General features: G+C 40.3%; 3 protein-coding genes, 1 non-coding gene and 6 pseudogenes across 6 annotated transcripts; 6 read left to right on the top strand and 4 right to left on the bottom strand.

Moving 5' to 3' along the window:
• The first annotated feature begins 153,124 nt into the window (after window positions 1-153,124).
• LOC101420246 (DDB1- and CUL4-associated factor 13 pseudogene) lies at window positions 153,125-153,818 on the top strand (annotated as a pseudogene).
• An 83,053-nt stretch (window positions 153,819-236,871) lies between these two features.
• JAZF1 (JAZF zinc finger 1) lies at window positions 236,872-587,270 on the top strand. The gene is made up of 5 exons (XM_058296845.1): window positions 236,872-237,447; window positions 437,691-437,763; window positions 531,068-531,264; window positions 575,900-576,069; window positions 584,883-587,270. The coding sequence occupies exons 1-5, from the start codon at window positions 237,333-237,335 to the stop codon at window positions 585,057-585,059; spliced, it is 732 nt and encodes a 243-aa protein (XP_058152828.1). The 5' UTR covers window positions 236,872-237,332; the 3' UTR covers window positions 585,060-587,270.
• Window positions 326,441-326,744, bottom strand: LOC131278475 (ribonuclease kappa pseudogene; annotated as a pseudogene).
• TAX1BP1 (Tax1 binding protein 1) lies at window positions 587,257-722,362 on the bottom strand. 3 transcript variants are annotated; one of them, XM_071215110.1, is made up of 19 exons: window positions 722,271-722,346; window positions 721,515-721,807; window positions 714,661-714,829; window positions 692,462-692,564; window positions 679,048-679,235; window positions 673,887-674,045; window positions 643,786-643,934; window positions 643,591-643,681; window positions 639,780-639,965; window positions 635,323-635,547; window positions 634,263-634,409; window positions 633,005-633,128; window positions 631,625-631,728; window positions 626,703-626,828; window positions 624,393-624,464; window positions 599,331-599,511; window positions 598,821-598,969; window positions 589,681-589,763; window positions 587,257-589,064 (listed from the first exon to the last, which is right to left on the bottom strand). In XM_071215110.1, exons 3-19 carry the CDS (start codon window positions 714,820-714,822, stop codon window positions 588,863-588,865), a joined length of 2,451 nt encoding a protein of 816 aa, XP_071071211.1. In that variant the 5' UTR covers window positions 714,823-714,829; window positions 721,515-721,807; window positions 722,271-722,346; the 3' UTR covers window positions 587,257-588,862. The 3 variants fall into 3 exon arrangements, with proteins under 3 accessions (XP_071071211.1, XP_023442638.1, XP_071071212.1); XM_023586870.2 differs by lacking the exon at window positions 721,515-721,807 and having other exon boundaries at window positions 722,271-722,362; XM_071215111.1 differs by lacking the exons at window positions 721,515-721,807; window positions 722,271-722,346 and adding an exon at window positions 721,082-721,413.
• Window positions 674,335-674,787, top strand: LOC101417164 (sterol carrier protein 2 pseudogene; annotated as a pseudogene).
• Window positions 722,363-782,619: 60,257 nt separating the features above from the next.
• LOC111762597 (U6 spliceosomal RNA) lies at window positions 782,620-782,726 on the bottom strand. Its single transcript, XR_002795679.1, has one exon. It is a non-coding gene; the product is annotated as a U6 spliceosomal RNA (small nuclear RNA).
• A 32,023-nt stretch (window positions 782,727-814,749) lies between these two features.
• Window positions 814,750-815,240, bottom strand: LOC101416718 (probable ribosome biogenesis protein RLP24 pseudogene; annotated as a pseudogene).
• A 3,871-nt stretch (window positions 815,241-819,111) lies between these two features.
• Window positions 819,112-953,626, top strand: HIBADH (3-hydroxyisobutyrate dehydrogenase). Its single transcript, XM_004446982.5, has 8 exons — window positions 819,112-819,325; window positions 832,887-833,047; window positions 838,774-838,883; window positions 841,263-841,384; window positions 937,648-937,781; window positions 939,329-939,405; window positions 946,146-946,302; window positions 952,708-953,626. Exons 1-8 carry the CDS (start codon window positions 819,235-819,237, stop codon window positions 952,864-952,866), a joined length of 1,011 nt encoding a protein of 336 aa, XP_004447039.1. The 5' UTR covers window positions 819,112-819,234; the 3' UTR covers window positions 952,867-953,626.
• A 28,062-nt stretch (window positions 953,627-981,688) lies between these two features.
• Window positions 981,689-983,193, top strand: LOC101419807 (FGFR1 oncogene partner 2-like; annotated as a pseudogene).
• Window positions 983,194-1,078,155: 94,962 nt separating this feature from the next.
• Window positions 1,078,156-1,079,140, top strand: LOC101440626 (glyceraldehyde-3-phosphate dehydrogenase-like; annotated as a pseudogene).
• Window positions 1,079,141-1,080,863: the final 1,723 nt, after the last annotated feature.

A 1,080,863-nucleotide genomic window follows, 5' to 3' on the forward strand; every position in this document is an offset into this window, starting at 1 on the left:
GGTCCTGGAGGCGGAAGGTGAATCAGGCTAGAGCCAAAGTGATGAGCCTCGTTTAGACTCTGGGCCAGAGCCGGAAGGGCCCTTGGCGATCACTTCCAGAGCCTCCACAGTCACTTGCCCGAGCTCCCAGGCTGGGAAGTGGCAGAACCAGAGCCAGAAGGCAGGACGGGTGCCTGGTCTGCAGTATCTTCCTGACAGCTCCGTGAGAGAAGGAGCCTGGCGCTGGCAGCATCAGTCAGTCAACATCACCATCACCCATCACTATCCGCAGCTTAATTTCTTTTCAGAAGTTCTCCCTCTGAGTGGGACTCAAAGGGAGGGCAAAAGGCTAAGTTCCCGCCCAATCCCAGATGTCCACAGTCACCCTTGCAGCAGCTCATGGTTTTTACAAAGCACACACATCCACGCAAACTCCCTTGATCCTCACAACCCTGTACAATAGGGAGAAGTAAAGCAAGCATTATAATTATCCTCATTTTACAGGAGAGCTAAGACAGATGCCAGGAGGTTAAGGGGTTGGCCTGAGGTTACTTGATGAGCAAGTGGTGGCACTGGCACCAACCCAACCCTGTTTCCAAACCCCAAATACCAGATGGGCTCATTCCTTTATGGAACCAGGGGTGAGCATTCCTTCTCATCAGTTGGTGTTTAGAACCTCTGCGTGGCTGAAAGTCCAGTCCTTGCTTAGGAACAGTGTAGCCCCCGTTAACAAACAATAATCGTTCCTGACATTTATGTAACATCTGACATTTTTATAGCACCTCTCATCCCAATGCGTCACAACTGTGACCGTGCAGTCTGCCAAGGAATCATGACCGGACTGGCTAGAAACGTAATGCTTTGCCTAGACCGTCACAGATATCTGAACTGGGTTTGACATCCTCAGTGAAACAGCTTTGTATTTCCTTTCGTTTTTAAGTATTTAAACAGCCCTCTCCTCTTCAGTGTTCTTAAAACCGCAGGGACTGAAGACTCTTGGTTTCCCACAGCCTAATTCAGAACTCATCACTGAGCTTTTCATTTGCTCTTTTCCACATATAGTCCTGAAGGAACTGCAAACGAAGGGCTCCAGTACGAACCTGAATCTTGACCAAAAAAATTTTAAATATGACAGCTCAATTACCCAGGTTTACTGAGGAACAGCCTCCCTGCCCACATTCCAACTCAATTACCAGGATAATAGACTTTTTCAACTATCTCCTTTTCCCTCAAAGAAAAAGTGTGAGCCAGACAAGGAGCGAAACTGAGGCAGACAGAGCTCACCATATCACAGCTTGGGGTGCGAGCTTATATTTTTCTCCCAGCTAAGAGGTGGGGACCAAAGGAAGAAAATGGAGAATTGAATAAGCAGATCCCATTATAATCAACTCCCATGTTAAGTTAACCAATATATGAACAATTTTAAAACAGTTTTATTGAGATATATTCACATATCATACAATCTATCCAAAATGTACACTCAATGGCTTTTAGTATAATCACAATGTTGTGTATTCATCACCACAAAAAATTTTAGACCAATTTCCTTACCTCAAAAAGTAGAACTCCACACCCCTTAGCAGTCACCTCTCAATCTCTCTCCTTCCCCAGCCCTATATAACCACTAATTAACCAATACATAAATTTTTAAAATGCAATTCTCAGTATTTTCTAATCAAGTGGTATAAGTTTTAATGCCAAGTAGTTCAATTTTTAATACTATCCAAATAATTTGCTGATTTTTTAAAATAAGTTGATTTTTTTAAATTGTTGGTGGTCTTTTGTTTGACATCCTGTCATTAGTAGCTAAACAATGCCTCAGAGCCATGATTTCCAATGACTTCCTCATTAAGGTGATCATCATTAGGTTACCTGGAGTCCCAATAAGTAGAGAATTTTTTTAACATCAGTGATAATTGTTTGTGGTGCTGCTCCTCTCTCAGTTGCTTCTCAGTTTTATTCAAGTTTTATAGCCATTATATTAGATTTTTATATATTCTACATCTCTGTAATCAACAAAGTCACACACACACACAAAAAAACAACTTGTTTGAATGTAAATTAAAGAGACACAGTGTTTAAGAACATGTACTCTAGTGCTAAGCTGCCTCAATTTGAATCCTGGCTCTGCTACATGAGTTTTAAATAACCTGTGGGTCTCAGTTTCCTCATCTACATAATGGGGATGGCGGTGATAATTACAGTACTCAAATGAGTTCAGATTGTACTTGAAACAAGGCATGTACTATACAATGGTTAGCGCTCATTTTTAGTGAAATTATTGTGGTTAATGCCATGATAGGTGAGCACTGACTGATTTTAGAAAACTTGGCCAAATAAATGGAGGTAAAATTCACCAGGGACAAAGAAAAAAGAACCTGTGGGGAAGCGGACTTGGCCAGTGGTTAGGACGTTGTTCTACCACATGGGAGGTCCGCAGTTCAAACCCCGGGCCTCCTTGACCTGTGTGGAGCTGGCCCATGCGCAGAGCTGATGCGCGCAAGGAGTGCCCTGCCACGCAGGGGTGTCCCCCGCGTAGGGGAGCCCCACGCACAAGGAGTGTACCTCGTAAGGAGAGCCGCCCAGGGCGAAAGAAAGTTCAGCCTGCCCAGGAATGGTGCCGCCCACACGGAGAGCTGACACAAGATGACGCAACCAAAAGAAACACAGATTCCTGTGCCCTGACAACAACAGAAGTGGACAAAGAAAAACACGCAGCAAATAGACACAGAGAACAGGTAACGGGGCGGGGGGGGGGGGGGGGAGTAGGGGAGAAGGGAAGAGAAACAAATAAATAAATAAATCTTTTTTTAAAAAAAGAAAAAGGAACCTGTTACCCAAGACTTCTCCTAGCTTCACACTGCCCCCTACATTCCCATCTATGCCAAACTACCTGTCATCTATCACACCATGCCTGTAGAGCTGGATTAGTGTTTGCAGTCTTGTCTACCTCGCGCTGGTCCAGTCTCTTCCAGGACCTTTCAGAGCCAAAGCCCCATGGGGGCTGTCATTGCCAGGAGTAGCCTTGCAAAAGCATGTCCGGGGTAACTCAACTGTCAGTGGGCATAACCTCAGGAGACTTGCCAACTGGAGTGCCAACACTACCTCCAGGAATGCCACCTCACCCACCAGGTCTCAACCAGGGTGGCCTGGGGAACATGTGGAGACAGGGAACCTTATGCCAAGGTAAGCTGGCCAGGCTGTTACTCACTCAGGGTCTCCTCCAAATCTGACAGGCCAGCACTGACCAGTCCTCCAGGGTCTTCATCTATTAAGACCATTAGCTGTGTTAAGATAAGGCGGAAATTATGAGAGGCTGCCTGGCACCCACAGTGACCAATGGCATTAGACCAGAGCCCCTGCTGTACCAAGGGTTAACTCTTCAGTTGCTGGATCATGGAGAAGTCCAAAGGAGAGGCAGGGCTGCTAGATCAGTGGGGAAATTTAGGAAGGGGTGGAGAGGGCAACAGGGAGAGGAGAGCCCAGAGCAGTGGTTATCTATCAAACGCAGAGACAAATTTTAATATTTTAAGAAATGTTACAGCCTTCTCAGTATCAGGCCTGAATAGAATCATCAGGGTCCTCAGATGCAGAGAAATCCTTTAGCCCCTTGCTTTGGATCCAGTTATTTCTCCAACATTCAACAAACATTGGCAGGTCTCCCTGGTGATGGGGACCAAAAAAAAAAAGAAAAAAAAAGAAAACCATCTCCTTCTGCAGAAATTATGTCAAACTTAGCAGCACCTGGGGAACTTGACAAATGCAGTTCCCAGGCAGCCTTCCCCAGGGATTCCAGTTCAAAGGTCTGGCATTGGGCCCAGGGTTCTGCATTTGTGATTCTGATGCAGAAGTCTGAGGATGCAACTCTGAGTAACTCTGATTTAGTGAATTCAGAGATGGACAGTGGCCCTGAAGGAAGCTAAGGGAGCAGGGAGAGGTTCTGCCTGCAACACTAAAAAAAAGTATGACCTGGGGCTCATAGGCATAAAATCAGTCCTCTAGCTGCTTCCCATAAGATCGCACATACCACTAGAAAAGGCTCCTCCTCCTCCCTTCTACACATTTTACTCAGAAAGTCTTTTTCCCACTTATTTTTCTACTCAAAAATTTTCTTAACTAAGTTAACACTGACTGTGGGAGGTGGGAGGGACAATACTGATACCTCGTTGTGATTCACTTAGGGCCTTTCAGTCCCTAGCTATGGCCCCACCAGAAGTTTCTACCCAGTCTAAGGTATATCTTCACCAGGTTTTTCTCATTATCTTATTTGAAAGGATAAACGTTTTCAGAGAAATGGAGCTCCAAATGCATTCGAAGACAGCAACAACCATGCCACCCCGAGCTAACACCGGTCAAGCGGTCACCCTGTGCCAGACGTTGGGCTGAGGGCTTTGAGCATGTTCTCTCAGCTAATCCTCACGACAGCCTTGTGAGGTCACTGGAGCCCATGCCGTTGTGCACTGAGGAGATGGAGTCTTAGTGAGGAATTCGTCCAGGAGCACACGGCAGGGTGAGGTGGGTAGCTGGGAGAGGTGCACACAACACTGATGCTGGTGGCAGCACCTCTCTGGAGCCAGTGACATGGAAGTCAGCTGGAGGCTGTACGAGCCAGGGGAGTGAAGGACAAGCCAGAGACTAGGTGAGTAGGGAGACCACCCACCTCCAGCAGACCTCCATGCCTGCTTCACCAAGAAGCCGCTCCAGACAAAGCCGGCCACTGAGCGGGTTGCACACGTCTCCACACTCCAAAGGGCTGCACGCTTGGCTTAAGGCTCTTCTGTCGTCATTCTGAAATCCTTTATAAAGTTATCTTCAAATGTGTGCTTTGCAAGTGAGGCCTGAGCAGACCCGGAGCTGCCTGTGAGCAGAGGTACGTGCAATAGGCGTGTCCGCCGTTCCTTAAGGCTTTGTTTGCGTAAAGCAATCGGGATACTTCAGGAGCACAAAATTCTGGTGGCGCCACAAATTGTGGGAGGTCAACTGAGACACGAACCAGAACTTCAAATGCTTCAAAACAGAACTTGCTTCCAATGCAGAAGAAACTGGCAATGGCATCCTAAGAAACACTAGCGACCAAGGAGCCCTGGCAGATCCTCTCTACCTTTGTTACGTCCCCGTATGAGCCAACCACTTATGTTGAAAATGATAACCTCGAAGAAAAGGGAAAGATGGGGCAAACCTCAGTTCTTTTCCCTTTCAGTCCTTCCTTACTGATCAGCAGTAAGCCTGAGGTAGAGAATATTGGTAGAATATGTCCATATCAAGAAGTGAAATGAAAACAGTTGAGTTTCTTTTGTGCCATGTTTCCACTGGTTGGGTAACAAAATACATGTGCACGTGCAAGTTATGAAAATAACGAACTGTGTAATTTCAGTGATTCTGCTTGCAAGCTGTATTTATATTATATTTACGTTTAAAAGTGGCATTGTACAATGTAAAGATGAGCAGTAAATTGAAGGCTAACAATTAAAAATTTTACTTTTTTTCTTAGAATGACATTAAATAGCAAATTAAAAAGGACTGTGACAAATCAAGAGAGACTGAAGGAAAGAAAAAGCTTTATATTTAATACTTTTAATGGCACTTTTTCCTTATTTTTTTGAACAAGGGGCTCCTCAAGTTGTGTAGCTACAGACAGATGATTGATGCCATCTGCCATGCCCCCAGCTGAGAGCAGAGGCAGCTCTGCCACTTATTTTATTTTATTTTATTTTATTTATTTCCCTCCCCTTCCCCCTGCCCCCCCAACCCCCCACTACTCCTATCCCCCACCCCCATTGTCTGCTCTCTGTGTCCACTTGTATTCTTGTCAGTGGCACCCAGAATCTGTCTCCCATTTTGTTGCGTCATCTTGCTGTGTCAGCTCTCCATGTGTGCAGTGCCACCCCTGGGTAGGCTGCACTTTTTTCGTGCTGGGTGGCTCTCCTTACGGGGCGCAGTCCTTGCATGTGGGGCTTCCCTATGCAGGGGACACCCCTGCGTGGCACAGCACTCCTTGCCTGCTGCACATGGGCCAGCTTATCACACGGGTCAGGAGGCCCGGGGTTTGAACCCTGGACCTCCCATGTGGTAGGCGGACCCCCTATCCGTTGGGCCAAATCCACTTCCCTCTGCCACTTATTAACTATGTGACTAGGGCCAGTTTTTTAACCTCTCTGAACATAAGTTTCTTCATCTGTAAAGTGGAGATAATATTAGCATCAACCTGCCAGAACCCTGTAAGAATTCAATGAGATAATAAAAATAAAGTGCTTAAAACAATGCCGGACACATAATTACTTTAAAAAGTGTTAGAGGCGGCGGACTTGGCCCAGTGGTTAGGGCGTCTGCCTACCGCACCAGAGGTCCACGGTTCAAACCCCGGGCCTCCTTGACCCGTGTGGACCTGGCCCATGCGCAGTGCAGATACGCTTAAGGAGTGCTGTGCCACACAGGGGTGTCCCCGCGTAAGGGAGCCCCACACGCAAGGAGTGCTCCCCATAAGGAGAGCCGCCCAGCGCAAAGGAAAGTGCAGCCTGCCCAGGCATGGCGCCGCACACATGGAGAGCTGACTCAACAAGATGACGCAACAAAAAGAAACACAGATTCCGGTGCCACTGACAACAACAGAAGCGGACAAAGAAGACGCAGCAAATAGACACAGAGAACAGACAACCGGGGTGGGAGGGGGAAGGGGAGAGAAATAAATGAATAAATAAATCTTTTTTTAAAAAAAGTGTTAGAAACTATTATCCCTTATAAGGTTTTTGTGAGAATTTAATAAGATAATTCATGTCAAGTACTTAGCATTGTGCCTGACATTTTGAATGTGCCCAGTAAATGTTAGTTACATAAAATGGCATGTAAACTGTAATATTGAAGTACTATGGATTAGGGTGGAAGAATCAATCCAGTTAGTCCTCAAATTAAAGGTCTTAGTATAAAATCAAGTGTGTTTGAAGGAGAAGGGACAGTTAGATTAACAAATCTACCCTGAGTTTGTGAGAAGCAGAGCAATTTTATATAAACTGGTGTTCTGGTTGAAATCATCACAATTTTCCCTTCTAGTCTTGACAAACAAGTGCATTTTTACACCAGTGGTTGTATAATTATTACCTCTTGTATGGTTTAGTTTTCCTAGAATCACTCCTTGAAATCCTAACAGGTATAACTCAAAAATGCCATACGTTCGCAGGTGGAGGTGCTTGTCAACTCTGAAATGTTGTTTAACAAAAATGTTTAACAGGGGACAGGCTGGTCAGTTGGCTCAAGGTCCTCACTTGGGGGACCTCCTTGGGAAGGCCATCAGTGGTTGGTGTGTTGACCTGTACCGAAGGGAATTATTGTATTCTCCACCCTATAAAATTTAATGGTTTTTTTTTCCTTGAACCTGGCTGAAAATCAAAAGCTTCTCCTCTCCCAAAGGGTTTTAGAGTATTAACATCTCTATAAAAGTTATACTTACCTTAATGTGTTCTTTTTTTTTTTCAAGAGAGACTTGATTAAATGAAAATTTACTTGGTTTTTTTTTTCCCCCTCCCCCTGCTTTGGGATTAAGTAAAAGAGATTGACACCTGCTCTGAATAATGCCCAGAATAATAGTGCTGTGTCAGCACACTCCAGAGCTTTGTCATTTCCTAGCAATCAATGGTAAGTGGAAAGTAAAGGTTTAACAATAATTATGAGTGTTTTATATTGGGAAGGTTCATTTAGACTAAAACATTATTGATATCACATAAATTAATATTGCATATCACCTCACATGGACTGGTATTTCACATACCACCTCTTTTTATATTATCATTAACCACATGTTTGACTCGTGTCTGGCTGACGTGAAAGGTTATTCCCATCTCTTTAGGGGCATTTATAAGTACCTTATTTAGATGATTCTCAAGAATTTCAGTAGCTTTTAAACCTAATTGATCAGCGATTCCTCCTCGTTCTTATATGATACAGAATATTTAAAACCTGGAAAGTTATTCTCAATTTCAGTTGAATCATGAAAATTACCCACTGAGGGAGTCAGAAAATTTATAGCTTCTCCATCCTCCTCCCTTCTCCCCGATCCCAGGTTTAAAATATCCTGTCTATAGCTTTCAAGACTCTATCCTCATTTGGCACTTAAAGAAACTGTACAACTCAAACAGCACCCTGGGACATTGTGCTGTTCATCAAAGCCATTTATTTTCAGGATTGCTGTGACTATTTAATGCTAAGCCAAAGTCTGAGGGAAAAGAAAGAACACTATTATTTGTCAGTACCGACTCTGGGACAAACCCATCATACATTTTATCTCATTTAATTCCCACTAAAACAATATGAAAGGTATTATTATGCCTGTTTTACTGATGGGAAAACCAAAGCTCGGAGAGATTAAGAAATGTGACCAAGGTCACACAGCTAATAAGTAACACATCTGGGCATTCTGGAGGCAGAGCTAGGTGTGCATTTAAATTAAAGGTCACCTCCAGAGAGCTGGACCCTATTTCTCTCATTTCTCTCATTGCAATAATCAACTCATCCATTTTCCTTTTCTGCCCCCAGATCTGGGTTTGCTATATTTTAAAAGTTTATATTAGAATAACACTCTGAGATAAACGGGGGTGTGCTCCTCCTCTTCATTGCCAGAGGCCCTTTACCATCTCCCATTCACTCTTCTTATTTTAATGGAAAGATCTTTATTGTTTCTGCAGATTATAAATGTGATCCATGCTTGCAAAAACCTCGAATAACACAGAAGTATATAAAATACAAAGCGAATTTCTCCCTATAATCCCATCCAGGGATAACCACTATTAATAGTTTGATGAATATCCTTCTAGAAATTATAGTGCACATATAAGGGTAAGTTCCATGGATGCGATCAAACTACACATTCTGTTCTCAAACTACCTTTTTTTTCCAATGTGCAATTTACTGTGGACCTCTGTGGGAATACTATAGCGTGACATCTTCCTTTTTCATGCTATATAGGATTCCATTGTTTAGATTTAGTTAATTCTCAATTAGTGGAATTCAGGTAGTTTCTAAATTTTTGCTCTTATAATCAGTGCTACAGGGGACAGCTGTTCAAGCACTTGTGCATACATTTGTGGCTGCTTTTCACAGAAATGGTATTGCTGGGTCACAGGCTATGCACATTTTATATTGTGACACGTATTGCTTGTTAGCCCTCCAAAACAGCAGTGGCAGTTGTCTCTCCAGCCAACCATGAAATAAAGGTGACCCCTCTCCCCACACCCTTATCAGTAGGGGGCTTCACCAGACTTTTACTATGTTGCAAAAATAATAAGGAAAAAATTAATGTCTCTTTGTTTTAATTTGCACTGCGTGGACTGCTAGTTATATTGAGCGTCTTTCCACGTTTATCATCCATTTGCTTCTCTTCTGTCTCGCTGCTTTCCTTTTGTTTGTATAATTTGTGAGAGTTCTTTGTATATTAAAGATCTGATGCCTTTTTCCTGTCATTTATTTTGTAGATCATTTTCCAGTTTGTCTTTTGACTCTCCCTTTGTTTAAAAGAGTTTTCACCGCACAGGATCTTTCATTTTACGTAGGTAAGTTTTTGTTACGCTGTCAGGGTTCAGGGTCCTGAATAGACGGGCCTTCTCCACCCCAACCCCAAGACCTCTGCTATATTTTTTCCAGTCACTTTGATTTTTCTGAGTTTAGCAACTACAAGATGATAATGTGGTAATATGTAAAACAGAACAATAGATGGGAAGAAAAATATTAATTGTCCCCTCTTACCAAATAATACAGTTACATGATTTTCCTGAATTTTCAAAACAAAACCTCTCAGTATTTAAACTAGAACACAAAAAGGCACTGACATATCGAGGCTGCTATTTAATATAAATTAGCATATGATCTCTCTCTGAGCTGTGAAAATGATAGTATATGAGCCTGAGTAATTTCTAAACTTGAAGACGATGATGAGTCCATAGATGCGGGATAGAAATGCTTGGCTTTTTTTTCTTTTTGACTGGTTTGTCAGCCTAACCACAAAGCTCTGTTTAGTTGTTAGAACTACCGTAAGAAAGTTAATCAGGAAGGTTACGGCCTGACTTTTACTCTGACAGTCCCACCTTGGCCACAAAGGCTCCGGTGTTTAGAAGGATTCTATGACTGCTGTTCCTCACAGCCCAGCACCTGTGCTTGCAAGGATCAACACAAAGAGACAACACTAAAACCTGAGTTTAATTCAAATGTGCAATGAAGGAAAGAATGGCACTAACCCTGGAGGCAGTAGAGCCAGGAGCTTAAGCTTTGGGCTTTATCCTCAGATCTCCTGGGTTCAAATCCACCTCCTACCAGCAATATGGGGCAATTCACTTCATCTCTGTACCTCAAAGTCCTCATCTATTTGATGGTAGAAGATAACGATGATACCGATTGCACAGGGTTGTTATGACTGATATCTGTGGACAGACTTAATGTTGGTACACAGTAGTCAAGGTGAGGTATTGTTTATGGTAATTTATGAATATGAATCCTGTTCTTAAAAATCTCTTGCATTTGTGGTAGTATGCTGTGTAGAAACCACCAATTTCAGTTTTCTCAGTAAGTCTCTTACTTACAAGATAGACTTTCATCAGCTTGATATCTCACATAAGCATTTAATTACTCTTAAAAGATGTTAGTGATTCACTCTTCCAAATAAACTGACTACAGGGGCAGCTGTGGCATATTTGGGTCTCCCCAATGCAAATCCTCAACACCCCACAACCTAGAAGGAGGAGACACTGCTTCCTCCAGAGGCTGGCTCCAACTCAAAAGTTTTTCTGACAGATGGGATCCTTACGTCTCATCTTTTTATGTTGGTCCACCCTGTCCGAACTTTTGTTTCCCCCAAATAGATCCTTCTGGAATACAGCTGCCCTCACTCATCCCATTGTCAAAAGGTGTATAGCTGCCTCTTTGGAGAGGAATACCGCTCTGTAAATCAGCCACTGATAGACATCACACATTCACACATATGGAATCTCAACCAAAGCTTTAGACTTTTTTCCCAATCCACATATTGGAGTTGTATCTCTGTATTTTCAACTCACTGCACAGCTGTTTTAAAATAATTCTTGAGAAATCAATTTCCACATATCAGTGAACTCTGTAATCCGAGGCCCTATCATGAACAGGAAAGTGCCTCAAGAAAATGTCTGCATATCCGTGAGGCATTTAACATGTTAATTCCAAAGTAATCTGTTTTCATAAAAAGAGACCCAGCTTTTTTCTCCTTTAATACTCACAGTCCAGTACAATAGATAAATAGATAAATGGGGAATAATCCAGAGCATAAGGAGGAGAAGGGAAAAGGAGATGGAGAAGGAGACGGTGCTACAGATAAAGATGGAGACAAAGGAGAATACAGAAGTTATGGCTTCATTCTTTCAGTGTTACCTGATGCTCTTTAACTTGCCAGAATGAAAAAGAAATAATCAGAGCCAAGAGTTACAGTCCTATTTTAAAAATAAAAAGAAAATGCAATTAAAATGATTAAACTAAGTAAAACAGACACAGGAAACATAGAAAAAATATATTTCCTTTGTGCTAAGCCTCTGATCCCATTAAGTACTTAAATAATATCTTCCTGACATCATGACTATATAAATAACACATTACTTTCATATTTATGACATCAAGAGATTATGTTACTAGTTTATGAAAAATATGTTTAATTTGCAATTTTTAAATGACACTGATATAGATTAGTATATATTATAGAATTAGATACATATGCTATGCTTGCTAGTTTTATATTTTATTATAAACATCCCCAACAGGTGCAAAAATACTACCTAAAGTAAAACAAAAGATAATGTATCCTATAATAATAAAAGCATATCTGCCTTGCATCCAAAGAGAGGGAGAAGTATATGTATATTCCCATCCCACATCCTTCTTTCTAGAGCTTTATCTAACTCTTTCTTGGGCACAGTGCCATATATCTATAAGCCTTTGTATCTTCTGATTAAAAGAAAATAAGTGTAGAATCATGTTTGCTACAGTCTGCTGCCAAAAGCCCATGTCTATAATCCATCATTAAAATGTGACAGTGTATGGCTACAAAGAAAGAAAAATCTCAGTCGTCATGCTCATTTGCAAATGTTTCAGGGGCTGAAGATTGTTTGGCAATCCTGCTATTTCTAGGTTATTTGCAGAATAACCAGCTTAATTGAGCTGATGATTGCTTTGTGTCTGCATTGCACTTCTCACTTAGATCTTTATTTTCTGCAGTTGGCAACGATCTGTGCTCTGTGGCAAGGGAATGGCATGCATTTAGCAAACCCAAATTCCAGGGTTCCGGCCTACCCCTTCTTTGCCCTTGCCAATCTGATTTCTGAAGAATTTGCCTAGAGTTGCTATAGAAAAAAAGAAAGAAAGAAAAGAAAAAGGAGCCCTTGCCCTACTTTGCAGACTGTTTCATAGAATACCTCTTTTGGCTCAGGATTCTTGGCCCCAGTCAGGTAAGAGGGTTTATGCCTTTATTGAAACGGAGGCCTGTTTAGGATGTTCTCTGTAATTGGAACACATCCCACCCCGTGGTACACAATGTAAACCAACCTGTTGCAACCTGGGAAATACTGCAAGTCAGATATTTGCTACCCAACAGAACAAGTTGGAAAAAGAAAAGGGGGGAAACTGGGTTAACCCCAACCTTGTCCTGACATGCACCAAGGCTGTAGCAGGAAGGAAAATTGAAAACAGAAACGTCAGGAAGATGAGTGAGGAGAAAGGGCTTCTCTTTCTTCCTTTACTTTGTTCCTAACAAATGTTCATCTTCACCCACTCTAAATCATGTCACTGGAAGGAGGACTGTATAAAATGGGAGTCAAGATTCCAGAAAGAAACTGCCCTTGACCACTTATGGAACTGGCTACATCCTGCTCTGCAGTGGGCTCGTTCCCTGGAGAGCGGGTGAGAACGGAGAAGCTAATTTACTCCTGGAATGTGAGAACAGGGTAAGACCATTTCAAAGGGTTTGTGGTTTTCCTTCCACGAGAAACGCCTAAAACAGGCCCTTTTCCAAGGAGAATTTAGACAGTGTTCTCAGGTACACAGTGGGTTTCATCTAAACACCACGTATTTTACTTCTAATCCCCCCCCCCCCAAATCCCCAAGGAAGAAACTGTGGTCTTTCCTCATGCACAACCACCTCCACCTCCCCACACCCCCAGCCCATCAGGGACAAGAAACAAACTGTATCTTATCAAGGTAGGAAGGAAGATCCCTTCCAGGAACATTCCAAATACCTAAAAGTCACTCCAACTCACAGAAGATATAAACCAGCAAGTTACTAAATAAAGTAAACAGAAAAGTATTATAATTTTTTGTATTCTTCCCCTACAAAAATAAATAAAATGCAAGGGTTAGAAGACACATGTCCAAACAGGCTTCTTTTCATAGTACAAACTTTTAATTGCTCTATCCTTGGTGAAACCAAGTCAATGGCACAGCGTATCACTGAATTGCAGTGGGCACATTGCCAAACGTGGGTGAAGTTTGTACCTAATATTAGAAGATTGGGGTTTCTTCACATGAGTGCTGTGAGGAGAAAGCAAAGGCTTCTTAGGAACCCTTAGCCCTTCCTGGGACTCTTTTTAAGGACTAATTTACATAGCAGTGAAACTAGGAGAGAATGGGAAAAGGTTAGTTAAGATCTCGCAGAAACAATAAGGAGACCAGAATCTATGATCAATCATCAGAATATAAAACTAAGAGAAGTTGAAAAGTATAGAGAGGTGGATGGAAATGCAGCTGAGAGAAGCGGTAGGAGGAGGAATGTTTGACAGTCTTTCTTTATGATGTGCAGACTGAGGAAACAAGGATTCCGGGAGGAATGATCATACCAAATAGAAATATTTGAAGTCCCTTTGCTAAAAAGGTTGCTACCTTGCAAGGTTGGGGGATTTCTAAACTTAAAAAGGACAAATGAGTAAATAAAAAGCATCTGGGGCAGCAGTCAGCCTGACCTCACTAAAGCTGAAAGTATGTCACAAGACAGACAAAGTTTGGGTCAGGGGAGGGAAGTGACACCTTTCCCTTGCAAATCTCTTCGCCCCTTTCAGCCTCATTTTCTTCACCTATAATACGAGCATGTGGACTAGATAAATGACAAGATTGCTCTGTTCTGAAATTCTAGGATTCTCCGAAGGGTAGCTAGACAGCAGAAATATTGATCTACCATTGGTCAAGAGCAAGAGTGAATTAAAAAGACCCTAAGATGAAAAGCTACAGGAGAAATACTGCACGCCCACAAGGTGTACTCCCACATGAATCTGGACTGCCAGAAGCAAGGCTGAGGCATGTTGAATGAGCCTGCTGATTGGGGAGAATCAACAGAGAGGCAATGACAGCCTGGGGGCCAGGGTCTTGTGAAGCTTGCTGCGTCCATTCTGGTGGAGAATGGGAGGAAAAGTGGGGTTCCTAGTACATCCACATTAGAAAAGGAAGGGTGCTTTCCTGATGCACCCTTGCCAGGAATGTTGCCATCACTGGGAAACAAACTCCAAAACTGAGAAAACAAAATTTTCAAAGTGAAGGGCAAAGAACACCGGAGAACAGTGGAAGATACTTTCTTGTTGTGATATTTGGTGAGAGCAACCACATCCAGATCACTCTTGGAGGCCATGGGACAATCTAGTTCAGACTAAAAGAAGGTCTTAAAGGCGGCTGTCAGCAAAGGGAGCACTGAGGCTCACCGACTGACTGGTCATCAGAATTGGACCTTATACCATGGCAAAATTCGTGGTGGCGCAGATTCTTCACCAAGCAATTCTTCAGTGGCCAGTGGACTTAGTTTCTTATTTTTTTTGTTATTATTATATGGGGAAGCATGAAAATATTTTGAATACATGTTTTATTTGCTCCATGATTTTTTTTCTCCCAAAGGATTCATTCTACAGGATTTAATGGTTTATTAGTAGCTACAAAGGAAATCCAATTAAATGGCCAGGGAGAGTGGAGGGAGGACAAGATAAAACATTTGTTAAGTGTTTATGTGCCAGGCACTGTGCTGGGCTACTTACAGGAGCTCATCTAATCCTGATATCACCCTTTGAGAGAGGAATATTTACCCTCTTCTTACAAATGAGGACTTTACTGAATTCCCAAAGGGACACATACATCTTACTTACAAGTAACTATGAGAGGTCTGAAGACCATGCCAACACATAGAAAAAAAATTTTTAATAAAATTTATGATATAATATTAAAGTAAAAATAGACTAGAAAACTGAATGATGATACAAATATAATTGTTTTATCATATGAATAATTTTTAACTGAAAAAATATCAGCACATGGGTTAACGTGATGAGACTGAAAAGATTGCTTTCTTCTTTTCTATGTTTTAAAAAAAATCTACAAAGTAAATTTACACTTTTAACAAAGACTTTTTTAAAATTCAATCAACAATAAAGCAAATGCAGCAAGGAGAATGTACTATGTGTTATATTCAGTCCATCTTTCAAAGAGTTAAAAATGCATACAAAACAGCTAAGTTTGAGTCCAAATCATAAACTTAACTTGAACTCTGTTGTCAATTGCCAGGGAAAGCATTCCAGACACGAAGAAACTGTTTGATTTTTTTTTCCTCCAGAACATCAGGAAAACGCTGGAGGGCTTATTGGGCTCCTGGCATGTAAACTGTAGTCCACAGGAAAAAACCCCACTGCACTAACAAGTGACGCTTTCAAAGTTATTTTCTTATGGTCCCTTCTAATGCTGCCACACAAAGTAAAGACAGGGTAGAGAGCTCTTCTGGTTTGAAATGAACGCAGTGATGCAAAGGCAAACGAAGCACTCTACCCAAACCCCAAGAGTAAAAGCAATAAAGAGAGAGGTGTCTGTCAGCATCTAGAAGAGTATTGTAAACAATAGATGGGAGACATTGGGAGCCTCCAAAAGGAAACATTTCTTTTCAGTGTCACTTCTGGAGAGTGATCAGTAGCATATTTCATTTCCGGTGGACTAAGCTTATTAGCAGCTTCTTTTTAAAAAAGAGCAAAATAATGGTTTCTGTGAAGGTTTGCCGATAACTTTAGTGTGGTGAAGAATTGTATGCCTTTTCATGAACAGGCTGCACAGTGGAATAAAACACTACCTACAGGAGCTTTCACACAGCAGAGCAATTAATTAACTTATCTGAGTGAACACTGTTCTCCCTGAAACTTATTAAAAGCCTGATTCATCAGCAAAGCCCCAGGCAATCATCAATTGACTCATAATAATACAAAAGAAAAATAAGCTATGGTTATGTTCTTATTTAATATCCTAAGAAGATCCTCTTTGCCCTCTGTCTTTGTTTGAAAATATCTTTATTAAGAGTTTTCTGTGTTGTTTTTTTTTTAAGAAAGAAACCTCCCACTTGACATGAAATATGTTATGGCAGGGAACTGTGGGAGTAAATTACAGAGCCTCCAGGATACCAGATTAAGAGGAGAAGCTGGACTTTCTCAAAGACACACAAATCATTCAACATGTAGAACAACAGGGCATACAGTGTGTTATCGATGCCAAGTTCCAAGCACCATTGTTAATACAGACCAGAAGAGGAATTGTTCATTAAATAATAAAAGGGGGAAGGGAAGGAACGGTCGTGCTTCAGCGTTAAAGAAGCCAGCACGGGGGTCTCTAGTTTCACAGGTATTAAACAGCTTAATGGTTATTAGTCTGTTTAGGGTTTTGGTTTAAATTCAAGTCTCCCAAATATCAACCTAATGACGTGTAACAGAGACTAAAGTTTACGAAACATCTATTTTTTTTTTAATGTTTAGCATAGTTGATAATATCAATAGCGCCCTCTACAGGACATTTCAAACCCAGATTCTCTGGTTCTCTTCCTTAAATTTGAAAAAGGGCAAGTAAGGTTAACACCATTTGAGACCGTGATTAAATTGAAGAAAAATTTGAAATGCTGACAAGTCTTCATTTTGCATGGAGATTTAGGAGTTTGGAACGAAACAAAACCACACTCGGTAGCCTAGGTTATTGTATGTTTGTGTGTATTTTATTGGTGGCAGTGGTGGTAGTTTGTTAACGTTCATTTGCAAGAGGAAGGTTGAAATTCCCAATTTGTCTTTTTTTCTTTATATTAAAATCTCAAAAAAAAATTACCCTTCTCTATTCTAAGATTTGCAAGTTGCAATATTAAGCAGCATTAGGTTCCTTTTAAGATATAAACAGCGTTCACTTTTTTAAGAATGCATAGATAACAAATGAACATACCTTTCAAACTGCTCTTTTCTAGTATTCAATAAATATGCTTAACTTGAGGCTTTTGTGAGAATGTCCTGCCACTAATAAGCTATGCCTTTATGTATCCTAAAGAGGTAAATGTTTAATAACTACAGATATATCCTCTACTTGATCAGTGGTTTCAAACCCAGACTCAGGAAGCAGAATCTGCTTGAAGAAATAGTTACAACTAATTGTTCAACTCATCACAGTATAGCCTTGACACCCAGAAATGCAGTCTTATTGAACAACTGCAACACACTGAACGGCCTTGTGACAATGATTTAATCTCACCTTATTTTAGCAAGTTATCACAATTTAGGAAAAATTTACTTCTGATTGCAGAGATCCTTCAAGATTTATTAGGAGTGACACAAAAAAATGCCATCTCTAAGAGTGAGCCATTATTACCTTGTTATCTTTGAAGAAGTGAGCTAGGAGTTAGGAGGGTTGGTTTTAGTTTCCACTTTGCTGTGTCTTTTTGAAGTCAATCCCAACTTTTCTGGGCCTCAGTTTCTTCATCTGAAAAATAATGAAAACCTTCTGCTTGGAGAAATATTTCGAATAGATACCTAGAAATGCTGAATGAAATGTAATAAACATGTTTTTAATAGTTGAATTTATGAAAAAGGAAGGATAAACAAAGAGTTGAGCACCTAAGAGCTTGAAAACAGGTATTAGCTGAATCTCTGGCTGCCCTGTAACATTTGTAAACCTTGATAATCAAGAGGATTGGATTTTAATGACCATACTGAGGCCTACACAGATGAAGAATTGAAACAGAGACCTCACAAAGAGCCAGAATAATGAAGGGATGAGCCTTTTACATAAACTACGTACAGGGAGATGACAAGGAAGTCTTCTGTCTCAGTCAGGGCTCTGGGTAGGATTACATTTTCCCTGAAAATTTATTACCATGGGCCCCTTCTCTCTGAGGTTTGGAGTTAAATTGATTCTTCCTGGATAGTCTAGGAAACCCCCCAAGCCAAGAAGCTAACCCAACATAGACCCAGGTGGGTAGTGATCTGTGGGGCCTGGCAGAAATAAACACAGATCCTCTCTGAGGGATTCACCCTCAACCCAGGTCTTGCAGGATTCTTACAGATAAAGCTGAATAGGATCCAAAATCCAAAATGATAAAGTCTATAAAGAAACAGTCTCCATAACTGAGAGTCAATAGAAACAACAACAGCTGGCTTAGACATGCAAAAACTTTAAATTTTGGAATTGAGATACAGAATATAAAGTAAGTTGGCATAAAATGTTACTGGAATAAATATGGGGGAAAACCTGAGAAAGTAATAAGATACTTTCAAAAATGCAAACATTTATGAAAAAAAAAACTAAAATGAAATTTAAAGGAGCACTGCATAGTATAATAGCAGATAAATATAGTGGAAGAGAGAATTGGTAAAGTGAAAGGTAACACTCGAGAACTGAACCAAAACACAGGGCAGAGAAAGAAATGATAACAATGAAAGAATATTTAAGAGAAACAGGAGCTGAAATGAGACATTTCATCAATATCTAACTAGAGTTCAATGAGATGATAGAGAAAATGCAGTAATAATGGCATAGACTTTTTGAGACAGATGAAAGACGTGAATTTTCAGATTCACAAAGCCCAAGTCCCAAGAATAATAAATATTAAAAATCTTATACCTAGACCCAATACAGTAAGCTCACAAAACACAAAAGACATGAAGACAATATTGAAAGTATCCAGAGGAAAAAAGACAGATTATCCATAAAAGAATGACAGATAAACTGGTAGCAGACTTCTCAACAGCTGCAATAAAATTCAGACTATAGTGGAATAAAGTCTACAAAATGTTTAGAGAAACTCTCAACCTAAAATTTTACATATAACAGAAATACAAGGGTGAAATAGATATTTCACACAAATAGAAACTGAGGGAGTTTACTGCCAGAAATTCTCAATGAAGGAACTTTGAATCTACACCTTATAAAAAAGAATTACAGTCATAGAAGGCATAAGATGCCAGAAATACGGACAAAGAAAATGCAAATAAATGGGTAACTCTAAACATTGATAGAATAAAACAATAATATTTATGACTAAATTGGGAAAGTGGAAAAAATATGGCCCCAAAATAGTGAATGATAATATTATATAAGATGGAAGGGGAGAACAAAACATCTGGAGAAGACAGAGGAGCAGGGGGCTCCAGGACTCAGTCCTTCCACCAAAACAACTATTAAACTATTAAACAGGTTTTTTGCTTCTCCAGAGGTGAGAAGGACACTGTACAGCATCCAGGGAAGAATAAGATGAAGAGGCTGATAAATTTTGCTCTCTCCATGTGGCTTCTACTGGCACCCATCCCCCTCTGGCTAGCAGCTGCTGGCAGAAAGGACATAAAAATTCTCTTCCCTCAAAAAAGGGGTGAGCATGGCCAGTCACTGATCACGGCTTTTGCTTACCAAATTTGGATTGCTGGGTCCCCAGCTCTGAGTGCAGCTATTGTTTCAACCCACTCATGACAAAGGCAGTGGCAACCATTATTTCAACCCTTTCTGGACAGGGATGGAGGTGTTGGAGATTTAAAAAAACAGCACTTCCTTGGGATTGCAAGCTTATAGGCTGCATTTGCTGAGCTGGCAAGGTAAGTTCAACTTTGGAGAGCCATCAGAGAAGTTGTTGGTGCCATTCTTGACACCCTTCACAGGGCACTTTGGAGCCAGTCTGCACCTCCTTTATTGGTCTCTGGCCTTGTTTTGGCTGGGAAAAAGCAAATTGGGAAAGTTCTCCTTGGGGTGACTCTCCTCCCAGAACTTGCTCTTCGGGTAAAAGCAGTGAAAGGACTATAACAAACTATAGAGGCTGACAGTATGGATCAAAGGCCTGCCTGCTTCAGATACCCAAAGAGGGAAGTTTGTCCCCTGGGAAAAAGAGGTAACAGTCATGCTCCTGCAATCTGGGGACTCCAAAACAACTAACAAGCAGAAGGCCAGGACAAGAGAGAGGCCCAGGAAGACAGGAAACACCCTGCACCGTGCATTAGCCTTGGGCAGACCCTCCTGATAGGAAGGCTGAAGGGCAGGGAAATCTCTGCCTTATCGCCAGCTGGTTACAAAACCAAGAACTAGAATCCCAGGGAGTAAATCCTAGAATTAACATTTTAAAAATATTAAAATGGGCAGTGTGCAACAAAAGAGTATAAGACAAGAAAACAGAAAATGATAGCTCATCCAAAGGAAGAGGATAAAAATACAGAAAATACCAATGAAGAAGACAAGAATGTGGACATACACATACATAAAACCTCTTTTTAAATGATCTTAAAAATGCCTGAGGAAATAAAAGAAAATACAAAGAAAGAAATATAGGTTATCAGAAATATAACAATATGAGAGTCTAAGTAAAGATACAGAAAATTTAAAAAGGAACCAAACAGAACTACTGGCGTTGAAGACCACAATACTAAATGAAAAATACCAGGAGGATTTCAAGAGCAGAATGGAGCTGGCAGTAGAAAGAAGCAGTGAAATTGAAGCGAGACACTTGCAAAGAGTCAGGCTGAGGAGCAGAAAGAAAAAAGAAATGTTAAAAGGGAAAATAGCCTAAGAGAGCTATGGGACACTATCAAGTGCACCAATATACATGTTTTGGGAGTCCCAGAAGAAGAAAAAGAGAAAGACACAGAAGGAATAGTCAAAGAATTAATGGCAGAAAACTTCTTAAACTCAGCAAAAGATGTGAATATGCACATCCAAGAAGCGCAGAGAACACCAAACAGGATAAGCATGAAGAAAAATACACCCTGTCATATATTGATTACACTATCAAATGTAAAGAACAAGGAGAGAGCTCTGAAAGCTGCAAGAGAAAAGCAATATGCTGCATACAAGGGAATAGTAATAAGCTGAGTGCTGATTTCTCATCAGAAACCATGGAAGCAAGAAGGCAGTGGGTTGAAATACTCAAAATGCTGAAGGAAAACAACTGCCAGTCAAGATCGTTATAACTGGTGAGACTCTTTTTAAAAATTAGGGACAGATTAAGACATTCTCTGGTAAACCAAAGCTGAGGAAGTACATCACTAGGCCTGCTCTATAAGCAATGATAAAGAGAATTCTTTAGACTGAAAGGAAAGTACACTAGGCAGTGGTTCAAAGTAGCATACAGAAATAAAGACCTGTGGTAACCATTTGGGTAATTACAAATGCCAGTATTCTTATATTGTGTTGTTTGGTATGTAAGTCCACTTCTTACTTCCTATAGGTACTAACACGCAGATACGTAAAAAGTAATGATAAAGCTAGGTTTTTGGCCATACAATATACAAAGATATAAGTGGTAACAAGTACAGAAAAAATGGTCAAGGAACAAAGGGGCATAATGAAAATATATGTGCATATTATTGACGTTAAGTTGGTATCAAACCAAATATAACTGTTATATATTTATGACACTAAATTTTAAACCTGTGTTTTTGAATGTAATATTTTTAAAAAAGCAAAAAAATGAAAAGAAAAAAAACATTTTAAACCTGTGGTAACCACAAGGAAAACAAATGAAAAAAAAATCCAGATAGAAATGAGAAAGCACTCAATATGGTAAAACACAAGGAAGCAAGTAAATATAAAAGTAGGCTTTTCTGGAAGTGAGAATACTAGGATTAGAAAGAAATGTCCACAGTATAATAAAAGGTATATATGAAAAGCCCTAGTTAATATCCTACTTAATATGATAAACTGAAAGCTTTCCCTTTAAGATCAGGAACAAGACAAGGATGCCCACTGTCACCACTGTTATTCAAGATTGTACAGGAAGTTCTTGCCAGAGCAGTTAGGCAAGAAAAAGAAATAAAAGGCATCCAAATTGGAAAGTAAGAAGGTAAACATTCCCTATTTGCAGCTGATATGATCCTATGTACAAAATAACCAGAAAAGACTACAACAAAGCTCCTAGATGTAATAAATGAATTCAGCAAAGTGGTGGGGTACAAGTCAATACCCCAAAATCAGTAGTGTTTCTCCGTACAGGCAATGAACAATCAGAAGAAGAAATCAAGGAAAAAGTTCCATTCACAATACCAACTGAAGGAATCTAATATCTAGGAATAAATCTAACCAAGGATATAAAGGACTTTTACACAGAAAACTACAAAATGTTGCTAAAAGAAATTAAAGAAGACCTAAATAAATGGAAGGATATTCCATGTTCATGGATTGGAAAATTAAATATGTAGAGGTCAATACTACTCAAGCAATTTTTAGGTTCAATGTAATCCGAACAAAAATTCCAACAACCTTCTTTGCATAAATGGAAAAGCCAACCATCAAATTTATATGGAAGTATAAAGAACCTAAATCTTCATGAAAAAGAAGAATGAAGTTGAAGGACTCACCTTTCCCAAACTTAAAACTTATTGCAAAGCCACTGTAATCAAAACATCATGGTACTGGCACAAGGACAGACATATAGACCAATGGAATAGAATTTACAGTTCAGAAATCAACCCTCACTTTTATGGTCAATTGATTTTTGACAAGGTCACAAAGACCACTCAACTGAGAAACAATAGTCTCTTCAACACATGGTGCTGGGAAAATTGGATCTCCATTTGCAAAAAAGGATTACTACCTCACACCATTTAGAAAAATCAACTCAAAATAGATTAAAGACCTAAATATAGAAGTTAGAACCAACAAACTCCTAGAAAAAAACATAGGGAAGCATCTGTAGGACCTTGTTTTAGGCAATGACTTCTTAGACTTTACACCCAAGCACAAGCAACAAAAGAAAAAATAGAAAAATGGGACTTCATCAAAATAAAAAACTCTTGTTCCTCAAAGATCTTTATCACAAAAGTAAAAAGACAACCTACACAATGGAAGAAAATATTTGGAAACCATATATCCAATAAAGGATTAATATCCAATATATATAAAGAAATTCTTCGGTTTAACAACAAAAAGACTAACAACCCAATTTAAAATGTGCAAAAAACCTGTACAGACATCTCTCCAAAGAAGATACACAAATAGTCAGAAAGCACATGAAGTGATTCTCAACATCATGAGCCATCAGGGAAATGCAAATCAAAACTGCAATGAGATACCATTTCACACCCATTTAGAATGGCTACTATTTTGAAAAACAAGAGAAAAGTGTTGGAGAGAATGTAGAGAAATAAGAACACATTTATTGTTGAAGACATAGTAAAATGGTGCATCTGCTTTGGAAGACACTTTAGTGGTTTCTCAGAAAGCTAAGTCTAGAACTACCGTATGACCCAGCAACCCCACTACTAGGCATATGCCCAAAGAATTGAAAGCAGCGGCTTTAACAGATATTTGCATACCATCGTTCATATCAGCATTATTCTCATTTGCCAAAAGATGGCAGCAAACTAAGTGTCCATCAACTGATGAATGGATAAATAAAATGTGATATATACATAAATGGAATATTATTCAGCCGTAAAAAGAATGAAGTCCTGATACATGCAACAACATGGATGAACCTTGAAGACATCATGTTGAGTGAAATAAGCTAAATTTTCCAAAAGGAAAAATATAGTATGGCCTCACTGATTTGAAACAACTAGATTAAGCAAACTCATAGAGTCTGAATCTAAAATATAGGTTACTGGGGTGGGCTGAAGATAGGGAATGCAAGTTAAAGCTTAATATGTACAGGTTCCTATTTGGAGTGATGGAAATGTTTTAGTAATGGATGGTGGGAATGGTAGCGCAACATTGTGAACACAGTTAACAGCACTGAAATATATATCTGAATATGATTAAAAGGGGAAATGTTAGATTGTATATATGGTGACAGAATACAATACTTTTTAAAAACTCATGGAACCACACTACACAAATGGTGAACCCTAAGTTAAACCATGGATGTTCATTAATAGTACAAATATAAAAACGTGCTCTCCTCAGTTGTAACAAATGTTCCACACCAATGCAAAGTTTTGGTGGTGGGGTGGTGTATGGGAATCCTGTATTTTATGCAGGATTGTTCTGTAAACCCACAGCTTCTCTAATAAAGGAAAAAAAAGATGGAAGGTGAGAGGTCAGAGTGGGAAGCTAAATATATAAATGTGCTTATATTTAAATCAGATTAAAAATTTAGTTATTCTCATAGAAGGGTGGGCAGGAGACCATGATCCGTACCACCTGGCATTTGCCCATGAGCTCTGACCGTGAAATCATAAGGCTCCAAGGACACAGCTGGAAATGCACTGGACCGAGTTATGTGAGGAACCTTGCAAAGCTAGCATTCTGTGTTTGTTATTTTGTTTTTGTAATATTTATGTTGTTATTCTAAAAGCTAAGTATAAAAAAATCCAAATGCCCTTGTACCTCTGTTTTCACTCTTGGGCACATAGCTTCTTCGATTAACTTCAAAGGAGAACCACTTAGGGAAGATGCCTGGGGATTGTAAATGTGATTATTGGGTTAACTAGCAAAGGCAACTATCAGTGAGCAAGATTTTTGAATTGTTAAAAAAAAGATCTGACTTAAAACACAACTCTGCTGCCAAATAATTGCTTGCAGAGAACATCAATGCTCTTGAGATCTTTCAAGTATTTAATACATACTCCTCAATTTAACACTGAACTAAATATGTGTATGCTGTAGTGCTGTTATTCTTTTAAAATGTTATGTTTATTGTTAAAAATCAAATAATACAGATGCATGTAAATAATTAGTGAAAGACCCTTCTCCTTGAAGATAATTAATGTTTATACTTTGTGTGTTTTTTGAGGGGAATATACAGTATGTAAACACTGATTTTGTATTTTTCATGAATTTGAAATATTAACAATCTCTGGATTAAGACAAAGAGAGCTACAATTTGAGTCCTTCACATATAATTAGTTTTAACAATGAGGAAATGTTTAAATTGATTGCAGCCTTCAATGGCAAAGATTTCACAGGAATGTGGATTAACTATCCCTTTGATTTATTTCAGTGGGAAAAATGAAAATTGAAAAATATCTCCTCATTGTCCTTGTTTCTATATCCTGTTTGTCTATTTGCTCCTAGTAGGCTCTTGGCTCTCTGACTATTACCATGCTATGTTAAATGTATCTCCTTGACAAAGTACAGCTAGCAAACAGAATATATGTTGATTCACATGTCCCCAAGGTATTAATAGTAATTAAACTAGTAATCCAGCTTTTGTGTAGGAGAGATAACTACTTTGATCATTAAGGTTCTTTTTAAAATGAGACTATTTTCAAGTATGAAGATCGTAATGCTTGTTCATCCTGGAGTGGCTGATGGGTGAAAAAGGGAACTTTCACTGGCAGCATAATACTGCAATGCTAGAGCAGGTGGAATCATTTTAAGCCACTAAACTTGTGGTAATTTGTTAGAGCAGCATTAGGCAACCAACACAGATACCGTTCAAAAGACAATTGTATATTGGACTGTAATTAATACCACTAAATTGTACAGTTGAAAGTGGTTAAAATGGGAAATATTGAGTTGTATATATGTTACGACGATAAATGTTGAAAGATATGATCGTAGCACTGTCCCATTTGGCTTTGAAAGCAAATTTGCCATCTTTCCTTATTCTGTTTATGATATCCTACACTCATTTTCCACCAGCAGTAATACACACCGGGAGTGCCACTGTTAATCTTGCGATTGTACTTTTCTAGTTAAAGACACTTGAACTTTGGCCTCTTTTTCATTCCCAGGGTGTCCAGTGGGTGGCCTGTGATGTCGTGCTGCTAACCGTAGACAATGTTTCATCCATTCTAATAAGCACTCAATGCTGTGGTCGTCTGTGCGAATGCCACGAGGGACAGCTCCCAAGGGACCCAGGAGAGTATTCATTTATCCAAAGAGAATTAAAGCCTACACGGAGAGCATATAAAATAAGGAGTCCTTTAAGTATAAGGAGCGATGAGGTTATTTCACCCTTTCGTTACGCTTTTAGGACAAGGCACGTTTTAAATCTTAAGAGATCTGTATGCCCCCTTGACATTTCAAAGAAATCGAAATCCAACAAATTATATGTATGCTGACTTCCTTCCTCAGCTTCTGTATTCCCAAAATTGGTTATCCTTTTCCAACTAACTCTTCCATTTTTCTGCCAGTTTTTTTCAGTCTTATTTTTTCTCCCTCTGATTCATCCCTTAGAAGAATCCTCATTTTCTCTCTCCCCTCTTTCTCACTAACACCCATCCAGAACACCTACCACAAGTCTGATTGCCCCTTGTCTGAGTCTACTGGCAAGCTCGCTGGCCTCTGCCTGCAGATCCTCCTGCTCAAGTTCGTTTGCACTCTTCTTCCTGCCTTCATCCCTACACTCTGACACAGAAATCTACAATGGTTCTCTGCTGATCCAGCCTGCAGTATGAATCCTATGCTTGGTTTTCAAGGCCTGCGCTATCTACTTAGGCTTACTCCCCACTTCTCCCCAATATACCTTCCTTTTGCAGACAGTCAGGCAATTTCCACCGGTTCGTTAATTTAGTTTTTCCTTCTTGATAACTCAGGAGAAAGGGACCAAGCTGAGTAAGACACTGACCCCTTTCTTTGACAAGAATACAATATAATAAAGGGTGAGCTGGGGGAGACAGATAAATAAGCTAATCCGTGTTTTAGGTGCTATTGTAAGTAGATACTGTGAGAGCACCAAGAAGGGCTTTGGGATCGATTCTTCCAGTGAGGTTAAGAGAGAGAAGGCTTTGGAGAGGAGAGGATGGCTTGAACGATGACTTGTCGTTTTGAGAAATGGCTGTTTTTCAGAACGTTCTTCAGTGAACAGTAGACTCTCTATTAATGCTCATGCAAATGATCTAGCAGGAAGTAAGCAAAACTCCACCACCACCATTTCCTCCTGGGGAGAAAATATCCACCTTGCTATGGTCATGTTTTGTACTTAGGTGTGATTATTTTCTCAAATGGGTTAAGGAAAAGTCAAATATTATTAGGAATTGACCAGTTTGCAAACCCATGCGGTATAGCTCATTCTGCTGTGTATACTTGGCTTTGTTCAAACATGAGACTTTATTCAACTGTGTGTCTCCTGGACTGTTTCCAATAGTCTTGAAATACCCTGCAACTAGACAGAGGTGGAACATGGATCTGGAAACCAACTGTTTCTGTGTGATTCTCCCAATAATCTAACCTAAACTTATGGGGAGTCAGAGTCTAAAACCTACATGGTATTTTGAGGGGTCCTAGGAAGAATACTCCATTTCCCAATAATCTGCCTGTATTTCTTAAATTCCACCATCATTGATACCCTTATCTTTTTAATGGGGATATTAGTAGCACCTCTTATGAGTATTAATTGAGTGTGAATATGAAATCAAACTGTGAGTTATGGAGAAGACACTTAATTTGAAAGGGTTCCCTTTCCCCCTTCAAGTTGAGAGTCTGCGCTGTTTAGCTGCGTACAGTGCTGAGCACACCAGCATGTCAAGTAGTACTAAGGCATGGTGACCCCAATCTTGATTAGCACATTAGCTGTCTTCCAACTGACTGATAAGTAAGGGTGAGTTTCAGAAGGATCGAGAACGGCCAAGGTCCTAGATCGAGGGGGGAGAAAGATGCCATGAAGAAAAAGGAAAGTGTTTGGAGCCGGGATCTGATGAGGTTCTACAGACAGGCTGCTCCACGGTCAGCTCTTTTGCCAAGCCCTAGTTTTGAAACACTGGCTAAAGAAAAACAACACTACAGTCGGATGGGGTTTGCCTGGGGGGCTTCTTGAATAACTGCCACGTCCTCTTGCTGTGCTGGGCGTGTTCCCATACGCTATCCCATTTCATCCACATACCCCACGCGGCATAGGTATCAGGGTTCCCACTTTACACCTGAGGTAACTGGGCTTCAAAGAAATTATGTGAGCGACACAGAGTCACGCTTCCAGAAAGGAGCAGAGCCAGAAATGCCTACAGCTTCCTCCAAAGCCTCCTCCGCTGCCCCGGCTGCCTTCCTCAGCTCGTACGCAGAGCTCAGCCTGCCCCAGACAGTCCGGAGCTTGGCCAAAGTTTCTTCCAGCCACCCTCAGACAGCGGTAGGTCCATCACACCAGGCGTGATGCCAAAGATCTTCCACTGATTTCTCGTTGCCTGCTGATGTTTACTTACCTTAAAGGGCCTCAAGTTGCTGCAAATTTTGCATTTTAACACCCAGGGCGGTATTTTCCCTTTGTTTTTTGGCTGCCGCCTAGCACTGTCACAAGCAGGCCTTGTGTCAGCCATTATGGGTCAAAACAAAATAAAGATAGGAAGGGAAGGGACAGTGGTGTGATCAACAAGTGCTGGTGTGCTTCTGCTGAGGATGGCACCCTAGTGTGAGGACACCAGATGAAGACATTCACAGCGTTTTCTGCAGGACCAGCTCACCGGCTGAGAGGGAAACCAAGTACTAAAAGCTTCCTGCTTCACTTGCCAGGCAACTGCAGCCTTACAGGGTGTATTTGTCAGCCAAAGGCATGCTGATGCAAAATACCAAGTATCTGCTGGGCGTTACAAAGGGTATTTACTTGGGGTAGTTGCTTACAGATCCCAGGCCATAAAGCATAAGTTACTTCCCTCACTAAGTCTATTTGGAGCAAGATGGCTGCCGATGTCTGGAGGGTTCAGGCTTCCTGGGTTCCTACGTGCCTGGGGCTTGCTGTTCTCTGGGTTCAAGGTTCCTGCCTTCCTGGTGCTGGCTTCTCCTTCCTCTGGGTGCTGACTTCCTGGGTCTTCAGCATCAAACTCTAACATCAGAAATCTCAACTCTGTTCTTCCTCATGCCTTTTATCTGGGAGTCCCACCCACCAAGGGGTGGGGACACAACGCCCTAATCATGCCCAGGTACAGATCAGATTACAAACATACTCCAATAATTCTTTTTGGAATTCATCAATTATATCTAACTGCTACAGAGGGCTTTGTGGTCTCAGGCCAGGCATCCTCAGTGTCAGTAGCATTTGATAGGGCACTTTTCCCAGGAGAAAGGAAAGCCTAGAGTAGTGGTTTTCAAATCCTTAGCATGCACCAGAATCATCAGGAAGGCATGTTAAAACACAGATTCCAGGGCCTTGTCTTCAGAGTGTCTGATTCAGTTGATCTGGGGTAGGGACTGGAGATTTGGCGTTTCTAACAAGATCAGGTGATGCTGACACGGCTGGTCCAGGACACCCTTGAAAACCACTGACCTAGGGCAGTGGTTCTCAGCCTCAGCTGCACATCAGAATCTCCTGGGGAGCTTCTAATCACACCCAGACCCATTAAATCTGACCTCCAGGCATCTAACCCAGGCACCAGGTTTTAAAACACCCAGGTAACTCTGGTATGTTTGAGAACCCCTGGCCCAGGATCTTTGAGAGCCAAGCCTGGTTCTTCTCCATAACTCCTGAGGGTAGAAGAGAAGATGCATTCTGACATCTACTTTTTCTGATAGAAGAGAAAGTGTTATGACTCTTAGTGGAAAGCATTTAGCTATTCTAGATTTTTAAACAAAACAAACCATGGATATCTAAACAATAATAACTTCCAAAACCTTAAAAACGTCGCATCAAGAGAGAACAAACTGTGATAAATGTAATTGCTTCTGGGGAGCAAATGGCTTAAATTGGTGTGCAGAACATTTTATAGCCACAGAAACTGTCCACATCTAAGGCCCTGGGATCAGGTAACTTTATCCTTTAAGGGAAGGCATCATTACTTTTTATTGTCTTAGCTAATTTAAAATCCAGTTATTCCTCACTTTCAATCCAATGTGAACTTAATTTTTCAACCAGGACTTTATCAAGATAATTGTTGTAATTTTCAGAAAGATATTAGAGAATGAGGGAAGAAGATTCCAGAAAACAAAGCCCAGTGAATTTGATGTCAAACCTCTACTAATATTCTAGAACAAACTACTTAAAAACCAGCAGGCAGTGATTGCTGGGAGCCAGCATGGATTCCCTAAATCAATCTTTCACCAAACCAGTCACATTTCCTTTTTTGGCAGGCTTATAGGTCAGGAAGATCAGGGAAATGTCATAGACAAAAATATATCTTGATTTTCCGCAAAGAATCTGACATCCTTTTGGACAAGTTGAAGACATGAATGACAGTACAGTTGGGTGGATTTGTAGCTGGTGGAACGACTCTACCCAAGGAATGCTGACTGCTTGATGAATCACTGCCTACCCAAGGGCAATCAGTAGTGGCAGACTCCCAAGTGCTATCCATTTTAAAATTTCAATTAATGATGGATGAAGACAGAAAAGACATGTTTATCAAAATTGCAGGTGTGACAAAGGTGGGAGAGAAACCTAATTCATTAGATGTCAGATGAGCCGAGAGAGGCAAAAGGTCTCCATAAACTAAAAGAAGAGGTTGACTTGAAGAGGGAAAAAAAAGAACTTACTAGGGATTAATGTAAAAACTATCCATCTAAACAAATCTAATGTGAAAGTAGAGGAGTATGGGAGGCTGAGATTAAAACCGTTTTGTGAGGGAAAATCCCGGGAGTTTTAAGTAAGTAGAGCTTCAGTATAACCCAGACTGAAGACTTTTAAAAGTCTCAGAGCTCTTTGAAAATCTAAAGATTATCTTGTAGACAAAATTTTGTTTACAATTTCATAAAAAGGTAAATTACATAATCTTAACATTTTGTTTACAATTTCCCGTGGATCATGGACCCCCTGGAGCCCATTCATGTCCACCCACCAGTCACAGACCCCAAGTTATGAACCCAGGAATGGAGTCATGGGGCTATTGTAAGAACAATAGCAAGCTAGCTGCTTTAACAAACGTGTAATACCAAAACAAGGGAGATGATAGCCCCAGGGAACTTGATACAGGTTAACTACAGCTTTCGGATTACACCTTCCGCTGAATGTACAGATTGAAAAACTGGAACACATGCAGTGGTGAAAGGTCTATAAATTATGTTAAGTAAATAATATTAGAATGAACCTAGGAAGTTTACTTTTTTTAGAAAAAGTAGGGAAACATGATAGCAGTCTTCCAAAATCTGAAGGCTGCCCTTTGAAGGAAGGTTCAGAGAGAAGGGGGGAAAGAGGAGAGAAATAAATAAAATAAAATCTAAAAAAAAAAAAGACTAGATGAGCATCTGTCAAGGGTTGTTACGGTATTTCTGCATAGGGCAGGGGCTGGGCTGGATAATTCTGATGTCTCCTCTCACCCTGAGGCTGTAATTCTATGCCTGACTGGTTTGGGAATTGAAATTGTTTTTTGTTTGTTTGTTTGTTTTTTAAAGATTTATTTATTTTTTTATTTCTCTCCTCCTCCCCTCCCAGTTATCTTCTCTCTGTATTCATTCCCTGTGTTCTTCTGTGACTGCTTCTATCCTTATCAGCGGCACCGGGAATCTGTGTTTCTTTCTGTTGCATCATCTTGTGTCAGCTCTCCCTGTGTGCAACACCATTCTTGGGCAGGCTGTACTTTTTTTTGCGCTTGGCAGCTCTCCTTATGGGGCACACTCCTTGTGCGTGGGGCTCCCCTACGCGGGGGACACCCCTGCGTGGCAGGGCACTCCTTGCGCGCATCAGCACTGCGCATGGGCCAGCTGCACACGGGTCAAGGAGGCCCGGGGTTTGAACCGCGGACCTCCCATGTGGTAGGCGAATGCTCTATCCGTTAGCATTTTGTCACTTCTGTATATTTATTTATGATAAAGTATCTCATTTTAAAACAATTTCTACTATACTTCTAAGTTCCAGGTTAACAAAGAGCAACTTTCTTATGGAAATCTCTGAAGCCGTACCTTCTCCGTCCCAGCCCGACAATGGCGATTGCATTCAGCAGGGACATCATGAGTCTGGATTTATTCCATGAGAGGTAGTGAGAAGAGAAAAGTAGATTCCTAAGTCAGAATGCAGTACCAGAAAAAAGACTATTCGAGTCCAAACCCCATATTAGGTGAGGAACGGAGGCCCAGAGGCCCAAGGACTCTCCTGAGCCTGTGAGCAAGGCAGGAGCTAGCACCGGTAGTGTTGCCACACACCAGCCCGCTTTGTACTGCACAGTTAGCGCTTAACATCCCAGCTCATCGGGAGCCCTCCACCGCCCATCACCACCACCACCCCGTTTTTTGCCAGACTTCTCTGTATTTTAAAATTAAAATTAAAATGCTTGAATATAATTTTTTTTTAAAGTTGCATGTTACACAGTTTGATAACAGGAAAGCCATTTGTTCCACACAGGGCATTTCATAATTCTCCTTTTCTAATTTTCAAATAAAAAGCTCAAAAGAATTCTCTGCCATGTGCAAACTATCCACTTAATTAACATGAACACTCATATTACTAGGCAATTACAATGATTTATTCCAAGAACTTTACAGTCATGCCTTAAGACCCATCTGTAATAAACAGGAGAAATAAGAGCAACAACACCTACTATCGTCCTCGTTAAACATAAGCACCGTAAATAATATTTACGCCTTTATGCAATTCACGTAGCCTTCCAAATAATAAGATTGTAACGTGGAGCTTTGGCTTTTCAGTGAGATCAAATTTGTGGCTGAACTTTATTTTGTTTTTGGCAAGGCTAATATTCAAGGAAGGACTTTTCCTGGTGTAATTTGGGCTCTTTGTCTCTCTGAGACATAAATGACTTTAAAATTACAAGGACACCTCCATTATTACCTGACCGCTCTTCCTAGAGGAAATCCTCCCCCATTGCAGGGAAGGAGATTTATTCACCCCCTCAGTCCCTGGTTCCCACTCTTTTATATCACTTGCCAGGTTGGGTTACAATTTATTTATTTATTAGTAATATATTTACCTGCCACCCTCCTTAAATCATCCCTCTGCCTTCCTTGAGGGCAGAGTTGTGCTGAGCACGGAGCCTGGCACAGGGCTGTGACCTGCTTTGCCCATCATCCTTATTACTGCCTTCAGTACTTGCCACTGCCCAGAACTTGAGTGCAGCACACTCAGAAAGAGACGGACACATGTGTGATTTGAATAAACGCGATCTTAACCGTCAAAGTACTGGACCATTACAATTTTGCCTTTTGGGGTAATGCTCCCCCCTTGCCTTCTATCGCAGAATTTAATTAGCCATTATTTGGAGAATGATGAACGCCAGGTCAGGTGATCAGCACTGAGCTTGTGCAGGCAGGCCTGTCTGCAGAGAGCTCTTGGAACAGTACCGGAGGGGCACGTACCAGTGTACCGTCCCTTGAAATGAGTGTGATAAGAGGCGTACAGAACCTGTAGAGAGAGGTGGCGGACTTGGCCCAGTGGTTAGGGCATCCTCCTACCTCATGGGAGGTCCCTGGTTCAAACCCCGGGCCGTGTGGAGCTGGCCCATGTGCAGTGCTGATGCACGCAAGGAGTGCCCTGCCACACAGGGGTGTCCCCCACGTAGGGGAGCCCCACGGGCCAGGAGTGTGCCCCGTAAGGAGAGTCGCCCAGCGTGAAAGAAAGTGCAGCCTGCCCAGGAATGGCGCCACACACACACAGAGAGCTGACACAACAAGATGACTTAACAAAAAGAAACACAGATTCCCGTGCCGCTGACAACAACAGAAGCGGACAAAGAAGACACAGCAAATAGACACAGAGAACAGACAACAGGGTGGGGGGATGAGAGAGAAAAAAATAAATAAATCTTAAAAAAAAAAAAAGAACCTGCAGAGAGGATGGACTAAAAGATCTACCTGAAAGACCAAAAAAAAACTTCAAAATAGCAGCCTTGGGAGCATATGTGGACTCAAGCAGTTGAGTGCCTTCTTCCCACATGGGAGATTGCAGGTTCAATCCCCAGTGCCTCCTAAAAACCAAAAACTCAGGGCTGCAGATGTGGCTCAGTGGTTGAGCACCAGCCTCCCACATATGAGGTCCCAGGCTCAATACCCAGCCCTGGCACCTAAAAAAAAAAAAAAAAAGCAGCCTTTTGATTTGTATATATGTTACAAGAATAAATTTTTTAAAAACAAACAAACACGAAACTGCACAACCCAAAGAGTGAGCCTGAAGTTAAACCATGAACTATAATTAATAGTACAGTTACAAAACTGTGCTGTCATCCATTATAACGATTGTCCGGCACCAATGCATGGTGTTAACAGTATAAGGTGGTATGTGGGAACCCTGTATTTCATACATGACTGTTCTGTAAACCCGCAACTTGTCTAATGAAAAAAATAAATAAAAACAGTAGCCCTTGTCCTGGATGTGGACGATGGTGCGTGGGGAGGAAGCAGCAGGCCGAGGAAAGAGTGTACCAAGTCCAGAAAGAGCAGTGGGCCTGTCCTTCGCGCTCATGCCATGAGGCTGTTTCCGTGCTGCAGCGCCCGCCGGGGCTGGACACTGAAGGGTCATTAGCCAGGCCCAGGGCTGCCGTCAGGGGCCACCGAGGAGGCCGTGGCCGGCCCTGGACTGAGGTCGCAGCTTCCAGCCTGGCCTGCCTCGCGGCTTTGTTCAGCTTGCCCCCGCCTCTCCTGGCTGCCCCACCTACTGCTGACCGCCACCGCTCTGCTGGCTCCTCGGCCTGCTCTGTCTCCTGTCACTTACTTCTCTGCTTCTTGACTTGATCCCAATGCCTTTGAAGTGCTTCTTCCCTCATCTCCAGGGACAACTCATTCCAGACCTCCAAGTCACCTCCTGGTCGTGCCTTCCTCAGAGCTTTGCATTCCTATTTGCATGGCTGCTTCCTGCCCAGGAGGTCTGTTTTTGTCACCAGAAACGTGTTCATTTTTCTTATTTCTTATTTGGCAGTGTTCGAGGTGCCAAAGTACAATCTTCGAATAATTAAAGCCTTATGTAGGCAGCTCTGGGGAACTTTTACTGCTAATAAATCCTATGAAACACTATTACTTTAACTCCCCCAAATAGTTCTCAGAAGTCGCTGGAGCTGCAATTGGTACATATAATGTTTTTCATTTACAACGTCCTTCTACTTTACTCTGCTTTTATTTAAATATGAAAATGTTTTCCAGAGAAAACATTTCTTTAAAACACAATGCAAATAGCCCTAACACAATCTCCCCTTCGTCACTTATGTGAAGAGGCTCATGATTTTGTACATCTTAACGCCTTTACTTCCAATTCCTGACCTAACAAGAATGTCAATTTTATACCTCAAACACATCACCTTTATGAGGTGTTTATCATTGCCAAGGTCTTTCACATACAAGATTTCATTTACTTCTCTCAGCAACCTTATATTGTTTTTCTCATTTTCCAAATGACAAAAATGAGGCAGAGGGATGCCAAGGAAGGCTTTAACATTTAAGTTCGGAAGCCCTGTCCATGTTCCTCTGATGAGACAGTGTGACTACTGTTCTTTCTTCCCTTCTTTCTTCTAATAATAGGTGGCTGCTTCCGTCATCATTAAGCTAATACAAAGACATTAAAAACAATTCTTCCATCTAAATGGGACTCTTACAATAAATATGACTATTGGACTTGACATCTCCATTAAAAAGTAGCTGCTAGGGGTTTCAACCCCCATAAATGTTTTCTAGTAGAACAAAAGCTGATCACTACCACCCTAGCCAGGTTCCATGGAGGCAGAGCCAGAGACGGGTGATGTGCACATGATTTATTGAGGCATTGCTCCCAGGAGAAACCCACAAACGCCTGGAAGAATCAGAACAGAGAAGGGGAAGGGGCTACGCAAGGAGATGGTGCCAGGTGAGGACTAACAATAATCTGAACTCACGGGGAGACTTGGGAGTGTAGAAGTAGAAGTAGAAGTCCTGCCCCGGGGTTTCAGGGCTCCACAGGGTCTTCTCTGCTTTGAAGCAATAGAGAAGGACTTTCATAACCTACCCCAGCCTGTTGCTATCATGGATCCAACCAATAAAAGGGATCCCATGGGATCTGGTCAGGTACCAACAGCATCAGTTACAGCTAGCCTTAGTCGGAAGCAGAATAATGGGATGGAGAGGAAGGTGGTCATGGAAGGTCAAGGAGATGCTATGTGAGCTGAGGTCAAGGAAACAATGAGGCAGCTATGGGACAATCTAGGGCAGAGAAGTCCAAGCTAAGAAAACAGCAAGTTAAGGGCCCTGACATGAAATAAGTTTGGCATGTTTAGGAACAGGAAGAGGGTCCGAGTGAGCGGAGCACAGCGAGCAAGACACAGACACGAAAAGGGTCAGGAAGGTAGAAGGAGTTCAGATCACACAAGGCTTCCTAGACCCCGGTAAGGAATTGTAATTATTTTTCTTGGAGTATTTTAGGCAATGGAGTAACTCAAGCTGATTTATATTTTCAAAATACGCTACGGCTGCTTTGTGGAGAAAGGACCATTTGGGTGGGGGTGGCAGAATGAAAACAGGGAGACCAGCCAGAGGTCTCACAGTCGTGCAGGTGAGCCACGGTGTGCTTCAGACTAGAGCGAGAACAATGGAGGTTTTAAGTGGCTGAATCTGGCGTTTGTTTTAAAGGTAGCACTGATAGGGCTGGCTGTGGTGGCGGTGGAGGGAGCGAGGGAAAAGAGGAATCAAGAAAGACTCCTAGGTTTTTGGATTTAAGATTTAAGATGATAGTGTCAGCTCAGGTACGGAAGACTGTGGAGGAACAGGCTGAGGAGAAGTGGCACTAGAGAATCAAAAGTTCTCTTTTAGACATGATAAGTTGGGGATGTCAACTAGACATTTACACAGTGCTATCAGGTTGGAAGTTGAATGTATAAAAATGAGCTCAGGAGAGAGGCCAAGGTGGGAGAAAAAAGTTCAAGAGCATCAGTTTATCCACAGTATTTGAAAAATTGGGACTGACTAAGATCACCAAGGGAAGACATGGCCAAAACAGAAGGGAAGGGTGCCCAGGAATGATCTAAAGAGCTAAGCAGGATATGGATAGCTAGCTGAGGAACTGAGAAGGAAAGGCTATTGAATTAGGAGGACAACCAGGTGAGTGTGACCTCATGTTAACCGGAGAGCTTCAAACTGAGCAAAGATTGGCGAAGGGAAATATAGGCACGTAGGAAAGTGATTTTCAGGTCCTCAACTTCTTATACACTCTCTCCAAAAACTTGCCTGACTGAGAATGTGCTTAGTAGAGTTAGAGATTCTCCATTCCAACCTCCTTTCTTTTTTTTTTTTTAATATTTTTTAAAATTTATATTTAAAAGATACATAGATCACACAAAATATTACTTTAAAAAATATAGGAGGTTCCCATATGCCCCACTCCCCACACCCCACAATTTTCCCACATCAACAACTTCTTTCATTAGTGTGGCACATTCATTGCATTTGATGGATACATTTTGGAGCACTGCTACACAGCTTGGATTATACTTTACATTGTAGTTTACACTCTCTCCCGGTCCCTTCAGTGGGTTATGACAGGGTACCAACCCCCTTTCACAATCACCTTTCTCCAACTTTCACCTTTCCCAAATCTTACTTTGGTGCAGTGCCTGGCAGTGTAAAAACTTTCTAAGAAAAAAAGAGGGGGAGACAGAAAAATTAGAACTGTTTTCAATTTCACAAATATAATGACTGTTATTATTGTGCAAGTTACATGATGCCCAATTCTTTGCTTTCCACAAAATTAGAGGAGAACCCAATTGAATTGACAGCTGATGGCTCATTAGAAAACATTTTGGGAGGTAAGTTACTATATGAATTTTCTCACATAACTCCAAAGGAGTTCAAAGAATTGAGTCACATTTCTGTAAGAAAAATTCTGTCTACTTATTTGCATAAAAGGGTATTTTGGGGGCTTAAATCTTTGAAAAAGAAGAAAAGGGAGAGAATTTATGCTGCACTCTTGGGTCATTATAATGACAAGTAGTAGTGTCCATGGATACATGAACTAATTGGAAAAAAAAGAAAGAATTTAAGTGTACAATAAAAGTTTCCCTTTTGATTAAATGTTTTCATCAAACTTTGTAACATACAATATTTAGGTTATTTCATTCAGGTGTGTAAATAAATAAATAGCCATAATTATAATTGAACCTAGAAGAAATGTTTTAATTTGTAGTACTGATGGTAATAAAATTCTTTAACAATTTGAATTTTAATTTATATATATACTTCAGTTGAAAAGAAGTTGTAGAGTGATAAACTATATTACACTGAGATAATTTCTGTGGAGAATGTAAAAGGGAAATATAGACTTAAGGAGAAAAGGGGGACAACACAAAATCTCCAACTGTTAAAGAAGTCTGTGTTTTCTAAATGGATGATGATGAATATCAGTAACCATTTAAACTTACTATGAAAAATATACCTGTCAATTCTGGAAATACACAAGAGTCTACAAAGTTTTATAAATTTCTTTTAGGAGCTGTATGAGCAGTAATGTTTGCAAATAAGCATAAGCCAAGAGGAAAAGGCTTTCAAATAGGAAGTAGTTCATTGTGTTGAACACTGCTGAGAGGTGAAACAAGAATACAGTTGGATTGGCAACAGGTAGGTCCCTGATGAGAGCATTTTTGTTAGAGTGAAGGGGCAAGAAACTTACCTGGAGTCAGTCAAAAAGAGAACGGGAAGTAAAGAAGTAGAGAGAACTTGCAATAAATGCAGCATTGAGAGGAGCAGAGAAAGGGGTATTTTTTTTTTTTTCCTCCTTTAATCTTTTTTTTTTTTATTGACTTTTTAATAATATTACATTAAAAATATATATGTGAGGTCCCATTCAACCCCACCCCCCCACCCCCCCCTCCCCCCCCCAACAACACTCGTTCCCATCATCATGACATATCCATTGGATTTGGTAAGTACATCTTTGGGCACCTCTGCACCTCATAGACAATGGTTCACATCATGGCCCATACTCTCCTCCATTCCATCCAGTGGGCCCTGTGAGGATTTACAGTGTCCGGTGATTACCTCTGAAGCACCATCCAGGGCAGCTCCATGTCCCAAAGACGCCTCCACCTCTCATCTCTTCCTGCCTTTCCCCATACCCATCGTCCACCATGTCCACTTTTCCCAATCCAATGCCACCTCTTCTATGTGGACATTGGATTGGTTGTGTCCATTGCACCTCTATGTCAAGAGGAGGCTCAGATTCCACATGGATGCTGGATGCAATCCTCCCATTTTCAGTTGTAATCACTCTAGGCTCCATGGTGTGATGGTTGTCCTTCTTCAACTCCATCTTAGCTGAGTGTGGTAAGTCCAATAGATCAGATTGTAGGTGCTGGAGTCTGTTGAGGCTCAGGACCTGGCTATCACATTGTCAGTCCAGAGATTCAAATCCCCTAAATATATCCTAAACCCCAACATTAACTGCACCTCCAGCACATTAGCATGAAAGTCTTATGAAGGGAGATCCCATCTGAGTCCAGATTCATCACACATAAACACCATTTCCAAAGAGGGGCCATCTGCCCTGGTGGTTAACCCCATCAGCCATGACCATAACTCCCATGGGTCTCTTTAGCCCTCAAAGGAACCAATATCTGGGGGTTGTATCTGCTTTATCTATCTCTCTGACTCTGCTCAGTTGTGCATGAGGGCAATCCTTCTGCCAGCCTCCAGACTCTTTTTTAGAAACTCGTAGCCATATAAACTCATTTCTCCTTTCCATTTCCCCCTTACTTTAGGTCAAACAGCATTTTAAAGTCATGGTATTTTATGTAGACGTGGATATTCTGCTGATCCGCATTGAACCTTCCGTATAAGGTCATTTTCCAGTTGCATCATCAGTTGGTAGTTGATAGTGGTCCCTCGTTGCCAGGGAGGCTCATCCCCGGGTGTCGTGTCCCACGCTGGGGGGAAGGCATTGCATTTACATGCTGAGTTTGGCTTCGAGACTGGCCACATTTGAGTAACATGAAGGCTGACAGGAGGAAATTCCCAGGCACAATGTTGCTCTAGGCCTTGTTCTTATTTTAGGTTTATCAGCTCACAAGCATAGTCATTAGCATCAGGGGCTCACTGTTGAACCCTCACTCCCTCCCGGTCCCCGCCACTGTACCTGGGAGACTGTTGCTGCTCCCCTAGGGACCACGACAGAGCACCACTGGCCAGGAACCCAGTACCCCCCCTGCTGTGGTTTTTAATTGTTGCCACTATGAGTATATCCAAACATTACCATGCACCCTGGACATATGTTCTGTACAGCTCCCTGTCAGCCATATATCACCTGTCATTGGTATCCCATACCAGTATCCCTCCATTGCCATTGTTGAAACACTCTGTGATCCAGAACTCCCCGAAATTTGAAGCCCAATATAATGTCATGGTCCCTTACTAGGGAATGGCATATAGCGATGGGTTTAAAGGATAGATAAAGAACTTGGATAAAGTTAGATAAAGAATGTTGACTTGAAAAAATTCCACATCCTATCTTTTTCTTTTTTTTTTTTTCCCCCCCCTAATTATTCAGCTTTTCTTCACAGGAGTCCTAGACCACAGCAATGTATATATATAATATACAGCACTCCCACACATCCACCAGAAAAGAGAAAGGGGTATTAACAGGAAGGATAGGTGAGATGGAGAAAAAGTAGATCAAGGAAGGAGAAAACAGAGTATGCTTGTATGCCAATGGCAAGAATCCAGCAGAGAAGGAAAATTTGATAAAGCAGGACAAACAGGGGATAATTCCAGGAGCAAAGGGGAGGAGGTGAGACCCAGAGCATAAGTGAAGTATGGACGCGATACTCACATGGCAAGAAAGAAGACATGGATTGTGAGTGTAGAGGCCAAAATTATCGTGTTGGAAGATGAGGACGGTTATAGATAGTGAAAGATGTTGTACGGCCAAAGGGTTTGTGGTCTTTAAATGGTTAAAAAAAAATTGCTTGAGTGAAGAGTAAATGTGGCAGAAGAATAGAAAGCACCAGAGAAAAGAATGTTTGAAACTGACATTTCCGAGAAGGTACAATTTTTGGCTTGACCAAGTGAATTGCTGGTGATGTGAAATGCAGGAATAGCTCATTGGAGGTGATTGAGTTACAGAGCTGAGAGCAGAGACTATTAGATGGATCACCCGCATGGATGCTGAAGTCACAGAGAATAATAACAGGAATAGAATGAAGAAGACGGTGAGCCTGGTACTAACCTTAGAAATAAAGGTGTATACCTGGGAGGCTAGTAGGAGAAGGCTGTAAGGGCTTGTTGGGTAGGCTAGTCTATTCTTGATGGTGTGAGCTTTAAAAAAGTTGGGTTTTATGAAAGAAGAAAGAAGTCAAACAGTTTGTGGGCAATAATAGGTAGCCAGGAGGACATTTATCCCACCTCAATGCACTGAGGTAAATAGGGCCTAAGAAAAAAAGCAGTAACCATTTGAGACAATTGTAGGGAAGGAAAGTGCAGGTGGAGCAAGAGGTCAGGAGCAGTTCAGAAAAGAGACTGAGGGTCCGAGGGAGTTTGTGACAAGAGACCAAGAGCTCCAGCATATAAAGTGGAAGGGTGTGGGGGGAAGTCTGGATGATGACAGATGGTCCAGGAGGCTTGTATTTTGGTGGAGATGTCAGTAATGATGGAATTTTCCCTGTTAGACTCTCTTTGGAAGAAACACCATCATTGCATTCTGAAGTCCAGAGTAATTAATGAGGAGACACCTGCCCAGAAGAGGCCTGACACTCTGCCTCTTCATTCCTCACTGATAGTGAAAGTAATGGGTGTGAAGCATCGGTCAAACAGAAGCTATACTTGTGAACTGTCTCTTCATAACTCATCCTCCAAGGGCTGTTTTTTTCAACCCTTAATATTCCTGAAATTTGGGTATGCCACCACCAGGTAGCAGTGATGCCACAATCATGAGATCTTAAGTCTGACATTTTCTCTTTTATTCCAGGCATCTTTCTGCTCCGGCTTCTGCAGATTTCCAACAGATAGTTTAAACACCAAACTGACAAAGCATAAATTCACAATGAGATAAACTGAAATTACCACCAAACATTAAACCATTGGCAGATAAGATTTGAGAGAAAATTTTAGAAGAAGCAATTAGATAGATTTTACTTTTCCAATTTAACTAACCTAAACTTTAATTCTAAGCTTAATTTCATAGCTTTAATTAGTGCCTTTACTACAAACTCTGTTTCTCCAAAATATGGAGTGAAACCTCTTTGTGCATGTGAGTTCAATTAAATCAGAAGTAATATAGGGAAGTGGACTTGGCCCAGTGGATAGGGCATCCGTCTACCACATGGGAGGTCCACGGTTCAAACCCCGGGCCTCCTTGACCCGTGTGCAGCTGGCCCATGCACAGTGCTGATGTGCGCAAGGAGTGCCCTGCCATGCAGGGGTGCCCCCGCGTAAGGGAGCCCCACGTGCAAGGGGTGCGCCCCGGAAGGAAAGCTGCCCAGAATGAAAGAAAGTGCAGCCTGCCCAGGAATGGCACCACACACACAGAGAGCTGACGCAGCAAGATGACGCAACAAAAAGAAACACAGATTCCTGGTGCTGCTGACAACAACAGAAGCAGACAAAAACAAGAACACGCAGCAAATGGGCACAGAGAACAGACAACTGGGAGGAGGGAAGGGAGAGAAATAAATAAAAATAAATCTTAAAAAAAAAAGAAGTAACATAGACCATACAAATATGACAGATCAAACTAATATTTATTGAGACTTACAGTAATCCTGACCTCAAATCCTGCTAGATAAGTATTATTCCCTCCATTTCATAGATAAGAAGAAGGAGTTCAGAGAGATTAAGTAGCATTCTGGGGTCACATGGCTAGGTAGCAGAAAGCCAAGATCTAAGCCCAGCTTTGTTGGACTCCAAGCCTCTCTATTCCTTCTTTGACACCACAATACTAGTCTATGGAGCACTGAATTGAGCCTAGAGAGGATACAAAAATGAGTCGGATGTTCTCACTCTCAAGCTATATATAACCTAATATGGGATTAAGAGCCACAATAAATTCCATAAGAGAAGTTCAAACCCACTCTCACATGAATGAGATCACATCAAATTGGAGGCTCAGAAAAGACAATGCAAAAGAGAGGCCACTTGGAATGAGAGTGACAGGAATTCAGCAAGGGGAAGATAAATTATAACCAGGCAGCTTGGTTCCCAAGCATCAGTCGCACTGTTTTGGGGGCCAGTAGCCCAAACTTAGGTCACTCTACTCAGTCTCCTTCGACTCCATGCAAGAGATCAAAGGAAAAGTATGGGTTCTCCTTCTTCACGTCTTAGGATCAAGAACATCTACTTTGTGTTATCCTTTTGGGGAGAAAGTTAGAGAGGAAAGAGAGTTAGACATCCTCATGATGTCAAAGCTCACGTGAAAGATCATTCTCTCTCCAGTCCTAGACTTCCCTCTGGAACATGGGCTGTTCTAGAGAGCCCATCGTGACCCTCTCCCTCTCTTATGGACTTGATGTGAATGACAGTGGCTGTTTCTACTGTTGAGCTTATTTGATGTTGGCAGAGTCTAAATTGACAAAAATGCTTTCTCCCCTAGCTTTAGAAATTACAAAATCCTTGTCTATAACAGAACCCTTTTAAGTAAATTTTAAACTCTGTGCACACATGGTCTCATTTAAACATCAAAACAACCAGCTGAAATAATTACCATTATTATCTCCACTTTAGAGATGAGAAAACTGAGCCACAGAAGTATTGAATGTTTAAAAGGCTTCATCAGAAACATAATGATTTTATTAAAAACATTTGCAAAACTTGTTTATCCCTTTTACTTTTTTATGCCTTTGTTCAACAGTCATGGAATAGTAGCTACCACCAAGAACATGTGTAAATACATAATTTGACTTTTCAAATACATATTAATTTCAGCTCATGAAATCCAATATAAACTTGGAATAACTGTTTGTGTTGTCTGTTGAGGACATTTGTCAAAGTCAAATATTGCAACTTTGTATTTCTGTTCCCAATGTTGTCTTTTGCACCCTTAGAAAATAAAAGATGCTTAAATTTCTCATTCACGTGAACATCTTAAGTGATATTTGCAATGAGGAAGGGTATATGCACAATGTTCTTTGTGAAGTTAAAAATGCTTTGTAAATTTTAAACCACAAAATTAATGTGATTTGCTTTTAAGCTATTATTTTAAAACAGAAATGAAACTCATGAGAGTTTTCTGGTCCAGAGAAACAAGATACATTAAAAACAATAGTTAATGGATTAGTTCATTGCTCTTCCCTATGCTTAGCACTAACCACTGTCATTGATGGACTATTCCAAAATGGACACAAAATGTAAGTTTCTATTCTACACAGATATTAAAACAGAGACTGGCAAACACAAAAGATAAAGGAGAGGTGGGGATAATTTCAAATGTGCATTTTACAAAAAATACACCATGCACTTCTGGGAATTTGCTTAAATCAATAGTTTGTCTTACTATTGCCCAATTCTATTAGACAAATGAAAGGGGTTCATTGCAGGACAGAGCTAAAACAACTTTGATAATTTATGTTTATTGATAAGGAGTTGGCTGGAAGAGGAAACTTCAGCTTTTACTTCAACAAAAAATGTGGCTCTAGAATTGGAACTAAATAATGCTGCAGTGCTACAGGGGAAAATACAATTAAAAGCTCTTCCCTGTATTGCTACCGTGTAGGCTGCAAATTCACATCCTATCCCCATCTCCTCTTCCAACAAGCATAATACTATGGTTCTGTTCATTGGGTCATTGATGGGTAAGTGACCCCAGTAAGGGTTTTGGTTGCAAGCAACAGAACCACTTGAAATTCTTTGGAAGGGTGTGGCTGCCCTCCTGAGTCCATAGAGGCTGGAGAACAGGAACTGGAAAGGACAGGAGTGGGGGATTTGTGGAGTTGGAAAGTAGGTTCTAGAGCAAAAGACTTACAGTGGGAACCCTAGGGCCAACCTCCTGCTGTGTGTTTTCATCATTTCTTCTTGCATTCAAGAGTCAGGGTCCTGGTAGAGATTGCTTGATTGGCCAAGGTTGGGTCACATGTCCTCTTTCTGTCTGTACCGGGGCAGGGACAGGAAACATGTGGCCCCTTCATCTTCCTTAGAAAGAGGGACATATGGATTTTTGTTTCCATCAAGACCACGCTAACTGGGAAGAAGGAATTCTCTAAAAGGACTTTGGTGTGCTACTGAAGAGGGGAAATGGATACTGGGCAGCCAAAAGTATATGACTGTTTACTATTGTTCATTTAGAAAAGGCTGATAAACAAAGATTACAGAGTAGGAAGGATTCTGAGGAGAGCAGCTACAGGAACACTGAGTATGGAATAGGCTTCCATGAGCACTTACTGCATGCCATGCACTGGGCTCTGACTTAGATGCATTATCTCATTTAACATACACAATTCTAAGACATAAGTACTATTGCTATTATTTCTGTCTTATGGTAAAATGAAACAATCTGAGGTCTGTTAGGAAAAAGGAGAGTTTTTCACCTCGGCCCTATCAACATTTTGGGCTGAATAATTCTTTATTGTGTGGGGCTATCCTGTTCATTGCAGGACATTAAGCAACAGCCTTGGCCCCTACCCACTAGATGCTGGTAGCATTCCCCCCCCCCATCCACAAATGGTTATGACAACCAAAAATGTCTCCAGACATTGCCAAAAATTCAGGGAGTATGGCAAAATCACCCCCAGTTGAGAACCACTGAGAGAAAGCAATTTGCTCAAGTCACACGGTTAGAAAGGACTGCTCACAGAGCTGTCTGAAATCAGAACTCAAACTGCTAACCATCTTTGTGACATGCTTTACACTTTCAAAGCACTTCCACGCAGATTATTTCATTAGTGTCTGACAACAACTTTGCGGGGAAGGTTTTCCTATTTCATTTGAGGAAACGGAGCTTCATAGAGTTTGTGACTTGCCTAAGATATCTCAATTTTCAATTTGTCAAAACAAAACTCAAAAACTTTTTTCTTTGCTCCAAGCCCAGTATTTTTTTTTTACACCCTGCAACAGTTCTACCAAATAGAATTAAGATTGGGAATAAGTTCTTCCAGTAAAATATCAAGGAAAAACATAAAGAATCCTTTATTATTATTATTATTATTTATTTATTTATCCCCCCCCACCCTGGTTGTCCGTTCTCAGTGTCAATTTGCTGCGTCTTCTTTGTCCACTTCTGTTGTTGTCAGTGGCATGGGAATCTGTGTTTCTTTTTGTTGCGTCATCTTGCTGTGTCAGCTCTCTGTGTGGGCAGCGCCATTCCTGGGCAGGCTGCACTTTCTTTCGCGCTGGGTGGCTCTCCTTACGGGGCGCATTCCTTGTGCGTGGGGCTCCCCTATGCGGGGACACCCCTGCGTGGCATGGCACTCCTTGCACGCATCAGCACTGCATATGGGCCAGCTGCACACGGGTCAAGGAGGCCCGGGGTTTGAACCGCAGACCTCCCATGTGGTAGACGGACGCCCTAACCACTGGGCTAAGTCCGCCGCCTAAAGTCTCCTTGAATGACCAGGTTTTACTATGTTAAAGATAAGTAAAAAGTTAGAAAGAGGGAAGAAAGGAAAGAGAGAAAGGAGAGATGGAGAAAGGGAAGGAAGGATGGAGAGGTGAAAGAAGGAAAATGAATACATCCGGCTGCCTGAGGTTTTTTCTTCCTCATTTTCACCAACAACAGACACTTCCCCCCATATGTACCACAAGTCACTTTAAACCTCAAAAGGAACAAGAGGGCAGAGACATTCGTGTTTCTTCACAGGATACCCCCATACTTCCTCTAACATGCTGAAGCATTGTTTTATTTCTGACTCAGAGGGAAGACTGACTCACAAATACCACTTTACCACTTAGGCTTTCATGGAAGGCCTCTTGGCCAAGACCAGGTCAAATGCGAGGCAGCTTGGAGTAAGAGATCAGATGAGCTCATGGCCCAAGGCAGAATGGCTGCAGATGCTTGGGAAAGAAAGACTTTGACAGCTGGGATGTTCGTGACTTGAAAGCAAAACAAAGTTCCTGGCTAATCTGGAACTAAGACAATGCCTAAAAAGAAAACAACACGCCTTGGTTAACCACTAAAGTTCCCCGACCTTGTCCAGGCTGCTAGTATGTGGGGACCAGTAACAAAATCCAAGAAAGACTAACGAACACAGCCATGAATGAGCAACCATCATCACTGGTCTGTGCAGCCACTAGGGGTCAGGTCAAGTTCTGGAGACACACAGCTTCCACGGGCCTTAGCGAATGTGTGAATGTTAGGGGATGCGAGTAGAGGAGTGGGGGGTGAAGGGGTTGTGTGAGCGGGAGCCCCAGCTTCGCAGCCCTTCTCTTCTGCTTCCCTTATGTCAAAACCCAGCGTGGTATATATAGTAGGCAGAGCCCAGGAAGTCAGGCAGACTCATAGTCAAGTCCAGCTCTGGCTTTCAAGGGTTATGTCAAGGTCTTTCATTTCCTTATCTATAAAATAGAAATAACCATACCTGTTTCTCAGAGTTCTTTAGAGTCTAAATGAAGGTGTGTGTGCAAGACACCTAGAAAAATGCATGACATACAGTAGGTGCGTTGTGTGCAAGACACCTAGAAAAATGCATGACATACAGTAGGTGCTTACTAAAGGCTATCAGCTCTTTCATTAAGGAACTTGAAAAACCAGGCTCTTTCCCCCTCACTAGACTCCTCCTCTGCTATAAGCACATACTGAATGCAGAGGCGTGAGTTTAAATTCTGCCCCCTTACCTGGCTCAGCCCATAACTCCCCCAGATGTCCTCTCCTTTTACTTTCAGGGTCTTTCCTTGCTTTCATGAGCCCTAACCACGTCCAAAAATGCTTTAATGAAAGTTCTGCCTAGGTGGAGTGGCACCAAATGCTATTCTGAGCTATTTGTTCCACAGGGAACTCCTGGCACTAAGTATTTACTTAGTTCTGCCTGTAGACAGAATAATTTCAATGCATACTCTCAAGGCTTTCCAAGAGCATATTTCAAGTAGTATAATATGTATTCATGGACATGAAGTCCTACATCTCTAAACTAGAGTGATAGCTTTGTAGGAAAAGAAAAGAAGGAATTGTGGTAATTCTTTTTCCCTTTTTTCATTGCTTCAATAAATAAAGGCCCATGAAGAAAAAAGTTCCTCTTTTTTAATGCAGTTTGAGGGAATTCTTAACCAATGGCTGTAAATAGCAAAACCTTAAATAAATTATACAAATACTTAATACCTAATTTACTAAACTTCTGTTTTTCTCAAACAAGTTATGGGAGTTGACCCATCCCACTTTATCCTAGTAAAGATTTCTGCTCTCATGAAAAGATGGGGAACTCAGGAACTAATTCAAATTAAAGTATAAAAACAGTTGATGGACACTGAAAGTTTTTCTTTGAGGAAGTTTCTTTTTTGAAGAAACATCCAAACCCATGCAGAAGAAATAAGTGCTACATAATTTGGACATCAGTTAGGCAAGATTTAGAAAGAAAGAATGGGCAATATAGCCTTCCCATTACCCCTCTCTAGAGAATAAGAAAGGATTTGCTTCTCTTTTTTTCATTTTTTAAATTATTATTTTAAACAAGCTATAGATTACATAAATGTTACATTGAAAATACAGGAGATTCCCATATACCTCACCCCACCCCTCTCACACTGCCCCCATTAACAATATCTTTCATTAGTGTGGTACACTTGTAACAATTCATGAACACATGTTGAAGTATTGCTACTGACCATCATCTATAGTTTACATTGTGGTTTACACTTTGCACTGCACAATTTTATAGGTTTTGACAAAATGTATAATGGCCTGTACCATCATTGAAATGCAGAATAATTTCAATGTCTCAAAAACGCCCCATATTACAACTATTCTTCCCTCTCCCTCTGGTGGCTACTACCTTTAATCAATGTTACAAGTTCTTCTATTACTAGAATAATGGTAAGTCTACTTTAGTCCATAGTTGCATTCCTGCCTTATGTTTGTTCATTCCTCAATCTTGAGGATTAGGGGATGGTGATGCCCACTCTGCTTCCAATCAAGAGGGTGCTTAAGTCCCATGGGGCAGATGGATGGAAATGTCTTGTTTGCAGTTGTAGATACTCTGTTTTTTGGGATGGACATTGTCCATTATCATCCTTTTGTCAGTAGTCTCAAGTGAGTCTAATGAATTGGACAGCAGGTGTTGGTTGCAACTCTGCTGAGATTCAGGGCTCAACTAGCATATGAACAGCCAGAAGATTTAAGTCTCTGGGACACATATTTAGTGGATAAATGGATAAGAACCATGTGTAGGAAAATTATAAATGAGTCCAACTCTGATACATAGGGGGGATAGGTTATCATGTATTCCAAGGTAAGGCCCACTGACAGGGTGCTGAATTCCTGGGGTTGTCTGCCCTGCCTATAGTGTCCAGATGTCTCAAGAGACCTTGGGAGTCCCCACCCCCCACTTGAAACACTGTTTACTCCTAAGACATGCAAAAACATAACCTCTAGAATGATCTCCCAACTCACTTTGAAATCCCTTAGCCATAAAAAAAACTCTTTCGTATTTAATATTTCTCCCTTTTGGTCAAGGTTTTTTTCCAAATGCATCACTAGTTGGCACTTGGTAATGATCCCCTTGGTGCCAGGGAGGCTCATCCCTGAGAGTCATTTCCTATGCTGGGGTCGGGCAGAAGGTCATGAGTTTATATGCTGGGTTTGGTTTAGAGAGAGTCCCCATTGAATCAACAAGGAGGCTTTCCTGTTATTTCTTTCTGTGGCTTTAGTGAGAGACTTAAGGAAAGAAGAATAAGGAAATGGCATGTTCCAGGGCCTCAGATGTTCTTGTTTTATTGCATGTTACAAAACAATTTCTTCCTCTATAAATCCAAGTATGGCAGAGCTGGCTAGGAATTTCCTATCTTGGTTTCCTAGGACTGCTGTAACGAAGTACCACAAACAGGATGGCTCAAAACAACAGAAGTGTATGGCCTCACAGTTCCGAAGCCTAGCAGTTTGAATCTGAAGGGGAGAATCCTTCTGTCATCTTCCTAGCTTCTGGTAGTTTGCCAGTAATCCTTAAGCTCCAATCCCTGCCTCAATTGTCAGATGGCCTTCTCCTCTAGTCTGTCTCTTCACATGGTGTTCTCCCCTTCTTATAAGGATGCCATCTTAACTTGCCTAATCCCATCTGTAACAATTCTATTTCCAAATAAGGCCACACTCTGAGCTACAGGGGGTTGGGATATCAGCATATCTTTTAGGGTTACACAATCCAACCCTCCACATACCTCCAGCATACATTCTCCCTTTATGGTGTTGGCCTTCTTTACCTCCAGCAATGGAGACATGTTGCCTATCCCCTTGCAGCTAGATATGGCCATGTGAACTAGTTCTGACCATGGGAGGAAGGCAGAAGGGCCATGTGGCCAGTGTGCCCACTGACAATTCTCCATCCCATCCTCCATCCTACTGCTGAAATACAGAAATCACTGTGGTGGACCCTGAGGTGTGGGCCACCCAGGGCAGAAACACACAGCAGAAAGAGGTTGGCCCCCTGACCCGTGAGGACCCTACCAGCCCTGGGAGATCTGCCTGAGCTTTCATAGGGTACAGAGATGAACTTCTATAATGACCAAGCTGTTGTTTGGGGGTTTCTCCCACTTACAGTCAAATGCATCCCTAACAAATCCAACAGTTGAGTCTGGATTCTCAAAAATAAAACTTGAGGTGTCTCAGTTGTGGGGTCTCACACACCAACACATGTACACCCACACATACGTGTGTTACATATGCCCTTTTCATTGAGATAGCAGCTGTCGAGGTGGAAATCCTTCTTTCCAGCATGCCACATCTGGGTCAACTCGAAGAGCCAATTGCCTTTTTCACTTTGTCAAGGAATAGAAAATGACTCATTGTATCTGAAATGGGCTTTAGTGCCCCTTGATTTATTTACCTATCTGCATTCAATTAGAAAAGTGCCATTATTTTCTATTTATTTATAGACGTCATTCTGGTTATGCAGCGCTCTACTGTATGTTGTTCACTCCCCCCTGAGCAGAGAGGTGTGTTTACAAAGCCCTTACCCATAATTAGCGTCACTCAGTGGAACAAGGCCCCTCTGTTTTATACCTGCCACAGCTGTCATGCTCTCTTCAGAATGAATTGCACTGATGGACAACTTGAGTTGCTTGTTTTTTGGGAAAGTAGCATAAAAAGTGTTATTGCAGTGGGCCTGGTGCTCAGGGAAGCCAGATCAGGTGTTATGCTCAGTGTCAACCCGGCTCAGAGAGAGCTTCCTCTATTACATTTCCAGTTCATTATTCCTCGGGTTTTCAATAGCTCCATGTCATAAAATGTGGCATGCAGTCAATTCAGATTAGTTTTATTCTGTCAGGTGATGGCAGACCTCAGAAGACACGTTAATCAGTGGCCATTGGCTTGGGGACCCTACCCGTGTGAACAGTCAGCCATGTTTAAGTGGCGGCAGGGCATAGGGGAAAGCATTTTTACGAGACTTTATTTCAGTAGGAGTCCAATAAAAGTGCCGTGTCTGTTTGAGAAATAATATGACATGCCCCACTGCTGAGTTTAATTTTTCTTTAGACCACTTTTCTATTACCATAAATTGCTTTAAGGAAAAACATGTTGTAAGTAATATTTTTCTGCAAACACAAAGCCTTATTAAAACTTGAAGGTACTTGAAAAAAAAAAAAAAACGAATTCGTCATGATCCTCTCTAGTATTGCTTCTGTTCTCTCAGATCCAGTCGCAGGCCAAATGGACTTTGTTCCAATGCCAAGTCAAAGGTCAGTAGCCACTGTGGAAGGAATTCACCAGACTTCTCCCTGCGTAGAGCAGGTGCTCCACGTCCATGTTTTTATCCCTTCTACCAAAGGCAGCAGATACTTCACAGAGCTGTCTTTCAACCCACCAATTTAATAAATTTATAATAAATTCCTTCTCTTAAGAATTCCAGCAGTATATACACATTGAAAATGCAACAAAAAACTGAAAAATCTCTTGCATTGGATCTCTTGTATTTGTTTTCTGTATCTATGGATTTGCCTATTCTGGACATTTCATATGAATGGAATCCTACAACATGTGGCCTTTTGTGTCTGGTTTCTCTCATTTAACAATGTTTTCAAGGCTCGGCTTTGTAGATACTATGTATCCATATTTTCATGTATCCTTTTTATGGCTAAATGACATTCCATTGTATGGGCAGGCCAGGTTTTTTTTTAGTACATTCATCAGTTGATGGACATTTGGGTTGTCTCCACCTTTTGACTATTTTGAATAATGCTGCTATGAATATTCATATACAAATTTTTATTTGAGCATATTTTCAATTATTTTGGGTATACACACAGGAGTGGAATTTCTGGGACATACAATAATTCTATGTTTAACTTTTTGAGCACCCACTAAACTGTTTTAACAGTGGTCGAGCATTTTATATTCCCACCAGCATCTACAAGAGTTTCAATTTCTCCACATCCTCGCCAACACTTGTTATTTTCTGTTTTGTTTTTACTTCATAGTGGGTATGCAGTGGCATCTTATTGTGGTTTTGATTTGCATTTCCCTAATGATGAATGATGGTGAGCATCTTTTCAGGTGCCTATTGGCCGTCTGTATACCTTCTTTGGAGAAATGTCTATTTAAGTCCCCTTGAAATTGGGTTCTTGGTATTTTTGTTGTTGATTTGTAGTTTTTTATGTATATTAAGCTGTTATCAGATATATACTTTCCAGGTATTTTCTCCTATTCTGTAGATTGGCTTTTCAATTTCTTGGTAGTATCCTTTGATACACAATGTTTCTTTAAGTCCAATTTATTTTTTTCTTTTGCTGCTTTCATGTCCTATATCTAAGAAAGCATTGCCAAATCCAAGCTCACAAAGATTTATTTCTGGGAAGCGGACTTGGCCCAGTGGTTAGGGCGTCCGTCTACCACATGGGAGGTCCGCGGTTCAAACCCCGGGCCTCCTTGACCCATGTGGAGCTGGCCCATGTGCAGTGCTGATGCGCGCAAGGAGTGCCCTGCCACGCAGGGGTGTCCCCCGCGTGGGGGAGCCCCACGCACAAGGAGTGCGCCCCGTAAGGAGAGCCGCCCAGCACAAAAGAAAGTGCAGTCTGCCCAGGAATGGTGCCGCACACACGGAGAGCTGACACAACAAGATGACGCAACAAAAAGAAACACAGATTCCCGTGCGCTGACAGCAAGATAAGCGGACAAAGAAAAACACGCAGCAAATAGACAGAGAGAACAGACAACCGGGGTGGGGGGGTGAAATAAATAAATAAATAAATCTTCAAAAAAAAAGAGATTTATTTCTATTCCTACATCATTTTTTACATGTACGCACTGTCTCAAAGCTACCATTCTCTACCCTACAGTCAGAATTATCTTCCTAAAATTTACCCTGATCTTCCTAAAACTTTACCTTGCTAAAAATTCTTAATGGCTCCCAACTAATCTCAGAATATAGCCCACACCCCTTAATATGCTTAATAATGTTTTCAATGATTTTTTTCTTTTTGCCTCAAGAGGTTTTTCTCTCAACTACACCACACTTTGCGTTCTACATGCTGGTTGTTCTGAACTACTTTTAGTTCTCCAACTGTACACCATTCTCCCATTTTTGTATGCTGCTCCCTCTGCCTGAAATGTTTTATCCTACACATATGCACACACACACATACACACTTTCACCTGGCCAATTTCTTTCGCAATCTTCAGGTCTCAATGGAGATAATATAACTCACTTCTTCTGGGAAGCCATCCCTGACCCCAAGGCCAAGTTCACAGTCCTTCCCACAGACCCTAAGCGAATCCTGTACTTCCCTGTCGGAGTGTGGAATCCAAGACAGGAACGGAGGGGAGAAAAAAAAAATTCTAAGGGAAGAATAAACATAGAAAAATCAAAGACACATTTTACCTCTTTCTTTCACTTGATCTGATTCCTGGGCCTTGTTCAAAGTTAGGAGTATTTGCTCCAATCAAGCAGTTTAGTCATTGGAAAAAACATGTGTTGTAGAGTCAGCCTGTCTTGGTTCAAATCCCAGCTTCATCACTTAGTGGCTGAGGGACACGGTTTAAGTAATATATCTTTCTTAAGTTTTGTTTTTCTTATCTGTAAAATGGGGATTATGGTAGCATCTATTTATGGTAGATGTGCTTGGTTGTCTACTCAACATTTATTCTCATACCATCTTGAGAGGCTTCTCCAGAAGCCTTTCTTGCTCTAAAGGAAAAAAGATGTAAGGAGAAGTTAGACCCCTTGGTTTCCTCTGGGGGTTGGCATGATGACTCAGACTCCTGAAATTGTGGCAGCTATCTTGTGACCATGAGGAGAGCCAAAGAAAAGGCAAAGCTGCACATAGAGAACAGCTGAACAGAAATACAGAAAGAATCAGAATCCATGTCCTTCAAGGTAATGAGCTGATAAACTTACCAACACTTGGAACCGCCCTATCTTTAGACTTTTTATGGGAGAGAGTTCATTTATCACTCAAGTCATTTTTAGTTGGTTTTCCTTATATTTACAACTGAAAAAAAAATCTTAAGTGAAACACTATCTCAGAGGACTGTGAGAATTAAAAGGATTAATGCATGTTAAGTGGCCGGTGCAGGACCTGGCCCAGAGAATGCTATTTACATATGATGTCAATCATCATTGTCAATCAAAGAATTCCTTCAGGTTAATGAAGAAAGACTTCTCAATGACTCAGACCAGTATAAATAGTAATGGAGAATACATTCCTTTAAGGAAAGAACTTTGGGTAAAAATCACTAATTTTCATCATTATCTAGCCCAGTGCCTAATAAGCAGCTGTATTTCTGATTATAATATGGCAGGCTTAGCAGCACTATACCTGTCAATTGATAACAGAATATTAAGCCTCAAATCATGCCTACTTGTTAAAAAAAAAAAATACTTAAAGGAAACTAAAATCAGACACTTTAAATTGGCAATTATAACTAGTTGCATGTGGTTGCCATGAATGGCCCAGTTTTCTAAACTGCTTGATTTATTTGGGGGATGTTAATTTATATTTGTCCCTTTCACTCATCACTATCCCTTTATTACCATACTTTATTATTTTGGACTATAAATTCCTCCTTAGCATATGGACCACATAACTTTCTTGGATACCTAATTAACAAGGATTTTTTTCTAAACTGTAATTACAACAAAATATGGTACATTTAGCTTAATTTTCAATTTAATGCTTGAAGGTGCATAGGAAATTTAGCTCCATGGCTCAGAGATGGGGAAACCTGCCATATATACATTCAATCCTAAAGAGTAGGTCTGGGAAACAGATGTTCATAGGAGAAAAAGAGAGAGGAGGATAATGAAAAAGTGTATATGAAATGATATCAATGATTAAAGGCCAGGATGTAGTTCATGCTCATTAATAGACGGGGAGAAAGGAATAGGAAAGGGAAATCTCAAAGTTATCAAAGAACTTCAAAGACACTCCAGTCCTGGCACCGGCAGCCTGCTTTCCCCCTGCCTCCTTTGCAAGCATCTTTCTTCCTCCTTTATGCAGCCCTGTAACTGCTGAATTTGTGTCTAGAATGGGAACTAGCCCTTAGGAGTGGAAAATAGCATGGAGTACTTTGGAAACGTGTGATCCTTTGGTGTTGCTTTGTAGGAGACATATTTCATGAAATGATTCGGGAAATGGAAGTTATTCAAGCAAATCATATATTATGTAAAAAATTAAAAATGCCTTTTGCACTTACATATAGGTTCAGTTCCTGCTTCTCCCTGCCATCCCAGCCACTTATCACAGTTAGCCCTTGCTTTGTTTGAGCAGAGATGTGTATAACCCACCTTTAAAATGCACCTTACTTCTATTATTACATGAAAGTGTCTGATGGAAATTCATGGAACTTGTTGTATGAATGCTACTCAGAGTGCACAAACCATGGTACCTGTTGGGGGACTCTTTTTGTCATAACTGACACAGAGTCTAACTCATACTGCCTCAAGCAAAAACAAAAAAAAAAAGAGGGAGAGAACATATTGGCTCACATGATTGGAAAGTCCAGAGATAAGGCTGACTTCTTATAAGGCCTGACAGAGCAGCTCCCAATAATCTGGCTTCTCTCCCTGTCTCCACTCTTCTTTCTACAGTGCTGGCTTCATACCAAGCTCCTCATCGTGGCCTCTTCTCCCTGCCTTACCCTTGAAGCTCAAGGCTCTCCCTGGGATCACAAAAAGAATGCCTGTTCTCCAACCTGACACTCTCACACCGTCAAACTACTAGATGCCATAGGAGAGAGAGAGGATGGTCTCTTTTCCATACATTCTAGCAAAGATTTTCCTCCCATCTCAGTGGCTGTTATTGGCCTGAGTGCCTCTCCCTGCACCAATCACTGTAGTCAGAGGAAACAGATACATGATTGGCTTAAGCCAATTAAGAGTCTGGTGAAGTTTCCAGGGGGCTAAATTTCCACCCATACCACACGATAAGAAGGGGGGAATGAGGCTTTCCCAAAGGAAATCTGAAATATAGAAGAAGCAACGTGTGCTGAGTAGCAAGCAATGTCCCCTCCTCTGCTCAGGTAGCTCACCCTCAAAAGGCGGCCACTCTTCATCTCAGGTGACTCTGAAGGACAAAATTTCCCACTTGGTCATGCATCCCACATGTGACGGTTGAGTGCCGGTTCACACTGGAGATACTCAAGGTGTTAACTTTCCTTTCTAATTGCCCCTGTATAACACCCAATCTATGACTTATAAAAGGCCTTGACTGTACTCTACAACAATAATTTGATCAAGCAATCCACCTGCAAATAAAATAAGAATTAAGTATTTTTTGGTGGGCATGGTGGCTCCTGTTCCCCAGAGCCACCAGGCAAGGAACAAAATTCATGACTGTCTCTCAAGGGTCTAGCACAGTGCATGTCACATAGTTAGACCAGAATAAATATTTGATTGAATGAATGATTGAATGAGGTTCCTCCAGAGGTATCGAAGTGAAAAAAAAGGAAAACTCATCATCGCCACCTCGCCAAGTGGCACTGATCATCTGCGGTCCCTCCATCACAGGCACTAGGGGATAGCACATGACTATTCACACTAACATGGGCTTTTAAAAGAATATCTGATTTAAGTCCCATTGTGCCCATTCACAGCACCTAAGAACTGGGAGCAAAAGTAAAATTACAAAATTATAGAAGTCCATACCTTTCCCATTGACCCTTTCTCCTAAAATCAGTGTGAAGGCTTACAACTCCTCTTTCCCTTTTCCCACTCAAAACAATACCACTAGCTTGAATAGGGATGAGAGAATTTGGAACAGAGAATCTGTAAAACCCATTCAATCTTCTTTTATTTTTCTTTTTTTTTTCCTACACCCATTCAATTTTAAGTGTGGGCTCTAATCTGTCACTAACTTGGCTTGAAAACTAGAAAAGTAAGGAATGAAAGACTGTTCTATCTAAGCATCTTCAGATAAAGGGTAAATTAAAAGGCAAAAATTGAGAATAGTCATAGGTGCTCTTTATTATATTTTCTATCAACTTTACTTTTAAGATTATAACCATTGTCAGAATACCCTGCTGAGCACGCTGGCAACTTCAGAATTACAGAAAAATCCAACCATTTCTCGCTGATGTGTGATGGACTGTCTTCACATAGGGTAGTTATTGCCACTCTGGAGCCTGGAATTACACACTAGCAATAAATGGATGGCAAGGTCCTGTGCAATTGCATTGGTTAAGCCTGCACCTGGCAACATTCGTCTGTGGAATTCAGTCTCCTACATCACTTGTCTTTCCTCAGCACTAATACTATCATTTAAGAAACGAGAACAAGAGCTAGGCCAAAGTCAGGGTTGGTTTCGCCGTAAATAACCTCCTGTTCAAAGCAATTTATGTAGCTGCCCTGGTGAGCTGGGCCCGGGAGACTGGCACACGCAGCCACTGTGTGTATGGCCCAGTTGGGGAATGGTCTGTGCATGGAATGTGGCTATTGGCACAACTTTGGTCTGTACCTGGACCAGCTTGAATTGCTGTCTCGTTGCCAGGAACCTAGCAGACCTTTGGGAACCCGGTAGGGGAAAAGGCCGTATATTTCACGTGACTTGTGAATAAAAAGATGGATGCTGCTGGCAAGCTGTGTTTGCTGCCAGATTGGGCACAAGATGAGCAAAATGGAAATTTGGACCCTTTTCACCAACCTGATTTCATAACAGTTAACAATAATAACTTCCACGTATTGAGGACCTACTATGTGCCAGTATACTGAGCATTTTAGATATAGAACCTCTAAGTCTTGCCACTGCAGTGCATGGTGTGTATAAACTTGTGTACATGTGTGTGCTTGTCTGTGTGCGTGTGTCCACACACGTGTGTGTGCAGGCAAACGCGTGTTTTTCCTCATTTTATAAATGAGGAGGCTGAAGTTCAGAGAAATTACATGACCTTCTTAAGGCTTGTAATGTGCCAGCAATGAGACGCAGACCCAGTTTTCTTCAGCTCACGAGCACATGTTTTTTGCCCCAAGTGGCGCTGTCTCGAGCCGTGCCCTGCTTTCACCGTGTGGAATAAAAAGTAGGTGGTCCTGTGCGCCCCAGGCCGTTGGATTGACATGGGAGTGTCCTCAGCACATGGACACAGCCCGCATCCAACGCGGGGGCCAGAGTTCAGCTCCCTCCCCTGGAAAGAGTATCTTCACACAGCTTCCCAGGACAAAGCACCATGTCCAGGATGAGCCCTGCAAACCAAGCAGAAGGTTTGAAGAAGGTTTGGAACACAACAGACCCTCGAGGATACCAGTGCTCCCAGCTGAGGAGGGAAGGCTCTGCTAACAAATGGTTTGAATTACAGGGAATTTGAACGTGTTCCTTTTCTTGGACAGAGTTGATCCAATTATGAAATAACCCCATTTTTAAAGTGTGTTGTCCATATGCTCCTACAGCTGAGGCTTTTCACGAACAGACTCCAACGGCCTGACCATTTCATGCGGAGTCACACACCCACATGGGAAGTGGACGGACATAATCTGTGAAAGAATTCCAAAGTGAAATGAAAGCTATTGAATTGAAATTTCAAGCTCTTGAAGCCTGGACAGTCTTGGGTGGGGAGGGAGGCAGAGAGTTAGCATTATTTAGAAAAGAAACAACAGCTGTTTAATGATACTTCGGGAATTAGAAAAATCTCATAATTTGCCAAGATGAACTGAATGTTGTGACACACTGAAGACTGACATGGAAACGTGCTCTGGTATGAGTTCCCTGCTGCTTACTCACTTCATTTTTTTAAAGGGGAAAGTTTTTCTGCTATAAGAATTTTCTATTCTTGGACTCAATCTGAACATTTTTTCCTCATTCCTGTTCCCCAAGTGATATTAAATCAGAGACCACTTTGAGCTGTGAAGAAAGGGGAAAAAGGAAAGAAGGAAGGAAGGAAGGAAGGAAGGAAGGAAGGAAGGAAGGAAGGAAGGAAGGAAGGAAGGAAGGAAGGAAGGAAGGAAGGAAGGAAGGAAGGAAGGAAGGAAGGAAGGAAGGAAGGAAAGGGAGGAAGGAAGGAAAGGGAGGAGGGAAGGGAGGAGGGAAGGGAGGAGGGAAGGGAAGGAGGGAAGGGAGGGAGGGAGAGAGGGAGGGAGGGAGGATCTGGTCTGGTCTCAGAATACAAAATGGCTGGAATAACACACTGGAAATCTCAGAATTAAAGAAAATTAACTTAGGTCTAAGGGATAAAATTGCATCAATGCCTTGAGAAATGCTTCTTAAAATTAAAACTGCATGTTTGCATGTGACGAGATGATTTGATGGTACATTTTTATGGTACTATAAGCCCCATGGCCTTGGTGTCTGAGATTTGCTGTGATGGTCAAGGACAACTACCCCATACATCTCCACAGAGGTCCTTCATTTCCCTGTCTCTGTCTTCCTCAGTTTCTCACAGTTGGGCTCCCTGAACCCCAAATCCATATAGACACAGCTCCTATTGCTCTCCTCCATCCCTCAGCTCACCCCAGGTCCAGAGCAACTGGCTTCTCAGAGGGGACGTTTGCAAAGAGTCCTGGCCAGTTCCTCCCCGCTCTTTCTTACTCCCTCCCCTCCCCTTGCTTTCCATCAAGGCCAATCCAGTGGGACTAATTTTGTTTCTTCCTTTTCCTGCTGATCAAAGGTCTAGTGTCTCATCCCATCCTTCATGGCCATTGGGCATTAATGTCCCCCAAGCTGTAGCTTCCTTTGGTAATGGCGTGATGTACCCCCCAGATCCCTGTTCAGGAAGGAAGAACTTATTCCCTGAACTGCTAGAAGGGCTGCCAGAATGGCCCTAGCTGTTAGCCATCTTTAGGAACCACTTCTTGTTGAAGAAAAATGTATGGTCCAAAGGCTGGCCACCTTCCAGTAGCATCAGTGACTTCTGGCCTCTGATGACTGTTCAATGTTTGAATATAAAGGCCTGACCCTCTCAACTCCCCAACGCAAGACAGTTCTAAGGGCTTCTCCCGAGCTTCCACATGAGGCTAAGACCTCTAGTGGGACTGCATCTCGGCTAACTTCTCCCTCTGCTCAAACCTGCTTCCCATCTTTCCCTTCCACAGATTCCAAGAGCATGCCCGAATAAACCTCATGCATGCTGATTTGCCTCTCAGACTCTGCTTCCTGGGAAACCCAACCTATAGCATTTACCCATCCCTACAGTGCCCTCCGTGGGAATAATTGAAGAACACCCAAATGAGAACATACAAAGACTATTTACTCAAAGCTTACTTAGCAAGGGAGTCAGCCACCATCACCTGTGTCTGGCAGAGACTAAAGGCAGGCAGAGAGGTGGGAATACTGTAGAGGGGAAGGAAGGGAAGACTCTACTCTACTGATTGGAGGCTGTTGGCGTGAGGAAGCTGCAGGTGGGATAACTAGAAGTGAGGCATCCAATGTGACTTTCTCCAGTTAGTGCGAAATTGGAAGTGGGGGGCAAAAAGTAGGGAAACTGTCAGCTATCAATCAAGTCCTAGCTATTTTGGGTCAATTATTACAGAGATTGTGGTTTAACTTCCTGGGATGTTTGCTGTAATGGCCAGCTTCCTCGACTGATTTTTGCAGGTAGGGGGCCAGATTTTCCTGGTTATAGTTGATAGGAGTCAGAATTTCCTGGTCATTATCAATTTGTATATCCAGTCTCTCAGCCTTTCTGGAAATACGGGGTCGTATCTGAATCTTGAGTTTGAACAGAGGGCCCACATAATTCCATCCCCATTGTCTCCTGCCAGCCCCCATTGCCACTACTCCCTGGGGGAAACAAATCCCATCATACTGTTTGGGCCACACCACACACCACCCCTGCACAGACCCTGAGTGGTAGCTGAGGATCTGCATAGGTTTCTGCTTCCAGCCTACCTGCATCTGCCTTAAGTAAGTTCCCACCCTCCTGTTAGGAGACTTGTTACTTCCCTCTTGGCACCAGGGCTGACCATTTGCCAGAACCAACATAAGAGATTGCTAACTCCCCACCCCCTTGAACAGTTTACCAGCTTCACCCACTGGGCTGTGCCTCTGCCAAGAGCAGGGCCCCTCCCCTTAGCACCAGATGAGTTGGGACCAAGCTTGGCTCCTCCCACCCCTGGCCTCCCACCATAACCAATTCTGCCAGACAACATAAGTAATATTGGTAGCTCAGTGGGATTTCAAAAGTGACAACTGAAACTCAGATGTCGTTTTGGTCCTTCTATAACCTGTGACTTTTAAAGCCTCATGGACCTGGCAGGAGGTGGGCAGAAGGAGGGGTTGCAGATATAGATCAGGTAACATTTACAGTAATAAAGAGCTCTTTTTTGAGCCTTAGAACTGTATAGAAATTGGACACTGAAGAAATCTTAAGTTTCATGACCTTGATGTTCTAACTCTGCAATCGTAATACTGCTTTCTAGCAAACATTGTAGATACAGCATTTGTTAAGTTAGATTGACCGAGCACCTACAGATGATCCTTCATTTCTTAAGTATTCAGTAATTCAGACTTTCCACTCTACTTATATTTCCACTAGTAGGTCTGAATCCCTGGGACTTGTATCTATATAGTTACTTTTCACTTAGCCCAGCTCATGACAAAAACAGGCTTCTGTACCATTTTGGTCTCTCTACTCCCCCAACTATCCCTCCACACGCTTCCAAGGCCAGAGCCGCATTTAGGCAGCAAATGGGAGACCAGAAGAGTGATGATGAATATATTTTTTATGTGCTTGAGGTTTTACATAAGGACCTTGGGTGCCAACAGGGCCCACATGTATTAATAGAAGAGACAGAGGAGGAGAGGCCATTCTCTGTCCTCTGATACAATGGTCCTTTTTTGGAGGTTGTCCTGGTGATCACTTAACCAAGACTTCGCATCAAACTATTCTCTGATGATTCCATGAGAATCATTCTGTCTTCCAACCACATTTACTAGAGCTTCTGGTTTCCAAATGGCCTCTGCCTTCCCTTCCCTCTACTCAATTCAAGCCTGTCCGTCAAAGCCAACTTGAAGCCTACTTTCTCCACAAAGCCTTCCCAGCCCTTGACCGGACTTTCAAGAAAGGGACAAAGGTGGATATAATCTAGTGATCTTGGCAGCAATCCCTTATGAATTCCAGAATGAACAATTGAATCAATGATTAATGAGCAAAGGCAAGAGAAAGTGCCACTTGCTAAGAGGCTGCATGGATCCACCAAATACAAGTCATTATATTCTTGGGGACAATTCAATTTAAAAGAACAAATGTTTATTAGTCACCTCTTATATTGCACATCAGGTACTGTACTAAGTACTATAGAGAATGCAAAACAAACTAAGGTACAACCCCTGCCCTGAACAGGCCAAGACAAAAGGCAGTAGGACTGGATAGATGTACTATATGGAGGTGAATAATCAAAGACAAGATGTCCATTGGGAGTTTATTATCAACTGGTGGGGAGGTGCCTTGTGGTAAGGGTCAGGTTTTCATCTCTCACCTTATACAAGTCAACGCTGTATTCCCTAACCTTGAAGAAAACAAAAAAATATCTGCTTATATGGATGACTGGTAGGATGGAATACAAAGTATAGTTCCAGGATTATCTCAGTGGGTTGAAATGATGGGAGAAAATCAAATTTTCCCAATAATAAGCAGGGATAAGTATAAAATCTTCAAAATTTAAACTAAAGAATATACAACCAAGTAGGAAAAACTTTGACATGTTAGGTTTAAAAGAGAAACAAGACCAAGCCTAAACTATAATTACAGTTATGTAAAAATCCCACATGAATTATTTAAAATATATGCAATTGACTGCTGAAACACAAATGAGAAACACTCTCATTTCAGAATTATTCGGTTTAAAAGATGTAGGGATTTGAGTTAATTATAGTCCAAAGAAGATAGCAGTCTGCCATCAAAAGAAGGTAGCAACTACCTCACAAAGCTAATGAAAGTGTCAGCTACATTAAAACAAATACAGCATTCAAGTCAAAAACAGTAATAATCCCACTCTACTGGTGGTGCGTTATTTACAATATTTTATGTTGAAATGGCTATTCCATTTTAAAAGGGACATTAGCATCCATCAATAAGAGACTGCTAAACTAAATTATAGTAATCCATACAATGGAATGTCAGGTAGCCACTCAAATGATGATGTGTAGCTGTACTTATTGACAATGGAAAGATGCCTATGACATGTTATTTAAAGGAAAAAATGGCAGGTTTTTTTAAAAACCTATTCAATAATATCCAGCTTATATAAAGTTATGTATGTCTAAATATTTTGACATTCTTATATTTTTAAAATGCAAATTTCTAAAACATTAAAATATCAGATATGGGGAGTGTGGGGAAAAGAGAAGAGGTACACATTCATGGTCTTTAGATACTTCCAAAGTCCAGCTAGTAGAGGAGGCACTGCTCCTACCACGCAAACATAAATTGAGCACCTACTATGTGTCAGGCACGGGGCCGCAAGAGAAGAATATATAGATGAATCGGATGCTATCCTTTAGGAAACCAGTGTAGAGTGGAGGAGAGAGACGACTAAGCAAATAATTACAACAAAGCCAAGAAGCCAGCTTTTTACAGTTATGTGCAAGGTGACAGAGCAGGAGAGAGCCGAGAAGGGAGCAGAGGAGAGGGTATTCTGGTTTATATGCTGGGCTGTAGCTGGTGGCCCCCGAGTCTGCAGTTCCCAGTAGACCCAGCATTCTCAGCAGGAGTGCTATCGCCCCCAAGAGGACAGGAATTGATTCTTGAGGGGAGAAAAAAGACGTTAGGGTTTTGTTTTGTTTTAATGTGAAAAGTACAGATGTACGGACAGTATCTAAACAGACAGTATATCTGCAGTGTTAAAATTTCACTTGCGGTGAGAAGGGATTAATTTTTTAAAAGTCTGGAATGGGTTCTTAACGGGGCAATCATGAAGAAAAGGGTTGAAGGACACCAAGCTAGACCATGAACCCCACAAAGTCAAGGTCGCCGTCACAGACCTCCATGTGCCAGGCAGAGTGCTCAATAACTGGTCGTTCAAAAATGAATGCATGGATGACAATGAATTCAGGGCGACAAATCGGGCCTCGGAATTAGGAGTGAACTAGGTCCACCCCACAGGGCAGCCAGCCCCCCTGCCCTCGGAAGTATTCGAGTTGAGGCTAAATGGTGATGTTCATTAGACAAATGTCAGCGCTGGTATTGAAAATATTCCTTAAGCTTCATCAGCACAGGACACATAAACGTCACAATACCGTGAGCCCCTTTGGATATTTGTTCAGGTGCTTTGGCTTTTAGACAAGCCACGTTCAATTACTGCAATGTTTGCTCTCTCTAACCATACGTAAGCCCCAACTTCACTTTAGAATTTCTACCCAGAAGAAAAATACAACCTAATGAAAATCGGGGCTGTTGTTCTCAGCCTCCCCTTCAGCTGGGAAGACCTAACTCGTAGACAGCGGAGGTTTCTTATCTTTTGCGACTTCACTTCTGCGCTTCTATTTGGCAAAGACCCGAAGAATACTACAAATTAAGTAAATTAGCAAAGAGAGGAACTCTCAGTTAAGTCACGCTGTTCATTTCAATTTGTCATCGACAATATTTCCAGTTTGCTCTAGCTGTGAAACGCTGTAGGATTTAATATCATCCGAGAGAAAGGACCGCACCATTAAAGCAAATTCAACATGGGAAACGAAGGTAAAGCTCTGCCTCCGGCGCTCACTACAAGACGGCAATTTTTAATAAATGAAGTTTTATATTTACATAGGGGGATAGTTTAACCCTCCTTTCAATTATCCAGAGATTGGGTAGCATGACAAGATAATTGATCAAAGGGTCTAAAAATTAGAGTCTCTTAGAGCAGCTGGGTGTTTTGCAGCCAATGTGTGAGATACCAAGGAAACCTTCAAAACAGGAAATATCAGACTCAACTCGAAACAGTGGAGCTGTGGTGAATTTGTACTTTGCTGTTTTGCACAATGATTTGCAGATGTCCTCTGAAAACTGTGGCCAAGGGAGGGCGGCTTGGGCCACGCTTGCCCTTCGGTGGACCTCACCTCGCAGGCGAGAGCTGAAGAGGCCCCTCAGGGCCGCTTAGCCGCGGCCAGAGCGGATGAACAGGTTGGAAAGGTGTTTCAAATTATTCCATCCTTAAGAGAAAACAGCTCCAGAAAGTCATCATTTCAAAAGGACTTAAGCATCCGCTCTTACTGAGTGTGCTTGGTTTGGTTTTATTTCTCCGACCAAAGCCACGTGGACGGCACAGCCAAAGCTGTGAGGTCTCTTGTCTTAGCATCAGGAGAATGTATGCCCCTCAGCCCCGTTAATAGCATAAGGTGCCAAGGGCATCAATTCTCACATTTAGTGAGGAGAATTGCAGTTTTACATTGACAAAGAGCTGCCCTCTTTCATGGATAAAACTTGATACAAAATTTCTCACTCTGGGGAACTTTTCTCCAAGAGGGAGAGAAAAAATGTTGGCTCTATAATCTCACACACCATACTGCAGCAATTTGATGTAAGAAAGAGAAAAAGGGAGAGGAAAGGAAGGAGGGGAGGAAGGGAGGAAGGGAGAGGAGGGAGGGAGGGAGGGAGGGAAAGAATCAAGTTGACAGCAGGTAAAAAATACTGACTTCCATGAATGTTGACAGTTTGAATCTGGGTTTGTCTCTGGAGTGCAGGGGCCTTGCGCAAAGGGCCCATAATGAAGAGGCATGTACCCCAATTCCAAGTCTCTTCCCAGTGTCACCCTGTTGTGAAGCTGAAACGCCAGTGTCAGAGTGAACTCCTCACAGACTGAGGCTTCTGGAAACACAATCATAACCAGCCTCCACCCCAGCCTATGAACCGCTAGCAGCACAACCATAACCACATCTCTGTTGAAGAACAGCAAATAATGTAGCAAGAGACAGCAGAGGTGATTTCAGCTAATAAATCCGACAATTGTCTCAGTTCCCTGAGACAAGAGTAGTTGTCCCCCTTCTGGAAGAAATCTCCCCATATCATAATCCATACCAATGGGTCAGATGGGAATGAGTCACACAAGAAATGGATTCTTATCTATACAAATGAACCCAGATATTCCTTTCAATGGTGAGTTTCCCAGGTTACATTCAAGTACTGTTTACAGATGCTTGGTGTTCCTTGACACAACAGAAGGTCAAATCAGAAATGATAACATGTCATGGAATAATTTGGACTGGCTCTACCAGAAATATATTTGTGCATTGCTTTCCAGGGATGTTGTCCACTGCATAAAGATGTATATGGTGACTGCGAGAGTAAAAAAAAAAAACAGACAATGGGTTGTCTTAACATAAGGAATTTATTGGCTCATGGTTTCAGAGGTTAGAAGGCTTGCTTCCTCCTGCATCAATATCTTCTGGCTGGCCAGCCATCTTTGGGGTTCCTTGGCTTTTGTGTCACATGGCAGAGCATATGGGGGCGTCTTCTGCTTCCTCCTATGGTTATGTTGACTTCTGCTTGTAGCTTCTCTCTCCATCTGAGTTTCACTCTACTTATAAAGGACTCCAGGAATCTGGATTAAAGCCCAACCTGATTTAGTTGGGCTGTATCTTCACTGAAGTAACATCTTCAAGGGATCCTATCTACAATGGGTCCGCACCCACAGGACCGGGGTTGGAAACCTAAACAGGCCTTCTAACGTTTTCTAAAGTATGGTCCACCACCACAGAATTATACTAGGAGCTTGTGAAAAATTTAAACTCCTGGGCCTCATCCCAAATATACAAATGGGCTTTCTGGTGGTGAAGCCTTGATGTGCATTTTAAACACCCTCTGCTGGGAAATGAATTTTGATAAAGTTTGTGAACTACTTCCCAAGAGCAAAGTGCCTACTGGCAGTGTTTAGCTATACATTCAGATGGACTCTACCCAAACTTAGAAGAGTCTGTGCAGATAGTAAGTGCTCAGCAAATAGTATTCTAACTAGCCTTTCACAGTTAGGACACACTGATGGGAAAGAAGAGAAGCCAGGGGGAAACACAGCCACACCTTGAAAATTCACAGGACTTGGGCATTCACAAACCTTGTTTGATGGCTTTTCTCTTGTCGAGAATGTTTGAAACGATTTGAAAGCGAGGTCTGTAACTCACCAAAAGTGACAGTTGCGACATAGTCATCACCTTTCGTGTTGGGGTTTGTCTCAATTTCTCCGTTTCTCAGTTCCTTTCTTGTGGCCAACCATAGGCATGATATACAATGAAAATAAAGTTTATAAATTGAATGTTACTAAGAAGAAAGGGAGGCTAAAACCAAAGGAAGACTTGGGGCTTAGATTGAATACAGTTATGGAAAGTTGCCATCCAAAAAGAGTGCCTTGTTCTCATCCATTATTCAGAGTTCACTTGATATGGCAGACAACTGACTATGGTTTGCACTAAATCATAGAAGCAAATAAGAGATATGGCCACATGTTTGAAGGGTGCTAGAGTTATTTAAGCAGTATGCTTCAAAACAGGAACACTTATTTTTTATTTTTTGATCTTTCCCCTAGTAGTTTTGATGGATTATGAGAACAGAAGCTAAATGTAATAAGAGGTCTGAACAAAACCAGATTTGTTTTTTTGAAAAAGGAAATGGAATATAGAGTAACTCATTTATCCCTACAAACTGGGCCCCATAAACGATTTCTAATATCTGTGTTAGCATTTTCTCTCTCAAGGGAAGATGTAAAAATTACTCCAGTGAAATTCTGATAACCCATATTTAAAGATGTTAGAAGTTGGAAGAGTATTTTTGGCAAGACTGTTCAGCAGGACATGGGGCCACAGTAAACAGAAATTAGAAACAAATAATTACTAGCTTTAAAGGGATTGGATTGCAAAGACAACAGAAGTGACCAACTGTGGGAGAAGAGAAGAGGGTAGAAATAAACAAGAACTGCTATTAATAAGTGCCTTAATCAACACATAGTACAGAAATACATAAATTACATATATGATGAACTTTTAATTCAAATAATCAATTTTTATCAAACATCACTGGTGTGCAAGGAGCACCACTAACTTGCAGGTGAACATTTGATCCATATTTAAATCTCGTTTCCTTTATAGCAGCCTGTTGTATTTTACTACAGTTTGTGAACCAGCTCATTAAGTCACTCAGATAAATGACAAAAATGACACCCAGGAGGCCACATGCAGACTGAGGCCAAGAAGTGGCATTTTCTTGAAGGCCTAGAAGTCTGGTCTCTTTTTCCTTTATTCAGAAAGTAGCAAAGTCCTGGCAATCAAAGAGTAACACACTTTTGCTCTCTTTTACCTAAAATGGCAACTTACCAACATGGAAGGGTGAAAAATCCTCCAGCTTATATGGCACCATATGTAAGCGGATGATGCAAGAGAAAGATAAATAAGGAAGACAGACACTAATCTGTAAGAAATATAGCCCTTCTTTGCCTTGGCCATGGGAGGTTGCTTACCTTGTAACCCAAAGGCCTTCTGTATGGGCCATATAGTATGGCAGATGTGATAGACAAGGCCACTTTCTTCCTTTCCTTCCCCTAAAGTTTTACCCTATGGCTTGCTTGCCCTTCCCAAGCTAGAGACCAAGTCTTGAAGTATATCATAGGCCCTGACATCAAAGTGACAAGAAAAAAGGATTGGAATGACTTCACGTGTCCATTAGTACATGTAACACACAGAGAAGCTGTTTTCATTCAGCCGAATTGGTAGAAATGCCACAGAAAAGAATGTCAGTCCAGATGCAGAATCTGTTGAAGAGATGATGTTTGAGGGTACTTGTTTGGAACTTCTCATTTTTCTTTCCCACATAATCTTTCAAAGTGGTATGGTATGAATCTGCAAAAGCCTAAGCCATGAGACTCTAGTGGGCCTTGAACTTTCTCCCTGTCCACTATGGCAGCTTAGAAATTGGGATTGTGGCATATGTCACTGCCAAGAGTCCAGCACTACCTCTGTAGGACTAGATTCAGGACAATCGTGGCACAAGTGCCGGGCCAGGAACCACCTCTGTCTGTCGATCTCTCCTGGCCTGAGTGCACTAAGGTCAAACCCTGGGGTCCAGCTCTTCTCTTGAGCAAGTCTGAGAGTGAAGCATTGTGGTGGAGAGGTGAGGCTTTTTGGAGAAGCAATATTTATGTTGTTAACTGTGTACTTCTTAAAATCAATAATGCCTGCATTGTAAAATTAACCCACTAATGCCTCAAGGTATGCAGTAAACGTATTTGGAGACTTATAAAAGAATTTTGTATACTCTTATAAATAGCACCTATTTGTTTTTGAAACACCCTTTTGGCAGGACTGAATATTTTCAGAACATCTGCATCTTATTTGCTTAGGCATCATTATTGCTGCCTGTTCTTTGGAACCAATAAACTGCCAATTGGCTACATCAATAATACAAAATTCATGTATCAAATTGAACATCCTCTGTGGCCATTTGAACTGAGGGAACAAGCTTAATATCAGAGGACTTATAGAAAGAAATACAGACTGTGGTAGACTGGAATGTCAAAACCATTCCAAACTTTAAAAAAAAAGAAATTCCTTGGGATAAACATTAGGATTGTCTGGCAGGTTTCAAAACAAGATAACTTCATTTTTCTGGAAAACGTTGGCTAGAATATATGAATTTATTGGAAAATTTGGAACATAGCATGCACTGTTATGATATTACTAGCAAATTATGTAAATGCATTTGGAACTTTTAAAAACTATCTTAAAGGATCTTAAGTAGATTCTAGGGCCAATTGCTCTCTGCTGATGATCGACTTTGCTTTGTCCTGAGACACCAATGTTTCAAATATCAAATGACCATCTTGTGAGTATTCAGTCAATGCAGCAGTGACCCCTGTGAGACATGAGAAATATGAGACCCAGTCCCTTTCTTTAAGGTACTCAAAACTGAAATGAAGAGATTAGCCTGGTATGGAACAATCACATAAAACACGTATTGTATATTATTATTAACAAATACTTATTGAAGGCTTACTCACCTACAAAGCACTGGGCCAGATACTTTACATCCATTACCTAATTTAATCCTCACAACACAATGAAGGAAAATCAGGAGGAAACCAGAAGCCTGAAAAGTAAACTACAGTCCCAAAGTCACACAGTTGTGCTCTGTGAAGCTAAGCTTCAAAGCATGTCTGTCTGTCTGAGCGCAAAGCCGTTGCTTTCAGCTGCCGTGCTCCTCTGCCTCCTAAAGCACACAGCATCAGCTGCTCCTGCTTTAGGAATTCAGAGAAGGCGAAAGTGAAGGATGGTATCAGGAGTCGACCCTTCCCCCTGCCCACCCCAAGTGTGTTTGAAGTTGTGTGTTTTGAAAACGAAAGTTTATGGGATGCCCCAGGTAGAAATAAGGAAGAAACCAGTTGTTTTGCTCTTTAAATCATGGGGAAACAACAGCCAAAAGTTCATCACTTGTGCCTACTCTGTATTCCTGCATGTGGGGATTTCTCCACGTTACACTACTACAGGATAATCTGAACGCTATGGGAAGCCTCTCTCAGCATTTTCCAGAAGAGATGCCACTTTAGTAATAGAGAGAAACTGAAGCAGAGGCACAAGCAGCAGAAAGCAAAGAATTGTCAGATAAATAACTGTCAGGGGAGCAGATGGGATGGATCTTATCAAGCACAGGCTCTCCGTTTGATGTCCATTGTACGAGTGTACCATCCAGACAGTATCACCCTAAGTGATGTCTGAGCTTCAGGTTGAAAAGTGGCATCTCATGGAGAGGAAATCACATTTGTTGTTGGCCCTACTGTGTGCCGGCTCCTTTAATAACCACGCAGGACAGTATCATTATCCCTATTTTAAAGATTAGGAAATTGAGGTTTGGTAAAGTCCCAGGACCTAGCTGCCTTGTACCATCTGCATTCTATCTACACTGTGAATCAACAAGAAAAGCTTGAAAGTATTTTAAACGTAACCACAGTAACAGTGATTGGATTGACTGCACTGTGGTAAGCAGCAGAAAAGGCTGCTATAAAATAGTAAGTAACTCAGCCAGTTTCGCACTAAGAACGATGAAATACCTAGTTTAGTAAACCTCTGAAACCACATCCTGGGGACTTCCCAGGCCTTGTCCCTAAGCTAAAGTCAGCCTGGTGGCCGGAGTGACAAGAGGTGCCCAGCACGCCAGCCGACACTGCCAGGAGCTGGCGACACGTTTCTACAGCATTCATTTACTCCCCACAAAAACAATATTTGGTTCCCAAGCTCCCAGTCCTGATTGATTTTTCCCTTTTTTCTCTCTCTCCTTTTAGATCCAAATTTAAATTAGAAGCTATTTATTACTGACACATCCTTTTTCCCCCGGCCCAGCAGTCTCCCAGGCGATCTTTTGGGCTCAGGCTTTCCCAGGCATTGTCAGGCATATCCCTGGCTCCAACGACTCCTGTTCGTCTGTGATTGCTCCAGGCAGATGTCTGAAAATCACCCGCTGACAGATTTATGTTCACCCACCTCTGAAACACCCTCCACCCCCAACCCAAAGCCACATCATACTTGTGGGTGAAAGAGTTTTGAGGCCAAGTTCACCAAGAACTCTCAAGCACATGCAAAGCTGAGACACGGAGTTGCAGTGGCATCCCGCCTGCCTGCCTCCCTCCGCGGCCTTTTCTTTCAAGGCCCAGGCTCCTCGGCAACGCACATTTCCCTGGCCTGTTTTCCTCCCAAGATCTGGAACAACTTGCAACTCCAGGTTTTTGAAACGAGATTAAAAGGCCTCTTTTACAGCACTTGCCGAAAAACTCCTCAGAGGAAACGTGGTTGGCAGGTAGAAAAACCAGGACCTGTCTCCTTGAAAATAACAGCTGTGTTATCTTTTTCCTCCACTGATCACTTCCAGATTATCATTCAGGGCAGCCAGCCAATGAGCCAGTCTTCAGTGTCACAGAGCCGGTCTCGGGCAATAGCTCATTTACCCACAGAAGGGAACGCGTTTGAAAATGTGTAGTCAGGCGCTAGGCCGGGCCTGGGGAGGGAACCTGGTAAAGGAGCGCGCCCTGGCTGCAAGGAGTCAGCACATGAAGGTGAATTAATAGCTGGGATGGGCAGGAAGTTGACCGAAGCGTCGAGACTGGACCAAACACCAAAGATTCCTTTCTGAGAGGACAGTAGATGGAAGCTGCAGGAGTAAAACAAAATAAAAACACCCCATGCAAACCTCACAAGGGTGAAATATGGTGTTGGAAAGCAGGATCCTTAGGCAGGTCTCCTTGCCTGCCTTTGGTGCAGGAGCTCTCTGCACACTTCAGCTGTACATCTTCCTCAGGATCCTCTGGGGTCCGCCAGCCACTCAGGCCCAACCGAGGGCAGTGGCTAACAGAGAAGCCACCTGAGCTTCGAAAAATTGAGGTCAACAGTCATCGCTGTGACTTCCCCAGAAAGACTGGCCAGACCAACACCTGGATGGAGCAGAAGTCTGTTCAGTGAACCCCACTACACTGGCATCAGAGTAGGAATCAAGGCTTATGGTGGAAAGGTTTGTGCAATATGCCCTGTTTGTGCATTTTACACCCATAGGCAGTCATTGTTTGGGCAAGAATCATCAGGAAGTTGCCATATGCCTTGAGCCATTTAATCGTCCCCTGTGTGATCTGTATTTACTATGGACTGGGACCACACTGAACACCAAGGACAAAGTATATCCTACTGACGTAAAGGGCTTAACTCAGAACCCCAATCTGTGCCCTGAGTAGACCAGTGTCCCACTGGCTGTTAATAGTCTTGTCATGAAAATTAATTCCTATCATTTGAATATGGTTAGGAAATGCCGCATTAAACAAAGTCGAGCAGGCTTCTTTCCTGCAGGGATCCTGATAGCCTTTCATATGCTAATTGGCCAGATATATTTGAGCCCTTTGTTCACAACATACTTTTGAAGCTCTAATTAGACACCAGGGATCCAAGGGACACAGTTTGAGAATAACTGCTACAGGCTCTCAGTAAAGAGATGGTGGGGACCTGGGACAATATTTGCCTCCAGGAAGTGTCAGTCTGGTTTTCTTTTCCTCTGGGAACGTACGTGGCTATCACTGACCCTCTCCCCAAAGCACAGACACTATTACAGGGGCATTGGTTGGTGGGCAGGTACTCTGCAGAGCGTGCCATATATGTCATTCATATATCTATGGTGCAGGTATTACTCTCCCGTTTACGACAGTGAAAATAAAGCTGAGAGATATTAAGAGCACAAGCAGGTGGTGCTTTAAAGCTCTGTACAGAGAGGGCTAGGATTCATGCCCTACAGTCATCAGTAAGAAACCAACCATTTAGCTCGGTCCAAAAGGTAAGCTTGAGTAATGAGGGTAGAGTCATCTCCAAGGGAAAAGCACCGAGTGGCCTGATATTCCTACTGAAATTTCCACTTCCAAATGTGGATCACTATTATTCAACCTTGAAGTGTTTTTCCCAAAGATGTGATTTAATATGGCTACTGTATCTCTAATTATTAATTAGGATTTTTCACCAAATGTGCACAAAACGTCTGTGGTCTCTCATCCCAGAGCCACATCAATCAGGAGGAGAGCCTCTCTTTAAAGATAGCAAATGCTGGCTTTTGCTTGGAAACATGGATATGTTTCCTTAAAAATGAGGCCCTGGCTGAAGCGTCACTAAAAAATCAGTCCCTAATAATTCTCGGATTCTTTTCTGAAACATTCTGCAAACTTTTACAGGGGTTGCTTTGGCATGACCAATATTTTTTCAGTGGTGTCAAGGTTTTGTGCTTACCTATTCCTATTAAAATTATATATTCTTGCAGTTCCCAATAAAACTCATTGTATGGTATGCTAGAATAAATCTCAAAATCTCCCTGCAGTGCTAGAAACTTCCAGATATACGTATATTAAATTTTTATTTCTTTAGCAAGTTGTGTTAGCGCCAAAATATGCATTTCATTGCTGGAATGGCCACAAGTCCACAGAGCTGGGGCAAAACTGTGGGGGAGCATTGGGTTTCAGCAGTGCTAAAAACCCATATCTGTTGAACTGGAAGTGGCTACTTCAACCTTCCACAGGAATTTTTCAAGTGGCTCTTCACCTGTGTGTCTTCCACACCCGTAACAAAGTGAGCTCTCAAAATACATTTGTTCAATTGAAGTTATTGCAGGAATAGAATATCAGGGTTTTTTTTTTTTCTCCATAGAATGGCTGGTGTTCTTTGTCATATTTCCAGAATGCCAATACAGCCAGGTTCCTTTTTACCCTTAGAATATTAAATCGCAAACCAAAACTAATAAAAATGCTTTTCATTAGAGCTAGGGTGAATAATTTTTAACCCTACCATCCAAGGGGCAAGATTAAGAGCCTATGGGTAAAAGGTGTAGGGAGACATATTTCGTATGTCTCATATTAATATGAGAAAGAACTTCCTTGCAGATTAAGTGTGTTCATGCTTTAGGCCATCAGAAGATGCAGTGAGTAGGCTCATGGGGTAGGAAGTACTCCCTCTGGAGATTCTCAAGTATCATCTAGATTAGTGATTCTCAGAGTGTGGTCCCCAGAACAGCGGACACCTTCTGCGGACATGATACAAATGAAAATTCTCAGGTCCCACCCCAGACCTGCTGAATCAGTAACTCTACAGCCAAGACATAGCAAACTGTGTTTCAACAAGCCCTTCAGGTGATTCTGATGCACACCAAAGTTTGAGAAACACTGGCCTAAACTGCTACTTGGCAAGAGTTTGCAAAGAGGATCCAACCAACAAAGGAGTGATTGGACTTGGTGACCATTCAACCCTGTAATTCCACGAGTCTGATAAGGTTCTAGTCTCTGCATTATTTCCTTTTTGGAAATGAGGAACCAACGTCCTAAGGACACTCAGGATTGATCCCTTGGTAACACTATGAATTATATAAAAAGAGGTAAAATATATCTCTGCAGCTGTTATAAACCCAGACATTAGAATCACCTGGGGACCTTTAAAAAAAACAATATCAACACCTGGGCCTCACCTGGAGATACGTCCAGGCATCAGTGTTTGTCAAATACCTCAGGTGACATTGTATTGGGTCTGAGAGCCATTAACCTACTTTTTACAAGGTGCTTTCACATTGTATCATTGATTCTCCACAATAGTCGTATAAGATAAGTATTATTACCATCCCCATTTTTACAAATGAAAACTTGGAGCTTAAGGTGGTCAAGTGACTTGCCCAAGTCTACATTGCCAATAAATGCCCAAACTGGAATTTGAACCCAAGTCTGTACAGGTTCAACCCACATGTGTTTTCCCCTCCACACACTTTCCAACACCTTCCTGTACCAGCAGTCCCTGAACCACTATGCTGCCCTCTAGCTGCAGTTCATTAGCTCACATCCACCATTTCCTGCAGCTCTCTACCACTCTGTATGTAATCCTGCTAAATCCTGGGATTAAGTGTTTCGTTCTCTCATAAATTTGCTTGCAGTTGGCTACCCTCAAAACCCACCTGCCATGGGCAGAATAAGAGGCTGCCTTTGAGTTGTGGTGTTAGAACAACCCGGAAGACACATAAATTGGCTGGGCACCAGTAGCTAAAATTTCACATTTTTAAAATCAATTAGCTAAGCACTTTCACCCACTAAAAATGAAAATGACCCCCAAAGAGAAGCACATTAACTTGGTAACTGCCAATTACACCTTAGAGTGTAAATTCACTAATTAGATATTTTCAAGTTCAAAAGAGGGTCTCTTCATGACCTAGAGCAGGAGTTCTTAACCTCTTTTGTTCCACGGACCCCTTTGCCAGTCAGATGAAAACCACAGATGCCTTACTAAGCCCACACTATACTGTGTATTGTTTAATAAATATATCACACCTGCACCAACATGCCCCTACCAGAAAGTTTTTTTTTACTTTCAGTTCAAGTTCATAGACCCTTTGTTAAGAACCCCTGACCTAGAGGAACAGTGGAATGCAAAGCCCAGGGCCCTATCCAAGGAGGGTTGACTTGGAAAGAGGTGGAAGGAAGGAGGTGGGAGGGGCCCTCAAGGCCAAGGACATGATGGGAGGCACCAAGAGCCTATGGGAAGAGGCCACCCAAGCAGGGAGATTGTCACTGAAAAGGAAGGAATGAGGGCAGCAGACAGAGTGTGGGCCATATGGTGATTTTGCTAAGGGAAAGGTTCTGATCATTTACTCTAAGCTCTGGTTGTTTCAGTCAGCATCCTTAATAGCAAGCAACAGAAACTGAGAGGTGATGTAACCTGCCCAAGGTCATATTGTCCAGGCATTGGCGAGCCAGGACCAGCTCCCAGGACTCCTGATTTCCTGTTCCCTAAAGGAAGGTGACTTAATGTGGAACTAAATCAAAGTCAGTTGAAAACTGGGGAAAAGAAAAGAAAGAGACCGTGCTCACCAGTGGTTACACTAATTTCCTAGGATTGGATATAGAGCACATTCTATGTGACGAAAAAAAAGGTGGCAATCAAAGGTCTGTTTCTGATCACTGTGCCATAGAAGGGCAACAAGTGGACATTGAGGGGGATATGCTTTCAAAGCACTGCACAGGGTTTTAACTGCTCAGTAGTGTTTTTAAAGACACGGCCACAGCTAAAATTTGCATATATATATATGTGTGTGTGTGTGTATATATATATATGTATATGCACTAAGGGCCCAAGCTACCACGCAAAAGGAACTGCAAGATAGAAACAGTCTGTCTCTTCATTATGGGAAGTCAACCAAGGGGAACCCTGTCACAGAGAAGTACTATTGCAGTGTTCCTTAAATGCTGCTTAGGCCCACCCTCGCTGGCTCAAAAAAAAAACTTTTTTTCTGCATTTACTATATCTGTTCATGGATTATAGTTAATAGTAAAATTATAATAATATTCTTTAATTATAACAGATATATGAAACTAATGCCTACTAATGTATAACACTAATAATAGGAATGTATATCGGGACTGTATTTTCTGCATGATTTTTCTGTAAACCTATAACTTCGCTAATAAAAAGATATTAAGGAGACATAACAGTCAAATATCACGTGTGTTTTGTCTGGATCCCGATTCAAACAAAACAACTGTAAACCGACATTTTTGAGACAACTGAGGAAATTTGATTATGGTCTGATTACCAGGTAATACCAAGTTCTTGTCATGAAGTATATGAACGACTTTTTAATTTTTTTTTAATGTCCATATATTTTAGAATACTGAAGTATGTAAAGGTGAAATATCAGGATGCCAGCGTGTAAAAAAATTCAGTCAAAAAGAGAGAGAAAAAGAGGGAATAGATGAAGTAAATGTTGCAAGATCTCAACAATTTGGTACACATACTTTTGTGTATTAGGAAATTTTATAATGAAAAATGCTTAATTTTATATCTGCCCTTGTAAGTACTCCTGAGAGCAAAGTTTGTGTCAACAAAGTTTCATCACAAAAAAAGAACGTTAGCCATTATCCAGGCCACTCCACCTATCCCCACTTTCCAGATGAGGGATCTGAGACCCCCCACACCCTGCCCCCAAAGCCCTTCCAACTCTGTTAGTGGCACAGCCAGGGCTAGAATCTGGTTCTCCAGCCTCTGAGGCCAGAGCTCCTATACTAATAGTCTCCAACAAACTGTAAAAGCCTTGCTTTCTCATCCTTGTGTTATAAACCTTCAGACAAGGTACCACACTGTGAGTGTTTTGTAGAAGCAAATCTGGTCAAGGGACAAACGAACACCTCCTTAACTCATTCTGAGTATATATTTGCCTTAAATGATTCTTTCCCATCCTCTCCAGTCTTACCCCACCCCTTTCCCTACTAATCCCTTCCCCCTCCCCCACTATGCCCTATTAGTCAGCCTGTGGCCTCATTTGCTGCTCTTGAGCTAATGCTTTGAGGCATCTGTGTAGTCCCCCCAATGTCTAGCTTATCCAGTTGAAATGATGCTTAGCCTCAAAGCCAAGCACAATGCAACCATCTTCACAAAGCTTTTCTCTTTCCTCCAGTGGAAAGTGTTCTCTCCCTTCTCTGGACACCTCCAGCCCTTATTTTGCACCTCTCTTGTGCTGTATGGTCTTCATCTTCTTACAAGCTGCCTTCCGTGAATGTCTTGCCCTTTAGGTGGACTCATGCCAGGCATACTGAGGCTGTAGTGGCAGGAATCAGAGGGGAAGGAGGAAGTCAGGACCAAAGAGATTCACTAGAGTCAGGAGATATCACCCAGGGATATAGCTGGCCTTGGAAAGTTGAAGGAGAGGATGGAAGCTCTGGGCCAATATCCAAAATTGATTTCCAAAGGGTGTGTAGAAAACCTGAGCTTTTCCTACCTTTGATCCTCAGTATCTAAGAGGAGCTGGTCTGGGGAGTGAGGTGGGCTCTCCTGGCATAGGTAAAATCAAAGCAACACAAAGCAGGCCCTCAAGACTAGAAGGGTCGAAGGGTTGTGTGGGATGTCAGCTAAGAGGACTGGGTGCAGGGCAAGTTTTTATTCCAGCAGAGGCACAAATCAGGAGCAAAACAAGCAGATCATCTGAACATATGTAATGGGATCAGAAGAAAGGAAGAAGGCTAGAAGCTAAGACTCTGTGGGAAGGTACACCAGGCTTGTCAATTCTACTCACATTTATTGAGCACTTTCTCTGAACCAAATGCTGGGGATACAGGGAGAACAGCAAAGGTCTCAGTTTACTGCAGGTACTGCAAAACTAATGATAGGTTTTATACCCAGCTCCTAATACGACAGCACAGTCAGAAGGTAATTGGATGGAGTTATGCATGACAGGTGTAGAGTTTCTGTTTGCAGTGATGGTAAATGTTTATAAATGGATGGTAGTGAGGGTACTGCAACATTGAGAATATGATTAACCCCACTGAATGATATGTTTGGGAGTGGTTGAGATGAGAACATTATGTTGTATATATGCTTCTACAATTTAAAGAGAAAGAGCAATTAGAGAGACAAAGACAGTGGCAATAAAATGCAATACGTGATTATGAATGGGATCAAATAATGGAAGAGAAAGGCTAAAAGGGCATCATTGAGGGAGCCCCACCCTGATCAAGAAGGTCCTGGGACTGTGAAGGGTTGTGTCCCCCAAGAGAAGCTTTAACAAGCAGCAAGAAGTGACAGAAACATTTTTCTGAAAGTTTCAGAAAACACTTACAGGAGTACAGTTTAAGAGGATGAGCATTGAATCAAGAAAAAGTCTGCTTAAAAGCAGTAGGGAAGTATGGGAGGAGTGGGCTGAGGGGGGTGAGGACCTCATATTTTTTGAATGAAACACTTAAAAAAATAAAGACAAATAAAAGAGCAGTAGGGAAGAATCAAATATCTAGGAATAAATCTAAGCAAGGATGTAAAGGACTTGTATACAGAATACTACAAAATATTGCTAATAGAAACCAAGAAAGACCTAAATAAATGGAAGGACATTGAGTGTCCCTGGATTAGAAGATCAAATAACATCAAGATGTCAATCCTATCCAAAGCAATTTATAGATACAATGCAATTCCAATCAAAATTTCAACAACCTTCTTGCAGAAATGGAAAAGCCAATCATCAAATCTCTAAGAAAGCATAAGAAACCCAGAATATCAAAAACTCTCTTGAAAAAGAAGAATGAATTTGGAGGACTCACACTTCCCAATCTTAAATCTTAAAACTTATTACAAAGCCACAGTGATTTAAAAAAACAGGACTTCCGGCAAGATGGTGGCTGAGTGAGCTTGCCTTGCCGTCTCTCCTGGGAAGAGGCAGCTGGGCAACGCTGGAGGTTCTCCGGGACCAGGCTTTTTCAGGATTTCTTCAGGGCAGGAAGTGTCTGGACATCGATTTGGTGGGAAGGTAACGGAAAGGACTGGTCTATAAGATATAATTGGGACTTTTCAGGGGGGGGAGGCAAGATGGCGGCTGAGTGAACTTCCCGGTTACTAGCTCCTGGGGGGAATTGGCTGGGAGGCGTCGGAGACTCTTTGGGACCGGCTGTTTCGGGACTTTTCCTGGTCCGGAGGTGTCTGGACATCGATTTGGAGGGAAGGTAACAGAGAGGATCCATCTGTGAAATATACACGGAGATCCCAGCTACGTGTGGAGGATTCCCTCCTTGGGTAGGTGGAGCCGAGGCAGCTAGCACCGCAAGGAACCCCGGCGGGCGGCAGCCAGGGTAGCCGGGTCCGGCCGAGCCCGGCTGAGCCGCGGCGGGCGGAGGGGCGGAGCCCAGCTGAGCTCAGCCGAGCCCAGCCACGCCGCGCCAGGCGTCGAGCGGGAGAGCCGAGCCGCGCTGCGCCGCGCCGGGCGGCAGGCGGGAAAGCCGAGCCCGGCCGAGCCCAGCCGAGCCCAGCCGAGCTGCGGCGGGCGGCAGGCGGGGGACCGGAGCCCAGCTGAGCCCAGCCGAGCCTGGCGGCGGGGTTTCTGTTTTTTGGTTTTTTCTTTTGTTTTGTTTTGTTTTTATTTTTTGTTGTTGTTGTTGTTCTTGTTGTTCTTTTTTTTTTTCAATCCTCTCTTTCTTGTCCCCAATATTCTTCTTATACTATTTTACCTTAACAATACAATAAGTCCTACAGGAAATACCTCACATTTGCTGGGTTTCCTCACCCTCCACTGCCTCATTTCTCTGTGAATAGATTTAGCCTATCTACACTATCCCCTTTCCCCTACAACTTGATATCCTCCACCATCTGCTATCTCTCCTATATTCCATCTCCCTTTCTTTGATCCACAAAGTGTCTAACTCTTAATTTCTAATACCTTTGTTTAGTTTTCCATCTGGTATTCGTCCCTGAAACTATTACCTTTCTTTTCTCTTTCCCTCTCTCACGAAAACAATAGCCTCTTAGTACGTACCACATTCCTCCCATATTCAGTCGTCTACCTCATTATAGGTACTTTCCTACTACTATAACTCTACACAATTTACATGATCTAACCTCCATCCTCCCAGAACTCATATTGTTGCTTTGTAAACATATATCACCAATACTACTTCACACTTTTTCCTTCCTTACACAATTGACTTTCCCCAGCACTAATACTTTCCTTTAAAGTGAGCTTAACTAGCAATAAGAAATTGGAATAAGAAGAACAAAGTGACAAAGAGAAGATATAACACTTACGCAAAAACAACAGCTAATTAATCTCCAAGACTAGACAAAGAAGCTAAGGAACTGATTAAACCCATCAAGAAAAAATGTTGACAAGACAGCAACAAAAATCTACAAACCAAACCAGTAATCAGGAAAACATGGCTGAATCCAATCAACAAACTGAAAATCAGGAAGGGGGGCAGGACTTCGCACAAGCAATGAAAGATCTCAGAACATTTATCACCGACAAATTTGATGAAGTAATGAAAGAGATTAACAGCGTGAGGACAACACTTGGAGGGGAAATTGCAGACATGCGCAAAAAAATAACAGATATGATGGAAATGAACACCACAATTCAAGAAATCAAAAATACACTTGCAGCAAATATCAGCAGACTAGAAGAGGCAGAGCAGAGAATTAGTGATGTGGAAGACAGTGCATTGGAAATCAAACAGATAGTAGAAGTGGTCAATAAAAAGGTAGAAAAAATCCAGATAGGACTTAGGGACCTGAATGATAACGCAAAACGCTCAAACATACGTATTATAGGCATTCCAGAAGGAGAAGAGAAGGGAAAGGGGTCAGAAGGAGTGTTGCAGGAAATAATGAATGAAAACTTCCCAAATCTACTGAAAGAGACAGATGTACATATCCAAGAAGCACAGCGCACTCCACTGGTCATAAACCCCAACAGGCCCACCCCAAGACATATACTTGTCAAATTATCCAATGCTCAAGACAAAGAAAAAATTCTAAAAGCAGCAAGAGAAAAGAAAACCATCACATACAAGGGAAACTCCATAAGATTAAGTGCTGATTTCTCATCTGAAACGATGGAGGCAAGAAGGCAGTGGTATGATATAGCCAAGGTACTAAAGGAAAAAAGTTTCCAACCAAGAATACTCTATCCAGCTAAACTAGCATTCAAAAATGATGGAGAGTTCAAAATATTCACAGATAAACAGAAACTGAAAGAGTATATCAACAAGAAACCTCCCCTTCAAGAAATTCTTAAGGGAATTCTGCAGGAAGAAAGGAAAAAACAGGACAGTCAGAGATGGAGGAGAGTGTAAAAGCAACAAGAAAGACAAAAATAGAAGGGGAAAATAAAATAATACAAACAAAATATAACAAACACAAATCCAACCAAAATATGGCTACCATAAATAACTCTCTAAACGTAATAACACTGAATGTCAACGGATTAAACTCACCTATCAAAAGATTCAGACTGGGACACTGGATAAGGAAATACGACCCATCTATATGCTGCCTACAAGAGACACATCTTAGACCCAGAGACTCATGGAGGTTGAAAGTGAATGGCTGGAAAACAATCATACAAGCAAACAACAACCAAAAAAAGGCAGGAGTAGCTATATTAATATCAGACAAAATAGACTTTAAATGCGAAACAATTGTGAGAGACAAAGAAGGATACTATATTTTAGTGAAAGGGACAATCTGTCAAGAAGATCGAACAATCATAAATATTTATGCTCCTAACAAGGGCGCCTCTAAATATGTGAGGCAAACGCTGGAAAAACTAAGTGAAAGAATAGATGCATCTACAATTATAGTGGGGGATTTTAATACACCACTATCAACTCTGGACAGAACATCTCAAAAGAGAATCACTAAAGAAACAAAACATTTGAACAGTATATTAGAAGAGCTGGATCTAATAGACATATATAGATCATTACACCCAAACACAGCAGGATATACATTTTTCTCAAACGCACATGGAACATTCTCCAAGATTGACCATATGCTAGGCCACAAAGAAAGGCTTAATGAATTCAGAAAGATTGAAATCATACAAAACAATATCTCTGACCACAGCGGAGTCAAGCTGGAAATTTGCAAGGGACAGAGACCCAGACTTCACACGACAATTTGGAAATTAAACAGCACACTCTTAGAAAAACAGTGGGTCAATGAGGAAATCTCAAAAGAAATCAATGACTACCTTGAAACAAATGATAATGATAACACAACATACCAAAATTTATGGGATGCAGCAAAAGCGGTACCGAGAGGGAAATTTATAGCCATAAATTCATATATCAAAAAAGAAAGAAAGAGCAGAAATTGAAGAATTAACTGCACATTTGAAGGAATTAGAAAAACAACAACAAAGTAACCCAACAGGAAGAAGAAGGAAGGAAATAACAAAGATAAGAGCAGAACTAAATGAAATAGAAAATAAGAAAGCACTTGAAAAAATAAACAAGACCAAGAGCTGGTTTTTTGAGAAGATCAACAAAATTGACAAACCTTTAGCGAGACTAACAAAGAAAAAAAGAGAAAAGATGCAAATACACAAAATAAGAAATGAGAAAGGTGATATCACCACTGACCCCACAGAAATAAAGACTATCATAAGAGGATACTTTGAAAAATTATATTCCAACAAAAATGACAATTTAGAGGAAATGGACAAATTCCTAGAAATACATAAGCAGCCCATACTGACGAAAGAAGAAATTGATGATCTTAACAAACCAATCACAAGCAAAGAGATAGAATCAGTCATTAAAAATCTCCCAACTAAGAAGAGCCCAGGGCCAGACGGCTTCACAGGTGAATTCTACAAAACATTCCGGAAAGAACTAACACCAATCCTGTTGAAACTATTCCAAAAAATCGAAACAGAAGGAACACTGCCTAATTCCTTCTATGATGAGTGGACATGGCAGCCTTGTCAAAAATTAATTGGCCATAGGGTGACATCAATAACTAGGTAATGTAAGACATCCCCTGAAAAAGCCTCCCTAGAGATTTAGCGAAGGAAAGGACAAATTCCACTTGCTTAGAACTCTGGAGATAAGAAGAGAGGGGAGGGAAGTGGACTTGGCCCAATGGATAGGGCGTCCACCTACCACATGGGAGGTCCATGGTTCAAACCCCAGGCCTCCTTGACCCGTGTGGAGCTGGCCCATGCGCAGTGCTGATGCATGCAAGGAGTGCCGTGCCCCGCAGGGGCATCCCCCATGTAGGGGAGACCCACGTGCAAGAAGTGTGCCCCATAAGGAGAGTCGCCCAGTGTGAAAGAAAGTGCAGTATGCCAAGAATGGCACCACACACACGGAGAGCTGACACAACAAGATGATGCAACAGGGAAACGGACTTTGGCCCAGTGGTTAGGGCGTCCGTCTACCACATGGGAGGTCCGCGGTTCAAGCCCCGGGCCTCCTTGACCCGTGTGGAGCTGGCCCATGCACAGTGCTGATGCGCGCAAGGAGGGCCATGCTACAAAGGGGTGTCCCCCGCATAGGGGAGCCCCACGCGCAAGGAGTGCACCCATAAGGAGAGCCGCCCAGCGTGAAGGAGGGAGCAGCCTGCCGAGGAATGACGCCGTCCACACTTCCCGTGCTGCTGACGACAACAGAAGCAGACAGAGAAACAAGACGCAGCAAAAAGACACAGAAAACAGACAACTGGGGGAGGGGAGGGGAATTAAATAAATAAAAATAAATCTTTAAAAAAAAAAAGATGACGCAACAAAAAGAAACACAGATTCCTGGTCCGCTGATAAGGATAGAAGCAGTCACAGAAGAACACACAGCAAATGGACACAGAGAGCAGACAACTGGGGGGGGGAAGGGGGGAAGGGGAGAGAAATGAATGAAAAATAAATCTTTAAAAAAAGAAGAAGAAGAAGAGAGAGGAGATCAATGCCACAAATGTCAAGTCAAAGAATAAGGAAAATCTAGGGTAGGGGAATTCTGGCCTGGACTGCCAGGAGTTTCCTGTTTTCCTCCCCCTCACTGAGTCCCACATGGCTTGGGATTCACACAGCAGCACCATGGCACAGCTGCCTCCAATAGTAGACAGAGACTGTAGACCCATTCACAGCAGCAAATTAGAACTCCATGCCTATCTAGTCACAGGGACCTAAGTTCACTGAAACTCAGGGTGAAACACAAGCCACTGAAGAGTGCCTCATAAAAAAGGACCCCCAGGGGCAATAAAAGAGAGAGACCATGATAGACAGGCTGGTAAGAACTGCTGAGAACTCACTCAAGTCAGTTACTGTCAGCTGGACTCCTAAAGACAAAACAGACCATTCTGCAGAGCCCCACATTTCTGACAACCTTTCTGGCTTCCCCAGGGAGGCATCTGGCTCCCTGGGGCAGGTTACCCTAATAGGGAAGAAACCTGAGGCAGAAAAGCTTCACAGAAAAAAAAGAAGGGGGGGGAGGATAGTTTAAACTGAATTGCTATAAAAAAGGACAGGTCCCTGAACCAAAAATTGTTTAAGGAAAATGGGGCCCCGAGAGAGAACACATTTCAACAAATCATAGGAATGGGGAGAAAAGTCTACACAAAAACAAACAGAGCAGATCAAGATTCCCAGAGAAAGAGCAGAGAAAAGGAAGCGCTCCCCTGGAGGTGAAACAATTGCACAAAAATTGCGATTTCAAAAATTGCACCACATATCCAGGGAAAGAAACAGATGAAGAAGAGCTGAGAATGTCTGAACAGGTAAACATGGCCTAGTCTAAAGGACTACAAAAAGTTAGTCCAAGCATCAAAGAAGAGCTTTAACACAAAGCCAATCAACAATAAATCCCTAAGCAAGAGGGAAAAATGGACCTTCAGAGTGACTCTTCAAGATAATCAGATGCCTAGACATTAGTAAAAAATTAAAGCCATACTAAGAAAAAAGGAAGATATGGCTCAGTAAAAGGAACAAATTAAAAATTCAGAGGAGACTCAGAAGTTGGAACAGTTAATCAAAGATATTCAAACAAATCTCCTAAATCAATTAAAAAAGATGATGGAAAATATGCACAAAGAAATAAAGAATATTAAGAAGACAATGTGTAAGCATAATGAAGGATTTGAAAGCATAGAAAGAAACATAACAGAAATTATGGGAATGAAAGGCACAATAGTAGAGATTAAAAATACTCCAGAGGCATGTAACAGCATTTTGAAAAGGAGAAGAAAGAATCAGTGAACCAGAAGATAGGACAATTGAAATCATAAACACCAGAAGAACAGATAAAGAAAAGAATAGAAAAAAAATTGAGCAGTGTTTTAGGGATTTGAGTGACAGCATGAAGCACACAAACATACTCATCATAAGTGCCCCAGAAAGAGGAGAAGGAAAAGGGGCAGAAAGAATTTCGGAGGAAATAAGTGGATGGACATTTTAATGAAAATATAGTTAGACTTTTAAGATTAAATGCTTTCTTTGCCCATTTTTGCTGATAAAGCTCTTGAAAATTCCTTAAAACTATATATATTTTTTCACTTTCAAATGTGATTCTTATCTATGTTTATTCTTTTAGTGTAGGTCTCTTAAAATCCGCTTAATTGAAAAACCTGAATGTTCTGAATTGCAATGCCAGTGGGGAAAAAAAATCCTGAATTCACTTCACATTTGGCAATAAGAGCATATTACTTTTTTCAGTAACAATGCATAAATTAAGCAGCATGGTGCAGTGTGAATTTAAATGAAGATGTTTTACGTTGTTGACATGTAATCATTTAAATGGTCCAAGGAGAGCTCCTCTATAACCTGGTGAATGAAAAACTGCAAACAAAGGGGTAGGTAAGAATCTCTAGAACATCTCTTTGAAAGAGATTTAATTTACCTGTAACTTTCCAGGAAGATGATATGTATCTAGTAGGTATTTTATAAATGTTAAATGAATGACTATAGCTAAGTAGAGTGAAAACTATCTGTATCAAAGTTTTTAATAATCAGCAAAACCCAAAGAACCAGACTTAATTGTTTACATATATGTCTACTATTATTTTACCCCCATTGTTGTTAAACAATGAGAAAGATTTTAAGTCAGTTACATGTTTCTACAGCATTGCATTGAATAATGAGGCTATATGTTTACCAAATTGAGGCTCATGACCCATCAGTAACACTATTGTCAGGGGCTTTCAATTTACTAGCATTTTGAACTATTTGAGAAAATAGCATATTAATAATGTAGGAAAATAAATCCATCAAAAATGAATTAATGTTTACATTAAACTCTTCTGTGAAACTCTAAAGGAGGCTTTTACTACATATCATTAGAACTCATTTGATGAGATCTCAATTCTCTATAAAATGTTCTGCTTTCTGTTTAATTAGCCTTTTCCTCCGTCCAAACAAAACAAAAGAAAAAGCCGAGCATTTTAAAAATAATCAGTACTAAGCAGGATGAACATTCACAAATTCAAGACACATTACATGCCTATATTCACAGGCCCACTTTCAAGGGTATTTCTCAAGGAAATTGCTTTTTTGTTCAAAATATGTTTCATATGGAGGAAGGATGTGAGTTAATGTCTGTAGGGGTGGAATCTGTGATGAGCTGGGGGTAAGTATGAGCACAAAGAAGGGACAAAATGGGGGCAAGGGGTTACCTTCGGGTGGGGTTTTCTGGGTTTGAGGGGGGCCGGGGATGGGAAGAGGGGTAATATGGTCCAAGAAATAGGTGGGAGGGAGGGGCAACATACAAACATGGGAGAGTGCCAGAAGTTCGTTGAGAACTAAATGTTGAGTAAAACGTATCAAAGTATAAGTAGGAGGGTTACCTGGTTAGGATGCTCAGGGGGTATGGTCTGATGCGGGAGGACTCCGGAGGGAATAGCTGAAGGCTCATTTTGCCAAGGTGGGTTCTACCATTGGGTGGGGTGGACCCATATCCTGGGGAAGACTAATGCCATCGAATAGAGAGAACTGTATCTCTCGTGAGAAAGGACGGCTCCCAGGGCATTAGATTGGCAGGCGTTGTGGGCCCTAAGGGGAGGGGAAAATGGATGTGCAATGGATGGAACAAAGGTAAATAAGGGGGCAAAAGAGGAGTTATGTGAGAGTACATGAGGATGAATATAAAACAGCTAATATTACACCAAAAACATATAGGGGACGACAGACTAATAATGAAAACCATAAGACAAAACATAGGATAACTAAAAAATTTAGAAAACTGTACAACCTAAAGTATGGACCACATAGTAAGCACAAATGTTACCTTGTTTGAAAACTATAGTTTCGGAATCTGTACATCAGTTTCAGGAAATATGATATGAATAAGTTAAAAGATTATTGCTGTGGAAGGCAAAAGGTTTTATGGTGGATCTGGGGAAATACTGTATATTGTATATATGAATTTTGGTGATCTAAGACTCTTCTGAAGCTGACATTATGTTGGGATTCACTTTACGGGAAGTTTTGGATCACAGAATGGTTCAACACTGGCAGTGGAGGAATACTGATATGGGATATTATTGACAGGATATATATGGTTGACAGGGAGTTATACAGGGCATATGCCCAGGGTATATGGTAATGTCTATATATACTCATAGTGGAAACAATTAAAAACAACAGCTGGGGGGGTACTGGGCTCCTGGCCGGGGGGTCACTGTTGTGGGCCCTGGGAGAGCAGCGGCAATCCTCCAGGTGCAACGGCAAGAACCAGGAAGGAAGGAGGGCCCAACAGTGGGCTCTTGATACTAATGGCTATACTTTTGAGCCTTTGCACCTGCAATAAGAACAAGGCCTAGAGTAGCATTGTGCCTGGGGGTTTCCTCCTGACAGCCTTCATGTTACTCAAATGTGGCCACTCTCACAGCCAAACTCAGCGTGTAGATGTGATACATTCCCCCCAGCGTGGGACACGACACCCGGGGATGAGCCTCCCTGGCACCCAGGGATCACTACCACATACCAGCTGAAGAAGCAACTAGAAAATGACCTTGAATTAAAGATTCAAAGCGGAACAGCAGAATATACCTGTCTACATATAATAACATGACTTCGGGAAGCGGTTTGACCTAATGTAAGGGGGAAATGGAAAGGAGAAATGAGATTATAAGGCTGTGAGTCTCTAAAAAAGAGTCTGGAGGTTGTCAGAAGGAATAGCCCTATGTACAACTGAACAGAGTCTAAGAGACAGATAAGGTAGATACAACCCCAGGTATTGGTTCTTTTGAGGGATAAAGAGACCCACGGGTTCTATGGTCATGGCAGAAGGGGTTCACTGCCATGACAGATGGCCCTTCTTTGGAGCTGGTGTTTCTGCGTGATGGAAATGGACTCAGAGGGGATCTCTTTTCACAAGACTTGCATGCTACTTTATTGGAATTGTAGTTGGTCCTGGGTTTAAGATATATGTAGGGGATTTGAATCTCTGGACTGATAATATGACACCCAGGCCCAGAGCCTCAACAGACTTCAGCTCCTACACTTTGACTTATTGGACTTACTCCACTCAGCTAACATGGAGTTGAAGAAGGTCAACCACCACAACATGGAGCCTAGAGTGTCTACAACTAGAAGCGGGAAGAGTGCATCCAGTACCCATGTGCAATCTAAGCCCTCACTTGACATAGGTGTGCAATGGACACAACCAATCCAATGTCCACAGAGAAAATGTGGAATGGGTGTGGGAACGGTAGCCATGGGGGCTGCTGGGTGTGGGGAACGGGAGGAAGAGATAAGATGTGGAGGCGTTTTCGGGATGTGGAGTTGTCCTGGATAGTGCTTCACGGACAATTACGGGACACTGTAGATCCCCCCAGGGCCCACTGGATGGAACGTGAGAGAGTCTGGGCTATGATGTGGACCATTGACTATGGGGTGCAGTGATGCTCAGAGATGAACTTACCAGGTGCAATGGATGTATCACAACGATGGGAGAGAGTGTTGCTGTGGGGGGAGTGGGGGGCGGGGGCGGTGGGGTTGAATGGGACCTCATATTTTTTTTTTTAATGTAATTAAAAATAATAATAATAAATAAATATTAAAAAAAAAAAGGAAAGAAAACGAACAAACATCAGCATGGTACTGGCACAAGCACAGACATACAGACCACTCAAATTGAATTTACAACTCAGAAATCACCCCTCCTCTTTATGGTCAAATTATTTTTGACAAGGCAAACACCACTCAATTGAGGAGGAATAGTCTCTTTAAAAAAACGATGCTGGGAAAACTGGCTCTCCATTTGCAAAAAAAAAAAAGGCGGGGGGTGGGGTGGTGACCCTACCTCACACATTAAACAAAATCAACTCAAAATGAATCAAAGACTTAAATATTAGAGCCAGAACTATCAAACCCCTGGAAGAAAACGTAGGGAAATATCTTCAGGACCTTGTGTTAGGCCAGACTTTACACCCAAATTATAAGTAACAGAAGAAAAAATATATAAATGGGACTTGATCAAAATCAAAAGATTTGTTTTTCAAGGGTCTTTACCATGAAAGTAAAACAACTTACACAATGGAAGAAAATATTTGGAAACCAATTATCCAACGAGGGTTTAATGTCCAGAATATATAAAAGAAATCCTTCCACTTAACAACAAAAAGACAACCTAATTTTAAAAAATGGGCAAAGAAACTTAGATATGGCTCCAAAGAAGATTTACAAATGGCCAGAAAGCACCTGAAAATATGCTCAACATCAGTAGCCATCAAGGAAATGCAAATTAAAAGCAACAATGAGATATTATTTCACTCCCTCACTCCCATTACAATGGCTGATATTTAAAAAAAAAAAACAAAAAAAAATTTACAGTGTTTGATAGGATGCAGAGAAATGGGAATACTTATTCATTGCTGGTTACAATGTAAAATAGGGCAACCAGCATGGAAGACAGTCTGGCGGTTCTTCAGGGAGCTAAGTGTACAGCTACTGTATGACTGGGCAATCCCACTACTATGAAGAATTGAAAAAATTGAAAGCAGACAGTTGAACAGTTATTTGCACACCGATGTTCATAAAGTCATTATACACAATTGTCAAACGTTGGGTGCAACCCAAGTGTCCATCAACCCATAAATAAACAAAACATGGTATATATATATACAATGGCATATTATTCAGCCATAAAAAGGAATGAAGTCCTGACAACATGCTACAACACAGATGAACTTTAAAGACATCATGTTGAGACATAGAAGGACAAATATTGTATGACCTCGCTAATTTGAAATAAATCAAATAAGCACCTACCAAAAAAAAAAAGCAGTAGGATCTCCTGGTTCCCTGCTCAACCTGGAGCTGGCCTGCACTCTCAGCACAGATCACTGATGTGGGTTCCAGAAGAAGCAGAGTAATGCTTGTGCATATATTAGAAGCATGTATATCTGGACCAATCCATCTAGTAGTAGCCTGAGGGATTTGCTGTCTCAGAACTTGCCCTGCCTGTCGAAGGCAACTACCAAGCTCTCCTAGGAAAGGCTGTGGAAGAGCAGTGAAGTCAAGCTACCTGGAGCATGGGATTGCTGGCTGGAGGACATACCGTGCAGTGAGAAAACTGTTTCCTAGGGGAGAGGAGACTTTCGTATTGGTGTGAGGTGAATTCTTAGGTCCACGCACATATGCCTAGGAGAAGACACTGGTGCAGGAAGGATCAGGGAGGGCCCTACACTTTGGTCTGGAGCTATTTTCTAAACTCTTTGTATAGATAAGCCCAAAGCCCAGCACTTGCACAATCTGTAAAGACTGGGAAAGGTATTTTCTTTTTGTTGTTGTTGTTAACTCCTGGCATTCAAGGAAAGCTCTGTCATAACACTAGCTCAACACAAGTTTAAGGAACAGATGCCTCAGCATCTGAATCCTAGTGATAACACATTAAATACCAAAATTGCCACGTTTCAACAAAAGATTACAAAACATACAAAGAAACAGGAGGTGATGGCCCAGGCAAAGGAGAAGATTAAAGCATTAGAAACCATCAATTGTTTCTAATTGATGAGACCTGGACCAGATCTGAGACATACCAGACAGACTTAAAAAATTATCCTAATTATGCCCAAAGATCTAAAGGAAAACAAAGACAAAGAACTAAAGGAAATCAGGAAAACAACAGATAAACACAGAAAATCTATAGACAGATGGAAAATTATGAAAAGGAACCAAACAGAGCAGAAGACCATAGTAACAGAAATAAAAAAGTTCCCCAGAGGGGTTCAACAACAGATTGAAGCTGACAGAAGAAAGAATTAGTAAACTTAAAGATAAAGCAATTGAAATCATCCAGTCTGAGGAGCAGAAGGAAGAAAGAATGATGAAAAGTGAACAGAGGGAAGCAGACTTGGCCCAGTGGTTAGGGCGTCCGTCTACCACATGGGGGGTCTGCGGTTCAAACCCCGGGCCTCCTTGACCCATGTGCAGCTGGCCCATGCGCAGTGCTGATGTGAGCAAGGAGTGCCCTGCCACGCAGGGGTGTCCCTGCTTAGGGGAGCCCCACGCACAAGGAGTGCGCCCGATAGGGAGAGCCGCCCAGAGCGAAAGGAAGGTGCAGCCTGCCCAGGAATGGCGCCGCACACATGGAGAGCTGACATAACAACTTGACGCAACAAAAAAAGAAACACAGATTCCTGTGCCGCTGACAACAACAGAAGCGGACAGAGAAGACACAGCAAATGGACCCAGAGAACAGACAACCAGGGCGGGGGGGAAGGGGAGAGAAATAGATAAATCTTTAAAAAAAAAAAAAAGTGAACAGAGCCTGAGGAACCTGTGGGACACCATTGAGCACACCAACAAATGCCTTGTGGGAGACCCAGAAGGAATAGAAAGAGAGAAAGAGGCAGAGAGAATATTCAAAGGCATAATGGCCAAAAACTTCCCAAATTTAATGGAAGACATGTTTCAGGACTTCATTCATTTTTATGGCTGAATAATATTCCATTGTATGTATATACCACATTTTGTTTAGTCATACATATGCATATGTCTCAACACTCGATGAGCTCCAAACAGGATAAGCTCAGATAGACATACATTGCGGCATAATCAACCTGTCGAATGCCAATTAAAGAGAGAATTCTGAAAGCTATAAGAGGGAAGCAACATGTCACATACGAGAGAACCTCAATAAGATTAAGTTCTCATCAGAAACCACGGAGGCAAGAGGGAAGTGGGATGACATATTTAAAGCACTGAAAGCAAAATTGCCAATGAAGAATTCTATGTCCTGCAAAGCTGTCTTTCAAAAATGAAGGAGAGATTCAAAATTCTTCACCGTGGACCATCCCTACAAGAGATGCTAAAGAGAGTCCCACAGATTGAAAGAAAAGGGCAATAGACAAAAGATAGAAGCAACATGAAGAAATAAAGATCTCCAAAGCAAAGTGATGCCATGGGTAAAAATAAATGTGAGAAGACAGAACCAGCAAGATGGTAGTGGAGTAAGGAGCTCCTAGAGTCAGCCCCTGCTACAGGGCAGTTAGTAAACACACAGAGCTATCTGGAGCTAGCTGAAGCACTGGTTTGGGGGCTCCAGAAGGCCAGAAGAGCATCCTGCAATATCCTTGAAGGAATAGAAGGAGGAGACTGCCTATCTGCAGAGAAGACTCATAAGTAGAGTGCTCCAAGACACAGAGACCAGTGCCCATCCCCACTGGACGTTCAGGCCACCTCGGGAGCTGTTCCATGCCTGGAAATGAAAGCTCCACTTTCCAAAAACAGGGGAGAAAGAGACAGTTGGGCACCAACTTCAGCTACTGATGAGTAAATGCAGCAGGCTAAAGTATAATCCTGAGAACAGCTTAAATTTGAGCCTATCCAAGTCAGAAAGAGGCCAGTAGCCACCATTTTAACTCCATGCCTGGCACAAGGGGAAGCAGGGCGGATTGAAAATCACAGTGCTGGTGAGGACCAGCTTCTTTCCATCCAAGTCAAATTGCAGCTCCAGGCTAGGCTCCAGCCCCATCTCCAGCAGGGAGGAAGCTGCAGGGACCTGCTCCAGCCTCTCCGGGAAATTACTGGCCAAGCTGTGAAAGCCAGTGATTATTCTACTCTGGCAACACAAACCACCCCAGGAGCTATTCTGTGGCTAGAACTGGAAGCTCCATTTCCCAAAAACAGGGGAGGGGGAGATGGTTGGCTGCTGATTTTGTCTGATTGGTAGACTCAGCTGACTAAGATGTAACCCTGGGAACAGCTGGGGTGTGAATCTGCCCAGGTCGGAAAAAGGCTGGTGGCTGCCATTTTTACTCCACCTCCAGCCTGAGGGGAAGCCAGGACCAAAAATCATAGCGACAGTAGAAACCAGTTTCTTTCACCCAGATTGGCTCACAGCCCTAGCCTAGGCTTCAACCCTGCCTCTGGCAGGGAGGAGACTGGGGGGCGCAGTACCAGCCTATCCAGGTAACTTCAGATAACTTTGGTTGACACAGACTAAAAATTGGAAGTCTACCGGGGCAACTGCAGTCATCTCGGACCTGCAGTTCCATCCCCGCCCTAGGTCAGGGAGAAAGAAGCATGAAGCTTCATCACTCTCTCTGGGCAACTACAGTTTAGGACTGCATGACTTGGATTATTTTACACAGTTATGACTCTGTCCCTACCCCTAGCAAAGGAGAAAGTTGGGATAAGCTTCATTGGTCCCTGGTGCAATAAGGGCAGCTTGAGCCTCCACAGCTTATAGCACTAACTACATGCTTGACTCCTATTACATAACTGGCAAGGGAGAAAGGGCAGGAAGTCCTAAACTAAAGAGAAAAACTGCACCCAGAATAAATACTCGAGCAAACCAGATGCCAAGAGACACCAACAAAAAATTACAATCCACACCAAGAAACAGGAAGCTATGGCCCAGTTGAAGGAACAAGATAAGCCTCCAGATGATATAAAGGAGTTGAAACAACTAACCATAGATGTTCAAACAAATTAATTCAATGAGATGACTAAAGAGTTTAAGGATATTAAGAAGACACTAGATGAGCACAAAGAATTTGAAAGGGTACATAGAAAAATAGATTTTATGGCAATTAATGAAATTAAAAAAACATTGGAATTATATAATAGCAGATTTGAGGAGGCAGAAGAAAGGATTGGTGAGCTTGAAGAAATGGTCTCTGAAAGTGAACATACAAAAGAACAGATGAAGAAAAGAATGGGAAAAAAATTGAACAAGGTCTCAGGGAACTAAATGACAGCAAAAGGCATGCAAACATATGTGTCTTGGGTGTCCCAGGAGGAGAAGAGAAGGGAAAAGGGGCAGAAGGAATATTTGAAGAAATAATGGTAGAAAATTTCCCAACCCTATGGAAGGACATAGATCCATGTCCAAGAAGCAAAACATACTCCCATCCAAAAAAATCCAAATAGACCAAATTCAAGACAAATACTCATCAGAATGTCAAATGCCAAGGACAAAGAGAGAATTCTGAGAACAGCAGGAGAAAAGCAATCCATAACATAAAAGGGATACCCAATAAGATTAAGTGCTGATTTCTTACCAGAAACCATGGGGGCAAGAAGAGAGTGGTGTGACATATCTAATATACTACAAGAGAAAATTTTCAGCCAAGAATCTTATATCCAGCAAGACTGACTTTCAAAAATGAGGGCAAGATTAGAATATTCACAGATAACATAACCTGAGAGAATTTCTAAGCAAGAGCCCAGATTTTCAGGAAATACTAAAGGATGCGCTAGAGGCTGAAAAGAAAGGACAGGAGATAGAGGCCTGGAAGAGAGTCTAGAAATGAAGATACATCAATAAAAGTAACTAAAAGTATCAAAAGAGTGGTGAAAATATAACAGATAAAACTCAAATAGGAATAAACTTAACCAACGATGTAAAGCACTATTATTCAGAAAACTGCAACTTGATATTAAAAGAAATTTAAAAAGCCCTAAATAACTGGAAGAACAGTCCATGCTCGTGGATTAGAAGACTAAATAACGTTAAGATGTCAATTCTACTCAAATTGATATACAGATTCAATGCAATCCTGATAAAAATTCTACCAGCATTTTTTTTTTAATTGAAAACACAATCGTTCAATTTATTTGGAAGGGTAAGGGGTCTTGAATAGCCAGAAACATCATAAAAAGGAAAAGTGAACCCTCATCTCCAGACTTTAAATCATATTACCTAGCTATACTGGTAAAAACAGCATGGTACTGGCATAAAGACAGACACACAGACCAATGGAACCAAATTGATGGTTCAGAAACAGACCCTCACATGTATAGTCAAGTGATCTTTGACTAGCCTGTCAAATCCACACAGCAGAACCTGGGCAGAACAGTCCATTCAACAAATGGTGCTGAAAGAATTGGATATCCATAGCCAAAAGAAGGAAAGAGGACCCCTATCTCACACCTTATCCCAAAATTAACTCAAAACGGATCAAAAATCTAAAAATAAAAGCAAGAATCATAAAACTTCCAGAAGAAATTGTAGGAAAATATCTTCAAGACCTGGTGGTAGGTGGTGGATTCTTAAAGGAGATAAGAGAAGAACTGAGTGGACTAATGATGTTTAATGTATGTAGAAGTTTTAATTAGCTTTACTGTAAAAGTGTGGAAATATAGAGTGGATGGTAACACATAGTGAGTAACAACTAGTTTATAAATTAGGATGTGGCTGAAAATGGTAGTCTAGGTATGTAAATACCAATTGACAGAATGCTAGAGAATAATCTAGAAACTGAATAGCACAGTAAACCAAGAGGTGGATGAGAATTGTGGTGTTCTTTCTATTTTTAAATAGAAACCCTACATACATTATTCATTAACTCCCATTCCACTATATTCTTTGTAGTTACAATGGGGTTTGAATTTGACATCCTAAATCAGTCCTTTGTGACAGACTGATATCCTTTGTGAGCTAGAGCAAATGTTCATTACTACTGCAGGGTGTTGGGAATATGGAGAAACCTGGGAAAAATACAGCTGGAGTGACCTATGGACTGTGGTTAGTAGTAATAATAGAATATCTTGCATCTATGGGTAAGATGTACTGTGTTGATAATGAGGCAGTATGGAAAATGTGAGCCAAATGTACACTATGGACATGGTATAATAATCAGATGTTATTATCTTATCTGTAACAAATGTTCCACCACACTGTGGTGTGTTGATGGAGGGGTGTTGTTTGGGAATGCTGCACATGTGCATGATTGTTTATAAGTTTACAACATCTGTCATAAAAAATAAATTTTAAAAATAATAACAGGGTGGGTTGGGGGAAAAACACACCAAGTGTAAGATAAGGACTATAATTAGTAGTAAGATTTTGACAATATTCTTTCATAATTTGTAACAAACTTCTCACGACAATGCAAGGTGTTGGTGGAGGGTTGATGTATGGGACCCCTGTATGATGTTATGCATGTTTGCTTTGCAAGTTCACAACTTTTACTACACACTTAATTGTTTATGTATGTTCATATATAAATGATATAAAAATAATAATAAGGTTGTTGGGGGAAAAATACTTTGGCTAGTAGTAATATTTTGACAATGCTCTTTAATCATTAGATAAAAAGGTTTAACAACAATGCAAGTTATTGATGGTAGGGTGAGTTATGAGAGTCCTGTATGATGTTATATATGTCTGTTTTGTAAGTTCACAATTATTATGCAATTACTGTTTATGTATGTTTATGTATGAGTGATATACTTCAATAAATTTTTAAAAAATAAAATAAGTGTTAGTACTACTGTATTTCTGCTTTATATTTTTAGTTCCTAGAGGACCTAAAGGCAAATGCATAAAATGTAATAAGAAATCAGTGGTTTCCTTAGATATTCTTAATGTATAAACATGTAATTTGTAACCAGAACTACATAAACGTGAGGGGACGGAGGAGTATAAGCACATAGTTTGTATATACTCTTGAAAGTAATTTGGTATCAAAGCAAACAAGATGGTTACAGATTTAGGATGTCAAATTCAAGCCCCATTGTAACTGCAAAGAATATAGTGGAGAATATGTAAGCTCATAGAGGCAGAAATTGGAATACAGGTTGGCAGGGGGGAGGGGGAATGGGAGTTAATGAATAATGTGTGTAGGGTTTCTATTTAAGAAGATGGAAAAGTTTTAGCAAAGGAAGATTGTGAGGGTACCACAGTATTGTGAATGTGATTAATGTGCTTGGGAGAGATTGAGATAGAAAAGTTTATGTTGTATATATGTGCCCACAATAATTTTTAAAAGAGCAACTAAAGAGACAATGACAATTAAAGCCAATAAATGATCCTGGACACGATCTAACAGAGGAGGAAAGAAGTCTCAAATGGACATTATTGTGAGTCTCAAATGGACATTATTGTGACAAATGAAAAATGGAAAATACACTGTAAGCTTTATATCAATATTAAGTTTCTTGAACTTGATAATTGTACATAAGATGGATACATAGGTGAATATCCTTGTTCTCAGGAAAAGTATATGGAATTATTAAGAGTTCTAGGAACATGGTGTTCAACCTAATCTCAAATATTCAGAAGAGTTTAGATAGATGGATAGAGAGATAGATATAGAGATTGTTGGAGAGATGGATAGATAGAATGATATGGTAAATGTGGTAAAATATTAAAATTAGATCTGGGTATTTGGGGGATAAGTCTATGTTGGCGTTTGTATGGGGTTGGCAATATTTTTGCAACTGTCCTGTAAGTTTGAAATTATTTCAAAGTAAGAAGTTTAAAGATGAAGAAAAGAACTGGCTCAGAAACTGGTGGAGCTGGACCTGCAGGGGCAATTCTGGGGGCCAGCAAGGAACAGACAACTTCATAAGGCACTGGTGGAGAGAAAACAAGTTGGTCATCATTAAAGCAGGTTTAGAATCAGACTGCCTGAGTTTGAATCCAGCTCCACCACTTAACTAGCTCGGTAAGTTATTTCACCTCCCTGCACCTCAGTTTCCTCCTCTTTAAAATGAACATCATAGTAATGTCTAAACCAAATGAGGCAACCCCTAAATTACATGAGTTAAAAATGAGCACAAAAAGCTTCCATAAAGCCTGGCACTTTGTAACTGCTGGAGAACAGTTTGCTGGTATTATTTGTAAGCACTAGAACAACTTATATATTGCACACTCAGGAAATATGGAATTAACGTTTTTCTTCAAATAGTGCAAAACGAGTCATATAAAGACCTACAGTTCAGTCCCATGTTTTAAAAATCTACTTGTTGGCTCACTGAAACCCTCCAAGGCTTCCTGTTTCTTTGGGAGAGAGACCCAAATGCCTGCCACGGCCGCTAAGATCTTCCTGACTCACCGTTTTTCCTCTCTCCTCCAGCATGCCCAGGCTCCAGCCAAACCAGGTTCCTCTCCATCCCCAGAAAGGCCTTGAACTCAGGGCCTCCGCAGAGCTGCTCCCTGTGCCTGGAGCAGCCAGCGTCCAGTCCCACCCCTCCTCGTCTGCCTTGACTGGTCAACACCCACTCATCATTCGGGGCTCAGGTGAAGGAAAGGTCCCCAAGACCAAGTTACCTGCCTCTGTCACAAGCTCCTAGGGCCCCTGCTCCTCATTCTGTCGTAGTTGATACATTTGGAATTCAATGTTCGCTCACTCTCTCTCTTCCTTCTTACTCTGCAAGCTCCTTAAGATCAGGGACCACGTTTGCATCATTCACAGCTGAACCCTTGAGACTAAATATGGTGCTCAATAAATATGTGCCAAAGGACTTGAATCGATCTGGACACGGCAGATAGATTTCAATTCACAGCAAGTCCAACTGACATGTCGTGGCTGGGTTGAGAAGGATTCTGAAGTTCCGTCCTATTGAGGCTGAATGTGAAAATGTCATAATGATGAGCGCTGTCTGCCATGGCCAAGGGGAATGGAGAGAGGAGTGAGGGCCTCTGGCATCCGTCTCTTTACCTGCTAAGCGTTAAGATCTCATGTAACCCTGCTCAGGTTTAACGGCAAGCAATAAGATTTAAAGAAAAAGTAAGAGGATGCCTGTTATCTGAAAAGACAAATGCTGCTGGAGTTACACTTCTACTGAAAGGCAAGGAAGCCAAAATTCTGGCTTCTGCTAGATACGTATGTCAATCGTCCTTCTCACATCTCTGATGTCTTCATGAATACCTTTTTATGACTATAAAATTGTACCTGCATGTGTACTGACCCTGATTTTTTTTTTTTAATCTCCCTCTTAGAATCCTGTGCCACTGTGAACAATAAAGACTTTGGTTTGGGAGTTTGCCCTGACGGACACCTACCACTTAAGCATGGGCTGCAGCTTCAGAGGTGGAGTGGTTTAGAGGCAGATACTTCAGAGCTGGGTGACGGCACAGAAGTTAATATCCACGCCGAGCCTCAGTGCCCTCCTCTATAAAATGGAGACACGGAAGAGAATAACACAGCAGGCACCCTGAGAGCACGCAGTTCATGGTAACTATGATTCAGCCAGACTATCTTTTGACAGTTGGTGGGTTCCTGCCAACTGCAGGCATGAGCGGCAACTGCTACAATTACTGAGAGTGTTGTTGGCTTCAGCTGGAGCCCAGGAAGTTCCCCAAACCCAGATACTCGGACAGGATTGTCTACCACAACGCTGCCCCAAACAATGAAACACTGGAATTAAGCTAAACCACGGAATAATAGCAGCAAGATGATTAAATAAAAGCAAGGTGTAGAAAAGATAATGTCATTTTTGTATCACGATTTGTTGTTTGTATGGATCTACTCACACACACACACTGTTTAAGAGATACAGACAAATATCTGGACGGATTCACACCTAACTTAAAAATAGTTGTTACCTCTGGGGTACCTCATTGAATTAGTTGATAAAGAGAATGTATTGCTTCAATCAATCAATCAATCAGGGAAGTAGATGTGGCTCAAGTGGTAAGGCCTCCGCTTACCATTTGGGAGGACCGGGGTTTGATCTCTGGGGCCTCCTGGTGAAAAAAAAAAAAAAGAAGAGAAAGCGTGCCTGCACAGCAAGCCAATGCCCATGCAGCGAGCCGAGTGCCCACGTGGTGAGCCAAGGGCCTACGCAGCAAGCTAAGCGCCCACGCGGTGAGCCAGTGCCCGCACAAGTGAGTCGCACAGCAAGATGATGACGCAACAAAGGAAAGACGAAGGGAAGAGTCAAGGTGAAGCACAGCACAGACCAGGAACTGAGGTGGCACAATTGACAGGGGACCTCTCTCCACATCGGAGGTACCCAGGATTGAATCCCAGTGAATCCTAGAGGAGAAAGATGAGAAGGCAAAAAAAAAAAAAAAAAGAAAGAGTTACAGAAGCTAACACAGCAAATGGACACAGACAGCAAAAACAGCCAGGCAGGGAAGGGGATGGGAGGGGGCGGGGGCAGGGGGATTAAAAATTAATTAATTAATTAATTAATTAAGCCAGCAGGTGATGTTCACCATGAAAGCTAATGCTGAGTTAGCCAGGAATGGATGGGAGAGTTGCTGCTGGAGGATATGAATGGCTGAGTCCCCATCAATTCAGTGAAATCACTCCAGGAGGCTGCCAGGTTCCTCCTGTTGTTACACTCTTCATGGTGTTAGACCAGGAGTGCCTGCGAGGAAAAAATAACAGCTTCAGGTCAAAGACCCACTCCTCAAAACTGCTGGGCATCGCTCCTGAGCTAAGGAGATCAAATTCCCAAAGGGAAGCTGTGGTACTCTGAGAGCTACACTGACATGGAAGGAAATAAAGGATTGTCTCCCCTGGCCTCGTTCAGAAGGTGGCGGCAGGTGTTCTCTGAGGAGGCTCAGAGAAGAAAAAAGAACAAAGGCTGGAAGACAGAAGGCAAAAAGACTTGACATGAGGAAGTTGGGATGTGGATTGAGAATTATGTTCCAGCGTGAAGGTCACTGTAAGGAAGAGTTTTCCTTCCCAAGAAGAGCAGAAGAGAGGCTAGGAATGTGAATTGTAAGGGAAGGGAGCTTCGAGAGCTTCACTGAAGCAGGGGTGCTAAATAGTCCTAGGATGTGTTTTAGGAAGATAGTAGCTTTGTGATTTAGAATAGAAAGCTGGAAAAGATGAACTAAAATATATATATATTGTTATTTTCTTTAATTATAAAATTTGGCAAGCATATTGTTGCAAATAAGGGCAATATGAAAAACCACAATGAAGAAAATTATACATAAATATACTACCCAGAGATAACAACTGTGCATTCTTCCAGCATTTTTTTATGTAAAATGTGTACATGTTTTTATTAAAATTGGAGTCATGTGGTATTTACTGTCTTACGATCTATTTTATTCCCATATCATGAAAAGGTTTCCATTTCATTGACTCTTCCACTATATAATATTTAATAACTATATAATATTCTGGTGTATAGATATTCTATAATTTATCTTCTTGTCAAATTGTTGGATATTTATATTGCTTTATTTTTTTGACTTACAAACAACTTTAATCTTTATGCATGCCTCTTGTTGTTTTGTTAGAAAGAGATCTTTCTAGGTGAAAGGCATAAGAACAAGATTGAGGTTTCCAATACCCATTGCCCCGTTGCACTCCAGGAAAAAAAAGCCAACAGACACATACCAGCAGGGCAGGGAAGTGCCTTTCCTTACATCCTTCCACTCATGTCTGCATTGGGTATTAGCATTTGTTAGGGCAGTGGTGAAGAGAAGCAGCTTAATGGGAAGAAAATGCACTATCTTGTCTAAATGGTGATTTCTTTCCTTACTTATGAAGCAGAGCATTTTCCACATGCTGGCCATAAGATGGATTTCAACATACCCTTTAGTATTATGATTGGGACAGAGTCAAATACCACCATTCATTTTCTTTTCTTATAAATCTTGATTTATTTAAATAATGACGCATGGCTAAATTATGATCTTCTTCTGTGTTCTGGTCATACTCACACACACACACAAAATTAGGAGGGCCTTCACTTCTTTTCTCCCTGAGATTGTGCTTACATTTTTTTTTTTTAAGATTTATTTTTATTTATTCCCCCCCTCCCCCCACCCCCGCGCCTATGCCCACGCCCCGGTTTTCTGTTCTCTGTGTCCATTTGCTTTGTTGTTCTTTGTTCGCTTCTGTTGTTGTCCGCGGCACGGGAATCTGTGTTTCTTTCTGTTGCGTCATCTTTCTCCATGTGTGCGGCACCATTCCTGGGCAGGCCGCACTTTCGTTCGCGCTGGGTGGCTCTCCCTACGGGGCGCACTACTTGCGCGTGTGGCTCCCCTACGCGGGGGACACCCCTGCGTGGCAGGGCACTCCTTGCGCGCATCAGCACTGCGCATGGGCCAGCTCCACACGGGTCAAGGAGGCCCGGGGTTTGAACCACAGACCTCCCATGTGGTAGACGGACGCCCTATCCACTGGGCCAAGTCTGCTTCCCTGTGCTTACATCTTTGATAGAAGACTTTTTAGATGAAGCTGGATGAAACTTTATATTTATTCTTGCTATCATTAAGTATTATAATAACACTGCTCAATTTCTGCATTTGAACTGTATTATAGAAATGTGAATGCCAGTACTGGAATCATAAAAAAGCATATGTTCTTTTGAGCTATTTAAATTCTCTTATTAACAACATTGCCTGATTTTTATTCTAAAACTGTATTTATTTTATTTCACTTTTACTGCCAATGTAAATTAAATAGGTATTTTTTCTTTGCATATATTTACATTTTATTTTTGAACACTTGTGCATAAAATATTATAAAATCCAGTTAACATTAATCAGGTCCACATTTCTCAAATTCTTATTTGCAAGAGCATTAAATATGCATGTATATGTGTATATTCTGGATCATTTCCATAAGGTTTTAGAAAGCCAAAAATTGGCCACAGTGGGGAAAACTAGATATTTATATCAATCCTATTATTTTACTGACTCATGAAAGTTCCAGAAAGATACACGATCTCTATTCATCTTCAATGACCGTGCAAATACTTGTTTCAAAAAGCCTAATCAGAAAACATGTATATATTTATTAGGTGTATGTATATTTTACATACAGCAAAATTAGAAAACCAAAGAGAACAGTCTTTCTACATTAAAATGCTTGAGTGTTAACTAGATAAAGGCTAAATAATTCCTCTTCCTTGATTTATTGTTATAGTATTTTAAAAGAGTTTTTATTGCTTTCTTGTAGTAAAATGAAACTGCAATCATACATTACTTTGTTTTTCTATGGGGTTTTATTTAACTGTGCCAGCATTAGCTGAGGGCCCAAGTTTTCAACTGGCCTCTAAAATTATGCCTATGATTTTGGGCCAGGCAACCATTATATTTTCAATAGCTAACAGCACTTATTCAGATAAATAAGGTCCATTATAGGCCTGCTTTCTAAACACATATTGCACAAACATTTGGAATTAGACAAGCTGCAAATGATTCTAAGATTGGGAGTAGAAAATTCGACCTACTCTCTTAAAATTTTTAAAACTTGGCAGAAGGAGGTGGGGGATCAGCTCTACATTTTGCCATTGTGTTGTGAAAGAGTATTCCCTTTCTTTGAAGTTTGATTTTCATAGTAATTTAATCACCATAATTGGTGGGCAAAGAAAAGGTGATTTCTGTAATTCTTGTGGGTCCAAAGCCAAACAGATGTGGTTTTCTGTTCTCCTGAAATGATTTTCCACATTTGTCTTTAAAAGCAGTGCTTTAGACACTGCTTTCTGTGCTGGAGAGAGGGCTGGCTTTTCATAGAAGGCAGGAGCTGGCAGCCAAGGGGTTTGACAAACTGCATAGTAGGATGTTCAAGGCTCTTCCCATCTCTCCTGGCCCACCATATTCTGATCCCAGCTCCATGGGACCTTAGGAAAGGTACAAAAACTTGCTGGCTCTCAGTTTCCTCATCTACAGATCTGAAATCTAAGATCCCTTCCAGCTCTAAATTCCATGAACCTGTGATATTAAAATTCTACCACTTAACCTCCAATAATGGCAAATAACATTTTTTGAAATGTTGCTGTATTATTTAAACACTCCGTGAGTCATTATTCTTTTGAATGCTCACATGTCCCACATTTGACCAATGGAAACCCCTTGAGGCTTGCCGCCATGAACCTCTGACCCAACCCCATTGGTCTGTGAATACTTCCTTCCTGTCTAGCTCAAAGCGGTATCCCAAGTTCACCTTGACTTTCCTTGCCCCAAACAAATTGCAGTCAGCCAATCTTCCAAAGAGGTCCAAAAGAACTGATTCCTTTTAGAGTAGAACGGTATTTAGAAACCAAAATATGGGCACTAAAATAGTGATTCCTAATAGATTACCATTGCTCCTATGCCCTTCCATTGGACAAAAATAGGAAATACAGGTTTTTTAAAATTTATTTCTCCCCACCCCCTCATTGTTTGCACTTTCTGTGTCTGTTTTTCTCCCCTGCTTCTTTAGAAGGCACCAGGAACCAAAGCACAGAACTCCCATGTGGCAGGCGGGACCTCAATCGCTTGAGCCACATCCATTTCCCTACAGTATGTAGTTTTCTATCATTGATGTTTCCAAAGCAAGTCTGACATTATAAGAGTCTCATTTAATTTCTTTCATTCTGTACTTGTATCTATTTTCTTATAAAATATCACTTTAATTGATACATTCTACAATGTGCAAAAAATAATGAAACTTAAATTACTAATAGCAAAAAAATTCCATGATTTAGATTACAATTATATTCTATATAGTTAGATTTTTAAGAAGTAAGCAAAACAAAACTACTTTAAGTCCATTGTAGTTCTTAGGTTTAATATTTATGAATCACTCCCACTAAGACAGATTTTTTAACTTAGGATATTCACTAAAGAGAATCATATCAATGTTCATTTTCTTAATAATTTGACAATGGTATTTCTTCCCAGTAGAAACTAAAACCCAATTCCCCCAAAACCCCTCAAATTATTAATGAATTACCAAATGTAGTTTGAAATATACAGCTTTGCTATTTGTTGCTTCCAAACTGAGGGTTAATATTTTAATGTGGTATATAGGGATACTGAAATTTCATACTTCATTATTTTTGCTTATATGATATACCATATTTATTATAAAAGAAATTAAATTTACTAATGATGCATAGGTTATCCACATACTTTCAATTTATCTATTTAAAAATTTTCCAACCCAATTGCATTATTATTTTTTGAAGCAACTTTAATTTAAAACTTCCTATCAACATATCAACAAACTTATTCAGCTCAGATACTTTTCGTATTTAGCAAACCTCCAGGGATTTTGTCTCAAGATGAAATTTTTCAAAAATAAACACCAAAGTTTATGTGTGATGAATCTGGACTCAGATGGGATCTCCCTTCATAAGACTTTCATGCTAATGTGCTGGAGGTGCAGTTAATGTTGGGGTTTAAGATATATTTAGGGGATTTGAATCTCTGGACTGACAATGTGATAGCCAGGTCCTGAGCCTCAACAGACTCCAGCACCTACAATCTGATCTATTGGACTTACCACACTCAGCTAAGATGGAGTTGAAGAAGGACAACCACCACACCATGGAGCCTAGAGTGATTACAACTGAAAATGGGAGGATTGCATCCAGCATCCATGTGGAATCTGAGCCTCCTCTTGACATAGAGGTGCAATGGACACAACCAATCCAATGTCCACATAGAAGAGGTGGCATTGGATTGGGAAAAGTGGACATGGTGGACGATGGGTATGGGGAAAGGCAGGAAGAGATGAGAGGTGGAGGCGTCTTTGGGACATGGAGCTGCCCTGGATGGTGCTTCAGAGGTAATCACCGGACATTGTAAATCCTCACAGGGCCCACTGGATGGAATGGAGGAGAGTATGGGCCATGATGTGAACCATTGTCTATGAGGTGCAGAGGTGCCCAAAGATGTACTTACCAAATCCAATGGATGTGTCATGATGATGGGAACGAGTGTTGTTGGGGGGGGGGAGAGGGGGGGGTGGGGGGGGTGGGGTTGAATGGGACCTCACATATATATTTTTAATGTAATATTATTACAAAGTCAATAAAAAATAAATAAATAAATAAACACCAAAAGCAAAGAAATTGTTTCTTAAGTGTTTGTTACATTAGATATTAACCTCATGAACTGTCAACTTACACCTTATGCCTTCTCTTTTCTAGGATATACAAAAGAAACCTATGCATAATAAAAATTCTTATCAAAACTATAGTTTCTAGGTATTAGAATGTTTTCTTTTTTTCTAGAGTATAGAGTACTTTTAGACAATAAGGATCTTATTAAAATGTAGATTCACAAGGTTTGGGGCTGGGCCTGAATATTAATTCTAACTTACTACTCAAAATGTGATCCCCATGGAAAGCAGATGTGGCTCAACCAGTTGGGTACCCGCCTACCATATGGGAGTTTCCGGGTTTGGGTCCCAGTGCCTCTCAAAAGAAGATGAGCAGATGCTGCCCCCACTGCAACACGCAGATGCCACAAGCCGGTAGCCTGTGGGGAGTGGATGTGGCTCCGGCTGTTGGGCATTCCTCTCTCACGTGAGAGGTCACGGGTTCGGTTCTTGGTGCCTTCTGGAGAAGGCAAGCAAACAATGAGCAGACAGACAAGAACTATTTGGAGGAAGGGAGGATAAATAAAGAAAAATTAAGTAAAATAAATAAATCTTTAAAAAAAATGCAGTCTCTAGGCTAACAGCATCAGCCTCACCTGGGAGTTGGTTGAAATGCAGAATTGCAGGTCCACTCCAGGCTTAGTGACTCAAAATCTGCCCTTAATAAGATCCGCAGGGGATACATATGACCTTTAGAGTACTAGATGTTATTTCCTGACTGGTTTGGGTCAATTCTAAATTTTGTTCCCATGCACCCTTGTCTAGAGTGAGTAGATTCTTCCCTTCAGGCTCTTTAAAAGCAAGAACATCACCTTCAGACAATTTGACCCCAAGTTAAGGATTGCTGATGCAACTGGCTTTCTGATGTCCTACCAACCTGAATAGTTCCCAGTCAAAAAGGAAGTTTGCAGACGCAACAAGGTGGCGCAATGAGATGACACAATGAGAAGAGACACCGCAAGGAAACACAATGAGAAACACAAACGGGAGTGGAGATGGCTTAAGCCATTGGGCACTTCCCTTCCACATGGGAGGTCCCAGGTTCAGTTCCCCATGCCTCCTAAGAAAAAAGGAGACTAGCGCACAACGAACAGACACAGGAAGCATACAGCAAGCACAAACAACGAGGGCAGGGGGAGAAATAAATAAAATCTTTAAGAAAAAAGAGGGAAGTTCACGTAGTTTTCTCCTAGAACAGTGGTTCTCAATCTGTCTATACATAAGGATCACCTGGGGAGGGTTTCTAAGGGACCAAGACTTAGCCCACCCCCAGACTAATTAAATCAGAATCTCTAGAGCAGAGTTCTCAAATATTGCATGTACCTGCATCACTAAAGGACTTGTTAAAAGACAGATTGCTGGGCCCTAAACCCACTTCTAATTCAGTAGGCCTGGATGTGGCCTGAGAATCTGAATTTCTAATAAGTTCCCAGGTGGTGCTAATACTTAACTCTGTCCATGGACCACACTTTGAGACCACTACTCAAGAAGTTGGCCCCGAGGATAGGTATTTTTTTAATCTCTTCAAGAGACTTCAATATAAAGTCAAGGTTGACGATATAAAGTTGTTTGATAACCACTGTCCTGAGAAAGATGAAATAAGGTTCTTAAAAAATTAGATTGGTTTCCCATACATCTTGTGAAATCTGTTTCATCACTTTAGTCTACAACATTAACACTCAATAACAGACCATCCACAGTTCCAAAACTTCTTGGTGAAATGAATTGTTCAGTGGTTTGTTTCTTTGTTTTTTAAGTATGAGTTCTTCCACTACTATTACATGAGCCCTCAAAGCAGGGACTATGTTTTGAATACGTCTTTGAGTGCAGAGCCTGGCACGCAAGAAATGTTCAAAAAATGTTTGTAGAATTGAATCTACAATCATCTGTGTAGCTTCCTGGACATAGGCATGGACTTTGCTGAGAAGAGGGCACAATTGGCTAAAATTTTCATTTTTCACCAAGCTTCTCTGACAGCATGTAATTAGAACTTCTGAAAGTTGCCACAAATATTACACAAGAAAATCATGTTCTCACAGCTCATCCAGTCAATGGGTAACCTTCAGCTGGAGCCAAAGAGGGAGAATCGGCATCATGGGAAAGGTGGGGAGCATAGCTCCATCAATGCCCTAAAAGTGAATGGAGCGTCTCATGTTGAGGGAGGGGAGAAGCAGTCCCTGCATCACTGAAATGAAGCATGACATGAAAAATAGCATCAAGATCAAAAGAGACAGCAGATATGAAAGGAATCAAAATGACAATGTATTACATCAACAGGATTTTGGAGAGATTGGAATCACTGACTAGTTACTTTATCAAAATCTTTATATCCTCAACTGTAACAAATGTTCCCTACTGATGAGGTGTTAACAATAGCATGGTATGTAGGAATCCTGTATTGTACGCATGAATGTTCTGTAACCCACAACTTCTCTAATAAAGGGAAAAAATATTTCTGATACAGATCCTGAACTGATTCTTATTAGTTATACGCAGCATGCAAATTCAGGTTTAGGATAACTTTGATGTAAGTCAAATATATATTCCAATGCATACATTAATCTACCTAGCTCCTAAACTTCAGTAATAAAAATTCCTGGTATACAAAATGTATGTATTTAATACAGAGTAAATGTCAAATAAGTGTTTACTGCTTTGAATTGTACAACCAAAGCTAGTGAAGAACACTCCTTAAGGTCTTTAGGGAGCATGAGTGAAAAACGCCCAGTATTTCTCTAGTCTTCTCAGGACAGTAAAAGGATACCAGTAGCTGTCTAATAGAACTTTCCACGATGATGGAAGTATTATTACACATCCACACTACACAATATGGTAGGTACTGCCCAATAAGGCTACTGGGTGTTTGAAATGTGACTAGTGCAAATGAGGAACTTGATTTTTAATTTTCTAGATCTTAACGTACATGTAAATAGCTACATTTGGCTGGGGCCTACCGTGCTTAGGCGTCAACTAAGAGAGAATAGTGCCAGAGCATAAATGCTACAATACTTTCTCTGTCCACAAGCCCATAACATGTTCAGAATCTCTGCCTCTTGCTCCACTACGTGCATTCAGCAGATCAAAGAAGACAAACCTAAAAACTACCCCAGTTAATTTCCTAGAGCACAACAATACCAAGACGTCCAACATGACATCTGCACTCCTTGAGAGGCCACAGACTTCCTCACTTTTATAAACAATCCGAAAGAAAAAGCAATCACAATGGGCTCCAGTTTGCATGTTTATAAATCCCCAGTCCTTAGGAGGGTGGGGGAAAGGGGCCCTTTAATAGCCCAGACCTCCTTTACAGTCTTCCAAGTGTGCCACCCAGTGGCAATACGCTTGGTTGAATTTCTGACTCCAGCAGGACCCGTTCTGGCCCAGGAAGAATCCTGCACCTCAGGATGCTAAGCAGTGCCGGGAGGGTAATCTGCTCTGCTACTGCCACAGAGATTTTGTGACGTTTATTTCCATCAGAAGTCAAATAATGCTTTGTTCTGTAGTCTATCTTAGAAGAAGTACAGCATAGCAATAATCATTTTGGTAAGCTATTAATTGCACTTATGATTCAAGAAAATTCTCTCTGAATTCCTTCAGCCTGAAATATCTTCATTACAAGAAATCTACCTCTCACTAATCTAATTTTATATAAAATTGTCAGATCAGCCTTTACCCTTGATAAAGAATTTTTTAAATTGAAATTTTAACCAGGCTCAATCATTTGGTAAACATCTTTTTCTGAGGAATTAAAAACACTTCAGGGAAGCTGATGTGACTCAAACAGTTGGGCGCCCACCTACCACACGGGAGGTCCCACGTTGAGTTCTTGGTGCCTCCTAAAAAAGAAGATGAACAGAGAGCAGACAGCGAGCATAAACAACAAGGGGGATGGGGAGAGGGGAGAGAAATAAATAAATAAAAATACATCTTTAAAAAACTTAGAGATAAAATTAAACATAGACGTATATTTTGAGTTCATGAATCATTTATAATTACACCCAACTTAAGTATTCCAAAAGCCACGTTAGTCCCTGGATATTGTAGCTAATCATCTGGTAAAGAATTTAGATGGCCTTCTAATACTGCATTTTACCTAGACTACATTGTTACAGAACTGTGTGTCGGATTAGTTGATTTTTCCAATTAGTGCTCAGTATAAAGTGGGATAAAATGCTCAATATGACAGTGATAGGGTAGGTAGTTCTTTGTAGATATAGATGCCAAGAAGCAAATGTCAAGAGCAAAACATTATAGAACTGAGTATAATCAATGACATATAGGATTCGTTGAGGGAAACGGACTTTGGCCCAGTGGTTAGGGCGTCCGTCTACCACATGGGAGGTCCGCGGTTCAAACCCCGGGCCTCCTTGACCCGTGTGGAGCTGGCCATGCGCAGCGCTGATGCGCGCAAGGAGTGCCGTGCCACGCAAGGGTGTCCCCCGCGTGGGGGAGCCCCACGCGCAAGGAGTGCGCCCGTGAGGAAAGCCGCCCAGCGTGAAAAGAAAGAGCAGCCTGCCCAGGAATGGCGCCGCCCACACTTCCCGTGCCGCTGACGACAACAGAAGCGGGCAAAGAAACAAGACGCAGCAAACAGACACCAAGAACGGACAACCAGGGGAGGGGGGGAGATTAAATAGGTAAATAAATCTTTAAAAAAAAAAAAAAAGGATTCGTTGACATTGTAAGGTAAGCAGATGGTGCACACACACATGAAACTACATACACACCCCATTTCCATGACTCAAGAGGGCCCAAGTCTGTACTAAGTTTGGCAGAGACTCTTGCTGGAGCTCAAGATCTCACAAAATATAACTCCAGGGGACATTTTAAAGTGACAGAAGCAGCAATTCTTCCCCGGAACAAATGCAGAGCAAGAGTGAGCATAAACATAAGAAAATAGCATGAATTGAACATTGGCCCAGTTGGCATGAGTTGACACTTTTGCTGGCAGTTTCAGCAGAAAGATGAAGACTGAATGAGCACAGGAAGTCTTAAAGGACTGCCAGCGTGGAGAAAAGCTGCATTTGTGTATTCAGATTTGTATCCCATAAGTAATGCAAAAACACTGGTTCCCTCCTAAGAACGTCTAAGCCCTCTGCAGGAGGATCCTGCTTTAATTTCCCAGGGTTGTCCTAGGGCCTGTTCTCAGCACACAGTGGGAGCTCAGCAAACTTGCTTCTTGACACTGTGACTCAGTGCCCAGAGTGCCCCAGTTACTGTCTGTGTGGACTTGGGCAGGTCAACTAAGCCTCTAAGCATCAGTTCACTCATCTGTAAAATGGGGGTGCAGGCTTGGAGGATTAGAAAGCTCATGTGTAAAGCTCGTAACTCAGTGGCTGGCATGCAGTCATCATCAACAACTACTAAAACAATTTTAACACTCTTTCTAGTGTTCCTTGGCTTCTGTGCAATACACCAAATTCAACAAATACTCATTGAATGCCTGCTGTGAGCCAGACCCTGTTCTAGGCTCTGAGGACAGATGTGGTCAAGGCAGGCAACGCCTTCACTCTCACGGAGTTTACAGTCTAGTGGAGAAGATAAACAACAAGCAAGTAAACGTGTGCTGAATAGGCAGTTGTAAGTACTCTGAGTAAAATAAAACAATCCAGGATAACATACCAGGCAGGATTCTGTCTCAGTTTGACAGCTGCTATGACAAATACCACACAATGGGTTGGCTGACGCCATGAGAATTTACTGGCTGATGGTTTTGAGAAGAGGAATCCAAAATCAAGGCGTCAGCAAGGCCATGCTGGAAACAGTCCTGTCCTGGCTTGGCGTAATCCTCAGGGTTGCTTGGCTTGCATCTCTGCCTCACGTCACAGGGCAGTGTCCTCTCTCCCCCTTTCCGAGTTCTGTAGACTTCTGCCTTTGTGCTCCTCCCGTCTCTCTTTGACTATGTCCGCTTTCCTTCCGTTCATGAAGGACTCTGGTAACTCTGATGAAGACCCAACCCCTTTCCTTGGGCCACACCTTAATTAAAATAATATGTTCAAGAGATCCTATTTACAGTGGGTTCACACCCACAGGAATGCAGACTAAGAACATGCCTAAATTGGGGGACGTTCTACCACAGCCTCTGAGGTCACATTGAGGAGAGACCTGAGGGAAGCAAGGGAGCAAGTCATCTGAACATAGGGAGGCAGAACATTCCTGGAAGAGGGACCAGCAAGCATAGAAGTCCCATGGCAGGATGAAATGAGATACGTTCTAAAACAGAAAGAAAACCAGTGTGTCTGGAACACAATGAGAGCAAGGGACACACGGTGAGGTTGGAGGGGAAGGCGGGGCCGTTCTCCTAGGACCTTCGGGAACAATGGGGGTTATTACAAGGGCAATATCAGACACCAAAATTCCATAGGTATGGAGAACACACACCCCAGATTTTCCCAAACAGGTCCTATTTCAGAAGTATGTGATGTTGTTCCCATTTGGGGTTCAGAAAATATGATCACATGTATAATGAGCTGTATCCAACTTGCAGGGTACAGGGAGTTAACAATTTTATCTTTACCTTTACTGTCTAGGCTAAATATTTTAAATTCCTTTAGCCTTTCAGATTCAGCAACAAGGTCAACATTTACATAACACCCACCAAGTGTCAAAACTGTGATAAACTCCATGCGCTGCCATAGAACTGGGCTAAAGGTCATGGGACGTAGAAGTAATATTTAAACTTTGAATGGGACATGGGTTCCACTTTTGTGGTCAAACCTATTTTTTTAAATGAATTTTGTCATTTGTGATTTCCAATTGAATTAAATCAGCTGTTGACCAGATCCTGGGGGCCAAGAGAAAATTAGAAAGATAAACGGGTCACTGAAATTATCGGGGGGGGGGCATGGTGGGGGGTATCCTGGCCATTTCACAATGTCCAAAAACTTTTTTTATATTAAAGAACCTTTTTTGGTTTCCAAGCGCAGGGCAGAGGTGTAATAGTGAGAAGAAAAAATGAACACTCACAGAAAAAATTTTCTACAGCAGCCACTGTGGTGTTAGAAGTGTCTTTTGTTCATCTTTTCAACGCATTGATTTCCTCTTCTTCGTAGATATTCTCACTCCCCGAGTTGGCTGGTCCGTTTTTCATTTTAAAAGATTGGACATCTGAAATAGTGCAGCTTTCATTATAATGGTACGTGTGAGTGTGAGCATCCACACATGTGCACATGTGTAAATGGCAGCTCCTGTTTCGTCACTTTTTACACTAATCTTTAAGCCTGCTGTAACTGCCTCACCTGGTCAGAGAGGGAAGCAAATCCTAACATTTTAATAAAATTCTGAGATTTAGGCTAGGTGCTCCTAACCTGAGTTTTCATTGCTTTGGGAGGTCCATAAATCTACAATTGCATAAGGGAGCTTTTGCATGTGGAAAGTTTATGACTTTCACCACATTATTTAAATAGTTCATTACTCCAAAGAAAGTACGAACTATCAAATAAAGTTCTTTGGAAATTGGGACAACACCTCAACTCAGAAGTCAGCGAATAAGGCAAGGATATCCACTATAACCATTGTCATGTAATATTATTTAGAGCTACTAAGCAATGCAATTAGACAAAAGAAAGGAATAAGACACATGAACATTGGAAAGAAAAGGATAAAATTATTGTTATTTGCAGATATAGGATTATGTGCCTGGAAAACCCAAAAGAATCAACTAAAAAACTATCATAAACAGTAAGAGAATTCAATTCACTAAGTCAGCAGGGTAAAGACACCAATAGTTTTCACATATACAAACAGCCACCAGTTTAAAAATTTAATTATCCAGTATATAAATGGAAAGGAAAAAAACACATAAATGACTTTTAAAACATGAAAAAATGTGCAAGCACACTTATAATGAGAAAGATGTAAATTCAAATGACACTAACCCTTCCATCTACATCAAGGTGTCCATCCATCTGTCCATGCATTTGTCTCCCCATTTATCCAATAAACATATATCACATGCCTACCATAGGTTGCTAGTTTACTTGATGGTTGGCTTGATGGAAAGAACTCTGGATTAGAAGACAAGATACCTGGATTTTCTCTAGAGTCAACTATTGATCCCCTACTCTCCTCCCAAGAGAACTCATTGACATACGTTTTCCTTTCTCAACTTAGCTAAAATCAAATAGATTGATATAATAACTTACTGGGAAAGATTGAAGAAACAGGCATTCTCAGACATTACTGATAAGAAAGTAAATTGATACAGCCCCCACAGAAGGCAACATGGCAAAGTTTATCAAAAATTAAAGTTTGTGTTTTCTTTCAGTGATTCCTCTTCTAAGAATGTAGCCCTATAAATTTACTAGCACATAAGCAAGGTGACATCTGTACAAGGTTATCCATTGCACATGCTTTGTAATAACAAAGGTAGGCAACAAAACCCATCAGTAAGGAACTGGTTGTGGTACAGCCACATAATGGAATAAGAAGGAGACATTAAAAAGAATGAGGGGGAAGCAGATGTGGCTCAAGTGATTGGGCTCCCATCTACCCTATGGGGGTTCCCAGGTTTGTTTCCAGGGGCTTCCTAGTGAAGGCAAAACTGGCCCACACCACGGAGAGCTGGCCTGCACAGCAAACTGACACAACAAGATGACACAAATAAAAAGAGGCACAACAAACCAGGGAGCTGAGGTGGCTGAAGTGATTGGATACCTCTCTCCCACACTGAAGGTCCCAGGATCAGTTCCTGGTGCCTCCTAAAGAGTAGACAAGCAGACACAGAAGAACACACAGTGAATGGACCTTGAGAGCAGACAGCGAGCGCAGGTGGTGGGGATTCAGGGGAATAAATTAAATAAAACAAATTGTTGAAAAAATTAAAAATAAAAAAAAAGGGAAACGGACTTTGGCCCAGTGGTTAGGGCGTCCGTCTACCACATGGGAGGTCCGCGGTTCAAGCCCCGGGCCTCCTTGACCCGTGTGCAGCTGGCCCATGCGCAGTGCTGATGCGCGCAAGGAGTGCCCTGCTACACAGGGGTGTCCCCCGCATAGGGGAGCCCCACGCGCAAGGAGTGCACCCGTAAGGAGAGCCGCCCAGCGCGAAGGAGGGAGCAGCCTGCCGAGGAATGGCGCCGCCCACACTTCCCGTGCCGCTGACGACAACAGAAGCGGACAAAAGAAACAAGACGCAGCAAAAAGACACAGAAACCAGACAACGGGGGGAGGGGAGGGGAATTAAATAAATAAATAATAAATCTTTAAAAAAAAAAAAAGGAATGGGGACATTCCACTTTGTGATGATAGGCAAGAATCTCTAAGGTATGTGATTAAATGAAAAACATTGAGAACAATGTACATAGTGTGCCACCGTGTCTATCTTTTCTAAAAGCAAGTATTAATAATATGTATGTTTTTACTTTTATATGCATGGAATATCTCTGGAGGGACATACAGGATCCTGGGAATAGTGGATATTTAATAGGATTGGAATTGGTACCTGAGGGACTGGGGTGCGTGGGAGACATTTTACTGTGCACCCCTTATACCTTCCTGGGTTTTGCAACATATGACTGTATTACCTATTTTTAAAAATTAATTCTTTTTAAAAAAGGAGACATCTATTCCAATACTGACCTAAATTTTTTTTAATTGCTAAATGTACAGTTTTAGGTTAAATAAATTCTTCCAGTTACCTTTTTCCAAACTGTTGTCAAGACAACCTTCCCTTTCTCCACAACACTGAGGGAATTAGGTGTCGACCTGGCATCTGGACAGAAATGGCTGCTCAGTTCCAAACATGGATGGGCTAGGTAGGCCGCAAAGTTATTGTTCTTATAGATTCACGTAACACCTTGTAAATACTTCTTGCCTGTGGGGGCTCAGTAAACGTTGCTGACTCATCCATCGCAGAGAGGCAATATTAACTCAGAGGGAGTAACCAAAGTCATTTAATCAGAAAATCAATTTCATTTTCCTTGTCATGGGGAAAATATTTCTGCTAAGTTGAGAAAAATGCAGAGGCGATTGTATTGTGCCAAGGGTTCGGATGGAAAGCCAGGAGTTAAAATGGTGTGAACAAAACAGACACAAATCACTTTGCTTTGCATTATATTTGGCAGTCTTGGGCACGCTGCGCCACATGTGGAAGTCATGTTTACTCCTTCAAGAATGCAGTATCATTTTACAGCGCTTAGTATTCAAAGTCCTGCATTGTATTGCTTTTTTGTAATATGTGAGCAATTTCTGGGCCAAGGTTTAGCGTGAGGATTACTAGCAACCTGGAATAATTGAGAGCTTGCTTCCTTCACCCTGCACTTTACATTTTGTGGTCCTCAGACCATGATTCTATCAGATATTAATCTCCAACTCAACCACCAAATGGATTTTATTGAAGCTGCTGTAATTCCACCGCCAGAAAACATGACAAATAGCCAACACGTCACTGAAGATTTATGTTTGGTTTTGAAACCCATTATCTTCTAGGAAATATTGCGTAGTATGATTCACTGAGTGGTAGCAGTCTCGTATAACCCAAGGTTTTTCTGTATTGATTTCACAGAGCCGTTATTACAAACCTGAGTGTCTGTACTTTGCTAGGCTCACACAATTAAAACTCAAATCAGCTGCAGGGACCATTAGCAAGGAATCAATGGGCCTCCACATGCTGGCAATCACACAGCCTGCATCTCTCCCTCTGTTTAAGGCAAATTCAAGGAGGGGAAACATTTTGCTTTGGCTTCATCATCACTGGTAAATGACATGGAACCATTTCAGATCTATCTGATATCATCTAGAGAAGGGGCAATAAAGATCCTCCAGCCCAAAGTTCTTGCTTAAGGGAGAGAAAACCAAGGCGCAGAGTGGTGAACCGATTTGTTCAAAGTGACTCCACGGCGGCACTCTGTCCTCTGCATGTCCAGCAACAGCTCTGTTCGTACACGATGTATCAAGGGCAGGTTCCAGGAAAGAGGCCACTCAAGGGACCGTGAGCAACTAGACTGACGCCAGGAGCCTGCCAGCTTTCGTCATGTCCCCAGGGAACTTCCTCTGGCTTAGGCGAGTGTCTTGACCACTATTCTGCACGAAAGAAAGAGCAGGGCTCTGCCACTTGGGATGAAATGGGAAGGGAAATGGAGGAAGATGGCAGTGGCAGAGGGTGTTCAAAGTTATCTTCTGGGGCCATTTAAACCACTTGCTATTAATCCAAATACAGCAGCTGAGGTGAAAACGGTCGGCACTCCTTGGGTAGGGATCCTAGCTTCCTGTTTCTTTCTGGTTTAAATGTTATGAGTTTTGGAATCTAACCTCCATTCTCTGCCCTCAATTCAACAGACCTCTCTTCCACCTTAGGCATGGCTGCTCAGGCCCCTGCCTGCAAACACTTCCCCCTCTTTGCTTCCTTGACCCTACAATCCACTAACATTCCCTCAGGCTCAAGATTTTGTCTCCACCCTGGCATCTTCCTTGGGCGTCAGGCTCTGAGCTGCTTTCGACACTGAATGGTTAATAGGTGTCTTCTACTTAGCTCCTTATTTATTCTCCCTCACCACAGAATTTATCCCCACCTCACACCCTGTTGCATGCCCCGTTTTATAAATGCATTCTCTTCTACCCAGCTCCTCAAACCTAAAACCTAGGAATCAGCCACAGTTCTTCCCATCCCCTCACGCCCCCTTCTTGCCCCCACAGCCAAACTATCAGTAAATCTGATTAGATTGACCCAAAATATACCACAAAATGATTCCACCTCGCTGCTACTTGTCCCTCAAGCCATTCCTCAAATGGGTCATGAGTTTTCACTCTCATCCGCCCCCATCCGTTTTCCTCAGAACAGCAGAGATGTCTTTGTAAAAGATACATCAGATCACATCACCGCCCCCTGCTTAGAATCCTCTAGCCTCTTCCCACTGCACTTAGAAGAAAGTTTAAATCCCTTACTATGGCCCAGGACGTCCCCTCTCCCCCTCACTGCCTGGGCTCCAGCCACCCACGCCCCCTTTCCACTCCTAAAGGAAGTAAAAAGCCAAGCTCCTTGATGGAACTCTAAGGCCTTGGTGTGCTGTTTCTTCTGCCTGAAGAGAATCTCTCCACGTCTTCACAGGGCTACATCCTTGTCATTTAGGTTATGGCTCAAACCTACCTCTGCAAAGAGCTCTTCTCTCATCATCACAATACGACATTTTATTTTCTGCCGAGTACCGTTAATTTCTGAAATGTCCATTTATTTTATGAGTGTGTGTGTTTATATACGCATGGGCCATAAAACAATATCCTCGTTCTTACTTGCAGGGTTGGCCTGGAACCCTAGCCACTCTGTGGAGGTAGAGGGACAATACACAGTGAATAACTGTATCTTTGTTTGGGGCTAAGAACAAGCCATCACCAATTCTATAGTACAGGTACAAAGGCCAAAAAGGGAAGGTCTTACACTTGAGGTAGGGTTTAGGTTTGAATGTTTTATATGCAACAAAAAATGAGGTTGAGCAATATTTGGAAATTTCCAGTAATGGAGAATATAATAGTTGAAATGTTAATTCCTGGACGACCAAATAAAAAGTGGCGCCAAGAACACTGGAGCTGGTGTGAGAAGTCCTGGATCTGAGTACTGACTGTGCCATTTAGTAGCTATGACAACTGAAGCACATCACTTTACCTCCCTGAGCCTCAGTTTCTGGAGGTAACATCTGTTTCATATTTTCCAATCTCAAATACTGGCTAATACTAATCCCCTCCAAAGCCTGAAATAGATTCCAGAGTGGGCAGAAGTCACAGCTAGGTGATCAAGGATGAAAAAAATAGGCTCATTTTGTCTGGCTATTTCCCTGTTATCATCAAAGATCCTTCCATACCAGGTGTTGGAACAGTGGAGCCTATACCCATTCCACAATATCTATATCCTGTTAGGATTTTAGAGTGAATTTCTAATAGCATCCTTGCTAATAGTTCCTTCCCCAAACAACATTAGGTAAGTAAAGGTATTATTGATGTTGAAAGCAGGAGGGGAACAAACGGCGAAAGGCAAGGAGGACCCCCTTTAGTAAATACTATTAGCGAGAAGGCTGCTTTGTAGTTCAGATGTGGTCGGCTATAATTGAGCACAGAGGCGGTTGTGGGTGCTTCACCATTCAGGGCATTTTCAGCCCAAATTGGCATCAAGCACCAACAGGCACAAGGGAAGAAGAAATGAGGTTGGGTGAAAGAAGCCGGGGCCCACAGGAATGGGTTTTCTCCTGACCTTAAACACCATTTGATGATCTTCTCCATCATTGCTCTTAATTGTTCACTGAAATTGAAAACCATGCTCAGAATACTTCTAAGGCAGGATTACTCAGCCTCTGGCACAGCTGACATCTGGGGCTGGGTAAGCCCTTTCTGGGGATCTGTCTTGAGCATCTGTAGGGTGGTTAGCAGTATCCCTGGCATCTACCCACCAGGATGGCACAGGCCTCCCCCCAGTCGTGACAACCAAAAACATCTCCAGGCGTTGCCAAACTGTTCCCTGAGTGGGGTGAGGGCAGGGAAATCACCCTCATGTAGAGGACCACTGCTCTCGTGTTACTGGGTTCTTAGAAGATCCCTAGAGCAGGATTTAGGTCAGGTTCCCTCTGCGGGAATGGGGAAGAGCCTTGGGCACACCACCAGTCGGGCATGAAGGAAGCACGGCTGGCAGAGGAAAGCAATAATCAGCGATGCAGTTGCGAGAAGGCCTCACCAGATCCCCAGGGGAGCTCGGGAGCCCTTCGGGGTTGTCCCGCAGCCAGGAAGGGGCTGAGCCTTACCGCAATCCCGTCATTTGCTGGGGCATGAGCTGGTCAAGGCCGCTCCCTCCCTCTTAAGGCAATTCCCTGGGAGGACCTCAGACACGAGCTCTGCTCCTGGTGGCCAGATGACAGGCACCTCGGGGGAGCTGAGAAGGGCACCCAGTGTCCGCTGTCAGAAGGGAGGAGCTCCAACCACTTCGAGCCCATGGTCTAAAGATGGAGCACGGCTGCTTCTAGAACAAACTGCCAAGGCCCCAATTTCACAACCACAATTGTCTTCCATATTCCAGTACTATGATGATCCAAGGAGAGTAGAAGAGCTACTTCTGACCTCAACAGCTTTTTAATGTCATTTTCATAGACTCCTAAGCTGCTTTTTTATTGAATGTAGATAAAATCTGTATAAAGCTGCCTGGAACCTTCACAAGCAGGACAAAGAATGCTTCAAAGCCTCTTGGAATTGACTGGTGGCTCCTGATACTCATTTCGTGGAGGAATGAGGTTGGACAATTAACTGTGACTCTCCAAGCTAGGGTCTCTCAGCTCTGCAGGGCAGATGCTTGGGAGCTGGAGTTGCTGTCTGCCTGTGCTTCCTTCCAGTGAGCCACGGGGCATTTCTTCCTCAGGAAAGCCCTTTCCAAGTGGGCTTGATTTGGAAGTTGGCCCCAGTGTTTGGATAGAATGGTTATCGCTTTGATCCATCTCTGTCTCCATGACACTTATAACTAAATAAATAACATCTCAATCAACAACAGGGAGTAGAAACATTTACTTGGGGCTTTACCCTCCTCTAATAGCATGCATGGTGTGGTGGAAAGAACACCACAGCTCTTTGTCTGAGGCCACACAGACCAGGTAATGAAGCGAGAAATAGAAAACAGGCCAATTCCCCTGGTGTAGCCCTTAGCACGCATTTCCCCAACAGCTGAGTGTTCAAATGGCAAGAGGCAGGAAAATTAGAGCATTTGATTTTTAGGTGAGGCTGCAAATTATGAAGATTTATTCATCATTTAAAATTCTTGGGATTGAGGCAGAGCAGGATAACTCTTAGAACTGGAAAACACTCACAGAAACTATTTCAATAAATCAAAGGGGGAAAGGGGAAATGAAGTGAATACTACCCCTTCAAGCAAAGATATATATAGCCATATATATATGGGCTAACATTTATTGAGTACATTCTATTGTCAGGCATTGTTCAAAGCACTTTAAATATATCTGCTTATTTACTGCTCATGGTAACCTGTAAGATTGGTGCTGTTATTTCTCACATTGTACAGGTGAGGAAACTGAAGCCAAGAGAAAATAAATAACTTGCCCAAGTTCTCTCAGCTAGGAAGTAGCAAAACAGGGATTTTAATCTGGGTCTCCTGGCTCTAGAATCCTCACTATTAACTGCCACACTATGCAAAGACAATTTCCTTGGTAGAGTTGGGCCAGCTTCATGGCTGTGCAACCTGTGTGGTCCAACAGTGTCCCCAGTCCTACAGTCCAACAGTTTTGAGTGTGGGGACACTCAAAAGGACCCCACACCTGGTATGATGCTCTGATGTCACTGTCTTGAAATTCTTAATTCTTTTTGAACAAGGGAACCCATATTTTCACTTTGCACTGGGCTCCGGAAATTATGTGGCTGATTCTGGATAGGAAATATTGATAAGCAAAACTATTCCATGGGACGTGGATGTGGCTCAAGCAACTGGGCTCCCATCTATCAAATGAGAGGTCCAGGGTTTGATTTCCAGGGCCTCCTGGTGAAGGCAAGCTGGCCCACACAGTGTGCTGGCCCAAGCAAAAAGCTAGCCTACGAGGAGTACTGGCCTATGCAGCATGCTGGCCCACGCAGGAGTGCTAGACCAAGTGGAGAGCTGGCGAAGCGAGATGACGCAACAAAAAGAGAAACAGAGGAGAGACAAGAAGAGATGCAGCAGACCAGGGAACCGAGGTGGCACAAGAGATTGAGTGCCTCACTCCTGCTCCAGAAGGTCCCGGGACCAGTTCCTGATGCCACACACACACAGAAAAAGGAGGGAGAATTAAATAAATCTTTAAAAAAAAAAAAAAAAATTCCTTAAGGACTTTAATTTTAGATTAGCCTTTGAAATCACTTGGTATTTTTTAAAACTGAATTCTTCTGCCTTTGTATCTATCATCGGTACCCTTTGGACATGCTCGAATTTCCACAAGTATCTTGGACTTCCACAGCCTTAAGCCTTTAAGCTCACAAAGATTTTTCTTTCCCCAAAATCTGAATTCTAATTCACTCATTCGATAATGGTTTCCCCCTCCCAAACACTAACTTCAATTCGACCACAGGCAAGGGCACACAATGGCACACATGTCCAGAAAGCAGGGACCACACAGCTTCTTGGTAAGGACTGGGAAGGAAAGAATGGAAAGGCCTTCAAAGAACAGCTTGCTATCTCAGAGAGCTAAAGTCTGGAAGACAGGCTTAAAGGAATCGGGGGGGATAAGGAAGGTTGTGAGCTGACGCCTACATGGGCGAAGTCTATGACTAGCTGGAGCTAAGTATTTGTACAGGGAAGGAATAAGATGGGGGCATAGGGATACCTTTGCGGGCTTGCGGGCTTGAGGGGGCTAGGGTTGGGAGGATGGGTCAGATGGCCCAAGGAATTGGGGGGAGGGCTGGGGGGAACCATTGAATATGGGAGAATGCCAGGTATATGGTTGAAACTATACTGTTGAGAAAACTCTTTAGAAAATATGATAAGAAAGGATCATGGGTTTAAAGTACTTAAGGGGCGGGCATCTGGTACAGGGGCAAGCTTCTAGGGAGTATGTGAGTGATCGTTTTGTCATAGTGTGTAATATCATTGGGTGGAGCACCATACAATGAGTGTGAAAGTATACCCACATCCTGGGGAGACCTGATGTTTCCAAAGAGAGGGAATTGTGTCTCTCGAGAGGATTACTAGCTCCCAATTAGTTAGGGCAGGCTAGTATGTCAAGCCCTCAGCATTGTTGCAGTATCTGTAAATCTGGTTCCTCAAGTAATGAAGACTGAGTGTGATGGTGTGCTCTGAGGGGAGGGGAAGAGAGGTATAGCATGGATGGAAGCAGGGACCTGGGGGGCAATGGAAGTGCTCCACAAGATCATGCAATGATGGACATGTCAACCTACATGTAAAGTGTATAAAAGTCTATAAACCAAAATGTAAACTATAATGTGAAACATAAAGAAACTAAAAAATTTAGAAATTTGTACAGTCTAAAATATAAACAATAATGTAAACCAAAATGGAACCATGTTTGATAGCTATGTTTCAAAATTTGTACATCACCTGCAGCAAATATAACATGAACATGTAAAGAGATCATTGCTGGGGAAAGGGGAAAAGGGTTTGATGTTGGATATCTGGGAGTCCCCTATACTGTATATGTGAATTACTGTGATCCAAAACTTTTTTGAAAACGAAATTAAAAATTAGAAGAAAAAAAAAAGGATGTAGACACTGAGGAAGAAATGAAAATGTCCTGCTACTGTACATACTATTACAGTGATGAAAGGCAAAACATTAGAAACAAAGATTTGTAATATTTTTCATTTTATTAATATACCAATTTATTTTTATTTTAATATTTCTAAATTACTATGTATTCTATTTCTAAACTTTAAACCCATCACTGTATTTTCAAGTTCCTATTAATTGAATTTGGCAATACATTAAGATTCATTGTTGAAGACGTTTTGGACCACAGAGAGGTTCAACGATGGCAGGGGAGGAACTCTGGTGTAGGGTGTTATTGATGGGGGGGCACATGGGTGGGAGGGAGTTCTCCAGGGCAAGTATATAAGGAACATAAATATGTTAGGATGTATGTTGGGTATTTTTATAGTAGTTACAGTTACAAACGTCAACTGAGGGAGTGCTGAGTTCCCTCCCAGGGGAGCTCTGTCACATTCCCCAGTGGAACAACAATAATCCCCCAAGTGCAATGGCAAAGATCAACAAGGAAGGATGGTCCAATAATGAGCCCTTGATACTGATGACTGTGCTTAGGAGCCTGTGTGCCTGAAAATGAACTAGGTCTAGAGCTGTACAGTGCCTAAGAGTTACCTCCTGAGAGCCTCCATGTTGCTCACATGTGGCCACTCTCTAAGCCAAACTCAGTATGCAAATGTATTACCATCCCCCCAACGTGGGACATGACTCCTGGGGATGAGCCTCCGTAGCGCCGAGGGATTACTACCAATCACTAACTGAAAAAGCAACTAGAAAGAGACCTCGAATAAAAGGGTCAACTCAGACCAGCAGAATATCTCAGGCTACATGTTGGATCAAGTGTTAAATACTGCTCTTTGACCTTGAATAAAAGGGGGAAATGGCAAAGACAAATGAGTTGATATGGCTAAGAGTCTTCCAAAAAGAGTCCGGAGGTCATCAGAGGGGTTGCGCTTACAAATACCTCAGCAGGACCCCAGAAAAAGTGAAAATAGATACCAACCCTAGGTACTGATTCTCCTGTAGGTTACAGAGATCCGCAGGGTATATAGTCATGGCAGATGGATTTGGAGCTCTGTGCCGTGTCAGAGGGCTCTACTTTGGAATTTGTGCTCCTGAGTGTGACAGAGCTGGACTCAGATGTGACTTTTCTACACGTCTCTTCTTTCACATTTACTGAACCTATGGTTGGCGCTAGGGATGGTCCATACTCAGGAGACTTGAATCTCTGGACTGCCCATGTGCCAGCTGGGCCCTGAGCCTCAGCAGAGTTGTGACTCCTACTCTCTGGTTCGATGGTGTTACCCAGGTCAGCGAACAGGGAGGTGAAGATGGTCAACCACCACACCAGGGAATCAAGAGTGCCTACAACTGTAAGCAGAGGAATTGCATCCATCATCCATGTGGGATCTAAGCCCGATCTTGATCTAGAGGTGGAGGGGACATCACCATCCCAGGGGCCACAGAATGGAGGAATAAAATATGAACTAGAGTGGACTTACTGCTATTCTACTATAAAACTATTGTGAAGAGTAATAGAAGAAATTTTAGCATCGAGGTGGAGAAAGTGGCCACAGTAGTTGCTGAGGGCAGGGAGAGGGTGGAAGAGATGTGATGTGGGGGCATTTTTGGGATTTTGAGTTGCCTTAATGATATTGCAGGGTCAGATGCTGGACTTTATATATCCTGCCATAACCCACTGAATGTACTGGGGGAGAGTGTGAACTACTGGGTAAACTACTATCTGTGTAGTGCAGCAGTGCCCCAAAATGTGTCCACTGAGTGCGATGAGGGTGCTGCAATGATGAGGGAGGCTGTTGGTGTGGGAAGAGTGGGGTGGGGGGTGGGGGGTATACAGGAACCTCTTATATTTTTTAGTGTAACTTTTTTTGTCATGTATATATCTTCAAAAAAATACAATTTACAAAAATGATACGGGGGGAGTGCGGAGTGGGTTATATGGGAACCTCATGTCTTTTTTTTAATGTTTTTTAATGTAGCATTCCTTGTGATCTATTAATTTTTTAAAAGAATTTTTAAAAAGAACTTTAGATAGGAAAAACAAAAAACAAAAAAACAAAGTACAGCTTGCCCCGCTGTCCAAATGTACGAATAATTTAGCAGAGCGGAGGAATTTTTAAAGCTGGCCACTCACTAGGAGGCCGGTGCAGGAAGCAATGTTTTCCTTCTCAACCCCCTTGCGGGCGCGCGAGTGCACGTGTGTGAAGGACTGAGGTGGTGCCCCATCTTGTATGGACTGGAAGAACTTACACATCTGATTAACAGGGAAAGAAAGCGCCTCTCAGAGGAAGTGATCATGGACTGACTGAGATCAATTGTAGTTATTGGTTGACTTAAGAAACTAGGTACAAAACCTCACTGTGAAAAAATGATCAGGTGCCAAAAAGTCCAAATGAGCTAGCTGTTTATTCTGTTTTTCAAATAGGTAATATATTCATCATGTACAAAGTTCAAAAGGGAAAAAGGGGTACATAGAGAAAATGATGCCTTTCTCCTACCCTCTTCCCCTCCGATCCAGTCCTCTTCTCCTAGTGACCTTTCCCCAGGGATATCTAGGGCTAGCAGTGGCTTTATTCAAAAACAACCAAAAACTCAAGATTATTACCTCAAACGCAGTGAAGGAGATAGAAACTAAAGCCTTAAGCCAGAAAATCTGAGGCATAATCAGTATTACCTAGATAAATGGAATCTGAGGCTAACTGCTAAAGGGATTCATAAATAGTGAAGGTTTAAAGCCAAAATGCACAAAAAATAAAGTGTTTTTCTTTATTTACATGGAAAGAAAATGATATAATGAGTCACATACAAAAATTTGAGGGTGTTAATCATTTTTACATTCACCCATATCCCAAAGAGATGTTAACTGAGGATTAAGAAATGGTTGAACTTCCTATTGCATTAGCCTGAATTAAACACATTTTAGTAAAAAGAGAGCATGATGCATTTCGTTGCAACTCTGTGAATACTCAGTGAGCATCTATGTTTTGGTCACTTTGCTGGAAATCCAGGAAGATGCAGAGGAATAGACACAATCCTGTTTTGTGAAGAAAAACACAGAAAAGTAAAAGAGTACGTCAGGAATATCTGTTGGCCACCAGGCCAAGCACTTTATGCCTTACCTTGTTAATATCTCACAAAAGCTTTAATGAGGACATTGAAACCTCAAAGCCACACTCAAAGGTAGAAATTGTTGGAGTTGAACTCTACCACGACCACCACAAGGCCAAGGACGGAAACTACCCCTGTGGAGTCAGTGCTGTGAGAACACAGAGAGCATTTCACGTGGCGGGCGGGGAGGGGCGCGGGGTAGAAGGGGAGAGATCATTATTTTCTTAATTTGGTTGGTTTGAACTTGAGAGCATGAATAAGAATTTTCTTCTTATCTGCGCACTCCCATACCCTTCCTCATTTCCCCTAAACTCACACCCCATTTTCTTTCCCCAACATCTTCCAAAATAATAGTTTCCAGACTCCCAGAAGGAGAAATGTGTGTACCATGGAAATGATGGGGTCTAGCTTTGGTTTCTAAACACCTTTTTTCAGTGGCTGTTACTACTTTACAGCTTCATAATCTGCAGAGCATTGGTTAAAAATCATCCTAATGTTCTACTGTTATTGCCTCATCTTATTACTACGTAAATTTGCATATGTGCGTTTGCATACAAATATTCGTAAATTCGCAAACTAATATGTTCCTTTAACTTGTTCTTTGTGATGAAAAATAGTGTTACAGAGTCAAATCTGGAGATCTGAGTGACATAAAATTGGAAACAAACCAATGTTCTGTTCATACATGAATATGAAAGAGGCTTAGCCTGAACCTGACCAAGGAGCCAAATGGAAAAATAGAGGAACAAAATAGCTCACCTCTGCCAGATTAAAGCAAGTCTCCAGAGGACCTGAGGAGGTTGTTGAGTTCCTGATGGAAAGATATTTCAGGAGATAAATTTCTAAGATTAGGTATAATTGTATCTAGGAAATTTTTTGAATGATAAAAACTCATTCATATGTTTTCATCGATTTAATCCAGAGCCCATTTTTCCACACAATATTTAGTCTACACAATAGAGTTTGTTATTTGGATCACTACCAAAGTATTAAAATTCCTTTGACAAAAGGAATTGCAGATTTCTGCATTCAATTCTTACCCAAAATCAAAGATGGAGGGAAAAACCATCCTATATAAAAATAAAGAGTTCAGCGAACAAAAGATACAGAATAACCTTTCAACCATGAAAAAAGAGCAGATGTCTGGGGCTTAACTTCAGATGGGGCGCCTTCCCTGCACAGTGCAAGCTTGTGGGGAAGTGACCCACAATGTCTGGAACCTGAACAGTTCCTTTTAATATTTCTGTTTCTGATTATACCAATCATTTTATTTTTTTTGGAACTGAAGTTGTAAATTCAAGCCAAACCATTTTAGGTAACTCTCACTCATTCACTCACTCAATAAAAATTTGAATTACTTTTATTTTAATCATACAAGAAATATGCTTATTATAGAATATTTTTTAAAACATAAATAAGAATTTCTTTAATAGATAAAAATAAATTGAAAAAGGAACCACGACTAACATTTTGGTATATATCTTTCCTAATATATTCTTCCATGCATTAGAGAATGATATAAAATATAGATCACAGACATTTTATTTTTACAAAAATGTATGATGACAGAAACTATATGTCAATTAATGTATTTTACAGCATATTTTGAGAACCTGCATAATATTACTTTGAATGAACAAACTATAATGTATTAAACCAATTTTTAGATAATTATTTTTTCCCAGTTAGTTATTATTAATATAACTAATCTTGACACATACATAAATATTTTCTTAAAATTTTCTTAAAATAGGTTCCTAGATATGGGATTGTTGATTGAAAAGATATGCACATTTCTAAAGCCTTTGACTATTTTGCCTAATTAATCCACATTTATTCAGTCAGCAAATATATAATGTGTCCCACACCAGAATCTGGGTTAGGGTGGGCAGTCAAGTATAGTACTTGTCTTTATAGAATTTACCATCTAGATGGAGAGAGACATTAGCAAACACCTGCCTATACATAAATCATGAAGAAAGAAGACAGAGCAGATCAGACAATATAATACAGGGACCCAATTTAGTCAAGCTCACGGGGCACATGCCAAGAAAGGCCTCAGAGTAATAACACCGTGACATTGAACCTAAGACCTGGAGGTCCACAGTGGAGGGACAAGCATTCGGAGACAGGGACTAGCAAAGTGTGCAGGCCTCACAGAGGGTAACTCCCCAAATGAAATGGAAGAAGCCCTGGGCTAGAATGCAAGGACTGGAAGGGAGGGGGCCTTGGATGGGGAGCTCCCTGATTGCAGCGTAAGCTATTACTGATGAGTTTCTCAAATGAGCAGGCAAATTTGCATGACCCATTTCTGCTTTTAAAAAGATTCTTTCTAGTTGCTACATGGACATAATCAGCAAAAGCACTGAAGAGATTCATTTGTTGTCCAGAAGGTTTTGGAAGGAGACAGTGGCAGAGACACGGAGTGAAGTGGAAAGACGAAAATATTTCAGGGGTCAAATCGACAGGCTATGGTGGCTCAAGCCCTGAAAAGGACCAGTTTTTCTCAACCCTCACAACATGCTATATTGTTTCTAATTCGCCCGTAAAAACAGTTATTTCAGTGTTGCTTCCATATATACTGCTTTGATGATTAGCCCTTGAACATTTCTGTTTATGAATATTTGCATTTGTTCTTTTGCACCCTGCCAATTGAGTTCGTTGCTGCTAAATTGCTACAAAATTGTTTTTTCTTGTTGACTTGTAGATCTTTATACACTGCAAATCTTTTTCTTAGTTTATTTGCTTTTTTCTCTTATTTTTGCTGTTTGAGACAGACTTTTAATTTTATGAATTTTACCAATTTTTCTTTAGAGACTTATTTATTTTTCCCCCTTCCCCTCCTCCAGCCCTGCTGTTTTTGCTGTCTGTATTGTTTTCTCATTTTCTCTCTGCTAGGATTCACAGGGATTCGATCCTGGAGCCCCCTGATGTGGAGAGAGTTTCCCAGTCAATTGTGTCACCTCAGTTCCTGGTTTCTGCTGTGCTTCACCATGACTCTCCCCTTGTCTCTCTTTTGATGCGTCATCATCTTGCTGCATGACTCACTCACGCAGGCACTGGCTCACCACGCGGGCACGCTTTCTCTTTTTCCACCAGGAGGCCCCAGGGATCAAACCCAGGTCCTCCCATATGGTAGGCAAAAGCCCTATCACTTGAGCCACATCCACTTCCCCAATTTGTGTTTAAATCAGTAAATATTTAGGGAGTGCCTACTGTCTACCAGATGCTATTCTAGATGCTCTTGATCCAAAGATGAATGAGTGGGTCTCTCTCCCCAGGCGCACATAGTCAAGGGGGCGGCCCTGTAAACAAAAAAAATACAACTCAAATAAGTGCAAGAACAGAGATTATAAGTGGGTAGATTGTAGCCAAAAAGGAGGAAATACTGTTGTTTGGGGCACTGGGGAAAGCTGCACAGAGGAGGCCCTTGAGTAGTAGTTAAGGAATACCACGTTTCTCTCATTAGGCCTGAAACAGAAAGGCTCCTGGCAGGCGGTGAGTACAGCGGGTATGGGCCACACACCAGCAGCAGCAGCACCTGGACCGGGCGCTCGTCGGAAGGGGAGACTCGGGGGCCCTATCCCAGACCTGCTGGCTCAGGTTATGTGTTCACCGCCTCCCTGGAGGAGGCTCTACCCAGCAACGGGTGAGAAACCCCGCCCTGTTCTTTGGAAGGTCTTTTTCCAGGTTTATCGTCACAGGGGCTCTCTCCGTGATTGTAAGGACCTAATCAGAAAGGAGCCCAGAAGCCTTGCAATAAAAAGTCAAACTTTAAAAATCTTCCTCTGTGTGATGCCAGAATACTGATTAGTTCCTCAAATGAGTCCTTCACCAAACAGCTTCATAATCCCGGGAAAAGAGATGCCGTTTGCACATTTCAGAGCAATCTCAGTGGAAGCCAAGGGGATGATTTGATCTAGGGATGACCCTGGCATGACCCTGTGATTCAGACCCCAGATAAGCCGCCAAATCCGTGCCCTGGATCAGCTGTTCAGAGGGGATTTGTCTGCTGGTTTATAATTGGTCTCCTGCTTGTATTTTGAGCAGGTGGTTCCGGGGAAAGGGAAACTTTGTTTTATTTGTTTAAGCAGTTGAATAAAGGAAGCATCTCTTTGGGAAAGGCCATAGACAGGAAGGGTTTCTGGCGTGGTAATTGGGTATAGTAAGCTGGAGAAGGGGGGGCGGGGATGAGAAAGAGATAGGGGAGGGATAAGGGAAGCGAGCATTAGAGGGGTAGGAGAACTCTCTCACCAGAGTGTAACAGCTGCTGGGTCACTCAAAAACCGATATTATTTATTTGAAAGCCAAGTTCACTTGCACGAGATGAAAAGGAAGGAACGCAAGGTCAGCACAGAGTGGATGACTAGGGTCTCGGGTGTCAGACACCACAGCCTCCAGATATAAAATACCCCCTAGGAAGCCCTGTAACGTGATGCAGTTAGCATCCTCAGGCACTCTGCAGGGCGTGCTCTCCCAGCCCGCACAGCCTCTTTCCTGGGTTAACTCAGTATCGGGTTTTAGTAGAACTATTCTACTAGGTCCATTCTTTTTTTTTTTTTTCATATTATCTTTTTGTCGTTGTTGTTAGATCCATTCTTAACGTATGTCGAAGGATGTAACAGAGGCATTAAATGCAAACATTAATCAGAGCCAGTTTTTACTGCCTGTCCCATCATGCATCTGTTCACAAAAACCTGCCATTGATTTCAAAGGGAACGTGAGAATTCATTAAAACCCAACAAATAATTATTGAGGCTTGCTGTATGTATGCAATTCATTGCGCTGGTCAGGGCTGCCAAGTACAGTTGAACAGATGGTTCACTGCCCAACTCTAGGTGCTCTCTAGAGCTGTGTACTCCACAGTCTGTACAAGCATAAACAGCCACCCTGTGGACAAGAAAAAAATAAAGATTAAGACAAAGATGCCTATATTCAAGAACATAATAGGGAAATAAGCTAGAAAAATATATGTAGGAGACCTAGCAATTTTTAAATCCATAGTTTCATATAATGTGCATAAATGTTATTTTGGGATTTGTGGATCAGTTTACAATATATTTTTGGATGGATATTTCAAAATCCTCTTATTTTTGAGCTTTCTGTTTATTTAAAATTTGTAATCTTTATAACTTTTTCACTTTCTTATGAATGAATGAGTTTGTTTTGTTTTATTTTTGGTGCAGAAAAAAAAAGTTAACAGAACAATGAGGCTATGGAATGTCTTTGTCATGCAGAATTGCACGGGCAGTCACCATCTGAAAACTCCACCATCAGGTCTTTTTTTTTTTTTAAGATTTATTTATTTTTTTATTTATTCTCTGCCCCTCCCCCCATTCCCCCCATTGTCTACTCTCTGTGTCCGTTCGCTGTGTATCTTCTGTGTCTGCTTGTATTCTCATTAGGCGGTTCTGGGAACCCATCCTGGGACCTTTGGGAGTGGGAGAAAAGCGATTATTCTCTTGCACCACCTCATCTCCCTGTTCTGCTATGTCTTCTTATTTTCTCTCCTCTGTGTCTCTTGTTGCATCGTTTTGCTACGCCAGCTCCCCATGACGGCCAGCACTCCTGCATGGGGCACATTCCCACTTGAGCTGGCACTCCATGTGGGCCAGCTTGGCTTCACCAGGAGGCCCTGGGCATCAAACCCTGGACCTCCTATCTGGTAGATGGGAACCCAATTGGTTGAGCCCCAACCATTTCCACCATCAGGTCTTTTTATAAAGGGAAAAGCTCACTTTGTTTTTCTAATTTCTATTTCTAATTTAGTTTAATGATGATCACTTCCCATTTCTAGGCTACAATTGTACATATTTTGAAAGAACATATTTTAGAAGTTTGAGGGATGGTCACTGTGATTCTAGACTTATTTTTAAAACTACTTTTAAATTTTTACTTTTAAAAATACTGTATGCCCCTTTCTCACACCATATACAAAAGTTAATTCAAAATGGATCATAAATCTATGTAAGAACTAAAACTATAAAATTCTTAGAAGAAAACATAGGAGTAAATCTTCATGACCTGAGAGTAGGCAATGGCTTCTTAGATATGATTCCAAAAACGTGAGCGACAAAAGGAAAAAATAAATAAATTGGACTTCACTAAAATTTAAAACTTTCTTCCTTCAAAGGACACCATCGAAAAACCAAAAAGCCAACCCACAGAATGGGAGAAAATGTTTGCAAATCATATATCTGGTGAGGGACTTGTGTCCAGAATATTAACAAAATCCTACAACACAATAATTTTAGACAACTAACCCTACCAAAAATGGGCAAAGGATTTAAATAGACATTTCTCCAAAGCAGATATACAAATGGCCAATAAGCACATGAAAAAAATGCTGAATATCATTAGCCATTAGGGAAAAGCAAATCAAAACTACAATGAGATATCACTTTGTACCAACTAGGATGACTAAAATAAAAAAGATGGGCACTAACAGTTGAAGATAGGGAGAAATCAGAACCTTAATACTTTGCTGGGGAATGGTAAAGTGGAGCAGGCAATTGGGCAAACAGTTTGGTTGAACATAAAGTTACTATATGACCCAACAAGCATACCTAGAAATGTATGATTCCACTCCTAGGTATATACGCCTAAAGAATGGAATACCTACGTCTACACAAGTACACAGATGTTCATAGTAGTATTATTTATAACGGCCCAAAGTAGAAACAAGCCAAATGCCCATCAAGGAAAGAATGAATAAACAAAATATGTTATATCCATGTTACGGAATATTATTTGACCACAAAAATGAGTGAAGTACTGATCATGCTGCAACACGGTTAAACCTTGAAAACTTTATGCTAAGTGAAAGAATCCAGTCACGATAGGATAAATGAAAGATTTAAGGGTAAGGAGTCATGATGTCTTCAACTTACTCTCAAATCGTTCAGCTATAATAATTATTATTATTGTTATCATAAATCTACAGAGTGATAAAACAAACATGGCAATAAAATGGGTGAATCTAGGTAAAGATGTAAAGGCGTTCTTTTGTACTACTTGTGCAATTCTCCAAATTTGAGTTTTGTTTTCAAAATAAAAAGTTAAAAAATAATAAGGCTGAGTAATTATAGTGACTCTCATGGGGGCACAGGGGGGACACTAACACAGAGTCCCTACAATGTACTAAGTGAATTCACCTGTCATCTGCGAAGTTAAGTGGGGTGTTGGCAAGGGCTAGTAAAGACAGCGTTCCTTCCACACCATGTCTCCATTCTTGGTTTCTGGTATGAGTTTCTTGGTAACAGGTGGCATTTGAAGATGATGATAAAAGTCTTCACTCTTAGCGAGGCCAAGTTTGGAGTGCTGTTGGGTGTTTTTCATTTGGGTTTCTTCTCCTGTTCCTTTGTTCCAAAATTAGTTTTTCAGTGGTCACTGTAGGTTATAAAGTTTCTATTTTTATACTCATAGGAAAATGGTTGAAAGGATATCCACTAAATTAGTCAGGAGGGTGTACAGGGAGGTCAACAAGGGATATTCACACTATACCTCATGGATTGCTTATAGCTGTATTGTCTCAATTTACTTCAATATTCATAATGAACAGAACTATTTTTTCTCTTTTTATTTGTTTCCTTTTCGTGACATTTATTATTTTTAAAATTTTATTGGGGTAAAATACATATAGCACAAAATTTGCCACTTCATTTTTAAGCGTACAATTCCATGGCATTAAGTACAGTCACAATGTTGGGCAACCCTTACCGCTATTTCCAAAACTTTATCATCACCACAAACAGAAACTCAGTACCCATTAAGCAATAACTTCCCATTTCCCCCAAAAAACTCTATTAATATTTTCTGTCACTATGAATTTGCCTATTCTGGACATGTCATATAAATGGAGTGATACAGTATTTGTCCTTTTGTGTCTGGCTTATTTCACGTAGCATAATGTTTGGAAGGCTTATCCATGTTGTGGCATGTAGCAGAACTTCATTCATTTTTATAACTGAATAATATTCCATTCTGTGTGTGAACATATATATTACTTATCCATTCATCTGTTGATAGACATTTGGATTATTTTCATCTTTTGGCTATTGTGAATGATGCTGCTATAAACACTTGTGTGCCATCTGGCATTCTATATTTAATATTTTAAGGACCTACCAAACTGTTTTCCACAGAGGCTCCACCCTTTTACATTCTTACCAGCAATTCATGAGCATTCTAATTTCTCCACATCCTCAACAAAACTTGGCATTTCCATTTTTTAAATAATAACCATCCTACTGCATGTGAAGTACTATCTCATTCTGGTTTGATTCACATTTCCCTAAAGCCTAATGTGGCAGTTTGACATTATTTAATGAATCCCAAAAAGGGAAATATTATGTTTGTAAACTAATCTATTCCTCTGGGTAGAATACCCTTTAATAGCTTAAATTCAGCTGGAGGCCTCTGATTGGATTACTTGATAAGATCGCTTTCTGTCTGGTCTGCTGCTGGGTTGTGAGCAACATTTCATTTGATTGGACTATGTCAGTCAGGTGTGACTCAGGTTGAGCCCCCTTGCTGGGTCTGATATAGAGGGACACACATGGGCAGAGACAGAGGAAAAAAGGAGCAGGCATAATTTTGATTCTGCAGTGTGAGAGAGAGGATTACATAAGCACAAAGCCCCCAAGAGGCTGGGCCCACGGAGCAGCTCAAGAGGAGACCAGCCCTGCTATATGCCTGAGAGCTCACAGCTGATCATGCGAAGAGAGTGGAGCAGCCAAGACTGCTGCAGAAGGTCCGGAAAGAGACAAGCCCTATGCCAGCTTGCAGCTGAAATCGGGAAAAGGCAGAGCAGCTGAGCCTGAGAGAGGAAGCCCGAAGAAGACAGAGAGCAGGCAGAGCCCACGGCCATCTTGCTTCAACACCTGGCAGCTGACTTTGGTGAGAAAGCACCTCTTCTGGTGCCTCGAGTTGGACTTTCATGGCCTTGAAACTATAAGCTTTTACCCCAGGTAAATACTCTTTATAAAAGCCAACATATTTCTGGCACTTTGAATCAGCACCCCTTTGGCAAACTAAAACATCTAATAATGTTGAGGTCCTTCCAGGGCTTATTGGCCGTTTATGTATATTCTTTGGAGAAATGTCTATTCAAGTCCTTTTTTCATTTCTTAATTCAGTTGTTGTAGGAATTCTGAATATATTCTGGATCATTAAACCATTACCAGATCTATGCTTTGGAAATATTACCTCCCATTTTGTAGGTTCTTTTCACTTTCTTATTGTCTTTCCAAGTACAAAAGTTTTAAATTTTGATAAAGTCCTCTTTATTTTTTCTTTAGATGCTCATGCATTTTATATAATATCTAAGAAACCAATGCCAAATTCAAGGTAATAAAGATTTACCCCTTAGTTTTCTTCTGAGACTTTTGTGGTTTTTAACATCTATTGTTAGGTCATTGACCATTTTGAGTTAATTTTTGCATATGATAAGGTAGGGGTCCAACTTCATTCTTTTACATGTGGAAATCCAGTTACCCCAGCACCAATGTAGTACTTTTATAATTTAAAAAACTGCTGAGAGAAGCAGATGTGGCTCAAGAAATTGGACTTCCTACCACAAGGGAGGTCCTAGGTTCGGTTCCCAGTGCCTCCTGGAGAAGGTGAGCGGGTGCAACAGACAGGCATGGTGAGCTGATGCAAAAAGATTATGCAACGAAGAGACATAAAGAGAAAGACAATGAGAAGCACAACAAACCAGGGAGCTAAGGTGGCTCAAGTGACTGAGCACCTCTCTCCCACATGGGAGGTCCCAGGATCAATTCCCAGTGCCTCCTAAAAAGAAGATGAGAAGACGAGCAGGCACAGAAAGCAAACAGCAAATGAACACAGAGAGCAGACAGCAACTGGCAAACAATGAAGGGAGGGGGGAATAAATAAATAAATCTTTAAAAAAAAAGATTGTTGAAGTATGGGGTAAAATTACATAACATAATTTGCTTTAAAATCTTTCAACAAAGAATAAAAAGGGAAAAATAAAGTAAGTGTGGCAAAATCTTGATAAATTATTGAATCTGAGCAATGAGCATACTGGGTTGGAAAGCACCCCCCAAAAGATCATGTATAATTGGATTCATCAAATGTAACCTTATTCAGAAATAGGATTTTTGCCTAAGTATTAGTCAATTAAAGATGAGATCATAGTGGTATATGGTGGACCCTAAATTTATTCCCTGGTTTCCTTATAAGAAGAGACAGAAAGTCGGAGGGAGAATGCCACAGCATGATGGAGGCAGAAATTGGAATGATGCGTCCACAAGTTGAGGAACGCAGATGTGTGCAGATAACCACCAGAAGCCAGGAGAGAGGCAGAACCTCAGAGCCCCCAGAAGGAACCAGCCATGCTGACACCTTGACGTCAGACTTCCAGCCTCCAGAACAGAGAGAATAAATTTCTGGGTTTTTTAAGCCACCCAGTTTGTGGTCATTTGTTGTGGCAGCCCGAGGATACCTATACAATAGGTATCAGCAATATTGTTCTCCCTACTTTTGCGTATATTTGAATTTTTATAGTAAATATTTTTAAGAAGACAAACGTGAAAAAAATAAGGTTTTTAAGAGTAAGAGAGGAGAGAGAAGAAGAAAGTGGTACCCATCCCACCAAAGATATGAACAATCATTTTGCTGTCTTATTTTTGAAAACTATTTGTTCAGAAATGCTTACTCCAGGGAAGCAGACTTGGCCCAATGGATAGGGCGTCCGCCTACCACATGGGAGGTCCGTGGTTCAAACCCCGGGCCTCCTTGACCCGTGTGGAACTGGCCCATGCGCAGTGCTGATGCACGCAAGGAGTGCTGTGCCACGCAGGGGTGTCCCCGTGTAAGGAAGCCCCATGCACAAGGAGTGCACCCTGTAAGGAGAGCCGCCCAGCGTGAAAGAAAGTGCAGCCTGCCCAGGAATGGCACCGCACACACGGAGAGCTGACACAACAAGATGACACAACAAAAAGAAACACAGATTCCCGGTGCTGCTGATAAGGATAGAAGTCGGTCACAGAAGAACACACAGCAAATGGACACAGAGAGCAGACAACTGGGGGGGGAGGGGGGGGAGGGGGGGAGGGAAGAGAAATAAATAAAAAATAAATCTTTGGGGGAAAAAATGCTTGTTACCAGAAGTCAGCAAATTTTTACTGCAAAAGGCCGAACAGTAAATAGGTTGGGCTTTCAGGCCTGCAGTACTGTGGCAACTAACTGTTCTGCTCTTGTCAGCCCAAAGCAGCTATAAACACTATATACATGCACTGCTACACTGCATGGATTATAGTTTACATTGTAGTTTACACTCTCCCCCAGTACATTCAGTGGTTATGGTAGGATATATGATGCTCTGCATCTGTCAACTCCAAGTCCTGAAAATGCCCCCATATCATACCTCTTATTCCCTCTCCCTGCCTTCAGCAACTCCCATGGCCACCGTCTCCACATCAATGATGCAGTTTCTTCCATTGCTAGAGTCACAATAATTCTGTAGTAGAATATCAGTAAGTCCACTCTTCATCAAATGCAATGAATGCCACACTGATGAAAGAATTTGGTGATGTGGGAGGAGTGGGGGTAATATGGCCTGTGCATGAATTCAAACTTACCTAATTCTATATCCAAATATGCCTAGTTCCTGGAAAGCCAATTAAGTGATATAGGCTCTATAGGCTTGAATATTCAGGAAGGATGCAGGCTGAATGTGTATTCAAACTTATATCCAGCTGGAATCTGGGCGATATGCTAATCCAAGCTTACCTGGTATCCAGACAAACCCCTAAAACTCTAAGAAACTAACAAAGAAATGCTTTTTGCTTAAAAGCACTGCTTGACTCCCTGCTCCTACATCCTCTGTATAAAAGAGACCTAGAAATCTTATTCAGGGCTCGGGTTTTTTGGACAGAAGTCCACTGGCCTGGCCAGCTGTTAATAAATCTTCCTTCTCAGAGATTTCTTGAATCCTGGTCTTCAATACCGCCATCACCTAACTTCTCTCTGCTATAACGGGGGGGTGGGGGGGGAATGGGGGTATATGGGATCCTTTTATATTTTTTAATGTAATATTTTGTATGATCTATGTATCTTTTTTAAAATTTTAAATCTATTAAAAATTAAATTATTCAAAACACACACAAATACATAAACGAATGAGCATGGCTGTGTTTCAATAAATTTTACGTACAGCACTGAAAATTTAATTTTATGTAATTTTCTTGTATTACAAAATTTTAGTCTTTTCATTTTTTTCAACCATTCATAACTGTAAAACCATTTAACCCTCAGGCCGTTCAAAAACAGGCTATGGACTGCATTTGGCCCAAAGCCATATTTTGCCAACTCTGGCTCTATAGTCTCTGAAAACCCTTTTCTATTGTATATACAATACAAAATTGTAGATATAATTTCTCTATATCAAAGAATACTAGGAGGAGTTAAACCAAAGTGTTAACAGTGACCATATCAAGCTGATGGGGGTACAGGCAATTTTCATTTTCTTCATTATGTTTGTCATCATTGTCCAAATTCCCTACAATAAATATATTTCTAAGCAAAAAACAAATACATACATAAATGACATTTTTAAAAGAATTTTTCACTGTGCATGAGAAGAAAAAGAGGAAGAAGTAACATGGAGATCTGGATTCCTGCCCCATCGGTCCTGATGTCTTCTGGAGCCTGGGTTAGATTAAATAACTTCTGAAGATTTCCTTCCTGCTCTGCAATTCTGCCTTCTCACACAATCGAATGCCTGTAATGTAATTCCCTTCAATTTGGAAAACAATCCTCCCTCTAGCTTCACTCTGAAAGGAAATCTGGGAAATTGTCTTTGGGCTGAGGGAGTCCCTCCCCCATCTGGGCAAATGTGATTAGCAACCCTGCCTGGCATTCAGGGAACCAGGCAACCACATTACTCTCACACCAGGTTCAAAATGTGAAACAGAGTACTAACAACACCCCAAGAAAGGCCACCAGGGGGCAGAGAGTCTGCAACCCAAAGAAAAATCAGGTTTGGCCCCAGATAGAACATGTTCTTTTGTAAATTGCCCCAATTATTTAAATCCACTTCAGAAATCAAATTAAGAATATTATAAAGAGTTCCTTTTGCTCACGTGAAATGGCAGCTCACTGAATTGAGTGTGCCTTTTTCTTGGAGCCTAGATAAACACTAGGGTCTTTCAGAAAGACCCAGGCAAAATCTTTCCTCAAGGTCCAAGGTAAAGGTTCTGGAAACTTTATACATTTTCCTCCCCAAACAGGGAGATTTGTTTTTAGCTCACAAGCAAACATTGCTTTACAAAAATAGCCTTTTTCATTTTTCCATATATAGCAAAGTCAAAGTTAAGGGGAAATTTCTTACTTATTACAAATCCCACATACAAAATCCAGAAATCATATAGAAAAATATAATGGATATGGTAAAAAGACAACAAGAAAAATCTGTTTAACCACATATTTCATTCTAATAAATAATACTGATGTTATTTCCTGAGTAATTCACAAATTTGAAAGTGACATAAAAGTGTGTTTACTTTTTCCATAATAAATAATAAACAATAACTAAATAGACACTAAATTAAATTAATAATAAACAATAACTAAATTAATTACTGTGATGGATTGAATTATGAACTCCCCCCCAAAAAAACATGTTCTGAATCCCATTCCTGCAGGTGAGAGCCCTTTGTAAATAGGACCTCTTAAAGATGTTACTCTTAATTACAGCGCAGCCAACCAAATGATGCTGGGTTCTAACCCAGATTACTGGAATCCTTTACAAAAGGAAGAAACTCAGGAACAGTGAAAGAGGCCACAGGGAGGAGCCAGAAGCTGAAAGTCCTTGGAACCCAGGAGAGAAAGGAGAGGACATTGCCATGCAATGGGAAAGCCAAGGATCCCAAAGATTTCTAGCCATCCAGAATGCTATCCACCCAAGAGCAAGCAAGTCTTCCAGCCTCTGAAACTGTAAAAAAATAAATCCCCACTGTTTAAACCAGTCCATTGTGTTGTATTTGTCATAGCAGCAGGGAAACCAAATCAATAAACAATGCTAAGCATTGTACCTAACATTCATTGAGCACTTACCAAGTATCAAATATTACACTAGGTACTTCTTTTGTGTTATTTAATAATTGCTATGAATTTAGGAGTAGATAATATTATTAGCCCCCTTTTTAACTTAATTTAATTTTTATTTTTACAGACTAACACTCTCCTTTCCACACACACCCTGGTAACCTCTAATCTGCTTCCTATCTCTGCAAATTTGCTATTTCAAGTCATCTCTTATAAGTGATGTCATACAATGTTTGTCCTTATGTGTATAGCTTATTTCTCTTTTTTTTAAGATTTATTTTATTGATTTATCCTCCACCACCACCACCACCACCACCACCACCCGCCATTGTTTGCGGTCACTGTTGCTTTCTATGTCCGTTTGCTGTCTGCTCTTTCTGTCTGCTCATCTTCTCTTTCAGAGGTACCAAGAACCAAACCTGGGACATCCCATGTGGAAGAGAGGCATTCAATCACCTGAGCCACCTCAGCTCCCTGGTTTGTTGTGTCTCTCCTTGTCTTTCCTGTTTGTGTCTCTTTTGTTGCATCAGCTGCCCACACCACCAGCATGCCTTCTCCAGGAGACAACAGGAACCAAACCTGGGACCTCCCATGTGGTAGATGGAAGCCCAATTGCTTGAGCCACATCTGCTTCCCTCTAGTTTTTCCCACTAAGCATAATGTTTTCAAGGGACTTCCATGTTGCAAAAGGTCTCAGAACTTCATTTTTTCTTCTAAATGAATAATATTTCATTGTTTGTATGTGCCATATTTTGTTTATACATTCATTTGTTGATGGATATGGGGGTTGTTTCTCCTTTTACAAATGCAAAAGCTCTTCTGCCTAACTACTTCTCACCTGGACATTCCTAAACTCAAGTCTGTTAGTCAGCACCACTTCTACACCCTTAAACACTAACTACTTTAGGAAAGGGGGTCTACAATTTTTTCTTATATTAATAAACATAATTCTTCATAAATATGAATAAATAATCAAGGATCACAAGAACAAAATATTCCTGACCTTACTTTCACATTCAGCTACTACTCCATTTCTTTCCTTACCCTCACAGAAAAATTGAAAATTTCTGTACTCACGGTCTCTAGTTTCTCTCCCTCATTCTCTCCCTCTCTTTTCCCTTGGATTTTAGTCTAAAACTCTTCTTTTTTTATTAGAGAAGATATGGGTATACAGAAATCATGCATAAAATATGGAAAATATAGAGTTCACATATACCACAATATTTTTAACACCTTGCATTATTATGGTACAATTGTAATTCATGAAAGAACATTTTTATTACTGTGGTAGTAAATATAAGCCAACATTTACAATCAGATTCATTGTGTTGTATAGTTCTATGTTGTCGTTTTTTATTTTTGTTATAACAATATTTATGCAACCTAAAATTTCCCCTTTTAACCACATCCACATATTTAATTCAGTGCTATTAGTTACTTTCACAATGTTGTACTACCATCACCACCATCCATTAGAAAACGTTACACTCAACCCAAACACAAGCTCTATACAATTTAAGCATTAACTCTCCATTCCCTTCTCCCACCCCACCCCCTGGTGACCTATATTCTAGATTCTGATCTAAGAGTTTTTATATTCTAATCGTTTCATGTCAGTGGAATTATACACTATTTGTCCTTTTGTGTCTAGCTAATTTCACTCAACATGATGTCTTCAAGTTTCATTCATGTTGTTGCAAACATCAGGACTTTATTCCTTTTTACTAATGAGTAATAGTCCATTGTATGTATTATTTCCTTATCTATTCTTTGGTTGATAGGCACTATTAGCAATTTTGAATAATGCTGCTATGAACATCAGTGTGAAAATATCTGTTTGAGTCCCTGTTTTCAATTCTTTGATATATTTATATACTCAGAAGTGTGATTGCCAGCTCATATAGTAATTCCATACTTCATTTTCTGAGGAAATGCCAAACTGTCTTCCACAGTGGTTGCACCATTTTCCATTCCCATTAGCAATAAATGACTATTCCTGTTTCTTCCATCCTCTCCAACATTTGTAATTTTCTGATTTTTAGAAGAGTTGCCATTTTAGTAGGTATGAAATGGTATCTTATTGTGATTTTGATTTGCATTTCCCTAATAGCTAGTGATGTTGCTTTTTGGCCATTTATATATACTCTGTGGAGAAATATCTTTTTAAGTCTTTGGCTCATTTTTCAACTGGATTGTTTGTCTTTTCATTGTTGAGTTGTAGAGTTTCTTTATATATTCTGGATATTAAACCCTTACCAGATATGTGGTTTCCAAATGTTTTGTCCCTTGAGTAGGTTGTCTTTTCACTTTTGTGATAAAGTCCTTTGATGTACAAAAGTTTTAAATTCTGATGAGGTCCCATTTACCTATTTATTCTTTTATTGTTTGTGCTTTGGGTATAGAGTCTAAGAAACATTGCCCAACACAAGATCCTGAAGATGTTTTCTTATAGGAGTTTTACAGTCCTGATTTTTATATTTAGGTCTTTGATATATTTTGAGTTAATTTTTGTATGTGATATGAGATAGGGGTCTCCCTCCCTTCTTTTATATATGGATATCCAGTTTCCCAGTACCGTTTGGTGAAGCAACTATTCTTTCCCAATTGAGTGGACATGGCAGCCTTGTCAAAAATTAATTGGCCATAGGGTGACATCAATAACTAGGTAATGTAAGACATCCCCTGAAAAAGCCTCCCTAGAGATTTAGCGAAGGAAAGGACAAATTCCACTTGCTTAGAACTCTGGAGATAAGAAGAGAGGGGAGGGAAGTGGACTTGGCCCAATGGATAGGGCATCCACCTACCACATGGGAGGTCCATGGTTCAAACCCCAGGCCTCCTTGACCCGTGTGGAGCTGGCCCATGCGCAGTGCTGATGCATGCAAGGAGTGCCGTGCCCCGCAGGGGCATCCCCCATGTAGGGGAGACCCACGTGCAAGAAGTGTGCCCCATAAGGAGAGTCGCCCAGTGCGAAAGAAAGTGCAGTATGCCAAGAATGGCACCACACACACGGAGAGCTGACACAACAAGATGATGCAACAGGGAAACGGACTTTGGCCCAGTGGTTAGGGCGTCCGTCTACCACATGGGAGGTCCGCGGTTCAAGCCCCGGGCCTCCTTGACCCGTGTGGAGCTGGCCCATGCACAGTGCTGATGCGCGCAAGGAGGGCCATGCTACACAGGGGTGTCCCCCGCATAGGGGAGCCCCACGCGCAAGGAGTGCACCCATAAGGAGAGCCGCCCAGCGTGAAGGAGGGAGCAGCCTGCCGAGGAATGACGCCGTCCACACTTCCCGTGCTGCTGACGACAACAGAAGCGGACAGAGAAACAAGACGCAGCAAAAAGACACAGAAAACAGACAACTGGGGGAGGGGAGGGGAATTAAATAAATAAAAATAAATCTTTAAAAAAAAAAAGATGACGCAACAAAAAGAAACACAGATTCCTGGTCCGCTGATAAGGATAGAAGCAGTCACAGAAGAACACACAGCAAATGGACACAGAGAGCAGACAACTGGGGGGGGGGGAAGGGAGGAAGGGGAGAGAAATGAATGAAAAATAAATCTTTAAAAAAAGAAGAAGAAGAAGAGAGAGGAGATCAATGCCACAAATGTCAAGCCAAAGAATAAGGAAAATCTAGGGTAGGGGAATTCTGGCCTGGACTGCCAGGAGTTTCCTGTTTTCCCTCCCCCTCACTGAGTCCCACATGGCTTGGGATTCACACAGCAGCACCATGGCACAGCTGCCTCCAATAGTAGACAGAGACTGTAGACCCATTCACAGCAGCAAATTAGAACTCCATGCCTATCTAGTCACAGGGACCTAAGTTCACTGAAACTCAGGGTGAAACACAAGCCACTGAAGAGTGCCTCATAAAAAAGGACCCCCAGGGGCAATAAAAGAGAGAGACCATGATAGACAGGCTGGTAAGAACTGCTGAGAACTCACTCAAGTCAGTTACTGTCAGCTGGACTCCTAAAGACAAAACAGACCATTCTGCAGAGCCCCACATTTCTGACAACCTTTCTGGCTTCCCCAGGGAGGCATCTGGCTCCCTGGGGCAGGTTACCCTAATAGGGAAGAAACCTGAGGCAGAAAAGCTTCACAGAAAAAAAAGAAGGGGGGGGAGGATAGCTTAAACTGAATTGCTATAAAAAAGGACAGGTCCCTGAACCAAAAATTGTTTAAGGAAAATGGGGCCCCGAGAGAGAACACATTTCAACAAATCATAGGAATGGGGAAAAAAGTCTACACAAAAACAAACAGAGCAGATCAAGATTCCCAGAGAAAGAGCAGAGAAAAGGAAGCGCTCCCCTGGAGGTGAAACAATTGCACAAAAATTGCGATTTCAAAAATTGCACCACATATCCAGGGAAAGAAAAAGATGAAGAAGAGCTGAGAATGTCTGAACAGGTAAACATGGCCTAGTCTAAAGGACTACAAAAAGTTAGTCCAAGCATCAAAGAAGAGCTTTAACACAAAGCCAATCAACAATAAATCCCTAAGCAAGAGGGAAAAATGGACCTTCAGAGTGACTCTTCAAGATAATCAGATGCCTAGACATTAGTAAAAAATTAAAGCCATACTAAGAAAAAAGGAAGATATGGCTCAGTAAAAGGAACAAATTAAAAATTCAGAGGAGACTCAGAAGTTGGAACAGTTAATCAAAGATATTCAAACAAATCTCCTAAATCAATTAAAAAAGATGATGGAAAATATGCACAAAGAAATAAAGAATATTAAGAAGACAATGTGTAAGCATAATGAAGGATTTGAAAGCATAGAAAGAAACATAACAGAAATTATGGGAATGAAAGGCACAATAGTAGAGATTAAAAATACTCCAGAGGCATGTAACAGCATTTTGAAAAGGAGAAGAAAGAATCAGTGAACCAGAAGATAGGACAATTGAAATCATAAACACCAGAAGAACAGATAAAGAAAAGAATAGAAAAAAAATTGAGCAGTGTTTTAGGGATTTGAGTGACAGCATGAAGCACACAAACATACTCATCATAAGTGCCCCAGAAAGAGGAGAAGGAAAAGGGGCAGAAAGAATTTCGGAGGAAATAAGTGGATGGACATTTTAATGAAAATATAGTTAGACTTTTAAGATTAAATGCTTTTCTTTGCCCATTTTTGCTGATAAAGCTCTTGAAAATTCCTTAAAACTATATATATTTTTTCACTTTCAAATGTGATTCTTATCTATGTTTATTATTTTAGTGTAGGTCTCTTAAAATCAGCTTAATTGAAAAACCTGAATGTTCTGAATTGCAATGCCAGTGGGGAAAAAAAATCCTGAATTCACTTCACATTTGGCAATAAGAGCATATTACTTTTTTCAGTAACAATGCATAAATTAAGCAGCATGGTGCAGTGTGAATTTAAATGAAGATGTTTTACGTTGTTGACATGTAATCATTTAAATGGTCCAAGGAGAGCTCCTCTATAACCTGGTGAATGAAAAACTGCAAACAAAGGGGTAGGTAAGAATCTCTAGAACATCTCTTTGAAAGAGATTTAATTTACCTGTAACTTTCCAGGAAGATGATATGTATCTAGTAGGTATTTTATAAATGTTAAATGAATGACTATAGCTAAGTAGAGTGAAAACTATCTGTATCAAAGTTTTTAATAATCAGCAAAACCCAAAGAACCAGACTTAATTGTTTACATATATGTCTACTATTATTTTACCCCCATTGTTGTTAAACAATGAGAAAGATTTTAAGTCAGTTACATGTTTCTACAGCATTGCATTGAATAATGAGGCTATATGTTTACCAAATTGAGGCTCATGACCCATCAGTAACACTATTGTCAGGGGCTTTCAATTTACTAGCATTTTGAACAATTTGAGAAAATAGCATATTAATAATGTAGGAAAATAAATCCATCAAAAATGAATTAATGTTTACATTAAACTCTTCTGTGAAACTCTAAAGGAGGCTTTTACTACATATCATTAGAACTCATTTGATGAGATCTCAATTCTCTATAAAATGTTCTGCTTTCTGTTTAATTAGCCTTTTCCTCCGTCCAAACAAAACAAAAGAAAAAGCCGAGCATTTTAAAAATAATCAGTACTAAGCAGGATGAACATTCACAAATTCAAGACACATTACATGCCTATATTCACAGGCCCACTTTCAAGGGTATTTCTCAAGGAAATTGCTTTTTTGTTCAAAATATGTGTCATATGGAGGAAGGATGTGAGTTAATGTCTGTAGGGGTGGAATCTGTGATGAGCTGGGGGTAAGTATGAGCACAAAGAAGGGACAAAATGGGGGCAAGGGGTTACCTTCGGGTGGGGTTTTCTGGGTTTGAGGGGGGCTGGGGATGGGAAGAGGGGTAATATGGTCCAAGAAATAGGTGGGAGGGAGGGGCAACATACAAACATGGGAGAGTGCCAGAAGTTCGTTGAGAACTAAATGTTGAGTAAAACGTATCAAAGTATAAGTAGGAGGGTTACCTGGTTAGGATGCTCAGGGGGTATGGTCTGATGCGGGACGGACTCCGGAGGGAATAGCTGAAGGCTCATTTTGCCAAGGTGGGTTCTACCATTGGGTGGGGTGGACCCATATCCTGGGGAAGACTAATGCCATCGAATAGAGAGAACTGTATCTCTCGTGAGAAAGGACGGCTCCCAGGGCATTAGATTGGCAGGCGTTGTGGGCCCTAAGGGGAGGGGAAAATGGATGTGCAATGGATGGAACAAAGGTAAATAAGGGGGCAAAAGAGGAGTTATGTGAGAGTACACGAGGATGAATATAAAACAGCTAATATTACACCAAAAACATATAGGTGACGACAGACTAATAATGAAAACCATAAGACAAAACATAGGATAACTAAAAAATTTAGAAAACTGTACAACCTAAAGTATGGACCACATAGTAAGCACAAATGTTACCTTGTTTGAAAACTATAGTTTCGGAATCTGTACATCAGTTTCAGGAAATATGATATGAATAAGTTAAAAGATTATTGCTGTGGAAGGCAAAAGGTTTTATGGTGGATCTGGGGAAATACTGTATATTGTATATATGAATTTTGGTGATCTAAGACTCTTCTGAAGCTGACATTATGTTGGGATTCACTTTACGGGAAGTTTTGGATCACAGAGTGGTTCAACAATGGCAGTGGAGGAATACTGATATGGGATGTTATTGACAGGATATATATGGTTGACAGGGAGTTATACAGGGCATATGCCCAGGGTATATGGTAATGTCTATATATACTCATAGTGGAAACAATTAAAAACAACAGCTGGGGGGGTACTGGGCTCCTGGCCGGGGGGTCACTGTTGTGGGCCCTGGGAGAGCAGCGGCAATCCTCCAGGTGCAACGGCAAGAACCAGGAAGGAAGGAGGGCCCAACAGTGGGCTCTTGATACTAATGGCTATACTTTTGAGCCTTTGCACCTGCAATAAGAACAAGGCCTAGAGTAGCATTGTGCCTGGGGGTTTCCTCCTGACAGCCTTCATGTTACTCAAATGTGGCCACTCTCACAGCCAAACTCAGCGTGTAGATGTGATACATTCCCCCCAGCGTGGGACACGACACCTGGGGATGAGCCTCCCTGGCACCGAGGGATCACTACCACATACCAGCTGAAGAAGCAACTAGAAAATGACCTTGAATTAAAGATTCAAAGCGGAACAGCAGAATATACCTGTCTACATATAATAACATGACTTCGGGAAGCGGTTTGACCTAATGTAAGGGGGAAATGGAAAGGAGAAATGAGATTATAAGGCTGTGAGTCTCTAAAAAAGAGTCTGGAGGTTGTCAGAAGGAATAGCCCTATGTACAACTGAACAGAGTCTAAGAGACAGATAAGGTAGATACAACCCCAGGTATTGGTTCTTTTGAGGGATAAAGAGACCCACGGGTTCTATGGTCATGGCAGAAGGGGTTCACTGCCATGACAAATGGCCCTTCTTTGGAGCTGGTGTCTCTGCGTGATGGAAATGGACTCAGAGGGGATCTCTTTTCACAAGACTTGCATGCTACTTTATTGGAATTGTAGTTGGTGCTGGGTTTAAGATATATGTAGGGGATTTGAATCTCTGGACTGATAATATGACACCCAGGCCCAAAGCCTCAACAGACTTCAGCTCCTACACTTTGACTTATTGGACTTACTCCACTCAGCTAACATGGAGTTGAAGAAGGTCAACCACCACAACATGGAGCCTAGAGTGTCTACAACTAGAAGCGGGAAGAGTGCATCCAGTACCCATGTGCAATCTAAGCCCTCACTTGACATAGGTGTGCAATGGACACAACCAATCCAATGTCCACAGAGAAAATGTGGAATGGGTGTGGGAACGGTAGCCATGGGGGCTGCTGGGTGTGGGGAACGGGAGGAAGAGATGAGATGTGGAGGCGTTTTCGGGACGTGGAGTTGTCCTGGATAGTGCTTCACGGACAATTACGGGACACTGTAGATCCCCCCAGGGCTCACTGGATGGAACGTGAGAGAGTCTGGGCTATGATGTGGACCATTGACTATGGGGTGCAGTGATGCTCAGAGATGAACTTACCAGGTGCAATGGATGTATCACGATGATGGGAGAGAGTGTTGCTGTGGGGGGAGTGGGGGGCGGGGGCGGTGGGGTTGAATGGGACCTCATATATTTTTTTTAATGTAATTAAAAATAATAATAATAAATAAATATTAAAAAAATATATGTTTCATAAATTTTTATTTAAAAGTATATGGTTTGAGCTTTAAGATGTGAATTCAATATTTAGATTTCAATAGAAAGGTGGGTTTTTTCCTCCTGCTCTTCTTTAATTCAACCATGCAACCATTACCATTACTTCAGGAGCCAAGGACCTTACTCAAGGCCAGCAGATGATACAGGGCTTTCACATGCTTTTTTCCTTTTTTCATTTTTTTTTCACTTGAGTAATGTTTAAAAACCTTTTCGATAGGGATCACAGGAAATGCAGATATTTCACAGTTGTCAGCAGCATATTTGTGCTCAGCAGTGGTTAAAAACATTTCTGGACTTTTAAAACGATATTGTCAATATATTTTCTTGAAAACAAAGTTAATTTTTTTATGTCAAATGTAAGTGATTGTATTCCATGATTACATTTTTAATCCATAAATTTGTGGATTTAATTTTACCAAATAGTGGACTTAACTAAAGTATATGAGAAGGGAAAACAAAAGTTAGTTTGATTCCCAGGCTACTTTACAAAACTTATTTAACTTATTAAAAAAGATAAACCAAAAGGAAAAGATTCAACCTTATGAAATATTGCAGGCATGCAGAAATGTATAAAGGATCATATAATGAACACTTATTTACGAGCTAAAGAAATAAAACTTGACAAATATAACTAAAATCCCTGTATAATGCTTTCTTCTCTCAACAGCCAATTCCTTGCAAAGTAGCTACTATCCTGGTATTCAACATTCCCATTGCTTTATACTTTTACTACATAAGTATGTATCTGTCAAAAATATTTAATATTGTTTTGCATGTTTTTAATCTTAATATAAATTAATATACTGAATATATTCACTACAATGTTTTCTTATCTCTCAGCTTCGTGAGGTTCATCCATGTGAATACATGTAAATTTCTAGTTCATTCATTTTTGTCACTATGTAGTAGTCATTCTCCTTTTTTGTTTCCTTTCTTTTTTTGCAAGAACAAATAATACTGCTATAAACATTCTTATAAATGTCTCCTTGTGTGCTTGTCAAACATGTCTCTAGAGTCTATGCCTAGGAGGGAAATTACTAAATCATAGAGCACACACATTTTCAACTTCACTAACTTTTGCTAAATTTCTTTGCAAATTAGTTGTACTAATTCGTACAGTCTCCAGCAGTGCATGTGTTCCCATTGTTCCACATATGCTACTGACTGGCTTTAATGTTTCTACCAGACAGATGTGAAATGGTATCTCATTCTGATTTTTAACCTAAATTTATCTGATTATTCTTAAGCATCTTTTCATATGTTTATTGGACAATGAGTTTCTCTTTTGTGAATTGCCCATACATTTGTCTTGTCACTTTTTCTATCAGGTTTTCTGTATTTTTTTTAACCATTTGTAGTTTTTATAAATGTTGGACACCAACAACTATTTTGGCTCTATGCTTCACAAATATCCACTTCTGTACTATGCATTTTTATTTCATGTTTTTGTTTTTGCTTTTTATGATGTCTTTTGATGAACCAAATATTTTTTATTTAATGTAGTCTAACATATCACTTTTTTACCTTCATAGTTCTTCCTTTTTTATACCTTGTTCAAGAGCTTCTACCTGACCGCATGATCATAAAGATATTCTATATTTTGTTCTCAAAGTTATAAAAATCTTTCCTTTAACATTTAGTTCTTTATCAGGAATTGATTTTTGTATATAATGTGAGATAGGGATCCAACTTTATTTTTTCCATACAGATTAATTGTCTTGGCGCTATTAAATGACTATGAATCCATCATTTCCCTATGCCTCTGCAATGAGATCTTTGGGTCTATTTGTGGATTCTCAATTCTGTTCCATTGTCTATTGCCCATCCTTGCCACCAATATCACACTATCTTCATGAATATTGCTTTCAAATAAGTTTTGATACATAGTGGTTTGAGTATCCATCTGTTATTATATTTTTCTTTGACTTTCATTGTTTTTTTTGCTCTTCCTTATATATTTTAGAATCAGTTTTTCAAGTCTCACAAAGATTCCTGTTGGGAAATTAGATTGAAATTATATTGAATTTAAAGATTACTTTATTAAAAATTTCACATCTTTAAAACACTGAAGCTTCCTCCTATCCAGGGATGTGGTATATGTCTCCATTTATTTAAATCTTCTCCAATGTCACTCAAGAAAGTTTCAGGGAAGCAGACTTGGCCCAATGGATAGGGCGTCCGCCTACCACATGGGAGGTCCGTGGTTCAAACCTCGGGCCTCCTTGACCCGTGTGGAACTGGCCCATGTGCAGTGCTGATGCATGCAAGGAGTGCCATGCCACGCAGGGGTGTCCCCCGCATAGGGGAGTCCCACGCGCAAGGAGTGCGCCCTGTAAGGAGAGCCGCCCAGTGCAAAAGAAAGTTCAGCCTGCCCAGGAACGGTGCCGCACACACGGAGAGCTGATGCAACAAGACACAACAAAAAGAAACACAGATTCCTGTGCGGCTGACAACAACAGAAGCAGACAAAGAAGAAGATGCAGCAAATAGACACAGAGAACAGACAACCAGGGTGGGGACGGGGAGGGAAGATAAATAAGTAAAAAATAAAAATAAATCTTAAAAAAAAAAAAAGTTTCACATTTCAATATAAAGATTTTACATGTCACTTGTTAAATTTATTCTTAAGTATCTTATAATTTTGATGCTGTGATATATTTGTTGCTGTTGTATAAAAATAAATCGGATAGATGGATGGACAAAGATGAGAGAAATTTCATTTTCTTGCTTCGAAAAATTTATTAAAGGGTTAATATAAGAAATCATCAGGTGGCTGTGACTAGAACCTGGACGGAAAGGCTCCCCGGGCGAGAACGAGCTCCAAAAATGAAGGTGAAGATGCTGAGTCGGAACCCGGACAACTGAAACAAAGTTGGACTTAGAGAGAGGTTGGTGATGAAAGAACTGTGAAGCACTGGAAAATGGATGGACCAGGCTGTGGAGAAGAGGAAGAGCCACTGCATACAGTGTTAGGAAAGGTTGTCTTAGATATGACAACCAGTACAATCTGTTGGAATCCTATGGAAGCTTTCATTTTTACTGCAGCAAATGAAGATTATACTTTATGTACTTATGGCATGCGGGCCCTTGACACTCCTGTAATGGTTCATCTGGATCATGTATCTGCCGTGCTTGATGTGGATTACTCTCCCACTGGAAAAGAGTTTGTGTCTGCTAGTTTTTGATAAATCTATTCGAATCTTTCCTATAGACAAAGGTCGAGGCAGCAAAGTTTATCACACAAAGCGAATGCAGCATGTTATCTGTGTGAAATGGGCTTCTGACAGCAAATACATTATGTGTGGATCTGATGAAATGAACATTCGTCTGTGGAAAGCTAATGCTTCTGAAAAGTTGGGTGTGCTTACATCACGAGAAAAAGCAGCCAAGGATTATAATCAGAAGTTGAAGGAGAAATTTCAACATCATCCTCAGATAAAAAGTATAACTCGTCACCGACATCTACCAAAATCTATCTACAGCCAGATTCAGGAGCAGCGTATTATGAAAGAAGCTCTTTGACGAAAGGAAGTGAATCGTCGTGAACACAGCAAGCCTGGAACTGTGCCATTTGTGTCAGAGAAGAAGAAACACATAGTGGCAGTTGTGAAATAATATTTGGGATTCCCACCAATCCTAATGTATAATTATTTGTTGTATTCAGATGTGTAAATTTTACAAATAAAAGTACTGGCTCTAGTTTAATATATCAGATATTTCATTATCTATAAAACTACCATTGTTCATTTTAGCTACCCCGAAAATCTATCTTTAAAGGTAACCTGGTTGCCAGGACTATCCAACATTTTATACCTTGATCTACTTATTTCATTGAAGAATAAAATACTGTAAGCTAACTTAATTTTAGCTGGTAAAAATTACAGTGACACTTTCTCTCTGATCTGTTTATTGTATTGTAGACACTATATGTTTCAATTTACATTGAAGATCAAACTTCTCTTTGGTAACCTTGATATTGGTTTGGATAATGATTGCCATGATTCTTTCTATGTTTCCATATAACAGTTAGAAGAACTATGTCAGAACTTTTTTCAACTGAATTTATTTTCTGTGCTTAAAATATAGTTAACTTTTTGAGACTTTAAAGATGATTAGCCTGCATTTACACACCTTTTATAAATGTGGTCAAGATAATAAAACATCTTTTTCCTTAGCATCAAAAAAAAAAGAAGTCATCATATGAGGAATGTTACTACATGTTTTATCAAGCTATTTTTTAAAACATTGTCTATTAAGTTTTCCAATGCCTCTGACCATGTGATCAATTCATCACAAAGTTCAAGGTCTAGAAAATGTTTGACTTCCTTAAAAACTAGTATACTTTCTTCATTGGGAAAGTGCTGTGAAACCCAGAGGATTTGTTTGTTTACTTATTTATTTATTTAGCCTTGGCTGCCAGTGTACACGGAGCTAAATTTCATACTCAGCTGCAATATCCATACTTAGCCTAGACTTTCTGGTATAATCTGCCCTTCTACATTAGGTAACTTAAGTCATGAGTCTTGGAATGCAAAGGACTTCACTGTATGGGAGATGGGAAAGAAGACTGAGCATTAATAACTTTTTGAAATAGGAAAGCTCTGCTTTGGTCTGTACTGTCTCCATTTATGGACTATTTTCCAACCCCTCAGACCATGAAGCCAGAACCTTCATTCTGCCCTATCACCCTCCATTGTGGCTTACCTGCATACACTATTTCTTCTGTCAAAATTAAGTACTTTCTCATCCCAGCAAGCAAAATTTGCCTTCCTTCATGTTAGCATAATTCAGCAGCTATTAAGAGACAAAAAATTAATTTATACAGTGTTTAAATAAGCAATAACTCTTCTGATTCTCTCAAGGGTGTGTGTCCAGTCAAAAGGGAAAGATGATTGTCAGCTCAATTGAAATTCTAGTTGGAAAACTGACACACACAGTAAAACAGAGTAAAAAACTTCAGTCAGGGTCAGGAAAAGCTGGTCAGGTTTCCATTTTACAAGTTTTCAAAACATCCTGGACTTTTTCTTAGTACTTGCCATGGTTGTAATTTTGCTTTTATTCAACTGTTTATTTCATTAATAGCAGACTATAAATTTCATGAGAGCAGGGAGTAAACTTGGTTTCCACTCTCCATTCTATCCTGATGCCTAGCTAACCTCTCAGTAATAATTTATTGGATATTGAAAAGAGGTGCCATAAGGTAATATTAATAGTAACAGCTAACATTTATTGCATAGTATCTAATTGCTTTACATCTATTTTCTCATTTGATCATCACCACAACTTTACCAGGTAGTTTCTATCCTTATCCCTGAGGATACCACAGGGAAGAGAGAAACCCAGGAAGCTTGAACCCTGGTAGATGTCAGCAGCCATCTTGTTCCAACAGGTGGCAAAAGACTTTGGTGAGGGAAGTAATTTATGCTTTGTAGCCTGGTAACTGCAAGCTCCTACCTCAAATAAATACCCTTTATAAAAACCAACCAATTTCTGGTATTCTGTATCAGCACCCTTTTGGCTGACTAATAAACAAGTCAATGGTATTAATTGCATTTATAATACTGTGCTATCACCAATATCCATTACCCCAATTTTTCCATCACCTCAATCAGAAACTCTGCACCCATTAAGCAATACTGTCTCCTTACCCTTACCCCTGGCCCATGGCAACCTATAATCTACTATCTGTCAATATGAATTTCATTTCTAGGTATTTCATATAAGCAAGATAATATGGTATCTGTCTTATTGTGTCTAATTCATTTCATTCAACATATCTTTAAGGTTCTTCCATGTTGTCACATGTATCAGAACTTCATTCTTTTTTTTATGGCTGAATAATATTCCATCATGTATATATACCATATTTTGTTTATCCATTCATCTGTTGATGGACACTTGGGTTGTTCCCACCTTTTGTCTATTGTGAACATTAATGCTGCTATGGACATTGGTTTGACATCATCGATTCTCTAAATCGAGGGTTCTTTAAGTGTGGTCCCTGAAGGAGCAGCAGCAACATCACCTGGGAATTTGCTAGAAATGCATATTTCCAGGCCATACCACAGACCCACCAAATCAGAAACTCTGGGGTTTGGCACAGGCAGTCAGTGTTTTAACAAAGCTTCCAGGTGATTCTGACACACTTTCAAATTTGAGAATCACTGCCCTAGAGGTTTCAGTTGGAAATTTTGTTTTCTCTTTTAGACTTTCCCCCCAAACTCTCATGACTGGGGACTGATCATGAAAGTATGAGGAGCCAGAAAAGGTTAGTCATTTAAAGCATAATATGTTAAGTCAAGTGTCTGTAAATTGGTAACTGTACACACACTTTGACTATTTAAGCTAAAACAAGAGAGGAAAAATACTTGAGGCTCAAATGTTGTTGTAAGGCCAGAAGTGATTATTGCACTCATTTTATTGAAGTTCCATGCTTTGAATTGCCGCACTGTAAAAGAAAAAAAAAAAATTATATTTCTCAAAGTTCTCTTCCTTGTATGGGGTCTACTGCCCAAAAATAATTTAAAGTTGTTTTGTAATAATACTAATATCAACAATAATAGCCTCTTTTGTTTGTTACTACAAGGAAGTTTTTGGAGATTTGTTTAGAATTGTAATATACCAACTGCAAAGATCCCCTTTTCTACAAAAGCATTAATCGATACCTGGTGTTGCCAGAAAGATAAATACATATATACAAAAAGAATAAACTTAATATCAGGCAAAAGTGAATCAGATAATTTCTTCCAAATAATCCTAAACTGTTACAAAAATGAATTATCCTGTTGTGGTAACTCCTGCCAAATTGTTATTTTCTGAAATGTGTTTTAGAAAAGAATGCTCCAAGGAAATAAATTAATGGAAAGAGAAAACAATGAATTTACAATGTGAAAAGATATAAGATAAATTGGAGAATTTCCTTTACCTGAAAACTTCCTTTCTAAAAAGAACTGATAGAAGATAAAGACAGCAAAACTCTCCAACTACATGTTGGTAACTCCCAGCAAAAATGTTCTAGTTCCTCAAGTCGGAACAAGTCAAAGCCCTTTAGTGAGTTGACCTTAATTCACACGTTATATTATTAGGTGCTGGAGTGAAGCAACATGGGGACTTGGCTTCCTTGATCTGATCAAAACTAAAGTCCTCCTCATCCTTACCCCTTAAAAAAACTGGCATTATTTTCTTGTCTATTATTTTTCACTCACTTTGCTCTTTCTATCAGTTTCAGCTTCACATTTTATTTCTGAATTGCTAGTAGCTCACATTTATCACACCTAAGAACTTCACTTGCACTGTTTCTTTCAATTCTCACAACACTCGGGAAATACTTTTGAGGTGAAACCCTCAAGCTCAGATAGATCAGGAAACTGGCGCAAGGTCATGTTGTGGTAACTGGTATCATCACCAGGAAGCAAAAGAGTGACTTGTTTTATGAAAGTTAATGTTCTTAGTCAAATTAAAACAACCAAACCAAACAAAAACCCAATACTCTAGAAAAGAAATTAACTGTCTGGAGAGTGAATACAAATAAAGTGAAATGGCAAATGGAGACTTTAATAAGTAAAGGGATCAAGTTGTTTGTTAAGAAAACTATAGTTCTTGGGAAACCACAGGAAGGCTATGTTCCTAAAAAAAAAAAAAAGGAGAGGGAAGGATTTTTCCTCTATAATTGCCAGGAGTTCCACAAGCCTTCAGAGCAGTGGTTCTCAAAGTAAGGTCCTGGAAGCAGCAGCAGTAGCAATACCTGAAAATTTGTTAGAAAGGCAACTTAACTTCTAAGGGTCCCCTCTAGAATGTCAATTGAGCTGACAATCGTCTTTCACTTCTGACTAGACAAATACCCCTGAGAGAATCAGAGGAGTTATTGCTTATTTAAACACTGATGTAAATTAATTTTTTGTCTTTTAATAGCTGCTGAATTATACTAACATGAAGGAAGGCAAATTTTGCTTGCTGGGATGAGAAAGTACTTAATTTTGACGTTAATACCCTTGGTTTAAAATAATAATACCCAACACTTTACAAGGACTTAATATGCTCCATACTGATCTAAGGGTTTTACATTGATTAATTCCTTTAATCATCAAAACAAACCTTATGAGATAAGCACTATTCTTACACGCTTTTAAAAAACAAAGTAGGAAATAGATGTCATTCAAGCAGTTGGGCACCTGCCATGCCATGTGGGAGGTTTTGGGTTTGGTTCCCAGTGCCTTCTAAAGAAGACAAGCAAAACAGCGAGCTGACACAACAGGCTGGTGTGGTAAGATGGCACAACGAAGAGATGCAACAAGGAAACATAATGAGAGATATAACAAGCTGGAACAGAGGTGGCTCAAGCCACTGGGTACCTCCCTCCCACATGGAAGATCTTGGGTTTAGTTTCCAGTGTCTTCTAAAAAGACAACAAGTACACAATGAACAGACACAGAGAACAGACAAGTGAGTACAAACAACAAGGGGGGGCAGGAATAAATATAAATCTTAAAAAAAAAAAAAACAAAGAAACTGAGGCTAAGAGAAGTTAGGTAGCTGTTCAGGTCACAAAGTGACTAAATGACATTTGAGATTTGACCCCAGGCCACATGAATCCAGAGTGCATATTCTTAATTGATAGATTATTTTGGGGCCAAAAACTTTTTTAAAAGAAAACTATTTTAAGACAACAACAAAAATTATCCAAGAAATTTGAATATTTTTTATTTATATTTAATTATATTTAAATAATTTTTATCCTTTCTGTTAAACCAGTCAATAGTTTTAAAGGTGAAAGTCAGAGTTCTTCCAAATGTATTTTCATAACACTCAGAAGGCCTATAGAAACTTAGGTTAGTTCATTCCTTGGAGCATTTGCTAGAGATGTTAGGCTTAGGTGATTTTGCAGATCTACTGATTTTAAGTTTCTCTGAGGCTATTTCTGAAGCAATTTCTTCTTCTATGCTCAAATTATACTACCATCTTCCTCTTGTCTAAGTGCATTTATCCCTAAGTGTAATGAGAACCACACCTGACAGCAAATAGGAGCTGTAGATAAAATATCTACTATATATTGCCTTCCCACTTTCTTGAAGGGTTATGGACATTTAATAATTTAAAATTTTATCTGTAGGACTTTTGGAACAATACAAGACATTTGGTATCTGTTAAATGTTTTCTTTAGAATTTTCAAATTTCAAGTTCTCAAGTTCTGAAAGAGTTGGCGTCCAAAAAATGAACTTATACAAAATATTATATATAGATACACATTTTATGCATGCGTGTGTTTGTTTTCACAAGTCAGTTAATAAAGAACTAATAAAATTGTTTATGGCAACAATTTTTAAGCAACATTAGTCATTTAACATCTGAAATTTTAAGCACTCGAAAGGCCCATGCAGGGAAGCGGACTTGGCCCAGTGGTTAGGGCGTCTGTCTACCACACGGGAGGTCCGTGGTTCAAACCCCGGGCCTCCTTGACCTGTGTGGAGCTGGCCCATGCACAGTGCTGATGTGCACAAGGAGTGTCATGCCACGCAGAGGTGTTCCCCACGTAGTGGACCCCCAATGCGCAAAGAGTGCCCCCTGTAAGGAGAGCCACCCAGTGCAAAAGAAAGTGCAGCCTGCCCAAGAATGGCGCCGCACACATGGAAAGCTGACACAACAAGATGACTCAAGAAAAAGAAACGCAGATTCCCGTGCTGCTGACAACAGAAGCAGACAAAGAAGAAGACACAGCAAATAGGCACAGAGAACAGACAACGGGGATGGGTGGGGGGGAGGGGAGAGAAAAAAAAAAAAAAAGCCCATGCAATCCATTTAATAGCCCTTGGTCCCTCTGGAGCCTTCCTGTAACACTGCCATTTGTAGGTACCCAATGCTGCCTGTGCCAGTTTCCAGGATACCCTCATGCTGTGACCCCAAGTTCATTCTACTTGTACCTGCAGAACTGGGAAGAATCTAATTTAGCACAAATGGTGCTATCGGGAAATCCAGGGCTGCATAGAGCAAATCACCTAGGTACACCCAGATATAAACCAACCAACCAAATTTAAAAGGGAGGAGTATTAACGTAATCCCTTTTAGTTCTTTAATACTTTTAGTTTCGATGCATTCTCTAATTTGTAACAATATCATGGAATTTCAAAGTATGTCTCTTCTTTTTTGTATCCTTTTCATAACTTCCCAGTTAACAACAGTTGTGGCAGGCCCACAGAGGTAGAAGTGAGAGGTGGCAATGACCCCTTATATCATCCTTTCCCTTGTGACTGTAAAAAGAAGACATGGTTTAGAGAGAGCCAGGCCCAGAGCCAAAATGTGACTGTGATTCTATCGAGTCCCCTCCATATCAGCATTCCAAGCCCATTTTGGCTTTTATCAGCCCTGAAAAGGAATTTGCTGCATTCAGCAGACAATTTTTGCAGCTAGCATGCTGAGCATTCAATAACATCCTTCCCTCTGTTCTACGTGTGCCTTTGACACTACCCCCTTATTATAAAAGCCAAAATGTAGAGGGTAGAAAATATCACTTTTCCATTGGAATGTTTACTTGTGGGATTATGCGAAGAGCGTGTTGAGTGCTGCTTGCCACCTGCCAGGGTCACCGTTGCAAACTCTAGTTTGCTGCGTATTTTAAAGAAACTTCCCAGGAAAGACCGGCCAGCGTGGAGCTGCTGTTTGTGGACAAAGTCTTCAGGCCAACAAGCGAGACCTGGAGGCGGTATCCTAAACGGCAAGAGGCACTTCAGCAGGCTGCCTCTGCGGCTGAAGTCAGTCATCAAACGGCTGGTTCCCCAAGTGCGTAAAGTAGAATGGACTTCTCGCTTGCCTTGGATCTCTTCGGGCGCACACATGCGCGCGCACACACCCTCCACAAAAGGTGAGGGGTGATAGCAAAGTGGAGGCCCACAGGCAGTCTACCTGCTGTCAGCCGACCTTGCTGTCTATAAACTGGCTGGCAGAGGTTGCCAAAGGGAGAAGCCAGCCCACAATGAATCTTATTATAAAATACCTCCCTCGAGGGTCTATTGTTAAAATACATTCATTGAATTAAACCTCCCCGGGCAAAAAAAAACACAAAACATTCATTTAGTAAACAGGAATTTTAAGAACAAGGAAATGATAATTAAGAAACATTTCTGGGAAAACGGACTTGGCCCAGTGGTTAGGGCATCCGTCTATCACATGGGAGGTCCGCGGCTCAAACCCCGGGCCTCCTTGACCCATGTGGAGCTGGCCCATGCGCAGTGCTGATGCGCGCAAAAAGTGCTGTGCCACGCAGGAGTGTCCCCCGCGTAGGGGAGCCCCACGCGCAAGGAGTGCGCCCCTTAAGGAGAGCCACCGAGCGCGAAAGAGAGTGCAGCCTGCCCAGGAATGGCACCGCACACACTTCCCATGCCGCTGACGACAACAGAAGCGGACAAAGAAACAAGACGCAGCAAATAGACACAGAGAACAGACAACCGGGGAAGGGGGTGGGGGGAATTAAATAAATAAATAAATCTTTTTTTAAAAAAATTCTATGGCAGTTTTTAAAATAAAGCAATCCGGCCTGTTAAATTTTTTCTGAGGTCTATATTTTCAACTCAATAGCATCAAGATTGTTTTTACGTTTGAAACAGATTTTTTTGCTGCACTTGGAAATATCCTATCTGGTAATTTTCATGAAACCAAGGAGGTTGGCAAATGAGTAAATTGTTAGATTTGGACTTTAACATATACTCAGCTTAAAATACAAAACTTGTAATGATAAGTGGGGGGAAAGAACATCCACATTCTCTTTGGTCATCGCTTAGAAATTTAAACCAAATAGCTAAATGATATCCAATGCAACTTTCAATAGAATATTTCAGAATGGAGATATTTTATTGTTAAAAAATAATTTCCTTGACCTTTTGCAACTCTAGTGTTCAGCCTTCATCCAATTGCCTAAATAAAGATTAGGTATCACACTTCATATATATTTATACCTATGAATTGCTTAACATTGCAAAATATGCAATTTTAATCACAAATACACATTTCCAGAATCTCAGTTTCCAACATGAAGAGAAGCACTATTGAAAGGCAATACTTCATTTTGTAAGAATTTATTACATTGAATGAACTGACTCCATTGATTCATGAGGGAAGAAGTCTTGTCATTTCTCCCAAGTACTTCTACCCCTTACTTCCTCTGCACACTCCACATCGGTGTCTCTCCAGGACTGGTAGCAGGCACAGCCCTAACCTTGGGTGGCATTTAGTCACAGTCAGGTGGGGAGAAGCATTTCCCTGGGGTCTGAACGGTGTTAGCAACAAGTGTTTAGGTTTGCAGATTGCCCTGCAACCAGCCCTGAGCGCTAGATCCCGAGATACAGGGGTGTCCATGTATTCTTTAATACAGTTATGCCTTTTTAAATTTTTGTCAAAGTCAGGGCCAGTTAAGGTGTGGGGCTCAAGGCAGGGGCTCCTCTGATCTAGTAATAAGGCCAGCAGCATCTGTGCATTCCCTCACATGAAGCAAGATGAAGCAAACAAAATCATCTACAACACGTTCCTGCCAAAACAAGACGCCTGAATCTAATCAAGCCTCAGGATCGATTTTCCAATTTGCAGGCAAGAAAGGAACAAGTTCCATGACACCAGGATGCAATAATCCCATGAATCCAGAATGATAAACTTTTTACAGGGTGATTAGTTCAGTCTCTTCAAAAAGTTGTTGTTTTTTTGTTTGTTTGTTTGTTTGTTTTTTAAAGGAGGAATCAGAAACTTGAACCCGGGACCTCCCATGTGAGATGCAGGTGCTCACATCTGCTCCCTCTTCAGAAAGTTAAGATCATGGATGAGAAGAGACTGTTCAAGAATAAAAGAGGCTTAGGACATATAGCAGTCAACCAACAGCTGAAGCTTGATTCAATCCTGGTTCCAAAAATTAAAACATCTACTAGAGAAGCGGATGTGGCTCAAGTGATAGCGCCTCCATCTACCCTATGGGAGGACCCCGGTTCGATCCCTGGGGCCTCCTGGTGAAAAAGAAGAGAAAGTGCGCCTCTGTGGTGAGCCAGCCCCCGCGTGGCGAGCCAAGTGCCTGCATGGTGACCCGAGTGCCCACACAAGTGCCGCGCGGCAAGCCAAGTGCCTGCGTGAGCACCGGCGTGGTGAGCTGAGTGCCTGTGCAAGTGCCTGCACCGTGAGTCAGTGCCTGCGTAGCAAGCCAGTTCCCATGCAGTGAGCCAGTGTCCACACAAATGAGCCAGGCAGCAAGATGATGATGCAACAAAAGAGAAGGGGAGAGTCAAGGTGAAGCGCAGCAGAGACCAGGAACTGAGGTGGCGCAACTGACAGGGAACCTCTCTCCACATGAGAGCTCCCCAGGATTGAATCCTGGCGAATCCTAGAGGAGAAAGATGAGAAGAGAAGACAAAAAGAGAAATAGATACAGAAGATCACACAGTGAATGGACACAGACAGCAGAAACAGCAGGGCGGGAGAAGGGGGAGAAGGAGGGGAAGGGAAAAAAAATCTAATAAAAGATTTGAGACAGGGAAATTTGAACGAGGACCAGCTATTAGATGATTTTGTGAAATTATTATCAACATTCTTGGTTGCAATAATGGCAATGTGGTTATGGAGGAAAATGTTCTCTTTTTTAGGAAATGTGTTCTAAACTCTTTAGGGGTAATATGTCTCGATGGTAGTAACTTATTTTGAAATACTTTGACAAAATATGTTTCCTAACGAAGAGAGTAGAAAACATCCACATTGTGATGATGAACAGACACTCATCATTACTAGGGAAAGTAAATTCATAGGACCTGTAAAAAGAGCAATTTATTAATATCTATCACATGTACAATGCCAAAAATCTTGTAATGCAAATTTCCACCCCTAGAAATTTGTCCTTAGATGTACTCGTACATGATTAAAATGCTATATGTCATCAGTAGGAAAATGATCAAATCAATTACGGTATTATATGCTGGAGTACTACACACACACACAAAAAGGAATGTTTTGGGAAGCAGACTTGGCCCAGTGGTTAGGGCGTCCGTCTACCACATGGGAGGTCCGTGGTTCCAACCCCGGGCCTCCTTTACCCGTGTGGAGCTGGCCATGCGCAGTGCTGATGCGCGCAAGGAGTGCTGTGCCACGCAGGGGTGTCCCCCGTGTAGGGGAGCCCCATGCACAAGGAGTGCGCCCCGTAAGGAGAGCCGCCCAGTGCGAAAGAAAGTGCAGCCTGCCCAGGAATGGCACCACACACACACAGAGCTGATGCAACAAGATGACACAACAAAAAGAGACACAGATTCCCTTGCTGCTGACACAACAGAAGCCGACAAAGAAGACGCAGCAAATAGAAACAGAGAACAAACAACCAGGGCGGGGTAGGGAAAGAGGAGAGAAATTAATTAATTAATTATTTTTTTAAAAAAAAGGAATGTTTTAATATAATGATATGGAAAGCTATCTAACGTGTATTATTAAGTGAAAAATAAGACAAGGAACTGGTCAGTATTACAGTATACTACTCTTCGATTAAAAAGGGAAAATGTTTATGCATAAACTCTCTTTGGCAGAACACATAGGAAGTTAATCACAATGATAATCCAGAAGGGGAATCAGATAGCTGGAGGATGAGGATAAGAAACAGGCTTTACCCTGGTGACCCTTTTATCCTTTTGAATTTGAATGTATTGTTTATTCAAAGCAAATTTTAAAACTGTTGACCACATTAAAAGGCAAACATGCACATGAATGTGAGACAAAGGTTAATACCTACAATAGATAAGGAAATTTTATAGACTGATTAAAAAAAAAAAAAAGATGTCAGTGAGGGAGGCCATTAGCCACAACTGGGGGTGTGTATAAAGTATTTTATCACTGACAATGTTTAGGGCTTGCTGGTAGAAACTGGCTTTTTATTTTATTTTTTTATTGAGATGAAATTCATACAACATAAATCATATGTGGCCTTTAGCACATTCACAATGCTGTGCAGCTACCTCTATTTAGTTCCAGAATGGTTTCATCGCCCCTAAAGGAGACCCCAGACCCATGTAAGTAGTTGGTCCTCACTTCCACCTTCTCCCACCCACTGGCAACCACTAATCTGCTCTCTGTCTCTATAGTTTTACCTGTTTTTGATATTTCATAGAAATGGAATCATACATGATGTGACCTCTTGTGTCTGACTTGTTTCACTTAGCACAATATTTCGAGGGTACATCCACACTGTAGTGTGTATCAGTCCTTCACCCCTTTTTAGGGCTGAATAATCTTCCATTGCATGGGTATATCACATTTTTTTAATCCATTCCCATTGATTTGGGTTATTTCCATCTTTTGTCTATTGTGAATAGTACTGCTATGAGCATTCATGTAAGAGTATTTGTGTACCTGCTTTCAATTCTTTGGGGTATATACCTTGGAAGGAATTGCTGGGGCTTATGGTAATTCTATGTTTAACTTTTTGAGGACTTGCCAAACTGATTTCCTCAGTGACTACACTATCTTATAGTTCTACCAGGGATGCACAAGGGTTTCAACCTCTCCACATCCTCACCAGCACTTATTTTCCATTTGTTTTTGTGTTGTTGTTTTTAAAAAACCATCCTAGTGGGTGTGAAGTAATATCTCATTGTGGTTTTGACTTGCATTTCCCTATGACTAATGATGTTGAACATCTTTTCATGTGCTTGTTAACCATTTGATATCTTCTTTGGAGAAATGTCTATTCAAGTCCTTTACCCATTTTTTTATATTGAGTTTTTTGTCTTTTCTTGTTAAGGTATAAGAGTTCTTTGTCCAAACTGACTTTCAGTAGGGTTTATTATTATTAAAATTGTCTGAAATCAATGCACTCTGATAATGTCTCCACCCAAGATAGAAGCTCTTATTGCCCTGACATTGATATGCACTGACTCAACAGAACACTACACTGTATAAATGTCATAATTAGGCCGTTCATACTCAGAGAGAGAGAGAGACAGAAGGAAGGGAAAAGAAAGGGAGGAAAGGGGGAAGGAAGCAGGGAGAAAGGAAAGGGAAAAGGAAAAAAGGAAGGAAGGAAGGAAGGAAGGAAGGAAGGAAGGAAGGAAGGAAGGAAGGAAGGAAGGAAGGAAGGAAGGAAGGAGGGGGAGGGGGAGGATAAGGGAAGGAAACAAAGGCCATATTAAAATATATTTAAGCTTATTACTAATCTTTGAAATGCAAATTAAAACATTTAAGGAATATTTTTCACTTGGCAAAAAAATTTTTTAAATATTCATAGTGACAAGTGAATGAAGAAATGGGAATATAAAGTTTTTATATTTATATTTTTTGTCTTTATTTTTTTAATGTTACATTAAAATATACTCCCCACCCCCTCCCCCCACTCCTCCCCCATAACAACAACCTTCTCCATCATCATGAGACATTCACTGCACTTGGTGAATACATCTCTGAGCACCGCTGCACCTCATGGTCAATGGTCCACATCATAGCCCACACTCTCCCATAGTCCACCCAGTGGGCCATGGGAGCACACACAGTGTCCGGTAACTGTCCCCACAGCACCACCCAGGACAACTCCAAGTCCCGAAAACGCCCCCACATCACATCTCTTCCTCCCACTCCCTACCCCCAGCAGCCACCATGGCCACTTTCTCCACACCAATGTCACATTCTCTTTGGTTACTAATCACAGTAGTTCATGAATAGAATATCAGTAAGTCCTCTTTAATTCATACTCTATTCCTCCATCCTGTGGACCCTGGAATGGTTTGTCCACTCCACATCTCTATCACGAGGGGGCTTAGATTCCACATGGATGCTGGATGCAATTCTCCTGCTTTCAGTTGTAGGCACTCTTGGCTCCCTGCTGTGGTGGTTGATCACATTTACATTTTTTAATGTTCTTATCCACTGTCTCTATAATTCCGTTTTCTAGAAATTTATCTAAAGAAAGAAATCAGAGATAGACTCAAGGGTGTGTCATTTACAATAGCAAAAAATTGGAAAGATAAATGCCCAATAATAAGAAACTAAATAAATAATTATATCTATACTATGAGAAACTAAGTAATAATTTTAAAATTAATGCTGTCGAATAATGTTTATTTACTTGGAAATGTCAGTAAGAAAAGTAAACCACATGTAGAGAAAGATAACATTCTTGAAGTAGAAAAAAATTTTTTTATAAATATATAAGGAAAAGAAGAAAAGTGAAAATTTCAAATTATTGACAGTGTGCTAAATATTCTTCAGCAAATATTGATTCCCTCCTCCCCAGTATCTCAATGGGAAGAGGATACATCCCTGCCCCTTGAAGCTGGGCTTCTCTGTGTAACTTGTTTTGGCCAATAGAATGTGGGTAGAGGTAGTAGAGTGCCAGGAATGAGCTCAGGCCTCAGGAGGCATCACAAGTTTCCACTCAGTCTCTGAGCAGACATGGTCCAGGTAACCACTGAGCCTGAGCCCCCAAATGATGCCAGTGGAGCAGATCTGAAGTTAACCTGCAGCATGAAGCAGAGCTACCCCATTCAATCCACGGAACTGTGTGCAAGAAAGAATTTTTTCTTGTATGCCACTGAGACCACTTGTTATGCTGAAAAAGCTGACGGATACATAGAGGCTATCTCTGGATAGTGTGATTAAGCAGGATTTTTATTTCCTTTTTCATGCTTCTAAGTATTTTCCAAGTTTTTAACAAAAAATACTGTTTATGAGATGATAAAAAAATTATCTGTGACATTTCATACCAAAATATTAACAGTGGTTATATCTGTTATTTTTAAAATTACTTTACTTTAAATTCTGAATTTGCGTTAGAGCAAGCATATCTTATTTTTGTAACCAGAAAAAATAGCAAAGGCTTTTTTCCTGGGATTCAAAAATCCCAAAAGGAACTTCTAGGACTTAGTAGTGAATCCAAACAGAACAAGATAAAACATCCTTTCTGGTGCCTGGGGTTGGAGGTGGGAATTGGGAACAACTGCAAATGGGCACCAAGGATTTTTTGTTCTAAAACTGGATTGTAATTATGGTTGACCAACTCTATAAATATGTGAAAAACAGTGAATTATGTACTTAAAATGGATAAATTTTATGATATAAAATTTACACCTCCATAAAACTTATTTTAAAAAACAGTCTTCCTGGTACAGCCACTGTGGAGAACTGTTTGACAATTCCTAAAGAAGTTGAATATAGACTTGCTGTGTAACTTGACAATACCATTATTAGGTGTTTACCCAGGAGAACTGAATCAGAGACAAAAACAAACAATTGCACAAGGATGTTCATAACAGCATGATTCACAATTGTGGAAAGTTGGAAACAACACCGGTGTCCATCAACTGAAGGATGGATAAACAAATTGTAGTGTTTACACAGGATGGAATATTATGCAGCTGCAAGAAGAAATGAAGTTGTGGAGCATATGACAACATGGGTGAAGCTGGAGGACATTATATTGAGTGCAGCAAGTCAGACACGAAAGGACAAATACTTTATGATTGCACTATTATGAACTAAATATATTGTGTAAACTCATGGAGTTAATAATTAGTATATAGCTCGCCAGAAAAAAAAGGAGGGTAGAGAATGGAAAGTTAAAGGATAATCTGTGCAGAATAAAAAGGTTGTTTGTAAATGGGTCGAAATGAATAGAAATGGTGAAAGCATATCAAGGTGTTTGTAACTAGCAGTGCTATTGTATGGATATGACAGTGACTGAAAGGGAAAGTCTAAGGACATTTATATTACTAGAAGGAAAGCTAAAAACTCTAACACTGGACTGTATAAAATAGTAAAACCTCGTGTAAAACATGAATATGGATGATATTGCATATATAAGACTGTTTTTACAAAATATAAATACAAATATACTAGAGAGAAGAAAAAATAGCAGCTACATATGGCAGGTGAGGCATAGAGAGATGAAAGGTGAGTTTTGTTTGCTCATTTGTTTGGTTTTTGTTTATTATTATTATTGGAATAATGAAAGTGCTCTGGGAATGATCAAGGTGATGAATGCACAAATACATGATTACACCTAATACCATTGATTGTACACTTTGGATGGATTTATGCTTTATTAATATGTATCAATAAAATTGATTTGTTAAAAAAAAATACTTCCTTTTTTATGACAACTCAAAGAAAGCAGCATTAGTTTCAAGAACTGGGGCCGCAGATAACTCCTCCGAAAATAGAACACACAAACAACAACAATAATAAAAACAAACAATAAATATATAGACTCTCATTGAAAAGGTAGGATAATTATAAGGCAAACTTGCATGAGGATATGAAAGAAAGAGTGTTTGGGGCAGGGGAAATTGCTGCAACCCCAAACTTAATAGAAATTCCAAAATCTAGATAACGGTTTTTCCACTGAGCACATTTTGACTTGTCAATCAACTTTCTGAACATCATCCCAGAGAGCATGTGAGGGTCAGGTTTGGGAGGAAAGGGTTAGCAATGGCATCAATTCTTGTTCTTGAAAGTCAGCACAACTTGAGCATGGTTAGGAGAGAGGTAGAGCAAAAGTCCACGTACCCACCTGGCTAACAGCCACAACTGCAATACAACAGGCAACGTTCATTGTCCCTCCCCTGCCTAGATCTAGGAGCTAACTAGTCAGCTAGGGAAAACTTGAAGAACAGACTGTGCTTAAAAGGGGAAATTGTAGGTTTGTGTATATGTTACTAGAATAAAATCTTAAAAAGCTGTAGGACTGTACAACATAAACAGTGAAGCCTAATGTAAACTATGGACTGTAGTTAATAGTGCAAGCATAATATTCTTTCATCATTTGCAACAAATATACCACACTAATAATAGGGAGGTATATGGGCACTCTGTATTGCATGCTTGATTTTTCTGTAAACCTACAACTTCTCAAATAAAATAATTATATATATATATTTTTAAACTTGAAAATACAAATAACTGTGTTTACTTCCTGGTACGGTCTTGGGATGTCACCAAACACTCCATGGTTGGTTCAGAGTTTAACCTACTTGAACCGAAGCGATTTACAAATTATGTAAACTAGTTTAGAGTACTGTAAAAGCCCTATGTCCTAGCCCAAAGTCCTAAATCAGCACCTCTGTCTGGAAGTCATCTGCTTGTCAAACCTCTAGGCTAACATCTAGCTCTTGCAATATGAAAGTTGCCATGACAACTGAGGGGAAAGTTTTGGTCAACAGAATATAATCCAAAAACTATTTTTGAGAAACAACTCTGAGCAGCTTCTTTAGCCAAAGCAGATTTGAACAAAGCACAACCAGAAAGTAAAATGTCTCACAGGTATAAAATCTGGAGATGAAGAGAAAGAAACAGACATCTAAATGGCAGAGTCAAATGGACAAAGCAGGAAACATGACCAGCCAAACCACCTCTCTTCAGCATGAGCACCTGGCACATAAGATGTTCAAGCACACTTGTCGATTTGAGCTAATCGGCAGAGCTCAAAATCCTTATTACACACTCCCAAAGAAGACTGAGCTGGTCTTGTTTGAGCTGAGACCCAAACATGCTAAATGGATATGGATTTCCAGACGTCCCAATACTTAAAATGATTGAGTTTTTATTGTGATGGTTCCTCAGCCACCTTAGAGCTAGTATATGATTTATCGCCAAGTTCAAGGGAAAACTGCTTTTTCAAAAATTAAATTACAACAAGATGGAAAATAAAACAACTTATATTTAAAATGTATTCTGGAACATTTGGAGTGAAAACCACTGAAATTATTCATTTATAAACTTTCAAAAAGCCTTATACATTTATTTGGTGAGGTTACTATCAAGGGTAAAATTCTCTTGATTTTTATGATAAGCTGGTGCTGGGTAGGCAATAAAACATGTAAGTATTTAAAATTTTTTTAAATTAAAAAATTAAAAAAATAAAAGTGTTTCACAAAATTAGTATAACCTTCAATTCAAATTTAGTTAGAAAGAGTAAAATAAAGTTTGGGCCAATTTCAATTGTCACCATGAGAAGAGTCTTAATAATTATTAACCATATCCAATAACATATAAAGTTTACTATAACTCCATCAAGTACCATGGAATGTAAACCTGGATTTAACATCATGCAATCTATGTAGCAAATGCATCACATCTGTGGACTCAGTGAGAACAATTGCACATTATCTCAACTGATACTGAAAATACAATTGCTAAAATCGCACTCATGTTTTGGTAGACAGTTATTAGCAAATAAGGAACAGCCAGGAACCTCCTAAATGTGATAAATGTGGTATACCTCAGAAATCCAGAAAGCATCAAAATCAATAGAGAAAATTTACCCAAATTATTTTTAAGAGCAGGAACATAATTATTTGTTATTATTCATTAATATTAAGCAATGTAATGGAGGTGTAGTCCATTCACTAAGAAAAAGGGGGGAAAAGATATAAACATAGGAAGAAAACAATCAAATGTGTCAAATAATGTGTAATTATTTGAAATGACATGATCCTCTATGTGGAAGACTGAATAGAATCGATAAAATATTGAAATTAATAAGTGAGTTTAAAAATGTTGCCAGATTCAAGAGATCCCTTTTATGTTACACATAAGAGTAGAGACTATTATATTTATATTAATATTTATGAACAAATATATATTAACTTTATGCATAATTGATATTAGCCACAAAAACATGTAATACATAGGAACTAAGATGAAATTTATAACATCTTTATGGAAGTATTTAAACCCTATTGATGGATATAAATTAAGATTGTATAAATGAAGTAAAATACTTCGTTCATGTATAGAAGACTTATACATTGTAAAAATATTGATTTCCTCAAATTAATCTGTATTGTTAATGTAATGCAAATTAAAATTTCAGAAGGAAAATAAATAAATAAATAAATAAATAAATAAAATGTGTTGTGGGAGAAATGCTCTCCAGGCAACAGGAATTTTCTTTCCTTCCCACACATCATTTATTCTCCCTTAATTGATTACTCCTTTTTTTTTAAAGATTTATTTACTTATTTATTTCTTTCCCCTTCCCCCCGCCCCAGTTGTCTGTTTGTGTCTATTTGCTGCGTCTTCTTTGTCCGCTTCTGTTGTTGTCAGCGGCACGGGAATCTGTGTTTCTTTTTGTTGCGTCATCTTGTTGTGTCAGCTCTCCATGTGTGCGGCACCATTCCTGGGCAGGCTGCACTTTCTTTCACGCTGGGCGGCTCTCCTTACGGGGCGCACTCCTTGTGTGTGGGGCTCCCCTACGTGGGGGACAGCCCTGCATGGCATGGCACTCCTTGTGCGCATCAGCACTGCGCGTGGGCCAGCTGCACATGGTTCAAGGAGGCCCGGGGTTTGAACCGTGGACCTCCCATGTGGTAGGCGGACACCCTAACCACTGGGCCAAGTCTGCTTCCCATCAATGACTCTTCTTGATTCCCTGTCTCCCATCTTCACCCGTGTGGTTCAGGGGAGCTTATTCCATCCCAAATCGCAGGAGGCGGCAGTGACTAGATCTGGCCAATCCCCTGGCCACAGTGATTAGTTCGGGGTTGTGACCCAACCTGAACAGAGTTAATTCTGCAATGTTTGCAGAAGAAACTGAAAGAGTCTTTATGATGTCATCCTGCCTTACTTGGAGAGTAAGGCACTGTGGATACTTTGCAGTATAACTCTGCCCTGCGAGAAGGCCCTGAGTTTTAATGTTGCTCCTGTTTCCTACAAGCTGTGTGATCCTGAACGAATCACTTAAACTCCCTGGGTCTCATTTTCCTCATCTGTAAAATTCCTGGGGGAGGTGGAAGAACAGGCAGAGAGGGGATGTATGCTGAAGGCACTTTACAATTGTAAAGTCTTACTCAAAGGAAAGACCTTGCCCTTTGCTTTCATTGCTGTTAAAACTGGAATAAACAAGTAGGGATGTTTGGACCTGCCTGAAGCACTGGAAAACAAAGAGCATCACCCACAAAGAAGACAATCTAAAACCACCAAATATTAAAACCTGAAAGTACCTGGGAGGTTATCTGGGCCAACTCCCTTGTTTCACAGATAAGGAAACTTGCCCTGTCTACCCTTGAAAGGAAGGGAATAAGATAAGAACACTATGACAACATTCAGCCAGGTTAGCCACATTCAGTTAAAGCAGGGAGGTAATAAACCATGGTCTTTTAATTCCAGAGACTTGTCCGTGTTTGAATAATGTGACTATCCTTTCCCAGGGTAACTGCATCACCTGCAGGGAACTGAGAACTGTAGAACAAAATGGTTTTAGCAGACAGGTCACCCCCTCCACACAGCTCAGCCCTCTGAGCCCTAAGATGGAAGGAAAAGAACTTTGCAGTTGGAAAAATTGCTGAGCCATGTGTCTGAAATGCTTAACAAATCACAATGGGGATTTTATTGAATTTTTTTCGTTTCTTTGTTGGTGAGAACCACTCTAGCCAAGAAACTATTTGCCAAATGGTGACTTCATTTATGATGCCAGCAATGTAATGTTTAACAGCTGATGTTTGACTACTTTTAAAACATTTGTCCCTTAACTTACATAGCAACAGAAGTGTTACAAAAATTCATTGGGATGCACATGCAATGTTCAATAATTCTGTATGGATAAGAGTTATTGTAAGAGGTCATGTCAGTCAGTAATGTTTTAAAAGATTATAATAAGAAGAAGCACTATGTACATGGATCCTTCTGAGCAGTTCATGTATATTTCTCACAACCCTATCAAGTGAATACTACTTTTATCATCCAGAGATTTGAAGTGTGGCACAGAGAGGTTGAATAACTTTCCCTAAATCACCCAGCTAATATATAGTAGAGCTGGGATTTGAACCCAGGTCGCTTGGCTCTGGAATCTGAGTGCTTAACCACTCTAATACACCTACCCTCCTGTAATAATCTAGCATATAAAATACCTTATATGCTTTTTAAGATAAACTTGTGTCTGAAATTAAAATGAATTGAAGCATCTATTCAAATTTATCATTCTTAAACACTATTTTGACCACAGCATCAAGAGAAAGCAGAATGATGAGTGAGAATGCAACTTTTGAGCCAGGCTGCATGGGTTCAATTACCGGGAAGTAGCTGTTGTGACTTTGGGCAAATTGCTGCACTATCTTATTCAGGAAACTGAGGTTTCTTCATCTGCAAAACAGAGATAACAATGATACTTAAATACTAGAGTAGTTGTGAGGTGTTAAATGAAACAGTTTATGCAAAGCACATAGCCCAGTGACTGGCACATATAGTGTGCTCAATAAATATCACCCAATGTCATTATTAATATCAATACTATTATCATCCTATGTATCAGACATCATGTCAGCTCCGCGTATCTTATCTGTGTCTTACTCCATCCATCCCTCTCTCTGTACCTCCCACTCCTTGCAGTCCAGTTCTGCATATGGGACACATAAGTGCATGGCAGTGCACCCTCCAAGCATCAAAGTCTTGACCTTTCTCCCTTCTTTTTGGAGGATCCTGAGACAAATTTCTTCAGTCACCTCTTGGGGTCCTATGGGACTGGGCAACTAGTTGTCCACAGCGATGGCCAACTCAAAACACACCCTCTTCCTCTTCTTTGAATCCCCAGCTCCTCTTTGGGATCACACTCACCAGTGAAGTCTTCACGCATAAGCCTCGGACTCAGGAATTCAGGCTAAGACATCTGATAGAAATTCTTTGTGGTGTCCTACTGCAGGGCCAAACAGACCTTCCAAACACCGCCCTAGCTGACTTTTCTACTCAACCTTCTCAGCCTGTATGGAGCTTGGCCTCTTCTAGCTGCACCAAACTAGTCACTCTTTCTTGGACTCTCTGGACACAAAGAGCTCATTTGCAAATGATGCACATGGGTTCCTTTCTGCTCTCCAAATTCTATAAGAAAGGCAATTTTCACCCTCCCATGAATTACTTTTATAACCCTTCTTGGAGATATGTTATCATCTTAATATAATTCTGAATAAGTAAATATTCTGGGCAAATTAGGAAAGATGAAAATAACCCAGGTTTGCAAAGGAAGGAAAAAGAAAATCCCATAGTACTTCAGAAAGTTTCTAACTTAGCCCTCAAGAATTATATAGGAAAAGTTAACAGATGTACAGTTGGCCAATCCCAGATTTTAATTAAAACCCATCTTTTATTGGTCAAAACATGACTAGTATGGCAGCCAAGCTGTAAGAAAGAGCTGGATGAACACACATGCTCTCACATACATATACACAAGCACATAATTTTTAACATTCTGTTATTTTTATACTATGTGGAAGCAGCAGGATGTGGATTCAAATGGATTTTTCATGTATTTCTCTTGGCATTACGGCCATATTTAATGTAATATCCAGTAAAGTAGAAATTTTAATTAAGTTTGTGGCCTGACCATCTGTATTTGTTTGGAATTTCTGTCTCTTCAAAGCAAAAATGTGAACCTGGCTTCAGACCTGGAAATATCATAGGCTGCAACCAAATACATGATCAACAAACTGTGAATGTGTGGTGTAAAATCAACATACGCAAAATTTTTAAAAAAGATTATAAGAGCTTATTACCCAAATATCACAAAACACCTGGGTATTAATTATATAGTCACTAATTTATTCTGGCATGCTTCAGCAGAGAGAAAAGGGAAATTATATATATTTTCAAGCGAGGAAAATCTCAGCATTAATAAACTGCCAAAGAATCGTTTAAATTCGTTTTACATATTTATGTGGAGTTTGATGCTATTTTGCTTTAATCTTCACTTCTTGCATTTTATAAATGGATAAAACATACATGCTATCTGTATTCAAAAATTTTAGTGAATCATATAAGTTCCTTTTCTATAAATCAGGACCAATTCACTTATTTACACCAAATAAGGACAGGGATGGGGCCAACATAAATTAGTGAAAAGCATTTGTATCTACTTGGAAGCAAGGTCAAAACACTTGCTTTTGAAATATTCTGTAGTACAGACCTAACTAATTTAAACCTGCAGTCTCTTCTTGCCTGCCCTTTGGGGGACTAAATGAGCTGCTCATATTTCACCTTGGCGTTCTCTGTGATGAGTTTGTTAAGGAAACTAAAGCATAAATAGATGCTCAGCTTAAACTGACATCTGGAAGGAAACCCTAAAACAGCATTGACAAAGTCCTACTAAAATTCTTATGAAGACACAGAACACAAAAATTCATAATACCATAACCCATGATCATCAACCCACTGCCAGAATCTGGTAGGACTTTCCAGTTCCTGCCTCCAGAAAAAGAGCCAGACTGCCTACCTAGATAGAAATCCATTCATCCCTTCACCACTATCTTGCCACACAAATACAAGTCCCAGGCTAAGCAGAACAAAGAAATGCTGTTGTATTTACAGCTGTGGCTTTTTGAGGCAGCCCGGGGAACTATCTTTCCCGCTAAACTTTCCCAGCTTCCAAACTAACTCCCTTTCCCCAAACTTGTCCATTACATACGCTCATATATTCACTTGATAAATATGCATTGCATGCTTACTTTGTGTTTGGCACTGTTCTAGAAGCTAGGGATATAGCAGTGGGAAGAAATGCCTGCTCTTATGAATCTTAGGTTCGCACTGGACATGTATCGGTTTTATATCCATTTAGAGACTGGCAGTCTGAGAAAACTCCTTGGCAGGAGGAAGAAACAGGATTCGAGGAAGACATCTCACCTTGGGAGGTCTAAACCCCTACAGATAAGTCTATATTAAACACAGGAAAACCCTGAGTTTTTTGTGTACTCCATCCATTCAGAGTGACAAATACCCTGGAGGTGGGGTAGAGAAAAGCACAGCAATGCAAAACTAGATCAAAGCCCACTAGGCCCAGGGAGCTGTGTGGGAGCTGTGTGCACCCGTCTACAGTTCAGCAATGGGTGAGAGAATGGACGCAATCAGCAGCCGAGAAGAGCAAGCATGCGGCAGAGGGCAGTGCCCACATCCCCGCTGCCAGTAAGCTAGGGATCTAGATAGATCTCTCCTTGTGAGAAGGCTGGTACCAAACAAAATGCAAAAGCAAGAACAACCACATGGAGCTTATGAAAAACGACCTCAGATCAAGGGAAAGGGAATACCATCCCAACGACGTGGAGCAAGAGAACTCCTCTGAGAGTAATTTAGTTTATATGTTGGAGGAATGTTTAGAGGAATTATTTAGATTCTTAGTGGATTTAAAACGCCTATGAATTCTTCGACATGCTTCCATCAAAAGGTGGAATCTAATTCCCCACCCCTTGAATATGAGTTAGCCGTAGTGACTTGCTTCTGATTAATAGAATATGGCAGAAATGACACAATGTGGCTGCCAGAGCCGGGATGGAAAAGCAATATACAGTCGCTTGGCTTTCACTGTTGGGACATTCAACCTTGGAACCCAGCCTCTAAGTTGTAAGGAAGTCCAGGCCACATGCAGATGTTCCAGACAAAAGCCTCAGCTAAGGCCCCAGCTGACAACCAGCAACAGCTCTGAGACTTCTTCTGAAAACGTCTTCAATGATTCCAGCTCCCAGGCGTCAAACCACCCTGCTTGACTCAGTGGAGTGGAGATGAGCTATCCCCATTGAACCCTGCCCAAGTCAGATTTGTGAGCAAAACAAAAGTTTGTTTAACTCCAGTAGGTTTGAGGGAAGGAAAATAAAAACCTAACTGTGTAATTTAACACTATCATAGATAAAGGGAGAAAAGAATTGACACTAAAGAAATTAGAATCGGTGTTGTGAAGGATAAGCTTGAGGTAAGCTCCCAGAATCTAGTAAACAAAGAACCAATAAAAATGATAAAAAGAAAGGTGACAGGGGAAGCAGACATGGCTCGACCGATAGAGTGTCCGTCTACCATATGGAGGGTCCAGGGTTCGATCCCCAGGGCCTCCTGACCCGTGTGGCGAGCTGGCCCACGTGCAGTGCTGCTGCCATGCGCAAGGAGTGCCACGTCGCACAGAGCTATCCCTGTGTAGGGGGTCCCCCACACGCAAGGAGTGTGCCCGGTAAAGAGAGCTGCCCTGTGTGAAAAAAGCACAGCCCGCCTAGGAGTGGGGCCGCACACACGGAGAGCTGACACAGCAAGATGCTGCAAAAAAAAAAGAAGACTAGTTTCCCAGGGCCACAGGATAATGCAGGTGAACACAGAAGAACACACAGCGAATGGATACAGCAGACAACGGCGGGGGGGGGAGAGGAATAAATAAAATAAATCTTAAAAAAAAAAAAGAAATGTCACAGATTCAGAGTACAGAAATCAGAGTTAAGAAAAAGATCTGAGGACTCATTAAGGAAAGGCCACATGAATACTTACGTTCCAGTGTCTAACTTTTCCCACTACAATGACATGTACAGGAATATAAATTAGTTTTTAAAATATATACAACTGTTGAGCAATAAAATATATAATATAGATATGGGAATATAACCCAAAATATAAAAAATATACATGAGTCCCCAGCAATATGAATCAATGATTGGATAAATAAATGAGGGAGAAGAGACAAGTCTTCCTTACAGAAAAATTTCAAATAATATATGTAGATACTCCCTTCTCCAGGAGGTGGAGCTTCATCCCCCTCCCCCAGTTGAGTGTGGGCTGGACACGGTGACTTGCCTCCAAGATTAGAGCGTGGCAAGGGGAAATAATAACTTTACAGTGAAGAAACCTGACAAGCACCACCTTGACTAAGTGATCAGGTCAATTAACATCAGCAATGATGTCCATGGATCATGTGCCCCCACAGGATGTGAAGAGGAGGGCACAAAATACACTTCAGGTTCCAAAGACTTGACATGAAAAAGAAAAAAAAAGTAAAATATTTTACTAATTTTCATATTTATTTTGTGTTAAACTGGTATTTCAGGTAAATGTTAAAATTTTAATATATACGGTCCAACTTCATTTCTTATTACATATAAAATCTCATCTTATTCTAAAACCCCCATTTCCATTTATGGTACAAAAACTTAAATGTGACCATTTAAGTCTCACCCAACTTAAAAGTATTTCTTTAGGGGAAATAAACAGTCAACAGAACATTCACATTCCTATGGGTTTTCTTCCCTGACAAGGAGAATAAAGAAAGGTGCTTTTATATCCTTAAGGTTTGGGAGGGAGGGCCACAGATCCACCTGTCATCATCAGGATGCAGTACTTTTTCATTCATTCATTCATTATAGGTTTATTAAAGAACAACTATGTGCCAGGCAATGTTCACTAGGCATACAGCAGTGAACTACATCCTTGCGGAGATGGCTTTCCAATAAGAGGCAGGCAACATAGCAGTAAACCTACAAAATGTCAAGTGGATAAGTGCTGTGGAGAAAACCAAAGCAGGGTAAGGGAGGGAGGGAGGCAGTGCAGAGGAAGGGGGTGAGAGCAAGGACAGGGAGGTCAGGGGAGGCAAAGTCTGAAGGAAGTAGGCAAGCCAGCTGTCAGATGTTTGGAGAAGCGTGGTCCAGGCCTCTGTGTAGGCATCTGCTGTGGGCAACTGGCTTACCTGTTTGTTATTGTAAATGTTACACCTGTTAAATGTAGCAGTTGTTAGATGTTGCAGTTGTTCCCTGTTATTGTAAATGATGTTGCAGTTCAGAGAGCAAACAGCTGCTTGGTAGTTGCCCAATAAATGAGATGGGAAAACTAGGGTTGAGGCTCTCAGTTCCAGAAGTTGTGAGTCCCCAGGTCCCATCTTTATCTCCTCTCTCATGTGTGTGTCTCTCTGTCCCTCTATTTTGTAAAGTTCTGCATTGCCTTCCCTTCGAGCCAACCTATTGTGAGCTGACTGCAACAGGCACCAGCCTCCCTTTCAAAGCCCCTGCTCCTGATTTGTTCTTTCAGTTCAGTCAAGGCCCAGTTATTGCTGCCAACAGCATCTATACAACAAATTGTCTTCCTTCCATACTCCAGAAACTTCTTATCACTGACCTGCCCGTCCCTGGCCTAGACGTCAGGTGGAAGGGCTGCAGGAGAAAGAAAAAATGAACTGAATTACAAGAGGGGATGGAGGGTGTTTCAAAAATATTATCCCCATTATATATATATATAACAGAAATTATTAAATTATAAACAAAGGGAAAGAGCAGAGAGGAAAAAAAGATTGCACAAAAGAATAAAAATTAGGCTTACCTCAGACTTTCCCTCTACAATAGTAAGTTCCAGAGGACTATGAAGACATGTCTATAGACTTTAGGAAAAGAGTCTTGATAGTTTGACACCAAAAGTTTATGTATGTATGAAGGCAACAACAAATCATTCTCAAGTATGCAAGGTCTCCCAAAGTTTATCATCCTGATACCTTATTTGAGGAAATTTGTAGAAAAGATATTCTTATTTTAAAAGATTTTTTATTTCTCTCTCTCCCCTTTCCCGCTACCCCCATTGTCTGCTCTCTGTGTCCATTCACTGTATGTTCTTCTGTATCCACTTTTGTTCATTGGGAATCTGTGTCTCTTTTTGTTGCACCATCTTGCTGCATCAGCTCTCCATGCATGCGGCGCCACTCCTGGGCAGGCTGCGCTTTTTTCGTACGGGACAGCACTCCTTGTGCCCCTTGTGGGGCTCCCCTACGTGGGGGACACCCCTATGTGGCACGGCACTCCTTGTGTGCATCAGCACTGCGTGTGGGCCTGCTCACCACATGGGTCAGGAGACCCTGGATTTGAACCCTGGACCTCCCATGTGGTAAGCAGACACTCTATCAGTTGAGCCACATCTGCTTCCCTAGAAAATAAATTCTGATGACCAAGATAGAGATGAAAATTAAGAATTCCAGATAAAGGAAGTTGTAGCTAAAAGGCTGGGAAGCAGATGTGGCTCAAGAGCTAGAGCTCCCGCCTACCATATGGAAGGACCTGGGTTCCATCCCTTGGGCCTCCTGGTGAAAAAGAAGAAGAGAAAGTGTGCCCGTGTGGTGAGTCAGTGCCTGCACAAGTGCCCACGTGTTGAGCCAGTGCCCGTACAAATAAGTCACGCAGCAAGATGATGACGCATCAAAAGAGAGACAAAGGGAGAGTCAAGGTGAAGGACAGCAGAAACCAGGCGTAATTAACAGGGAACCTCTCTCCCTGGCAGAGATCTCCAGGATCAAATCCTGGTGCATCCTAGAGGAGAGAAAATGAGAAGAGAAGACAACACAGACAGCAATAACAGTAGGGCGGGAGGAGAGGAAGGGGCGAAAATAAATAAATCTTTCAAAAAATAAAATAAAAGGCCTGAGAATTCTCCTCTACAGGAAGGACACCTGAAATCAAAAGCTGCAGCTGACGATCTGCAGACCTGGCAAAGCTTGGCCCCACCACGCTTCCTTTTGCAGGGTTCTCTCCTGCAACTCCTCTTTCCATTTTCCAGATCTAGGCTGTGGGCTTTTTGAGTCCTCTCCTTCAACTTTCAGTTCCAGAACAACCTTTTGTACATTTAATGGTTGCTTTCAATAATAATTTACAGTGTTCTTTCAGCCTTTGCTAGCAATGGCTACACCGGTCACTCCACTGAGAAACTAAACCAGGAGAATTTCTTTTAAAAGTCATTTTCCTTACACAAAAGCAGAAGGCTGCACTGTAACATAATGGCCTGTTTTGTTTTGTTCTTCTCTGTCATGGAACATGGATGATGATTTTCTGCATCTTAAAAAGTGATATTGAGAGTCCTGAGTCATTGAGGCTTAATTGGGAAAGATCAAAAAACCACCAAATAGGGAAACGGACTTTGGCCCAGTGGTTAGGGCGTCCGTCTACCATATAGGAGGTCCGCGGTTCAAACCCCGGGCCTCCTTGACCCGTGTGGAGCTGGCCATGCGCAGTGCTGATGCGCGCAAGGAGTGCCGTGCCACGCAAGGGTGTCCCCCGCGTGGGGGAGCCCCACGCGCAAGGAGTGCGCCCATGAGGAGAGCCGCCCAGCGTGAAAAGAAAGAGCAGCCTGCCCAGGAATGGCGCCGCCCACACTTCCCGTGCCGCTGACGACAACAGAAGCGGGTGCCGCTGATGACAACAGAAGCGGACAAAGAAACAAGACGCAGCAAACAGACACCAAGAACAGACAACCAGGGGAGGGGGGGAAATTAAATAAAATAAATAAATCTTTTAAAAAAAAAAAAAAAAAAAAACCACCAAATAACAGATAAGCTCTGCTTCTGTGCGTCTCTTTCTCATAGGCTTTGTGAATGTTCTTGGGTTAAGGGATCTTTAAACCAACTTAATCTCAGTGGTTTTTTGTTGTTGTTTGGTTTGGTTTGAAGTGTGGAAATGGACTTATAAGGAAATAAACCCAAATGTTAGGAAGAAGCTTAGTTTTTCTGGGTGATGGACTTCTAAGTAATTTTAATTTCTCCTTTATATAGTCAGCAGATATTTAGAAAACAGATTTTAAAGAAACCAGCAGATGCACTTTTGTACATACCATGTAATTGTAGCTATATAAAAATGTACACATCAAAAGGAAGAAAATCCATCACAAAGTATTTGTAAGTTAGGCTATGAATTTTTTTTCCATTCTATTTATCTTTATTTTCTGAGTTTTGAATAGGAGCCTATATTACATCTATACTGGAAAACAATTTTTTCTTAAATTAAAATAAGATGGTGAGTGGTTTGAGCTGCTTAACAAGAGCAAACAGACTGCTCTTTGAATGCCAAAAAAGTAATTGCTAATTATAAACAATTCTCATTTTCTTCAAAACTGATCAGGCAGTTCCTACTTAGACTTCTATTAGAGGCCAATTTTTTTAGCTGGAAAGAGCTGAATTTCTTTTAAAATGGTTTAGAGTTCAAATGCTCATGTGAACTATTCAAGGGCATTAATAAAAATGTAGGCTGAGTCCAAGTTAAAGAGGATGTTCTATGGGTGTGTGTGTGTTGGGGGAGCGGGGAGGAGCAGACCATCAGCTCTAGCCTCAAGAGGCATTAAATACCAGATCTTTCTAGGACCAAGCTAGTCCCATCAGCTAATCAAAAGGCACACTGGCCTTTTTGTGTAGACCCACCTCTTACAACCTCAGTACAGTTTTGGACACCAGCTCATTCCTCCCCCCTCCTCAGACCTCAGGATTTAAAATTAGAAAGTAAGCTCCATGGAGGGAAGATGCTTGTCTCTCAAGCTCACTGTCGTATTTTAGAACATGACTCAACATTTGTTCAATTGAAGGATCTGCTGAATGTGCCCATCCTTACTGAAGGATTGGAAATAATGAAAATAAGACCAAAAGAGAACCAAAAGCCTCCAAGCTGGACATGATGGCTCACAGCATCATAATAAGAGTTGCCTGCTAGCTGAATCTTCTTAGCCCCAACCTTTGACCGCCATTTTGCAGTAGGCAGTACCTTCCCCGATTGGAGCCCGCCCAGACCGGTTTTCTGCTCTCAGAGCTCAGGCCCCAACCAATACCCGAATGACGACTTTGCAGTCTAGGGCCCTCTGCCTGCCTTCCCGGATGGCTGACTGTCCTAGAACCCTTGACCTTTAGGACAACCCCACCTCCTATAGCCGACAGGATAATCCATCGGAATCCATTCTGACAGTAGCACCTTTTCCAAAGTTTGAGACGTTTGGTCTAAAGTGACGCCAAGAGGGAGTCATCCATAAGGCTAAAGGGGTTGTGCTTTGGCACTCTAAGTCCTACTCCATAGTGGCTTTGCATCAGCAAAGAGAAGTAGACTTCCACGTGCTTCCCGCACTTTGGTGACCATTTTCGTTGCATCACCTCACTGTGTCAGCTCTCCATGTGTGCAACACCACTCTTGGGTGGGCTGCACTTCTTTCACGTGGGGCGGCTCTCCTTGTGGGGCACACTCCTTGCTCATGGGGCACCCCCACCGGGGATGCCCCTGCATGACACAGCACTCCTTGCACACAGCAGCACTGCACGTGGGCCAGCTCACCACGGGTCAGGAGGCCCTAGAGATCGAACCCTCGATCCTCCATATGGTAGACGGACGCTCTATCAGTTGAGCAATGTCCGCTTCCTGCCAGAGCAATTTTTGTTACTAGTTTTCTCTTCTTTTTTCTAGAATTATTGTATACTTAGCCTTCCCTCCTGCCCAGATATATTCTATATGCTCTCCGATGCCTTAAATTGCCTATTTAGAGTCATCCTTTTCATTTAAAGCTTTGTTTCCTACAACAATTCACATTTTCTAATTCTTTGGTCATTAATATCATATCAGTTCCTGAAAACCTTTTAATAAGGAAAAGGGGTCAAAAGGATGAGCTGGATGCAAAACGGGAAAAGGACACCTCTCAGTACATCAGGGAGAGGTCAAGGGTAGGCGGCTGTTAACCCAGGCCATCTGGTCCCCTTGCTTTGTGACTCAGCCCTGGAGTCCTACACTGACCTCTTAGGACCCACGTTACCAACAACAATCCTGTGGGCACCAATAGCTGCACTTTTCAGAGGATTTCCTTGTATTCAGTGGGCTAAAATGTTAATCACCTGGAGAGAAACTAGGAGTATGGTTGAAGTTGACCTCAACTAAAATTTGTCTGTTATTCACCATACTTCTTTGTGGTTTTCTGTTTTTAAAATGAGATGTATTTGTGATTTTATAATCTTTTCCTTATAAATTAAGCCAGTAGTAGAAGCTTCAATGTTCAGAAAGAAAATAATCCTGAAGAAGTTGTTTATATCTGAAAAAGCAATGGAAGACTGGGAAATGAGAAGTTTGAGTTATTTGCTTCCTTCTTTCTCTATTTCCAAGGGAGTACAAGCTCTATGAGGGCAGAGAGGATGCCAGGTTTACTGAACTTTCTTTGGCACCTATTGTAATTGCCGACTACAGGGTTTATACTTGCTATTGTAATGGTTCTTTTCATCCCTCTACATGGTACTATAGTTGTTTATACCTGTTATTGTAATAGTTGTTTTAGCTTGGTTCTTAGTCTCACCTCCTTACATGGCATTATAATTGTTTGTTTGTTATTGTAATGGTTTCTTTAGCTTAGCTCCACTCCTCTACATTTTGTAAGCTGTAGTTATTTATACTTGTTTTACTGTAATGGTAACAGCACCGCCTCCTTTATTTGAATCCCTAAAACCCTAAACTCCTTTGACTCAAGGAGACAGATTCTAGGCCCCCAGGTCATCTGATCTCCTAACTGTCACTTAGCAAATCTTATTCCTTTTGAAACCCAGGTGTCTCAGGAATTACCCCACTTTGGGTGATAACACTATGTCTAAACCTAGAACAGAAGCCTTTCAGAAAACCCCATCTTGACTTTAAGGCATTTTGTCTTTTCCAGTATCTTACAGAGCAACAAAATGGACAGCAATAACAATGCCTTAAGTTGAGCACATTTGCAAAATTTCACAGAATCTTTTCTGTCGTTAAAGATCTCACTAGAAAAAAATGGAGTAAAGCAGATCGAAAACACGATAGATTAGAACAGTGTTGAAAGAGAAAATAAATCTAAATTCGAAAATATCGCAACAATGTTCACTATTTTTTTTCCCTTTTGTTCTGGAATAACATTATTTGCTCCAGGAAAAATGAAGAATCATTTATCATCTGCATTCTGCTTTCTTCCAAATATAATAGTTATGTAGGGTGGATTTATAGACAAGCGCCTTCTTGAATCTAACGGCATGCTAGAATAACGTATGTAAGACCAATGATTAATAGCAGAGAATGCCTTGCTTAAGTTTTAAAGATTTTTAAAAAATACCAATATTTAGTTTGTTCCTTTGAATCTTAATCTTGGAAACTATATGATTTATTCATTTGGGTAGGACTATTAAAGTAAAATGGCTTTGTTTTGTTTTCAAAAGTATATACTATTCATGGCCATTTAGATCCATAGGCAATCAATCTATTTATGTACTGCAGTTTATACTAATCCTACAAGAATAATAGATACTTCCTTATTAGATTTAGAATTATAGAAAAGTAAATTTGAAATGCCTTCAAAAGTTCATAAACTCTGGGGAAGTGGATGTGGCTCAAGTGAGTGAACTCCTACCTACCACACAGGAGGTTCCAGGTTCAATTCCCAGGGTCTCCTGAAAAGAAGGCCAGCACACACAAACAACGAGATGGGGAGATACAGCAAACACAAACAACTAGGAGATGGGGAGAAATAAAGAAAATAAATCTTTTTTAAAAAGATCATAAACTCTGGACTTTGTTGATAAACATATGATGTGTTAGGCAAGACATTAAAAAGCCTTCAAAATGTGCATGTCTTCTTGAAGTATCTCCACTTCGGAAAGTTTATCAGAAATGTATATAAAGATATCTGTCCAAATATATACATCATAGATCTATTTATAATCGCATGAAATTGGGGAAAAAAGTCTAGATGTGCAACAACAGATTAGTAAAATACCCGTGGTATACCTAACTATTTATAACCATGGAATTCATACTTACTGACATGGGAAAATATTCAGTATCTATTGTCAAGTGGGGAAAAAAAGCAGGTACAAGACAGAATGGCTGGGATGATGCCATTTTGGTAAATGCAAAACTGTGTGCTTTTGTGCTTCAGCATACACTAGTGCCCAAATATTCTCATGAAAGAGAACTACCAAAACATTGATAATGCTTGGCTTGGACACTTCTTGTGCCTCGGCCGGCCCTTTCACTTCAGCCACCGCTGTGGAAACCAGATGCACAGATGTAATCTGACAGCACCTCGCCTCAGCTGTGTGGAAGTTCTTTCACCCTCAGGAGCTGCCATTTGTTCTAGTCTGTTAGGCTGTCGAAAACAATGTACCAGAAATGGGTTGGTTTTTAACAGTGGGAGTTTGTTAATTATGAGTTTACAGTTCTGAAGCCATGAAAATATCCAAATAGGGAAGCAGATTTCGCTCAATTGATAGAGCATCCGCCTACCACTTGGGAGGTCCAGGGTTCAAACCCAGGGCCTCCTTGACCATGTGGAGCAGGCCCACGTGCAGTGCTGCAGCGCACAAGGAGTGCCCTGCCACGCAGTGGTGTCCCCTGCGTAAGGGAGCCCCATGCACAAGGATGTGCCCCATAAGGAGAGCCTCCCCACACAAAAAAAGCGCAGCCTGCCCAGGAGTATGCCGCACACACAGAGAGCTGACACAGCAAGATGATGCAACCAAAAAGAGACACAGATTCCTGATGCCGCCAACAAGAATGCAAGCAGACACAGAAGAACACACAGCAAATGGACACAGAGAGCAGACACCTGGGGCGGGGGAAAGGGGAGAGAAATAAAAATTATAAAAAAGAAAATACCCAAATATCATCAGGTGATGCTTTCTCCTCGAAGACTTAAATCCTCTGTCACATAGCAAAGTACATGGCAGAGTCTGCTGGACTCCACCTTCTCTTTCAAGTTTCATTGCTTTCAGCTTCTGGCTTCTGAGGCGTTCTCTTCTAGGTTCTGTTGATTTCAGCTTCTTCTTCCTGTGACTTTCTCTCTCAGTTTCTGTTGCTTTCTCTTTCTCACTCTGAAATACACTCTCTTATAAAGGACTCCAGTAGGAGCATTAACACCCACCCTGGGCCAGGCCTCAACTGAAGTAACCTAATCAAAAGGTCCTACTTACAGTGAGTGTACACCCACAGGACTGGATTAGCTTTAAGAGCATACTTTTCTGGGGCCCTTATCGGCTTCAAGCCGTCACACTGCTGAAATCCTCTCAACCTTTGGATGTCCGCACAGATTTGGAAGTACAAGGGAGCTCATTCCCCATGGGGTGATTCTTGACCAGTGGGGTAAGAGTCAGTGGATAAAAATTCCATGTGGTGTGCTGGTAAATATTTAACAATCAGCTCTCTTCATTAAAAAAAATAGTCCTGATTTGTAGCGTTTGCAAGTTTCCATGGTGAACATACTCCCACCATGGCCAATTTCAAGCTACTGATCTGTTGTCACTGAACACAAAATTGGCAGAAGATGTGCACTGGAGGCTGTTTTGAACTTGAGCAAGAGGAATCTGATACACCACCAAATTAAATTTGCCTCTACCATCTTTTGAGTAGACACTCTGAAGCACACTGTGCATTTCTTCACAGAGGGTACAGAGGGTGTCCAGGGTGAGAAAGTCTGAGATGTTTAGAGTGGCAAACCATTTGAAAATACCTTTGAACGGTCTTTCCTTCCTTCCCTCTTTCCCTCTCTCCAATCCTCCACTCTTATCTTCTGGGATCACTTCCCAAAAGCAACAACCTTCACATGAGCCATTGTCCAAGGCTCTCTTTGGGGGGAACCTGAGGTAATACAGAGATTATTTGGAGGTATGATCATTTTGGGTACTTTGCATTTTTTAATTTGTGCTTTTTAGTGTTTTCAGTTTCTTGCATTAGACATGCCACTTATGTAATTTAAAGGAAAGTAACTGTTACTTTAAATTGTGGGTGAAATCTACACCTATATAATAGAGACCCTTGTAAATTGGGAAACAAACCATTTAGGAAGAACTAGTTGTCTTCTACCACACATATTTTTTGTTCTCCATGCCTACTGGTCCTACCCTCTCATACTGCAAATTTATGTTTGATCCATAGTAAGAGGAAAGAAAGGAAGATGTGACAAGAGCAAGAATTAAAAGACACATTTTCTTGTTTTTCTTGTTTACATTTTTTCCTTCAAACCCACTAAGGACTCATAAAGGTATCTGTTAAGGGATAATGAAAATAGCTCCAGATGAGAAAACTATGATTCACAAACTTTAATGATCAGAAAAAGAATCTAGGCGCATTAATCATATTTAGAGAGAAAATGGCTATATAGAATGGAGTTTTCAAAATTTGTAATTGACAAGGCGGCAACCACATTATCATTCATTGCATGAAATGTTTTATGCTGAGAAAACTCCCATGGACAAAATCTTAAAAGAGAATTTAGTTAAGCATCCAGATTCAAAAGAAATGTATAAGAATCTATGGATATTAGAAATAGCCAGGCAGCGGACTTGGCCCAGTGGTTAGGCGACCGTCTACCACATAGGAGGTCCGCCGTTCAAACCCTGGGCCTCCTTGACCCGTGTGGAGCAGGCCCATGAGCAGTGCTGATGTGCGCAAGGAGTGCTGTGCCACGCAGGGGTGTCCCCCGTGTAGGGGAGCCCCACACGCAAGGAATGCGCCCCATAAGGAGAGCCACCCAGCACGAAAGAAAGTGCAGCCTGCCCAGGAATGGCGCCGCCCACATGGAGAGCTGACACAAGATGATGCAACCAAAAGAAACAGATTCCCGTGCCGCTCACAATAGCAGCAGACAAAGAAGACGCAGCAAATAGACACAGAGAGCAGACAACGGGGGGGGGCCCGGGGAAGGGGAGAGAAATAAATAAATCTTAAAAAAAAAAAATGGCCAGCAGAATACACAATAGAACAAATAAACAAACGCTATATATAATAGTATTGACTCCAACAAGAAATATGTAGGACCCATATGCAGAAAATGACAAATTTATACTGAGGGATATTCAAGCCTTAGCTAAATGGAGGGCGTGCCCATGAAGGGACTTGAGGTCTTCAACCTGACTGCCAGTCCACCCATGGATGAGGCCAAAGAGGTTCTATTAAACCCCCTACACCTACATTGCAGGCCCTCAGAGAAGCTTTTCAGCTAGCCTCTTTCTCATTTGTTCTGTGTGGGGTTTCCACCCCCTCCTAAAACATATATATAATATGTATAAATATATAATAAAATATAATAAACATATAAAATAGATATAAGACCATGACTAGGGAAATAAATACCCAAAGATTAAAATTTTCTATATACAGATTTATAGTGGCATTTTTTTTTTTCCCTTATACATTTTTTCCATTTTCTACAATAAGAGTGTAATGTGTATTACAGAGTATCTTAAAATCAGAAAAGGGGTATTTAAAATAACATTCAAATAGGATAAAATCCTTTCAGGCTCTCAGGTATTTATACCTCAAGGCTTCCCATTAACCATGTATTACTACCCACCTGGTGGCACTCATCAAAACGCACTCATTAAGTGTCAGGTGCTTCTGAGACCAGAATTTACAAACCCAGCCTATTACAGTGGCGGTGCTTGTCACAACAGGAAATCTTAAAAGCTACATCGCGGAAATGGAAGTATGACTTAGCAATATCTTGGAGTGCAGGGGGGCGCTAAAACTCAGTGACGGAAAGTGCTAATCTTCTCTTGAGCAATGCATTGTTTTGATCTTACAGACAGTGAACCAAGTGCTGGTTTTTATTTCCCTTTCCTCTGGCCTGGAAGGAGCCCAGAGTCAAATTTGCATCCCATCTTTTCCAACTCCATAGGACCTTAAAAGTACAGTTTTTTTCGAATTATTTTATTTTATTACTCATACTTTCTCTTTCACCTAATTGACTTTTTAAAATTTTGGTTTTATTCCACTGCATTTCAGACCTCTAAATAATCTGCCTGAAATCATTTTTGGAAGAGAAAGGACACAAACATGAACCAACTAACCCAGAGTCAGGAACACACTGCATTCCCTCAGGGCCTTCCCAAGACTGCAAGGAACTTGGTGCTTGGAAAGAAAATTTAAATGGAAAGGCGGAGACTCAGGTTCTAAACGTACCCTTCCCGTACCCTTCCCGTAAACTGCCGCCTGAGTCAAGGTACTTAACTTTTCTGGATCCCAGTCTATGAAAGACTTGTTTCCTTCCCCAAAATTCTTTTGGAACTTCCTCTTGTCCTGCCTGGTTTTCCTGACTTGGGAGAGCCATAAATATTATCTACCATGAAGTGAGTGTATTTGATGAGTTTCACTCAATTAACAGGCATTTATTGAGGGCCTATTATGGATAGAGCAGTGTGCTACCAAATTAAAATCTTCATATTCTTTTCCTACAGATTTCAACTTCTGGGAGTTAATTCTAGGGTTTTGTTTTTTTTTTTAATTTGGTATCAAGATATTTGTTACCAGATTTTATTTAGGTTCTTGGCTATGTTGCAGAAATGAATTTCAAGAGCACATCAGGTGAGTTAGGCCAGTAATTTATTCAAATAGGGAGGGAAGAGAAATGGGAGAAAATAACAGAGCAGGGGTCCCAGGTAGAGAGGAAGGGGCTGAAAAGTGATAAAAAGAGCTGATTTACAGTCTACAATTTTCCATTATAGGTTATAAGTGCACAGATTTTACTTGCGTGGTGACCCAAGTGCAGGAGAAGGCAGCTGGAGTCTCTGGGTCCACAGGCAAGAGAGAACTCAGGCCTGGGGCCGCTTTCTTGAACTGTTAATTATCCCACCCCTTTGCGAATGGCAGAGGGGAGGAGTTCCAGCTGTTCACCGTTTTGGTTGCTTATTTCCCCCATCAATCTCACAGGAGGGCCCAATGATAAAGTCCTTGGGGAATATCCAGGCTTCTCCTGGCTTCCGGAGGAAGTCTTCTTCTGAGTGACAGAATCTTGGGGAGGGTCTTTCAGCCGCCATCTTGGGGTTATTGATGTCTTTTCTGCCAGGTTCCAGATCCATCTATTGATTCCTATTCTACTAGCCTGCTTCATATTTAAAACAGTTTCATTTATAATGGGGGGAAAACTCACATAATACAACAAATATTCACTAATGGAAACCAGGATAATGTTTTTCAAATGTAATTAGAAACTTGTAAATATTAAAATGATGTAGAAATATGAAAAAGAATATGTATAAGTGAAACACAAAAGGAATCTAACTACCTGCATTAGAAGCAGAGCTATAAGTATATTTTGGGGGTATGACAGGGAAAAAAATTAAATCATCAATGATGTTACATCATTAATTGCTTTGAACCAATTTAAGATAGACTTTAACTTATGCATTAGTAGAACTCATAAATATGTTCAAATCATAAAGTCTTCATCAATGGGTCTAATTATCTGAGGAAAACCCAAATTAAAAGCTTCAGAAACTTCTTTTCAGTTTTATAGTTTCAGTCTTGGTTTTGTTTTAGCAGGACTAAGTTTTCTCCCAAGAGTTTATTTGCTTCTTCTGCTTATTCTTTACTGAAAGGCCTAATTCTAGGTTTGTGTGGCAAAATAATTTCCATAGCAACCACCTGTGATGTCTCAAGGAGAAGATTGTGACTTCCAGAAACGAGTAAACAACAAGGGCAGATGAATAATGAAAATAATCATGATTTTGTTCTCTAACGAATATTTTCAATGAGAATAGAAGAAATATTGATGAGCATGTGTATTATAAGTCTTTCAGAATTATTTCAGCCTTCAGAAAACTACTTTGGCTCAGTTTTGCAGGAGTCATCAGTTATTCTAAGAGGAGTTGGGGCACCTAATAAAATCTCCATTACACTCTAGCTTACCTTTTTGTATTGGAAAAAAAATTTATAGCTGAGTATAAGTTATTCTTTATAGGGCACTACAGGGATTTTATTTTCCTAGAACCAAAGCAATTCGTGAGGAGTAAGTGAGAAAAGCCATTTGAAGAAGTGATTTAAATGAGACAGTGATTAATAGGGTCCCTACTCCTCTGGATAAATAGAAAATCCAAAAGAGAATAGATGGAATTTGCCCTTATCATCTATATTTTCAAGCAGGTACTAGGTAATAAAGTGATTCATAAAATGACACACGGGCAACCCTCAACTCACAGACCTCCAACTTAGAGCAATTTGCATACCAACATGCAGGTGGCCAATTCCAAAGAGAGAGAACCCAAGAGAAGAACAGTAAATGGTTTCTAAGTATTTTTTCACTGTGGTATAATGTATATACAGTAAAATGCTCCTATCTGAAGTGTACAATTCTAGGAGTTCTGACAAATGTGTATGTCCGTGTAATCAACACCCAAATCAAGACAGACATTTCTCTTACCCCAGAAAGTTCCCTCATGCTAGTCCTCCCCTGTTACCCGTACAGAGGCAACCACTGTTTGGATCATTTTTACTTTAGAGAAGTGTTGCTTGTTTGAAAATATCATATGAATGGAACCACACAGTAGGTATTCTTTGGTCTCAGGCTTCCTTTTCTCAAGTTTCTGAGATTCATCCACATTGTTTCATACATCAGTAGTCCTTCCTCTTGATTCCGTTGTATGAATAGAAAACTTTAATCTGTGCATGTAATAATCATTTTCATATAAATTCTACTCAAGCCAGCATACCTACATGATCTACACTTCTCTCATCTATCAAAATTTCTTATTTCTTATCACTAAAATGAAATTGAAACTCCACTGATATATAAAGCCAAAATGAAAGTATCTTTTTAAAAGCAATGGGTCCCATTACTTTCTATTTATACCCCAACCACCCTCTAGCCTCGGTGCAAAGCAGTTTTTTCTCAGAAGTGTTTTAATGAATCTACAGGGATTTTCATTAGCACATCAATTATTTCAGGGCTAACACAAGGCAAAATCTGTGAAGCAGGCAAACTTTGATTTGGATGTCCTTTGCGTCCCTCCCACCCCCCACCCCCTTTCAAGGCTCCTTTCTCCTTCTCAAAGCTCTTTGCCTCCTGCCCTCCCCAGAACCCGTAGCCCGACTTCAGCCTCGTAGGGCCGCGATTGCAGCTGCCTAAGGCAGATGGAAATGGTTCTAATAAGTTAATTCTAGGGGTTAGATAATGAGGGCTTAAGGGTTTTTCCCTGCCAGAGGGAATTTACATTTTAAAAGCGGACTCTGGGAAAGTATAGCCCAACCTGGAAGGTAGTCAATAAATGTTATCTCCCTTCGCTGGAAGAACCAAAGTAAAATTAGAGGGTGGGAAAGGTATTTTCAGAAGAGGAACGCCCTGGTAGCATCTTCTGAACTCCACCAGGTAGGCTGGATCTGGTGGGTGTGGAACTGCCGGGGGCGTCCTCCTGTGCTCCCTGAAAGCAAGCAGAAGAGTAGAATGACTCACAGGCAGCAGCCTGCTTACATTGCTGATATCTGGATCCGCTGAAGTCCCAGTGAGAGCTAAGTGTGATCCTTCACTTTGAAAGGGGAAGAACATGATTTCGAAATATTAACCTATGCTGCTTCTTTCCCCAGAATTCCAAGATAATCCATCTTTCCCCTATTCGGGCAGCAAAGTGGTTGGAGAGGTTGCGCAGGTGCCCTCAGGGGAGAGTTGCTATGACAGAAATGCAAAGAGATGCAAAAGAGAAAGGAGTTTCGAAGCATACTTTGGAAACTAAAAAACAATAGCTTGAAATCGAGGTTTTTCAGTTTGAAATGCCTGACTTTTCAGAATCAAAATGGAGGTCGTTAAAGACAAAGGCCTGAAATTTACATTGTCGTCAACTGCTAATGCTTCCCTGAGAGATCCAGACCTCAAACTGAGGGAAGAGGAGGAAGGAAGATACTTGGAGAGCGGGAGTGTTACAAAAGGAGTCGAGGCTGCACAGGTAGAAGCCCCGTGGTGAGTCTGGACATCTGAGCACTTGAGGGCTGTGCCTCACCCTTAGTTGGGGTGCACAGAAGTGGCAAATTTTTCAAAGATCTCCTACTTAGCATGGTACAAGAGCAGCAGTAGAAAAATGACAGCACGGCATGCCTAGGCAGAGAAAGCCTATGCGACTTTGCTGAGTCTCCCTCAGGGCCACTCAGGAAACCACTGGAAAGTCCTGCGTCTTTCTGTTCAACTCCAGTATAGTGAGGGAAATGCCCGTGATGTGACGGTAGCTTCTAAGTATACTACCAAGCAAGTCACCCCAGAGGTGTTGGAACAGAGAGGCTCATTTAAATAACACAATTTATTAAATTAATTTAAAATACACAGCCCAGAAGAAGAGGAAAGAGATAGGGAAGGGTAGCACACTTAGAAAAGGGCGTGAGCAAAGCTGGATAATGCACAGTTCCTAAATTAAGTTCCCACTCCCCAACGCTCCGCCTTCCCTGCCAATGGTGTGGATACAAAGACCAAAGAGGAGGTTTGAGCAAAGAGACCCAAGAGACGAGAAAATGGCTGGACGCAGAGCAGACACTTGTTTTATTGGAGAGACAGAGGGGCAAGTGTCTCTATAGCCAGAGCTACAGCTCACCAATTTACCTGATGAGCAGCTATGGATTTTATCTGGCATAGGATATTTGGGACCAGAATGGGTATTACCAATGTGTGACCACTTTAAGACTCAATGAATATCGAGTGCCACATACGCCCCATGTGCATTTAGTGTATCACGAATATGAGGTAACTCTAATGCCCCATGTGCTTCTTGAAAAGTAGATCTCTCTTCCATTTCTTCTTGTCTGTGTTCAGTACACATGAGCCCTACTTTATCTATGTTTAACATGTCTCACTAGTTTCTAACTTACTTATCTATATTTAACACATCTGATGATTGTCACCATCCCATTTCTATTTTCCATGGTAGAATTAAATATTCTCAAATATTTCAGCAAATGCACATTACCCAACATTTGCACCCACACACACACACCACAACCACCACCACAAAAGCCACAAATAATACCTGTGTGAAGGCCAGCAAACTAAAAGACCACACTTCTCACTGTCCCCGGTAGCTAGGTTGGTCATGCAACTAACTTCTGGCCAATGAGATGGAAACTGATTATGTAGAACATCTAAGAAGTCATCCCAAAGGGAAGGGGATACACCTGTTTCTTCATCCTACTGCCTGGAACTAGGATGTGACCTCTGGAGCCATGGCAGCCATGTTAGATGATAAGGAAAGAGCAGGTTCCATGTTCCTGAGGACCAAGGAGCTTCACATCACTTTTTACAGGAAAGATTAATATAATTCTATTTCTTAAGCTTTTATTTTTGGATTACAATTGTTTGAAGACTAATATAATCCTAACTGATTTATGAAAATACATACTATTTCCATCACACCACTGGAGTCAGGGCACAGAGACTCCAACTGTCTTTACTGTTGAATTTAGCATTTTATGTTGTCACCTAATAGTGTTCCCATAGGCAGCCCATGAACTTTGGGTTAATGCCAAGGTTTCTCGTCTCTTGGAATTATTACTGGATTTTGTCTAGGTTCTTGACTACACTTCAGAAATGAATTTCAAGAGCATGTCGGATGATTTAGGCCAGTAATTTATTCAGATAGGGAGGGAAGAGAAATGGGAGAAAGTAACAGACCATGGGTCCCAGGAAAAGAGGAAGGGGCTGAAAAGTGATAAAGAAGGCTGATTTACAGACTACAATTTCCCATTATAGATTATAAATCCCCAGGTTTAATTGTGTAGTGATCCAAGCCAGGGGAAGGAGATAATCAGAATCAGGTCCAAAGGCAAGAGAGCACGTTCAGGCCTTGTGCCTGCTTTTTAAACCATTGATTATTCCACCCCCTTGCCAATGGCAGGGGAGGAGTTCCAGCTGTTTGCTGTTTTGATTGATTACCCCACCCATCAATCCCCCATGAGGGCCCAATGATAAAGTCCTTGGGGAACATTGGGGGCTTCTCCTGGCTTCTGGAAGAAATCTTGTGCTGAATGGTGGAATTTTGGGGAGAGTCTACCAGCAGCCGTCTTGGGGGTATCGAAGTCCATGTGGACTTCTTGCCAGGTTCCAGATCTGTCTATTGATTCCCTATCTTACTAGCCTGCTTCAGAAGTAGCACTGATTCATTTGAAGAAAACTGGATCTGGAATGAGAGACTCTCAGAGTCAACCCTTGCTCTGTCTCTTAATAAACCTTGCTGAGCCTCAACCACTTCTTCCATTGAATGGTCATAACAAAACCTTGCCTGCAGGTTTGTTGGGAGGGGAAAAGGAGATGAAGCCATAAAGCATTCAGAGAAGTGCTTGGAATACAGCACAGTAATGCTTGTTGCTGCCGGCTTTCTCTATGGAGCATAGGTCAAAAATTAATTAATTTGGGATATTCTTGGTTATTTCATGGAATCCACAAGAGATCTGAGACAATTTAGGTGTAGAAGTATATGAGCCAGATTATAAATTCCGTGAGGGCAGAGCCTGCCTTCTTTACTGTTGTATCCCTATTATCTAGAAACAGTAAAAACTTAGGGAATGTCAGCTGAACGAATGGACCTACGGTATATTTCATGGCCCCAAAGCCTCAGAACATTGATTCCCCTGAATATAGGTCAGAGCTACCTCTAAGGTGACCAATGAGGCCTACTATGGAATCTCCTGAGGACAGCACCAGAACTCTCTTCAAAAAGCCCCATACAGCTGTCCCAAGGTCCTTGAACACTGCAACCTAAAAGAAGGAACTTTATGCTCAACTATCATTAAATAAGTAGCAGGTATGCACGTGAGCATCACATCATGGCAAAACAGAACCAACCTTCACAAAATCTCCCTTAACCCCAAGTGCGTGTGGAAGATTAAAGCTCCATCCACTCCCCTCCTATATTTTCTCTTCCTGGGGAGAGTATGACCGGGTGGCAATTCTGTGGCCAGGCCCTGCTTTATCTGTTCTATTAAGAAAAAGAACTCTTCTCACCCCCCAGTGCTCTTATGAGCCAAATACTGAAATTTGTTGTGAGATACCTTTCAAATGATAACATCCCCATAGTAATTTTTGCAGATGACTCAAGAGAAAAGCAGCATTCTCGCCTCTCAGTACTTTTACACTTTAAAGGTTTAACTGAAGCGTCATGCAATCCCCTAGGAAATTCCCCGCTAATGTCTGTGACATAAGCAGGAAACGAGTACGAGCTTTCCCGATACTTCAGATATTCCTTTTGAGAGATAGGTGCAAGCATCCTTGTTGATTCACTGAGAATTTTCAGGAAACAGATTTTGCAGAGGCAGTAAGTGAATACCAAGCTCAAGGAATTCAGTGTAAGTGAAAAGATTGGAGCCCAAACCGTAAGAAGATGTGCAAGAAAGGCAAGCCTCTGGCTCTCCTTCCGCTGCTCTATCCTCGATGAGCCATCCTTCCACTGGGAGGAAGGGCCAGCATGCCGCCTCGCCAAAGCTCCCACGGGTATGAGAAAACGCAGGTGGTCCCCCGCAGGACGGCTCACCAACCCTTCCTTTCGTTTACTTCCTCACATGCCTTGTCTCCTGTCCACCTTCAAAATGCCCTGGCTAAAGAAATGAAGTGCTAATAGCTGCTGCAACATGGATGGAGCTTGAAACACATTATGTATGCTAAGAGAAAGAAGCCAAGTCCCAAAAGCCACATATTATAGGATGCCATTTATTAAATAAATGAACTGTCCTGAATAGGCGAATCTAGAGAGACAGAAAGTAGATTAGAGGTTGCCTAAGGAAGGGGACACTGGCGGAGAATGGGAGGTGACTGCTAAAGGGTATGAGGATTCTTTTGAGGGTGATGAAAATGTTCTAAAATTGATTGTGGCAATGGTTGTACAACTCTGTGATAAACTAAAACCCATTGAATTGTACGCTTTAAATGGGTGGCATGGATGGTATGTGAATTATATCTTAATAAATGTTTTACCAAAAACACTTTATGGCTAGTTGTAAATCATGTTACGCTTTATGTAAAAATTTACATAATTCTCATTGCAACTCCATTCTAGAAAGGGCATTCTGTGGGTAAGCCTGTGGAAATGAAAAAAATGTAGTTGATATGTGTAATGCAGTTTCCCAATGGGCACTTGAGAAGACATTAAGTTTTCAGTTGCTTAATAGGTCTGATAATTTTTTTAAAAGGTCCTACAAGGAAGCAGATGTGGCTCAAGCAATTTGGGCTCCCGTCTACCATATAGGAGGTCCAGGGCTCAATACCCAGAGCCTCCTGGTGAAGGCAAGCTGGCCTGTGTGGTAAGCTGGCCCATACGGAGTGCTGGCCTACCCAGAGAACTGATGCAGCAGGATGATGCAACAAAAAGAGACACAGAGGGAAGCGGATGTGGCTCAACTGATAGAGCTTCTGCCTACCATATGGGAGGACCTGGGTTCACTCCCTGGGGCCTCCTAGTGAAAAAGAAGAAGAGAAAGTGTGCCCACGCAGCAAGCCAGTGCCTGCGCGAGTGTCCATGTGGTGAGCCAGTGCCCTGAGCAAGTGAGTCATGCAGCAAGATGATGACGCATCAAAAGAGAGACAAGGGGAGAGTCAAGGTGAAGTGCAGCAGAAACCAGGAATTGTGGTGGTGCAGCTGACAGGGAACCTCTCTCCCCATCAGAGGTCTCTAGGACCAAATCCTGGTGAATCCTAGAGGAGAGAAAATGAGAAGAGAAGACAACACAGACAGCAAAAACAGCAGGGCAGGAGGAGGGGAAGGGAGGAAATAAAAAAACAAATAAATCTTTTGAAAAAAGAGACACAGAGGAGAGACAATAAGAGACGCAGCAGATCAGGGAGCTGAGGTGGCACAAGAGAATGATCACCTCTCTCCTGCTCCAGAAGGTCCCAGGATTGCTTCCCGGAGTCACCCAATGAGAATACAAGCAGACACAGCAGAACACACAGAGAATGGACACAGAGAGCAGACAATGGAGGGAGGGGAGGGAAAATAAATAAATAAATTTTTGAAAAAAAATTAAAAAGGTCCCAGTCAAGAAAATTTGGAATTTAAACAAATGTCAACAGTCTATTGCTATGGGAGAGCTTTAATACTATGCATTATATAATTAGCCCCCTCCAAGAAGGGGATAAGAGTTTGGTTTACTAAACTACTTTAATCTTGAAACCTTTCAGCAGAGAGCATCTTTGCAGAATCAGTCTTCCATGACATGCTTGCTGGCAAATGCTACTGTAAATAAGCCTTTAATCTCAACAGGAATCCCTGGAAACAAATGTTATCAGGAAAAAATTAATATAGGCCTTCATACAGTTGATCTAGTTTCATTTACATGTCTGCATGAGTTTTTTAAGGGTCAGATATAAACATTGTTTTCACTTTTGAAGTTCTTTTATTTTATGTTTAATATTTATGATCAGAAAGATTGTGGCTTAGAGTAGAGATTCACCTTTTTACTCAGCAGCAAGTAATTCTATGGTATATCTCTACTTGCTTTTGTGAAATGAAAGTTGTATTATTTTTCTCCTGAAATAGACACTACAAGAACATATAAAAATCCTCAGTAATCCTTCTGGCCCTGGCCCACAGATCAAATCACTCTCTCAGAATTCCACTTAGTGCGTTTCTCAGCAAAATGTATTGGCAGACTGAACTGGAGAGGTTTCAAATTGCTCAGACTTGATTAATTTTAAAAAATATGCTTTGAAGTATTATAATAAATAATTAAAAGTAAATGGTACCTTTGAAAGTAGTGCGCAAATGCTTGGGGGCATTAATCTTTCCTTTCTACCCTGTTCTTCTCCACATGCAGCACTACAGAAACACAGGAATGCACTCTTCATCTTTCCCGTTATGTCCTAGTCTGCCGGGCTGCTATGACAAACAGCACTCACAGTGGGTTGGCTTCACAACCAGGAATTCATTGGCTCTCAGTTTCGGAGGCTAGAAGGCTTGCTTCTTCCCGGGTCCCTTGCGTTCTAGGGCTAGTTTGCCAGCAACCCTTGGGGTTCCTTGGCTTTATCTCTGCTTCCTGTCATGTGGCCATGTCCTCTCCTTTCCCAGCTTCTGTGACTTCCCAGTCCTCTTTATAAGGCCTCCAGTAATCCAGATTAAAACCCACCACATTCAGTTGGGCCATACCTTAGCTAAAAATAACGAATTTAAGAGATCCTATTTACAATGGGTTCACACACCCAGGAACGCAGATTAGGATGAATAAGATGTTTTCTCTGGGGTACATAACTCCATCAACAACACCATATCACTGCTTGGGTTCTATTGCCTCGGTTTATTAAGAAACGACTAATAATTCCTGAACACAATAACTGCATAGACGGGAATGTGCAGGAGGAGGAAGGCATCACACGGAGACACTGGGTGAGTATGGTGTCTATCTAGAGATCTTTTTGGCAGCTAGTAACAGGCAGTATCTGCTTAGGGCTTTCCAGTTTATAATGCACTATCATGTGCAATATCTCACTTAACCTGAAACAACCGTAAGAGGTAGGTCTTATTAAGGTTTTCATTTTACAGATAGGCCCAGAGAAATCTAGAAACGGGACCAACATTCTCAGATAGAATCCTGTGGAGCAGCGATTTGACTCTGAGTCTTCTGGATTCAAAACCTGTACACTCCTTCTACCTCTGCTCAACTGGAAGAGGTGAGAAAGGCAGACTAGGGGAGAGACTGTGAAGGTCCTTGAGTGATAAGTGTTTACTTGCAGTGGATACAATATGCTTAGGCAAATGGATAAGCCATTTCTGATTTTCCTAAGAAAAGTTCCTGAGTATGTCTAACCCTCAAGAGTTCAAATACTCACAATAAGCACCAAATATTTTACTTGGTGTTTTTGCCCAGTTATACAAACATTCATAGTGTAATTAGGCCAGGATCTTTTAAAGAGAGGTCAATATCAGTTATTCCCAAAGGACATAAACCAATTTCCAAACCCTGTATCTATACCTTTAAGATTTACACTGGAATAGAAGGCAACATGATAGAAAGTTCTAAGTCCAATTCTATGTATTAATTCACCAATATATTCACACATTAGTTAAGTACCAACTATGTGTTGGGTATTGTTTTAGTTTTTTAGGCTACTTGAAACAAATACCATGAAATGGTTAGGCTTGAACAATGAGTATTTATTAACCTACATTTTTGAGGCTGAGTAAAATTTCAAACCAAGTCATCATCAAGATGGTGTTTTCTTTCCAAAAGCTCCCAGCAGTCCTTGGCTCATCTGTCACATGGCGAGGTACATGGCAGTGTTGGTTGGTCTCTCCCTTCTTCTGGGTTTAGTTGATTTCCACTTCTTGCTTCAGGGGCTTTCTTTCTCTGTCTGAATCTCATTCCCCTTATAAAGGACTCCAGTAACAGGATTAAGATTCATCCTGACTGAGGTGGGTCACATCTTAAGGACGTAGCCTCATCAAAAGGTCCTACTTAAATGGGTTTACATCCACAGCAATGGATTAGAATTAAGAACATGTTTTTCTAGGGTACATACAGCTTCCAGTCACCACAGGCATCATGTCAGCGGCTGGGTATTCAATAAATGAAAACTACATGGTCCCCATCTTTATAGAGCTTATATCTAGATATACAAAGAAAGCATCCAAGCAAATATAGCACAGAGTGATAAAGGCTATGCAGTGAGAGTGTAGAGAGAGAAAGTAGAGAGGTTCACACAAGCATATAACCTAGACTGAGGGCAAAGTTTCCCCGGGGTTGAAGAGTGGAAGGGCAGTTGTGTCAGGACTCAAGCAGGTATGCTAACCCTGGCTTCCCATTAAACTCACCTGGAGCCCCACCCCAGGCCTACCCCAGGTCATTTGAGGTGATTATCTAGGGGACAAGGGAGGTGAAGAGGGGAAGACAGGGGCAATAGTTATGTTTTATGAAAGTCCTCAGGTGATTCTAATGTGTGGCCAAGTTTGAGAATCGCTGACTTAAGTAGTTAACTAAAATATATTTCAGAGTGGAAACTATGGGAACCATCTCTAAATTCATGACTAAGGTGGAGGACTTGGCCCAGTGGTTAGGGCATCCACCTACCACATGGGAGGTCTGCGGTTCAAACCCCGGGCCTCCTTGACCCGTGTGGAGCTGGCCCATGCGCAGTGCTGATGCGTGTGAGAAGTGCCCCCGCGTAGGGGAGCCCCACACCCAAGGAGTGCGCCCCGTAAGGAGAGCCGCCCAGCGCGAAAGAAAGTGCAGCCTGCCCAGGAATGGTGCCACACACACGGACAGTTGACACAACAAGATGACACAACAAAAAGAAACACAGATTCCCCTGCCACTGACAACAACAGAAGCGGACAAAGAAGGTACAGCCAATAGACACAGAGAACAGACAACCGGGGTGGGGGGGGGGCGGGTAGAGAAATAGATAAATAAATCTTAAAAAAACAAATTCATGACTAAGTCCCATGTAAATTAGGAAGTAAATCATTTTTAAATGATTTTTTAAAATAACCCTATAATATGACATTTATCTTAATTACCTTGGAGTTCAAAAATATTTATGGCTACAGGGAGATAATAAATCTTTACCAAAAAAAATCGATCTGAGTAGCCTGAATATTGCTAGCTTTTCCTAACAGTTGGGGAGAAAAACCTTCTATGGTAATTGTATCTGTGCTTACCAGTGTTTCCCCCTCTTTTCTCATGGGCAGGTGGCAGGATTATTCTTCACTGCTCCTTCGAAGTTGTAAGTGGTCACAGGACTTTCTTGCAGAAGTGACACACAACAATTCTGCAAGGAAGTGTTCACAAACTGATCAACTTTTGTTCTCTTTGCCTGCCTTAATGATCCCCAAAACTCGCATTGAGGTGGTCACATCCTAAGATAAAGGGTGGTGAGGTCAGAGCAGCGTGGAGTGCTGAGTCACCACACAAGGGGACTTTGTGCCCAAGTGTTTCAAGCACTGAGACTTAGGGTTGCTTATTATTGCAAGATAGCCTAACCTCACCTATCTAATAACTACCTTCTCAACCCTGATCCATTGACTTTCTACTGACATATTTACCCATGATCAGGATTGCTTTGAATGCCTTCCTTTCATTCCTTTCCCCCTTAAAGATTCATTTAAAAAGGCATTAGGAATGCCCAAGAAGGGAAGGAAGTTGAACAGGGCCTGGCCCAGTGGATTGAAGGATATGTTACATACAGAGAAACTGAGCAAAAACGTAAATATATTGAGGATTTTGTAGTCAGGATTCTCTCTGTCATATGGGAGAGGAAGGAGAATGAACCTCTAGTGTTGGACTAGAGGTCCTGGTGTGAACTGATGATTTTCAGCTCACACATGCACACATATAGATGTTTCATATATTCTATCAAATTGCTGTCCTATGAGAGAGCCTAGAAGCAGCAACAGTCCAAAGGCAATGAGCATAACTTCTACCATCCAGATCCTAATTTCCAAAACCATTTTCTACTAACAGAAGAGGTCTTCTTAAAAAAATAACTGAGTCCAGGGTTGAGACAAGGAAAATACAAGAAGAGTCTAGATGACCGCTAATGCCAGGAAGTAAGGAAGTGCTTATGTAAAGGACACAGCCAATTTGAAGGGCCAAGCACTGGCCAAATCCAGGACGCATTGAGCACCAAAGTAAATACTGCTAGAAACGGATTATAACCCATTGAATAAAGTATCCTTGCATCCACAAAGGTGAACAAATAAGTGAATAGGGAAACGGACTTTGGCCCAGTGGTTAGGGTGTCCGTCTACCATATGGGAGGTCCGTGGTTCAAACCCCGGGCCTCCTAGACCCGTGTGGAGCTGGCCATGCGCAGCGCTGATGCGCGCAAGGAGTGCTGTGCCACGCAAGGGTGTCCCCCGCGTGGGGGAGCCCCACGCGCAAGGAGTACGCCCGTGAGGAAAGCCGCCCAGCGTGAAAAGAAAGAGCAGCCTGCCCAGGAATGGCGCCGCCCACACTTCCCGTGCCGCTGACGACAACAGAAGCGGACAAAGAAACAAGACGCAGCAAATAGACACCAAGAACAGACAACCAGGGGAGGGGGGGAAATTAAATAAATAAATAAATAAAAATAAAAAATAAAAATAAGTGAATAAATAAATTGGGAGGAAAGAAAATTCCCCCTTATAGTAGAATGCCAACTATTAAATGTAGAATAAATAACAGAAATAAAAAATCACCATTGGCAACAATCATAGTAAGAATTCAGGTAACAAACATCAATAAATGCCAAAACTTAGGGGAGAAAGTTAGATGAAAAATAAGACTTGTTAATTGTAAAGAGGAAAAGAATAACTTTCCATTGAAGTAACTTGGCAGACACCACGTTATTCAAGGATACATTACCAGGGTAAAATCATATGCCACTTAATAGGATGCAATGAGAAGAGCTTGGGAAGCAGACTTAGCTCAATGGATAGAGCATCCGCCTACCACATGGGAGGTCCGTGGTTCAAACCCCGGGCCTCCTTGACCCGTGTGGAGCCGGTCCACATGCAGTGCTGATGCGCGCAAGGAGTGCCATGCTATGCGGGGGTGTCCCCCACATATGGGAGCCCCACGTGCACACAAGGAGTGCTCCCCGTAAGGAGAGTCACCCAGCGTGAAAAAAGTGCAGCCTGCCCAGGAGTGGCACCGCACACACCGAGACCTGACACAGCAAGATGGCATAACGAAAAGGAGACACAGATTCCTGGTGCCGCTGATAATAATAGAAGGGGACACAGAACATACAGCGAATGGACACAGAGAACAGAAAACTGGGGCGGGGCGGGGAGGAGAGATAAATAAATAAAAATAAATCTTAAAAAAAAAGAGAAGAACTTAGCATTGCTTCCATGATATCCCTGCCCAAAATGCATGCACTTCCTGGATCTAATTATGAGGAAGTATCAGACAATCCTAAATTGAAAGCACTCTACACAATATCTTGCTCATTAACTTTAAAAATGGTATGGAAATGAAAATCCAGGAAGGACTGAAGAATTGTTCGGATTGAGAGTCTGAAGAGCCATGGCAATCAAAGGCATAGCAAAATCAATTTGCTATGAAGTACATTCCTGGGACAACTGGTGAAATATAAATGGGGTCGCCAAATGATGGGTATATAGGAGTTTTTTTTAACTGTTTTTCTAACTTTTCTCTAATTTTGAAAGTTATTTCGAAATAAAAAGTAAAATATATTAATATTGTTGTCATGTACAATATTCCCATAGACTTTTTATTTAGGCTGATACTGTAAACTAAAGATTTGGAAAGTTTGAGAATAATCTTAAATTACTTGGTACCAGCTTTTTGTTTTTTTTAATGTATCTTCATTTATGATGTTTTTTAAAGATGAAATAAACGAGGTTAGGGATTTTTTTTTTAAGTTTGCTCTTATTTAAGTAAGTCTTCTGTATTTAAATTTACATAATCACTAAATGCTTTCAGAACTGTGGTGGGTTCAAGGGGAATATGGGTATGGCAATCAGTCATGTGTACAATAATGAGTGATTTACCAAGTAATTATTTTCCTCCAGAACTTCAGGAATTTGAATGCATATCCAGAGCATATGGTTCAGGAGGCCATTAAATCAAAACAGAAAAGGAAAAAGAACCCAAGCATGAGTTTTTACTCAATGGCCAGAAAAATTTCAAATGAAGACTTTTGAAAATCCACCACCACAAAAAAAAAAAAAAAAAAATACAAATTCTGATCATTTCTTCTCCTAAGTTTTCCATAAAATAAACAATAGGAAAATGTATTAAGCAAGTAAAAGTTATATTTCTATCTTCATAAGCATACATAAACAGCTTGCAAATTGTGCCAAAAAGGGCTGTTCTTCCACATGCCAGTGAACAGGTACCCTGTAGACAATCCTGGCGTGCACCTTCTGACACCGCCTTCTGGGCCAAATTCCACCCTCATCTGCTGAAAAAGGCACAATGGGAAGTTCAAAATTTTGGCTTAATAAGTCTTAGGGGTTGGTCTCTAAGCATTCAAAGAAAGGATTTGAGTCCCAGATTGCCTTTCTCCACAAAAACGTGTGCAGTCTCTCCCACTGAAACAGCCTGTCACACGGCGAGGCATTCTTATTGAATTTGTCTACCTGTACCAGGGACAGAAGGGCAAACTGGACACTGCATGCCATCACGGAGGAACAGGAGACACCGAGAACTGGAACTCCCGCCCCAGCGAACACACAGTTCAGCTGAAGAAGTTCCCGTTACCGTGGCCATCATGCTGTTTACTATCGTACCGCTTTCAAAAAAGAACGAGAAAATATTACAGTACTGAAAGTTTCGCAAACTTTTCCATTTATCTCAGAAGTAAATGACTTTGTGGTCTTCTTTAAAAGCCTATTAAGGGAAACAGACTTGGCCCAGTGGTTAGGGCGTCCGTCTACCACATGGGAGGTCCGCGGTTCAAACCCCAGGCCTCCTTGACCCGTGTGGAGCTGGCCCATGTGCAGTGCTGATGCGCGCAAGGAGTGCCCTGCCACGCAGGGGTGTCCCCCGTGTAGGGGAGCCCCACGCGCAAGGAGTGCACCCATAAGGAGCGCCGCCCAGCGTGAAAGAAAGTGCAGCCTGCCCAGGAATGGCACCACACACATGGAGAGCTGAAACAGCAAGATGATGCAACAGAAAGAAACACAGATTCCCGGTGCCGCTGATAAGGATAGAAGCAGTCACAGAAGAACACACAGCAAATGGACACAGAGAGCAGACAACTGGGGGGGTGGGGGGGCAGAAGGAGAGAGAAATTAATAAAAAAGAAATCTTTAAAAAAAAAAATCCATTACAATAAACAGCAGAGAAAGGCAAGTAAGCAAGTTATCAAATAAGTTTATGCTCACCATATTTTCATATTTTTCAAAGCTTTAGTCGGTTTAATGTTACGAGCAGTTCTTTGGTCATCCCTAGGTATTGCTTAAGAATTTTTTTGTTGCCTGGATTAGAGCATTTTTTCAATAATAGCCACAAATTTTCAGAAGAGACAAAGTTCCTCTCATGACCCTTTCTAGAAAAATTTTAGGGCTATATCGACAACTTTGATAGTGGAGAAGTACTATTTCCATTCTGTTAATTCACATACTGCTCAGGCCTCTCTGCATCAGATCTTTGAGAAATCAACATGGCTATTAATTTTCCACACGGTTTCTGTCCTCCATGAGTTTACTTTTTTAAGTCAAGGTACTATGGGACTTGCGATTGTGACTAGCCCTCAGTTGGTGCTCATCTTACATAGGGTCCTACCTGGGCAGATCCCTATCATGACCACAATCTTGTGGATATAATTTCTAGACAAGCCACGGCAGTATTTGGGAGTGTAACTTTAAGAACTGTCTTTCCCAAATTCCAAAAGTGTGATAACACTCTCTTAGGAAGTCTATGGTGAAACTCTCATGTATTAACAGTGCATTGGAGTGTAACTTGGCAGTAGCAATCAAAAGCACAAATTTAAAATGCATTTTGATACTGAAATGCACTTCTCAGCACTTACCCTATAGTAAAATGTGTGTGTGTATCCAAAGCATAGATGTAGCAATTCATTCAGTGCACTATTATTTATACTTGATATTTATATGACAATCATAATTATATTTATCAATAACTGACATTTGTAATATCAAAAGATTAGAAACAACTTAAATGTTCATCATATGAGAGGTCAAATAATTTTGGTATTTGCATACGATGGAAAAGTATGCAAGTGTTTAAAAAATGTATGTGTGAATTTACTTTTATTTGGGGTAATGAAAAATCAGGTTATTCAGAAAAACCCTCCCAAAGAAAACAACTAAAAATGCTGGATAAAGCATAAAAAAAAAAAACCAAGTTCTTCAAAACAAGGAAGATTTGATAAAAGGAAAACAATTGAGCCAAAATCTAAGTGAAAGGGGTCCTCAGAGAGGTAAGTGTAGAGCAGTAGCCACTTATGTCCTGGGATCTCAAGTCAATTCCAGCAACACTAAGCTTCCATCCCTTGGGGTGGAATTCCAAGCCCAGGCCCACCTTGTGTGGGGAATGTAAAAGGAGATCCCCACAATAAAGAGGGAACCAGGGCAAGACTGAACCAGAGTGAATGCAAGCCAATTTGCTTTCCTGTTGGGCTGAGTAGGGGGTCCCCATCCTTACATCTTTTTTGACCAAAAGGTGGCCCCTATAAAGACTTTTTCCTCAAATTTGCATGATCTGCGTGGTCAAAAAAACCCGGCAAGTTATGAATTTAATTTAAAGTGACCTTAGACACATAGTACCCTTATTTACATAGCAACAACAAAGATATATCATCTCTAAAAGGGGCATTTTTATTCCTGACCTCAAAGAACCCCTATGTAAAATTTTCCCAAAGCACTGAGAATCACACAGTAAGAAATAACCAAGCATCCAAGAAAATTAGACATCATGCATGAGATGAGCAGAAACAAAAGAAACAGGCCCACAAAAATATCAGATATTTGAATTATCAGACACAAGCTTCAAAATATCTGCAGATACAGAAAATATAGGAAGTGTTCTGGAAGAATCAAACTGAAACCTAGAGAGAATGTATAAACTACAAAGCCAACTATAATCCACACTGCCAATGCTCCAAAATGTGTTCGTTAATTATACAAATGTACCACAATAATGAAGGATGTTGTTAATGTGGGAAAATGTGAGGGGGATAGGGAGCAGGGCATATTTTTTATGTAACATTTCTTAAATCTAAGTATCTTTTTTAAAAAAGTATATTTAAAAAATTGAAACCTAGAAATGAAAACAATAACTGAAATTTAAAGCTCAATAGATGGGAAACGGATGTGGCTTAAAAGTAGTTGGGCTCCCGTCTACCATATGGAGGGTCACGGGTTCAACGCCCAGGGCCTGCTGGTGACGGCAAGCTGGCCTGAACAGCAAGGTGGCCCACGCAGAGTACTGGCCCTTACGGGAGAGCTAGACCACTTGGGAGTGCTGCCCCTCACAGGAATGCTGCCCCGTGCAGGAGTGCTGGCCGACACGGGAAGCTGGTGCAGCAAGATGATGCAACAAGAGACACAGAGGAGAGACAATGAGAAGATGTAGCAGAACAGGGAGCTGAGGTGGAGCAAGAGAAAGATCACCTCTCTCCCACTCCAGAAGGTCCCAAGGTCGGTTCCCAGAGCCCCCTAATGAGAATACAAGCAGACACAGAAAAGAACACACAGCAAATGGATACAGAGCAGACAATGGGGTGGGTGGGGAAAATTTTTAAAAACAGAGAAAAAAAAAACAAAAAATATGATCTCTAAAAATAAATAAATCTTAATAGATAAATTTAACAGTCACATTAGACACAGAAAAAATATACACAATGCAGTGAGAGAAAAAAATGGGAAAAAATGGAAGAGAGATGAAGTGGTATGAAATATAGAGTGATAAGGTCTAAAATACATTTAATAGAAATGTATTTTAAGAAATGTGCAGTAAGAAAATAGCTGCCAATGTAGAATATTATACCCAGTGAAAATAGCTTTCAAAAATGACAGCAATACAGACACTTACAAAGGCACAAAAATTGAGAAAATGTATTACCAGCTGACCCTCATGAAAAGAAGCTCTATGGAAGCACTCCAATCGGACGGTAAATGAACTCAGAGGGAGACTTGAAACACAAGAAAGAGTGAAAAGCAGAGAAAATGTTAAATTGAAAAGAGAGAGAGATGACAACAGAATGTTAAGCAAAGGAGAGGGCGGTGGCATTGAGGGAGAGAAATAAATATAGGAGTTTGGACAAAATGTTAGGGTAAGCCCAGCCCATACAATGCCTTCTTTTGCCCCTGTCTCCCCCCACTTTCGGAGCAGGAAGCACAAATGCCTAAATGTACATTTATTTATTTATTTATTGGAAAGATTTATTTATTTATTTATTCCCCTCCCCCTTGCAGCTTGTTCCTTTCTTTGCTGTCTCTTCTCTGTGTTCATTTGCTGCATGTTTTCTCTGTATCTGCTTGTCTCCCTTTGTTGAGTAATCTTGCTGCACCAGCTCTCCTGGTGCACAGGTGGTCAGCGCTCCACTGCACACGGGCCAGCCTGCCTTCACACGGAGGCCCCGGGACACGAACCCAGGGCCTCCCATATGGTAGACGGGAGCCCAACTGAGCCACAGTTTCTTCCCTAAATGTACATTTAGTTATAACAAAACCAAAACCACCAGCTAGAAACTGTGAATCCCAGAGGAGAAAGATGAGAAGAGAAGACAAAAAGACAAATAGATACTGAAGATCACACAGTGAATGGACACAGACAGCAAAAACAGCAGGGCAGGGGGAAAGGCGAGGGGGGGAGAAAAAAAATGTGGTTGTGAATCTTGACAATAAGTAAGTGAAAACAGTCCTTACGTGGAGCAGGATAGTGAAGAGATCAAGATGTCATCTAGGAAGGCTGGCTGACCACTTAGCTGGACTTTAAGAAGGGGCTGGACCTTGATGTGGTCACCCCTTTTCAGGATCTCATGCTCAATTCTGCATGTCCCAAACCTCGATTCGTTAATAGACTCAGAAGTGAACAGTTGTTCAGGGATTGGCTTTCAGCTGTTCCTTTATTAAAGGATAGCCTTTCTAGTAACCAGAACATATATTCACAAAGGGGGTAGAGTTCTACACTGTGTAGAAAGTAGGAACCAGGTCTGTATCCAGTTCCTGGATGAAAACCTCCATTTCACCCTGAGAAGAGGTTATAGCACGCAGTCCTCTGCATGTGCCCTCCCGACACTGAATCACAGTTTGCAAGCACGGATTTTTCTGGCCTTTCCTTGTGGGTTTTATCAGTGACTCCCTCCTATGCTATCTTAAAAGTTTTATCAGAATAACTCATAGATAGCCCCATTCCCTGGTGTAGACCTGGTGTAGTTGTCATGGTAAGATGGAAAGCATTTCTCTGACCCTCATCAAGCTGTGCTAGGTTATTGTCTTCCATAGCCTTCTATTCTCCGTAAGGCCCTCTCTGATGAAGTTCCTGTAGCAATTCTGTTTCTCTCCAACCAGTGGCTTTTTTTTTTCAGTAATAAGTTATTTGTCATTATTTTAGTTTATTTTTTGCAAATATACAATTCAGTGGTTTTTAACATATTTACAAAGTTGTGCAACTATCACCACTATTTCCAGAATAGTTTTATCACCCCAAAAAGAAGCTCTATACCTAGTAAGAATTGTTTTCCTTTCCCTTCTCCCCTTTACCCTTCCCTTACCTAAACCCCTGACAACCACTAATCTACTTTCTGTCTTTATTGACTTGCCTGTTCTGGACATTTCATTTTAATGGAATTATACTATATGTGGCATTTTGTGCTTGATTTCTTTCACTTAGCATAATGTTTTCAAGGTTCACCCGTGCTGTAGCATGTATCAGTACTTCATTTGTTTTTATGGCTAAATAATATTCCATTTATGAGCATACAACACCTTGCTTATTGGTTCTTCAGGTGATGGAGATTTGGTTATTTCCACGTTTTGGCTATTATGAGTAAAGCTGCTATGGCCACTTGCATACACATTTTTATATAAACATATGTTTTCATTTCTCTTGGGTAAACACCCAGGAGTGGAATTGCTGGGTCATGTAATAACTCTCTACTTAACCTTTTGAGGAGTTGCCAAACTGTTTTCCAAAGCTGCTGCACCATTTTACATTCCCACCTTCAATGTATGAAGATTCCAAATTCTCTGCAACCTTGTTAACTTTGTTAGTGTCTATTTGTTTTTTAATTTAATTATAGCCATCCTACTGGTCGTGAGGTGGCCTCTCATTGTGGTTTTGATTTGCATTTCCCTAATAACTAACGGTGTTGACTAGCTTTTCATGTGCTTGCTGGACATTTTTATATCTTCTTTGGAGAAATGTCGATACAAATCCTTTGCCTATTTTTAAAATTGGGTTGTCTTTTTACTGTTGAGTTGTAAGAGTTCTTTGTGTATTCTTGATATAAATCCCTTATCAAATATATGATTTGCAAAACATTATCTTCCATTTTTATGGGTTGTCTTTTCACTGTTTTGGTGTCCTTTGAAGTAAGGAGTTTTAAAATGTTGATGAAGTCCAATTTATGGTTTGGTTTCTTTGTTATTGTTTGTGTTTTGAGGGGCCTACCCAATCAAAGGTGATGAAGATTTATTTTTATGTTTTCTTCTAGTTTTACAGTTTTAGCTTTTATATTTAGGTCTCTAATCCATTTTGAGTTAAGTTTTCTGTATGTTGTAATATAAGAGTACAACTTTGTTCTTTTGCATGTAGATATTCAGTTGTCCCAGCACCAATTTGTTGAAAAGACTATTCTTCTCCTCATTAATTGTCTTGGCATCCTTGTCAATAAGCCATGAATATACGGTCTTATTTTTGGACTCTCAATTCTATACCATTGATCTATATATCTATCCTATGCCATTACTATATTGCACTGATGACCATAATGAGGTTTGAAATAGGGAGGTATGAGCCTACAATTTTGTTCTTCTTTTTCTTTTTTTATTATTATTATTTTAATTAATTTATTAAAAAAAATTTTTTTGATGTTACAGACAAAAAACATGAGGTCCCCATATAGCCCCCACCCCCCTGTTCTTTTTCAAGACAGTTTGGACTATTCTGGGTCCCTTGCATTTTTATATGCATTTTAGGAACAATTTATCTATTCCTGCTAACAAACAAACCAAAAAAGGCAACTGGGAGTTTGATAGGGATTGAGCTGGTGATTTCAGAGAGTATTGCTACAGATCTGTTTGAGGACTATTCTATCTTAACAATATTAAGTCTTCCAGTCCATGAATATAAGATGTTTTTCTACCTGGTTAGGCCATCTTTAATTTCTTTCAATGACGTTTTATAGTTTTCAGTGTACAAGTCATGCACTTCTTTCCTTAATTGATTTCCTAAGTATTTAATTCTTTCTCATGGTATTGTATATGAAATAGCTTTCTTAATTTCATTTTCAATTATTCTTTATTAGTATATAGAGATACAATTGATTTTTACATACTGATTTTGTATCCTGCAATCTTGTAGAACCAGTAATTAGTTCTAATAGTCTTTTGCATGTGTGGATTCCTTAGGATTTTTATATACAGAATCATGTTGGATTCACCAGTCAAAAGCCCTGCCTGTATTAAGCAATGGCTCTTTTTTTTTGCTTTCATACTTCCTTTATATTATATTTTAGACATATTGCCTATAGACAAGACATAGATGGATATAAAAAGCACAGTTCACAGTTTTCTTTCCTTTAAAATTGGAACACTTTAAATTTAAAATAATTACAATAATTTTTGTAATATATTTGGATTTATCTCTGTCATTTCATTTTGTGATCTCTATGTGCCTTGCTCTTTTTTCTTCTTTATTTTTTATAGCAAATTTTCTTTTTTGTCTTTTTTTAAAAAAAATACATAGATCACAAAAAAGTTACACTAAAAAATATAAGAGGTTTCCATACACCCTCCCAGCCCCTCCCCCAAGCAATGGTTCTTGACTTGGGACCTTTTTGCAGCCTAGGGGATTTGGCAATGTCTGGAGACATTTTTGTTTGTCATGACCTGGGGTGACAGTGCTACTAGCATCTAGCAGCCAGGGACGCTGCTAAATATCCCACAATACACAGGACAGGCCTCCACCACAAAGAATTATTTGGTCCCAGGTGTCAATAGTGCTGAGTTGGAGAAACCCAGGTTTCAAAGAATGGCTTCCAAAAAATGTCCTCTTCCCTCACGGTGCCTGGGCCACCCTTGTCAAGTCTGCAGGATTTTAAAGAAGTTTGAAGTGAAGTTTAAGGAACAAGTTCTCAGTCCACAGGCGCTGCTGACTGAGGTAGAGGCTGTGTGCACAGCACAGAACACAGCACCGGGTGCCACTGCCACAGAGCCAGCGGCCGTGGGGACCATTACCAGGGCAGCAATGGGGGCATAGTAGGTTTTGTGGGGTGTGATGTGTATACAGGTGGGGGCAGAAGGACCGTCTTTAAGATAAAGAAAAGAGCATTAGAAACAGGGCCTTGGAAGGGAACCGTGCACATAGCCCTGAAGCAGAAGTGTCATTAGCTTTTGGGTAAATCTGCCGCAGGGCAGAAGTGGGTACAATGCCCGCTGGGAGCGCCTGTCAATTGCTTCATCCTTTCTGCTTTTCTGAAGAGCACTTTGGCTAATTTGCATTAAGGAAAATATATGCAGTAGGATGTGTTTTATTTTCTTACTCATTTTTGGAAACTTTTTCTTTGTGAAAAACAATCGAAAGTTCAGCGTTAGGTTTTTAAGATGGAAGCTGACAGTTGCAGAGATATAAACAAGAGCCCTAGACACTTAAAAGCAGATGCTAAGTGCTTAGTCAGTACAACAAATGGCTTTTATAATGTATATTTCCAAATGTTATATGTTGAATTTAGTACTTAAAGAGTAGACTTTGCAAATACAAAATGAGTCAGGCAACCCATACTGCAATAAAAGCAGTGGAATGTACATTTTTATAGTTCAAAGCATTATTATTTCCCATTTATGTAGCACTTTGTATCTGCCCGTTGTGTTTTCTAACCATTAATTATTTCGTATAATGGCCTTCTGAGGCCAGTCGCAGCGGGTATTAGCATCGTTTCGAAGATGGGAAGATATAGGGCGATGGTAGCTACAATGATTTCAGAAGGCAGGAAGAGACAGAAGGGGCAGACTCCAAAGAGCAGGAATACTGGAGAAAGGATAAAAGGAAGACATGGCCAAACCGGCTGCCATTGTGACTCTATTAGTCAGAGTCCTCAAGGGAAACAGAATTAACAGGAGTTATCTGTCAATAGTAGGAGATTTTATGAGTCACTCGCGTGACTGTGGGGATGCACAAGACCAGGCTCCACAGGCAGGCTGCAAACCAGGGGTTCCGATGAAAGTCCAATGAAGGTCCTTGATGAGTTCCACGGAGACGTTGGCTGTCTGAGGATGAGCTGGAAAATTCTCTCTGAATGCTGAAATCACTTCCCCTTTTAAGGCATTCAACTGATTGGTAGAAGCATCACTCCTTACTGACAGCAATCTCCCTGGTTGATGTAGATGTCATCACCACCTATGCAGTAAGCTCACTGATGACTAAAGCCCATAAATGTCCTTATATTGCAGTGATCCCAGTGCTTGCTTGACCAGACAACTGGGCACAATTACCCGGCCAAGTTGACACATTTGCCTAACCATCACAGTGACCATCACAGAAACCTGAGTTTCTAGGTCGTGGGGAGGATCTATCTTCTGGGAGGAAGAATGTCAGAATCAATAAAAGGACAGGTTAGTTCCCTCTTGGAACACAGGAAGGTGATATTGGCAGAAAATATAAACTGATTTTAAAAGGATACGGCCAGATTTACTAACTACTGGTACATGACTAACTGCCATGAAAGTATAAAATTCTCTCAGTGTCAGGGCAGAAACCCAGACCCTGGATACAAATACCAGAGTACTACTGTCACATGCAGAGTCCAGGCAGGACAGACAGTGCACCTGAGCCAGGACAGCCATGTATAGGTCACATCTGTCTCACTGACCAGCCAGACCTGAGCGGTTTCCTGCAAACAACTGAACTCCTTCATGGTCAATTCAGAACCCACTCAGACGTTTAGACTCTCTGGATGGCTGAAATTCCAGCACTACAGTTATTCATGTTTGGATAATAGTAATAATGGCTGGAGTTTTGTTCTCACTAAGTGTCAGTGCTCTCCTAGCACTTTATAGATATTAATTCTTTCCTTTACTCCCACCCCAAGATGGCTCCCTTGCCTGTTTCCTCAATGGCAGCTCTTTTTCCTCATTGTCTGCTTGTTGTTTGTTCTTTAGGAGGCCCTGGGAACTGGACCTAGGACCTCCCATGTGGGAGGCAGGCACCCAACTGCTTGAGCCATATCTGCTTCTTGCTTATTTTTTTTTGCTTTTGCTTGCTGTCTGCTCATTGTTTTTTCTCATTGTTTGCTCAGTGTTTTTGCTCAATGTCTGCTTGTTGTCTGCTCATTGTTTATCTTCTTTAGGAGGCTCTAGGAACAAAACCCAGGACCTTCTGTGTGGGAGGCAGGCACCAACAGTCTGAGCCACATCCACTCCCAAGATATTAACTCTTAATCTTCACAACAACCTTGAAAAACAGAGGCTCAGAGGAGCTGAGCTAATCAGTAGCAGAGTCTGGACTGCACCCCATGCACCGAACTGTACCTTTTCTTTACATTACCTTTCTAACAGCTTTTCAAATGCTTTCCCATTTTACTATTTAGAAATAAAATATCAACAAACATTTCAATATTTCAATAGCATTGGAAAATTAGACAAGCAAGCAATTTTAAAGATGGGAGAATAACCTAGATTCTTGTTTCCAGGATCATCCACATACTATACCTACTTCTGTGTTCTTAAATTGCTTTGGGATTTATTATTGTACTTGTCATTTTCTGAGTTACAGTCAGTTGGCATTCCTGGGACAACTCCAGGAAATGTTTCTGTTTCCCTCCATTGGCTTGTGATTTACCTGATGGGGACCTTCTAAAAAAGATTCATCTTTGCATTCTCTACAATGTCTAGCACAGTGCCTCACATATGGAAGACATCTGATAAATGTCCATATTTTAAAAATTTTATTTTATTTTTTAAATATATTTTTAAATTTATTTTTTAAAGATACATAGATCACATAAAGTGTTACATTAAAAATATATAGGGGATTCCCATATGCTCCACTTTGCCCACATCAACAACTTCTTTCATTAGTGTGGTACATTCATTGCAATTGATGAACACCTTTGGAGCACTGCCGCTAAGCATGGATTATAGTTTATATTATAGTTTACACTCTCTCCCACTCCATTCTGTAGATTATGGCAGGATATATAATGGCCTGTATCTGTCTTTGCAATGTCATTCAGGATAACTCCAAGTCCCGAAAATGTCCCCATATTACACCTCTTTTCCCTCTCCCTACCTTCAGCAACTCCAGTGGCCACTGTCTCCACATCAACGATATAATTTCTTCCATTGTTAGAATCACAATAAGTCTAGAGTAGAATACCAGTAAGTCCATTCTAGTCCATATTTTATTCCCTAATCCTGAGGATTCTGGGATGGTGGTGCCCACTCCACCTCTCAGTTGAGAGGGGGTATTGATCCCACATGGCTGATGGATGGGACTCTCCTGCTTGGAGCTGTAGACTCTCTCATTTCCTTGGTATGGTGGTTGTCCATCCTTACCTCCTCATTAGCTGTCCTGGGTGAGTCCAACGAACTAGAGAGTAGGTTTTGCAACTTCGCTGAGGCTCACGGCCCAGCTGGCACATGGACAGCCCAGAGATTCAAGTCTCCTGGGCATATACCAACTCCAGCACCAACCACAGGTTCAATAAAAGGGACAGAAGAGGTATGTATAGAGAAGTCACATCTGAGTCCAACTCCATCCCACTTGGGAGCACACACTCCTAAGCAAGGCCCATTGGCAAGGCAGCAAACTCTGGAGCCATCTGCCATGACTGTAGGACTTGCGTGTAAATATCTACTGAATTAATGGAATTGAGTTAAATATAGTCAAGGCAATGATCAAAATATGACCCAGTAGCAATGCTGTCTAACTGAAGTTTCTGGAATGTTGGAATTGTTTTATCTGCACTGACTAATGTGGTAGCACAAGCCACATATGGCAAGAGTAACTAAGGAAAGAAACATTTAACCTTATTTAATATATTAATAAAATTAAGTTTAAATTAAAATAGGTGCAGATCTATGGTATTAGATTTTCAACCAAATAAATTAATTCAGGCCTCCACTTCTAAAAACATTATCAGAGATCCAGACTTTTTGCTAAAGTCAACGACCCAATTCTGGCAATTGTAGATAAGAGGCAAAAAGAAAAATTATATTATCTTTTATATAGTTTTATGATAACTGTGCAGAGTTTCTCAAGTAAATCATAAAATAAAGTCTTTAAATTACCATGACAGGGAAGCAGATTTGGCCCAATGGATAGGGCATCTGCCTACCACATGGGAGGTCCAAGGTTCAAACCTGGGGCCTCCTGGCCTGTGTAATGAGCTGGCCCACATGCAGTGCTGATATGTGCAGGGAGTGCCGTGCCACCCAGGGGTGTCCCCTGTGTAGGGGAGCCCCACGGGCAAGGAGTGCACCCCATAAGGAAAGCTGCCCAGAGCGAAAGGGGTGCAGCCTGCCCAGGAGCGGTGCTACACAGAGAGAGCTGACGCAGCAAGATGACACAACAAAAAAAGAGACATAGATTCCCAGTGCCACTGACAAGAATACAAGCAGACACAGAGGAACGCACAGCAAATGGACACAGAGAGCAGAAAACTGGGGAGGGGGGGGTGGGTAAGGGGAGAGAAATAAATTAAAAAATTAAAAGTTTGAAAAATTAAAAAATTACCATGACAGGGAAGTGGTTGTGGCTCAACTGGTAGAGCATTTGACTCCCATATGGAGGGTCCAGGGTTCAATACCAGGGCCTCCTGACACGTGTGGTGAGCTGGCCCACGTGCAGTGCTGCCGTGCATAAGGAGTGCTGTGCCATGCAGGGCTGTCCCTTGCATAGGGGAGCTCCACACGCAAGGAGTACACCCCACAAGGAGAGCTGACTCATGTGAAGTCATGTGAAGTCACCCAGGAGGGGTGCCGAACACATGGAGAGCTGACACAGCAAGATGCAACAACAAAACAAGTGACACAGTTTCCCAGTGCTGCATAAATGCAAGTGGACACAGAAGAACACACAGCAAATAGACAGAGAGAGCAGACAATGGGGGGAAGGGGAGAGAAATAAATCTTTAAAAAACTCCAAAAAAAAATTACCATGACAAAGATCTATCAAAATTTAAAACCTAAAATGAATCTTCTGGGAATTTCTTCTATTTTACACATACCATAGGGTGGTCATTGAAGTACTGCTTGTAATAACAGAAAAAGGCAATCTAAATGTCTAAATGTAGGGAGTGGGTTAATAGATCATGTTGCCATGGGAGGTAGAATAATGGTTCCCACAAAATGTCCACGTCCTAATCTCTGGAGCCTATGAGTATGTTACCTTATATGGCCATGGTAGTTTGAGGGTTTTATGAACCCCAGGAAATCATGTCCTTAGGCTAATCCATTCCCGCAGGTGTGAACCTCTCCTAGGTGGGTCCTCCTTTTGATTAGTTTACTTCAATAGGCGTGGCCCAGGGTGGGTCTCAATCCTCTTACTGGAGTCCTCTGCTAGTGGAATGAATACAGAGAGACACCCCCAGGAACTAATTCATGGTTAATAATCGAGAAAATGTGGCATTGGTGTGGAAAAAGTGGCCATGGTGGCTGCCAGGTGCGGGGAATGGGAGGAAGAGATGAGATGTGGAGGCATTTTCGGGACGTGGGAGTTGTCCTGGGTGGTGCTGCAGGGACAATTGCCGGACATTGTATGTCCTCCCATGGCCCACTGGATGGAACGTGGGAGAGTGTGGGCTATGGTGTGGACCACAGGCCATGGGGTGCAGCGATGCCCAGAGATGTACTCACCAGATGCAATGGATGTGTCATGATGATGGGGGAGTGTGTTACTGTGGGGGAAGTGGTGGGGTGGGGGCGGTGGGGGTGAATGGGGGCCTCATATTTTTTGAATGTAATATTTTTTTAAAAATGAATAAATTGAGTAAAATTTGGGGAAAAAAAAAAAAAAGAAACCCCCAGAAACTAAAAGAGAAAGTCCCAGAGCCAGAAGTTGAAATCAAAATCAACAGAATACAGATATAGAGAGAAAGCCAGGAAATAGGAAGCTGAAGGCAACGAAGCTTGGGGGAGGAGGAGAGCCCCAGCAGACACTGCCATGTGTCTTGCCATGTGAGAAAGGAGTCCAGGATCACCAGCAGCCAGGCTTCTGGGAGAAAAGCATTGCCCGATGGTGGCCTGATTCGGACATTTTCACAGCCTCAGAACCGTAGACTTGCAAGCTGTCAAACCCCCACTGTAAAAGCCAACCCACTAGGGGTATATTGCTTCTGGCAGCTTTTAGCAAACTACAACGATGGCAAAAGGGGCTTTGCAGATGTGATTAGGTTAAGGATCTTGAGATGGGGAGATTATCCTGGATTATCCAGAGGGAACCAGTGAAATCCCAAGGTCCTTATAAGAGGAAGGCAGGAGTGTCAAGTCAGAGAGAGGTGATGACAGAGCAGAGGTCAGAGCAATGTGATTGCTGGCTGCGGCCTTGAGCCAAGGAATGTGGGCAGCTTCTAGAACTTGGAAATAGACTCTGTTCTAGAGCCTCCAGAAGGAGCACCCCTTGTCAACACCTTGATTTAAGTCCTGTAAGACCCATTTCAGATTTCTGAACTCCAGGTCTATAAGATAAAAATAGGGGGTTGTTTTAAGCCACTAAATTTGTGGTACTCTGTTATAGCAGCAATAGGAAACTGATACAGATACTTTCATATAAAATGAAATACTTTGCAACCATTATAAAGAATGAGGAACACCTAAATGTGCTCATATGAAAAGATCTCCAAGATATACCATTAAGTGAAAAAAATCAAGGTCCAGAACAACATGTATGTGTGTGTGTGTGTGTGTATAGTGGTACCCCTTGGTTACAAAGGATATGCACATAGGCCCATATATTTTTGGAAGGCAAAACAAAAAAATTAGTAATAGTGATTGCCTCTGGGAAGGGGGCACTGCGGGAAGGGGAGGTCAGTGTCGGAAGGGAAGCTTACTTTGGCATTTTACAAGCAATGTTGTGGTGAACTTCAGGGAAGAGTAGATAAATAACACTCAGTGACATGAGCAATTAGTTGCGGGATGTGAAAACTGCGAATGTGAGTCCCAGAGCAGCCAGACTTGAAGGTCAGATGGAAGCTGAGAGAAAAAGCCACAAGGTTATTGTAGGGAAAAAAATGTCCTCTGGTTCCATGCCAGAATGAGACCATTCAAAAGGAAGAGAACATGCTTCTTTTACAGAAGTATGCTAAGAAGAAAATGTAGGAGGAGATTTTAGTTTTGTTAGCCAGAACCTAGAACAGGAAATTTAACGAAGGTGGTGAGGCGAGAGCTACTATTAAATAGTATTAAATAGTGAACTGTTCTAGAGAGGCAACAGTGAGCAGGCTCTCAGCAAGCTGAGCTCAGTTCTGAGGGGCCGATTGACATCGCTATAGGAAAAGGTGAAGGAGCTGATTTTCAATTTAGGTTTGGAGTCTGGAGAAACAAGTCACAAAGCTTCCATGATTGAGAAAATGCCCCTCTTTCTGGGGAGGGTGACGCATTCTGACTGCACGTGGAGAGGACACGCAGGCTTGCACTGAGACCTCCTATACCTTGCTTCTCTCCTTTTGACTTATTTGTATCCGTTCACTATGATAAAACTATATTCGTAAGTATAGAGCTTTCACTGAGTTCTGAGTCATTGTGGTGAATTATCAAATCTGAGGGGCTGGATGGTGAAAACCCCCAAAGTTGGTCAGAAGTGCATGTGGCCTGGGCTGCAGGACTTGTGACTGGCATCCGGCCCTGCTCTGGGTATCTAGAGTTAGAATTAATTGACAAAGTTAGTGCAGTATTTGCAGTTGGTGTCAGAAGCTACTGTGGAAAGGATAGAAAAAATTTTGTTAACCTTTACAGCCCCCATTTTACAGACGTAGAAATTGAGGCAGAGTACTCAAACAGCTTGCCCATGATTACCCAGGAATTCAGAAACAGAGGCGGCGCTTGAACCCAGGTCATTTGGCATCTCAGATTGTGTTCTTAACCACTGAACTCTTCACCCTCTAGTGGGACGTGTTGAAAACAAATGGTAGTGTGGTTGTGGTGATATTAGTGACCAGTGGTAATGGCAACGTGATGGTGGTGAGGGACTCAGGGTCCCCATCCGCGGGGTCCAGACAATGTCCCTATTGCCACTGCCCCTGTGACGGTTCCTGCATGGGCATGGGGGGAGGGGCTGGTGGGAGCTGGGGAAAAGGAACCATGTGTGGAGAGATGGCGGCTCCAGGGAGCCCGAGGTGCGCTGTGCTGCCCAGTTCACCCCACGGCAGTTCCCTGGGCTGCTGGAGGAGGCCTGTGGGGGCCTGGCGTGGCCCCAGGGCAGGAGCAGGCACAGAGTGGCACCACGATGGCACAGGGACTTACGAGAGCCATAAGGACTCTCCAGGAGGGGCTTCCCAGGATGGACCTTGACACTGGCAGGAATGGAAGCGGTTGTAGGGCCCTTAGCATTTCCCTCTCTTTTGGGAACCAGGACCCAGATTGTGGGAGATTGTGGGAGCCAGGACCCAGAATTTGAGCTTCGTTCTGCAGGTGCACTTTGACAACACGCCTAGCATGGTGGTGGGGACACACCTACTTCACCTCTCATTAGGTCTATGACACACTAAGGTGTCTCTTTGTTTTTGTTTTTTGTTTTTTTTAAGATTTTTTTTTTTAAAGATTTATTTATTTATTTAATTTCCCCCCCTCCCCTGGTTGTCTGTTCTTGGTGTCTATTTGCTGCGTCTTGTTTCTTTGTCCGCTTCTGTTGTCGTCAGCGGCACGGGAAGTGTGGGCGGCGCCATTCCTGGGCAGGCTGCTCTTTCTTTTCACGCTGGGCGCCTCTCCTCACGGGCGCACTCCTTGCGCGTGGGGCTCCCCCACGCGGGGACACCCCTGCGTGGCACGGCACTCCTTGCACGCATCAGCACTGCGCATGGCCAGCTCCACACGGGTCAAGGAGGCCCGGGGTTTGAACCGCGGACCTCCCATATGGTAGACGGACGCCCTAACCACTGGGCCAAAGTCCGTTTCCCTAAGGTGTCTCTTTGAATTAAACGCAATATTAAAAGCTGACTCTGGTTCAGTTTAAGAAACTACAGGAGCATTAAAAACTTATAAACTATACTGTTACTAAAATGATTGTATTAAAGGACAAACTCATAATTTAATAACTGGCAAAGCATAGAAAATGTTCTTGTTTTAGGAAACAGACTCATTTATTTGCCAAGCTTATATATCAGACCTGCTTAAGTTGAACCCATTTCTCCTTTTTTTTTTCCTGCCTTAATCCTGAGTTTGTGTTAGTTTTACGCATATTATAAATTGATTTTTGGAAGTGGTAATTTACAAAAATGCTCCAGCATGCAGTTGACACATTTTTTTGTTCTTATAGATGGCAAAAATTTGATTGTTATTAATCAAGTGATTCAGGGAAACAAAATAAGAGTTGAAAATGGAATGAGGGAGAGAGATTCCGTGGGAGTGCTATGTGTCATTGCAATAATTTTTTTATGCTCCTTTCACAGATGTAATGATATTTCCACTGGTGATGGTGGTGGTAGATGGGGGGGAGGGCAAAGAAAACCATCCTTCTTCTAAGACCACATGGAGAAGGGCTGATGCAGTGAGGAGAATCGGTGCACTGATTATGGAATATTTTACACCTGCCAAAAGATCTTGACATTTAGATTCAGAGGGCCTGATTAAACACAGTGTAACTAAACTGTTAGGCCAATGATACTTTAGCATATAAGGCAGGAGGAGGTCTCATATTTGTTCCAACATACTGCCATGGATGTCTCCTTGCTGCTATGACAACAGGCTGTGAGCTCTGTATTATGACCCACAAACCTTGGCCTCTGATTCTACCCTGTGGACTTCCTGACCCCAGCTTGGGGGTCGAAGAGAAGACCTTGCCCTGTCACCAAGCTGCTGACTCCATAGTGGATAATTCAGCCTGTCAGTGCCTTTAAAGCTTAGTCTTTCAAGATCCAGGCCAGGGAAACTGAAAGAATTGTACAGTATCTCTGTTATATAGGCCCCTGTTCAAAGATAATTGTAAATTGTTGAACAGATCAATTAGGAGATTATACCAAATGAATATTTATGAGTAGCAGACACTTGAGAAACAGTAGTTTAAACAAGACAGGGATTTATTTTTCTCTCCAAAAAGGAGAATTCCAAAGATAGGCAGTTTGGGACTGATATGGCAGTTCCAGGATCTGATCGTAAAGTGTGGCCTTCATCCTCATGTTCATAAGAGAGCTGCTGGAGCTCCAGCTATTACATGGTGCTTGTGGCAGCAGAGGAGAAGGGCCAAGTGCCAAAGCGGCCTGCTAGTTGAGTCAGAAGCCCCATCCAACCCAACAACTTTCACTTGCATCTCAATGACCAGAACATAGTTATTTGGCTACCTCTAACTGAAAGGAGGGCTGGGAAGTGTTGGCTTTAATCTGAACACATTGCTTCCCCTGACAGAATCTGTTTCTAAGGAACAGGATGAGAATAGATAATGAATAGGCACGTTGGAGTCTCTGCTACAAGGTGTATGTGACTAGATGGAAGTATGAGTCACAAAGTGACTGCATGTAACATGGCAAGAACAAGGCACAGGAGAAGCCAAAATCTCCTGAGATTTGTTCATTAGTGCACAAAGCATAGCAGATAATACTTACAGATAATAATATCACTAATCTAGCATATTTAACAAGCTTACACCATAGAAAGTGAGTGGCATTGAAATAGGGAACTAAGAAGTCAAGTCATAGGATTATGGTCCACCAGTCTAAGGATGGAACCCATGAGCGGTAACAAAGGAATTTATTGGGTACTCCTGAATGAGCATGTCTGCCTGTTTTTTCAGTAAATGCCTATTTAAATGAGAATATTACATCAGTTAAATTTGTATCAACTCTCCTTCCACCATCTTTGAGTAATTCCTTTGTGTTTAACAAGCTGGTGCCACCACTTAACTAAGCCAAACATAATGAATTTTCCAGATAACCGAAACTTTCTTTTAAGAAACAATTTTAAAAATAAGCCAGTATTAACGGAATCTTACTGCCTGTTTCGTCAGTACAAGTTGAGTACTTTAATGTAATGGAAGATTTCTGACTGATGGCTACTGATGTAGGAAACAACCTTTCCTATCACAGCAATATTTCCCATCCCTTTATCATCTGCCTCACACACACATACAAACAACACTGCTATATAAGGGAGGTAAATTTTCATAGAGAGTTGAGGTATTCTTATTTTGGGGAGGACAGTTTAGAACCAGCAGACACTTGAGTTACACTATCATTTTCTTTATAATTAAGATATTGAAATTTACTTACCTTTTTTTTAAGATTTATTTTTATTTATTTCTCCCACCCCCTTGTTGTTTGCATTTGCTGTATCTGTTTGTTGTGTGCTGGTCTTCTTTTTAGGAGCCACTGGGAATTGAACCTGGGACCTCCCTGTGGGAGGGAGGTGCCCAATTGCTTGAGCCACTTCTGCTCCCCACCTTGTTGTATCTCATTATGCTTGTCCTCCTTGTGTCTTTTGTTGCATCAGCTTGCCATGCCTGCCTATTGCGTCAGCTTCCTGGTCTTGCTCATTTTCTTTAGGATGCATCAGGACCCAAACTCGGGACCTCTGACTTGAGCCATATCTGTTTCCCTGAAATGTATTTACTTCTAAACTGTCACCCTGAATTGCCACGGTATCTGAATTCTTAGCCTTTGTGGGCACGTGCACGCACATGTGTACCTTTTTGTTATGTCTTACTCTAGCGGAAACTTTTTACTTTGCTGTTTGTAAACTGCTATAAACTGGCAAAACAAAAACATTGTTTTTATTAGCCTGTGGGCAAAAGGAAAAGGAAAAGGCTTTGGGAACTCTCACTGATGGTGGGTATGTAAATTGGGAAACCCATTTTGGAAAATGGTTTGGCAGCATCTTCTAAAAGCGAACAAACCCATATTCGTGGACAGAATGCCCTTCAACATAAGGGTCACGGTTTTATCCACAACCACCACGCTAGGCACCCCGGGCTGCATTCCCCCATGACATGTTACTGACACTCGTCTCCCACATTGTCTTCCCCCACCAGCTGATATCAGGTGGGACTGCCTCAGTCCTCCAGATGCAAGCTTACAATTTTGAACCTTAGTAAGAAATGTTCAGAGACATCAGCAGCTTTCTCCAAACTCTTTGTACTATTTAGAACAATTTCACCATCAGTATCTAGTACTGTAAAGCCCGGCACAAGCTCACTTATACAACAAAGGTGAGTTCCTGGCTCGTGGAACTGCAAAGTGCAGCGGCGATGTGGGCTTCAGGCATAACTCTGTGTGAGCTTCAGTTCAGTTTCTCTGTAATCTCTCAACTCTGTTCTGCCGCATTGGATTTGTCTTCAAGCAGGGGTCCTTCATGGTCATGAGATGACTGTCAGCAGCAAGGAGACCCCATACTTCCTTATGCATGAAGGAGGAGGAATGTGCAGGCTTTTAGCCAGATACCACTTGACAAAAGCTCTGAGTTTAACTCTGATTGGACCTTCTCGCCATGTGCCCACCTCTTGAATCAATCCTTCTGGTGATAAGACTCCATCTGGGGAATCCGATGTGGCTCAGGCGACTGGGCTCCCACCTACCACATGGAAGGTTGCTGGTTCAGATCCCAGTGCCTCCTAAAGAAGACAGTGAGCTGGTGCAATGGGCAGGTGCGGTGAGCTGGCACAAGAGATATGGGAAATAAAAACACAATAATAAAGACACAGGAAGTGACAAAACACAAGAATAACACAAGAATAATGAGAGACACAACAAAGCAGGGAGCAGAGCCTCCTAAAGAAGACAGCAAACTAACACAATGGGCAGGCATTGCAAGCTGATGCAACAAGAGACGCAGGGAGGAAAAGCATAATGAGAGACACAACAAATCAGGGAGCAGAGGTGGCTCAAGCATTTAGGCACCTCCCTTCCACATCAGAGGCTCTGAGTTCAGCTCCTAGTCCTCCTAAAGAAGCAAGGAAGAGGAACAGACACAGCAAGTACAAACAACAAAGGGATGGGAAGAAATAAAATAAATCTTAAAAAAAAAAAAGACTCCATCCGTTTGTGAGCTGAAGCCCTAAGCCTTAGCCAAACAAAAACAAACAAATTAAACTTCTGTTGTTCCTTCCCCTAGAAAAATGGGTGCCCACTCTTACTGTGTTTATATAACCATTAAGGATCCACTCAAATGGCTCATTTCAAAACATAAAAGGTAAATGCTCTGAAGTGGTTTCATCTGAAGAGATGTCCTAGAAATAGCAATGGTTGGCAATTTTGAATGCCACCTTTCCTCCTATAGCTTCAAGTTCTGCCTCACTGCTGTTACAGACTGTAACATCCACTCCCTTCTTAAAGAAATCTAATAAAATTTGGATAGAAAAGACCATGTCAGAGCACTTGCAGCACTGGATTCAGGGACAATAATAATATTTGCCTCATCTTTGATTAGCATGTCACGGTTTCATTAGCATGTGCACGTATTTTCACATGCAATATCTCATTCCATCCTCAAGAAACTGGATAGGGTCTGTACTGGAATATCCACTTTGCAGATAATGAAATCTCAGAGAGATTGAGTGATTTACCCAAGATCAAGCAGTTTGGAAGTGATAGAGCTGGTAGTGGGATCTAGGTGTTTTTGATGCTGAATTTTTGTGGGGGAATTTTCCTCTTATTAGTTTTGGATCAGGGTACAAAATATGAAAGATGAGAAATATGCAAATATGATTGCAGTTCAGTAGTATGGGAAGCTGCGTTGGGTTGGTTAATAGGAGGGATTTTTTGCTACAGAAAGTTGGCATGAAGCAAAGAAAGAAGAGATCTCAACTTTTGCTTCTGCCTTTTTTTTTTTTTTAATCTTTCCCAATTTCCTTTTTCCTAACTGTATGTTTCTTTCTCAAATTCTTTTCTCTGGTGCAACTTTCTCAAACACATACACTTTCCATGCCTAGACTCCATTCAAGAATCAGTCCTAAAAAGAACCTGGAGCTGAGGGAATGGAGTTTGGTGGGGGAAGGTGGTAGTGGGTGGTGGAATGAGAATATGGATGGTGGTAGAGAGAGAAAAGAGAAAGAAACTATTGGTTCTGACACCAAAAATCAACTGTAATCTCATTGAAGTATCAGATGACTGTATACATTTTTAATGCCTTCAAAGCAATGTGATTTTGAACTGCAGACCCAGAACTGGGAGCACCCAAATATTTGGAAGCCCAAACCTACCAACAGAAAGAAACGATACTATAAAATATTATATTAATACTTATATAAGGGTAGGTCAGGTACTGTAAAACACTATACTTACATAAAGCACTCACTTTAGAAAACTTTGGAGTACTTAATTTTCTTATGACTTTGATCAGTTTTGGGAAATATAAAAAAAATTGAGAGCCAAGAAGTAACTGGAAGAGAGCCCTCTCTTACCAACTATTTCTTTCCTCTGGATATGACCATTATCTAGGCAGCACAGACAGGATCTGGAAGATCTATTTAGGTGCAAAGGGCCTTCTCAATAGTTTGCACCAAGAATTAGATTGCATCTAATCTCACGGTGATGAGAAATTTAGAACTAATCAATCCAGATACTCTTGGGATGTTATAGCTATCAAAGTAATCTAATTTTTGCATTGGCATGGAAGGAAAAACAGGTTGTAAACTGGTAGCCTCGTGGTCCAAACATGGCTTGCAGATGGGTCTTATTTGCCCTTGAATGTTTTAAGATAATAGTGCTCTCCAGGTCACCACTGGACCCCATTCATTCAATACACCAGTGTGCACTCATGGACAGTGCTCTTCTCTCCAGTTGAAGACTTCTAAGATCAGAAAAGTGATTAAACATATGAGGCACTGAAGAGAAGAAAGGATCATTTATGTTGGCAGCAACAAAATGGATGAAAATTATAGAAAGGCAAATGCAGTGATAAAACTGAAGGGAAAAGTCCTTCCTTGAGGAATTACTGGAATCTGGATCCGTTTTCTGAAGGCAAATGTAGCCTTTACGTGGGTCTAGCACTGGAACAGAAGGGATTGTGTTGCAGAGTCCTTTGCTTCGGTGTCAGTGGGGTTGTTTGTTCTGTGACTCTGGGAACTAAAACTGCAACAGATAATTTGATTATGCCAAACAATTGGCTGAAAAGCAGCATGATTACAGTCATTACACAACAAGAGACAAAAAGCATGACAAAGGCAAAAAGGGTCACCTTGCCACATGATAGATGATGCATGTGTTCTCCACCCCAACCCCAAAATTAATCGGAGAAAGGCATGGAATGAAGGTTAAACCAAGAAACAGCTGAAAAGCAAAACAAGGGTATCTTTTAAAAATCTCTATATACGATACCTAAGGTCAGGAAACGAGTTTGGCAACTGCAATGAAAGGAACTTCAAAAGAAGGAAAAAGGAAACCAGCAGCCAAGAGCCTCGGTATCTGATGAAGGCCAGAGTGCTCTCCATCATTGATAGCCCATCCTGACCCTTAGAAGATGTTCAAAGTACATGTGCTCCTTATCGTAGAGTCTCTCATGTACAAGCATAGCCCTGCCAAGCCCAACTTCACCCCCAGATTCAAGGGGAGCAAAGAAAAATAGTCTATGATATATAAACTCAGGGATGGATATTACGTGAAGGGCCAGGACTCTGGAGACAACCCTGAGTTCAGATCCTAGTTCCAGTCTTTCTTAGTTTTATGGACCTCAGCAAGTTACCTTATTTCTCTGGGTGTTGTTTTTCTCGTCCAGAATTTGGGCATAGTAGTATCTGCCTAGCTTACAGGGTTTAATAACTCATGTATGTTAAGGTGTCTAGTCCAAAGCCTGACAATAGCAGGCATTCAATGAATGGTGGCAATCGTCATATCAAGTAAGCATCGAAATGAACCCGAAAATCTGTGAAAGGGAAAGGTATCATCGTCAGTCATCAAATAAAAGAAAAGCTGAAGTCAGATCTCACGTCACAGGTGAATGCCTCCCGCTTATCTCTGTCCGATTGAACAGCTTTGTCTACATCAGCAGAGACTAGTGCACCAATGCCCTCAAAACCACTGAGACAGGAAGCGGATGTGGCTCAACTGATAGAGCATTCTCCTACCATATGGGAGGTCCAGGGTTCAAACCCAGGGCCTCCTGGCCCATGTGGTGAGCTGGCCCACACGCAGTGCTGCAGCGAGCAAGGAGTGCCGTGCCATGCAAGGGTGTCCCCTGCGTAGGGGAGCCCCACGTGCAAGGAGTGCGCCCTGCAAGGAGAGCCTCCCTGTGTGAAAAGTGCAGCCTGCCCAGGAGTGGCGCCACACACATGGAGAGCTGATGCAGCAAGATGATGCAACAAAAAGAGACACAGATTCCTGGTGCTGCCAAGAATGCAAGTGGACACAGAAGAACACACAGTGAATGGACACAGAGAGCAGACAATGGGGGGGGGGGAGGGGAAAGAAAGAAATAAAAATAAAATATATCTTAAAAAAACAAACAAACAAAAAACCCCAACAAGACAAGGTTTTCCTAAGCGCCTGTCATGGGCATGGCATGGAACACTGTGCTAGACCTTCAAAGGGGTCCCATCCAGCCAGCATCATCTGAGGTTGGGCCACAATCATGAGAAAGCATATCTGTTGTTATCTATCCAACTAGAAGATGATTGAAGACTAGCTTTCACTGATACGACTTGGGAGGAATCACAACAAGTTATTAGAATTTGCCTGAGCACTTAAAACTGAATTACTTAGCACGTTGCTTTACTACCATGCTGAGTTATACCCTCAAACATTTATTGAGCACTGCATGTAGGCATGATGAGAGATTGTCTCTTTTCTCAAGAAGACGACAATCTGGTGCAGTAACCTCCAAGGCAGCAGAGAGTGGGATGAAAATATCAGACCTACTATTTCTGCTAAAAAGTCATCTAATTTGGAGAAGCAGACATGGCTCAAATGATAGAGTGTCCACCTACCATATAGGAGGGTCCCGCCTTGTGTCTCTTGTTGCATCAGTTTGCTGTGCCAGCCTGTCATGTCTGCTCACTGTCTTGCTTGTCTTCTTTAGGAGGCACCAGGAACCAAACCCAGGACCTCCCATGTGGTAGGCGGGAGCTCAATCGCTTGAGCCACATCTGCTTCCCGGCACAATGCATTCTGAAAACCAGAAGTAATCTGGTACAGCTTGAATTGTCAGTAATATGTAGTAATATTGCTGTAGGAGGTAAGGCTGGTAGGCTTCTGCAGTAATCTGATTATGAAGTTTCCTGGGGGAATGTAGCTTTTTCTGATGGTGAATGCTTACTGCTGAGGGATTCTACAGGAGATGATTAGCCATGGACAGTATTCCTAATTTGATCCTCTAGCTCAATCTCCTCTGACATTTGTCTGAGTTCTAGAGGAAAAGGACTGAAATCATGGGGCGGGGGGCAGGGGGCGGGGAAGAAAGGTGCTAGAAGTTTTTGCAGTGAGAGAAAACCCTCTGGGTGGCCACTGATAACTCCTAAAGCACATCTCTGGGTAAAGGCTGTGCGGTCTTCCCCAAGCATGAGTCCTTAGTGGCTCCATTACAGTCAAGGACAGCAGGAGTTTCCACAGGAGTGAGTCAAAGCAGGAAAGGAGAAAAATGGCAGACACCAGAGTAGCCAAGAGGACAATATGTTGTGGAGTCCAACTGATCCATGCCCTGCAGACTCCTAGAACCTATTCAGCAGGGCCTGGCAAGGCTGCTGTTCTCTCCTGGAAGGAGCGACTGTACTTCATTTATTCACACTGTGTCCCTGCTATCTTGCAGCAGATCAGGACTGAGGGGTTGCACAAATCCTGGGGTTACCACCTAGGCAATTGCCTATATAATTAACACCTTTTGGAGCTATACAACAGGAGTCTTGCATAGATGTCCATCAAGATATGTTAAAGAAACAAAAGAAATATTAAGCGGGTGGCTGCTGTCCTGACCTTATTTTAACCCCAGGCAGGCCTGGCCTAAACAGCAGATTTGGGTTTGAAGCTATCATCCTGGGGGCAGTAAGGCAGATGAGAGAGGGGGAGTGGACCTGGGAAGCTCAGTTAGAACTGCAATCACTGGCTTGGTGTTTCACTCATTTAGTTCTGGAGGAACCCTACAAGGAGCTTGGAAATGAAACGACATAAGTCAGGGGGGCAGATAAGCACCCATGCAGAGAGCTGAGCTGAGGGGTAGCACCCATGAGGATTGGTGTTCCTTACCCATTCTAAGGCCAACCCTTAATTCTTGGTAAGACGAGATGGGTGAACAACCAGAGAACCACTGCATCAGTCAGGGTTTTCCATAGAAACAGAAACAACAGACGATATATATATGTGTGTGTGTATGTATTAATATAAAGGAACTGGCTTGTGTAATTATGGGTGCTGGCAAATCCAAAATCTGTAGGCTAAACCGGCAGGTAGGAACTCAGTGCTGATGCTGCAGTCTTGAGCTGGAAGTTTGGAAGGCAGGCTGGCAGTTTGGAAGCTCATACAGAAGTTGATATAGTCTGGAGGAAGAATTTCTTCTCTTCTGGGAAGCTTCCATTTTTGCTTTCAACCCCATCAACACTGGATTGGCCCACTCACAACCGATTGTAAATGCTAATCCCATCAACAAAACCTCCAGAGCAACAACCTGGCCGGTATCTGGCCAAACACCTGGGCCCCATAGGTGAGACAAACTACAAAAAAGTAGCCATCAGTCATCAAGAGCTGATAAAGATGGTTCATTTCTGAGGTGCAGTAAATTACAAAGAACTTTTTTTAAAGATTTTTACCCCCCCCCAAGTTGTCTTTTCTCTGTGTCCATTTGCTGCATCTTCTTCTTTGTCCACTTCTGTTGTCAGCAGCATGGGAATCTGTTCTTCTTTTTGTTGTGTCATCTTGCTGTGTCAGCTCTCCATGTGGGCGGCGCCATTCTTGGGCAGGCTGCACTTTCTTTCACGCTGGGCCAAGTCCGTTTCCCACAAAGAACTTTGATAGCATAAATGTTAAGCCAGAAGATCTGGAATAGAGGTCGTCTTCATTGGAAGAAGATGGGAGCCTAAAGAAAATGTCCCCCTGGTGGCAGACTTGGCCCAGTGGTTAGGGCGTCCGTCTACCACATGGGAGGTCCGCAGGTCAAACCCCGGGCCTCCTTGACCCGTGTGCTGCTGGCCCATGCGCAGTGCTGATGCGCGCAAAGAGTGCCCTGCCACGCAGGGGTGTCCCCCGCGTAGGGGAGCCCCACGCACAAGGAGTGTGCCCCGTAAGGAGAGCCGCCCAGCGCAAAAGAAAGTGCAGCCTGCCCAGGAATGGTGCTGCACACACGGAGAGCTGACACAGCAAGATGACACAACAAAAAGAAGCACAGATTCCCGTGCCGCTGACAACAGAAGCGGACAAAGACGATGCAGCAAATGGCACAGGGAACAGACAAGCGGGGTGGGGGGGGGGGGGGGGGGAGAGAGGGGAGAGAAACAAATAAATTTAAAAAAAAAAAAAAAGGAAAAGAAAACATCCCCTTGACGCAAAAGTGATGGAAGTGGCATCTGACTCTTCAAGAGCCAGGAAGCACCAGACATTGTTGGAAGAGGCCACGAAGACTCACATTAGCCAGAGAAGACCTGGGTTCACAATCTGCTCATTCTAGATGGTGGTGGCCGTAAAGGAATGCCCCAAGCCACTGAAGAGCCTGTTTGTCTAGTAAACCTGAAACGCATCTGAAGAGGGACCTGGGAAGTGACCCAGACAACCTGAGAAAGCCAGAATTGAAGGCAAAATAGAGAGTTAAATTCAAAATCAAATCCAATGTTCAATTAGATCCGGTTGCAGCACCAACAGATGTTCACACGGGGCCCAGGAAGTGCATAGTTTTGATTAGGGGTGTATCCCTAAATTCACCTAATCCTCTATGTAGTGAATGAAGCAGAATCTTTTGTGGCCTTGATGGGTTCCATTAGACCATTTCCTGGCCTGTCCCACCAAGTGGGCACGCTGGACTTTGGGAGACTGCTCCTAGGTCCCGAATCATTTATAACACTAAGTGCCATGCTCTGGGGCCGTTACATGTCCATACTTTGTCTGGACCTACATGCTGGGAGATACAGTGCTCTGAGGGGAGGCAAATGGTTTCTGTGAGAAAGGGCCTTAAGTGCAGGAAACACTTTTAGGCCACTGCCACTATCATAGCCTTCTGATTCTGTGGTGTTTTTCTCTCTCTGTCCCTTTCCTTTGAAATACTTTACTACCCAAGTAAGACAGATGAATGTTTTTCACAAGTACCGAGGTATAATAGTCATCACTTTCTCTTGAGCATAATAGGCAAAAATGTTTGTTTTATATATTTTCAAAGCCCAGATGTTGACTTTATCTTTAGGTCCACCCCTGAAACAAACATTTAAAAATGTAAGTACACAAAGATAAGCATGCCATTGTAAAGCGTTTTCCAAAAATGTATGCTTGTGGTTAATATACCTTTGTTCTTTAATTGTCTAAAGCTTTATTGAAAGCGTTAAGACTACAGAGAGGAAACTGTGTGTACCTGGGAAAACTTGCTTCAGCCTCTGGCCACAGTTTACACATCTACAAAACCATCAAGTCTGAAGGCCAGAGCATATTTCAGGCCTAAAGGCCATAATCATGTATCTCATAGAAAGGCCAGAAAAGCCTAGAGCAGGGGTTCTTAACAAGGGGTCCATGAGCTTGAATTGAAATTAAAAAACGCACGATTCTTGTGGGGACGTGTTGGTATGGGTATGATATAGTTATTAAATAATGGACAGTATAGTGTGGACTAAGTAAGGGGTCTGTGGTTTTTACCTGATTGACAAAGGGGTCCGTGAAACAAAAAAAGTTAAGAACCCCTGGCTTAGAGTGTGCAGAATATTTTTTTAGAAAATAGCATGAGCAGAATGTCCCACAACCAAAGCTTCAGGATAAAGAATTAGAAGGTGGGCTATTCCATGCAAAATAAATAAACGCTTTGCACATTCTTAATAATTGTCCACAGTGAAGAAAATAATTTGGAATCTTAAAAATCAAATCTTGATTCATTTTATGAGTTATGTGGGCTCAATTCATTAAAAACATCCTATTTATTAGCTTTGGCCTAACACGGTTTTTTTTTTTTCCTTAACAAGGTTTTGTTTTAGGAATAATGAAAGTGACAGCAGGTAGTGGAGAGCCATGCATTAGTAAAACCTAGTCCCTCACTTCCATCATCTTTTACCTGAACATTGCCTGTGCTTTCCATTTCTGAGTTTTGTTCCTCTCCACATTGTCTCTGGAGTTAAAAATAATTCCACACAGACAGTTTTTCCTCTGGAGGACAGAGTTGCTTCTTCTCCAAGTGCTCGGGTGCTTCCCAGATGCTTCGGAGAGGGGGTTCCTAACACCTCATCTCTAGGGAGAAGTTGCATTGCATTTCTATGTCACTCCAAGTGCCATTTCCAAGTGCCATGTGCCTGCCAGCTCTCCACTGAAGGCCTTCCCAGACTGGGCAGCTGAATGCACTGCACAGCAGCCAAAATTCTAATTCAAGATCTAGAATTCTAACTCCTGCTCTTTAGACCCTTGTCTGGCCCTGGCCCAGGCTCCCAACAACCAGGTCCCTGGCTCATTATCAGGCCCACCCCGGCCCTGCCCCCACCCTCAACTGGGCCCAGGAAGCAATTCTTGGCATTAAACTAAATTTAATGCAGTTGTCCCAACCCCACCCAACCCAACTTTCATCTCAGTGCAAGTTGGTCACCTTGTGAGCAGGAAGACAGAAAAAATGGGTGGGAGGGCAAATGCCACTCCCAATCGCTGTGGCTGTCAGATTGTAAAACTTTTAGCAGCGACAAATACTACATGAGACTTTACTCCAAATACTCAAATGATAGGCCTTAATGAACCTGTTATTAGAAAGAACACTAAAGATGAATACAGTTTGTGGAGGGGAGCATGCCATTTCTCTATGTACCTCTACAGTGGGTAAATGAAATTTTCCCCAGGGAAAATGATAAATTCAGTAGACAAGCATAATTTAGAAAATGCATTGTTGGATCATAAACTCATAATGTATAATGTTCCTTAGGCACCTGGAAAAGTGTTATTGAATAGCACACACTTTACAGGTAAAAATATGAGTGGGGGATAGGAAGTAACCGACTTTTAGTAAAATGCTGGTTTTCGAGGAAGCTCCCAAATTAAACTTAAGTGCTTACCTGTTCAACATTATGGTTTAAATACTCACGGGATAGTGTAATTTTCATTGGCTGCAGGAATCTCTTGGCTTTTAAATGAGGAGTAAATAGGTTCCCGTACCGTTTCTCTCCTTTTAGCCTTAACCAATGCCTGGTCCTTTCTGCTGAGGCAGCTTTGACCCCAGGGGGACGGATGAGTTAATTCCCAGACTTGAGATGGAGTGGTACAGTTTGGGGTAACAAAATTATTTTAGTTTTTATTTTCCCAAAAGGAGCAGGGAGTATGTAAAACAGAGGCAAATGCACTTGACAACCAAGCACTCTATTTTGAAATTTAAATAAAGCTTAGATTTTCTTCTGGCCTAGAGGGAAACTTCATTAAAATCAATTAGTACAAATCTCCAGAGAATATGAAATTTTTTTTTTTTAAAGAGGTTTAAAATGTAAGGTGCACACAATTACCTTTTCTGGTTCCCCTGTGAACGTCCGTGTGACACCCAGACAGGTGGCCAAGTGCAAGCAAATGTCCCCATGAGGCACCTGGGAAACTCCCAGAGTCCTAATGCTGGATGTACGTGTAATTAATAGATGTATGTATATTACGAATGGCAGATTATAACCAAGGAATCTCCACACAAACTGCATGGATTACAACAGTGCAGGGCAGGCAGAGTGAGATAAAGTTGGTGGCAGGCGCTCCCAGGTGAGGCCTCGGTCTGGGGAGGGGAGGTTGGGGCCGCACAGCTGTTGCCGCGCGCGCCCTGGTCCCTCCTCCCAGCTGCGGTGGCCTCACCCCCACCCCCTCCCCCCGCCGTTCCCGACGCCGCCGCCACCGCCGCCGCCGCCTCCCCTCCGCCTCCCGGTTTCTGCTCGCTCTCCTTCGTCGCTCTCGCCCCCTCTCCCTCCGTCCCGTCCTCTCAGCTCCCCTCACCCCGCCTCTCTCCCCCTCCCCCAGCCCCTCCTCTCCTCACCCCACCCTGCCTCCCTCCCTCCCTCCGCCCGCCCGCCCGCCCGGCGCTCGCAGAGCCGACACCAGGGGGGCTCTCGATGTAGCACCATGACAGGCATCGCCGCCGCCTCCTTCTTCTCCAATACCTGCCGATTCGGGGGCTGCGGACTCCACTTCCCCACCCTGGCCGACCTCATCGAGCACATCGAGGACAACCACATCGGTAAATGCCCCGGGGGTGGGCGGGGGTGCCCGGCGTGCGGAAACTCCTGCCCAGGCGAGAAGCCCCAGAATGGCCAGGGGTGGCGGGGAGAGAGGGAGGCAGCGGCGGGGCGGGGAGGGTGTGTGCAAGCCCGGGGCTCGGGGGTGGCGGGATGCGGAGGCGCGAGGTGCCCGGAGGGGGCGGGGAGCAGGGCGTGGGTGGGGGAGGGGCTGGGCGCCCCGAGGTGCCGGGCTGGGGGATTCCGAGCGGCGTGCGCGCGGGCTGCGAAGTGGTGGGAGTGGGGGGTGTGCCGGGGCGGGGGCGCCGCCGGAGGGCGGGAGGAGGGACGCGGCGGTGGGGAGATGCGGCGGTGCAGCCGGGGGAGGGGGAGCGCGGGGCCGAGGGCGCGGCGGGGCTGGGTGCTGGGCGCTGGGCGCTGGGCTGGGGCGCGGAGTTAGTTGGCCCCGGCGGTCCGAGCCGCCCGAGGCGGCGGGGGGCGGGCGCTGCACGCCGCCTGCCGCTTCCGCCCCGGCTCGAGCTGTCAGGGCTCCGCGGCGGCTGCAGCCGCTGGGAGGTGGGAGCGGGGGGGGGGCGGGGGTGACTCCACCGCGGCAGCCATTCCGCTTCCTCCTCCCGCCGCCGCCGCCACTGCGTCCTGTCAGCGCCGGTTGCTAGGTGTGGTGCATCGGGAGGGGGCCAGTGCTGGCGGGAGGATGGGGCGCTCGCCTTCTCCCCCAGCGCCTGCAGAGCTGGCCGAGCCGGGCCGTGGACGCGGGGCCGGGGGGCCCTCGGCGACCGTCCCTGCCCCGGCCTGGCGTGGACGCCGGGGAGCTGCGGGCTGAGGTTCCGGGTGCGCCAGAGGGCCGCGCCCAGAGTCCCAGGGCCGAGCTGCTCTGGAGGCCGCTGGCGGCTGCCTGGGCTGGAGAGATAGCCCCCGGGGCTCACAACCGGGCATTTAAATGCGCCCCGGCTCTGCGATTTGCCTTTCAAAAGGTGCTAGGCCGGAGGCTCGCCGGCAGCGCCCGGGGATCGGCGGCGGCGGCCTGCGCAGCACGCGGGGCGCAGGGGACGCGGGGGAGGGGACGCCCCGCGGGGCGGGTGGTTTCCCTTCACGCCCTGGACACTGGACTGTTTCAACAAGTCCTTTAATTCGCAGAAGCCCTTGAAACATTTACACGTTCCTGTCTGAAGTCCCTGGGAAGGGAGATGGGTGGGCTCACTTGTCCCCGGCGACCCAGCCACCTGCGGAAGGTGTGGCCCGGAAGGTGTGGCCCGCGCCCCGGGCCCGCCAGTTTTGGGTGGGCTGGACTCCTGGGCTTTCTAATCCGGAGAACCAGTAAATTGCCCCCCTGAATGCTATGGATCCAGCCCTGTGGATGCAGCTCACGTTTCAACAAAGTTAAGGGAATAAACGACAACTGCTGTGTATTTATGCACCAGTAAAATGAGGCAGTCTTATGTTCTTTGCACACAGTGGGCGTTTAATAAGAGTCGAGTGCTAGTTTAAAATGGAATTCGATGAACCATCCGAAAAGGGAAATAATAGTTGAAAATGTCTGCAAAATGTCTTTCAAAAGATAATCCTCATGAGTAATTGGCCAGATTTTGAAGCTTTGAAGTTTTAAAACATCCTTGGAACATCTTCTTCCATTTTTTTCTGATAAAGATATGACAGAAAAGATAGGCGAGTTTTGGTGGAGGAGTTTAATGGAGTAACAGATTTGCTGATTCATCTCATGATTGAATAGTCATAACTGAAAATGCTTGAAAGAATAAATCACGTTTGCACGATGGCTAGTTTAAAATAATGCTAAAACTCCAGTAAAGCAAAGTCCCAGTAGAAATTTTGTTCGTTCAAGTTCCTCCCTCTACCTTCATCAGCCAATAATAAGTGGAAAGTAAATATTTTGTGAGCTAGGAAGGCTGTCACTGCATACATATCCCACTCATTCTCCCTAACAGTTATCTCAGGATAAACTATAACTTAGTCATAAGTTTAAGTCATAACTTATGTAAGATGAATAATAATTTTGCCCCTTTGCCTGCTTACCTAAGTTAGCTGATTAAAAGAAAATCTAAATTATATTTATTAAAATGTGCTAAAGACAGTGACCCTTATTGAGAAATCTTTGGTGACTTAAAAATCCACTTTTGGTGAATCATAAGAATTTTTTTTAAGTTTGCAGAAATTATCTTTAGTATTGTGCAAACACATTTTTAAAGAGGGTTAAGGGTTCCATACATTTTGCAAAGCTCAACTTTTACATAATGGTGCCTCACCCCCACAGGGCTAATTTTTTTTTTTTAATAATTAAAATGTTGAAAAATTATGTTTTTGACAATAATTGTGGCTTAGGTGTTCTGTGTGGCAAGGCTAAATTACTATACTTTGGAAAATAGTTTGAATGTGGCAAACTTTATGAATAAAGTGTTAAACTGAGCAAACACTTGATGAAATTCCCTTGGTAGAGTGGCTGACATCTTATGGCATTGTGTACCTCCGCCCAGGAGAGGCCCTTTACCTTCAAAGGCAGCCCTGTATTCAGAAAGAAATAAGACTATCTCTAGGAGATTAAAAACAACCTGATTAGTGTCATGCAAATATACTTTTAGTGAAGAGACTTGAGTGAAAATATAATAGGAGCCAAAGCATTTAGTGAAAGTTCTGTACGTGTATTATTACGTGGTATTTCTTGTTTGTGGTACAGTCTGTGATTTTTAGAGACAAATGAATGACTTACTGATTGGGTATACTTGTTAGCTAGTGGCTATGTTAAAGAGATGCTTGAAGAGACTGAGATGAATGTGATTTTGCCTTTAATTTATTCAAGGTTCTTGTTATTTGGCAATCGTAAGAGTGTTAGAGAGATACTTAGTGATAGTTCCATCTTGGGAACCTTTCTGGGTTTTTACCATTTAACCACTAGTCAAAATCTTTATGCAGTAATGAAATAAAGGCTTATGGGAATGTGATGTATTTCTTGCTTGACAGATTTTTCAATGCTTTTAGTTTTCAAGGCCTGTAGTTTTAACTATAACTATATTGTTAAGTGCATTAGGTTTAGGGTAGCTGTCTCTGTTATCTTATACATGTGCACTTAGCTCTTGTTTTTAACCATTTTTCTGTTATAAAGAGCAATGGTTTGGGGCTTTAGAGCTAAAGAAAGAGTGATTTTCACCATCTTCTCTTTCACCTATTTTCTTTCCTTCTGGGAGAGTGCTATGCCTATTTTCCTGTTTTCTTCTTTGCATTTTACTGCTAGCCCAGTGCTGGAGCATCTGCCTCAACCCAAGTATCCAACTAAAACCCTTCCCCCACTTAAATTGCCTAGAAATCCCACACTGTGAAGTGCTTTTCCATCAGTTCGCTGTCAATTCACTTGTAGCCTTGGCTCTGTTTCCTGGAAATGGGAAAAACTGATCAGGATTTTGCTTGCTTCTTATAGTGACTAGATGGTAGAGGTTGTAAGAACCCACTTGACATGCACTTCTAGATTAAGGCTGTAACTAGGAATCATAGAAATGCCAAGAGCACTAAATTTAGCACTGCAGGTCATGTCCACAGACTCATGAAATGCCTGCTTTCCCCCCACATCCCAGTGCTACAAAATTGTTTGGCTTTTGGTCTCAGAAAAACAATTTATTTAATCATTTTCACCTAGTTTGATTATTTGGCACCTTGGTAAAAGTTCTCCTGTATTTTGAATTTATTTATTTCATAGTATATATTAAGTGCCTGCTTTGTGCCAGGCACACTTCTGGGCACTTGGCATTTATTCGTGAACAAAATAGATGAAGATCCCAGCCTTTGGGGAACTTATATTCTAGTGGCTGGAGCTAGACAGAAGTATATTATATAGTATATTAGAATTTGGTTAGTGCTATGGAAAATAATAGAGCAGGATGAGAGGGTTGGGAGGAGGGAATGTTGAAATTTTAAATAGGTTGGTCAGGATAGGCTTCCTTGAAAAGTTTATATGTTGAGCCAAACATTGAAGGAAGTGAAGGAATTAACCTTGAGAACATTTGGGGAACAGCACTTTCTCAGCAGAGGGAACAGGCAGTGCAAAGGCCCTAAAACAAGACCTTGTCCCTTGGATTGAAACACAGGCCATGTTGTTCTCTCCAGGAATCTGACCCAGTCCTGTTATTCTTGTCCATTCTTGGGATGATGCTGGACTAGCAGGTCATTTATTATTTATTTATTTATTTATTTTTAAAGATTTTAAAAAATTTCTCCCCCCCCCCCCCAGTTGTCTGCTCTCTGTGTCTGTTCACTGTGTGGCTGCTTCTGTCCTTATCAGCGGCACTGGGAATCTGTTCCTTTTTGTTGCGTCAGCTCTCCTTACGGGGTGCACTCCTTGCACGTGGGGCTCCCCTACACGGGGGACACCCCTGCGTGGCAAGGCACTCCTTGCGTGCATCAGCACCGTGCGTGGCCCAGCTCCACATATGTCAAGGAGTCCCGGGGTGTGAACTGCGGATAGCAGGTCATTTAGAACTTTAATTGTTGACTCACATTTTCCATGGGGCACCTGATTAAGGGATGGGGCCTTGTTTACCCATAGTGGCTTGTAGTAGCTGTGGTTTAGTGGTTTTTGACCCTGATTGCCAGCAGGTTCTTGTGAATCTCCACTTGTTAGTTTCCTCATTTCCAAAACTCAGGTAATAAATCCATGATGCTTTAATCCGTAGGGCTGTTTTATAAACCACCTAATTAATAAACTTCTAAGTTGTTCTGGAGAGAAAAATAAGGTAGTTATTATCAGTAATGCTTACTCTTTAGACTCCTATGATGATTTAGTAAATTTCTGCTTTTCCTCCCAATTTATTTAACCATTTTTAGTATCTTCTCAAAGAAGCATCATAGTATACTAAATAGATGGGTTGTACAATATATATTCCCATTGTTGAGATCAGTGAATTGAGGCACAGAAAGTTAAATAACTTGTCTAAATTTCCGTGATTGGTAAATGTGAGTTGGTATTTAAATTCTAGACTGGTATGCTAAGCTTGGTCTGTGCCAAACTGCCAAATTGGGGAAGAACAAGGTGGTATCCTGCCCTTACATTTGGTCTGTTTATCTCCTTTGCAAAGCAAACTCTGAACTCTCAAGATAAGTGTCATTTCAGATCAGCATAGTGGGCCCAGTTTACTTGGGATTGAACATAACCCTGCCATTTGCCAGCTGTGTGACCATGGGCAAATTATTAACCCCACTGTGCCTCAGTTTCCTCATCTGCATAATGGGGATAACAACAACATCTGCCTCACTGCTTGGTTAATGAGGATTAAGTGTGCTGATGTATGCTTTCATCTACAGTATTCAGTTTCTCGCCTCTTTATGTTTTAATTCAGTAAGTGTGTTTGTAATCCTACTATGAAATTCTACATTAGAGGGAAACATAATGTGTCTTGTATCCACCTAGTTGTGGTGTTGTTTAGGGCATTTACAGCCATGTAAAATTATCAGGCCTTTCCTGGGACAGATTGAGGATGGGAAGCAGGAGACCCCTCAAAATCCTAGCATTGGGGTTGCAGCCTTAGGCCGCTTTCTCTTCTTTGTGGGCAGAGGCACTTTAACTGCTGGCAGAGACCCTTGCCACTGTGGACTGGCAACGTGGTGTCAAGGCTAGAGGTTTCCAGCATGGTCTTTCTTTGCGGCCTCTAATTTATTTGAAAACAAAGCAAAACAGAACAAAACCCAGGACTTAAAGAAAAGGTACCATACCATGCCTTGGATCTCTTGGCATCTTCCCCTGAGGGCATTTCCTGTGGGGAGAAGGAATGACTGACTGACTGAATGAATGAAAGGCTTGTCCCTGCCAGCCCTGCTCTCTGCCTACACCCTGTGGCTTGGCGGCAAGTTCCCTCCGTCCTTCCTTTCCATGGTTCACAAAAAAGTCCCAGTTACAGAGCTGGGGAGGTTTTAAACATGCACGTATGCCTCTCTGCACACACGTGATTACACCCCATACATGGTATAGAAGAACCTGAAAGCTAAAAGTGCACAGCAGTCCCTGAAACTTGTCTTCAGTAGTTTTTCTCTTTGCCCATTTCTTGCCTGTAAACAGTCAAATCAGTATAAGACACTGGTAGTGAAACCCTATCTCATGATTTCACAAGTTTCTGATTGCTTTCCCTTAGTGTACACATGTACATGCAGGAAAATTGCCTGCAACTGACTGGGTTGACAAAGGCCCCATATTCTTTGGAAAATGGTTTCCTTTAGAACATGTATATTTTGGAGATATCTCACACCTTGACAGTTATAGTAATGCAAACTGACATCTGTTTTCAGAAAACCCGTTGATGACAAGGAGGAAGCCTTACGGCTGAAGCATGCTGGTGACACTTAATGAGGGGCTTTCCTAGAAATGTTTTGAAACCAAAGGCCTTGTGTTTTAGAGTGAGGTCTGAGAGATGTAAGAAAATGCTGCAGAATCCCTTTTCCTTTTTTTTTTAAGCTTTTGCCTTTGGGACCGGGGTTCTTCACAAGGGGTTCATGAGCTTGAATTGCAATAAAAAAAAAACCACATTATTCCTGTGGGGACATGTTGGTGTGGGTATGATATATTTATTAAATAGTACACAGTATAACAGTACAGTGTGGGCTTAGTAAGGGGTCTGTGGTTTTCACCTGACTGGCAAAGAGGTCCATGGAACAAAAAAGGTTAAGAACATCTGCTCTAGGACGAGAACTGCACCTCACATTTCCTTACATTTCTCCTCCACCCCAGCCTTACCAATTGCCTTTAGATCTTGATGGTGCAAACATGTCTTGGGCACTTGCTGGATTACATGAGTACATATTGTTTCTATGAGGAGGGTAATGAAATTGTTTCGTATTGACCTGGCTGAAGTGTCAAGTAGTAAATGTTCATTTTGAATCTGAATATCAGAAACTATAAATGCAAGGAATTTGTTACGTTTGTTTAAAAAATACTTTTCATTTAATATGCTAAATCAGTTTAAAGAAAATTTAGAATGCTAGTCATCTTAACATTCCATATTTTCCCCATGCAGTAAAAACTGGAATGTTGCAGTAGTTTTCATCTATTTTTTTTAAACCCAGCCGCAAGCAGGTACCATATTAATGGATATTCTCCTTACGAATGAGGTCTTCCCAGTGATCCTCTTTCTACCTTGGCAGGAATCCAAATGACTCTTCTTGGGTCATTAACTACAGACCCTCTGCCCAGCACAAGAAAAGACTGAGTCTCCTGATGGCCAAGTGTCCCTTGCCTGGCTTAGCCACTGGCTTCCTAAAAGAAGCATGTTCACTGTCAGCCAGACTAGGATGATTTTCATCCTGAGCTAGACCTCTTGGAAGGAACAAGTCTTGATACCATGTTATTAACACTATGGACTTAACTGTTTCTTTAGTGTTATAAACATACAAATATGTACACCTGCCATATATATGTATATATGTGCTTGTGTGTGTATATGTTTATGTATGTATATGTAGTTGATTTTAATCATTCATGGTAGTTATGTCCTATAAAGTTGTGAACACTGAATCAGTGCATATTGAATCATTGTTTCTTGGGGAATACAAAGTTAGGTTCTTGTGAGCCTCTGGAGTCTCTGCAACTAGCTGATCAACACATAAACTTGTTTTATGTGTGTGTCTGTTTAAAAGGCCTTATTTAGTATATATTGTTGATTCATTAATATTGAACTCACAGTCAGTAGCACTGTAACTCGCACCTGAATGACATTCATATTTTCTCCATAAGGCACATCACAGCCTTCTTGTGCTTTGGCACTATGCCTGGAGCCCATTTTAAGCAGGGAAGTCACCAAGAAAAAGTACAAAAATGTGAAAAACGTGGCACAAAATGTACCACAGTAAGGATGCTTGTTTGTTGCATGGGAGCTGAAACAAGAAGGGAGAATGTTATGTTGTTTGACTGCAACTGGAAGCATGCATGTTGAGCAACTCAAAACTTTTGTCACTTTGTCCATATCCGTGAATGACTGTGAAAGCATGGTGAGTATTGATTTGGGGCTTACAAATAAATTTTAGCAATAGGTGAATTTGCAAATACAGGATCCAAGTATAATGAACATCAAGTGTATGTGTTTTTATACACGTATATGTGTCTATTTACACGTGCGTATATATACACACATATACATACACAACACATATGTACACATACAGGTACACTGGTCCAAATCATCATGAATGGAATGAGCTACCATGTGCAGTTTTTTTTCCTTTTTTTTTTTTTTAAACGCATCCATCGTTTGTACTTAGGATGCAAATAGATATAAAATTTCCTAACTCCAAGGAGTTTCATTGATCTGGGTGGGGGAGACAGGACATGTACAGACTGAGATAAATGATAAATAATAATAGGGTCCACAAAGGTAGATTTGGAAAGCTGATGAAGCCCCAGGGTCCCTCACATGCCACATTTTGTATCATTTTTAATATGTTGCTAGGGCTCTACCCAGCCCTTTCCAAGGCCTTGGACAAGCCTTAACAGTATATTCCACATGCATTCACAGGATCATTTGTTGCAAAATTTACAAAAGTAAGATATTTTTTATTTTTTTTAAATTTTTTAATTTTTTGGTGTTTATAAAGGGTATTTATTTGGGGTAGGAACTTAACAGATACCAGGCCATAAAGCATAAGTTACTTCCCTCACCGAAGTCTTTTTGGAGCAAGATGGCTGACGACGTCTATAAGGGTTCAGGCTTCCTTGGTTCCTATGTTCCTGGGGTTTGATTTTCTCTGGGTTCAAGGTTCCTTTCCTGGTGCTGGCTTCTCTTTCCTATGGGTGCTGACTTCCCGGGTCTAAGTAAGATATTTTAACAACGATAAGTTAATGTTTTCCTTTTCCATGCTGACTTCCCCTCTGTAATATTTTTCCTTGAGTTTGGTGGCATTGGAGTTGAGAGTATATTTGAAATACAGCTAAGGGGAAGTAGATTGGGCAGACATTTAGTTTGGGTTTAGTGGGATGCGTTTATATGGTTCACAGCATTTCTGTATGGAGTTAAGTTACTGCTAGCCATTCTAGTGGCTTCCCAGGAGCACCACCCACTGTGCCTACTCGCCTGAGGTCTTACACAAAGGTACAGGGTCAGAGGTAGTATTGCAGCGTGAAGGGGTATCATGGCACCTGCCGATGGGAGTAGGCTTTGGAAAGTAAGAGACAGAAACTAGTTTGTGGAAAATTCTTTGACTATAAGGTCGAGAGTGCAGGATTCCTTTCTTATTTAAATATAGTCAATATGGAGGTTCTCTTCTGTTAAGAATATATTCAATAATGTAAATAAACGATTATAAATGCATCGTACTTTTTTCTTTTTTGTTGGGACTTCTGTGTTAAATTGCTTGCTGATTCAACATGAATGTATGTCACTAACAAAAAAATATTGACAACAGGCTGGTTAATGAGTGTCATCAATACCAAGAATATTTAAGGTTAAGGCACAAGAAAACTCGAAGTACCTTGTATTCTTATGGTTCGTATGTGAAAGAAAATTGATAGGGGTGTTACAGATTTGACAACAATCCTAAAAATTTATAGGACATTATCAAAAAAAAGTTATGGGTTGAAAGTAACTTTTCTGGATTATCAATCATTAAAAATAGATTTCGTTCAACCATGCTTGAAAAAAGACTGATTTATCTTTTTGCTCTGTAGAAAACGATATTAATATAAGTCATTGTCATACTAAAAGTGATCAAAAACTGTATTGCCCCAAAAAAGTATTTATGGCTGTCAGGTGGTTAATATATATACTGGGTTCTTTTTCTGGATTTTGTGTTGTTTTGGTATTGTCAGTCTTTTACACTTTGTATTTTTTGTGTGTGTGTGTGTGGTTTCTAAATAAATAATCATTTTGGTAAGAATTTTGTATTTGTAATGTATTTTTTTTTTCCATAAAGAGCCTCAAAGCTGAAGACCCTGCAATACTTGGGTCCGTTCTTTGATCACCATAAGGGAGCTGTTACTATGTGTGGGAGGCGTGTTAAGCGATTTTCTTAAAGTATTTAACACATCTGAGAGCAAGCCTATGGAGTTGGCATTACCCCCTTCCAATTTGGAGTTACATATGCTACCGTATTGGTTAAATGCCATAGCTAAGCAAATATGAATATTTGTTAATTTTAGTAAGTTTGTAGAATAGAAATAGTTTCCTTCAGGACTGAAAGCCTCTTCTGCCTCGGTGCATATTATCATCGTAATTGTTATCTCCCTCGTCCTGTAGCATCTGCCGCCATGTCCCCTCCAGGGTGGTATGTACCATACGATGTGCTAACTGCCTTGCACCAGGCTTGTCCCCCTGGGACTCTGCTTATTCTTTGAGGACAGGGTCTTGTCACCTTCCTGCCCACTTCCTCAATAATTGTTTTCAGAAATGAAAATAAAAATCAAGAAGTACTTTTGGCTGTGAAAAGAATAATTTACAAAGGTAATGTTGGACTGTAAAAAGCATATCTTTGAGACTAATCTCTGGAGGTGTGCACTGATAAATATGAGGAGTACGTTTATATACTTATATGTATGTGTTTATGGTGTACACACAAATACCATTCAGGCAGTAATCCCAGATTAGTTTGTATTAAGGAAATTTGAAGAAGACATTGTTTTCTTTTTAAAGAGATTTGAAAAGGAGGTTGGCTTCTTTATTTTTACAATTGGGAATAGAATTTTCATAGTCCTGTTCACTAAGGCACATTTGAAGCTTAGTTGAATCATTTCTTGCCTTTCCTACAATGTCTGGTACCCTAAAACATTATAAGGCCTAAGCAATACTAGGGTAAAAGTTTTTCTTGCTTCCCCCTACATCTGCTTTGCTGGGGGCACTTGGTTAAAGGAGGCAGTGGTGGGAAGGAGGAGGATATTCAAACTTGGAAGCTGAACAGGACGGGATTTTGCATCCTGAGTTTTAACTTTTAACATTTCCAACTTGGGCAGCTCTGAAGGTTATGTTATTGGTGTAAAAAAGTAACAATAGCTACTAAATATTAAATGCCTATTACTTATATGTCAGGTACTGGCTAATTGCTCTATATGCATTTGCATAACTGGAAGAGTATTAGTGCCATTTGACATAGGAGAAAACAAGGACACATGCCAAATAACTAGATCAAAGTACACAGCCAGTAATATGCACACAGGAAGGTGGAGCAGCTTTGCTCTCAGGTGTCCCCAAATACCTTAGTACTTGCTCCTCACAGCCTAAGGTGTGATCCTTTGCAAAATTTTTGCATTTTAATAAAAGGCTGTTATATACCTAAATGTCTTAAAAACACTTAAAGGGTGGATTTCCAATGGGAGAAATTTAGGTGGTGGTTAAATATTTTGATGCCTTCCTCCTGACAGAAATAGGAATATTTAAAGGCTTCTGAAGAAAATGTTTATATAGTTTAGGAGGATCCATGAGTGCCCTTCATCACAGTAACAACAATGAAAACAATACTTTGGCAGTTCTAAAATAGTTATAATTACTGAATTGTCTAAAGGTACCATTCAGTTTTCTCTGTCTCACTAAGATTTATTTATTTGCCAGGTGGGAGGGTGAGGAAGGAGTAGGGACTCCTGACAAAACCTAACACTGTGCACACACATAAACTACTCTTACTTTAGAGTCTCAAAATTAAAATAAGCTCATTATGTTCCTGTACTTTATTTTTAAAATTGGTTTGGCCGAAGACCTATAGGACCTAGCAGTGAACGTTGTGAATTAAGAACTGAACTGCAGGTTGCTCTTGGCATATATGAGAGTCCTCCCTGCCAGTTATTTCACTGGTGGCATCCTCAGAGAGAGGGCACATTTCAGGTCATGCCACTCCGTCACCAGCGTGTAAATGGCTGGCACAGGAGCAGCTCTGGGTTTAAAATGGGTTTTAAATCGAACCATTCTTTTCTTAACTTATTCAGTTGTTAGACTAATTTAGCTGTACAGTTTTCATGATATGGCATTATTACATAAGTTATGGCAAAAATAAGGAACTCTGTAGAAATGTACAGTTTACTAAGTAAACTGAACACAATGGTAATAAGCATAAGTAAACATAAATCATGTGCATGCTTCCTCAGGTATGAAGCATCAATTGAAAGAAACGGATTTTTTGAAGATTTTTGTAAGCTCCAGCAAATTACATACTATGAAAAGTCTTGGCCTCAGAAGTTCCAGGTGAACTTTTCCTGGGCCTCTCTTTTTTTTTTTTTTTCCACATGTATCCTGGACCTCTCTTTTTTCTTCGTTTATTCTTTTCTTTGGTCTGGAGTCATGAGGCTTGAGCTAACTTTATTTGGTTTAGTTATCTGACAGGCTGGCAGACCGTGAACTAGTAGGACTCATAGGAAGTGCCACACAGGTGTTTCACAGGCCCCAAATAATCTATAAGGTAGTTTGAGATTTTAGAGATAGGCTGAGTAGATCTTTTGACGAGACGTGTCTGACACTAGACATCTGGAGTTTGGCACCAACTCAACCAAATGGTTGACAATGTGTGACTTAAGCTAATGTGTCTCAATATTCTGCCTGGGTTGGAAACTCCCTTTTATATTTTGGCTTCACTTCAGCACTTGTAGGGGCCCACACCAAAATATTTGCTGTTAAAATATGCAAACATCACAAAAAAATTTGGTCTTGATATATTAGGTTATATGTGTGCTCCACTTCAGATGTAAGAATAAAAAATAATACCTTGTCAGTCCCTGGGAAGACGTTGGCATCTTAGATGTTTATCTAACGTATATTGTCAGTGAGTGAGACTGATTCTCATCTCAGTTTATGGAAATCAGTGTTACTGGTTTGTAAGTCACACTCTGTATTTCAGTTGAGTTTATGCCAGTAGTTTTCGACACGGGTTGCCATCAGAATCACTTGGGTGAACCTGGATAAAATACGGAGTGTCAGAACCTCTGATGTAGTTGGCCTGGGTTGGTCTGGGTCTGAGCCTCTGTTTTTTTTTAACACTTTAAAGTTGATTCTGATGTCTTGCCAGGGTTGGCAACCCATTGGTTTACACTAACAAAATAACAAGAATTGCTTTTTAAAAAGGAATCAGTCTTTTAAAGGGGTGTGATCTTTTTGGGTTTCAGTCTTGTAGGTGTAATTTACTAGAGGCAGGCATTTAATACAGAGGGACTTTAAAGCATATAGTTAGAGCAGAAATGCTCAAACTAGGGAGCTTTTGGCCCTGGGGTCTTAAACTCAAATGCTTAAAAGGACACAATGGGTGAATGAAGTGACTAAGGCCAATATGTAATCGGGAATGGTGGGGATTCTGGTAAACTGGAGAGCACTTTCTTTGCTTAAAAAGGGCATCAGCAGCTTGACTGCAGCCCCGCTCTGCCATGTTGGAGTGCGGGCCCGCTATTGGCTGATCCTTCATTATTATTATTGTTGTTGTTTACTAATGTTAATATTTGAGAGAGAAGCTAGAAATGAAGATTTTATGTGAAATCTGTCTTTAAATCTTGGCAACTAATACAAATGCTCTTAAAACGTGTAAGACAATTACTGTACCCACTGAATCACTGTTTAATAAGAGATATTTATGTAGGCCGTGTGTTTTAATGAAGCACACATGAATGGTGGTGATGCAGAGTAAACTTTAGACCATTGTTTCTAGCAAAGAAGTTAGGCAAACTATAGAAAGTGTAATAGAAAGAATAGCGATGTTTAGTTGTTTTTTTTTTTTAAATTAATTTATTGAAGTATATCACTCATACATAAACATACGTAAACAATAAGTATATAATAGTTGTGAACTTACGAAACAAACATATCTAACATCGTACAGGACTCTCATAATTCACCCTACCACCAATAACTTGCATTGTTGTTAAACCTTTTTAACTAATGATTAAAGTGTATTGTCAAAATATTACTACTAACCAAAGTATTTTCCCCCCAACCAACCCTATTGTTATCTTTTTAAAAAAATTTCTCTCCCCTTCCCTGCCCACCCCCCCCCCCCCCGCCAGTTGTCTGCTTTCTGTGTTCATTCCCTGTGTGTTCTTCTGTGTCCACTTGTATTCTTGTCAGCGGCACCAGGAATCTGTGTCTCTTTTTGTTGTGTCATCTTGCTGCGTCAGCTCTCTGTGTGCAGTGCGGTTCCTGGGCAGGCTGCACTTTTTTCGCCCTGAGTGGCTCTCCTTATGGGGCACACTCCTTGCGCGTGGGGCTCCCCTATGCAGGGGACACCCCTGCATGGCATGGGACTCCTTGCATGCATCAGCGCTGCATGTGGGCCAGCTCACCACATGGGTCAGGAGGCCCTGGGTTTGAACCTTGGATCTCCCATATAGTAGGTGGATGCCCTATCCGTTGGGCCAAATCTGCTTCCCCCTATTTTTATCTTTATATCATTTATAAATGAACATACATAAACAATTAAGTGTATAGTAAAAATTGTGAACTTATAAAGTAAACATGCATAACATCATACAGGCCCCATACATCAACCTTCCACTAACACCCTGCATTGTCGTGAGACGTTTTTTACAAATTATGAGAGAATATTGTCAAAATCTTACTATTAATCATAGTCTGTATCTTACATTTGGTTTGTTTTTCCCCCACCCCACCCAATTATTATTTTTTAAATATGTTTTTTTATGACAGAAGTTGTCAACTGATAGAGTGAGTGTACACCTACCACATGGGAGGTACAGGGTTCAAACCTAGGGCCTCCTAACCTGTGTGGTGAGCTGGCCCATGCACAGCGCTGATGCATGCAAGGAGTGCCATGCCACGGAGGGGTGTCCCCTGCATAGGGGAGCCCCACACGTAAGGAGTGCGCCCCATATGGGGAGCCACCCCGTGCGAAGAAAAGCGCAACCTGCCCAGGACTGGTGCCTCACACTGGGAGAGCTGATGCAGCAAGATGATGTAACAAAAAGAAACACAGATTCCCAGTGCCACTGACAAGAATGCAAGCAGACACAGAAGAACACAGACCGAATGGACACAGAGAGCAGACAACTGGGTGGGGCGGGGGGAAGGGGAGAGAAATAAATAAAAAATAAAAAAATCTTAAAAAAAAATCATCTGATTGTTACCATGTCCATACTGTACATTTGGCTCGCATTTTCCAAACTGCCTCATTATCAACTCAGTACATCTTTTGCATAGATGCAAGATATTATATTATTACTGCTAACCACAGTCCATAGGTCACTCCAGCTTTATTTTTCCCGTGCTTCTCCACATTCCCAACACCCTGCAGAAGTGATGTACATTTGCTCTAGCTCACAAAGGACATTCTTGTATCTGTACCATCAACCACAATTTTCACCCACCTCTTGTTTTTCAGTGCTATTCAGTTCCTAGATTATTCTCTAACATTCTGTCAATTGGCATTTACATACCTACACTACCATTTTCAGCCATATCCCCGTTTATAAACTAGCTGTTACTTGCTATGTGTTACCATCCACTCTATACATTTCTACACTTTTACAATAAAGCTAATTAAAACTTCTACATACGTTTATCATCAGTAGTCCATCTCAGTCCTCCTTGTATCTCCTTTAAGAATCCACCGCCTACCACCAGGTCTTGAAGATATTTTCCACAATTTCTTCTAGAAGTTTTATGGTTCTTGTTTTTATTTTTATGTTTTTTGATCCATTTTTAGTTAATTTTTGGATACGGTATGACATAGGGGTCCTCTTTCCTTCTTTTGGCTATGGATATCTAATTCTTTCATCACTATTTGTTGAATGTGCTCTTTTGCCCAGGTTCTGCTGTGTGGATTTGACAGTCTAGTCAAAGATCACTTGACCATACATGTGAGGGTCCGTTTCTGAACCATCAGTTTGGTTCCATTGGTCTGTGTGTCTGTCTTTAGGCCAGTACCATGCTGTTTTTACCAGTATAACTAGGTAGTATGATTTAAAGTCTGGAGATGAGGGTTCACTTTTCCTTTTTATGATGTTTCTGGCTATTCAGGACCCCTTACCCTTCCAAATACATTTGATGATTGTGTTTTCAGTGTTTTTTTTTTTTAATGCTGGTAGAATTTTTATTGGGATTGCATTGAATCTGTATATCAATTTTAGAAGAATTGATATCTTAATGATATTTAGTCTTCCAATCAATGAACTTGGAATGTTCTTCCAGTTATTTAGGCCTTTTTTTGATTTCTTTTAACACTGAGTTGCAGTTTTCTGAATACAAATGCTTTATATTGTTGGTTAAGTTTATTCCTATTTGAATTTTATGTTGTGTTTTATTTTTAGTTGACACTTTTAATTACTTTTATTGATATAATCTTCATTTTTAGACTCTCTTCCAGGCCTCTCCTGTCTTGTCTTTTCAGGCTCTATCATACCTTTTAGTCTTTCCTGAAAATCTGGTCTCTTGCTTAGAAATTCTCTCAGTTTCTGTTTATCTGTGAATATTCTAACCTTGCCCTCATTTTTGAAAGACAGTCTTGCTGGATATAAGATTCTGGCCTGGAATTTTTTCTCTTGTAGTATCTTAAATATGTCAGACCACTGTCTTTTTTGCCTCCATGGTTTTTTTGGATGGGAGTACATTGTGCATCTTTGACATGGATATCTATGTCCTTCAATTGTGTTGGGAAATTTTCTACCATTATTTCTTCAAATATTCCTTCTGCCCCTTTTCCCTTCTTTTCTCCTTCTGGGACACCCATAACACGTTTGTTTGCATGCTTTTTGCTGTCATTTAGTTCCCTGAGACCTTGCTCAATATTTTCCATTTTCTTCATCTGTTCTTTTGTATGTTCACTTTCAGAGGCCATTTCTTCAAGCTCACCAATCCTTTCTTCTGCCTCCTCACATCTGCTTTTATGATTCCAAAGCTTTTTAAATTTCAGTTATTGCACCTTTTATTCCCTTAGGATCTGCTACTTTTCTATGTATGCTTTCAAATTCTTCTTTGTGCTCATCCAGTATCTTTTTTATATTTTTAATTAAAAAATTTTTTTAAATTTCTCTCCCCTCCCCACCAGTTGTCTGTTCTCTGTGTCCATTCACTGTGTCTTCTTCTGTGACCACTTCTATCCTTTATCAGTGGCACCAGGAATCTGTTTCTTTTTGTTGCATCATCTTGTTGTGTCAGCTCTCCTTGTGTGCGGTGCCATTCTTGGGCAGGCTGCACTTTCTTTCGCGCTGGCCAGTTCTTCTTATGGGGTGCACTTCTTGTGCATGGGGCTCCCTTATGCGAGGGACACCCCACGTGGCACTGCACTCCTTGCGTGCATCAGCACTGCGCATGGACCAGCTCCACATGGGTCAAGGAGGCCCGGGGTTTGAACTGCCAACCTCCCATGTGGTAGGCAGATGCCCTATCCATTGGGCCAAGTCTGCTTCCCCCAGTATCTTCTTAATGTCCTTAATCTCTTAAGCCATCTCACTGAATTTATTAAGGAGATTTGTTTGAACATCTGTGATTAGTTGTCTCAACTCCTTTATGTCATCTCGAGGCTTATCTTGTGCCTTTAACTGGGCCATAGCTTCCTGTTTCTTGGTGTGGATTGTAATTTTTGCTTCGTATCTTGGCATCTGGCTTACTAGAGTATTTATTCTGGGTGCAGTTTTTCTCTTTAGTTTAGGGCTTCCTGCCATTTCTCCCTTGCTTGTTGTGCAGTAGGAGCCAAGGTTGTAATTGGTGCTATAAGCTGTGGAGGCTCAAGCTGCCCTCATTGTGCCAGGGACCATTGAAGTTTCTCCCAACTTTCTTCTTGGCCCGGGGTAGGGACAGAGTCACAGCTGTGTGGAATAATCCAAGTTGTGCAGGCCTAGACTGTGGTTGCCCAGAGAGAGTGATGAAGCTTCACGCCCCTTTCTCCCCTGCATGGGATGGGGATGGAGCTGCAGGTATGTGCAGCAGTCTATGCAGAGTGGGTCCAAGATGACCACAGTTGCCCAGGTAGACTTCTGAGTTTCAGTCTGTGCCAGCCAAAAGTACCTGCAGTTACCTGGGTAGGCTGGTACAGCGCCCGCCAGCCTCCTCCCTGCCAGAGGTAGGGCTGAAGCGTAGTCTAGGGCTCCAGGTCGATCTGTGTGAAAGAAACTGTTTCCTCCTGTCCTTGTTATTTTCCACTGTGGCTTCCACTGTGGCTTCCCCTCCGGCTGAGGGCAGAGTCAAAATGGCAGCCACTGGCTTCTTTCCAACTTGGGCAGATTCACACCTCAGCTGTTCCCAGGGTTGTATCTTAAACAGCGGAGTCTACCAAACAGTAGCTGAAATTGACAGCCAACCATCTACTCCTCTCCAGTTTTTGGGAAATGGAGCTTCCAATTCTAGCCACAGAATAGCTCCTGGATTGGCTTGGCTGGTAATTTCCCAGAGAGGCTGGTGCAGTTCCCTGTAGCTTCCTCCCTGCTGGAGGTGGCACTGGGGCCTAGGCTAGAGCTACAGTCTGATCTGGGTGAAAAGAAGCTGGTCCCTACCCGCACTGGGATTTTCAGTCTGCCTGGCTTCTCCTCATGCCATGCGTGGAGTTCAGATGGCAGCTACTGGCCTCTTTTGGACTTGGATAAGCTCAAACTTTAGCTATTCTCAGGATTATACTTTAGTCTGATGAATTTACTCCTCAGTAGCTGAAGCTGCTGCCCAACCATCTCTTCCTCCCCCATTTTTGGGAAGTGGAGCTTTCAATTCCAGCTGTGGAATAGCTCCCGAGTTGGCTTGTGCCTCCAGTGGAGGATGGGCGCTGGCTTCCAGTGGAGGATGGGGCGTGGAGCGCTCTACTTACCGAGTCTTCCCTGCAGATGGGCGGTCTCCTTCCATTCCTTCGAGGATATTGCAGGATGCCCTTATAGTCTTCTGGAGCCCCCAAACAGGTGCTTCAGCTCTGGGTGTTTACTGACTGCCCTGTAGCAGGAACTGACTCTAGGAGCTCCTTACTCCGCCATCATCTTCCTGGTTCAGTGTTTAGTGGTTTTTTTTTTTTTTTAATTTCCACTGATCTTTATGAAATGGTTAACTTTTTGTAATACAATAACTTTGCAATTCAAAATTTTTCTTCTGCACTGAATCCTAAAAAGATGAGCCTTTTAATCTTAAAAGGTAGCATTTTAATCCTAAAAGGCATCATTTCTCACTGGGAACAGAGCAAGACGGCCTCAAAACTCTCTTGAGTGTTTTTATCAGGGCAAGAAAAAAAACATTTTGCAGATGAATTGAACATGGTATCATTTGAAAATGGGAAAGGACCTTGGAGATGATCTAGTCCATTAGCTAATTCCATCGATGAAGAAGCTAAGGTGATTTAAAGTCATTGGCAAAGGTGATTTAAAGTGCTTGGTCAAAAGGGAGTTGAGAGAACAGTGCAGCTTGTGGTAGCTGGACCCCAGCTTTCCTTGTGTGAAATCCTGGCTTTGCTGCTTGTGCCAAGTTATATAACCTCTCTGGGCCCCATTTTCTTTATCTCTAAATGGGGATGATACCTCAGGGTTTTGTGAGATTCCATGTGTATTAGTGTTTGAAGGGGTGCACGTACTGGGCTTTGAAAAAGTGTTTGCTGTTGGAACTTTGATGAATTCTGAAGAAAAGAAAGCTTTCCAGCGCTGGTTGCCTTAGGTGTCCCCTGCAGGAAGCTGGTGCTGGGGCTTCCAGTGGAGTGGCTGGGTGTGCTGCCTCTGGAGTCTCACTGGCTGTGTGACCATGGCCAAGTTCTTTACCTTCTCCTCGCCTCAGCTTTTCTCAGTGGGAATAGTAATGGCACTTACCTCAGAGTGCTGTTACAAGGTTTAAATGCAGGCATGCATATAATAGACCTCGAAACCAGCAAGCACTCAGTAAATGCTAATATTAGTATGTGTGCCATTTTTTTGCCTCCAACTTGATGCTTCCAAAGCCACACCCCTCAGATCCTTCTATCTTCTGTATGTTTTTTAAATAAAATGAAAGGAAAGTAAACAAAATAACCAATACAAATTTTTATTTTTTGGTAAGCATTTTTACTTTGAGATATTTGGTGAAATTCGATTTCTTTGGTAGAGTTTTGGTTTGTTTGAATAAGCCATTCTGAGAGGTTGTAGGAATCCATGAGCGGTTAAACCAGTCCACACTTGAAATATCAGCCTTAATTTAGTGTTGTTTTGCCTCATTTAAGTTTTGGAGATTCTTAGATGATGCGATTAGAAAAATAACTTCCATATTTGATAAATATAATTTTATATTTAGGAGGAAAGGTACTTTCAAGAATCTAGAGAGGTTTACTGAACTACTTGTACAGAAAACATATTTTTTCATGTTGCAACAAGTAAGCAAAAGAAAAGAGGAGATGGTTTTGTATGTATTGTTTGTAAAGGTTTGTTGTGAATCTGAAAGAATTTGTAGGGATTTTATGAAGAAATCCTAGAACATGACTACAGGACTCTAACAAAATGCCATGCCCTCCTCTTTAAGTGGTTGTGCATCTCTTTAATGATAGTCTTTGAAATGTCACGTACTCCCGCTGGAAGCTTCTCAGGAAAGTCCTGGCATAGGCCTTGTTTTAGAAGGTTGAGTGGTGATAGTTGAATTGTTTACTGATTGTGGAGTACATTTAAAATACTCCATTCCAAAATATTTGACAACATCATTTGAAATCATTTTCATTCTTAAAGTACATATAGATGTTGTTTGCCCCTTTAAAGAGTATGCTGGGGTCCAATACAGTTAAGCAGCTGGCCCTGGCTGGTGTGACTTACCAGTAGTTAAATAAGAAAATGGTTTCCAATTAAATAAGGGCCTTGTTACTTATTTTCTCCCTCCCTGTGGGTTCAATGTCTCCAAAGATTTTGTCTGACAAATGAGCTGATTTTAATAAGTATGTGCATGCTTTGTTTTTCCTTTTTTCATACAGCAACATCTCAAACTCCCAATATGTATATTTAGTGAATATTTTATTGACTGCCAACTATGCAGGCACAGTCTAGAAGCTGGGGATGTAGCAGTGGACTACACATTTAATGTCCCTATGCTCATGAGAGAGGCAGACAAATTACAGATATAAAAGATAAATTCAAATAGTCGTAACACTGAAACAAAACAGAGGGCATCAGAAGATAGAGGTTGAGACCTAGCTGAGTTAAGGTGGTCTGGGAAGGCCCTTTGAGAGGGAGACCTTTAGAACTGGAGGGACCTGAATGGAGTAGAGGAGTTCACTGAGCCATTCACCTGTGTGGGAGGAGAGCCTTCCACGCAGAGGAACCAGCAATGGCAAGGGTCCTGGGGCAGAAAAGGGCATGGTGTGTTTGAGGATCACCCAGGAGGCCAGCGTGGCTAGAGCAGGGGGCACGCCGAGGACAGTGGTAGCGGCTGGGCTGGAAGAGGTGGTTGGGAGTCCGTGCAGGTAGATGTGTTTTAGCTACACAGAGGTAAAATAAGCCCAGCCCCAAATGTTGCTGTGAAATGCCATGTGGCTTTGCCATGGATATGATTTCCGCTTTGTTGTTTGAAACATTTAAATAGCTCAAGGACCTCATTACCACTTTCCAAGCCCCATAGAGATCTCAGAAAACCTAATTGGCACTCTAGGTCTCTAAGTCTAGTTTACTTTTTTAAAAAATCCTAAATGCCCTATTTCTTTATTGAAATCTACACTGAAACAATTTTTTTTTTTACTATTATACTTCATCCTCATGTTTGCTATTTTATTTTGGAGTGGGAGTGAAAAATAGGATTATTTATAATTGTGGCATATTAAATAATGTTTAGTGCAGTTCCCAAACTCTGGGGACCTATAGACATCTTTTAAAATTTTCTTCAGTTACTTTGTCAAATCCGGCATAGATTTTAGTGTTGACAGAAAAGTGACTGGGTGGGGGAGGGGTGGGGTAGCGGGAAGGAGAAAGTGCAGGGACAGCAGTCTTGAAATCAGTAACTTAAAACATTTTGATAGAAGGACAGAAAATTTAGTGAGGGAGATTGTGTAGACCCTGAGCCTGAAGATGTTATTTCACCACCACAGTGCCTTTTTAGTTTTATTCTGAAAGGTAGTATTTTATATAGCTCTTCCATGAAAAAAAAGACTGTTTTTTCTTCCACTAGTGCCCCTATGAGAAGATGTCAGTCATAAACATTTTGCAGTCAAAATGAACTGTTGTTTTACCGAGGATATATACTATTTAACGGTAGCATCTTCATTCAAGTAATTGAGAAGTGGTGTATTTTAGGTGACATGATGCCCATTCATTTGGAAAAAAATGAAGGGGAAAATGAAAGAGTGTGAGATACTCAGAGAACCTGTGTTTCTACAGGTAATTTAGCTTTTCCAAATAATGTATGAAGATGCATTAGTCAGCCAGTGCTGCAATAATGCAGCATAACAAAATATCCTAAAACTCAGTGGCTTTCAACAGTAAGCACCTATTCTAAAGCTCTCTGGTCTTTAGGTTGACTGTGGTTTGGTTCATCCAGGCTGGGCTCACCTGAGGGCCTTGGCTTCAGGCTGCTGGCCAGCTGGCCTGCTGCAGGTTGCGTTTAAGCCTTCTCCTTAGTGGGTTCATTCTCGGCCCATGCTGTAGGGAGGCTGCTGCTGGGGGACATGGTCAGAGTGCAAATGCCAAGCCAAACCACAGAAGCTCATTGAAGGCCTGGAATAGCTTAATGCCCACTAGCATTCCTTTGGACAAATCAAGTCACATGTGGAAGCCCAGAGTTGTCAGGGCAAGGAAGTATATTCCTCCCCACGGGGGAGGGAGAGAGATGGGAGTGAATCATCTAATCTAGATGGTTCTCATCTGATCTAATCTGATCTGTCATGAATGCTTATAAGGAAAGTCTTAAGGAATTTTATATTTAATACAGAGATAAAAATTTTACCTAAAAAAATGATTATAAGGTTGCTGTTCCTATAACATCCCAGAGAGCTCGGGAGGCATTCATTGTGACTACCAAGTGAGTAATGAATAAGAGTTTCAACAGGGAAAGTAAAAGGAGCAGCAAAATGATTACTTGGAAGGAACAGGGCAACCTGCTTCTCTCGTGATGGCTCCTTTTCCACTCTGAGGTTACTTAAGAATCCAAAGGAATTAATTTGGGCTGCACACAAATATCCCAAGCCGCTGGACTGTTTGGTAAGGCTGAGAAGGTTGGGGACCCTTCCTCTCCTGGTCCTCTTCCAGCATAGAGAGCTACCGAAAAGCTCTGGGGGCTGCTTTGCCAGATGGAGCAGGGTCTCTCCCACCCCACCCACCTCAGTTCTGAGCCTTTGTCACAGAGGATGGAAAAGGGCGGGCCTGCTAGTTATAAACTCTGTTCCTCATTCTTCCACCGCATTTCACACCTGGTATTGGACACTGTGCCTTGATATGCTGACTTTGGGCGACCTGCTAATGTGTAAACTTCTTACTTAGAAAATGAAGAATATGACCTCCATCATGTGGAGAAGGTGAAGTAAGATAATATGTGGCTCATCCTAGCACATGTTAAATCGTTAATACGTTTGTGTGGATAATGCGTTTATTATTATCTGTTGTAGTAGGCACTACGGACAGCATTCCATTATTGCTATTCCAGTGTATTGTGGTTTCCCCTGAGTAAACAGTAAGCCTCCAAAAGGCACTGCTCACGGCTCTGGGTTTCATCTTTGTGCCTCTGCTCTGCAGTGAGCAATATTCATTGAATTTCATCCAGATATGTCTCCTCCACCACCAAGACTTCAACTTTAAGGACCAAACTAGATAGCTCCTAGAAAACAGATTTAGTCATTCCTTTTCACTTGCTTATTTTGCCTGGGGTAATAGATTTAGTCATTCCTTTACACTTGTTTATTTTGCCTGGGGTAAAGACTTTTGAAGCAATAGGGATTTAAAAGCTTTGAGTTAATTCCATGCTTTGCCTTTAATCACGCACTTTATACACACCCAAGAATTTTTCAAGTTAAAGTGACAATCAAAAGACTGATTATAATGCCTAATATTTATTGAATGTCTGCAATGTGCTAGGCATTATATTATTCTAAGTGCTTTGCATGAATTAATCCCATTTCTGGATTGTGCTTGATATCATTCCCAATTTACAGATGAAGAAATTGAGGTACAGAGTAGTTAAATAACTTGCCTATTGTCACTTACTAGAAAATGTGTAGGATTCAAAATTGGACTTTGAGATCCAGAGCTGCACTATGCTGCAGGAATAGGTATTTTCTGAGATTTCTCCCAGATCTGGAAAAGGTGTGGTTCTATACCTGCTGCCATGTACAGGCAGCTCAAGAACGTCTCCAAAAAAAAAAAAAAAAAAGACTCCTAACAATTCATCACTTACCTCCTGACAGAAGAGTCATAAAGGTTTATATACTGCTGATAATTTAGAAGGCCTTTAATTTTTCTGTTGTCACCTGATGCAGTGAGGCTTTATTACCCTGAAGTTTGTAACCTTGGTGCTTTTTTGATAAGTATTTCAAAGCCTTCTGAAAATCAACTTGTCCTGGGGCTGGGTGGGTCAGATGCAGGGGCCCTTTTTTTTTTTTTAAGATTTATTTTTATTTATTTCTCTCCCTACCTGTCAGTGTTTGTGCTTGCTGTCTGCTCTCTGTGTGTTCTCTGTGTCTGTTCATCTTCTTTTTAGGAGGCACTGGGAACTGAACCTGGGACCTCCGGTGTGGGAGGGAGGAGCCCTATCACTTGAGCCACTTCTCGCCCTGCTTGTTGCGCCTCATTGTGTTTTCTTGTGTGTCTCCTTGGTACGTCATCTTGTTGCATCAGTTCACCAAACTAGCCCACTGTGCTAACTTGCTGTCTTGCTCATCTTCTTTAGGTGGCACTGGGAACCAAACCCGGGACCTCTGTGTGGTAGGTGGGCACCCAAGTGCTTGAGCCGTATTTGCTTCCCAGGAGGCCCGTCTTTTGTTGAGATGCATTTTGTAGACAAGGAATGGCCTCCTGGGATGAGATCTAAAATGATGCTTTGTGGTTGACAGGGCTATAAGGGCATCTTTGGAACTTTATAGCTGGAACGAACCTTTGAGAACATCTAATCTAATCGAACAGCTTTTTTTGTGTGTGTGAACACAAACATGAATTTTATTCAACTGCAAGTTTTGCAATGTATGTACACATTTTTCCCCTTTTCTAAACTCAACTGCTAAAATTACCCTTATAGAGACTACAAACATTGTAAAATGTGTTTAATTATTGTCAGTTGATATATTCTGCATGGAGCCTTTTTTTTTTTAAGATTTATTTTTATTTATTTCTCCCCCCCTCCCTCCATTGTCTGCTTTCTGTGTCTATTTGCTGTGTGTTCTTCTGTGTCTGCTTGTATTCTCAGTAGGTGGCTCCAGGACCCAATCCTGGGACCTTCTGGAGTGGGAGACAGGCGATCTTTCTCTTGTGCCACCTAAGCTCCTTGGTCTGCTGCATCTCTTATTGTTTCTCCTCTGTGTCTCTTTTTGTTACATCATCTTGCTCTGTCAGCTCTCTGCCTGGGCCAGCACTTCTGCGCAGGGCAGCACTCCTGCACGGGGAAGCACTCTGCGTGGGCCAGCTCGCCACATGGACCAGCCTGCCTTCACCAGGATGCCTTGGGTATCGAGCCCTGGACCTCCCATATGGTAGACGGGAGCCCAGTTGCTTGAGCCACATCCACTTCCCTCTGTATGGAGCCTTTGAAATTATATTTTCAGAGTTTATTTACAGTCAATGAAAGCAGATGGTTCTGCAGCAGCCTTCTTTCACACAGCAAACCTTGCCTGCCGTGTGCCAGGCACTGTTAAAAGTGAACAAAGTCCCTGCTCTTGTGGAGCAGGCATTCTAGTTGGGAAATACAATAAACAACAATAGTGAAAATATATACATCATGCCATAATGGTAAGTGTTGGAAGGGAAAGCAAAGCAGGGTGAGTGGGGGATAGAGAATGGCTGGCTGTCTTTATGTTGTGTTTTGTATGGGGTGTTTATGTTTATCAGTGTTTCTTAATCCTTTTTTCGTTATCCCCACATCCCCAAGAAGCCTTTTTAGATATTTTTTTCCTATTTGCCCACCCTCCCATGAAATTTTAATACCACAGGTGTATATATATATATATGTGTGTGTGTGTATATATATATATATACTGTATATCTGTATATATTGTATGTATATCTATATTTTATACATAAAGTGTTGGATTCTCCAGCCCCTCTCCAGAACCAGTTTTCACCCATTTGGGGACAATATGGCCCCATCTTGTTACGTTCTGCCTTTTGCTATTGTGAATAAAACAGATTTCATATAGTAGCTGTTTTAAAATTCATAGTCTAACCTAAAAGAACTTTTTTAATTCAAAGCATTTTATTTCCCAATTATGCTTTTGTAATATTTGGGTGAAAATAAAATGTATGAGTCATTAGGAAAGAAGTCTGAGACTTTTAGACTCCCAGTTTTTATGCAGTATGCAGAGTAGTAAGCTTTATGTGCACTAGGAAGAATGGGCTGATTCTGACTGCAGTTGGTGAGGAAACCACCTCTCAAGCCACCATTCATGACCCAACACTGCAGCTTCTTGATGATCTCACTGCCCTGCCTCACTTTCTCCACCCCACTGAAGCCCATTCTCCACAGCAGTGGGAGTGATCTTTCTAAAATGTGAAACACATCCAACATTCTGCCTAAAGCCTCCCCATTCCAACAAAAGAAAATCCAAACACCTGTTCAGGAGTTGCAAGTCTCAGCACCTCCACCCCTGCCTACCCCAGAACTTCCCACCTTCCTTCTTCTGATCACTCACTGCCCTTTGAACATGCCCGTGTTGTTCATATCTCAAGATCTTTGCTCTTCTTTCTGCTTGGATTTCTTGTTCCTAGAATTTTTAGAAAATAAACTTTAGTTTTCAGAATAGTTTGATTTACAGAGAAATTTCAAAGATTGTTCCTATAAACAGAGTTCCCATAAGCCCCACACCCAGTTACTTCTCTAGATTGTCCCCACAGCTGTCTTCTTACCATTCATTCAAGTCTCATCTTCTCAGAAGCTTCCTCTCTCCATCCCAGCTAAATTAGCAGCCCTGCCCTCCCTACTCATTACCCTGTTAGATCTTTTCATAGGACTTCCCTGTGCTGAAATTATTCTATTACATATTAGCTTGTATGGTTATTGTCAGTCTCCCTCCCACCAGAATGTGGCCTCCTTGACAGCAGGACTAACAGACTTGCACCCAGAGCTGTGGCTGGCACATATTTTCACCAACTGACTGACTTCAGCTGGGCAAAGATTAGCTCAGGTTTATAGCAAGTGAAGAGCCAAAATGAGGATCTGGGTTTCTTGACTGACACCCATTTTAATGTTTGACGTCACTAAGTGCATGCCAGACTGAGTTTTCAGCTGCAATCAGCGATAGTCTACAGAGGACCTGGTGGAAGGTACAGTATGATCAGGGTAAACCGATGGGGAGAGGACCTCAGGCAAAAAACTGGCTTCGCCAGAATCACTCTGCAAACTGTCATCTTGACCCCATGTGTGGTTGCTCCTGGTATCTGAGAAATATCTCAGTCTTTGAGCTGTACACTGTAAGGATAATAGGTATTATCTCTACTCAGTTGTGCGGATAGGATCTAATTTTAGGCCTATGCTAGTTAGAATTTTCTAGCTGCTACTAATAGATACTTAGCCAGAGTAGCGTAGGTAAAAAGAATTCTGGAGGTACCTGGCTGCTTGTCTTCTTTAGTGGCCCAGGATGTTCACCATTGGACATCTCTCCGTTTTCTTGGTCTTTACCATATGGTTCTAAGAGCTGTATTTAAAACTCCTGATTTCCAGGCTTCTAGAAGTAAAGGCAAGAAGGCCAAAAGGTCTTTCTGAGGAGACTTACCCAACAGCTGTTGCTTGCATTACATGACCACCCTCATCTGAATGTGGGGCCTGTTTGCCTTCTCTCAGCCCTTTGGGCTGTGGATTAGGGAGAGACTAGGGCAGTTTTAACCTCTGTCAGTCAGGACGGGTGTGTGGGTGTGGGTGTGCCGGTGGGTGTGCAAGGGAGTGTTTGTGAGTGCACATGTTTTCATTGTGACCTTCTCTCTCCCACAGCGCAGAGGGCCTGCTCTTGACCAGGTTCAGGGGGACTGAGAGTATATCTTCTGCAGAGCATAATGTCCAGGGTTCTGTTATTAAGGAATAGGGGAAGAATAGATATTGGGCAGCAACCAATATGGGTGTTTACTCCTATCCTGTCACCTTAGAAAGTTACAAGAACACCATGTGGAGTTTATGTCAAGAATTTCTTTAAAGGACCCTTCCATTCCTTTAACTTTTTGTTTATTTTGAACAGTCGTAATTCTCAGACCATCTCACACCAAAATGTGATTGTAGATGTGTATGTAGGTGCATGGTTATTAGTTACATGGTAAGCTTCTTTAACAGGGACCCCAAAACACAATTGCTCAATGAAGACAGAAGCTAGTTTCCCTGTTACTCATAGTGCAGAGGTAGCTCATGCTTCACAGTGGGTAATACTTCTGCTCCGTGAGGTGGTCTGAGGACAGGTTCTTCCTCTAGTTGCTTCATTATCCTTGAGGGCAGAATTAGGCAAACCATGGCCTAAGAGCCAGATTTGACCTGTCTCCCGTTTCTGTATAGTCCATACACAATGGTTTTTTACATTTTAAGAGTTGGGGGACAAAAAATCAAGAGGAATATTTTGAAATGTGAAAATTACATGAAATTCAAATTTCATGTCCATAAATAAAGTTTTATTGGAGCACAGCCATGCTCATTTATGTACTGTCTGTGGCTGCTTTTGTGCTACATCAACAGAGTTGAATAGTTGTGACAGTGACCGTATAGTCTGCAAAGCCAAAAATATTCACACTCTGGTCCTTTATAGGAGTTTGTCAACCTTTGTTGTAGGGTGTGAGCCTAGACTACATGGTTGAAACTGGCCTCCTCTTACTGTGCCTGTTCTTCAGACTATGGGAAGAGGGACTTTCATTGACCATCCATAGCTGTAGGACAGTGGAGAAATAAAGTCTGTAGCAGGGTGGCCATTTGCCCAGCCAAAACTCTAGAGCTTCTGTTATTAACTGGAAGAAGAAGAGAATGGATGTTGGTATTTTTGGCAGACCACAGGCACAATGATCTAGAGTCTTTTTCCATTATGAAATCCATTGTACTTGTTTGAAGGATAGTGACACTGATCTTGATTTATATACAGTATTCAGTAGCTATGATATAAAGAAATGTGATATTGATGGACACGGACTCTTTCATTTGCCCATTCATTGATGCAGTCCTTCAACAAATAGTCCTTCTTTGCTAGGTCCTAGGATCTGAACTTAACTTTCTCACAGCTAGTGAGGTATTCCTATTGTAGTTAGGGTTCTCCAGAGATTCAGAATCAACAGGATATAGGTATGTATACCGAGAGATTTATGGTAGGGAATTGGTCTACTCGATTGTGGGGGCTCTCAAGTCTGAATTTCGTAGGGCAGGTCAGAGTCTGGAAATTCGAGTAGGAGTGGTGTTGAAGTCTTTAGCCTGAGTCTGTATAGGAGGCCAGGGAGGAGCAGAGGGCGTAGTCTCCAGGTAGACTTCCTTCTCCTGCTTGAAACCCTCAGTTCTGGCCTTTAAGACCTCCAGCTGATTGGATGAGGCCCACCCACATTATGGGTATCTCCTTTATTTAAAGTTAATTGAAGATTATAGAAGCTAATCCAATCTATGAAATACCTCCACAGTAACAACTAGGCCAGTGTTTGACCAAACAAATGGGCACCATAACCTAGCCAAGTTGATACATAAAATTAACCATCAGGGAAGCAGATTTGGCCCAATGGATAGGGCGTCTACCTACCACATGAGAGGTCCAAGGTTCAAACCCAGGAACTCCTGACCTGTGTGGTGAGCTGGCCCACACACAGTGCTGGTGCGTGCAAGGAGTGCTGTGCCACGCAGGGGTGTCTCCCGCGTAGGGGAGCCCTATATGCAAGGAGTACGCCCAGTGCGAGAAGAGTGCAGCCTGCCCAAGAATGGCGCCGCACACACGGAGAGCTGACAACAAGATGACGCAACAAGAAGAAACACAGTTTCCTGGTGCCACTGACAAGAATACAAGTGGACACAGAAGAACACACAGCAAATAGACACAGAGAGCAGACCACTGGAGGGGGGGAGGGGAGAGAAATAAATAAAAAATAAATCTTAAAAAAAAAAATTAACCGTCAGAGTCTACCCCTTGTCAGCTTGGCACCCATCGACATTTCCTTAAACCATAGTTGATCTCCAGATAAAGACAGTATCGTAGCTGTACTTCTGCCTAACTATAATACAGCTATCCTGTAACTAAAAACCCTTTACCTAGAAAAGTATGCAAGTCCTTGGGTGATATTCACTTGATAACCTGTGACATTAATACTGTGATACTGTGATATAAAGTTAGTACATCTTATATTGTAAGATAAAGGGATAAGATAGTGAAGAAAACAAAAATATTTATATATTAAAAAAATAACAAAATAAGGAAGAAGTACTCATAACAGTGACACTCTGGGTTCTGCAGCTGGTCACATGTTTGTAGTTAGTGTTTATTACTACCTTCTTCCGCTGCCCATGTCATATTGCCTGTGCCTCAGCTTGTTGTGGTTCTTTACCTGGAGGGTAACCTGAACCGTCGTTACTGAAGGGTCTTGGCTGTTAGTAGTCCTGCCTGGATTGGGTTGTTGCAGTTTTCCATTGACTTTTTCTTTTTAAAAAGATTTATTTTTTATTTATTTCTCTCCCCTTCTCCCCCCACCACCATTGTCTGCTCTCTCTGTCCATTCGCTGTGTGTTCCTCTGTGTCCGCTTGCGTTATCCAGTGGCACTCGGAATCTGTGTCTCTTTTGTTGCATCATCTTGCTGTGTCAGCTCTGCATGTGTGCAGCGCCACTCCTGGGCGGGCTGAACTTTTTACACGCAGGGCGGCTCCCCTTGCGGGGCACAGTGGTTGCGTGTTGGGCATCCCTATGTGGGGATGCCCCTGTGTGGCATGGCACTCCTTGTGCGTGGCAGCACTGTGCATGGGCCAGCTTACCACATGGGTCAGGAGGCCTGGGGATTAAACCCTGGACCCTCCATATGGTAGATGGACACTGTATCAGTTGAGCCACATCCGCTTCCCTCCATTGACTTTAATCACAAGATATGATGGTACTAAGAGACGCCCTAGGGGATCGCCTAGCAATCAGCTGTATTCCAGGCATACTTTAACTTACCTCCATAGTGTAGTAGCAATCCAATTTTCTCTTTGGTAATTGGGATCAACCATCCTAGCCAGTCCAATAATGCCATACTTTGCTTGTTAATTCAGAGGTATAAGGAGCCAGAGTGGTGAGTGGCAGTCTTAATTTCCAGCCCAGTAGAATCCTGGTAGAAGCTAAAACCTATAGACAGAGAAAGGTTGCAGGGACAGGAAATAAAATTTCTGCTAATGCCTGGATGGTGCTTCAGGGGCAATCACCGGACATTGTAAATCCTCCCAGGGCCCACTGGATGGAATGTGGGAGAGTATGGGCCATGATGTGGACCATTGACCATGAGGTGCAGAGATGCCCAGAGATGTACTTGCCGGGTGCAATGGATGTGTCATGATGAAGGGAGTGAGTGTTGCTGGGGGGGAGTCGTGGGGTGGGGGGTGGTGGGGCTGAATGGTACCTCATATATATATATATATTTTTTTAATGTAACATTTTTACAAAATCAATTAAAAAATAAAAAAAATAAAAAAATTTCTGCTAATGGATCACTAGGGGTAATAGTGATACTACTCCCATTTCTACCCCTTAGTTTCTGGACTGGTAAATCCTGGCTATGGGAGACAGAGCACCATAGAGAAAATGCTGAATTAGAGCACATATAGCCTCATGGAGAGTATTGCTCCAGTCCTGCAAGGTACTGCTACCCAGCTGGCACCATAATTGAGTCTTCAAAAGGCCATTCCACTGCTATCAATCAGCTGCTTCAGGATGATGGGGAATATCTTAAGACCAGTGACTTTCATGAGAAGTGGTCATTTGCTATGAAGGGAGTTGGTTGATCAGAAGCAATGCTGTGTGGAATACCATTGCAGTGGATAAAGCATTTTGTGTCTGTGGGTGGTAGTTTTGGCAGAGGCCTTGCATGCAGGGAAGGCAACACATTAACCATCACACTTAAAAGCATTTGAGAACCACTGCTATAGAGGATGCAGTGATAATTCAGAATAATAATGAGTTCACTCTTGTCGCTGAATGAACATTCTGTATTTTCAGGGAAATCAGCAAATATTTTCTCCTCTTACCTAGAGTTCTTATCAATAGCCGCTTGTACTCAGTAAACATACGTAAGTCAAAGGACACAAATCGTATTTTGACTGTAGATTTATCCCAGCAGACAGTGGCAAACTCTGCCAAAGGCACGAAAGTGACTCTGCATGAAATTGTCTGGGAGGTCACCACCATCACCACCACATAGACCATTCTCAGTCCTTGACTGACTGCCTGTGTAAAAAGGGGCTTGACAGCCCTGACCCAGGGATGTTCACATTCTGAGGAAACAGATGCTTGATGGCTGTCTAAGGTAAACAGGGCCAAGAGAACATTTTTCCAGCAAAGACTTGGTTAAGGAGAGATGGCTCCAGGTGAGCAATTTCAGTGATTTGGTGTTGAAGTATATTTTTGCATAGCCACAAAACATGAGTCTGCCAGAGAGCAGTGATTTGGATCGAATGAATATTGTATTTATCAGAGTTTACTAAATCCCAGGTACTGTACTAAAGACCTGAATAACCTCATGGACATCTTATGAGGTGAGTACTTTTCTGGTCATCATTTTGCAGATCAGAAAGCTGAGGCAATGTGAGATTCATTTGCTCGAGGGCTTCTCTCCAATAATAGGCAGGGTTAGAATTTGAACCCGGGGAGTCGGGTTCTATGGTACCGCCATGCAACACAGTTTTTAAAAGAATAGTGTGTGTGTTTGATTGTGTTTCCTTTTCTTGCACAGCATATCTACACGCATTCTTCACTATTGCAACTTGGACGTGGATGCTCTTCTCGGATGTCTTGCTTGGTTTTCTTTGCAGTGATAATTTAGAATTTAGATGAAAGATCTACTTGCTGTATGATTATGAACAGCCAGGTCCTACCTTCTGTGTTTACCACCTTTGTGGATGACTCTGAAAGGAGAAGAAAGGATTACCTCCCCCGGGCCAGAGAGCTGTAAGAGATTCCCAAATTACTCATTTCCCATCTGAGTTTCTGTTGCCTCAAAACTGAAACACACTTTACAGGGAAGAATGAAGACAGTATAACCCTGTGGCAGCACATTTTGGTAATTAATGTACTTGTGCCTCCATCACGAGAATGATGTATTATTCCAGAGACCTGGAGAATGAATTAAAACAAGAGGGAATGATTTGGCTTGACTGATCTGCACAGTAACTGAAGACAGTTTATTACTGGGGTGGGTTTTACTCTTCTCTCAAAATGAATTCTCCTCATACTCTGCCCAACTGCCCAGTCCTTTTAATGGGCCTGAAATTGAGTAAAACGAGAAGGTGCTAAAATAGTTCAAACAAGAAGTGAAACCTTCTGCTTCATCAAACATTCCAGAAAATATATAGTATATTTTTACCACAGTCCTCTTTCCATCCCCCCTCCCAACCTTTTTTATTAGTGATTGATGTGATTGCCAGAGTGGTTTGGTGGGAAAAGCACTTGCAACCAAATTTAGTAAACCACAGGCCAATTTTATTTTTAGTTTTAGTGAACAAGGAGAGATAGCCACTGCAGCAATAGATTGCTATATCTGTTTCTAAGATTTTCCTGTTTTTAATGGTTTGCCTTTTGCTGTCTCTAATATGTTTTGTCTATTTTAAGTATAGATATTTGGAGCAGAAAAGGACATTCTATCATAGGAATCCCTTTTTTTTCAAATAGGTAGCCTTCATCTTAGAAGGAAATGGATAGTTATAGTTCATATCTCAAACATGAAACTGAGAAATTGTTAAGTAAGCACCATAATTAATAAATGATAGGTATAGGAATGAGGAATAATTGATAATGGTTTAATATTGCCATTAACATTCTGGAGTTGTGGAGTGATAGATTAATGGAGTATAAGAAGGATAATAAAGGATGTGATTGGATGGGGAATGTGAATGGGATTTATTTTTTTCCAGAATGGCACTATGATGGGCATTTAGTTGACATATGGTAAATACCTTTTGGCTAGTTGGTTGTTGAATGAAAATTTGAGCCCTGGGCACTAGAGTATTCAAAGTCTGGTCAAATTTGCCCTGAGGATCTTGAAGGTGCTGTGTATAATTATGGAATCTTAAGTATTGGAAGGGTTATTAGAGGTTTCCCACTAATCTGCCAACCCCATGCAGAGGCTTCTTTTGTAGAGTCCCTGACTGAGGGCATGCCAACTTTTTTCAGGTCCAGTCTGACCCTTTCTATGGTTGGACAGCTGTGATTGTGGGATCAGTTTGTACAGAGCAAAAATTCATCTCTGCTTTGCGATCTGTCCCTCATATCGATCCGTTATCCTTATGAGACCCAGTTATCCTGATGAGTTGGGGTAGAACCAAGGAGGGTTAGAGTCCCCAAAGTCTTCGGAAACCTATGTTAGGGGCCATCATCCATATACTTCCTATATTTCCATTAGGAAAAGGTGCTGAGAATTCTGGCATTCCCTAGTGTTCTCTCTGGATTTTCCTTAGCGAGGTTTTGATGGGGATGTCTTCTTTTAGATTCTCACAGTAATTTTCAAGGAGGGTGATAGGGGCAGGAGGGTGAGGAGCAGAGAGGGATATATGATTTGCAAAAAAGTTCTGGGCTTTTGGTTTCTCAGAAACTCAGTATGAGCTCACAATGGTGCAGGCCTCCAAAATGGAGGTGTGATGCCTCAGCTGCAGTGCGCAGTAGCCCCACCATGGCCAGACCATATCAGTTCTCATTGTCACATTTAAAGAAACAGGTCGTCAAAGAAGTCCAGTCAAAAAATGAAGGCTCTGGAAACCTTGAGTGAGGAAGCAAGGAAGAGGATGGTGATGCTTAGCTTGGCCGAGAGAATGCAACTCCAGCCATGAGGAGGCCTGTCAAGGAAGAGGGAATACATTTGTTTAGCATGGCTGCAGGGGTGAAGCCAGGGCCAGAATGGAGGTTATGGTGGGCCAGGTTTGCCTCAGTATAGAAGTTCCTGGTGTCTTCATCTAGAGTAGAACAATCCCTCTTTTTGGTCCTTGCTTTTTTTATCACAGTTGGAGGAAAAACACAGTATGGCTATTAAAACGGAAAATTTTCCAAATAGAAAAGTTAAATTTAGTATTTTGCTCTCTCTCTAATTAATTAATTAATTAATTAATTAATTAATTAATGCGTAATCACGATTTGAATTTTCAGGCTTTAGAAAAGAAAAAAATTGCCATTTTTAAAAAGTATAAAAGCTTTGCTTGTCATCTGATTTTAAGTTGTTTGAAAAAGATATAGATGCTTCAGTTTAATTAATTTTATTTCAAGCAACCATTTTTTAAGAGCCCACTCTCTGCCAGACACAGTGTTCATAATTGGAGACTCCAAGGTGAACATTCTCCTTAGAGGAGACTGGTGGCCCCTAACTGTACGCAGGCTGCAAGGGAGGAAGGTGTGAGGGCCCCAAGAGCACGGGTAAGGGTTGTTAGAGGAAGAAGGCCCAATTTAATTGCAACTTTTGAGCAAGAGTATAGAAGGAAAAGTGTGGTCTGAAGGTAGAGAAGGGCAGATGTTTCCAGCATGGTGACTGGGCAAAGAAGGCTTGAAAACTCAGGGTTTCATGAGTAATAAACCAAGCCAGTTTTCTGGTTGATACTTTTAGGATTTTATATTAAATATGGGACACTTAGGTGTTCTGATGAATCTAGGCAAAATCATTAGACTGTTACATGGTAAATTCCTATATAGAGGAGGTTTAGCAACTCTCCATGAAACCACCAAACCTAATCCATTTCCTTTAAACCTTAACATCCATAGCATTAGCTGACCTGTAGCTTTTTAAAATTAAAAAAAAATTTTTAAATGAACATCTGATTCATCAGTAGATCTGGCTGGATTTCATCTTTACATTATGAACGAATTACATCAGATTGAAACTCCTACTTTATCATGTCAGAATGAAACTGTATAAAGACATGAATCTGGGAAATGGATGTGGCTCAAGCAGTTGGGTCCTACCATATGGGAGGTCCAGGGTTTGATGCCCAGAGCCTCCTGGTGAGGGTAAACTGGCTCTTGCGGTGAGTGGTCTATACGGAGTGCCAGCCCACATGGGAATGCTGCCCCGTGCAGGAGTGCCAGCCGATGTGGAGAGCTGGCGCAGAAGGATGACACAAGAAACACATAGGAGAGAATACAAGAAGACGTAGCAGAACAGGGAGTTAAGGCGGTACAAGAGAATAATGACCTCTGTCAACTCCGGAAGGTCCCAGGATTGGTTCCCGGAGCCGCCTAATGAGAATACAAGCAGACACAGAAGAACACAGAGAATGAACACACAGAGCAGACAGTGGTGGGGTGGGAGAAATAAAATAAAATAAATCTTAAAAAAAAAAAGACATGAATCTGCTGGCTTGTTTTGGGGAATCTATAAATAAATTGATAATATGATAGCTGAAACAGAAAGAAAAAATTAGCCAGTATATGTTAACTTGAAACCCAATTTTTTTTTTTTTACTAAAAGCAGATATTGAAATTCTTGACTGAATTTCAAAATGCAGGGTTTTCTAAATTGTTTTAAATTTGACCTTAAAACTTATAAAAATAAAAAGATTTTGTTCTTTGGTTTGGAAGTATTGTGGAAAATATAGATGATACAAAAAACATGAAAATAAATTATACATAATTTGAAGACAGGAAAACATAAGGAAAGTAAATTCATAATCCCACATCCCAGGGACTGTTGCTGTTAACATTTGGATGCATTTCCTTATAGTCTTTACTTAAATTTTTCATTAAATTATTAAGTATGATAATCTGTCCTGTTTTTCCCATTAACCTAATAACAAGCATTTTTACTTCTAGTACAGGTTTTTTGTATGTGGAGTGTTTTTTTTTAGAGTAGTAGGTTTACAGAAAAATCACGCATAAAATACAGAGTTCCCATATACCACCTTACTATTAACAACTTCCATTAGTGTGGTACATTACCAAAGTTTTTACGTGTGGAGTTGTTAATGACTTCCTTGTATTGAATCCACACTCTGTAGTTTAAAAAATAATTTAGAAGTCTTCACATTCAGCCTGGAGACGCTGAAATGAGTGATGGAATTTGGGCCCTCCAGAGCTTGTCTCTTTCTCTTGTCAGGCTGTTGTAGGGGACCAGAGCGGCCAGGCGGCCTGTGGCCTGAGAAGCTTGTGGATGTTGCAGCCACTCGGGCATCCTTCCAGACCCACCTGAGCACTTCCTAATCTCTCACCCAGCTGTGAACCTTGGGCAAGTTACTTCTCCCCTTGGGGGATGGAAGGCCCATCTCAGCTCTGTAGCAACAATTCCCAGAATCTGTGGACCAGTGCCAGCCCATGACTGCATGTCCATTAGTGGGCAGTGAACTGAGGAAAAGTAGAGACCCTGTGGTGGGAGTTTCTTCCAGTTACATGTGTCATTTATGCTCTGAGGTGGTACCCTTTGGTGAGTGTGTGTCCTCTAAATGGTTGTTTGTTTTATGAAATGAAATGATAATAGTGGACAGCTTCCTGCCTCCTCCGACTCTTCCTTGACACATTCCTTTTTTTTTTTTAATGTCTTACCTTAAAAAATTGGGAAGTCTAGGAACAGCTCTTTTGCAGTCCAGCTGTGCCAAGTTATTGGCATTTCCCTGTTCCTTGCCTATCTTTCTCACCTTGTTCACCCTTCCTGGGATGCCCTTTCCCACCCTCTGACTGGGTGGGAAACTCTGTCAAGATCCTCTCCAGCCTCACCCCCCCCCCCCCCCCCCCGAAGCTTTCCTGACTTTTCCTGACCTGCATCTCTGCCAGGTAGAATGGTCTTTGTGTAACCCTCTTTCCACTTACCGGTTTCCTGTCTGCCTCTCTCAAAGAGTGTGGAAATTCCTCGATGAAGCGGAGTCTATTTAGAGCACCTTTCTCCAGATGCACCAGAGAACGCTCCTCACGGTGTTCCTGGCAACAGCACAGAGAAAGGTAAAAAGCATGAACCACCTCCTCTTGCTGATGGCAGAGTCACTCTGTTTACTCTAGCTATTACTGCTGCTAGTGCTGCCAGAAGGTACTTTTCCAATCAACATTGTGAGGCTTTTACAAATGGTATGTGTATTTCATTTGAGGAAGAAAATGCAGGAGAGACAATGGAATAAGAAAATTGACAAGGAGAAGAAAGATGTCTTTTAAAACAAGTGAATTATCTAGTATTAATAGTTATTTAGCTTATCGCTATATCAGATGTTTCAGTAGATACATTCACTTTATTTTGTGTGTGTTTTTTGTTGTTTCTTTTTTTTAAGATTTATTTTTATTTTATTTTCCTCCCCCTCCCCCCACCCTGCTGCTTTTGTTGTGTGTGTCCGTTTGCTTTGTGATCTTCTGTATCTATTTTTTCTTTTTGTTTTTCTCCTCTAGAATTCACCGGGATTTGATCCTGGGGACCTCTGATGTGGAGAGAGCTTCCCTGTCAGCTGTGGCACCTTAGTTCCTTGGTTCTGCTGTGCTTCACCTTGACTCTCCCTTTTGTCTCTCTTGTTGTGTCATCATGCTGTGTGATTCATTTGCCAGGCACTGGCTCACTGCGCGGGCACTTGGGTTACCATGCGGGTACTTGGCTCACCACGCGGGCACTTGGCTCACCACGCGGGCACTTGCATGGGTACTCAGCTTGCTGCGCGGGCATTCAGCTCCACGTGGACACTTGCACAAGCACTCAGCTCACACGTGGGCACTGGCTCGCTGTGCAGGCACGCTTTCTCTTCTTTTTCACCAGGAGGCCCCAGGGATCTAACCTGGATCCTCCCATATGGTAGGTGGAGGCTCTGTCACTTGAGCCACGTCCTCTTCCCAGATACATCCAGATACATTCACTTTAAAGAAACCTTGGGTTTAAAGATAAATGAATCCTTTCCCCCTCCTCTAGATTCAAATTGAATAACAATGTGTTGAATTTATTTGTTTGCATGGGTTTGGGCTTTCCTGTTGCTTCTTTATTTCCACTCTCCTGCTACCTAGGTTCTTCCCCCTGTTTGTTTTGCTTGCTGACAGCTCACAAAGACTGAGGGACAGGGAAACGGGGGATAATAAACCTGAGTGTGGATCTTTGAGCTTGACCTGGACCTTTCTGCTTGCCTGCCTCTGCCTACCTGTTTACATTTTGACTTCAGAGGAAAAAGATAGGTGAACTGCCTCCCTGTCTTCCTTTATGGACATCTTGCTGACACTGTTGACACACCTCTTTGGCAGTATTTCCGGTCTGATAGGAATTAAGAAAAAAAAAGAGGCCATTCATGCGTTCGTTGACAGAGCAAGGAAGGGGATATAGTTGTCTGGTTCAGGCTGTTGAGATAGGCTTCATATGTGGGTGCTCCAGGTACCACAAGAAAGGTAGATAGTCTGTTGCCCTAGATTCCTTAACCAAAAATGGCAGTGATGATATTTAGTGTGAGGAAGGGAAAAGATAACATGCTTACTATGCTTGACTCTTGGGTTAGGAGAAAAGATTTGGTTACCATTGCTTTGTTAATGAGAGCAGCTGAAGCAAATCAGTGAAGACTCTCCACCCTGCTCATCTCTGACTGCATAAGCCACAAGCATGTTTTATTGCCCCAAACTCTGATTTGCACATATTATCAGGGCAACAGGGCTGAGCAGTGAGTCAGTGAATCACACCCTGGTCATTTGTTCCTCTCTGATTGTGTCAAGTGCCATGATTTTTGTCTCCATGGCTAGCTTGTGAGTTTATTAAGGACAGGGGTTGTGTCTTACTCTTTATTTTACTAAAAAGATTTCTAACACCAAGTAGGGGCTTGATAAATCTGTTCCAAATGAATAGATGGATGAATGAATGAAACTGCTTCTTAGAACTCACTCTGAAGGTAACAAGCCATATAATAGTTGGGTATGTCTTCTGAGTAGATTGTCAGGAAAGCAGACCATATACATAAATGTTCATTGAGGTCATGTAAAATAGCAAGGAAATGGAAATATTCTAAGTGAGTAATGATGAGAGGGGATTTAATGGTTAGCTAACTAGTACAATCACTTGTTGTACTATACAGTCTCTAAAAATGATGGTTACATAGGAACTTAAAGAAACACATGTGATAAAATGTTAAGTTATGAAAGGGACATTCCAAATTATTTTTATGCCAAAATGTTTGATGAACCCAGGTCCATAGGCAGAAAAAGAAGTTCATCAAAATGTGAAGAGTAGTTAGGTGGTGGGTGGATTATGAGTGATTTCTTTCTCTATTTCCCAAACATCTTGAAGGTAAACTGCTTTTACATTTTTTACTAGTAAAGAAAAAATTATCTGAAACAGATGTGTAAATGTGAACAGTTACTAAATATGAGAGTAGGCACTTGGATACTTAGTTTTTGTATGTTTTTGTACGATGGAACTATTTCATCATTTAAATATTTTGTTTATAAAAGGTAGAATATATTAGATTAAAAGCAAGAACAGGGGAGTGGATGTACTCAAGCAGTTGAGTACTCGCTTCCCACATGGGAGGTCCCAGGTTTAGTTCCGTGTGCCTCCTGAAAAAACAAAAACAGACAACAAGCAAAAGAAGAGGGAAAAAAAAAAACCAAACAACTTAGGGAAACTATTGTGGCTCAGTGGTTGAGTGCTGACTTTCCACATACGAGGTGCTGGGTTCATTCCCCAGCTCCCAGTACCTAAAAAAAACAAAAGCAAGACCATAACCAAAGTATCAGTATCAAGAGGGACTGTTAACATGAAAGGAATAAGATAGACCCTTGTGTTTAAAAATTACAGTAGTCCAGAGCCATTCAGAATAGGGAGAGACAAGTCTGCCAAATTTGGTTAATTCCTGAGGACATTTCTTGTTTAAGGGCATATAACATGGTAGTTAGACTATTTATAATGATGATTCTGCATCATCAAGTAAACATTGAATTATGTTCAGTAGACTGTTTAATAAGGCATGGAGTTAACACCTTTTAGTGCTTAATTAGTACTTAAAAGTACTTAATAATAAATTTCAGTTATCTGGAAAGCTCACTCATGTGAAACACCTGAAGATTCTTAATACATGGTATGCTGTGGAGTTGCTCATGTGTCCCTCACAGTGGACAAATGGAAAACGATCAGGTATATCATTTTCCATCAATCAGTGGGGAAATGACTTTCTCTAATTTATTGTGGGTCTAAGTTTTTAGTAGAGCATTTGTGTCAGGATGTTGGCCTCTCATCCCCTGGCTTCTTTTCCTCAACATGTCTAGTCATCTCCAACTCTTGGCTTAAGTTCTTATAGGCTGATCTTGCTTGGCCTTCCTGACAGGAGTTGGTTTTATACCTCACCAAGTGACCAGAGCACATTTCTTTGGAGAGTACAGTCAAGAAAAGTCAAGACGGAGTGGATTGGATTTGGCTCAAGTGATCGAGTGCTTACCTCCCACATGGGGAGGTCTGGGTTCAGTTTCTGGTGCCCCCTGAAAAAACAAAAACAAACAAGAAGAAAAACAAATGAAACAACCAACTCAGGGAAGCCCATGTGGTGCCAGCTTCCCACATGTGAGATCCTGGGGTTCAGTCCCCTCCCCCCCACACAAAAAAAGAAAAGTCAAGAAACAGTGTGTGGTGGTTCGGAATGTTAGCACAGGACTTGTCTTAGAGCTTCAATGAAGAATACACAAGTGGATGTGGAGAAATAGACTATTATTCAGTAATAAAAAGAAATAAACCCTCTGATCCACACAGCAACATGCGTGAATCTGAAAACTGTCATGCTGAGTGAAAGAAGCCAGACACAGAAGACTTACATAGTCTATAATTCTATTTATATGAAATTCTAGAAAAGGCAAAACTATAGCGACAGAAAACAGATCAGTGGTTGCCAGAGGCTGGGGATGGTGGGGAGGAGATTGGCTGCCAAGAGGCACAAAAGAACTTTTTTGGGGTGTTGCGTGTGGTGGTGGTTACATGACTGCATGTATTTGCCAAAACATTAAACTGTGCACTTAAAAATGATTAATTTTGTGGTATGTAAGGTTCTATCTCAGCAAAATTGTATTTAAAAAAAAAAGGTGATGTGGAGAGAGCTTCAGATAATTTTCGTGATTCTTTGCAGATGAATTACTACCAAACCATTTTCTGTCTTGTTATTGTTTGTTGGACACCTGCAAGAAACTACCCTGCTATATATTTAAAAATGCTTTGCCTGCCATCTCTTAGGGTTAAGTTTAAGAGACTGATAACTGAGGGTATAATTTTCCCTCAGCTTTAGATTTTCCTTGTCTCCATTTCAAGTGCTCAAGAGTGTTTTCATATTTACCTCTAGTATTTTGGGAAGGATGATCTCATAGATGTCTCTCTCTCACAACCTGGAGAAGCAAAGATTGTGCACTTGTGCCATTTCCTCAGAGAACTTTCTGTGCCCTGGCCATTTTTATTACCTTTTCTTTAGTCCTTTCAGTTGGTGGAAAAGGGTGTCAGATTTAGAGGGGACCCAGGATGGGGTCGTTTTTGGTTCCTTCATTTCCTTTTCAGCCAATCTCACTGTCCTTTAGCATTGAACTGTCCTTTAGCATTGAATGTGCTTTAGTGGAAAATAATTTTTATAACAGAAGAGAGGACATTAATCTCTTTTCTCAAACTAAGTGTTTGAGATACCACAAAATGGGTAAAACAGATACCATGAAATGGATTGGCTTTAAACAATGGGAATTTATTAGCTTACAATGGGAATTTATTATTTATTTAAAACCATTCAGATAATAAAAAAATATATATATATTTATTTAAAACAGTGGGAATTTTTGGCTTGCAGTTGGAGGCTGGGAGAATGTCCACATGAAAGCCTCAATGCTTTCCGCCCAGAGACTGGCTGCCATTGATCCTTGGGTCCCCTGCCACATGGTGAGGCACATGGTGGCAGTGTCTGCTGGTCTCTACCGTCTCTGCTGGGTATTGTTGCTTTTAGCTTCTTGTTTCTGTGACTTTCTCTTTCTTTGTCTGAATTTCATTCTCTTGTAAAGGTTCCAGTAAGAAAATTTAAGACCTACCCTGGGCCACAGCTTAACTGGAGTAAGCTCATCAAAAAGTCCTGCTCTCGTAGGTTTACACCCACAGGAATGGATTAGCTTTAAGAACATGACTTTCTAGAGTACTTAGAGTTCCAAACACCATACTAAGTAAAAAGTAATTTGAAAAAAGACCAACCAAAATTAATTTTTAAGTTTATGTTTTACTCTTTGTTCTTGGGACATAAATAATATTGCTAGAAAACCAAGTGTAATTTTTCAGCAAATATAATTTTGATCATTTTGATCAAAAAGACCTGAAATAGAAAAGCTAGGAATCTTTATTCATTTTTCTTCTTCCTGTTTTGGGTATAATTTGGGGTATCATTTATAATATGTGAGTATATTTTCTGCTGGGTGATTATACTTTGATAAAATTGTGATTATATAAACTGATTTTTTATGTCAGTCTCTTATTTATTTGATTCGACTATTTTTTTTTCTCTTAATTCTCCTCTCTCTTTCCCCTCTATCCATGCTGTTAGGAGCCTGTGCAGATCCTGGTGTGAGCAAGCCCCAGCGACCTGGTTGACAGAGTGGTGTCACTGCTGATTGGCAGTCTGGGTCTGAGACTGGAGCGAGACTGCAGCTCCCATTGTTTCTGCAGGGCCTCTCAGGGCCTTGGAAATTGATGACTGAATAATGCAGTGTACACACGCTGAGAACTTACACTTCCATCAACAGTCTGTTTTTCTTTTGATGCACTGTGGTGAGGATATGTGCAAAGCTTTCTTGGTTCCATGCCTTCAACTTTTTAAAATTTCTACTAATATTTCAACCTTTTAGAGATCACCGGTATCTTTCTTTAATCTTATTCTTATTACCAGCTAGGGACTAAGCATTGAACTTCGAAGCTGATTTCCTGTGACCTTGGATTTGAGTCCCCTTATCTTACAATTGGGAGGATAGTACAGCCTGTATCTGAAGGGATATGGTTTAGAAAAGCTAATTGATGATTATAGAGCATTTGTAAACATGCTTAACAATGCAGAATCTGTTCCAGTGTCTTTTCCTTTTCTTAACAACCCCCCACCCCTGTCTAGCAACTTCATTCTTCATAGGTTCAATTGTATGTTTGTTCATTTATTCATTCAGCAGGTGTTTACAGTGGGCCTTCTAGACTCCAGGCACTGCTTTAGGCACTGGAGATTCATCAGTGAATGAAACTGACTCTGCCATCCTGGAGCTTACATTATAGTGAGAAAGGCAGATAATGAAGTAAATACATACTATGACCTGGCTCATATTTTTGAAGGATCACTCTGACTGTGTTGATGAGAATATACTATATAGGTTTCTTTTATGCACAATAATTATTTTCTCTTCTGTATAAAGGATCTATTTGTAGTACCTTAAACCGGACATAGGTAATGTTCCCTCTCCCTGATACAGAGGAACACTTCAGTTACCGCTCGGGGTAGAAGAAACAGTCCTTCCATTTATTAATTCTTTCAGTGAATACTGAGAATGTATGTACACTTTGTGCTGTGAGTCAGTAGGATATCATTTCCAAACGATGCGGTACCTGCCTGGAACGGGGAGATAGATATAATGGTGGCAGGGATTACAACACACTATGACAGTGCTCTAAGGAAGGTGTGCATGTTTAGGGTGTGGTGGTTAGAAGCACTACCTGGGGGAGTCAGACTGAACTAGGGAAGTAAAGAGCCTTGAACTGAAGCAAGATACACCAGTGGCAGGAAGGACATTCCTGGGACTAGGACTGCCAAGGACAGAGGCATCACATGGAAAAGTCGGTTGAGGGTCCGTCAGTAAAAGTGTTTCAGTCAAGCTGGAGTTTGGAGAAGGAGGTGTCCAGTGGTGGGAGAGGAGACTGGACTCTTGAGGTTACAAGCAGAGCAGACAAAACCCTTTATCCTATCTGTAAGCAGACTGCAGGTAGCTGGTGGGAGGCAGTTTGACATTGACAGCCATCCTTTCTCCCAGCACATGCTCTTTCTACCCAACACAGTGCCTGCAGCTTTTATTCCTGGAGCACAGAATGTGCCCTAGGTCAGGGCCAACCAGTACAATGAATTGGTTGCATCTGATGTGATTGTGTAGGTTGTTGCACTGCATATGAATGCCTGGGATAGGCATCAGGAGTCTTGAAATCAGCCTGCTCTCTGCTGGCCGCATCCTGTTGTCCATGCTGGGTTGCATTCTTACCCAGAAGGAGAGGGACCTCTTTGGAAGCCCCACACAGGACCGTATGAGGCAGCAGGGCGTGCTTCTGCAACATACAGGCTGCTGGGTCTCACTTCCAACTTACTTTATCAGAATCTCTGTGGATGAGACCCAAGACTTTTATCAAGCTCCCCAGAAAATTATGACTAGTAACATTTGAGAAATTCTGCTTTTGTCCTGAGGATTAAGAAAGGGAAAAAATGTTTGCACATCATTAGGCAGATAACCCTAATATTTTTAAATTAATTTTCTTTCATTTAGTAATCTATCCTGGAAAGCAGCCCATATCAGTAGGAGTAGAGCTGCCTCATTCTTACTAATGACCAAATAATATTTCACACTGCAGATGTACTATGATTTAGCTAACTAGTATTTTTCTGACTATAGTGTTTTACTAACTGCAAACCCAGAATTGGGTTATAAAATCAATTTGTAGGTCTTGACTGGTATTTTTTTTAAGTATTATTTTTAAATGGAAGAAAATAGAAAAGTGTTTTGTGAAAACTTTTTTCAGTTTTACACATGTATGTGTGTATAGTGGTTAAGATATAAAAAATATTTTTGCTGTAGGCTGTGGTCAGAAAAGTCTGAAAGCCATAGATTAAGAGAATTATAAATATTTACGGGATCTGTCAAGCACCTACCATCAGAGCCTTGCATTATCTTTCTACACTTACTTTATGAATGTTTATACCAAAAATAAAGATTTCATTTTTTTTATTAGTTTGGTCTCTGCCTGATAATTATGCAGGCTTCCAGTTCTTAAAGCATGTTTTGTTGAGAAAGCCCAGTTTGATGTTGGGACTATAGATAATATAACAACATAAAAGTTGAATTGAGAGTCTTGTTGGAATCAACTTGACATGACTCTAAATGCAGCCTTTTTACTGATGAAGCTGCCCTGGTTTGAGTTGTTGGCAACTTACCAACACCTTACAGGAATTTTCTGGCATTCACCACTGTAAAGAACATAGGGCAAGTTTTTGGACTCTACCTCACAGCTCAGAAAGCTGAGCTTTTGAAAAACGTTTTTCTTAAACTGTTTTTCTTAAACTGGTTCTCTTCTGGTTGTCAGGCTTTCCATGGAGGAGATGTTTGTTCACTTTGTTTGTTAATTTAAACTTTCTGAAAGTCACATGTTTCTGAGTTGTGTCTAGAATCAGCTTTCTATTTAATATTTGGCTTGGTATTTTTCTGTAACAGAATACAGGCTGTGGCTGAATCTTATGAGCCCGTGAATTTTTGTTCTACCCCAAATTAAAAGCTGGGATAACATAACATAACTGAGAGCTTCCTAAAGTACGTGCCACAAATGAATTTCACATGTGTCACTGGATATTAATGGCTTTAGATTTCTTACTGGCTAAAACATGTAATATTAACAATTAAAAAAGTTAAAACAGTTCAAATGCTGTTTCTACATCATCTGTATGGCTCCCTTTGTAAACTAAGATTTATTTATTTATTTTTGGCCACCCCCCCCCCCCACCCCACCCTATCTGCTCTGTGTCCATCCTGTGTATTCTTCTGTGTCTGCTTGTATTCTCATTAGGTGGCTCTGGGAATCGGTCCTGGGACCTTGCGGTGTGGGAGAGAGGTGATCATTCTCTAGTGCCACCTCAGCTCCCTGATCCGCTGCGTTTCGTATCATCTCTCCTCTGTGTCTCTTTTTGTTGCATTATCTTGCTGTGCCAGCTCTCAGCATGGACCAGCAATCCTGCGCAGGGCAGCACTCCTGCGCGGGGCAGTACTCTGTGAGTACTCTGTGTGGGCTGGCTTGCCACATGGACCAGCTTGCCTTCACCAGGAGGCCCTGGGCATCAAATGCTGGACCTCCTGTATGGTAGATGGGAATACAATTGCTTGAGCCACATCCACTTCCCTGTAAACTTCTTGAATTCAGTGATTCCAAAGGATTGTATCTGGAATATTTACACAAATTCATTACTTAATATTTTTCCTAATGTTATTTTTCTTGTAATAATTAATATTAAAAAAGAAAATTGATTTTTTTCCCACCAATCTGCACATAGACATCACTACTCCTTTAATCCAATGTGTTGTACAAACATTATCGTTTACTGCAGGTGCCATCATGTGAAAAATGTTGGGAAGCACTAACCGAATCCTTTGGGAGCTGGACATTAAAATCACATGTAGAGGGAAGCGGATTTGGCCCAGTGGTTAGGGCGTCTGCCTACCACATGGGAGGTCTGCGGTTCAAACCCTGGGCCTCCTTGACCCGTGTGGAGCTGGCCCATGTGCAGTGCTGATGCACGCAAAGGTGCCGTGCCACGCAGGGGTGTCCCCCGTGGAGGGGAGCCCCACGTGCAAGGAGTGTGCCCCGTAAGGAGAGCCGCCCAGTGCAAAAGAAAGTGTAGCCTGCCCAGCAATGGCGCTGCACACACGGAGAGCTGACACAACAAGATGACACAACAAAAAAAGAAACACAGATTCCAGTGCCGCTGACAACAAGAGAAGCGGGCAAAGAAGAACACACAGCAAATAGACACAGAGAACAGACAACTGGGGCGGGGAGAGGGGAGAGAAATAAATAAATAAATAAATCTTAAAAAAAAAATCACGCATAGAACCTTCTAAGGGCATACTTGTTCTCTCTTCACCCCAGATCTACTGAATCCAAATCTCAGTGGGGTTTGGGTGGAAGGCAGGTAGGCATATGTTTCCTGGATTGCAGCAAAAATGCTATAATGAGTATTTTTGTCTGTTAGCCCTCATATTTTTGACACTGCACTTACTTTGCTCTCTTTGCCTGTTTCTAGGGTAACTGGGACTTCTAGTTTCTTTGTTCAACCTTTTAAAGAGCTAGAGTCCCTCAAGGACCACTCCTCTTCAAGGACCACTGCTCCCTTCAACCTTCCCTGGCCATCTTCCCCTGCCTCCTTCCCTTCTGGAAAGAGCACCCTCGAGTACCACTCTGCCATGTTTGTCCATTGGCGTTGCCTTCTACCCAGCTTGTTTTTTTCATCTTTGTTTCCAGGGCCTAGTCATACAGTGGGCCCTCTGTAAATATTGTTGAAGGAATGTACTACTGGGTGAAACAGGAAATACAATTTCTGAGTGTTCCTGGCCCTCTGGCTGGTCCAGAGGAAAAGGAACGGGCCCTGACAAAGCGTTTCCTTTGGTCTTTTCCTTGAAAGGTCTGGCCACTTAACAACAGGTTGATGGTCCTTCAGATCCTCAGACACCAACAGAGCAGACAACATCAGGGTTTTGTGGCGGAATATGAACCAGGATCAGGTGTCACTCAGTCATTCGGGAAAAGTGACTCTTGATAGTGAGGCAGGAGTAATAGGGCATGGTCCCTCACAGGTCATCAGAGCTGGGCGTGGGCAGTAATTTAGCCCTGCCACTTTAGGTCTGTCGCCACCTAATTAGTCAGTCAGGTAACCATTAATATCACATTTGTTTGGGGTCACAGTTTCCACACTGTTTTCATGTATGTTTTCTCATGAGCCTTCGGCCAACTCTGGGAGGTAGTTATTGTAGGTTCCTCTATTTCATACCTATGCAAACTGAGGCCAAATTCACACCTCTCCTGAGTGGTAAGTCTGGGACTTGAGCATAGGTCTTTGGCCTCCTGATTCAGTGCCCCTTTCATTTGAAGTTCATCATTTCTTGCCGGGGCCATTGGTTCTTACAAGTGTACACTCACAGCTCCTTGGAGAAGACTGGAGGCAGATACTCTTCAGAGAAGGAGTTTGGATCAGAAGCTTACTAGGATTTTCAAATCAGATTTCCTTTTTCTCTTTGAAAAGTGTCTTTAGTTAAATCTGAAAAGCTTGTCAGGCCTGTCAAAAGAAGCTAGCGACAGGTGAATGGCAAAGCATCTGAGAGTGAGAATAATGGTTTTTTTTTTTATTAGGAAGGGAAGGCATAGAAACTTAATAATTACTGTTGAAATAGTCACAGCAGTGCTGAAGCTTCTCCATAATTTAATTTAATACTAACTGCCTCTTCCCTAGTGGCAACACATAAATTAATTAATAGTAGGTTGGATTTTAAGCTACGCCTTTATATTTAGGCCATTATTAACTGAGCTTTTCTTGCTTTGCTGGGTCTTTATTCATAGAGTTGCAGAAGTGAGGGTAGCTCTGGCTCCTATTTCCATTATTCTTTTACCAGCATCAGGTATTTGAAGAGGTATGCTATTTTGTCTGTGTTTTACTCTGTTCTTGCAGTAAACATGCCTCCAGAGAGGTTGCATCTTCTTGCTTTGTAGTGGGTAGGAGGTATGGCTCTGGAGACTGGATCTCCCCTCTTTCATTTTCTCCCTGAGAGGCAGTTAGCAGAGGACAGTAGTTAAGGCTCTGGTGAGTTCCCTGCAATTGAATCTGGCTCTACCGCTTACTAACTGTGTGCTTTTGGGCAAGATGTTTAACCTGCTCAAGCCTCAGTCTTCCTATTAGGAAAACAGATCATTGTATCTATCCTACAGGATTGTTGTGAGGATTAAGTGAGATAATACATGTACTCTTAGAAGAGCATCCAATCCATTCAAGGGACTAAGTGTTGGTTAGTAGCAATGATATTCTCCCTGTGGGCCCTCCATGGCTCTTCATTCCCAAGGTAATGACATAATATTCTCTTGCTTTTCCCAAGTCACTTCCATCTGCCATATGGCCAAAAGGGGGGTCCAAGTTGGCTGCCCCAGGTTGCTGGCTCCACTGCAGACACCACCCGTGCAGTGACTACTGTGAAACACCACTGGCGGAGAGGGGAGGAATGCCGTTCAGAAAGCACTGCCGTCTATATCCTGGGGAGACACGAAGGTGAATTATGCATAATCCCTAATCTGTAAGAGCTCACTGTTTAGGAGGCGAGGGACACTTGAAAGAAGTACTTCTGGTTTCTTGATGAAGAGCCATCCCGGAGCCCAGAGGACAAGTCAGAATGAACTCTCCCTGCGGCAGAAGTGGGGAAGGGCACTCTGGGTGGTGGCAGATGGTCTGTCCCAGATGGAGTTCTCCCTTCTTAGTTTGGAATGCCCTGGGCTTGTGAGGGTGGTGTTGGGAGAGAGGTGCTATCCCCAAAGCACAGACGGTTGGCTACAAAGACTACGCAGCGTTTCAGCATTTGGTTGTCCTCTGCCTCCAGTCCACCCTCTCCCCCTATTTTTTAGGAAGCTGTTAGAGTGGCTTTTCTAGACACAAATTGAATCATGTTGTTTCCGTGCTTAAACTCATTTTTGAATCGGTCCTTCTTGTCCACCTGATACGCCCAAGAGGCAGTACAGCACAGTGGCTCACTGTGGGCTTTGGAGCCCACATTCTAGATTTCTGGTCTGCACGGCCCTTCTCCACCCTCCAGCCCTCCATCTTGTCTGTTCTTCTAACTCTGTGGCCTCCCTCATGGCTCCTCCTGAGATCCTGCTCCTCTGAGAAGCTTTCCCGGCAGTCCCTCTGTCTTCACAGGCCTCTGTGCCTGAGCGGGTAGTACTTCCATCAGAATTGGGTATTGCCATGCTAGGCTAACTGGTCTCTCTTGCTGACTAGATGGCAGACTCCATGAGGATAAGGACTCTGTGTTACTTGTCTCAGAAATTTGTTGAAGTGGCAGGTGTACAGCAGGTGCTCACTAAACGTAGGTGGATTGGAGCTGTCCAGTAATAACCACACATCCAAGGCGCTGCTACAGGCAGCCTGGCGCAGCCCCACCCCAACGTAGCTCTTGTTTCTATGTAGATTGTAAACATCCTTTCTGGAGGAGCACAGGGCATATCTTGTAGGTACCCAGGCAATTTCTTATTTCTTCCTTCTCAATGGATAGCACAATGGCAGGAAAGGTAGATAAGGGCATGGGGTTTAGAGTTAGAAAAACTGGGTTTGAATTCCACTTCTAATATTTATTGGATAAATATTAGAATATTTACCATGTAATAAAATTACGTGTTTTTCTTACCTCAAATATGTAACTTAAACTCTGCATGCCCCAGTTTCTTCATCTGTAAAATAAGGAGAATATACCTTTTCCCCAGGGGCTTAAGGGTTATGGGTGATAATAAATGCAAAGCAGCACAGTGGCTAGCACATGGCACACATTCAATAATCAGGACTCACTAAGATCATGACCACTGCTGCTGTTAGGTTTCTGGCTTCCATAGCAGCATTGTGGATTGGCAGTGCCATCCGTACATTTCAGAAAAATGCAATTTTCTTTTTCTTATGTACAAACGGGGAGTGGAAAAAGGTATTTGTACACTTGCCAATCTCAGCAGCTTGCAGAAACTTCATTACATGGAGTTGCTTAAAGTAAGAGAGCCAGTGCAATAGCACCAGACGATAATACAGGAAGAGGACTGGAGATGAATCCATTGATAACCTCCTTCCACCTAGATACATAGATACAAACAGAATTGTATGTTGATACCACCTACTTAGCTAGAATACCTCCAGCTTGTTTGTAAGTATTTGGTTCTTGGTGTTGCTATAAATGTCACTTCTCCTCACTCTGAAACAAATTTTTAAGAGGAATTTTTACAATTCATGCTCTTCGCTATTGATCAGACTTAGAAAGTAATGGCTTCTTTTGAAGCTCTCTTTTGCCCACAAAAACATCTCCTTGTTTTTTCAGAACAGTGCCTCAAAACGCCATCCCCAGATGTCTTTGTGTGGGGGTCGTTTATCAGATAAGATTTTGGCAGAAAGTCCTGAGAAAAGTTATTTTGCCATAAATCCAGGCCAGTTCTTAATAAAATAGACTAAGAGCATGTGGTTATGAGCACGTGGCAGGGTGCTGTTTGCTCTTATAAGCAATTAACTAACACAAGAACGATGGTAAAACTCGTAATGTGTGGCACCCCCTACACATTAAACAGTATATTTTGTGCTGCATGGTGAAAGCCCTGTCTCCTATCTGCTTTTTAGTTAATGCTTGTAGCAGGGTAGCTCTATTTTTAGCTGTATAGACTGTTGAGAGGGTCAGGGCTCTTCAGTTTTGGAGAACACAAAGTTGGGGATTATAACTTTCCATGTTTAAATTTTACCCGAGCCTATGTATCTGTGCTTATGCAATGTAATGTGTATGTTTGTCTGTGTTTCTCAAGAGCAATTATGATATTAATTCCCTTGAGTTACCCAGTATCATTTTGAAAGATTGCTGCTTGCAGACAGGATAGCTCAGAGTTTGCTTCCTTTCGAGTGGTAGTGGAGATATCAGACATCATTTGATGTTTGTTGATCATCCAACTGTAAAATATAAAGCATAGTGCTAGGCATTTGGGTGGTAGGAGAAATCAGACATGAATCCTACCTTGCAAAGAGTTGACAATCCAGGAGAGATTATATAGACGTGCAGACATGCACACTCTTGTACAAGATAGAAGATAGGAAATGACACTATAAAAAAGAGTGGGTAAAATACAAGTAGGAGTCACTGACCTGTATCCATGTGGTTTTCAATCCTCTGTTCTCATATCCTTGAGAAATCCTCTGTGAAGCTTGCATTACCACCATAAGACCTTGTTTTTAAGTTTTCCTAGAGTTAGCTCATTTGGGTATAAAAAGTGAATCATTTTTTAGACTGGCCTTTTATCGGTGCTTTTCAGGAATCAATGTCATAAGCCAGCAATATGGATTTTTTTCAGTAAAAGCCAAGTACTGGTCAATTTGAAAGAACTGTAGCTTTAGATATTAGAACCATAAATGTTTAAGTAAAGGTTGTTTTTTTTTTTACTGGCTATGCCATGAAATTTTATATTGGAGGGGTCCCTACATTTAAGAAAACATGTGGTGTTTCACATGTTTGTAAAGTTCTTTTTGAACAGCCATATTCATGGAGTGCCCACTCTATAACAGGATCTGTTCCACGCACGGGGTAGACAGCAGTGAACCAGAGAGACCACAACTCTACTTTCACAAAAGTTAGATATCAGTGAGGGAGATAGATGATACACAAGCAAACGAAGATCACATTTCTTATAGGCCTTCGTGCTAAGAGGGAGGTAAAAGGGACAGTGGGACTGATAGAGATGGGCAGTTGTGTATGAGTATTGCAGGGTGGCAGGTGAGGTAATATGATTTAGAGTCAGGGAAGGCCCATCTGAAGAGGTGAAATTTATTTTGATGTGAAGGACTCTTTGGAAGAAGATTATAGTTGACTTTCTTCCATGCCTATGTTTAGTTTCCACTCTATGTTTATGCATGTGGATTCAGGGTAATTCTGAATAATGGTCATGATGAAGGGTCATCATTACACAGAAGATCATTCTGTGTTCTTAATTAAAATTATGGTTGGAAATTGCTTCCTTATGTGTAGCTCAAATTGCCTTCGCAATAATTTCACTTTATGACTTCTAGTTAATCCTCTCCTTACCACCCTTAAGAATCCTTCCCTCTCCTTGAAGTTGACTCCTTTGAAATCTTTATGGGCAGGCCTGGCTTCCGCTGAGCTATGAGTATCCTGATGCTTTGTTCCCACAAGTCTTGAAGTTTCTACGCAAAGCAGTCTTTGCTCCCCTTTCTCCCACTGCACTTTTAATGAGTTCTGGCTCTGGAAGAACAGGACTTGATTTCATGTTGCAGTCAATATTATAAATTAGCTGAGCTTTGCTGATCCCCATTCTTCTTAATGAATTCATTGCCAACTCTCTTTCAGTCCAAGACCACCACATACTGTTTACCCTAATTAGTATTCTCTAATGGTAATCAAGTGACCAATAACTCACATGCTTTCAAAATGAGGACGTATTACATTCCATTTCATCAGTTAGAGTAGGAAAATTATATATAATGAGATTCTTCATGGGATTCCAACTAAGAAATATTCTAGCCAAGAGACATCTGATCATGGGGGTGGAATGAGCAAGGAGGTTTTTTAAGATCAATACTTTAGATGGTTGATTGCTGTCCCATATGTTCCAGGGGAGATTGCTTAGTGCAATAAATTTGAAGGTTTGTGCATTGGCATTTTTTATTCCACTGAATTTCAAGAATTGCACCTAATAGTTCTCTAATAGTTGAGAGAACTCTACCATCACTTTTCCCACAGTAGAGGAAACTTTTGTGAAAGAATGCCCATGGCAAAGCAACAACCCCGTTTCCAACCCAGAGTTTAGAGAAATCCAGGAATATTTGACTCTCTGAGAGAGTGGTAACAGAATGTTATGCAGATAGTAGGATACACTGCTCTGGAATAAGTCCTGTGGATTCTGACTGGTATTGAGGAAAGCTTATTTTGGTTATTTATTGAATGATTAAAAGAAAGTTATATACAGAACTTTGTCTTTATGTTCAAAGAACAGGTTGTAGGGGCCAAACGTCCGCTTTGTTTGTTGCTTATAGGGAAGAGAGAAGGAGTGATACCTAAGATTTTTAAACAATCATCCTTAATTAATAATTCTAACCATCTAGTGCATATTATGGTTTTGTTTATATAAGGAGGGAAGGTTGTGATGAAGTAAGTGTTTGGGAAGGGTATCGAGACTCTCTTGTCATTTCCCTAACCTTGGGTACTAGGGGAAAGTACATTCAGGCATTCAGGTAGACTCATTTAGAAAGATGTTTTTGTTGATGTGATGGATAACGGTTTGGAGAGCTTTTATCCTTGTGAATGTAAAAATCAGTTTAATCAGATTGCACTGTCAGTTCCCAGTCTTAATTGAAAATAATGACTAATTTTTTTTTTCAAAACTCAATGTGGGGAAACGGACTTTGGCCCAGTGGTTAGGGCGTCCGTCTACCATATGGGAGGTCCGCGGTTCAAACCCCGGGCCTCCTTGACCCGTGTGGAGCTGGCCATGCGCAGTGCTGATGTGCGCAAGGAGTGCCGTGCCACGCAAGGGTGTCCCCCGCGTGGGGGAGCCCCCCGCGTGGGGGAGCCCCACGCGCAAGGAGTGCGCCTGTGAGGAAAAGCCACCCAGCGTGAAAAGAAAAGAGCAGCCTGCCCAGGAATGGTGCCGCCCACACTTCCCGTGCCGCTGACGACAACAGAAGCGGACAAAGAAACAAAAAAAAAACAGACAAAGAAACAAGACGCAACAAATAGACACCAAGAACAGACAACCAGGGGAGGGGGGGAAATTAAATAAATAAATAAATCTTAAAAAAAAAAAAAAAAAACAAAACTCAATGTGTTGGTTTTTATTGGAACAATGTACAGGCTGCCATGAGAGCCCAGAGGAGACATCTGATTTTTAATATCAAGGATAGTATGGCCTGGAAACTACCTTGATAGGTTAGGGCATCTTAAAACTTCATATGTGATTAAGTTAGAAGCTTACCAGAATTTCTGAGGTAGGGCCTGGCAATCTTTCTTTTTTTAAAAAAACTCCCCAGGTAATGGTTACGATAGCCTGAACTAGAACTTTACTCTACCTCTCAGAGAATTGTTATTTGTGGAAAACTTCCCTGAACACTCATTTTGGGCTTTTTTCATGATGGTAGTCAAGGATCCTTTGGCTGGTTCAATTATAAAAGTTCTCAGGCCCCAAATATCGAAAGGTTAGACAACATACATTTTATATTCTACTCAATACCTCGTTGTGTTCAGGAAATTGAGGATGCAGTTTTGGATGAGAGCAGACTAAGTAACGAGGAAGCACCAGAGAACTAGCTAGCTCACTAGACTGTTGATATAACATTGGAGTAGTAATTCAGTTTATTCATAGAATCTGCACATATATGATCCCATTTGGTCCCTAGAAAACCTTGGGAAAGGAATAGCATAGATCTGTATGAGAAAACCCTTGAGAGCAATAGCACGGATCTATATGGGATCTGTATTTCCTGAAAACATCAAGAAATTGAGTGTAATACAGGAAGTGTATGAGTTAAGTGATTGAAGTTCCCATGACCGCTAAGTGTTGAAGATGACACAAGCTTTCTGACACTAGGTCTCCCAAGGCAGGGTGAATGTGGTCTAGTCACATGAATAATTCTTTATGTCTCATTTATAAAGGATGCAAGAATTTAGCTCTCAGGTCATGATGAAAAATGACTTATTTTTTGACCACTTACTGGTTGAATTGAATTAAAGTTTGTAGACTCCCGGGGCATGGTATAATTTTTTGTTTGTTTGTTCCCTTTCATTCCAGTAGGTTCTTCTTGCTTCCTTTGAATTTCATGGGAAAAATTGGTCTAGTAAGTTTCATTAGAGTGAATACTTTTATCAATATATGTTATTATATGTGCCCAGAGGCCTTCAAGAAATGTGCATATATTCACTACAATGAGCTAATAAACTAGTAAAAATCAGTAATAAACTCTGTATCAATGCTAAATAATTGTTTAATAAAACAATGAGATTTTTAGCATGCTTGTACAAATGACACAAATATTCATATTTAAATACTGCCACATAAATAGAATTTTAATTCCTTGATTTTTTTTTTTAAACACTTAACCAATGGTGTGTTAATATTCAGGCATTCTTAGTTTTATATCTAAAAGAATCAAGGGGTGGTTTAAAGATGCTGACAATACTGTTAGGTGTACATGGAGTTGAAGAAGGTCAACCACCACAACATGGAGCCTAGAGTGTCTACAACTAGAAGCGGGAAGAGTGCATCCAGTACCCATGTGGAATCTAAGCCCTCACTTGACATAGGTGTGCAATGGACACAACCAATCCAATGTCCACAGAGAAAATGTGAAATGGGTGTGGGAACGGTAGCCATGGGGGCTGCTGGGTGTGGGGAACGGGAGGAAGAGATGAGATGTGGAGGCGTTTTCGGGACGTGGAGTTGTCCTGGATAGTGCTTCACGGACAATTACGGGACACTGGAGATCCCCCCAGGGCCCACTGGATGGAACGTGAGAGAGTCTGGGGTATGATGTGGACCATTGACTATGGGGTGCAGTGATGCTCAGAGATGAACTTACCAGGTGCAATGGATGTATCACGATGATGGGAGAGAGTGTTGCTGTGGGGGGAGTGGGGGGTGGGGGCGGTGGGGTTGAATGGGACCTCATATATTTTTTTTAATGTAATTTAAAAAAATAATAATAAATAAATATTAAAAAAAAAATACTGTTAGGTGTAAAAACACAATTACACTAAACTACGTATACTCTGATCCCGTTGTTTAAGAAAAAAGTTTGTGTGTGTGTAGAAAAGTCAGCAAGATATCTGGAAGAATGTAACATATCATGTTTTTCCAGATAGTGGAATTATGGTTTTTTTACATTTTCTCCCTTATTACTGAAGGACACACACAACCATTTTCTCAACTGGAGATCTCCAACTTTGGCATGCACGAAGAGAAAAAAGTACCTTTTAGTAATTTTGCCATCCTATTGCCTTATTTTCCTGAGTGAAAATTCTTTCATTACCCCTTAACTTGTTGAAAATTGGAGCAGTGACTATGTTGGTTAATTTAAATACAAACAAACCCCTGCATCAAAATCATCTGGGCATGCTTGTGAAAAAAAGCTGATTTCTGGAACCCAACCTGAATCAAAATGTTTCGTGAGTGCACCCAGAAATCTACATTTTTTATCAGGCACCACAAGTGCACACAAGTATACAATCAACTTGTGATGCACCCTTTTGATTATAGGTTTATATATTTATCTTGTAAAGCTTAAGTCTTCTTTTGGATGCATTTTCATCTTCAAAGTTTTTTATAAATGTATCCTTGCATAAACATCTATTTTATTGTCAGAAATATTAAAAGATTAAATTTTAGAGAAACACTCTAAAATTTGAGAAGTAGAGGAAGTCATCCATCCATTCTCCAAGCGTTTTTGGAGCTCTATCGTAAGTTCTCTTAGTAAGCCCCTCTGTCCACGCTCAGGGAACCCCTGTTGTTTAGGATTTGACCCTGACTGTGGGGCCAAGATGGGCCAAGGAAGAGAATCTAGATTAGAATGGACAACTCAGTGATTCTCAAAGCCTCTCTCAGAAAGCTCTGCCAAACTAGGATTTTCTTAAAGAATAGCTAACTTTCTTCTTTTCATTTATCTCTTCCCCAGAACAATTGGTTATCTTAAGAAATTAGTAAGTCAGCGTCTTATGTTCTAAATGGTGTATTCTTTTTTTTTTTTAAAAAAGTCATTGTGTCAGGGAATTCACACAATTAGTGTGTTTATTTTGAATGCATGCCATCATGCTAAAGGTGCAGTGCAACGATCCTTGGTTTCCTGTGGCTTGAAACAGTTTGCAGCAAGTCTGCTAAGTACAAACTGGGAAACATGCTGTCTTGCCGTATTGGCCTAGAGTAGTGGTTCTCAGACTTCAGCTTGCAGCAGAATCACCTGGAGGGCTTGATAAAACCAATTGCCTGCTCATGGCCAGATTTTCTTGTTTAGTAGGTTTGGGGCCAGACCTGAGAATTTGCGTTTCCAACAAGTTCCTAGGTGTTGCTGATATTGCCGGTTTCAGGACCACTGACCAGGACGACAGTCATGTCTACAGCCTGTTTGATTTTTAGCTCCAGTTTTGATATGGTGTCCTTGAACTCTGATTAGATGCTACAAATAGAGGGTTATCCTTTCTAATAAGTGACAGGTCACATTTTTTTCCTGAGGCTTAGGTAAATATTTTGATATGTATCTCTCTTGGGCACTTTTTTTTTTTCCTTTTTGGACTCCTAGGTTAAATGAGTGTCAGTGATGTTTCTCTTTAAGAGCTAATATGAATTAAGGAAAGCCCATGTAATCCAATCAGGAATTGTAACTCCCTTGCAAACCGTGCCTGTAGTCACCATTCCTAAAGTGGTCCATTCTAGGCCAGCCGGATAGATTAGGTACCATCCCACTTCTACACATTTCTGTGGGTATCAGTGTGTCCCATCTTGTGCAACCAAACTAACCCCCTTCTATGGATTACACCTGAGGTTACTCAAGTTTCTCTTAAGGGCATTTGCAGTTAATAGTAACTCTTAGAGCCTTCAAAGACTTATAGAATGACTCTCTCAGGAGGGAGTGATGCTTTGGAGGACGGACCTGTCCATTGCCCCCTGGCCCAACACTCCTAAGGTTGGTCTCTGGATCCTTGGCCTGGTATGGAGCTACCTGTAGGCTCTTTGTCAATTTTATGTATAAGCAAGCTCCAGAACTTCTGGAATATATGTTCTGACTGCTGACTGGGGTGCCCCAGGGCCTGGGTTGGGTGTCTGAAGCAATCTATTCTTCTACTCCCCAACTTTAGGAAGCTCCCAGGCAGGGGACTTTGTCCAGTAAAGTCCATTCCACATCCTCTAGGGGAGATCAGTTCAAGAGTTTACTTTCCAGTTGGCTGGGAAGATTCTCAGGGAGGGCTGAGGAGACTGACCTTGACCTGGAGAGGAAAGGACCTTCAGAGTTCCACAGGTCTGACCTCTTCTTTTCTCCCATGTATATGGCAAACTCATACTCGATTGTTTTGTCCTGAAGGTACCCTGGGGACAATAGTGTCATCATCTAGGAAGTTCCGTGTGGCAGTGGCTTAAGGGTGTGCAGTCTTGTAAGGTCATTATCTAGAAGTGGCACTTATCATCCTGCCTTGGTCTTGGGTTATCTGATTGAACTTTGAGCAGAAAGCAGTCTTCTATTCTTCATTTAGCATTGATGAAAAATAATGTAGTGTAATTCGGCATGAGCCAGCACTGTGTTTATAAGCAATATCATTTTGTAGGCCATCTCTAGTGCTTCCATCAGGGTGAGGGTAGTGGAGGTGAGCTGGGGAGGGCAGGTAAAGGAAGATGGCAGACAAGACCAGCAGTTCAGGCAGCTTGCAGTCCTTCCAAAGGGAAGCTCCTTCACTTTGGTGCTTTAAACACAAGAATGATGTTAATCAGGGGATTTTTTGTATCAGCGTTGTCAACATTTATATTCACTTTACACATCGGATTTGCATTTGAAAAGACCAACTATAATCAACATTTAAGGGATAACATTCAAATTTGCATCTGATGGAGCAGACATGTTAAGTAATTTTAGCCTGGCGGTTGCTAGGAAACCAATTAATAATGTTCCACATTTCATTAAAAACTGGATTCTATCTTTGCTTTCATTTAACTCCACAGTTCAGCTGCTCATGCTGCACTTTTTTCCTCCTCCATGAATTGTGACAGATAAATTATCGTTTTACTAAATTTTTTTTTGTGATTACAATTGTTAAGTCGTATCTGTCAATACAACATTAAACCTTTTTTTTAAAAACTACTTTAGGGGTGGGGAAACGGAATTTTAACTACTAACCCATTTTTCTTCTATAGCTTATAGGGACTTAAATCATATTTTTGTGATGGCTTTTGAAATTGTGGATTAACACAAAAATTTAAAGCTATCGTTCCTGTTCCATAATTGCACAGTGTAGTGACTAATAATTAGAATATTAGTCACTATTCAGAAAGTGACAGACAGCTGATTAAGCATTCAGCTGCATTTTGCTTTTTTCTGCCTTTCTTGGTTTGTACTCTAGGCCAGGTTCTGTCCTTTATACAGTGCAATTAAAATTGCCATTACTGTTTTACATAATAGACCCCTGCTCTTATGAAGAGCAGATATATTTTCAGCCACGATAGTGCCTCTTTGAGCTAATCAACTGGGCAGTTACATTTAAATAGTAATGACATTTTACAGTTTAGCATTTTGTAGTGTTGATCCGACCAAAGTGCTCATTAAAGAACAAAATGAGTTCCTATTCGCATCTGTTTCACAGCATCTCAATCACTTTATTTGGGTGATGCATACAAATGTATCAGGCTCTTCAGCTTAGTTAACATGGCCATCTTGTCCATTCTCTGAGGGCTAAGAAAAACAAAGTAGAATCTGTTTTCATATTTTATACCCCACTTTTGTCTTTTGGTTCTGAAGGTAAAGTGCAAAGGGAATAGAATTTGGAAAGAGATAGCCCTGGAGTCAAATTCTGGCTCAGCCACCTGGATGGCTCTGTGCCTCAGTGTCCTCCTTTGTAAAAGAAAAAAGAAAAGACCTCACAAGGGGAAGCCAGCACATAGGTTTATGAATTCTCAGTGACCATTCATTCCCTTTCCCTCAAGAACTTCTTGGGCACGAACCGAAAAGCTGCACACGGCATTGCTGCTTAGGTTTGCTCAGTTTGGTTCCTATTCGGCTGTCAAAACAGTCAAAACTTCAACTGAAAAGGAACCTCAGGAAATGGGATTCTTTGGTTATGACTTTTCTGGTTAGGTCACAGAGAATCAGAAACACTCAGTTATACTGTTCCCCCACCCCCACCCCCACCCCCACCCCCACCCCCACCCCCACCCCATTTTTGGTTGTTATTTCAACCTCTTTGTATGTATTCTAAGACTATTTTTTCCTGACCTTAACAGCACATGAGGATCAACCATTTTAAGTTTCATGTTTTTACCTCCATTATTTACTAATGTGGATATACAAGGTGTAGGCACTAGTGCTACATGTCAATTTCCCTTTTTAAGTGAACTGTTGAAAAGTAGCTCTAGTGCAGTTGGTAGGGGCCAGGCTTTGGGGCCAATAGACAAATGGGCAGTTGGAATACTGTGACACAAGTACCATAGAGAAGGTCATTCATTCATTCAGCTAATACTGAGTAACTGCTACATGCCACTGTGCTAGTTGCTGGGGTTACAGTGATAAATAAAAAGAGTCATGATCCCTACACTTCTGGACTGGGGAAATAGACTTGAATCAAATAATTTCACAGTTGTAACAGCACAGCTGTGATGAGTATAGGGCGGGGAGGCATGTGGTGCTATGTTGGTAAAGAATGGTGGGATTGGGGAAGGCTTTCCAGGTTGAATACAGACTTACCTCAGGGAGGGGGTGAGCTGTAAGGACTGCCATGCTTGGGGTGGTCATAGTTAGAGTGTGGGCAAAAACATTTCAGGTGAGTGGGCTGCATATACAAACGCCCTGTGGCAGAAGGGAATGCAATGTGCAAGGAACTGAGAGAAAATCAGCGTATCTAGAGCATAGAGTGAGGAAGGTGTGTGAAAGGTCTTCTAGGAAGCCTAGGATTTGGAAAAGATTTCCTAGGCCAGTGACATCTTTGTCTTGAAGGGTAGATATAATGTCTTGAAGGGTAGATATAATTGATTTCTTCTGATAGAGAAGGAGGAGACGGCAGTTTTAGACAAACAGAATAATAACTTGTATGTTCAGGAAATAATGAGAATTTCAGTGTGGCTGAAATGTCACTTACATAGATAAACTCATCAAATCCAGTTAATCGAAGTTCATACTTCATTGGATCCTCGCTAAGGAGGCGTTTACTAGATTTGCCCTACTGAAATGTGCTGCCTGTACCTATGCAGGGCCTAGTTAAATAGTGAATCAGTGAACAAATGAATGCTATACTGCTGAGCAGGCAGCGTTTCCTGGTGCTCCGGGATTGGCCTTAGACGCCCTGGTACTTCAGTGTATCAGGTCTGGTGAACAAATAGAAGGAGGCTGGATTGATAGCCCAGGCCTAGCCTCGTCCCAGCCTACATGTCCACCTCCTCTGTGGGTCAGGGAAGGCCTCTGAATCCTGTCCACTGGCCCAGCCTCACCCCTGGTGCCTGGGCCAATCGCCACTTGAGTCAGGAGAGACCACACTCTGGGCCAGCAGTTACTGTTAGGCTGACCCAGGTCACGGCGGCCCAGTTCTGGTCAGGAAGGCTCAGATAATCACATAAGCTGAGCTGCAGAGCATGTTCCAGACAGGGTGGGCAGTTGGATTGCATAGGAGACATCCTGTCTGCAGGGGAGGCATGGGAAGAAAAGCTTGAACGGTAGATTGGGAGCATATTAGAGAAGTCTCTGGCAGCTGTATCCCTGATGGAGAACTCATATGTCATTTAGTTTTGGCTTGGGCATGGATCTTTCTTTCCTCAGAGAAGCTAAAATCAGATTGGAGACAATGATATGTATGAAATTGGGGCTTAAAGGTTTTTTTTTTAATGCTTTTAACAATTCATTTAGTTAAGCAAAAATAAATAAGGCCATTTTCTGGTTGCTGTTAGGTAGAAAGTCTGTATTTTTCAAAAGTTTTCATAAAAGTTTCATAAATGCAAGGAATATTCTTTGACTTGGAATACCAAGATTTTCTTTCTTAGGTACAAATTTAGCTTGGGGAGAACTTTTTCGATGGCTCCCAAAGTTATGGGATTCATACGTACCAAAAGACCATGACATTGAATAATTATTTTAAATTGAGGGCACAGATTTACTTGTGAATAAAGGAACAGCTGCCTCAAACAACATCTGAAGGGTCATTACCCCTACTCTAATTTTATGAACAGGATCTTCATAATCTGTGGCCAATTAAGTGCTATTAGTTTGTCAGGGCTCACAGAAAAATGTACAAACATGAGACATTCTTATCTACAGTGACCACATGTGCTCGTCTCTGTTTCTAAGTTTGACTTTTTTTCAGGTCAAGCAAAGAGAAACTGGCCTTTCACTTTTAGAAAATTCAGGAAACATTGACCACCTTTTGCCATTTCAGTAGGTTCAGGGTGGGATGAAGACACGGCCACACATCTGTCCTTGAGTTTCATATGATTGGTGGGGTCACATGAATCCAGAGAATTAGAAATGGAGCTCATGTAAAATATCCTGATGCTTTTTATGTCATGCTACATCTCACAACTTTGTAGATGACTTGGGAAATCCACCAGCCTGTTCCAAACTATACTTCTCTTCCGGTTATTCTTAATTTGCAGTTGTAGTTACTTTTAATTACATATCTATTTTACCCCTACCTGGGTACTGCTGCTATTACCAGCTACCTCCTTTGGAATGTTCTCTGGTTTCTAGCAAGGGCAGCTCACCTGCCAGAGGGGAGGGTAAAGCAGAATAGGGGATAGGATAGGTCAGGATTTGGGGGGGTGGGGTGGGAGCGAGCTACAATTTGGCTTCTGGAAAATATATGGGCTTTGGGTTTAGTTTATTAGCATCAATGAGGTCTCAAGCTACTGCAGGAAGTGAGGATTTGGAGAGAGGGCAACAGCGCAGAGCTGGGCAGATCCTGCCCTTGGGGTGGCTTTAACAGGTTTTTGGGCCTCAACTGGTCAGTAGCTCTCTTGGAAATTGTCAGAAAGAGCTTGGAAACGTGTGCATGAATTCCAGGGGAAAAGAACTCGTGCAACTAGCAGTTCAGACATCTTTCTCCACACCTGGGTACAAAGGGAAGGATGCTTGCCAGTCTGTCATTCGTTCATATTTACTCACTTTTTTTTTTTTTTAAATCTCTTATACTATGACTTAACCTCTATATGCCTCAAGTTCCTCATTAATAGGATGGATTTGATGAACTGGTGTCAGGGGTTTCCTTTAATTGAAGTTCTGTGATTATGGAATTTTCATAGGTAGTGCAAAGAACAAGTGACCTGTTCTCAAAAGACTTCTACTGTAGTTAAGAAGTCTTATTAAACTCATGAAAAGTTAAAAAACAAAACAAATGATTTCACAATAATTAATAATATTCATGATTATCTAGGGGACTAGTGGATGAAGTGTAGGAAAAAGCAGTTTAAGACAAGGTTAAGCAGGAGTTCTTGCCTCTTCATTGATGTATCCCAAATGCCTAGAGGCACATAAAGGGTACTCAATAAGTATTTATTGAATGAATGAAATGATCAGTTGTATGATTTCAGACTGAGGAATTCTGTTTTTGCCATGTAAGTAATGGGGAACCATTGAAGGTTTTTGAGAAAGTACCATTTGGGAATGATAACATGGCAGTGGTGTGTAGAATAGATTGTGAATGGGTGAAGAAACAAGGAAACCTGTTAAGAGATTGTGAACTAGGCACAGAGTTATGAGGGAGGTCTGAAATAAATGTGTGGCATTGGAAACAGAAAGGAGGGACAGGATGGGGAAGTCACAAAGAATGACTGGGTGAGTGGTTATCATAGGGTGTGAAGGCAGGGTCCAGTTAGAAGATGTTGAGGAGTCCCAGTAAATTGAAAAAGAATGTTATTCACATAGATAACGGGAGCAAGAGGGAGAGGAAGGGTTCTGTTGGAGGGGAAGGGCAGTGAGCACTAGGGATTAGTTTTAGATTCTTACGTATGACCTGTTAAGCGCCTGCAAGTTAAAAAACAAACAAAAAGAAAACAGTTTAAATTCAGGAAAGTGATCTCAAGACTGGAGATCCAGGTTTATGAGTTGTTATCTGTAGGTTGTCTTGGTACTGGGAGTAGCAAGGCTGCTTCCTCTCTTTGCAGAGCAACTGACTTTCACTTCAATTCATCACAGACTGTCCTTAGTGTCTGGGAGAGTTTTACTCCACAGGGTTCTCCCTATTCCAACATTTCTTTTATTTCTTATCTAGGGTCATTGTTATTTTTTTGCTACTATTATCCCCTATGCAAAGCTTTCCAATTGTCTAATACATGAGCATCCCACTACAGAAACTGATCCTCCTTGCTGTTTTTGAAGAACTTGCTGCTCATAACTCTTTATGTAGATATGTCTAAATCTCTCTTAGAAGTTGATCTATAGTAACCAATTTTAGAACCTCTGGTGACAGGGAAATATGTGCAATATACATTGAGTAAAACTTGCAGAATGGAACAGAGATGATATGCACAAGTATTAAAGTACAAAGATATTTAACATAGAATACTATACCTTTCAAGTTTTTACTTAAAATATTACAGCTTTCTAGAAAGTTCTGAGGAGAAATAACTGGGACTGTTGAAATCTTTGTTAAAAATAGCAGTTTTCACCTTTTCCAACTGAGGTAGACCAGACATTTTCAAAATTGTCACCCTGTTTTATCCCTCCTTTCTTTGTCTTTTTTTAAAGATTTATTTATTTTTATTTATTTAATTCCCCTCCCCTCCCCCGGTTGTCTGTCTTCTGTGTCTTTTTGCTGCGTCTTGTTTCTTTGTCCGCTTCTGTTGTCGCTTCTGTTGTCGTCAGAGGCAGGGGAAGTGTGGGCGGTGCCATTCCTCGGCAGGCTGCTCCCTCCTTCGCGCTGGGCGGCTCTCCTTATGGGTGCACTCCTTGCGCGTGGGGCTCCCCTACACGGGGGACACCCCTGTGTGGCACGGCACTCCTTGCGCGCATCAGCACTGTGCATGGGCCAGCTGCACACGGGTCAAGGAGGCCCAGGGCTTGAACCGCGGGCCTCCCATGTGGTAGACGGACGCCCTAACCACTGGGCCAAGTCCGTTTCCCTGTCTTAACTTTTGAATATCACACCGGCTATCCTATAGAATGAACTTGAGTAAACTAGAATTCTGTCATGATGAGAGTTTTGCCGTAGTTTTTGTTGTGTTGCTTGTCTTTTAAACAAATGTATTGTGAAAAAATAATTGTGACCTCCAAATTGTTAACTTCTGGTAGTTTGTATCTGTTTATCTCGTTAAGCCAAGCATCTGCTTAAAAGATATTAATGATGATGTGAGAGTAAAGACATTGAGTGAGTGCAGTTTCATAATACTTAGCTCTTCTCATAAATAATTGAATAGTATAACCTGTATCTACCTCTTCAATGTCTAGACCAGAGAATTAGAACCATGAATTTCTAAAAATCCAGGTTTCTATATATACAAATAGAAAAGCTTTTAAAAATTCTATTTGCAATGGGTTCATGATGAAATTTGTAATTTATAGTTGTGGGATAAGTGGGTAGCTATCAGAGAAAAGGTGAGGTTGGTTCCATATCTCATGCCTTTCAAACTAAACTGCAACTTGACAAATTCATTTTATATAATGACCAATGTAATATTCAAAAGCATTGTGACAGGGAAGCAGATTTGGCTCAACTGATAGAGCATCCACCTACCATATGGGAGGTCCAAGGTTCAAACCCAGGGCCTCCTGACCCGTGTAGTGAGCTGGCCCATGCGTAGTGCTGATGCGCACGAGTGCCGTGCCACACAGGGGTGTACCTCGTGTAGAGAAGCCCTCGTGCAAGGAGTGCACCCTGCAAAGAGAGCCGCCCTGAGCAAAAAAAGTGCAGCCTGCCCAGGAGTGGCGCCGCACACACAGAGAGCTGACACAGCAAGAGTACACCACAAAAAGAGAAACCGATTTCCAGTGCTGCGGACAAGAATGCAAGCAGACACAGAAGAACACACAGTGAATGGACACAGAAAGCAAACAACGGCGGGGAGGAGGAAAAGAATGTTAAAAAATCTAAAAAAAAAAGCATTATGACAAAGAAAGAAAGGAGGAGGAAATCAGGAAGGCAATTAAAAAATGTCTCATCTATCACAGTTGGAAAAAGTAAAAAATGGTTATTTTTAACAAGGGTTTCAAAGTATGAGTACATGTTCATATCTGCTTAAAATCATAAAAAGGCTAGATGAAAACATGGGTAAATTCCTTTAAAACCTTGAAGTAGGAAGTCCTTTTAACCACTACTCAAAGTCCAGAAACCATACAAGAAAAGACTGATAAATTTGACTCAGTTCAAAAAAAAAGAAGTTTACCTGATAAAAAACATTAAAAATTTCAAAAGACACATGACAATCGGAAAAAATTATTTGTAATGTACAGAGGGCTAATATCTCTCTATGAAGAGCTCCTACAAATGAATAATTAAAAGGCTGGCAGAACAAATTAGACAACATAAATGAAATGGACAAATTCCTAGAAACCCAAGAACAACCTATAGTGAAAGAAATAGAAGACCTCATCAGACCAATGACAAGAGATTGAATCAGTAACCAGAAACTAACCCCCCCCACCTGCAAAAAGACCAGACCATATGGCTTCACAGGTGAATTCTGCCAATCATTCCAAGAAGAATTAATACCAATTCCGCTAAAATTTTTTCAAAGAATTAAAGAGGAGGCACCACCTAGATCACTCTTTGAGACCACCATTGCCCTAATACCAAAGCCAGAAAAGATACTACAGGAAAAGAAAATTACAGATCAATTTCTTTTATGAATATTGATGGAAAAATCCTCAACAAAATACTTACAATCCAACAGCATTACACACCAGAGCAAGTAAGTTTATCCCAGGTATGCAAGGGTCATTCAACATAAGAAAAAAAGTTAATGTAATGCAGCACATTAACAAAACGAAGAGAAAAAAACTACATGATTATCTCCATTGATGCAGAAAAGGCATTTGACAAAATTTGGCATCCTTTCTTGATTAAAAACACTTTGAAAAATAGGAATAGAAGGAAACTTCCCTCAACATGATAAAAGGCATATGTGAAAAACCCATAGCTAACAAAATGAAACTTTCACTTGAAGATCTGGAACAAGACAAAGATGCCCACTGTCACTGCTGCTATTAAACATTATGCTAGAAGTTAATAGCCAGAGCATTTAGGCAAGAAAAAGAAATAAAAGGCATCAAAATTGGAAAGAAAGAAAATTTTCATTATTTGCAAATGACATTATCCTATATATAGAAAGTCCCCAAAAATCTCCAACAAAGCTACTAGAGCTAATAAGCAAATTCAGAAAAGTAGCAGTGTACACTATCAACTTGCAAAAATCAGTTGTGTTTCTAATCAGCTGGTTCACACGCAGTGCTGATGCACACAAGGAGTGCCGTGCCACGCAGGGGTGTCCCCTGCGTAGGGGAGCCCCACGTGCAAGGAGTACGCCCCGTAAGGAAAGCCGTCCAGCGTGAAAGAAAGTGCAGCCTGCCCAGGAATGGCACCACACACATGGAGAGTTGATGCAGCAAGATGATGCAACAAAAAAAAACACAGATTCCCATGCTGCTGACAACAAAAGAAGCGGACAAAGAAGAACACGCAGCAGATAGACACAGAGAAGAGACAACTGGGGCGGCGGCGGGGAGGGGGAAAGAAATAAAATAAATAAATCTTTAAAAAAGAAAGTATACTATAAAGCTACAGTAGTCAAAACAGCATGGTATTGGCACAAAGATAGACCTATTAAATAATGGAATCAAATTTAGAGTTCATAAATAGAAGTACATATCTATAGCCAATTGATTTTTGACAAGGCTGCCAAATATAATTGGGAAATAGTAGTCTAACAAATAGTGCTGGGAGAATTGAATGTCCTTACACAAAAGAATGAAAGAGGACCCCTATCTCATACAATATATAAAAATTAACTCAAAATCAATCAAAGACCTAAATAAAAGAACCAAGACTGTAAAACTCCTAGAAGAAAATGTAGAAGATCTTCAGGATCTTGTGTTGGGCAATGATTTCATAGACTTTACACCCAGAGCACAAGCAACGAAAGAAAAAATAGATAAATGGGACCTCCTCAAAATTAAAAACTTTTATGCATCAAAAGACTTGGTCACAAAAATAGAAAGCTAACCTGCTCAATGGGAGAAAATATTTGGAAGCTACATATCTGATAAGGGTTTAATATTGAGAATTCATAAGAAATCTTACAACTCAACAATTAAAGGACAACCCAATTTAAAAATGGGCAAAAGATTTGAATAGGTGTTTCTCCAAAGAGGATATGCAAATGGCTAAAAACACATGAAAAGATGCCCAATATCCTGAGCTATTAAGGAAATACAAATCCAAACCTCAATGAGATATCATTTTGTACCCACTAGAATGGCTACTGTTAAAAGAAGCAGAGAACTACCAGTGTTGGAGAGGATGTAGAAAAATAGGGACACTCAGTCACTGCTGATTGGAATGTAGAATGGTGCAGCCACTGTGGAAGACAGTTTGGCTGTTCCTCAGGAAGTTAAGTATAGAATTACCATATGACCTGGCAATCCTGCTGCTAGGTATTTATGAAGAAGAATTGAAAGCAGGGACTAAGACATGTATTTTCACACCGATGTTCTTAGCAGTGTTGTTCACAGTTGCCAAAAGATGGTAGTAACCCAAATGTCTGCCTACTGATGAATGGATAAACAAAATGCATATATAGAGAATGGAATATTATTCAGCAATAAAAAAGAATAAAATCCTGATGCATGCAACAACGTGGATGAATCCTGAGGACATTAGGACATTATGCTTAGTGAAATAAGCCAGACAAAAAAGGACAAATATAGTATGATCTCATTGATATGAACTAATCATAATAAGCAAACTCTTAGAATCTAGGTTATAGGTTACCAGGGGACAAACTGGGGTTAGAGAATGGGGAATTGATGTTTAATTTGTACAGAATTTCCATTAGGTTGTTGTAAAGGGTTCGGAATGGATGGTGGTGGTGGTAGCACATTATTGTGAGTGTAATTAACAACACTGAATTATGTAGGTGAATGTCGTTACAAGGGGGAAACGTTAGGTTGTGTATGCTACTAGAATGAAAATGAACAGACAAACAGGAGGGATAACACAGTGGACCCTATTGTAGACAGTGGACTATATTTAATAGTACAAGTATATGAATGTTCTTTCATGAATTGTAACAAATGTAGGACACTAATAGAAGATGTTAATAATAGGGTGGTATATGGGAAAAAATACACCCAGTGGAAACTATGGATGACAGTCAATAATACTATTTTAACATTTTTTTCATCAATTGTAACAAAGGTAATTCCTGTTTAAAAAAGGAGTACAATTATAAAAAAGTGCAATCGTGAATTGTAACAAGTGTTCCACACCAATGCAAGGTGTTGGAGGTGGGTGGTATATGGGAATCCTGTATTTAAACATGATTGTCTGCAAACCCAGACCTCTAATAAAAACATTTTTTTTTAAAGACTGGCAGACCAATAGAAAAAATAGGCAAAGCACATGAAATGATTGTTCACAGAACAAGAAATGCAAATGGTCTTTTAAACCTAAGAATAGATCTTCAATCTCACCATAAGAGAAATGCACATTTAAAATTATGCTGAATTTACCCTAGCCAGCTGACAGGGAGGTGAAGAGGGTCAACCACCACACCAGGGAGCCAAGAGTGCCTATAGCTACAAGCAAGAGAATTGTATCTAGCATCCATGTGGAATCTAAACCTCCTCTTGATGTAGAGGGGAACTGGACATAGCCATCCCAGGTCCACAGGATGGAGGAATAGAGTATGGATTAGAGTGGGTTTACTGGTGTTCTGCTGGGAAACTATTGTGATTAGTAAGGGAAGAAATTATAGTAGTGATGTGGAGAGGGTGGCCACGGTGGCTGCTGATGGTCGGAAGAGGGAAGAAGAGATATGGTGTGGGGGCATTTTCCGGATTTGGAATTGTCCTAGGTGGTGCTGCAGGGACGGATGCTGGACGTTGTGTGTCCTGTCGTGGCCCACTGGCTGGACTGGAGGAGAGTGTGGACTACAATATGGACCACTGTCCATGTGCTGCAGCGGTTCTCCAGAATGTATTCGCTGGATGCAGTGGATGTGCCACAATGATGGAAGAGTTTGTTAATGTGTGAGGGGTGGCATGGGTGGGGTGGGGGGTATATGGGGACCTCATATTTTTTGAATGTAACATTTAAAAGAAAATAAAGAAAAAAATAAAAAATAAAATTATGCTGAAGTACCACTTTTTGCTTTATCAGATTGGCAAAATTTCTAAATTTCCCTCACTGCTGACGAGGTGGGAAAAAACTGTCAAATTCTTTTTATGAGGGTCCACAATGCACAATCCTTAGGAAAACTAGGGTGGCAGCATCTATCAAGACCACAAATGCAATTACCCTTTAACCCCACAATCCAGCTTCTGGTAATTTTTCCTGTAGATACAGCTGAATACAAATGAAGTGACATGAATAGGAGGGTTTTCATTGGTGCATTGTTTGAAATAGAAAAAATGAGATAATTTGAGTATCCATCGGTAGGAGGGTAGTTAAATATGCTATGATCCGTCCACACAATGGGATATTGTGCAGCATTAAATGAGATTGTGGAAACTCTTTATACATTATATGGAAAGATATCTCAGATACAATATTAAATGAACAAAGCAAGGTGTAGTTCAGAAGATACAGTATGCTGTCTTCAGTGTAAGAAAGGGGATAAAATATAAGCTTATATTCATGCTTGTGTCTGCATGAAGAAACCTTGAAAGGATAAACAAGCAAACAAACAAAAGGTGGGGTGGCCAAAGATGGGGTGACAAACAGGGCGGAAGCAACACTCCTCATTGTATACCCCATTGTGTTATTTTAATTTTTGACCCATGTGAATTATTCCCTATTCAAAACAAAAAATAAGTTAAATATTTTCAAAATTGCATGTCAGTGGTGGTTTGGCTTATGTCCAAGGGCTGGAACTATCTGCCTTGGTCCAGACTTTTATCATCGCTTGTTTGGTCTCTTTACTACAGCTTTCTGAGTTGGTCCTATATTTGGTTTATCTACAGCTGTGCTGTCCAATATGGTAATCACTGGCCACACTGGCTTTTGAGCACTTAGAATGTGGCTATTCGAAATTGAGATGTGCTGGAGTTAGAAGACTTAAAAACTCTTTCCCCCTCAAAAAAAAACCCAATGTACGCCAACTCCATTAATAACTTTAAAAATATCGATTACATGTTGAATGATAGTAGTTTGGATTCATTGATTTAAAATGTATGATTAAATTAATTTCATTGTTTCTTTTTAACATTTTAAGAAATGTGGCTCCTAGAAAATTAAAAATTGCTTTTGTGGCTTGGCTTTGTCATTTGCATTATATTTCTTTTGTACAGCATTGCTGTAGATTCCTGTCCATATTGGCATGGCTGCCAGAATTACTTTCTTTAAAAAAAAAAAGCAAAAAAGTTAAACGTCATTTCCATGCTGTAAAATCTCCTTTGACCCCTAGATACCTATAGAGACCCTTTGTAACAGTCTCTAAGATACTTCTTGGACCCGCCTCCCACCTCCTCTATATATAAACACTGCCTCCACACAACTTATTTTGCTTCCTGGACTGCAGGTCATTTCATGCGTTTGAACCTTCGAACACGTAATCCCCTCTGCGTGGAATGTACCTAAACCTCTATCCCACTCATCTTAGAAGACCCAGTTCATGTGACCCCTTCTTTGTGGAGGCTTCCCTAGCTTTCCTGTCCCGTTTTCTCAGAGCATTTGATACACTGTGTTCTCACGTATCCCCTAATACCTCAGTTATCTTTTGAATGTTGTCTCCCTCCCTAGACTGAGCTCCTGGAGGGCAGAGTCCATGTAGTGTTCATTTCTGTATTCCCGAACCTCAGACCATGCCAGTAAATGGATTCTAAGTCATTCATAGGGAAATGAGATTGGTGATATTTTATAGAGTCGACCTCATACCCTTCTATTCACCTAGCGCATACATTGAGGAACAGAGGCTCGAACTCTGTAGGTCTCCCCTTGGCTAAGAATAGCCCTCTTTGGAATGTTCTAGCTTCAGACAGGCCAGCCTCTACAAGCGGAAGAGGACAGACTGCAGAGATGTCAGAGCATCAAACTCACAGCGAGTCTCGGTCTTCATGGCTGTGTTCAGACTAGAAGATGAGAGGTGTGTGTGCTCTGTCTGAGTACAGCATTCTCCAGGCTGGCCCTGTGCCTGTGTTTCCAGAAGGTACCAGCAGCAGGTGGTAGCCAGAAGTGAAAGCACTGGTGGAGGCTGGCCCTTCACAGGAAGGCTGGGAGGGGAATAACGAAGTTCTCCACGGTCTTGTCATGGGATCTTACTTTGGTGTAGAAAGTTGTTCCTGCTTGTTAATATTTCTGTAGTCCTTCTTTTCTGCTTATGGGGACTTAAATGTTTGCTCAAACGAGACAAGAATTTAAAAAAAGAAAAAAAGAAAAAAAAAACAAATGAAAATGAATTACAACATGAAAAAAAGAACGAAAGAAAAAAAAGAGACAAGAAAAGCAATAGACAGAATATCCAAGTTCTGGGAAGCAAAGGTTTTTGAAAGGAACTGGAATTCTGTAAAAACCTTCCCTCCTTTGCACTAAATAAACTGAAAGGGCCCATTTACACATCCAACAGACCTTAGAATCATTACCATTGTCGAGGATCCATTTTTTTCTTATATAATGATCCCAGTATTTCCACCATGCAGAGCTTCTTGTGCAGCTCTCATAATCAGTTGAATAAGGAATTCTTTCTTTAGCAAAAGTTTGAGGGCTGGTAGTATAGTAGAAAGCCCAGTGTCTACAGTGGCCAGAAGAACTGGTTTGAACCCAGAACTGCTCCTCAACGAGGAGCACGAGCTTAAGCAAGTCAGTCACGTTTCCAAGCCTCTTTTTTCTTATCAGTAAAACAAGAGTATTACATCCTGGGTTGTGGATATTAACCTGGATAAAGGAATGCAAGTTGCTTAGCACAGCACAGCACCAGTCCATAGTAGGTTTTGGTAAATAGGATTTATAGGTCCCATACAAATCCACATTTTCTTTTGCAGCTGTCTGCTGTTCAATCTCACGATATGAGAAGACTGGAGGCAGGGGGGAGATTGCCCTTTCACATTTGTGAATGGACTGCTGTAACTGCTCTACAGTAGCAGTTGTTTGTAACTGTTCTTCAGGGTCTCACAGTAATCCTGTCCAAGGGAGGGATGAGTGTAGGGGTGGGTAGGGAGCCAGGAGTACAGCCTTTGCCAGTTCTGGGAGCGTTCACCGTGGTCCAGAGTCTCCTTGTTTGTAAAATGAAGGTAGTAACCATTTCTATCTCTAAAATGCCTCAGTTCTTTCTCCTCTCGGCAGCAGGAATGGTAACCTGGCAGTACAACGTGTTGCTTGTAGGTAGCAGTACACTGGGTGGGACTGAGAACCTGGGAAGTGCAAAGCAAGGCTCTGCTGCCTCCCCAAAGCTGAGAGCTCCACAGAGTGTTCTCCGCTTCCCTTTAGTGATCATGTCCATGGGCCGTGCCTTTTTAGGTTCCCTTCCTTATGCTCTGCTTTCACACTTTCCCAGATGCTCACTTTTTTCCTGGGGTCGAGATCTGCTCCTTGTCATTTTTCTGACAAGAGATGGAGTCATACAGTTTTTAAGAAGGAGATGATCAACAGACTTTTTAGTAAGTTTTGTGCTTGGTAAAAAAACTTTATGAATGTGCTGCTTTCATACAGGTGTTCGAGGCCTGTGTGGTCTGTCTTTTCTGCTTTGTTTACTTTTCTTCCTGCCCCCACCTCCCCTTCTTAACCTGGCTGTGAATCCTTCATTCTTGTTCTGAGGTAGATGAACACAGTCATTTGTATGCCTTATGACCAAATAATTCACGCAGGCAGTAATCAGGATTTGGGAGTAATTATCATTAAAGGGTAATTTCATCACTGCCCCAAATTGATCTTGTCTTAAACCTGCTATTGCATTTCTTTTGTCACATGATTTAAAAAAAAAATATGCTTTTGACAATACACTTTTGAAAACAGGTTCTTTTTCAGACTATCTTTATATAGTTCGAGTGTACCTTTATTTTAATGTGGTGATTTGCCTGCTTTGTAAAATGAATATTCAAAATAAAGGAAAATTGAAACAATTCATCACTGAAGTGAATGATACAAAATCAGCATCTGGTTTGAATAATGAGGCTTTTGGTCCAAGTTTTGCTTCATTGAAGGAAGCTAATAAAACTGCTGTCCATTGTTACGTCAGACACTTCCCCTTCACTGACTTTTGTTCCCTTTCATTTGCCAATTTGGAGACTAGTAAGGTTTCTTTCAGAAAGTTCTTTCTTAGTGGTTCTTATTTGAAATAACTCTAGCACAGCCACTTTTCTGTCACTAGCAGAGGGAAGTGATGACGCCCTGTGATCACAAAATCCTGTTTGGATATTGTTTTTTTCCCCTCATTTTTCCTTTAGCTGCTCTTTTTTTTCTCAATTGTGGAAACAATATGTACAACATTAACTTTCCCATCCAAGCGTTCAGTGAGATTAATCACATTTCACAGTGTTGTGGTCCCATCTCCAGCTTTCACTAAAAACTTCCCCATCTTCCCATCAGAAACCGTAGCTCCATCCATTGTGCATTAACTTCCATCCATCCCTGCAAGCTGTACTTTGCTTTCTGCCTCTGAATTTGCATCTTCTAGCTATTTCATGTAAGTAGACTCATACAATATCTGTCCTTTCGTGTCCAGCTTAATTCACTTAGTGTGATGTGATCAAGCTTCATCCATGTTGTTACATGTATGAGAACTTCATTGTTTTCTAAGTCTGAATAATATTCCATTGCCTGAAACACCACATTTTGTTTATCCATTCATCTGCTAATGGACATTAGGGTTACTTCCGCTTTTTGGCTACTGTGAATAATGCTGCTATGATTGGTGTACGATATCTGTTCAAGTCCCTGCTTTCAGTAATTTTGGGTATATACCTAGAAGTGGGATTGCTGGTTCATATGGTCGTTATGTTTAACTTTCTGAGGAACCGCCAAAAAGTTTTCCACAGTGGCTCCACCATTTACATTCCCACATACAATGTACCTAAGGTTCCTGTTTCTCCATATCCATGTCAGCACTTACTTTCTACTTCTTAAACTAGCCATTCTAGTGGATAAGAATCGCCATCTCTTTGTGGGTGTTGTTTTTTTTTTTAAAGATTTATTTATTTATCTATTCCCCCCCTTCCCCTATTCCTACTCTGCTGTTTTTGATGTCTGTGTTGTCTTCTCTCCTCATTTTCTCTCCTCTAGGATTTGCCAGGATTTGGTCCTGGAGACCTTTGATGTGGAGAGAGGTTCCCTGTCAATTGCACCACCTCAGTTCCTGGTTTCTGTTGCGCTTCACTTTAACTCTCCCCTTGTCTCTCTTGATGCGTCATCGTCTTGCTGTGTGACTCATTTGCGCAGGGCACTGGCTCACCACACGGGCACTCATGTGGGCACTGGCTACTGCATGGGCAGCCTTTCTCTTCTTATTCTTCACCAGGATGCCCCAGGGAGCAAACCCAGGTCCTCCCATATGGTAGGCGGAAATTCTATCACTTGAGCCACATCTCCTTTCCTCATTGTATTTTGATTTGTATTTCTCTAAAGGCTAATGATGTCAAACATCTTTTCATGTGCTGTTTGACCATTTGTATATTTTCTTTGGAGAAATGTCTATTCAAGTCTTTTGCCCATTTTTAAATTGTGTTTTCTTTTTGTTGTTGATTGTAGGAGTTCTTTATATATTCCATTTCCAGATAATTTCTTCCAATCTATTGGATGTCTTTTCACTTCCTTGATAAAGTCCTTTGATGCACAGAGTTTTAAATTTTGGTGAAGCCTAATTTATTTTGTTTTCTTTAGTTGTTTGTGCTTTCAGTGTAAAGTCTAAGAATACATTACCAAATACAAGATCCTGAAGATATTTCTCTATATTTTCTTCTAAGAGTTTCATAGTTTTGCTCTTATATTTAGGTTGTTGATTCATTTTGAGTGAGTTCTTATATGTATGGTATGAGGTAGGGGTCCACTGTTATTCTTTTGCATGTGGATACACCATTTTCACAGCATCCTTTGTTGAAGAGACTGTTCTTTCCCCATCGAGTGGACTTGGCACCATTTTTTAAAATAAATGGGCTATAGATGTGTAGGGTTTATTTCTGTGCTCTCAGTTCTATTCCATCAGTTTATATGTCTTTCCATGGGTCAATAACATGCTGTTTGGATTACTGTACTTTTGTAATAAGTTTTGAAATTGGCAAGTTTGTGTCCTCCAACTTTATTCTTCTTTTTCAAGATGGTTGTTGACTTTGTGTGTCCCTTAACCTTCGGTATGAGTTTGATGATTAACTTTTCCATTTCTGTGAAGAAAGCTGTTGGAATTTTGATTGTGATTGTAGCTAACTCTATAAATCACTTCAGGTAATGTTGACATCTTACAGATATTAATTCTTCCAATCCATGAGCACAAAATATCTTTCCATTTATTTAGGTTGTCTTTAATATCTTTCAGTAATGATTTGTGATTTTCTGCATATAAGTCCTTACATCCTTGTCTCAATTTATTCCTAGATATTCTTTTAGGTGCTATAATAAATGGAATTTTTTTCTTGATTTCCTTTTCGAATAGTTCCTTGTTAGTGTTTAGAAACACCACAGATTTTTGTCTATTGATCTTGTACCTGGCTATTTTGCTGAATTCATTTATTAGCTCCAGTGGCTTTTTAATAGATTTTTTTGGATTTTCTGTATACAGGATCATGTCATCTGTGAATAGGGAAGAGTTTTACTTCTTCCTTTACATTTTGGCTGTCTTTTCTTTCTTTTCCTCACCTAATTGTTCTGGCTAGCACTTCAAGGACAATGTTGAATGGCAATGGTGATAGCAGTCATCCTTATCTTGTTCCTGATCCTAGGGGAAAAGTTTTTCTTCTTTTAACATTGAGTATGATATTAGCTGTTTTTTGTTTTTGTTTTTGTTTTTTTTTTTAATACATGCCCTTTATCATGTTGAAGAAGTTTCCTTCTGTTCCTAGTTTTCTGAATGTCTTTATCAAGAAAGGGTGCTATAATTTGGCAAATGACTATTCCACATCAATTGAAGTGATCATATGTTTCCTTTTTCTTTTATTCTATTAATGTGGTAGATAGTTGGGGATATTTTGAGTGCCCTCCATCCCTCAAGTTATTGGAACAGCAAAGTGAAAAAAGGTCTCTAGAATTAGGAGTGATTGAAAGTTAGGTGGCAGTATAGTACCATAATCTCAACTCTGTTCAGTGTTGGATATACAAGCAGCAGCCCTAAGTTTTATTTCTACCTTGTACTCTGATGTTTGCAGAAATATGTTGTACTGAGTAATGATAATGGTACTTGGAAGGTGCAAAGCCATTCCTACTGCTCTTACTAATAGAAAATAGGCATCTGCATGCACATACCCCTAGGAAGTCTCTTGAAGATCTGGGCACTGCTTTTGCTGCTGGTTTCCTGATCCACAGATACTCACGCTAAAGCTATGTAATGATATTCTTTAACACTTTACAAAGCACTTTCAGATTCATCATTTGATTTGGCTTTCTGAAAATCACTTTTTAAGTATGGATAGAGCAAGTATTATCTCTCTTCTACTAATGAGGAACCTCCTCAAGGGAGTACTATTTGTTACTAACTCAAAGACCTACAACTGTCATGTGATAGGAAAGAATGGTATCTTTTAGGGGCCTAGTTTTACATTTTTTCATAAAACCAAACCAAAGGGAAATATTATATTGAGTGCTACTCTCCAATAAAATGCTTACTAACTGAATGAAGAAACAAACAGACCAAAACAAGCCCCTCACAAACAAATAAGTAAAACAAAACCCTGAAAGGAAATGACCCCAATAGTTGGAAATTAGAAACGCAAGAAGCAAATTAATATTTTCTGTTCGTTACTTCCATGCCCCTACTCAGATTTGGCAAGAGAGCAGATAGGCCTATAGTTCATTTCCAGGAAATATTTAATTTAACTAACATTACTTCACCAAATAGAACAGGGGGAATCTCTCTTCATTCATGAATACTTTTATACATGGATTGTATCAAACACTTAATAGACCGAGATTGTTAAGTCCTTACTTTTCTTCAACAAGATGTAGTAACGACAGCAGGGTCCTTAAGAAGCTGTAGACAAGAAAATCAGGGTGGTTTGTCTATCTTGTCCGTATCTCAATCATCTCCTCACCCCACTTTTTTGTTTGGTTTTTGCATTTTTTTACTGTTTGTGTTTTCTACCACTTCCTTCAAAAGAACAAGGAGAAAACAGAAGACTTTTGGATGGAATTTGAAAGGCTCTCCCAGGGAAGGCTTGTGGTGAGAATGTGGTTTCAGGCAGCCCTGAGGCATTGGGCTGCTCTGTGGTGGGCAGGTTGGCCCATCACCACACCTTCCTCTTCTGGGAACCCTGCCCCTTCCTCATCTTATTAGCAGAACTCCACCTTCCTTCATGAGAATCCTGGAATGCTTACTCTCTTAATGTTTCAGGTTTTTAAAGTTTCTAATGATAACTCTCTTCTTTTTAGTCAATTTTCTCCTCTTGTCTATCCTCCTTTTTTTTTTAAAAAAGATTTATTTATTTATTTAACCCCCCCCCTCCTCCGGTTGTCTGTTCTGTGTCTATTTGCTGCATCTTGTTTCTTTGTCCGCTTCTGTTGTTGTCAGCGGCACGGGAAGTGTGGGTGGTGCCATTCCTGGGCAGGCTGCACTTTCTTTCGCGCTGGGCGGCTCTCCTTACGGAGCGCACTCCTTGTGCATGGGGCTCTCCTACGCCGGGGACACCCCTGCGTGGGGGGGCACTCCTTGCGCGCATCAGCACTGCGCATGGGCCAGCTCCACACGGGACAAGGAGGCCCGGGGTTTGAACCGCGGACCTCCCATGTGGTAGATGGATGCCCTAACCACTGGGCCAAGTCCATTTCCCTGTCCTCCTTTTTAAAAGTCTAACTCTTTAGGAGCCCAACAGATGCTGTTTTCCTTTTTACTGATTAACGTGTGATGTGCAAATATTCCTTGTAAACTGTCTAGTGTAGTTTGTAATTTAATCTTTGCAGCTTTTCTCAAGGTTTTTTCCTGATAATGCCTCAGATTTAATTAGGCAAATACAGATTCCAGGCCTCAAGTTCCTGTCCCTTTTGGCATGGCTGCTTCTCTTTTTACCTTTTGGCACAGTTTGGCCTTCTGCAGATGAGGCAAGGTGAAGCGCTCAGCATCCTGCTTTCCTCCTGGCTAAATTCTGAGGAGGGTTTGGCAGAGATGGGGTGGGCAAGGGAAGAACCCCTGGTTTAACAACCAGATGACAGGGTTTGAGCTGCAGCTTGACCACACACTAGCTGTGTTATCTTGGGCTAGTCAGTTAATTTGTACAAACCTTGGTTTCCTTTTATGTAAAACAAGTTAATATATCTTTCAGTGTTGTTTGAGGATTGTTTGGTATAATTGGAAGTGCTCTATAAACTGCTCATTGCTATTATTATTGCAGACAACCCCCACCGGCGTAGTGGTGCTACATGCTGAGAGGGTACTTAGATTTCTGTCAGATGAAATGAGACAACTCTATAGGATCTGTGGGATATCAGAGTGGCCTAAAGAAGGAAAGAGAGACCATGCCAATCATCGTGCCTCATGGGACAATCAGATCAATGAGACACCGAGGAAGCGAGTGTTAGAGGAACAGAGGGAACTGGCAGGGAAGAACCAAGACAAAGAACTTGAGCATGTTTGAGTCTGTAGTGATGAGCTTGGAAACCAAGGGTGCTGGCTCTTCTTCTGCCACCATATGTAATTAGAGGATGGAAGGAGTATTACGAAGACAATCCTAGCTTGTATCAGGATGCTGGCAATCTTGGGGACTGAAGGAACTTGGCATTGCTGGAAAGGTAAACATGAAGAGAAGAATGGAAAATTAATCCAGCCAAGGAATTAATTGGACCTGTGTACGTCCATTAGGAAGAAGCAATGCTAAGGACAGTTCCTGGCATGGAGTTAGTCCTGAGTAAATATATGTTGAGTGAATAAATGAGTGCAAGTAAACATGATTTAGGGAACCTGTTGCAGAGTTGAGGCCGTATTCTCAGGTTAATCATCATGCTGCCTTCTGAAAAAGCCTGTCTTCTGAAGAGAAGCGTCACTGCCTCCTACTCACCATAGTCCCTTAGTGGATCTGTACCACCTGGAGGGGACAGTGTTTTAAGTCTTACAGAGTGTGTGCTTTTTGGGAGGGGAGATGTGCCTGGGTGAGATACAATATAGAAGCCTTTAGCTGTATGTCTCTCTGTTTTAATTTGCAGGCCACCGTTAGTTTAGTAAGTCATCTCCATGAAACTGCTTTAGTTCTATTTTAGGATCTGGCAAGTGGAGCTTTCTATGTATTCTTTGACAGTAAACAAAGTTCTATATGTGTGTCCAATAATGGTAATGGTGACTCTGGTAATTCTTTCCCCTTTGAACTGCTATGGGATGGCATTTTGTTCTGATGATGTTGTGGCCTAAGAGGTCATCATGGCCTTTGCAAAACTCCTTTCCTCTCATTCTTCCTTTGTTTGTGTAGAACAAACTCTGAAGAATGAGTACAGCATGCTAGTGTCTTATTGCTTTATCTTGACTTATCTCAGCTGGTCTGTGGTGTGGTCTCTGCTTTGGTCTGCTCTAGTTTATTTTTGGTTTGGGATGTTGCTCGAGACACTAGGTCTGTGTTCGACCTATATTCCTGGTTGTCTCATGCTGTATGTTATGAAAAACATTTCCAGGTTAGATGTCAAACTTGAGAGGGAAGCAAAAGTGACTAATGATCCAAGAACAGTCTCAACCCTCTAAAGCAGGGATTCTGAACAAGGGGTCCCTGAGCTTGAACTGAAATTCAAAAAACCATAATTCTTGTGGGGACGTGGGTGTGATATACTTATTAATTAGTACACAGTATATTGTGGACTTAATAAGGGGTCCATGGTTTCCACCTGACTGGTAAAGGGGCCTGTGGAACAAAAAAGGTTAAGAACCCCTGCTCAAAAGCAGGGACTCTTGATCACCTGGCACAGAGACAAACACCATTCCTGGTTCTAGTTTCCACATATAGCTGGTGCAACAAGTGCGTAGAGGAACTAGGGGATTGAATCCGGTTCCTCATACGTGAGAAGCAGGCATTCAAAGCACGGAGTTATACCCACTACTCATGCGTGTGGTTTTTAAATTACCCAAAAGTGCTTCAAGGGACTGGTGGTCAAATTGTACACATGATAACTGCCTCATGATACTTCACTCAGAGCTGGAAACTTACCCTAGTAGGCCTTTGTGGGTTGGGTGGTATTTGAGGGCCAAACCATAAAGCACACCTGTAAGATGTAGATGACAGATTAACTTGATGTTTTTAGCTTGAGTCTTTGGAACTGCTCAAAGCTAAGATGGCTCTGTTGCAATTCATAAATTTGTAGTCATCTTCGTTCCCTTTTCAAAAGATGGAGCAATTGAAGGATAATCTGAATAACTTTCCCAAGCTCAAAACCTGGCAAGGGCTAAGGAAATACTGTAACCCTGTAGATTTCTCTAGGCCAGGTCTTGTGCTAGTCCACTAGACCATGGTGCCTGTGTGGGAGATGAAAGTGTCAACACAGTGACCTGTATTTCCCAAGTCAGTGGAATCTTGTTTCTCTTGCTCATATATAGTACAGTATTTCATATGGGTGTGCATGGTATTCAGAGCTGAAAGGGATATTTATGTGCAGTGTGTCAGAGGTATGCTTGGTGTGAAAACCGTGAGTTGCTTCACTGGTTTGTTTAAAATTCTCAAGCATAATGCTGCACTATAGCTTTTATCTCCTTTACAGTGGAGGGAAAATGACCATGCAGTGAATGAAATTATAAATATACTGGGTTGATCCTCACAGTAAGAAAAGGCCTATATGTTTATGTTTAAAAAAAGATCTCATGTACCTTCTGCTTGGCAGGATATATAATGAGGTATTAACGTATGTCAGATCCTATGTCTCTCCCCCTGAACCCAGTGTTGTCTTGTAACACTTGAATTGATGAAATGCTGTAATCGGTGCTCTGATGCATACCACGCCAGGTGCTTGTCTGTGTGAGAGGCTGTTGGAAGGGTGACTATTGGAATATTAACTCCAGATTTCCTGACTTGTATGTGATGAAAATATTAAACCCAATGTAGAGGTAAACCAGTATCAAAAGCAAGAGAGGAAAATATCATTGCTTTTGGGAAGAAAAAATGTCATGTCAGCAATAGTAGGGAATTTCTAGAATTTGATATGGATTCATTCATTTTCTCTAGGTTCATTGTAATGGGGCATTTCATACACTGAAGTAAAATGTAAGATATCATCCACAATAAAGATTGTTCTTGATACCTGCTCATAGTCTCCCTGTGTCCTTGGATTGGATCCTAGCAGAACGGATCAGCTTGTCCTGTTTGTCATCCTTAAAACAGTTTCCCATTCCATCTGATCCTTCTTGGGAACACATTGTTACTCCTGGTAGAGAGTTGAGATGCAAAATAATTTGTCTTTTTTTTTTTTTATGGAAGAAAGAAGCAGCCAAGGTTGATGAGGATGAGATGTGATGTTATCTAATTAGTCAGTCACCCACATAAAATGGAAAATGAAAACTTTTTCCTTAGAAATGTGTGTAATTCTTTCTGATTCACTTGCCTTTTCCTCCCACTTCTTGGGTAATACAGTCTCAGCATAATGATGTGAGAGGAGCAAGTCAGGCTTGGTACGTTTTGCTGCTGACAAGCAAAGTCTTGCAGTTAAGCTGATTAAGTCTTAAATTGGTCAGTTTTCCAACTTTGAAGTTAGGGTCTTTAATAGGATATAATTTTATAAGTTACTTCTCTCTAAAGGGGCCTGAGGGCATGACAAAATCCTTTTATAAAACTAAAAGGTGAGTGCTCTGTGTCTGCTTTATTTTCTACTCTGTGTATTCCTTAAATGGGCCAAGCATAGCTGCCGGCCTCAGGTGTCCTGGTATCCAGTTTTATTCACTAGAAAACCCTTATGTGTTCAGCTCAGATTAATTACCTTCCTCATCAGGATTCACAATTATTTGAAGTTTCCCTGCAGTAACTAAATGTTAGTTTTGTGAATAACAGGTGCTATTATTAGCCTCTCAAGGGCTGTGGTTTATTTTGAGCTTATGGAACAGAATTTTAAACAATCATTTCTAACCAAGATGGAGTAGAGGTAGCAAGTTTGTTTTCTAAGTTTTCCATTGACTGTGAGACACTCACATTTGTCTTCCAACTCCGTATCATTTCTCTTTGGTGTCTCTAAACCTAATTCTGGGTATATCATAATATAACATGCTCTTTTCTGTATCTGCTGGAGTTAATAGCATATTTTGTAGACAAACATTTTGCAGATGGAGATCCTTGAACTGAACCCACGCTGTTGTCCCTTGAGAGTTGACAGAGAGCTACCTTGCATGGGACGTGGTTGACATCATTAGGGCATTGGGAGAGTCCTTTCTCCTGAGCTGCATGTTCATATGGTTGCCCTCTTTTTCGGTTAAGCGGTGCTTCTGCCACACAAGAGGAGACCACATAGTCTTCATCATAAGTGATCACAGTTAATCTTTTAATCTCCCCCGACCTTCTTCAAGAGAGAAGACAAAAAACCCAACCTGTGATATCAAGATGCCTGATTAAGAAAATAATGACTAGAGTTGGACATTGAGTGGGTCTGTGAACCTATTCCTTTCCAGAATCTTAACGTTTTGGAAATTCACAATTACCCACCTTTGTACTGAAATAGATAATGTAAAAGGGAGGTGGGGAATCATAGTCCAAGCATGACAAGTTCAGGCGGTATCTCGGAAGACTGGAACACAGCTTCAGTTTAATAGCAGTGATAATGATAGCACTAGCACCATATTTATCTATGTGTCCAATTACTTAGCAGTTACTCTCACATTCCATCTTTCATATGTGCCTTGCATAGCTCTCAGAGAGGTAAGAACTGAATAGTCCGTAAATATTCAGTGCTTAGTATGTGCTAGGCATGTTCTAGGTAGTAGTGGCACAGTTGGGGGAAAAAATAGGAAAAAATTCCAGCTTTCTTAGAACTTATATATTATGGTTTATGAGAGGTGAAAGACCAGAAATAAAGTCAGTGAAATACAAGTTATGTTGGGTAGTAAAACGATAATGGAGGAAAGTAGGACAAGGAAAGGGGATAGGGAGTGTCGGGTGGTAGGTAGCACAATATTAAATAGGATAACCAGGGAAAGGCCTCAGGAAAAAGGCACTTGACTAATGATCCAAAGGAGGGGAGAGTGTGGCTGTCTGGGGGGACAGCATTTCAGGTAGTGTGAACAGCTGGTGCAGTGGCTCTGAGGTGGGAATCTGCCTAGTTTGTTTGAGGAATACCTGGAGGCCCGGGATGCTGGTGTGAGTGAGGAAGAGGGAAGCAGAAGTGAGGGAGGGGCATTGCTCAGGTAGGCCAGTGAAAGGACTTGGTGGGGACTCTGAGGGAGGTGGGAAGCCATGGGGGGATTGGAGCCGAAGAGTGGCATGCTGGATGGATGCTGTAATAGTATAATGCTTTCAGTCTGGCTGCTGTGTTCAGAATAGACTGAAGGGGGCAAGGGTGGGAGCAGAGAGACTTAACTGGGAGGCTCCTGTAGTCCAGGACAGAGACAGTGATCCTAGGCCAGGGTGGTGGCCCTGAAGGTGGTGGGAAGTGATAAGGTTCTCAAGGGGTATACTTTAGAGGTAGGGCCAGTGAGTTTAGATTTGGGATGTGAGTGAGGGAAAGATCTTAGTCAGGGATGACTCTAAAGTTTTTGACCTGAGCAACTGGAAGATTTGGTTGTCATGAACTCTGATAGTATGACTGGGAATAGCAGATACAAGGGGAGAGCAGGATCTCAGTTTTGACCAAACTGAGTTTGAGATGCTTGTTAGACCTCAATGTTTCTAGCCAGTGAGCAGTTTTTGATAAGCAGTTCAGGGTATAAGTCAGGACTGAAGACAGACACATGGGAAAGGTCAGGGTTTAGGTATCATTTAACCCTAATACTGGATGGAATTCCCTCAGAGGTGAGTGGAGGTAGAGGAGATAAAAGGTCCATGACTGTGTCCTGAAGCCAGAGAAGCTCGGAGGTGTGCAGGGACTGCTAAGTTAAGTTAGTAGACATCATACTTCAGAGCAATTCTGAAAATGCAAGCTTCTGACACACCAAGCTACAGTGTTGTTTTATTATCTTTTCAAGCACTCAGGTTATATAAGCTATGAATAACTGCTATCACCAACTCACTGATAGATTAAATATAAGTTTACCTTTATCCAAAAAGTAGATAAGTCCTACTTAAGGTTGTAGTTCATTCATCATAGTCCCTTTTCCCCTCCCCCCAATAAAAAAATACCGCAAATATTCATTTATGTTAATTCACATTTACTTAAATATAACATTTTTTCTAGGCAATTAATAATACTCATATGCATATTTAGAACATTGTAGCCATAAATATAAATGAAATGTGATAAGTATTTTAGGCATTTAACAACTATGTTAGACAAATGTACCATATACTTAAGGGTGTACATTAGCATGGGTATTTGAGAAGGAGTTGCTTTCAGTGAAACTTCTTTAAAATGTTTATATTGGTATCAGTACATTCATTATAGTTTTTAAGCCAACACAAAACATAGTGCTTTCACATGAATAACCCAGATTTGTTTCTTGGTGGCTCTGTGATCACGTTCCACAAACACTGCTTGGCCATTTTCCTGATTATTCTCTTCCAGACAGATCCTTGGTTTTGAGAATATTGGCAGGAAAATTTAAAAGCAGTGGGCCTTGGTGACGATCTCGTGATTCTGTTTTCTTTTCCATTCTCATTTTCCTTAGGTTTATGTCCAGGGTGGTCAGAGCATAAAGACACTTCAGTTGTGGGTTATGTTAAACTGAGCCCTTTTCTAGGACAGTAATCCTGCTGCCTATAAAGCCTTCACATGCTGCCTCTAAAATACAGGAAAGTGTATTAAAGTAGGCTTGTGGAGTCATCATTTGGATGATGCCTGAGACCTAACTTACATGCCCCTGGAAGCACCCATTCCTGTACCAGAAGCTGGAACCTTCTCATTCAATAAGATGTATGTCTAGTTATGTGCACATAGTTCTAGCTGAGCAATCAATAGTTTCAGAAATAAAACATTTTTCAAGTGGATCTGGTGTAGTTTACTTTACATAAGTTTTTAAGCAAACTCAGAGATGCTAATCTAAAACCCAGAGTTCGCGTAAGGATTGTGGTTTATAAAAATACTCGTATGTGTTATTTGATAAACCCTGGTTTATAGTTTATTTTGAACTTGATTTATAAACAGAAGTTTATTAAAGCTGCTGGATTTCTCCATTATTCCTCTCCTCAGAACTTGTCTCTTTTTCCCTTTTAATAAATCTGGAGTATGGAACACACTGTCCATTTCTCTTCCTTCCAAAATTAGATATCAGACTAATAAAGTGTGCTTCTTTGAAAAACTTGACTTAAAGTACTTGGCCATACATCATCAAAACCACAACAAAGAACAGAATATTTAGTGTGCCTCTTCTCTTAGAGAGCACAGAAACTTCTTTTGGCTGTTCACAGGATTGAGGCAAGCCAAGGAGATAGCTCCAAGCACCAAAAGCTTGGGATTAAAAGGCCAAATTTCTTGTTGGAAAGTGAGGGCCCCTTCTTCTTGTTCATCAGCTTTGTTTTTGTCACTGGGCAGCTTTTAAAAATATATTTAAAAGCTGTTCCATCTTACACACTCCCTCTCCCCCATTTTGGTGTGCTTCCAATGCTTAGAAGATTTAACCTTTCTTAATTGGAATGTATTAGCTGTAAAAAAAAAAAAATGCTTTTTAGCCTTGCTGGAAGTTGCGAAGAGACAGTGAAAATTCTCATAGAATTTTTTTCAGTTGGTCTGAGTGTAAGTTAAAAAACGCCCACACCCTTTAGCATTGATATTTGGGGATGGGGATGGGGATGGGATGGTGGATTAGAGATTGAGAGACAAGATGTTAGACATTTGGGCAAAGTACACTGTAGTCTTTGAAAAGAAGATGAAAGTTTCAATTCCTTAATACAGATAATTCTCTAGTTATTTTGAGGCATGTTGGACAGAGATGTGAACAGTAACATAAAATCAGGAGAAAGTGGGCCTGGCAGCCTTCAGTCCTAGTCCCAACTTTGCCCTGTTTCTTGTTAGGAAAGGGTAGAGTTGCTCATAGCTGCCCACCATGGCACCAGAGGGAGAGGACATTTAGTTAAGAACATTTGGCTTTGTTTTGTGAACGATTTCAGAAAAGGAGTTGGGTCATTATGGACTCTTTTTTTTTTTTTTTGAGAGAGAGCAGTTTCTCTTTATTGTGGTGTGGGACAAGGCGAGGGGGCCGGAGGGGCAGGGGATGGCCCGCCTTTGCCCGCCCTCCACTGGAGCCCGACGCTCGAGTGTGACGGGCACGGGATGCCAGGGAAGCCGTCCCGCAGAGGGCGCCAGAATGGGTGGGACGCGACGTGGGAAAGAGTTGACATAGAGGAGGGGGCTGGGGCAGGGAGGACGGCGCACGCTCTATCCTAGCGCACCGTGTATTCCTTGCGCTTGGTGAGGCGAACTTGGCAGAAAGAGAAGCCTCTGAGGATTAGGTAAAGGCCCGCGGCGATGAAACAGTTGTAGCTGACTTGCGGGTAAAGGTCGTATATGTCATTGGGGCCATTCACAAAATCCTGCTCTGTGAAGGGAACATCCTCAATTAACACAGCGGAATGAACATTGAAAAGATCCCAAGCATGATCAACATGATCACCCCCCAAACGCTGAGGACGAGGCCGCAGGCGGCCAGCTTGGGCCCACAGCACAGGAGCGCCGCCATGAAGCAGCCAGCGGCATCGGCCTGGTGTGGGCCGAGTGGAAAGGCGACGGGAGGAAGCCCAGGAAGCGCCGGGGGCCAGCGAGCCGGGGCACTTGGGGGCTCGAGCCCTTTATGGACTTTACTGATGCACTTGGAGATAACAATGGTACTCTCAGTTTTGCCGTGAAAATACGTTGTAGTGATGTATGTGATATGCTTGGCATTATCATTACACGCTTAATTCTGAATCCTAGCATTCTCTTACTTCCTAGTGGGAGACAATGCAAGCCATCCCAGAGGTCAAAGGAACTAGAATCTAGAGATGCTTTTGTTAAAGGATTGTCTGAAATAAAAAGTAAACACTGTTGCATTATACAGAAGAATTTACATTGTATTAGGGAGGTTATGGCTGAGTAGGCTTATTTATTCATTTCATTTGGCAGTTCCTGAGCACCTTATCTGAGCCAGGTGCTTGTCCGGGGGCTAAGTGTATAAAGATGAAGTGCCTACGGTCAGGGAGCTTTTATTTTCTTGGGGCTATAGACAAGAAAAGAGGCAGTTGCAATGCTGAGTCATTGTAAATGCAGGTTTCTCTTCTGATGCTTTTGAGGATACAGATTTAGAGGTGAAGGAAAGCTGGCTATAGGAAGAAAGGTGGGAGAAGAGGCAGGTAAGCCTCTTCTATAAGACTTGGTAAGAAGGGAAAGGGAAACATTTGTAAGCAGGAGAGTGACATGATTGAATTTTTGTTTTAGTAAGATTACTCTGGTCACCCTGTAGAGGCTGGATTGGAGGGAGGCACACTTTGAGGCTGGGAGGCCAATTAGAAGTGGGTTTGAGTTGTGTGGGTAAGAGGTGAGGAAGGCCCGGGGAGGTTAATGGTGGTGGGCATGATAAACTTGACGATGCCATCTGGCCATATACATAGCACTCACTGTGCCAAGCACTGCTTTAAGTGTCGTACAGAGGCGAACCCATTCAATCCTCACAACTCTTGGGAGTACTATTTTTATTTCCATTATACATATAAGGAAATTGAGGTCCAGGAACCTGCCCGGTCCCACAGTTGGTAAATGGCAGGGGTGGGATTTGAACTCTGGCCAAGACTGGATTTTCACCATCATGCACAAGTGATTGAATTCAAGACATAATCAGAAGGCAGAATGGACAGGATTCGATGTAGTGGTTGTGAAGGTTGGAGATGAACCAAGGTTTCTGACTTGGGCATCGAGGTGGATGGTGAGGGGTGCATGAGGGAGAGCAAAATTGTGGTTTAAGATCATGGGAGATCAGTTCCAGACATGTCTGACTAGTGACATTCCCGTGGAAATATACAAGACCCGGCCTACAGGTAGGAGGTGGGATGTAGGTTTAGGCAGCATCAGCACCTTGGCTGGAATTGAAACAATAGGAGCAAATAAGATTGCCCAGGGGAGAATTGGTGCTCCCAGAAGAGAGCCAGAAGACAGTAATACCATCTGAGATATGGCAGAAGAGGAGACTGAGCAAGATGGCAGAGGCTGGATGGAAAACCTGGAGAGTGTGGTGTTACAGAAATTGAGGGAAAATGGGGTTTCAGGAAGGGTTGACAGGTTCCCAGTGTGCTGTGCTTTGCCAAAAAGGTTCAGAAAGTGTGAGGAGGAAGTCCATGACTTTAGTAACAATGAGATCATTTTGTGAGCTTGAAGTCAAAGTGCCAGGAGAGGAGGAAGGAAGGTAGGAAGGTGAGAAGTGGGAGGCACCTGTGCAGACCAGGCTTTGCAAATCAGGCCTGGGAAGTGGTAAGTAGGAGGGGTTTTCTTTATCTAAAGATGGGCAAGTAGATCAGTTTACTGATGAGACAGGCTGCTATAGCAGGTGACGCCCCTGGGGAGTTAGAAGAGGATGAGAATATAGAGGACAGCCTTCTTTCATCGGAGAAGAGCTACTTTTCTGTACCTGGAGGGAACAAAAAAATAAGACAGGGAAAGGAGATGTGGCTCAAGCGGTTGAGAGCTTGCTTCCCACATGGGAGGTCCCGGTTTTGGTTCCCAGTGCCTCCTAAAAACAAAACCAAAAAACAAACAACAAGCAAACAAATGAAAAATCAACTCAGGGGAGCCGATGTGGATCAGTGGTTGAGTGCCAGCTTCTGCATATGAGGTCCTGGGTTCAATTCTTGGTCCTGGTTTACCTCAAAAAGAAAGGCTAGGAGTAGGTGCTGGAGTCCAGGTGTGGGGGTCAGCAACCAAGGGGATTGCCATCCAATGACTTCCTTTATGGGTGCCAGGAGAGTAGATCATGTGCTGAAAATGAGGAGAGAGACAGGGAGATTCAATGTTTGAGAGTGAGAGAGGATGAAGACACCTACTACTTGGGAAGGGGAAGGGGAGCCAACTAGGAAAACGTTGAGGAAGGTGGGCTGGCTTTATTAGGAGGAACCAGCTTACACTAGAGTTGATCGGTTTGTCAACCCTTTGAAATCCCAGGGTTCTAATAAGATATTGTTGAACTTTACTTTCCATAGTTTGTATTATTGAAAGCAAATCAAAGTGAAAAAAAATCCAGGTGTATTGAGAATGCTTTTAAAAACTAGTGCCCCTCCCCTGGAGATTCTTACATCTGCCTGCGAGGAGCCTTGCGTGCCATTCTTTACTAAGAGTCTAAATGACTGAGTGTCACATTGTAAAAGGAACTACTTTAGGCAGGAGACCTGGTTCCCACCTGGAGAAGTATGTTTGGGAACAGGACTGTTCCAAGTGCGCCCCTCAGTTTTGCCGGTTTAGGGCAGCTTCCTGTTTACACAGATCCTAGTGTTCCCCCGCAGCCTGTGGTTTTAAAAAAAAATCTCTTCTCCCCAGTATAACTCCTGACTCCAACTTGGAATCAGCCCTTCCTCTTCAGTCTCATCTCTGTAGCTCCCTTCCAGTTTTCCTTCCTGCCCCATGATCTTCTGGAGGTTGAGTTGTGACTTACTGGCTTGCCTTGACACCTGGTCTTAGCTCAAGAGTGCAACTGCCATCCCATTCTAGGTGGGATCCCATTTAATCATTGGCTTCCCATCATCTACAGGATAAAATTCCAAGCCATGGTCTCAAGGCCGGGAGGACCTGACTTCCGGCTTTCTCTCCAGCCTCAGGGGACTGTCACTGAGGAGAAAAGCTAGCAGGGGCCAACACCACATGTACTTCTCACTCCTTTCACAACTTGTTTGCTCATAAAACCAGACTTTTACTTAAATAGCAGTGAAAAATAGTGGCTCATGGCCTGGGCATTTTGGGCAAAGGCAATTAATTTAAAAATTAGTCTTTTTTACATCTAGCAGATAAAAATACAGTCCAAACAACTATGTAGTTTCTTTAAAAATGAAAAAAAAAAAAATACTGGTTGTGACCTGCTAACTTGATTTTGTGACCCAGTGTTTGAAAAATACTACCTTAACCTTGTTTATTAACGTAATTGTAAAATGATATAATAGGAAATTATAAATAGAAAATTTGCCTCTTTTTGATACAAAAAGATTTAAAATAGAAGAAACAGGGTAGTCCCCATTGCCACTCATTCATAAAATCTAGGTATGCCAGCATTTGAATTCAGCCTGTGTCTTGTGCTCATTAGCGCTTATCTGCTGCCAGCATTTAACACTATACATATTTTTATTTAGGAACAGTTGTATAATAGTGGAAGGAGCACAGAGCTGGTCATCAGGGGGTCAGGCTGCAAGTCTTCACCTGGTTTCAGATGAGTGTGTGACCTTGAACAAGCAATCTTCATTTCTCTGTCTTAAATTCTGCCTGTAAAATGTAGTACCTGGACAAGATTTTTGGTTTATGTATTTTTTTAGTTTTAAGATTATTTAATTTATGAAATAACTGAAGGATTGAAATACAAAATGACTAGAAATCTAGCGTTGTGAAATAGAAATGTTTTATTGAAAATCTGAACCTTTCAGTGTTTTGTTTCCCAGTATTTTTTCTAGTTAAAATTTTAAATTTCACTTTCAACTTTCAGAAGTAAACAGAGGAAAAAAAATATTGTTCTCTGACAATGCTGTTTTATTTTATATCCGAGTGCCCAAAACTTTTTTGTGATCAGTAAAACTTTCTATTGTGAAAGTTGCATTTGCAGGTAGCAGGTTGTCACATTTCACAGATATGTCACTCTAGTAAATATTGAGAAGACTGGGTTTTAATCCCATCTCTACTGTAAGAAGGAGCTGATGAGACAAGTTCATGGGCCCAGCCTCCATGTTGGCTTCTTTAACCTCCCCAGCCACAGATGTCATCTCTGAGTAGCATTTGGTCTAGAAAATGCCCTCTTCGCTAGCTAACCACCTTCACCTTGTTCAACCTGTTTGTCGGTGGAGCTGGGCCTTGGTAGACTATACTTTTGTTTAAAAGACACCTAAGAAAAAAAAGGAAAAAGACACCTAAGGGAAGCAGATGTGGCTCAAGTGATAGAGCTTCTGCCTACCATATGGGACTACCTGAGTTCGATCTGTGGGGCCTCCTGGTGGAAAAGAAGAGAAAGTGTGCCTGTGTGGTGAGCCAGTTCCTGCAAGAGTGCCTGCATGGTAAGCCGGTGAGTGCAAGTGCCCGCGCGGTTAGCCAGTGCCTGTGCAAGTGCCTGTGTGATACATGCACGGTGAGCCATTGCCCACGCAAGTGAGTCACGCAGCAAGATGATGACACAACAAAAGAGAGACGAAGGGGAGAGTCAAGGTGAAGTGTAGCAGAAACCAGGAACTGAGGTGACACAATTGACAGGAAACCTCTCTCCACATCAGGAGTCTCCAGGATTGAATCCTGGTGATCCCAGAGGAGAGAAAATGAGAAGAGAAGACAACACCGGCAACAATAACAGCAGGGTGGGAGGAGGGGAAGGGGGAAAATAAATAAATAAACCTTAAAAAAAAAAAAAAGACACCCAAAGATTTATTTCCTTCAAGATACATATCACTTCTTGGGTTGCTAATCTTCTGCCACCTGAGATCCTCAACTTTATTGGGTTAGTAACCTTGTATATTTGTTTGATATTACTGTCAAGTTTTTGTATGTGTGTATATGTGGTCTTCCTACCTGCCCCACCTCAACTAGATTATAAAGTGCTACCAAAGAAATGCTTTTGGGATGGGTGAGTGAATGACAGTAAGGCTGAGTGATCCAGCATATGTTCCATGTACATCGTTACTGCAAGTAGGAAAATCCACTTGATGTATGTCCACTCTTGAAAGTGGGCCAACAGTGTCATCTGTTGACCTGAGATATCACATTATTGTGTTACTATCACTGATGGTTTTGTGGGAATCTTTTGTGGTGCTTTGCCCAATATTTCTGTTTCAACCTCCTTCTGGGCCACAAAGTAGGAGCACCTTCCTGGCCACTTTGTGGTTGGATGGGCCCATGTGATGGGTTCTGGCCAGTGGGTTCTGGATAAAAAATGACATGCACCATTTCTGGGCCAGAGTAGAATTGCTGATCAAAGCTTTCTGAATCCCCCCTGCCCCCTTGTCCCTCTGATCTGATGACTGATAACCTGGTGGCTGCACTGTCAGCCTGAATCTCTAAATGTTGGCAATAAATAGGGCTCCCTGTCCCCACCAACTCCGGGTAGACAAGTACAAGCCTCTGGGATTTGGGGGTTGCTCGTTTCCTCAGCGTAACTTTGTCCATCCTGACTATACAGCATTCTGTTTTCTACTTGGGGATTATAACATGCATTATGTTCTATGAGGGGGCATAGTGGTTAAAAACTCAAATGTGGGACCAGCTGTTTGGATTTGATTCCTGGCTCTGCCACATACTATTTGTATGACCTTGAGCAAGGTGTTAACATCTACATGCCACAGTTTCCTCATATGTAAAATTGGGAATTTTAGAGTGCCTATGCTGTGGAATGGTTTGAGCATTTCAAATATTAGTTATTATTTGTAAATTACTTAGAACAGGTCTGAGCACTGGACCAAAGAACTGTGGGAGAACTTAAGGCCTTGCCTCTCCACATGAAGGAAGGTTTAAGCCATCAAATAAGTCTGTAAAGCAATTTAGTATCTAAGGCAGACCAGCAACTTGAAGCTCTACCTTTATCGGGAACTCTTTGAATGCTTACTGGTGACACACTGGGAGCCTGGAGGCAGGCAACCTGTGCAGAGCCAAGAGTGTCCTGGGTTTGGTTAAGGAATGTTGTTATATGGGAAATGGGGAGTCGTGGAATTTCTAAGATTATTTCTCAGAGTCTCATCCCATTCCTATGTGTAAATTCCCTGCAGGAGGGGCCTGTGGCCACTGCCTTTGTTTCCAGCTCAGGGAGCCTTTCTCTTCCTGCATCTACCTGGAACTCCACCTAGTTCCAGAGGGCAACTGTGATTTCCTCTGTTCCGCTGTTTTTAAACATCCAGCTCATATAACCCTCCCATTTTCTGCCTGTGGGCAAAACATGGGTGCATTCACTTAAGTTAATGTACCTGAGATGTTTGTTACTTTATGTCAGTGTGTGTGAATTCATCTCCTTTAGCAAACAGGCTCTGAGGCAGGGATTGAGCTTAACTCATTTTATACAGGATTTACTGATTTGCTCTTAATAAATGCTTTAGGCTTTTGAATGATGCTGTAATAATTTTAATAGTGGTTGACACGCATGTGTTTAAACAAATGGCATGTTTTCCAGCAACATTCTAGCAAATTAGCAGCTTCTAAATTAAAAAAATTCTATGCAAAAGGAATTTTGTAAACTGTGCAGTTAATTTTGCTGAGGCGATTTAGGCAGAGGCTGAAATGCAACGGTAGAAGCCAAGATTCAGTTTTTGCTATATTTGTTTGTTTTCTGAGAAGCTAGTTGGCATGGCGGGGATGGGTGGGAAAGGAGGCAATTTAAGACATTATTGTGAATTTAATGCATATTTTAAAGAGTTAGTTAAACTGCCCCTGTATTAAGTTAGCAGATGTGATTTGGCACCACCTCTTTCCACACATTTGCCCTTTTCATTAGGAATGTGTGCCTGATGTGGTGCAGATGGTATTTAAAACATTTGGTAATTTTTTCCACAACCTTTTTTAGTAATTAGGTTTGAATTTGCTGGTTCAAAATTCTGCCCTGCTGGTTGGCAACTTTGTAAATGAAGGACCTTGAAATGTGGTTATTGTACCGGCAGAGGGCAGTGTAAGCCAGTGTTTTACTTGCAGTCGCATCCTGCTGTTGAGTGGCCTTGCTAGAGAGCCAGGGTGTCATCACCAGTTCATTTGAGGGAGATCATATAAGAAATTTTAAAATATTAATTGAAAATGATGGTACTTTATAAAATAGATTTTTGACTGTTTTCTAGTAAGAAAATAAGTTTTTCAGAACAAATTTGAGCTGCAGTTTTATTTTGGTTCATTTTTTTCTTGATTCCTCCATCAATATATATGCATGATACTGCGTAAAAGGTATAGTCCCCATGCAAATCATTTTCATTTGTGCACATAGAAGACATAGTATTTAATTTGATGATAGTTGTTTTCCTCTGCTCGGTGGAGAGCAATGTTTTTCAATACGATGTGCATTAGGGTACCAGTTGTTTATATGGCAAAGGAGTAAAGGTCATTTCCAAGTGACACGGTCCCGTCACTTGTTCTGTGACTTTCAGAGAGTAACATCAGGGACTGCTGCTTGTTATATCTTATTGTGCTTCATAGCCAAAACACCTATCTTTTACACATGATTTTTCTCACTACAAAATCTCTTGGCTAACCCTACCCACAGCCCTCTCATCCCCTCACTTCAATTTTTCCAGCTCCACAAGTAGATACAGCCCCTGCCCTCCTGCTTCCCTAATACAGCAGCCTCACTCTTAAGTTCTGCTCACTTTGCTCCCTTTTTTTCAGTCTTATGTTTCACCACTCTCCCTCTTGGTATCTTACAGGAATTCGAGGTTTAGAGAAGGGGGCAATCACTGCATTTTGGAAGGTCACAGAGGCACACTGGAAGGACAGGTAGTTGGAGGATTAGTCAAAAGACAAGACTTCTTGAGGTGGGTGGGTTGGCCTGGGAGAAGGAGCTAGTACATAGAACGATGGTGGCGTGTTTGAAGGAGAGTGAAGGATTTACTTGGATGAAATTGAAGAACTGTGGGACTAAGATGAGGAAGGTTGGGTGGACCCTTGAAAACTACTCTTGAGTGGTTTGCCATGGTGTAGAGGGTGGGGGAAGTTATTGAATCAGCAGCTTTTTGTTTGCATTGGCAAATTCATTGATTCTAACTCATGGTGGGAGGTAGGGGATAAGTCAGGTCGAAGTACTGAAACACCAAAATGAAAGAACACTTTTATAAAAGACATGCCCCTTTATGTTTTTTTCAGATGTGCATGGTAACTAGAAAGAATAGAACCCCTTGTAGAAATCATTTGAGGGGCATGTTTTAATAAAGAGATTAAAAGTATATGAAATAACATTGATTATTCATCAATGGATGAAAATTTCTAAATAGTAATTTCTAAAAGCAGATCTTTGAACTAGTTCAAACAGTCTACTTCCTTCCACTGTTATAATTTTTTTACACTGTTATAATATTTTTACACTACTAAAATTGTTTATCACTTTCTGGACAGAAAATGTAACAGGAAATTTCAGTCCAACCCTGTATTTTAACTAAGAAACCAAAATCGAGGTTTTATTTCTCTGAATGAGAGCTTTTTCTTCTTCTTCTTCTTCTTCTTCCTCTTCTTCTTCTACTTCGGCATTGGTTGGCATGACTCTTTGCTTTCTTATCCCTAAAATGGGATATTAAAATTTAGGTAATTGCTGCCAGGTTTAAAATGTAGCTTCAAATAAAATAATGTCTGTAGTTAAAATTTTAACTCCTATCCATTGCTTGCCTTCTATATGTGTCAACAGAGTTGTATAGTTCTCCAAATATGCCCTCAATCAGAGGAAAAAGACAATATCAACAAGCTCCCCAAACTTCAGCCTCTTTTTACTGCAAGCTTAATATTGCTGTGTCCTTGTGTAATTAAGTCTTTCTCTTAAAAAAAAAAAAAAATCTCTCAGTACCTCAGTTACGCTGAACCAAATGTCATTGCTAAATTGATTTTGTAAGGTTTTCACCTGTTGGGCATGCTAAGATAAAAGCTGTGAGTCCTTTAAATTTTGTCAAGAGGATTCAAGGACCTAAGGTATAACTTAAAATGAGAGAGCATTTTCCTGGTTGGACCACACATGCACTGACTTCTCTGCCAGAGATGTGAATCTATGTTGAATCATATTTCTCATTTTTAAAACTCAAAGGTAATAAACAAATTGTACTTTACAGATTTTTCTCTGTGCTCTCATTATAATTTGTATTTAAATTTACATTGAGATATTCATTCTGAATTGTTTTTCTTTTTTACAGGTTAGTATTAACTTCATTTTAAGAGCATATAAGAAATTAAAACCATATTCTTTTTTCTGTAAAAGTGGGTATAATGGGAGTAATACCTAAATACAAAATTCTAACCTATTTTAAGAATGATCTTAGTGGTAAAAATTATGGTAGCATTTTGGGAGCAAGGGAAAATGCCTCATCCTTGCTCGCAAATACCTGGTTTAACAACTGTGGTTTTTAATAACTTAAAAAATAACATGGCATTTAGAAGAAAACATTAAATATTCATGAAAATATGGACTTCTGAGACACAATGAAAAATTGAAGGTCAGAGTGGTACAAGAAGTTCAACTCTCAAATGTATGTAAGAATATTAGTTATTTCACCTATAGAATTAAAAAATGAAAATAATTCTAATTAATTTTTAAATAAAACAACTAAAAATGTTCATGGATTAGCATAAAAGATGGACTTGCATAGGAAAAGAGGAAGACAAATAGGAGATGAGAAGATGTGGTTAAAAGTCAGATAACTTGACTCTAATCCTATTCCATTATTAGGTGCCTTGTGAGTTTGGGTAAATTAAACAGCTAAGCCTCATTCTCCTCCCCAATGATATTGTAGCAAGAATACCTATTTCAGAGGGTGGTGAGACAATGCAAAGGCAGAGTAAGTTGGTTGTTATTCTTTCTGTAGATAGGAATACAAAATTTTGCTTGTTAAAAATGCATTATGGCCCTCAATGAATTTCCCTTTGGCACATAATCGGTCCAGAATTTATGTTAGAAGTCAACTGTGGGCTTCTTATACCTTGATTTAGTAATGTTTAAAGTTATGAAAAATAAAGAACAGACAAGTTAAGCAATTGAGGAAACCCAAACCAAAATTAGAATTTCGTATTGACTGGACATGTGCATCTTTGTTAGCAGAGAGTCTTATTGTTCATGATGAAGAAGATGATGGTGATAAAGATGACTAACATTTACGGGATTCATAAGGTATGCTTGACTCTGTACATGCCATCCTCACAGTGTCTGATTTAATCCTCACCACAGCCCAAAAGGAAGGTCCCACCACTGGACGGATTTTAAGGTTGAGGAGACTGCAATTTCAAGAGGTTAAGTAACTTGGCCAGTATCTACATTGTATGTTGGGGTCAAAGCCTTGGCAGGATGACTCCCGAGTCTTGACTGTGGACTGGTGGCCTCATGATGGATTTGAGGACACCTGTGGTGTGGACTTATGGGGACCCAAAACCAACATGGGTTTTTGAGTCTGAATGGAAAAACTACATCAATTTTCTTGTTTCCCTTATTTCCTTTTTTATGTTTTGTTTTACATAAGCAAGGTTTTGACAAACTGGTTAGTGTGTGTATAAGGAAGACGGTACAGCTGCTTAAATTTTAAAAATTTTTTTATCACCTTAGGCCCTTCACTTACTCTCATGTATCACAGAGAGAAGAAAAAGCACTGTGTAATCAAACCTCTAGACAAGCATGCCATTCTCATTGCCATTTTTGGACTCCAGTGTACCCAGTAAGTTGGATCTTCAAATAGAATTGCAGACCTTTATGACTTTTCTGTAAGGGTTAAAGGTGTGGAAGATGATGGATTGGATTTGTCATTCACAGAGTTAGTATTCAGAGTGCCAACTGTTCAGGTGAACCCTGAAAGCCTCATGATAGTAATTTTGCTGCATACAAGTTTGACTTGCCTTTGTCTGGATTTGTGGCTGCTTAAATTTGTTTCAAGTTTCCTTAAATACGCAATACTATTCCTGCTTTACTCTTTGCATTTTTCCCCCTTTATTGCCCACTGGAGTTTGGCTGATGACAAGCCATCTCTGAATAGGGGGCCATGTCACGGACAGCATTTTGTTCTTGTTGAAAACAGGTGTGTGCAGTGCTAATAATTTGACCACTGTCCTAGCTTGGCGACATTGATAAAATGACCAAGGAGGAAGGAATTAGCACAAATAAAGCCCCTCAGTAGTTTAAGGATGAATTTATGCCAAGAGAGACTATATAAGCTCACAAGGACATCCATTCCCATTTAAAAGAAAAGAAACACATGAGACAACAGAAAGCTAATAGAGATTTAATGGAGTAATGACGGTTTACCAGGTGAAAATTAAATAGTGTTCCTGCAGAGGAGTGGCCTCCAGAAAGAGGCAGGACTGCGCAGAGGCCTGACTCTGCCCCCTCCCCTCTGGGGGATGGTGGAATAAGGTTTCGAAATAGAAGGAAAGGAGACACTCCTTAAACAAACCTGGCCAGACTTCATCACTCTCACCTCTGACTTTGATCTCAGTGGCAGGAAGTTCTACTATTAAAGCCAGGACTCCCTGAGGTTTTCTCCTATAATTAGGGAAAAGGAAGACTTGCTCAACAATAGAGCCTCTAACGACCTGCAACCTCATTGGGCCTCGATGGCAAGAGGTGAGCCACCAATATAATTTATTAATGTTTTATCAGAACATCTTATATGAAACAGGGTGCCTGTTCAGAAACTAGCTCCTAAAAGCAAAATATCTCCAAGTCATTAACTGATTAGCTACTTATGAGAGAGATCTGCAGAAGAATGAAAGCAGATTTGGAACTTTTGGAACAGGACACTAGTTGGAACTGTTCTCAACCACCACGTCCCGCTTCTGTGGCAAATTGTAATCATATTAGGGTTAACCCATAGTAGCTTTGAAGCTCTGTTAAGGGACATGTTTTTAGGACCCCTGCTTTTCAAGGCACTGCTGTCAACAGATGTGGTTCAAAAACTGGCAGGGAGATTGTCATGGGGAAGCAGGAATGTGGGGTAATTGCTCAAAAGAAATAAAGGCCCTTCGTTAAACCCCTCTTTTTACCGCCTGCATTCCCATTAGGAAAAAAACATGGAAAGGGGAAAGAGAGTATACAAGAATACTGTGTGGCTCTTTTCCCCTTTTAAAACTGACATTTTAAAAGTTTTTCCTCAGAATAGTCTTTAACCCAGGAAAGGAAACATGACAAAGAAGAGGTTAGATTTTCCCATTCCTTGTTTCATATCAACAAATGAACTCTTGCTGCTTTCTTCTTGCTTAGTGATTTTGAAAAATCATAGGAAAAATGATTACATTCTGAAGTTTCCTGTCCATGTTTAAGAAGCAAGAGGTGATTATCTGCAGAAAGTCTTCATTTCATGTAACTTTTTCCTCAAAAAATAGAAAGTTTGGTTATTAATGCAGGCAACAATGCTTTTCTGAAGTGCATTTCTAAACCTCCATTTATCAGAATAGGATAAAAAAATTGTACTGTTATTTTTCAAAATCCTACTAATAAATGTAGGTTTTCCTTAAAAAGAAAAGCAACCTAAAAGGAAAATCCTCAAATAGCCAAGAAAGAAAATTGGATATCACTTTTTTTTTTTTTTTTTAAGGAGTGTTAGAGGTTCCCTCTTAGAAGGTTTGCAGTGATTAACAGGTCATAAGGCTGTGACTCCATTCCGATCGATTGAGCAAGCTACAGCCTACACGTGGGAAGGCAGCGCATCTCCCCCCAAGAATGAACAGAGGAGCCATATCACGGTGGGAATGGAGCAGATAAGGACCCTCATCCCTTCCAGGCCCAGGCCCCATCAATCTCTCCTACATTCCCAGAACACCCTACCTCCTAGCCGACTATCCCCAAGCCTACATGGGAAGAATTCACTTTTACAGCCCCTTATTGGCCCCCAGGGGTGGAGTGCTGAAGTCTGTTCTTCAGACGGTCTCTCTTGGGAGATCTTCCCAATAAACTTCCTGCCTGCAGTCATCAGTCTCCATATCCCAGTGAGTGCTGCTGTTTCTCTAACAAGGAGGCACTAGGGATTGGACCTGGGACCTCGAACATAGCTCAATCACTGAGCTAAACCTGCTCCCCTGGGATCACTTTGAAGTCAATTTTTTTCCCCAGATGTGGCTATGTCCATTTTGCTAAATAGGTAAAATCAAGAGAATGTCATTCTGTGAGGAAAATTTTCCAAGGCACATCATGTTTATAATGCCACACGAGTAAGTTGTTAAATCTTTTTAAATATTCTTCTGAGGATATTTGTCATCATCAGAGGTAACCTTTTCTCTCGCTTCAGATGCATTAAGTCTTTACACTTATTAATCCTTATATGTAGAGTTTGTAGTTTGTAGAAGGAAATTGATTTTCTTGTAATGGGAAAGTCATCGCTCCTATTATGACATAAAACTTTAATTTGGTGTCTCCTCCACTGACCCAAGCTAATTACAACAAAAACATGTTAACAAAGTGAGTAAAGTTCTTTCTTTCATGCATCAATTTCACTAGTCAGGGCTGCCCCAGAAAGTCTTAAATGAAGGTGCTGCCCTGTTACCACAGGCCTGTGTGTGTGTGCATCTCCTAAGGAGTAGTGACCTGGCTGCTGTGATAGGCTGTGAAGTGCAGCTGCGCGTGGTGAAACTTAACTCCTCAGATCAGCAACTTCTTAGGAGCCAAGAAATAGTAGAGGGGGTTATCGAGAATGGTTGCAACACACAATGCTGAAAACATGGACATAGCTTCCTCTTTAATTTGGGCACATTGGAATGCACCCCCAAAATTCAAATGGAAATAGTAAAATTTGAAAACTTTTATGAGTGCCGAGCTCAGCTGCACCTGGCTGCTCTAATTGCCTTCAACCTAGTCATTACCGGGGAGGCAAGATGTTTAGCCACCAACAGCCCTTATTAATGTATAATAGGAATTTACTTGTAAAACAGAATTATTGGAATGGCGTGATGTCATAAAGACTGAGTGCTGACATTTTAGATTGCTTTATACAGGGATGTTGGGTTACAATGTCGGTGTGGAATATTCTTTTGGTAATTAATCACAATTTGGTAAAATCTCATTGTGGGTTAGACATTATGGATATGTACAACTCATCATCTTAATGCTTCTCTATTAAAGGCTGTGTCTGGGCAAATGTATGTACTTCACTTGATTATCTATGGGAAAGAAAATTTTTCTAGCAAGTTTGCAGATGTATAAAAACTGACCACAGCAGGTATATATAAATGAAATGTTTCAGCAAGTCTGCTTCCCAGATTACTGGAAAAATGTTGGTGCCTACAATTATAAAAATGCCTGCAAATTTTCTTCTTGTTATCTACAATGCAAGAAAATGGGACACATTAATTCTGCTGGACCTCAAACTTAGAATCCGTCAATATGGCTCTGTGATTAATGGGTACAGACTTTTACCTGCCTCATAAATATAACATGCCTTGATTACTGGGCTCAGTTTGTTAACATGATGTCAGCACTTCCATTGTAAACCCTGTTTTGGAGGGGTTTATAACTTGGTCATAAAAAATCACTTGAGGATGACACTTGGAATATGAGGTCTTAGTTTTAGAGAACAAAGATATTTTAAGGACTAAATTTAAGTGTTCCATTTACCTATTTGTAGATTTATGAAAACAAGGGCTGCATTTAAAAAATCTTATTTTACATAATTTATAGAACAAAATTTTAGAAAATAGATTTTCTTATTGTTCATTTTGTTCCGTTTTTCTAAGGAAATACTCTATATGTTGGTGCTAGATTGTTCATTATAAAATTAGGAATCGTTTTAACCGTGGTCCTGAAAGATGTTAGGAGACATTTAAAAAGTCCTCCAGCATTAATATTTTGGGGATTTTGTGCTACTTAGCCACATAAAATCATTCATTTTAGGTTCAAATCAGTAAGAATTACAGGACAAAGCTTGAAATACAGTATATTGGTTATAGTGGTAGAATAGGAGTTTCATATATATATTTTTTAATCAATAGCACAATTAAAAATTAAAATTGTTAAGTAACTTCTAAACATTGTGATACACCGAGCACCAATAATTTTTTTTGTAATGGTTTCAGTTTTTCTGTAAAACCATTTTATTTTTCACCATGTTGGGTGTTTTATAATTTTATAAACCTTTTAATATGATTTACTAGAACTGATGCTCCAGTTTTATACCATTGCATTTTTTAAAAGGAGTTTTTAAGACTTGTTTTCTAAAATGACAAAGCTGGAATTTTGTCGTATATAAAATGCCGAAAGAACTGGGTATATGTCTCCCATGAATTTATGAGTGCACTTGTCACTTAGCATTTTTGGTTACCATGATACACCCTCTAACCTTCACCTCCAAACCCCACCCCCTGATCCCAAACCCCTGGCAATCACTCATCTTCTTTGTGCCTCTGTTCTGGACATTTCACACAAGTGGACTCATACAATATGTGGCTTTTTGTGACTGGTTTCTTTCACTTAACATTTTCAGGGATCAGCCATGTTGTAACATGTATCAGAACTTCATTTCTGTTGTTGAATAATATTCCATCATATGGCTAATACTGCATTTTATATACCCGTTCATCTTTTGATGGACATTTGGGTTGCTCCCACTTTTTGCCTATTATGAATAATGCTGCTATGAACATTCATGTACAAGTTTTTGTGTGGACATGTTTCAGTTCACTTGGGTGTACATCTGGGGGTGGAATTGCCGGGTCACATGGTAGCTCTATGTTTCACCTTCTGAGGAATTGCCAAACTTTTCTATGAGTGTGGCTGCACCATTTTACATTCCCACCAACAATTTGTTTGGGATTCCAATTTCTCCACATCCTTGCCAATACTGTTATTCTTTGCTTTTTTGATTATAGTCATTCTAGTAGGTAAGAAGTGTATCTCATTATGGATTTGATGTGTATTTCCTGATGGCTGATGATGGTGGGCATCTTTCCCCCGGGAACCCAGACCTTTCTGACTTCAGAGCTCATGTTCTTAACTCTTGTGTCACTGCATCTCTGTGTGATATTTGGGTCAAAGTGTGGGGGTAAGCTTTTATTGGTACTTTAGTTTTATGTCAACATTATTTTGACAACAAGTTGCAGATTTTCTAAAATCCACAGCTATTGCTGCCTTTGTCTTGCCAAGTTTCACGTGCCAAAGAAGGTAGAAAGTAGGGTCATTTCTTCGGGGACAGAGGAAGGTGAGAGCCGTGGTATGGGTGGAGGGGGGGTTGAATTGAAACTGTGGGGATCAGGCTCCCCCCCCCCCCCCAGTTCTGTGATTTGAAGCTTTTAAAGTTAAACCTTGGAAAGTAGAGTATGAATCTGGTCACCCTGGTTAAGACCGCAAACACCCTTTCTTAAATAGAACAGAAATTGTCTCTTGCTTTGAAGTGAGAGTAAGTCTGCCAATGTTTGCTCCCCATGGGCCAGCTCTTGTTCCTTTCCTGAGGTGCTGCAGTTGCTTGATAAAGCTGACACAGCACTGCAGGGTGGAGGGCCACCCTCAGGAGGTGAGGATTTCTATGCTTCTGCCCTGACTATGTCTTGGAAGGACTGGGGAATCCTTAGGATTTTTAATAGGTGGGACTTCTTAAAGTTTCTTTTAGATCCAAGACCAGGAGGCCAGATGAACTGTTGGAATTTCAGAGGGGTTGGATGGGAGACTGTGGTCAGAACCCAGACTTTTGAAGTGGGTGTTCAGCTGCCACAAGTTACTTGACTTACTGGGTAGCTTAAGAGTTTTAATTTAAAAACTTACCTTGCTGTACTTCGTAATTGGTTCCAAAGCCACTGATCGGAAAGGTTTCTTTCCGTATGTGTGTGTATTTATTTTTATCCTTTTGCGGGTGGGGAGGCTCAGTTGTGCCATAAAATCTGAAAAGCAAGACTCTGTTCAAGACACAATGATACTGGGCAAATTTTAGGGTTTCCTTCTTCCCTTTTTTTTTTAAGTTTATTTTAAAATTTATTTCTCCCTATCCCCTCGTTGTTTGCATTCGCTGTGTCTTTTTGTTGTGTGCTGATCTTCTTTTTTATTTTTGGAGGCATGGGAACCAAACCTGGGACCTCCCATGTGGGTGGGAGGGGCCTAATCACTTGAGCCACCTCTGCTCCCTGCTTTGTTGTTGTCTCATTCTGTTTTCCTCCTTGTATCTCTTGTTCCACCATCTTGTTGCATCAGCTCGCCTCAGCTCCCATCGTGTCAGGTTGCTGTCTTGCTTGACCTCTTTAGGAGGCACTGGAAACTAAACCCAGGACATCCCCTGTGGTAGGCAAGAGCTCCATCTCTTGAGCCACATCTGCTTCCCACCTTCGTCCTTTCTTGCCACCTTCCTTTCTACCTTCTATCTTCCCTTCTTCCCTCCTACTTCCTTCCTTGGAAAAATAGGACATTCCTTTTAAGGCAGCAGTAACACACCATTAAAAGGGGGAAAAAATCTCAGAGCCCCCAGCAGCAAGGGGAATTCTTTTCTGGAACCCTTAGTAGGCAGCAGGAAGTGTTCCAGCATTGTGGTTATAAGCCTAGCATATATTTTAGTGCTGTTTGTGGTGCCTGCAATATTTTTCAAAATATACCCATAAGAGTTTTATGCCCTCATTCAATCATCCTGGGAAGGACCAAACTATTTTCTCCATATATCGTTAGACTTGTTACCATAAAAATGTAAAATGTAGAAGCAATACCTGTAATTCTTAGGTTGACAGGCAGTAGACGTCAATTAGGTTGACAAGCCTTGAGTAATGATGCAGGGTTCTGGATGAACTTATGGATTCAGTGGACAAGCCTATTTCCTTCACTAACTCCTCATATAAGGAACTTTGAAAATGTTCCTTTTGGCCTTATAATTAAGGCAACAATGATATTAACTGATACAGTGATTAACAGCTTTGTAGCCCTGAATTTTGAAAAATAGGAAATAATGCACTGCACTTGACACTTCATTTGTCCTGTGTATTTTAAGCCTCACAACAACCCTATGGAGTAAATGGCTTATTGTGCCCTCACAGCTTTGGAAACTGAGCCTTAGAAAGTTGCCGTACATTTTCGAAAATCATAAAGCTTTGAGCTGTGGAGCTGGAACAGGAATCAAAGTCTGACTTACTCTGAAACCCACGTTTTCATTTTGTATCAACAACTCAAAGGTCGAGTACTCATTCATAAAATACTGAAAATGATTAGTTCATTCAGTAACTGTTTATTGAGAGCGTATCATGGGAGAGGCATTGTGCTGGGCCCCAGGGGTGAGCAATGAAGAAGACAGTAAAGAAGTGATGATAAGCTAGTGGGGGTCCTAAGAGGTAAACAGGGAATGGGCCTCTAGGCCTGAGGGCTACACTGGGAGCTGTGAAGAGGTCCAAAGAGCACGTGGAGAGGCCACTGGTGGAGATTTAGGGGTTCAGGCAGAACTTTCACATAGACTGAAAGCTGAAGGGGAGGGATGGCCTTGGCCTGGGAGAGGGGATAGGGTTGGATAAGGAAGAGCATTTTGATCTGGGAGTACATCAAATGCAAAGCAGGTGAGAAGAGGTTTTAAAGTAAGGCAGAGGCTGGAGTGCTGGGCCCTAGCCAGGACCGGAAGGACCTTGGGAGCACCGTATAAGGAGTGTCGACTTTGTTAAGGGCCATGGGAAGCCATTGGAAGGGTCTGAGCTGAGAGTGAGGGGTCAGATGAGCATTTGAGAAGCTGGCTTTGGCTGTGCTATGGAGCTAGGAATAGTGGGGACACTGGCCCCAGGCAGTGACCCCAGTTGTAATTGCCATGACTAGGATGGGGATTCATAGTCCCTGGCAATTTGTGGGGTGAGGTAGGATGTGTGGCTGAGTGGAGAGTGTATCTTTCACCCTGGAGATGATGAGAAGATAGGGAGCAAGTGATGTAGTCAGGTTTGACATGCTGGAGTTTGGGGGGCCACCAGCTCTACCATGTGATAGGCCGCTGGAGCTGAAGAGGGAACTTGAAAGTCGTTAACATACAGGTAGTAACTGAAACCACAGCAGAGCAAAGGAGGCGTGCAGTGAGAAGAAATCCCCTAGTATAACGGCTCTCCAAGGTCAGCCAGAGAAAGGGGAGACTGCCCAGGAGTGAAAGCGAACTGCCAGCTAAGTGGGAAGAGAACACTGGAAAGCCAAGAAAAGAGGGATTCAATGAGGATGGCTGGTCAGTGCAGCTGAATGACAGGGACCACAAAGACGAATGATCTCTCCACCCAACACACACATGTGCTTTGTCTTGAAGGAGGTCATACTTTGGGTGTGATCTTTCTGAAAAATTCTTTCACGTCTCACTTCATTTTGCCAGGTGGAGATCTAAGGAATGCTTATCGATCCTTAAAGTTTCAAGTCACTATATACATTCTTATTATCACCAAACATATTCTATTCTAAAATAGCAGAGGACCATTATTTGAATAAACATTTGCTGTCTCAGAATGTAGTAGTTCTAGATTGGAAGTAATTTTTGAGATCAATTAGGCTAGACCCTTAATATTACCTTCAGTCATTGCTTTATTCAATAAACATTTATTAAAGTCTAATATTAACCCAGTATGTAGATTAACAGGAGCCTTACTATGTTATGATCTTATTAAGAAAGTATAATGATGTAGTTTTGTTTTTATGCGTGTCAGAATATGTGAATGAATAGAGATAGAAAGTTTAGTCTGCGTTAATATATTTTTTTTGTCCTATTTGGGAAGATGGAAAGACAAAAAAAAAAGAATATATAAATGCATTACGAGTCGGTCTCCACGAGGTTTTTTTTGTTTTGTTTTGATTGAACCTTGGACCTTGTATGTGGGAAGCCAGCACTCGGTGCTCAACCACTGAGCCACAGTGGCTCCCCTCCACAGGGTTTTGAGTGTCTCAAACTCTTCAGTTCTCTTGTTTTTCTAAATTTCTACAAATCAGTGTTGCTGGGTCTCTTCTCACATCCCTCTTAGGAAGTGTTAAGCCTCCTGGACAAGGATAAGGGGCAGGGCAATGGCCCCTACACGTGGGCCAGGCCCCATGCACTTATCCTTTTTTAAATTAGAGAAGCTGTTTACGGAACAATCATGCATAAAATACCGTATTTCAGACACCACCCTATTATTAATACCTTGTATTGTGTGGATCATTTGTTGTCCTTGGTGAAAGCACATTTTTATAATTGTACTATTCACAGTAGTCCATGGTTTAGCTTAGGGTTAACTGTTTGTGTTGTGCAGTTCCATGGATTCCTAAGCCCTTCCCAGCCCTTCCAACCTTTGCTGAGGCAGTGTGGATGGCTGGGACAAACTGATGGATATGGCAGCTCATTGGTGCTCCTTATAATCAAAACATGAGAAGAAGCTTCTGATACCTAGCTCTTGATTCCTCGCCTCATCCTCTGCAGACTTCCCCAGACCTTCCTCTAAGTTGGAGCTGGACTTAGGTTGCTCTCTCCTCCAGTTACTACATGTGTTTCTGCTGAACTTGATTTGGTCACATTCCAACTATGTTTTCTGTGGCCTGAGGTCAGAAGAATGAAAACATTCAATCATTCAACCAGTTGCTTCTGCCTGTATTGTTTCTCCACTGGCTTTTGTTGACTTTCCTCCAAATTGACCAACTTTATTTCTTCTAAGGAAGCTTGATCTCGTTTTCTCCTTACTAGATTACCTCCTGATCCATAAGGCTAGCTGAACAATTAGTGAAGGCTGTTCACAACACGTTGGGTGTTTGCAATGGGAGTATATGAAGCAAAGCATTTACAACAGGGCCTGCTGCATAGTGAGAATAGTTAAGTATAGAGCCCATCCAAGTACTAACCAGACCGGACCCGGCTTAGAGTCCAAGATCAGACGAGATCGGGCGCGTTTAGGGTGGTGTGCCCGTGGACAAGTGTATCTTATTTAAAAATTTAAAGAGGAGCCAAATTCTTGAGTTCCTACTTATTCCATCAACAAATAGGTATTGATTTGCTTGTGCACTGATTGCTGCGATTGTAATTAATATTTGTTAATCCATATTTAAATTCTCAAGTCATTTTTTCTTAGGAGACTTGTTACTTCCATGATTTCTCATAATGAATTCTTTTAAGTGATAATATTCATATTTTATTTTCCTCCTCAGGGCTTTGCTTTTCACTATTTTTTAATGTTTTTTTAAATGTTTTAATGTATTATACCTGTGCCAGAGAGAAATGGGAGTGAAGATGTATTTTGAACTGAGTTAGGATGTGATAAAAATGGCAGTAGGGGCAGTATATGGTGTGTGCTGTTAAGGGATTCATAGGTCAGAGTCCAGTTCCCTCAGTAGCAGTTGTGATCTTGGTCAAGTCCATTGGAATTACTGGGATTTTAGATTTCATGTCTGTAAAGTGAGATGGAACAATATAGCATCTCAGGTTTATGCCAGTTCTATAAGTCTTTTATTCTCATTCTAGACTATAGGCAAATATAGGTGGCTTGGAAATAATTTCACCAACTTGAAAATCTATGTTCAAAATAGGAGGGGAGAGCAGCACTTCCCATCAGTACTCAACTGGTCTCCTAGTTCTTTCCAAAAGTGTTATCATTGCCTAGTGTTGCAAGATGAGTAGAAGTACAGTGTTTGGATTCATGGGTCACAAATTGAGGATTTTTTTCCCTCTTAAACTTCCACTCTGTTCTGTTGTTGAAATTCAGGCACTGATATGTCATCAAGTTAAACAGAAAACAGAGAATATCCTTTGCATTGTACATTCCTTCTCAGATGACCCTCTCTTTAATAGCCTAACAATCAGGGTTAGCTATATCAAAATAATCTGATTGTAATATAATCTTAGATTCATAAAATATTTTTCTTAGCCTTTTGAATAGCATTACAGTTTACCACAAGAGGGCAGCACAGGTGATTGAATGAAGGAGATGGTTTCTGCATAAACATGACATTGAATATAGGTAATATATTTCCAACTTATAAAGAGTTTCATATATACATGTCCATTGATCTCAGTGGTTCTCTGTGATAGGTGAAGTAGGTAAAAATCCCATTTTATAGACGGAGAAACTAAAGCTAGAAAGGCTTAAAGATGACTTGCTTACAGTTTTACAGTTGCACAGCTGAAATGAATGCCATCCAGTACTTGAACCAGCCAGGTCTTCTCACTTGAACCCATGTCTCTTTCCACTCTGTTACCCTGTCAAATATGGTACATCATCATCATTCCAGTGGCCTCCTTAATTAGAATTGGTAGGTAGAAACCATCTCTGTTCTATGGCAATGGCTCTCAAAGTGTTTCATATGACACAGCACCTTGTGAAGCTTTTGAGAACCCTTTGTTTCTTTCACTCTGGTTCCAGAAAGATGGGAAAAGCTGGGAATTGCTCACTTCTTAAGTCACACTAATGACCTGCCATCAGCAGCCTCTGTTGTTGTAATCCAGATTGTGTAGTGGGTCTGAAGTAGGAGATGGAGAGGATCCCAAGAAGGGTCAAAGTGAAGGAGAAACCCAGGGCCCAGAAGCACATAATCCAAATGGTCACCCTCCACTTTCCTTGGTGTACGTGGGAATTCCCTGTGGATTCCCAGAGTGCCATCTTTTCATTTGAGTAGTTTCAAAGGAGACAGCAGAACATAATAAGGCACAACAAGGCACAGTCAGAATTTAAGGAAACACCTTAGGTTATTGAGCAGCCAGATGCAGACTTTTCTAAGCTTTTAAATTTCAGGACTGAAAGATGGTGGTGGCCTGCACACAGCTAGACAAATGGTCACCTTGCTGGGTGACTTACATATAGAATGTATTCTGAAGGGATTTTGCTACTTCTTGTTTTTGTAGTTAAGGTGATTCAATCAGGTAATTAATTTTAAGTGTTTTATTCATTTGTTGAAGAAAATAAATATAAAAGGTTCAGGTATCCTGCGGTATGCCAGTTGCACAATGATTCATGAATTCAAATTTAAAACTGGAGTAGGTATAATCAATAAGTGAAAAATAGGTGCTGCCTAATTGCCTTTTTAAATCAGTAAAATAATTAAAGCCTCTATAGTCTGGTCAATTAATGTACTGCACATCTGTATGGTTGGCTTAATAAGGAAAATGCTAGAGAAAGATAAAATGACAATACCAAAAGCAACTAATAACTGAAAAAAATTTCCAAGTGTGGTTGATTAATTATCCTCCTTTTTTTTCTCTTAGAGAAAATAGTAAATCCTCCGAGTTTATATAGTTCGAGTTCAGTCAGCATTCGCATTGTCAAGTGCCAGTGTTAAAATTTTTCATTCATCATTTTCTTAGATTCCAATTTGACATTGTTGTGTTTAGCCAAAGAATACAAAATATTTATTTTAATTGTTTCTTTAGACAGATTCTTTCTGGAGTGTAGATGCTGACTAATGTTCTGCAGCTGGTTGCCGGCCTTTAAAATTGGTTGTAGTCTGCATTCTAAGTCCTCTGCAAATAGTCACAGAGAGCAAAATCCCATTTGACAAGAAGTCTCTAGATGTGGATTTATGCTATAGGATGTAATGTTTACTTTGGATCTGTTATGATCTACCTAGGAAATTTTTCCTATTATACATATATTAAAAAGTTCTAAATACATATTTATATAATGTTTTCTTATGGAAACATCTGTTTAAGGAATCATTAACTCATTCATTCCATCAAGGGAATTTTTAAAAGCGAGAAAGACAGCAATTGTGTAGGCAAATGAGAGAAAAGGTATGGACATAATACATTTAAAATTAACACTGCAAATTTGGGTTAGTTTTCTTTCATTCTTATGTTGGGGCAGATAGACAGCATAATTGTTAGCCTAACCAGACTTCAGAATCAGCATCTCATTCGGAATTCTTTAAACATTTTTAGAATTTCATCAGTCCTCTTATCAAAGCCTGTCTTGGGAAGAGTTGTGCATTGGCCTTTTTTCTCCTTTTTCTTTTGGGTTGGCCTGCATTGAACCTTTGGCCTTACCCAAGTGTATGGGTGGTATATGTTTTAAAATTGATATATTAATGTTGAATTTTTATTGTCACAGTTTCTGTTCGTGCTCCTTTCAAACCTTTCATTTATTTGTTTCTGAACCTTGGATATCTCATAAAAATGTCACCATTGTGGTTGAACATTAAGCACCTTCCCATTTTGCTCTGGACCGTTGAAATAAATTTGGACCAGGTGCTCTGCTCATAATGGAGCCCCTTGAATTGCTCTGATAATGAGCCGGGAGCGGAAGCTGTCAGCCTTCAGCTGGCTTGAAGAATGCAATTAGAGCAGTTTTAATACTGGGGAGGGACCCCATCCCATCTAGGCCATTTGAGTTAAACCAAGTCTAGAATCCTAAACATGTACTTTTAATTTTAAGCATGTCAGTTTGCCTCTACTCTAAGAATGTGGAGAAGGCATTCCTGTACAAGTGACCGTTTTTCAAGCAAAGAGAAAAAAAGCTCCGAATGGCAACGAGGGTGCTTTATCGCACACATCTCTCCTGTTACGATGTCATTACGACCTTATTTATGCTCTGATGTCACCGTGATCAAGACAAGCAATGTCAAATTAAGTTTAAAATCAATCAAGAACTTAAGCCCATTTCTAGAAACTGACCCTACAGAAAGATCCATGCAAGTGAGTAAGGATGCAGCCATAAGGTTGGATCGCAAAACCTGGATTCCCCTAAATATCCATTAATATGGGGAGTCACGATAGGAACCACCATGTGGCCACTAAAAAGAATGGAATATTGTCTATTATATATTGTTGAGTAAAGCAAACCATTTACTGAATACACTGTTACAGCCATGATCCTGCTCTTTGGGGATATACTTACAGGTGCTCAGGAAAGGTTGGGAAGAACACACACCAAACTGTTAAGATTCAGAAAAAAAAAAAAGGGAAGTGAGGATGAGAATTAAGCTTTTGATCTTACATATTTTTACGATGTAAATTATTTTCAAGTGTGTATTTATAGTCTTATATTTATTTGTCCATTAATTTTTGTATTCTCAGGGTACGTCAGCTCACTATCAGGCAAATGACTGACTTACTATACATAATTTAATGACCTTCTGTGGACTAAGAGGAGGCAGGGAGAAGCCTCTGTTCTACTAGAGATGCTCCTGTGTTAGTGTAGTGTCGAGAGGAGCTATTTATCGAATGAGAACTTTACATTCATCATGTCAGAGAATGCTGAAAACAATCTCACTAGATAGATACCGTTCCACTCACAGAGGACACAGAGGTTAGAGAGTGAGTAAATTGCCAGGTCACAAATGTGCAGTGAGACATCCAGATTTGAACCCAAGTTAGGACATAACCTGGCTCCCTCTCCTACCCCTTTCTCCCTGCTGTTGCTTAGTTTCCGAGGAGAGTTGTTTGAAAGGTTTTATATCAAGGGTCACTTTATCTTTCATCCTTGAATTCTTTCCAGAAAATGAGAACATTATTCAAGAGTAGTAGTTATTGTTGTTAATGGTTGGCATTTCCTGTAAACACTTGGACCAGTCATTAAAAAAAATCTCATTCCGTGCCCATGGGGTGGTCAAACATAGTGTGTTCTCCAGAGAGTGGAAGTCTTTGTCCTAAAATGGGGTCATGTATAATGATGTCAATTCAATTTCTTTTGACATGCAATTGAAAAATAAATAATTTCACACAGTGGGCAGGGCAGGACGTCTTCATTAATAAGGAATAGTATGCAAAATTTAAAATCAGAATAATTATAAGAGAGTTCTTTTATACACCCCTGAATGCTAACCAGCGTACTCAACCTTATTCTTCTAACCTATTAATTATTTAATAAGCCACAAATAATTTTTATTCCAAGAAGCTTATTCCATAGGCTATCCTCTTTCCTATTTAAAAAGGAAATATGTATATATACACACACATGTATGTATGCAAAATTGCTTTAGTTTCCCAGATCATCTTTAGCTTGGATTTCTGTTTCATATGGGATACTGCTTTTCTGTTGGCCTTTTAAGATAGTGTGCCTAATATTAAAATCCAATTTCAAGTTTCAGCTCCATTCTATGACTCAAACTTGGGAACTATTCCTATGAAAGAGATAATTATTAAATTTAGCCTCAAGGGAACCTTAACATTCAGTGACCTGAGCTAACATTTAATGGCCCCTGTTCTGACATTGTGACAGAATAAGTCAGCTTATTTGGAACAAAGTAACATATTTAGGCCAAATAATTTAAACATCATTACCTCTGAGAAGCCTGAAAAAACAGCAATGCATAGGTAAATGTGAAGCACTTTGAAAATTTTGCAGCTAGTGACTGTTGTATAATACTATGATTTAGCTATATTTTTTATAGAACATAAAGTGATAAAATGCAATTGGAGGGGGAAAGTTTCATCTCTGATTTTGCCTGTTAACTGAAAAACTCTTCTTTTTTAGCATATACTTCAACTTAAATAATTGCGTTTATTTGGCTTTGGGGTTCATTTTCCTTACACAATTTCTTTCCGATCATAATTACTTTATTTTATTATGTTTTGTGTCTTACCTACCTCCATTGACCATGTAGTCATGAGAACGTTGCCGAACCTTCTCTGCAGTCATTGCAGTGAAGAATTCACAAATCCAAGGCCTTCTGCACGTGGAAGGTTAGTTACTGTGAAACCGGCAGCAAAAGAGCATGCGGAGTTCCTTAGGCGGGGGAATAAGCCCCGTGTAGTGTCACGGACCTGAACACGCATATTCATCGTGATTAGACGCTGGGGATTCCTTCTTTCTCAAAAGGGAGCCTGCTTCAGTGGTTTTAAGTACACCTTGTGAAATTGTTCATGGTGGGGAGAGTGCTTTAGGCCAAATCATTAAGAGAGTCAGCCTAGCAAACGGCTTTGATTTAAAATTAAAGCAAAATACAAAGACTTAGGTTGCGAATAATGTGGTCATGACTTTGATTTGTGAACCGTGGAGTGTCTGTGTGTATTGGGGGGTGGCGGTGGCGGTGGCAGGCAGTGCCGAGGTGTGTCTCACTCACTCCACGGCAAATCTGTCGGCAAACTGGTTATCTCAGAAGCGAAGCTGGTCGTAGGGAAGAGCCCTGAAAATAACGGCCTTGGCTGGGCTGGGTGGGAAGTCAGGAGACCCAGGTTTCCAGCTAAAGCAAGGCTGGCATTACTGCTCTGCTAACTTGGGCATTGCATAACTTTTCTAGGTATTGGTTGCTGGCTTAAAAATATAGGTGATTGAACAGATTCCTGGGGTTCTCTCCAACTCAGCTAAGTGAAATCTAGAAAACAACTGTTTATTTTGTGTAAAAGAAAGATTGCCAGTCACACATCCCACTCCTACCCCCAACTCACACCTGCAGAGAGTCCTGATTTTGAGTCATACATCTTTTACTGGGGGCAGAGGTAGGGTTACTTTTTCCATAAGGTCGAGGAGGGAAAGCTGGGTGAGAGAAAAAGTGTTTTCAGGTTTTCCAAAATCTCTTTTTTTTTTTGTCATTCACACATTATAATTTTTAAAAATATATACCCAGAAAAAAAGTCTGGAAGGTGTGTGTGCCTGTTTATATAAATTAGTTTTTTAAATTAAAATTGTAATACATATACATGTTTGAAAAAGTTTAAGTGGTGCAAAGTAAACCCATCCTCCCTGTGCTGCCTCCTTCCCTAGTCCTAACTTTTGGAAAAACCCCTGATAAATGTTTGTGTCTTTACCTCTAAAATATTAATCAGAGGTGGCTTTTCGGGGGGGTGGAGCTGAATTTAGGGTGATTTTTCTTTTCTTTTTTTTTGTTGTTTATATTTTCTAATTTTTCCAGTCTATCCTAGAGGTTTTTCTTTTTCAAGTTTTATGCAAGAGTTTGTCTATCTGGGAATTTTCTTCTAAAAGGTGAGGCAAACAAACCCACGCTTAACTACATTAAAGACCTGACTTCGGGAGTTGTTTTATGCTGTTTAAGCCTGTAGTTGCATATAGTCATAGCCATAAATAAATATGCTAACAGTGATTTTATGAACTTCGTTCTTCAGCTTGAACAGATTAAATTCTATAGTGGGTTCATGCCATTTTAAAAATTGGATTAATTATTTATTATACACTGTCATTTGTACAGTTCGGTTATTTTAGGGGAAAGGCATTATAGCAGTTTGTTTCAAGTCAGGTTTACACCCTGGGTTGACCACATTATCACACTTCCCAGTGAAAGTAAAGAGCTGAGATAATGCCTAAGGGCAGTTAGTAGCAGATGCAGGGCTAACAAGCACACTGCCTGACGCACATCCACCTTGCTTATAATGGGATCCAATTTTTTCATGCGAGCAATACGCGTTTCCTTCATTCCTCCTCCCTGAAGTTCTTCCTTTTGGTAGATTTCAGAATATGCTTAAAGCAAGTACCATGCTTTCTCATAGACTTCAAACTGTGATGTTAAATGTACAGGTTCACTAATTTCTAACATTTTCTGCCTTCTAACAAAAAAAAGCTTGAAATCATCCCCTCTTTATCATTAGATGCTTTATTCCATTATTTTTGGAATAACAAATACCAAGAACATGTTAAGTAGGTGATATCTCAAGATGCGGTGCCACGTGTGTGTTGGGAAATTCTGTTCTTTCCCCGCTGAACTGGGCAGTGAGGATTTAAATGCAAATCAAAAGCAGTTTCCTTCGCAAGTTTGTGCTTTTTTTTCTGATCACGGGAGTGCCCTTCCATGTTGTCTGTTTTTGTAAAACAAGCATATTTTTGTCATCACCTCCAAACCCTTTAATCAGCTCTAAGTGCCGTCCCTGGATGAAAAGGTTAGTCTGTGGCTCTGTACGTGGGTGGCAAATGGTAAGTTAAAGGTACAGCAGAAATCTTGGCAGGTTAGGAGTTGGGTTAAAATTATTATGGAAAGTATTAACATTTGTGTATTAATATATCTTATTCAAAAACCCAAAACCTTTCCAAAGAGATCTATGGAAAAGAAGTGGCAGTTTAATTGAAAAAGTTTGTTTGGAAGGAAGATGAAAGGTTTTTAAAGGATGATTAAGATTTTCAGAAGATTGTGAGTTTAGAAGTTACATTGTAGACTCTTGGTGGTGGTGTGGTTGATAGAGGTATATCAGCTAAAGATAGTTTATCTCTGTTCTGGTGGGTAAAAGCTGAGGAATATATATGCTGTCATGTGGACTCTTATAAAATTTTGGGGCCTTTCCTGCAATTTGTAACTTTCTTAAAAGTTGATTTGGGTGAGGGAGGAAATGAGTTATTTAATGAGCACATATTTTATGTTTGGGGTGATTAGAAAGTTTTAGTAATAGATGGTGGTGATGGTTGCACAACGTTGTAAATAAAATTAATGCTACTGAATTGTAAACTTAAAAATGGCTAAAATGACAAATTATATATGTATATATATCACCACAATAAGATAAAAAATTTTAAAAGTTTACTTTGGTCCTAAACCTTTCCTATGCACTTGATTCTTGATTTCATCAAGTTTGGAGCCTGTTTTTATCACATTGTGTTTGTTACTTACTGACATTTAGGGCATTTTGCTACATACAGGGCTGCTGGCTCTTCCTATGGTAAGAAACCAGCCCCATTCCATATTAGGCAGCTGCATTTCATGGAGGAATACTCTGTTTATCTTACTTTTACCTGGCAACCAGTTCTAGTTAGGATGCCTGCTGGTCATGGCCCCATTCCCACGAAGGCATTTGTAGTTTTAATTCCAGTCAATCAAATTTATTGAGTGGCTGCTCTGTGTGTGCAATATGCAAGTGCCGGGGATGCAAAGATGAATAAAAACACAGTCTGAGCCCTTGAGGTGCTCATGTTTTAATAGGGGATTTTGAACGACCTTAGTGCTTCAGGACATAGTAAGAAGTGAGCCTTGTACTTGTGAATTTTAGGCTTTGTTGACGAATGTTGTGGAAGGACTTTAGTACCTTGCTGCTGCCTTCACACTCTACTCCTTGCCCTCTGTACTGCTCAGACGCCAGATCTCCTCTTCGCAGACTTCCTGGAGTCCTTAGCTCCTCTACCCTTGCAATGGTGCAGAAAAAAGAGAGCTTGTTCTATATAGCGTAAGAATGGCTGGATGGTCTGGGGAATGTTCTTCAGTGTTCTTCAGACACATGGCCCCTGGTGGCCAGCCTGGGGCCTGCACCTTGAGCAGAGGCACTCAGGGGCTTCCGTGACTGGATGGTGGAAAATTTTGCAAAAACATCTGTTCTATTTGGATGGTCCAAATTTTGGGGGAAACATTTGCTTAGCCAAAGCTCGTATTTCATGAAACCTTTGCAAGTATCTACAGTTCTTCTTCCATTCCATTGTGGACATGGAAGTAAACGAGAGGAAAATGCGGCCACATGAATGTTTTTGACATCTTATTTATAAGTATTTAGCTTTTTCACCCAGGAAAGCCAATCAGGTCACTTTCATGAGGCACACACTGTCTCTAGACTAGTCTGTCTCTTTCGAATAGATAGATGAAGTCTTAAATAAAAATAGTTCCCCTAAATGCAATGTGGAACGATTACAGTAATGATCTCAAGCTGTAGTTTTAATTGCTTGAAAATAAACGAGGAAAAAGGTTCACAGCTGTTTGAGGGTGAGGATCAATCATGGGCAGAGCAACACTAAAGCACTCCTTTCCTGGGATTCCTGCCAAGACTCAGCTCTCCACATCTGAAGAGACTTTGTCAAAAGCGCATTTCAGAGAGCAAGGAGAGAAAGGTACCCAAGCTGGTGCAGGGATGTCATAAGCCAGGGGCCTGGGCTCTGGCTTTGATCCAGGTCTGCAGGCTACAGGGTCGGGGGTGCAGAGCTAACGGGCCAGACCCACCGGGGCAGCGGGGACTTCCTTGGAGAGTTAGTTTAAACTTGGACGGATGAGGTTTTGAGAAAACTACTCAACCCTCAGCACTGAGGGTGCTGTGTACCGAGCCTCAAGCTGTCCCCCAACACCTCCAAGGGAAAAAAGCACAAGATCTAACACTAAAGACCTCTGTGCGTGATGATCTGTGCACCAGTTGGTTGAAAATAAGTTCATTTCCCCCCTCTATGTGTAGCTTTGTACAAAAGATGAAAAAAACAATGACTAGAAAAAACCCTAGGGATTTAAACTAGAAATTAATAATGAGTAGTTTTGGTTCCCGCTGGTGGTTTTGAGTTTAGATCTGATCCTGGTGGCCAGGGCTTTGGCCTCCTCCATGACAGCATCATCAAAAGATTGTTGGGTCACTTGCAAGGTGGGGGGAACTGTGATATTTCCAGTCTTCAGAAGCCAAAGTCTGATAGGAGACACTGGGGGCAGAAGTTTAATTTCCTCCATGGTTCCTGGTATTGGATAGTAGCTTGGGTATCACTTGAAGTATGTGGCTCAGAGTCTTTCAACAGAACAGCTAAGTGTTCTTTGTTTCCTAAACTTGTTAGCAGATGAACTAGAGGACTAGGGAAGTTTCAAACCCTTGTCCCACGTCCTAAAAACCATCTTTGGTCGGGTGGAAAATAGGGGAGCTGCCATTTTTCATGTCACATCACATTTTGATGTGAAGTACTTAGAGCTCCAGATCAAAAAGTAATCCAGTCATGAAGCATGGGTCTCCTTGTGGAAACAGTCAAGTGGGTGAGGCACTTCAGTTTTAACGAAAACTGAAAAGGTCAGTTCGCAGAGGAAAGAGCTCGGAGCTAGGAGTCCAGACGGCCTGATTCGACCCAGTCTTATTCGAGCCAGATAGCCTTGTTCCAGTCCTTGCTCTGCCACTAAGCAGGATGTTGATTAAGTCCCTGGGTCCCTCCTTTCCCACCCTTGCCCCCTCTTCCCCAATAGGCAGGTTAGAGGCTAAGTTCTCCCCAGCCCTGAGAGTCAGTGAACTAAAGACAGTTGCTTAACTACCCCCTTTCCATCTTGGAAATGAAGTAAATTCCATGCATTTTTCCAGTGAAGATGGTCATCACATTTTGTGTGACATTCATTTGTGTGCATTTGCCACAAAAGCAGGCAACATTTTGAAACTGTACACAGGAATAACTCAGTCAGTGGCTTGGGCCATCTGTCTTTTTTTTTATCAGTACCAGTTTTTCAGCAATTCCAGGGGAAATATGGGCAACTCTTACTACACCAAAAGACTTTGTGTGGTTTTAAGCAAAGTTGTCACCAGATTGTTTGCCATTGACTCATGTTTTCTTTTCTTTCTCCTACTTGTTTTTAAAAAAATATTTCTGAGGCCTCTCATCTCTCTATTCTACATTGCATCTACGGAGAGGTGTTTTGAAACCTGAAATTTTAAGCATTTTGATTTCTGTACTTACCCTGCTCATGAGATTTTCACGTCGCCTGGGTGAAAATTTTAATTTATTAGTAAAAACAGATCTCATTAATGTTGTTCCAACAGTTGGGCAAATGGGATCATTGGGAGGGTCTGGTGGCAAGCTTGCCTTACACAATTTAGGAAAGATTCTAAGTAGATGAGTTGCATAATTAATAAGACGAGGAATGCTTAACTTAAAAGAACCAATTCATTTTATAAAGATAGATGCTTCTAGGTGTTTACTGATCAATGGCATGCCAATTAGAGATCCTTCTTATATGTTCATAGATGAACATCTGATATTGTTTACATCCTAGCCCAGTTGCTGGTACACTAGTAAGTAATACAAATAGTTTGTCTTTAAAAAATAACAACTTGGGTGAGGCAGGGGAAAGATGCTAGACTGAGACCCTGAGGCGGAAGCCTGCTGGAGTCTGTGCTTTATCATTTACCAGGCCCACAGCATATGGAAATACAAAAGGCTGGGATTACAACTGATGAACAAATATTGAAGTATTGCTACTAACCATGGTCTATAGTTTACATTATGTTTACACTTTGCACTGTGCAAGATTTATAGGATTTGACAAAATGTATAATGGTCTGTATCCATCATTGCAATAGCGTGCAGAATAATTCCAAAGCCCTAAAAATGCCCTGTGTTCCACCTATTTTTCCCTGCCCTTCCTCTCAGAACCTCTGGTAACCACTGTCTTTTTTTTTTTTTTTTTAAAGATGCGTAGATTACATAAATGTTACATACGAAACATAGGGGATTCTCACATCCTGCTTTCCACATCTCCCATACTTTCCCATGGTAACATTCCTCATTAGTGTGGTACATTCATTGCAGTCCATGAACACATTTTGGAGCATTGCCACTAAGCATGGATTACAGTTTTCATTGTAGTTTACACTCTCTCCCACACAATTCTGTAGGTTATGGCAAGATTTATAATGGACTTTATCTGTCATTGTAGTGTCATTCAGGACAATCCCCAAGTCCTGAAAACGTATTATACAGGTTTTTCCCTCTCCCCGTTCTCAGAACCCCCAGTGGCCACTGCCTCCACATCAATGATATAATTTCTTCCATTGCTAGAATACCAATAAATCCATAATAAAATACCAGTAAGTCTACTTTAGTCCATAGTTCATTCCCCAATCCTGAGGACTCTGGGACGGTGATGTCCACTCCATCTCCCAACTGAGAGGAAGCTTTGATCCATAGGGCTGGTGGATGGGACTCTTTTGCTTGCAGTTGTAGACTTTCTTGGTTTCTTGGTATGGTGGTTGTCCATCATCACCTCCTTATTAGTTGTCCTAGGTGGGACCAATGAACTGGAGAGTAGGTGTTGCAACTCATTGAGATTCAGGGCCCAGCTGGCACATTGACAGCCCAAAGATTCAAGTCTCTTGGATATACACCTACCAACTCTAGCACTAATTATAGGTTCAAATAGAAGGACAGAAGAGCCATGTGTAGGGAAACCACAACTGAGTCCAGTTCTGTCATACTGGGGAGCATGAATTCCAAAGTAGGCCCCACTGGTAAGGGACCTAACTCCTGACCTATCTGCCTTGACTATAATATCTGGATGTCTTCCAGAGCCCTCCTGGTAACTGCTATCTTTATATTAATGTTACAAGTTCTTCTGTTACTACCATAATAATATTTTGGTCCATGGTTGCAAACCATGTCTGTTCATTCCTCAATCTTGAGGATTTGGGGATGGTCATGCTTGCTCTGCTTCAGATTGGAAGTGCCTCAGATCTTATGGTACAGATGGAAGGAACTGTTTTGCTTGCGGTTATAGATACTCTTTGTTTATTGGGAGTTTTTCTATCACCATCATTTTGATAGTTTTCCTGAGTAAGTCCAGTGAACTTGAAGGTAGATGTTGGCTGCAGTTCTGCTGAGATTCAGGACTCAACTGGCATATGAACAGACTGAAGATTTAAGTCTCTGGGACATAATATTTAACGGGCATAGTACTAATTATAGGTTCAATTTAAAGGAGTAGAGGAATCATGTGTAGGGAAATTATAAATAAGTCTAACTCTAGTTAGTTACATTTTGGGAAATAGATGATCATATATTCCAAGGTAAGGACCACCAGTGGGGTGCTGAGTTCATGGGGTTTGTGCCTTGCCTGTGGTGTCGAGTTTGGGCCTGAAACGTGCATAAATGTAACCTCTGAAATGACCTCCCGACCCACTTTGAAATCTCTTAGCCATAAAAATTCTTTTGTGTTTAATGTTTCCCCCTTTAGTCAAGGTCTTTTTCCAAATGCATCACTGGTTGGTGCTTGGTAGTAATCCCTTGATGCCAGGGAGGCTCATCCCCAGGAGTCAGGTCCCACACTGGGAAGAAAGTAGTGAATTAATTTGCTAAATTTGGCTTAGAGAGATACCACATTTGAGCAACAAGGAGATTTTCCGGAGGTAATTCTTAGGTAATATTATTAGGCTAAATTTCAGTTTTACAAAAATAAAGTTCATAGTTACAACCATTGATATTGAAGCCTTGACATATTGGTCTGTTTTCCTTTTATCAGGTACTGCTTATATACTCTAGAGAGTCTTGCCACTCTATTTAAGAAGGTAGCAGGACTCCCCAGAATGAGAGTTTAATATTTTGTTGGTTATTGTGTGGGTTTCCACCCACTGAGATAGCACCCTATGACAACACGAACACATTTATATCCCAGGTGTACCTCATTTTGTTTGAATGCAAAAACATGCTAACTCTGTAATCCCAGCAGCTTGTTAAAGGCTGAGTTCTCCCCAGCCCTGAGAGTCAGTGAACTAAAGAGTAATTGAGTCATGAAGCATGGGTCTCCTTGTGGAAACAGTCAAATGGGTGAGACATTTCAGTATTAATGAAAACTGAAAAGATCAGTCAGTGTGATACAGAGGAGAGAGCTCTGAGCTAGGAGCCCAGATGACCTGATTCGACCCAGTCTTATTCGAGCCAGATAGCCTTGTTCCAGTCCCTGCTCTGCCACTAAGCAGGATGTTGATTAAGTCCCTGGGTCCCTTATTTCCCACCCCTGCCCTCCCTTCCCCAATAGGCAGGTTAGAGGCTAAGTTCTCCCCAGCCCTGAGAGTCAGTGAACTAAAGACAGTTGCTTTACTACCCCCTTTCCATCTTGGAAATGAAGTAAATTCCATGCATTTTCCAGTGAAGATGGTGATCACATTTTGTGTGACAATTCATTTGTGTGCATTTGCCACAATATCAGGCAGCATTTTGAAACTGTACACAGGGGTAACTCCAGTCAGTCGCTTGGGCACCAGCATTTTCTCTGTTTTTTATACAGGTGGTTTCATAGCTGAAGGTAGATGGCAGCAGCTTGTTAGAGACCCCGTTTTCCAAGCTTGGGTGGGTGCTAAGGAATTACCTGGAAGAGCATCTGTCTAGGGTGGGGATGGCCTTGCACCAAGGATCTGTAGGTACTTTCTAGTTCCCTTTGGCTCTGGATGAATAGAGATCCTCTTGAGATACGTTTTGTGGGGATTTGGGGGAAAGTCTTTCTGAAGAGGCCATGCACGTCTTCTGAAGTCATAAAAGGAAACATAAACTGATTTCCCCAGTTAGAGTCTTGACATAGCAAGAACCACAACAAAATCATCAAAATCCTCAGGAGGGTGGTAGTGTTTGTGGTGTTAGATGGTAATGGTGAGCCAGAAACAAGCCCTGGCACCTCTCTTCTCCACAGACATCTTGCAATACTTTGGTTAGCTTCATTGTGTGGTTTGATGTTTCTCCTCATCTGTTGTTGATGTTTTTCGGCTTCTAGCCCTGACCTGGCCTGCGTCAGGCTGGGCCTTTCCATTGTTCTTTAACATATCCAGAAATTTTTAAAATATCTGTGATAAAATTCTGGAGCCTTTGAGATTTGTTTCTGTAAATTTTTTTTCTTTTGTTTTTTAGAATTCAGCACATCTAAGGTGTTAACTGTTAGGTAATATGCTAAGCAAAGGACTGAATCTACTTGCGGGATAATTTCCTCAGTATTTCTCAGCCCTGGGTTCTAGGCAGAAGAAAAACAAAAATGGAGATAGAAGAGATAGAAGAACTAGCAAGGTCCATGCTTCAGCAGTCCTCCTTTGAACATCTATGCTATGAGCAAGTGTTTCAATCCAAATGGCCCAGGAGTTTTTATCAGAAGTTAACCTTTGCTCTATGGAGTTCAACGCCCCCCCCCCCCCCAATCTCTTGTGTAGATCTTAAAGGTGGTATATTGTTTGGGAAAGAAAAATTAAAAATAGTCCCAGGCTGTATAGCAAACACAAATATAACATAAATTTTTTTAATTTCTCTTTTTCCCATTTAAAAAGAAGAATAAATATAACAACAGTATAATTTGCAATTATTGTTTCCTAAGAAAGAAAAAAGAAGTCATGAGATGATTTGGTGATTTTCTTTCTCCTTATCTATTAAATTAACCCTTGCAGATTTACTACCTTGCTGACAAGATTTTAAGCAGAATTTAAAACATTTTTTGGTAGTTTTTCAAGATAGTTTGCCAAGTTTCTAAAACCATCTTGCAATGTTTTACCGGCACATGTTGAGATATCAGCACTTCAATAGAGGAGAAAGAAAAAAAAAATAGAGGAGAAAATAATCTGACTGATTCTTCTGGCATTTTCACCAAAGTCACAATTAATTTAGAGTTTATTGTCTGCCAGGTTCTGGGCCTGTGGAGGTGAGGGAGACTCAGTCATTTCCCTAGAAGAACTTTATCTAAATGTAATTGAGATATGCTCCTTATTGAGTTTGAATTTATGATCTATAAATGTCCTTCCCAAATATAGATTATTTGATAGAATACATAATCCAGTAGAATGAATCTCTAACGGTGGAATTTTAGAAATTCTGTTAAGCTGGTGAAGAAACTAAAGGCAGGTGACCTCCCAGTGCCTTGAAAATTGCACCTTGTTTATTCTACCTGCTCAGAAAGCCAGTAACAGAGCAGTTTTTAGAGAAAAAAGAAACCTCAGTTTCCTAACCTACGAACGGAAACTGAAGGAGATGATAAAATTTCTTCTGCTTTATCCCATTCAGTGTGGAAGCTCTGTTTAACTACTTGAGTGTCATTGAAAGTTCGTTTTCTCAACAAACTTTATATTGGTTTGAAAACATGTAGAATTTCTTTTGTATTAACTTTTGGGGACAGTCCTTAGTTTTTCTTTTTTCTTTTTTTTTAGTTTTTCATTTTATAGACTAGTTCTTTGCTGAATGGTTGATGAGTAGAACTTTGTCTCTTTTCATTCTTCTTGTGTTAATCAATTTTCAGAAATGTTGCTTTTTACTCTTAATAAGAATTAGGAAAGCATTAGCTTATATAACATTTTTACATAGTTTTCTTCTTTAAAATTTTATGTTTGTTTCTTGCTGACTGGATAGAGTAGAAAATTCTGAGGTTTGAAATATATTCATATTTTTGTGGGAAACTTGCTTTCTTAAAAATTGAAAGACAAGAATGGTAAATATGTGGTTATGTTTTTCTGGTCATTGAGGGGTGTTAGTTCTATACCTTTGGTTTTTCTTGATCCACATAAATTCTGCCTGCCTCAGTCATTTCTATTTTATAGAAGTATACTTTACAAGATCCTTAATTAAAAAAAAAATCTTGACACTTGTCAACATTAGACTGTGGTGGGAAACGGACTTGGCCCAGTGGTTAGGGCATCCGTCTACCACATGGGAGGTCCGCGGTTCAAACCCCGGGCCTCCTTGACCCGTGTGGAGCTGGCCCATGCGCAGTGCTGATGCGCGCAAGGAGTGCCCTGCCACGCAAGGGTGTCACCCGCGAAGGGGAGCCCCACGTGCAAGGAGTGCGCCCGTAAGGAGAGCCCCCCAGCGCGAAAGGAAGTGCAGCCTGCCCAGGAATGGCACCGCCCACACTTCCCCGTGCTGCTGACACAACAGAAGCGGACAAAGAAACAGGCTGACGACAACAGAAGCGGACAAAGAAACAGGACGCAGCAAAAAGACACAGAAAACAGACAACTGGGGGAGGGGAGGGGAATTAAATAAATAAAAATAAATCTTTAAAAAAAACCAAAACATTAGACTGTGGTGACCTTTCAGCACATATTTCTGAGGAGAAAGAATTGAACATTTCTTACAGTTCAGTTGGAACTCTCTGCTTAGACATGAGATGCAACTCATTACATTTGAAATCCATATGATAACTTCCAAACGGTTGGCATTTTTTGTCACATGTCAAAGAGATGCATATACATTGGAAACTATTTACTCAGGGAATCTTAAATGCTACTGAGAATACAGTCGTAAAATGTCAAGTTATTTGCATGCTGGTGAAACTTGGATGTCCTAAAATTTTTGTAATACTGTATTTTAGTTTGTTTTCATTACAAATCTGTAATAAGGAAAAATATTTCTAATTAAGCACACAACATTTTTTTTTTTAGAGAAGTTGTGGGTTTATAGATCAATCCTACATAACATTCAGGATTCCCTACCACCCCACCACCATCTACTTGCATTGATGTGGAACATTTATTATAAATGATGATAAACCTTTTTTATAATTTTACTATTTTTTTTTAAACAGTAGTTTACCGTTGTTACAGTTGTTGAAAGATTTAAAAATGGAACTATTAACCATGATCCTTAATTTATACTACAGTCTTTTTCCCCATGTACTACCCTATTAATGACACCTTGTATTATTGTCCTACATTTGTTATAATTCATGAAAGAACATTCTTGTACTATTAACTAGTACATCGACAATAGGGTTCACTGTGTTAATCAGTCCCATGTCTTATATTTTAATTTTTATTCAAATAACATATGCAACCTAGAAGTTCTCCTCTTAACTACATTCACCTATGTAATTGTTATTAATTAGACTTACAGTAATATGTCACCATCACCACCATCCATTCCGTACCCCGTGCAGTCAACCTAAATAGAAATTCTATACAAATTAAGCATCAACTCCCTATTCTCTAACCCCAACCAACCCCTGGTAACCTATATTCTAGATTCGATGAATTTGCTTATTATAATGAGTTCATATCAATGAGATCATACAATATTTGTCTTTTGTCTCTGGCTTATTTCACTCAGCATAATGTCCTCAAGGTTCATCTATGTTGTTGCATTCATCAGGACTTCATTCCTTTTTACAGCTGAATAATATTCCATTGTATGTATATACCAGATTTTGTTTATTCATTCATCAGTTGATGGACACTTGGGTTGACTCCAACTTTTGGCAATTATGAGTAATGCCACTGTGAACATCAGTGTGCAAATATCTGTTAAAGTCCCTGCTTTCAGTTCTTCTGGGTATATACGAGAAGGGGGATTGATGGATCATTTGGCAAATTTATAGTTAGCTTCCTGAGGAACCACCAAACTGTCTTCCACGATGGCTAGTACCATTTTATATTCCCACCGACATTGAATGATGTTCCTATTTCTCCATATCCTCTCCTGCACTTGTAGTTCTCTGTTTTTAATAGACTTTCTAATGGGTGTGACATGATATCTCATTGTGGTTTTGATTTCTGTTTACCTAATAGGTTGTGATGTTGAGAATCTTTTCATGTGCTTTTTAGCCATCTGTATATCCTCAATGGAAAAATGTATTCAGTTATTTTGCCCATTTTTAATTGGGCTGTCTATCTTTTTATCATTAAGTTGTAGGGTTTCTTTATATTTTCGTGATATTAAACCCTTATCAGATATATGGTTTCCAAATATTTTCTCCCATTTAGTAAGTTGTCTTTTCACTTTTGTGATAGATTCCTTTGAGGTACAAAAGATTTTAACTTTGAAGAGGTCCTATTTATCTATTTTTTCTTTCATTGCTTGTGCTTTGAGTATAAAGTTTAAGAAACCATTGTGTGACATGAGATCCTGAAGATGCTTCCCTACTTTTCCTCCTAGAATTTTATAGTCCTGGTTCTTTTATTTAGTTCTTTGATCCATTTTGAGTTAACTTTTGTATATGGTGTGAGAGAGGGGTCTTTTTTCATTCTTTTGCATGTGGATATCTAGTTCTCCCATCACCATTTGCTGAAGAGACTATTCTTTCCCAATTGAGTAGACTTGGCAGTCTTGTTAAAAATCAATTGATAAACCCCCAGTAGAAGTGACAGTCTATTTCTGAACTCTTAATTCAATTCCATTGGTCAATATACCTTTCCTTTTGCCTGTACCATGCTGTTTTGACCACTAGTTTTGTAATATGCTTTCAAGTCAGGAAATGTGAGACTTCCAACTTTGTTCTTTTTTGAGATGTTTTTGGCTATTCTGGCCTTCCAAATAAATTTGGTAATTGACTTTTCTGTTTCTGCAGATATGCTTTTGGAATTATGAATGGGAGAATGTTCTCATATTTGTACTGTTAACTGCAGTCCATCATCCACCACAAGGCTCACTGTGTTACATGGTCCCATGACTTGTGCAGTTCATCCAAAGTGTACACTCAGTAATTCTCAGTTTCATCAAAGCCCATTTTATTTCTGTGCAGTCAACAGTATTGTACCCCTATCATTTCTGATTTTATTTATTTGCATTTTCTTTTTTTTCTTCGTCAGTCTAGCTTAAGGTTTGTCAATTTTATTGATCTTTTTAAAGAATCAACTTGTTTTTTTACTCTTGTTTTTTTAATTATCAGTTTAATTAATTTCTGCTTTAATCTTTGCTATTTTTTTCCTCCTGCTTGCTTTCTCTTTGTAGTTCATCCAAGTGTGCAGTTAGGTGTTTGGGGTTAGCTCTTTTTTTGTTTAATGTAAGTGTTTAGCATTATAAATTTCCTCCTTAAGACTGTCTTTGCTGCATCCCATAAGTTTTTGTTTTCATTAACCTTTTTTTTTTAAAAGATTTAATTTTTATTTAACTCTCTCCTCTTCCCCACCCCCATTTGTCTTCTCTCTGTGTCCATTTTCTGTGTGTTCTTCCGCTTTCATTCTTTCTCAGTGGCACTGGGAATCTGTGTCTCTTTTTGTTACATCATCTTGCTACATCAGCTCTGCATGTGTGTGGCGCCACTCCTGGGCAGGCTGCACTTTTCACACAGGGAGGCTCTCCTTGCAGGGCGCACTCCTTGCACGTGGAGCTCCCCTACACAGGGGAGGCCCCTGCATGGCACGGCACTCCTTGTGCACATCAGCACTGTGTGCGGGTCAGCTCACCACACGGATCAGGAAGCCCTGGGTTTGAACCCTGGACCTCCTATATGTAGGTGGATGCTCTATCAGTTGAGCCAAATCCACTCCCCATCCCATAAATCTTGATATGTTGTGTTCTCATTTTCATTCATCTCAAGATATTCACTGACTTCCCTTTGCAATTTCTTCTTTGACCCACTGATGGTTTTAGAGTGTTTTATTTAATTTTATAATATATATTTTATAATATATAATATAATATATATTATTAATAATTCACCTGTTATCGATTTCCAGATTCATTCCATTATGGTGAGAGAAGATACTTTATATAATCTCAGTCTTTTGAAATTTATTAGACTTGTTTTGTGACCCAACATGGTCTATCCTGGAGAATGATCCATGTGTACTTGAGAAGAATATTTATCTTGCTTTTTTGAGGTGCAGTGTTCTGTATATGTGTGTTATGTCTAGTTCATTTAATATATTATTAAAGTTCTCTGTTTCCTTACTCATTTTCTGTCTAGATGTTCCATCTATTGATTAGGTTGCTCTATTGAAGACTCCAACCATTTTTGTAGTGGTGTCTATTTCTTCCTTCAGTTTTGGGAGTGTTTGCCTCATGTGTTTTTGGGAACCCTGGTTAGGTACATAAATATTTATGATTGTTATTTCTTATTGACAGATTGCCCCTTTTATGATTATATAGTGTCCTTCTTTGTCTCTTAAAACAGTTTTTGACTTAAAGACTAATTTGTCTGATATCAGTTTAGCAACCTCAGCTCTTATGGTTATTGTTTGTATGGAATATCTTTTTCTAACCTTTCTCTTTCAATCTATTTGTGTTTTGGACCTAAGATGAGTCTCTTGTAAACATCTATCTGGATCATGGTTTTCCTATTTTGCCAATATGTATCTTTTGATTGGGAAGTTGAATCCCTTAACATTCAGAGTTATTACTGTAAAGGCAGTACTTAGTTCAGCCACTTTGCCCTTTGGTTTTTACATGTCATGTCTTTTTTGCTGTCTTTCTGTTCCTTTATTGCAACCTCCCATTCTGTATAGTTGATTTTTTGCGACGTATCTGACTGATCTCTTTGTCATTGCTGTTTCTGTGTATTTTTAAATGTTTTCTTTATGGTTCTTTGTGGTTACCCTGGTGTTTATATTGTATGTACAAACTACATTTACAACTTACTTATTTGAAAAGATGCCAACTTTGCTTCAATAGCATACCTATTCTCTGAATTTTCATTTCTTCATACTACTCCAAGTCACTCTCTCCTGTCTTTTCCTTTAAATCTACAGAACTCCCTTTAGTAACTTTTTTTTTTAACACTTTTAAAAATTAAAGTTAATAGATCACAAAGAATGTTACATTAAAGAGCATAAAAAAACATAAAAAACATAAGAGGTTCCCATATAACCCCTCCAACCCATCATTTCTGTAAACTGTATTTTTTGAAGAGATATACATTAAAAAAATGTTACATTAAAAAACAAAAGAGGTTCCCCTATACTCCCCTCTTAACTAACTCTTGTAAGGCAGAACTTTTGTTATCGAATTCTTTGTTTCTGTTAATCTGTGAATATGCTAAACTCTTCTTCATTTTTGAAGAATGGTTTTTCAGAGTAAAGAATTTTTGGCTGGCAGTTATTCTCTTTTAGTAACTTAAATATACCGTATCCCTGCCTTCTTGCCTCCGTGGTTTCTGATGGAAAATCAGCACTGACTCGTACTGAGGATCCCTGGTATGTGCTGACTCACGTTTCTCTTGCAGCTTTCAGAATTCTCTTTGTCTTTGGCAATTGATGTTCTGATTAATATGTGTCTTGGAGTAGGCCTATTAGGATTTATTCTCTTTGGAGTACATTGTACTTCTTGGTATATATTTATGTTTTTCATAAAAGTTACACATTTTCCAACCAGTATTTCCTCAAATATTCTCTCTGCCCCTTTTTCCTTCTCTTACCCTTCTGGGAAATCCGTAATGTGTGTGTTTATGTTTGTGTGCTTCATGTTGTCACTGAAATCCTTGAGGTACTGCCCAATTTTTCCTATTCTTTCCTCTGTCTGTTCTTTTGACTGTATGATTTCCAGTGTCCTGTCTTCTAGTTTGCAGATTCTTCTGCCTGTTCAAATTTGCTGTCTTATGCCTTTAGTGCTTTTTTAAATAAAGTTTTTATTTTGGAATAATTTTTATGTATAAGGAAATTGCAGAGATAGTAGAGTTCCCATGTAGTCTTCTCTCAGCTTCTCCCAATGTTAACATCTTACCTAACCAGGGCACGTTTGTCAAAAATAAGAAATTAACATTGGTACATTATCTACCAAACCTAATTGTCTCTTCTCTATTTTTTGTTTGTTCCCTTGACTGAGCCACCTCTTCTGATTTCCTATTTGGCTTGTAAATTTTTACTGATGTCTAGACATCTGATTTTCTGATGAGTTAACTCTAAAGGTAAGTCTCTCCCTCTTTTTTGATACCTGGTCCAGTTTATTCTGGACCCTCAGAATAACCTGAGTTTAACCGATCAGATTTTCTCAGCTCGTATTTATCTGATTCTTGCCCTGAATGTGTGGTACAATTTTTAAGATTGTACTTTTAATTATTTCACCTCCAGGAGAAAGCTTCCCTTTCTCAGTTCCTTCTGGGAATCTTGATCTGTTTGTTTTTGTTGCAGAATCCCCTCCCACCCCCCATTAAAAAATTCTCTTCCTCACTCAGAGCCCTGTTTTCCTTGCACTTTCCAGTTCTGGGACCCTCCAGTCTTAGAGTAGTTTAGTTTAGTCCTCCATTTTTTCTTCTATTTACCTTTTATGCCAACAGGTTATCCCACCCAGGGGGGCCCTGGGGTGCCAGATTAGGTCAGTCCAGAAAAGTGGGCCCCTCTGTCCTGCCGACAGTAAATGGATTGAGTGAGTGTACGTGGCTGCAGCAGTTTTCTGTGGTTTTTTGCTCTCTTGCTCTTTTTTCCCTTGGGTTACTTGGATGCAGTACTCCTCAGAGCCTTGTGTTCTGGCTTTTGTTCAGCCTTGGGTCTCTGCCCTGGTCTCTGTGCCTTGGGTTCTAATTCACTGCTGTGTGTTCCTTTGTAGTCTGTATCCCTGGTGGGAGGGACCAAGTGAGGGGGAGGGAAGAGGACTGGCCTGTCTGGGATGGAACTTTCCTACCTGATATTTTTCTCTCTTTTTTTGATTCAACATTTGTGGAGTCCTTCTCTAGTCTCTCCTGTCCTCCAGATTCTAAGCAAGTGGAATTTGTCCTTCTATTCGCCGAATCTGGGGAGGTTTTATCAGGGGATGTCTTCTGTCACTATTTTTCCATTTTTATATAATAATTTCTATATTGTATGTAATTTTATTTTTAAATTCAATACAGTTTCTCAATTTCAGAACCCAAGGCTAAAAGGATATGATATGAAATGTTTTTATTTACTGTGAGGTATATCTGTTCCTTTTTTCCCCTGAATATGTGGCCTGTATAATTTAGAGGTATTTAACAAATGTTGGCCAGTGACTACAAGGGTGATTTTTTGGGGGAACTTTCTGTTATGTTTTTGCTACTAAGTCTCCCTTTTTTCCCCTCTTTTTTTTCCACCTGTGTTCTGGTTCTTGTTTAGTCAGGAGAAGGGAGGGTACCTCATTCATCATTTTATGCCACAGTATTTAGTCTAGGAACTGTCAATTAATGGGACCTCAGTGAACACCTAATAAATGTACAAATAATCCATATTTTAAAATTCATGTTTATCTCAATTGTATGTTTATTACTCTGGAAATAATTAGGATCTACATTAATTCCTATAAAAATAAAATGCTTTAGATTAAGAAATCTTCTACTTGTCATTTTGAAATTATGAACTAAAGATCATTCCTCTTGATAGAAAGAAATAATAAAGCAGAGTGTGAAAAGAGGATGAAATAATTAATTTGACTTTAAATCCCTGAGTATGGCTGGTTGCTGAGCTTTTAATTCTTTTGTGTGACATTAGAAAAGAATAAAATAAGCTTGAAAGATAAAATAAGCTGGCATCATTGAAGAATTTTTAAAAAATTGTGAGGAGCATGGTAGTTGGCCAACATTTCAGTTGTAATATACATGACAAGGCACCAGTTTTTAAATCCATGAGTGAGCCATGTGTGATGAGGAAAGAGTACATTGGTATAAGTGCACAATTAGCCACTGTATTAGGCTGGGTCTAATTAGGAGATAGAAATTACATAGTAAATTAATCAGAGGAAGTTTAATATAAAGAATTAGGAAGCGGAGGCAGGATAGTAGCTATAGAGATGTGAAAAGAACTCTGAAGAGTAACTTAGGCTGCAGAAGAATCCCCAAGCAAGGACACACTTGGAAGGGGGCTCCCTCCAGGGCTTTAGATCTTGTCGGAGAGCGTGTAGATACAGCCACCAGACGGCACAGAATTTCCCTGGGTTGCCTGGGCCAGCGTGGGCCCAAGTGGCTGGACTGGAAGGCAGCAACTCTGTGATGCAGCCACCTGAGCCAGGTGGGCCAGCCATGCCAAGCGCTGTGAAGCACCGCTGAGGGTGCAAGGTCTGTGAGGAGGGAGTTACTGGGCCCGGGACAGGGCTGTGCAGACACTGAGGAGCACGTGCTGGATGTGTGTCTGGGACAGACCTCACCCTATGTCCTCTACATGTGCACCGCTGAGGGGACATGAAGGGTACAAGCAAATGCAAAAACACTAGAATACCAGCTTACTAAGGTACCAAGAGGAGAAAGCCCATTCCCCCTGCAGTGTCCTTGCAGTGCCCTCTACTGACAAAGTGTAACATTGGGCTCACTGTAAAGAAGTGTTTAGTCAGTCCCATCCCTTATGGCAGAGCAGCTACTAAAGGGTGAATTTGGAACTGAGGGATAATAAATTGATGACTGGCACAGCCGTGAAATTCCAGGTCAGCCTAAGACCTCCTGCACTGTTCTTGTTAAAAAGAAATTATAAGCAAATCGACAGGAGCTGATTTTCCTTGCAGAGTTCTCTCTCTGCCTTATAACTGAAGAATACATCAATGCTGGCAGTGTAGACTGAGTATTTTGTAAAGACTTGTGTTTACCTGGTAATGAGATTGATATCTTACTTAAAAGAGTGAGTACATATTAAAATCAAGAAATAACTAACTTGTCTGATAAAAGCTGTATCTCTGAATCAACACACACTACATATCTTTTTCTACATTATTTGTAAAATAATGTAAGCCACTCTGCTCTAAAACTCTTATCCCTCTTATTTGCATTTCTGTATCTCATAAGGTTCTGTAAGAGCAAGGGCTAATCACATTTAATAAACTCCCGTTAACATGCCAGAGAGTAGCTTACCTTTACACTTGATGGCAACAGCTGACTCCTGCCACTAGACATCATTAAAATTACTCTTTTGAGGTTTTAAATTTATGCCTTTTAATTTCATTATGTGCTTGCTTCTAAATGACAAGAGTCTACATAGGAATATTCCATGGAGTGTGTAGACCATTCATTGTTATGCATGTATTTATGTGTTTTGTGGACATTTCACAATAGAAAATTCATAAAAATGGATGCATTGGCAGAAAAGTTATTGTAAAATTACGCTTTGCAGAGGTTTATTTTATGGTGATATAGAGCACAATAGAGTGGAACAGAATGTCAATATCTGCAGTATAAGGTCTCATGGCAACACGCTCTAACAATTATAATAATAATAGTAACTACAGCAGCAGGATTTTAAATTTTTAAATTTTTTCAGTGCTGACTATGGCCAGGCATTGGTATAAGTGTATTAGCTCATTTAATACTCAGAAAAACCCATATATGAGGTTAGTTCTATTCTTACTCCCATTTTTCGGGTAGGAAAACTGAGGGAGAGAGTTTAAATAACTTCTGAAGCTACCTAACTCATAAGGTAGTTACTCTCAGTCTTAACTACTGTGAACCATACTGTGCACAGAATCAATGGAATGGATTCATTTCAATGCATTGACAATCTGGACAGGATAGGAGGTAATGCTTAGGTGCTAAATACCAAGTGAAATTTAGAAACCCAGAGAGAGAAGCTGAGCACTGTGGAGTCTGGCTTTCACTCTGGAATTGGTCTTCATTTTTTAATAAACTTCAGGCCCACAGAATGCAAAACCATGGGCCCACGCAAGTGGGTCAGTGTAACTGATGAAGGCTTTTCCCACCATGGAACCAGGACCCCTAAACTACATTCTCTGGGTAATTGTGAGCTAGGAAAAAGCTGACGCCTAAGAGGAAATTTTTCTGTCTTGAATCTTGGAAATTGGTGCAGGTATTAAAGATTAATATCCCCCAGAAAATTGTAATCAAGGCAGTGCACCTTAATTTGACTACAGAAAATTTTTAATAGATAGGAATTCCTGGGAAACTGCTGTGGCTCAATCAGTTGGGCTCCCGTCTACCATATGGGAGGCCCTGGGTTTGCATCCTGGGGCCTCCTTGTGAAGGCAGGCTGGCCCGTGCGCGGCGGGGAGCTGACGGCCGGTGCGCTGCAGAGAGCTGGTGCAGCAAGATGACGCAACAAAGGGAGACAAGCAGATACAGAAAAAACGCGCAGGGAATGGACACAGAGAAGAGAGAGCAAAGAAAGGAACAAGCCGCAATGGGGGGGGGGGGGGGGGAGGGAGATAAATAAATAAAATAAATCTTTAAAAGAAAAAAAAAAGATAGGAATTCCTATTCTAAAATCTTAAAGCACCAGATAACAGGGCATCATGAAAAAGTAAGCAGAATCAACCTACAAAGATTTCAGTTATTGGATTTATCAGACAATATGTAAAATAAGTATGTTTACCATGTTTAAAAAATAGAAGAGGAGATTGAAAATGTGGCTAAGGAAAAAGACTATTAAAATGACAGAACTGGAAAGCAGATGTGGCTCAACTAATTGGTCATCCGCCTACCGCATGGGAGGTCCTGGGTTCGGGTACCAGTGCTTTCTAAAGAACAAATGCAAATACCTGCACCCTCCACAATGAGACCTAGATGCCACACCTCGCTGCAACAAGAGCTAGGCGCTTGTACCCACTGCAACTAGAGCTAGACGCCACACCCCGCGTCAGCGATCGGATGCCTAAAGAAGCAGATACCACAAGCCAGCAGATACCCCAGCCCAGGAGGAGCGGATGTGGCTCAGGCTGTTGAGTATTCACCTCCCATGTGGGAGGTCCTTGGTTGGGTTCCCAGTGTCTCCTGGAGAAGAGAGCAAACAGTGGGCAGACAGATAAGAGAACCCTGGGGGTGGGGGTGGGATAAGTTTAAAAAAAACATAAAATTAAATAAATAAGTTAAAAAACATGACAAAGCTAATTTGAAAAATAGGCAAATATAACAAATAAAACATTAATTGATAATAAAAATTCAATGGGCAGTTTCAGACTAGACAGAATTGAAGAGTCAATAAACTGGAAGATAAAGTTGAATAAAATATGCAGAATATAACATTACAGGACAAAAAGATGGAAAATATAAAAGAGGCAGGCTAAGAGAAAAGGAGAATAGAGAATTTTCCAGAAATAATGAAAGATAGCAGTCCAGAGATTCAGGGCACCCACAAATCTCCCACCAAGATTAAAATTTTTAAGAGATGGATTCCTAAATATGACATAGTGAAAATGCAGAACAGCATGAGATAAAGATGATCTTAAATCGTCAGAAAGGATAAAAGCATTACTTGGAAAGGAACAGTTCAACTAATAACTAACTTCTCAAGAGCTATAACAGAAGCAATAAATAGTGAAATAATGCCTTCAGCATGCTGAGAGAAAATCACTGTCAACTATAACTGTGTGATCCTTCAAACATGAGAGTGGAATAAAGCAATTTTCAGACCAGAAAGAAAGGATCTGCCACCAGCAGATCCTCACTAAAGGGGTTTCTAAAGGATGTACTTTGGGAAGAAGGGAAGAGCTCTCAAATAAGAAGATCAGAGTTAGAAGGAACAAGAAACAAGGAAAGTGATAAATATGTGGATACATCTGAACCAACATTAACTGTCTTGTGAAGTTAAAAAAACGAATCAAAATACATTCATTGGTTCCTCTTCTCTGCACCCAGCTCTTCTTCCCCTGCTGGCCGCCTGCATATGCTTAGCTGCAGACTCTGGAGGGATCAGCCCCCGTGGGCTTCTCTGCTCGTCCCCCTCCACTTAGGCGCTGGAGGAGCCTGGCTTCTCAGGGTTCCCATCAGGGTAACTCTGACTGGTCTTCCTGCAGGCTCCACTGCCACCACGCCCCCACCTTTCCTTTCCCAGCTCCTGCCACAGTTGTGTGAGATCTAATTTCTGCAGTGTATTTCTTCTCTTCCATTATTCCTCGTGGTTCTGCTTTCCGAACTGATAGATCACCCAACTTGTTAGAAAAAGAACTGCAGGAAAAACCCACAGACAGGAGAAGGAAGGAAATAGTGAATAATAGGAAAGTGTGGGGGAAATTTAAATTTTACACTAGATGGTGTCAAGAAAGCCAAAAGTCAGTTTGTTGACAAGATGAATAAAATTGACAAACCACTCTCCCAGGTTTGAAAACAAAAGGAGAGAAGCCACAAATAAAGAAACTCTGTATCCCTACAGTTAGGCCAGAGATTTAAATTTAATAAGAAAAAAAATCTAATAGAATATTATGGACAAAATTAAGGCTGATGAATCTTTAAATTTAGATGAAATGGTCAAATCCCTAACTTAAAAACTGACTCAAGAAACTACAAAAACACTGGATAACCTATAATCATTAAGAATATTGAAATAGGAGTCAAAATTCATTCCACAGAGAAAACACCAGGCCGGGATGTTTTTTGCCTAGGGAGGTTCAGAGGATTAGATGAAACAATGCACAGAAGGCTTAAATAGTATTAGGCACAGTAGTTTAAGTACTCCGTAAATTTCAGTTACTGTCATTACTATCATTACTAGGGCTTGTTTGTCTGGTCTCTCTTTAACCTGTACTGAGTTCTAAAGGTAGAGTTTAAAGTGGGAAAATTTCTAAAAATCTCATAGAGCTAGACATACAGGTTAAGTTAAGAAAATATACTTCTGTTAGATGTGCTTTTATAGTAATCTGGCTGTAATATTGCATATACTGTCAATTAATTTATTTAGCAAACACCTTACCAAGAAATGAGTCAAAGGTAAAATTCAACTTAGCCCCCATTAGGGTAAACCCTTCTTTAATGCACAGGAATTGCTGTACCTTAAAGTTGAGGGTCACAGTCCAGTAGTTAGCTAGGAACTTGCTTTAATCTTACTTTCTACTATTGAAAAAAAAGTTCAGAGGAATGAAGTATGATCAAATCAGTGTAACTTTTCAAGTGTTCTGGAAGTGCAACTCAAAATCTTATCCTCTAAACACATGAAGTATTTTTATGTATGTTTATTCAAAGAGGAAAGGACAGAGATGGGCTGTGTTCCAAAATGTAAGCTAGTTATTGAGCCATGGAGGTAAGAAACTACGGGCTTTGGAAGGGGTTTCAGTAGTGGGGGGACAAAACTGTGCAATTGGAACTGTTAGGATAAGAGAGACGAAGAGAAGCATAGTGCTCAGCCACTTTGGCTATTGCCAATTAATAATCTGAGCCTCATCTCTGTGTAAAGTTTAGAGAACTCTTCTGATTACGTGAAGCTGGGTTTGCTTTTCATTTAATCTACTAGTTTGGCATTGGTAATCTGGTGGGCCTTAATTCTTACGGAGAAAATGTTTAGAATGATTTTTTCTTCTGTGAAATTTCACGTTCACATTTAGGTAATACATTCAGTCCAGTCTAAACTGTAATTTTTTTTTCCAAAATAGTTTAAAATGTGGAGCTGCCTTCAGTGTATCATTGCCCTTTGAGTCTTAGAGTTAGTTTTTATATGTTAAAAACTAACACCCCCAGGAACCCCATCTTCCATGGTGCTAGTCTCTTCTGCATCCATGATATGAACTACCTCCTTTTACTAATTAGTGTTCATTTATGCTTTAGTTTATTGTATGCGCTAGGATTTCCCCTGCAAAGATCCATTCTCTAAACCACGGGTTTTAACCAGGGGTCTGTGGGTCTACAAGGGGTCTGTGAAAGTGTTTCAGGTGGTCTGTAAGCTTGAATTGAAAATTAAAAAGCAAAACAATTATTCTTGTGAGAACATGTTGGTACAGGTGTTACATATTTATTAAATACTGCTACATTCTCAGAAGGGTCCTTGGTTTTCACCTGACTGGCAAAGGGGTCCGTGGAACAAAAAAATGTTAAGAACTCTGGTTTATACCATATTAAGTCCCCCACCCCTCTAGCAACTCATTAGATATTTATTGAGCCTCTACTTTGCGAGGCTCTAGGCTGGGTGCTTCAGAAGATATTGTGACCAATAAAACACTCTTTCTGTTCACTAAAAGAGAAAACCAGAAGGAGGGGACTTGCTATTACATTACTAGTATCAGGGAGAAGATATGTATAGTGGGGAGAAGATTGAATCCTGGTTATTCTGAGCTGTGATGGCTTAAAGAAGATATATAGCATTTCTGAGCTTCAGTTTCCATCTGTAGAATGTGAGGTTTATATTCTACATATTGCAAGTGTGTCTTCAGGAATAGAAGTGATGCTTAGAAAACATAGTATGTGGGAAACAGACTCTCATTCATGAAAAGTATTATTATCAAATCAGGAAATAGTTGTTGAGCACCTACTACATGTCAGGCTCTGTCCCAAGACCATCAGTGAATAAAGCAGACTTGATTTTGTGGAGCTTACTGTCTTCTGAATAAACAGTATTAAAACATTGTTCATTAACAAACTCATGTATTTGCCACTGTTACTATTAAGTTATCAATCTGTAGGAACCTTGAAAGGGATTCTTAGGATTTTAAGGGACTGAGATGGAAATTTGGGGAAGGGCGCAGGTAGGGAAGAGGAAATACTGTGCACCAAAGTGTTGAATGGGAAACCTGTGGAGGGTGTGGTCAGCGGAGGGCTGAGGAGGGTGCTGAGCGCGTGGGGGCGCCGACCCTGGAGGGGGCGCCAGGGACATGTGTTGCCGACTCCAGGAGTGCAAGGCCGGGAGTTTCTAGATAGTAATAAACTGTGAAGAGTCATCAGGGATTTTAAACCTGGGTTGTGACTTGAGGACATGGGCTTCAGGAAATTTAAATGTTGGTGATACGTAAAGTGCATTGTAAAAGACAGAGAGTGGAAGCTGGAGAGAACAGTCTGGTCATTATAAAAGTTTAGTCAGGAAAAATACCAAGAGGAATGGGTTGGAGACATGCCCTGTTTTTGTTGTGTTAGTCTATATTGGGGATTTTGAAATTTTAATTTTTCAAGGTCTTATTGATATAAAGTACACTTGACCAATTTTTACATTTGTTTTTACCACCAAGCTTGACATATAGAACACTGCCAGCACCTGTATTGGGGACTTTCAACTCAAAATTCAATGCGAGCACTATTAGCTGTGGTCTGTTTTGGGGACGCGTGGTGGACAAGCCTACAGGGTAAATCCCACCTAGCGCCAGGCGCCTTTTTGGTTCTCCCGCCCATCGCCCTCCCCTTCCTTCCCCAGCAGCCAGTTGCTACATTAACCAGACAGCAGGAAGAAAGGCAGACTGTGTCTACAGAGTCTGCGCCTCTTCCTGCGTTAACTTTTTAAGTGGCATACACGAAGCACATTTACTCTAATGGCCTCAAGCATGAGAGAATCACATTTTATACCAAGCCCTGGCTTTCCTGAAGGGAAACAGTAGAAATGTTTGCAAGAGGATTTAGTGTGGCCAGAACATACCCAAACAAACCACAAATAGAGATACTGCCAGCAAATGCACAAGGGAGGGGTCTCTGGGTCTCTGATGTGACTATGGAGCAGGGTCCCAGAGGTCGGTGCATTTTGCATTAATTGTATAGTATTCACTTTATAACTAGGACGGGACCCATTTTTGTTCCGCTGCTGATAACTCGTTTGCCATCTACTAGCTAAATATCAGTTATTATAAAAGACAACTGGGGTTGGTCAGAATTAAAGGGGCAGACTCTTTAAGTCTTATTTCTTTAACCTCTGGAACCACTGTGCAGTCAGTTTTACTCCAAAGCAAATAGGAAAGGTATTTCAGATAAATAGTACTGATTATGACAAATGACTGCAAGTGGTGTTTTGTATATTTAAGTATATGTAGCAATATATACCCTGTGGAAAGATAGAATTTGAAGTTTTTGTTCTCTTTGACCTTGCCTCATAACACTTTTAGTTTTAAAATGGACTTGAAAAGTGTGTATTTGGGGAGGAAGATTTGCACAATCAGAGAAATATAGAAATACAGGGAAGATCCCTACCCTAATGGAAGAAATTGGACTTTATTGCTGGGGGGGGGGGGGGTTTCCTTGTTCCTTTTTATTGTTGCTTTATTCAACAGATGAAAAAGATCTATGCAGAGCCGCTGTGGCTGGGGGGGTGGGGGGGTGGAAGTGTCCAACAAAGTCCCCCAGCATCTGTGATTCAGACCATTTCTTCTCAGCTCGTTGCAGTTCTCTTTCCACTTCATCCCGCTGCTTGATTTAAAGCCCAGTCGGTGGTGTTATGAAAGTTGAAAAAGCTGTTTCATTTCAAACTCTTATCTGTTGAAATCTGTCATTGGGCCACAACATATTTTGTGTCTGTGGAATACTTGTTTGCCATTAATAGGAGAAATGAAAATTTTGTTTTATGTGCTGTTCTTTTGCCGTCTCGCAGAATAGATTAAACTTCAATTGTTTTTCGAATATGGATCCTTCAAAAAGATTTCTTCTTCCTAATTGTGTAATTGTCATAATCTTACCAGAATCAATTTATTTAATTTTGGCACTATGAGTTGAAATTAATGTCAGATGCAGAGAATTGATGCTCTCAGCAATGTGTTCAGATCAAACGTAATTTTTGCAGCTTTAGGTCTATCTTTAAAAATAGCCAGCTCTATGCTTGTCACAGTTCTGTTGGGTGAAAATTATTCTTCGGTCTTTGTGGGTACCTTGTACTCTAAAACTGGGATTCTTAGCCTGGTTTTGGAGGTTTGATTTTAACACCCTGGCTGATTCCAGGTTTACCTCGAGTAACACTAAGATGATGTTGCTTTGCGCTGCTAGTGCAACTAGAGAGGTGAAGAGCTTTTTGTTTTGTTGTGTGTTTGTTTTTAATCTGTTAAATACTCCTACAGTTCCTGTTTTGCCAGGTAGCTTCACGTATTTGAAACATGGCTGGAGAAACCACTTTTTAGTGGAGGGCGTGGAGAGTATATTAGAAATCTGTATGCAATCTTGCATCTATGTAAAGTGACAAGGTCAAAGGGAATTGCAAATGTTTTTATAGTAGATTTTTATGCCTGTGTATCAACTATCAGATTATCAAATTGATTCCAGAAACTCAAATAAATTGACAAGGAAATAGAGACTAAAAGGTAGGTAGTTTCCTTGGTGCTATTCAACCTGGGGGGAGCACCCAGTTTTTAATACGAGCCGTTTACAACCACTCATGGTTAAATGGTTTATAGGATTCTTAGTAACAAAAGGTGGTCTAATTACCAAGAGGAGAGAACAATATAGCCAGATTATTTACAATGTGTGACTGACTTAAATTATGATCCTGTTAACTATACAAAAATGACAGAATGCAGAAACATCAGAGCAAATTAAACATTTTGGCTTTTCATTAATGATCTTGAATATAGGAGGTGTACACAAGGTTAATTTTTTTCCCTTTAAACATCACATGAGGTCTGCCCTTGGAGTGAACCTGCAATTTCAAAGCATCAGCTCCTAAACAGAAAAAATGACAGTATTTTTTCTTTTCCATGAGGCCACATAGGGTGGTTAGTTTCTGTCAGTAAATCACATGGTAGGGTTTATAATGCCTGTCTAAATCAATTTTAGGTGTGATTTCTTGCCTTGTGATTTTTGTTTTACTCTGAGTTACTAGTTGATTTTAATTGTTCTTATTTGCAGCCTTTAAATATTGATGGACTGTGTCATTTACAACACTCTTTTGTGGCACTGACCTTTATAGGGAGTTTGCTTATGAACCTAAGAACATTTTTTCAGCAGTGACATAGTGGTGGGGCTTGTTGAGGAGACATGAAACAGATAAGAAGTATATAAATGGAGCTGGGAGAATTAGTATTCAGAAGTCGGTTTGCAGGAGAAAAATGTAGATTTTAAAAATTAGATCAGAAATATTATTCATAATAAGTACGATTTATTCATTTAAAATATAAGAATAGTCTTAAAAACATAGTCATAATGGAAGCTTCTCAGAAATTGCCAGGTGAACCAATAACAGAAAAAGCATGTAGAAAATATGAATAACTCAATTAACAAGTTGGATTTAGTAAGAATTTAGAGTTATTTTCATAAAAAGGGAACACATATTCTTTTCAGGTACTCATTTAACACTAAAAATGCTGATTATGGTCCAGGTCACAAAGAAAATCTCAGTATCTGCTTCAAACAGACATCATACATAGTCCAGGTTCTCCAAACAAGATACAGTGATACAAGGTCCTATTAACAAGGCTAACCATCCCCAGTCTAACAACTTGGAAATTTTAAAACATTATTTTTTATAACCGTTTTTTTAAGATATAATTCACATACCATAAAATTTACCACTCTAAAGTGTACAATTCAGTAGTTTTTAGCATATTTACAGAATTGTGCAACCATCACCACTATCTAATTTCAAGACATTTTCATTATCCCAAATAGAAACCCTGGACTCATTAGCAATCATTTCTTATTTCCACCTTCCTTCCAGCCCCTGGCAACTAGTAATCTACTTTCTGTCTTCATGGACTTGCCTGTTTTGGACATTTCATATCAATGGAATCATATAATATGTGACCTTTTTTGACTGGTTTCTTTTACTTACCGTAATGTTTTTCAGGTTCATTCATATTGCAGCATGTATCTGTATTTCATTCCTTTTTATGGCTCAATAATAATTCCATTGTATGGATGTAGCACATTTTGTTTATCCATTCATCAGTTACTGGACATATGGATTGTTGCCACCTTTTGACTGTTGCGAATAATGCTGACATGAACATGTGTACAAGATTTTTTGAGAACATATTTTTTCATAATATGAAACATGAAAGCTTTAAAGAAGAAATCAAAATTAAAATGACACACTATTTAGAAGGTAATGAACATGAGAACTTTCCATATAGAAACCCAAGAACTGCAACCACAGCAGTTCTTAGGGAACAAATTGAAGTCTTAGTCTTAAAGACATTTATAAGAAACTTAGAATTGCTGAAAATAAATGAACTAAGTATTCAAATCCAATATTTAAAAAAGAGAAACAAAATGAACTAAAAAGGCCAAATAACACAAATAAGTAATAACTATGAATCAGAAATTATTTAAAAAAAAAACAAGATTGAAGAAAAAAAGGATTCAATAAATAAAATTAAAGAACACTTTCTTTGAAAACATGGATAAAGTAGGAAAACTTCCAGCAAACTTAATTTGAAGAACGTAGGAGATGTAATTAATAACTGTGGGTTTATAGGAATTTTCTAAGTATCTTTTAACAATGCATTTTAAAATGTAAACAATTGTAAACTATCAAAATTCACTCAAGGAGAACACATAAATAGAAAATAACCATAGAGGGTCCAGGGTTCGATCCCCAGGGCCTCCTGACCCGTGTGGTGAGCTGGCCCACACTGCTGCGTGCAAGGAGTGCTGTGCCATTCAGGGGTGCCCCCTCATGAGGGTGCCCCATGTGCCAGGACTTTGCCCTGCAGGGAGAGCCGCCCCGCATGAAAATTGTGCAGCCCCTCTAGGAGTCGTGCTGCACACACAGATAGCTGACACAGCAAGATGACGCAACAAAAAAGAGATGCAGTTTCCCGGTGCTGCTGAGGGCGCAAGGGGACACAGAAGAACACACAGAATGGACACAGAGAGCAGACAATGGGGGGGGGGGGGGAGGGAAGAGAAATAAAATAAACCTTTAAAAAAAGAAAAGAACCATAGAAAAAAAGTTACTGTTCCATTCATCCCTCCATTTAACCAGCATAACCAACCATGTAATTCTTACTGAAAAGTAGCCAGATCTCCTTCCCCTAAATGATACCAGTTACAAATTTTGTTTCAGGCCATTCTGCCATATACCTCCAGAGCATAGTTAGACAGCTTCCAAGTTTATTCTGCAAACCAGCTTAATTATTATTACCTAAATCGACAAGAATATGACTAAGAAAATGTGGAACCATCTCTCACTTATCAGTAGAGATACAAACCAAACACAGCCCAACGCCAAAAGACTAATGTGTTTTGATATTGTAGAGTTATTCTAGGAAGCCTGTTATGGTCCAGTATAAATCAATATAGTTTACTAAGTTAATTAGTATAAAAGACAAAAAACCATATGACCATCTCTATCTTTGGTAAGTGTCTGAAGCAATCTGTCAGAAGCAGTGAACCTTCAGGAAGGCTCATTCATAGTTAAAAATGTGAATTAGTGGAAATGAGTATTTTTCCTATAGACTAGCACTAACCAAATATACAGTATTATGGAAAAAATGATTATGCATCATATGGTAGTTTGAGACTTTTATGGGTCCCAGAAGATGATGTTCTTAACACTAATCCATTCCTGTGGGTATGAACCTATTGCAGGTGGGACCTTTTGATTAGGTTACGTAAAAAAGGTGTGACCAAGGGTAGGTCTTAATCTTCTTACTGGAGTCTTTTTATAAACTGAATGACTACAGAGAGAGACAGACAGAGAAAAACCTATAGAAGCTGAGAGAGAAAACTCTGGAACCCAGAAGCTGAAAGCAGCCAAACCCAGACGAGAAGGGAGAGGCTGCAGATGCTGCCATGTGCATTGCCATATGAAGAGGATTCCAGGACCACCGACAGCTGGTCTTCGAGGAGAGAGCATTGCCTGGTGATGACTTGATTTGGATACTTTCATGGCCTCAGAACTGTAAGCTTGCAAGTTAATAAATCCCCATTGTAAAAGCCAACTTATTTCTGGTTTATTGCTTAGCAAAACACATCACAATATATAAAAATTAACAAAAGCATGTATATGAGAAAAGGATAGAATGTTACTGAAGTGTATAAAAAGAGATATTAATAAATGAAGATGCATTCCACTCCAGTCTAGGAACTCAGTATTATAATGATATTTCTCTCCAAATTAATATAACACTTCTTTGCAATTCCAATAAAATTCTACTATTGTTTCTTTTTAGAGCTTGACAGATAGTTTCTGAAGTTCATATAGAGGTATAAATAAGCAAAAATGGAAAAGATGTTATGTTTAAGGGAGAAATGTTTAGGGGGAATTTGTCCTCCCTTGCAAATTTACCCTCCCTGCCAACCTGCCATAGAAACTACATGCATATATCCATGTATACATGAGAATATAATAAAGGTAATTTTCAGATCGGTAGGAAAGGATGGGCTATTTAGCATATAGTGTTGAGTGAACTGGCAATATCTTTGGGAAAATATATCCCTAGATCCTTAATTCATACCATATACCAAATTTCAAATCTATAACATTCTAGAAGGAAATAAAGCAATATATTTTTATAGTTGTGGAGAAGGCCTTTAAAAGCATGACAAGCTCAGCAGGATCTCATCGACTGCCAAAGTAGATAATACCCCAAATAGTGGGCTTCTGAGGGCTCTGGAGATACCCAGGTATTACAGTCATGGCAGATAGCTCTGGAGTTTGGTGCCTTGCCATTGGGCCCTACTTTGGAGTTTGTGCTCCTGAGTGTGACAGTTGGATTCAGATGTGACTTCTCTACATGTACCTCTTCTGTCCCTTCTTTTTTTAACCTGTAGTTGGTGCTGGAGTTGGTAGGTGTACATCCAAGAGACTTGAATCTCTTGGCTGTCCATGTGTCAGCTGGGTCCTGAGCCTTAGTGGAGTTGCAAAACCTACTCTCCAGTCCACTGGACTCACTCAGGACAAGTAAAAAGGAGGTGACGATGGACAACCACCATACCAAGGAATTGAGAGAGTCTACAACTGCAAGCAAGAGAGTCCCATCCATCAGCCATATGGGATCGACACCCCCTCTCAATTAGAAGTGGAGTGGGCATCCCCATACCAGAATCCTCAAGATTGGGGAATAAAATATGGACTACAGTGGACTTACTGGTATTCTGCTATAGACTTATTTTGACTTTAGCAATGGAAGAAATTGTATCTTTGATGTGGAGAAAGTGACCACTGTAGGTGCTCAAGGCAGGGAGAAGGAAAAGGTAGTATAATATGGGGCATTTTTGGGGCTTGGAATTCTCCAGAATGACATTGCAATGACAGATAACAGGCCATTATATATCCAGCCATTATCTACAGAATTGAATGGGAGAGAGTGTAAACTACAATGTAAACTATAATCCTTGCATAGTGGCAACGCTTCAAATGTGTTCATCAGTTACGATGAATGTACCACACTAATGAAAGAAGTTGTTAATGTGGGGAAGGGTGGGAGGTGGGAGTGGGGCATATGGGAATCCCTTTTATTTTTTTCTGTAACATTTTGTGTAATCTAAGTATCTTTTTAAAAAATTAAAAATATATTTTTAAAAAATGCATGACAAGAAGCTCTGGAGTTGTAAAATGTTTAACAAGTCAATATCAAGAATATTATGGTGAAAATACTGTTAACAAAATTAAAGTATGGACTGCAAACTAGAAGAAAATATGTGAAATATATGTAACAGATAAAGGATTAATATCCCAAATCTATAGAGAGCTCTCACAAATCAGTAAGGAAAAGGCAATGGAATAGAGAAATGAGCAGAAGAGATGAATAATCACAGAAGAAAAATGAGTAGGTAATAAACATTGAAATACCTTCCCTTTTAATTGCGATCAGGGAAAATGACTATTAGATTTAATTTTTCTTCTGACTGGCAAAAATTAAAATGAATGAAAATGTCCATTGCTTTGAAAGGTATAGCAAAAAGGTCACTCAAATACACTTGCTGGAAATTTAGACTGACATAGCCTACTGACAAGGATAGCAACTATCCAGACTTAAAACATGTGCACTTTTGTCCCAGCAGTTCTGTTGTTTCCGACAGACATTCATCATTGCAGTATTTATAACAGAAAAAAATTGGGCACATCCTAAGTGTCCCTCAGTAAGCAAACAGGTTAAATAAAATTTGGAGTATCCATTATAGGTAGTCCATGCAGCCATTACAAAGAAAAAGCAGGTTTTGTGATTTGATGTGAAAGAATGCCATATGTGAGTTAGCATTGATGGTTGAGAGCCCAGGCCTGGAATCAGACCCATCACTGCAAGCTGGGTGACCTTGAACAAGTTACTTAACTTTGCCAAGCCTCAGTTTGCCCGTCTGTATAAATAGACTATTTATAGTACTTACCTCTTAGGAATTAAATGAGATAACTTATATTTCCTGCTGGACACAGTAGTAAATCCTCAATAAAAGGTAGATATAAAACGCAGTACAGGGAAGTGGACTTGGCCCAGTGGTTAGGGCGTCCGTCTACCACATGGGAGGCCCGCGATTCAAACCCTGGGCCTCCTTGACCCGTGTGCAGCTGGCCCATGCGCAGTGCTGATGCGTGCAAGGAGTGCCCTGCCACATAGGGGTGTCCTCCGTGTAGGGGAGCCCCATGTGCAAGGAGTGTGTCCCGTAAGGAGAGCCGCCCAGCGGGAAAGAAAGTTTAGCCTGCCCAGGAATGGTGCCCCACACATGGAGAGCTGACACAGCAAGATGACGCAACAAAAAGAAACACAGATTCCCTTGCCGCTGACAACAACAGAAGTGGACAAAGAAGAACATGCAGCAAATGGACGCAGAGCAGACAACTGGGGCAGGGGGTGGGAAGGGAAGAGAAAAAAAAAATGCAGTGCAAGCGTGGGCCTTGAAAAAGTTAGAGAAAGGTACTTGTCACAGTGCATGTAAATTAAGAGGAGGTAGTGGGTGTTTACGGATTCTCCCTTTTTCACTCTGCATTTCTGTATGATTTTGTTAAATTGCTGAATGATTTTACACTTCTTAAAATTTAGCAAATGCTGTCTTGTAATTTTCAAGCTAGTAAAGTGCTTTCAAAACACCTCTGTAAAGGGTTTTAAGGTTCACCACAGTCCGTCCGTCCTTCCCCTCATAGTTACTAAACTGTCAGGCATGTCTTTCCCTGAATATAATCATCCGCCAACCCTTTGTTTTGAATAATCCAGAATATAGGAAGAGTGGTGAAAGTTTTTCTTTTCCTGGCAGCTTCCCCTTCTTCTGGGTATGGTTTGACTTGCACGAGGAAGAAGGGAAGCAGCCAGATATAGTCAAAAGAAAACGTATTTTGAATGTTAGGAAAAATGGGCTTCTAGGCCCAACCATTCAGTAGCATTTCTGTAAACACACTCCAGCCTCCCCATCCCCACCCTCACCTCCTGCCTCCCACCGTCTTTGAAGAAGCAAAGCAAATGAATTTCTTTTATGTCTCCCTAATTTTCACCTTCCTCCCTGTTTCCTCCCAGCCTTTCTCCTTCCTTCCTTCCTGGCCCTTAGGCCAGGCAGTGCTCTCACCTCATTTGGCGTTTAAGAGACTGGTGACCCCTGGTGTCAAAATTTCATCTCTTTTAGGCAATTGAACTCTTTCCCAATTGCTTTTCAGGTTGCTGGAAGCATTAAAAGAAAGCTGAGCATAAATTCCCAAGAGTACCTGTTATTAGGCACAAACAGTTCTCACCACTCCAAATTGGCTTCAAATAAGATTGGGCCAGTCCTTTGCTCAAGTGTGATTATAATATCTCTTAATCTGTATCCCCCCCCTACAACTAGGTGGTATGTAGAGGCTTAAGAATTCTGTGATGATTATAACCTTTTGCGTTGAACTGTCACGTTGTTAGTATCACCAGTAAATCACATCGTTTTTCATTACTTTATCTGCCTCCAGCCATAGATCCAGAAAGGTCAATTTTAATTAAAAACTAAAGAAAAATACATTTTGTGTTTTTTTTCCCCTCTTAGAAGAATGGGTTATTACCTTTACTTTTTTTTTTTGGTAACTTGTACTATTTTGCTGAACTTGCAGAGAATGGGGACATCTTAGAGGCTCTTAAAATTCTTTGGTAATCCCCTAGGACAGTGCAAACACTTCGGAGGAAGGGGAAGTGGCATCACCATGCCACTCTATACCAGGAAGGGTCCTATGCACAGGGCCTACTTCATCCCAATAAACCATGCATCAAAAGTTAGAATAGAAAAGAAGTTATGATCATCTAAGCCCAACTCTCATTTTGCAGATGAAAGTGAGGACTGAAGGGCTTACTTGCCTCTGAAGTCACTAATGAGCTGATAAGAGAAGGAAGAGATGTAGGAAAGAGGGGTGTCAGAGGAAGGACAGACACTCAGGTTAAGTAGGTACATTTATTTGGCTCTGATAAGGTTGAACACACAAAGATGTATATTATTTTTTATTATTGAGATAAAATTCATGTCATAAAATTAACATTTTAAAAGTATACAATTCAGTGGCTTTTAAGTACAGTCACAGTGTTGTACAATCATCACCACTGTCTAATTCTAGAACTTTTTTGTCACCCCAAGAAGAAACCCTTTACCCAGTAGCATTTATTCCCATTTCCCCTTCCCCCAGCTCCTGGCAACGAACTAATTTGCTTTCTGCCTCCATGGATCTGCCTATTCTGGACATATCGTATAAATGGGATCATACAATGCATAGCCTTTTGTTTCTGGCTTTTTTCACTTGGCATAAGGTTTGCAAGGTTTATCCATATGGGAAGCATGTATCAGTACTGCTTTCCTTTTTATGGCTGAATGATATTTCATTGTATGGCTATAGCACATTTTGTTTATCTATTCATCAGTTATTGGGCACTTGGGTTGCTTTGATTTTTTAGCTGTTATGAATAATGCTGCTACCAACATTAGTGTGCAAGGTTTCGTTTCAACAACTGTTGTCTGCTCTCTTGGGTATATACCTAGGAGTGGAGGTGCTGGGTCTTACGGCAATTCCATGTTTAACTTTTTGAGAAACTGCCAAATTGTTTTCCACAATGGCTGTGTATTATTTTTAAAGCAACATTTAAGTCACACTGATTCTTAAACACTGAGCCATGTGCCTACCTTCAGCTAGACCAGGAGGCTGCAAAGGTCAATGCAAAGCAGTGCCTATCCACTGGCAGAGAGGCAAAGAAAGGTTGAGCTGTGCAGGTGGAGGTGGGGGGGCAGGCCCTAAGGGAGAGGCATTTAAGCTCTGTGCTCAGAGGCCACTTGGGAAGGGACCCAGCCTCAGGACAGTTGGGATTCCTTCCTCCAAAGAGTGCATGTTCTAGTGTAAAGCGGGCTAATGAGCTGCCCTTAACAGGCAGCTATTTTTTATGTAAGGCCATCTGGTAGCCAGATTGTTGGCTGCCTAGTTTTCCTGTTCATTGCCTTCATTACTTGACATAGCTTTACTTCTTAAAGCAAATCCTCATTCAGTATTCCAATACTGCCTGGTGATACTCAGATCTTTTGCATCCCTCTCATATTTTTCTGCAGGATCATGCTACCCCAGAAACCTCTGTGAGGTAGACAGACAAAGCACACATACTTAATAGTAGAATATATTACGTGGTACATGGAATAAAAAGGAAAACAGTTTAAAGAAACAAACCTCTGTCTTTGGCATATGGACTGTAAACTTCATGTCGGTGTTGAATTTCTTGAGCTTGATGACTTGATTTGGAGTGACTGACGGGTGGGTATTCTTGTTCTTGGAAAATAAATGTACGTGAAGAGGGCACGATGTATGCAGCCCACTCTCAGATGTTTGGAGGGTGGATAGGTGAGTAGATGGATGGACGGGTGGATGAGTGGATGGGTGGATAGAATGATACAACAAGTATGGCAGCGTTGGTGGATCTGGGTGTCGGCGTGGGGGGGTATTGGAGCTCTCTGTATGGGTTTTGTATTGTTTTTGTGATATTTCAGAATAAAAAGTTTAAAGGAAAAAACAACAGCAACCCTTCCTTCTCCCCCAGAGTATCCCATAGGATTGGTTTTCTACCTAATTTAGTTATTTTATCTTTCTACTTTGGTTCCAGTTTTGTCACCCTACCCCAGTCTCACACCAGGCTGTTCCCCACTGCTGCCTGTGCTATTTCTAAAATGCAACCTTGATCCTGTCAGAACCCGGCCCCCGCCGCTGCTCAGCTCCCTCTATCCACCAGCTCAGAATTCTTCGTCTATCTCCATTTCCTTCAGGGTAATTTTCACCTTCTTTAGCAGGATTTCTAAGACCCTTTCGAATGGGGCTGGCAGCTGTCTTCTCTCCAGCCACATCCCTCTCCTCTCCTCTCCCCCAGCCTAAGCTCTGGTCAGAGAAGGCCACTTGTTCCCTAAATGCCATGCTTCTCTTTGCCCCAGATTGTCACCCCATCTGCTCCGTTTTTGAAATGCCACTCCTCAGTCCTCTTACCCTAAATCCTTTTCATCTTTCAGAATCCATCCTGTGTGCTCTCATAGTACTCCTCCCCTTTACTCCTCTGCTTCCCCAAGAGGAGCATCTCTTTCAGGCACCCAGACCTTTTTCTGGGGCAAGCCTCCATGCTGGACTAGTGTAGAGAAGGTGTGTGAGTAAGCACTTCACAGGGTGATCTAGACTATTACACTTGTTATAAACACTTTCTCTCCTCCTGTGAGATGAAAGAAGAGCCATCCCCTGAAAGCGGAATGACTGTTAAAATTACGCCTTACTAGTTTCTCAGAGAACATAGTCATTAGTAGCATTTGCAGATAGGGGAGGTAGTAACTCTTGTTTCTGAGATACTCAAGATGAGATTTTAGGCTCTATCTATTGCCAAACAGCTACATGTCAGGGGAATTCTCTCCTCTGAAGATCTGTTAATAAAGAGATGTTGGCAAGTAGGCTCAGAATCAAAACTCTTAGTCCTTATATGTATTATAGTGATAATCTCTAAATTCAAATAATCTGAAATATGTAGGTCTTGCCCCCAGTCTGATGAAGTTCAGACACAAAAATGTCTTGGAAAGTGAAGAGGCACGGGAAAGGGTGATGTTTTATTAACTTCTGGAGAACTGAGGCTTGGGAAGTAGATGTGGTCATGGAATTCTGTGCTGCTTCGTAATTTTTTACTTTAATAAAATGTCTAGTTTCATTTTTCCCATGTCTGCGTCACCTTTTTTAAGAATTTATACCAAACCCTTCTACATTCAAGCCCAAAAAATCCCAAGTAAGGAAGTGTTATCATTTGCCTGGGACAGTTTGACTTGGAAAAGAGTTAAATTCTACTTCATTCTAATATCAGCCAATGTTGACTCTCACACATGGGTCCGTTTTCATGCACACGCACAATCACACACCCACACATTTATATACACATGTATGCACATTCACACACCCTTGCAAACATACATACAAACGTGTTCACACGTATTCACCAACCAAACAATAATTCTTGGTGTTGTAAGCCACAACTAATGTCTTTTGCTTTTAATTTCCAAAAATACCAATTTCCATTAAACATATCCATTTTGTTTTAAAATTTTGCCACATACATTTAGGGCACCTGTTTATTTTCATTCTGTGAAAGAATTTACATCTTCAGGAGCATACCGTATACTTTCCCATACAATAGAATTACCATCTGTATTTCCCAGATGGATTTTTTTTCCTTACTAGAAAATTTTCTTACATGCTTACTATTTTAAATTTCATTATATTAATTTTCAAATTAAATGTTGTCAGGCTGCAAAGAGCAAAGTGACTCTGAATAAAGCTCATTAGAGGACTACAGCCTTCTCCCCAGTGTGGCTGCAGTCAGTAGCATCCATTCTTGAGTTTCATTCCTGATTTCTGAGTGATGGTGTTGTTGCTATAATTTTTGTTTTGTTTGAACAAAACAAAATCACACTTTTTAAAGTGTGATTCAACAACGCCTAATGTCGAAAACAGAACATGTGATCTGTGCCGCCGCCCCCCCCCCCCTTCTCTTCCAGGCTTCCAGCACATGTGTCCAGTAGATGGCGCCATCGCTTTCCTGTGCCCCCACCATGCCAGCTTCCCTGCTCCTCAAATCTGTTGCCCTTACTCTCGCCCTGGCTCCTTGGCACTGGCCAGTCCCTTTTTCTGAGGTGTTTACCCCAAGATCTTTGTGAACTGACTCCTTATCATTTAAGACTTGAAGTCAGTGCTGCTGCTTTAGAGAGGTTTTCCCAGTCACTCCCCATTGCGTCACTGTTTTATTTTCTTTACTGTACTTTCTTTACTGTACTCTCGGATATTTTCTTGTTTATTTGTTGTTTGGCATTTCCCCATCTTGTAAGCTGCACAAGAACAGGACCTTGCTTGCTCCATTCAGAACAGCGCCTGTCTGACATGTGGCAGGCACTCAATAGGGAATTGAATGAATAAATGACTAAGTGAAAGGAAGAAATGAAACTGGCTTTAGATGATGTTTCTTAGGGGGAGTTGAAGGACTTGGGTATATATAATTGAAGCCTTCCTAACAGTTGAATCACTTTTTAATGAAATTAAGGTTTTTCTTTCGTGTGTAAAGAATACCCTTAATAATACTTTAGATTTGCATTATCTGGACTCTCAGCAATTTTTAATGTGTTGGAGTATTCAGTTCGAGGACTCTGTGAAAGGCTAACTTTAATAACATCAGACCTGCCATTTCCACGGGGCTTAGAATAGTTTCCAAAATGCCAGAGAAAATTAATAATGCAAAAAAGCTCCAGTTAATTAATGCATCAGAATAAATTAATGCTTTAGGTCTGATTTTGACAAGAATGGTGAATTTCAAAGTTGAAACTGTCACCCTCTTATGTCCGTATTTTGTGCTGTCGTCAGTATTTCAGTTATTTATATCCTTGGAGAGAAAAAAAAGGAGATGCAAATGCCTTGAATTTTAAATTAAAATAAAAAACATAGGAATTACTCTTAGAGAGTGGGTTTTTAGCATTCCTCCTAACTCTATAGTTGTGTGATACTTCCTCAATTTTCAGTGAGTTGAGAGTGGGTCCTAAATATATTTGTCAATATCCAATACTGTGAAGCATATGAGAAGGAAAGGAAGCTAACATGTATGTGTACAGGATGTTCCAGATACTGGCCTGGTTTATTACGTATAACTCAGTAAATCGATTATAGGATGTCGGTGTGGACCCAGGGGAGGGGAAGCCCATTTTCATCTTCTGATTTAGTTCTTGTTTTTCCTTGGACCTTAGACCATAGAAAAGAATGAGCAAAAAGTTATGACATTCATTTCTGACTTCTTTCTCTTCTCGCCTTTACTTTCTGACCCTATTTCCCCATTTGCAAGATGGCTATGTCTCTCTCATAAGAAGATAACATGAGACGATAATGTGTGTGAAATCATGAGGTGCTTATGTGTATGTGCATCCAGTATGGTACCTTATACCAAAGTATTTTTAAAAAACACTAGAATGTTTTGGGGGGATTCTTGTATTGAAGGGAACTAGATGGATCTTTGAGGTCCTTTTAAACCTTAAGAGTCTCTATGATAGGGAAACGGACTTGGCCCAGTGGTTAGGGCGTCCGTCTACCACATGGGAGGTCTGTGGTTCAAACCCCGGGCCTCCTTGACCCGTGTGGAGCTGGCCCAAGCGCAGTGCTGATGCGCGCAAGGAGTGCCCTGCCACGCAGGGGTGTCCCCCGCGTAGGGGAGCCCCACGCGCAAGGACTGCGCCCCGTAAGGAGAGCCGCCCAGCGCGAAAGAAAGTGCAGTCTGCCCAGGAATGGCGCCACCCACACTTCCCGTGCTGCTGACTACAACAGAAGCGGACAAAGAAACAAGACGCAGCAAATAGACACAGAGGACAGACAACTGGGGGAGGGGGGGAATTAAATAAATAAATCTTTAAAAAAAAAAAAAGTCTATGATTTTTCATTCCATGTACTAAACAATCAACAATCTTTTAAAATTTTAGCATCTCCTGCCTCCAATTTACCATTTAACTTGTTAATATAAATATTTCAGCATGAAGGTCTAATTAGTGTGCTAAGCAGTAGAATTAAAGAAGTAAAAGATACCATCTCTATATATTCTGCTTTGACCACAGAAGGATTTGAGGTAGAGATAAAAGATACAGACCTTACCCTCACTATGAACTTTTGTTCTTCTTGTACAGCACTGTAAGTGTACAAAGCACAGACAATCAGGACTGAATATATATTGCTGAGAGTTATGTTTAGGAGTCTTTTTATTTTATAATAAATGCTTATCTTGTTTTGTAGTTTCCCACTTTCTTATAAAAGTCATGTAGGGAGGATAAACTCCAGGTAATGGGAGAGTGTTTGGTCCAGCTCTGGCTTTCAGTTAAGCAGGGATTTACTGGAGTCTGAGTGGGAACATGTTTCTTTTTTTGGAATTTTAGTGATGTGATATTTACAAGCAATTCTTGGGAACAACCCTTCCAAACACTGAGTGTTCACAAGAAGTAACAATATTATAAAAAGCAGATGTTGCAGTTTTGTTTTTTAAATAATTCTGTTATTTATAAATGCGGGAAAGAACAGAACAAAGTGAAGGGTAGAATTTTCACCTTTTCCTCTCTTCATTTCTTATCTGGTTCAATTATGTAAACAAAATTATATGACTTGCTTGCTGAACAAGTTCAAGTCTACATTAGATTAATAGTTTCAGAACCATAGAAATGAGCTTATATCCATCTGTTAGCTATGCTAATTAAGCATGGTAAGAAGCTCTTTGCAGGCATTGTGTATTTGGGTTCATGCTTAAATTATGCCAGCCAAGAACTCATTGTTGAGCCTAATTTTGGCCAGGTAAATGAATCCTGGACACAAACAATATTAGAGTAATTCTGTTGAAAGAACACATACAACACATAATCCTGGTCCTTGAATGCTTTAGGTAGACAATTTCCTTTGCATGGGAAACCCCCATCCTCCCCTCTATGTGTGGTGGTAAATGGATGTATCACTTTTTTCTTTCCTCCTTTGAAGGAATTATCAACTGAGTTTCAAACTGCTTCTTTTCCTATTTAAAATCGATGCTGTCTCAGACATCATTAAGCACGTGAAAATTCCAAAATATCTCTGTGCATTCTGAGTAAAACAATTTAGATACATGTGTGAATGGAAGAGAGAACAATGAGTAATAGGTAGAGGCTATGGGGAGGCGTGTTGTCAGGAAACATCTGTGATAATTAATCCTGCCCAGAAATGGAGTAGAGGACCTCTGGAGAAGGTTCTGCATTGCTGAAATGTCCTAGGTTTTTGGAGCCTTGTATAGAGTTGAATTAGGTAACCTTCCCATCCCATTATAATTCTGGGTCATTTCTGTGTGATGCTGTGATTAAGTATTTAGAAAGGGGATTCATTTTTACCAATTTTGTTTGATCTGGGCCCAGTTTTTAATGAATCTGAGATGAAAGGAATGGGCACACACAAATCAAACTGGAAAATTTCTTCCCCTGCTTTCAGTTAAGGTTTGAAACTGAAGCTCTGAGAAATGAAATGACCCATCCAAAGCCACACAACTCATCTGAATTTGGGAATAAGAACTCGGATCTCATGACCCCTCCTCCACTTTTTATCTCACTTTGTCTCCTCTCTTTCCCTGGATCATTTTCAGAATATTTATATGAATCATAAAACTCCTTCAAGGTTAAAATCTGGCCTACTAAACTCTTAGTATGCTGCACAGACCAATCATGAAAGAACTGCCTGAGAATTATATTAAAACAGGCTTAATTGGTCCTGTCTGGAAAAATAGCAAAAGTATTCTGAGTTTTCTGACTCTGTACATCTCTTGGCTATTTTCTTTACATTCCTCTGCTTCTGTATCTTATTTCAGAGAAGACTTACAAGAAAATATTTATTGTACTTGAGTCCACCTAGTCTCACGGCTTTTTCTTTCCCTGCAGTCGTAATTGTCTTTGCAACCAGAGGTGGACAAAGGTTAAACGAGGTCCACATGTACCCAGATGAACTCCGAACGGATTGATTCTCTCTGCACCCTAGTAAAGATTTGCTCAGCTGGCTGCCCTTTTCCCACAGAATCTTTCCAAAGTAACCTGGGCCATTGAACTGTGCCTCTTGGAGACTTGGAAAGGAGCCGTTGTGTGTCTGCTGGCTCCTGGGGACCTAACGGGAGCTTGTTCATAGATGCAGATGGTCTGGTGTCTACCTGCCTATATTCTTCCCAGATACTTCTTTCCATCCTGACCATGTTTCCCTCCCCTCTTCAAAAACAGCCTCAGCCCCAACATCCCATACCTCAGAGTGCCAAGTTGGAGTTAGAAATCTCTAGATGTCTATGGTTACAGGGCTAAAAGCCATTGGCCTACATCGGAAGGCAGTTTTCCTTCCTTCCCTCTGTTTTGCCCAAGGCGTCAGGGTATTTTTGGGTAGAGCCCACTATAACCTGTGTACCAAGAGAGAGCCAGAGGGCAGTCCTGAGATGATCCCACTTGCCCTGCACATCTTCATCAGATACTCCCTCCATCCAGAGCTGCCTTCCGAGCAGGCTGCATCGATCTACCACTTTTATTTCCATCTTGGTTGTTCCCCAAAAATGAGTGAGAGAAGAGTATGTTACCAAGTGAGGAATAAGTGAGAAAAAGAACTTTATGCTACTTATACTCTTGAAACAAATATGAAACATAAGAAAAATTCACTACAGATGTCAGATAGGTTTTAGTTTGTTTTGTTACTGTGTCCGTGACCTGTTAATAAATATTTATCTCTAAACTGAAGTTCATTTTTCCAGGCAGTGGCTGCTGTCCTATGGGTTTAGTTTATAATGGACTCTTTAGTGTAAGGGAGCCATGTGTTAAAATGACTGGTTTGGGGAAGGTTTTATTTTTATTTTTCCCCGCAGTTTTTACTCATTACAGCATCAAGGCAAAGAGGAATTATAATTTACTGAGTGAAGTTACAAGGGTCCTTGTGAGCATCTCTGATGCATTTACTCATAAAGAGGCTAAAGTAACTACATACCCCATTTTGGAAATGGGCTTATTTAATTTTATTCATGTTAATTTATTGGAAGAAAAGATGGTCTTCCTCTGAATTGTCACACATGCCTTTACCTGCTTAAGATGTTATGTTTGACTACTACATTAAGTTTTTCTTCCTTCCTTTATTTCCATACATATCTGTGGTCTATTTTCAGGGTTTCAGTTGCTATTACTTTAGAATTTTAATTAAGGATGCCTCTGGATAATGCCATGCTTTCGTGGATTTTGAAAACGCAGAATGAAAATTTGTCAGGTTTATATTTTCTGATTTATGTTTTGTCATTTCTCTGATGGCTACATGCTAGCCATTCCTAAGCAAGCCTTTTTTTCCCCCAGTTTACTTCTCTCCTCCCACCCCTCCACAGCTCCCCCCAAAAAACTTAGAAACAAAAACAATTAACAATTGGGAGGTTGAGTGGTTCATTTTAAGAGTTTGTTATTCTCTCAGAAAACTTCTTGAAAAAGTTATTTTTGAGGATACTTTTTTAATCCCTTAATTTCTCAAGTTTCTCCTTTTTTCTGCTTTTTTTACACTGGGAATAATGCCACCCCCATCTTTCTCAACTGTTCAACAGAAAAATTGGAGCTGTTTCTTTTCTTATTTGTATGAAATATTATCACTTAAGGATGGTAATTGTGCAGCCGTTCTGTGCTCTGTTTCATGTTGCAAATCCCGCCATCGTACGGCTGTGATGATATTTCATTAATATGCAGGCTAGTAAAAAAATCACACTTTGTTTGCAGAGGCCATGGCATGTTTACCTTTTATTCAATAACAAATTCCTTTCTGAAGGAACATGGGAAGCAGGGTTTCTCTTTTGATATTTCATCCAATTCTGTGTTTCTATTAAGGGGGATGATGGTGTCATTTGTGTATTGTTCTAGAAAGATCCTAGTGTTTGAATTCAGAAGACTTGGGTTTGGATTCCACCTTGGCCCCACAGCAAGGTTTGTGAGTGTGAGGAAGTCACTCGTGGGGTCTGGCATCCATTTTATCACCTGTGAAATTAAAGACGACGAATCTCTTTTGTAAATCCTTTTTGGATGTGGCAGGATGTTACCTAATGAGAATATCTTCCATATAAATAAGTTGTGACTATTAAATGCTATCTTATGTCATTGTAAAGCACTGTGTAAATGTTAGGTGTTATCCTCTTTGAAATTTTGCACTTAACTTGTAACTGAGCATCCTCAAAGGCCAGCTACTAATACTCAAAATCACAAGTAGAAGGATATACTTATTTGGTCACAAAATAAACTGAGAGAGGATTTCTTTGTGCTTCACAATGTTCTCCTCTTGCTGTTTCCCTTCATGGCAGTGGAGCCTATGGGGCAGCAGAGGATTCTAGGTCATGGCATAAGGCTAGTCCTGACCCAGAAGAGGAGAACTTGCCAGACCCTACACAAACAACAAAATTACAGATTTGCAGATTCATCAAAATCAGTCACTCTAAGAAGTTCTGTGTAAACCTCATAGGTGTGTGTGTATTCATATATTTGAATTGAAGCATGGCACACAAAACAAATTGAACTTTTAATTTTGATCTTTATATTTCAGAAAGTCAATAGACAGTGAAAAAATTTTTTTCAGAAGTATTGGGTATTCTTTATGCACCAGGACTAGTTGATTTTAACAAGAAAAAAAAATGGCCTCAAGAGTACCTTAATTATAGGGAAGTGGATTTGGCCTAATGGATAGGGTGTCTGCCTACCACCTGGGAGGTCCAAGGTTCAAACCCAGGGCCTCCTGACCCGTGTGATGAGCTGGCCCACATGCAGCGCTGATGAGAGCAAGGAATGCCATGCCACGCAAGGGTGTCCCCTGCGTAGTGGAGCCCCATGCGCAAGGAGTGCACCCTGTAAGGAGAGCTACCCCATGTTAAAAAAGCACAGGCTGCCCAGGAATGGCGCCATACACACTGAGAGCTGACACAGCAAGATGACACAACAACAACAAAAAAGACACAGATTCCGGGTGCCGCTGACAAGAATACAAGCGGACACTGAAGAACACACAGAAGGCAGACAGTGGGGGGGGGGGGGGGTGCGGGAGGAAAGAGGAGAGGAAAAAAAAAAATCTTTAAAAAAGAAAAAAGAGTACCTTAATTATAAGTTCAGAAATCAGAGCTCTTTCAGAATCAATGAGGAACTGGTAAATTCCTGCAGCATGACGTTTGAAACAAAGAGGAGTTTCTTTCAAGCCCACAGGACAGTCTTTACAGCTGTAGCTGGTGTATTCCTGGATTTCCCAGCTGGGGGTAACTTGTGGCCCTATGACACTAATACCCCAACTCTCAAGATGCCGAGCCCTCAGGGCACATTAGTGGCATGCCCTTTCTCTTCCAAGGTTCTGCTCCCCAAATAACTCTGCGAGTCCCTGGAGTAGTCTACGTGTGGATCCCAGAGTCCTCAGGCCCTGCCAGTCCAGGGTTCTGGGGTGTCTTTACAGATTTCAAAGCTACGGGCTGCTCTTCCTTTGCCACAGCCTCAAGTCTCCATTCACACCACTCACCAGGCTTCCTCCTCTACTTTTGGAGTTCCCTTTGGTGAACTTTTGATCCCCTAATAGATGTTCTGTGCCAATGACTGGGCACTTCAGTCAACATTTGGTCGTCTCAGTACCATGTACTCTGCTACGTTCTAGTGTAAGGATGAAAAGGAGTAGCACACTGTGAAGTGTGCTTTAAGTCATTATAATATAAGCCACACTAAGTTAGGTCTTGTGGCTAAATTCAACTTAAAAGGGACAATGCTAACATCTAGAAAATTAAGATGGAGAAGGAGTCAAGGACTCTTTTGTCTTAGGATGCCTTAGCAACCTCTTAGGGAGTCGAGGAGACATACTGGACCAGGGGCGAGGGCAGGGGAAGAGACAGTAGAACATATGTTAGGGGTGCAGTGTAGGGTAAAGGAATAGGTCATTAGGGATAACGCTACCTCCTTACCTGGTAACGACACCTGCTCATCATGTCATTTCTCCTTGGCCAGAATTACCCAGACTCCATTCTTCTTCTTGTGTTGACTGTTAGACCAAGTTTGAAATGGGTGAAGCACAGAGGCAGTTATGTTGCTTCAGGGATAGCATTACCTCATATTCTAAACATATCAGACAAATATTCACTAAAGGGAAGATAAAGTTTCACATATTACAAACAGAATAAACGACCTGATCTAGGGAAAGGGGTCATGGGGTTGACTATCCCAAGCTGCCTTTCACACTAGCAAAGTGAAATGTACTATTTACAAAACACGCCAGAGCAAAGTTGCCTTTCGGCAGAAACCTTTGTTTTTTCTTTCTCTTTTTTCAAATTCCAATACCATAAGATGTATTTATTTTCTGTGGTTCTTACAGAAAATTTTTTTTTTCTTAAATTTGTAAGCAGTTCAGACAATACATAGTATCTATTTTCTTTTTTTGGTTTATATCCAAAACATGAGGACTATTTATTGATTCTTAAAGAGAATTCAGTGTCCACTTAAAATTTAAAGAGGGAAAGGAGAATGTAAAAGTAGAAGTTAAGTTGGAGATTGTGCTGTAAATGATACATTTATATGTATTGTGTGTATGTGTGTGTGTGTATATATATATATATGTTATTTTTACATGCCCAAGGTAAACTCTTCTAGGCCACACCATAAAACTTCCTTTTAGATTGGTTGTAAAGATTAGTAAGGGAAGCAGCCCCCAGGCTTTACTTCTGGATATGAGCATGGCACAAAGTCTTCTTGGAAAAACAAAGCCTCCCACACGCATAAAGAAGAAAATCCTCATTCTTCCCCATTGGGAATTCTCCCACATGACAGAACTTAGATGCCTGCCTCTCCCCAGAGAATCTTTGTCAGAGAAAATAAACTCATTTCTAAGTGAAAACGTACATACACGTACGTACGTACACACACAGACGGCTCTGGGTGCCGTCCCAGGGCCAGTCTTCGGGCGTGCTGCCTGTACCCATCCCTCCCGTCCTCAGAAGCAGTGGGGGGCTGCAGGGCGGGGCCTGCGCATGCAGTCCTTCCACAAGAGGCTTTCTCTTCCTTCTCCCTGTCAGCCGCTTAGCATCCCCCACGTGCCAGGATTTGCTTTAGATGCATTGCAGGACACCTAAGGCAGAAACGGCCTAGCACCAAGATACCCAGATCCTCTTCTGAAGACTCTTCTCTTCCCTAAGGACCAAGAGGAGGATCTAACTGTGACCTCTTTTTCAGGATCTAATGAGTGAAGGTGTCAGTAGAGCGAAGGCAGATCTGGAATAGCTATCTTTGTACTTCTAGAGGGCTGAGCACCTGACCTCTTAGAGGGTTTTTAGAAAATGTGTTTGGACTAAGTAGATGTAATTACATTTAATTAGCCAACTATGTTTTGATGTTTCTTATCAGTGAGATCATGCAATATGTCCTTTTGTGTCTGGTTTACTTCACTCAACCTGATGTCTTCAAGGTTCATCTATGTCATCACATGTATCAGAACGTCATTTCTTTTTATGGCAGAATAGAAATAGGTTTTTAAAGCTTAAGTTTTAAACTAACACGAAGATAAAGAAAAACTGTTTTAAAGTCAAGAGAGTAACCAATGACCTGTACATTTTAAATAATAAAAAGATTCATACTAACTCATACACTCTTTTTAGTGGTGCAAGTCTCAATCTGACAAAGAGAAATTTGCAAGATTTTCTCTGTATCCTTCCTAAAGAGATGAAACTTAAAAGCATTAACAGCCCTTATTTATGCAAAATTGGCTGTCACCAGTTACCTTGGAGATTTACCTGTGTGTGTCATCATTGCTTTTCTCGGGAAGGCATTGCTGTATCTTGGGTGGTTTCATAAAGCCCTATAATTGGAATAGGCAGAAAAAAATTTTCCAAGTCTCCCCTTTTGGCAGTGAACCTGGCTGCAGAAACATTTTAGTTGTACACGACGTTTAGAACTGTTTATCTCTTCTTCTTGTCCTCATCAATTTGTTTGTATTCCATGCCTGCCTTCCACAGGCCTATAAAATTTTGGCTGTACTACAGTCAATACGGAGTCTGAGTTCTGTGTATGTATATTTAAACTGAACACCCCTTTCAAATTCTTTAAAAACATTTTCTCCTGACCCACCCTTAGAAGGGCCCTTGCTCAGTTTGCTCAGATCTAAATGTAGCTGTGCACTCCCCACAGAGTCCTACCCATATTCGCCAAATCTCATCAGCTCACATGCTTTTACACTCTGCTCATGACCTAAGGTAGTCAAATTGTATTATTAACTCCTATCATTTTTCGTATCTTGAAAGAAAGGGTCAGTTCTTCAGCCAGTAAGTGCTCCATTGGACTTGGAAATGCCTGATTTTAAGGAATATGTGTAGCACTTTCTCTGAACCTTTCACCTTATTACTGTGGTTTACTTGCTACTTACAAAGGAACTACAGTCAGTCCCTGAGTGAAAGTATAATTCTTCACCTTGCCAGCAAAAAACTTGGTTCTCATTTTTTTTTTTTTTAGGAGGTACAGGAGATTGAATCCAGAACCTTGTACATGTGAAGCACGTGCTCAACCACTGAGCTGTATCCGCTCCACTTGGTTCTCATTAATTCAAATGAAAACAACAAAATTAACATTGCTTTCTTTTTATAAGTGTTTTAATAATTAGCTTATAAAATGCAAGGAAAGATCTGAATGCATTTAAAAAGTTTTTTAATATCTCAGTTGCCTCAACTATTTAGGTTCCCATCTTTAGAGTATTTACATTCAGGGAAAAGACTGCTTTAGTTACAGTATTATAACTTTTATCATTTTTCATTGTTAATTGTGCTAACTCAATTCTAGTCTGCTGTCATGTTTGTGTAGTATATATAAAGAAATGTTGAATTATATAAAATGGTTCTCACTTTAATAGTAAATTATTGCCAAGGAATTCCATGGCTTACCCCACGTAGCATTTCATTCTCTACTTAGGTCTTACTACTTTCTGCAGCCGTTTTTTATCTGCCGTACATCTGTTTAGGATATAATGAAAGTTAACAGTTGCCTTTGTAGTAGACTTACCATATGATTCCAGTATGTTCTGTTGCCTGTGTTTGATAGCTGATTATTCAAGATGGGATTTTTAGGGGACTGACTTTTCATCTGTTAGCGATTCCTTACAGCAAACAAAGCGTGATATGGCAGATACTCTTGATGGCATTGTCTCATCCTCATTCTTTCTCTTTAATTCTTAAGATATTTTCTAAGTTTCTGCCCAAGTTTTCTGGATGAAACATTGCCATATTATTTAATGGCCCAGCATAAAAATGAATGGTTGGTTTTATGTGAGGCAGCCTTGCCCTCGGCAGGTTATCTGGAAAGTCCTGTGCTGAGAAGCATTTTCCTCCCTGGGACTCTCCTCTAGGAGGGTTTCCCCCATGGTCCCTCCAATCCTACAAGGGAAAAAAATGCAGAGACGATATTCCAGGACGGTGGATATTAAAAGATGTCTGCTTTATTAGGTATATTGTTTTAAATCTTCTGCTAGGTAATTTTTTTCTCCTAATGTGAAGGAATGAAGACATTTAGGAAACTCATATGGGTTTCTCTGCATCATAAAACCTGTCCAAGTGAACTTATGCTTTTAAAATTTTCCATTTTAACTTTAATAAGTAACATTTTTACTCTTTATTATTGGTCTCCTCCCAACTAGAATCAGAAGTCCACGAAGGCGGAGATTTTTATCTTTTTTTCCCCCACCGTCTTATCCCTGGTACTTAGAATAATGTCTAGCACCTAACAGACAATACATATTTGTTGCATGAATAATGGTTTCCTAACATTATTCCCCAGGCTTAATAAAGTTATTAAAGCAAAGAAAATATTCCCAATGAGATGCTAAATCCTATCATTATTTGTGATATTAAATATACTAATACCTGGGTTCTTTAATCCTTACTTGTATGTAGTAATGAGTGGATATCTATGAAACAGATGCTGTTTTAGTTTGCTAAAGACTGCCAATGCAAAAATACCATGAATGGGTTGACTTTTATAAAGGGAGTTTATTAGAGTAAAATCTTACAGTTCTGAGGCCATGAAAATATGCAAATCAAGGCATCATCAGAGATGCTGTCTCACCAAAAGATGACTGCTGGCAGATCCTGGATTCCTGCTACATGGCAAAGCAAAATAGCAGCCAGCCTTTCTTGAGGTCCCTGCCTTCCCCTCCAGGCTACTTTCTCTCCAAACTCAGCTGTGGGCCATCAGACATTTGTCCTCTCTGGGTCTCTGGCTGTTCGGCTGATTCTAGTCTCCAGCCTCACTCTCTTCAGTCTCTTGGGGTTTCTCTGCCTTTATTCAGCTGTAGGTGATCCTGGAGTCTTCTCTCACATGGCAGGATAAACGACAACTCCTTTCTCTGTATTCCATTTATATAAGACTTGATGAAAGGATTAGGACCCATCCTGGGTCCCACAGTTTAATCAAGGGCCTTAACTGAAGCAATCTAATCGAAAGGTCCCTTGAGGGAAGTGGATGTGGCTCAAGTGATTGGACTCCCCATCTACCATATGGGAGGTTCCAGGTTTGATTTCCGGGGCCTCCTGGTGATGGCAAGCTGGCCCTTTCAGGGAGCTGGCCTGAGCAGAAAGCTGGCCTGAGTTGCGAGCTGTCCTGTGTGGAGAGCTGATGCAACAAGATGATGAACAAAAAAGAGACACAGAGGAAAAGACAATGAGAGACGCAATAAACCAGGGAACTGAGGTGGCTCAAGCAATTGAGGGTCTCTTTCCCGTGTTGGGGAGATCAGTCCCAGGATCAGTTTCTGGTGCCCCTAAAGAGAAAATGAGAAGTGAAGACAAGCCGACATAGAACGCGCAGCAAATGAGCACAGAGAACAGACAGTGACCGCAGGCACTGGGTGGGTGGGAGGGTGGAGGGGGTGGAATAAATAAATAAATAAATTAATTAAAAAATAATTTTTTTTAAAAAAGATCCCTTGACTGATTCTAACCAAAAGGTCCCACATAACTAGGTTCACATGCACAAGAATGGGTTTGCTTGAGAACATAATTTTCTGTGGTCCACAAAAGACTCAAACCAGGACAGTTCCATTGTTGATAGATTGTTGGGGGGATGCCTTGCTTTGCATCCAAAAGTCCAAATGGAACAGAATGGAAAAGTGGAGGAGAAGAATTTTACAACATCCTTAAATATTACATTTAGTACATTAAATGGATGGAAGAGGCTGGATTTAGTACTGAGTGCACACTGACCCACAAGAATACAGCAACATGATTAAAGTAAAGCCACAGATAACACTCAAATGAATTTCTCTTTGTTTCTGATATTTCCAAAATCCTGCCTTTATAAATTTCTTTGATAATTTTAATGAATAATTCTTTTAGCATCCCTAACCCTTTTTGGAGGTGCCAGTGAACAGTGAAATATACAAAGACAAAGAAGAGTTGGAGGATGACTGCCCAGGTAATTTAGATTTGGCTAAATAATGTTTTACATAATAAAATCTGAGGATAGGTTATTGTTTAGGATAGGTTATTGTTTCACATTAAACTCAGGCCTGTTTTGGTGAAGGTTGCTTCCAAGCCTTTGCAGTTCCAGAAACCAAACTGGCAAATAAGCCCATTAGAAAATAGACAGTGTAAACAAAATTCCATTGTAGTATCTGCATGATCACCTGGGTTTTATAATGCGACAGGCTCAGTTTAGAAAGAGGCTCACCCCACAACCATTGATTAATTCCTGAGCTTTGATATGCTCATTTACGAAAGGGCCGGTGCCTTTTCTTCTAGCCCGGTATTCCATGCTCCAAGAAAGCAGACAATGGGGCTGAGTCCCAGCCTTCCGCTAACTAGTTGTGTTACCTTAGGTGAGTCAGTGCTTTATTGCACCCTATCTGTTTTGCAGGGTAGTTTGGGACTTAATTACGATAATATATGAAGTACAGAGCCTTGTGCAGAGAAGATGCTGAAGCTGAAGACGTGTATTATCTTCCTTTTACTTATTAATTTAGTGTTCATATTGCACCAGATTCCAAGTTCTGAGGCAGGGCAGCGTTCTCCCTGCTCTCTACCTACTCTACCAATTCTCTGCTCTTCAGAAACCCTGACGTGGATCTCAGGCAGTGTTTCCCAGAATTTTGCATCTCGGGGGCCAGGAAAATTTTTACCAAAATCTACTATTGAAGTTATTTTGCCAATTTAAAGAGTAAAACATTACTATTTTTCGTCAACATTATTTTGCAAAAGAAAGGGTATTTTAATGGCCAAAACAGTACATAACCTGTGAACAAAGAACTGTTCCTATCCATGCTTCATCTCTTGTCAGCACTCAGAAAGGTCCAAGAACTGGCAGTCAGGAACCACTTTTTCTAATGCCCAGACAGTAGGAAAGGTAATAGCCTTTCTTCACAATGGAAACCACCCCACCCAGCCCTGAAGTGAGCCCCTTTCGGGGCGACCCCCGAGGCCAGCGTGCGAGGGACAGGTCACTGGGCCTGTTCGTTCAGGCTGTTTCTGGGGAAGGGCATCCCCCACCCCCACAGGCCGACTCGGCTATTACCATTTAGGGGCCTGAGCCCGCAGGAGCCCAGGACTTGGAGACTTTCACCAGCCCTAAATACCCATAAATTAAAGAGTCTGTTTTTAAACATGGGTAATGGAAAAAGACACGCTGGTGAATATGAAGGAAGGTGTGAAGCTCAGTCTGGGCAGCGAATCAAATCAGTTTCTGATCCGATGCAGTGGAAAACCGGGGTAAGGGATGCAGGAAGTTTCGTGACCTAAGACACTGCGGATGTCTCTTGTAAGCACTCGGCATTAAGGAGCCGTTTGTTCCTGTGCCCAGTGCCGGTGATTTGAAAAGTACTTAATTTTACTTCTATTCGGTTGAGAAGATGTTTATTAAGTGACAACTAGGCACAAGATTCTGCATTAGGTGCCAAGGCATTGTCTTTAAACTCTCGCCAGTCCCCGTGAGAATCATTCTTTTTATGAATACAAAAATGAAAAGGACGTTTAGGTTTGTCATCTTGGAAAAACAGCATTTGTCTGGTGCTTTCAATAGTTAAATGATACCAGCACTGTGGATTTGATTCCCCCACATGCAGGAATTCTCATGACTAGCATTCTAGGGGGACACATTATCCAACCTATGGCGTGTGTATATGTGAGAGGCATTTCAATATTTAAGCAGAGCCGGGGACTTGAGGGGAAAGGATCTACCAAAATCAGGGATACTCCAGGACTGTCAGCGTGGGGCCCAAAAGGTTAAAAGTTATGTGTCTGCATTGCCATTTCTTTCTCTTAATTTTGCATTCCTCTTCTGGGAAGAACATTTTCTTGGCCCTATGCCTAGATGTAGTAAGAAAATTAGGCTGGCTTCTGTACATCCCTGCCCCCTCTGTCCCCTCCCCAACATTTAGGGCAGGGTGATTTAGACTAGCACTAGACTTTAGAAAAAAATGGAAAAAGCAATTTTTCTTAGATTCATCTTTAGAATCCACTTGTTGCTATTGGCAACAGGATGCAGTTGTAGCCTGGGAGACCAGACCTCTAGGCTTACTGTAATCTAGGACTTAAGCCAGAGGGTAAAGGGGCTCCTTATGTCTGCATGATCATAAATTCTGATTTGCCCTGGCCAGACCTGGTTTACACATTTGTCCTGGTGTAATTCTTAATAGCACCCTCTTTCAATCTCAAAGGTGTTCTGGTTTGGACAGTAAATCACACGATCACCCTATTTATGATTCCCTTACACATAACTCACTTTGACTTCCCCAAGCCATTGCAAAGTATGATGCCAAGGTCCTCAGTAAGAGCAGGACGCATTTGTCCAGGGAAACCCCAGCCCCACCCCATCTCTCACTAACCTCTAGCCACTGTCGAAGGCTGGTCTAGAATTTAGGGTTTCAGAAACCTGGCCAAAAATTTTTGCATTTCACATCAGACCAACATCTGGTGCTGCCAAGGCCATATACCACTGAACCAGAAATGAAGGTTTGGGAGCTGAGGGTATAATTTCAAAGCAGAATCGTAACCCCGATTGGTCTCTTGAGCCAGATGACTTCTCCAGCAAACACATTTTCTTCTAACTTGAGAAAGATGATATATTTTCAAATGATTGTTTTTCTTTCGGAATAAATTAAATGAGTTAGTAGAATGATGCTGAATTCGGAGTCAGAATTGGGTTTCAATACTGCTGTGCCTGTATTAACTATGTAGACTAAGGCCAGCCAACTTTTACCTCTCCCAGTTTTTCATCTGTTTCATAAGGACAAATGTATTTTTTTCTCATGGTAATTGTAAAGATTTAAATACGATGTTGCTATACAGAATTAAGATACCCTGATATTCTTTCCTTACTCAGAACTTGAAAAGGAAATAAAGCATTGGCTGGATTAATGTTAAGAATAGGGGTGGATGTCTTTAGAAAAAATTTTATCACAGGTAAGTGGCATTTCTTCAGCCATGAGCTGACAAAGTATCTAAACCCTGTGAGGTGAGGCATGAAATCTAGCCAAGACTAGCCCTGGAGAATTGCAGTGCCATGTGTACAGTGCTGTGTGGGAGCAGGTTGTGTTGGTGGGGTTTTAGGAAGGCAGAGGGGACCACCCTGTCATCTTGAGGGGATCAAACCTGGATAAGTGGCATGGTTGTGGCTGTGATCACTACTTCCCTGGGCTCTAGTCTGTTTCTTCCTGGGAGAAACTTGGCCATCTTACAAAGGAGGAACTTATGATTCAATTGGAGAAGGTTCTTTAGGAAATAGTTGATCTGTGGAGTCTTTGCCAAGGGCTACAGAGCGCTCCCTGTGCACCCCCTCCCCTCCCCAGGATCTTCTCAAATTCATTTATTTGGAAAAGTCCAGTATATAGACATGTTCGCAAGACTCATGGCAATGAAATATGTGCACAGCCTTTGCATTTTTCAAGGTCTTCGCTGCTCCTTGCTGTTTATTTTCATTACGTGAACTTTTGTCATCGACATACTACATGGCAAGACCCACTACAGGTGACCCTAGAAATTTGAAGACAGACATTACCCTGTGGCTAGAATAAAAGAGAATTGGGCTGATAATATTTTGCAACAGTTCAAAGGATGCAGCCCAAGTACTGCCCAGGAGAGAGTGGGCAGACAAAGAGCTTCTTGTGTTCCAATATGCACATTGCCCTTGATAGATTATCAATTCCTTGAGGACAAAGAATCTGTCTTTTGTATCATATAATCTCTTGAGTTGCAGATTCAGAGTTTCACACATCAGATGAGAGAATGTGAGCCCTTAGTCTCTCTAGGAAGCCTGATGGAGATTTTCTCACTACTTCCTAACAGGTCATTCTGACCTCCACGCTGGACCCGTCCAAAGCATTCTCTACACGGTATCGACAGTGATGCAAAACTCAAGAGGCCCCCCCTTCAGGATTCTTCGGCTATGTATTGTTTATCCCCAGCTAGTATCTTCTCCTGCCTCAGTATCCTGATCTGTAAAATGAAGATAATAATGGAAGGATTGTTTTGAGGTCTAAATGAGTGAATACACATGTAAATCCTTAGAGAACACTGCTTGATTCAGAGTAAGCATATAAATATTAACAATGGTGATGATTTTGAGAGGATAGGACAATGACAGTGATAATGATGGCTTCCCTTGCTTCTGGATAAAGTCCGAGACCTTTAGCACAGTTTAAGAGGCCATGCAAGGCCGAACACTTAGTATTCTCCAGCCTTGTCTCTCAGGACTGTTCTCCCCTTTTCAATCTTTGACCCAGCCATTTTCAATGTTTCTTTTACTCGCATTCACCATGTCTTTCCTCTTTTGGAACTTCTAGCATATTATTCCCTCTCCTACTCACCTCTTTTGCTGTCTCCACCTGACTGCCTTCCTCCTTCAAGTTAAATATCCTCTCTTCTGAGCAGCCTTCCCTAATTCTCCAAGCCTAGGTTGGGATGTGGCCCCTTCTAGGTGCCTGTTCCTTACCCATCAATATTCCTAACTTGGCGTCTGCACCTAAACTTTTAACCCCACGAGAGCAGCAGCAGTATCTTCTGATACTTCACCTTTCTGAGCCCAGAGCCAAGCACATTAATAGACACGCTAAAGTACTTAACAACCAGGAAATCCTGAATAGGTGAATACTGTCTAACCAGGAATTCTCTCCCCAGGAATTAATTTCCATTGATAAAATCGTTCAAAAAGTTCAAGATCAAAAGCAGAATTGGGTGCGTATACCTAACAAACTTGCCAATGTACCTTCATGATCTTATGTGTTAGGTATGATTTTGACACTGGGAATCTGGAATTTGGGAATTTGCTTCTAATTTGTCACATAGCTTTTCCATTTTCACTCAATTCTGGTTTTCCTCACGAATAAAAATGTAATTGGAAAATTGCTGTGCATTACCTTTAGGCTCATTTATGATAGCTGAAAAAACAGCTTTTACAGGAATTCACTTTTGTCCATAATAGCAAAGATGTAGCAATGGGAATGACTTCATTGAGTCAGTTATTCTGTATATTGGGAAAAGAGGGGTAAATTAGTAGTCATCAAGCAATGCAAAATTATCTGTAGAATTGTAGTGGTTCATGGCTGTACTCAGAACTTCCTTCATGAGACTTTCTCAAGACCATTCCAGACTCTGATCATCTTGCTTAGGTCTAGCCACCTTACAGACATTTCTGTTTGTACTGCCCTTCCTGTGAGCACTACTATATACCATTATTTTTTCTCCTGTGTGCTTGCCAGGTATCCTTAGCTAAAGTGCAGACTTCTGAAGAATAGGGACCTCATCTCACATGTCTTTTAATATCCACTCGCATCAAATGCGGTTTTTTGTATCAAGTAGGTGCTCAGTAATTTTTTATGAATAAAGAGTTATTCAGCAAGATCTTAAGTCTATAATAAGTGAAAAGATAAAACTGACCTCATTTAAAAATATATTATTTGCAGAGGTGACTAGAAGGAAATGCAGCAAAATGTATAAACTGGTTATCTTTGAATAATGAATTATGGGTAACTTTTGTTTTCTATAATTTTCTAGATTTTCCACCTTTTCTGCAGTAACATCCATTTATGTTTATTATGAGCAAAAGACATAAATGTTACTTTTAAAAATAAAAGATTTTTCTGCCCTATTTACTGTTAGGCCTCATGACTGCATTTTGTTGGCAGGTAGAAGCAGATGTTGAGGCTGAGCCATCTCATTGCAGCATAGTTTATCCATTTGTTGGGATGATTGGGATGGGGTGGTGCCAGCTGCATTCTTTTGGTGGAAAGTTGAAAAGATTTTGTCTGGAAAATCCGTTAAGGGCAGTGCAACTGTGGCATATTTTTTGAAACTATGCTTAAGAACCGAGAAATTACACAATGCTGAGAAATTAAGATGATAACCCAATTGTTTTAAGAAGTCCCTTATGAAATACTTTTGTGGCACCATTAGGCAGTCCTCCAATACTTATCCCAAGCACATCCTAAGGTCAGATATTTCCTATGAATTTTGCCAAGGAGAATGTGTGCAGATTCTGCTCTCACACAACTTATCCATTATTGGACCTTTCCCACACCCCCAGCATTGCCTCGTTTAATCTTCACTGTGAGCAAAGGAGGGCAGATGCTGTTATTCATTCCAGTTTTACATATGAAGAAACCGGGACTGAGAGAGAGATCCTATAATTTGCTACCTGGCCCAGCCTGGCCAAATGCCTGCTGCGCCCATCGCGGTAAGGTGTGGCCTGCATTTATAAGAAGCCAAAATACCCTCTTTGGGGAGAGAGGATATAAAGAAATTTTTAAAAAATAAAAATTCAGGTGACTCTTTGAGAGCACAGAGGAAGAGCGAGCTGAACAGACAGTTTTACCTGAGTGGCCATGTTCTCCCGCTCACAGCATCTCACAGGATCCCCAACTCAAAACATACCTTCACTGCCACACCCACTCCTGGCTCTGCAAGAGGCAGCAGCCTTCCTCTCTGCTCCTGCTTCTCCCTCTGGCTATTAATAATTATCATTTTTATGTCCTTGATTTGTTCTGAGCCACCACTTTGTATGCATTATTTCATGCGTTCCTCAAAACAGCAGGACCAGGTAAACATTTTCATCCTGCTTTACAGATGAAGAAAATGAGATTTTGAGAGTCCAGGTAACAGGCTCAGATGTATGATTAGGAGCATAATCTGAGCTTGTTACCTGGACAGAGTCAGCGCCAGCTTCGTCTGATTTCTAAGGCTCATGATCTTCAACCTTGCTATAAATGCCTTCATGTCCATCTATATTTGCCCCAAACTGTTAGTCTTTAAGGATAAAATGCTGCTCTCTTTGGGAGCCTTTCCTGGTGTCTCTCTCCCTTCCGTTGTGCCTCGGCCCATGGGCCTCCGAGGGCAGAAGCCCTGTCGGGACTCCAGCGTCCCTCACCCTCACCCTCAGCCCCAGGCTCGGAATGCAGTAGGCACTCCGTACCCTACGGCACTCTGCACGGTGGAGGATTCCTGGCATACATCCATTACTGAGTAACACCTGGCCATGGTTGTGAAGAGAAGTTTAATTTTAAAATTCCAAAGAACCTGGTTATTTTTCGATTTCCCCTCTTCCCACTCTTAGGCTTTGTAAGAGGGATGTTTGGCTGATATTTGAAAGCTCCAGCTGCAGCTTCCATTCCACTTTAAAACAACCAATAAGTTCCAGTAACTCTTGTACCTGACATCTCAGGTGCCAGATAAAAAAGAAACGCTCAGCCAAGAGTTGCAAAAGTTTGCAAACCAGTGACGTTTGTTAGAGGAACTAGCACTGATGGAGTTGGAGTATAAACCCAATGTTGCAATTAAGCTGCCGGCCAGCAGAAGTGTTCCTTGATACAGCTGCAGCTACCTTTCATCGTTTTTGTTTCCGCAGTGTGAAATGGAGAGCTTATAGTTGAGAAAACATTTGATGGTTTTTAAACGTGGCAAATTGAAAAGATGGTAGTAATATTAAGATGCATGTCAACGCTTGCTTTGGGGCAACCTAAGTGTTATGATACTTATGACCACAAGATGTCAGTATGGTATCAGTCTTGGGTGGCACAGAATTAAAATTGTGCTTTGCTCAGTTTGTAAGTCTTAAGATTAAGACACAGTTAAAGGCATTGGCTTACCTCGCCCATTTCCTTCTGGGGCAGTATTATCCCAGAAACTGCATTTCCCATTTTTCCTTTGGAGTTTTCCATTAGTTAATACCTCTGCCTCTAAATTTAAATACTTTCCTAAAAGCTACTTTGTCACAAAAAAAACTCAGGAATTCCCTCTTTGTACTGTTATCTCAGTACTCTACTTTTTAAAAATTGCAAAAGGATATAAGTAACAACACAGTTTTGCTTCTTACCTAAGGAGGGGGAAAAATAGTATCATTGGACACATCACTAATAATTTTATGTTTTGTTTTCTTTTGATTTAACTTTGTAAAAAAAAGTATGAATTTATATTCATGAAGCAAAGCAAGCAAGAGGGGGAAGTGAGGAAGAGCACACAGCACACATCTCTGAAGGCCCTCCTGTGATGTACGTAAATTTAACCCTCATAGAGAGGTGGGTATTATACCCGTTTTTCTGATGAAGGAAGATGCAATACCTGTCCCAAAGTCAGTTAACTAGTAAATCTTAACAGAACCTGAATTTGGACCTGGGTCTGTTTGTGCCCATCCAAAGCCTGGTGACATTACTCTTGTTTTAACACATAAAAAACAAGGAGAAACCTTAAGAGTCCATTCATGGGTGTGTCCAGCAAATATTTATTGAGTCCTGGCTACACGGAAGATACCATGTTGTAAGTAATACAAAGACCTATTAAATACATTCTCTGCCCTTAAGAAGCTAAATAATGTAGATGTAGAACAAAACCTATACTCATAGGTAATTATACAACAATCCAAGAGTTGTAGCATTTCCTTGGAGTGGATGGAGAAATGGCAAACCAGAAGTGGTGGTGGGGCCTCCAGCCTAGGATGAGTTCTCACCCTTCTATGGGCTAGTTCATTAGATCAGCCTTAAATAAATCTGCCAAATGGCAAGAGTGCTGCTTAGGTCACTTTGACCCTGAAATTCTGTGATTCTAAGATGGAATATGAGAAGGAGGTATAATCCAATTGAGGGAGGCTGCCACCCATACTTGCCTTTGTACCCCAGACGCAGTGAGATTATACTTAATCCTCTCTTTAGGTGGTCTAGACCAGAGAGGACAGGTGAAGCAGGGCAGGAGGTGGAGCACTGTATGTCAGGACTGTTTCCAGTTTCTTGGTCCATGACTTGGATGTTGAGGAGAACAGATTTGAAGTTTCTGGTAAGATTTGCTAGGGAAAACAGCAGAGGTCTTCTGGAATGTAACTTTAAAAGCCCTGTTTCGGTGAGAAGGACTTGGTGGGAATAAACAGAAGAGCCACAAGGATGACTGAACATTTGGAAAATAAGACCTGAGAGGAGAGGTTAGAGAAACAGGGTTATGTAACCTGGAGCTCCTCAGAGGTGACTGGCAGACTTTCTCAAGGACAGGGCTCTGTGCAGAGAGCAGTGACTGCCCCTTTCTGTCCATATCAACTGAACCATGACAATTTTAGATCCAATGCATGGAAAAGTTTCCCCTCTACAGCAGCTGCTAAACATGGACTACATCATGGAAAGAAGTTTATAGAATTTTCTCTTCCTCCTGTCTTTAAAAAAAAAAACCCCAGATATAATAGAACCTTTTTATAACATGATGCTGGAGAACAGGCTTAACTTTACACTCAAGAATAGGTTGTATTCGGCTTCTGCTGTAAGTAATTATTTGGTGTGGGGGACATGATCTGCCCAGAGAATATCAGATTTCATATTGCAGTGAATCATATTAATTATTTAACACTGGGCTCTGGACAGGGTGGCCATGTAATTTTTCTTTGAAATTGCAACACTTTGGGAGTGAAACAGATACCACTAGTAATTATGCTACAGCAACAGGCATGAAATGGCACTGTCCCCAACAAATAATGATGTGTCCTTGTACTCATGCTGATTCTGGGCTATCTTGTTAGACTGGTCTTAAAACATAAATCTCATGTTTCTCTTTTGCTTAGTCTCTCCTGTGGCTTCCTGATGCACTTAGAATAAAACCCATACCCCCTCCAGTGACCCATGAGGGCCTGCGAGAGCCAGCTCCTGCCCTGCTGCTGCCCCTCTCCCAGCCTCGTCCCCCAACACTGACACGGCTCCTTGTGTCACCCTGGGCTCACTCCTGCCTTAACCCCCCCCCCCCCCCCCCCCCCGCATCCTTCCCTTTGCCTGGCAGCCTCCTTCTCACCCTTCACGTCTCACCTGAACCTTCACCTTCTCAGAAAAGCTCTCCCTACCTCCTTGCTCTTTCTTCCCCTATATCCCCCTGCTGTTCCTCCGTGGAAATGATCACACGTTGAAATTGTTTTCCTTTTTACTTATCTCTTGGCTTTCTTCTTACCAGAGTGTACACATCATAAGTGCAGGAATGGCATCTAACTCATTCACTAGTGTTTCCCCTGTGCTGCACTTTGTGCCTGGACTTAGCTGCTTGATAAATAGGCGTGGAGTGGATGGCTCACCGTGCATGGTGCTGTGTAGACTGAATAGTCTTCTGACATGACTCTGCATTCAGAAATTTCTAGAATACGAATCAGCTGTGTTATATAAGTTCTTTCATTCAACAGAATTGGTTGAACATCTACTGTGTGCACAATTCTCTTCTAAAAGAAGCCTGAAAAAGACCCATCCTTAGTAAACTTAGAGTGTCTAACACAGGGGTTCTTAAGAAGGGGTTGTTGAGCTTGAATTCAAATTCAAAAAACATTATTCTTCTGGGGACATGTTGGTGTGGGTATGGTATATTTATTAAATAATGCACAGTATAGTATGGACTTAGTAAGGGGTCTGTGGTTTTCACATGACTGGCAAAAGGGTCTGTGGAACAAAAAAGGTTAAGAACCACTGGTCTAGCTGATGAGGCAAAATAGACGCATGACCAGAGTTAAGTCATGGTACATGCTAAGTGCCAGTTGAGGGACCAGGAGAACCCTCACTCTCTAGCCAGCCATCCTCCCCTGCTCTATTTTTCTTCTTAGAAGTTACCATCTGAGATAGTACACATGGTGGTATATATTTATTTATTCTTTAAGGAGATTCCAGGGATTGAACCCAGGACCTTGTAGCTGCAAAGCAGGTGCTCACTGAGCTACATTCGCTCATTACTTTTTTCTTTATTGGTCCTTTCTCCCTCCCAGAATGTAAACACCGTAACAGGAGGGATTTTTGTGTTCACGGCTGTATTTCTAGTGTCTAGAACTGTACCTGGCATATAGTAGGTGTCTGATAAATATTTGTTGAATGAATGAATGAGATGAAAGAAAGCAGAGAACCCCTGGGCTGATTTTGAACTTCAGTGGACCCTTTAGGAATGGTTTGGAGGAGTGGAGAGAAAAAAGTCCAGAAGGAAATAATGGCACAAGGACGGACAAGGAGGACCCCACAGGTACATGAGGTTAATATGTTTGGTCTAGAAAACAAACCAGTAAGCTTTCAGTTTTGATTCATTAACTCCTAAATGATGTGTCCTATGGCCCCCTTTTCTCATCCTCACTTGTTCGGTCTGGGTGAGATCCAAGGCAGAGGTGTCAGGGGAAGGCTGGCCACCACACACATTCCTTGGGACGGGCATCGAAACAGCCAAGTGAAAATAGCCAGCCTTGGGAACGTGTGGGCAGCCGGGAATTGCCACCATTCCAGGGGCTAGAATTCAGTTTATGCGTTGTCCTCTATCCCCTGCCTCCCCATCCTGGCTGCTTCATCACCTGCTTTTAACTCCTTTGGAGGTTGGAAACCTAAGAAAACAGGAAGTAAATTAATTTCTGCAACCCAGAGAGCTCTGAGCTGGCCTTGGAAGAAAGACTCAGTCAGAGTGGCTACTGGAGCAAGGGGAATGGGTTTTACCTCTGACCAAAGCCAGTCCAGTCTCCAGCAACGTGGGCATGCAGGTAAATATCCAGAGCCTGGTCTGATGCACCACGAGCCCCCTGGCTTTCCCAGCCCCTTCATTCTTTGGAACTTGCAGGCTCAACCTGCCGTCATTGAAATGTCACTGCTGTTTGGGGGCAGAACACTCTGATTGCCTGCAGCTACCATTTGAAGGGGTCCAGGTGGGAGTAGGGCTCTGCGGGAAAGTCAATATAGGGAGATGTCGAGGAGCTGTGGTGGATGTGTAGGGAGAGGCCAGGGGCAGAGCAGGAGCCTGGGAGAGTGCTGGACCAAGTTCAGCTCCTTCACAGTTTTCTTTGGGGGGCAATCCTGAGAATGGGGCATGTGCCTTCCAGCGTGACCAAGGTAGCAGTACAAAGGAGGACTTGGAGAGTAAGGGCCTGACCTGGGTGGCGGCTTGTTGGCAGAGGGCATGTTTGGGGCCTGTTTCTAAGAAGCACGGCATCCTTAGCTCAGCAAACTCTGGTGTTCTTCTAGGGGAAGAAAAATATTGGTATGTATAATTTCATAGTTTGAAATGATAAAATATTGTAAATTATGAAATATTTTATTTTAAATATACAAAAAACAATGTTATAGATACCCACTTGTGTATCTACCATCTTGCTTAAGCAAGTTTCTCAACATAAGTTCCCTAATTTTTTTAAATAAGATTTTTACTTTAGAGTAGTTTTAGATTTACAGAAAAATTGTGAAGAGAGCAAAGAGAACTCCCATAGCCCCCAACCCCACTTTCCCTGTTATTATAACAACTTGCATTAGTGTAGTACATCTGTAACAATTAAGGAACCAAATGGAGACATTCTTATTAACTAAAGCCAATACTGTATTCCACTTCCTTAGTTTTTCCCTAATGTCCCTTTTCTGTCCCAGGAGCCCAGCCAGGACACCACATTACATGGAGTTGTCCTGTCTCCTTAGGTTCCTTTTGACTGGGGAGGTCCAGTTCCCTAATTTTTAAAATGCGAGTGGTATTCTCTTTACATGCGGCTGTTGAGCTCTAGGTCAGTAGTTCTCAAACTTCAGCTGCACCAGAATTTGTTCCAACAGGACTTGTAAAGGGTTTCAAGGTCCCCACCCACCCGCAGGGTTTATAATCCTGGTAGGTCTGGTGATGGGGAGGAGGCTGAGGATTTGTGTTCCTGACAAGCTCCAGGGGACAGACGTTGATGCTGCTGGTCCAAAACCAGTTCTGTGTTAATGTAAGGTTTTATCTTTGTAGTGCGGTGAGCCCTCCATCTTGATGCCATTCTCTTGCTCAGAATGCAGTATGTTTCAGAGGCCACGATTTCCTGTTTACTTCTGCTCCAGAAGCTCCTTGCAGAGTTAACTATTTCACAACCCCAACACATCCCGTTTTCTTACTGTGGTAGAGTCCCCTGGACTGTTAACTCTGGGATACTCTCATCTTCCATTGGTGCCACTATTAGCGCACTTGATGGGGGCGCAGGGGGAGGGGAGCGCAGGGGGAGGGGAACGCAGGGGGAAGGGAGGTGGTAAGAATTCTTCCTGCCCTTTTCTGTGAACCAGGAATCACTTCCCTCTTTGGAAATCCTAATCTGCTTGGCTTTTATCTTACTCTTTACAGTTGAAATCGCCCAACTGAGAGTAGTTGAAGAAAAGCATGCATTGCCCACCCCCACCCAATCTTAGCCTAGCATCTCTTTGGGTGGGTATCAGAACCTTGAATTTTAAACCACGATATTTTTATAGTTATAGAACTAGTGCTTGAGCTGATTTAACAACCAGCCATGGGTCTGTTTTCTGGCCTTGGTCTGCCACTGGTTGTTCTGGAAAAATTTGATCTTAGGTCTATTTCTAGGAAAGTACAGTGTAGTTTTAATTTAAACAGCTGTGGCAGTCTGACCACACCCTCTTGGGAATGGCATTGGACACGCGAGGGACGAGAGCCTCAACAAGTGTTTATACCTGGGTACTGACCCAGGGATTCTGATTTAATTAATCAGGGAGGCAGATTCTCTGAGGTATCAGGTGACAGATGATTCAGGTCCCTGAACTATGAAAATGGGAGATTACTAATCGGAATCCCCATCCTAAGGCGAGATTTCCTCACCGTGGTCTATCTGTGGCCAGCAATCAGAGAGGGTTAAAGACCTGTACAACAGCTTTGTCATCTCGCTAAAATGTATTACTATCCTTGTTCACCCAGAGATGCCTGCAGCCCAGTTACCACCTGTTCCTGTGCATCACCTGACCTACTAAGTGGCTTTGGTCACTTCAGTGTGGTGGTTCTGGAAGAGTGGTCCGGAGCATCACCTGAGCACTAGTTAGAACTGCACATAGCCGGCCCCACCCCAGACCTACTGAGGCAGAACCTCTGGGGGTTGGCCCAGCAGTCTGGGTTTTAAGAGACCCTCCCCCAGGAGATTCTGGTGTCTGGTGTGGGCTCAGGTTTGAGAAGCACCATTTTAGTGTATAGTCCATCCTGAATTTCTGTCCTACTTTTCCCCCACCACACTCTGCAGTCATTGGACAACATTCTTTTATTAATTCAGTAAGTATTTAGCCAGGAGGCACTAGGTGCTGGAGGGAAGCAAGGGTGAACCAGCCCCTGTGCTTATCCTCGGCAAGCTTAATAGAGCAAGATTGGCAATGCTGGCTGCACGTTAGCATCACCTGGAGCTTTTGAAAATTCTGTTGTCTCACTTAGTGGGTCTTTCATCCCACATTTATTAAGTCAGCATCCCTGGGGTTGGTACCCAGTTTTATGAGGCTCCCCAGGTGTTTCCAGTGTTCAGCTTCCCCAGGTTGCCACCCATTGGCCAAGTGGGAAGAAGAACTATTAGGCAGTTTCAAAACAAAGTGATCAGTGTTAAGGTATGGTGCTGGGGGAACATTTGGGAGGGTCAGTGTACCCAGGCTCAGAGTGGGAGCAAAAAGAGAAGTATCTGAGAAAGTGTTTCTCAAGGTTCATTTAAAGGAAAATGGAGAGGATGATAAAGACATGGTTTAAGTGTACACCCACAAGTGATTTCAAAACAGGTCGTGGAGGAGAAGCTCAGAAGACACGGCTTTCTTTGACAGTGCAGGTAATTCATCCACTCCGTGTGTATCTGTGTACATCTCAGCATTCCATGTCAGTCTGTCGCAGAAGGCCTGCAGAGGCTGCATCCAGCGTGGATGGCCTTTCATCCCAGATTCCCCCCCTGGAAATCCCTATTCAGGCTTGTCTGATCGACCACCTGGAGGCCCACAGCCCTCACTGTTCCCTTCTCTCTTTAGCAGGAGGCTGCTCAGGAATGTAACCTGCAACCTCCAGTGGCCCTCCTATCAACAGCAAATTTTCTTCCTAAGAATTTTGATTCTTGCTTTCTTTCGATGAATTGACTATGAGAGTTGTTTTATTGTTGTTGTTTTTAAGAAGAGGAAGGGAGTATTTATTAATAACTAATTCCTTATTCATGAGTCTCTCTACTTTTGATTCAGGAGGTCAGGTGCGGAGATTTAATGTGAAATATTAGCTGCCTTTACCAATTGCCATATACTCTTACCATGCTGCAAGCCAGAAATAGAAGCGACCTGTTTTCAATGACAGATCAAAATTTAGTGCTATGTTGATGGTCCAGAATGAAGATTTTTTGACACAGCGAATGAAATACATACCAGTGTATTTCTGGTTATGATTTAGCTGACCAAGTAGTTCAGGTATAATTATATTATTTTTACTCCTGGAGATCATTACTCTGAATGAAAAATGCTTCAGTATCCAGACTGTTGAGATGTGGATGGTGAACATTATTTAAAACAAAACTATTATTATTTCTTTCTGGACTGTGAAAGAGCTTTATGAGCATGTTGAGTTTAGAATATGGTTGGTAGCATTAGGTAAGAAATTAAATGAAAACATGGAAATGTGTTTTGTTTTATTCTGGGTTTTTTTTTGTTTGAAAAATAAACTCAATTGTCAGTTATTGTACGCTGCCTTCTGTGACCCATCTCCTGTCCTGGAAGTCCCTTCTGATGTAATGGGGAGACCCGTCTAGAAAATATACAGTGAACATAAATCTGAGGAGAAGGGCGTTGGGGAGGGCTGTGTTGGGGACCAGGCTGAAGGGGGTGTGTTTATCATCTTTTATGAGAGGGACATGCTCTTTGGGGTCGAATTCTTTTATTACTATGTGCTGGTTTCATTTGACTTCTGGATCACTATGTCTTTTTCATTGACAAATTATTTTCCTCTGCTCTGATTACCAAGATGGTAGAAGAACTTAAAATGTCCTCTCACTCTTAAGTTTGAAAGGCTGTGCATTTGTAAGGGCAAAGATGATGTAAACATCCACCAAGCTAAATAGTATTCTTTTTTTTTTCCAAGTAGTATTCCTGTTATGACACCTTTCTTTCTCCCTGACTTTAATGTAAGAAAACAGGCTGATTTTCATGATATTCAGAAACCCTTGAGTGCAAAAGCATTTTAGAGAGACCAAGTATGAGATTAACATATGTCTCATCATTATCATCACCTTTTAGTATAATAAAATGATTAAGTAATCCTGTTGTGAAATGCATTTTAAACCCAAACATTTAAACTTGGACTGCATTAGTTGTTGGTAGACTAAGGGTGAAATGTAAACTCTCAAGAGTCTATAATTGAATAGATTTAACCTAGATTTATGGAAAGGAGAAATCTCTGGGTGATTATATTTTCTCTCTTCTCTAAGGACCTTTCTTAAATTCTGCAGGTCTCTTTTCTATTGACTTGATTAATGAATCTTTTACCCACTAAATTTGGCTATTAATTATTTTGTTGGATTGCAGCAATAATTACATCTTTCAAGTAAAATCTAATTAGCATAAGCAAAAAACACCCTGCCAGGTGATGTGGGATTGTAGGGAGCTAGATAGTTACTGCCTAGAGATAGCAAGTTCACTATGCAATAATCAGGGTTTGTCGTCTCTAGCTGATTTCCAGTGGTTACAGTTAGAGAAAATATACTAGACCACCGCCTCAGAATGGGAATTTAGATCAAGTGGCTGTATAGGCACCATTGTTAGAAAGGATTGCCTAATGTCATATAATTGTCATGTCATTTAACAATTAAGAATCTGATTACCTTTGATTTATTGAGTCAGTAATCAAAATTCCTTGCCACCCTCTGTGCTAAGTGCTGGGGACAGAAGAGAAACAGGTGCTGACTTTTGGAGACCGTTCAGTCTGTTGGGAATGTAAATGCATTAAAGCGCAACCATTCCTTTTAATGAGGGTGTGTACCAAGACAGACGAAGTAATCTTGGTAGTAGATGAATCTAAGAATGACTGCGGACATGTGGGTGAAGAGAGGCGTTTTGGGCAGTGGAAACAGCATAGTTACAAAGGCCTAATAGTCAGGGTCCTGACAGTTAAAAGAGTGTGAAATGAAGGAGCTATACGTAGGGGTGTGGCAAGACTCAAGGGATGTTGAGGCATCCAGAACTTATCAATAGTGAAAAGCTGAAGGGGCAAAGAGATGATGCTGTCACCAGAACCTGGAAAAAGTGGCAGCCTTGGAAGACGGAGGGGGCACCAACTGGAATTGTGGCTGTTGGCAGAGGACTGCAGCCACTGTCCCAACCATGCCTGGCTGTGAAAGAGAAAGGAATAAACACCTGGTAGAGGTCCCCTTGCATCCTCTGGTTTCCTGCTGGTACCTCCCATTGGCCAAACCCAACTAGAAACAATAGGGAAAGGGAGTCCAGGTAATACAGCCAGTTTTGTGTTTCTCCAGGAATAGAACAGAGCAGAGAAGGGCAGGCAGTGGATCTGGGGGGGCAAAGGGTAATCAGCACAAAAGGTGAGGGGGGTAAGCCATGTGTATGCAGAGAAGGGGAAGAAGTGGGGAGTTGCCGAAGCACAGGGAGCTTGTAGAAACTACAGAGAGTGGAGTTTGGAGAATTCGGCTGATGCAACCGACTTGTAAATGTTGTTCTACGTTTTACCGAAGTCTTATCATATAAGTCATGTTTTGGTGTGGGCTTAATGTTACTGGTTTATAATTTAGCATTTAAAAAGATTGCCATTTGGGACTCAGTAGTGAGTCAATTTAATGGGTTGTCCCAATATTTTTAAAAAATGAATAAAATTATCCAAACGCATTGCATGTAATAAAATTGATGTTTTGTGAAACTTTTGTGGGTGTGTTTGTGTACTGGTTAGAATGTAAAGCATATACCTGACTGGATTGCAGTGAAAATGTTGAATAAACACTGAGCTAGAGTGTGAAGAGAAGGAAAATGTCTGGCAGCGTGGTTGTCAAAGTTCAGCAATGTACCTTGCAATGACATGTATGGAAAAAAAAAGTATACATTATTTCTGCATTTCTTTTTAAAGCCAAGCCACAAAGAAATGATGACTCAATGTCTTTGTGATCTTGAATCCATATCTGGAATATTAAACCTCATCTCAAGTAAGCTGAGAAAATCCACTAGAGACTCTGCCTTCCATTTTTGGAACTCAGTTGATAGTTACATTTACCAAGTCCCAAACGTCTCCTTAATTTGAGGAATCTGATGTCTTGTGGTAGCTTTGGTAATGTCTATTTTACATCAACATTTTAATGAGCTTTATTTGGTTCGGATATCTAATAAAGTCATTTTAAATGTGTCTTGGTTTATGAATTAAAAGGCTTTCCTCCCTAAAGTCAAGTTAGTTGATCACGTTGTTCCTAGTTAGTCAGAATGGCTCTTAAGAAACCCAGCTGAAAGCTAGCCAAAATGGTTTCCATCTCCACTGAAAGGACATGTGGCTCTTTGGAAGAATTACTGGAGAATTTTTTAAAGAAGATCCTCATTCTTCCAAAAGAAAAACTGTAATTGGGGTAGATGTGCACACTCATTTCATGTTTCAGGGACAGCAGAGGGAAATGAAATATAAATTCTTTCTGCAAATGGTTTAGGTCTCTTTTTTTTAGTATATAGTTTCAGCCTCCCCTTTCCAACACATTGTTTGCCAGAGAGACTCAGAAGTAAATATGCAGCTGTATGGGTTATTCCTCTTGAAGGGATAACAGCTATAACACCCCCTTGTGGGAGAGAGGGATGGAGGGTGTGCTTAGAATTTACACTGGATTGGCTGAGTTAAAATGTATGAACCTCACCACAAGTTTGTGAGGGAGATGGTATACCTGCCACTATCTCCATTTCATAGGTGAGAAAACTGTTAAAAGCCAGAAGCCAGAAATAGTTAGAACCAGACTAGAAGGTTCTAAGTCTAGTGTTAAGTTTATTCATCAAAAGGAGAAATTTAGTAGGAGATAAGGTATATTCACAGTTTCTAGTTTTTATCAAAACTTGGCTGGAGTAGATGTAGCTCAAGTGGTTGAGCGCCTGCGTCCCAAGTACGACGTCCTGGGTTCAATCCCCGGTACCTCAAAAAAAAAAAAAAAAAAAAAAAAACCCTAAAAACCACTCAATTCATCCCAATGCTTTATCCATGAAGATTAGCTTTTTCAGTGAGAAACAGTGAGGGCCAGTGCGCAAATTAATTTGAGAGCACTGATAATCAGCTGTGTCCTAGGATCCAGGTCTGGTGAAACAAAGTAATTTTTCCTGCTCAGGGGAGGCAGTGAGGGGTGTGGTCAAATAGCACACTTTTTTTTTTTTTAAAGATTTATTTATTTCTCTCCCCTGCCCCCCTACCCCAGTTGTCTGTTCTCTGTGTCTATCTGCTGCATCTTGTTTCTTTGTCCACTTCTGTTGTTGTCAGCGGCTCGGGAATCTGTGTTTCTTTTTGTTGCATCATCTTGTTGTGTCAGCTCTCCATGTGTGTGGCACCATTTCTGGGCAGGCTGCACTTTCTTTCGCGCTAGGCGGCTCTCCTCACGGGGTGCACTCCTTGCACGTGGGGCTCCCCTACACGGGAACACCCTTGCGTGGCAGGGAACTCCTTGTGCACATCAGCACTGCACGTGGGCCAGCTGCACACGGGTCAAGGAGGCCTGGGGTTTGAACTGCGGACCTCCCATGTGGTAGATGGACGCCCTAACCACTGGACCAAGTCCCTTTTCCAATAGCACACATTTTGAAGTTGGTTGGACCTGAATTTGAAGGCTCATCTTCTAGTTGTGCAATTTTGGGGCCTTTTCTGAGCCTTATGTTGTTATTTGGGAAAATGGGGTTTTCATGAGAATTGTGCCTCGAAAGCAACTCATTTCCTACTGACCCATAGTAGGCACTAAGTAATGACAATAATAGCCTTATTATCAGTTATTATTGCTTCCTGAGAAAAGTTTATGAATTTAGCCACCCCAAGGTAAGCACTATATGCTTTCAGTCCTGACTCTCTGAAATAATAATAGTCATAGTTCAGCTCTATGGTATTTACCACGTACCAACCATGGTGCTGTGTGCTGTATGTGGCTTATCTCTCTCAATCCTCATAATAACCTCGGAGTCACTCTTGTGCATATCAGAAAACTGCAACTTAGGCTAGCAAACGTCAAGCCACTCAGTAACAGGCTGTGATTGTAACTACCACATTATGTTGTCCTAATTTGTAACTGAGGTGAATAATAACAGCACAGGAAAACCATGCTGGGTTGGGCTAATCTGAATTACAGAAAATTCTAAGCCACAGGATACTTCACGTGATATAGTCTTATTTTAGGGACATACTGTAAAGAAAATCTAATGAATGAAAAGAAAGGAGGGGGTTGGTTTTCAGAAGTCTTGTCAGAGCATCCTTATTAAATAGATGACAATTGCTCACAATAAAAAAATTATTGATATTCAGGTGTTTGTTTTTTTAAAACACACGAAGACATTAACTTTTTCACGTAATTAACACTTTTAGTAATTACTGAACACTTGTGTATAGAACGTGAAAGGGGAAAAATATAAACCTGAGCCCCAAGTGAAATGTGAATTTTAGAAGTTTCACTGGATGTTAAATTTACTTATAAAACCTTTTAATCACTTTCAGTAATTCATTTCCAGTTTCACAGTTGACTTTTTAGTGTAATAGTTTTCCCAACCAGTTCTCTGTTCCTTTTCTGGTTTCTAAGCCTTTCCCAAGTCTGTAGGCGTGATTATATACCTGGTTGCATATTAGAATCTTTGGAGGTGGGTCTTGGGCTTTGAAAATACTTTTAAAAGCACACTAAGAGCAGTTGATTCAGAAACACTGATCTCTAGGTACTTCATGGTTTGGAACAGCTGAAAACAAATGAGGCATACATGCTTATGCGGTTCAGAGGCATTGGGTCTTAAGACTTGGAGTCCTGGGGTTTCTACTCAGCTTGGGAAGTGCAGTTCCAAGAGTCTCACCAGGCAGTTTCCTCTGTGATTGCCTCTGCCTTTTCTCTGAGTCCCTCCATGTACTGAAATCACAAAATATACACAGTGAGGGATTCCTATGCTTTAGTAGCAGAAAAGCAGATATTTTCTGTACTAGATAGTTTCCTAAATTCTGGTCTCCTTGACAGCTGGGACTTGGTTTGGTTTGTGTCTTTGGTGCCTAGCATCCAGAGCCTGGTACGTGCATTTGGCCTTCTGTGAATATCAGTTATGATTGTTGGTTATTTTTATCTTAATTATTTTGTGCTATTTCAATTGGACTTTACTTCTTTATCAACTTTTTCTCTTCTGGGATGCAAACTTGTCTTAAATATGTGTGTTGGTCAGAGGAAAGGGAAAGATATTTCTTCAGGTGCAGATGGGAGAGATGTCACAAGTAAATGTGATTCATGGTGTCAGAGCTGCCCTTTAAAGGAAACAAAAAGCTTTTTTTTGGCAGGTGGGATTGGGATAGATTAAAGGAAAAGAAGAGGGACAAATGGGAACAGATCTGCATTAATAAATATTCAAATTGAGTCCCATTCTAATGTCAGTGTTTGTAGGTTGTATTATTACATGTAGTATTGGGTGATGGAAGTTGTGCACACTCTCATTTTTCACCTTAATTGCCTGCCTGAAAAGATCTTGACAGCTTCAAATGTTACTGCTGTTTGCATTGTTCATAACTCAAAAGTAATATGCATGTGCAATTTGCTTCATTATTGCCCACTAATAACCAATTCTGGAAAGAATTTTAAAGGGACCAAAGAAGCTGTAATTTGACGTGACGGTTTTCTCCTCCTCTTTCTCCCAGTATTTACCATTGAGTTTAGAGTTAGCCACAGATGCAATGGTGGTGTGGGTGGGCTCTAACTCTGATTTTCTTTCCATAAGCTTTGATGGAAAGTTTCTTAAAGAGAGTTTTTTAAAAATCCAGAATAACAGGACAGGATGGATTTCAGCTTCAGGTGTAACAAAAATAAGCTAGCACTCCATTTGTTTTATGTTTTGGTCAGATTTGGTTTGGCTGCTTATAACTGGAAAGAAAAAAACCTCACATAACAGTGGCTTAGGTAGAAGAGTTTATTTCTCTTTTACTTTCAAGAAGTCTGGAGGTAGGTAGTCCAGGACCGGTATGGTGCTTCACAGGGTCCAGGGATCCAGAGTCCAACATGTTGTCCCACCATGTATGATTTCCATCCCCAAGATTATCGCATAGCTCAGAGTAGATACAGGAGTCTGGTTGCTCTTCTAGCCATCAAAGAGGAGAAATACTATAAGGGAAGACATTGCCCTAGATTCTATTGGCCAGAACTTAGTCACATGGGTGCACCCAGTGCAAGGAATGTTAGGAAATGTAGTTTTTGTTTTTTTTTTACCAGGCAACCATATTTCCAAGCATTATGGAGGAAGAAGGGGGAAACAACAACTAACAGGAGTAGCCAGCAGTCCTTGCCATATTATGTGAACGGTGTGCATTAGATTATCTGTGTGTCCTTATGCCACAGACTGCAAAATGGAGATATCCACAATAGGGCAAAGCGTTCTTTAATTTGAAGACACTTTATGAACTAAAGAACTGAGCAGTAACTACCCTTAACACATTGCTTATTTAATCTGCTTTTCAACCTTAGCCTGAAAGTACTATCCTTATCAACATTATACAGATGAAAATACCTAAGGGTTGAAGAGGTTACACAACTAGCGGTGAACTGAGGCAGTTTGACTTGAGAACCTGTGTGGAGTTGCCTTGTAATCCTAAACACCACCAAGAAAGGAGAGCAGTGGTTCCAATTAGAGTGTGATTACAATAGTGAGCCTCAGAGACCCAGGTCCCAGATCTGTTGAACAATGAACTCAAGACCAATCCTGGACTCAGTTTAATCCTTTATACTCCCTCCTCTGTGAAATTTACCATTTACTTGGTTTCAAAGCAATATAGCTTGACTTTTCTTTATCACTGCTGGAACACTAATGGGCCTAGTAGGTCCTCAGTCAATACTTATGGATTAATTGACTAAGTTATATGATAACCATGTTTTTAGTCAGAGTAGCCAGATTTTTACTATATGCCATTGTCTTTTTTTTTTTTTTTTTTAAGGAGGTTTTGAAGATTAAACCCAGGACCTCGTATACATGGGAAACAGGCACTCAACCACTGAGCTACACTTGCTTCCTATACCATTGTTTTTGTTTTGAGAAACATGCTCTGCTTCAAGTTTCTGTTGGAATGTACAGTGTTGTAACGGTATTCTCCAGCATTTCAGTTCCTATCTGTACCATGAATCCTTTATCCCTCCTTTCTTTGAGGTACAGACTTCATGGTTCTGAAAGAAGTCTCACCACACATCAAAAGCAGACCTCGTTGTCTTTTCAGACCCTTTTCACTTTCTAGTTACTTCCTCGCTCTTGATAACTCAGACTTCTAGCATTAGAAAATCGTGTATCCTTTTCTCTTTTCATCAGATCTTACATTTCTCAATTTTATCCCAGTTTCTCCCCTGTCCTCCACACCTCCACAAGTTCTTTTCTAAAAAACAGATCCTATCATTTGCACCTCCAGTGGCTCTCTCCTCGGCCTGCAGAATTGTAATTGTCTGACTGCTTTGAGAGCATCTCAAGCCCTCCACATCGTGGTCCCAGTCTGCTTTTCGAACCTCGTCTCTCAGAGCGCTGGCCACACCAGACTTCTTGCCAGTCCCTGCAAGTTTCTACTTCTATTCATTTGCTCATACATTTTTTTCAGCATCAGGTGCAACAGAATAAGCACAATTTAGACTCATCATTTTCTCAACCTTTCTGATTGTGGAGACTTAGTCTAAGGCTCGTATAAAAGTTTCTTTCAAGAAGCTCCCCCTATTTTTACAGTTAGAGTGAGTCATGTTTTGTTTTTGGAGCAGTTCATGTATTCCTCTGTATTGACACACGTCACAGTCTGTCTTGGATTATTGTTAACTGTGCATTGTGTTTATCTTTCCGTTCAGTTGTGAACCTACTGATCTTGAGTTTCCTCTGAGCAAGTAGCACATGGCAGGAATTCAGGGAGTATTATTTGAAATGAATTTGGTTTGTCTCCATTTAGAAAGCCAGAGTTCTTACCTAGGCCTGAACAATCTCTGAGTTGTTGTTCTTTTGTGATCTCGTGACCATCCTCCGGCTTCTTGATACAGACCACAGGAAATAACAGACGTGATCACCTAGAAGGATCATTTTGAAGGAGTACTATTAACATTTCCTGTAATTTCCATGTAGCCATAAAGCAGGGTTTCTCTCTACTTCGGCAGTATTGATGTGTTGGTCCAGATGGTTCTTTGTTGTGGGGAAGTTGTCCTGTGCAGTGTAGGTTGTTCAGTGCATCCCTGGGCTCTACTCGCTAGATGCCAGTAGCTGGTCCACCCGCCCAGCTGTGACTACCAAATATGTCTGCAGACATTGCCAAATGTCCCCTGGGGGCAAAATTGCTCCCAGTTGAGAGCTACTAGCCTAAAATATCTCTATAAATGTTCTTTCATTAATGAATATTGGCTTTTCTGCCCCTGCACCTTTCCATAGTACCCACAGACTTCTCTGTGCCTTTGGTCTCAAATTTAGTGTCATTTGTAGGTTCCTTGTTCTTACCTACAAATGACGTCCTGCTCTCCACTCTTTCAGCTGAATTCCCACTCATCGGGAAAGCCTTCCCAGATTAGCTCCATCGTCCTACTCCCATTGTTGTGAATTTTGTGTCATTTGTGTAGTCTTCTGATTATCTGGCCTTAATGGTATGTACTTTTTATTTATATGGCAGTATATATGCTGGCACAATCATTTATGTGTGGTGGGTCTATTTTTCTCTCTTGTCTGATTAGAAACTCTATTAGGCAAGATGCATATCTCCAGTCCTTCTTTAAGTCCTCTGTACAGGGCATCCATTCATTTATTCCACATATATATATATATATATATATATATATATACCATATATATATATATATATATATATATATATATATATATATATATATACCAGTGATCCCTGCTTGTATACAGAGCTCTGGGCGAGGATTTGTGACCCCTAAGATCTGGTTCCTTAAGGAGCTTCCATTTTAATGGGATGATAAGACAGATTTGCAACTATATATAATACAAAGCCTGGTAGAGGTAGTATAGGGGTCAGGTCTTGAAGGATGGGTAGTATTTTCTTGGGCAAACAATTCTAGGCAGTAGGAATGGAAGATCCCCTTGCCTTTTCTCTTGTCACATAGTCTCATCCGTCAGTAGCCATCTTCCCTTCCCAGTACTTGCTTAGAAGCTCTTTCTATGGACAGGGGTGATGTCTCAAGCTTCCATAGGTGCTCCCTCGTGGTCTTTTGTATCTTATCACATGCTGCTTGGATCCGGCATCAGGTTCATAACTGGGGAAAGCAGACATGTTTGTGGATATGTATAGGATTAAATGGGACCAAAGTTTGACCTTTCCCCTATTTTTGCTTAGTCCCAGACTCACCCCGACTCCAGGGCTACTGTATACAGACTTAATAGGTTATTCACTTCACAACCATACCTGCGAGCCATGGTAGTGTCTGGCAAGTACGTTTACTATAGTGACAAGGTGAGAGCTTGACTGGATAAATAACATCCTGTCACAAATGTGGAAGAATAGCAACATTTTCATATGGAGAGAGTTACACATTTTACACTTAGTGAAAATAGCTACCATTCTCAAACAAAGTCATTGATGGGGTTTTGTTTTGTAGGTTGATATTATTAGAAACTGTCTATTTCTAATAACTTTGACCCTCATGCCAGAGGAAAGCTGCAACATGCTGTATTTGTTTCTAAATCAGCTTCCTGGAGTGTTGTCCAAATGGTTCTTGGTTGAATAATGTTTATTCATTCACTTGTGGCAGGACAACTCAAGCTACAAATGTGAATGTGAGTGCTTTTTTTAATAGATGGTGTTATTGTGCTGCACAGTGTCCACAACTTTGAGATATTTCACTCATAAAGTTTACGGCAACAATTAACTGCATCTGGATTTCACATTGAATTTGGGACGGCAAGAATCTCACTGTAATTTGCAGTGACTGCCCTGTAATGGAAATTATGGCTTGGGAAAAGTTTCAAATGACATGTCTATAAACTCAGGAAAAGTTGATCCATTCAAAAGCTGGTTATATGTGATTGTAGGATTTTTTTGAAAGGCCCATTGTCAACAAGAAACATTTATTTCAGCTGAAATAAACTAGCCATGAATTAAAAGTTGGTATTTGTAGTTTAGTGTCCAAGCAGCATAGGAGCATGATGTATATAACCTATACTCAAGTGATGATAGATAGCCAGACAGATGGGTAAATAGAAAGATACAGAAAATGTGGCAAGTAAAAATTGGTGGATCTTGGTATCTGGCAGGGTAGGATTATGTTTAACCAAAAGTCTTCAATTTAAATTAAATTAATAAACTGATAAAATTAATGGATCATTGTCTCCATTCATTGGTTGTTTCACATCTCTACAGGCCAGTCACTAACCGGAGGGCAGGAAAGATGAAAGAAGTGCAGATGAGTTTTTCACCCTGTTAAGTGTGGAAAGGGAGAGGATATGTGCAGATAATGTCTTGATAGTGCTGGAAATGATGTGCTGCAGAGTAAAGAGGAGGCATATGACTAAGCTGGCCACGGGTGTTCTAGAAAGCTGAGCTGGAAGACCTCGAAAGCTCTGGGCCTTTATGAGTTGAACCACTTAGTCCCGCCTTCATTTATTATTAGTGAGTGATTCCAAAGAAAAGTGGTGTATCCACCCCAGAGCTTCAGAATCACTCTTGTGGCTGGGTGGAGCCTCAGCCTCCTCTGTTAGGTTTTCCACTCCCTCCCCACCTACTTCCTCTCAGGCCTCCTGCTGTGCCTTACACACTTAGAAAAGGTCCTAGTGTTGTGGAGTTTGAAGAAGGCCTTCTCAGGGGTGTGGTGCCATTCGCTCCCCTCACTGCTGACTTCCAGCCTGCAAATAGCTCTTCTCTGCTGATGGAGGCCTCATTAGTTTTTTAAAAAGGTAATGAGCTTGATATCTGACTTTCTTAAATTATAAATAGTTCCAGGTATATTGAATTCCAACAGGGCAGACTAGCTAAAGCATAGTCAGAGTCCATGAGTGCAATAATTAGCCTCAGTTAACCCAGCAAACAACCCTGATAGAGTTTGCATTTAAGGTTGAAGATAGCATTACAAAAGGCATGTAGAAACCTCGCAAATACAAATGCTCATTTGCCTTTCATTTCCAACAGTAGGGCTTATGAACTTGGGCTTTACCAATTGAACAGAGTGTTCTATGGTGTTTACCTTTGGTTGCACTGAATCCCGTCCTTTCCTTTCTGCCATCTGCCTTACTTTCCCCTTGCCACTTGAGAAGCAATGGGAGCTATGCTGTTACATTGAACCCTTTGCCATTTAATTGACTCTATAAAACCATGAGTAACTGGACCATATGAGCTTTCAAATGCTTCCGCTTTGTGCCTGTGTCTAGTGCTATGTAGCCAAGAACTTATTATAGGGGACTTGCCCCAACATAGTAAGAAGAGAAGAGGCATCTTGCTGTCTAATTTGGAGGGTGCCATGTTTTAGGAACTTTGAAGTAAGCTGATAGGTTTTTATGGCTTGGGCATTTAAAAATAAATGTTATTATTTGCATTCTTTTAGCTTTCAGTCAACTTGAAATCTGAGTATGTAAGCGAGAGGGATGCTTGGGGATGGCATGAGGCAGAAAACATTGTCATCATCTCCATTGGTTGGGTATTTGGCTATATCCTGCCCCACTGAAAAAGTTTGTGGTTATCTTCCCATCACTTCTTAGTGATATGAACATAGAAGTGTTGTTATGTGAAGCTGTAGACAGTCAAATTATATACACTCAGACTTTCTTGCCCACTTGCCAGCTGAAGGAACATCATGTGGCTAAGAAAAATTCAAATGTTTCTATCCCACCGACCATTCACTGAGGTGGTTTATATCTGTGGGCAATTGCAGCCAATGTTCCCATTTCAAATTTTCATCAGCCGGAGAAACATCTGGGAGATTGTATGCTGGAGCAATTTCAGTCTGTATTGAATTTCTTACTGTAACAGCTTAATGCAAAAAATTTCTCAGTGGTGCGGCACATAGTATAAGGAAGTTCTTTTTATTGAATGCAGTAATAGCCGATGAATACTGGAAATCTCTGCCATTCTGATAATGATAGTTTTCTCTTCTTAACTCTTCACAAGGAATAAATCATTGTGCTGTACCTGGGGACCTGATCTGTGAAAATAGTCTCTTGTCTCTCCAGGCCTCTCCTGACTAGAATAATTTCCTAGTCCTCTCCTGAAGAGCGATTTTAGTGTCAGGCGGTTACTTTCTGTCAGGGAGGGAGAAATAATGAAGGCCGCTATTATACTTTACTGAATGCAAAGTGCTTAACAGAGCAATTAAATCCATAAAATGGTGAGTCATGATCACCACACACCAGTCAGCCAGGAAGCCATGAGGGAGCTGATGTTTATTTGTGAACAGCAGCTGATGCTATTCCTCCAACAGCACTTGCAGACCTCCCCTGATTCTTGGGCGCCAAGCACCTAATTTTGTTTCAATAACTCACAGCTTTAATTGGTATTCTGAAAGTTACCCAAGAAAATGTATGATCTGAAAAATGTTTTAGGCCTGGTAGATGTCTATCCAGAACGTATACTTTCATGTCAGTTACCAGAGTCTGCTTTCTAGAACAAGAGAAGCCTGGCTGAGGTGCTCTCAGATGGTCTTTTTGTCCTGGAGGGGGTGGCATTCAGAAGCTGCCGAAAGTCCATTTCACCACTCATATTTGAGGACATTAGAGTGTAAGTCTAGCACAGATTATGGAAGGCGATAAAGCAAAGCAGAAAAACAATTTCAAAACCTGGCTTTGCAAATAGAGTGCTGAACATTCTTGATTCATTGTAAAGCAAGATTACAAGATGCAGTTTATGTATATGTCAGAGGCCAACACAATCAGAGAGCTGAAGACTTTTATATTAGATAAATCCTTCTGCTCCCCTATAGCCTCCCTCCCCCAAAGAGGTATTTCTAGCTTGAAGAAAAAAAGAATAATATGAATGTATGTGTATATACAATATATCTTCTCTCACTCACATATACACTTAATAAAAGAAAAACATGTAAGGTTACTTGGAAAGGTAATATTTAAAATACTTTAGAAATTATGTGGAAACAAGGGGAAGTTTTAGAACATACATTGTGGGACTACTGTACGATTGCAGTTTAGTTAAAGTATAAAGACAAATGCAACATACTATTAAGGAGCTTATTGGCCTCTTTATATACAGAAAGTTTAGATGCAAAACAGTACTGTTTTCTTTCTAAATAATATACCTTATGTAATCAAGCACCAGAATGTCTCTTTGAAGGAATGGTTTCTAGTGAATCAAGTTCAGGGCTCTCAATCATCAGTATCTAAACTCGAGGTAAAACCGTTTCGTGAGCACTTGAAATTTTCCACAAAGGCATTTGCAATCATTACCATGTTCTCTCTTCCCTCTTCCTTTTATTCCAACTGTTTTTGTCTCCAATGTTTTTTTTCTTACTTAGTTAACCACCTAGAAAGACCTTCCGGGACTGGTAAGTCAGTCACCATTTGCACACATGGCCTGCCCAGCATTCAAATGGACTGTTTTTGGGACAAAACACCTTTCCCTGTTGAGCATCCTTCTTACTGACTGTTTCAGGTCAAGTGCACAAAGCATCTTCTCTGAAATACGGATATGTTTTGAGATTCCAAGTTTAGATGAGTGCAAGGAAGAGTTATATTTAAGAAAGTTTCCCTCAAAGAGTGGTTTCTGTGTATATAGAGAAACACATGATGTTTCTATAGGCTGGTGATCTAGGAACAGCCTCGGTTGAATATATAATCATTGTAGGCGGGAGAGGAAATGCCGAATTACTGATCTGTTCTCATTTGCACTGCCAAAACCTTGAGACCCGACTCAGTGGAGCCGTTCAGAGAATCTTTGTCTCTTGTTTCAGAATTTGGCTTTCAAGGACCTGCAATGGCAAAGATCCAGGAAGCAGGATTTGTGAATAGAGTGTCCCTGAAATTCTTGGCATAGGAAAAACAGTAAAATAAACGAGATTCTTAACTTTAATACCAAGAATAAAATTGGCACTACTGTTCAGTTTTCGTCTGGGAGTCGAAAGCATTCTAAATTGATTTTTATGCTATCATTTTTGCCACCATGGTCCATGCCACTGTGCCTGCTCCTTCCACTCTGTCACCGGTTAGTTTGGAGTTAGTGTATGTATCTTCACATCCACCAGGTGCAGCGGCACTTCTGCGCAAAGGTGCTTGAAACAACCATCTCTCATTACATCAAAGAAGGGGCTATTTGCCAAGCACAGCTGGAAGATTTATAAGAATGAGATGGTTTTAAACAAGACTATAATGAAAAGAAACCTGTGTTAAATGCCTGACCCTTTTTCTAAGAAAACACCAAACGTGTTCACTTTTCTTCTTTCAAATTCTTATTATTTAAACATTGTTTTGGCATATATTTATCACAAGCATTTCTCTGCATGAGAAGCTTTAAAATATGTTTCTGGTTGTCAAAAGTACATTTTTCCATGCTGTGCTGTAGAAGCATGATTGCAGAGAGTTGCTATGGTGTTAAATTCTATCTTTTCAAGGGGGGAAAAAACCCTCTGGTGAGTATGGCATTTTTTAACTTTGAACCAGTATGAGAATTTCTCACTGAGAGTTTTGAAAAGTTGTAATAAACTCATTACACATTTGAGAAGGAGAAGAGCTGACCTCCAGAATACGAATCCAAACTCAAAAAAGTAATTTGTGAACAAGAACAATACTTAGAAGATATTCAAATTGATGGAACTTTCCAATGGCAACTAATTTGTTCCAGCATTGAAATGAGCATAATTAACAGAGACTTTCTTTCTTAGGCCGATTAAACACAGAAAACCATTCCAACATTGTAACTGTAAGCAATGAAAACCAATATTTACGAGGGGGATTGTGCAAGAGTTTCGTGTGACAGATGGACATTTTATCACTGTTGATGTTTGGAATTCCCTTGAAAAGTAATGCAATATCTTATTTGTGTATGAAAGAACAAATGATTGTGCTTTGCTGAGTTTTCTTAAAAAGAGGTATACAAAATTAATCTTTTTCTCTGTTTAGCCTCTTGTTTCTTTATATGAGGTAGTCCCATATATTCTGATGCAAAATCTGAAAAATCGTAATTGTGGTTTTATTACAGATACAGATCCACGTGTTTTAGAAAAACAAGAATTACAGCAGCCAACCTATGTTGCCCTCAGTTACATTAATAGGTAAGCCATTTCCAGAATTTATAGTAACCTCATATATGCCTTGTATTTATTTTTAAATGTACCTTTTTTTAACAGAGAAGAAACAATGTTTTCAGTCTTAAAATGTTTGCATGAGATTAATTTAAAAGCAACCTCTGTATATATTTTCTTATTTCTCTGCTGGGGAGATGTAGAATTGTAGTTTTCTGTACATATGGCTGAAAACATGACTGATTTATAAGCTCATTCTGGATGCTTTTTGTATGCAGTCAGAATATGCTCTTTTGGCTTCGTAGGGCTGTTTGGGGGTATTAGTGGATTTATGTTTGAGTGAAACTTTTAAACCCTGGGGTGAAAAGGTACTTTATGAATTCAAAACATTGTCAGAATATCAGAATGTATCAGAATATAACCAACTGAAATATTTTATCCGAAAGTCATTTCATAGCAGCTCATCTTTTACTGAAAACATTCTCAGCAAGTAACCCCATCTTTGTGGAATAACATGAGTTTTTACTGAAACTGAATGGCTGAACTTTAGGAGAATAGTTTAGCAATTGATATATCAGGTCTCAAAAAGGACTTGGTGTTTGAGCCAACTCAAATAATTAAGGAGATGATAATTTTTGGAGAGAACCTGAAATCAACTTCTCCAAAGAGAAGAAGGCAAAGTAAAAACAAAACTAGTTTTTAATGAAAATGAAAAACTCACTGCTCGTAATTCAGTAGATGAATTTCTTTTGACTGTCCCTTTTATATAAGGTGAAGAGAGTTTCTAGTGTCTTGGTACCAGAGCTGTGGTTCAGGGTCTGAAGTGGAAACCTGGGAATGAATTATCTGTACTATTTCATTTTAATCCTTTTTAGAAAACGTATGCATTTCTTGCCTAGATAGAGCTTTGAATTGAAGTCTTGTGTGCTCATTTCCAAGTTTCTTTATGAGGCATGTTTTTAAATGGACTCATTATAGCGTCAACATCTTTTTGCTTGTCTCTTTGAATTTCCTGTTTATCAACTTTAAAAGAAGTGAGACAAAATATCTAAAGTCTTTCATTACCCCAAATTTTTGCAGTGCTTTAAGTAGAACACCTTAAAATCACATCAAATAAAAATAAAGATGTGTAAGCTTATCTGAGCATCTCACAGAACCTGTGTTGTTTTCAATGATTAGCCAGGGTTTTGATATGTTTTTAATTATATGTTGGAATTATGTGAATGTCATGATACAGTGATATACATTTATTAGCCTACTAATATTGGGGAATAGGATGAATAGGCTGATAAATTAATTGGTGGAATTAAATAGGACTTTTTAATAAAGTAATTGTGTTTAGGGGAGAATATGTCACCTATGATATATTCAAATTCATGTAATACTAAGCCTTATACTAACAAGAATCTTTAAAATATTTATAATCATTTTTCTATTTGTGAAGAATCTATATTGTCAGCCATGTCAGGCAGCAGGTATATGGTAATTGCACAGGTATAATTAGGTACTTAGGTATTCACTAAGGTAATAAATATTCTACCAGGTATGATTTGGGAATACAAAAGAAGTCAAAGAATAGGTACAAGGGCCACACACAAGAACCACCAGAGATCTTAATCAATTATGATAGTCTAGAATTAACTGTGCAGTAGGATATCCCAGATTCTTTTGGGTCAGGGCGTGATCAATGTGAGTAAAACTTCTTGCATAAGGCTTTTGAGGGAAGATGAGTCATATTTTAAAGTAACCTTTTATTATTACAACTGCGTATCAGATGGTAGAAAATTAGAAAACATAAGCAAAAATATAAAAATTAAAAAGCATAACATTCTTACCCCCAGATATTACTATCTTTAATACTCAGTTAAAATGATTTTTCAGATCATTCCCTGAAAAGAGATACATAATGGTTTTAAACCAAAAACTGTACCTACAGTTTTGCAACCTGATCTTTTAAAATCAATTATCTCCACTTTTCAGTATATTTTAATCTTATCTACTGCCCAGATCATATTCATATTTCACACTTGATCTAAACATATCCTGTATAGCTGTTTTGTCTAATCCAGTGTCCAGTCCAGAACATCACATTGCACCTGCATATTTGGTCCCTCAAATCTGTTTTAATCTGATGTAGTCCCTTTTATTTACAATGGCTTATTGAGGAGATGGGGCAGTTGTCCCATGAAATGCTCCTACCTTCTAAATTTTCTTTGGTTGTCCCTTCAAGATTTGGCTTGTTCCCCTTTATCTTATATTTCGGGTTAACTGGAAAGTAGTTCTGCAGAAGATGAGTCTTGAAGAGGATGCCTCATTATATTTATAACCCTGAGAAAGAGAAATTGCCAGGTGAAGTCCTGTCTGTTACAGAAGTAGACAGATGTAGTAGATCAATAAGTTTACTAATGATCTTTAAGTGAAGAGAAATATTGTGTATGGATAGTTGTCTGGGATACTGACACCCCTTCTCACTCAGGATCTCTTTGTAGACAGTGCCACATTCATAGCATAGTACTTAACACAGTCAGTGCTCAATGGATATTTGTTTGTGGGTGGTAAATAACCTAGTAAATGAATGAATGGGCAGGACCCATAACAACTGCATAGTGGAAAGTATGCCGGAAAGAGTCTTGGGGGGCCTTTGATAAGAGAAGGGAAACATACAGATATTCACATGAAGCCAGCACAGATTCAGAAAGGGTATTATAGTTAGTGATGTGAAGGAAAATCAGCTTGACAGCAATATCCTGAATACAGCAGAAAAGAGAACTATTAAAAAAACAAAGTTGAACAAATAAAAGGTTTTTCTTTTTCTCTTAGACCTCAGAGGGAAATAAACTCTAATTTTACTGAGTGGTGAAGACAGGAAATAAAATTCTTATTTCTCTGCTCATATATCTGTTTACATAACCCTTAAGTACAACTGGGCATCTAAAAATTGAAACTTTCTTCAGTAATTACACTGACTGATCAGTCAACAGAGGATTAGGGTCCTTAAAATGGAGCTAGTTTTTGGGATTGTGAAAAGGAAAGAAAATAGTTGAGTAGGAATCGATACTTTTATTTATACCTATTTTGAATTGTCCTACCCTTTTGAACATAATATGTGCTGAACATAATAGATATTTACAGGTAGAAATGAAAACAGCTTTGATTCCTTTAAAGACATATCTTTTACAACAATGAGCAAATTTTAAAAAAATAGGTGATTCAGTGAGAATGAGGGAGACTGAATGAGTTAGTCAGAGTTGTGGGAACAGTTCTGAAGAAAATGGATATGAATCTTAAGGCTAGGAAGCTGTGTTAATTTTGTGGTATGAGGTATATGATTAGCTCACAATGACAAGTCCACATAAGGGGAAATGTAATTGCTTATTCTGTATAATATTCATGCCCCTGGAACAAAAGAGTCTGAAGGGCAAGAAGAAAAACTAGAAGATTTTGGATGAAAAAGAGAATCTAGGTAAGAGAATACTAATAAGAGCTAACATTTGCAAAGCACTCTTGGTGCCTGGGTTCTGTGCTCATTTTACATTGCCTATTTGATTTACTTTTCACCGTAACAATGTGAATGAGGTACTACAAGGATCTCCATGTTAGATGAGGAAGTTGAGACTCGAAGAAGTTAACTATCTTGCCCTAGGTCTCCCAGCTAGTAAAGAGGGAAGCACTGGAGTTCAAGCCTACACAGTTGGACTCCAGAGCTGTGTATTTAAATACTCTGCATCCTGACTTGTTGGAATATCTGAGTTAAGTACTAGTTTGGAAAAATTAAGAGAGAATTTGTAAGCCTAACAGTAGAAAAACAGGGTTGGGTAGCTAGCCTGAGGGGACATATAGAGACATAAAAATAACACAAGATGAGTAATTACCATGCCCTAGATAATTGGAAAGTAGTGACCTAATGAAATGAAAGAGTAGGAAACAGCAGAAGCCAAAAATGCTTTGAGAGACGTGACCAGTTAACTCCTATACAATATACTGCTACCACGGCATTGGGTTGAGTGCAAGGCAAATCATAGCAAAACAGGCCTCACCTATAAACGGGAAGGACACCCCAGCATCTCAGATCAATAGAGCATAGAGGGTGGACTACTGTGAGCAACAGGAAATTATGTCCCATTGTGTCTCACCCAGAAGGCAGGTGATAGATGAGCTGCAGAGTGAAGGCAGGTGAATCTGAGTAAGAAGGTCATTGAAAAGCGCAGGACTTCATCTGGATGTTTTCTTCAGGTGATGGTGTATACAGTTCAAGTAGCTGCCTTAAGGTGACAAGGTAATTTACTAATAATTTTTGACTTCCCAGAAATGAGTAACCAAGATTAAAAGACCTCATGAAGTCATGGCAAAGGCTCTTAGTTATACTTTTCTTCTGTGAAATATATATATATATATATATATTTTTATTCATTTTTTAAGTGAAATATATTTTTATAAAAATAATGTAAATTGGAGTTTATATTATTTGGAGTTCCCAAAATAACTTTAATTAAAAAAAAAAAATCATTTGGTATACAGTATGAAGAAGTAACATACCTAGGCACATATTGGCCTTTTTTTTGTTTCTCAATGCTTGTCACTTACTATTAAATAAAAATTTCATATTTTCTTATGCCTAAACTATAAATCTACCCTAATTCTCTCTATAGGATTCTCTGCACGGCTTCACATGGTAGTTTTAGGTTTGCCCTCCTCTCTAAAAATAGATTTTTATTTAGCTTGTTTCATTTTAAACAGCAAACTCGAAAATGTGTTTCATAGAATAATAATTCTAGGGGTTTTCATCAGTTTCTCTCTCTCATTCACTCACACACACACACACACACACACACACACACACTCATTTACCCACAAAAGGGTTCTGTGATCAGTTAAGTTTGGGAAATCTGAGTTAAATAAAATGGGTTTCTTTATTACATGATTTATCAGAACCTTTCCTATGTCATCAGTATTTTAAATCTCTAAGAGGGGTAATAGAATTCCCATATGTATCTGACCATAGAACACTTTTTCTTGAAGCATCTGATGGGTCTAGTGTTCTACGTACACAAGCTGAGGTACATACACTCCATCTTTCTGCTCATGGTCAACTGAGAAAAAGGAGGACAAAATGTGGTCTAATGTGCTAACTCAACTTATACTCTTGTGCTTCTCTTTTAATAGTGATCTATCTACTTTTCACAACATGCTTATCCACTGAGCCAGCTTCTATTAAAATCTCTTTTTTTCCTCAGAAACTATCACTGTTTGTTTTCACATTTCAAATGTATTTCTCTTCTCTCTTTCTTGAGAAGCATAGCAATGCCTAGGTTAAGATTAGGGGAGCAGGGAAACGGACTTGGCCCAGTGGTTAAGGCATCCGTCTACCACATGGGAGGTCCGCAGTTCAAACCCCGGGCCTCCTTGACCCGTGTGGAGCTGGCCCATGCGCAGTGCTGATGCGCACAAGGAGTGCCGCCCCACGCAGGGGTGTCCCCCGCGTAGGGGATCCCCACACGCAAGGAGTGCACCCGTAAGGAGAGCCGCCCAGCGCGAAAGAAAGTACAGCCTGCCCAGGAATGGCGCCGCCCACACTTCCCGTGCCGCTGATGACAACAGAAGCGGACAAAGAAACAAGTTGCAGCAAATAGACACACAGAACAGACAACTGGGGGAGGGGGGAGGGGAATTAAATAAATAAATAAATCTTAAAAAAAAAAAAGATTAGGGAGCAGTAGTCAGAATGGTTAGGTTTGATTCCATTCCTTACTTTCGGAAGCTGTGTGACCAAGTTGGAAAGTCACTGCCTCTGTTTCCTCATCACTATTAATAGTCCTTTCCCTGCTGTGTATTAAATCAATTAGTATATATAAAGCACTTATAATAGTACCTGGCAAATAGTGAATGTTCTAAAGTTATAGGTCTTTATATATTTCTATTCTGCTCAAGTTAAATCTCTCTTTTCTCCATCAAGTCAATAATTAGAGAAATAACTATAGAGGAAGCCTTGCATTAGAGTGGGGCCAGCGCAAAGTCCAACAGGAAGTAAGCTCTGTGAGAGCTGGGACCTTTTCTTTGTTCCCACTACTGTATCCCTAGCACCCATGTCAGTGTGTGCACATGGTAAGCTCTGATAAATATTTATTGAATGAATAAATTTATGTATGAATGACAAAGTGAATGAATTATTCCAGGGACACTTCTGTGAGAGACCAGTAGCTTGTATACTGCTGTGTGGATGGAGAGGGCAATGTGATGAAAATGGAGTGTTTTACTTTTTTCAACATTTATATGTCATGCAACACAAAGATATTCTCAATAAAAGCTGTCACTAGTTCTCGCACCATAAAAACTGAACAAAATGTGTGAGATAATGGTTTTCAGGCTCTGGACTTTAGTTGATGTTAAGACTTCAATTCCTGAGAGAAAGGAAACATAGGAAGTGAGCCCTGTGATCACCTAGATCACTGTCTGAGGTCAGCTTCCTGACTGCAGTGCAGTAAGCTAGAGTCTAAGCACTGCATGACAGAGCTAGCTGGCTGAGGTCAGAGTCAGGACAGCTAAAGTCCCTGGAATCTATGGTCCAGGGAACTGGACAAGAGGGAGCTGTGCAGAGAGAAGCCCCAAAAGTCTGCATGAGGGTCCTCTGCAAATTCATGGCTGATGGTGGGCTGCCTGTGTTCAGAGTGGGACTCTGCTACAGGGGTGAGAATGGAACAGAAATACCAAAGGTCTGGCAGTGCTGGAAAGAATTGTCTTCCAGCCCAGACAGCATAGAAACACCTTATAATACCTTAGTCATATAACCAAGATACCAGAAGACCTTACTTTGGAAATAAGAACTAGCCTGAAGTATGGCCTACTCTATACCCACTCTCACAGTGCCCGAAATCAAGCCACCATAAGTTTCTCAGGCAGAATTTGGAGGTTGAATCCCAACAAGTTTGAGGGGCTTTGAAACACTTTGGGCTTTCTGCAGATCTGCCCTGGTAAAGTGTAAATCAGACCTACACACGTTCAACATGATCAGCCTTAAATTGAACTGTCTACCAGAATAAAGATCAGTAATCTTCAGAGGAATGTAACAAAATCCACAATGTCTAATATACAATAAAAATTACTAGACATGTAAAGAAACAGAAAATGTTACCTTAGACAAGGGGGAAAGAGCAGTCAAAAGAAACCTTTCCTGAGATGACCCAGATATAGCATTTAAAAGATAAAGACTTGAAAGCAGCCATTAGAAATATGTTTAAGGACTTAAAGGGGAAAATGCAGTGTATAAGAGATTGTTTTGAATGAAAATTAAATCTGCCTCGGTGCTTTTTCCCCCCTCCTATGAGAATGAATTGCTTAATGAAAGCTTTCTTCTTTTTTCCCCACTCCGAAACCTCACCTAATCCCCTCAAACCCACACTCTTGCTGTTTCAGTTGGACTCATTTTTTGCCAGTCATAGCCTCATAAAAATTGCTGTAATTAGCTGAATGTGCACTGGCCTTCTATTTATTTTATACAAACAAGGCTGAAACATTTTATTTTTTTTACACCTAAAGGCAGTGATTTTTTTTTTTCATGAAACCACCTGTTTGTGGTCTTCTGAGAGCAGTAGTACAAGACGTTTTCCTATTTCTGTCATTTGTCTACTAGATCTGAAGTTCTGTTGTATGCCCCAGACTGAAGTTTGTCACAAAATGCATGCCATAAACATGTTATATGCTGCTAGGTCTCAAACCCCAGGCATCATGCTACCATTTTCTTAGTCTATGTTTTTATGGACATCAGCTGAAACAAAGCTGAGATGGCTGCCTGCCAGGTTTCCCTTGTAGTATATCTAGCCTGATTTGGCCTGCTCATTGTGTTCTGCAAAGACTGTACTCTTGAGGGACTCTGGAAAGCTAGAAAGAGAGCCCTAATGTTACATTTCAACTTGTTCCCACAGAATTAGCTTGTGCTGCTGGCACAAAATACACGGAAGAGGTGAGTCTTGGCAGAGCTGGGTACTTGTTCGGCACAGGGCTTCCTTGTGCAACTTACCTCTTTGCATTATATGGTTTGTTCTTCGGGCAATCAGTGTTTTAAAATAGAATTGCTTATACAGCTCAGATCACATCAGGCCATTTTTTAAATCTTAGGTCCGCCCATCAGAATTTATGACTGATCTTTTTAGGTACATTTTGAAGCCGGTTCAAAGCTGTATAAATTTTTTCAAAATCTTCAAACTTACTATAGGTCAATAGAGATTCAGAAATACTTAAATGATCTAGAAATAGATTTGGATTTCCTTTTTTAAAAATCTACGTAGAAACCTATTTCCTGACTATGTCCTAAGCAAGAGCTCTTATACTTCCAATTATCTCAAGCTGTGAGCTTTCCCCATGACTGCAGTCTCCAGTGCTTCCTCCCCAGTGCCACTTTTACCTTGAGACCTCTTGGGCCATGGCCCTTCCTGCTCTGATTTGCTTCTATGCTCAGGCTGGTTGTTGGATATCAACTTTAAGTGTACCAATTAAGATTCATTCCCTTGTCCCCATGACCTTGCTTGCTCATTATCTCCAATCCCCAGCCTCAGATAAACCTAACATACGTCTCTTGATGCAGTGGCTGGTTGCTGAGAGTTGCTGTAGGGAAGCGCATAGCAGTTGATTCGTCCTACTACAAGAGTCTACGTTTCCAAGCTCAGCCAGACCCTCAAGACCCAATTGTAATCTTTTCATCCCAAGTTAAAACCTTACTGAACTTATCATGGTTCAGTTTCAAGTGTTTTGCACTATATTCAAGTTCCTAAAGGAATTCCTGATCCCCATGCCAGCAGATACTCTCAGCCCTTGTACTGAGAAGATAGAAGCCATTTTTGTGAAAGTCTGAACTTCCTTCTTTTCTTCTCAAAATCTGCTGGATCTTACAGTCATGCCTTCTCTGTTCTTTCTCCCTTGTTCAAAGCCAGCATCATAGTCTGCATTTCACATCTGTCTCTCATCTCTGTGGCCTTTAACCCCCCACATCCCCCAGCTTCCTTTAGTCATGCTACATATATCCCAAGGTCTTGTCTATTCTGAGAATTCCCTTTCCATTTCTGATTTTCTCTCCATGGCTCACTACACTGTCCTCCTTGAGGCCTAGCCCTATTTGACTTACCTGCATGTGATGCCATTGGCCACTTTCTGTTCCTAAAGCCCTTTCTTTCCTTGTGCCCTCCAATAGCCCATTATTTTAGACCCCCTTCCAGAAGGGCTTCTCTTTTTTGGATTCATAATGTTGTCTGTTGGTATCACTCAGTCATTACTCTAGAAAGGTTGAACTTAATTATCTTGTAGCCGTCTCTTTCTCTCTCCCTCATTTCCAAATAATCAAGCCCCAGATATGTAACAGCTGTATCCTCATTGCCTCTCCAGTACTTCCCCTGCTACTGCACTTAGTTGGGGCTCTAACTTCCTGCTTTGGATTGTCCCAAGTACTCATAATCTCCTTGCTGCCTCCATTCACTCCCCTGCAACCCTGTCTACCAAGTGCCATCAGAAGATCTGTTGAAAGCAAAAACCTAACATGTTTTGCCCTCAGCTCACAATATTCTTCCTCTTGTCTTCATTCTTCTTTGGCTGTGATAATTCCCGCTTCAATGTCGACTTTTTTTTTTTTTTCCCCAAAGATTTATTTATTTATTTATTTATTTCTCTCCCCTCCCCACCCCTGTTGTCTGTTCTCTGTGTCTTTTGCTGCGTTGTCTTCTTTGTCCGCTTCTGTTGTTGTCAGCGGCATGGGAATCTGTGTTTCTTTTTGTTGTGTCAGCTCTCCGTGTGTTCGGCACCATTCCTGGGCAGGCTGTACTTTCTTTTGCGCTGGGCGGCCCTCCTTACGGGGCGCACTCCTTGCGCGTGGGGCTCCCTTACGTGGGGGACACCCCTGCGTGGCACGGCACTCCTTGCGCACATCAGCACTGCTCATGGGCCAGCTCCACACGGGTCAAGGAGGCCCGGGGTTTGAACCGCAGACCTCCCGTGTGGTAGGTGGATGCCCTAACCACTGGGCCAAGTCCACTTCCCAATATCGACTTTTAATGCTACCAACTGTGTGAAGATTCCTCAAACTCAGAGAATGAATTGTTTACATCTTTAAGTTTCTTTTCTAAAATCATACCATTAACCCATTTTGCTGTGATTATCAAATATACAAAATCATATTGATATTAAATATATTAAATTTATATAAATATATTAATATTAAATTCATATAAATTGTATATAAAAATATTTAAGATTAGTAGCTTCTGTCTTCTATCTCCAACCTCCTCACCAAGCCTGTTATCCCAAGGTAATCAGTGTACCATGGCGATGGGCATCCATCGGCATTCTTCCCCATATACAAGCATCTATATTTTGATTTGGATGTTCGTGGCATTTGTTTTTGTAAAAATGTGAGCCTGAGATATATGCATGTATCTATTTCTCTTTTGTTTCATTTGAAGTCCATTGAGGTGAATATAGATTTAACTCATTCTTTTTAAAAGTTGTATAAAATTTCACAATAGGAATGTATAACAATTTATTCAACCATTCCACTATTAACTGATGGATGTTCAAGTTGTTTCCAGTTTTGTGTATATGTTTGTGTTTTTTGCCACTAATAACAATGCCGCAATGGAATTAATCCTTATTTATTTTACAGGCCAATACTCCTTTGCTTGTGTTTTTTAAAATCTAAGTCAAATCACCTCTGTCACCTGGTCAGAACCTGCCAGTGGCTTCCTATCACACTTGGCATAAAAGGGAAACTCCTTTGTGTTGCCAACCCAAGGCTTCTGCCCTCTGCTATGGGTGCCCCCCTTTCCAGCCTCACCCTTAACACCCCGAGCTTGTGCCTGCCTCAGGCTCTCGTTCTTGCTCTTCCCACCGTGGGAATGCTCTCACTCCGCCAGAGCCTTACATGGTCTGCTTTCTCACCTCCTTCAGGTCTCTGGTCAGATGTCGCCTGCACAGCAGGACTTCCCTAACCACCAGTGTCTAGCACCCTCTCTGTCCCTCTCTGTGCCTGTACCCTGCTTTTTTGTTCTTCTGCCTGAGATCTCACTGTTTATTGAATTATTGTGTTGCTGAGTGCTTGTCTCCCCCCATTACAATGTGAGCTTCACAAAGGTAGGGTCTTTGTCTATCTTGGTCATCACTATCTACTCAGCACCTAGAACAATGCCTGGTATGCTCTAGGCACCCAATAAATATGCTTTGAATAAATTCATGAAGAACATTCACAGGTTTCTATGCGCGTGTGTGCTGGGTTGTCTTCCCATTATATATTTATTCCTGTTTCCTGCCTCTTCACAATAGTCATCTTGGCAAGCGCTTTGCACGTGGTGTGAAATTAAATCAAGGGACTGTTGTACAAAGTGGCAAATTATAACATCAGGGATGACCTTGGAGATTCCCCCTCCACCCCCACCATACGCATTTAGAAAATGACTCAAGGCGCTACACCTCCCTCATTTCATTTGGAAATTCAGATCACTGGCAGTAATCTACTTGATTTATCGTTTTTCCCTTATGTGCAGCACCTCGGAGTTAATTAAGAAGGCCATGAATCTTCCCTCCATAGCCCTAGCGTACTCCCATTTGCAGGATACTCTCATATTGCTGAGACTGTTGATTTGGGACTCAGGTTAAAACATTACTTAATTTTCCCACATTGAGGTTCATTATGCTGAGCCTAAGGACGAGCCCTACCTTTGAAGGCCCCCTCACTGGCAAGCTTTAAAATAATTCCATGTTCTCAGCTTCTAAATAACTAGTTCTCATTTCCTCCGTCATGGCCAAGACCTTGTTGGCTGAAAGCAGTACTGCTAGGTCAGCCGTGCCCCCTGAAAGACCTCTCCATCCTTAGCCTCAGAGCATCTCACCTCTGGCCTGTGCATAGGTTGTTTCCAGGAATAGCAGTTTGAACTTAGAAAGGAGATCCATATGGCCATATTGTCCCAAACAACACACAAGACCGTTCAGCCTAGCAAATGATTACTGTCAAGTCATAAGAAAGCATTAATCTAAAAACCTGGAAAGACCAAAGATAGTCTATCAAAATGTTAAGGAAGAATTGTCATGTTAAGAATGAAGGAAATGTGTAATCTAGAAAATTTAAATCTATTGTCTTCATTTTTAACACTGACTAGCATCTGTTCATTGAACATCTAAGTACTGGACACTGGGCAGTGCATTTTACTGTGTCATCTGTAATCTTCCCAGTGACCCTACACAGAGCTCTTCTCTCCCTTTTTCACCTAAGAATATGGATTCCCAGGAGAGTTCTGGGAGCTCTTAACCTTTTCTAGTGTGTTGGACTCCTTTGGAAAGCTCTGTGTGCCTGCCCTTTGAGGTAGTTCCTAGGAGAAGTAATAATCTAAAATGTATCTAACTATTTCACAAAAGAACTTTCACAGAGACTTTCAGGCATCCTTGTTCTTATGAAATTACACATTTTCTCACTTGAACCTTCCTTTTTAAAAAGTTGCTCTTCCCTTTATTTTTCACATAGATCAGAGAAATTCAGTGAACTTACCCAAGTTCATACAGATGGCAAATGACAGACTTGGGATTGAACCCCCATATCTTTTCATTTTTTAACTCTTATCTTAATATTATTCTAGGTTGCCTGGATACTAAGATAAAAAGATATCAAATGATTTCTCTCAAAATCCCACGAGGAACTGAGGCATAGCCAAGACAAGGCCCATTTCTCCTAATCTCCAACTCCTTTGTCTTGTCTCATACACATCACCTCTAAAAACCTGCAGGACAGAATTTACACACATAGAGTTCTCTAATCAAACATGCAGACCATGCGCGCTTACCAGACACGAACCATTTAAGTGCTAGTTTGTATTTTATGCCATTGTCTCCTGTTGCTGATAAAAGCAAACAAGTGAGGAGGATTTTTCATTCCACCCTAAGCAGGTGGTAATTTAGTCTCTGGTCATTGCACTTGTGTCAGTCCTGTCCCAAGGGTTCTTTCCCCTTGCTTGATGCGAGTTAGTGCATTTTCCTTGACAATCAATTCACTCTGCACCATTGCTAAGGTTGTAAACGTGATGTTCGACAAGCAGAAGGCTTTGTACAGAGGCCTTCCCAGCGGCTTCCACCTTCCGTGATCACTGAAATTTCCCTGCAGATTTAGGTGACAACATGGGTCCATGTAATTTACAGATGGTGGGGCCAGCGTGTAAGGAGTTCCTGCCAACTCCCTCTCTCCTCTAATGAGATATGATTCGACATGCCAAGACCAGGAATTGGATCCGGCTCCTAGAGCCTTCCCTTCCTTCTCGGCGGCATCTGTGTACATCTTTTCTTGACAATACCAAGCTTAGCTTTCATTTCACATTGTACAATAATAGTTCCTCTCAGAAAGCACAGCATCACCCTGGCAAAGAAAATGTCACTTTAAATCAGATACTTACCAACTTTTCCTTTTACCCAAACTAAGATTAGCAGAAAGGAAAACTTGTGTCATCATCTTTACATCCAGAGAAACAATGCAATGGTGCACTCAGCTACTGTGTGTCAAGGACAGTTGCTCCCTTTTAGACTAAGGGAAAATAGAAGCTGTTGTTGAGGCAAGCTTGATTTTTATTAGAATGGATATCTAGACCCCATGTGAATTAGCTGGGAAGTTGCTTGGACCTGTTCTTCATCGTGCCCATACAAATATTCTTTCTTTTTTGGCCTATGTTATCATTGTGTTCAGTGTCAACCAGATTTGGTGATGAACAATTCTCTTGGGCAAAACACTATGGTGAAAAGCTGGTTTCTGCACTGCATTAATCTTTGCTATGTGGCATGGATTTTTGAAAACCAAAAGCCAGAGTGCTTTTAATAATAAAGGCACATTCTGCTCTTAGCTCATTTACCTTTTATAAAAACGATTTCTGTTCTTTGGCATAGATTTATTTCAAGGACTAAAGCAAAAGTTGTTCTTTTCTAGAATTAAAGGTGTATGTGCATATTTGTTTGTAGTATCAAAGTCACAGAAATCTTAATTCAAACCTAAAAGACTATCATAGGCCCTTCAATTTCTAATCCCCTAGGTGATGTCGTGGAACAGCCTTTTTAGCACCTAAAAGATGCCGAATACAAAATGACCAAGTCCTGACTCTGAAATTCTATCTGATACAAGCCTTTTTTTTTTTTTCGTGTTCAGATTAACAGAGCTTCTGCCATTGCTGCCATCTCTCCCATCTGTTAATACGATTATGTGAACTGTAAATTATGGGAGTAATTCTACAATGTATAGAGTAAAGCCAGTTATAGCTAAGCAAATTAAGCAAGATTTTCAGATCATCTTCCATTTAATTTCCATTTAATTGTGTCTTGTTTCTTTTGTACAGCATGTGCTTTTGAGATCCAGCCGTCCATTTTGTTGGATGTATTATTGCATTTTTTCTTTTTGTTAGCTTATTATGTAATATCCCATTACATGATTATACCACAGTTTAGTCATCCATTCTCCTTTTGACAGTCTTTGGGTGTTATAAGTAGAGATGCCATAAGCATTCTCAGAGCAGTCTTTTTGTGAGCATAGCTGTCATTTCTCCTTGGTACATTTCTAGGAAATTGAATGGCTGGGCTGTGGTATAGGCGTGTTTTTTAACCACTAGAAACAGCCAAACAGCTTTTCAAAATGATTGACCTTTTTACTCTCTCATTAGCAATGCAGTTTTGGGTCCTCACCAGCACTTTGTATTGTCAGTCATGTCTGTTTTAGTTAGTTCTGGTGTTATTGGTATGTAGAATAATAAATTTTTGACCCTTTTTATTTCCTTATTTTTATGATATAAAAATACTAAAATGACTGATAGAAAATAATAAAAATAGCAGTAAGAGAAAAGATTGAAAGAAATAATGAGCAGAAGAAAGCTCGTTTTGGTCTGATGCATTTTGGTCTGTAGCACACCCTTTAAGTGTCTATCCATCATATATTAAAGAATTGTAATATAGACGCCATTTAAAATTTTTTTCTCTTTCATTTAATTTGTTTTTCTTGATTGCTATGCAGTAATAGGTAGTTTAAAAAAGAACAAAATCCTGGCCAGTTTGAATCCACAAATATGGCTGATAAGATGTTGCTCCATTCTTTTACAAATGAGAGCATTCGTGTCCTTTACACCGTGGGAAGGAGCAGGCAGTCCGAAAGTCCCAGTGTTCTATTTTCTCCTGGCGTATCCAAGCCGGGAAGCCCACAGGTGTCCCGAGCCAGCCTGCCATGTTTCTGGGGAGGGGCATGGCCTGAGCAGGGTGAAGGCCGTGCCTCTAGTGCCTGCTCCCAGCTCGCCAGGTGCCTTTTTAGCCTTTCTATACGTCCTCGTCGGCTTGTGACTTTGGCCCCTGTGCAAAGCCATCTTGAGGACAGCATAGCACAGATTCTTTTTTAAAAAATGAGAACAGCTTTATCATTATTTTTGTCGAGAATAAAAACAACATCCCTAGGGATACAAGTGAATATGTTAAATGTGTAAAGACATGCATGGAATGGGGAACTGCCAGATCTAGGATCATCGTTATCCCTGGGGCAGGGATACTATGGGAAAGGGTACAGAAGGGACAGACTGCCTTTGTGTTGGTAGCATTTGATTTTCTTAATTTGCTGGTGGATTTGCACGTTTTTTTGCAGTATTCTTTAAGCCTTTTTTATAAATCTTTAATGTTGTTCACAATACATTCTCATTATGTATTGATTCACATAGCAATAGAAGATATAAAAGAGAAATGAAAATCACTCCTATTTCCACCACTAGCAGAGGAAAGCTTGTTTTGGTCTGATAGATTTTGGTCTGTATCCTTTCATAATTTTGCATGTGCATTTTAAAAAATAAAAAAATGGACCATACTCTATAACCTGTTTTTATAAACCTTCCCTCTCCCTTTTTTAAAATAAAATTCATTGTGGAAATATTTCCATGTTACTAGCATAGCTATATTTCTTCATTACAATGGGTCTGTGTTAGCCTGCTATATGGGCTTACTAAAAATTTATAAAACCAACCCTATTAACATTAGGTAGCTTTAATTTTTTAAATCATTAATATATAAACAACATAACCATGAGCAGCCTTATATTTATGTCTTTTTTGAGCCCTAGTTATTTCCCTAAGCTAAATTTCCATCAGGGGAATTGCTGAATCTCAGGATATTAACAATCAAAATGTTTAAACATTTTGCCAAAGCATCTTCCAGAAACAGGTTCCACTTCATGATGCATGAACGTCTATTTTGCTCTTCCCTGCTCTCAATGGGAATTTAGAGCTCTTTTAATCTTTGCTACTTTGAAAGACTTAAACAACAATCAAAAAACATATTACATTGTTGTTGTAATTTCCATCTCTTTGATTCAATGTCTTATTAAATGAGAGAACTGGGAACCAGATGTAAGAGGGTGGGAAGAGGGAAGTGTGCTGCCTGATTTCTGTTCCTCTCTCTTTTCAATCGCCCCTGGCTCCAACCCCCGCCCCCCATCCTTCCCAGATAAGCAGAAGTCTAAGGCAAGAGATTCCCCGAATAAGCTGTCTTGGGGACTGGACCTTTTCTAATGTCTTGGTTTAGAATTGATTTAGACCCTGATTAACCAACTCCTTGGACCTGTGAAACCTACATCAGCTTGCCCTGTACCCAGGCACTCCCCTCTTCCTTCCTTGCTCTGAATTTGAACAGCTGGCAGATTAGGCTACTACTTCATCTTTGCTGCTTTTGCTGCTGCTTTGCAAGTTGCCAGATCAGGATCCCAGATCTCTAAAGGAATTAAGAAAGGGCTGGAAGGAACTTTCCAGGCAGGGTACCCTGGGAAGGTCAGACAATCGGGATCATCCCTTGGGAATTTCCTAAGAATTTTGTTTATTCAAAAGCTTCAACTAATATCACTCAATAAAATAAAATAAACCTGCCTTTCCCACCAGGGAGATTTAGTCATCATTAATAACCGCTGTGACTGTGTTATCCTGCTTCTCTTCAGTACCTCTTGAGGCTCTGTAAAGGAAAATGCAGTTATTGCAGTCATGACCATATATCCATTCACCATCAGTGCTCTTCCCTTCCAGCAGAGCCCGGCATAAAATGACTGTATCCAGGGTCAACTTGAGTTGTCTTTTTCTCACTTGTGACGGGAATAGAATGTTGCATCTCATTCCCCACCTTTATCCACTGCCAAACCACCCCAATTCCCCCTTCACCGCTTCAGTCTACACAGTGAGGTTTCCTTACTATAGGTGTAATAAAAATACTATACATCATGTAAAGAAAGAGTAGGTGGGGATAAAAGACAAACAGCATTCTCCTCCCAAGTTAAACTCAGACCCAGCACTTGCTCTCAGAAGAACTTGCTGTTGTATTAGTGGGCGAATCTTAAAACCTTTCCCTGTAGAATTGCTGAGTGTGTTGTTTAGTGTTAGTGTGCTGAATGCTTTCTCTTCTAGCGAATCTTTTAGAGATGAAAAGTGATTCCACGCCTGCTGTTCATAAAGCATTAGCTTTTCCCCGATTATATAATAGGGGAAGGAGAATTCAGATACTTCCAGTAGCTTTCAGATTGAACATTCATGACGAAATACAGAAACACATGTGTCCAAGTGACATGTCACTTGACAGTTAATATTTTTCTGTCTCATCTTGTTTTTGTATGTGCAGTGGCTGCCGTTGGTCATATGTTTTTATTCATGTAGTCATATCTTTATACCCTGCCGCCTGACTTGTTCTAGAGATGGAACAAGACAAACTTCAGAAGTTAAATTCAAACAAGATGTGCGCGAATGAATTTCTTTTAGGGGTAAGAGGGGAATGCCTTCTAGTCAGGAAGGATTTATGATTTTTGGCTTTGTTTTTCTCTTTCATTTTTCATTAGTCCTTAGACTTATCAAAATCTAATGTGCTCAAGACTTATAAAATACAAGGCTCTTTCCTTTTTCTTCAGGAGGAAAGATCAGGAAGGGTTAATCAGCACTTTACCGAATATATTCGGATGTACTCCAAAAAGATGTCACTTAGAAATATAGCATTTTTAACAGGGAGACATTGGCCAGTCTTCTTCAGGTAGTCAAATTTGGGGAAATTTAAGGGTGTTGTGGTCCACAGCCTTTATTCATCTCTGTAATTTTGAGATATCAGAAGACTTGAGTGATAGACATTTATGTGTGTTAATATTAACTAGAAGGAAAAATATGTATCTAAGCCGTGTGAGACAACTATAAAAACGAACATGTTCAGGTCTTCCTTTAATATTTCTCATAGTGTTCATTTATCTTGAACTTTGTATATAGAAGGATGCATTTTTATTAGATGCCTGACTTTTTGTTTGCTTGCTTATGTTATTTTAAAAAAACAACAACATAGAGGAAAGTCATATGGGTATACAACAACTTGAAAAAATAAGAAATGCAACATTTTGGTAGTCAGAAGTTATGATCCTTGCCTAGATTTCATGCTAAAGAATAATACGTACACATTTTAAGCTTTGCCTGTGATACATACTGAAATGTGCAGTGTCAATGTCTACAAATGAAACCCTATAGCTGTCACAGCTGTCTTGACTTCTTCTGAAAAATCTGCAGCACATTTCTAGTCTCTTCTCATACTGATAATGTTAGAAAAAAGAAACACTTGCAGATGTACTCACACACTTACAGTCACAGATACCAGGATAAGTTCCAGACCACAGAATATACTGGGAAAGTTTTTCTCCATCTCTTTTTAAAATGACTTTGCTTGAGATTAGCTTGACCATTTTAGCCAATATTTTAATGACTAACAGATTCATGAATTACCATCACTGGCATCTGAGGTGACTGACCAGCCATCGGTAAGATTCATTACTACCAGAATAAGTTTGTTCCTTTTCCCTTTGGAAAACTTAGCATACTGTATAGATAATAATTAAAAAAAAAAACAAAAAAAACTATTTTCCAAGTTATTAAGGAAATAGGAAAGTAAAATTTGAAAATGGTGGAGCAGGGGTGGATCGTTTATATTCCACTATTCTAGCACAATATTTAATGTGTGTTCTCTTCCAATTTTCGAGTCCCATTCTAATTTTATGGGCTTTTGAATAAGGTTATAATCAGGACATACATTTAACTCTCTTATTTCATGGGCATTTTCCATATTTTCAAAATTACTGGTGTTTAATGGCCACATACTATTCCATACATAGAATTCATTGAAACATGCCCTTAGATTTGTCCTCATGGCTGCTTCCAGGTTTTCCTTATTATAAATACACTGACATGAGTATTCTTCATTGTGCCTATAGACTTCTTATTTTTAGATTATTTTCATAGGAACTTTTCTCAGAAGTTGCTTGTGTAGGGAAAAAAGAATGTAAATGTTTTAATGATATTTACCAGGGCGTCTCCAACCTTTTCTGCCACATCATACATGTTGGATCATAATATCCATGCATGACATGTTCCCAAAGACAAACTTAGATTTTGGCTAAATTCCAAAGCATTTGGACGAGGAGGTCACAGATGAAGCACTAGAGAAATTCACATTTGTCATCACTATGTTATGGTCACATCAGTAACCAGTTCATATGTTGGCATTATTCTCTACTTAAGAAATTATGTTAATTCTTAAAAAAAAAAAGTTGTCGGAGTAAGACTGCTGTGCATGCATATTTAATCTTAAATCTGCGGTTTATTAAAACTGAGTCATTTGTAAACATTGATCCTTTTGCTATCATTTGTGTGATTATTTGTGACACACCTCCCAAGTGTTGATTTGTACAGTAATTTGTGGCATATCAAAACAGTATGAAGACCCCAGAACTGACAGCTGCTCCTGCCCCACCATTTTAACTCAATATGAGAATGACCACAAGGGAACAGGCATTTGGCAATTTAGAATCTGGAATGCAATAAAAAATAAGTTTGTTCTCATCTAAGAATTAGCTCTGATCTTCTTAAAAGGTGGAAAGACAGCCCAAAAGCTACACCATTCAAACTTGGAGTTAATTGACATTTAGCTGTGATGTGGAAGAAGAGGATTATTGTTGAACTCCTAAAATTGCCACTGACTTAACAAGTAGAAAATAAGTTGCAGAATGCTGTCTGCCAAACTGCATGGCATATATATGGAGATAGATTTCCTAGAAAATTTAAGAAAGTCTGTCATCTTATCTGTTGTCACCTTGATTTGCAGAAAATCAATCCCAAATAGTTCCACTTCCTACCACAGTATAATTTAGAATATGGATCCCCTAATTCTGAAGATATTCTGTTTTATTGTGTTCATATTGCTCAATTTATTGAAGAAGTGAATGCTAAACCTATACATTGAAATTTTTTTCATAGAACAGTTCTGTAATTTTTGTCAATGAACACTTGTTGATTTTAAAAAGAAATAATTTCTTTTACTTTCATTTCTAAATTTAGTTATAATTTTATAGTAAACAGTTTAAGTGCACACTCAAAAAGATGTGGTTAACTGCAAGCATTCAATATCCTGTGTGGTCAGATGGGAATGCTTTCTCCATAAAAGCTTCTCAACTACCCAGTGGAGTTTTAAAAGGAAGAACAGTGGTGGAATCATCTCTGTTAACCTTTGGAGATCTTTGATATAAAGGACACAAAAAAGATTTGCAGTTTATATCCCAGAGAGGCAATTGTTGGATTCTTTCACAGCAAGGGTCAAAGATCAGATTCCCTAGAATATCAGGGGAAATTCTTCTTGTTTTAAAAACAACTGTCTTTCTGGCTGATTAAAAAAAATGCTTTTTTATTCTAATGCTAAATACTGAAATGAAAGTGGCAGATAGGGAAGAGGTTGGGTGGCTAATTGCTTTTACCCTAAGCCTGACCATTGAAAGTAATTAATTTATGGCCTGGCAATGCTTGCTGCCTTTCTTCTATGGATCTGTTAGTTGTGCTTTCGGTACGGGATTCCATATATAATTTGCATCCACCATTTCTGATCCAGTTGGCTTCCCTTGTCCCTTGGAGAGCCTGGGATTAGCATGAAAACCTTCCCTTTTTAGGGGAAAAAGTCCTGCCACTCAGGTTGGAGGAAACCAGATCACCCTATCATTAGAGCTAGTTTTAAAAATATTTAATAAGTGTTGCTCAGGTATTATGAAGTTTAGCCTTCCTAATGCCAAATACTGTCACTTTCACCCTCTTCTAACAAAAGGTCAACAAAGTTAAACACTTGTACAGTCAGAAAATCTTGAAGAAAAAGGAATACTTTTTACCTGTATTTATTGCCATTTCTGTCCAACCAGGCTTGTGTCAAAGTTTCAGTAAGTTGGGTGAGAATGTCTATTTTGTGGTAAATCATATTATTGATTAAAAGTTGATATGTAAAAAGCAGGAGAAATTTGATATAAAAATAACAATTATTTAAAGAATATCTTATGGCTGAGTTTTTTATTTTCATTTTATAGATAAACTGAAGCTAAAAGAGGTTATGCATCAGCTGTGGAGCTGGGATTTGAACTTGGGTCTTTTGGGTTCTGAAGCACTTAGACCAGTATACCATTCCGCCTCTGGGTAATTACAGTAAACCTTTGACATCCACACTGACAGATCCTGCGAGCACCCTGAATCCCTAGTATCTCAAATATCATGACGTAACTGTACAGTTTCCCTCATAAAGTGCACTGTTTCCCTGGCTGGAGGTCCTATGAGACTGTTTTAATGATAACATATCCTTGTTTATATATGACAAGTCCATATCATGGAGCTGAGCTAACATCAAAGCCAGCATTCCATTCCTTAAGTTATCCAGAAATGAATTCTTCTGTAATCTGACAAAACTCTTCACGGCCATCACTAGCTCTCATAGTCAGCTTTCTTTGAAAAATGAACTTTTATGTGTTCACTAGAGTTCCTGGGTATCTGTATGTGTACAGAAAACAGCTTATGTCAATAAGAGGCACCTGCCCCTCTACCTGTGCTGCTTACCCACAAGCACCAGCCTTGGGCAGAAGTTGGAATTGAGAATCCTGCCTCAGGAAATTACATATCATATACAGATCAGTATGTTATAATGACATGTCCTGGGTCTGTGGGAGATAGAATAGCTTAGTGAATAAGAATAGTGACTTGAGCCAGAGTCCTTGGAATTCAAACTTATCTCTGCCTCTGATAAGCTGAGTGAGCATGGGCAAGTTACTTAACCTCTTGGTGCCTTAGTTTTCCACATCTGTAAAATGGGACAATATAGTACTTCGAACAGTACCTAGCACATAGTAAGCACTATGTAATTTAGCTATTATTATTCTCTAAGTCCCGTATCGAAATTTTAGCAGTAAGTCCACAAATGCTAGGTTTCCATTTTAATGAGATTTGATTTACAACATTTGCCCTCACCAGTGCCTTCTTCCACCATATATCACCCCCATGCTGTTTTACTTTTTGCCAGATTTCTCAGCTTCTCCCTCTGCTACCGTACCAACCCTGTAATTGTCAGGGCAGCCACAGGAGCCACAGTTCTCTCTGCTGACCAGAGTATGTCCATAGGAGAGGCAGAAGTTCCCCCTCAGGCTACAGCACAATGTTTACAGAACACTCTGTTGTTCGTTTAAGAATATCCCATGAAAGACCTTGAGAAATTTTTAAAGCCAGGTGATCCTTGGCAAATTTTAACACCAAAACCCTTCTCTTTTAAGTCCTTGTGCTATGTTAATTTACTGTGGTTGTCCCAAAATGAATGTAAAGTAAAGAAGTAGAATGACAACTATGTAGTTATAAGGGCTGGATACTTTAGGAGAGACAAAGAAATATAAAATGTGGGCCATACATTCAAGTGAGAGGACACACGTAGAAATCTGAGTGACAATGCGATATTGACGCCTCAAGATCTGTTATCCTATTTCCACTTAACTAAGAGTTGATTGTACAGCATTTTAAAATGTTTTCTACATACTTTAGTAAGTAAGTAGAAAACATTTAGTAAGTTATTTCCTTTCCTTGCAGCATTTAAACTGTTTTTTCATGGAAACTGTGCATCAGTGACCTTAATGATGTGTATTTTGAGCATTTTCTCATAGAGCCAACCCAACATCAAGTGCACCTTTAACAACAGGAAAAGGGCAAGGTATTAAAGTATACAAAATTGGTAAGATTCTTAAATATGCCTTTATGTTGTTACAGTGAGGTGAATCTTGAAAAAGAGTAGAAAGTGTACGAGTAAATTAATAAAGGTGGCCCTAATTCCTTGTGCCTGCTCCCTTTGTGATAAATAATGATAATTTCCAATTCAGTCCTGATGTATCAGACCACTCTCAAGGTTTATATGTGATGACCTATTCTTTTATTTCTTATTTCACTTGTCAAGGTCTCAGATTGCATGTATTGGTAGAACTTGTCTGGTGGGTGTGCTGGATATGTTTTATTGCCGTATCTAGAGGTCTGGAATATTTTACATGCTATTCTTAGGATTTTCCATTAGGAAATTTTAATTAACTAATTGAGGTTTCTTATTAAGGAGCTTGTATGATTTGTCATCGTGGCCTAGCTGTATGTGCACTCTGTTCTATTAAGAAGCCATTAAATCCTAAGAAACCGCCTGTGAATTCATTCATCTTACTGTATAATTGCCAGTAGTCTGGGTAGAGGGCAGGGGCATTTGTAAGGTAGTGTCTTAAAATATGAGAATCTTCTAGATGATCAAATATTCAACAGTGGAGCTAGGCCAGGCAGGAAGACACAGGACTCCGTATAACCTGAAGCACACCAAATGGACTTATGTCTGAGTCCATTTTTATGCATCCATTTTTTCATGCCTCTCTGTCTGGTGTTATGGAAATTTACAGTACTTCCTACCAGCTGCACAACCCGAAAGCCTGCAGAAACGTCGCCAGTGAGAGGAACCCGCAGAAGGTACTCTTCTTCCAACATCCCTGTGTCACCATTCCTGTAAAACAAAAAGCATAACATAGGTTTATTTATTTAATAAATGAAGTATTTAAGCAAGGAAAGCTACTTCCTCAGTGCCAGGTGAAGCCTAATATCCAGGATACAAAAGCTAGAAATTTCATAAGTAAAAGTGATCAGGGAGAACGTGTCTTCCCAGCCGCTGTTCCTGAATGTCACAGAGGAGGGAGCGCTGTGAGGATGTGAGCCGGTTCACTTACCCAACAGCGCTCCAAGGAGATTCCTATGTGAGGCCCACATAGTACCGAGCCAAATTGTTACCAGTAGGCAAGGAAGGGAAAATTACAGAGTTGGGGCAGAACAGAACTGACTCAACAGTACAAATTTTCCATCAACAAATGCCTTTGAGTCACCACACTTAATTTTTTTTTTTTTTAATTAAAGCTCAAAAGCAAAATTTGTCATTTGTGTGGAACCATGACTCTGTGTGATCTCAAAGAGACAGAATCTTACCTTGGTAGTAGCCCTCCAGTTCCCGGGCTCCTGCCTCTCTCGACCTCCCAGTTCCCAAGCGGTGGAGGCTATGGTTTGTAAATATTCTCCTCATGCCAGCCCTATGCCGTGAAACATGGAGGCAGGTGTCCACGGCAGCCAAGACAGGGAGGTGGGTGATTTCATACCGTCCTCCTTTTGGCCATCGCGTGACTCTCCTGGTATTCTCTGGCTTTGTACCCTGTAGCCCTTAACACGAAGTGCTTTCTTCTCCAGAAAAGCATTCTCAGGCATTTTTGTGAGGAGAAAAAAACACTTTTTCCTCAGTAGTTTTGAGAATCCTAGTTGGGGGTGGGGATGGAAGACAGGAGCTACTCAGAAGGTAAAGGGGCATGACTAATCATGGACTATTACATCACCCTCCTTGATAACGTTGGCCATTTTTAAATCATTTTTGAATGACTGGTCATAACCCTAAGGAGTGTGATTCCAACAGGGAACTTTGGACACATGGCAGAATCAATGAGAGACATAACTGAGTTAGAGGAAGCCATTGTCTTGTGTAATTAGACACCTACCTGCTCTTCAAAGAAGGGAAAAAAGTAGATGCAAATTGAATATGCACCAGCTTAGCCTTTAGAGCATCCTACTCTGTACTTCCTTGTAGCTCTCAGAGCTGAGCAGATGTTCTGGTACTTGTGAACATCGGATCTGCTGGTAGATATGTATGCTCTCAAGGACTTTCTTGACACCCTCTTACCAGCTCATCCATGCTGTAACAGCCCCCTCATCCAAATAAAACAAGTTCATGTGTTCATTCCTTCAGTGCTCTGTTAATTCTGTAAAAAAGTCATCAGGTCCCAAGGTGGGTTCTTCAGAGATACTCCTCCAAAGGTTCTATGTTTAAGTAAGTTTAGGAAATGCTATAAGTCATAGGTACCTATTAAAGATTTGCAATGTAAAAGGTAAACCGCTGGTCTTTTTTTTTTTCTTTTCATGAAAGATGTCTGGTTAACCCTGTTTAGCCTAGGAATTCCCCACACTTATTTGACCATAGCACACTTTAGGAAGTGCTGCAGTAAGTCAAGGCCATGCCTGATCGTGGCTTCTTATATTATTATCACTCCCAGCTGACATTTGTATGTAAAAATATGCCTTTTAGTGACACAATTACAATCAGTTGTAAAATAAAAATGTAGTCAAGTTTCCAAGCGGGCTTTGAGATTATAGTGAGAAGGTAGAGAAAGAAGCCTGTTCTGTATGATTCCCAATAAACAGTTGCACCCAACTTCATGAAACAATTTGTTTTTGACTCACAGCCTGAAACTCAAAGAATCCAAGTTAATTTCATGTTCTTTTTTAGGAGCCAGGAAAGTTACAAGGCTTTAGGGGGGTGATGTCCATCAGAAAAACACTCTCTAGAAAGCTAATTAAAAGTCCTTGAAAAGAATTTTAGGGAAACAAATCATTACAGTTTGATTGGAAAGCCCTCTGTCAAAAGCAGCCAAAAGCATTAACTTAGCACCATTATAAATGAAATGATATAAATTACACACTTTTTCTAAAAGCTCACTGAATTGAGGCAACACATATTGCCATCATTTTCATATAAAGGATGTGTTTCGTTTATTGCCCTTTGTTTCTATTACTTCACAAATCTGGCAGAAACCAATGTTGAATACGTAAAAGACTATATATTAAGAATCATATGCAGACCAAACCACAGGAATTTATTGGTCAGCCTCCTTAATTGTCATTAAAATAGAAGAAGTAAATTAAAAGGGCTCTGTTTGCAGCCTGGAAAGTCAAGTATGATGCTCAGATCAGAACAAGATGCTGCCCTTTTCTCTACTCATGGACCTCAACTTTCACACGTTGATTTTCAAACTGTATTCGCTTTTGTCTGTTACAAGTTGATACTTTACATCACCTTTCCTTGAGTTGCAGAATTTGGTTTTCATATTTGTGAGGATTTGAAGCTGGATGGACCCCAGAAGATTATGTTCTTAAAGCTAATCCTGTCCTGTGGGTGTGAACCTTTTGTGGGTGGGACCTTTAGATTAGGTTAGAAGAGAAGGGAGAGAGACCGGCAGAGAACCACCATGTGACAGAAGCGCCCAGGATCCCTATCTGCCAGGCTTCTGGGGGAAAAAAGCGTCATCTTCATGGTGCCTGATTTGGACACTTTCACAGCCTTAAAATGGTAAGCTTGTAGGCTCATCAGTGCTCATTGTCAAAGCCAGTGCATTTCATGGTTTCTGCTTTGAGCAGCTCAGCAAACTAAAGCGCCGTCAAGGGCCATCTTGGCCAACTTGCATAGTCACTGGGATTTTACCCGCCTTGCACTCAGCTCGACAGGGTGGTTGGGAGGAAACTGAGTAAAGGCAGTAGAAACGCTTTTTCACCCACTGACTGATGCGTTTACCAAGAGGCAGCTGTATGAGTTGGAACCCCAAGATGGTCCCCCACAGAGGGAGAGATGATCTGCCAGAGGTGTCTGGGGTGCACACAGGTAGAAATGAGAAGTCTTATCCTCTCGGGCTCCTGGACAGACTGACCAGGAGGGCCAGGTGAGGGTTGAGTGTGCCTTTGAGAGGGGTGTGCAGGACACTGGGGGAGGGGGCAGGGGCAGGGGCTGGAGGACCAGTGAATCTCAGGTCACAGCAGCAACACGGGGGTTCGTTCTTTCTTCATTGTACTGGATGGTGGTAATCCTGTCTGTCCAGTGAGAAGCAACTGCATTAGGATTATCCAGGATTTTCCCCAGGTCATTGGAGGACAATTCATTCCCTTCTCACAAACTCAGCACATAACTTGCCATGGTTAGCTCTATATCTATATTTATATCTATTTAACAAATCTTTGGTCTACTCTGAGGGTTAAACCAATGCATCACGTTAAGGTCATCCTTCTGCCCTCACTCTTCTCACCAAAATGCAGGTATATGTCACCTAACTTCAAGTTCTTATTAAAGATTCCTAGAATCTGGGCTTTTCTGGTTAGTTCAGTCCTGAGGACAAGCACCCCAGCCAAACCGCTGGACCCTTTAAAGCCAGAAGCCCCCTTCCCTCTCTGCCTGTCAAAGCTGAGCCTGCAGCAAACTGCAGGCACTTCAGCTAAGTGCAGCGTCCAACAGCTAGATTCTCTCATTTGCCTTGGTGATTAAAATGGCACATTTTGGGTTCATCATTGAGTTTGTAAATTCTTGCTATATAAATAAATTTTAACTCTCAAATATTACCTTTCAAATGAATGCTACAATTAGATCGAGGCTTGTTTTAAATCCACCTACTTGTAGTATTACAGTGGCTTGAAACATTGCTCTTTAGCTTGAGAATATTTTTAGCACATAGGGCTATGTAGCCTCACGTGACTTAACTTGTCAGCCTGTGGTTTGCCAGCTGGAAAAATGTGAGTTTGGTAAAACTTTGAGGCATGATCAAATATTTGTTTTAAAATAAAGTAAGCTTGGGACTGCTAACCCTGTAATTAATATCCCATGCTACTGCCTTTAGCACTTTGTGTGCTAAAGATGATTTTGTTTAATATCATGAAGCTCTTTCTTGAACTGGAACAGGTTCCATTTGGTAACATTGAGGGGATTAAACAGGTAAGACCTTTTATATTGAATACTGATAGCAGGTGCCTTCAAATCCCTGCAATGCTTGTAACTCTCAAGATAAAAATATCTTAACACAGTTTTTCCTGAACATATTTTAACTGCATTTCAATGTATATACTTATAAGGAGAAGAAAACAGAGTAAAGTTGATAGCATCTGATTTTAATTTTAAAAGGAACATGCTTGTTGTTTAGCTCTCCCAGTGCTGCAGCTGGGTTTAGCTTTTGCTACAGACCCTTTTTCCTCAGTAATTCAGAGCCCAGAGAGACGGCTCCACTGCCAGCTAAAACTCAGCCACTTTGGGAAGGCCCTCAAGGAATTTGACTTCTTTTGGCCATATCTGTATTTCAGCTGTTGGTTTACTTGTGGGACCTATGAAAGAATGTAACAGAACTGGTGGATTAGGATGCAGTTTTGTACTTGTGGGCTGTGTCTGGATTGGCAAAGCCTCCCATGGAATATGGGAAAAGGCCCCTACTGGGATGGATGACACAGGCCATGTGTAGGAACCAATTTACTGGATGCCAGGATCAATGCCCTAATCACCCTTCTCGGCCTGGTAAACTTCAGTTCATCCCTCAAAACGTACCTCCTCCCAAAAGGCTTCCCTGACCTCTCCCTACCCCTTAGAGTTAATTGTTCCTTCTTTGCTAAATGCTGCCTCCTCCTTGTGCAAAGTGGTTATGTTAATTGGGCTGCTGTGTTCCACTACTAGACTATGGACTCCTTGAAGGCAGGGGCAGTTTCTTACACTTATGTCTCTGGAACTGAACACAGAAACTCGGTGTTTGTTATACTGAATGGAATTGCTGGTAATGCATCCGCTGTGAGCTCCCACCCCACTTACATAACCATTTACCTAGCCATTCATTCTATAAGTATTTATTGCACACCTACAATAAATGCAAAGAATATGCTACGTAGGGTTGGTTCCCCAACCAGGTAAATTTTGTAGTTTGTCTATAAAAGGGAACTAAACACGCTGAGGTTCCACTCAGTAATTGAGCCTGAGGCAAAAGAGTACAGAAGCAGAGAAAGAGAGGGGTGCATGGTGAGGTTAGAAAATGTCAGTAATGTGGATGGCAAGTTGTGCATCTTTCTCTTCCTATACGTTATCTTTCTTGATTGGCTGATTCTAAAACTAGAAAATGTGCAGACAATATTTTCTCCTTCTTCCAGTAGGGCCTCACCAATGTTCTGGTCTTGATCTGTTTTTGGAGAATTGTCAAATGGAGGCAACAACATCAGTACCTGAATACTCTAATAATTAACTTGGAAAAGAGTTCAGAATCCTGAATGTTTGTCAAATAAACTAATTAATGGGTGATGTGCACACCTAGATTCTTGAAGCTACAGTACAGGTATCGTTGCCCAGAAATGAGGAATAAAAACTGAACTAGATTCCCCTGTACTTTGAAAGTTGTAAAATTCTATCTGCAAGCCCTGGTGGCTCATCCACACAGACAGATCATCAATGTATTCCTGTTCATGACACCCTGGCTTAGAGGCCTGAAGGTCATCTTCGGCATATGGGGCTATTGGAATTATTAGAATCCTTTGAAAGTTAAGGGGCCTACAGATGCTAAAGTCATCATTGTGAAGGTAACTAGAAACTAAGGTTTTGATTTGGGGTTTTTTTCCCCATAGGCATTGTGGTGTGGTGAAAAAAGTAATGTAGGAAAAATTAATGCTTTAGTTGGTCCTTAAAGTCCATAATATTTATGGCCAGATTCATTTGATTAGCTAAGACTCATGGCGGGGGATAAAACAGCAGCTACTCTGTATAAATTTTACCAAATACCAGCATGTAGTTTTTATATGACCATCTTTGTGGGGACAAGCTAGAGCACCGTGGCATGAAGCAGTAAGTAAAATGTTTAAAAAATGAGCACAAATGTAAGCACCTTTGGGTCTTATAAATCTCTGAGTAAAGGCCCGTGGCGAGTTTCTGTGTTTGCTCCGCCTTTGACTTTCAGCCTCCTGGAGCCCTTCAGTCACCATTAGCTGTCCCCCCAGCCAGTCAGTGACTTGTGCACACTAGCCTAGCAGGCTGTTCAGCTTCCTAATGCGGTTTTTCCGGAAGTCCTCACTTAGACCATCTTCGAGCCACACCCACCCCTTAGCTTCTGACTTCCTCTCAGGCTTTTTTTTTTTTTTTCTTTGGCATATTTGAGCGTCTCTGCTTTAAGCTGACCAAAGATGAGAAAAAAGAAATAGGATGGCAAGTGGAGGGCTGCCCCTGGAGGATGGAGGCAGAGCTGCTCAGCTGAGACGTCCAGCTGTTAGTCATCAGAGACTCAACCTCCAGCCAGCCCAAGGCAGCCTGAAGGGTATTGTGAGAAGCCAGGTGGGAATCAGTGGACAAGGGCCTAATAAATTTTCATCAAGCTTCCTTAGGCTTTGATCCACAGTGAGGAGTGGATGGTGATGGCAATTTATTATCCTGTGTCACTGATGATGTAAATACCAAATAGAAGGAGAGGGGGGAAAAGGAGTAAATTCACTATGTTTAGAATTTTATAGTTTTTTGTTTGTTTGTTTTTTCATTGGTTTACAGATTATCACAGATCAAAGGGAAAATTTAAGGAGTGTGAACTTGACTAAATTACATGAAATGTCAAGAAATAAATGCTGTGTAAATGTAGATCCATTTGCAATTGCAGAAGCACCTTTGAACTGTAAATATCAAAAAACAAAACAAAATGACTGAATAGGAGATTCTAAGTAAACAAATTGTTCCTTATTATATTGCTCTTTACAGAAAGCTACAATTGTGTAACAGTTATAAATCCATTAGGGTATGTTCAATGATGAAATGAAATTGTACTGTCAACACAGCAATACAGTTATTTTAATCTCAGAAGAATTTGAGTGCATTTAAATCTATTTTGTAAACATGACATAAGCATTCCTCAGGCATAGTAATTAAATAACCAACTCTACTAGAAAACAACAAACTTAGACTCTTTGAGGTTAGTCAAGATGTATACTATTACCTGCTTTATTAGGTGCACACAAAACAGACACAAAGCTTTTATTTTCATCCCAAAGAAGAAAAGCAAATAGCTTCATGATTTCACTCTAAAATGATGAAGACTTGACCCAAATTTGCTTGAAAGCAAAAAAGTAATTAACCAAATATAAAGCCATTTCTGATTGAATGCTTACGTACCTAGGGCATTATGAATGCATGGGTACCCAGGACATTTTTAATTATTTTCCCCTTTCAGACAGTGACATTTGTTGGTAAAACATATTTATGAATTAAAGTTATATTGTCCGTAACTTCTTGGAGGAATGAATAGACCAACATAGTATATAGGTACAACCTAAGAGTTGACAGGTAGACAGCCTAACCCTCCTTTACCTTTAGATTCACAACTCTACTTGATTTAAACCTATATATAAATTTGTTTGTGACTAAGGATAAATACAAAAACAGAATTCAAGCCACCCTTGGAACCACTCTGTGGCCTAAAATAATGGCTCCCACTTACGACTGTTGTGGTTCTAGCCTTTTGTGGACCCCAGAAATGATCATGTCCTTAGAGCTAATCTATTCCTGTGGATGTGAACCTATTGTTGGAAGGATTTTTTTTTTTAGTAGATCGCTTCATTTACGGGCCTTTGATTAGGTTACTTCAATAGGGCATGATCTAGGGTAGGTCTTAATCCTCCTCCCGGAGTCCTTTATAAACAGGATGAGTATGGAGAATAGGCACAGGAGCTCAGAGAGGAACTCACAGAAACTGAGAGAGAAGGCCACAGACAGGGCAACCAGAAGATAAAAGTAGTGGAGCCTAAAGGAGAAGGCTGAAACTGGTAGACACTGCCATTTGCCTTCCCAGGAGACAGAGGAGCCCAGGATTGCCCACAGCCAATCTTTGGGGAGAAAAACATAGCCTGATGAAGGCTTGATTTGGATATTTTCACCAACTCAGCGCTGTATGTTTTTAAGCTAATAAATCCCCACCATGAAAGCCAACCCATGCCTGGTATATTGCTTTCAGCAACTTTTAGGAAACTAAAACAGTGGCCCTTCCTCAGTGTCCCTTATGGAGGCCTTGAAGCCACAAATCCCTGACACCACCCTCGAGAGATTGACATCCAGCCCAGAGGTCTCCACTTGGCTTTTGGAAGTCACTTAGACCCTGTGAGTATTGAGTACACCGTGCCCTCAAGGAGACTTTCTTCATTCTGAAGACCCTGACTCTCTTTGTGGGAGAACGTCAGGTGACATAGAGGCTACTTTGTAACTAGACCCTGTGACACTGTGAGATCCTACAGTGCCTTCAGAATTGCATATTTCTGCGTATATGTCTTCTCTAGGTTAGTTCTTTGAAATTTACTTATTCACAGTTGATGCATGTGGTAACCAGAATATTTCATTTCCCTTCCAAACTGAATTTACTACAGATGTAGGGTATCTCCTGGTACCCAAGTAGAATGAGCACTCCACCTGTGAGATTTTGAAAGGTAGCCATGGTTGTTGATATTCTTAGGACTGTCTGAGTTTCCCAGATCACTCATGAACACTGAAATAGTATTTACTTTTTAAAAATATATATATATTTTATTACAGAAGTTGTATACTTACAAAACAATCATGCACATGTGTAGAATTCCTACACAACTACTTTCACTAACACACCACACCATTGTGGGACATTTGTTACAGACTATGAGATAATATCATCAAACTATTACCGCTAACTATGGTCCATAGCATATATTTGGGATATTTTTCCATACCCTCCTATTATTAACAGAGTTCGTATTACAGTATTGCTGTTAACTATAGTCCATAGATTACATTAACTGTATTTTCCCCATGCTTTCTCTACATTCCCACCACCCTGCAATAGTGATGTCCATCTGTTCTAGTTCACAGAAGGATATTCTTGCATTTGTACTATTAGCCACAGTTCTCATCCACCTCTGGGTTCACTGTGTTATTCAGTCCCTAGATTATTCTCTAGCTTTCTTTCAGCTGACATTTATACCCCTAGATCATCCTTTTCAGCCACAATCCCATGTATTAACCAACTAATGCTTACTGTAATGTGTTACCATCAACTCTATCCAAGAAACAATTTACTTTTAAGTAAGGCCAATCACTTCTGAACCAGTGCTTCTCAAACTTAAAGGGTATACAAATCACACAGGTCTGGGGTGGAGCCCAAGATATTTCACTTTTAACAAGCTCCCAGGTGATGCTGCTGCTTCCGGTCCGGCGAACACAGCAAAAATACAGTGATAAACCAGAATTCCTTATATGTGTAATCTAGACTGGGGGTAATCTAGACCAGTAGACTGAGAGAGGAGGTGCAGAGGGCCTGCTGGACTACCCCCAGGCCAGATGTTGGCAAGAGCTGGACAAAAGCTGAGTAGGAAAGACAAGAAATCTTTCCATAATCCAGGAATATCAGTTTGGGGCATGGCTCACCTCAGTGGATATTCAGTGCAGTAGCACTACCATAATTTTATTTAAAGCCAAAATCCACACTCAGTTCTGTTTGAAAGAATGCCTTTCAGTTTTACATTTTTTTCTAAGAGTATGCCCAACAGCTGTGTGTTTTAGCGCTAGCCCTGAAACTAGATTTTTATTTTTAAAGGCTTTGTTTTCATTTCAGTATCCAGAACTACCAAAATGGGCTCCCAAACACTTTCCTGAAGATCACAGCAGGAAAGACTGTTTCCCTGTAAGTCTTGTGATAGTTTTTAGATGACATCAAGCTAATGCATGGGGGAAGAAATCAAAGAATATTTCTTGAAATCCAAAACGTTTTAAGAGCCACATCACAGCTGATGTTCCAGAAAGGGTGTGGTTTAGGGGAACAGAAACTAGGCAAGGGATTTCTTGCAGAGCCAAGTGATCCAAATTCTTTTTCTGCCCCACTGAAGGCCACTGAGGCCCCAAAATAGAAATGAAGCTCCCTGGGGCTGGCTTTCCTCATACTGCGGGAGAGCTAACTGCTGACATGTGTTTTTACAAATATCGCCACTGATGGAAACAGTTTTGGGCAAATGACAGCACCCAAGATTCTCATGTGACCCCTGCATGATTTCTGAGAGAATGTGACTTTACCAAAAACAGTAAATGAAATCCTTTGCCCATATGCTTTAGTCAAGTTCAAGAAACTATTTTGTTGGCCTGAGACCAGACCAGGACTGTGGAATAAACAGCAGGCATAATTAATTTTTAGAATGTGGTCAATATTATAAAATGAAAAAAGTAGATAACTGCTCAAATCTGGCATCTGCATACAAAACAAATTATAGTCCATCACTTGAGTCACAATTTGTATTTCAGATTACTTGACTTTTCAGTAGAAATGTGTCAACAGGCATGTTCTTCAAACATAGGAAGTCAAATGGCAGGCTGTTGGATAACCAGAAAATGAAGGGCTTGGTCTGAATCAAGCAAAGGCACTTTAAAGCCTAATCCATTGTAGATACACCCTTTGAGCCACACTTTTAAAATTTGAGCTGGACTCATGCATAGAACAATTTGGAGTACAGAGGATATGAGTATGAATCTTAAAAGCCCACCAGACACATATATCATGTTCCTTATTGCTAAAGTGTTTGAAAAGATTTAGACTGCTTTGTAGCGTTCAGAGGGAGTTAAACAGGATCAGACCACTGGGCTTTGCCCAGTGGGGCAATAACTTTCATGCTAAACTTGTCTGCAGAGGATGTGTTTCTATAGTTCCTCTGAAACGTTATGTGGAATTTGCGTGGATGGTTAAGAACACACCAAGGAAGGAAATGGTACAAAATAATTTCCACATAAACATTGTATTGTGTCGTAGGAATCAAAGGAAGTGTGAATATCAGGAGAAGGGCTTAAACCCACAAAATTTTATTCCCAGCTGTAATCTGGGCTCTATCTTGACAGAACAAGGTGATAAGAATCTTCAAGATGTTGAAAACTGGGTCACCCGATATCTGTGGAATACATTAACTCTTAACTAATTCCCTGGAGAAAGAGCTTTGCCATTCACCCCAAATGACAATTAGCAGCGCTCATCAAAGACAACGCAGGCACACTTACTTTATGGGGAAACGATGAATGCCCATGAGGGGGCTGTGATTGATTGGAGAACCACTGAAAGAAAATTAGCCCACACAGTGTTTATGAAACACTTGATTTACACCCTCGTGGCACTAACTTGGCATCATATCGAAGGGAAAGATTGGCTTCCTAATTTGAGATCATATGTGAAGGAAGTAATAAAGTGGGCCCGAGGTGTCGGGGAAGAGTGTACACATTATTTCAGAAGGAAATGATAGCATTCCTTTCTTCCATCTCTCCAGATCTGTGCAGAGCCCCTCATCTGGGCCTCATTAGCCCTCAGCCACGCAGCCTCCCGCGCCCTCGCGGAGGCGGCCTCGCCGCTGCCTTCCCTTCCCCCGCCTTGTTTCCCACAGCCCTGAACCCTCATCACAGCTCGCCCTGGGTGCGACCATGGGGAAGACGTGGCCCCTTGTGGAAGAAGACGGATTCTCTGTCCTCTCTACATAGGCCAGATGGTCCAGATGCTGGGAACGTACAGCGCCCTTAATCTGAGAAAACTCACAACTGTGTTTGAGGGCGTTGCCTCAAGTTGGGGTTCCAAGCCCTGCTCTGTTCCGTTCTTGTCGATTAGGCCTGGGAAGGGAGGCAGGGGTAAGGGGAGGTGGAGATGTCCCAGAATTAAACACTGACAGTGTTTAAACTTGAGAAAGCCTCTTTGGGTGAGGAAACCACAGGAGAGAAGTTTTGTGCCCCCCCAAATTATCACCTCAGGCTGACAATGCATATCTCACCTCAAATCACTCTCCAGCAACCTCTTCCCCTTGTGGAGAAACGGAGGCTTATGCTTCAGACTCACTTCTTGCCCTATTACTTTTTGGTTTGCCATAGTAGAGCGCCAAAAAGTCACTTACTATTTATTGTTTTTTAAAATTAAAGTGCGGCAGAACAGTGTAGTGTAACAGTCTTGGGCCAGTGTCACTCCGTAGCCTCCTTTTTTGTAAAAGCTTTTGAGGAGGTAAATGAAATGCATTTTGAATCCCTCCTAGTTGATAAAAGGATGCTTTGGCTTTGCTCTCAACTCAGGCCTGGGTTCTGAAACTTTCTGGTTGTGGGACCTTGAACAATTCATTTAACTCTCTTAACCTATTTCCTCATCTGGAAAGGGAAGATAAGAGCACCCACCTCACAGGGATGTTGTTTGGATTAAAGAAAGCCAAGCATTCCCCCACAGTGACTGGCATATAGTAAATGCTCAATTAAATAAATGCTACTTTTTTGCTATTACCAAGATAGGTTGCAGAAGGTTTTCCTCAAATAATCCCTTGAGAAAAGTTTCATCTTTGGTTTTGAATAGTTTGGGCATTTCTACTGCTAGGTAGGAGACTACTCCACACACTCTGTGGTCATGGCTCTCAGCCTAGCTATGTGCTTACATTCTGATTGTAGTGAAGGGAAAGATGAAATGAAAGGAAATGTGGACAATATGGTGCAGGGCATATAGCAAGGGCTTCATAAATGTTTCTTTTTTTTTAATTTTAATTTTAATTTATTTCTCTTCCCCTCCCCCAGTTGTCTGTTCTCTGTGTCCATTCACTGTGTGTTCTTCTGTGTCCACTTGTATTCTTGTCAGTGGCACCAGGAATCTGTGTCTCTTTTTGTTGTGTCATCTTGCTGCATCAGCTTGCCATATGTATGGTGCCACTCCTGAGCAGGCTGCGTTTTTTTTTGCGTGGGGCGGCTCTCCTTATGGGGCGCACTCCTTGCGTGTGGGCCTCTCCTACGTGGGGGACACCCCTGCGTGGCACGGTACTCCTTGCGTGCATCAGCACCATGCATGGCCAGCTCACCACACAGGTCAGGAGGCCCTTGGTTTGAATCCTGGACCTCCCATGTGGTAGGTGGGAACTGTATCTGTTGAGCCAAATCCGCTTCCCCATAAATGTTTCTTCTGACTGCTATATTATTCTGACAGCTGGTAAAGGAAGAGGGCCAACAGGGATAAAGAGAGCAGATATTTAGCACCCACTGTGAGACAGCACCATGCCAAGTGTGTACTCGGTACCCCTTAATCCTTAGTCACAGGCTTCCCTTCCCCCCCAATGAAGTGATGGTCTTGGCTCCATTTTTCAGGTGAAGTGTTTGATTCAGTCACACAGCAAGTAACTGATGGTGCTGAAATTTGAACTCAGGTCTTCTCATTCCCAAACTCCCTGAAAAATTGGAGAACTGCATTTCCTTGCCCTGACCCCCTACCCCCACTTTCCAGTAGCTTCCCTCCTGTGGGCCATGCTTAAGCTGGCATAAATTTCAAAAACAGCTAATTCTTCCTGCTGGACAGGCCATAAGTAAGATGCATCATAATTAGCTACATCTGATTGACCTCCTGTTGTCCTAAGCGGTAGCCCCTAATTGTACGCTGGTGGGGGTTTTCCTACAGCCAGTTTTATCATTTTGACAGTTTGCTAATAAAAGGTCACCACAGGTACAGAAGCACTCTGATTTACATATGGCAAGTAAAAGAGCATTATGGGAAATCCACATCTAAGGTAGGCCTGTGCATTTGTTGCTATTGACACCCATGCTGAGATTCCATAATTGACAAGAAATGCTATTATTAAGCAGGTCTGTTGAGATAATTAGCACTCAGGGTTGCATTTTTAATCGGACTTGAGTCAGATAATTTATCACAGCAGTAGCAAGCTGTCAGGGTCACACAATAAATACTCATTAAGGCTGAATAAAGATTAACTGCAGGCTGAAAGAAAATTAGGCCAAGTAGTAACATTTGATTTCAATATTTACAGTGCTAATTTGGACTGATATTGGCAAAAAGATCAGATCCCCAAATTGAGCTCACTTAGGAAGGAAGAAGAGGAAGGTTGCTATGTTGAGATGCCTGAATGGGAATCTTTTTAAAGCTTGAAATCTTTTTCCTAATTGATTGCCAAAAATATTAATTTTGAAGGGCTCATTTGGTGCGGCTATTCCAGTAGCCTTGGTATCTCTGCATTAATAAGATGACAACTCCAAACAGAAATTGTGCATCTTGAAGGCATGCCTAATTTGTTAACATTAGTCAGATACTGCACTTTTAATTTAATGCAGCTCGCTTGTCTTTGGTTCATACATGGGCAGTTTATGGCACTTCAAGTTAATTAAAAACACCTACCATTAAAACATGCAACATCTTTAAAGGAAAAAGGAAGTCATTTCAGGCCACTATATTACCAGGCCAAGACATTTATGTACTTGCTTATAATTTACAGTATACTAAAGATAGGGAACCAAATGAGAACATTAGTATTTATGAATACAGTAAATTTTGTTGACAAAACCAGTGTAAAAGGTCATATACAGAATCCACAGCGGCTGTGCAGTTTGTTTATCAGACTGAGGGGTTTAGATTTTAATAGAAAACTAATTTCAAGGGCTGCTGCATTGGTGTCAGATCCCTCTGAAGACCCAAGACACAGGCAGCCTCTGCCCAAGCCCACCCCCATCCCAGGTCCAGCAGGCTCCATGGACTTCGTGGCATCCGTGTGCCGGCGTCAGGCTTGAGGGATTTCAGCCCCTCGCCGTCAGCATCAGAGCGCTTTTCACAGAGCGCAGTTCTGTGAAAAAGAGGTCGGCTAACTCCTAAGTCGGAGAAGGCGAATGGTTGTGTTGTATACTGTATTGGAAATGCAAACTGTAGCAATAAAATGAATTGCGGCGAGGCAGGACTCAGAAGTGGGTCTGGGTTACGGGAGGGGCATGTGAAGGAGTGAGGGGGCCAGGCTGGGAGTGTTTTAGATGGCGGGAGGTCAAGGGCAGCGGGGGGAGAGGAGAGGCCCAGCCTGCAGGCAGCCGGGGGAACGCTGGCCTCGTGGCTGTGACCCAGCCCTGAGACAGGCGAGCATCCCCGTAACCTCAACTGAAGGTGGTGCCCCATTCACCAGCCTCTTCAAGGTACTTATAAAAAATAGACACTGACAATCCATGTGCCCAGGTTCATTTTGAATGGCACAAAGGGGATGCACTCGGGCTGGTGCAGTGGTTTGTAGGAAGCAGGTGAGAGGAAGAGGGTTTTCTTCTTCAAGAGACAGGTTGTGGCTCGCTGCAGCTGGCCCTGCTGCCGTGGTGCTCGGAACCCCCCGCAGCCTCCCTGCGCCTGGTGTCCAAGGTGCAGGCTTGCAGCCTTAGTGGGAATGCAGCAGCGGTGCTTAATTACAGATGGGAAAACGGAGCCCCAAATTCCATGAGACCTCCTCAGCAGGCAATGAGATCATGCCCTTAGTGTGTAGCCCCGGTGACGAAAACAGATCTGAAACCTCAAGGAGTCTCTGTAAAGGTGGGAGACAGCTCTAAGACCAGGCTCCCTCTGGTAAATGTCAAAATGTGAGAAAGGCACCATGTTAAGGGTTGCTGATGGCAAGCTGGTATTTCGCCTGTGGCCTTGTACACGGGGTCTTCCCGCTTCTAAAAGGCCGCCTTCATTTCTTGCCTAGACCTACTCAGTGCTGAAAATTGACCCAAGAGGGATATAGAGGAGGAAGTGAACCTGAGGCTGTGGTTTTAAGGCAGTGGTACTGGGCCGGGGCTGTCTCACTCCAGGGACACACTGGGGTCCTCCAGACCCAGGCTGCTACACCAGGCGGTCTCGGAGTACTGGGCGCAGAGGTAGGTGGGACCCAGGAAGCGCACACCAGAGTAGGTGAGGCTTTCTCCCTTTTATTCTGCTTCCTCTCCTCCTCCTCAGTTCTTCCCCACTGCTAACCCCATTATTTCCATTTATTTTGACTTTGCTCCCTCTCAGCTAATCTTTGCTAAGCTGTGAGCTGATAACTTAAAAGTTTTCCTCTCCCAGGAATCTTGGTATTTTAAACAGTGAATTGCTGATAACAGAATTGCTCCCAAGGCTGCAAGTAATGAATTTCTAACCACAGCATTTTGCTTATGTACTTTGGAGCAGAAAGGTTTGCTCTGTGCTCCTCTAACCACATTGCATGACCAGCTGCTCCTTTGCTTTACAGCACTAGGGGTGTTTGGAGACCTGGTCAAAAGCCTCTGGTTTCTAGCTAAACCAACTGATTGAGATAAAAGAGGTAGAATGCAGTGATGGGAACAACAGTGGAACACATTCTTCCATATGTTGGAAATCAGTCTTTAGGTCTTTAAAATTGAATCATTAAAAACAGCCACATGGCTATTAGTAATAGTGGTTACTTTTTTTTTTTTTTAACGCTCACTATTGTCAGGTACTGTATGAAGCGTTGGAATCGTATTAATTTATTGACTTCTCACAACAATGACATTATTCCCATTTTGCAGATGATGTAACTGAGGCACAGAGATAAGAAGTAACTTGCCCAACGCTATAACACCATTGAGTCGCAAAGCCTAAATTAATATGCTTTGGCTCCCCATGGAAATTGTTGCAGAGCAAACAGCTAGAGAATAGATTGACAGGACCAAGAGAAGAGAAACAGGTTTTCAGAGAATTTTTAACATAAATGTGAATGCTTTTGCTTGCTTTTGTTTTAAATTCTGGACAGCTAAAAACAAAGCAAGCCATGCTAAACTTTCTCAAGAGAAACAGACATAAAATAATGGGGAAACTTGAAAGACCATGAAACTGTTAAGAAGTTGCCATGGAAGTGTTGTTGTGGCAGGGAAAAAAACCCCGAAAATAAATGAAATGCCCTTATGTTTGAGACTGATTAAATATTAAAGACCCTGAAGTAGATCTATATGTACTGACCTGAAAAGATGTCCAAGAGATATTTCTGTGTTTAAAAAAGAATAAAAGCAATTTTTAAAGTGCTATGATTTTTTTTTTTTTTTTTTAAAGAAAATATTCAACCTGGAGTATTCCCTAGCAACTAACAGTGGTTGGGATGGGATTGTAAGAACTTTCCCTTTCTGCATTCTATATACTTCTCTAATGTTTGGATTTTTATGGCAAGACTGTGTTGCTTTTGAATTCCAAAGAAACAGAGAGATAAAAAACAGGTTTTAATAGACAGCCCTATTCCATCAGGTATATGAGATTTCCTAATGGGATATAAAGCTTTTTCACAGCATATTGATTCTATTGTTATACATCCATAAAAACAAGAAGGAACACTGATTGCTTAATTTTTTTTTCTTGTTTTTAAGCGATAAACCTATTCTACAAAATTTTGAGTTGGCTTTGAGTCAATAATATATTTATTTTCCATTTAGTACATGTACTCTTGCTTATCCTGAGCAAACCAGAATAAGAGAATGCCATGGGAGCATCAAAGGCAAAAGTTCAACAACAAATAAAATCACCCACCTTTATTATCTACTAGGCAGGCACCTCATTTAACACCCAGTCAGCTCTATGAGGGAAGTGTTATACTGGTATCCATTTCAGAAGGTAGACTGAGCTAGGTTAAGGAATTTGCCCAGAGTAGGAAGTGGTTGAATGGGGTTTCGTACCTTGCTTGGTTCTAGCCTTGTTAACCATTAAGCTTAACTGCCTCCCCGTGCAGTTAAAGGGCTTTCTTCCTAAGGGAGAAATCTCTCTTTGCTCTGTAAGAGGTGTACCCAGAAAGTAGAGTTGACAAGACTTCAACACTCTATTGATGCCAGCACTTGAGGTGCATGAAGACAACCCACAGCTGGCAAAGCCTCACTTGGAAGATTTAGGAAGGAGTAAAATGCTTGTCTGGGGAAACAGAGCAAAGCTAAATATTAGAACTGTAAAGCGCAAGTACCTATTTAAGTTGCCCTGGAATGGGATACTTAAACTTTTAGTTACCGAGCATGCCCTTGATTTCAAGTATTTGGGCATGAGTAAAGCAGGTAACGGTATGAAAAATTTTTTTAACTAAACCTTGGTGTTCTTTCTGGAGGGGATAATAAACATCAATCTTTGACAACAGCAAATAAATCAGAACATGTAAATAGAAAGGCCGGCCTTGTGAGCCATTTTATACCATCGATAGACAAAAGAGGTCATCGGAATAGACGTGGAAGAGCATTTTAACCTTTACTACCATCATCTGTTACCACAACCGCAGAAGTAAACAAGTGGATAAAATAAAGTTGAAAGCCTACACACGCTCAGAAATATGTTGTGCTTGAGTTTATGCGTTAGATGTGCCTAACTCATGCAGAGTGTATGTGCTGAGCTTGCTTTAGAGGGACTGCATGGATGTGTAAATTTAAAAACTGAGTAGCAATAATTAAACATTTTTACTATAATGGTTGTACTGTTTCCACTGATAAGCTTTATTTTGCTTTATGGAAGCCTCATTCATGGTACTCGCTTGGTAACACGCTCACAAGGAAACTCGGCTAGTGCAGGTGAAGCACGTTGGGGGAGTAGACTCAGATGGAGGGTCAGCAGGCTGTTTAGCTGGCAGCTGTAGAGGACAGGTTGCTGGAGGCGTTGTTAAATGAAACAGTTAAAATAAGCAGTGTTGTTACTTCTGGTCACCAGAGAAAACGTGTCCTCTTGGCAAACGTGCATTTTTTCTCTCTTGGTTTTCCTTCCAAGAGAGGCTCTGTTTAACCTCTCATTCTTAGGGTCATCCCTCTTTTCCCAAAAGTAGTAGGAAAGGAAGAGACTTTTGTTTTTGTTTAATGATATTTTTAGGAGAAACAAATGAGGAAAGATGGTTGAAGCATTAACAATAGTGTTCCTATTTACAGATGTTCTCGTTTTGAACTTCCCAGGGAGGTCATATGGAAAAAGTGTGCATGGAACCAGAGCTGGGACTAGGATGGTGCAAGCAAGGTACCCAGGGAGCAGGACTTGCTCAGCCCTGGCATCTAGAGGCCGCCTCTCTTGTTTCGCCTTATTCCCGGGCCTGCACGAAACTTGGGCAACCAGTTTCCAGTCCCACTTGTACAGCTGCCAAGCTGTGTGACCTCACCAAGATGCTTGGAAACTACATGATCACAAAGGCCATAGATTTTCTGTTTTTTATATAAATAATACCTTTTCTTTTACTGGATGGTAGTAGGTGAAAACTATTCAACTCAATTTTTTAACAGGTTTATTGAGATATAATTCCTATACCATACATTTTCACTTACTTAAAGTATACAGTTCAGTGGTTTTCGTATATTCAGAGTTGTTCAGCCACCACCACAATCTAATGTTAGAATGTTTTAGTCACCCCTAGAAGAAACCATGTACACAAAAGTTGTCACTCGCCATCCTCCCTGCTTCCCCCTACCCACAGCCCCCACAACCACTAATCTGTTTTTTGTCTCTATGGATTTGCCTATTCTGGACATTTTATATAAATGGAATCATAGCTTACATGATTGTATCTGGCTACTTTTCTTGGCATGACATTTTCATAGTTCATCCATGTTATAGCATGTTATGCTTTTTTTCATGGCCAAATAATATCCCATCATATGATGTACCACACTTTGTGGTACACTTCAGCTGCAGGACATTTCCATTTTGAGGAAATGCCTGCCAAACAGTTTTCCAAAGTACACGTTTTACATAGTCATCAGCAATGTATGAAGGTTCCAAGTTCTCCACCTCTTCTCCAACACTTGTTATTGGGTCTTTTTCATTAGAAAATTTGTAGGTTAACACAAAATCATGCAGAAGGTACAGAGTTACCATTATTGTCTTTTTGATTATAGCCTCCTGACTGGGTATGACGTGGAATCTCATTGTGACTTAGGGTTGTGTCTACCTGATGACTAATGATGTTGACATTCTTTCATGTGCTTATTGGCCATTTGTATATTTTCTTTGGAACAATGTCTATTCAGATTTTCCCAGTTTAAAATTAGGTTTTCTTTTTACTGTTGAATTGTAAGGGTTCTTTATATATTCTGAAAGCAAGTCTCTTATCAAATAGATGACTTGCAAATATCTCCTCCCATTTTGGGGTTGGCCTTTTCACTTTCTTGACGGTGGCATTTGCAATACAAAAATTTCTCTTTTTTGTCTAAATATTTCTGTTTTTCCTTTTGTCACTTAAATAATTGCAGAACCCAAGGCCATGAAGGTTTATTCCTGTGCTTTCTTCTAAGATTTATAGTTTTAGCTCTTATATTTAGGTCTATGATGCATTTTGAGTTTTAGTTAACTGAATTTTCAACTTTGCAAAATTACCCTCTTTTGATTGGATTGATTGTGTCTGATTTTGCAGATGGGATGTGAAGCCTGAACATAACTCCTCCAAAGACTACTCCATAATGTGCCATCTATTAAAATGCATTTATCCTAAGGATCTTATGCACTGTACCTCCAGACATAGTGAAAAGTCTGTCACTTTTTGCCTTTGTGTAGTTTTTTATTGCTGTTGAAATGCCCTTTAGGTGGTGCTGTTGCATTTCTTCCTTTTTCTTTCTTTTGGCTTAGAAAATCAGATTTACATTTTGCTCTTCTAAGACACATAATTTGCTAGAAGAAAACATTACACCAAAGTAGGAAATGAAAATATGATATTTAGATGGCATTTACCTGATTATCCATATCTAATTGAAACTCTTAAGAAATTCTTAAAGACATTACCCAGTGAATATACTGCTCCTACTGGGTTGTTTTGAATATGCGCCTTAACTATCAAATGAGCATGACGGGCCTAACTATCAACTGGTTAAGATCTCCATGTGGAATTAATGATGATTTCCAGCTCATGCTCTTTCAACTTCCATGCTGCTAATTAAAAAGTAAAACTTTCAAGTGGTTGACTTCCTAAAGAGAAAAATGCATTCTTCACATTGGCTGTTTGCAGAATGCCTCTTCTGTTAAGGAACCCATGTACAGTTTTTACATCTCATTTCCTGGATTATCTTCCCTGTGCCAACTCACAGTGTGGGACATTAGGAAACGGTATGCCTTTTTTTTTTAAACCACTTAAGAAATTCCCAGGAAGGTTTTTTTTCCACCCCAACTGCCTTCCCATTATGTTCTGCAGTCTGCCAAGCTTGCCAGAACTCAGCAGGTAGCCCACATGGTATGCGTGCCTGTGTGAGAAAGCTCCCCTGATGTGGACAAGATGTTGGTTGTAAAATGAAGCCAACATCTTGTCCACAAGTGTGCAAAAATACAGTATATCCGCAAGCACCAAGGCCATAAAGAATATTTTGTCAAGTATGGCTTGCTGGAATGCCTCTATTATTATAAATTTGATTCAGAGATCAAAACTTATAAATCTAGGCAAGAAAATCTATAGCCAGAGCACCTTTTCTTCTTTGTACTTTTTCCCAAACATAAACCATCTTAATATTCACTTTTTTAATATACATAAGGGAGTCCCAAAGGAGGGTCCAGGAAGGATTTAATGTAGATTATTTCCTACTGTAGAAGCTGCACTGCATGTTTTCTGGAACTTAACATTTCAGTCCATCCTTACCATCTCAGTGCTTTAAGTATTGTTTTGGAAAAATCTCTGCTTACTAGTTATTGGTCATGCAGTAATTATTTCTTTCTGTGCTTTTCTTTTTGTGCATTCAAAATCAGCATGTTGTATTGCAATGTCTGTTTAGTAGGTTGAATATTATTTTTGTTAAACCTTCAACCACTGGTTTTAGGGCATTATAAAAAGTGTTTGTTCTTCTTTGACCTACTTTTACCAGGAACATTTTGAGCTGCATTTAAAATCAAATCATAAGAGTGAAAATTTGGATATGTCTACTGGGAAAAAAAAAAAAAAAGGCATTGCAAAAATGAAAATGTTTGAAGGCACATTTAATGGCCTTGTTGTATTTATATATACACCATGAATATATATTGTTTTGTACATATTTCTCTCCCTCACTGTACTGTAAACTCCTTGAGGTGAGCGACTCAAATTTGTTTTAATATCTAACCTATGATTTCCCAAGGGCCAGTCTCTTAAGTAGGTACTCAGTGTTTGTAGATTTGGATTTTATTCATAGCTCCTGAAATAAAAGCTATAACCAAGAACAAACAGACCAGAAAAGATCCTTGGGACTTTTATTTTAGTACATTTTTGGGGAGCTTATTTGATGACATTTTTTCATTGAATTTCTTTTTCAAACTAAGTGTGTTCTTTGGAATTATACAAAAGTCTGTTTTAAGCAGCTGCCACCATCCAGTCAAAATTAAGGTGCATTGTGAAAGAAGATGGCGTTCTGAGGGATGACAATGGTATTTTTTTAAAGGGGATTTTTTGCCCTCTCTTCTGTTTCTGTATTCCTGCTATTTACCAAGTTAAAATGGAGTGTGGATTTTTGTTGGCACATTTCACACCTGGGATTTATTTCTGTGCCTGTGAATCTACTTAGTGGCCCTGTTGTCCGTAGGACTGGGTAGGGCTCTGCATCAGACCAAGACATTATACCAGGACAGAACTCCTGACTCGCCAGTGACTTTGGAAGAAGTCTTTGAATAGCATCCCCACGAACACTAATAAACCAATCAAAACTGCTGTGTTCTCCTTTACGCGCTTCCAATTTGCAGACAGCCGCTAACTTACAAATGGGCTGCGTTCCAAAAGTCCGTTTATAAATCAGTTGGTTGGAAAATAATACACTTTCCATAGAAACATGTTATGTATGATGGTCAGGGTTCCAGGTTGGCCCACAAAAGCTCCTCTAACCATAATGTAGCTGAAATTTTGTACATGTGTAATAAACCGATGAAGAAAACAGTGACATTCTAATGAGTAAAGGTAGTCTTGGATGTAAGTAATTTATTGTTTTTGTTGAATGTTACTCAAGGTCTAAAAATATTTTAATTATGGAGGATAAGGATGTAAGTGGAAACATTTATGGAGATTTAAAAAATAAACTCTAGGAATTTTACAGAAGGGAAGGGGAAGAGAGATTCTGAATAGTCTAACCTAGGAAGCAAAAGGGAAGAAGAGGAAAGGCATAAACAAGAATATAAATCTAAGAATGGGGAAAAAAACACACAGCAACTTCTCCCAAGAGAAGTTATCTCAGCTGCAAGAAATAGACAATACAAGGAAGAATTTTTTTAACCATCCCCTGGTGGTAAGTGATGGGTTGGGTGGGGCAGCTTTCCTGGGCTGCACATAGCACTACCATTTATCTGAGGACTTGTTTGCTAACCAGGTGGGAGTCTTGGTACAGACTCTGAAAAGCTTGGGGAAGGGAAAGCATATTATGGTATTTTATTTTATTATTATTTTTAAAAATAAACTATTCTGCCTGTGAAAGGCCCTTTCTTTTTTTAAAGATTTATTTTTTTTCTCTCCTTCCCCCGCTCCCCCGCCCCCCCCCCCCCCCCATTGTCTGCTCCCTGTGTGCATTCTCTGTGTGTTCTTCTGGGTCTGCTTGTATTCTTGTCAGCGGCACCTGGAATCTATGTCTCTTCTTGTTGGGTCATCTTGCTGCGTCAGCTCTCCGTGTGTGCAGTGCCATTCCTGGGCAGGCTGCACTTTTTTTCTGCTGGGCGGCTCGCCTTATGGGGCACACTCCTTGTGCATGGGTCTTCCCTACACGGGGGACACCCCTGTGTGGCACGGCACTCCTTGCGCGCATCAGCACTGCGCATGGGCCAGCTCCACACGGGTCAAGGAGGCCCGGGGTTTGAACCGCAGACCTCCCATGTGGTAGGCGGACACCCTATCCACTGGGCCAAATCTGCTTCCTTACAGTATTTTAAACTAGAGGTTTTCTGTACTCTAATTAACACAAACATTATTTCCTCATCAGTGACATGCTCTCTCTGGTTCAGATGATTAGCTATCAACAGGAAAAATTCAAAGGATCCAAATTTAAATACATGAGTACTCTTCGAACTTGTAGAGACTTTTATGAGTTAAGAAGGCCCAAGGAGGAGTGAATAAAGGACATTTCTTCCTATGATTTCAAACCCCGCACAGTACTGATTATTTTTTTAAATTATTTTTTATTGTAGTAGAGAATATACAACTTTAATTTCCTGTTTTAACCACAATATTCAAGTGCACAATTCAGTAGTATTAATTACAGTCACAATATTGTACTACCATCACCAATCGCCATTACCCCTGCTTTTTCATCACCTCAAACAGACACTCTTCATCCAGTGTCTTCATCTAACTCCCTCTTAAACTGGCAACCTATAAACTACTATCTGTCTTTGTGAAGTTTGCTTCTTATATTTAATACAAGCAAGATCATACAATATTTTTCTCTTTTTGTCTGGCTTATTTCACTAAATATGATGTGCCTCATCAGACTGTAGCATGCATCAGAATTCATTTCTTTTATGGCTGTATAAATTCCATTGAGTATATATACCATATTTTGTTTATCCATTGATTTGTTGACGGTCACTCCATTTTTTGGCTATTACCAATAATGCTTCTATATGTTCCTTTATTTTTAAACCAAAATGGCTGTAGGAGTTTTTGAAGGTTTCCATATTTTAGAAGTATGCTGTTATGAACTTAGAAAAAATAATTCTGAAATTCAGATGGGATGGGATGTCTGTGGCGCATGTTTCTTTGGTTTTTACAGATTCATTTTATTTATTCCACTCTCCCCTCCCCACTGTCTGCCCTCTGTGTCCATTCACTGTGTGTTCTTCTGTATCCACTTGTATTATCAGGTGGCACTGAGAAACTGTGTCTTTTTTTGCTGCATCATCTTGCAGTGTCAGCTCTGTGTGTGTGTGGCGCTACTCCTCGGCAGGCTGCACTTTTTCCACACAGGGCAGCTCTCCTTACAGGGCGCACTCCTTGCACGTGGGGTTCCCCTATGTGGGGGACACCCCTGCGTGGATGGCACTCCTTGAGCACGGCAGCACTGCACGTGGGCCAGCTCACCACACAGGTCAGGAGGTCCTGGGGATCGAACCCTGGACCCTCCATACAGTAGACAGATGCTCTATCAGTTGAGCCACATCCACTTCCCTGTTACTTTCAAAAATACCCTATTTGTAGTCAGTGGCTTAATGGATTTTGGAATTGACAGGTTTGAATTCTAGGTCTCTACATAGGACCTAGGTAACATCTCAGAGCCTACCTTCTATTTCTGGAAAATGGAAACCATAATACCCACATTATAGAGTGGTTGTGAATATCCATCGTGGTCGCGTTTGTAAAGTGGCTCCTGCCCTGCCTCGTAGTAATGCTTAGTAAATGACAACCATCCACTACCTAATTTTATAGACCAGATTTGCACACCTCTGGGTGTTCATACTTTTATATAGAATATATATATAAAAAAACAAACCTCAATACAAAGAAGTGTGAAAAAAGATTTAGGGGCAAATAAACATAAAAATTTTTAATTGTTTATAAGTATGTAAACTTTTAAGTTAGAAGAAAACAATGTTTTTCAGAAGCTCACCGAATCACCACACATTTAAATGGTTCTAAAATTATTCTGCTTCTAGGTGTTCAGGAGAATGATTGAGTGAGAAGTCTTTGTTAAATATATCATCATCAGGTTCCTTTTTTAAATCTTGAAAGATAGTTTTTTCATCTTTGGTCTTGATTTACTCCTACCATGGTTAGTAAAAAAAAAAAAGATGAGCTCAAATTAAAATGGTTTGAGATAGACCTTGTGGTACTAAAACCTCCATTTTAAAGCCAGTCTTTTTAAAAAGATGTGTATTTCATTTTGAGAATCATAAGCTTTGTTTTGCTAAGAACCACTTTAGCATTTCCAGCCCTTTTCAAGGATGAATGAAAAAATAACGGGTACCGTCTTTCATGCCTGCACCGGGGTTACAGGGGACAGTTCACTGACATCATTAAGTACTACATTATAATGTGGAATCCCAATCAACATCAGTGCTTTTCTCATCTTGGACTGCCCATAGAACCAACGTTATGCTGCTTTAAACAACATTCTAATTCTACATGGACCGGCACAACCCATGCACCATTTTATCCAGGGTCGGACTTGGGAACTTGGCTTAGTCCCCTCCAACTCCAAATGGCCTTCCCAAACCTCAGGTTTTTATTTTTCTCCTCTTCACACTCTCCACACATGCCAAAACTCTTCTCTATTCTTGCCCACCTTTTCCTCTGGTTTCTGGCCCCTTTAATTAAAAAAAAAAAAGTAAGCAAGAAAGATCCCAATAGTCTAGGCTGTTGTGCGTCAAATGAGTTCCTATAAATGACTTCTTGATGAGCTGGAAAAAAAGTGTTCCCAGGGACATCAAGACAAGTCGCGCAAACCTGATTTTTCACCCTTATGCTGACATACACATGCTAAACAAGAATATCCCAAACATCTTGCCTCATACACAGTTGGCTCTGTAATCTGAGTCATGTGTTCATTTTTTTGTTAGAATACTGCTTTTAAAGAATGCCTTCATAATTTGGCAATATTATTGCTCTACAGCAAACTGTAGCTCTTGGCCCCTCCTTTTATTTTTGTAAATAAAGCTTTATTGAAGCACAGCCATGCCTATTCGTTTACATGTTGTCTATGGCAGCCTTCACACTCATTGATAAGTAGTAGAAACACAAACCAGATGGCCCACAGAGCCTAAAATATTTACCATCTGGCGTTTTACAGAGAGAATTTACCAGCCTGTACTCTACATCTAATCTCATTATAGATAGCCTTCCAGAAGACAGAGATGTAGCAGTATTCCACTGAGGAATTTCCCTTTGCCACGAGCTTACTATAGGAACTTGGACAAGTCATTTAAGCTCCTTAGATCTGGTTTCACATTCTATAATGATGAGAGTAACACCTGCTTTCTGTTTCTGAGAGCAGAGTGATGGGAAAACTTCAAATTACTGTTCTTGTAATATTTGAAGATTCTGAGGTGCTGGCATTGCATGTGTGTCTACTGCCCTGGTTATGACTATGTTCATATTAGCATATACTTTCCTCAACACTTAGCATTTCCTTTTTTAAACAATTTGCATTGGCAATTTATAGGAAAAAAGTAATTGGAATATTTGTGTTATAGTGGTAAGATACAAATAAATTTTCTTGAAAGAATATAGAGTATATATTAGATTATATTAACATTTCTTGATCGTAGAGCAGATACCTATAATTTTGAGTTCTTATGAAAGTACCTGAAGATAACTATTGAACCATTTCTTTTTTCTTGAGGAAAGTCTTCCCTTTTCTTCAAATATATCTCAGAATCAACAGTTACGAAAATACAAACATTTATGTTGTATAGACATTTTTGTATATGTACCTTTTTTCATTAATATCGGTGTGACCACTTGCAGTGTGTTCTTGGGGGAAACAGGTCAGGATTGGAATGTTCTAGGTGCTGCTGGGAGGACAGATGGTCAGTCTTGCAATAACATTTTCCTTCATCTTGTCATCTTCCTGGTCATTTTCTTTATGTTTTACATTGAGTGCACACACACGATATCAGGTATATGCGATTGGCAAGCAAAAAAAAGTAAGTGCAGAGCAAGAGAGAATTAAAATTTTAAAAAATTATTTCTATGACTAATTGTGTTTGCTTACTGTACTAGAGTGTTTACCTTATTTATAAAAAATGTGTGATAGGTATGTTTGTATGAGGAATACTTATTTAATACTGGGGTTCACTATTATGCATGGTTTTCAACTTATACAAAGGGTCTTGGTAAGTATGAATCGCATAAAATGAGGTCCTACTGTTTCTTGTGTGTGTGGTTTTTTAAGATTTATTTACACCCCTCTCTCCCCCCATTGTCTGCTCTCTTGTGGCCATTTGCTGTGTGTTCTTCTGTGTCCGCTTGCATTCTCAGTGGTACCGGGAATATGTGTCTCTTTTTGTTGCGTTGTTCTGTTGTGTTAGCTCTCCATGTGTGCAGCACCACTCCTGGGCAGAGTGTGCTTTTTTTGCACAGGGTGACTCTCCTTGCGGGGCACACTCCTTGTGTGGGGGGCTCCCCTACACAGGGGACACCCCTGTGTGGCATGGCACTCCTTGCACACAGCAGCACTGCACATGGGCCAGCTCACTACACACGTCAGGGGGCCCTGGGTTCAAACCCTGGACCTCCTATATGGTAGATGAACACTCTGTCAGCTGAGCCACATCTGCTTCTCTGTAATTTTTTTTTTTATGGAATGCCTTTTAAAAATAAGATTTATTTTATTTATTTCTCCCCACCTTGTTGTTTGCACTTGCTGTATCTGATCATCTTCTTTGTTTCATTAGGAGTTACCAGGAACTGAACCTGGGACCTCCAGTGTGGAATGGAGTTGCCTAATCGCCTGAGCCACCTCCATTCCCTGCTTTGCTGTGCCTTTGATTATGCTTTTCCTCCTATGTCTCTTGTTGTGCCATCTTGTTGCATCAGCTTGCTGCGCCTGCCAGCTCACTGTCTTTTTTGGAGGCACCAGGAACTAAACCAGAGACCTCCCATGTGGTAGGCAGGAGCTCAATCACTTGAGCCACATCTACTTCCCCTACTGTATTTTAATAATTTTGTTCTTATCAAGAAGTAATACATGTTCATTATAGAAAATACAGGCAAAAAAGCATAATGTTTTAGTTTCCTGGCTCCTAAAATAAATACCATACAATATGTTGGATTAGACAGTCCAAATTTATTGGCTCACAGTTTTGAGGCTCAGAGAAGTCCAAAATTGAGGCATTAGCAAAGCAATACTTTCTCCCACAAGACTGTGGCCTTCCGGGACTGGCTGCAATCTTTGGTCCTTGGGCTTTTCTGTCTCGTGAAGTTGCATGTGATCGCACCTTCTCCTTTTCCAGGTTCTACTGACTTCCAACTTGTTGATTCCCATGACTTCCTCTCCCTCTGTCTGAATTTCATTCTGCTTCTAAAGGACTCCAGCAATCTGGAGTAAAGCCCAACCTGATTCAGTTGGCCACATCTTAACTAAAAATAACATCTTCAAAAGGTCCCAGTTACAATGGTTCTCACCCACAGGAATGGATTGAGATTAAGAACATGTTCTCCTGGGGTACGTAATTCAATCCACACCAACAGAGAAGGAAAAAGGTCTCTTGCAGTCCTACCACCCAGAGATAACACCACTAATACATCGGCATATCTATTTCCAGGCTTCCCCCACCCCAATGTGTATATTATATGCATTTTAACAATATTACACTTTCTTAGGAATAATAGTAATTGTGCTGCCATTTATTGAGCATTTGGTTTGACCAGGCACTTGGCTAACAGCTTTATATGCATGAGCTCATTTAATTCTTACGGCAAACCCTGATGTACAGGTACCATGAGCCCCATTTTACCCATGAGAAACTGAGAATCAAGAGGTGGTCATTTGCCCAAGTCCTACAGCTCACACCTCATCTCAAGCTCTAAGCTACTGTGCTGTCCTTACAAACTTTTGCTTACAGTCAGTAAGCTAAAAATGCCAGAGACTGGCAAACTAAGAATTTCTTTGTGGTCAGTGTCCTGTTTAGTAAAAGCGGTCCTTCTGCACTGTGCCCAGCAGTGAGTGCTCTCACTGAAGGTTCCCCAGTGGCCCTCGCTGCCTGCTGCCAGCCTGGACCTCCTCCACGTGGCTGCTGGCCACCAGCGCTTTCAGGCAGCTGCCACTTCTGCACCCTCATCCACATGCCGGCCACAACATCCACGGTGCTGGCCACCCCCCAGGCCACGGGGCAATGCCTGGCTGCCCACTGGAGCCACCCTACCCTAAATCACAGGGAAGATTTTAACCGCTGGGTAAATAAATCATAAAACGGAATGAAGCAGATCCTCTAAATGAGTCAGCCCCATAGAAGACTGTTTTATTTATGTTTTCAGCAGGGCAGAGGGATAAGTTGCTTAGAAGAGAATAGTTTCACTTGCAAGAAAACTTGAGTTGCCATTTGGATCTTGAACCTGCCAGCCTTCAGGTGACAGACCTCGTCCCTGCCCTTCCTGCTGCTCACTGCCGCCTACTCTGGGAAAGGCTGGAACCCAAAGGCAGCTAAGGAAGGCAATTGCACAAATAGGGAGGAGACCAGCAAAGAGCAAAGGGGAAGCGTTGGTTTACTTTAGAGCAGATCAAGTTAGAACTTAACAAAAGCAGGCTTTTAACAATTCTGGTTTCTTCTTTGTTTGAAGGTAAACCTAAGTTTGCCCATGACATTCTTAAGTGAGAGTCATAAAAGGCCCGCCACTGGCTTTCCATTGGGAAACCTAATAAACATTTGTTAATGCAGTGTGATTCAAAATTACTATGAAAGTTAAGAAGAATAAAGCTGAGCCTAAATAAAGTGCTATTAACTGTGTTTATATCTGCATTAGGCTTAAGCTGCGCTGGCAATTATATGTTTTTACTTTTCATTGTTCAACAGTTTCAAATGTACCAGAAAATGCTGCCCAAAATCTGTTGCCTAACTGAAACCAGATAGGTCCTGACTTCCAAAAGCTACGAGAAGAAAATAAATCCCTCTCCTCAAATAATCTGAACATTTTAAGTATAGTAACCACATGCCATTTGGTGCAATTTGGTACAAATCTGTGTTGCTTTTCAGTAAACATACGATTAAATAAATACAAACGAACTGGTCAAATAATATGCGAGCATGTTGACACAAAACTGTATGACCTCATGCTGCCTGTGGGCCTTGTAGATTCAATTATTATTTCATTTTATCAAGAACATGTGATGAGTTTCAGTTGCAAAGGTCTCTGAAAATTGATTTAGGGGAAGAAACTCTTGTTTCCAGAATTAGTTCTGACCTTGTAAAATAATAATTAGTAATTTGGAGTGATTTAAAGGGCGCTGAGAACCCCTTACCCAAATGGGGCCCCCTAAATCAACCAGTTTGAATAGTTTGTTTTTGTAACTGCTCTCAAGTTTTGTTTTTTGTTTTTTCTAATGTCAATATTCTTATGGGAGTGTTTTTCAATCAAGAAATATTGGTGCTTGTTTCTATGTAAGGCACCATGATTTCTACCCTCAGAGGGCTTAAAGTTTAGTTTTGAAAAGACATTAAAGTTCACTATTTGTAGAAGGCAATATGTAGTGCCATGATCATACTGTAGTACATTTGCTGAGCATTCATTTTATATGTGTGTGTTACACATATGTATATGTATAAAATGTGTGCTGGATGTGTCTATTATAATATAACAATATAATAGACATATCTATTGTGTCATCTGATGCTTGGAAGGTACTGTTATCCCAATTTTGCAGATGAGACCATTAAGACGCAGAGATATTGAGTAACTTGCCCATGGTCATACAGAAGAATGGTTCTGGAGCCCCTACTCTTAACACGTCTCTAAAGGACCCTCCAAAATAGTGAGGGTCTCTTCGTTCATTTCTATGGTCAATACTATAAACAGAAGTTTTGGGGCAGAGCATCGGCCTAGGGGACTCCACAGGGAATTCTCAATTGAGCAGGAGAGTGCTGCAGCCGCTGCCTCAGGGAATCTTAGGAAGCCCTGAAGAAGGAGATGGAGCAGGCTCTGGATTTCCTGGTGCATTCTCAGCTACTCATCACCTATCCCTACAAGTCTGAGTTTGGGGTGAGTCTCCCACTTACTCCCTTCTCTCCCCTCTGCCTCCCTCAACTTCTAGGAGACCTTGGAGATTATTTTAATCTGTTCACCCAAGTGTTTAGTTCTGGCAGCACCCTGAAGATAAAAGGGAGATATGTCCACTAAGGAATGAAGACCTGCCTAGGGAGACATCATGTCTCCCGAGAACCCACAGTGGGGTGGAGCGGTCCCTGTAGAAGAGGACGAGGCAGGATCCCTGCTGTGCCCATGCTGTGAGCAGTGGAGAAACCCCACCCCACGCAGTGACCCTGGATGCTGCTGAGTCTCCTGTCCTAGGAAGAGCAGCCACCTGGAGGGATTTTTTAAGTCCTTGCCTCAAAGTGCTGCCTCCTAACCATTCTGTGTCCCAGTTCCTCAGTTTCCTTGTCTGTGGAATGGGTCTTATAATACTTTTCCTATCTACAGCTCTGGCTTTGTTGTGAAGATCATGAAATCTTCATCTCTATCGAAAAATATTTGTGAAATACCTAATATATACAAGGTAATGAATGAGAGATGACTTTAAAATAGTGAGTGAGGCTGGTGTGCTGATGTGGTGCCAACTTCAATTTTTCCATTAGTTGGTGGAGTACCCACATGTTGTTAGCAGAAAATCTGATTTCTTCTTCCTTTTTTTTAAAAAAAAAAAAAACGATTTCTTTTTTTCCTGCCCTTGCCCCCGCCCTCACCCCGCTGTTTTTGCTGTCTTTGTTGTCTATGTGATCTTCTGTATCTATTTCTCTTTTTGTCTTCTCATCTTTTCTCCTCTAGGATTCACCGGGATTCCATCCTGGGGACCTCTGATGTGGAGAGAGATTCCCTTTCAGTTGCTCCGCCTCAGTTCCTGGTCTCTGCTGCACTTCACTTTGACTCTCCCCTTTGTCTCTCTTTTGCTGCATCATCATCTTGTGTGTGACTAACTTGTGTGGGCACTGGCTCACCACGCAGGCACTCACGTGGGCACTCGGCTTGCCACACAGGCACTGGCTCACCATGCAGGCATACTTTCTCTTCTTTTTCACCAGGAGGTCCCAGGGATCGAACCTGGGTCCTCCCATATGGTAGGCGGAGGCCTTACCACTTGAGCCACATCGGCTTCCCTGGTATCTTCTTCTTGGCATACACAAATTATCCAAGAAACCAGGAGTTTCGCAGTTCAAGGAGGAAAGAGAAAGCTAAGTTCTGAGAGGTTCTTTTCCACCATCGTTCTTGCAGTGTTGCTATGGAATGGTGGGTCCTGCCAGTTCTGAGGACAAAGCTGGTTGGCTGCTATTAGCATGAGCTTGCATGTCCAGTCATGGCCCCATGTGGGACTACGATCACAGCTCTTTCATAATCCTACCTTCAGCCATTGTTCCCTAAAAACCAAGTGCTTTGCCCAGAAAGCTGGTACAGAAGAGCCTCCAAGTCATGTGGTGCTCCCAAACCAACCTTTGAAACTGGTTACCCAGCCACGCTCTTCCCACCCTAATGGTGACTCCCCTTTTGGGACTCTGTTATCACACATGCACATTGGTCCACCCCCTCCCCATCAGCTCCACATACCCTGGGGAATGGTCCCACCTGGCCTTTGTGAGGTTTCCAAACTTTCTGTTACACCCTCCCTCAAGACTAAAGGACTTTCACTAAATGTCTGCCCAAAAGAAAGATGATCTGCACCCAGGTGACCTGAAGAGAGATTCCTATAGGTAGGAGAGGCTACAGTGATTTTTAAGGACTTCTCTGAGAGGCATTTTGATTCCTCTCTACCTTATAGGCAGCTGACACATAATATGCATATGTACCAGAAAAGAATTTATATATTCAAATAAATGCTCTCCTTTGAGAGTATCATTGGGAGATGATTACATGTCTATTTCAATGATTCTGTCACTGCTCAAAGCATGTTCACAGCTTCTCTTTTGGAATGGCTTCAAAGGCAGTTTCCAATCCCCATGAAAGTTGGAAACTCCTATTTAGCCACACCTTGTTTGCGTGGGTTGAGTTTTGGTGTGTGCTTTTTTACAAAGGGGCTGTGGACTGCATTACCTGCCTTGTTCTCCAGACTGGGCTATGAATGATGGTTGGCTTTTCACGAGTAAAGAGTCACCACCCTTAATAATATTCCACAGAGTCCTGGCGTTTTCCCAAGTTGCTTTCAAGAAGAAGTCCAAACTATTTTGAGTGATGAAATGGCAGTAGAGTGGAAGAAGAACTTATGGCTGCCTAAAATGGCAACGTTAAAGAGGGTAGCCTTATTTTTTTAATATGTTTTGGCATTTGTTTTAAAATCAGTTTGATTGCTTATAGTTGATATACTACGGTCAAGTACTGTGTTTGTGGCAGATGTTTGTGCCCAGGCAATTCTAGGTGTGCTGATTTATAGCTGTGCTCCTTGTTGTCTTAGGGAAAACAAATTAAAACAACTTAGGCAGATTTGCTGGAAAATGCATCCAGTACTTTATTGGATTCATAATAATGGGAAGAAATTTGTATTTTTCTAGGTACCTTCTTATGACAGCAAGTTGAAATAACTTTAGCTGCCTTCTTGCTGCATCAGATATCAGATGACACAGTTGTCTAAATAATCATTTAAGATATCAACTCTCCCTGGCTTTCCCAAAGAAGCAACTTAAAGACAGTGAAAATATACTTCACGGGTGCCAATTCAGTCTTTTCTCATTCTGTTAACTTCTGTGAAATATTCTGAAATGTCTTTATGCTTTTATTTCAGTGGAAAAAAATTCTGTAAAATGTTTAGTTTCTGAAATACCTAATTGTCATTGAGCATTTCTAGATAAGCCTTGACTTTGCTGGGGAGTTTAACTTTCCTCATCTTGGAAGCAAACCTATATTGGTGTTCCTGAATTTGACTGCAGACAAATGTAGGCAGGGCGTCTGGTGTGTACTAAGGCTGTGAGAAAGTAATGGAGGTACCTGGAGAGAGCGATAAGGAACCAGAGCAGTTCACTTCCTCCCACCACCACTGTCCTACAAGAACGAGATGAGGTTGTGTTTCTTTTGCCCAAGAATAAAACCCCATTCATAATTCGTAAACACTTGGACCTAAACAGATTCCTTTCTCCCTGTTGCCTCCATTAGTCCTGGAGTTGCCCATCCTGCCAGATGTGTTGCATTTTACTTTGCCCTCCTTCAGTCTCTTGGTGCTCAAAAATTGATCTAGGGCTTTCTGGGGCTTAAGTTTTGCCACTAAATCATGTCACTGTGGTGTTCATTTCCTTCTTGGTGCTGATGATAGGCAAATATGCTCGGCGTAATCCTCATCACCTGTCCCCTCCACTAGCACCATGTCTGGGGGCAGACCTCGGCAAGAGTTGTGTTTGTCCCTACAGGCCTGGGCTTGGGGGCTGCAGGGAGAGCAGAGGCGGGAGGAATGGCTAGAGGTTGGCGGAGCCAGGAGCAGTCCCACTCCCGTTCCAGCCGCCCAGCTTCTGCTGAGAAGCTGCGGTTCCCTCCAGTGGGCGATAGGCCCAATGAAAGAGGCCGAGCCTGGTGGCCAGTTTACGGGCCAAGCAGAATCCCATCTGACATTCAGCTCTGGACGGTTGGGATGGGATGTAGGGATGAATCCACAGCAGCCAGCAGCTACCCTTTTTTTTTTTTTTAACATTGGTTGTTGACAGTTCATGCTGAGAGCACTTGTTTCTGAATTCAATAAATCTAGAAATGCGTGACATTTTTATTTTTAGTTTTCATTCAGGAGAGTCATTTACTGGAATCAAAACCTTTGCCAACCTTACCCTAAGGACACACTGGTCTGGCCTACCCCACTGAGTAGAGGAGACAAGAAAAACCTCCAACACTGAACGTCCTTGGGAAAAGCAGCAGTCAGGTATGCAAGCAACCACAGAAGGCATGTTGGTTGGCTCGGTTGTCGCCAGCACCCCCAGGGAACTGCTGAGAATCATCTCGAGATTTGCTGCAAACTTCTGCAGCTTGGTCATTGCCCCTGGGACCGTTGTCACCTCTTAACTCCCCACAAGTCTTTGAAACAGATTCTATTAACCAATTGAAAGTGGGGTAAAAGGAACTTTTAACATATACAATATGAAATTCTTTTTCATCACCACGTCACTTCCCATTTATTCCACTCACCCTGACTTCCAGGCAAGTGTCGGCCATAACGTTGTACTGTCAGGGTGAGGCGCTTTGAGGGGACAGAGCTGTACCTTGTAAGCTTTTAGAAGTAAGTATCTCTGTGTGCTCCAGGAGGTTTATGAGTTACATGGCACAGATTAAACTCAGTAAAAGGAAATGTTTTGGCCAAATACTTCCTCTCTTTAAATTAAAACCCTCTCGACTATAGTGGAAAAAAAAATCACACACTATTAAAAGTTGTTAGTACTTTTGCTGACTTGCAAATATTATGAAAAAGTTTCCTTTTAAATGTTGTTGGTTATTTTGCTGACTTTAAGAATATTTTATAACCAATGTAAAATGCGGTTTGAAAATGACTGTCTGAATGAAAATGAGAGCTTGTTTTATTTTGTTCTGTTTGTCTTCCTGATTTTTATCTTTACATGTGGATTTCTTTCAGAATTATTTGTATCCATTCCATTCAAAAAATTTAAGACACAAAATGAAATGCCCTGTAAAGTTTATATTTAAGTTCCATAACACACTTGAGCAATTCACTGAATGTTGCTAGGGAAATGCCACATTCATTAGAATGTTCCAATTGGCTGAGGAAATCATGGCGTCTGTCTTTATAACCAACTTCTAATTCTTACTTGTATCTAGGCCTTTAAAGCCCAGATGTGTTAGAAATTACACTTTAAGTGAATTTATTCAGAGCCCCGTTTTCTTCAGGGATAATCTTAGAAATGATCGTGAAGATGATGTAGGTGATATTGGCTCTAACACTCTGCAGTGCCTTATGAAGCATTCCCTACAGAATGCCTACAGAAATTTCTCAGAGGCCAATTCCCTAAACGTGTTAACAGGTGTTCTCTTTAGCGCACCTTTTGGAAAGGCCAGTGTCACCTTGCCCATATGACAAACATCCCTCCCGAGAGATCTGACTTCAGCAGTTTTGAGAGTGTGCTCCTCCCCGCTTCTTGCTAGACACTCTACTTGGTGGTGCTGGTGAGCTACTGCAAAGCTTCTGACCTGCAGAGGGCTCTGCAGTACTGTGTTTTCACCGACCACGCTTGTTAAAACCAGAACCAGTGCTTGCTGGAAGGGGGAAGGGGAAGCCTGGAGGCTTGGTAATGCTTCCAGCAGTCAGTCTGGTTGCAGTCTGGTAAACAGACTAGGAATTGTGGGCAAAGTCCTTTTCCTTGGGTTTTGCACCAAGCATGAGATCAGATGACTCTGTCCGGACTCATTACTTTTATAGCCTAGAGCTAGTTCACATAGCAGCAGGAGTCCACCAAAAAGGCATTTAATTGTTGAAACTGAAACTGGTACATTGTAACTACCGATTAGTAGTCAGATTTTTTTTCAGTATTTCAGGTAATTTATAAAGCGCTTGCATACATAAATAGAAAGCTTTAAATACTGATATTCTATAAAAAGTAAATAAAATATATTTTTGTGCATTAAGACTCAATTAAGTGGTGTGATTTCATGTCACAAATTTAAAACAGGCTGGTGAGACCTGCCAACATTACGACAGCTGTGTTTTACATTAGGAAATTAATTAAAATGGTCATTTATGCTTTTTTCCACTTATAGCCATTTAGACCTCTCTGTATTACACCATATATTTTCCCTTCAATTATTATATTATGGTAATCTATCTTAGTAAGCTATGTCTTATTCTGTTAATGGTGGGTGAAGCGGGGCGGGGGCATTAGTTTAATGAAAAATTTGCCCTGAGCTACTGAGGCATATCCAACAGGGTTGAAGGCATTTCTGCTGGCTACCAAAGGCAGGTAGGGAAGTACCTTCATATCTATTCATTTCTCCTCCTTTTCCCCCATCTTAGCAGAATTTCATCTTATGTTTCACCAGAACATAGTTTTCTGGTGTCAGGAAAGGAAGCAGAGAAAAATTTGACGTGCTGCGTGACATGTTATCCAAAGCGGATCTTTCTGCAGCAGACCTGCTTATAGTTGAAAGGTGGAATGTGCTAAACCTAAAGCAAAATAAAACATGCCCAAGTGAATAGTTGAGATACAGTTTTTAATACAAGTAAACATTATCCTGGTCTTATATATCAAAGCTGAATTAATGACTCCCTTGAGATGTCAGGAATAAATCGATCACTCTGTCCTTATTTACTGTGGTTATTTATGTTAACAATTATTTTAAAAATTATTACTTGATGAAGTTTTAATGATGTAAGTAATTTTGCTCCCTCAGAGGCATCTGTTGCCAAATGAGGCTAAAGTTTTGAAAAAACTGAGGACTCCGTGTACTAAAACATCACCATAACATCTTTACTGTTGGACATAATTTACAATGACGTGGATTAGCATTAGGTCAGGGTTTTTGTTTCCTTGAGCACCCAACGTACTTCCTTAAGGCATTCGTGCCTGTGAGATGGTCCCATTGCTTGATTTTAAAGGCAGTCAAGGAGTATCGGGACACACAAGCAGCTCTACGACTTGCACACCGCTGTAATTCCGTAAGTCCCTTTATTAATCAGCTGTTGAAAAACAGGAGCAAATTTTCTGCCTTCTATATTGACATTAGTGTTGTTTAGAGTTTGAGCCGGTTTCCAAGTAGTATTTGTGTAAATGATTGGTTAGTTTAACTACTTAATAAATGGCATTAGTAAAATTGGGTTGCTGGTAGCCCTGTATCTTCCTTGGCTCTCTGGAGCCCATAGTTCCCATGTAATCATACAGCACATAAATTGAACATACTCCTCCCTTTTGTAACCTTAACTACCCCTCTTTTCTAAGACTTCACCGAAGCCTATTGTATGCTGTCCAGCAAATTTGGCATTATGTTAGTTATCATAAAACTATGATTTCATGTTGTTCCTGTGTCTTCTTAGAATGTGTCCTTACGCTTGCACTATTCTTTCTACCTCTGCTACATTTTTTACAAGAAAATGTTCTGCTAAGGTATTTTAAGGCATTAGTGGCATGCTTTCATTTTTCTACTTACCTTTGAAAGATTAAACAATGGACTTTTTTAACACTCATCACAGAGTTGAGCTTATGATCTTTACTCCTTTATTTTTTCTTTCTTTATCTTTGTTCCTTTATCTTTATGATTTATTGGTTGATCCCACTCCTCCAAATTTTCCCACGGCTTGGGACCAGGCCCAAAATTGTCCCCTCTCTTGAGTGCTTAGAAGTTGTAATTCTGCAAAATATAAATTTATACCCCACCCTGATGGGATAGTCCATCTACGTATGTTGAGTATTTAAAGTTGCCCCTTACTAGAACCTCTATTTTAATACTACCTCCATCACCTACTCACCAGGAAGCCCTCAGTCAATCTCTTAACTTCTGCTTTTTTAAACCGTACATGCTCGAAAGCAAAATTTGAAGACAGAGTCCTGGGCAAGATGACTTCACAAAGCCCACATTCAGATTATTGATATTAATGACCACTTGAAATATGCTTCAGCATTCCTTTTCAGCAGTCAATGTCAGTTTCCTCATTTAAGCAGCCATGTAATGTGAACAACACCAAATTTCTTATGATTGTTTTTCTACTAATTGATTTCTGCCCCCCTAAGTTATCACCACTGTTTTCTACTCCTTAATTTGAAAAGATATAGTGAACAGGCCTTACACAGTCAAATTGTTCAGAGAAATGGAAATGTACGTAGGTAATTAAAAATTGGTGCAATTCATGGAGCAATCCCATGGCTGCTTGCTTGATCCTCTGCTCTTGAAGTTCCATTAGAACTCTGTGCAGGCAATCCGTGCTTGATAACTGTCTTGTATACAAATCCTAAGTGAAAAAGTTCAACTACTGTAAAATATTGACAGCTCCATTCTTCAGCTAGATTCTGTCATCCTATTTAGTCTGCTAATCTGTGATAAGACATCTACCCTCTAAACATCTCTGATCTAATTGGTAGCATGATATTAATATATATGAACAACTATAAAATAATCAAGTGCTGAACCTTGTGATTTTCTTATAGTTGGAGTTGGTGTTCATACAAGGAAATAAATATCAGCTGAAGTGATGAAGAAAATATAACTTGAGTCAGAGCTGAAGGGTCAGTAGGATTTTTTTTTTAGAAAGGGGTATTTGAGCTAAAGAAAAAAATAATTAAAATGTAGCATAAAAATTGTATATCCTTTTTAAGATTGGGCTAGCTTTTACTGCAGTGATATATAATCTCCAAATCTCAATGACTTAAGGCAACAAAGGCTTACATTCTGCTCACTGTATGTGTCCAATGTGGCTGTTGAGAGATGATCTCTGCTCATTTTAGTCACTAAGGAAACTCGTCTGGTGGAGTCTTGCTTGACCACATTCTATAATCTCTGCAGCTGGATTAAGTGTCAGTGTGGTGCATCACTGCCGTGCATACTTCATTGGCAAAATCATGGCATGTGGCCTCATCCAACATCACAGGGAGCAAAAAAGTGCAGCCCTATAATGTGCTCAGGAAGCAGAGAACCAGAAATACTTGGGCACACCATCGATGACTGCCTCATCTTTCTTTATAATCTTTAAAAAGAATATAATACTTGGCATACTCTGTAAATAAACTCTCTTACACAAGCTGCTCATAGCTTGAAGCCCTCTCGTTTATGATCTAGTAACTTTGAAAGAGTTTATTTGGCTTCATCTTCCCTCTAGAACACTGGGATGTATGACTTTTTCAAGTTTCTCACATGCAAGTATCCTGAGCAGTGTCTTATCAGTCATGATAAGTCTATGAAGAGCATGTGAAGCAGCCACTGCTGGTTTCCACCTGAAATCACCCCTCCCATTCTCCTTCATTGGAAGGCCTCTAAATTTGTTCAGGAGGAAAATCTTGAATAGTCTAAGCTCAGTGGTTCTCAAATTGTGCTCCCCTAGTCAACAGTATCAGCATCTCCTGGGAACTTGTTAGAAATGCATGTTCCTGGGTGCTGTACCCCCGCACACACCCTGAGACCTGCTGAATCAGAAACTCTGGTCTAAGCTAGTACTGGTGGTTTCATGCTCCTTACCACTAACTGATGTAAACATGATACTGTGATGCAGCTCTAGCCCATGAAACATGAGAAGTATGCTAAGGTAGGAGCTGAGGAGAGGCATTCTGGAAAAGATCCTCATTGCCTTTAAAAAGAAGTGCCTCCATGAGAAGATGTAAAAGCTGGAAATGCTGCAGCTTTCTTGCAGCCAGGAGATGAGCATCCAGTATGTTGGGAATGACAAAATTTAAAAGATGGAAGGTATATGAGTCCTTGGAACTACTGAATTAACCAACAATCTGGAATCATAGTTTATCCAAAATTTTTGTAGGTAATAATTTCCTTAGCAGTGAGCTTACTTGGAGCAGAAAGCATCTCTGCTATGGAACAGAAGTTCCAATATACCCCACAGTCTGTTGTCCCTGCTTTGCCACAGGTCTCAGGCAGCATTTTCCTCTCTGGGGATCAGGGAGACCTGAATCTCTGCCCCCTCCAGAACCCCTTCTGGCAATGCAAGTTGCCCCTTCTGTCTGTTCATTGCTTCCCCAGCTGTATACACCTCTTGTATCAAAAATCCTTTCTTGAAAACTTTCATCTTTTGTAGTCTACATGGTCAGCTCAGTGTTAGGGAATGCTCCAAATTCCAAAAAGGATATTTGACAAGCTCAGATTTGCCCCATTGTCTCAAGCCCAGCACACCTGTGGATAGGTCTCTGCTCACACCCCTGTATAGCCAGTCCCTTTAGGACACGCCTGAGAATATGGAAAGTAAGTTTGATCCTCACGTAATTCAGTCAGCTGTGAAACTCAGAGGAGTAACACCAACATTAGTTCATAAATCGGCTCCTTTGCAGGTAGGAAATTACCTGTCTGGAGGGGCAGAGAGCCTTAAAGAACTATTAAGAATAAACCCATCACAAGAGCTTAGTATATTTTAAACGAAGGCGTGTAATAAAGCAAGGATTTCTCTATGCCCAACTTAAAATAAATAGTACAAGAAAGAAACTTTCCAAAGTGGATCCAGTTCTTCCTATTCAAGTCATTAAAGTGAAATTCTCATAGCCTTGCAAATACCTCTTTGTGGTTCTGGACGTTTTGTCTGCCCCAACACACTCGGGTACATGAGCAATGTGCAACACCCTAACAGAAGAATCCTAGTTTTTATTGTCCGTTGCTAATCAAAGTTGTTGTGAGTTTTTTTTGTTTTTAGTTTTTATTGTGGTAACATTTATACAACCTAAAATTTTAACCACTTTCAAGTATATAATTCTTTGGTATTAATTACATTCATAATGTGCTACTATCACCATTGTTCATTACTAAAATTTTTCCATCACCCCAAACAGAAACCCTATACCCAGTATGCATTAACTCCCCATTCGCCACTCCTCTGTCCCTGATAACTTCTAATCTTCTAGCCTATCTTGTGAATTTGCTTATTCTAGTTATTTCATATAAGTGAGATTATACAATATTTGTCTTTTCATGCCTGGTTTACTCAGTATGTTGTAGCATGTATCAGAACTTCATTTCTTTTTTATAGCTGAGTAATACTCCATTGTGTAAGTACCACCTTTTGTTTATCCATTCATTTGTTAATGGATGCTTTGGTTCCTTCTACATTTTGGCCATTGTGAACTTTGCCATGGTGAACTTTGGTGTACAGATATCTGAGTCCCTGCTTTCAATTCTTAGAATATATACCTAGAAGTGGGGTTGTTGGGTCATATGTTGGGTCATTCTGTACTTTCTGAGGAACCCCCAAACTTTTTCCACAGCGGCTGTACCATATTACATTGCCACCAACAGTGTACAAAGGTTCCTATTTCTGCACATCCTCACTAACATTTGTTATGTTTTAATAATAGTGGATGTGAAGTGGTATCTCGTGGTTTTGATTTGCATTTCCCTTATGGCTAATGATCTTCAGCATCTTTTCATGTGCTCTTTTAACCATAGTCTTTTTGATACATTTTAAAATCTCATCTCTTCCCTCCTCTAATTGGAAAACGTCGATCCATTGATTGCTTTTTTTTTTCCTGCCTAGTTCAAGTTCTCAAAATTGGTTGGGACTCATTTGGCTATTCTCAGAGAGCCAGACACCTGGCACATAGTAGGCCTCTAATAAATACTTGTTGAATAAGCACTGTGGAGTTTGTATGTGTAGGCAAGGAGTAGGAGATTCAGTGCTGAGGAGCACAGGGCAAGCAATAGAGCTGAGTGGAGCTGACTGAGGACAAGAAGAGGAGGGAGCAAAAACTGGAGAGCTGTGTGTCCTATTTGGGAAGCAGTCTGCTTCTCTGCTTTGAGCTCATTTTTGCTATTTAGAAATTTTGGCCCCAGGACACCAGAGCTTCTGGTTTTCCAAGAGAATCTGAAAGTCTGGGTTGTAATATGAAGTTTCATTTTTTAAATCTTTGATGAGTACTTTTTGGGTCATCATTTGTTACCTCTGTCCAGATCCTAATATAGCCACTAAAAACATTAACTGAATTTCAGAGAATTACAGTGGATGTTATAATAAGCGAATATAATACAGGGGTGAATGAGTATAAGGTGATTCTCTTTGTGGGAGTGGGGAACTACAACATTCCATTAGTCTTTTTGCATTCAATGAGTGTTGTGCGTTTTTGTTTTTTGTTTTTTTCCTTTTCTCTGAAATATAACTAAAATGTAGTGTTTGTCACTTAGATTATAGACAAGCTTTTGGGTGTCACTAATGTCCTTTGGAATTTTATTATGAACTCCTTTTAGATAGAGTCTAAGAATGACTAAACGAATACCAAGTCACCAGAGAATTCCAGTGCACTGGGGTGCAGAGTGATAAGCTAAGATTTTCTTAGGTCTCTCTTTTTCTCTCTAGGGAACGTGTGAGGTTCAGGGATAAGATTTTGAGGTCCCATAGCTGTAAACATGAAATGAAACTTCAGTTGAATTTCAGGATCAAATCTATTCTTGCAAGAGCTCTGGTATTTACTAGATAATATGTCATTGTTATCTTGAATAAGTCAATAAATCAGACCCATCATGTTTCAAATTTAATGGCTGCCTTATTAACCAAAATTGGGTATTAATAATAAAGTCAACATATTTACGGCCCTTTTCAGTAGATTGGTTTTCATTATTCATTACTCAATTACTTTTGCTATAAAAAGAAATGAGTTATGATTTGTTTTGGATGAGCATGTTATTAAATTAATGGCTTGTTTCAAATGTCCTAACCTAAATGTTGTAGTTGAAAAACATCAGTAAAACTTTGCACTTTGCCTTATATAGCATAATAATCCTATAAGAAGCATTAAAACTCACTCCATTTGTAATTACTCTATAATGATCTGATACCTAGAATATGAATTAAAAAAAAAAAGTGGTAGCGCACAAATTATGCACCTCAATTAATTAGGCAATAACCCATGAAAGATCTATTGTTACCAGTGGGTGAAGACTAGTTTGCTATTTAATGACCCAAGCTGAAGTCAGGCTGAGCTAAGCTGAAATAAGGCACAGGAAGGATGAATGTGGAGAATTATAATTACCATGTTAACTGGGAATTTAGTGGTTTATTGCAGTCCCTTTTGAAATGTAGCATTGTAAAGAATTCTTTCCCTCAGCAAGGCAGGAAGCTTGATATCCTCCCATGTTTATTGTGTAATTACTCAATAAAATCCAGACTAAATTAGTTGTTACCAGTAATTAATGAGCAGTTTAATAAAAAAGAAGGGACTCTAGCAGATGGTGATTTTTTCTTAATGGGGCCTGCTTGAAGGGATCACTCTTGATAGTAAGCTCTTAACAGCAACTTGTAGCTAAAATGGCTGTCGGCTGCCATCTTACTGGTAACTGAGGCTGGTGTAATCCTTGCTTTTTAGCTCATTTCTTCACCAGCAAAGTTCTGTATGTAAAGTAAATGATGCCCCGGTTACTGTCACAAATAGAAGAGGTTCCATTAGCACACCTAAAAGACAGAGGGGCCTGATGCATGTCTTGGGGGAATTCAGAGGCCACTTTTCTCTAGGAATATTGATGGTCAGGTGGAGTGAAGGCCGAACAGATATTTAAGATTCTAAAAGGGACCCTGTGTGAAAATGAAAGTTAATTATTACCGTCCAGCTGGTTTTAAGTCGTGGCACATCTATATGGGAGGCTGAGAAGAAATGGCAGGGTCAGTGTGGGCCACGCGCCCCCGCCCCCAGCCTTGGCTGGCGAGCAGGATTTTCCATTTTTAGTAAGGGACGTGAGGAGACGGCTTTCCCGGCAGTAGTGCTGAACACGTGAGAAAGTCAGAAATGTGGTCTGGAAACAAAAGGTACACAGAATTCATATGGACATAAACATACCCGAGGCTGAGAGTGACGAGTGCACGCAGAGCCTTAACCCAGGCCTGAAGCACGTCCCCGGGCCCAGCCTTACATGGCCTTTTTCTGCCTGGAGTCTCATTCCGTACATAACATCCTCCCCGAGTTCTGCTTTAGAATTGTTTGTGCTCTCCCTTCGACTCCCCTTACAGACTGTCAGCAGCAGTGTCTTACTGGAGAGCAGGGACACTATCTTACTCATCTCCACATAACCCGCCCCTCAGCCCTGGACAGCTAGTACTTCCACAAATACTTGTGAAATTACAGAACGTACCAGTCTTTTCGTGCTCAGCAGCTTCTCAGCAGCTGCTGAAATGTTGGGAGCAATTCCTTGCATTTGTTCAGAACTTTCCAATTTACTAGTATTTTCGGGAGCTGTCAACCCACGGAGCAACTACATAACGGTGCGCAAATCTCCATTTTATTTTAGACCCATTCTGGGCTGAATGGGTTATGTCCCACCCTTGTTGTCGTCTTCTCCTGTCATTCATTCCTTTGCATTGCACTTTATGTATCCTTGAAAACCATCTTACATTCTTTCAGAGCAGGCCAAAGGTGCAAATAAATAAATGAATGAATAAAGTTCTCATCGTTTTACAGGTAAGAACAACTGAAGCCCAGCATGGTCAAAAATTTGATCCCGGGCCTATGATTTGTATGTGGTAGAGCTGGACACAGGTCTTACCTGGTGGTCCCACTTTTGCATCTCTGCATCACAGCCCCTGCTAAGTGGCAGCCTCAAGAATGGGAGATTACTTTGGTCTCAATTATAGGGGAGGAAGGTAGGTCAGAAATCAACTGGCCAAAGTCAGCTGTGCTTCAAGGTAAGCAAGGTGAGGCTTCTGAAAGGACTCCCCACACATGTGCTGGAGTTCTTCTGGAAATTTTAATCAGAGAAGAATTAAAGGAGGGGGGCGCTTAGGATTTGAGCCAAGCTCTGGCCCTGCCTGAGAGAAAGCAGGTGATTTCCATCATTACTGTAGCAACGTCGCTGACCACCCAGCGTCCTGCCTGGAGGTTGTACAGGCCCAGCTGCAGACCGGCCCTCGCCCCTCCTTGCCCACGGGCAGAGAGCAGAGGCAAGCTATGCTAGAAAATACCCCTCCCTCATCACCTGTTGCGCTCGTCCGGAATGGATCGCTCCCTCTTATTTTTTCTTAAAAATGCATTACACTGTTGTGGTGGAAAATTTAAAATAAAAAAAGCCTAGAAAAAGGACCATTTGCCTACACACAAAAAGCATATAAGCTGTTCTGTAACGGCCTCCCTTTGTTCCCTTAGGCCTGTTGAGACAGATTCTCAGGGCCCTCCCCTAGGGTTCCACGAGGTGAATTACACACCCAAAGCTCCCAGGTTATTTCCTCACAGATTCCTCTTGTTCTCCCAGGGAGTGATGGAGATGCCGAGAAAATGTAGTCAATTGCATAAGTGAAGTAAGAGCATCGTGCCACTTGGCACAAAACATGATCTGCGAGAATCACGTATGAGGAGGGGGACCTCAAGTTTGGCCTTCTCCGGTCTTTTCCCAGTTCTAATACTCAACGCTGACCTTCTCTTTGCAGACTTCATGCATTCTGATTCCCAGGATTTTTCCCTTTCTCAAATCCTGCAAGGGCCACATGTGCAATGGATATTCACCAAATTCCCATTGTAAATGGTGGAGGAAAAAAAAGTTCCAAGTGTTTTTTATTGGCTTTTCAGAATTCTGAGTTTCAAGTTTTTTGTTTTAACTTTGTTTAATCTGAGCAGCCTCATTGATCACTCTATCCCCTTTTCCAATGCCCTCACTTTACCCCCTTTTCTTTCTTCCTCTCTGCATCATCCACCGCTCCTTATGGGGTGGATGAGAAATTTTCTTTCAAAGTTACTGGGAGTCCAGACTCCTCTCATTCTGCAGAGTGTGGGGGTGGGGGTGGGGAGGAACTAGCTCAGGATTTTCTTTACCCTCTCCAAGGGGAAAGCATTTGAACAGAGATTAGTCAGGCCTTACCAAAGTAAAATTCCTTAGTGCAAAGGCATCATGAGCAGACTTTTCTCTCCCAATAAGGAAAAGGGTTAGACTTTTTCTCTGGTTGGCTTTGGTTATGTCATAAGAAATACAGGCTCAGATAAGTTCACGGAGAATCCCCCAGGCAACTGAAAGGGAGGTTTCAGCGAAAAGCATCTTAAAGTCCCCTTCACAGCAGGGACCTGTGGGAGAGTCTTTATTTTGTTAAGTTGTTGGGGTCTCATTTCAAAGCAGATTTGTGGAGAGTTTGAAGTTGGATTTGAACCACTTCCTGCACATTGCATCAAAGCCTCATGGTGGCACGTCCTCTGCTTGCCTTTTCCACACACGGTGTAATCTGGCTCCGAGCTGTAAGGTGTAAATGTGTGGTGCCTTTCAAATGGAGAGACACCTTTGCACATAATGGCTGAATGATGAAATGAATGAAATATTTGTGCCTTTTTGTTACCAAAGGCAGATCTTCAGTCTTAAATGATATATTTATTCTCTAGGTGCTCAGCTAAGAACGTAACAGGAAAAATATTGAGCCTAACAAAAAGAAGTATGAGATCTGTATTCCTCAATACCTTGGAAGGCACCTCTTCCCCCTGCCCTCTGAATTGTAGGCATCCCCCCAAGTTTCTCTTCTCACCCACCCCCTTCCCCTGCTCTCCCTTCATCCTCTGGGTGAATGACTCTGGAATCTAGGTTGATGACCCCACACTTTCCAGTTTTACATACACCCCTTGGACATCTCATCACCATTACAGACCCAGCATATCCAGAACTGAACTTGTATTAGCTGTAACGTCACTGTCCCGTAGAACTTGCTTTGATGACAGAAATATGCTGTCCCTGAACTTAAACCAATTAACATCTGTAAAAAAAATAAATTAGGAATTCAGTTGCTCAGTAAAACTGCTGTATTTCAAGTGCTCAGTTGCCTCGTGTGACCTCTGTATTGGACAGCGCACTTCTGTTTGTATCTTGTCCTTGGGCAAACTACTCAATGCCTCTGAAGCTCCGTTTTTTCAGCTATCAAATAGGACTAATAGTTCCCATGCTTTTTTGTTTGCTAAAGGTAACCAATGTATCAGAAATGGACTGGCTTTTACAGTGGGCATTTGTTAGGTTAAAAGCTTTATAGTTTTGAGGTTGTAAAAATGTCCAAACCAAGGCATCACCAGAGATGCTGTCTCACCAAAGGTCGGCTGCTGGTGACGCTGGGCTCCTGCCACGTGGCAGGGCACAGTGGCAGCTCTGCGGTCTCTGCCTTCTCCTCCAGCCTCGCTTTCCCCCTGGTCTCAGCTGTGGGTGATCAGGCACATGGCAGGGGACACTTGTCTCTTCCCTCTCCCTCCTCCTCGCCTGTGACTTCTGTTCCGGCTGGTGGCTTTTCTCTCTCCCAAGTTGAGTTGGTTGACATCAGGAGGCTGCTCTCTGTCACTGCAGTTTTTTCCCTCTGTGTCTGTGGCCTTTTTCCTTCCTTTATAAAGGCCTCCAGTAAGAGGATTAGGACCCACCCTGGGGCATGCCCTACTGGAGCAATCTAGTCAAGTGTCCCTTAACTGATCAAATCTAATCAGAGGTTCACAATAGGTTCTATTTTACACACCCTCTTACAGGATTGTTGGGAGGATTAAATAAGATAACAGCTGCCAGGCATCTAGCACTGTGCACACTGAAAAGGCTTTTCTCTTGGACCCTTTTCCTTTCTCTGCTGTGGGATAGTATCTCCCAAATATCCATCTGAAGCTGTGATAATGTGAACACTTGCCAGAGTCATTTCTAAGAATGGTGGATTTGCATACTTGTAGGAAACACCTGAGACTGCTGTGGATTTCAGCTGTGGACCTTTGGGGTTAGATTCCAGGAATAGTTCTGAGCTGCTCTCTGCAGCAACATTTATACAAGAGTTCTCTGCAGGGTTTTACAGGGTCTTCTTGGGTTGCTCCAAATTATTTTACATTGGACTTTTGCCCTGTTTCCTAGGGCATAGTGACAGGAGAAAATCCCCATGAAGCTAGCATCTGTTGGAATACTGAGAGGTGGCCCCATCTGAAAATGCCCATGCCGCTGTAGACAGTTGGGAGGCCACTTGGTCTGCAAGTGTGAGCCGGTGGAAGAGCTCCCAGGCTTCCGAAGTGCTGAGTGCGAGGGGCAAGGCCTTCACTCACCTAACAGGAAGCCCTGAGGCTGGGTTGCTCCTGCACTCTCAACAAGGGGATGGGTTTGCACGGTTTATATGGTTTATATCCCGGCTGCAATCCATTAAAGCTTTAATTACACTAATTAGGGATTTGGGATAATCAGGTTGGCTGGCCTGAAATGGGGGCCTGTACACTCTGTGAAGGAAAGCTTTGCTAAATAAATCAGCAGGATAAACAGCATCATGGGGCACATGTATGTCTGTGAACCAACTGACGCAAGGATTAGTGCATGCTTGGGCATGCAAATGAAGGCTGCTGCTTGTAAATCAGCACAGGGACCAGAGGCACTTCATTAGCAGCTAAGTAAGTACACTGACCACTGACGCTCTCGAAAACTTAAAAAACAAAACAAAAACACCACTTTTATTTTTCTTCAAATCTGGAAATTCCCGTTTGTGGGTTGTGTTTGGGGTGGGATGTGGGGGGGGGGGGGGAGGAGGAAGTGTGGGTGGGAGATCATTCAAAGCATTACCAAATAGTAGCTTTGTGTCATTCCTTTTTTCCCCACTAACACCAGAAGTACCACTATGACATGCAAAGCAGCGCATCATTTGACATTATAAAGGAGTCCCCAAACCTGAGAGAGCTGGAAACCATTGGTTCAGGCCTTCCAAATTAATAAACCTTCAGTATCATTCAGCAGTACATACTCTGTACCACTGTGCTCACACTTTGCAAGCATTGTAGTTTAGCTGTGTGTACGTGTGTATAACTGCTTTTTTTGTTGTTTTTTTAAAGTTTTGTTTTTATTTATTTCTCTCCCTTCCCCCCCCCATTTATTTGCTCTCTGTGTCCATTCGTTGGGTGTTCTTCTGTGACCGCTTCTATCCTTATCAGTGGCACCCGCAATCTGTGTTCCTTTTGTTGCGTCACCTTGTGTCAGCTCTCCGTGTGTGTGGCGCCATTCTTGGGCAGGCTGCACTTTTTTTGTCCTGGGTGGTGCTCCTTACGGGGTGCACTCCTTGCACTTGGGGCTCCCCTATGCAGGGGGCACCCCTGCCTGGCATGGCACTCCTTGAGCGCATCAGCTCTGCGCGTGGGCCAGCTCCACACGGGTCAGGGAGGCCCGGGGTTTGAAACGCGGACCTCCCATGTGGTAGGCAGACACCCTATCCATTGGGCCAAGTCTGCTTCTCTGATAACTGCTTTTATGCTAGTAACAGCCTTATCCAATTTTGAGTCTCTTAGGTGTTTCCCAGGGACTTGGTTGAAAATTTTCCTTTCTTCTCCCTTTCTTCTCTTTTCTCTTCCCCTTCTTCAATTTTTAAAATCCTTATACACTTTTCAAGTCATTATCTGAACACAGGATGGAGAAATATGTGATGATCAATAATCATGACCCTAAAAATGTTTTTAAAAAGATAACAAAATGTTGATAACATGGAAGTCCATCATACTAATCTCCCTAGTTTTGTGTGTTTTTAAATCATAAATAAAAATTTAAATTATCACCATCATCAACACCCTCATTCTCTTCATACAAGTATATGCAATTTATGGTTTACCAAGTATTTTTAACATTCACAAACTCATTAAGTTAACTCTTAAGCAGGAAGAGGCAGAACCATGGAAATTAACATTTCTTTAATTAAAGAATTAAAAAAGCAAACAAACACCCATTCCCTCCTTAGGTTTGTGCCCTTAGGCTGAATAACCAGATATCTGAAAGCATTTATCAGGTACCAACCTCCTGGAAAACAGGAAGAACCAAAATCTTTAGTCTAGAAGCAGCCTAACTGAACTCTTGCAACCAAAGAAAAAATATATCAGCCCACTAGGGCCCATGAAACTTGAAGTCTTTTAACGTGTGGTACCTACAGATGTATCCTTGGAGAAGAGACAGCCCCCGTGTAGAACTGTCTCAGTTCCCAAACAACGCTAGCTTTCTGACTGCTCCTCTGTATGTGTAAGCCACATATACACAAAAGTAAATTTGAACTAGCAGCTGTCCTTACCATTGCATTCGAGAATAGACTTAAGTGATAAGAATGTGTGCTTTGCCACCCTGTTCTTACACATACTCAGTGTTCTCTCTCAGGTATTAATCTTTATTGTCTGCCCCCTTGGCTTCTCTGGGAACAGGTAACATAAATACCAGCTAAGTTAGGATATGCCTGGACTGGCACATCTGTGCCTCTTTGTATAAGTCAGAGATGGCACATAGCTTTTAGCTCATGTGTCACCTTCATCGACTGGTGATTCCAAGACAGCCCAGGCAAGAGAGCTATGCGCGGGTAGCGATGCCTGTCATGGACAAGAGTAGGTTACAAGTGGCGCGGGAGCCATTTATGTGCCCTTCTGCCATGAACAAAGCGTACCCATTTGAGGCCCCCTCTCTTACATGGTGAATCTTTTACCATGTCATGTGCTTCCCCTTCCCTTTCTCAGTCCAAGTGTGTCATTAACCAGAGGCCTCCAGGGCACCGCATTCCCGGTGCTAGCCTCACTGGGAGTAACTTGTTCTTAGCTAAGTGTTGACTCTCACCCATCCCACCTTGTCCGAAGAGCTCAGCTAAGTGGAAGGTTATGGCAGCATCAAAGACACTCATTTCTTTGGAAACGAAGACTTTGATCTCAGATTAAGATACCTACCTGTGGCCAGCCCATCTGTGGCTGCAGAAATGACCTCTTACGTGGGCATCAGCCCGTCAGATGGCTCTTGTTTATAAACAGTGTCTCCTCGTTCCTGGGTAAGGGCCAGGAGCACGTGGCTAACAACCGTGGAAACACCATCCCTCTGACCGGCTTCCTGGCATATTGAGTAATTTTGAAATGGCAGCCATTAGGCCACGTCCTTTTCATGTGTTTATCTAATGAGATCTTCACAGTAACCCCAGGAGGTAGTTGTTAGGGTTACCTCTCTTTTATAAATGAGGAGCCGAAGAAGAGGGAGGGTAAATAATTTGTCCAAGCGTAAACACCTAGTAAATCAGATGAGGAGTTTGCCGCCAGAACCATAGACTTTCAGCCAGCACATTGTGCTCCCAAGCCATTAATGAAACTGGAATTAAAACTCTAGAGACCCTAAATGTAACTTTTTTTCCTTCAGTTTTAAAACTTCTTCCAGTTTATGGGGAGAGTGGTGCATCATCTCATTAGCAGTTTAGGTTGAAGCCTCAAATAACTCATTTAATTTACTTCCAGAGGAGGCAAAACAAAAAAAGACCTCAAGAGCTATTTGTAGTTTTGTACCACAAAACCTCATAAATGCAACTTCTTTGTTTTGTTCATTGGTTTTGACACGAATGTCAAATTAGCAATGAAAACCAGGTGTCAGAAATAGCCATAGTTCTTTACAATTTGATGAAAATAAAAGAGGAATGGGAAGGATGGTAGAGAGTTGCCAAGAGAGCTTCCAACCAAAGATCTGTGGGTGTGGTTTTCAGAAGTGGCTTTTGTTCTTGGCATTGATGATGAAAACGACCGTGGTTTAGTCAGGCTAAAGTACATCAAAATTAATTGCGTCACTGATAACTTATACTAACCTGTGGCTTTAAAAAGTGGTTGCTAGACCCTGAACTGGGGCTTTTTTTAAGGCAAATTGACTATATTATTACTTAGTTGTGAAGAAAATATCCAGTATTTATTGGAAATGTACAAAGTAGTGGTATCCAGGAATGGAATTTTAATTTTGCTTATTACTACAATTATTCAGCTTTGGCACATGGATTTCATTTGAGGGCTAAACTTGAGGGGGGCGGGAATAAAGTTGTTCGTAAGCACTGTCCGCAGAAAACCACTAGTCTTGAACGAGGCTGTTCATGTGTCTGTTTCCCCTGGGCTCTGGGCTCTGGAGGTATTTGGGGGGCCAAGAAGCAGGGAGCAGCCAGCACCCCTCCCCTCCAGGTGCCCCGATGCTCATCTTACTCCCAGGTCTTGGACAGGAGAAGCAAATGGATTTGTGTGCTCTTGTTTCTGGCTTCTTTCAGTTTGCCCAGCACATTCCAAATTGAGTGAAATGAAATATTTTAGCAATGACAATGACAGAAAACAAAGTTGCCTTATTTTACTAACTTGTATCTGGAGAATAATTATAAATGCCTGTTATAGACAATAATATGTATGATATAATTCTCAAAAATGAAATTTTGTATTGAAGTTTGTCTGCCTTTCAAAAAATTAAGTAGATTTTCTCCTATATTGTTAAAATCTCAGAATAAAGAACAGTCTTTTTCAAGAAAGGTTTATTTTATTCTAAATTATGCCTTTTCCACGTTTTATGTTAAAATGCCTTTTTAAAAATGTGAGACTGGTGATAGTAGTAAAAAAAGAAAAGAAAAAAGAATAAAGAAATGAAACTTGATTATCAAGAAAATATGTAAGGGAAAGATCATCTCCTATCTTGAATTTTTTCCTTACTTCCCTCCTTGTCCCCCAAAATAAAGTGAACATTTATATACAAAACCAAGCTACAAGGTCTGGTATGAAATAGGCTTGCCCTTTATGCTAATATATTTTGTAGACCTCAAAGACCAGGAACTATCTCCTTTCGAATGTGTCACACCCAAATTAAGTAAAGATAAGCAAAAAGAAAAAAAGAAATATTATCACTTGGTATCATTTAGGGCACAAACTCCGATTGATTGGCCGAGTACCGATTGATTGGCGGAGTACTGGACATGCTCAGTGGAATGGGTTTTCCTGGTGTTGCTTTTAGATTTATTATTTTGCATTAAAATTTTAATAGCTACATGTTAATAGGGGCTCAGAGTTTTGGTGACATTGCAGAAATGTTTATGAAGCTTCAGAATCTACACAGGCTTCAAATCATGAAGTCAAAGATAGCTCTGGGATCAGAAATAAATCATAATTATTCAAAGCATTACTAGAAATTTTCTGAAATTTGTGGATCCAGATTTTCTTTTATCTCATGAAAAGAAGAATATTTATTAAGTTTCCATTTTATGAAGGGGCACTGAGAGTGACCACACCACTTGCAGCCTCCAGGTCTTATTTCACTGGCCAGCTGTTTTAACCAAATACTCCTTCAACTTTACCATGGATTTAAATTGCTGCTAAAATGAGAAGACCCACCCCATGAATTTATTAGCAGATGTGTGTTCTGAAAGCCATCATCTCAGAGCTGAGAGCAGCCAGTTCCTTTGACATGTGGGCCACACATGATCACATGCTGAAACATACCCACTATCCCCATTGCCCATGGCCTCCATCCACATGTCCCACAGATTGTTTTGCTCACTTAACCGTCTCTCTGTCCTTGTCCTGGATTGTGTATAGTACCCAAAGAAAAGACAAATCCACAGTCTCGAGGTTGATTGGCAGGTTTGATTGTGTCCTTGTCATGTCTGAAATCCCATTGTCTCCAGAGATGAGTTACCAAATTTGAGAGTGCTTGGAATCGCATGGCATCCACCAGTTTTCCCGGCCAGTTTTCCTCAGAGGCTTTCTGAGTTTCACAAACTTGTTTTTGCTGAAAAATGGCAAAGCCCAAAGGGCCATTGAAAAAGCAGAACAAACCTTTTGAATATCAAATGAGGCATTGCTGGACATGGTGCTGTGTAGAGGGTTTGGATGTGGACAGCATCAGAGGCTTGTGCAACTCTATGACACTCCCAAGGGGAGGGAAGCCTTTAACTGGATGGAAGGGCTTCTTTCTACTACTGTGGGGGAAATGAGGAGGAAAGGAAGCGCCTGGCTGCTGCACGGTGGGCCTGCTGCCTGCTGGAAAGGCCATCTACTGGTTCTCAAGAAATCGAGTCGGAAATAAAGTGGGGAGGGGGTCATAGAGGGCCCCAGCATGTTGTCCCTAGTGAATCTTCTTTTCGTTTGTAGCGACTGTCGCCTTCTTGAATTTGCCTCTGATTGCAGCAAGAACTTAATACATGCCTGTAGATCAGTAAAGGTGAGGCTTTCTAGCCAGAGGCCCTGTTTTAATGATGCTAGCTCTTTGCTTATTGAAGCAGCAAAGCTCACAATGGCAATACTTAACCTAAAAACCCAGCATCTCAGGGCAGAAGTCATTTCCCTGTTGGCCAAGTTGTCAGATGAAAGATGTGTGAGTTAAGGTTTCTAGAGCTAAGTTTCCATCTATTATTGATGGTGTGATCCGGGAACCCAGCATTGGTCAAGTACAAAGTGCCAGGCCCTGTTCTAAGTGTATTAATGCATTCAATCCTCACGGCAACCCAAAAGGTAGACATGATTATTGTCACTGTTTACAGATGAGAATACTGAGGCACAGAGAGGTTAGATATCTTGCTAAGGCCACACAGGTAGAGAGTATAGAGTAGGGGATTAGAATCTAGACAGTCTATCTCAAAAGCTCACTTTCTTTTTTCATTTATTAAGTTTTATTTGCAGAGACTCTATACCCAATAAGCAAAGTTCACTTTCATAACTGCTACACTGATGTTTTCAAAGTAGAGGGTATGACCAGCATGTTTTGTTGGAAAGAAAATAGAATAGCAGAGTATGTTGTTTCATCAAACTTTTTTTTCATGACACTTTTATTTTAGATGCTTACATAAAAGTTCACAGGCCCACCCACACTTTCTTATCTGGAGTCTGGTATTTTTCAGATTTTAGAAAGGTAAACAGTGCAAATACTGCATAATACGTAAAACTCCCCACGGAGTCTGGAGTTGGCATCCTGTGGTCAAATATATTGATATTTATGCAGTGAAGCATATGGATATTTATATTAAGTGCAATTTTAAAAGTGGGTAAATAGCTTCTCAATAGTTTAGGTAAAGATCTGTCTTCCAATGAGTTTCAGTGTCTGGCTTATTTTTTTTTTAATTCCAGTTATCAGGGTTTCGGGGATTTAAAACTTGCAGTTAAAGGGATATGGACCTGTTTACACATATGTGGTGTACTGGGCTGCAATATGAGATTTATTTCTTATAATAGGTTGAGGTGAAGAAAAAAAAAGTTAAAGAAATAACAGTACTATGTTGTCACAGAGTCTTTGTTAGAGATGGGAAGGGCCTTAGGGATGATTTAGCTCATGTATCCATAAGACCAGAACTCCCCAATTTTAAAGACTAGAAAAATCAGGTCCAGGACGGAGAAGGTTCTAACTTGCCCAGGCCACCTGGCTCCCACCCCTGCACAAGCTTCCTGACACACAGCTCAAACCTCTGAACCCCTCACCCTCTCCACAGTCATGTAATCAACCAAAACGCACCAAGCGTCTCAGAGTTTGGGTTCTTTTCAAGATCTTTCCAAGAGAGACTAAAGTTTCGAGTGGTCACTTCCATTTCCGCTTTCTCCGGTGCCAGTGGAAGCACTGGGTTTATCCCCAGCCAGACTTTTCACGCCAGCGGTGGAGCCATTGGGGAAGGTGGCTGTGGAATCTCTGCCCGGCTTCCGCAAATACTGTAAATTTCCTGAGGTTGTGGTTTCAACTGGTCTCCCTGGACCCGCAGTTGACATTTCCCCCCGTGGTGTTACATTCATGTTTCCACGTCTAACATGTCAGAATGAACGAACCTTGTGGTCTCAGGATTTAAAAGATTTATAATGGAGTCTCGAAAATTTACTTAAGGAATATGTACTTCCCTAGCACTAGTAAATATTACGACAAACGACCATATTAAATTAAAGTAACTTAGCCATTTCTGATCTGTAGGAAAGTTAAAATTAATCTTATGGCAGTTTCAGTTTCAAAATGAAAACATTGCTTTGCCTGACCACAGATCTCCAGGCAGTTAGTCAACAGTGAATAAACCTTCAGGTGACTTTTCCTTTCAGAAATACCCAGTTTTCTCTAGGTATGGAAAACAACATTAAAGGATATCCCTGAAAACTCAAAAGTAGTTGTATCTGCCTATTTTTTTTTTTTTTTTTTTTTCAGAAAAGATCGTTTTCACTTGGAAACGTTAGTTCTGGTCAATTTTTTTTCACAGTCATCATTTAATTGGTATTCTTTAAACTACATGTAAATATATACGCACATTTGTAAATATATTACACAATCTTAAATGTTTTTTTATGTTTAATTTTTTTTCTAGCAGTTGTAGATTTACAGAAAAATCAGGCAGAAAGTATAGAGTTCCCATATCCACCCCCACAAACACATACGCAGTTTTCCCTATGATTAACATTTTGGATTAGTTTGGTCCCTTTGTTACAACAGATGAAACAGTATTTTCATAATTATATTATTAAGTCCGTTTACATTAGGATTCCCTTTTTGTGTTGAACAGTTCTATGGCTTTCTATTTTTATTTTTATTCTGATAACATATACAACCTAAAATTTCCCAAAACAGTATTTCTAAACATGTCGCAAATCCATAACAAATTTTTCCATACATGTGTTTCAATGAGTTGTATTACTTTTCATTTCATAATTTTTAGAAAAGGAGAAGAAGCCTTTTTTATACATTCTTCATCACTTCCCCAATTAGCTCCTTTAATGAGTAGACAAATGCTTTTCTCCACATTGAAAAGAAAAATAACTATAGGTGTATTGGTAAGTGTTTAACAACTGATTCTTGAGGGATGGGGGGGAGTCTTAATTTGTGTATTTGCCAATTCCCACAATGTAAGTATTCCCACCACTGCTGATTTCAAGCTACCGCCAGGATGTTGCTGAACACAGTGAGAAGAGCTGCGCAGTAGCACACCATTATACAGTATTTCCACCAAACAGAATACTAATGTAAATAACCTCAAGAATACAGATAATAGTAAAATGGAGTAAATTAATTAGGAATTGACGAGCTTTGAGTATTTATTACCTTTGTTTTTAATATAATTTAACTATAAGTTTATATAATTCCATTTTTAATAAAGATTGTGTCCAACAACGTGTACAAAATAACCTGAAATGTGGTAATCCGCTCTCACAAGCCATCTGAGCTGTCTCTAGCATGTACTGCTACAAGATGAGAGCGGTCCCCAAAGCTGGGAGTCTGGGAGGTGAGCACAGCCTCCTCCAGATCACAGCCCAGTGGGGCTACAAATCCAGGGAGCCCCAGGAACCAAGCAGCCACACACAGCAGGAATTGGCTGACATTTAAAGGATGAGGCCTCCTGCCCTCCCAACCCTCCCACTGCCCCACTTCCGACACAAAACCCCTAGAGGGTTTCCCTGTACATTTCCCTGGCTCTAAGCTCAGCTCTTTAAACCCTTACAATGTTGAAGAATGTGGCTCTGAAGCTGAAACAAGAAAGCGCCGAGTTCTTTGATCGTCCCTGGCAGCATGGCAGAGACACGGCATGTGACTCAGCGTCCAGAAGCTTGAACGGGCACAGCCACCCACCAACCAAATGACCTCCAAGTCTCTCCACCTCAGTTTCCAGTTATGGAGAAAATGAAAATCAGACTGGCTGATATGTCTTGTCCCACGTTTCTTCCTGGTCGGAATCCCCTTATCAGCTGTGATTGCTGCAGCCTTCAGAAGAGATCTCTAGTGGCGTCAAAGCCCACTAAGCAAAACTCCTCAGACCACAGAGTGACGCGAGTCCCTGAGCCTGAACTCCCTCGGCCAGGAGAATCCAGAGGGTGGAGCTGGGCCGGGAGGTGTTTCAATCCTGAAGATGTGAAGGTCTAAGCTGTGACCCTTCACGGATGTGTCAACGCACCTCTGCCTTTGAGATGAAAAATGGTTTGGTTTGGTTTTCTGGTCAGAGCTCAGTTATGTCAGTCTTCATTTCTTGCCTGATATCACAGCTTTTACTCTGCCCCATTAGGTTCTTTGTAAAACTCTCCCCAAAGGACTCCTTGCCATTAGTAACCTGCCTACTTTTTTGACAAACAGCTGTATTGATAGAACATTGCTTTTAAAACCTTAGGGTTTAGTGAGTCTCAAAAAAATAGGTAGATGTCATGGTTAACAAGAGAGAGTGGAAGAGGGCCAGTGAGATAGTGCAGGGGAGAAACTGGCAAATTGTAACCAGCATTGCTGAAGTGTTCGTGTGCCCGCACATGTGTGTAGTCCCCGGGAGTACACTCTGCAGCTGCGTATCATGGTGTAGAGATGGGGCCGTGATTTATGGGTTGTATCTCTGAGGCTGCAGCCACCATCCAAGAGAGAAGGAGGGAGAGTGCGGGGGAGGAAAGCTGGCAGCAGGGCTTTATGAGAGTGTTTCATGTTTAATGCTTTTAACATGGTTGCCTCATTCTTGCTTCTAGAAAGGCTTAGAAAATAAAAGCCAAATAGAGATCACCGTCTGTAGTAGACCAAGCCCTGGGGGAGCGAAGCTGGGGGATGTGCACGTGCGTGAATGTTGTTGCACTCGTGGTGGGGTGGTTTTACATCTGCCCCATAGGAGAGTATTTATTTTACAATAGGATGAATGAGCTATTGATCACTTTTATCAGAATGGGAGCAGACATGGAGAAGCTTCATTTAGAAAAATTAAAAACTTAAAAAAAATTTTTTAAAGCAATAAATTTCTATCAGACATCATACTTGTGGTTAGCCATTCCACAGATGGAGCCTCTGCAACTGCAGAGCCGTAAGCATGCAGCGTGTCCTCCAGAAACTTGAAGCGAGTAAGGTGGACATAACCACATAACAATGCCTTGTATAGTTTTAACAGCCTCTACACTTGGAGCCACTTCCTCGGTGAATCCTCAGCCCCATGGAGCAGGCACTGTTACTGCACCATCTGCCCGCAGGGGTTCTTGGGTCTCAATCCTTCAGACTCTCAGAACAACAAGCCCTGGGTCTGTTCTCAGGGCTGGAGGGCAGGGCCACAACTTGCCTGGTGGAAGAGCCTCAGGTCTCCCGTGCAGGCATTCCTGCCTGCAGCCACGACTCTCTGTTCAGATGCAGAGACATGATGTCCCTCAGGCCAGGGTCAGCGCTGTCCTGGTATAAGGAACTCAACTCCACCAGAGACCATAGCCCTGCCCACCCCAGGGGCATAGCTCCCTGGTTCCCCTGCAAGAAACATTCATGGGTACAAGTTCACCATGCCCAGGAGTCCCGAAGCTCTGGCTTCCCATCAGGTACGCATGGATGGTTTGTCCTTGCTCCGGACCCAGGTGAAGTTTACTGACCAGGGTCGTTTTTATTGTAAGTAGTGCTGCCTTGCAATGAACGTAGTTGACATACATTTTAGCAGGTAGTCAGAGTTAACCAAAGGGCAAATTCTCATGCCTCAGATCGCACAGTAAGTGGCACAGCTGGGATTTGGACCCTGGCCTCTCTGACCATGCTCTGAACTAAAATGCAAAGAGTAAATTTTCATTCTAATGTATAGTGGATCTGTATTTATTTTACTATTTGAAACAAAACTAGTTTGAGTTACCTGTCATTGAGAACAGGTTGAAGAAGCGGCATACTTACCTTGTGATTTTGCCTGTTCCCTGGTTCCCCGCATACCACAGTTTGAGAAGCGCAGCATGATACCAGTTCCACTTAGAATCATAAAAGAAAGCTCTTGTCCCTTGCTTTTCTCTGAGGCTGCATTTTTAAAGATAGGCTTATGGGAAGGGAAGAAAGAAGTTTTAAGAGCAGTAGAACCAACTTTTCATCTGAAAATAAATAAGTACCTGGCTACCAGGAGCAAACAATTCTGTTTTGGGCTGTCATTCCTTCCTTCTTTTTAAATCATCACCATCTTGCAGCACAAAACCTTCGTGCTCATGGCAAAGTGTCTAGCTTTATTACAGTTAAGTTATACATATGAAATCCAGGTTACACTTCTCAAACATATTGCAGAAGCCATTCAAGAAGCCATGTTCCAAGTGTAAAAATAGAAATGTTAGGACACTGTAATAATATTACTGTTGTTTGGGTGTTTGATCAATTCTAAGCTTTCACTGTGCTTTAGGACTATCTGTTGACTTCCAAAACTTCATAGTGTGGCAGAGAAGAGTACTGAGGAATTTTGTAGGCAGAATGTGAAATGGGTTAGGTAAAATTCCATGTTTAAGTGCCATGGAGTTAGTTTATGATGAATTGTATTAAAATAGTCAAAATCTAACTAGTCAGAAAGAGGCCATTAGGCTTCATTTTAACTCTGCCCCCAGCATGAAGGGAAGCAGGTCTGATTTAAAAGCACAGTGATGGTAGGGACCAGCTTCTCTCCACCCAGGTTGGACTGCAGCCCTAGCCTAGGCTCCGGCCCCACCTCTGTCAGGGAGGAAGCTGGGGGAACCTACATCAGCCTCTCTGGGTAACTGCAGGTGCTTCTGGCCCAGTCGGACTCGATTTTTGGGCACATGTGGCTCCATCCCCATCCCCAGTGGGATTGTGTTTCCTCAACCTCTCCAGGCAACTGCAGGCGCCTTCAGCCTCACGGGCTAGATTGTCGGCACTCCTCTGGTTCCATCTGTGCCCCTGGAAGGCAGAAAGAACAGTGCTCTCCAGCCCCCCGGGGAAACTGCAGCCCTTTCAGCCCACACAGACTAGACAAGTGGGCACACACACCCGTGGCTCCATCCTTGCCCCTGACAGGGTAGGAGGAGGGACTGTGCTCCCTTGGCCTTCCTGGAAAACTGCAGCCGCTTTTGTCTCACAGGAACAAGGTTGTTTGGGCACGCCTGTGGCTCCATCCCTGCCCCTGACAGAGCAGTAGAAGGGACCTGCTCCCTCACCATCCCAGGGCACAGCTGGGGCTCTGTCCCCACTTGTGGCAGGGGAGGAGGGTGGCCAGTGCTTTTCATTCTACGTGAGTGACTGCAGTTAATTTTGACCTGCACAGCTTAGGTTGCTGCCCACACCTGCAGCTCCATCCCCACCCCAGGCAGGGGAGGAAGGGGCATGGAGCTTCATCAGTCTCTCCAGGCAAGTATGGATGGCCTTGGCTTGAATTAACTGTACACTGCTGCGGCTCTGTCCCTTCCCACAGTCGGGGAGAAAGGTGGGAGAGGCTTCATCAGTTCCTGGGGTGATGTGGGCAGCTTTGGCCTTCATGGCTTTCAGTACAGATTGAATCCTTGGCTCCTACTCCATAACCAGCAAGAAATATATGAAAAAAGATCAGAAAAAAATTCAGATCAGCTAAACACAAGCCACTATAAAGTTCCAAATTAAGTTGAACCAAGTATCAAAGAGGGGCTGTAGCACACAACCAATCAAATAGAAAGCCTGAGCCTAAAGAGAGAAACTACTCCCAGAATAAATGTATCTAGTAAATCAGATGCCAAGATACCAACAAAAAATTGCAATCCATACTGATAAACAGGAAGATATAGCCCTGCCAAAGGAAGGGGCTAATCCTCCAGATGACATAAAGGAGTTGAAATAACTAATTATCGGTGTTCAAACAAATCTCCTTAATAAATTCCATGAGATGGCTAAAGAGATTAAGGATATTAAGAAGACACTGGGTGAGCATATAGAATAATTGGAAAGCATACACAGAAAAATAGATCTTATGGGAATTAAAGACACTATAAATGAAATTTAAAATGCACTGTTAAAAAAAAAAAGAGGCCACTGACAGTCCATGTTGTGAGTTGGCAAGAGATATACAAAATATGACCACTGGATATGACTACTCTCATACTTAATAAGAGGCAAAGATCTGGGTGAGAGTGTTTTCAATACCTTAACAGAATTTTGTGGAGTTAAAAATTACGATTATGTTGGCTGGCTGTTCCTAAATACTATGTATACAGTTACAAAAGAGAGGGATGAACTGAAGGCTTCAAATTTGCAACTTGAACACTGCACGAATGATGTGAAAATTTCTGTGTGTGCTCTGAAAGAAAATCTTGTTTCATGCAGCCACAGACTTGAAATCTCTGAAAACCAGACTCAGAGTTTCATGGTACAAGTAGCAGAGTTACAACGGAAACTAAAATCTCAACCTTGCTGGATGCCTGCTGTTAACGTGAGGGCATTGATTGAAAAAGAATGCTTCCACCAGGGAGCACAATGATTCCGTTGAATTGGAAGTTAAGACTGCCACCTGGTCACTTTGGGCTCCTCATGCTTCTGAATCAACAGGCAAAGAAGAGGTTTACTGTACTGGCAGGGTGATTGATCCTGATCCTGATTGATCAAGGGGAAACAGGACTGCACCTACACAATGGAGGTAAAAAAGAGTTTGCCTGGAATACAGGAGATCCCTTAGGGCATCTCTTAGTACTACCATGCCCTGTGATTAAAGTCAATGGAAGATTGCAACAGCCCAATCCAGGCAGGACTAACAATGACCCAGAGTCTTCAGAAATGAAAATCTGGGTCACCCCACAGGCAAAGAACCATGGCTAGCTGAGGTGCTTGCTGAAGGTAAAGGGATGTGAAATAGGTAGTGGAAGAAGGCAGTGATGAATACAAACTTTGACCACATGACCAGTTACAGAAATGAATACTGTAAGGAATATTTCTTCCTTTTTTTTTTTGTTATAAATATGTTTGTATGTGTGCATAAAAAAGAATATCTTTGCCTCCTTCCCTATCATTTCCCTTTATCATATGATATAAGTTGTATTAGTTTAATGCCATAATATTTAAGGATGTCAGGTTTAAGAGTGGGGAAGTGGACTTGGCCCAGTGGTTAGGGCGTCCGTTTGCCACATGGGAGGTCCTCAGTTCAAACCCCGGGCCTCCTTGACCCATGTGGAGCTGGCCCATGCGCAGTGTTGATGCGCGCAAGGAGTGCCATGCCAAGCAGGGGTGTCCCCCGCATTGGGGAGCCCCACGCGCAAGGAATGCGCCCCATAGGGAGAGCCGCCTGGCGCAAAAGAGAGTGCAGCCTGCCTAAGAATGGCACCGCCCACATGGAGAGCTGATACAACAAGATGATGCAACAAAAAGAAACACAGATTCCCATGCCACTGACAACAACAGAAGCGGACAAAGAAGACGACACAGCAAATAGACACAGAGAACAGACAGACAGAGCGGGGTGGGGGGGGCGGCAGAGGAAGAAACAAATAAATAAATCTTTAAAAAAAAAAAAGTTTAAGAGTGAACATTACCCAAGGACTTGCACCCTATTCTGGAGGGACTTAGTCATTTCTGGTTCTATACAAGATAGGTAAGTATTGTTTGATGGAAAATAAGTAAATATATATAAAATATACTGTAGGGGGAGCGGATGTAGCTTAGTGGTTGAGTGCCTGCTTCCCAGGTGCTAAGTCCCAGGTTCATTCCCTGGTACCTCCTTTAAAAAAAAAGAAACAAAACACTGGAGGCATATAAAAGCAGATTTGAAGAGGTAGATGGAAGGATCAGTGAACTTGAAGACATGGTCTCCAAAAGCAACCATAGAAAAGAATGGGAAAAATTGAACAGATCTCAGGGAACTAAATGATAGTAAGAGATATGCAAACATATATGTCATGGGTGTCCCAGAAGGAGGAGAGAAGGGAAAAGGAGTTCAAGGAATACTTAAAGAAATAATGGTAGAAAATTTTCCCAACCCTACTGAAGTACATAGATATTTTGTGTAACATGTACAACATACTCCCACCCAAATACATCTGAACAGACCTACTCCAAGATGCATTTTAATCAGAGTATCAAATGCCAAAGATAAAGAGAGAATCTTTTAAGATACTGCAAGAGAAAAACTACCAGCCAAGAATTTTATATCTGGCAAGAGTGTCTTTCAAAAATGAGGGCAAGTTTAGAATACCAAGAGACCGGCACTGCAGGAAAATACTAAAGGGAGTGCTACAGCTTGAAAAAACAGAAGAGACAGTCTTGGAAGAGAGTCTAGAAGTGAAGATTATATCAGTAAAAGTAACTAAAAGTATAAAAAGAGTAGTGAAAATAAGATATGACAGAAAAAGCCCAGAAGTCAAGAACTGCATTTACAGTAATAAAATTGAATGTTAACGGATTAAACTCTCCAATCAAAAGACACAGACTGGTAGAATGGGAATATATGAGCCATCTATATGCTGTCTACTAGAGACTCACATTAGACCCAAGGATACAAATAGATTGAAAGTGAAAAGCTGGAAAAAAGATATTCCATGCATATAGTATCAAAAAAAAAAAAACAAAAAACAAAAAACTGGAGTAGCTATACTTATTTATATCAGGTGAAATAGACTTTAAAAGCAAAGCTGTTATTACAAACAAGGATGGACTTTGTATATTAATAAAAGGAACAATTCACTAGGAAGAAATAACAATCATAAATGTAGATGCACCTAACCAGGATGCCCCAAATTATATGAGACAAAACTGGCAAAACTGAAGGAAGAAATAGATGTCTCTGCAGTAATAGTTGGAGATTTCAATACACCACTCTCATCATTGCATAAATCTTCTGGGCAAAGAATCAATAAAGAAAGAGAGACCTTGAATAATATGGTAAATGACCTGAACCTAATATGCATATACAGAGCATATTAGGAGCATACCCAAAACAATAGGGTATATGCTCTTAAGTGCTCATGGATCTTTCTCCAGGATAGACTATATGTTGGGTCACAAAGCAGATCTCTTTAACAAGATGGAAATTATGCACAGCACTCTCTCTTATCTCTTAAAGCTGAATATCAACAACAGGCAGAAAAGGGAGAAATTCACAAATAAAAGGAAATTAACATTTTTAAATAGTGGGTCGAAGAAGAAAGCACAAGAGATATCAATAAATATCTTGAAAAGAATGAAAATGAGAACATATCAGAACCTATGGGATGCAGTGAAGGCAGTGCCGAGTGAAAATTTATAGCCCTCAATGCTTACATTAAAAAAAGAAGAAAGAGCTAAAATCAGTGACCTAACTACAAGCTGGAGGAACTAGAAAAAGAACAGGAAACAAAAAAATAAACACCAGAGCAGAAGGAAATGAAATTGAGAAAAAAAAAATTATAGAATTAACAAAACCAAAAGTTGGTTTTTCAGGAAGATCAACAAAATTGACAAACCCTTAACTAGACTGACCCCCCCCCCAAAAAAAAGTGAAGATGCAAATAAATAAAAAGGGAAAATGGGGACATCATTACTGACCCCACAGAAATAAGAGATCATAAGAGGATTCTATGAACAACTGTATGCCAACAACTAGACAATATAGAGGAAATGGAAGAATTCCTAGGAAGATACAAACAACCTACACTGACCCTAGAAGAAAGAGAAGACCTCAACAAACCTGTCACAAGTGAAGAGATTTAAACAATCGTCAAACAACTCCCCAAAATTAAGCCCAGGACCTGATGGCTTCACAGGTGAATTATATCAAGCATTCAAAGAAGATTTGATACCAGTCTTACTTAACCTCTTCCAAAGAATCAAACAGTAAGAAATGCTCCCAAACTCATTCTATGAAGCCAATATCACCTGAGTACAAAAAAGGAAAACTACAGACCCCTTTCCCTAATTAATACAGATGAAAAATCGTCAATAAAAATGCTTACTACCCGGGGATGAGCCTTCCTGGCACCGAGGGATCACTACCACATACCAGCTGAAGAAGCAACTAGAAAATGACCTTGAATTAAAGATTCAATGCGGAACAGCAGAATATACCTGTCTACATATAATGACATGACTTCGGGAAGCTGTTTGACCTAATGTAAGGGGGAAATGGAAAGGAGAAATGAGATTATAAGGCTGTGAGTCTCTAAAAAAGAGTCTGGAGGTTGTCAGAAGGAATACCCCTATGTACAACTGAACAGAGTCTAAGAGACAGATAAGGTAGATACAACCCCAGGTATTGGTTCTTTTGAGGGATAAAGAGACCCACGGGTTCTATGGTCATGGCAGAAGGGGTTCACTGCCATGACAGATAGCCCTTCTTTGGAGCTGGTGTTTCTGCGTGATGGAATTGGACTCAGAGGGGATCTCTTTTCACAAGACTTGCATGCTACTTTATTGGAATTGTAGTCGGTGCTGGGTTTAAGATATATGTAGGGTATTTTAATCTCTGGACTGATAATATGACACCCAGGCCCAGAGCCTCAACAGACTTCAGCTCCTACACTTTGATTTATTGGACTTACTCCACTCAGCTAACATGGAGTTGAAGAAGGTCAACCACCACAACATGGAGCCTAGAGTGTCTACAACTGGAAGCGGGAGGAGTGCATCCAGTACCCATATGGAATCTAAGCCCTCACTTGACATAGATGTGCAATGGACACAACCAATCCAATGTCCACAGAGAAAATGTGGAATGGGTGTGGGAACGGTAGCCATGGTGGCTGCTGGGTGTGGGGAACGGGAGGAAGAGATGAGATGTCGAGGCGTTTTCGGGACGTGGAGTTGTCCTGGATAGTGCTTCACGGACAATTACGGGACATTATAGATCCCCCCAGGGCCCACTGGATGGAACGTGAGAGAGTCTGGGCTATGATGTGGACCATTGACTATGGGGTGCAGTGATGCTCAGAGATGAACTTACCAGGTGCAATGGATGTGTCATGATGATGGGAGAGAGTGTTGCTGTGGGGGGAGTGGGGGACGGGGGCGGTGGGGTTGAATGGGACCTCATATTTTTCATAATGCAATTTAAAAAAAATAAATAATAATTAAAAAAATGCTTACTAATCGAATCCAACAACATTAAAAGAATTACATGAAAAATAAACCTATATAGAGAAAAGTTAGAGTATAGGTTTCTAGGAGATAAGATGAGTGCTGAGAAGGGGTACTGATGCTTAGTGAATGTAGAATTTTTAAATAGCTTGACTGTGAAGTGTAATATGGATAGAGATTGATGGTAACATTATAGTGATGTTTATAACACAGCTGGTTTATAAATGGGATTGTGACTGAAAGGGGTAGTCTGGTGTTGTAAATGTCAATTGAAAGAAAGCTGGAGAATAATCTAGGGACTGAATAACATATTGAAGCAGGAGGTGAATGAGGATTGTGGTAATTATTCAAATATAAGAATGTTCTTCTATAAAGTAGAACAAATGTACGTCACTGTTACAAGGTGGTAAGAATATGATGACACAGGAAAAAGACAATTAATGTAACTTATGAACTAGAGTTAACAGTATCGTAATATTGCATCAGTGTCAAAGAAGGTACTATATCAATGCTAAGGGTCAATAATATGGGGGTATGGGGTTTATTCCTTTGGGCTAAGGAAAGCATTCAAAAATTTACTGTGGTGATGACATGCAAGAGAGTGTATAACACAGGGAACCACGTGGTGGAAGATGGACTGTGGTTAGCCTTACAGATACGAAAATGTTCTCTCATGAACTGTGAGAAATGTACAATACTAATACATAGTGTTAATACTAGGGAGTATGGAAAAGATATACTAAATGTATGCTATAGACCATAGCAGTAATATTTTGATGTTTTTTTCTTTTTCTTTTTTAAGACTTATGTTATTATTTAGCTCTCCCCACCCTCTCGTTGTTTGTACTTGCTGTTTCTGTTCATCTTCTTTGTTTCTTTAGGAGGCACCAGAAAATGAACCCGGGACCTCTGATGTGGGAGGAAGGCACCTAATCACTTAAGCCATCTGCATTCCCTGCTTTGTTGTGTGTCTTGTTAGGTTTTTCCTCTTGTGATTCTTGTTGCATCATCTTGTCATGTCAGCTCGCTGTGCTTGCCTATCATGCCAGCTTGCTGTCCTGCACCTTCTCTTTAGGAGGCACTGGGAATCTCTGCTCCCTGCTTGCTATGTCTCTCATTATGTTCTTTTCTTGTGTCTCTTGTTGAGTCATCTTGTTGTGTCAGCTTGGTGCGCCTACCCGTCGCGCCAGCTCTCTGTCTTCTCTCAGAGGTGCCTGGAACCGAACCACAGACCTCCCATGTAGTAGGCGGGAGCCTAATCACTTGAGCCACATGTGCTTCCCATAATGTTCTTTCATAATCTGTAACACATGTTCCATAACAAAGTAAAGTGTTGGTGGATGGTGTTGTATAGGAATTCTGCACATTATGCATGATTGTTTTGTAAGCTCATAACTTCTCAAATAAAAGAATATATTAAATAGGGCTTTGGCAATGCTCTCTTCCCCCTCTTAAATCTGCTTGGGCAAATTTATTCAGTCATTTCCCAATGTTTACTGAAATGTTTACTTGGCAGGGTGCTGGGACTTTACTTCAAGCTGATAGACCTTCAATCAACAAAGAAAAATTTTTAAATCCAAATGGCAGTGTGCATGTCTGGAGTAATAAAAAAACAAAAAGTTGTGTTTTCCCGAGGCCACATAAGTTAATTGGCAATTAAGTGGCACAAAGAAGAAATACTACCAGCACACAGGGAAAGACAGCTGTTTAGGAGTGGTCGGGGAACTTTGAGGAGGGAGGCTCTGCTTATGGGCTGAAAGTAAGCAAGAGGACCTTCTTGCAACTAAAAGTGTGTCTGATGGCTCGTATGTGTTCTGTGTGGGTAAGTGTCTCAGCAAGGAGGATTTGCATAGGGAACCAATGGGCCAGACTTTGAGGAACCTTGAAACTATTAAATCACACTCAGAAGATGAGTTCATCTTTAGGAAAAGGGAAGCTGCTGTCAGTTGTTGAGACTGGGACTGGCCTGAACAAGCCCCTTTGCCGGGGTCTAGCGTCACTCTAGCTCAGGATCACTGGTCCTGAGGCCTCGTGCTCTGTGAATGACCCAGGTTTCCGACCTTGCCTTGTTGCTTCAGATTCATGACAGATGCTGCCCGCCGAGAGCAGGAGTCCCTGAAGAAGAAGATTCAGCCGAAGCTCTCGCTGACCCTGTCCAGCTCGGTGTCTCGAGGGAATGTTTCCACTCCGCCCCGCCACAGCAGCGGAAGCCTTACTCCTCCCGTGACCCCTCCCATCACCCCCTCCTCTTCATTCCGTAGCAGCACTCCAACAGGTGAGTGCCTCGGTCCATACCACATGGGGAGGGGGGGTGAAAGAGTGTGCGTGTGCGCGTGTGTGCGTGTGCGGGGGCAGAAGACAGCTGGGCACGTGATGATTCAGACCTACCGCTTCTTTCACAATTTACTGGTATTTGTAGAGTTTGTTGATTTGTTCATCTATTTATTCATATAAGAAATATTTACAGATCATTGTTAGTATGTATGGCATAAGCCCTGACCATGTACGGATGAAAAGATTGACTGTCTCGGCTTTGCTTCACTTAGGTAAGGAAACAGATGAAGCCAGCTTGGCCGTGTGTTGATTACTGTGGAAGCTGGGTGATGGGTACATGAGAGTCCATTATACCATTTTCTCTATTTTTGCAACTGTTTGCAATTTCCCATAATAAAACGGTTTTTACAAACATTCAGAATGAATACTCTTGGCCAGGCACTAAACCAAGCCCTAAAGTACAATAGTGAGAATAAGAGCCCCTGCCCTGCCCCTGAAGAGCTTCTGTCTGGTGGGGGGTGTTGGCATTCCAGCCAGCCCGTAGGAATACTCTTCTTTTCTTCCCCTCTCAAGTTTGGAACCAGTCGAAAAATAGAGGAATCAGAGGTAAAGATCAAAATACCAACTTTCTACCTATGTAAAGCTCTCCTGCAGAATGGAACTCGGGTGTGTAACAGTTGGGCTTCTTGGGGTGTTTGCCATGAACTGAACTTCTTTCCCAAACTGCCCTTCCAAGCTCACAGGGGAGGGAGCAGCCTCAGCCCTGCGCACACGCAGTCCTTTCTCCCAGAGCCAGCCCTTCCCGCCCGAGTCTGGTGGATAGAGCTGGAAGGGAGGTGCCTCCCGGCAGGGGGAGCAACACCTAGAGGGCTGGGGGTCCAGGCCCATGGTCTCTGGAGCATGGCCAGGGCGGAAGATGAGGCTGAGCAGGAAGGCAGGGCCTCCTGGGTCTTATTAAAGCTTTGGTCATCCCAGAAGCAAAGAGAAGTTGCTGATAACCACATTGTCCCCTTGCTTGAGAGCAAAACTGTTTATTTTCTCCTCCAGTTGCTCTTTCTTTTCCCTTCGCCTTCTTTGAAGGGAGATAACTACAGCAGCATTTCTCAGTTTGTTTTCAGCACGTTTATCTCACAAAATGTGAATTGGCGTTAAGAGGACAAATTTGGGGATGTGATAGGTTACAGAAAAAACAGGTTTCTTCAAAGCAAGGCTTCTTTCAGCCTTTCATTTGATAACATGTATTATCTCCCAAAGCGAGGGTTTAGTAAGTTTCGCAAACTTAGTTGCTCAGGTTAGCAGCCCCTTTTTTCTAGAGTCATCCGAGTTTTCAGTCGGAAGTGGGCATTTGGAAGACAGGATGGGCTTTGGGGTGGACAGGCAGGCGCTCCTCCCTGAACTTGACCATTCGCAAGTGGTTGTTGCCTTGGGCACGCCACTAAAATTCCCCCTTCCCAAAGGGTTTCCTGTGAGGGTTACGTGTGTTACCTGATAGAAGCTCCCAGCATGCAATGAGTGTTAAGCTCTTGGGTTTGGGGGTTGTTAACTAGTTACTTCAGGAACAGAATCCAGGGTCATTCTTCAGTAGAAGAGGCGCTGGTTTCCTTGCTTTGGGCCTTTGTCCGGTTCCTCAGGTAGGTTCCCATGATTCCCGGAGTTCTAGTCTGTGAAGATTTGCTTTCCAGGACCTTCTTGTAATATTTACTGTGTAAATCTGAGGAATGAAAGAGGACGCCACTGTGAAACTGTGGTGTAATTCTGTGATCCTCTTTTATGAGTATTTCTATGAATACTTGTCATTAATTAGGAAGGCAGTGTCCATCTGGGTGTATTTTATGCCTGAGGTAATGTGGACTGACTCACATCCAACACCAGATAACCGTGACTGCCCCAATTAGTAACAGGTGCTTTAAAACTCCACTAAAATAAAGACAGTTTAAAAGTGAGAGTTTATTATTTTTCGTATGAGAATGTTTGGAAGAAGTGGAATCATTTCCTTTCCTTCATACATAAAGAAATCTTTCTGACACCTTGCCTATTTTAGCAGTTTCCCGCTGAGAGAATTAATTTATGTCATGGTAAAGATGTATCGTTTTCAGTCTGTCAAGATCATTGGTAAGTTATTTGCTGCTTGAAGAACATTCCATATAAACATCACAAATTAGCAGGGGAAATGGTTTCTTAAACCCCCTACCCTGTACAATTTTAGATTGTGTACATTTTTCAGTGTTCAGAATGTTATTTTACCTGTAGTTAGAGAGATCACCTTATTTTGCCTGACTAATATGGTTTCATTCACTTTCATTGCCAGGTTATAAATAATGTTCTATGTTTCCATCTCCTAAATTCACTCTTCAGAATTCCATATTCAAAATGTGTTTCTGGTTCAGAAGTAATAGTCATTGAACAACACAACTCATTTATAAAATATTCTTGAAAATATATCATCTTGGTGAGCCTGACTGGAGATCACCTTCATCCTAGTGTTTCAAATATTTCTTAAGTATTCTTGGGACCAAGATTTGTATTGCAGTTTCTCAATCATGGGAGAATCTTCTTTTCTCATCTTTTTCATTCTCCATTTTTGTTTTCTTTTAATATATAAAAAAGAAAGTGTTTTGTTTGAGGAAACTTAGAATGGATTGTGGGTTGGCAAACTTTTCCTGTAAAGAACCAGATATTGCGTTGTTTAAGCTTTGTAGGCTGCATGGTCCCTGCCGTGAGAGTGTGAAGCAGCCACAGAAATCATAAAAGAATGGGTGTGGCTGTGTCCCATTAAAACTTCCTTTATAAAAAAACAGGTGGCAAGCTCGATTTGGTCCACAGTAGGTTGCTGACCCCTGGTTTAAATCATTGAGATATGGAATTAAAAGATAAACTTAATTAAATTTTCTGAAAATAAGGAAACAGTTCATGCCCTGTCCTTTAAAAGTAATAATATCTAGAATATAACTACTCGCAGGGTGGGGGAGAGAACTGACATTTCTTGAGTGATTGCTATGTACTACATGTAGGTGATTTTATTTAATCCTAACACCAGCCCTATTGAAGCAGACATTCTTATTTCCATATACAGATAAAGAAATAGAGGCTTCATGAGGTTAAGTAACCGCACAAGACCCCTTGTCTGTCTATTCAAAGGGCATGGTTTTTTCCAGCACACCCACACTTGCTCTCTACATTGATTAGTATTACACTAATACCTTTTACAAAACTCTAATAATACCTTCATCCATCTTGCTATGAATCACTGTTTACTTGACAACTCCAAAGTAAAAAGTGCAAAAGTTGTTAAAGTTTTGGGACAGACTGTGGGTCACCTTCACTCGTAGTAACTCCCACTTTTACCCCCATTCCACTATTCAAATAGCACATCAGGAATGAAGAGTTTGCCACTCTAGTTTAGCCAAGGTTTTCTTAGAGAGATAATTGTTACATGTTCAGGTTTGCAAGCCAGTGGTTAATCTGATTTCTTGAAATTGGTCATGATGGAAATAATTCCCTTATTAAAATTGGCAAATCCTACATACCAGGACTTCACCCCTTATCCCCAGATCAACCACTTTACCATCTACCTTCAACCACTTTACCGCCATGTTTTATCTTTTCTGTACTTACCAGATGAATCTTACTTAGTTTGTAGTTTAAAGGATCATGGTCTTACTTGCATCTGTGGATAAACCTAAAGCAAAAATCAACTGCCAATAAATAATGACCCTTTCAAAAAATGGATGGCTCTTTGGCCATTTATGGCCATGCTGTGGGTCCCTATGTAATGACATGGAAAGGTTTCATGTTATTTTGCTAAGTGAAAGAATCAGGTTACAAAACAATACATGTAAAAGTGTGATATTACCCCGATTTTATTTTTTATCCAACGAAGTTAACTGTGGTTACCTTAATATATTAGGAAGATGAGAGTGACATTTATTTTCTTCCATTTTTTCCATATTTTCTAAACTTCCTAAAATGCCTATATTATTTTGTAATGAAAACACCTGTTTTGTATATTTAATCAGAAGATACAGTTGGAATCACAGGCACATTTTTTTTAAAAGCCTAATTTCTTTCCATCAAATACAATTTAATTCACCTTTTTGGGGAGTAGGATGAGACCAACCTATAGGAAAAGACTGGCTTATTTCCTCCATCACTAGCAAGCAGGTTGTCTTGGTATCAGTAGCCTACAGCTTAGTTGAGAAAGTAACTTCATTTTCTGTCCCTGGTCAACCTCTCAAGCAATGGGGCAGTGACTTTTAATAGGGCTGAACACTGCAGTCACCTGGAGAATCTTTATGATGCCCTTTGCCTGGGCTCCACCAGCAGAGACCACTGAGCTGGTAGGTGGGGCTTGAGCGCTGGCAGATTTTAAAAGCTCTCTAGGGCTGGGAAGTACAGGCCTGCAGCCAGAGTTGAGAAACCACCGTTTCAAAGTGTGGCTCATCTACGTGTAATATCTGTGTTTTCTCATTTGGGCTGACATATGCCTACATGGTCCCAAGAGGGCTTACTGTAGCCCGTGTGCTTGGACCCCAGAGATGAGTCCAGTGGGACTGAGCCGTCGCTTGTTCATGTCTTAGTGGAGAAGCCATGGAAAGAGTGGGCTGGGTTTCTAGTTAAACTAGCATTGCATGGTCTTCTCCTGGAAAATGTTTGTATATATATTTGGCCCACTCAGGGGGAAAAAATTCAAGTATTAAACCAGAGAAAGGCACCCAAGGATATTAAACTAGTTTTTTGTTTTCTTGTATATGCTGACTGTAACTAATGCCAAGTCATAGATTATATCTATTAATGCACGGTTTAAGTCTGTTCATTTTTATTTTATTTCATATCCCTTTGTCTACTGCCATTTTGCCAAAAAGTAGACTGACATTCCTTTATAGCTTTTACAATAAACTGTTCAAATTATAAAGTTTTTTTTAAAATTTCAGGAGTTAGTCATACACAGAAAGTTACCCTAGAAAAAGGGAGTGGATGTGGCTCGAGCAGTTGAGCACCTGCTTCCCATGTGGGAGGTCCTCATGTTCAGTTCCTGGTGCCCCCTAGAAAAAACAGAAACAAAGAACAAGTGAAACAAATGAAAAAGCCAATGAAGGGGACCTGATGTGGCTCAGTGGTTAAGCACCAGTTTCCTACTTGCAAGGTCCCAGGTTTAATCCCCAACCCCTGAAACTACAAAAAAATATATATAATAAAGTATTAATTTTTCTCTCCAGATAGAAATTACTCTGCAGTGCAGACTTATAGAACTAATGAAATTTTGCTTGGCATTTAGTAACTCCATCTGAGTGTAATTGAGGTGAACCCTTCCTTCATACTTTATTTTTAAAAAGCAAAACAAACTTAAATAGGCTTAATTAAAGCAGAAAATCTCATAGAGAAAAAAAAGATAACCAAGGTAAGATCTAAACCAGGGGTTCTTAACAAAGGGTCCATGAGCTTGAATCGAAATTCAAAAAAACATTATCCTGGGACCAGATATGTCTCAAGCAGTTGAGCACCTGGCTCCCACAAAGTAGGCCCCAGATTCAGTTCCCAGTGCCTTCTAGAAAAAAACAAAAAAACAAAACAAACAACAAGCAAAACAAATGAAAGAACCAACTCAGAGCAGCCGATGTGGCTCAGTGGTTGAGCACTGACTTCCCACATGTGAAGTCCTGGGTTCATTCCTTAGCCCCCAGTACCTAAAAAAAAAAAAAATTTTTTTTCAAAAAACAACCAACCAACCATTATTCTTGTGAGGATGTGTTGGTGCAGGTATATTTATTAAGTAATACATAGTACAGTGTGGACTTAGTAAGGGGGCCATGGTTTTCACTTGACTGGCAGAGGGGTCCGTGGGAAAAAACAGCTAAGAACCCTTGGTCTAAACCAACAAAAGGCCCTCTCCCCCACCTCTCCAAAATAAAAACCGAGAGTGTGAAATCGGGGAAAAATTTGAGAGAGATAAATCCTATCCTATTTAATGGTGGAAAATAAGAACGGAAAATTGAAATATTTCAGCCTGACTGAATTTTGTTACCTACTTGTAAATTCCTGAGGCCTGCTTTGGCATTTTTAATGGGCTCTGCCCTAAAGAGTTGAATGTCTGGATGATGCTTAAAAAGCATTCCCTAAACTCTTCCTATTAAGAAAATGGTCTTGATTTATATTTCCCTTTTCACATAAATGTACTTTCTAGCTGAAGAATAAGATACTCCTATATTATCAGGCTTGCAGTATATTCAAAGTTGCTAACAGACCCTTTCCTAACCCATGGTTTGTTTGCTTGTTTGTTCATACACTGCTGTGTTTTCTCATCATTGTCCTTTTATCCTCTTTTTGGACTGGCTTGTAAACCTTTATTGCTCTGATTGACTTTCATGGTGCAGGCTTAGGGCTAATTCTTCATCCCTAGCATCTTACAGGGCTGTTTATTTTTATTCTCCTGCTACTCAAAAAAGTGTTCGTGGAGTGACTCTGGCAGCAAGGAAATTGTGATTCAATTATTTTCCACAACCACATCACTTCTAAGAGATCTTCCCAAACAAAAGATTTTCTTGGCTTAAAAAAGCAATCAAATTAATGGTTAATCTGTCATCTATATAGCACTTTATAGTTTGCAAAGGCATTCACTTTTACCATCTAATTTGATCCTTGCTAAGCATTCATGAGACACAGGACAAGTATTATTAACACTGTTTTAAAGACAAAGAAGTAGAGGCTTATTTAAATGATGACATGTCGAAGTTTATATGGTCCAAGTGGAGAAGGCAAGTGGGTTGGGCATCCCTTGATTTGACATAATTATTGAGCATCTATTTTGCTATAGGCCCTATGCCAGGTCGGGGAGTACAGAGAGGCAGAAGGCATAGTCCCTACCTCAAATCTCTTAGTCGAAGCAGGTTATTTGCATGTAGGACAGACAGCGAGCATGGCATATATACGATTGGGCTACATTACCAGCCTGGATGGTTAGTACAGTAAGAGGTTCTCACAGGGTGGTTCTTTCCATGCTGTTTTAATGTGGTTATACCCTGTATATTCACGCGCAAAATGTCTTTGATCGTTGTGAGGTCATGTGAGATTCAGAGGAGCTGGAAGAAGGTCAGATCAGCAGTGATGTGATTTGGGGCACGTGAGCTTCGTGGAACGTCAACTTAGAAAGGGGCTCTGTCCTTCAAGAGTGTACTCGGTGCGGTGGTGAGTGTGGGGTGGGCCCACAAGGGAATATCTCATAGCTTGCATGGCACTGTTTGTTGGGGGGCAGAAAGGCATGGAGAAAGCTCAGGGCAAATTTATTGAGGCAGGAGGTTCCCGTTCCTTTGGGGGGCTGGGGAATGGGCCTGGAACCGCCCCTGATTTCCCTTAACCCCTCCACAAGTAGTATCTAACTCAGGGTGTCAAAAACACTGTTCCCTTCACAGTAGAGGCCAGGAAACATACGTTAATCTCTTTAATCTGTGGTGCTTTCTTGTAAGCCTGTGAAAAAGCACTTTGGTTGCCTGCATTAAGAGAATTATCTTTTCAAAGTACTTCCCTGTCTGCACTAAAAACCACAGTTAAGTGCTCTCATTGGGATTCACTCTGTCCCTGCCAACTGAACGCCGGCCCCGTGCTCGGCACCCTTAACAAAGGGTGTCCATACGCGAGCAAGATGTGCAACTTACATCCAGAGGCGTTGAGCCATATGTGAATTCCCTCTGTAATCAGTTGTCTTGACAATGGGCTTGCCAGTGCTTTTGTTTGTTTTTCTTAGTTTTTTAACTTTTCAAAAGTGTAAATTTTATAGTTTAATTTTTTAGAAATAAAATATTTTCAGAGCTTGTTCAGAAAATCATCGTACCGTTTTTTAAAAATCTGATAATATAGATTCAATTCAAAATGTGTTCCTCTTTGCAAGTCCTTAGGAATTAGATGTACTTTGACTATCACATCCTAATGTCTGAATTTCCACATTTTTAAAGCAAGAATGACTAGATTTTTGAAGTCTGTTGGAAACACTGAAGAGCGTGGCCGCTGGAGGTGGACGGTCATTAGTGGGCATCTTTCTTCTCTTTGTCCCTGAGTTCTTCTGTCCAGTCTCCCAGTTCCCCATTATGAGTGTCATCACCAGATTAAGTCCCCAGTTCCTTACCTGAAACCACTCAGGTCAGATGTGTTTTAGAATTAAGGCATTTTTTGTCTATTAGAAAAGGAGTGTGGTCCCTATACCAGAGAATGCCTCACTACCACCAGCAGGTCTGAGCAGGCCACTGATCAGTGTTATTTCTACCATGAGCATTTGTGGGTGGGGTTATTAAAGATTATAAACAGTCTCATGTTCAGACTTTGCCACACATAAGAAACACTTTATTTCAGAACTTTTTGGATTTCAGACTGTTTTCTGAGCCAGAGAGAGGCTCCCTTTCCCCCACTCCCTTTCCCCTCCAGCCCCCAAAATAAAAGGCAGTTTACTTCTGTCCCATAAATGTCTGAGTGGTGAAGAGGGCAGGCTAGAAATGGCCAAAATTATTGCAAGTATGGGTGTATGATCCAGTTCTGCTGTGGTCTCTTTGCTTACAACTGGATTTCCACAGCCTGGAGATAACTTCCATGTGGCTTTGGAGACTTAGAAAGGGAATTACTAAGCAGACCTGGCTGTGTTGACCCAGGTGCTGTGTAAATCTGAGTTCTGAGTCACCTTCGTAAACTCTGGAAGCCTGGAGGTGAAACAGGGAGAGTTTGGCACCAGATGGATTTGATCTTGGTTCTGCCACTTGGGAGAGAGGGCCTTGGCCTCTCCAAGCCTCAGTTTCCTCATCTGTGCACTAGAGGCAATCTCTTTTTTCCCAGGGCAGCTGAGAGGGTTAATGGAATGAGGAGAGAGCTGGGAACAGCTGCTGGGTCAACACCGTCTTCGTATACACTGCCAGTTCAGAAAAGACACTGCTTAGGAAGTGCCCGCTCTGCGCCCGAGCCCCCTGAGTTAGTAAACAGGCCCAGTGCGCTGAGGACTGGCCAGCTGGCCATGTTGGAAATAGCTGGCCTTGTCAGCCTAGTCAAGGCTTCTTCCAATAGCGACGCAGCACATTCCAAACAAAGAGGACATTTTTTCTCTTAACCAAATCCTGCCCTTTGGGGCAGATGGTGTTTCACCAGCCCTGGCCAGGGCAGCTTGTGCGTGTTTACTTTTGGTTTGCACTAGCCTCAAAGAAGGCTGGTTCCAGGAATGTGCGTTGCAGGTGGTATTTGCTGAGGACCTGCTCTGGGCACGGGCACATTTTCCAGGGGAAGTGGGATATGGACTCATATCCCCCTCTCCTCTGAAGCCGCTGAGGAAATCAGAGATTTAGGATGCTTTTGACACATACGGAACGAATAGACTCGAAGCGTTCTCCCTTTTCTTCTCACTGGGCAAGTTTAGAGTTATAACCTGACAGTATTTGGTATCTGTTAGGGTTCTAAAATCTCATCAATTTATTATCTGAAAACAAAAAATGACGCTATTTATGGTCATCACTATAGAGCAGTTACGATAACCAGCTTATATCCAGAGGTATTATAAGTACTTCCGAATTGTATATCCCAGTTGTTGTTTTAGGAAAGGTAGCAACGATAACCCTTTTATCTGTGGACACTGGAAGCACTAGGAAAATGGCCTGTCGGCTGTTTGTCAGATGCACACACCCATCCGTGTCCTCGGTCCCGTCTCATGGGGAAGGACGTGCCCACAGAGGCTCGGTGACCACATCGGCTACCCCTTTGCCCCTTCCCTTTTGAGGTCTTTTGCGTTTTCAATGCCCTTCAAGATGTGAACGAACTGCATATCTCTCTGGCACCATTTCTCTCCACATCACAGGGCGAGGTAGAGGGATGGTGAGGCCTTCGGGACCAGGGAGCTCTGCCTGCAGCACCTCTGAATCTTCTTGCCCACCTTCCATGAAGGCCGGAGGCTTCCTCCACTATGGGAGGGGCAGGGCGGCAGATGTCACGGTCCTCCACCCAGGTGCATGGGGGAGGCCGGCAGCGCTGGAGTGGCTTCTTCAGGGCTATAAAATCAAAGTGATGTTGACCTGGCGCTTCCACGCCAGGAATTCACTCAAGAGGAATGAAAACATATGTCCACAAAAGGATGGTCATAGCAGCCATATTCATAAAACCCCAAGTTAAGTAGCCCTTCAGCAAGTAAATGGTTAAACATATTGCGATGGGTTCATACAATGGAATACTGTTCGGCAGTGAAAAGGAACAAAGTACTGCTACAGCAAACATCTGGATGAATCTTAAAAATATTATCCTGAGCCAAAAAAAAGCGAGACATATAAGAGCATATATGAAATTCAAAAGCAGCACATTGATCTACGATGGCTGGAATCAAAACAGCGGTGGGCAGAGGGTCTGGGGTAGACAAGGGAACTCTCTGAGGTGATAGATACATTGAATCTCTTCACTGGTGTATTGAGCACACACGCGTGTACATTTGTCAAGTTGTACACTTAAGATCTGTCATTTCACTATAAATTGTACCTTGATTTTTTTTTTTTAAACCAAGTGGTAGCCCTGGCAGAAATGAGTAACAGGAGCCTGTAACTTCCTTGAACTAACAAAGAGCATTTCCTTTTTATAAACAACCTATATGAGAACAAAGGAAGTAAATACATTTCAGTATTTAGTATGAAAATCTCCGGAATTTCCTTTCCAGTGAAGAAAGAGGGTAGGTGGCAACTTTTATTCTTGGCTTTCTTAGCTTAAGAACACAAAGGAAGCGGTAGCGTGATCAATAAAACAACTGTAATATGTATGAGAGAGGGGGAAAGAAAAGGAAGATTAAGAACTCATTTCCAAACTCTTAGTCTTAGGACACCATTGAGAATCAGTTGATTGTTGAAAAGTCTTTCTGATAGAAAATTATAACCTCTGGGTCTTCCAATACCCAAAATATTTTGTTTTCTGTGAGTTAAAAAGTGAGTACTCATTATGTTGAGAATTTTTCAGGCAAGAAATACTACAGTTGCCCAGTTTGGGCCCATGCTAAGCATAACCTCTAAAATTCTAAATAAACCCAGTTTCGTTGATGAACAGTAACTTCATAGCCGCTTATTCCCAGATATTTATTTGCAGAAACAGAAGGTGTCCATAATGTCTTCTAATAAAAATATTTTTAAAACCTACATTTACTATTCCATTCTGTTGTTTTTTTAAATGTTCATACAAAGTTATGCTTATGTGCTTAATCATTTACATTTAGTCGTAAATCTCAATTTCATCTCTGCTACTAACTGCGTTACTATTTAATCAAACTAAAAAAATGTATTCACAGTTAAGAATCCCCACTAGCAATCTTGAAGGTCTTACTCTATTGTCATATTTTACCTAGTGCTGGAAACACAGTGGTATGGCTTTGGCTGTAGAACCTTGTTACTTTTTCTCTGTCCCAACAGGGGTCTCTCCACTGGCCAAAAATACATCAAGAAAGATCACAAAATAAAGTTGTTTTAAAGGGCACACATTCAGACTGCTGCTCACACCCTCGCCCCCAGAAAAATGCAGGCTTTTCCAGCCAAGGTCCACAGCTTACTTGTAAGCCAGCACTCATCAGTGCACACGTCACAGTAATTTTCCTTTGGAACCAAGGACCAGAACAGAAATAGGAATGCTCCCGAGAGCAGCATATCATCCGCCTGGGAAACGGTATAGATTCCGCTGAAGACAGACACAGTCTCAGCCCCCTGCACCTCCACTGCAGAGGCGATGTAGACGTAACACCTGACGAGTTCCTGCCACCACCAGGCGCGTGGGTTCCCAAAGAGCCTTTTCCTTTTTTCTCCCCCACTCTAAAACACAGCACATTAAAATCAGAGAAGCCCTTTCATCTTCGTGGGTATCACAGCAGCAAACTTATTTTAATGTCTTTCCCATGTGGGTCTAGTTTTAACAATCAAATGATCCCCAGGCACATCCAGCTGCACAGCATTAAAGAAAGAATCTGTGGAAAAATGAGAAAGCTTTGACTAAGCTCATTTGGTTTTGCCAAAAGAGACAATAAAGGTACAGAGTCTTTTTGCTCCTGTCCCAGGGCTTTGCTCAAACTTCTTGCAAAAACACTAAAAAGTAAGTGGCATTTGACAGGAAAGGAGAAACTTTGGTTGCTAGAATCTGTCTGCTCCCAGGGATGAAAAGATACACATTTGCTTCTGCAAACTTGCTCCAATCTCATATCATTTCCGCCTGGAAACTGGCTACTGGTTTTGATTTACATTCATCAAACCAGCAACAAGTTGGGTTGATCTTACCAGATCAGTGATGCATTTCATATGCCACTGGACTGCATAAGTTGTTTTCTAAAAACCTAGCCAGTTCATGTAGAAACAAATAAAATCACCCATGAGAAACTAAAGTTGGTTGGGGGACAACTGCATGACTCTGACATTTAACAATGCTATAATGTACTGTATTTTCTGCCTAGGTATCAAATAATTGGGTTTTATTAAAAAGAAAAAAAAAGCCGAAAGTACAGTCAAGGTGTTCTGGATGTTTACAGGCCCAAGGATAAGTCACTCTTGGGGAAACTGCTTTTTGTCTTGTCAAAATAATTTGGAAGGACATAGCTAAACTGTTGTCTTAGTTTGCAAAAGCTTCTGGGAGCAATGTACCAGGAAAGGAATTCACATTATAAAATTCACATTTTATAATGTGAATTTATTAGGCAAGAAGCTTACAGTTCTGAAGCTATGAAAATTTCCAAATCAGAGCATCATCAGAGATTCTGTCTTGGCGATCCTGGATTCCTGCCACATGGCAAGACACGATGGCGGTTATGTCCCTCTGGGTCTCTGCCTTCTCCCCAGGCTTACTTTACCCTGAGCTCAGCCCTGGGCCATCAGGCATATGGCTCGTCTCTTCTAGGCTTCCAGGGATTCTGTCTGCTCCTTTTTTCTCTGTTTGTCTCTGCTTTCAGTCCTCTCTTTATAAAGGACTCCAGTAAGAGGCCAAGATCCCCCCTGGGTTACGCCTCACTGAAGCAATTCAATCAGAGGCCCCCCAACTCAATCCAGTCTAATCAAAGCCCCTTGCCCCCCCCACACACAGAGGAATGGATTAGCTCCAAAAACATGAGCTGTTCTGTAATCCATGAAAAGCTTCAAGCTGTTGCAACAGTGCCTGCCGTTGTCTACCAGCTAAGGGGTCTTCTTGCAGCCTGGGTCTGAATGGATTTTTATTTTTCAAATAATGCATTTTTCAAAATTCATATTTTTCAAATACATAGTGAAAATGGGGCTTTCCATGTGATATATTTTAAGCTCTCTAAAATATGCTAAGTAACTGTATAGTTAAAGTTCAAGTCAGAATGTCTGACTTGAAAACAGTTGCATAGAATCATAAATTTAGGAGTAAAAAGTCCTGTAATGGGCTTTGCTGTTGGTTCGTCCTTGGGTCTCCTCCAGGCAGAAGTGTATTGTGCAATCCAGGCCGAACCCCAGCCCCCTGGAAATGATGGGCCCAGCGCCTGCGGTCAGCGCGGCATGTGACTGTGGTCTCCTATCTCGAGCAGGCCCCAGCCCTGCTGCTTAAATGGTCCTTCTCTAATAGTCCATAAAGGCCTAGGCTGTTAACTGTCCTAAAAATCTACCTAAAACCCACTTTCTGGAGTTAGTTTTGGCCGAGCATTTAGATGCTATGAACAGTCTTTCAATGCCATTAAAGGAAAAAGTCCTTTTGTTATTAAAAAAAAACAACAACAGTTGAATTGAAGCCACTTGGTTTCTGTAAAGTACATGCGTGTAATTTGGAATATGCTATTGCTGTACCCAAAAGAAAATTATTTTCTTAAGACTAACAAAACGTGACAAATGATTAATATTTAAAAGCATAAAATTAGAACATAGCAGTTCAGTTGTGAGTGAGCCAGAAAGGGGATCCTGGGCAGAGCTGTTGATTAAGGGCTGAGCCAGGCAGACTCCACCCACTCTGAGAGCAGCGCACCCCAGCCTGAGGGCTTCTTTCCCTGAGAGATGAATAAGCCCCTTTTGGAAACTAAAACCATAAAATTAAAATTATGAAGTACCTGAAAATATAAAAATGGGAAATTTTTTATGTAGCAAAAAAAAACAGTTTCCTGGAATTATGTAAAAATATACATACAGAAACAGATACACCTTTGGTAACTAATACATGGTACTTGGCAAATAAATAATAAAAAGTTTGAAAGAATTGAGTTAACACTTTGGGAAAATAATCTATAGGGTCCTGTTTCCTAAAAAGGAATAGGAAATTTTCCAAAAGGATTGCAACCCCCCCTTTTTTTTGCATCTAAACATTGATCTACTTCTGCCATAATCAAAAAAGGAATCTTTGCAAAGACTAGAAAGCTTATCCTTTGCCATGTGGGAGACCCTTAGTTAAAGCTATGAATGTGGCATTCTGATGAACAGTGTCATTTTAATTCTGTTGAACAAGAAGAGTAAACTGGAAAATAAATTATTCTAGAGATAAACTTGAGAATTGCTCCATCTTCATGGTAGCCATGACTCTCAAAAACAGCATCTCACAGCTTTCTAGAACCTCTTTTTCATTTGTCTGCATTTCCTCTCCTATAATAGTATATTTTGGAAAGGTGACAGGACTGGAAAGCAATGGATAGTTTCTCAGAACATTTTTGTCTCTTCTGTCATCTTCAGAAGGTGACAGTTTGTGGCTCCTTTAGAGTGGTATCAGGTTCTCCTCTGGAACATGTTCTGAGTGCCCTGAATTTATTAACCTGATAAGCTACGTTGTCACTTAGGTACACCATGAGTATTTGTCGTTGATTCTTCTCTTTTACAGAGAGCGATGTTAGGCAGAGCCAGTTCTACTTTCTGGTTCTTGGCAGTCTGGCGGTCCTGTGATAAGTCAGTTTCTCTATCTGTTCCTGCTGTTTGCCAACTGGAGCCCCATGTCTCAAAGTTACCCAGAAGGTACCCAGTGGCCACAGCATGGCACGGCAAGTCTGAGGTCGTGGGTTTTATTGTGTGAGCCATTAAATTGGTCCCATCTTGGGGCCACGAGCTGTGTCCCTGATGGTGGGCAAGTGCCAAACAACAGATAGCAGGGTCTTTTGAAATCCATCAGGAAAGAGACCATGTGTGAGATGCTGAAAAAATGGTAAACACACTTAAGGCAAGTTCTCAAAGATTTGCCTTAACAACTTCTGGCTTGGACTTAAGGGATCTAGGTCAGTGTGAAAACATCATGATTTTGAAAAACAGCAACTCAAAAGTGCATGCCTTACTGAGTACGCTTTAAATGTAAAAGAATCGCAGATTTCAAGGACTATTGAGTACTTGTCTGTATGTACTCCAGAATGGCCTGTGTTTATTCCATGACAAAGCAGCAGTGTTGATAAAATGTGTTTATCTTCGCAGTCTGCTTTTGTGGTCAGTGTACATGTCTTTAGAAGATTCAAAAGAAGGGGAGAATGACAAAGAAAAATAATTCTTAAGTCTGAGAAGCCTTCAAACCATTTTAGTACTTGTTGCCTAGAAAGGACAGGGATTCTAGTGGTGTGGAAGGAAGGGGGCCACGTCCACTTAACAACATTTTCTAAATTATCCAAGGGACCAGAGCATCTCCTTCCCTATGCCACCACCCACCACGCTGGGGAGAATTCGTGGGGAAGTGGAGGGTGATGCAATGGCTTTATTGTGTAAGTCGCCATTCCTTAATCCCTGAATTGCTCTCAAAAACTCCTCCCTTAAAGCAAGCGAAAGAGGAAAAACAATATGGTATAAAACAGCATCGGATCTTTCACATGGAATTTTAGGACAGAAATATATGTAGAAATCATCTTGGTCACTTTGCAAACTAAAGGTCACATCTCATTGGTAGGTCCTGATAATAATTTGTAAGTTATGACCAGCATTTTAGAAGAAAGAAGAAGAAATAGAATAGGAAATGGAGCGCTTCCTACTTAATATAAGGGTATTGTTGGGGGAAACTTTCTTTTAATTGTATGTGTGTGTTTTCGGAGTTGTGATATAACATGCATTTTTTTCACTGAGAATCAAAATCGTATGTTTGAAAGCCAGTGATCTCAGTTCTCTTGTTCTTAGAAATGTAGCATTAAGTCATGATGAAATTGGGTAAAAACTGCACCAGAGTTGAAGCTTCCCAATTCTCACCCGAGTTTTGATTCCTCTTGGTTACACTATAGCCACAAAGACATACCATGTGTGATTTTACAGTTGTACCGTGTAACAACCCTGCGTCTTTATCCCCAAGATCTCCTGAGCTGTAGCCGTGCCATTCTTTCTGGGCCTGCAGACTCGGGGGTGTTCCCAGACGCTTTATCCCCGGAGTGAATACAGGACCGGTGCTAGAGCTTAGCTATGAAGCCTGCAAGACCCTTATCACATTCATCAGAGTGAAGTAAAAGCAGTGAAAATGCACCCTATGAAAATCAAGAGAAGAAACTACGTCACAACAGATGAGATGAGTGTGAGAAGACTGCGTCTGTGTCAGTGCAAGATCCCACAAGGGTGCCGGGAGGGTACACAGACAGCAGAGCGTGCCCGAGTGGGGCAGCCTGGGCAAGGGGCGTCGTGGAGGTGGTTTCCTGCAGACCTTGTTTTGCATCTGGACATGAAACTTCGGGGTGCGGGCCTTGAGTGCCCCTCACAGAAGACAGTTTTTCTGTTCCAACCAGTCAGCTGACCAGACAGGTGTTTTCTTTCAGCTCTCTCCTGGAGTAGGTGAGAATTATTTCTTCCAAGTCCTGGAGGGACACTCACAGCCACCTACCTCTATCAGCCCCATAAAATCTAGGTGAAAATAGTCGCGAGTTCCTCTGGCATTATCACCATGACTTTCTGGCATTATTGGGAGCATTTTCCCCAGACCTGGTTCAGGCCATTGTGTCTTTCATGCTTTATAGCTGTAAAGTTGCTGAGACCTCTGAAATAATTTATGTTAAAAAGAGAGAGCAGAAGAAAATGGAGCTCTTTCCCTGTTTTGTAGAGAAGGCTCAACCCCCATCAGAGCAATAGGCAGTCTTCAATTTTTGTTCTCCCCTGTTAACTTGAGCATTCATTTTCTTGCTAGCATTCTTTTTCCCCTTTCCTGTCCTTGTTTTGACAGGAAAGGAAAAAAAGCAATCAGTGATAAAGCTGGGGGAATGCTGGCTTTCCAACGGAGTCTCGGCCAAAGACTAGTGCCTTCTTGGTAGCCTGCCCTTCCAAATGGTGATTAGATGCATGGGAATTTTTGCAGTCACCTCCCCAAGGAGCAATTTCACCAAAGAGTAACCCTCTTGTCTAGACCGCACAAACCCATAAAGTCATCACTAGCTGGGATTTCCAAGCTACAAAGCAGCAATAGAAAATACTGCCTCTGGCTTTAAGTGCTTCAAGTATAGAACAGTTATTGTAGAAACCTGCCTTCCATACCAAGACGTGGATCTCTCTTCTGGAAGAGTCACGGAATCGTTCTCGCTGGATTCCATTACCCTCCGAAAGACAGGCACCCCACTCATGATTGCTGATTTGTTTGAATGTGAACAGCCTTACCAAATCCTCGTATTTTAAACCTAGGACTCTGTTTGGGATTTTATTTTTGAGAAAGATCTGTCTGTGCCTCTTACTTCTTGCTTGCCAAAGATAATTGTTGTGAATTAGTAAAATAAAAGCAGTTTATTACTTGACATTTTTTAGAAGCCAGGCTGGCAAAATTTACCCAGAGAGAGACTGAAGGATTCCAGATCTCTAAGCCAGTGCTCCTTCCACTGTGAGTACTTAGCAAAGTGCTGACAAATCGTAAGGAAGTCAGTGTTCAGTAAACTGGGAATGGGGGGCAGATGGCCCCAGGTTCTGGGGGACCCCGAGGCCCTGGTCAGAGTCTCTCCTGGGAGCCGACCGTTCTAAGGTCCAGAAGCCTTCAGAATTTGTGTTAAGATTGGAGGTTACCTAGAGGAAAACAAACCAGAAGTTAGAGTGTTGAATAAAGCAGCATTGGGAGCAGGTTGAGGAGGGGCCCTGTGCCCGCCCCCGCCTTGCCAGGGGCCTCGCGGCGCCCACCCTCACCGGGGAGCCGCAGCGAGTGCGGCCACTGCGCTCAGCACTGGGGCCACCTTCCGTTTTAGACAGGAAAGGACACGAGCCAAGAGATGCTGAGCAGCCTGCCCAGGGACAGCCTCAGGACGCGTTGGTGCCTGGCTTTTTTTTTTTTTTTTTTTTTTTTTTTGACCTTGGGTTTGACCATGACTTTTTTTTTTTCATATACTAAACTTTTTTTTAAAAGAAGTTTTAGATTACAGAAGTTACATGGAAAGTATCAGGGATTCCCATATACACCTCCTCCCCCTCACGTTTTTCCCTAGTAACAACTTGTTACAGTGGTGTGATTCGTGCCTGGCTTTTCACCCAGATCTGCCTGTCTCTAAGGTACACCACGATTGCTGTCCTCTCCAGCCTCTCAGAACCCAGGAATGACTGAAAATGTGAAATAGGCAATGTGATTCATTCACGTGTCCTTCAGTGGTGCTCGGTACATCTGTGCTCCTGGGATGATGATTTACTTCCCAAGTGTAACAAGGTGAGGGATTCTTGTTAATACAGTGAGCAAACGCCTGCAGGCTGACTATGAGCCGAAGGGTATGCTGAAAGCCGGGGTACAGAGACCGGAGGAGGAGACAGACGGCAATCCACACAGGAGGGGGCGTTCCCTGACAGACAAGCTTTGCAGGCAGCAGCCGGGAGGGCGCCTCACCCAGATTTGGGGCAGGGAGTTCCGGAAGGCTTCCTGGAGGCAGTGGTGTGCAAGTTCAGTTTTAAGGACGAGTGCACCTTAGCCAGAAGAGAAAGAAGAGGTTGTTCGAGGCTGGCTGGTTCTGATGAGTGGGGAGGGGAAAGAATGCCCAGGGGTGAGAGTTCGGACTTTTTTCTAAGTGTCATGGGAAGTCCTTGGAGGATTTTAAACAGGAGAAAGCCGCTGTTGGCCTTACATTTTTAACCAGTCCTTCTGGCCCCTGAACTAATGTGGGGAGGATAAGACTGGTTGAGAAAAGGCGGGGTCCTGCTGCAGCAGAGGAGGGTGCTGCTGCTGGAACCCGAGTGACGGGACGGGCTAGGGCTGGACTCGGATGAGGCTGGAGCAAGAAGGAGTGGCGCAGGGGTTTGTGCCGGGCACTTCCTGAGGGCAGCGAGGAAGGGAGGAGCAGGCTTTCAGGGTGACGTGCGGGCAAGGACTCAGCATCGCTGCAGGATCTGAAGTGACTGACCACCTCTGCCAGGGTAGTTAATACCTCACAGCTACACACGTTTCCTGGTGACCCGGGAGCATCTTAAAATGCAGCCCCCGCTCCCCGCGTCCGATCGCAGGGGCTTGAGGCAGCTCCCGGGGATTCCAGTGTGACTGCCCGGGACCAGCCAGGAAGGTGTGCCCACCGCTTGCTTTCACGTTTGCCGAGGAAAGTCTCCACGACCGGGAGGCTGCTCGGCCAGTGCTCCTGCCCACGTGCGTGGCCAGCGTTGCCACCCCACACCCTCCCTGCCGTCCTAACTGCCCCCTGAGCCACAGGCAGTTTTCCTCTGTAAGTCATTCAGAAATTAGAGGTTTGCTGACTGGCCTGATTCAGGCCCTGCCGCCCCGGTGTTTCCCCCCATTAGTTCTTCATAATGACCTAAGGCTCGGATGTCCCTGCATGACGTGATCCTTGTAAATCGGCAGATTGTTCTGAGAATCCCCTGAGCCCAGATTGTTCTGAGAATCCCCTGAGCCGAGGCTTTCTTGAGACATCCGTGGTGCTTCCCGCTCAGGCCTCAGGGCCAGGAGTCACGGTGCAGCTCCCTCGGCCCTGGGGTTTTCGCTGCTGAGGGAGTGGCATGGTTGAGGAGAGGTGTGCTGAAACCCCTGCCTCTTTGAAAGAAAACCCTGCAGGCTTATTTTCCAAGACCTCAGGAAAAGCTTGGTGTTCTCCTCAGGGTAGTAGCCGTTTTCTGTCTGCCCCTCATCTCTTCAGGGGATTTTCCCAGCCCCAACTCCTTCCCCACAGTGGATTCTGTGGTGTGGGAACCCAGCCAGCGCTGACCGGAGCTCACAGACATTTTCCAAGGTGGGTGAAGCCTTCTCAGCAATGGCCTTCAAACTTCAACAGGCCAGGGCCTGGGTGAACCTTACGCTTATTTATGGTGTGTTTTAAAATGCCCCCAAAACAATGCTAATGCATAGGAAATTAATCCAGGTCAAGAAGAGGACTAATCAAGATGGCCATTCCAATTATACCTGGTGCCTGGCAGGTCTGTTCAACCAAATTACACCTTATATTGGTGGAGCGTGGTTTTGTTTTCAGTCCACATCAAAGTATCTGTGTCTGCCTTATCAGCAACATTAAATTAAGTGCTACCCAGATAAAGGAAGGGGAGTCTCATCTACTTGGGAGTAATTCAGTACCTTATCTAGGGAAAGCAGCATTTGAGAAAGGCCTTCAAGGCTGAGTACAAGTAGAGAGTGGGGCGGATGTTGGATGGTTTATGGCGGGTGTTGGATGGTTTATTCCAGAAAAATAAGCTGCACAAGCCCAGAGAAAGGGTGGGGACCAGTGGCAGTGCTTCCCTGGTTGGACTGGTGTTTTGGATCTGTGATACGTATACGTACGCAGAAGACTGGAGGAGCAGCCTGGGTCCTTATATGCCAGGCTAAGGAATTTGTATTTAAAAGAGTTGGCAGTGGGGAGCCATTTTAGAAAGGAAGGTAGGAAATGGGATCAGAGAAGAAAAACAGTATTGTGGATTGAAGCTATTTGGCAGCCAAAAGGAGGATGGACCAGAAGACAACAGGCTGGAGCCTGGTCTATCAGTTAGGTTATTTCAGGAGGCTGGGCGAAAGGAGGACCTTGGAGGAAGCAGATTTGATTGTCTTGATGAAATTTCTGCATGTTGTCTATCGGGAAATGACTTGGCGTGGAAGCTTTTCAACACCGTTACCCGTAGCATACAAATCCCGCCCAATTGCTAGAAACCTGCCCGGTCGCTCAACATAAGTAAACCTTGTAGACATTGGAATGTTTATGTTTGGCCCAAAATGGCTCTGGTTTTTTACACAGCTGTAAAATGTATTTAACTCCCAAATATAAAACACTTTGTGACTACTGTTTCATAGCTTCATAAAACGAGGCCCAATTGCGTAGGGGCTTTTTGTTGTCATCCCCTATCTTTTTACGTAAATCTGTTTCCTGATATTGTTATTCTAACAGGAAAAAATCCGACCCAGTGTAAGCTACCTTTTTTTACAAGCAGCCATAAGAAGAAAGCCGCAAAGACAATAAGGAGCCTCCACATTTATATTTTTAACCCAAGATTGCAGATCTAAATAGTGGGGAGGCAAAAGCGCTTTAATGATGAGTGTTTTTCATTGTGGTTGTGAGTGTAAGTCAGTAACAGATGTTCATTTTCCCCAGCTCAACTGTTTTTAATTCTTTCTTGAACATGGAGAGAGAAATCTTTAAACATTTGCCAAAGTCCAATTAACATCCCCTGGCTGAAGGTGGAAAATGCCCTATGTTGTTTTTTCTCAGCCATATACCTGCTTTGGCTTCTCTGTGCCACAGTGCACAGGGGAAAGCTCCCAGCTGGCATAGGTTTTATGACTGCAAAGTTAATTTGCAGAAAAAGCCTTCGGCAGGAGGAGTCTGTTCGACGTTTTATATATTTATTTATTTACTCTTTTTCAGTTATAAATAAAATTACACTGTAAAACACTGCAACTTAATTGCAGGAAGCCTAACGCATTTTATTTTTATTTTATTTTTTTTCTGCAGGCGGTTAATAGCTTGTTTTTTGTTTATGTGGAGTTGTAGAAATCTTGTGTAGGAATATGTTTAAAGCCACGGCTATGTGACTTGGTTTATCATGTTTTTCCTGCACTGTGTGTAACAGACGGCACTTCATTATTGAAAGGTCTTTTTTCTGTGTGTATGGAGAACGGAGTTTTAGAGGGGAAAGGGTTTATGTAAGAATGTAGAATGACTTCCAGAGACTACGGGCACCCTGTGGCTATAAAACCTCCACAGCACCTTGTGCAGCGACATTATAACAATTTGCTTTAGCACCTCCAAAGCACGTCAGCTGCCTTTTCTGATGTGAGTCCTGCAGGACACGGCACTGCCTCGGCGTCAGTCTCTCGTCTCCTCACCTTCCATCCTTGCCGTGAAGGTCTATGAGACTAGTTCTTGTGTGACAGCCAGCTAACACAGAATAAAATGCTGCCCACAGAAGAGGAAAAAGAAGAAAAACCACTGCCTACTTAACCACATTCTCCTCACATATTCCTAATCCTGGAACCCACCCCTAAAGATTTGGGACCATCGTCTAGCTCACCCTGAGGGGGTTGGCTGCCTAAACCTTCACTTTTTATGGTCATACCAAACATTTCACTTGGATTCCAAAGCTTGAAAAGTATGCCCCGTGTATAGTTTGAAATGGCCATTTACAAATGCATACTGTGCAACCTGCTTGGACTTTGATGACACTGCCCATTCTAGAGGTTCGCTTGTGTCTCCCCAAAGGTTTGCTGAATACCTGTTCATTAATCTTCATTTGCGCAACTGGAAAAAGACGTCCTTTATTGTCTTTGACACAGGATTATCCCATTAGGAAATCCGTGGATAACATATGACTTTTGGGACTCGCATAGGGTCATTGGTTTGTCTTGAGATAAAAAGGAGCGTTCTCTTCACAGGGCAAAGCACATTCAAGGGGAGATGCAGTCCGGAGACCTGAGCTGGGAAATGGAGGGCTGGCCAAGGGCTGCAGTCCTCACCGTGCTCGGCTCGGTGCGCAGAGCGGCTTTGCTTCCCCAGGGTCGACCTTCATGCCCCTGGCTGGGATTGATTTGAAAAGTAACCCATTTGGATTTAGTGCTGGCTGCAAATCAAACTGCAACCACAGTTGAGGAGGAGTTTGGAGTAGTGAACTTAACATGGAAAATCCTCTTCTTTATCTTTCCCTGGGGACCCAACTTCTACATTGACAGTAAAGTGAAACTGCATCTACACATACAAATCCTGGCCTGGGAATGCATGCACGCAGTCCAAAGCTGTTGAGGAAGCAGTGCTAACTACCCTGTAGTTTCCTTTTTCTTTCTTTCTTTTTTTTTTTTAAAGAAAATGGGGCTGTTTATTTCATGGACATGACAGGAGTCTAGAGACATGTGTGACAGCTGTTTCCAAATATTTGCAGGGCTGTGACGGAGAAGAGGTAACATTTAAAATTCTACAAAACAGGCCGCCTCTCAAAGCTAGGGACTCCCCATCACTGAGCAGCGTGTTTAAGCAGGGGATCGGTGTCCAGGTGTCCAGGATGCTGAGAAACCAGCAGGAGCAGCGCCTGCGCCACCAAGCGGGTTTTGGTCTCAAGCCCCAAGTCCAAGGCGAAGCCCGACGGGCCGGAGCTGCTGCGGGAGCCGGAGAGGTGGCCACGGCCCTGCGCGGCACGCAGCCGGGACGGGTCCACCAGCGGCAGCAGCGGGGAGCCCACCGCCCTGTAGTTTTCAAAAGGACTTGGTCTTTGAAGTTCAGGTCCAAAAAAGTACATAAGCAGCTTGTTTGGATAGATGCCATCTTAGAGAACTGGGTGTCGTCCTTGGACAGACAGCCGAGAACAGCGTGCTTTGAACAGCTTACTGCGAAGCATTGTGGAATGAGTGAAGTCTACTACTGCTGGTAGATGCAGGGATTTCAGTTTATTTGACCTGGGAAACCACTGGGCATTAGAGGGGGCGTCAGGCTCCTGGGTGCTGGCCTCCGCCCTTGCCTTCCCATCGCTGTGTGTGACCAGGGACAGGTGCCCTCTCCAGGCCACCATCTGATTCTCTGTAAGAGTCAAGGTTGGCACAGAAGATCTGAGGCCCTTCCTAGCCTTGAAATTGTATGGCTTTATGACCTGGCAATGGCATCCAGAGGTCAAGTACTTAGAGAAGCATCTAACAGAGCCTAAGTCCTCTTGGAACTGAAAACCTACCCAAGGGGGCAAGGCAAGGCAGGTGCACAGGTAGAAGCGCAGGGGCCAAGGGTTTGAGGGGAGAGGCACGGAGCAGTGCGGCGGCTGCACCAGGGCCAGGGCCGCAGGGGGAGCTTATCAGGAAGAGCCTACAAATCAGGGCTGGGCGCTTCAAAAATACATTCTGCTTTTACTCTGCAATGAGAGTCAGACCTTGGTAGAAATACCGGTTCCTAACCCTGGAAGGGAAGAAAATGGCGAAAGGACAGTGAGAGTGTGTCTTTTTGTCACTGTGTTTCTGTTTTTATCATAGACAAAGCCCACCTCATACTCCAATTTGGAAATGGTGGGTGGGGCATCTTCCTGAACAGGATTCTGGAAAACGGGCCCAGAAGCAGCCCCTCACACCTTCCGTGGCAAGGAAGTGACCCAAACAGAAGCCCCTGATTTGGTTGACTCTTTCTGGGAAATGTGGGAGAGTGGGAAGGGACGAAGCGAAGCGAATGCTGCGGATGTTTGTTCCTCCAAGTCAGAGCCGTCGAGCCACAGCTAACGTTGCGGAAACGTCTGGTCAGTCCTCATCCGTTATGATAAAAACTACCATCCCAAACTGGCCACATCCAGCAGACTTTACAGGCAGAAGAGAGTTTCAGCACCTGGTGGTTTCGGAGTCCTGTTTACAAATATGTTGGCCCTCGAATTTCCATATGAGGATTTGAACAGATTCACTGATCTTTCCTTATTTCTGTTTCAGCTTGTTTGGGGGCTGATAGGTGTGGTTTATTGGGCCATGACTTCCTGTTTTCAGTCTTCTGATAAATACCGAGTCCTGTTTTTAAACCATGGGAAACCTCTTGTTTACTGCCGTGTGGCATTTATACAGCATAGTTCTGCCTGGTGAGGCGCTCTGTAAACACTGGCAAGAGGCGGCCTGCGTTGGAGCAGTCCCTGTGTCCAGGCGCCCTGAGGTTGAATGGCTCGAGGAAGAGCCCACCCACCTTTGCTCTGGGGAGGAGAGACCCGGGCTAGTGGTGTGCGCTGGTCAGCCCAGGCCAGAGACTGTGCACCCGCGTGCTGCAGACGCCAGGGAAGGATTTCTGCACACTCCCCCACTTCCTGGCTGTGAGGTCGGCGCTGTTGCGATTCCCCGTTTTCAGGCGGGGTGAGGAGGCTGGAGATAAGCCGGTGGCCTGGTTTAAGCTCTGGGGCCGTGCGCTCGTCGCTAGACAGCCTCTCCTAGCCAGGGGAGGAGCGTCCACGCAGGGGCCGCAGCGAAGACTCGAAGCCCCTTCTGAAACCAAGTCTCCAGCTTAAAGAAGAATCCAGTCTTCCGAGGAAGTGGCATCGTGCGTTTGTCACAGACCACGTGCCAGGACGAGCTGGGGTGGGGGAGGCGGGGGGCTGGCTGGCTGGCCAGGCAGGGGGCGCCGCGGCTGGTCCAGGGCTGACCCTGGAAAGCTGGGAGGACAGTGGGCAGCTGTGGCCAGCTGGCAGGGGACAAGCAAGCTCAGACCAGGCAGGCCAGAGGGAGCGGGGAAGGGGGAGAGATCGGGGCGCCGTCCCCCATGGGACCCGCTGAGGGCAAGGACGGGGTGCTGCAGGGCAGGAGAGGGCCATGCCAGGGAGGGTGGGCAAGAGAACTCAGTGTGGCCTCTGAACCCCACTGCACCATGGGGTCTGCTGTGACCTACGTCTTTAAAAGCCACCGAGCAACATCCAGCATCCTTATGGCCTCTCTTAATTGGTAAAATCACACGTGTCTGCTCAACCAATAAAAAGAACAGCAAACACTTAGTGCTAACTGTGTGGTTGGCACAGTTTTAAGCTCTTAAGTATATATATTTATTCATGTAATCCTCTGAAGTGGGTTCTGTGGCAAGAAAAGAAAGTGACAAAGAGAAATTGAGTGAGTTGCCCAAGATTGCAGAGCTGGTGAGCAAAGGTGCCAGCGTTTGAACCCAGACCTTCTGGTGTGAGGGCCCGCTCGCGAGCACGTGGTGCATTTCCAAAACAGAAAAAGAGGAAAGAAATAAAAGGAAAAGCATCGTCAAGGTCACCGGATGCCCACGGTAAGCTCTTGGGCTTCCAGAGCTGGCCACAATGCCTGGTGCGGGCTTCCAGAGCTGGCCACAATGCCTGGTGCCTGCTGGAAGCGTCGAGGACCCCTGTGGAATGAAGAGCACCAAGACAGGGCAGCCGCGCGTCCCCGCCCACTCAAGGCGTGGGGATGATGCCTGGAGTGGAAGAGGCTGACGCATTTTTATGAAATAAAACAGAAAATTTTCCACGTAACCCTTTTTAAGTGTTGGTCACGTTTATCACATTGTGCTGCCGTCACTACTCTGCATCCCCAAAACTTTCTCGTCATCCCAGACAGAAACTGTACAGCGGTCAAGCCACAGCATCCTCCCCCGGCCCTGGACCTCCTGGGTCCTCTCGTCTATGAATTTGCTCATCTAGGTAGTTCATAGGCGGAATCATTCGATACTTGCTTTTTTGTGCATTGGTGACAACTCGTTTTTAGAATAGGCTTAAAACAATCTCCTTTGAGTGGGAAAGTCTCACTCCTGCAGTTTCTCCCAGTTGCGCTTGCCAGGTTTGTCTCACACGTAACGTCTCACCAGCTTTCCACGCGGGGCTGCTGCTGAAGCTGGCCCGCGGTGTGCAATGCGCGGACGCGGCGTTGTGGTGCTCGCAGGGAGCTGCCCTCTCAGGAAGCCGTACAGCCTTCTTGGAAAGCAGGGCTCTCATAAAACTCTTTTCACTCAACTCAGACCACAGTTTCCATAGGGGACAGGGTGTGAAATGGAGCTGTGACAGGAGATTCTGAGATTGGTGTGAACTTTCAGTGACACTCGCATTATTTCCCAAAGAAGCAACTTATTTTCTGTTGTGGTGCGTTTTTTATGTCATGTTATGTCTGGAAAGAGACAATTACTTTGATGCAGTAGGAACTGGTGTTTGCTTGCAGACCCTAATTATTTCTCATCTTATAACATTTTTCTCCATATCCATCATCCCCCCACTTTCCCAACCCTGCTCTTTGAGATTTTTCTTGGCATGAAAGTATTCACCGTGCCTGCAGGTGTGCCCTCTATAAACATAGCACATTATATTTCATAGTTAGAAGGGAAAACACCATGCCAGTAGCAATCCTTGGCAAGCACTCCCACACTGCAGGGAAAAGGTGCAGGCCGCGGGGCTGCCCCACCCCCAACGTGCTCCTCTGCAGTTGTCAGCATTAGCAGTGGGCACCCCCCACTCGCTGACCTTGCATTCGCTCCCCCGTGTGACAAGGAGCTGTCCCTGCTGGTGCCCCTGGAAGGCAGAGACCAGGAGTCTTGGTAGCTGTTGGTCTCTAATTTTTTTCAATGAGTAAATGAAAATAAGTTCAGCAGTAAAATCCAAACTCAGCAACCTTTTCCTCCCAACAACATTAGAAATCAGTATCTTAATCCATTGTATTAGAAATGTGAAATCCATTTGAGGCATTTTTAGTCTGTGCATTTTAGGCAGATTGTTCCTTTTTTTTTTTTTTTTTTTAATTTTTATTTATTTCTCTCCCCTTCCTCCCCCCAGTTGTCTGCTCTCTGTGTCCATTTTGCTGTGTGCTCTTCTGTGTCTGCTTGTATTCTTGTCAGCGGCACCGGGAATCTGTGTCTCTTTTTGTTTTGTCATCTTGCTGCATCAGCTCTCCATGTGTGGGGTGCCACTCCTGGGCAGGCTGCACTTTTTTCACACGGGGTGGCTCTCCTTACAGGGCGCACTCCTTGCACATGGGTCTCCCCTACGCAGGGGACCCCCTGTGTGGCACGGCACTCCTTGCGCGCATCAGCACTGTGTGTGGGCCAGCTCCACACGGGTCAGGAGGCCCTGGGTTTGAGCCCTGGACCTCCCATGTGAAAGGCGGACACCCTAGGCAGATTGTTCTAACCAGACTATTTCTTATAAGGCCTTGTGGATCCCAAGTCACTTCTTTCATCTGGACAATTTTTCATGACTGATTAAATGAATCACAACCTTTGCTGATAAACTGCACAACTATGTGCCAGACATCAATCTATGCCTCATACATTTTAACTCATATAATCACAATAGCCCTTTGTGGTTCTGGTATTATTTCTGTATTACAGATGAGGAAACAGAGGTTAAAAAAAAACTTAGTTGGTCCATGTCGAGTGTGTGCTGACGGCTCCACTGGCCAGGCATTTGCCCTTCTCCCTGCCTCTCCTCAGCCTCCCTATTCCCTGAGACACAGTTACACTGAAATTAGGCCAATTCATAGCCCTACAATGGCCTCTTAAGTGTTCAAGTGGAAGGAGGAGCCACACATCTCTCATTTTAAATCAAAGACTAGGAATGATTGTGCTTAGTGAAGAAGGCATGTCAGAAACCAGGACAGCCCAAAAGCTAGGCCTCTTAGATTGGCCTGTTGGTTAAGTTGTGAGAAAGCAAAGGAAAAGTTCTTCAAGAAAATAAAAAGTGCTACTCCAGTGGACACACAAGTGTTAAGAAAGCAAACATTGCTGATATGGAGAAAGTTTTAGTGGGCTGGATAGAGGACCAAGCCAGCCACAGCATTCCCTTAAACCACAGTCTAATCCAGAGCAAGGCCCAAACTCTCTTAATTCAGTGAAGGCTGAGAGGTGAAGCAGCAGCAGAAGAAAGGGTACTTGATGAGGTTTAAGGAAAGAAGCCGTCTCCATAACATAGCTCATGTCGAAGCTGCAGTAAGTTTTCCAGAAGATCTAGCTAAGGTGATTATGGAGGCAGCTACACTGAACAACAGACCTTCAGTGTAGATGAAACAGCCTTCTTTTGAAAAAAGATTCCATCTAGGACTTTCATAGCTATAGTGGGGAAGTCAATCCCTGGGTTCCCTGGGTCTAAGGTGAGTTTCTTGTAAGCAGCTTATGGATGACTTATGTTTTTTAATCCATTCTGTCAGCCTGTATCTTTTTTTTTTATTTTAAAGATTTATTTATTTCTCTCCCTTTCCCCCCCGCACCCCAGTTGTCTGTTCTCTGTCTATGTGCTGCGTTGTCTTCTTTGTCCGCTTCTGTTGTTGTCAACGGCTGGGAATCTGTGTTTCCCTTTGTTGCATCATCTTGTTATGTCAGCTCTCCATATGTGTAGCACCATTCCTGTGCAGGCTGCACTTTCTTTCACACTGGGCGGCTCTCCTTACGGGGCGCACTCCTTGCACATGGGGCTCCCCTACATGGGGGACACCCTTGCGTGGCATGGCACTCTTCGGGCGCATAAGCACTGCACATGGGCCAGCTGTACACTGGTCAAGGAGGCCCGGGGTTTGAACCGTGGACCTCCCATGTGGTAGACAGACGCCCTAACCACTGGGCCAAGTCCGCCACCCAGCCTGTATCTTTTGATTGAGGAATTTAATCCATTCACATTCAACGATATTACTCTAAGTGTACTGTTTACTTCCACCATTTTAGTCTTTGGTATTCATATGCCATACTGTATTTTTGTCTGTCTTTTTACTCTTTTGTCTGTCTTTTTACTCTTTTGGTTATCCTTTCTGCTATTCTTTCTTTTATACTCTCCTCCAAGCCTCTCTCTCCTGTCTTTTTCTTTCAACTTGTAAGACTTCCTTTAATATTTCCTGCAAAGGTGGATTCTTTTTTGCAAACTCTCTTTTGTTTGTGAATATTTTATACTCACCTTCATATTTGCAGGACAGTTTTGCCAGATAAAGAGCTCTTGGTTGGCAGTTTTTCTCTTTCAGTATCCTAATTGTATTCATACCACTGTCTTCTCGCCTCCATGGTTTCTGAAGAGAAATCTGTGTTAAGTCTACTGGACATCCCTTTTATATGATGTTTTCCTTCTCCCTTGCTGCTCTGAGAATTTTCTCTTTATCTTTGGCATTTGACATACTGAGGAGTATGTGTCTTAGAGTAGGTCAGTTTGGGTTTATTCTGATTGGGTACGGTGTGCATCTTGGACATATAAGTTCCTTTCTTTTGTGAGGGTTGGGAAATTTTCAGCTCTGATTTCCTCACATATTCTTTCTGCCCCTTTTCTCTTCTCTTCTCCTGGAACTCCCATGACACATGTTTTTGCACTTTGTGTTGTCATTGAACTCTCCAAGCCTCTGCTCAATTTTTTTCCATTTTTTTCTCACTCTGTTCTTTTCTCTCTTAAATTTTAGCTGTGTATCACTTATTCTTTCTTCTATCATTTCAAGTTTGCTATTTATGCCTCTAATGTGTGTTTGGTTTTTTTTAAGATTTACTTTTTATTTATTTCTCTCCCCATCCTCCCACCCCCAGTTGCCTGCTCTTGTGTCCATTCACTGTGTGTTCTTCTGTGTCCGTTTGCATTCTTGTCAGCAACACCAGGAATCTGTGGGGTTTTTTGTTATGTCATCTTGCTGTGTAAGCTCTTCGTGTGCGGCACCACTCCTGGGCAGGCTGTGCTTCTTTCACAAGGGGCGGCTCTCCTTGCAGGGTGCACTCCTTGTGCATGGGGCTCCCCTATGTGGAAGACACCACTGCCTGGTACGGCATTCCTTGTGCGCATCAGCACTGAACGTGAGCCAGCTCACCACACAGGTCAGGAGGCCCTGGGTTTGAACCTGGACCTCACATGTGGTAGGTGGACGCTCTATCAGTTGAACCAAATCCACTTCCCTCTAATATGTGTTGTTGTTTTTTAAGATTTATTTATTTATCTCCCCCCCCCCCCCCCCCCCGCTCCGGTTGTCTGTTCTCTGTGTCTATTTGCTGTGTCGTCTTCTTTGTCCACTTCTGTTGTTGTCAGCGGCATGAGAATCTGTGTTTCTTTTTGTTGCATCATATTGTGTCAGCTCTCCATGTGTGCGGTGCCATTCCTGAGCAGGCTGAACTTTCTTTCACGCTGGGCGGCTCTCCTTATGGGGCGCACTCCTTGCGCGTGGGGCTCCCCTACGCAGGGGACACCCCTGCTGGCAGGGCACTCCTTGTGCGCATCAGCACTGCTCATGGGCCAGCTCCACACTGGTCAAGCAGGCCTGCCCAGGGTTTGAACTGCAGACCTCCCATGTGGTAGACATCGCCCTAACCACTGGGTCAAGTCCGCTTCCCTCTAATGTGTTTTTTATCTCATCTATTGTGTCTTTCATTCCCATGAACTCTGTTACCTTTCTGTTCAGGATTTCAAATTCTTTGTGCTTGCTCAATGTCTTCTTGATGTTATTTATCTCTTTAAACATACTGTCTTTCAACTCATTATTTGATTTTGGAAATTTGTGTGCATCTCACTGATTAGTTCTCTCAAATTCTGCATCTCTTCTGGGGCTTTGATATATTCCTTTTCTTGGGCCATGTCTTCTATATTCTTAGTATGGCTCATAATTTTTTGCTGCTCTCTAGGCATCTGATTGTGATGTAGTTTACTCAGATGCTCAATTTCATTCTCTTTCGCAGGGATTTAGTAGCAGGAGGCTGTGTGTTACCACTGCTCTTTGTTTCTTTGCTTGACCTGGATTTTTAGGATTGTCCTTGCTGGTTGCTCAGAACTGGGCACTGGACCCAGCAAATGGTTGTAGACTCACTTCCTAGGACCTTGGGGAAGGAGACTCTAGAGACGGGAAGAAGCCTCTCCTACTTATTTTTTATTTTTTCACATACATTTCCTTGGTCTGCCAGTAGATGGTGCTCTTTGGCAACTCTCAGTTCAATGACTGGTTGGAGTGTATTTGTTGCTACAAGGATCAATGTGTAGTGCTTCCTGTCTGAAGGCTAGGAGCCTTGTAATTCAAACTTTCTCAGAGACAGTTCTCCAGCCTTCTCTGGTAGCCCCCTCCCTTTTCCTGAGTTGGAAATATTTCCACTGCCCTCTGAGTCTTCAACAATCGGTTCCTGTTAGTGGAGGAGGAGATTGGAAGGGTTGTATATTTTTAGCCCCTGGCCAGCTACCACGGCAAACAATGGCACAGCCCACCGGAAGGGCTCATGGGACCCAGCAGACCAAATCTGTGGGTCAGAAGCTGAGTCAGCCTTAGGCTGTGTTCCTCTCTTTCCCCTTTCCTTGGGCATCCTCAGTAATCCATCCCAGCTAGAAGGGAGCGAGTTTGCACGGGTCGGATTTCTCCAGTCCTTCCCAGGCTCCCTGGGCAAACTACCGTGTGGTCTCACCCGGCCTGCAAGGGCTCCTAAAACACAGCAGACCAGATTTGTGGGTCAGAAGCTGAGTCAGCTTTAGGCTGTGCCACTCTCTCCCCTTTTCTGGGGTGGTAGGTCCCTGGATCCCCCTTTGTCTGTAGCAACAGGCCCAAAGGCCTGAGAATTCTGCAGCATCTTTACTGTGGGGGATGGTGCTGGCAGCAACAGCCGCTGGTTTCAACTCAGTTCTATAGTCGAGTTTTCTCTCCTTTGTCCCTCTTTCCTTTGGGTGATGTCCAGCTTTCACCTGGTGTCCTAACCTTTGAAGATCGCTTTCTAGGCTGTTCCAGCCTGTCCTCTAGCTATTTTTCTGGAAGAGAAGAGAGTCCCATGTCTTTCTAGTCTGCCATCTTCCTGAAGTCCAATGCCTGACTTCAAAGCTTCAAAGGACAGGCTGCCTCTCTTGTTAGGGGCTAATGCAACTGGTCACTTTTAGTTGAAGTCCATGCTCCTTCACCATTCTGAAAATCACAAGGCCATTAAAAATTATGCTAAATCTACACAGCCCGTGTTCTATAAATGGACCAACAATGCCTGGACCAACGCATCTGTTTACACCATCTGTTTACACCATGCGTTACTGAATACTTAAAGCCCACTGTTGAGACCCACTGCTCAGGAAAAGGTTCCTTTCAAAATATGACTGCTCACTGACAATGCACCTGGTTCCCCAAGAGCCCTGATGGAGATGGACAACGCGAATAATGTTGTTTTCATGCCTGCTAACACAACATCCATTTCAGCTCTTAAGACTTCTTATTGGAGAAATACATTTTGTAGGCTGTAGCTACCATAGATAATGATTCTTCTGGTGGATCTGGGCAAAGTCAGTGGAAAAACCTTCTGGAAAGGATTCACCGTTCTACAAGCCATTAAGAACATTCATGATTCATGGGAGGAGGCCAAAACATCAACATTAACAGGAGTTTGATTCCAGCCCTTCTAGATGGTTTGGAGAGCTTCTAGACTTCAGTGGAGGAAGTCACTGCAGATGGGGTGAAAAAAAACAAGAAAAGTAGCATGAGAAGTAGAGCCTGAAGATGTGACTGAATTGCTGCAATCTTAGGACAAAACTTTAGTGGATAAAGAGTTGCTTTTTATGGATGAGCAAAGAAAGTAGTTTCTTGAGATGGAGTCTCTTCCTGGAGAAGATGCTGTGAACACTTTGAAATGACAAGAAAGAATTTAGAATATGATAACTTAGTTGATAAAGCAGCAGCAGGGTTTCAGAGGACTGACTCTAATTTTGAAAGATCTACAGTAGGTTAAAATGCTATCAAACAGCACCATGCCACAGAGAAATCTTTCATGTATGGAAGAGCCAATTGATGCAGCAAGCTTCGTTGTTGTCTTATTTGAAGAAATTGCCACAACCACTGTAACCTTCAGCAGCCGTCACCCCGGTCAGCCAGCAGCTGTCAACATAGAGGCAAGACCCTCCACCTACAAAAAGATTACAACTCACTGAAGGTTTGGATGATGGCTAGCATTTTTTAGCAATAAAATATTTTTAAATTAAGGTACATACATTGTTTTTTTTAGACATATGCTTTTGCACATGTAATAGACTACATTACAGTGTAAATATAACTTTTATATGCCCTGGGAAACCAAAAAATCATGTGGCTCACTTTATCGCAATATTCACTTTGTTGCAATATTTGCTCTGCTGTGGTGGCCTCGACCCAAACTCCATGATATCTCCAAGGTGTGCCAGTGCAGGCAGCCTGGCTCCTGAACCTCTGTTCTTCACTGCCTTACCACACGGCCTCCGGACGGGGCTAGGTTAAGTAGAAGTCTTTAAACTTGTGCTAACGGGCTTAATGGAAGGATGACGGGCTTAATGGAAGGATGATGCTGTTTGCAGATCATGGTTCTTTTCTTTTCTTTTCTTTTCTTTTGAACATTTTATTTATTTCTTCTCTCCCCTCATTGTTTGCCCTCACTGTTTGCTCGCTGTGTCCATTAACTGTGTTGTCTTCTCTTTAGGCAGCACCAGGAACCAATCCTGGGACCTTCTGGAATGGGAGAGAGGCACTTAATCTCTTGCGCCACCTCAACTCCCAGGCGTGCTGCACCTCTTATTGTCTCTCCTCTGTGACTCTTTTTGTTTTGTCATCTTGCTGCACCAGCTCTCCTGTGCAGGCCAGCCCTTCACACCCAGCTCACCTTTACCAGGAGGTCCTGGGAATAGAACCCTGGACCTCCTATATGGTAGATAGGAGCCCAATTGCTTGAGACACATCTGCTTCCCTTTTTCCATTTTCATAGTATTTTACAATTTACGAAGTGATTTTGATGCACATGGTCTCTTGTCTGTATTAAATAAGTGTAATTGCTAGGCACCTAGTATCTATTTCATAAGAATACATATAGATACGTTGTATATCACATAGTCCCATCCTTCCATGCACAGGGCTCAGCCACTGATTTCCTCCAGTCTACAAAAATTGGCCAGGACCTGCTAGGCTGGGCAGTCTCCGGGGTGCCTGGGATGCCACTCAGCGGTTTCCCGGTGAGCACGTGAGGCTGGTGCCAGCCACCCCCTGTACACACAGAGACCCCCTTTCCGAGTTCGGCCCCAGCTCCTTAGCGTGCCGGGCAGCTGGTGACATGGCCTAGCCCAGAGCCCTGCTTGCGCAGGGTGGCACGCTCCTCCCAGGCGGCTGCTTGCTCCTCAGCTCTCCTTAGCGCGGCCGCAGGCCAGGCAAGGCCCCTGGACCCTCACGCGCCTGAGACCTCAGACGTGAGCCGAATGGCCCTGGAGGACTCATGCCTGTTTCTTAGAGCCAGATTTGCCCACCCAGAAAACAAAGGTTGACCACTGCCGCGTGCAAGCTGTTGCGGTAACAAGCCAAAGAAATTCAGCACTTGAAAGTAGATTCGACAGGACTCTGGTTTGCGTGCTCAATGCAATGTATTTGCTCCCTTAACCTCAAGATGCTAATAACCAGGTCAAGGGCACGTTAGGAGATGGAGGATACGATGAGTCTCAAAAGCCTGTCGGCCCGAGGGCCGAAGGAAAGCAGGGGCATCTCAACGAGGGGCCTGAGGAGCCAGGGCGGCCCGGCGGGGCGGAGCTTCCAAAACCGGGCAGGAGGCTCCGGCTGGCCGCAGCGCGTCACGAGGACCAGTCGCACAGGCCAGCACCGGCCTCGGGGCCGCAGCCCGGGGTCAGCCTGCCTCTTCCCTCCGCTGGCCGAGGCGGCGTCTGCCTGGACTTGATAGGAGGTGCCCCTCCGGGTCACATCGAGCCACTCCACGCGTGTTCTCACAGCAGGGTCTGGTTCTCCCTTGTTACAAAAACCTGTTTTTCGCCATTTGTTTACATTCTAGTCGAAGTCAGTTTGTTGATAAGTTTTGAGTTTTTCTCTCAATTTGTTTATATTCTAATTGTGGTCAACATGTTGAGAATGTGGGGTTTTTTTGGTTTTTTTTGGTAATATTTCAATACACAACAGCCATGCTTGAGAACAGTCAAAAAGAGAGCAACAAAGGGGAACAGATGTGGCTTGAGCAGTTGAGCGCCTGCTTCCCACATGGGAGGTCCCGGGTTTGGTTCCCGGTGCCTCCTAAAAACAAAAAAACAACAACCAATGAAGAAACCAGCTCGAGAGCCGATGTGGCTTGGTAGTTGAGCACTGACTTCCCACATACAAGGTCCCGGGTTCAATCCCCTGTACCTCAAAAAAAAAAAAGAATGCGGCAGGAGCTACAGGATACTTGAGTACATGAAGAACTTGCGTCAGGTTGCCGGCCGCCGCATGCGCCTGTCGCTTTGTGCTTGTGACTCTGGTAGCACCTTCAGCGAGTGCCTTCTTGAAGCTGCCAAACGCAGCAGGCCTGCCTTCCGCGTGTAGTTCCTTGTGTGGCACACAATGCCTGTGACAGTCGCCAAAACTACCTTTCACTTTGTCTTTTTTTTTTTTAAGATTTATTTTACTTCATTTTTTGTTGTTTTTGCTTGCTGTCCGCTCTCTGTCGTGGCGCGGGCCAGCTTGCCTTTACCAGGAGGCCCCAGGAATCGAACCCGGGGCCTCCCATATGGTGGATGGGAGCCCAGTCACCAGAGCCACATCTGCCTCCTCACTTTGTCTTTTAACCTGTATTATGTCCTATGTAAAGGTTAGATAAAATTTTCTGGAAAGAATTGTTGGTTCCTTTAGAAAGCAGTTCTATAAACTGAGATGCTGATGGTTAAAATGGCTTTAAACTTTTTTACCGTGACACATAGAACTGTATTTTACATTGTGACACAGTGCACACACAAACACCTGAAACAAAAGTTTCACCAGCGCATCTTATACTCGGGTGCTTGCTTTTCTATTTTGTCTTTTTTTTTTAAAGATTTATTTATTTAATCATCCCCCCCTCCCCCCCGGTTGTCTGTTCTCTGTGTCTATTTGCTCGTCTTGTTTCTTTGTCCGCTTCTGTTGTCGTCAGCGGCACGGGAAGTGTGGGCGGCGCCATTCCTGGGCAGGCTGCTCTTTCTTTCGTGCTGGGCGGCTTTCCTCACGGGCGCACTCCTTGCGTGTGGGGCTCCCCTACGCGGGGACACCCCACCGTGGCAGGGCACCCCGTGCGCACATCAGCACTGCACGCGGGCCAGCTCCACACAGGTCAAGGAGGCCCGGGGTTTGAACCGCGGACCTCCCATGTGGTAGACGGACGCCCTAACCACTGGGCCAAGTCCGTTTCCCTCTATTTTGTCTTTAGTTTTTTTAAGCCAGCCTCACTAAATTTATTTCAGGACACACTTATGGGTCATCCCAATCTGTAGTTTGAGAACACTGTTCCAGAGACTCCGCATTGGAAGTAGGCTGTGAGAGTTGCAGGTTGCTGCTTTTATCTTATTACATTATATCATCAAAACTTTTATCTTAAATCTCCACGAATCCTTAGCTGCAACTAGAAAGCTAAGGGGGGAAGAAGTGATTTTGATCTCCCCCAAAGGTCAGACAGCCCAGAGCTTAGGAGGGGATGGGCCCAGCGGGGGCCACAGAGGCCAGTGCTGCCCTAACCAGATGGGGTCGTTGCGTGTTGCCAAGGTATGGGAACAGCACAGGAGATGCTGTTCTCTTTGCTTCTTGGGCGTTTTCTTTCTCTACTGCACAGGGTGGAGAGCTGGGCAGGTGGTGCCGAGCAGCAAGCCGGAGGGGACCTGCTGGGAGGGTGGTCATGAAGCCACAGCGCAAGAGCAGTCAGGGCTTCACACCGGGTGCAAGAGGAGGGAGAAGTCCACGGGGCTCCTTTGCAGTCTCCAGGAGAAAAGAAGGATTAGGAGGCACAGGAGAAAGGGAAAAGGAGAAAGGGCCCAGTTTTCTCCTAGGTGTTTCTTTTCATCTTTTTCTGAAAATGTGCCTATTTAAATACCAAATTTCTTGCTCTCGCTTGGTGCGATTGTTTTTAAAATCTAACTTTGCAATGTTTAGAAGGTCCTGAGTTGAATGACCTTGATCTTAACCTCAAATAACATGAAATCCTGGGCGGTGGGCTTAGCGCGGCACGCCGGCCTTCTCCATGCCAGCGTGGGGCGGCACGCGGCAGCCAGGGCAGTCGGGCCGAGCGGCTGGGGAGCCTTAGGGCTGGTTTGGGGCTCAGCATCCTCAGAGAACCCCCTTTCCTCAGTTGTACAGTGGGGCGTGCCACAGCCCTGCAACCTTCATTAACTCGTGCTTTTCACTCTTCTACCAAAAACGGGCATAGAGACGGGTGACTAAGCATTGGATTTATGTGTCTTTGTTCACCCACTGAGTGGCAGAGCCCAAATCTCAGAGTTTGAAATGGTTTTGTTTCTTCACTCTGCCTTAATCACTTGTCTACAGCCTCTCACCTGGGTTCCTCTTCCCCCAAGGAACAGTGTCACATAGTTGAAAAGGAGTGACCTGGCTGTCAGGAGGCCCGATTTCAGCACGTTTCGTTTATCCAGTAAATACCGTGAGCCAGGCACTCTTTTTTCCTGAACTTTAATATCCTTTTATTTTTCTTGTCATTCTTGTTTTACAAAATTCTTGGATTCTTATCTTCTTATGAAAAGGATTCTATTTTTAATTTCTTGTCATTTCGCTAAATCTTCTGTTCTCTTTTTCAGCTTTCCATTTTGAGGGAGAGGAGAGAGAAGTGTAAGGGGAGAGACCAGAATATCTGATGGGTGAACGGTACCCGGGGGAGGATTTGCAGTTCGGATGGGAGTTTGGGATGAATTAGATAAAGTCACCTACAGTGCATGGTTCAGAACACAGGCTGGGCCAGGCCGGGCTGCCTGCTCTGTCCCCGAGGAGCTTTGTGGCCCCAGACTAGGCCTCCCGCAGCCTCTGTTTCATACACAATGAAGATACTCGTGGGACCCACCTCATAGGGCAGTTGTGAGGTTTGAGTGAGTTCAGAGATGCATCGTGCATGGACTAGAACTGTGCCTGGCACATAGTAAGCCCTAAATAAGTGTTAGCAGCTTCTATTAAGATAACGAAGAAATGGAGTTTGTTAACTCAAAGGAAAACAAAAACAGAATCATAGTTCACTACTTCGCCCAGTGTCATGATAATGCAAACATTGGATACTGAGGCCAAATATAATAAAAATTCTATTATGGGGAGGGCAGGTATGGGGCGGGGCCTGGGAGGTATGTAAAAGACAAAAATTTGATGTCTTGTGCAGGAGGAAGTCAATCGATAACCAAAATTGAACCAAGAAATAGCAGCAAAGATGTGCTGTTTAGAAATGGGAGGAAAATAGCTCAGAAAGGAGTGAGAAGTAGTTGCCCTTGTGGAGCCGGTATCAGGTGGGAGACATGGGGTGGGGGGCTCCTCTTTTTCATCATAAACATCGTTGAACTATCTGACCTTTTATCGTATAAAATTATAACTTTGATTAAAGAAAAAGTTAAATTTAAAAAACAGTAATGGAGACAGACTGAAATGCAAAGGAAACTGCCTAAATGGCTTCCGTTAGCTGAGTTTTGATACTTTGATGGGTAATTGGGACGAATGACTCTGTGGAGAGCAGTGAGTCCAAAATGATACTTAAATGGGGGTGTTAATATAAAACGTGCCAAAAGGGAGAGGAGGCGACTGGCGTAGGTGGGCGACGTTCTTCCTAAAGTAGACGTCTGTTTACAAAGTGTGGGTGCTGGGAGCGGGAGTGGCTCAAGTGCTTGGGCGCCTTCAAATGTGTTAAGTCCTGTGAGGAAGAGATTACTTCTGCTGGGAGAGCCAGGATGGGCCCCGAGCTGAGGAGGAGCTGGGGCAGCTCCACGAAGGTCTGAGGCCCAGGAGCAAGGCCAGGCCTTTCCAGGGCCCAGGGCCGGGTCCAAGGAGCCAGTGGCGCCTTTCCTTGTAGGTCGCCAATTTATTATGACTTTCGTTGCTTCAGCTCATATAAAGTGGGTCAGTACCAATTAAAGCTAATTTACAATGATAAATCTAGAAGGCAGAAAGGCACCTCTTTGCTCTGTATTTGACACCCCAGGAGAGATTTAATTTGCTGTCACTGCAGTTATCACTTTTACATGAATATTAATGATCCACATTCTAAGAAAATTGTGGCATATTGGGTTTCTGGAAAAGGTTGACTTATTTTTATCTATCTGTAAGTCACTAATCCTTGTTTATGAATACAAAGAATGAGAAAGCCAGAGGTGCCCAAATGGAGAGCTGGAGCCGTCTGCTGAGAGCAAAGGGGATGTAGTCCAAGGTTTCAGGGACGTGGACAAGCTTTGCCCTGGCGCCTGTGGAGAGGGAGAGCGCAAGCTGGCCGTGACGCGGCGCCGTCGGGGCAGCGCGGACACGTGTGTGCAGCGGCTCCTGACGGCCTCCTTTTGTTCATTAATTCATGACACTGACTCTGACTTCCACCCCCTTTCTTGACAGCCAGTGCACATTCTTAGCAGTTCTGTGGAATGTAATTCTTACTGCCAAGACCTGCCTTCTAAGTTTTCCTCATTTCCCAAATTGAAATACTGAATGAGCTGACGTTGTCTCTTTCAACTTCTGTCCTGCCCATCTCAAGCCCCCATGATGGCAATTGTGAAACTGTGTGGTAGAAAATGGAAAATGCAAAACAAAGGAAGATAAGTGGCACCCACTGTATGCCCGAGACACACCTGGTTAAATCACAATTTCTTATAGAAACCCTGACATAAGAGAATGTAGTTTTAAAAATCATTAGTCAGATCTAAGACTAAAAGTAACCTTTAAAAAATATATAGTTTTTTGAAAGACTGGACTTTCCCCACCCCAGGCTGGCAGGGTGCACCGTCTTGGCTGTTACTCAGCATAGCCACGCTTCCTGCATGCTCATACGCCACTCTCCACCCAAGGTGATGAGTGACTCCACACGTTGGTTTGTCTTTCCTTCTCCCCTGTGCAATTCAAGGGTCTTGCTTTTCCTCATATTTGGTATCTCTCTCATATAGTGGATATTCAATTTGAAAATAAATAAATAAATGCAAGGAGCATAAACTTTGGGGCCATTGACTCAAGTACCAATCTCAGTTCTGCGTTTTTCCAGCCATGTGACCTTTAGCCCAACCTTCCCCTCACGATCCCCAGCTACCCTCTGTTAAATTGGGGTAACAAAGGTCAGTTCATGGAAAGCAGCTCTCCTTGCACCAGCCTCAAAAGAAGCACCCCTAATCTTACTGGCAAAGGCACCTCTCAACTCTTTCTGGTTAAACTCTTAACTTCCTAGCCTGCCCACTGTGCACTAAAAACAAAGGGCTTATGGGAGAGCTAGCATTGGGACAGGCCACTCCAAACTATGGGACTTTGTAACTGGAGAATCAGCAAGAACAGCTGCCATTCTAGGGAGAACAACTGCTTGGCTGAACCCACTCTGGTATATTTACCCGACACCACGGCCAGGCTATCCTTGAGTCCTTAAAACTTGGCGATTCTTGAGATGCAGCTCCTTGAGGCTATTCTCTGCTAATAGAGAACAGTTTCATCAGAATTTGAAAGCTGACCCAAGATGGGCTGTGCAATGGCCTGTGCAAGTTGGGTCATGAGGTGGGGAAGGAGATATCAAGTACTTAAACTTGCTAAGATATCTCTTTAAAAGTATTAATTTATTAGAACATTTATCCTTATGTTTTCATTCTTTATCTGTATATGTGTTTTGTAATGTACTGTAAATCATTTATAATGCATCACATGAACATACTGAGGGAAGTGCTCACAGGTTTTTTATTGATTAGGATGAAGGATCAAAAAGGTCAGAGACCTGGGCTAGAGACCCACCCGCGCTCCCTCCAGCTTCCTTAAACGCTTGGGAGCTCCTCGCAAAGGCCTTGAAATTGCCGGGAATTCACTCATTCGCTCCGAAGTTAGTTTCAAGGTGGCAGATGAAGCAGAAACTGGAAATGATCCAGATTGGGGTTTATTTTTCTCCTTAGGAAAGACATGAATTTAATAATTAAAGAAGAGGGGGTGGGCACCAATGTTTTTGTAACGAAGCCTAGAACTTGGGTTTCAGGTTAGCTTTTCCCAGGCTTGAGATTTGAAAGGAGACTAAAAGTTGTTGTTCTGCCGGCCTCAAATGTTTCCTGCAGGACACTGTGGTCCTAGTGGCACGTTTTCCAGATGTGAGCACCAAATGGGTGCTCGCCTCAGGGTGTGGCCCCTCTCCCACCTGCAGCCCCTCCCAGCTCCCTGTTGGAATGAAACCCACCCTCTCACAGCGGCCGGTGATGCTGTTTGATGAGAGGGCAGCACCTGAGGTGCAGTGGGTCACACCTGTCCGCCCGTGTTTTACAAAAGCAAGTGTTATATCTGCAAGAGAGAGCAAGGAAACAGTGGATGAAATAAACTGCTCGTGGGACATTTTCTTTATTTAAATGCTTGTTTGATGCTTCCCATGTGCCAGGCATAGTTGTAAGGCCGTTTAAAAAAACAGGAAGTCCAGTTACTCTGCCCAGCAGCCTTGAGGTGGGTACAGCTGTTAGCCCATCTGATGATGCGTCTGCGCTCACAGGGGGCCTCCCTACCTCTCAGGCCGCACAGGGAGTTGGCGGCAGAGCCAGGGCTCGGGCGGGCCTTGGCCTCACTTTAGATGGGAAGGGGCTGAGCTCTCCTCTGCTGCCAAGTCCCTAGAAAGATGGGCTTTCCTGGTGTGTCCTCATGTTTTTTCTAAGTAGGGATTCCCAAGTTTTTTAGAATCGCCTCCTGTTTTTTGTTTGTTTGTAGGTCTTTCTACAAATACAAAAACAAGGCTGACATTGCTTATACTATCTTGCATGTTTTGAGCACTTTCTATGTGGTACTGGTTCCACACAGTACCCAAAACGGCCTCACGGGCCCCCTAAGCAGGAGCCGCATGGGCCACTTTGCCGGGACAGGGCCAGTTTGCGCCTGTCGCCCGAGCACCTGTTCCACCCTCCACAGTCTCCCGCTCGCACCATGAGTTGTGTGGCCCCGGCTGTCCCCTCAGGCTGGGTGCTGTGGGGTTTCCAGTCAACAGGCTGCAGCACCAGCTCCTCCGTGCCTGCCCCTTGTGAGGCAGTGGAGTTCTGGAGGTTTCTCTTCCTCTGGGCTTCGTTACGCGCTCAGTGGGTCTGAGATTTGGTCTGTGTTTTCCCCAGTTGTAAATGTGGCAAGGTTCTTGGTACTCGGGTGAAGGAATTAGCCCAGTCAGGTGGGTGACTTAGTCATTCTGACTTTCCGAAGTCCTGCTGGGGAGGCTTTGTGGACTGGATTTTGCCGTTTTCTCACCAGCAACTTGAAGGACGGCAGCACATGGCCTTTGTTGAGGAGTCAAGTGTCCTCAGCACTGCCCTCCTTCAGAACATTTCTAGACTTGCTCACGGACCGATTGAGGCAGTGGGAGCTGCGCCCGCGAGCTGTCGTGACTAGCACCTCCACACTGGGCCCCCTGTTTCTGGGAGCTACGGCCTGGGACGTCAGGCCTTACTGAACCCACACTGAGTTCTGCGGCCTCCTTTTCCACACCACATGCCTGTACCACCTAAGAGTTTCTAACGGGCTCACGAGACCGCTTGAGTCCCTTCTGAGTGTAAATGGTGAACAGTGCCGGCCTGGGAGGAGGTGAGGGGACGGGCAGGGCAGATCAGCCCCTCGGCGGGGCTCGGGAGAGCTGCTGGCAGTGGGGCCCTGGAAGCATGTGGAAAAGCCATGTCCCCTTGCTCGCTTGTCCCGACCGCCTAAGCGCTTCTCCCTGCCCGAGGACCATTTTCCTCCTGTGTGTCCGAGGATCGGGAGCCCTACCCCACAGGGATTAAATGAGATACTGCGCGTAGCGGGTCTGCAACCTAACAGGCACTCAGCGTGCTTGAGGCCCCGGCCTTCCTTCCCGGATTCTTTTTAAGTTTTAGCCCCAGGTGCTGGCTTCCCTGTTCCTGACTCAACTGCTCTTCAAACAATCTTATTAATGCCTATTAAAATGAAACCCAATAAAAGTGCCAATATTTGGTGTTGAAATAATTGATGTAGCAGAGGGAGCCCAAGGAGCACCCAGGCAGGCCCCCGGCGCGATTTAGCCTCACACCTGGGGATGGATTTCACGACTGTAATTGCTACCATATAATTCTTACTAATGTTGTGCTATAATTCCTATTTATTCCACGGGGCTTGTAAATGCATTAGGACTTGTCAACATATTATTTTACACTGTTTATGATCTGTAGAATTATGTCCTTCAGAGTTGTATTGTGGAAAAGCTCAAAATAACAGGCTGTGGACCTCATTAAAAAAAAGCACAAAGGAGCTGGCTGTCGAGGTGGTCCCCCATGCCTGCCTTCCTGAGCAGAAGTCAGTCCAGGGGATTTTTAATTCGATTCTTAGCAGAGCCCTGCCCTTCAGGCACGGGAGGCCTGCCCTCGCCGGGCTGAGCGGTGGGACTGCTGGGGCAGCGCGGGCGAGACGCCGTGCGTCCTGGAAGGGGCTGCGCTTCCCTGGGCTAAGGCTGGGGGGATTCTGTCTTGGATAAGCCAGGCCTGCACTCGGACGCGGGCAGTTTGTCCTCAGAGCTCCTGGCGTTTCTGCTCCCCCTGTCCCCCCTTTAGGTCACCCCTTTAGTTCCAAATACTCTCATGATCTTCTCAGCTCAATGTATAAAGACAAAGATCTGAAATCACGCCCACTGAAGTATAAAGACCTAAAAACAGTGTGAAGTGCAGCTCCGACCCAGGCACTTTCCATTTCCCAGGCCCATGAAGTATTGAGCTAATGGGACAGAATGCCCTCTGTCGGACTGTCAGACACTGGCTTACGTGGGGGAGCGGGGAGAGCGGCAAGAGCCTTTCATCGTCATTACTTTGTTTTTAGCCTGAGTCTTCCCCAGCAGCCTTGCGATCCCAGACCGGCTGCCCTAGAACTGAGTTTAAGTCTTGCTCAGCCAGCTCCTAGCCGCGAGCTGTTGGGAAGCCCCGCGGGCCTCTCGGGGTGCAGCTGCTCCCGCCGGGGCTATGCAGGGAGCATGCGTGCAGGCAGGCCCACGTGCCCAGGAGCGCCCAGGCGGGGCCGGCGCGCTGCAGACCTGCAGGGAGGCGACCTCCTGACCGTCCCTGGCTTCCCCTTTGTGCCCACAGGCAGCGAGTACGATGAGGAGGAGGTGGACTACGAGGAGTCGGACAGCGACGAGTCCTGGACCACCGAGAGCGCCATCAGCTCGGAAGCCATCCTCAGCTCCATGTGCATGAATGGCGGGGAGGAGAAGCCTTTTGCCTGCCCGGTCCCTGGATGTAAAAAGAGATACAAGGTAACAGAGAGACCTGCCCGCTGGGCGTGAGCACGGGGGAAGGGGCCAGGCCCGCGCTGGACAGCCCTTCCTGTTCTCAGCGTGGGCCCAGGGAGGGCCGCCGCTGCCGCCCCCCGCGGGCTGGGACACCGGTCCCACACAGGCCTGCGCTGGAGACTGCGGACTGGCTTGTTGGGTGGGGTTTCCCCTTCCCTAGCGAAGGGGAGCTGTAGGTCACAGAGCTCTCTGTCCTCAGGAGGACCGTGCCTTTGGTGTTCATCAAGTAACTGTCCTGCCAGGGGGCCTGTGGCATCAAGTGCTCCAGACACCTTCCCCATTGAGGGCCCGCAGGGGACCCCAGAAGGCCACTCTGAGGTCTCCAGAGGCCAGGCCTCTCACAGAGCCCTTTCGGCGTCCAGCCCAGGGGCGCTTGCTTCCTGCGCCCTGTGGCGTGGAAGAGAACTCTGGAGGAAAAGGGGTTTTGCTATTTTTTTTCTTTCCTGAATGCCTGCCATCGAGCTTCAAGCTTTGGTCTCCTCTCTGTAGACATTATACAGCCAGTCTCCAAAGTCTGACTCTGGAACATAATGAGAAATGCCCAAAACATTCACGTGTGGGTCCAGGAGGGTGTTTTGGAAACAAATTTATAAACCTTCCCATGGGATGTTAGCAACTCCTTAAAATCTCACCGTGAGATAGAAAAACAGAAATATAAAAATCAAAAACATACTTGGTGCATATTATGATATGCTAATTTACCCAGAGCTCAGCAAACTGACTATAAAAAAACTTGAAAAATGTGCGATACTGGAAGCACTTTATATTGTTCCTTATTAGATATGTCTCTGAACATGAAAAAAATCTTTATCAGTACTTTTTGTACTTGCTGATAGAAAAGCTTTTGAGGCACCAATGTATCACAAAGGTAAGTGGTCCTGTGTATACTGTTAGAATTTTATCATTGAAAGTCCAGATGTTCATGGTTTAAAGTAAAATGAAACCCTGGTATAGAGATGTAAGACTCTTGGGGCATCCCGAGGAGCTGCTGAGTCACCGCTGCAGGGACATTTTGTGCATCTCAGAAGACATGGAAGCAGGAGAGTAGAAAACAACAACTAAATAGTTTGCTAAGGACACAGAAAGCCAAGGGATTATTAGACAAGCCCATTTCTCCAGAGGGCATTTCTGTTGTAGAAAGAGCTTTTTTCCTTCTTTTTTTATTTTGAAGTAGAATAGGCTGGATGGAGAATGTTTCAAATGTGTCCTGCCTGCTGTCTGCATGCTACCTTCTCTCTAGGGCCTGAACACTGGTTAAAGGGTCCCTGGCCCATCAGCTGTGTTAGGAGAGGGTACAAAGTCAGGACCTGTACTGAGGTGAGCTCCCCCCACCAAACCCAAAATAAATATAAGCCACCACGTACGCGACATAAGCCTTCACCCTTTATTCTAGTCAAAGAGCGTGAGGCATTCCCCGCTCTCTCCCATCTGTCTTCCATTCTTCCTCTTGTCTTTTGACATCCCTTCTCCAAACCACCTCTATTTTCTTGTCATTATTCTTTTACTCTCTTGCTCTTTTTTTGCTTGGATTTCGAGCAGTTTCCTCCCTTAGTTTTCAGTCAGGCTGACGGGGGCTTTTTCAGTGTTCCCTGTCCACCGTGGGCCGGGTGGGGTGCTGCTTGCTTCGGTTCCATGAGCTGACAGATGACAGGAATGGCAGTTAGCGGGCCACACTTCCATGAGGGAAAACTGAGTTTCCTTTCCCGAGCCAGAACGTCAAGGAATGATTACACGAGACAAAAGCAAACATGAAACTACTTTTCCTGACCAAACACTTGAGGGTGGCCCTGTTCCCCACAGCTGTAGCGTGGCGCTGTCTGCCTGAAGTTACGGGGGCACAGGGCAGTGGTGGGCCCTAGAGTCGTTTGCAGTCATCGCATCCTCTTGACTGCGGTAAGGTTTTGTCCTGGGCGTTGGTGAGAGGCGGGTGGAATGAGCTGGTGCTGTGGAGTCAGGCGGAATCCAGAAGCCCACCCCCTTGTTCCCTGCGAGGGGAGTAAGAACTTTCAGGCTCTCTCATTCCCGCCCGCCGTGGCAGCAAGCCTGTGACCGGGCAGCCTCAGGATCAGCTCTCCTCACCATTTCTTTAGCATTGCAGAGCTGAAATAAGGTGAGGAGTCTAACTTCCCCGACTTCTCATTAAGGGAAACAGCCCCGCAGTGAGGCTGTCTCGTTTCCCATGTGACCCTATGCCTAGGAGGCCCCTTCCCCTTCTCTCCATCGCTGCCTCTCATTTTAATCCCGCTAGTTTCTCAAGGCACAGCTCACATGCCTCCCCCTTCGAGAAGCCCTTACTGATTGCTCAGACTGACTCTCCACTTGTAGACTGAATTTCTCATCCGCTGACCTACCCAAATGCTTTGCTCACACTGCTGGTAGACTTCCTGTGGATCCCAACAGCTGACACCCCAGCACCCAGGACAGATCAAGGTAGAGCGTAGCTGCTCTGAGGATTAAAGAGATGAATAATGCAGATGAGGAGAGAAATGCGTGCTCCCCGCTGACTGCCAGAACCCCAAGGCAGTGGGATGATTCATTCCTTTGGATTCCTCCCAGACGCATTCCAGGCCCAGAAAGATTGATCCCATCTGCCTTCGTGCTGCTCACATTTTTCTTCTGACTTCAGCGAAAAGAGAGAGGACATCCCTCACTCCTCACCCCTTCCCTACCACTAACTGGGAATAAACTTAAAAGAGGGGTTGGAGTACTCAGAAACCTTTTCCTTTGATAATAAGGTAGGATTAAAGACATTGTACTACTTTTAAGAAATGGAAAACACAACAAGCGTCCCAAAAATATTTCTTGGAAAGAGTTCTCTGCTGCATAGACAGCATTGTTTCAGCAATATAAAAATTGGCTTCTGGTAGCGGTCAAGCTCAGAATCCCCCCAAGAAGGGCGCCTCAGCCATTCTCTCCCCCACCCCCCGGATGGATCTAAACTCCTCGTCGTCCTTAGAACCCCTTGCATGCTTTCTGGACAGCAGTTTGGCAGTACATTGCCAGAGTTTTAAGAAATGTTCATATTCCTTAGCTCCAGAATACTCGTAGAAATTTATCCTAAGTACATCATCAGGAATGCAAAGCTTGGTATATACAAGGTTGTTTGTCATGTTACTTAAATTAGGAAAATACTAAATTTCTAACAATAAGGGGAATAGAATTCAACCCAGAAACATCACATTTTAAAGATATTTAATGACATGAGGGAATACTCACAAAGTAATTAAGTGGAATAGACAGGTGCTAAATTTATTATATATGTATATATTTGATCCTTGTTGTTCATGGATTCTTTATTTAGCACATTCACCTACTCGCTAAAATTTATTTGTAATACCAAGATCAATACAGTGCTTTCATGGTCATTTGTGGGTATGTGCAGGTTAGTAAAAACTTGTCACCTGATGTGCTTCTTCCCGCCAAGGTGCAACAAGATGACATTCTTCTTTCAGCTTTCCTGTAATCATTTCCTTTTCACACTATATTTAGTGCCCCCATATTTCACATTTTTGTTGATTTCGTTAATTAAAATGGCTCCAAGCACAGTGCTAAAGTGCTGTTTAGTGTTTTTTTTTTTTTAAAGATTTATTTTTATTTATTTAATTCCCCTTCCCTCCCCCGGTTGTCTGTTTTCTGTGTCTTTTTGCTGCGTCTTGTTTCTTTGTCCGCTTCTGTTGTCGTCAGCGGCACGGGAAGTGTGGGCGGCGCCATTCCTCGGCAGGCTGCTCCCTCCTTTGCGCTGGGTGGCTCTCCTTATGGGTGCACTCCTTGCGCGTGGGGCTCCCCTACGCAGGGGACACCCCTGTGTGGCAGGCACTCCTTGTGCGCATCAGCACTGCGCATGGGCCAGCTCCACACGGGTCAAGGAGGCCCAGGCCTTGAACCGCGGGCCTCCCATGTGGTAGACGGACGCCCTAACCACTGGGCCAAAGTCCGTTTCCCTGTTTAGTGTTCTTAAGTGCAAGAAGGCTGTTGTGCCAATGGAGAAAATACATGTTATTCAGTTCTAGTGCTCTTGGCCCAGAGTTCAATGTTAATGTACCAATAATATTTATTAAATAAGGAGTCTTTAAACAGAAACACACAGAAAACAAGGTTATGTACTGACTGGTTGATAAAAATGTTGTCACCAACAGCTTGCAGGAACCTAATCCTGTATTTCCTAGAAGTTGTGGTTCAGGATTTAACTCTGTTTGCAGAGACTTCTTACAGAACATAAATGCAAATGAAAAGAATTGACTATATTTCTATAATATATGTAGAAAAGATATTGAAATTCCTCAAATATTAACATTGATATAATGTTTTTACTTTCTTCCTTATGCTCTTCTGTCTAAATTTTTCCAACTACCTAAACTGAACACCTTAATAATTGGGGACAGGGTGATTCTTTTTTCCCCAAAGATCCTGCCAGACTTGCCTGGACATACCATGTACTGCCCCGCCCCATGCACCTCAGCCATTCTGCTTTACTGGGGTTGGTGGGGGGCGGAGCCACGCTACTGCAAAGGATTTCATATTTAACTTTACCACCACCACCACCCCAGCTTGTTTTTCCTTTTTTAACTCATCAAATCTGCAAGAAGACTTCAAGGCCTGCAGGAAATTGAAAATTATGGTCTCCAGGTCAAGGCACATGTCACACATTGTCCACATGCAGGACTGAATATGGACAACAGTAAAGGAAAGGATGGCCCAGCTGTGAAACCCAGAGACTTCACAATTTTCACAAAGTATTTCATGATTTGATTTGGAGTGGAATTTTGACAATAGCCTCTAACCTTTGTTGTCCACTGATGGGCATAGTTCTATAAATAGGGCTCTTAGTTCCTGATGGTAGAACCATGTATGGAAATGAGCTGATGTCGGTCTTCTCCTGCCTACCACCCATGTCTCCTTTATGCTTCCTGCCCTACTCTCTCCCTTACCCTACTAGCCTTCTTTCAGAAGTGCACTGTACCTTCTTCCCAACTTGTAAGATTTTTAAAAGACCCAAGGCTAGCTGTGTTGATTAAGAAGTACCTAGCACTTTGAGAGGCTGTCTGGCATTTGGGGGGTTGGGATTTTGGAGTATGGAATAAGACATCCCTAAGTGCTCATTCCAATTCCATCATTTACCAGCCACCTGATCTTGAGCAAGTCAAGATGGGCTTGTTTGCTCATCTAAAAAAAATGAGAATTGAATAAGGCAATAGACATTAGGATAAGTCCTTAATAAAATGTTAGTGACCTTCCTTGCCCTGTTGAAGCCTCTCTTTCCTCTTTTCAAAGATCAAAGGATTTAAGCATATCATTTTTAATTTGTCTGCCATTATTTTGGTTATTAATATTTTTTGAACCATCAATCTCACTTCAGGATCTATACAATTAGAAATTTCAGTGAATCTTTTTAGAACTCCTGTAGTTTTGGAAGTACTTACACTCATGGAGCAAGAGATCATGGAAAGCCTAATAAAGAGCTTGATAGTCCAACTTGACCTTGTACTACCATTTGTGATAAGGCTGTCCCAAGGCGACACTTGAAATCAAAGAGAAAGAAATCACGGTAAGGCAGGTTCTTTGGCCAACTATGGAAATGTCACATTTTCAGATGTGCAATTGGCTTCCTAATTTTTCCAGAGTAATAAACTGATGTATGCAGGCTCAGAGATACACACACTATTTACATTCAAGCTGGGAACAGACCACAGAGCCTGCTAGAATCACCTCAATTCTCCGTTTGTCTTTCTCTGTAGTGAACTCTGGATGTGGTATTATGTTGGACTGGCTTCAGCAATTTCTGGTTTAAAATCTGCCCTAGCCTAATTAATTATAAAACTTAGCCCTTCATGTAATCTCTAAACCCCAATCCTGTTGGAGTTGCTATGCCATTTTTGTTGTTAGGTTAGTTAGTACTTTTGTATTATTTTTGCTTTCCTCTCTTTTCTGACAAGTTGTGAGTGGTAGTGGGGCATACGGGTGGCAAAATTTTCAGTGGTACAGCTTGCACCAAGTTCCCTTTGAAAACGAGGACTTAAGTTTTTAGCAACTCTTCATCCTCAGAAAGGGCCCCCACAAGGCACTCAGTATCTGTTGAGCTGAGCTGATAGTAATTAAACAGGCAAATGCAAATTTCTAGAATTTATGAACTAAGGAACCTTCTACTGTTTTGTTTCTATTACTCAGAAAGTTGGCAGTCTTTTTCTAATGATCTAAAGCTATTATTAACTCTGTTGTTTTTCTTTAGTAATTTAAAACAAACTATTTTCAAGATTCTGTGGGCTGAACTTGATTCTGCTCAGCTGGGCGGTTCTCTCATAGAGTCTCTGAGCTGTTGCAGTATGGTGGCAGGTAGGAGTCACCTGAAAGTTCAGTTCAGCTAGATATACAAAAATGGCATCTTTATTCCAGTGCTTGGACCTCAGCTTTGATGGCTGGAACAGTTGGGGGCTGCCAGGCCTATTTATCCACCTAAATATTAGTGGGTTTGATTCTGCTGCTGTCACTGTCCTTCCTATATCCCACCCCTGCAAGCTGCAGCCCTACAACATGTCTCTAGAAGGAATGAAGAGGTGCACCCCCACCCGTGTTAAGGAACTGATATAGGAAGGTCAAGGGCTGAAGGTGCAGAAGGCCAAGAGCCAGGCATTCAATTCAAGGCAGAACGTTTGTCTTTGTTCTAAAACTCAGTGGACAACCATCAGACCCTGAGCACAGCCAACTGGTAAACCAGGTATGTTTGGCACACCCTAGGTTCAATAAAATCAAGCAGAATTCTCTACCATGACATTTTAAAATATTAATGTGGCAGCAATGGAAGAAATTCTACCACTGATGTGGAGACAGTGGCTACTAGAGTTGCTGAGGGCAAGGAGAGGGAAAAACATGCAATATGGGGTCGTTTTCAGGACTTGGAGTTGTCCTGAATGATATTGCAAGGATAGATGCAGGACATTATATATCCTACCATAACCTATCCAGTGGACTGGGAGAGTGTAAACTACAATGGAAACTATAATCCATGCTGTGTAGCAGTGCTCCAAAATGTGTTCATCAATTGCAATGAATGTACACTAATGAAAGTTGTTGATGTGGGAAAAGGGGGGGGGGAATGGGGCATATGGGAATCCCTTATATTTTAATGTAAAATTTTGTGTGATCTTTTTATCTTTTAAATATATATATTTTATATATATATATATATATATATATATATATATATATATATATATATATGTAGAAGTGGGTGTGGCTCAAACAGTTGAGCACCTGCTTTCCACACGGGAGGTTCCAGGTTTTGGTCCCCCGTACCTCCAAAAAAATAAAACTTTAAAAATTAAAACCAAACAAACAAAAAAACCAATTCAGGGGAGCCAATGTGTTTCAGTGGTTGAGTGCCACCTTCCCACACAGAAGGTCCAGGGTTCAATCCCCAGCCCCGGTACCGCAAAAAAAAAAAAAAAAAAAAACACACCATGAATCTTTTAAAGAGGGCAATAGTACACAACCACAAAAAAAATACTTTAAAATTCATTTACTCACAAATACTGTATACCTACTGTGTGCCAAGCACTGTGCTAGATGTTCATGGAACAAGAGCTAAAGAGTCCCTGGTCTTTGAGGGCATTACATGAGGTAAGAGTAGGAAGGAGACCGTGCCGGTATCCAGACTGGAGCAGCGAGACTAGACTCAGGTAACCTATGGCCAACACCTTCCTCTCTTAAGCTGTTTCTTCTCTATTGCCTTAATTCTTTAATCTGGCAATAGCAGACTTGGAAATTAAGACCTATGCTCAAATATCACCTCTGCCACTTGTTACTTAAATCTTCCAGGCGTTACTTAACACCTTGAGCTTGTCTCCTTGCCCATCAATTGGGATAAGCACTAGTAATTTTTTATTTAAATCCACACAGTAAAGGATAAATCCAGGAATGGGGGCTTATGGATCACATGCCAGTGAACTAGATACTCTGGGCAAAAGCCCATCATTAACAAAGCTTTCTGATGTTTTATCTATCATTTAAGGTTTGTAGCCAATTTGAAGTGTGGAACTGTTCTGTTGCTGAGGCTTCCATTATGTAAATTATCTACAATTTTTAAAGTTCATCGTATATTTAGACTGTATTACATAAATGACAGGCCAGGTCTAGTCCACAGGCACTTATTTAACCCTATATCTATACTGGGGAAGGGCAGGACTCAGGCAACAAATAGCTCCATGGTGCTGGCTTAATGCAGACTAGAAAAGGGACAAGAATTCTAGCTATGGTGGAAGGGAACTATTATCACAATGGCTGGAAGCAGGACATAAACTGAGTTTCTAAATCAAGAATTTATGACAAGGTGACCTTTGTAAGATGTCCACTATCCTGTGTTCTTTCTTTATAAAGACATTTTGTTGGCCACCCCGAGCATTGTTCATTGTTAACTCTCTAGAGTGGAAAGGAGCTTCAGAGGAAGCAAAATTCCAGACAAAGGGAACTGTGCCTCTTTGTCTTTATATAGTTTGTGAGTCCTAAAAAGATATTTGTTAAAATTTGAAGTAATCAGTACTTTCATTTTCACAGCAATTGAGGCATATATTTGAAACTAGTTAGCTGGCTGGATGGCCTAGCCCGTGATTACCACCAGTGTCCCTGAAGAGTCAAAACTTGAGGCCATGCAAGAGCCTTGTATTTCTAAACAATTGCCATCTAAGAAATGCCTGATTGCAAGTGGACCCGTATTGAGATCTTTACAAGTTTCACAGACACTATGTGACTCCATCTAACAGGTAACATTTTTGTCTCCTCCACAGAATGTGAATGGCATAAAGTACCACGCTAAGAATGGTCACAGAACACAGATTCGCGTCCGCAAACCATTCAAGTGTCGTTGTGGGAAGAGTTACAAGACAGCTCAGGGCCTGCGGCACCATACAATCAATTTCCATCCCCCGGTGTCGGCTGAGATTATCAGGAAGATGCAGCAATAACATGCTGGTCATAACTGTGCCAAGAAATCCTCACCAGCAGTTGCTGATTTTGAAAACAGCCACATTTTCTTTTTCAGGGGAAGCATTCAGCAACCCTTTAAAGAAAAAGAATTAAATAAATGCATGCTTTAAATTTTTTTCTGTAATTTTGGAATGATGTATCTTTGTAGAGTTAATGATTTTGTACATTTGCACATGTAATCATCATACCCATTTTCTTTACTTTGATATAAGGTGCTAAACAAAAAGCTCTAGGTTCTTCAGCACATTTCTCCCAAAACAAAATAAAACTGAGGGCATGCTTGCATATTGTTTAGTTGTACTGCAGTGCTGTCAATTGGGGGGAGGAGGGACTGTCACTGAAATTTCTTTTTTCAAGACTGTAAATGTGATTGAAGTTTTCAACACATAATTCACCTATGTTCAAAACCAAAATAATACCTTCATTATCAAACTGGTTACCATGCCTTACATAATGGAGTTAGTGTTTGTGAGTAGAAAGACTTAGGTAATGGAAATATAAATAAGAAAGAATGTTTAACATAATATGCTAAAATATTTTCATATTTAAATAACATACATAAAATGAGTACTTCTGTGTTTTATATTATCTTGCAAATCCTTTCTCCCTTTAAAAAGCTGAAAGTTTTGCCATCTGACTTAGTTTTTGTTATAGTGGCATTTTTTGTACAAAAGTCTATTCAGTTCACTTGTCAATTCAATACACATTCATTGAGTGCCTGCTGGGTGCAAAGGATTCAGTTTATGCCAATTGATATTTGCGGACCAAGATAACAGTATATTGAAATATTTTTCCTTGCAATCTGTTAGGAAATACTTTGAAATACTAAATGCAAATTTTGTGTGTAAAATTTAGTTATTATCTTCATCTTCAGATGAGGTTTTAAAGCACTTTGTAGTTCTCTATTGCCAACAGTTAATGTTTTATGTGTTGCCAATTCTTGCAACCACCACCTTAAACCTGTGGTTGCAAATAAGAATTAAAATTCTAAGCATATTTCAAAGGAGGACCATTTTTGTTAAGAACCCTATTGCCTCTTCATGCGTATTGTATTTAAGATTTTTTTTTAAAGGCACTTTCCCATCGTATTGTCTGCATTCCCATTGGAAATGTCTGTTTAGCTTTATAAAACATTTTGCTGAAATATGAAATTGAGCCTTATTGACAATTAAGTGCTTCTTGCAGCAGGTGGTCAAAGAAAAGTGACTGATATGACCTGTTAGAGTAACCTATGTCTGGACCATTCCTGAAGTTTCTCACTGACAATACCATCATGCCTTGAGTGTTCTTTTCTCCCAAGTGCTATTCCTTAAATATGAGCGTTTACCAATTGCCTCATTATGCAATAAAAAATGCTGTGAGACAGCCAACTGCCCACAAAAAGAAAACTGGTGAAAAACAAATGTGAATAACTTGTAGCTTTCTTCTCTTGTTCATATCTGCTGAAAACACTTTCCTGGGAAGCAGGTGTCCCTCCTCAATTTTTCAGACATTTTGAAAGGATGACAATTCTGTTAGCCAGATGAGCTAGCTTCTATATATATTCATAAGTTGTGAATCTCTCATAAGGAGGGATTTTTAAGTATTTATAAAGACACTGCCCTCTAAGAATTTCCTCACATCTCTAAAGATTGGTCTTGGTTCTGAATATATGTTATCCTTTATATGTTTAAAAGGATGATCCAGACATGAGAAGTAACTAGTTAAGGCATAAAAAGGCCCTACTTAGCTATCTCATATCTACTTAACAATTGACCAAAAAAAAAAGTTTTTAGGTCAGCAAATATTTAGCTTTGCTCCTTCTAGTGCAAGAAACTGCAGGCTGGATCAGTAGTTTAATAGCTAAACAGTCATAAAGTAGTCATTGTGCATGTTTAAATTTCTTTAAACTATAAAACAAATTCCAATTTCTATTTACTTATTCATTGTGACAGTATTACTAAGCAGGTAAGGATGGGACTATTTTGTTATACCGTGTATAGTGAATGTATTGTACTGTGTCTGTGAAAACTGTGCTTTAAATTATATTTTCATATGTTTTGTTGGGGACAGAGCACATTGTTTGAAAATAACAGAGGTTTGTTTTAGAACTGAAGGCAACTTAATGAATCAAAATTCATGTCAAGAAAAGCTGCTTAAAATGTAAATGAAATCACACTTAAAATAAACTGCCTCTGACCCAAAATAAACATGGTTCTTTATTTTCATTAGCTTCCATTATGAAAACTGGTGTCAAGTTTACCATGGGAATGGACATAACCATTGTTCCATGTTCCAACTTGCTGCCTATTACTTTGCAGAATGTGGTTAATGCTTATAGATTTTATTTCCTTCAATTTTTTAGATTATTAGACTGCATTGCATTTCTATGAATAACAAGTTTCTTAGAAGCTTAGGGCTAAAAGTCATTGAAACTAAAACATGGAGTCTTCAATGCTACTAACATTTGGCAGTTTGACTGCCTAAAACTTTTTGCCATAGACTCAAAACCTTTTAAAAGGACTCCAACAATACACAAATTCTGCTTTTAGAAACAAATACATGTATTCACATAGTTATTATATACCACCCCAAAATGCTACCACGTATGCATTTTTGGTCAACATTTTAAATAACTAGCTTGAGTAAGACAAGCTTAAAGACAAGCTTAAATATTTTGATAACTACAAAGGTGGCAAAATCAAGAGTTGGCATAATAATTCTTAACTACCACATTTTAAAAGAGAAAGAAATATATTTCAGAACTTTTTGGAGGCCCAGACCAACAAAAGATGCTCAGGACAGGTCAATGAGAAACTATCACAGATAAATATGACAACAATGAATTTACCCACAGACCTCCAAATATGGGTCCTCTTTAATGTTAATGAGAGTACAACACAGTAGCAGGACAGAGACATATCTGAAGAGATGCATGACTTTGATTTGGGTTTATGCTGTACCTTTCTAATCACGAGAAATTTTATTTCAAAATTATATTCTGATCAGGAAAATGTGAAAAAGACATTGATACATATTCTGTGATTTCACACCACAAATACCACTTTAGCAGATCATTTAACATCAAAACAACTGCTATGACTTGACTTGTTCCATCTTTCCCATAGGATATAAATATAAGTTCAAGACAGTTTAAAAATAATCATTCAGGTTATTCTAAAATGTTTTTGTCATAAATTTAGTGCCCTAAAGCAAACATCTATTAATTCCTAAAGCAAACATCTCACATATAAAAAAGATATTTGCTAGACAGCAAGCATGTTAATCTCATTCTAAATGCAGCTCCTTTTCTACAAAGGGTCAAAGTATGATTTCATGGGCTAAATTATGAAACTTTCTGTATTCAAGGAATTACTCTGCAAGACTTAGGATTCTTTTTATTACATAATATTTAGCCATGCTCAATCAACAAGGTCAACAGAATCTTGTAAATATTCTGCTAAATAATCTAATACTATACATACATATTATTTAGTATAGTAACATTAAAATAATCCCTGTATCCTTTATTCATACAGTTTCACAAACTGGGGAATAAATAAAGATAACACACAAGAGAACTCCTTTTCTTAAAGCAGGTAAGAATAATGGGGGTTAAAAACTGTATTTATTGATAAGCCAAAGATTGACCCTGACCCTACTAACACTGCAAAGTAGCTCTTGGTCAGAAAAGTGTGATAAAGAGTGCTCATGAAAGTGACACCCTGAAGACTCCTAAATGTCTATTTGATGTGGCTGTGACTTTCCTAACTGCTAACCTGTATTAACTCATAAAAAGTAACTAGTCAAAATTTAAAACATTCTGGTCAAAATGGGTCTGAACATGCCTTTCAAACCCCTGCTGGTCATAGTCAGGAGGGAACTGTTCGCTGCACATCGGGCACACCTTCCAGTGACTTTCAACATGCTCTTCAAACTTGCTCTGATCATAGTTGGGAGGGAACATCAGATCACAGAGCGGACACTTCTTGTGAACGTCAAAGCTTAAAGAAATAGGAAAATGAAAGAATTACATATTTCTAATAAGTTTATGATATCAGTAAATCTCCAGTATAACACAAGGTTACAAATACTTAATTAGCTGATAATTCATATTATACAACTTAACACTTCTAAAGTTTATAATCCAGAAACCTTTTTCTGCTACTACATATGTTTGCTATTGACAAGTTTAACTCATTATAAAGGCTCTAAACTGAGTTTTACAATTAGATTGACAAAATCTTTTCATTAAAATTCAAAAATACAATCATGACACATGAAATGAGGCTAAGTGTCAAGAATTCAATTTTTAAATACAGAAAATACTTTTTGTAAAAACTATAAGGATTAATACAACTCAGTTTCCCAGCAGCATCCATTCCATTTAACCACTAAGAGTTTTTACTGCACTGGTTTTCAAATGATTGTGTACACTGGGATCACTCACAGGGCCTGTGAAAACATGTACTGCGCATGCCCTACCTCCAAAGTGTTTGGTGCAGTAGGTCTGAGATAGGGCTCTGGGTATTCACATTTCTGACAAGTTCCTAGAGAGCACACTTTGAGAACCAGTGGTCTACAGAATCCAAAATCTACAAAGGGAAAGAGAAAACTTACCTGGAATCAAAGCAAAAACCTGTTCCGTGCCCACGTAAATGTTGACTTGGAGGATCAGGAGCAGAAGATACAAACTCGTCTTCCTAGGCAAAAAATAATTTTATAACTTTTAAGAAACTGAAACAATATTAATACCTTAATTCAGGAAAGTCCATGTTCAGAGTATAAAGGAAATAATATTGCACTTAAAAGAAATTTTACTGCTATCATTTAATTTTCAGAGAACATGTTTGAAAGTAAACTTTACAGAGTATTTCACTAAAGACTAACAATCTTACCTCCTTGAAATAAAAAGCAATACTCAATAGTAACAGAAAGTATGCCTCACCTGTATGTGTGATGAAGAAGCTGAATTCAGAACGTTTGAACCTGTATGTAGGTAATTTTATTGATTTTTTTAATGTTCCCTAGACTAGGTGACCACTTTCATAAAAATCTTAAAACTGCATTATTTGTCCTATTACAGGCATATCTCATTTTATTGCACTTCACAGATAGTGTTCTTTTACAAAGTGAAAGTTTGTGATAACCATGCAACAAGCAAGTCTATCATAAGAACCATTTTTCTAAAAGCATGTGCTCACTTTGTGTGTCACATTTTAATTAAGGTATGTACATTTTGAAAGACAATGCTATTGCACACTTAACAGACTACATTATAGCATAACTTTTATATGCGCTGAGAAACCAAAAAACCGTGTGACTTGCGTTATTATGGTGGTCTGGAACAAAAACCACAGTATCTCCAAAATACGCCTGTATTCTCATCTAATAACTATTAATTTGCAATAAAGTCTTTTCTTTAACAAGATACATCTGCCACACAATATGTAAAAACCCTAAAGAAAAACTAATACACTGTCTGTCAGTTTCTATATATGTGTTCTTGGACACACACATGGCAAATGCAAATGGAAAACGCATGTTAAATCAAAGTAATGCACCAAACTACAAGTCTCAAAACCTTGTTTTCAGAGAATAAGATTCAAAATTAGATATCTGATTGACAAGCAGTCAAGTAAGGCTCCAAAATATCTGTAAATGTGGGATTTAACTGGAAAGAAAACACTGATTTGGATTCATATGCCTCCATCCCAGTGGTCAGTGTTTAGAGATCTGAACATGCTACATAAACAGCCCAACAAAGAATTTCATGTAACATTTAACACAGAGCCACATCATTTAAATTGCCCATTTGCTTTCATCCTCTCAACAGCTGTTAGTTACTCTCATGTTGTGGACTAACAGCACATCAACAGGTCTCGTTAGCAATGATGAAACTCCTTATGTTGCTGGGTAATCATGCTTGCCCAAGAGCTGTTATCAATGGGTTAGTCAAGTCTGTGATAGGAAGAGGCACCTGAAGAGTGTATGTGGTATGAAATGTGAAGTGAGCTAGCAAAAGATGGATTGACTATCTTTTCTCCCCCCACCCCCCGCCTTCGCCATCATTCTGATCATTTTCTCCTCCTAAAATATGAAAGGATGAAAGGATTCTTTTTTATGCTCACCACATAAGAAAATGCTTTTGTTTATATATAGTTCCCAAAAGACATAAATGGGCAAAAGGAAAATGAGATAAACTAAGAAGGCTGAGAAAATGAGAAATAAAACAGTACTTCAAATAACTGCAAAAATTAAGAAACTAAAATCCAGACATCATTCAAATTTCTAAGTATAAAGAGGGAAGATGATGTAGACTCTACTAAGCCTGAATTATGTATGGCATAGTAAATTTCCATTTTGTGCCAGGTTATTCTTGCCACCAGACTTATAACTTCCAGCACCAATATCTGAAATGCAGAATATACTTAATGACCGCATATAAAATAATGGTAATGAACAAAAATTCTCATTCGTCTTTTTTTAAAAAATTCAACATCTGAAATGGTGCTGATGAAAGAAAGGGGAAAGGATAAAATCTGGCAGGTCTTGATACTCCTGATGACAGACATTTATGATGAAATACAACTTTCTTAGGGCCAAAAAGATAAAAAGGAACTGAAAACCAAAGAACCACCTTTTCACTGTTTTATAACAGCTACCAGCTCACACCGTAACTTTGTAAATCAGCTAACCATAGCGTTTATTGCTAATGTGCTAGCCACAGGCAATCTATCAGAAATAGTAACATGCTTGTTAAGTACCTGGAAGAGGAAAAAAAATAAGAGCAATTTATACTTTTTAAATGCGGTAATGACAACTATATTTTCTACCACCTATATTACCCAATAAAAGGGGAGGGGTGAATCAAGAGTAGAAATCTAGATGCTATAATGAGAAATAACAAGTTCTCATGAAATAAAACAAGTCACATACTAAGAAAATAAAAGTATATAAGGTCCCTGAGTAGCAATTCATATAGTAAGGTCTCTCATGATCTTTATATGCAAAATGGCCAGTCCAATCTTCACTCAAGGAAAAAAAATCCATGGGACTGTACAATACAAACAATGAACCCTAAGTTAAAACCTAAACTATAGTTAAAAGTTAAACAAAAAAAATCTTCACTCAAGAGTTTGTTTTGTATTTTATTCATCAAACTAGGTTAAATTTTATATTGGCTAAACTGCTAAAATAATTTTGTAAGAAAATTTTATTGGGAATACCATATTAAAATTTTTAGAAACAATTCCAAATTATTATTTTCTTTGGAAAGCAACACTTTAATAGCATTTTAATTCTTTTAAAGGTCTTTAAAGTCCCTTTTATTGTTCATCTACTTTTAGACCCATCAACACAGTATTGTTTCTACTAAAAACTGGATTAAGCATAAGAAACAAGCTGTAGTGAACTGGAACTCTACTTGAAACCCCAAAACTTCTCATTATATACCCACTCTAAATCTTATTTGTGCAAAAACGTTCTTATTTTCTTATAAAAGTATAAAGTCAGGGAAGTGGATGTGACGCAAGTGACCGACTGGGCTCTCGTCTACCATATAGGATGGTCCAGGGTTCAATCCCTTGGGCCTCCTGGTGAAGGGGAGCTGGCCTGCACAGGGAGCTGGCCCACGGGGTGAGCTGGCCCCAGTGGAGAGCTAGCCTGCACAAAGTGCGTCCACACGGAGTGCTGACCAAAGCAGTGTGCTGGCACATTCAGGAGTACTGGCCCGCACAGAGAGCTAGCACAGCAAGATGATGCAACATAAAGAGACACAGGAGAGACAATAAGAGAAGCAGCAGACCAGGGAGCTGAGGTGGTGCAAGAGATTGAGCACCTCTCTCCCATTCCGGAAGGTCCCAGGATTGGCTCCTGGTGCCACCTAAAGAGAAGACAAGCAACACAAAAGAACACACAGCAAATGGACACAGAAAGCAGAGAGTGAATGCAAAAAAAATGGGGTGGGGGTGGGGAGATAATATATTTTTTCAAGTATATAACCATTTGGACTTCTAAAATGGTATAAAAATTGGTGAACCTCTTGGACAATAAAATAGGATTAAATTTTAAAATTAATCATTTAACTCTAGCAATACATATGCAGGGATTAATGAATGTGTTACATTATTTAAGCCATTTTTATCTAGACTACGGAGCTATTACATGTATATAATCAGCACTCCCCAAACTATGCTGTGATTCTATCTTTGCAAGAATTACTAATAGAAACATTTAGATAGAACTTAAAAATTAGCAATAAATGTCAAGGAAGAAAAGTTTATCACTCAAACTTTCATTATGTTGGCTATTATTACTTTGGTTCAAGAGCATTCTTTAATTTGCTAAGGTCAAAGTCAACATACAGAAAGCAGATGGGGCTCAACCGATAGAGCATCCACTTACCATATAGGAAGTCCAGGGTTCAAACCCAGGGCCTCCTGGCCCATGTGGTGAGCTGGCCCACGCACAGTGCTGCTGCACACAAGGAGTGCCATGCCACGCAGGGGTGTCCCCCATGTAGGGGAGCCCCACACGCAAGGAGTGCACCCTACAAGGACAGCCGCCCCATGCAAAAAAGCACAGCCCACCCAGGAGTGATGCCGCACACACACAGAGCTGATGCAGCAAGATGATGCAACAAAATGAGACACAGATTTCCAGTGCCACCAAGAATGCAAGCGGACACAGAAGAACACACAGCGAATGGACACAAGAAAGCAGACAAGGGGAGGGGTGGGGACCGGGAAGAGGTGAGAAATAAATAAAATAAATCTTAAAAAAAAAAAAAGTCAACATATAAGAGAAAAGAAAGTATCAATGACTCTGGATAACTTTTATTTAAAATCAGAGAACTAATGCATATCTCTCTAATTTTCTTCTTTGCATTGCTGGGTAACATTAGTCAATATCCTTCTTTTTACGAGATGTTACATTTAAGCTTTCCCAGACATTAATTTCTAGTAATATATCAATGAAAGAGTAAAAAACAAAAAACAATTTAAAGATTTTAAAACATCAGAAAGCAAGTAATTTTGCAAGCTCTATATTACTTTCCCAAATATTATAATGTTCTCCATATGCAAAAATTAACTCAAAATGGACCAAAGACCTAAAACTATAAAACACTTAAAAGAAACCATAACAGTAAATCTTTCTGACATTAGAGAGGCAATGGTTTCTTAGATATAACAACATGACAAGGAACTAAAGAAAAAATAGGTAAAATTGGACTACATAAAAAATCATATACCTGATAAAAACATATATTAAAAATATGTAAAGAATGCTTATAACTCAATAACAAGACCAAATAAAAAACAGGCAAACACTGAATGGACATATATAAATGGCCAATAATAAGCAAACGGAAAAGATGCTCAAAATCATTAGCCATCAGGGAAATACAAATCAAAACCACAACAAAATATTACTTCACATATACAAGGATGACAATTATCAGGCAGATAATAATGAGTGTTAGCAATAACGGAGAGAAATCAGAACCCTACCATGCTGGTGAGAATGTAAAATGGTAGAGTTGCTTTAAAAAACAATCTGGCAATTCCTCAAAAGGTTAAACAGTGTTACTATATGAGCCAAAAATTTCATTACTATGTATATTACCAAAGAAAAATTAAACCATATGTTGACAAAAACTTGTACCCAAAAGTTCATAGCAGCATTATTTACAGCAACCAAACACTGGAAAAAAAGCCACATGTCCACCAACTGAAGAGATAAACAAAATGTGGTATATATCTATACAATGAAATATTATTTGGCCATAAAAAGGGAATAAATTGTTATATAATACATTCAAAACATGGATGAACCTCTGAAAACATGCTAAGTAAAAGAAGCCAGTCCCAAAAGACCACATAGTATATGATTCCATTTATAGAACTATCCAGAATAGGCAAACCTATAGAGACAAAGTAGATTAGAGGTTGCTAAGGGTGGAAGAAGAGGGGTGGTAATAGCAAAAGGATTTTTGTTTTTTGTTTTTTTCCGAGGTGATAAGAATGTTCCAAAATTGATTGTAGTGATGTTGCACAACTCTTAACAATATACTAAAAACAACAGATCACATACTTTAAATGGGTGAATTGTATGGTATGTTAATTATATCTGTTTGGTATAGTTGTTACCAAAAAAAAATAATTTTCTAAGATGACCTAAATTTAAAGTAGTTTAGGAAGCAGAAAATATAAACAATTAAAGGTATCTCTTTAACTAAAAGTTTAAAAATCAGAAATATTTAAATAGTCGCTACGTTAGGAAAAACATTGTACTACCTGATGCAAAAAAGAAAAATTCGGTGTTAAGAAATGCCAAGTACCAATTAGAAATAAGCATGAATATAAAAATAAAAAACACATAACAGCACAGAATTCATTGAATCTTCTGATGAAGTCCAATTAATTTATTTTTCCTTTGTTGTTTGAGCTTTTGGTGTCATATCCAACAAACCATTGCTAATCCAAGGTCAGGAAGATTTACCCCTATGTTTTCTTCTAGCAGTTTCATAGTTTTAGCTCATATTTAGGTTTTTAAACCAATTAGGTTAATTTTTGTGCATAGTGTGAGGTTGGAGTCCAGCCTCATTCATTTTCATGTGGATATTCAGTTGCCACAGCACCATTTGTGTAAGAGATTATTCTTTTCCCATTCAACTGTCTTGTTATTTCATTTAAAATACATTGGCTTTAAGTATACACTACTTTTGTAAACAGAAAGAACATTGGTTTTACACAAAATAATAACATTTTAAAAAGGGATCTTATGAAAATGGCAAAATTTGAGAAAAACTCAAATGGTGCACCATAACAAATGGAAAACATGCCTTGACTACTGGGTCTGAACAATTTGGGAACCCTTTGAGAATCACAGACCATTCTGAGAACAAAATATAAAAACGCATCAGAAAAAAATTTTTTGTACCAGCAAAATTTGCATTTAGTTTTTGGAGTTCATAGTAAAGGATTCATGTGGAAAGCTATGAATAAACCACACATTAAAAAAGTGTAAGACTTAGTTTTTCAGAGATAGAGGGAAGGGAAAAGAAATAATAAAGCCATTACAGTTATAAGGAAAACACTGAACATAGGCAACAACAGGAAGGCAGGATGTATATTTAGGAAAGAGAAAGTAATCCAGCCTTGAACAATAGGGGTAGGATGTTTAGACCAGTGTATCCCAAACGTTAATAAGCAAATGATCACCTAAGGATTTTCTCAAAATGCAATCTGATTCTCAGTATGTGTGGAGGGGGGCCAGAGATTGTGCCTTTCTAACAAGGTCCAAGGAGATACCAAGCTGGTCTGTGGACTACATTTTTGAGTAGCAAGGGCTTTTCCACAGTTCCCAAAATTCTACCAGTATGCGCCAGGGTACCACAGCAAATTCATAGGGGTATCTTGGGATATGTTTCATTTCCTAGGGAAATGAAGAAATACTCAACATTTGCCAGATACCAGGTAAACACCTAATTCAAAACAATATTAGATAGTGCTCATTCCTTTCAATGACATCATAACTTTGAGAAGCTGGGTATTTTGCAGTTGCTGTGATAATAAAGCAAGTGCCATGTGAAAATCAATGTCAATCAGAAAATGAGGGTGGCCTGACTGATTCCAAGGTTTGGGAAGTTGAATAGGACCCCAAATACACATACATCCCATTAGTAAATGGAATGAAATACAAGTATTAAATTTCCTTTCAATTTATGACTATTGGTTTTTTCAAATGGCTACTAAAGTTGTTTGAACATAAATACTTATCAAAGTGTTTGGACCTAACTTCTTAATAAAGGTATATGTCAAGTATTTCTTTTCTTGAGAAAATTACTGAGACTCTAAGGGTGCCATGAATTGCACAAGTTTGAGAACCTCTGCTTTAGTCTATTAGATAGGTGGTTAAGTCCATAGCTTCTACAACCAAAATAATGAGACTCAACTCATTGCTCTATCCTTACCAGCTATGTAATCTGAGGTACAATAAACTCCCTGTGTCTCAATTTCCTCCAATGCAAAATAGAGGTGGTAACAGTTACTGCCTAGTAGGGCTGCAATGAGGAACAAATGAGCTAATGTATCTAAAGAGTTTAGCATGAGCTAGCAAAAGGAACTATAGAAGTGTTTGTTCCCATCACTATCATCATCATTACTTGTAGCTACTACTATTGTAATAAGTAGATAAAAATGGAGTTATAAAAAGCTTTTTATCTGATGCAGCTTTGGTGCAGAAGGGAGGAAATATGGCAGGAACAGGCAGTAGAGAAGGCTGAGAATAAACTCCTTAACACTAACTCATACGGGAGGGGTCCTGTGCTATTAATCACTCCCAGGGCAAAGAAAAGGAAGAGGGCAATTCAATTTTGCTTTCCATATTCAAACCAAAATAACTTTTAAAATAACTTTTAAAAATACTTCATTTATAAGTGATTTTTGTTTAATGACAAAAATTTTAAAGAAGTTCTGTATGTACATAAAAATTAGTTCTACTGTGAAGTATCTTCTGATTGCAGAACACAAAATTACCCAAGGTGTGCATTATTAAAAGAGTACTTCTATCTCATTATCAAATCTAAGCATGTCAGCAAATGAGCACAAGACTAACACCACCTCTCATGGGTTTGCAGGAGGGCAAAGCACACAGATCAGAAAGAACATTCTGCTAATTAAACGGAAGCAGATGACTACAGAAGAGAAGGGTTTGTCACATGCAACATCTGTGCCAAGAATGATCAGATTAAATATGCAAAATGTGAGGTAAAGGTGTGAAAAAGCAGTAAGATGATATTCTAGACCTTAAATAGGCTACAAAAGCTCTGACAGTTTTCCTAATTATTCCCAGTAATGGACATATGAGGCCAAAAGGCAGGAGGGAGAAATACATTTTTCTCCATTATGGGTGTTGAGACTCGGGCTAAAATCATGCCTCTCTGAACACTGATCAGTTTCTGCAAAGGTTAATAGCAATTAAATGCAGCAAACTATATTAAATGAGAAACAGGTCATGATACCACTGTACTTGGAAAGAGCACGATGAAGCATTTCTTTTAAATTCATCTTAATGCATAGGATTCAAACAGAGCTGCTACAAGGAAGAGAACCTATTTATTAAATGGTTAAGAAATCTCTTAAATGAATTTTTTTTTAAAAATGACATCCTACAAAAACTAATTCAATTATCCGTATTCTCTTGCTGTCAGCAAATAAGAAATGCTACATAAACATAAAAGATATCTAAAAGAGTTTCTTCAAAAAAGAAAATGATATATACACTTCCTTTTTTTTCATGCTAATCATGAGTCTACCTTATAAATGTAAAGTGGGATAGAAATGCTAAAAAAGAGGCATACTGAAGAATCGTACTGTTATTTAACTCGCTGTTTCTTCCTATCTTGTACATTTATAGCCAAAAGAATATAATTATTTGGTAAGTAATGGTTAAGATTAAACTATCTGATAAGTACAATATTTTTAGATCATTCTCTGAACTTAATCTTTTACTTTATTACAAATACTAAAGTGTAAATCTGAAGCATATTAATGGCTGGTTTTAAATGCAAGCACTTTTTTTCAAAAATCGAGTAAGCAAGCCATCACATGCATGCAAGAGTACACATGCTCTCTCTCTCTTCACACACACACACACACACACTCTCTCTCTCTCTCTCTCTCTCTTAATTCTCTACATAGGACCAAAAAAGGGGGGCAAGGGAGACAGGGTCGGAAAACGGAAACTCAATTTACTTTGCTATCCTCGGGGTCTTCTAAACCATCAGGCCGACTAAGGTTTCGAGCAGGCTGGCTGCAGACAACATTGTCTTCCAGTCCCCAAGAGGGTACTCTAACAAGTGGTCTTTGGATTTCATCTGGGTAAAAAGCACCATCTGCTCCATCTGAAATTAAAATTTTGGAAGAGTAGAGTAAAATCTGAAACTAAAATTAGCATCTCTAAATACAGATAGGATGAATAGATACGATATAAAGAACTATTTGGCACATCAAAAAAGTAAAGGTTTTCATTTTTAACCCAAGTGATTTTTAAAAAATGACAACTATATATAATAAGAAAATGACTACTGATTACAGAGCATCACTTTCAATGAAGCCAATTACAGCGTTAAACATTAAAACTACATATACAAATAAAATAATATTTCTATTACAGTTGACTGGACCAGCAGTTCTCTAATTCCACTAAAAGACAAGAAAATTCCAGATTCAGCTAACCCCAAACAAAAATATTTTAAAAACTACCTCTTATTTCCTGTGTTGCATAAGGATTACCATATTGCAGAACTGGTTGTTTATTTGGAACTGCAGGAACCTGACCATCTTGCTCTGAGCATGTGCTGAGACATTGTGAGACATGCTGAGGACTCTGAGAATTCTGACCTTCCGTTTTTCTTTCTGCTTGATTTTCTACATTTCTAAGTTCCTGAAATTAGCAAAAACAAAGGTGAATAAGGAAAGCAATTAATCTAGGGCAGCGTTAAACATTTAGCCAAAAGATACAATGATAAAACTTTCCCTAGTATGTTTCCAGTATGCAGTTGGAAATGCTAGCTCTAAGTTCTCCTAAATGCCCTTTCCACGTATAACAAAATCAGAAAGCAGGATAAAGCTCAATTATTTTCAATTTTATTTGTGCCAAGAAAGTATATTTTTTATTGAGCTAATTCAGGAGAAACTATGAATCTTATAACTTTGGCTATTAAAATTAAAAATTAAAAAATATCAACCAGATTGCTTCACTGATGAACTCTATCAAAAATTTAAGAAAATTTTTTTTAAAAATTACTAATCCTGCACAAGTTCTTTCAGAAAACAGCAAGAAACACTTCTCAACTCATTTTTACAAGGCTACTTTTATCTTAATACCAAAACCAAATGACATTCTTATGATATTGATGCAAAAATCCTTAACGATTAGTAAATAAAATCCAACCCTATTAAAAAGTGTAATACATAATGATCTAGTTGGATTTATCATAATATGCAAAGTTAATTTAACATCCAAAAATCAATTACTATAATCTCACCAGAATAAAGGAGAAAAACCATAGGATGATTTCAATAGATGAAGAAGAAACATTTTACATAAGTCAACAGTCATTCATGATTTTTTTTTTTTAACTCTCAGTAAATCACAGATAAAAAAAGGAACTTCCTCAACCTGATAAAGAGTATCTACAAAAAACCTACAGCTAATCTTAATACTAAATTTGTCTAGTTAAGATCAGTAAGTAACAATGCAAGGATGCCTGCTTTCACCACGCTTATTCAGTGGTGTAGTGGAGATTCTGGCCTATTGATTAATGCAAGATTGAGATTAAGGCAGACAAATAGGAAAGAAAAAATAAAAATGTCTTTATTTATATACAGTATTATCCTATAGGTGAAAAATCCTAAGAAATCAACAAAAGTTAAGCAAATAAATCAATTTAATTAGCAAGGTCACAAAAATACAAGGTCAATATACAAAATCAACTATATTCCTAGATATCAGCAACAATGGAATTAAGTTTTAATAAATTCCATTTACAGTAGCATAAAATAAAATACTTAGGAATAAATTTAACAAAAGATGTGCAATGCCTGTACACTAACACAAAACACTGCTAAGAGAAGTTAAAGAGAGAACCTCAACAAGTGGAGAGATATATCATGTTCATGGACTAGAAGACAGTATTTTTACACTATTATTTCTCCTCAAATTCATCCATAGATTTAATGCAATCCCAATAAAAATTCCAGCAGGTTTTTGTATAAATTAATAAGCAGATTCTAAAATATACAAACAGAAATACAAAGGTCCTAAAATAGCCCGTTTTTTTCCTTTTTTAAATTTTTTAAAATTAATGTATTGAAATATATCACGCAGACACAAACATAAACAATAAGTGTACAGTAATAGTTGTGAACTTACAAAACAAACATATATAACATCACACAGGACTTTCACAACTCACCCCATCACCATCTTACACTGTTGTTAAACCTTTTTAACTAATGATTAAAGAGCACTGTCAAAATATTACTACTAACCAAAGTATTTTCCCCCAACACTCCCTATTATTACTATCTTTATGTCATTTATTTATGAACATAACAATTAAGTGTATAGTAAAAGCTGTGAACTTACAAAGCAAACATGTATAACATCACACAGGGGTCCCATACATCAACCCTCCACCAACACCTTGCATTGTCGTGAGATGTTTGTTAAAAATTACAAAAGAATATTGTCAAAATCTTACTACTGGTTACAGTCCTCATCTTACATTTGGTGTGTTTTTCCTCCAACCCACCCTATTATTTTTAAATAAATTTTTTTATGACAGAAGTTGTAAACTTATAAAACAATCATGCACATGTGCAGAATTCCCCTCTATCAACATACCACTCTTTGGTGGAACATTTGTTACTGATAATATCTAATTGTTACCATGTCCACAATATATATTTGGCTCACATTTTCCATACTGCTCCATTATCAACATAATACGTTTTTGGCACAGATGCAAGAATACTATATTATTACTGCTAACCATCGCCCATAGGTCATTCCAGTTGTATTTTTCCCATGTGTTCCCAATACCCTGCAGTAGTGATATACATTTGCTCTAGCTCACAAAGGACACTCTTGCATCTGTACCATCAACTACAATTCTCATCCACCTCTTGGTTTACTGTGCTGTTCAGTTCCTAGATTATTCTCTAGCATTCAGTGAATTGACATTTACATGCCTAGAGTACCATTTTCAGCCACATCCCCATTTATGAACTAGCTATTACTACTTGTTACCATCCATTCTATACATTTCCACACTTTTACAGTAAAGCTAATTAAAACTTTTACATACATTAAACATCAGTAGTCCATCTCAGTCCTCTTATCTCTGTTAAAAAGCCACCACCTACCACCAGATCTTGAAGATATTTTCCTAGTAGTTTTATGGTTCTTGCTTTTATTTTTAGGTTTTTGATCCATTTTGAGTTAATTTTTGGATAAGGTGTGAGACAGAGGTCCTCTTTCCTTCTTTTGGCTATAGATATACAGTTCTTTCAGCACCATTTTGCTGAATGGACTGTTCTGCCCGCGCTGTGTGGGTTTGACAGGCTAGTCAAAAATCACTTGACCATACATGTGAGGGTCTGTTTCTGAACCATCAATTTGGTTCCACTGGTCTATGTGTTGGTTTTTATGCCAGTACCATGCTGTTTTTACCCATATAGCTTGGTAATATGAATTAAAGTCTGGAGATGAGGGTTTGCTTTTACTTTTATGATGTTTCTGGCTATTCAGGACCTCTTGTCCTTCCAAATAAATTTGATAATTGTACTTTCAATTTAAAAAAAAATGCTGGTGGAATTTTTATCAGGTTTGCATTGAATCTGTACATCAATCTGAGTAGAACAGACATCCTAATATTTAGTCTTCTATTCCAAGAGCATGGAATGTTCTTCCAGTTACTTAGGACTTTTTTATTTCTTTTAACATTGGCTTGCAGTTTTCTGAATTCAAGTGCTTTACATCATTGGCTAAGTTTATTCCTGACTATTTGAGTTTTATCTGTCATATTTTATTTTCACCACTCTTTTGACACTTTAAGTTACTTTTATTGATATAATCTTCATTTCTAGACTCTCTTCCAGGCCTCTCTCTCCTGTCTTTTCTTTTCAGGCTCTAGCACACTCTTTAGTATTTCCTGAAAATCTGGGTTCTTGCTTAGAAATTCTCTCAGTTTCTGTTTATCTGTGACCTCATTTTAGAGACAGTCTTGCTGGATATTAAATTCTTGGCTAGAAGTTTTTGTCTTGTAGTATCTTAAATATATCAGACCACTGTTTTCTTGCCTCCATGGTTTCTGGTGAGAAATCAGCACTTAATCTTATTGGGTATCCCTTGTATGTTATGCATTGCTTTTCTCTTGCTGTTCTCAGAATTCTGTTTTTGGCATTTGACATTCTGATTAGTATGTGTCTCGGAGTTGGTCTATTTGGATTTTTTTGGATGGGAGTACGTTGTGCTTCTTGGACATGGATATTTATGTCCTTCAGTAGGGTTGGGAAATTTTCTAACATTATTTTTTAAAATATTTTTATGCCCCTTTTCCCTTCTCTTCTCCTTTTGGGACACCCATGACATATATGTTTGTATATCTCTGGCTGTCACATTTAGTTCCCTGAGACCTTGGTCAATTTTTTCCATTCTTTTCTTCATCTCTTCTTTTGTATGTTCGCTTTCAGAGGCCATTTCTGCAAAGTTCACCAATCCTTTCTTTTGCCTCCTCAAATCTGCTATTATATGATTCCAGTGCCTTTTAAATTTCAGTTATTGCACCTTTCATTCCCATAGGATCTGCTACTTTTTTATGTACGCTTTCAAATTCTTCTTTGTGCTCATTGTCTCAACTCCTTTATGTCATCTGGAGGCTTATCTTGTTCCTTTAAATGGGCCACAGCGTCCAGTTTCTTGGTGTGGACTGTAATTTTTTGTTGGTGTCTTGGCATCTGGTTTACTAGAGTATTTATTCAGGGTACAGTTCTCTTTAGTTTAGAGCTTCCTGCCCTTTTTCCCTTGCTGGTTGTACAGTAGGAGCCAAGGATGTAACTGGTGCTATGAACTGTGGAAGCTCAAACTGCCCTCATTGCCTCAGGGACCGATGAAGCTTCTCCCAACTTTCTCCTATCCCAGAGGCAGGGAGAGAGTCATAGTTGTGTGGAATAATCCAAGTCATGCAGGCCTAGACTGCAGTTGCCCAGAGAAACTGACGAAGCTTGACGCCCCTTTCTCCCCTACCTGGGGTGGGGATGGAGCTGCAGGGGTGGGGATGGAGCTGCAGGGGTGGGCAGCAATCTATGCAATGCAGGTCCAATATGACCGCAGTTGCCCTGGTAGAGTTCTGATTATTCAGTTTGTGCCAGCCAAAGGTACCCTCAATTATCTGGATAGACTCGTGCTGAGCTAGCCTGCCTCCTTCCTGCCAGAGGTGGAACTGAAACCTAGGCTGGGGCTGCTGGCTGATCCAGGTGAAAATAACTGATTGCTACCATCACTGTAGTATTTCATCAGGCTGGCTTCCCCTCAGGCTGGGGGTGGAGTAAAAATGGTAGCCACTGGCCTCTTTCCGACTTGAACAAATTCATACCCAGCTCTCCTCCTAGGGTTATTCCTTAGCCATCCGAGTCTACCGATCAGTAGCTGAAATCAGCAGCCAACCATTTCTTCCTCCTGTTTCTGGGAAATGGAGCTTCCAATTCCAACAACAGAACAGCTCCTGGGATGGCCTGCACCACCAGAATAGGACAATCACTGGCCTCCATGGCTTGGCCGGCAATTTCCCGAGAGGTTGGCACAGGTCCCCACAGCTTCCTCCCTGCTGGAGGAAGCACTGGGGCCTAGGCCAGAACTGTCATCTGACCTGGATGAAAAGAAACCAGTCCCCACCAGCACTGTGATTTTCAGTCCATCCCACTTCCCCTCATGCCAGGCGCAGAGTTAAGATGGCAGCTTGCAGCTTCTATCTGACTTGGACAGGCTCAAACTTTAGCTGTTCTCAGGATTATACTGTAGCCCGCTGAATTTTACTCATCAGTAGCTGAAGTTGGTGCCCAACCATCTCTTCCTCCTCCGTTTTTTGGAAGTAGAGTTTTTAATTTCAGCCGCGGAACAGGTCTGGAGGCGGTTTGTGTCTCCAGTGGAGGATGGGCACCAGCCTCCGGGGTGTGGAGCCCTCTACTTAGGAGTTTTCTCTGCAGATGGGCAGTCCTCCTTCCATTCCTTCAAGGATGTTGCAGGATGCCCTTCTGGCCTCCTGAAGCCCCCAAACAGGTGCTTCAGGCTAACTCCAGAGAGCTCCTTACTCCACCATCTTGCTGTCTCTCTAAAATAGCCCATTTTTAAAAAACAAAGTAGAGGCCTTAGAATACCTGACCTTAAGATTTATAAAGTTACAGCAATCAAGTAAGAAGTATTGGCACAAGGATAAACACAGACAGGGGTAGGCAAACATTTTTCATAAGCGGTCAGAAAGCAGTTATTTATAAGCTTTGCAGGCCACACAAATGACTATCTGCCTCTGTCACTGAAGCCATAGATAACATGCACACAAAGAGGCACGCCTGTGTGCTAATAAAACTTTCATTTACAAAAACAGGCCATGGATCAGTTTTGGTGTGTTGGTCTTCATTCACATGACCCCTGACATAAATCAGCAAGACAAAAGAAAGTCCAAAAATAGAGCCAGACTTATACAGTCAAATGATTTTCAACAAAGGTGCAAAGGTAATCGATGAAGGAAAAGGATATGCTTTCAATAAATGGTGCTGAAAACGGAATTATCTCTATACAAGAATAAGTAAATGAATTTCAACTACACATCATAACATGCACAAAAACTTAAAACAGATTACAAATCTACAGGTAAGATCTAAAATTATAAATCTTCTGGAAGAAAAAAATAGAAGAAAATCTTTGTATCCTTGGGCTAGGCAAAAATTTCTTAGGATGGGACACAAATAGTATGAGCAACTAAGAAAAATATTTGTAAATTGGACTACGTTTGAATGTGCCTGCCATGCCCATGGAGAGAAACTGGGGTGACCAAGCTCTGGCTGGAGGCATCGAGGTTCCTGGACAGCCAAGATGTCAGCTTCATTAGTCTAGGCCACTGTTCAGACTGTGAGTTAGAGGAAGATGCAGCCCCCCCAAACTGGCCTTGGTCTTACACCTTTGGCAGTAAACAAGATAAAACAACTTCTTAAAGATAAGTCTAAGCATGTTATATGAAAGTTGATATCCAAATAAGGGGTTGTAATGGCCTTTATTATACTCCAGATTTTACGAAGACAAAGGGAGACAGTGATAAAGAAGTTGTTCAAGATGGAATTAGGGTGTCCATCAAAAAGAAAGTACAGCTAACACTTTTAGAAACAGAAACGGAATATGTAGAAGACAAATTACCCAGTGAGTTTGTGTTCAATAACCCAAACATCAAAGGAATTTGTGGTTGTGGAGAAAGTTTTAATACCTGACATCTTAGGACTCCTTTGGCAGTAGGCTCCTGGAAGACTTGGGGCTTACTAATGAAATAATGCAACTGTCACATTCTTAGGGTTTACAATGTATGGCTGCCTTTAGCTTTTGCTCCTCAAAAGACAGTATTTTGAAAATGGAAAGGCAAGCCACAGACTGGGAGAAAATATTTCCAAATACATCTGACAAAAGAGTTGTATGTGGAATATATAAAGAACTCTTAGAACCAAATTCAACCTAAGACAACAGGCACGCTCTCCCCCCAAAATAGGTAAAAGACCTGAACAGACATTTCACAAAAAAATATATATGAATGGCCTATAAGAACATGTAAAGATGCTCAGATCATTAGTTATCAAAGAAATTAAAATTAAAATCACAATGAAAGAACACTACACACCCATAAGGATGACTAAAATTAAAAAAAAAAAAAAAATCAGCAAGAGCTGGTAAAGATGTGAAGCAATAGGAATGCTCATACACTGCTGGTGGGAACTCAAAATGGTATAGCCACTTTGGAAAATAGGCTGTTTCTTAAAAACATACACTTACCATACAGGCCAGCAATTCCACTCCTAGGAATTTTTCCCAAGAAAAATGAAAACACATGTCCACAAAAAAACTTACAAGAATGTTCAAAGCAGCATTATACATAATAGCAAAACACCAGAAATAATGCAAAAGTCCAAGTGATAAATGGATTAGTGTCCATCTACCAGTACATAAATTCTGTATGATTCTATTTATATGAAAAACTAGAAAAGGCAACAGTTATTTAGTGACAGAAATTAGAATAGTGATTAACAGGGCCTGTAGGTAAGAGGAGGAAACTGACTGCAAATGAGCTTGAGAAACTTTGGAGTGATAAAAATGTTCTATAGCTTGAGCATAAAAGGCTATATTTTCCAAAATCTTATTTCATATAAAATGAGGGAATTTTATTGTACACAAATTATACTTTCATGAAGCAGTTTTAAAAAATCAACCACCCCTTTTTTCTAAAAAACAAAAATAAAACACAAAAAAGAACCCACACAAAACAAAAACAGAGAAGACAAAAGAAAAGGAAATTTTGTTTGTTAATGCTGTGTGAAAACAGTCCCAGCCCAGATTGCTCAGCTGTTAGTACCTGACTTGTCACTTGCATAGCAGCCAGTCCTGTTCCTTTCAATTAACCCCTCTCTATAGGAAAGAACTTCCAAATGCTAATTTTTTTCTTTTTGAAAATATAATTACTATTTTGTTAAAAAAGAAATCAATCAGAGGGAGCCAATGTGGCTCAAAAAAGTTGAGTGCCTGCCACCTACATGGGAGGTCCTGGCTTTGGTTCCCAGTGCCTCCGGAAAAAAACAAAGACAAACAAGCAAAACAAAATAAAAAACTAACTCAGGAAGTCAATGTGGCTCAGTGGGTGAGCAATATGAGGTGCTGCCACCTCAAAAAATTTTTATTTATTTTAATCAAAGATATTATTAACAAAGGATATATGGGTGAAAAATTTAATCTGTGAAGTAAAATTCAATTGGTGTTCCTGATTCTCATCCCTTGGGAGCAGAGATGAGACTATGTTAACAGATTTTTTCTTGTATAAATGACTCTAAAACAAAATTAGGTGACCCTAGAATAGAATATGTCATAATCACTAAGAGCAGAACTTGTTAGCATTGTGACAATACTAATCAATTTAGGTTTGAGAAGAGATATGGGAATTAAAAGTTCTTCTTAAGCAAGTCAGTTTTAAAATACTCATTCAAGATACACAGCACGGTGTCCATGAGGGAGCATACACTCAACCATACCAGGAACTTGCTATACAAAGAACTGCACATGGATTTCATCTGTAAAGAATTTGATCTAATAGACTTATTTATAATTGGTTTCTTTTAAAATGCTAAATATTTCGTTACCTAAGCAAAATATTATTAACCACTGATTTACAATTTTCCTAAAGTAAAAAAGTCACCACAATTTAAGAATTAGCTTTTGTTAGTAATAGTTCCTATCAACTCCAGGGCACAAAAGTTTATTAGCTGCTTTGCCTTTGCCTTTGCCAAGGTGTCTTAATTTTTTTCCTTCTTCAGGGCCCAACATGGTTTCTCAGCTGCCTGGTTCTACAAATTACTTGTAAAGTTAAGGGTGTCTCTGATACTCTCATTGTTAAATAGGAGAAATAATATATTCCTTTTATCTGCCACAAAGGGATAATATGAAAAAAAAAAAAAAAGAATGGATATTAAATGTTTTTAATTACTTAAAACTATGTGCAACAAGTTGTTCAAGGTATTATAAACAACTATTAAAGTATTTATCCTTTTAGCAATACCTGTAATTTTAATAAAACCATAGATATAGTTATTTCATACTACAAAAGTTACAGCAGTAAAAGGAAACAAATGTTACTATTATATATGACTTTTACTAAATTGGCTTTCCTGGATCAGTATTATTTAATAACCCATACTATTGATATAAGGATTTCATTAGAAATATCTTCCATTTACCATTTGTACATATATATATTATATTCCATTCTCAGAAGGAAAATAGATGATGTAGAAACATGAAATAATTCAGAAAATCTATAATTAGGTTATTTTGCCAAGATGCAAGAATATCTGGTTTAACATTTTTAGTTTTAATTTTCTCTGTTAATAGTTAATAAGGTATGTCACAATATTTATTTTCTATGTTGCTTTTCCCTTTAAAAGTAATTGTTTTCTTTACTCTTCCCTTTATAAACTTCTAATGCAGAATATTCAAAATAGTATAAAGAAAACAATAAATAATTCTAAATGCTAGTTTTGGAGTGACATGAGAAAATAATAGACACTTTTAAGATATCAAGTTTGTAAATATTTTTAAATCTGTAGATTTTTATTAAATCCTTAGAGATATGCTAAATTACTTCATACTACTAAAAATTTTAAAAACCAAGTTCTTAAAATACTAGGGAGTTCATTACCAAAAAATTATGCATTATTTTATTCATACATTTGCTTAATAAATATTTACTAAGCATCTACACATGCCAGACATTGTTCTAGGTACGAGAGATTCAGGAATCCCCATCCATACGGACCTCACAATTCGAGCGATAAAGACAGATAATAAAATAAGTAAAAGACATATTTTGTTGTAGATGTTAGAAATACTACAGAGAAAAAAATCTTAGGGACATAAAGATTATTGGTAGGGGTTGTAATTTTAAAGAGAACTGTCAGGAAAGGTCACACTGAAAAATGATACTTTAATCAAGACATGAAAAAGGTAAGGGAATAAGTCATGTGAATATCTGGGAGTCATGTGAAATTCCTTATAATTTAAGTCAGAACATCACAGCGAGAAGAATGCATATGCAGCCAATCAACCTGGATTCAGATTCCAAGGCCATCATGTTATCTCTTTTTTTAAGCCAGTTTTCTCACTTGTAAAAAATGCGAAAATGTAAAAAACAATGTAAAAATGCAGCAAATTATTAGAAATCCACATATTCCACTGGACAGTGACTCAAAGTAATACACTCCAAAGGAGCAGCTAAATAATATATATAATTTAAATCTGAGCCTTGGCAAAATTACCTGTAATTTTAAAACCATGGTGGTGTTTTAATTTATTCACTCAACTAATACTTAAGGATCACTTGCTATGTTCCAAGTACTGTGTTTAGGTCTAGGTTTCAATGGCAAATCAAAGAGACCTAATCCTTGGTGTGGGGACTGGGGAGGTTCTGGGAAACACACCGGGGAGGAGACAGACATCAAGTCATTGAAAGAACAAACAGAAATTCTTATAAACACCAAGAGTCTTTTAAAATGATATAAAACTATGGTGATCACTTCTCAGTTTTTGGCTAAGATCAAATGCAAAACTATGGTGACACTAGCAGAAAAAATAAAAAAGAACTCAAGAAGACAGGAAGCAGAAAGCAACGGATTATTTCCTATTGCATGCCTAACAAGGTAGAGTGTTAAGTGACAATACAACTGCAGGTCCAAGCACATATTCTTTTACCAAATGTGGTTATAGCATATGCAAAAAATTAAGTTTGCTTTATTAATTTGTTTATTCACTCAACTTTAATCATCAGGCACTGCAGTGGGGCTATGAATAGCAGGGTGAATAAGGCAGACACAATCTGTCATCATTAGGCAGAGGAATCAGATGTTGAACAAAGAATCACAGAAATCAATATATGATTACAAAATGTAAGTGCTATGAAATGAAAGTACAGACCCCAAGAATAAGTTTAACAGGGGGACCTAATTTAGATGGGGAGGTCAAAGAAGGCCTCTCTGAAGAAAGTCAATGAGCCTAAGACTGGAAAGACGAATCAAAGTAATAGTAGTTAAAATGTTTAGAGGAAAATAAGAAGAAGCCTGAGATAGACTTGAAAGCACATCAGTGGGGGTAATTATGGGAGGGATGAATAAAATAAAATTGGCTATGAGCTAAATTGACTATGATGGTGCTAGGTGAAAAGTACAATGGAGTTCATTATATAATTAATGAAAGAGAGACAAGTTTAAAACAAAATAATAAAGAATATTAAGGAAGAATATTCCCAGCAAAAGAATGAACAAGGACTCTGAAACAAGAAAGCAACCAGCAAGTTGTCAAGACATTTCTCCGCATGCTCCTCAGACCAGCAGCACCAGGACTTGTTAGACACGCAAATCTCAAGCCCCACTCTGGACTTACTACATCAGAAACTCCAACGGATACAGTCCAGGAATATGTGTTTTAACAAGCTCTGCAGGTAACTCTGATGCAAGCTCAAGTTTGAGAACTACTGAGCTAGGCACAACACTAGTGGTCTTAGTGAAATAGGAAACTATGATTTATGGGACTGGAAAGATAACTGGAGGCGAGATCACAAAACATGATAGGCTATAATGCTGGAATGCTTGATTTTATCCAAAGTGCAACAGGAGATCTATTAAGGAGCTTTAAGCAAGGGAGTATCATGATCAGCTTTACATTTAAAAAAAAATTATCCTGCCTGTTATATGAAGAAACCTTTTAGCTAAGTTAAGAATAGAACAGTTAGAAAGCTAATACAATATAGTCCAGAGTAGAGTTGAGGGTGGCCTTGACTAGTGGTCTCCAAACTTCAAACTTCTACTATTTAAAAAATTGAGTGCATATTTGGAATATATTTAGCTTTTAGCTTTACACATATATTATATAATATATACTACACTGTTAAGTATACTTGAAAATCTGATTGTTAGTTTCCTTTATTTTAATAATTGGTTTTAAGACTGAAACAGCTGAAAAATATATCTCGTAACACCACCATAAATAGATCTTCATGAAAGAAGTACAATACTGTGTTTACTAAGTATTCTTTTCATTCTCGACCAATTATACAATGGTTGAAATATGGCTAGTCCATGTCCCTGACATCAAACAAGTTTGTTCTTATAAATAATTCAGAAGATGCTGAACTTTAGTATTTTTAAAAATAAGTTCAAAACCCATTTCTTGGTTTTAAAGATTTTAAAGAACACTTTCTACTAATTCAGAGAATAACAAATTTTTTTATTATACTGTTTTCAGCAATAAAATCATATAACAATGGTAAAATTTCTAATAATCTGTTTCAAATAACTGTTCCTAGGGCAGAGTTTTTCAAATAGTAGCTACAGTCTCACTCCAAGTATGAAAAAGCAATATGTTATCTTGAAGGAAGAGACCAAGTAAGTTTACTTCCTTAAAAAGAAATGTGCGAACGGTTACTATATGACCCAACAATTCCACTCCTAAGTATATACTAAAGAGAAATGAAAACATATATCTACACAGAAATTTAAGCACAGATGTTTATAAAAGTATTAGTCATAATAACCAGAAGGTGGAAACAACTCAAAAATTCACCAAGTGAGAAAATGTAGATCAATACAATGGAATATTATTCAGCCATAAAAAAGAATGAAGTACTGATACATGCTACAACACAGATGAACCTTATCATACTAACTGAGAAAACCCAGACACAAAAGACCACATTGTATGATTCCATACATAGGAAAAACCAGAATAAGGAAATCTATAGACACAAAAAGTAGATTAATGGTTGCTTAGTGCTGGCAGAAGGGGCAGGCAGGATAGCAGTGGTGAAATCTGAAGTGCATGGAGTTTCTTTCTGAAGTGATAAAACTGTTTTAAAAGTGACAGTGGCGATGGTTGTACATATATGTGAATAATCATCACTGAATTGTACATTTATGGGTAAGTTTTTTGTTTGTTTGTTTGTTTTTAATTTATTTAATCTCCCCCTCCCCTGGTTGTCTGTTCTTGGTGTCTATTTGCTGCATCTTGTTTCTTTGTCCACTTCTGTTGTCGTCAGCGGCATGGGAAGTGTGGGCGGTGCCATTCCTGGGCAGGCTGCTCTTTCTTTCCACGCTGGGTGGCTTTCCTCACGGGCGCACTCCTTGCGCGTGGGGCTCCCCCACGCGGGGGACACCCTTGCGTGGCACCGCACTCCTTGTGTGCATCAGCACTGCGCATGGCCAGCTCCACATGGGTCAAGGAGGCCTGGGGTTTGAACCACGGACCTCCCATATGGCAGACGGACGCCCTAACCACTGGGCCAAAGTCCGTTTCCCTGGGTAAGTTTTATAGTAAGTGAATTATATCCCAATAAAGCGATTTAGGAAAAGAAAAGAAAGAAATTTGCTGGGTAGCTTTCTACTGGCAGCTACTTATCAAAAAAGAAGTCCATAAATTTGGAAAACTTGTATTTCAGTATCATAGAAAAAAGTAAAACATTCTTAAGGTTAATAACTCTTTCATAATATATTCTGCCTTGTGACAATCAAAGCCTATGTGTACTATAAAAGACTTTTCAGTCCTTCCTTATCTCATTACAATGTATGCTCAGGAACATACTATGTTTAAGGGACTTGTTTTTATGAAATTAATTAAATTGATGAAATCCAGTAAGTACTTTGTGCACTTGTGGCTCTAAGCTCTTTATTGCAATGACTTGCCTAATAATGATAAAGTAAAATAATTTCACATGTACTATGTGGTTAGGCTAATGCATCATCAACTCAGCCAGGTAATAGTACCCAGTTGTTTGGTCAAGCAAGCACTAGGATATTTGTAATACAAGGACATTTCAGGGACTTCAATCATCAGTGAGTTGGTCATACAAGATGGCTGATTACAATCAACCAAGGAGACTGCCGTCAGCAATAAAGGCCCTCTTAGGCAATCAGTTGAAGGCCTTAAAAAGGGACGTGATTTCAACATTGAGAGAGATAATTCCTAGTTCCACTTCAGGCAGCCAATACCTCCTAAGAACTCATCAAGGACCTTCCTTCATCAGAGCCCCTGGTTTGTAGCCTGCCATGGGGAATTTGGACTTGTACATCCCCATGGTCAGGTGGGAGAATTTTATAAAATATGCTACTATTTACAAATATCTCCTGTCCATTCTGTTTCCCTAAAGAATTCTGATACATACTTGCTGTAATTTTATCACAACCCAGAATTTTTTTTTTCATTCTGTATTCAACCTGCTGCTCCATCAGTGGCTACTCTCAACAGTTTTCCATAGAAGTGAATTCCATTACTGATATTTTCCTACATTATCTGCTGACGAAGGAATGCATTTGGCTTTTCACTACGGTAGACAGCATCTGAAATGGCTCCCAATGATACCCGACTTTTAGTATTCAGACCTTGTATAATCCTGAGTGTGGACTAGACCTAGTGGCTTGCTTCTAACAAAAGTGAGGGGATGTTCCTTCTGAGATTATGTCACATAAACTTCCTCTGGTTCTTTTTCAGTTTGCTCAGTGTGATGAAACCAGGAGTCATGGTTTGGGCTATCCCATGGAGGATGACATGGCAAAGACCTTCAGGGTAACCACTGACAACAACCATTTCAGTGACAGTAGCTGAGATGACACCTTAATTACAACCTGGTAAGAAATCCAGAGACAGAGGACCCAGCTAAGCCATGCCCAGATTCCTAACTCACAGAAACTGAGAGTAATCAGATGTTGTTTTAAGCCATTAAGTTTTCAGGTAATTTGTTAAACATCAAAGTAATTAATACAGTCACTACACTGTTTTCTATATGTTATTACAGCTATTTATACCACAACATAAAGTACAATATTTTTAATGATATGGGATTATTTTATCTTTCACTATCATATATGAAAAACTTCAAAATATGCTTCAGTAAATCAAGGGACTATAAAATTTCTTGATTCTTTCTTCCTAGCATTAGCTAATATCTCAAAGGACAACACACACTTCAAGCAAAGTTGCTTATTAACAATGTGAGTGTAAATCTGAACTTCAAAATGTTGTCTTAAGCAATCAGAATTTTTTTGCCACAATCATGTCAGCTGCGATTAGGTCATCAGTTTAACTTTGTAAAACACCTGACAAAAACTCATGCCAGAATCAAAAGATCTTTTTCTTACTTCTCATTTGAGCTCCTGTTATCTTAATTATCTTTAATTTATGGTTTCTTTGCAGGAGTCTTTTAAATTCACCTGCCATTTTGTGAGTGTTAGTTTCTTTCCTCAGGAAATTTGCAAGCCAACTGATCCCAGACATTGGCAAATTTTACCACAACACCAAGGGAAGACCAAATAAATCTTGCCCCCTTCCCAAGTAAATGTCAGGCTCTAGTTACTAAATTTGCTTTTTAAGGTGATATGGGCTAGCAATTCTGAAACTTTCTGCACATTTAATGCTTGAGTAAATGAGTAAATATACTGAGGATAATGAGACAAGATCCCTACCTATTAGAGAAGGGAATTACAATATGGAAAGGGAGACTAGAATTTATGCTATAATGTTAGGAATTAATGATATCTCCAATTCTGGTCCCAACTATTTTTACACAAACAGAGAGAGAGTGTGTATGCTAGAGACACATGTATGTATTTTCTAGCTTTGTCCATGAAAGAGAGCTTAGAAGCAATAAGTACACCTAATGCCTAGATTCTAGTTTCCAAAACCCTCCATTAAAAGGAACAGGGTTCCTTAGAGAAAAATCTGATTCCAGGCTGAGGCAAGAATGAATATGGAACATCTTTTTCCATAACAAAGTAGTCAGTGCTCAAAGAATAATGGAGACATAATAGAAGGGAGCACGAGTAGTTTGAAGGGGCTCTCAGTCAAATCTGAGACCAACTGAGCATGAAGGAAATGATGAGAGTAACGGATTATAACGAATTGAATAAAATAGGAATCCAGGAGTCTCTACTGATATAAATAAATAAATGGGGGTAAAGTGAAAGAAGCTTTCTTACAGAAAATTTCCAACTAACCAATACAAAAGGAATGATGGAATTATAGAAGACCATCAACGGATGCTAAAACTACTGACTGAAAGTTTAATAAGGAACAGATCATTTACATGATGTCAAAGTATCTCCCAACAAATTACTTATTAATTCCAAAGGGAAAATATTAATTTTACATCAGTGAAACATGGCAGACACTACTTTAACTAAGTGACCAAAGTTAACCTCACTAGTACTGAGGAAACATAAATTCTGTAGTATTCCTGCCAAAAAGGCACAACATAAATCTCATGATGAACCATCAAACAACCCAAATTAGGGAATATTATACAAAATAATTGGCCTATACTATTCAAAAAATGTTAAGGTTAAGAAAGTCAAGGACTATCAAATAGCATCAGATTGAAGGAAATTAAAAATTTAACTAAATGCAATACATAACTATGGATTAGATCCTACACCAAGGAGAAAAGGGAAATAAAGGATAAACAAAGTATAAAGGATTAGGATAAACTGTGAATATGGAATGTAGAATTACATAACATTACATCAGTTTTAAATTTCCTGAATTAGGAACTACATAATATAGTTATGTAAGAGAATGTCCTTGTTCTAGGACATAATGGGCCATAATGTCTTCAACTTATATTTACTTTCCAATAGTTCACGAAAAATGCATATATATGGGAGTGGGAAAGGAGAGAATGAGAGAGCAAATAAGGCATAAATAAACAATTGATGAAACTGGTAAAAAACCACATAAATTGACCGAACTATTCTTCAATTTGAATTTGAAATTTTACACAAATTAAAAGCTACCAAAAATTCAACAGTCTTCAGGTTGAAATGAAGGAACACAGACATGATATAAGCCACCTGAAGAAATAAATGATCTCCAGTGAGGGTAACAACATGGGTAAATACAAATGCCAGTACTACTGTATTTTTGTTTTTTAACTCCACTTTTTATTTCCTACAGGATCTAAAAGGCAAATGCATAAAATGTAATGAGAAATCCGTTGTTAGGGACTCATGGTATACACGTTATATGCAAAAAAAAAACTACATAAAAGGGCAGGGGACGGAGGAATATAGGAGCATTTTGTGTATTCTATTTAAGTTAAGTTGCTATCGAAGTAAATGAAATTGTTATTAATTTAAGATGCTAAATTTAAGCCCCATGGTGACTTCAAAACAAATACTTGGGAATACAGAAGTTCAAAGAGAGGAAAATTAAGAGTAAAAGTTGCCAGGGGCAGGGGGGATTGGGAACTTAATATATAATGGGTGTAGGGTTTTGGTCTGGGGTGATGGGAAAGTTTTAGGGGTAAAAGAACTACAACATTGTCAATGTGATTAATCCCACACGGCATGGTATGTTTGGGATTGGCTGAGATGAGAAAATTTATGTTGTATATATGTTTCCACAAGAAAAAAATTAAAAAGATAAAGAACTAAAGACACAATGACAATTAAATACAATACATGATCCCAGATAGGATCTTACAAAGGAGTAAAAAAGTTTCAAAAGGACATTATTGAAACATATTAAAAAATTGGAAAATAGACTAAGCTTTATATCAATGTTAATTTTTTTCAAACTTGATTAACTACATGGAAGATGGTGATGTGAGTGAATATCCTTGGGCTCAGGAAATGTACATGCCAGTACTGAGTGTTCAACGAGCATGATGTATACAACCTACAGTCAAGTGTTCTAGAGAATGGGTTGCTAGGTGGATGGAGGGAGGGAGGGAGGGAAGGAATAATGTGGCATAATGTTAAATTGAGTAATCTGGGGGCTTGCAATATGTTTGAGCTCTAAGTATGGCGCTTGTTTTATTTTTGTAACTGTCTTATAAGTTTGAAAGTATTTCAAAGTAAAAAGTTTTAATAAAATCAAGGACCTTGAAGTTAAAGACATAAAGGAAGAGAAAAACCCATTTTCAGAAGCAACAACAAAAATACTTAGGAAGAGGGCAGCAGACTTGGCCCAGTGATTAGGGTGTCCGTGTGGAGCTGGCCCACGCGCAGAGCTGATGCGCGCAAGGAGTGCCGTGCCAGGCAGGGGTGCCCCTGCATAGGGGAGCCCCACGCTCAAGGAGTGCACCCCATAAGGAGAGCCGCCCAGCGCGAAAGTGCAGCCTGCCCAAGAATGGCGCTGCACACACGGAGAGTTGACGCAGCAAGATGATGCAACAAAAAGAAACACAGATTCCCATGCCGCTGACAACAACAGAAATGGACAAAAGAACACAAAGCAAACGAACAGAGAGAACAGACAACTGGGGTAAGGGGTGGGGGAAGGGGAAAGAAATAAATAAAAATTAATCTTAAAAAAAAAAAAAAACTTAGGAAGAAACTTAACAAGAATTGTTACAAACCTATATGAAGAAAATTATAAAAATCATTCCAAAAAGGCAGATTAGAACAAATGGAAAGACATCCTTCATCCCTTGTTTCTCAATGAGATAGCAATATTATCAAGATGTTAGTCCTCCCAAAGTTGATTTTTAAATTTAATGCATTCTCAATAAAAATAAGAATTTTTTCTGTAGCTAGAAAAGGTAGAAGTGAAGTAAATATGGAAAAATAAACATGCGAGCAAGGAAAACTAGGAAAACATTGACAATAATATCTGTGAGAAGGAACTAATGCTATCAAAGATTGAAACACACTACAAAAGCCTCTAAAATTAAAATAGCATGGTACATGCATGTGAAGAGGTATACCAACAAAAGAGAATAGAGTGCAGAGACCCAACACATATAGTAATCTATTATTTGATAAAAGTTGTACATCAAATCACTGGAGTAAAAATGGATTTTTGATACATTTAGAGAAAAATTTATATCTGTTCCTTTTACAATACCCTATAATAAATTCCGAACGGATAGGTGATCAAAATGTAATAAAATGAAACATACAAACAAGTATTAGAACAAAACATGGGCAAACTCCTCTACAACCATGGTGTCAGGAAAATGCTTTCAAATGAAAACTAAAATTTAAGTGCAATACATAATTGGTTCTCAAATTTGGGTGTACATGAGAATCATCTGGAGTACTTGTCAAAAGACCTATTCCTGGTCATCGCCCCCAGAGTTTCTGATTTAGCGAGTCTGGGGTGGGACCCAAGAATGTGAATTTCTACCAAGTCCCCAGATGATGCTGATGGCCCAGGCACATTTTAGACTACACAAAAATAAAGAACTTTTGCATAGTAAAAGCACTATAAGCATAGTCAAAAGACAAACAGAGAAATACTTGCTAAAACATCACAGACAAAGGGCTATTATCCTAATAGAGCAAAAAATATATGTTACAAACTTGAAGAAAAAAGACCAAATATTGGGCCAAAGAAATGCACAATCACACACACACACAAAGATATTATAATAAGGATTTTCAACTTCCCTTATAATAAAGAGAAATGCAAATTAAAACTACATTAAAGGAAAGCGGATTTGGCTCAACGGATCGAGTGCCTGCCTACCATATATATAGGGGGTCAAGGGTTGAAACCCAGGGTCTCCTGACTGGTGTGGTGAGCTGGCCCACACGCAGTGCTGATGCGAACAAGGAGTGCCGTGCCAGCAGGGGTGTTCCCTGTGTAGGGGAGCCCCATGCGCAAAGAGTGCGGCCCGTATGTAGAGCTGCCCCATGTGAAAAAAGTGCAGCCTGCCCAGGAGTGGCACCACACACAAGAAGAGATGACACAGCAAGATAATGCAACAAAAAGAGACACAGATTCACAGTGCCACTGACAAGAATACAAGCGGACACAGAAGAACACAAAATGAATGGACACAGAGAGCAGACAACGGGGGGGGGGGAGAGGAAGGTGAGAGAAATAAATTAAAAAATTTAAAAATTTAAAAACTTCATTAAGATACCATTTTTTATTCATCATACTATCAAAACCTGCCTGATTATACACTCTATAATCTGCATCACTCTATGGGGAAACAGGCACACTTCTCACACATTGCTGGTGGGAATGCAAAATAGTTCAAGTCCTGTGAAAGGGAATTTGGCAACATCTAACAAAAACTACATGTCATTTACACTTTAACCCAGCAACCCTATTTCCAGGAATTTACCACGAAGGCACTACTCCAAACTAAGAAAAATATATATGAATAAGATTATCATTACAACACAATTTGCAAAGTATTAGAAACTACCTTAATGCCCAAATATAGGAGTTTGGCTCCCTAAAATATGGTATGTACACACAAGGGAGTACTGGCAACTATTAGGTTTGTGCAAAAGTAATTGCAGTTTTGCATTGTTGAAAATTGCTGTCTGATATTGTCACACATTCTTAAATAAATGTACTTATGTTATACATCATTTTAATATGCACTTCTTGCTTTATGTTTTTTTGCTAATACTTAATACTTGCTGTTTATATTTATTTTGGACTATGGAAATGACATTAGACAAAAAGCAAATTCGAGCGATTTCCTTATTTGAGTTCAAATTGGGTCGTAAAGTAGCAAAGACAACTTGCAACATCAACGATGCATTTGGCCCAGGTACTGATAATGAATGTACAGTGTAGTGGTGGTTCAAGAAGTTTTGCAAAGGAGACAAGAGCCTTGAAGATGAGAAGCATTAGTGGTCAGCCATCAGAAGTTGACAACGACCAACTGAGAGCAATCATCGAAGCTGATCCTCTTAAACTACACAAGAAGTTGCCCAAGAATTCAACATCCACCATTCTACGGTCATTCGGCATTTGAAGCACATTGGAAAGGTGAAAAAGCTTAGTAAGTGGGTGCGCCTCGTGAGCTGACCAAAAATTTCTAAAAACTGTCACCTGAAGTGTCGTTTTCTCTTATTCTACGTAACAAAGAACCATTTCTCAATTGGATTGTGACATGCAGCGAAAAGTGGATTTTATATGTCAACCAGCAATGTCCAGCTCAGTGGTTAGGCTGAGAAAAAGCTCCAAAACACTTCTCAAAGCCAAATTTGCACCCCAAAAAAGGTCATGTTTGGTGGTCTGCTGTTGGTCTGATCCACTACAGCTTCTGAATCTCTGCAAAACCATTACATCTAGGAAGTATGCACAGCAAATCGATGAGATGCACCAAAAACTGCAATGCCTGCAGCCAGCACTCGTCAACAGAAAGAGCCCAATTCTTCTCCATGACAATGCCTGACCGCACGTCACACAACCAACATTTCAAAAGCTGAACGAATTGGGCTAAGAAGTTTTGCCTCATCTGTCATATTTACCTGACCTCTTGCCAACTGACTTATTACTTCTTCAAGCATATCGACAACGTTTTTGCAAGGAAAACGCTTCCACAACCAGCAGGATGTAGAAAATGCTTTCCAGGAGTTCGTCAAATGCCAAAGCAAGGATTTTTACGCTACAGGAATAAGTAAACTATTTCTCACTGGCAAAAATGTGTTGACTGTTATGGTTCCTATTCTGATTAATAAAGATGTGTTTGAGCCTAGTTACAGTGATTTAAAATTCATGATCCAAAACCACAATTCCTTTTGCACCAACCTAATATTAAAAAGACTGAGGGGAAACGGACTTGGCCCAGTGGTTAGGGCGTCCGTCTACCACATGGGAGGTCCACGGTTCAAACCCCGGGTCTCCTTGACCCGTGTGGAGCTGGCCCATATGCCGTGCTGATGTGCGCAAGGAGTGCCGCACCACGCAGGGGTGTCCCCCGCGTAGGGGAGCCCCACACGCAAGGAGTACACCTGTAAGGAGAGCCGCCGAGCGCGAAAGAAAGTGCAGCCTGCCCAGGAATGGTGCCGCCCACACTTCCCATGCCGCTGACAACAACAGAAGCGGACAAAGAAACAAGATGCAGCAAACAGACATAGAGAACAGAAAACCAGGGGAGGGGGGCGGAATTAAATAAATAAATCTTTAAAAAAAAAAAAGACTGAGGACATTCTCTATGAATTGTTATAGAGTGATTTTCAGATTAAGCTAAAAACATCATATAGTAGGCTAACTTCTCAAAAAAAAAAAAAAAAAAGAGAGGAAATAAAATATATGTGTGCTTATTTCTGCAAAAAAAAAACACAGAAAGTACAAACCAGACTGGAGAGGAGGGGTAAAGACAGAGTGGAAAGGATGTATGTGTGTGGGGGGAGTAATATTTCTCTGAATATACTTTTTTGTATAGTTTGAACTTTGGGAAAACATGTTAATGTTCTAATAAGTTAAAAAAAATAAAGTTAAATCAATAAAACAAGGATAAGGATAAGCCCAAAACAATCAAACAGAAACCAATATACCCACATGTATTTCAAATAAATGACATGACAACACTGAAAGGAAGGGTAGGAGGGAGAACAAACTAACGCAAGAAACATTTGAATGTGGAAATTAATAATATACTCTTCAGGCCTAGGGGCCAAATAATAATAATCATAATTGCAAAAAATCTTAAAACTCTTAATTGGTTTCCTTCTCACAGTGACGTGACTATAGCAATTCTGAAACTGTTTTAAGTGTATTATTGGATTTAGCAAATAATGTGTTGACATTGTTGAGTGCCAAGATTCTCACTGTGGAAGGAAGGTACAAATATGAAATAGAAGACAAAAAAGAATTCTGTGGAGTTGAACTGGGATTCATGGTATCTAAATTACATTTCCTGACTCTGTCCACCAAAGGGACCTAGAAGTAATAAGCATCAGTAACAGTGAGTATACCCAGGGCCCGGATTTTCATTTCTAATAACCATTCCTCGCTAAAAAGGAACTAGGACTCCTCAGAGAAAAAGCCAATTCCAGGGTTGGAATAGAGCTTCTTATAGATATGGCCGATTCCAAGGATGGGGTTAAGAAAGACAGAAGATGAGCTAGGAATATCTTATAGAGTCAGAAAGAAAATAAATACTCAAGAAATCAATAAACATCCACTTGATATTGGGGCATATCAAGAACCAGGTTGAAGGTGCTTCCAACTGACCAAATCTGAGGTTTTGTATGCATCAAATTAAGTAAGAAAAGTAACAGATTACAATCCACTGTCTATCAAGAGTTCATACCAAAGACTGTCATTTAGGAGACAGATGGATAGTTGGATGATGGACAGATGGATGGACAGAAACACTCAAACACCCATATATAATTAAACAAAAATGCACACATACATAAATGGGGACAAGGGCAGGTTATTCCTCATAGTAGAATGCCAAGTAACAAAAGCAGAAGTAAAGGAGTTTAAAAATCAGAGTTTCGTAACTATCAAAGTAATCTCATCCAACCTTGAGGTCTATCTTACAATTTGAATGGATCTTTTATCCATGCATGATTTTGTAACAGCATGAGTAGCAATGTGATATAGTTATGAATTCCAAAAGTAGATACTGGATTATGTTTGTAAACTGATCTGTACCTGGGCGTGATTAAATTATGATTAGGGCTTTGAATGGGCCACATCAGTAGGCCAGATTAAAGACATGGCAGAGGACAGAGCTAAGGAGTTTGATGTTGGAGTTTGATGCTGGAGTCTTGAGCTGGTGCCCCGGGAAGTCAGCACATAGAGGAAAGAGAAGGAAGCCCTGGGAAGAGAGGAACCTTGAGCCCAGAGAAAAGCAAGCTCTGGGAAGACAGGAACCCAGGAAGCCTGAACCCTGGGAGACATCAGTAGCCATACTCCAACACTTGGAGCAACACTTTGGTGAAGGAAGTAACTTATGCTTTATGGCCCAGTATCTGTAAGCTACCCCAAATAAATACCCTTTATAAAAGCCAACAGACTTTTGGTATTTGCATCAGTACCCCTTTGGCTCACTAATACAGCATGCATTGGTCATTAGGAAAATATTTTTGGTTCACTGAGTTATGTAGATCTTTCAAGTGTTAACACATTTCACTAAACACTATTTTAAAAATTCAGTCTTATTATAACCCATCTAAATTAGAAAAGTGTGTAAACTCTGGGAAGCATCAAGCTCATAGAGGAGATACACATTTCCTAAACTTCTACTTCTTGCTTGAAAGCTTGACTTTTATCATTGCCAACAAATACTGTCAATTATCTTCCTTGAAGTGACAGGCTCACTTCATTTATTTTCAAGAATACTTTCAAGAACTGAGATACCCAAGTCTGTCCAACAAAGTTTTTGTCTTAGTCATTCTTTCATAGTAACAATGAAAAAAAGCAGGTAGTTCAGCTTGCAATTTAATCACCCAAGTGCATTTACTTTACACAACTTTTATACTTCATTTATTAGCAGAAGTGCTTTAGGGGTATTGCCCATTTCATCTTACAGAATATTAAAAAGATGTGTACCCAAGGATCAAACTTCAATAAAATTAATACATTTTACTGCTTCATCATCTTAAATGAAACTTTTTGAAGCTCCAGTGTGTGGTGATGATGCAGTTAACTACTAACACAGTTTGGTGCCACTGCCTTGATTCATACTAAGACAAAAGCAGTTTTCCCACTACTGCTTTCACACCAGCAGTGCAAATGTACCATAGTGGGAAAAAAGAAAATAATTTTGTAGTATGCTTATAAAAATAGTTTTGACTTTGCAGGCCTCTGAAAAGGGCTCAAGGATTACCAAGGATCCACAGGCCATACTGAGAAATGCTGTACTACGAAATCTTTTATATTACAAATGTATGTTATGTCATAAATCATTAAACAACTTTAAAAATGCTTCCTAAAAAGAAACAAGATAAATAAAACATTGTGTATAGTTTTTAAATTTCACTTTTTCTAATTTTGAACATTGTAAAATATTATAAAATATAAATTATATAACCAAAACCAAACTAATAATTTTCAATACAAGTGTTTCTTTCGTATTTTAAAATATTTAAAAATATTATTTAACTAAAAACATTTTTCACTTAAAAGTTTTAATATTTGTCTCAATGTTTCCTTTTTCATTTAATTTTTTGAAAATCACCATACATACACTGTAAAGTGTGTGTACTTTCATAACTATTATTACCCACAATGTCATATGATACATTTTTCTCAAGTACATTGTTCAATACCTTCTCTTTGGAGAGGTTTTCCAAATATGAAGTTAGACCATTTATTTCTTTGTCCTTCTCTGCCAATTGAAGCTATGAATAAAGAAAGAAATTATCATTAATGTTTTCATTATCTACTCCATCTATGCACTTTAAGATCTAGTTTATGCCATTCAATTAAAACACTTATTACCAAACACTAATATTTTCCTTAGTTCTTCTTTTGACTTCACTGCATTATTTGCCACTCACTCTTCACATAAACCCCTCCCTTAGTTTATGTGAAACTGCACGAACATTGTAATCCTCCCGTGCCCTTTTTTACGTCTTCTTGCCCCTCCCAATTACTAATATGAGTATTCTCCAAAGTTTCTTCTTTTCTCTACATTCTCTCTGAAACTCAACTTTCTTCCATGTGTTCAACTATCATTATCACATGAACAAATCACAAATATTAACTCCTGCCTCATGCTTTTCTCCTTCTTAAGTTCCAATTCTGCCTTTTTCATTGATGGTTTAGACATGTTTTTAACATTGTCCTACTTGCACTAGAAGAGTAAAATATTCCAAACCTACTTTCCAACTTTTGCTATCATCCATCTCAGAGACCACTATAATAGAAGTTTACAAGCTATGTTAGAATACTCTTCCTTCTTCTCTTCCTACATTCCTAACACTTTCAGTCTCTAAAGTCATTCATTCATTCAACAACCATCCACTGAGCATCTATTACAGCACAAGCATTGTGGATACAAATATGAATGAACTATTTTTCACTGGTTCTTCCCTAAAGATGTCTTTCAAAGCTATCCTCCCTATAGTCAAATCCTATTCAATGATGGGTGATCAGGCAAGGTATCTAAGAGGAAGTAGAATATTTCTGACAGACTTCCTCATCTTCAACCCTTTCCCCTCCTGTAAATCCTCTTCAGTGACATCCAGACAATATACATAGGGCAGACAGCTCAGGAGTTTGGCACCCTGCCTGGGAACTTATGCTTTCCAATGTGACATAGTTAGACTCATTTGTGGTTTCCCTACACATGGCTCTTCTGCCCCTTCTATTTGAACCTATAGTTAGTACAAGACTTGATAGGTTCATGTCCAAGAGGCTTAAACCTTTGGGCTGTCCATGTGCCAATTGGGCCCTGAATCTCAACAGAGTTGCAACACCTCCTCTTCAGTTCATTGGACTCACCCAGGACAACTAACAAGTAGATGATGATGGACAACACCCATCCCAAGGAACAGAGAGAATCTGCAACTGCAAGCAAGATAGTCCTATCCATCTATGCCATGGGATCTAATCTCCCTCTCAATTAGAGGCAGAGTGGGCATCACCATCCCAGAATTCTCAGGATTGGGGAATGAATCTAGAGTACACTTACTGGTTCTACCACAGACTCATAGCGATTCTAGCAATGGAAGAACTTAGATCACTGATGGAGGTAGTGTCCACCAGAGGTTTGGGGGGAGAGAGGGGAAAATACAGGTATAATTATGTGGGCATTTTCAGGACTTCGGAATTGTCCTGAATGATACTGAATGACAAATACAGGCCAATACATATCTTGCCATAACTTATAAAATTAAGAGGAAGAGAGGGTAAACTACAATGTAAACTATAATCCACACTTAGTGGCAATGTTGCAATATATATTCATCAATTCTAACAAATGTACCACCTAATAAAGGATGTTGTTAATGTGGGAAAGTGTGCATGGGGTAGGGAGTGGAGCATATGGGAATCCCCTATATTTTTTATTTAACATTTATGTAATCTAAAGTCTTTTTAAAAAATGAAGTATTAAAAATAAAATATCTTGCCTTTGTCTGGAGGGTGTTTGTCAAAAAGAGTACAAAATAGGGGAAAGGGCACAAAAAAAAAAGACACATTTAGCAGTGGCATAACCTTGAATATGTTGCTTAATCTCCTCAGTGATCAGATGTATCATTAATGAGATAAAAATATGTGTGTGGGGAGTGAATGTAGCTCAAGTGGTAAGTGCCTGCTTTCCATATACGAGGTCTCAGGTGTGATCCCCAGGGCCTCCTGGGTTCAGTCTCTAGTATCTACTATAGGAAGAAGAAAAAAGTGAAAGGGCTCAACACCCTCATAATATGGTTTAAATATATATGTGTGCTTAGCCTCCCATGGATTGATAAAGGATCTTTTTTTAAAAGAAGATTTATTTATTTATTTCTCCCCTCTCCCTCCATTGTCTGCTCTCTGTGTCCATTCACTGTGTGTCTGCTTGTATTCTTATTAGGCAGCTCTGGGAATTGATTCTGAGACTTTCTGGAGTGGGAGAGAGGAGATCATTCTCTTACCTTATAACTGTCTTCTACTTCAGCTAGTTCCAGTTTTACATTTTCAGCAATTTTCATTTGTTCTTTCCATTTCAGTTCCATTTTCGCAAGTTCATCAGCATACTTGCTGCATTTTGTTTTCTCATCCTAAATGAAATAAGCATAATTATTAAAAAATCTTAAATTCATGTATAACATCTCCACAAACATGCTAAGAGATGTTCTAAATGTTTATTATAACACTATTATAACTGTATAAAAACTGAAATAACCAAATGTCTACGAATGCAATATTGTATAAATAATTTTATATTACATGATGGAATAGTGTATCTATTTAAAAGAATGAGGTAGATCTATAAATTGACAAGGAAAAATATCAAGGTACATTAATTGAAAACAGTAAGCTGCAAAAACAGAATGTACAGTATACTCCCATTTTTGTCTTAAAAATCATTTTAGACAATTATATATGATAGCTTTATCAGTGCTGTACAGAAGAATATAAACCAAAATATTAACAGCTCTTATCTTTGGGAATCAGGATTTTGGGGATCCTTTTTACCATCTCTTTTCTTTCCTTAATGTCAAAATATTTCACAATAAGCATACTTTTTTAAAGGTAGACAATAAAAGTTATTTATAATGCTGTTGTTTCTAAGGCATTAATAAAGGAAATTTTCAGATTTCAAGACCAAGACAATTTATAGGTAGAGTTCCTATACATTGCTCTTCTCTACAACACAGAAAGTCAGAAGGGAAAAGTTATAAAAAATAAATAAATAGTAAACCAATTTCATTTTGAATGTTTTGTTCAAGGTGAAATTTTTAAAACATGTTTGAGCAATTCAATGGAGAAAAGTCTTTTTCAACAAATGATGCTGGATCAATTGTATATTCATGCCTTATATGCCATACCTTGCATCATACACAAAAATTAACTCAAAATGGTTCCTAGCCAAGTGGTTTTTGACAAGCCTGTCAAGCCCTCCCAGTTGGGGCAGAACAGTTTATTCAACAAATGTGTTGGAAGAACTGGATAGCCATAGCCAAAAGAAAGAAGACCCCTACCTCACACCTTATACAAAAACTAACTCAAAACGGATCAAAGACCTAATATAAAAGGAAGTACAATAAAGGTCCTGGAAGAAAATGTAGGGAAACATCTTCAAGACCTGCTGGTAGGTGGTGGATTCTTAAACCTTACACCAAAAGCACGAGCAACAGAAAAAAACATGGATAAATGGGACATCCTCAAACTTAAAACATTTCATGATTCAAAGAACTTCATCAAGAAGGTGAAAAGGCAGCCCAGTCGATGGGAGAAAATATTTGGAAACCACTTATCTGATAAGGATTTGATTTCCATTCTATATAAAGATATCACACAACTCAACAATAAAAGAGCAAGAAATCCAATTTAAAAATGGGCAAAATATTTAAATAACTATTTCTCCAAAGAGGAAATACAAATGGCCAAAAAGTACATGAAAAAATGTTCTATATCACTAGCTATTAGGGAAATGCAAATTAAAACAACAATGAGATATCATCTAACACCATATAGAATGGCCATTTTTATAAAAACAAACAAGTGCTGGAGAGGATGTGGAGAAATAGGAACACTCCTTCACTGTTGGTGGGAGTGTAAAATGGTTCAGCCTCTGTGGAAAACAGGTGGTTCCTCAGGAAGCTAAATATAGAACTGCCATATGATCCAGCAATTCCTCTACTAGGAATATATCAAGAAGAACTAAAAACTATGAAACAAATAGATATCTGCACACCAATGTTCATAGCATCGTTGTTCACAATTGCCAAAAGATGGAAACAACCCAAGTGTCCAGCCACCAATGAATGGATAAACAATTATGTGGTAAATACATATGATGGAATACTATGATGCAATGAGAAGAAATGAAATTGGGACATATGTGATAACACGGATGAGTCTTGAAGACATTATACTAAGTGAAGTCAGTCAGACACAAAAGGACAAATATTGCATGGTCTCATTAATACGAACTAAATACAAATAATAAACACATGTAATTAAAACCTAAAGTACGGGAGCGGCTGTGGCTCAATCAGATGAGCTCCCATCTACCATATGGGAGGCCCTTGGTTCGAGTCCCGGGGCCTCTTTGTGAAGGCAGGCTCACCCACATGCTGTGGAGCACTGTCCAGCCCACAGATGCCGCGGAGAGCTGACTCAGCAAGGTGACGCAACACAAAGGGAGATAAGTGAGAACACAGAAGAGCCCACAGCGAGTGGACACAGAGAGCAGAGAGCAAGCAAGCCACAAGAGGAGGGGGGGATAAAATAAATAAATACAGACACAGAAGAACATACATCGAATGAACAGAGAGAGCAGACAGCATGCAAAAAGCAAAAAAGGGGGGGATAAAATTTTTTTTTTAAAAGGAAAAAAAATAAAACCTAGAGTATAGGTTATAAGGAGATAAGAGGAGGGTTGAGAAGAACTATGGATGCTTAATGTATGCAGAAGTTTTAATTAACTTGACTGTAAAAGTGTGGAAATGGACAGAGTTGATAGTAACACATTATAGTGAGTAGCAACTGGTTTATAAGTGAAATTGTGTCTGAAAAAGTTAGTCTGGGGAAATAAATGTCAATGGAAAGCAAGCTAAAGAATAATCTAGGGACTGAATAACACAGTGAACATAGAGGTGGTTGACAATTGTGGTTAAGGGTACAAATGTAAGAGAGTCCTTCTGTGAGCTAGAGCAGATGTACATCACTATTGCAGGGTGATGGGAATATGGAGAGACAAGGGAAAACTACTACTGGTGTGACCTATAGACTGTGGTTAACAACCATACTGTAATATTCTTGCATCAATGCCAAGCTGTACTGTGTTGATATTGGAGGTATATGGAAAAAGTGTGCCAAATGTATGCTATGGATCATGATTGGTGATAACAGTCTGATGATATGATCTCATAATTTGTAACAAATGTTCCACCAGGAGTGTGGAGTTGTATGGGAAATCTACACATCTGTATGACTGTTTTGCAAATTCACAATATCTGTAACAAAAATATATTTCAAAAAAAATAGTATGGGTGGGGGGGGAAATACACCAAACGTAAGATAAGGAATATAGTTGGTAGTAATATTTTGATGATGTTCTTGCATAGTTTGTTACAAATGTTTCACACCAATGCAAAGTGTTGGTGGAGGGGTGATGTATGAGACCCTCTGTGATGTTACATGTTTATTTTGTAAGTTCACAATCTTTATTATACACTTGTTTATGTGTGTTTATGTATGAATGATATACTTCAATAAAAAATGTTTAAAAATTGGTTCCTAGACCTAAATGTAAAACTAATAAGGACTCTAAACCTTCTGAAGATAACACAGGAGAAAATCTTTACAACCACGGATTAGGCAAAGGGTTCTTAGAACATAAAAGAATAAATTAGTGAACTCCAAAAATGTAAAACTTCAAAAGACATATAGAAAATGAAAAGGCAAGCCAAAGCCTGACAGATATTCATCACACCTATATCAAAGGATTTATATCTAGAATAAAGAACTCTTACAATTCCAGCATACGACAAACTACCCAATATTTAAAACAGATAGAAGATCCGAACAGACAAGGCACAAAATGATATACAAATGGCCAATAATGACCAATAGTCATATGAAAAGATGCTCAGCATTAACAGTGATTAGGAAAATGCACATGAGATATCACTACACCCTCATTAGATTGGCTAAAATTGAAAATATTGACTACAGACTGCTGGTAAGAACGCAGATTAGTACAACCACCCTGTCAAACAGTTTGGTAGTTTCTTATAATGTTAAATGTTCCCCTACCATATAAACCAGCTATTTTACTCTTAGATATTTACCAAGAGAAACAAACAAAAACACCATGTCCATGAAAAACTTGTATACGCATATTCATAGCAGCTTTACTTGTAATAGCCAAAAACTCAAAACAACCCAGTGTCTACCAACTGGTAATAAATTATGGTACATCCATAAAATGAACTGCTACCTCAGAAATAAAAAGGAATGAATTTGATATAAGCAAAAATATGGAAGAATCACAAAATAATTATACTGACAGAAGTCTGGGGAAGAAACAAAAGTACATACCATATAATTCCATTTATATAAATTCTACAAAAGGTGGGCTAATCAACAGTAACAAACACTATGGATGGGGAGAGAGGAGGAATTAATTCTAAAAGGTCACAAAAAGAACTTTTGGGGGTGACGGAAATGTTATCTTGCTATTGTGATGATAGTTTCACAAAAGTACATATGTTAAAACTGATCAAACTGCACACTTTAAATGTATGGAGTTTATTGGATTTCAACTGTACTACAATACAGTTGTTTAAAAAAATGCAATTTGAAGTTTTTCCTTGAAGAGATGCTCTAGCTTTCAAAAATATTATCATGTAATGAGATTTTTAAAACATTAATCCAGAATTGATTTATCCCTACTAAAGAAGTAGGTTAGCCCCTTAAAAAAGACTATACTTTGAACTCAAGGATAAAACTGTTCTAATCAACCCTTCTATAGAAGGATCCTCTCAAGAAGTAAAAATGTTCTACTTAAAGTTTAAGAGTACTTCTTCCCTTTAGTGAAGCTGAAACATTTTCCATGTATCTTTCTAGTAAGAAGAAAATAGACAATATCCAACTTCAATTAACCATTTGCCCATTATCCAGAGAAAAACGTTTTACTAGGTGAACAGAAAATAACAACTTTAGGTTCATGATTTTATTCACAGGCCTGTATGAACAGTTACACAAAACACCCTCCTCATCATTTCAAAAGTAGAACTAAATACTAGCATAAAGGGATGAAAAGAAACCCCAGGATAAATAAAAAAGGTAAGCTACCACCTATATTTCATAAATGTATCCTTTACTTACATGATAGCTAACTTACCTGCAAGAGTTGTTTACATTTTTTATACTTTTCTGTTTTGTCAGCAATTTCTTTGGTCATTTCACAGACTTGCCCCTTTGTTACCATGTCAAAATCTGTCTCAGCTATAACAAGGCAGAAAATAAAATTGTTAAAACTGCCCCTTATATTATCTTCCTGTTCAGAAATTGCCCAGTATATTATCTTCCTGTGCAGAAAATAAAATTGTTAAAATTGTCCCTTATATCATCTTCCTGTTCAGAATAAAGAGTCAATACACTGTGAAATCAATTAAAGGAATACTGAAAAAAGAAAAACACCAACTCATATTCTAAATAAACAAATAAGGGATATACAAACTCCAGGTAAGAATTTTAAAACATTAGTCTGGCCAAAACCAAGTTCAAACTCAATAATGAATGTATCTTTCCTTTTTTCTTTGCTAGAAATAATTGTGAAATGGTATCAAAAAATGTTTTCGTTATCTGAATAGATAAGTAGGAAAGTCATACTCTTTGAGAAGACAGTTTTAATCATTCTTCCATTTATTACTATTCACTAAGTCTGTATTAACATAAACACCATTCTAGATATTACAGAGGATACACAAAGATGGAATATTGGATCTGTCATACAAGAGCTGAACCTAATGAAATACTTAATCACATGATATTTACATTTAAGAAGATTAAAACATCAATTACTGCAACCACTAAACAAATAAATATATTTTCTCTAGTACTTACTTTCATTAATGTTGTTTTTGATTCACAGAAAGGTGAATAAAAGAAATTAAGACAAGTGAAAACCTAGAGTTAATTCAAATTTTCATGTCATTTTTAAATTCAGTATGTTACTCTCATCTGCTCTATAAACTAAGGAACAATAACAATAAGGAATAATAAATTCAAGTTATCCTCCAACAGGTACACTAACAGAGGACATATCCTACCATTTGATCGAAAGCAGTCAAGAAAAAAGATAGAGGAACATGAGAAGAACAAACAGGGGAGTTACAAGTTTTCCCCCAACGGAGTTGTACAATAAAATGCCACAAATAAAATGTTTCAAAATTCCATAGATTTAATGGAATATTAAGTAAAAATTAAAATTCTTGGCTTTTGTCACAGATGGCTTAAATGAGTACTAACAAGTACCAGCTCATTCACATTGTGAATGAACTTAACACTTCACTATCTCACAAAGATAAAAACAAGTTTACCCTCACATTTTGTGTAATCCCCATATATAATACTTCATACCATTTTCCCTCAATTCCCTCACTTGAATATAAGGAGCTTTGTATGCTCTCTGAAACTCATATCTGGAACAAGGCAGTATAAATAAGTATAAATTCCTGTCAAGGCAGGACACTACATAAAAACTCTAGAATATTTTTACCTGCAGGAAGTGATAGCTTTACATCTATAGTAGAGACAGTAGTAGCTGGATCTGTGTTTATTGAAGCATCGTTCACTTTCTGCTGATTACCAATCTTCTTTGTGAAGACATTATTAGTATTGGCCTATTCAAAATGTTAACAATAAATTGTTAAATGAATAACTGAATGAGTTGTTTCCTTCCTTCAGTGTAAGAATTCATCATAAAAATAAATCTCACAAGTTCCCAAAGTTGCTTTATCCAAAAGCTAACAAAGACTAAAGTTACACACATCACCTTACTAATTGATCTAAATGTTACAAATGAGAAATAGTTAGCTTTTGCTTGTAAAATCATGAAAACAATACCAAACAAGTCATTCACAGAAAACTCACTGTTGAATTCCTTACAAGTTTTCTACTACTAAGTCATGTGCTAAAAACACTCAAAACCAAAATCTTCACATGTGGACCACATTTAAATTATATTTTTCATAAAGCCTTTTTACTGCACCAGATACATTTGTTGCCTGTCTTCCAGATTTCAAAAAAATAAAACCGGGACATCTCATTTGTATCACATATTATATAAATACAACTGTCTACAGGGAAAATTTTGTTTGGAAAGAGAACAATGATATCATGTTCAACTTCAGGTTTTAAAAGTTTCTTTAAATGTTTCTTCTCCACATCCAGCACTCCACCACAAGACTTGTATCTAAGAACCAGAACTTAAGGACCCACATTAAAGCACATGTCAAAACAAAACATTTTCTTTTGCTTTATCACAAATCTACTCACTCACTCACAAATAGAACACAAAAGAATTAGCAAATACTCTTTAACACTTCCTAATCTAGTGGCTAAGAACAGGATGGAAGACTTGCCAATGAGAGCTAAGAAACCATCTAAAACCCTAGGGATGATTAATGGTAAACCTCACTGAAGATAGGCTTCACTGTCACAAAGAGAGCGCCAATAACATAAATTGAGTTCTTAGTTAACAAAGGCATTTAGCAATAACTTAAGAGGAAGAGTCAGAAAAAGAGGACTCTCTCCTGTTTTTTTCCTGCTGCTGCTTTTGTTTCCTTCATTGGTTCTCCAGCAAATAAGAATTCCATATATATAAATATAAAATCATTACAGTATTATGCCAATGACCTGAAATCAAGCAGACATAAATTATATCCAAAAGATATTTACAATATTTTTATTTGGTTTCCAAATAAAAATACTGTTAAAGAAAATATTTCACTATGTATGAATTCCATACTACTTACTGATTGGTCAGTAAGTTTATTTATTTGTTTTTGAAGCCTCTGGCATTCCTTGAATTTTTCTTTATAATGATCTGCTGCCATCTGAAGACGGAGTTTCAGATCTTCAACTTCTCTTCTCAACTCATGTTCCAGTGTATCAGTCTTTTCCTGAGAAATGAACAAACACTTTCTCAAAGTAAAAGGTAAAAGTCTGTACCTCATAATATAGGAATAAATCCCAGCTTCATATTTTACTTCTTTCTTTCTGGTTTTCAATTTTTATTTGTTTTGAAGCTTTGGCTACAGAGCTACATTAGCCCTCCCAATAATAAATCCAGCATTATATTCTTAGAACAAGGCTCATTTTAAAACTGTAGAAAAATAACTACCTCCTGACAAGCAAGTACAGTCAATTCTCATTATTCACAGTAAGTATATTCTATAAAGTTGCTACTGCAACCACTGAATTAGCAAATATTGAACCACTGCTCCTAGGGGAAATTCAGGATTAGGTTTCTGCAAGCCTCTACTCATAACATTTTTATCAACTGATCAATACTTAAACTTTATGTGTGTTTCTGTTAAAAGACCCCTTACTTAATATATTTTGTTGACAAATTAACATTGAACTCGAGGTCAGCAGCACTGTAAGTCACGCAGAAACAAAGTTTATCAAACATACTTTCTCCATAAGGCACATCGCAATCTTCCTGCACTTAGAAACACTAGACAGCCCTTCAGCACTAAAGTTGGGGGCCATTTGGAACAGCAAAATCACAAACAAAAAGCACAGAAATGCAAAAACATGGTACCAAATAGATTGTGTAAAGGACACTTTCCCCCCTCAGGAGAGCTGAAATAAGACGACAGAGCTTAGCACTGTTCTACCTAAGCTGGAAACTCACATAAACCAACTAAAATTTTTTGTGACTCAGCACATTTGCAAATGACAGTGAAAATTTAGTGGTTAAAAATTCACAAACATAGAATCTACAAATAATGAGGATCAACTGTATTACTCTCTGAAATAACTGTAATACAATTTTTATGCAGCTAGTAAATAAAAATTGACCTACTTTACCTGATCTTTTTTCACAGCACTTAGTTTAAGTTCTGCCACTGCATCGGCTAACTGCTTCTTGACTTTCTCATTTTCCACACGTGCAGTGTGTAGATCTGCCATTGTCTTATCTCGCACATTTACAGCATCACTAAGTTCCTTAGTCAGAAAGACAACTTCTTGCCGAGTTGCCTGAACCTGTTCCTCTGCTTTACGAAGTTGCTCCTTTAAAAAAACTGTATCTTCCTGAAGAAAGGAGGATAAATACATTTGTAATTAAATCACTCTAGTAAAAAAACTTTAGTCATATCTCAACAGATCCAAAATTTTAAATTAAATACTGCTTTTCTGTTCATGACTTAGATGAAATAAATAAGTCTATAGTTATTTAAGGTGTGACTTTGTTTTAGATTCTCCATATAATAACTCCATACACTGGGTATCATTACTAGCACTTTATACTTGAAGGACACAGAAGCACAGGAAGTCAGACAATATACTCAATACTTAAAAGATGTGGCTAAAGCAAGATGCGAATAAAAGCTCCTGACCTCCAGAAACTCTCCAGCTGGAATTACAGGCCTCATTTTTTACGATTACCAATGAAACTAATTTGAAAAATTTCTTTGGAACACCAAAAATTTTGATTATTTCCTACTTCCTAACCTACTTCCTGAGAAATATAATGTTAATCTAATTTTCCATATCATTATGAAAACACAAAACGGATTTAGAACTTAGTTCTAAAAACAAAATACTGCTATACCAATACCAAAAATGAGACAAAGGGAAAACAAAAAGCAACTAGCACCTCTTAATAAACCTAAAAGGTCATTTAAAAGGTTAAAATTGTCATGTTAAAAGGATTTCCTTTAATATTACAACTGTACGTTGAGCATAATAAATCTAGTTTTTTCCATTTCTCTGTTCTCTCTTTACTATAAAAGAACATAAAAGCAGAAAAAGCACAACCCATTCTTAATTTTTAAACTGCTCATCCCTTAGAAGAGAAAAAACAAATGACTACTTAATCTTGAGGAGAAAATCTTTGTAGACGTAACACTGAGAGAGCTAACTATATCAAAATTGTCAACTTCTGTATGCCAAAAAAGAAAAAGGCAAAAATATGAACTAGGACAAAATTATCTGTAACATATTCAAGAAAGGCATAATAATATTCAATTATGTAAATATCTAGTCTATTCAATAAGAAAAAGAAAAATCCCCAAACGAAAAATGGGTAAAAGGCATGAACATGGAAATTTTTAAAAAGAAAGACATAGCTATCATGAATTTTTAAAAAAATCCATTAACAGTCAAGTAAGTTAAAACAAGATACCGTTCATTCACTAGCTTTAAATCAAAAGAGATTATAAAACAGGAACAAACCAGTATTTGGACAGGTTTAGGAAAAATAAACTAGCACATTCATAAGCAGTTGGGTTTATATAAATTTTCTGATTCAATTTTTGCAACATTCATCAACACTTTAAAAATGCACATGGCTTTTGCTAGCAATTTATTATGAATTATTTTCTACCAAGAAAATAACTATGAAAATTTTAACATTCCTTCAACCAGAAATTTCACTTGGAAGAATTTATTATATGGATTTATACATGTGTGCAGACATATGTACAAAGATGTTTACTGCAGCATGCTTATAATAGTTGAGTATTGTAAAAATTTTTAAATGATTACACAGTATATAGCTAGAGTGTGTGCCATGGAAGAATAATATATAACTATAAGCAGGAAAGAGAAAGATGTCCAGGCATTCTACAAAAGTCTATAAAATTCAAAAAAGAGAATACTTTGGAATACTATATATATTCTCATTAAAATATAAATACACATATTATAAATATATATGTATATTAAAATGCATATGTAATATAAATACACATGTATATCTAAAGAACATTTCTAGAAAAATTAAAACTTCTACACTGGTCTCTCTGAGAAAGGATGAAGGTTATTTTCACCTCGTAACTATGTGTACTATTCAAGTTTTTTTTTAACCATGACGTTGTATTGCTTTAATAGTTAAAAAAGTTTTGACAATTAGTAGTTATTTTTCCCCGGTAATCCCGTAACTATATTTTTGCCTCAGAGAAGTTTTGCTTTAACAGATAAAAAACAGAAATTTTTACTATCTCATAAATAAAAATAATCATATATACCTTTCACATATGCATTAGTATTTGCAATCTGCAACATTAAATACCTTGAAAACTTAATCATTTATTCTAAATGTAAGGTACTTCTAACATTTTAGGTGTTTAGATATAGCTTAGGTCAAAACATTAACCATGTTTTAGAAAAACAGCGAAACACCAAAAACAATTTAATACCTATACATTAAATACATTGATAAACAAAGGTAAATCTACACACTGAAATACTATGCAGTTAGTTTTTAAAATGAGGAAAGTCTCTATGAACTGATACAGAATGATTTCCAGTTTATATTGTTTTGTGGAGAAAAAAGCAAAGTGCAAAAAAGTATACAAGCATGCTATCATTTTTTAAGAAAGGGATACAGAAATTTGTGTGTGTGTAAACAAGCTTTCTTTGGGGAAAAAACAACATAAGGAAAAACTGGAAACTAATGAAAATGTCTATGTAAGGGTATATATAGGTAGGAAAGGGGAAAAAAAAGGGAAGAGAATAAAATTTCTGAGTAAAATTTTTATATCATTTTCACTTTTGAATCAAGTATCTGTTTTACGTATTCAAAAATAAAGTTAAAGGTTAGGGTAATAATAGAAAATCTTAAAATTAAATAGAAACAGAAAAATCTAATTGTACTAAAAATTAAGAACATAAGCATAAAAAAATAATTCAAGTAACTTCTGAACAAAATACTCTGTACACTCTTAGCAAAATATATTCTAGGAAAAAGAGCTGGAAAAGAGATCATGAACTTTAATAAGTTTATTATTGAAAGTGGCATTGACGTAATAATTCTGAAACTATTGGTGTATATGGCTGGAAAGAGCACATGAATAAATATACTGTTTTTGGAAACAAGGATTTTCACAGTGAGTGAAAGGATATATAAATATGGAATGGAAAAAGGGAACAAAGAATCCAAGGGTACTGAAATTGAATTGGTACTGGAGAATTGGGTTTAAATTGGCAATATAAATTAAAGATTTTAAAAATTCACAGAAATTACAAAGGAGCAATGATCACCCCCTCTCCCCACCCTCCTTCTAGCAACAGAATCCAGTTCTTGGTTCCAAAATATCATTCCCCACTAAAATGACCAGGTTTTCTTGAAGAAATGGCTAATTTTATGTCTTGGGCAAAACCTGAACCTGAAACATACAGTTGTGCCAGAATACAAGGAACTATTCAGAGCATAATGAGGACAAATCTAAAGGGCACAGAAGCTGACTTGGAAGGGTTACTTAAAAAATGGGAAAGGCACCTATATTATATAATGGAGAGACAGGCAGACATAACTTTAAATAAATAAGTGATCAACTTAACATCACCAAAAATGGAACACTGACATGTATCTTTTAATATGACTGCAATGGGATATACAAAACACCATTTATGTCTTTTCTTGCTCAAAAATATCTGCCTTGTACCTAGTCATGAAGAAACAATGGACAAATCCAGATTGTAGAGCTTTCAAATTAGACTGAATTCTTCAAAAATTAATGTCATAAAAGGTTTTAAAAAGTATATCGTTTAAAAAGAAAAACATACACAACAATAAATGACACCTCTCTACCCCATTCTGTAGAATGGAAAAAAACTGGGAAAGATAAAGAGGAAAAAAAAAAAAAAAAGATGAAGATTAAACTTTCTGCTTTTTGTTGCTACAGGGCATGTGGAGGACAAGGTTTGGGTATACCTTATTTCACAGCAGACACTTCAAGGGGAAAAACGAGACACAGCAGATTGTGAAATAAATTTGAATATGTGTAACAGAGTCACAGCAGTAGCTTTAAATTATTTTGGAAAATTCTGATCATAAATGATTCAAAGAAAATCAAGTTACTATATATAAATAATGTAAGAAAAAAATTATATATACATGAATTTTGTGCACAGCCAAATTTAACAATAAATACTTGCAAGATGATGCAAAAATGAATTGTTTTGGGACAATTTGAATGAGAACTATGTACAAGAATGAGTATTACCATATGAATGTTAAATTTCTTGGGTGTGATAATGGTATTCTGGTTATATAGAAGAACGTTCTTATTCAAAGGAGAAACACACTCAAGTACTTAGGGTAAAACGTCATAATGCTTGTAGCTGAATTTCAAATGGCTCAGAGAAAAGAAAAGGTAATTATAGGGGGAGATAAAGATGTCTTTCTGTTATTCCCACTTTTCTGTAGGTTTGAAATTTTTCAAAAGAAAAAGTTGGAGGGTATTAAAAATAAAACCAATCATATATATTTTATAGAGACATGTTTTACAATCTTCAAACAAACATTGCAAAATACTTACCTTATTTGAGGTTGTAAGCAAGAAAGCCCTTTGCAGGTTTTCCTTTTCAGCCAAACAGAATTGCAGTCTGCCAATCTCTTCTTTGAAATGAGTAATCATGCTTTCTTTGTTCCCATCTAAATTCTTTAAAGTCTGGACCTCTGACACAAGCTTGATATTTTCTATTTCTGTATTCTTCAAATGTACCTGTAAGAGTGCTTGAAAATGTCAAGATTATTCTTTCTAACTCTATAATCTAATTTATTCAAAGGATGATATACCACTGTATATCTCTATAACCCATAGATGATCAAGTGAAAGGAAGAAATATTAGACTAAGAATCAGAAGACCCGAGTTTAACCCAAAGACAAGCTGACCAGCTGTGTGGGAGCAGAACTCTTTCTAAGCTTTTTTTTTTCCTCATAGAGATTAATTATAAGGTCAGACAATGCTACCTGATCTCTCAGTCTTCATTTGATTTAAAGATTTCAGGTTCTCCTTTAAAATGCAAATGAATTTGTCCTTTTTGGGAAACATCATGTTATAGGCACATTCAAATATGAAGTGGGGAGGAGATGCAGCTCAGTTAGCTGAGCACCTGCTTCCCATGTAGGAGGTCCTGGGCAATACCCAGTACCTCCTGAAAAAAAAAGAAAGAAAAAAATCACTAAATATGAGGGTATGACCAGATTCTAGAAAACTGGAAACTAGGGTATATTGAAGAACATCTTAAGCAATTCAATTTTTTTTGCTTATGAAAAGTACTATGTAATTTACTTCCTATGTGCATAAATATATATTTGTTGATTAATTAACATAACTACATTGATTTCCCCAGGAACTTTGGCTGCTGTTGATTTGCTCATAACAGATATATAAATCAAATAACCATAATTGGAATTATAAAGAGTACAGTATCTAGTACTACCTAGTTTCCCTTTTGGGTACTAGAGAGAAGTGAATTAATATACTTCTTGTGTTTTACTCTTTAAATATATTGAATAATGAGAGACTAATTCCTGTTCACAAGGAAAAAAGGTAACTCCTAATTCTCTAACAGTATCAGCAGCCAACATCTTTGTGGTATCACTTTAAAATGCTACCTACATTTTCGTAGTCATCGGCTCACAGAAGTGTTTTGCCAATCTCTCTAAATTCTGATTAGGTCAGAGCTCAATCTTACACTAGGGGCTAGAAGAGCGAGATGAGGAATTTCTCCAGTTATTCTTATGAACAATTCAGAATGTAAAAGCTCTGAGCTAACAGAAGAGAAGTTCTTATCACAATGGATACAAAGAATCCCCTTGCCAAAAAAAGAAAGAAAAAGAAGCAGAAACAGAACAAAAACCCACAGGGAAGACCTTGACTTACAATATCAGGGTACACACGTACACACACAAATAAAATACTGTTCAGAAATGGGGGTAAGGAGTAGTCAAATGGAAAATCCAATGTCACTGTCATCCAACTGTTAATGCCTACAGAAAACTGGAGCTATTAATACAGTGTAAAATAAATCCTCTTTCCTTTCCTTCCTTCCTCTCTTCTAAGTCTTTTACAAAGGTGCCCCATAGAAATATCAGAAGTCTTCACAGAAATTAAGAAACAAGGGACAATATTAGGGAAAAAATAACTTAGTAAAGGAAAAATAAATGCTGGACTTTCCCTAAAATGTGCTTGCCAATCCCCCATAAAACCCGCCATAAGGAGTCCTATTCTCAGGATAGAAGAGAAAAAAGAAAAGCAGGGTGGAAAAGAGGTAGCATTTAGCCAACAGGTCCTCTTCTTCCCCAAATAAGTCATCCTAGTTATCACAACACATCTCTGGCATCACTGGTTTCTTAGGACCTTCCTCAACCTTTCTCAATACTACCTACTATTCCATTAGAATTCATTTGGTTTATTAAAGAATTTAAATGGTTGAAGACACATTCTATTTACCTGCTCCCTCTATGGCTAATAGAAAAACAACATGGAAAGCATGCCCAGCATGAAGATATTGTCCAGTCCTGATCCTGACAACAAAACTAAAATACAGTCTCACTTAAACTCATAGTAACATTAAATAAAAAGTTATTACTGATGTCAAATTTTCACTCAGTTAAATAATGCTTTATAACATTTTAAAAAATTAACCATATTTGAAGGTATTTTGCAAAAAGAACATTCTGTAATGCATTCTGTAATGCAACTGCATTACCATTCTATAAATGGTAATGCAATTGCATAAATTCTTCCTACATATCTATATTTTTTTTCATAAAGGGTCAAAGCACACACACACAAAAATCACCCACCAGTGAATTCCTCCTTTTTCAGCAGTGCTTTGTTTTGTTTTAAATACAAACATGTTCTGGGGATGAGATGTTCCAAGCAGCAGAATGGGTATAACCCAAGACATACAGAACATCCTTGATGTGTATGGTTGATTCAATATATTTTTTTAAATTTTTATTTTAGGAAAAAAACAAAAATAACCAAAAGAAAGAAAGGGGGGGGAGACCCACTGGTAATACAACAATGCTAATTTCTTAATGCAAATTGTGACTCTCAAGTAGTGAATATATGCAAAGTTTTATGTTTTTATCTTTAATCAAATATACACCAAGATATATAAGTGAATATTGTTCCTTTCTGGTTCAATCAAGAGAAATAAATTTATTCAAATAATACTGACATAACTCAGAATGTTAACTTCCTGATCTGAAAATGCCTACAGGGAACTACTTAAGAGCCACTTAAATAAGGCTCAATTTGCACCCACAACCTTACTGACAATTAAGCTAATCATCATATTTCCAGAATTGCTCTAAAAAGAAAAAAAACTTCAAAGGTGAAGATGTTAACAACGAGGATATTCTTGTAAAATGACAGTGGCTGAAGATTATTCTAAAATTCAAGCTCTAAAACTTGCTGATCATCTCTGAAATAATTCTGATAAACCAGTATTCGGTTACCATAAATATAGTACCTAAAATATAGTACCTGCTAAGTACCTAAAATACCAGTAAATTCATTCCTTGCAAACTAACGTGAAGAGACTATACATAATGTGATGCTTTTAAAATATATATAAAGATCATTTGATACTCTTTGCTTCAAGCTGAGCATGGGCTGGACTTAGTGACTTGCTTCTTTCTTTCTTTTTAGGTACCAGAGCCAGAGATTGAACCTGGAACCATATATACTGAAAGCCAGCGCTCAACCACTGAGCCATACTGGCTTCGTGACTTGCTTCTAATGAATAAAATTAAGTGAAAGTGTCAGTATGCAACTCTGGACACTAAGTCATAAAAAGCACTGTGCCTTCCACCTCACTCTCTTGTACTGACTGCCCTAGTGGTATTTAGCTGCCATGTTGTGAAAACATTCAAGCAGCCTAGCGAGACAATGAGGGGCCTCATGCCAAATACCAAGTTAGAGAGTCATCTTTTTTTCTCTTTGAGGTATAGGGGAATGAACCTGGGATCTCGTATGTGGGAAGCTGCCACTCAACACTGAGAGACATCAACTCCATAGTTGGCCTTTTCCTTTGTTTTGCTTGTTTTTTTTAGGAGGCACCTGGGAGCCGAACCCAGGACTTCCCATGTGGGAAGCGGGCACTCAACTGCTCAAGTCACATCCACTCCCCTACAGACTCATCATGAAATCAGATCTTCCAGCCCTCATATCAAGCCTTTGGCTGACTGCAGCCCCAGCTAACTTCCTAACTGCAAGCACACCACCCACTCAGAACCACCCATCTAAGCCACTCCCAAATTCCTGACCCACAGCCACTGTTTTATGGTAATTTACACAGGAATAGATAAAAGAAATGGAAAGAATTAATACCTTATAAATGTCCTTCTCATCCTTTTCTGTCTTCAACTGGCATTCAAGTTGTTCTCTTTCATGTTGTAACTTCTTCAGTTTGTCTTTTAAACTGAGTAAAGATCAAGCAATGTTAATAGACCAAAAAGGAAGAAAAAAAAAACCGTAGTAAAACATTTTTTTAAAAAGCTGTTTTTTTAAAAACATCGGAAATACCTATCTAATTCAGTTTCTTTTTCAATTGCTTTATGTGTCACTGAAACGATATCTTCTTCAAGCTGGAGCGCCTTGGCTATAGCATCATTGTATCTCTTCTTAAACTCTTCATTTTCTGTTTTTAAACTTTGTGAAACTTCAATAAGACCCTAAAAAACAACAGAAAGGTGTTTTGAGAAAGAGAAAGACCTTATTAGTAAAACTGTAGCTACCCTCCCAAATTTGTACCTCTTTTAAGAAACCTATGCATTCTTAAATTTTTTTTTTTTTAAAGATTTAGTTTTTATTTATTTCTCTCCACTTCCCCGTTGTCTGCGTCTGTGTCCTTTTGCTGTGTGTTCTGTGTCCGCGTGCACCCTCGGCGGCACAGGGAAACTGCAGTCTCTTTTTTTGTCGCGTCATCTAGCTGCGTCAGCTCTCCACATGTGCGGCACCATTGCTGGGCGGGCTGTGCTTTTTTCTGCACAGGGTTGCTCTCTTGTAGGGCACACTCTTTACACGTGGGACACCCTGACGCAGGGGTGCCCCTGTGTGGCACAGCATTCCTTGCCTGCCGCAGCTCTGCACATGATTTAGCTCACCACATGGGTCAGAAGGCCCTGGGTCTCGAACCCTGGACCCTCCCATGTGGTAGGCAGACGTTCTACCAGTTGAGCCACGTCCACTTCCCCATTCTTAAAATTTTAATCCCACATTTGTCCCTTCCAAATTTAAAAGCTAAGATTGAAAGCTAAACCCGAAATTTTGAACACATATTCAATTTTTCATATACTAATTTATTTATTCTAGTTTTTTCAATTTTTCATACATCCTATTTTGTTGATTCACTAACTTCTCCACCAGAGGACAGGCAACAAAACTGAGGAAATAATAAATCAGTTACTTTTGTTTCCATATCTAGCATTTTGATGTTATCCCAAGGACATAACAGATTCTATATTACACTGCTAAGGTAACACCTGCTTCTTCTGCCATACATTACTAAATGCCACCAACAATTATAACAAAGCACTGAGTTTAGATAAATGCCTAAAGCAATGTTTATGCCACTGTGATTCACCCGCCTGAACAAATGCTCAAAGATACTGAAGAAAATATAAAAGCAATAGTAAATATAACATATATAACATATTCTATTTAAAATAAAGTATTCTACCTTAAACAGATAATTGTTAAAGGTTTTTTATCAATTAAGACTTCTTCCATAATCAATAAAAATGGAAGCAAGGCCTTTTATGTCTAGTTTATAAAATTATGAATATCAAATGTAACAATATAAGTGGAGGTACTTTTTATGAAAAACTGTGTATCAAAAGAACCATTAAACTAAGAAAAAATTATTTTCATTTAAAATAATTTTTAGATTTCCATTTAAAAACTACCATTCACATAACCCAACAACAAAAACTGAAGAAAATTATTGTTCTATTAACTTAAATGTACCAAACATTATATGTCACTTTGAGTTACATAAAGTAACTTAGATTTTTCACTTACAGGTAAAATTTCATCATTCTTGCTAGTATATGAAAAGTGTTATGTTGCATCTACACTTCATTAAAAATCCTATCACTTTACTGATCAGATACACTCTACAGATACTGGTTGTATTAATACTTTTGCGCAAAGCAAATGTTAGTCTAATATAGAATACAACAATCTTACAAAATCTGAAGCATTTTCACTATTTGTCCTGTTGATTTATAAAAGGCAGCCAGAGTTTTCTAAACAGTTTTTTATATTTTTATTTTTAGTTTACCAAACGATTTCTTGGCACTGCAAATAAGCTACAGAATTAATCCAGGTGTTTCTCCTTAAGACAAAGACTAATTTGCCTAAAGGCAAAGACTAGTTTCTGATCCTATAGTTAACGATGTTCTATACTGGATAAACAGCATTCTAAGAAATACACAGGGCAAGAACTAGTGAAAATTCATAATCAACTAAAAGCAAAACATGAAGAAATTACTTTATCAATGGGTCAGTTAGCTACATAATTAATCACAAATTAATCTTGATTATAACAGAGGAATCTTAGAATCTTCTTCTGGTCTACTGAGCTACCCCATAAAAGCATCAGGCGGGAAGCAGACTTGGCCCAATGAATAGGGCGTCCACCTACCATATGGGAGGTCCGTGGTTCAAACCCCAGGCCTCCTTCACCCGTGTGGAGCTGGTCCATGCACAGTGCTGATGCGCACAAGGAGTGCCCTGCCACACGGGGGTGTCCCCCGTGTAAGGGAGCCCCACACGCAAAGAGTGCGCCCGTAAGGAGAGCTGCCCAGCGCAAAAGAAAGCGCAGCCTACCCAAGAATGGCACCGCACACACAGAGACCTGACACAGCAAGATGACGCAACAAAAAGAAACACAGATTCCTGGTGCCGCTGATAAGGACAGAAGCAGTCACAGAAGAACACACAGCGAAAGGACAGAGAACAGACTACTGGGGGGTGGGGGGGAAGGGAAGAGAAATAAAAATAATAAATAAATCTTTAAATAAAAAAGCATCTGGCACTTCATCAGCATCCAAGCCTATTTTCAAAAGGCATGAAAACGCTAAAATAGGCATTATTCTTCAGTTCTCTAGTTCTTATCCCTTTGCATGAAAACAGCATCAAAGCCCTTAGTATACAACTAAGTATCACACTTTCTATTTTTAAAAAGTAGCTTTAAAAGAGTAAAATCTACAACACAACCTTTGAAAAAAACTTGAAATTTCTGACAAATATTAATTTGGTCACCACCTGCAAATCATGCCAAAAGGACACCATAATTCTAATATTTAAACAGAGAAAACCTTAAATTAATAATTCTGTCTGCTACATTGTGGACCAAATAAAAATTATCTCAAAAATTGGTGCAAAAGAGGTAGAAGAGGTTTGAACATTGCAGATTCATACAGGAAATTTCTCCTCACACGAGACTGAAAAAAAAAAAATCACTGCTACAATGAGTCACTACAACCCGTTTTATGTGTAGTAAGAGATAAATTGCAAACCACTTATCTATGTAGCTAAACATGCACTAAAAATATAGGAAAGTAACAACACATTTATTCCCATGTTTAAAAAGACAAAATTTATCCTAATTATTAAGGAATACATTTAAAGAAATCAGATAGAATATCACTGAAAAATTATCTAGAAACAACTGTGATGTATTCTGAATTCATAATGCATATGGGTAAAATTTAGTAAATTACTATCTGAATATTCTAAATGACAAATTACTGGCTAAAAGAATTATGTTACTTATGGAAACTGCAAGTCAAATTTTAAAATAAATCTTATTCACCTGGTTTAATCTGGCTTTAATCACTGTTTGTTGAAATCAACTAAAATACTGGCTAAGCAGAGAACTATAAAGAATATAGACATATCATCCCAGGATTCTAGAAATCTATCACACAAAAATATAATTGAGGGAAGCGGATGTGACTCAAGTGACTAAGCTCCCACCTATCACCTGAGATGTCCACGGTTCAGTTGCCAGTGCCTCCTAAAGAAGACAGAGAGCTGGCACGACAGGGCAGGTGCATCAAGCTGACACAAGATGACACAAGAAGAAAAACATAATGAGAGACACAGCAAAGCAAGGAATGGAGGTGGCTCAAGGGAGTAGATGCCTCCCTCCCACATCAGAGGTCCCAGATTCAGTTCCGAGTGCCTCCGAAAGAAACAAGGAGGATGAACAGACATAGCAAGAGCAATCAACAAGGGAGTGGGAAGAAATAAATAATAAAAATAAATCTTTAAAAAATATATACAGTTGGCAATAAGGTATGATAAACTATCTCCCTGGAATTAAAAGGATAAAAAACAAAGTAAATAAATAACAATCATAATTAGGCAATTACTTGTTTCATTAACATACCTCCACAAAAACAATCTGTTTAAACTGATGTTATATTTTTGTGTTGTTTTTTTTAACTACCCTGACTGTCATCATTACAGCTATGTGAGAAAACTCTGGATTCAAAGATCAAATATTCATATAACCTCTTGGTAATAAACTTCAAACTTACCTTGAGAAAACTTTATATTTTTATTCTAACAAACAACAAAAGCAAGAAAATCACTAAGAAAGTTTTTACAAAGCACAATTATATCAGTCTTATTTCAAGAAAGCAAATAAACATTAAATACAATAAAATGTAAGGAGCGTTGCATTTCTTCATTAACTTTCAAAAATCTGCTATGAGCAAGTACAATTACATTTTTACTTTTATAAGAAAATAAATCCAAAGCATTCAATTTTTTGGAGTAGAAAGGAAGAACATATGACAAAAATGACTAATGTCTAAATAATTTCCTGAATATGAATACATTTCAGACAAATGATTTTTTTTTAACTTTGGGTTTCACATATATTTTTAAAGAGGAAAAGAATTAGTAGAAAGATTTATAGTATAATTTTACTTAAATTGCCTTTTCTTTTGACAAAATTAAGTAGGAAACATTCAATGATGCAAATCTCATGAAACAAACTATTAAAATGTTCCATCTTATACTTCAGTATTAACCTATTCAAAAATTATGGGCTTGTTTAAAAGTATGTAATTTATATTATAGTTATTTTTAAAACAACATATTACAAATTGCTGAAACTATTACTTAGCAAAGCAGGTACAAAATTAAAGTAATTCATTTAAAAGAAATTTACTGCTATATACAAATAAGTTATAATCATCAGCCTTACACATTAAAAGTCTTTGTATCTTCTCAACAGTTGGTAAGTCAATTAGAAATTCAATAAGAAATTAAACATTAAAATCATAATTTCAAAATTAGTTTCTAGCAGCTCCATATGATACTAAATGCCTTAAACTGCCTCTGTCCAAAATCAGGTATCTAATACAATTAATTATTATGTACCAAGAACTTACTAAGCAGGAGATGCTGTACTATATGCTTTATGCACATTCTCATTCAATGCACATGCAACCTTAGTACTAGGAATAACCATCAAGTGTGTTTACATGTGAGAAAACTGAGCCACAGGCAAGCAGCTTACCGAAGATGACACATCTAGAAAACTCAATATTCTTAAACAAAAATTTTTCTAAAATAATATACTGACCATAATTTTAACAATCAAGGTATTTTAAGTTTGTGATGTGATTTCTATCATTGATCTGACCCTTTCATAATACTGGTAATTAATAGATTAAGTTAAAAGCTACTATTCAAAGGTATTTTCCACATCTCATTCACAAACTGCTAAATACAGAGTATAACATTCTTGTTGTAGCATAAAATGTTAGTTATTTGCCAAATTAAGATGTCCCTTTTGCCAGAGTAATACATAACGGCTGTCCAACAATACTGCATTTCCCTGATTCTCTTGCCCTTAATTATGACCACCTAAGCAAGTTCTCACCAAGGAAATAGAAGCAAAGTGATGCATACCACTTCCATGTCTGGAACATACATTATTGAACACATTTTCTCTATGATCTCTTTCTCCTTTTGACTAGCAGGAACACGATATGTCAGCAAATTAATTTCTACCGTGCAGTCAATTCTCTACAAGTCTAATTGGTGACAGTGGAACAAGATGGTAAAGGTAACTGGGTCTCTGAATAATCATGTAAATCAGATTCAACCAACAAATTTGAATGGCTTACAATATAGACTGCCACATAAGAAAATAAAGCTTTTTGTTCCATAGGTAACTATACTGTAGCATTTCTTTGTTTTCACCTTAATTCACTATTAAAGCCTGACTAGTATTTAAATCAAATGACTTTCATTTTGATGCAGTATAATTAAGAAAAAATTAAATGTGCTACATAATAATGTATAAAATACATACCACTGATCATACCAAATTCAACCACTATTTTAAGTTATTGGAAATACCTGATTTATGAGCAGAAAATGTAGAAACTAAAAGTTAGCAAAAAAAAACTATGGAAATTAAACTATTTCAAACGTGCTATAATAGTGGATTTATCTAAATAATCCAAAAATGTTCAATTCAAAGGACAATAAATTGACAACAGCAGAGAATCTCAAATATAAATAAAAAATTTACCAGAAAACAATATGCCTCAAAAAACCAACATATTTAGTGGTCTTAAGCTCTTCTCTCACAGGCTCCTCAACAGAAAACTGAAATACAGTTAATGGAAAATAAATCAATTTCTCTAAGTTGTGTGCATTTATTTTTTTATTCCAAATCAAGATGCCTGGAGACTGCTTTAGGTCTCTTAACATCCATTTTACTTCCTTCCCTCCTCCCCCATTTTACTTCTAATGCCTACTATAAAGTACATTGTTTTTCATTTGGGAGTTTTCCTGAAATTTCTTTTCTTGCAAGCAACCATCTTCCTTCTAAAAAAAGAGATGTAAATGGTTGCACATACATACGTGACAACCCCAGGGATGTTTTTCCAAGGTCAAGGATTCACAGCATTCTTACTATTATATGTGAAGGGAACTCCTCCCCATCCCATTTCCATCCTTATTTCTGCTCTGAAACTATGGCTCCCTTTTACTTTAAAAAAGGTGTTTTCTAGTTTGAATTGCTTGGACTCTGGTTTATTTTTCTTTTTGATTCCTGAATCCAGATTAGAGGCAAAAAATATGACATTAATTCTAGAAAACATGGAAAGTTTCCCTCTGCCCATCTACTTTTTTGCTTATGTGTACTACCAGGGACAGGACTATTGGCAGGAGGAATTTAGTTTCCACTCAGTAATAAAGAATGGCTTGCAGTGTGTTGTGCTGACCTATGAAAGAGAAAGGTCAACTGTTACCATAACCTTAGAGCAAAGTTGGGGAAGGTGCATAAATTCTGCTTATTGCCAGTGCCCTAAGAGATTACACCCTCAGGTACTTGGAGTTCAACACAAGACTATCAGATACTTTTGGAATGAATAAACACATTTGATTTCATTCTGAAGTTAACTGTCACTCAGCTGTCTTGGGAGAAAACACACTGAAAATCTTCAAGATGTAGTATAAAATAAAACTAAAATCAAGATACGAGGTTTTGGTAACAGATGGTGGTAATGATAGTACAATATTGTAAATGTAATTAATATCACTGAATTACACATACAAAAGTGGTTAAAATAGGAAATTTTGTCTTGTATATATGTTACCACAAAAATTTTATTTAAAAGACCCAGAAATGGAATACTATTTGGCAATAAAAAGAAATGAGTACTGAGTACTGATACATGCTACAACACAGATGAACTTCAAAATCATTATGATAAGTAAAAGAAACCAGTCACAAAAGAACACTTGTTCTATGATACCATTTATAAAAAATGTGCAGAAAAGGCAAATATATAGAAACAAAGTAGATTAGTGGTTGCCAGGGGCTGGCAGAAGGCAGACAGGGAGAGAGAGTTAATGAGCTGGAGGTTTATTTTGATGGAAATGTTCTAAAATTATAATGTGGTAATAGGTGACAAACTCTGTAAATAAACTAAAAACCATTGAATTGTCCACTTTTTTTTTTTTTTTAATCAACATAACTTAGGCTAATATGGATTATGGGTTTTTGGATGCTGGGATGGTTTTCTGAAAACCTCCAACTGAGAATCCTAGGTACAAATCTACAGAGGCTAGCTGTATTCTTGAACCCAATTAAAAGCATTTTAAATAAAGAAAGTCCAAGTTTCTTCATTTAAACAACATGATATATATAAAGTATAAGCAGTACTGATCAAAAGTGTGACCAAGACCAGTGCCAGGCCAAAGAGTTTGCTACTGTTCTGTTATCTTGATACCAAAGCTACACTGAGATAAATATCTTGCACAAAGTGTAAAACACCTACATCACTAAACATACTCGTTCACCTAAAACGTTTTCAGAGCAATACTTTCTCAATGAAGGAAATGCAGTATTTACATACATTCTAAAGCATGTTCCTTATTTCAGCATAGACCAGTAAGAATAGTTTGCAAACTGGCTACTCTGAGTACCACTGAAATAAAGAACTAAAAATAGAATGCCATATACATGAAGAAAGCCCATACAGGCTTTCCTTTCAAACTGTATTACCTAGAATACCAAAATATTCAAGTCAACCAACAAAGAATATCCCGGCTCCTCTAAATAAACATTTTCCTCACATTGACTCTATAAAACACAGTTGAATGCAATTTATTTTAGTACCCTTTGACCTAGAAAATTTTAAAACTGGACCAAAACATGAAAGCTTGGCTCTCTTGTCACTGGACTTGAAGCAAAAAACGTTAGAGAGACCCTGAGAGAGGGTCCTGACCCTAAGCCCTACAACTGCGCCAGCTTATTACTGCCTAGAGAGAGTTTCAAGTACACAGCGCAGGGATGCTGAACTCAGGCATAGCCCAGTGGTCTCCCTAAGAAAGAAGGAAAAGGAACTAAGAGTACAGAAAAGTCAAGGCAAACAGGGTTTGCAAGACAGAAGACTGAAGAGGAGAGTGTTGCACAGAAAGAGAACTCCAGAGATCTGCAGAGGCTCCCCGCTCAATTACTGAGTTGACTGCTGGTCAGCATATGCATGTGAGGAAGTTACCCCAAGCTGAAGAAAGAACCACCCAAAAAGAATTACAGGGAACAGTGCTTGGAATTCACAAAGGGCCTGAAACAGTGGCTGTTTCCAACAGCCAAAGTGGAAAATTTCAGAATTCATGAGAGAGCAATTAGAGTACTCTCTAAATGGGGCTTTGTAACTACCTAACAAAGCTTGAAAGCAAGACCTGAAAAGATCAAACTGTTCCCAAGGAACTTAACTGTGTCCCAAAACAAAGCTCAAGTATATTTTTAAGAACACAAAAATACCCAGTACTCAACTAAGTAAAATCCATAATATTTGGCACTGAATCAAAAATTAACAGGCTTGCAGAAAGGCAGTAAAATACAACCCATAATAAGGAGAAAAATCAATCACTCAAAACTAATCCATAAATGACATGGATGATAGAATTAATAGACAAAGGCATTAAAACATATGTATTCCATATGTTCAAGAAGCTAGGGGAAAGACAGAACATGTAAATAGGAATATGGGAAATATGAAAAAGAATCCAATGTCTAGGGATGAAAACAATGTATGGGATGTAAAATACACTGGCTGGGATTAAGAGCAGATTAGACATTGTAGAGGAAAAGATTATGAACCTGGAGACATATGAAAATAAATTATACAAAATGGAAAAAAAAATAGACTTAAAAAAAATTAGCAGAGCATCAGTGAACTCTGAGACAATTTGAAGCAACAAAATTTATGTGTTCTTGGAATCTCTGAAGACAAGGAGAGAGGTAGAGAGAAAAATAGTTGACATAATGGTGAGTAATTTTCAAAATTGCAAGAGAAAAAAAACGCACTAAATACAGAGGAACAGAGATCAATGACATAGGATTTCTCATTTTAAAAAAAAACATAAGAAGACAGCAGAGTCATATCTTTAAAATAATGAAAGAGAAAAACCATCAATCTAGAATTCTATACCCAACAAAAATAGCTTTAAAACACTTTCAGACATACAAAAGCTGAAAGTACTTGTCACCAGAAAACCTGCACTATAAGAAATATTAAAAGAAGTTCTACAGGCAAAAGGAAAATAATACCAGATGGAAACAAGGGTCTATGCATTTTACTGAATTCATTCTGTAAGAATCTTGAAAATTAGGGGGAAGCGAACTTGGCCCAATGGATAGGGCATCCACCTACCACATGGGAGGTCCGCGGTTCAAACCCCGGGCCTCCTTGACCCGTGTGGAGCTGGCCCACACGCAGTGCTGATGCGTGCAAGGAGTGCCGTGCCACACAGGGGTGTCCCCCACGTAGGGGAGCCCCACATGCAAGGAGTACACCCTGTTAGGAGAGCCGCCCAGCACGAAAGAAAGTGCAGCCTGCCCGAGAATGGCACCACACACACAAGAGAGCTGACACAACAAGATGAGGGAACAAAAAGAAACACAGATTACCGGTGCCACTGATAAGAATAGAAGTGGTCACAGAAGAACATACAGCGAATGGACACAGAGAGCAGACAAATGGAGCGGGGGGAAGGGGAGAGAAATTAATTTTTTTAAAAAATTAATTACAATATACAAAAGAATACGTATTCAAAAAGTCATTACAAGCATTTTTTTTAAAAAAACAGCAATTCAATTTCTTATAGTCTAAATGTTTATTTACATATGAATTTGAAAATGCCTAGAATTTTCCAGGAATTAAGTACCATGGGTGAACACAAAAGTCAGCATTCAATCAGAGAAGGAGAACACTAGGACAGAAATACAAGGACTAAAGAATGTGACCTAAAATACTAACTGGGGGAGTTATAACCAGTCTTTGTAAGAAGAACAATCAGGAAGAGATGTTTGTAAAGTGAAGAGAGCAACAACAAGACAGGAGCTACAAGCGTGAGCCTGGAATGAAACTCATGTCATTTCTTATTCTGACCTTGATGGCACTGGTGTCCTCTCTATGGTGGGATCCTTCCTCATGGAATTAAATACATACATCTGCCCCCAAAAGGTAGAGAAACAGGAGGATCCTGGGGAAGGTATTGCAGGTTGCAGGCCCGTCTGCTACCATCAAGGTAAGCCAGCAATGAAACAACCACCTGGCATATTATAAAACCACCACAGTAAAGTTCTATTAAACATCAAAGACATTATAAGTTCATGGACTGGAAGACTAAATACCATTAAGGTGTCAATTCCACCCAAGCAATTTATAGATGATACAATCTCAATCAACATTCCAAGAGCTTTCTTTGGAAAAATGGAAAAGCCAATCATCGAATTGACATAGGAGGAGTCAAGGAGGCCCTGAATAGACAAAGCCATCTTGAATTGGAGGACTCAAACTTTCCAGAGTCTTAAAGTTTATTATAGGGCAGCAGATGTAACTCAGTGGTTCAGCACCTGCTTCCTATGCACAAGGTCCCAGGTTCAATCCCAGGCACCTCCTTAAAATAAAAAGAAAAGAAAAAACCTTATTACAAAGTCACAGTTACCAAAACAGCATAATACTGGCACAAAGGACAGACCCATAGATGAATGGAATCAAATTTAGAGTTCAGAAATAGACACATCTACGGCCAAATGATTTTTGACAAGGGAGCCAAATCCACTCAACGGGGAAAGAACAGTCTCTTTAACAAATGGCGAGGGAAGCAGATTTGGCTCAACTGATCAGAGCGTCTGCCTACCAGATGGGAGGTCCCGGGTTCGATCTCCAGGGCCTCCTAACCCCTGTGGTGAGCTGGCCCATGAGCAGTGCTGATGTACGCAAGGAGTGCCATGCCACACAGGAGTGTCACCCACATAGGAGAGCCCCACACCCAAGGAGTATGGAGAGCCATTCAGCGTGAAAAAAGTACGGCCTGCCCAGGAGTGGTGCTGCACACACAGAGAGCTGACACAGCAAGATGATGCAACAAAGAGAGACACAGATTCCCAATGCCACTGACAAGAATACAAGCAGATACAGAAGAACACACAACAAATGGACACGGAGAACAGACAACTGGGGGGAGTGGAGGGGAGGGTAATAAATAAAAAATAAATCTTTAAAAAACAAAAACAAATGGCACTGGGAAAACTGTATATCTATATATAGAAGAATAAAGGTAGACCCCTATACCTCATACCATATACAAAGATTAACTCAAAATGGATCATCCAAGACCTAATACAACCAAAGCTATAAAACTCCTAGAAGAAAAGATAGGGAAGCATTCTCAAGAACTTGTGTGAGGCAATGGTCTCTTAGGCTTTACACCAACAAATGAGCACCAGAAGAAAAAAAACAAATGAGACAATCAAAATTTAAAACTTTTGAGCAGAGAACTTCATCATGAAAGTGAAAATACATTTACAAAATAAGCAAAAAAGACCAACAACCCAATTTTAAAAATGGGCAAAAGACCTGAAGACATTTCTCCAAAGAAGATATACAAAATGGCCAATAAGCACATGAAAAGATGCTCAACATCATTAGCCATTAGGGAAATGCAAATCAAAACTACAATGATAAACCATTTCAACCCCACCAGAATAGCTAGTATTCAAAAAGCTGAAAATAAGTGTTAGAGAAGATGTGGAGAAAAAGGAACTTTCATTCATTGTTGATAGGTATTGTAATATGGTACAGCCACTGTGGAAAACAGTTTGGTGGTTCCTCAGAAATCACAGAATTACCATATGACCGAGCAATCCCACTTCTAGGAATATACCAATAGAAGTGAAAGCAGGGACTCCAACAGATACTTGTACACTGATGTTCACAGCAGCATTATCCACAATTACCAAAAATGGAAGCAACCCCAGTATCCATCAGCTGATGAATGGATAAACAAAATGTGGAATATACATAGAATGGAGTATTTGGCCTTAAAAAAGAATGAAATTCTGTTACATACAACACAGATGAACCCTGAAGATATCATGTTGAATGAAATAAGCCAATCACGAAAGGACAAATAATATATTATGTCACTGATGGGAAATAATAGGAACAAGCAAACTCATACAGTTAGAAACTAGAATACAGGTAAACCAGAGGTTGGGTTGGGGTAGGGAATGGAGAGCTAATGCTTAATTGGTACAGAATTTCTGTTTGGGGTGATGAAAATGTTTTGGTAATAAATGATGGTGATGAGAGCACCACACTCTGAATGCAATTAACTCCAGTGATTTATATATCTGAATATGGTTAAAAGAGGAAATTCTGGGATGTATATATGTAAAATTAAAACTTTTTTAAAACCCATAGGGGGAAACGGACTTTGGCCCAGTGGTTAGCGCGTCCGTCTACCATATGGGAGGTCCGCGGTTCAAACCCCGGGCCTCCTTGACCCGTGTGGAGCTGGCCATGCGCAGTGCTGATGCGCGCAAGGAGTGCCGTGCCACGCAAGGGTGTCCCCCGCGTGGGGGAGCCCCACGCGCAAGGAGTGAGCCCGTGAGGAAAGCCGCCCAGCGTGAAAAGAAAGAGCAGCCTGTCCAGGAATGGCGCCGCCCACACTTCCCGTGCCGCTGACGACAACAGAAGCGGACAAAGAAACAAGACGCAGCAAATAGACACCAAGAACAGACAACCAGGGGAGGGGGGGAATTAAATAAATAAAAAATAAATCTTTAAAAAAAAAAACCCATAGGACTGTATACACACTGAACATTAACATAAATGATAGACTACAGTCAGTATTATTGTTTCAGCAATTGTAACAAAGGTACTGAACTAATACAAAGTTTGTTAATAATCTGGAAAACAGTATACAATAGGGGAACTCTATTTTCTGCATAATTTTTCTGTAAATCTACAACTTCTCCAATTAAAAAAAAACACAATTTTTAAAATCTCCACCTGATTTAAGTTCCCTCAATTCTAAAATTCTAAACTTTGTAAGTTTAACACACAAGATCCTTCAATTGCCATATCAATGAATTTCATCTAAATAAACAATTGTGGACTAGTACATTCCAATAAGAGAAACTACTACTCTAAATGAGAAAGACTAACAACTAATATGCAAAAAGACATTAAATAACCTCTTCAAAGTGATATGCTTTTTTCTCTACAAGTTATTTCCAAAATGGGCTATGTCTTATAATCAATGCCACAGCTTAGTTTAATTGGTAGTGTTTTCTCCCTTTCTTAATAGTTATGAAATAATATTATGACTTATAATTGATGGCTTCTTAGCTTTGAAGAAGATAGTAAAGACTTTCCAAAACCTCTGCAATGGAACTGTCAGATTGATTTTCTATTACAATTGCATCTGTTTAAGAGAACCTTAAATAAATATAAACCATCTTCAGAAAATGTAGAACATAATTTTAAAGCTATTAAACATGATATTTATTTTTCTTGTTTTCGATCAAATATGAAAAAGAATAAAAATGAAAGGGCAATATGTCATAAGTATGCAATCGCTAGAGGGAGACAAATAACTGCTGATTTTTAATAATAAAAAATCTCTTTCCTCATTTGTTGGCTGCTACAAACTGGTGTTTTCATCTCTTTAAATGCCAGAATATCCACAATATCTAGAAAATGATAAAAGACAAATTAATGCTCTTTTTTCACCTATCTTAGAACTGGAATACAGAAAAGCAGTAAAAATGTAAACAAAGTATACTCTTTCACAGCTCATATATAGCAAACTAGGATTCCTCAAAAATGATAGTTTTTAATACATATTTTTAAAATCTTGCAATAGCCAAGGTTCCTATGACCTCTTCATGACCATTACACTACATATTCAAATTAAACATCACCCTCAGGCCCTGCTTTCTATTACAATAAAGGTTGGCCCAAGAACCACAGATTTCAAACTCCTTGTTACTTATTTACTCAACAAATATTTGATGATATAAAGAAACATATCACACTTGCACATATTATAAGGAGTTGTAATATAGTAACAAGTAAACTTAGCTTGGGTTTTCACTTTTAACCTCTTCCACGTGTTTACTATATGACTTTTATAGACAAGAAAACCTAAACTAAGAAAAACTAAGTGACCCACATTTTAAAAGCAACTCAGTGACACTAAAGAGATAAATTACGTGTGATGGCAATTTATTCCTTGCATATATGCTGTCACTATACAATCATCATGAAATATCTTTAAGCTTTAGAGAAAAGAAAGCAAAAAGTATAAAGGTAGTAGAAGAGGTCTATGCTGGCCAGAGCAACATAATAAAAGATTTCACTTTCTCTGGCTCCTATACCTGTGATACCTCACAACTGCTGGATATTCTCAAGGTACCCAAGCTAGTTTATGAAACGTAAGAACCAATATCAACAGATACAAGTGTTTAGAATATCCTCCCTCATATTTTCTTAGCAATTTAGTACCCTTAAAACATATAATTTATAACACTTCTTATATTATGGATAGTCAAGTTTGGAATATAATTTATCATATGGAAAGAACTCAATTTACAGTTTGAGCTCAAAAAAAATTATAAACTAAAGTATCTATGTGGCACAGTACTCTTGCACCTATCAGCACTGTGCATGGGCCAGCTTACCACACGGGCCAGGAAGCCCTGTGTTTGAACCCTGGACTTCCCATATGGTAAGCAGATGCTCTATAAGTGGAACCAAACCCACTTCCCCAGACGTTTTGATTATTACTCTATTTGGTGATGTCAACTTTAATATTACTACAGTAACTATTGTGAGGCACCATAAAGCATGTCCATACAAGGTAGCAAACGTAATCAATAAATGTTGAATGTGTTCTGATTACTCCACTGATGGGCCTGTTCCCCATCTCTCTCCCTCTCCTTGGGCTTCCTCATTCCCAGAGATACAGCAAAATTGAAATTAGGCCAATTAGTAACCCTACAATGGCCTCAAGGATTCAAGTGAAAGGAAGAGCCACATGTCTCTCACTTTAAATCAAAAGCTAGAAATTATTAACCTTAGTGAGGAAGGCAAGTCAAAAGCCAAGAAGCACTGAAGCTAGGCCTCTTACACCAAACAGTCAAGATGTGAATACAAAGGAAAAGTTCTTCTAGGAAACTGAAAGTGCTACTCCAGTGAACATAAAACTAAGAAAGCAAAACAGTCTTTTGCTGAAATGGAGGAAATTTTAATGATCTGGGTCATTAATAGAAGATCAAACTAGCCACAGTATTTCCTTAAGCCAAAACCTAATCCAGAGCAAGTCTATAACTCTCTTCAATTCTATGAGGGCTCAGAGAGGTGAGGAAGCTGCAGAATAAAAACTGGAAGCTAGCAGAGGTTGGTACATAAGCTTTACGGAAAGAAGCTGTCTACATAACATGAAAGTACAAGATGAAGCAGCAAGTACTCATGTAGAAGCTGCAACAAGATACCAGATGATCAAACTAAGAGAACGGATAAAGTTGGTTACACTAAACAGATTTTCAACGTAAATGAATCAGCTTTCTATTGGAATGCCACCTAGGACTTTCAGAGCTAGAAAAGAGAAGTCAGTGCCTAGCTTCAAAGCTTCAAAGGACAGACTACCTCTCTTATTAGGGGCTAATGCAGCTAGTAAGGTGAAGGCAATATCCATTTACCATTCTGAAAATCCTAGAGCCATTAAAAATTATGCTAAATCCACTCTGCCTGTGTTCTATAAATATAACAACAAAGCCTGGATGATATCACATCTGTTTACAACATGGTTTACAAATACTTGAAGCCCACTCTTGAGACCTACTGCTCAGATAAAAGATTCCTTTCGAAATATTATTGTTCACTGACAATGCACCTGGTCACCCACGAGTTCTGATAGAGATGGGCAACGAGATTCATATTGTTTTCATGCCTAATACAAAATCCATTCTAAAACGCATGGATCAAGGATTCATTTTGACTTTCAAGTCTTATTATTAAAGAAATACATTTTGTAGGCTATAGATGCCATAAATAGTGATTCTTCTGGTGGATCCGGGCAAAGTCAATGGAAAACCTCCTGGATGGAGCCTGAAGATGTGACTGAATTAAAGCAATCTCATAATAAAACTTCAGTGGATAAGGAGTTGCTTCTCATGGACGAGCAAGAAATGATTTCTTGAGATAAAATCCTGGTCAAGATTCTGTGAATACTGTTAAAGTGACAACAAAGGATTTAGAATATTACATCAACTTAGTTGATAAAGTAGCAGCAAGGTTTAGGAGACTGACTCCTATTCTGAAAGAAGTTCTGCAGGTAAAATGCTATCAAACAGCATCACCATGCTATGGAGAAATCTTTCATGAATGCAAGAGTCAGTAGATACAACACAGCAAACTTCACTGTTCTCTTACTTGAAGAAATTGCCACAATCACTTGAACCTTCAGAGCAACCACCTACCCTGATCAGTCAGTAGTCAATCAACATCGAGGCAAGACCCTCCACCAGCAAAAAGATTACAACTTACTGAAGTATCAGAAGATGGGTTAGCATTTTTTTTTAGCAATAAAGCACTGTATAAGGTATGTACTTCCTTTTTTTTTTTTTTTTAAGATTTATTTTATTTATTTCTCTCCTCCCACCCTCACCCCGGTTGTCTGTTCTCTGTGTCTATTTGCTGTGTCTTCTTTGTCTGCTTCTGTTGTTGTCAGCGGCATGGGAATCTGTTTCTCTTTCTTGTGTTACACTGTTGTGTCAGCTCTCCATGTGGGCGGCACCATTCTCAGGCAGGCTGCACTTTCTCTCGCGCTGGGTGGCTGTCCTTCCAGGACGCACTCCTTGCGCGTGGGGCTTCCCTACGCGGGGGACACCCCTGCGTGGCACGGCACTCCTTGCATGCATCGGCACTGTGCATGGGCCAGCTGCACACGGGTCAAGGAGGCTGGGGTTTGAACCGTGGACCTCCCATGTGGTAGACGGACACCCTAACCACTGGGCCAAGTCCACCACCCAGGTATGTATTTCTTAAAAAATTTTAAAGCAGTTTGAGATATATTCACATACTATACAATCTATCCAAAGTGCATAATCAATGGCTCTTAGTATAATCAAAATGTTGTGCATTCATCACAAAAAGTTTTAGATCAATTTCATTATTCCAAAAAGAAACTCCACATACCTTAGCAGTCACCTCTCAATTCCTCTAACCTTCTCCAGCCCTACATAACCACTAATTTAATTTCATCTTTACAAATGATTTCTATTTACCTTTTACATAAATGGAACCATACAATATGTTGTTCTTTGCATCTGGTTTCTTTCACTTAGCATGTTTGGTTTCTTTTGTCTGATATTCACATTTTGTAACATTAGCATATACATGTTCAGTTTCAAAGAAAAGATCTTATATATACATATTCATATTTCACATAAGGTTTTACTATGCTATACACAGTCTCATGTTCTGTTTTTTAGCTTTCCTTAAAATAATACACATGAACTCAGACTTTCCCTTTCAATGATATATTTAGTTCATAATAGCATAATCATAACCATATTTGTCCTTTTATGTCTGGCTTGCTTCATTCAACAAATGTCCTCCAGGTTCTTTCATGTTCTCATATGCGTCATGACTTTATTTCTTCTTACAGCTACATAATATTCCATCATGTGCATATACCACAGTTTGTTTATCCATTAGTCAGCTTATGGACACTTGAGTTGTTTCCACCTTTTGGCAATCATGAATAATGCCACTATCAACACTGGTATGCAGATGTGTGTTCATGTCACTCCTCTCAGTTCTTCTGGGTATACAATCAGTAGTTGTATTGCTGGGTCACATGGTAAATCTATATTCAAGTTCTTTAGGAACTGCCAAATAGTCCTCCTAAAGTGAGTAAGTATTCTTATCTTTCCAACACTTGCAATTCTCTGACTTTTTAATAACGGTCATTTTAAGAAGAGTAAAATTCCCCTATATATTTGTAATATTTATGTAATCTAAGTATTCTTTTCTTTAAAAGATAAATGGCTCACACAAAATGTTACATTAAAAAATATAAGAGGTTCCCATATACCCCACTCCTCCCACATCAACAACTTCTTTCATTACTGTGGTATATTATTTGCATTTGATGAGTAATTTTTGGAGCAATACTACAGAGCATGGGTTATAGCTTATGTTGTAATTTACACTCTCTCCCAGTCCATTCAGTGGGTTATGGCAGGATATATAGTATCTTGCATCTGTCCATGCAATATCATTGAGAACAACACCCAAGTTCTGAAAATTCCCTAACATCACACACCTTTTTTTCCCTCTCCCTGCATTCAGCAACTCCCGTGGACACTTTCTCCCCATCAATGATATAACTTCTTCCATTGTTAGAGTAAAATATTTCTATAGTAGAACAGCAGTAAGTCCACTCTAATCCCTATTTTATTCCTCCATCCTGAAGACACTGGGATGGCAATGTCCACTCCACCTCCAAATCAAGAGGGGACTTAAATCCCACATGGTTGATGGATGAAATTCTCCTGCTTGCACCTGTAGACTCTCAGTTCCCTGGTGTGGTGGCTGACCATCCTCACATCCCTGTTAGCTGACCTGGGTAAGTCGAACGAATAGAAGAGTACGTGTTGCAACTCTGCTGAGGCTGAGGGTCCAGCTGGCACATGGACAGTCCAGAGATTCAAGTCTCCTGAACATATATCAACCACAGAGCCAACCCCAGGTTCAGTAAAAGTAACAGAAGAGGCATGCATAAAGAGGTCACATCTGAGTCCCACTCCATCACACACAGGAGCACAAATTCCAAAGTAGGGTCCACTGGCAAGGTACGGAACTCCAAAGCTATCTGTCAGGACCGTAGGGCCTGGGTGTCTGTGTAGCCCTCAGGAGTACCACTACCTGGGGCTGTATCTACTTTGACGGTCTCTGAGACCCTGCTGAGATGTGCGTAGGCGCAAATTCTCTGATGACCTCCCAGCTCATTTTGAAGTCTCTTAGCCATATAAACTCATCTGCCTTTACCATTTTGTCCTTTTATTTAAGGTCTTTTTCTAGTTGCATCACCAGCTGGTGCTTGGGAGTAAGCCCTCAGCACCAGGGAGGCTGATCTCTGGGAGTCATGTCCCACACCGGGGGGAAGGTAATGCATTTACATGCTGAGTTTGGCTTAGAGACTGGCCACATTTGAGCAAAGTGGAAGCTTTCAGGAGAAAACTCTTAGGCACCCTGCAGCTCTAGGCCTAGTTGAAATTTCAAGCACACAGGCTCATAAATATAGTTATCAGTATCAAGGGCCTATCATTGGACCTTCTTTCTTCACTGATCTTTGCCCTTGCACTTACAAGATTGTTGCTGCTCCACTGGGGAGTGCGACAGTTTTCCAGAATGGGAACTCAGTATTCCCTCCGTTGTCATGTGAAACTCTACCCCCTATGTCAGTACCCAAGGAACATCTAAACATATCTATATACCCTATATGCATGCCCTGGAGAATTTCCTCCCACCTATGTATCCTCCATCAAACACACCCCACATCAGTGCTCCTCCCCTGCCATAGGTGAACCTCTCTGTGATCCAAAACTTCTTCAAAAATGAACTCTAACATACTGCCAAATTCAATTAATATGAAAATGAAATGGTAATGACAGGTTTAAAGATTAGAAATAGACTATACAATAATTTAGAAAAACTAAAATAAAAAAATAACTTGGGTATTTAAAAGAATTAAAAATATAAGGAAAAATTTTTTGACTTTTTGCCTTTCATCACTGTAATAGGTGTTGCCCTGTATATATAGTGGCAAGGCAATCTCTTCCATTTCTTCCTCAATGTCTACATCCTTTTTTTCTTTTATGTCTTCAAAAAAGTTTTAGGGCACAGTAAAGTCACATATAGAATAAACGTAAACCATAAATGCAACCGTAAATTTATAAAAGTATACCATCTAAACGTAAACCATAATGAAACCATGGTAGTTGCTATGTTTCAATACCTGTACATCAGTTACAGCAAATGTAACATCCACATGTAAAAAGATCTTTACTGGGGAAGGGGGGAAAAGAGTTTAATATCTAATTATCTTTTAAAAAATACATATTTAAAAAAGAGGAGTGAAATGATATATCACTGTAGTTTTGATTTGCATTTCCCTAATCCCAACGATGCCGAACACTTTTTCACATGTTTTTCTGCCATTTGTATTTCTTCTTTGGACAAATGTCTGTTCAAGTGTTTACACATTTTTAAATTGGATGCTTTGTCTTTTCATTGTTGAGCTGTAGCACCTCTTTATATATCATAGATATTAAGCCCTTATCAGATATATGATTTCCAAATATTCTCTCCCTTTGAGCTGCCTTTTCACTCTGTGACAAAGTCCTCAGAGTTGTAAAAGTGTTCAATTTTGAGGAGGTGCCATTTAACAATTTTACTTTGTTACTCCTGCTTTCGGGTAAGGTGCAAGAAACCACCACCAACCATAAGATCTTTAAGATGTTTCACTACACTTTCTTCTGGCAGTCTTTTGGCCCTGGATTTTACATTTAGGTCTTTCAACTATTTTGAGTTGACTCTTGCATAGCAAGTGACATAGGGGTCCTCTATCATTCTTTTGGTTATGGATGTCCAGTTCTCCCAGCACCATTTGTTGAAGAGACTATTTTGTTCCATCAATGTGAACTTGGTGGGTTTGTTGAAAAACAGTTGGCCACAGAGGTGAGGGTTCATTTCTAGACTCTCAATTCTATTTCACTGATGGATGCATCTATCTTAATGCCAGTATCATGCTGTTTTGACCACCAGAGTTTTTTAATATGTTTCAAGGTCAGGCAGTGAAATTCCTCCCATATCGTTCTTCCTTTTCAGAATACTTTTGGCTATTTGGATGCACTTTCCCCTCCAAATAAATTTGGTAATTGCCTTTTCTAGTTCTGTGAAGCAGCCTGTTAGAATTTTGATTGGTATTGCATTTAAAGCACAAATTAGCTTGGGTATGACTGATATCTTCATGATATTTATTCTCCCAAACCATGAATACAGAGTGTCTTTACATTTTTTTAGGTCTTCACTGATTTTTTTTTTTTTAGCATTGTTTTGTAGTTTTCTGTATATATGTCCTGTAATTCTTTGGCTCAATTTATTCCCAGGCATTTGAGTCTTTTAGTTACTACTATAAATGGAATTTTTCCCAGATCTCCTCCTCAGATTGTTCAATACTAGTGTACAGAAACATTACTGATTTTTGCATGTTGACCTTGTATCCTGCCACTTTTCTGAACTTGTTTATTAGCTCAAGTAGCTTTGTCATAGACATTTCAGAATTCTCTAAATAAAGGAGCACATCATCCACAGATAGTGAGAGTTTTACTTTCTCTTTTCCTATTTCAATGCCTTTTATTATTTTCTTCTTGTCTAACTGCTCTAGCTAGAACTTCTAGCACAGTGGTGACAGTGAGCATCCTTGTCTTGCTCCCGATCTTAAAGGGAAAACTTTCCATTTCTTCCCATTGAGTACAATGGTGGCTGTGAGTTTTTAATATATGCCTTTAATCATATTGAGGAATTTTCCTTCTATTTCTATCTTTCAAAGTGTTTTTATCAAGAAAGGATGCTGGGTTTTGTTGAAAGCCTTTTCTGCATTGATCAAGATGATCGTGATTTTTTTTCCTTCAATTTGTTGATGTGGTATAGTACATTAACTGATTTCCTTATTTTGAACCAACACCATCTATCAAGAATAAACTCCACTTGGTTGTGCTGTAAAAATTCTTTTGATATGCTCATGGATTCTGTTTCTAAATATTTTGTTGAAAATCTTTGCATCTATGTTCATTAGAGACATTGTTCGGTAATTTTCTTTTCTTATAGTATCTTTATCTGGCTTTAGTATTAGGGCGATGATGGCATCATAAAACACGTTGGGTAATTTTCCCTCCTCTTCAATTTTTTTGGAAGAGTTTAAATAGCATTGGTGTTATTTCTTCTCGAAATGCTTGGCAGAATTCACCTGTGAAGCCATCTGGTCCTGGATTTTTCTTTGCTGGGAGATTTTTGATGGCTGATTCAATCTCTTTAAATGAACTGGTTTGGTAAGTTCTTGTATAGTTACTGTTGGTTGCTTGGGGGTTTCTAGGAATTTGTCCATTTCATGTAGGTTGTCTAGTTTTTTGGCATATAGTTCCTCATAATATTCCCTTATGATCCTTTTTATTAATTCTGTGGGGTTAATCATAACTTCTCCCTTTCCATTTCTGATTTTATTTGCATCTTCTTTTATTCTTTGCTAATCTAGCTAAGTTTTACTGATCTTCTCAAAGAATCGGCTTTTAGTTTTATTGATTTTTGTTGTGGTTCTCAATTTCATTTATTTCTGCTCATAACTTTATTATTTATTTCTTTCTGCCTGCTTTGGGAATGCTTTGCCATTCTTTTTCTAGTTTCTCCAGTTGTTCACTCATATCGTAGATTTTCTCTTTTTTCTTTCTTAATCTAGGAGTTAAAGCTACAAATTACCTTCTCAGCACTGCCTTCACTATATCGCCTAAGTTCTGATAAGTTGTGTTCTCATTTTTATTCATCTCAATGTATTTACCAAGTTTATTTATAATTTGTTCTTTAAACCACTGATTGCTAAAGAGTGTGTTGTTTAGTCTCCAGACGTTTACAAATTTTTCCCTTTCTCATCTATTATTGATTTCTTTTTTTTTTTTAAATTTCTCTCCCCTCCCCGCTCCCAGCCATTCTCTGCTGTGTCCACTTGTTGTGTATTCTTCTGTGTCTGCTTGTATTCTTGTCAGCAGCACTGGGAATCTGTGTCACGTTTTGTTGTGTGATCTTGCTGTGTCAGCTCTGTGTGTTGCGCCAGTCCTGGGCAGGCTGCGCTTTTTTTGCGTGGGGTGGCTCTCGAGGGGCACAATCCTTGCTCATGGGGCTCCCCTACACGGGGGACACCCCTGCATGGCACAGCGCTCCTTGCACGCATCAGCACTGCACATGGGCCAGCTCACCACATGGGTCAGGAGGCCCTGGAGATCGAACCCTGGACCTCCCATGTGGTAGGCAGACATTCTTATCAGTTGAGCCAAATCCGCCTCTTGTAAGTTCATTTCTTTCATGAACATGGGAAATTCTCAGTCATTAATTCCTCAAATACTCTTTCTGCCCCTTTTTCCCTTCTCATCTCCTGCAACTTCAATGACACGTTATTACTGCACTTCATGTTATCGCTCAACTCTCTGAGTCTCTGCTTAATTTTTTCCATTCTTTTCTCTCTGTTCTTTATTCTCTTCAATTTCAGCTGTTCTGTCTTCTGTTATTACTTCTCTTTCTTCTATCATTTCAAGTCTGCTGTGGTGTGCCACTAATGTGTTTTTCATCTCATCTATTGTTGTCTTTCATTCCAATGAACTCTGTTACTTTTATATTCAGGTTTTCAAATTCTTTTTTGTCCTCACTCAGCATCTTCTTGATGTCCTGTAACAATTTAGCTATACTGTCTTTCAATTCATTAATTTGATTTTGGAAATTCATATGAATCTCATTAAACAGCTGTCTCAAATCTTGCATCTCACCTGGGTCTTTGATATATATTCCTTTGATCAAACCATTTCTTCCATTTTTTTAGTATGGCTTGTAATATTTTGCTGATGTCTAGGCATTTGATGATGGGAAGTTTACTCTGATCTCAATTTCTCTCTCTCTGGCAGCGATTTAGTGGTGGAAGACTGTGTTATTGCTGTTTTTTGATTCTTGGTTCAACCTCTTCTATGTCTTTAGGATTGTTCATGTTAGTTGCTCAAACCTGGGCCCTAGACCCAGTAATGGGTGGGAGGTTGTAATGCCAGAAAAAGTCTCTCTTACTTATTTACTTTTAATTCCCTCACGTGTACTTACTTCCTCAGTCGGTGAGCAGATGACAATTTTTGGCAGGCTTCTCAGTTTAAAATCTGGTTGAAGTGTGTTCACTTCAAAAGGGACGGGATCAATGTGATGGAGGATCCTGCCTAGAGGCTAAGAGCACAGCAAACCAACTTTCTCAGACACAGTTCTCCAGTCTGTGCTGGCAGCCTCCTCCTTTTATACCTGGGGTAGGAAATAATTCCACTCCCCTCTGCATCCTCAACAATCAGTCTTGGTCAGTAAGGAGGGTGTTTGTGAGAGTTGGATCTCTTTATTTCCATACAGGATCCCAGGGCAAAATAAAATGGAGCAGCCCCACCCAGCCAGGAAGGGCTCATGGAACCCAGCAGACTAAGTTTGTGGGTCAAAAGCTGAATAAGCCTTAAACTGTGTCACTCTCTCTTCTCTTTTCTGGATCCCTGGAGCCCCCTTTGGCTGGAGCTGCAGGCCCAGGCCAAAGAATTCAAAGCTCTCTACTCATAAGATGGGGGAGGGGTGCTGGCAACTACAGCACAGTTTCTACTTGTCTTAATGCTGAGTTCTAGGCTCCTCTCTCTCTAGGTGGTGTCCAGCCTTCCCATGGTGTCCTACACCCTGGAACTCTTTTCCAGGCCATTCCCAACTGTCCCCTAGCTATTTTTCTGTAAGAGGAGAGTCCTGTGTCTTTCTAATCTGCCATCTTACCATAACTCTCAGGTGTATGCTTTCTTTTAGACATAATGCTACTGCACATTTAAAAGACTACAGTATAGTATAAACGTAACTTTTTTATGCATTAGGAACCAAAAAATTCATTTGACTATCTTTACTGCCATATTCACTTTATTGCAATGGTCTGTAACTAATCCCACAGTACCTCCAAAGTTTCCTGTACATATATACTGCTAATTTCTACAGAACTTGTTATTAAATGTAAAATTGGTATAAATCAATTCATACAATGAAATATTATTCAGTAATAAAAGGAATGAAGTTCTAAAACATGCTACGAAAGAGATGAATCTTTAAACCATTATGTTATGAGAACGCAGCTAGTCACAAAAAAACAAATAATGGGAAGTGGATGTGGCTCAAGTGATAAGGCCTCTGCCTACCATTTGGGAGGATCTGGGTTTGATCCCTGGGGCCTCCTGGTAAAAAAGAAGAGAATGCGTGCCTGTGCGGTAAGCCAGTGCCTGTGTGGTGAGCCAAGAGCCTGCTTGGTTAGCCAAGTGCCCACACGGTGGGCAGAGTGCCCACGCAGAGAGCTGAGTGCCCAAGTGGGGAACCAAGTTCCTGCAAGGTGAACAAAATGCCCACATGAGTGCCGGCGTGGTAAGCCAGTACCTGCGCAAGTGAGTCACACAGCAAAATGATGGTGCAACAAAAGAGAGACAAAGGGGAGAGTCAAGGTGAAGCACAGCAGAGACCAGGACTTGAGGTAGCACAATTAGCAGGGAACCTCTCTCCACATCGAAGGTCCCCAGGATGGAATCCCAGTGAATCCTAGAGGAGAAAGATGAGAAGACAAAAAGAAAAACAGATACAGAAGATCACACAGTAAATGGACACAGACAGCAAAAACAGCGGGGTGGGGAAGGGAGGGGAAGAAAAAAAAAAGCAAAATGACTCCATTTATGTGAAGTGTCCAAAATAGGCACATCCATAGTTAACAGAAAGCAAATTAGTCATCATCTAGGACTGGGAGAGAGGAGAGGAGGGAAAAAAGGCAAGTGAACACAATAGGGACACAGTTTTTGGGGTGAAAAAAGTTCTAAAATTAGATTATGGTGATGGTGACACAACTCTGTAAATACACTAAAAACCACTGAACTGCATTCTTTAAACTTGTGAAATTTATGATATGTCAGTTACATCTCAAAATTGTCACAGATAAAAAAACGAGCTCACCCCACATTTTCCTCCTCTTCAGTCCTCAGAGATAGAAATATACAGCAGTGGTTAAGAACACTGACTACAGCCAAACTGCCTGCCTCACTAATTATACAACTGTGGACAGGCTAAGTAACCTCTCTGTGCTACCTTTCTATAATGCAGACGATAGTGCCAATTCATAGTATTAAATGAGTTAACATATATGTGTAAAGCACTCAGAACAGCACCTGGCTTATAGTAAACATTATGAGTTATTTTTATTCATCAGTCTTGTAACACAGGAGAGGGAAAAAATCCTCACTTAGATGCTTAAGGTTGAACTAAAAATAAATGCAAAAATAATCCTTAGTAACGAAAAAACAGTTACTTTTAAAAATCTAGTCTACCTGAATAATGAAACATATGCCACATTAAAGTAATGTAGAGAAATTACAATATATAATTTATATATATAGTTCAATTTCTAAATATCTGGCTTTGATTTTAATCTACTTTGTAATATTATTCATTCAAGAAGCGTATTACATAAAATAATCGTAAAAACAATTAAACAGATAACTTAAACCAATCTGTTTTGATAACCTTAATATATCCAATTTTCTTAGTTTACAAAGTAAGAGTTTTCTCTTATGGAATTTTATAGTGGATAAAGCCAAAGTTGCTAAGATGAAAGATCTTCTTTAGAAACAATACTATACATTTCATTAAGTATCTGTCTAGTATTGATAAGTAATAAGGTAATAATGTTATTTTACAAAACAATAAAAATGCAATGAATTTCTTCAATCATGAAGGAATTGAAGGTCTCTGCCAACCACAGTACATTGCTCAGTATATAAATGTTTTTAAAATTATAGTTTAGGGAGGCGAACTTGGCCCAATGGATAGGGTGTCCGCCTACCATATGGGAGGTCCACCGTTCAAACCCCAGCCCTCCTTGACCCATGTGGAGCTGACCCATGCGCAGCAAGGAGTACCCTGCCACGCAGGGGTGTCCCCCGCGTAGGGGAGCCCCACGTGCAAGGAGTGCGCCCTGTAAGAAGAGCTGCCCAGTGTGAAAGAAAGTGCAGCCTGCCCAAGAATGGCGCCGCACACATGGAGAGCTGACACAGCAAGATGACACAACAAAAAGAAACACAGATTCCCGGTGCTGCTGATAAGGATAGAAACAGTCATGGAAGAACACACAGCGAATGGACACAGAGAGCAGACAACTGGAGGGGGGGATAAATTTTTTTTTTAATTATAGTTTAAGGAGCAGGTGTGGGTCAAGCAGTTGAGCACCTGCTTCCCACATGGGAGGGTCCTGGGTTCAATTCCCAATGCCTCCTAAAAACAGAACAAAAAACAAGCAAACAAACAAAAAGAAACAACTCAGGACTGCCAATATGGCTCAGTCGTTGAGCGCTGGCTTTCCCCCCATACAAGCTTCTGGTTTCAAACCCTGAGACCTCAAAAAAAAAAATTATAATTTATACCTCATAAGTCTTTCAGCTACTCAAAAATGTATTACCCTCAAAGAGAAAACCTCTAGAATTTAAGGATTTTGGGGGTGAAATTCTCACACACTGAATACATCCAAAACAAGTGCCAGGAAATGTCATGATTTTATAAGCCACCCAACCAAGACAAGTTTGAAAAATTTCTGAGTTGCTCTAGAAGCCAAGGAGGCCTGCCTGATTAAGATGGGAACTTTAATTTTGGAGGTAACAGGCAAAGTTATAAAAAAATTTTGAAAAGAAACAGAAGCCCCATGATTGGTAATAAAGAGGAGCTCTCCTGGCAAGCATATTATTTCATCTCCAGAAATAATCAACTGCCAATATATGTACTTCTTTAACTTAGAATTTTTCATTAAGCATGTATTAATTTTAGAATTTTATAATTAATTTTAAGGGAAATGTTAGAAGTTTTTATTTCTCTTAGATGACACTATTTCTATTTTAGTCTTTCACTGATGATTTGCTGGTTCACCAATATGAAAAATAATAAAACAATCATAGCTACTCACATTTAATGAGAACTTAACTGTGTAATACTATTCTAAGCTCTTCTACCATTATTATATATACTATAGAGTATCATTTTTAAAATCACTCCAAAATAGTTCACCTTCCCAGAGAGTATGCCTCAGTTCAAGAGTAGCAGCAGGGAAGAGGTCTCCTCCAAGATTAGAGACTATCATCAAGATTTATGAGTTGCCATAAAAACATCTAAAGATCTCTTCTGGGCATCAAGGCCACACTCTCCTACAAGTTTTGCTTCATTAACCCCCTGTTATCAGTCTACCACTTTCTCAACCTCAGTCAGTTAGAATAAGCTTTTGCCTTGTCTGAAGAGCCTAACCCATTACAAGCTGGAGAGGATAGAGAAGCTAATAATGTTTAAATCTCAGATAATACTCAATTGAACCAAAGGCACAGCCTGATCTATTTGAGTACTTTCAGGCAAATGAAGGCCTGTTTTAATGCCATTCCTATTCCCCAATCGTCCATTCTACCCTTGAATTTCAAGGTGATCAGAGAGCACATTTCGACCTTTTTTATGAATCTTCTATTTCATCTCCACTCCTCTGGTTTATAATGGAATGAAAGAAAAAAGACTGGCCTTCCACTTTGTAAAAACACCAAATTCAGGAATAAGTAATAGAAGAAATAAATAAAGAATAATTGCTATACAAAATATCAAGAGTTAATAACAATTGAATACAAAATTCAGCTGAATGACCTACTAGTCAAGGAAGACAGAAAATGAGATTTTACTGTAGTTATTTTAGTATCTGGTATGTCTGTATGAAAAGTTCAAATGAAAAATGTAGGTCCTTAACCAAATATACAATATCCTGCTCCTATAGTTTACTGTGATCCTCCCAGAGGAACAACGGGAGCTACTGATATTTAACTAAAAAGGTTAACAGTAATAAAGAAAGAAGAGAAATACTAACAGGCATTTATATGGAGAGTCACATGATAACTTGCCTGATATTTTGTTTACCCTCTCACTCAAAAGAGCAATCCGTAAATAGGACAATGCAAAAAGAATCTTTCAGAATTTGAGGCCTCTTTGTGCATCATCTCTGCTCAGATGAGCAATATATACCATGCCACTGGAGTACACAAATGATTGAGAATCACTGCTTCATTCATGGTTTAATTAACAACTATTAAGCAATTGCTCTAGGTCTAACTCGACAAAAAAAAATGTTGAAAGAGACCCCACCCTTAGGAAACAACAACTCAATCCTGTCAATAAACACAAGCATATCCAACTAGCCTTACTGTGCGAGTGTGATGTGTATAACCACAATCAGTTTAAGTTCCGTCAGAACTAATAAATTATATTTTGTGAGCAAATGTTAAATAAACCAATGACTTGGTGATGACTGTTGCTTCATTGTTTTCGGCTTCTAACTTAAACCTAACTGTATATCTAAGGTAGTCACACTGTTTTCTACTTATACTTCTTTTTCTTAGCTAATAATATTAACTATGCCTTAATATTTTTAGGATAGTTAAGTGTTTCTTAGTATAATCAATAGCATTTCTTAATTAAGGATTTCAAAATATTGTCTAATACATCTTATTTCACTGAATTCAGCTTTTTTTGAAAAGTAATTTTAGTTTGGCTATTTTCCCTTTAATCAGTCTTTATCATTTCTAATTGTATTTCCAAACCAACAAACAAAATCACTACCTTCTATTAAGTATTTGACAATTAGATGTAAAATATCCAGGAAGAGCTGCCAGGCACTACCTCATCAAGTCTGGGACCAAAAGTCTAAAACTATTTAACCATTTTACAACATAAATGAAGCTGTAGCAGAAGAAATAGGAACTGACCTATTCTTGTATAAATGTCTATGTAAATGCTACTTCTTTTAATAGCTGTTCTTCATCTATTTTAATTAGTTCCGTTTTTGAAAAAGATGGGTTTCAGGCAATACACTATCAACTCTAATCAGTTACACAGGACACAGCTAACCTTCTGCTCTGATTGCAGCTGGTCACATCTTTCCTTCTCATGGTTAAGTTCTCTTTCCATTCTTCCAACTTGTTCTCGAAGTTGTTCTGTTTCCTTTTCTAGAACAGCAATTAACTTTAACAGTTCTTCTTTTTCTTTCATGGTTTTCTCAATTTTCAACTGTAAAACAAAAAATTAAAATAGATAATTTATGAATCCTGATATATTCATTCCAATATAAATTCAGTGTTCCATTTTTAAAAAATGCATTTAGTCACAGAAAGAACTTTTATACCCTAAATACTGCTTCACATCAAGTCAGCTTCTTCTAGTCCTCAGAAAAATTCATGAATCATAAATTTAAACCTTCTTTTGGTTAAGCAAAGAAAATACTGAAGTTCCTGGTGCAAAGGCTGCTCTGCAGCATAATTTAGGCACTGGAGGAGCTGTAGTTGTAACACAGTACAAGATGGGTTTTCCTGAAGCTGCCAGAAATTATCAAATTGAGGCTACTCCAACCAACACTGCAGTTGATGGATTTAAGGCAAATCTTGTCTTTAAAGAAATTGAGAAAAAGCTTGAAGAGGAAGGGGAACAGTTTGTGAAGAAAATCAGTGGTATTTTTGCCTTCAAAGTGTACTATGGCCCTGGGGGAAAAGAAGCCTGCTGGGTGGTGGACGTGAAGAATGGCAAAGGATCAGTGCTTCCTAACTCAGATAAGAAGGCTGACTGCACAATCACAATGGCTGACTCCGACTTACTGGCTTTAATGACTGGTAAAATGAATCCTCAGTCTGCCTTCTTTCAAGGCAAATTGAAAATCACTGGCAACATGGGTCTGGCAATGAAGTTACAAAATCTTCAGCCTGAGCCAGGCAAAGCTAAGCTGTGAAGAACTCCCTCTGGCGACTTTTGAAAATCAAGATGATATATACATATAGAAATATATTCATATATTTCATTGTCAGAAATTAGACTGAAAGTACAAATTGGAAAACAGCATGAGATAGATTTGTTTTTTAATAGGTGTGACCAATCTTGTTTCTTCCCTAGCTTTGGGTGAATAGAACCTAATGGTGTACTACTACTGCTTTGCTGAATTGCATACAACTGTGCATTACAAAGTTAATATGGTAATTATGGTTTGAGGTAAAATTGAGTTTCAGAATAAAATTAGGAACAGTAAAATCCAAAAACTATGTAAACGAAAGCTCTCATTTTGCTTATAAAGTATATTTAAGGATTATTCTGCTGAAGAGTCAATTTAAGAGTTTTCCTTGGGAGAACTCGGAAAAAACAATACTAGTTGTGTACTTAATTATCTTACACCATTTTCCATTAATGGTTTTCAAAATTCTGTACTAGGATGTGTTTTTGAAACAATTATTTTTATTCCATGCAGTCAAAAATGGTTTTTTCTTCCCAATCAAAATAAAAGAATTATGGTCATAATTTGTGGAAAAAACATCTATAGCTGAACATAGGCCTATTTTTAAAATAAGACTTTTAAAAATGGGGTTCCCTCTTGAAAAAATGAGTGGAGTCTTAAAATAGCTGTTAAAAAAAATTGAACAAAATTTGATTTGAGATGCAGTTTTTTCATTATAATCTTATATTAATTTAACTAGATTTATAAAGCTCTGTCTCATTAAATTTTCCTTTTTCATATAAGTTTAGTTTAATTACCCTCATTTAATTTCTTTTTTCCTAGTTTTTCTAATGCTAGTGTTACTGTTTCTTATAACTCAATGAGATATGGGGTAAAATAATGCTTTTGGAAGAATGTTTAATAGAAAATTAAAAACAGCTCTTACTAAAAAAAAATATTAAAATATATAAAATGAATGAAATTTATTATGAAGCTGCCTGCTAATCACTTTTTAATCAATATTAAAAGTTACAGAAAATTAAAATAAAATAAAATAATTAGGCATATTAAGTTTTACAAGTGACTTTAATTACAGGGCTTTTCTCATCCAGAATAATAATCAAAGATTTCAAGAGAAAAATTTGAACCTCTTCCTGAATTCAAATCTACGGAAAATCTCTGACTCTATTAAGAACTTATTTATGTTATGAAAGGCTTTATCCATGGAATTCCTATAAAAAGTTTTGGTTCTTAAATATAGTACTAAGAAATTATTAAACAGGTTCTATATATATAATTGTGTCTGACTACATTAAACAAACTTTATAAATAAAAACGCAAATCTTAGAACAAAAATGCAAACTGTAATAATGTATTAACAATAGGACTATTCTTACAGGAATTCAACAGTCATTTCAGGAAAATCTAAATTCTAATATTTTAAGATATTACTATATTAAGGGATCTAAAATAGTAGAAAATAAAATGGCTAACATTTCTCCTACTATACTGTAAGAAATCTTATTTCTAACTGGGAAAGAATGGAGACTCAGACATAAGGCTTCACAAAGAAGGTTTCATAACATTTAGCTAGTAAAATTCAAAGTTTTCCCCAAAACATCCCAAATCAGTTTTCCAGGGTCATGAAATCACGGAATCAAACTGATTAAACTCTAAAATAGTACCTAAGAATGCTGAAGAGTTGAAAAAGTGTTAGAATAATCCTTCCATCTGCTCTATCAGATGAAATGAAAATGCCAGGACTAATACCCTCAAAGGGTAAAGTTTATTCGTTTGAACTTCTTTACTACAGCTCATATCTTTTTTAAAAAAATAATTTGAGGTAGATTGTAACAAATGAAATAATCAAGTCAATAGAAAATTAGGACCAAGAAAATATACTAAACATAAAAGTTAACAGCCTTATTAACTAGCATTAACTCTGAACTTTCTGGCCACCAAAACATGAAAATATATCTTGACATAGAGCAAGAGAAACATTACAAAGGAACCAATTTTTCCCAGTGTTTCATTTCACATATGCTTTCTCAGGAGTTTACTGAACCTTAAGTAAAAACATTAAAAAAAGGAACTCAAATTAAGTAAGATTTATACAAGTTCAACTAATATTCCTTAATTCTGTACTTTGAAATTTTTCAGTTATACAGAATATTTAAATTTTTAGAATGAACATCCTTCATCTAAATTTACTAATTATTTTTAAATGTTTATTTTATCTCACCTTATATAATTTACTAAATGTTATCTATTTGTTGTTTTATTTTTAAACTAAACCATTTGAAGCAAAATGCAGGCACTTTCCCCTTCCCCCTAAATACTTCAGAGCAAGCATCTCCTAATAAAGACAGTCTCCTAGTCAACTACCACCATTATGATAGTTTAAAAAAGTAATAATAATTTCATAAATCTTCTAATACAGGGGTTCTTAAAAAGGGGTCTGTGGAAAAATTCAGGAGGTCCATGCGCTTGAACTGAAAGTAATCAACTTTTTATCTCTATTTTTTCTGACTTCTAACTGAAATCTACCATTTCCTTTATTTACAAATATGTAATAAATTACAGTAGTATTCATTTCACCTGACTGGCAAAGGGGTCCATGAAACAAAAAAGGTTAAGAATCCCTGTGTAATGCCCATAGTCAAATATCACCCCCTTATCCTGGAATATCTTTCACAGTTTTTAAAAAAAAAAATCTAGGAACCAATTCCAATCAAGTTTATATATTGCATCTGATTATGTCTCAATCACTTTTAATGTCAACAATGCCCCAATTCCACATTTGTAATAATTATGTGCAGTTTTAGATAAAATCATTTAACATTTTGAATATGAAATTTTAAAAGATTTGTCAAAAAGTTATTCAGAAAATAAAAACATTTTACCTCAGAAATATTTACCTAAGAGACAACAACTCAAATTTTCTTCATAAAAGCACCCTTTATGGAATAGGGAGAATTGAAATAGACTGCTATGTTCTAATTTACTTGGCGAAGAAGCACAGAAGAGATATGGATCCCAAAACGTCCATCATTTTTCCATTAGAGGCCCTAAAATCAGGGTGGTCTAACAACGATTCAAAAAACTGCAATATAAATGTTAACTGCATTCTTCTTATGAGCTGGGCTTGTTTTAGCATCACTGACCAGTGTTCAAATACCAGGCTAAAAATCTTGATCATCAGGCAGTTGTCACCACAAACCGTTTAAGTCACCCCATAAAAATTACATTTCTTTAAGATAAAAGGAATTTCTGGAATGGGTAAGGGAAGATATGGAAGAAATCACAATTTAAAAATTACTGGTTCCTTCTAACCTTCTTAGTTTCTCCTAGCAAAAGTATTACCTATAACCCCTTGTTTTGTTTTTTTCACTATTCTCAGTTCTTCAAGGTACATAAAATCAAAGATGTAAAAATATTTACATGTTAAAAAAATTCACCTGACCCACCACAGACTAAGAATGCAAATTAGCCAAAAATGCACACTGATCTTAAGTCATTTTTCTTAAAACTACAACAGAGGACAGACACTACACGCAATTAAATTATAATAACTCCTATATAACATTCCAACTTTTTAGGTATAAGAGAAAGATATTGGAAAATGTAACCTTGAAATGAAAAAAGAATGTTTTATTTTTTCCTTCAATACCTACTAAAAATTAATACAAAAGATATTATTAGACCATCTACACAATTTATATTTCAATGCCATGACTCTACAATATTCAATAATTTTTTGCTTTTTCTTTTTGTAATTATGGCTAATCCAGTTTATTAATTCAATCAGAGAAACAAGGAAAATAATTACTGTAAAAATGCTCAACCTAAATTAAGAGACTAGGATACTTCATCACTGATTCCCTGCCACACTTCAGACAGTGAAATAAAATTCACATCCATTTACATTTCAATTCATTACTTTATATCCACTTCCCACCAGATCTGTACTATTCTACAATTAATAATAGATTAGCCCTCCACTAAAGAAAGGTTAGGGCAAGATGAATATTAGGAAACTTTAGGCTTAAATTCTTTCAACTGATATTTACTGCATATCTACTATGCACAAAATATTATGAGACCCTGACACAGTGAAACCAATAATGTAATTGTGAAAGAAAGATTTTTAAATTATTTGGGAAAAAAAAAGACACTCTACGTTTACCAATTTTGTTTAAAGGCTTTGATTTTTGTAGGTACTTTTGCATAACCTAAAAATTATTAAAATGCCAACCAACATGAACTCCGTTCTTAAAACTGTCAATGAGCAACTATCTCACTATTGATAATAACCTCAAGAAGGCCAGCTTTTGTGGTCACCACCAACATGTCAGAATTTCCTTCATCTTCCATAGTAAGCAATTCTTCAATTGGAGAAGAAGCTCGAAACTGGAAAGGTGTACTTGCTCCACGAATTTCACCCTTATGAGTGACATAACAGAACTGATAAAATTCTCCATCATCATTTGGGAGGTAATATCCTAAGGAGGAAATTAACAACAACAAAATTTACTAAACATTATAAAATAAACATGAAATTTCAGTTTAATTTAACAATACTTGCTATTTCCTATCATTCTTGACACTGTTCTGAGCGCTTGGGATATGTCTTTCTGCTGATCTTTCACAATTTATCTATGAAAACTAGACTAGACTCTCCCTTCTTCACCAAACACACCTCAATTTTTTTTCTCTTAGGCCTAAAGCTTATATTTCAGAAATATTCTTTCCCCCAGTATCTTCACAAGGATAAAACAATTAATCTGAGAAAGGCAAGTATGTCATTTTTAAGGGGAAAGACACTGGAGGAGTAAGGTAAGAACCAGCATTTAAGGATCTAGGAAGATGGGAGGGTGGAGGGAATGCATGTCATTTAAAGAAATCTTCCCTCCAATTGACATGTATCTCATATGAAAGAGAGATATTAACACAAAGGAAATGTGCTGCACATATGAACTGTATCAAGGCAGAAAAGAGGATGAGGTTCACTGGCTCAGCTCTGACAATATTATTGACTTAACCTCTCTGAACTTCAGTTTCTTATCTGTAAACAAGCTTAAATATTTAAAGATAATGTATTATACCATCCATCCTACTATCTGACAAAGAAAAACTGCTCCATATTTGTTCCCTTCTTTGACTATTTTAAGACACACCTCAACTGTTACCCTCTCTTTTAAATTTTGCTTGATTATCCTAAATTTTAAAAAAGTTTGCATGATTATCCTAGCTTAAAAGTAACCTTTATTACTTCTCAATGTTCCCAAAATATTTTTTTACATAAAATAAAAAACACCACAGTATACTATGTAGCACTATTGATTAGGTACATGCTTCATATGAGGCAGATAATATATATTAATATATGTGAATATATATTAATTCTGGAATTCCCCAAGTGACTAGTAAAACGCAATATTCAATAATTATGAAATGAACATACAAAGATGAAAATACTAACCTTATATCTTGGATATTAATTTCTACTCAGAAATTGTAATCACTATGCCTGATATTCTTTCAAGCCTTGAAATTTTCAACTTCATTATTCCTGATTTCAATTATTTTAAAGTTTTCTTTTCTCCTTAGGAATAGGAGGAAGGGGCAGGAAAAATACAAGCTAAGCCTGGAACATTTTGTGGTGCTTGAAAGTAAAGGAAGAAGTCCTCAAAGCAGAAGAGGTGGCAGAGTAAGATGGTAGCAGAGGAAGGAGCTCCAAAAGTCAGCTCATCCTACAGGGCAATTAGTAATCACCCAGAGCTATCTAAAGCACCTCTTTGGGGGGTCTAGCAGACCAGAAGTTGCATCTTGAAAGAACGGAAGGGGGAGACTACCCATCTAAGGTGAGGATTCGTGAATAGTGCACTCCATGCCACAGAGGTGGCACTCCTCCACCGGTGGTGCAAGCTGCATCGAGAGCTATTCCGTGGCTGGAGTTGGAAGCTCCAGTCCCAAAAATGGGGAAGAAAGAGATGGTCAAGCACCAACTTCAGTAACTTATTAGTAAATAAGGCTGGCTAGAGTATAATCCTAGGAACAGCTAAAGTTTGAACCTGTCCAAGTTGAAGAAGCCTGTAACCACCATTTTAACTCCACCCTCGGCTTAAGGGAAGCCAGGGCTGATTGAAAACCACAGTGATGGTAGAGACTGGCTTCTTTTCCACCCAGATCAGACTACAGTCCCCCTTCCCCATAGAGGAAGCTGGGGGAAGCTGCAACAGCCCTCCGGCCAACTGCAGGTGCTTTCAGTTGGTACAAACTGGCTATTTGGATACCTGTAGCCCATCCCTGCACCCCCAGGATAGTCTCTCTGGGCAACTTCAAGTGCTTCCAGCCTGCATGGACTGGTCTATTCCCTCTCTACCCCTCCACCACAGGCTAGGAGGAGGATGGTATTTCTTCAACCTCTCTACGCAACTACAAGCACTTTCAGCCAGCACAGACTGGATACTCAGACATCTGTAGCTACATTCCTGCCATCCAATAAGACAGGGAAGTTGTGTTTCCTCAGCCTCTCTGGGCAACTCCAGGCACTTTCAGCCCACACGGACTGGTCTGTTGAGTGCCTGGGGCTCTACCCTCAATTACCCCCACTGGATAGGCAGGGGCAGGTGTTACCTCGGCCTCTCTGGGCAACTGCAGGCACTTTTGGCCTGCATGAACTGAACTACTGCCATCCCAGGGCTTCACCCCTACCTGATTGGACAAGAGGTGGGCATTGTTTCCCCAGCCTTTCTGGGCAATTGCAGGGACTTTCAGCCCACATGGACAGGTTTGTTGAGCAACTTCGATTCTATCCCCATCCCCCGCCACAAAGGATAAGAGGGGGTTAGAGTTTCTTCAGTCTCTCTGGGCAACTGCAGGCACTTTTAGCCCACACAAACTGGATACTCTGACACCTGTTGCTCCATCCCTGCCTCCCAGTAGTAAAGAAGGAGAGCTGCATTTCCTCTGCCTTTCTGGGAAAATGCATGTGCTTTTGGCATGCACAGATTAGTTTGCTGGGCGACTGTAGTTCCATTCTTACCCCATAAAGGGCAGAAGGGACAATACTTCCTCAGACTCTAAGGGCAACTGCAGGCACTTTTGGACCACACAAATCTGGGCACTTCAGAGGGTCCATCCCCACACCTTGGCAGGAGAGGAAGGGAGCTGGAGCTACATTAGTGTACCTGGGCAACTGCAGTCAGTCTTGACCCACATGGCTTAGTTTGCTGCCCACACCTGCAGCTCTTTGTTGGCCACACCTGCAGCTCCATCCTTACCCAAGCAGGGGAAGAAAAGGCATGAACTTTAATCAGCCTCTCTGAGTAACCATAGACGATCTTGGCCTGCACAGCTTGGATTACTACACATGGCTGTGGCTTCGTCACTACCCCTGACAGAGGAGAAGGTAGGAGAAGCTTCCTCAGTTCATGGGGCTATGTGGGCAGCCTTTCCCTCAACAGGTTACAGTACCAATTACTTCCTTGGCTCACTACACAAACAGCAAGGGAGAAAGGGCAAGAAAATCCTAAAGAGAGAAACTGCTCCCAGAATAAATACATCTAGTAAGCCAGATGCCAAGACACCAACAAAAAAGTTAAAATTCTTATCAAGAAACAGGAAGATATGGTCCAGTCAAAGGAACACGATAAGCCTCCAGATGACATAAATGAATTGAGACAAATAATAACCAACATTTAAAAAAATATATCTCCTTAATAAATTCAATGACATGGCTAACAAGATAAGATTAAGGATATTAAGACGACAGTGGGTGCAACATAAATAATAATTTGAAAGCATATGTAGAAAAAGAGCAGATCTTATGGGAATGAAAGGCACAATAAATGAAATTTAAAATACACTAGAGGCATATAACACTAAGTTTGAGGAGGCAGAAAAAGCATCAGTAAGCTGGAAGACATGATCACCAAAAGCAAATACACAAAACAGATAAGAAATGGAAAAAATTGAGCATGTTCTCAGAGGACTAAATGACAGCAAGAGACATGCAAATATACATGTCAGAAGGAGAAGAGAAAGGAAAAGGGACAGAAGGAATATCTGAAGAACTAATGTTAGAAAGTTTCCCAACCCTATTGAAGGACATAGATATCCATTTCCAAGAATCACATTATAGACATCTCTAAGACACATACTAATCAGAATGTCAAATGCCAAAGATAAAGAGAGAATCATGAAAGCAGCAAGAGAAAAGCAATGTATCACATTCAAGGAACACCCAATAAGATTAAATGCTGATTTCACATCAAAAACCATGGAGGCAAGAAAGCAGTGGTATGATGTATTTAAGATACTGAAAGAGAAAAACTGCCAGGAAAGAATCTTATATCCAGCACTGTCATTCAAAAATGATGATGAGTTTAGAATATTCACAGATAAATATAAACTAAGAGAGTTTGTAACCAAGAGATCAGCTTTGCAGGACATACTAAAGAGAGTGCTGCAGCCTGATAGGTGATTAAGGCTTGGAAAAAATCTAGAAATGAAAAGCATACCAGTAAAAGTAACTACAAGTATAAAAAGAGTGGTGAAAATAAAATATGACTGGTAAAACCTAAAGGTTAAAATGGGTGGGGAACTGCCATTACAGAAACAACACTGAATGTTAATAGATTAAAGTGAACAATCAAAAGACACAGATTGGAAGAATGGATAAGAAAATATGAGCCATCTAAAAAAAAAAGAAAAGAAAAGAAAAGAAAAGCCATCTATACATACGGTCCACAAGAGACTCACCTTAGACCTAAGGAGACTAATAAATTGAAAGTGAAAGGCTGGAAAAATACATTCCATGCATGCAGTAACCAAAAAAAAGCTAGATACTTACATCAGATGAAATAGACTTTTAAAACAAAACTGGAGGGAAGCGGACTTGGCCCAATGGATAGGGCATCCGCCTACCATATGGGAGGTCCGCGGTTCAAACCCGGGGCCTTCTTGACCCATGTGGAGCAGGCCCATGTGCAGTGCTGATGCACGCAAGGAGTGCCGTGCCACACAGGGGTGTCCCCCACGTAGGGGAGCCCCACATGCAAGGAGTGCGCCTCGTAAGGAGCACCACCTAGCACGAAAAAAGTGCAGCCTGCCCAAGAATGGCGCCGCACACACAGAGAGCTGACACAAGATGACACAACAAAAAGAAACACAGATTCCCAGTGCCACTGATAAGGATAGACGCAGTCACAGAAGAACACACAGTGAATGGACACAGAGAGCAGACAACTGAGGGGGATAAATAAATCTTTAAAAAAATAAAGAACTGTTATTAGAGACAAGAAAGGACATTATATATTAATAAAAGGGACAATTCACCAGGAAGAAATAACAGTCATAAATGTACATGCACCTAACCAGGAAGCCCCAAATCACATGAGGCAAACACTGGCAAATCTGAAGGGAGAAAAAGATGTCTCTACAATAATAGTTGGAGACTTCAATACACCACTCTCAGCATTGGAGAAAACATGTGGGCAGAGGATCATTAAAGAAACAGAGTTTGAATATGACTAGCGGACTAAACCTAAGAGACATATACAGAACATTACATCTCAAACAATAGGATATACATTCTTCTCAAGTGCTCATGGATCTTTGTCCAGGATAGAACCTATGGTATGTCACAAAACAGATCTCGATAAAGTACAAGATCAAAATGATACAGAGCACTTTCTCTGATCATAAGGCGGTAAACTTGGAAATCAACAACACGCAGAAAAAGGGAAAATTCACAAATATATAAAGATTAAACAACACACTCTTAAACCACATACTCTTAAATAGTCAGTGGATCAAAGAAGAAAGTGCAAGAGAAATCACTAAATATCTTGAGACAAATGAAAATAACACAGCATATTAGAAGCTATGGGATGCAGCAAAGAGTGCTGAGAGAAATTTATAGCCCTCAATAATTACATTAAAAAAGAAAGCACTAAAATCAATAATGTAACTACACAGCTAAAGGAACTAGAAAAAGAACAGCAAACAATTCCCAAAACAAGGAGAAGGAATGAAATAACAAAGATCAGTGCAGAAATAAATGAAATTGAGGACAAAAAAACAAAACAAGACAGTAGCACCCAAAACTTGGTTCTTCAAGAAGATTAACAAAATAAACCCTAGGTAGACCGACAAAGGAAAAAAGAGAGAAGATGCAAATAAATAAAATAAAAAATGAAAATAGGGACATTAATTCTGACCCCACAGAAAAAAGAGATCATGAAAGGACACTATGAATAACTGTATGCCAATAAACTAGACAATGTAGATGAAAAAATTTCCAGGAACATATGAATACCCTACATTGACCCTAGAAGAAACAGAAGATCTCAACAAAATAATTTTAAGTAAAGAGACTGAAACAGGTCATCAAACAACTCATTGAAAGGAAAAATCCAGGACCAGATGGTTTCACAGGTGAGTTTTACCAAGCATTCAAAGATTTAATACTAGTCTGTAGCAGTTTGATATTACCGATGAATTCCAAAAAGAAATATTGGATTATGTTTGTAAACTAATCTTTTCCTCTGGGCCTATTAAATTACATTGGATTCATAGGTTTGCTTGATTAAGTAATTATGTAAACCTCTTGTGCCAGTAAGGCATTGAGTCCCCACCCTTTGGTGGGTAGGGACTCACAGATAAAAGGCATGGCAAAGGACACAGTTGGAGGTTTTTTATTTTGGAGTTTTGATGTTGGAGTTTGATGCTGAAACCTTAAGCTGGAGCCGCAGGAAGGAGCACACGGAGGAGAAAGAAGCAAGACCCTGGAAGGGAGGAACCCAGGAAGCCTGAACCCTTACAGACGTCAGCAGCCATCTTGCTCCAACATGTGAAAATACACTTTGGTGAGGGAATTAACTTATGCTTTACAGCCTGTTATCTGTAAGCTCCTACCCCAAATAAATACCCTTTATCAAAACCAACCAATTTCTGATATTCTGCATCAGTACCCCTTTGGCTAATACATTGTCTTACTCAAATTCTTCCAATAAAATGAACAGGAAGGGGAAAGAAAGCAACTGTGGCTCAACCAGTTGGGCGCCCGTCTACCATACAGGAACCCTGGGTTCACATCCCAGGGCCTCCTTGTGAAGTCAAGCTGGCCAGTGCGCGACGGAGAGCGGACAGCCCATGCCCAAGTTGCAGAGAACTGATGGCCTGCGCCCGCACCAGAGACAGCTGATGCAACAAGATGACACAACAAAGGGAGATAAGCAGAGACAGAAAAAATGCATAGCGAATGGACACAGAGAACAGACAGCAAAACAAGCCACAAGGGGGGGGGAAAGGGGGGATAAATAAATCTTAAAAAAAAAAAAAAAAAAAAAAGGAACAGGAAGGAATGCTACCAAACTCAATTCTACGAAGCCAATATTGCCCAAATACCAAAGCGAGATAAGGATGTTATGAAAAAGAAAATTACAGACCCATTTCCCTAATATAATACAGATGGAAAAACCCTCAACAAAATACTTGATAATCTGATTCCAACAATACATTAAAAGAATTATTCATCATGATCAAATGGGTTTTATACCAGGCATGTAAGTGTGGTTGAACACAAGAATATCAATCAGCACAATATACCACATTAATCCATCAATGAAAAAAAATCACATTATCCTATTAATTGATGCAGAAAAGGCATGCGACAAAATACAGCATCCTTTCTTGATAAAAAATATTACAAAAGATAGGAACTGAAGGAAACTTTCTCAACATAATAAAGGCCATATATGAAAAACCCACAGCTAACAATGGACTCAATGGTAAGACTGAAAGCTTTTCTGTTGAGATTGGGAACAAGACAAGGATGCCCACTGTCACCACTGTTGTTCAATATAATGCTAGGGGTTCTAGCTAGAGTAATCAGGCAAGGAAAAGAAATAAAAGGCATCAAAATTGCAAAGGAAGAAGTAAAGCTTCCATTATTCACAGATGATATGCTCTTATACCTAGAAAGTCCCGAAAAATCTAAAACAAAATAGCTAGAGCTAATAAATTATTTCAGCAGTATGGCAGAATACAAGATTAGTATGCAAAAATCAGCAGTGTTTCTGTATACTAATAATGAGCAATCAGAGGAGGAAGTCTGGGAAAAAATTTTTACAATAGCAACTAAAAGAATCAAATACTTAGGAATAAACCTAACCAAGAACGTAAGGCACTTGTATTTTAAAAACTGCAGGGAAACGCGGACTTGGCCCAGTGGTTCAAACCCTGGGCCTCCTTGACCCGTGTGGAGCTGGCCCACGTGCAGTGATGATGCGTGCAAGGAGTGCCCTGCCAGGCAGGGGTGTCCCCCATGTAGGGGAGCCCCACGCGCAAGGAGTGCACCCCGTAAGGAGAGCCGCCCAGCACTAAAGAAATTGCAGCCTGCCTAAGAATGGTGCCACCCACATGGAGAGCTGACACAACAAGATGACGCAACAAAAAGAGACACAGATTCCCGTGCCGCTGACAACAACAGAAGCGGACAAAGAAACAAGACAAAGCAAATAGAGAGAACAGACAACCGGGGTGGGGGCGGGGAGGGAAATAAATAAGTAAATCTTTGAGAAAAAAACAAACAAACAAACTACAATGCACTGCTAAAAGAAATTTTAGACCTAAATAAATGGAAAAACATTCCATGCTCATGGATTGGAAAACTAAATATCATTAAGACATCAATTCTACCCAAACTGATAAACAGATTCAATACAATCCCATCAAAATTCCACAAGCATTTTTTAAAGAAATGAAGAACACAATTATCAAATTTGCTTGGTAGGGTAAGAGACCTCGAATAGCCAGAAACATCTTAAAAAGAGCAAGCTGGAAGACTCTGATTTCTGGACTTTAAATAAAATTACCTAGCGACAGTGCTAAAATCAGCATGGTACTGGCATAAACATATAGACATATACCAATGGAACCAAACTGATGGTTCAGAAACAGTCCCTCACATCTATGGTCAAGTGATTTCTGACAGGCTATCAAACCCACCTAGCTGGGACAAACAGTCTATTCAACAAACGGTGCTGGGAGAACTGGATATCCATATCCAAAAGAAAGAAAGAGGACCCCTATCTCACACCTTATGCTCCAAATGGATCAAAGACGTAAATATAAAAGCTGGTACTAAAGGTCCTAGAGGAAAATGCAGGGAAACATCTTCAAGACCTAGTGGTAGGGAAGCGGACTCGGCCCAATCTAGAGCATCTGTCTACCACATGGGAGGTCTGTGGTTCAAACCCCAGGCCTCCTTGACCCATGTGCAGCTGGCCCATGCACAGTGCTGATGCGCACAAGGAGTGCCCTGCCATGCAGGGGTGTCCCCCACATAGGGGAGCCCCACATGCAAGGAGTGTGCCCCATAAGGAGAGCCACCCAGCGCAAAAGAAAGTACAGCCTGCCCAAGAATGGCACCACACACACAGAGAGGTGACACAACAAGATGACACAACAAAAAGGAACAGATTCCCTGTGCCACTGATAAGGATAGAAGTGGTTACAGAAGAACACACAGCGAATGGACACAGAGAACAGACAACTGGGGGGAGGGGGAGGAAGGAATAAATAAAAAATAAATCTTCCAAAAAAAAAAAAGAAGACCTAGTGGTAGATGATGGGATTCTTAAACCTTATATACCAAAAGCACACACAATCAAAGAAAACATGAATGGGACCTCCTCAAACAACAAACACTTTTGTGACCCATAGGACTTCATCAAGAATGTGAAAAGGCAGCCCATTCAATGGAAGAAAATATTTGGAAATCACATATCCTTTAAGGGTTTGATTTCCTTTCTATATAGAGAGATCATCATAACTCAACGATGAAAGAGCAAGCAATCAAATTTAAAAATGGGCAAAAGACTTAGATATTTCTCCAAAAAGGAAACACAAATGGCCAAAAAGCGTATGAAAAAATTCAATGTAATTAGCTATTAGGGAAATGCAAATCAAAACGACAATGAGATATCTCACACTGCATAGAACGACCATTATTTTATATATAAAAAAAAAAAAAAAAAACAGAAAACAGTAAGTGCTGAAGAGGATGTGGAGAAATAGGAACACTCCTTCACTGTTGATGGGAATGTAAAATGGTGCAGCCTCTGCGGAACAGTTTGGCAGTTCTGCAGGAAGCTAAATACAGAACTGTCATATGATCCAGCAATTTTTCTACTAGGAATATATCCAGGAGAACCAACAACTGTGACACGAACAAGCATTTGCACACTGAAGTTCACAGTAGCGTTATTCACAATTGTCCAAGGATGGAAACAACCCAAGTGCCTAACAACTGATAAATGGATAAACAAAATGTGGTATATACATACAATGCAATACTATGCTGCTATAAGGAGAAATGAAGTGGGGACACATACGAAAACATGGATGAACCTTAAAAGACATTATACTAAGTGAAATAAGCCAGACACAAAAGGACAACCATTACATGGTCTCATTAATATGAACTAAATACAAAGAATAAAAGAATGGCATTAAAACCCAAAGTATAGGTTATGAGGAGATAAGAGGAAGGCTGAGAAGGGGTACTGATGCTTAATGTATGAAGAAGTTTTAATTAACTTGGCTATAAAAGTGTGGAAATAGAGTTGACAGTAACACATTATACTGAGTAGAACACTGCTGGTTTATAAATGGGATTGTGTCAAAAAGGGTAGTCTAGGGATGTAAATGTCAACTGAAAGAAAGTTAAAGAATAATCTAGGGACTGAATAACAGTGAACCCAGAGGTGGATGAGGATTGTGGTTAATAGTACAAACACAAAATTGTTCTATGAACTACAACAAATGTACATCACTATTTCAAGGGGTTAAGAATGTGTATATGCATGGGAAAAATACAAGTAATGTAACGTTATGCATTACAGTTAATAGCAATACTTTAATATTCATGTACCAATGCCAAAGACGCACTGTGTTAAAACAGAGGGGTATGGAAAAAATACAACAAATGTATATTATAGACCATAGTGGTAATAGTCTGATGATATTATCTCATAATTTGTAAAAAAAAGTTCCATAACAATGCAGTATGTTGTTAGAGGGGTACTGAATGAGAATTTCACATACGTGCATAATTGTTTTGTAAGTTCGCAACTTCTCTAATAAAAATATATTTAAAAAAGAAAAAGAGAAAAATCACAGTAGGCAACATGAAGCAACTCCCAATGGCCAAAATTAAGCAAGGTAAGCAAGAAAAGGGATAGTATTTGATTTTATTCTATAGAATAAAATAAATACCCATGAGTCCATGGAGAAGGAAACAGTTCTAAGATAATAATTCCAACTAATAACTATAGAAGGAATGAAAATACAAAATCATCATTAGGCAAACACCACAGTAACTGTTATGGACAAGGTCCGCTGATGGGTACTAAAATTAGTGGATGAAAATTTGAAGAGAAACGAGATGTGCACAGTCCCAAAAAGCCACCACATAATATTTATTAATTTACAAAAGGAAAAATATTAACTTTACAGCAGAGAAACCCAGCAGACACCACCTTAACCAAACAATCAAGGTTAATATCACCAGTACTAAGATACATGGACATCTTGTATCTTTGATAAAAAGGACAGAAGTGCTGTACTTAGATACTTCACTAATACTATATATCATATACCATTTAGAAAGGTACATTACTTCTATGGTATTCTTCCCCAACTCAAATCCAATCATAAGAAAACATCAGACAAACCCAAAATGAAACATGATACAAAAAAACTGAGAAAACATCAGACAAACCCAAAATGAAACATGATACAGAAAAACTGATCAGTACTCTTCAAAAATATAAATATCATGAAAGACTGTTGAAAACTGATTGAGAAACTCACAGGTCAGAGCAGACTAAGGAGATGTGAAAACTAAACACAATGTGGGATTCTGGATTAGATTCAGGAACAGAAGAACAACAGCGGAAAAACTGGTGAAATTTGAACAAGGTCTATCCTCAGTCAATTGTGTTTATACCAATATTAAATTCTAGACTCTGTATAAATATATTATGAATATGCAAGATGCTAACATCTTGTATAGTTTAGTGAAGCATATACAGAATTTAGTATTTTTGAAACTCATCTTTACATCTAAAATTATTTCAAAGTAAAAAAGTAAAAGTATTAAAAGGTACACTGCACAATTAATAAAAGAAAGTTAAAAAAAAGAACCATCTTACTAATATCTACTACTAAATATATTTATCTACACCAGAGTAACTTTGTAAATGGCCAGTACACTTACTAAGAAAGTTTAAGTAGAAAACAAAAATACAATCTGATTTATCAGTTTTAATACCATGATATCAATAATTCTATAAACCAGATATTCAAAAGCCTGACTCTTTAAAAATAAAATTCATAGAAATAAGCCACTGAAAAAACACCATTTGAGATACAAGATATAATTATTCAGAGTTGTAACTTAAAGCTATCTTTCAAAGAAAAGTTCTCATCAAACTGGTGAAAATAGAAAAATACATACTCCAACTTTGAATCAAATTTTCTAAGCCTGTAGCATTAACAATCAGTCAAATTATAATAAATAAAGATCTATTTAGGAAAATAATCGTTTTAGGTATTTTTGTTAGTTGTTTTAAGTTTTGCACTTCAGAATCCTTATGACTTATCCACAAAATGAGTAAAGTGATTTGGATTGTACTTAACATCTAATATTCTATGACTAAGTTTTCCATGACTCTGCCCTAACTGCCTTACATAATAAACAAAAATACTCTAGGCAGGGAGAAGATTCTTATTTTATATTTGTTAATATAGGCAACAAATCACATAATTTTACAAGAACTTGTGATTTATGTCATTATTATGAATCATGGATATTTTTATATCACATTATTATTGTTACAGATAACTCAATGCTATCATTACTCTGAAATTATGGCAGTTATTAGATCTGTCACTACATCTTATCAGCACAGATTCTGAAGTGCATATATATTAATATATCACAAATTTAATATTTTGATAACTATTTAATATTTTGATGACTATTTAAACATAACTGGTTTCCTTGCAATCTATATATTTTATTTATGTATATTAAGCTTCACCAGAGCAAAAAGAATTCATGGCATAAAAAGCTTAAGAATTTGCTTTGACACAATCCAGAGTCGGTATAATAATACAAAAATCACTCTGCGGTAAGTTCTCTGATTAGACTTCTGAATTTTTTAAAATTTGCCCATAATGCCAAGCAAGCTGAGACAAGAATGAATTTTCTATATTACTCATATATTTGCATGTTATAGGTAATTTTCACATGCCAAAATTAATATAACTACTCAGTAAATCCTGTTAATCATCTTTGTAGTTTTCATCTGGATTATTTTCCTCAACTCTAATTTGTTAGATTATTCTAATATCAGTAATAGAATTGTTTTCTCATTTGAAAAAATATGGAAAGTAAATAAAGATCTGGAAAAAACCCACTTTACAACGGAAGACAACAAGCAAAAAAACGTTTAAACATCTGTATGAGATAAGGGATCATGTGGCCTACACTACATGTTTGTATTCCTTTGACTTTCACTAAACAATGACATTAATTAATTCAATTGTGGCACCATGGACATGCCTAAGCAGATAATTATATTGGGACACAACATTTTAAATTATAATAAGACACATAATTTCATTAAATTCTACAGTTTTCAGTTCCTACCTTGAAATGCTAGTACAGAATTGACGGTTGTTCCCTCTACATAATGTTCAGGCATAGGGGACCATAAAAACGTGTAATAATCGCGAGCAGTACTCCATCCAACCTAAAAGAAAACAAACAAAAATGGGGATTATAAACTGATATAGCATACTTTTTACTGCATTCTAAAGTTAAAACATTCATTTATTATGTTTATAAATCATGCATGATTAACAAGCACGTAAAATATTATTATTTTTATAAAGCTATAAAATAACATTATTTAAAAACCATATAGGGCAGCAGACTTGGCCCAGTGGTTAGTGCGTGCGTCTACCACATGGGAGGTCCACAGTTCAAACCCCGGGCCTCCTTGACCCGTGTGGAGCTGGCCCATGCACAGTGCTGATGCGCGCGAGGAGTGCCATGCCACGCAGGGGTGTCCCCGCATAGAGGAGCCCAATGCACAAGGAGTGTGCCCCGTAAGGAGAGCCACCCAGTGTGAAAGAAAGTGCAGCCTGCCTAAGAATGGCACCGCCCACACAGAGAGCTGACACAACAATGTGATGCAACAAAAACAAACACAGATTCCCATGCCGCTGATACCAACAGAAGCGGACAAAGACGATGACGCAGCAAATACACACAGAAAACAGACCGGGGGGGGGGGGGGGGGAGCGGTGGATAAATAAATAAATCTTTTAAAGAAAAAAAGACACAGCAAATACACACAGAGAACAGACAACTGGGGTGGGGGGGAGGGGAGAGAAATAAATCTTTTTAAAAAAACATATAAGTTGATCAGTTTTCTGTGTTAAAATGCAATTTGAAATGCAATTTCTCAAGGAAAATCTAAGCATAATTATGGTCAAATACAAAAACTTTTTAAAATTTGGTTTCACTAAACTTTTTTAAACATTATTTTATACCTCAAATTTAAGTGGGTATTTTTTCATTAAACTCTCCCCTTCTCTTTATTAAGCCCACTAACTAAACTTCACAAACACCTCATCTTTCCCAAGTTTTGCCTGCAGTCAATTTGTAAATTTTGTAAAAAGGCTTTTAGCACCAAGATATATACAAATAGGCTATCCTGTCCTACCTATCTCTAAAACCATTTTTGATTTACAACATGAATATACACATTAAATATTCTGATCTGTATTTTCTAGTCGAACTGTACTATGCTAAATACTGGTTATCAGAGATATTCAAACCATTTACTTGATATCCATTTGCCAGTAATATTACAATAATTTTTTGCATCAGCCACAGGGTTAGCACATACATATGTTCTACATATTTCTGGTTGATTTAGGATTGCAGACAAGAGAACACTGAAGGTGGAAGAACCTTAGCCTTAAAGGAGTACTTCAATCTGCAGGTTCTCAAAAGAATACCCCAGTAATCTCAAAAGCTTGTGTGTATTAAATGAGATAATCTCTGTAAAGCACTTATAGCACATGCCTAGCACATAAGTGTTCATTAAATATTAGTATTCATTAATACAAAAATCCTATTAGGGACAATGTTCTTGACACTACAGTGTTACATCTTTCATCTCATATTCCCCAATGCCTCAATCCCCTCCTGAGGGAGGCCTCATCTGTAGTTTTTTCACAACTAATATACCTGGTACAAACCATACTTTCAGCCTTATCCCTAGCCAATCCTGAAGAAAAAAAGAAGAAAAAAAAAGACTTGTGATGGTTTGGCTCTTTTGTCCAAGGCCAGGTAATTGTGCCCTGTTGTTTGGTTAAGCAAGCACTGGGCTAACTGTAATACAAGGGCATTTATGGACTTTAGTCACCATTGACTTTACTGCAGTGGTAAATCATAGATAACTGATTATAATTCCATTCCATCAAAGAGACTGTCATCAGCAGTGAGTGCGGCTTAACCCAATCAGTTGAATGCCTTAGAAGGCGAAGTAATTCCTGCATTGAGAGATAATTTTCCAGCTCGTCTTTGGACAGCCAACATCTCCTAGAACTCTTCAAGAACCTTCACTGGACTTTCATCGGAGCTCCTTGTTACAGCCTACCTGCAGAACCGGGACTTGTGCATACCCACAACTGTGTAAGAGACTCTGTTAAATCTCTTACTATCGACAGATATCCCTTGTTGATTCTGTTTTCCTAGAGAACCCTAATACATTTTTTATCTCACCTTCCAATATAAAAAAAAAAAAACTCCTTAAGCAAACATGCTCTATGTGAACCAAGTGGTCGAGAGAGAGACTGAGTGAATCCTTTATTTGTGAAAGCTAACACCTAAAACAAACTGCTAACTTCACAGTTATAGATAATGTGATTCAAGATGCACTAGGAATAGCAGTAACAGCTATAGCTCATTTTGGAGTAAATATTATTATCATCCTTTTACAAATTAGGAAACTAGTAAAAAGGAGAACCAGGATCTGAACCAGAAGTTCAAGATCTTAACCACCAGGACACACTAGTCATTCCTCTCCTGGCAGGACATAAAAGTCTTTTCATACTTTCTGAAATTCCACCTGCTTCCTTCCAATGCTCTAAAGGAGTGTTCAGTAATTTATCGTACCTAGACTGGTTAAGTTTGGCAAGCCCATCTGAGAAAGTGAGTGACTGTGCTGTGAAATGTCAGAAGCAATCCATGCTGAACTGTTAGCATCAAAAGCACTGATGTAGAAAATTGAGCCCACCGAGGACTTGGGGCAAGATGCAACCAATTCTGACAACAGTCATAAAATAGAACCATGCTTCAAACCTCTCTGGGGAAGGAAAACTGAACAATAGTTCTTGGATCACTCTGGGAGTAGCATGTTGGGTTTACATACAAAAGAAATGTAAAAGCCTCTCAATCTGGAAAGATACATAGAACAGGCTCCTTTAGGATGATGCCTTACATATAAACTCTCACATGAAAGGATATTAAGAGTGAACCATAGCAGAAGAAGCACAGAAGATGTACATCTGGAAATTATGAAGGGAGTCACTGCGAGAATAGTTAAGTAATGTAATTAGAAGAATCAATAAACCACAAAGCGTTGAAACCACAGATTGTTTCTCTGTTTTTATTTTCCTGGTCACCTGGCTTAGAACATGATTGTCAATGCTGCAGAGGCACATTGAAATGAAAAGAGAATTTGCCTCTTATCCACTGATAGCAAATGTAAAGAAAGTTATACTATACGCTGGGGCAGCGAAGGGGGAAGCAAACAAGAGAAGTCTATGAGGGGGAAAAAGTTATATTTAGAGATGGTTATAGCAATTTTAAAACACTGAAAAATAGCACAGAGAGCATGGCAACATTCAGAACAATGGAACAAAATAGTGAGTTATTTATGACTATCAAAATGTATTGCTCCCCTTCTGGGAAGATGGCAGACTAAAAAGACACAGGACTTTCTTTTCTCTCAGAAAAAGAGCTAAAAGACAGGCTGAAATAGCTAGGAAAAGATCTTCTAGGGTTTAGAACACCAAGCAAAGACTGAACACCACCCAGAGGAGAGAGGGACAAAGGAGGGAAATCTCAACGACAGAACTGTGAGTTGAAACCAGGGGCTGCTGCCACCAGCACCATCCCCCACACTAAAGACACGTTAGAACTCTCTGGCCTCTGGGCCTGTGACTATACACAAAGGGGGCTCCAGGGACCTACCACCACAGGAAAGGGGAGAGAGAAGGACACAGCCTAAGGCCAACTCAGCTTCTGACATACAAATTTGGACTGCTGTATCCCAGGAGCCCGTCTAGGCCAGATGGGGCTGCACCATTGTTTGCCTTGGGAGCCAGCAAGGGGCTAAAGATATACAATCCCCCCAATATCCTCCTCTATTAACAGGGGCTGATTGTTGAGGACTCAGAGGGGAGGGGAAATATTTCTGACTTGGGAAAAGGGAAGGGTCTACCAGAGAAGGCTGAAGAACTGTCTCAGAAAAAGTCTGAATTACAAGGCTTATAGTCTCCAGACAGGAAATTCTATCACATTGATTCCCGTCTGTGTTGCAACAAATACACTCTGACCAGGCACTGAACAGAGAACTGCTAAAGAGCACCATCTGCTGGCAGACCAAGGAAGTGCGCACAAGAAAATTAAAAGTAGGCTTTTTCTACCCTCTATACGTCCCCAAGGCTCTAAGAAGTTACCCTACAACCAATTACTGGGTCCAGAGCCCAGTTGTGAGCAACCAACAGGACAATCCTAACAATCCAGGTGGAGCCAAGAATCAAAGAGCAGTGGTAACACACAGTCTCCCACCCCTAAATCCCTACAAGAGAGAATGAAAATGAGCATCTAAGTAAACTACATCCTAAGCAGATGCCTATATATCAGCAAAAAATCAAGAGCCATGCTAATAAAATAGAAGGCATGGCCCAAGAAAAAGGAATATATCAAAGCCCCAGAAGAGATGCAGAATTTTAGAGAAATAATCAGCAAGATGCACACAAATTTCCAAAATCAAATTAATGAGTTGAAAAACGATATGGTAAAGGACATAAATGACATCAAGAAGACACTGAGTGAACACAAAGAACTTGAAAACCCTGAACAGAAAAGTAACAGAGCTCACAGGAATGAAAGACAGACTAGGTGAGATCAAAAACACATTTGAGGTATACAAGAGCAGGCTCAAAATAACAGAAGAAAGACTAAGTGAAATCGAAGACAAAACAGCTAAAATTGAAGAAAGAACAGAAAAAATTGAGCAGGGGCTCAGAGAGTTGAATACCAACACAAAACTCAACACCGTATGTGTCATGGGTGTTCCAGAAGGAGAAAAGAAGGGAAAAGGGGTAGAAAGAGTATTTGAGGAAATAATACTAAAAATTTCCCAATTCTCACGAAAGAAATGAACTTACAGGTCCAAAAAACATAGAGTATCCCAATCAGAATAAATCCAAATAGACCTACTCCAAGACACATACTACTCAGAATGTTAAATGTCATAGATAAAGAGACAATTCTCAGAGTAGCAAGGGAGAAGCAAACCATCATGTATAAGGGTCACCCGATTAAGACTTAGTGCAGATTTCTCTTCAGAAACCATGGAGGTGAGAAGACAGTGGTATGATACAATTAGGATACTGAAAGAGAAAAACCGCCAACTGAGAATTCTTTATCCAGCAAAACTGTCCTGCAAATATGAAGGTGAGTATAAAATATTCACAAACAGAAACTAAGAAAGTTTGCAAAAAAAGAATTCACTTTTGCAGGAAATATTAAAGGAAGCCTTACATCCTGAAAGAAAAGGACAGGAGAGACAGGCTTGGAGGAGAGTATAGAAGAAAGAAGAGCAGAAAGGATAACCAAAAGAGTAAAAAGACAGACAAAAAAAAGATATGAACTATGAAAAACAAAGAATAAAATGAAGTAATTACTGCATGTGAATGAAAATGGATTAAACTCCCCAATAAAAAGGTATAGGCTGACAGAATAGATAAAAAAACATGAGCCATCCATATGCTACTTACAAGAAACTCACCTTAAACCCAGGGATACAAACCAGCTGAAAGGGAAAGCCTGGAAAAAGATACTCCATGCAAACAGTAACCATAAAAAAGCAGGGGTAACTATACTAATATCAGACAAAACAGACTATTTTATTTTTTTAAAGATTTATTTATTTATTTATTCCACCCACCCACCCCAGTTGTCTCTTCTCCATATCTATTTGCTGTGTCTTCTTTGTCCACTTCTGTTGTCGTCAGCAGCACGGGAATCTGTGTCTCTTTTTGTTGCATCATCTTGTTGTGTCAGCTCTCCGTGTGTGCGGCGCCATTCCTGGGCAGGCTGCACTTTCTTTCGCGCTGGGCAGCTCTCCCTATGGGGCACACTCCTTGCCACGTAGGGGTGCCTACACGGGGGCACCCCTACGTGGCAGAGCACTCTTTTCGTGCATCAACACTGTGCATAGGCCAGCTCCACATGGGTCAAGGAGGCCCGGGTTTTGAACCGCAGACCTCCCATGTGGTAGATGGATGCCCTTACCACTGGGCCAAGTCCACCACCCACAAAACAGACGTTAAATGCAAAAAAGTTATGAGGTACAGAAGGCCATTATATATTAATAAAAGGGACAATCCACCAGGAAGATATAACTGTCATAAATATCTAAGCACCTAACCAAGGTACCCCAAAATACATGAGACAAACTCTGGGAAAAATGAAGGGAGATATAGACATCTCTACAATAATCATTGGAGACTTCAATACACCAATCACATCATTAGATACAACAACTAGACAGAAGATCAACAAGGAAACAGCAAACTTGAACAATATGATAAATGAGTTAGACCTAACAGACATATTACAGAACACTGCATCCAAACTCAGCAGGTTATACATTCTTCTCAAGTGTCTATGGATCTTTCTCCAGGATAGTCCACATGTTATGGCACAATGCAGCTCTCAATAAATATAAAAAGACTGCAATTATACAAAGCACCTTTTCTGATCAGAATAGAATGAAAAACTGGAAATGAATAATAGACAGGAAAAAAGTAACTTTGCAAGTGCGTGGAGGATGAACAATACATTCCTAAATAATGAGTGGTCAAAGGAGAAACTGCAAGTGAAATCAGTAAATATATTGAGACAAATGAAAATGAGAACACAACTTATCGAAATTTATGAGACAGTACTGAGAGGAAAATTTATAGCCCTAAATGCCTAGATTATAAAAGAAGAAAAGAGCTAAACTCGTAACTGAACTAGAGAAACTACAAAAGAACAGCAAACCAATGCCAAAGCAAGCAGAAGGAAAGAAACAAAGATTAGAGCAGAAATAAATGACATTGAGAACAACAACAAAAAAGAAAATCAACAAAACCAAAAGCTAGTTCTTTGAGAAGATTAATAAAACTGACAAACCCCTAGTTAGACTAACAAAGAAAAAAGAGAGAAGATGGAAATAAATACAATCAGAAACGAAAGGGGAGAAGTTACAACTGACCCCACAGAAATAAAAAGAATTGTTAAGAGGATATTCTGAGAAACTGTATGCCAACAAACAGGACAACCTATGCAATGGGCAAATTCCCGGAAATGCACAACCAACCTACACTGATGCTACAAGAAATACAAGTACTTAACAAACCAATCACATTTAAGGAGATTGAATCTGCCATCAAAAATTTCCCAGCAAAGAAAGTCCAGAACCAGATGGCTTTACAAGTGAATTCTACCAAGCATTTTGAAAAGAATCCTGTTTAAATTCTTCCAAGATATTAAAGAGGAGGGAAAATTATCGAAAACATTTTATGAAGCCAACATCACCCTAATACAAAAGCCAGATAAAATACTACAAGAAAAGACAATTACAGGCCAATCTCTCTAATGAACACAGATGCAAAATTTCTCAACAAAATACTTGCAAATCGAATTCAACAGCATCTCAACAGACTTACACAACATGACTAAGTGGGATTTGTTCCTGGTATGCAAGACTGTTTCAACATAAGAAAATCCATCAACATAATATACCACATTAACAAACTGAAGGAAAAAAAACACATGATAGGGAAGCAGATGTGGCTCAAATGATAGAAAGTCCATCTACCATATCATATGGAGGGTCCAGGGTTCAATCCCCAGGGCCTCCTGACCTGTGTGGTAAGCTGGCCCACGTGGCGGCGTGCAAGGAGTGCAATGCCATGCAGGGGGTCCCTGAGCAGGGGAACCCCATGCAAGGAAAGCCACTCCACATGAAAAAAGCACAACCCGCCCAGGAATGGCGCTGCACATACAGAGAGCTGACGCAGCAAGATGACACAACAAAAAAGAGACGCAGTTTCCCAATGCTGCCTGATAACACAAGCAGACGCAGAAGAATACACAGTGAATGGACACAGAGAGCAGAGAACAGAGGAGAAGAGGAGAGAAATAAAAATAAATATATCTTTAAAAAAATAACAACAACAAACACATGATAATCTCAATGGACCCAGAAAAGGTGTTTGACAAAATCCAGCATCCTTTTTTGATAAAAACACTTCAAAAGATAGGAATAGAAGGAAAACTCCTCAATATGATAAATGGCATATATGAAAAACCCACTGCCAATATAATACTCACTGTGGAAAGGTTGAAAGCTTTCCCTCTAAGATCAGGAACAAGACAAAGATGCCCACTATCACCATTGTTATTCGATATTGTACTAGAAGTTCTAGCTAGGGCAATTAGACAAGGAAAAAAAAATTAAAGGCATCCAAATAGGAAAAGAGGAAGTAAAACTCTTTGTGAATGACATGAGCCTATACTTAGAAATTTCTTAAGTATCCCCAACAAAGCTACCTGAGTTAATAAGAGTCCAGCAAAGTGGCAGGATACAAGTTCAACATGGAAAAATCAGTAATGCTTTTGTACACTAGAACTGAACAAACTTAGGGGAAAATCAAGGGAAAAATTCCATTTTCAATAGCAACAAAAAGACTCAAATACCTAGGAATTAATTTAACCAAAGAAGTACGGTACCTACATGCAGAAAACTACAAAACAATGCTAAAAGAAATTTTAAAAAGACCTAAACAAACGGAAAGACATTCCGTTTTCATGGATTGGAAGAATATCATGAAGATGTCAATCTTACACAAACTGATTTACAGATTCAATGCAATACCAATCAAAATCCCAACAGCTTACTTTACAGAATTAGAAAAGGCAATTACCAAATTCATCTGGAAGGGAAAGTTGCACCTGAATAGCCAAAAGCATTCTGAAAAAGTGATGTGGGAGGAATTTCACTGCCTGACCTTGACACACATTACAAAGCTACAGTGGTCAAAAGAGCATGGTACGGCATAAAGATAGACACATCAATCAGTGGAACAGAATTGAGAACCAAGAAATAAACAACTCACCTATACAGTCAACTGGTTTTTGAGAAACCTACCAACTTAATGTTAAAAGGACAAAAGAGTCTCTTTGACAAATGGTGCTGGGACAACTGGATATCTATAATCAAAAGAATGAAAGAGTACCCCTATCTCAATCCCTATACAAGAATCAACTCAAAATGGATCAAAGACCTAAATATAAAAGCCAGGACTATAAAACTACTAGAAGAAAATGTAGGGAAACATCTTTAAGACCTTGTAGTAGGTGGTGGTTTCTTGGACCTTACACCAAAGCATGTGCAACAAAAGAGAACAGAGAAATAGGACCTCCTCAAAATTAAACACCCTTGCACCTCACAGGACTTTGTCAAAAGGGTAAAAAGGCAGCCAACTCAGTGAGAGGAAATATTTGGAAATCACATATCCGATTAAGGCTTAATATCCAGGATATATAAAGAGATGTTAAAACTCAACAATAAAAAGACAAACGACCCCATTAAAAAAATGGGCAAAACCCTTGGATGACATCTATGACATTCCAGGATTCTCAGCACAGTCTCCCTCCATGCTAGCCTTTTTCAGGTGTGGGCATCTCTGCTCATTCCCACCCCTGTCCCCCCACTCCTCAGAAGCTGATAGAGAGACCCTCTTCACTGAGCCCATTCTTCATGTTAGATGTGAATATTTTATTATTAAAGCCTTGTTTCAACTACCAAAAAAAAAAAAAAAAAAAAAAATGGGCAAAAGACTTGAACAGACATTTGTCCAAAGAAGAAATACAAATGGCAAAAAAACACACTGAGAAATGCTCAACATCACTAATGATTAGGGAAACGCAAATCAAAACTACAATGAAGTATCATTTCATACCTATCAGAACAGCCACTATTAAAAAGACATAGAATTACAAGTGTCAGAGTATGTGGAGAGATAGGAACACTTATTCACTGTTGGTGGGAATGCAGAATGGTACAGCCACTGTGGAGGACTGTCTGGCAGTTCCTAAAGAAGGTGCCATGGGACCGGACCCTGCAATACCACTACTGGGTATATACCCAGAAGAACTGAGAGCAGTGAAACAAACATATCTGCACACTGATGTTTACAGCGACATTATTCATGATTGCCAAAAGCTGAAAACAACCCAGGTACCCATCAACAAATGAATGAATAAACAAACTGTGGTCAATTCAAACAATGTAATATTATGCAGTTGTAAGAAAAAATGAAGTTGTAAAACATATGACAACATGAATGAACCTGCAGGACATTATGTTGAGTGAAGCAAACCAGACACAAAAGGACAAATACTGTATAACTGCATTACTACGAACTAAATAAATTGTGTAACATATTGTATGATTCAAAAAAAAATTATATGTATCCAGTACAGTTAAATGAGAAATGAATGTTTTTACTCAACTATGTTTTCTTTTTTTTTTTTCTTTTAAAGATTTATTTTTATTTATTTCTCTCCCCTTCCCACCCCCGGTTGTCTGCTCTCTGTGTCCATTCACTGTGTGTTCTTCTGTACCGCTTCTATCCTTATCAGCGGCACTGGGAATCTGTGTTTCTTTTTGTTGCATCATCTTGCTGTGTCAGCTCTCCATGTGTGTGGCGCCATTCTTGGGCAGGCTGCACTTTCTTTCACACTGGGTGGCTCTCCTTATGGGGTGCACTTCTTGAGCGTGGGCCTCCCCTACGCAGGGGCACCCCTGCGTGGCAGGGCACTCCTTGCACGCATCAGCACTTGCACATCGGCCAGCTTCACACAGGTCAAGGAGGTCCGGGGTTTGAACAGCAGACCGCGCATGTGGTAGGCAGATGCTCTATCCATTGGGCCAAGTCCACTTCCCTCAACTATGTTTTCTTTTTAGTTTTTATTTATATTCCCAATTATTAAATGCACAAAATAAAGTTAAAAAAAAAAGTATTGCTTCTAAGAGCTACACCCGAATCCAGTTAAAAGGCTGAAATTATGTTAAGGAACTGCAGTAACTGATATTTCACATAGTTTAGTAGCAGGTATCACTCTTCTGTTACTACTGCAATAGCAAAATAAAAGGGAAAAAGAAATAAAACAAGGATGACATATGGAAGAGAAAAAAATCATAAATGTGCCTCATTTAAATAGGATTAACACAAAAAAAAACATGTTGGATAGCAGTGTTCATCACAAAGGAAACTCAGAACATAGAAAAGGCCAGAATGACATCAAGATTACCAAGTGAAAAAAAAAAAAAGATATAAATAAATTCTGGAGAAACCTCCAGGAGAGAAAGAAAAACCCTGGGGTGGGGTTTGCACATGAGAGAGCACTTCTAGAGAGACAGAGATCCAGGGGTTACTAATTTTGGGGGAAAAGCAAAGACAGACAGATGCAAGACTTGGAGTGGGAAAAGCACTGAAAATAAATTTTCTCATTACATATAAATATAGCAAGATTTCCAAGAAATATAATTAGGTAAAAAAAAAATCCGTCTATAAACTAGTATAAATAAAATGAATCTATGAATTTTTAAAATTAAGAAAAATACACACCAAACATTTAACAACAGGTATTTTCAGGGAGAGTTGCTGAGATACAATGGATAGAGGCATGCATTTTCTTTCTGCAGTTAATATTGCAGTTTTAGTTTTTAAAAATCATATCATCAGAGGAATGAAGTCCCTTTTTTTAAAAGGAAAAAAACCTGCAAAATTTCAGGAAGACTAAAACATCGAACGTAAAACAGAAAAAACATACCCAGCATGAATGTTCCTCCATGAGATAAAATGTTAAGAGTTATTTCTCTTATAATAAGTGGTTATAATCGTTAAGTGAAAAATTCAGGATATAAGAAAGGTCATGCAATACGGTTCCAACTACATACAAAATATGTACTAATAAAAAGACTGAAAGTCTCCTCTCCTTCTTTTAATAAAAGACTAGAAGAAAATATTAAAAACATTACAAAGGGAAGCCAATGTGGCTCAGTGGTTGAGCACTGGCTTCCCACACATGAAGTCCAGGGTTCAATCCCCGGCCCCAGCACCTCAAGTAAATAAATAAATAAAAACACTACGAGTGCTAACTAACCTCTGTTAATTGACAGTGACTCAGATGATTAGTGGGTGGGACTATTGGTCATTTAATTTTTTATTTTCTGCATTCTTCCAAATTTTGTAAAATTATTTTTACAAGAGAACATCAAAAAAAACAAAAATGAGTAAAATGTGACTGGGTTGGAAGGGAGATGAAGGCAGCAAAACAAAAAAAAACAGAGGTTAAAGGAAGATAAATCGAACAGGAAAGGACAAACAAAAAGAGGGAAAAGTTTGAAACAAAAATCATTGTTTAGGTCTGTTTTCCATACCAGGAAACAAGTTTTTTACCAGATTGGCAGAATGCAGCAGACAACAGTACCTCACAGGGGAGGCTTTACTTGCCTAGTCCAAGATATGTCACTAAGCAGCTACGTGACTTTGGACACATCACATAACTACTCTGTACCACCAACTTCCTTATCTAGAACAGTATCTCTGAATCTTGAGAACTGTAAGACTCTTTAAAGTTAAAAAAAAAAAAGTTTCACAGACCTTTAGTGTTAATATTGTAATTGTAAGGTAATTTAAATTTGTACTAAGCGTAAGTCTCGATATAAATAAATTCCTTATGCTTATGTACTTAAAAACAGCTAAGACCAAACTGAATTCAAAAATACAAAACAGTAAGACTCAAATATAGTGACACCTGATATTTTGCTGCAAATAATGTTCACTTTTATAATAAAGATACAGCACAGGTGTAGTTCTAAAGACTTTCCTGTATGTCTAGATTAACTACTCTACAGAAAACGTCTGTTGAATTTATTAGCAATTCTGTTGTAAATTTCTAAAACTGCCAGACAACAATTTTTGAAGGTCAGTTTACAAATCTCAGCTCCAATGCTGAATGGATGAGATGAAAGATCTTTGTAAAGTATAAAGTAATAAATGTTATTTATAATTAAAACTAATCAATACTGGGGGAGGGGAAATAGGAAAACTAGAGGGGAAAAGTAAGAAATCTTGAAAACAAAAGTTTCAACTCATTTCCCAACTTGGACTTCACGGTCAGTTAATCATTTCAATAATGCACTTAAAACCATCCAATTATCCTTCGTCCTCTTGACTTCCTTTCCCATTCTCCTCCTCCTTTAATTCCCAATCATGAGTGATACACACTTTGGCATTCTTCACTCAAAATTCTGGATGCTAAACTTCTCTGGAGAAATTCATAACTGCTGTTCAGTAATCTCCTGGTTAACCTACTCCAACGCCATATAACATTCCCAAATTGGCAATGCCAAACCTTCGACATAATCAAGACCTCCCCAATTCTTAGCATATAGCTTTGCCTCCTCCTTACTGAGTATACCCTAGTCAATGTAATGAGAGTCAAGTCCCAATTCAAAAGTCAGTTGACAAACCCTATGGATTCTACTTAGGGATTATTACTCACAACCAATTCTCTTCTCTACTTTAGGCTTTCATCAGCTCACCTAAAAAGTTAGAATAGTCTGTTCTCTATTTCCAATCTCTTCAAATTCCAATTTAGCATAATGCTACAAGATAAAAGTTCATCTCTAAAGTGAGTACCAACTGAATATCCAAAACAATCCACAATGTGATCCAAACCAACCTTTTCCATTCATCTTCTAAACTGAAAGTTGGCTCAAATTGAATTCTTTCACACATTCTCAGGCATACAGTACATGTTTGACCTTTATTTCCTTGCCCTTTCAGTTACTATTTGGGTACTCTCTCCCTGCCTGCCTGTCAAGATTGTATCTATCAAAATCATTGTGATGGGGGAAGAGGAAAGCAGATGTGGCTCAAGCAGTTGGGTACCTCCCTTCCACATGGGAGGTCCTGGATTTGGTTCCCAGTACCTCCTAAAGAAAGAAGACAAGCAGACAGAGCAGACAGTGAGCGCAAACAAACAAAAAAAACAAATCAGGGGAGCCAATGTGGCTCAGTGACTGAGCGCCAGCTTCCCACATACAAGGTCCCAGCTTCAATCCCCAGCCCTGTACCTCAAAAAAAAAAAAAAAATCATTCTCAAGGCAAATTGCAGTATACATAAAGTTTTTAAGCAAAGGCAACTGCATTAACATGGCAATTCCATTTCCAAGAACTTTCCCTATGAATTTTGTGGGCAAATGAACAAAATAAAGGTATGCACAGGGATCTTTTCTAAGCATACATTTAGAAATAATGTACATGTCCAACAGAAAGGAATTAGTTCAATGAATTCCATAATGTATTAACGGTGTATGTATATATACTTAATTATAGTAGCTATAGGATAAAATGTTAGCAATGGTTATCTCTAGGTAATAATATTAAGACTGATTTATTTTCTTTCTTGAGCTTTCCTGTATTTTCTAAAATGTTTACTACATACTTGAACTTTGGGCCTTTTAAATTATCCACATAAAAAATGATGGAAAGGGTATTCTAGGCAAGAAAGGAAAGACATGTAGTTTAAGACTACTGAAGCAAAAAAATAGAAATAGAAAGTGACAAAAAAAAAAAAACGAAGCCTAAGTCATATAAAGGAACCTTATATGGTATACTAACATCTTTGATCTCAGCATTATTCTGTAAATGATGAACCAACACTGGGGAGTTTTCAAGGAGAAAGAAATTTTTAGATCTTCCCTTTATATTATATTGTTTACATACAGCAGTATGAAAAATAAAAGAAGGTGGAGGCATGTATTAGTCAGCCAAAGGGGTACAGATGCAAAATACCAGAAATCTGCTGGGCGTTATAAAGGGTATTTATTTGGGGTAGGAGCTTACAGATACCAGGCCATAAAGCATAAGTTACTTCCCTCACTAAGTCTATTGTCACGTGTTGGAGCAAGATGGCTGCCAAGATCTGTGAGGGTTCAGCCTTCCTAGGTTCCTATGTTCCTGGGGCTTGCTTTTCTCTGGGTTCAAGGTTCCTTTCTTCCTGGGGCTGGCTTCTCTTTCCTCTGTGAGCTTACTTCCCAGGGCTCCAGCTTAAGTCTTCAGCATCAATCTCCAACATCAAATCTCCAACAACAGAAACCCCTCAACTCTGTCCTTTGCCATGCCTTTTATTTGTGAGTCCCCACCCACCAAGGGGGAGGGAGTCAACGCCCTACTGACACAATTACTTAATCAAGTAAACCTCTGAATCCAGTATAATCTCATATGATCAGAGGAAAAGTTCAGTTTACAAACATAATCCAATATTTCTTTTTGGAATTTATCAATAATATCAAACTGCTACAAGGCACAAGAATAAAGCAAGGAAAATAGGAGACTTCTTATAATAATCTTGGAAAGAGATAAAAAAGGGCATGAACTAGGGCAGTGAAAGTAAGTACACAGAAATATGTAGGAGGCAAAATGATAAAAATTGGTATTTGGCAGAATGTGAAGGAAAAATCATCGGCTTTTGGTAGTGTACGATAGGCCAGTTGACTAAAAGTGGAAAAATAAATAAATAAAACAAATTTAAGTCTGAGGGGAAAAGGAAAAGATATATCTTCTTGAAACATGATTTTTCGCACATCAGCCTACACACACACAAAATCTTCTGAGAGACAACAAGCAAGATGGCAGCAGAGTAAGGAGGTCCTAGAGTTAGCTCCTACTACAGGGCAGTTAGTAAACACCCAGAGCTACCTGGACCTAGCTGAAGCACCTGTTTGGGGGCTCCATGAGACCAGAAGAGCATCCTGCCTCATCTTTGAAGGAATGAAAGGAGGAGACCACCCATCTGCAGAGAAGATTCATACATAGAGTGCTCCACATCACGGAAGCCCGTGTTCATCCTCCACTGGAGACACAAGCCGTCTCAGGAATTGTTCTGTGGCTGGAATTGCAAGTCCCACTTCCCAAAAATGGGGGAGGAAGAGACAGTTGGGCACCAACTTCAGCTACTGATGAGTAAATTTGGTAGGCTAAAGTATAATCCTAAGAAGAGCTAAAGTTTAAAACTGTCCAAGTCAAAAAAAGGCTGGTAGACGCCATCTTAACTCCACACCTGGCACCCGGGGAAGAGGGGTGGACTGAAAATCACAGTGCTGGTAGGGACCGCCTTCTTCCCAGTCAGGTCAGATTGCAGCTGTAGCCTAAACCCCAGTCCCACCTCTGGTAGGGAGGGACCTGCACTGGCATCTCTGGGAAATTACCGACCAGGCTGCAGAGGCTGGTGATTATCCTACTTCGGCAGTACAGGCTGCCTCAGGAGCTTTTCTGTGGCTGGAATTTGAAGCTCCTTTTCCCAAAAACAGGGGTGGAAGAGAGTTAGCCACCAATTTCAGCTCCTGATTAGTAATTTCGGCTGGCCAAAGTATAATCCTAAAATCAGCTGAAGTATGAACCTGTCCAGGTCAGAAAAAGGCCGTTAGCTGACATTTTAACTCCACCCACAGCAGGAGAAGCTGGGCTGACTGAAAATCACAGTGATGGTAGGGACGGTTTCGTTCACCCAAATAGGACTACAGCCCTAGCCTAGGCTTCAGCCCCACCTCTGGGAGGGAGAAGGCTGGCAAACCCCGCACTAGCCTATCCAGGTAAATGCAGGTACATTTGGCTAGCACAGACTGAATAATCGGAAGTCTGCTGGGTCAACTGTGGTCATCTTGGACCGGCAGTGCATAGATTGCTGCCCATACCTCAAGCTCCATCCTTGCCCCAGGCAGGGGAGAAAGGGGTGGAAAGCTTCATCAGTCTCTCCAGGCAACAGTCTAGGCCTGCACAACTTGGATTATTCACACAGCTGTGACTCTGTCCCTACCTGTGGCAAAGGAGAAATTTGGGAGTTTAATCAGTCCCAGGCGCATTGAGGGCAGCTTGAGCCTCCATAGCGTATAGCACCAACTACATCCTTGGCTCCTACTGTACAAACAGCAAGGGAGAAATGGCAGGAAGCCCTAAACTAAAGAGAAAAACTGCACCCAGAATAAAATACTCTAGTAAGCCAGTTGCCAAGACACCAACAAAAAATAACAATCCACACCAAGAAATAGGAAGGTATGGCCCAGTTAAAGGAAAAAGATAAGCCTCCAGATGACATAAAAGAGTTGGGACAACTATTCACAGATGTTCAAACAAATCTCCTTAATAAATTCAATGAGATGGCTAAAGAGATTAAGGATATTAAGAAGACACTGGGGGAAGGACATGTGGCTCAACTGATAGAGCATCTGCCTACCATATAGGAGGTCCTGGATTCAGTACCCAGGGCCTCCTGACCCATGTGGTAAGCTGGTCCACATGCAGTGCTGCTGCGCGCACGCCAGGAGTGCCCTGCCACGCAGGGGTAACCCCCTCGTAGGGGAGCACCACGCACAAGGAGTGCACTCCGCAAGGAGAGCAGCCCTGTGCCAAAAAAGCACAGCCCACCAATGGTACCACACACAGAGAGAGCTGACGCAGCAAGACGATGCAACAAAAAAGAGACACAGATTCCTGGTGCCACTGACAAGAATGCAAGCAGACACAGAAGAACACACAGTGAATGGACACAAAGAGCAGACAATGGGGTGGGGGAAAAGGGAGAGAAAGAAATAAAAATAAATCTTTAAAAAACGAAAACAAAAAAAGAAGACAGTTGATGAGCACAATGAAGAATTTGAAAGCATACAGAGAAAAACAGCAGATCTTACGGAATGAAAGTTGCAATAAATGAAATTTAAAAACATTGTAATCATGTAATAGCAGATTTGAAAAGCAGAAGAAAGGATTGATGAGCGTGAAGAAATGGCCTCTGAAAGTGAACATGCAAAAGAACGATGAAGAATGGAAAAAACTGAACAAGGTCTCAGGGAACTAAACAACAGTATGTTTGTATGTGCAAACATACGTGTCATGGGTGTTCCAGAAGGAGAAGAGAAGGGCAAAAGGCCAAAGGAATATTTGAAGAAATAATGGTAGAAAATTTCCCAACCCTATTGAAGGATACGTTATCCATGCCCAAGAAGCACAACGTACTCCCATCTGAAAAAATCTGAATGAACCAACTCTGAGACACATACCAATCAGAATGTCAAATGCCAAAGACAGAATTCTGAGAGCGGCAAGAGAAAAGCAATGCATAACATATAAGAGATACCCAATAAGATTAAGTGCTGATATCTCACCAGAAACCATGGAGGCAAGAAGACAGTGGTCTGATATGTTTAAGATACTAAAAGAGAAAAACTTCCAGCCAAGAATCTTATATCTGGCAAGACTGTCTTTCAAAAATGAGCATGAGATTAGAATGTTCACAGATAAACAGAAACTGAGAGGATTTCTAACCAAGAGACGAGATTTTCAGAAAATGCTAAAGGGTGTGCTACAGCCTGAAAAAAAAAAAAAAAAAAGACAGGAGACAAAGGCCTGGAAGAGAGTCTAGAAATGAAGATTTTATCAACAAAATTAACTAATAAACTGTCAAGACTGCTGAAAATAAAATATGACTGATAAAACTCAAATAGTCAGGATGTAAAGAACTTGTATTCAGAAAACTGCAATTCAATGTTAGAAGAAATCAAAAAAGGCCTAAATAACTGGAAAAACATCCCATTCTCACGGACTAGAAAACTAAATATCATTAAGATGTCAATTCTATTCTAACTGATATACAGATTCATGATACAAAGTTCACCAGCATTTTTTTAAATTGAAAACATGATTACCAAATTTATTTGGAAGAGTAAGGGGTCCTGAATAGCCAGAAACATCTTAAAAAGGAAAAGTGAACTCTCATCTCCAGACTTTAAATCTTATTACCTAGCTATAGTGGTAAAAACAGCATGGTACTGGCATAAAGACAGACACACAGACTAAGGGAACCAAACTGATGGTTCAGAAACAGACCCTCACATGTTTGGTCAAGTGATTTTTAACTAGCCCATCAAACCCACACAGCTCCGGCAGAACAGTCCATTCAACAAATACTGCTGAAAGAACTGGATATCCATACCTAAAAGAAGGAAAGAAGACCCCTATTTCATACCTTACCCAAAAATTAACTCAAAATGGATCAAAAACCTAAAAATAAAAGCAAGAACCATAAAACTCCTAGAAGAAATTATAGGAAAATATCTTCAAGACTTGGTGGTAGGTGATGGATTTTTTTTTTTTAAATACTTGAGAGTATCATAACATTTTTTCTTCCCTTTCCCCCCTCCCTACCCTGCTGTTTTTGCTGTGTCCAGTCACTATATGACCTTCTGTATCTATTTCTCCTTTGTCTTCTCATTTTTCTCCTCTAGGATTCACCAGGATTCAATCCTGGGGACCGCTGATGTGGAGAAATGTTCACTGTCAACTGTGCCACCTCTGTTCCTGGTCTCTGCTGCACTTCACCTTGACTCTCCCCTTCATCTCTCTTTGTTGCATCATCATTTTGCTGCATGACTCACTTGTGCGGGCACCGGCTTACTGCGTGCACACTCGGCTCGCCGTGCGGGCACGCATGCAGGCACTCAAGCTCACCACATGGGCACTCGGCTCACCATGCAGGCACTGGCTCACCACGCAGGCACACTTTCTCTTCTTTTTCATCAGGAGGCCCCAGGGATTGAACCCAGGTCCTCCCATATACTAGACAGAGGCACTATCACTTGAGCCACATCTGCTTCCCAGTGATGGATTCTTAAAGGAGGTAAGAGGAGGACTGAGATGGACTACTGATGTTTAATGTATGTAGAAATTTTAATGAGCTTTACTTTAAAAGTGCAGAAATGTATACAGTGTATGGTAACACATAGTAACAGTTGTTTTATAAATGGGGATGTGGCTGAAAATGGTAGTCTAGGTATGTAAATGCCAACTGACAGAACGCTAAAGAATAATCTAAGAACTGAATAGTACCAAGAGGATGATGAGAATTGTGGTTGATGGGACAGATGCAAGAGTATCCTTCGTTAACTAGAGCAAATGTACATCACTATTGCAGGGTGGTGGGAATGTGGAGAAGCATGGGAAAAATACAACTGGAGTGACCTAAGGGCTGTGGTTAGCAGTAATATTTTTACATCTATGCCAAAGATGTACTGTGTTGATAATGGGGCAGTATGGTAAATGTGTGCCAAATGTACACTATGGACATCGTAACAATCAGATGATGTTATCTTATCTGTAACAAATGTTCCACCACAGTATGGTACATTGATAGAGGGGTGTTATTTGGGATTTCTGCACACGTGCATGATTGTTTCATAAGTTTACAACTTCTGTTATAAAAAATATATTTAAAAAATAATAATAGGGTGGATTGGGGGAAAAATACACCAAATAAAAGATAAGGACTAAGATCATTAGTAAGATTGTGACAATATTCTTTCATAATTTATAATAAACATCTCACAGCAATGCAAGGTGTTGGTGGAGGGTTGATGTATAGGATCCCTGAATGATGTTATGCATATATGATTTGTAAGTTCACAACTTTTACTGTACACTTATTATGTATGTTCATAGATAAATGATATAAAGATAATAATAATAATAGGGTGGGTTGGGAAGAAAATACTTTGGTTAGTAATAATATTTTGACAATCGTCTTTAATCATTAGTTAAAAATGTTTAACAACAGTGCAAGGTATTGGTGGTAGGGTGAGGTACAAGAGTCCTGTAGGATGTTATATAAGTTTGTTTTGTAAGTTCACAACTATTACTATATACTTATTCTTTATGAATGTTTACATATGAGTGACATACTTAAATTTAAAAAAAAACACTTCCCATTGCCCATAAGAAAATAGTCCTCAAACTGTTTAGCCTAGCACTGAAAGTCCTCCATTGACTGAATAGTTAAATTGATTTACTTATTCTCAAGATCATTCTCACTTCTATGCCCTTGTTTTTAACAGCTGCCCTGCTGGGAACGCCCTTCCCTTCCCACAAGCTCATTTCCCTGCTTACTTCTTCCTTTCTAACCCATTCTTGCAGAATACACAAGTTTTCAGTTATTAATTTGCTATTTATACTTGTTTGCTGGGACTGCCAAACAAAAGTACTACAAACTGGATGGCTTAAAACAAGAGCAATTTATTGTTTCATTGTTTTGGAGACTATGCTTCCTGAGGTCTGTAGGATTCTGGCAGTGGCCTGCTGGCAATCCATGTCATAACTCAACCTCTACCTCCATTACATGGCTATCTTATATCTCCTATTATGTCCAACTTTCCACTCCTTATAAGGACTCTGGTCATATTGGAATAGGAACCACCCTAATCCAATTTGGCTTCATTTTAACTAACAACTTTTTCAAACATCCTATTTCCAAATAAGATCACATCCACAAGACTGGGGATAAGGACTTGAACATACTTTTAGGAGGGAGGGGGGAATGACACAATATTTCAATCCATTATAATATCTATATTTCACATAAAATCAAAATTGACACTGATTTCATAAAATGCTTAAAATAAATGTTATCTTCATTTTGGAATCTGACAAACTTAAAAACTGACCAAAAGAAAATAAATAGTCATGACTCATCTCAGCCGTATCAAGGAATGAGGAATTCAAAAAGAAACGGAAATGTCATATATATGCCAAAACTTTTTGTCCAAATACAGTTTTTTTCCCTTTTCATTCTATCAGGTCTGGACTTTCAATTCTAGATGCCCTCAATGTGCCTAATTCTAGTAGTAGAAATATCTTTCTATTTTGCTGTTTAACTTATATAGATTAGACAATCAAAAGTATTAGAATCAAATCTAAAATAAGACAAACTGAATCTGAAGGAGATTCTAGACTAAACCAGGAAAAAAGTGAATGAGTTTTGTCTGGACATTTATGACATTATTTGGACTGCTCAAAGGATACTTTTGTCTTATGTTTTGGTTCTCCACTACATTCTGAAGAGTTGAACTTGCAAAAATCTTCCAGCAAAATGAGGAATCCCTGTAATGATCTCAACATACTTTTAAGCAAATACTATACAAAATGACTGGCAAAATACAAGGGCAGGGACTTTTGTCATCAGAGTTTACCACTCAGTCATGTAAAACAATACATATATAAGACAATATGAGCAATAAACAATGCAGGACAACAATAGAAGAGATAATAACATGGCTAAAGAGCTGTACAAAATTAATAGGAACCCAGAAGAGTTCATTTTTTCCGGTACATAAAGGAGAAAATGGGAAAAAACTCTAACCGTTGAATGAAACTGAACCTTTTTAATATAGAGAAGAAAGCCTGGTGAAGAAGTTTCCAACATTTGTCTTATACTTTCAAGCAACGTTTGTTAAATACTTAATGTTGACATTTACAAAAATGACCCTTAAGGCAGAGTTAAGACAAGACTAATATAAGCAAATTATCAGTCTGTTGAAAGAGAAAATAAAGACTGCCTACATGGAAGAAATATTTTTAAAGTTTCCTTACCTTAAATATGCCAACCCAATCTTTTGGATGTGGATGGATATATGGAGTTAAGGTGTAATGGCATTCCAGGTGTGCATTAGGAAGATAACTCTTGGCCACATTTTGAAAGATGACATGTGCAAAGTTGGAAGTCTGTAATGGGACTTCTTGAAAGGATGTCATTGTGCATCTGAAACAAGTAATTGAGACAAAGTGATGATACCAACTAATAAAAAACTTATACCTTCAGAAATACCAACTAATAAAAAACTTATACCTTCAGAAAATACATAATACTTCATGCAATTTTTATGTATTTGCATGGCATAAGTATTGAGAAAATACATAGTTTTTAAATATTGCAATATCCCCTTAAAAATGTGCTTAAGTCTAAAACCACAAATTGGAAATAAATGAAATCAATATGGCTGAAAAAATTACAAAGGGGTTAGAAAGTATAAGAAAAGAAAAAGGGGGAAAAAACCCACAAAACTCTCAACTTTCCTGCAAAGTCTAGCTCTTCGTTTCTACTGCAACCACAAGCAAATGAACCAAAGGTGTTTTATAGCACAAACTGGAACAAAAATCTGCCAGCCCCTATGAAACATAAACAAGAAGAAGTCAATTAACTTTTCTTACTATGCTGAACCCTCAAACTTCATCATTTTCCTTCCTAATGTGGCCCATCCAATCCCTCCTCTCACCCTATGTTCTAGGCTCCTAGAACTGACTCTGATTCTAGCCTGTTGACCAATCTATACCTGCATTTCTGCCCTGGGTTCCTGATCCTCTGGACCAGCATCTTCAGTCCTGGCTACAATCAGAATCACTGAGGTCCTTTAAAAAACAAACCAAAAAAAAAGAATTTTCTGGGAGTGGGGTCTGGGCATAGATATTTTTTTTCAAGTCTCCTCAATTAATCCTAATTCTATGGGCAGCCAAACTAGAACCACTAGACTCTGACTCAGCCCAACAACTTTAATCTCTACTACCATCACTCACTCATTTCCACAGATACCAACCTGTCTTCTGGGCCTTTTGGTAAACACTTGTTAAACTCTCTCAAATACTGAAAAAACCTCACCTGGTCTGCTTGAAATTGCTCAGCCTATTTGTTCTTCTACACCTACACCAATTCTACCCTTTCAGGATTCAATGATCCTACCCTGACTTCCAGTATTTGTGGACCCTTTCCATATATTTACAGAGTAAAAATAAATATTTAAAAATTAAAATAGATGTACAGGGGAGCAGATGTAGCTCAGTGACTGAGCGCCTATTTCCCATGTATGAGGTCCTAGGTTCAATCCCTGATACCTCCTGTAAAAAAGAAAAAAAGATGTACGGTATCAATGATATACATACTGTTGAAATGCTCACTGGCTTAGTGAACACCAAGGACAGCAGATGAATGGTGCCAGAGGACTATAAAAAATGGCAAGAGCCAAATGTTTTCCTTATTTTGTGCTCTGATTTTGAGAAAAAGGAAATAACTGGGGATTTACTCAAAAAGGCAATCTACTGATTATGTCACAGGCTCAGTACAACCACTGATGCTACAGTACACGTAAGAAATTATGGCATTTGCTTCTGAGTCATCAGAATAGGAATCTCTGTAATAATGGGGGAAAGCAGGGCAAGATTTTTGCTAAACCAATTAATCTAATTTACTTCACAAATTAATGAAGTGTCTACAGAGCAAGCACAGCAGTAAGATGTTATTCATATTTTGCCAGTTAATATAAAGCCTTTATTGCTAAGAGGACCTAAAACAGTTTGCTTTCACAATTACTTCTTCTGCTGATCTTTTTGAAATTCTAAGGCAAGTTTTTAAAATTTTGAAATAAGTAGCTTGAAAAATATCCATTTCTCTGCTTGTGTCCTCTCTGCTTCTGTTATGGTCAAAGTACTGCTTTACTAGAACAATGTCCTGGACACCCTATAAAGAGCCTGTTGGTACTGACCCTGATAGTCATAGGGGTAGAATGGCAAGCCAATTTTGTCTGTTAGCCTCTCCCAACTGAGTTTTGCCAGGATTCTGAGGTAAAGGAGTGTGCATTCAGTACTCCTGAATCAGCCCTCAGACTAACAAAGGGGCTTTTCTATCAGCATCTCTATTAATAGAAGGACTCAACTGTCAACACTCCACATCTGGTAAATCTAAAGTCTTCAGGAAAATGAAATGTTAGCACTTACAAAGACTGGGAATTCTGCTTAAAAAACTGAAGAGTTCTATTATTTTGTACCTTTGAGTTAAAGAACTGGTTACAAGACAAAGATCCCAAAGAAAAAAACTAGCTAAATCAGTTGAATCAACCTCTATCACATAAAATGACTAAAAATAATTTAAGTGAATCAGTACCATTTTTCTATGAAGAGAGTGTATATTTAGCCTTCTCAAGGGACAATAGATATTCAATAAGGAGAAAACAAGACTACCTTAGAATAAGTTTCCCACGTTTTTAATTAAAAGCTGTTTATGGGCAGCGGACTTGGCCCAGTGGTTAGGGCGTCCGTCTACCACATGGGAGATCCGCGATTCAAACCCCGGGTCTCCTTAACCGGTATGGAGCTGGCCCGTGCGCAGTGCTGATGCGCGCAAGAAGTGCCCTGCCATGCAGGGGTGTCCCCCGTGTAGGGGACCCCCACGCGCAAGGAGTGAGCCCTGTAAGGAGAGCCGCCCAGCGCGAAAGAAAGTACAGCCTGCCCAGGAATGGTGCTGCACACATGGAGAACTGGCACAACAAGATGATGCAACAAAAAGAAACAGATTCCTACTGCTGACAACAACACAAATGGGCAAAGAAGCAGCAGCAAATAGACACAGAGAACAGACAACCAGGGGGGTGGGGGGGAGAGAAAAAAAAGCTGTTTATGAAACTTTTTTCATAAAACCAGATATTTATTAACGTAAATTAAATCAACAAAGCCATAATGATTTATTTATAAAACAGTGCAGTAGTTTAAACTTTTGTTTAACCTCAATTACAAGTTTTTTAAAATTTCATAACCCAACCTCACTTTTACTTCACTGAAAAGGATTTTTAGGCATAAAATAGCCTGTAGGTGTATGCATGTATATATATATATATATAAATGCGTCCAAAGGAACTGAAGTTAACAATCTTTACTTATGGAGGATAGGATGTGTGGGAAAACAAGACTTCAGAGGACTTTCTCTTTTAACTTGATTTACTTATTGTTTGAATTTCTACCAATATATATAGAAAGGTATTATTTTCATTGTTTTAAGTAACCATATTAATGTGAAATTTCCTTTTTAAATTCTCCTAAATTTCAATTTTTAATAGAAAACACTAACATCACACTTAAAACATATTCATGGTGTTTTAAGTCTGAGGAGTAATAATTTGTGATCATCCTATTAATAACCTTCATTAATCCCTTTCCAACACTCACACCTTTTTTAAAATTTCAATGATTATAATTATACAAATATTTTACAAGTCATTCCACTCTCATTAATACTTTGTTTACTATTTTTATTAAATTCTAATACAGCTTCTAGTTATTAAAAATTAATGCAGATGAATGCAATATGAATGTAATTACAACATGAATCAAGCCATTTTAAATAGTAAAATAAAAACTCTAATTCTCACACAGTTCTTCTGGTTCACTCCTACCACAGATAATAAGTAGAGTGAAGAAATGTGCAAACTTACAAAAATGTTGGAATTCACTGAAAATACCAAGGTATTAAGATAAGTCCCAGGCAGGTTTATACACTACATTAGACACACACACACACACATTCATTCTCTCTCTCTCTCTCAAGGGTCCTATGAAGAAGTAGTGTGCAAAGTCCTTGAAATCCTTAGGAAGTGTAGCATCCCTAGCATCCTGAGAAATGCACAAACTGCTCCTTACACAGAGGAAATAAAGCAGCACCCGCAAAAGGAAGTAGAAGAAACTGTACCAAACCACAGGTGGCTTCCTGCTCTCTAAAGTACATCTTCAGACACATAGGTACATTAAAGTGGCAGGCCAAAAAAAAGTAAACATTTTCCAGCCAAGAATTAAAGGGACAAACTTATTTGGCTAGGAAATAAAGTCTGAAATGCATATATATGCCGGTTCCAGTGCCCTCCTTCCAGGTTTCCTACTATATTTCAAGTTCTAACACCTCTAGAATTCCTTCATGTGTACTATGCTATAAATCATGTATAAGTCTTTAGCCTAAAATTTGTTATTCTGGGAATTCACCAATGTCTAAAGATAAGTAATATGCAGTCAGCATTAAAACAAATGGGGGGGGGGACCATTTCAAGGTTATTTTAATTCCTCCTCTTGGAAACTTTTCAAGTTCAAAACAGATCTGACTTTTTCGGCAGTTTTTTTTTCCCAGTGGCTTCTGATACTCATTTTACTTGACTAACCCAAAAATGTAAGCCTGTGTCAACTAATGTAGAAAAGAGGCCTGAGAACTTTAGCCCATTAAACACATAAAGTCAAATTAAACTTTTTAATTTAGATAAATGTTTTGTATAATGTCAGCCTCCTAACAATTAGAACTAGGAGAAATAGGTAATTTTGTTAGGTCTGATAATGTGATTGTGAGGATTTCTATTAAAGTTCCTATCAATCAGAGATACTAAGGTAATTAAAAGTGAAATATCCTTATGTCTGGGATTTGCTTTAAGAACTCCAGGAGGGAGGAGGAATAACTGTGTTAGAGTAAGTAATAGTACAATATTAGCAAAATATTAGTTCATATTACTGTTAAGCTCTCCTTTTGTGTATGTTTTTGTGCCCTCAGAAACACTGTGATTCATGCAGCCATTGAAAAAGTTAGTGAAAGCTTTGAAAATCTGGGGTTTGAAAATTATGAACCTTCAAAATCATCTCCCAACTTCAGTCCTATAGGACATACAAACATCTGAAAGGGGGAAATGTCAGGCATTTTTATAGTATTCTGATACTTTAATGCAAACAAAGAGTATTAACTGTTTTACAGACCTCTACTCCATTTGCTAAACTGCACTCTTGCAGAAATCCCCATTTCCAGAATCCTTTACAGCTGACTATCATTACACTCTGCTGGGGAGTCCCCACACCAGTTCTATTCACTTTTTAGACTTTTCTAAAAGTTGGTTTCTAAAATGCTATGAATAGCCCACATATACCAGGGGAGAGGGAATTTTTTTTTGTCTTTATTTTTTTAATGTTACATTAAAAAAAATGAGGTCCCCATATACCCCTCACCCCCCATTCCTCCCCCCATAACAACAATCTCCTCCATCATCATGAGACATTCATTGCACTTGGTGAATACATCTCTGAGCACCGCTGCACCTCATGGTCAATGGTCCACACCATAACCCACACTCTCCCACAGTCCACCCAGTGGGCCATGGGAGGACATACATGTCCCAACTGTCCCTGCAGCACCACCCAAGACAACTTCAAGCCCCGAAAATGCCCCCACATTACATCTCTTCCTCCCACTCCGGGGAGAGGGAATTTTTATCCTCTTCTAAAGTTTTATTTGGGGAAAATAAGCTTTAAAAAGCCAAATATGCATAAAGCCCAAATTTTATTTAGTAATATCCAAAATCCAAAAAGAATACAATCTAATAAATTCCACATGTGAGATAACTTTCCCGAGCAAGTAAAGACACAGTACGGTTAGGATCTTTCAAAAAAATAAGTAACATTATTTAAAAGACTGAAATAAAGTTTCAAAATAGCTGTTATTTTTGTTATGGAAAAAATATTTATTTACTGGTTAATTCTACACAAATGGCAGCACTATGAAGACTAGAATAAAAGGATTTAAGTTTGAAAACCACATTTAAAAAAAAAAGAATTTGAGAAGTCATTTATTTTTAGTGTAATCAAGTAATCCTTAAAAAAAACAAGTTTACTAGACAAAAACAGATCGAAAGGCAGAGCATGGCCTCAGCCCTTTCTTTACACCCGAAAAACACTTTGAGGGGAAGGAGCCCACTTTTAGACCAAAAGGGTGTAACACATATTTATTAATAGGATGATACAGACACACCCACACTAGCTAAGCTTTAACAGTAGACTCTCCGGTAGATAGCGCTCCTAAACACTCGCGGGGTAAGGACCTATTCACCACCCACGGGGTAAGGAGGGAGAGTTGTGAAAACAAAACTGACTAGGCAAAAAAAGGTGTGACACCCCTCAGATTAAAAGAAAAAAAATTCTCTTCGAGTACTGGGGCGGGGGAAGGCATTTATAAACAGATTTAGAAAATAGTTAATCCTGCAGTCCAGGTGAAATAGGATCATGACAGGACTGCTAACTCCGCCCCGCTGCCCTAAAATGTGGGCGGCGCAGAAAGTCCCCGCCTCCTTATCCACTGGCGACTCAAAACAAAACAGTTTGGTTTCTCTCCGCGGAAGCAAACCTGGCGTCCTTTCCAGCGCGGGCATAGACTTTACCCCAAGCTTACCTATGCCAGCAGCATACACATTCCCTCAGAACAGTGTCATGCTAGAAGTGAGCCTTCGACCGGACATTTTTTCTCTGGGAGTCGCACGCGTCACTCGCTCTTCGCCAAGGGCTAACCGCCCACACGTCTCCCCAAATCCTAAGGCCTTATCCGCCCGCCTCCCCGCCAGGGAGGGCGGCCACCCATCGCTTTTCCAACTCCACTACTAACCAATACTGCCCGCACACCCCGTCACAATCACAGTCCGGAAGGAAAGGTTTGCCCTCAGGAAGAAAAGCATCGTCATCACAGATTATCATTCCCGACCGAGACTGGCCACGCTCCCAGACTCCAGGAGCGGAGGGTCGTACGTATCGCTAGCCAGCCCCGAAATAGTTCCAGCTGGGGTCCGCCCCCGCAAACGGCTCCGGAGCGGACGGAGATAGCGCCTTACCCAGTGAGGGCCTCCCGGGCAGAGGAGCGTTAGAAAGGTTTCCGAGACAGAGACGCCATCAGCCGCTGAATCTCTTCCGCCACCACCAGCTTTCTCCGCCAACTAGGAACACCTCTGCTCAAAGCTCAAAGCCGGCTTACATCACTTCCGCCCACGGGGTCGTCCCTTCCGGCGCCGCCGCGCATGTTCAGCCCGGCGCCCAGACTGCCAGCCAAGTGGTTCCCTTTCTCTTTTCCTTGGCGCTTCTCGCTGAGAGATCTTCAGAACATCAGGCTCCGTTTCTTTGGATTTGCCTTTTTTATTTTTTAATTATTTTAACACGGGAAGCGGGAAAACACACCGGAAGGTTAAGTAATTTAGGGAAATAAAGGGTAGCCCAGAGGTATGTGGACTATTACCTGGATCTTAAAAAATCCGTCTACACTAATTCACGTAAGGAAATAGAGAACCATAAAAGTGAAGGGAGCACCCACATGACTAGGGCTCCAAGTTCTGGCTCTCTCCCAATTCCTGCTCCAGACCTGTGGTTTTGTTTGTTTGGTTTGTTTTAACTACGAGGTTTTGTTTCTCCGTGGAGCTTTTCAATTCTATGCTCTGATTCTTTTTCCGCTCGTTCCAGCAGTGGCTTCCTAACACCTGCATTCCCGTAGTTAACTGTTTTTTGCTATCTGTATTTAATTTTGTGTGTGAATTTTTCCTTGTGTTTTCTATCAAATTATAATTTCCTAAATCACTCCTCACTGTTAATTATCTTACCTTCCTATAGTAGGCATTCAGTTTGAATTCCGCGGAAGCGTGTTCTGTCCGTGTTCATATTCCTGTGTTGCCATAAACACTGAAACACTGCAGGATCATCAGCGAAGAAAGGATGACAAATTAAAGTACATTAAACGTTGAAGCATCTGCTGAAAAAGAACATACAAAATCTTCGTATACTTTCCCTTTCCACATTTTTGTTGTTAAATTAAACCTTAAATAATACAGGCTCTCAATAATTGCTGACTGATTTTTTTCCTATACACTGAAATCTTTGAAATTGGTCTCCTGCTGCAAATTGAGCTTAATCATAGAATTTCAGACCTGCCTTTTACAGGTCATTTAGTCCCAACTGACTTGTTTTACAGATGAAGAAAATGGTGTGATAATCAACATCAGTAAGCACTAGCTTAACTGATGGTGACCTAATAGTGGAATTAACTTTATAAAGAAACGTAAATATAGCAATGAACATTATAAGGACAATTTTTCAGAGGTGTCACTTTCTATTTAATAACTACATTACATTATTTACATGCAATAAATTTCTAATTACCCATTTTCAGTTTATGAAACCCAAAACCAATATACTTAATTAAAACCATAACAAAAAATATTTTTGTACAGGAATTTTATTTTGTTTTGTTTTTAATAATACTTAAAAATTTTAGACATTGCTTTCTCTGTGAAGGTATTTGTTTAGGTATTTTGACATGCGTTATTCCTTTTAATAATGATTCCTTGAATTTCAGACCATTTTTCACTCATCAAAATAAATATATAGCCACACAGTATTTAAATGAATTTTTAAAAAATTAGCCTGTTACATTTAGGACTGTGTACTACGGGCTTTATGAGATACTGGGCCACAATTCTTTATGTGAAACCCTTGGGCCAGATTTTTCAGGCTTTAGAAAGGTATAGTTTGTGTTTTGTGACACCCCTATGGGGTCTGGGGCAACACCCCATAATCAAGTTAATATTTTTTCAGGGAAAATTATGAATATCAACTAAGTAGGATAAAGAAAGAATATAAATAAAGCCTTCCCTCAGTTCAAGTTTTTCAGATCAAGTTTTGCAACTTTTACCACCATGTGTTCAAGTTAGGTCAAGTTTTATTGACAAATGAGTTCAGGACAGAGCAGGTTTTGTCCTGTTAAGAAAACATTTGATTTTCAGAGCATTTTGGATTTCAAAATTGTGAATCAGGACTGTAGACCTGTTCAAAACAATTACTGGGAAGTGTATCATTTAGGAACCTATGATTTTTCTGGAGTAATTACAATTCCAAGTAGTTTCTAACCAGTTGTCCTGACCTGTCTCATAGTACCTATTCTGTTATTAGGAAAATATGCTGACCATATCTACAGACACCTTTCCTCTCCTAGAGGAATTTATGATAGCAAAGGGAAGAAAAGAAATGAATCCATGAAATGTGCCAGAGATGGTAGAATTCATTATAAGCTTGTGTGAGCGGTACACTTTTCATGGAGGAGATTGACCTAGACTGTTAAAGTTAGGTAGGGCTTTAATGAGGACGACATGATAGAAAGAGGAAGACTTTCAAGTTAGAATGGGCAAAGGAGCCAGGGAGAAGAGAATTAATGAAAAATAATAATTCCCACTTATGGAGCACATAGCATCTTCCAGGAACTGTGCTTGATATTTTACTTACAATGTCTCTGTTCCTCACAGAAGCCCTACAGGGTGGGCATTAACCCCATTTTGCAGTGGAGTGTGAGTTCAGAAAGGTTAAATAACTTGCCCATGATCACAAAAAGGGGAGAACAAGACTTAACTTATGTCTGGCTCCAAAGTTCATGCATTTCCCACTATACCATGATGCTTCTTGATAAGTGTTTTTTGTCCATTTGCTATGTGCTCTAGTTTATGCTAGGTGCTCTGGGGGAAACAAAAAATAAAACATGGTTTCTAATCAGGAGCCACTGGAAACCTTCTTATGACATTACACGATGATGTAGTTAAGTATTAAAGGTATAGGAAATGGACTCTGAGAAGTAAAATAGATTAATAAAGAATAATTTGGGAATTAGTGAGATTTTAAAAGAGACTTTAACTTTGAAAGGTTAACAGAATTTGAAAGGTGAAGAAAAGGCTTGCCTAGGGGTATAATGTTATTAAAAGGGCACAAATGAGACAACTATTTGATATAGTTTGGGTGGAAAATTAGGAACAAGTTCCAATAGGCCTGTTAAAAAATATTACAGATTTTGAAAGCCAGGTAAAGTGAGTTGTTCTCATCTTTTAGAACAGGGGTTTTCCTTTGAGTTTGTATAAAGATTTCTTTTGCTGCAATTTATTCCTTTAAAATAATATATTAGTGGGAAGCGGATTTGACCCAATGGATACAGCATCCACCTACCACATGGGAGGTCCGTGGTTCAAACCCCGGGCCTCCTGACCCGTGTGATGAGCTGGCCCATGCGCAGTCCTGATGCGCTCAAGGGGTGCCCTGCCATGCAGGGGTGTCCCCCGTGTAGCGGAGGTCCACGCACAAGGAGTGCGCCCCGTAAGGAGAGCCGCCCAGCGCGAAAGAAAGTGCAGCCTGCCCAGGAATGGTGCCACACGCACAGAGAGCTGACGCAGCAAGATGACACAACAAAATGAAACACAGATTCCGGGTGCCGCTGACAAGAATACAAGCAGGCACAGAAAAACAGTGAATGGACACAGAGAGCAGAAAACAGGGGAGGGGGAAGGGGAGGGGTGGAGAAGGGAGAGAAACAAAGAAATAAACATTTAAAATAATATATTAGCGAACTTTTGTTTAGAAAAGAGTGCTTTTAAAGACGGGATTTGAATAATAGTAAGATTTGGATAGGCAAAGGAAAGATATTTCAAAACACTCTAAAATAAGGTTATTTTCTCTTACTCTGTGTGTTAAGATATGCTATGGATATTCTCCTTGTTTGTTATTCCTTCCTGTCATTACTCTCCCAGATGCTTGTAGAACGCTGCTTCTTTGAGGTACACATCATTCAGTTGTGGTTTCTTTTGTTTTTTTTAAGATTTATTTATTTCTCTCCCCTCCCCCCACCCCGGTTGTCTGTCTCTGTGTCTCTGTTTGCTGCGTCTTCTTTGTTCGCTTCTGTTGTTGTTAGCGGCATGGGCATGGGACTCTGTGTTTCTTTTTGTTGCGTCATCTTGTGTCAGCTCTCCATGTGAGTGGCACCATTCCTGGGCAGGCTGCACTTTCTTTAGCGCTGGGCGGCTCTCCTTATGGGGTGCACTCCTTGCGTGTGGGGCTCCCCTACGCGGGTGACACCCCTGTGTGGTAGGGCACTCCTTGTGCGCATCAGCACTGCACATGGGCCAGCTCCACACGGGTCAAGGAGGCCTGAGGTTTGAACTGCAGACCTCCCATGTGGTAGACGGACGCCCTAACCACTGGGTCAAGCCCACTTCCCGTCACATCATTCAGTTTTAATCACCCTTTTCCATCTTTGTTTCTGTCATCTGCTGATCACCGTATCAGTTGTCCTCATTCGTTAAAGACTTTTACCTTATGATAGTCTTCCTCTTCAGTCCCCTTCAGGACGAGAGTTTTAATTTCTTGAATATCTTATCTGTTGGAGATTTGGACCCAAAGTGTGTCGGGAATGAAAGAAAGAGAAAAAGGAGAGTGAAAGAAAGAGAAAGAAAGAAAGAAAGAAAGAACGAGAGAGCTGGGATCAGGGGGCCTGCGTGTAGTCATCAGACAACTTTATTGTTCACAAGGGGCTCTATATATACCCCAGTCCACGTGGGTAGAAGCAGCAACAGGCAGTTAACCATCAACATTACTCATAGTCTAAGGAATTAAAAAAATCTTATCTCAAGGTACAAAGTTTAAGTGTTCTATTTACTACACAAATGTTATCTGCTCATCTTTTCTTTCAGCCTTTCACGGCTTCATCCTGTTTGCCAAGAACTCTTAATTACCGCATTCCTTAGGTTGCAAGCTGCAAGCGTAGCCATGGAAACAACAACTCTCTCTTTTCGAGACCACTGTGCCTCAGTTTCCAACACTCATCCTCAACCATCTCCACTCCACTCCAGATACCTATTCCCATGGCCATACCTTAGACCTTGTCATCACTCATAACTGCTCCACCTTCAAAAGCCAGCATCCTACTCTTTTAATTACAACCTCCTATTCTTCTAATTTGCATATTCCACTATGCCCACTATAACTACTTTTCAAACTCATCAGGATCTCTAATTCATTAAACTATCTCCTTTTAATTCTTCCCTGATTATCCAAATAGGACTATTTTTAGGGATTGAATCACATCCTCTACAAAAGGCACATTCAGATCCAACCTCCGGTCCTGTGGGTATGTACCAATTTGTAAATATAGGATCTTTGAAGACTTATTAGTTAAGGTGTGCCCAAACTGAATGAGAGAGGCCCTTCCTCCAATATGACTGAAGTCCTTATAAGCAGAGGAAACTGGGCACAGAAGGAAAAGCCTTGGGAGAAGAAAGAAGCTGGAAGTCAATGGAACCCTGAAGAGAAAGGAAAAGATACTACCACATGCATTGCCATGTGATGGAAAAGCCAAGGAACCCCGAAGATTGCCAGCCTGCCAAAAGACACCCACCTGGGGAAGAAGCTAGCCTTCTAGCCTCTGAAACAGTGGGGAGTTTCTTGCACTGCGGAAGAGAGAAACTATAATTTATGATAATTAGAAACAGAGCTTGCACATGTTTATACTTTAGTAAGACCTTTGCCCCACCTGGCTCCTAAAAGTGTTCTTTGTTCCTTGTGCAACGAGAAGTCATTGGAATGTAAATATTCTCTAATCTCTCTTCTTTATTTTATGCAGAAGAGTAACAGCCAGCTCAATATTGTGAATTCTAAAAGTATTTATGTCAAAAACCTTCTTTCTTTCCACTTAGTGCTTCTCATTAAATACCTTTTTTTTAAACTTGCGTATCAGTGGTTATTGAATTTAATTACAAATTAAAGAAAATGTTAAAAGGAGCTTTTTAAAGTTTTAATTTTAAAGGACTGAAAGTTTCAGTCTAAAGTATGTGAAAATTGACTTTTGAGATTGGATATTGCAATAAAGCCAGTTGTAAGATAATCTGTGAGGAAGACAAAATTCCCTTTCCTGAATCCTTCCTTTTCTACTACACTTTTCCTTCCCTTTCAGGTACCCTTTCCTGGGTTTAACAGTCTTATCCAGGAAAAAAAAAATCAATGTGATTCTCAATATTAATCTCTGTGCCTTTGAGGGACTTAGTGCAAGAATGAGGACCTCCAGATAAGAACATGAAGCAGTAAACTGATCATGCTAGGCTTTCTGCATCAGTAGGGAAGATTTCTTTAGGCAAGGTATCTGTGCTTTTTATTTTTAATTTATATATATACATATAGGCTTTCTAAAAATTTCTCTCCCCTTCCCCCCCACCCTCCCAGTTGTCTGGCTCTGTGTTCATTCGCTGTATGTTCTTCTGTATCCACTTGTATTCTTGGCAGCAGCACTGGGAATCTGTGCCTCTTTTTGTTGCATCATCTTGCTGCATCAGTTCTCCACGTATTTGTCACCACTCCTGGACAGGCTGCACTTTTTTCATACAGGGCAGTTCTTCTTACGGATGGGGCTTCCCTATGTGGGGGACAACTGTGCGTGGCACGGCACTCTGTGCACGCATCAGCCCTGCACGTGGGCCAGCTCACCACACAGGTCAGGAGGCCCTGGGTTTGAACCCTGGACCTCCCATGTGGTAGGTGGATGCTCTATCAGTTCAGCCAAATCCACTTCCCTATATTGGCGTTTTCAATCACTGTCATTCCAGGAAAACCTTCTTTTACCCCATATCCTATTCCAGCTATCTTCCTATCTATTTTTCTTCTTCTTTCCTCAGTTGTACTACTTTAAAGACCCATCTTTGTGACATGATAAGATATTAGAGATAGTAATTTTTTTTCCAACATGGTATTTTCCCTTTCCCTTCCCAATGCTCATCTCTTATAAAACCTATGGGTTTGTTGCCTGGGGGAAGGGATATAGAAGCCAGAAGAATCTGAGTTTTGTTTCCCAAAACTCAAGTCCCATATGGGGAGAAGATTCATGTTACAGAAAAAATGATTTAAAGAAAAGCCTAGGATTGGATGTATAAAAATGGAGAGAGAATATGGAGCATTTTTCTCTCCAACTCTAGAAATAGAAAAGACAAGGTAAACATGGCTACCGTATGGACAGCAGAATCAAAGCAGTAATCAGGAGAGTCTGACTCACAGAGACTTATGGCACTGGCTACTTGAGCATGGGATAGCCTGTTTTATCATGGGGTAAGAAAAGGGCAGTCTACTAAATTCTTACTTGATCTGTATAAGCAGAAGAGTTCTAGTGAACAAAAGTCTAACCTGAATTGCAAAAACTGAGTCATGGCCAGTGTAGCAGTTTGATATTATTGATGAATTCCAAAAAGAAATACTGAGTTATATTTTTAAATTGATCTTTTCCTCTGGGGATATTAGATTTATTGGATTCCTAGGTTTACTTGATTAAGTAATTATGTAAACCTCTTGTGCCAGTAGGGCACTTAGTCCCCACCCTTTGATGGGTGGGGGCTCACAGATAAAAGTCACCGGCAAAAGATAGAGTTAAGGGTTCTTAATGTTGGAGTTTGATACTGAAGTCTTAAGCTGATACCTTGGGAAGTAAGCACACAGAGGAAAGAGAAGCCAGCCCCAGGAAGAAAGGAACCTTGAACCCAGAAGGAAGCAAGACCCTGGAAGGGAGGACCCCAGGAAGGCTGAACCCTCACAGACATCAGCAGCCATCTTTCTCCAACACGTGAAAATAGACTTTGGTGAGGGAAGTAACTTATGCTCATGACCTGGTATCTGTAAACTCCTACCCCAAATAAATACCCTTTATAAAAACCAACCGATTTCTAGTATTTTGCATCAGCACCCCTTTGGCTGACTAATACAGTCCCTCAATAAATTACCAGACTTGAGACAGTTTACAGCCAGAATCTCTTGAATGAAGAGAAGGTCAGTCCCCTTGGGAAATGACCCTGTTACACTGCCGAAAAGTCATATTATTAGTTTTCCTCCAAGCCTTGTCCATAGTGACCTATGGCCTTTACCAGGGTGAATGTGCATTGGGGAAAAGGAAATGATCAGACATTTCAGGGATTATTAGATACCAGCTTGGAACTGACAGTAATTCTAGGAGACCCAAAATGTCACTGTGGTCCACCAGTAAGAGTAGGGGCTTAACCTAAGAATTTTAGCTTAAGTCCATATCATTGTGCTTCCAGAAATAACTTATTCTATGGTTATTTCCTCGATTTCAGAATGCATAATTGGAATAGATGTATTCAGCAACTGACAGAATTCCTACACTTATTCCCTGACTTGTGGTGTGAGGGCTATAATAATAGGAAAGGCCAAGTGGAAGCTGTTAAAACTGCCTCTGCCTAGCAAAATAATAAAACAAAAGCAATTCCATCTTCCTGAAGGGATCACAGAGATTAGTGTTCAAGGACTTGAAGGATGCCAGGGTGGTAATTCCCAGTATATCCCCATTCAGTTCCCCTATTTGGCCTGTTCAGAAAACAGATGGATTTTGGAGGATAACAGTGGGTTATCATAAGCATAACCAGGTGCTGACTCCATTTGCAGCTGTTGTTCTAGTTGTAGTATCATTGCTTGAGCAAATCAACATATACCTTGGTACCTGGTATGTAACTATTGATCTGGCAAGTGCTATTTTCTTTATACCTGTCAGTAAAGACCACTAGAAACAGTTTTCTTTCAGCTGGTAAGGCCAGCAGTATACTTCCACTGACCTATCAACTCTCCAGCCCTACATCATAAGCTAGTCTTCAGGAATCTTGATAGTTTGTCCCTTCCACAAGAAATCACAGTGGCCCATTATATTGATGACATCATGTTGATTAGACCTAGTGAACAAGAAGCATCAACTACCTTGGAGTTATTTTTTTTTATTTCTTTCCTGTTACAATGCCCCCCAACCCCTGCTCCGTTGTCTGCTCTCTGTGTCCATTCGCTGTGTGTTCTGTGTCCACTTGCGGTCTTGTCAGCAGCACCAGGAATCTGTGTCTCTTTCTGTTGTGTCATCTTGCTGTGTCAGCTCTCCATGCACATGGCGTCACTCCTGGGCAGTGCTTTTATCATACAGGGCGGCTCTCCTTGTGGGGTGCCCTCCTTGTGCATGGGGTTCCCCTACACGAGGGACACCCCTGCGTGGCATGGCACTCCTTGAGCGCGTCAGCACTGCGCATGGGCCAGCTTACCACACGGGTCAGGAAGCCCTGGATGTGAACCTTGGCCCTTCCATGTGATAGGCAGACACTCTATCAATTAAGCCAAATTCATTTCCCAACTCTATAGAGTTATTGGTAAGGCATTTGTATGTCAGAGGGTGAGAAATAAATCCAGCAAAAATTCAAGGACCTTCCACATCATTGAAATTTCTAGGTGTCCAGTGGTATAGGACATGTTGCGATATCCCTTCTAAGGTGAAGGATAAACAGTTGCATCTAGCCTCTCCTATAGTCAAAAAAGAGGTACAACACCTAATTGACTTCTTTGGATTTTAGAGGCAACATATTTCTTATTTTGGTAGGCTAACCCGGTCCATTTACCAAGTGACCCCAAAAGCTGCTAGTTTTGAGTGGGTGCTAGAACAAAAGGAGGCTTTGCAACAGGCCCAGGCTGCTGTGTGCGCTGCTCTCCCCATTGAGCCATATGATCTAGCATACCCAGTGGTGCTAGAAGTGTCAGTGGTAAATAGAGATGCTGTCTAGAGCCTTTGGCAGGCTCCTATAGGAGAATCACATACAGAGCCTAAAGATTTTGTAATAAAGTCATCCTCTGCAGATCTTTGGTCTCCTGCTACTGGGCCTTAGTTGAAACTGAACGCTTAACCATGAGCCACCAAGTTACCATGAGACCTGAGTTGCCTATCATGATCGAGATGTTGTCTGACCCACAAAGCCATAAAATTGGGCATACATAGCAGCACTCTGTCATAAAATGGAAGTGGTATATGTGTCATTGGGCCCAAGCAGGCCCTGAATGCACAAGTATTCCAGGAAGTAGCCCAAATGCTTATGGTACACACTCCTGCCACTTTCCTTCTCTTTCCCAGCCCACATCTGTGATCTCTTGAGGGAGTTCCCTATGACCAGTTCATTGAAGAAGAAACAACTTGGGCCTATTTTACAGACAATTCTGCACAATATATAGGTACCACTTGAAAATGGACCACTGCAGCACTACAACCCCTTTCTGGGATGTCTCTGAAGAACAGTGGTAAAGGAAAATCCTCCCAGTGTGCAGAACTTCAAGCAGTACATCTGGTTGTTCATTTTGCTTGGAAGAAGAAATGGCTCTCAGTGTGTTTGCATACTGGTTCATGGGCTGTAGCCAATGGTTTGGCTGTATCGTCAAGGACTTGGAAGGAACAAGATTGGAAAATTGGGTGACAAAAAGGTCTAGGGGAGAAGTAAGTGGATAGACCCTTCTGAATGAGTAAAAGATATGAAGATATTTGTGTCCCATGTGCCCCAGAGGGTGACTTTAGCTTGGGAGGAGTTTAATAATCAAGTGGATAGGATTATCCATTCTTTGATACCAGTCAGCCTCTTTTGCCAGCCACTCCAATGGGCTCATGAACAAAGTGGCCGTGGTAGAAGGGATGGAGATTATGCATGGGCTCAGAAACATGGTCTTCCACTCACCAAGGCTAAGCTGGCTACAACCACCACTGAGTGACCAGTCTGCCAGCAGCAGAGACCAACACTCAGTTCCTGATATAACAGCATTCCCCAGAGTGTTCAGCCTGTTACCCAGTGGCACGTTATTTACATTGGACCACTTCCAACATGGAAGGGACAGCATTTTGTTCTTACTGGAATAGACATATTCTCTGGATTCAGATTTGCTTCCCTGCATGCAATGCTTCTGCCAAAACTACTCTGTGGATTTATAGAATGCCTTATCCACAGTCATAATATTCCACACAGTATTGCTTCTGATCAAGGAACACACTTCATGGCAAATGAGGTATGGTAATGGGAACATATTCATGGAATTCACTGGTCTTACCATGTTTCCCATCTCCTGAAGAGGCTGGATTGACAGAATGGTGGAATGGCCTTTTGAAGGCTCAATTATAGCACCAACTTGGTAGGAATAACTTACAAGGCTGGGGTCGTGTTCTCCAGGAGGCTGCATGCTCTAAATCAGCATCCACTCCATGGTGCTCTTTCTCCCATAGACAGGATTCATGGATCTAGGAATCAAAAGGTAGAAATGGGAGTGGCACCACTCACTATTACCCCTAGTGATCCACTAGAAAACTTTTTTGTTTCTTGTCCCTTCAATCTTAAGCTCTCCTGATCTACAAGTCTTAATTTCAAAAAGAGGGGTGCTTCCACCATGAGACATAACAATGTTTCCATTGAACTGGAATTTAAGATTGTTACCGGGCCACTATGGGCTTCTCATACCTCTGAATCAACAGGCAAAGAAGGGAACAACTGTGTTGGCTGGGGTGATTGATACTGATTATCAATAAGAAATAGGACTGCAACTACACAATGGAGGTAAAGAAGAGTCTGTTTGAAATACAGGAGATCCCTTAGGGCAGGGGCTCTTAACCTTTTTGTTCCACAGACCCCCTTTGCCAATCATGTGAAAACCATATACTAAGTTAACACTATATGGATATTATTTAATAAATATATCACACCTGCACCAACACGTCCCCACAAGAATAATATTTTTTTGAATTTCAATTCAAGCTAGCTGACCGCTTGTTAAGAATCCCTGCCTTAGGGCATTTCTTAGAATTAAATGCCCTGTGATTAAAGTCAATAGAAAACTGCAGCTGCTAACCCAATCCAGGCGGGACTACAAATGGCCAAAAATCTTCAAGAATGAAGGTTTGTGTCACCCCACCAGGGAAAGAACCACAGTCAGCTGAGGTGCTTGCTGAGGGTAAAGGGAATATGGAATGTGTAATGGAAGAAAGATAGTTATAAATAAAGATGTGCCCATCTGACTAGTTGCAGAAATGAGGATTATAAATGGTTATGAGTATTTTTTCCTTGTTTATTTATGGCTATATTTGTATTGTATACACAAGGGAAATATATATGCTGCTTCTCTATTGTTGCCGCCTTTCTCCACCCCTCCTCCCCTTCCAGCCCCCGCCGTCCTTTCCCGCCAGTCCCGCACATATTGCCAACCCACAATCTGCCCTCTTCCCCAGTAACTGCTTACCTCAGGTCTATCCATCAGCTTCAGCCTGTCCACAGCCGCCCCTTAGCCAGCCCTCCCTTCATCACGCCCCTCCCTCTACCCAACCCTATATAGCTAAGTGTACTTCCGTAATAAAGCAGACCTGTTCTTGCGCTCAAGCGGTCTCCGTGGTTTTTCCCCAACCGTGCGTCCCCCACGCCTGGAGAACTGGTGCTTCCTCGTGGAGCACCCCCCGCCGGCGGTTCGGCAGGAGCTAGCCCCCCCGACTCTTGGGCCTGAGCGAGGACGAAACCCTCTCGCTCAGCTACAACTGGCACCCAACGTGGCGGCTCCTCCCCCGGCCCCTCTCTGCTGCTGCTGCTGCTGTGATCGTCCTCCTCTCCAGGTAGGGACCCCTCGCCCGGACGAGCCCCAAGGGACCCCTCTCCGTCGTCCCGTCCCTATCCCGTCATGGGCGCCTCTTTGTCATTGCGTCAGGCGCCGCAAGTCAGAGCCCTTGCTGCCCTGCTCGATGCCAATGGAGTCCGCGTCTCCTTGCGGCAGCTCCAAAAGTACTGGGATCTCTTGCTCCCTTTTAATCTGTGGCTCGCCACCTGCCAACTCTGGAGCCCGGACACATACTCGAGACTCATAGATCGAGTCACCTCCGCCATGGAGCACGAGAAACGCACCTTCCCAGCAGGCCTCTTACCTGTTCTTGTTGTCATTCGCGCCTGTCTCCTTGGCGCTCCGACCGAGGCCGTTTATGAAGCTTCTCCTAAACGGCCTCTAGACTGTGATCCAGATGAGCCCGCTGACACTGACTCTCTGTCTAACCAACTTGCTGCCGCTCTCGAGCGCGAACCTCCCCGCCCGAGCTCCCCGCAGCAGACAGAAACCACTCCTGCCGCTCCCCAATATGGCGAACTTCCGCCTTCTTCCCCCACTTCTGCCCAAGATGGCGCGCATCCGGCTTCTTCTTCGCCGGTGTCCTCCTCCCGCCTCTACCCGCCTCTTCCTGCCCAGTCAGCATCTGGTTCGGGCCCGGAAATTGCATGGTCGCCATCTTCCGCTAAACCGGAAGCGCCCCTTGCGCCATCTTGTCCGCTGCTGGATGTCGCTGCTCCGCCATCTTTGCCGGCGCCCGGAAGGGTCCCGCCGCCATTTTGTTGTCGCCCGGAAGCCGCTAAGCCGCCATTTTCTTACCCGTTTTCCACTTATCCCTTGCCGCCGGCGTACGGCAATAGCCCTTCACCTGCCTTGGCTGCTCCATCAGTCCCCGGTGCCACGTCTTCTCAAACCCCCCAGCTGTATCCGCTAAATCCGCAGCCCATGCCGCAGCGACCCCAAACTTGGCTACCCTTTACAGCAGAAGAGGTCAGGACCCTCCGCAAAGCTGTGAAGGAAGACGGAATTGGCAGCCCTTATGCCCAGCAACTACTTGAGGAGTTGGGGACCCAACTCGTTCTCCCATATGACTGGATTGCGCTAGCCCGTGCCATCCTGACGCCGGGTCAATTTATTGAATGGCGCGCCCATTACCAAGCGGCTGTTGACCGGCAAATCATGGAAAATGCCCAGGCCGGCGTCCTCGATCCCTCCGATGCATACACGGGCAACAACAATTATGCAAACCCTCGTTCTTATCTCGAAATTGACCCAGGATTTTGGCACCGGGTAAAAGTCCTCGTCCAGCGGTCATTCTCTCTAGTTTCCACCAAGCAGCCCACCAAGCTCGCGCAGCTGCTTCAGGACTCCAATGAGACCTTCCCAGCATTTGTCGCCCGTGTCCTGGAAGCTTGTCAACGGAAAATTTCCAGCGAGGATGCCCAATTTGCGTTAGCCAAAGACTTAGTCATTGACGGGTGCCTTGCGCCTTTCCGGGCCGTAGTCCTTCCCATACGTGACAAGGCTCTGCACGAATGGGTCCTTGCTTGCCGTGACGTCGACCCACAAGTCAAAACACTCACTACTGCCTTTGCCTCTGCCATGGCTGTTTCATCCAGCCCCACTTCCGTCTGCTTTCGGTGCGGCCAGCCCGGCCACTTCATCCGCGAGTGCTCCCAGCCAGGCCCAGCGCCTCGCTCAGACCCGCCGATGCGACGACCAAGGGGCCCTTCTACGCCGTGTCCGCGTTGTGGGAAAGGATATCACTGGGCCCGCGACTGCCGTTCCACCCAAGGTTCCCAGCAGCCTTTAAACTCCCAGCGGGGCAGGCCTCAGCCCCACCCCCAAGAGGCCCTCAGAAGAATTCCCAAGCCATAATGTGGACAATGCCCATCACGCGCCGCCAGAGACCCTCATTAGAGCTCAAAATCGATGGGCAATGGCTCGATGGGCTCCTGGATTCCGGCGCTGAAGTCTCCTGTGTTCCCTTAGAAGTCGCTGCGTTCAATCACTGGCCCCTGGAAACTGGCCCTCAAGTCATCGGCGCCACTGGGGCCACCACCTCCTGGAAAACATCCCAGCCTCTGCATTGGAGCGAACGAGAAGGCCACGAAGGCCAAATTCGTCCACTCGTCCTCTCATCAGTCCAGACCATCTTATGGGGGAGAGATGTCCTCAGCCAGCTAAAGGCCCGAATCACCACAGAAGCCTTCTCAGCTGTGCTGCCCCCCCCCCTTCTAGGGGCCACTGCTCCCATCTCAAAACCTGACCCTATCCCTCTGGAATGGGACACAGAGGAGCCCATCTGGGTCGAGCAGTGGCCCTTGCCAGCTCACAAGCTGCAAGCTCTCTCTGCCCTCGTCGAAGAGCAGCTACATGCAGGGCATATAGAGTCATCCACTAGTCCCTACAATTCACCAGTCTTTGTCATTAGCAAAAAGAACACCGGCAAATACCGCCTTCTCCACGATCTCCGTGAAATCAACAAGCATATCAAGCCAATGGGGTCACCTCAGCCAGGATGCCCGCATCCCACCGCAGTCCCCCAGCATTTTCACGCGGCGACCATCGACATCAGGGACTGCTTTTTCTCTATTCCTCTTCACCCGCGAGACTGTCCGCGATTTGCGTTTACAGTCCCACGCACCAACAACCAGGGCGCAGCGCTTCGATTCCAATGGCGAGTGCTACCACAAGGTATGCGGAACAGCCCAACCATATGTCAGCTCTATATCAACCATGCCATTGAGCCGCTGCGCTCAAAGTTTCATCCAGAGCAAACATACATTCTCCACTATATGGATGACCTTCTCTTAGCAGCGAGCTCCAGCGCGCTCCTCAATGACCTGCTCTCTGCAGTGATGACAAACCTTTCAAGCCTCGGACTTACCGTGCAATCAGACAAAATAAACCTCCAACCTCCTTTTCAATTTTTGGGCTTTCATTTTCATCACTTCATTCAGCCCACAAGCCCACAAATTCATGTCTCTCACAAGATGACGCTGACTGAACTCCAACAACTTTGCGGACAAATCAATTGGCTTCGCTCGGCGCTGCCCATCACAACAGCGCAGATGCAACCCCTCTTCGAGCTCTTGCAGACCAAAGACAGCCCACCAACTGCAGCCACCCGCAGCATCACCATCACTCCTGCTGCTCGAGAAGTCGTCCAGCAAGTTAGCGCCGCTCTGCAGCAGTGCCGCCTGGAGCGGTTCTCCCCTAACCTTCCAATTTTGGCTTTAGTTCTGCCAACGCCAATCACTCCCACAGGTCTCTTGTGGCAAGATGGCCCTCTCCTTTTTCTGCATACGTCAAAGAGCAAACTCCCGAAAATCTGCCCTTTTACAAGGGCCTGGATCGCGCTGGCCACTGACTTAGTACTTCTCTCCATACAAACGTATGGCATCCCGCCACACACCATTGTTTGGCCTTTAGATGCCAAGGAAGTTACCTCCCTCATCATGAACAATGCCCAAATGCAGAGCCTGGTAGAGCTCTTTCGCGGCTCCTTTGACAACCACTATCCTCATCACCGATTGCTGCAGGGAATGTCTCAATTGGCGTTTTCCAACCCGTTCCGTCCATTGCCCGCACGGAACCCGATCCCTTCTGCTATCACTGCCTTCACAGATGCCTCAAAAACGGCGTTTGCTGCCATCATATACACTCCTGAGAATCCTGAGCCACGGCAACTGCTGTTTGCAAATGACTTCTCTGTTCAAGTAGGTGAGCTTCTAGCCGTCGCTGCAGTCCTTAACCTCCACCCAAACCAGTCTCTCAACATCTTCACTGACAGCCTATACACTCTTCAAGTGTGCCGCAGCCTCCCGCTTGCCACTTTCTTACCGGGTGACTCAAACATTGATCGAGCGCTCGTTTTCGTACAGCGACTGCTTGAGGCGAGGCAGCAGCCTTGGTTCATTGCTCATATCAGAAGCCACTCTGGCCTACCAGGACCGCTGGCTCAAGGGAATGACCTCGCTGATGCTTCTGTGTCCAGCCGCCAGGTAAACCCGGTCCTCCTACATGAAAACCCTGCCGACGGGCCGCGGCTTGGAGACTTTGTTAATCAAGCCAAGCTCCTGCATTCCCAATTCCACTTCTCCGCGCGGTCCATCCGGAAGCTCTTCCCAGACCTTCCCATTGAAACTTGCAAACACCTTGTGCGCGCGTGCCGGACTTGTGCGCCATTGTTGCCACTTGGGCCTTTGCAGCCTCAGGGTGTTAACCCCCGCGGCCTCCGCCCCAACTCAAGGTGGCAATTAGATGTCACTCATGTCAGCGCCTTTGGCCGCCTCAAATATCTTCATGTAGCAATTGACACCTTTTCGCATCTGTGCTATGCAGTCCCTCTTGCAGGAGAAAGTGCTAAACACTGCGTCCAGGTGCTTCGCCAAGCTATTTTGTTCATGGGAATTCCATGGGATCTCAAAACAGACAACGGACCAGCGTATCGCAGTGCCGCCTTCGCCAGCTTCGTGCAGATGTATCACATCACACATCATTTTGGCATTCCATACAATCCACAGGGGCAAGGAATCGTCGAGCGCACTCACCAACAGCTCAAGCTACTTATTCAAAAAGAAAGGGCCTCTTCTCCCCACAAGGCCCCAGCCGACGTCGTGACTGCCTGCCTCATTCATCACAATCTCCTAACCTTCGATGACCATGGACTCTCCCCCACCCATAAGCACTGGGGACCCATGTGGCAGCCCTCGCAAGTTCCCCTTGTCCATTGGAAAGACCCTGCCACAAATCGTTGGCAAGATCCAGCTCCCCTCCTAGCACAGGGGAGGGGCTTTGCTTGTGTCTTTCCAGAGTCTGAGCCGCAGCCGCTCTGGATTCCTGGGCGCTGCATCCGGCCTGCCACTGACCCACTAGTTCCACCGAACGATCAGCACCCTATGCCTTCGGTGAGAGATAACATTGACAGTGGATACGGCCCAGAGGTCGCCCCGTTCACCCGGATCCAGCACCAGCCATCATCAAGATGCCGTACTGTCAGAGGATGCCTCTACACAGCCTCGCGACCGTTCTCTTCGTCCTGGCTTCCCTCGCTCTCCCAGCCGCTGCCAACCCGAGTCACCAGCCCTTCAATTGGACCCTCTCCCTCTGGCAACAAAAAAGGCTCCTCGCCTCGAACGTAACTGCCTCCTCCCCCTCTTTCACTACTGATGTCGCCAACCTCACTGGACGCACGAACCTTCCGTCTAATGAGTGGGGGGGACACAACCCGGCTGCCACAGGTTTCTACATGTGCCCATTCTCCGCCAGAGGATGCCATGACCCAGCGCACTATTACTGTCCTTCCTGGGGGTGCGAAACCATCGCCCACAGATGGTCCAGCGCCCCTAACAAAGACCCATACCTCACTCTCCAGCGTAATGCTACTCGATGGAACACCATCACACTCACAGTCAAAGACCCCAACTCCGACCTCTGGTTACGAGGCCGCATGTGGGGAGCCCGCCTGTATGCAGTAGGCTACGATTACGGTGCCATTATCACTATAAAAAAGGAGCCAATTCCCACACGTTCCACCCCAGTGGGCCCAAATCAGATTTTCAATCCTCCAAAGGCACAGCCCCCTTCTCTGCCCCGCTCCACCTCGCCCGCTCCTTCGCCCGGCACCCCCCTCGCCACTGCCTCCCTCAGCTCCCACAACCCCAAGCCTCGCTTACACCCTACTCTGTACCCCAGCCCCCTCCTGTCGCCACCCTTTTAGGTCTCGCTGGAGCAGGCACGGGGATCGCCGCCCTTGCCCTCCGGCAGGCGGTCGATCAAGATATTACCTATCTCTTTCCTCCTGTACCTGCTCCCATTCCTAGGCCCCCTTATCATTATCCTCTTAGCCCTCACTGTGTGCCCCTAGGCCATCAGAAGGATAGTCCACCTTGCCAAAGATCAAGCCAATGCAGTGTTCAGCTCCTTTGTACAAGTCCACTACCAACGCCTCGCCACCGCTGAGTCCCCCCCCAGCCGTCCACCTCGCCCCTTCCGCCCGCACCACCTACTCCAGACCGCACGCCTATAGCTTCTTGTCTTCCTCCCCACACTTCTCCCCAACTGTTCCTCCCCCTCGGGCTGGGGGTCCGGGGACATGACGAGCCCGTTTCGCTGGCAAGGCTCGGCGCGCACCAGGCTCCGGCGTGCGCCGACCCTAATGGCGGGCACATGCGTCCTGGCTAGATGCTATGTCGTCCGCTCACGGCCAGCCGGTCCTCGTGGTCTCCCCCCACCCCTCGTCCTATTCCAGTACCCGTCCTTATAACCTCCTTTTCCTCCTCCTCCTCATAATCCTTGTCTTTTGTTGCTGCGCACACCGAGTTATTCACACCCACAGTGCGCACCAAAACTTGTTGCCTCTATTTCCTTTTAAAAACAAAAGGAGCAATTGTTGCCACCTTTCTCCACCCCTCCTCCCCTTCCAGCCCCCGCCGTCCTTCCCGCCAGTCCCACCCATATTGCCAACCCACAATCTGCCCTCTTCCCCAGTAACTGCTTACCTCAGGTCTATCCATCAGCTTCAGCCTGTCCACAGCTGCCCCTTAGCCAGCCCTCCCTTCATCACGCCCCTCCCTCTACCCAACCCTATATAGCTAAGTGTACTTCCGTAATAAAGCAGACCTGTTCTTGCGCTCAAGCGGTCTCCGTGGTTTTTCCCCAACCGCGCGTCCCCCACGCCTGGAGAACCGGTGCTTCCTCGTGGAGCACCCCCCGCCGGCGGTTCGGCAGGAGCTAGCCCCCCCGACTCTTGGGCCTGAGCGAGGACGAAACCCTCTCGCTCAGCTACACTCTATCATTCCCTTATATAACATAAGTTGTAGTACCTTTATGGCATAGTATTTAAGTTTCAAGATATCAAGTTTAAGAGTGAATACTACCTAAGGACTTAGATCTTCTTTGGGTGAAAGGGTTAGTGTGTTTCTGGTTGTGTGTGAAACAGTTGAATTACATTAGGCAAAAGTATGATTGTTATTGTTGTTACTTAGAAAATAAGTATGGTTTAGGGAGATGTGTAGGGTGCCAAGTTGGAAAAAGGGCGGACTGTGATGTGTAAGTTCATGTGTCAGCTTGACTAGGTTATGATGTTTGGTTATCCAAGCAAGCACTGGCCTGATTGTTACTATAAGAGTATTTCCTGGATCTAAATCATTAGTTAGTTGATTGCATCAATGGCTATTACATTTAGAGTCAACAAAGGAGATTGCCTTCAACAATCAGAGATGTCTCATCCAATCAGTTGAAGGCCTTAAAGGGAGACCTGAGATTTCAACAGTCAGAAAGAATTTCTCTCTCTTTGTCTGCCAGTCAGCTTCTCCTGGGAAATTCACTGAAATCTTCATCAGAGTTCCCAACTTGCAGCCTGCTCTGTGGAATATTTTCTTGCCAATCCCTCTGGTCATATGAACCAATTCCTGTAATAAATCTCATAATAACTACATATATGTATTGCATTGGTTCTGTTTCTCTGGGGAACCCTGACTAATACAGGCACATTAATTCAATGTGTGTAGTTGAGAGTTTGTGTGCCTACACATCTGTAGGAAAGTGGCTAAGTTAACCTAAGGCATGATCTTTGGTGGCTTTATGTAGCATGATGAGCATGAGGAAAAATGTTTTAAATGAACACAGTTGAATCCTTTGCGCCTCTCAGCTGGATCACTACAAGGAATGTTTAAATACAAATAAGTTATGTTTTCCCTCAATGAAGCCCTACTCTTTGGTGCATTATTACTGTATTTATCCTTGAAAGTTCTAAGTTTGAATGAGTATTTCATTTCTCACTTATGGGATTCAGCACACCTGTTTGCACCCAAGATGCAGTAAACAACCTTTTAAGCAGAAGTCTACTCCTGCCGGCAGACAGCAGATGGCTGTGCAGATGACAGAAATGATGCCTCAATACAGCTACATCCTGCCCTGGCTTGTTTAAGCTAATTACTTATTCGATATTTGATATATTCAAGAGAAATTGTATAATGTATAACTAAGCTTTGAAGCATTATAACAATATAAACAGCCATGAATGCACCACCCACACTTAAGGAAAACCAGAACGTTATAATTCATTTACACATACTTATTATTCCTCTCCTGCCTCATTCATCTGTCTTCTCTTTAGAGGTAACCACAATCCTGAATTTTCATTTTTATTTTCCCCATGCTTTATCAAAATTTGTATTGTGGTAACATATATAACACAAAATGTTCCATTTTTACAATTTAAAGTTTATAAATCTGTAGTATTAACTACATTCACAATATTGTGCTACCATCACCACCATCCATTAAGCAGTTATCTTCCCATTTCCCCTTCTCCTCAGCTCCTGGTAACCTCTAATCAACTTTCTGTCTCTACGAATTTGCTTATTCTATCTACCTCACATAAGTAGAATCATATACAATATTTGTCCTTTTGTGTCCTGCTCATTCCATTCATGTTGTAGCAAGTATGAGGATTTTATTCCTTTTTACAGATGAATAATATTCCATTTTAAGTGTATGTCACGTTTTATCCATTCTTCTGTCAGTGATCACTTGGGTTGTTTCCACCTTTAAGCTATTGTGAATAACGCTGCTATGAACATTGGTGTACAAGTATCTGAGTCCCTGTTTTCAATTCTTTTGTATATATTCCTAGAAGTGGAATTGCTGGGTCATATGGTAATTCTATGTTTAACTATTTTCCCCTTGATTTAAAACAATATTTTAACACATATGTATGTATTGTTAAACTTCATATTGTTTTGTGCTTTATAATAATGATATCATACATAATATAGTCTTTTGCAATTTGAGTATTTTTTACCTGAGGGTATGTTTCTAAGATTTATCTGTTGTTGTTTGTAGCTGTAGTTCACACAATCAATGTCACTGCTGTAGAAAATTCTATTGTGCAATGATAGCATGATTTATGAATTCGTTCTTCTGTCGCTGGATATTTGGGTTGTTAACAGTTTTGTGTTTTTTTTCTATCAAGAGCAGTGTTGCTGGGAACATGTCTCCTAGTGAATGTGTGTAAGAGTTCTCTAGGAATAAGGCTTAGGAGTAGACTTGTTGAGTCTTTGAGCATGTACGGGTTCAATTTTACAAGATAGTGTTCATTTTCCAAAGTGATTAAATCAATTCACACACTCACCAGTGATTTGTAAGAGTTCATGTTAATACACATCCTCACCACCACTTGATATTATCATATTTCATTTATTTATTTATTTTTTAAGATTTATTTATTTATTTAATTCCTCCCCCCTCCGCCGGTTGTCTGTTCTCTGTGTCTGTTTGCTGCGTCTTGTTTCTTTGTCCGCTTCTGTTGTCGTCAGCGGCACGGGAAGTGTGGGCGGCGCCATTCCTGGGCAGGCTGCACTTTCTTTCGCGCTGGGCGGCTCTCCTTACGGGGCGCACTCCTTGCGCGTGGGGCTTCCCTACGTGGGGGACACCCCTGCGTGGCATGGCACTCCTTGCGCACATCAGCACTGCACATGGGCCAGCTCCACACGGGTCAAGGAGGCCCGGGGTTTGAACCGCAGACCTCTCATGTGGTAGACGGACGCCCTAACCACTGGGCCAAGTCCGTTTTCCCAATATTATCATTTTTTAATCTATTAAATGTAAAATAGTATCTCTTTTGGGGGCTGTATTTCTTCATCTTGCCCAAACCTGAGAAAATTCTGAGCCATCCCAGAGCTATTGGTATAGAGGGATTAAAGGAAGTAGGGAGGGTGTAAAGTTTCATATTAACCAAGGAGATCCTGAAGCTTGTAAGGATGATCCTTGCAAAAGCATTTCCTGTGAGACTCAAGGATGTATAACATGTACATTCATTCATTTAATGAATGTTCTAGACCCAGGGACCTCACAGTGAAAGAAACAGACAAGGTACCTGTCTCAGTTTGCCAAAGGGCTGCTGATGCAAAATACCAGAAATGGGTTCACTTTTATAATGGGAATTTTATCTAGAGTAAAAGCTTACAGTTCCAAGGCTATGAAATGTCCAAAAAAGGCACATCAGAGATGCTTTCTAACCAAAGTTAGCTACCAATAATCCTGGTATCCTGCCACATGGCAAAGCAAGATGGCCATTGAGGTCCTTGTCTTTCCCTCTTGAATATTCCATCTCCCAGAGCCCAACTCTGGGCAACCAGACATAGGGCTTGTCTCTTTCCAGGCCACCTCTCTCAGTCTCACTGCTCCACTTTCTTCTGTATTCAGTTGTGGGCTATTAGGCATATGGCTTTTCAATCTTGAGCTGCTCCATAGGTCTCTTGGACACTCGTTCTTCAGCTTTGGCTGCTAGCAATCCTTGAGTCCTCTCTCTCATAAGGCCAGATCAAAATGCAGCTTCCTTCATCTGTATCTGTTTCTCTGTGTCTCTGTTTATATGAAGTTCCACTAAGAGGGCAGAGACCCAACCTGAGTTATACCTCACTGACATAGTCAATCAAAAGGGTCTACCCCCACAGGAATGAATTAGTTCAAGAACACAATCTTTTTCTTTTTGGAGTTCACCAAATTCAAACTGTGACTGTACCTGCCCCTGGAGCTTACATTTTGGTGGAGAGGAAACAAACAAACAAACAAATGAGTATGTAACCTAATAATACAGTAAAGTAAAGACCAGCTTTGGGGTCATATAGACCAATGCTCAAATCTATTCTCCAAACCTTACCAGATCTACAACCTCTCTGAGCCTCAGTTTCATCCTTATAAATAACAATTGCTATTTTGCTAGATTATTGTGAGGATTATTGCTGATAGATAGTGCTAAGCACAAATATTGGTATTCTCTCCCATCTAGCTACTTTGAGGAGTATCTGGGGTAGGAGGATTCTAAGATCTCAAGGGTGGGGCAATCTCATCACCAGATTAGTCTTCTTGGTTCCTAATTCTGCTCCTACCAGAGACCCAGAGCAACACTCCTCATAAACAGAAACAGAAGCCTGTGCATCTCTGTCAGCCAACATCCGTCTGTTCATTTAGCCCCAATAACCAATGCTCGCCTTCTCCCACTTGGAATGATGTTTTGATTCTGATCCTGCTTTTGTCCCTCTGTGAGGCTGTGAGCCTTGGAATTGGCTGTTATTTCCAGTCACACTATCCTCCCTGATGTTTTTCAGAAATGCCAAAAAAATCCTATTTAAATCTTGATTTAAACAAACCATACATATACATATAATACATACTCATATACATATACATAAATATGTAATCAGAGAAGGCTCAACAATAGTGAATATTTGATGATATTAAGGAATTGATTTTTTTTAGGGGTGATAATGATATTAAGGTATGTTAAAGAAATACATGCTGAATAGTTAATGGATGAAATTATATAATACCGTCAATTTGCTTTCAAATAATCCAACATGAGGAGAAGGATGGTGAATTGATTGGAAGTATAGAAACAGAGTAATGGGTACATGGGGGTTCACTATACAATCCTCTCTGATTTTGTATATATTTATAATTTTTCCAAAAGAAAAAGTAAAAATAATACAAAATGCTTCTGCCTCAGCACCTTTGCACATTCTGTTCTTGCCACCTAAAATGTTCTACTCCAGAGAGCTTAGTAGGATTCTTCCTTGGTTTATTCACATCTCTGCCCAAAGATCATCTCTTCATAGGGGTCTTCTCTGACTACCTATCCCAAACAGTATCTCTTTTATCTGCTTTATTTTTCTAGCCCTTTATCCTGCTTTGTTTTTCTTTATAGTCCTACTTACTACTTAATAGTTGTCATATTTTTGTTTGTAAAAATGTAATCTTGAGAAGCAGATGTGGCTCAAATGATTGAACCCCCACTTACCATACGGGAGGTCCTGGGTTCGGTTCTCAGTGCCTCCTGGAGAAGATGAGTAAGACAGTGAGCTGGCACAACAAGCTGGCATGGCAAGCTGATGCAACAAGGTGACACAACAAGGAGACAAAGAAGAAACACAATGAGAGAGACAGCAAAGCAGGAGCTGAGGTGGCTCAAGCAGTTGAGCACTTTCTCCCATATGGGAGGTCCCAGGTTTGGTTCCTGGTGCCTCCTAAAGAGAAGATAAGCAGACACAGAGAGCACACAACTAATGGACACAGAGCAGACAGCAAGCACAAACAATGGCAAGGGGGGGGGTAAATAAAATAAGTCTTTTTAAAAAATGTAATCTCTATTATGACAGAGACTTTATTCGTTCACTGCAATATCCCCAAAACCAGAATAATGCTGAGCACATAAGAAAAACTCAAGAATATTAATTGAGCAAAGTAATAAGTATAAGCAGCTTGAGTTCCCATCAAAATCAGATCAGTACTCCTAGTTTATTGAGTCTCTTTATTTACCACCAATTAAATCACTATCCAGAGTTCTACTCGTGCATCTAAGGATGGGAGAAAGTACTTCATAAATAATAAGACACTGCATAGATTAGTTATCATCATTGCTCTTAGTCGAATTGGGACAGACTAAGAAGAAAATATCAGATTACTATACTGAAGTCACCCTGTCTGCCATGTCTTAGAAATGCTTCTAAAATCAGCTTTTCTCAAGGCCACTGCCTAGAAATGAACATACTCTGGCTAGTTTAACTCTTAGAAACACAGATCATTATGGTATTCCACAGGTGAACATTGGCATGTCTGTTTCCTGGAGATAAGGTAACTGCCCTGTCCTATCAAGAAGATAATTTTGGATTGCTTTTCTAATTGTAGGACCAGTCATGCACATTCACATGAGACTGGCCTGGCCGTTGGAAGTGAACAAGCCAGGGCCTGGCTTCATTCACAAAACCACAGAGCCTCTCAGGTCTCATGTCTCTGTTATCTTTCCTTTACACTGTTTAATATGACAGCAGTGATTTCTGGGCACTCTTGCCAGAGCTTAACTTCCTGTCCCTTGATTCTACCCCTCATGTTCCCCTCACCTCTTTTGCAGGATTAATAGTAGAGATGCCTACTGAGTCAGAACACTTTAGAGATGCCCATTCTGCAGAGACAGGCCCACAATTGGAGGGTAAGCAACTCCAACTAAACCTGTGTCCTCTTTATGAAGCAACAGAGTTTGAAAATCATGAATTTATTTGAAGATTTTAAATTTTTTCTTTAGAGAAATAAACATACTTCTCCAAGAGTCTAAGAGCAATCATATTGTAAACATTATACATACACGCATATAGCATATGTACATGATATCACAAACCTGAACTCTACCTGACCTATATTCATAATACCTTGTTACATCATTACTGTAAAAATATCTTAAAGTAGAATAAATTCTTAAAAGGAAAAATTGCTAAATGTACTAAACTTTATGTAAACAGTGCTAAACAAGCATTTTCATAATGTTAACATTTGCTTTCAAGGAGATTTTCCTCTTAGAGAGAAAACCAAATAGATCCATGATTAGGTTCCCATATCTTGTAAAGTTTGACTCTGGCTCTTTTTGTGTATACGTTTTTATGAAAAAAAAAAAAAAAGTCTGAGATTCTGGGAAGAGTCACTCCCATGTAATAATGATGACTTGGTTTCAATAGCTTCCATAAGAAAGGAAGCACAGACTTGAAAAATACTGATAGCATTACAAATGTAGGACTTGTGCATCACGCAAAGTTAAGGTGAGGTGGAGACATTCAAGAGCTGACCAGGAGACAGAAATGTGACCAGAGGACACTTTAGTGGAGGCCAGTGCTCCTACAGTGGCTTCAAACTCCCTCTAAAAATATAATTTCATGCTTCACATTCAACATGGAATTATTCTCCGCAGTTTGTTTGCATAACTTTCCCTTTATCTACAACCTAATTCCTACAAAGATCAAGAAACACTGGACCAACTCTCCAGTTCACTGGAATCACCCAAGACAACTAACAAAAGGATGATGACGGACAACTCCCATCCCAAACAGCGTCTACAACTGCAAGACAGATCAATCTATCTGCCTGATGGGATCCAAGCTCTCAATCAGATATAGAGTGGACATCACCATCCCCAAATCCTCAATATTGAGGAAAGAACAAATATAAGGGGGGAATGCAACTATGGACTTAAGTAGATATAATTATTCTAGCAATGGAAGAACTTGTATCATTGTTATAAAGGCAGTGGCCACCAGAGTTTCTGAGGAGAGGGAGAGGGAAGAATAGGTGTAACATGGGGTATTTTGGGGATATTGTCCTGCATGTCATTGCAATGATGGTACAGTCCATTATACATTTTGTCAAAACCTATAAAATTGTACAAAGTGTAAACAATAAAGTAAACTATAGTATGATTATTAGAAATGCTCCAATACGTGTTCATCAATTGTAACAAATGTACCACACTAATGAAAGATGTTGTTAATGGGGGAATGTGTGGGAGGGGTTGGGAATGGGGAATATGGGAATCCCTATATATATTTTTTTAACACTTTTGAAAATTAAAGTTAATAGATCACACAGAACATTACATTAAAAAACACGTAAGAGGTTCCCATGTAACCCACTCCCCACCCCTCACCCCCATAACTTTTGTAAATTGTATTTTTTTGAAAATATATACATCATAAAAAATGTTACATTAAAAAAACATAAGAAGTTCCCATATACCCCCCACCCCCCACCCCACTCCTCCCACACCAACAACCTCCCCCATCATTGTGGCACACTCTTTGCACTCGGCGAACACATTTTGGAGCACTGCAGCGCCACATAGATAATCGTTTACCCTGTAGTTCACACTCTCCCCCAGTATATTCAGTGGGTTATGGGAGGATATAGATGTCCAGCATCTGACCCTGCAATAACATTTAGGACTATTCCAAGTCCCCCAAATGCTCCCACATCCCATCTCTTCTTCCCTCTCCCTACCCTCGGCAACTACTGTGGCCACATTCTCCACATCAATACTACAATTTCTTCTATTACTAATCACAATAGTTCTATAGTAGAATATCAGTAAATCCACTCTAATCCATATTTAATTCTTCCATTCTGTGGACCCTGGGATGGTAATGTCCACTCCACCTCTGTATCAAGAGGGGGCTTAGATTCCACTTGGATGATGAATGCAATTCTTCTGCTTGCAGTTCAAGGCATTCTTGGTTCCCTGGTGTGGTGTTGACCATCTTCACCTCCCTGTTAGCTGACCTGGGTAAGTTGAACAAACCAGAGAGTAGGAGTTGCAACTCTGCTGAGGCTCAGGGCCCAGCTGGCACATGTGCAGTCCAGAGATTCAAGTCCCCTGAGTATACATCTTCCCTAGCACCAACCACAGGTTCAGTAAAAGTGACAGAAGAGGCATGTGTAGAAACGTCACATCTGAGTCCACCTCCATCACTTTCAGGAGCACAAATTCCAGAATAGGGCCCACTGACAAGGCACTGAACTCCAAATTCATCTGCCATGACCATATACTGTGGGCCTCCATAGACTTCAGGACAACCAGTATCGAGGGTTGTATCTACTTTGGCTGTTTCTGGGGTCCTGCTGAATTGTACATAAGCACGACCTCTCTGATGACCTCCTGAATCTTTTTTGAAGACTCTTAGCCATATAAACTCATTTGTCTTTGCCATTTCCCCCTTTTATTCAAGGTCAAAAAGCAGTTTTTAGCATATGATCGTACATGTAGACTGAGATATTCTTCTAGTCTGAGTTGACCCATTTATTCAAGATCTCTTTCTAGTTGCATCACCAGTTAGTGATTGGTAGTAGTCCCTCAGTGCCAGGGAGGCTCATCCCTGGGAGTCATATCCCATGCTGGGGGGAAGGTAATGCATTTACATGCTGACTTTGGCTTAGAGAGTGGCCACATTTGAGCAACATGGAAGCTCTCAGGACATAACTCTTAGGCACCCTGCAGCTCTAGGCTTAGTTCATATTTCAGGCACACATGCTCATAAGCATTGTCATCAGTATCAAGGACTCATCATTGAACCATCCTTCCTTGTTAGTCTTTGCCATTGCACTTGGGGGCTTATTGCTATTCCATTGGGGAGTGTAACAGAGCTCCTCTGAGTAGGAACATTTATGTACTTTAAAGCATTTTGAAAATGATTTTTTTAAAGTATATAAAAAAGAAACACTGGAAGCAAAAGGACAAATATTGTATGTTTCCACTTACATGAAATATCAAGAACAAGAAAATTCTTAGAGACAAATAGTAGATCAGAGGCAACCACAGGCAGGAAGGAAGGTGAAATGGAGAGTTATTGCTTAAATGGGTAGATACTTTCTGTTTAAGGTGATGAAAATTTTTGATAATGTGATGATAGTTGCATAATGTTGTGAATATAATTAACCACTGAATTGAACACTTAAAGATGAGTAAAATGGAAAATTTGTGTGATATCACACATACACACAAAACAAGAGGACACATTGGAGGACACTGGAAGCAAATCCATGGAATGGTCAAATAGGGAATAGTTTATCATTATCAGAATATGTGACAGAGAAGTGCACTTGCCCTAACCTAGATGAATTAATGCAAATTATACTCAGATATTTATTTTGTCATGAAATACTTCAGGCATTATAAAAAAGTATAAAGAATAATAAACACCTGTGTACCCTTAATCCAGTTTAAGGAATAAAACTTCATCTGTACAGTTAAAGCCCCTGTGTGACCCTCAGAAGTGACATTTCCTCCCCATGAGTGGTAGCTACTATTTTGAAGTGTTTATCATCCTATGTATTTCTTGACAATTATATTTTATGCTAACTCCGTGGAAGTTATGAACATAATCTTTCAAATCTAAAGCTCTAGGGCACTTTTAAAAATGTGCTAAAATATTTTTCTTATTGCTCTAATAAGGTAATGTTAAAAATATTTTTAGCATAACATGAATCTTTCTGCAGTATATTGTTTTAAATGAGGCAACTAATTGGTAGTAAATATCCCAAATTAGATAATAAATTTAAGTAATCTGGGGACCCTCTGGATTAAATTTATGGTTTTATTTGATCTTTTTTTAACTGAAAAAAAAATAAGCCACTTAAATAGAAGGAACTATTGATTATCTGGAGTTTGGCCAAAGTCAATACCCTACATAATCAACTGACAGTCACCAGAATATAGTACTTTAAAGGAATTAATAACGGAGTATATACCATACTCTTTAAGGTGGGAAAAAATGTCAATGAATTCAGGCTTGCGCCTGATTCTCCCTAGTTATAAGTTAGGTGTGTTTCAGAGTTGTGTGTATGCTTATTAACCAGCAAGGCACTGTTTAATAAATATATTATTATAATCATCCAAAAGGCCTTGTCTACTGGGCATCAACTGCTTTTGCCATCATGGTAGAACAACTGATGCACTTAGAATTGGCATTGTATAAGGCTAGCTCAGTAAAATGAATGGATCAAAGGAAACACAGTCTATTTTGTAAAGGGCCAGATCGATGATGCATTGGTAGAAACCAGCAGTGAGGAGTTCTACAGTCCAATGATTTGACTTGCTGGTTTTCAGTTCCTGGATCAAAGACCATGTAGTATTAACACAAGTCTACATCTTTCATCTGAAATTCTGAAATGCAAAGAGCTCTGAAAATTGACAATTTATTCATAACTCATTCCATACCAAAGTCTTGTATTGAATTCATTTAGTGGCAAATCATCATCTGAATTGATGTTAGATTATTTATAGTCTTTATTTAAACCACTTACTGTGACTATATGTTTTATTGATGAGATAATAATATATTTGATTAGAGAGTTTTGCTCCTGTGTCCACTGGGGGTGCTACATTAAAAACATAGAATTAGCATTCTAAAATCCGAAAACTTCTGAATTCCAGAATGTGTTAGGTCCCAAGGCTTTAAATTAGGGACTGTAGAACTCTAAAAGCTACCATAGATTGAGTACCTAGCATGGGCTATGACTGTGCTAGCTCTTTCATTAATGCTATCTCCATTCTCAATCTATTCTATGTGGCAGAGCGGGGGGATTCCAACCTCGCTCAGGCCCAGGAGTCGGGGGGCTGCTCCAGTCGAACCGCCGGCGGGGGGTGCTCCGGGCGGAGCACCGGCTCTCCAGGTGTGGGGGACGCGCGGTTAGGAAAGAACCACGGAGACCGCTTGAGCGCAAGAACAGGTCTGCTTTATTGCAGAAGTACACTTGGTTATATAGGCAGGGAAGGGGGTGGAGTATGAGGGGGAGAGCAGGGCGGAGGGGTGGCTGCGGATTGGCTAAAACTGGGGGGGGCAGACCTCTGGTAATACGCCGTAAGCAGTTACTGGGGAAGAGGGCAGATTGTAGGTTGGTAATATGGGCGGGACTGGCGGGAAGGGTGGCGGGGGCTGGAAGGGGAGGAGGGGTGGAGAAAGGCGGCAACAATTCTATGTTAGAGATAAGCCTATTTCTGCAAATTTATTGTTTATATATCATAATTGAGTGTTGAATAAGATTTTTTTCTGTTGCTCTGACTTGCTGGGGAAAACTCAAGACTGAGAACATTAGATGCTAAAACTGAGGAAAATCCATGCTTGTACCTCCCACTCTCAATTCTAAAGAAAGTCTTCAGACACATACCCTGGGGAATTCCTAAGAGAACTAGATTTGCTATGCCAGCCATCACCCCATCACCCCTAACACTAGCAGCTTATAAATGAAGATCAAAACTTCTAAAAGGAATATCAAGGTTGTTGAGTTCCCTTCCTTTACCATGCTTTTTTCTGCTTCTCTCCCACCCTCAACCCAAGCCAAGTCAGAAGGACACTAAGAGAACCCCAGTAAACTGTGTTTTTTAGGAGTGCTGAAAGAAAAGAAAAAAGAGTTATATCCCAGCTGAATGATTATACTCTGGAATTGATGAAATACTTTCTGTGCCTATTTCAGCCCAGGGAAAAGAAATTGGGGAGTAATGACGGGGAGTGGAGAAGGGAGCAACTTGCTCTTTTGCTGAAAGAGTGGAATAGTAGATACACTTGGAGATGGCATTGTTTAGACTTGGCTGATAAAATGTGAATGGGTTGATTAAAGTACAGTGTTTTAATTAGTCAAATTACTGTTGGGCATGGCAAGGAAGTGGGAGTTTCTCCTTGGCCAAGAGGACACCAAAGAAAATAGGCAAGCTTGAGCCATCTTATGGGTACCAAATCCAAGAGAGCTGCCTGTATGCGGGAAGACCCCAGCATCAAGGGGCAGAAGAACTATATGGGGGAGAGGAGAGGAAGTGGATGGATTAAAAATATGTTTGGTGCTTGGTAGTAATTCCTTGGTGCCAGGGAGGCTCATCCCGAGGAGTCCCACAGTGGGGGGAAGGTAATGCATTTACAAGCTGAGTTTGGCTTAGAAATTGGCTACATTTGAGCAACATGGAGGCTCTCAGGAGGTAACTCAGGCACCTGCAGCTCTAGACCTAGTTGAAATTTCAAGCACACAGGTTCATAAGCATAGTCATCAGTATCAAGGGCCCATCATTGGACCATCCTTCTTCACTAGTCTTTGCCCTTGCATTTGGTGGATTGTTGCTGCTCCATGGGGGGTGTTACAGAGTTCCCTGGAATAGGAACTCAGCACTCTCTCAGCTGTTGTGTGAAACTCTACCCACTATGTCAACGACCATCCAAACATATCTATATACCTTATATGCATGCCCTGGAGAACTCCCTCCCACCCATACATCCCCCTTCAATGGCACCCTACATCAGTGCTCCTCCCCTGCCATAGCTGAACTCCTTTGTGATCCAAAACTTCTTCAAAAATGAACTCTAATATATTGCCAGATTCAATTAATAGGAAAATGAAATAGTAATATGTTTAAAGATTAGAAATAGAATACATAATAATTTAGAAAAACTAAAGTAAAGTAAAAAAATAAATTGGAGTATTAAGAAAATGAAAAATATCATAGAAAAAAAATTTTTTTTATGTTTTGCCTTACATCACTGTAGTAGGTGTTGCCCTATATGTACAATGGCAAAGCAATCTTTTCCATTTTTTCTTGTGTTTAAATCCTTTTTAAAAAATTATTATGTCTTCAAAAAATTCTTATGTCACAGTAAAGTCACATATAGAATATAGGGGACTCCATTATACTCAATATCTTGAATAAAGGGGCGAAATGGTAAAGACAAATGAGTTTGTATGGCTAAGAGACTTAAAATGAGTTGGAAGGTCATCAGAGGTGTTGTGCTTACATACATTTCAGCAGGATCTCAGAGACAGCCAGAGTAGATACAACCCCAGGTAGTGGTGCTCCTGAGGGCTACAGAGACACCCAGGTCCCACGGCCATGACAGATGGCTCTGGAGTTCAGTGCCTTGCCAGTGGGCCCTACTTTGGAACTTGTGCTCCTGAGTGTGATGGAATTGGACTCAGATGTGACCTCTCTACACATGCCTCTTCTGTCACTTTTACAGAACCTGTGGTTGGCACTGGGGTTGGTGTATGCTCAGGACACTTGAATCTTTGGACTGTCCATGTGCCAGCTGAGCCCTGAGCCTCAGTAGTGTTGCAACACCTACTCTCCGGTTCGTTAGACTTACCCAGGTCAGCTAATACGGAGGTGAAGATGGTCAACCACCACACCAGGGAACCGAGAGAGTCTACAGCTGCAAGCAGGAGAATCCCATCCATCAGCCATGTGGGATCTAAGCCCCCTCTCATTTTAGAGGTGGAGTGGACATCACCATCCCGGGGCCCTCAGGATAAAGGAATAAAATATGAATTAGAGTGGACTTACTGGTATTCTACTATAGAATTATTGCGACTCTAGCACTGAAAGAAACTGTATCATTGATGTTGGAGACGGTGGCCATGGGAGTTGCAGAGGGCAAAGAAAGGGAAGAAGGTATAATATGGGGGCATTTTTGGGACTTTGAGTTGTACTGAATGATTTTTTTTTTTAAGATTTATTGTATCTATTTCTCTCCCTTCCACCCACCATTGTCTGCTCTATTGTGTCCATTCACTGTGTGTTCTTCTCTGTCCGCTTGCATTCTCAGCAGCACGGGGAATCTGTGTCTCTTTTTTGTCGCATCACTTTGCTGCATCAGCTCTCCGTGTGTGTAGTACCACTCCTGGGTGGGCTGCGCTTTTTGCATGGGGCACACTCCTTGCGCGTGGGGCATACCTATGTGGGGGCCATCCCTGCGTGGTACAGCCCTCCTTGCATGTGGCAGCATTGCATGTGGGCCAGCTCACCACACGGGCCAGGGCACCCTGGATTTGAACCCTGGACCTCCTGTATGGTAGCTGGACGCTCTATCAGTTGAGCCACATCCACTTCCTCTGAATGATATTGCAGGGACAGATGCAGGACATTATATATTCTGCCATAACCCACTGAATGGACTGGGAGAGTGTAAACTACAATGTAAACTATTAACCCATGCGGTGTAGCAGTGCTCCAAAATGTGTTCATCAAATGCAATGAATGTACCACACTAATGAAAGAGGTTGTTGATGTGGGAGGCGTGGGGGGAGGGGGGTATATGGGAACATTTTATATTTTTTAATTAACATTTTTTGTGATCTATGTATCTTTTTAAAAAAAGGTAATAAAAAGAAATATATAAATAAAATAAAAATATGTTCAGCTAGCTTCTCCCAACTCAGAAAACCAAACAGTTTGGAGATCCTTATAGGGTTCCCAAAGGACCCCACATCTGCTCCATTTGTACGTTTATTTCACAGGAACCATCTACAGCCAAGTGGACAATAGCCTGAGTTAAGTAATAAGACATCTGCCCATTTTCATTGTCCTTGCCACAATATGAAGAGGAGAAAAGGGCTGAGGGGTGTGTGTGTGGATATGAATCTCCCTTTTGGGCTTCTCCCACTTTGATAGCCACTGTCGCCCCTATGCCCACTCCTCTCCCCCCAGCTTTTCCCCCACCTCTGATGGATGATTTGCTGTTTTTCTTTCTCTGGCTCAAGCACAAACAAAAGAAGTTTGTTTTTCTTAGCACAGCAAAGAGACTGGAATTTTCCAAAGAAACATAACTGAAATCAAAGGGACAAAAACAAAGAAAACAGAATGTTTTCATAAGAAGAGTCAAGCTAACAAAGTATAAGATTCCAACCCGAAAGTTAAAACATGCCATACTTTCAACCATACTGTCCATACCCTCTCTGAGAGTCCTGTCCAGAAAAATCTATTTCAGATCATCCACAAACTTTCTCTCCATGCCTCTCTTTGGTTCTTGCCGTCTGGCTGAGAATAGCTTATGCATACATGTATAAAGAAATACTATGCTCTCTTAGCTTTTGAGTCAGACAGAGCTAAGTGACCTGATGAAAGTTACTTAACCTCTCTGAACCTTAACTTTTCTGATCTTTAAAATGGCAATAATAATAGCACCTAGGGTGGCAGAGTTGGCCCAGTGGTTAGGGCGTCTGTCTGCCACAGGGGAGGTCCGCGGTTCAAACCCTGGGCCTTCTTGACCCACGTGGAGCTGGCCCATGAGCAGTGCTTATGCGCACAAGGAGTGCCCTGCCACCCAGGGGTGTCCCCCGTGTAGGGGAGCCCCATGCGCAAGTAGTGCGCCCCGTAAGGAAAGCTGCCCAGCACGAAAGAAAGTGCAGCCTGCCCAAATGGTGCCGCACACATGAAGAACTGACACAACAAGATGGTACAACAAAAAGAGGCACAAATTCCCGTGCTGCTGACAACAACAGAAGCAGACAAAGAAGACGCAGCAAATAGACACAGAGAACAGACAACCGGGATCGGGGGGAAGGGAAGAGAAATACATAAATCAATAAATCTTTAAAAAAAAATAATAGCACCTGTATCATCTGGTACTCAGATAAGAGTATTTTTTTAAGTAGTCAAAAAAATGTTCATTATTATTATTACTGACATCACTGAAGAAAAAAACTGCCCAGCACTGTCTTCCTTCTTCTCCCAATATTTTTTTAAAGATTTATTTTTATTTTTTTCTCTCCTCCCCCTCCAGTTGTCTGTTCTTGTGTCCATTTGCTGTGTCTCCTTTGTCCACTTCTGTTGTTGTCAGTGGCACGGGAATCTGTATTTCTTTTTGTTGTGTCATCTTGCTGCGTCAGCTCTCTGTGTGTGTGGCACCGTTCCTGGGCGGCTGCACTTTCTTTCACGCGGGGCGGCTCTCCTTACAGGGCGCACTCCTTGCGCGTGGGGCTCCCCTACATGAGGGGCATCCCCGCATAGCAGGGCACTCCTTGAGCGCATCAGCACTGCGCATTGGCCAGTTCCATGTGGGTCAAGGAAGCCCAGGGTTTGAACTGCAGACCTCCCATGTGGTAGGTGGACGCCCTATCCATTGGGCCAAGTCTACTTCCCTTCTCCCAATATTTTCGTGTCCCTCTCCCCATTCTTTTTCACATTCCTCCTATGCTCATGGGTAGGTGAAGGTTATTTCCTCATACCTGGATGTCTCTAATAGGTTGTCTTATTTAATTTGAGTAAATCATATCCACTCACCAATTGTCAAGATGTATAGGCAAAGGTTGTCTTCTTTATTTAATATTGTAACTTGGGACCTTAATGTCATGATGACTCACTATGACATCAATGGACAAGTTGGACATTCCTGTTTCATCTTTGAGGACAAGTCCATTTCCAAAACCCAGATGGTGGCCCAGCTCACGATCAGCCACTAAAAAAAAAAACCAAAAAACAGTGGGCCACTAATCACATTTTCCCCAACTCGTGGCTCATGCTGGAGGCAGGTGGACCTCTCCTTCCAACCCGCTCTAGGAGTCAGACAGACCCAGGCTCAAACCTGCCTCATGTACTAAATTACTCACTGGAAGTACTAATGTTTCTTTAGCTTCTGTTCATTCTTTGCAGAATGGTAATTAGGGTATCTCCCTAACGGAATTTTTGTGAAGATGAAATGAGACAATGAATGTCAAGTAGTAACACAGGGGCTAGCTCACAATATCAGAGGCACAATAAATGGTGGCCATTTATTTTTATAATATCACATTTATGTTTATAATATTACCATTGCTTTACATGAGTGAGCAATTTACATAAAAAAAAACCCATATATTTTGTTTCTCACCCACATAGAACCTAGTCCTTAAAGCAGTGGTTGTCAACCTTGAGGTGTGTAAGAGTTAAATGTTTACCTTTGAACCCTGATAAATGTCCCAGTCACCTAAGAGAAAAGTACTAAGAGCATACTTATGAATACACTGAATTCATATTCATGAACCTTTATTGCCAAATCCAATCATATGATTAAACAGAGTTCCCATAATTTTTTGTTGTTCTAAGCCTGTGGATTAAGGGTAAAGAATCTGACAGACTATTACCATGTTTATATTTCATACATTTACTAGCTGGAGTCTGTGCCCCAGCCTGTCCTTTGTTTCTATGTAAACTCCTTTCTGCACAGTGCAGCCATTTTTCTTCCATTGTAGATTTTTAAACAAATTAATCCATAGCCATATGCTATCTAAATGCCCTTGTGTTGCCATTTTGGCTAAACAATAAATGATTTGTGGATAACAGACACAGCATACTCTCTCAGAATACACCATTAGGAAGAGGCAATGCAGAGAACTTCTGAATCAGACCACCTGGTGTATTAGTCAGCCAAAGGGGTGCTGATGCAAAATACCGAAAATCTGTTGGCTTTTATAAAGGGTATGTATTTGGGGTAGAAGCTTACAGTTACTAGGCCAAAAAGCATAAGTTACTTCCCTCACCAAAGACTATTGCCATGTGTTGGAGCAAGATGGCTCTGACATTTGCAAGGGTTCAGACTTCCTGGGTTACTCTCTTCCCAGTGCTCTTCTCTCTGGGCTCAGCTGCTCTGCTCTCTCCAGAAGATCAGCTGTAAACCATAAGGCAACCTGCTAGTCTCTCTTCCCGGGGCCTCTGCCATGTTTATGGAGCTGTCTCTTTTCCTCTAGTTCTTCTGTGTGTTTACTCCTTGGGGCTCCAGCTCAAAACCTCCAACCTCCATTCTCTGCAGTGTGGTTTCCTATTGACATGACCTGATCAAAGCCTTAATTATTATTTAATCAACTAGAAATGAAACATCTGAATCCAATATAATCAATATAATCTAATATGCCTGTAGGAAAAAACCAGTTCACAAACATAATCCAATATCTATTTTTGGAATTCATAAACAGTATCAAACTGCCACACCTGAATTTGAAGTTTGGCTCTGTGTGACCCTGGGAAGGTCCATTAACCTCTCTGAGGGAAGCAGATGTGGCCCAACTGATAGAGTGTACACCTACCATATGGGAGGTCCAGGGTTCAAGCCCAGGGCCTCCTGGCCCATGTGGTGTGCTGATCCATGAGTGGCTCTGCCATGCTCAAGGAGTGCCGTGCTATTCAGGGGTGTCCCCCGCGTAGGGGAGCCCCATGCACAAAGAGTGTGCACTGCATTGAGCTGCCCCACACGAAAAAAAGCGCAGCCTGCCCAGGAGTGGTGCCGCACACATGGAGAGCTGATGCAGCAAGATGATGCAACAAAAAGAGACACAGATTCCTGGTGCCGCTGACAAGAATGCAAGTGGACACAGAAGAACACACAGTAAATGGACACAGAGAGCGGACAATGGGGCGGCGGAGAGGGAAGGGGAGAGAAAATAAACAATGAAGTAAACCTTTAAAAAAAAAAAACCTCTCTGAGCCTCTATGAAAATGGAAAACGGAGAGAATGATAACACCTACCATCTGGGTTGTTGAGAGGATTAAATACATTAATCAATGAGAAATACAGCTTTTAAGAGACCTCACATAGTGTCTTAGAGCCTCCTCATCCTCTCTTTTCTATCTTTGTTCGCCTTCTAATTTCTGACCAGAGATCTGCCCTTATTTCTGGGCATTTAAAGAGGACTTTGACCACCATTACATAGGTCAGAAAATTTAATGTGAAACATTAGTCTTTAGACATTAGGTAAAAACTAAGGAAATCTGAACAAAGTATGAACTTTTACACTAAGAACAATATTAAGTGACAAATGTATCACCATAATGTTAACAGTAGGGGGAACTGGGCATGGAGTATATAAGAACTCTAACATTTGTGAAACTTTTCTGTAAATCTAAAACTATTCTAAAATGAGGTTTATTAACTGTTAAAGAAAGATACCTATTAATATAAAAACTATGAAAATGTCCAAATTTAAATTTACAGCTTATTCCTGTATCTATTTAATAAGAAAATATCCAAATAAAGAGGGAAAGAAATCTAAAAATTAGGCTGTTAGCCAAAAAAAGAGGTATGCTTTGAGGAGATTATAAAATTAATCACTTTTTAAAATAGTTGTAATTTTCTATTTGTGAAAGATTAGATATATGCTGTGTAGTCCTCAAGGCAGAAATAATGAACAGAAATTATAGATGATTCAGTTTCACCCCAGATAATGATTAAAATTGTCCACTAAAGAAATGGACACATTATGAAGTAGTCTAGAACCTCTTTCACAGTTGTTCATGGACAGGCCAGATGACCACACATCAGTGATAATGCAATGAGTGGATGGAAGGTTGTACTTAATAAAATTATGTGTTTTTTATGATCTCCTGCCTGCCCTTGTATCAATCTGCCCTCTCTTGCCCTTTTCTACCTTCATTCTTTTGGTACATTTAGGGTTGGATTTGGAAAGGACTTCAGAGACCGTCCAGATCTTACCTCGTGTGTGAATTTTCTGAGTCTTCTTAGCCTCTGGTATTGTGTTCAGAGCATCCCTAGGAATCCCACCTTCTCAATTGAAACCACTGTTCATAGTTCTGTCCTTACTCTAGCTCAAGAGTGCCATCTCACACTTTTCCTGCCTTGACAACCTGTTTGGACACACTTCTCTAGCTCTGACCCCTAGAATGCTAACAGATTTGCTTGCCTCCTTGCCACACACTGAAGCCATGGCAGGTGCTTCTGCCCATGCCCTGTTGGGCAATGAAGAACAAAAGCATCCAGGATCATCTGATGAATGGATAAACAAAATGGCTTACAGCCATAGAATGAAATATTATTCAGCCATAAAAAGGAATGAAATTCTGATATGTGCTAAAATGTGGATGAACCTTGAAAACAGTACACTAAGAAGCCAGACACAAAAGAACAAATGTTGTATGATTCCATTTATTTGAGTTATCTACAATTGGCAAATACCTAGACATAGAGAATAGGATTAGAGTTTTACTTTTACCAGAGGCTGGGAAGAAGGGAAATAAGGAGTTTCTATTCTATTTTGGGTGATAAAAAAGTTTGGGTACCTGATGGTGGTGATGGCAGACAACATTGTAAATGTAATTAATACCATTGAATTGTATACATAAATGGTTAAAAGAGGATATTTTATGTTATATATGTGTTACTACTATATATGTATATTAGGAAGTAGCAGAGATTGAACCCAGGACTTTGTACATGGGCAGCAGGCACTCAAACCACTGAGCTACACTGGCTCCTTACAGTATAATTTAAAAATACACTAGCATCTGTGATCACTCACTGCCCTGGACCTTCATAAATATGAAGATTTGCATATGGGACACTGTTCAGTTTGCAATTATTTATGAACACCCAAAAAGATAAGGATTATGTTTGTAAACTGGTCTGTTCCTCTGGGCATGATAGCCTTTGATTGTATTAGATTCAGCTGAGATGTTTTTGATTAAATTATGTTAAGATCAGGGCTTGATTGGGCCACATCAGTAGGGTGTAACTTAGGTTATGTCCTCACCCTCTTGGTGGGCAGATATAAACAGGCACTCACTCAAAAAGAAACAGAAGATACACAGAAAGAGAGAGAGAGCTCCATAGACACGGCAGAGGAGAAACTTTGATCCTGCGGCCCCGGGAAGAGAGATGAGCCTCTCCCCTAATGGTTTACAGCCTACAGCTGAGAAGGCCCAGAAAGAAACAAGCCCTGAGCCAGCCTGAAGCTGAGAGAGAGAAGGCTGAACCGTCCCAGAGATCGGCAACCATTTTGCTTCAATATTTGGCAACAGAGTTTAGTGAGAAACCAACCTTGAGTTGGGCTCTTTAGGGCTTTGTAACTGTAAGCTTTTACCCCAAATAAATACCCTTCATAAAAGCCAACAGATTTCTGGTACTTTGCACCAGCATCCCTTTGGTTGACTAATACAGATACCAATGGCCATTATCAGCAATTATTTTCACAAAACTCTTGTAACCTAGGCCACGCCCTTTCATGCCCCTGTACATGAGCACAAATAAATCCTGACAAATGAAACAGAAATGCAATCTGCAAATGCATGGATTATCACAAAACAGATAAACCATATCAAACCATAGCTGCAACACATACACTCAAGATCAAATTGTTGTATCCTTCTCATCTTTGGATTCATGTCTTCCAAGTAGGATCATAAATGAGCTGACTTCACTGTAATTTTGCACTGACATGTGTTCCACAGATAAGACCATGCTGAGTCTCCCAACAGTTTACTTCATTTGTGAATTCTGATCAACCCCTGCCCAGATCTTCCAAACCGTGGCCTAAAACCACCTAATGACTAATTGCGAGTCCTAGAATCCTGTTAAGTCCTGTCCCTAACTCCTCCCTTTTGAGACACTGTCAGAGTTGTCCTTAACATAATGTAAATGTATATTATGTTAACAAACCTCGATTTAAATGAACATCTTTCTTTGGTCATCTTCAATTAGGGAATTCAACATTATTTTGCCTGGTTATACAATTTTCTTCTTATTTACCTAGCACCTGCCTACTCTTGCTTCAAGAATCCATTTACGGGGGGTGGAGGAAGGATGTGAGTTAATGTCTGTAGGGGTGGAATCTGTGATGAGCTGGGGGTAAGTATGAGCACAAAGAAGGGACAAAATGGGGGCAAGGGGTTACCTTCGGGTGGGGTTTTCTGGGTTTGAGGGGGGCTGGGGATGGGAAGAGGGGTAATATGGTCCAAGAAATAGGTGGGAGGGAGGGGCAACATACAAACATGGGAGAGTGCCAGAAGTTCGTTGAGAACTAAATGTTGAGTAAAACGTATCAAAGTATAAATAGGAGGGTCACCTGGTTAGGACGCTCAGGGGGTATGGTCTGATGCGGGACGGACTCCGGAGGGAATAGCTGAAGGCTCATTTTGCAAGGTGGGTTCTACCATTGGGTGGGGTGGACCCATATCCTGGGGAAGACTAATGCCGTCGAATAGAGAGAACTGTATCTCTCGTGAGAAAGGACGGCTCCCAGGTCATTAGATTGGCAGGCGTTGTGGGCCCTAAGGGGAGGGGAAAATGGACGTGCAATGGATAGAACAAAGGTAAATAAGGGGGCAAAAGAGGAGTTATGTGAGAGTACACGAGGATGAATATAAAACAGCTAATATTACACCAAAAACATATAGGGGACGACAGACTAATAATGAAAACCATAAGACAAAACATAGGATAACTAAAAAATTTAGAAAACTGTACAACCTAAAGTATGGACCACATAGTAAGCACAAATGTTACCTTGTTTGAAAACTATAGTTTCGGAATCTGTACATCAGTTTCAGGAAATATGATATGAATAAGTTAAAAGATTATTGCTGTGGAAGGGAAAAGGTTTTATGGTGGATCTGGGGAAATACTGTATATTGTATATATGAATTTTGGTGATCTAAGACTCTTCTGAAGCTGACATTATGTTGGGATTCACTTTACGGGAAGTTTTGGATCACAGAGTGGTTCAACAATGGCAGCGGAGGAATACTGATATGGGATGTTATTGACAGGATATATATGGTTGACAGGGAGTTATACAGGGCATATGCCCAGGGTATATGGTAATGTCTATATATACTCATAGTGGAAACAATTAAAAACAACAGCTGGGGGGGTACTGGGCTCCTGGCCGGGGGGTCACTGTTGTGGGCCCTGGGAGAGCAGCGGCAATCCTCCAGGTGCAACGGCAAGAACCAGGAAGGAAGGAGGGCCCAACAGTGGGCCCTTGATACTAATGGCTACACTTTTGAGCCTATGCACCTGCAATAAGAACAAGGCCTAGAGTAGCATTGTGCCTGGGGGTTTCCTCCTGACAGCCTTCATGTTACTCAAATGTGGCCACTCTCACAGCCAAACTCAGCGTGTAGATGTGATGCATTCCCCCCAGCGTGGGACACGACACCCGGGGATGAGCCTCCCTGGCACCGAGGGATCACTACCACATACCAGCTGAAGAAGCAACTAGAAAATGACCTTGAATTAAAGATTCAATGCGGAACAGCAGAATATACCTGTCTACATATAATAACATGACTTCGGGAAGCGGTTTGACCTAATGTAAGGGGGAAATGGAAAGGAGAAATGAGATTATAAGGCTGTGAGTCTCTAAAAAAGAGTCTGGAGGTTGTCAGAAGGAATACCCCTATGTACAAATGAACAGAGTCTAAGAGACAGATAAGGTAGATACAACCCCAGGTATTGGTTCTTTTGAGGGATAAAGAGACCCACGGGTTCTATGGTCATGGCAGAAGGGGTTCACTGCCATGACAGATCGCCCTTCTTTGGAGCTGGTGTTTCTGCGTGATGGAAATGGACTCAGAGGGGATCTCTTTTCACAAGACTTGCATGCTACTTTATTGGAATTGTAGTTGGTGCTGAGTTTAAGATATATGTAGGGGATTTGAATCTCTGGACTGATAATATGACACCCAGGCCCAGAGCCTCAACAGACTTCAGCTCCTACACTTTGACTTATTGGACTTACTCCACTCAGCTAACATGGAGTTGAAGAAGGTCAACCACCACAACATGGAGCCTAGAGTGTCTACAACTAGAAGCGGGAAGAGTGCATCCAGTACCCATGTGGAATCTAAGCCCTCACTTGACATAGGTGTGCAATGGACACAACCAATCCAATGTCCACAGAGGAAATGTGAAATGGGTGTGGGAACGGTAGCCATGGGGGCTGCTGGGTGTGGGGAACGGGAGGAAGAGATGAGATGTGGAGGCGTTTTCGGGACGTGGAGTTGTCCTGGATAGTGCTTCACGGACAATTACGGGACACTGTAGATCCCCCCAGGGCCCACTGGATGGAACGTGAGAGAGTCTGGGCTATGATGTGGACCATTGACTATGGGGTGCAGTGATGCTCAGAGATGAACTTAACAGGTGCAATGGATGTATCACGATGATGGGAGAGAGTGTTGCTGTGGGGGGAGTGGGGGGCGGGGGCGGTGGGGTTGAATGGGACCTCATATATTTTTTTTAATGTAATTAAAAAATAATAATAATAAATAAATATTTAAAAAAAAAAAAAAAGAATCCATTTAAATGTCCCTATGAGGTCTCCCCTGATTTCTTAACTCACCCCCCACTTACTCCATCCTCTGTTTTCTCTAAGCACTTGGCTCAGATTTCTATTGGCCTTTCTCTCATTATTGTCATTCTTTTACTTATGTCTGCCTTCTCCTCCCCCCCTTTCCATCTCCCAATGACTGTAATTTCTTTTTAAGGGCAAGATCATTTTTATGAGTCTTTGGATGTTAAGTGTCTGTCCCAGTCCTGGGCAGAGAAAAGGCACTGAATTTATTTAACTCTTGTTTAAATTCAGGTTATTATTCATAATAAAACTGTAAACAGCCTTAAAGAATACATGTGCTAATTATTCTTTCTTGATCATCAAATATGTATGGCAGAGCCTCATACAGAACAAATCACCCTACGTTAATTCCTTTGTGGTAAGAAGAGTCTGTATAGCCAGGTTCTCAGTGGTGGGGTCACAAGTGGCGAGAGAGATAACAGGAAACCAGGTGATAGGCATGGCAAATATTATTTGCAATTCCTACTTCAAAGAGGAAAAGCAACCCTAACAAGCATCCTCAATTCCCAAAATAAATTATTTTATTTATAAAAATAATATGTGGGGAAGCAGACGTGGCTCAGCTGATAGAGTGCCCACCTACCATATGGGAGGTCCAGGGTTCGATCCCCAGGGCCTCTTGACCCATGTGGTGAGCTGGCCTACGCGCAGAGCTATTGTGCGCAAGGAGTGCTGTGCCATGCAGGGATGCCCCTGCATGGGGGTGCCCCACATGCAAGAAGTGTGCTCTGCAAGGAGAGCCACCCCATGTGAAAAAAGCGCAGCCCGCCCAGGAGTGGTGCTGCACACATGGAGAGCTGATGCAGCAAGATGATGTAACAAAAAAAGAGATGCAGTTTCCCGGTGCCACCGAGGGTGCAAGCGGACATAGAAGAACACACAGTAAGTCGACACAGAGAGCAGACAGTGGGGGGAGGGGAAGAGAAATAAATCTTTTGAAAAAATAATATGTGAATTTAGCTTCTTGTGTGTCTATATATATTTTTTTAAATATTTATTTTATTTATTTCTCCCCACCCCCTTGTTGTGTTTCACTTGCTGTGTCTGTCTTCCTTGTTTCTTTAGGAGACATCAGGATCTGAACCAGGGACCTCCCATGTGGTAGGAGCCCAGTCGCCTGAGCCACATCAAATTCCCTATCAAGTTCATGCTCAGTAACTTGTTTTAAGTACCAACTTGAAGTTTATCTAACTAAACACAGAGAAAGCACTTTTGAAATGTACAATAAAATCATAGCACTCCCACACAAAAAGCTAGAAATGTATGATAAATTATCAGAGTGATAAATTGATGCATTCACAATTGGAAAGCAGCATTTGTGGTTGTGGACTATGTTTGCTAATAGATTGTGTTTTAAAAGCTTTGAAAGGCATTTGGAAATGTAATTAATATGCACACTAATAAACATTCCAGAAAACCACCATCTCAGTATTGAAAAGTAATACGGATATAATATACAGTCAGTAAAACACTTTTTCTATACAGCCCCTACCTTATGTGTGATGGCATTGTCTGTCATAAACATGACAGCAAAAGGCAATGCACATTTATACTCAGCTAAAGAGCTAATTCTTCACCCACTTAACCATCCAAACAGAGGCTCATTGTGACCAGTCCTCTTGGCATTGGGTCTTTTTCCTGTGTTCTCTTCAGACACAATGATTTTTTTTTTTAATTTTTAAAATTTGTTTTATTTTTAAATTATCTTTTTTAAAAGTTCATAGATCACACAAAACATTACATTAAAAAACATAAGAGGCTCCCACATACCCCACTACTCACCCCCCACCCGCATCATTTTTTTAATTGTATTTTTTGAAGATACATAGATCACAAAAAATGTTACGTTAAAAAATATGAGGTTCCCATATACCCCACCCCCCACCCCCCCACCCCTCCCACATGAACAACCTCTTTCATCACTGTGGCACATTCATTGCATTTGGCGAATACATTTTGGAGCACTGCTGCACCGCATGGATAACAGTTTACATTGTCGTTTACACTCTCCCCCAGTACATTCAGTGGGTTATGGCAGGATATATAATGTCCGGCATCTGACCCTGCAATATCATTTAGGACAACTCCAAGTCCCCAAAATGCCTCCATATCACATTTCTTTATCCCTCTCCCTGCCCTCAGCAACTACCATGGCTACTTTCTCTACCTCAATGCTACAATTTCTTCCATTACTAGTCACAATAGTTTTATGGTAGAATATCAGCAAATCCACTCTAATTCATATTTTATTCCTCCAGCTTGTGGGTCCTGGTGATGTCCACTCCACCTCTGTTTCGAGAGGGGTCTTAGATCCCACATGGATGATGGATGCAATTCTCCTGCTTGCAGTTGTAGGCACTCTTGGTTCCTTGGTATGGTGGTTGACCATCTTCATCTCTCTGTTAGCTGACTTGGGTAAGTCGAACGAACCAGAGAGTAGGAGTTGCAACACTGCTGAGGCTCAGGTCCAGCTGGCACATGGACAGTCCAGAGATTCGTCTCCTGAGCATACACCAACCCTAGCACCAACCACAGGATCAGTAAAAGTGACAGAAGAGGCATGTGTAGAAATGTCACATCTGAGTCCAACTCCATCACACTCAGGAACACAAATTCCAAAGTAGGGCCCACTGACATGGCACTGAACACCAGAGCCATCTGCCATGACCATAGAACCTGTGGGTCTCCAGAGCCCTCAGGCACACCAGTACCTGGGGTTGTATCTACTTTGGCTGTCTCTGGGATTCTGCTGAGGCGTGTGTAAGCGCAAACCCTCTGATGACCTCCCGACTCTTTTTTGAAGACTCTTAGCCATATAAACTCATTTGTCTTTGCCATTTCCCCCTTTCATTCAAGGTCAAAAAGCAGTTTTTAACACATGATCCTACATGTAGGCTGAGATATTCTGCTGGTCTGAGTTGACCTTTTTATTCTTAATGACACATTTTAAAAGAAGGGATTTTTACCATGCAGAAACTAAGCAAGAGGAAGCTTTAGTGAAGTTAACTCCTGGATTTTCTGTCAGAGGCTCTGAGACCTCCCAGAAGGAAACAAGAGGCCCTACGGGTGCTACTGTCATACAGATAATTCTGAGATCCATTAGAAACATTTTTTTTTTTTTATTAAAGATGTTGTGAATTTACAAAACAATCATGCACAATATTCAGGATTCCCATACATCACCCCTCCCCAACAGCTTACATTGTTGTGGAACAATTGCTACAATTATGAAAGAACATCACAATACAATTACCACTAATTATGGTCCATTGGTCTATTTTTTCCATGCACCCCCTATTATTAACACTATGTATCAGTATTGTACATTTGTTATAGTTTACAAGAGAACACTCTTATTTGTACTGTTAACCACAGTCCATCTTCCACCGCATGGTTCACTATGTTTTATAGTTCCATGCCTTTTACATTCTATCCAAAGTGTATACTCAGAGGCTATCACTTTCATCACAGGGTTCTGCAGATAAATAGAAACTGAGAACCAATTAGTTTTTGCTTTCAACACAATGGGTTAGAGGTCCAGAGGAACCATGCTAAAACACTGTTCCAGCCTGTGGATGTCCTCTTTCAAAATAACTTTTCAGCAAGTAAATGATAAAAATTATTCTCATTTAATCTCTTTTTAAAAAAAGATTTATTTATTTATATGTTTGTTTGTTTGTTTACCCCACCCTCCCTCTATTGTCTGCTCTCTGTGTCCATTCGCTGTGTGTTCTTCTATGTCTGCTTGTATTCTCATTAGGCGGTTCTGGGAACTCATCCTGGGACCTTCAGGAGTGGGAGAGAAGTGATCATTCCCTTGTACCACCTCAGCTCCCTGGTATGTTGTGTCTCTTATTATCTCTCCTCCGTGTCTCTTTTTGTTGCGTCATCTTGCTGTGCCAGCTCTCCTGCATGGGGCAGCACTCCTGCACAGGTCAGCACCCTGCGTGGGCCAGCACTCCGCATGGGCCAGCTCACCACACAGGACAGCTGCCTTCACCAGGAGGCCCTGGGCATCAAACCGCGGACCTCCTATATGGTAGACAGGAGCCCAATTGCTGGAGCCACATCTGCTTCCCTCATTTAATCTTTACTGCAAACTTGATGAGCATATTTTATCCTCCTTATTTCGTCAAGGGAAAACTAGGCTCAGACTGAAGCAGTTTTCCTGAGGCTGTGTAGCTAGTAAGTAACAGAGGTGGTATTCCAATCCAGGTTTTGTCTAAACTCAGATTTCATGTTCTTGCTCCTTGGAGAACAACTGTCCCTTCTTTATCTCTATTTTCATTGCCATGGGTAGTTTTGTTGTACATCTATGGCAGACTGCTGGTTGCCTACCCAATATCCATCCTTACCTTCTTCCTTGTCAACAGAATGACCATTTCACTCTGGCAACAGTGTGCCCAGTTTAAAAGACTACAATCTTCCAGTCATGTGAATAAGTTCTGGTCAATGAGATGCAAGCAGAGGTTGTTGGGTGGTCCTATAGGCCCTTCAATACCCATCCCTGCTTCCTGATGGAATGTGGACATGATAGCTTGAGCAGGCACGAAGGTAACCTGATCTTTGACAGTGGTCACTAGCATATGGCACAGACTAGAAAAAAAAACAGGCCATACGACTACTGAGGTTTTTTTTTAAATAAACTTTTTATTTTGAAAGAATTTTACATTTACAGAAAAGTAGCAAAGATAATACAAGGAGTTCCAATATACCTTCAGTCAGCTTCCTCTAATGTTAACATCTTGCCTTACTATAATACATTTGTGCAACTAAGAAATCAATATTGGTACAACACTAGCTATTAAATTAAAGACTTCATTTGGATTTCACCCGTTTCTCCACTAATGACTTTTTTTTCTGTTCCAGGATTCAACCCCAGATATTACATTATATTCACAGCCTGCTAAGTTTTTGAGGAAACCAGATTGCCAAAGAAACTCCTAGGCTGACCTGAAACAAACTTCAAATAATTCCTAAGCTCCTAGAAATTGAACCAACAGGAAGTGGACTGCTAAAGCTGTGGAACCCAAGGAAAGGCATCCCCAGAATGGTTAGCTTTCAATGGGACACCTGAGTATAAGGAGCAATCTCTCACAGGATGAAGTCAAGGTCCTGGAAAGTCAATGATTGAGGTGAGTCTTCTCAGATAGTGGAGCCAGGGGCTGAAAGATGCACTAACCAAGGGGGTTATTCCAAACCAGGCAGGGATCTATCTGTTACAGGATTTTTTTTTACTTCTGTCCATTTCACATTCTCCCCTTTACTGGAGAGCTGTTTGATTGCAATTACCCACTATTATATACTGGATGAGTTGGGGGAGGATAACTTGTCTTTTGGTTTACAAGACTGGAAAGAGTAGATAGGATGGTGAGGACAGCATCTAGAGATCCTGAAATTTTGCTGGGTGCAATAACTGGAAGAGATCTTGGGGAAAAGGTGACTACTTTCTATGTATGGAGAAAACGGTCTTTAGAAGTTGGATCACCAAAGAGGGAGACCACTAGTTGTGTACCCACTATGCATGCTCCACTTCTTCCTAGTTAGAGGGCTCTGTTTTAATTTGGGTTTGGCAATGTGCCCAATTAAAAGTCTTTATTTCCCACCTTCCCTTGTAGCTAGATGGGGTCATTTGTCTACATTCTGTCCAATGAGATGATGTAAGCAGACATTCTTAGGTGGGGCTTCCTATAAAGTTCCTTAAAACAAGGACAAACATTTGGTTCAAATCCTTTCCCCCCTCCTCCCTTCATTCTGCTTTCCGCTGGAATGCAGACATGCTGGTTGAAATAAGGAAGGATGCCACGTACAAAGGATGGCTGTTGTTTGGGTCCCTGATAACTTTATGAAGTCTTAATACTAGCCTGAGACAGTCGTATCTGGACTTGTTTTATGTGAGAGAATAAACAAGTAATATGTTTAAGCCATTGTAGTTGAGTCTCTGTTGCCAAGAGCCAAGCCTAATCCTAACTAATATGAGGTCATAGACTGCTTGGAGTCAACCTCAAATGTGCACCACTGGAGATTTTCCAAGCTCACAAGGGAGATTCAGGTACTGTTATTAATATTGTCTCCTTATAATAGAATAGATTATGAAGGGAGAGACTGAAATCTGGATGATTTAGTTAAGTTATATATTTGAGCTCCAAATTAATTCAGCAGTGACTTCAGAATAGATAGATCTTCAGACCCTAAAGCCAATCTCAAACGTTAAATAATATCCTTTTCATATTTATTCTTCTGCCAAATGAGAATAATTATGATGCTCATAGACAGTGATAAGGTTTTTTGCCATTTTTTTTCTAACTGAGACTAGATGCAAAATGTATTCTTTTTGCTAATGTTCTTGAGATGACCTCAAAATCTTAGATTTACATGCTTATGTTTTTATTTCTTATAGCTTGTGATAATATGAAAATGAGATGCATGAACAAAATGTAGAAGTGCATTTTATTTTTCTTTTGTAGTCTTTTGGCTCCTCATAGCTCTGTTTCTCCTCTGTTCATATCTTACTTTCCACAAACCATTTTATTACCAAGATTAAAAAATCCATTCTTTCTGGGAAGGATATTTTTTATATCTACAGGCATTCTGCTTTATGCTTATAAAAATATAAAGGACAAAAATTGCATTAATGTTGGGGTAGGTGATTTTGTCATGAAGGATAAGAAAATGTTTCACAAAGTCTTGCTCTACTTAGATTATACCTAAAATCTCAACAAATGGCAGGTATACTTCTGGACTTCTTTTCTATAGAATCAAAGAAAATGGATCAAGAAATGACTAAGTATATCCTGTAATTTGAAAGGCAACTTGGATCATCACAGAGTCAGTCTGTTTGCATTGAAATACTATATTGTTTTACAGGTAAATACTAGTTAAGAAGCTTTGGATGTAAATAAAGTACCAAATAAAAAGTGGCTTTTAAAATAGCTTATTTTTCAAATTTGTAGAGACATAAAGTGGAGTACAGGTTGGCAGTGAGGGGAGGGAAAGGGGGTGTTAGTTCTTAATGGGTAAAAAGTTTCTGTTTGGGGTGATGAAAAACATGATAATGGTAGCACAAATATTGTAAATGTACTTGTATAAATGGTTAAAATGGAAAATCATATGTTTTATATTATATATATATATAATATATATATATATGCTACCACAAAAAAAAATTCTATAAGCTTATTTTTATCACAAAACAAAAGTCAAGAAGGCTCTAAGCTGGCTTCTCTGCAATTTCTTAACCTTCTCCCTCATGGTCACAAGATAGCTTCCTGGGCACCAAGTATCACATTTTCACAAATCACATATAAAAACAGGAAGGTTGTGGAGGAGATGGGAGAACGGAAAAGGGAAGAAAGGCTTTTCTTCCTTTTCTTCTCTCTCAGATACCCAGCAGGTTTCCAATTCCATTACAGGACATAACTGGGTCAAAAGGGAGGGTGAGAATGTGAGTACTTGGCATTTTCTGCCTCTGCTGTGGGAGACAGGCCAGGCCAGCAAGGCAGAGGGGGGATGGAGGATGATTTTGGGGTGGCAACCAAGGCCCAGGGGGCCTTGCAGCTATGGTTGCTGCGTGTGCCTTACTGGTTTCTTAATGCCAATGATCTAAAATGTAGAGTGTGTGAATGTGACACAGGGTGGGAGGAAAAGAGTGGGTGGGAAAAAACATGACTGGTATAGAATAGCGGTCTGAAAAATCTGTACCCCAGAAGTTACGGAAAAGTCATAAACTCTCCCTAATCACAAAGCTGTTCAAGTTGGCATGCAAAACTACCTGTTTCATCAGCTGCAAAGCGAATACTAAACACTGAGAGTCAGTCCCCTCAGATTCTCAGTGGAATGTTTCCCATTCTCTGAAGCCTCACACATATTAAAAATGCTTTCTGTTGGGGTTTCCCTTTGTACTGGTTTGACTGGAAGCGTACCTCATATTTGTTTGTTCATAATTGTTATTCAGAGTTCTCCTGCACTGCTCTAGGATCAGGGTTTAGGAAGGAGGTAAGGAGTTAGAAATTCAGAAACTGATGGACAGAGCATAGTTGACCCTGCTTATTAAAGATAATACAGTGAAGCAACCATGGCTCAAACAATTGAGCTTCCGTTCACCATATGGAGGATCCAGGTTCCATCCCTGGACCCTCCTAGTAAAAAAAGAAAAAAGGCGAGGCCAAGCGACACACCAAAAAGACGAAGATCTAACCAGATAGAAAAAAAAAAAAGATAATATGATCTCATTTGCATTTATTACTGAAACTCCCCCTGTCCCCCGTTACAGAGGTCACAGGACGATGCCAGCCCAGGTTTTTGTTTCATTCGATAGAATTTCACCCCCTTCCAGCAGCCTCCTAAGAGCTAGTCTCAGTATTTTCATTCGAACAAAACAGTTCATGCATGGCACAACAAGACAGGAGCTTACTGGTCATTGTATACTGTAAAGTATAGACAAACAGATCTTTGTTTTGTTGTTGTTTTTAATAAAAACAGGATAATGTACATCCTAATCAAATTTAAAAGTGAGGCATTTGAATATTTTTAATTGGAAGGACTAGTGCACAGTGCCACCTTTAGCCAAATCTACAGTTCCCGTTTCAGGCTTCAATCATAAATGTGGGCATTGTTGCCTTTTATAATACACCATTGATAGAACGCCAACTTTAAAGCCAATTAAAGGTTGGCAGTCTTCCTACCGTTGGCAAAGGAACCTTGTTAACAGTTCCCCTTGTGACAAGTTTGCAGCATAATCATTGATTTCTGGAAACCTTATTTAGCACTTACGGATATTTTGAAATCTCTAATGAATTTCTTTTTATAGACGTTTTTATGTTTTACTCTAATTTTTTAAAGGTGTTCAGGTAATTTAATTTTATACACTCAGATGGTACAGATATTTATATGTGAAAGACAAAATGTAGAGCATGTAGAACTATATTCTATAAATAATAAATAGTTTGCTCATAATACTCAAATTTTAATGGCTCCATTTCTGAAATATAGTTGTACCCAAATTCATTCAGATAAACCTCACATTAGAATCAGACTATGCAGATACTACTACTCTGTATAATAAATTACAAGTGCTTAAAATGATGTATGGGAGCCCTGGATGATGTTATGCATGTTTGTTTTGTAAGTTCACAACTTTTACTGTACACTTATTGTTTATGTAAATTCATATATGAATGGTTTACTTCAATAAAATTTTCATGGAAAAAATATGGTTAGAATAAGTAAATTCTTTTAGTTATTTACTTCAAATAAAAGTGTTTTGGAGGCTAGTAAAATCTTTTTTATCATTTCATATGGAAATAATTTGATAAGCTTGGCAAAGATGTGAGAAACATAAAAATGAGCTAAGAACATTGAAGTTATTTTAGTCTTGAATTAGTAATACTGAACAGAGAGCTAGCTTTCACCAGTTAAAGAACAGTCTGATTATATGCTATCCAAAATGCGAATGCTGAAATGAACTATAACAAGTTCTCAGTAGGGATTTTTTATTCTGGCATGACTCAAGTAGATAATATTAATTCAAGGTGACACAAAGCATCCAGATAGTCAATAGTAAAAATTACATAGCATTAAAACAAGATTATAGAAGGCAATTCCAATATTCAATGTTAGAAATTGGATAATATTAACACAAGATGATACAATGCATCCAGATATTGGCAGTAGATTGATTCAGGTAGAAATAAGCCATCCTCAGAAAACTCAGGAATCTTCAGAAGTTGTTTATATCATTTTTATCTTATGTAATCTAGCCACACTTAAATTAGTAATACTATACAGAATCAGAGGATCAGAAAGCCACGTAATTTAACATACCTTTATTTTTAACCATTTATTTCTTGACCCACAATAGTGTTTATGTCACAACTACATACCAATATAAACATCTCTTTGCCCCATTTTAAAAAAAGAACTCTATTGTTGTTATCATTGCAGATTTAAGTAAATATATATCATTTAGTTTTATTTAATAAACAAAAACTATTCCAAAGAATTATACCAATTGTTCAGGAATAAATTTTTTTTTTGAAATTTAAAATAAGATACAATTTAAAAGTTAGTAAATGAACAAAAGGACAAATATTGTATGGTTTCACTAATATGAGCTAAATAGATGAGTAAACTTACAGAGGTAAACTCTAGAGTCTAGGTTACTAGGAGATAGAAGTGGGTTGTGAATGGGAGCTGATGCTTAATTTATGTAGAATTTTTAATAAGGTTTTTTGTAAAAGTGTGAAAACGAATAGAGTTGATGGCAATACATTACAATGATTATAACTAACACTGCTGATTTATAAATGTGATTATGGCTAAAAGGGATAGTCCTTGGATGTAAATGTCAATTGAAAGGAAGCTAGAGAATAATCTAGGGAATGTATAAGTGATTTTGGTGGTGGATGAAGATTATGGTTAATAGTATGAATATAAGAAGGTTCTTCTTTTGCAAAGTGTTAAGAATATGGTGATATATGGAGAAAAATACAACTAATGTAACTTACAGATAATAGTTAATAGTAATATTGTAATATTTTTGCAGCAGTGGCAAAGAAGATATTATATCAATTCCAAGGGTCAAAAATATGGGGGTATAGAGGAATGTGGGATTTTTCCTTTTGGAGTGATGAAGGCATTCTAAGGTTGCCTGGGGTAGTGACAGCCCAACTCTGTGATGAAAATGAGAGCCACTGAGTGTGCACTTTGAATGAATTGTACAATGCATGGGACTGTAACACAGGGAATCCAGTGGTGGAACATGGACTGTGGTTAATAGAACAAATGCGAGAACATTTTCTCATGAACTATAACAAATATATAATACTAATACAGGGTGTTAATAATCAGGTGGTTTGGGGGGAAAATACACCAAATGTAAGATGTGAACTATAGTTAGTAGTAATATTTTGATCATGCTCTTTCAAAGTTTGTAACAAATGTTTCACAACAATGTAAGGTGTCGGTGGTGGGGTGATGTATGGGAGCCCTGTATGATGACATGAATGTTTGTTTTGTAAGTTCACAACTCCTACGATACACTTATTCTTTTTTTTAAAGAAATGTGAATTTTATTTATTTATTTTTTAAGATTTATTTTATTTCTCTCCCTTTCCCCCTCATTGTCTGCTCTGTTTCCATTTGCTATGTGTTCTTCTGTGTCCGCTTGTATTTTTGTCATGCGGGAAACCATGTGGCTTTTTTTATTCTTGCCTCATCTTGCTGTATCAGCTCTCCATGTGTAGGGCACCACTTCTGGGCAGGCTGAGCTTTTTTTTCACGTGGGGCGGCTCTCTTTGTGAGGCACACTCCTTGCCCATGGGGCACCTTTAGGCAGGGGACACCCCTGCCTGGCATGGCACTCCCTGCGCGGGATGGGGGCCAGTTTACCACACAGGTCAGGAGGCCCTGGGTATGGAACCCTGGACCTCGTATATTATGTATGTTTACGTACGAATAATGCATTTCAATAAAATTTTATTTGTAAAAGGTTAGTAATTGATGTTGATAATGGTGAAGCAACCTAAATAAATAAAAATTAAGGTTTAATTAAATAAAGTATATTAAATATAGGCTGGCATGGCACAGACTGTTGCCTACCCATTTCTGTACACCTTTATTTCTTCCCAGCCTGGTTTCATTCTGGGTGGCAACGTATCTAACGAAAATTCGACATTTTCCAGCCCCCTTAATAGTTAGATGTAGCCTCCTGACCAAATTCTGGCAAATGAAATGTAAACAGAAACCTCCTGGGGCTTCTGAGAGGATCCCTTCAACAAGCCGGTTCGTCAGGGAGGAATGGCCCTTTCTTCTTATGCTGAACTTCAGCAGCCAAAGTGGATCATAAAGGGCCTTGAGGCTGGAAGCTCCATACAGAGGATGAAGGAACAAAAAGACAGAAAGAGCCCAAGTCCTAGAAGACTTCTCGCAGCATGCCAGCTTCATGGGTCTAGGAGCATGCGCAGTCGCGCAGGGCCCCGTGTTCAGAAGGCCCCCTCGTTTGGCTTAATGCACTCTTGTCACCGTCTTGAAATTCTTGATTCTTTAACCTTTAAGTTGTGTTTTGCAAGCGAAGAATGATGGGACAATGGATGGTGCAGGAAAAGGAAATAGGTGCAACATGCATGCCCCCTGTTCTTTGCTGCCCCATTCGCTTGTAGTCCCATGAGCCCAGAAGTCTGGTGGATCCACGATGAGCCGTGTTCAGAGAAACTTAGAGCAAGTAGAAGGTGTGTGACATCTATGATGATTTCATGGGGCGCTGACAAACCCCAGAGGCCACACTTTGCATTTGAACAGAACTTGCTGCATAGAAAGAAGGCAATAGCGTTCTAAGAAAGACAAACAAGCAAGGAGTGCTCTCATATCACTCATGTTACTTCCCTGTAGCAGTCCACGGCAGACCCCGAAATTTACGACACAGAAAGGAAAAGACAGGCATCCCATAGTCCCGCTTCCTTTCTGTCCTTCCTTACTCTTCTCTTACCTTGAGGTAGAGATGTTGGTAGCATGCTTAAGTCTCAAGGAGTGAAAGAATGGTTGAGTTTGTACGGTGTTTTCAATGTTCTGGCAAGAACAAAGTGCATATTCATGTACCAGCTACAAAATACAGGTCGTGTTATTACAGCAACTCTGTATATAAGTTAAATACTCTGATATTTACATTTAAACTGCTCAATATTAAGTTGAACGGTAAATTCATGTTAATAATTTAACAAAATTTTTGTTGTTGTTCCGTAGAATGACATTAAATAAAAAATTTGAAAACCACCATGACAGATTAAGAGATTGTGGAAGAAAAGAATAAGATTTCTATGTTAGTACCTTCAATGGAACTGTTTTCCTACTTTTTGAACAAGGGGCCCTGCATTTTCATTTTGTAGTAGAACCCACAATTACATAGTCAACGTTGATTTTGTGGAGTCAACTCCATCAACCCTGAATTGCCTGCTTTTGTTGACTTTTGCATTTAAATCACTGCTATTTAGTTTTAGCCAAATCTAATCCTAACTATAGATGTGATATACACCGCCGGCACTAAAATGCTACTAAAGAAGCATATTTGATGTTTTGGGAAACTTATTTTTCTTAGATTAAAATGAAAAACTGGGTTATATACAGTATGTGACTTTTATTAAAAAAAATACTTATACACAAAGAAAAAAAACACTAGTAATAGTTACACCAAAATGTTCATAGTGTCTATCTTTAGGGGTTGGTATTATTGTTGATATTTTCCTTGTGTGTGCATGTGTATGATTTTCTGTATTTTTCAGTTTTTCCAAGTTAAACATTTATTACTTTATAATTAGATAAAATTTAGAAAATTTACTAATGAGTCCTAAAAATGCGTGAAATTTACTATTGAATCTAGAAATTGTATAAAAACTAAGCCTCCTGTAATTACTTACAGTTTCCTTAACTTGGGGCATTTCAAATTATAATAATGATATATATTTCTTGTAATAACTGAAACACTACAAAGTTGTATAAATAAAAAGCTGTTTTGGGGAGTGGATGTAGCTCAAGCAATTGAGCACTGGTTTCCAACATACGATTTCTGGCCCCAGTACAAAAAAAAAGAAAGCTATTTCATCTATTATGTTCTCACTATCACTCTAAGTTGAACATGTTAAAAGACTGACATTCTTTTGCAAATTATATAATAAAATAAAAACTATATAATTTTTCTCACATACACACATACATATACATATATGTACACAAATGTACATATGTAGAGATAGCTTGATTTTTTAAAATTTATTTGTTTTCCACGTAATGGAATCCTATTATACATATTACTCCACAAATTACTTTTTTCACTTAATATATCCTGAACCTCTCTACCAGTCAGTAAATATAAATTTAACATTTCTATTTCCTTATGCATAGATAGGGACACATCATTTTATATCGCATTTGGCCTTCTAATTTTGGACGTTAGAGGAGTATTTTTTAAATACTCTGTCTGTTATGCTTTGAAGGGCAGGAAATGGCTGGGATGTTGCTTTCACGTGAACGCACTGTGGTCTTGATCACAAGTCCATCAAAAGGAATGCTTTAAATTTGTGTTTTCAGACAACATACATTTCCTGCCAGTGCGTTTTCTCCTTGCCTCTACTTTTTTATATTGTGTTTCATCCTGTATCACCCTAAGATATCTATTCAGTCTTCTAAGCAGCTATTTGTTTATTGATGCTGCATCATCCACCCTCCTCTCTTGGTGGAAACTAGATTTGATGCCTTGAAGAGGTAAGCCAGTATATCATTTAATTTTTTTTTTAGTTAAATGTCAGGAAGCTAGGAAAAACAGAAACTTTACATGAATAGTCCATATGAGCAGAACCTTCTGAGAAACTGTGAGATTTGGGGAAATCTTTCTTGGGCTGTAAAATATTTACAAAATACCATGATGATATTTTAAAATTATGATTATTCCTACATGATACTGAAAAGAGGTTTTGGAAGGCATTGTCTCTCAACTGACCAAATTATGGCTTTGTGTAGATACGGTCTCAGTGAAATCCTTAGTTACCTCAGTGTCCTTATGCTATGAGACTGCTGGCAAGAAGATTCTGTCTACCCTAGATTGCATGTGCATGCATTCGACTAACTTAAATTTTCATTTCATCTAAGCTGGCAAAGAGTTACTCTACAAACCAATGGTTCTCTTAGAATTTTAAGATATGTTACATGATAATTGAGTTGATTCATCTTGCTAACAAACTCATCATTTCATCATACATTTATAACCAATCATACCTTCTTAATTTCACTTATTTATGTTTTTTTAAAAATATTTATTTATTTATTTCTCTCCCCTTCCCCCCCCACCCCAGTTGTCTGTTCTCTGTGTCTATTTGCTGCGTGTTCTTCTTTGTCTCCTTCTGTTGTTGTCAGCAGCACGGCAATCTGTGTTTCTTTTGGTTGTGTCATCTTGTTGTGTCAGCTCTCTGTGTGTGCGGCACCATTCCTGGGCAGGCTGCACTTTCTTTCGCGCTGGGCCGCTCTCATTACGGGGTGCACTCCTTGCACGTGGGGCTCCCCTACACGGGGACACCCCTGCGTGGCAGGGCACTCCTTGCACACATCAGCACTGCGCATGGGCCAGCTCCACACGGGTCAAGGAGGCCCGGGGTTTGAACCGCGGACCTCCCATGTGGTAGACGGTTGCCCTAACCACTGGGCCAAATCCACCGCCTATTTATGTTTTATTATCACTAAGAATTTTCATTTTGCACTGACTGTGGCCTGCAGTCTGTGCTGATGAGGCTAGGGGATGTTCTTATTCCCCTCGGAAACATGGATTTACCCTTTGGGGGTTATTTAAAGAAAAAAAGAAAAGAAAACTTGATGGAATTTTTACTCCCTAAATGAATTGAGAAAAAAATGGATGGAAACACAGAATATAGATTTTAAAAAGTCTTAACATTTAAAATATTGTGATAAGCAAAATAAAGGAGAAACGTTTTGAAAGCTGAATTTTAATACTGAAAGGCATGTGGGCCTCTGTTATTTTAAGGCCTCTGCTCACAATGGAAATAGAAAATAAAAACTGAACACACAAAAAACTAAAACTAAGGGAAACGGACTTGGCCCAGTGGTTAGGGCGCCCGTCTACCACATGGGAGGGCCGCGGTTCAAACCCCGGGCCTCCTTGACCCGTGTGGAGCTGGCCCACGCGCAGTGCTGATGCACGCAAGGAGTGCCCTGCCACGCAGGGGTGTCCCCCGTGTAGGGGAGCCCCACGCGCAAGGAGTGCACCCATAAGGAGAGCCGCCCAGCGCGAAAGAAAGTGCAGCCTCCCCAGGAATGGCGCAGCCCACACTTCCCGTACGGCTGACAACAACAGAAGTGGACAAAGAAACAAGACGCAGCAAATAGACACAGAGAACAGACAATGGTGGGGGGTGGGGGGTGGAGGGGGTGGTGTTAAATAAATAAATAAATCTTTAAAAAAAAACCCTGAAACTAAAATGAAATTAAATCTGCTCAAAATGCATATCAAGAAATGCTATTTCTCTACCAATTTAGGTCATTCTAGGTTAAATGTGCTAATTAAAGAGGGCTTTGTCCTTGAAGGCCAGCCAGGCCAGAGGCAACTTTATGCAATAAGAGTGTCTCTGGCTCCTGCCTCTCCAAACAGCTCCCTTTACCATTTGTGGCCACCTCCCCTCTCCCTCCCTCCTCTCCCTGTCCCAGCCTAAATCTTGCTCTCAGCTGGTAGCTAATTACTGTGTAAAGGAGTGGGTTTGTGGAGAAAATTGGTCTGCTAAGTATTTACAATGTATTTATACGTTTAAACATTTTTCAGTTATTAGAAACAGGGAAGAAAATTCTGGTAGTAGAAAACCTGTTTGGCTCTCGGGCTATAAACCTGCTTGGCAATTTAATAGAATCAAGCCTCAGTAATTAATTTTGTGTGGTATTTTGTTAAGTGACCCCACGGTATCTAAGCTGCAGAGGTGGAAAAGGGCGGGTAGAAGTATATAGCTACTAGTAACCTTATTTTCTTTTTCATAGAGTAGAAGTAGTCATGGAATCTACCAATCTGGAAAAATTGCCGTTTTCTTCTTCTTTGATTTTTAGCTAATGGGGAAAAACCACCACCAGGAGAACTGTAATCAGAAAGTTTTGCTCTTATAGGGGTTCAAATATAGGGTTAATAGGTTTAAATATTGGGAAAAATAGAGCTTAATCATCAACCACTTCCTACCTACAACATAAACAAACAGGCTTAAAGATGGTAGGACTGAAAGCTTTAGTATGTCCTCTGGCTAAATTCTATATTTAAGCTGGGAGAAATCCACATTTGATTAGACTCAAGTATAAAAAATTAAGTAAACACAAGAAAATTGTTAGCTTAGTTAAGTACAAGTTTTTACTAAGATGGTATGTTCTTTTACATCCTTCTTTTAAATGGGATTTTTTTTCATAGTTAATTATAGCTCTAAGTTATATAGTTATATTTTCCTAATGAAGAATTTAAATTGCTTAAGGTGGTTTCATGGTTTGAAGACCAGAGGTCTGCAAAGTTCATTGCCTATGTAATCCCAAAATAATTTTGAAAAACATTGAGTCCCTTGAACACTTTATATTGATACTTAAAAATGTTTTGTAAGTTTAAATTATTTCAGACTTTGTGTTTTCTGGTGTATTGTCATGTGAATATGTGCTTTAACCATGTTTTAAATCAAATCCTTGGTGTGTAGGGTTTCGTTCATTCAGCTGATAGATTATGTCCATCATGTAAATATATCACTAGAGAAGCTCGTTAAGTTAGACTTACTGTCTATCATTTTAAAATTAAATACATGGGGTAATATTCTGAATGCAAATTCTGTGGGCGAGAGACAGAGAAAATGCATGGAGACTTGCCCTGCGTTTGTTGCTTGGTTGAAATAAAGCTTTTGTTTTTTAACTGAGGTGTCTTTGCTTTGTTTTGTCTTGTTTTTCTTTGCGGGGCGAAAGGAGATGCCCACTCTGAAGCAATGCATTCTTTTTTTTCTTTTTTGAGAGTTGCTGAAAAATATGGAACACGTCACAAATTTGCATGTCATCTTTGTGCAGGGGCCATGCTAACCTTCTCTGTATCATTCCAATTTTATTATATGTGCTGCTGAGGTGAGCACAATGCATTCTTAATTATCCCCCTATGAGGTGTCCCAGAGATTTTTATATCATGGAGAAATGCACCAAGATCCAATTTAGGATGAGAGAGAGATGTGCCTATATTTTGTGAAGAAGGAGACTGGGGCATGTGAAAAAGGGAAGTATTGGCAAACCTTAGGAGGATGGCTCTCTAGAAAAGGACTTGTGGAGGCTGAGAATCTGGAAATTGATTGCATTAACGCTATCCCTCCTTGTGTATGATTTGGGAAGTCTTCAAGTACCCTGGGGATATGTGTACCCAGTTAGAAGTCCACTGCTCAAAACCGTTTTTAGAAGAGAAGTGCACGTGCTGCAAAGACATGACAAGATAGCCTGCTAGTGGTGAGACACTCAAATAGCAACAAGCATTCCAGAAACTTAGCAAGCAGGCCACTATGAGGATAGCTTACATTCCAAGGCCTAATTCTTTCCTGCTTTTTGTTGCTGTTGTTTTCGTTTGTTTGTTTTTGAGGTACAATGCCATGGATTGAACCCAGAACCTCCTAGGTGGGAAGCTGGCTCTCAACCACTGAGCCACATCAGCTCCCCTGAGTTGGTTTTTTCATATGTTTTTGCTTGTTTGTTTTTTTGTTTTAGGAGGCACTGGGAACCTTACTGGGGACTTCCCATATGGGAAGTGGGCACGCAACTGCTTGAGCCACGTCTGCTCCCCTTTCTCATGTTTTGATGCAAGATTTTTAGAGATGAAAAAGCCTATAAGATAGAGAACTATAAAGCTAGAAGAGTGGAATAAATAGCAGTGAAATTTTTTTGAACTTTTTGGCTCTAAGTCATATAGGCATCTTTTGACTCAGTGTTTCTGCTAAAAGTCCTAAATTATAATGATATCACATTAAGTGAAAATGTAAAGTAAAACCACATGTCAGTGAGATTGAAATGATGTGAAAAATTGTGCCCCCCACTTTGAGACCACACATTATATGAAAATCCAGACTTCATAATAAATAAATTTCATGTTCCAAAGGAATGCTACAAAGGAAATCCCTAAGCAGTATTTCAAGTTAAATATCTTTTCACTTTACCAGACTTTCCTACAAAACATATCTTTCCCTGTTGTTCTCCAGAAATTGTAAAACATCTAAAATGAGAGAACTAGCTACAAAGAGAATTAAATCTCTACCATATAGCAGACATTTGTTGCTTTCGTTCTTTCAGCATTTCTGTCTCCCATCTTCAGGTATCTTAATTCTCCACTTCATCCTCCCCCACTCCAAGTCATTCATACTCCCTGCATCATAGAAATTGGCATGTGGTCCAGACCTCGTCAATCATAGTCTCTCATCCTCCTGACCATTCACTGCCAGTGGTAGGCATGTTACTCATGCTGAACCAATTAAGACCTTCCCTGGGGTATTTATATGAAACTGGGAGCAGGACAATGAAGTTGCCAACACATTGAGTTTTGTTGGGTGTCTTATGGAAGACAATAGACAATGGAGTTTTCCAAACAAAGGGGCAGAACCAAGGCCACATAGATAAGAGTGGGGAAAGATAGAAAGATGCAAATAAGTAAACATGTGTAAATTATAGGAAGGCTTGAGCTTCCCCAGGACCTGGAGGTTATTCAGACAAAGATTTTCCTGTATCATCGAGGGATAGAGAGACCCTGGTAACTTATGGATGACAGCTAAAGGTCAAACAAGCATCTGTCAGGACAGATACAACCTTGTTAGCATTGATGGAATTTCCTGCACTGAAAGGAGCACCAGATGAAAGGCACCAGGAATGAAACATTTTTAGAGTTGATATAAGTTGGGTTCACTGTAATGTTTTGGATGGAGGGATAAACTGAGTGTGGGTGGTATTGGGCACCAGGGCAGCTGCAAAACTTGTGTTTCATCAGCACCACCATGTGGCTATGACACCAACAATGACCAAGCCCTAGCCCAATGGGACGCTTTGGATGACTGGGCAGAATTTTTGGTTTTCTCTTGTAAATGTGCAAACAAGTAGGTGTGTAGATTTCCAGAATGTCTTACAGAAAAGAAACACATTCTCATGTTATCAGAGAAGTATTGTTTGGATAACAAAAATAGATGGGTCTTCTTGTAGTCTCCCAGGCTTGGGAAGTGGAGTTTATAGGCAGTGGTGTGCTGCAGTTGGCTTGTACCATTTTGTGAGAGCTGATTGTTAAATTTTCTGGGATTTTGCAAGCTGGTTGTTAAATGCAGCCATTTCGAAAAGTTAAATTCACATTTTCAATTTAATGACAATAGATTTATTGAAAAAGAGTTAGCAGATTGCAATATAACTCCACTTGTCAAATTATAGTTGAATTGCGACCATATGCTGGCTACAGATATGAGTTTTGACAAAAGTCTACAAAAGCATTCAATGAAAATCCATTAGATATATGGAAGTTACAATAAAGAGTATTGTATATTTAATCATTATTTGTAAACTGTGTGCCACACATCATAAAATTTATAATAAACTTATTTGCATATATAAGCACACTTTTTTCCTTGGAGAGCTAGCTGTTAACCATTTACCAGCACAGCACTGGTTATAGGTTATGTGTTTATAATGAATTACTAATAATAACAAAATATAAGTAATGCATCGTTTCATCCACTCACACCCACTTAGTTCCAAATTAGTATGAATCTATCCAGAGTCAACTACTACATCAATAGTACGAAAAGATCAAGCTGTTACCAGGAATCCCCTTTCAATTGTTTCTTTAAATGCACTGGGGACAAATACACAAGTGAACCATTATAAACATACTTAAAAACCATCTTAAAATATTAATTGTCTAATATTTCTGGAAGGTGACATTTTATTCCCACCCATGTAGTTCAACTTTGTATCACAGTATAAAAGGTTAGATCTCACCATGAGCTACTTTTTCATGGAAAAAGTAAGCAGATGGATTGCTATGCATGATGACAACTAGCATAATTCTTTTGAGACCCTAAAAAAGAAGCACAAGAGAGGTTTCCTCTTCAAAATGGCAAACTGAACACACATGTTTGATCTGGATGTCATTAAAATGATAGTAAAGGGGAAAATCAAAAAGGAAATAAAATCACAAGAATGAAGAGGACAGGGTGAGAATCATCAACAGATGAGAGACTTAAAAAAATTTATGGAAGTTAGAAAAGAGAAGGAACCATGTGATGGATTAAACAGAGAGAAGGAAGCCACAACCCGGATGCAACCAGGAGGGGCTGCAGTGACAGTAGGAGTGTATCTGTACAGTAGAACATTAGAAAAGATCAGGAATGGAGAATTTGGAATCAAGCCATCAATTAAGCATGAGAAGAAGATAAAGATATTCAAGGACTCAGAAACTCCCTTTCTTGGGAAGTTACTTGAGGATGTACTCAATAAAAACAAGGGAGAGGGGAAATCAGAAAGATAATGACCTGGGATACAGAAAACATGGAACTAATCAGGGGTTCAATGAAAAGAAATCCCCAAATGACTACTAGTGCAGCAGGCCTAGAAATGTCTTTTAAAATTAGTTTAAGAATTCAGTGGGGACCAAAAAAGAATGTCTTCACTAAGAGAGGAATAAATTTCATGCTATAAATAGAATGAATGAGAATTGTAAGGTATTTTGATATAGTAAAGAAGGCATATTCCTTCTCCCAGGAAAAAAGTCAGAAACTTCAGGGAGAACAACAACAAAAAACAAAAGTAAAGTTGTAGTCCAAATATTAGTTAATCTAAAATACAGTATAATTTTGAGCAATTGGTAAAGTATCAAATAAAACAATCTATTTGATTATGTCAGAAGCATACTACTTCACATATTATAGAGGTTCTAGAGTAAAAAGCAAACCCTTAGCTCTGCAGTGAACAATACTCTCATGGTCTAAATAATAGATGTTATTAATTACTATTCAATTTTAGGATCAATTTGTAGGTAAGACACAAAAAACTTAATTATGGCCACAGAACAGAATATAAATCACTCTTGACAACAGAAATGAAAGATAAAGCCAACATAAAAAAGGAGGTGAAACTTGAGGAAGAGAATTAAAGGGGCAGGAGAAGACTAATAGCTTCATTGTACATAATGGAGAGTCAAACAATACTGTCATAGAGTAAGGAAAGGGGAAATAGAAGTTTAAATATTATTTTTAAAAGTTAAAAAATTATATAAAAAATATCTGGAAGAGGAAAAGCAGGGGAGAGAGATGATGTAGAGATAGTTTAAAAGAGTGAAGTCCTCATCTTTCAAAGTGGAGGATCAACAAATAAATCAAGAAATGACAATATAAACATTATTTAGATTTATGAAGTCTCTACTAGAAAAGTAAAAGCAATATGGTTAAAAGCTATGACTTCTGGGGAAAAAAAGACTGTTGTCTCTCATTATAATTGCGTATATAAGATGAAAAAAATGTAGACCATGTGTATATATTACTTTGATGAAAATACAATTTTAAATAAAATAGTGAGGCAGGATAGCATCTGAAACATGGGCTCCCAACTCAGTTTGCATGTATTTAGTATCAGCTCACCACTTAGTAGCTGTGTGACCTTGAGCACGTGGCTTAATCACTTTCTGACTTTTATGGCTGTTCTGAGATTAAGTAAAATGATGTATGCAAAATGATTCACAAACTGCATAGCCTAAGGAAATTCTCCATATTGTCACCTAATTTTGAAATAGAAAACAACAGAAGCTATCCTTGAATATAAATTGGTAGAACCTCATTAGAAGGGATTGTGAATAGTTCTTAAAATGTGAAATGTGTATTTTTTGACCCAGCTATTTCATTTCTTGGAATTTATACTCACCTCTTTACTTTAAGTTGTCAACTTAAGAGTATTCATCTCATCATTGTTTATAGTGGCAAAAATATATACATATAGTATTAGGGAATCACTTCTGGTGGAGTAGGGAGCTCCAGAACTCAGTCCTTCCACCAAAACAGCTATTAAACAGGAAGGAACTGTTTGAAACAATTATTTTGGGGTGCCAAGGGACAGAAGAACACTACACCATCCAGAGAAGAGGGGAAGGATGAGGCTAATAAACTACAGTAAAGAACAGTGAATTGCTCTTTCCACATGGTGGCTGCCAGCACCCATCATCCACTCTTATGGCAGGCCACCTTTAGGTCCAATCCTTGGCTAGCTCCCTGGTAACAGAAAGGGACATAAAAATTCTCTTCCCCAAGAACAGGGTTGGGCATTGCCATTCATTGATCATGGATTTTGATTAGACAATTTGGATTGCTAGAACCCAGCTCTGAGGTATTAATTTAACCTTCCCTGGACAAAGGCAGTGTACCCATTGTTTCAACCACACCGCCAGACAGGGATAAAGACAGCGGAGATTTAAAGATGAAGACCTTTCTCAGGACTTTGGGAAGAGTTAAACTCAGGGCTTCATCCCAAAGCAGGCCAGGAAAGCACAGCTTTGGGGAGCTGTTAAAGAGGATTTTGGTGTTCTTCCTTATCCTCTACCCAGGGAACTTTGGAGCTGGTCTGTGCCCCCTTCCTGGGTCCCTGGACCTGTTTTAGCTGGGATATCCTGACTTGGGAAAGGCCTCTCCAGGATGACCTTCCTCTCAGAATTTGCCCTCCAGGCAAAATCAGCTAGAGACAATGAAAGGAGTGTAAAAAACTAACAAAAACAAAACAGATCAAGATTCCCAGAGAAAGAACAGAGGAAAGGAAGGTGAAACAATTACACAAAAAGTGCAATCTTTAAAGTGTATCACATATCCAGGCAATTATCAGATGAAGAAGAGCTGAATAAATCTGACCAGTAAAATGAAGGCTGTTGTACACATTTAGAATAAGGCTCATTAAGCATCAAAGAAAAGCCTTAACACTGAGCCAATAAACAATAAAGCCCTAGGCAAACTTGGGAAACTGACCTTCAGAGTAAATTCATCAAGATAATCAGGTACCTAGAAATCAGCAAAAAATTACAAGCCATACTAAGAAATAGGAATATATGGTACAGCCAAGAGAACAAATTAAAACTTAAGAAGAGACAGAATTTGGAAACACTAATCAAAGTTGTTCAAACAAATCTCCTAAATCAAGTCAAGGAGATGAAGGAAACTATGCATAAAGAGATAAAGGATATTAAGACAATGTGTAAACATAAAGAAGAATTTGAAAGCATAAAAAGAAACAATAGAAATTATGGGGATGAAAGAAATGATAGAAGAGATGAAAAATATACTAGAGGCATACAACATAAGACATGAAAAGGCAAAAGAAAGAATCATCAAACTAGAAAAGAGGACAACTGAAATATTATAGACATAAGAATAGGCAGAGAAAAGAATGGAAAAAATTGAGCAGTGTCTCAGAGACTTGAATGATAGCAGAAAGCATGCAAACAATATGCATTATGAGTATCCTAGAAGGAGAAGAGAAGGGAAATGGGACAGAAAGAATATGTGAGGAAATAATGGCTGAAAACTTCCCAATTCTTATGAAAGACATAAATATACATATCCAATAAGAGCAATGTACTCCAAAAGAATAAATCATAATAAACCTACTCTGAGACACATATTAATTAGAATGACAAATGCCAAAGAGAAAGAGAGAATTCTGAAAGCAGCAAGAGAAAAGTGGTTCATCACATACAAAGGATGCCCAATAAGATTAAGTGTTGATTTCTCATCAGAAACCATGGAGGTGAGAAGGCAGTGGTATGATATATTTATGGTACTGAAAGAGAAAAACTGCCAGCTAAATTTTCTTTATCTGGCAAGCAGTCCTTCAAAAATGAGGAGAGTTTAAAATACCCACAGATAAACAGAAACTGAGAGAGTTCATCAACAAGATAACAAGATATCTGCCCTACAAAAAAATACTGAAGGAAGTGCTGCAAGCTTCAAGGAAAAGACGGGAGAGTGTGGCTTGGAGTAATGTGAAGAAATGAAGGTTATCAGTAAAGGTAACTAAATGGGTAAAAAGAGAGAGAAAGACATTACATATAAAAACTAAAGGATAAAATGTCTGGAGTAAGTGCTACCCTTACAGTAATAACATTGAATGCTAATGGATTAAACTCCACAATCAAAAGGCACAGATTTGCAGAATGAGTAAAAAAGCATGACCCAAATATATGTTGTTTACGAAAGACTCACCTTAACCCAAAGATATAAGAAGGTTGAAAGTGAAAGCCTGAAAAATGATGTTTCATGCAAATATTAACCAAAAAGAGATGAGGTAGCATATTAATATTGGATAAAACAGACTTTAAATGCCAAACTGTTATAAAAGAAAAGAAGAGCTCTATATATTAATAAAAGTAACAATTGACTAAATATTTATGGACCTAACCATGGTGCCCCAAAATACATGAGGCAAGCACTGGCAAACTGAAGGGAGAAATAGATGTCTCTACAATGATATTTGGAAACTTCAATACACCACTCTCATCAAGAGATAGAATATCTAGAGAGAACATTAATAAGGAACCAGAGAACTTGAATAATATGATAAAAGAGTTAGACCTGACAGACATATATGGAACACTGCACCCCAAAACAGCAGGATATACATTCTTCTCAAATGCACATGGATCATTATCCAGGATAGACCACATGTTAGGTCATAAAACAAGTCTCAATAAATTTTAAAGGATTGGAATTATAAAGCACTTCCTTGACTATAATTGAATGAAGCTGGAAATTAATCATAGGCAGAGAACATGAAAATTCACAAATATATGGATGTTAAACAACATACTCTAGGCAATCAGTGGGTCAAAGAAGAAATTGCAAAGGAAATCAGTAAATATCTCGAGATGAATGAGAACAAGAATACAACAAATCAAACCCTATGGGTGTGGAGTGGGTGTAGCCTAGTGGTTAAGCACACACTTCACAGGTACAAGGTCCAGAGTTCAAACCCCAGTACCTCCTAAAACAAAACAAAACAAAACACCTATGGGATGCAGTGAAGGTAGTGCTGAGAGGGAAATTTCAGGCCCAAAACACTTACATTAAAGAAGAAAGAGCTAAAATCAAACACCTAGCTGCATACCTGGAGGAACAGCAAAGTAATCCCAAAGTAAGCAGAAGGTAAGAAATAACAAAGACTAAAGAAGAAATCAATGAAATTGAGAAGAAAAAAAAAAATAGAAAGAATTAACAAAACCAAAAGTTGGTTCTTTGACAGATCAATAATATGACAAACCCCTAGCTAAACTGACAAAGAAAAAAGAAAAAAAGAGAGAATATGCCAATAAATAAAATCAGAAAGGAGGACATTACTACTGACCCCATAGAAATAAAAAGGATCATAAGAGGATGTTATGAACTACTGTATGCCAACAAATTAGACAACCTAGATGAAATGGACAAATTCCTAGAGGCAGTTTGATACTATTTATGAATTCCAAAGGAGATATTGATTATGTCTATAAACTGGTCTGTTTCTCTGGGCATGATACCCTGATTGTAGTAGATTCAGCTGAGATGTCTGATTAAATTATGTTAAGATTGGGGCTTTGATTCAACCACGTCATTAGAGTGTGACTCAGCATTGAGTCCCAGCTCCTTGGGCTGATAAACAAACTCTCACACTGAAGCAGACACACAGAAGAAAATTCACAGTGCGGCTGTATGGTATTGTTTATGAATTCCAAAAATATATATTGGATTGTGTTTGTAATTGGTCTGTTCCTCTGGGTTTATTAGATTGTATTAGATTCAGAAGTTTCACTTTTACTTTATTAAATCACTATTAGGACTTTATTTGACCATGCCATTAAGGCAACTTGGGTTGAGTCCCTGCCCCTCACCTCCTTTTGTGGGCTATATAAACAGATGCTCAATCAGGATCAGGCAAGTAAATACACAGTGAAGCAGATACATGAGAAAAGAGAGAAGGCGCCATTAGACATGGCAGAGGCCCTGGGAGGAGAAATGAGACTGATAGTCTACAGCTGACCTTGTAAAGAGAACAGGGCAGCTGAGCCCAGAAAGAAACTAGCCCCAGGAAGAGAGGTGAGCCTTATGCCAGCCTACAACTGAGATCAGAAGAAGCTGGTACCATGGAGCTTTAAGAGGGGAGAAGCTTTAAGGAGGGGGAAGTGGATGTGGCTCAAGCAGTTAGGCTCCTGTCTACCATATAGGAGGTCCAGGGTTCAATTCCCGGGGCCTCCTGGTGAAGGCAGGCTGGCCTGCACAGTGAGCTGGCTCGCACGGAGAGCTGGCTTGTGTGGAGAGCAGGAGTGCTGGCTTGCACAGAAAGCCAGCGCATTAAGATGATGCAACAAAGAGACACAGAGGAGAGACAATGAGAAATGCAACACACCAGGGAGCTGAGGTGGCACAAGAGACTGAGCGCCCCTCTCCCACTCCAAAAGGTCCCAGGATCGGTTCCTGGTGCTGCCTAAAGAGAAGACAAGCAAACATAGAACACACAGTGAAAGGACACAGAGAACAGACAGTGAGTGCAAAACAATATGGTCAGGGGTGGGTAATGCATAAATATATCTTTTAAAAAATAAATGAAGTATTTTGAAAGTGAAATAAAATGAAACTAATTCATTGTTTCAGTTAGGGTGCTTTTGCCTTAATGTAACAAAAGACCAGACTCCACTTAGTTTTTATCGGCTTATACAATGGGAATTCATGGGCCCACATACCTGGAAGTCCAGAGCACGGCAACCTTCAGGTTCAGCCTCGTCCAGCATGGCAGGACGGTTACTCTTCTATTTGTTGGATTCATCCTCACATTGACTTCTTTCATGGCAAAATGCTGTCTCCACATCTGCGCTCCTCAATGTCCGGAGAAAGAGCACATTTCTTCATATGAGTCTCTTCTAAGAATGAGGTAAATGTTTTCTCAGAGGCCTCTGCAATGACTTCTCAGACTTTGGGCAAAGCTCAAGTGGTAGAAGCAAGCCTCTGCAAGTCTCCTCTCACGTCTCATTGGCCCAAACTGGTTCATATGTTGTTCCAGAACCAGGTCCTGTGGCCAGAGGAATGCTGTGTGCTGAGTGGCCTGCGCTCCTGCACTGGTCATGAGATTTCCTTAGAAATACACCCCATCGCTATTACTTAGAATACAACCATTAGGGAACTAGAACTATATCCCTCAAGAATACCAGGCCTTCAGAAAATAGAGAATAATGATCACATGATGAATGTATAATAATTATAAAATCCAAAGTGGGACCCATTAGATTTAACTTTCCCTCGTTAGTGATTGACTACAAAGAAACATTGTAAAGATTTCAGAGAGCAGCCTATAAAAAGCCTGACAAATAAGCTACAGAATCTTCCCTTGCTAATAACAAGATCGAGTAAAAATTGCTAATGATATTCTGTCTCCCCCCGGATTCAGTTCTAGTTAGGGTAAATATTGGCTCTATTCAAGAGAAAGAATGGCAAGTCATAACATTCTGGTTCTGTTGTTTCTCACAGTATTTCTAGCAAAAGACAATATTTGAAAGACCGCATAATGCAAGTAGAGCAGAGAATTTCATGGGCACCGTCTATGATCAATTACTGTTGGCCATATTTCAGACTCCAGAGTCTGCCCATTTAGCTCTTGAAAGGCCTGAAGTTCTCCATGGTGTTCTGCTAGGTGGGATGCTATGGGTAAGAGTGGTGAGAGAGAATTTTTTGGACTTAAACCCATAATTGCAGTGGGTATTTTAAATGCTGGTTAAATGCAGTGATAGAAAAAGTCCATAGTGTGGAGGTTGGCAGCCTAACTGCCTATCAGGAATGTGCTCAAAATCTGAAATACTCTAGGGTTCTTTCATGGATTTGTGGCCTTGAGTTTAGGGGTGATGGGAAGTAGACTTGGACCTGGATTTGAAGTGCCTTCAGGGGGCATTACAAGTTTGGGTTCCCCAAAGGGTTCTGCAGGAAAGGAATCTATTTAGTGGTCTATATCACTCTGTCATGTCCTGCAGGTATATGGTTGAGTATCTAGTGCTAAGTGTGCTTAAAACAGGTGATAAACTATCTTCAACAATAGTCCAATCCTGGAATGGACCCAGAGCAAAAGGAATGTTTATGATTAAATTGTATGACATTGTACCCTAGGAAGCTTAGAGAGCAGGAACAAGTATAATAGCTCCTTGGGAATCACTGGCCTCTTTCGGCCAAGGGTACCCTTTGCATTTGTCTGACTACTAAAAGAAGTTATGTTTGATATGGGACCATTAGAAACACTAATGAATCAAATTAGTTCTCTCGAAAGGGCCCCAGTGGCCCTCTCAGTTTGCATCCTGGCACAGTAGGCACAGTAGGAAGACCTGGCTCCAGGCCATGTCAGCTGGAACCTCAAACAGGCTGTAGTTGCACAGGAGGCCTTCCTTACTCCCAGGTTCACACTGCTGACTGCCAGGGTATTCCCAGAGCTCTGCCAAGCATGGGAAGATGTAGGAATTCTCTTTTCATGGCACTGGGTGAGTGAGACTTGCCAATCCTTTTTTTCTTTTTCTTTTTATTTATTCCCCCCTCCACCCCCATTGTCTGCTCTCTGTGTCCATTCGCTGTATGTTCTTCTGTGACCGCTTCTATCCTTATCAGCAGCACCAGGAATCTGTGTTTCTTTCTGTTGTGTCATCTTGTGTCAGCTCTCCATGTGTGCAGCGCCATTCCTGGGCAGGCTGCACTTTCTTTCACGCTGGGCGGCTCTCCTTACAGGGCGCACTCCTTGCATGTGGGGCTCCCCTACGCGGGGGACACCCCTGCGTGGCAGGGCACTCCTTGCGTGCATCAGCACTGCGCATGGGCTAGCTCCACACGGGTCAAGGAGGCCCGGGGTTTGAACCGCAGAGCTCCCATTGTGGTAGGCAGACGCCCTATCCATTGGGCCAAGACTGCTTCCCTTGCCGATTCTTTTGAGGTTGCAGGACTATAAGGGTTTTTGAATAAAAGATGCATTAGCTTTCTAACTTCCTTATCTAAAGGCATGTTAAACCTAAAATAAATCATTGGAAGAATTTTCCTCTGATCTTAATTTCTAGTGACTGACAGCTGCTCAAGGTTTCATTCTGAACTTACTGAGAGCGCTGGGACTTTTTGAAGTGGTGTCTTTAGGAGATGAGAATGTTAATGAGTAACTCCTTCACTGCTGTAATAATTAAGTTCATTTGGCATAAGTCTCTGTGAAAACTATTGATTGTGCAGCATTTCCTTGGGACAAAGCCCTGACTGTGGTGGCATTGGGAGCTTTGGTCTTCATTGTAAACATTCGTTTGCAAGGGTTAGGGTCGTTACAGGATTACCGGCTTCATGAGTGCTGTGCAATGGCTGGATTACAAGTAAACTCTTGGTCCTCCAGAACTGCAGTCCAGTATAGCAGCCCCTGACCACATATGGCTACTGAGTGCTTGAAATGAGGCTGGTTCAAATTGAGATGTATGGTAAGTGAAAATAGACCCAGGATTTCAAAGATTTAGGAAAAAAAAAAGAATGCAAACTACTTCATTATAATTTCATATTGATGACATGGTAAAATGATAATTATTTTTTAAGATTTATTTATTTATTTCTCTCCCCTCCCCCCACCCCAGTTGTCTGTTCCCTGTGTCTATTGGCTGCATTTTCTTCTTTGTCCACTTCTGTTGTTGTCAGCGGCACGGGAATCTGTGTTTCTTTTTGTTATGTCATCTTGTTGTGTCAGTTCTCCTTGTGTGCAGTGTCATTATTGGGCAGGCTGCACTTTCTTTCGTGCTGGGCGGCTCTCCTTACAGGGCACAGTCCTTGGGCATGGGGCTCCTGTACGCAGGGACACCCCTGCGTGGCACAGCATTCCTTGCGCATCAGCACTGCGCGTGGGCCAGCTCTACATGGGTCAAGGGGGCCCGGGGTTTGAACCGCGGACCTCCCATGTGGTAGACGGACGCCCTAACCACTGGGCCAAGTCTGCTTCCCGATAATATTTTTTAATGGTGGGTTAAATAAAATATATTCTTTAATTTCACTTGTTTATGCCCTTTTAAACTGTGGCTACCAGAGCATTTAAAATGACATGTGGCTCTCATTATATTTCTTTCGGATGGGGCTGCTCTAGAGGACAGTCAGACAGACAGCTGAGCTAGTGAGTATGTCAAGAGTCTGCAAAATCTGCAATCTATAACTATTTCTTATAGAGCAGGCTGCCTCTATGTTCAAGGCATTTGAAAGTGAATTTCACTGGATTTGTCCAGAGATGAGTATTCTGTTTCCATTTTAGGCCAGGACCATCAGATTCTCAAAATCTGGAGTAAATTAATCAATCCAGAGAGTCATAAACACATTGCTAATTGCTAGGAAAGTCATGTTTATAACCAGTACTCAAACAGTTTGAATTGGATATGGAAAAATGTTTTCTATTTATTTCCTGAGAGATGTGCCCAAGGTTGCAGCCTATATTAAGATCTAATGCTCTGATGAGCCTGGAACCCTTAGTCCTGGCTGGAGTGTTGGTGAGTGGACAATGGACCCCATGGTCACCGTGTGTAAGCCATCGGATTCCTGACCTAGGCTTGCATTCCTTCAAGAAGCATGAGACCCTGGGACCCTGGCTTTAAGTGAAGAGGGGACTTTACTACAAGAACAGTTGGCTATATGTTGTGGTTATATTACATATGTAAGTCAGCATCCATCACAAATGCACCCTGAAAGGCTGGATGGGTCCATGTTAGACACTGAAGAGACATTAGACTTTGGCTGGCACCAAAGAAGTCAGGACAGTAGAAAAAGTGAGGCCCAGGAAATTGTGATGGCCCTAGCTTTTCAAAGCAAACACTCCAGTGACTAGTCTCACCTTTTCTCCTTGTGGTATCCTTGCTATGCCATGGCGCATCTGGAGAGGGTTTACCAGTCTTGACCCTATACTTCTAAGTAGCTTGATTCAACCATGACCCAGGAAGGGTACTCTCGGGCACCTAGCTCACTCGGATCAAGCACATCCGACCAAAACACCCAGTGGGCTTTTTACTTCAGTTAGGTTCCTTCCAGGTGTCTCATTTTTTGGCTTTCTTTTTCATTCACTGTCTGGCTGCAGACCTTTGGACTTGACAATTGTATCTGATAGCCCCAGCCTCAGAGTCTTGTGTCTTCCTCAAGGGCTTTGTCTTAGACCTGTTCTACCAGATCCTCTTTATTTGCACTTCCACAGGTGTACAGGAAAAGCGTTAACATAGCTGGCCTGACTGCCGTCCTTTGAAAGACTTGCTTACAAGTTTGGCTCTTGGCTGGCTTCTAGGAACTTGGATTTCAGAAGGGTTGCCACCTTCCTAACTGATAAGAATGGCTCACTGTACCAAAATTCTTTGTGCAAACAATGCGATTTAAACTGAGTACCTCCTTTCTTTTAAGAGCCTGGGCTTTTGGTACATGCCTGGCAGAGTGCCTGTGACCACCCCCAAGAAAAACTCTGGACGCTGAGTATCTAATGAACTTCCCTGGCAGACATTTCACATGTTCTTACAGCTCACTGTGGGGGGGATTAGGCCTGCCCTGTGTGACTCCGTAGCAAGAAGACTCCTGGAAGCGTCAGCATGAATTCCTTTGGACTTTGCGTCATGTGTATTTCCCCTTTGCTGGTTTTGCTTTGTAGCCTCTCACTGTAATAAATCATAGCTGCTAGTATGACTATATGCTATGAGTATCAGTCCTAGTGAATTGCTGAGCCATAGGGTGGTTTTAAGGATTCTTGACATACCAGGAAACAGGCAAAAATCGCTGCAGGAATATTGGGCTGTGAATAAATTCTGGTTTGATTTTCTTCTTAATGAGTTAGGAATTGAAGCCCCTGGATACACCTGCTGTTACAGAATGAGGTTGGCAGATCCAAATTGCTAAATCTAAGGTGAATAGCACGTGGAAAATTGGCATATGATGTAGACTTCTCAAAAGATGCCTGTGAGGAAAAGTTACCTAGCGTATATTTAAGAAACGTCAGTGGAGGAAGACCAAAGAAGGGTTGGAGGATTCAGCGTGGCAGCAGGCACACAAATCAGAGGCGGGACCCTTCTGAAATAGAAGACAAGGCTATATACCAGTAAGAGAATAGAGTAACATTGGCTGAGTGGGTTGAAACCAGGAAGTGTGTTGGAAAAACAAAATTTGAGCACAAGGACAAACTTCTTTCTTAAAATGCATTGTTCTTGATAAAGCTGTAATCAGGAATCATTTTAGAAAGAATACGTTCACAAAAAGAATTTGTTTTCATTGTTCTATCCTAGAAAATGTGTTGTCTATATATTTCTATGGTTGGTGTTAGATTAGGCTTAGCACTGAATATATATTATGTACCAAATATTCATAAAATATTAAACATCATGCTAAAGCTTACTGCTTTTACTGTCCCATAGAAAATCAATATTTAGTTTCCTAATGGAAAGGCAGCCCCAAAACTTTTAAGAAACATGATATGTAGCAGGACTTTATAGTCGGATGCCTGGTTTTGAGTTCCAGTTCTAGGAATTAGCTGTGTGAACTTGATCAAGTTAAATAACCTCTTCATGCCCTAATGATCTCATCTTAAAATGGAAATAATAATTGTAATTACTTCATAGGGTTGCTGAAAGGGTTATCTGAATTAATCCATATAAAGAATTTATGTAGGGAAGCAGATGTGAATCAAGCAATTCAGCTCCTGTCTGCCATATGGGAGGTCCAGGGTACCTTCCTGGTGAAGGTACGCTGGCCTTGCATGGGGTTGTGGCCCACACAGAGTGCTGGCCTGAGTGGAGAGCTGGCACAGCAAGATGATGCAGCAAAAAAAGACACAGAGGGAAGCGGATTTGGCCCAATGGATAGGGCGTCCGCCTACTACATGGGAGGTCCAAGGTTCAAACCCAGGGCCTCCTGGCCCATGTGATGAGCTGGCCCACGCGCAGTGCTGATGCACACAAGGAGTGCTGTGCCACGCAGGGGTGTCCCCCGCATAGGGGACCCCACACACAAGGAGTGGGCACCGTAAGGAGAGCCGCCCAGCACAAAAAAAGTGCGGCCTGTCTAGGAATGGTGTTGCACACACAGAGAGCTGACACAGCAAGATGATGCAACAAAATGAGACACAGATTCCAGGTGCCGCTGACAAGAATACAAGCGGACACAGAAGAACACACAGTGAATGGACACAGAGAACAGACAACTGGGGTGGGAGGAAGGGAAGAGGAAAAAAAAACTAAAAAAAAAAAAAAAGAGACACAGAGGAGAGACAATGAGAGATGCAGCAGACCAGGTCGCTGAGGTGGTGCAAGAGAGTAAATGTCTCTCTCCTACTCTGGCAGGTCCCAGGATCGGTTCCTGGTGCTGCCTAAAAAGAAGACAAGTAGACACAGAAGAACATATAGTGAGTGGGCACAGAAAGCAGACAGTGAGAGCAAAACAATGGGAGGGTGGGGAATAAATAAATACAAAAAAAAAAGAAGAAGAATTTATGTAATACCTGACATATAGTATATGTTCAAGAATGCTAGCTGTTGTTATTACTATTGTTATAAAACAAGATTCCTGTGAGCTTAGTGAATTCATAGGATGTCAGTATTTGAGGGCTATAGAGGTATGCCATAATAAAATGAGATAAAACAGAATGCCCTCTAAGAGTTTAGCTATAAAATTAACAAAAACAAAGTACCTGAAGGATAGCTGGAAAGCCTAGAAAACCAATTTGAAGTTACTACCAGAACTTAAAAATGTGTCAAGCAAAAGAGTGGTTTCCCAACGATGGCAGTCAAAACAGTGCTTCCAGACCTTTGGATTTTATAAGCTAGCTTAAAAAAAAATTGGAGGACCTGATGAAGTGCTGCAAACTTTTCAATTTACTATGGACTGGCATAAAAAAAGTCTACTACCGTTATTTGGTCATAAAATAAGTGACATATACTACCAAAAAATTATAAATAGCATATTCTCAGAACAAAGGTGGCCCTTCCCAGAAAGTCTACTTGTGTGATACTTGTTTCTTTTTTCCTCAGAAAGGTGAAACTCTCAATAAAAATAAGCAATAGTCTCTAGACCAGCCTTTGGGATAAGAAAAGAAGAGTCACAGAGGCAAAAATTGGTAGTACACCTTGTTCAGGGAACAGGTAGCCTTACCATACTTTCCTGGTCCAGTGGTGACGCCATTTCTAATGTGAAGATAAATTTAAGAGATTGAGGCATTTGTTTTGAATACTTCCTGTCACTTTGGTCACAAAAGTAACAAGACATTTGATTCCTCTGTTTCCCCTGTTTTGATTCATGCTCACAAAGCCACCTTCTTATTCCCATGTAGGGGTGCCTATAGGGTGAGAGTGGGCTGACCACAAGGATGTCAAATATTTCTGGTAAATGACTGATATTTCCTCAGAGTATGACTTAGCTTCCCATGTCGCTTGATCATAGGGGAGAGAATATGCTGATGATGCCCACAGGAGTATCGCTAGTCTCTTTGGCAGTTGTATTTCACCTAGTAAATTAGAAAATTTGCATGAGAGTGTTGACTATGGTCTGGAGATTGAACCCAGAACCTTGTACATGGGACGCAGGTACTCAAGCACTGAACTACACCCGCGCCCAGGTCTCTTGCTCTTTTTAGCCAGCTTGTCCCAGTCTTTCAGGGCCTAATCACTTCTAGGCACTGAAAAAATAAAATTGCCAGATTGTGGAAGCAGCTGGGTTTCTTGTAGATAATGTCACATGTGCATATCACCACTTTCAGATTCAAACCTATTGCTTTTTACAAGGAACACATAAAGAATGGCAATGGGTTTATTAGTCAAAGTATAAGCTAAGCTCTTCCCCAAGACACAGTGACTTAAATAAGATAGAAGTTTGTTTCAACTCTCATCAAATAGTCTGGGGTAAGAGGTCTAGGCCTAGCTTGGTGGCTCTACTCAATAAGAGAAGAGGCCCAGATTTCACTCAGAGACCCCAGTTTCTTCCATCTCATTGTTTCACCATCTCCCTGGAAGTTGTCTTCATCCACAAGGTTTAAACTGGCTCCCTCCAAGTTTGTGAAAGTGAAAAAGAAAACATCCAGGGCAAGGGACTCCAGCTTTATGGAAAAGCCTGGAAGTGGCACATATCACTTTTGGTCTTATCCTGTTGATGGAAATTTAGACACATAGTCACATCTACCTGCAAAGGAGACTGGGAAAAGGCAGTGCGGTCACCCCTCCGGCTGAAGTGTGGTTTGCTGGCCTGGTGAGGGGCGGCGGCCGCGGTAGGCCTATTCCAAACCGCTGCCCCCATAATAGGGTGGTTGGTCAGGCCCACCGCCACCCCTGAAGGAAGCTCGGCATGGGCGCAGAGTGCCCTTGGGTCTCCCCTTCTCGGCAGCCATGCTTCCGCGGCCGCCCCTCCTCCCGGATGGCACCACACGATGCCTTGTGGGGTGGCACCCTTCTTCTTCTTTCTCCCTGCGCAGGCGCAGGGCGGAAAAATCCATTCTGCCCTTTTCCCTCCCCCCGACAGCAGCAACAGCCAGGCGTGGGCAGAAAAATCCAGTCTGCCCTTTTCCCTCCTCCCAACAGCAGCAACAGCCAGGCGTGGGCGGGAAACTCCAGTCTGCCCTCTACCCCAGCAACAGCAGCCACCAATCACTAAACCCTGCCACTTCCCCCAGCAACAGCAACAGCCAATCCCTAATCACCACCCCTCCCCCATCCAGTACCGCCCACTGACCTTTCTCCGGCAACCAATCAGAACAGGGCATGGCTTTGACCAATCAGCCTTCCCCAGCCCCTATAAAACTGTTGCCTCTCCCTCAATAAAGTGGACTTGCGTGTTTACCTCGTCTCCGTGGTAGTTCTTCTGCCGTGCGCCCTCCAGTCCTGAGAGCCCCCGACAAGGGCCTGGCCTCCCTTGTCCCCAGTTTGTCGCCTGCTTCTCTGGGCGACCCCCTCGTCGCCGGCTTCGCTGGGCGACCCCGTCAGCCGAACCGCGCAACCCCTGTGAGACCGACCCCTTGTCTGCTGCCGGACCGACCCCTCGTCCCAAGTGGGACCAACCCCTTGTCCTAAGCTGGACCGACCCCTCGTCCGCAGCCAGACCCCACCTCTACCGACCGAGCAAGTCGCCGCAAGGGGGTGCAGGGATAATTGGTACAGCTAGTAGTTTATGCTAAAAACCTAAAAGAAGAACATCTGAAAAAGGAATACTCCATTTGCACATAGGCCATTAACATGTGACTTTTAAGAAATATGGTGCATATAACCTGGATCCAAAGGGAATAAAAAGTCAAGGGTTGTGAGGATGCTACTAGCATACTAAATTACCTTTGCATTCTGTTGTTCACATACAAATGCACAAGCGAACTACCTAATGGTCTCAATTTTTTATGTTTCTTCTAATGACAGAAGTGTCAAATCAAGCTATGATGAAGACCTTATAAAATCATGGCAGAAAGCAAACATGAGCAAGACTGTCTCATGTTTTTCTTAAGTGGCCTGCAGATAGCTTAGGGTATAGCACATCATTTTGAGCATAAAGTTTGAAACACAGTGAAGGACATTCAGCATATGGCATTTGAAAAATTTTTGTAGAAATTATTGCAAGGACAGCAAGTTGCATTCCTTTGTTTAACCATCAAATTTCAGGCCAGCTTTTCATATTTTTCACCTTCAAAGGAGTAGCCTTCAGTGGTGAAGATGACCTTGAAAAGGAAAAAAGGGGCAACTTGAATACCTTCAAATGACTTCCTCTAGATGGAAGGTGCTGGATTTTCTCTTCTTTACTTGTGCCCAGCTTATCTTGTTCTACAAAAGCAACAGCTACATTTCATATGATACAATATGTATTGTTCTGTTTAGTGTCATGCCCTATTGCAAAAAATACATAAAGTAACTTGACTCTGACTAATTTATTCAAACCTGCAAATGATTCCTGTAAAATGTGTCCTACCCTTTTTTTTTTAAAGATTTATTTTTATTTATTTCTCTCCCCTTTCCCCCCATTGTCTGCTCTCTGTGTCCATTTGCTGTGTGTTCTTCTGTGTCCACTCTTGCATTATCCAGTGGCACTGGAAAACTGTGTCTCTTTTTTGTTGCATCATCTTGCTGCGTCAGCTTTCTATGTGTGTGGCGCCACTCCTAGGTGGGCTGTGCTTTTTTTCACGTGGGGTGGCTCTCCTTGTGAGGCACACTCCTTGCGCGTGGGACACCCCTACGCGGGGGTGCCCCTGCATGGCATGGCATTCATTGCATGTGGCAGCATTGCGAGTGGGCCAGCTTACTATGCAGGTCAGGAGGTCCTAGGGATTTGAACCTCGGACCCTCCACATAGTAGGTGGACACTATCAGTTGAGCCACATCCGCGTCCCTGTCCTACCCTTATTCATCTCTGGTGCAAAAAAAATGTGAACAAATCTTAATAAATTTACATTCCCAGGACACACTATGGCATGTGGCTTAGTTTTAAAAAATTAGTTCCAAGTTCTTTTTTTTTTTAACCCTTTTAAAGTGCAAAGTATACCTTAAAAATATTAAATAACAATAAAAGGACATCATTATCTATCACCTAACTTAAGAAATAAAACTTTGCTAATAGCCTTGAAGGTCCCTGTGTGCCCTTCCCCAGTCAGCCCTGCCTCCCCTTCCTCTCATTCCAAGGTAACGTGTATCGAAATTTGTGTTAATCATTCTCTTGCTTTGAAAAAAAAAGTTTTGCTACATGTACACGTACTCATAAAAGGAAATGCTTTTTGTTTTATCTGTTTTGGGCTCTCTCTAAATGCACTCATTTGTGAGAGCTCAAGACTACTCTTGAGACTAATCCATGGTGATAGTGCAGCTATATTACATTCATTCTTGTTGCTATAATGATATTCCATTTTATACATATATCTCAATGTATTTATCCATTCTACTATTGTTAGATATTTGGTTGTTCCAGTTTTTTGCCCCTTGGAAAAGTGTTATGATCTTTATTGTACAGGCCTCCTGATGAACATAAGCCTGTATTTCTCTAAGCTACATATTTAAGTATGAAATTACTAACTTGTAGGGTTTGTGCAACTTTACTAGGTAAAGTCAAACTATTTTCCCATGCCTTAGACCCAATTTATACTTATTGTGGTTGTGTAAAAAAAGTTCCCATTGTCCCACATCTTCACTGTGATTTTATTAGGCATTCCACGATTATTAACTGCTTGTCTTTTACTTATTTTTTTTCCTATTGATCATTTATTTTTCACTTGATTTGTGGACATTTATAATATATTCTAGGTATTGGTCCTTGATGGTTTTATGTGTTGCAAATGTCTTTTCCCAGTTTGTGGTTTTGTGGTTTCACTTTCTTTCCCAGTTTGTGGCTTGTGTTTTCACTTCTTATTAGGTAACTTTTTTTTTTTTTAAAGATTTATTTTATTTCTTTCTTTCCCCTTCCCCTCCCCCTGCCCCGGTTGTCTGTTCTTTGTGTCCTTTTGCTGTGTGTTCTTCTTTGTCCACTTCTGTTGTTGTCAGGAGCACAGGAATCGATGTTTCTTTTTGTTGCGTCATCTTGCTGTGTCAGCTCTCCATGTGTGCAGCACTATTCCTGGGCAGGCTAAACTTTTCTTTTGCGCTGAGCGACTCTCCTTCGGGACACACTCCTTGAGCATGGGACTCCTCTACATGGGGGACACCCCTGCGTAGCACGGCACTCCTTGCGCGCATCAGCGCCGCACATGGGCCAGCTCCACACGGGTCAAGGAGGCCCAGGGTTTGAACCACAGACCTCCCATGTGGTAGGCAGATGCCCTATCCATTGGGCCAAGTCCACTTCCCTTACTGGGTAACTTTTGATGGTCAGATGTTCTTAATTATAATGTTACTGAATATACTAATTTTTCTTTATTGTTTGTGATTTTTGTGACTTGTTTAAAAATTCTTCCTCATTTCAAAGTTATATTCTCCCATACATCTTCTAATATCTTTGAAGTTTTGCTTTCCATATATAAGCCTTTGGTTCAGCTAGAATTGATTTTTGTATATCGTACAGGAGGTGGAAAAAAGCCTAAATTTTTTTCTGTTTTTATATGTATACAATACAATGCAATCCTACCTTTTTTCTATTTGTATATGTATACATTTAATACAAAATTACAAGGTATTTTAAGTACAATTTGCATCCTGATTTTCTTCACATAACGTATTATGAGAATTTTCTTATATTACTAAAAATTCTTAGAAAACAACATTTTAAATATTTTCATAAAGGTCCATGTATATATCAGTTAGAATTAGGTTTGCCTGTGACGGACCCAAAGCCCCAAATAACAGGCTTCAACGAAACAGAAGTTTAGTTCTCTCTCACATAGCATTCTGGAGGTGGGCAATCCAGGCTGGTATGATGGCTCTGCTTCATGTAGTGCTTGGGTACCCAGACTCCTTTAAGCTCTCTGCTTTTTCATCCCTCAGGCACACACTTTGCGCTCATGCTCAAAGATGGCATGCCAGTTTTCATACATACATTCCAATCATCAGGATGAAAGAAGGGATAACATATATGTCAACTGCCTACAAATGATGGTTTCAATAGCCAGAACTCTGTCATATTGCCACACCTAGCTGCAAAGGATGCTGGGGAATAGAATTTTTATGCTGATTAGCCATATTTCCAGCTATAAATTCTATTATTTTGGAAAAAGAGAAGAACAGCTATTGGGGGACAGTGTGCCACAGTATATATGTAATGCAACGTGTTTAATCTAGTCTTTTCTTTAGTATGTTTTAGTTGTTTCCTTGCTCCCCTTTATACATAGCACTTCTGTGAACCTATCTCACCATAGCTATGATTATTTCTTTCTGATAGATTCCTAAGGATTTAACTTTTGGGTTAAAGAGAATGGCTTTTTAGAACTTTTCAAAGTGACTTTCCAAAAAATTGGAACAATGGAAATAAGGCTTATTGACTGTATTCTCAATGTGTGTTTTGACCAAACATTATACAGAGATCAGTGTGAAAAACATGCTGAAGAGCAACCAGCATACTACTGTGGGTCAAGTTCATTTCCCTGAGGGATGAGTACTTAATGGGTAGAATGTCATTAAGTAAACCAGGACTTCAGCTGAATCCACTAGTCATTTCTAAATAATCTGGCAATAGAAAAGAGAACACATGAAATGAGAAGACCTGGCAACCAGTTTGTCCCTCTGAGTAGAACTGCAAGTGTACTCTTAGCCATATATGGGGGACTTTGATACCATAATAAGAGAAGAGGTTGCAGCAACTTTCTCTAGAAATCTTGCCATTAATAGTTGGTTCAGATGTAAACAGATGTTTCAAATGTTCTTGCCTTGATCTTAATTTTTAAAAGTTATTGTACCTTACCATGCCTGCCTTTGTGGGACTGTACCAAGTTTGTGTTATAACTAGAAGGAAAACTCCCAGCTTTATTAACTGAGGCTTTCTATCTTCTTTCCTCCTGTCTTTTTACATTTAGAAACCAAGCAGAGAAGTGTTTTAAAAAAACTAAAATTAAGGAGGAACAATCCTGGGTATTGCTCTGTAATAACCCCCAAACTATCTTCCATCAGACACCCTCCTTCAAACTCAGTTTCTCTACTGAACTTTTCCCCTCAGAATTTAAACATATTCAAATCTCTTTGTTCTGTAAAATGAAAACAAACAAACAAAAATCTTCCTTGTATTTACCTTCCTTCTAATTTCTCCTTTCCTTCACAGGCCAACTTCTTTGAAAAAGCATACAATAGTCTCAGACTTCCATTTCTTCAGTTCTTCTCTCCTCATATCGCTAAAACTGCTCTTGCTTATTAAGGCCAACAATAACTCTTAGCTGCAAAAGCCTATAAACACTTTCCTGTCCTTTATCGTACATAATCACTTGATAATAACTGGCACTGTGAACTATCTTCTCCTTGAACTTGTCTCTTGCTACGGCTTCTCTGACATCACTCTGTCCTGATTTTCCTCCTTCTCTAGTCTTTCCTTTGCAGTCTTTAGGAGCTCTAATTCTGATATGCACCCCTTTGGGCTGTTCTCCAGGGTTATCATTAACCATGTTTCTCCTTTTCACTCTAGAAATGTTTGGAAAGATCCCATCTATACCCTTCACTTTCATTATCATCTGTTAGCTGATAATTCCCAAATATGTACCTCTAACTTAGAATTTCTGTATAGTCTACCCACTGCCCCTGGACATGTTCTTTTCAAACGCAACATAATCCAGTTTCCTAATGTATTCATTTCCTAGGGCTGCCATAACAAATTACCACAGTGGGGTGCCTTAAAACAAATGCATTCTCTTTCAATTCTCAAAGTTTGAAGTCTGAAATCCAGGTGTTAGCAGGGCCATGCTCCCTCTGAAGACTCTAGGAAAGAATCCTTCCTTGCCTCTTCCTAACTTCTGGTGATGTCTGGCAATCCTTGGCATCATTTCAATCTTGGCCTCCGTCCTCACAAAGCCTTTTTTTTTTTTATGATTTATTTTTCATTTATTTCTCTCCCCTTACCCCCTATTGTCTGCTCTCTGTGTCCATTTGCTATATGTTTTTCTGTGTCTGCTTGCATTCTTGTCAGTGGTTCTGGGAATCTGTCTTTTTTTTGTTTCATCATCTTGCTGCATCAGCTCTCTGTGTGTGTGGCACCGCTCCTGGGCAGGTTGTGCTTTTATTTTTTTGTACAGGTCGGCTCTCCTTGCAGGGCATACTCCTTGCATGTGGGGCTCCCTACGTGGGGGACACTCCTGCATGGCACAGTACTCCTTGCACGCATCAGCACTGTGTGTGGGCCAATTCACCACATGGGTCAGGAGGCCCTGGGTTTGAACCCTGAACCTCCCATGTGGGAGGCAGATGCTCTATCCCTTAAGCCAAATCTGCTTCCCCACATAGCCTTTTTACCTTGTTTGTATCCTCTCTTCTTCTTATCAGGACATCAATCATTGGATTTATGATCCACTCTAATCCAGTATGACTTCATTTTAATTGACATCTGCAAAGATACTATTTCCAAATGATACATTTACAGGTAACGGGTTAGGACTTAAATGTATCTTTTTGGGTGACACAATTCAACATACTACAACTTTCTTGGGAAATGACACTTTCATTCATCCAGTTATCTAAACCCAAAGCCTTGGAGTCTACCTAAATTACTCTCTTTCAACTCTCAGCAGCAGCTGTTAACGTCAGTTTTGCTTCCTAGATATCTCTTATACCTGTTTTTCTCTCTAGGCCCACTTTCACTGCCATTGTCAACATATAACTGCTTCCAATCCCAGTATGATCAGTTCCTGAACATCTGTTATGTCTTAGATAATTTTACTTTATATGGAAGTAGCTCACAACACTCAGTGTGCAACAGAAGCCCTGAGGAAATTAAAAATTCAATCCCTTGAGGAAATTAAATTCAAATGCTCCAGGACTCACCCCATACATTAGGGTTTAATTATTTGGTATGGGGACTACTGGGAATTGGCATTTTGAAAAAGCTCTAATGTGCATTCAATATTTCAAACTACTGCTTTACCGTCTTTACAGGTGAGTTGGATAAAACATAAAAAATAATCTGACTAGGAAATATCATGGTCATCCAAGGCTACCAAAACAATGTCATGGACCTCTGGTAATTATACCCTAAATAAAAACTAATGAAAGCAAACCAAAAACCTCTGCTATTTTTGTTATAATTGACATATGGCACATGGAACAGCATTGATCACTGCATTGTCAATCATAAAGGGGCCAATCAGGTTACAGAAACACAGGAAGTGAACACTGGAGAGTGCTGAAGTATTCAAAGCCCAATTTTTAAAAAAGCATGGAAGCACATTTTAGGCATCAGATTTTACCTGGTAGCTGCTTGTCTAAAACTTATCTTTGTATTAATTTGTTTAGATACTGTCCGTGGTTGACAGCCATTGTTGATACCCTGTAGCTCTTCATCTTCCATTGGATAAAAAACAGTACCCATACTTTCCTCTACCCCAACTCTGAAGCCATTTGGTTTTGCTTTTTTTTTTTTTTTTTTTTAAGATTTCTTTCTTTCCCTTCACCCCCTCCCCCAGTTATCTGCTCTCTGTGTCCATTCGCTGTGTGTTCTTCTGTGACTGCTTCTATCCTTATCAGCGGCACTGGGAATCTGTGTTTCTTTTTGTTGTGTCATCTTGTTGTGTCAGCTTGTGTGTGTGGCTCACCTACGCAGGGGACACCCCTGCGTGGCACGGCACTTCTTGCGTTTATCAGCACTGCGAATGGGCCAGCTTCACACGGGTCAAGGAGGCCCGGGGTTTGAACCACAGACCTCCCATTGTGGTAGGCGGATGCCCTATCGATTGTGCCAAGTCCGCTTACCGCCATTTGGTTTTAATGAGAATAACCTCAGCTTAGCTCCAGATGTGGGCCCTGATTACATTGCTTTGGCCATAGTACTGGTTCAGAGATAAGCTAGAATCTGATATCTCCAACTAAAATCCATTTAAATAAATATAACAGTACATATTTGGATATGCTCTCAACTTTGGACACTATTCAATTATTTTAATGGTGTTTTGAGGCCTAAAACATTTCTGAAATTACCTGTGACTAATCATTTCCTATTACCAATCCAAATCCATTTTTCTTCTTTTTCCCAGCTATAAGACTATATTTCTAGTCTCTCCTTGCAGTTTGGTGTGGCCAAGTGGCTAAGTTCTGGCCAATGGGGATGGGATATTGTATAGCAAGACTTACAGGGAAGCTTCTATTTTTTTGTTGATGAAAATTTTATTTTTTATTTTTAAAGATGCTTTAGATTAAAAAATATAGTGTATTCCCATATGCCCCACTCTCTCCCCCTTCCACATTTTCCACGTTAACAAAATATTTCATTACTGTGGTAAATTTGTTACAATTGATGAACTCATATTGAAGCATTGCTACTAACTACAGAATATAGTTTATATTATAGTTTACACTCTGCCCTGTACCATTTTGTAGGTTTTGACAAAGTATATAAAAGGCCTGTACCTGTCATTGCAATGTTATGCCAGACAATTCCAATGTCCCCAAAATGCCCCATGTTACACTCATTCTTCCCTCTCTCTCCCCTAAGAGCTTCTGGTGGCCACTGTCTTTACATCAATGATACAAGTTCTTCCATTGCTAGAATAGTAAGTCTATAATAGTATAATAAGTCTACTTTAGTCCATTGTTCTTTCCCCAATCTCGAGGATTTGGGGATGGTAATGTTTCTGATTGAGAGGGGGCTTAGATCCCATGGGAAAGGTGGAGGGAACTGTCTTGCTTTGCAATTGCAGACACTCTCTGTTCCTTGGATGGACATGGTCTATCATCCTTTGTTTGTTGTCCTGGGTGAGTCCAATGAACTGGAGAGTAGGTGTTGCCACTCTGCTGAGATTCAGGGCTCACCTGGCACATGAAAAGACCAAAGATGTAAGTCTCTGGGATATATTAATATATTTAACAAGTCTAGTGCTAATTATAGGTTCAAATAAAAATTGCAGAAGAGCCATGTGTAGGGAAACTATAAATGAGTCTAACTCTTTTATACTGGGGAGCTTAAATTCCAAAGTAAGGCCCATTGACAGGGTGCCAAATTTCTGAGCCTGTCTGCCCTGCTTATAGTGTCTAGATGTCTCTAGAGCCCTCAGGAGTCCTGCTGTTTGAGACATTGTTTACTGTGGCAGTCAATTAGATCCTTTTGAGATGTGCATAAGTATAACCTCTGGAATTTCCCTCCAATTCACTTTGAAATCTCTTAGCCATTGTATTAGTCAGGGTTCTCTAGGGAAACAGAATCAACAAGGGATATCTGTCAATAGTAAGAAATTTATCAGAGACCCTCATGCAGCTGGGGGGATGCACAAGTCCAGGTTCTGCAGGCAGGCTGCAACCAGGAGCTCTGATGAAAGTCCAATGAAGATTCTTGATGAGTTCTGGGAGATGTTGGCTGTCCAAAGATGAGTTGGGAAATTCTCTCTCAATGCTGGAATCACTTCACCTTTTAAGGGATTCAACTGATTGGGTTAAGCATCACTCACTGCTGATGGCAATCTCCCTGATTGATGTAATTATAACCAGCTATCTATGATTTACCACTGCAGTAAAGTCAATGGTGACTAAAGTCCATAAATGCCCTTGCATTACAGTTAGCCCAGTGCTTGCTTGACCAAACAACTGGTCACAATTACCTGGCCAAGTTGATACAATAGCCTAACCATCACAGCCATACAAACTCATTTGTATTTAATATTTCCCCCTTTTGGTCAATGTCTTTTTTTCAAATGCTTGCTGGTTGGTGCTTGGTAATAATCCCTCAGTGCCAGGGAGGCTCATCCCTGGGAGTCATGTCCCATGCTGAGTGGTGGGGGGACAGTAGTGTGTTTCTACGCTGAGTTTGGCTTAGAGAGAGGCCACATTTAAGCAACAAGGAGGCTTTCAGGAGGGAAGACTTCTGGAAGTGAGGACTTTCTTCTTGCACACCCCTCTCCTTTACTTTTCCTCTTCTTCCTTCCTGCTACCTGCGACTCAGACAAAATGGCTATCTTGCATCATGACATAATACTGAGGAGATTAACAAATGCTAGGATAGTGAAACAGAGAAGTCTGGAATTCCGATGACTCAGAGCTGCCATATTGGGCCTGGACTGCCTATATCTAGTCTTCTTTTACATGAGGGAAAAAATGTTATTTAACTTTCTGCTTCACCCATCCAAATACAATCCTAACAGATATACATTTGGAAATAGACTTAAGATCTTATTTCTTAATCAAACTATATCATTTCCATGAATGCTTCTGTATTATTTCCCCCCTCTGAAAAGATATATTAAAGCATTTTTTTTAAAACTAGAGAAGTTGTAGGTTTATAGGAAAATCACACATAAAATACAGACTTCCCATGTACCACCCTATTATTAACACCTTGCATTAATTTGGTACTTTTGTTACAATTCATGAAAGAACATTTTTACAAATGTTCTCTTAACTATAGTCCATTGTTTACAATAGAGTTCACTGTATCATACAGTACTATGTTTGTTTACAAATTTTATTCTAGTAAAATATATACAACCTAAAAAAAAAAAAAAAAAAGACTTTCGAGTCCTAAAGAGTGGGAAGTAGAGAAGGAAAAATGGGACTTATTCTGGAAAGGAAAGAAATAGACGTGGCATCTATAAGGGATCCAGGCAAGGGAGATAATATCAGCTTGTCATGGAAGTAAGTGAATAAATATAATATCTTGGGGAAGGGTGTGAAAATTATTAGATAGTGTAGGCTCTGCTGGGAAAGTCATTGAAACCAGCTATTGGATTGGTTTATATAAATGGAAAAATCTCTGGAATTGTGGATTTAAAGAGAAGGCTGATACAATGATCAATAGTCAAATGCTGAAGTGGACAGCATGGATAAAATCAGAACAATAAGGAGCCATAAGGGAACAATAAGGATTTTCCATATTTTAAGCACCTGGTAATGAAAGCCTAAATGACATTTTTAGTCATAGGGAGAATATCCTTATGACTTTGGAATAAGGAAGAATTTTTAAACTGAGTGTTTCCTTGGCTTCGCCTTCTTTATGTCCTTCTTCCAGAATTCTAATGATAGAAATGTTAGCTCTTCCGTTGTTGTCTGTTTTAGTTTCCTAGGCTGCTTAAACAAATATCATGATATGGTTTGGCTTAAACATTGGGAATTTACTAGCTTATGGTTTTGAGGCTGGGAAAATGTCCAAATCAAGGCATCAAGGCAATGTTTTCTCCCAGAGAAGACTGTGACTTCTGGGGATGGCAGCCAGCAATCCTTGGTCCTTAGCTTGCTACATGGCAAGGCACATGGTGACATTTCCTGATCTCTTCCTTCTCTTCCAAGTTTCATTGATTTCAGCTTCTTGTTGCTTGGTCTGTGGCTTTCTGTCTGAATTTCATTTTCTTATAAAGACTTCCAATACTAGGATTAAGACACATCCTGATTGAGGTGGGACACACCTAACTGAAGTAACCTCACCAAAAGGTCCTGTTTACAATGAGTTTATATCCATAGGAATGGATTAAATTTAAGAACATGTTTTTCTGGGGTACACACAGCTTCAAACCACCAATAGTTCCACAGATTTTTTAAAAAAATCAATTTTATTGATATATACTAATAAAGCATAAATCCATCCAAAGTGTACAATCAGTGGTATTTGGTATAATCACATAGTTGTGCATTCATCAATTCAATCATTTTTAGAGCATTTTCATTATTCCAATAAAATAATAATCAAAAAACAAAAAAATCCTCTTGATCTCTCTATGCTTCCCCTGCTGTATATAGCCGATATTGTTTCTTTCTCTCTCGTTTGTTTGTATTTATATTTTGTAAAAACAGTCTTATATATGCAATATAACACATATTTGTATTTTTCATGAGGTTTCACTATGTTATACCATCCCACGTTACATTTTTAAGCTTTCCTTTTAGTAATATATATGACCTTAGACTTAAAGCAGTTTTATTGAGATATATTCACATACCATACAATCTATCCAAAGTACATAATCAATGGCCTTTAGTATAATCACAATGTTGTGCATTCTTCACCACAAAAAATTTTAGAACAATTTCATTACTCCAAAAAGAAAAACTCTACATCCCTTAGCAGTCACCTCTCAATCTCTCTATCTTTTCCCAGGCCTACATAACTACTAATCGATTTCATCTTTCTAAATTGTTTTATATTTCATTTTATATAAATGGAATCATACAATATGTAGTACTTTGTGTCTGGTTTCTTTCATTTAGTGTAATTTTTTTTGTCTGATATTAACATCTTGTAACATTAACATATATTTGCTCAGTTTAAAAAAGACAGTCTTATACATACAATTTTACTCATATTCCTGTTTCACATGAAGTTTTATATATTTACATTCCCATTTTACATTTTTTAGCTTTCCTTTTAGTAATATATATAACCTTGAACTTCCTTTCAATCACTGTCGTTCCCGTATAATAATAATTATTATATAATAACTGCTAGTTACAAACATTATGTTATCCTTTCATCTTTCCTATTCATTTCCAAGGATTAACATACATCTTTTTTTTTTCTTACCAATTTTGCATAACTTAACCCTCAGCTTTCCAGTCTCTAACCTCATTCTATTTTCTGGTGACCCATATTCCCACAGATTTTTGAGGCCATATTCATTTTTTTTCCAGTTTATTTTTTCCTCTATTGTCTAGATAGAATTGTTTCTATTGTTTTATCTTCCAATTTCACTTACTCTTTCTTCCAAGTTCATCCATGGAGGTTTTTTTTTCACCCTAGAAATAATTTTATTTTATGTGAAAATAATGTACCAGTGTACTACGCATAAACTCTATTTTCCAAAAGCAATGGTAGCTTTTGTAAAACAACAACAACAATGCAACACATTTTAAAAGGCACTGGAATTTCTTTACTTCTATATCAGTTCCAAACTGGAAAAATAAAGATTTTCCACCAGAAATCTAAAGTTAGAACTGAATATTCTATAAAGAAGAAATTAATATAGTTTAGTGCCATTTCAGGAAAGGACTATTGAGCTCTCTCTCACATCTACAACTGGCTATTGGAAGACTTAAACCAAGTCAGAACATTCTAACATAATTGAGCTTCAATCTATGAGGCCAGAATGCTCATCTAAGATGCTAGTAAACTAAAATGGTAAATCTTGAAATAAAAAGAAAAATATCAAGGTCAACTGCCAGACAGATTGTTAGTTCCGTATAGTTTCTCCCTTTCTATAACATTGATAAAGTATTTTACTGCAATGAAATTTTTATTTTATATACCATTAGCCATGAATTTTTGTCATTAGTTATTACATAAATGCTGCCTAGAATCATTATCTAAATGACATGACCATTTTATGTCCACCATTCACTTCTGTAATTACAAACAGATGTTCTTGATTTATAAAACTACAACTGCATCTATCAGTGAAAGTTTAAAGTTGAGATACAAAATAATATCCATAACATCTGATGTTTTATAGATAGCAATGTAGGAAAGATGTCTTTTTAATCACCTTTCACTTGTGACTTTATGTAAAAATTAAATCAATAACTTAAAAGTTTCAGGTCTCCAAAGGTGGTTTTCAAATGCACTTACAGAAATGGTTACAGTGAGATTTTTAAGAAATATCTTCTATGTCAACCTCCTGTGGAAATTTCTGTAACTTTTTTGGTTCTGGCTTCTTTCCTTTGCCCATAAGAGGTGCTTAGATAAGATGGATGTTTTGCCTGACTTCTTTAATGCCTTGAACTTTCTGTAGTTCTTTATTTTTCTTCAACCTGTTTATTATAAATTTAGCTTGGCATTCCTGTTTAATATCTTAGACTCTTTTCATTTCATCAATAGTTTTATTCCATAGCTCTTGCTGGCACTTGAAGGCTCATTTTTACATTTATCAAATTCAAATGAATTATCCACGGTAGGCTCTTTATCAGCTGCTTTCTGGAATGCTTTAATTCTCTTGACCTTGTGAGGATTGTGCTTCTTTTTAAAGTTTTTATGATATCTGTATTTAAAGAATCTGAATACCTTGTAATCATTGTGGGCAAACACCACACCATGGCTGGGATAGAAGGGCCACAAACAGAAATCACATTTCTCTATTTACATCATGAACTTGTGTGCATACCATCAACTGAGTTTTTAATTCTGGTTATTGTATTTTTTTCAGTTCTAAAACTTCCTCTTGGTTCTTCTTTATACTTCTAGTCATTTTTTTCAAGTGTAATTCTTCATTGAAACATTATTCTGATGGCTGCTTTAAAGTCTTTGTTATACAATAATAAGTTTTCTGTCATTCCAGTGTGGGCATCTGTTATCTTTTCTTCATTCAGTTGGAGAAATTCCTGGTATAACAAATGACTTTCAATTGAAAGATGGATATTTTGGGTATTATGTTATGACTCTCTGAATCTTATTTAAACCTTCTGTTTTAGCTGCCTTTTTCAAATACTGCTTTGGCAGAGAATGAAAAGGAGCAACCACTTCATTAATGCCAGGTCGAGGTAGATGTGATCTAGATTCCCTATTTGGCCTCCACTGACACCTGAGGTGGGGGTTCCTTGTTACTGCTGGGCAGAGGTAGGATTTCCAGCTCCTCACTAGGTCTCTGTGGACACCTCTCTATCTGGGAAAGGTAGCAGTGCCTCGTTACTGCTCCCCATGTTTTCCCCACTGACACCATACAAGAAGTGATGGCCTCATAACTATCACTGATGGTCTACGTTGAAAGGCTTGACTCTCCACTAGGCCTTCTCTGACACCAACCCAAATGAGTGGGGTAGGATTCCAGGTTCATGATATGGTAGGGGTGGGGATGGAGTAGAGGCGAACTTGTTACCAAGTTACCTGAGGTGAGGATAAAAGTCCGGCTGTCCACTTGGACTTCTGTGACACCCACCCCAGTGGATTTGAGGGGTGGAGGAACTATGGTGTTGCGGTGCCTTGTTACAGCCTGGACAATATGGAACTCTGAGTTCCCCACATGGCTTTTGCTGGCTGGAGTGGGAGAAGGTCCACTTTGTGTGTGTGTGTGGGGGGGGGGGGTGGTATTTGGCTACAATAGTTATTTTCTAAAAGTTTTCTGTCTCATTAGGCTTTTTGTCCTTTGCCTAGAGAGAACACGCTTTTATTGGGCATTTCTGTCTGTGCCCACTGGCATTTTTGGGTTTCTGGTTTCTCTGGAACCCAGTGTGGGTTAATGAGGCTTAAAGAACACCCAGGGAACTCACTGGTATGTTTTTCTTAGTTCCTGAGGCCCCTCGCTAGTCTGCCTTCTCTCCACTTTTCACACTCTTCTTATGTTTATTTTATATATAATGTCCAGAGGTTTTAGTCAAACTTAGTGGGAGAAACAGGAAAAAATACATCTAGTTCATATTAAGTCAAGAACCACTATAATACAATGAAATAAATTTCAAACATAAAGTGGTAGAGAGTTAAAGAAGTTCAAAGGTATCAGGAAAGCCATCAAGTAAAGAGCCAGCCAGAGGTAGTAACTGCATTTGCAGATACAATCATATCTGCAAGAACCTTCAAACAGTAAGAATTACTAAACAAGCCATAACGTTCATGAGAAAACATCTATGAAAATCTCAAAACCTTAATTTATGAATCATATAGGGGTTCAGGGAGAAGACATTTATCTCTGTGATGTAGGGATATGGAGAAATTGTGACTTACACCCTGGCCAGAGTTGAGTAAATTGAATCAAGACTTTCAATATCACTCCTTTTGCAAAGCCATCACCATAAATTAAAAAAAAAAAAAAAGCCAATTATGAAGATCTTATGCCCAGCTTACCTGTCTTCTTTCTGAGCCTCTTCCCCTTTTCTCCATTTCTAGTCCTAGGAGAGTGCCATCACAGGAGACAGCCTTTTGTAAAGAAATACTCATTTTCAAGAAAAGAGTCCTATAAACAACCTAGAGAAACAAACAAACAAAAAAAGACCAGTAGCTTGCAATAAAAATGACAAAAACAATCTGATTGGACATAAAATCTCAAGAGGACTAGGATATAAACTCCAGGTGCCGGGAAGATCAAGTGTTGTGTTGTCTTGTGTTGTAAATAGCTCCGCTATATAGGCTGACATTCTTGAAAGGCAGACTACATTTCAGCAGTTAATTATGGAAACCTGCAGGGTTACATATATTAGTTGCAGGTCTGTTCCAGCTAAACCTAAATAAACCAAGAAGAGAGGAACAGATAGGAAATGCTCCAGAAAGCTATTAACAGTCTTATCCTAAGGCTGAGGAACCAAATTAAGCATACCATACCAATACCTGAAATGAATTTTTCTTCCCTTCCTCATTCCCTTCTTTTCTGCTGTCATAGGTCAGGAGTGTGGGTGGGAAGACAGCAAAGGAAGGAACTGTTTTTCCACAAGTTACAGATGGGGACTTTGCATTCTGTACCATTCCTGGAAACATTACTAGCATGCCCAGAATCATGAAAGCCTGCGTGGGAATTATCCAATTCTTTTGCTTCTTTAGCCATTCCAACTCCATGAGTGACTGACGGAAGGGAAAAATAGTGGTCAAAATCTAATCTGTTGATTCTGCTACTTCAATTAAAAAGTTGGGTGAGCACAACTCAATACTTTAAATGAATAAATACAGTGAAGGTGGATGAAGGGATTGCTTTTAGCAGTTTCTCACTCTCTTTACTATTATACTTTTCTTCAAAGGCTACAAGTCTTGCTTGTGGGATGGTTCCCAATCATGGGGTAGGTTGGTTCAGAGATGCAAATATGTACACCCAGCACCGACAAAAGAATGAATAAATAAATGCGCTCTCTCTCCATGCATATATACATATACACTGCTTTCTAGACGTCAATTCACCTTTATTTTTTGCTTCTAAAATGAATGTAGGCTGTAGGGTTTTCAAACATAACAGAAATATTTGGAATAGAAAGTGCAAGTTCCTAGTAAATCTACCCTTCAAAGAAAATAATGCTATCAATTTATTTTATTATTTTTCAAATTTATGAAGCAACTCTTCGGCTACCTAGAATCAAATGAATTTAAAAGTTATTGGTGGAAAGGGATTTGGCTCCACAGAACATCTGCCTACCACATGGGAGGTCCAGGGTTCAAACCCAGGGCCTCCTGACCGGTATGGTGAGCTGGTCAACGTGCAGTACTGATGCGGGCAAGGAGTGCCCTGCCATGCAAGGGTATCCGACATGTAGGAGAGCCCCACGCACAAGGAGTGCGCCCTGTAAGGAGAGCTGCCCCGCATGAAAAAAGCGCAGCCTGCCCAGGAGTGGTTGCACACACGGAGAGCTGACGTAGTAAGATGACGCAACAAAAAAGAGACACAGATTCCTGGTGCCACTGACAAGAATACAAGCAGACAAAGAAGAACACACAGCGAATGGACACAGAAAGCAGACAAGGTGGCGGGGTGTGAAGGGGAGAGAAATAAATTTAAAAAATAAATCTTAAAAGTTATTGGATTCATGGCAGATTTATGATTCTCAATGGAGAGACACTAAAAATACCAATACTACCATTAGGACATCCACGTATTAACGAAGTTAAAAATTGGTCCCTGTAAGTGGAAAGACTGGAAACTTCTGCTTCTTAACTGAAAACTGCAGCAGCTGCTAGGAGCCAAAGTTTTGGAGATAACGCAGATCCAGCACTCTAAGGGTGCGGCTCAGGGGGCGGGGACTCGGAGGAGGCGGTAGTGAGTGACAGCCACCGCCTCCCTCACACCCCCTACGTTTTGGTAAACAAGCAGGCTTAGTTCCCCAGTCTGTAAATGAGGAAAAGAGCTGAGAGGCAGGACCAGGGTGCCTGACGTAGAGCTTCGCGAAGGCTTCTTATTGGTGCATCAAGAAGCCGCAAAGAAGCTTGGAATCATGATTGGCCGGCTCTCCTGTCTGTAAGGTGATTGACGGACCCTGTCTCTTCCCTCCGGGCCTTTCAGCGCCGCGTTCCTACCGGCGCCGGTGGAAGCCCGCTAGAACGGCGAGAGCGCGTGCGCGTCCGCCGCCACGTCGTGGCCGCGCACAGCCTTCTCGCTGCGCACACTTGCTGTACGGGGGCGAGTCCGGAGACCGCGGAGGTCATTGCCGGGAGGCGGGGCGGGGGCAGCATGGCAACCTCGTTACGGCTCCGAGGAGCTGCCTCCAGCTTCCAGTACTGGAGCCGCCGGCAGCGGCTGGCTACGGCTGGCCTTGCAGCGGGTAAGGGCCTCGCTCCTTCTCTCCGCGTCTCTCCGGCCGCCCGCCTCTCGCCCCCTGTGGGCCGAAGAGGTCTTTTCACGGGAGGCGCAGCGGTTGGGTTGGGACTTCAAAACCAAATTATTGGCTGATCTCAAGGCCTAGCCTCTCCTGCTGCTAAAGTTCGCGCCGCTAGTGACCCTTGCGACTCCAGAGGAGCGGGGTTCATCATCCTTTTCGGGACTTAGGAAGGTCTGGGAAAGAAGTGCGATGAAGGGAGGAATATTTGGGTCTGAAGCGTGCTGCTTTGGAGATGGGGCTCCGGAAACATTTAGGGGTTAACTCCGCGCCCACCCCTCCGACCGTGACCTTTCATCACCCCTGGGGTGCACCCTAGTGTGCCCGCCCCCGCGCTGGAGAGTTTGATTTGTATAATGGGGTTGGCCTTACACAAGCGGTGTCCATACAGAGCAGGTGGTAAAGTCAGTGCAGCGAAGTTGATCCAGCCTTGTCGGCAAGGCGGGTTTACCCTCTTCTCTGTAACTGTTACCTGAAGATGGCACTTCTGTCAAGTTAGTAACCTCAAGAAGTGTGTCCTGAACCTATCCTGCCTCCCTCCCCCTAAAGTATTTTCGGGAAAACTAGCGATGAATTTAGGACGAGGCAGTTTTTAGAGCTAGATGAAGATCCACAGAGATCTCATGCAATCTAATTTTTCAGATGATGAACTCTGCAGGGTCTGGAAAGTGGCCTTTAATTCGTTCTAATTTTATGCATTTTTTTTTTAACCACACGAGGATTCCTCTTTAATTGAAATATTGGTTGATTTGTGGACACACTGCTTTTGTCTTCTTGTTAAAGTCAGATTGTTGTACAATGCACTGTTTAGCAAGATCACACTCAGGATTTAAAAAAAAGCCTTGGTATTAATTTTTTCCTCATCTTTGCTTAGAAAAAAACGAAGGATTGGAAATTGAGTTCTTGAACAGCTTCCCCTCAGTAAAACCTATGCAGAAGGTGAATTTCTCTGTGGTTTAAGAAGGGCAAACACCATGTGATGTTAAGAGAACAGATGTCTGATAAAGAATCACAGTAACAAGATAAAAACTCACAGAATCTTGAGTGTAACAACTAGTTGAGCTGCATACAAAATGCCTTCCACTTTGACGATAATTTAAAAGAATTTTCCTCAGTAGTAAATGTGGTACCAGTTTTCACAAGGATGCATACTTCTTTTATTTTGATTAGTCAAGGAAGACATATTGCTGTTAAGGGGTTTTACAAGGTGTTCTGATGATATTTTAATGAACTCTTGATGTACTTTTATCAGTTATGAAAGTTCTTAAAAATCACAGTGGAGAAGTCTGAGGTTTCTGTAATTACTCTGTAAACTAGAAGAGCCAGCCTCAAAATGCTGATTAAACTACTTTTGCAAAGAATAGTGTACTTCGGATTCTTTGATCCAAAGATGTTGTAAGGCTAAAATGTTATTTTTGTGTGTATGATGATTGTTTAAAACATTTCAAAAGGAAATATAATAAACCAAAAAAAAAAAAAACACAAAAAACCAACAAACCACACAAACACACAAAAACCCAAAAAAACCAAGAAATGAAACATTTCAGCAGTTGTTTTTACTCAATGGAATTGTTTTAAGTGTTTCTGTTATTTTTGGCCTACTATGAAAGTGTTTACTTTTTAACATTGGAGTCTAATATCAATGCTATTATATACCATTCTTGTTTGAATAGTAACATTATTTAGAATTCTGAATTCTGTGGGATATTTGTCACCTCGTGTTTAAATTGGTTATATCTTATGGGAATCCCTTACATTCTATATGTATCATTTATGTAATTTATCTTTTAAAAATAAAAAAGACAGTTATATATTATGGATAGTAATATTTTAAGCATCCAAATAGTGTATTTATTATTTGTAAAAAATGAGACCTAAAAATTGGAGGCTAATAGCACATCTTGACTTTAAAATATTTAAGGCATCAAAGAGGAAATAGAAAAATGAGGAGTATTAAACTATACATATATTATTGTTCCATAATTTAAGAAAAGTTATTTAAAGTCTTAAAGGGTAATTAAATTAATTTCAGACCTCTTTGTACAGAGAAAAAAAAAATGCCACAGTTGTGGGCCCTTTGCAGTCATTGTGACTCACCAACATGTATTTGGAAAAATAATTTGAATCAGATCATCTTAAACTGACCACCTGGCCAAAGGTGGAATGGGAAAGTTGCGAACATTATGTACAAAAATGGGAATATTTAAAAAAAAATTATTGGTCCTTTTTTTTGTCTATGAAGTTCGTTTTCAGAGCAACATAACTCAACATAAATAAAATATGTAATGACATTTGTTCCCTTACATTAGCTTTTGGGGTTGCATGTGGCCCTTTGACTGAAAGTTGATCTTAAACTTGTGAAATTATGTGGGAGAATGTTTATCTCTAAAATGACTTGGACCCAAACCCTAGAGACCTTTTTAGAGTAAGTCGCTGCCTTAGTTTAGTAACTCTTAGCATTAAAGCAAATTGAATGCTAATGATATAATAGTATGTAATAAAGTAGGACACAATGTTGTATATACAATATAATCTCATACTCTAGTGAAAACAGTGCATACAAAAGACTGGAAGGGCTGTGCCAAAATGTTAACAGTGATTATTTTAATGTAGTGGGATTACCTTTTTCCCTTACAGCTTTATACTTTTTAAATATTTTCCAATTTTCCACAGTGAACATGTATTACTTTGATTAGGGGAAAAATGAAAAACAAAACAAAACAAAATAAAAAACCTTTAAAAATGTAAAATAATTAGCCTATTACCAATTTTTGCATTTTGAAATTTAGGGTAGCCTGATTTTTGGCATTATTTCAGTTACCAAGGTATGGATAATTTTGCCCAAATCCCATTGAAGAAAGTCATAATCTGTAAATTTACATCTTTAAATTTAGAGATGCTCTACTTGGCTGGCTTCTTTTGAGCAACTCAGGGTTGCAAACTGTGAAAACAAAGGTCTACCATGCTTTTTAAAATCAGGGTAATGAAATGAACTTTGCCAAATTTTCTAGCTAGCTTCTTTGCTAATAACCGATATCATCTTTGTATTGTACTGACTAATTTTCTTCCAGTTTGATTTTATCTGTGGTCTAATGCTGCTATTTCCACACCTCACCATCAGGACTTACTTAATGGCAGGTGTATTATTTAGTTTGAAAGTTTTTAGTTAATAATGATTCCATTATACCCTTTTAAAATTCTGCCCCTTTGGTAACAAATTCTTTCATATTCTCCAAGCACTCCTTCTCTTGCTTTACTTAACTAAAAGCTATCTCTCCCATGATAAAGGATATCTCTAATGTACTCTTTGTTTCTTTTCTCTTCAGGCTCTTCCAACACACTAGGCAAAAAGGGGCAGTTGGCATAGCGCTTGTACCTCAATTAGTAAAAATAGCCAACATTTATCAACTAACATGTGCCAGGCACCATTTAATGCTTTTCATGCATTGTCTATCTCAAGTAGTCTTTACAGTAACTTTCTGAAGTAGATATCCTTGTTGGTAAAATTTATGCCTAGGGAATTAAGTAACTTGTTAGTTCAAGGGCATTCATCTTAGAAGTGACCTCACCTGTATAGGAACCTAGGTCTTCTAAACTCAGAAGTTTTTAACCATTATCACCAGCCGTAAAATATCTTTTCTTTTTGGCACCAAACCTTTTAATTATACTACCTTCTTTCTGACTTTGGGGCAAGCGAAGATGAATGAAGAGAGCAACTGAGCGCCATTTACTATTCATGTTGATGGCCCATCTAGAACCTGGGCTCATTATTCCTGAACTCCTGCAACTGACTCCTGTACTCTCCTTAAGTGCTTCTAAGATCTGTCACTAGGAATTGTTCAGCTGACAAGATTTCAAAATCTGAACTAGTCTTCCTATTGTTATAACCTCCTCTTTTACTCCTCTAACGAATCAACATGCCCTTTACCCTCATTGTTATATCTGGTTTTTTCACCTCTTTTTACTCCCCCAAATATATAGACATGCTTTCCTCTTCCCTCATTTAATTAAATCCCTCTCTAGATTTCTCTCTAACTAAGGCAAACTTATTTTAGTCAGAAATTTTACAGATGCCTTTGATAACATCCTAATATTTTTATCAACCCCCTGCTTCCGATTCAGTTCTCTGGCTGCCAAGTAGTGATGTTGAATGTCACAGAATTTTACTGACTATATCCAATCCTTTCATTAATTTTCACTCATTCCCTATTACATTTTCAGATTTTCCACAGCCTCATTGCCAAATCTTTTCATATTCTTCATGGTATGAGTCCTTTCATTGTAGTACCCCACTTTTTCGCAGGTAACCTTGCCTTCATAATGGTAGAGAATAGGAACACTTTATATGAGCTGCTTCACCTTCCTTTTCTCCCTCAGTATTTCCTTGACACCTCCTTGGTCTTTGCTGCCTTTATTTTGTATTATGGAATTTTCAAACATAATAAAAGAGCACATCTCTTTTAAAACCCAATTGACCCAAATTGACTAGGTTGCCAGTCCCTGAACCAGTCATTGGCAGAGAAATGGCATTATCAGAATTGCCTTATTTAGAATCTGACCCTGGATCTAGGAGAAAAGGATATTGGAGAGCCAACCTGCAGTGTTTACTGCAAACACAAATGCTTTTTGCTGGATTATTTTATTGCCATCTTTACTCTGTAATTGCTTCATAACTGGGTTTTTTAAAAAAAGATTTATTTATTTATTTTAAAATTTATTTCTCTCCCCTTCCTCCCCCCCCAGTTGTCTGCTCGCTGTGTCCATCTGCTGTGTGTTCTTCTGTGTCCTCTTGCATTCTTGTCAGCGGCACCAGGAATGTGCGTCTCTTTTGTTGCATCATCTTGCTGTGTCAGCTCTCTGTGTGTGCGGCCCCACTCTTGGGCAGGCTGCACTTTTTTCTCACTGGGCGGCTCTCTTTATGGGGCACACTCCTTGCGTGTGGGGCTCCCCTACGCAGGGGACACCCCTGGTTGGCACGGCACTCCTTGTGCTCATCAGCACTGCGTGTGGGCCACCTTATCACACAGGTCAAGAGGCCCTGGGTTTGAACCCTGGACCTCCCATGTGGTAGGTGGACACTCTATCCATTGAGCCAAATCCTCTTCCCCGTAAGTGGGTTTTAACCCCATATTTTAATGAGATCTCTCTCTAGACATTCACTTCTATAACATTTATTAAAATTCAATCTATTTCATTTTATTGTAAAAGTAGTTATAAAAGTTACAGAAAAACTTATATGCACAGAATTAAAACGCAAAAGATTATAAAATGAAAAGTAAGAATCTTTAACTCTGATCCATCAATCTAACTCTTTAGATATAACTACTGTTTTTTATATATCCTTACAGAGATTCAGAAAAAATTAATGCACATAGGTATTCTTATTTCTCCTTATAAACTATATCATATTATACCTAATACTTTACGTCTTGCCTTTCTTTTCACTTAAGAATTTGTCCTGGGGCGGTGGACTTGGCCCAGTGGTTAGGGCGTCCATCTACCACATGGGAGGTCCGCGGTTCAAACCCCGGGCCTCCTTGACTTGTGTGCAGCTGGCCCATGCGCAGTGCTGATGTGCGCAAGGAGTGCCCTGCCACTCAGGGGTGCCCCCTGCGTAGGGGAGTCCCACGCACAAGGAGTGCGCCCTGTAAGGATAGCTGCCCAGCGTGAAAGAAAGTGCAGCCTGCCCAGGAATGGTGCTGCACGCACGGAGAGCTGACACAGCAAGATGAGACGCACCAAAAAGAAACACAGATTCCCATGCCGCTGACAACAACAGAAGTGGACAAAGAAGATGCAGCAAATACACACAGAGAACAGACAACCCGGGGGGGGGGGGGGGAGGGGGGAAGGGGAGAGAAATAAATAAATAAATCTTTAAAAAAAAAAAAGAATTTATCCTGGAGATTTTTTCCTATATTTTTTTCCCCCCATACCTCTCTCAAACTATTTTTATTTTTGTATTTTAACTTTTTTGTCTTTGTCCACGTATATCACATAGTTGCATTTCTATCAAACATAAATGTTTGTATTGTTTTATCTTACTCAACATTTACTTATTCTTTTTCCATAGATTTTATACTTATTAGTTTTGTTAAAAAAATTTTTTTTCATTAATATACCAAAATTTGCAAAGTATTCCTATGTTGTTGAGGATCCATATTCATATATATAACTTTTTGTTTCTAATTATTTATTTGAGATAAATTTCCATGGGATTACTGGGTCAAATTGTATGAGCCTTTTTCTGATTGAAGCCATGTATCACCATACTGATTTCCAAAAATGGTTATCATGTGTATATTTTAATATAGTGTAGAGGGTGTATCAGTTTCTTTGTCTCCTAGGGAAGTAACCATTTTTGCATGCACTTGTTTAGTCTTCATATTTCCTCTTATGTGTAAATTCTGTTCATATGTGTCAGATTTGGTTTAGGTGTTTTAGAGGAAATTTTTATATCGTTGAATTACTACCTGTGAAACTGTTTGACATGATGTCTTGTCTTCACTTACTTTGAGGGTTATTGTTATAGACTAAGGATCAAATCTTTTACATTATAGATGTAACACAGATTAATTTCTCTAAAGAAATGGAAAAAGTCCAAGTTAATTCCTGATTTATTGAATTAATCTGCCTTTTCAGGGAGCCTGTTGCTTCATTTTGTATAAAAGGTGAGTGGTTAAGATATAACTTATTCATGCCACTTGAGGAAACATGAGCTTCTCATAGCCCTAGTGCTATGGCCTTGAAGCTATTGAGAACAAAAAGCAAAATTACTGATGTTTGTCATTGGAAACTGTAGCATACTTTTAACTTGCCAGCCAGGCAGACTAACGATTGAATTATGGAGACTGTTAGCCGTATGTAAATTTTATTCTTTTTTCTTATACTTCTTTTTTTTGTCTTGATTTATTTTTTTAATATTACATTAAAAAAAATGAGGTCCCCATAGACGCCCCACCCCCGTCACCCCACTCCTCCCCCCGTAACAACAATCTCCTCCATCATCAAGAGACATTCATTGCATTTGGTGAATACATCTGAGTATACTTCTTGATAGATATATCACATTCTTTTAAATGTGTGCATAATATTTTGTTGTATTGATTTACTATGAATTATCAAGTACTCTGCTAATGTATATTTAATTATTTGCAGTTTTTCTATTATAAGCACTGCTATAATAAACTATGTTTTCGTGTTCTTGTTCAGTTTATGTATAGTAGGAGTCAGCAACTAATGGCCCATAGCTGGTTACTTATTTTTGTAAATAAAATTGTATTGGGATTCTGCCTTGACTGTTCCTTTATGGATTTTATGGTTGTTTTCAAGCTACAACAACAGAATTGAATGGTTGTGACAGAGTCCTTATGGCCTGCAAAGTTGAAAATATTTACTGTTTGACACTTTAAGAAAAAGTTTGCTGACCCCTTCTCTATAGGGTAACTTCCTAGAAATGGAATTATTGAGTCAGAGTATGTGAATTTTAAGTTAAAATTAAAATATGGTTTGTTTAGACTTAATATATAATTTTTACAGTGTATGAGTGCATATTTTAGCCAATTCTACTTTACTAATAGGGGGTTTTATGAAAAAACAACAATAAACTATGTGTCCATCTGATAGGTGAAAAATGGTATCACTTTTTTTTTCTTTTCTCTACTTATGACAGAAGTATGTTTTCAAAACTTTCGTTGGTCATTTACATATTTTCTGCTAACTGTTATGGATTGGATTATGACTCCCACAAAGACATGCTCAAGATCTCATCCCTCAACCAGTGGGGGTGAATCCATGTATAAATAGGATCTTTGAACACATTATATTAGTTAAGATGAGGCCAAACTGAATCAGGGTAAGGCTTAATCCCCTATAAGCAGAGGAAATTTGGACCCAGCCAGAAGTAGGAGACAGAAGGAGACAGATGACAATATGATGGAGGCAGAGATTTAATTGTGGATTGCTAGCAGTACTTTACCATAACCCTCCAGACTTCAGAGAAAGCATGACCTGCAAACACCTTGAGTTTGGACTCCTAGCCTCTAAAACTGTGAGACAATAAATTTCTGTTGTTTAAGCCACCTAGTTTGTGGTATTTTCTTATAGCAGCCCTGTCAAACTAGGACATTGTCACTTGTAATTTTTGCCTACTTAAAAAATAATTGGAGTATTCATATTTTTGTTCTAGATTTTAGAGAGTTCTTTGCAAGTAAAGCAAAGTAGCCCCTATATCTATTATGTGTTGAAGTATTTTTCATATTTTATTTGTATTTTGTCATTAGTTTGGGGTATTTTTTTCATATACGTGTGCTATGCTTTTCCCTCCTTATTTACTATGAAAAATTTCCAACAAAGTATTGAAAGAGTAATACCGTGAACATCCACATACTCTTAGAGTCAACAGTTGCTAACACTCTGCCATATTTGCTTTCTTTTTTTCCATATTTATATATTTCCCCCTGAATCATTTGAACATAAATGGCAAATATCATGATACTTTCAACCCTAAATACTTCAGAGTAATTCTCCTAAGAAAAAGGGCATTCTTCTATGTAACCAAACTACCATTATCCCACCTACGACAATTAACAGTAATACCCTGATAACATGTAATGTAAATTCCATGTTCAAATTTCCAAAATTTTATTAGGAATGTCTTTTATGGTGTTTTTTTTTTTTAAATAAGGGTCCAAACAAAGTTCACACATTACATTTGGTTCATGTGTTGCTTTAGTATCTTTTGAGACCTGTCTTCCCTCTTGTTTGTTTCCATAAACATGATAGTGACTCTCTAAAAACAGCTTTATCGGGAAACGGACTTGGCCCAGTGGTTAGGGCGTCCGTCTACCACATGGGAGGTCCGCGGTTCAAACCCCGGGCCTCCTTGACCCGTGTGGAGCTGGCCCATGCGCAGTGCTGATCCGCGCAAGGAGTCCCCCCCCATGCAGGGGTGTCCCCCACGTAGGGGAGCCCCACGCGCAAGGAGTGCGCCCGTGAGGAGAGCCGTCCAGAACGAAAGAAAGTGCAGCCTGCCCAGGAATGGCGCTGCCCACACTTCCCGTGCTGCTGTGCTGCTGACGACAACAGAAGCGGACAAAGAAACAAGACGCAGCAAATAGACACAGAGAACAGACAACCAGGGGAGGGGGGAAAAAATAAAATAAAAAATAAAAACAGCTTTATGGCAATATAATTGACATTTAATAGCTGCATATATTTAAAGTGTACAATTTGCTGTTGTATATATGTATATCCTATGAAACCATCGCCACAATCAAGATAGTGAACATGTCCATTACCCCCCCAAATTTCCCCAAGTCCTCAAATATTACAAATAATTATACATAGATTCTAGTTTGACAGTTGTTTTTCTTTCAATATTTAAAAAATGTTACACCATTGTCTTATTACTTCCAGGATTTCTGATTAGAAATCTGCTGTCATCCTTATCTTTGTTCTGCTGTATATAATATTGTCTTTTTTTCTCTGACTTCCACTGAGCTTTGATGTATCTTGAGTAGTTTTTAAAAAATGTTTCTCGTGTTGGTACTCATCGATTTTCTTGGATATGTGGGGTTTATAGTTTCCATCAAATTTGGAAAAAATTTGGCCATTAGTTCTTTACCTATTTTTCCTGTCCTCATGTCTCCTTTCATTTGAGGTCTCCAATTACATGTGTATTAGGCTTCCTGAAGTTGTATCACAGCTCACTAATGCTGTTTTTATTTTTTAAGTTAAAATTTTTTTGTGTGTGTGTGCTTGGTTTTTGGATAATTTCTCTTGCTACGTCTTCAAGGTCATTAATCTTTTCTGTTGTAGTATATAATCTGCTAATCTTCCAGTGTAATTTTTAATCTCATACACAGTACTTTTCATTTTAAGAAATTTGATTAGAATCTTTTAAAAAATAAGTTCTATGTCTCTACTTTTTTTTTTTTAACATTTTAGAAGTACAGTTATAAAATTGTTTTCATGCCCTTACCTCTAAACACTAATATTAGTGTCAGCATGGGGTCAGTATCTTCTTATTTTTGCATTCTAAATTTAAGCAGTCCTTCAAGCTTTGCCATTCAACCATTTTTGAAAAATGTTTTTCAAACACTCCTCTCTTCCTCTCATACCCTTTCTCCCAATAACCCATATTCTGCTTTCTCTCTATGTGAATTTGCTATTTCTAGTCACCTTTTTTTTAAAGATTTATTTCTCTCCCCTTCCTCCATTGTCCACTCTCTCTGTCCATTTGCTGTGTGTTCTTCTGTATCTTCTTGTGTTCTCATTATGTGGCTTCGGGAACTGATCCTGGGACCTTCCAGAGTGGGAAAGAGGTGATCATTCTCTTGTGCCACCTCAACTCCCTGGTCTGCTGCGTTTCTTATTGTCTCTCCACTGTTTCTCCTTTTTGTTGCATCATTTTGCTGCATCAGCTCTCCACGTGGGCCAGCACTTCTATGCGGGGCAGCACTCTGCATGGGCCAGCTCACCACACGGCCCAGCTTGTCTTCACCAAGAGGCCCTGGGTATCGAACCCTGGACCTCCTATATGGTAGATGGGAGCCCAATTGCTTGAGCCACATCTGCTTCCCTCTAGCCATCTTTTAAAGTGACATCATACACTTTTGCCTTATGTGTCTTGCTTATTTCACTGAGCATAATCTTTTCAAGGATTTTCCATGTGTAGCATAACTTCATTTTCTCTTATGGCCAAGTACTATTCCATTTGTATGTACCACATTTGTTCATCCATTCATTTGTTGATGGACACTTGAGTTGTTTTTAGCTTTTGGCTATGTGAATAATGCTGCTATAAATATTAGTGTGTAAGTATCTGTTCGCGACCCTCTTTTCACTCTCTCTGGGTGTGTACTTATTAATAGAAGTGCAATTGCCAGGTCAGATGGTAATTCTATATTTAACTTTCTGAGGAACTGCCATATTGCTTTCCACTGTAGCTGACCATTTTACATTCCTGCTAACAGTACATTAGATTTGTAATTTCTCTTTATTCTCTCAAATATTTATTTTCCTTTTTTTTTTTAAATATAGCCATCCTTCTGGATGCGAAGTAGTATCTCATTGTGCGTTTAATTTGCATTTCCATAATGGCTAATGATGTTGAGCATCTTTTCATGTATTTATTGGCCATTTGCATATCTTCTTTGGAAAAATGTCTTTTCAAGTTCTTTATCCATTTTTTTATTGGGTTGCATATCCTTTTGTTGTTGTATTGTAAAAATCCTTTATCTGTTTTGGATATTAAACCCTAATCGGGTAATATGGTTTAAAACTATTTTCTCCCATTCTGTAGATTGTCTGTTTGCTTTCTTGATAATTTTCATGTCCTTGTTTTAATGATTGTGTACATACCTTATTTCCTCTTGGATTTTAAGTTTGTTGATGGCATGGACTATATCTCATTTGTGTCCTCCATGGCATCTGGTATAGTTCATTTGATAGCTGTTTAACATTTGTTGAATGTGAATAGATTGTTGTTCTACCTTGCCCTACTTTTTAAGTGTTTGACCTAGAGTGAGTTGCCTGTTAACTGCCTTTAAATTATAATCTTCCTAGTTTTTTATGTTTTTAGATTAACTTCTACCTTTCCAAGTTTAGCACAGTAGTCTGGTGCACTAGTGCTACTTTTTTTCTTAGGCTACTCTTATTAGATTGCTTATTGGTATTAATTAGGGAAGAATTCTTTTACAAAGTATACTTCCTGTTCTGTTTAATATCAGAATGAAATTTCAATCAGGTGTTATTTCTTTGCCCTTGTAGGCAAGAAAGCCAGACAAATGACTTCTGTTAACCCAGGGTGTTAAACTTAGTACCAATAAGGTGATGTTGCACAAGAGTGGCATCCACATTTACTGGAAGTGTTAGAGTTAATCATCAAGTTAAAAGGAATTAAATATGCTCTTAACCCAAGAACACCTCTGTTTCTAAGCATTGGGGTTTCAAATAATTTGCTTTTAGAAAATCTCATTGAATTCAGATTAAGTTCAAAGAAGAACAGGGACCAATCAGTTGAGAGGAATTGAAACTTCAAAGGGTAACTCCGATCAGTTGGTGTATTAAACAGTTTTAAAACTGGAATCCTTGAAAGGAAAGAGAAAAATAAAGTGGGGAAATGATGGGGTAAAAGGGCAAGTGAAAATATTTTTCTTCTCTCACTAGACTATGAGCTCTTCAAAGAGCCTTATCTTGCTTGTGCTTGTATTTATGTACTCTAGCATAATACGTCATGCAGTAAATATTTGTTAAATGGAGTTCTAAATCTAGAAACTGAGAAATAGCATCTAAAACTATTTCCATAGTACTACAAGCCTTCCCCACTCTCTCTTGCAAAAAACATTACTTTGAAAGGTGTGCCCCCAATGTGATTTCAAAACATCTTCTATTATGGAAAAAAAAAAAGAAAAAGAAAAAGAAAAAAATCTGTATACAACTATTTTTTTAAAAACAGATTTTAATGACAGGGGAAAATGGGTTCATATGGATGCAATGAAAAAGTAAAATATAAAATGAATGTAGAATGTTGGATTAAAAAAAAAGGTCTATAGAGTAAAAAGTCCAGAAAGAACAGGCAGCAGGACGGGAATGGTGATGATCCAAATTCCCTTCCACTCGCTGTCCTTTTCCCATCCAACTACAATGAGCAAGTCACTCCTGGGGTTCCTCAGAAATCACCTGGGGTGACATCGTGGCTGAGCTGAGGGTCAGTGGCTACAGTGTGCCTGTCACCCCCATATTTCCACAGAAATACCCAAGGAGTGGCTGCCCAGCTCTGCAGAGTGGCGAGCACATTCTCCACCCTTGTGGGCGCCCACTGGAGTGGAAAAGGGCAGAGAAATACCCCCGGTCAAAGTAATGAAACCTACATTCATATACAAGACATTGCTTTAAGTGGTCGTAGGGCTTGAAAACAGGGCAGCCAGAGTCTGGTGCTGTGTGGGCCAGGGGCTATAGGTTCTGTGGGAGATGGGAAGGCAGTTGAGGTAGTTGCTGCACATGGTGTGCAGTGGTGAGGGTTAATTAAGATGGGGCCAAACGGCCGTGGTTGGGATTTCAGGTGGAGGCAGTGAGAAGATGCGCACAGCTTTTTAATAAAGAGCAAATTTTTTTTTCTGTTAATGGAAATCCTTCCTCTATGAAAGTACACAGAATTGTTAGCCTAAGGTCCTAATACAATTACCTTTGCCATTTAAAGCCTATGGAAGAGTCTCTTGTCTCCCCTACTTCCTCACCACCACATTTATAAACTGTTGACTTTTGGCTGAAATACATTTTTCTGGGTTTAAATTTTAAGTGTTTCCTAGAGGACTAAATAATCAATGGTTAGTCTGCTTGTACATTGTCTATGTATTTAAATGTGATTAGATTATTAGTTTAAATATAACGTTTTAAAACTCTTGTAAAAAAAAACCCATCTAATTAGCAGTTGACAACAGTGAATAAATGTTTACAATAAAAATATTATCTGCCCTGCATGAAAGTAATGTATTGAAATCAGTGTGTTCTAGGTCAATGGCTTCTAAGACTCCAATTGGATTCATTGGACTGGGCAACATGGGGAATCCAATGGCCAAAAATCTCATGAAACATGGCTATCCACTCATTATTTATGATGTGTTCCCTGATGCATGCAAAGAGTTTCAAGAACGAGGTGAACAGGTAAATTATTTTCTTTAGATGGATTTTAGATTTTGATGTTTAAAAATGAATATGTATTCAAATAAGTGAGAGTTTCATAGAGAGCAGTATTCTTGATGGAGTTGTAAGCCTAATTCATTGTTAATGTTATATTTATAATGTTATATATATATATATATATATATTCAGCATTCACCAAATATCCAGGTGTGCAACAAAGAAGTTTTTTCCTCCTAAAGACTACAGAAAGGCTGACTGGTTAATTTCTTTCTTTAAAAAAAAAATTTGTTAGAGCAGTTGTGAGCTTACAAAACAATAGTGCTTAATGTACAGAATTCCCATACATGGCCCCTCCACCAACACCTTACAGTGTTGTGGGACATTTATTACAGATTATGAAAGAACCATTTGACTCTTACCACTAATTATGTTCCTTAGCTTACATCTGGTATATTTTTTCCATACACTCCCTATTATTAACACTATGTATTAGTATTGTCCATTTGTTATAGTTCCTGAGAGAACACTCTCATATTTGTATTGTTAACTACAGTCCATCTTCCACCACATGGTTCACTGTGTTATACAGTCCCATGCCTTATACAGTCTATCCAAAGTGTATACTCATTGGCTCTCACTTTTATCACAGAACTGTGCAGTCATCACCCTAGTAAATTTTTGAATGTTTTCTGTAGTTGACTGGTTGATTTCTGTCAACCTTTTTTTTGCTGGGAGAAAAAACACCAAAATAGACATATCTGAGTCAAAAAGCCACCATTTCTCTAGATCCACAGAAGTCTCCTTGAAAAAGTGCTTTTTTCTTATTTTAAAAGCAAAAGTTGAGAATTTCTTGTTTCAACTGAAGAATTGGGGAGTGATCTGATCTCAGGCATATCTGAATTTGGTGGCACAGATAATGTGATGAGAATTTTCTCTCTGCCTGTTGGCACCGTTATCCTCAGGCAGGCTGTTCCTCCCCTCAAGGTGCCAGATGGCCACCCTCTGTTCAGGTGAAGAAATGCTTTCTAATGTTGTGGCCCTGGAGGAGGTTCTTCAAGCTCTGCCTACTAGTGAAAATACTACATGAGCTATGAAGGAAATAAAACTCAGACATATTAAATACATTTTACATGACTGATAGTATTTAATCAGCTTATTTATGCTTTTAAACTTTAATCTATACTGATGTGGTATTTAAAATTGGTTAAATTTATTTAGCTAATTTCTCCAAAAATGGGCTTTCTTTTTAGTATTCCCTTATTATTATCTTGTTTCTGTTGGAAACTCAAGTTTGACCTATAGTGCATCAGTTCAACTTTTGGCATCTTTTCTGGAATGTAACCAATGATAATTATCAGGCCTTCATATACTAGAAATCATGAATTAATAAATTGTGAATATGATGGTTAAAAACATAAACTGCAGTACCAAATTGCCTGGGTTCACATCTCAGCTCTACCATGTGCTAGCTATGTGACTTCAGACAGATTATTTAACCTCTCTCTACTTGAATTTCCTATCCTACTATGTGGGATAAAAACCTGCCTCATAGTCCTAGAGCACCTGGCACATGGAAAATGCTATTACTATTACTACTACTACTACTGTTATTGTTGTATCTATAATATATTTCTCCAAAGCCTTCACCCTTCCTGCCCTCTTCCCCAGATTTCTTGGTTGAGTCACTGAATACCTTAGCAGAGAATTGTAGGCATATTTTTAAATGAAAGAAGGATGATAAAAATGAAAACCGAACTAGGAAAAAAGTGCTTTGACAGCATCTCTTTTTAAGAATCTATACTCTATTCCTTACTCCTTTCTGTCCTATTTGTATTTTGTGCAAGATACTAATATCTCTTTTAAAACCTTAGTAACAAAGCCATAAGATTTGTAACTCATTTTGATTGACTAGGATTTTCCTTGCACATGCTGCTCATCTGCTCCAGAAGTTTGGGGGAACTGTATACCATGGCTGTGTGAGTTTTCTGGTTGAACTAGGCTTAATTAATTAGATTCCCGCCCCCCCTCGCCTTATGTTTTCTCTTTAAAATCTTGGAAACCATTTTATGTGTCCTTAGTTGTAAGGCTGAATGTGTTTGCTTAAGTAACTCCCTTGGGATGTAATCTTTTATCTATTCAAGCCTTATTAAATGAGAACTTGAAAAAAAAAAACCTCTTGCTGAGTGGGCTCAGTCATTGTTGACCAATCGTTTTGGCACAAAACGTTTTTGTCAGTTTTTCAAGTGTAGTGTAATTTTGTAGTAACAGTGTGCTTTTTTACTTTGAAAGATTAAACAATACAGGTGGTGGCAAGTTTAACAAGGTCACATTAATTTTGTTTCTTTGCAAGTTTCTGTTACCCATCTGGTTTACTTAGAAGCAATGCTGAACTCTACTTCTGTGACTGTTTTGTCTAGAAGCGGCAGCAAGATTTTTCTCTTTACATAAAGCAATCATATTAAGGGTTATCTCCTCTCATTGGGTATGTGCAACAGAAGTGCAATTCCCTCAGACTATTCTTGGCTCTGCTGACCACTCCCCTCTTCCTCTAGCAAAGCAGATTTTGTCTTCAATCTACCCCTACTTTTTATATCGCACACCTGCCATTGATATGTACTAGCAAGCAGATGGATCAACGTTGTCTAGAGGAACTGACCTCAAGAATTCTTAAAGACTGTAGATATCATGATTTTTGAGGGAACCAATCTTCTCTATTCAAAGTTAATAGAAAAGTAGAGTCATCTTAATTCATAAATAAGGGAAGAATGAGGCAACTGGAATTAGAAATAGATCTGTCTGGGATAGCCCCAGAAATCAGAGCAGAGTCATGTTCAGAGTCAGCCAGCTCCGGGATCATCCACAGATGTGGAGGTGTGGGAGACCTGTACAGCTCAGCTAGTCCTGCTAACACTGTACATTTGTGCCGAGTTGTTGCAGATGTTTGCTAACAGCACTTTTTCACAGGGGCTTTACCGCCCTAGAATTTAGACTACTAAATATGAAAAATAAGTTTTTTGCCCGAGTTTTCTTTCTACTTTGGAGATAAGAAACCCTTAAAGAGAACCCAAATCACTATTCTTATTTTATACATTTGGAAACTGAAGCCAGAGAGGTTAAGTGATTTGCACAAAATCACACGAGACTTCCTTGGCTGAGCTGGAACTAACCCTGGCTCTCCGCTTCCCAAATTGGTTCTTTTCACCGATCCATGCTGTTTTGCTTGCCCATTCAATTAGCAAATATAATTGAAGTGACTCTAATTAGTTTGGCTCCTAAAGGCTTTTGTGGTTAGTGTCAGGCTCATAACAAGGTTTGCTTCTTTCCTCTCAAGTTTTTGAGCTGTGGCCAAATTTTGACAGTCAAATATTTCAGAGTCTTGAAGTCATCAAATTGAAGGCAAGATTATTTGAGTAGTTGGACACACATGTCTATCTACCTGTCTATCTAATAAATATGCCCTCTGTAGTGTAATTTAGAGACTGCTTTTATAATATACCAAATGTATACAGTTATCAGGTATAAAGCAGTTGTGGCTAGCACAATGGTGACATTCCAGCTATCATTATCATTGTGTGTTTTTTCTGGGCCTGTGAGCTTTGACACTATTTTACTATATAATTGAGGGTTTAGCAGTGCGCTGGCAATCCAAGCATCCCAAGAAGCAGATGCTAGGGATGCAGGGGGCTGATTGGGCACACCATGTACTTGGCATTTGCATGAATTTGCGACTGCCAGCTCATGGGGCATGAGAAACTTGGAGGTATGAAACACCCTTAGTCTCTGTGGGCTAATTGTTGGTGCTCCACAGGGCTCCCCTCTAGATGGAATTGAATTTCCTTCCTTTCTCTGAAGAGAACCTCTGAAACAGATTCTTTGACCTCAGGGCTTACCTCAGTCCCTGAAAAAATTAAAGAGAAGGAGGCCACTGAAAGGTACGCCACCATTTTGCATCATGTTTACTGTATTTAAGTGAGGGGTGAACAGATGGGGCTAAGTCACTGTATTCTTGATACAGGCCAGGAGTAGAGAATTATGACACAAACAACTTATTTTCTCATCTCGTCTTGAGCTGTTTTTCTTGAGTAAACTTGAATTGTTTTTCAGGAAATAGTTGTTTCTTTTTGAATTTCACTATTTATTTGGTTGTAGGAAAAGTTTCCATGTAACTTAAACATTTCTTTGGAATTTGACAGGAAAAAAAACCCTCTTTTTTTTCCAGGATTATTTGTGTGAAGTCCCTATTATGTATCCAAATATACATGGTGAATGTGCCTTATTGTAGACTCTAAAATGTTGCATTGCCTTTGGAATGAAACATGGAAGGAGAGAGTATCTTTTTTGTTTTGTTTTGTTTTAGGGTCTGATATGGTTTTTTATAATATTTCCTACCCTGTTAATAGATAAAGAGCTAGGATACTTGATTGTTTTAAATTTTAAAGAATGACTCATGAAGTTGCTTTATGTTAAAATTGCATTTATCCAAAATATTTTTAGAAGCTAACAGTCTCTTATGGAAATTTGAAATTTAAGTTCCTCTAGCTTCTTATTTAGATTACACACTATGTTTGGCTTCCCATTCTTTTATTTTCATCAGTTGCACATCAAAGACAGAAATGTTTTGTAAACTTCTCCCACAGGCAGAACAGAAGCATTCCCATTCCTAAGATGCTTACATGTCACTTGACACTTTCTAGTAGAAAATACGTTCAATTTCTAATATATGTATAGATCATTCATTGAAAAAATCTTCAGCTACCTTATAGTCTTTTGTCTTTTTTTCAACGTAGAGAGAACACTTTAAAGGAACTTTTGTGACAATTGGGGTGATGAATTCTTTCTATTAAAGGAGAGTTTGAGTCCAGAAGTGAGCGCCTGGTCTCTTCCTATTTCTTTGGTTGTCAGCTGGCTGGCCAAGTGTATCAAGGTGTATGTATGAGAGTGAGAGGTTATGGGTGAGAATGCAAACACTCCCCTGCAGCACAAGTATACATACAGAAATACAAATGGAAGATGAACAGAGCACCTTTCCACTGTGGTATGCTCATGGTCATTATTAAAGCAGAAATGAGGGTTGGAAATGAAAGAGTGCCTTGATACCTATTTGTGTGTTTCTCTTGATGTATAGTTTCCACTTCTTTTTTGGTAGCTCACGCTGTCAGCTTTTATGGTAGTTCTTACAGTCCCTGCAGTAAAGTGCTCATGTCCTTGTCCTGATCTTTTCTGATACAGGCTTTTTTTTTTTCTCTCTTCATGATAAAAACTGGAGGATGATGGTGATTCAGACTTGAGCCATTTTTCTAGGGGACTTCGTTGCCTACCAAACCACTTGTGACTCCTATGGTTGGGCTACCAGTTCTGTCGTAATAGAATGTTTTTCTTAGTCAAAGCATATACCAAAAAGTATGCTGTTTAAGAATATGAGCTGGAGGAACCCATGAGAAGTGTGTCCGTTCCCAGGGCTGCTGGGGTTTGCCCTTTCCCCTTCAACTCCCTTCACACTTTTTAAAGTAAACAGTAGATTAAATTCCATAGAAGCTGCAACTGTATGTGTATGCGGAATGGACTCTTCATTTTAGGCAGTAAACTTTTTGTTTTGTTTTGTTTTTGGTCATTTGGAAACATGCATTAATTTTCTTTCACTGTCACTGTTATATGCATGCATACAAAAGTGGGTCCTACATGTACGCTAGAAACTGCTTACATTTTAATTTAAATAATGTGCCTTTGCAAATTTTTTTTTTTTAAAGGTAGTGTCTTCCCCAGCAGATGTAGCTGAAAAGGCAGACAGAATTATTACAATGCTGCCCACAAGTATCAATGCAATTGAAGTTTATTCTGGGGCAAATGGAATTCTAAGGTATGTATTTTTCATCTGTCAATATTTTCTTTTTATGATAGCTCATGAATTTCACACCTATTAGAACTATTAGGAAAATTACAATTAGGATTGTTAAATCTTTTCTATATGTTTTGCTTCCTAAAAGTGAATGATGTTTCTCTTTCATTTTAAAGGGTTTGTTTTTTCACTAAAGTCAAATATGTATCTATGTTCTCCCAGTAACCCACTTTTGGGAATAATCTTTTTGCTTTTATTTATTTCCTTTAACTCTTTTGCATTAAACTAACCCTTTCACTGGTAACATGATCTAAGAGATTTTTAAGCTTGCATTTTAATCTATAGAACTACTACAAACATAATTTTCTTATGACTTACAGAAATGCAGAAAAAGATTTCTATGAAAAATAAAACCAAACTTTGGGAATAGCACTGTTATTTAACATTTTATTATAGCATGAAAAGTAATTATATGTCCTCTAGGTTAGTACATCTGTAGTAAGTACTTTGGGAAATTCAAATTAAAGGTTAGTTGTAATAATTAAAATAAGATCTAATTTAGATCAGAGCTTCCTAGCCAGTGTTTATCTTACTGGCTTTGAGAACCTTCTGGTTAATTGCTGCCTGTTGCCAAACCGTTTTGGTTATGGTAGGATGACTGGCTGAATTCCTAACTTGGTTTTCTGGTCTTAACTGGTTTCTGTTCTGAAATTTTCTACTACTGAATTTCAGCAAAGAGCCAGAACAAACTGGTAGGCCCTTTAGACACATGGAGGGCTAAAAGAAAGGTTTTAATTGCATGAAACTGAAATACATGAAATTTGAAATTTTTGCAAATTGAATTGACTCTGGAAAACTCACCAACTTGGAAGCTAAAGACACTTGGATATTAGGCAGAAAACTGACATGATAAATGTTTCAGTTTCAAGAAAGGTTGAAAACACTTATTTTGGATGAAACCCTCAGGCACACAGTGTGTGTGGTCCTGAGACTTCTTAAATGCCTCATTTCCTAGTCTGTTCCATTTTTGACCCTCCTCTACTTCTCAGGGAAGTGTTACTAAAATTTACATGGAGATTCAGCGCTACATTTGTTAATAAACTTACTGAGGAATGTGGTAGCTGCTACCAGGACAGTCTCTGCCAGGGAGTACTTTGAAAGACCTTGACTTTACATTGACTATAATTTGCTTCTCACGAATGGTTCTTTATGTTCCCCTGGGTCAGGATTATTTCCCCACATCTAGTACATGTGTAAGTTTTTAGAAGAGTTCCCATTTGTTTAAATATTTAAGATCTTAAAAATATTAATGTTATATAAGGCTAGTAAATTTAATATCCTTATTTTCTAGGTTACATGAAGTTAAACTCTACGTATTGAATATGTGATTTCTTTTTTGTGGAGTATACCCAAACATTGCATTTGAACTAGATCAATGCATATGCCTAAAATTGTTGTTTAAACCATTTTTCTGTACTATTTTTTCTATAGAAAGATTTTATTTCTCTTTTTAGTAGTCTTTATAAATGCTTTTCTGTTTTCTCCTTCAGTATTTATATTCCATTCTAATTTTCCAATTATAACTATGATCATATATCCTCTGAGTTAGTATATACATATTAAGAACTTTGGGAAGTTTGAATTAAAGGTTAGCCTTTTAAATAAATTATAATTTAGTCATAATATATAGACACTGTCTAGGTTATAAGGAAACCATGTACATATATATTCTGTACTTACAGTATAAAAATGTTTTGCTACAAAAGTGCCATTTAAATATGATATAAAATATGATATATAAAAATGTCACTCCCTTTTCATATATCTATATGAAAGGTTCATTTATATATTTTCCTTTCTGCTTGTTTGATGTTAATTTTGTTTTTAAAAATTGCATTATGAATAAAGAGTATGCCATCCTGAAGCAAATGGCTAGATTCCAATTGCTTATGTTTATTCTACCTCATGTAAATGATATGGATATGTGAAATTTGCAATACTGCTTGTTAAAGTCAAATAAATTACATTCTTAAGGCTTAGCTTCTTTACAAACAAAAATTTAAATACTTTCAAATAGCCCTTTTAGAGTTAATAGGTGTTTTAAATTGCTTACATCTTAGCTTTACCTATATTATGGTTAGCATGTATTTCACCTGAAACCAGAATTTAAACCATGTAGTTTTATAGATTTTTGGGGTCTCTTTGAAAGTGTTTTAGTTCACTTTGAACTGTAATTGCTCTGAAAATGATAGGAGATTTTCAACCAGTCCTAACTAATAATATTTTTAATACTAAACCAAAGACCCCCTTGATATCTGGCAGCTTTTAGTGGATTCTCATTCTATAGGTAATTGCTTATACAGAGTTGTAAAATATAAATATTTTTATTTATTTACATAGGAAAGTGAAGAAAGGCTCATTATTAATAGATTCCAGTACTATTGATCCCACAGTTTCAAAAGAATTGGCTAAAGAAGTTGAGAAAATGGGGGCAGTTTTCATGGATGCCCCTGTTTCTGGTGGTAAGTAGTAGCTAAAATATATGCATACCTACTTCTTTTTATAAAAAGTAACAATTATGGTTTTGTGCTACTCAAGACATTTCTAGTTATTTTTAGACCTGTTACAGGATTCTCAATTCCCTTATTAAAAACAAAAACAAAACAAAACTGATTTATGTTATTTAATACTCTTAAGATAGATTGCTGGTTCTCAGTTCACATAATAAAAAGATGTCACAACTTTGAAGAGTTTTGAATTTTTGGTCCAAATTGCTGTAAATAGATCAGTTCCTAAAGAAATATAACTTATCTGAACTGTTTCAAGAAATAGTTCTGTTACTATTAAAGTAATTGAAGCAATGGTAAAGAAAAAATCTTTCACAAGGGAAATAGTAGGCCCAGGTTTTTTTTTACAGATAATGGCTACCGAAGTTTCAAGGAGCAGGACATCCCAACTTTAAAAAACTTCCAGAAAAAGAGAAAATACTTCCCAACTTGTTCTACAAGGTCTTGTCTGGTAGGACAGGACCATTATGAAAGAGAAAAATTATAGGTCTATATCACCTATAATATAGGTCTATATCACCTATAATATAGGTCTATATCACCTATAATATAGGTCTATATCACCTATAATATAGAAATAAATTTTAAGAAACCCATGTTAACAAATCAAATCCAAACATGTATAAAGGAGATCAAACACTAAACCAAGTTTGGTTTATCCAGGTATGCAGGATGGCTTAATCTTAGAAAACCCATAAATATAATTAACTATATTACCATTTTTTAAAAAAATCATATGATTACCTCAATAGAGAACAAAGAGACCCACTAATGAAATTCTAAAAGTTTATTATATCATATACTAATAATGGATATTTTAGGGTGGCAGGATTATAGGAATTATGATTTCCTGTTATTTGCAAATTTTCCAAAATTACTGTGTAATCACAAATTGTGTGTGTGTGTGTGTAGCAGTATACTAGTAGACAGTAGAATAGCAATTTTATTACAGTTATTTTAACTGGATTATTGTGATCTTTGGAATTAAATGATAATTTAAATAGTAATTCAATTTGTTTTTTTTTTTTTCGTGAAAACCTTAGTGGTTCTGCGGAAGGGGTGTCTTATATCCCAGACCATTTTTGGATATAGGTAGAGGTATAAATAATTGTTAAATCCTCCAGTTGTTATGTTATATTGGTTAAGTAGGATTTAGGAGTAAGATTTTCCAGTGTGGTATAAGACCTTTGATCATAAAATACTAATAAGTAGTTGTAAGCTTGGTGTTGGTGTAACTTTTTATAGGTTGGAATTAATACACTTAGTTCTTTGAGTGGTTCTTTAGTTGAATTTGAAAATTGGTGTGGTACATATGAATCTTGCTGGTGGATGATCTTTTGCCTCAAGAATAGAAGAATACTAATTTGATTTTTAAACATTATTTTACCTTTTAAAATAGTCTTATTTGTGAAAAACTTTGAAATTACCTTTTTGTTTTTGTTAAGCTATTTTTTTTTGAACTCTGGTTTGTAGCGTTAGGGTGTAAAAATACTAATTTTTTGTAACTATACCTGAATCTAAACTAGATTGAAGCCTTAATGAAGAGATAGTTTGTTGATTATTTATTGGTTGACACATGATCATTAGGAGATAAGCCAGTATATAATAGAAGTCTATTTATATTACTTTTCTCATTAATACTATTTATATATTTTTAAGGTGGTATGTTAAAAATTGCCTCACTTTCTTAGTTAAAATACAGGAAATTTCCTGTATGTTAAATCAGCTGGTTTAAAAAATCATTACATTTTAACTAAAGAAAATGAAGTGAAAGGGACCCATGGAAAACATAGCTTACTAAAATAGTATTAGACACCCAAGATGAGTCCATAGTTTTATAGAGGATTTTTAAAAAAAGATTTATTTATTTATTTTTAAAATTTATTTCTCCCCCTTTCTACCCCCCCCCCCCCCAGTTGTCTGCTCTCTATGTGTTCTTTTGTGACCGCTTCTATCCTTATCAGCGGCACCGGGAATCTGTATTTCTTTTTGTTGCATCATCTTGTTGTGTCAGCTCTCTATGTGTGCAGCGCCATTCTTGGGCAGACTGCACTTTCTTTTGCGCTGGGCGGCTCTCCTTATGGGGCACACTCCTTGCGCTTGGGGCTCCCCTATGCGGGGGACACCTCTGCATGGCACGGCACTCCTTGCGCACATCACTGCGCATGGGCCAGCTCCACACGGGTCAAGGAGGCCCGGGGTTTGAACCTCGGACCTCCCATGTGGTAGGCGGATGCCCTATCCATTGGGCCAAGTCCACTTCCCATAGAGGATTTATGGTAATCAATCATGAAAGAGAATATTTGAGATAATTTTGAAGGAATACCTTAAAAATTTCCCTCCTTTTATCCTTCCTCCTCATCCCTCATCTATTCCTTATTTCAGATTTTAAAAAAATGGGTTTACATGTAGTCATGTGTAGATACATACAAATATAGTAGCATTCTAAAAATATAAATGGAAACTACGGTACTTGTGTACATATGTACCATGTGGTTAGCATTTTAAAGAGAAGTTTTTTAAACCTAATGAATTTAAGATTGCATGGATTTTTGAGCCAGTGATTGGTTTTTTTCCTACTTCCTGCTAAATTATTATTCTCGGGCATAAAATAAAGGAAATCATTACTATATCATGTTACCAGCCTGTGGAGTAAACAGATTGGAAGGTTTTCCCCAGGTTTTATCATGATATTGATTAGATCCACTTTATAGTCTATATGACTTTTAAAAAGCAAAAGCAAATTATCAACTTATTATCATCATGAAACCAGTGTGAATAACCATCTTATACTTGAATAGTTATCATTTTATAGTAGAGGTATTACTTTATAAAGTACTTTACATACCTCAACCTGTTTGGTGCATCTTATTAATTAATTAAATTTTAATTTATTTATAGAAGTACATTTACAAAACAATCATGCATACTATAAAGGATTCCTAGGCCTTGCCCTATTGTTGCTTCTTTTTGGAACAAACTGTACATTTCTTTTATTGATATTGATTGATTCTCTTCTTCCACTGGAGTTTAAGGTTTTTGAGTGTATGGACCAAGTTTTTTCCTTCTCCAAATGCTTTTTATTAAATATTGAATATATAAATAGACTATTAATAAAATATGTGAGATATAAAGTATAAGTATACCTTGGCCCCAAATGTACCCCAAACCGTTTAAGAAATTGAACTTTAATATTTTTGAAGTTCTTATGTGCTTCTCCCTGATGCTACTCCTTTTCCTCCTGCTGAGATATAACTAATATCCTGAATGTAGTATCTCATTTCCATGCTTTTCTTTATGGTTTAACCTCATATTTTTGTCTTTAAATGGTAGTTTATTTGGAATATATATTAGTCAGCCAAAGGGGAGCTGATGTAAAATACCAGAAATCTGTTGGCTTTTATAAAGGGTATTTATTTGGGGTAGAAACTTACAGTTACCAGGCCATAAAGCGTAAGTTACTTCCCTCACCAAAATCTCTTGCCATGTGTTGGAGCAAGATGGCTGCCGACATCTGCAAAAGTTCAGACTTCCTCTTTCTGTTAAGGCTCTGTGGTCCCAGCTTCTTCCAGTATCAGCTGTAGGGTGGGACAAGTCTCCTCTTCCCGCGGCTTGTTTCTCTCAAGGCTCAGCTGCTCTGCTCTCTCTACAAGGCCAGCTGTATCTACAGGCCAATGGCTCATCTCTCTTCCTGGGGCCTCTGCCTTGTCTAATGGAGCCTTCTCTCTTTCGTCATGTTATCTGCTTCTCTGTGTATTTACTTCCCAGGGGCCCAGCATTAAAATCTCTTCCTCCTCTGCCATGTCATTTTCTCTTTGAGTCCCTACCCACCATTCAATGTCCTACTGACATGGCCCAATCAAAGCCTTAATCATCATTTAATCAAATAAAAGTGAAACCTCTGAATCTAATCCGATCTAATATGTCCAGAGGGACAGATCAGTTCACAAACATAATCCAATATCTATTTTTGGAATTCATAAACAAGATCAAACTGCTACAGAATATTACAGAAATGGAATCATAATGAATGTATTCTATGACTTGCTTTATTTGCTCCATGTTTATGTTCCTGAGCCTGATCCTTATTGTCCTTTTGTGAGAATTGGAAAAAGGCACCCCCTCTGCTCTAAAACAGCCTCTCAGTTAATAGAAGATCCATTTATACAAAGAAAAATGCCTTCCTTTCTCCAGGCAGATATAGTTCTAAATCAGGATTTGTAGCTTGGCAGGCAAAGTGTGGGTTGAATGTCATGTCAGTCCTGATGTGTGCTATACATAAAATGTATTTCCATCACTTGGTTGTTATGTGTAGTTCATTAATTTTAACTGCTGTGTAGTGTTCTTCTGATATAAATATATCCCTTTTTGTCCTTTCTACTGTGATGTACATTTAGACTATTCCAGGCCTTTTTTGATAGTACTCACATTCTTACACATTGTACAAGTGTACTTTAAGACTTTTTCCAGAACAATACCTGGAATATAATTGATCTTTAATAAATGTTTAAAAACTTGCACTGAGTGAGTTCAACTTGAAAAACAACCATGTGGGTTAGACTGGAAAAATGGTGATATTCCCATTTTCCCAAGAATGGAAATAACACTCAGCAGTATTAAGTAACTCATCTCAAGATCACACTGCTGGTTGTTGGCACATTGTCGGTTGTTGGCAGAGTTGAAGACTAGTATATTCTTTGTTTCATATTCCCCTGCATTAGAAAATACTGTTTTCATAGACTTCCAATTTATTCTAAGAGGAAAACAAAGATTGCTAAATGGAAGAATGCCCTTTAAAATATAACATCATTCTCATTATTTGGGTAAATTATCTAGCAGTCAATGTGGTGTACTGTTAATAGTAATGACCCCTAATAATTCATACCTCCCTGTGCCTACACCCTGTTTCCAACTCCTATATTGACTCTGGACTTGACCATGTGACTTGGTTTCACCAGTGATACGTTAATGAGTATTACACCAGGAAAGGCTTCAAAATCACTTTGTACATTGAGACTTGGTCTCTCTTGCTGGTGTAAATTCTGCACTACATAGAGAAGTCAGGCCTAGCTTGCTGGAGACATGTATACCAGTCAGCAAGCATGTGAGTGAGGCCATCTGAGACCACCCAGGCCAGGCAAGCTGCCAGATAACTAACTGCAGCTCCATCAGTGACCTCAGGCCTCACTGGCAGATGAACTGTTTAACTAACTCTAAGTTGCTTGCCCATGGAATTGCTTGCCAATGAAGCCACTAAGTTTTGGGTGGGTGTTATGCAGCAATAGATCACTGGTACATGTCACATAATTAGTATCTCCATAATTATGTAGACGTTTAGTGTTATTTATAATATCAATTAGCGTAATACCTTGCTCATTTACAATACCTATAATAGGCCCCTTTTTTGTTAATAACAAACTTTATTTTTAGAGAAGTTTTAGATTTACAGAAAAATTACGTCAAAAGCATAGGAATTCCCATATAAACTCCACTTACCCACCCACCCACCATTACCCAGACACATAGTTTTGCCTATTATTAACATCTTACATTATGTGGTGCATTTGTTACAATTAATGAACCAATATTGAAGCATTGCTGCTAACCAAAAGGAGGACTATTATAATGTAGTTAGCACAAAGGCCACCTTTAATGCCAAAGTTACTAAAGTGAGGTTTTATTACCAAGCCAATCCAGAAAAGTTATGATTGTTTTAAACAGTTCTCTGACTTAAGTTTCTGTGTTTCTAATTACAAAGGAGAATGCTTGACTAAATGTTATCTAAGTAGCTACTCTGGTTAGCTGATATGAGATACCTACACATAGTAAGATCTAGAAAAATAACTTGGTAAAAATTCAATAAAAGTAATTAAGGTATTCTCATAGTCCGCTGGGGTTAAGTAATCTTATCTAGCTTTTAAGTCTCTCTTGATTTTTATTATTAGAAATCACTTTAGCAGTAATTTAGTTCAACTAAATTATTCAGTCCCAACCTATGGAGACCTCCTCCGTTTTTCATAGCAGCTCCCTAACCATAGCCCCATTTCAATGGCTGGTCTACTGTCTTGCTAGCTGACAGGCACTGGCTTATAATGAAACTGTAAAGAGGATTGCCTTATTTTCTTACTCTTAGAGGCTGTTTTTTAACCTGGAATATGCCTAAGATTTCCACTCCAGAGTCACTTGAGAAAAATTGTTTAAGAAGCCTTTAAGCCTTTAAGAAGTCTCCAGGGGAGACCACATCAGTCTTATTGTGTTAAGTCCATCCTGGAAAGTTTATCTGGTTGTCCAGGAGTCTTTTATTCCGGGCCTGGGTTGAGGTAGAACTGGAGTTTTTGGGTCTTTCCTGTTTGGGATCTACCTGGATGACGGTGTTTAATAAACCTTCAGGGAAAGAGAAAGTAAAATGATATCTTGATAAATCCCTAACATGTTTGAGTTTGACAGGAACAGGTTTTGTTTTGAGGTATAAGGATTTGGGAGTTTGGGAGATGAACAGGATTATATCTAAAAGCAGGGAGATGAAAGGTATGTTTTCTATGGCAACAATGAGGCTGTTTTCTGTGTCCTCCTTCTGTGTTCCCATAGTGCAGTATCTATGCAGGAGCAACTCCATTAAAATTGTTTGTCCCATTCCCTTGCACTAAAATCTGAAGAGGATAGAGACTGTATCTTATTCAATTCTTTTTAGTCCTAGTATTTATCTCCTAATTGAGATATTTAATAAAGTATAGTTGACTGAATAAAAAATCTTTTCAAATTTTTAAACGCTATTTAATTGTAAAAAATATAAAACAAAAATAATTTTAACCATTTTAACGGAATGCTTCTTTGACATTAAGTACTGTGACTTCCACCACTATTTCCAGACTATTTTCATTACCCCAAACCAAAACTCAGACTCATTTAACAGTAATTCTCCATAATTCCCTCCCTTTACTCCTGGTAACCACTATTCTCTTTCTGTCTCTACAAATTTGCTTATTCCAAGTATTTCATATAAGAGAAATCATGTAATATTTGACCTTTTGTATCTGGGTTATTTCACTCCACATAATGTCTCTAAGGTTCATCCATGCTACAGCATTTACTAGCACTTGACTTCTTTTTATAGTTAAATAATATTCCACTGTGTGGTTAAACACATTGTGTTTATGCATTCATCAGTTGATGGATACTTGGGTTGTTTCTACCATTTGGATATTGTGACTACTGCTGTGATGAACCTTGGTGTACAAATATCTGTTTGAGTCCCTACTTTTAATTCTTTGGGGTATATAACTAAGAGTGGAATTGCTGGATTGTATGGTAATACTGTTTAACTTCCTGAGGAACTGCCAAACTGTCACAGCAGCTGCACCATTCTACATTCGACCAACAGTGTACAAGTGTTCCTATTTCTCTACATCTTCACCAACACTTGTCATTTTCAGTTTTTAATAGCCATCTTAGTAGGTGTTAAGTGGTATCTTGTTGTAGTTTTAAGTTACATTTCTCTAATGGCTAATAATGTTTAGTATCTTTTCATATACTTATTGACCATTTGAATATCTTCTTTGGAGAAATGTCTATCAAATCCTTGGACCATTTAAAAATTTTGTTGTTTATCTTTTTGTTGTTGAGTTATAGCAATTCTTTATATACTCTGGATTTGAACCCTTAACTGATAGGTTTCCAAATATTTTTTCCTATTTTTTAAATTGTCTTTTCATTTTCTTGATAATGTCCTTTGGTGCATAAAAGTTTTAAAATTTGGTGAAGTCCATTGTATCTATTTTTTGTTGCTTGTGCTTTTATTGTAAAATAAAAATTTTACTGTTCTAATTCATGTTGCTTTGTAGTAAATTTTGAAACAAGGAGGCATGAGTCCTCTAACTTTGTACTTCTTTTTCAAGATTGTTTTGGCTATTCAAGGCCCCTTGTAATTCCATATGATTTGAGGACCAGCTTTTTCGTTTCTGCAAAAAAGACTGCTGGAATTTTTTAATTTGTTTTTATTATTATTATTTTTTATTCCCCCCACCCCCTTGCAGCTTGCTTGCTGTCTGCTCTCTGTGTTCATTTGCTGTGCATTCTTCTGTGTGTCTGTATTTTATTTTTATTTATTCCCCTCCCTTTGCGGCTTGCTTGTTGTCTGCTCTCTGTGTCCATTTGCTGCGTGTTCTTCTGTGTTTTTACTTGTCTCCCTTTTTGTTGTGTCACCTTGCTGAGTCGGCTCTCTGTGGCACTTGCGGGCTGGGCAGCACTCCACGGTGCTTGCTGGCCAGCGGTTCTCCATGGCGTGCGGGTGAGCCTGCCTTCACAAGGACCCCCAGGACGTGAACCCAGGGCCTCCCATATAGTAGATGGGAACCCAACTGATTGAGTGACAGCCGCTTCCAAGACTGCTGGAATTTTGATAGAGATTGCATTGAATTTGTAGATCCCTTTAGGCAGTATTCACATCTTTTTTTTTTTTTTAAAGATTTGTTTATTTATTTATCTCTCTCCCCTTCCCCCCACCCCCTGCCCCAGTTGTCTGTTCTCTGTATCTATTTGCTGCGTCGTCTTCTTTGTCCACTTCTGTTGTTGTCAGTGGCATGGGAATCTGTGTTTCTTTTTGTTGTGTCGTCTTGTGTCAGCTCTCCGTGTGTGCAGCGCCATTCTTAGTCAGGCTGCACTTTCTTTCACGCTGGGCGGCTCTCCCTATGGGGTGCACTCCCAGCGCATGGGGCTCCCCTACACGGGGGACACCCCTGTGTGGCACGGCACTCCCTGCGCACATCAGCACTGCGCATGGGCCAGTTCCACAAGGGTCAAGGAGGCCCGGGGTTTGAACCGCAGACCTCCCATGTGGTAGATGGATGCCCTAACCACTGGGCCAAGTCTGCTTCCTGTATTCACATCTTAATAATATTAAGTTCCCCGTACTTGAATATGAGGTTTTTTCCAGCAATATTTTTGTACATTTCAGTATACAAGTCTTTCACCTCCTTGGTTAAATTTATTCCTAAATATTTTATTCTTTTAGATGCTATTGTAAATGGAAATTTTTTCTTGATTTCTTTTTCAGATTGTTCATTACCTGTAGATAGAAACCCAGCTGACTTCTGCATTTTTTTTTGTATCCTGCAATTTTGTGGATTTTGTAGTTTAGTTCTAGTAGCTTTCTTATTTGTTCTTTGGGATTTTCTATGTTTAGGATCATATCTGCAAATAGGGATAATTTACTTCCTCCTTTCCAATTTGGATGCATTTTATTTCCTTCTTTTGCCTGATTACTGTGGCTAGAACTTCCAGTGCAGTGATGAATAACAGTGATGACGATGGGCATCCTTGTTTGTTCCTGATCTTAGGGGAAAAGCTTTCACTCTTTCACAATTGAATATGATATTTGCTATGGGTTTTCCATAAATGTCCCTTTTCGTGTTGAGAAAGTTCCCTTCTCTTCCTAGTTTTCTGAGAGTTTTTATCAGGAAAGGGTGTTGGATTTTGTCTACTGAATTTTCTGCATCAAAATGATCATATGGGTTTTTTCCTTCATTTTATCAATAAAGTGTATTACACTTACTGATTTTCTTATGTTGAACCATTTTTGCGTTCTTAGACTAAATCCCACTTGGTCATGGTGTATAATGCTTTTAATGTACTGTCAGGTTTGGCCAGTATTTTGTTGAGGTTTTTGCATCTGTATTCATGAGGGCTATTAATCAATAATTTTCTTTTCTTCTACTGTCTTTATCTGCCTTGGGTTTCATGGTAATGCTGGCCTCATAGAATGAGTTTGAAAGTAATTCCCCCAATTCTTTTTTTTTAAAAGAGTTTGAGAATTCTACCTAAGTCCTAGACTTTTGTTTGTGAGGTTTTAAATTACTGATTCAGTCACTTATTTATAGGTCTGTTGAGATTTTCTGTTTCTTTTTGCATCAGATTAGGTAATTTATATGTTTCAAGTCATTTGTCCATTTCATCCAAGTTTTCTAATTTGTTGGCATTTAATTGTTCATAGTACCCTCTTATAATCCTTTCTATTTCTAGTCAGTAGTAATGTCCCCACCTTTATTCCTGATTTTAGTTATTTGTGTCATCTCTCTCTTTTACTTTGTCTGGTTAAAAATTAGTCAATTTTATTGATTTTTCCCCCCATAAAAACAAGTTTTGTTTTGTTAATTCTTATTGTTTTTTTTCCCCTCTATTTTATCTCTGCACTAATCTTTACTATTTCCTTCTTTGTACTAACTTTGACTTTATTTTGCTCTTCTTGTTCTAGTTTCTTTAGATGTGAAGTTAGATTATTGATTTGTGATCTTTTTTTAATGGAGGAATTTAGAGTTATAAATTTGTCTGAGCACTTCCTTTGCTGCATCCCATTAGTTTTGGCATGTTGTGTTTTTTTCCATTTGCCTCAAGATATTTCTGAATTGCTCTTGTGATTTCTGCTTTGACTCATTGGTTGTTTAATTTCCACTTTTCCTTCTGTTATTGATCTCGTCTTTATTCTGTTGTTGTCTGAGAAAATAATTTGTATAATTTCAACATTTTGAAATTTATAAAGATTTGATTTCTGGCCTAGCATGTGGTCTATGCTGGAAAGTGTTCCATGGACAATTGAATATGTATTTTGTGGTTGGGTGGAATGTTCTGTTTATGTCCATTAGATTAATTGGTTAATAATGTTCAAGTTCTCAGTTTCCTTATTGATCTTATGATTAGATGATCTGTAAATTATTGAAAATGGCATAAATTTCTCAGTGGTTATATTTGTAATTACAATTATCATCTTAAACTATTAGCAACCTAGTTAGATTGCTACCAATAGTATACAAACTCCTCTATATCTCTGTCCCTCCCCTTTATGTTGTTATTGTCCCAAATTATATCTTTACATACTGTATGTCCATTAACTTAGATTTTAAATGTTATTTTATACATCTACTTGTCCAAAGTATCCACTGCACTTTTGACAGGCCTCCATGGTTTCTGATAAGAAATCCACTTGATGTGGGAAAATGTGGGAGGGCTAGAGAGCAGGACATATGGGAATCCCTACTTTTTTTTGTGTAACATTTATGTAATCTGGTTTCTTTAAAAAATATAAAAATAAAAAAGTATGTTAAAAAAAAGAGGGAAGTGGATTTGGCCCAGTCGATAGGACGTCCACCTACCACAAGGGAGGTCCAAGGTTCAAACCCAGGGACTCCTGACCAGTGTGGTGAGCTGGCCCATGCGCAGTGCTGATGCGCGCAAGGAGTGCCATGCCATGCAGGGGTGTTCCCCGCGTAGGGGAGCCCCATACGCAAGAAATGTGCCTATAAGGAGAGCCACCCAGCACGGGAAAAAAAAAAAAAGTGCAGCCTGCCCAAGGATAGTGCCGCACACACACAAAGAGCTGACGCAGCAAGATGACGCAACAAAAAGAGACACAGATTCTGGGTGCTGCTGACAAGAACACAAGCAGACACAGGAGAACGTGCAGTGAATGGACACAGAGAGCAGACAACTGGGGCGGGGAGGGGGAGAGAAATAAATTAAAAAATTAAAAAATTAAAAAAAGAAATCCACTGTTAATCTTATTGGTGATCCTTTGTGACAGGTTGCTTCTCTCTTGCTGCATTCAACATCCTCTCTTTGCCTTTGGATTTTTACAATTTTGCTTTAATATGTCTTGGTGTAGCTCTCTTAGTGTCTGTACTGCTTGGAATTTGTTGTGTTTCCTGTATGTATATATTCATGTCTTTAATCAGAATCGGGGAGTTTTCTGCCATTATTTCTTCAACTGCTTTTTCTATCCCTTTCTCTCTTCTCTTTGTGGGACTCCAGTGATGTGTATGTTGGTACAGTTGATGGTGTCCCACAGGCCCCTCAGGCTCTGTTAGTTTCTTTCATTATTTTTTTCTTTTCCTTATTCTGAGTAATTTACTTTGTCCTATCTTTAAGTTCACTGATCTTCTCTTCTGCCTCTTCCAATATGCTGTGGAATCCATCTAATGAAAATTTCATTTCAATTACTCTACTTTATGGCTTCAAAATTTCTGTTTGGTTATTTTTCATAATTTCCTTCTCTGTTTTGTTCAGACAGTGTTTCCTAATTTCCTTTAGATCTTTGTATATGTCTCCCTTTAGCTCACTGAACATATTTAAGACAGTTTACTTTGACTATGTATGAGGTTCCTCACAAGTGATTTCTAGCAGATTATTCTTTTCCTGTGAATGGGCTATACTTTCCTGTTTCTTTATGTACTTGTAATCTTTTTTTCACTGAGAACTGGTCATTCTGAGTATTATGTTGTTATAACTCTGGAAATCTAGTTCTCCCACTCCTCTGGGATTTCTAGGTTTTGTTTTGTTTTGTTTTGTTGTTATTGGGTGCTGGAACCATCAGTTTGTGACTTCTCCAAATTTTTTTTATTCTAACTGAAGAATGGAAAGAGGGAGACAGAGGGAGAGAGAAAAGGTAATACTTCTGCTTCTTTTGCTTGAGGGGATTGGAACAAAGGCTGCCCTCATAGATAGGTCCCCGGTGATGTGAAGTAGCTGATTCAAAACCACTCAGTCCCAGATTTTGGAGGACTATCAGACCACTCACTCAGAGATTTGGAGGACTAGTTCATTGTAACCCACCCTGTCAGACCACTCATTCCCAGATTTTGGAGGACTAGGTCATTGTAACCCACCCTGACCCCAGCAAGCTGTACCAGGAGCCCAGACTGCAGTCCCCACTACTGTCTGCCTCGTGGTTGGGGGATGAGGGATGGTAGCCACTGCCCTGAGGGTACAATACACCAATATTTACCTCACTTTTCCAGCCTCTTACTTCATTTTGTCCCTGGATGCTGCACAGTTCCATTAGACTTCAGAAATTTCAAAATGGTTGATTTAGATAGTTCCTGCCAGCTTAATAGTTGTTTTGGTGAGAGACTATACTGGAGCTTCTTCCTGCACCATTTCCACATAATCTTCTCTTTTTTAAATTCAGGATTAATGTTTAATGTTTTTCAACTTTTCTTCAGTTATATCTCACTTCTAACCTCTTTTCTAGGTTATTTATCTCCAGATTTTTTGCTTCTCTCTGAAGTTAAACTCAGCTAACTGCTTCTACATGTGTCAGTCAGGTAGAAAGTATTTATTGTGTTCAAAATGTTGTATTGCAATATTAGATACAACTGGGGAGTGTGATTAGAATAAAAGTGGTGTGGTAGGTAAGATAGGAGAAGTAGAATAATATTCAGAAGAACTTTAGGAGGAGGGTCTTACTGTACAAATTCAGAACTTCAGAAAATATGCTAATAAAATAATTTCAAATAGTTACAAAATGCAGAGTAATGCCATAGTCATATTCCCAATGCTTATCAACTAGAACAGGAGCTCTTTATTGAAAGTTTGATCTCCAGCAGCATGCTTTGTACTGTAGAAAATCACTTTGTCCTGACTGGGTTGGCTGTTAATACTTACTTTTACCTTTTTTATTTTTATTTTTAGCTTGAGGGATATTTAGGGAGAATTGAGGGGAAGGGGGTGAGAGAGAGAAAGAGAGAAAATGTGACACCAGATTTGATTTTTATAGCTGATTTTGGGGTAAGATGCAAGGACCTTAGATTGGAATGGAAAATTTATATTAAAGATCACCTGGAAACCTCAATAGGTTATCCCTAGTCACTTACCGGTAACATCTCAAGGGAAGCAGTAGAATTCAGAATTAAATTTGACAGTTCTTTAATAAATATTCTTTAAGTTAGGAGGAAAGGGATTTGGTTAGTTCATGTAATTTTTTTTTTATCACCTTTGTTTTATTTTTTTGTTGTCCTTCTGTTAATAAAGAAATTAATGTTCATTTGGATGTTAGAGAGAGCCTAGAACTCTAGAAAGAGAAAGTAACTCTAAAAATCAAGATCTACATTTCTTTCTTCAATGAAATATTTTGTACTTTAAAAAAAAAAGAGGGAAGCGGACTTGGCCCAGTGGTTAGGGCGTCCGTCTACCACATGGAAGGTCTGCGGTTCAAACCCCGGGCCTCCTTGACTCGTGTGGAGCTGGCCTATGCGCAGAGCTGATGCAGGCAAGGAGTGCCGTGCTACGCAGGGGTGTCCCCCGCCTAGGGGAGCCCCATGCGCAAGGAGTGCGTCCCGTAAGGAGAGCCGCCCAGCGCGAAAGAAAGTGCAGCCTGCCCAGGAGTAGCACCGCACGCACAGAGAGCTGGCACAGCAAGATAATACAACAAAAAGAAACACAGATTCCCATGCCACTGACAACAACAGAAGGGGACAAAGAAGATGCAGCAGAATAGACACAGAGAACAGACAACCAGGGTTGGGGGGAAGGGGAGAGAAATAAATAAATCTTAAAAAAAAAAAAGATTGTACTTATACGCTCTCACCTGATCTTTTCTGTTTTACTGGCAGCACTCTTGAGTGCAAGAGTTATACCTCATTGTCCCATTCATGCACAAACATTTCTTGAGTGTTTCCTGTGTGCTAGGTATGTACCTGGTCCTAGAGTTTGGACTTCAAAGATACTCAAAGTCCTTTGCCTCATGTAGTTTATGATTTAATGGGGGAATAGAGAGATTAGATATATAAAAACAGTAATTTCAGTGATAAGTGCTAGGAAGGTAAGAAAGACTGAGAAACAATTAAGGAGATAGATGCTAATGAGAGGGCTCTTTATATAGCATGGGCAGATAGCCCTCCTTGGGAAGGTGACATTTAAGCAGAGTTTTTAAATCAAGTCTGGGAGAAGAATGTTTCAGTAGAGGGAGTTGCTCTTTAAGGGCTCTAATGCATGAAAAGTTTGGTATATTCTGAGAACAATTATCTTTGTATTACCAGAGTCTGGCAGTAAGTTTCTATCCGTTTGTTAAACTGGATCACCTGACTAACACTTTTGTATAATAGTCTATGGTCATCAAAGAAATGCTAACGGATTTTTTTTTTTTTTTTTTTTAGTATTTATTTATCCCCGCCCTGCTGTTTTTGCTGTCTGCTTTGTCTTCTCTTCTCATTTCCTCTCCTCTAGGGTTCACCGGGTTTTGATCCTGGAGACCTCTAATGGGGGAGAGTTTCCCTGTCAATTGTGCCACCTCATTCCCTGGTTTCTGCTGGGCTTCACACTTTACTCCCTTTGTCTCACTTTTTGATGTATCACCATCTTGCTGCGTGACTCACTTGTGCGGGGCACTGGCTCATCGTGCAGGCACTAGCGCAGGTACTCATGTGGACACTAGCTCACTGCGTGGGCACCCATGTGGGCACTAGCTTGCTGCACAGGCACACTTTCTCTTCTTCTTTTTCACCAGGAGGCCCCAGGGATCGAACCCAAGTCTTCCCATATGGTAGGCAGAAGCTCTATCACTTGAGCCATATCCGCTTCCCTCTAACCTGGTTTTATATAATTTAGTCCATGACACTGGCCTCATGATTTTGATGTCTCAATCTATTTATCTGTTTTATGCGAATCACATCTTTATGAAAGATATAATCCTTGTTTATTTGCAAATGTCATTTAGTAACACACCATTTTGGATACATGTATTTCTATAGTGTGGAGTGGATCTGCTACCACAGAGTTGGTTGCAGTTGATCACCTCTCTTGTATAAAGAATGATAGACATAAAGCAAATTAAAAACTATTGTTTGTGACTAATGATCAAATATTATTTAATTAGCTGAAAAGGCATAATTATAACACTTAACTTGTGCCTGAATGATTGAGAAATAAACTCACTGGTTGCCTCATATGTCTGTAGGATTTGCTCAGGGACCTTGAGGTGAAGTAACTCTGAAGTGGCACTGTAGTTAGCCCAAAGCTTTCTGTGCTGACAAGCTTCACTGATTTGCTAAACTGTATTGCTCCAGATAGGGATTACTGTCACAATTAAATAATTGAACTGGTGTGTGTTATTTACACAGGATTTCCCTACCAAGGAACCTAATTTTATACTTTCTTTGGGTTAAATTTTAGTAATTTGTTTGAGGTGTTGTTCTGAGAATGTGGAATAATAAGTACAAAATCTATTAGGAGTTTCTCTTAGAGTGTCTGATTTCCTTGCTAAATTCTTCAGGAAAAGTCTTATATAGACTCTGTTATTGTTTTGAAAATCAAGTGTGGAGTGTTGGTCTTTAATGTTCACTGAACTGGGTGCCTACTGTTTTCCCATTAGATCTTTATCTAATTTATGATAAAATGAAGCATAAAACAAAATTTATATTTTGGTACCTAACACCACTCCATGGCATTTCCATTTAGAATGTTTTTTAAGAGGTTTATAACTTGGTCATTTTACTTGGCTTTGGGCTGAAACATTGCCTTTTCTGTCCAAAAGTAAATTCTTGTACCAAATTTCATGTATCTGAATTTGCCTTGGTTTATAATGTGTAGGGGGAAAGGGCTATTAAAATATTGGGCATTTTTGGTGCTCTCACAGCTGTTTGATTGTACTATAATGTTGTGTGTCTTATTTATTCTTATCCAAATAAGTTGGTTGAGCATGATTAAAATGATTCATTTTCATGCACTCCTCCTTTTAAAGAATTATACTACTATTGTGATTGTTTTTTTAGCTCCTTCTTAATTAGCAGCTCCTATTATTTATTAGAAAATTTAAAAATACTTTGTGGCATTGCATTTTGTTATGAGAGACTTGAATTCTGTCTAGAAAAATATTAAATAAGCTTCTCTCTTGGTCTGATTTAGTACTATTTAAAGATTTAGAAATTCTCAAATAATTAAAATGTTCATTAACTGAGTTTAATGGGCAAATGTATTTTCTTAAAAATGGCTTAAGATTCATCAATACCAATACACAGAAATGGGTAAATATGTTAGCCATTCACATCTCTCCATAATTTTCCTTGTCATCCTGAATCCATTAAGTATTCTCTGTCTCTGAAACATACCTTTTGCCTGAGATTTTCTGTGGAGTTTGAAATGTTTGGGAAATAAATTCCATTCTTTGAAATTAGTCTTGAGAAAAGGTGCCCATAAAACCCTCTTTTTACATTCTTTGGCATGCTAAAGACTCCCTTACAACAGTTGTCATGGACAGGAGTCCCATATATAAGGTGTTAATAAGTGCTTAAAACCTTTAAAGAAGACTGTTGACTCACTGCCCAAGATAACACGGTGAGGCAGCTCTAATAATTTGTCTCCTAAGAAAATTGTAAGAAGAATGGGTAAGGGAAAGCAAGGTGATCACTTTACTCAGTGTTTGCATTATTGCTATCAGTATTTATTAATAATAATAATTATTGCTAAGAACAACTAGTATATTTCTAAGAATGTACTCTCTTGCCATTTACAATTCCATCATGTCTATTGATCTGTAGGCCAAATTTTAATTGCATTGCAATTTCCCATCCAATAACCATTACTAGGGTTGCTCCTGCCAGGCTCAGCCTGTGGCCAAGCAATTCTATGTTCTCTTCATATGGTTATGTTGGGAAGTATATGGATAACGTGGGGTCCTGCCTAAAGTAATCCCAGGGAATTTTTAATGTCCTTTAATTGCCATTCAGGATGTAAGTCAGACAAGACACAGTTGGGTCTGGTCACCATAGTGCAGGACAGTCTAGCAGTGTTTATGTGAAAGTGTAATGGATTTAGCAAAGTAATCTTCTAAAGCTATTCAGATATATAAGTTATTTTGCATTAACTACTGATTCCTAAACAATATGAAATTCCTACCAGGATGTCTTATGTATCTTATGTCTTTATTTTGTTTTGATTATAATCCCTGGAAAGCATTGGGGTGAGGTGGGAAGAGGACATAGAATTAAGAATTTGACAAGAGAATTGCCATCATGATCAAACTATTATAAGACTTATTTGCAGTTTTTTAGATGTCTGATTTTCTTAAAGACAAAAAAACGTTAGCAGATGAAAAATTTATTTAGTTAAAATCCTTTCTTATAGATATTTGCCATGCAGCTTTATTTGTTTTGTATTGCTGTGCATGTTGTAGTTGTGAAAAGTTTACATTTACATGCTCAGTTCATAGTAGTCATCCTTTTCTCTTGGCCAAGGTAGGTATGACTGCAGATAAGTACATTGTGGTTTCTTTTCTGCCTTGAAAAGTAATTTTGGTTTTTTTTTTTTTTCTATTTAGTTCACATTACCTCCAAGCATGTGAAAGATGTGCACTTTTTTTTTTAACTTTTAGAAAATGTATTTAGATATGTTTAGTCCTGGGCATCTTTTATTATTGAGTTATTGACTGTTGTTTTCATCAGAATTGCTCCAAAAGGGTATTGTTCTTAAGGAGTTTTTTTTTTCCATGAAAAATATGAGGTCAGGCATATAAGTAATTTTATCATTAATTATATTTCATTTCTCTTAATTTTTCTTATATGTGTGAGTAATACTTGTTCTTAAGTAGCCAACATTTTTAATGTACTATGTCCATATTTTAAAAGAGTAGAAAGGGAAACGGACTTGACCCAATGGTTAGGGCGTCCGTCTACCACATGGGAGGTCCACGCTTCAAACCCTGGACCTCCTCGACCCGTGTGGAGCTGGCCCATGCACAGTGCTGATGCGCAAGGAGTGCCCTGCCACGCAGGGGTGTCCCGTGCATAGGGGAGCCCCACGCGCAAGGAGTGCACCTGTGAGGAGAGCCGCCCAGCACGAAAGAAAGTGCAGCCTGTCCAGGAATGGTGCCGCCCACACTTCCCCTGTCGCTGACAACAGAAGCGGACAAAGAAACAAGACACAGCAAATAGACACAGAGAACAGACAACCTGGGGAGGGGGGCGGAATTAAATAAATAAATAAATCTTTAAAAAGAAAAAAAAGACTCAAGAGAGCATTTAAAAAAATAAAATAAAAGAGTAGAAAAATAGACTTGGAAGGCACTGAAATAGATAATTGGCATTTTCAGCCAAACTAAGTTTGTAAAACTTTCTGAAAATTAAGAAGTGGAAAGGAAAGAATTTTTTGTGCATTAATGCCTTAGTTTATTAACCCTTTAGCTTAGGCTATGAAAGTTTTCTTGCAGCAGTCTTTTATTAGATAAGCAGCTAGAAGAAGGATAGCTGATTTTCTTTAATCGTCAAATATCTGAAAACATTCAGACAGTTAAAAGAATCATTTTGACATTAAATCCCGGATAGAGATGAGACTTATCTAAAAATAAATGATAATTTTGTGAAAGGAAAAATAACAACAACATAGTTCGGACTTTGAGACCTATGATTTTTAATAGCAAACTTTTAAACCAGTATTTAGAAATATTTGATGGTATCTCATGGTATTTAATTGGACTGGGCTTTTATATTCTTATTAGTACTTATATAAAATCAACAACTTTTCATGATCAGGAATTCATATATTAAGTATTGCACATTGCTCTGTTAAGAAGTAGACTGAGCAACACTGAATGTTTTAAACGTATACATTTGATACAGAAAAGTCATCTTATTTAATAATCAAGACTTGGTGGAGGTGGATAAAGGTGAGAGAGATACAGAGCAAGTGAGCAAGTGAGAGAGCAATTACATTGTTTTCTTTCTAGTTTAGCTGGTAGTTTGGACTGGAAACTGTAAATTAAACTTTTTGAAATTGTTAACTACCCCAAGTGGGAATATAAACAATATTGAACAAAATTTATTTAGCCTGTTAAAAAGTCAACCAAAAACTATAGGCAATTAGTTTACATTATTGCATCACTTCTAGTAGAGACTCAAACTGGTACAGAGTAAGAGGAGCTGTATCAGGTGAGCTGACTACTACCCATATGGGGCTTTAAGATAATGATGAGTTTAAATTTCCTCTTAGAGCTAAGTGAGAATAAAACTGGAGGCAATAAATACTCTTGGCCAAAGCCATTAAATGAAAAAGCTGGGAATTCTCCAGCTCTTGACTTAAATTGTTTGTTTATCTGCTGGCGCCTAGTCTGGAGTCAAGAGCTGGAGATTTCTATCTGTGACAGAACTTTGAAACTCTTGCAGGACACTTTCATTTCAACTTAAGGTAACTTGAGTTTATAGCTTTGGCTTTAAAGATTACTAATGATTTACTCATTTCCTTACCATTTAACCAGAGTGGACTTTTTCCCAGGAAGGGATCTGTGTTTATTTAGGGCCTTTGTCTGCGGAGGGATTAAAAGGCAGCCCACCAGCATTGTGAACTTGATGGTAATAAAAGGTCACCAAAACACACCATAAAAACATTCTTACCATGGAATTAATTATACAGTGTAATTTTACAAAGCAACTTGGTTACTCCCTCTCCACACTCCCCCCACGTTACCATTCTGAAGCATTTCATCTTAAAAATTAAAGCTTTGGTACAATGTGGGTTTTGTTTTTGAAAAAAATGTTTGCTGCTTTTGTGATACTTAAACACTAAGGAAATTAATTGTCATATGCATGTGGACAGTTGCTTAAAGTGCTTAAAGACCTTAAAATTCTTTAAAATGGTTATTTATTGCTAAACTATGGGACAAATAATTTGTTTGGGAGGAGAGTAGAGATTAGTCAAAAGGGATGGTTGGTATTTCATAGAAAAGCAATTTCTAAAAAACCTAAGCCTGCTTAAGAGTTTATCTGTGCCACCAGGTGGCATTGCATCCAAACCTGCTTGTGATAAAAGGAAGATTTTTAAATGCATGCTTTTTTAAGAGAAGACATAATTTTTTTCTGTATTTTACTTTAGAACTTGGCTTAAAAATACATCCTATATTATAGTTGATTAAATGGCTCCAATAAAATGAAAAAAATAAAGATTTCTAAACTCTTAACACGTTTGCTTTTAGGTTTACATGAAATTGAGTAAATTGAAAAGAAACATTTGCAGAGGATTGCCACTTTTTTAGTAAAACAAACATTTAATATTTGATTATTTTTTTGGTGCTTTACTTGTCTAAACGCTGGAGAGGAGATCCTGCTCATAATTACCCTCACAAATGTTATAAACCCCCCAGTCCGGCAAACCTCCCCCTCCTCTTGTAAAAAAGTGTCAGCAGGTTTCACTGTATGGGAATTTTTAAAAAGAAGGGAAAACCTCTGAAAGGTGCAAGTTAGTCCTTTTCACAAGTCTAACCATGAGATTCATTAGGTAGTTCACATTATGTCTTAAAAGCTGTTTTTGGGAAAGTAAATTCTTGCAGTTTCCTGTACTGGTTTTGAGGGAGTCTTTATAGTCTTTTGAATCCAACTCATTTAATTAAGTGATAATATAAAAGAAAAAAATAAGAAAACCTCATTATAAATTTTATAAGTAAAATTTTTTTCATTAAAAAAATATATAACCTTGTTCTATTTTTATGAACCCATAAATATAAGTTAATAAACTGTGGCAGAAACAATTAAATTATTTAATACAAACTATCCAGGTGCCATTTTGTGAAATCTGATATACAATAGGTTGTCAGAATAACTAAGGCTCAGTATTTGTTCTGCTGATTTTTATTCTTTTAAAAATGTAAATCACAATTTAGAGAGATGTTTAATGATTGGCTTTGATCATTTATCAAAAAGCTTTATGAAACGCTATTCATTTTATACTCTTGCCTCTTCTCTGAGGCTTCTTAATGTGCACAACCTGTTTAAGAAATGTATATGTTTTCAAAGTAAATGTTTGACCTCCCACCTTGGTGTTCCTGCTTTAAAAAACTAGACAAAAACAACAAAATAATCAACCCTCTTTGCCCCTTTATTTTGAATTACTTAATTGGAATGAGTGTTATACTAAAGCTAAATGTATACACCCTTCGGTCTTACAAAGACAGAACTTTTTTGTTTTAAAAATTATGAAGATTTCACTTTTGAAATAGTCTAGACAAAAAGTATTCTTGACATTTGACCCTGAATATTTTACTTTTAAACTTGATACAACAGTCTGCTTCTTAGCTTTGTTGTATACTGATATTTCTACTTATTTAACTTCAAAAAGCTATAGTGGTTTCTCTTTATAGATTGTGCCTGTGTTCTGGAATTGCCTCCTGCTGTCCATGAATTACTTCTTGGCTTGTTGTGTTCTTAGAATTTCTCACTAGGATTTTTGTGAGCTATGTAACCAACATTAAAAACAAAACAAAACAAAACAAAAAAAACAAATTTGATAGACTTTTAGTAACTGGATTACTAAAAATTGTAGATTAGATTAGTAAAAATCATACTTGCTATTCATAATTGTAATTGGCCCAGAATATTAGTTTTATGTAGTAAGAGTAAGCACATGCAAATCTCATGCATACTTATAATTCCCTATAATGACTGTGTATTTTTTAAGTTATTTCCATAATATTAAATGATTTTATTTTGCTCAACTTCCAGAAATCTCCTTTTTTCATTAAAAAATAATAGTCATGGGAAACGGCATAGCTCCGTGGTTGAGCACCAGCTTCCCACATACAAGGTCCTGGGTTTAAGCCCTGGCCCTGGTACCTCGAAAAAAAAAAAAAAGGTGATTAGAAAAAAATCTTACTATGTGTTATTTAGTAATGAAGCATTTAGATTTTAGTAGGAAATAGTATTGGCATAAGTGAGTGTTGCCATGAGAACCTCCACATAGATTTTAAAGACAAGCCTAGGTGGAGGAGGGTGTATGCTGTACTAACTACCATTGCTCTAAGTGAACTATTTTTGTATGTGTTTGTGGGGGTGGGGTACTGCTAGGATGAGAAAGGGAGAGAAGATATTGCAGAAAGTATAATTGAAAAGTTAAAAGCATCTACTTCTAGAGTTTTAAAATTTGAAATGTAATTCTTAATTATTTGTATTTGCATATTTGGGGGAGTCTGCATATTTTATTTTTTAACTATCAATGGAATTTGTTTAACTGATTTGATTTATATAAATTTTTAATCCCATTGAAATTTGCTGATTGGAACAGTAAGATTACAATGTCTGAGATCATTAGTTACTTATTTAAATAAAAATGGTTAGACTTAATTATTTTTCTGATATCTGAAGTTTTTAAAAAAACTAAAACCTTGTTGACTAGGAGACAAAGTTATGATGGTGTTCAAAGAAAAGCTGTCATTTAGGCTTTATAATATATTTAATATTAGATTTTTAAGATGAAATATTTTTAGTACTTTTCTGTAGATATTTGGTCAAGGAAATAATATTGAACCCAGCACCTCATATGTGAGAAGCTGATGCTCAACCACTGAGCCACAGTGGCTCCCTGAAGGAAATAATATTGACTTTTAAAAAAATAATTAAAACAACAACAATAACTGCAATAACTAAACCAAAGAGCAAATCTTTTTATAAATTTTGGGAGCGCTTGTGTAGCTATGTTTAAAGATGATTAAAGAACAACTAATTTAACTGAATGTGAAGTAGGATTTTTGCTTTTTGTGTATTTGGGTTACAACAAAACAATGAAACTGAATAGAAAGTTAGCCTAGTAAGTTGCAACGTTGTCATCATCACAGTTTTAACACTATTGATTTTGGTTGCTGGACACATGTGGAAAAAAACAAAAAGACATTAACCTGACAAAAACTATCTAAACCTACATTTTCAGTCAATCTAGAGAAAAAGTAAAACTGCCAAAGTAATAAAGAAAATATCCTGACTTATTTAAATTAAAAAGAGTAATTTATATTAAAAATGGGGAGTGAGGATAGAAGAAGGAAAAGGGGATAAAAGACAAACCCACACTCTTCTCACTGCTTCCAAGGCCCGGCTGTATCTGATGTAATTAAGCTGTAGTGGGTATGTATTGTTTCTAACTCAGCATAAACAGTGCTGTATGTATCTTTTTTGGGAGTGAGTGGGTTTTGGCGTGGATAGGGTGTGTTGGGAAGTGAACTGGGATGCAGAATCATTAACGGACTTTGTGGCATAGAAAACATAGATGGAATGAGCGTAAATAATGAGAAAATATGTTTGCATAAAAAGTTGACGAAGTGAAATATTCAGATGGTTTCATAATTATGAGAGTTTCTTAATCATTCATATTGTGAGAGAATGCTTAGTCATCAGTCCTCTTCAGAGCCTTTTTTAAATTAAAAAATTTTTTTTGTTAAGACACTATAGCCTTATATTGTAAAATGTTCAGCAATCAAGATATCTACTCGTAATTGTACTTTTGGGATTGGTATATCTGCTTAGTTCTAGACTTGGCTTCTGAAAAAAAAAATTAAAGAAAATTGTGTTTTTCTGAAAAATAGGTAACAAGAGGAATAAGAAGTGAATTTTCTTTCTAAAATATTGAAGAGAATGAAAGTAAAAGCAACAGCATCCGTGTTCTTTTTCGGTTTCAGTTTTTACCGCTGGCTTTTTGTTTCCATGCTCCCTTAAAAAAAATCCAACAGTCTTAGCAAGGTGGAAAACATAAAAGATGCACACAGCCTATCAATAAGTAGATTCACAATATCATTATTTTAATCATCATTTTTTAAAGTTTCATAATAGAAGATTTCTAGAAGGGAACTAATATTAAGTACCTTTGGTGTATTAGGCTATCATACTGCGTAGTTTATGTATTTTGAAATATTTAATTCTTATAGCAACTCCATGATATAGATATTCTCCTTATTTTTAATGAGGATATTGTGGCTCAGTTAAGAGTAGAAGATATCACAACATGTAATTATTATAAAAATTAACCTGATTTAGCAAAAAGAAGGCATTTCAGGTAGGGGATTTCAAAATAATTATGTAGGACTGCCTTCAAGTTTGAAATTTCTGTTTGTTACTAGAATACAATGGCTTAGGGTTGTTGTATTTAAATACAAAATCAACAGAAATACCTTTTCATGTTCCATTGATATCGTTATTCAGTGACACCATCCACATACTCAAAATCAAACTGTAGAAATAATTACTAGCCAACTAAAAAGTCCACTTAGGTAAAAACTTAAAGCAATTTTATTTTTTGTTTTAAGTACTTGAATCTAGTCAACTAGAGGAATAAAAGGGGCAAGAAAAGGTGGAACCAGCAGTTTTAAATCTTCTAAAATAACTTCTTTAGAAGGTCTTTTGGAAGTTAGGATATTAAAAAGAGTTAATGGATGTCCTGTGCAGTTATGTAGTCAGAAAATGAGACAGGATAACTTCACATATTGTTTCCCATTTAACTTGTATTTTTGAATTTTTTTCCAAAATAAATTATATACTTTTATAACTTTTATGTATCTTTATAACTTTTTAAATACTAAAAGTTGGCCTTTACAGAAGAAAAATCAATGAGAATTTCAGTATGCATGATTGAGCAACAAAATACTTTTAAAAGTATATTTATAGTATTCAACCTCAAGACTTATGACTAACAACAGCCTATCAATACTTATTGCTTAATAGTAATGAGAAATAATAAAGTACATTCATTTGTTCTAATTTGATACTGCAGCTATCATTTTGTGTTTTGCTGAAAGAATAATAATTGGGAACTGGTGATTTTCATTTTGTCAGTATTTTTAATTCCTCTCAATACACACATTCTTTCAGTAGTATCATGAAAAGAAATCTGTCACAACTTTTAATAGGGGGCCTTTAAGAGTGGGATGTGTGTATGTATGTGTGTGTGTGTGTAGTTTTATCCTGAAGAGTACTCAGTGAAAGATACTTTCCTTACCTAATTCCTAATTATGTTAAAATGAGACAACACAAAAAACCCAACCTTATCATGGCTTAACTGTAGATCATAGGTTTTAGGGAAGGCTATAAGAAAATCTGATGTTTATGACATTTTACTTTGCCAGTTTTTCTCTGAATTTTGCAAAGATCATGCGCGCTGAAGTGAATAAATATGAATGCATTTTGGGAAAGCAAAATAGGCTGCACCCAGCGTCCTGTTTTATGTATTCTAGGAAAGAGTATTTCTTCTAGTCGATGAATTAATTGTTTAAATAGTCTAATATGTTTGGTTTCATGACTCAGATTTCTAATTCCAAACATGATTGGTAGCAGTTTGGAAAGAAGAGTGAAGAGGCCTTTATTTTCCTTTTCCTGATATGTTCAAAAGAAAAAAAAAACAACAGTATTCTTGTTACTACAGCGCAGAGCAAAAAGAACAGTTACCAGGTTATTTTGGAAGTCATATGTGAAGCTGTTCCTTTTTCCAAAGATTCCCAGCTTGTTATTTACCAAATAAATTATTTCCAGAAATGCTTATTAGATGGGTTTTTATGAAAGTAAAGGGTAGAAAAGGGAGACTAGAGAATATTAGCAAGACGTTCCTGGAAATTTTTTTTTTAAGTATTCTGACTTTGACTTTTAATGAAGTAAAGTTCGAAGGGAATTAATGATCATTGCTGGTCAGAAAATTGCCCAACTGGATAGTGATGAAAATTGGAGTTTAGCCAAGTTGCTTTTTTTTTTTTTTCATAGTTTGCTCTTTATTTTCCTGATGTTGGCTGGATTAGAAAAGACCTTTAGTGGGTCATCTGATTATGGCAGGACCAAGGTCAAGTTTAGCTTTACCTGACTTAAATGATGTTATCTTTTCTAACCAAAGTGTCCTATGATAATGAGATTCTTTATCAGAAGAAAATGAACAATTTTAAAAATTTTATGCCAGTTTTAGGTGGTAATGTGTTTTCTGAAAATAGAGGTTGTGACTTTTAAAACGTAAACTGTGATATTACAGGAAGTACACTAAAGTGAATAATGACAGTGTTTTCATGCTGGGTAAGAGATATGGGAAAAATAGTTATAAGGGTAACAAAAAATAAGGCATTAAAAAAGAGATTACCCATTCTGTTGTGGTTGTTTAAAGGAGAAAGGACTAAAGAATTTATGTGCATTATCAATTATATGTGGGTGAGAAGTTAAATAAATGAGAATAGGAAAAAAAACCTTTCATAATGGTAATTTTGATGTCCAGACTGAGCACCCCTTATTAAATAAATTTGCAGTACAGTTGAACACTAAAATAAACTGTAAAGGAATCTTTGATGTTTATTTTAATTTGTAGTCTATATCATGTGGCTATCTGAGGGTTACAACTTGAAAATGAGTTTTGTGAAAAGGTACTTTGGAAATAAGCAATTTGTGGTTACATGCCTTAATGATTTCCTATTTCCCACTTATACTCATTGAAAATAATAGATGAATCTGTGGATGTGCATACTCACCTAGCCCTTTTCCCCCACCCCATCAAAATAAAACATTAGAATCTAAGAAATAAGTTATTCTTTCTCTCATTTCTTCTAGATCCCATAGTAATGTAGGTTCTTAGTTTTTTTTTCTATTGGCAATAAAAAGGGAGGTAGTAATACCTCCCTTTTTCTCATGTAAATTTTCTTGAATTCTTTATATTATGATACCACATATGTACAGTTATAGAGGACTGAGAAACATCTAGTTAGAATTTTCCATGCATACCTTTTTTGAGAAAAAAAACTAACTGTAATCTTTTGAGTAATTGCAATTTCGTTTTATTTGTATTACGTTTTTGCACTGTTTTATTTTCTCCTGCTTAATTTTAATCATAACTTTAAAAACTGTAATAAATATTTTAAATATAAAGCATTCACAGTAAAGATTAGGATAGAAAATTTTTGTAGTTGCATCTGCTTTTTTTCTGTATTCTCTACTGAAATTCCGTAAAATATTCTTCTTTAGATTGGACCCAAGGATGACATTTTAATAAACTTTTTTCTTTTGATCCAAAAACAGCTTTGATGGTCTTTTATTGGTATATACCTCACATGTGAATACATGTTTTATATGGTGTTTGATTTCTGAAGAGCAACTAAATTTTTCTCTCTCAGTAATGATCTAAAATGGATGAATGAGATCAATCTCATATTCTTGGACGGTGCTCTGCATCTAATCTTTGTTTGACAGAGGTGATATATTATTGCTCTGTGTAGTTTGAGTTGTACCCACTTTGTCTTGGTTATGCCTCCGGGTGAGCATACTTTTGCTTTTCTTTTCAGAGTTCACTTAATACGTAATTATTGAAATGTAGTGGTGATAAAGATTGTGTGGGAAAGAAGTTCTTGTTTCCTGTCTTTGTTGGTATTTGTGGGTCCCTAATCTCCTAAGAGTCTGTACATCACAAGTAGGGGTGGGTAGTTTTTATGGTGAGTAAGAGGGAAAAAGATAGTATTGAAGCAATTCCTGTCTAGGCCTGCAAAGTACAGATTGCATTTCTCTTTCAGTGGTGTTAGGTTTATGGCCCTTTTTTTGGAAAGCGCTATTAAGTGTTTGGAGACCTTTATCTTTCTCTGTTTTGTTGTAGCAGATGGAGTTGTCCTCTGATGGTTTTGCTAGGTACGATAAATGTACTAAAACTGTGTTTGGTAGAAGTTTGATCTGGAAAGATTATTATTTCTTTATTTTCCTCAAGAAAATAGAATCACAGTATTCAAACTATTGAGCAAGCAAGCCCATCAGTAGATTAACAATAATAATATGTACTTCCCATTAATGCTTGTGATTTTTCCCCCTTTTTCTTTAAAGCATGTTTAGGAGTAAAAACCAGAAATGATGATCAGTTTTGTTTGGAATAGAATACGTGGTAGAAATTGTCAAACCTTTTTCTTCCAAGCATAAAGGGAGTGATGTCCAGCTAAGGAAGGATTGTCCCTATTATATAAAAGAAGAATAAAAGCAAGTAAATAATGCAATTCTGTTGCATTCACAGAAAGAGTATTCAGAAATCAGGGGACACAACCTACAAGCCTTATATTCATGCAGCATTAGCCGTCCTTAGTTTTATTTCTATGTAAGAATTCTTTGTGCATATTTCTGATATTCTAAGAGGTGTTTCCCTCTTTGACATGGTCTTTCAGAGTTTAATTTTGATTAATTTGACCAGTAGTATTTTTAGATGATTATGTTCTTGTAATAGCTTTTATGTAGTCTTTGGGTCGTCTGTACAGTTGTTGAAAGATGTTAGCCACAACCTTGCTTCTAGATTGAAATAAATTTTTGATTGATTGAATCCTCCTGAAAAATAAACTTGTTACAAAAAACAGACAGGAGGTTATAATCAAATTATGTAGCATATGAAGACAGTTTTCTTTTTTCTTGGATAGTCCCACTGCAGATCTGCTATGACACAGCGGAGAACAAAGTTGTAGCTTGATTTGAGTCTGTGGGTGTGATTTGCAAATTTTTATTTTCCCCACATTTCAGTTATTCTTGTTAGTACTTCTTTACATAATAGAAGTCATGAAAAATTGATGGTAGGTCTTAGATCTGAAACTCTGTCTGTATACTCCTGTATATTGTTTTGTTTTGTTTTTTACTGGTTTTAGGGAAAAGTAGTAAAGTATAATCAAGTGAGTGGTGTCTAGTCTCACCTGTGCCTTGAGTCCAGTCACGTCTGTAACTGTGGTCACAGTGCCTGAGGTATAAGATGGATGCAAAAGAGTCCCATAGTTTGGGGAATTCTGGAAGTACCTGCCATAATGCATCTGTTGGAAAAATTACCAGCTCTCGACATCATGATTTTCTTTTTCACTGAGGCTGCTAGGAAGCACAGATCTACATTTTGGTTCCTAGTAATCATTCCCCTCCAGCTTCCCTTCTGTTTTAATTTCCTGGCTTCCAAAGCAAATACCATGCAATGGGTCGGCTTAAACAATGGAAATTTATTGCCTCCCAGTTTTGAGGCTAGGAGAAGTCCAAAATCAAGGCATCATCAAGATGATGCTTTCTCCCAGAAGACTATGGTGTTCTGGGGCTGGCTGCCAGCGATGCTTGGTCATTGGCTGTCACGTGGCAATGCACCTGGCAGCCTCTCCTGGCTTCTTGGTTCTGTTGACTTCCAGTTTCTGGCTGCTTCTTGTGTGGCTTTCTCTGTGTGTCTGAATTTCATTCTTCTTATGGAGGACTCCAGTAAAAGAATTAAGACCCATCTTCATCTTCATTGGGCCACACCTTACCTTACATACCTCATCAAAAAGTCCGATTTACAAGGATTCATATCCACTATGGGGTACATAGCTTCAAGCCACCACATCTTCTATATGGTTTCCATTCTCATTTTTATCTTTCACTTAAATATTTATTTAATCCTTACTGCCTGTTAGTTACTAGGAATGCACTAGTGATCACAAGACACCTACTTTTCCTCTTAGTGCTTAATGCTTACATGTGCTTGTGTCTTCTTATAAACTAGCTTAAAATAATTTTTTTTGAAATAAGGATATAAATTGTAAATATGGACCCATAGGGTCATTGGGTTTCCTTGTTACTTTTTTTTTTTTTTTAATCTTCCTCTGGTACTTTTTTTCCTTGCCTTTATTTTCATTTTCTTTGCTTATTTTTTCCTCCTTAAAAAAAAAAAGAAATGAAAACTCCCTATCTCTTTCTTGAAGTTTCTATATATTGTAAGATTTTTAAAAAATTATTTTTTGTGCATGTTATATAAGCATCTATATAATTTTTAGAAAAACAAAAATGGGATTCTCTTTTGCAACTTATCTTTTCCACTTAATGTATCTCTTATTACAAAGGGGTTTACATTGTATTTATTACTGCAAAGTATTCTATTATGTGGACAGATCATAGGTTGTTTCCAGTCTTCTGCTGTCATATATATGCATGTATATGCAAACATTTCAGTAGGAGAAATTCTAAGAAGTGCAATTGCTGGGTCAAAGAGGATGTGCATTTAAATTTTAGTAAACTTTGGCATGTTTTTTACCAAAGCTTACACTTCCACCAACAGTGTAGGAAAGTATTCACTTTTCTGCCAACACTAGGTGTCATTACGTTTCATTTCCAGTCTTTTAGGTAAAAAGTGGTACTGTGTGGTTAAGATTTTCCTTTTTTTTTCAAATTATGAGTTAGTTTGAACATTTAAAAGGTGTTTATTGGCCATTTGCATTTCTTTTTTTAAATCAGTGATTGCTTGTTCCTTTCTTATGTGCATATTTTTATTGGATTCATTCCTTAAGCAGTTATTTGTGTGCCATGCACTGCACTAGGAATTGATTCAGTCTGTTAAACTTGATACGTATATGTGCCATATGCTCATTCATTTAGTTAACAAATATTTGAGTGTCTACAAGGTACAAGATACTATTCTAGGCCTGGGAATAATACAGCAAGTGGAAACAGACACATCCATGCAATCACAGTACTGCTCTTATGGAGGTCACATTTTAGAGAGTATGAATAATGGGGAGATATAAATGCTGCATGTATTTTCTTCCAGTTTGTCCTTTCTCCGTTCATTTTGTTTATGGTACATTTTGCAATACAGAAGTTTTAGATATTTATGTATTTGAATTTTTCAGTCTTGGCTTTTATGGCTTTTGAGTTTTGCATTTGTTTAGAGAGCCCTATTCACCAAGATTATAAAAAAACATTTTTTTAGTTGCACATATTTTCTTTTAGTTATTTTATGATTATTTGGAATTTATTTTTGGGGGAGGGAATGAGGTAGGGATCCAGAGTAATTTTTTTATTCATTTGGTTCTTTTTTTCCCCCTAGAATTTTCCATACTGCTTTTTTTATCCCCCCACTCAACTTTGTGGCTTTTCGCGTGCTGTCTGCTCTCTGTGTCCATTCGCTGCGCACTCTTTTGTGTTTTTGCTTGTCTCCCTTTTTTTTTTTTAAAGGTTTCTTTTATTTACTTCTCTCTCCTTCCCTCCCCCGCCCTCCGCTCCCCCACCCCCACCCCAGTTGTCTGTTCTCTGTGTCCATTTGCTGTGTGTTCTTTTCGTCTGCCTCAGTTGTTGTCAGTGGCACGGGAATATGCGTTTCTCTTTGTTGCATCATCTTGTGTGTCAGTTCTCCGTGTGTGCGGCGCCATTCTTGGGCAGGCTGCACTTTCTTTTGCGCTGGGCGGCTCTCCTTACAGGGCGCACTCCCTATGCATGGCAGGGCACTCCTCTCGCGCATCAGCACTGCGCATGGGCCAGCTCCACATGGGTCAAGGAGGCCTGGGGTTTGAACCACGGATCTCCCATGTGGTAGGCGGATGCCCCATCCACTGGGCCAAGTCCACTTCCCCCAGTCTCCCTTTTTTTTGTTGCATCACCTTTCTGAGGCGGCTCTCCGCAGTGCTTACGGGCCAGGTGGTGCTCCGCGACGCTTGTGGGCGAGCCTGCCTTCACAAGGAGGCCCCGGGATGCGAACCCAGGGCCTCCCATATGGTAGGCAGGAGCCCAACTGATTGAGCCACAGCTGCTTCCCTTTCCATACTATTTTTGTATGTTTATTATTACAAATAAGCATGAGTCATTTTATATATTCATCCCCAAACATCTGTTAATATTTTGATTGGATTTACACTGAATTTATGGGTTAATTTAGGGAAAATTGATATGTTTACAAAACTAAGTCTTCTTACATAAGAGTAAGATTTACTCATTATTGGTTTCTTCTTTTCTGTCTCTTGCTAGGATTTCAAAGTTTTCTTTATGTAGGTCCTGAATATTTCTTGCACAATTTCTTTTTATTTATAAAGATTATTTTTTATTTATTTCTCTCCCCTTATACCCTGCCCCCCCAGTTGTCTGCTCTCTGTGTCCATTCACTGTGTGTTCTTCTGTGACCACTTCTATTCTTATCAGCAGCACTGGGAATGTGTGTTTCTTTTTGTTGCATCATTTTGTTGTGTCAGCTCTCTGTGTGTGTGGCACCATTCTTGGGCAGGCTGCACTGTCTTTGGCGCTGGGCGGCTTTCCTTATGGGGTGCACTCCTTGCGCGTGGGGCTCCCCTACACAGGGGACACCCCTGTGTGACATGGCACTTCTTGCGCGCATCAGCACTGTGCATGGGCCAGCTGCACACGGGTCAAGGAGGCCCAGGGTTTGAACCACGGACCTCCCATGTGGTAGGTTGATGTCCTATCCATTGGACCAAGTCCGCTTCCCTCTTGCACAGTTCAGTTCAGAGCTTTTTAAAAAACCTTTGGTGTTATTGTCGGTATCATAAATGGAATCCTTTCTTTTTTGTATCTTCTCACTGGTTGTTTATGAGAGGTGTTAATTTCTATATATTAATTTGAACCCCACTTCCTTTTTGAATTCTCATATTGTTTCTAGTAGTTTTTTAATTCTCTTGGGTTTTCCCAGTATATAGTCTTACCTAAAAATGATAATTTTGCCTCTTCTTTTTCTAAGTCTTGTATCTCCTGTTTCTTTCTTAACTAGTTACTGTGGCTAATACTTTCAGAACAATGCTGAATAATAGTAGTGACAACAGGTCCCGTTGTCACATTCCTGACATTGAAACCACTTTTAGTGATTTGATTTTAAACACAATGCCAGCTTTTGGTTTGAAGGAGATTTTTAAAACAATCATGTTAAGGCAGTATGTCTTTATTATTTTAATGTGTATTTTTATGATTCATTTCCTCAAATGAATCATGTTTCTAGTATGTGCCAGGCACTACACTGGCACTAGGAAGCAAGCAATCAGAATAGGCATAGCCCTTGCCCTCATGGAATTTATAGTCTAGTAGAGGGAGATACATATTAATCAGATGATCACCAAAAGTTATCACTGTAATGCAGTGGGGATATATTGGGCTATAAAAGCATGTAAACAAGGGAATTTTCTTAGAGACCAGGAAAGTCTTGTTTGAGAAAGTAGCCACTGATTTGTGATCTTAAAGAAGAGTATGCCTTAACTAGGCACAGGAGAAAACATTCCAAGCAGAAGGCAGTACGTTTGGAGGGAAGTGTGTTGTTGGGCAAGGCTGAAGAGAGGTTAGGCTAGACTATCAAGACCCTTTTATTCATGCTACTTATTTTGTTCTCTATGTGAAGAACCGTTGGAAGCCACTGAAAGTTTTAAACAGAAAGGCAATATGATCCTATTTGGATTCCTAAAAGATTATAGTAACTATAGTAGAGAAAAGATATGAGGCAGGATAAGAGTAAAAGCTGAGAAGACTAATTGGGAGGCTATTGCAATAGTCCAGGCATACCACTATGGTAGTCTGAGCAAGGGTAGTGTTGTGGAGATTGAAAAAGTGGTAATAGGTTTGTTTTCCTCAATGTCCATTAGATTTTAGCATTTTAAGAACTAAACCTTGGGGAGTGTAGTAGCTCAGTGGCTGTGTACATGCTTCCCCTCTACCAGGTTCCGGGTTCAACCCCCAGTATCTCCTTAGAAAAGAATAAATAAAATAAAATAAATACTTTTTTAAAAAAAGAAATAAACCTATAAAATTCACCAGGAGTAACTCATAGAATGGATGGAACTAGGTGGGGATGCTACTTTTGGATAAAATTGTTGAGTTAGTTTTCTTTATAAACTTTGGTTCTATTGTTTTTATCTGTGCCCTCCGTTTTTTCGCATATTTCCTCCTACTTTTCCTGACCTGAAAATCCAGTCCTTCTTATTTATTTATTTTATCAGATTTATATTCTTCTTTAGTTTTAAGCATACTTTCATTCAGCAAACACTCACTGAGTATCTCCGGTGTGTCAGGCACTCTGCTGGGTGCCTGGGAAAGAGGTGACTGCACCCTCAAAGTCCTCAAGAACATCATAATGATGTAGTAGGGAAGGTGGATACATATTCATAGAAATGACACATTATACCGAGTGTAGCATTCAGGAACATGCAAAGTGAAGTTTTTGATCCATTTGAGCATGTATCAAGAATGGCTTTTTGGAGTAGGTAAGGTTTCAATTAAATTTTAAAAGATAAATTTGCCAAGTGGGAAATGTAAAGACAATTTTCCAAAGATGCAAAAATGTGAAATAGCATATTGTTTTTGTTGAAATTTGGCAGTTTTATATTTCTGGGTTTTGGCATTTCTGACCTGTAAATGGAGAGGGAAATGGCAACAGATGCAATAGATGAAGCTGGCAAGTGACTCACTATGAAAGTTCTTACAGAATCACTGTGTTCAGGAAAGCATTGATTGACGGATATGTGTGTGTGTGTGTGTGTAGAAAAGGTTAGTCCAGGGAGGGGACTTCAGATTTGCTAGAGAATTTTTAAAATGATAATTTTGATTATACTCATTTAATTAATTGTATTTTATATAGTGCCTCTTCTTAGAAAAGCTGTAACCTAAGCTTAAAATAAAAAATTTAAGCCTTAGGTGGATCATTTGATGCCCAAATATGATGGTGTTATCTTTTAAGTTCCTTTTAAAAAGAAAAATTTATGTTGTTTTCTTACAGCATAGGCAGTTTTCCTGAGCTATTTCCTCTTCCCCTTAACCATGGCTCTGTTCTTTGAGGGTAATACTCAAGGATTGAAACTAACAGAGGGCCTCATTGAAAGCCTGGAAGTATAATTTCACTTAACCATACCTGATAGTATCTTCTTAAACGTGATAAGAAAGTGCTTTTCTAATTCCAGGTGCTAATTGTATGACCAGACTTTGAAGAAAAAGATATTTGTAGTTTACAGAAGTAAGTGAGATTCTTATCTGGGAATGTGAAGGAATTAACAGATACATTTAGAATGCTCTACTACTGAGGTGTAGATAAAGGTAAAGCTACAAACGGACCAGATGGGTGGTTAAGTAATAGCGGATATTCCTTTTTAAATCTCCAAATCAGAGGTCTGTCAAATATAACACGCCCTCCCCCCCCAGCCTTTTTTCCTGACTTAGTACTATGGGACACCTTTATTTATGTTTGTGTCTATTTCTGAGAGTCAGGAAGAAACTGGTATTCAGATAGTTTGGAAATTTGCTTTGTAAAATGGGCAGATTTGTATAAGCAGGAAGTTTCGATTAGTGAGACAGCAAAGCATTTTATTGTAGTATAAAGGTGAACTGGGTATAGAAAAAAGAGCACTTATATTAGGAATCTCAAGACATAGAGATGAGTTTCCACTACCTGTGTTTAACTTTGGGCTAATTACTTGACTTCTCTGTGTCTCAGCTTTTCTAAGTATAAATAAAAGTGGGGCCTTAATACTTAATCCATTGGCAGTGATTATTTTGAGGTTTAAATGAAATAATGTATGAGATGAGAGCTCTTACTGGTCTGTAAAGTGATATAATCATTGATTCTCCCCAAGCGAGCAAATTCCTTTTTATAAGGCCATTTTACAAAAGGACCTGTGCCTTTTGTAAAAATCAAATAATGAGATTTCTATCTTCTATTTTTCTCACCATTTTCAACATAGACTTTACTAATGTAATCACTGAAAAGATAAACATCATTTACCTGGGAATTACACTCGAATCAGAACTCTGACTCTGATTCGTGAAATAGTACTTGCTGAATTTTGAGAAGAGGCAGCTTGGTGTGATAGAAAGATCACGGGATTTGGATTCAGAAGACTCAAATTTTGGCCCACCTACTAGTATGTGGCTTGGTTAAGTTCACACATTTCTGGAAGTAATTTTTTTGCAGAGGAGTATTTCCCTAGATTGCATTTTTTTAGTGATTATCCTAATATCAAGTAGTTTCTGTTTTTCTCTTTGTTTCTGTAATGTGTTGGAGGCAGTGGAATTTAGAGTCAGTTTTTCTGCCTCATACTAGCTATATGACCTTGAGCAAGTTGTTTAACATCTCTGTGCCCCAGTTTCTTTCTTCATCTGTAAAATGGACTTTATAATAATACCCACCTCATAGAGCTGCTTTTAGAGAAAGGTGCCTGGTTCATGGTATATATGTGCTTCGTAGTATTAGTTACTCCTATTATTAATAATAAAATCATTTTTGAAATTATTAAGGATAAAAAGAACTCAAGTTCTCATTTAGTTGATAAGGATTTGAGAACCTAGTAGAGTAGTTTAAGGATGAATCCTAGTTACTGATTTTCCACTTTGTATATAAAGATTGGGGGACAAGGATTTATCTACCATAAAAATTAAAACGATTAAAAAAATAGCTTGGGTTTTTCCTAATTGAAGTCTAAGATTTTAGTGATCTTTAAATGTAATTGAAGTATACTTTATTTACTTTTTTTTCTTTTTGGCAAATCTAGATTCATAAGTGAAAATACAACATGCTGATAAAAACATTTCATTAGATAAAAATACACATTTTCAATAGGTAAAATAGTCATTTCCACATTTTTAAAAATGCCATTACTTTGGGTAGCTATTGTTCCTACAAATTCATTGGTTCCTAATTTGTATACAGTGCTATATTTATACTTTTACATATTTGTGTGAAATAATTTCTTTTCTATTTCAATTTTAGTTTGTGTTGTTTTATTTTTAACTTTAGTCTCTCAAAAATTAAGAGATATTTAGTTTTAGAATAATTTAAAACCTGGCATTTTAACAGCAAATCTTAACTTGATTTTAGGGTTGTAAGGCCAAGCATATAGGCTTTTTCATATTCAATCAGATACTCAATAAAACAGTAAAAATAATTAGAAAATAAAACATCTTATGCTTTTAGAGTATTGACCCCTCAGATATAATTGAGGAAATTTTAGTAACTTCTGGAAGCAAAATTATAGAATTAAGATTAGTTTTGCTTATAGATAACAAGATGGTTTCATGATATATTTAAAAATACTGTATTCTGAATTACCAAAATGTCTTGCCTTGTATTTATTCTGGACCTTCCTTACCCGTTTTCCAAATTTACTTAGAAAATGAAGCAAACCAAAAAACAACCTTCTTTCCCTTGTCTAGAGGCTTCAAATCTGAAATATGTTTTAATTTTGGCTTGTGTGTGGCTAGAAGTCTTTCAGTTTTGTAATCAGCAGTGAATTGTTTTTTTCAGACTAAAGATCCTTAATGTTCCTGTGATAGAAAAGTTACTTGGGGAGTGTGGTCCAAATATCATTCCTTTGCTCTCTAATACCTATTTTAGCTAAATTTGGGTTGGTGTTTGTATCACTGCATGATATTCTTTATCAACACCCCCCTTCCCCCCAAATACTGTACTCAGATCATGGAAACTGCTAGTTTGAAAGCACAACTACTGATGTACTCATCTTTTCCTCTTACCGCTTCAGTTAATTAAAATGTCAAATTTCATAATGGCATTACCTAACTTGGGTGATAATCTTTAAATTACAGCTTTAGCCTGGTGGGGAACTTTTCTTGGTTGTCTTTTGAATGGGTTAGCAATAGTTAAATATCTTTGAATACTTATATCCCAAATAAACTTATCACTGGTTGGTACAAATGAGTTAGTGAAAAAGAAAGAAACCTAATTGCAGGTGTGGGAGGTGAATGAGGGAAGGAGCAGCACAAGGGGAGTGCATGGCTGGGGAGCAGGGTGCATGAGAGAGGGAATATATATAAGGCCATGAGCCATCAACATGAACTTTACCTGGTGCCTTTCTTTTCTTTATAAGTGGATATTAGTAAAAGTACCACTCTAGCACTTTTCTCCTAATAATGATTTTTTCCCCCCAATGTAATTGTTATAACAAATTTTCCTTTCATTTGTTAAGATCTAAATTTCATATTTCTGGTGGTAAAATCATCTCTGATGAGTGTAGGGAAGTTGTAGCTTTAAAATATCACTTCATGTCTGATTTGAAGGTTTTCTTTTGTAATTAATTTTCCTCTGAGCTCTTTGTGGAGAACAGTAGCCCACAGCAGAGAGGTTAGAGTACTGTGGACTTTGGCTGTTCAGCTTTTAATAATACAAAGCAAGAATAAATGAGGTACTTTTTGGTAGGAAAAAAATGTGAACTGACTGTCAGTGTGAGATTGGTTCTAGAAGCAGTTAGCCAGCAGTAATAGGGCACACTTGAGTAATTGAATTTGCATAACAAGGCTTGCTGAGGAGATCTGACAGGCATAGAGATTTGTCTAGCTAGAGAGCTCCAGATGGATGTGACCACGCAGCAGCTGGGTGGCACGTTGCTCAGCATGGACATACCGCCCAGACTGGCAGCTGGACCCTGGCGACTGCAGGGCTGTGGCAGACCAGCTGGTGGCTTCTGACAGCCAGCGGCCCTCTTAGAGAGCCTTTTCATAATGGCCTGTCAGGGTACTGGACCTGAAGGGACCAGCAGGAGAATGTCACAAGTCACCAGTGAGTTTTGTTAAGCTGAGGAAATCTGTCCCAAGGAAGTAGAGGTGGTCACTGTTGTAGCCACAAAGCAAATTCCTTCTAGAGCAGGGGTTCTTAACTAGGGGTCTGTGAGCTTGAATTGAAATTCAAAGAAACATTATCCTTGTGGGGATGTCTTGGTACGGTTGTGATATATTTATTAAATAATACACAGTATAGTGTGGACTAGGAAGAGATCTATGGAACAAAAAAGGTTAAAAACCCCTAGAGTGATTCCCCTCTTTTTTAAAGAGGACAGGCTTTTTTACACATTTGCTCTGTGACAGTCATTCTGGATTATGTAGCATTCTTCAAACCTAGAAACTAAGCTGGCAATCCTCCTGAGAGCCAATGTATTCAAGGATGGAAAGGAATATTCCTTTTCATGTGTTTCCTCTGTCTTTATAAAGGCCACCTTTGTTTTTGGGAAATTGGTGATGGGTTTAATAATTGATCTTTGATTTATTGCTCAGAAGAAAAAAATGGCATTTGAAAGAATAAACTGAAGAGAAAAATGAGTGAGCTGTTATGAAGGTAGTTTTTTTCAAATCAGCCACCTCTTACTTTCAAGTGGACTGCATTTATTTACATGGAGGAATTATCCGAGTACCCGTCCTCTCAGATTAGAAAAGCAGAGAAAGCAGCCAGCTTTGCACCTGGTATTAATAAAGTTTCCCTCTGTATTTTTAAATTGAAAATTTTGCTGTCTTATAACATTTCCTCTCTAAAAAATCATGTACCTAGACAATACAACTTTTTTTTTAAGGCAGGAAAATTCTTAGCTATATTTTTTCAGTAGAATGAAAAACTTGCTATCAACAGGTCCGAAGCTCACTTTTTTTAAAAAAGATTTATTTATTTATTTCTCTCCCTCCCTGCCCCCCCACTCCAGTTGTCTGTTCTCTGTGTCTATTTTGCTGCATCTTCTTTGTCTGCTTCTGTTGTCAGCGGTATGGGAATCTGTGTTCTTTTTGTTGCGTCATCTTGCTGTGTCAGCTCTCCATGTGTGTGGCACCATTCCTGGGCAGGCTGCACTTTCCCTCGCGCTGGGCGGCTCTCCTTACGGGGCGCACTCCTTGCGCATGGGGCTCCCCTATGCAGAGACACCCCTGCATGTCAGGGCACTCCTTGCACACATCAGCACTGCACGTGGGCCAGCTGCACACGGGTCAAGGAGGCCCGGGGTTTGAACCGCGGACCTCCCATGTGGTAGACGGACGTCCTAACCACTGGGCCAAGTACGCCGCCTCACTTAGTACAACCAAATTTTAAGGAAACAAAACTATTCATATAATTACTTTGAATGAGTGTCACTGACATTTGATTGGTTTGTCTGAATTTGTCTTATTAGTGCTTTTTACTTTCTCAGACTTTTCCTAATATTTAATTTAGTTCTTATATGATCCCAGTGAAGGAGATGGGGTAGATAATATCTCCATTGGAATGAAATGGAATGGGGGCTACAAAGAAGGCAAATGTCCATTGTCATATGGCTAATTGTTGAAAGAACCTGAACTTTATGGCAGTAAGAACTGTCCAAAAGAGTTGTCATTTTTAACCATCATTGGGCAAAGATGCAGAAGTCTGTTCTTTGCAAAGGTAAAAGAAATGGGTAGCCTCATGGTTTAGTTTAGTTTAGTGGCTGCTAAAACAAATACTATACGGTGGGTTGTCTTAAACAACAAGGGTTTTATTGGTTCAAAATTTTGATGCTAGAAGAAATCCAAAATTGAGGGATCAGCAAGGCGATGCTTTCTCCCTGAAAGTTGTGACATTCTGGGGCTGGTTGCCTGTGGTCCTTGACCCTGGGGTTTTCTGAAACATGGCAATGTACATGGTGGTGTCTTCTCCATTCGCTTCTGGGTTCCATTGACTTCCAGCTTCTGGCTGCTCCTCATGGCTTCCTTTCTCTGTTCTTCTTTATAAGGCCTCCAGTAATAGGATTAAGACCCATCCTGATTCAGTTAGCCACACCTTAACTAAAAGTAACATCGTCAAAAGGTTCTGTTTACAATGGGTTCATTCTCATAATAATGGATTAAGATTAAGAACATGTTTTTCTGGATTATATAGCTGCAGGGCCACTGTGCCTCATATACTGCTATTGGGGATGAAAGTATTTCAACCAATCCAGAGAACAGTTTGGAAGTATAAATCACTTAGAAATATGAAAATAATTTTTTTAAACTTAGTAATTCCACTTTTAAGAGTTTATCCCCCAAATTAAGAAATTGTACAAAGATTTAGCTATAAGAATCTACTTTTAATATTAAGAACAGTGGTTCTCATTGTGCTAGCCATGGACCTCCAGGAAACCTTCCAGAGGGCCAAGAGGCCAAAATCATTTTTTCAAACAATACTAAGATACTCTGCCTTTTTCACTGTGCTGATATTTGCACTTATGGTGCAAAAGTAATGGTGGGTGAACCTACTGGCCCTTAGCATGAATTAAGACAGTGGCATTGTGTTCTTCGCTGCCAAAAACGTGGTTTCAATTAAGAATGTGCTTGATGAAGCAATAAAAATTATTAATTTTATTAAATCTTGACCTTTGAATACATGTATTTTTTACATGCTGTTTTAGTTTGCTAAAGGCTGCCAATGCAAAAATACCAGAAATGGGTTTACTTTATAATAGGAATTTATTTGGGTAAACACTTCCAGTTCCAAGGCTGTGGAAATATCCAAATCAAGGCATCATCAGAGATACTTTCTCACCAAGGTTGTCTGCTGGCAGATCCTGGAGTCCTGCCAAGTGGCAAGGCAAAATGGCAGGTGTGCTGGTCTCTCTCTGTTTTCTCCTCCAGACTCACTTTTCTCCCTGACTCTTCCATGGGTGATCAGGCATGTAGCTCATTTCTCCCCTTTCCTCTGGGCTTCGTCTCTTCAGTGTTCTTCAACTTCGAGCTGCTTCGTGATTCCTGCTCTGCTCCAGCTCTTTAATTCCAGCCTCCAGCCTCTCTCTCAGCCTCTCAAGGTTTCTCTGTCTTTCTGCAGTATAGGCGATCCTGGAGTTTTCTCACATGATTTGGTAAAATGGCAGAGGCTCTGTTTCTCTGTGTCTCTTTGCATGCTTCTCCCATTTATATAAGGCTCCAGCAAGAGAGCTGAGATCCACCCTGGGTCATACCTCACTGAATTATTCCAATCAAAGGTCCCCAGCTGAATTCAGACCAGTCAAAGGGTCCCACAGTCTAATCAAGGATCCATTCAAAGTGGAAAGTAAACCAATAGATTTAACGTAACAGTGTACAAAAAGTTCAACAGTTTCAGATTGCACATTGCAACTAACCTTTAGGAAACCACCATTTGTTGAGTTTTGGTTAAATATTAAACAAGAATATACACAATTATCTAAAAAAGTTATTAAAATTCTCTCTTTTCCAACTACATACCTATATGAGGCTGGATTTTCTTTATATACTTCAACCAAAACAACATTTAATTTACTTCCTTCTAATACCTCTCATAGCTCTAAAATTCTGTATAATACCAGTGTGTCTGTGACATTAAATGGCTAATTAAAGCTTCCCTTGAAGTGAAAAAGAAATATGGATCCCTTGAAAACAAGAAAGCATATCATGTAATGATAAACTTATTTCTGTGAAAAAATGTTTCATATAAGAATATCAATAATACAGGAAAGCAATATAAAAATAGCATCATGCACAAAAAGTTTGGTAAAGAAAAGGTAAGGAATACTAATATTTAATGAGTGGCATCCATATAACAGGTCCTAGGTCAGATATTTATTATGTACTAACTGCTTTATAAACATCACCTCTTTTACAGGCATATCTCATAATACTTACAACAACCCTGTGTAGTATGTACTGTTGTTATCATTTTACTGGTGTTATGCATTTTACTGGTGTAGAAATGGATGCACAAGAGCTTAAGGAACTTGTCCAATACCTAGTCATTTGTTGAGGTGGAGTTGCTACTCTCATGTTACCCATGTCATACGCTATGTCTGATTAAAGAGAAATGAAAACCACCAAATGTACACAAAAAATGGCCAGCCCAGTGCCTCACTTTGGGAGACCAGATGGATTTTGAATGTGGAAAAAAGCTTTTTTTTAATTAAAAAAAAAATTTTTTTTTAAAGATACTTAAATTATACAAATATCACATAAAAAATACAGGGGATTCTCATATGCCCCACTCCCCACACCTCCCACATTTTCCCACATTAACAACATCCTTCATTAGTGAGGTACATTCATTGCAATTGATGAACACATTTTGGAGCATTACCACTAACCATGAATTAAAGTTTACATTGTAGTTTATACTCCCTTGGGAAAAGCTTTGATTAAGGTTCACAGACTTCAAGATTTTGGGGCCTTAACATCTCTTTCATTCCCCAGTGTTCAATTAAATTAAAGTATATGAAACACTGTGCCTGGTATATCATAATCATTCAGTAAATGAAAGTAAATTATTCTTTATGATCAGCCAGAAGTTTGGGTCCCTGTCCATAAAAATCACTAAATCACTATAGGTTCACAGTCCCTTACTTGAAATTCTGGAGGCCATGTGAGTTTTGTTTTGGATTTTAGAAAGATAATAACATATGTTTATCATATATTATGTAACATCCCTAGCAGGGTGGGGTAGTACCCTGTAATCAAACACATTAATTATTTCTGCAGTGGAATATATGAATATATGCACTTAGTGCAATAAATGACGGTTGTGAGTAGCTTCACATCAGATCAGGTAAGGCTTTCTGTCAAATGGGATAAGAAAAAGTGTTTTGCTTTTTAGAACTTTTTTGTGTAAGAGTTGTAGGAAGGGATTGTGGACTTGTAAATGTTTCAAGGAGAGTAAAGAACCACTGATTATCTTACCAGCTAAGGAACGGACAGATAGTCAAGTGATAGCTCTATTTAAAAATTAAAAGAGAAGTCCTAAATGAAAACAGTGAGTCTTTTTGGCACTGATTTTCAAATACTAATGAGATCCAAAGAGGAAAAAAGCACCTCCTCTTTTTTTCTATATCTTCTCTCAAGTAAGTATTCTTTACTTTAAAAAAGATTAGGAAGTAAAAATCAAGGCCCATATTTCTTTTGGAGGGTCTGCCTTTATCAAAGAAGCCACAAGAAGCTTGAAACCATTTGAATTGCCCTCTTCTTCCAAATTCCATCCTGTAACATAACTGCTTTTCTTTTGGGTGAGGGTAGAAGAATGACATCCTGTGTCTTGGTTTTTAAGTGCTGAAAATCCTACAAATAACTAATTTTTCCATAACTGTAAAACAAGTTATGGAAAACTGTAAAATAAGATTATAGGCTGTGTTTGGTTGCTTCTGAACAAAAGTAATCAAGAAATCTGGGAAACGGACTTTGGCCCAGTGGTTAGGGCGTCCGTCTACCATATGGGAGGTCCGCGGTTCAAACCCCGGGCCTCCTTGACCCGTGTGGAGCTGGCCATGCGCAGTGCTGATGCGCGCAAGGAGTGCCGTGCCATGCAAGGGTGTCCCCGCGTGGGGGAGCCCCACGCGCAAGGAGTGCGCCGGTTAGGAAAGCCGCCCAGCGTGAAAAGAAAGAGCAGCCTGCCCAGGAATGGCGCCGCCCACACTTCCCGTGCCGCTGACGACAACAGAAGCGGACAAAGAAACAAAAAGCAGACAAAGAAACAAGATGCAACAAATAGACACCAAGAACAGACAACCAGGGGAGGGGGGGAAATTAAATAAATAAATAAATCTTTAAAAAAAAAAAAAAAGAAATCTATCTTATTTGATGAAAGGAATTGAGTAATTTTTTAAACGAAGTTTTAGATTATAGAAGAGTTACACTGAAAATATAAGGAGTTCTCATACACCCACTCCCCCTTCACATTTTCCCCTATTAGTAATGTCTTACATTAGTGTGTACATTTGCTATAATTGATGAACAAATATTGGCACATTGCTTCTAACCATGATCTACAGTTTACATTATGGTTTACACTTTGCACTGAACAATTTTATAGATTGTGAAAAAATGTATAATGGCCTGTATCCGTCATTGTAATCTCATGCAGAACAATTCTAATGCCCTAAATATGCCCTATGTTCCACCTATTCTGTCCTCCTCCTCCTCCGAAAACCTCTGGTAACTACTAGCTTTATGTCAATATTACAAGTTCTGTTACTACAATAATAATAAGTCTACTTTGGTCCATAGTTGCATTCTCCCCTTAATGTTTGTTTATTCCTCAGTCTTGAGATTTGGGAATGTTAATGCCCGCTCTTCTTCACATTGAGAGGGGACTTAGATCTTATGGGGCAGGTGGAAGGAACTGTTTTGCTTGCAGTTGTAGATGCTCTTTGTTAGTTGTTCTGGGCGGATTGATGAACTGGAGAGTAGGTGTTGGCTGCCACTCTGCTGAGATTCAGGGCTCTACCACATATGAACAGACTGAAGATTTAAGTCTTTGGGACATATATTTAACAGGTAAAGGGCTAATTATAGATTCAAATAAAAAGGGTAGAAGTTACATGTAGGGAAATTATAAATGAGTCTAACTCTGTTACATTGGGGAAATAGGTTATCATAGATTCCAAAGTAAGGCTCACCAGTGGGGTGCTGATTTCATCAGGTTGTGTACCTTGCCTGTGGTGTCCAGATGTCTCTAGAGCCCTTTGGAGCAACCCCATCTGAAGCTTTGTTTACTGTGGCAGTTAGTGAGATTCGCCTGAGATGTACATAAGTATAACCTCTGGAACAACCTCCCAACTCATTTTGAAATTTCTTAGCCTTGAAAACTGTTTTGTATTTAATGGTCCCCCTTTTGGTCAAAGTCTTTTTCCAAATGCATCACTGGTTGGTGCTTAGTATTAATCCCTTGGTGCCAGGAAGGCTCAGCCCCAGGAGTCATGTCCTATGCCAGATAGAAATTAGTGAGTTTATTTGCTGAGTTTGGCTTAAAGGCCAAATTTAGGTAACTAGGTAATTTTCAGAAGGTAACTCTTAGACAATAGGTATTATTAGACTAGGTTTGAATTTTACAAGAAAAAGGTTAATGAGTACAAGCATTAATATTGAGGGCTTTAGTATTGGTCCATTTTCTTTTATTAGGCACTGCCTATGTACTCTAGAAATTCTTGCCACTCTATTAGAGAACCAGCAGGACTTCCTAGGATGGGAATTTAATATTTTGTTGGTTATTATATAGGTCTCTACCCTCTGAGATAATATTCTATGACCACATGAACATATTCATATTCCTTACAGGTATTCCCCATATGCACCCTTCCCCACACATCATCCCACCACCAACACACTGCACCAGTGACCCTATACCCTGCCATAGTTGCTAAAAGAACCCTTCCACAATTGTATTCTCAACTGTAGCCCTCAGCCTCCCCGGAGTTCACCTGTTCCTTCCTCCAGCCTATGGGTAGCCCAACTCACCCCCCCAACCCTGCTCACACTCATTCCAGCATTGTTGACCCACTCACATTACTGCACCACCATCACTCCTATCTAATGCATAACCTCCCCCATCCACCTTATCAGGGATTCTGCCCAGACTGAGCATTGGGTCACTACTCTCTACTCCCTTTCTATCTCCTGGTAACCTGTTTTGCAGACTCTGCCTCTGTGAATCTGCTCAATATCCTTATTTCATATCAGTGAGATAATGCAATATTTGTCCTTTAATGACTGGGTTACTTCACTCAATATAAGGTCTTTGAGATTCATCCATGTAGTCACATGTGTCAATACTTCATTCCTTCTTAGAGCTGAGTAATATTCCATTGTATATATATATACCACATTTTGTTTATCCATTCATCCATTGATGGACACTTGGGTTGCTTCCAGCTTTTGGCAATTATGCATAATGCCACAATGAACACTGGTGTGTGTTTATCTGTTCGTGTCCCTGCTTTCAGTTCTTCTGGGTAGAATCCTAGTAGTGGGATTGCTGGATCATATGGCAATTCTATATTTAGCTTGAGTGAGTAATTTTAAAAGAAGAGAATTTCAAATGTTAGAAGATAGTTTAAATTAACATTAGTGTCTAATGGAGCTAAAAATAGAATAATGAAACAACTATCCTTTTCCTCACGTCCTTATTTCCTCCTCATGTCCTTATTTCCTTCCTACCCAGTTTTTCCACTATACAACCTCTGCTGCCTTGTCCCTTTTTTTCTTTTTTGTGTTTGACTCCTGCCTGGTGAAATCCAACTGTTCATTTGCCCTGCATCTGCCCTTGAATAGGTGAAGATGGTTTGAGAAAATAGTTGACATGTGGAATGATTTCACTTTTAAATTAATGATCACTAATTTCAAGTGGGCCCTGAGTGCTGCTTGACAGTTCATTTCTCTAGTCCATTCACTCTTTCCATCACCTAAACAATTATTTCATGCCAATTCTTCTCTCTCCTAACCTCTGGTACCCTTTCCCAATGTCAGCTGATTACCTTCCTTCTTATTTTTACTGGGAGTATAGATGCTTGTCATCAAAGAACTTTCTAAGATCCCACTGCCACATCTACTAACCTGCTTATATTTGTATGCATATACTCTGCTTTCCCTCTTGTCACAGTGGAAGGACCATCAGTGATCTTTCTAAAGCCAGCCTTTCTGTCTGCTCTGATCTCCTTTCTTGCATTCTTCCCAATTAAATACACTTTATTAGAATATAATTCTGGAAGGGCAGAGATATGTTCTGTTTTGTTCACTGCTGTGTTCTTAGTACCTATAACAGAATCTAAGGCATAGTAGGTACCCAGGATTGTGTTGAATGGATAGATGAGTGAATGGATGAATCAATAAGTGAATCTTTCTTGATAGAAAAGGTTATAAAGTAAAAGCTCTCAAGTGCATAAGACATATCTAATAACTTATCTTTCCCTGTGTTTTATAAACAAGTTAGAAACTAAAATATGTTCCTCATACAATATTGGTAAAGAACTTCCTACTGAATTACCACATCTTATAATTTTTCCTAGAATTTTTATGCAGACAATCTTAGTTATCTAGACTTTTTGTTTGTTTGTTTCTGGCAGCCAAGATTTCTTTAATTTCCCAGTACTCAAACTTTTCAAATGGATTTCTTTGGTGGCAGTTTCATAAATGAATGGATTTTGTCCAAATCCCTAGCTCCTGTTCTTTTTACTCAACACTGCTGTTCAGAATACCTGGGTTCAAGTGCCTGCTCCATTACTTTTTCTCATCTATGAAATGAGGCAGGGTGCGATGATTCTTGTATTGAGAAATGTCCATTATGGTTTCACTATAATTGATTACATCTCTTTTTATTTAAATCAGGAAATGTTTATTTTCTTGGTACCTCTGTTCCATGGAATATCATAACAAAAGCAGCCACATGTATTTTAATTTGGTCTCTTCTTGCCAAATCCTAATTTGTAGGAATGTGGCTGTTCAAACAGTCTCCTATGTATTTTGAATATGTACATGTGCAATATACATGTAGTACAGTTTTAGTTTGGAAGTAAGCATTATGGATTTTCAAGGACTTTACCTCAGTAGCATTGCAGTATGGTCTAGAAACAGTCCAGGAGCCCTGCTTCCAGTTTTTTACTAATGCGAGTCAAATTGTATTATTATAAAGATGCCTAGTTTCTTTATTGGCTGTTGAGTTTTTATTTGTAAGACAATCCTAAAACAGAACTTAGCTTAGTCATTTCTATACCTAATGCTCAGGTAGATACCCATTAGTGTGATCTATATCTAATGCTCAGGTAGAACACCTTTAGTGTGATCAGTCATTTATTTGGAAAGCTATTGCCAGGGCAAACTTACAAGTATTAGACACAAAGCATATATGCAAACTTAATTATAAAAGTGGAGGTACAGAATAACTCAGCAATGTAATAATAGGAACTAATGGGGAGTTATTCAGTTTATAGAACTTAGACTTAAACGTTCCCGTTTGAGTTAATATACAATTACTTAATTCCATTGATCTTTGGGTCAGAATTTTTCTGACTTCACTTCCTGCCCTTTAGAGACATAGTAAAAAACTAGAAATCATGAAACATTTTGAAATAATGAGTATATAAAGATTCTGTTTATGTGTGATTCAGTGCTCTGCTATCTATTTTTAATTTTGACATTTAGGCTTATATCAAAACTGGGTTTCTGATTAATTATTACCTGGCAAGACAGCATACAGAGTAAAAAAAATAATCTCATGATTCTGGTCTAGGTAAGGACTGGCTTGCATAGAAATGCAATAAATATACACTAAAAAATTATTTGTGCAAAAAATTCTACTTTGCAAATCTAAGAAATATGAAAGGAAGGTGGAGTGTGTTTTTTTAATCAGTTTTTTAAAAAAGATTTATTTAGTTATTTATTTCTCTCCCCTTCCCCCCCACCCCTGTTGTCTGTTCTGTGTCCATTTGCTGTGTCTTCTTTGTCCGCTTCTGTTGTTGTCAGCAGCATGGGAATCTGTGTGTCTTTTGTTGCGTCATCTTGTTGTGTCAGCTTTCCGTGTGTGTGGCACCATTCCTGGGCAGGCTGCACTTTCTTTCGCACTGGGCAGCTCTCCTTATGGGGCACACTCCTTGCGGGTGGGCTCCCCTATGTGGGGGACACCCCTGCGTGGCAGGGCACTCCTTGCGCGCGTCAGCACTGCGCATGGGCCAGCTCTACACGGGTAAAGGAGGCCTGGGGTTTGAACCATGGCTCTCCCATGTGGTAGACGGACGCCCTAACCACTGGGCCAGGTCCGCCGCCTGCAGTTTTTGTTTTTTTTTTTAACGTACATGGATCACACAGAAGGATTGGTGTTCTTGAAGGAGTGGAGTTAAGAAGAAAAAAAACTAAAGTTCTCTATCCACTGAGTAGAATTGTAGAAAATAATCATATTTCAGGATAAGGAGAGATTAAAATAAATCTCTTTTAAAATGAATGTGAATAAAAGCTGTCTTTTCAATAACAAATAGGGATGATATTTCTGATCAGAGTATAGGAACATGATATATGCTTCCCATCTCTTCTCCAAACAGTCTCTCTATAAAAGGAAAAAGCAATTTCTAAGGAAAAGAGTCCAAAGTAAAGTAACAATGCCTGTTGGTAAATGGAAAAGGGACTTGGAATGACATGTAATAGGATATATAATAAGCTTTCCATAGGAGTCTCTCATTGCACTTATTCAATTTGTATAAAATGGGATGGCATTAAGAACTTTTTTTTTATGTTTACTTGGTTTATATTTTATGCTTTTTGCTTATTGTTAGGCTTGATATAAGAATGGGAATTCAAAATCAGAATGCAAAAATTAAGTATTTGTAACTACTGAATGGTTCATCTAGAACAATTGGACTTTTATGCTTTAAATCCTTCACTTTGAAAGGTTAATATAAATGGTTAATGTATCTTTATGTCAAAATACTGACTATAAGATGTTTTCTAGAATATTATGACCAGTTGACATGTTTGCAATATGAAATATTTGAAATTACTTCTAGGTAATAAAAATGTCTGTAGGAAACAGACATTCAAGAAAAAGTTGATAAAGCCCGATTCCCACCCACCCCTATCTTTTTATGTTAACAATTATTTCAAACCTGTAGAAAAGTTGAAAGAATAATATAATGAATACCCATTACTTAGATTCCCTAATTAACATATACCATGTTTGTGTGCATCGGTTTCCTCCCCAATTTTTTTCTTCCTAAATACCTTTGTCATGTATCTTCTGAGAATAAGGACGTTCTCCTGAGTAACTCTAAGGCTATTATTACACCCAAGAAACTTGACACTGATTCAATAATGTGATCTAATATATAGTCTACATTTATATCTTCTCAATTATCCCCCAAATTGCTGGGTTCTTTTCTTTTCTTTGATTCAGTGTCTAATGAAAGTTCATGCAATACATTTGATTGTCATGTTTTTTCAGCCTTCTTTAATGTAGAGCAGTTCTCATGCCCTTTCTTAAAAAAAAAAAAAAAACTTTCACAGTTGACATTTTTGAAGAGTCCAGACCTGTTCATTATCTTGTGGAATATTCCTCATTCTGGATTTTCTCTAATAGTTTCCTTATGATTAGTTTCAGGTTAAACCTTTTTGGTCAGCATATAGAGCCTGATTTTTAAAAAGAAAAAAAGGTTGACATTTAGCTGTAGAGAAATTTGTCCTGTTCTTTCTCTTCTCAGGTGCTTTTCTAGGGGTCTGTCCTCTAAACCTGGTACAATGCAGCAGAGGTTGAATTTTCTTTTCACAGATACTGACCTAAATTACTATAATGAAGAAAACTTTGTTCTGTATTTAGTAAAAACCAGCTGTCCAATTCGTGTTTTCACTTGAAGGTAGAATATATGTTTTTCTGTTGCCTCATTGGAGTCTTAAAACAGCAACACTAAAGTATATTTTCTGAAATGCCAGACTTTCAGGTTTACATCCTATCAAAAATGGCTAACTGTATAAAATAGAAACAGGCTGAATTGCAAGTAAATATATATTCTAATTACACTGAGAAAATGAAGAATCTCATGCTGATACTTTCTTTTATCTATATTCATGGAAGGAAATGTTTTTAAGTCCTTCTGATGTAATGTCCAGTCACTTTGGAAACCTGTGTATAAGAAGTAAGAGTTTAACAGTGAACATTATAACCAAAATGATATCTTGTTATAACCCCAATTTACAGTGCTAAGAAAAAGTAGCAATTACTTTAAATGACATATTAAATTTGTAAAATTATGTGTCTTAAAAAAATGTTTCAATTAGTTTTAACAAATGTTCATATTTAAGTAATGTCTTCAGCTTTTCCTTTTTGGAACCTTTTAAGTCCCATTTAGCAAAAATAGCATACTAAACTCTCTAAAAATTTTTATTTTTATTTAAAGTTTTGTTTAAATTAATATTTTCATGCTAAAGTGTGACAGGTATTAATAACAGTATTCTACTGTGGAAAGTTGGTTGTTTTGTTTTGTTTTGTTTTGAGGTCAGCATGTTTAGATTAATCAGGTCAACATTCCTTGCTGTGGGTCATGAACTGTTGATAATAGGCTACTATATTAAATCATCATGGAAAACAGCCTGCACCCCATATCCATATGTTTTACAGAAGTAGTACATGAAAGAAGTATGTATCTTTTGTTCGTTTATATTAAATTTATTGGAAACTTAATCACATTCTCAAAGTATGCTGTAGACTGCTACTGCTTAGAGTACCAGGTTTAATACCTTGACTGATTTGGGGGAGTGAAGGGATGTATAATCCTTGTAATCAAATACTCAAAATCTCTTCAAATTGTGACCCCTTGTGAAACCTGGTTTTACCTGGGTAGCAAGTAATAAAAGCAGATATATTTACAGATTTGTAAGTTGGGTTTTATTTTTTACTTAATTTACTACCATAGGCGCGTATATATATTTTTAAAGATGCAGTCATTTTAAGGGAGAGGTTATGCTTAGGAACTCCACATATGTACTATAGAAACAGATTTTTATATACATATATATGGGAATTTGTGAACTTACAAAACAATCATGCATAATGTGCTGAATTCCCATACATCATCCCTCTACCAATACCTTATATTGTTGTGGAACATTTGTTACAGATTATAAGAGAACATTTCCAGACTATTACCGCTGTGGTCTGCAGTATACATTTGGTATATTTTTTCCATACCCTTTCTATTATTAACACAGTACCTTCTTTTACATTGATGCAAGAATATTACAATATGCTGTCAGCTATAGTCCATAAGTTACATTAATTTTATTTTTCCCATGCATCTTCATATTCTTAACATCTTTTAATAATGATGTACATTTTGTTCTAGTTCATAGAAGAACATTCTTGTATTTGTTCTAATAACCACAATCCTCATCTACCTCTGGATTCATTATGCTATTCAGTCCCTAGATTATTCACTAGCTTTATTTCAACTGACATTTACATCTGTAGACTAGAAGCAGATTTCTTGATAAGAGTCATGGTTTCAAAAACCTTTCTTTAAGAAAAAAAATAAGAAATAAGCTAGTTTTTTTTTACAGTTGCTAATCAATTGTCTTTAATTTTTTTTTCAATGTTTTCAGTTGTTTTTAAATTTTTAAAAAATTTTTATTTTATTTTTGAGGTGCTGGGGTCCTGGGATTGAACCTGGGACCTTATATGTGGGAAGATGGCACTCAACCACTAAGCTACATCGGCTCCCCTGAGTTGGTGTTTGCTCGTTGTTTGTTTGTTTTTTTTTAGGAGGTACTGGGGACCGAATTCAGGATCTCCCATGTGGGAAACAGGTCCTCAACTGCTTGAGTCACATCCGCTCCTGTCTTTTAAGATAAATCTCAGTAGTTTGGTATGCTGTGATTCTGAAATTACTGGTGTCTTTGAGTTTTGAACTAAAGTATGTTTTCACCGTGTCCCATATGTATAGGCTGAGAATAGATAGTAGCATGAGTATCACATTAATGCTCAGTTTCTGACTGGAGAGTATAAAATTAATGAAGTTAGTTTCCAAGTATTAATAAAATACCCAAACACCCTGCTCAGGGTCTCATATATAGGTGCTCAACCAGAATTTGTTAATGAATGTATGGCATTGGGAGAGCTTTTTAGCACTTTATATTTGTCACATAGAATGCATTTTGAGGAGAGGAGAATGGGAAAAAGGAAGACTTTATAGAGAAAAGGAGTATTAACATCTTTAAAGCTTCCTTATTTAGGGTAGCTAGGTTCTTCAACTCTCTCTGCTTTAAAAGAAACAGTATAGCATTATAAAATTAGGGACCACTAGAGGTCACTGTTTAGTAATCAACTTTTAATGAACCAGAACAGTCAAGAAAGCCAATAAATTATAGTGTGGATTTTTCTAATTATGAATTCATATTTAATCATTCAATGACAAGTTAACTGTGGCAGTGGTTCTATGTACTTTGCATATGTGGTTATGCTAATACTCTATTATATTTCTCAGATGCTGGTCCTCTATCATTAGAGTAGTATGTTGCCAAAGGCTTTGTTATCGAATCTTAATTAGTGATTATGGGAGACACTTAACTTTGTTACCACCTTCACCCCTTCTTTTAAAAATAAAGTTTCAGCTTAAATAAATGTTACTTTTAAGTGAACATAGGTCTAATGACTATGATCAATTTCTTCCTCTTTCCCTTATCTGAGTCTTCATGCTTCATTCTTGGTTTCCCTTTCCTATCCCTGTTCTCTGTTCTCTATCTCATCTGGTTTCTTTCCTCCCTCCTTTGGGTCCGTTTTCCATTTCATTGTGAATCAATGTGAATCAGTGGCTTTATTTCCTCAGTGACTGAATGTTTCTTCTCAAGTTTCCCATCTTTGATTCAGTGAGTAGTAGAATGTGACGTTTACTGCATATGTTAAAGGAACCCCAGGGTGGGCAACCGCACTGAGCCAACCAGCAAAGGGAAGATTGTGTGCATGCAGGCTTGCTGCTGCTGTTGTTGGTGCTAGCAGATGGCTCCCCTCAGCCTATCCAGCCCAGAATCCATTCAGGAAAAAGCAGATTTCCCTACTGATGTGATAAAAGCTGTTTTCTTCCTTCAAGGCTTGGCTGGTTGCCCAAGAGGAGGCCTCCTAATCATAGAGAAGAAACTGAACATATGCACATGTTTCCTTCTCTTGCAAACGATCCTATTCATTCTTGTTCAGAAAGAATACTAGCACATTGCTGCTAGCACTTCCTCTACTTCTTGTTGCCTTTACACTCATGCTGCTATGCTATGCTCTTAAATCCACCTTACTATTCTGAGGGTGACTTCAGTCTATCCAATTTGATACCTTGTTTAGTAACCTGGGCTTCCCTTCCTAGCCAAATCCAGCCCTGCTATCTCAGCCTGCCATTGAAGGCCTTCCACAGTCTGATCCAACTTACTTTTCTACTCTTTTTTTTTTGTCTTTATTTTTTTACATTACATTTAAAAAAATATGAGGTCCCCATATACCCCTCAACCCCCTCACTCCACTCCTCCCCACATAACAACAACCTCCTCCATCATCATGAGACATTCATTGCATTTGGTGGATACATCTCTGAGCACTGCTGCACCTCATGGTCAGTGGTCCACATCATAGCCCACATTCTCCCACAGTCCACCCAGTGGGCCATGGGAGCACATACAATGTCTGGTAACTGTCCCCACAGCACCACCCAGGACAATGCCCCCACATCACATCTCTTCCTCCCACTCCCTACCTCCCAGCAGCTGGGACACAAGTCCCTCCTGTTACTTTTACTGGATCTGTAGTTGGCACTGGGGTTTAGTGTATACCCAGGGGACCTGAATCTCTGGACTGACTATGTGAGGTCCTGAGTCTCAACAGACTTTCAACTCCTACACTCTGGTTTATTGGACTTACCCCACTCAGCTAACATGGAGGTGAAGAAGGTCAACTACCACACCAAGGAGCCAAGAGTGCCTACAACTGAAAGCAGGAGGATTGCATCCATGTGGAATCTAAGCCCCCAGATATGGAGTGGACACAACCATTCCAAGGTCCACAGGATGGAGGAATAGAGTATGGATTAGAGTGGACTCACTGATATTATATTCATGAACTATTGTGATTAGTAATAGGAGAAAATGTGGCATTTTTCTACTCTTGTTTCCTATGACTTCTTTCCACATATTTTACACTCTGACCAAACTGAACCATTCACTGTGTCCTAAACATACACCTCATTTACCCAAGTCCCTGGTTGTTGTTTATGCTTTGCTCCTACTAGAATTTTAATCTCTTCCTTTCAATCTCTGCCAAACTGTAGGCCCAACATAGATGCTGCCTCCTGTGACATCCTCCTTAGGTAGAGGTGACCCTTCCTGTGACCCACCATGATATGTAGGGTCCTTTCCATCCTATCTTGGGTTTTAATTATTTATGTACCTGTGTGCTCTCCTCACTACATTATAAATCCATTGAGTCCAGAGATTCTTGTCAAACATATTAAAAGTGCCAAGATTTCTGGTAAAAAATCTATTTGGCAGGGTATCTGGCTTTATAATTTCATCCTGGGAAAATCAAAATAATTTTATAAGCTAAAGTTTATGATATTAAACTAAATTTAATATTAAAGTGAGATATTTCCATAGAAAATTTTTTCACAATGGATAGACCTTTGTCCAATAAGTTAACTTCTGTCTGAATGTGTGGGGAATAATAGTTGACTTGCCCTTCTTGACTACATACAGTATGTTACTGGGAATACATACAGTTGTTTATTAAATCTCCTAAGTAAGAGGAAAGTGCATTTTATACTTTGAAATGATATACCTCATACTTGCAAAGCTCTATTTTGAAGAAACTGAGAGGTTAGTTAAAATAACCTTTTGCTTTTAACAGCTACAAATTTCTTGCATTTTAGCAAAAATAAAAAATGTGGAGGATATCTGGATTTTGAATTTCAATTATATTTTTCATCTCTTTTCAAGTATTTCCAGTGGCCTAGTACAATATATAAATTCCATTTTACTAGAGGGAGAGGTGTGTATAAATCAATTCTTTTTTTTTCCTGTCCTGAAGAGCAATAACTAAAAAGTGTTTGCACACTCAAGCCTATTTGTGGACTTTATTATATTAGAAACTAGCTAGTAGGTTTTTTGTTTGTTTATAACTCAAACATGTAAAAAGTTACCTGTTTGAAGTTTACAATGTATTTTACCTTGGAAACACATTTTCTGATATATTTGGGTCCCTATTTTATACCTCAAATATATGCAATCCAGAATATTCCTAAAGTATAATACGATTAGTATTACGTTTCTGGGTGAATGATTTCAGATTCCAGCTTGGGTTGCCAAACAGGAGCACCCATCCCTTCCTATCCTTTGAACGCAACCACTTACTGCCTCTTCCTTTCCTTCTCTGAGCTGTGGGATCTAAATTTACCTGTGAAATTCACCTACTCCCCACATTTTAACTATGTCATTTCTGCAGAGTTTTCTTAATTCTGTATTTCCATAACAAATTTTACTTATGAATCCAGACCTCCTGACCTGTATTTTAATCTTTCAGACCCTTTAAGTCAAACTCATTTCAAAGTTCAGCTCATCTACAAAGCCAGTTTTTCCTCTTGATTCCCTATTTATAATGAAACTGTAATTTTTCCAACCTTTTAGGTTCAAACCCTAAGAGGAGCACTGTCCAAAAGAAATATAAGCCACATATGTAATTTAAAATTCTTTAGTTGCCACATTAAAAAAAGCCACAAGTGAACATAATTTTAATAATATATTTCATTAAACCCAATATACCCAAAATATAGTTTCAGCATATAATCAAAATAAAAATTGTTGAGGTATTTTACATTATCTTTTTTTTATACTATGTCTTTGAAATCTGGTATATATTTTAAACTTAAAGCACATCTCAATTCAAACTAGCCATATTTCAAGTCCTCAAGCAGCCACATGTGGCTTGTGGCTACTGTATTGGACAGCACAGCCTCCGAGTCAGAAGCTACATTGCTCTCTTCTCAGCCAGTGAACATGTTGTGGTTCTTCGCTGTCTGCCAAAGTTCTTCAGTCATTCAAGGAAAGTCACTGGCTTTTCTTCGTCTTAGTTTCCCATCCCTTCTCTATTCTTATTTTTAAGAATTTAGAGTAATCTGTTTATCAGGTACTGCGCTAGAATAAGTCACAGCACTTGCTCTCCAGGGGCTTACACTCTAGCGAGTTGGGCATGGAGAAAGCTACTATATTACAGTGTGGGTGGATAATTGCCATAACAGAGGTATAAGTAAGTCTATTAGAAATACAACATATGCTTGCCTCAGAGTCAGGGAAGATAAAATAAAGGAGGAGTTTTGAGCTGTGTCTTGAATGTCAGAGAGAAAACTAATCTATTAAGCAATCTACTCTGAACTAGATTTATGCTACGTTTTCTACTGATAAGCTGGTGATGTAGATAGGGTTATCCCCATTTATCATATCTGACTCCTAGGCTAGTTGCTTTTCTGAAGAACTAATAAGTGTTTACCTAGTAGTGTAAGGTTGAATGAGGGCTTTCCAGGAAGAAGAGAGAAGTATGTCAAGGTTTGGAGGTGGAAAAGGGTATGGCATATTTGAAGAAGAATAAGTGAGAACCACTGTATCTGCCATTTTAATTAGTTTGTTTCAAATCCAGCTACTTACTAGTTTTTTTTTAACAGATTTCATACCTTTATGCATTTGCTTTTGCAGTTCTCCTCATACCATAATGCAGAACTTCTCTCTCTACCCCAAGTCATTCCCTGCCAGCATATCATAATCATAATTATCTTTCATGGCCCATATTGATCTTGATTTTTTTGTTTTGTTTTGTTTTAGGGAAGCTTCCTCTACTCTCTTCTGCTAGTTTCATTTGCCCAGATGAATGTGCTATTTCCCAATGTGAATTTTGAACATTTACCTTTTTTATGGCAGTTAATTTTCTTTACACTAAAGTTAATTTTATAGGTCAGTAACTCTTTGTCTGGATCACAAAATTTATTTTGAGTAAAAATTGGGTCTTAATTATTTTTGTGTACCCTGAAAAGCCAAGTGTGGGTTCCTTGTACATAGAAGATATTCAATAAATACTTGATTTGTATATGTAAAATATTTTTAGGAGATACTTGAAAGAGAAAGGTAAAGCCCAAAATTGAAGTGATCTAGAAATTTCAAGTACCTGATGTTTCTTTTCAGCACTTTCAGGAAAAGTATTAATAAAGTTGATTGACTGCTATAGCTAGAGAAGAATTTCTTGATTTTGTTTGTAGAGATAGATGCCATAAAAACAAAATTTTGTTGTAAATTTTAAGTGTAATACAGGTACTGATGGTAGAGATGAAACCTGATTTATTATCAGAAGAGTTAAAGTTATACTGGCATAAAAATAAAATGGAAATCTGTCTTTCCTTTGACGTTAAAGAACCCATTTTGTTTCTTTATAAAGCCATCTACTCTTCTGGCAATATGGTGGACTGGATGGGTTAAAATACTCTGGTACCATAAAACACCCAAATGCTGGATAAATTGTAACAGACATACTTTCAAAAGCATTTTAGAGTCCTCAGAAAGGTAAGGAAAATTCTCAATGGCCAAATAATTGAGTAACCTGAAATCAAGTGATAAATCTGAAAACTGGCTGCCCCAAGGGATACTGATCCCAGGAACCAAGCACTTTGGGGATTAATATCCATGGGTAGAGAACCATGGGGTAATGTGAAACTAGGCCCTTACTTCAAGGAAGTAAGGAAGCAGACAATCCCCCCAACTCTTCCCCCAGGAAAGCCAGAAAACACAAAGAGACTGTACTATTAGGGAAAGGATGGCCTGTGGATAATCTGCCTGCTGATAATGAGGACAAACTAGGAAATCTGTCTGTCTGGACTAGTTATACATTGAGAAATAAAATATATTAGTCTCCCCCAGAGTCTTCGTAACAGCATGTTTGATCTCATGAGTATAGAGTTCAAATTTAAACTTACTTACCTGACTGGGAAAACACCCAGCCAATCAGTTAAATTTAAGGGCTTTCAAGTTGGTAGGGCTAGTAGGGCCTTTCAGCCACAGAAAGAATAAAAATTCTCTCTGAAGAATATAATTCTCAATCAGAATTCACAAATATTAATTTTAGTAAATATGAGCTCATAATTAAAAAACGCATGCCAAACACATGAGTGGAAAAGAGCAAAAGTCATCAGGAACAAAGAAATTTAGATACCTAAGAACTACAAATACCAAAATAAAACATAAAATGCCTATCTATAAAACTTTTAAGATAATAAAAGAGAGAACTGGAAAACAGTGAACGAAGAACAAGAAGAATATCAGATTATATTTAGATAAAACACTAAAATTTGAAAGTGAACAAATCAGTTAAATGGCTTATTAAAGTTAAAGAGAGCATGAATAAATAGAGAGAGAGTTCCACACTATTAACCCAAATGTCATACAGAAAGACTTGGAAATGGAAAATAGAAAAGAAAGATTAAGAGAGGATTACATGGCTAGAAAGAAAAAGTCAAATATGCATCTAATTGGAATTATAGATGGAATTGGGGAGATTGGCGGTGGTTCAATGTGATAATCTCTAAGAATTTTCTGGAATTGGCAAAAATCCACAGAAACAGGAAGCACAATGTATACCGTACAAGAGTTAAAAAAAAAAAAATCTTGGTAAGTACATGATACCAAAGAGAAAGATCTTTACAGCAGCTAGAAAGAAAAGACAGATCACCTAAGTAAGAATAATAGACTAATACCAGACTTTCTTCCCACCACCCCTCAAGCATTGTAGAGGTATAATTTGTATATGATAAAATTCACCCATTTTAAATGTAGAGATTGACAAGTTTGGACAAATGTGTATAATCATATAACCATCATCACAATTAAGATATAGAACATTTTTATCACCAGATAGTTCCCTTATGCCCTTTGCACTCAATCTCTTCTCCCTAGGTTAAACACTCATTTATTTTCTTACCACTATAGTTTTGCCTTTTTGACATTTCTTAAATGTCACATGAAAGTGTAATGTAATATGTATGTGATTCATACAATACATGGTTTTTATGTCTATATCAGACTTCTTAATAGTAAAAATAGAAATCAGAAGATAGTAGAACATTATCATCAGAGTGCTGAGATAACTGTTAACTTAAAATTTGTATGTAGCAAAACTTTCTTTAAGAATGATGACTAGATTCTAGTTCTGGTGATGATATAATAAATATACTCCATCCTTTTTCTTCTACTGAATGTGACTAAATACCCTGAACAGAATGTGTGGATCAGCTATCTGAGGACTCTGGAAAGGAAATAGGAGCAGGTAGATTGGGGACGGAAACCAGAAGTTAAAGTATAAATGCTTCAGCAGTGAGTTTTCTGGGGTTTTATTTTGTTTTATGTTTCTCTCTTTTTTCTCTCTCTTTCTCTCTTTGTCTCTCTCTCTTTGTGCCTCCTTGTATGGATTCAACAACAACATGAATCCTGGAACTGTACAAGGGCTGCAGACAAAAAGAATTAGAAGAAAAAGCCTCTCTTTCCTGTCTAAGGAGTGAGAAAAGGGGCCCTATGAGACAGAGAGAGTGGGAGATATCTTTTTTTTTTTTCCCAAGGCAAACCTCACTTATGAAGCAGCAGTTTTATGGTGGCACCAGGGGCAGTGGTAACCAGGCAGACACTTAAAATTCTGGGGGGAGGGGAATCCTTTGCTCTGACTAGAGCACTTGTGGTCCAAAAATGTGTGGGTACTGTTGTTGCTTTTTTTCTCTCATTATTCTCCTGCCCCTTGACCCTAGAGGCAGAACTAGTTTCAGAAGTGGGGACTGAAGTTCCGTCCTTCTAGTAGAAAGATCAGAAAGATTGGAGGTGGGTAGAAGGGCTGGAATGTCAGAGAGTATGGGAGAGTTCTCAAAAGGGAGGGTCCTCAAGAAAGTGATCCCATAAATTTGAGTATACAGTATTGGGCCCAGCCCTGAACTGCCCATGCAATGGGTCTGGCCCTAAACAGCATACACAAAGGCTTTAAGAACTTAACTATGGGATAGATAGTTCCAGGTATCAGCCTGGCCTCTGACTGGTTCACTTGCAAGACAGATTCAAATAGTACTGCAGATCTCTGAAAACTGAACTGACATTGGATCCTCAGTCCACAAAATATAGGTTGGAATTACAACCTAAACCTAATCTGGTTAACTGTCTGGTAAAACAAACAAAAAATAAAACACAGCATTTCTTCATAGGATTTGAGCCAGACTCTGAATCTTATAACATAATATTCAAGATGTACAGGATACAATAAAAAAATTACCTGACAAAGAACCAGATAAGTCTGGTAAATTCTCAAGGTAAAAGACAATCAGTCAACACCAACCCTGAGATTACCTAGATATTGCATATCATGCAATGAGTTTAAAGCAGCTGTTATAACCATACTCCATTAAGTAAGAAAATAGAAAGCCTCAGTAAAGAAATAGAAGCAAGTGGTAATTTTAGAACTGACATATAATAATAAATATATATTTCAAAACACTGGATTCATTCAAAAGCAGAGTGGAAATGCTGGAGGGAGACTCACTGAATTTGAAGATGCAGATTATATGAATAGAAATTATCTAATCTAGACAACAGAGAGAAAAAGTCTTGATTAAAAAAAAAAAAAGAAATCAGAGGACTCTGAAACAACATTAAAAGATCTGACATTTGTACCACCAGAGTTCTAGGAGGGGATGAGAGTGTGGTGCAGAAAAAACAATTGAAGAAAAAAATGGTTGAAATCTTCCTAAATTTGGTGAAAGATATAAACTTAACAGATCCAGAAAAGTAAGGGACCCTAAAACAAGATAAACAAAAAAATCCATGCCCAGATATATCATGAGCAAACTGCTGAGGACCAAAGACAAAAATTCTTGAAAGCAGCCAGAACAGCATTTACACATAGGGTAACAATAATTCAAATGACTGCAGAGAAACCATGCAGGTACTACCAAGAAGGTAGTAGAACAACATTTTTAATGTGCTGAATTCAGAATTCCATATAGGCAAAAATGTCCTGCAGGAGTGAAAATGAAATGGAGATATTCTCAACTAAAGGAAAACTAAGAAAATTCATCTCCAGCATACCTGCTTTTAAATAAAGGTAAAGGAAGTTCTTCAGGCAGGAGGGAAATGATACCAGAGGGAAAATGTGGAACTTCAGGAATGAGGGAAGAGTAAAAGAAATTGTAAACATGTGGATAAATATAACAGATTCTTTTTCTCCTCTTCAGTTGTTTAAAATATGTGTGATGGGTTGAAATAAAAGATAATAACATTGGTGGAATTTTCATTTTGTTTAGGTGTAATACAGATGACTATAACATAAAGGTAAAAGTGTAAAGTGATAAAGTTTCTACATTCCACTTGAAATGATAAAATATGAATTCTAAGTGAAAAGTGAACAGTTAAACATGTATATTATAATCACTAGATCAATTACTAAAAAATAAAACTATGCAAAGTTACAATAGATAAATTTTAATCAAATACTAAAATATTCAAATCCTATAATTCAAAAGAAGATAGGAAAAGAGAAACAGAGGAACCAAAAACAGAATATACAAACAAAAAATAAAATAGTAGACCTAAATCTAAGCATATCAGTAATTACATTAAATGTAAATGAACTAAAGACACCAATTAACATATAAAAACTAGCAAATTGGAATTTTAAAGAAGAGACTCAAGTATGTGCTATGCATAAGTTATCCACTTTAAATAAAATGGTAAAGATAGATTCAAAATGAAAGGATGGGAAAAGGTATACCATGCATACACTAATCAAAAGAAAAGACAAGAAAAATTAGCAAAGATAAAGAAGGACATTACATAATGATAAAAGGATCGATTCATCAAGAAGACTTAACAATCCTAAATGTTTTTGCACCTAATAACAAAGCTTCCCAAAAATGCATGAAGTAGGGAAGCCAGTGTAGCTCAATGTTTGAGTGCTGGCTTCCCACATACAAGGTCTCAGGTTCAATCCCTGGACCCAGCACCTTAAAAAGAAAAATTACTATTGCAAAGGTGTGTAGTGTGTAGTTAGCGTTTTATATGTCACTTTTTAAAAAAATGCTTATTCCTTAAAAAAAAAAACCCAAAATATGAAGTAAACACTTGCAGAACTAAAAGGAGAAATTGCAGAATCCACAATTATAGTTGGAGGCTTTAACACTCTTAATAATTGACACAACCAATAAACAGTAAGTGAGCAAGGATATAGAAGAAATGAGTAACACCGTCAGTCAGTGTGACCTAATTGACATGTTGCACACACTCCATCCAACAATAACAGAATACATTTCTTTTCAAGTGTAACAGGGAACATTCACCAGGATAGATATTGTCCTTCCTTATAAAACCAGCTGTAACAAATTTAGAAGAACTGCAATCATACAGAATATATTCTCTGGTCATAATGGACTTAACGCAGAAAGCAATAACAAATGTATATATAAAATTCCCCGAATATCCAGAAATTAAATAACACACTTTATAAATAACCCATGGACCAAAGAGAAATTCTCAGGGAATATTAGAAAATATTTTGAATTGAATAAAAATATAAACACAATACAACAAAATTTGTGGAATGCCCCTAAAGCAGTGCATAGAAGGAAATTTATGACATTAAATGCTTATATTAGGGAGCAGATGTAGCTTGAGTGGTTGACCGCCTGCTTCCCACATGGGAGGTCCCAGGATTGGTCCCTGGTGCCTCCAAAAAACAAAAACCAGAAACCAAGCAAACAGACAAAAAAACCAACTCAAGGGAGCCTATGTGACTCAGTGGTTGAATGCCAGGTTCCCATATGTAAGGTCCAGGGTTCAATCCCTGGCCCTGGTATTTAAAAAAAAAAAAAGTTTATAATAGAAAAGAAGAAAGGTGTCATATCATCTTAAGAAATTTACATCTTAAGATTTCCATCTTAAGAAACTAGAAAAGAAGAATAAAATAAAACCAAAGCAAAGAAAAGAAATAAAGAGCCAGAAATTAATGAAACTGAAAGAAGTAAAACAGTGGAGAAAATCAATAAAACCAAAAGCCAGTTCTTTGAAAAGAAGTCATACTAGCCACGAAAAAAAAAAGATACAGATTACCAATTTTAAGAATGAGAGATGGACTTCACTACACAGACATTAAAGGATAAGGGAATACTGCAGACAACTCTATTAACACAAGTTTTGCAATGTAGACAGAATTATTTGAAAGCCACAACTACTAAAATTCATCCAAGAAGAAGGTAAAGATAGTGAAAATTTTTCTGAAAAAGAAATCCAAAGACCCAGACATTTTCATTGGTGAATTATGCCAAACATTCAAAGAATGTTCTACATACTCTTATAGAAAATAATCTCATTTTATGAGACTAGCATTTCTTTGAGACTAAAACCAGACAAAGATAGTACAAAAGAATTACAGATCAATATCAATCATGAACAAAAACACAGAAATCCTCAACAAAAATATTGAATCAGCAATATATAAAAAGATTAATATATCACAACCAAATGGGATTTACTTTGGAATTCAAGTCTGATTCAATTGAAAATCAATCAGTGTAATCCACTATGTTAGTAATCTAAAGATGAATTCATGCAGAAAAAAACATTTGATACAATTCAGCAACCATTCATGCTAAAAGCTCTTACCAAATTAGGAATAGAATGGAACTTCCTTAAATTGATAAAGGCATGTGCTGAAACAAAAATCCGTAGAGTTAACTCCATACTTTATGGTAAAGCGCAGAATGTTTTCCTTCTAACATCAGAATCAAAGCAAGATGTCCAGTTCCACCACTCTTTACTATTACCCTGGAAATCCTAGCCAGTGCAATAAGGCAAGAAAAGGAAATGAAAAGGAGAAATAAAACTTCATTTTCACAAATAACATTGTCTACATAGAACATTCCCAAGGAATCTAAAAATAAGTGCCTATACACAATAAGTTTAGCAAGGTCAACATTACAGAAATCTGTCATATTTTTATATACCAGCAATCAACAATTGGAAAATGAAATTAAAAACATTATTAACAGTAATTCCAAAAAATGAAATAGTAGAAATCTAATGAAACATAAAGGGATGTGTATGCTGAGATCTACAGAAGCTGATGAAAAAAGTCAAAGAAGACCTAAATAATTGGAGAGGCATACTGTCTTCATAAATTGGAAGACTATAGTTAAGTTATCACATCTCCGCAAACTGGTATATTGACTTAACACTATTGCAATAAAACTCCCTGCAGGATGTTTTGTGGGGTTGTTTTTTTTTGTAGATATAGACAAGCTGACTTTAATATTAATATGGAAAAGCAAAAGAACTAGAATGGCCAAAACAATTCTGAAAACTATTCAGAAAGTTGGAGGATTCATGCAACCTAAATTTTCACACTTACTATATAGCTGCGTTAATCAATACAGTGTATTAGAGAAAGAATAGACCTATAGACCAGTGAAACAGAAGAGTCCAAAAATAAACCACATATTTTGTGTGTGTGTGATTTTTTCAATGGTGCAGTGACAATTGAATGAGAAAGAATAGTTTTTCAGCAAATGGTGTTAGAACAACTGGATGACCGTATGCAAAGAAAAGAAGATCATTTATCTATAACTCACAACTTGTTTAAAAATTAACTTGAAATGGATCATAGATCTAAATGTAAAATGTAAAACTGTAAAACTTTTTGAAGAAAATCTATCTGATTGTTTAGGAAAGAGTTCTTCGTTATAACACCAGAAGCAATAGCATTGATAAAAAATAAATAAGTTGAACTTAGCAAAATCTAAAAAACTTCTGCTTTGCTAAAGATACTTAAGAAGCTGAAAAGATAAGCTACAAACTGAGAAAAAATACTTTAGTATTCACATACCCAACATACATAAAGACTTCTCAAGAGTCAACAATAAGGAAAGAAGCAACCCGATTAGAAAATGGACCAAAGATTTGAGCACACATGTCACCAGAGAAGATATATGGATAGAAAAGAAGCACATGAAAAGATGCTCAACATCATTAACAAAATTATTATTAAACCACAATTAGATACCACTGTACACTTACTAGAATGACTACAATTTTTTTTTTAATGACCTTACTACTTCATGCTGATAAGAATATGGAGCAACTAAAATGCTCATATATTGCTGGTGGGAATGCAAAATGGTACAGTCACTCTGGAAACCAGTTTGGCAGCTTATTAAAAGTTAGACACACACTTACTTTACAACCTATCAGTTTTACCCATGGGTATTTACCCTGGAGAAATGAATGCTCATATATGTACAAAAAACATGTACATAAATTCATGAGCCACAAAAACTGAAAACAGCCCAAATATCTTTTGGTGGATGGATGGGTAGACTGTGGTAAATCCTTACAATGAATATTTCTCAGCAATATAAAGGAATGGGTCTTTTATTCATACAACAATGTCGATAAATCTAAAAGGCATTACACTGAGTGAGAGAAAGAAGCCAATGTCAAAAGGTTACATATGTGGCTGCATAGTTGTATATTATATCTAATCTCAAATGTAGTTTACTGGTTTGCTTCTTTTGAAAGCCAAGATTGGATATATTCCTTTGTAAAGAAAATAAACCTTAATAGCTAATGGCTTAATTAATTTGTTTTGAACAATGCAAAGAAATTGTTTAATTAAATTATTTTTGTTTGGGGAAAAAAAGGTTACACATGATTGCAAGTTATACAGTATTCTGGAAAAGACAAAACTCTAAGGTCTGATAACAAATCAGTGGTTTCAGGAGTTGGGATGAGTAGTGGATTTGACCACAAAGGGCAACATGAGGGAATTTTGGAGAGTGAAGGAATTGTTCTTTATCTTCATTGTTGATGATGGTGATTACACTAATCTATACATGTTAAAAGTCATAGAGCTTTACAAACACAAAAATTTAACTTTTCAGTACGTCTATTTTAATAAATTGATGACTAAATATAGACACTTTCAATAAATAAAAACTGATAAAACTCACTGCCAATAGAAGTGCACTAAATGAACATCTAAAGGATATTTCTTGATATTAGAGGAAGATCTGAGATGTGATAAGAAATGTAAGTGTAAGAATTTGAATTTAAGTAGTCCACGAGATTGGATAATTTAAATCCACTTGGGTAAAAGTTTAAAAACATTGTCCAAATAAAACAATAATAATAAGTAATTTGTGTGTTTAAAGAAAGAGCTAAGATACTGTACAACAATAACATATGAGCCAAGAAGACAGTGTGTCTAATCATGTTGTTTGATAGGTAGGTTAATATATTGATTAACTTTAGAGTTTAAATTTAATATGCATGGTTAGATTTCTAAAACAATAAAAATGAAGTATATGATTTCTAAGGGAGTAAAGTGAAAAATAGAAAAGCCAAGTGAACAAAGAATTGATTTAACAGGCAAGAAAGAAGGGAAAAATAAGCATGGGGAGAAAAGCACAAAATAAGATGGTAGAAAAGGACTAAACATGCCAAATTAAAGAAAGATTTCATCATGTTGGTTTTTTTTTTTTAAAAAGGCATACTCCTGAAACATAAAGACAGGAAATAAAAGTATATTTTTTATTTCAATCGAAAGAAAGCAGGGTTAACTATATTAAGCAAATCTAATAGTCTTAAGATTAAAAAGCATTATTAGAGATGGAGAAGGTCATTACTAATGACAAAAAGTTTTAGTTCTCAAAAAGATGACTTAAACCTGTAGGTAATACATCTAATGAAGTTACCTCAAAAATGCTTGAAGCAAATAGTGTAGAGGCACAAGGAAAAATTAATAAATGTTCACCATCATAGTGAGACATTTCAGTATCCCTCTCAGCAATTGACGATCAGACAAAATAAGTATATAGACTGGAATAACATTGATTAGAAGGACATAGAGAGAACCCCATATCCAGCAATTGAGGGAGGAGTGTGTTTCTCAAAACGTGGAGGAATTTTTTTTTTAATTGACCGCAGAATGGATCATAAAGCAAGTATCCTCCACATCAAAGAATCTGTATCTTACAGACTGTATTCTCTAACCGCAATGCAGTTAAATTAGAAATCAGTTGCAAAAACATAACTAAAACATCCTATACATTTGAAGTTTTAAATTCCATTTCTAAAGAATTCATGTGCCAAAGAAGTCATAATAGTATATAAAAAAGTATTTGGAAGTTAAAAATAATGAAAATATTATGTGTTAAATTGGGATGCAGCTAAATCAGGACTTTTGGAAAAAGTAAATGCAAATTCTGAATAAAATTAGAATATATATCACAGGAAAATAAACTGAGAATAAGAAAGAGGTCTTAGAAATCTTTTTTAAAAATCTCAAAAACAAAATACATAGTGAAGAATAAAATGGACATCACTTAAAACTGAACTGATGGGGAAGTGGATTTGGCCCAACGGATAGGGCATCCACCTACCACATGGGAGGTCCAAGGTTCAAACCCAGGGCCTCCTGACCCATGTGGTGAATTGGCCCATGCGCAGTGCTGATGCACGCAAGGAGTGCCATGCCATGCAGGAGTGTCCCCGATGTAGGGGAGCCCCACGTGCAAGGAGTGTGCCCGTAAGGAGAGCGCCCCGTAAGGAGAGCCACCCAGCGCGAAAAAGGTGCAGCCTGCCCAGGAATGGTGCCACACACACGGAGAGCTGATTAGGCAAGATGACACAAAACGAGACGCAGATTCCGGGTGACGCTGACAAGAATACAAGCGGGCACAGAAGAACACACACTAAATGAACACAGAGAGCAGACAACTGGGCGGGTGGCGGGGGGGAGGTGGCAGGGAAGGGGAGAGAAATAAAAAAAAGTAAATCTTAAAAAAACCAAAAAACAAAATACAGAACTGATGATCCAGAAATTCAGCTTATGAAAATATCTCAGAATATAAAGAGAAGTAGACATTGAATAGAAGATTCAGCAAAAGGAAGTAAAGAGGAAACAAACAAACAATAATAGAATAAAAAGTAGAAAAATAACAAACCAAGAATAAAACTTAAGTTATAAGGTAGTAGATTTTAATAGTAGGTAGTTGAATTGTAATAGAGGCAAAGATTCTTAAGATTAAAGAACAAAATTCAGCTCTCTCCTTTTTAAGAAATAACAAAACCAAATTCTGTTAAAAGATTAGAGATAGAGGAAAGAACAAAGATACATTTAAAATGCAAATCTAAAAAACATACAGGTGGCAACATTATGTCATGTAAAGTGAAATTTAAGGCAAAATTTGGAGAGGAATATCTTACAGTGAATAAAAGGCATAGCTCATGAAAAGGAAAACTCATGTACTTTTATGCATACACATTTTTTATTGATGAAATATAAGGTAAAACCTATAGTGGGGAGTGAATGTAGCTCAGTGGTTGAGCTCCTCCTTCCCATGTACAAGGTTATGGGTTCAGTCTCTGGCACCTCCTTTGAAAAACTAAACAAAAACCAAAAAGCCCCACAACTTTTAGAAATTTAAGAGTTTGATTTGAAATGACAGTTATATTGAAATTTTTTTGGTAATATTTTTCTCAAGATTTGACAGATCAAGAAAAACAAAACATAAAGAATATTTGATTGATATAGTTAACAAGCTTAATTTAATAGATATTTATCAAAAAAAACCTTTAAAGATTCAGAAGTAGAGAGCAATATTTTGCCATATTCTTTAGTTACCAGGCTATAAAACAATAACAATAATTTTAAACTACCATTTGAAAATTGAAAATACTCTTCTAAATAGTCTCGATAGCATAGAAATTTAAATTTAAAATTAATGAAAATAAGAGTTTACATAAAAATATGTTATATAAAACAAAAACTGGAAGAAATTTTATATAGTTTAAATGCTTTTCAAAATTAAAAAATATTGAAAATAAATGAACTGAGCTTCTAAAGTTCAAGAAACTGAAGAGAACAGACATAAAACAAAATGAAGTAAAAAGAAATTAGTTAATTTGAAAATATACAGCAGCAAAAATAGAATTGTTAAACAAAACCAAGAGTTGTCTTTCAAAAAGACAAATCTTTAAGAAGCCTAAGAAAAATATAAAGGGAAGCAGATGTGGCTCAAGTGATAGGGCTTCCTCCTACCATATGGGAGGACCTGGGATCAGTCCCTGGGGCCTCCTGGTGAAAATGAAGAAGAGTGTGCCTGTGCAGTGAGCCAGTGCCCGCGTGGTGAGCCAAGTGCCTGCATGGAAAGCCGAGTGCCCATGTGAGTGGCCACGTGGTAAGCCGAGTGCCTGCGCAGTGAGCCAGTGCCCACACAAGTGAGTCATGCAGCAAGGTGATGACGCAACAAAGGAGAGATGAAGGGGAGAGTCAAGGTGAAGTGGAACAGAAACCAGGAACTGTAGTGACACAGCTGGCAGGGAAGCTTTCTGCACATTAGAGGTCCCTAGGATCAAATCCCGGTGAATCCTAGAGGTGAAAAAATGAGAAGAGAAGACAAAAAGAGAAATAGATATAGAAGATCACACAGCAAATGGACACAGACAGCAAACATAGCAGAATGTGGGGCGGGAGGGGAAGGGGGAATGAATAAATAAATAAATAAATCTTTAAAAAATATATATAAAAAACATGAACGTCAAGAATGAGATAAAAGATTGAGCACAGATATGGCTAAAATTAAATTATAAACTTTAGGCAAGGAAGGTAAAAAGACCAGATGAAATGGGTGGTTTTGTAGGAAAACATAAATTATCAAAATTTAAAAAGAAAAAACACAGCACACTCATAATGAATAAGGCATTGAAACAGAGCCATTGCTAAAGTGGAACCAAAGCTAAGATGGTTTTAAAAGATACATTTTATGTAATTTTCAGTAATAAATAATTCTTGTAAAATATAAGTATATATAAATATGTAATATAATTTAAACAATGTTATTTCAGATTCTAAGCTCTAGAATAATTCTTAACAATAAATTTAATAAGAAATGTGCAAGACATATGAGGAAGATCATAAAACTTTATGAAGGGGACATAAAAGGATCAGAATAAATGAAGAGACACCATTTATCTGCTTGGGAAGTCCCAATACTGTAAAGATGTTCATTCTCTTGAAAGAATATATACATTTACATATATATATGCAAAATCACATTCTGTTGCTTTTTAAAAAACTTTACAAGCTCAACTTTTTTTTTTTTAAGAAGTCTCTTAAGACTCTGCTGGATATCAGAACATATAAAGTTACAATTATTAAAACAGCATGGTATTTGCTCAAGAACAAAACAGTGGATTGGGGGACAAAACTAAATCACCAAACAGACCCATATACATATGGGGATTTGGTATAAAAGTAAAACATTAGGTCAGTGAGAACATGATAATTTAATCAATTATGTTAAGACATTTGACCATCCATTGGTGGAGGTTATACATAAAAATAAAGAGCAGATGGATTAAAGAACTGAATGTTAAAACCAAAAACTGTTAAATGACCAAAGAAAAATATGAGAATATTTTTATAATCATAGGATGAGGAAAACCTTCTGAAACAATGTATAAAATCAAAAGCCATCAAGGAAAAAAATTTAATAGATCCAAGAGTGTAAGAAATAAAGTCTCCTTTGTGCCAAGATACTGAATAAACAATGTTAAAAGCCAATGACAGAAACCACCATGAGATACCACTTCACACATTCTAGTAAGGCTATTTTAAAAATGCAAAATCCTTGTTGGGAAGGATGTGGAGAAATTGAAACTCATATATTGCTAGTAGGAATGTAAAATTTTGCAGTTGCTATGGAAAACACTTTGGCAGTCCCTCATAAAGTTAAACATAGAGTTATCATGTGACCCAACAATTCCACTCTTAGGTATATATACCAAAGAATTAAAAACAAGAACTCGTGGAGATACCATGAGTGTTCTTTGCAGCATGATTCACAATAGCCAAAAGGTGGAAATAACCCAAATGTCCATCAGCTGATGAGTAGACAAACAAAATGTGGTAAGCCAGGCACAAAAGGATAAATATTGTGTGATTCCACTTCTATGAAAACCTAGAATCAACAAATTTATGGAGACAGAAAGTAGATTAGAAGTTACCAAGGACTTGTGTAAGTGGAATTTAGAGTTATTGCTTAATGGGGTAAAGAGTTTCTGTTTTGAATGATGCAAAAGTTTCAGTAACAGAAGGTGGTAATGGTAGCACAACATTATAAAAATAATGTCACTGAATCATGTGTAAAAATAATTAAAATGGTAAATTTTTCATAATATGTTAACCAATTTTTTTAAAAGACTGAGAAAATATTTGCAGTGTGTATAATAGTGTAGACATAAAAAGTATAAACTATGAAAAAGACAAAAAAAGGAGAAAAATATGCCAACATATGGTCGAGAATTTACAGAAGAAATACGGTGACCTATATGAAACATATTCAGTTTTGCTAGAGGACAGAGAGTGACCATTTTATGTCAAGCATTGCATATTTAATCTTTCATGATCCTGTCGAGGTTGGTATTATTAAGCCCATTTAGCAGGTGAGAACACTGATATTTAGGTTTAGCAACTTATTGGTGGACATTTTTTCCCAAATATTGCAGCTTAAGGGGTTAGTGGTAGTATAGAACATTGGATCACTTGGCTTCGAAGTCAAACATTTATATTCAGATCCTAGCTCTGCCTCTGCTAATCTCATTAGGGGTTTGTGAGAATTAAATGAGATAATGCCTGGCACCTAGTAAGCAAGTAATCTATTGTAAATAATTGTTTTTGTTATTATTCACTAGTTGTAATCATACAGCTAGTGAATAGGATTTGAAATCTGACTTCACCACTGCTCTACTCTTTGCTCGCCACATAAACTGCAGTTAACTGATAAAACAACCTCCTGGGACATAAAAACAGTCTCAAACAGTAAGCCTAAGTATTGCCATAGTTTATCATTCTTCTGGGTTAGTATTAATGTGCCAGATCAGTCCATTTTCCTATCATAATTTATCTCCCCTGCATTCTGTTAAAAATATAAATGTTAGATAAAATGAAACAAACTCAAGTACTGACCCTTCTCTTCCAAAAACCAGAAAATTTCCTCGACTGAAACATGCCACCTCCCAAAGATTCCAGGACTATGTTCATTACATTCAATACAAATTATGGTGAATATTGCGGCAGTTGATAAGCATGTACGGTAATCATAGAATGTCATCCAAAGCAGGATGCTCTTGAAAGTGAAAGGGGCACTCTTAAAAATTACTCCAGAATTGTTCCTGCAACCTGGGAAGTATGGTCCCTATGTAAGTACTGTACAGACCTACATAGAAGTCTGTTATAAAAGCTTAACACTAAGACAGTAACGTAAACAGATACATTTTAAAGAGAGTCTGTTTACAATTATGGCTACTAGATTCTGTAAAATACAATATACTTTCATACATTACATATCTAAAAATATCCATGCAGATTTCAGCCTGGTTCCTATAAAATGAAACTTCATTGTTATTCATGATATAAGGAACTGATGTGAACTGCTTCAGATTTTAAGCCTTTTACTAGTTGGGGTACCCTAAACTTCTGTAACAGATATACTGAAAAATATGTGTTAGCCCAAACCAACAAAGGCTTATTTTCTTGTTCAAGTAAAAATTTGAAGTGTATGATTCCGTTAGGCAGGTAGCTCTCCTCTATGTGATGAATCAAATACCCACACCTCTCCCATTTGGGGCTCTGACAGCTAGAAGAGCCTCCTCCTCATCTGCATCTTGCACATGGAGGGGAAAGAGAGCAAGCATGGAGGTGTGCACGTACAGGTTTGAAGCAGCAGACCCGGAGGTGGCACGTACCACATCCATTCACACTTGGCTAAAATCGGCCACACAACCACTCCTAATATAGTCTAGCTGCATATCCAGGAAGAAGAGGAAACCAGGATGATGTTCAATAAATTAATGTCCCACAGAAGAAGGCCTTGATCCCAGGAATACAGAAAGCATTGCTAATCTTTACTAACCCAATGTTGCACCCAGTGTTGCACTGTGCCTTTCAGTATAAGAGAAGCAGGTGGTTTCCTCAATGTAGCACCTTGCAATCATTGTGGTAGGAATTAACAATTGCCTGGATATTAAAAATGAGTCAGTGTTATATATGAAAGGTGGTAAGTTTTATCCCTTTAAACAGTAGTCCAGAGGAAAAGCATACTCGCTATTAGATTGCTCCAGTTATTTAAATGAATGAATACTTTTTAGAGGTAAAAAGAACATTGACCCATGTTAATTCTTATTATAGGTTATGTGTTAGAAAACCAGTAATGTCTCGTTTAATCAGAATATTTGGATAATGAATTGTATTCCATACAACGGATTCTACATAAATGAATTTTCAAGGTAACTAAAATTTATACTTTTAAGTGCTAGATTAAAATTTTTTTCTGAATAATTTTCCTCAAGTCACATGGCTTAAGTAGATGATACTAAATATTATTTAATTTGGGGGGATAATTCAAGGTTATCATTATGAAAAAACATTTTTAGTGTGATTCCAGCATAGTTCTTTTGGTTAGAAGCTATTACTTATAATTGTTTTCTTAGTGCTCACCTCTGATAGTTCCTTTACTCCTCTTCTAGTTGTTAAATTCTAACCCATCATGAATTAGGAAACTGGATAACCAAGTTTACTAAGAATAGTGGATTGTTAAGAGTAAAAAGCCTTTTGGGGAGGAAACTACGGCTTCTATCCAGGTGTGCACGCCTATTTGAGTGAGTGAGTGAGTGAGTGAATGAGTGAGTGAGTGAGTGTTTAGGGGAGCCAGGAAGTCTTCCTCTTTCATTCTTCTCTTATAGAACTGAGCTTACCTGAAATCTGACCTAAGGATAAAAGGGGGGATATTTATATATACTCAGCTCTCTTATAAAAAGAGTATTTAGAACCCAAGAGTTCTGTGACTATTATGTCAAGATTTCCAGTCCTTTTTGCTTTCCTACCAAAATGTTTTCTCTGAAATCTTACAGAGGTTTGGAATGCTCTCTCCATTAAATCGAAACTCTTGCTATAGTCTCTAATTCTTTAATATCTTTAACATAAATTTTATTTTCAGAACACATTTGAGGATGTTAATTTAGAACAGTCCCTGAAGTTGAGAGGGCAAGGAGAGAAATCCAGTTAGTTTACTGCACTTGATCATGTGACTCTTGCAGTTTCACCTATCCTAACAAGTCAGGCTTTCAAGACATATATGTGGTTGACTTAAAAAGATAAGCATGATTTCTACATGGATATGTCCATATTTTTGTCAAATACTGCATAAGTCTTGTTTCTAGATTTTGACTTAGTGGATACTATGAAAATCATGAAGTGCTACTCTATCTGAATTTCTCTTCTTTTATATGTGTGAACTTCCTGGCATACTATTGAATTGCCTTGCAATTAATGGTCCAGCTTTTCTTCAAAACTTAATAGAGAGTCTGTCAATATCCAATTCATTATTTTATGAAATATGGTTTCTTTGGCATTTTTCTTTGATAATTATTTTCCAGAACAATGCAATTCCTTCTTGATACACATACACAGAGCAGGGTATTTTTAAATTCTGTGGGCGAAAGAGTTTTTTTTCCTTATGTCATTAGGATTTATTCCTTTTAATCCTAGGATTAGCCTTTTGACCCTCTGTTTTATCTTTTAAAGTACTATAATGGCTTTCTGTCTGACATTACAGTGACCAGAACTCAATAGTATTTTATAAATTGCATCATACTCATTTCCATGATTTTCTTCAGCTTTTTTTATTAAGTTTTTAAATAAAGTGCTATTCATTATTTCTCTCTGAGTCATTATTTCCTACATTATAAGATCTTCCCCATCTCTCCTTTTGCTGACAGTTTCTTACTATTGATTATAAACTCTCATAGTCTAGGGAAAGCAAACAGGTAAACATACAACCATGATAGTGTGTGATATGATATATAACAGGACTGTTAATAAAATGTATGAGGTTCTCAGATGGAGTTAATGAATTCTTTACTGGGTGAGGGTTGGGAAGGGCATTTGAGCTGAACCTTGAATGAGTGGATTTTCCCCAGGTAAGCAGAGCTTAAGAGAATGGCAGGAGTAGAGAGTGAGTGTGGATACAGCATACCAAGAAGAGGAGACAGCTTGGGTGTGGGAAGGCAGAAAGATGAGAATTTATCTCTTGTATAATGGGGCAAAGAAGGAATAATATGATTTGGTTAAAGTGTCAGGCATTGAGTGTCAGGGGCTGAGAAATGAGTCAAAAAATGTGAGTAGGGAGACCCAGACTGTGTAGGACCTTGCATGCCATGCAAAGGAATCTCTAATCTTTAGGTAAGATAATGATATTGAAAGATTTCAAGGAGATAAATTAGATGAATGGTTCTCATGGCGTTGTAACAGTTGGGTTCAAGGGAGAGTTTTCAGACAAAGGAAGACCATCTAAGTAATTATGATATTTTAGGTAAGAGATGAGCAGAGACACAAACAGGACAGTGACTGTGGCAATGGAGAAAAAAGAACAACCAAGAAAAATAAAAATGTGGAAAATGTCCAGAACAATGTAAGGTTTTGGTGGAGGGATGATGTATGGGAATTCTGCACATTATGCATGATTGTTTTGTAAGTGCACAGTAACTCTAATTTAAAAAAATTCGGAGTTTTGCCTAGATGGTAGAGTAAATTCATGTTTTGATGCATCTGCTCTTTTCTGAGCACATGTAATATATAGTAGTAGAATATAAGAGAAAATTATTAAGACACAGTTGTGCTCCAAAATAAGATACATGTCTCCATGAACCAAAAATAGAGTAGAAATCCTGTGCACTGTGTGGCACTGGAACCATCCTCACTGGATCCAAAATTGGGCTCTAGTGGCTGGGAGTTCTGTTCTTGGGTAAAAAGGAACTGAAAGTACTCTGAGTATGGTGGTTTGAAGCTGTATGTACCCCAGAAAAACAGGTTCTTAAATCAAACCCATTCCTGTGGCTGTAAACCCATTGTAAGTAGGACCTTTTGATGAAGCTACTTCAGTTAAGGTGTGACCCAACTCATTCCAGTAGATCTTAATCCTCTTACTGGGGTCCTTTATAAGTGGAATGAATATAGAGAAAAAGAAGCCACAGAAGTAAGGAGCAGAAGTCGACAAAACCCAGAAAGTAGGGGAAGACCAGCAGATGCAGTTATGTGCCTTGCCCTGTGGCAAAGGAGCACCAGCAGCTGGTCTTTGGGAAGAAAGCATTACCTTGACGATGTCTTGATTAGGACATTTTCTCAGCCTCAAAACTGTAGGCTAATAAATTCCCATTGTTCAAGCCAAATCATTTCATGGTATCTGCTTTAAGCAGCCTAGGAAACTAAAACAGTGAGTAATCCAGACTGATCTCAGGCTCACAGCCTCAAGGGAGGAAACTAAAATCTGCTGCTATTGCCTACATCTCCAGCTTTTAGCAAACTTTGAATCTAGGAAATGGGAAGACACAAATACAAGTAAGGCCAAGCACTGAACCAAACCACCTTCTGCCTCCATGACTGAAATATCCCTAGTATCCCCACAGAGCAGGAGCCCAATCCCACAAGTATAAAAACTAGCCCTCTGTCCCACCGTCCTTGGCATTTGTGGAGGTTTGGCAAAATCAGAAGCCCTTGGCGTTGCTCTCACGGTGGGAAACACTTCCTCTCTGTGCTCGGCCGGGGTGGGAAGACCCCAAGCATCCCGAGTGGCTCCAAGCACTGGTTCTCAACAGTCCCCTAGCAAGGAGAGTAATTTAATGGAGTAATTACACTATTCTTTTTACATACAGAAGTGTTTATTATTTAAGTATTTTAAATTGACTTCTCTTTCATAGATGCTGATTATCCTTTCCCATTAAATGAAATTGTACCTGATTTAAAAAAAAAAAACAAAACTAGCCCTAACTTTGGGCTATAGCAGTCAATAAGAAGACAACCATAAAACCACATATAGGGAGAGTACATTTGGGGAGGAGGGGCAGTAAACAAAAAGCTACTTGTTCTGAATGAGGCTGCAAACCAAAATCCTAAAACATATAAGAAAGATAAAAGACAGTCAACAGAATAACTTACCTAAGGAATTATTAATTGCATGGAATGCTTTTTTCCAGCCTTTCATTTCTAACCTGGTAGTAGTAACCAAAAAAGAGTTAGAGTAGACCAGATAAATGTAAAATAATGATATTATAGTATATGAACAATAATTACTCAGTGTAACTAGCAGATTGTTCCCGTGATCAGTATTCTATAAGTTTCTTCATTCAAAAGCAACACATGCTTTTAATAGAGGAGGACTGGAGAAGAGAAATATTTTTGGATACTTCATTTTTCTTTAACCCTTTCTTCTGCACACTTCTTAATTAAATTACCCATCTGGATCAATAATGAATTAGTCTGACAACCGTTGAAAAAGATTTTGAGTTTTTCTGTCTCATAAAATTATGAGTTAGCATATTGTTATCTACTGTAATTCATTCCAATAAAATGTGAAGAATTCCCAACTAGTAAATTGATTATCTAGAAAGAATTATGGCCTAAATGGAAATTAAATAACTAAACCAATAATTTATTTCATTTGTAGACATTATTATGTCCAATAGTTAGAGCTGTAATATAGAAATTAGAATTGTGTTATAATTAATTTCTATTATATTAGAATTATTATTTATACTTACAAATGTTTGTTGTTATACTATTTCTTATAATTGAGTATATTAACTCTAACTTGGCCTTGCACTGTCTTTTAAAATCTGTAATTTCTTTTAGTCTATTTTTCTATTTATTTTACAATTTTACAACAAAGGTCTTTTTAACAGCTAAAAAAGTAACCATTGATTATACACTTTGGCTAGATCATGTGAATATATCTCAATAAAACTCCTTAATAAACAAATAAATAATTGTGCAAGATTAGCCAGAAATAGCAGGTATGTACAGGAGAAACAGAGACTGAGAGGGGAGAAATTTCCTTGTTTATTTATCTGTTTTTTGTTTATTATTATTGAAATAATGAAAATGCTTTAATAATGATTGAAGTGATGAGCATACAACTATGTGATTATACCAGATGTCATTGATTGTACACTTTGGATACATGCTTTATTAATAGGTATCAATAAAACTGATTTGTTTTTTAAAAATAGGGTGAGTTGGGGGTAAAAATACACCAAATGTAAGCTATGGACTATAGTTAGTAGGAGTATTTTGACAGTGTTCTTGCATAGCTTATAACAAATGTATCATAACAATGCATGGTGTTGGTGGAGGGGACCCCTCTATGATGTTATGCATGTTATGCATGTTTATTTTGTAAGTTCACAACTTTTACCATATACTTATTGTTTATGTATCGTGTATGAATGATATACTTCAATTAAAAATATTTAGAAAAAGAATTATTATTAAATGATATACTTCAGTAAGAAGAAAGGCAAATCTGAGGAGAAAGGCATAGAATATAACCATGAACATGAAATTGATTTGTAAATGCCAGTAACTTTAAGTAAAGACTGTGTTTTTCAAAAAATGACTTTTGTATATGAGCAGATGTAGCTCAAGTGGTTGAGTGCCTGCTTCCCATGTACAAGATTCAATCCCTGGTACCTCCTAAAAACAAACAAAAAAATGAAAAGAAAAAAGTAATCTCTCATTGGAGAATGGCTATAGCTCAGTGGTTGAGCACCTACCTCCCACGTACAAGGTCCTGGGTTCAATCCCTAGTACCTCCTTAAAAAAATAAAACCTACTTTTGTGTATATTTTAAAAAGGTAAAAACTAAAACTCTGGACAACAATAAGGTTTGAGGTGGAGATGAGTGATGGAGTGGTATTCATTGGCCTTAAGGCATGCTAAGGTTCATATCATCTTTGAGAGGAGAGTAGAAATATTGAAAAACTTAAGACATTATTAGAAAATATTATTATAGTTATTAAGTATATTTTAAAAAATAAAAGGGTTACCATTAGAAGACTAGCTTTGAAAGCCCCACAGGTAGGTTGGGTTGGGGGCAGAACTTAGAAAGTTTTTATCAATCCAACAGAAATTAGGAGAGGAGAAAAAAAGATTCAAGGAAAAATGTTAGTAAACAGTAAACACAAAATAATGTCTTAGAAATAAGTCTTTTTTGTGTGATCTATGTATCTTTAAAAAGATAAAACAAAAAAAAGAGAAATAAGTCTAAACACAATAAATGTAAACAGTCTAAATTCACTTTTCATCAGATTGTATTTTAAAAATCCAGCTCTTACTTATGAGAGATGTGCCCATACATCTTTTAAAAAGCTACACCAGAAGATTAGACATAAAGGGAAAGAAAATGATCCACTGAGAGAATACTAACCAAAAGAGAAGTTGCAGCTCAGACTCAACGGATATTAGTAGTTGATAAGTAAAAGTGAGGAAGAAGTCAGATGACTTCAAAGTAGCATTTTCCAAATCATAACCCCTAAGAAAACTAATTCTGAAGAGGTTCCTTGAAAAAAGGAATTTTGTGATCAAATAAGTTTGAGAAATGCTGCATTTTCTATCTCCTCCAGGAAACATTCAAATTGTATATGTGCATGTTAAAACTAGTTGTTTGGTTCTTTCTTAGACACCTCTTTAACTTTGTTAACTCTATGTATTTGATCACAAAACCCTTATTCTATATGAGGTTTGTTTTTTCCCCCCGTCATATAGCTAGAAAGTTTCCTGGGTAGTTATCACAATTGAAGGAAGGGCTTTTATGACTTAGGGCTTCGTTGACTAGATTTGAGGGCTTAGTGCTGCTGCGAACACTCTTCTGTGTTCTCTCTTTCACTTCTGCCTTTTTTTGCTGTGTTTTGCATGCCACTCTCATTATCTTCTGCAGACACTCTACACATGAACCTTCAGCAACCTTACTTTAGTAAGTCAGGGCAGAACTCTTGGTTTTATTGGATTTGCTTGACCCCATGGACCACTCTCTGTTGCCATGAGGGTGCAGTACCCTTATAGTCCTTGAGCATAACCCTTTGGCCAGAGGGGCTATCTTCTCATTGGTCTATTTAGATTAAGGCTTTTTTCTAGTTTGTTCACCCAAAGGGGCTGTGATTTTTCCATTGCTCTACCCTGAAGGGTGTACTTTCTTTTTTTTAAATAAAGGCACCATTGTGTCTCTTCATGCATGCCCTTGGTGGGAAAAATTAATTAGCTCTAGCCTCTTGGTCTAAATCTGGCTTATAGTTAGGCAGACCAGAGGTCCTCATCCTTCCCATTATTATCTTGGAATCATTGCTTTCTCTTGAATCTTGAAGCCACTTGCTTTGCTTTATATCCTCTCATAGTCCACATCCCTACCCTTCACCCCAACCATGCCAGGAGCTGGGTGGTATCTTATTTTTTTTTGTCTTTGGTGGCCTGTATGACATGTATAACATATTGGGATTCCCTGCCCACCCCCCTTCTCTGTTTGTGGGTTTAGTTTAAGTATTGATCCCCATGGACTTCTCATCATTGCTTCTTTCTTTAGCCTGTGTTTTTGGTTTAACCAGTTTTTTATCCTGGGCCTTGCACTTTGGTCAGATTCTTGCTTTTTTGAGCTTAATATGTAACCTCTCACTAGAGTTTGTGCATATTGTCTTCAGGGAAGCAACCTGGCTTGGTAGAGTGAGCTTAATATTAGAAATTAGAGAATCTTAGATTTACTGATTTGCTTCAACTATGTACATTTTCTTATTTTCTATTAATCATTATTTTTTAAATGGAAAGGGTATAAAACTATTATGGCTTTCCTCAGTTTTCACCTGACAATTACTTTAATAATTTGTAAAATTCATGATCTTAAAACATTGTCAGTATACTAGAAGTTAACAGTATCTCATTGAAATACTCTGGTCTTTTACAGTGTGTGAGTTTCAGAGTGCTATCAATTGAAAGAAATTATTTTTACTGGTGATTTTTGAGTGTAAACTCTGATTCATGCTTACTGAGCCATAATGTAGACTTGGAACTAACAAGTCAACCATTGTCTTTTTTTTTTTAATATTTTTTATTTATTTTTAAAAGATACAGATTACATAAAATGTTATATTAAAAAATACATAGGGATTCCCATATGCCCCACTCCCCATACCTCCCATTTTTTCCACATTAACAACTTCTTTCATTAGTGTGGTGCATTCATTGCTATTGATGAACACATTTTGGAGCATTGCCACATAGCTTGGATTATAGTCTCTCCCACTCCATTCTGTAGGTTATAGCACGATATATAATGGCCTGTATCTGTCTTTGCAGTGTCATTCAGGACAATTCCAAGTCCCAAAAATGCCCCCATATTATACCTTTTTCCCTCTCAGTGCCTTCAGCAACTCCAGTTGCTGACAGTGGCCACTGTCTCCACATCAATGTTATAATTTCTTCCATTGCTGGAATCACAATAAGTCTATAGTAGAATACCAGTAAGTCTACTCTAGTCCATATTTAATTCCCCATTCCTGAGGATTCTGGGATGGTGATGCCCATTCCCCCTCTAATTGAGAGGGGACTTAGATCCCATATGGCTGATGGATGGGACTCTCTTGCCTTGCAGTTATAGACTCTCTTGGTTCCTTGGTGTGGTGTCAACTGTTGTCTTTGTACTTGCATGTTAAACAGGTTGTCACTATTAGCTGCGTATGCAGTCAGGAGGTGAGTAGTATTAAGGGGTGAGGAGAAAGAAGGCTATCATCCATGATGGAGTGATGTATCTGGCTTATTCTTTATCTTAAGTTAAAAAAAAAAGTAGGGGAGCGGTAACAAGTAAAACAAATGAAAAAACCGTCTCAGGTGAGTCAATGTGGCTCAGTGGTTGAGTGCCAGCTCCCGCATACAAGGTCCTGGGTTCAATCTCCAGCCCCTGGTACTTCAGAAAAAAAAAAGTGCAAGAAATACACCCTTTTCACTGTGATTAAATCTCATTAAATCAGAGTTCTTCCAACTTACAGCATCAACATTCAGTAGTAGTTGTCTCCTTTTTCACATATTTGACCTTCTAGCATTCTGAAGTCTTCTTCCACAGGTTTTAATACTTGAAGTTGACCACAAATATAATATTTTTTTTATTACTTCCCTTAGGAGTGTTTTTTCTACTCATAAGGAAATAGTAAGTGGGATCCAGACCTTGTGTAAACAGTAATGTGTCTTTTATCTTTAGGCCAATCTGATTAGTTACCCTTCCTTTAATGTTATGATGTTGTGTAAATCAGAAATGGCTGAGAGTTAGAAAGAATGGTACCGTGGACCAAGTCCAGCCAATACTTGGAAGTGCCATCTCTTCACCTATGCTTCCCCATCCCAAAATTTGAGAATCAGGATTCTCTAGAGTGCATTCCAGAGATGATAATTCCTGGTTAACTTATTGGAACAACTTTTGCTTAATTTTCAGTGTATTGTTATCCCCAATTTTTTTTTTTTTTTAAAGATTTATTTATTTATTTATTTCCCCCCCCTCCCCTGGTTGTCTGTTCTTGGTGTCTATTTGCTGCGTCTTGTTTCTTTGTCCGCTTCTGTTGTCGTCAGCGGCACGGGAAGTGTGGGCGGCGCCATTCCTGGGCAGGCTGCTCTTTCTTTTCACGCTGGGCGGCTCTCCTCAGGGGGCGCACTCCTTGCGCGTGGGGCTCCCCTACGCGGGGGACACCCTTGCGTGGCATGGCACTCCTTGCGCGCATCAGCACTGCGCATGGCCAGCTCCACACGGGTCAAGGAGGCCCGGGGTTTGAACCACGGACCTCCCATATGGTAGACGGACGCCCTAACCACTGGGCCAAAGTCCGTTTTCCTGTTATCCCCAATTTAACTCAATTTGCTGTCAGGTTTTCATCTTGTCCTTTATTTATTCCTCCTTAATCTGTACCATCCCTTCTGTCAGCTGTCACTTTTTTTCAACCTTCAAACATATACCAGAACTCACATGTGAACAATAATTCCTCTGTAAAATAGAGGGCAGATGATGATTATGCTTTTGTTTTTCTTCTCAAGCAAACTGGAGAGAGAGAAGGGGAAAAAACAGAGAAGTATGGAAGATGGCAGTGATTAAATTACACAGATTTTGGTTATTAGCCATGTTTTATTTTGTAATTATCAATGCTGAATTTATTAGCCATGTTTTATTTTGTGATTGTCAATACTGAATGTAAGGAATGTATGGAACTGTAGAGGAAAATGTCAGGCTCTTAGCACAGAAAAGTATTGCAAATTACGCAAGGCCTAAAGCAAGTAAAAGAGAATATTAAAGAGGCAAGCTATTTAATGCACAGTTCTTATTTGGCTTTTAAACATTATTTTATGCTCTGCATAATGTGTTTCCATCAACTCTATCCATTTCCACACTTTTACAGATAAGTTGATTAAAAATTATATGTACATTAAGCATCAGTTCCCTATCTCAGCCCTTATCCTGTCTCCTAGTACCTATATGCCAGATTTAAACTCCAGGTGTTTATTTTTTGTATTTAGTTCATATTAGTGAGACCATACAATATTTGACCTTTTGTGTCTGACTTATTTTACTCAACATAATGTCCTCAAGGCTTATCTGTGTTGCCATATGTATCACAATTTCATTTCTTCTTACAGCAGCATAGTATTCCATGTATGTATCCACCACATTTTGTTTATTGATTAATTGGTTGGTGGGCACTTGGGTTGTTTCTATCTTTTGGTAATTGTGAATAATACTGCTCTGAACATTGTTGTGCCAGTGTCTGTTTGCACCCCTGTTTTCAATTCTTCTGGGTATATTCCTAGTAGAGGGATTGCCGGATCATACAGCAGTTCTATATTTAGCTTCCTGAGGAACTGCCAAACTGTCTCCCACAGAGGCTGCATACATCTTTTCCACCAACAGTGAAGGAGTGTTCCTATTTTCTCTTCATCCTCTCCAGCACTTACAGTTTTCTGTTTTTTTAAATAATGGCAGTTCTGTGAGCTGTGAGATGATATCTCATTGAAGTTTTGATTTGCATTTCTCTAATAGCTAGTGATATGGAACATTTTTGGATAAAGTTGATGGTAACACATTATAGTGAGTATAATTAGCATGGCTGGTTTACACCTGTGTTTGTGGCTGAACGGGTAGTCTAGGGAAGTAAATGTCAACTGGAAGAAACTAGAAAATAATCAAGGGACTGTATGCATAGTGAACTCGGTGGTGGATGAGGATTGTGGTTAATAGTACAAATGCAAGAGTGTTCCTCTATGAACTAGAACAACTGTACATCACTATATATTACAAGGTGGTAAGAATATGGTAAAGCATGGGAAAAATACAATTAAGGTAACTTATGGACTAAAATTAACAGCGATATTGTAATATTTTTGCATCAGTGTCAAAGAAGGTACTATGTAAATGCTATGGGTAAATAATATGTGGGATTTTTTCTTTTGGACTAAGGAAAACATTCAGAAATTTACTGAGGTGGTGACTGTGCAATTCTGTGATGAAACTGAGAGTGACTGAATGTACACTTTGCATGGATTGTTCAAGGATGGGACTGTATAACATAGTGAACCATGTCATGGATGATGGACTGTGGTTAACAGTACAAATACGAGAGTGTTCTCTCATAAACTAATAAATATACAATGGTAATACTTGGTGTTAATAATAGGGAGTGTATGGAAAAAATATACCAAATGTAAGTTATAGACCATAGTTAGCAGTAATATTTTGATGATGTGCTTTCATAATCTGTAACAAATTGTTCAAAAACAATGCAAGGTGTTGGAGGTGATGTATGGGAATTCTGCATGTTATGCATGATTGTTTCGTAAGCTCACAACTCCTCTAATATATATATGTGTTTAAAAATGATTTTAAAGCTGAAAGATGCATTATTTACCAAGTAGAGTTTAAAAAAATTTTTAATTCCTATGTCCAAAGGCTTTAAGTTAGCTTTCTCCTTGGCATCGAGAAAATTAACTTTCAGAGCCTTGATTTCCATTGCAGTCCAACATTATGCACCGTCCTGGTCTGGGATCCATGGTAGGGAAGTTGCTTTTTAAAAGTGATTTTCAAAAGGAAGGCAAACCATTTTGTCCTCTGACTTACCCCACCCTTTAAACACTCCACTCTACTTTTCTCTCTGATGTCCTTCACACTGTGCTGGTCCTTCTCAAGACAGCCCAGCTCCACGCAGAACATTCTGTTGCTCTTTTAGCATAAGCAGGTCTATTGTGATATTTATCTGAATTCAAACAAGGCTAATTAAAAGAGCTGCTGACAGTTGTTGTGATCTGACTTTGACTGCAGCTTGATGGTCATTATGGGTAAATAATGAACCAGGTCTGCAAATGTAGCAGCTGCCAACTTGGGATAGAAGAACGGCTATTGCTTCCAATTTAAGGATCTATCGACCGCTTCTCTTCTCCCTGCAGATCTTCTGCAGAAAACTAATGTTTTCTGCTGCTGTGTATTGTGGTTTCAGCTGTTTCAGATATAGCCTATAATTTCCTTCTTTAATATTTAACTTAGGACATTATTAGCTTTCAGAGTTAACTTTTCTATTTTGAAGTTCAGCTTTGTCCTTGTGTATGCTATAACTAGCTAGCCAGCTGTAGTTTATTTATATGCACCTAATTTGTGTATTGTACAGGGGACAGCTAGTCTAGGAGAAAAAAGTATAGCTTTATGAAGATGTCTCAGAATCCTGTGTGGATGGTTTGTGTGTGTGTGTGTGTTTAAGAGAGAGATATATGTCCCTTGCTTTTGTTTTCTTAAAGGTAAACACCTCCTCCCAAACCTCAGTTATGGGTTTTGTTCACCTCATCAATGGCTTATGAAATATTTTGATGCAAAGCTCTATTTATCAATTCAGAGGAACTGCAGTGACTTTCATTAAAATGCAATTCTGAATATGTTGTCACTTCATCATGAGCTTTTCCTTGTCCTATTAGCAAGTAGGAACAGGTGCATTAAGGGAAGAGCGAAGGCAAATTGCATTCATAGATTAATATATTTCCCTGCAGATTCCCCACACTTATAAAATGCAGCTTCTGGATTTAAAAGTCACATTCTAGAATTTAACAGAAACCAATACATAACAACACATCCCTAGCATTTGTTCAGCTGCCATGGAAAAGGCTATCTGCATTATGTAATGTCTGAGGATACAGTGGTGCTTTGTGCATAATGCAACAGAGCTTTGAGTTCTTGCTGGGAGGAAATGATCCCAAACATGCCCCTGAAATACAAGTCTTACTTGGAAAAATAATGATGAAAAATTGCTTATTTCTCCATGTATTTGTGTCTGTGTTTATTTCAGAAAATGTTAACTAAACTTTGTTTATCTGACTCCAGAATAGTGCTGTGAATGTTTTTGCTTTTCTGTTTCCAACTTGGGTAATGCCAGAAATAGTGTTAACAAGAGGTTATGTTATGCTGGCTTATGTTAAACCAGATCACCCCCTAACATGTGCAGAGCCATTCATCTGTGTCACCAAAACCCAAGAGAACATCTGACATGGACTCTGAAACAGAAACAGTGATCACTTACAAATCAAACATGGCACGCTCTAAACTGATTGTGCACGGCAATCTTTTCTAGAAAGGACAACTAATTGAACATGATAAAGTGTAAAGTTAATTAACACCCTTAAATTTGTTGATTACTTTCACGGGATTATATTGTTCGTTGAGTAGCAGCTTTCTGTCCCAGCTGTCGCCTTTTTCAGCGAATGTCGCTGGTAAACAATAGAGACACCATAACAAGTCGTAAATGGTCCCTGTGACAGCAGCCCCTTGTGAGGCTGCATCTGTAGAAAATGATTAGAACAATTGCATTTTAAAGACGGCTCACATTGCAGCCCAGGTCCCATTGGTCCTCTTTTTGAGCTCTTCTGATGGCAGGCTGGTGAAAACATTTAAGTTATTTTGAGTAAATTAAGTGATTTACTCTGTTTTGCTGTATATCAGTGGGAGGGCCTTTGTATCAGGGTTTTTACAGTATTAAAGATGAATGTAAGTTGATTGTATTATTTAACTTTCCATCTCTTCCCTCTCTGGACTTAAAGACCTATTTCTAATAGTCATAGAATTGAAAAGATCTCCTTAGTGACTCATATGTTGTTATTTTAAGTTATCAGCACTTGCATCATAGTTTCTCTACCATAACACTTTGGTTCCGTTTTTCAGTAAGGCTGAGTTCCAATTCTTTCCTACTCTTAGGCCATAGACCTTGACATGTTCAAGCTGAATAGATTTACTTATTTTATATTTAAAATTTTTGTAACATTTCTGTCATAACTGTGTAGTTCACAACTACCTTTTGTATATTTTCTCTCATTTGAGCTTCAAAATAAGAGGACAAGTGTTTTTATTTTTTATTTATTATTTTTTAGGAGGTATAAGGGATTGAACCGGGGACCTCATATATATGAGGCAGGTGTTCAACCACTGAGTTATACCCATTCCACTGGACAAATGTTTTAATCAGCATTTTTAAGATGAAGAAACCAAGATTGAGAGGTATTGTAACTTGTCCAAGTAGTAGGGTCTTGATCTGTGACTTCCCCCAAGGCCTCTTAAATCAAATGTTCTTTGTAATTTAACTCTTTGTAATAGCATCTCCATACATGTGCACTTATGATCATGCATGTTTATGTGACCTTAGTGAAAATGCCACTGCCATAAGGAGAGTGATGCTACTACAAAGTTGAGCTTTTTTGATAAGTAGAGAACATTGTCTTAATTAATATTCTTGGTCATTTTATTAATCATTGATTTGTTCTCTGCCTATCTTCTAAAAAAGACAATGAACATTTATCAAACACATGCTATGTGCTGTGTGCTAAGATTCAAACAGCTCCTGCCCATAAGGATCTTAACAAAACTCAACAGAAAAATCACTGATTAGAGTAATATAAGAGATAAGACCAGGAATATTGTGAAAATAGAGAAAGGGGCTCGTGAACTGCTTCTGAGAGTTTACATGAGGAGAATCTTGAATGGTAAGTAGGAGTTAGTCATGCAGAAGGGAGGGCAGGAATTTCATACAAGGGAACAGCCAAGGAAAAGACATAGATATTGAAAAATCATTGTATCTTCCGGCCACTGCAAGTAGTTTTCTCTATGCATAGCATGAGATTTGTGTTGCAATGGGGTAAATGAGGAAGCCAGAGAAGTAGTTAGGGTTCACTGACAAGAAACATCAAGATTCAACAGGTCAGAAACCATTCAAGAGGAGAGAAGAGAAAATTCATTGCTTCCCACAATTTAAGACAAAAGGGAAGATAGTGTGAGTTACATAGTTCTCTTGTTTGCTGAAATATATAAGATACAAGAACTTCAGAGAAGATAACTTTTACCTAACAGAAAAAATAGAAGGAGATTCTTTATGTAAGAAATGCTGAGTAACAGTGAATAATGTCTTCATTTGCTGGTTATGACCATGTTAGTGCATAATATGAGACTTAAGGCTATTTTGGTTCTTATATCAAACTAAGCTGCTAAAAGATGGGGAAAGAGATAAGCATAAATATTGGAATGAGGTGATTAATGTTAATTTTGATCTCTTGTACAGGTACGGCTAAGATTAGCTAGGAAGGACATATAGCAAGAACTGAGTTTTAACTCTGTGTTTCTTTAAAAAATTAACACTGCTTTTGATGTAAAAATGTTAAGAATATTTTCCATGGCTTCATTTACTATCTCCTATGTAAAGTTCCAAACAAGAATTTAAAAAAATGTATGTGCCTCAGTTCAAGGAAGAGATGTTTTCCTTGATGGTTGGCTGCTTAATTTTGCTCCAAAAAGGAACACTAGAAGTTTGCCAGGACTTCTAGGTCACTCAGATCCATATTTGAAACACACTGTGAAATCTTATCCTATGGTGTCATTTTGTTTGTTTGTTTTTGTTTTTGGAGGCACCGGGAAATGAACCCAGGACTTTGTTTACACGGGAAGCAGGTACTCAACCACCGAGCTACCTCCGCTCCCCAATGAGAGTTGGTTTTTTCATTTGTTTGTTTGTTTTTAGGAGGTACCAGGGATTGAACCCAGGACCTCATACATGGGAAGCTGGTGCTCAACCACTTGAACTACATCTGTTCCCTTGTATCTCTTCTTAATTCTGATTTTCTGCTTTCTAATTGTTTTGTTCTGATGAACAAACTCAACTCCATTGTGCAAAGAAGTAGGGGGTTATGTGCATTTAGATAACCATATGTAGGACTCTGTGTGCATATTAACAAACTTAACAAATTACTTGCTCAGCTCATGTTATTTTGAACTGCTCTGAACCAGATTTACAGATGGAGTCAGACTACCTCCCCCAGTTAACAGCAAATCCATTGCTCTCTGAGAATAATTTCTCTTTTTTTTAAAAGAATTATTTATTTATTTCCCCTTCCCCTCCCACCCCCACCCCCACCCCCACTCCGGTTGTCTGTTCTCTGTGTCTATTTGCTGCGTCTTCTTTGTCCGCTTCTGTTGTTGTCAGCAGCATGGGAATCTGTGTTTCTTTTCGTTGTATCATCTTGTGTCAGCTCTCAGCGTGTGCGGTGCCATTCCTGGGCAGGCTGCACTTTCCTTCGCACTCGGCGGCTCTCCTTACGGGGTGCACTCCTTGCGCGTGGGGCTCCCCTATGCGGGGGACACCCCTGCGTGGCAGGGCACTCCTTGCGCGCATCAGCACTGCGCATGGGCCAGCTCCACATGGATCAAGGAGGCCCGGGGTTTGAACCACAGACCTCCCATGTGGTAGACAGATGCCCTAACCACTGGGTCAAGTCCACCGCCCTGAGAATAATTTCTTGTGTCCTTTTTCACCCTTTCCCTTTCTGAGATTTCATCATTCTTTCCATGACAGAGGTTGGAAAATGGAAAGAAAAGGGGAATCAGGATTTGGTGGTGATTGCCCTCCTTATTGAGAGGATTCATCTGACTCTTGGTCTATGATGCTACCTTTTGGCATTTACTTCTGGGTACGTGTCTCTCATCTTTAAATATATTTTAGACCTTTTGAGACAAAGACTGCGATTTCTATCTCCTGTGGCCTTACATTTTGGGCTTTCTGGAATAGTTCATATTTCAAATATTTTCCCAGTATCAGAAAACAGATTCTGATTTTTGATTCAGAAAATATGCATCTAATACAAAGATCTAGCAAGTTGTTAAAAGGTACTGAATAGATACTTGCCAGTGGTATTTTTTTTTCTTTGAACCTCTATACAACTTTATTTTTCCTGTCCTGTAGCATAAAAAATCTAACTTTGCCTTTTAGTAGGTATTATTGTATACATGCCTTATCCCATTTTCCATCACCACCACCACCTAGGTCACCATCACAAACACTAGATTTCAAATTCCTTGAGGGCAGGACCTATTTCTTCCTCATTCCTGGAGAGAAAATTACTGAAAAGTGAATCTTCAACAGTCAAATTTTTTATGCCATCTACAAGAAGGAATGGCAGGGAAGAAAGATGGAAAATAGTTCAGGCAAAGGAGACTTGTTCCTATGCTACATTTTTTTTGAGAGAGAGAGAAACTTGAATTAGACTTAACTACGGGTTTCTCCGCTATAAGATTGATTGAAATCTAAACAGACTACCAAGAGAAGTGACAGATGCCTATCACTTTAAAAACAGGTAGTCAGCCACCTGTTTTGAATGGTTTGGCCATTTGCCTTCTCAATTGTCTGTATAAATGAGTTCAGTGTTTTTGAGTCTAAGATCGTGGGAGAGAAACACTGGAGGCATCATCAGAGTAAAGTGTTGGACAAAGCATTGCAGGCAACCACAAGTATTTAGACTTGCGAGATTTAATTAATATAGTTACATGGAAAAATTCATTTTATAACTTTTTTCAATTTGAAACTATATATTATTTGCACCAAAGTAAACTTGCCTTGGTTTTGCATATTGATATGGTAATATGTGGGAAATGTGGGAAAGTATTTGTATGTGAATTTGAAAGCTCCAAATACCACAGAATTACCAGCACTTAAAAACAGTGTGGTGAAAACTTTGTCTAACTCCCTCACTTAATAAATGAGAACTCTTAGGACATACAAAATTTCATGATTTGCTAGAATGCCAGAAATGTTTTGTCTGTAATCCTTGGCACTTGTGCATATCTCTGTGAGAGTGGTTATTGCACAGTACTGTAGTCATCTGTTTGCTTGCCCTGCCCTCCCTCATTGCCTCCCTCTTTCTGTTTGGTGGAGCAAATATCTTATTTAATGAGCATCTCTTGAGTGTCAGCTTCTGAGGATATTGGGTGAATGAGTCAACAAAGTCATTGCCTTCATGGAACTAACTTTCTTATGGGGAATACAGACAAGCAACAAACAGAGCTGTTTTTTTAAAAAAAGTGTTAAATTCTGTGAATAAAAGCAGGAAAAGGGGGGTAGAGAGTGATGGCATGGTATTTAAGATCATTAGATTAAGTGGTAGGGGAGGTAAGTTTTGAGCAGAGACCTGAGTGAAGTGAAGGAAACCTACCATGAGTACCGAAGGAAAGAACATTCCAGGCAAAAGGAACAGCAGGAGCAAGGCTTGAAGTTGGGAATGTGCTTGACCTGTTTCAGGAAGAGCAAAATGGTGAGGGTGGCTGGAAAGCAGTGAGTGATGGAGAGAATGGTATAAAATGAGATAGGAAAGGTAGCCACAGTCACATAGGGATTTGTAGGCCTTTGGATTTCAGACTGAAAATGATGGAAAGCCTTTGGAAAGTTGAGAGCAGGGAAGAAACATGAATTGAATTAATGTTTTTTAGGGGATTAAAAAAAAAAAAAAGGATCCACCTGGCTGCTGTATGGAGATTAGACTATGAAGTCAGGAGCTGAAGAAGGGAGATCAAATAGGAGGTTATTTCAGTAACCCAGGTGAGACATGATGGTGGCTTAGTCAAGGTTAGTAATGACCGGACTAGGTGAGAAGTGGCTGGATCACAAGTCTTTAACTTCTTAGGGGCAAAGACATATGTTACTCATCCTTTATCCCTGGGCTTTCCGCAGGGCCCAATACTTAGTAGATTTCAACTTTGTTGAACAAATAAAAGAAATCTAGATTTCTTGTCTCTTTGCCTTACATACACCAGGTTACCACTGAAAGAGTTTATAAGGAGTCTTCACTGTAATCTTCACATCATTGGCCATGGACCATTTTATTACCTTTTAACTTGAAGTCAGTCATAGGTTCAGCCCAAGCCAGTTAAGTTCAAAGAGGAGAAAATTATCCTAGAGAGGACAGTGGTTTAGATAACCAATCAGGCAAGTACTCAAGGCATTATTTGGGTAAAAAGTAAACTCCCATTTCATAAACCCAAGTTATAAAGTAGTGAGCACTACATTTAATAGCATTTTATATTTTACAATGTATGCTCACATATTCATAGCCATTCTATGAAGTAGTTATCAATGCTGTTTTCAGTTTATCTACTGAGACTCAGAAAAGTTAAGTAATTTGTTTATAATCACTCAGTTAGCAAATGGCACATCCCCCAAACCAGAAGTTCCATCTCTAGATCCTTTCTTCTTTCTATGACACTCATTAATCTATATACCCAACAACAATTTATTGACTATATCATGCACTGTGATAGATACTGGGAATACTGACATAAACAAGATCCCAATACCGCCCTCATAGGAACTTACAGAGTAATGGATGGATCAAGTTAGAAAATCGAGATTTTATAGGTGTGATAAATGCTTTGATAGAATTAAGCACAAGGTGTATTTTGGTCTTGTTTGTACAATTATTAAAATATAAAGTGAAATAAATACCCCTCCTAATATTCCAGCAGCTGCTTGGAATGTGCATTCCATTTCTTCCTACTTTGGGAAGTAGATTTTAATTAAAGTGGCATTTTGAGGTAATAGGTTTATTACCTATTATTGATAGATATCAAAATCTATACAGTGTCTCCTGAAATCCATAGGATAGATTTCACAGCTTTAGAAATCCCACCTTTTAGATGTTCTCTCCTAAGTTCAAAAGGGTTACATTTATTTTAGAATAACTTAGGTCTTAATTCTGCCATTGAAATGGAACTATGCTAGATGGTATTGTATGGTTAGAAGAGTCATATGGTAGAATTTTGTTCCCAAGGGATTTCCAATCGTCAGAATTACACAGTTTAGTCAGACCCTTATATTGGGGTATAGGTTATGATAGAGTTGGAAATAATTATACCATCACAAAAAAAAGAAGAAAGAAGAGAAATACCACAGACCTCTGAATCAAAAGATGAATTAGTTTCTTTTGTGATCTTTTCTTGTTTAAGTAATTTATTTCTTCTTTTTAATATATGTGTTTGAACAAGTGAGAAAGTGCACCTGTCAAAAGATTAACCAGCTGAGAACCATTGTCAGCATTAATTTTCCTTTAATAAATGACTCTCTGAAGCTATTTAGCAGTCTGTAATCTAGATACAAAGCTATTGACCTATGATGGATAGTGCTGGATTTGTTTGTAAGCTTTGACTTAAATTGTCTGCTTAATTTCTCTAGGTCAGATCAACAGGATTAAGAACAAGGGTTCTTATGTGATTTGAATATAAATGACTATAGAAACTGGGCAAAATAATTGTAAAGCATTAATGATTCACCATCTTGGTAAAGTAAATTAGAAACTAACAAAATGACAGTCATTTAAACTTCAACATAGATTGGCTAATTAAAAGCATTTGTTATAATTGGGTTTTTGTACATAATCAATTCTAAAGTATGTCTGAAGATATTATGAAATAATATAATTTGACCATATGTGTGAGTATCTCAAGCTTTTATGAAAGCACATGGACAGTCTTCCAAGGTTGTTTGGCTCACATAATGCTGACTTGTTTTGAGTTCAATAATCTGTCAAAAATAGAATGAACTGTAAAAAAGAAAGGCTACTTGATGTGGCAATAGCAAAATATTCACAATTTGAATGAAATATAAATCTCCTCACTTGGGCTTTTTACGTATAAAAACTGTGTATTTCATTGAATAAATTAAGTTCAAAAGTAGGCTGTTATTTGCAGTTGTCTATTCCTAATGGTCAGGTTTCATATACATAATACAGACAATTATGGTTTCTTTATTCCTAGCTGTACTATAAAATAAGTTGTAGAAGCAAAAATTATACTCATAAAGCTCTTACACATACTTTCCTGGTTTTGAACAATGAACTATAAATTAAGATTTCTCTCAATACTATAAATAATAATATTCTTGATTTTATTTTATAGTTAATCAAAATTTGGATGAATAAAGAATCTCCTCAACCCCCTTAAAGACAAATCTCGGGCCATGTTTTCTTTGCTAAATTAGAAGTTGTTTCTCAATCATTTCAATCACTAAACACACATCAAACCATTATTTAAAGCTACTAAGGAACATCCAAACCAATGCTGAAGTTTATTCTTCCTGCTCTTATCGCTAATAGTGAATTGCCTGAAAGGTATATAGCAGGAGGGAAAAGAAGAATCAAATAACATTTGGCAAGAGCATCAGTTTTCTTAGGTTAAAAAAAAAAAGAATTTGCCATCCGACATGCCCACTTGTTTATGGGCGAAAGTGCCAGGTCTCTTCATGTCGAGTTCATCTGTAGGTAGTTTGCAGAGAACGAGTGAATGAACCAGAAACCCCCAATCCAAACTCAGGCAGCAGACCTCTCTGGCTGCCTCTGTGCTGGTAATGGCACAGGTATACCATTTCTTATGTTTTTAATTACTGAATGCATTTTGTGTGAGAATTATAGATGCAAGGGAATAAAATTCACATTTCAAATTCCCATATCTATCATGTCATGACTGTGCCAAAATATTTAAGGTGAATTGAGAAAGAGGTATGACTGAATCTGTATGCTCCTTTTGGTTTGTGATTAGTCTGCAGGGTACTTGACTAACTGAAATATTCCTGTAGAGATGGAGAGTGTCTTGTCTTACAAATGCCTAACATAAATTTGGTGGCAAGATTTTTTCATTTGGCTTTGGGATTTTCTTTAATTTTACTTTTCTGTTTATTTAAACATTTTAAGAAATGTATCTATTGGCTTCTATCCCTTATCCCCAAACAACCCAGGTGTGGGAGCTGCTCGGTCTGGGAACCTCACATTTATGGTGGGAGGAGTTGAAGAAGAATTTGCTGCTGCTCAACAGTTGCTGGGGTGCATGGGCTCCAATGTGGTGTATTGTGGAGGTGTTGGAACTGGGCAGGTAATATTTCACATCGGTGACCCTGGCTTGATGATGTAAAATCCACTAACATTCACTTCTCTTTCTTCACCACATTCCTATTCTCTCTTTATTCAAACTGTGCTTTCTTTGTTTGCTCAGATATTCTTAAATTAAACTGGAATAAATAAGTATTTCTGTCATTCTTGGTGGGCTTAAACAGATGTCAGCCAATTTAGTTATTTTAAAAAAAATATAGCAGAAATTCCATCATAAAGATTTTGACATATTATCCTGGTGACCACTGAAGTCACACTTAAAACTACTTCCATTTGAAGTGCTCAGGTTGTCTCAGTTGTCATTATCATCCATCTAATTTTGAAATTACTTGCTACAGTTCTATTTGTAGTACAGTCAGGTAGAAATAACCTATGCAATTTAATCTTTTTCTTGAAAACCCAATACTTTTCATTTAGAAACATGTAATTTCATTTAGAAACATGTAATTCTTTAATCAGATAGTGGTGATTAACAATACTGAACATTTTCAGTATATCTGAAAGCAGACTTATTGTCCTCCTGCCACCCCCATCAAACATACATACACACACACTCTCACTCACTCCTGCTCTTAATGTTTGGTCCTGGTCACTTTGTCTCACCCAAGACTTTAGTATTATCTTAGATACACTTATTTTCTCCATTCCCTTGTCCAGATAGTCTCCAAACCCATACTGATTTTTGCTTCAGTGGCTCTCAGTGTTAACCATCTCATTGTGAACCATCTAGTCCAATCTTTTGCTCATCATCTCACCACTGTTTATTGCTCAGAGACTGTTTATTGCTCTGGGTGCCACATTTACCATTCTGCCTAACTCTGTAACATAAATATCTCCATCAAGATGCTTATATAGCATTTTCCCAGTAAGAAAACGTTAAATTGATTCCTTTTTTCTACCATGTCAAATTTTAACTATCAGATTTCTAACCATTTCATAAAACGTGTGCATGAGTCAGTTTTCTTACTATTCCCAGGAACATCCTGTGCCCTTACATATTCATCCCCTCTTATATATTTACCTTTTTCCTTATCTCCTTTCTCTCTCTCTGGCCTATTTAAATCCTGCCTGCACTTCTGAGAGATGATTTTGGGTTCCAATTCCTCTAAAAACACCTTTGCTTTGTCTTTTAGCATTTACCATACAATTTATCACTTGGTTGTATTTGCTGCCTTTTCATTTAGTGTATTTTTCCCATTTCCCAATTAGACTATAAGCCCATCCCTAAAAGAGCAGTCATACCATATAGCTCTGTATTCCCTATAATACTGAGCCCATAGCGGGAACACAGCCACCACTAAGGAGTTATTACCTATTGCAAGAGAACCTGGCGCCCGCCCCCCGTCTGCTCTGTGACAACATGTTAGGTTCGGAAGGAGGTGACCTGCACCACTTTACCCTCCCCATTCGAGAGAAACACAGTTAAATGCTCTGACTTTTGGAAAGAAGCCTGTGGAATTGGGTTTAGAAAAACTTTCAGTTACAGTATGAAAATAAAGATATTGACTGTGTACTCAATCTGTTTTTCAGGCTGCAAAGATCTGCAACAATATGTTGTTAGCTATTAGTATGATTGGAACTGCTGAAGCTATGAATCTTGGAATCAGGTTTGTTGAGTAGTACATTTTTATATACTAACAATTTTTATGGGCTTTCCTGTTTGATTTTCTGACATTGAAAAAAAAGGATGTTCATGAGGGATAAATGAGTTGATCCCAGAACATTTTGAAAGCACTTCATTATTGAACTTTAATAGACTTTGCTTATTTGATGAGCAATAGGACCCTGGAGAACATGAATATTCTTTGCCATAGCCATAAAGTGCATTGTGTTATGCGTTTGAAGTTACATTATCCTTTTTATACAGGAGCCCCATTTTTTTTATTATATTGAAGTGTCAGATACTCTTTTTACTCTAAAATTTAAACATACTTTGACAGTGCAGGGACAAATTTGTATAAAATATGGTATACTGAATTCAAATATTATGCTACCACGTGAGTGGTTTTATGTGCCTATTTTAATTTAGTCCCCAAAATCTGTACCAAAAGGCTTCTTGGTTCATTCTCAGGATGAACTGGATGGCATTCATAGAGCTGCAATTCATAGACATAACTCTTTCATTTTAACTTGTGTGTCATTTAGTTGCTTTGCATTTAGGATTTATCTTTCTATTGAGATAAAATGACATTCATACTTTGCTTAAACTGTTTCAGGAATTCTGTTTTTCCTGTGGATGATCATCCTTTTAGAATGTTTAAGGTTAATATCTTAATTTTAGCCTTTAGTCTTTTGGATTAGGAATACTGCATATGATTAATCACCTAATTCATTCTTCAAATTTTTTTTATGTTTTATGAATATATTATAATATATATTTCTTACTTTAGAAAATGCTTAATGAGCAAGATGCTTATACCCCAAAACTGCTTATTAAAAACCAAATATATCATAAATTGGAGTAAAGTTTCACATCACAACATTTGATAAAAGCAATGAAAAGAGCCAAGGTGCTTGAGGTATTTTTTAAAACACGGTAATGGATTCACATTTCCTCTTAATTACCTTATCAAGATACTGTTGTTTTATTGAATTGCCCTTGTCTCAGATGTTAAACTATCTTGACCTATTAAGTTGTCATGTTGTAATTGAGATAAAAGAGGAATTTGCTTTGCATCAGTGCTAATTGGTTTATCAATATCCTGTACCATTTACATTTTAAAATTGAACATCTATAAGATGGGAAGGCATATCTATACAAAGCCTTAATAAAACTGGTCGTGTGTAGGAAGTTGTTCAGAGTGGTACATCTGTATTGTGGTCAGTTTTAGGCTATGGGTCAATTATCATAATTGGAAAACTGGTCACTAGCAGCTTCTTTTCACGTCCATCCTCTAGTCTAATTTCATGACAGAGGAAAATAGAAATTTTTGGAAACAAAATTGCATACAAAATTAATTGGTGTCAACAATAGAATTAGAGCATTAGTGTAAATATGTAGCTTTAGAATTTTTCTAGATATAAATGAATAGATCATAAAAAGTAAAAGCCTAGATGAACCTAGGTTATACTATACCAAGATTTCCCCCCTCTTCATTGCCAGTTCATTTTATATTCTACTTATTACCTTGAGCATCACTGGATCAAGATGTCCTTTAGGCATAGTGATACATCCTCTGGCATTCCTCAAGTTATTTTCCTTTCAAAACTATTACTAGATGACCATTTGCCATTCTAAAATGAAACTTTGTGTAGGGCACGTTTGTGGAAGTTCTAACTCCAAAAAAGCAGCTATAATAAGGAATGGTAGGAAAATCGATTGAATACAATTTATATACAGTGAATTGAAAACCATGGTCTAATGGTGGGTTTATTATCAAGGAGAAAATGAAAAGTGATAAAATTCCAAATAGAAACATTCAAAGCAGAAGCAATAAATACAGTTTCCCTTATTGTTGGCCTTGAAGGCCCTATGATCAAAAATAATATTTAGAAGTATGAAACTTTCCTAAATGCTTAATTTTTTCCAAAACTCTACATACCTTACTGTTACTGAGCATATATTTAATGTTTGAACACAAGGCAGAAACTCGTTAGTTTTACTTAACTGTTAAAGTAATTTATAAGTTTCTGGTGGTTTGGATTGCACTAATGAATTGCTTATTTTCATAACATTAGAATTTATCACCTTATCATATAAAGATTCTTAGTGGTTAGAAAGCCCTAAAAATGAGAGCATCTGCTATTGTCTTTTCTCCATGGTTTACAGATGTGGTTTAAAATGACAGAATTGCTGCTCTAATAGAGTATAGAGAGCAGCCACGATTTATTGAGCTTTGCAAGGTGAAAGAGAAAATTGGCATCAGCAAGCAATAATTCCCAAGTAGTAAATTCCCACAAAGTAGTATAGCATCAGAGTGGTTCAGCCACATTTATATTCTGTTCACTCTGAAGTGAAAATTTTTAGAGCATTAATGTCAACATTTACAAATTGAGTTAGTTATTCCTATGAAGTGATCATTTCTGATTAATTTCAGTCTCATAAGTCAGTGTTTTTCCTGGAACACTAATGTGTTCCTTTTTTTTTTTTTAATAGAAGACTAAAATCTTACAGGTTAAAATTCTTATTGACCCTGTGGTCTCACTTGCTCTTTTACAATGAGTCCTTGAGGATGTTAGTAAAATTTTGAAATACTGTTAAAAAGTAAAGAGTAAAAAATATTGTTATACAAACATTGTTTGAGATTTTTTTTTGATTAGTCCTTTCTACTACTTAAGACTTGGAAGCATAGTTTCATGGCACTGAAAGTGCCCTTCTTTGAAGCATCAGGGATGTTTTGTCCTGTGCATTATACAAAAGCAACATTGATAATGCGAGGTTTTTTTTTTTTCTATATTTTGCTCCACCAGGAATTGATTTGCAATATATATATAGGTGATATATCAAGTAACTTGCATTACCAACCAGGGCCCAGGCCTCTCCAGAAAAACCATATTATCTTTTCTCACCAAAAGAAACTTAAAACACTTGAACTTCTGGAAGGCTGTTCAAGATGAGAACTTTCCCAAAAGCATAATTTTAATTTCCTGGATACTGCTATTAGAAGATGTTGCCCTTTCATTTAGGTGATCAACTGAAGCCTCTTAGTTGTATACCCTAATAAATTGAACAAAGGGCAAAATGTTTGACCACATTTCCTAATAAACTGATAAAATGTCATTATATTGGTAAATTCACCACCCACGTGACCCAGTCAGATGCAGGATGGCTGGGGTTTGGGATTAGATTAGGATCAGGGCTAGCTACGTCTGAATCCCAGCTCTGCAGTAGATTTAAGTTTTGTAACCTTGGACAAGTAACATAACCTCTTCCCACTACCATTGCCTCATCTATAACAGTATCTATCCAAAGGGTTGTTAAATGAGTTTCTCCATGTAAATTGTTTAAAGCAGTTACTGTCACATGGTAGGTACTCAACAACATGCAAGCTCTTAATGTTGTGGTGGTAGAGATGGTTGGTATTTGAATTTAATTGTTTTTTCTTCAAAACACTTCTCTCCATCTGGCTACATAAAATTATTTGTTTGATTTTTGCTTGTCTTCACAATTAGAATGCAGTTTGCATGAAGGGAAATGGTTTTCTACTCATTGTTATATCCTAAGAACACACCAGGAAGATAGTAGACACTCAATGAAGATTTGTCGAATGAATGAGGAGAGGAAGGAGGGAGAGAGACAGAGAGGGAAGGAATAAAATATGGCACTTTTCCTGCCTCTAGGTGTACGTCTTAACTCACCCACTCGTGGAGGGGCAGACACAGTGTCGTCTTAGCTTTTTTATGGTCTACTTGACTCTAAGCACAGCAACTGCAAACAACAGATCTTATTAGACATTGGTTGAATCAGTGAATGAATGATTAAAATTGACATGGTCTGACATTTATTTCTAGATCTCTTCCTTTGATAAATACATCCCAATTTAGTGATGCAGTTCACTTTGTACTTACGTAAAGCCAAACAGTATAGATACTCATGGAGAATATAAGTTGAATAACTTTTTTGGCCCTTAAAGCCTTGGTTACAGTGATGGCAGATGTTTGGACTCTTCCTTTTTAATTTTTTACAGTTTGTGCATCATTTTCACTTCTCCCAAAAGTTGATTTAAAATTCTTGTATTTTAAAGGTGAATAAATTTGACACAGTGATGTTTATTTGAGTTGGATTATATATGTGGTCAGAGCAATGAATTCATTCTCTCTTTATTTCAGAGAACGTTCCAGCAATTGTAAGGCCACATGCATGCAAGCACGCACTCTCATACCACGTCCAGTGGCAAGTTATTATGGGGACTGACAGACTGTCATCCTTTTGATGGCTTGAGCTGTATATCTCCTGAACAGCGATGGGACTCTTATGCAGAAAGTATCATATGTTCCCAGCCAATTTACAGGGAAACAGCAATAACATTTTATCATGGTTGAGAGCCCAGTAGCTGCTTCCTATTAAACTTGCCCTTTCAGATACCTGTCTTGGATTAATTTGTTGATTTCAAATGGAAACTCAGTCTTCTCCAGTGAAGCATGACGTTCTAGGATAGACTCTGAATGACAATTACTGTGTATTCTAGCTGGTTTCAAACCATTACAAGCTTTGGGCACAGTGGAAGACAGAGGACTTCAGTAACTGATTTTAATATCATGCCTAATTTTAACTGTCAGTTATGTATGTGCCAGTGAAAGAATCCTCACAAAGATGAAATGCAAAACACTTCTAACTTGCTCTTTTTAATGATACACTTTGCTGTGGGGGCTGGGTAGGGAAGTAGCCATTTCCTAAAGGGGTTCGGCACAGTGGGGAAGAGCACCAGATTTGAAAAGTAAGTGCTTAACTGCCACCTGATTTTGTGTGTGTCCCTCAGGATGCTTCTAAATAGTAATGTGCTCACCAAAGAGGGTTTCCATAAATCAATGCCAATATTTTTCCTTGAACATTCAAGAAAAATGTAGGGTTATACAAAATTAGGATACTAAGCTTTGCTCACCATTCTGTGGGTATTACAGATAGAGTATGAATTTCCTTGGCAATAAAGACTGTTGTGAGATTATAATGATGGGAGAAATTCTCCTTCTTTAAGAGCCATTTTTAATGAAAACCTAAATTAGGAAGCCCCTGAATTGTATTTCAAATGGAAGAGAAAAGCAATGTTTTGGTGTCTTTAAAAATACTCCCTGAATATGAATCACGTTAGACATATACATTCTTGAACATTTTTGCTTAGAGAATTTATTTGCAGTTATAGCAAATTAACTTTCACAATTATTTCCTAAGCATATCGTTTCCTAAGTCATATGCTACAACAGACTCTTGGTAGCCAAATTTTATTTAAAAGGGGAAAGAAAGCACATGCAACAAACTTGGATCTTTATAAGAGATTAAATGAAATTATTAGGTTTCTTTCTAACATCTACAATTGAGCAGAATGTCTGATAGCTGATTTAAATCAAATCTTCTATATCTGCTATAATCCATAGTAAAAAACCTTTATTATAACATGATCCAGTTATGTGAATTCAGTTACATGGCATGCCACCCAACCTTTAAAAGTCTGATTATGTACCAGTTATGTTACACAGTAAGTCCCTACATATCATGGCTTTTAGCCAGCCCCCGGCCCTAACATTGGAAACACATTTCATTGGCCATGGTAAATATTCAGCTTTTGAAATAAACAGACTTGCATTTTGAACACACAAAGTAAACAAGACCTTAAGCATGCCAAATGAACAAATTGTTTAACATGTATGTGTCTCTTTCCTATCTTTTTTTTTTCCTGGAAGAGGTTGGTTTCAAGAAAAAGTCAAACACTTTTGTAACTGTTTTTTTTTAATAATGGCTCTTTGCTTGAAAGAAACCAATAAACTGCTGGGTATAAAGTTTTATTTGAAACTTGACTCAGTAATACTTAGCAAAACTGTGCTTCCCAAACTATATTAAATATTTAGAATCAAAGTAATATAGCATTTTGATTCTTTTCTTTTTTTTAGAGTCCATATTGAACAGCCGTTTATGCCATCAGCTCAGTGATAGAACAAATGATGTTTCCGCTTGGGCAAGCTTTGTTTTATCAGGATCAGTAACCTTATCAGCAGTTGACCCAGAACTATAATGCATGTCTCTGAATAGATAGCATATGTCACAACTCTGTGCAGACTTGCTTCATAAGCAAGATTGTCTAATGAAGATTTAATAAATAAGGAAAAGTTTGCAGTAAGAAATGTCTTCTTATAATGATAGCCTCCCTTAAGATTTTTTTTTTTTTTACTGCTTATGGCTCATCTCCTGCATTTGTTCTCATAAAAGCTAAAGGAATAAACATACATATAAATGCACCCACACGGACTCCCATGATGCACCGTTTATCTGTCAGTATTTCTTTTTGAAATGTATCATTTGTGAGTAAGCAATGTAGAACTTAGATTATCATATTGGTTGAAGGTTCTTATGTGACACATAAATGCAGTAATGTCCAAAAGACTAGAAAACTCATGCGCATGGTAAACCAACAACAATTTTATACAGTCATGTGTTATTTCTTCTTAAAAGTAGGGTAATGCAGAAGGCTTCTCTAAGTGTAAAATGTCCTGCCTCAGAAATCATCTTGTTTAATCAGTAGCTTTTAATACCCTATAATTTAGGATTGAATTCCTCACTCTCATATCAGTCCACTTTGATTTTTGAAGACATATAATAAATAAGAGACAAGATAGAACATCCTCTTACATAAAGAAGTCATGCATGACTTGCACATTTTGACATTTAACACTTCTTTTCTTTGACCTTTGACAGGCTAGGGCTTGACCCAAAACTATTGGCTAAAATCCTAAATATGAGCTCAGGACGGTGTTGGTCAAGCGACACTTACAATCCTGTCCCGGGGGTGATGGATGGAGTTCCCTCGGCTAATAATTATCAGGGTGGATTCGGAGCAACACTCATGGCCAAGGTACAAAAACTACCCAGCAGAGTGGGGAAAACGTTTAATGATCTAATTTATATGTCTTTGTTTTTCTCTCACTCCTCCTCTCTCTCTTCCTCTCTGTTTCTCTTCTCCCTCTTCCCCATCTTTTCTTTTAACAAAGTGTATATCTCTCCCAGAATGTAAGATTCTTAGAATACTGATTCACTTTTTCACTGGAAATGAGTAAGTAACTAGCTTAGATAAAATTCCTGATCTTGTTTGTTTTTATTCCTGGCCTTTTGGATGAGAAAAATGGGCCAGGAATTTTCTTTTGTGCTTGGATTTTTAAAAATAAAATGAGCTGGTAACATTTTATTCTTCATCATTAACTTATGGTAATTTGCCAAATCTTTAGAATGAGTCAAGTAAGAATTCTGATTGTCAATAATGCATTGGCATTGTAGGTATCCATCATAAAATGAGGGGCTCTTTCCCAGATGATACTAGATTTCTAAATTCCTATTTTAAGAGTATATATGGATTTATGGTGAATTAAATGAGCCATTTGATAAACAAATAGTTGGCCTTCTGTCATTTGCAATCTCAACTTTAGAAAATACTTTTTAGACAAACAGGTGTTCAGACTTCTGCATAGAGCTTATTTCTCTCCACTTGATTTTTTTGTTGCTTTGGTTACATAAGTAATAGTGCATGCACCTGGATACCATACTCACGCACTCTCCCTCATTCCCCAGGATGTTTTGTGCATTCTCCTTCTTGACTGTGCCTTGTATTCATTTGATTCCCTCCTCCTCCATTACAGGTACCTTAGCCTACCCTCGTTTAGATGCTCACAACAGACCTTAAATGACCTTCTTGTCTTTCATCCTAATCTTCTCCAATTCATTTTCCACACCATAGCCAGAGTGGTCTTTCTAAAATGTAAACCTGATTCTGTCATTTCTGTTAAGTTTCTTTAATGGTTTCCAGTTACCTATAATTAAAGTTCCTCTCTGCAGCATGCCTCACAAGGTCTTTGCTGGCCTCCAGACTCATTTTTGCCCTCCTGCTTCCCACCCTTTGTTTCAGCCAGACAGAACTCATTCCTGCCTCTTGTTCTCTCACCTGCTTCATGCTTATCATTCCCTCTGCCTGGATCATTCTTGCCCTCATCTCCCCACCCACCACCACCGATTGCCTATGCTCTCACCTCACTAACGCCTACTCATCTTTCAGACCTGCGCTTAGCCATCCCTTCGCCTGGAAGGCCCTTCCCTGCTCCCCAGCCTGTGCCCCCCAACCCCCCCCCCCAGAGCACTGCTCCCATCCCATGATATAAATGCTTGTTTAATTCTTTCTCCCACAACAGACTGATTCTGGGTGGGCAGCAGCTCTCTTGTTCATCACTGTACCCCAGCTTTGGGCACATGTCAGCATTCTTCAAGTATTGAAGTATTAGTATTGGATGAAAGTGTTTGCAACTATGTTTCTTATTCTGCAGTTTTGTTTCTTCTTGTGTTTTGTTTAAGGAATATTTTTATTTTTATGCCAGTCTATCCTTTGTATTTAGGTTAGCATATCCTTCACAGAGGTGCTTTATTTTTTTTTAAGATTTATTTCATTTATCCACCTCCTCACCCCGCATTGTTTGCACTCGCTGTCTGCTCATCTTCTCTTTAGGCGGCCCTGGGAACCAAAACTGGGACCTTCCCATGTGGGAGAGAAGCACTCAAATCTCTTGAGCCACCTCAACTCCCTGGTTTGTTGTGTCTCTCATTGTCTTTCCACTTTGTGTGTCTTTTTTGAGCCATCATGTTGCATCAGCTCACAGCGTTTGTCCTTCGCGCCCGCTTGCACAGGGACTTTTAAAAAAAATAAATTCGTTTCCTTATATTAGAGATGTTGTGGCTTTAAGAGCAATCATACTCAAATACAGGATTCCCCTCTTTCCACCCTATTATTAACACCTTGCATTGGTGTGGAACATTTGTTACAATTGATGATAGCACAGTTTTATAATTGTACTATTCACTAACCATAGTCCATGAGCATAGGGTTCCCTGCTGTTTATGTAGTGTAGTTCTGAGGATTGTTTTATAAAATTTTTATTCTGTTACTATATATGCAATCTAACATTTCCCCTTTTAATCACATTCAGATATATATTTCAGTGCTGTTAATTACATCCACAATGTTGTGCTGCCATCCATACTGTCCATTACCAAAACATCTCCATCATTCCAATTAGGAACCCTATACATTTTAAGCCTTAATTTCCCATTCCCTATCCCCATTCCATCTCCTGGTAACTTGTATTCTAGAGTCTGACTAAGAGTTTGCTTGTTCTAATTAGTGCTGTGCAGCAGTCATTGGAAATAAAGTATATCCTCCTTAAGTATATTGTTTTCATTTAAAAATGCAGGGTGATTTCTTGGGGTGCCTGGAAGAATGAAAGACTCTCCTTTATGCCCAGTTTCCATTATCTACCTATATGAAGTGGGTTATGGCCTGTTAGCTTATTTGGTTCCTAAAATACTGCCGGTGGCTCTAACAGAGAAAATAACAAATAAAATAATAATAAGTAAAACAGATTTCTAACCCAAAGGAAATCAGTTTGTCAAGCCCCACATTCTGTTGCAGTTCTGACTTTGTTTTGCTACTCTCCATTTTGCTTGCCCACTCCCGTGTGTTCACCCTAACTTTGGTCATTTTTCTACAGTGTCTCTACTCAGAAAGAATCTGCCACTGTTAACCATCTTTCCTTTAAGATTATTTTCTTGAAAATAAAAGATAGTTTTCTCAATTATTAGCATAAGACAATGTAGTAGTATGAAAGTTTGGATATTACCCTTCTCTTTTGCTCTCATTTCCTCTATGAAGTACAGTTGTCATTTCTTTTTTTTTTTAAAGATTTATTGATTTATTTATTTCTCCCTCCCCCCTCGTTGTTTGCACTCGCTATGTCTGGTCCTTATGTCTCATTTTCTTTTTTTAGGAGGCACTGGAGCCAAACCAGGGACTTCCCATGTGGGAGGGAGGCATCTAATTGCTTTAGCCATATTTGCTCCTTGCTTTGTTGTGTCGCTCATGGGATTTTCCTCCTTGTGTCTCTTTGTTGTGTCAGCTCATTGCACCAGCCTGTCACATCAGCTTCCTGTCTTGCTCATCTTCTTTAGGAGGCACCAGGAACCGAACCTGGGACCTTCCATATGGTAAGCAGGAGCTCAAGCACTCAAGCCACATCCACTTCCTGTCATTTCCTTTATAAGAGGAAAACTTCTTAATTTTACTTAGAAGGAGAGTACTTTAAAAAGAACTTAAAAATTTTTTCATTATCTCAGATAGCCATTAGCAAGAATACCCCATATGTTTGATTTGTAGAGATTAATGAAATCCCTACTGATGATACATCGACTAAAGCAGTTAGACCTGCTTGAACAGATCAAGGCTTTACTTATGCAATGTTTTGTTCAACTGCCTTTAAATCTCTTACTATGTGTAAGGGAATATGATGTAAGCACTTTAAGTAGAGGCCTGTGCATTTCTAGGTGTTAACATCATAAAATTCTAGCATAGGGTGTTTGGCTATAATAACATAATCAATAGAAAATTAGATAGTTCTTCTGAATTCTCCATTTTAAAAAGCTGTCTTTGGGCACCAACGAACAACTTGTGGGAAGTCATGACAACTCTCCTGGCATCAGTGTTAGTCCCCCATGTACCCATTTCCTTAGAAGACATTATTACTTGGGTCTCCATTAATTGGTTAAAACTTTTTTGTAATTGTTTTGTATTTTTTCCTGAATCACCCACTAAGCTAATGAATTCATAAATATTTTGTCTGGTTAGTGGTAGAATATTCATTTATTTTTAAAATGTGTGTTATAATTGGGAAGTAGATATGACTCAAGTGATAAGGCCTCTGCCTACCATATGGGAAGACCCAGGTTTGATTCTTGGGGCCTTCTGGTGAAAAAGAAGAAGAGAAACCGTGCTTGCACGGCAAGCCAGTGCCTGTGTGGCAAGCTGAGTGCCCGTGTGGTAAGCTGAGTGCTCACGCGGTGAGCCGAGCGCCCACTTGGTGAGCCGAGTGCCCAGGTTGTGAGCCAAGTGCTCACACAAGTGCCTGCACGGTGAGCTGAGCGCCCACATGAGTGCCCGCATGGTGAGTCAGTGCTTGCGCATAGCCAAGTGCCCAGGCAGGTGCCCGCATGGCAAGCCTAGTGCTTGTGTGGTGAGCTGAGTGCCCGCGTGAGTGCCTGTGTGGTGAGCCAGTGCCCACGCAGCATGCCAAGTGTCTGCAGGCGAGGCAATGCCTGTGCAAGTGAGTCACGCAGCAAGATGATGACGCAACAAAAGAGAGACGAAAGGGAGAGTCAAAGTGGAGCACAGCAGAGACCAGAACTGAGGTGGCGCAATTGACAGGGAACCTCTCTCCACATCAGAGCTCCCCAGGATCGAATCCCAGTGAATCCTAGAGGAGAAAGACGAGAAGACAAGAGAAATAAATACAGAAGATCACACAGTGAATGGACACAGACAGCAAAAACAGCAGGGCAGGGGAGGGGACAGGGAGGGGAAGAAAAAAAAATACGCTATAAACTTCAGAAGATAGCTTCTTTTTCTAACATTTCAGGATTGATAAACCTTACTCTTTTTAGAATCGCTGTCCTTTAAGGTAGCAACCCCCAAAGCTATTTTAGTTTCCCTTTTTTTGGTTTTTATCTTCTAGACCATGTTGTCTCTTCCTCAATGTGTTATGATAACTGTGTGTTGTTATATCCTAGTATATTGCTAGGTTAAAAATGAAATCCAGTCTTTCTGTGTAGATTTTTTTCATTTTAAAATAAACCATCTTGCAGATATGTAAAATGATGTGACAAAAACAGTTTGTCTGCTGTTTGGGCTTAAGCACCAATGTAATTGTCCACGTTTGTTAACTGTGGCTAATGATTAAACTCGCTTTTTTGTGGAAGCTCTAGAAGAACTTAAGGTTAAGTAGATTTTCCAAATCTATGTGTTTATATGTGAAAAGCATACAAATAAACCCAAAATAATGTTTGCACCAATAACATATATATTCAGGAGACTAGAGCTTTAGTTCATTCTTTATACATTATTTTTCTTTGAATCATTTTCTCCTTTGAGTAGGTGCTATTGGTTAAGATTTTCCTTAAAGAGGAAAAACATTTCATATCTTGTGTCTTGTCTTCTGATTTCATTGATTGTTGACTTTTTCATTGGTAGGGGAAAGGAGAAAGGGATGGTAATGGTAAGAAGTAAATCTTGTTGGCAGCTATTATAAAATCACAAATGTACTGTGGGGGATGTTGTTTTAATTATCTGTATCTTCAGTGTCCTCCATCTACCCTAGATAGTTCAAGTACAGACATGATTTCATTTTTATAGTGGTGGGTATCCATTAGTTACACTCAAAATATAGTAGGCTTATAATGTTAAATTTTGTCTATTTTAAAACATACTTAAGTTCTCTGAAACGCTCTCTTGTAATGAAGCATTTGCTCTCTGAGATTTCAAAGGATTGTGGTGGAGATGATTGTCCCATTCTGCTTAGAATAAAATCCAAACTTCTTACAATAGTATATAAAACCTTCCCTCATCCACCTTTGCCCATCCCAGCTGCATTTCTATCCCTAGCTCATTTGCTTACTCTAATTCAGCTTCATTGGCCTTCCTACTTTTTCTTGAATATCCAAGCCATGTCCTACCTCAGGGCTTTGACCATGCTGTTCTGCCTGCCCCAAACTCTCTTCCCTCAGCTCTCAACAAAATACTACTTCCTAACAGTCAGACCTTGGCTCAACTGTTTTCTCCTCAGAGAGGTCTTCCCTAAATATTTCATCTACCATAACTCTTTCCCCTGCTATCCCACTCTTTGCTCTTCATCACTGCCTGAAATTTTATTATTCGTTTTGATTCTCTTTCCCACTGGGCAGTAAGCTTCCTGAGAACAGTGACTTGATTTTGTCATGACTGTGTCACTAGCACTTAGAACAGTGTCCCATATAGCAGTTGCTAAATATTTTTGAATAAGAGATTGAATGGATATTCAGTAATTCCATAATGAGATTTGGCCTAAGCTTACAGGCTCCCACAAATTTGAAAAAGATACTACCATAATGCATTTCTCCTTGTGTGAGTACAGCCGTGTAATATCTCCTGTCCAAAACTATATCAAAACAAATAGGCCTTGTGGAGGGTGGAGGAGAGGGACATTCAGAAATCAAGGTTTCTGTCTGGAGCAATTTCACAGTTATGAAAGCATAATATACAAAATATATATATAAAAACGCTAGTGCTCGTAAGTATCTTATTTTCTCAGATTTCACTTTTCCTTCTTTGAAACCAAAGCATTAAGAACCACAGTTCGAAAACTGAGCCTTAACCATTTGTCTCATTGTGTTCCCTCCTCCCTCTTGTGTGGTTTAGGATCTGGGGTTAGCACAAGACTCTGCTACCAACACAAAGAGCCCAATCCTTCTGGGCAGTCTGGCACATCAGATCTACAGGGTAATGTGTGCAAAGGGCTACTCAAAGAAAGACTTCTCATCTGTGTTCCAGTTTCTACGAGAGGAGGAGACCTTCTGAGTTTGTCCTTCAGCCATGGACACTGCTGGAAACCAGACTCTTACCCTGGAGCCTCCTTATAGCTCACTCCAAAAGTAAATGGATTTAATCAAAGGTCACCAGGCTGCTTTTGATTGTCTAGGCCACAGTAAATGCTAGAATTTTTCACCCATTTTTAACTGCTTATTCTTTTAGTATATTTAGCAAATATATGTTAACTGATTTTTTCCTCTCTGCAAGCCACTAACCAGCTGATTGACCTTTTTAGCATATTCAACTAAATCATTGAATATACTTCAATCAGGATATTATATACTCCACTTTACAAATAAACCCAAATATTTTTCAACAAGAAAAACCCTATCTTAAGGAAAGAAAAGAAATTGATGTGAGGAAAGAGATTAGTATAAGGAAGTCTAGTGAATTACTCCCTGCATCTCTCAGGAAGCTTATCCTGTTGTGATAGTCTTATATTACTGAGGTTGCCAACTTATTTTCCAGAGAGTAGATAAAGCAAATGAGCTTGTTGCTGTGTGTTTTATAAGTTGGGCTCTGTTACAGTATCTTAATGTGTGTACCTCTTGTTACAACTCCGGATGCTCAGCAAACTTGTTTTTTATACTTTTGTTTCCTTGTACATTCTTAATACATATTTTTGAACTTCAAACGAATGACATGACTGTTGCAGAGCCAACGATGATAGTTACTTGAGATGATTATTACAGTATTCTAAATAAAGCCTCATTATTTTGAATTCAAATAAATTCCTATGCTGATAATACTTTCTTGGAGTTTCTGTTTCTTCCCAAACATTCGGTGAACGATCAAATGAGCTGACAAACTGAGGTTACAGACCTATAGGGAAAGAATGGGAAGAAAGGGAAAGGGAGGGAGGTCAAAAGGAACAGAGCTCTGAGTTGTCCATTGGCAAAGCAGCTTCCTGCTGCTCTACCCAAATCCTTGATGAGCATTTGACTGCATGTTTTCTAGCTTACGGTGCTATAGGAATTCAGCCTCCATTAAAAGTGTGACCTGCCCTGATAAGGAGCACAGTTGCCACTTTCCCCACCATAGCCCCTAGATAACATTCCAGATGATAGACTCCAGTTTTGGCAGAAGTATTACTATTTCTGTGATTTTCATGATGATAAAAAAATGCCAAGCACTATTCTAAGTGCAAGGGATACAATGATGAACAAAACAGACAACATTCCTGCCCTCGTGGAGCTTAAATTGTGGTGTCTTATATGGATGGGGCAGGGGGAGGCTGGTGACAGATAAAAAATAACATTTAATGTATATGTCAGGTGATAGTAAGGGTAAGAGCTAAAAAAGAAAAGGCAGGGTAAGGATGATAGGTGGGGAGTTCTAAGAATATTTTATTAGGGTGGTAAAAGAAGCCCTTTCTGAACAGGTAGCATTTGAGCAGAGACAAGAAGGAAATGAGGGAGCAAGCCATACAGATCTCTGAGGGAAAAACATTCCAAGCATAGGGAAGAGAAAGTACTCTACCTGAGGTAGGACAATGCTAAATAAGAGGAATCGCAAGGAGGCGAAATGAAGTAGCATGAGATGAGGGGAGCCAGATTAGGAAGGGCCTTGTTAGCTGTGTAGAACATTGCCTTCTATTCTGAGTGAAATGGGCAGTGTATCTGTTAGCTTTCACAGTGTAACAAACCATCCCAAATCTTAGTGGCTTAAAACAACCAACATTTATTATTTTTCAGGATTCTCTGGGTTGGTCATATTCTTTTTCTGGACTGGGCCAACTCATCTGGAACTGGAAGATCTAGTTTGGCCTCACTCAATTGAGAGAGCTGGAATGGTTGGGTTTCCCTCCACGTAGTCACTCATCTTCCAGGAATCTAGCCCAAATTTGCTCACATGGTGGAAGGGTTCCCAGAAGCAACCTAGGATAACTGAGGCAAGTCAAGCCCAGAGTTGGTGTAGGAGGAAACTACATAGGCTATGAACACAAAGAGGGAAATTATGGTGGATGTTTTGCAAACAATCACAGCCCATAAAGGATTTTGATCAGAGGATTCGTGATCTGACTTTTTAAAGGGATCGCTCGACGCTGTGTGGAGAATAGACTTTAGGGACAAGGAGGGAAGCAAGGAGACCAGTTAAGAGGCTCCTGTAATAATCCAGGCAAGAGACGGAGGTAGATTTGGACCAAATTGTTAATAATGGAGGGGGCGGGAAGTGGTCAGATTCTGAAAATAAAAGGTAGAACCATCAAATGATGGATAGGGTGAGAGAGAAGAGGAAGAGTAGAGGATGACTCCAAGGTTGGTGGCCTGAAAAAGTGGAAGAAAGGAGTTGCCATTTCCTGTGTCGGGAAGATTGTGAGAGAAGCAGGTTTAGGAGAATATATCAGGGATTTGTGTTATATTTGAGATGCCTGGTAGACATCTACGGAGAAAAGAACCAAGGTCTGTGTTACTCTTCACTTTTAGTGGTTGATAGAATGAAGCAGAATCGGCAAGTGAGACTGAGGAGGAATGACCAGTGAGGTAAGAGAGAGAGAGCAGCGCCCTGGAAGCCAAATGAAAGTGTTTTAAGGAGGGAGTGATTATCTGTATCAAAGCTGCTAATAAATTGAGTAATATAAGGGCTGAGAATTGATCATTTGGATTTGGCAAAAAGAAGCCATTGCTGACTTTGTCAAGAGTTTTGGTGGAGTGTTGGAAATGAGAGCCCAACTGAGAACAAGAGAGTGGAGGAGAGGAATTGGGGAATGGGGACAACTCTTGAGGAATTTTGCTTTAAAGGGAACAGACAAATGGGATAGACACCGGCAGGCAATACAGGGTCAAGGGAAGGCTTATTCTATTTTTAGGAGATGATATGGGATTGTGTGAGTGGGAGTGTAATGATACAGTAAAGAAGGGTGAAGTAATGATGTAACAAAGGGAACATTTGCGCTTGCTGAAGGATGACTTTGAATAGGTGAGGACAAGGGGTAAAAATGTGGATGAATGTCTGCAAACTTAACACCAATGAAAACAGATGCTGAACTCCGGACAGCAAGATGGCGGCACAGTAAGGCGCTCCTAGAGTCGGCTCCTGCTCCAGGGCAGTTAGTAAACACCCAGAGCTCTCTCGAGCTAGCTGAAGCACCTGTCTGGGGTTCCAGGAGGCCAGAAGAGCATCCTACCTCATCTTTAAAGGAGTGGAAAGAGGAGACTGCCCATCTGCAGAGAAAACTCATAAGCAGAGTGCTCCACCACAAAGGCCAGTGCCCATCCTCCACTGGAGGCACAAGCCTCCTCGGGAGCAGTTCCGCAGCTGGAACTGAAAGCTCCACTTCCCCAAAACAGGGGAGGAAGAGACGGTTGGGCACCAGTTTCAGCTATGATGAGGAAATTCAGTGGGCTGCAATATAATCCTGAGAACAGTTAAGGTTTGAGCCTGTCCAGGTTAGAAAGAGCCCGGGAGCCAACATCTTAACACTGCGCCTGGCATGAGGGGAAACAGGGCGGACTGAGAATCCCAGTGCTGGTGGGGACTGGCTTCTTTCCATCCAGATCATATTGCAGCTCTAGCCTAAGCCCCAGTGCCACCTCCAGCAGGGAGGAAGCTGCGGGGACCTGCGCCAGCCTCTCCTGGAAGTTACCAGCCAAGCCCTGGAGCCCGGTGATTATCATACTCTGGAGGCAGGAGCCACCCCAGGAGATATTCTGTGGCTGGAATTGGAGGCTTCATTTCCCAGAAATGGGAGGAGAAGACGGTTGGCTACCGATTTTGGCTACAGATTGGGAGACTTGACTGGCTAAGAGATCACCCTGGGAACGGCTGGGGTGAGAACGAGCCCAAGTCAGAAAGAGGCCACAGCTATCATTCTGACTCTGCCCCAGCCTGAGGGGAAGCTGGGCTGACAGTTTCTTTCACACAGATCAGCCTGCAGCCCACCTAGGCTTCAGCCACACGGGGAGGAGGCTGAGAGCCCTGCACCAGCCTATACAGATAACTGCAGAGAACTTTGGCTGACATTGACTGAAAATCAAAAGTCTACCAGGGCCACTGCGGTCATCTTGGACCTGCCCTGCATAGACTATTGTCCACACCTGCAGCTCCATCCATGCCCCAGGCAAGGGAGAAAGGGATGTGAAGCTTCATCAGTCTTTCTGGGCAACTATAGTCTAGGCCTACACGTGGATTATTCCACACAGCTGTGACTTTGTCCCTACCCCTGGCAAAGGAGAAAGTTGGAAGAAGCATCACTGCTCCCTGGTGCAATGAGAGCAGCTTGAGCCTCCACAGCTTACAGCACCAACTACATGTTTGGCTCCTACTGCACAAACAGCAAGGGAGAAACAACAGGAAGCCCTAAACTAAAGAGAAAAACTGCACCCAGAATAAATACTCTAGTAAGCCAGATGCAAAGACACCAACAAAAATTACAGTCCACACAAAGAAACAGGAAGCTATGGCCCAGTTAAGGGAATAAGATAAGCCTCCAGATGACATAAAGGAGTTGAGACAACTAATTATAGATGTTCAAACAAATATCCTTAATAAATTCAATGAGGTGGCTAAAGAGATTAAGGATATTAAAAAGACATTGGATGAGAACAAAGAAGAATTTGAAAGCATACACAGAAAAATAGCAGATCGTATGGGAATGAAAGATGCAATCAATAAAATTTTAAAAACATTGGAATCATATAATAGCAGATTTGAGGAGACAGAAGAAAGGATTGGTGAGCTTGAAGAAATGGCCTCTGAAAGTGAACATACAAAAGAACAGATGAAGGAAAGAATGGAAAAAATTGAACAAGGTCTCAGGGAACTAAATGACAGCAAAAGGCATGCAAACATACATGTCATGGGTGTCCCAGAAGGAGAAGAGAAGGGAAAAGGGGCATATTTAAAGAAATAATGGTAGAATATTTAAAGAAATAATGGTAGAAAATTTCCCAACCCTATTGAAGGATATAGATATCCATGTCCAGAAGCACAACGTACTCCCTTCCAAAAAAATCCAAATAGACCAACTCCAAGACACATACTCATCAGAATGTCAAAGGCCAAAGACAAAGAGAGAATTCTGAGAACTGCAAGAGAAAAGCAATGCATAACATATAAGGGATATCCAATAAGATTAAGTGCTGATTTCTCACCAGAAACCATGGAGGCAAGAAGACAGTGGTCTGATATATTTAGGATACTACAAGAGAAAAACTTCCAGCCAAGAATCTTATATCCAGCAAAACTCTTTCAAAAATGAGGGTGAAAGTAGAATATTCACAGATAAACAGAAACTGAGAGAATTTCTAAGCAAGAGACCAGAATTTTGGGAGAGAGAGGCCTGGAAGAGAGTCTAGAAATGAAGATTTTATCAATAAAAGTAATTAAAAGTGTCAGAAGAGTGGTGAAAATAAAATATGACAGATAAAATTCAAATAGGAATAAACTTAACCAATGATGTCAAGTACTTGTATTCAGAAAACTGCAACTCAATGTTAAAACAAATCAAAAAAGCCCTAAATAACTGGAAGAACATTCCATGCTCATGGATTGGAACACTAAATATCATTAAGATGTCAGTTCTACTCAAATTGATATACAGATTTAATGCAATCCTGATAAAAATTCCACCAGCATTAAAGAAAAATTGAAAACACAATCATTAAATTTATTTGGAAGGGTAAGGGGTCCTGAATAGTCAGAAACATCATAAAAAGGAAAAGTGAACCCTCATCTCCAGACTTTAAATCATAATACCTACCTATAGTGGTAAAAACAGCATGGTACTGGCATAAAGACAGACACAACAGACCAATGTAACAAAATTTATGATTCAGAAACAGACCGTCAAAGGTATGGGCAAGTGATTTTTGACTAGCCTGTCAAACTCACACAGCTCAGGCAGAACAATCCATTCAACAAATGGTGCTGAAAGAATTGGACATCCATAGCTGAAAGAAGGAAAGAGGACCCCTATCTCACACCTTATCCAAAAATTAACTCAAAATGGATCAAATAACTAAAAATAAAAGCAAGAACCATAAAACTTCCAGAAGAAATTATTGGAAAATAGCTTCAAGACCTGGTGGTAGGTGGTGAATTCTTAAAGGAGATAAGAGAAGGACTGAGTGGACTACTGATGTTTAATGTATGTAGAAGTTCTAATTAGCTTTACTGTAAAATTGTGGAAATGTATAGAGTGGATGGTAACACACAGTGAGTAACAGCTAGTTTATAAATGGGGATGTGACTGAAAATGATAGTCTAGTTATGTAAATACCAATTGACAGAATGCTTGAGAATAATCTAGGAACTGGATAGCACGGTAAACCAAGAGGTGGGTGAGAATTGCAGTTGATGGTACAGATGCAGGAGTGTCATTTGTGGCTAGAGCAAATGTACATCACTACTGCAGGGTATTGGGAATGTGGAAAAGCATGGGAAAAATACAGCCAGAGTGACCTATGGACTGTGGCTAGTAGTAATAATATAATATTCTTGCATCTATGCAAAAGATGTACTGTGTTGATACTGAGGCAGTAGGGAAAAAGTGAGCCAAATGTATGGTATGGACATGGCAATAATCAGATGATATTATTTTATCTGTAACAAATGACACACCACATTGTGTTGTATTGATGGAGGGGTGTGGTTTGGGAATTCTGTACATGTACATAATTGTTTTATAAGTTTACAACTTCTGTCATAAAAAAATATGTTTAAAAAATAATAATAGGGTGGGTTGGGGGAAAAACACACCAAATGTAAGATAAGAATTATGATTAGTAGTAAGATTTTGACAGTGTTTTTTCATAGTTTGCAACAAACGTCTTATGGCAATATAAGGTGTTGGTGGAGGGTTGATGTATGGGACCCCTGTATGATGTTATGCATGTTTGCTTTGTAAGTTCACAACTTTTACTATACACTTAATTGTTTATGTAAGTTCATATATAAATGATATAAAAATAATAATCGGATTGGTTACGGGAAAATACTTTAGTAGTAGTATTTTGACAATGTTCTTTAATCATTAGTCAAAAAGGTTTAAAAACAATGCAAGTTATTGGTGGTAGGGTGAGATGTTATATGTGTTTGTTTGATGTTATATGTTTGCTTTGTAAGTTCACAACTATTATACATTTATTGTTTATGTATGTTTATGTATGAGTGATATATTTCAATTTTTTAAAAAGTTAAAATAAATTTTAAAAATTTAAAAAAATTAAAAAAAACACAGATGCTATGCCAGACTGCCAGCTCCTTAGGGATAAAATAGTATTGTAATTGGTTTTCAACACAGAATTAAAAAAAAATGGGGAAACAGACTTGGCCCGGTGGTTAGGGCGTCCGTCTACCACATGGGAGGTCCGCGCTTCAAACCCCGGGCCTCCCTGACCCGTGTGGAGCTGGCCCACGCGCAGTGCGGATGCGCGCAAGGAGTGCCCTGCCACGCAGATGTGTCCCCCGCGTTGGGGAGCCCCACGCGCAAGGAGTGTGACCCGTAAGGAAAGCCGCCCAGCGCGAAAGAAAGTGCAGCCTGCCCAGGAATGGCGCCGCACACACTTCCCGTGCTGCTGACGACAACAGAAACGGACAAAGAGACAAGACGCAGCAAATAGACACAGAGAACAGACAACCGGGGGGGTGAGGGGGGAGATTAAATAAATAAATAAATCTTTAAAAAAAATGTTAGTGCTGGAAAGGGCTTAACTGACCTTTGATCATGACCTTGTACAAGTCACCCTTCTCAGGCCATTAGTTTTCTCATCCATAAAATCATAAACAATGTGGCCTAATACTAAATGCTTGCTTGGAAACTTGAAAATGAAACAAATTTTTAAAAATTGCGAGTTAAGAAAACAAATGTTGGTGAATGTGGAGAGATTAGAACCCTCATACTTTGCTGTTGGGAATGTAAAAAGTGCAGCCCCTCTGGAAAACAGTTTGACAATTCCTCAAAAGGATGAACATAGAATTACCATATGACCCAGCAGTTCCACTCCAGGTATATACCCAAGGGAAATGAAAAAAATATATCCACAGAAAAACATACATGAATGTTCATAGCAGTATTATTCAAAATAGCTCGATATCCTTCAACTGATGAATGGATGAGTAAAATGTGGTATATCCATGCAATAGAATCTTATTCAGCCATAAAAGGAATGAAGTTCTGACACATGCCATAACATGGATGAACCTTGAAACATTATGCCAAATGAAAAAAACCAGGCACAAAAGGCCATGTATTATATGATTCTATTTATTTGAAAAGTCCAGAATAGGCAAATCCATAGAGACAGAAAGTAGATCAGCGGTTTCCAGGGGTTAGAGGGACAGAGGAATGCCAGGGGAGTGACTGCTAATGGGTACGGAGTTTCTGAAGAGATGACTTAGGTGGTGATGGTTGTACAACAGTGAATGTAGTAACCACTGATTGCGCATTTTCAGTTGGTGAGTTTTGTGGCATGTGAATTATATCTCAATTTTTAAAACCAAGGGAAAAATCAATAAGTATTTATCTCTAAATCAGTGGCTCTCAACTGGGGCAATTTTACCAACCAGGAGATAATTTGGTAATGTCTGGAAACATTTTTGGTTTTCATAGTTGGGGAGGTGGAGGGTGGGAAGATGTTATTGACATCTAGTGGATAGAGGCCAAAGATGCTGCTAAACCTCCTGCTGTGCACGGGATTATCCACCACAGTTATCCGGCCCCAAATGTCAATGATGCCAAGTTTAAGAAACTGATTAGGTGTATGTTCCACAGGTACCTCAAACTCAGTTTAGCTCTTTGTTTATCTCTCATATCATAGATGGGATAAACATTATGATTGCTGATTTGCCTTTTACATTTTTTTTTTGTCTTTTACACCAGACTGTGAGCTCTTTGAGGACAGAGTGTGTCATTTACCTTTGAGTCCCTCAATAAACTCAATAAATATTTGAATGAGTAGTTGAATGAGCAGAAGCTATGGCATTATACTTACATTGGGTGAATAACTACTGCATAAACTTTTTTCTAAAAGATTTTTGTTTAGCAGATCAAGTTTATTTTACTTTGGATCATAAATAGATGCGTTTTGTTACACGTAACTGCCCAAAGAATCTTGCAGAATGTGCAACTTTCACAAAGTTTTGTTAGTGAAAAGTTGGCTTATGCTGTAGTAAAACTGACTGAAGAAACTAACGGCGGGGGAAAGGGTGGAAAGGAGTAAGCATTTTTCGTAGCAAGCTTAAGTCTAACCCTTTATATACTTTAAATATTAACTTGCATGCAGATAAAGCGTGCACCTATTTCCCTTAATGGAACACAGCAGTCCCAGATGTAATAATCTTTTATAACATGCTACATAGTCTTTGAAGGTATAAGGTAAATCCCATAATAACCATATGAATTATTCAAGGGATTCTGTGAATAGTTAGATGTTTGAGAGTGTCTTTGCTGTTCTATTGATCCGACACCATTATAATGGAATATATACTCAGCCACAACTGCGTCCAAGCCTAAGGAAACCCCAAATGGACTGGACCTACTCCTTGGGCACTCTTATTGTGCAGATTTTTATTTTCACTTGTGTTATAAGCAATCAGAGATGTGTACAACATGTCCTCTTCTCATGCAGGGAGAAAGGCAAATCTGAGCAGAGAACAGGGCAATGTTATCCACAGGCATAAATTCTGTCCAGGCTGCTGTCAGCAGCCCACTGCTGCTCCGGAAAACAGCACAAGTTACTACCAGCCTCAGGAACTGCCCCCTTGAGCCCGCACAAATGGCCAGCCAGGAGGGAGTCACCTGCCCGAGTGGCGTTTTTAGCCATCTTTCAGTTCAATTGAAGAGGGAGCTTACAGACATCATAGGGATTTGTAATGCCCCATGCGAGGTGTCAGACCGGTAAACTAGCATGTCCATCCCACAGAGCTGCACGTGGGATCTTCTCTCCTCAGTGGCAGGCAGACTGAAGATGACCTTTTACTATTTAATTATATTCATCATTTAATAATTCAAGAATACTTAAGAAGCTTGGAGGCTTCTTCATTCAGATTAGAATTAAACTCTTTCAGAACATTGATAGGAAAATACAGTAAAGCAGAGACACTTGGCAGCCAGCCTCTGGGGAGAGCTTTGGCGTGGCTTGGCTTCTGTCCCTGAGCTGGGTTCTAGGCCTGGCTCTGCACTAACCTGGGTGATAATGGAGATCTGCTTCCTCCTCTGTAAAAGGAGGGCATTCCCTCATCTCCAAGGTTTTTTTTACCTCTAAATTCTGATTTCCCTTAGTTAAGGGTTTAAGAAAATGTGAGGCAAGTGCTTCTGACAGTTTTGGGACTGTCTCTGGTTAGGTGTTATTTATTGCTCAGGTAGCCATCTCATTTATTAGGGTTTTTTTTTTTTTTTCATAGCCAGGAATAGATTCAGAGATCAATACATTTTTATTAATGATAGTCCGTCATGCCTGGTAAAGAGATGGCAAGAGGACTCATCTAGAATGAGCCACTTGAATAAACCTGACACACAAGCTTAGCTACAAGCTGCATTTTGGCAGGCCTCGCTGTAAGCTGTAAAATAATGACATTGGCACAGGGAGAGACTATGGAAACCTTCCTTACAGCCAGACCTATAAAATGAAAGGGCAGGTTTGGGGTGTGTTTCAGCCTTGGCTCTATATGCAAATCCCATGACTTTTTGAGTATAACTTTTTATCTTCAAAAGGACAAAATTTGGCATTTGCCTTAGTCATTAAAAATGACAAATGCCTAAAATGGTTTAGAGTTGGGATTATTGAGGGTTAGAACAAATACTCTTTTAGATCAAGCAGAATTGTAGAGTAGAAAACCTCCCACTGATGTTGTCAAATCAGAAAATAAAATAAAAACCTTTCACTGTTTTCCCTTTTGTCATATGAAATTGAAATAATTGTTCCTAGTTCTCCTTATAAAAATGGATGGTCTCAGACTTTTGGAGGCGAATTATTCCTCCTGACACCATTCAGAAATAGCCTTGTGCCCTGAAAGAGTTAATTCACCTCCAGATGGACCATTTCAGTCCTTTTGAGCAGCCTGAGTTAAGATGATATCAAGTTCACTATTCTTTTACATTTGCTTTATTTCTATTGGACTTAATTTTCATCGCATTTATGGATAGCATTTGAAATATCCTATGGTATTTTTAGACTCCTTGAGGGCTTTTCCAAAAATTTCACCTTAGTCTTCTAACTGCACAGATTCTAACTGCAAATGTAGCTTTCATCTCCTGTCTCTCCCAAACTCTCTGTGACCTTAACCCTGACCCGAAGCCTGCTCTCTATAAGTGCCAAACATGATTCATTCTCCTTGCTTGGTTTAGTTTTGTTCCTTTAATGAGCCAAGATGACCAGGGAGAACCGATAGCTTCTTTGTGCTAATGCAAGTATACTCTGGTAGTTAACACCTAACTTATTTATTTGGCTTCTTTTTTTTGCCTAGAATTGACCCATTATCTCAGAGATGAAAAGTCCATATTTTAGACAAAGGAGATACAACAGTTAACAACGTTAACAAACAAGTCAGGAGACACTAACGCTAGCATGAAAAATAACGCAAACTACGAAAGAAAGAGTCTTTATATTTTGTACCTCAGTTGCCATATTTTAGACACAGCACAAATGTTCAGTAAGCGCGTATTTCATTATGCGGTTTCTGTCCAATGTGCTACTGCTCAGAAATAACTTCCTCTTTTGAGTTTTAGGAGTTGTAACATCTTCAAATTAAAAATTTTGGTGTTTTTGACTTTATGGGCTGAACGTCTTATTTCTACAGTCTCTATACTATCGTTTTTGATATAGTTATGTCTGTAGGCATGCTTTTTCAACTCAGTGTTTAATCCATATTATCTGATTTTTTTTTCAAAGTTGCAATGCCAGAAGTGGGCCATCAAGGACGCTAAGAAGGTGACAAGCAGGGAGAGACTTTTAAAGAGAAGATTTATGATAGGTTTCATTTCTCTATTGTCCGACTTTCCACTTTCAGTACAACTCATTTCAGGTTGGTAGGGGTCTGTCCATGGGGTCCTGACAAATGTGTTTTTATTCCTTGTGAATTTATGCTTGCTTCCATGTCAAAATAAACAACAAAAAACCCAACATTGAAAACAGATATGACTTGGGACAGTGGCTTGTTCTCTGAATTTGCCCTTTCCTGGTCATTTCATTTAATTTCTGGCTGGTCCAACTAGCAGTATTAGAAGCTGCCCCTTCCAACATCGGATGCTCCTTGCATTGCTCTGTACTCGTAGCCATTTAGTGTAGCCCCTTTAATAGGTCGGTGATGCCCTGAAACTTGTATACTTGTGCCACCACAAATCTTAAAAGATACCATTTTCTTGGCAGCTTCATCCTCCCAAGATGAATTGGATGGTGGGGCGTGAAGGACAGCGTTCTAACCACGGGACGAGGACCAGGGAGGGTGGCGCGCCCATGTCCCCACACAGGCCCCGGGAACCCTCCAGCTGAAGGACAGCAGAAGGATTCAGGAAGGGCCATTAGTCACAAGCTGGAATTCTGCTGTTTTGCTGTTGTTTTAAACAAGCTGATGTCCTCTTTCTGAAAATACCTGGTTGTGCTTCTACTTGAACAGCGGAGATGGCATGCCTCATCTACCATACAGCTTTACGTACTCACCCTCCTCAGAAGCAAAATGGAAACTTCAAAGAAAATTCTCCTCAAGGCAGTCACACAGTTATCTAATCTCCACCTCTTCACAGCTAGGACATCTTTTCTTGTGTTAGCCCTGTTATGCCAGATGGTTTCCTTTTGTTAAAAAAATCATAAATGAATTCTGCATGGTCAGGTATTGTCATCTTTGCAGATAATTTTCTTTGCCTAATGTCCTATCTGATGGGCCATTCTGTGTATTATATGCTACATAATCTCCACAAATGTATACTGTGGTCCATAAAACTGCCATACTGTTTTCAGAAACTAGTAATTCACAAAGTAAACCTGAGACAGTGCTGTTAATAAACACGAATTGCAAACAAGAAGGTAGTAAGTGGAAATAATGCACTCATTTAGGAGTAATAAAGCCTTTGATCTTTCTTTGAAGGAAAAAGTCTATGTTTAAACTACCCATTCAGAGACAGCCAGATGCCCATAAAGAGCAGTGCTTTGCTTTGATAGAAAATCACTGAGGCCTGTCTAGCAGGTCTGGTTTGTAAACAGATTAGTTAAGGGCTCATCAGAACTGATTTGCATAGGCTTCTGTGAGCCCAAGTCACTTCTTCAACCTTAATGAGCAATGCAGTTTCTAGGTTAGAAATAGCACCTTTTTTTCCCCCCTAGCTAGAAATCTTAGATAATTACTTTGTGGGAAAGGGAAAGTTTTTCATATAAAGTGAACCCTTCTTGTCCTCAGTTAATTGGAAAATGATGGCCTAAAATTTGTTTTGGTTGTTCTAAATGGTGAAGAATATAATGAAGGAACTAAATTATGAGCTAAAAAATTAGGTTAAAACAAGGCTTTCCTCCCTTTCTCCATTGTTTGAGAAAAAAAGGATTAATCCAAATTGGGTTTGTTTGTCTTTTCTCTGGAAAATGGGACTACAAAGTAATCTATAATTATTTACGGATGACCTCCCTTGAGCCAGGCTATTTTAGCCCTGGGGATCCAGTGGTGGACAAGGCAGACAAAGCCCTACCCTGGTGGAGCCTAATTTCTAGAAAAATGGGCCAGTGTTCAGATCAGGAGAAGGAAGGAATGTGTCAGGTTAAGCACTTACTGAAATTTCTAACACAGTGTCTCAAGCTAGCAGCCATTTGCTTGAGAATTGGTATCTCTGGCAAGACACGTATTTCCAGAGAGGACAACCCGATCAATCTCATTGACTTTTATTTTTGATTTTCAGATTTATCAGTAATCACCATTTGTAAGTAATTCAGAATATCTTCACCTTAAATTCTGGAGTGAATAAAATAGAAGAAAACCTTTGCTTACTCCGAGCACTTAATGGATAACAGATACTGCAGCTCGTAGGAAAGAAATGATAACATTGGAAAATAAATCATTTCAAAATAAAATGAAATCATTTCTGACGTTTTCAATTCTGACCTTCCAAAACTGCAGTGGGTTGATGGTGGACAAATAGTCTCTTTCTTTCTTTGACTGGCGGCGGCATCGTTCTGTTCAGGACAGATGTTTTCAAGCATTGTAAATGTTGGTGACACTAACCTGCTCAGCTGAGAACGTGGGTTTAAATAACAACCTTCAGCTTTTGTGTCCTGCCTTATCAAGGCCAAGGACCTCAGCCTTACCCTCCTTCCTAAAAGTGAGATCAAATCAGCACAGTCCTATAAATGTCACCTTGGATACATTCCACTTGGGAAAAAAACGGTCCAGCTCTGGTAAGTGTTAGAAGAAAGGCTGGGGACAATTTCATCCTGACTTGGACAGGACTCCAGATCCTGTCCAGGTAATTCAGATGGATAGGGGATGTAAAGGGAGGCCATGCCCCCTGCTCTGCAGATGGATTTGATTAGGCAAAGGAGGAAGAAGAGGCCTTGCTAGGATGCCTGCTTGTGACGATTGCTAGGGAGATGGTTCCAGTAAAGTCCATTGAGACCAAGTGAGACACATGTACCCCTCCCTAGGAAAGCTGTGGCCTGTGGATTCTGTTTCTCTCAAGAGAACATACATGAGTTCTTGGTGGGGCTTACAGTTCCTTGCTCCACCATTTCCTGCCAGGAGACCCCCTTCCAGTGGGCCCGGTCCACATCTCTCTCACCTTCCATTATGGGCATGTATCTGATTGCCTCTTACAGGCAGGGTCCTATTGCCCCTCTAGATGGAGACTGACAAGAAGGCTCCAACCCACCTGCTTTCTCCGGCATCCCCTTAATACATATTAGCACAAGCATCTTTGCCACACCACAGTGGGAACACAGGCTGTCCCCATTCTGCCCCTTCTTTCCATGGGCATCTCTTTCCAGTCCACAACTTTCTTGCTCAAGCCAGCATGAGGCAGATCAGCAAGTCCACTGCCTAAGCAGATGTCCAAATGTCTCCTTGAGGGTAAGGATCATCCCAGGGCCTGGCACATACAGCATGGGCTCACCAAATACTGCATTTGTTGGATGGGTGAATGAATAAATGAATGAATGAGATACCTGTTTTCTCTTCTTATAAGCTTCCCCAATTTTTATCAGTAATTCTCTCGGCACCTCCCCTCTTTTGACTTGCCAGGAATAGAGCCAAAGGCAAAGCTCCAGCTCTCTTTGTCTTCTGCTCCCACAGGCTCTGGAGCAGGGTGGATTGGAAGGAAAAGGGGACTGATTGTGGTAAGGCAGGTTTTTCCAATTCTCAGGAAGCCTAGGCTGGGACTATTTGGGTGGTGCTGGGCCATGGCATCTGGAAGTACTCCTTCATGTGGGAAAAAAGGTCAATTCCGGAGCTTCAGGAAGAGTCCATCAAACATCTAGTCATGCATGTAAAGCCACTAGCACAGACCCTACTCTATAGTAAATGCTCAGTAAATGTAGCCCTTCTCCCTCCTAGTGTGACAGCGTTTGAATGCTGTCAGGTAAGGTCTTTGGCTGGAATTACAAGCCTGTTCTACTGAAATGCAGTTGTGATAACTGAGCTTAGAGAGCACAGAAACCCACTGTAACAGGAACCAAAAGCTTTGCTTAATCATGTTTTCCTGGGCTAAGATATATGAGTGAGGTCAGTTTAAAAACACTCCTTTATTTTTCAAACTTATAACCAAACTTTTGAAAATAATGATGAAAGTCATCCTTCCCCCACTCACATTCCTCCTTTTTTTACCTAAAAATTGTTTTATTTAGAAAAGTTGTATGTTTACAGAAAAATCATGTAAAAAGATACAGCATTCCCCAATATCCACCTATTATTAACACTTTTAATTAGGGTAGTACCTTTGTTACAAATGATGAAAGAATATTATAATTATACTGTTAGCTATAGTCCATAGTTTACATTAGGGTATATTTTTTCCCATATGCCACCCTATTAATAACACCTTGTGTTAGTGTGGTAGATCTGTTATTGTTCATTTAAGTACACTTTTATAAATATATGATTGTTTAAAATAGGGTTCCCTATATTATACAGTCCTGTGTTATATCTTTTAATTTTTATTCTAGTATCAAATGTATAGCCCAAAATTTACCCCTTTTTAACCACATTCACATATGTAGTTCAGTGCTGTTAATTATACTCACAATATTGTGCTACCATCAGCACCATCCATTTCCAAAACTTTACAGTCAACCTAAATAGGAAATCTGCACAAATTAAGCATTCACTCCCCATTCCCTACCTCCAACCCAGCCCCTGGAACCTGATATTCTAGTTTCTGACTCTATGAGTTTTGCTGCTTCTAATTATTTCATATCAGTGAGATCATATAATATTTATCCTTCTGTGTCTGGCTTTTTTCACTCAACAACGTATCTTCAAAGTTCATCCATGTTGTCACATGTATCAGAATGTCATTCCTTTTTAATGCTGAATAATATTCCATCATATGTATACACCACATTTTGTTTATCCATTCATTGGTTGATGGATACTTGGGTTGTTTCCATCTTTTAGCAGTTGTGAATAATACTGCTATGAACACCTGCGTTCAAATGTCTGTTAGAGTCCCTGCTTTCAAGTCTTCTGGGTATATACTTAGAAGTGGAATTGCTGGGTCATATGGTAAATCTAAACTTTCTGAGGAACTGACAAACTCTCTTCCACAGAGGCCGCACCATTTTACATTCCCACCAGCAGGGAGTAAGTGTTCCTATTTCTCCACATCCTCTCCAATACCTGTAACTTTCCATTTTTTCCTTTATTTTCTTTTAAATGTTACATTCAAAAAATATGAGGTCCCCATATAGCCATGATAGTGGGTGTAAAAAGATACCTCATTGTGATTTGCATTTCCCTAATAGCCAGTGATGTTGAGCATCTTTTCATGTGCTTATTAGTCATTCATTTCTCTCCTTTGGCCTCTCTCCTCTCTTAACATGGAAATATTGAGGCTGTGTAGTCAGACCATGAAGAGGGCAGGGCCAAGCCTGAGTCCCAGGCACATGAGTGTGGCCTTCAGGACGTGACTTAGCTCTCTCAGCCTCAGTTTTTCTCATCTTAAAATAGGGATGATAACAGCCCCTACATCATGGGGCAGTGCCAGTGATGGAGTCTGCCACTTAGTAGATGCACAAATAAAATGAAAAAGCTCTTATTATTAGCTGTTGTTAACCAGGAACCCATGTGGTGAAAAGCAAAATTGGTCAATAAGATTTTAACCAGCCATCTTATATTTCAAATGGTTGTTGATCAGTTCACAAGAGGGTAGGTGAATCTCCTTGTAGGAGTAGATTTTTCTTCTCCTGTGCCATAGGCCTTGGTGAAGATATGAGAAACTTGGCTCTCTCAAATGGTTGAAGAGAGGTAAAAAGCATGCTGGACTTGCTGGCTACATCTGCTAAGACAGATGAAATGGTTTGCAAGGCATGTCCTGGAAGACAGAGCTGAAGACAGTTCAACCTCACCTCACTGATGGTGTCTGGGAGGGTCCAGAGGGATCACTGGAGACTTTCAGTCCTCCCTTCCTGTACTCTCCATCCCCCAATCTTTGCTGTAGAAATCAGTCATATTGTTATCAAGCAAAGCCTTGCTGCCTAATATGCATGGAGTCATTTTTATGACACCAGAATTTTGAGAAAAGAAAGAGCTTTATTGTGAGGCTGATCAGCAAGGAGACAGGAAACAAGGCTCAAATCTGTCTCCTCGACTTGAGAGCTAAGGGAGATTTTATGGGGATGGGAGTTGGGTGCTGGTGTGGTTTGATTGGCTAGGCAGAGGTTTGCCCATATATGGTAAGACAGGCTTTCTACCTGATTTTCCTTGTTGAAGGACCTTTTGCATTGGATTTTCATCTGACATCTCTTGAATCACTCAACTTTGATACAGAGGGAGGTGATTTTATTTCTTGGGTCTCAGAGGCCAACTAAGGACAGGCTCAAAAGGAGAAGAAGCTACTACTAACATTTCAAAAGGAGAAGTTACAGGAAAACTAATTGATTTTGGGTGGTTTCATTGTGTATAGTGCTATATTAATGCAATTTCAAAGCACATTCCCACCTCCATCCATTCAGTTTGGTGCCCACCCCCACTTCCACTTAGAAATTCTGGAACTGTCAATCACTTGAGGGTCTCTCTAAACCACCCCAGGGATTACTTCTCACTTCAATTTGAAAGACTGCTCACTAAATGTTTACAAACCTAGGGACTGATGCACTAATATGCTGCTGGGAGTGGGGGCGTTGTGGAGAGTATACATTGATAGAACCTTTCTGGAGGGCAACTTGCCAATAAACAAACAAAGCCTGAAACATGAGCACACTCTTTGACCCAGTAATTTCAGTCTTAGGAATTTATCTTAAAGAAATAATTAAACACTTTACAATTAAGTACATAGCAATATATTTACAAATGCATCCATTCATCTTAACTTGTTTTCTAGTAGTGCAAGTGGTTCCATCCCTTTTCCATGTCTTGATCTCCCTATCAGTCTCCTTCCAGCTGAGCTTTGTGAGGCCCAGGGCAGCGGCACAGAGGTTTGACTTTGGAGGTGGCAGTGAGGTAGGAAGAGCCATCATAGAACTATAAGAACCTCTTCCCTCTGGGAGTGTTCCCTATATCTGCTAACTTGTCAGTGGGGGTATGGCATGGCAGGGAAAATTATCTACCCATCTTGCTTCTAGCCACCTACAACCCTCCTAGTTTCAAGACAGGGAATGCTTGTGATTATATATAGGCAGCCATACATGGTCCTAAAACTAGAATCATTGAAAATAAGATATAGCTGTGTACAGCCAGAAGACAAGAAGAAGAAAAGGGGGTGAGGAGGTAACTGGATGATTAGAGAGAGAACTGCCATCATCTGGGACAGTACCTTGGGGGACAGGGAGTGCTTAGTGGAGAAAGAATAGGGCTTTGCAATCTGGTAGACTTATATTTGAACACCAAATTGCCAATAATTAGTAAGAGTATCTCACACAAACCACTTGGTTTTCTCTTCTGCAAGGTGGGAAGGCAGTTTAGAGAACTGTTTGAAGAATTAAATGAGCTGAACAAGTATATATAAAGCATCTGACCTATAGAAGGTACTCAGTAAAAGGGAGTTCCATTTTCAAATATTCTGTCCTGTTGTCTCCTTAAGAAACTTGTGTGTTGATTTTGGGTTCATAGAATATTGTCAATTGACATCTTTAAAATTATTTTATGTCCCACCTATGAGTGGTCTGGTTTATATAGCTTGCATAGTTTTCATCTTAGTCGCATTTTAATGCATTTACCCTTGTAGTGACTGTTTTTGATTGAAGAATCTTGTTGATTGATTTAAAAAGAAGTTGACTAAAGGGGCTAGCAAGTCCAAGATAACCATGTTTAAAGCTTGATTTCATAAAATATGGTTTTATCCCTGCAGTAAGCGCTAATGAGACATTAAGCACTTGTGTGACACAATAAGCACTTGTGTTACTTGTGTAACTTCATAGTGAGTTGTATTCTCATCTATTGCATGACTGACAAATGACTTTGAAGTTTGCTCAAAAGACAACTGGACAGACTGGTCAGGTAAGGGGTAGGGATCAGGGCTGTTACAATGCCTGCTTTTGCCTGTCTCCCATGTAAATAGGAATCTGGGTAGAGGAAGAATAAGAAATGGTCCTCTAAGCTTGGGACTTCTATTTCACTTCCTTCTGTCCCAAGTAGTTGCTAAAAGTAATTTACAGTTTGGAAAGCTGTGATCACCCTACCTGAAGGCAGTAAAAGCTTATGGTGGGGACTCCTAATTTATCACAGGCAATAAATGCTAACAAATTGTACTGTACTAAAACAGCCATTGCCCAAGAGTTTAACTCAGATGATACCACTGAGGTAAAAGCTCTTTTTTTCCACTAAGATGAGATGAGCCAGGGTTTAGTCTACTGGCTATTTTTAAAGCTTACAATTTAGTATTAAACCTTTTGATTTATTTAAACCAGATCTGAGATTGGCTTTGGTATTTGCAGTAATGCACCCTTTGTCTTCCCTTTATTTCATTGCTAACTCTACCCCAGTAGGGCTTTTCTTGTGTTTGAAGAGGGTACACAGTTTGATTTATCTTGCAGTTAGAACAGAAAAACACGTAAGGAAAATGATGGTAGCATATGCACTCAGTCACCCGGTCAAGTGTTAGCATTCTAATTTAAATAGCAAAATGTGCATCAAAACTTTCAACAACAGACTTCAGCAGCATGGACCATGGAAAGAGGCATGTTGGGAAATTGCACATTAGGAATCATACTGCAGACTCTAGGATGATTTCCAGATTCCATCCTACTACCTGCTTCTGAATGTAGCAGTTCTTTTTAGAGAATAGAAAATATTCAAAACCAACCTGTTTAGCAAAAACATCCCCCCTGGATGAATTTATTGATGCTGGAGAACAAATTTATTTGAAAACCTGAGTTCTCTTAAAAAAAAAAAAAAAAGGGAAAAAGATTGCTTCGAGATATTACAGGATCCTGAAACTGTAGAGGACTTTGTCCTTGTTAACCTTGCTCATTCTACCTGTATTCTCTTCCTAAATGCCGCTGTCTTCGTTTCCCAGATGCTAAAACAAATACTATACAAGGGGTTGGCTTAAAACAGGAATCCATTGGCTCACAGGTTCAGAGGCTAGAGGTGTGCTTCCTCCCTGGGTTGGTATTTTCTGGCCAGCAAACTTGGGGCTCCTTGGCTTTTCCATCACATGGCAACACACATGACAGTATCTTCTCCTTTCTCTTCCAGGTCCCGTTGACTCCTGGCTGTCCCCTGTGGCTTCTCTTCGTGCCCAATTTCCTTTACTCATAAGGAACTTTGGTCATATTGGCTTAAGGCCCACCCTCATTCAATTTGGGCACACCTTAACCCATAACATCTTCAAAGGTCCTATGTACAAACAGGCTCACACCCACAGGAGGGCTGGACCTGTGCCTTTTGTGAGAGGCACGATTCAATCCCTAATACTCACAGGAAGGACAAAAGCTAGAATGTATCATCTTATTTTGCCTCTTCACTGCCTATTGTTGGGACAGTTTCTAAAACTAATTTTTATTATTGTTTTTTAGTATTGGTTTAGGTTTGGGAATTTTTTAAAAAAACTTTTTCCAGTTAAGAAACAGAGTTGCATGGGAAAATCCCTTTTCCTCCTGCTACTCAAAGTGTGGACCAGGGACCGGCATCATCTACATCACCTGGGAATATGAGAGAAATGCTGAATCTCAGCCCCAGCCCGGAACTACTAAATCAGAATCTGCAGGGCAATAAGAGCCCAAATTATTCTTTTTCACATTCAGGTCTGAGAAGAGCTGATACCTGGTTATAGCTCATCTCATGCTGTGTTGGGAGATACTGGTGGTTAGGGTGTCATTGGCAGATATTCAGTTTTAAGAGAGTAAGAGATGACGGCAGACTTGGCCCAGTGGTTAGGGTGACACGTCTACCTCCTTGACCCGTGTGGAGCTGGCCCATGCGCAGTGCTGATGTGTGCAAGGAGTGCTGTGCCACGCAGGGGTGTCCCCCACGTAGGGGAGCCCCACGGGCAAGGAGTGCGCCCCGTAAGGAGAGCCGCCCAGCGCGAAAGAAAGTGCAGCCTGCCCAGGAATGGCGCCGCCCACACGGAGAGCTGACACAGCAAGATGACGCAACAAAAAGAAACACAGATTCCCATGCCGCTGACAACAACAGAAGCAGGCAAAGAAGACACAGCAAATAGACACAGAGAACAGACAACCACGGTGAAGGGGGAAGGGGAGAGAAATAAATAAATCTTAAAAAAAAAAGAGAGAGAGAGTTTTAAAAAAAAGAGAGTAAGAGAGATGGGAAGCGGACTTGGCCCAATAGATAGGGCGTCCGCCTACCACATGGGAGGTCTGTGGTTCAAACCTGGGGCCTCCTTGACGTGTGTGGAGCTGGCCCATGCGCAGCGCTGATGCATGCAAGGAGTGCCCTGCCACGCAGGGGTGTCCCCTGCGTAGGTGAGCCCCACATACAAGCTGACACAAGATGGCGCAACAAAAAGCAACACAGATTCCCGGTGCCACTGATAAGGATAGAAGCAGTCACAGAAGAACACACAGTTAATGTACACAGAGAACAGACAACTGGGGCGGGGGGGGGGGGCGGCGAGAAATAAATAAATCTTTAAAAAAAGAGAGAGAGAGTAAGAGAGAGACTCAGAGCACTTCAAGAGGCAGCGGGTTTAGTGCTGGGACGCACATGGATCTGAAAGCAACATCTGTTCTAGCTTTGCTCACTCACTGACTGTCTTTCCGCACTTACTCATAGCTTCTGCTGCCCAACTGGCTTCCACATGGCCCCTCTCTCCACCATCACGTCCTCTCAGCTTCAGCTCACATCCATAATGCCTGATGTCCTCCATGTGTGCCAAGTCAAATTCTCAACAGCTAGCGTCCAGTTGGCCCGGGTCACTGTTCTGTTTCCAGCCACCCCTTGGGTCAGGGGAGCCCGTGGCCTGGACTCTTGGGTCAGTTGTGGGGAAGGGGTGTGAGCAGACGCAAGTGATCTGCTTGAAGACTGAGGGGGCTGAGCACCAGCAGGCAGAGAGAGAGGCATGAGAGACGGGCTCCTGGGCACCCAACAACCACTGCATGAAATTCTTGATGCAACTCGGGGAAAAAACACCTACTAGCTCCGCAAAGCAAGTGTCAGTTTCAGCCAAGGAAATAGAAAACGTTTCTAAGTTCACCTATTACTAGACCTATTCTAGGCTAAGAAAGAGGGAAAGGTGAGTAGGAGGAAATGGACATTGACTTTAAGAACATTCTGTGGGCCAATTGATCTAAGGGACTTATGAGATTAAAAACTAAACAAAAACACAAAACTGTGCATGTGTAAGCAGGAATAGTTCTACTCTGGTGTGGGAAGGTCTACTGGCTGAAATTTGCTGGATCATTGCTCAGAAGATAGGGTACGCTCACGCACACACACTCTGTTAATTCTCTTCAAAGAGCTTAATAGCATGGCTGAACTTAGGGAGCCTGAAAGAAATTCTTAGTGAACATTTTAGTGCTTTTAAACTTATTACTGAAGGACTTGAAACCTGTATTAAGAATTCCAAGGACTGGGGCTTTCTAGAAAAAATTATAAATCCCAAGGGAAACCAAAACTACTTTGTCACTGCAACAAGATGAGGTAACATTATGGAAGTCCTGTAGCCTTCTAGCCTTCATGTGTGTGGGTTTTTTTTGCTGCAAAATACATAAAGCATAAAATTTACCATTAGTGGCATTTAGTATATTCACAATGTTGAGTAACTATTACCTCTATTTATTCCAGAGCATTTTCTTCACCCTGAAAGGAAACCCCACATCCATTATGCACTTGCTCCCCACTGCCCCTACTCTCAGCCCCGGCAACCACTGCTCTGCTTTTTGTTTCTGTAGATTTGCCTGCTCTGGACATGTCACATGTGTGGAATCATACCGTATGTGACCTTTTGTGACTCTCTTCCTTCCCTTAGCATAAAGTCTCCAAGTTTTATCCATGTCGAATGTAGCCTGTATCAGTACTTCGTTCCTTTTTATGCCTGAATAATATTATAGGTAGCCTTTTTAAAAAAAAAAATTATTATGGTAACATGTATATAACACAAAATTTCCCCTTTAAACCACTTTCATGTGAATAATTCAGTGGTACAAATTGCATTCACAGTGTTGTGCCACCATCTGCTACCAAATCATTTCCATTACTCTGTACCCAGTAAGCAATAACTCCGCCTCCCCCAGCCCCTGGTAAACGCTAAGTTTTCGTTTGTGTATCTATGATTTGGTTTATTCTGGATACTTCATATAAGTGAAGTCATCCAACAGTTGTCCTTTTGTGCCGGTACAGTAGCCTCTTTTTAAAGCTCCTCCCCGCCCCCCCCCCCCCCCCCCACACACTGTTTCCTACCCTGCCTGCCCTTAGAACTGGAATGATTCCGTCTCCACAGACCCCGCGTCGCCAGGGCATTCCTTTCCCCGTCCCCTCCCTCTGGGCTCAGCTCCGTTCATTCCACTTTGGCCTATCCCACACCCCGCTGCCACCTTGGCCTCCTGGAGCCCAGCTGCAGGGAAGGACCTGCCCTGCTCAGACCCCCGTAGGGGTCCCTCCTGAAGCCCCTCTACCTGCATTAACTGCACAGCAGCCGGCCCTGTGCCCCGCAGCTCCTTCACGGGCGCCACCCCCTCCAGTCTCTCTGAAGGGCTTCCTTCCCCAGGGCCGCTGGCCTTGTCGCCCCCCCCCCCCCCCCACTGCCCTCTGCTTCCCCATCCCCGCCCAGGAGCTCCTTCCCTAAAACCCCACCCACTCCCCACGTGCATCCGACACCCCCTCCTGCAGGGCCCCGCCCCCTTCTCCTGACTGGTTGGGGTCCCTCGCAGGATCTTGTCTCTTGCAAGCTGCTTGCCTTTTTGTTATTTTCACCAAAAAAAGACGTTGTTTCTCCCCCATCAGGCCAGAAGTCTTGTGAGAGTGGGGACTGTTGGGGACTGAATCACGCCCCCGCAAAAGGCGTGCTCCTGCCCCACCCCTGGTCCTGTGTGTGGGAACCCGTTTGCGAAGAGGATCTTGGAAGATGTTGTTAGTGAAGCCGTGACCAAACCGAAGGCGGCCCTTAGTCCAACAGGCCTGAAATCCTTACAAGCAAAGGAAATCGGACCTGGAGAGAAGTCACGGGAGCAGCTAGAAGCTGGAAGTCAGTTTCTCAGTGACTGAGAAACTGAAAGAGAAAAGACTTTCCACATGCATTGCCACGCTGTGGAAAAGCCAAGGAACCCCAAAGATTGCCAACCAGCCAGAAGATACTGATCCCAGGGGAGGCCAGCCTTCCAGCTTCTGAACCTGTGAGCTGAAAAAATTCCTGGTAAGCTAACCCATTGGAGGGTATTTGTTTTAGCAGCTTGGAAATGAATTCACCTCACGTGCTAGAAAAAAATGACATGAGGAATGTAGAATCTGGATTCAGAAAATCAGAGCTCACATTCCTGGTGGAACGCTTGCTGTGGTTTGTGTGATCTTGGGCACGTCGCTGGCCTCTCGCAGCCCCAGCTTCTGCGTCTGTAAAGCAAGGACAGGAACTGTACCGACTTCACAGGCTTGCTGCGTGGACCCCCATGTCCCCAGAGCAATGCGTTCTGAGTCTATCACCGTGATCTCCAAGCACTTCCCAAACATGGGTTGCTGCTCTGTGGTTGCAGTAGGTGCTCAGTCAACACCAGGCCCTCGTTCAGCCTCTGGAGACAGGGCCTCCAGCAGCACCAGTTTTAACCGACTGTGTCAGCCTGTTCTCCTCCCAGACTTTTATGAGAGCTGCTAAAAAGCAGGAAAATTGCTGGGTTTGAGTTGCACCTCCTCCCCTAACCCAGTCACCTTCTTGAGGAGGTGCTAATGAGCCGCCAGAGGACCAAAAGGTGGCAGTCACAGAGCCTGAGAAGAAGTGGCCCAGGAGCTCCAAGAATCCACTGGATGATCAGCTCCTGAACAAGAGCGCCTGAGAGTCTGGCCGGGCCCTCCCAGAAGCTGCAACCGACCTCGACCTCGCTCGGCACCAAGCAGAGAAAACCTGTGCAGCTCCAGAGCGGCAGGAGGAGGAGCTTTGGGACGACGCCCAAATCAGCACTCTCTCTCTGACCATAGGAATAAGCCTCCAGACTCCACCCTGGATGCTACGGGTTTTAGTAGCCGCTCTTCGCTTGAGCGGGCTCTATTTTTACTGATCTCCTTCTTGGCAGAAATACTTAGCCACAGGATGCCTGGCAAGTGGCGACCTACGAGTACCACCAGCTGGTGAGGAGGGACTTGGGTCTTTTGCCCCAGGGCCAGTGGCCAGAGCAGGCAGACCCAAGCGGGGCCGGCCCGGATGCCCAGGAAGCCGCTGACCTCGCCTGCATGTGGGTAAGAGGGAGAAGAGGCCCCGGCTCTCGTGAGCCGTCCTGACCCTCTGCGGCTCTAGGGAAAGAAGGAGGACTTGCCCAACAAGGTGGGCAGAGCCCACGGCCGTCATCTGCCTACAAACGCCCCGTGCCAAGGGAGATAGATCAGGGCCCCCAACTGTGGCTGCCCGTGAGACTCCCCTGAGGGCTCTGGAAACAGCACCGATGCCCAGGCTCCTTTCCCCGGGCCCCTTATTTAAGCGGTCTGGAGGGGCCCCTGGGTGCCCATATTTTGTGAGGCTCCCAGGTGATTCTAGTTCAGCCAGACTAGAGATTTGCTGACAGGTGAACACCTAAGACCATGTGATATAAAGGCGAGCCCAGGCTTTGAGGTCCAGCAGGCAGGGGTGGGACTCCCCATGCTGCCACTTACTAGCTGCCAGGCCCTGAGCCAGTGACCCAGCCTCCCCGATCCTGGATTTCCTGATTGGCAAAAGGGAGGAACTGCCACCACCGCCCTTGGAAGGCGGTTGTGTTGTTAATTGAGGGCAGGCATAGGCGGCCCTTGGCCTTGGCGAAGCATTCCTTTTCTCGGCATTCGGAGCTCTATACCTTACGCTAAGAGTGTATCAAATTCATCTAGGTCTAATAAAAGTTGAATACAAATTGAAGTGGCGTTCTACAGTACGGGATGACTTCTTTATCCTGCTATGGGGGCAGAAGGAAGCGTTCTCCCCTAAAGAGGCACATCGGGGGGCGGAGGGGGGACGGTACACTGAAAAATATCATGAAACGGGCTTGATGACAAGAGAGATTCAGATGGGGTCTACCTCTCATGTCATATAGACAGAAAAGCTTGAGTGACTCACACTGATAGGACATGATCAAAGGGTTTTTCAGTCTCAAAATAATTTTCCTTTTAAAAGGTCCATTGCAGTGATTTGAGTTAGGATATTTACAATTCAAATTTTTAAGGAAGCATTTTGAGAATTTTATATTTACCAAAGGGTTGTGGGCAATTTCTCCTAGTATCCAGTAGGAAAAGTTTAGTAATGAGATTTCGTTTGGGAGAACTATGTGCCCCTAGAGCGATCCTGGACCCCTCTGTCACCTGGCAAGGCACTCGTGGTGTCTGCCGCTCCTCCCTCCTCTGCCAGGTTCACTGATTCAGCTTCTTGTTTCCATGGCGCTGGCTCTCTCCTTCCCTCTCCCTCCCCCTTCCCCTCCTCTTCCTCCCCCCTCCTCTGTATTCATCACATTTATAAAGGACTCCAGTAAGAGGGCTAAGAGCCATCCTGAATGAGGTGGGTCACACCTTAACTGAACTAATCTCACACAGGAGCCTACTTACGATGGGTTCACATCCACAGGAACGGGTTAACATTAACAACATGTTTTTCTGGGGTACGTACAGTTTCAAACCTACCACAGGTCCCTATCCCTATCTCTGGGCCTTCCTGGGAATTAGGCTGCCTAATCCTTAATAATAATTAAGAGAGTTAGTTTCTATCAATCATTTATGTGCCAAGCATTTTCTTCTTTACCTGTATTTACTAATGTGATGCTCTCAGGAACCCATGAGATGGATATTATTATTATCATCACCCCACCTATTTTACAGATAAGAAAACTGAGGCTCAGAGAAGTTCTGTAACTTGCCTAAGGTCACACAGCCTGTAAGGGTGAAGCCAGGATTTGAACCCAGGAAATCAATAACTGTGAAGTGTCTGAGGTTTTACTCTATTTGCAAGCTAAGTCAGCCTGCCACAGTTTCATGGATGCTGACCGAAGATAAGAAATTCCTGGGTCAAAGACTAAGGACAGGTGGCGGACTTGGCCCAGTGGTTAGGGCGTCCGTCTACCATATGGGAGGTCCACAGTTCAAACCCCGGGCCTCCTTGACCCGTGTGGAGCTGGCCCATGCGCAGTGCTGATGTGCACAAGGAGTGCCCTGCCACACAGGGGTGTCCCCCGCATAGGGGAGCCCCATATGCAAGGGGTGCGCCCCGTAAGGAGAGCAGCCCAGCACGAAAGAAAGTGCAGCCTGCCCAGTAATGGCGCCGTGCACACGGAGAGCTGACACAAGATGACGCAACAAAAAGAAACACAGATTCCCGTGCTGCTGACAACAGAAGCGGACAAAGAAGATGCAGCAAATAGACACAGAGAACAGACAACGGGGGTGGGGGGAGGGAGGAAGGGAAGAGAAATAAATAAATAAATAAATAAATCTTTACCAAAAAAAAAAATTAAAAGACCAAGGACAGTTCATTATGCATAGCCACAGTAGTAGCCTGAGTATCCACATTTCCTTTTGCCAGTTTCCTGAGACCCAGTTCCTACAGGGCAACGTGAAGAGGGCCAGGTGACACCTGCGCATGCGATGGATCAAGCTGCAAGAGAGGCACCCTAAGGTTAGGGTTCCTGAACCTTTGATCATGGGCCGAGAGCATGCCTGATGTCTATTCTGGAGGGGACACTATATCTTCCAAGACAGTTCACTACACACAGTTCCTGAAAAGACAGTCTGGAATAAAGTCAGTCAGTGCCTCTGTTTGCAAAACATGCAGAAACCTGAGAGCGCCATGGACAACTGTCCCCTAACAAGTCTAGGCTCTCAACGCCCACGCAGGGCCAGCCCTTCATGGCCTGTTTCTTCTGCCCGTGAGCGAGGAATGTTTTCACGTTTTAAAGAGTTGCTGAAAGGAAGGATTCCCAGGGAGAGTGATGGGCTCGAGGTGACACCTGCCGCCCCGCCGCTGTCCCTGTCCGCTGCTGTGTCTGCTTGCTAAGGAAGTGGAACAGGTGGCTCAGAGTCTCTTTCCTTGGGTCTTAGGTTCCCGTTGCCATAGACTTGGAGTCTCTAATCCCCACAGCTGAGGGCTGAGAGGGAGCGAAACTGGAGTATTCCTTTAGAAATGACTTGCACAATCAGGAAGACACTTGCTGACGCTGAGCTCTTGTTGAAAGATTGAGAGATCAGGACGATGTAGCAGAATCTCTTATTGAGCAAACCACAGCTCTCAACAAGTGAGTAGGAGCCATGAAGCAGGATCAGGAAGAAGTTCAAGAACTTAGTGAAGTTGTAAGACATCGGCCACCGTCCACATTGGTTATGGGAATCCAGCAAGAAGACTGACAAATCAGAGAATTGCAACAAGTGAGCAAAGATTTGCGTGCATCCCTGGAAGAGCATCAGTCTGCCTTGGAACTTATAATGAGCTAGAAGTGAAAACAAATGTTTATTTTTTTTTTAAGATTTATTTTTTATTTATTTCTTTCCCCTTTTCCACCCCCTCCCTCCCCCCTGTTGTCTGCTCTGTGTCCACTCGCTGTGTGTTTTTCTGTGTCCGCTTGCATTCTCTGCAGCACCAGGAATCTGTGTCTCTTTTAGTTGTGTCATCTTGCTGCGTCAGCTCTCCATGTGTGTGGTGACACTCCTGGGTGGGCTGTGCTTTTTTCGCACAGGGTGGCTCAATGAGGGGTGCTCTCCTTGCACGTGGGGCTCCCCTACGTGGGGGACACCCTGCATGGCACAGCACTCCTTGCGCATGGCAGCACCACGCGTGGGCCAGCTCACCACACAGGCCAGGAGGCCCTGGGTTTGAACCCTGGACCTCCTGTATGGTAGGCAGACGCTCTGTCAGTTGAACCACATCCCCTTCCCATGTGTCTCTTTTGGTTGCATCGTCTTGCTGCCTCAGCTCTCTGTGTGTGTGGCGCCACTCCTGGGCAGGCTGTGCTTTTTTTTGTATGGGGCGGCTCTCCTTGCGGGGCGCACTCCTTGTGCATGGGGCCCCCCTGTGTGGCAGGGCACTCCTTTGCACTCAGCAGCACTGTGCGTGGGCCAGCTCACCACATGGGTCAGGAGGCCCTGGGTTTGAACCCTGGACCTCCCATGTGGTAGGTGGATGCTCTATCAGTTGAGCCAAATCTGCTTCCCGAAAACAAATGTTTCAATTGTTAATGCCTGTCAAAAAAGCTGATCCTGGTCTAATAATGAAGTTAAAAGAGCCGCGCTCCAAGATCGACATGGTACATGATAACAACTCTGAAGGATTCTTCCTGGATGCATCTCAACCCATCCTTTAAGCAGGAGATACTTGGAAGCATGTCAGAATTTTACTAAAAGTTTGTGCTTTTTGGAGTCCTGATCAAATCGTTTTTCTAATAAAGAGAATTACAAGCACATGTTGCCCAAGTAACTGAAATGGCAGCAGTAATGAGGAAAGCCACTGAAATTGACAAGCAACAAGGTTGCAAGGAACAGGAAGGAGTATTTCAGCTGGAGCAAGAAAACAAAGGCTTGAGAGAGAGCCTTCAAATAACTCCAGAATCTTTTTGAACCTAGGAAGGTGCATCAGAAAGTACATCTTTGTCTGCATTAGTGACCAATGGTGACCTGAGTCTGAGGAAGAGCTGAAAAGCCTCTGAGTCTTTGAGCTTCTCCTAGAGCTCCAAATAGTCACTAGGGCTTGTCTACTAAATGAATGAATTAACAGAAAAGTGCATCTCTATTAACCCTTTGTTTTATTTTATATATATATATCTATGTACAGAACATGGCAATGATGTTTTTAATAAATAGCAACAAAAAATGTGTTCTTAATGTTCATAGACTTTATTCCACAACATCATTGAAAAGTAGAAACTGAGCCCTTGTTCACTGGTGAACAGAAGAAAGGTTTTCACAGTTATTCCTAAATACATCAAGAATTTTCAGGGAAGCAGATGTGGCTCAACTGATAGAGTGTCTGTCTACCATATGGAGGGTCCAGGGTTTGATCTCCAGGGCCTCCTGACCCGTGTGGTGAGCTGGCCCACACGCAGCCCTGATGCATGCAAGGAGTGCTGTGCCACACAGGAGTACCGCCACGTAGCGGTGCCCCACACACAAGTGTGCCCTGCAAAGAGAGCCGCCCTGCTTGAAAAAAAAAGTGCAGCCCGCCCAGGAGTGGCACCGCACACACGGAGAGCTGACATAGCAAGACGACGCAATGAAAAAAGACACAGTTTCCCAGTGCTGCTGGATAATGCAAGTAGATGCAGAAGAACACACAGTGAATGGACACAGAGTAGACAATGGGGTGGAAGGGGAGAGAAATAAATAAATCTTAAAAAGAAAAAGAATTTTCAGCAGTGCTGTGGGCATTCTGTATACTTGGATAAATTTGAATAGTTCCAATAAGTGTTTGGAAATTTATAGAATTATTCCATGTTAAAAATAACAAATTTGCCAACGTTTTGTGAATGGAAGATCTTCATACTAAATTTTATCCTTCCCGTTTGGTGTCAAAGTTAACAGATGGCTATGCACCAAGTGACTTTAACTTTAGTGATTGCCTCTCTACATTTCCATTCATTTAAATTTTTGTCAAAGAAACTTCAGTTTTAAAGACTGTAAGAATGTTCTGTATGTACCATAAAAAGAGGTTATTTAATTTTTGTTAACTTACTATAATTAATACTATAAGTAATACTTAGCTAATAATTGTCAATATGAAAGAGAAGGAGTACTACTTTCTAAGAAAGAAGATCACATAAGAGACATATTTAGTAGATTAAACTTCTCTGAAAGAATATGTTTGGGTTCTTAATCTGTATTGAAGACAAAATTTTTCTCTTCTCTGGTGGATCTTTAAGAATATTATCTAGCTCATTTAGCTAACTGAATTGAAATATTTGATGGGGGTAAGCTAGGTATGGTAATTTCAAAGTAAATTGGGAATTCACTTGGCCTTAACTCTTTTTAAATTAATTACTTTTAAGAGATACTAACAGTAAAAAGTAAATTATAATTTCAGGTTTTTTTTCTGTTTCCATCCTTGAACCAGTCTGATCCTCAATACCTATAAGACTTTTCCTACAACCATTCAGATGAAAGACAGAAAAAATTCTGTGGATTTTGAAGTATTTGTTTTTTTAAACAAATATCAAGTATCCAGTTTATAAAAATTTTAAAGGTTACTAAATACAGAAATATAAGACCAATTGAAATCTAACTCCTGTTTCTTAATTTGTGATGATTATAGAATAAAAGGATAAATGAAGAATGTCAAATAAGCTTAAATGTAATATACTCTTTTTATTAAATACATACTAAAATGATCACAAATAGAAAGCTCTACCTTTGAGTATATAATTTGTTAAAGAAATGTAACTTCACATGGTAAGTTTTATGTATAATTTTGTATATATTGCTAAAATTCAACTCAGCTTTTTACTTCAGAATTTTTCTATCTTACGTTTTGAGGAAAGGGCATAAAGAATGCTGATTGAATAGAAAAAGACTAATGGCCCAAACATTAAATAGGTTTCTTTTCACATTCAAAAGACTTAACTGATATTTTATAAATAAATAAGTCTTTATTTTTAAGCTTTTGTATTGGTTTTGGGAAATTATTCCTTAATTTAATGGCATATTCACTTGAAAGGTTCTTATTCCAAATAGGAATTAAAGAAAATAAGCTACACGGTTGAGATTAATTTTGAAGCAATTCATTGAGGCAACTCTATTATAAAACATTACTTGTAATTATTTTTATAAACAAATAAGTTGCGTTAATTTATTCTTGGTCTTCTTGCTTGGATATAAATTTAAGGTCTTAGTGTTTATATACATTTACTTTTGGTGTATAGTGACAGTTTTCCATCTAATACTTTTTTTAAAGTAGAAGCTTAAATTTATGTGTGGGAATATGTACTGTGTAGGAACCTATTTTATCAATAAAGATGAGTAATTAAAAAAAAGAGTTGCTGGGAAGCGGACTTGGCCCAATGGCTAGGGTGTCCGTCTACCACATGAGAGGTCTGCGGTTCAAACCCCGGGCCTCCTTGACACGTGTGGAGCTGGCCCATGTGCAGTGCTGACATGCTCAAGGAGTGCTGTGCCACGCAGGGGTGTCCCCCGTGTAGGGGAGCCCCACGCGCAAGGAGTGCGCCCCGTAATGAGAGCTGCCCAGTGTGAAAGAAAGTGCAGCCTGCCCAGGAATGACGCCACACACACAGAGAGTTAATGCAGCAAGATGATGCAACAAAAAGAGACACAGATTCCGGTGCCACTGACAACAACAGAAGCGGACAAAGAAGAACATGCAGCAAATGGACACCATAGAGAACAGACAACTAGGGCGGGTGGGGGGAGGGGAGAGAAATAAATAAAATAAATCATCTTTAAAAAACAAAAGAGTTGCTAAAAAATCAAACGAAGGAGAATATGCCACATGAACCTTGTGTGACCTGCAAAAGCTAAAATATTTACTATCTGGCCCCTTACAGAAAAAGTTTTCCGACCCCAGCCCTATGCAATACTACTTCTGAAGCCTTGGTTAGCCTAATGCCAAAAAGGCAGATGAACCTGCCTTATTCTAGCCATTTCTATCACTGAGATTTTCTAGGATTAGTGTGCTGCTGGTGGCATTCCCTAGAAAGGAGACTCTGAGATAGTTTCCCATGCAGAGTATTTATTGAGTGCCTCAGATATCCCACGCTTGTGGAAGCTAAACAAAGCTGGATGGATAGAGGGAGAAGCCAAGCTGTGATGCAGGCCCAGCAGCGGACCCCCAGGAGCTCTGGACCTAAAATGTCCCCTCAAGGTGCTCCCAAGTTGGGCCGAGATAGCCTGGCCTTTGTGCTCCTGCATCAGCCATTGGATGTGGGCTGCCCAGCAGAGAACAGGCCTTGGCAAGGTGGCTCTCTGCAGCTGAGGCAGTCCCCAAGGGGCCGACAGCTGAGGCAAACGGGCCCTTTATGGAAGGGGATCTGAGTGGAGCATCACAGTGCCCTCCATATAGTACAGTTTAGGGCCAAGACGGTGACCAGATGGAGGGCAGAAAGAAGGCAAGAAGGATGAACCAACAAGTGTGATGTTTCACAGTCAGTTCTTACTTTTTGGTGTTATTTGAATTGACTTACCTTTTATTATTATTTATTTATTTATTTCTCTCCCCACCCCCACCCCGCCCCCACCCCACCCCCACCCCGCCCCCATTGTCTGTTCTTTGTGTCTATTTGCTGGATGTTTTTTTTCTTTGTCCGCTTCTGTTCTTGTCAGCGACACAGGAATCTGTGTTTCTTTTTGTTGCGTCATCTTGTTGTGTCAGCTCTCCGTGTGGGCGGCGCCATTCCTGGGCAGGCTGCACTTTCTTTCGCGCTGGGCAGCTCTCCTTACAGGGCACACTCCTTGCACGTGGGGCTCCCCTAGGGGGGGGGACACCACTGCGTGGCAGGGCACTCCTTGCACGCATCAGCACTGCGCATGGCCAGCTCCACACGGGTCAAGGAGGCCCGGGGTTTGAACCTTGGACCTCCCATGTGGTAGGCGGACGCCCTAGCCACTGGGCCAAAGTCCGCTTCCCTGAATTGACTTACTTTTAAAGTCAAATCAGTAAAAGAGATAAACTCCCTTTCTTTTTACATAGAGAAAGTTTAAGTAGGTTATTGCATTGATAGCTGATGTCTTGCAATCAGAATGCCACGATTACCATTAGGATTGTGAATATAAACTCAAGAATTTCCTAGATCCTCCGGCAAAAGTTCACATATTGTTTCATAAATCCATTGGACTATGGGCTGCTACTTGCAGATGGAGATTGTTGTGTCCGAGAGTCCTTGGTATGGGGCCTCACGTTGAATGATTGGATAAATGAATGCAGGAATGAACAAATGAGCTGGATTGGCTCTTAGAGATCATGTACCACTTATTGCTTTGTACTATCATTATTACACTTGTCCTGTTACCCTGACTAGATTATAAACTCCTTACAGGTAAGAGTGATTTTTCTAATTGCTTACCTCTTCCTCCCCTGAAGTAGCTGGCATAGGGTTGGCCCTGCAAGTTTTACGGGTCTAATGAGCATATATTAAATGAGGAGAGGAATGATGAAGGATGGAGGGAGGGATGGATGGATGGATGGATGGATGGATGGATGGATGGATGGATGGATGGATGAACGGTGTACATTTAAGCAAAAAGACCATGTCTTCTAGTTCTTTTGTCTACTTTTAACGGTTCTTTCCTATCCCTCCCCAACCCAATTCACCCTAACCCTGAAAAGCACCTAGTAATAAAATGCTAAGCACAGAGATATTAAAAAATACATGTGGAATGAATGGAGAAAAAAGGAATTTATTACAGAGCAGATTCTAAATCTAAAATAACTTAAAACTCTGAATATTCCAATGCATGTTGTTACAATTTTATTTTCATGAAATACTTCCAAAGGCTTTTAAAAATATATGTCTTTATTCAAAAGTAATTCTTGTTTTGTTGTAAAAATGTAGAAAATGTAAGAGTATAAACTGTTTTCCTTCCTTAGTATAGTAACAGCAAGTTTATAACCTTTAGATTTAAAAATATATATATACTGTCATTTACCTATATGTGAAATGTAATGTTCGTTTATTCACTTTTTATGTATTTTCCTAAAATGGTATTATCAGATACATAGAATGTCTTTTCCCTAAAAAAGCATGTGACAAACATCCTAGTATTATTTTAAGGATGGTTGTTTAGAAAATGCTCTAGCCATATCCTGTAACAGCCCCAGGAATTCAGCAAGGGTGATTTGAATTGAATTGCTAGAGTTTGCTTCCCTATAGTGCTTAAGTCCTGGGGTTTGGGGCAGAGTAAGGGTGGGGAAAGGAGATGGGGGCTAGAGCTACTAAGAACTTCGTGTCTGAGGGAGAGGGAGTAGCAATATTGGTAAAATTGTGGATAAGCCATGGGGAGAGAGGATGCTCAGATTATGCTCCCATGAGTACTTGGAGTCTGGCATAGAAAGGTCGACGGGGTGTGATAGGACTAAGATGGACCCCTCCTCGTCAGACTGAGAAGCCCCCAGTGTCCAGAAGCCCCTGAAAGTGACACTCAGCAATCTATCAGATGCCCATATTTCACTAATACACATAGGCTTTGTGGGACACATCAAGCCCATTTCTTCTTAGGCTTTCTAAAGAAGGCAGAGCCCATGAAGCTTACGCCCCTGGGAGCAAGACACTGAGATCCTTGGCACCACTTGCACTCCCCTCCTCATGGGAGCCACGGTCCATCAGGCACCTGGAGAGCGTAGCATGGTTGTAGAATGCCACCCTACCCCTTCTTCCCTCCAAAGTCTGTTGTTAAAGGCAGCTGAATCAGAAAATAATAACTGTAATAGACTTGACCTTTGAAAAAGAAACATTTGGCCTTCTCTCTGGTAGCTGGGATATTCCACACGAGCAACAGAATGACGTGAGTTACTCACAGACCAAGGGCCCGTAGCTGCAGCTCTTACCAGTGCAAGTGCCAGGTTGGTAAAGGCAGATTAAAATATCATGTGAGGGTGGCGGACTTGGCCCAGTGGTTAGGGCGTCCACCTACCACATGGGGGGTCCGCGGTTCAAACCCTGGGCCTCCTTGACCCGTGTGGAGCTGGCCCATGCGCAGGGCTGATGCGCACAAGGAGTGCCCTGCCACACAGGGGTGTCTCCTGTGTAGGGGAGCTCCATGTGCAAGGAGTGCACCCGTAAGGAGAGCTGCCCAGTGCGAAAGAAAGTGCAGCCTGCCTGGGAATGGCGCCGCACACACGGAGAGCTGACACACAAGTTGACGCAACAAAAAGAAACACAGATTCCTGTGCTGCTGACACCAACAGAAGCGGACAAAGACGACGACACAATAAATAAACACAGAGAACAGACAGCCGGGGTGGGGGAAGATAAATAAACAAACAAACAAACAAACAAACAAACAAACAAATAAATAAATAAAAGAAAAAAATATCATGTGAGTACTTCAGCATGGTTTTCCAAGGTTTTGGGTGTGGAATTACAGGCTGTATTTTCTTTCTTCTCCCCAGGTCCTGTGCATTAGAATCAGGACAGTAGAGGCTGGTCCACTATAGGCTTTTATGTCTTGGTAGAATTAGACTTCAGGAAGGAAGCAGCAGTGTGCTCTGCACTTGGCCACTGCTCGCAGACAGCAGAAGTGAGTTTCATCTATCCTGGGCCCCAATATGTCAGGGGATGTCACCGATCGGAGATTCATTGGGGAAAGAATCATTGAAAGGGTATCTACCACTAAAACTGTCACAGGCAGAAGTAATTTTCTGCAGCTTTTGTTGGTAATTCTTTTAAGGTTCAAAAGAACCAAGAGAAATTAATTCAATAATAATGATAAGAAAGAGGTAGTGGCCAATTATTCAATAGCAAGTGTAAAAATTCTTTAAAACCAAATTTCATAATAGGTGACAGACTGGCTTTCAGTTGTGGCAGACTAAGGAATTCGGACCAACCCATTTGTTGAGGACAATTACAAAAGCTGGGCAGAATAGTCTTTTAAAAATATGCTTGAAGGCCTTAGAGAGCTATAAAGGCACCAAAACATTTCCACGATAAGATTTGGGAGATGATGGAAACCCAGAGCAATGGAAATCTAACTGCAGGAAAGGTGGTGGAGATGTTGAAAAGCTAAGCAGAGCTTTGATAGCTTTGTAGGATGTGGGGGACAAAAATTGAGTCTAGGGCTTCCCACGGTGAGGGTAAACTCCCTGGTAAACTCCCATGATGAGGGGTCATGCTCCTCAATATCTCCGCCCTGGAAGTAAAGGTGAACAGCTCTCCAAGGACAGAAATACACTTCAAATTTTCTTACCCTTGAAATTGGATTAAGGGAATCTCAGATTGCTTAAGTCCCTAGGTATCATCCAGAAGCAAAGATAAGGAAAGAGATCATTCTAACCTTCAGATTATTTCTACTACTTTTCATTTCCAATTTCAGACATTCAATAAAAAATAACCAGGCACATGAGCAGACAAAAAAACACGAATAAATATCAAGAGAAACAACAGCCCGATGGGGTTCCAGACAATGGTGGTATTAGACACAGGCTTTAAAATAACCATGCTTGATATGTCTAACAATAAAAAAGAGAAGATTGTGATTTTTGACAGAAAAGACTATTGCAAACTGTAGAACTGAAAAATTCATTAACTGAAATTAAGACCTCAGCAGGGTTGTTTGTTTGTTTTTAAGATTTATTTATTTATTTCTCTCCCTTCCCCCCCACCCCCGGTTGTCTGTTCTCTGTGTCCATCTTGCTGTGTGATTAGACACAGCCAAATAGAAAAACCAGTAAACTCAAAGATAGGTTGTGAAAAAGCATTTGGAATGATATTTTGAATGATGGAATAAAACAGAAAAAAGAATATGGGACATGAGTTCTGTGAGAAGGTCTAACACCACATGCAACTGGAATCCCAAAAGTAGAAGAGAGAAATTGGGTAGAAGCAATATTTGAAGAGATTATAGCTGAGAATTGTAAAAAATTGTTGAAAAACCATCAAGCCATATACTAAAGAATCACTACAAATCTCAAACAGGATTTATAAAAGAAAAATCAAACTTAGGTATATTAGAGTTAACGTGTTGAAAACATCTTTAAAAAGTTGGCAAAAAAATCACTGCCAACTTAGAATCCTATACTCAGTGAACATATCCTTCAAGAATGAAGGTGAGGGGAAGCAGATGTGGCTCAAGCAGTTGGGTGCCCACCTACCACATGGGAGGTCCCAGGTTTGGTTCCCGGTGCCTCCTAAAGAAGATGAACAAACAGGGAGCTGATGCAATGGCTGGTGCGGTGAGCTGATACAATAAACGATGCCACGAGATGACACAACGAGGAGACACAACAAGGAAATGCAATGAGAGACCCAATAAGCAGGGAGCGCAGGTGGCTCAAGTGATTGGGTGTCTCCCTCCCACATGGGAGGTCCAGGGTGCCTCCTAAAAAGAAGCCGACCAGACACAGCACACAACAAACAGACACAGAGCAGACAGCAAGTGTAAACAACGTGTGTGTGTAGAAATAAATAAAATAAATCTAAAGAAAATAAAAGAACGAAGGTGAAATAAAAACACTTTTCACCAAAACCAAATGAATTTGTCAAATAGACCTTTACTAATGGAAATATTTGTGGGTTTTATTCAGACAGAGGGAAAACAAGATGGAAGTCAGAGATGTAGAAAGATATGAAGAACAATGAAAAGTGTAAATATGTGGAAAATCTAAATAACTTGTTTATAATAATATTTTGTGAATTTACAATATCTATGGAATTAAAATACATGACAACAATATCATATAAGATCAGAATAGGGAAGAAGCAAGGTAAATAAAGCAGGGCATCTTAAGATCTTTAAATTGTTAGAAGAGGGTAAAAGTACAAAATAGCATTAGGCTTTTGTAAATCAAGAATGTGTATTTTAATCTTTTAGGGCAATGACTATAAGAATAGTGAAAAATGTACAACACTTGATAACTACATTCACATGCACTCACACATAGAAAAAGATAAGCTGGAACCACCAAAATGCTTATTGTGATTATGTGTGGGTGGAGGCATTGTGGCTCATTTTTTCTTTCCTTTGCATATCTGTATCTTTTTTAAGATTTATTTTATTTATTTAATCCCCCCTCATTGTTTGCGGTCACTGTCTACTCTCTGTGTCCATTTGCTAAGTCCTCTCTGTGTCTTCTCATTCTCTTTAGGAAGCAGCGGGAACCGAACTTGGGACCAACCATGTGGGAGAGAGGTTCTCAATCACTTGAGTCACCTCAGCTCCCTGGTTTGTTGTGTCTTTCATTGCCTTTAATCTTTGTCTCTTTGTTGTATCATCTTGTTGCATCAGCTCACCACACCTGCTGGTAGCGCCAGCTTTCATTCTCCAGGAGGCACCGGAAACTGAACCCAGGACCTCCCATGTGGTAGGCGCGAACCCAATTGATTGAGCCACATCCACTTCCCTGCAAATCTGTATTTTTAAATTTTCCCATCTAAGACATAGAAAAGGGATCACTGCTCACCAAGGGAGCTCTGCCTTTTAATTTTATGATCTACTTCCTTCTTTAGTGCTTTTGAGCTAGAGACAGATGGTTAAAAATACAATTTGCCATTAATTTGAAGACTTTTTTTACTTCACAAATAATATAATTCCCTGTCATTAAATATTATTCTCTAATATAATTTTTGATGATCATAAAATAGTCTGTTGTATAGTTGCTCTATAATTTATTTAGCCATGTTCCTATTGTTGGACACTTGGATTGTTTCCAAATTTTAAAAGTAATAAACACTTCTAATGAATATTCCTGCATTCGTGATTTTTCCCTGAGGATAGGTTCTTAGAGGTATAATTTCTGGGTCAAAGTGGCCTTCAAAATAGTAGGTTTATTGACTCTATGACCAAATTGCCCTTTGTTAAGGCTGCATCTAGTAGCTTTTTAATTGACCAGTATAAGAATAATGGGGGCAAAAAGTAATAATTTTTAGCTGTGTGCACATAGTCTGTGTCTATGAAAGCCTGAAGCTTGCTGTGGTCATGCTTGGAGACTTGTGCCAAACAGCACAGGATTGTATGAATGTTCAGGAGGACTTGAAGAATTCACAGAAAGGGAGCGGTCATTACGGGTTTGGCTTAGTTTGGGAAAGCTTCGTGGAGGAGGTGGGGCTGGAGGAAGTCCTTGAAGGCACGGTATGCGATTGATCAGGGCAAGGAAACAGAAAATGTGAAGTAGAGGACAGACCAGCTCCAGAAAGTGTGGCCCCACAGCTGGGTGGATGGAACCAGGTGTCAGGTGCTGCCGAATGGACCGGGACTAGGTCAGCTCTAGGCTGGCTGGAGCTGGGGCAGCCCAGCCATGTCGGACTAAATCAAATAGGTACTGGGAGCCACGGTGGGCTCTGCAGTGAGGCAACACTTTGATGAAAGAAAGATATCTATGTCCTCATTTGACCCTCACACTTGATGATTCTTCAGAAATGGAAAGAAATGGGTTTTCTGGCTTTCATTATAGTAGGAAAAAACTCCTGCCAATTTGCTAGATATTCTTGGAAGGATAATAAAAATAAAAAAACTTTCTTCCTCTCTCAGCAGAATGGAATTAGGCTCACCTTGTTACAGACTGTGCTGCTACCAATTAAAAAGAGAGAAAAGAAACTCTGCTGAAACATTCTTCACCCTCCAGCGGCAGTTTAAATCCCGCAGGAACCTTAGAGTAAATTGACCACCAAATATTGAAAAATAAAAACAAACTATTAATTAAAGGGATTGTAAAGAATGCCAATCCTTCTGGCTTCAGGAAGGGCGTTGGAGAGGAAACGGGGTGGGAACTCCTTTAAAGAAGAGGAAGAAAGAAGATTCGGGCCCATTTCTTAGTCTCTAGGGATTTCAAAGTAAAGATTTGTAGACTCCAGGAATCCTGGGGACAGCGCTGGCTTCTTGTTAAATCAGGGGGGGACCTCATTAGAGATGTGTGACAGTTGGTGGCTCCCCTGCTGGAGGAGGCGCAGGGAGGCCTGAGCGGATCCCAGCTGTGCTCAGGGACGGTCCCTTGCCAGGGCAGTCCCGGGAGGAGGTGGCAGTGGACATGTCCAGAGCTGAAAGGCCGGCCGGGGACAGCTGCAGGGCAGACCCCACCTCCAGGAACTTCTGTAAATGGGGCCTAGGGCAGTGCACACCTCCGGGGTTTGGGGGGGCTGGGTGAGATGGTGCGCTGATCCCCTAGCAGGAGGCTGCCCAGTGAGCCGGGTCTCGGTCACCTTCCTCAGCCCAGGGCAGGTGCATCTTGGGACCAGCCTCCACTGCAGTCCTGGAGTCCAGTAAATATTACAAAGCTTCAACTCACTTGGAAAAAAAAGGAAATATTTCTTTAAGAAAAAATCTTCATCTAGGGCAGGCATAACCCTTTTGGGCAACTGTGCCATGTGTGAGTCTGAGTATGAGGTGGGGGTCAGAGAATAAGGCCACCTTGCCGTCATCTGTCGGCCTCACAAGCCAGATGGTATCAGCCAAAGGAAACCACACCCCAAAGAGATCCCAGTGGCTGGATTTTATCACATTTTTTAAAGCAAGTCCCCCATTGCTCTGGTTCAGGACTTTATCTCCCTGGTTTTCTCTGACTCAAAGGTATGTGCTTTTGTGGTAATTTGGGCCCGTTTGGGAGACTGAGAACATTTCTGTAAGCAAGTAGATGAAATAAGTTTATTCACAGGCCTCGAGTCAAGGAACCCTCCCCTCTACCAAGGAGGACTTACAGACCGCCGCGCTAACTTTGTCTGATTCAGAATCTAGTTGTTGTCTAGATGACCCGCTCGCCGCTGTGTCGTGGGGCCCGTGCCTCAGCCCATCAGAGATGGTGGAGGTAGAGGGGTCAGGGCTGTGGCCGTGTCGGGAGGCTTGCCAGGAGCCCTGGTCCACTGCAGGTGGCCACACGTGGGTGCAGTGTGGGCTGTAAGCCGTGAGCCTCGTGGGAAGGCTGGAGGGTGGCCCTTTCCAGTCGGCTTCTGGAGCCCAGACAAGCCTCAGTTGTCCCGGGCAGTAACCAGGTGTAGCATCACAGAGCACCCTGGGCAAGGGGCATGGGCTCCGCGTAGGCAGCCTGCCCCTTCAGGAACAGGGATTTGGGGGGTGCGGAGAATAAACTATGCTTTCGCGGGTCCCTCAAAAATCTTTCTTGCTGTCTTTGCATCCTTAAGATAGTCCCATTTTGCCAAAACCACGTTAATAACTGATTCGTCAGGGTTCTCCAGAGAAACAGAACTGACAGGATATATATCTGTGTAAATATTATGAGATCTATTACAGGAATTGGCTCACATAATGGTGGGGAGACAAGTCTGAATTCTGTAGGGCAGGCTCCAAGTTGGGGACTCCACCCAAGGCTTCAGGACTTCCCCGGGAGAAGCAGGCTGGCTGGCGCGGGGCTGGAAATGCTTCTTCCTGACGGCTGAGCTCATCCGTTCTTACTTTAGGGCCTTCGAATGATTGGATGAGGCTTCTCTCATTGCTGAAGGCAATCTCCTTTGTTGATTGTAGATGTAATCAGCCATCGATGCAATCAACTGACCAATGATTTAAATCCAGGAAATACCCTCACAGTAAATACCGGGCCTGCGCTTGCTTTACCAGACAACTAGACACCATACCCTAGCCAAGCAGACACACGAAATTAACCATCACAGTAACTGATCCTTTTGAAAAGAAGAGAAGGGACGATTCACAATCTGATGTTTTGCCTCCTAAAATCCACGTTTATTTTGCCAGATGACAGAAATGAGAATAATCTTTGACGGGAAAATTGGCTGAGGCACCCAGAGAGAGGCCTCTTGTCCTTTCCTCCACAGCACTTTCACAATTTTTGATTGTATATGTGTTTATTATTTAACGTCTAATACCCCGACTAGAATTATATGAGCTCCAGGAGGGCTACACATCACTGAATCCCAGTTCCTGGCACAGTGCCTGGCACATCAGAGGCACCCAGTAAATGTCAGCTGAATTCATGTCTGTACAATGCGGCTCTCATCCTATGTGGATCAGGTTTTCATTCTGTCGATTGTACGGGAGAGTGTTCTGTATACCCTGTGGTCCTTGTTATTGCATCGGGATCAGAACGTGACCTTCCAGGGCAATGAATGTTTCCCAATTCTGACTGCCCATTAGAAACACTTGGGAAGATTTGAGAAAATATTGATGCCAGGGTCCCCCCTCAAATGAACTAAATCTAAGTCTCCGAGGACTGGAGCCCTGTTGAGAAACACAGTTCTAGAAGGCAAAGGCCCAGAGGTCTATATGACCATCTGAAATTATGATGCTTTCCTCCTATTGGCCAGTGATGGAGAGAAAACCTGGGCAGTTTAAAACCGGATCAGATAATTTCGTTCTCAATCCTCGTTGCCTTCTGTGGCCACCTCAGCTATTGCACATCAACCAGCAAGTTTATGAGAATTAGTCGAACTTATTTTGTAAATAGCTTTCTAGTGGCTATACCAAGGGGTGGTGCTAGCCTCTCCATAGTCTTGAACAGGGCCCCCAAACCAAACCAAATAAACAGGCATTCTCAATAAAAAGAATAGGTGCTATGTAAATATCCTTCAAAGCAGGTCTTCCTCGGGAGCAGAAGTGGCTCAAGCAGTTGAGTGCCCACCTCCCACATGGGAGGTTCCGGGTTAGGTTCCTGGTGCCTCCTGAAAAGAAACAAAAACAAACAACCACAGGAAGCAGATGTGGCTTAGGTGATAAGGCCTCCGCCTACCATATGGGAGAACCCAGGTTTGATCCTTGGGGCCTCTGGGTGAAAAAGAAGAGAAAGTGTGCCCGCAAGGTGAGCCACTGCCTGCGTGGCAAGCCAAGTGCCTGTGTGGTGAGCCAAGTGCCCACAAGAGTGCCTGTGCAGTGAGCCAGTGCCTGCTCAGTGAGCCGAGTGCCTGCCTGGTGAGCCAATGCCTGTGCAAGTGAGTCACGCAGCAAGATGATGCAACAAAAGGGAGACAAAGCAGGGAGGTGGATGTGGCTCAACTGAGTGGGCTCCCGTCTACCATATGGGAGGCTCTGGGTTCGTGTCCCAGGGCCTCCCCATGAAGGCAAGCTGGCCCGCGCCTTCAGAGAGCTGGCACAGCAAGATGATGCAACAAAGGGAGACAGGCAGACACAGAAGAACGCACAGCGAATGGACACAGAGAGCAAACAGCAAGCAGGCGGCAAGGGGGGCAGGGTGATAAATAAATAAAATAAATCTTTAAAAAAGAGAGAGAGAGAGAGATGAAGGGGAGGGTCGAGGTGAAGCCAGCAGAGACCAGGATCTGAGGTAGCACAACTGACAGGGAATCTCTCTCCACATCAGAGTCTCCAGGATCGAATCTCAGTGAATCCTAGAGGAGAAAGATGAGAAGAGAAAACAAAAAGAGAAATAAGTACAGAAGATCACACAGCAAATGGATACAGACAGCAAAAAAACAGCAGGGAGGGGGACGGTGAGGGGGACAGGAAGGGAGAGGAGAATGGGAGGGGAAGGGGAGGGGAGAAAAAAGTAAAAACAGACAAGCTAATCAAATGGTAAAGCCAACTCAGGGAAACTGAAGTAACTCAGTGGTTGAGTGCTGGCTTCCCACATACAAGGTCCTAGGTTCAATCTCTGGCCCCCAGTACCTAAAAAAAATTAAAAAACAGGTCTTCCAACCTCCCATTCCAACAGTAATGCATGCTTAGGCTTTTTCTATAGATCTAGAGAACTCCTCAAGCAACCACTTAACTTTTCATTTCCTATCCTTCTACTCTTGGAATTTTCCATAAGTCACAATTTAAGGGGAATCTGTCCACCAACCATTCAACCTTCTTTCCATCCATCCATCCATCCATCCATATATCCATACATCTACCCATCCATACATCCACCCATCCATCCACCCATCCACCCATCCATCCATCCATCCATCCTTCCATCCATCCATCCATCCATCCATCCATCCATCCATCCATCCATCCATCCATCCATCCATCCAACCCATTTGACACTAAGCACTCACTATGCAGTCTTTTCTATGTATCTGGAACCATGTCTTACTCGTTAGAGGGCACACCAAACTGGACAATGCTTAGTTCTACCTTCAACAAGCTTGTAATTTAGAGAGGAGGAAGGCACATAATCAGGAATTGAAACAAGATGACAAGTGCTAGTTATAATTACTTGCACAATGTGTCATTGTAATACGGTGAAAGGAATGATTGATTATTGGCAGGAGAAATAAGGGAAGATGTCACAGAGGTCTTGACTCATATGATTAGAGGCAGAAGGGCAGAGGATGGAAGCATGGACAAAAGCACAGATCCATCCATCTAAAATAAAAATTTGGAATAACCCAACAGGCCTGGATGCAATCAAAATAAACCAGGCAGCAGGTAGGTATTATATTTATTAATCCTTTATTCCGAATGTGGCCTCAGACCACAGAGGCTCTCTCCTCATTTCCTAAATACAGAACACGTTGTACACTAGTTACACACATTCACACACAGCTAATTGCCTTTTCATAAACTTTATTGATTCCACCATGCTCTTTACAGCCACTGATTTTATATACTCTTCTCATCAGACTACAAAGTTTATTGCTTCACTTTTTATTTACATATTGTAGTAATTGGATTGCTTACCTTAATAGCACAATAAGTTTTCACACACTTTGCCAGTGACAGTGCTGACTTAGCATAGTTTGTCTCACTTTGCAGCATTGTTCTTATTAATTCTTCTACAGCCAACTAAGCTGTTTCTCCTGGGAAATGCCTAGGAGGCAGAAAGCCTTATTTCTGTCCCATTTTGCTATTCCCAGTGATGGGTAGAATTTTGAATTGGTCTCATTTTCTTGTAAATACAGCCTGTCTGGGTTTTTGTTTCAGTTATCTATTGCTGCATAACAAACAACCCCAGGACTTAGTGGCTTAAAATAACAACCATCATTTCCTGTAGACTAAGCTCAGCTGGATGATTCGTCTACTCCATGTGGTGTTGGCTGGGACTGCCATTGTCTGGAGGCTCAACGGGGCTGATATTTCTAGGATGACTCCCTGACACGGCTGGCAGTTGGTGCTGGCTGATGGAGAGCTCCTTGGTTTTTCTCCATGTGGCTTTTCTGCTGAGCTCAAGCCTCTCATAGCAAGGTGCCTGTGTTCCAAGAGGGAACGTTTCTATCACATGAAAGCAGAAACTGAAGATCTCTCAAGGCTCATGCTCAGAAGTTGCACAGTGTGACTTCTATTGTTTTCTATCAAAGAGCGTCAAAGGGCTAGCACAAATACACTGTGAAAGCATATTGACGCCACCTCTCAATGAGAAGAATGGCAAAGAATTTATAGCTATCTCTAATTTATGACAGGCATTTTCCCCTATAGAGATCAATTCATTTGCTAAGGACAAAACGCATCTGTGATACTGCCTGATTATTCTGCAAATGTCTAAGTCTACTGTATTTCTTAGAAAATCAACTCAAAGGCCACTCACCGCACTTCTTTTTTTTTTTTTTTTTTTTAAAGATTTATTTTTATTTATTTAATTCCCCTCCCCTCCCCCGGTTGTCTGTTTTCTGTGTCTTTTTGCTGAGTCTTGTTTCTTTGTCCGCTTCTGTTGTCGGCAGCGGCACGGGAAGTGTGGGTGGCGCCATTCCTCGGCAGGCTGCTCCCTCCTTCGCGCTGGGCGGCTCTCCTTATGGGTGCACTCCTTGCGCGTGGGGCTCCCCTACGCGGGGGACACCCCTGTGTAGCACGGCTCTCCTTGCGCATCAGCACTGCGCATGGGCCAGCTCCACACGGGTCAAGGAGGCCCGGGGCTTGAACCGCAGACCTCCCATGTGGTAGACGGACGCCCTAACCACTGGGCCAAAGGCCGTTTCCCCGCACTTCTTTTTTTAATGGAGAGTAATCAGGTTCAGGAACTGTTGTTTCTGTTTGCTCTTATATCTCATTGCTATTGATGAGCATTGATAAATAAAAACATGCTTGCATTTCACCAGTTTGTTTATATTTCATATATATAATGAAGATTTAGTATATATAAGGTATATGTAATGTATATTTGGCTGACAGCATACCTCTGTCCTTTATGAACGCTAATCAAACAAGAACTCTAATCAAAGCAGAAGAGCAGATTTAAGTAGTTTTCCTTGAGAACAAAGATGTAAACACAAGTACAAGTTGTCAATTATTCTAATCTTATGTTGAGACTAACTCTTAGTTATAACATTTGTCAAAGGCAATATTTTCCTAAATCTAGCGCCAAATTATTATTCTGGCATTTCTTTTTAAATTCATTCATTCATTCATATATTGCCTTTTGGACATTTCTGCTTGACTAACCCACGTTGGCACTGTTGATACAAAGATGAGTGAGATACATACTCTTCCTTCAGTGACCTGAGATTTTGGGAAACTAAAATGTACACAACTATGGATATAGCTCACTAGACGTGTGAGGGCAATAAAGGTATAAAGAAGGGGGCAGGGAACACAGGCAAAAGAGTGATCAATTCTTCCTGAGGCCTGAAAGGTTCTGCAGAGTACATAGGGAGAACGGCAGGTGCCAGAGGAAAGGGCAGGCAAGAAGCCAGGAACGGTGTGTTGAGGTCAGATTAGGAAGAGCCTTGAAAGCTGCATTTCGACCTTCTTGTGAGCAATGAAATAGGCAAAGATTTTTATTTGTTTATTTATACCCCCTCCCCATTCATTGTTTGCACTCACTGTCTGCTCTCTCTGTTCGTTTGCTGTGTTTCTTCCGTGTCTGCACTGGGAACTGATCCTGGGACCTTCCGGAATGGGAGAGAGGTACTCAATCTCTTGTGCCACCTCAGCTCCCTGGTCTGCTGCATCTCCTCTTGTCTCTCCTCCGTGTCTCTTTTTGTTGCATCATCTTGCTGCTCCAGCTCTCCACGTGGGCCAGCGCTCCACTCAGGCCTGCTCACCTTCACCAGGAGACCCCGGGAATCAAACACTGGACCATCCTATATGGTAGATGGGAGCCCAGTCACTTGAGCCACATCTGCTTTCCCAAAGCCTTTTAATAAGCAAGTGGCACAGTCTTAAATGATAACACTTTTGGCCATGTGGCATGTGAGTTGGAGGAGGGTGTTTCAGGAAAGAATTTACAGAAATTCAAATGGGAGGCATGTTTGAAAAACTCATAAATAACTCAGGATTGCTGGAGACATGTAAATGACTTTGGCACCAGGGAAGCCAGCAGCAGCAGCAGCAGCAGCAACCCATGAGGCCATTCCAGCATGTGCCCATTCACCCCCCTCTGAGTCCCTCAGTCCTCGGTGGTCCGTCTGAGCACTGGACCCTCTGGCTCATGTCAAAGCTGCTCCCCTTGGCCACGGCTTCGTGTCACCAGTGACCCTCTTTCTCAGGCTTCCTCACTCCCACGTCGTGGGGCTCCCCAAGTGTGCCTCGCCAGCTTTCCCTTACCTCTTCAGTGCTCTCACCTCCTGGGTGAGAGCTGGTCTCCTGTCTTGTTGGTGGGGGTCATAAAACCCTGCAAATCACAAGTAAGATGTGTTTCCAGAATTTAAGTTCACTGAAATGGACTCTAATTAAAAAGAAGCAGAAAGTGCACAGACTTTTTGCCGTTTCCCAGCTTTCACGTGTCCCCATCTCTGTGAAACCCCTTCTGTTCTTCAAAAACGGTACTTCCATGACGCCGCCCGGATCTGTTGTTTTTGGGAGGGGGGACAGTTCATCCCAATCTCCTCCCAACACTGACCACACTTAAGCTTCTTATGGAAATTATCATGGTCTGCATTTGGTTTAGAACTGTCAAATTTTGGTTTGTCTTGTCCTGTGTCCTCCTCCCCTTCCCACTCCCTGCTACCCGAAGGCAAGATTCATCACATAGGCCTTTTTTTTTTTAAGATTTATTTTTATTTATTTCTCTCCCCTTCTTCCCCATTGTCTGCTCTCTCGTGTCCATTTGCTGTGTGCTCTTCTGTGTTCACTTGCATTCTTGTCATGCGGCACTGGGAAACTGTGTCGCTTTTTTGTTGTTGTTGTTGTTGTTGAGTCATCTTGCTGCATCAGCTCTCTGTGTGTGCAGCACCACTCCTAGGTGGGCTGCGCTTTTTTTGTGTGGGGTGGCTCTCCTTGCAGGGCTCACTCCTTCAGTGTGGGACACCCCTGTGCGGGGGACACCCCTGGATGGCACAGCACTCCTTGCGCGCATCAGCACAGCACATGGGCCAGCTCACCTCACAGGTCAGGAGGCCCTGGGTTTGAACCCTGGACCCTCCATATGGTAGGCGGACGCTCTATCAGTTGAGCCACAACTGCTTCCCCAACATATGCTTTTTAAAAACACTTCCAATACATACAAAACACATCCACTTCCAAAAAATGCAAATAAGCAAAAAAGCAGAAATGAAAAACGATTCATGAACCCACCACCATTAACATTTTGAGATGTAGTTTGTTATTTATTTTGAAATTATTATTTTTCTGTCTCATGTATGTATTTGTGATTTTAAAAACATCCTCCATCACATTTACTAATATTGGGCCTTATTAGTCGCAGGCCCTTGGGAAATGTTTGCCAGATGAATGAGTGAGTGGAGTGCATGAAAATGAACTCATGAATGACTCTGTACTAATCTTCCCAGGAGATAACTCAACCCAAGAAGAAATGTGTGACTGACTCTTAAGATGAGATGGTTCCAAAATCTTATCTAAACATGTAGCAAATGAACTCGTTCTGAAGCCTGATTCACTCCCTTGGCCATTTTCTTGTTGAGGACCTCAAAGGCATCAGGCTCTAAGGCTGCCCTTGAGTGAAGTAAAGACCGTGGTGACTGAAGAAAGGGTGTAAAGAAGAGTTCGTGAAGCTGTTATGTGGGGAGATGAGCTCCCCAACTGCCAATACCCACCCTCAGGTCCGTTTGGAGGTTACCGCTTAGGGTGTAGGCTCCACCCATCACGGTCTCGTGGCTTGATCACCTGGTGCTTTGAACCATCCAACCTACTTTTCCTTAACACTTGGAGCTTCTGAAAGTACTTTCCCTCTGAGAACAGAACGCAGAGTACCTGACTTCCCCACTCTCCTGGTAGGGTATACTCATATATTGTCAGCTTCATTCACTGGTCAATATCTGCCTAGCATCCTTTGAAACGACCACAGCTGAGGACCAGATTTTGCACCCAGGTCAGGTCAGCCAGAGGTAAGTACCTGGACGTTCCCCTTTGTCCAGCCTGCCAAGCCCTCCCAACAGTGCTGTGGGCTGAGTGTGAAGACAGTAAAAATCATTGAATTGTATAGTTGAATGGGTGAATTATATCTCAATAAATTTGCTTTTAAACAAAGAAATTATTGGGATAAGAGGTTTGGGAGCATTTTACCCTTTATGTTAGTGCTCTTTATCTTCCAGTTCAGATCATCCCTTCTCGTCGAGCTCCTTAGCTACAAAACTGCAGTTGTGACACCAACTACAATTCTCTCCCCTGTCTCTGAGAGGGGCAGCAACTCTTAGCCTTCCTTCCCTTCCCAGAATCCTTAGAGAGCCATTCCCCACTTTCCGCAGCAATAGCCTTGGTCCCTTAGGCAGTATAAATCACACTCTTCATTCTGCCCTCTCCCTTTAAAGTGATCTGAGATACTTTGTAAAAAGGATGAGGCAGCACATAAAAATAACTAGTATTGTGCCGATTTATCTCATCGGGTGGCTTGGGGGATACATATTTGTAAAGTTCTAGCAAATGTGAGAAGCCACAGAAAATTGCCTCTCATCCAGATGGAGGAGCTAGATTTTTTATTTTATGTTATTGATCAGCGAGGTAGGTGCAATGATATTTTACTCCCTAGTTTTCCTGCTGGAACAACATCCACCTAGCATGATAAAACTGCCAGCCCAACTAAAAGAGTCAGCCGTTCTAAAGAGCACCAGAGGCAGCTCTAGAAAAGGCAGAAGCTCTGGGTTTGAGGGCTGCACCGCTGCCCAGGTGGCTACATTTCCCTACACTGCAAATGCAACTTGAAGGAAATGGCTTACAAAGGGAGCACTTTGTTACGGACAAGTGGGGAGAGACTGTTTGACAGTTGAAGTCAGACCATTTTGAATTTTATATAAAGATAGTTAAACATTGTCTTGACAGGTTTATTCTTATTTGGTAAAGGCAATAATTTTATGGGATGGTAACTGTTTCCTTGCAGTCATGATTCCTGCTGTTACTCTTGCATTTTCTGCTAATTGGCAGATTGATGGGCTCCCACGAATTTGTTCAAAAACCATTTGCAGAGGAAGAAAGTCAAATCATAGGGACTTGCTTTCTCTTCTAACATACTATTTCTAATAGTGGGGACAAGGGGATTATTTTTACACCCAATTTACAAATTATTTCTGGCACATTAATAGATCTTTTGCCTATTTAAATTTAATTTGTGTAAAAGTAATAGATGTTCTCGGTTTAAAAGTCAAAGAATGGTGCAAAGCTTATAAAGGAAAACGGCAATCCCTTTCCCAACCAATTCCCCTCCCCCCTAATTCCTGGTCCCCAAAGGAAATTCCTTTGATCTCTTTAGCTGTTTCTCCTGCTATTTATCTTCATGTTTCTAAATAATAATACTATATGGCTGTTTTTTGATTTTTCAGTAATTTTTCAGTTCTCACCCTGCCATGGATGGTCAAAATTCTACTCTCATGTTCTTCTGCTGTATCATTCTAGGAATTTCTTTTCCCTCTCTTCTAGGCAGGGCCATCCATCTACTTTTTGTTTAATTGCTGTTTTTAATCGCCCATCTTCCTCTATCTTGATTTACTTCCTTGTTTTGGTGGAGCATATCCTATAGTAACTTCCTCAAAAGTGATAGATGAGGTACATTTTGAGATGACCTTGTCTTCCTCCCCCCCCCCCCATACTTGACTGAAAGCCTAGCTGGGTATAATAATCTAGTTTGGAAACGATTTTCCTGTAAAACCTAAAAAGGCACTATTTCATTGTCTTCTAACTTCCCATATTGCTATTGGGAACTCTGATGCCATTCTGATTCTACTGTATGGCCTGGTTTCTATCTCCCTTCTTGGTCACTAGCAGCTTTTAGGGTCTTCTCTTTATACCCAGAACTCTAAAATGTCATGATGATAGGCCTTATTATGGACCATATTAATTAATTGTGCTGGGCCTTTGTTGATTGAGTCCATTTGATTGGAAAACTTATATCTCTCTGAGAAATTTTCCTGTATAATTTTTTTAAATGTCACCCCATCACTTTATTTTTTTTATTTTTTATTTTTAAAGATTTAATTTATTTATTTCTCTCCCCTTCCCCCCCCTCCTTGCCCTGTTGTCTGTTCTCTGTGTCTATTTGCTGCGTCTTCTTCTTTGTCTGCTTCGTTGTTGTCAGCATTGTTGTGTTTCTTTTTGTTGCGTCATCTTGTTGTGTCAGCTCTCAGTGTGGGCGGTGCTGTTCCTGGGCAGGCTGCACTTTTTTTCACACTGGGCGGCTCTCCTTACGGGGCGCACTCCTTGCTTGTGGGACTCCCCTATGCGGGGGACACCCCTGAGTGACACGGCACTCCTTGCACGCATCAGCACTGGGCATGGACCAGCTCCACATGGGTTAAGGAGGCCCAGGGTTTGAACCGCGGGCCTCCTGTGTAGTAGACGGACACCCTAACCACTGGGCCAAGTCTGCTTCCCTGTGTAATTTTTTTTTTTTTAATAACTCACTGGTCCATTTGATCTGTTCTGTTTCATAACTTAGACCTCCTGAATTTATTCTTTTCTTTTCTCTACCTCTTTGTCGATTAATTCTATTTTCTAGAAGAATTAGTCAACTTTACCTTCCAAGACATCTGTTATATTTAAAATTTCTGTAATTATATATTTAATTTCCAAAAACCCTGTGTTTTTCTCTGGCTATTTCCATTCACTTGCATCTTGTTATTTTGCCTTACTCTCTCTTGATATGGATAATTTTTTTTTGCACTTTTGCTTTGCTCTCTGCATTGTCTCTCCTTCCTCTACTATACTTTCATCAGGGTTAGATAACTCAGTGTATAGCCCTAACATGGCCTGGGCAGGGGTTTTGTGGAGAAAGGAGACCCTCATTGAAACTTTTTTCTTTTTGCCTCTGGAGATACTATGCCATGCCTTTTCCTTTCCTCTTTAACATTTGACCTCTTTTCTCTCTTCAATGCCTCCTCTTCCCTCTTTCTTTAACCACGAGCCTTTAAGAAGATTCATTTGATCTATTGCTCTTTGATCTCTAATCTCAAAAATAAAAACAAAAACCTCTGAGACTTTCCTTTTTTTCACAGGTTCAACTATTACCTCTATATGAATTCATAGTGTCTCAATCTATATTTTGAAACTATCTCTATATAAGACCTGGTTCTTTGTTGTCTACTCTTTTCTTTTTTTTTAACATTTGCCCTTGAATATTCTGCCAAGAGTTCAAATACTTCATGCTTACACCAAACTAAATTAGAACCAGTTTTCCACCAAATTAACTTCTTCCCCTACAGGATCATTTTCTCTTATTATCTCGGGCTTGAAACTTGGGAATCACTGATAAGTCATTCTTGCCTTTTATCCCAACTGTCATCAGCACTTAGCTGATGCTTCTCCAGAATTTCTCTCATATTCACACATCCCTCTCTATTTAGTATTTTTCTCTCAATTGAGGGACATGTTTGAGAGTGTCCTATGTACTAGGGATGTAGCGAGGCCAGGTGCTGTGAAGTTTATAACACGTGGTCTCTGTTCAAGTGCTTACAATCCATAACCCAGAAGCACACAAAACAAGATCCTAAACCACCTCAAATTAGGGGTGCATCTGTGCATCTTCTGGATCCCTACTCTTGCAGTTTGGATTCCCTGGGAAGCAGGCTCCGAGGCAGAGATTAACGTGCAGGAGGTTCACTGGGGAGTGCTCTTGGGGAGAAGTTGAGCTGCTGTGTAGTCTTGATGGTGGCCTCAGTAGATGCTAAGGAGAGCTTGGAACCTGGAAGGATTCTCCAGAGTTGTCCCCAGCTGGGGCAAGGGGTCCATGTTGACCTGTCACTGTATGCAGGCCACCCCAGAAGGGGGTGTGAGTGAAGAAGCTCTGTTGAAGTGAGGCAGTCCCCCAGTGCTTTCTGTAGCAGCATTCCCCAAAGCTGTTTGCATCTGGCCTCATCCCTGAAGGGGAATCGGAGTGGTGCATTCCCTGGACCTGCACTCTCAAGCACAGTCTTGGACACCTAAACAGCAAATAAGAAATAGTCAGTGTTGGTTGACTGATTAAGGGACTCAGGAAGAATGAGGTAATCATTCATGCATCCAACTTATTACATGCTTACCGCACCATCAGACTCGTGTTAGGTGTTGTATACAAAATGATAAAATTCACAGGCTCTGCCTTAAATAAGCTTACAGTCTGGCAAAGGATACCAAAAAGTAAGTAAACACTACAATGTAGTGAGAATCATGTAATAAAGAATGGGGGAATTAAAAAGGGCATTTTCAAAGTCATTTTAGGACAGGCTAAGAATACAAACTGTTTAAACAGATTTGTTTAAGCATTTATTTTTCACCACACATTTTTGTTAAACTGGTGCTAAAAATCCCTTGCCATCTGATTTTTAAGCTTTCTAAACTTATTTTTTAAATTACAATTACCTAGAAACATGAAACACACTCAATATTTTCCATTCAATATTCTCCTTGTCTTTTTGTAGCTTTTTTTTTTCTTTTCCAAGTATGTTAAAGTGCATAAATACATGCTTAGGAAAAAATACTGGAAAAAAATTCATCAACTTGTTCACTGCACTTACATCCCCAAGTTGTTGGCTTACACGTAATTTTTTCCTCCTCTAAGGTTTTTTGTACCTTCCAGATTTTCTACAATAAGTCTGAATTACTCATAATCAGGAGAAAATTACTTCAAAATCACGGCGTGAAAGTGTTATAACAAAGCGATGGGAACACAGGAGGAAACGCGGGGCAGTGGGTGAGGGAAAGCTTCTAAGAGATGTCCCCTCCGCTGAGCCTCGAGGGTGAGCTGCAGCTGGCTGCAGAAGGAAGGGTGGACACGGCGCCAGCTCCTGAAGGGCATTTCAAGCAGAAAGAACGAAATGCACACGGCCCAGGTGTGTGAAGAGGCAGGTTGGGAGAACTGCAAATTCCCAAGGGCAGAGAAATAAGGAACCAGCTGAGTAGTCAGAGATGAAACCGGAAGGGCGAGCAGGGGGCGATCGTGAGGGGCCCTGGGCTCAGGAATATGGACTTCACATGGAACCACCAGCCTGCCACTTCCACCTCAGCCCGTGCAGCCTGAAAGGATCCTTGACTGAACAGGGTATTGCTTAATGTATGCTCTTCTGTGGAACTTATTTAGAAGTGAAAACTGATTTAGAACAAAAAGCTTCCTGCTTGACGTGAAGTTTTCTGGCCTTAGTAAGGTGATCTGTGGAGAAAAGAACACAGGCATGCACCAACATGTGCACACGCGTGCACACACACGCACACTTCCTAAGTCTCCAGAGTCTACATTTTTAAAAGAAGAAGAAAAGAACCAGTCCAAACTCATGCTGCCTATTTTTAAAGTAATAACCAAGATTTGCTGGTATCCCTTATCCATGATCTGAGCTCTCCGCAGTTCATTAACTACGTTAGCAGTTAGCAGCCCGGGAAACCATTCAAAACACATGTTTGGGACCCATCACTGTCCAATGCGGCTGGAATGCGTTTTGCTGAGCCCTTAACTTACCTTTGCAGAGCTCAGCGCTTCTCCTCCGTGTGTGCCAGCTGGGCTGGGTTTGCTGGGGGAGCCCTTAGTTCTGCTTTTATCCAGGGTGTCTTTTAGCACCCATACTGTTTCCTGTTTCGGCCTCAGTTTGCTCCGTGTGTGAGCTAGCAGGAAGGACAGGTCACTGGTTTTTCTCCTGGTCCCTCCCAGTACTGCCTAGTTCAACTCCTACCATCTCTCACTCAGCTCATTGCCATATGCTTCCAACTCCAACCCCACTTGCCTCTAGCCCATTCTCCACCCTGCTACCAGGACGTGGGTGCCGCTTGGGTTCAGAAGCAGGAATGTGATCAAGGCACTCGCCTGCCCAAAACTTTGATAACCTGCAATTCACCCTGGCAGATTCCAGACTCCCAGCTCCCTGCTTCCCTGCCATTTTTAACAGGTCACACTTTCGAGGCCCTACATGGTCAGAAGCCCACCTCTGTGGACCCATCTCCCGCAAATACTTCTTGGAGTTACATGCCGTCACAGGCACAAACCCTGCTTCTGCAGTGATATTTTCTCCTTCTCTGTCAGGTTGTGGTGGGGAGAATGGGCTCTGGCATCAGACTGACCTGGGTTTTAATCCTGACAATAGCATTATTAAATATGTGATCTATTAATAGTTCAAAATATTTAATCTCTCTTCAGTTCCTCATTGGTAAAACTGGAATCTTTTATCTCCCCCGAAGGCTGTTGAGAGGATTAAACCCAATAATGTTTGTGTAACAGAATGTGGAAGGGAGATTGCCCTGTTGGCTCAGAATTTGACTGAATCTCAGGGTAGGGACATTGGGTGATAAGGAGCCCCACATTTGAAAGACTAGAACAAGATACACCTCTCCTAATTTACAAAGAGGAACCAAAGAGAGCCAGCAGTCATGGCCCAACAGTCCATGTGAGAGAAGGTTAGAGATTCATTGACCTTCACAGGGCTCCCATTTGAAGTTCACCAAGTGGCGCCATGGTAGCTCTGCCTACTGGAGATGCAAGGGCAGGAATCTTCCCTCACCATTAAAGGTGAAGCTTTCTCCCAAAATATCCTCACAAAAATCCTCTCTCCTCTCTTGGTGCCTAGTTGGAACTTCAGTCTTAACGTGCCTTACCAACATAAAGACGTGAGCTAAAAATCACAAAACCACAATGCATGAGCTCTTCAAAGGAGAAAAGCACAGACAGCTACTGACTGAGCAATTGGGCGTGTCCAATGTACAGGTTGCTGCAGCCAAACTGTCTTGTTTCTCGAAAGCTCTACTGAGAATTTATGGCCCATCTTCTTCTGGTCAATGAAGATTGATTGTGGTGGCCAGCTTGCTCAAACAGAGAGGAAGATATTGAGCAATTAGAGGGGCATCTCCTAGAAACAAGGGACAGCTGGGTTTCATGGGAATTACCAGTGGAAACTGGGAAGCCACCAGGGATCCAGGTAGCACTAGAAGAAGATTTAAAGTGGACACGAGTTAGAAGTTTTGTTATAGTCTGGATGGGACTTTGTCAGACCTGAAAATGGGATGGTTTTAATAACCAAAAGTGACCAGGAGAGTAGGTTTCTAATATTGTTAAATTTCTGGCAGTTGTGTTTGAAGGAGTGAAATAAAGATGCTTCTAGATTAAAACCTACTGCATTGGACCCATTCAACAGATAATTATATGCACTTCGTAAAAACATTTAGCACAGTGCTTGGCATATAATTAGTGTTCAATACATTTTAGCTATTCTGATCATTGTTACTATAGTATTATCACTCAGTGCTTAGCACAGAGTATTACTATTAAAGTTATTTGTGTGTATATCTGCTCCCCCCATCCCACCCCTAGTAGACCTACATACCATTTGTTGAATGAATTGTGTGGTAGGTAGGGGAAGAGCAAACAGCTTGAACATGGATTCCTTGTACCATACAATGAAAGGATATTTTGGGGTTTAGGAGAGTTTAGTGTCTGACTAGAGTGTTATTTCACCAGCTCTGACCGACTATAGCACAGATAGGCTAGAATTTCAGATTCTCTTCATACAGGACTTCTGACAAGCAGGAGCGACAAGATATAAGCAAAAGGGAGAGCAGGGAAGAAAAAGGACATTTAGAGGTGGCCTACTACATGCCAGAGATCATGCTGGGCTCTTTACATCTGCTATTTAATGAGATGAAATAACAAGCAGAAGCAAATTGTGGGTTACTTTACGCCAGTAGAATAGGGATACTTTTAAAAACGTGAAATGAGTATACAGAGAACCATGAGCCTTTCTTCTTCCATTGTAATTTTTGTGTTAACGTGAAACGACGAGAGTTTAGAGAAGGGGCCTCCCTGGACTCAAGTGTAAGAGTTCCAAATATAATCAAAATCCTCTTATTTATTTTCTTGCCTAAGTGGCTTCTCCCAGGAGGGCAGCAGTTATGTTTCCTTCATTCTGTGCTGCACTGGTTGCAAATTAATGTACTCTGCCATCAAAGCAGCTGCACATACCTCTGTCAAATGTAGTTATCTCGTCCAATAAAAGATACAGTCTGGAGATGTAGGATTTTAAACCCACAGATTTTAGAAATTCCAGGCAATTAGCCATTCACTTGAAGAAAGGAACCAGGATAGGGCAAGGCTGCAGAGAGACAAAACCTCTGTTGTGGCAGCTGCTGATCCAAATATTATCTTTTTTGCTTCTAAACACTTCATCCATATAGAGGACAGTGTGATTGAATTAAGGCGATAAATTGGAGGAGAGAGGTGGTAAAGACTGGGAAGGTTACTAAGGAAATAGTGGTTTAACCAAGACCATACTGAGAAGAGCCAGGCAAAACCACTTCTTATCCCTCTTGTCTTGTCCACTCACCTGGAAACGGTTCATTCTAGAAGTAAGCATCCCTTGAAGTGTGGTATCAGGAACCTTGATTCTAGATCAAGATTTCTGTCCAAAGAATGAATCGGGGGTTAAAGCAGGAAATATTTAATTGAGGGGGAAAAAAAGGAAATTTATAAGATTGCAAATAATATTCACTGTTGACTATCATTTTTAAAAAAAAAAAAGCCCAGAAGATCCCAGGATTAGGAAATCATCAACATCTTTTGTTTTTTTATACTTTTTTGTACTTCCCAAATTTTCTACCATGAAGATTTATTATTTTGAAACCAGAAAAGAAAGATATTTTGGAGTATGGTAAAAAGGATGGGGGAAACAAGGAAAGTCCTAATAAATATAATTTCCTTAGAGAACACTAGACATTACAAAAATAATATTAATAAATAAATATCAGCATTAACATTTACATCAAAAATGTTTTCGAATGTCAGATACCACTTGCTACTTATCATTCCAAGGAACTGAACGTTTTGATGTCCAAGGATTTAGTAATGTGCTCTGTAAAATTTCCACTGATCTAATAATTTTTCTTCTTATGGACAGGCAAGAAAAGCCCATTATCTTCAGTGTAAGATTCCTCTGCAGAAATGGCTTAATCACAAAGCTGGAAACAAGAATTGAGCAAATCCAAATAACTCCTGGCTAACACTAGTATGACATTTGGTTAGGGAAGATGTCCCAAGAGAAATGTAAACTATTTGAAAACATCCTGTTACTAAAACTTGGACATAAAAAGAATGACAAATGGACTGAACCTGACAGCTTAATTCTAAGCACGCATGAGTTTGGCTCCCTTGAATACATTTTTTAGCGCATACCATTTTTCATGTTCTCATATATGGACATCTTTCCTACCATATGAAGAAAGAGCCATTGACATTTATTACTCGCTGAAGAACAGGTTGGAAGCAATCAGCATCCTCGCTCCTGGCGTAGGGCTGAGAGGAGTGAGTCACAGAATCCTAGAACGTGACTAAAGTCTCTTGTCCAACCTCCCTCCCAAGGCTCAGCCCTGGAGACTAATTACAACCATCTGCTTAAGAGCTTTTACTCTGACCACAAAAAAATTAAAAGCTACAAATTGCCAAACAGAAGGAATACAAGAACAACAGAGCAAAATGACCAGATCCTTAAGCCATGCTTGGAATTCAAAATCCCCCAACAGCTTCAAATTCATCCATCTGCACTCTCAAAAGGTGTGGGTCAAATGCCGGGGGAGTGACAGAATGAAGCTTCATGTCCATTATAGTTGCACCAGTCAATATTTGGGTCCAGGAGCCCCGAGGCAGTGTGTGAATGTTATTGCTACATTTCTCTGCTTAGAGTCCAGCTCCATTTGGGAGAATTTGTGGAAAGGCTTATTGGTCTGGGTGGATTCTTTATTGGCAGATTTACTCTTTCAAGATATTTTAAGGCAAGGAAAATGTAATAGGAAACCTGTGGCATATTAAGAGTTAGCTGCTCTCTTGGAAAAAGTGGAGTGATTAAGTGAACACTTCGAAGCATGCAGTGTGTGATCGATATGTGGAGAGAGAGGATCAAGAAGAGGAAATCTTAACTAGAGAGAGAAAAGTGAAGAGGATTCTCGGTGTTAACACCATTTAAAAGCCACGTGTTCCTCTGATAATGAACTCTAGCTACAAACCACAAGAGATAACTGCCTTTTGCTTTATTAAAAAATTAAAAGGTGAAGATGTCTAGACAAGAAAAATTTTAGAGCTCATGGCTTAAATGTACTTGTACCAGAAGACATAAAACCACATACAATTCTTTTTCACTTCCCTGCTTTTCCACAACCAAAACCAGAGAGGGGGAGGAATGGTTGAAAAATGGTCAAGAACCCAAGGCCATTTCCACAGAAAGAATAAGCAGGTGCCTCAACATGACTCGAAGATGCTCATTGCCTTTGTAAGACAGTAAGTGTTTGGAGGATAAGATCTGTATCTGATATATAATTTTTAAATTTCTCACCGCGCCCCCCCCGGTTGTTTGCTCTCTGTGTCCTTTCGCTGTGTGTTTGTCTGTGACCACTTCTATCCTTATCAGCAGTTCCAGGAATCTGTGTTTCTTTTTGTTGTGTCATCTTCTTCTGTCAGCTCTCCGTGTGGGTGGTGCCATTCCTGGGCAGGCTGCACTTTCTTTCGTGCTGGGCGGCTCTCCTTAGGGGCACACTCCTTGCGCGCAGGGCTCCCCTACGTGGGGGACACCCCCGCGTGGCAGGGCACTCCTTGCGTGCATCAGCACTGCCCATGGGCCAGCTCCACACGGGTCAAGGAGGCCCGGGGTTTGAACCTTGGACCTCCCATGTGGTAGGCGGGCGCCCTATCCATTGGGCCAAGTCCGCTTCCCTGATACATATATTTTTGATCTCCCCCCACTCCCCCATAGCACTGTAATAGCCACAAAGCAGTCTCTCAATAAACACTAAGTGAGTTGAATTGAATTACAATTTGGATTTTTGCTGTTGTTCTATAAATCATACTTTTTGTGAGTTGCTGTTTAGATTTGAGTCATCATATGAATTGTACACATGGCTCAGGATAGAGAAAAACAGAGAACAAGGACCAGAGGATTTGCGATAAAGAGAGTGAAATGTGGCTTCAGTTGTCCCCATCTGTTAAGTGAGGGAGGTGGGCAAGGATGTCCTCTAAGTCCCTTTCAGCTTTAACATGTTTGGAGCTTTGCTGTACTCACCAATCTTATTGATAAATTTGCTTTTATTTATCCCAATTCAAACCTCCTCTGCAATATTGCATTTTCTACTCATTACATCACTATTAATCTAAAATATTGGAATGCCTAACCAAAGTGGGGCTTTTTAAATAGAGAAGTGTGAGTTTACAGAAAAACCATGCATAAAATACAGGGTTCCCATATACCACCCTATTATTAACACCTTGCTTTGGTGTGGTACATTTGTTAACTATAGTCCATTGTTTAACTTAGGATTCACTGTGTTGTACAGTTTCATGAATTTTTAAAATTTCTATTTTAGTAACATATATAGAACCTGAAATTTCCCCCTTTCAACCACATTCGAATATACAATGCAGTGCCGTTAATTACATTCACAATGTTGTGTTACCATCACCACCATCTATTACCAAAACTTTTCCATCATCACAAATAAAAACTCTGTACATTTTAAGACGAACTCCCTATTCCTTACCCCCACCCCATCCCCTGGTAACCTATATTTAGATTCTGACTCTATGAGTTTGTGTATTCTAATTATTTCATACTAGTGAGGTCAGACAGTATTTGTCATTTTGTGTCTGGCTTATTTCGCTCAGCATGTCTTCAAGGTTCATCTGTGCTGTCACGTATATCAGAATTTCATTCCTTTTTAATGAGAATAATATTCCATCATATGTATATACCATATTTTATTTATCCATTTATCAGTGATGGACACTCAAGTTGCTTCCATCTTTTGGCAAATGTGAATTTCACTGCTAGGAACATTGGTGTGCAAATATCTGTTCAAGTCCCTGCTTTCAATTTTTGGGGGTATATACCTAGAAGTGAGATTGCCGGGTCCTATGGTAATTCTATACTTAACTTTCTGAGGCACTGCCAAAATGTCTTTCACACCAGCTGCAGCATTTTACAATTCCTACCAGGAATTATTAAGTGTTCCTATTTCTCCACATTCTCTCCAACACTTGCAATTTCTGTTTTTTAATAGTAGTCATTCTAGTGGGTATGAAATGATATCTCATTTTGCTAAGCATGTTGAGCATTTTTTCAGGTGCTTTTTGGCCTTGGTATATCTTCTTTGAAAAAAATGTCTATTCAAGACTTTTACCCATTTTTTTTAAAGCGTACTGCATCCTTTATTTATTTATTTATTTTAAAGGTTTTTATTTTTATTTATTTCTCTTCCCTTCCACCCCCCCCCCCCAGTTGTCTGTTCTCTGTGTCCATTTGCTGCGTGTTTTTCTTTGTCCACTTCTGTTGTTATCAGTGGCACCGGGAATCTGTGTTTCTTTTTGTTGCATCATCTTGTTGTGTCAGCTCTCCGTGTATGCGGTGCCATTCCTGGGCAGGCTGCAGTTTCTTTCATGCTGGGCGGCTCTGCTTACGGGGTGCACTCCTTGCACATGGGGCTTTCCCACATGGGGACACCCCTGCATGGCACCGCACTCCTTGCGCGCATCAGCACTGCGCATGGGCCAGCTCCACACGGGTCAAGGAGGCCCAGGGTTTGAACCGCCTTTTACCCATTTTTAAATTGGGTTGTTTGTCTTTTTGTTGTTGAGTTGAAGGATTTTTTTTTTTTGTATTCTGGATATTAAACCTTTATTGGAGGGAATGGATGTGGCTCAAGTAATTGCACACCTGCTTCCCACATGGGAGGTCCCAGGTTCAGATCTGGTGCCTCCTAAAAACAAAAAGAACTAACAATAAGCAAACAAATGAAAAAATAACTCAGGGGAGCCAATGTGGCTCAGTGATTGAATGCTGGCTTCCCACAGAGGAGGTCCTGAGTTCAATCTCTGGCCCTGATACCTAAAAACAGAAAAGGGAAAAAAAAAAACCTGTATTGGGTATGTGGTTTTATTTTCTCTCATATTGTAGGTTGTTATTTTACTTTCATGATAAAGACTTTGAGATGCTAAATAAATTTTTTCATTTTGACGAGGCCCCATTTATCTATTCTCTTTTCCTTTTGGTGCTTTAGGTATAAAATCTAAGAAACAACTGTCTACCATGAGTTCCTGAAAATGCTTCCTTATGTTTTCTTCTAGGACTTTTAGAGTTCTGTCTCTTACATTTTGGTTTCTATCCATTTTGAATTGATTTTTATATATGGTGTGAGGTAGGGGTCCACCTTCATTCTTTTGCAAATGGAGAGTCAGTTTTCCCTGGACCCTTTATTGAAGAAACTTATTTCCCAGTTGAGTGGTCTTTGCCCCCTTTATCAAAAACTACTTGGCCGTAAATACGAGGGTTGATTTCTGAGCTCTCTATTTGATGCCATTGATCTATATGTCTATCCTTGTGCCAGTACTATGCTGTTTTGATTACTGTGGCTTAATAATAAGTTTTAAGATCAGTAAGAGTGAGTCCTCCAACTTTGTTCTTCTTTTTCAAGATGGCTTTTGTTGTTTGTGGCCCCTTACCCTTCCCTATAAATTTGATAATTGGCTTTTCCATTTCTGCAAAGAAAATTCTGTTAGAATTTTAATTGGATTACATTGAATCTGTAAATCACTTTGGGTAGAATTGGCATCTTAACAATATTTAGTCATACAATCCATGAACATGGAATGTCCTTCCATTTATTTATGTCTTCTTTGATTTTTTTAGTAATGTTTTGCTATTTTCTGTGTACAAGTCTTTTACATCCTCAGTTATATTTATTCCTAGATATTTTATTCTTTCAGTTGCTATTATAAATGGAATTTTTAAATGTAAGCATATAGAACTATAAATTTCCCTTTCAGACTTGCCTTTGCTACATCGTGTAAGTTGTGGTATGTTGTATTTTCATTTTCATTCACTTAAGATATTTCCTAATTTCCCTTGTGTTTTCCTCTTTGACCCATTAGTTGTTTTAGAATATATTACTTAATTTCCACATATTTTGAATTTTCTATTTCTCTTTTTTTTTATTGAGTTCTAGCTTCATTTCATCATGGTCAGAGAAGAACATTATATTATTTCAACATTTTTTAATTAATTGAGACTTGTTTTGTGACCCAACATATAGTCTATCCTAGAGAAAACTCACCCTGTACACTCAGGAAGAATGTGTAGGGGACAGATGTAACTCAGTGGTTGAGTGCCTGCTTCCCATATCTGGAGGTCCTGGGTTCAATTCCTGGTACCTCCCCCAAAAAAATGCATATTCCATTGTTCTTTGGCGAAGTGTTCTATATACATCTGTTAGGTCTAGTTGGTTTAGAGAATTGTTCAAGTCTTATATGTCCTTATTGATCCTCTATCTAGATGTTCTATCCATTATTGAAACTGGTGTATAAAACTATTAATGCAGAACTGTCAGTTTCTCTGTTCAAATCTGTTAGTACTAGCTTCCTATATATTTGCTCTGCTGTTAAGTGTGTTATATTTATAATTGATACATCTTCTTGTTGAATTGACCCCTTTATCAGTATAGAATGACCATCTTTGTCCCTCATAACAGTTTTTGACTTAAAGTCCAGTTTATCTGTTATTTGTCTAGGGACCCCAAGTCTCTTCTTGTTACTACTTGCATGGTATTTATTTTTCTATCCTTTCACTTTCAACCTACTTAGGTCTTTGAATTTAATGTGATTCTCTTCTAAATAGCATATAGTTTGGCCATGCTTTTATCCAGTCTGCCAATTTCTGACATTTGACTGGAATGTCTAATCCACTTAGGATTAAAGCCACTACTGATAATGTAGGAGTTTCTTCTGCCATTTTTCTATTTAGTCTTGTTAAGAGCTATACCTTTTTTGTCCCTCAAACATCTGTTAATGCCTACTTTCATATATGTTTGATTTCTTGTACCATATTGAGTCCCTTCTCATTTCTAATTAGATATGTTTTTCATTCGTTTTCTTTGTGGTTACCATGAAACTAAAATTTGACATTCTAAATGCATAGCAATCATATTTTATTTGATAACAACTTGACTTCAACAGTATACACATACACTGTTCCTATACCTTTCCATTCCCCCACATTTTTTATACTTTTTACAAATGATATCTTTCTATATTGTATGTCCAAAACCATAGATTTATCATTACTTTCTGTGCATTTGCATTTTAGCACCTGTAGGAAGAAGTGGAGATATATATATATATATATTTATCTTTCAACCACTGTCTAGACAGATCTAGTGGTGATGAACTTCCTCAGCTTTTTAAAAAATCTGGGAATGTTTTAATCTCTCCATCATTTTTTAAAGAAAACTTCACCAGATATAAAATTCTTTGCTTGCAATTGTTTTATTTCAACACTTTAACTATTTCAACCTATTGCCTTCTTACCTCCATGATTTCCCATGAGAAATCAGCACTTACTCTATCCGGGACCCCCTTGTACATATGATATTGATTTTTTTTCTTGCTACTTTGAGAACTCTCTCCTTGTCCTTTGCATTTGACAATTTGATTGGTATGTAATGGAGTGTATTTTTTTTTCTTCAATTTTATCCTGTTTGGTGTTCTCTGGGCTTCTTGGATATATATATTCTTATCTTTTTGTTAAGTTTAGATAGTTTTCTCTCATTATTTGATTATTCCTTCCACCCCTTTTTCTCTTTCTTCTTCCTCTGGACTGCCATAATGCGCATATTGATATGTTTGCTGGTGTTCCGGAGGTCTCTTAGCCTATTTTCACTTTTTTTAATTCTTTTTTCTTTCTGCTCCTCAGCCTGATTCATTTTAATTGTCTTGTTTTCAAGCTCACTGATTCTTTCTTCTGCTAGCTCCAATACGATGTTGAAGTTCTTGGGAATTTTTCATTTCAGTTATCATGGTCTTCAATTCCAGTAATTTTGTTTGGTTCCTTTTGAAAATGTCTCTGTTTATTGAATTCTCATATTGTTCATTCATTATTTTCCTGATATCCTTTAGTTCTTTTTCTCTATTTTTTCTTCATCTCCTTGAGAATATTGACTGATTTCCTAATATCCTTTAGGTATTTATATTTCCTTCATCTCCTTGAACATATTGAAGATCATCATTTCAAAAATCTTTGTCTGGCATGTACATAGTCTGGTCTTCTTCACTGATGTTTCCTGGATTTTTATTCTTTTCCTTTGGATGGGCCTCATTTCCTATTTGTTTGTCTTGTAATCTTTTGTTGCACACTGTACATTTTAATATTTTAAAATGTTAACCCTGGTTCCCTTAGTTGTCTGTTTTTGAGTTTATACCCAGCTAGTGATATGACAGAGATTTTCTTGTATCAGGAGCTAACAAAGCCAAACCAACCTAAGCAAAGAATATTTTTCACATCTTTGCAAATTGGCCTTCCATCAGAGTTCAGCCCTCCAATCAGAAAGGTCTGCCCAAGGCGAATGCAAGGTGCAAGTTCTTCCATGCCTCTTCTGGGTCTGTATCTTGTCCTGGGTTTGTGCTTGCCCATGGCCTTAGGAGTTCCCTGTTTATGGGAGTTTGAATGCCCCAATGCTCCCTTACTTCCAGGAAATAGACTTCTCCCTTTCCTGGGTATTCCACTACAGGTCTTAGAACAGGTAAGCATTTGCTCCAGGCCATCCACCTCAATTGTATCTTATACTGCTTTCATTGTCTTGAGCTGCTTTTGCCTGCAGGGCAAATTCTTGGAAGGGAGCAAACTGGAGAGGAGTTTCCCAAGTCAGTCTTTCCCAACCAGAATAAGGCCAGGGACCCATAAAGGAAATACTGTGGAGGGAATAAGGAAAGGACCAGGAAGTACACTAGGAGCTGCTTCTATGGCTCCCCAAAGCTACATTTTCTTGACTTGGCACCTGCCCATCAAATGCAGCCCTTCAATTGTTTCTGAGGAAACATACTGTCTTTAAGTCTCCTCCATCGCCTCTGTGTGGGGTGGATTCAAACAACGGCTGCCCTCAGATTTGGGCCCTCAGCATTCCAAAGTAGTTAATCAAAAGCAGTGATCCTATCAGGTCCTCCAGATCTTGGGGAAGTGGATTTCTATGTCCTTTCTGGCAGGAGCAAGCTACACCATTGGCCATATGCCACTGCTGTCTGCTGAGGAAGTGGGAAATGGGTGAACACCATGTAGAGAGAGCAATTTACTGTTGCTTACCATAATTTACCCACCCCTTCCTTCTGCTCTTCCCTGAATGCTCTACAGTGTTCTACTGGACTCCAGAGTTTCAAAATAGTTGATTCAACTATTAATAGTTGTTCTGGTGGAGGGATTGATTTCTGGAGCTTCTTACTCTGCTATTTTTCCACAAAAAGGGGGCCTGTGAATAACATATTAAAGTATGAGATTTTGCTATAACAGAATACTATTGACAGTGTTGCTACTGACATTTATAATGTCACCTCATGACCTTTTATTAACGCAGAAAAAATGTTTTTGAGTGAAGAGAAAGTTAAAAACCATGGTACCATCATTTTTAAGATGTGGATAGATAGATATGCACTATATAATGTCTGGAAGGTGATTCACCAATATATGATGATCTCTGGATGGTGGGACTATAGCTGGCTTTTATTTTTATTTCTGAGTTGATGTTTTTCTAATATTGTTACCAAAAAACATAGGTTTCCTATGTTACAAAAATATGAAAGAAGTAAAGAGTGCATATAAAATTATCCTAAAAATAGACTGCCTCACCTATTCCTATATGCTTCTATGGAAGATTTCTTTCCCTTCATTTATCCATCCATGCTACTAAAGCTTCTTATTGACTTCACAATGGCTTTCCATTCCACTCAGATTCCTCCTGAATTTGCATTGGCTCCACCTTTGTTGAGGCTCTTCTGTGCTAGATCTGATCAAATCCTTGTAGATTCCTTCTTGTGGTATGGAGCTGGAAGGCTAAAGATGACATCCCTGGGCTCTTTGGGTCTATGGCTCTGGGTGGACTTAGGTTCTACGGTAAGATATCCTTACATAAAATCAGAAGGCTAAGGGAGGCAGGGGCCATTGAGGGAAGTCATGGACCCACCCTCAGTAGCCCTCTCCCAGCCCTCACCTGCCTCCTGCCTCCTCTTCTAGTGTGTGATGAAGTTTTGGTCTGCTTCTGTTCCATAACCCAGGGGAGATGTTATGTCTAATGAAAAAGGCTGCTCAGATCTTAAATATGGAAACCAGGAATAAGCAGCCCCAAATGCTTATTAGGACAGGGAACTCTCAATGGCAGGGCCCCCTCCTCCCAGGGTAGATAAATACCCTCTCAGGCAGCACAAACACCATTCTTCTCTGACAGGAAGTGGGGCATGCAGAGCTGCCTCTACCAACACTGACCTGAGCAGTTCGGCCTCCCTGGGAGATGGGCCAAGGTGGATCTCTTCTGCTGCTCTTTGGACCCTGTTGTGTAAGTAAAAAAATTTTTGGTGAAAGTTTCTGTTGTGCCTGAGTCTGTGTTCCCATGGCTCACTGTGTATCTCCTCACTCCACGGCCGTCTTCCTGCAGTTGTGCTGGCTGACAAGCAAGCACTGACATTATGACTCTTTGCAGCAGCCGGCTCCACAGTTCTCTGTCTAGTCATCGGCTGTCGCAGCAATCAGGTGGTGGCAATACAGTTTCATGACCTCTGCATCACAGCTGCTATGGTGTGGCCTTGAAGCCAAACAACCAGCCTAATGACCCCCGACTTACATTCCTCCAGCCCTTCCAGTGATTTGTAGGCACACAATTCTCTGTATTTCATCCCTTTCTGCTGCAGGTATTTGACACCATTTCTTTTTCCTGCCCTGAACCCCGAGAGAGATATGGCACCTGAGTAGAGTCTACCATCCTTTCAAAGCCTGGTTCAGGTCCCATCTCCTTCTAGAAGACTCACTGAAGATGCCATTGATTTCAGTCTTCTAGCTGCTCACTATGACTTTGTGTGTGTGTATGTGTGTGTGTGTGTGTGTGTGTGTGTGTGTGTGTGGCTTTCCCTATAAAGTCTTCCATAATAGGATTAAGACCTGTCCTGAGTCACTTGAGCCCACAGGCTAACTGAAGTAACCTCATCAAACAGTCCTACTTACAAAGGGTTCACACTCACAGGAATAGATGAAGTTTAAGAACATGTTTTTCTGAGGTACATAGCTCCAAGCTACCACAGGAAGCCCTGGAGAATTTGGTCTCTGAAAGAAAAACTAAAGAGCGTAAGAGTAATTTTGGGCAGTATTACACATTTTCTAGGACCTGGGGTTATTTGTTCCCCCACCCCACCCCTTACCTCCCACTCCTAAGCATTGTGGACTCTAAAAGCATTAAGTCAATCTCATGGATGACAGGGGCTTCCTTTGCCACCACCCCCCTAACGTGCTTTAGCTTTTTTTGGTAACAATCCAAAGGGCAGATGCTTTCCTTCTAAAAAGGCATCTCATGAAAGTTTGCGTTTAGACTTGGGATTTAGGTGGTAGACACCTGCCAAATAACTAACCCAATGGGTGCCCAGAGAATTGGAGGGATGTAGAAGAACTTAACATTATTATTTTAATTGAGTATAATTGCCTTATTAATAGTCATTTGCATAATACTTGGTAAAGCACTTAGCTAGTACATGGCTATATTTGCAATTTAATTCACCCAGAATATTTCTATTCAGCATTTATATAGCACCTATTGGTTTATGATGCTAATATAGTAGATTCATGTTTCTGTTAAGGCTTAAATGAAAGAAGTTGAAAGCCAAGTCCATTATATTACCTTCTTTATATAGAATCTTTCATCATGAAGGATTCCAAATTGCTTTACAAAGTACAGTGAAACCCTTTTACAGTGAATTCCTAAGGGGGCAGCTACAGTGGTGTTAGCTGCGGCGTTTCATTGTATGAGAATTGCACTCAGCATTAAGGGATTGAGGGGGAAGGGGCAGATTTTAAAATTTTACAGTCCTGGGGAACTCAGAGTTTGCTGTATGCCAAGGTGTGTACAGTCCAGATCAAAGGGAAAATAAAATTCTGTTATTGACCTGTTATGAGATGAATTTTTACAGTTTTATAATATAAAGGAAACATTCACAAGGAAATGTTCAGTGAAAAACACAACACAAAACAAAGCACCTTAATACATTAAGTGAAAACATCATATGCATATGAAAAAAACATCATATGCAAAGAACCTGTTAGCAAATATCAAGTGTTGGCAATTAACACATTTCCTCAAGAACATTTTTCCCTTCTTTTTAAGGCTTTTTCAAGTATAACATTCAAAGTGCAGAGGAGGGGGTATAGCTCAATGGTTGAGCTCCTGCTTCACATGTCCGAGGTTCAGTCCCTGTACCTCCTAAAAAACAAGCAAACAAACAAAAAAGCTGAACGGAAAAAGTGCACAAACCACAAGTGAACAACTCAATGAATTTTCACAAAGTGAACTCACCCAAGTAATGAGTGTCCAATTGAAGAACTAGGATGTTACCAGGACCTCAGAGCCCCCTTAGGACCCTTCCCAGGTATTACCCGATCTCCTAAAGGTAACCACCCTCCTGACTCCTAATGTGGAGGATTCGTGTGGCCTGTTTTTGAACATTACGTAAATAGAATTATGCAGTATGTGAGCACTAGCTTCTTTTGCTCAACATTACCTCTGTGAATTTATCCACATAGTTGGACGTAGCAAATAGTTCATTCACTTTGATTGCTGTAGAGTAGCTAGAATATACTAGAATATATGAATGTACTAGAATATATTTGACAAAGGACACTTATACAGATTATATTTTTAAAATTCTCAAATCAATAAGAAAAGAGCAAACAACAGAAAAGGGGGCAAAAGATTTGATTGATCACTTTGACAAAAGGGAAAAGGTGCTCAATCTCAGTAGCTACCTGAGAAATTAAAACTAAAACCACAACGAGATACATATACAAAAAAGTTCATGCAGATTTTATACATAATAGCTCTAAACTAGGGTCAACCCAATGTCCACCAATAGTAGATTGGATAAATACATTATTCTTTAAATAAGTAAAAAATAGCTTTGTTGGACAGCAGTAGGAAGGAAATAATAAGAATTAAAATAGAAATTAATGAAAACTGCATAAAAAACAATAGAGAAAATCAACAAAACCAAAATCTGGTTCTTCAAAGAGATTAACCAGATTGACATACCTCTAACTAGACTGCACAAGAAAAAAAAAAAGGAGGGGGGTGGCTCAAATTACTAAAATCAGAAATGAAAGAGAGGACATTACTACCGATCTTAAAGAACTTTTTTAAAAATTATAAAGAAATACTATAAGCAACTGCACAGCAATAAATAGATAACTTAGAAGAAAAGACAAATTTCCAGATTCACACTAACTACCAAGACTGCTTAAGAAGAAACAGAAACTGTTAATAGACATATAGTAAGTAAAGAGATTGAATTAGTAATCAAAAAAGCTGCTGACAAAAAACAAACAAACCCAGGACGTTGAAAGAAGAATTAGTACCGATTCTTCACAAAATCTTCCAACAACTGGAAGAGAAGGGAGCATTTCCTAACATTCTACAATGCTAGTAATACCCTGATACTAAATTACTACCTTGATACCAAAACCAGACAAAAACATTGAAAGAAAAGAAAACTACAGAACAATAACAATATCTATGACTGTAGATACAAAACACTAGGACCCTCTGCAAAATACTAAGAAATTAAAATCTGTTGTCTACCAGGTGAGTGATAGTGCCTTGGTTATGAAAAACAAGGATCAGATGATAAGGTGCATGCTCTGATTTGAGATCCAAAAAAAGAACCATGAATGTCTTGTGTTTCTTTATGGAAAGGAAAGTAGTATTTTGTTAGGTCGGTTTCCAGACTCTTGACAGAGACTATAACCCTTAAATGTTCCACAGTTCATTCTTGGTCAGAAATATGGCTGCATAGAACATTTCTAGAAAGATATGCAAGAAGCATATTTGCTGTTTGCATTTTTTACCATAAGTATGCATTACTATTATAACAACAACAAAAGCAAAACAAAAACCAAAAAAGTTCATTTTTAGAAAGGATCTGTTTTAACAAGAAGCTGTTCTTTCACTTTGATCTGGATCTAGTGCTGCTCATTTCCCTCTGTTTTTTACATCTGTATTGCAAGTATGACCAAAAAAAGTTCACAGTCCTGGGCATTTGCCATGGAAAGGGAAGAAAGTTCTCCTCATAAACCCCCAATCTAGAAAACACCAGTGCCCTAAGTACTTGGAAAACCCTTTTAGATGGAAAAGACTACTACAATTTGATCTAGACTCTAGAGCACTACCTAAGGCCTTAGAATTCCCTGTGTAGATGGAGGTAGAGTGGTAAATTCACTGTTGAGAGTTTGGGCTCTCTATTAGGACAAAGCACTTCAAAAGACATTTGGATATTTAAAGATCAAGCCCAAATCAAATTCTGCATTGGAGATTTAATAATAAATAGCTCTGCAGGCAATATGAAGGGGTATCTGCCCTTATGCGCTGAAACTTTTGTTCTATCTGGGGCCACAGGTTGAAAAGAAGGGTCGACCTAGTCCTGGGAACTCCATTTAGGAGTAGTAAGAGAACCTTTCACGTGGTGGTTGGGAGGGGTGGGGTATAAGGAAAGAGATCCAAGGGCAGCCACTGTAAAAGGGCATGCCCCCAGGAGTCTAGAGTGATTCTTTCTGAGAGCCATTTTTAAGCTTTTCTTCCCTGCTTTGTAATCCTTTTATAATCCTGAACTTTCATTAAAGATTTCTTGAACACCAAGAGAAAGTCTGGCTGAGGGATATTAATTTACAGAGGGTTGTTTGATGGCCAAGCAGTACACCAAGTGTTCTAGATTATGTAGATTTTCTCTTCTTCATGGCAACATCAAAAATATCATCTTGTACCATATTGTTTGGCAGAGTCTAGGATTATTTCCTCTGAGCTGTGTTCTGGCAGAATAGCCTTTGATTACAACGAAAGACATGCAGCAAACAGCCACATGAGAGTGATTATTGAATTTACTCTTAGAATATTGTTGAGTGCTGTGTTTCTAATATAATCCAATGCCCTTTATGTAAAGATACATGTGAAAACTTTTTTCAGACCCATATCCCAGAAAAATCTTTTATCCCTCTCAGAGATTGATTCTTTTCCCTCATGGGCAATGCAAATCATGTTATAGAATATATTTTCTTTGTTGCTTTGACTGCCAGGAAGCTCAGTGTCAGATTTGCCAGTCAGTTTTAATAATTATTGGATCAAACTGCCAACATATCTTTTGTTTTAATTTAATCTTGGCCTTGTTCTTTGAGATATTTTCCTGACCTTTGTTTTTACATTGATTTTCTACTGTACACTCTTATAAGCTGCCTCAAAAAAACCCTTGGGGAAAAATAGTCCAAGTATATGTAAATAAACAAATAAAATTCTTCAGCTATATAGGGTAACCCGTTTTTTCAAAAGCTAAATGGGATTTAAGAGATGATCCAATCCAACTCCTTTATTCTACAAATGACTAAGGGGAGACCCATAGTTGAGGAGAATGAACTTTCCAAGACGTGAGACTTTTTGTGGTAAAGCCAGGTCATCCTACCTGCTTAAGTGATTCTCATGAAAACACACAGCAGTAAATAGAAATAGCGGCACAACCAAGCCTCTGGCCCTCACACGCAGCACTTTTTCTTCATTGATTGCCATTTTAGAATGTGTGTGGGTTTTTTCTGTTGTTTTTTTATTGAAGGGAAGAGTTTAAAATATTCATCTAGGAATGGTTTGGTGCCTATTTCTTAGTTCTTAAGTTTTAAAATGTGTTCTCTTCCATTTACGTTATCATGAAGAGCCGTCTTTGGCTCTTTTCTCTTTTGTAATACCTGTATCCATAGCTAGAAAGTGCTACACATTTCCTGAAGGTAAACGCACCATCCTCACAGCTTCCTTTGCAGATTAGCTGAGGATGAGCTTCTTGGGGTAAGAAAACCTTCCTTTGTCCCACTTCTGCAAACCTCCCGTCTGTTTTCCAGAACAGAAGCTGAAAGGACCAGAACTTCCACTCACTGGAACGCCGTAAATCATGAGATCTCTTGTGTCTTTTTTTTCCAATGTAATACTGCCCATTTTGAAGGAAGAGCTAAAAATATCTCCTCCCTCCCCTTAACCTTTAACTTCCTTGCTCAGGTCTAAGGAGTTGAAAATTACCTCCAGTGATTCTCTGAGCAAATAGCAACTTTCACGGTTTACTGTGGAAGCAGATTCTGGAAATCTCATCTTATACCTGAAACTATTCTCTTATTGGTCCAATCGCCAATGAATTAAACCATTGTCAAGTAAAACTTATCACATTTTAAAAATAGAAATCAAAATTGTCTTCTCAGCTTGGGGGAAACTGAAAAGCGTAAGATTACTAGGGGAACAAAGATCGTTCTAACTCCCCCTTGGTACGGGGCTCCTCCGAGTGCAAAACAAAGTGACTCTGTGCCCGAGTTAGGGTATGACCACACAGGAAACCATCCTGTGTAGTGCCCCACCCCAAGCTCCCTGCCTTCCTTGGTTAGTTTCTAAATGCGGATTTGATCGACTATACAGACAATAGAGCGCAATCCTCAAAAGACTCCTTTAAGTTTTGACTTCATCTTAGGAAGTCCTGTTCAGAAGGAAAAAACTCATTACTAAGCTCCATTGCCTAGTAGCTGAAGTTTTATCATCTAGCAATTCCCAACATGCTGTGGATTAAGGGACTCCAAAAGCTCAGTTGCCCGAAAATGTCTTCCCAAGAAGGCCTGTTTTGCTGAGATCCCATTATTGAGCTACTTCCTTTAACCCAAGATTCTGAGACTCCCGAAAACAGCATAGAAAACATAGACATGTTCCCTTTGGGAGAAGGAACACACGTGATACCAAGTACTTTATTAGCCAGCTAGTCGTCACCTGGTACAGTGAAGCACAGGGTAGGTTCATTTTACTGAGTTCCCCCAAGAAAACCTCTGGAAGTGGTAGTAACATGGAAATGGTAGGAGCGTAGAAGGAAGTCACAATTTAGAAGAGGGAGACTGGAAAACCCTCTTCATTCATGAAACATGAATGGCTCTATCTCTGTCTTGCCCTCTTCACAGTGTTTTATGACTCTGGATGTGTTGAGAGGGGAGTGGACTTCCACTGGCAGATCCTTTTGTGCATGTTAAATCCTCAAGATGGCCTTCCAAACACAGAATGGAAGCTTCGGGGCTTCCATTGACGGGCCCAAGACTGGCAAAGAATGCAGAGCCCACACTCTCCACCCTCTCTTATAGGCAAAGGCTCTGTTGATGGGTTACTCAGCATCCATTCTCTGTACCCCCTCTCACAATACCCAGTTTTTTATCTGGTAGCTACCTCTCACCCATGGAGCTCTTGTGCTCTTGTGCCCCAACTCAAGAGTGGGGCCTGGTGGACTTTAGCAAATTTTATAAGCCCCATTCCTCTGTCTAGTCATTGACTAATGGGTGGACTTGTCACCTAAGCTGGTCTAATCAGGGTGAAGTTCCAGAGCATTCTAGAATTTTCTTGGCATTTTCCCACTTCCCAAATGAGAATTAAGAGGAAAGTAGCCCAGATGTAACTGGAAGCCATTTTATGAGTGTTAGATGAAGCAGCCTTAGGCTACAGCCAAAGCAGTAGCCAGCAATGCAGAGAAGACAGAAACTGGATCCTTGTGGATGAAATTGTGCCTCTGGATCAAGGAATGCGGACACCTGCTCCAACAGTTGTCTTGTCAGTTATGTGGACTGCTAAATACTCTAAGTATTAGTGATCTGAAACTAGCGGCTTCAGGATTACCTGGAGCTTGTCAGAAATGCAGACTTTCAGTCACCTTCCCAAACCTACTGCCTCAGAATTTACATTTTAAAAAACATTTTTATTTTGAAATAATTTCAAACTGACAGGAGAGTTGTAAAAATAATGGCAAAACTCATACAGAGAATTCCAAATGCACTCTTCACCCAGATACCCAGATTCACCAATCTCTAATATTTTGCCACATTCTAGATATCATTTTACCTATCTATCCATCTATCATCCATCCATCCATCATCTGTCTCTCTGTCTAGCTATCTTCCATTTTCTAAACATTTGAGAGTATGTTTTGCATCAAGCTCCTTAAACATTTAATACTTCTACATACATTTCCTTAGAGCAAATACATTCACTTATGTAACTACCTTAAGTACAATGATCAAGTTCAAGCAATTTAACATTACTATAACTCTTACAATCTGGAATCTACGTTTTAAAAAGAACCCCATTTAAAAAGATGATTAATGTCACATTAAAGTTTAAGAAGCACTGCTTAATAGCATTTAATCCGGTTGATTAGGGTTTTCTGTTACTTTCAACTTAAACCCTGACTATCATAGGCTCCCTCATCTGGTGACTCTCGGCTTCTCTGGTTCTGTGGTCCTGATGAGGCTCTTTTCGTTTCACCAGAATCTTCTCCTCCCCCCTCCCCCCCCCCACACACTCCTTTCTTCTTACCATTGTCCATTTAGACAACCATCTGGAGATGTCTCATTTTCCCTGCTGACCTCTTAATGTATTTCTTAAACATTCAACAAATATGTAAGTTGGATGAATTCCAAATGGTTTTTAGAGCTGCGAGAGGGAGTTTTGTACTGACTAGCAAAAGACAACTTTACTATTTGTTTATTGCTAGGGTCAGAAGGTGAGCTCTTAGCACACCAAACCAACTCTTTGCAAGTGGTTCCTTATTCAGGCCACTAGAGGTGTAGAGTTTCTGAAATATTGGAAGACGCAGAGTTCAACTGTTGTGCCTAAGCTCTAGAGGAGACTTTTTAGAAAGAAAAGTAGGAAAAGATCCCACTCTCCTTTATTTGGGGGGTAGATGGGATATCCCACCTGAAAGTTTATTGAGCAGGGAAGTACCAGGGAGATGGCACATGCCTAATAAATGTCATATCAGTGGTGCCCCCTTTACTATAGATATGGCAATCATGCCCATTTCAAAAGGAATGACATGATCGCCTGACCCTCTGTGCATCTTTCTGAGATAGAGACAGTAATTGCCATGCACTCCACAGTGTCACATAAGGAGGAAGTTATGATTTTTGCATTGGATCCCATATAAGCACTTAAGGTTTTCCTGGAGCGGTCCTTGGCCTGGCACTCAGAGACCTGCTCCCTCTCTGGATTTCAACAAGCCGTGTGGCCCCGAACAGTCACTCTAACTCCCGGGTGCTCAGTTCCCTCCACCCGGCAGGGCGACTGCTGAAGTCCCTCCGGCTCAGGCTTCCTACACCTCCGTGGCCATGCCCTGTTCTCTTTCTATAGCATCTTTCTCTAGAGTCCTTAAAAGCAATTCTGTTTTAGAAAATTCCATTTAACAGAAGGGAAAAGTGGAGCATAGAAAAGCGAAGGGAAGTGCCTGAGGCCTGAACATGGTAAATTAGAAGCGAGGCCCCAGAGAAGCTGTGCTGCTGGGATGTCAGGGCTCTGCACCTTGAAACAAATCTGTGGAAGAGTTTAGCCAATGGCAGTGGTATTATCCTCATTTCATGAAATCTAAATTTTAAAGACAAAGTCTAGATTAGAATGTGATTTTCTTGACTTAAAAAGATCTTAATGAGTCAATAAAGAGAGCCTATATGATTCACCGAAAACTTTACGTGGGGACAGACGGCAGCTTTCCCGGCCGTTAAGGTGCTGCCTCAATTGAATGGCATTTTTTAAGTCCTGTATTTGCGTAATAAAACCAGTTAGCGGACCAGTCCTCGTGATGGCTCTGGGGGACTATTCATCAAGGTTATAATGGAAGGAAGAGCACCTGGCAACACCGCGAAAGCAGACTGCATTTCCCTTCGTAATTACAACTGTAAAATAACTTCCAAAAACCCAAATTGCTATTGAGAACCACATAAGGCAATTCTCACGTCTCCACCCCGGTGAGTGACAGTCTCATTTCTGCTTAATTGAGCAGCAGTCAATTTCTTTTTGTAGCCAAGCCAGCAGCGTCGGCTTGTTTGTCATTTGTGTGAACGGCTTCTGCGGACGCGAGAGGCAGCGCCCTCCCCCTGGGTCCTGCTCGCCTGGTGATCCCGCCGTGAGCCCCACCAGCCCGGCGCGGCGGCAGGGCTCCCACCCAGCACCACCGCAGCGCGAAAGGCATTGCGCAACGCGGGGAAGGATCGCGGGGGATCACGGCATTCAGCAGTGTCTGCTCTACCCGCAGTTAATTACAACCAGCAGGAATTCCAGAAAGAGGCCTTCTTAGGCTGATACAAATAGATTGGATTTTTTTTTTTTCATTTGCGGAAAAATCTCAACATTAAGCTTAATCAATATTAGCATATGCCATGACTAGATTAGATAATTGTTGGCCTTCACGCAGACTATGAAATGCTGTCAATTACCTTCCCACATTCTCTCTCTCATTAAAAAAAAAAAAAAAAGCTATTGCTACAGAAATAAGTGGTTGTAGGCTAAAGGACAACAGCTGTTTAATTTTGGTTTTAATTTTTAAAACTCTGGTCACACTGCCATTAAAAAAATCAAACTCAGAATTTACCGCATGTAGGGAACTACTGATTTTAAAACAAATCATGAATATTGAGGTATGTTATATGTTTCTTAAATAAAATACAATGACTCATTACTAAATATTTGTTACGAATCTCTTTGAGTCCCTGCTCTGCCACTTCCCAGGTGTATGTCCCTGGACAAGTTCTTTTGCTATAAATGGCAGTATGAGCTCCTATCTCACAGGGTGGTTGTGAGAACTAAATGAGATGATTCGTGGAAAGTACCTAAGTAGTGCCTAGCTTGTAGAGTTTGTTATTATTATTGCACATTTTCCACTCATTAAAAACTCTTAATTGCAATAATTAAGCCGTGAGATACCCAGGAGGATAAATGCATTCTTTAGTCTTCATAATTTGGTGTAGCACATAATGGAGACCTTCTGTTGTGGCTTACTCCAGTGGCAGCAAGAAGGAATGGGGCACCTTGAGGATGGTGCTGGGACTAGGCCAACATCCATCACCAGTGGAGACCTTAGCCTTTGCACAGAGCAGGTATGCTTCATCCTCTAATCTGGAAGGAAGAAGAAAAGGATTCAAGAAAGTCAAATTGTTGGAATACGAGGAGGTAAATTGTGGGAAGAGGAACTCATGCAGAAGTCTTGATCTTGCCAGGAGTAGTTCCCAACCTTGGCTGAACATTAGAATAATCAAGGCTCCTCTCCAACCCATTGCACCAAAATTGCTTGTGGGGTAGGGTGTTGTTCAAGCTCCCCAGGTGCTTCCAGTGTGCAGCCAGGGTTGAGAACCACCCCGCAGAAGAGTGAGGGAGGAGCTGGCTGACTCCTGATGGAGGAGACGCCCAAGTCCTGCTGCGGTGAGGAATGTCCCAGGGAGTCAGAAAGAGACAACAAGTAAGAGCAGAACTGGAGAGCTGCAGCAGCTGAGGTTAAATAGCTTGACTTTGTAGAAGACCTCATTGTAATTGTTTCTTGCCAGCCTTGGTTGAGGTTCCTTCAGTTGGGGAAAGCCTGAGGAAACTGAGGCACGCCCTGATTAGGTGACTTGCCCAAGGGCACACAAACACCAACAGTCAGACTCCAGTTTATATTCCTGTGTGTTCTGCATCACCCCACTAACCTGGAAAGACAGAAAGTCCTGGTAAGACTTGATGTGAGTGTGCTCTGGGAAAAGCAGAGAGTAAGGATTTAGGGGAAACTGACTGACTCTGAATTCATTGTCTTGGAGGGAGAACAGTTAGTTTGAAGGGATGAAAAACCTGTGGCCGAGGTGAAGTGCTGAGAACGTGGCATGAAAACTTTTACTTAACCTAACTCCATTAAATGGCCCTTGTTAAAACCAACCCATAGTTATGATTTTGTTCTCTGGATGGTGCACTTGAAACACCGCTGGTGATGTGGCCTTTTGGACTTCACAAGATGATAAGCTCCTTGAGGACAAGGAAGATCCTGGTTGGTGCCCTGTAAACGTTCAACTGATGGATCTAACTCGAGAATTCATTTCCCACTCTACCTCCATCCCCTGGTGTGGAGGGCTTAGCCTGAAGCAAAGGAAATTTACTCACCAAGAAACATCCACCTCTCTGAACTCTCTGTCCTATTAGTGCTATCTAACTGTTCCTGCAATGATCCACTGCCCCTGCAACTGTGATTTAATTATGCAAAGTGGGACAGACCATTTAAAAGTTGTTGGCTGCTGGCGAAGCACATTTGGACGTGGAAGGAAAAAAAGCCTCTGCATTTTGTTAAGTTTCATATCCCTAAGAACACTTTTTAATGGAAAGAACTTAAATTTTAAATGATTACCCTGCAGATTTGAAATATCTCAGCTAGACTTGGCAATGAGAACGTGCTCAACTGTCTCCAGTGGAAGAAAAGGACACAATATACTATGAGACCCCGACTGTTAGTTGTGCATGGTATGTAAATGCTTCACCTTGGGTCAGCACCCAAACTGCACCCACTAACCTGTCTCTCCCACACCTCAGCAGAACTGTAAGGTCACCCTGGCTGCCCTCAGGTCACCTCAACTGGGAGGCGTGTGTGCTGGGACTCAGGCAACTGTGAAGATAGTAAGACTAGGGCTAAGTCTACATGTGGTAAAGGAATCAGGCTACGAATTCAGTCTGTTGACAGAGCCCTCCTCCCAGTTATGGTAATATAATCAGATGCTTTGCTTCTCAGAATGCATCAGTATCACTTGAGATTTTGTTAGGAATATAGAATCTCAGGCCCTACCCCTAAACTCTTGAAGCAGAATCTGCATTTTTGTAAAAATTATTTTTAATTTTAAAGAAGCTTTACATTACATAATATTACATAAAAATTATAGGGGATTCCCAATTCCCATATGCCCACCTCCTTCCCCTCCCACACTTTCCCACATTAACATCTTTCATTTGTTGTACAACATACAATATTTGTTGTAACAAATGTTACAACAAACTGTAACATTTATTACAATTGATGAACACATATTGAAACATTGCTTCTAACCATGGACTATAGTTTGCATTATAGTTTACAATCTGCCCTGCACAATTTTATAGGTTATGACAAAATATATAATGGCCTGTGCCCATCATTGCACTGTCATGCAGGACAAGTCCAATGTCCTGAAGATGCCCCCATGTTACACCTACTCTTCCCTCTCCCTCCCCTCAGAACCTCTAGTGGCCACTGCCTTTATATCAACCTTATACGTTCTTCCATTGCTAGAATAATAGGCTATAATAGAACAATAAGTCTACTTTAGCTCATTGTTCGTTCTCTAATCTTGAGGATTTGGGGATCTGCATTTTAACATCCCCAGGTGGTTCATGTGCACATTTAGGTCTGAGAAGCACTGTCATAACACACTGGTGAGTCAAGAGTTCCCTCAAGGCAGGTTCTGTGCCATTTGTCCACATACTCCCCACACCAAGACCAGTAGTGGGAGCTTAGTTATTATTTGTTGTATGGAATTTATATGCAAAGATATGCATTTCTGAAAGAGTTAAGGTTTTTGAAGAATGCAGAGAGGCTAAAATATAAAGGAAAAGCAAAGAAAGTCTTTCATTCATTCCTTCTACTGGTATTTCTTGAACACCTGCTATATGCTCAGAATCATTCTACACACTGAGAGGTTCAGTGATAAGCAAGACTCACCAGGCCCAAGCTTTTCTTCCCAGATAACAATAAAAATGCACTAAAAAAGTATCTTCATTTGGTTACCGGACAGCTAGAAATTTAACCACTCTGCTGAAAAAAATAAGACATCCACGTTATTTTACTGGTGTCTTTCTTCCTCATTTCTTTTGTTTTTCTCCCTCCACCAAAAGGTACAGTTTCAGTCATCACCCTTCTTGGCAGCAGTGCCACATTTCAGTTTGTATTAAAAGTCTAAACCAGGAGTTTATAATGGTCCTTTTATACTTTTGATGTTTCTGAGCTTTACGGCTCTATTTAAGATTCACTGTTTGCTCCAGTTTTGTTCCTGCAGAACATAATACACAGCCACTATCAACTGTACCATCTCAAGATATTCCTTCTGTAATGGTTGGACATCTGATAATTGCTAGAAAGTAGAAATTTACTTTAAAGTGCCTTTTTCTTTTTTTTCCATATTACTTTCCAAATCTTGGTACCCTGAGACAAGGCACCTGAATTGAACCAATGCTTTTTTCCTTATTGTTGAAAGGATGTCACTTTTTCCATTGCTTATTAAATATTTTTTAATAGTCTACAATGTGCTAGGCATTGTGGGTATAATAAGGAAGGGATCAGCTTTTTTTAAAAAGGAGTACAGTGAAAAATGACTTTGATATCTTTAGTCTCAGGTGCCATCCAAGTGGAGATATTATATAGGGCATATTTTTAGACATGTATCATCATTTAACAAATTATTCTTCATTCACTGGAATACCATGTAACCATTTAAATAAGAAATTTAATATGGATAATAACATGCAAAGATGACTCTGATGTATTAGCATCAGAGGTTAAAATGGCACATACACCATGAGCCTATTTTTGTTTTTTTGGGTTTTTTAAAAAGATTTTTTTAAAGACGTGTTTATTTATTCCATCCCGCCCCCGCCCCTTGTTGTTTATACTCACTGTCTGCTTGTTGTGTGCTCATGTTGTTTTTAGGATGCACGGGGAACTGAACCCAGAGATTCCCATGTGGGAGAGAGGTGCCTAATCGCTTGAGCCACCCTCACTCCCTCAGTTTTGGTTTTAAAAACTGGTGACAAATATCTGTAGGGAAATATATCAAAATGTTCAAGTTTAGCTCTGTGTCATGGAATAATGGGGGAAAGGGAGGCATATTTCCAGTTTTGTGCTTTTCCGTGGCTTTCCAATTTTCTCTAATGAACACGTTCACTGTTACCATAAAGGAAATAATAAAATACATATATATTTTGAAGCACACACCCCTTCTCCTTGAGTCCTGAAATTTCTGAGGCTTCTGTGAGGCAAAGCCCGGTGATACCGTCTTGGAGCTTAGAGAATTTCTGGGCGTGGCACGTTGGGTTGGAAGTAGAACCTAGAGTAAGACTAGTTGAGTTTGAATCATGGCTACTTCACTGACCAGCTCCGACCTCAGCTTTAGTTTTCACCCGTGTAAAGTGAGAATATAGTTAATTGCTAATGTGGACATTTGTGGCTGCCTGGCCTCTTTAGAATACCTTCCGATGTTTGGGAAATTTCCCATATGAAGACTGATCAGAACTCGCTCTCCCAGTCTCACTGACAGCTGGGCCTGCGCTCTCCACCGGTGGGAAACACCCTTGCGAGGCTCTGATTTGGAAGGGAGCCCTCCCCGAGATGGTCAGACACGCAGATGGTCAGCCCAGAGTCTCAGGAGTCATCGGAAGGGGCCTCCAGCCTGAGCCGGCCGAGCCTACGGCCCCCATCTGACTGCTTTTAAAGAAGCAGGGGCTCTTGGCCTGTGGGCTGGGTTAACTGACAGCGTGTTAATCAGGATTCCTTCAGTCATGAGCAACAAACCCAACCCGGCGTGGCCTAAGCCAGTAGAACAAGCAGTCTGAACTGGGCAGCCGCCGAGTCAGGAACTCGGAGGCGCCGTGACCCCAGGGGTTTTGCATCCCTCTGCTGGGCTGTCCTCTGAAGGTCGGTGATTCTTCCCACATGGGGGCAAACAGTTACAAAGGTTCCAGGCTTCAGAAGCAGCCTCTGAGGTGTCTAGCCAAAAAGAGCAATGTTCTCATTCTCACTCGGGCAGCTCTTTATTGAGCAAGAAAAACCCTTTCCTGATTCCCCATCCATTCCCTGTCCCTCAAGCCCCAAACTTCCCCCTCAGGCCCTAACAGCCAGGACAGGGTCACATGTCCATGTCTAAATGACTCGCTGGCAAGCGGACTGAAACCACCACACAGGACCCCTCCCCGTGTCGGGGAACGGGGCTGGGCTCCTCGGATAGATGATCCAAAGCAAAAATATAGGGCCCTGGTGTCTAGTTGGGATTGCATTATCAGACTGCCCTTCAGGACGCCTTCAGGGCCTCACACCATGACTGAAGGGCCCCTCAGGGAGCACTGCCAGCCCTGAGTGCCAGTGACCTCGCCCCTCGACAGCTGCTCAGGTAGGGAGCAGTCTCCTGGTTTCAGCTGCAGTGTCTTCCAGCTTGCACGCTTAGGCAAGAAAGCAGAAGTACCGTGGTGCAAACTGTAGAGGTGCTCTCTCTGGTCCACCCGGATCCCTCCCACCCCACTCTTTCCATGAGCTCCCGGGAACAGGACTGACTCCCAATGGCCAGCACCTGTATCTCCCAGCCCAAGGGCACTTTCTAGAACTCTGGCAAGCTCTCCGTGGGAAATTTCAACCCCTCCACCAACCCCTGGTAGGAGGTGGTGTCCAACTACCCCGGTACAGCCTCGGCTCCGTGGGCTAGTTCTGAGGCACGCCCCGCACCATTGCCCAGATCGAGTTCCCGCTGCCCACCGCGGCAGGGGGCTGACGAATGCGTCCTTCAGTGCCTGCCTTCCCCGTCTCCTGGCCCCTCTCCTCTGCTGCCCTTCCCTGCCCCTCCCAAATAAATGGCTTGCATTTGAATCCTTGTTTCTGGGTCTGCTTCCACAAACTAAGATACAAACGATCTTATTTCATGTTAAGTAAGACATAGAGGATGGGGAATCCTTAGGGAAGTTTCAACCGCAACCTGAACCATGAAATATGGGAAGAATGTGAACCAAGCTGGGCATATGGCCTGACCATATCTCCTAGCTGCTGAAATCAGAATCTGTTTTGAACCCACTGTTCTGAGGTTATAAAGTCTGGTAAGAGAGTTTGTCTTGCCAGTAAGTCCTCATTAAGCAAGCCACACAGGAAACTGGGAATCTGTATTATATTCTGGGGTGAGGGACCTCCAGAGGCAAACAAAATGACTTTAAACTTATGAAGGCAAATAAATGTAGTGCAGGCTGATCGTGTTCCAGGCCTGAAGCACAAAGATGTGATCAAAGATGGGGGTGACACAACTGCGCGTCCTTAGGAACATGGACTCTGCCTAGTGGCTAACCTGCAAAAGGATTTTAGAGGGTGTTCGCCTGGCTTTTGACTAAGTAAATGCAAGAAAAAATCTAAAGTCAATAATATAGCATTGCGAATGCAGTAGGAAGAAAAATCTTTAAAACCTCTTTATATGATTTTGGTCCAATTTTCCATTTCCACTCATTGTTTTCGTTGTCTCCCGCAGCTAAGCACACTCATTGTTAGGCTTTCTTTTTTACAGCAGTTCCTCACTCTCTGAAGTGTGTTACCATTTTTTAAATCAGTTTTTCCTCATTACAGTGGTAGATTAGGTCAATATCATTTACCTTGTTTGAAGAAGAGACAAGCAAGGCAAGGGAGGGGAAATAGCATTGTTGGCTCAGGTCAAACAGGAAGCTACTGAGAAACCTTTCCTGACCTACCAGCCTGTGGGCAGGGCACTTGTGGGCCTTGAATAAACAAGGTAAAACAGGGCCAGTTAATGCTTAAGCATACTAAAAACTCCTAAATTGGAAAATGGAAAGCCTTTTCTTTTTTTTTAATGTTTAGTTTCTTTATTTTTCTTTTATTTTTCTCCCCCCCCCCCCATTGTTTGCATTCACTGTCTGCTCTCTGTGTCTGTTCGTTGTATGCTCTCTGTGTCTGCTTGTTGGCTTTTTCTTTTCTTTTTTTTTTTTTTTAGGAGGCAACAGGAACCAAACCTGGAACCTCTCATGTGGGTTGAGACACATCCGCTCCCTGCTTGCCACATCACTGCATCATATTGTTGCATCAACTTGCTGTCCTGCTCATCTTTAGGAGGCACTTGGAACCAAAACCGGGATCTCCCACATGGTAGGCAGGTGCCCAACTGCTTGAGCCACATCCACTTCCCAGAAAGCCTTTTAATAAAACTAACCCTGTGTTAAAGATGAGGACCGTTCAGACATGCATGTACCACAAACTGTGACGTCAGATTGATTTTCTCCTTCCACATCCCTATCTTCATTCTTTAGCCACCCAATTTCTCCCCAAGTCAAACCCCACTCCTTCAGGAAGTTCTCCATGAGTGTGACAGTCTTCCGGAATCTAGCTTTTCCTTTCTGCATCCAGCATTTGGTCCAGGGTTGTTTGTCTAGTTCCTTGCATCATACCTGGCACATAAAGAAGTCAAGATGTATTATTAAACGAATGAATAAGCTTTTGTTACAAATGTGTGCCTATGTGTGTTTGGGAATTGGGAGGAATGCCAAACCCCAAAGACCCATTTAACCAGCCAGCAAAGGAAAACAAAGTCTTGGGGAGAGGTAAGACATTCCCTGAGGAATGCTTAGTCACAAAGTGTCTTTTGGGGACTATGGAACCATGTCACTTGCTGCACAGTCCTGACAAAATTAGTTCTATCTTTGAAATTCTGATTGTTCCACATTGTCACAGCACTTGGAAATATTACCTCTGAAGGCTGGCAAACGAGCCAGTCCACCCTGTTAACCATCCTACAGAGAGGTCTATTGAAAGAGGTGCCGTGGGAGTTATCTCCAAGCAGAAGGCTGCACTGCAGGGGCCACCTGTCTTGCACAGCTAATGCCTGCATCTTAGTGGGGCACAGCCTCACTCAGATTAGAACGCCTTTATTTACCTGGCTCTTAGCTTCACATTTGGCCACTGCCTCAGTTTGCCAGGGCAGCTTTGACAATCCCACACAAAGGGTTGACTTAAATGACAGGCATTTATTGCCCCTACCGTTTTGAGGCTAGAAGTCCGAAACCAAGAAGTCAACCAGACCGTGCTTTCTCCTGGGGTCAGCGGCATTCTGGCGGTGGCGTTCCTATGGCACCTGCCCATCCTCTTTGTGTCTGCTCTTCTGGTTTCCACTGACTTCCAGCAAGGCTTCTACTGACTGTGCCCAAATGTCCTCTCTTTATACAACCTCCAGACCTACGAATTAAGACCATCCCCCCATTCAACGTGGCCACACTTTAACAAAAAAAAAACATCTTCAAAAGGTCCTATCTACAAATGGGTTCAGAACCACAGGACGCAGATTAAGATTTGAACATATCTTTTATGGGCTACACGATTCAGTCCCCAACAGCCACTAATATTTCTTTGATTCAACAAATGTCCATTGAACAGCTGTCATGTGCCAGTCACTAAAGCAGGGGCTGGATACCTAGAGCACATCGCCTCCCACGTTAGCAATGTTTCAGACATTTATCAAAGTTCCTGGTCCACGGATGATAATCAAACTTGCTTTCCAGGGCTGTTAAGTATCCTTCATTGTTATTTTACAGTAACTGTTATTGTAGACGGGTGTGATCAACTTGAGCTTGCTCTAGCCCGCCCACAGCGACACACCGTGGTCTATCAGAGGGAGTCAGGTCAGCAGCAAAAGTCAGGTCCCCATTTTGGTCCTCGGTTTCCTCATCTGTCACATGCTCAACAAAGGTGCCACTTTCGGCAAGAGTGGGCTAAGCCCTCGGTCTTGATTCAACAGTTCCTCAGCTTGTCCTTCCTGCCCTTTTCTCCACCTGCCCTTCCCCCAAGGTGCCTCTCTCCTATCCCCTCTCATTGTGGTGCTTCTCCCTACGGAATGCTTTATTGCAACCCAACAGGAAAGAAGTATAAGCTAAACAAATGCTCACTTTCCTTTTCTCCCCCTCCCCATCAGTCTCTGTCAGCTTGATAGAGAAAATATGGCTGTTAATAGGTAGCAGTGGAGCAAACATTTGCATAACTGTTACCTCAGAGCCCATAACTCTGAGCTAATTGGCTGATGGTGATTAAAATGATTAAGTGATTGTAATTTATATGATTAACCAATTAAACCATTCTCCAGTGATTGGCTCAGGGTAGGCCTTGAGATGTGAGCTTGTCTCCCAGCATGAAGGTCCGCACCGCATACGGTGCGAAATGTTCGTTCAAATGCTGAGTTGTTCCTTTGGCCGGCAGGTAAAATGCTTTATACCGGGTAGCTGAATATTGCCACATTAAATGAGTGGCAATGAAACACACTCAGAGCCTCGCTTCTAAGAACTAGAAGCAGGGCAGGGGTTCTTGAAGAAGAATGGGGAGGGACAAGGTAGATGTGTTGTTCCTAGAACCTGGGTTGTTCGTTGAAAATAGCCCACAATCCAGTAATGGGAAAGACCTGCTAAGGTGTGGGACTTCCAGCCGCAACTCTGCCACTTACCAGCTGTGTCGTGATCAATTCATTCGACTCCTTTAGGTCTGTGGATTACTCTTCCATAAAATAATATTCTCCCCCACCTCTTAGGGGTTTTGTGAAGATCAAATAAGATTATGCATGCTACGTGCCTAGTAAATATTAACTGCCGTTATTTTTGTTGTTGCTGTTGTTAGACTTTTATTACCATTCCCTGGAATTTAAGTTCCCAAGGTATCCTTGCTTTTCTATTCTCAATTTAATCATGGTGCCTGGCACGTTATTTCTCGACTGAAATAATGATAACGAACAGAGCGCTCCACTCAGCCTGGGCACTGTTCAAAGTGCTTTATCTTCATTAACACGGGTAAGCCTTACAACTCCATGAGGCAGGTACTGTTGCCATCTTCTGTAGCTCAGAAGTGAGGAGGCTAAGCACAGGGGGGTAAATTAACTTGCTAGTAAGAGGTAGACTTGAGATTCAGGCTTACATTGTAGAGCTTCTGTAACTGGTAAGTTGGAGGCTGTTGAGATCTTACCCGCAATCCAAGGTAAAAATATTCTGTCAAATGGGAACAAAAAAAGGAAGAAAATAATGTGATTTCTTCCATTTGGTGGGAAAAAAATACCAACAACTGGGCAATTTGCCAAGAGATGTACTTCAGAGACTTGGCAAATTTGGTGAAAGTAAACTTGAGTCCTCTGGACCAGCCAGCAGGTAGCCAGAAGACAGAAACTGAACAGTCTTGATGCATTGTTGGGTAAACCACAGTTCTCCATGGTTCAGCATATGTCCAGCTTCCGCACCACAGGGGCTGCCCACCCGCCTCGGTTTCAAGGAGCCATTTCTGCCAGCAGCCACCTTATTTTCCCTGGGCCCCCCTTCTTCCTAGGACTTCCAGGCTTTTTAGCCACTGGGAGACCTGAGAGACCCAGTGAGTGGCTAGTGCTGGGCTGTTGGGCATCAGGCTTCCATTTGTCAGAAAGTGTAAAGAGAGGCAGGCAACTGGTATCTCCACTCTGGGAGCTGCAGGCAGCCACCCGTGGGTGCCTTTCTTCCAAGCCCCTTTCTGGTTATCAGTGTCTGTGTAACAAACACTCAGAGCATTTTACTTCCATTTAAAGAATAGCATGGGCAGTTGTGCCAGGGATGCTACCCGGGACGAATGATATTGCATTCTGGTTGCTGTGACAGCAATAAACACAGGCAGGAGATGAGCTGGAATTTCCCCTGGATGGAATAGAAAACTTTCTCATTTCCACAGCCATCTGACTCATTTCACTTCTTCTGATTCTTCATCTTCCCTCCTGTTTATCCCCTTTCCTCCTGGCTCAGGACTCCATCCTCTTCTCTCTTCTTTCCCTCTCTTTCTTTCTCATACCATTTCTTGAACACAAATGCTTGAACTACACCTACTTTAATGGGCACATTAAAGTTTACTGTGATGAACATGATTATTTAGAACTGAGTGTTGCATGCCTGGTTGAAAAAAAAATTTTTTTAACAACTTGTTCTTACTCCCGTGCTGTAGAAATTGGAATTTTCGTTGTTAACCTGACATTGAAATTAATTCCACTTCTTTCACCATAGGTTGTTGGTGTTATGCTAGTACAACTTTGCAAAAACAACTTTATTTTTTCTTACAAAATTAATACATGTTCATATTGGCAATTTTGTAGAATATGGAAAAGCACGAAGAAGAAAATAAAAATCATTTTCGCTTATCTCCTACTCTTTGTTTCCTTTAAATCCTTTTAATTAAAAAAGAAAAAGTAGAAAAAATAATTTTAAACCTGAAAGTTAGTGTTCTACGTATATGTTCATGCTGACGAGCAAGGATGGGCTTTGGAAAAGTATCAGGATACTCGACAAGTTCAGATCATGGGTGGGTTCTCACAGTCCTATCCTCTGCATCCCTTATCTTTCCTAGAGTTTAGCAAAGCCATTTGCCAGCTATTGCACAGGAGAGAGAGAAACCCAAGCTCTGGACTTGGCAGGTCAAAACCATTCAATTCACCTCTAAATCTTTACAAATCCAAGAATTTCCCTGAGGTTGTCAGTCCCTCTGAATTTGTTCACTGCTTATTTGTAAAGGAGCGGAAAGAAGTTCTCTTTGGTTAAACATCGACTCCCATGAAACCAAGTGTTGGAAAGGAGCACAGTCCATAATTGATTTTCTGACAGGTTATAAAATATTAAAAGATGGGAAAGTTTTAAAACTAATTTTTAGGTATTCGTCTGAAACCATGTCCAGTTGGCCTGCAGGATCAATGAAACGACGTTATATAGAAATGCTGAATTCATACTCTCCTGACTAATCTATATTTTAAAGATGAGACTGAGCTCTTAAATGACCTACAAGCAGAGTGAGCTGCTCCCCAGTTTAAACCTCTCATTTGGAACCTCGGTTGCAAAGATTAACTCTTTCAAGGAAATGAAAGTCAGCACATGCCTGCAACCTCGGCAGGATGGGGAGGTAGGAACGGGTCACACCACGTCCCACGGGTCTTTATGTCGACTTGATGTCCACTTCTTGGAATGATTTTTGGCCTTTTCTCTCATATGTTCTGGTATATCTCTCACTTTAGGGGAGAGGCATGGGAGACAGCTACTGTTACCCCTGCACGTCCCTCACGGGCGACGTTATGGTTTGAATTGTACAAAATGTATGTTGAAGTGCTAACCCCCAGCACCTCACACCGTGACCTTATTTGGACTTGGGACTTTGCAGATGTAATCAAATTACGATGACAGCATACTGAATTAGGGTGAGTCTAACCCAATACGACTGGTGTCCTTATAAGAAGAGACGAGGGGAGCGGATGTGGCTCACAGGGTTGAGCGCCTGCTTCCCACACGGGAGGTCCTGGGTTCAATCCCCGGCCCCTGGTACCTCAAAAAAAAAAAAAAAAAAAGGAGAAGACACACAGGAAGGGGAGAAGGCCATGTGAAGACTGAGGTGGAGGTTGGAGTGAGTTCCATGAGCCAAGGAATGCCAAGGGCACCGAAGCCCGAGAGGCAGGAGGGAGATTCTCCCCAAGCCCTCAGGGGGAGCATGGCCCTGCCCGCTCCTCGATTTCAGCCTCCAGAGCTGTGGGCTCCTGTCTCTTGTCATAAACCACCCAGTTTGTGACAACAACCCTGGGAAATGAATACAGGTGACGTTATAGAAATTTTTCTGACCGTATCTGCAAGTGCGGTCTGTCTCAGGAGGAGGAAGGTGTTTTTCAGTCTCCTTAGCTCCACCTCCAACAGGCAGGCTCCCCACAAGGTGCCCAGGGGTTCAAAGAGCAGGACTTGAGCGGGGTGTGACCTGTGCTTCCAGGCCTGGCTTCCCCACTATTCATGCAGAGACCTTGAAGCAGAGGGGAAAACGCTCGCCTGGGGTAAAGGTTTCCACGGGGCACCTCCCTCAAGGCTCCAGGCCGACTCTCGCTGGCCCCTCTCTCTATGACCTCGGGATTCCGCACATTTGGGCACAGTAATTAAATGCTCTTTTCCCCTCCACCCGTTGGTCCCTCCCCCACTCTTACTCCCCACCCCCCACCCTCTACGTCCCTACCCACTCGGACCATAAGCTCCTTGACAGCAGAGATTGGACCTAGTTCATTTCTACTCCCACAGTACCGAGCGCCGGCACCATCGAACACGCCACGTGCTTCTTCTAACCCCCTATCTAGCATGTAAGTTCAGTGAAGGCAGAGCTTTTTGCCACCTTTGTTTGCATCTCAGCCCTAGGGCCTAGAACAGTGCCTGGTACATAGCAGGGGCTCAATAAACACTTGTTAGATGGTTTATAGGTGGATGGAGGAGCAATAAGGGAGAAGAAGTGTGATCAAGGTGCAACGGGCCCCTGGAGCCAAGGCCTTTCAAAGGTCAGGGCGAGAGAGCAAAATCCCACAGATCAAATGGGAGGGTGGAGCTTTAGGATTAAGGAGCCTGTGGTGGGAGATGAGGCTAGACAGTTGTTTGAAGCCAGACTGTGAAGGGCCTGGGATAACACAAAGGGCGTGAAGATTTTACCCTATAATGCTGTCCAAAGCTTTCAGAGAGAGGAGTGACAGCACTGATCTCTTTATAGAAACCATGCAGAGAGAGGGGTCAGGGTGTGGCAGAGGAAGACTGACAACAGGGAGACCAAAACGGAGGGTCGCTCTGTGGGCCAGGGGGCAGGAGATGCATCTGCTCTAAACTGGGGGCTCATCGAATGCACCTGGCACATAGGGAAGCTCGCTGAAGAGTGGCCGAATGGACGCTGCCCCATCAGTGCTGAGGTTTCAGAGTTTCTCTATTCTGCCCGCCCCCCCCCCCCACCCAGGGCAAAGTCCGGGGACATGTTCGATTGCCAGGATGGGGGGGGCAGGAGGGCACTCCTGGCATCTAGTGGGTCAAGGTCAGGGGCACCGCTAGACATCCTACAGTGCACAGGACAGCCCCCCACAGCAAAGAATTACTGGGCCCCAAATGTCACTAGTATAAAGCTAATACAATTAATAGAACATTTAATAGACTAGATGTAGGGGCCCAAGATACAGCTTTCGCTTTGCTGCCGGCACGACCTTAAATCAAAGAGTGCCTCCTGCAAACTCAGAAAGGCTTTAGGGCAGGGGTGAAAGCCGCCCTGATGCGCTGGTCTGAGTGAAACCTGCCTCGACTACATGACGCGGTTCAGTGAGGTGCCTGCGAGCCGAAGGCAGAAAACTAAAAGAGAAAACACAAGCAAGGTGGCTAATGCTGGACAGGTCGCAGGGCGGCATTCCATATGTGCCCTTCCTGTCCCCTCCTTTCTGTTAAATTCTTGTCCTGATTCCAATCCCAGTTTTTCCAAGAAGCACTTCCTCAGGTATTTCTGCAAGTGTCCCCTTCTCAGTGAGGTCTTTTCTGGGGACCCTATCTGAGACTGAACCCACCCCTAACACGCACCCTATCCCTTCACCATCTGACAGACTCGTATTTTGCTCACGTGTTAGTGTGTGTCTGCCCCTGGTGGAATGTAAACTCCGTCAGGGCAAGGGGTTTTGTCTGTTTTGTTTTTTGCTGTGTCCTCGGCACCCAGACTATGGCCCGGCACGTAGCAGACGCTCGATAAATATGTGTTGAATGAATGAGTGACTGAGTGAAGGAATGAATGAGTGAAACAAGACCCAGCTGCTGTGTTACGCTGTGTGGAAGTTCACATCTGCCGTGATTGGCATACGATGAACGCTTCTGGCTAAGCAGGAGGGAAAGGCCCATCCAGTGCTGAGGCCAACATTTCTCTCGAAGTCGTAGCACCCTACACAGCCCCAAATTCTTATACATGTGAAGGAAAGATGTTAAGGCAGATTCCGCTCGCTCTCCGGCTCTCACCCAGACCCCTCTGCAGGACGGTGGCCTGTCAGGCCCCGAGTTTTCTTCTACGGGCCCATGAGGCCCTATCAGAGCTGCTAGTCTCCTAATCAAATTTTAATGACTGTCTGCTCCCCTTCCTAGATGTTTATAGTCCTCTGTACTCTGATTAGGTTTTTGGTCCCACAAGAGAGTTAAAAGCCCACAATTGGCGCGGGGTGTTTTATTTTTTCAAAGTTAAGTGAGTGAGTAAATGCTCCTTTGATCTGCCCGCTGTGGATGAGGGCTGTTTGTGTTTTTAAGGCCCTCACAAATTTCGTGAAATGGAGGCCGGGCTGGGTTTGAGGCTGGCCCTTCTGGGTGGTTCAAAAGTCCCTCCAAGGTTTTTATTCTTTCCCTTCCAAACCCCAGGTGCTAAGGGAGCAGAGGGGGAGAAAGCAGCAAGAACTCTGGGAGGAAAATGAACCAAGGTTACGGCCCAGCCCACCGTCGGGTTTCAGAGCGGGTGTTCCCGGAAGCAAGAAGCCGTTCTCTCTGTAGGGACCCCTTGCCTTTGATTGAACAGGGGGTCGCCAGGGATGGAGGAAGTACAGAGCTTAAATTATCATCCCCCTGGAGTCAGGAGGAGACAGCCCCACCCCTGCCATCTGCTGGGCTGGATTTGTAGCCAAAACGATACTAGCAGGCCTCTCGGCCTTGCGCTTATTCCAGCAATTAGGCGTGCAAGAGCAATGAGGAGCCGTAGGCCCAAGAGAAAAGGGAGGGGCCCCCCGGGCTCCCCAGTAGTGTCAGGACTGACATAGGCACGCCACGCGGGCTGGTGACTTCCTCGGGGTGCAGATACATTATCCTGCCCGGGGCCACATCGAAGTCCCAGGCAATAGCACTTCATTATTTTAATTAAGCTTATTGCAAGAGTAATCATCATTGCTGTCAATATCAATCATCAGTAAGTTTTCCGATTACGGCCATAAATGATGACAGCCTATGTTGACAATAAATGATCATGGCTCTGGCTGGAACTGACACTTCATTGGACTTCGCAAGGTTGCTCGGAACACTCCCAGGCTTGCTATGTAAAGAACTATCTGTCTATGACAAAAGCTGGGGCTATCGGATATTTGTTTTTGCTTCCCGAATGGATAAGTTCATAATATTTGCAAAATTCATCCTGTAGCCGATGACAGGCATGGAGTCTGAAACACATTTAGAAAGAAGTTATATGCTCTTAGCTCAGGGCTGCAGGTTCTCAGCCATTCCCCAACCCATCCCAATACGTATTAGCTGAATTATGGCTCTTTCTTCCAAGTGGACGTGGGAAATGAAGTTGTTTCGATTACAGAATGGCTCTCGGCTGTTTCCTCGGTCTAAGTGGAAGCAGGAGAAAAGGAACCTGAGGGAAACCAGCCCCACTTCCTTTAGTTGAGCTGACCCTTTCTCTCTGGCATCTGACATGATTGAAATTCTTCAACAATTAAATAAGGTTTCTCCTGAACAATAACCCAGTTGCTTATTATTCTTGTTACTGCATTTCCATGGTTTAAAGCACTCCCTTGCCCCAACCATTTGTGCTACAAATAATTTTAATTGAGCCGAGAAAGCCTTGACATTTTAGAAATTACCTTCTATTTATAAGACTTTAAGAAGGAACCTTCCTGGCAGTCCTGACCTCTGTGTGATTTGGCCTTTTTTTCCCCTCTACTTTGAGTTTAGTTTTTTATTTTCATTGAACTAAATTACTTTCATTCCTAATTTAATTTTCGTGGTAGCAAATAAAAAGCCAATATGATATGTACGTAAAATCCCACACCAGCTATGAAATACCCAGGCTCCTTCAACGCACACATATTAGGAACTCGCTCATCTGAAGTCTGTTCCGTTAAGGTTGACAAAATGGGTTCTGAGAAGATTACTAAATGGTAGCCTTTCAGGATGAGAGTCGAGAAATGGAGGCGCCCTCAGATGCGAAAACATCCTTTGGGCCTCATGGCAATTTTCTGAATCGTATAAATTTTAATTTTTGCTGTTATTTGTTTTCTCCAAATATTACAAATTTCACCGGCAAAGGGCTTGATGTGCTGCAGTAAACTTCATTTTGATATGGATAATAAAATGCTGTACATTTGTACAGTACTTTCACCATCCATTTTCTTCTTTGATCTTCAAAATAATGCATTCATTCACTCTGTAAATATTTATAGGTCACCTACTATGGGCCAGACACTATTCTAGGCACTGTGGATACCAGAGTGAAAATAATAGCTCATGGAACTTACATTTTAGGAGAGAAGAATAATAAATAAACAAAAAAATATATATGTTTGCTTGGAGTTAAATGTAATATCAAACAAAAATTAAGCTGGGAAGGGAACAGGGAATGCCAGGGTGGGAAAAGTTCACTGGTAAGACATTTGAGCAGAGACCTGAAGGAGCTAAGGGCAGGAACAGCACATCAGGTAGAGAAAACAGCAGATGCAAAGGCCCTGTGGCAGGAACAGAAAGAAGACCATTGAGCCAGGAATGGAGTAGGCATGGGGACTTGTGGCAAGACGTAAAATCAGAGCCATAGCAGAAAGTCCAGTCTGTAAGACCTCGAAGGTCAGTAGTAGAAAGACTTAGCTTTGACCTTGAGTGAGATGGGAGCTCTGGAAGGTTTTGAAAGAAAAGTGAGACATGGTCTGACTTATGCCTGAGAGGACGAGTGCTATAGCCGTGTAACGATGACTCGGAAGGGGCGAGTGGAACCAGAGACCAGTGAGGAGGCTATTGCATATATCAAGGAAAAGAGAACAGTGGCGCAAACTAGAGTAGTAGCAAGTGAGGGGCTGAGAAGTGGTTGGTTTCCAGATACTGAAGTTAATTAAGGTAAATGCGTTTGTTCCATTTTAAGGTACAAAAACTCAGTCTCTAGATAACCTGCATTCTCAAGAATATAGAGCGAGTGTGGGGCAAAGGTGGGCGTGCAACCAGACCTCTCGGTGGGAGTCCCTCCACAGCACCCAGGCAAACTACCTGCCACTAAATCCTACCCAAATATCCATCTCGCAGTTTCCGCTGGGAGCCGAGGTAGTGTTCTCATTAACGTAATAAATAAGTCTCCGGGGGAGGAGAGGAGCTCCTCAGGGTCCTGAAGGCCCCGATGGTGCCAGGGCTCGTTCCAAGCATGCGCCCTGCACTGCCAGGCAACTTTCTGGAAATCACCACTACTGTCGTTTTGGGTCCCCATGGCTTCTTATCAGCAACATTAATGACACTAACAAGAACAACAGTTTTAACAGAGAGCACCTACAAAGAAGGCACAAGAACATCAACAAAGAAGGCATAAAGGCATCTGTGAGGTTGTCCCATTTTAGACCAAGGCAGACGTGGCATTTCACACACACACACACAAAAAAAAGGCTGAAGCTCAGAAAAGTCTGAAGCAGTAGACCTCCAAATGTTTCCCTTTTATAACCTTCACTATGATATACATCAGGCTGCCGTCAGCGAGACCCGCAGATATAGTGGCTTAAACCAGAGAGAAATGTACTTCTCTCTCTCTCTCACCTAGTAGGCAGGGAGGCTTAGCAGGGTCAGAATCCCAGGCTCCTTCAACGTCTTCCTTGCTGTTTCCAACAGGTGGCTTTCATGTTGTGGTCAAGGGGATGCTCCACCACCCACTAACTTCCCTATCCAGCCAGGAGGAAAGGGGAAAGGAAAATGGGAGGTCATGCTCCTTCCCTTTGAGTGTATGTCCTAGAAATCACCTTCTGTTAGCCAGAACTTGGTCGCGTGGCTACACTCAAAGGAAGCTGGGAAATGTGTTCTTCACCTCTGTGGCCATGTGCCCAGCTAAAAGCGTTGTTAAAAAAGATCATGGCAGCATGAGGTGCAGCGATGCCCAGAGATGTACTCACCAAATGCAATGGATGTGTCATGATGATGGGGGAGAGTGTTGCTGTGGGGGAAGTGGTGGGGTGGGGGCAGTGGGGGTGAATGGGGACCTCATATTTTTTCAATGTAATATTTTTTTAAATGAATTTTAAAAATAAATACATAAATAAATATCACAACTGCCCCCCCCCCAAAAAAAGATCATGTCCCCGACAGAACCCCAGCTTTATTGACCCTCCAAGTAGCGGTTGGAGCAGTATTGCTAAAGACAGGGAAAAGCAGAAGAAAAACTTCATTTTCACCCTGTAGCTACTTTCCTGTCCATTAAATGGGTCTCTTTTCAGACTGGGCTACTTAGGGAGGAGCTTGGGACTAAGATGAGTCATCAAGGGATGGAGTCAAATAAGCACAGGGAAGAGGGAGAAGAAAGGCAATCTCTGGAGAGCTGCTCAACCAGGCACACGGATGATGTGGCATGGAGAGGAGCTGGGTGCATGAATTAACGTGCCTTTTCTATGGGCTGCTTTTAAGGGTAGAGGTCCCTGGCTGGAAAAGAAACCAAAAAAAAACAACAAATCAAAATGAAGTTGATTTGGTGCTTTAGAGTTTTTAAGTGCTTTTCACAACATTTTTCTCATTGAGTCTTTATGAAAACCTTGTATAGCAGGAATAACAGATAACGTCACCTCTATTTCATAGGTGAGAAAACAGTGTCAGGGGTTTTGAGGTTTCTAGCTATTAAGTGACAGAAGCAGGATTCAAAATCAGGCTTTACTACATCCTCCTTGCTCTCCCCTCCCCCTTTAAACACACACCATCTTGCAGTTATTTTCCGAAGCACTTTCCCCACCACACTTGCTTCCATGGTGCACACAGATGGAGCTAATGAACCAGGCCACTTGCATCCCAACACACCCTCTGGGATGACCTAAAGGATCTGCCCTTCAGGTTGCCATCTCTCCATACCTGCCCTGGAGCTCGATGAAACTTGGGAAAGGTCCTGGGGGGTCATCCCATGGCCGCTGCTAGCACCGGTGTGGTCCAGGAGACAGCAGCGACCCAGGTACGTGGTGTGGCGAGCATGCCGTGGGGACCCTGTGCCCAAGATGGGAGTTCCTGGGCCAGGATTCACATGAAGCACGGCTTCCAGAGCTGCAGCCAGAGCTTGCGGTCAACGCAGTAGAAACGTCAGTGACGCCCACAGGCCCCTCTAGGCTATTCCCCTTCCAGCGGTCCATTCTCCATCTCAGGAGCATCTCAGAGGCACATATTATGCTCCATCATACACTTAATGGTATTTTCAACAAAATACCCTAAAACAAACCACCTCGTCTAATTTCTTCCCACCAAGTTGATGAGGGTTTTGATGACAATGACAGGACATAATCATGGCCTGATGTTTCTTATCGAGGCCAACGTTGCTTCAAGGAAGAAACGAGATTTGAAGGCAGAAGTCCTGCTGCTAAGTGACTGTATGATCTCTGGTAGGTCATTTAAGGACTCTGAACCTCAGTCTCCTCATCTGAGAAATGACAACTAGTTGTCACCATGACAACAAGAGCACAAATCTTTTGTGACGTTTAAAGTTCAAGTAAGACAATAGGTGTGATATTGCTTTATAAACTGTAAAGTGCTATACAAATATTAGTCAACTAAACATCAGACCAACGCAAGATTAAGGAGGAATACAAGACTGAGAGAGAGAAGTTCAAGGACGGCCATTAGGTCATTGGTGGCTTCAGCCCTGCTTTGCTGACCTCTGGTTCCACGTCATTACAAAGCAGTGTCTTCCTTCTGGGTCAGTCGGGATGTCAATCATGAGTGGCATCCTTAGGGTGGTATCTGGTGCTGAGAACCTCACCCCCTATATTGCTACAGGCTGAAAGTTTTCAAAGTATTTTGTTCAACTTCTCACAAAAATATCACTCCTGTAAGTGGCAGGAAAGGATCTTTTCTTATTTTAATAGGGGATTATTTGTTATTTCTCAGGGAAATAGACTTGGGGCTGCTGGTAATTTCAAAATATGAAAAAAATGTAAAGGAACAAAAATATAGAGCATGGGAAAATCAGCCAGTGTACAAATCAGAGCCATTTAAAAACCATGTTTCCCATCTAGTGATTTCTGTTCCGCAGTGATAATCTCTCAGATTATTTTTAGTATGTGTTTTTAAAATATTTTCTCAGCAATTTTATCAAGGTGGAGGCTGATACCTACTTGAAGCAATTCTGAAAAAAGAGGCATCTGCTAAGATAGTTGGGGAAGGGAATATAGAGCAGGCTGCTTCCCGTGGTTACCTCTAAGGGGTGGGAGCAGAACTGGGAAAGCGAGGAAATTGATCACTTCTAGACTGTTACAATGAACAGGTAATGTAGTAAAATCACAAATATAGACACATTTCTAAGAATTATTAAAATAGAAGTTAATTGTTTCAGGAAACATTCTCTTTGTTTAGATGAACTCTCATGTTTACCTGGCAAAAAAATATCACCGTCTTAGCACCTCATTTTATCTCCCCAACCCTCCTCCTCCACAGCACATTGATCTTACAAATCATCGCTATTATTGAAAATGTTGGGGAGGAGAGCAAATTCGATTTTGGTAAAAGTGACTATATTGACAAACATGGAATCCAAAGGCCACCAGGCTATGGGTTCCTCAAGAGCAGAGGCTTTTGTGTTTCATTGTTGAAATCATTTATTCATTCAATAAATGCTTACTGAGTGCTATGTCCTGCTCTATGCCCAGTGATACAGCAGTGACAAATGACAATCCCTGCCTCCATTTAATCTATTTTCTAGCGTTATACATAGGCTTAACAAATATTTGTTGAATACATGAATTTGTTCATGAAAAAATATATTGAGCATTTCCTGTGTTCTAAGAATTATTTTAAGCATTGAAGCTATAGCAGTGAGAGTGACAAAGCTCATTTTCTAGTAAAGGGAAAGCTGATATAAACCAAAGAAATCAATACCTAAATGCCAGGCGGTGAATTGTATCCAGCCTGACTGGTGTTGATACTACTTCCTGTGTATGCAACTGTAGCTTCACAAATGGGAAAATTCCCAGACCTTACTTATTGCCTACTGGGTTATATCTTGGAACATGGCAAATGAAACTAAAATTCCATTGACATCATGCATGGCACTGGGTTGAACCTTCCCATTCTTGTGACTAATCCTCTCACAAGGTAGCTTGCCTAGGAAGATGTTGGGCAGCTAGTTAGTTTTAAGGTTTTTTTTAAAGATTTATTTCTTTACTTTCTTTATCTCCCCCCCCACCACACACACACACACATACACACACAATTGTTCTGTCATCTGTCTGCTCACTGTTTGCTTGCCTTCTCCAGGAGGCACAGGGAACCAAACCCAGGACCTCCCATATGAGAGGGGAGTGCCCAGCAGCATGAGCCACATCCGCTCCCTGCAGGCTGCAGTGTCTGCTGGCTTGTGGCATCAGCTCTTTGCGGCAGGAGGCAGCATCTAGTTCATTGCGGTGGGATGTGGCATCTAGCTCGTTGCTATGGGAGGCTACTCTTCTTTTAGGAGGCATGAGACCTGAACCCAGGACCTCCCATGTGGTAGGTGGGAGCCCAACTGGTTGAGCCACAACCGCTTCCCTAGTTAGTTTTATATTGCTACCATAAAAAGTACCACAGATTTAGTGGCTTAAACAATACAAACCTATTACCTTGCAGTTCTGAAGGACAGAAATCCTAACTGGGTCTCCTTGGGCTGAAATCAAAGTGTCAGCAAAATTGCATTTCTTCTGGAGGCTCCAGGGGAGAATCCATTTCCTTGCCTTTTCCAACTTCTCCAGGCCACCTGTGTTTCCTGGCTTGTGGCCCCTTCCTCTACCTTCAAAACCAGTAACCTCGGGTCAAATCCTTCTCACGTTTCCATCTCTCTAGTTCTCCCTATTCTGGCCCCCTCTTTCACTGACAAAGACGTTTGTTGTTACCTTGGGCGTACCTAGATTATCCGAGATAATATCCCTATTTTAAGTTTAGCTGATTAGGAAACTTAATTCCCCTGTGCCATGTAGCCTAAAATATTTACAGATTACAGGATTAGCAAATAGATGTGTTTGGACCTATTACTCTGCCTACCAAAGACAGGCTAGAAAAGGAGGAGTTGTTTTTTTCTTCTTCAGTCCTCAGTCCCAAATTCCAGCACTCTGTTGAATGACCAGGAGATATTGATTTGCTTATAGCTGATGCTGGTAAACAGAACAGAAAATACCACAACCTCCAAAATTCAGGATTTATTTCCTAAGCCACATCTTTTCCTGGTTAGAAACTGTATGGGGCAGCAGTTCCAGTAACTCCCACAAGCAAACTCAAAACCTTTTTGCAGAAAGGTCTTTCATCACTGTGGTGGTTTGAAGCTGTATGTACCCCCAAAAACCATGTTCTGAAATGTCACCCATTCCTGTGGCTGTGAACCCGCGGTGAGCAGGCCCTTGTGATGAGGTGACTTCTGTTAAGGCGTGGCCCATCTCAGCAGGATGGGTCTTAATCCTATTACCGAGTCCTTTCTAAGCAGAATGAATTCAGACACAGAGAGAGAAAGCCACAGGAAGTAAGACGTTAAAATCAGCGAAACCTGGGAGCGAAGGGGGAGACCAGAGACCCCCTCATATGCCTTGCCATGTGACAGAGGAGCCACAGATTGCTGGCAGCCAGTCCCAGCACGCCCCAGGCTTCAGGCAGAAAGCATCACCTTGACGATGCCTTGATGTGGACGTTCTTTAGCCTCAAAACTGTAAGTTAATAAATGCCCATTGTTCAGGCCAACCCATTTCACAGTATTTGCTTAAGCAGTCTAAGAAACTAAAACTCCTCCGTTTCTCAGGACTACTCAAGTGTAGTGAAGATTCCTTTTAACAACAGTCTCGCGTATCGTTATCTTCTCTTTTGCAGAGCACTTGACGGTTTATAGAGAATGTTCGCATACCCTCTCTGGGCTCTCGCCACAACTCTGCGAGGTAGACAGGCAGAGAGTACAGTTAACCTCCCTTCACCAAAGAGGAAGCTGAACCTCAGCTGGAAGAATGGCATGTCCAGAACTCTGACTGGGTTTTGATGCTCAAGGCTGTGCTCTCTCCAGTACAACCTCTTTCCTCCACTAGTCATTCCTCTTGGCTCTGGACTCCGGAGCGTCCGGACCACGTTCCACACTGCCACACAGTCACTGTCACCACCACCATCGTCATTGTTGTCATCATCGCCAGGAATTTCCTTAGTTATTCATCAGCAGAAACAACTTCTAATGTCAGTCCCCACCTCTGGCTCTGCGCCTGGGAGAAACAATGAGTGGACTTTAGAACATGAAGCCTCAATTTCTGATGCCAGCTGCCAACGTGTCAGGAAGTCAGCCTTTCCCATCTCTGTCCCTGTGAATAATCCCTTTGCCCATTCTCCCTAGTGAGACCCAGAATCATCCCCAGATGGCTGGAAAAAAATCAAGAGTGCTCTCCAATAGTCACCAGCACTGCCCAGCGTGAGCAAGCATCCCTGACAAGCACATTCCGATTATCTGTGGCTATAAAACAAAGCGCCCAAAAATTCAAGGGCTAGAAACAACAACCATTTTATTTGATGATGATTGTGCAATCTGAGCAGGGTTCAGCTGGGTGGTTCTACTCTCAGTCCTGTTGGTTGTCTGTCTTATGAAAATGGGAATGAAAAAGACAAAAAGCATATTTGCATTAATATGAGACTAGTTTCGACCTTACACACCACCTGAAAGGGTCTCAGGGACCCCTTCAAGTGTTCCCTGGAAGGTACTTTGAGAACCACAACCCTACCTAGTTTTGAGTACCCATTTTCAGACAAAAACTATGGATTGTCTGGGAAGAGGGATACTGACTAGCTCTAGGGAAACCCACTCAAGTCCCAGGGGTGCTAGGGAACTTTTATAATTGTTTAATCATCACGAATAGTCCAGTCCCCAGCCTGCTATGAACAGTGCTAGACTCAGTTTCCAGTCTATGGGGCTATTTCAAGTTCCTTCAAATTGCTTTTATGTGCAGAGACTCCAGCAAAGATACTAAGTCTAAGGTGCAATTCCTGTCATTTTATCACCAGGTATGTGGGATTTATTTTGAGTTAATCTTTCTTTCATTGAAAGGAAAAATGTTTGCCATTCAGCCCAAACCTTGCTCGATGTTATATCTTCCATGACATTTGTCATATTTTCAAGATGTCTCGCAGCAGCTTCACCCGTTTAAAGGGAGAAGGCATTGAACCATGCAGCTCTTATGAAAACCCACAGCAGTCACACTGCTTTGAAAATTTAGTGCTTAACTAATATAAAAGTTATAAAATGTTTGGGGTTCTGGGGACTTCCATAAACTTAGAATTTTAGGTGCCCCGAGATGCAATTTCTTTGATCTCTGTCTGCCCTGGTAAATCATTTATTGGGGCAGCCCTTTTAAATAGAATCCTCTCAACCTCTCCCACAAGATGTATAAAATAACATACTCTGCAAACAGTCATCCAACCCCTAGCCTTACTGTAGTCACTGATTACCAATTGATAGACTGCTAGGATTTTTTTCAAACAATTCTTTTTATTCTCAAACATTTGCATAAAAGACAGTGATGATGTGCCGCATGATGCCAAATGCAAATATCCTGAAATTTCCAGAATGGGACATGCCATACTAAGACTATTTCAGCAGTCTTTGCTTTTTAAATCCTAAGACTAATAGATTTCAAGGCATTACTGCATCCATCCCCAAGTTAGTTCAGCCAAACCATTTTCTTACAACATCCTCCTATTTCACTCCCCACCCCCCGCCCCTAAGCTGCTCACCCCAAAAGCCTATCTGTTCTACCTGCCATGATTTTTAGGAACTCCAAGAGGAGAGGGGAGCAGTCATCATATTTCCATCACGACCCCCACGCCCTCACTCCTGGACCGCCCCAGCTCACTAATGCGTTCTCTCACACACACACTTTCACACACACACTCGTACTTGCCTCCCTGCCTTCTCTGAAGACTTCAGAGAAATGAAAAATAGCTGTCATCAGAAAAAGGTTTAGGGACTTCTGGCTTTGAAGAATGTAAATGTCAGGACCTTTTCCAAGTGTTTAACTCAAATGTGAGAAGAGGGGTTTGTGGTCGTGAAGTCCTGGTGAAGGTTTGGAAACAACAAACTTTTAAGTCTCTGCAATCTTATATTCAAATCCAAAAGTTCCTTTTGTGTATTAAGAAAAACATTGATGGCGGCAGACTTGGCCCAGTGGTTAGGGCATCCACCTACCACACGGGAGGTCCGCGGTTCAAATCCCGGGCCTCCTTGACCCGTGTGGAGCTGGCCCATGCGCATTGCTGACGCTGTGCCACGCAGGGGAGTCCCCGCGTAGGGGAGCCCCACGCGCAAGGAGTGCGCCCTGTAAGGAGAGCCGCCCAGCGCGAAAGAAAGTGCAGCCTGCCCAGGAATGGTGCTGCACACACAGAGAGCTGACACAACAAGATGATGCAACAAAAAGAGACACAGATTCCTGTGCCACTGACAACAACAGAAACGGACAAAGAAGAAGACGCAGCGAATAGACACAGAGAATAGACAACCAGGGTGGGGGGGGGGATGCAGAGAAATAAATAAATAAATCTTTAAAAGAAAAAAAAAATTGATTAATTCAGTCAGAAAAGAATTATTCTCATGATCTGACTAAGTAACAATCCATGTGTCAAGATTAGGGAGAAAAGCCTGCTCCTGAATTTCTAAAACTTGGAGAGGGAAAGAACTTCCTAAACAGGTCAAGAAGCCATAAAGAAAGCTATAAAGGAAAAGAATGGTGAATTTGATTACATTAAAATTTTCTGAATTAAAAAAAAGATCATAAACTAAATCAAATGGCAAATGACCAGGAAAATATTTGCAACATATACTCCAAAGGGCCTAATCTCTCTAAAACTCAAAATGTTCTTATAATTAATGGGGTAGGAATATGAATAAAAAAACTAATCAGGCAGTTAAGGGAAAAATAAATACAAAAGGCAGATAAACGCAAAAAGATTCACAAATGCAAAAGCAACAGTGAGATACCATTTTCATCTGTCAGATTATAAACTATTGATAAAGTTTGATGATGCCCAGTGTTGGCAAAGGTGAGGTGAAATAAGCATTCTCATACCCTCTTGTTACAGCCTTTTTGGTAAGCCAAATGGGACTATCCATCAACTTCTAGAATGCACGTATAAATATTTTTTTCTTGAGATGAAGTTCATACAACATAAAATTAACCATTTTGAAGTGTACAATTCAATGACATTTAATACCATATGCCACCATCACCTCTATCTGGTTTTAAAATACTTCCGTCACCCCCAAAAAGAGACCCTGTACCCATTAAGCATTCATTCCCCATTCCCCAGCCCAGTTCCTGGTAACCACCAGTCTCCTTTCTGTCTCTATGGATTTACCTAGTCTGGGTATATTACATAAATGGAATCCTGCAATACATGGTCATTTGTGACAGACTTCTTTTGCACAGTGTAGTGTTTCTGAGGCTCATCCACAAAGAACCATATATCAGAACTTCTTTCCTTTTGAAGGCAGATTAATATTTCATTGTATGGGCACACCACATTTTGTTTATCCATTCATCTGTTGATGGACATTTGAGTTGTTTCCACTTTTTGGCTATTGTGAATACTGCTGCTAGGAACATTTGTGCACAAGCATTTGTTTGAGTCCTGTTTTCAATTCTTTTGGGAGTGGAATTGTTGGATGATCTGGTAATTTTATGTTTAACTTTTTGAGGAACCACTAAATTGTTTCAAAAGGCATATCTTTTTTGTGTGTGTATCTTTTTTTAAAGATTTATTTTTTATTTATTTCTCTCCCCTTCCCCTCTCACTCTACCCCCCAGGTGTCTGCTTTCTGAGTCCATTCGCTGTGTGTCCTTCTGTGACCGCTTCTATCCTTATCAGCGGCACCAGGAATCTGTGTTTCTTCCTGTTGCGTCATCTTGTGTCAGCTCTCCGTGTGTGCGGTGCCACTCCTGGGCAGGCTGCACTTTCTTTTGCACTGGGCGGCTCTCCTTACGGGGCACACTCCTTGCGCATGGGGCTCCCCTACACAGGGGACTCACCTGCATGGCAGGGCACTCTTTGCACGCATCAGCACTGAGCATGGGCCAGCTCCACACGGTGAAGGAGGCCCGGGATTTGAACTGCAGACATCCCATGTGGTACGCGGACACCCTATCCATTGGGCCAAGTCCACTACCCTCGTATATCTTTTGATACAGAAGTTTCCACTTCCAGGAATTTATACTGTAGAGCTCTTTGTACATATACAAACCACACATGTACAAAAATTATTGCTGGTGCCCTGTTTATAACATCAAAAACAGAAAGAAATGTAAATGTACCTCAGTAAGTGGTTGGTTAAACAGTTTGTCCTCAGATGTTGAATTGAAAAAGTGCATATGCAGATGTTCTTTGTATAACTCTTCGAACTTCTCTGTGTACTGGAAAAAGTTTTCAAGATAAAAGTTGGGAAGGAGGATAGTGGTGGATCTATAGATGTTGTTATGGAAACTGACCAAGATAGACGAAGTGAAAAACATGAGCTACCAACAATGTCTACAATATCATTAAGAGTTTTCCCACCTTTGACTGATCCATAAGTTATTTAACCAATGCCCGAATTTCTCATTGTTCATGAGCACAGGTAATTCTGTAATGAACATCTTTGCTCTTAATCTTCCACATCACTCACTATCATTTCAGAATAAAATCAGAGATACTTAATACTGGGGCTTATGACCCCCGGTAAGGCTATAGAAACAGGAAAAAAGTGCCCTCTGGAAATGTTCTTGCCATTGTTCTTCACCAGAAATCCCACAAGTGCTTAATAAACACCTGTACTGTACCCAATGCTATTGAAAACACTAGGGAGAAGAGCTCAGAGTTCCCCACAAACACCAATTCCATTAGTGGTGACCACTAATTTTAAGCCACTAATAGACTAACTAAGACTTAAGGGGCTCTACGTGCCAAGTCCTGTGCTGGGCATTTTGCAGGGGGCATCATACTACTGAATCCTGGAGCTTAGATCTGAGTTTTCATTGGATTTTTAAAAGAGAAGCTAATCTTCCTGGCCCTCCCAACTCTCCATTCCCATCTTACATGGGGAAAAAAAAAATCCGTTCATTCCTTTGCATACACCCAGCCCTGCCCTTTGAAATGTGGCTTCCTTCCCTGTGGTTCCGGTTGCAGCTCCCTGATAAATGCGCTCTGGGGCGTTCTGTGGAGTCTTGGGCTGTACCGCCTTCTGAGGACCAGCCGAACTCCCCCACCTAATTAGTATGAATATGAAAAGCCGGCAAGAACTTTATGGAATTGGGGGACCTAACTCAAAATGGATTAGTTTGCTGAGAATGAGGCAAACAGCAGAATTCTATTGATGGGCAGAAAAGAAAAGGAAGAAAAAAAGCAAAAAATGATGCAGATCCTTTCAGGATAGTGCATGTAGAAGACTTCTTAAAGTAAAATGTAGCTTCTTTCTTTCTGAATTTCCTGAATGACCACTGTCCATTATGTCAAAGATTGTTACTATGTAAGAGTCCGTATGAGACATTTATTTTAGGATATAGCTCGAGGATAATTTTTATATTTCTAAGGAATCAGTATGCTTTCTTTCTTAATAAAAGAATAAGGGAAGCTCAGAGACAAAGCTGATGTTAACCTCAGCAGCTCTATTAGCTTTTTGTGATTTATACATTTCCTCCTTCTTCTTCCTGATTCTCTACTTTTTTTCTGATAATATTGTGTAGATGTCCATTAACATCTTTCTTCAAATGATTTTTGAAAGGGAGCCTAAGATATAAATAAGGTATTATTGGCTAATGTGTACAGCATTATATGTGGACTTGTCTTTGGTGTAAGTATGAGTAAATACATGGCAGTAGCTAAATAACCAACTATACTTCCTCTTCGTCCATTCTTTCAATAGAGATTTATAAATACAGAGAAGCAGTGTAGGGCTAAGGACAAGGCTCTACCACTTACTAAAGTGTGACATCAGGCAAGTCTCCAACTTCTCTGTGCCTCAGTTTCCTCATTTGGAAAATGTCACATTGATAATAGTGACATTCTCATGGGTTTTTTGTGAAGATTACCTAAGATAATACAGGAAAAGTGCTTGAAATGACAATCAGCACATAAGAACTTGATAATATTAGCTTCCATCATTATCATAGCCAGAACCAACTCAATAATTTCATCCTTAAGATTCTGTTTCTCAAGAACCAAAATCTGGTACCAAAATATGTATTAGTCAGGAGTTTCCAGAGAAACAGAACCAACAGGATATACTCAGAGAGATAAATGTAGGTGCATATTAAGAGATTTATTATAGGAATTGACTCACGCAACCATGGGGATTGGCGGGTCTGAATTCTGTAAGGCAGGCCACAAGCTGAGAACTCTAGTGAAGAGTTCAATGAACACCGCAAGAGAAGCTTGCTGAAGAAGAGACAAAAATTCTTTCTGACTGCTGAAATCATCAGTTCTCCCTTTAAGGCCATCGGCTGTTTGGATGAGACTTCTCTCCTTGCGGAAGGCAATTTCTTTAGTTGATTATAGATGTCATCAGCATAGATGCAAGTGACTGACTAAGGATTTAAATCCAGGAAATACCTTCACAGTAACAATCAGGCCACTGACTGCTTGACCCAACAACTAGACATCATAATCTAGCCTAGCTGACACATGAACTTAACCATCGCAGTCATCGCCCTTATTATATTTTTTAGATCCTATTATAGGTTTCAATTGTGTCTCTAAAAAATTATGTAGAAGTCCTATCCTCTAGCACCCCAGAGTGTGACATTTAGAAATAGGTTCCTTGCAGGTATAATTAATTAAGACGAAGTTGTACGAAGTAGGGTTGTCCCTTAACCCTATGTGACTGGTGTCCTCAAAAGAAGAGAAGAGACACGGATAGACAGACACAAGGAATAAGGCTACGTTAAGACAGAGGAGCAGAGATAAGAGTGATGCATCTACAAGCCAAGGTTTGCTGACACACACCAGAAGCTAGAAGAGGTAAGGAAGGAGTCTCCCCTACAGGTTTCAGAGGAAGCATGACTGTGCTGTCTCCTTGACTTTAGACTTCCAGCCTCCAGAGCTGTGAGACAATAAATTTCTGTGTTTTAAGCCACTTGGACTATGGTGCTTTGTAGCAGTAGACCTAAGAAGCTGATAGAGAATGCCTGGGGGTTTCCTGGCCACTGGCCACACAGTGGCGAAGAATGTAGAAAAGGGCCTTGCTTTCATGGAGCTTACTTTCTGGTGGAGATAAAAAACAAACATGTGAGCAAACTTATGAACAACATGATTTAAAGAAATGATAAGTGCATGAAGACAATAGAAGGTGATGTGAAGGCCGTGATGTGGGATACATATATTGAGTCTGGATGGTTGGATGGCTGAGAAAGGCCTCATCGAGGAATGGCAAGAAGGAGAGAGCCTAGTAAACACCCGACTCGGAGCACTGCGGGCAGAAGGAATATGCTTGACCTGTTTGAGGAGCAAGAGGGGGCCACTGTGGCTGGAGGACAATGAGGAAGGGGAGAGAGGCAGGAGAGGAGGTCAGAGAGGAACAGGGCCAGGTCTTGTAGGCCGAGGAAAGACATTTGGATTGACTTTTTGAAAAGCTTACGTTGTTAGAAGGAAAATGAATCATGAGCGTGCTAGAGCATAAGCTGGGAAAAGCAGGGAGGTGATTGACTTGGACCAGAGGGAGAGTGGTGGAGAGAGAAAGAAGAAGATGGATGGATAGACTCAGGTCATATTTTGAAGAAGTTTATGACGTGCTTGCTTGTGGATTGGATAGACGACCATTGCAGGTGAATGGCAGAGAGAAATTAAGACAGCTCCTTTGTTTTTTTAATGGAACACCTGCATGCAAAATGATAGTATTTGCTGATTTAGGGAGGATGATGGCAAGGGGTGGGGTAGGGAGCAGGCTGGGGTGGAATAGAGAGCTACGTTGTGGCCAGGGCATGACTGAGGTGCCTGGTACACATCCAAGTGGCAATGTCAAGGAAGCCGTCAACAGAGAAGTTGGAGCTCAGAGGAGACGGAGGGTGGGAGATACACTATTTGTGAGTCAACCATGGGAATGGATGAGATCACCTAGGAAGCAAGCCTGGGACTGGGGAGAAGCCCCACCATGTGCTCCAACTTAAGAGCATAAGAGAAGGAGATGAAGAAAGAGCCATCAGTGAAGTAAGAAGAAAAGCAGAGACGTGCGTATCACAGAAGCCAAGAGGAAATAAGGCAAAACCTACATACGCTGACACCGTCTTCACGTGATAACAAGTATGTTTAAGCAGGAATGTGTGTTCCCAGATGGCTCACATGCATGTGTGTGCACACACTCATGGGTGGCTGTCTGGCGGTGTATATAGCTATAGAATCCAATGCTTCTAGGGTTCAAAGCTCTTTTTAAAATTACATTTTACACATCAGTAAACTTGTAATTCAGGAACTGCTTTCTTAAGGTTATTTATATCCCTGGTTTGCAGAAGGATTTGTCAGGAAATAATATGAATGTTATTTATCTGACTGTTCAGCTTTATTGACTGCTACATTTCACATCCTTCAGTTCTTTTTGGCAGAGGAGTAAATAACACTGCTATTAACCTCTAACACTAGTATAAAAATAGGCAGTTATTAAGGGGTAAATATTACTTTGACGATTATTGCCCCGGTCTGCTTTCTCTGGGAGATGTCATAAATAAGGCCTCTCGTGGGGTCCACAAAGCTCCCAATTTTGTCAAGGGAACCAGCAGCTTTCATGGCCATGGGCTGTGATTTGGAGCCACAGAAAATGCTCACTGAGCTATTGCATGTTCCTGCAGGAAATCAAGATGGCGCTTAACGCCCAGCCTTGGCCTTGTGTGCAGTTGTGGAAGATAATCAGGTCCAGGGCTTCTAGCAGGAGAGAATTAAAGAGGTATGAGGCTCCTGCCAGAAGTCCGGTTGTTAAAAAGGAGGATGTGGGCTCGGAAGCAGCTGACTATGGGGAAGCTTGGGGTTTCTGTCAACCTGCTCATGGCTCCAGCCTAGGGCTGTGGAAGCGTGGGGCCCAGAGCTTTACGATGGTCACTGTTCAGTAAGGAACAGGTTAGCCAGCAGGTTAACTACATGGAGTTGCACCATTTTGGGGATGGAGGGGTGAGGAATGGTGGAAACCACTTTGCCCAGGCCTGCATTAACACTGAGAAGCATTGTCAGCTTTTGCTTGCTCTCTAGGACCAAATTTTCTTGGCTCAAAAGGGAATTCGTATGCTCCTCTCTGATTACAAATGGAAAAAAAATGCTTGTTTTTCTCCTCCTTGAAAAGCATTTAAATCCAGACTCCATGACTAAAAAATATTGGGAACATTTCATGCAGAATGAGAGCCATGCGTGCTTCAAATTGTGCAGGAGGATAATTCCTGAAAAGCTGCATATACGTGAATGCATTCGAGGAATACACTATTTAATCAAAGTTCTGTAAAACCAAGAATCCAGGGATAATTTAATTTGCATGTTTTTTAAGTTTGGGTTTTTACATGTTAACAGTAGAAAAAGAGGTGATTTTCACTCAGGCATAGTGCTGCTTTCCTACACCTAAACTATGACAAGATAATCGAACGCCTTGTCACTAAAGTGACTTTCCTTGGGAAGCAGACTTGACCCAGTGGTTAGGGCGTCCGCCTACCACATGGGAGGTCCGTGGTTCAAACCCCGGGCCTCCTTGACCTGTGTGGAGCTGGCCCATGCGCAGTGCTGATGTGCACAAGGAGTGCCCCACCACGCAGGGGTGTCCCCCGCGTAGGGGAGCCCCACACACAAGGAGTGCACCCCATAAGGAGAGCTGCCCAGCGCGAAAGAAAGTGCAGCCTGCCCAGGAATGGTGCCACACACACCGAGAGCTGACACAACAAGATGATGCAACAAAAAGAAACACAGATTCCCGGTGCCCCTGATAAGGATAAAAGCAGTCACAGAAGAATACACAGCAAATGGACACAGAAAGCAGACAACTGGGGGCGGGGGGGAAAGGGGAGAAAAATAAATAAAAAATAAGTCTTTAAAAAATTACTAATAAAGTAACTTGCCTTCATAACACCAACACCTTAAACAAGATGTGAACAACTTGGCATTTCCATACTTATTCTAAAGAGTTTTAGTTATGAAACAATAGACATGTGCCCAAAAGAGTGAAATGTATAATGTTACAGGCAAAATTAGTATAAATGTCAGGGGGTCTCATTTAAATTTCCCTGTAAATTTACTTTTTTTTTTCCTAAAGATTTATTTTTATTTATTTCTCTCATCTTCCCTGCCTCCCACCCCCTAGTTGTCTGCTCTCTGTGTCCATTCACTGTATGTTCTTTTGTGCCCACTTGTATTCTTGTCAGCGGCACCCGGAATCTGTGTCTCTTTTTGTTGCCTCATCTTGCTGCGTCAGTTCTCCATGTGTGTGGCACTGCTCTTGGGTAAGCTGTGCTTTTTTTGCATGGGGCAGCTCTCCTTATGGGGCACACTCCTTGCACGTGGGGCTCCCCTACACAGGGGACACCCCTGTGTGGCAGGGCACTCCTTGCACACATCAGCACTGCACATGGGCCAGCTTATCACACAGGTCAGGAGGCCCTGGGTTTGAACCCTGGATCTCCCATGTGGTAGGATGGATGTTCTATCCATTGAGCCAAATCCGCTTCCCTGGAAATTTACTTTTTACTACAGTAAGTTGCCAGCATTTTCTGCAGGTTGTATATAGTTGTAAGTGGACATTTAAAATCTTTATAAGGGACATTTCAATAGGCTAGTAGTCTCTCAAATAACTTTTTAAAAAGTGCATTTTGGCAAAAGAAAATTGTGTGTTTATCAGTAGCATGTGGTACAAACATATATGATGTCATACACACATGTGATGGGAATGGAGAAAGTAGAGTGAGGAAATTAGAACTCGGAAAAGTGAAGAGAAGGGATTCCAAAGAGATTAGTAAAACAGGGAAGGGAGGTGCCTCCCTCAGAGTGGAGCTCTTACTGATGAGAAACCATCCCCACCCCACCTGCCCACCACCCAGCGGCATACGGTCCCCTCTAGGAGGAGACTCCCAGGCCACGGAGGCCATCTGGGAAAATCTCATTCCACACACTAACATTGCAAGGGATTCCATCCCTTTCTGCTTCGCCAATGCCCATTGGCCAGGAGCCACAGGATGTATTCTGTTGCTATGGAGACAGTGGCTATCCTGCTCCTTAGCTTAGCTCTTCCTGAGAGATCTTCCTCCTGTCTCCCCACACTCCGTTTCCCATCAAGCCTGCTCTGTTCTAGCACCAAAAGAAAGCTTGGGGTGGCAAAAGGCTCCTAACTGAAAACGAGCAGGGGTTAGGCCAGGTCTGTCGCCCTGGTGAGGGGGCCCCTGATGCCTTTTTGCAACGGGAACCTCCTGAAAGGGGTCCTTCTGGGGAAGACGAAACCCAGAACCTTGACCTGTACAAAGCGTTTTAGAACAAGTGATTCTGAGGACAGGGCTGTGTCTTTTACCTAGAATTGTCTCCTGACTAGATTAGACACCCCCCCACCCCCCGCTGGAATCTGAGTCTTGGGGTTGGGGACAGGAGTCAGGGTCTCAGTAAAAAAAAAGCTAATCAAGAGAAGAGGGGAAACGACAACGTGGTAGCTAACTGGAAACGTTTGTGAGCCCATGTGAGAGCTCCCCCAAAGATTACAAAAGGACTATTTGGTTTTTAAACGTATATAAGTAAGTGAATAAAGTGGCATTTTAACCCCAATACTCAAGTCTCCAATAGAAGGCTGCCCCGTGCAGGCAGTGGCTCCAGCATTAGGTGGGACCGTGATTACACGGGATCTGGGCCAGAGGGATTAACCAGGAGCCTCTGTACACAGAACAAAGGATACAAGTAGCTTTAGAAAGACAGTGGGGAAAATGGATGTGGCTCAAGTGACTGCGCACCCACCTACCACATGGGAGGTCCTGGGTTTGGTTCCCAGTGCATCCTAAAGAGAAGATGAGCAGACACGGAGAGCACACAGCTAATGAACACAGATTGCAGACAACAGGTACAAAACAACTGGGGGGCAGGGGTATAAATAAATAAAATAAATCTTTAAAAAAAAAAAAGACAATGGCTTTCTAAAGAAAAATATGAACAAGAGAAGAAGAGAAATACTAAGCCTAGAATTTTAGGAGGAGCACAGTAACCCTTGTTCTATTAATAAGCTGAGCTCAGCAACCCTTAATAGGACCTTCCAGAAAAGTGGAGGGGTCAGCTGGGAGTCTCTGACGTTGACACAACAAATTCATCCATCTGGGTTAGCCGGGGTGAAGTCCAGGAGCACGTACATAGGACGGGAAAAAAGGTGGATTTTTCTAATGCCAGGAATAAAGAGCTTTAAAAATATATGTCATAAATGAAGCTGATTTATTTGACTAAAAGGCCAGACATGGCATAAATGTTAAAAGGCCATTTGTTTTACCATGTCACAAAATGCGAATCACTAAATTTGCAATATGAATGCTTTATTGTACTCTAAAAAGTCTCAATTCTTTGGGCCATTTTTCCCCTTGTTCCAAAAAAGCTATTTTAAAAGCTCACATTAGAATATTTTACAACTCTTTTATCCCTCCTGAACATCTGTGAACTGGAAAGAATATAGTATATTACAGAAACAATCCATTTAAAGAAAAACAATTAAAATGAAAACTACTTCCATTTCTGTGGCATAAAACTCTAATTCTCTCCCCTTTGCAATTTTATTACCACTCTGACATGATGTAGTCACAGCTTCACTTACACACAATGTTAATTTCACTCATCCTCTACTTAATCTTCAAAACATTGCAGAATAACATTTTTCTTTAGTAATTTATCATCCGCTATGATACGGCAATGTGTTTAGAGGATGTTAGAGGATTTTTTTTTAAGTTTGCATTTATTTCCATCCTGAAATGTGCTCTGAATGCTATTCATATATATCATTTATCCACATTCACATTTAACAGTATTAACTATACCTTAACTAGACATTTATTAAGAGCAGCATATTTATTTCCCATTCAGGACTTTTTAAATCTGTGGAGTCAGCTCTATGGAAATGAGCAATTTTTGCCAGCCTTACACCGTAAAATAGGTTAAACTGAGCAGAAACCCCAGGGCTCCGCCGTGGTGGGGTACACAATATCTTTTCTGGGCTTCCTTGAATCATTTTTTGATGCAGGATCTTGCAGCATTCCACCTGCTGTCAACGATATGTTCTGAAATCTGAATCAGCTCATGACTGCTTTCATTCATTCATTCATTCATTCATTCATTCATTCATTCATTCATCAAATGTCTGTTATGGATGAGGATTCAAAGATGAATATGACTTATTCCAAGATCCTTCCCTTGAGACTAATAGTGAAAGCATAAATTCCTCTTTCTCACTGGATTTTGTATTCATATCAAAATATGTATGTGCATAATTTAGAAAGTCAAGTCTTGCAAACCCAACAAACTGTAGTCCCTGCCCAACCCCTCTCTACCTTTAGTCCAGTCTCCAGAGGCCACCACTTCGCATTTTCAGCCATTTCTTGTTCTTACCCACATTGTTTTAAATAATATGCGTCTACTGATTTTTATTTTATTTTTTTACTTTTAGATAGTACATACTGACTTCCAACTATAGAAGATATTTTGTTTTCTTATGCCATCACTTCCCCACACATATTAAAACACTTACACTTCCCCCCCCCCAGTCTCCCAATGCAGTTCATCATCAATTTTTAAAATCAAGTCGCTATTTGGTGTTTACCTTATGATGAGTAAGTAAATATTATTCCCATTTGAGTCATAGTCTATAATCCCATTTACTTTTTTGTGTGGTTTTTCACTTTCTTTGGAGTTCATTACTTTGTTTCCTCATATACATTTTAGTTTCTATGCCCCTGTAATTAATTGAACTCTAAGTCCTCTGACAGAACTGTAAGCTGTCCTCTCAGCTTTTTCTTTGTCCCTTGGAGACGTCAACCTTGGAACCTTTTGTCCTGGTGAGTCCAGGCCGGCTGCTCCCCAGGCCTTGTTAACCCCCTGTCAAGATGGGACTTTGCTTCACTCCCTTCCCAGAAATTTTGTTTACCTCTCTGCAGTGTTGAATCCTCTCTGTCCTCAATCCTGGGCCTTTTTCTTTCTCAATTTACTCCCCTCTTGTGGTGGAGTACATTCTCTAGCAGCTTCATGAAAAGGGTGCCTGGGAGGTACCTGATGCCTCCAAATCCTGACAGTTTCTAGGGGTCCGTGGCACAAACAGCTTCTTTCTAAGTCTCATGTTAAGTTTCATGCTTCTGCCCATGCAGGCTTAGGTTTCAGCTTTTCCCAGCTTGGCAAAAGTTAAGACTACCAGCCACCCTGCTGCTGTCTCCTCTCACGTTTTCTTTGTTCTTATGAGTTTATTTCTTTTATATTCTTTTAGAGGGGTTTCTGGAGGGAAAAGAGATAAGATGTGTTCCATTTACCATAGTTAGCTTGAAGTATAATAATTCCCTTTTATGATACCAGGAATTTTGTCATGCAGGTATGACCATTCTTTCTTTCATTTACTCAACAAATAGAGAGAGAGAGCACCTATCATGTGCCAGGCATTATTCTAGGCCCTGGAGACACATCCATGAACAAAACTCCTACTCTTGTGGAGCTTACAATCTATAGGAGGGAGGGCTTGGCAAGAAACAAAATAATGAAATATATTTTGGGTAAGATGATGATGAATTTTATTGGGGAAAAAAAAAAAGCCACATTGAAATGGATGGTCAGGGAAGGCCACATGAAAAGATGATGCTTGACCAAAGACTCGAAGGGAGGGAGTAAGAGATATGCCTTAGTGGGAAGAGCATTTAGAAAACAGAAAGCACAATGACCCAGAGGTGGGAGTAGTTCAAGGAAGAACAAAGAGGCCATTGTAGCTGAGTAGAGTAAGGGGGGAGAAATGGAGATCAGAACGATTAAGGGGGGTGAGGCCCACCGCAGCTATGGGGTTTAGAAGCCATCTTTTTTTTTCTTTTTTTAAAAAGATTTTATTTTTATTTATTTCTCTCCCCTTCTCCCTGCCCCCCCAGTTGTCTTCTCTCTGTATCCATTCACTGTGTGTTCTTCTGTGACCGCTTCTATCCTTATCAGCGGCACCAGGAATCTGTTTCTTCTTGTTGCATCATCTTGTTGCGTCAGCTCTCGGTGTATGCGGCGCCATTCCTGGGCAGGCTGCACTTTCTTTCATGCTGGGTGGCTCTCCTTACGGGACACACTCCTTGAGCGTGGGGCTCCCCTATGCAGGGGACACCCCCGCGTGGCATGGCACTCCTTGCGCGCATCAGCACTGCGCATGGGCCAGCTCCACATGGGTCAAGGAAGCCCGGGGTTTGAACCGTGGACCTTCCATGTGGTAGACGGATGCCCTATCCATTGGGCCAAGTCCGCTTCCTGAGGAACCATCTAAATGGGACTGTATTCCTTCACTTGGGCTTGGCTTATGGAACTGTCTTCTAATTGGTTATTTCTCTCATCTTCTCAAAGCCCTTTCAGAAAACATGTTTCTGGGTCGGAAGTTCTTTTTCCCTTTAGAGAGCATTAATATTTCCACCTCAGACCCTAGAACTTTCTTTGTTCATATATCTGTATGATTAGCGCCTTCTCATCAATAGGCTTCCTGTCCAATTCTCCTCTTCAGACTTTAGCAGCCTGAAGTGTTCCCTGGTCATTCTCCACCATCTTCCCCTTCTGCATTTTCCTAGGACTTACCACATTCTGAAATTACTGTGTTCATTTGTTTACTTGTTTATATATTTTTTGCCCTCTTCCATTAGAAAGCACTATATAAAGGACAACCTCCACTTTGTTTGCTGTATCCTCTGTGCTGCCCTTGTCAGGGGCCATAATAGTGCCTGGCTATTGAGTGGATAGATGGACAGATGGAAGGAGATGGCTTTAGGCAAACCTGGCAATGTCTGGTCTTTACATTAAGTCCAGTCTTTTAAATTATCCCCCTTTGTTCATCTTATTCATTAGTTTCATTTAACTTGTGCTTTTAATTACAAAGAGGCTGGTGGGGGAAAAAACACATTAAAATGTTTTGAATTAACACTTTTGACATATTCTCAAGTTACCTTTTCCTCTTCGGTGTGCCAATTTCACCTGCCAATTATAACAATATAAACCATAGTCTGCTAGCCTGGATCACATTCAACTTAATTGAATGTAATAAGCTTTCAAAAGAAAATTACCAATTCATTATGATTTGAAACACTACTACTTTCATCAGCTACATCCCGGTTTTCTTAGTACATCAGTGTCTACTGAATTATCACTCTGTTTATTTTTGAAAGCTAAGCTTTGAGGGTGAAAAAGATGGGACTGAGGGTGAGAGAAGACCTGTAAATACCAATATCGCCCATAAAGACAGGAGCAGGTGAGGCAGGAGGGAGAGACGGCAGAGAGAGTCACAGCAAGTTTGGCCAGAGATGGATTAAAGCCACTGAGATCCAGACTAAAACAATAATATGCTAATGGATGTGTGAGAATTCGATAGATGATACTAAGGGCCAAGCAAAAGTGAATTAACACAGGCAGTAAACAGTTTGGGGGAACCAGCAGGCAACAAGAGAAGGGGACAAGTTCTTTGAGCAGCTGCAGGCCAGAAGGAGCAAAATGGAAAAAAAGGAAAGAACAGCTGAAGATCTTGGGACTCTTCCACCAGGATCCCTAAATGTTGAGCTAAAATTGGCCTCTTGAATGAAGGCATCATTATTATTCAGTCTAAATCTTTTTAGAGAGGAAATTAAATGTAAAATCATTTAAGATGTTTATATTTCTTATTATATCCTTCTATCCTTTAGTTTTTCCCTTAGGAAATCAGAGTAAAGTTTCATATGAACACGAACCAGAGAAGCAGAATAGAGTTTGGGGAATCTCCTAGTCCAGCCCTCCTTTTTTTACACAACAGGAAACTGAGACCCAGGTTAACTTGGCATACATTAACATAACATCGTCTTTTCTAGTTCTACGCAGCTGTCCCTTAGACAGGTGGGGTCTGATTCACCAGCAGTACCCCTACCTTCTAGCACTCACCTAGTCGAGCACACGTAAGAGTTTGATAATATGGTGAGTGAGTGGGTGAGAAATGTCAACTTAGGGTTCCTATTTGGGCTCACTCCTCATCCGCCTGCCTTATGAAAGGATGTCCTTATTCCCTCTAAGTCATTATTTCCAGCACACAAAGTAGGAGAATGAGTGTCTGCTATGTGGCAACTTGGGATTTACAGAAATGTCTCGAATCCAGTCAGAAACAGGAAGCTCTGCAGGGCACCAAGACTCCAGGGACCCAGGACATCCCACCCACCACAGCGTGAGAACTGCTCACCCAGAGCTGCCCAGTGCCTCCTGGAGCTTGAGGTTAATTACCTTCCTCCTTGATGACTGCCATTTTCCTTCTGCTAACTGGAAATCCATGTCCATAAGCCCTACTATACCCTTGTAAATGCATTACTTATATCTACATGGAAAAATGTGGAAAATGTAATAGGGAATTTTGAGGGCTGACCGAGAAAACTGACAGAAGTTTGGAATTGAGCACAAATGATGACATAGTATTGGTTGGTCTTCTGTTTCCAATTTGGCCGCAGCCTTTGACAACTAGTAATGTATTATGGTCAAGGGAAGACGTCAGTGCATTCCTAGTGGCAGATTCCTGCATAATACTACTGAGTATTACACCAACCCTCTAAAATACTAGTATTATGCTCTGTCCACATCTAAAGAAATCAGAGCTTGGCAAAATGAAGTACCTTTCCCAAGGCCATGCAGAAGCCCATGTTCAAATCAAAAGTTATCTGGGTCCCGCACCCTTTCTCTACCTCCTTCATTTCCACTAACAAGAATTCAGTCAGATGGAAAAAATAATCAGGGCCAAGCCGGTGGCATTGGAGTCAAGAGAAAGATGTACCGACCATTGTAAAGGTGGGCTTTGGGATCGGCAGGATCTGCGGTGAGCTTTTCCTACAGGTCTCTCTGACCATATATATCACTATGTGATCTATAACCATCAGAGCTCGCACCTGTAATATTTTTCTTTGAAGTTATATGGTCTAAGAAATCTTAAGCTCAGGTAAGGTAATTTCTTACCCATGGCTCGTGCATTTGTGCAGAGGACCCTAATGAGCAAGAGAAGAGCCCCCCACGAGGTCCGCACAGAGCAGCCATTACATGCAAAATGGACGTTTGAAAAAGAAAACATTTGACCCTTCCATTGATTGAACTTTCCCTCAAAGTGCTCTTCAGGGAGTATGGAGCTGGTTGCCAGGAAACAGAGATTCTTTTCTGGAATCAATTCTTGCCATTCTGAGTGACTCTGAGTGGGTCCCTTAGAATCTTGGTTCCCAAATTACAATGGGAGTGATTTTTCCCTCTCTGACTTTCTCAGTCAAGAAAGGTCAAGAAATTCAGAATATATCTGTGAAGAAGTATAAGATTACTGTGGGTACATGAAATTATGATACTTTTAAATTGTTCATTATAATGGAGATATTTTCAAATATCATGTTTTTTAAAAGACACTGAAAGATAGTAATTAAAACCACTAAAAAGTATTTTCCACTCGGTTTTGTCTAATTGTGAACTCTCCCATGGTGTCAAGATGTATTCATAAAATATGCATGATGAGGAAGCCTGGAGTTTTGAGAAAGGCTTAGGGGGTGCCCATCTAAGCTCTAGTCCAGTTCTGCCACTCACTAGTTCTAATTGTAGGGCAAGTGTTTCCACTCCCAGATCTCGGTTTCCTCACTTATAAAGTGAGAGAGAGCAGCAAGCTCAAAGGTCACATACAACGTTTGCTCTTATTCTGTAAAGGTGTCACCTCTTCCAAATTACATAGAAGGAGACAAAGCCCCTTGTTCTCAAAACTTTATTGTCTAGTGGGGGAGGCAGACAACAAACGAGTAAACAAATAACAATTATACACCATGGTGAGTGCTTTGAAGAATTAAACCAGTGGTTGCAATGGTGTAGGGGTGGGCAACACCATAGGGCAGGAAGGTGTGGAAAGCAAGAGGAAATCTGGCTAATGTCCTCTTTTTTCATAGCAGGGAGTCAAAAGATACTGTTTAACATTGACAAATCAACAAAATTTAAAATATATTATTAAAATATACCAGAGTATCATTAGAATAATTAAAATTAGAATTTAAATCTTTAAAATTACTACAAGGTAAATATATTCACTCAGCATAGGGTATAAGGCAACAAAGAAAACCTAAGCCATATAGCAAAAGGTAAATAAAAAAGGAATAAAATAATAAATCATAAAATAATGCAATTATAGAACTAAGACTAAAAATAGTTTATCAGTAAATGTAAATGGGGAAACTTTTCTATTTAAAAGAAAATGACTCTCATATTGGATAAAAAATTGTAACTCAGCCATATAACACACTTAAGAAATACACCTGTAATAAAATTACTTGGAAAGATCAAAAGAGATAGCAAAGACATGGCAATTAAGTGCAAACAAAAATGGCAAGGATTATGATATAAATATCAGCTAAAGTTAAAACCAAGACTAAGCACACTATACCAAACAAAGAAGGACACTTTGCAATGTTAAATAGACAATTGGTGACTTTTTTTATGTCCCATATAGACAAAAAGGCAGTTGTAGTGGGTAAATTTAAATCACTTTTCTCACTCCATGACAAAACAAATAGTCAAAAACTCAGTAAGGCTATTGAAAATCTAAATCCCCTAGTTAAGCCAATGGAGACTCTTTGTGTGTGCTGTGCGTGGATGCATGTATGTGTGTGTGTGTTTGTGTGTACACATCCAAATCCTGATTACAGAGAAGAAAAGTAATATTTAATTGCCCATGGATATTGATACAAATTAACCATATTTTTAAAAAGGTAGACCACAAAGAAAATTTTCAATGTATTCGAGTAATAGAAATACTACCTGTCACACTCTGATCTCAATGCAATGGAACTGGGAATTTTAATGCTTTAATAAAAAAGCAGAAAATCTCGACCCCCTGGAAATTGAGATGCTCTCCCTTAATTCTTAGTTCCAAGAGGGAATCAAAACAAAATGAAAAACTCAGTATCTAGAGAAGATTGATAATGTAAGAACTATGTAAAGGAACTTCTGGAGTACTATCTCTCATAGCATAGGTCTATTCATTTATATTACTAAACAGGAAAGAATGAAAATAAGTAATATAAGCAGTCAACTGTGTATGTTATTTAAAAATAATAAAATATACTTAAATAAAGTAAAAGGAAGGAATAAGGAAAAAAATAGAAAAATAGTGCAACTAATAAATAGATCCAAGAGATGGTTCTTGGGAAAAATAGATAAACCATTAGCCAACCTAGTTAACTAAAAAGGTATAACAAAAATATGCAAAATTAGAAATGGGAAGAAGAAATAACCATAGAAAAAGAGGAAAAATTATAATAAAATGAAGAACCAAAAAATAATAATAATAAACCCAAGAGCTAGTCCTATGACACAACAAAAAGAGAGACCAAGAGGAGAGTCAGGGCGAGGTGTGATGGAAACCAGGACTGAGGTGGCACAAGTGACAAGGAACCTCTCTCCACCTCAGAGGTCCCTAGGATCGAATCCTAGTGAATCCTAGAGGAGAAAAATGAGAAAAGAAGACAAAAAAAGAGAAATAGATACAGAAGATCACACAGCGAATGGACACAGCAAAAAACACCGGGGGGGGGGAGGCGGGGGGATGGAATTCTGTGATACTGTTTTGTTCAGTCTATTGAAATGAAATGGAAAACTTGGATGAAATGGGTGACTTTCTAGAAAAATATAAATTACTAAAACTAACCACAGAAGTTGTAAGAAAATCTAAATAACCAATTTTCATAGAAAAATAGAGTAAATTACCAAGACTCCACCTCCCCACTCCAAAGCACTGGAATCAGTTTCACGGTGTGGAGAATGTGTTCAAACAAATCTTCACAGAAAAGATAATTCCAGGTTTACTAAACTGTTCCAGAACATGATAAAAGAAGAAAATGTTTCAAATTATGTTTTGAAACTAGCTAGCTATCAATTCTAAAACCTAACAAAGACAATACACACGCAAAAAGAAAAATTATAGTCGAACCTCATCAATGAATATCAAAGAAAAAAATTAATAAAATTTTAGCAGACAGAATCCAGCAGCACATTAGGAGAATTCTTCATCCTATCTAGAAATTCAAAGGTGGCTTATGAGTATAGGCAGTGAGAGCAAATTTGGGAGCCAAACTGCCTGTGTTCAGATCCCAGCTCTGTTATTTACTTGGTATAGTACCTTGGGCACATATTTACTTAACTTTTCTATGCCTCAGTTTTTTTCATTTGTGAAATAGGGTTAATAATAGCCTTATTAAGAGGATTAAATGAATTCATATATGTTAAGTGCCTAGAACTGTGTTTGGCACTTAGTAAACACAGATTTTATTATTCATTTTGGGAAAGCTATTACTGTAATTCACCATATTAATAGATCAAAGGAGAAAAATTATAATGACTCCCATTGATGAGTCATTTAATTCTATATTTTAGTTTAATGAAACTTTCAATAAAATATTATTGGCAGAAGTTTTTGTAAAATATTTAATCAATAAAATAATAAAATCATTAACCAAAACTGATTGGGAAAACTCTAGAAGCTGTCCTATTCTAATCACAAGCAAGCCTAGGATGTCCACTACACCCACTGTAATTCAACAATATTCTAGATATACTAAACTATGCAACAGAAAAAGGAGGGGGAAAAAAAGAAATGACAGCATGGAAAAAGAATAAGTAAACTTATTATTTGCATATTATATAAAAACGATAATAAATTGAAAAGTTATTATAAACAGTAAAAGAATTCAGAAGACCTGGGTATGAAAATAACACGAAATATACACGTTAGAAAACAAAATGTAGAAAAATTACAATAAAAGACCTTTGAAGTTATATATGAAGGAAACTTTAAAATGTTTCTAAGGGACACAAAAGAAAACTTGAATAAATGGAAATGCTAGCTCTGTTTATAGGAAGACTCAATAATCATTAAAAAGCCAATTCTCCCTAAATTAACTTATAAATTTAATACAATCTCAATAGAAAAACCGACAGCGTATTTAAAAATTCTAGACAGACTGATTAGCAAGTTCTTACAGAAAAGTAAACATGCAAGAATATCTAGAAAATTCTGAGGGGAAAAAAAAGAGTAATGGAAGGTATTAGTTCTATCAGGTATTAAAACACATTATAAAACTACACTATTTATCACAATGATGTTCTAGCCAGCCAATAGACAGGTCAATGAAATGAATAGAGAGTCCAGAAATATGTTCAAAATCAAGATTATTGTGAGGGACTTTGCATATTAGTAAGGAAAAAAGGAGACTATTCAAGCTCTCTGCTCCTCCCCTATTGGACAGACAGCCTCATCTGCTTATGCAGTGTCAGCTGCAACCCCAAGATGTGATGGTAAAAGTCAGAATAAACAGATTTGGTTGTACTGGGCTCCAGTCACCAAGGCTGCTTTTAACTACATCAAAGTGGAGGTTGTCAATGACCCCTTCATTGACCTCAACTACATGGTGTACATGTTCCTACACGACTCCATCCAAGGCAAGTTCAAAGGCACTGTTAAGGATAAGAATGGGAAGTTTGTCATCAATGGGAAACTCATCTCTGTCTTCTAAGAGGGAAATCCCACCAACATCGAGTGGATTCTGATGCTGAATATGCTGTGGAGTCCACTGATGTCTTCACTATCTTGGAGAAGACTGGGGCTCACTTGATGCCAAAGCAGTTATCATTATCATCTCTGTTCCTTCTGCCAACACCCTCATGTTTGTGATTGGCATGAATCGTGAAAAGTAAGACAACTCCTTCAAGATTGTCAGCAATGCTTCCTGCACCACCAGCTGCCTGGCCTCCCTGGTCAAGGTTATCTGGGACAACTTTGGCATTGTGGAGGAACTCATGATCATAGTCCAAGCCATCACTGCCGCCCAGAAGACTATGGATGGCCCCTCCAGGAGAATGTGGCACGATGGCTATGGGGCTGCCCAGACCATCATCCCTGCATCTACCAGCCTTACCAAGGCGATGGGCAAAGTCATCCCTGAGCTGAATGGGAAGCTTACTGCCATGGCCTTCAGCATCCCCAGTCCCACCATGGATGTGGAGAAAGTGGCCAAATACAATGACATCAAGAAGGTGGTGAAGCAGGTTTCAGAGGGCCACTAAAGGGACCCCTGGGCAATATTGAGGACCATGCTCTCTCCTAACTTTAACAGTGACACCCACTCTTCCCACCTTTGATGCTGGGGCTGGCATTCCCAAAAACAACCATTTTGTTGAGCTCATTTCCTATTATGACAATGCATTTGGCTATAGCAACAAGGTGGTGGACCTTGTGGTACACATGGCCTCCAAGAAGCAAGAGCCCCTGAACCACTAGCCCCAGCAATAGCACAAGAGAAAGAGGGAGGCAGTCAGCTGCTGGGGCGTGCTTGCCCCAACTCGATCCCTCAAAGCTGAGAATCACCCATCCTAGACATAGTTTCCATCCCAGACCCCTTGAAGAAGGGGAGGGGCTTAGAAAGCCCCACCTTGTCATGTACCATCAATAAAGTACAGAATATAAAGAAAAAAAAAGTAGGCTATTCAGTAAGAAGTGTTGGGATAAGTGGGAACCATCTGGAAGCAAAATAAAGTTGATTGGTACCTCTCTCTCACACCATAATTTTTTTTAAAAATAAATATTAAATGTAATTTTATCTATATAAAAATATTTTAGTACAAAAGCACTAGAAGAAAACATGAAAAAAGCTTTTTTATAACCCTAGGTTAAGAAAGTCCTTTCTTTTTTATGTATGACATAAAACCCAGAAGTCACGAGGGAAAAGCATGATTAAATCCAACTACATAAAAATTTAGAACTTATTTTATGGCATAAAACCAAATCAAAAAAGAAATTCCAGGATGCAGATGTGGCTCAAGCGATTGAGCTCCTGTCTACCATATGGGAGGGGGGGGGGCGGTTCTGGGTTCCATTTCTGGGACCTCCTGGAAAAGGCAAGCTGGCCCACACCATGGAGAGCCGGCCGGTGCCGAGGAGAGCTGGACCGCTTCATGAGCTGATGCAACAAGATGACACAACAAAAAAGAGACACAGAGGAAAAATGAGAGACACATCTCAGGGAGCTGAGATGGCTCAAGTGACAGAGTGACTCTCTCCCATGAGAAAGGTCCCAGGATCAGTTCCTGGTTCCTCCTAAAGAGATGAGAAGTGTTCTATGGTCATGGCAGAAGGAGTTCACTGCCATGACAGATGGCCCTTCTTTGGAGCTGGTGTTTCTGCGTGATGGAATTGGACTCAGAGGGGATCTCTTTTCACAAGACTTGCATGCTACTTTATTGGAATTGTAGTTGGTGCGGGGTTTAAGATATATGTAGGGGATTTGAATCTCTGGACTGATAATATGACACCCAGGCCCAGAGCCTCAACAGACTTCAGCTCCTACACTTTGATTTATTGGACTTACTCCACTCAGCTAACATGGAGTTGAAGAAGGTCAACCACATCAACATGGAGCCTAGAGTGTCTACAACTGGAAGCGGGATGAGAGCATCCAGTACCCATGTGGAATCTAAGCCCTCACTTGACATAGGTGTGCAATGGACACAACCAATCCAATGTCCACAGAGAAAATGTGGAATGGGTGTGGGAACGGTAGCCATGGTGGCTGCTGGGTGTGGGGAACGGGAGGAAGAGATGAGATGTGGAGGCGTTTTCAGGACGTGGAGTTGTCCTGGATAGTGCTTCACGGACAATTACGGGACATTGTAGATCCCCCCAGGGCCCACTGGATGGAACGTGAGAGAGTCTGGGCTATGATGTGGACCATTGACTATGGGGTGCAGTGATGCTCAGAGATGAACTTACCAGGTGCAATGGATGTATCATGATGATGGGAGAGAGTGTTGCTGTGGAGGGAGTGGGGGGCAGGGGCGGTGGGGTTGAATGGGACCTCATATTTTTTTTAATGTAATTTTAAAAATAATAATAAATAATTTTTAAAAAAGAGATGAGAAGGGAAGACAAGCAGACACAGAAGAAGGTGTAGTGAATGGACATAGAGAGCAGACAGCAAGTACGGGTGGCAGTGTGGGGGGTGGGA

Source organism: Dasypus novemcinctus, chromosome 5 (genome assembly GCF_030445035.2).
Source record: "Dasypus novemcinctus isolate mDasNov1 chromosome 5, mDasNov1.1.hap2, whole genome shotgun sequence".
Taxonomy (NCBI): domain Eukaryota; kingdom Metazoa; phylum Chordata; class Mammalia; order Cingulata; family Dasypodidae; genus Dasypus; species Dasypus novemcinctus.

Bases quoted from the DNA above. Each gene is read 5' to 3' on its own strand.
- JAZF1 (XM_058296845.1), top strand. From the start codon at position 237,333: ATGACAGGCATCGCCGCCGCCTCCTTCTTCTCCAATACCTGCCGATTC. The intron at 237,448-437,690 runs GTAAATGCCCCG...GTTTTATTACAG, and splicing joins CATCGAGGACAACCACATCG to ATACAGATCCACGTGTTTTA. The intron at 531,265-575,899 runs GTGAGTGCCTCG...TTGTGCCCACAG, and splicing joins CCGTAGCAGCACTCCAACAG to GCAGCGAGTACGATGAGGAG.
- TAX1BP1 (XM_023586870.2), bottom strand. The intron at 639,966-643,590 runs GTATTAATTCTT...GCACTCTTACAG, and splicing joins ATGAGAAGGACATTTATAAG to GTACATTTGAAGAATACAGA. The intron at 634,410-635,322 runs GTAAAGTAGGTC...TTCATTTCTCAG, and splicing joins GTGCTGTGAAAAAAGATCAG to GAAAAGACTGATACACTGGA.
- HIBADH (XM_004446982.5), top strand. From the start codon at position 819,235: ATGGCAACCTCGTTACGGCTCCGAGGAGCTGCCTCCAGCTTCCAGTAC. The intron at 819,326-832,886 runs GTAAGGGCCTCG...TATTGAAATCAG, and splicing joins TACGGCTGGCCTTGCAGCGG to TGTGTTCTAGGTCAATGGCT. The intron at 833,048-838,773 runs GTAAATTATTTT...TTTTTTTTAAAG, and splicing joins TTCAAGAACGAGGTGAACAG to GTAGTGTCTTCCCCAGCAGA.